A 1153433-nucleotide genomic window follows, 5' to 3' on the forward strand; every position below is an offset into this window, starting at 1 on the left:
AATTCCTGTTGCCCCATATCCTCACCAGCAATTGGTATTACCAGTTTTTTTGGATTTTAGCTATTCTCATAGTTATGTAGTTGTATCTTATTGTTGTTTTACTTTGCAATTCCCTTATGATAAATGACATTGATAAATGACATTTTTGCCATCTGTATATCTTCTTTGGTCAGGTGTTTATTCAGAACTTTGGCCCATTTTTAAATTGGTTTGTTATTGAGTTTATAGGGTTCTTTATATATTTTGGATATAAGTTCTTTATCAGATATGTGTTTTGCAAATATTTTCTCCAAGCGTGTGGCTTATCTTTTCATTATTTTAACAGTGTCTTTCACAGACTGAGATAAAGTCTAAGTTTTCAGGTTTTTTTTTCCTGAGTCATACTTTGGTGTTTTATTGAAAACCTCACTGGCATACCCAAGGTTACTTGCATTTTCTCCTATGTTTTGTTCTAGATGTTTCACAGTTTTGCATTTTACATTTAGGTCTATAATTCATTTTGAGTTGATTTTTGTGAAAGGTGCAAGATCTTTGTCTTAAATTCATTGTTTTTCATATAGACATCCAATGGTTTCAGCAGTGTTTGTTAAGTCCATCCTTTCTCCATTGAATTGCCTTTGCTCCTTTGTCAAAGATCAGTTAACTATATTTGTGTAGTATCTCTATCCTGTTCATTTGACATATGTGTCTGTGCTTCTACTGATATATCACTGGCTTGATTATTGTGGCTTTGTAGTAAGTCTTGAAATCAGGTAGTCAGATTTCTCAAATTTTATTCTTTTTCTTCAGGATTATCTTGGCTATTCTAGGTCTTTTGCATTTACACGTAAACTTTATACTCAGTTTGTCAATACCTATAAAATATCATGCTTGGATTTTGATTGAGATTACATTGATATAAAGAAGAAATTGGGAATAATTGATACCTTAACAATATTGTCTTCCATCCATGATTGTGGACTATTTTTCCATTTATGTAGATTTTCTTTGACTTTTTTCATCAGACTTTTATAGTTTTCAGCATGTGGATTCTGTATATTTTTTTCACATTTTTACATGATTATTTCATTTTGGGGGTGATATTATAAATAGTATTTTTAAAAATATATATCAAATTCCAATTGTTCGTTGATGGTATATAGGAAAGCAGTTGATTTTTGTATTATCACTTTTGATATATTAATGAAAATATGTTTTTGTATTATTATTGATTTTAACCTTATATCCTGTGACCTTGCTGTACTTATTTATTAGTTTTAAGAGATTTTTTTTCTATTTTTTTGGGAAGTGGATTTTCTACATACATAATCATGTCATCTGCAAACAAAGACAGTGTTTTTCCTTCCTTCCCAATCTGTGTCTATTTTTTTTTTATTGTATTAGCTAGCACTTAGAGTATGATGTTGAATAGCAGTTGTAAGAGAGTACATCCTTGATTTTTTCTCAGTCATAGAGGGAAACCTTCTAGTTACTCATCATCAATCATGATATTAACTGTAGGTTTTTTGTAAATGTTCTTTACCAAGTTGAGTAAGTTTCCCTATTCCTAGTTTGATGAGAATTTTTATTGTGAATGTGTATTAAAGTTTATCAATGCTTTTTCTGTATCAGTTAATATAATCATATTTTTTTCTTTAGACTGTTGATTATTATGTCTTCTTGGAGAATTTACCTTTTTATCATTATGTAATGTTCCTCTTTATCCCTGATAATTTTTTTTTTGTTCTGGAGTTTTCTCTGTCTGAAATTATTAATAATATACCTATTCCAGGTTTCTTTTGATTAGGGTTAGCATGGTGTATCTTTTTCTAGCCCTTGACTTTTAACTTATCTGAGTCTTTGGATTCAAAGTGAGTTGCTTGTAGATAACTTATAGTTGGCTCTTTTTTTATCCCATTTCTGTCTTTTAATTGTTATATTTAGAGTATTACATTTAAAATTATTATTGATATAGTTAGATTACTATCAACTATGTTTGTAACTACTTGTTGCACTTGTTCTTTCTTTCTCCCCCTCCTCTTCTTCTGCATTATCTGGTTTGAATTGAGGATTTTATATGATTTAATGTTATATTCAGCAGCATTTGTTGAAAAATCTAGTGTTTCTCCATTGAATTGTCTTTGTCAAATATCAGTTGACTATATTTGTGTAGGCCTGTTTCTGGGCTCTCTAGAGCCCTTTGATGTATGTGTCTATGTTTTTATTAATATATCTCTTGCTTGATTACTTTAGCTTTGTAGTAAGTCTTGAAATCAGGTTGTGAGAGTTCTCAAATTTTGTCCTTTTTCTTCAGTATTATCTTGGCTGTTCTGTGTCTTTTGATTTAATGTCATATTCTCTCTTAGCTTATTAGCATTTTATACTTCAAAAAATTTTGTAATGCTTGTCCTAGATATTGCAGTATATATTTATAACTAATGTAAGTCTCCATTCAAATAACATTACGCCACTTCATGGGTAGGGCAGGTACCTTATAACAAAGCCATTCCCAATTCCTTCCTGCCATCTCTTTTGAAATTGTTGTCATTAATTTCATTATCCATAAACTATAATCACTCAATACGTCATTACTGTTACTACTTTAAACAAACATTTATCTATTAGAGCAATTAAAAACAAGAAAAAACAAAGATTATATTTTACCTTTGTTCTTTTTATGATGATTTTCCTCTTTATGTGAAGATGTGAGTGTCCGATCTCTATCATTTTTCTTCTTCCTGAAGTACTTCTTTTAACATTTATTTCAGAGCAGGTCTGTTGGCAATGAATTCCCTTAGTTTTTATCAGTCTGAAAAAGTCTTTATTTTTCTTTTCTTTTGAAATATAATTTTTATGGGTAAAGAATTCCATGTTGATGTTTTTTCTTTTAGCACTTTAAAATTTTCACTTCACTCTCTTCTGGATTCCATGCTTTCTGATGAGAAGTCTGCTCTAATTCTTATCTTTCTCCTCTATAGTTGTGTTATTTCCTTCACTTCTTTCAAGATTTTCTCTTCATTTTTGGTTTTCTTCAGTTTGAATATGATATATGTAGGTATATATATTTTGGTCTTTATCTTGCCTGGCATTCTTTGAGTTTCCTGGATCTGAAGTTTGGTGACTGTCATTAATTTAGAAAAATTTTCATCCATTATTCAACAATTTTTTTGCTCACTTCTTTCTTCTTCTTCTGGTATTCCAATTACAATTATGTTATACCTTCTAAAATTGTCCCACAATCCTTCGATGTTCAATTCTATTTTTTTTTTCATTCTTTTTTCTCTTTGCATTTAAGTTTGGGAAGTTTCTATTGACCTGTTTTCAAGCTACTGTTTCTTTTGTCATGTCCAATCTACTGATGAGCCTATCAAAGCAATTTTCCATTATTTATTTCTGTTACAGTGCTTTTGATTGCTAGCATTTCCTTTTGATTTTTCCTTAGGATGTCAACCTTTTTATCTGTTTACATTATCCATTCGTTCTTGCATGTTGTTTACTTTTTCCATTACAGCCCTTAATGTATTAACTATATTTATTTTAAATTCCCCATCTGATACTTCTAAAGTCTATGTTATATCTGAATCTGGTTCTGATGCTTACTTTGTCTCTTCAGACTATTTTTTTTCCTTTTAGCCTGCCCTGTAATTTTTTGTTGAAAGCCAGGCATAATATATTGGTTAATAGGAACTGTGATAAATCAACTTTTAGTGTAAGGTTTTATGTTAATCTGGCGAGGATTATGAGGCTGTGTCTTGTGTTTTCTGTAGCTGTAGTTACCAAAGGCTTCAAATTCCTTCAGTGTGTTTGTTTTTGTCTCCCTAGTTAGCGTCTTTGGGCTTCCCTAAGAACTCCTCTGAGTGCATCTTGCAGCTGTTTTAGTTTTAATCCACTATCATGCTAGAGTCTTGTTGGTGTGGTGGTAAGGTGTGAGAAAGGGGAACAATTGTATAATTTTATGATTAAATCTCATTGTTTTTGTGAGCCTGTGTCCCTGGACCATGACCTTCTAAAGTATTTTTAAATTTTCTTTCCTCCCCTTTAGTTGAGACAAACTGGAGGAAGATGAAGTCAAAGAATGCCCTTCCCCAGGGTGTGATAAAGCTCTAGTGATATACTTTCCATTGGAGAATACACCTTTGTTATCGAGAATGCTCTGGGTATAGTTCCCAATAATTATGCTTTTTGCTTTCTCTTTCTGGAGTCATGAGGGGCTTCTTCTTGGATCTTCACTGTGAGAACCTTGTGGGGTTCCTGGAGGTAAAACCTATGAAAGGACAGAGCCCCCAAGACTTTCTCATTCTCAACCTAGTCCACACAGCCTTCAGATTTCACCTGTCTTTCCAGATTTCAGGGTGGTGACTTGCCTGGCAACCTCAGTTCTCTGATAGATCCAAGATAAGTCATTGATTTTTTTTTGTTTGTTCAGCCTTTTCTTCTTGTAAGGATGTAGTGATGATTTCGGAGCTCTGTATATGTCAAAGCTGAAACTGAAAGTCTGTTTATTTTTACTCTTGCCACCAAATTTGAATGATTTGCATTGTCCTGGACTAGCTATTTGCAGGTTTGTTCCTCTATGTGTGGAATGTGGGGTTGAGCAGTGGGGACAGGTGAGTTTCCAAAGTTTGTCTGCTTCCTCTTTTGTTACTACCATTGTGGACTGTTTCTCGGTAATAGGGCTGTGTGGCCTACCTTCTTCTGGCTCTGAGAACCTAACTGGATTTCAGAGCACTCCTCTCTCCATCCCTGAATTCCTTAGGGTCCTTCACTGGCTGCTACTACCAGGAGACATACCCTCTGTCTTCCAAGGCCTACTTTTTTGCCCCCAAAAATGTGGCACTTTTTGAGATTTGCGTTTTGTGGATTTCACTCAGAATTTTCATGACTTTCTCCACCGTCTCCAATAATAGTGCCCTGTTTTATTTAATTTCTGTTAAAATAGGTCTTACTTAACATGGAACATTTGTTGATTCCTGACATTTGATACTAAAAGGCCTCCTCCCTGCTCTCTGTTCTTCCCCACTACACTGCGACAGTTTCCTGTATAAGACTTGCTGATCTTGGTTTCGTTTTCTTTTTCTTTTCTTTTTCTTTCTTTTTTTTTTTTTTTTTTACCATACTTACACATAATTTGGAGTTTGCAGATTTTTCTCTGTCTCCTAATTTCACCAAAGATATATTTCATGGCTTTATTTTTATTCTCCTTGTTGCTCTATTTGGCTTACAGGAGGAGGAGTGGGAAGATTCAAAACTAAGCAGTCACCATGTTCCTAACCCCTGTTCCATGTTTGGAAATAACAAGAAACATTAGGAGGCAATGGGAAAGTTAATGTCTGGGTCACTGTGTTGCCCGGTGTGGAGCACAATGTAAATTGTGCCCCCTGGAGTGGCCTAATGCAGCAGTTTCCATAAACACATAACCTTCTGTCTATAGTCTTATTCCTGTACCTAAAAATTTTATGTTCCTTTTCTTCTTGATATTCTATGCTCCTCATTTGAATTTTGATAAAGAAACAGGTATTGATATAAATGTAAAGTAAGTTACTCTTGCTTGGAAGAGTCAGGCTTTGAGAATTTGACTTTGATGAGATAATACAAGTGAGAAGGCAATTCAACTTGTTTTTTGCCAGAGTTTTTTTTTTTTATCTATGAACCATAACTATATAAATAAATGATTGTAAATGATTGTAAAGTTCCCTCCATCTACCTTAACTCACAAATATTCACATAGGGGAATTGCTTTTTTATGTACACAGGCACTCCAATAAAGTCTTTAGGAGAGAAATATTTCTTCAGTAGTCTATGCCAGTTTCCTTCTGCAAGGCAGACAATTTTAAAATAAAAATACCTTCAGTCAATATGGTTTTCACATTGCTTCTGACTAATTACTTACGCAGCAATATCAAAATATTTTAAATACATTTGCATTTAGATATAATTAACTTCTAAACATAAATTAACCATTTAAAAGATATCTGGCCACTTATTTAGGAAGCTAAAAGAAATATCAAAATCTGTTCTCAAAAACTATTTTGTTGACTTTTTATAAGAATGTGTGTTAGAGGAGAAATGGAATTTATTTGGTGTCAGTTATATTTTATTACAAAATTAGGAATAAATTATACAGTTTTCAGTGCCTCATTAATTCTTCCATAGAACCAACTTACATTGACCTACACAGTTCTATTTAGCCATAATGCATTAGCCCTGGAGAGAAAAGTTGCCTAAAGACATTTCCAGACCCTCTCCATGCCTGGAAGACTTAACACAGCCTTTCTAGTCCTACGAAGTTCTTAGTGGCTTTGCAACTGGAAACAAAATGATCAGGACCACAGACTTCAGAAAAAAAGCCAAAGGCTAGGTGTCCTTTTCCAATTACCAATAGAGCAGGTAAAACCAGACATGCTCAGCAGGGGAGTGAGGATCCAGAAAATATGGGGAGGATCCCTGGAAGCTCCTCCACAGTATCCAACATGGAAAAGAGTAAGAAATGGGGGCAGAGAAAAGGGCACAATAGGCCTGGGTGTTTTCTAGGTCTGTGCACATGATCTAAGCTCTCAGGGGAACTGAGAGGATTCTGGGTACAGACATAAGATTTAGGAAAAAATAAAGGGGACAGATTTGAGATAAAGATTCCCTTGGAATTGGAAGAATGGAGAAAGGAAGTAATAAAGTAGAGAGTCCTTGAGCCCCACTTACTGGACAGGAACATTAGGGAGGAAGTAGCCTCTTAGAAGGGCTGTACTCTTGGTTCCGTGCTCTGCTGCTGCCTTCTTGAAAATCTTAATCAATTTATCTTTGAATTTGTGTTTTGTAAGTGAAATCTGATGGGCAAACAGAGCATGTACATGAGCAAAGGACCTGTGCGGCGATGCACCATGAGCTCAGAACTCCAGTAGACTCAAAGCCAATAATGTTCTGTCTGTGACTGAGGAAGCAGGGTCTCTGACAGACCCCAAAGCTCCGTCCTTCTTGTTGGAACCAGAACTTGCTTCGGATGCAGAAAAGCAACAGCACTCCAAGAAACACTAATGACTAAAACCAAGGAATTGCACATATGCTTTTTTACCTGTGTTACTAATACTCCCCTATGTTAGCCAATCATCTATGCCAAAAATGATGCCACAGAAGGCAAGGGAAAGGCAGGGTAAGTCATAGCTCCTTTCCTTCCAGTCTCTCCTGACTTAACAGCAGCCTTAAGGTAGAGTGCGATGGTAGAATGTGCACATATCAAGAAGGGATTTAGAAACACTTGAGTTAGTTCTGTGCTTTATTTCCATTGTTCTGGTAAAAACAAAATATATATTTATGTACTAGCTCCAAATGACAATTTCACAACATAGGTGATTGTGTATATGTGTTAAGTTCTCCCATATTTGCACTTAAAACTTGCACTGCACAATGTAAATATGAACAGTAAAATCCATGCTGGTTGTTTAAAATTTGTGATTTTTCTCTATTTAGAATAACATTAAATAGCAAATAAAATACACCATGACAAGCTGAAAGAGAGAAACGTGGGAAAAAAGAAAAAAGCTTTATATTTAGTACATTTAATGACACTCTCCCCTTCCTTCCTTTTCCTACAAATTATGTTGCTGCCTCTGGAAGTAACAGATAAGTTATCCATGTAGAATCATCCAGATTCTGTGCTCAGAGGTGGTGGATGGATCCATCAATCTGAAGGGACCACACAGGTAGGGATGGAAGCTTCTCAGCAGCCACCGTGTCGTTGGATAACTGGGCCTCTTCCCAGCCTCTAGCACTGTGTCTGGTGCCAGGGTCTTGGCAAATGCCTATGGGAGGGGAGCATCTTCAGTAAGAGTGAGTTTAAACTGCTCTATAATTTCCTATTACTGCTGTAACAAACTACTACACACATAACTTAAGACAATACAAATGTATTATCTTACAGTTCTGGAGGTCAGAAGTCTGAAATGGGTCTGCAGAACTGTGCTTCCTTTGGAGGCTCCAGAGGAGAATCTCTAGGGGCCACCTACACCCCTCGGCTAGAAGTTCTTTCCTCTATCATCAAAGCTGGCAATAAATATAGCATCTTCTCTCTCTGCTTCCATCTTCACATCGCCTTCTCGTCTACAAGAACACTTGTAATTACATGGAGGCCACCTGGATAATCCAGGATTATCTCTTAATCTCAAGATCCTTTTAAAATCACATCTGCAAAGTCCCTTTTGTCATATATGGTAACATGTTCACAGATTCCAGGGATTAAGATGTGGACATCTTTGAGGGACCATTATTCAGCCAACCACACCTATGCTTCGGTAGGTTGAGTGTTTATGTGTACCATGGAATATTACTCAGCTATAAGAAATAACGGTGATATGGGATCTCTTTGGTTCTCCTGGAGAGAGTTGGAACCCATTCTATTAAGTGAAGTATCCCAAGAATGGAAAAATAAGCACCACGTGTACTCATCAGCAAACTGGTTTCCCTGATCATCACCTAAGTGCACATTTGGGAATAACACCAACTGGGTATCGGACAGAGGTGGGGCTGGGGGGAGGGGATGGGTGCATACCTACGTGATGAGTGTGATGTGCACTGTCTAGGGAATGGACACGCTTGAAACTCAGACTTGGGGGAATGGGGCACAGGCAATATATATAACCTGAACTTTTGTACCCCCATAATGAGCTGAAATAAAAAAATAAATAAATAAATAAAAATGTTCAAACCATTAAAAAAAAAAGAAATCAAGTTTAGTTATAACAAAATGAAACTATTTTGTTAACTTGTGGGCTGAGACACATACCCTCTACATTAAAGTTCAAATTAGGAAAAGAAAGAAAATAAAACAATCACCATTAAAACCTCTACTAATGCTAGTAGCAAAAAGAGAGTTTGTATTTCATAACAGAGGATACCCACCTCCATTTCCCTGTCCCCAAGGTTATTATGGTTAAAAGGACTGAACAGGAGGAGCAAAGTATATTTTGAAACATACATATCTTAAAATCACAATGATCTTTCAGTACATTTATCACACTAAGGGATGCCTTATGGGATAATAGACACCCATATTAAGGAAAAATCAATACTGTCTTTTGCCCTAAAAATTTGGAGAGTTTACTAATTCCATACACCTTAGACATTCAGACTCAATTAGAAGCACTGCTATTGTAAATGAATGGTTTACAGTGCAGGAATGAACAGGGACTGTTTCCCCAGCCACTTTTCCTTCTACCCAACCTGTTTGCATTTTATTCAGGTATCCACTTTCTACCACCCAGCCCTGCTTTTAGGGCAGTGTTTCTTAAACTTCAATGTGTATCCCCCGGGAGAGCTAGCTAAAATGCAGATTCTGCCTCAGCAGGTGTAAGAAGGGGCCTAAGAATCTGCATTTCTAACAAGCTCTCCAGGGGTGCTGATTTTGTACCTCTATGGATCAAACTTTGAGGAGCAAGACATCTGGGGATATAAACCCCATTTCCAGTTCCAAGATGTGGCTCCTGAGTAGCCAACATCAAACATGGTAATCTCATTCCCCTTGACAATGTTTGGATTAGAAATGAGAATGTGACCCAGTTGCAGCCAATATGGTACAAGATGCAATTCTGCTGGGTGAGCTTTGAGAATAGCTCAGTTCTCCTAAATGAGCAATGAAGAGACATTCTCTCCTTCCCTTTCACCTGATTGTGAGTTCTGGAGCTTCAGTGGCCATCTTGGGACCATAAGATGGGCCAGCTTGTGTGCAAACTTGTTTATCAAGGAAGGCACAGTGGAGGCATAGAAAGAGCCAAGTCTAGATGCAACTGCTGACCACAGAGCCATCTGATCCCAGCGCCGGCCCAGCTCAAGACTGCGTGTGGAGTGGGGGTGTGTTTCCTTATCGTTTAGGCCCACTTGCTTTAGGGTTTCTGTTGCTTGCAGCCACTGCGTCCCAATTCAGGAGGATAAATTCAAACAGCTCCCTCGTTAATGATGTATGGAAACATTTATATAAACATTAAGAAGCTCTCAGTGGAATAAATGTTGGCCATAGAAGTTATGTATGATAAAAAGCCAAACCTTTCTGTGAAGGAGATTTACATTCTGGTCTCAAATAAATTCATTGCCAACTTCAGAATCTTGCAGCAACTAGAAGATATTTATGTAATTTCTGCTTTAAGATCTCTTCCTTTCATGTTCAAAAATATACTGCATATGTAAAATATATAGTTTGAAAACACAGACTAAAGAAAAAAATTTCCTAAAAGTGACCGATACCATCACAACTTTAAAGCATTTGATTGCTGTAAGCTATGTGAGAAGAGTATGGTTGATTCTTAGTCAAGGGAGTGAAATCCCAGTAGGTGAAGGATGGATCAAGCTGATAATTTAAAGAGTTGTGTTTAGTGGAGTGGGAGTGAAGGCAATAGATTTCCTTGCTCACCATAATAACAAGGTATCACTACCAGCATCAGTGTTTATGGTTGCTTTTAAAATAATATTATTTGTCATTTGTCATCTACATCTCTGGGGCACATCCAGGAGGTGCAGATAGAATATCAGCTTTGACGACTGCCTATGTCTATGTGAACTTGCTCTGCCCAGGTTGGCTCTCAGCCCTGTCTCCTGGCCTGGCTTTCTTCTCCTCTGTGGCACGGGGTCCTTCCACTGGCAGATTTAGTGCAGTGTTTCTCAGTTCATGCTGCACACTGGAATTGACTGCCTGGGCCCTACTCCCAGAGATTCTGGTTAGACAGCTTTGGTGGGACACAGACTTGAGCCTTGTTTGTTTGCTTTTATAACTTTTTATTGTGATACAATTTCAGACTTGTGGAAAAGTTGCAAATAGAATAAAGAATTGCCAGGTACCCTTCACCCAACTCTCTTTCTCTTCTCTCTCCCTCTACATATAATTATTTTAAACCTGTTTAAGAGTAAGCTTTAGACATGATGCTCTTTTACCCCTAAATATTTCCAAAATACAAGGAATTCTCATACATAACCACAGAGCAATTATTAAAAATCAGGAAGTTAACAATACTTTTATCTAATTTGTAGGCCTTATTGAGATTTTGTCAATTGTTCCAATAATGTCTTGTATAGCAAAGAAAGCCCACATCCAAGAGTGGTTGTTTTTTAACATCCCTGGCTTGATGATAATGTGCAGCTAACTGGAAAACAAGCATGTGTTCAGCTGAAGCTGGGAGCTGTAAGCAAAGGCGCCCAGGGTAACAAATCTTCCTGGAAGATTCCTGGTGCCTGGGGAGGAGCAGGGCAGTGGAGGCAGCGAGTGGAAGCAGCGGGACAGCAGAGACAGGGAAGGGCAGGCACTGCCGTGGGGAGCTCAGTTGCAGCAGGGTCCCCTTACACTGACACCTGCCTTGGATTTGGGGACTAGGCATGGGCCGATCCAGAACTTCACCATGGACCCTGCCCCTCACCCCTCACCCAGGAGGCATGAAGAGAGGGTCTTGAAAGCCTTGGATTCCTCTCCACAATGGCCTTGCAGCCCCCAAGGTAGAAGCAGGTGGGCTTATACAACCGAAGCTGCTTTTCTAGCCAGTTTTCTGGAACAAGGCAGCTCAATGGAGGCACAGGCCACTGCCTAGTCCCTGTACCTGGCGGGGAGACCAGTGTGCCAACAGGGGGTAGCGCCAGTGCCAGCCAGGAGAACAAGAGCGCACCCACCAGTGTGCCCCAGCCAGGCAGCATCCACTGGCAACTTCCCTAGCGGGAGACTGCAAATTTCTGTGTTAACAGGTGCACAGGGGCTGCACAGGAAAGTGAAGAGCTACAGCAGAGAAATTGGCTGGGGACAGCGAGAGGGAGGAAACCCATGTGTTGTGGGGAGAGCCTGTTTTCTGATATTAAACAACTTGACCTCCTCTCATCTGTTTCCAGTAGAAACAGAAGTGGGGAAATAAGCAGGCAATGGTCATCACGCTGGTATAATTTCCAGATTCTAGAAATATTTGTTAGGCAATACTATAACCTGGAAAATTGAAGTGGGCAACGAATAGATAAAAGCAGTATTAGCTAGCCAATAAGCATTTAGTATAAGATGGCAGAAGTCTTTTCTGTATTTTTTTTTTTTTTTTTTTTTGAGACAGAGTCTCACTCTGTTGCCTGGGCTAGAGTGCCATGGCATCAGCCTAGCTCACAGCAACCTCAAACTCCTGGGCTCAAGCGATCCTCCTGCCTCAGCCTCCCTGGTAGCTGAGACTACAGGCATGCACCACCATGCCCGGCTAATTTTTCTATATATATATTTTTAGCTGTCCATATAATCCATATAATTTCTTTCTATTTTTAGTAGAGATGGGGTCTCACTCTTGCTCAGGCTGATCTCAAACTCCTGAGCTGAAACGATCCACCCGCCTCGGCCTCCCAGAGTGCTAGGATTACAGGCGTGAGCCACCGCGCCCAGCCTCTCTATTTGTTTTGGTTATCTGTTACTATAAAAGAAACCACTCCAAAAGTTAGAGCATAAAATGACCATTTTGTTATTTCTCAGGAGCTTGTGGGTTGACTGGGGCTTGGATGATTAGATTTTTATTTTATGTATTTATTTTTTTGCTGGTCTCAGTTGGAGACTCCTGGACAACTGCAGTCAGATGGTGGCCAAGACTGGAACATGTAAGATGACTTCACTCACTAGTCCTGGTCAGCGTGGCTGGAAGGCCAGGAAGCTGGGACTGCTTCTCTGTCCCTCCGCATGTGGTCTCAGGCCTCTCTTTCCCTTCTTTCTTCGTCCAATGATCCATCCTCATGGTGTCTGGACTTTTTGCACAGAGGCTCAGAGTTCCCAGAATTGCAGCATTGAAAGTTGACAGCCTTTCGGGCAGAAGTCCAGAATGGATACAGCTCACTTCTGCCACATTCTGTTGGTTCAAGTGACAGGATCAGTTGCATTCAATGTAGAAAGGAACTATCCACAGGTCTGAATATCAGAAGGCAACGTTCTTGTGGGGCACATCTTTGGGAACTAGTTACCACATTACTCAGGGGCCATTGATGATGTCCCAGCTAGATGCCATAAAAATTAGTGTTACTGATAACAAGTTAGAGTGAATGCTCTCAGCTATTACCCTAGTATGTAGCTAGAATTAAGCAGGTAATGGTCATGTGGTACATCTAGGAGTGCCAGACCTTATCCCTGGGTTCTCAGCATCTGCAAATATTCTGTGCCCCAAAAGCACTAACAGTGTAGGGAAGACTGTGTGAACCAGAATAGTTTAGGTCTAGGAGGAAACCTGTGCAACTGGTTTGGTGAAGATGTAGGGTCTTTTCCAAAGCCTCTGTGCACTCAAACACACCTTCAAACCTTGGCCCAGTCTCTGGAGTTGGGTAAGGGTGAACTGGGGAGGTGGCAGGGACACTAGAATGGCTAAGGTTGAATATCCTTTGATTTAGAGAAACTAAAATTAAAATTAAGATATCTTCTTTGCATACTTGGTTTTGTGGCTTGAGACTGGCTACATTTTTTTCTTTGTTTTTATAAAGGAGAAACAAACAAAAGTCTTAGATCCCTTGAAGCCCTCATGATATACTGCCATCTTCCATAGCTTGCAAGTTTTCCTGCACACTTTTTTCCTGCCTCCTTGCCTTAGTCCATTTTCTGCTGCTGTAACAGAATACCACAGACTGGCTAATTTATAAAGAGCAGGTGCTTATTTGGCTCACAGTTCTGGAGGCTGGGAAGCCCAAGAGCGTGGTGCCAGCACCTAGTGAGCGTCATCCCATGCATGGAGGGACAGCAGGGCAAGAGCATACAAGACAGAGGCACCAAGGGATGGACTCACTTTATAAACACCCACTCTGGGGATAGCTTACCTGCTCCCACAGTAATGACATTAATCCATTCATGAGAGCTCTGGCCTCATGACCCACCTTTTATTAGGCCTCACCTCCCAACACTGTTGTGTTGGGGATTAAGTTTACAATACATGAACTATTGGGAAACACATTCAAACCATGGCACTATTTACTGCTTCTATCTAGTACATTTAATTTTAAGGTATCTGGGAAGAAAACTAAAGATGAAGTATAACTAAATGTGATCTAAATAGTTTACCAATAATTTCTAGATATATACCAAGCAAAATAATGCTGGTATTGATCTTAGCCATTTCTAGACAAGTAAAAATTTTAGACTGACATAATCAACTAAATTTGTGTTATATAAGACATTTATGTCTGTTATCATCTATTCTTCTTTATCAGTAGACATTAATTTACATATTAAAGCGTAATACTTTAAGTCCAATTTTAAGGTTTTAGTTATCTTTATAAACTATCCCTAGATTATATACTTATTATTTAAGTTTAGGATCTACTAAACCACGCTAACATCTGAGATTTTTTTTCCAACATTAAATATTTCATCATGTTCCTGAATAGGATTTAAATAGCTATAATTGGTCAAACTGGGATGCTTTGTGAAACTACATTATAAAACATTTAGAAGGCCAAAGCTTTCCCTTTGAGATTCTGACTACTGGTCATTTGTCTCTAGAGGGTATATAGAACCAGGGAAGAGAACAAGGAGCAGAAGCAAGCCTGTCCCTCTGGTTCCTCCTGACACCCACTTATAGTCATTGCCAGTCCATGTTCATGCGATTTCAAAGCAATCTGGTGCTGTTGCTTTTGTTGGTAAATTATCCTCCAAAAATAACATCATCTGGCTTCTCAATTAAAGCTGCTAGAGAATAACTGACTTTATTATATGGGGTATCTCTATGAGCAACAAATGGGGCTCTTTTTTTCCCCTGGGAAACTAAATTGTACTGGTCTGTTCTCAGTAATAAACAATATTACAAGTCTTTGTAACATAGGAAGTACATAAAACTTGCTTTGGATGATGGATTTTATATCTCCAAAGAGAGTTAAACTGTATATTTAAAGCTCTTACCATGTTACTTGAATTCTACGTTGCATTTTAGAGTTTAAAAAATGACATAGTACAAAAATAGAACATAAAAGATAAGGTGATTTTATAGTTTGTCAGGGTCAAGGCAGGAATATACAAATCAGACAGGGAAAGAAAATTGCATATAATTCTCACTATACTAAGTGAGAATTTTTACCTTTATTTCAAGCTTTATGTAAGTGATTAAATTATAATTCTGATATAATTTGTTACGTAAAAGATATAACTAACTTGAGAATTTTGTGCAAAGCAAAATTTGTAAAATAAAGACTATGGGTAGGACTTTTAAAATTATAATTAGCTTGCAATGTGAATAAAATATGTGGTTTCCTTTAGAAAGTAAGGACTTAATATAGTTTGCAAATTACTCCTCTAATGAGCCTATTTACAATGAATGTAAGTTGCTGCACTATTTTCATAATGAATGAATGAGTTTTTAATGAATCACATTTACTTTAACATCCAGCAGAGTTATGGGGCAATATAGAATGAAACTGAAATATTTCTTATGACAGAATTAAACTGAAATAATTTTTATGAAAATGTTTAGGTTTTGGCATGTAGATTTTTTTTAAAAATCTATTTTTTAAAATTATTATTTAAAATGTATCCTTCATTAAATTGGTTTGAAGATTGGTTAACCATCATGTAAAAGTTAATGTCCAATGAAAAAAGGCAAGTACATTTCGTAGTGTTGCAATGAAAAAAATATGTCTTTAATCACAGAGCAGGGACACGATATTTATATAGACAATAGCAATAGTTTGGTATCACATTGTTCTTACTTTTACAAAGCATGATTCATCCATCCATTTGACAAGTATTTATTGAGTGCTTACTGTGTATCCATCCCTCTACTACATGTTGTGTTTACAGAATTGCATTTGAGGAGTTAGATTCAAGTCTGTCAGGTGATCCTCAGGGAATTCGCATGACTTAGGGAGGCTGGATGAGTAGCAGGATGCTCTAGTGAAGACTAAATTTGTGCTTGTTTTAAAACTATTAACAACACTATAGAGAGGTGCTGAGAAGCTTTCTCCATTAGAGGAGAGTAAAACTCACCTTTGATGGATTAAGGATAATTTCTGATCTCATTCTTCCAGCTTTTCCAACCCTATCTGCATTCTGCCCCCTAGAAGCACAGGCCATTTGGAAAAGGGTGGGAAGGTAGCTTTATTGGCTAGAAACGCACTGTCGTGATATATTTTTCTATTTGTGATTCTAAAAAGACACGTTTCTAGACACCAAAGAGATAGGGACTACAGACGGTGGTATAATCTTCAGGTTCTTAAAGTTACAACAGCCTAAGTCCTCATCTCATAGAGGCAGAGACCACAGCCTCATTGTGACTTAGTGGTTCTCAACTGGTGGTAATTTTGCCCCTCAAGGAACACTGGCAGCCGGCCACGGTGTCTCACGCCTGTAATCCTAGCACTCTGGGAGGCCGAGGCGGGTGGATCGTTTGAGCTCAGGAGTTCGAGACCAGCCTGAGCAAGAGCAAGATGCTGTCTCTACTAAAAAAATAGAAAGAAATTATATGGACAACTAAAAATATATAGAGGAAAAAATTAGCCGGGCATGGTGGCACATGCCTGTAGTCCCAGCTACTCAGGAGGCTGAGGCAGGAGGATCGCTTGAGCCCAGGAGTTTGAGGTTGCTGTGAGCGAGGCTGACGCCACTCTAGCCTGGGCAACAGAGTGAGACTCTGTCAAAAAAAAAAAAAAAAAAAAGACACTGGCAATGTCTGGAGACATTTTTGATTGTCACAACTGGAAGGAATGTTATTACTGGCCTGTAGTGGGTAGAGGCCAATGGATGCTGCTAAACATCTTTCAATTCACAGGACAGACCCACAACAAAGAATTGTCTGCTTTAAGATGTCAGCAGTGCTGAAGTTGAAAAACCCTGTTGTGACCTGAGGGCTTAAGCACAGCACATTGTACATAGGATGTCAATAAATGCTTACTGACAGCATAAATAAATGCATAAGTGGGTACATGACTAAATCACACTTTGCTAAAACTACTTAACTTTGCAAAATGATTACTTTATCAATTAAATATGGTATTCAACTCTTTGCTCAGGTGAAATGGAGAGACCAACTCTGAATGGCAAAATCACAGAAAAAGTGGTTTTCTATAGTGTACTACTACTATCCCAATATTTTTCAGAATTTGTGATATATTTAATGAGTCTATATTCAGGCTTATATTCATTTAACACATATTTCTTGAGCACCTACTATCCATCAGTTACAACTCAAGAGACTGTATACAACTGAAAAACACAAGAATGGTTCCCGTCTTCATAGAGCTTGCAGGCTACTTAAGTGAGGGAAAGACTAATACATTTCTATAATATATTTCTAAAGCTATGGATAAATCTGCAGAAGACACATAATTTCATAACAAGGCTTAGTTCTAGAGAGTGGTCTAGGACTTGGGATGTTGGTCAAGGAAGACTTTATCTGTAATACTTGGATATTTTTTATAAGAATTCAGTTGTACATATTTGTATAATTAAAAATTAATAAAAATTAAACATTAATTCTAAAAAAGTGGTAATATATGCTTTAAAAACATGCATTTACTTTATTTTTTGGTTAACATTTTTGTATTTACATTTTGCCATTTTGTTATAAAAATTTGCAAACATATGGAGTTGAAAGACTTGTACAGTGAACGTCCAGTATCTTATCCAGATTCTGCAATTGTTTTAATATGTTTGCCTTATCGCGTATCCATGCCTCTATCCACCCATCAATATATCATATTTTTTATGTATTTCAAAGTAAATTGCAGACATTAGTGGACTTCTCTCTAAATATGTCAATATACATATCATTAACTAGAACTCTGTGTATAGTTCAAACATGATTTTCATTTATACTATATAGTTATTCAATGCAAAATACCTGAAATACAAACACAAATTTCATTCCATGGGTCTACCACTGGTTCTCTTATATAACTTGCCCAAGCAGAACAAAGATTAGAGGTCTGGCCTCTATAATAGTGATTATTATAAGACTTAAGGAATATCCCCTTTTAGTCACTTTATTTTTAACTCATTAATCAAAGATTCAATAGGTAGAGCCATTATTCATTCTAACTAAAAATTTCTACTACAAATTGGAAAACCTAACAGTCTCTCTAGCCTCATCAGTTGGCCCGTTAGGTTGTTGGCTGAGAGAGGTAGTTTATATATCCAAAAAGCACTCTAGGGAGTGTTCTCTGTAGCTTTGGAAATCTTGCCACACTTGGATTTAGTAGCTTTTCCAGTATGGACACAAGGCCCTACTGGGATAAGGGCAGGAAACTTGTCTCTTTTGTTTACAATTATATTCCCAGGACACAGTTTGGTGACTGGCACATAGTAGGTCTTCAATATGTATTTGTTGAATGAATGAATGAATGAATGAATGCCTCACAGAGAGATGGTCTGAAGTAGGTGATTTTTGAAATTAATTAATAAAGCTGAAGGTCTGTAGAAAGGGCAGGACAGTGATGACTGCTGTCATTAGTACTTACAGATCCTTTCAACCATGCTCACCTCCTTCTAAGACATCAATGTATACAATATTATGAATAAATTTTGGAAAATAATTCACTAACTACATCATAGAAACAAAACTACAAAGATTCACCATAATTACATGGGAAAATATTAGTTATATGTTCAAAAATTTTCAGAATCATTTTTTATCTCCTGGTTACTATATTGGCTATAGTATATAAATTTCTCAAGTTCTTTAAAGTGTGGTACTCATTTAGGTTAAAAAGTATTATAATGAAATGATCTTGATATTTTCAAAAATCATATTAAAATGTTATCAAAAGGACATTTTGGGTGAACATGAGCATTTGCATAAATGGAAACCATCCATTATTAAGTAGATTAAAAGAAAAAAAACGTCAATGGCATGAAGAGTGTGGGCTTTGAGGTCAGAAGGACTTGAGTTCCAGGCAGGGCTCTCACCCTATCATGCTTCCCAACCTGCACACGAGGACAATGCTTCTCCCACTTTGTTGTTTCAAGAAGTAAATGAAATAAATTACTTAGGAGAGGTCTTGAAGGCAAGCACCACGTATTGAGTAGATTTCTTTTTTGTTTAAGAAAAGATAAGTTTGAAAAATTTTATGACAACAGTGAGTAAAAATAAATTATTCAACACCTTCTTAGAGTGATAATTTGGTTGATTTGTTCTTTTTAATTGTTATCAAAGTTATATATGTAAACAGGTTAAAATTAAAATGTATTACAAAGCTTAATGCTAATATAAATATCTTTTTATAAATTTCATTTTCTCCTTGTTGCTGTAATATAAATATAGTTGATTTTTATACAATTGACATGGTATCCAGCAGCTTTGCTAACCTCTCTTAATAATGTTAATAACTTGTCCATAGATCCTTTTGGGCATTCTGTGTACACAATTTATATTATCAGCAAATGATGCAAGTTTTATTTCTTCTTTTCAAGTTCTTTATCTTTTGTTTGATTTCGTTGCCTCTTGACTTTGGTTGGGACTTTCAGTGTACCAAGGAAGAGAAGAGTCAACATTGCTGTGTTACCCATTGGAAAGAGAAAGTTTCAATGTTCTAATTTTAAGCATGATGTTAGATGTAGGATTTTGAGGGGGAAGCGTAACAACCCTCAATCATATTAAAGAATTTCCATTATACTCTTAGAGCGCTAAACACATTTGACATGATGTTAAATTTTATCACATGCTTTTTCTATATCAGTTGAAATAATCATATATTTCTTTTTTCATTTGTTAATGTAATAAATTACATGGTTGATTTTTTGATATTAAATCAATCTTGTCTTCCTGTAATAAAGTCAACTTGCTCATAACATCTTATCTATATATATTGATGAACTCTCTTTATTAATATTGAATCTGGAGGTTTTTCGTTTATGGTTATGGATGAGATTAGCTTGTGATTTTTTTTTCTTATGCTATTTGTGTTGATATTTGGTATTAAGTTTTCACTGTGTCATAAAATGAACTGGTGAACATCATTCCCTGTCTATCTATTCTCCAAGATGGGTTTTATTTTTGCCTTAAATGCTTGGTTATGTTTTCTGATATAGACATCGTAGCACCAGAGTATTGCGTTTGTTTTGTACTTGTGTGTGGGGAGAGTATTTAATTATAGAATCATTTTAATAGCTATAGTATTCATCAGGTTTACTATTTCATATTCTGAGTTTTAGATATGATATAATTTTGGAGGAATTTTTCCATTTCATCTAATTTTTTCAATTTATTAGCATAAAAGTCCTATTAATATCATCTATTCTTTTTAATGTTTGAAGGATCTCAAATTATTTTTTATTACTATTATTGATTATTTATGTTTTCTTTCCCTTGGTTGATTTGTCTTGCCTCAGGTATATACATTTTATTAATATTTTCAAAGACAAAATAATGGCTTTGTTGTTTTCCTTTACTCTATGTTTGTTTTCTATTTTTTTACTCTTATATTTATTTTCTTTTCCCTTCATTCATAAGTTCTGATGTGCTATTCTTTCTCAAACTTCTTTGTATGGTTAAATGGATGTATACTTAACTCAGGAGGCTCAGACTGTTTTTTCCCTCTGTGCATCACTTTGGAGAAGTGGTTCTCAACTTTCAACCTGACGGGACTTTGCCCCAGGGAACATGTGGCAATACCTGTAGCTATCTTTGGTTGTTACAGCGGGGGGAAAATGCTATTGTCCTTCCACAGGTAGAAACCAGGGCTGTTAAACATCCTACAGTGCACAGGACAGCCAGCCACCACAAAGAATTATCCATTCCTAAATGTCAACTGGGCCTAAGTTGCAAAAACTGGATTTAGAACATTCTGTAAGTTTCAAAATGTAGCATTTTGTTTTAATTTAGTTAAAAATACTTTATAATTTCCATTTTAATTACTTGTTTAACCATGTGTGCTTTATAAATTTTAAGCTTGAGTTTATAACTATGTGGGAATTTTCTCCTCTTTTTTGATTGACTGAAACTTTTAATTTCCTGCTTAAATGAATTGTGATCAGAAAATTTTCTCTGTGTGTTATCAGCCTTTTGAAATTTCTTGAGACATGCTGTATGCCTCAGTAAATGATTAATTTTGTCAATGTTCAGTTTGTATTTGAAAAGAAAGTGTTTCTGCAGCTATTGGGTGATATATTCTGTATATATTAGGTTAATTTGTTATTTATGATTACATTATTAATATTTTTGGTACATGTTTGAAAAATTAGCAAAAAACTTTAAAAATATTTCACTATTTGTAGTTACTTAATTTCTTACTGTATTTCTCTCACATTTTGCTTTTCTAAAAATTTGACTTTCAGTTTAGGTACATAAATATAGACTTGTTTCCTATAAAATACAGAATTGTTATCCCTTCCTGGTAAATAATCATTATGAATAAACCATCTTGATCCTGAATAATGTTCTTTCTTTGCCTGAAAGTTTACTTTTTCAGATATTAATAAAGCTATATAATCTTTGTTTTGTTTAGTGTTTATATGATTTATCTTTGCCATGGTTTTACTTTAATCCTGGTGAATCCTTGTTTTAGGTATGTCTGATAAACAGTGTGCTTGTATACATGTATATATAAATATAGTTTCAGAAGGACATTGGAAATATTTCCCTACTATTTTTTGGTTTCCATTGTTGATGTTAATTTAACCACTATACTTCTGAAGGTAAATTCTGTCTCAGCCTGATTTTTCTATTTTTCTCTTTGTCTTTGAACTTTCTTATGTTTTGGTATTATGTGTCTAAGTGTGGATTTTTTCATGTCAATTTTTTCTGCTTGTGACCTGTTGCTATTCTTGAATCAATGTATTAGTATCTTTCATCAATTTTGAAAAGTTCTCAGCCATTATCTAGTCAAGTATTACTTCCACCTCATTCTTTCTTTCTTCTCCTTCTGGGACTTTGATTGAATGTTTACCTTTACATTGTAACCTCTCTGTTGCTCACCCTCTCCTCCATGTTTCTGATCCATTTTTGTCTCTGTACTTTGTTCACAATAATTTCATTCAGAGTAATTTCTTTGGCCTACATTCCATTTCATTAATTTTATCTTCAGTTCTGTTTAATCTTCTATTAAACCCATCCATCGAGTTCTTAAATATTTTTTAAATCTAGAATTTCTATTTAGTTTATTTTCAAAATTTTTATGATGTTTTATATTCTCAGTTCTCTGACAGATTTTCAAACTTGTCTTTTATCTTCTTATCTTTACTAAGCATAATTGGTTTAAAGTCTGGGTCTAAGAATTCTAGTGTCTGAAATCCATATGTGTCTGTTTATGTTCTCTTTTGATTCTGATTTTCATTTATCTCTTATTTTGACTGGATATTAATTTTGAGCTGGATATTATACTTAATTATCTATGGACATAATTTTTGGCTGAGGAAGATGTTTTTCCGAGAGGATTTTTATTGACTATTGCCAGGCACCTGCAGGCACTAGCAATATCAGATAACTTTAATACAGTCTCAGTGCTTGATATTTTCTGGGCCAACCAAGTGACTCAAAGTCGGGCTGCAATCCTTGTGAGGGCTATTTTCCTTACAGCTCACCTTCACTTCTAAGTGCAGTTCTGTTCTCAATGAGACCATGGGGTGATTTGTCAGGGTCTCTCTTCTTGGCAAGTGCTAGACTTCAGCTTTCATTCAACCAGCTCTAAAAAAATGTTTGAAATGAGCAATCCTCAGGACAAAAGTCATTCCAAATACCAGGATCATGTTTATACATTTCCAGTTTCTCCTAAATCTTGGCCTGGTAATTTCTTATTATTTCCTTAAGGAATTTGATGCTTTTGAAATAACTTTTTAAATAGTTTTCCAGCAGTTGAGTTTTGCAGCAGAAGACTTTGTTTAAGTAACCTAGTACTATTACTGGGATCTGATATCACTTTTCTTTATGATTTACTCCTTACTTTGGGTTGATTTTGCTTTTTCATTTCAACTTCTTAAGTCAATTATCAACTCATTAATCTTTAGCCTTTTTACTCTTCATTAGTAATCATATAGGCTGTAAATTTTCCTCTACCACTTTGGCTAGTTAGTTGCACAAATTCTGATGTGTAGTATTTTCATAATTATTAAGTTCTAAATATTTTCTAATTTTCATTCACAATTTTTTTCATCTTAGGTCCCTTGATTTGTTTAGAAATGCATGTGTTTTATTTTCAGAGTAATGAAATTTTTTCCAGTTATATTTTTTACTTTGATTTTTAATTTAATCACCTTGAGATCAGAGAATGTGATATATTTAATGCCAATATTCTAAAATGTGTTGAAGTCTTCTGTATGGCTTAGCTCATGTTCAATTTTTATAAATATTTCATGTGTGCTTTATAAAAAATGTGTATTCCTCAATTGTTTGGTGCTATGTTAATGCACACAAAAGTTTCTGTCCTTACTTTAGGTAATATTTTTTGATTGGATATTGCAAACCTATATTCTCCATGACTTTTTCTTTCTCATCTATCAATTATAGAGACCGTTATGCTAAACAATCTAATTATGGTAATCCATTTTCTTGTTTTTTCTAATTTTGTCATAAAAAGCTATTTTGAGGCAAAATGTTAAGTAAATACAAATTTAGAATATTTTTCTATCTTCCAAAAGAATTGAACTTATATAATTTGTCCTGAACTTTTTTATTGACATTTGTCAATGTTTGCCTTATATCTTTTCCATCCTTTTACTTTGAATTTTTCTATGGCTTTATATATTACATATGCCTCCCAAACACAAATAGCTGGATTTGGTGTTTTAGCTCAGTCTGATGATTTTTTATCATTTAACTGAGTGTTTAATCAATTTACATTGATTGTGAAGATTCATGTGTTTGAATCATTTCTACTATCTTATTTTGTGCTTTCTATTTGTTTTACTTTTTCTGTCTTTTTTTCCTGTATTTTTCCAGTGTTGAATGTTTTTCTTTTTTTATTCCATTTTTCTCCTCTTACTATTTTGGAAAATATACTCTCTATATCCATTTTTCAGTGTTTAGCCAGTATATGAATGTATATAACCTTAAATAAGTCTGTTGTTAATCAATATTTTTGCCTCTTGCTGAAGAATACAAGCAGGGACCTTGGAATATTTTAGACCAGCTCCTTCCAACCTAAGTGCTATTGTGTCAAACTATTTCAATTCTATCATCTTTTGTTTTTTGCCTCACAAATAGTCATTGTTATTATCATTATTATTTCATAATCCTTATTTGTTTATATTTACCCATATGTTTACTGATATATAATTCTACTATGCCCTGTTGCATTTTAGAATAATTACAAAAATAATTTTCTTTATGCTTGAACTACATCCTTTAGATATTTTACATTAGTGAGAGTCTACTCCTTGTAAGAGGTAAGCTTTCTCAGTTTTGGTTTATCAAAATGTGTTTTTATTTTGCCATCATTTTTGAAAGGTAATTTTTGGGGGGCACTAAATGCTGGCTTAAGAGTTATTTTTCTCAGGATTCTAAAGATAATATTTCCACTCTTTTCTCCTTCCTGTTGTTGCTGAGAATTTAGTTATCAGGTATCTGTTCTTTTATTACGTAATCTTTTATTTCTCTGGCTACTTTAAAAATCTTTTCTTCTTTCTCCTTCTCTTTCTCTTTTTTTCTTTCTTTTTGCTTTTGCACAGTTCAACTATGCTATATCTATGTAGATAAATCTTTTTATTTATCCTATTTGAGATTTGTTGAGCTTTCTTTTTTTTTTTTTGTTGTTGAGACAGAGTCTCACTTTGTTGCCCAGGCTAGGGTGAGTGCCGTGGCGTCAGCTTAGCTCACAGCAACCTCAGACTCCTGGGCTTAAGCGATCCTACTGCCTCAGCCTCCCGAGTAGCTGGGACTACAGGCATGCATCACCATGCCCGGCTAATTTTTTCTATATAGATTTTTAGTTGTTCATATAATGTCTTTCTATTTTTAGTAGAGACGGGGTCTCGCTCTTGCTCAGGCTGGTCTCGAACTCCTGACCTCGAGCGATCCACCCGCCTCGGCCTCCCAGAGTGCTAGGATTACAGGCGTGAGCCACCGCGCCCGGCCTTGTTGAGCTTTCTGAATATAAAAAATTCTGCCTATCAACAAATCTGAGAAGTTCTCAACCATTATCTTTTCAACATTCTCTCTATAATTTCCTTCTGGAATATTTATTTGACGTTTCTTATTCCTTCCCAATATAGATTCTGTACCTTAAAACCTTTAGTATTTTCCTTCTCTTGGTCTTTTGTGATTCACTTTTGAAATTTTTTAAATCTCTCTTCCAGTTCACTAATAACTTCGTCATGTGTGCCTTATTTGCTGTTTAACCCATCTATTGAGTTTTTAATTCAGTTTTTATTTTTTACAGTTTCATTTGATTCATTTTCAGCTATGCTCTTAAAAAACAGACTCTAATTCCTTTTTCATAATTTTCTGACTATCTTTGATGATTTTGAATATATTCAACTTATTTTTATTTTATTTTCTATATTCCAAAATTCCCGTATTTGATGTTTTACAGCCCTCATTTGATGGGTATGATTTCTTCAGGCATTCACTCCTGGTAAAGTGGTAATAGTTTGAGATAAGAATAAAAGAAAATAATCTTCCCAGAGGAGATTTCACAGTGTTTTTCCAGTTGCCTGGGGTGGCATTGCCAAGTGGGGATTACCTTAAATTAAATTTTGCTCTTGAGGCTTTTTGTACTACATATATATCAGGAATTGCAGCTTTTGGCTCTCACAAGGGTTAGCTTGAAGAGGGGATTTCCTGGGTCAATAAAAACGCCTTAGCTATAGGCCTCTGCAGGTCTCCTCACTTAAAACAGCCTCTTCCAAGGCCTAGAGGAGTCCTACAAATGTGCTCACGGGGTCCTATGTTTCATCAGTATTGTAAAAGTATGCTATTTAAACTGAACTTGCTCCAGTGTCTCCTCTGTCACACTTCCCTTTGTATTGGGTAGTGTTGGAGTGGCCTTGGGCTTTTTGGGGATCTGAGTAAGAACTGAGTTGGGAATATAACTTTTTTACTAAAATTTGAAGGACAATTTGGAATGCTTTAATAAAATAGGTCATTAATGGTAGGTTTCCACTTAGACATTGCTGTGGTCTGAATGTGTCCCCCAAAATTCATTTGTTGAAACTTAATCGCTCATGTGATAGCATGAAGAGGTGGGGACTTTAGGAGGTGATTACGTCATGAAGGCAGAGCCCTCATGCATGGGATTGGGGCCCTTATGAAAGGGATTGAGGGAGTGAGTTTGCCCTCGTGCCCTCCCAGCCCTTCTACCACATAAGGACACACAGAATTCTTTCCCTTCAGAGGACACAGCAACGAGGTGCCATCTTGAAGCAGAGACTGGGCCCTCACCAGACACCAAATCTGCTGGTGCCTTGATCTTAGACTTCTCAGCCTCCATGACTGTGAGAAATAAATTTCTGTTGTTTATAAATGAGTTTGGGGTATTTTGTAATATCAACACCAATGAACTGACAGACCTATTTTGTCATCTTTAATTTATTTCCTAAAAAACTGAGAGATAATTCATATAAAAAAATGAAATTTGAAACAAAAGCAATAAAGATGACTAATGAAATAAAAAGAAGTTATCTTGACACCAAGAAGTAAATTTTTTAACAAAAAATGTTTTTAATCCATCATGCCAAAAGCAATATTTCATTAAGAGGATGAGATAAATTTCAAACAGAAGTAGTGAATAGAACCTTGGATTGTTTTATAATCCAACATATGAAAAGAAGTGAGACATACAAATACATTGGGAAAAGATTTAAGCTCCATGCTGTTTTGACAGGAGATATTAACATTGAAGATGAAAACATAAAACTCATGTCAGTATAATGAGGTCATAGATGACAAACTGCTTAATGACTACTATCATTTAAAAGAGTACTTAAGATTGGTCACCACACAAGAAAATGTAAAAATTCCCTGAAGCCTTCCAGATTAAAAGTGAAAAAACAAATGTTTTGCCATATTTGACAATAATCTTAAAGATTTCTATGTTACCAACAATAAGGTGTGAAGCAGAAGGCAACTATTTTAAATATTGTTAAAATAATTTGGTTTCAATCAAATATGCTGGAAGGAAGACCAAAGTATCTTTTTATCTTCTCAATAGAATTGATATGACAAAGCTTTTGTCATATAAAGAGGTGGTCAAGGAATTTGCAGCCAAAAAATATAGGAAAACATTATTAAAGTTGTGTGTTAGGCAATTATTTAATAAAGCATGCTATTATGTTCTTCTGGATTTTCTGATGTTTGCGTTATTTTTCAGTTTTTAAATATGTATGTTTTGTTGTGATTTCTTTTCTTGGTTTAAATACGTGTTTTTAATAATTAATATTATATTTGTAATCTTGTATTCTTTTTGTTAAGAGGCCTTTTTTCATAACTTGCTGACACTTTGGATCCCAGAATGTGTGCGTGGCTGGCTTATTTTGAATCCTAAGGACGGAATTATTTTTTGGTCCATACAGGGTCAAGATGAGACAGGCCAGCATCCTCATTATTCCATCTGTGTTACAGAGTTATTTCTTACTGAGATGAGCTTTTGGGGGTCCTTGCTTATGCTTCTGTGTCCTGTATTATCAACAAACACCAGAGCTCCAAGGTCACTAGGATTCTGCAGAACTCACAAATGGATCTGGCAGCTTGCTGATAGCCCAGATACAACAGTTTCGTTTCTTTTCTTTCATTTTTGTCTCTGTGGATTCCTTTCTTTCTTGCCAGCTTCAGTGTATATTTAAAAATATTTTTAACAATTTTTCCAAGCATTTTAGTTGCTTTTAGTAAAAGGAGCTTTTAGGTATTTAATCCAAAATTGTTCCAGAAATGAAAATGCCTGCAAATCTAACACAGGTATACCTTGTTTTATTGCACTTTGCTTTACTGCACTTTGCAGATATTGCATTTTTTTTTTTTTTTTTTTTTTTTTACAAATCAAGGATTTATGGCAACCCTGCATAGAGCAAGTCTATTAGTGCCAGTTTTCTAATGGCATGTGCTCACTTCATGTCTGTCAGCATTTTTTAGCAATAAAGTATTTCTTACTTAAACTATATACATTGTTTTTTTAGACATAATACTATTTCACACAATAGACTATAATGCAGTGTAAACATAATTTTATATGCACTGGGAAACCAAAAAATTTATGTGACTCACTTTAATTCAATATTCAGTTTATTGTGGTGGTCTGGAACCGAACCTACAACACGAAATCTCTGAGGTGTGTGTGCCTGTAGTTGAAATTACGTAAGATGTTTACCTGAGTTGTCAGGAATTTTTTTCCCTGATACATCAAAATCTCTTTCTCTTTATGGTTATTATGATAACAACGTGAACTATACATTTCCCTTCCAAGATAATATTTAACATAATTTATCATTTATTTCATTACTCTTACATAACAGTGATCATCAGCATTATAATATGCCAAAGTGACGGCCTTCTATCAGTCCTCAGCCACCAGCAGCCCACCAGAGTTAAATGGGTCAGGCCTTTGATCTAATTTCAGATATGAATCACCAAAAGTACTAAAGAGGACAAATAATAGTGCCACTCATGTTCACACTGAGAAAGCCTTTAGCAAGCTGATTAGTTCTCACCAGCTCTTCTGGGAAGAGACTAATGCAGGGGAAACTGTTCCCTTCTCACTCGCCAACCTGTATTCTAGGGCTATGGAGGCGGTTGCTGCAATGATTGTGGCATTTAGGATTACACACACACACACACTCTCTCACACGAAGGCTGGTGACAAAGTGACCCAGATCAAAAGAAGAAGGATTTGGATGCACTTTCATTCCCTCTCAAAGACAGGCTGCAAAAGAAATAGAATCTTCTTACTATTTTATAGGTTGGGACAGGCATTTATATTGTGTTTAGCATCCAAATCAAAGAATACAACATTTTCTCTCAAGGAGTTGCTTTGATGGCCAGAAAAATCACTGTCTCTATGTCCTCATTTTATCATAATACCATCTGCATCATTTAAAACATCAGTTCTGCTTTTATTTCATGTCCAGCACAACAAACCATAGACACCTCCCTGTCCATTTGCACTCACTCTTTTGCCTTTTTTTTCATAAATTGTGAAGAATCGGTATACCAGGTAATTTCTAGAATTTATGTGTAGATTTTTTTTTATCCTTAGAGGAGGCACTTCTACTTATTTAACTCCAGGCAGGAATTCACTATGAGGTCTGCAATCAGCTGAATTCTGGGAGCAAGCAGTATTGAAAGTTGCTGCCACACTGACGTTGAAATTTGCCCTAGCTGCTGTCATACTGAATGGATTTTTTCATTAAGTCTCTTTCTGCACGTCATAGTCCAGAGGTGCACAAGAGCCACTGATTCAAGGCCTGCTGAAAGGGAAGTTTTGCTTTTATGACTACTGCCAGCCGAGCACAGCACCATTACCCTTTCAAAGTGGCTAGCTGATCATTGATTCTACAAACTGTGAACATTTATTTTGTATTCTAGAGGCTGTGGATATGGGGATAAATAGGGCATAATTCCAGTCTTACAAGCTTGTATAGTTCAGTTCTAACAGAAAGAAAAAGGAACCAACATTTACTGAGAGTCTATCATATTCTGGCACTTTGTTTATGAGCTGATAAGATTCTATTTAAACCTCCTGGTAACTCCATAAAGCAAATCTCTTTACTTAGGATTCAAACCCAGTTTTGTCTGATTGCAAAGCTGATATTTTTTCCACTACATCCATCTGCATTTGGTCAATTTTATACTTTAGTTGCCAGGTTCTAAATTTGTCTAAAAAGACATTTTTGTCTTTTATCTTCCTTTTTTCTGAGTCATTTCAGAAGCTTGAAAATACTTATATATAATATACATTTGTACATGAAGATCACATATATATGGTGATCATGGAGTCAAGTGAAATTATTTGCATTTCAGTTACTTATTTGAAATTGTTTTAGCAAAAGACTTAAGTGGCAGATTTCTTTTGTTATTCAACTTATAAATTAAGGACGTTACATAAAGCTTTTTCTGTTATAAGGTTGTCTTATTTTGGGAGATTTTTTGGATCTGTGAGATTATGGAATTGGTGAAGTTGTCAGCTGTACTGGGCTCTATTTTCCTTATTTTACTTGCCATATAATGTAGGAAATAAGAGTTTTATGCTGAAGTCATCTGCTAACTGACTACAATGAAACTAAATAATCATGTTTAAACTAACTGCTAAACCACTAAACCAAGTCTGTACATAGGCTTTACATTGTGTGACAAATTTGATGGGTTGGTAGTAGCTCTCTGGAATAAAGATATTTTAATTTTTTTTAGACAGGGTCTTGCTCTGTTGCTCAGGCTAGAGTGCAGTGGTGTCATCATAGCTCACTGCATCTCAAACTCTTGGGCTAGAGTGATCCTCCTGCCTCAGCCTCCCACGTAGCAGGGATTACAGGTGTGCGCCACCACACTGGGCTAACTTGTCTATTTTTTGTAGAGTTGGGGTCTCGCTCTTGCTCAGGATGGTCTTGAACTCTTGGCCTCAAGCCATCCTCCTGCCTCAGCCTCCCAGAGTGCCAAGATTATAGGCGTGAGCCACTGTGCCCAGCCAATATTTTAAATTTTACTTTTCTTTTTGTTTGTTTCAGAACAAATTTGAGGCCATGTCTTGCTCAGAGGGAGAAAGTATAGATGAGGGTTAGTCAGGTATTTGCCCTCACTCTCCTTGGTAAAACTAGTTATAAAATACCTATACATGTTTCTTTTAGAGCTCATTAATTATTTAGAAAGAACAAGCTGAACTATATATCTCTATTTCAATCCATTGTTGAAGGAAAAATATCTAAAGCAACAATGATATTTCTGAATTTAAATATAAGGAAGATTGGGATAAGAATCTTGTTAATAAAATGTACCTTTATGGTTGAAAAGCCAAATTTTGTATTCATTAATGACAATCCTGCAACAAAAGAACAGTTAAAGCAAATAAGCGTCTTTGTGTCAGACTTTGACAAAAGAAAAGAATCATCAATATTACAAACCATTTTATCCTGATATAGATGCTTTAAAATGTTAAGATAATAAATTAATTACTATTTTTTTTTAGCCACCATAACTCCTCTGTGAGCTCTCCTTGTATATCAGTTACGAGTATGTTCAGTTGTTAAGAAAATCTAATTTTTTAGTGCTTTAATAAACAAAAGTGAATTTTGTTCGTACAGTGAAAAGTTGGTAGGTAAGGCTTGCTGGAGTTGGTTCAGCTGTTGAACAGTGCTCTCAAGAACTGAGTTCTTCCTCTCATCCCACTCCACCATCCTGAATGTGTTGGGTTTTGCCCTCATTCTTGTCCCCAAAGGCTATGACAGCCCAATGCATCACATACACATTCCAAATAATCAAACGGGCAAAAGGCTTTCTCCTTTGAAGCTTTGGTCTTTTTATTTGGAATGGAAAATTTGCCTCTTCCCAGCAAACTTTTCTTTACATCTCTTTAGCCAGAAATGGGTCAATTGTCTGGGCACCTTATTGACAAATAAGAATTATCATAGCTGGTATAATTTTCTGGAGCTAGATGAGGCTTCCCTTCCAGTGGTGAAGAGTCTCGGCCCACTCCCTCAGCACAAAGCTGGCAGAGGGGCTGAGAGCAGCAGACATTGTTATCTCCAAAGCACAAAAATATTTTAGGGGATATAGAATAATATCATTTGAATTAGTGCATAATTTTCTTGTCAAAATATCTTGAAATAAATACTTGCCAATTTCTTAAAGTTTGAAATATAGGTGTACACGTTTTTTAATACAAACAAAAACAAATAGGTGAGGATACAACATCATATCAAGCTATTGTTAGAGAAGATGAACATCATTAGCCTCTATCATGCAAGAAATCCTGAACCAAGTCTAAATAAATCTAAGCTAAAGCTAAATTGGTCAGTTTCTACATCAGAAATCTTGAATAAACTTGGCTATTTTTGATAAGTTATATTTTTCTCCCAGTACAAGACACTATTTTAAAATTAAGACCGTATTTCTCTGCAGTACAGAACACAAAAGAGTAGTTGGCAGTGTTGTGTTTGTGGGAGAATGTGCCAGAATGTTCCCTAATCACTTTCTTGGAATATTGAAAACTGGGTGTTAAGTCTGAAACTGTGAAGCATCTGAGATTTCACCCTAATTGCAGACTAACAAGTTAGCCTGCCACAGTTTTATATACATGCACTGACAGAAGGCACCAGACTCCTGGTCAGTCACAAAGATGGTTTATCACTCTCCACAGAAATAGCAGCCAGAGCAATACCTTGTGTCAGTTCTTCGTGACCTACTTACCACAAGATAATGTGATAAGTGACAAATATTTATCTGCATGTGCAGGGCTTCACAGAAAAGAAACCCCCAAATTAGAAAACTCTAAGCTTTTATGGGGCAGCTAACACATCTGCTTGTCTTCCCCTTCAGAGAGGGATTACTGACTGCCCTGGAATGTAAGCAAATCTCTCCAGAGAGGGAAGGAGAGATTTATCTTCATGCTCCTGGGATTTATCTTTACTGTCCTGGTATGTCTCCAACGCTCTCTAGAGGAATACACTATCTCTAGCTTCCAAGGCTGTTTGCTGCACAAACATGGCATTTGTTTAGAAGGTCCAGGCCACATGGCAATGTCGGAAATCTGTGGAGAATTGTCGAGCAACACTAGGCTAACACTCTGGACTCTCATGCTTAACAGAAGTCAATAAATTCCACAGACTAATGGGATTTAATATTGAGACCAAATAATAAAAAAATAAACAATTTTTTAATAACTGTATAAAATAAGAGAAATTTTCCATCAAAGCTTTTTTTTTTTTTTTTTTTTTAATCAATGGAGAATTCCCTTCCATTTCTCTGCCATCCCATTTCACAGTCAACACTACAGGGGTGGGGGGAGGGAACCTGAAGACAGGAAGAAGGGAAGGCAAATTATGTACACAGACCCACCTCCCACAATGGATATTTAGGTAATGACTTTCTACCATGACGGTGTTCGCGTAGACAAGAGCACAGGAGGTATGCAATGGTCCATGTAAACAAACAGGATACTGAGTAAGAAGATACACTACAAGATAAGGGTAGCATAAGTGTCACAGAATATTAGTGCAAGAAAAGTGAGACAGAACAGAGAAAGTACGAAAAGCAAGCAATGTGAACTAATGGGATGCTGAGTAAGAGAACATACTGTGACAATAGCAAGATGAAGGGTAACCATAATTGTCATAAGAAACATAATAGAAACAACACAGGGCACGTTACACATTACAGCTTGCCACCCCCCACCCCATGGGCTTTAGACACCACAACCCATGTGGGACTAATCATATAAGGTGAAAAACTCCCTCCGCCCAACAGCAGGAAGGAAACAACATCCCCATTGGTCAAGAAAAAAATTAAAAAAGAAGAGACAACATCACAAAGGAGGAGAGGCCAGACAAGAGAAAAAGGGATGACACAGAGACCCCAGTGCCACTGTCTGCTGGGACATGTGCCTGCTCCTACCTCCCCTGGTTCCCTTCTGGAGTGTACTACCACTTGCTAATCTTTCTTAGCAGTCCGTTTCCATGTCTGGAAGTGTAATTGCTTAATAAACTTTGCTGCTTGCTGCTTCAGAACTTTCTGTTGCTTTCATTCTCCTATTGTGAGAAGACAAGAACCAAGGAGTTCAACAGCCAGTAACAAGGGCATTTAAAAAGTTGTACTATTTGTCTTAGTAAGTTCAGGCTGCTACAACAAAATAGTATTACAGCACTATTGGTGGCTTAAACAACAAATATTTATTTTTAACTATTCTGGAGGCTGGGAAGTTCAAGATCAAGATGCCGGCAGAGTAGGTATACGGTGAGGAGTCTCTTCCCAGTTTGCAGATGGCCATCTTCTGACTGTATCCTCTCACAGGGTAGGGAAAGAGCTGCTCTGCTTTCTTCCTGTCTTATTAGGGAACTGATCTCATCCTGGGGACTCCACCCTCATGACCTCACCTCTACCTAGTTATTCCCAAAGTTCTCACCCTCAAATACCATTGTAGTGGGGATTATGGCTTCAACATTTGCATTTGGGGGGGCACACAAACATTCGGCCTATAGAACTATTCTTTGAACAATGACTCCATTTTTTTTGTCAATTATTTTTCACCCAAACCAATAAATAGAATATAAGAAGTAATATTTCAACATTAGAGTTTCTGGTAAAGAAACTCTCACCAATTTTCTTGATTCAACAGTTTTAGTCAGAAACTATCTGACTGAAGTCAGATGAAGCCATTTGAATTGTGTACTATCTCTGGATAGACTCCAAAAATTTTGATTTGTATTTACATACCAAACAAGGAGGATAAAGAGGTAGAATCTTCTACATCTCTTCAGGCCATGAGTCCAAGAGTGCTATTTACCCATGTCTCAAAGCTCACTGTGTTTGACTGTGAATGTGATTATTTACAAAATAATTTTTAAGTGAATTTGAGTTTAATATAATTGTTACCAAAAAGTTGAAAAATTAATGAAGAAAGTGTTGCCAAAAAAAGTGAGTACAATACATGTCAATAATATCATGTTTTTGTACAAAATATATTTATGTAATTTTCCCCATATTGACTTATTTTTAGTATTTAATTTATATATTTTACTATCTCTAAGAGTCACTTGGGTATCTTGGGCACTTTTCTTCTATTAAAATTTAACAGCTTTGAACTTAATAGCAAGGTTATCAGAAATGAACTAAATTAATTAAGTGGGAAATGGGTTTATCAGTTTGTGAAACTATAGTGCTATGAGGTCTCCACCACCTCCTCCTCTCCCAGCCAGGTCTGAGGGTGGGGAGGAAATGGTTCCCACCTTTGGGATTGCTATTGGATTATCACTTTAACATTTATCCCTGATCAATCTTCTTTGAAGATACTGCAATTGTCCTGTCATCATTGGGTATTTTGAAGGTAACATCAACAGTAGAAAAGAGGAACAAGAACATGAATTACAATGAGGACTAGATTTTATAAATTGAAAGGCTTTTCTGTTTCATTTTAGGAAAAAAATGCACTCATTCATTCAACTCTAAAAGTAGATATGTGGAATCCCCTGACAGGCTGGTAATTTTGACACTTAATATCAAACCAATACTCTTCATTTGTTTGAGTTTAATTAAATGCTGCCTAAAAGGTGGGGGGTAAGATAAAAATACCCCCTGTGGCTACCCTCTTCATAACTTCTATTGGCTCAAGCAATTTAGCTCTGAACTCAAACTTGCACTCTCAACCTAGCAATGTAAAAAGCCTTTGCATTCACCAGACCTGCTCTCCCAAGAAGGCAGTTTTGGATCCATCCACTCATAATTGAGTCTGACACTTAAAGGTCTCAGCATTCACATAGCCATTTAACCAGGAGTTTCTTCCAATTACATGCAATGTTATTCCTGAGAGAATTCTGGGAAATGAAATTTTCTCCATTTTGTTAAGTTCTGAGCACCTTGTATATATTGGTTCTCCATGCAAGTGTCAGGCTGGCCGGCATTTCAATCTGTCACTCTAGTCGCTCATTCAATAGATTCTTACAAAGTAACTGCTCTGTGCCATGCATTGTGTTAGGTATTGGGGTGTAGCTGTGGCCACCCCCACCCAGAGCGTACAATCTGGGAAGGAAGGCAGAGGGTGGAGCAGGTGCAGATGTGGGCGTGGTCAGCCCCATGATGTTATGTGAGCAGGTGACCCTGCTCTGAGGAGGGCAGAAAGGGTGAGAACCTGCAGCAGGAGTAGCGGTGACCCAGTTAAAGAGGCTGGGGAGGCTAAGATTGTTTCAGGCAGAGAGCCTGGCTTGTCGGAAGGACCAGAGAGAGGGTTAAAAGACAGTATAGAGAGAGTATTTAAGGCACCGAGAAACAGTCTTGATGAGATGAAGGTGTGAGGAAAAATGAGAGTGAAAAGTCATAAAGGAACGTAGCGCATGATCATAAAGGAACTCATGTACCAGGGTAAGGTGTTAGGATGTTTCCTAGGAATAAGAGAACATTCCAGAAAGTTTTGAAACAGAGCAGTGCCATGAACAGACTTGCAGTTTAGAAGGGTACTGTTGTTATAGAGTGAAGAAGGGAATGTGAGGGGCAATATGAGAGACATAGAAACATCTTTGGCGTCTGCCTTAGTTCCCCGAAGAAGCTGGCTCTGGGATGAGGATTTTTGTATAAAGATTTATTAAGGAAGTGCTGCCAGAGGAAATCTGTAAGGAAGTGGGAGAAGCAAGACAGGGAAGGGGAGGAAGCCAAGCAAGAGTGCAGTCTCAGGCAAAGTCCCAGCTTCAGCCTGACCCCAGTGGGAGATTTTGAGGATAAATTGTGCCATGACCAGCCTCAAAGGCAGAGAACTAGGTTTTCAGCCTCTGCCAGTTGATCACTGGCTATGGGTCCTCCCCACGGAAATGTAAACTCCCAGGCACTTTCAACTCTCTTCCTCTGTGGGTGAGGCAGCTCCAGTTGTCCAAGGGAGTTCCTCTGAAGACAGCTCACAACTACAAGCTGTAAGAAGCCAAGTACACAGAACTGGGAGAGGGGCTCACAAAACTGGTAAAGGGGGTTTTAAGGGATCTGGGTAGGGCACAAGCAGTGTCCTTACAGAGGCAGTTTTAGTAATCCAGAATTCAGGAGAAACAGAGATAGAGACAGAGACAGTGAGTGATAGCAACAGTGACAGAGAGATAGAGAAGGACAGAGGGAAAGAAAGAGAGAATGATAATTATGGTAGTGGGGATATAATTTATATACTTTTTTATTAATAAGTATGACATGCTCTTTTCTAAATGGTATTACGATTCTAAAACAATAAATATGTAACAATTTCAGTTTAAATCATTAAGAATAATATTTATGTAGAGGGATCGTTACAGTGAGCAGAGAGAATCTAAAGCTTCTTCACAAAATTCAAAGGAACGCTGGTAGCACTCTCCAGTTTTTAAGGGTGAGGAACACTCTTAAAAGGGAGCACACCAAGTATAAGCCTTCACCGAGAGCAAATCAGTGCTAAAGAGATAAACAGATAAAAGGCCTTTTTCCCAGAAATTTCATATGTATTTTCATTAGGCTGCTGCTTTTTTGATGTTCCCCAAACAGTGGATTTAGTCTGGTTGCCCAGCAAAATTTAAAAGGTATAACAGGACTTTTTTTCTGTAATGCTTTTGGCTAATCTCTCAGAGTTGATTTAATAAAGGGAAGACAACATATTAATTTTTCTGAAAGCCTGTTTGGTTGGATGCCCTTGAAAAAAGCAAATAGATGAATCAAGAAATTAGCTTCATTAGCCAATATTAAAATTCTGCTATCTCATTGAAATATTTTGCTGGCTGTTCAAGTTGATTTCACTAATGGAGAGACTGGCTGGAAAAACATGTAGAAAAACACAGTGTACTGAAATAATTCAATAATTTTCTCTAAAGCTCCTTGGAGAAATGCATATCCAAAAATGGAATTTTTATCTAACATTCTCAAAATAGCATTTGAATAACTTAGAATATGGGCTTATCAATGAATTCTTTGCCTAATGTGTATTTCACAAAAATAGGCAGCAGTGACATTTTGAAAAAAAAAAAAAATCTGTCTTTAAGAACCAGTAACATTTCTTTAGAAAAAGAAAATTAAGTTCCAGCAGGCTCTAAAACAGTGTTCAGGTATATAGGAAGAAGTTAATATTGCCTAGTAAAAAGACATACAATGTTGAATGAGACCAGGTCTTTCAGTTTCCTATCCAGTGCACTCAGACATATCATTAATTTCTCTTAGTCTTGATTTCATTTGGGGGTCAAAAAGAAAATCTTTCTAACATTGTCAGCTTTGGTTAACTTTCCTTGTGAATGGGAAGACGCCCCCTGCTGGCACGTGCTATTATTGGCAGAGGCAGTTTTAGTCACCCAGAATTACTGCACTTGCCACAGGCTCCCTTAGCCCACATTGTGAGACCTGCTTCAGTGATTAACAGTGACTCTCGCTCCGCAGGAGAGAAGAATCCCTAAGATTTAGAGCCTTGTGGTTAGCCATGGTCCTGAGCTGGGAAGTGTAGTGGTGGGTGGGGCTTCGGGGACTGAAAGTCCGTTGGAGCAAATTCTATGGGGGGTGGGAAGTGAGGACAAAGAGGGTAGATAGTTGTTAAGGGCAATGTTAGCTTATGGCGCGGATTTTTGGTGTGGTTTTTTTTTTTTTTCTTTCCCCAGCCTCTGTTTGGTTCTCTGTAATTTATTTAGAGAAGATCTGTGAAATAGCAGATTAATTGCTTTAGTTCAGTGGGGAAAATTGAGGTCTAACCACGCCATTACAAACAACTGGTTCCAAAGTAAAATGTCAGCCATTCAATAATTTTGTCTACCAGACACCAAATACTTGATTAAAAAAATTAAATAGCTGATTGTTTGGGTGACAAGGACCATAAGTTAAGGTACCTTAATGTTATAAAGGCAATTTTATCTTAAGCTTGTATAAAGCAACCCTATGTAAAAATTCATGATCACTTATCTGAATAGGAACCTCAGTGTTACGTGTATATTCCCTTATTTGTTCTCTGCCAGCTATTTTTCCCATTTCCCTTATTTATTAAATTGCAAAATATCCTCAGTCTTCTTAAGCCCCTAATTAAACCAACACCCATCTGGTCATTTAGGACTTGCTACAAACCATGAGTCATCATACATGTCCTCCCCTGCTTTCTGGCCCTGGCACTTTGTTTTTTAATGTACACATACCTATCCTGACCTTTCCTCCTCCAGGCTCAAAGGATGAGAAGTTCCTCTTTCTCTTCAAGCCCATCTATGCACCATCACCCTCCTGCCTATGTAGAATTGGAGAAGATGTGGTTAGAAATCCTCGCCCATAATTTTCATTAGATATTGTAAACTGATAAACTGCTCTACTTTAGGCAGAGTTTTTCTCTAAATCAAAGACAATTGATCTCCCCTTGAGCAGTACTGGAGACACCCAGAATTATTTTAACCCTCATTTTTCTGTGTGCCATATTTCTTTACTGGCCATCATATAATCTTGTATTATTTTTTTCATAATGCATAACATTATTCATGTTTGTAACTGAGGCTTCATTTGTTATATTTAATTTAGATGTTTCCCGGGGACATGGGAGATAACAGAGATCTATTAATCTTATTAGATATTGGATTTCCTCAAGGTTTGAGACTACAGCATCTACTCTTCTCACCTGTACCTATATACTCTTCTCATCTCTACCTTCTCACCTATAGCTCCTTAGGCTATCTCATTCATACTCACCCACTAGGCACTTACTATGTGTGAATTGGCCCTAGTTGTTTTATCTCTAGCTCAAAACTCTCTCCTGAGCTCCTCCTTACTTATATATACACAGTGGTTTATTTGAAACATGTTTTACAATCCATAAGTGTTTGTTGAATGAATAAATAAACAAATAAATCAGTCGCATGTTTCTAAATCCCACTCTCAGAGAATATAAGAAGAGAAATAACAAAAAGCACATTCCATTTACCTCAAACTCTAGGATCTAGCTCCTTTTTGTCTGAAGTTATACATTTTTAATTTTTATTTTGAAGTTTCTTACTTCCACAGACCCAAGAATGTTTTGCCCAAGAGTTGTGTTTAGTCATTCATTATAGATTTAGGCATTGTATTATCAGCTCTTAAGCCCATTCTGTCATGAAAAGGAAAAACCTGTTATTGTGGATTTAGATTTGCCTTTCCCCCTGCCATGCTTCTTCCAACACCACTATCCGTGGACTTCCTGAATGCCGGCACACCCTCATGGTATTCCGTGATATTCCAAATAAGGAGCTGACTTACAGAGAGAGAAGTAAAGCAATGGGATGACGCTCATAGGATCCACTGGTCTGATCAGGTACTCTATTTCCTGTATGGAGAGTTTACCCTTAATAGGTGGTGGCATGGTTTATTGAAACTCTGTTACGGTATCAGCTGGGAGATTGCACATTATGTGATTTGGGTGCTGTCTTATGAGATTTGTATATGCTCTGAGTGAACAAACTATAGGATGTAGTTTGTCTTTTCATAGCCTACACGAGGGCTCAAGAACCAAGTGATGAGAGGGAGGGGTGTGCCCATTACTGTTTATCCTAATAAATCAATTGGGAAAAAATGTGCTTTCTTTTCCTATGACTCTAAGAGCTGCTAGTTTAGATGTCTCAACATGCTGGAAATGAATGCTTTTACACAAAAATGCTTTCCTTGAATTGTAAACTGAAACTGCCACCCGGCCATTTTGGCTGCTATTGCCTTTGGGTGAACAGGTCAAAGTGAGTTATGGTGTTGGCTTTGATAACTGATACTGGCTATCAAGGAGAAAGGGGGTTGCTATTATTAGCCCAGGGGGGCAGGGAGGAGTGAGTGTAATACTTGGAGTATTCCCTGTGGTGCTCAGAACACTCAGAAATAAAGTTTCAGGCGTCCTAACCAGCTAAAGAACCCCCATCAGCTGAGGTCGTAGTAATTGCAAGGGAGACCAGCAGAAAGGCATCATAAATATCATCTGTAGCCAAGGAGCCAGTTTTAACAAGTGTGCTGTAATGCTATGCTTCCTACCCATTCTTCCCTCCTTGCAGTGAGGTGCATATATTTAGTTAGGCTAACTTTTAACTTGCACTATTTCTTAACTTAATTCTCTTTCCTTTTCCTTTATGCTTTGTGTTATATAGCATGGGTTGGAAATCATTAACTATCCAGTTGAGTCCAGAAGAGAATATGAAGACAGGATCACAACAAAATCAGAAGAATTTATATTACCCAGAGATCCCAAACTAGATTCAGATGCAGTAAATAATGAGATTTTAAATTTTCTCCCTTTAGCCAGAGTCAATTTTTAGACATATGAGGGGTAAATAAATGCATTACGCTAACTAGGAGCAATTGCATAAAGTAGCGTTTGGGGCAGCTAACAGGATGGACTGCGGAGCACATTGTACTTTCTGTTTGCAGCTCAGCATCCAAACCCCTGCTCTTATGTTTCAGAAGTCCCTATTTTATGCGTACTGATAGAGGAAAGAAACTATTTCTACTGAGAATTTTAAAAGTCAATTATCCAGCATAATTGGCAGGTAAGAAGCAGGCACCTGGCTCAGATTTGGCCAATCATGGTCCCTTGGCCTGGATTTGAATCTGGTGGTAGAGATGCAAAGAAGCTACAACCAACCAGTGAAGAATAAATTTTGCAACCAGGTAGCATCTAGTTTTTAGAAACCACCGTAGCATTCAGTTTTTAGTCAAGTGTTATCCCCCGTGGACTGGGTCTGTGCCAAGGTGTGACATGGCTGTCCTCTGCCTTCCCATTTGCTATTTTCTGAGCTCAGTTTCACGGCCTTCCTGGTAATTCTGGAAGCTACCTAATATCTTTTCAATAAATCATTTTTCTGCTTATATCATCCATATTCACTTTGTTTCTTCCAACTAAGAAGCTTGAGTTATGCACTGAGGACCCCACAAGGCACACATTAACCTCCTCTGAGTTGAGCATTCTAAACCCACAAGCATGTGGGACCCAGGCTGTGTTTCCAAAGGAGTCCCGGGACCCAGTTCACTTGAAAGCCTCCAGAAAAGCCTGCTTGGTTACTCAAAATAAGCGTCTATATACAGATGTTTATCCTCAGTGGTTGAGGAGTGAGGTTAGTCCTGTGGTCACCCCAACTACATGATTCACAGAGACAGTCTCAATCTTCTGAGTCATAGGAAAACCTCAGGTGGGCTGTGGAGGCCCAGGAAACATTTGTGGTATTTTCATCCTGATGTTGCAATAGGAATATGATCTACAAATCCTGCCTGCTGGCCCCAAATGCCAAAAGGCATTAACATAAGCTTTTGTTAAAACAAATGAATGAACCGAAGAGGGGGCCGGTAGAGGGAAGTGGGATCCAAAAATATGTGGTTGTTATTTTATTCACAACAGTAAAAATGATCAAAGGGTGGGCAGTTTTTGGTATCTTAGAGTCAAAATCAACAAGGAGCTTATTATATAAAAAGGAGGAAAAGGCAAGTTTCCAAATTAGCAAATCATGGATGAATCGTTTTCTGAGCAGCTTGTGAGCTCATTAGCTAATCACAGGGCTTAGGCAAAAGGGGGAAATTTGAATTATCTAGTTGTTTATTGGAAAAAGTTAGGTAGAACATGGTTATCTGCTTTTATAATATGAAAAATATGTGGGTATTCAGAATTCTCATGAATACAGAATAACTACTGAACATGTAACCAAGGAAGGCAAATCAGATAATAGAGATGAGAAATGGGGCATGTTTATGATTTTAGGAAGATGAATAAAAACAATTTGAGATTGAATTGGGCCTGAAGGGTGAAGTTCAAGCATTGAAGGGGAATTTTGTAGCAAAGGCAGAGAGAGAAAAAAGCCAGCACTTAAAAAAAAAATCACACACACACACACACACACACACATATATATATATATATATAAAATGAGTTACTATGTAAATAAAGCCAATTTCATCAAAGGAAGGCAGTTTTTGGCTGGTGAAATGTAGAAAATCATTATATGAAAGGCAAAAATGAGGACACATCACTATGGCTGAGCATAATTTATTTTCTATAAAACTATAGTTTATAATAGTTTATAAAATAGTTTTGAGTTTCAAGGATTAAGGTCGTGGTGTGCTTGAGTAAGCAAAGGTTTGAAATTAGCCAGGGCTGGGTTCAAATCCTGGCTTCTATTGCCGAATTAGCTTTCGAGGGCTACAGTGACAAAGCACGCAGACAGGGTGGCTTAAACAACAGAAATTTATTAAACAACATACCATAGACTTATAGCTTTAGCAATAGAAATTTATTTTCTCACAGTTCTGGGGGCCAGAAGCCCTAGATCAAGGTGTTGGCCCAGTTGGTTTCTTCTGAGAGCCAAGTGGAGGACGTGCCCCAGGCCTCTCTGCGGGGCTTGTGGACCGCCATCTTCTCCGCCATCGCATCATCCTCCCTCTGTGTCTGTGTTCAGATTTCCTCTTCTTAATCCAGTCATACTGGATCAGGGCCCACCCTAATGATTTCATTTTAACTTCATTACCTCTTTAAAGACCCTATTTTCAAATACGGTTGCATTCTGACATACTGGGGCAGTGCTTCAACACACGAATTTTCAGGGAGACAATTCAGCCCATAACACACACTGTTTTCTTGGGCAAGTCACCTAATTCGTCTGAGCCACCTTCCTTATCTTTAAAATAGGGGCAAAATATTGCTGTAAGATGAGAGGTAAAGCACCCACAGCGGTGGCTGACACATAGTAAAAACTAAAAAAACAAGTCAGCAAATATTATCACCATTATTGTGTTAAAGTAAAGCCTGAGTTATACCTAAAAGCACAGAAAAGGAAATGCTCAAACACGTTAAAATCGTCTCACTACAGCACTGTCAGTAAGTTCAGAAAAATCTTGCTCCGCAGACCTTGTCTCTGGCCCTCATCACCGGGGCGTCTTTGGACCCATCTCAACTCCCCTGGTCTTTCCGGACCCACCCGGCTCCTCAGTCTCTTCCTCGGCCAAGAAAACAGGCATCTGGCTAGAGAAAATAGTCTGATTTCCTGACCAGATACTGTTTCAGGTGAAAAACCAAATAAAAAAGCAGTCAAAAGAGAGAGAGAGTTGGCATATATTACATTTCTTGAATACCTGCAACCTATTTTTCTAATCACTTTTAAACCAGACGGTTCTGTTGCCGCTTTCAGAGGGGGCGAAGCTTCGCCGCGAGGAGCCAGCAGAGGGCAGCAAAGGGCCGGGCGGCTGGGCCCGCGGCGGCTGACACGGGAGGTGTGGGGGCCACCTGGCAGGTAGGCTTGTCTTCCGCCAGTGGCTCTCAGCTGGCTGCACGCTAGACCCTTCTGGGGAGCTTTAAAAACTCATAGTGTCTATGTTTCAGTCCACTTACATCAGAATAGAGAGAAAGAGGTAGAGCTTATCCTGGAGGAGATGTTGGGCATGTGTCCCAGTCCATCAGAAGCCTGAAGGAACTCGTTTAGGATTTGGGGAAGGACCCTGGTGGAGGTGAGTAAAGCGCAGCCAGGCACGTCACTCAGGTTATGCCGCCATCCTATAGAAGAGGGCTTTGGATTTCCTAAAGTGTGACCAGATTGGAAGGGCTTCGTAGTACTTTGAACGTTGCCCTTCAACCACATTGAAATTGTTGATGCTGCTAAGCTAGCTGATATTCAGTAGGGCTATTTGATGAGATATGGCAGATGCAGAATGAAAGCAAACCAATTTGGTAAGAGTGTGAAAGAAAACAGGTGAATGGTGCTCACAAAACAGGCAAAGGCAGGCAGTCATAAGGAACAGGACAAATACCTGTCCCAGAGCCCTACGTGAGAAGCCACGGGAATCCTGCCCACTGACTGTCTTGAAAGGGCTCTTAAGCAGGAAGAAGGAAATCTGAGGGTTAAAAGAAGTGCTTATGAGGCTTGAGGTCTAGAAAAATTGAACTGACAAAGGTTTATAAACAGTGTTTTTGGAGAGAATTTACAGATTGTAGAATTAAAAGATGATGGAGAGAGGAAAATTCTGATTCCGCTCACCACACCCTTGGCTCTTGGGAAGAGTCAGAGTAGGGGCTGGGTGAGTTGAGCATATAGTACCCGAGGAAAGACAATTTGACAATTATATCTGTTTGCTGAAAGTGTGACTGCTACCTGAGCAAGTGGTGTGAGGTGGAGGCGTTAAGACTCTGTTTGCCAATAATTTGAAGAAAATGAAATTTGGTGCCGTGACCCAAATAATATTGGGCATTTTCAAGCCCCATTGTCCTAGATTTTTTTTTTAAAAAAATAGTCAATTATGAAGTCATGAGACTTGACAGAACACAAACATGTTTCTTTGAAGCAGTAATTCTCAAAATTCACTATGCATCAGAAAGTCTGTTAGAAGGCAAATCGCTGGGCCTCCAAAGTTTCTGATTCAACGGGGCTTGGGAGTTTGCTTTTCTCCTAAGTTCCCGTGTGATGACAATGCTGCTGGTCTGGGACTATACTTTGACAATCACTGCTTTAAGGAAAACACTCTTACTCTGGGAAGCGGATAATTCATGATTGTGGAGGCACGTGAAGAATACTCACCTTTCTGCTTAGCTCAGTGGTTGCAACTTTGTATATTGCAATCACCTGGGGAGCATTACAAGTACTGATGCCCAGCCCCTTCCTCCTCCAAGTGTCGGTTGTAGTTTCCTTGGCAAGTGGTATCAGGATTTGTAAATCTGTGGGTGATTCAAATATGCAGCCAGGGTTGAGCACTGTTAGCTAGCTGGCCAAAATTCTAATTCCCGTTGTTTCTTGCTTATGTCTCAGGATAGCCTCAGAAGTTATGAAGTCAAGATGATGAATAATCCCAGCTGACATTTGTTGAAAACTTGTTATGGGTCAGCATAGTTTGAAGCGTTTCATGTGGATTATCTCGTTTAAACTCCACAGTGAGAGAGGTACTATCCTTTACTCCTACAAGCACAACGTCTAGGGCCTATGGCTCTGCAACAAGGTACGAAATGGTTGAGACTTGGCAAAAATATATTGGCTGCAAATACAAAAGGAAAACTGAAAAATTGAAATTAATGTTAAAAATGTTATAGTAAAATGGTAAAACTATCTTACATATACTAAAAACGATTATTTATATTTAATAAGTGCTCCTTAAAATACACTTGCTATTTTGTAAGGTAAGACTTCCAAAGTGCCTATGAATGTCTTAAAGTGGCCCTGCTTCACAACAACTTTACATAATAGAAATTATTATTAACCCCACTTTATAGATGAGAAAATTGAGGTACAGAAGATTTAAGTAATTTGCGTTAAGCCACAGAATTAAGCAAGGGATAAAGAAGGAATTCAAACTCAGAAATTCTGACTTTGTGAGTCAGAGTAGTGTAATGTAACAACGTGACATAACATAATGTAATGTACTTCTTATACTTCCATACACAGACACACACATGCCTTTTGGAAAACATTGCCCAGGGAAATTGTAAAGCAATTGCAATTTGTGGCTGGTTTGGAACCCTTTCAGAGAACCTGTGGATCACTAAGCCGTCTGGCCTGTAGTTCAACAGGGGAGGGACACTGAACACAGATACCCAGGAGGTTCAGGGCACAATTGGGGGCTGCTCTGTTTGCAGACTGTACGGCAGCGGCACCCTGGAGTGGGGCGACGTGACACCCTTGCAACAGGGACACTAACTCAAGAATCTTGGCTAGCAGCACAGACCTTGTTAAAAAATTGCCTAAAAGGAAGAAAAATTTAGAAATGTATTTAGAGGACACACTTGGTTCTTTTTAAAATTGTAAGCTCTTGAGTATTATTCAGTATTTGATGTCCTCGATTTAAAAAAAAAAAAAATTGGGAAACTGCCGCCCAGAGTGCTTAGGTCATGTGACTTGTTCCCAATTTGCTGCGAGTTAGTGGCAGGACCAAGACTAGAAGGCAGACCCTGCAAGCCCCTGGGACTGGTGGGTATGGTGCCTACTGGCATTTTCCATAAGCTGAATTTCAGTTAAGAGATGTCAATTTTCCACTACAGAGGTTCATGCAAGATGTCTTTAATTCCTGACTTACTGTCTGATACTTCATATGCCCTCACAACAGGTGGAAGGGAGGAAATAGTAAGCTGATGGCTTAGCAGACAAATATTTATTTTAAAAATTGTCACCCTCTGGCATGCAAGCTGATCATCTCCTCAAGTTTGGAATTCTTTTTCCTCTCCTGCCATCTGGTGGTACTTCTGAGCCACATTTTCATTCAATTATCCGTGATCCCAGTAGTCATTTCTACAAAATTTGTTTAGTTTTCAAGGTCATGCTGCTCAAACCGTTAAGTCATATTCTTAGAAAATCTGGTATTTTTTGTTTAATGTTCAGGACGGAAAATGGCTTACAGTTCTTTTTATATACCAGAGCATTTCATTTCTGCTAAATATTTGCTTCTAAAATTTTTATTAATTTTGTGACATTGTTAAAAATATGACTATGGATATATATACAAATCTACGTTTTATATAGAATGGAAAATCAAGACATGTAATTTTATTAAATTGGGTATTTATTAAAACATCTGAATCATTACTTGTTATGGTATCAGGTATTGAAAGAAAAAAATGCTGTTTAAAAAAATACCCTTTTGAAATGACCACTTGACTGAAGCTATTGTTGCTGATTTTCTAGTATCATCAGGTAGTTGCCAGTATTACACTTGGAATTAATAGAAATAAGTTTCATTAACATTATTAAAAATTATCTGTAAGATGTCTTTCTGGAATGATCCTCAACTTTTCTGCCCTTTACTAGTCATGGAGTTTTTATTTAAGACCCCAGATCTATAGCTTCTCTAAAGAAGTAAGTCTGGCCCTCTCCTTCAGTTGCCGACTTCTCTGTAACCCGCTTTACCTACCAGGCCTCTGTCTTAGGGGTCCTGAGAGGGGATCATCTTTCTTTCTTTTTAATCTCCAGTCTGACAAATGTTTTCCTCTGGAACCCGGATCAATCCTACTGTTTTAGTCTGTTTTGTGTTGCTATAACAGAATACTTGAGACTGGGTAATTTATAAAGAACAGAGATTTATTTCTTAGAGTTCTGAAGGCCAGCAAGTTTAAGGTCAAGGGACCCACATCTAGCAAGGGCCTTTTTGCTACATCATCCTATGGAGGAAGGTGGAAGGGCAAGAGAGCATGCGAGAGAAGGAAAGAGGCTCAAATTCATCTTTTTATCAGGAGCCCACTCCCAAGGTAACTCACCCACTCCCACCATAATGGCACCTTTAAAGGTGTCATCTCTCAACGTTGTTGCATTGGAGATTAAGTTTCCAACACATGAGGTTTGGGGGACACATTTGAACCATAGCAGCTGCCAAGCAGTGAAGAAAACCTCTATTACATAAAAATCAAACACAAAATTATAAATAATGAATAAGAGGCTGAAAGGGACCCCAAATCATAATAGCCATGTCTTCAAGTCAAAGTAACAATTAAAAAAATGAAGAACAGAAAAATAGAATCTACACTTTGGCAGAGTTAACTGAATATTTTTATTTGCTGAAAGTCAACATGTAATTAGTGTTTATTCTCAACGCACAGTGACAACTAGCACACAAAAGATGGCTGGACAAGATTTGTTGATTAAAGAATACAATGAGTACTAAATGCTCCAAAATTAGCTTGAAAATTCTTAATTGAAAAAATGTTTTAAAATATTGATATTAATAATTCTTAGTCAAAAAATTAGTTGAAATGCTTGAAAATTATTAGGCTGCTAAAAGAAACAGAATTTGTTGATTCAAGAGATAAACACTAAATGCTTGCAAATTATTCATTTTCCCTTACATGTACTACTTTCACCTACTCTGAACTTCCAGCTCACTTTTCCAATCCTAATTATTTGATGCTTGTGTATGGGATGAATAAAAGAAAGCATCTTGAAGTCTGTCATAAATTTGGATTAATTAATTGGTACCAGTGTGTTCCTTGTGATAATGTACAATGTGTTTTTGTAATGCCTTATTCCAAAACTTTTAGCATCTTAAGCAAAAGATGTTTCTTTACCCTGACAGCCAGGCTACTGTTTTTCTCCTTCTTGTAATGTAATTTTAAAACTAAAAAACACCCAAAATCATCTACCCTATGATAAGAAACTAAGGGACAGAGAAAAGTCTTGATTTGCCCAAGGTCAGAACTAGGAAACGAGGTGAAATGAAGTCCCAGTTTTCTGGTCTCTATATCCAGTGCACGGCCCTGTATAATTTTAAAGAAATTGCAGGAATAATTAACAAAATAAATTTGATCATTTACATGAAAATAAAGTCAACACTCTAGAATAGTACTAAAATTGGTCATTTTTCCCATGAAGCCCCTTAGGTGGGCACATTTTGTTGTGATTCATAAACTGGTACAGTAATATAATAGCAAATGGTGTGGGTAGGTTAGGAAGATGGCAGAACACTGTGCAACGTGAATTTTCCTCTGTGAGATTGTCTTAGTCCATTCCGGCTGCTTTAACAAAATGTCAGAGACTAGGCGGCTTATAAGTGACAGAAACTGATTTTGCTTCTGGAGGTTGGGAAGTCTAAGATCAGGGTACTGGCAGGTTTGGTGACTGGTGAGGCCCCACCTCCTGGATCATAGATGACTTTCTTCTCACTGCATCCTCACATGGCAGAACAAGCAAGGGCACTCTCTCCAGCCTGTTTTATAAGTGTGCTAACCTCATTTTGAGGACTCCATCCTCATGACCTAATCATTTCCCAAAGGCCCCACCTCCTAATACCATCACATTGGGGATTAGGATTTCAGCATATGAATTTGGGGGGACATGAACATTCAGTCTATAACAGAGGGTGATTTGACATCTTTGTTTATGCACTGCTAGATCCAGAAATCCCCAGACACCTACCTGATCAATTCCCAAGGCACTGCAGCATCATGGATCCTGTAGAGAAGGCACCAGGCTGGGAGCACAGGTGTAGCAGAACCTCCTGGAGACCAGTGACAAGGAGCATGGGATGGGGAACACACAGAATTCCAAGAGCACCAGGGTGGCCAGTGGCACTGCAGATAATGAGCGATATTGTGTTATATTTATACAATTTTAACTTTGATTTCTTAAATTGCCTTTTCATCGTGTGGCCAGAACAATTTTAAGTGAGGATTTTTCAAGTTTCTGGGCAATGAGCTGAGATCAGGGACAGTGTGATGCTAGAACTCATACCTTCCCCAAAGCTTACTGTGGCCTTGGCTTCCACAAGAGATTTTGATACCATGCTCAGAAATTACGTTTTTAAAAGTTAAACATTAAATCACTTGCCCACTTTCTAATTAGCTTATTGTTTATCAGAAGATAACTATTGCTTTTAGATGTGAATTCAAAGCACACGAATGTCTAAAATAATCCTTTGGAGAATGCACACAGCTCAGTCAAATACATTTGCTCATAAAAACTTCTAGCTCTTCAATAAGCACTGAACCAGAGATAGGTATATTCTCAGCGTATGTCACTAAAAACACTCATATAAAACCCCCTCTAGCTATTCAAGTTTAGGCCTTTGTACAATATAGCTTTTGTTCAGCAGTTTTATTTTTATCTGAATGTGCAAAGACTTTCAGCAACTGTTCTTTATGGGCCTGCATGCCACATAATGTTGACAAACCAGCATTTTATTGACTCGTAAAAGCCTTTCTAGTCAAACAAGTAGGCATAGCTATCTATTTTTCCTCTTAATATGAATATGAATCTTGTGCTTACTAGTTCAGGTATTTGGAAGCCTTAGAGTAAGGTGGGTTGTCTTGTACTTTCGAGAGAAACACGTGGTTTGATTATGCAGCTCATCCTCTGCAGAGTCCTCCATTTGATGCAGGATTGCATTCATCCCACCCCACCCAACTCTTTAAGTCAAAGCCAACTCCTGCTTATGGACAGTTGGGTTTTATTGCCCTAGATCTAGGAACTCAGAGGACTCCGATGGTAGCCAGCTGCTGTGTAGATGTCCAACCACACTGATACCACCACACTGGAGAGGACATGTGTAGGCTGTCGAATCGTCAGCCCAGCTCAGTCCCCAGCCGACAGCCAGCACAGACTGCTAGCCATGTGGCCATATACCAGCTGTCTTCCATGTCCAGCTCAGCTGAGCCTAGATGACTACAGCTCCGGCAAATAACCAACTACAATCACATAAGAAACACTAGGCGAGAACTGCCCCACTCAGCAATTTGCCCAGAGAGAATTTTGGAGAGTCATGGGACAGGATGCTAGTGAAAAGGTCGGTGAATAATCCAGGGAGGGCTGACGCTAGTAGTAGGAATATTTGTATCTTATAAACCCATAATAATCTCAAACATAACTCCTGTGTTTCTCCCTTTCAAGGCAAAATCAGTGGGACCCTCTCTATGCACTTCTGCATAAATTCTATCAAAGTGTCTGTTGCCATTTTGTAACTGGCCTTTTCTTTTTGAGGTTTCACTCTAACCGAATTGTCACATGAACGTTTGTGAGAGTGCAGTTTACTGCTCTGACTCTGCACAACCTTGGGACTGGTGCCACTGTTCTCTCCATATTTCTCTTTCACTTGTCTCTCACTTCCCGACTTGGCATCTTTCTATTCAGTGATCTTTTTTACCCCTCTCAATTCTTTGCCAGATTTCTTTCTTTCTCTAAACACTACACCAATATCCCCCTTTAATTGTATCATACTTTATTATGTATGTTTTATTTAGAACGTATTTAGAAAATGATAATTTTTGAGGATATCTGGAGAAAGAGAAAGAACTTACAATTATCACATTTGGAGGAAGTGTTTTTTAGAGAATTTCACATGCATGAAATAGAAAAGTAATCTACTTTGGTTAAGCATAATACGATGGATGCAGCTATGTGAGAGGTAGGACATGAAGGGTGATTCACTTTCAGCTCTTTCAGGCAATCTCCAGGGACTAGAAGTCTTCCCTTTGTTCTTCACAAGTCTTGTTTCTACTCCTCTGTGCAGTCTCAATTAAAAGTCACCGTGTCTAAAGTAAATCTTTCTCCATTATTTTTTTTTTAATCATAGCAACCTATTTCCCTCATAGAACTGATTTCAATGTTGTGAGTACTATAATTTAAAAATTTCAGGGATTTCATAGTTACTGTGATGTAATTACTCTTGTTGATTTGGTTGCTTAAGGGTTCTTTGCTCCATGGGAATGGAAGCTCTTTGGGGCATGGGGAAGCTCTGCCATCCTGTTTGCTGCTGACTCACCAGCACCAAGCATAGCTATAGGCACAGGTGGTGGGTGCTCAGTACAAACTCATCAACTAAACGGTACTGTGATGTCAAAACCGTCATAACACCATTTTCATAGCAGCAATAATACCACATGCTATTGTTGCAGAAATTATGCCTATACTATCCAAACTGGACCACCAGAATTATTATATTGGTATTATTTAGATAAACTGGAACAAAGATGGCTATAGGTAAATTTATTAAGACAAAGCTTGCCTGTGGTGATTTCCCTCATCATAGTTCTTCTTTCTCATATCTAGATACTCTAGGAATATTAGCATTTTAATAAGGTATCTTTAGTTTATTTAGGTTACTATAACAAAATACCATAGACTAGGTAGTTTTGATTGATTTCTCCCAGTTCTGGAGGCTGGGAAGTCCAAGATCAAGGAGCTGACAGATTCAATGTCTGTGAGGGCCTACTTCCTAGACCACTGTCCTTCTGCTATAACCTAACCTGGTAGAAGGGGTGAGGGATCTCTCTTAGGCCTTTTGTATAAGGATGGTAGTAATTTCATTTATGAGGGCTCTACCCTTATAACCTAATTATCTTCCAAATCCCTACTTCCTAATACTATCTCCTACTTATACAGACATAACAGTCTTTTTTTCCCCTAAGAGACAGGGTCTCACTGTGTCACCCAGGCTGGCGTGCAATGGCACAATCCTAGCTCACTGCAACTTTGACCTCTTGGGCTCAAGTGATCCCCCAGCCTCAGCCTTCCAAATAGCTGGGACTACAGGTATGTGTCAGCACATCTGGCTAATTTTTTTCTTTTTTGTACAGATGGGATCACGCTATATTGCCCAGGCTGGTCTTGAACTCCTGACCTCAAGGGATCCTCCAGCCTTGGCCTCTCAAAGTGCTGGGATTATAGGTATGAGCCATCACACCTGGCAAAACCCATAATAATCTCAAATGTAACTCCTACATTTCAACACATGAATTTTGGGGAGACACAAACATTCGGATCATAGATAAGGACAGTTCTTAAAGTGAAAAAAAAAAATTAATTGATTTTTCCTGTTGTATTTAGGATGTCATATGGGAAGGAAGTGGTGAGAGGTTAGGATGAGCTATTTTTAGTTGATGAAACTTTCTAGCATCCTTCAAATCATACCACGTTGGATGTGAGCTTCTTTGCTAATCCATGCCATCATCTTGAGTAAGTGATTTTGGTTTCAAAAGGAGGGATTTTGAATTTTAGGTGAGTGAGTCTGACCCCATCATTTGAACATTTGAAAGCACCCTCATTCCATCGGAAGTGGAATCAGTGCCATCTCAGCTAATTCCAGCAAAAACTATGGAGGGAAGAGAAATTGAGAACAGATTGACCCAGAGATTGAATCTCCCTTGTGCCATCAGTGACTTCATTTAGCCATTTTAATGCTCATTTATTTTACCTGTAAATTAGAGATAATAATTATGAAGTTTCAAATAAATTACATATGTGAAATGCTACCCATAGTAGGAAGTTAACATATACCAATTGCCTGATGAATAATCCAGGAAATAGTGACATTCTATGATTTTGTAATTGTTATGAATCAGATATAAGCATTTACCCCAGTTTTTACATAGAGCTTATTTCCCCCAAATTAGTAAACTCCAGAGAGCATGATACATAAGAAGATTAAATCTCATCTTATTTTTTTCATTTTACATCCTTTCAAGATATATTTTTATTACACAATAAAAGTGCACAAATCTTAAGTTTACAGCTTGATGATTTTTTTTTCAAATGTATACACACATGTAACCACCACACATATCAAAATACAGAACATTTCCTGTACCACAGATGGCTTCCTCATGGCCCCTGTCAGTCAACACTCCCCTCCAAAAGTAACCACTAACCTAACTTCTATCTCCATCATATAATTTTATTAGACTTTGAATTTCTTATAAACAGAATAATACTGTATGTTCTATTTTGTGTTTAGCTTGACATGTCCATGAAAATTGTCCATGTTTTTATGTAATACCGTTTTAAAGTTCAGTCCTAGATTTGACAAGGAAGTAATTATTTTCAGAAATAAAAATATCTCCTCACCCCCTAAAAAACTATTTGTCCATTTTTTTATTAACGTAGTCTATATGAATTCACTGTTCTTTATGCTCCTCTCTGAGTAATATTTTTGTGTTTATTGTGTCTATGATTCATCTCTCTCTATTTCTGCCATTTGAAGGACCTGCTCATCATATCTACCTGTGCAGTCTAACTCTGACTGCATTTTGTGGTGCTATCAGATAAGTAGTGATGCTTTATATTTTTGCAGTCAAGCATATAAGAGCACAGAGAAGTGAAATTTTCACAGATCCCCTGGCAAGGGCTTCCTGCCATCCCAAGGGTGAAAGTGATCATTTATTTCTGCATTGATAGATTCATCATTCAATTTGATTTCTTTAGGGAGCAGAGTGTTGAATGTCCCTCAGGGTCAGGTTTTGGAGTATTTTTACTTTAATTACCATAAGCAAGGAGGAGGAAGTGAGAAAGCCTTAAATACAGAAGTAATAAATTTAATTGCTTTATAAAATGACTAACACAACTCTTTTATTATATTAAAGACCTGGCACAAATCTGACTCTATTTCATTCTGTCGATATTGGGTTATCAGGGCTTGATGTCATTAAACATTCAAATTACAACTATTTGTTCTTATTTTATTCCCTTGCTAGGCAAAAATTTTTTGATTATAGATGGAAACTCATGAGTTTTACCTTGACAGATATATAGATCACTGCAAATTTTTATTTTATTTTATTTTTATTTTTATTTCATCTTATTGTTATGTGGGATAAAGAATTGCAGGTTACATACGTTGTCCATGTACCGCCTTTCCCCCCAAGTCAGAGCTCCAGGAGTGTCTGATCCCCAGATAGTGCGCGTTGCACCCATCATGTAGGTATATATCCCTCCCTTCCCCACCCACCCCTTCCCGAGTCAGCACCTTCAAGCATTACTATTCCCCAAACGGTGCACAATACACTCATTGTGTAGGCATACACCCATCCCCTCCCACACCCCCACCTCAGTCTGATATCCGATTGGTGTCGTTCCCAGATGTGTATTTAGGTGATGATCAGGGAAACCAATTTTCTGGTGAGTACATGTGATGCTTGTTTACCAATTCTTGGGATACTTCACTTAATATAATGGGTTCCAACTCTCTCCAGGAGAACCATAGAGATGTTGTATCTTCATTATTTCTTATAGCTGAGTAATATTCCATGGTACACATATACCACAGCTTACTAATCCAATCATGTATTGATGGGCATTTGGGTTGTTTCCACATCTTTGCTATTGTGAATTGTGCTGCTATAAACATTCGGGTACATGTGTCTTTGTTACAGAATGACCTTTTTTCCTTTGGGTAGATGCCCAATAATGGGATTGCTGGATCGAATGGCAGGTCTACTTGAATCTGTTTAAGATACCTCCATAATGCTTTCCACAGGGGTTGCACTAGTTTGCAGTCCCACCAGCAGTGTATGAGTGTTCCTGTCTCTCCACACCCACGCCAACATGTGTTGTTTTGGGTTTTTTTGATAAAGGCCATTCTCACTGGGGTTAAGTGATATCTCATTGTGGTTTTGATTTGCATTTCTCTGATGATTAGGGATGTTGAGCATTTTTTCATATGTTTGTTAGCCATTCTTATATCTTCTTTCGAGAAGTTTCTATTCATGTCATTTGCCCACTTTTTGATAGGGTTGTTTGATTTTTTCTTGCTGATTTTCCTGAGTTCTAAATAGATTCTTGTTATCAGTCCTTTATCTGATGTGTAGTATGCACATATTTTTTCCCACTCTGTAGGTGGTCTGTTTATTCTCGTGACTGTTTCTTTGGCTGTGCAGAAGCTTTTTAATTTAATCATGTCCCATTCATTTATTTTTGTTGCTGCTGTGATTGCCTTGGGGGTCTTCTTCATAAATTCTTTACCTAGGCCAATGGCTGTAAGAGTCTTTCCTACATTTTCTTCTAGAATTCTGATTGTATCACGCCTAAGTTTTAAGTCTGTTATCCACCGTGATTTGATTTTTGTGAGAGGTGAAAGCTGTGGGTCCTGTTTCAGTCTTCTACAAGTGGCCAACCAATTCTCCCAGCACCATTTATTGAATAGGGATTCTTGTCCCCAGAGTATATTCTTTCCTGCTTTGTGAAAAATTAGGTGACTGTATGAGGATGGTTCTATATTTGGATTTTCTGTTGTGTTCCACTGGTCTGTGTCCCTGTACTTGTGCCAGTACCAAGCTGTTTTAAGAACCATGGCCTTGTAGTATAGTTTGAGGTCTGGCAAATTAATACCTCCCATTTTGTTTTTGTTGCTTAAAATTGCTTTTGCTAGGATCTTCTCTGGTTCCATACAAAGTGTATAATTATTTTCTCTACGTCTGTGAAGAATGATGTTGGTAATTTAACAGAGATTGCATTGAATCTGTAGATCACTTTGGGTAGTATAGACATTTTAACAATGTTGATTCTTCTGATCCACAAGCATGGTATATTTTTCCATCTGTTTGCAAGTTCTGCTATTTCTTTTCTCAGTGTTTCATAGTTTTCCTTATAGAGGTCCTTTACCTCTTTAGTTAGGTATATACCTAGATATTTTATTTTCTTTGTTGCTATTTTGAAGGGTATTGAGTCTTTAATTTGGTTTTCCGATTGACTGTTATTGGCATATATAAATGCCTCTGATTTGTGTATATTAATTTTGTAGCCAGAGACTTTGCTATATTCATTAATCAATTCCAGGAGTCTCATGGTTGAATCCTGGGGGTTTTCCAGATATAACATCATATCATCAGCAAAAAGTGAGAGTTTGATCTCTTCCTTCCCTATTTGGACTCCCTTGATTCTGCTCTCTTGCCTGATATCTCTCACAAGGACTTCCAATACTATGTTGAAAAGTAATGGGGACAGTGGGCAGCCCTGTCTGGTTCCAGTTCTAAGTGGGAGTGCTTTCAATTTTTCCCCATTCAGAATGATGTTGGCTGTGGGTTTGTCATATATGGCTCGTATCATTTCTAGGTAGGTTCCATCTACGCCTATTTTGTTAAGTGTTTTTTATCATAAAAGGGTGTTGAATTTTGTCAAATGCTTTTTCTGCATCTAATGAGAGTATCATATGGTTTTTGTTTTTGCTTCTGTTTATATGGTGAATTACATTTATAGATTTACATATGTTGAACCACCCCTGCATCTCTGGGATGAAGCCCACTTGGTCGTGGTGGATTATTTTTTTGATAAGTACTTGGATTCGATTTGCTAGTATTTTATTGAAAATTTTTGCATGTATATTCATGAGAGAAATTGGTCTGTAGTTCTCTATTTTTGTTGCGTCCTTTCCTGGTTTTGGTATCAATGTTATATTGGCTTGGTAGAACGTGTTGGGGAGAATTTCATCCTTCTCAATATTGGAGAATAGTTTATGTAGGATGGGCACCAGTTCTTCTTTGTATGTATGGTAAAATTCAGGTGTGAACCCATCTGGACCAGGGCTTTTCTTTTTGGGAAGGTTTTTTATTGCTGTTTCGATTTCAGTTCTTGATATTGGTCTGTTCAGGTACTCTATTTCTTCCTGGTTGAGCCTGGGAAGACTATGTGTTTCTAAAAATTTGTCCATTTCCTCCGCATTCTCCAGTTTGTGTGCATAAAGATTTTTGTAGAATTCATAGATGATATCTTGTATCTCTGTAGCATCGGTTGTGATTTCTCCTTTCATGTTCCTAATGAAGGTTATTAGAGATTTTACTTTTGTGCTCTTGGTTAGTCTAGCCAGGGGTGTGTCTATTTTGTTTATCTTTTCAAAGAACCAACTTTTTGTTTTATTAATTTCCCTTATAGTTTCTTTGTTGTCCTTTTCATTTAATTCTGATTTGATCTTAGTAATTTCTCGCCTTCTGCTGGGTTTGGGGTCGTTCTGTTCTTCTTTCTCCAGCTCTTTGAGTCTATTCGTTAGGTTGTCTATTTGCAGGTTTTCTGTCTTTTTGATATAGGCATTTATGGATATGAATTTCCCTCTCAGGACTGCTTTAGCTGCGTCCCATAGATTTTGATAAGTTGTATCTCCATTGTCATTTAATTCAAAAAAACTTTTGATTTCCATCTTGATTTCTTCCTTTATAGAATAATTATTCAGGAGAAAGTTATTTAGCTTCCATGACTTTGCATAAGAGTGAGGGTTTCTGTGTGTGTTCATTGTTACTTTTATTCTGCTGTGATCTGAGAAGACGCATGGTATAATTTCTATTTTTTTGAATTTTTTAAGACATGCTTTATGTCCTAGGACATGGTCAATCTTAGGGAATGTCCCGTGAGCTGATGAGAAGAATGTATATTCTGTGGACTTTGGGTGGAATGTCCTATAGATGTCAGCCATGCCCATTTGTTCTAGCATTCTATTTAGGTCCATTATGTCTTTGTTTATTTTCTGTTTAGAGGATCTGTCCTGTACTGTCAGTGGGGTGTTAAAGTCTCCAGCTATTACAGTATTGTTATCTATCATTTGGTTGAGATCTAGTAGGGTTTGCTTTATGAATCTAGGTGCACCTAGGTTGGGTGCATATATATTGAGTATAGTCATGGCTTCTTGATGAATTGTGCCTTTAATCAGTATGTAGTAGCCATCTTTGTCTTTTATTATTTTTGTTGGTTTGAAAGCTAAGTTATTGGAAATTAAGATTGCCACACCAGCTTTCTTTTGGTTACCATTTGCTTGAAATATCGATTTCCATCCTTTTATTTTCAGTCTAAATGCATCTTTGCAGGTTAGGTGAGTTTCTTGAAGACAGCAGATACTTGGATTGTGTTTTTTTATCCATTGGGCCAGTCTATGTCTCTTGAGTGGGGAGTTCAAGCCATTCACATTTATTGAGAAAACTGATAAGTGAGACAGTTTTTTGTTCAGCTTGTTGGGTAGAACTTCATTGTGATGTTTTCTCTCCTGGGCCATTGTGGTATCTGGAATTTGATCTTTAGCTCTTGCGTAGTTTTACATTCGTGGATCTTTCTTGTGCTGTTCCGTGTGTAATTCTCTTTTGAGTACTTCTTGGAGGGCTGGTCTTGTCTTGGTGAATTCCCTCAACCTTTGTTTATCTGAGAATGTCTTGATTTCTCCTTCGTACAGAAAACTTAGCTTAGCTGGGTACAAGATTCTAGGCTGGGCATTATTCTGTTTCAGAAGCGTGAAAATGGGGCCCCAACCTCTTCTTGCTTGTAAGGTTTCAGTTGAGAAATCTGACGTAATTCTGATGGGTTTTCCTTTGTAAGTTACTTGTTTCTTTCTCCTTACAGCTCGGAGAAGGGACTCTTTAGTGGATATTTTGGACAGCCTGATGACTACGTGGCGTGGTGTTTTCCTATTTGCTATGAATCTCCCAGGGGTCCTTTGAGCTTCTTGAATCTGTATGTCTAGAGTATTAGCAAGGCCTGGAAAATTTTCCTCGATTATGTCTTCAAATAGCTTGTCCAACCCTTGCTTATTGTCTTCTTCACCCTCAGGAATGCCAATAATTCTCAAGTTAGGTTTCTTCACATAATCCCACATTTCTTGAAGACTCTGATCATTTCTCTTACTTCTTTGATCTATCTCTGTGACTGACTTATTTAGTTGGAAAGAGTTATCTTCAATTTCTGAGATTCTTTCCTCTATTTGATCTACCCTGCTCTTGAGACTTTCCACAGTGTTTTGTAGCTCTCTGAGTGAATTTTTCATTTCTAGGAGTTCAGTTTGGTTGTTCTTCAATATTTCAATTTCTTTAGTGAATTTTTCCTCCAAATCCTGTATTTTTTTGTGGTTTCTTTGTGTTGATTATCCATTGATTCTTGTATATTATTCAGCTTGTTTATAATCCATAGTTGGAATTCTTCCTGTGACATGTTGGTGTTTTGAGTCTGGTTTGTGTCAAATGGTTGAGAGCTGGTATTTCTCTTTGGGGGTGAGCTTTCTGTTTGATTCTTTGTGCTCCCTGTGTTTTTTCGCTGGGCCCTTCCCATCTAGATTTATCATTGGATCTTTTCTTATAGATTTAGTCTGGTTAACAGCACTCTTTGTGCTCTATTCTTAGGCTGTGAAGCAGTCTAGGTATTTTGCTTCCTTTCGCAAGAGAGGGAGACTGTTGTGAATTGTTTAGAGATTTTTCTATTTCAGTTGGGGGACTGCTTCTGATGGGTCCAATCCTAGAGGATTGGAGTGATCCAAGAGCACTTTGGTGAGTTAGGACACTGTGTTGTGGTCTTTCAGAAGATAGGCAGGGTCCACACTAGTAATAGACCTAAATTCTCTTTGTTTTTTTGTTTCCCTTTGGTTCTTCCTCTATAGGGGTGGTTTCTGTCTCTATCCGCAGGAAAGATACTAGCTATCGGGACTGGACGGTGCCCTCGCTCACTCAGCACCCCAGTTGCTGCAGCTCCCACGGGCAAAAGTCTGCCTTGGCCCAATGTCCCCAGGGACCAGGCTCCACACTCTCACTTTTGGAGAAGTATTCAGTGTTTACACATGGGCGGGGTCCCTATATAAAGTCTGTGGACCAGGGGAGGGGGCTGTCCAGGGAGCCTCTTGGCACCCTATTGCTCCGCAGTGACTTGGCTGTGGGACCCAAGATGGCGATTGCGCGCCCACAGATCGCTGGCGTTGGGGGTGACTACTCAGGTTCCGGTATGTACCAGAGCCAGGGGCCTGGCCCATTCCGAAGCTCACCGTGGCTTCCCAGTTACAAGGCAAAAAGAGAGAAGAAAGAAAGAAAAAGAAAAAAAAAGGAATAGAAAAGAAAGAAAAGAAGGAGAAGAAAAAGAAAGAAGAAAAAGAGAAGAGAAGAGGAAAAAAAAGAAAAAAGAGAAAAAAACAAAAAAACAAAAAAAAACCCCAAAAAACAAACAAACAAACAAAAAAAACCAAAAAAACCAAACAAACAACACAAAAAAAAAACCTAACCCAAAACACCAAAAACACAAACGCAAAAGAACAAAAACAAAACTACACAGCACCACATCACATCGCTAAACGAAGAGATACACAAATCTGAAGTATATAGTTCGGCGGCTCAATGATTGTGTTTTTGCGCCTTAGTGCAGCTCCGCCCCTTCATGCCCGCTTGGTTGGGTCCCAAGCAGCGACTCGATGTTTTTTTTTTTTTTTTTACGTCTTAGAGCAGCTCCGCCCCTTCACACCGAGCGCGGTCCCGGCGGAGATTCCCCCAAGGTTCACGTTTTTCACCCTTTATTGTCTCCTGCCCAGTGTGCCCATGCATATCCCGCGCTCCCGGCGTGGGCCCAGAGACCAGCAGAGGGCGCCGGGCAGAGAGAGCCGCTCAGCACCTTATGGCTCCCCAGTGGTTCTGCCTTTGCTTTCAAGATGGTGCCCGCAGCGCTCCGGGGTGGGAGGGGGACCAGTTCCCTGGCAGGCAGAGACCAGAGACCACTGCTGCGGGGGGCGGGGGGGGTGGCTGGCGGGCAAAGCCGCTGGGGGCCACCGGCTGAAGAACCACCGACAAAAGCAGCACAGAGGCACAACGCAATTCGCTGATCGAGGATCCTTCGTGCCCCTCCCCCCTGGCGCAGGTCCGTCCCTTCTCGCCAAGGGCTGTCTCAGCCGAGACTTCCCAGGTTCCAAGCTATTCTCCCGAAAAAAGCCTCTTGTCTGCAATGCCCCACGTCTCCCTCGGTGATTCTGCTCTGGCTTGCGGGAGTTCTCCAAGCAATTGGGGTTGGAGGTCAGTGAGGAGAGCAAGCCGCTTTCCCAGGAGACTGTCCCCGCCCCACCTGGGGGCGGGTGTAGCCGACCCGCGCTCTGCTGGCTACTGTCTGTTCCGCTTTCCGCAGAGTTCCGCGATCCTAATTTTCATTCACCTCAGACCTCACTCGCTTTGTTTGTCCCACGCTGATTCTCCGTGGATTCACACCACTGTTCCTGTGTGGGAGTGGTCCTCTAGCATTGTAGTAGGTCCGGATCCACGGCTTCCTCACCGGAGCGCAGATCCAGGGAGTCACCACCGCTCCGCCATCTTCCCCGCCTCCGATCACTGCAAATTAATTGATATGAAGATTGTATACAACAGCCTTTGTAAGCCTCATCAAGTTGAGTTGGTATCCTCAGTCAGAACAACTTTGCACTAGAATTTCTGAGTCCGCTAGGCTGAGCATCTGTCACCAGGATGAGGGTATGTATTAATAGTTGTCTTGCCCCAGGCAATACCCTGCTGAGGATGCAGTGTGGCACTGTCCAGATTCCTCCATCAGGACTGAAGGATTTATTGACCCAGCTTTGTGGAGAACAGAGGCCTGATTCTTTTATCCTAACTGGGGACAACTCCAAAGGGCTGTCTAGCTCGAGAGCTCCCTGTGGGGTCAGCTGAGGCCTTTGTTCAGACTGCATTTCTGTCAAACTTTTCCTTCTACACCATCTTGCTTCCTTCTCCTTCTTTCATAGGTGCCGATCGCAAGAGCACTTCCTAGTAAATATGTCACATGCCATATCAGAATCTATTTCCTGAGAATCTTACTCATTAACACATCTCCTCTGCTATGGACTGAATTGTATCCCCCCACCCCAATCCATATGTTGTAGACCTACCTCCCAATGTATTTGGACTGTTTTTGGAGATGGAACTTTTAGGAGGTAATTAAGGTTAAATGAGGTCGTAATGGTGGGGCCCTGATCCAATACAATTGGTGACTTTAAAAGAAGAGAAAGAGGCGATCTCTCCAAGCATATGCATCCAGGAAAGGTGATGTGAGGACACATTAAGAAGGCAGACATCTGCAAGCCAGGAAGAAAGCCAACACCAGAACCCAACCAGGCTGGCCCCCTAATCTGGGACTTCCAGCCACCAGAATGGTCAGAAAATAAATTTCTATTATGTGAGGCCCCAAGTCTATGGTATTTTGTCATGACACAGCCTGATCTGATGAATACACTCTCTGTCTGATTTTATCTTCTTCAAACTTTGAGAGCAGTCAAATATCCAAACAGAATACTTCCTATCCTCAGAGCACTTTTTTTTTTTTTTTTTTTTTTTTTTGAGACAGAGTCTCACTCTGTTGCCCAGGCTAGAGTGAGTGCCGTGGCGTTAGCCTAGCTCACAGCAACCTCAAACTCCTGAGCTCAAGCGATCCTCCTGTCTCAGCCTCCCGAGTAGCTGGGACTACAGGCATGCACCACCATGCCTGGCTAATTTTTTTTTTTCTATATATATTTTTAGCTGTCCATATAATTTCTTTCTATTTTTAGTAGAGATGGGGTCTCGCTCTTGCTCAGGCTGGTCTCGAACTTCTGAGCTCAAACGATCCGCCCACCTCGGCCTCCCAGAGTGCTAGGATTACAGGCGTGAGCCACCGCGCCCGGCCCTCAGAGCTCTTTTACTTTTTATTAAGTAAAGTATTTATGAAAGTTTAATATACAAAAGAAAAGTTCAAAATCCTAAGTGTAGACCTCAATGAACTTTTGCAAAAGGAGTACAGCCATGAAACCAGCACACAGACCAAGAGTACAATTTTTTTTCATTCATGATATTGATAATTTGTGTTCTCTTTATTTTTTATTTTTAGATGAGGGTTCATTTTTGAAGAACCAACATTTGACTTTGCTAATTTCCCCTGTTCTTTGTCTGTTTTCTATTTTATCAATTTTGCTTTTAAGTATTTTCTTTCTTCTACTCACTTCACTTGTCTTTTTTTAGCTTAATGTGGAGCTGCACATCATTGCTTTTAGGCCTTTCTTCATTTCTGTTATAAGCATTTACTGCTATAAAGTTCCCTTTAAACACTTCTTTAAAAGCATTCCTCATATTTGCTATGGGAATTTTAATGATATTCAATTTAAAATTTTCCCTGCAATTTTTTTTCATTGACCCAAGTATTATTTAGAAACATGTGGTTTGGTTCAGTTTTCAAATATTTGGGGTTTTTCTAGATATCTGGTTCTTATTCATATCTATGTCAATATGATTATTGTCAGAAACCACAATCATGAATTTAGTCCTTTGAGATTTGTGAAGTTTTTTTTAGTGGTCTAGAAGATGGTCTATCTTGGTGAATGTACCATGTAAATTTATAAAGAATGTATGACTTCCACAATTTTGGGGTGTAGTATTCTATCAATGCCAGTTAGGATGAAGTAACTAGTAATATTGTTAAGATCTTATATATTTTTTTCCTGATATTTTTGTCTACTTCTATTAATTTCTGAGAGGGAGTATTAAAATCTTCAATTATGATGATGGATGGAAGTGTCTATTTCTCACTATAATTCTGTCAATTTTTGCTTCATGTATTTTGAAACTATGCTATTATGGATCTAAATATTTATGTTTGTTACATCTTCTGATGAACTGACCCTTTTATTATTATTTTTCTTCTTTGTCATGAAGTTTCATTTTTCTGATACTAATATAGCTACTTCAACCTTCTTAAGCTTACTGTTTTCATGATAAATATTTTCCATCTGTTTACTTTGTACTTGTAGAGGGCACGTAATTGAGTCATGCTTTTAAAATTTATTCAATTTTTTTCCTTTACACTGGACTGCTTATCCATTGATACTTAAAATTAATTACTGACACTACTAAATTTAAGTCTATCATTTTAACATTTAATTTTTGTTTATCTCCTTTGTTTCTATTCCTCCTTATGTATTGTCTTTTTTTTTATTTCAAAGTATTATGGTGTACAAATATTTTGGGTACATGGATTGCTTTTGTAATGCTTGTGTCATGATTATAAGTGTTCCCATCACCCAATTAGTGTTCATTGTACCTGACAGGTAGATTTTTGCTCAGCCGCTCCTCCCACCACCTCCCTGCTTGATTTCCGTTGAGTTTTACTTCCCTCTATGCATATGTGTGCTCATTGGTTAGTTCCAGATTAATAGTGAGTACATGTGGTGTTCATTTTTCCATTCTTTAGATACTTCACTTAGCATAATGCTCTCCAGCTCCATCCATATTGTTGCAAAAGGCATTAAGTCATGCTTCTTTATGGCTGAGTAGTATTCCACGATATACATATATCACATTTTGTCAATCCACTCAGGAATTGATGGGCACTTGGGTTGATTCCACATCTTTGCAATTGTGAATTGTGCTGCAATAAACATTTGAGTGCAGGTGCCTTTTTGATAAAATTATTTCTTTTCCTTTGGGTAAATACCTAGTAGTGGGGTTGCTGGATTAAATGGTAGGTGTACTTTTAGTTCTTCGAGGTTTCTCCATACTATTTTCCATAGAAGTTGTACTACTAGTTCACAGTCCCACCAACAGTGTATAAGCATTCCTTTCTCTCTGCATCCATGCCAGCATCTGTTGCTTTTTGGATTTTTTAATAAAGGTCATTCTGACTGGGGTAAGGTGATATCTCATTGTTGTTTTGATTTGCATATCCTTGATGATTAGTGACATTGAGCATTTTTTCATATGTTTATTGGCCATTTGTCTATGTACTTTTGAGAAGCTTCTGTTCATGTCTTGTGCCCAGTTTTTAATGGGGTTGTTTGATTACTTCTGGGTGTAACCCCCAACAGCACTTGTAACTTCAGTGTGCCTAGGATAGTTCTAGCACTCCATAAATGGTTGAGATTCCTTAGAAATTCTCAGGCAAATGTGGGCAGAACCAGTGCATTCAATGGTCACCTTGAACTTTATTGGAAACAGCTCTAGGCTGCTGGACACGGAGGGCAGAGAATTTTAGACTTGGCCCTTTTTCTCTCTTTGTGGCCTCTAACATCCAATTTATTTTCCTTCTGTAGGTCCTCTCATGGCAAATTTGTGACAATATATGAATATAATCTCTAAAAATCTCTAAGAAATCCCTGATTCTTGAAATCTCAAGTAGGATGAAAAGCTACTGAAAGGATGCTGGTTTATGGTAAGTGAATATTCATGGTTCACTGTCAGGTGATGGTTACACTAAAAGCCTAGACTTTACCACTACACAATATATCTGTGTAACAAATCTGTACTCCTATCCCTTAAATTTATACAAATTTAAAAAAATCATTCACTGTCAATGAAAGGTGCCTGTAACATGCTGCTTTTGCAAGTAAGGAAACATACCGTATTCCTTTCCTACCTGAATCCTATTATGTGTTGTACATGGAAATGTATGGATCTAAAGGTTAATAGTTCTCTTAATAAGCTGTGTGCCTTGGCAATGTAGCATGGATTAATTTGCCTTTCTGTTGTTTTCCCCATGTGGGTGGCAGTGTCACACAGTGGGAGAACTTAGCATTTGTAGACATGATGAACCAAGTTCTCATTCTTGATTCTGCCACTTACTAATTGTGTGACCTTGGGAAAGTTCACATAGAAGACAGTCCTTATTTGCCAACTGCTATACTTTTAAAATCAGAAAATTAATAACTGTTACCTGAGGATGTTAATTAATTATAACATTTCACATTGCAATAGTTTGGACTGTTCAATTGAAAATTGCAGAAGCTGAGCTCAAACTTGCTTAAAGCAAAGAAGGGATTTTATTGGCTCTTATAAATTAAAAGTCCAAGACCAATCTCATTTCAAGCATAGATAGGTCAAGGTGCTCAAAGGGTTTGATCAGAATCTGTCTCCTCCCAGCTTGAGTTCTGCATTTTTACTCCTGATGTTGGCTTAATTCCAGGCAAGTTCTGTTTACAAGGAGGTAAAGGTGGCCACTAGCCTCTCCAGGCTTAGTTAACCCAGTGGAAAGAGGAAGCCTCTTTGCGAAGAGTCCCAGCTAAAATCTTAGGTAGGCCTCTTGATGTCCTGCCTTGGGTGTCATTTTATCCCTAAACCAGTCACTATAATTGGAAAGATGGGGCTTGACATATGGCCAGGTGTGCCAGGAGACTCACAGAAAATTTGACTTATAAGCACTCCAAAGAGGACTTTTGGAGTTATGCTATGTGACAGTTCTTCTTGGGTAGAAAATTAAAAGACCTTTGTTTGAAAATCCCTTTGAGCTATTTCAGAGTTCTGATTGTTTACTCCTCTACTTTGTGAGAAAACCATTTCATTAATTAGAGCCAGGGAGAAAATTCACTTAGACTCTTGGTCAAAGATGCTTAAAGAACTAGGCTTTGATTGTGTGCCTATCCCAAGAGCCATGAGTGGAGTCTGCCCTATTCAAAGCACATTCATTGAAGGTGTGAGGGAGATGATTAAACCAAAGGAATACCAGGTGCAGTTACCAGAAGAAGGGGGCAATGAATGCTGGGAAGGCAAAAACAACCTATATTTGATGCTTAACATTACACTTGATACACTAATAAATTTTATATCTACATAATGATCAATAAATGTTTTTGAGCACCTTCAGTGGATAAAGCACTGTCCTAGGTACTGGAGATACAGTGACAGAGAGTCATCAAGAAGCTTACTGTTGAATGGAGGGAAGAGAGAATACAGAAAAGTAATCAGGTGATTTTACTTCTGTTAAGCTGTCTGTAATAGCAGAAAAAGAAGTTGCTATAGGAACTACAGGCTGGGCAACAACATCAGTCTTGAGGCAGGAAGTGACTTCCCAGAGGAGGTGACATCAAAGCTGAGATTACAGAGGAATGTAGGAGTTAGTCAGATAAAAGAGAATGAGCCTCTAAGTCTGTGTGAACTTGAAGTTTAGCATCTTGTAAAAGACTAGCAAAGATTAGACATCTTCAGCTCAGCTTTGAGGGCTATTGAATTCAGAAGATAGAAAGAAGACCCCTAACTTTGAAGCATGTTTTTGAAATTTCTAGAAACTACTCCGAGCAGAGTAGGAGAGTGTCCTGGGTATCACTATTCATTTGGGGGATGCCATGAAAAGAATGTTTTTAAAAAGAAGACCATCACCATAACCTAACATCCAAAATAAGATCTATTTATTTGATTGTTTGTTTTGGATGTTAGGCAAAATAAAGATTTAAATAAGTAAGCAAAGTAAGATTTATTTCCAAAGAAGAGGAAAGAAAACATGAGACGTCCTGGAACAAAGGGTTTAGTCAAGGCTCTTACCCATCTGGATGGGCCCCAGTGTGTGTGTTGATGAAACTAGGAGCTGGCTCAAATAGTGGGTATTTGTAGCAGAGAAAATTCAGGCAGTGCCAGGGTGGGAGCATGAGGACTATGGTAGTCCCAAGCCTGAGCCAGGGCAGCTGGAAAGTCAGAGAGGGAGAAGTAAATGGCAGAGCTCATCCATGTTTCTGGGGACCTTGCAAATGCAAGCATTTGGTTGAGCAAGAGTGCTTAAGCTATTGTACTACAGCACCCTATGCTTCAGAAAATCCATGTTTCCAATATTGTATTATAAGTTACAGAGTCTGACCAGCCTTAAGTAACTTAAACAAAAAAATTGGATTTGTTAGGAGGATGCTGGATAGTTTAAAGATTGAGGAAGGCTTTGAAAAGCCAGTCTTCAACAAGAAAAGATCCAGGGTGGTTCTGGAAATAATTAGTTCTCAAAGTGTGGTCCCTAAACCAAAAACATCAGTTATCATTTTGAAACATGTGACAATTGGAAATTCTCATTGCCACATCAAACTTACTGAATTAGAAATCCAGGAGTGGGGCCTATCAATAGTGTTATAACAAGCCCTCTGGTGATTCTGATGTAAGCTTGTGTTAGAAAATTACTGCCTGAAATCTTAGAATCAGAACATCCTCAGCTATTTCTCTAGTGCTGGCTGCTCTTGGATGACTCAGCTCGAAAAACATTTATGTCCCTGGGTGTGTCCATTCAAGGACCAAATCCAGGAAGGTAGAATGTGGTTGGCCTCCTCTGGTCTTGTGCCTATTCCCGTGTCTGGTGATGAAACTTGGGGATATGCTTGACAGCCTCTCCCCCAACCACCAGGACCACATGGAATGATAAATGGAAATTCTCTGAGGAAAAACAGGGAACAGGATTCTGACCAATCAGCATATGTATCAGATGGAGATTTTTGAAGGGTGAGGTGGAATTAGTTTCTCGTCAAAGAGATTCTTTAGCCACATAACAGGATGGATTATAGAATCAAGAACTCCACAGAGAAAAGGGATTTAGTGTTTCTTTTTTCTCTGACTGTAAAAATTCAATGTGCTTAAAATGCCTAATTCAATATTTTTGCCAAGTTTTTTTTCTAAATTGAAAAAAGGAAATGGCATAAAGAGCCACTGCCCATATATACTGATCTTCTGAAATATATTCCTCATCACCAGAGATCCTCTTATAGTCAGAAGTGAATATCACAGAACCCTGGAATTAAAGCTGGAAAGAAAGCTAGAAATCACTTAGGCCAGCTGTTCCATTTTAGAGATGACAATGTTGATGACCAGGAAATTTGGTAAACATGCTCAAAATCACATAGCTCATTTAAGTCTTCATGGGATGGTATGAGCATTTGGTTGGAAAGAAATCTATCTATTTTCCTGTACATGGCCAAATAAGATAAAACTAATCATCCACTGGCAATATCTGTTAATAGGTCTTTCTTTCTCACTTTGGACAATCTCATTCTTACCTGTGTTCTTCTTTCTCCCTTCAGTCTCCTTCATTTATCCCCCCAGCCAGCTAGCCAACCAGCCCGCCAGCCTCCAGCCATCTATCCATTTAGTATTCGATTAATGCCTCTTAAAAGATCTAATCATATAAAGATAAGTAAGACAGACCTTGCTTGTTGGCTCAGATCCAGAAGGCCTAAGTCTTCTGACTCATAGATTAGAGACCCTGCTTCTTACATTTTAAAGTAACTAATAGACTAATGGCTGTGGAGATATTATAGAAACATGGGCCAAAAACTTGACTTTGCCTTGAGCTGCCCTTTAGCCTCTTGCAGCTTATGTATCCATTTTCACTGTGTCTAGTGCAGTGAATTAGAGTTTTCTATACTTTGAGTTACTGGAAGGAAGATTTTTTTATGAGGATGGGACCAAAATTAAATAAAACTACTTAGGAAAATTCTATAGTCCTGACTCAGAAAGAAAGCCCTCACAATATTTGGGGCAGGGATAGAAGTGATCTACTCTAGAGATATTTTATAGTGTTTTCTATAATAACAAATACACTGTCTAGCATTATATCTGGAAATCCAACCTTGAATGCCTCTATAAATTTTGAGAGCTGGGAAGCATTTACGAGGTTGGAAGTTCTGTGTGGCAGCAGTGGTGTTGCTTTTCATCATGACAAAGGGGATCAACCCAGTTCTAGTCCCTAGAATCTTGGATCTTTAGCTCTTCCACTTCCACTCTTAAGTTCTTCATCCTGATCCCCTCCACCAACGTACAACCTGTGGAAGTGGCTCCTACACTATAGAAGGAAGAAAAGGATAGCCACACTGGAGTTGTGTCCATTCCTTGGAAACACTAAAGTCATAGGGACTCACCGCAGCAAAGGTGCATAGGAAAAAATACATCATTTTAGGAACACTGTATCATTTTTCCTGTTATTACTTTTGGTAGTACATAAATATTTCATATAACATTTTGTTCCCAAAGATACTTAAGAAATAAATGATGCGAACTGAAAAGAGTCATAAATGCAAACTATTTATATGAACCAACAACTTATATTTACCGAGTCCATTGACAAGTATGTATTGTGACAGTTTCCTCACTGTGTCTATTGCCAGAGCAGTGCAACTTATGGATGGGTCTCCGGGCTGCTGTATTTTCCGGTAGGACTTCCCATGGTTAGAAGACACTGTCCCAGGGTGAAGTTCTCAGAGTGGGTGTGTCCTGGTCAAAGCTGGACGCTCAAGCCCTCTCTTATTCAAGCTAAATGGAGCTCGTCCGCTTTTCAGAGATGGGAACCAGAAGAGTCAGGGTCCTCAACTGCTTTCAGCCTTAGGGATAGCAAGGGTGAGAAAAGGAAATAATCCTTAGTCATACTCCAGGAAAAATTTTCTGTAGCCCCATGGGGGATTGATGTTGTGTGGGGAAATTTTGAAGACAGAAACATAGCAGGTTGTGAAGACTTTTTTTTTTTTTTCTTTTTTTGCATTGGTATATGATTTACACACTAAAGGGAAAGCCCTCGAAAATGTAGCTGCTAAAAACAAGAGCAAGTAGCAAGGAACTGAGCTGCTACGGGCCAGGCAGAATACTGGGGGGGTTGATTTTCGAGATCTCATTTAATCTTTACAAGGACTCTGTCAGGTATGCCAATATAACTGAGCATTTTACATGGCAATAAACCGAGTCTCAGGAAGGTTGTTTGCCCAAGGTTATACAACTTTGCCAAGGTCAAGCTGATAGATTCTTTCTCCTCATCTCAGTTACTGCAGAATTTGTAACACGGTTCTATACAGTTCTCTGGAAATACCCAAACTCTGTTGATGTCATCTTTCATTTCATGTATGGTTTCTGAAAGAAACACTAAAGGTGTTTTCACTTTTTTGATGACTACTTACCATACAAATAATAGAAGCTATTCTAATTTTGAATTAGAATCAGTGTCTAGCAATACATTAATATGAAATATCCGTTGATGGAAGAAGAAATACTCATCAGAAAATATCAACTTCAAAGGTGTTGGCTACTAGAAAAGCTTCCCTCTTGAGCAAAAGTAACGCCTTCATTGGCTTTTATGATTCTCAGTCCAAATAAATCTGACTTTGCTATATAGTTTTCATTTAAAGCCTGTTTATCCTACTTTAAACCACAGCCATTCATTTCCCAGTTTGCCTAGAAGGAATAGAAAGCAAAGGCAAATATCAAATAAAGAAAACTTTTTTTTTTTTTTTGCCATATGGTTATTTTGAAGAATAAATAGCATTTGAATTCATTTCTATTTTTCCTCTAACTCCTTTTTCCTCACCAAGAGAGGAGAATTAGACTTGACTTGCTCATATTTACCCTCCAGCCCTGGTAATTTTTTGGATTATTTGCTGTTGGTGGCTTTGATGGCATAGACTACAGCCCCAGGAGGCCTTGTTCCAGAACAGAGGGTATTGAAGTCAGTCAGTTTGGCCTGAGATTTGTATCTCTCTTATTCAATAAGTAGAAAGAGTTTTTTTCTGAGTAATTAGCTATTCTTTTAGTTTCTTCTCTCTTGATGATCATTAACTATTTTCCAGTGGCCAAACATAGACTAGAGAAATATTTTCACTGAAAACAAATAGGAAAAAAAAATAATGTGTCCCCATGTATCAGCTTTAAGAATGCCTCTTTCATGTCAATGGAATGTAGGTTGGAATGGCTAAAAGCAAATCGAATCCAACTTTTGCTTTAATCCTGACAAAATAGGCCAAATTCTAAACATTTTGAGAGATAGGGAGAAATTCACTGTGTGTTTCTGTGATAGCAGGCCAAAATGCCACGTTGTTGCAAACCAGGTTTGCAGGGGAGACAAATATGAATAAGTTTGCCTCTCATGCCTCAGTGAGACCGAAAACATTGGTAATGGGGCTCCAGACAAACAGAGCAATTGGAACTACGGAAACATGACTGTTCCCAAACAAACTCTGCAATTACAAGCCCAGAGAACACCCACGGAGCTCTCAAACTGGTACCAAAAGAGGCGAGGCTGCTAACTTCTAAGCAAGCAACAATAGGAAATGGAAAACCCAGCCGGGCTAAGCTTGCTCTTCTCAGCTGGCACCAGAATAACATTGCTTGAAGAAAACAACATGAAACCTGGCAAATGGAGAGCCCCAAATAAAAGCTGTATTTTAGCAAATGCTAGGAAAAAGACATAGTCTTTATTTCTTAGAGAAAATATCATGTTTGCAGTGTTACTAATGGTATGTATTATGCCAAAACAATCTCCCACGGAAGTAGATGCTGTATGCATGCATCATTAAGATGTTCTTTAAAACACCAAGATGTCCTGGTAGACTGATACCTATGGCTGTGGATTTACATGTAGGCTCTGCTGTTTGGGACCATTTCAAGATATTGTTGATTTCATGAGTCCTAGAACAGAATTTCTAAACACGATTAATGTGCATAATACAATCACCTGGGGATCTTGTTAAAATGCAGACTCTGAGTCAGTAGTTCTGGGGTGGAGCCCGAGATTCTGCATTTCTAACCAGCTCCCAGGTGACACCAGTGCTGCCACCCTTAAACCACATTTTGAGTTGCAATGTTCTAGAACCTTTTACCAACATAATGATAAATGGAGAGGGTAGGTTTGGCACAAATTGGAGTACATACTCAGGATATAGGATAAGATGATGAACTTTAATTAGCATTTGAACTTGCAGTATGAGCTGGAAAAGATTACACTAACTTTGGGAAGACTCTTTTTTTTTTTTTTTTCACTGAGCACAGAGGTTGCAACAGAGCAGAATTTAGTAATACAGTAGTGTCTTTGTGCCAGAAGAGATCTCAGAGATCAACCAGAGGAGTAAGGGCTTCCTGTCCAGTGCTGTTTCTGCAGTACCCTAAAGGTCTCCTATTTATGTTCTAGATCTATACCCTGAACTTCCTCTCATCATGGTGTTTTAGTTTCCCGTGGCTGCTGTAGCAAATTACTACAAACTTGGTATCTCAAAACAAGAGAAATTTATCCTCTTGAAGCTCTGGAAGCCAGAATTCCAAAATTCATAGTACTGTGCTGAAAGCAAGGTGTCCACAGGGCCATGCTCTCTCTAGGGGGGAGGGGGGGACCTGGTCTTTGTGTCTTCCAGCCTCCATGGCTGCTGGCATCCTTTGGCGTATGGTGGCATCACTCCATTCTTCAAGGCTAGAATCTTTAAATCTCTCTCTTCACCGTATTCATACTGCTTTCTCTGCTGTATGTGTCTGTGTGGAATCTCACAGAATCTCAGACTGTTTTTCTCACATAGGGATACTTATGATAGCATTTAGGGCCCACCTGGATAATCCAGAATGATCTTCCCACCTCAAGACGCTTAACTTAATCACATCTGCACATTTTTTCCCAAACAAGGTAATATTTACAGGTTACAGGAATTAGGACCTGATAATTTGGGGGACTTTATTCAACTATTGCACACAGCTAACCACTGTGAGATGCACGGGTTGTGCTCAGAAAGACTTACCCGCCTGGCGAGTCAGGATTAAGACAAGCAGTCCTTCAGTTGTCAGCTGAAGTACTGAGATAGCCATTCATGTAGCACTGAGTATCAGTGTAGATAAATGTCCTAGATGCACACAACGCCTTGCTCCATTTATAAGGCATTTATACATGACATCAGCTACAACAGAATTTAGGTTGCTGGACAAGATATCTGTACAGCTTGCCTCTTGGAGCTCTGCTAACAAATGCTGCCCTATCTTTCAAACCAAAAGCTATTCCTGTAGGACAAGAACAACCTTTTTGTAAAAAAATATTTTTAAAATTTTTATTTTGAAATAATTATAGATTCATAGGAAGTTGCAAAGAAATATCCACCGAGGTCCCCTGCATCCTTCACCCGGCCTTCCCCAATGTTAACATCTTGCATCAATGTAGAACAATATCAAAACCAGGAAATCGACTTTGATATAATCCACAGAGCTTATTCAGAAGACTCATACTTTTTAAGTGATTAAATAATAATAAAGGAGTTTTAAAATTTTTTATACTTATTTTAGAAACAAATGGGCCAGAGGTCATTATGACAGCCTGTTTCAGCACACAGCCAAAGATACAATGCATGCTATGGATTAGAGGTATAGAAAAGCTATCTCCAGGAGATGGCACCTTAAATGTACGTTATGAAACTCATGAACCAAGAAACCCATGCAGTCACTTCTCATTTCAGCTTCCCAGCATTTCATTTGCTACAATATAGCTAGTAATAAAATAAATTTAAAGACATGAATCCAACATTGTATTCCACTTAGAGTATGTAGTTGTTTACATGTGTAGTTAGAGGTTTTTACGTGACAGGGTTTTGATTTCCATAGTGGCGCTTCATGAATTGTAATGAATTGTAAAATATTTTTAGGGAAGGTTATTATTTTCCGTGAAAAGGATATTATACTTTGAATGTTAGGGTTTACATACTCCTCTTTGCTTCCAATTTTCCACTTCTGATGTCGTCAGCCTGGGGATAGGAGAAAGCATTCAGGAAAAAGATCAAAATGAAGCGGTTGAGTGGGCAGGGCTCTGGATTCAGCTGACTCTCCCCAGGAGTCAAATAGGGGAGGTGGGCTTTGGGAATCAAAGATAATGGTGACTAAATCCAAATCTTTCCAAATATCCTCATAATTATACTGATGAACACGAATATGACACAAATCCTATGCCTTTGGCTCAACAAACACCACATTACCTGTAGGTAGAAAAATACACACTGGTTTCCACAGACACTTTCTCTTGTGCATCCACCTCAAGCTGGGTCAGAGGGGGGTGGGACTTGGGGAGGTGAAAGAACGGTGTGAAAGAAAAAAAGGAGATTGAGCTAAAGTCATCACTGGAGATAAAAAGGCCATGTGAAGAACAATAATAAAATCTTGGTGGATCGGCACGCTGGCCTCAGGGAAAGGACTCAGAGGAAGAGGCAGTCCTGGCAAGGCAGCATTTCCGGGAGAGGCTCCCTTTGGAAACTGGGGTGTTGGGGGGTGGGATTTAAGATCCTGTGAGGCAAAAGGAAACCGAAAAATCAAACAGATGCATGACCCTCAGCATAGGAAAAACATCTAGAGGGGAGGCCTGGAGCATGAGTTCTACCTTGGAGTAATGTGCCCTGTGAAGCCCTATTGGAACCTGATGCAAAAGGAAAAATTGGTAATACTAATCCTGACTTTATTTAACACTTTCATATTTTGATTATCATGGATTTTAACATACATTCTGAATTCTAAAAACTGTTGTATTAAAATATCCTTTACCTTGGTGGCTGAGTTTTTTGGTACCCCTCAAACTGTGTGCCTCTCTCACCTCATCCTTGTCCTGGTCCTGCCTCAGTGGTCTCCTAAGCAGAAGGAAAGCAGCTGGAGCAGTCACTAAATGTTGCCCTAGGGATAAATTCTACAGGCTTCAGCTCTCTGCAAATGCTGAGAAAGCAGCTTGAGGAGCTCCCAGAAATCCTCAGAGAAAGAACTGTAGGTGCTGGCAGCTGGATGTGAGAGCACACACCAAACGGTTAGGGGAGTAGCCCCAAAACAGTAAAAAGGGATCATGTAGCTCTGACTCAGGCAGGGCAAAGGCAATATGTGTAACCTAAACATTTGTATCCCCATAATATTCTGAAATAAAAAAATAAATTAAAAAAACAAAAGAAATTTTAAAAAGGGGGGATCAATAGAGATCTTGGGGCAGCACCCACATTATTGACTATAGACACCATTTTTCAGTATTGATCTTTCAAAAGCCCTCAGCTCAATCCCAGCACCATACTCGTGGTCCTGATCTTCAATAGTTCTTTTGACTCACTGACTTGTTCTTCTAATCGTAGTAATATAGATGTACTGTCAACCCGCTCACCCACAGGGTACCTTGATGTAGAAGGAGTGGCCGTTCAAGGTGGCTGCTTGGGGTGGGGTTGACAGAGGTGACCCTGAAAGAGCCAAGCCCTTTTGTCTGTTCTTTCTGAAAGACTTCATTAAAACCACTGACCTAAATGAGTTGTAAATTATTCTTTCTGTTCTTTCTTCAGAGTATACCCCTTAATAAGCAGCAAATCTGGCAGAGTCATGAGGATGAATCAGTACAAACATAGAGTCTTTATTGGAGAACACATTCAAAGTAAATAATAGACTGGCAGTAGATAAAAGGCATAATCTTTGCATTTGAAAATTGTGCATTTCCTATACAAACTCTGCGTAGCTCTTCTCTGTAGGACAGGAGACTATGTATCAGTGAAGATAATCAGAAATAATTTTCTTACCCTACAAGCAGTCACGTAATTTGGGGAGAAATTCAGGATATTATTCAAATTTTTTCTGCAAGTGAATGGTGTATTGATGTATGGCATACATTCAGAAACATGCAAAAATTGCAACTCAATAAAATTAATGTAACTGTCTGACCAGCACCTAGATCAAGAACTACCACCAGAAATGCCTTATACCTCTTTTCAGTAAGCAGTCACCCTACCTAATTACTTCCCTTTCACCTAATACTGTAGATTTGCTAGCCTGTTTTTGTACTTATAGAAATTAAATCATACAATAGGTACTCTTTTATGTCTGGCTTGTTTCTCACAAACATTATGTTTGTGAGAGTCATCTGTGTTGTTGCTTGTGGCAGTAATATGTTTATTAGCATTGCTGTGAAATATTCCCTTGCATGACTATACCCCAATTTATTTAAGTATTATAGTTGATGGACATTTGGGTTGTTTCTACACTGGGGCTACTATTAATATGGCTGCTATGAACATTCTTGAACACACACATTCTTGAATTCTTGGACATGTCTGGAAACATATAAAGATATTTCTGCTGGTTTATGCCTAGGAATTATATTGCTGTTTTATAGGGTTTTCTTTTTTTTAAGTTTGTATGTTTATGAGTAGAATTATACATGTACAACTCAAGTGAGGATTGCTTGAAACAGACAAGGTGCTTTCTTCCATAGTATGAGTGCATGGCCATCATTTAATTCAAATTCCATTATCAGGAGAGAATTTTCAAATATGGTAGCACCTTCTAGTCTAATTGTACTATTGCTATTGTATCTAGCATTTATCTTTTTAGGAAACTTAATAAATTTTTTATTTCTCCTATACATGGACACATTATGAACCCATTTTCAAAACTGAGGCTGGCAACATAACAGAGTAGCATCTAATCCACTTCTGACAGGCATGTGGGTAATATCCAAATCCTGTTATACTTGCATTAAATAAGGTACTGGAAATTGAGCTCACCTATTCAGAACTCTCTACTCTTTATATTTTTAATCCAATCCAAATTTGTACATCACACATTTTCTAAGGGTGATTTTTTAAAAATTTTACCAGATTATAAGACTCACCTCCAATCCTCATTCAAAATGGATTTCTAGACCAGCTAGATCACATCCTATGAGGAAGGATCTGGGAATAACTGTTTTTTACAACTGATTTTTATGATCAAGCAAGATTTGGAAATGGTACAAAGAAGTATTACAAATAATTGATATTCAGCATTTCTTTGACATAGTTGGTGTGCTCAAATAAATTATATGTGTGGAGTAATGATTTCTAGAGCTTCCTTAAAAATAAAAGGACACGGACACCCAAAAAATGTATATATGAGGAATAAATTGCTAATTTTTCTATTTTTATTTAGTTCTTTGATATTATTGGTCATTCATGTAGTGTTTTCACTAATTTAACTGATGTCTATTGAGGGCCCACAAAGAACCTTATTTTTTTTTAAAGTGGCATGTGATATGACTACTGTCTGAAAGAATTTTAGATCTGACACTCAAACAAGTAACTAAATCATAATGCGTTATATTGTATGAACAAATTCTATGGGAATGTTCAGAAGAAGGAAGCAATTCCTGACCCCTTTGTGCCTTTTCTGGTTCAATTTCCACCCCTCATTTTTATTTGCCATAGCAACAACTGCTAAAGCTCACTGGGGTCTATATTGACCCTTATTGTTTATTAAATATTTAAATTCCAGTGGTGAAGTTAACGTTTTATACAGATCAAATTAGGAAATAGGAAAAAGAAGAACAGCATGCAATTCTGGTTCATCAGCTTCCTGCTTAATTTTAAGCTTCTTCAAGACAAGAAAGAGGGCAGTTTCCTCACTATTCTTTCTCCAACTCCTAGAACAGGGCCTGCCTGGTACATAGTAGTTGACCAGTATTTGCTGAATGAAAGATGAAAAGATGCAGTGGAATTTAATTACATTATTGGTGAGAGAGTAGATTATATAACCCTAAAAATGGATCTACCCTTTGACTCTGTAATTCTACCTTTGAGGAAAGAATTTAAAAGAAGAAAATCACTATTTAGCATGTAGATATATGTGGCTGTGCAGATTAATTTTCATTAAAAATCAGTATAGCATAGAGTTTACCAGTTGAGTGGATTTGGATTCTGGAGTTGGAATGAACTTAAATCCTCTCACACACACCACCTGCTAACTGAGTGAACTGAGGTCTCAGTTCCCGCATCTGTAAAATGGAGTTGACAATAACAGCTTCTATACTCATATGGTTATTGAGAGTATTCAATGAGATAATGTGGGAAAAGTTCACTGAATAGAGCCTGGCTCATGGCAAACTTTTAGTTAAATAGGAGGAGCTCACCCCAGCCCGATCCTGACAGGTAAAGTCAGTTCTTATTCAGATATTTTCCTGCCAACTATTGGAAGATTGGCATAAGAAAAGTGTAATGCTATGGTGACTACAAATGTCAGTGATGGCCTCTAGAGTTGTGCTACCCTCAAACTACATATGCATAAGTGGCAGCTCTGACTGTGAACACCAATTATCACTATCATTATTATTACTAATGTTCTATTTCTTATAATAGAATTTTGAGAATAAAAAAGGAACCTAAATATTCAAAATGGCTGGTTAATCTACTTGTCTAAAATATGAACATTGATAATTTTTATTGGGAAAAATTTAACAGGAGAATATTTATAATATAGGGTTACATATACAAATAGAACTCAAATTTATACATAAACTGGACTACAGCTATTTATATATAAATATGTGGTTTAAAAATAATTTTTCTAAAATATAAATATATGGAATTTTAGAGAGTTATTTCTAACTTTAAAACTGTGCATTAATTCTTATTATAATATTGGTGTATGTAAACACATGTTTAAATATTTAGATTCACCAGCTATAAAGGAACTTGCAGAGAAATTTCTTTAAAAATATTAACTGATCAACACTTAAGTGCACATATGGAAATAACATTGAGTGTTGGGCAGATGGGAAGGGGGTATGAGGGGATGGGCATATACACACCTAATGGGTGCAGTACGCACTGTCTGGAGGGTAGACACACTTGAAGCTCTGACTCAGGTGGGGCAAAGGCAATATATGTAACCTAAACATTTGTACCTTCCTAATATGGTGAAATTAAAAAAAATTTAAAAAGTATGGAATTTTTGGAGAAAAATTTTAGAATGAAAGTTGAGGAAGAAAAGGGGATATGATGGAAGGAAAATGGGAATTTGTTTTTGTTGTTGCTGTGATTGATTTTGGGCTCTTCTTCATAAATTCTTTGCCTAGACCAATGTCTATGGGATTTTCCAACATTTTCTTCTAGAATTCTTATGGTTTCATGCCTTAGGGTTTTTTGTTTGTGGGGTTCCCCCCCCCCCTTGAGACAGAGTCTTGCTTTGTTGCCCAGGCTAGAGTGAGTGCCGTGGCATCAGCCTAGCTCACAGCAACCTCAAACTCCTGGGCTCAAGCAATCCTCCTGCCTTAGCCTCCCGAGTAGCTGGGACTACAGGCATGCACCACCATGCCCGGCTAATTTTTTCTGTGTATATTTTTAGTTAGGCAGATAATTTCTTTCTATTTTTAGTAGAGATGGGGTCTCACTCTTGCTCAGGCTGGTCTCGAACTCCTGACGTTGAGCGATCCACCCGCCTCGGCCTCCCAGAGTGCTAGGATTACAGGCATGAGCCACCGCCACCTGGCCCCATGCCTTAGGTTTAAGTCTTTTATCCATTGTGAGTTGATTTTTGTGAGAGGTGAGAGGTACAGATCCTGTTTTAGTCTTCTACATGTGGCTATCCAATTTTCCCAGCACCATATAATGAATAGGGATTCTTTTCCCCAGTGCATGTTTTTGTTTGCTTTGTCAAAGATCAGATGGCGATATGAGGATAGTTTTATATCTGGGTTCCTAGTCCTGTTCCATTGGTCTATGTCTCTGTTCTTGTGCCAGTACCATGCTGTTTTGGTTACTATAGCCTTGTAGTGTAGCTTGAAGTCTGGTAAATTGATGCCTTCCCATTTGTTCTTTTTGCTTAAGGTTGCTTTAGTTATATGGGGTCTTCTCTTGTTCCATGCAAAAAGCAGAGTTATTTTTTCTAGATCTGTGAAAAATGATGTTGGTATTTTGTTAGGTATTTCATTGAATCTATAGATCACTTTGAGTAGTATAGGCATTTTAACAATGTTGATTCTGCTGATCCGTGAGCATGGTATGATTTTCCATCTGTTTACATCCTCTGCTATGCCTTCTTCAGTGTTTCTTAATTCTACCTGTAGAGGTCTTTCTCATCCTTAGCTAAATATATTTCTATGTATTTTATTTTATTTGTTGCTTTTGTGAAAGGTATTGAGTCTTTGATTTGGTTCTCAGTTTGACTGTTGTTGGCATATATGAATTCTACTGATTTGTGTACATTGATTTTGTAACCTGAGACTTTGATGAATTTATTTATCAATTCCAGTAGGCTCTTGGCAGAATCTTTGGGACCTGATCAAATAAAAAAGTTTCTGCACAGCCAAGGAAACTATCATTAGAGCGAATAGACAAACTACAGAATAAGAGAAAATATTCACATGCTATACATCTGATAAACGGCTGATAACTAGAATCTATATAGAACTCAGGAAAATCAGCAAGAAAATATCAAAAAACCCCATTAAAAAGTGGGCAAAAGACATGAACAGAAACTTTTCAAGAGAAGATAGACTAATGGCTAACAAACATAAGAAAAAATGCTCAACATCTCTAATCATCAGGGAAATGCAAATCAAAACCACAATGAGATATCACTTAATTCCAGTGAGAATGGCTTTTATCAAAAATTCCCAAAACAGCAAATTTTGGCATGGATGTGAAGAGATAGGAACACTCATACACTGCTGGTGAGACTGCAAACTAGTACAACCTCTATAGAAATTAATATGGAGCTACCTCAAAGACCTCAATGTAGACTACCATTTGATCCAGCAGTCCTACTGCTGGGTATCTACCCAAAGGAAAAAGAGACATTCTATAAAAAAGACATCTGCACTCAAGTGCTTATAGCAGCACAATTCACAATTGCAAAGATATGGAAACAACCCAAGTGCCCATCAATCTATGAGTGGATTAATAAAATGTGGTATATGTATACCATGGAGTACTACTTATCCACAAAAATCAGTGGTAAACTAACACCTCTTATATTATCCTGGATGGAGTTGGAGCCCATTCTTCTAAGTAAAGTACCACAAGAATGGAAAAACAAACACCACATGCACTCCCCATTAATTGGTACTAATTGATCAACACTAGTGTGCACATATGGAAAGTAACATTCATAGGGTGTCGGGCAGGTGGGAGCAGGGAGGAGAGAATGGGTAAATTCATACCTAACGGATGTGGTGCACGCTATCTGGGAGATTGGCACGCTTATATTAATAGCTCTGACTCAGGCAGTGCAAAGGCAATTTATGTAACCAAAGCATTTGTACCCCTGTAATACTCTGAAATAAATAAATAAGAAAATAGGAATTTAGGAAGAGTGCAGATGGATGTACAGAATAATAGGATATTAAAAAGGTGATTCTCTTTCATGTCACTATTTTTTTAATGTTCAAGTAATTCTATGAAGTAGATTTTTTCCCTTGAGTTTTCTTATGCTTTGCATTGATTGTTAATCATCAATTTTTAATAAAAGTTCCAGGAAATCTAGGGGTTCTATATGTTATATGTAAGCTTAAGGGGACAGACATAATCCATTTTCAGAAGAACCTACACCTGCCCTCACATTTGAGATGGTTCCTTCTTTATGCTTTGAAATGCTTCTCTGTGCCATCTTGGCATGCTTCCCTCTCAATAGAAAGCAGACTGGTCTCTTTGTACATTCCCCTAGTCAAGCCAGAGTTAGTACTTGATTAATATAACATTTCAATTCTGTCTTGTTTTTCCTCATTTCCACTACATAATGGCATTTCTTGCATTTCAAAACAATTTAGCTTATTTTACTAAAATGTTGAGATCAGTTTGTGACATTAAATGTTCCCAATAATTAGAGAAGGATCAATTTGGCCAGCTGAAATGGACTCAGTTGTGTTTCTAAATTAGTAAACTCATTTGCCTCCAGATAATAGAAGGCTAGATGTGTCCTGCTTCAAGAACGAAACTATTGGTTCTGCCAATTTTGGCTTGGAAGTACTGTGGCAATAAAGAACCAAGTGACCCTGGTCTTCAGCTGTTGTAAAACTTGAAGCACTTTGTAAAATTTGTAACCTTAATTGAATCATTCATGTGGAGGAAATATTAGTGTTAATAATACAAAAATGGTTGGCTCTGTTCACATTAATGATAAAATAAACAATGTTGCACCATTTGTGGCCTCCGATGTCCACAGAGGACGTCTATACATATTATATCCATGAAGACACCACCCCCTGACCCAACCCTAGTAATATAATCCTCATTTTAATAGTGAGGACAGTGAAACTCACAGAGGTCAAATGCCTTTTCCAAGGTGATGATGCTAGTAAGTGCCAGAAACTGGGTTAGAGCCCAGGTTCCCTGATTCAAGCTTGTCATGCCATGGTCAGATGCTAAACAGTTGGGAGTTAACAGATATAAATAAACTGTATTTTGGTCCATTTGGTCGAGATGTCTAACCATGACCTAAATTTGCCTTCTTTCTATGGGGCATTTCTATCTCCCATTGCCCTCCACTTTATTGAAAATGTAAATTAATCTCTGCTAATTTTGCTGAATAAGCAGCCAGACTAAAACAATATCACTGGGAGGGATGAACTTTCTTCATTTATTTTAATGGGAGTTAATTTTGAGACTTAATTATCAGAAATGCTGTCCCTTTGCACTTACGGTAACCTGTGCAGAGCTGCAGAACACAATTAGTTGTTGTAATTTTATTCCACGGTTGTGTGAATATAGAATTTGATGCCCGAGGGAGAGAGCTTAGGACAGAAGTTTACACATTCACAGTTGGACTTTGGATATGGGGAACTTTTCTTCTAATGCTTTCTACATCAGGGGTTGAGCCCCAACTTCTCACCCTACTGACCACGGTGTAAGAATATAATTCTTCTAGACACACAGACATACCCAAGTTGTTTGCTTGCTCGTCTCTTTGAAGCCTATCACAAAAAGTGGTGTCACATTCCTGAAAGACCTTAAATTTAGACTTTGACATTTCTCCAAATGAGGTTATACCACAGTTTTATGGTATAGTTATTGAGATCATGGTTCTGGAGTCATCCTGACTGGTTTCCAATTTTGGCTCCACATCTTGGGACTATGTGACTCCAGGCAACTCACATAATCTGTCTCTGACTCAGTCCCCTCATCTGTGTGATAGGGTAGTAGCAAGTACCTTACTGAGTTGCTGAGAGAGCAATGAGAATATGTCCTTTAAGCACCAGAAACAATACATATTATGTGATGTGGTAAAAGTGGTATCCATAAAATCTAAGAATTTAAAATACACAATTTTTTCCTTGTGTTAAACAACACATAACATGAAATCTACCTTCTTAAATTTTTAAGTGGATAGTACAGTATCGTTAACTCTATGCACACTGTTGTGCCACAGATCTCTAGATGTTTTTCATCTTGCGTGTTGAAACTCTATACCCATTGAACATCAACTCCCCATTTACCCCTTCCACCAGCCTCTGGGAACCACTATTCTACTTTCTGCTACTTTGAGCTTGACAATTTTAAATACTTCATGTAAATAGAATTATATGATATGTATCTCTTTATCCTTCTGTGACTGGCTTATTTTATAAAGCACAATGTCCTCAAGGTTCATCTATGGTACAGCATGTGTCAGAGTTTCCTTCTCTTTTAAAGCTGAATAATATTCCATTGTATTAAAAGGTATATACCAATTTTTCTTTATCCATTCATCCAGCAATGGATATTTAGGTTGTTTCCATCTCTTGGCTATGGTGAATAATAGTAAGCATGGGAATGCAACTATTTCTTTGAGATTCTTTTGTAACTTTTATAAACCTAAAAGTTAAATTTCTTCAAAGTTTTGATATATTGAAAAGCTCAAGACATGGAAATATTCCTTCTCTCTCTTTGGAGAATCCCTTTCTGTAATTTATACATGGATTCATGTTTTATTTTAAATATCTTATTTAAGAGCAAATAACATTCACACATATGATTTAATCATGAAATAATGGTAGTCTTTGAATTCATTCCAACAATCACTTTAACTTTCCCTTTCCCATTCTACCAATGCATATTTGTGGGATCATTGATTTCCAAAGTAAAAAATTAACCCTACAAGCCAGTTCAAACACCTTGCCATGATGCTTTTCTTGACCATCTCATCTTTCAGGGATTCTCTCCTTCCTTTGAATACCAACTGAAGTATAATTTCACTCTCACTCTTTTGGCACATATATTTCATCATTATACCTTCAGGCTTATCAGATGTACCTTTTCTCCTCCTTCAGTAGGTTTCAAACTCTTTTAAGGCCTTTGCCTTTCGCAGCTCATGGGTCACCTAATGCTTCCCCATGCCTCTGACTCATGTGTATAGAAACATTGTCTCTACTCTACCCCATATTACTTCAGGTGCAAAGCTCACATGCCCTTATTATTTGCTTAAGATAACCATTTCCCACAGGCATTTCATGAGTTTCAGGAAAATCGATGCATCGCTTTGGGGAGGACTGATTGTGAGTAGTCATTGCAGAGAATGCACATGCCCCTTCCCCGATCTCCTTAATCTGTCTCATTGCCCTCTGCTTAACCCTTATGAAATTGCCCATCCAGAGTTCCAGATTCTTCTCCCATCAATATTTTGGGTTTTTGCTACCCTCCATGGATGTCTATAGAGGAAGCCAATGCCCAACAAAGAATTTGGATTAAAAAGACCATTTTTTCCCAACATTTTATAGTTTTGGTTTTCCCAGAGCAGCAATTATCACAGTAATGTGTATGCAGTAGACATTTGATAAATGTTTATTGACTGACTGAGATGTAAAATGCCTGATTATGGTAGAAGCAGCTTTAGTAAGTGGGAGCAAATTAGTGAGGGTTTTCTGGGAAAATCTGGGGCTCTCTTGGGCATGGAATCATACCTCCTCACTAATATTGCACAGTAAAAGGATCTGTTCTCTGTAACAGTGTAGGCATTTTAAGGAGAGGTCCATTCTCAAACTGGTCACTACCATTTCTTTAACCAATGGCCGCAGTTAGCATTGATAATCACTGGAAAGCTTATTACTCCAATCTCAAGCCATGTTAAATACTTGGAAGATTTTTTTCTCTTAACTCTCATGACTTGACTGTATGGAAAGGTTTCAGGTATTAAAGGAATCCTAAACCTTCATTTATGTCCACGCAGTCTGACTGTGCAGCCTCAGGGGTAAACAAAAAAGCAAGGTATTACTCCCTCTGTGTGGCAATTCAGATCATGTTTCTTCATCTTTCCCTTGTGACAGGGCGAAAAGTTGAAGGTTCCCAGAACCCAGAGGGCAATGAGCCCATGCTCTTCATAAGAACAGCTGAACAAAGATAAGCACTAGCTGGTTTTTAGAGGAGAGAGCCTGGAAAGGGGGGCAGATCTCTACTAAACAGGCCTGGAGAGGAGATGTTTTCTACTTATGACTGAGGTATTCAGGAGGTCAAATGTTGTACAGACAAGTAAAGTTGAGTTGGGCAGAGAACCCACATCAGGAGCAGGTCTAGATCAGGTCTAGGCATGAACTCAGCTTCAGGGCATTGTTAGAAGAATGAAGAGTACATATATAGGCCTTTACGTTAGCACTTCCATAACAGTTTTTGTTAAGTTGACCTAAAAGACATTATAAATGTTTAAGAATGGAATAGGCCAGTGATACCCAAAGTATAGACTGCAAGATGATGTTAGGTGGTACACAGCTCATCTGTTAATTTTTTATACATTTGTGTTTACTAGAATACATAGAAAATAAGTAATACATCAAACCCAGATTTCACACACAAGTGGCAAGTAGCAAGAACTATAGATGGTATGTTCAAGCATGTCCATAATTGTTTCCAGCCTTTGATAACTGACGTTTTTATCAAAACTCTCTGGGATATGAACTGCTAGTGTGGATTTGTATGGATTGACCTTCCACATTCACCATCACATGCTTCTCAGGGACACACAAAAAGAGGGGAATTGAACTATATAAGTATTGTGATATTGGTATGTGAATAGTCACATTTAGGACACTAGGTTAGACAACCACTTGGTGGAGATGTTGCAGAAGAGATTCAAGCACTAAATGTGATAAAATGGGCTTTGAGGTCCTTTACCTACTGTACATTGTATAATAGAACTCTGATAGGCTGATGAAAGGGAATTTATAAAAAAGGGATAAGTAGCAGTTGTCAAAAGATACAGGACCTCCTTAATATCCCCGTAATGATGGGTACTGGCATTTTGTGGGCAGGGGCCATTTTTAGACATCGTGCCCTGTGTGGGAGGCCCCCACAATTAACAACTGTGTGGCATCCCACACAACCTTCGAATGTCCTGCTGGGCATTCTGTCTAGGTGAAAAACCTCTTGATAATTATCTGAACTGAATCCTTTAACTCTGTTTGATGTAGAAACAGCACTTTTTCATGGATTTAATATACCTTCATTTTTCCAGGGGTGTGACTACTGTGTGATTCACAGGGACGCTGTTTTAAGAATGAAGATACATATTAGTTTATTATGAAACACTTTTATTTCTATTTTCTATTAATATTAGGACATTAATTTTTTTAAAAAATTATGTGTTTACTTGGGTTATATTGTCTATGGATTTTATGTCTGGTTTTATTTGAGACTTTTCCGAAGTTGTATCTTCCTGCATACATTCTCTTCTCATTAGTAGGGCTTCCAAAGTCTCTCCCAAAGATCTGGCCATGTGATCTAGTGAGCAAATTTTATTTAGTACTTGTAATATAGAAATTATAAATACTAGAGTTTCCAGGAAACTTTTAATTGATGTTCCAGAAAAACCCTGAAATTCTTTGGGTTTCTACATTATATCAGTCTCAAGAAATATCTAGTTTATTAGATTGTAGATTAAAGAAATATCTCTATGCTATAAAAATATTTAACCCAACTATTCGTCTTTCTAGCTTAGTTGTCTTCAGGCTGCAGTTTATGCTGAATCACCTGGGCCACTTGTAGAACATGCAGATTTCAGAGTCCCATAATCATGAACTTAAATTTTTAAGAAATATGTTTATATTTCTGATGTAGGTGGTTCATGAACCACAAGTTTGAGAACACTACTCGAGACAATACAAGTCACACTAGAATTGAAAAGAAAAACTAACCAGACCTTGACCAGACAATACCTAAGTCACACTAGAACTGAAAAGAAAAACTAACCTATCAAAATACACTCTTGTGGGCTTCATGAGTATAATAGACTGCTGTTCTTAAGTAGAAGAAAAGTCTATCATACTGTTAAAGTATGAATCTTAGTAGATTCAATTAATTTTTTAAAGGCAATTATTTAATTGTTTCCTTTGGCTAAAAGGTAATTATACTGATTTCAACAAATATATATCAGGATATGAATGTACATGCATTAAAATCAATAACAAAATAGTGTTTCCATGCTAAATGATATACTTCATTAGGTCACTTAAGTGTTGGGCTATTTATTATATATATATCTTGGCTTATGAAACTGGGTAAGAGCAAAACAAACTTTGGTTGATATTTATTTGAATGTTGATCAAAAAGTTGTTCTGAACCTTCTACTTCAAATAAAGTTTGATGAATTTTAAGTTATCATATATCAGATTAGGTTTGGTAAATGATAACCAGTGTTCATGTGGCATTTCAGCTGCCAACTTTTGTTTAAAACACCACTTATCTAAATGCTTTAGAAAATCTAACACAAGAAAGGCTGAAAATGAGCTGAAATTAGTACAAACACTGGTTAGTAAGTGCATTAGTAAGGATTCTTCAGAGAAACAGAACCAATAGGATATATGGAGAGAGGTAAAGAGAAAAGGGTATTTTAAAGAATTGGTTTGGGTGGTTGTAGGAGCTGAGAAGTCTGAAATCTACAGGGAAGCCAGCAGCCTGAAAGTGCCATCAGGAGTTGATGTTTCAGTCTTAGGTCCAAAGGCAGTCCAGAGGCAGAATTCTTTCTTTTTCAGACCTTTCAAGAGATCTCTCTCTTAAGGCCTTCAACTTATTGGGTGAGTCCCACCCACATCATGAAGCATAATGTGCTTTACCCAAAGTCTATAGATTCAAATGTTCATCACATCTAAAAAATGCCTTCACAGCAGTAGCTAGACCAGTGTTTGACCAAAACTAGGCACCATAGCCTAGCCAAGATGACACATAAAGTTAACCATCACAGTAAGCTAAATAACAATTAACCAAAATAGAACATAATGAAAATCTTTAACTTAAAGCATTAGTGTCATCTCTGAAAGCTATGGTACAGCATTACTTAACCTAAGTGGTTTTATTCCCCTACATACCACCCTAATGATGGAAAATAGATGTTTTAGGGGAAATCTTAGCCATTTCCATACCATTAATTAATAGGCTCTATTTATATGTCAGTGAATAAAAGGTTTAGAACTCCAAAGTTCTTAAAATCAGACAGAAAGATTTTTCTGCATTCCTCCCACTTACACCCTCCACCTTAGTAGGAATGTACAGAATTTCATCTAATGTTCAAACTCTGTGGACATGATGTGGGGATTTCCTCTTTCCCTTTGGTGAAAAGACCTGCTGGCATTGTTTGTGTCATTGATGACTGACCAGGATGCTATCTGATTACAAACTTTCCTCTCTCACCTGGAACAAGAATGGACTTCTTTTATTCTCTAGAACGTTGGTTCTCCTGAGGGATATTTTGTTCCCCAAAAGACACTGAGTAATGTCTAGAGGCATATTTTGGTTGTCACAACTGGCAGGGGAGGATCCTACTGGCATCTAGTGGGTAGAGGTCAGAGATTCTGCTAAACATCCTACAGCACACAAGATATCCCAACAACAAAGAATTATCCAGCCTACAATATCAATAGTGGCTAAATTGAGAAGCCCTGCTCTAGAATACAACAAATAATCCAAAATAGCAAGAGGGTAGAGATCTTCATGCCCATGGAGCAAGATATAAAATAAAAACTAGCACATGATTTTATTCTTTCCCTTTGTGATAACATAGGAAATAATCTCCTGGGAATGGAAGCCCAGGTCTTCCAGTATCATGGCTTCCTCTCTGTTCCCAATGTACTGTAACATGGCAAGTGGCCAAAAGTCTCACCTGAGAATCTCCTGGTAATTCCTCAGACAGAAACATTTCAGTCAATATGGTCCTGCATGGATATGTCCATCTGGGTTATTCTTTTTATTATACTCAGCACTTAATTATGAGAGTTATGAATCTATCTTTCCATTTTTTATGGAACTTTTTGGCAATATGGGTTGGCCATTTTTCCTTAGTTTTTCTAATTAATTACAGAGGTTTCAGAAGGAATCAAGTTTTGTTTCCACTTATGTGAGTAGCTGGATTTGATATCTTGAGGCAAGCCATTTCATGCTTCTGGATCTCAGCTTCGTCATTGATGCAATAAAGGGGTTGGGTTAAATAATTGTCATAGTTCCTACAGTCTTCATGAGTCTAGGGAACTCTGAACACCGAGCTCAGAAGAGGTTTCAAGATATGCCCTTTAAAACACAATAATCCCTCTCTGGTGAAAGAACAAGCTAAGAGAGGCAGTGATAGGGCACAGAACAGGTAACTGCTGAGTAAAGAGAAAAGTATAGAAATGCAAAAACTCTTCAGCTTTTTCAGAATCAAGACTTTATGATGACCACATCAATTATTTTTCTGAAGTGTTGTGCATCTTTAAAAAATTGAAGTGAATATATTCAAATAGCTTTAATTCTTTTCAATCCACACAGAAATGACTTAAATTGTCCATCTTTCTGGATGAGCTTTTCCATTAGCTAGCAAAACTCATAAAGTGTGAGGGAGGCATCCATCAAGGAAAGATATGTTTTGCAGTTAAATCAAGACCAAAGCTTAGTCCATTACAGCGTTGAGGTTCTTGAAGGCAGAAACCATGTGTTATTGACTACATATGTTAGCACAGTACCTGGAACATGGTTGACTTCAATAAATGCCCACTGAACGATGGCAGAAATCAAATATTGATTATAATTGGTACAGCACAAGAATAAGGGATATGTATTTTAACAGCTAACTGATTGGCTAACAATCTCATGCCATTTATTTAAAGTATGCTTTGAGGATTCATGGAATGCTGGTTAAGGCCAAACTTGGTATGGGATGCTTTATATTTCTCTCTTTGTAACATATCAGATTATAATTTAGTCTTTATCATCCTCTTCTAATAGATGATAGACCCAAATTTATAGCCACCAATTCAGCTGCTGCTTTCTATATCCTTTGACTTCATTAGTAGAATTCTGAACCAAAGCATCACTTTTCTAACTTCAGGGCTATTTGAAAAAGAAATATATGATTTATTCAAAATAAATAAGCACGCAACTCTTTAGATAATTGGTCTTTGTACCTGGATGTTGCCTTTTTAAAATTCTTGGAGTGATCCCTTGTACGAATTTCTTCTTTGAGGAAGACCTTAGGAAATACTAACTTCCAGCTTTCCACTGATCCACCCCAGCACATGTGGGTATCCTGGAGTCCCCATTTTTGTTTTAGCCCACCACTGCCCATTTACCTGTGGCCTAAGAGTTATCGCCCAGAAAGGCAGGACAGGATTTCCTCTGGTCAAGGCTGAAGCTTCTCTCCTTTCTTCATTACACTCTTCTTCTAAGCAATGCCAGTGGCTCTTGAGTTGGGTTCCTGGAGGGTAATGGCTGACAGTTCAACCCTTGTTCCAGAAGATGTCTCTTACCCCAGACCCCTGTCACACAAGCTCCTCCTGAGTGCCTCAGGAAAGCCTGCCTGCTTGTTTTCTCACCTACACCTGCCAGGCAGCTGTGTGAAGAAGGGATGTCTGATTAGGTCCCTGCTGAAACCATTTTGCTGCCAACCACAAACAAACACATTCTTTCTTAAGGAAATGACATGCAGCTCTGCTTTCACACCCCTAGCTTGTGGAAAGAAATCTAAGGCTAATAGCTTTAGATTTGTGTCAAAGGCATTATTTATATTCATTAGACATAGTGTGAAAACACAATGGCTTCTACACATGCTGGAGCATTTTGCTGTTTCATCTGCCACTCCATTGCTATCTTAAGTATTAATCCAATGCTTACATAGTAATTGATAATTAAAAATAAGTAATTGCATCTAATATTTTAGTTCATGCAAAAACATATAGATTTTGGGTTTCCATGTTTTAAGGCTCTGTGGGTGCTTTGTTGAAAATGGGCTGGTAGATAATGTATCTAACAACAACTAACTTATTAAATCCAAATTAAAACTCATTATAATTCACTGAAAAATGGCATACATGTTTTTGGTATCTGGGGTTAATTTTCTGAGAAGGACCTTAATAAAATTCACAAATGCACAAGAATGCAGAACAATATTGATTGTTTTCATTCAATAGCAATCACTAAGCTAAATTATTTAAAATATATTTATTGAGGGCCAACTAACTGCCGGGCACTGTGGTATGCTTTGTAAATAGTGGGAAGCAAGCATGCAAGGACCCAATTATTATAGAACTTCAATGACTGTGCATGTGTGTTGGGAGGGTGTGTGTGAATAATATTGTACCAGTGAACCAAATAATAATAATAAATGTATATACATGGAAACTTTCAATTAATGACAAAGAATTTAAAGGAGAAGAACAGGGTAGCTTAAGAGAAAATGAAGGGGAAAGTTGTCATTTCTTTGGTCCTACTGTGAGTATAACAGACATTGGAATACTAGAGATGTCATCTAAGACCGAGGCACCAAATTTACAGTCTACTTGGGGAAATGACAGATGAACTAACAGGTGACAATCCAGGGTAGGAATTCTGTGCTAAACCCCATGAATGCGGTCTACTAGGAGCCTGAAGGAGCCTGACTTTATTTGGAAGAGCCAGAAAAGGCATCGTGGAGGAGGTGACATATCATCCTGTAAGAGCTTGATTATTTCATGAATGACCACAATGCACTAAGCATTTTCCCTGAGGTATAAATAACTTCCTTACACTAGTTGCACAAGAGAATGAAAAGCATGCAAGTCCAGATAAGGACAGAGAACTGGGGGAAAGAATTAAAGGGTATCTGAATATAGAAGTGAAGACTTTGTTTCATCGCTTGTCCTACAGTTTGTGTAGTTAAACATTTCTTTGACTTTATAGGAGAAAAGATTAGAAAAGGTTATGTCAGAAAAGGGCTATTAACCTAAGGTGTAAATCAAGGAAAAAAATCCTTTTCTCTACAGCCACTGTTAGTGCAATCAGGGCTCTCTGATTTACACACTGCAGCTCCATCCGTCTTTGCACATACTGTTCATTCTTCTTCAGACTGCAGCCCCTCCTGCTTTCCTCTACTTCACTTTGATAACTTCTACCTGACCTTTGAAAATGTCCTTAAGTGTCCCTTTCTTAGAGCAGTCCTTCCTGATTCTTCAAGATTGAGTTAGCTTCTCCCTCAAGCCAGGGTTCCCACAATATCCTCTATAATAGGATAATATAATTCCCTGTCATAATTTTTTGCCACACCGTGATATGATTGTTTATTTGTCTCTGCAATACACTAGATGGAACCTCTTAAGGAAATGTATTTAAACAACTCTTATTTTCCCAGAACCTATTGCAGAGTCTTAGGACTCTGCAGATAGAAGCTTAATAAATATTAGGTGAATAAAAGGATGAACAAATAATTAGTAGACTCAGAACCCTCTAAGAAGATCCACAATAACTTGTCTAACCAGTCTCTCAAAGATTACAGTAGCTTCAAGGTAGATTCTTCAGAATAGCTCCAGGATTACCCCAGTCTGGTATAGGTGTGTTAGTTATCTATTTGTACATGGGGTTAGTTATCTATTTGCAAATGGGGCTGCTGTCATCTGAAGGCTTGACTGTGGCTGGAAGAGACATTTGCAAGGTGGCTCACTCATGTGCTGGCAAGTTGGTGCTGGTAAGTTGGTTCCTTTGTACTTGGGCCTCTTCCTGGGGCTTCTTGAATATCTTTATGACATGGAACCTAGCTTCCCATTGACTGAGCAATCCAAGGTGGATACCAAGGTGAAAACTGCAATGCCTTTTAATGTCTTGAAAGTCACATACCTTTGCCATATTCTGTTGAGTAGATAGGTCAGCTGTGATTCAGTGTGGGAGGGACAATGCGAGGGAGAGAATACAAGGAGGTGAGGCTCAAAGGAGCAATCTTGGAAGCCTATTATCACACCAGGCTGCGTAAATCCTCCCCTTATTCTTTGAGAGAGGAATTAGAGAGACTCTTTCACTTGGCCATAACCCAGAGGGGTGTTTGGGAAGGTCATGAAGAGGAGGTTAAACCCAAGGGGACTACACATGGGCTACACTTGAGCTGTTGACAGGCAGAGAGTCTTTGACTTATCTTCAACCTTTCACCTGTGGTCCCTCATGCCCTTTGGCAACATATATAAATTTCCACAATTTCCCTCTTTGGTGGGTGTTATTTTCCTTATTATAGATGATAAGTTAGGGTCAAATCACAGTCAGGGGAATTGCCCAAGGATATACCATATGTCACTGTCAGAATGGGGATTACAACTTAAGGTATCTGAATTCCGAGCTTATGTTTAGACTGGACCACCTCCGGTGCATGATGAGTTGTGTCATGCACTAACTTCTCTGAATTTCCTTTTAACTCTTCCTAACCCCTGCTGAATTCATCTCCTTACCACAACTACATACACCACCACCACTACCACCACCACCACACACACACACACACACATCCCTCACCCTTTCCCCATATCTTCCAAAAACCCAAACAGCCTCTTCATGACAGCCTCTTTCTTGTGCCAATAGGGATCCCTCAGGGGGCATCTTTAAGAGCTGAGGCTCCCACCTTCAAAATGAGAAAGTTATAATTTTCATATTGTATCTCCTTGCCAGTTGTAAATCAGTCATTTTAAAGATGCTTCCCATTCTTGTTTCCCTTCAGGCAGCTCTTATTCCTCTCCGGAAAAAGAAAAGATTTGCTTTATAGCTAACTGCAGGACTGAAATGACATATAAAATAGCAACAGCAGGGAACAAATGTGTCCCTAAAGTGGCAATATGGTGCCTTTTTTTGTGTTTTAAGGCTTTGCAGTGAAAGGCAATTTTTCTTTTCTTGCTTCTATTTGAATAGTTGTTGAAAATTTAGAAAACAATATTAGGTGTGTTCACTAATGGGGCCTGACCTGAGTTGTTCCCTACTATCAGTGTTAGACACATATATATTTTTAATACATTTCAGTATTACTATGGCCAGCTGCTCTGATGATATTTGCAGGGCAGATCTATCAAGCTAATAACAAAGATTGTTCCATTATTAGGTATAGGTATTTTTGTTCATTGTATAGTACTTTTCCCACCGAAATCACTGGTGTTCTATATCATTAATTGAAAAACTGTAGAATGAAAGCCTATTTTACTCTCCCCTTTATCTTTCCATTTCCTTCCTTTCAATGTAAGAAATAGCCACTCTGACTGTCAAGCCTATTTTCTTTTATTTTTGTCAAATAGGACAATTCAAACATTTCTTTTGAAACAAAGAACCCGAAAGCCAAGGTAATGTCTATATTTCTCCAAACTCCCTACAGTATCAATAAATCCAAAGGGCTGACAGCACGGGCAAAGTTCTACACTGAGAGAAAAAGCAAATTGGATCAACAGTGTTGTTCATTATCCTCCATATTAGAAAACAGTGCTGCTCAGGAGGAGGAGGTCATTTCCTAGAGGGAAGACCCCTGTGTGACCTGCCTTCCTCACCACACTGCCTGTGTGCAGTCTCCCTCCCAGCCGAGACTTGCAAGCATTATTGCAAACAGGGGAAGGACTGCCTGCTCTTTTTTCTTTCCTTTTGTGCCCCTTCTCCCCACCTCATTTCATGTTGCTAAACCAGGGTCCTCTCCCGTCCCCTTTAACATTCAGCACGTGTAGTATTACGGAATGACTTAATCTCCAAAGGTCACTTTTCTGCAGCAGGAGGTGAAAAAAGAGGGAAGGCCACACAGTGAGAAGTGCCCTTGCCCCCGCACATGATGTAGAAGAGTTTCCCACAATGCCCCGCAGCACGGCTCAGTGGTGAGGGTGACTGTCTTGACTCCCATTCTTCATCTGCCACTGACAACCAGGGCAGCCTTGGGCTTCTCTACTTAGTCTTCACATCTGGAAGATGATCTGCTAACGCCTTTCCATTTCTAAGAGCTTTTTTGACTCGAGGACTCCAGGCTTGTGGGTGGCATTTCCAGATTGTGGGCCTGAGGAATGGAGCTTCTTGGGATTGGCAATAGCCCCTGTGCACAAGCAGGGTGGGGTTAGAGACGAGGCTAAATGAAGCTTACAACTGGCCTGTGCTGTGGCGTAAGGGGACTATTAATCATGTGCTTTATTCTTATGGATTCAAAACCATATGAGAAGTAGATGCAGGAGCCAGGGATCAAAAAGTCAACCTAATTATTGGCAACATTGGACTGGAAACCTGGCTTGGGCCCGAGGCTCGAATGGGCTTCCTCCTACTCCTTCCCTCCCTGATAGCACCCACTTCCCAGTTAATGATATCTTATGCTTAGCCCTTAATGTGTGTTCTAAGCCCTTGACATAGAATAAAAACTCTCTTAATTCCACCCTTTGAGGTAGATGCTACTATGGTCTCCACTTTATAGATGAGAACACCGAGGCACAGATAGGTCGAATAGAGTGGCCAAGGTCATACAGCTCGAATGTGGCAGGATCCACAATCCCAGCCAGGCAGCCTGCACGTGCCACCACTACACTGGTCTCAAACAGGCAAAGCAGCTGGCAGAGCTGAGCCTCCTTTGCCTGCAGAGCTGGTTGAGGGGAGCTGAGCAGAGAGGTGAGATTGTGAGTGTCTGCATAAGGGCCTGGCAGGGGGCTCAGTGGCCCTTCTCCTAAACTTGCCAGTGAGATAAGTCGCTCCTTAGAGTAAAGAGTGAGCTGTAGCGGTATTCTTCCAAGAGGACATATATTTTTACTTTATGGGCCAAAGCAGGAACATAGGGAAAGAGGGAGAAAATAGTTCACCCTTTAAGGGTAGCTCACTTCTTCAGAATGCTAAGAAGAGCCAGTGCTACAATCTGTAGTAAAGGACAGTACCGGTCCACAGCCTGGGGCTTGGGGATCGCAGCTCTATCCTTTCCATTTCACTGCATCCTATTTGGAGAAAAATGCAAAAAGATGCAAAATTTAATGATTCTTCACAGTATTTGAGACTTACAGGGCTAGCTAGAACTTCATTGCACATTAAATTTGTTGTCCTCCTGATGATTTAAATGACTAGACATGGTTTGAATTAATGCAGATCTCATATTTTGCTTTATATCTCTGGCACCTAGAATATGGTGTGCCTGACTCAAGGCAGATGCTCAATAAATATTTGTTGAATGAATGAAAGATTCAACAAATAAGTGAATATCACAGAGATACAGCTTCTCTGGGTATTCGTGGTTTTTTTTTTTTTTTTTAAAACAGGAATTTCCTAATAATAATAACTACACTATTGGGTCACATTTTAAGCTGGTGGGATGCATTCACTAAGAAAATAAATCAATGCTATTTTTCCTTAATAGAAAAGAATCACTCATTGCAGAAAAACAGAAATAATGCACTAACTTAAAAGTACTCAATAAACTCTTGAGTCTTGTTTCTTTTCTTTGAAAGTTTTCACAGTGCCAAGAAACATGGTAACAGAAAGGCTACCTGGCTGAGATGGGGCCTGAACTCTATATTCTCTCTCTGACCCCTGGGCACCTGGGAAGCAACTGGAAACCATCAGAAACGCAGTGTCTTGTAGCCCTGCCTCAATGCTTTCTTGCCTGATGTGCTTGGGGATTTTAAATTGACATGCATGAACTAGATTAGGTCTCACGGTTAATTTTTTAAATATTTTATTTACATGTCCAAGACAGTGTTTCTTTCAAAACATTTTCCGTATGAGATGCAATTTGAACCTCCTCACAATTCTGCGAGGGAGATGAGTACTGCATATTTAGTTATTTCAGTTTTTCAGATAGAAAATCCTCAGTTGAGGGTTATGAGGCTGACAAGTGGTGGAGTTGAGATTTCTGGAGTCCAGAATGTGGCTTTGAGAATTATTCTAAACATCCGGTTCTTTATGATGCAGGAATATGTATGTACCCAGTATCCCGATAGGCTTGTGGATCTCTGGAAAAAAGTTATTAAAGCACAGCAAGACCAGCTGGCATGGATTTTCAGAGACACGGAGTCAGTAGAACATGCCAAGGATGCTTTGTTTAGAGGAAGGGCCTTGCCTGCTGATGTATTCCTAAGCCCCGTAGCTCTTTGGCTCTCTGATTGTGATAACAGTGGAAGGGAAGAAGGGAGGCTTGACAGCCAGGAAAGCTGGTTGTGAGGAGGGGTTATAGAATGAAATAGGTGTTAGGGAAATCCAGGCTCATTCAGTTCATGGATAATAACAAAGGAATTTATAAAAGAGGAATTATACAATAAACAAGTAATTAAAAAATAATAAACTTTCACTGATTCACCCTGACTCACTATACTCTGGTTAGCCACCAGGCCTCATTGGATGGTTTTGTTAGTCAAGAAACAGTCAAATATTGACCTACAAAAATAGAAGTTTCATAGTTCCCTTCTAATATTTTTAGCATAGTATAAATTTCATAATAAAGAAAGTTAAAGTTCTTTTGATTCACTCTGGGAATAAATAATGGAAATGATTTATACGTCTTCAAGGATAAGGGCCAACAGTCAATTAAAAAGGGAAACCAGGAAGCAATGGCTAGGTGTGGCTGAGGGGCCAGCAACATTTTCCTAGTATGTCTGAACTTGAGAAAGGAAACGCTTTTCATATTAATTTAAAACCTGATGCTGTACTCCTCTACCAGAGCAAATAAACACTGACTGCTGGGGGCCTCTGCTTTCCACTGGGCTAGTCTAGAGCCTCAACAGCATTCAGGGAAATAATAACTGTAGTGTGTGTGCAACACACACAGTGTGTACTTTACTAAGGACGTTACACACATGATGGCATTTGTGCCTTTACAAAACCCATAAAGCAGTTATCCTGACAGAACAGGCTCAAGAGTTTAGTAACTTGCCCAAGTTCTTACAGTGCATAAGTAGAAGGGTGATGTCCACCTGAATCCCGAGGCCTGCTCTTCACCAGTACACTAAATGGACTTCCAAAGAAAGCATTCACTCAGTAAATGCTAAAGGAGCCCCTGCATGGACCAAACACTGCATCAGGTGCTGGAACAAGGCTGTTACAGTGATTTCAACCACTTGATGCTGGTTTTCCATTCTGTTAGTCAGTTAGTAAATGTTCCTTAGATTGTATATATCCTGCTATATGCTCTTCCAAATAGCATTATACAACAGGTAAACTTAAGCTTTTCAACTCAAACCAGGGAAATGGTGGTTAGGAAGCAAGGCTTGTAAAGAAATGGAGAATATGAGAGAAGGTCAGAGGCTTGCACTTTCCTGGACTCACTTTGATATTGATGGTTCTCCTGGAAAGAGAGCTTTGAGGAAGCTCTCTCTCCACCTCCCCCCCATCAGAGGATGCTGGAGGGATCAGATAAAGGGGTGTATGTGCGAATCATTAAGACCTTAGGCACAAGACCTAAGGCCTTTTCCATAGTTGGATGTGGATTGGAAAATTAGCAGGGCTTCTTACTAATAGAGCTATTTAATCCTCAGTGAAGGTCAATGTCAGTGTCATTTTTGGACTTATGAGTATCATAAAGCTGGTTGCCTTTTGATGATAATGATAATAAGTAAACATTAGATCCACATTCCATTACTGAATCTCTGGTAATCATAATAACAACCAGTATTTATTGAGTATCCACTATATTCTAGCTCTTTTAGTTGTGTGTCCACATGCTCCTGCCTGGAGAGAGGTATCATTATTATTATTATTTTTTTTACATGAAAAAAAATTATAGAGGTTTAGAGAAATTAAATGGTTTGTTCGAGGTTACCTAGGGTCAAGGTCAGCTTTTGAACCCACATCTACGCAACTCTGACACCCAGGCTATTTGCCCTACTAGGCCTCTGTTAAAGACTAGAGGGGGTAGAAACAACAAAGTATAACACACAGCTTGCTCTAAAGATGTTAGCAAAATTGTCAGGGAAAAGAGGTGCGTAGGTGAGTACTTGAGCACTGGCTTTGGAGTATGACTTATTAAATGGTGAATTTGGTCAAGTTGCTTAGCTTTCCTAAGTCTCAGTTTTCTTATTTGTAAAACAGACATAATAAAATTACCTCCCTGCTAGGGGCATAGTGATTATTGCATGAGAAATCTTTTCAAAGCCTCTATTGCCTAAGAATAAAGGCCAAAAACCTTGCGAAGGCTTGGTCTAGCTCCTGCCAACATCTCTATGTACCTTAATACACTGCACATTCCAGCCACATTAGCCCTTCTGTTCTTTGAATAAGCCTGCTCCCTCTTGCACTGGGGCCTTTGTGTGCCCGGTTTCATCTGCCTGAAATACTCCTCTTTCTCACTAAATATTGCTGTTTCAGAAAAGTCCTCCTTTCCTGATAGCCAGGTTAGATAAATCCCCTTTCTAAGCTCTATTATCTCCCTATAATTTTTCTTCATGGCCCTTATAGTTTGTATGCATTTGTAAAATGATTTAATTAACATAATTTCCTAACTAGACTATAAACTTGTAATGTCTGGGCCTCTGTCCATTTTTCTCATGACTGTATCCCTACCATGGAAGACAGGGCTTGGTATATAGCAGTGTTAGATATTTATTTGTTGAATGAATGAATGAAAACACTTCCTCTGGTGCATAGAAAGCATTCAGTAAATATAAAGTATTATTACTATTATTATATAATGTACCAAGAATCAATTCAAGAGTTATATAAAACACCACCTGACAATATATGTGATACAGGTTGAGTATCTCTTATCCAAAATGTTTGGGACCAGAAGTATTTTGGATTTCTTATTTTTTTGGATTTTGGAATATTTGCATTATACTCACGAGCCAAGTGTCCCAAATCTGAAAATGCAAACTCCAAAATGCTCTAATGAGCATTTAGTTTAAATCTCAAAGTTTTGGATTTTGGAGCATTTAGAATTTCAGATTTTTGGATTGGGGATACTCAATCTGTAGTATAAACGCAGTGTATCAGCTATTTATTGCCATGGTAATAGTGAGTAATAAACTATAAAGCTTAGGGACTCAAAACCATGTAGATTTAAAATCTGCAGCCAGATGAGCGATTTTTCTGGTCCCATTGTATATATGCATTGGCTAGTGCTTTGCTGATCTTGGTTGAGCTCTTCTCATGGAGAGGAGTCAGCTGTCAGAAATTGCCTAGGCTGAGACAGCCAGGGCAATTCAACTCTGCCCTGCGTGTTCTCTCTCCAGATTGCTGGCCTGAAAAAGCTCATGGCGAAACCAAATTGTCCTATGTTCCATCTCCAGAAAACATTGCATTGACTTTAGGGAAGAGCTAGTGCAAGAGAGGTAGAGGAAATCAGATTGGAAACTGTGGTTTCTTCCCTTATTGTTTGTGTTTTAGGTCTGTTTTCCAGCTGTCACTAATTGCAAACTATTAATGATAAATGAAAGAATACATAGAATGTTAACTTCTGATATCCTAAAGAAGTGAAGGTTTACTCTCTGGTTTTCCTGGTAGCATCTTCCCTCTGAGCAGCAACCCCACTTGAATTAACTGGAGGCTACTGAGCTCAAGAGCAGAAACAGTTCCTTTCAAGCTTCTGACACTGTCTGAGACATGATGGACACTTGGGGTTTAATGAAAACACTGAAGGTCATATCATCAGGCCTGTGTCAATGGGCAGTGGGCTCTTAGAGCCCACACTCCAGCTCAGCTATTGCATTGCCCTTGACGGATGGCAAACTCTTTGGTGGCTCATGGCTGATTCACTTTGAGGCCTTCTCTGTCTTTCTCTCTGCCTATCTTCCCTTCATTTTCCTTCCTTTCTTCCTCCCTATTTTTCTCTCTCTCTTTCCTCCATCAAACAACCATTCTTCAGGCAATGGTTAAGAAGTTTCTGTTCTATTTATTGCTCAGAATGTGGGTATTAGTTGCTCCTCTCCCCTCTGCACAAATAGTTTTTTTCCATATACTCTATAGTTTTGGATTTATTTCACTAAGGCAAAGTGGAAAATAATTAATCCTTATATATCAGTTGTTTATCCAAAACCGGTGGGAATGTGGGAATAAGTGCTAGATAGAACAATCTGTTGTATTTCTTTTCACAACTCTATTCCCATATCTAAATGTTTAAAAGATTCTTATTTCCAAATATTATAACAAAATTTATAAAATATCAGATGCCAAAAAGACTCTGCTTTTAAAACTGAGAAAAATTAAAGTTTCAAAAGGGAGTGAGTGGTTAAAAATGAATAAAGGACTTATGTAACTTAGAAGTATATTTCAATGTTATGCCAGGGAGCCAGGCTCAGCCAATACTTTCATATTTTTGACATTTTTGACGGGGCTTAGTCAGTTTCAAGGATAGTAATGATGAAGGTAATCAGTCTCGTTTTTGACTCAACTTAGGTAGTGGCTGGTGGTAGTTGGGGCAGGTGACCTCTTATTTAACCATCTAAGTAACTTCTTTTCCCCACATCAAGCTCTGGCTACTTCACTGAACAATATATGAACACTGGTTTTATTTTATTTTATTTTTTTTAAGGGTCAGGGTTTCACTGTATCACCTAGGCTGGTTGGTTTCAAACTCCTGGCCTCAAGCAATCCTCCCACTTCAGCCTCAGAGTAGCTGGGATTACAGGCATGAGAGTTACGGCACCCAGTTGAACACTGATGTTTTTAATTCTTGGAGAAGCAAGCAGAGAGAGAAGTCCATCTTATGTCATATAAATATCCGAATTGACAAACTTTATTGGAAGAACTAATTCTAGGGTCAGTGAAGAAAAATCTAGTTGCTACATGTGATGGTTAATTTTATGTGTCAACTCAACTGGGCCATGGGGTGCCCAGACATTTATTCTAGGTGTATCTTTGAGGGTGTTTCTGGAGAGATAAACATATGAATCTGTAGACTGAGTAAAGCAGATTGCTCCCCTTAATGTGGGAGGGCCCCACCCAGTCAGAGGAGGGCCCGAATAGAATAAAAACTCTGACTCTGCTGTGAGAAGTAGGGTATTCCTCCTTCCTGACTCCCTTTGAGCTGGAATGTCTGTTCTTTCTTGCTTTTGGACTTGAAACAAAACTGGTAATTACTGTGTGTTGCGCTTACCTGCATTTGGCCTGGAACGACACCATTAGGTCCCCCGAGTCTCCAGCTTGCCAACTGCAGATCTTGGGACTTGTCCGCCTCTATATTCACATAAGCAATTCCTTATGATAAATCTCTTCACACACACACCCCCACTCTGGTTCTGTTTTCCTGGAGAACCCTGACTAATAGAAAACACTAATTTAAGTGTATCTGTTTAAGCTTTCAACAACCCACCTTTTGAACTACTTATTTTAAACTGTGAACATCATTCCTAGATTAGACTTTGCTAAGCATTCTAAAAACGTAGGGTGATACTATCCAGAAAGTGCTTAAATTATACTTCTTAATTGAGGCTTTAGGGACTGTGAATCCATTAACTATAGATTTATTTTCTAGCAATTACCCAAAGTAACATTCCCTACAAAGTAAAGTTCGCATTCATTTTTTAACTTACGAAAATGTAGCTACCATGATACTATCAATTAAACAAAAGGTAATTCTTGGATTATTGAATTAAGCCAAGCATTTCTGATTTATAAATAATGAGGAGACATCACCCCTAACAAGTTCAAAATCAATTTTTTATAACGTTGTAGTTTATCTTCTTTTAAAGATGCCATAATGCCCAAATGTCATGATCAGGTTGCATTTTAATTGCACTATTACTATTTTTTGTGTTAATTTGATACATTGTGATTAACATAGTGGTTGGATGAGCAAAATTTTATTAAATGACCAAATGGCTAAGCAGTTAGTCTAAGACTATGAAAATAAATAGCCTATTCTTCACACGTGTTCAGCTGATTCTATTGAGCCAAAGAGCCCATCCCAGAAGCACTTACATCAGAAATTGGGAAAAAGGCAACATCCCTCAGATTCAGACCCCCAGTTCTGAACTGTAGACCATGACCCAGTCTTTGGGCCTCACTCTGTCTAGTTCTGACTCTCCTAAAGCTTGCTATTGTGTTTTCTTCCACAGTCCTATGGTTTTTGCTTGAGGAATAGAAATGGTTTTCTCAGCTCTTTTCCACAACCTTCTTCTTCCCTGCCCCAGGTACTGCAGGCTGGTCCCCTTGAGGAATGCACTGCCTGGTCCAACCTGGCCCATGGGACCATTGCGCACATAGTTTGTTCCTACCTGTGGTTTCTTCATCATTTTAGCAGGACTGTAGTACTAGCTGAGGCCTTAATCCCTAGAACAGCCAGGGCAACTAGGCAGGGCTAGGGAGCTACCAGTGTGTCTCTCTTAGATTGTCTAGCACTGGCCAGTTGTTGGAACAGCCTATTGGTTCTCTCTGACCTCTTTGAAGACACTCTCTCCAATTACCATCTGATAGACAATGCTGAATTTCCTGATCCTTATGGCTATTCTCTCTGAATATTTTTTCCTATTCCCTCTAGCTGGCCCTTCACTCAGCATCTCTCCTCCCCTAATTACAGATTCGGTTGCCTCTCACTTCGCCCATTTGACTATACCTAATAGGTCCTGGCCAGGACATTTTGTGGATCATGGTAAAAAGGACATAGATTAGAAAATTACCAATAGCCTTTAAAGTGGTATGATCAAATGGTAAACACCTGGTCATTATTAAGTATACCACACTAACTGTTATTCATTGAAAGCCAATACAAAGTCCCTGTGGCATAACTGTTATGACAACAGAATTTCCAACATGAGCATTTAACCTGTGATTGAATTCAATATGGACAGTTGCTTAATTTCTTAAATTAATGGTTCATTGATCTGGTAAATTATTGAAATCATAACTTTATTATGTTTTAAGTTAGTTCATGAGTGGGTGGAAGTGAAGAGAGAATTGATGGAAAATATGCTACTGTGAAAATCATCCTAGAAGTCATCTTTTCTCTTTTTCTTTTTGAGATATACAACATGACTATAAAAGAATTGTGAGAACCAAATAAGATCACAGGTTACTGCATATTAAATCTTAAAATAAGATTTTAAGAATTAAATTTCTAGGGTCACATATATATTATCACTTACAGAGCTCAGACCAGACCACAACAGCTGTTTGACATATGGAGCTTAAATAAATTTCAAATTTGATTAACTTGCTAATGACCTTTGCTATTTTAGAGACATGGACTTCATTGTCTTGTCTACTGAAGATATGCTTTGCAGTTTGCTCTTACTAGGTAAGAGTAAAAATCCACAGTACCCATGCTAAAACTAGAAACACAGGTGAATCCCAAAGAGTACAGCAAACATTATTTGCTGAATTTATCACAGAATGTTTCCATGCAGGACAGAGGCAAAATTTTAGATCTCTTGTCCTCCAGTCTAATCCTTTGGATAAATCAATGCATATTTTAAGGTGGGTACTTAAAGCATTGCTTTGATTTATTTTCAAAAGATAAATTAATAACCTGTATCCCTACTCAAGAACACACAGTGATTTCATGTGCATATACCTCTATCCCACCCGTTTACATAAAGAATCATCCACACATTAAGGTACACCTGTCATCTCCCCATTAGTGAATCATCACTGTACTAAGAAGCTTTCAATACCCTATCTTTCTAATGTTGTTAGACAACCTTGACCTTCAATTCCTTGCAATGTGAATAATATTGCATCATATCTACACCCAACAGTGTAATCATCTTTTCTATTCGCAGCACTAAGACAGTCAACAGTATTTGATACAATCAGCATGTGTCTTGATACGGAAGGCACATGGTGACAAGCCTAACTGAATGTAGTTATTCGGCTGTCATGAAATGCACCTTATGGTGATAAACTTCTGCCATAAAATCGGAAGACTATCACATAAACATGTTTCACAAAGAAATACACTAGCAGAATTCACTGCCGGATTATTGTTGGAAAACAGTGTTCTATTTATTGTGCTGCAATTTTTACAGTATGTGTCAGCGTTTGGATGCTCATTACGTTTTACAATGAAGTAATTACCGGGTGGTGATTTCTTTATTCTGGACAACAATTCTATCTAATTAGTGAACAATAAATTGAAGCGGTTAGATTAGGGAAATTTGAATGGACATGACAGGACAGGCTGATTTTCAGTTTGTAGAAGCATTGAGTTGTTTAAATTTAGGCTCCCAACTGCGTACACATTTTTCAAGTTCATGGTAAATTATTTTTTCCTATCTACCAACTCTTCTTTTACCTCAGTCTCTGCTTCTTTTCTGTCTCTATCCCTCTCTCTTCCTCTAATATCCTTGCATTATTAACTAATAAAATAACATATTAGCGGTGCTGAGGTATTTGAAATGCACTGTTGAGGCAAGGGATATAATCCTCAAATGCTGTATTTACATAGCCCTTAAACTGAGAATTTAAGCTTATTTAAAGACAGTTGTCCCTAAATTTTATTATGACCCTGGGAATGATACTCGCATTCCAATGCCTGCTCTCTAGCTATAAAGGCAGAAGAAGGAGTTGCTCATAGAACCTGTGTACTAGGAAACCAGTCTCACTGGTTTTACTGAGGAAGGACCTGAAGATGTCATTTTCCCCTTCATAGTCCTAGGTACTGTCTGTATTTTTATGTCACAATCATTATCACACATCCTGGATATCTAGCTTTGATGTTTTTATAGATTCATGCCTTAAAAAATAGCCTCAACCACCTCCAAATTCTATACATAGTAAAGGTAGATTTTATATATATAAAATTTTTAGAGATAGGGTCTTGCTCTATCGCCTAGGCTGGAGTACAGTGGCACAATCCTAGCTTACTGCAGCCTTAAACTCCTAGGCTCAAACGATCCTCCTGCTTCAGCCTCCCCAACTGCTGGGATTACAGGCATGAGCCACTGTGCCCAGCCCTATAGATGATATTTTTAAAAGGCAAAATTTTAAAAGAAGAAAACCATAGCCGGATCCAAATCAAGACGGTAACTCAGGGGGGCTACAGGAAGCTGACCCAGCCTTTGCACCAGGCCCCGACCCCACTGCCGATTGGCATCATGACTGGGTCTGCAGAATTTTCGGTAACCTCCTGATGGTAGCCTCAGAGGCTGATGTAAGATCTGGTTCTTAGGGTCTGAGGGGACACATGAAGAATTTTCCCAAACTGCTAGACAGAAAGGAGTAAAGGCTAGAATGGAGTTGACAGGTAGAGAAAATAAGAGAATGGAAACGCATATAGCTGGCAAATAATCAAAAGAGAACCAGTGTAGCTCTATGAACTCTGACAAAAATACATTTTAAAGCAAAACAATTGCTGGGAACAAAAAGGGGCGTTAAATCATAATAAAAAGAACAATCCACCGAGAATGTATTACCGTCATGAATGTATATGAACATAACAACACAGCCTTAAAACATATAAATCAATCACTGGAGGTTATATGGAGAAAATGAAAAACTTAAAATCATTGTAGGAGATTTTAACACTTGACTATTGGAAACAGGATAGAAAAAAATTGCAAGGATATAGACATGCTGTAGAGATTTCTTAAATCTCAAGAGTTAATTTAAAGGGGGCAACCACTAGTCTGTTTCAGAGTTTTGTTGACAGAAGGAAATGCAGGCTCAATATTGCTAGAACATCAGATTTATCAAGAGAAACTTAGAATCAGGATTTTTTTGGAAGATCTTATTGGAAGTGTGACAGTTTAAGACCCCAACATCATAATGACAATGAAGGCCACACAAACTAGGTCCTGAGGCAGGGTCAGGACGTGAGTGGCCTAAAGTCTGCCTTCCCCATTAAACTGTACATTTCTTTAGGGCAGGGGCTATATTTGTTTCTCCACCGCTACATCTTTAATAGTGTTTGAGGACAAAATGAGGAAAAGCATTCAATGTAATATTGAATACATGAATTAATGATTGATTCTTGCAAATTATCTCATTGAATGGCTTATACATATACATACAGTAGAAGTTTCTGGTAGTGCAGAGGAGAACAAATGATAATGTATACACTCTCTGTCCCTTGCAAGTCTTGGCCTTTTTAATAACTTGGAGTGGATCTCATTCTTTTTGCTTCTCCAGCGCCTAGTTTATTAGCATATAGATGATGAATAAGTAAATAAATGGATAAATGTCTATGTTTGTAATTCTTCTTCATGATAAGCATAATTCTATTAACAAACATTTATCAAGCACTTCCCATATGTCAGACACTGTGCTTGCTTTTTATATTTAATTTATTAATTCTTAAAGCTGTAAGAATTATGCCCATTTTATAGATGGGGAAATCTAGTATCACAATATGAGCAAGGTTAAATAACTCATTGAAGTTCCCGTGTCTTCTAAGTAGTAAAGCCATGTTGGAACCATTTCTTAAAAAAGCCTTATAATATATCATCTATTTCATAAAGACTTTTCCAGTTAATGAGAAGGGAAATGTTACATAATAAAGCAAATCTAATACTCTTTGCAATCTCAACTACTTGCCTGACATTTTCAGTAAGACTTAATCACTTATTCAAAGCTCAGAAAATATTATCGAGCATGAACTGTGAGTCTGGCATGCTGCTAGGCACTGAGGATATGGCAGTGAACAAGTCAAAGAAAGTCCTTCTTTCATGGAGTTTATATTGTAGGAGGAGAAACAATAAATAAATATGGATCATTAACATGAGACAAATATGACTATAACAAATAGGAAAATTTTAAAAATACATGTATAATATAATCTTAGTATTTATGGTACTTATAAGAGGTAGTAATAACAATAAACCGTTGTCAGAGGATACAGAATGACAAGGATGCTTTTTCAGCCTGAGTAGTCAGGGAAGTCTTTTCTGGGAGTAAGTGATTCTCGGGAATGTCAGGAGAAAGAGCGTTCCAGAGAGAAGAGCAGGTGCAAAAGCTTAAGAAGGAACATGCTTGTTGATTCAAGAACTGGGAAGCTCGGGGTGAGTGAGCAACAGGGAGGATGGGAGAGGATGAAGTCAGGGAGGTGGGTGGGGCCAGAGCCTATAAGACCCTGTAGGCCAGAGAAAGGATTTAGGATTTTATTCAGTGTGATGAGGCGACACTGGAGGGTTGACAGCAGGGAAGCGATATGGTCTGATACACGTTTTGGAATGATCATTCCGGTTGCTGTGTGACAATATGGCATAGGGGGCTGACATGGGGTTCTTTGCAGTTTGGTCTCATTTATGTGGGTCTGTTTTATCTTTACTTATCAGTGAAATTTGGGAAGGGTTAGAAGCCAGAACACTAATATAAAGTCTTGGATAAATCCCTTAAGCTATCTAAACTTCAGTGTTTTCATCTATAAAATGAATATAATAACACCTGCTCAGCCTTCTTTGTAATATTGTTGGGAGGATTAAGTGAGATGCTGTAAATTGAAATGGTCACATACTATACTCATGTGAGAGGTAATGGTTATTATTAACATCAGTGTTCTGGACTGAATATATGTGTCCTCCACAAATTTATATGTTGAAATCCTTACTCCCAATGTGATGATTTTAGGAGGTGGGGCATTTGATAGGTGATTAGGTCATGAAGGTGAAGCCCTCATTAGTAGGATTAATACCCTTATAAAAGAGGCCCCAGAGAGCTCTTTAGCCTTCCTTCTACCATGCGAGAACACAGCGAAGAGAGCCAATTGTGAACTAAGAAGTGGGCCCCCACTAGACAGCAAATTTGCTGGCACCTTGATCTTGAACTTCCTACCCTCCAGAGCTTTGAGAAATAAATGTTGCTTCAGCCACCCAATATGTACTGTTTTTGTTATAGCAGCCAAAACTGAGTAAGATAGAAATTGGTACAAGAAGTGGGGTGCTGCTATAACAAATATCTAAGAATGTGGAAGGTTTGGAACTGGGTAATGGGCTGAGGCTGGGAGAGTGTTGAGGTGCTTCTTCTCTGGTCCAGGCAGGCCAGGATGCCTCCTACCGGGTGCCTCAGGGCTGGGGCCCCTGCAGATACTAATAGCTGTTGAGAGAGCTGTGCCTATGGCAGCCATGGGGACGCCCAGAGTCTCAGTGACAAGACCCTCAACTGGCAGAGCCACTGGCAATCAGTAAGTGCTAATTGTTACAATAGCAAAAAAGATAAAAACCTGACATTGAAAGAGACTATTTTTGGTTTTCTGTGTACCTCATTTAGCAGAGTATAATAAACACTGGATTTAATGTAGTAACTCCTTATCTTACGGGAGTGAACTGTACTTCTGATATAACATTAACTCACAAATGAGCTGCTTGGATTCTGTTGAAACCATCTAAATACATCTGAAAAAGATTAAAAAACCCAACTCTGTTCCTATACTGTATGTTCAGGAAAATATTCATATAGTCATCTGGATTTTTTTTTTCTATCTGTGGCCAACTGCTATTTTAACAGCCATCTTTTGTGAACTCATTTGGCATCAGGAAGACAAAGTCAGAGGCTCCAGGAGATGCATTGGTGTTGTGGATACTGTCTCCATTCACCACCAGTGTTTACTCTGAGAAACTGTTTCCTACCAGAAAATTGGAATATGGGTTTGACAACCTTAGGAGGCAAGGTGCTGTAGCAGAATACGCTCAGAATTTGGAACTGGATTGGACGAGTTTGAAACCACAGACAAACTTGAGTTTAAATACAAAATCAGTTTTACTACTTTTGTGAACTTAGCTAAAATTTTGAAACTTCTCAAGTTTCTGTTTGCTTATGTGTAAAATCAAGATGATAAAGCCTGCTCACCTGTTGCCCTGAAGCTTCAATAAAATTAATATATTTAATACCTGCCATATAGTAGATGCACAATAAATGATAGCTATTGCTCTTCTCTCTTGGAAGTGAATCTATTTCTCATAGTAGTGGTCTGGGGTTGGAGTGATAGGGCACTGTGTTTTAGAATGTGGTTGTAGGTCATTCTAAAATTATAAAAGCCTGCTACAGATTGTTTTCTCCTGTTGAATCCTGTTTGGATTTACTTTTCCATCCTTGAAATGTTTATCCTTAGATGCCTGTCAAAGATTTAACAATTAAGACTACCAGAGCTACTTCTAGAGCACAAAATGAACACAACTTTAGTGAGAACAGACCTCTGCCATTAATTTATGTATATGAATTGACTTTCATAGTTGTATGTTGGGAGCTCAGAGTGCAGTCTTAAGGATACCATCTTGTGCCTTGTGAAATTCTGGGATGTTGCAATTAATGTACGTGTTAGAAATCATCTCTTATTAATGGTTCATTACCTGTCGGGGTGAAAAACACTTGAGATAATCTGTTGAGCTCTACGTACATCTCCCCGGGAAAGGACTCCTCTATATCTACACAAAAAACTTTATGTTCAATTTCAGGTTGTCCCAAATCCTTCTCACGTCTGTGCATGGGCTTCATATTAAGAGGACCCACAACTCCCTCAGTTTTTTTTTTTTCCTCACCATGAGAGGAAACTGATTCCTAGATTCATAGACTCAAGCTGGATGTGTAATCTTTCCCTGGAAGGAGGTGGAGTCTAGTGAGCAGGATGTTTATTAGAGAGTGCTTTCTGAGATCAACCCTGGTGCAAGGGGAAAGGGAGCTTTGGGCAGATTCGGGCAAAGGGAGAAGTTGAGCTGCAATACATTCTTAACAAAGGCCTCAGTTGACCCCAAATGTCATTTCTGAGTTGTCCCGAGTTGGAGCAAGAGGGCCAGGCTTCTTCATTGATGGGTCATTGGGTGTGAACTTCCTTGGGTAAAGCTGCACTCTTCGGCTGAGGAGGCAATCCCTAAAAGGCTGACAACTGAAGCTATCTGCTGGGGTTGTTTCCAGCAGCTGGGGGAATGAGCCCTTCAATCCTGAAGGAAGAATCAGGGTAGCATATCACAGCATCCACCACGTGAAGTGACTTGCCCAAGGCTACAGATTATTTGGCAGAGCAGCTGGGAGTTGGACCTACCCTCAGACTCCTCGTTCAGTGCTCTTCCCATTCCCACTTAGCCTCTTGTCCACTGCTTCTAGTAGATTTCATCCCACCATCAAAATTCAAATCCCTTTCACCATTCTCCGTTGGAGCAACTCTTCTCCACACGCTAAGAAGGAGCATTTTCTTGAGTATTGTCTAACGCTCTTTGTGTAGGTTGCTAAATATCCTGCTACTCTTGTGTAAGACCAAATAACACCTGCAATTGGAAAAAAAGAACCTAATATTAAATTCCATTACTCAGCTCAGGAGCACAGAAGACATAGAAAAGGTTCAAAAAGGGGCAATGAAAAAGAATTGAGTCATAACAGAAGTATATAGAGTAATGAGTTTAATTTCCCAAATTCTCAATTTCCTCTCTCAGTTCCAAGCATGTTTCTTTTTATGCATTTAGCTATAATTTCAGGGTAGGTTTTAGTGTACTGACTAAGAACTAATTAGTGTGTTTGGGCCTTTAATATATCTGATTTGTGAATTACAACTTTTGGAGTTTTTCTTTTCTATGCAATTTGACCAAAGCTAAACCATCATTTGAAATACTACCCTTGAAGATAAAGTCCTTTGCTGCCAAGAGAGGCCCTGCAGATTTCTGATGGCAGCCAGGAAGCAAAATAAATACTTTTCCCTCCCTGTTTTACTCTATGAGAGTCATTTCTCAAGAAGAGCCATGCTGTCTAGCTGGGATGGAGATTGGAACAGGCCATGTTCATGTTCCTTTTATCAGTGTTTGGTCTATTTTCCTACTCTGGTTTTCCTTAGCACCCTAAATCAGGGATCTTCCCATCAAAATTAGAGATATCATAAATAGTAATGTTGGTACTGCAGAAGGCTATAATCTCAAACAGTGAGCATTTGCTACTAAGTACTGTAGCAGACATTACTAGGGCTCCACAATATGTGCCTGTCTTCCTCCTCTCATCCTCCTTGTAGTTGGATACCACGTAACCATTTCTGGCCAGCAATTTATTAGCAGAAGTGATATATACTTCATTTCCCAGCAAACCTTGCTATTGTGTTCTCAGAGTACACACTTGGATTAAGGTCTTTCTTGCACTGCTAGTTTATGAAGTAGAGGATCATGTTTCCTCACCTCTGTAGTTCCTGAACTTAGTATTACATAAAAGTCCAAGTTATAGTCAGCATTCCATGCAAGTCTGTTGGACTATGAATTGACAACTGAATGTCTTTCTTGGGGACAGTATGCAGGTGTTTTGCCCTCAGACCCTTTTTAGTTCTTTTTTTTTTTTTATTCACTACTAGTTCTAGTTCATCCTTCCTTGAGTCTCTTGCAGAGAGGAAAAGAGAGGATGTGAACATATCTCGGAGGATATAAGGCACAGGCTTTGGAATTCTGATTCTCTCTCATCATTTGCTATCTGTGTGATTTGGGCAAGGTTTTTAGCTTCCATTAACTTCATTTATCTTACCTGGAAAAACAGGAGTTCGTGCCTACTTCCCAGAATTTGTGTAGAGACTGTATGTGACAATACATGTAAATAACAGCATGATGGCCTTGCACAAAATGTATGGCAAATAATGTATGTCATCCATTGAATCTATTTGATGCTCTTCTTTTCCTTTAGGTTCCTTTCTCTACTTTTCCTCTCACCTTGACTTCTACCTATGACCTGGTGTTCCCTCACTGTCCAGAGGTTTTCTCCCTTACCACCTGTTGATGACTTATCTAACCTGTCCTCTTCCAACAGTAGCCTGAGCAACAAGTCTACTACTCTCTCTTTCAAAGCTACAAATAGTTGTTGGGTTAAATGGGGTTAATAATCTGATTCCTAGTACTACTACTAATTAAATTAACATGTCAATAACTAATCTATTGCTTTAAGAATGCATGAATTTTAAGAAAGCTTACCAGGAAATCCAGGACATCTGAAGCACAAAGATATTAGAATAAAAGCAGAATCCCAGGCGAGAGTGACTGATTTGGGGAGAATGGGGACAATTAGCACTAAAGATTCTTATTCCTTGCTTGATTCACATCTTGTATGTGGTCACTGATTTTGTTAGTGTCTGGAGCAGGTCCTGATGTCAGCACTCCTCAGCATAACCACATCTGGATACATGAAGTAAAAGCGTTGTTGTTTTACATATATTTTTTCATTTTATTTATATAATTGGCATAAAAATTGATACTGTATATTCTCAGATAATTGTCAAGTTAAACATTTATTATCGCTGCTTTTGAGTATGTCATTTTTTAAAATTAATTCACACCATCCACATAATGTCATTGATCCAGATTCTAAAAACCTTAATAGAACTTGACGTGGAGAAGGTGTAAGTCACAGGAATGCTTAGGGTCAGTCAACCTTTCCGTATTACACTGTGCGTGTATCAGGCAAAGCTGGCATCCCTCCCTTCAACAGAAGCAAAGGAAATTCCATTGTTCCATGCTTGCCTCTACCCTCCATGTAAACTCCCTAGGCTGGATGTCTTCTGTGTGCCCCACAAGAACATTGTCGAGGGGTTCCCTTGCCTTCTCACTTCAAGTCCAGTCAATGGGAAACACAAGCAGGATTTTGAAGGCTGGGAAGAAAGTGAGATTGAAGCACTTATTTCTCTGTCTCCTTGCTGAGAGGCTGTGGGTTGATTGTGTCCCTCTGTGGAAGGCCATAACTCCTGTTAGGTGGTCAGTTCCATTAACTACCTTTCTGGGTTTCTGTAGCTACTCTTTCTCCTTTCCAATTCAGGGCTGGGGTGCTAATGGCTCCTCCACTATAGGTAGCCCCAGGGTGCTGCACCATCCCAAGTTCGCTTCCCTAAATCCAATGTATACCTTTGTAAACTGTTCTTTTTAAAACTTTTTTTCTCAAATGTCTCATTGTTTCTTCTGGGACCCTGACATACACCCACCAACCTGCTTTCTGTTTGGGACCTGGTACTGCATTGCCCAGAGAAACCTCTCAGCTGGGCAGAATCCTTTCCTTCTGATAGGAGGAAAAAAAAAAATCCACATTTAAAATTCCTGGACAGAATAGAGTGATTTTTTCCTTATTTTATGACAGTGTGCTGTCTCTCTTTTTCTCCTTAAGGAAGTATTATCAGAGAAGAGATTCAGCTTATCCCAGGTCCAGGGTTGGAGGCAGCTTCTAGAAAGTATGACAAATGCACAAGCATGTCAAGCTGTGACAGTCTCAATGAGCTGAGATTTGAAAAATCATTTGAAAGGGAGACTTTGAAGTGCCTTATTTAAAGGCAGCCAAAGCTTTTATCATAAGAAGTGGAGATTCTAATGTGGCCTGATAATTAGCAGAGGGTGGGGGCCTTCATCCCCTCGGAGGAATGAGATGCCATGGCTGGAATGTGCCCTGAACCCAAATGCGATTGCACAAAGAGCCTGGGTCTCATTCTTGAAATTTATAACCGTATCAACCATAGCTTTATGAGATACGGCATCATTTTTTAAAAAGGCTTGAACCCTTATAGAGCTATTCAAATAACCGTTGAGTCATTTGAACTGAAATAGGAGTTAGTTCAAAGTGGCAGTTCATAAATTAGAGGTGCTATTGTTTCAAGGAGAGGGCATAAATGCTGGGCAAACAGTCTGATGCACTAGGTACTAATAGTTACTGTTATGTGCATACCCGTGGAGGAGCAGGGGACAAAACAGGCAGAAATGGACTTTTAATTTGACTTTAGAGTGTAATTAGGGGCCATCAGACATATTAAGAACATATTTAATGCACATATTTGTTTCTTCATTTATTCACTCGACATTTTTTTTTAATGTGCTCACATGATATGCAAGGGGAGAAAATGAGTAAATAACAAGGCAGGACTTTAAGGAGTTTCTAGTTTAATGAGGAAGGCCTGTAAACACAGGGTCATGACAAAGTGTGCTAGGGACTTTATGGCAGAATGGGCAGGGAACCATGGGACGTAGAGGAAAAGGTCCTGACTATAGGCTAGGAAGTGTGGTTTGGACCAAATCTGGGAAGACTTTGTCAGAAGGGACATGTGAGTGATTTTTCATAGGACAAGTTATAGTGTCTTGGGTGGGTGAGGTCAGGGAGGAACTTCCCATCAGAGAGGGCAGGAGCTTTGCCACTTGAAGAAACAAGAATGATCCAGAAAACTACAGATGGTTCTGTAGGGTTGGAAGGTGACATTTGTGGGGTGGCATGGCAGAAGGTAGTGCCTGAATCTGGGAGGTGTGGAACATTAAGAGGTCTGCACTTTAATCCAAATGCCAATGGCCTCAAGCTCTGGCAGTCATTCATATCACCAGGAGAACCAGTGAAAATGCTGATAACTACTGGGCCCTCCTCTTTGACATTCTGATTCAGTACACCCTGGGGTGGGATTAAGGAATCTTCATTTAAAAAGAAATCTAGGAACCATATGTTGAGAAATATTGCCAAAAGAGATGGATAGCCTGAAGAGGACTTAAATGGAGGGTGCCTCAAACAGAATATTTACATGGACAATTATTTACACTTTGCACTTTTCTCTACTATTCTTCTGATTTGACCCTCCTTTTGTGAGAATTAAGGAAAGTTGAAGGGTACTGCTGAAATATTAATAGTTGCAGTATTACAGTGGATCTGTGACTCCCTCCACTTGGTCACCTGAGAGCCACTGCAAAGTTGCCATTTATTTAATTGATGTAGATCCCAAGCAACTCCAAAATGTAATTGAATAGATTAGCAAAATCAAATACAGTCCGCAATGAAATAATAAAATTATTTGCATAAAGAATAAAAACTAGCTAGAAGGGAGTAGCTGTTACGAGACCAGGATGTCTCATCAGGAGAGGCAAGTTTTGAGCAAGCCTCAAATTTCCTGGTAACATAGGGAGAAAGAGAAAATATGTTGAATTATACATTTTGCATTGTTTAAGAAAAAAGCCATCCATTTTTTAGAGATGATTACTTTCTGGTCTTATGTTCAAGGAGGAGTTGTTATTACAATAGTCAAGGTCAATTATAGTTTTATAATAAATAGAAAATGTGTCTCTGTTATATGAAAGTGGCTTAACATTTAAACCTCAGATGCCTGAGTGGGGAAAGATCAGGAAGTTTGTAATTGCACGTAAATAATTTTTGGAGGGTAGCACAAAAATGTTGAACCTGGAAAAAATACAGTGTTTTGGTTTCTACTTAGGATAGCATGTACACAGACTTTCTATTTGTTCTTACAAACAGTGTGATATCTTTGTTGTTAATATAAATAAAGTTACTCTATTCAAAGCCTTGTTCCCAAAAAACTGAATCAGTTAATAGTAATAAAGGTCAATGTCTGGATATCCTTGGCCTAATAACATTTAATGTCTATTACGTAAAACAAGTGACCCATAAGAACAGGAGATGCAGGCATATAATAAAAAGCACAAATTTTGTAATGAAAAATGAGCAAAAAGGAAAATGCAATGAAGATACTACAGAGACAAAGCAAAAGAGAAAAGAGGTAGAGAACTTTATTTAAGAGTAAGACTCTTATGTTATAATGAGTAAGCATTAAGCACCTGCAAAGAGATATCTCTGTGTCACTACAATAAAGAATGAGGTGGATGGATAGAATATGGACCTGGGAATTTAGGGAACTGGGTTGGTATTTGTGTTGTCATTGCTATACACGATCATAGCTTGAACTCTGTATGTGTATCAGTTTCATCACTCTTAAGATAAAGGGATTACTTACAATAGGTAAGGGGTCTATGACTATAAGTTAGGAGCCAAATCTGGTCTGCCATCTATTTTTATGAATAAAACATGATTGAAATATACCCATACTTCTTATTTATTTACATATTGGCTATGACTGCTTTCATGCTACAAAGGCAAAGTTGAGTAGTTGCAACAGGATGGCTCGTAAAGCCTAAAGTATTTATTATATTATCTGGCCCCTTACAGAGAATGTTTGCCAATCCCTGCAATAGAGAATTATATGAATTTGTTGAAAATATCAGTTTGGTTTCTGTAAAGTGGAACCAAGATTAACAATGGCTTTAAGAAGGTAGAACTTTATTCCTCTCTCAAGTAAAAATCTGAGCTGGTAGGGCAGCTCCCCTTGGCAAAGGAACCCAGGTTCCTCCGGTCATATTACTCTGCCTCTTCCATGATAACTTCTCACTCATGGTCCAAGACAGCTACTCCAGCTCTTTTTTCACTCTGCATTCCAGCCACCAGGAAGAGGAAATGGGACAAAGAGGGCATGCTCTTCCCTTTCGCAACCTGGCAGTTGAACATTTACCTCTACTCAGATTGTACAAGCTCAAATTTGTAACTTGGCTGTATCTGAAAGGGAAGCCAGGAAATATATTTTTTATCTGGATGGCCATGTGCCCAACTAAAACTCCTGTTACTATAATGAGAAGAGAAGAATAGTTATGGGGAGCCCAATCTATAAATTTCTTTTAGCTTAAAATTCTATGAACATAGTATATTATTCAGCTCAGGCTGCCATAGCAAAATATCACAGACTGGGGAGCTTAAACCACAGAAATTGATTTCTCACAGTTCTGGAGGCTGGGAATTCTAAGATCAAGGTACCAACGGATTTGGTTTTTGTTGAGGGCTGTCTTCCTGGCTTGCAGACTGTTGCCTTCTTGCTGTGTTCTCACTTGATGCGGAGAGAAAGCTCTCTGATGTTTCTTCTTATAAGGAAGACTAATCCTATCAGAATAGGATTCCACTCTTATAACTGCACTTAACCTTAATTACTTCCTTATTCTTAATATAACCATACTGAGGTGAGGGCTTCAACATATGAATTTTGAGGGACACAATTGAGTCCATAGCACATAGTTTCCTATATGAAATTGACAGAAGCAGAAAAGTCATGTGACTGCACCAATAACCATGGATGGGACCAAGGCTCTGGCCCACACATCTAAAGTTGCAGAAATATGAACATCTTAGAAAGGAGATGATAGTACTTAAACTCACATTGAAAACTCCATAGAATACATAAATTTGGTTCAAATGTAATTGTTTGATAAAATGATTTATTTTTACCTGTATTATAAATTATTCTGAAATTATTGCTTCATTTCAAAAGTTTCCCTTAAAAAGCTCTTTTAAGGTCACACCAAAAGTTGTATTTGTTTAACCTAGGCAAATCTAACCCACTTCTGCTCACTATTGGAATGTCAAGGCAGGCACTGCTACATAATGGGTGGCTTGACAACAGAAAACACATGTTTGGGGTTCTAGAAAGGATTATTGCTGAAAAAGTCTACCTGTAACCTTTCCCTCTGGGTGAAAAGATAAAGGGTGATCAAACTCTCATCTCTGGAAATTTTAGCTTCATGACTTGGCATCACAAGAATTTGTCCAGTTTATTTGTGGGAGTCATCATTTCATTTTTTAATCACTCCACCTTATCTTGGGGTATTGTTTTGACTGTCTTTTGCCCAGAACTTGTGATTTAAAACAACACATTTAGTTGCTCAGGATTTTGATATTTGAGCAGGACTCAGCAGACACAGCTTAGATCTGGAAGATCCATTTCCAAGGTGACCTCACTCACGTTGTTGGCAAGTTGGTGTTGGCTCAGTTGAGGTTGTTGGTGGCCTCAATTCTTCTCCATATGGACTTCTTCTTGTGGCTTCTTGAGCTTCCTCACAGCATGGCAGCTGGATTCCAAGAGGAACCTGCCAGTCTTCTCAAAGTCTAGGGCCAGAACTGGCATAGCATCCCTTTTACTACCAGTCTTATTTTATCAGTCAAAACATCATAGGGCCCAACCTACAATCAAGGGGGTGAAAAATGGACTCCACCTCTTGGTGGGTACAGAAAAAAAACTTGTGGTTATCTTTAATTCACCAAAGCTACTAAGAAGAAGTATACATCATGCTCAATTTGTTGTAAACAGATGTGTTTTGATAATTCTTTTTGTGAGCCAGTATTTGAAATTTAGATCACATTTGCAAAGAAATAATTTTGCAAATGATACTTAGAAATGCAGTTTAGCTTACAGTGGATAATAATATAAAAAGCTTAGGACAACAGAGTTTGACATCAGTTAGCCTGGGTTTTAATCCCAAATTTTATTTGAGCAAATTATTTGACCAATCCATGTCCCAGTTTTATCATCTGCATGATGGAGATGGTAATAGTACTCATGAAATAATTTTGAGGATTAAAGGAGATAATGTACCTAAGGCACTTAGCACAGATCCTAACACATAGTTAATGCTCAATAAATGTAGCTTTTATTATTTTTACCCAGTAAAGATTTATATTTTAGTACTGATAAGAGTACTGAGCTATCTTTAAATCCAGAACCCCTACATCTTGAAGTTATCTTAAATTGTAGCCTTCATTTCCTATGAGTTCTACACCTAGGATCTAGCAAAGCAGGGTCAAAGTGTAAATAAATTTGGCTGGTAAGAGTTTCTGGTCATAGCACTTCCCATGACTGAGGAGAAAGAGTGTGAGAACATTGCATAGAATGGATATACACAAGTGGAATATTAGTAGGTAGGGATTTCCTAGAATAGTGTGTCTCAATATTTTTGCATTATAATCTTCCTTCCTAATAAACCATTTTGAAGACATTTTTTTCTAATTTCTCCCTCATAATATTTTAATATCTCAGATAGACCATGTATCTAGTTATGTACCGTATGTGTATCTGTGCTGTGTACATTAAAAGGGTAAGATTTTTTTTTCACTCCTGCCAAGACCAGTTTTTATCCCTCCCCTCCCCCATTGAAAATGCATTGCCTAATAGGCTATGTGACAAAAAACAAAAACAAAAACAAAAAAACCCTAAGATTCATTTTGTCAAATAATCAACAGTTTTATTCACTGGTTTTTGCAGAGCAATGTCTCAAACAGTGTGAGTATAAGGAACATATATAAGATGACTCTACTAGGCAATGCTCATTGCTGTCTTTATAACAAAATTAATTAGATAATTTGCTCTATAATTGTTGTTTAATATCTTTCCTACTCAGATGCAAGCTCTGTAGTGGCAGGAACATGTCTTGCTCATTGTTGAATGGATTCTGACATAAAGTAGGCGATCCATATTTATTGAATATTAATAAGAACTTTAATGTCTAGTAGGAAAAAGAGGGTAAGACATGTAGAAACAAATGTATTCCTGAGCTTGTGTTGTGTATGAGAAGTAGCAAGATACATGAAGAATCAAGACAGCCAAGGTCATTTGCCTTTACTCAGCAGGGATTTAATACTTCTCCTCAGGAGTTTTCTGGATCCAAGCTTGAGGATGGAACTTTATCTTGTTCATAGTTAAATGCTATGGAAGTCTTAACACAATGCCTTCTAAATGGTGGTTGAATATTGTTTGAATTATAATAGTTAAGATAGAAAGCAAGTCTTAAGAAGAAAGAGAGGAGTAAGTCTGATTATTGTCTTCTTTTCTTCATTTATTTAAAGATACACTTAGAATTATCTATATTTAGATCTTTAAAAGAAAGTTTTCCAAAGGAGGCATTTTATATTTGAAGAAAAAGTATTTTTGACATTAATGTTTTCTTCAATTTAATGTTAGGTTTCTATCTTTCTTTTCTCCCTTCAGTTCATCTAAAACATTACAATACTTTTCTCCTTTCTATTTTATAAAAAAGACTCTACCAACCCAATTATAGCTCCCTTAGAAGATAAAAGAACTGTAGGGGGATGAAAAACAAGGATGATTTGGATATATCAGTTCTCTTTTTTGTTACATTTTTGTGGCTGCCATGGGAGGACTATAAAAGCTTCAAGTCTGATTTTGGTGGATAAATTCCCAACAACCTCTCCCTTCAAGGAGTGATCAGTATTATGGACAAAAGGGGAGTATTTCTTCAATATGTCCATTTGATTTTATTTTGTGCGGCAACCACCTTTGTAAACCACACTAACATGTCAGAGATGTGAAACTGTCTTCAGTTCACTGCCCTGTAAAACATGTGTGGCAAAAAATAAAGAATAAATAAATAAATAAAGCCAGGAATGCCTGAGTAAGTAATTTTATTTTTTATGATTCAACCCCCAAAAGGTCTTGAACTGTCAGATTTATTGTCTATCCGATTTTATGACTTTTAGTTGTATTTATCCTTTGATGTTTACCATCAACTGTGCCTACATGTGCTGTGGTCTGTGGGCTTTCCTATTGCTAAATCATTTTTTAAGCTTTAGTTGTAGCTTCTATTTAGCATCAATCCCCTGAGACACGCCATTAACATGAATCATTTTTGAAAGTGTTTGGTGCAATATGAACTCCTTGTTGAGTAGATCACTCATCGTGATGGAAAAAAAATGATGACCTTCCCAGAAATACCCATCATGGTTAAATAACCAAGGACGGGACGCAACGGTCAGGGAATTCTGATTGGGGTGCCCCCGTCGGCTTAATCATTGCCCCCAAAGAGGGAGACTGGAGGTCAGTGCAGCTTCAGGAGGGGAAAAGAAAAAGGGAGAGTAAAGGGAAAGGAAAAAAATGCTGACCCAAACCATAGCTATTTTATTAGAGCGTCAGTTTTTTCCTACCCCACGAAGGTTATTTTCACAGGAGGAACTTCTGAGGCTACATCAGTATTTGAACATATTCTTCTCTAACACTCTTTTTAAAGCTTCCAAACACTTTTTTTTTTTCAAGAAAAGTTATATGGTTACCTTCTTTGATTTCTGTTCTCTGCTATGGCTTCCCCTAACCTCTGGTTTTTCTTCTCAGTTTAAACTCCATATTCAGCTGCTCAGTTAATAGAGACCTGTGATTTCACAGGTCTGACTAAAAAGTTTCTGAAAGAATTGCGTATAATTACTACCAGTAATACATTTTTTTCTTGCCTCATACCCAGTGTCTAGATATTTTCCAGTTCTAGGCCATTGTAGCCAACTCTGCATAGACTGGGTTATTAATAGTGTGTAGATTACTCTGGAAGGTTGCCATCCTTTTCTCTGCCCGTGTTTGGTTAAGTTTGGCTTCCACATCCCCCTACCCCTGGTTTCTTGGGCACCTTTCTCAGGTAAAGAAATACAAATACACTATACAGTATGATTAAGGGACAACATAGAGGTGTATTTTAAAGATAGGCTCAGAAAACCTCAGCCTGCAGGCCAAATATAGTCCACTGACTTTGTAAAACAAAAACAGATACACCCATTCATTTATGTATTGTCTCTGGCTGTTTTCACAGTACAGCAACAGTTGAATAGTTGCAACAGAGTTTTTATGGCTCTCAAAAACTAAAACATTTACTCTCTGGCCCTTTACAGAAAAAGTTTGCTGATCCCTCTTCTAAATAATAGCTATTCAGACATAAGTTTACTAAATAAACTATATTAATGTTTTTATTTACTGGTATCTTCTCAAACTTGAAGGCTACATTGTTGAGTAAAATACAAGCAGATTTTAAGAGAAAACTAAAAAAAACTTCCAATCTCATTTTAATAATTTGGCTCTATGCTTTCAGGCATCTTTTTAGCTGTTCTTTTATTCAGTTTAAATAGATTTTCCCCAGATTATAAAATAAACAATTTTGTCATAAATATATATTTTAAACTTTTGGGGACAACACCAATTTGTAAGTTTTTATCTAATTATTCCTGTATAAACCTGTAACATTTAATATAATTTAATTAAAATTTGTCAATTTGTCAGGGGAAATATAGTTTTTGTTTTAATCTGCTTTTTTTATAAACTGTGAAGTTAAACATTTTTTCCTATATTTCTTGGTTGCCTGTGTTTATTCTTTGTGAATTCTCTGTTCACATCCTTCACCATTTACATTTCAAAATAAGGTTTTGCTAAAATTCTTGACTAAATTGATCAGACCTGTGTTTGTGTTATTCTAGTAGGAATATTCCAACCAGAATTTATACTACCAGTTCAGCTTCTCATGCAAGAGGACATGCAGAATGCCCTGGGAATAAGATATAGTATCTTCTATACATTTTACGATTTTAAATTATAATGAAGCACTTATGACAGTAGAAATCACAAAACAAAGAATAAGTTAATGCTTTTAAAAAAGAAAATACTTATATTAAAGATTAGGATTTTACATTCTAAAATAAAGGCAAATGTTTCTAATTCACTGAAATTATAGCAAATCATATCACCTCTTAACCAAACAAGGAATTTAAAGTAGATTACAATATTTCCTATGGTTTTAGCTTATTTTTATTCTTTTTTCTTAAGCTCAAACGTCCTTTAAGGCTCATGTGATTTGTATTTGGCCCAATGCAGTATAATTGAATGAGATACTTACTTCCAGATGATCGATGCCTATGATTGAGAAGAAAGTGCTTTCTTTAAATTGTAACTGACTTATAAAGATGAATGGCTTGTTAGTGTAAGTAGCTTTATATCTAGTTAATTTTAAAAAGAGACTGAGACTAAGATATCTAGCAATTCTAGAATATTTGTCTGATGCCTGTGGGGGAGGCATAGGAGAAGGGAGGGATGGACCATTTGTATAATCACACATGCACACACACACACACACATACACTCTATATAGAATGCCCTACTCCAAGGGGAAATGCATACAGATACTCTACTGATATAATGGTGATTTTGGTTTTTAATAACAAAAAATAAAGCTGATGGACAAAGGCAAAACTCATTTTCTTTGCTAGGGAAAAATAATTGTCATTTTAATTTATGAAAGTCAGAGAGAGAATTATTTTATGTTGACTTATGTCAGAGAACAGGGATAAAATTTACAAAGTAAAAGGTATGCGGAAGTTAATTTCCAATGATGGCTGTTATCAGTTTTTCCTTCCCTGTATATGCACCTTGCTTTTCCCCTTGAATCTGGGCTGGCCTTAGCGATTTGCATGACCAGTTGAATCAGGACAGAGCAAGATTCTGGGATATCCCAGGCTACATCATAATGAGCCTGTTGCCTTCCTCCTCCTGGGTCCCTTGAAAGCTGGCCCTTGGAATGCTTCCTCTAAGAAGCCAGCCACAAGTCTGTGAGAAACCCAAGCTTCATAGAGAAGCCACATGTAGGCTCCCTGGTTGATATTCCCAGCCAACAGCCCACATCAACTGCCAGCCACTGTAAGAGAGCCATCGTGGATGTACTGTTTAGTTGAGCCCTACACTCCTGTTCAGCCTCCATCTGATTGCAATTTTATGAGAGACCCAAACTGAGAGCCTCCTAGCTGAGACAAATCAACCTGAAGAATTCTAATACTTAATAATAAACCGTTATTTTAAGCCACTATATGTTGGGGTGGTTTACAAAGCAGCAGAAGGTAACTGATATAGTATAAAATATTTTTTAAAAGCCATCAAGGTAATGCTTCTATCCAAAATGTATCAATAGGATGAGTAGGTTTAACATATCTAATATTAAAATGGTTTTGCTCTTCCAACCCTCTCCCCATCAAAAGTAAAACGCCTCTCAAACCCAAGGGGCATCCTCCTAACTCTCAATCAGGGAGGTGGGGCATAAGCTGGGACTAGAGCCTGGATTTAGGTCCCTCCCCAGGGTTGTATTACCAGTCAAGTTAGCAGATAACAAATGGAATATAAGTTCACATGGGCAATAAGTGAGACACTGAAGGAACACAAACTCTATAAAAGTAATAAATTGAACAAAGCAGAAAAAAAGATAAAACAAGTAACAGAGCAGTTATTATGCTTTTAAACAAACATAATATTTAATCTAAAAAAAGAGAGGATATTTGAAACATAAAATAAAAATTAGCCAGTAGAAGATATTGAAATGATGACTTCAAAATATAGGGTAAATAACTAAATAGACACAGTCAAAATTTTGTCGAACTGAAAGATCAGGTCAAAACTTGCTCAAAGGAAAGCAAAAAAAAAGAAATAAAATGTCAAATTGACTATAATAGAGATCCCAGAAATAGAGAAAGGAAATAAAGAGGGGGAAATACATGGGGGAAAAAGTATTGATATTTCCAAAAAGTAAAGAAAGATGTTGGGCAGAAATTAACAGAAATCACAGAAACAATTTTAAAAAATGATGAGACATACTGTTACTGAAAAATAAGAGAGAGAGAAAAAATAGCAAGAGAGCACAACACATACAAGGAATGAGTGTCAGATTAATATCAAAGTTCTCTGTGGCACTGCTGGATGAAAGAAAAATAATAAAATTAAATTACCAGAACAACAAAGGAGGAATAGTTTATTTTAAGTGTTCATATTCATATGATTTATCATTTAAATACAAAGTTAAAATAAAGAGATGCTCATCTGTAAAATGCTTCATAGAGTTTTCAACACAAAAACCTCCATTGAAGCACTCCTGGAGTAAGTTTTCTAGAAAGTAGAGAAAAAGATTCAGACTGATGCTATAAAAACACATGGGCAGTAAGAATAAGAAAATAGTTCAGTAAGGTTTACTGTTTCCTAAAAAAGGAAGTAACCAATAAAAATATATTCAAAACAATGTAGAATAAAATTCTAGATCATCACTGTGCAAGAGAAGTTTCTGAGATGATGGAAATGTACTATTATCTGTGCCACATGTAGCTATTAAACACTTGAAAAGCAAACTGAATTTTACTTAATTTAATTTTAATCTAAATATGAAATTAAATAGCCACATGTGGCTAGGGACTACCATATTAGTGCAGGTCTAGATGATCTCAGCATGGGGAGGTTGTGATGGACAGAGGTCATGAGTATGAGTGACCAGAGGGAGCTGAGTGCACTCAAATGTACTTGCCTGGGGTAGAGGATAAATTAGATTCTGAGAAGATTAAGAAATTGATAAGAAAAATAAAGTTGATAGTTAGGGATAACCAGATGAAGATTAAAAACAGAATGTATAACTTTCTAACCAGCAGATGTAAGTTCAAACAACATATCCAGAAGATAAAATAGAAGATGAAGAAATAAGAAAATAAATCATTGTGAATATAAGGTTTAATCCCTCATTTAAAGGGAGAAACTTTCAGAGTTCATTTAAAAAAAAATCTACCAATATGTTGTCTATAAGAGGCATATTTAAAACAACAATAGGCCGGGCGCGGTGGCTCACGCCTGTAATCCTAGCACTCTGGGAGGCCGAGGCGGGTGGATTGCTCAAGGTCAGGAGTTCGAGACCAGCCTGAGCGAGACCCCGTCTCTACTAAAAAAATAGAAAGACATTATATGGACAACTAAAAAATCTATATAGAAAAAATTAGCCGGGCATAGTGGCGCATGCCTGTAGTCCCAGCTACTCGGGAGGCTGAGGCAGTAGGATCGCTTAAGCCCAGGAGTCTGAGGTTGCTGTGAGCTAAGCTGACGCCACGGCACTCACTCTAGCCTTGGCAACAAAGTGAGACGCTGTCTCAACAAAAAAAAAAAAAAAAAAAAAAAAAAAAAAAAACAACAATATTCAGAAGTTTGAAAATAAACTGATAGAGAATGCTATATAGATAAATAAAAATCTAAAGAAAACTGGCATATTCATTTTAATGACAGTTAATATAGAATTTAAGGTTAAAATCACATATATATACATATATAAAACAGAGGGTTATTAGAAGAAAAAACAGATTGGGAAGTTACAATAACCATCATAAATATATGTACAGCAGCACAATGGCCTTAAAATGCAAAAAGCAACAAAAAGCACTTTAATAATAATGACTATATCTAGCACCAAGATCTTGGTTTCTAATGCCATTCTCCAATCAAAGGAAGCAAGGGCCTTGTAGAAATATCTTCTCCTAGGACTAGGGCAGGAAATATATAAGATGAACCTAGAGCATCTTATAATACCAGAAAGTAAGGAAGTGATTAAAAAAAAAAACCAAACCCAAACAGTGAAACAAAAGGCACCACCCACATCGATATGGGTGTGTCTAAGGGGTACAGGAGCCAAAGAGCTCCCAATGGCCAAAGCTGGAGCGATGGATCTATTCACACAACAAAATAAATAAAGCAATATTTCATTATTACTCAAAGTATACAATATCTATAAGTACATGCTGATGTAAATAAATGATTGAATACATTAATAAGTGAGAGAGAAGAAACAAATCTTCCATACAGAACAATTCCAAATAACTTCCGTAAATATGCTACCTTAAAGGAGGGAGAGCATATCTTCTCCCTGTTTAAGTGTGGCCTGCGTGTCCTGATGGCCTTCCAAAGAGCACAGGAGAGAAAGTGGGGAAATGAGTAGCTCTGCCATGGAGAAACCTAACAAACACTACCTCAGCCAGGTGATCAAGGTCAATATCAACAGTCATAAATCATGTTGATATGTGTGATGAAAATGTCACTTTAGGCTGTGACATTTCCTCCTAAAAACCTATAACCCCTGATTAATGAGGCAAATTCCAATGGAGGGACATCCTACAGTATACCTGACCAGCTACTCCTCAGAACTGTCAAGGTCATCAAAAACAAGGCAAGTCTGACAAACCGTCATAGTCTAGAGGGACCTAAGGAGACATGGTGAATAAATATAATGTGCTATCTTGGGTAGGATCCTGGAACAGAAAAAAGACATTAGGATAAACTAAGAAAATCTGAATAAACTTTCTAGTTAAGAATAATGTATCAATATTGGTCTATTAATTGTAACAAATTGACCATACTAATGTAATATGTTACATTAATTGATAAGGGAACCTGTATGTAGGGGTACATGGGAGCTCTCTGTGCTATCTTCTCAGTTTTTTTGTAAATCCACAGCTGTTCTAAAACATTAAGTCTATTAGAGAAAACAACAAATGACAGGATTCCTGGGAGAAACAACATAAGTCAAAAATTTACTCCACAAATTTTAACACATTCAAGGAATTGATGGATCCAGTAGACATATATTACTCAACACACGTGTGCATAATAAAAAGAGAATGTGCATTCTTTGTGAGCACATGTTGAATATTCATCAGAATGTGGCCATGTTTCGGGCCATAGAGGATCGATCTCTAAATGCTGACAAAACTCAGGACTTCCCTTCAAACCACCTTCTCCTTTTGTATATCCTCTTCTCCTGTGTGACTTCATCCAGTTCTTGTCTTTAAATACCAGCCCTGTGCTGACACTATGCAATCTGGGTCTTACCTCTGAACTCCAGATTTGTATATCTGTGGCCTATTTAATATCTGTGCTTATTTTTCTAATAGCTTGAAGTTGGCATGTCCCAAACCAAACATCTGTTTTTCCCCACAAGCTTATAAATGGTAACACCATCCTTCCAATTGCCCAGGTGAAAAACAAAATAAAGCATACATACAGACAAAACCTCTTTACCTTATGCACGTGTGTCTTAACCACCAGCAACATCGTTGGCCCAAACTTTATGTTATCAATGGTGTACTGGACTTTGACAACCATAGTGGATTTTGTTTTTGACATTGCCTATCTACAGGACAAAATTATTTTCAGCAATAATCATGAAGTAAAAAGAATAATAACAATGGCTAGAAAAGAAATACAGTGATTTTTTTCTTTCATTGAACGTCATATATAAAATTATGCCAGAAAAAAATGAATATTACTAGTAAAAAAATAAAGAATAAAATAAAAATTACAGTACAAAAGGAAAGAAAAGTAATGGATTAAAACTACTTGATTATGCTATTTTTTAAAAGAAGCATGTTTAGATTTATTTTTTATTTACTTATTTTTACTGATACACAATATTTGTACATATTTATAAAGTACATGTGAAATTTTTTTACATGTATAGACTGTTTAAATATCCAGTCAGGGTATTTGGGGTATCCATAACCTTCAGTATTTATCATTTTTGTGTTGGGAACTGGTTATGCTATTTTTTTATTAAAAATACAAAGAACTTGTACCTGTATATTTCTGTTTTGCATTTATGATGTTTTTGAAAGTCAGTTTGTGCAAACTTGTCGAGGACTTCCTTCATGTATTGATACTTATGCTTAATAGAGTAGAGCCAGATTTGACAATCTTTCTTCACAGTTGATCAAAGAACACATTTTGTAAATTTAAGTTATATGAATTAATAAATACACAAAGAAGTCTTAAAGATAAAAGTTCCATTTCACAATAAAACCCAGAAATTTTAAACACAAATGAAAGCTTCAAATGGTGATATTGAAGAACAGGATAGAGGTAATTCATGTTCTGTGTCTTCATCTTTATTCACTGTGCTGTAGTTTATTCTGAGTCTGCTGTTTAACTGCAGAGATAGGACCACCCAGCTGTGTCCCAGAAACAACCACCAGTGATTCCCAAACACCCTACAAACATTTTCTCAAAAGCAGTACAGGTGGCTGAGTCCATGTGTGTCAAAGGCCAGCTGTAACTGGGGCTTCTCTGAAATAACTTCCATGTGGCATACAGTGTTTATTAAAGGATAAGAAATAAAAAATATGCTAAATTGTTGCTCACATGTGTATTATTAAAACTCAGTAGAAACTACACCAATTGTTTAGAACTTAGACTAATAAAAGAGGTTTTTCTCAGAGGAGTATTTTATAACCAGCATTGTTTAAAATTGCAGGTTCATAGTCACAATAAAAAGACTGATTTTTAGTCATTTTAATGTCATTTTTTAATTTTCTACAGACAATTCTCTATCTTATTGCCTGTGCCTGCAGTAGGTGCTTTCACTGCACCACTTTTGGGGTGTTGGTGCAAATTATATCTAAATCCAACTTTTTTTCACTCCTATTGCTACCAACTTGGTTCAGGAAACTATCCTTTCTCCCTTGCATTACTGCAATTGCCTCACAACTTTAGAAGTGAAGTTGCTGCTTAAGCCTTTTCCACTCCCCCACCTATTCTTGAAATGGGGGGGGGAGTCTTTTAAATGGCAGATAGATCAGTCACTCCTCTATTCAAAACCTTCAAATGACATCTCATCTGTCTAAACCAGAGTAAAATCCAATGAAAAGACAAGCCACAAACTAGGAGAAAATATTTGCTAATCACATAGCAGGTAAAGAATTTGTATCCAGAATACATAAAGAATTCTCAGGCTTCAATCATAAGAAAACAAACAATCCAGTAAAAAAGAGGCAAAATGCTTCAACACACAGTTTACAGAAGGATGTATACAGTTGGCAAATAAGCACAGAAAAAGATGCTCAACATCATTAGTCATTAAAAAAATGTGAGTTCAAACTATAATGTGATACCACTTGACTACCGTTAGAATCTGAGTGTCAGGGAGGAGCAACTGGAACTCTCATACAATGCTGGTAGGATAGAAACTGGAACAACCACTTTGGAAAATAGCTTGGCAGTTTCTTAAAAAGTTAAACATATACCTGCCATATGACTCAGGCATTCTACTCCTAGGTATTTACCCAAGAAAAACAAAAAACGTGTGTGTACACAATGACTTGTAGGTGAATGTTCACAGCAGCTTTATTTGTATTTAATAATAGCCACAAACTGAAAGCAGCTCAAATGTTTACCAAGAAGTGAATGCATAAATAAATCATAGTTTATCCATGCAATGGAAGACTACTCAACAATAAAAAGGAATGAACTATTGAAACACATAACAATATGGATGAATCTCAAAATAACTATGCTGAGTGAAAAAAAAGCCAGGCCAAAAAGAGAACATATTGTATGATTCCATTTGTGTAAAATTCTAGAAACTGAAAACTAATCTGTAATGACAGAAAGCTGATCACTTTTTTGTGGTTGCCTGGGGATGGGGAAGACCTCCCATGCAGACCCTCTTTCTTTCCCATGGGGTCACAGCTCCTGCCACAGCCACTGCCACTTCTGCTGACACCATAACTGCCTCCAATCTGAGCCCAGCTGACCCTGGGTGCCCAAAGCACCCTAAACTACCGCAAGCAAAAGGCTACATGTTCACCATGAACATAGTCCTGAGTCCATGCTTGTGTGGGCTGCTATTGCCCCACAGCTGAATGACTCTGCTCCCATTGGGTGTATCTCACAAGGGTGCTCCATTGTCCTATCTGATTCACTTACAAGACACAAGTTCAAAGATACAATTATTAAGAATTTCAAGATGGTGATAGGAGAGCATTCAATCAAGAGTTCAGCTCTTCTCTCAATGATAGAAGTTGTACACGCTGGATCTTGAGATGTAGGGAAAATGGACTCATCATGCACCCTTGTGACAGGATCAATCAGTGCGCACATCCTGGAGAGGACCTGGCATTGTTTAGTCAGGCGCAAAAATTCAACAACCCAGCAATTCTACTCTGCATATATAATCCAGAAAACATCTTCTCCAGACCCATAATAGAACATGTATGAGAATCTTTACTAAAAAATTGTGTGTAATTAGTAGAGAACAAGAAATGAGGCATCCACCATCAAGGAATGAATGAATGAATAAATAAATAATGGTGGAGGCATACTATGGAACAATTAGAAGCAATGAACTAGTTAAGTGGTTCCTACTCTGGCTGCTTACCTGAGGAACTTTTAAAAATTCTTAATGCCTAAGTCCCTGTGCCTGAATTAGTTGATTTACTGTGGGGACTGGTATTATTTAGAAGTTCCCTGAGTGATTTTAGAGTTGAAAATCATTGGACAAGGTGGACATACAGCAATGTGCAAACATATTTTAAAAATTAAAATGCATCATATATTTTGCATTTTTTAAAATGCGACAAATAGGGTATATGTAAATTAAGGACATACATATATACACAAAATATATTTTCCTAGGAAACATATATATCCAAAGGCATTTATTAGATAGGGTAGAGAGGTTGTCAGAGAGGAGTGGGGAATTATAGGAGGTGCTGAGTATCAAAGGAGAGAGTAAATGAGAAAGTGGATTTATCCAAATTATTGATGATGGATTTTATTTCTCTGAACATGGGTATCAAATAAGTAACAATAGTTACTAAGAACTAGTGGTGTTCTAGCCATCCTTTTTTTCTAATTGCTTTAATTGTATTATTTCATTTAATCTTCACAATGACTCTCTGAGGTAGGTACTGTCATTATTTCCATTTTGCAGGTACAGGAAATCAAATGCCAGAGGATTCAGGAAGATCACAAGGCCAAGTGGCAGAGCTCTGCTTGATCCCAGACAGAGGGCGCTAGAGATCTGCTCTTAACCACTGTGATCTGCTGCTTCTGACAAAGATGGGGGGGAAAAGAGGAAAGAGATGGGGAGACTAGAGACAGACATTGACATAGAGAAAGCAGGGAAGAAAGAGACAGACTGAGGGACAGCCTGAGCCTAAAGGTCTACGCAATAGCTATTTAAAACAGTTATTGATCCTAACTTATAAATGATTGGCACTAGTCATAGATAATCATTAAAAACAGCATTTCTCAATAGTTGCCTTTTATTTACTATCACAAAGAGGAAGTTCTGTGAAAACAAAGATGAAGTTAACAACTCAAAGGTAAAATTTTAAAAATACATATCCAAGACAAAATAAAAATTATGAGAAAATGGCAATGAGTGTAAAATTATGGCTTAGAAAGACTTAAAAATCTAAGACTCTATAAAGAATAAAAGAAACAGGAATTAGACTCCTTTAACAGGAATATCACAGAGATGATGTGCCTTTCTCAGTGCATCATATAAAGAAATGTCAATATGTTTTATGGTCTGTTCAAATTGTTCCAGCCTTTAGTTCTTCCTGGCTGTCTCCTGCACCTTTTCTCCTGGCCCTATCCTTTTTTGAGCACTTTCGTATCCTGGCACCACATGATGCAACAGGCTCAGCTGGTATTTTCTGAGCCCTAGACCTGAAATCACATATTTAATGTGCTCTGGGTCCTTTTATTTAGAAACAAACATCTTGGAGCTGAGTATGTTCATTACTACTGGATTATAGCTACTTCTTGGTTCTCTCAGTGGACAGAACTAGAAACTATATGTATGTGTGTATTAGTATGCTAATCCATGCAGACACACACATGTATAATAATTTCAGATACAAAAAATAATGATAAGCAAGAATGAATATTGATATCACCTACTCTAACCCAACACCACAGGGTTTGTTTTAGATTTTCCCTGTTTTTAACTTTAACTTCTTTCTCCAACAATGAGAAACCTACAGTATATTCAGCTATTTGTTTAACTCTGATATAATCATAAAGTAGTTTCAGAATTTTTAACCTATATCCCTATCAGAAACAAAAAACCTACTATCTAGAGTACAGTAATTGTGTACATCGTATTTCTTTCTGTATTTAACCTTATAACATCTAGTCAGGCTTTTTTCACTTAGCAAAATTCATTGAAGATCCATCCAGGTTCTGCATGTATCAATAATTCATTAACTTTTATTGCTGGGAAGTGTTTTATTGTATGGATGTACCATTCTGTTTATCCATTCATTAGCTGAAGGACATCTGTATTGTTTCTACTTTATGGCAACTATGAATAAAGTTGCTAAGAACATTCACTTATAAATTTTTATGTGAATGAAAATTTTTATTTCCTTAGAGAAAATACCTAGAAGTGGGTTTGCTGGAACATGTCCACATGATAAGTATATGTTTAATTTTTTAAGAAACTGCCAAACTGTTTTCCAAAATGGCTGTGCCATTTTGCTTTCCCACCAGTAGTCTGTCAGAGTTCCAGTTGCTCTACATACTCACCAGCACTTGGTATTAATGTTGTTTAAAATTCTAGCTATTATATATATATATATATAAATTGTGATTTGCATGGTATATTGTTTTCCCATCCTTTTATGTTTTACCTATATATATCTTTATATTTAAAGTGAATTTCTTATAGACAATATGCAGTCGGAACTTGCTTTTATACCCAATCTAACAATATCTTTTATTTAATTTGTATGTTCAGACCATTTACATGTAATATAATCATTGATATGATTGTTTTAAAAATCTATCCTTTTGATATCTGTTATTAATTTGTTCCATTTGTTCTTTGTTTCTTTTTCCCCCATTTTCCTGCCTTCTTTTAGCATAATAATTGGGCATTTTTTATTTTATCTCAACTCTTAACTTAGCTATAACTCTTGTTAAACTTTTTAGGAGTTGATGTAGAATTTACAAGATATAACCTTAATTGGAGTCTATCTTCAAATACTTTTATACTGCTTAATGTTTAATTTAAGGACATTAAGAACCTTGAAAGTAGACTTCCAATTCCTCCCTCCCAAACTTGTTATTGCTGTTATACATTTTACATATACCTTTGCTATAAATACACAATACATTGCTCTAAACAATTAATTATCTTTTAGAGCCATTAAAAGTAAGAAAAAATGAATTTCATTTATTTTTTATTTATTCCAATTCTAATGGTATGCATTTTTTTTGTGTAGATCCAAGTTTCTATTTGGTATCATCTTTCTTCTGCCTGGAGAATTTCCTTTGCCAGGAAATTCTTTTAATTGTAGGTTTTCTAGCAATAAATTTCCTTAGTTTTTATTTGCCTGGGAAAATAATTCTTCTTCATTTTTTTCCTACTTTATTTTGGAAAAAAATATTTTTACTGTCTATAGATCCTGAGTAAAACTTATTTTTTTCTACAAGTAAATCATTCTGTCAGCATTATAATATGTACCTCCATTATAATCTGGTTTGAGTGGTTTTTGGAAAGAAGATGGCTCTACTTCTCATCTTTGTTCCTGTATATGTAAAGTTTTTTTTTTTTTTTTCTTTTGGCTGCTTTAAGATCTTATCTTTGTCTTTTGTCTTTAGCACTTTGACTAATATGCCTAGGTGTGTTTTATGATATTTATCTTTGTTGGTGTTCTCTGATCTTTTTTTTTTTTTAATCTGTGGTTTAATGTCACTAATTAATTCTGGAAAATTCAAAGCCATTTATTTTTCCAAATATTTCTTTTGACCCATTTTCTCTGTCTTACCCATGTTAGTCTATTGGACTGATTGATATCATTCCATAGCTCCTGAACGTTCTGTTCTATTTTTGTTTTCATACTTTTTTTTCAGTTTCAGTTTGGATAATTTCTAATGACTTTCTCCCACTTTATTGATTCTTTCCTAGTCTATGTCAAGTCTACTTATGAGCCTGTTGAGGTCATTATTCATCTCTGTTACTGTGTTTTTTATTTCTAGGATTTCCATTTATTTATTTTAGTTTTTGAATCTCTGTTGAAATTTCCCATCTGATCATGCATGTCTTCCCCTGTTTCATTAGAGTCTTTAAAATATTAATTGTAGATATTTTAATTTACTACTCAGTTAAACATCAGTGTCATATCTGAGTACAGTTCTGTTGATTTGTTTGCCTCTTGACAGTGCATTGTTTTGTCTTGCCTTTTTGTATGTCTTATGATGTTTTGTTAAAAAATAGGATATCTTATTTTGGATAGAAGAGTCTACAGTAAATAGCTTTTATGTTTATAAATGGGAAGGTCTTTTCTTTTCCTAGGCCTTTTTTTCCTTCCCTACTAGTCCTTTAATGTGCATATTTAAATTAATCCAGCCAGGAGGTGGGATTTATTTCAGGCTTATTGCTGTGGTTACTCTCAGTGCCCCACAAGCTACAAATTTTACCTTGTGTTTTGAATGGGAGCTGGTTTCCTAATGTCTGCTTCATCCTCAGCTTTAGGTCTTCCCTTTGTACTAGTGTCTGTCTTCATAATCTTGCAACTCTTCCAGCAGTATTCTATTGTTACTTTTAAAATTATTGCACATTAGCCTGATGCTCTGGTTTACTCTATGTCTTAGAAATGCATTGTGTCTACTGGTCTCAGGTGTAACTTTCTTAATATTTCTCTCTGTCCCTCAAGTGTATTTCTGGATCCAGTACATATTCCTGATCTTTATCCAAGGATAGAAGGTTTTATTTTCTGTTCCCTTTCCAGGCTACAATGAGTTTTCACTATTTCCCTCAGAGTAAAAGTGTTGGTTGTTTTTTACTTTATATATAATGGCTTAGGCTACAATGAGTTTTCACTATTTCCCTCAGAGTAAAAGTGTTGGTTGTCTTTTACTTTATATATAATGGCTTTTTTTCTCATAAGGGAGATAGGAGAAAAGATCCAGGATGGATATCTGCTCTACACACAATGACCACCATGTCCCTCTCCCAGACCTACTCCTTTCAGCATGCTTTCTCGAGATTCTCACCAATCTTTTTTTGAGAAGCTGTGAGATCTGTGAAGAAAAGCTGGCAAGAAAGAGTACAGTAATCCTCCCCTATCCATGGTTTCACTTTCTTTGGTTTCAGTTACCCATAATCAACCATAGTCTGAAAATATATTGAGAAAGAGAAAGGGAGACCATATTCACATAGCTTTTATTACAGTATATTTGTTATAATTGTTCTATTTTATTATTAGTTGTTGTTAATCTCTTACTGTGCCTAATTTATAAATTAAACTTTATCATAGTAGGTATGTATGTATAGGAAAAGCATAGTATATATACAGTTCCATACTATCAGTGGTTTCAAGCACCCACTGAGGGTCTTGAAACATATCCACTGTGGATAAGGGGAGAATACTGTGTCTTCATTTTATATCTCTCACCAGCACCTATGCAGCCTCCACCAATTTGTTAATTATCCTTGCTCAGTTCTTCTTACCAGTGTCCAGGTGCATCTGTCCCAGATAAGCAAGTACTCAAATCCCATATCTTCCAGTAGACATCTGTCTCTCCTTATATTTAGGATGCTTGATTTCCAGCAACATCAGCTTTCTGATGCATTTAAGAAACGTCACTAACTTCCAGGTTGTTTGGCTTTTTTCATTGTTGTTATTTTAAACATAGGAGGCTAGCTCTTCCCAGATTTATATACCCTGAGGAGAAACTAAAAGTTTCTTGACTCTTTTGAGATAATTTTTAAAACTATGTTCAGATTAGAATAGATAGGGCCACTGGAAAGATAGCAGCTCAACTGTTGGAGAATTAGTTTCTACAGAGCTGGATGACTAGGGCTACTGCTGCATATTTAAAAAATATGATAATGTTCTTCCACAGGCAAGTGTTCCTTTTTTGTTCCAAATATAAAAGGTTATAAGACACATTCCATTGCACCATTATGCAAAGAGAATAAAGTAAGACTAATAAACACTTTTACTTAACACAAGAAAGCACAGAAAACGTCCTTGAAGAAGTGAATCCCTTTCTTTATCTAAAAAGATTTAAATGTTGAAATGTCCCTGCTTTGCTTTTTTTTGCACACACTTTTCTTTACATTCTCATTGTATGATACAATCACACCAAAATTATTATTGAGCATCATAAAATATTTTGATTTCATAGGAGAGAAGGAGAGATTTTTACATTGCACAATTCAGTTATATTTACATTACATTGTCATGGTCTTCACAAATCCCATTAAACAGCTCTCTTTCATGGTCCCCTCTTATTTTCTGCATTTTCTTTAAACAATCCTGTTTTAGTCCATTTTGTGCTGCTATAACAGAATACCTGAGGCTGGGAAATTTATAAACAATAGGAATTTATTTTCTCACAGTCCTGGAGGCTGGGAAGTCCAAAATCAAGGTGCCACCTAGTTCAGTGAGGGCTGCTCTCTGCTTCCAAGAGGGCACCTTGATGCTGCATCCTCTGAAGGGGAGAAACACTGATTGTGTCCTCACTTGGTGGCAAGTGAGCAAGAGAGCTGAATGTTGTGTAAAGCCTCTCTTATGAGGTCCTAAATCTCATTCATGAAGGAGGAGCCCTCAGGGCCTAATCACCTCTTAATACTATCACATTGGCAACACCTGAATTTTGGAGAGGACAAATTCAAATCATAGAAAATGCTTAGAGTCTTCCCTGTTGAGTGGGGAAATTCTGATCTTCTCCAGTATGTGTGAACTCCACTGAGCACAGTGCTCAACAATCAAAATGACCCTTCCCCACTTCTTAGAATACATTTGTTGATCATGTATTGCTTCTAGTTTGCTCTTTGCGTTTTCTCTAAACCTCAAGTGATTTAATAAAGGATCTTTTCCAAATATGCACAGTGATTTCCCTGAAAAGATTTCTGGGAAATAATTTCCTCCCATATTATTACAGTACATGTCAAGAAATAGGGATTTTAGAGGAAAGAAAACAGGCCTCTTTTATTATCCCATGGGATCTGACTTGCACAAAAGAAGTGGAAGAAATACCCGTCTCATGTAGTACGTATATATTGACAGTTGGATCAATATCAAAATCACCTGTGGGGAGTTTAACAATTGGATCTGTGTGTGGTATGATGAATGTCACAGATTCATCCATGAAATGTTGCATTTGATAGATGAGACAGTCCGGTTTAAAATTTGCCTTCATTGTCATCTTCATAGGGGATGATTTGTTTTCAAAAATTTTAATAATGATGCACAGCCCCCTCCCCCAAATCCCACCTTCTCTCAATAGTTCAGAGTATTGAGGATCCTTGATATTCTTTTTCATAAAGTCTTTTGTGCTCTTCAGAAGAAAAATTTTACAAATAAGCTAGGTAAAAATAGCTTAGTAAAAGGTAACAATTGACATTCAAGATTTAACAGCCTTTAACATCTTGCAAAACTATAACACTGCATCATTGGCCCAATGACATACACCAAAGCATTTGAAATTTTTAAAGAAGGTCTTGGGATAAAAGAAAGTCATTCTGCATCACCACTTGGGATTGTGGTATTTAAAGGTCATCAGAAAAACATCTTCCTGACACATAACATCAATGGCAACCTCTTGGTATATGAGCTGATGATAATACATTGTTAAAAGCATCGTGTGACAAATGGAAATAGGAATGTTTGTCGTCAAATATTTTCTGCTGCTTGTACAAATAGAAAAGATAAGGCTCATAATATTTATTCTTCTGTCTCCTAGTATATGTGAATATTCCTATCAGAGCTTCATCTTTATAGAGGTATCTTCTGTAGAGATACAACAACCTTGAGTGGTATTTTTAACTGCTGGTGAGGTAAATTTTAGTATTTGCTGCCAACACCAATAATAATGAAAAAGGATATTTCGGGCACTAAAGTGGAAGTTACAAAGAAGAAATTTGAAAAATTAAAAAAATAAAGTATTAACAGCTACAGGGGATCATGTGTGATTATGTCTTTCTATAGGCCTCTGGATAATAAGGCATTACTCTTATAAAAAGCATATGTAATCAGTTTTATTTTTGTGAAATGATAATTATAGAAATTTTTAGATGACCTTTAAATATGAATTGAGGAATTCTAGAAATATCTCAAAGGAAAAGAGCAACTGATATAGAAATTAGGATTAGTTAAAAGATAAACAGTTTCATTGTATCTTCTCTGAGTAAAATTGTCGATTTTGTAAGTTCTACTTTACAAAGAATAGTTTATTTCTTCACATATAATTAGGTTAGGAATGGGAAGGTTGTGAGGTTTCACATTCACAAGGGTCATCTGAACAAATTAAAGTAGTATTTTGTCTCCAGGAGACAAAATTTTTCCCTAAATTTCCTACTTAACTGCTCTGTATTGAAAAAAAATTTATAATATGAAGCATTTAGATTGGGTTTTAATTGTTAAAGACAGTTCCAATTTTGAAAACTCTGCAGTTCCATTATAATCCAAAATATTATTTTATATCTCATTATTTTTTATCAGGTATCAAAATATTTGACACTCTCCTCAATATATTATTTTCTTCTATTGTTAACTATTCTGTAAATATAGGTTGTGAACTGACTGAAATAGTCTGGGTCCTGGGAGAAGATATACACAACACTCAAAAAGTTTAATTGAGGAAAGTTAAATGAAGGCCATATTTTGAGGGCTATGATCTGGGTTAAGGGAACAAATGTGGAATGATCAATAACCCTGCATGAAGCCATTGCCACTCCTCAGCTGGAAGGCACAATGATAAGAATGAAGGATCCCAGGAACGTGGAGATGGCTTGAAGCTCTGGAAGAAGACCACCCACCTCCATTAGGGACTGATACCATGGAAATCAACCACTCCCACAGCCACAGTCAAAAAGAGCTAAGGAAGGGAGATAAATATTACAACTTTTATGTCCCCTTGAGTTTCCTTGGTCAAACCCAACCCAAAGCCACAGGACTAGGGAACTTGAGTGATGCCGTTCATAGATATCAACCTCCACAGGGCACAGAGTAGGCAGAGAATGGGCAGAAATGGATGTGAGGATGGACGGCAAGTGGATATTTAAATATATTATCCCCTTATGAATGAGATCACATATGGTGTGTGTGTGTGTGTGTGTGTGTGTGTTCATACTCTTTGATGTCAACTTGATCTCTCTGGGCTTTGAGCTCCCTATCTCCAAAGTGATCTTTTCTGGCACACCCAGCCACCACCCTCAGAGTCATACACAAGGACTTTTTATCTTCAGTAATGCCTCTGCTTGTTATTCCAATTTCAAGCATTGTAGTGTCTAAGCACCCTCACCTATATTTCCAATCTATTTACTCCAATATGCCCTCTGAAAGAGTTCTCTGATCCCATTAGGACTTCGTTTTGTACCCCCCATGTCTACTTTCTTCTCCATCTTGCTTAGACTCCATGATTCTCATTATACTCGCCTTTTTTGCAAATACCCCCAACTCCTTTGTTGCCTTCTCCCTTTATTATACTTACTTGATAAAACCCCAGTTCTTTGTGAGCCCAAACTTCCCAATTTCTCACCTCACATCTATACTGACTCCTCTGAACACTGCTAGAAAGATTATCACACAAGCCAGATGGTTTCAATTTATGGTAATGAGTATAAATTTCAAATAGGTACTTAGATAATTTTTTAAAAAACAGAAAAACAAAACTAGCAATATTGTATAAAAAAAGCCACTTACTTGTCCTATATATTAAGAAATGCAAAGGCAGGCAGCTCTTGGCTGACTTCAAGACTGAATAACATCAAGATGCTGAGTTGATGTCCCTTGGTCTTTCCAATATAATTTCAAGATGGCAGTAGTGGTTGAAAGCATCACAGTTCCATTTGACACAAATTCATAGGCAGGACACAGGAGATTGTGTTGCAAAGAGCACTTTTCCTCATGTAACCCCTCTCTTATTAGAGATAAAAATTCTTCTCAGAAGATAGTCCTTATATTACACTGTCCAGACCTAGGCTTTTGCTCATCCCTAGACCAGGAGCTAGGTCCAACTTCCCTGAAATCTTCTCTGCCCAGTTCCTGAACATAGAGGAGGGTAATGTTAGCCAAGGGTGAAGGAGATGGGAATCATTTATGTGGACACACATGTAATCAAGAGAGACAACTTCTGATATATATATTAATATATTATACTCCTTTTCTTGTGGGACATACTCACATATGTACCCTTATGTTCATACCCACAGTGGCTGAGTTTTGGTATGATATATTATCTGTAGCAGGGAGTAAAAAATTAGGAATTCTGAGAAATCATGACACTTAGTACTTATTAGTATCCACTTTTTCTCCTAGGTGCTATAGGGATTATAAAGAAATTCTTTCATAGGTTTTGACTTTAGAGAATAATCATTAAATATGATCTTATAGTTTATGAATTATAAATATTGCCTGAGCTTTTTTTTTCCCTCAAAATATGTGAAATTTGTTTACTGGTAAATAATATTTTTAGTGAAGTTTGGCTAGTTCACTTAAAGTAGAATTAATAGAAAAAAAAAATATATATATATATATATAAATTCCAAATTGAATGTCCATGCGTGCATTTATTAATTGTTAGTGTCTGTTGTAGGGTAGATAGCATCTGACAATTTTCTATAATGTCCATATTATTTTATCTATCTAGTGTAATGTTATAGACTACGTTGTTAAAATTAATAATATGTGGAGAAGATAGTGGAATCTCCTTAAATTTCAGTGGTGAGAGTTACCTATTCATTCCTGGTGGCATGTGGATTGTCAGCGACACCAGTCTTTCCTAAACATTTCCAATACCACCACCTGTTAGCAAATTAAAAATAAGTGTAAAGGCAAATGCTAATTTCCTAAAAGGTACCTCAAGTAAGGGGACTGGATCAGGTACAAGTACGGTATCAAAGTGCCTTACTTGTTTTGAATTATCACAATAAGTGAATATCAAATAAATGTTACTTCCTCTCTTGGCAAAGATTTGTAACTCATAATTACATTGATACATGTGTTATGTCAGAGGCAGCAGTGGAATTCATAGTATTTTTATGTGAAATGCACTGTTTTATTGCATTAATTCACATTTAATGTGTACACAGTAATAACCATAAAGTATGATAACCAACGTTATATATTTTCTTCAGAACATTCATTTAGAGAGCTTTCAAAAGAGTCTGAGGAAATTAAAATATCAGTCAGTTTACCTGCAGGATATAGAGCGAAAGCAGAAAGCAGTATAATATCTTTTACAAGCCACCATTCCTCCCCACATAATGTCCTTACTTCTGGCTGATAAAATACAATACTCATAACCCTGTACATATTTCTTTAACTACGGTACACAAAACAAAGGTTTCTGAAGTGAAGGAAAATATACCTCCATCAGTAAAATTGTGTTACTCACATGATTACAACAGGAGGGCTGAGGGCAAGAGAGAGCAGTGAAGGTTCAAGTCCCAAAGCCCCTTTCCTAGTAATGGACCACAGAAAGACGATGCCATAAAGGCACAGAGTCTCATGTAAGAGGTAGTGGAGGCCCAGGGAATGGAGAGAAATAACAAATGAGCAGGTACCTAGAAAACAGGACAAGAATGAAAAATCTTGGTCATATTGAGGGCCAAAGAATAAAACAACAGAGCAGGATACAATGTTCCAAAGTCTGTCAAAGAGGGAAACCAAGCAATGGTCAATTTAAACTTGATAAACACAAATGATTCTAGAAATATAGGATGCTGCCCATGTCTTTTTTAAAAATTTTCTAAGATTTGGTTATTCTTGCTGCCTAATACTCTGCTCTAGTATTCATACAAAAGTTAATTGTTCCAAATTAAGACAAACTGCAAAAACTAATTCATATCCTGTATTCTTCAGGAAGGCTTCCATGACAAATGTAACACCTACTGATTCTTCCCTTAGTTGAATTCCTTTACCTTTGTATCATTGATATAGTTTCTTCATTAATTGTTTCAGTCATTCAATACTTATTAAGCTCTTTCTTCATAGATAGATAGATATGGCTTCAGTTTATCAATGAATCATGTTCTCATTAAGACATGTACAATAGTAATGTGTCCAAAAATGGATATTTTTGTCATTGCTTAAAATCATTTTTAAAAATACAAGTCACACACACATAATTTTTTTAAAATGTGACCAAAAGAAAAGATGTAACACAAAGAGCAAAGCCTCTTTTCTCACCACGACCTTAGTCTCCCTCATCAAAATAATCACTTGTTATTTTCTTGAATATTCATATATAAAAACAGGATATATATTGGTATATGACTTTCTAAAAATATATTTTAAATATCAAGAAACAAAATCTATATACATACACACATACATACCTATATACACATACACACACATACATACACTGTTCTGTACATTGCATTTTTCTCTTAACTTTTTATTTTGGAAGTTGTTGAACACTAAAACATCATGGCAGACCTTGTCAGTTTGTGTTCATCATCAAACCCATCTCCTTGCCTTCCTAGATTCACAGTAGACTACACCCCAATACCTTCTGGCAATTAGGTGTGGCCGAGTGAGTTCTAGCCAGTAGGACGGGAGTGGCAGTGATGTGTACCACTTCTGGATCAGGTCTATAAAAATATCCATGTATGATCCTCTTCACATTTCCGATCTGTCAGGATTTTCATGACCAGGTCCACCACAGCAGCCAGATGTTGAAGGTGGCAGAGCCTCTATCAGCCTGGATGTCTGTAGGACTGAGGGGAGCACATCTCCCTGAACTCTCCACCCTGCCGCTAACTGGAGCACTTGCACTGGGCTATAACATGAGCAAGAAATCAAATTTCATTATGCTAAGACACTGAAATCCTGAGATTGGTGTTACTGTTACTACAAATCTATACACACATATAGAGGAAACTAATTGTTTTTAATGTCTAAGATTGCTTAATTAATTATTTGCAAGAATTATTTAAGTTATTCCTTATTGATAGGCATTTAAATTGCTAGCCATTTTTGTTACTCATAATACCATTTATAATCTTTACATACATCTTCATTTATGAATATCTCCAGAGGATAAATTCTCAGCAGTAGAATTGGGGATCAATGACACAGACTTTCAAAAAAACTTCGGTGCTTTGGCAGCTATGCTAACTTCCCCTGTAAATTATTTGTACTGATTTTGTTTCCTCCAATAGCGTTTGAGCATGTATCCTTTTTCACATCTTCATGGACACTTAGGTATTATAAAATTGTTAATCTTTTCAATCTAGTCAGTGAAAAATAGATTTCATTGTTTGGATTTGTATTTTTAAAATTTTGAGTGAGATTGTGTGTCTTTTCATGTGGTTTTGGCCATGTATATATATTCTTCTGCATGCTTGCACACTTTGTGGATTTCTCTAAAGGGCTATTTGTCTTTCTCATGTTGATTTATAACACAACTATCAGATGGTTAAGAGAGATATCACATATTTCTACAGGAGCCAAACACATTTGAGCAGTTTTTGTGTAGTTAAATAAGATCTACAGTTTTGAAGTTCTTACCACAACTGTATAAACTATTTTCCTCCGCATTTTATGGAAAAAGAAACAGGAGCCAAAGGCAGTTAAATGGCTTGCTAAGGTCAAATAACCACTAAGTGGTAGAGCTGGGTATCTCCAGTATGAGATCACTAACTTTTATGGAGTATTTTCTCTGTACACACCTACTAGATTGCTAAGCCAAAAGTGCCCAATATAATTATCATCATAATCAGCATCCATTATTCATCATCAATTATCATTAAATATCCACAGATGAATATTGCTATCAACTAGGTAAAAGGTCTTACAAAAAGCGCTCTTTACAGACACCTACAGAAGACATTTAAAACTGCAACCCTTTTTAAGAAAAGGCCCAGCACTAAGATCTAGGTGAATTTCTAACAGTAGTCACTGGTTCACTCAAGATGTAAAAGCTAAAGAAACTGAATTCTACTTCATTCATTCATAATCTGTATGAAAGCACGTTTTATGTACATTTTATACTAGGTTCTTGGAAAACAATGAGGAACAGTTAAGTTCCTGCCCCAGGGGAGCTTAAAATTTTTTGGAGAAAATTTTGAAGCAAAAATATAACTAAAATACAATCCAGAACTCCTTTTCTATAGTTCTTCACAGTGTACCATGGAACACACAGAGTGGAGTCAGTAATTGCATTTGGGATTTCTAGGAGCAGGTTCACACAAAAATGATGTTTCATCTGGGTATTAGCAGATGAGTAGTTTTCCTGCTATGAGATTTTAGATGTTTTGCTGAAAATGAAGGTATTGTTTTGATAATTAGTACACCTATATCAGAAAAAAATGTCCTGAGACACGTGAAGCTAAATATAATATGGCACCAGTCTCATGCACCACTTGGAATTATTAGTTCCCAGCATTTGGAGTTTAGAAGGTGACAAAGTGTCCTATTTATCATGGTATTTCCAGAGTCTACAGCATAGAAGGGACTCCATAAATATTGGCTGAATTAAATTATATTGAATTGAATAAGTTCCTGGGATTTACGTACACTGTTCTGGTGGCTAAGTAGAACTTAGAGTGATAAGAAGTACTATGTCATTAGTTATATCTCCTGATGAAACAGAATCAATTTGGAAAGGAAAAACTGATATCACATACCTCCCAGTGGCACTTGTTCTATTTTGGTGGTTTTCAGTGGGCAAAAGAAGAAATCTAGCACCTCTTGTATTATCCTGGATAGAGCTAGAGGCCATTCTACTAAGTGAAGTATCACAAGGATGGAAAAACAAGCACCACATTTACTCACCATCGATTGGTACTAACTGACCAATACTTATGTGCACATATAGTAGTACCATTTATTGGATGTCGGGCAGGTGGGAGAGGGGAGGTCGGGATGGGTATATTCACACCTAATGGGTGCAGTGTGCACCGTCTGGGGGATGGACACACTTGAAGCTCTGACTCGGGTGGGGCAAAGGCAATATATGTAACCTAAACATTTGTACCTCTGTAATATGCTGAAATAAAAAAAGAGAAGAAATCAATAGTGGCAGAAGATAACTGTTCATTAATGACTGACACCCCCACCTGCCCTGCCCCTCATAGCCAGTGGTATGAAGTTGTTGAGGGGGGAACAGCTCTGCTGCCAAAACTACATGTCCCAGTCTCCTTTGCACCTAGGTGGGTCCATATGCCAAGTTCTCACCAATGGAATGTGAGTAGATATGTGTCACTGCTTGTGCCCAGGGCACACATCTCTCCAATTTCCAACTGCCAGCACTGGTATTTCTTTTCGTAAGGATGCTCTTTGTCCTCTAGGTCCTGCTTTGCCCATTCACAGGTTGGAAGTACCTGGGAATTAACACCTCCTGGAAACAGCTCTAAACAAATGATTGACAAGATGGCTATAAACCATCTTCCTCATCCCTCAAGTGGGATGACTCTGAGCCATGTGATCTACCCTGTTTCCCAGAAGCTCCCCAGCAGAATGAAGCTCTGCTTGCACACAGTGGCCCTTGCTTAACAACATGCCCCTTACTAGTTGCCTTTTCTTCCCTCTAGTCTCCTACTGGCACTCAAATCCCCATCTCAGAGTATGCTCCTGCACCATCCAGACTAAACAAATGCATTTTCCCCTAGATATCAGTTTTCTTTCTCTTGTTTTACTCTCTTAACTTATTAGAGTATAATCTCCAGTAACTTTCTAGAAATGATCAATTGAAGGAAAAATTTTTAAGATCTTTATCATCAAAAAACAGCCATCACACTGGATTTATGGTCTCTCCCCTCACACTGGATTTATAATTATTTATACGCATAAAATGATAAATATTATAATTATATATAAGAATTATTACATAAGATTACAATAATTTCCAAAATTATTTCCCCTTTAACTTTCAAGTGAATTATTCCATTGTTTTCCAGCTTCCAGTGTTGCTTCCAAGAAGTTCAATGTTATTTTAATCGCTGGTCTTTTGTATGTGACATATTCTCTCTGTGAAATAGTTCAGAATCTTCTCTTTAACAGGATTTCCTGCAATTTAATAATTATGTGCCTTGGTGTTGTTTATTTGATTGTTTGTTCATATATTGATTTAGGTACTCAGGGAACTCTTACAATCTGGAAACTCACACCTTTTGGGTGGGCAAATTTTTTTTTCATATAATTTTTTGTAATTTCCTCTCCTTGTTTTCTTCTCTCTCCCTGAAAATCTCATGATTTGGATGCTTGAACTCTTGACTGGCTCTCAAATCTCTTTTGTTTTTTTTAAAGCAATTTATATCTTTCTTTTATTAAATTCCTGGGACAATTCTTCAACTCTATTCACCAATCTTTTAATTATTTTATTTTAAATCTGACATTATATATTTGATTTTTAAAACCTGCCATTATAACCAGAAGTCCTAGAAGTATAGCATCTAAATATGTGTGGTTTTTATGGGAGGGTTAGTGAAGGGAAAAGGACAAAGTATGATTTCAGGCCATGAACCTCCTACAAACCAAGATTCAGCACCCACTGATGTGCCCCTTGCTTACCTTGCCCCAGCCCAGTAAAATTGTTACTATCGATGACAATCATAGTGCAGTGTCTAGTCAGGAAAATGGAAATAACTCTAGTCATTTCAAACAAAGGGAATTTAACAAAGCAAATTGTTTACAAAAGTGTTGGAAGGACTGGGGAATCAAGAAGGTAAAGAATGAGATGTTACTCTGAAATTAGTACCTGAGACGCCTCTACCCCTAGAGCTGAGGGACAAAAGGGACAGTGGTGTTTCAGGAACCCACAAGGGCTGCTGAGGGTACCGCAGTCATTAGTATCACAGCTGTTTTCAAAACCACCCCACTGTGGCTCTGCAAGAAGCCAGGAACCTGCACTACTGCTGACCCTCGGGAGCCCTGGAGCCCAGGTTTGCTGATGCTGCTGGAATTGCTTCTGGGACTTCTGGAGCCCACAGTTATTTGTTTCTGCTGCTGCAGCTGCCATACCCATGCCACGCATGCAGCACCTGGCAGGCACCTACCGTTCTTGCCATTTTCACTGCCACTGCAGCTGCTGCAATCAGAGTCAATGAGCCCATGTTTCTGAGGCTTTTGGGATTTTGCTGCTGCCACTTCCAGAGCCAGAAAAAGAAAAGAAAAAAAAAAAAGAAGAAGAAGAAGGAAAAACAGCTTATCTTTAAACTCATGCCTTTTACTTTCCCACCAATATCTCCCAATGGTTTAAGAGGTTAATTAGTAACTAGCTGTTACTAATTAACAGGGGGGTTCTGGGTAATGTTGCTTTCAGGCAGGAAGGGGAAAGGTTGGGAATGGAGTTGAAAGTCAAAACACAAATAACCAACACCTACATTTCTTGTGCACTCAGTAGGTACCCCAGACTACACCTACACTGTCTCATTTAATCCTCTCAATCACCATTGGAAGTATCACCCACATTTTATAGATGAGGAGGCAGATTCAGAGATGTGAAACAGCTTGCCCAAGATTATACAGCTAGGAAGATGGCCTCTAACTCAGGTCATTCTGACACTAAGTCTTGAGCTCTTACCCATTTTTGCTTCCTACAGATCTTCTGTGAACTACCCTTCATGTTCCCAGCTGCCCTTGGCAGCGTGGTCCTCCTCTGCATTGGAGATCACTGTTGGTCTTCTCCCCTCCAGCCCAGGGAAATTCCCTTCTGCTTTCATGACCAGCCTTTTCACAGAGGTCCCCAGCAATAGACTGATTATTCTAAGTGACCCAATGATCTTCTTGACCCTCGCCCCTCAAAGTGTGGTCTGTGAACCAACAGCATTAACATTCCCTGGGGGGTGTGAAAAATACTGAACTTCAGCTCTTCTCTCCCTCCACTGCCTGACCTACGGAATCAGAATCTGCATTTTAACAAGAGTCACAGTTGCTTCTTATGTTCCTTAAGGTTTGAGACTGGCTGGTCTATACCATATCTCTCTCCTGCCCAGAGTATGCTCCCACACTTTCCGGGAACAGAAGACAGAGATGGTGGGGTGGGAGTCTTACACTGTACTTGAAATCATTGCTCCCTTGTAACTTCTGCCTTAACTCTTAGATCAGTCCCCTCTGTCAGATTTGTTTTGTCATTTTGCTGATTTTCTTTCAGGGACCACATTATCTCTGTTGTCAATCTGGCGTGTTTGAGGAATCCCATTCTATCATATGGGTCTTACCCCCAAGTGTGAACTAGTCCAGGGTCCTTTTTACAAATCCCTGAACTTCATATAGACCTATCCAGGTGTCTGGACAGGCCATGATCATGACAGAAGAGAATCCCACCGTTCAGCATTGTAAGATAGTAGGAAGCTTATTTTATCCTGATCTCACGAGAACACACAGTTATTCCCTTTACCTACCTGAATTCCTACTCTAATTGCATTATTCATTCCCCATCAAGGGGAAACAGATGTTTGTGTACCAGCAAGCAAAGAGAAATGAGAGCACATATCTCCAACTGCTCTTATTTTCTTCTATTTCTTGTTCTTTTCCCTGATATACAGGTAATGCCAGTCCCTTGAGCCCTGCCTGCCCCTCCGCCATGGGTGATGAAATTAATACATTCTACTTGTGTGCTCACCTTCACTCAGTTTCTGGGAGCTTTTGCCAAAATCTATACTTCTAAAGAGCATGATATGAATAGACTTTTTAGGGAAACGATAGTCATATTTTCAAGCAATACATCAATGTTCATTCTGCTTCTTGAACAGCTTCTTAATTTTCATTGGAGTTTATTAGTTACCCTTGTTCTCAGTTGATTAAATCTGTAGTTGCCTCCAAGATTATATTGACAGATATTACTCCTTACAATTTAATAGCAACATTTTTGTAGGGCATGAGCTGACACAAGACAAATGGAAAAAGTGAAAGCATCACACTGTATAGATCTGCTTCATCTTTCCCCCCATCTCCTTATTTATCTTTGCCATGATTGGGAGCCAAATAAACAGGGTGACATTTAGTCTTAGTAAGATAACTCTATTATTTATGATTTATGGCTTCATATTTTTAAAAGTAAATACAATAAGAGTGAAGATAAAAGCTAGTGTAATTTGTAGAACCACTATATTTCATGAGTTAATTGTTTTAGAGTGCATTATGACTGGCACAAATTAAAACGATATAGAAGAAAAAATATAAGATTCTTTTCAAAGTCTATTTCTGGTTAAATGTAATTGGTTCTCTTTAAGTCTGGGCATTTCTGAGTAGTAGAAGCATGTAAGACATGCAGCATCAGAAAGGCTAGCTTGTTGAGCAATTCTGACTTAATTTGATTAATATAGTAGATGCTCCTGTTACTGGATCATTGATAATTTTTGTAAGGTGGCAAGGATGAGATTAAAACCAAATAACCTATAGTAGGACAAAAGAAAAATTTTGGCTATTCTTTGTGGTCTTAACATCACTTTGAATCACAGTATTTCAAGATTAGGTTGCATATTGGGCCAGGTAGAGAACTAGGTCATTAAGTCAGTAAGACTAAGTCAACCATTGCTGACTCTTTGTTCTAGCACATGGACATCCACAAACCTTATGTGAATGGGTTGATTTGCTCCTAAGCATCACGAGTGCCCCTGAAGGATGGAGCTTCTGGACACAGTTGGCCTCCTTCAGCATTTTTCCATGGGTCTGGTGCCCATGTGAGTAGTGCCAGTATCTCTGCTTGACCCAAGTCACCAGCCATGTCAACTCTGTCTGGAAAGCCCCACAATTTGGGCTCATGGGTAGGAGGCACAGCTTCGTAGATTGTTTTCTGTCCAAGGATTATGAATATCTTTCTCTTCAAAGTATAAGAATTGAAATAATTTGATTTTTTTAAAAAAGCTGCCATTTTGGTGTTGCATAAATAACCTATATCCAAACACAGTGTATGTTCCACAATGGCAGGGATTTTGTCTGTTTTATTCACTGCTATATTCTCAGTGCCTAGCACAGTGATGGACTTGAGATAGATACTCCATAAACATCTTCCATCTTCTGTAGAAGAAATGATTAAAAATGGAGCAATGGTTATATTTAATCCTGTTAACTAAAATACACATTAGGATGTGTAAGATAACCTCAGATTGGATAATGTGCACTCCGCCTTTTGTTAGTATCTAGGATGAGAAGCATTTATAATTGCCTGCCTTGTAGGTGGTGTGCTGAGAGGACTATTTAGTTGGCATTTTTAAGTACTACAGAGGTAGAAAACGCTCCACTCAATTGAATTCTACTTAATTAGTGCTTATTGTGTTTGCTAAGTTCTTAGGGGTTTAAAAAAGACAAGACCCTCTTGCTGTCCTTCAGGGGATTCTAATCACGTTATTACTCTGATGCATTTACCTGTAGACTCACTGTCTCTCCACTGCTCCATTCTTTCCTCAGTGCTCTCTCATGGGGCCAGAACCAGATGGGTAAGAATGCCGTCTGGATTAGCTTGTGTGTGGTGTGCAGTCTCTGGGTAAGACAAAGGTAGACGGGGCGTGGGCTTCCTCAAATAGGCTTATCTTATTGTAGTGGTGGACAAAATAGAACCTGGGTATATGATGCATTTGTCTGTAGGTGGAGCAAAAATAAAAATAGGAAAGTAAGCTTCAAATTAGTATCTGGAGGTCTCAAGAGGGCAGAGGCAACTACTTAGAAATGGTTCAAAAAGAATGGTCAGAAGTGAGGTTTTTATTAGAGAGGTGTCAGCTGATATTTAGAGACAAGGGTGACAGCTTAAAGTTGCCACTCATGGGTGGACACTATTAACTTCTCATACTCTTAAAATTTGGCTTCCACTCCCATCAATACAAAAAACTGTTCTTCCATGGGTTTCCGGTGACATTCCCAATGCAGTGGCATTTTTTCTTTTGTGTTCCAGTCTATTATTTTAGAAAACCCTTTTGGTAATTCCTCTTAGATGCCTCTCACCACCACATAATGTTCCTATTTGAAATGATGGCCAACTCTTCTTGCCTTAAAACTTAGTTCTTGAGCTTCCAGGTAAAGGTGATTGAGAAAGTGTATCTACTTCCCATCCTTTCACATAAAAGTTACGGTAAAGATATAAACTTGAGATAAACCCATAAGAACAAAAAGAATGGGATGAGTGATAGAGCAGATAAAACATCTATACATTTCTGAAATTAAAAACAGGTGCAAGAGTAACAACAAATGGAACCAAGTGGAGGAAGCCACAGTCTAGAATACACAATGAGGGCTCCAAAGTGGTGGAAAAGACAGTCTTCTCAGCAGAATCCCAGAGAGGAATTACTATAGAGAGCAGAAGTGAGATATGTAGCTAAAGACAGGGGACATAATTTAAAAGTCTAAACCACCTCCCTCTACGCCTTCCAGAGGTGGAGCATAGGTATCCTAGCAATTGCCCCCAGACCCAAAGGTCAGAGGCATATTCTTTAAAAAAAAAAAAAAAAGAAATCAGAACGAACTCTGAACATAGGTAATGTGAATAAGTGGAAGTATCTTAGATTAAACCTCTTCCACTCTGGAATTTATGGAGTAGGCAGCAGAGTTATAACTGATGCCTCCCTACCTGCTTTCTCTGAGAAGTTTGCCAGGGACAAGCTCCACCCAGGTCCACACAGCTACCAGCCAGTCTTCGTCATTCTTACTTAAGATCGAATCCCCTAGGACCACAGAACATTTGAGAAAAGCTTGTATCATGGAAGAGAAAGACAAGGATAAAACCTGTATTGTAGAAGAGAACAGACCAGAATAAATAGACTGACAACCTGACCCCAGAAAATATTTTTGTAATTCTAATTAGTATTCTCAAAGATGATTTAATAAGGTAGTGCATCCATAAAAATAAGACTAGAATTGTATTTAAAAATAAAATAGAGCATCTAGAAATCTTTTAAAAATTAGTTTTAAAAAATTAAAATTCAGTAGGAGTTTCAAATGACAAAAAGATAGAATATCCCTGAATATAGTTATTCATATAAAACTGAATCCCTATGTGCTACCATATACAATAAAAAATTACATATGGATTAAAGAGTTGAAAATAAAATAAATAATATTCACATTGTTGGAAGACAATTTGGGAGAAAATCTTTGTGACTCAGAGTATGGGTAGGTTTCTTAAACAAGAACCCCCTCTGAATTCAGTATATCAAAAAGATAGCTGCATTCCCACCCATGTTTATTGCAGCACTATTCACAATAGCCAACATATGGAATCAACCTAAGCATCCATCAGTGGATGAATAGATAAAGACATTGTAGTACATATGCACAATGGAATATTATATAGCCACAAAAAGAATAAAATTCCTACCATTTGCAACAACATAGATGGACCTGGAGAACATTATGTTAAGAGAAATAAGCCAAACACAGAAAGAAAAATTTCACATTTTCTCACTCATAGGTGGGAGCTAAATATTAAAAACAATTGGTCTTATGGAAACAGAATATAGAATGATGGTTACCAGAGACTGGGAAGGGCAGCAGAGAGGGGGGATAAAGTGGGGATAGTTAATGGGTGCAGAAATACAATTAGATAGAATGAACAATATTTGATAGCACAACAAAGTGGCTAAAATCAACAATAAGTTAGGATATACTTTAAAAGAACTAAAAGAATGGAACTGGAATATTCCTAACACAAAAAAATGTTAAATGCCTGAGATAATAGATACTCAATTACCCTGATTTGATTAAATCACATTGTTTGCCTGTATCAAAACATCACATGTATGCTATAATGATATACAAATATTATGTACCCATAATAATTTTTTTTTTTTTTTTTTGAGACAGAGTCTCACTCTGTTGCCCAGGCTAGAGTGAGTGCCGTGGCGTCAGCCTAGCTCACAGCAACCTCAAACTCCTGAGCTCAAGCGATCCTCCTGTCTCAGCCTCCCGAGTAGCTGGGACTACAGGCATGCGCCACCATGCCCGGCTAATTTTTTCTATATATATTTTTAGCTGTCCATATAATTTCTTTCTATTTTTAGTAGAGGTGGGGTCTCGCTCTTGCTCAGGCTGGTCTCGAACTCCTGAGCTCAAACGATCCGCCCACCTCGGCCTCCCAGAGTGCTAGGATTACAGGCGTGAGCCACCGCGCCCGGCCAATAATTTTTAAAAAGACAACCCCCTCCTTATTCTCAGTTGCTCTCTGCCAAGGAAACCACAATTAACAGTTTGTATGTGTGTTTTCTGAAGATTTTTCTATGTATTCAATGTATTTGTATGTATATAGATATGCTCACAGATCCTGTGTGTATATGTGTGTGTGTGTATATATATGTTACCCAAATTATATCATACTATATGTATTTTGGGGGCCTTGTTTTGTTTTTGTTTTACTTAATAACATGGTTTAAGTAAATTTTTATGTTAACACATATTGATAAACCACATTCTTTTCAATGAAAAAATAGTATTCTATCACTTAATGTCTCATACTTTATATAACTAGTATTTTTATGGACTCACATTCATGTTGTTTCCAATTTTTGGTGTTACAAACAATGCTTTAATGAATAATTCTGTACATGTACAATGGTACATTTTGCACAGTATTTTCCCAGCCATGGAATTGCTGGGTCTAATCCTCTGTGCATTTCAGTTTGTACAACTCTTGCCAAATTGCCATTCAGAAAGGCTGCACTAATTTGTAACATGCGGTGTATGGGATTGGTTCCTCCATTCTCTGGACCATCATCAACCTTTAACTTTTGCCAATTCAATGAACATTTAATATGGTATCTCAGAGTTTTTATTAATATTTGTATTTTTTTTACTAATGAGTGAAAAGAACACTTTTGAAAATGCCATTCATACTATATTTTCTATGAACTACCTTACAAATATTTCGGTCATTTGCTTATTGAGTCACTTATTTTCATATTCACTTGTGGAAACTCTTAAAAATTTAAGAAATAGAAAATTGTGTTATATAACCTGCCTTTTATGTTTGTTATCAACATACAACATACAATATAACAAATTGTTATTAAGGAACAATTTACATACAATAAACTGTATCCATTTAAAGTGTACAATTTGATGAGTTTTATGGCATAAAACCATTGCCATAATGGAGATAGCTAATATTTTTGTTGTCCTTAAAATTGTTCTTGTACCTCTTTGCTGGCCACTCCTCCTCTACCCCCAATTCCAGGCAACCACTCATCTTTTTGTCAATATAAATTAGATTTTGTTTTCTAGAATTTTATATAATGGAACCATAGAGTATGTACTCTTGCATCTGGCTTTTTTCTCTTGGCATAATTTTGATATTCATGCATATTTTTTGGCAAAAAGTCATCCATTCCTTTTAATGCTGAGTGTTACTCCTTCATATGTGTTTACTGCATTTGTTTCTCCATTTACCTGATGATGGATCTCTAACTTCTTTCTATTAAATAGTTTTTGGTTATTGTGAACAGATGCACTGTGAACATTTGTATAAAGTCCTGTGTGGGCATATGCTTTTATTTCTCTTGGGTGAACAACAATGAATAGTTGTAGAATGTACAATGTAGATTGTACATAGAATATTGTAGGTTCACATTTAACTTTAGAAGGAACACTCAAACATTTTTTCAAAGAATTTGTACCATTTTGCATTCCTGCCAGGAATACATGAGAGTTCTAGTTGTTCTGCCATTTACCAACACTTGATATTTAATTACTCTTTTTAATGTTAGCCCTTCTAATGGTTCTGTATCTCATTGTTTTAATTAGCATTTCCTTGATGATGAATTATGTTGAGCATTATTTTATGTGTTTAGTGGCCATTTGTATGTCTTCTCAGATAAGGTTCCCATTCAAAGATTTTGCCCATTTTTATTTGCTCTTTTGTCTCCTTATTGAATTTGAGTTCTTCATATACTCAGAATACAAGACTTTTGTCAGATTACATATATGTAACATTTATGATATTATAGAATATGTGTTATATATTATGTATATATGGAATAATTTTTCCATTCTATGGCTTGTTTTTTCATTTTCTTATTAGTATATTTTGAAGAGAAAAATTCAAATTTATCAATTCCTTCCTCCATCATCTCAATTCTGCTGAGTATTATATTTCAGATATTATATTTTTCAGTTCTAGAATTTCTATTTGATTTTTTTTGCTACATGTGCTACCTTTTCAAATATTATGATATTTGCCTTCATTTATAGCTGTTTTAACTTCATTGCTTAATAATTCCAACATTTGGATTAAAGTTGGAATTTTCCTCATTTGATTATATTTTCTATTAAGGATAAGTTACATTTTATTGGTTCTGTATATTTGAATGATTTGGGATTATATCCTGAACTTGGTGAATGTTATAAGGACTCTAAATTTTGTTATATTCTTCCAAAGAGTGATGTTTTTGTTTTAGAGATCACTTAACTCGGTTCGACTCAAACTAAAAACGCTGCCTGGCTTATGATGGGTAGAAGAGCAAATCTCACTTCTTGTACACTAGCTACAATCTGCATTGACTTTTGCCACATATACATGGTTTAGAGGTCAAACAGAGACTTGGACAGACTTTATGTTTAGTTTAGGGGTTCTTTTCTCTGGTGTTCCCTTTCTAGGATTCCATCCTTGTTCTCCAATGGTGGCTGTTGTCCCTGACTCTGTTGGATTCTTTAGAACAGAAGGATGGCAGGTTTTCTACTAGAGTTTTAATTGCTTTCTGCCACATCTTAACTTTTGTCTGCTTTCAGGTAAAATTCGTAAAAATGGGAAATTTATCCATGCCAATTGCTTCTTCAAAGTTTCATTTCCCCTCCAAAATCTGCTTTTTTTTTTTTTTGACTCTCCAAAGGCTGAAAGTAGTTGATTTGAATTTGTTCTGAGTTTATACTTATTTGCAGTAGAATCAGTCTCTTTAGAAGCTTGCATAAGAGATTGACTCTCCTGATTAACTTGCTTGAACTGAACTCTTGGAACTCGAAAGAATAAAATATAGAGGCTGGTTGTAACCCGTGTGTGTGACTTTAACATCCAAACTCTCTACCCGCTGTGTAAAGCAACCTCATCAGGAAGCCCATAATCTAAGTTTACTCTTGTAAAGGATTGCTGGGTAGCTAATTACTCTCTCAATAGCTTGAGCAAGCCGGACTGTCTGCGTTGCAGCGCCATCTTCTGGTAGCCTTTTTATTCCCGATGGCAAACTGGCTGGTGAACCTCTTCTCCCAGGTTTCATCAGGCTTCATCAGGCTTACTTGAGCAGGCAGCATCTGTGTTACTTAGAGATTTTAGCAAAGATTAAGACACAGTTATTAATAACATATACATAGTTTCAAAATTAAATGCAAACAAATGTAGAAATGAGAAATCTCTTAAAATTATTTTTTTCATCAGCATCTCATTTAGCACGACTGACTGGATATAATCCAGGATGAAGTCACAGATGATACTTTTATTTAAATCAGTCATTTCTAGTCATTGTGATTACATTTTCTCAAGTCCCTGTTCTCTCAGAGGTGTCAGGAAAGTATGTAATAATTGCATCATTCTTTGTATGTGTCTATTGCTCAGAAAGCACCAGAGAGACTAATGAACCAAATGCTCGCATTTCCTTTATTGCAATCTTCTTACATTAGAGATTTCAAACTGGGGGAAAGTTTAGAGGGTTTTCTTCCTTGGGGGTGGAGTGGGGTAGGAAGGGATGGAAATTCAGTTTCCTTTAGCACAGGAGGCCATTATAGCAGTTACTGAACAGGTGTGTCTGTAGGAATATGTTTCGCCAATTCAATTCAAGTAGCAAATCCTTGTAAGTGCTCACCATCTCCTAGGTGCTCCTTGTTTGAACATCACTATCTCTGTGGAAACAGGGAATGCTGCTACTCTTTTAATCTAGTCACTTGGCAGAAGTAGAGTTCCAAATACTGTTTGTATCCTTACGGTGGAGATACCACACAGGGTGTTTGTGGATTAATTTATACACTTGATATAAAATAGAGAGCATAGATAGGACAGATCCACAAGGGCATTTTTTCGCTACCAAAACGCTGCCACGTGATTTGGCATCATGGAATCTGTCCATTTTGCTGGTTAGTCTGAGCGAGAAAAAGAATATTCTGTCAGGTGATGGACCCCTTTGTATCTTTCATTCATTAGTCTAAGGAATAAGTAGCATTTTGTTTGAACCTTTGGAGACCTTGTCAAAAAGAATTTGCATACTTTTACATATAAATGTATAATTGAGGCACACACATCTATCTTCCTCAGTGAGTGCGCCTTGTCTATAGAACATGTCTGTTTGCTTGGTCAAAGCCTGGTCCATCATCCACGGGTGGGGCCCTGGGATGAGATTCTGGAAGCCTAAAGAGAGGACGGTCTATGGCTGCTGGACGAAAGATACTCTACAGAGACATGCCAATGTTTTCCTGCTCTAAGAGGTAAATGCAAGCTATTGGCAAGAGAGAGAGTTATGAATAATAGAAAAAGAGGTTTCCCACTTTTAAAACAGCAGCTACAATGCCCAGCATGTTTTGAGAGTAAAAGAATTGGTGGTTTTAGCCTCACCTTGCTGGCATGTGCTGAAACTGCCTTTGGCATGTGTGATGGAAGCAAGGACCCATCATCGTGCCTCACACTCCTTTTGCCGTCTTGAGTGCTCTGGCCCTTCCTCACCGCCCATCCTCCTTGGTTTGTGTCTGCACTGCCTTGCCCATAATAATATCTCCGTGATGGTGAGACGGAAGTTTTGATTCTCGTTTCTCTGCATTTTTCCTTGTACTAAGGGTATTCATCACATGTGGTAAGAGAACCGGGGGGTCTGAAAAACTGGCACTGCCCTGTCATTCTCAGAAACCAGCAGTGGCATTTTAATCTACCTTAACTCGCTGCTAACGTGTTCAACGAAAGTGCCTCCAATGCTGCTACCCAGAACCTTTACCTGTGATATATTGACAATAGAATTATATATAATGGGTTTTAATAAATAGGCTCAGAGATTTGGAGACAAATACAGATGTAAAAAAATAAATGTTAATTGAACTTCTTAACCTACTAACTTCTAACTTACTAACCGTAAAATCTTAATCTTCTGTATGTAAAAAAAGTCAAGCAAACATATATCTATATCCATCCATTATTTACCTATCTATTAATAATATTCATCTCTATGATAATTAAAGGCATGTTTTAAAATAAGTTTTAAGGATCCTGACTTAAGCTAAAGCTTCTTAAGTGCAATTTAAGATCTGGTAGTATAAAAAGGAAGAAAATGGTGCTGTTGTTTTCAAAAGCCTGAATGTGACTGAGAAGTAAACTTTGTATTGTTTCTCCTTGGGGAATAGAACCACAAAAAGAACATTGTGTTTAAACGTGGCAGAATATTTACGTATGCATAACAAAAATGATGTGCAGTGGGCTAGCTTAATATTTTTATTAGTCATTAAACACAGGTATTTTTCAGATGCTTATTTGCTTTCTATTTTTCTAAGATACCTATTCATTATGCTATATGCTCTGCTCAGAATTTCAGAGGCTCTGTAAGGTCTAAAGTAAAATATTTAAACTCTAAAACCTGTTCTTCCACAAACTGCCTCAGTTTACCTTTCTACCGGCACTTCCATTTACTAGCCTTTACATTAACAGTTTGCTAGGTCAGATGGCTCAGATATTCTCATATGGTCATATTATGTCCCTTTCTGTCCCTGAGGCCCCATCTAGGACTTCTCTTGTCATTTTTTAGGAAATCCAAATCTTATGAGCAGCAGAATGGTGAAACTTTGTAGGCAAACAGACCAAGTCTGATCCTGGCCACTGACCCCTCACCATAGGACTGTGGACAAGTTACTTAACTTGGCTGGACCTCAGATTTCTCATCTATAGATGGAAAAAATAGTGATGAATAATGATGAATGAGATCATGCATATAAAGCAGCCTAGTAAAGGATCTGGCATGCAGCACTTAATAAATCCTAATTTGACTTCTCTGTATATTCCTTTGGGTTTAGAATAAATTCCACCTTAGCTGTGAAGAACACTCCTACCTCCCACCCTCACTTCAGCTAGTGATAATTTCTCCACTTATGTTGTCTTAGGGCACTTCTTGTCAGGCACATTCATTTCTCTTAATTTTTTTTTTTTAAATCTTGGGATCTTAAATGACAAAAAGCATGTAAAGTGCTTCACACAAGACTTGACACCTAGTAAGTGCTCCATAAATATTTCTGCGGCTGCTGCTGTTATTGCGAAGGCAACAGTCACTCATATCCCTATGATGACAGCTGCTCTGCTAATGGGTTATGCTTGTTCCTGAAAAAAGAGGCAGTGAAGAGTCATGGTTAAGGGCATACTTTCTGGATTCACGTTGTCTAGATTAAAATCCCAGCTCTACAGTTTTTTGGCTGTGTAACTTTTGGCAAGTTACTTCACCTCTCTTGACTTAGAATGCTCATAATAGTTATCCATCCTTTAGAGTTATTTCAGAATTAGATTTCATAATTCAGAATTAAAAGAAACAAAAAGTAGAACAGTGGGTACTAGAGGCTGGGAAGGGGGTGATAGGGAGGGATATCTTAAAGGATACACAATTACAACTAGATAGGAGGAATACTTTTTAGTGTTCTATACCACCATAGGATGACTGTAGTTAACAAAAATATATTACATCATTTCAAATAGCTAGAAGGAGGATATTAAATGTTCCCAACACAAATGATAAATGTTTGAGATAATGATATGCTAATTACCATGATCTGATCACTACATATATGTAGTGAAACATCACTATGTTCCCCATAAATATGTGCAGTTTTTATGTCATTTAAAATAAGCAATTTTAAAAATGTAAATGTAGAAAGAACTTAAATATCTGACAAATAATTCACATGCATTGGCTATTGCTGATAGTTTTTTAGCCTTTTCAGTCCTAATAACCCAAATATTTTGAAAGTTCCTGAGTGCAAAGATGTATATTTGTACTTATTATTTCATGAGGAAAAAATGAAATAATAGGTGGCATAGGGAAGGTCTAGTACGATGCCTGGAGCACTGTGAAAGCTCTACAGTAGCTGATTTCCTTCCTCTTCCTTCCCCGCCACACCTAAGAAGTAGTTCTAGGAATTGCTCTTTGAGCATTTTTTGAAGGGAATAAATGAATATTGATTTTTTTCTATATGCCAGGGAACATCATTAAATATAGAGCATTATAATTCAAAAGACTGCCCGTTATTTGTGGAAATATGGTTTGGTGAAATTATGTCATCTTTGTTTTATTACTAACATCATTTACTATATCCTGACTGGCCCAAAGCTTCTTGACTTATTTGGTTCTTGGAGCCCTGAGTTGCAATACACTATTTAAATCTGACATTGTCTTAATTTTCTTTTAGCTTCACCTTCATTTCTCTCCCTGTTTTCTCTCTTCCTCTTCTCTCCACTGCTGACTTGCATTCACATTTAAATCATTGAACTGTCACTAAATGGCAAAATAGCTTTCCTTTACAAAAAGCTAGCTAGAATTGTTCTCAGCTGCTTCCATCTGCAACATTTTCAACATTTCAACATTTCACAGGGGAAGCTGTGCAATCAGTACTGGGGAAGCAACCATCACTCTTCATGCCTTTGATTTTGAAGTCATCTCCGGTTTGACATGTGTAATGTAAAGTAAACCCCTGCGTAAATCTACAGAGTGATAATGTGTAGGATGGCTAAAACACAAACTGTTCGGTTGACTCCACAATCTTTTATGTCTGACCTCGTGGGGAGCTCTGGAACTGGTACGACCCTTCAATAAAGTCCCCGTTGAGGCCTCTGCACAAGCCAGGTTTGAATGTGGGCTGTCCCCTGGGAAGGGTCTGCTCTTGGTTCTCTGATGCTGAGGGCAAGACAGAGACAGATTCAGCTGAGAGCTTTCAGCCACCCAAACTCCCAAAGTCGGAGGAATGATTGTCCCATCCTGAAGAGGGGTTGAGTTGTACACCACAGTGCCCACTATGGGGTCCCAGCTATACATTTACAATAATTGTGTATGACACATTGCTGTATTTTATTACTTCTTCTAGACAACATGTTCCTTGGGGGTAAGAGCTTTGTATAAACTGACAGCCTGGGACAAAGGAGGAACTCAGTTAATAAAAGTAAATCAATTAATTAATTAATAAGTGAATTAATTAATTAGAAAATATATCCTCAGACTTGCAGAAATTGCTATTTTCATGTTGTTGTATCAATTTTTCTTTATAATTTAACTAGAACACAAAATACAGTGAGAAAAATAGTACTCTAATACTCCTTATTGGGATATATTAATATAATGGTAAAAATATAAGGTATGAACCTCCGAAAACAATTCATTATCAAATTTGGTAATTTTGCCCTATTTGTAATATTGTTTACTAAGATCTTTATCTTCTGAATTAATGGTTAGGCAGAGAGATGGATGAATAGTAACATGACATAGTAAAATGTTCATTGTAGAATCTAGGAGGTGCCCTTATAGATGATTAATATATTATTCTTTCATCTTCTGCACGTTTGAAAATTTTCATAATAGAATTTTTTGGGAAAAATTCCTATTTTTATTAAGTTGGCTATGTGTTTATGAAAATATTGAACTGGGATAGTCCTTAAGTGAAATAAGAGACAGAGAGCTAATGTGAGTCAAGCATTTTGGCATGCAGGGAGCTGTAAGGAGTTACTTAATAGCAATATCTCTGGTCGAACAAATCAATAATCTGTTTCTATTAGTTATTCCTTCTGTTGAGAACAAGAATCTTAAGACTGAATAAAGATTTATAAAGATATTTAAAGATAATTGGCTCTAACTTGATCATTTTAAGTGTGGAAACTGAGATCTGGAAGTTGGGGCAACTTGTTCAAAATCGACTATGTACTTACTAGTTAGTGTCAGAGAGAGAGAAGACTTTCTCTCTCCCAGAAATACTCCTTCCTCCCACTTCCCCCTCACCAACATACTAACAAGGATCAAAATGCCACAAACTATCACAAATTATTTATTTGGAGCAGTATCAGCAATTTATGGGGTGCCATGTGCAGTTTCCCTGACGGAATATGTCACTGTACTGACCTATCATAGTTACTTAAATTAAAAATTTTCTAGGAATAAAAGGGTGACAAATGTTTGTTGAGTGAATTAGTGAGTATGCAAATGATTGAATGAATAGTTGGATATTTATTAAGCCATTATCACTCTGGGCCAACCTGGTTACCAGATTAACTAATGAGTCACACAGAAATGAGGAAATAGGTCCCAGGACAGGCACATTGGATAAGGAAGAGGAAAGGAAAGGATTAGGTGAAAGTTTAGAGTGAAGCCTGGATGGAAACAGCCAACAGAAAGTTTTGAGAAGTGTAGGCAGTAATGGTAGGGACTATGGCAACCATGGGAGAAAGGTATAAGGCCACTGGGGCCAAAGACAAGGAAATGAAGAAGGACTTTATCTGTGTGTTTTCCAGAAGTCTCACTGTGTCTCAGAATGCACTGTCAGATTGAAAGTGCCCAGGGAAATGGTGAGCCTCTGCTGGGAACTTGTGTAGAGGAATGCCTGCCTTTCTCAGAACCAGAATTTGGCATAGAGTCAAGTTCTAGAATAGGTTGCTTTCCATCACTTATTCTACTCCTAACAGCCAAGTGGTTTGTTTTGTTTATTTGCTTGTTTGTTTTTGTTTTTGCCATTGCCTTAGATTAGTGGTCTTCCATTTTTATTTTTTTCAGTTGTGAAGTGCCTTCTTCACATGGCATCTGACTTGTAAGTTCTGGATGTAAAAGACACAATTGGGGGGTTCTTCTTGGGGTGGAACAAGCTGGGGTTGGAGGGCTTAGACCAAAGTCCCCCACCCCAACTATGCCCATTCTTGAAGAACTCTGAGGAACCCAGGGACACTAAGGAACGCAATTAGAAAAACACTAAGAAAAATAGGAAACACATCACAGTCATCTGAGGCCAGAAGAAAAGCAACTAGAATGTTATTTAAGAACCTTGAACTCTCTAAATATGGAAATGTTATCTGCTGGAACTCTTTCTTATTCTTTCAGAACAGGTGGAATGTAACTGATAAGCTTAAAGAGGTTTTGTTTCCTACCAAAACAATGAGGCCAAACTGATATTGAAAATATATATTCAGAGAGGTCCCAGTGTCTGATCTGATGTGGGAATAAGCATTCCCTAGATCACAGAGGTGAACAGAGCATTTTCTGTACCCCTCTCAGATTACTGACCTCAGAGCTTCATTTTTGTCTTTTCAGAGGCAGCTATTATTGTTCTTATTTTCTATTTATGAGTTAAGTGAGAAGTTTCAAACCATGTGATGTCACATTAGTACCTTCTTTAACCCCGTGTCTTTCAATTAACATACTATCCCCTTTTGAAAACATATTAGTAAATTTCCTACTTCATTTGTCGTGTATTGGTGTGAGACGTTCTCTCCCTTTTTTGTTACATTTCAACTCCTTCCTACAACATCAAGAAAACATACAGACTACAACCTTAAACAATGACTATAACATACATCCTTCAAAAATCACTGAAAGAAACAGAAAATTCTTTCTTTTTATTGTTTATATGACTGACAGATTTATTGTTGGGGTAAATCAATTGCTAATTATCTAAGTTTATTTTATATAGTTGAATTGTTTTTGAGATGTCTGCTGCATGCTTGGTATTGCTAAATTGTTCACCTCACTCTTGAAGCTGTACCAAATTCTTCATGTGACTCTTGAGGCATCCTCACATTATTATAGTGGCTGATTCCCCCTAAAAGGAGAGATACAGAGGGGAGGAGAGGGAGAGAGAGGGAGAGAGAAGAAGAGAGAAGGAGAGAGGGAGAGAGATTGAGAGAGGGAGAGAAAGGAAGAGAGAGAAAAAAAGAGAGAGAAAGGAAGAGAGAGAGAAATAGGAGAGAGAAAGAGAGAGAAAAAAAGAAAAAGGAAGGGAGGAAGGGAGGGAGGGAGGGAGGGAGGAAGAATGGAAGAGAGGGAGGGAGGGAGGCAGAGAGAGAAAGAGAGAGAGAACTGGGTGAAGCTGGTTCTGGGTTGCACATACACCAAGGAAAGCAATGCTATAAAATTTTCTCATATCCTGAGAGGTTAACAGTGTCAGTTCAGAAAGTATTTTTAGATGATTTCAGTCATCTCTAAAGTAAGAACTGTTTTATTGGTAATAGAATTCATTTCAAGAGTATGTAACAGAAAAATGTTACCACTAATTGAAATACAGTTGGAAGAGGAAGCAATTTAATGAGCAGTTATACTGTGTGCTCAGAGAAAGTATTGAAGATTGGAAATCCATAGTTGTATAAGATGGAAAATCTACCTGTGCTTGAGATATTAGATTGAAAAGCAATACAGGAGGTCTTAAATCTTGTGAACACTGTTGTTAGTACTGTGCTAGCCAAAGAATATGCAACATGGCACAGAGCTATATTTAGTATGTATTTGATACGTTTAATTTTGTTTTCAAATTTGCTGTTGCCATATGTTGTGGCCTTTTATTGTTTTGGGGCTCTCAGTATCTAAGCCACTTATATTACACAAATTGAAATAATAAAATGCTTAATTCCTTTTAGGAATTATCCATAGTTTCCATTATGTGCAGTTTTATTAGGAAGGTAAGCCAAGATGTTTTGCCACTCACTCACCAAAGGGTAGATCCATGAATATTAATCGAATATGACAATTTGGCTTGCCCTCAACTTTTAACTTTCACGAGGGTTGTACAAAACCAGAATAAAATATTTGGAGCGGATCCATTCCATTGGCAGCCCTGGCAAGGCTGTTATAATGGCTTCAGCATGTCTGCAAATCCTTTGACACTCCCCCCTTCAAAAGATGGAACCTCACTCTTTTCTCTTTGAATTTGGGCCAGTCTTAGTGATTGCTTCTAACGAATAGACTGTATAGTTTCTATATAACTCCCAAAGCTAGGTCATAAAAAGAACATAACTTCCACCTGATTTGTTTTCTGTCTTTTTCTCTCTCTCATTTCTTTTCCTCTCTCATCTCTCCTTCTAAGGAGAATCAGCCACCATGATGTGAGAACACACAAGCTGACCTAGAAGAGTCCAATGTGAAGAGAAACTGAGGCTCTTGCTAAAATCCAGCACTAGCTTGACAGCCTTGTGAGTGAACTCCCTTGGAACTGGGTCCTCGAGCCCTGGTTAATCCTTCACATGACTGCAGCTGTGGCCAACACCCTGATGGAAAGCTCATGAGAGACCCTGAGCCAGAAGTAGCCAGGATGCTCCCAAATTATTAACCCCTGAACCTGTGAGATATAATGGTGTTTGTTGTGATTTTAAGCTACTAAGTTTAGGGAGGAATCTGTTAAATAGCAATAGATATCTATTAATAATAAAGTTGTGGATCAATTCATGCTACCAAGACTTTCTGAAGCTCTGGGGTTCTTTCCATTTCTTCAATCTCCTTTACTCTCCTCTTTGGTTCTATAAACTCTTCTTCCTCCAACTCCATTCTGCTAAAGTCAGTTTTAATTGCTTGCTATTTAAGATGTCAACTCTAAAAGTGTGGGAATCATTTTAACTTAAACCAAAATAAGGAAAATAATGTGGTTTTCATTTGTTTGGTTTGGTCTGAGAAATATTAATTCAATGTGTTGGTCTACTGTGAATTTTATTTTATTTTTTAAAATCAGAATTTTATGTACCCACACATTTCACATGTAGGCAGCTAAAAGATTGCATTTCATCTACCGGTATTATATAAGTCAAGTGTGATTTACCAATAATACATACTCTCTTGAGGAATATTTTAAGGTTATGCAGCAACTCTTATCACATCATTTATAAAGAATTATGTGATCATCAGCCATAAAGAACGCAAGTGTAAGCTTGTAAAATGAAGCTAAATGTTTGGTAATTAAGAAATATATTCATTGAAGATTTAATTGTTGAATAGTTATGTTGATTTATTCCACACAAGTGTATATTTCAGATTTATAATTTTGTATGTCCTGAACTTTAGCACGTTACCCTCTTGAGTCTGTGATGCTATCTTTTTTCTTCACCTATTTGTGTAAACTGGAGGAAAATTCAAGGACAAAATAAAAATTCACATACAATGAAAATGCTTGCCCATATTTTAAATCAATGATTTTTTTCATTATGTTAAAGACAGTAGTGTGAAAGAGGAGCTCTAACTAAGCATGTCCAACACAATAAATTTCAGTATGTTAATAATTTTAAATAGTTAATAACTCAGTAAGATATAGATGTCTACTTTTAAGAAAAATCTACAAATAATTTTTTAAAAAGAAAAAGACATTTCCATATAGAGACAACTTCAATGAATTTGACTACTCCCTCCATTTTAAAATTAGGGAATAAAATTGGTTGCCGATTTCCTTCTGATATACAATACAGCAATGTGTTGGTCATTTTGATAGGCAAGTGAAAGAATTAGTTAATTGATAGAAGATTTATTTCTTTTATTAACTTTTAAACTCCATTTTTAAATTACAGCATATGTAAGAAATAAAAATCAACTTTACGATATATTCCAAAATATATACCCTATTTTTAGTACATTTTTTATCACAAAATAAAATAACATAAAGGTAACTATTCTAATTTTAACATTGATTCCAAGAGAATTATTTAACAGAATCTAAGGTATCAATAGGAATTTTGTGTATATAAGGAAAGTGTTCCATAGCCATGATTTTCTAGAGCTTATCTGGACATGAAAGGGGAATTCATCGGAGATCCCCAGGATAGGAAATCCCTTGCAAAGTTCCCACTATGATGTTGACAAAGCAACATTGCTTATTGTATCTGTTTTTCTACCTTTTAGAATTGAAATTCTAAAGGATTTCAATTAAAGAAAAGGTGCTTTAGAAACAAAATGTAAAACCACTTTCATGGCTGGCTTTAATAATATGTATGCACAATGTAAAAGCAAATCAAAATTCCAACCTCTGCTTATGTTATTTTATAAGTCAGATGTAGCTGGAGAATGGACCTACTAATAGGCCTCTTTCAAAAATGTTTGCACTTTATATGATTTTGAATACCTCAAACTGGATTTGGACACTAGCACAGTTTGCTATTTTCAGTCAAGCTAAAGCTAACCTATCTTGAAATACATACTTTTCAGCATATTACATATATACATATATTTTTTCAAGAGTATGCAAAGATTTAAGACCTTCTATTTAATCTTGCCTTTTGGATTTTGGTACTTTGATTTATGTATGGTTCAGAACAATATACCTCAAAGTATGGGGCCTTGGCATGCTGCGTACTCGGAACTGAAGATTGAGAGGCCTCAGAAGCAAGGTCTTTCTGATCTTCTCTTACTTTCCTCTCTCCTCCCTCCGTTATCCCCCATGTGAGTCAAAGAAACTAGAATTTCTGTCTCCCAAAGCAAGGCACAAAACCTAGGAAGGTCTCTGATCTTTTCTCCTTTCCCCTGAAGGTCCTCATGTGACAAGTGTCCTGCCCTATACCCAGAGAAGGTGGAGGAAAGAAATGTCTTATAGAGACACAGAGAAGAATCTGAACAAACAGGCCTTTCTGGGTTCCTCCCTCAGTTCTATTACCATTAGTTCACACCCTTTTTGTCCAATGATGTTTTTCTACAACTATCCACTTCTTTCATCCAACTTAATGTAAAAACACAGTTTTCCCTGGGTCTTCAGGGATCATTATTTCTGAAGGCGCCTATGTCATGTGAAACTTTGTTAAATCTGTTATTTTTTTCTTTTTCTAACCTGTCTTTCATTATAGGAGAGTTGGCCATGATCCTTGTGATGGGTTGAAAAGAGATATCACTTTTTCTCTCTCCTACAGTCTCATGTAGTTAAGAATAAAATGGGAAATAGATACTTTAGCTATACCTCTTTGTAATATTTTTCAATGATTCTGCTATACGTTATAATGCATATTCTTTTTAATATTCTGAATAGTTAATATGGTACTACTTCACATAAAATGTTAAAATTTTGCAAAACTATAGTTTCACTTACCCCATCTTTTGTGATATTGTGTGTTTGTACATGTGTGTATTACGTCCATATACATTATAAGGCCCATAATTCTCTATGATAGTCTTTACTTTAAATAATTATATGCTTTTTAAACAAATAAAAGAAGAAAAATATATAGTCTTTTATATTTGCTGACATATTTAACATTTCTACTTTTCTTCTTCCTATAGATCTGAATTTCTATCTGTTGTATTTTTCTCTCAGCATGAAGAGCTTCTTTTAGCATTTTCCACAGTGCAGGTCTGCTACTAATGAATTCTTTAATTTTCATTTATCTGAAAATATCTTTGTTTCACCTTCATTTTTGAAGAATATTTCAGCTAGATATAGAATTTTTAATTGACAGGTTTTTTTCAGCACTTAAGGATGTCATTCCATTGACTTTTTTACTCCATTGTTTCTGAAGAGAAATAAGCTGTCATACATCTCTTGTTCCCCTCACATAAGGTGTCATTATTTTTTGGTTGCTTTCAAAATTTCCTCTTTATCTATGGTTTTTATCAGTTTGGTTATAATGTATCTAGATGTGGTTTTCTTTGTATTTATCATATTTGATGTTCTCTTAGCTTTTTGGCTAAGTTGATGTTTTTGACCAAATTCAGAAAAATTTTGGCCAATATTCTTTAAATATTATTTACTGTCTGATTCATATTATCTCTCTCTCCCCACCTTCTCTTTTCCCTTCTCTCTTCTCCTTCTAAGACTCCAATTATGTTTGTGTTGTAACTTTTAGTATTGTCCCACAGGTCCTGCACTGTTCATTTTCTTCTATTTTATTTTCTGTATATTCTTCAAATTGCAGAGTTGCATATTACTCTGTCATTGAGCTCAATAACCTTTCTTTATGTTGTGAATGTATGATTAAAGCTATCAAGTGAATTTTTTTCAAATATTTTACTTTTCAATTCTGTAATTTCCATTTGTTTCATGTTTGTAGTTTCCATTTCTATTGGTAGATACTCCATCCATTTACTCATCATGATCACATTGTCCTTCCTTTAAAATATTTATAAAAGCTGCTTTAAAGTCCTTATCTGCTAATTCCAACATCTGTATATTTGGTATTGATTTATGTAAACTATGTTTTTTCTCAATTTAGAGTAACTTTTTTTCTGTTTTTTTTTTCTCTTATGTCTAGTAACTTTTGCTTATATGTTGGAAATAATAAATCATAAATTATAGGGCATCCAGATTGTTCTGTCTTCCTTAATCAATGCTTACTTTTTTATGCTTGTCAGCTAAATCATTGATGTATACTTTTGTTTTTGTCAGGGCTTTATTTATGTTTTGTTTTTTAGTTTTTAAGTTCTTCCTAGGGCATTCCCTTGCTCTAGGGTGTGGTTCTTACTCTTAAGTTATCATTTCTCTGAATCTCAACTGAATGACCAGTGAGGTCACTGCACTTTGGCTGGCTGGAACTCCAGTGAATTCCAGCACTGTATTTCCCCTGGTATTGCTGTTCAGCTCTCAGTCCTGAAAATAATGCGATCTTTACTAGGCTTTGTGAAGTGTCACTCTACACTTATGCGGCCCAGCCCTTGGCCAAGGATTCAGTCAATCCCCACACACACTGTTGGGGCCCCTTTCAGCATAGTTTCCTCTTCTCAGGTAACATACCTGCCTTGCAAATTTCAGATGTTTCAGCAGCCTGGATCACCAATCTCTTCCTCTTCAGATCAGTGAGACCACCAATCCTGTTAGCTCTACTTTCCTGCTGGTGACAAAGCTGAGATGCCAGTCAGGTGATCACAGGACTCACTTCTTGTACTGCTTTTCTTTCTTGTCCAACCTATTGATCAATTCCTGAGAAAAACGGCTTCATATAATTTTCCTAGTTGATATTTCTTTTTGGTAAGAGGGCCTAGTGTGGTATCAGTTACACTGTCATAGTTAAAAGTTGAAGTCACTTCCAAATGTGACAACAGTTTTCTGTAACATTTCTGTACTTTGTTAACAGTAAAACCAAATAGCATGTTAAGATGTTTTAAATAACCCTCCAAAGAAACAAACAAAAACCTGATAACCCCTAATATACACACATATGTCATATACATTGTCAAAACAGAGAATTCTCTTTTTTTTTTGTATAACATGAATTAACTCTATTTTAGTAAAAACATTAACATACTTGTGTTTCACAAGCTGATTAGTGCCAAGAGTTTGTATTTATACTAAAGCGAAGATAGAAATATGTCATAGGAACCCCATATATTTATATTTATGAGCTATATTAAGCATTATGTTTTAAAATAGTATATCTTTCTTTAAGGAAGAAGAACTCCATTATTTTGCTATTTCAGTAAATCACCTCTAAATAGTTTAAAAATTATGTCTAATTCAGATAATAGCCTTTGTTTCTTAAAGACAGGGTTCAACTAACCAAACCAATTTTCACCAGGACCTTTGCTTTCAGTGAAAGGAAACTCAATAAATGACTCTGTTATTAATATTTATGTGTTTCTGTACTAGAATAACAATCTACTGAAAATTTAAAACTATACTAAAAAAGTAGAATGTGGCATCTCAGATATTATACCTAAAATTTAAGTAAGACTATCACCTGAAAAAGGTTTAAAAATATTTACAATATATTTTACAGATTGTAGCTAAGAGCTTTACACAATTCATCTTACAGATGTAGACACATTAATGAATTAAGTGTATTAATTTTCCTCTAGCATTTAAAATTTATTATTGACTTGGTTAGGCAGTGAGAAGTTAAAAGGGGCTCAAGGTCCAAGTGAAATGGTTTTTAAGTGCATTGGGAATGATGAGTTATGTTCATTTTAGCATCACTAAGTTTTTTTTAAAGGCTCCATGTTGTCAATGTTAAAGTTTTTAAGTCAGAACACCCTTTGATAAATGCCTCGGTGAAACAAACAAAGAATAGGACGGGCATTTAACAAACAAGGAAACACATTAGGCAAACTTCTGAAAAATGCAATATTTTAAATATCCCCATCAATAATTAGGGACATGCAAAATAAAACCACAATGAGATCTTACCTGCCCTGTTGGCAGAATTTTTTTAAATGTCTGCAAAGATGTAAAGCAATAGAAAACTTTCATATACTACTTTGGTGAGTATAAGTACCAACTTGGAAAACAATCGGCTATTTTTTAGTAAAGTTGACTGTATATATACCCTACAACCTTGCAAATCCACTCAAAGTACATACTCTCAGAAGAGTGGTGGGTTATTAACATCATGATGCATAAAAAAGAATAGCAGCATTGTTTGCAATAGACAAAAACTTAGAACAAATTCAGTATCCATCCACAGCATAAGTAATAAGGAAATTGTATTATATTCATACATTGTAATAATATACTAAAAAGCAAAACAAAATTAATTACAACTACTCAAAAGAACATGGATAAATGTCTCAAGAATATTATTGAGTGAAAGAAAGAAACAGTCTTAAAATAACACATATTGTTATTCATGTAAAACTCCAACAAGTCAAACCAAACTACATTGTTTAGGGATGCATGCCTCAGTGGAAAATGATAGAAAAAAGCAAAAAAAAAAAAAAAAAAAGAAAAGTATTGTAGAAATCAGGAAAGTGATTATTACCGGAGGCGAGGACAGAGAATGGGAGAGTGGTATTATGAGGCCTCTGGGTAGATTGCTGTGTTTTATTTCATGATCAAGATGTTGTTTACAAGAGTGTTTGCTTAGTAACAATTGACTATACATTTATATGCTGTATCTTTTTTGCAAATGTGTTACTTTCATAATTAAAATGTTTTAAATATATCTAGAAGAGTCAATATAAATTATTAGAAACAGAGAAAAGGAGAGAATGGATAAAAAAGCATTAAAATGTATTATGATGCTTTTGTCTATGAGAAGAACACAACCTAACTCAAAATAATTGAAACAATAATTTTATTATTTTATAAAGGAAGAAATCTGGAAATATGATGCTTCCAGGTTAGATTAATGTAAGAACCCAACAATGTCATCAAGGACTCAATTTTCTTTCCTCTTTCTACTGTGTATTTTTCATTGTATCATATTATCTTGTTGTTATGGGTTGGTCATCACAAATGCAGAACAGTGTATCCCTCTTTTTATTAATGAAGAGAACCATTTACATGTGTGCACACACATACATACTTACACACACATACACACTTTTCCTCTTGACTCATTCACTGAACTGTATCCCATCTCCGTGCTTCTAATGCAGGAAAGAAGCCACCATGATTGACGTAGACCAATTACATTTTATCCTGTGTGGGGTTTGGTCTCCTCTCTCCTCTGAAATATAGTTTTGAGAAGGAGTACAGTAATGGAGCAAAATCAAGGTTCAGTTAGATAGCATGAAGGAGTATGAATGGTATCTGTTACAAATTTTAAAATACAGACAATTTCCCTGAAAAGCTTGAGCCTTTAGATGAATGCACTTTTAGGGTATCAATTAACATTGCCAAAAATGGCCTACACCCAACCATTTTCTAAGTACTTTTTTAATTTTAAAAATTAAATTGCCATCAGGTAAATACCACATTACTCAAAGAAGAAACACAATCAGGTTATATCAGAATCTAAAAGCTAGAAATGTTGGAAGAACCTCTACAGAATGTCCAAGGGAAAATACTCTTTATGTTTAGTTATACATATGCTTGGTTAGCCCATTGTTTATGGTCAGATCCAACAAAAAGATACTGACATGCATGGATTAACAAATATTACTACCCCAAGAATCTTGATGAAAACAAAAATTGCTTGAAAAGGGTGTTCCTGGTTTTCTAGTCATGAAGGAATAAATTAAAGAAAAAATGTAACCGAGAAGGAGTTGTATTCAAAATGGCATTGACCAGTGAAACCTATAATTTAGACCCTGGACCTACCTTATAGGGTTATTTTTGTATTAAATGGAAAAATACATATAAAATATTCAGCACATTTACAGAAGCAGGGGAGTGACTTCATATATATTAATTATTTTAATAATTGTTATTAGTATTTCTTGCCCCAATCCTAGAGTCAGTCATTCTCCAGGAAACCCTGGTTCTATTTATGAGAAAATGGTATGAGAAACCAACATCTGGGTGCTAGGTGTGTTCATTGCTCCTGGGTTGTCTTTGCTTCTAGGCTCACTCAGCTGACAGAGCAAGAAGATATATGTCTGTATACTAACTTGTATATATTAACATTTCTAAAAATATTCCTATATATGATCATCTGTATATATATTAAGCTAAGCATGAGTTTTTACTGATGTCTCAGACTCTAATCCATTACCTCTCGGATCATTCTAGCATCCTCTCTTTGCTTATCTTCCACCTCCCACTCCAACAGTGAGATACCTGTCTCCTACAATCTGTCAATCTAATATTTACTTAACTATTCAATTCCAGTGTGCGTGTACAGCAGCAGCAGAATTGTTAACCTGTGTCCCATTAATGTGATTTCTAAACTTTATACAGATGTTAAATATACTTCTTGAAAGGGCATGCACAGAACTCAAAAAGGAATAATAATATATCTGAATCTCACAATTCTCTGGGTTTTTTTTTTATTTAGGATAATTTAGAGGAAAGCAGGTAGCAAAGGTGTACAAAATTATCTCTCACAAGTAGTTTAATAGAGATGTTTAATTACTGACCAAGTTAATGAAATATAGGTTAAAATGTCATTAATAACATAGAATAAAAACTGGTCATTATAACTTCCAAATAATTAGAGAGAAAGGAGGGAAAAATACTTAATCCTTCTAGTGAGAAATATTAAATTGAAATTGAAGACATGAAAACAAGATTTAAATTGTAAAACTGTCTTTTGTACCATGTACCATATTAATATGTAAGATTTCAATTAAAATACCCAAATGATTATTTGTTTAGCAATCTATAGCTATAATTTTGAAGTTCATCTAAGACAAAAATCTCATTATAATTGTGAATATAAAGAAAATGTGCAGCATTTTAGAATATGCCAGTTGTGAAGAATTTCCACCATAATCTATGTAAGAGTTTATACAATCTGGGATTATGACTCTAAATCCACAGCAAGCAGGGAGGGATGTGTCTCGCTCATCTTTGTGAGAACAATTTCTTGTACACAGGGAGTAGTCAATGAATATTAAATTGAAAACGAATTTCTTTCACTTCTAATTTAAGAAGAGGTGAATGATTTAATTTTAACTTTGTATAAAATCAAGAGATGCACACACACACATACACACACACACAGGATAAATAATTTAGAACCACTGCAGGCTCATGATGGAATCTACTCCTAAGGTTCTTTAAATTAGTGTATACCATAAGAGTATTTGTGTGTTGGTTTTACAGGGCATTAAATACTTCACAAAGAGACTTGATTTGGTTGTAGGCAGATGTCTGAAAATCTGAGGAGAAAGGAAAAAAGATACTTAAAGTTGAAGCATCAGGATTTGAATGTAGTCTTTTAAGCTGAAGTTAAAAACCTCTACAATTATAATAGAAATCAATTACACAACTGGTGTACAATTTATAGAAATTTGATGAACATTTTTAAATATATCTTTTTGGGTTAATTGAAGTTGACTTAATTTCACCATTTTCTTACAAGCTAAAAAGAATAGAAATAAGATCTTTTGGGGGGATAACTAAATCATTGGATATTTTACACACACACACATTTTAATATGCTGCAATACCTGCAACCTGGGATATTATGTGCATATTTTACATTAATAATTTAATTAATTAATATACAAATGAAACATGAGTTTACATTTGAAAATTTCTCTTCCAAAACAACTATTCAATTCAGCTGAATTCATCAAGAAAAGAATATTTATGGATACAAAATTCGATGAGACAATTATGTTAGACACATAGTATATTCCTCCACAAATACTGATTTTCTCAGGTAGATTCGCATTTTCCCCTGTCACTGTTATTAATTTCCTGAAAACTCAGCCTTTAATAAATAATTTGAAGTGAGAGGAAAGAAGGTTTTTTCAAGTGGGCAGTCTGAGCTAGATCTTAAGATTTTTTTCAAGGAAATTCCAATCTTTGGGGGATTAGTAGCTCAGCCCCCTTCTGAGATGGTGAAGTCTAATGCGACGGTCAGTGAATAAACTTTGGCAATATATATTAAATTATTTTTTGAAAGCATTTCTTGGATAATCATACTAACTGACACCCTAAAAAGTGATATCAATAGGGGAAAAGGATAATAGTGAGTTACTCACAGGTGGTGGATTGATTTTATGATCATTAAGGCAAGCAGGTGTGAGTTGATGGGGGGAGTGAGGAGGGAAGTGGAAAACATCTTTATGGCATTCTAGTAAACCACAAACCACTCCACTTTTACTTCCATGATTGATGATGCCACTGAAAACCCTCCATAGGATGACTGTACTTTCTTGAAGCTTAAACTAGAGACCATTCATTATGCTGTATATTTTCTACCCTGACCTGATATTGATGTACACTGTATTTAATGAATCATATTTATCACACTCTGCTTCAGCACAGGATACACTGCGTATCTTATCTTACACTCATGGTCCAAGTGGGAAATGGAGCAAGTTAGGTCTGGGCATAGAATCTGACTAGAGGGCAGGTTAGGAAATGCCAGACAGGAAGGAGGAAGAGATAGAAAACTTGAGCTGGAATCTCTAGCTGTGACTGCACAGAGCATTACAAACAGTGGTGAAACAGAACAATGGGCTCCTGTCATGTGAATGGTGGAACAATGACAATGTCTGGAAAACCAGATTCTCCCAGCTTTCAGATTATCACCTGAATCAGTTTTCCACTAATGTTTGGAACAGTTTCCCAAAGTGTTGAATCCATGTGCATCTACCCAGGGCCAAACATTTTGACCAAAATAAAATCAAAGCGTTTAAATGATATTTTAAAGGAAATGACAAATGAAAAGTGAGGAAAAGAAATTATTCCATGCATATTTCTAACCTAGTACTTTTCCTTAAAAGAAAGCAAATAATTTGACTTATACACAGTGTTTAACCACATATAGTTATGTTATACATTTTCCTTAGTGCCTTGCTGAAGTTTTCAATATTTTGGGGCACGTGATCGTCAGGGAGGACAAGCTATGCCAGGCCACAGCCATCCCGACAAACACTGGTGTGGAGGCTCACCTAAGGTAGGGAAAGGTACTTGAGGACACATCATGGAAGGCAGCCAGAAGGAGTAAACAATTCCAAATACAACAAATTTATTGTACAAACTGAAGTATAAACATGAAACTATTATATTTTTCTTAAACCACTGTCTCAATTGCATTATGTCAACTCACTCTTCCACAGCAGGTTAGAAGACCCCTTAACAAGACCTTGGCAGATTCCATAATTTCTGGGTTACTGTCAGTTATTCTCTTTCAGCTATTAAAAACCCATCAATTTCAAATTTCCAGTTTGTCTCCAATTCAGAGCTCTCTTTCTCTGATCACAGGCCAATCTTGATCCTAAGGAGCCTTAACTGGGCCCAGGAGGACGTGGCCTGTTCTCATTCCTCTTTTCAAACCAGCACCAAGGATTCAAAGAGAACCCAGGTTTTGTTTTGAGATAACATATTTCCTTCCATTTTAAAGGCATAACTCCCTTCTTCTCTGGTCGAGGGGCTGTCGGGGGGAGTGGGGAGGGGGGCAGAGAGAGGGAGTAGAGGAGGAAGAGCAAATTCTCCCTATTTAACTGCCTTGGGGTGAGTTGCCATGACTTCTCTGGCTAAGATGGGCTAGTTGTCCATACATTCTTACGCCAGGCATCCAAATGCTGGCTCTCTTGGGTGACAAGATTTTAAGAACACTGTGGAGTCTGCCTTCCTCTCAGTTCTCTGACATGACTTGACATTGCCCAAGCCTCCTCAGTGCCCCCACTATCCCACCCCATAGGACATCCCATAGCTGCTTGATGCTAAGGTTCCCTTTCCCAGGTTGAGCATTCGTAAGTGGGGGTTTTAGCCACTCAGCCCATGCCTGGTGGCCAAAATGGGAAATTCACCTGCTGAAGTGGTCAAAGTCAGGAATCAGCTCAGATATTATGAAATCCTTTTTATTTTTGTGTGACATTCCACCTCCCCTAAATTTCTGAGTTCCATTGCTTTCAACAGCTAGCAACCTTGTCTTTTCTTTGAAGAAATGCCTTCAAGCTACTGGAGCTTACAGAAATGCCAAAAAGTTTATTTCCCCTGGGAGGCTGTTTACCAGTAAACTGTTCAGCAAGGAATATGAATGTCCAGCTCTCTTCATTCAGTGTGGGGCAATTTACAGGCTTAGCCAAAACTTCAGAGCTTTCCTGCAGAATCAGGCCAAGCCCTGACTTTCAGATCCTTGTTCCGCTTCTTCTCTTTCCCTGTTCTGCTTCCCTGCCCCTCCTCCCAATTTCCTTCCTGGTTTCTTCTGGAAGCTTTCTTAATAAATCACTTGAATCCTTGTTCAGGTTTGTTCCTTTGGAATCTGACCCAAGAAACCTACCCCTTATACGCAGTTGGGTAAAGCACGGAGCTCTGTTGCATTGCTCCCCTTTCATCCTGCCACTTTTTTCCAATTTTCTTTTGGATGAATTTCAAAGGGCTGAGTAGCTATTAATGTTCCTTTCCTTCCTTCCTTCCTCCTCTCTCCTGCCCTTTCTTCCTCTTTCTCTTCCCTCCTTTTTCCCTCTCTCCTTCCTTTCCTTCTTCATTCTTTCCTTATCTTTCTTTTTCCTTCCTATTCTATCGCCTTTCTAGAATGAGCACTGTGGTACCAGATTTCTAGTCTTTTCTCTTATAGCACTCATGAAATTTTGGAGGGGAAGCTAAACTGCTTTTGAATTCTTTGATGAACTGATTTTTTTTTGATAATAAGTCTTCTCTTTCATTACTTAAAATGGAAATGCTATTGGTGCTGAGACCAGATTGACATTTTTTATGAAGGAGAAACTGAGTAGAAAAGAGGCTTCTTGAAGGCCCACTTGCTCTGGATACTACTGACAAGGTTCTTTGAGGACCTGAACTTCAAGTTTCCAAATCTACCTAAGATAAAAGTTCAAAGCCAGAATCAATTCCTAGCGTTAGCAGCGGAGGCCAAGGCAGTGCCATCATCTTCTTCCCTTGGCAAAGGATCATCAATTCCCCCAGTACAGACAGTGCCAGACACAAGATGGTTCAGCTTATGCTTTTCCAACTTTATGATGGTGTGTAAGCCATATGCAGTCAGTAGAAGCAGTAGGATACTTCCTTATGACGCTGGGCAGTAGTAGCCAGTGCAGCCACAGCTTCCAGTCAGCCACACAATCACTAGGGTAAACACCCAATGCTCTACAGTGTACTGTGTTGCCAGATGATTTTGCCCAACTGTAAGCTAATATAAATGTTCTGAGCATGTTCAAAATAGGCTAGGCTAAACTATGATGTTTGGAAGTTTGTGTGTATTAAATGCATTTTTCCACTTATGAAATTTTCAACTTATGATGGGTTTATTGGGATGTAACCCCATCATAAGTCTAGGAACATCTGCATTTAATAATGTCTAAAGCTCTGGAAAATGCACGAGAATAAAAGGAAAGGGGAACTCACTACAAATAAAATGGTAAGATATGAATGGCTAACTTTTATTTGTTTTCTATAGTTTGAGCCTAATGACACCCAGGAAGATGAAACAAGAAACCTGTACAACAGTTGGATAATTAAAGCGGCACATTGGCAAGAGATGGTTTCCCTTGTCTCTGATACAGAGTGTTTATGAATGAAAGCGTCAGCATCCCAGTGGCTCTCCTTTTGAACTGGCTCATCCATTACTGGGGTAATGATTTTCCGTCTGGGCAACAGCAAAGCCAAAGGCCTATTACACAGGCAACATAAAGTTAAAAAGACATTATGAATAAAACGTTGGCTCATGCCGGCTTTAGCCAAGCCTTCTCCAGAGAAGATTGCCTGATGCCGACACTTGTTTATTACACTTAATAATGTTTACATAATTCTTCCTTGAGCTCATTAGAGCTGTCAGATCAGAAGTAAATGTGTTCCCCCCTCTGTTTATCTCTAAAGACTTCGCAGTCAATAAAGCAAGATGAATGACATCCAGGGCGCAGACAACGTACTCTTGAGCTTTGCAAACACTGCCAAGTTAAACTGTCGGCCCGGGTGGGCTCCTGGGTCTCAGGACTGAGGGAACATGTATCTGATCAACTACTTCGTTCTCTTAGCAGTGCTTCTCCAACTTTAATGTGCTTGGAATAACATTAAAGAGCTTGTTAAAATACACATTGCTAGGCCCCATCCCCAGAGATTCTGATTCAATAGAGCTAGGGTGGGGCCCAGAAATTTGCATGTCTAGCAAACTCTCAGGTGATGTTGATGCTGCAGGTGCATGGACCACGCTCAGAGTAACCCTATCCTAGAGGTCATTTCCCACTGTTTGTTGGGTGGTGGGGGAGTACCCTTTGGCAATTTGGGACATCCTGGCTGGTCTATGGCATGCATGAGCAGCAGTGGTGATGGCGACAGGGGCCAGAGCAGTAGCCCGGGCAGCGGCAGCAGCAGCAGCGGCGGCGGCGGCGGCGGCAGCAGCAGCAGCAGCCACCACCGTGGCCGCCGGCTCCGCAGCAGCTCACGCGGAAACCCCCCTGGGCGGTCGCTGGTGGCACCGTGCGGTTGCGGGCCAGCGTGGAGAGGCGGGACCGGGCGCCCGGGGGCGGGGCCTGGCGCCCGGGGGCGGGGCGCAGTGAGCGGGGCTCCTGCTGTCTGCTCTCGGCGGCGGCGGCAGGGGCTGAGGGCACAGCCAGCGGGCGGCGCGCCGCGGACTCCCAGGCAGCCCGCCGAAAGGTAAAGCCAGGAGAGCGCGCTGGCGGGTCTTCCTGCCGAGTGACTGCTGTCCAAGCCCTGAGCGTCTTGGGAGCCCCAAGATGCGTCTGGGCGCCCAGGGCATTTACAATGCATCCAGGGACCGGCTGCCGAGAGGGGGTTTTGCGTGTACCGCGGCGGGGCCCGGGGCTGGGGGTTTGGGGGTTTGCAGGCGGGAGCCCGCGACCGATCCCAGGACATCCGGACTCGCAGACAACTTTGCGCAGCGATCGTCTTCCAAGTTCCCTTTATTGCTATTGTCTTAGCGCCTCCCGTCTGACAGTCTCCCCGGACTCCAGCTTTGTTCTCATCAGGCCAAGCCCGCCGTCCCCAAGGGCGTGAACCCGGGAGTCGCTGGCAAGTTGCACCTGCCAGCGGATCTTTCCGGGCTCCGGTCTCATCCCTGCCGGGTCCAGCGCTGTTCTGCGCACACTAGCGCTGGGACCTCGAGACCCGGCGTCCATGGTAACAGGGGTTCTCGCCCCATTGCCCTGTGGGGTCTAAACTCAGGGCTGGGGCGTCGGACCTCCAGGTTGAGCACGATGTGGGGCCAGAGAAAGGGCGAGAAAAAGTTTGGAGCATTGGCTGGGCCCAAGGAGCTGGCAGCGCCAGGCTGCACATGGCAGGAGTTGGAAAGAGTGCTAGGGGCTCGGCGCCGGCCAGAGGGACCCGGACAGGGACAGAACCCTGAAGGCTGAGGCTCCAAGCCTGGACTGTCAGTGGGGATGGGGTGCTTGTTGTTTGCGCGTGTTGGCAGGAAAAGGCTGTGTGTGATCGCAGAGAAGATAGGTGAAAAAGAAAGAAGAGAGAGGTACTAGGGATATATGTAATTGTAGTGTGCCCAATGTGCACTTTCCCCGCTCTGGATATTTTGAAAAAGCTGTGCACAGGATGCCTCGTACCCGAACTCCGGGAGGTGGGGGTCGGGGTGGGGACCAGGGATAAGTTTTACCCAGTGCTAGAGCTGGCTTTGAAAGCGAACAGGTGACAGAAGATGTGTGTGTGTGTGTGTGTGTGTGTGTGTACGCGCGTGCAGCGGCTCGGGATGCTGCCGGTGCGGGACCGCCCGCCGTGCCTCCACCCCGCCCCCTTCCAGCGCTCGACAGCGGCGGGAGTTTCCCTGCCACTGCCCGCCGGAGACTGGCAGGCGAGAGGGAGGCCAAGTGATGGTCAGGGAGTGCAGCAGACAAAAGGGTGCACTTGGACGACCCTCGGAGGACCAGGCGTCTGGAGTGTGTGTGTGTGGCTGGAGAGGGTCCCTTTCCTGCCGGCTAGGGAGAGAACACTGAGAGAAGAGGGATGAGGTAGGAGAGGGAGAAAGACAGGTGAGGTGGAGCGGAGGAGAAGAAACAGAATCGGAGGGAGTAGAGAGCCGAGATTTAAAAGCATCTTGCCTGATTGGCGGTAGAATTGTAAGTCGATTTTTTAAAAGGTGAGAAAGAGGAAGAGGAGGTGGAGAAACAGGAGGAGGAGGAGGAGGAGGTGGAGGAGGAGGAGGAAGGAGGAGAATGGAGAAGGAGAAGGAGAAGGGAGAAGGAGGACCCCAAAACCCTGAAGCTAAAATTTTGGGGGATGGGGGTTCAATAAGTTTGATTATTTAATAAAGGTATTTTATCGAGCGATGTTAAAGTAAGTCTGAAACCTCCTCTGAAATTTATTGCTGGTTTTAGATAGTCTCCTTTGACACATCTTTCCAGCACCTACTCTGGAAGTACCTTTTAACTGTCAGAAAGAAGTAAAAGGCATATATACACAAATAAAATGCAGCTAAATGAAGTTTAAATGAAGCTTTGAGCAGGATTAAATGGCTTGTGTAACTGCTGAATGTTGCTAAAGTACTGTCAGGGCTATAAAATAGCCAGACAAAAATAAAGGAAAAAATAATTGTAACAAGAAAATGAAGGCTTTACAAGAACTTCAGTAATGAACACATAACAATTGATGGTATGATGCAGTAATTATTTTCGTATTTACACCATTAACGATTGTAATTTAACGTTAATGTCCTGGTATTTTATTCCTTCTCATTTGCAGACAAAAGCACATCTGAGACGCCATCAGGGAGTAATTTGGTAATATAAAGTCATGAATAGAAAACACTAAACCATGCTCAGAACTCTGACAACATAAAGCGTGAAACAAAATAACCTCATTTGCTGTTTATTATCTGTCTTTATAATTCTGTTTACCATCATTTGCATAAATGAATAGCTAAATTGTATAGTATATCCCTTTTTGGAAAAAAATCCTTGATGCTTATAGATATACTAGGGGAAAACTAGAAGGTAATATAGATATATATAGTAGGGGGAAAACTAGTAGGAAAAAAACTTTGTGGGATTAGAAGCTGTCTGCAAATAATCAGAATGCAAATTTAACCTACTTTAGGCATCCTTATTTTATTTAATGTGGCTCAAGTAGCTTTTATCAATATGTATGTAATTAGTAGATGGACAGACCCTAAACTTTTTTTGTAGCTAATCTTAACCAAACCAAACTGAAGTATTACACATTATATCATGAAACAATTTTGTTAACCTGAAAAGCTGTTTTTTTTCCTATTCAAACTTTCAAAGCGTAAATTTTCTGAAAGTGAGAAGGAAGGAGTTTATTAGAGGAAGCTCAAAACAAATTTTTTCAGCAGAAACTTAAGTTATTAACATTTAAAGGAAAATAAACATCAGAGTTCCTACATTTTTAAATTGTTGTGCATTACTTTAACCTTAGGATATTTGTTAAAACTGCTTTATTCATATGATAAAAGGAACAATTAAAAATTGTATTAAAAGGGCTTTGAAGTAACATGCCAGCAAAACAGCTGAGCAAAATGTGTGGTGGGTTGGGAGGAATCACTCAATCACATGAATGTTTAAAAAAATCCATTTACTAGTACCAGGCACACACAATATCACGATGATTGAATGCACCTTTTCCTTTCCATACAAATATGCTGGTCTCATGTGGAACAGCACAATGAAATCAGGACTACCTGAGAATGGATTCCATGTGGGAATAAGGACCTTGTATTTTAAGTACAGAGAAAAATAAAGGAGTAAGTGGCAAGTGAGCTGTTCATTTCAGTAGAGACTGGTGATTATGTAAGATTGGGGCAAGTTCTTAACAGTTTGCTGTTTATAAACTTGGGAAGTGGGAGATGAGAACAAAGAACAATTTGAATGCAGGTTTAATTATTATATTCATCCTTAAACAAAATCACTATTTTTCTGTGTTATCACTTTTATATTCTAAATATTTGAGAGGCTGACCAATTTCTCTATATTTCCATTGTTCTTTATAACATTGTTTTGTAGATAAGTTCTATATATTTCTTTATTTTAAAAGCCCAAATTTTGCTTTTGATTAATTCACTCTTTATTCATTTCTGCAACATACATTTATTTAAAGTGTCCATTACTAATGACCAGATATTATACTAGGTACTTAGGATTCATGAATGAGTTAGACTCAGGCTCTGTTCTTGGAAAGTGAGTCTCATAATATATACAATGATTATTTGTCAATTAAAAATAAAATAATATTTTTTAAATGAGGGAGATAGTTATGTGGGTAAATAAATGCAATAAAATGTAAGAATTGGCAGTCAGTCCTAGAACTTTGGAATGAAATAGACTGGGTTCAACTTTCAGTTCTGCTTCTTATTAGCTCTGTGAACTCGATCCAGTTATTTAACCTCTCTGAGCCTAAGTTTTTCTCATCTGGTAAATGGGAAAAATAACACCTTCCTAAATCACAGAGTTGTTATGAAGATTATATGTCAACATATTTTTTAATGTCTTCCACCTTAAAAACAAACTCTGGATCCCATACCTCTCAGCATCCCTCACCTCATTTCTCTTCTCAATGCTTCATGTCATTGTCAAACTTCCGGTGAGGCTTGTCTGCATATGCTGTGTCCACCTCCGCTCTACTCTACTGTCTGTCTGACTCCAATGTGGCTTCTGCCTCCACCACTTACAAAAACAACTTCTGTTGAGGTCAGCAGCGACCACTCTGTAATCAGATCCAGTGAGCTGCATTCTTACTCAACTTCTTAGAGCACATGAAAGAGTCCACTGGTCCCTTTTCCATCACAAGTTATCTTCTGTTGGCATCTTTCAATGACTTTGATGACTTTTGTGAGACTATACATCCCCAGTTTTCCTTGCTAGGCTTTTATTATTTCTCAGTTGGCTCCTCCTTCATGACCTCATCTCTACATAAAGGTTGGATCTTCCCAACCTTAGGGCTCTATCCTGGGCCCTCTTCTTATATCTCCTTCTCCCCCCTCCCTTTAGGTAATGTCTTTCATGCTCATGGTTTGAAGTCTTTCCAATGTGCTGACTCAATCTATGTCTCTAGTCCATACCTGACCTCTGAGCTCCAGAAACATCTCTTCGACTATCTGTTTAACTTCTTCATGTGAATGTTTCACAGGCATATCCAACTTCTTACATCCAAAATCAAAGTCTATATTACCACTACCAATAACCTCCTAAAATTATTCTCTCTTTAGTCTTCCTTATTTTGGGAAATGACAACATCCTACACCCAATTGCTCAGTCCAGAAACTTATATTTATCCCTTTGTCTCAACATATTTCTTAATTCTTCATCACGTACATTATTTCAGGGTAGGTGTTTGCCTGATACACACAGGTAGGCCTGCCAGTGTTAGGGGCTTATAGTCTGCATTTGTTCAGCTGGGCCAGTGCTCTTGCCATAGCAGTTGGTAAATATTTTGGACTCTTACCCCTGCTTGTGTCTATCTTCCTCTGTCCACCTCCCTTGCAACCCCCAGTGTGCAGGCCACTATCACCTCTCACCTATTATTTTTGTCCTGATATGATAGCTAAACTAATTTGCTATATTTTACAGATTATGTAAAATAAGTTTCACACAATCTAATATTAGGAGGTTGGACATCAATTAAGAAAGACCTTTAACCTTGCAATGGTAACTCACTAATTTAATACTAAGAGGTTGAATATCCAAGTCCTATATGGGCTGAGAAATATGCTTGGTGGATCCCATGCTAAAGCAACAAATTATGGAATTCCACTTCTGCCAAATTTGGAATACAGTACTATGCTTGCTTTGTAATCTTAGGAAAATGAAGTCAGATTAAAGTTCTACCACTAAAGAAAGTAAATTTAAGCAATCATAATCTTAAATAGTCCATTTTTTCTCTTTGCCTACAGAGTATATTTAATAAAATACCTAATCTATTATAGAAATATAATGAAGAGACAGAGTAGCAAGCATGTTAAATGTTGCGTACAGTTTTTTGACAAACAATAGAAAATGAAAGCAAAATAATTTGAGTGAGGAGGATCATCAGTGTCAACTTCAGAACTGTTTGTTTTGCCAGTCTTCTTTTTCCCTGGGAGGCCACTGTTCTTAGCAAGCTGGGCTAAGTGCATGCTCCTTGAGAACACTTCTGTGCATCTGTGAAGTAAAAGGTTTTACCTGAAAAGGGCAGTGATAACGTCAATGTAATCACGTAAACAAGACTCAAGTGATTGTTTAGTGATGTCATTGGAAGTCAAAGATCAAGAAAAATCTAAGTTTCAATTTTCTAGAAATAGAGGTGTTTTCATTCACAAAAGGGTCACAGGACCACAAGAAGGATTTGTTCCAGCGTAAATGCACTTTACATTCTGTTAGTCTGATTGTGCTGATCCTGGATTTTACTTTTGCATTGCATCGGGCTGTGGAACCAGCCTCCTAGTAACCTTCCTTTCTCCTTTTCCTTTTCTCCCTTCTTCCTTCTGTCTCTTCTACTATTTAGTTCCTCTCTTCTTCTTCAGTTTGTCCTTTTTACTTCTTCATTTTCTGTTGTGCCTTTTCACTCTTTCTCCCCTTCTCCTGTCCTTTATTATTTTTATTGTCTTTCTTGATATGTTGTCTTTCGTTCTTATAAAAGCAAAAACAAACAAAATAGGAAGCTCTGTGTGAGCTTTCACCCTGCCTGTTTCCACCATTATAGGCTTTCACCTGCCACACTGCCCTTGCCTTTTGTACTTGGTGATCTTTGCATCCATCACTTCAAACTTATACCAGAACTTTAAAATTCTTCCACCAGTTTCCCCTGTAACCACAAATAAACGTATAAGAGATGGAAGAAAGGGAATTGATCAAATGTCTTTGTGGATCAATGCTACCCTGTTCTAGAATTAAGGGGCAGAAAGACAGGCAAATAACTTCCTGAGTTCAGGTACTGTTTTGGAAGATGCAAGCCCATCTTCACCGGAATGGTGAAAAGTAGAATAATGAGTTAAATGATGAAAATATTTATTGATATGTGTTATTGTCTTTATTCTTCACTCCCGGTAGGCCTATATTCTAGGTGAAGAAACAGGCTGAACAAGGTTAAATGACTTGAGCATAGGTTGCAGAACTGAAAGTATGAGAGTGGCAATTCAGATCCTCTTAACTGCGGTGCTCTACACTGTAGTAGAGACACCTCCTCCGCAACACCCAGGTTCCATCTATGAACATATTCATATTGACAGTGAGCTTCAGAGATACCCAGACACCACAGTACCCGCTTTAATATGGATGGACATAACTCAAAGAAATGATGGGTGCCTGGAGTGGCATTCATAGGCCCTGTGGGCTCAAATTGTAGAGGTTAGTTGGGTAGATCTTGAAGTTAGATCCTTCACAGGAAAGCAGGGTACAGGCAACTTGTCATAGACTCTCTCTCCAATGTGGTTACTGGGGAAGCCTGAAAACTAGTGGGATCTTCACTCTGGGATGACCTAAGCATCATAGGCTCTGGAAGTAACTTGAGTAGCTCCCTGCAAATGCTCTCCATACAGTGCACTTTTTGGTTTTTGGATAAATATAGTATAGTTTGTCTGTTGTGAGAGTGAATGTATCACACTGTGTCTGAGTAGAAGAGAAATAAGATGGCATTGTGTAAGTGAAATGAGCCCTGACTGAGGAATGAGCAAAACAGAAGCCCCTCTTCTGTAAACTGAGGCAATTGCAATTAGATTATCTCTTTAATTCTTTGCTGCAGCAATGCTCCATGATCCTAGACATGGAGACGGACTGGGTATAAAAGAGAGGACAGTTGGCAATCAGTGCTGGGTAATCAGTATAAGGGCTTCCAACATGACTCTTGTTTTCTAACAAAGTTTATTCAAGAACCTAGTTTGAATTACGTAAGCGCATGAGGAAAGACCATGACAGTATTCTACAACTTCCTGAATGGAGATTCTGTTTCCACCCTTGCCTTGCATAGTGGCGATATTTGTCCTACAAAAATGTTCATCGGAATCTGATACTTATTATGCCAGGGCCCTCCAATGGCTTCCCATCTCATTCTTACTAAAAGCCTAACACCTTACCGGGGCCCCTCAGGCTCCTTATGATCCGGCCCCTTGTTATCTCTCTGACTTCATCCTTGGCCTCCTTTGTTAAATGAACCAGTGACTGAATCACTCTGGAGGAGCCAGGGAATTGCCAAGGTGCTCAATAGTGTTTGTTGAATAAATACAGAAGGGGAAGACTTAACGGTTTTAATGAAGATACTTTGGAGAAATTAGGGTTACAGAAAAGAGGGACAGGGACAATTTAGTGAGATAATGAGGAAAAGAGTTACTATATCAGGACTTCTGGAGGCAGACCTAGATTTTTCATCATTTATGCATTAATTTAATAAGTATTAATATTTAATGACTATCTACTATGTACCAGAAACCAATCTAAAGGCTGGATGTCCATCAATGAACAAAACGGCAAACTCACTGGCCCCCTTGGAGCTTAAATTCAATTGGGAGACATACTGCAATAAATTAGACAAATAAAACTATAATTTCAGATAGTGATACATCCTGTGAAGAACACCTCAGCATACAGTTTACCTCTTTGACTTTATCCATTGGCCTCCTATGTTGAATGAATGAATGACTCTTGAGTTATCCAGGGAATATCCAAGGTAGGCTTAAATGCAGATCCACATTTGCCTGGTATTAAACAATGAGTAACGTGGTCATCTGTCTACCTCTCCCCTCTGCTGGAAATGGTATAGATCACCTAAATGAGTAAAGTTCAGTCTTGTATCGAGTGACTATATAGTCTTGTCTTCCTTAAGATTTTTCCACTAGTGAAGTGAGGCATACTTTTAAAATACTATTTCAAAAATACAGTTTGTTAATTTTAGAACTATATTAAATGTTTTACTGTTATAATGGCAATTGTAGTTTTCTTTTGATACATAATTTAATAAAGAAGTAAAACTTAGGGTAGATAGCTTTTCTCTTGCCTCATATATCAATACATTCAATATTATAGTTAAAAGAGATAATACTGAAAAATTTAAATTGAAGAACTTTAGCTTTCATGTGATTTGCACATTACTCTATTTTCTCAGTACCAATTTTGACCCCTTTATTTTCTGTTTATGTTTTTTTATGGCAGTGATAGAAAACTAATACAGGCTCCAAATTACTACGATTGGCTTGGAAACATAAATGATTAATGAGAAAATCACACCAAAGAGGAAACAATGATCCCTGTGCATAAAGCTTTCGGAGCCTTTCTGGTACTACTCATTAGAGTCACCAGTGGCCATGGGGCGTGTATTAGTTTTCTAGCACTGCCTTAATAAATTAACACAAACTTAGTGGCTTAAAACATCACAAATTCACTCTCTCATTCATAGTTTCTATATGTTAGAAGTCCAGGCAGGCTTGGCTAGATATTTTTCTTAGAGTCTTGAAGGCCAAAAACCGAGGTGTCAGCCAGCCTGAGCTTTTGATTCGAGGGAAGAATTTGCTCCCAGGCTTGTTCAACTTGTTGGCAGAATTTAGTTCCATGAGGTTGTAGGACTGAGGTCCCCATTTCCTTGCTGGCTGTCAGCTGGGGATCATTCTCAACTTTTAGAGGCATTTTTTTGGCTAGTGGTCCCATCCATCTTCAAAACCAGCCAACAGCGTTTGAGCCCTTGTAGTTCAAATTTCTCTGACTTTTAACACATCTCTTCTGTCTGCAGCCAAATAACTTTTTTTTGCTTTTAAAAGACTCATGTGATTAGATTGGGCCCACCTATAATCCAGGATAACCTACTTTTTTGAAGGTCAACTGATTAGTAACCTTAATAACATCTGCAAGGTCTCTTTTACCATGTAAGGTAACACATTCACAGGAGTGACAGCACAGTGAAAGATACCTGCACCAACGTTTTGCTCACCATCTGGGTAGGGCCCATCAGACCTACCTCTGGGAATATGGTTGTTAACTGAGACAGACCAGATAACCTGATAACTATCAGAAACTATAACCTAACAACTATGCTGGAAAGCTATTTACTTTTGGCAAAGGAGAAAATGGTGGTCTTCTAGTATATCCTGTAATAAAGCCACTGTAGATTAAAAATATCTCCACTATTAAACAAAACAAAAATAGCTTATTTAATTTTATGAGATGTGGCCTTCAAAAATAAGCTTAAATAAACAAAGAATGCTTCATGTGCTGGGGTGAAATATTCGAATGCCTTCAGGAGTCAGGAGGCAAGGGAGGCAGGAAGAATATCTGGCAACAGCAATATGGATTAAGAACATGAAAGAGGGCAGCCCTAACCCAGCTCCAGGAACTTGCTTTGTTTGGAGCAATTTCAGCCTAGTAATGGCAAATGTCTGACTTTAAATGAGGGTTTGGAAATATGGATTTTTGTGTGAATCTGGAAATCTGCATAAAATCTCCAGGTTTTTTTGCATGACAACTAAATGAAAATTAAAAATAAAAGGAGCACCAAAACCTAATATATTTTGGGATTAAATTTGGCTTTGGGCTGCCAGTTAGCAATTTATGGTTTTAGTCATACTGAGTAAAGTGCATATTGGAGTAAAAAAGTATTCAATATGATGGAAAATACTCAATTTAGGAATTGGCATTGAAAAAGATACTAAATTACTCCAATATAGTAAGACTAGAAAGTTTTTGGCTTCCGCTTTCAGATGTAACAGTGCAACTTTAGCTGTCTACTTTTGTTAACCTATACTAAAAAAGAAAAAAAAAAGGATAATGTGATAATGCTCTTCCCGAGTGTTTAACCTTATATGAGTGTCTAGGATACATTTTTTCTTGATTTATACTTTTCAGGTTTAAGTTTACACAAGCAAAAGGGATCAGGATAAATTGTTATGAATTATCCACTGAATTTGAAAGAGTGGGAAGGAACAGTTTGGATAATTGAAACACATCCAGAGCATCACAAAATTACATTTGTCTTGAGAGTGAGAGAGGATATCCTTTTAAAGTACATACTGATTTAAAATGAAAATTTCTTTTACAATGTATCAAAGTGAACAAAGAGGCTCAGAAAATTTATCCTACAGAGTTTGAGGTTCATAAATTTTAAAAAAATGTCTCCAACTGGGTGGGAGCAGGGGGTAGGATGGTATCACAGCTGACAGCACAGCTTTGTGACTCAGACTAATCCAACTTTGACTTAGGGCTCTACCACGCACCAGATGAGTGACCTCTGCTAAGGTTATTGGACTTTTCTGAGGCTAGGTTTTCTCATCTGCAAAATGGAAACAATTAGCACCTAACTCAGAGTTTGTTGTGAAGATTAAATGGAATGATGCCTTGGAAGCCCTTAGGTATTACTGCTATCATTCCTACATAATTCTAGATCTGGACACCTCATATTTTATCAACTACCATTACTTCTTATGTGGTGGATTTAAAAATATTGCCTAGATAGGACTAATATTTATCTGTTGCTTATTAAATGAAGTGGTGAGGGCTTGAAGGAACAAGACAGAGTCGGAATTGGTTGATCCTTCATTGCTTCTTTGGCCCCTGCCACCTTAGCTGAGATAGATGAAGGGTTTTCTTTTTCCCAGAAATTCCCAGCAAGGAATGTTGCTATGGTTGCACAGAAACAGTTTTGGACTTGGTGCCTAAGGACCTGGATGCAAGTATTGCTTTTACAACATTCTAGCCAAGCCATATGAATGTAGGAAATGAAATACATCCAAGTTCTCTGAGCCTTAGATTCCCTTTGTATGAAATGGAAAACCAAATTTTCTAACTCACTATGGGCTTGAAAGTGTTGTCTAAGACAATGTATATAAAAGCTTTTTATAGGCTTGGATTGTAAATGGTTAGTATCTGCTACTGCCCCTATTGGTCATTTTCTTCACTCCAGCATAAGTAAGAGGAAACAAAAGTATAGATGACGTGGAGCACAAATGTAAAGATGACACCCAGCATAGCCACTTCTAAATCATTTAATGAATATCTACTGAGCATCTATCCTTTTCCAGTTATACTAGGTGTGGAGACTAAAAGCACACACCCAGTGCCTAACCTGTTGGAAGTCATGTTCTATCTGGGAAAACAAACACCATAGTTTACTGTGATGCACACCCTAATGCAGGTTTTTGCAAAGTATTTTGGAGATCAGTGGGGCAGTAGTATGGAGGGAGTGTCCAGGAAGACATCCTAATTGAAAAAATATTAAAATATTTTTTGCTTGAGATCAGATGTATCCCAGGAGATGCTCTAAAAGACAAAAACCATCAACCAAACAAAACTAAATGTTTTCTTATTTACTTTCTTGAACTTTAATTACCACATACTCGATTTCAACAATTCCATGGAAATTTTCTCATTTTTCCCACCTAAGGTGAAATATCTAAAAATATTACATAAGATTTCAAAGCATGACAGACAAAAGGAATTTACCTGGTATAGTCCCAGTGACAACATCAACATAGATTGTACATAAAAATGCGTACACAAACCCTGGTCTTCAGTCATCGCAGGTGGCCATGTGCTTGTAATTGATCAGAACTGCTGCTTAGAGGAGGGTTAGTGACTGCTACTCAAACTGCTGTAGTGAATGAGAAAATTCTTGTTTAATTTAGAATATTCCAGAAGGTGTGTTGCAGTTTTGATGACTGTAAAATACCATAGATAGTAAGATCATGCTGAGAAATAGATCTTAAAGGAAAAAAAAATAAACCAAATTTATAGCAATCCCTTATATAAAAATTGAACACTATTCTTTCCATCTGATATTTTAGATAAGAAAAACAATTAGACTAACAGGGGTTTAGTTCATCACATAATTCTAAGCCCAATAGTCTTTTAGGATGTCTCCAATGTAACAGCGAATAATAACTAATAAAATGGTTAACTATTAATGAAATAATTAGAAAACATATTTCATAAATATAAACAGGAGTTGTATATCTATGAAGGTTAGTGGATGTGCAGTAGGTTTAGAAAATATATAACATCCACATTTTAGAAATTATTTTATATTTCTTTATTTTGCATATATTTTGTGAATTTTATATCCTTCAGCTTTAATATTAATACATAGAATTAATAAATAAAATTAAATGTGAAAGAACCTATTGAGAAATGGCCCTCTTTTAGTTTTAATAATCAGAAGACAGAAAATATAATCCTGGATTTTTTTTAATTGATGCAGTCTGTTTTCATGCTGAAAAGGCCTAATGATGCATTAAGAATTCTCCATTTTTGTTGGTTCGATTTCCTATTGAGCAACATTCCTGAGTTTAATAGAATGAAGTAGGGAGGGAAAAGACTGAGAGCTGCTCAAGACTGGCTACAGCTATGAAAATAAGCAAATGATGGGAAATAATTCTGGTTATTTTCATTTTCAGTTTTATCAGAGATTCATTGTATTTAGATACGAAACATGGAAACAATTCCATTATAAATTCAAAGCTATAGTTAGATCAGCACATTGAAAACTACTTTAAAATGGAATTATTTTATCATTTTTATTTCTTTATTTCCCTTATAGAAAAATAAATGCCAATTGGGCTGCAAATTACCGAGGATTATCTTCTTTCCTTATAAGGGTCAGTAATATGAATATTATTTTGTGAGGAATTTGATTTGGTGGTTGAGGTAGTGATCTTATTAGCACAAGACTCCCTTGGCCAATAATCTCATAACTATGGGATATATATTAAATCCTTTTCTATTTATATTCTTTGGCAGGCCATTATTCATTGTTATTGTGGAGATTTTGTTAAGTAATAGTTCTCCTGAGAAATCACGGGTACTTTTTCGAGGTCACAATTTCCTATGAACTTAAAGAGTGGGCCATACATCCTCTCCTCTGTTAAGAACCCACTCTATACCCATTTTCTTTAACACATGCTTTATTTGTAAGGTTTCTGACACTCCTTTCTTCCGAGAAACTTAAGAATGATATATCACTCTTTATTTTGTGAAGTAAAATTGATTAGAGGAAACAATAAACATAATTCTTTAACCATGAAACCCAATATATTTTGAATACTTGGCTGGGCTGCATAACCATAGTCATATGTTCATTCTCTGGAGACTGCGGGGCTGAGCCAAAGGCTCCTGGTAAACAGTCTTCACAGTATTTCTTCTTAGAGTGGAAGGAATTTCACCCTTGGCCTTTATTATTATTATTTCCTTTGCTCTGACATGACAAAAATCCATCACCTTCTAGATATTGTTACCTGTTCACCGCTGTCAGGTCATTACCAGGAAGGGAAAGCCAGCTAATTCAGTGTTTTGTTTTTTGTTTTTTTTTAATTCACCTAGCGGTTTGAATGATAGCCATGTTTTTAAAAATTGGATTAATTGAGCAATGCTGCTGAGTGAAGACTCACATATTACGTTGTACTGAGTGTCAAGGGCCACATGAGGGCAACTCCCTTTTCTAAATCTGAGGCACTGCAAACAATCTATTCCAGACAGGAAGAAACCTTAATGGATGAAAAGACCCCTTAGGGGAATAGGTAGAACATAGATTTTAAAAGACAGGAAGACGATTTCAAATCTTACCTTTAGTACTTACTAACTCTGGGACCCCAGACAAGTTACTTCATTGCTCTGATTTAAGTTTTCTCACCTGTAAAAGAGATGGAACAGCACCTACCTGTGGGAATTAATTGAATTTACATAGTCAAAGTACCTGGCACATTGTAGTCCCATTATAAAGTGAGTTCCATATACTTATTTCCCTCATGGGCACATGTAGCTCTGAATCAAATTTATATCTCCTGCCTGCCCACACAATGTCAAAATAATAGATCAGCATGAAAATTAGATAAGCCTTTTATCGCTCTATGGTCCTCCGATGATCAGCATTACCATCATCTGGGAGCTTATTAGAAATGCAGAATCTAGGACATAACCCCAGACATACTGAATCCAAATCTGCAATGTAACAAGATACCCAGGTGATTTGTGTGCCCAGCCAAGCACTGAGATGAACCATGACATTCCTCTTGTGACAAAGTTGATCAATTGTGCTATTGGTTGTCCATTCTTTTTCATCATTCTCTTGTTTTTTTGGTGATTTAGGGTGATAGACAAACACACACACACACACACACACACACAGGTATTCTCTCAGCACTTGTTACTTGGGGCAGATCAACGCTTGTTCACTTGTACACACATCAATGGAACATCCCTCAGCATAGGGCTTGGCACAAGTAGATCCTCAATAAATGTTTATTGAGTGAAATAAAACAGCCAACAGTCAGACAAGCAGACTCTCCCATCTGTTCTGCAGATGCACAGCAGCCCTAGAAGGGCCTGGAGAGAGATGAATGTGCTGGAGGTCTTTGCCAGGAGGCATTACCCATACCCAATGGGGAGGAGGGGTTTGCTCTCTGCTGTTCTTGCCAGAAGATCTGCTGAGGTTCTGAGAGCCTGTCAAATGTGTGCAGCCAGAACAAAGGACTGGGAGCTCTTTCTTTGCCCTGCCTGGCAAGGCTGGTGCCACGATGCTTTGGGAGTTTTCTTTGGGGATAGTCTTTCTTGCTTTTAACAGGCAAAGGAGTAGGTACAATGGCATTGCACCAGGGTTATATTTTCCCCCATCTGGGATTAACTGGTTTATGTCTTAAAACCTCTATTGGTTTCAAATTTCCAAGTTGCTGGATCCCAGGCTGGCATAGGGATTAGTTGAAGTAGGGGGAAACTGGGAAGCAGATATTATCTAGAGAGAGATGAAATAGCTGGAGAGAACTTGCTGCCTTGGGGACTGTGAAAAACAGGAAACTATAGGTACTTGGAGATTTGGGAAATAAAATTGTACTACATAACCTTGGGCAAATAAAATATGGCACTTCTTTAATCTGGAAAATTGTGATAAATATATCTAAATTGAGTTTTATCCATTTATACTCATAGTATATTTCAATGAAGTTCACATCAATAGTATCTGGAACCTGCCTCTCAGTGAGTTAGCACTCTACCACTCTTCTTTCTCCTTGCTGCCAAGGTCTGTCTTGGAAAACTGTCAGGTCAGGTGACTTCTTTTTGGAGCCATCTCATATCACTTTCTGACTCTGCTTTGGTCTTGGAAATCTGGTGAACTCCGAATGACCAGCGTCTTCCTCTTTAGCAAACTCCTCCAGCCTTGCTGCAAAATCTTTCTTCCTATCCTTGTATCCAACAATCAAAGCTCTCATTTACCCAGTGTGGCCAATCCCAGATAGGAGTTAGGAGGAAAACAATCGGGTTAACATACCTACGAGAATCAAATCTCCCTAATCTTTTCAAGGATCTCTTTCCTTTCTAACCTAGATGGAATCTTTATTGATGGGAATTTGCAACAATCTGAGTGACATATTTAAAGCAGCATAAGCAGATTTTTTGATAAAGGGTAAATTGCTCAGTATAATAGTTTGACTAATACTAGCTCTGGTATTAGGCAAATCATCAAATTTCAGTGGCTAAATACAGTTAAATTTTTGGTAATATGTAGGAGGTGGTGTAATGATGACATATCTGGACTAGGAAAGAACAGTAGGTGAGAAGGATACTCCATACAGTCATTCAGAGACCCAGGCAGACAAGGTCTCCGCCATCTTCCACGTGTGGTTTCATAGGTTCCTCTGGGTATTGACATCCAGTTGGCAGATGGGGCAAGAGAGAGAATCATGCATGGGAGATGTTTATGTGGCATGAGTTCTCCCATCTCATTGTCTAGAACTGAATCATATGGCCATGCTTAACTGCAAAGGAGGCAGAGAAATGTAACCTAGCTGTGTGCGACATTTGGAGATCATCAGTCATTGATCAGTCGTTGCTGCACTCCTGTACCCACAGGAACAGCCCCGTTCCTTTTTTCTCTTTCTCCTGCAACTCCTCAGAGAGGTTTGACATTCCCTCCCCTTGCATGAGAGTCAGTTCTCTGCAGCCGGTAGCCCCCCTCCACCCACCTGAAGAACAGGAATAGAATCTCAGCATGCCACATTTTAACGTTGCCACCAATTAATCCAGACTCAATTTCCTGTGTTTCACAAGGATGTTGTGAGCATTAATGAATTATTTGGAGTGATTATCATCCCTTTGATCATTGTCTTCGTCCTGTGCCTTTATAGTTTATACAGTGTAGGCAAAGACTTACATAATACTCCTGTAAGAGGCAGAGTGCCTATTGTTATTCTAATTACCACAGGAAGAAGCTGAGATGCACACAAGTTAAAAGACATTCTGTCCAGTGCAACAGGGTCACTTTCTATTATTACATTTTTTTTTAAAGCTAGAACTTTCTGGAAAGAAAAGGTAAGACAAAAATGATGATGTAACATCTTTCTTATTAATGTGCTAGCTCTAAAATTTGCCTACTGGCTGACCTTGGGCAAGTTAATTAGCCACTCTGTCTCAGATTCCCTAATGTGTAAAATGGAAGTAATCATAGTAGCTACCTCCTGGGTTGTTGTGTAGATTAAATAATATAATAAATGTTAAGTATTTAAGATAGTATCTGGGATGTAACATGTACTTCATAAATGTTAGTTATTACCATTTTTTAAAAAAAATTCCAGAATAATTGGCATCATGTTCAAGTAACCAAAGAAGAAATAACAGTATATGTAGACTTATGTTACTGGTGAAAGGGAAGTAGAGATAGAAAATGTGACAGTGGCGTTATCTATCTGCAGAAGGGAAAATGCTCTTTCTCAGTAAGGCAAACTGGCAGGAATCAAACCTCCCTATGAGCCACAGCCAACAAATTGCAAGAACTGTTGCAAAGGGCAGGGATTCTGAGGTGTGTCTGCCCAGTACATGGGCTGCTGGCACTGGCTGTGTCCAGATGTCCTTAGTCTGAGTGTGGTGGCTTCCCCTGAGTGGCTGCTTCCTCAGAAAGAACAGAAGACTTTATGTTCCTTGAGCCAGTGCAAATGCTCCTTCATTGCCAGTGAGAGCACTTTCTGTTTTTGGTGTTGAAGGTGAGTTGTTTCATCCATTCTGACCTATGAATCTGTATGGCTGTGAGGCTATGCACTTTCTCTTATTCTATGGCTAAACTTTAAAAAAAAAAAAAAAAAGGAAGAGAGGAGCATAGAATACAGATTGAGTAAAAGAGATGATTAAGCAGTTGTATTTATACATAGGATGCAGATTTAGCAGTCCCTTAAGAGTGTCTCCTATATCAGTGCTTCTCAAACTTCACTGTGCAAGCAAATCACCAGGTTATCTCGGTAAAATACAGATCCTGACTCAGCAGAGCTGGGGTGGGGCCTTAGCTTTTGCATTTTTAAAAACTTTCCTATGATTTGCATGCTGCTGCTCTGGGACCACACTGAATCAGGTGGTTGAGGGTAGGACCCCGCAATCTGTATTTTGCAAGCCCTGCAGGTGATTTGGACGTAGCTAAAATTGGAGAACCATTGCTCTACAGCAGCTATCCCTGGCTTTGAAAGGTTTGGTGATAATGTGACCAATCATATAGAATGGCTCTAGCCCCCTAAAGAATGTCTCCTGGTCTTTTTTCTGCTCAGTTTCAAAATGGATTTCTTGGGCTGTTATATCCTGGAGTGGAAGATTTGGTTTAGAGGAAGATTGTTCTTCAAAGTTTTCTGTATGAATTCTTCCATCCTTGTTCTACTACTTCCTTTATGTAGGGACCACATAAAACCAGATGTGACTCCAAAAGAAAGCCAGGGAAATTGTTTCAGGGTGCAGTAATCCCAAAGTGATTCTTGAGTCTCAAGTCTTCTAGTTGAGAACTTCCTTTGGGTGTGGAATTTAGATAAATAGGTTGACCAGCTGTCTGAGTTTGTCTGAGACTGAGAGGTTTTTCCACACTGTACTTTTAGTGCTTAGTCCAGGCCCTGGGTCATTGGTCACCCTAATTGTAGGCCATTGTTGCTCCAGCTTTACAGTGTGAATCACTTGGAAATCTTGTTAAAACACAAGCTCTGATTTAGTACCTCTAGGTTGGAGCTGTTGAGTCTTCATTTCCAACAAATCCACAGGTGAAGTCCCACTGCCTGTGGACTGCACTTTGAGAAGAGCTGGCCTGTGTGCAGCTAGATCAGGGGTGCCCCATGGCCACTCAGACTGCAAGATGGGCTGCTCAGCCCTAACAAATTTAGAGAGAATTTTAGGGCTACCCCCAAAGCTTTAGGATTATGGGTTTTACATTCATATATCGAATAGCAATAAATCTCCTCTGGACTGTAAGTCTTTAACCCATCAAATGCAAATGCTCTCTATTTTTACCTGTTCTTTAATACAAAGATAGGTGACTGCTGCTGAGTCATGAATAGAGCTTTCTTAAGCCCATTGGGTCCTCAGTTCCTGTTGGAGTACTACTTAGTGCTTTTCCTTGTTTGGGCTGAGCAACTGTAAATGACCTGGGATGTGTTTATCTATCATTTTGGCCTTGTCTCTGCCTCACAAATGGTACATCTTGTCCTTCAGGTTACAGCTGTGGTTGACCACAAGGTCTTTTGCTGTTTGTAATGCTTCTGCTTTTCACCATAATAAGCTTTGCTTTATCCATATCCCTTTTTCCTAATTGCAACACAGCAGCACATTCTCTATCCCATCTGTTTCCATGATTGATTGTCTTTTACTTCAAGATGTCCTACAGGGTTACTTGAAAGAAAAACCCAGGCCTCAGGGTGACCTTTCAGATCATCATAAACTGTGTTTATATCTATGCATGACTGTCTGTACCTTATGGCCACCCTCAGGAAAAAGCAATAATTTATTTGCTGTTGATATGTGATTTCTCCTTAGTACTCACTCTGGACAGACTTGCACTGAACTTTGTTGCCTGTGACCCTCATAATCATCCTTCCGGGCTGTAGTAGTCCCCTTTATTCACAGGGGATACTTTCCAAGACCCCCAGTGGATGCCCCAAAACAAGGATAGTACCAAACCGTGTGTATACTACTAGGGTTGTCGGGAAAGTATCCAGCCCTGATTTTCATAATTTTTCATCTTTCATGGCTCAGTACTTTCTGGACATCCCTTGTATGTTTTCTCTATGCTACAAACATATGATAAAGTTTAATTTACAAATTAAACAGTAAGAGATTAACAAAAACTAATAATAAAATAGAACAATCATAATAATGTACTGCAATAAAAGCATGTGAATGTGGTTTCTCTCTCTCAAAATATCATATTGTACTGCACTCACCTAATTTCAGACCACAGTTGACTGCAGGTAACTGAGACTGCAGCAAGGGAAACTTTGGAGAAGGGGGACTACTGTATACGCTTTATGTGTGTATGGACAAAGGGAGAATGGTTGTGCCTGTGGTAAAGCTTAGTAATGGCTCTCAAGAAGTTCTGGTTCCAGTTATTCGTGGTAGTTCTGTTTCACAAAGTCACTGAGAATGCTGCATTAGCAAATACTGAACCATTGTCCCTAGGGGAAGTACAGGGTTAGGTTCCTGTGAACCTCTAGTCACAACATTTTCATCAACTGATCAATATGTAACCTTGTTTTATGTGTGCTTCTGTTTCAAGACACCATATTTAATATATATTGATTCATTAACATTGAACTCACAGCCAATAGCACTATAACTCATGCCTGAAGGAAGCTTATCTAAAGTGCATATTTTCTCCGTAGGGCACGTCACAGCCTTCTTGTGCTTAGGAACAAGCAACAGCACTTCAGCCCTGTACTTGGGGGCCATTTTGAACAGTGAAATCACCAACAAATAGCACAAAATATGTGAAAAGCATAGCACTAACAAGACCACAAAAAGGACATTTGTTTATGGCATGACAGCTAGAACATCAAAGAAGGTATTGCCTTGTTAGAGCTCAGCTGATGTGCACACTGGGTAACTCACATTTGTCACAGCTTTATTCATATCCACGAATGACTGTGAAAATGCCACAAGTATTATTTTGGGGGATTACAAACAAATTTTAGCAAGTAGGCACATTCACAAATATGGACTCCATGAATAATGATGATATATATGTATCATTATATAACCATCCTCTCTTGACAGCTGGTTCTGCTTACCCTATGAAAGGATAAGAATGCATTTATTCTGCTCTCACTTAGAGGGGCAAAGGTGGTACACTAGCTGTTGGAGAATTTCAAATCCACCAAAGGTTGGTTAGCATTTATCTCCTATTAGACTCCACATCTGTTTTATTTATTTTTTTACTAAGGTGTCAGTACCTAGCACATAGTAGGATCTCAAATATCAAAAAGTATTTATCTGATGACCGTGGAGGTATTTGAGCTGGTGTCTCAAGACTTTTTTAGATCATTTTCCAAATCCATAAATTTCTATGAGATATTTATCAAATGGAATTATACTTCACAAATCAATTGATTATATCCCAGCTCTTAAAGACTTTAGCTTTGGTATGCTTTTTCCCCTCAATATTTTATTATGAAAATTTTCAAATAGGTTAAAATGATTTTACAGGTAACATGCATATATCCATCATCTATATTCTATAAATAACATTTTACTATCCTTGCCTTGTCATACACCTATCCATTCTTTTACCAACTCATCAATCCTTCTTATTTTGGGAGTGCATTTCAAAGTAAATTGAAGACATCAGTACATTTGTCCCTCAATATTTTAGCATGTATAACATTAACTAGAGTTTTGTTTGGGGCATGACATTTTAATTGGTTTGAGTAATAATTTCTTTATCTGTAAAATTACAGGGTTGAGCTAAAAGATGTCAAATATCCCTGCAGGTGAAATTTCTGTGGTTTTGTGATTATTTCATGCTTGTTTTAGTTTGGATAGGCTAGGGTGTCAGATAAGAATAGCCTCTAAGTTTTGAACCTTGAACTGGGCAAGTTTTATTGGAACACAGTTGTCCTAGTCCATTTTGTGCTTCCATAACAGAATACCCGAGACTGGGTAATTTATAAAGAACAGAAATTTATTTTTCATAATTCCAGAAGCTATGAAGTCCAAGATCAAGGGGTTAGCATCTGCTGAGGGCTTTCTTGCTGTGTCCTAACATGATGGAAGGCAGAGAAGAAACAAGAGAAAACAAACCCACTCCTGTGAGCCCCTGTTATAGCAGCATTAATCCATTCATGAGGGTAGAGCCTCATGACATAAACATCTCCCTAAAGGCTCTACCTCCCAATACTGGGAACATTGGGAATTAAGTTTCCAACACATTAATTTTCAGACCTTAACAGCAGTCATACCCATTGACTCATGTAGTATCCAAGGCTGCCTTCACACTACCGTGGTGGAATTGAGTGATTGTGAGAGAGTTCATATGGTCTGCAAAGCCTAAAATGTTTACTATCTGAACCTTCACAGAAAGTGTTTGCTGATCCCTGCTGAAGAGAAATAAAAATCATGATGCACACTGGGAATAATCTGGAAATCAGAAGATGAATGATAACCCTAAAACATTTGTCAGAGTTGGCAGAGGAGGAGAGGGCAACCTAGGTTCTTGAGAATTCAGATGTGAGTGCACCTCTAAATAAGATTCCTCTCCTTAGGTGTGTTTATTCCTAATTTTTTTTAATTAAAAAAAAAGAAAACAGTGATTCAAGGCATATCAGTAAGCTTATGCTAAAGTACGCTGCAACAAATGGACCCCAAATCTCTGTTACTTTCAACAGCAAATCTAGTTGCCTTTCATAGGTCACCTTTGGTTCTGTTCCACGTTGTCTTCTCTTTGGACTTAACAGAACCTCCTCAATGTTGGCCATCGCCAGGCTTGTGACAGTGGAGAGAGAGAGAGGCCAAGGCATCAACTGACTCTTAAAGCTTCTGCTTAGAAATGACACATATCATTTTGCTTACATTTCTTTGGCCAAAGCAAATCATATAGGCAAACCTGGGTTCAACAGGATGGGGATGTTTAATACTCCCACAGGGAGAGGAAGCAGATAAATGTGAACAATAGTACACTCTTCCTCAAAGGGGTAACAAAGTTAGGCGATTCGGTTCTGTTGTTGTTTAAAAAAGAGTGGTTTTAGCATGTGTAGAGGCAGAGGGAAGAAACCCATGCAGACAGAAGAGAAGGAACTGCTTTCTGAATGATAAATGTCCCCTGCTATTACTCCTGGTAGGGACAGATTTTCAACCGGGTAACATGAGGTTTGGAGTCTGTGAGTTAGACCTAGGAGTCTGTACTAAAGTTAGTGATCTAGTGCATAGAATTAACCTGGGGGAGATTGTTAAAATGCAGATTCTGATCAGTAGGTCAGGGAAGAGCCCTGAAATCCTGCATTTCTAACAAGCTCCCAGAGGATGCTGATGTTGCCAGTCTGTGGAACATACTTTGAGTAGCAAGGATCTACATGACCAGATAGTCCAAAACAAAATGGGGACACAAGTATTCATTAGCAAACCATCTGTGTCAAACAGGTCAAATAATGAATAATCCAAAGGGAATGAGGGGACCTATTCTGAAATGTGCATTTTAAGCCAGTGTTCAGAGAACCTCCAAGGCAGAGAAGAATTAGGCTGAGAGAGCAGGATGGCTTTTTGAATGACAAAAGACAGATCAGATGGAGTCACATTGGTGGTAGGACAGTGAGTAGGTAAGTGAAGAGGTTATGGCCAGAGAAGGCATCAAGGTAAAGATTTTCAGCTAGAGCAGTTCCATCCAGTGACTTTGGCCACTATTCTGCCAACAGCCTGTTTTCAATGGAACACAAGCCAGATAAAACATCAATACTCTTCAGTCACAGGCGGGACTCCAGAAACTGGCAATAAATGGTTTTTAAGCACTCAAACATGAACAGCAGTTGCCAGAATTTACATCTTTTGATGGTAGCAAATGATTCAGTACAGTTAATAAAAACCATTCAGCATTTTCATTGCTATGAAGTATGTTTCATTTGAGTTTTGATTGTCATAAATATCTTGCTGGTTAAATCCTGAATCGAAGCTACAACTGTGGGACTGACATTTGAAAAGAACATTTTGAGGTGAAATTGTTCTCTAGAATTTCAGTATAGTTTCTTCAAAGGAAAATCTGTAGTCATTAGAAACAGTTGAATTTGATTGTTTATTCCTCTGTTTAATGACCTTAGTGTAAGTATGTTGGCCATTATTACTGAATTGAAGCCCATGCTTATATTTCAGATGTGTCTTGACTTCTGCATGAATAACTCTTGCATTCAAGTTTTTTGTCATAGACAACTGGCATTGAATTCAGATTTTGCCACCTACTTGCTGGGATTCTATGGGCAAATTTTTAGCCTTTGTGAAATCTATTTTTTCATTTGTAAACTATGGATGATATCTCATTTTGTTAATGACAGGTTAACGGTAATATATTTAAAGGACATTGTACAGAGCAAGCCCTCAATAAATATTGGGTGTATTTTTATATTTGTGGTACAAATTTGAAAGTATTATTTTACATATTTCATCATTAAGAGTGAACCATGTATGACTATAATCAAAAAGATAGATAATAACAAATGTTGGAGAGGATGTGGAGAAACTGGAACCCTATATATTGCTGGCAGGATTGTAATATGCAACAGCCACTTTGGAAAATAGTTTGGCATCTCTTAAAATGTTAAACATAGATTTATCATATGACCCCGGATTTCAATGAATCTGCACAAAAGAAATGGAAATATTTCCACACAAAGCCTTGTAAATAAATGTTCATAGCAGCTTTATTCAGAATAGCCAAACAAATGTCCATCAGCTGGTGAATAGGCAAACAGATTGTAATATAGCCATACAATGACTACTGTTTGGCAATAAAAACGAATGAAGTACTGATATGTGCTACCACATGGATGAACCTCAAAAACATTATGCTAAGTGAGAGTAGTCATATACAAAGACAACATACTGTATGATTTCATTTTATGAAATTCTCAAAAAAGGCAAATCTGTAGAGGTAGGAGGCAGATTAGTGTCTGACTGGGGCTGGTGGTAGGTAACTGCAGTTGGGCTCAAGATTTCTTTTCAGGATGATGGAAATGTTCTAAAATTAGATAGTGATGGCTACACATCTCTAAGTTTACTAAGAATCATTGAATTGTACACTTAAACAGGTGTAGTCTATGATATGTAAATTATACCTCAATGCTAGTTTTAAAAGAATGAATGTGTTCATTTTTAGAGATTTTGATTATTTCTATGTAGATCCTCACTGTTGTAAGGTAAAGACAATTAGTGAAATACTTCTTCCAGCTTTCTGAAAGTGTTGGGTTCTCTGAGCTATTGTGGATGCTTCAGCTTTTTTCAATTCAGTGGAGAAGCCTTTGGTTTTTAGGACAGCGAGCTTTACCCTGAAGCTAATAGCCTGCAGGCTCCGGCAGAGGATACTAACATCTGAAAACAATAGAAAGTCCAATCAGTAAATGCAAATCAATAACACTGGCCGATGATTCCACATGAGTAAAAAGAGATTTGTAAGATGGAATGTCTTCACTTTAGCCATTAAACTTCTCATTCACCAGTTCTTCATTAAATGCTTGTCTTAAACAGGGCCATTGAATCTAAGATATCAGACATGTTTGAATTATGGAGATCAACTGCTTCATTGTTGGCCTTGGGCACAGGATAAAAGGAACTGAATTTAATATTCCCCCAGAAAATGATGTAAGGAGAGGTAATTGGCAGCACCTGGAAGATACCATCTTAAAGAGGACAGCTGCCAGAGATGTGGTTATGGAAGCGCAAGTACGTTCAAGACACTTGCGCTTGTGTTAAAATTCTAGGGGCCCTACTCGAGCACCAGGTTGAAGAACTAAGTGTGAGAGAGAGAGTGTGTGTGTGTTAATTTTCTGGTCTTTTTGAAAATTGGAATTGCATGACAGGTGGTTGTAGGACCGTGTAGTTTCATCATAAATAGAAAATGCAGGGACTTGCATTTGACAGTTTGTTTCTGGTGCACAAATCTCACCCGGGGGGATGTAATCTGAGCATCCCTGGGCAGACTGTTAGGCCTGTCGGGGCAAACACGTGAACTCTCGTCAGACTTCTTTGGTTGGTAGTAAATGAGCTGAAGGGTCAATAGGAACAGAAGGGGTCTCAAATTTGTGCCAAAACAATAAACAAAAACAACTCTTGTTTCTTAATGTGTAATACAAGGATCCTCGGTGTCCGAATAGCTGTGTGTGTGGTGGGGGAGGGCTGTTATCAAGAAATTAGAAACTGGAATGACTATTCTATGCCATGCTTTATTGCTGAAGAAAGAGAGGTGAATACAAAGACCATGATTCCTGCTTCAAGAAGCTTTCCGTCTGCTGTTGTTCTCAGAGTTCCAGCCCTGGGCCAATAGCATCTCCTTCAGCTGGGTACAAGTAGGAATATAAATTTTCAGGCCCTACATTGGACCTACCTAACAAAACAAACTCTGGAGGTACAGGCTGACAATACAGATTTTAATAAGCCCTCTAGGCCTTGATGCATAATAGTGTGTTTGAGAAGCATTCTCCGAGGACAGTGTTTCTCAAGCTCGGCACTATTGGCACGTTGAGCTAGATAATTCTTTGTTGGGGGGTGGGGATGGTGTGGGTGGCAGGCTGTCCTGTGCATTGTAGGATGTTTAGTAGCATCCCTGGCCTCTATTCTCAAGATGCCAGGTGGCTCCCCAACTCCGGCTGTAACAATAAAAAAAGTCTCCAGATACTACGAAATGTTCCCTGGGGGCAAAATCATCCCTGGATGAGAACTAGTGCCTTATGGCAGGGCTGTGCAAAATGGTCTGCTGATCAGCACCATCAGCATCACTTCGATCAAGTCTCTGGGGCTGGGGATGAGTAATTTGTGCTTTAAAACATCCTTCTGGTGATCCTGATGCTGGTAAGGTTTGAGAACTACCGTCTCAGCAGGGGAGACAGGCAAGAAACCATGAAATGTGTATATATATATATATATATATATATATAAAAAAGTAAATCACTCAGAGTGATTAGTGTGCTTGGTACACACAAGATTTGTAAGATGGAGTGTCTTCAATTTATCCGCTAATCTTTACCTTTCAGAGAATTGAGAAGGCAGGGAAGGAGGGCAGGGTGTCCTATTGGAGGGTTGTAATTTTAAACACTGTGGTCGTGGAAGGTCTCACTGAGGTGATGCTTGATCAGAAACTGAAGGAAGTGAAGCAGTAAGTCAGGAGATAATGGGGAAGAATGCTTCCAGCATAGAGAAGAGAAAAGCAAAGGTCCTGGGGCAGGTGTCTGTCTGTTGAGTAACTTATTTACATAGTGAGTAAGCCAGAGTAGGAGGCAGGTGTGGCAGAAAAGTAGAAAAGAGGTGACAGAAAAAATGAATGAATGAATAAACTTACCTCCTTTGTGGACTTGACATCTGTATATACTGGCTGTGTGTCTTTGAGTGTATTCTGTGATCTATTTGGACCTCAGCTTTTTTTTTTATAAAGTGAGATTAATACCTGTTCCCTATAGGTCTGCTTTGAGAAATAACATGCTCAAATGATGATAAACTTTTGAGAAGCAATAGTGCATATTTACATTTCTACACTTTCAGTACTTAGCACATTATATTGCTCATAGTACACAAATATTACATGCATTGTTAAAAAAAATTAAGACCTACCACCTCAGAATTTCTGATTCAATCTTCCAGGTGGAGACTGGAGCACTTATACCAAGTTTCTCCAGGTGATTCTTGGATATATACAATATTTTGAGAATCTTCGTTCTTCTCATATACGTGTACCCTGGTTCCCTCTTAATTATTTGGAATGCCCCTTGCAGGGGACTTTTTCAGGTAAGGACAGGCCAGGTTTTAGACCCACCATGGAACTCTCAGGGGATTATGGTGAAGGGCTTTTAACTTCATGGTGAGCCTTCCTGGTTTGAATATCAAGGGGACTGCTCAGGGGGAATTAATTCCTTTTTGGTTTGCTGAAGGCAATCAATAGTATTAAGGAATAGAAATACTTCCCGATCCACTGTGTGATAAAAGTAACTCGGAGCTAGGTGTGGTATTATGTCCCCCAGAATGACTTTGAAGTTGGCTGAAGTAATCCAAGACAAAAGATTCCTTGTACTGTATCTAATTATCTCTAAGTTTTCTTCTGCTCTGCACTCAACTCCCCTCTCCTGATTAGTTGACCTGCCCATGTCATTATTTTTTGGTAACCTAATATGATTACCTTGAACTTCTCTAGCTTCTACCCTCCTAAAAGCTCCGTGTTCAGGGGCACTTTCAGTCCTTAAAAATAAACCATTCTTCAACATGTTACTCTGGTTATTTCACTCAACCTTATTTGCCTTAGGGAACCTCAAAGATGAAATCTTACCAAGTCTTGAGGCTGCAACAGTTTGAACCGCTAGGTTTTTCTGCCTTAATTTCCGCTCTGTGAGTTTAGGAGGTCAGACGTAGTCTGAGGCGACACTTAAGGAGTCTCTATGTTGAGAAGGCAATTGGATTAAGTTGGTTTGAATCCCCTCCTTTTTTCACATTGAAATGATGGGGGTGAGGGTGCGGGACTGGAGCAGGGTCAAGATGAGTTTTAAATTGGTTTATTTGGTGGAGAAAACACACCAAAGCTGAAGAGAAAATGCCTTCTCATTAGTAGTTGCTAAACTACACCTGATAGTTCATGATGAGGTCCACAACTGGACCCGAACACACCCAGTTTTTGTTCATTTAATTTGCTTACAAATTAATTACACCAATCAGTACGATGCATACCTAAGCAGTTTAAGGAATTTAAAAATATCAAGGATATTTCCATTTATCTTATAAGTGGGCTATCATTACTTCTAAAATTTCCTGTTGCAGGCCCATGCAACATTTAGATTTCACACTCTCCATTTCTCAGATGGGAGAACTGAGGCTTAAAGGTATTGAGGTCTATTCCAAAGTTTTTAAGAACTTTTATCTTCCAAGATGAGGTGCAATACATTAACTTAACTTTTTTCCCACTACTTGTCCACCAAGAATCATTCTGAATTGAACATGTTTCTAGGGTTGTCAAATAAAATTCAAGATTCCCAGTTAAATTTGAATTTCTGATAAATACTTTAGCATAATGTCTCAAATATAAGTATGTTCCAAAAATTGCATGGAATAGATACAAAATGTGTATATTCAACACATTGTATAAATAACAAAATGTATTTTTTTTTACCTAAAACTCAAATTTTACTTGGCATCCTGTATTTTTCCTTATTAATTCTGGTAATCCCAGTTACTCCTCTTCGAATCCTATTAAGGCTTCAGGAATATTCAACTGTAATCATTAATCCTCAATCTAAGAGCATCTCTGAGACAAGTTATTTTGCTTCCCTATCAGAAGGAAATTAAGAAAACTGACTTATATTCTCAGGGAAAAAAAGGACAATTTAGAAGCTAACACTTTAAGAAAAAGCTAGGATTGGAAGTCATTGTCGTATTTCCCTAAGATGGCTGAGGCAATAATTAGAGGTATTTCTCAGTAGACCCTAGAACTTATTTTATTATGTAAAAAAATGATGAAACCAAGAAGATTACAACATATTTCCTTCTTTTAAATCTTTATGGGCCTAGATTATAGCAGAACTTCAATCCGATCTACTGTTAATTTGCTAATGGGTCAAAGGTTTAACCTAATGAGATATGCTCTATAATTAACATTTGCCACCTGTGTGAATTATTTTACATACTAAAGTACCTTAGCTCACAGCTGAGTTAGTTTGAAGCCCAGCACAAAGATGGCTACACCCCATCACGTGAGTTTCTCCTTCTTAAGGGCTACAGTTCAGTGGAGATGTTTCAGTTTGGCTTAAGGTTTAGCAAAGGAGTTTGGTGGTTTCCCCTCGTTTCGAGAAGGGTGAATATGTTACATCATGGAAAGGAGGTATGATGAAGAAACAGGCAAAGGCTTTGAATAATCAAGTTTATTTTAATTTTTTTGTTTGCTTTGTGATGTCTAAGACTGCTAAATGAAGATAATTGCTTTTGCAGGATCCTGAATATCACCGTCAAAGACAGTCGCCGACCCTGCTCCTCTGGAGAATTGTTCTCAGATCTACAGACTGGAGGTATGTTCAGATTTAGTCCTTTTAGACTTCCTACTACTTTTATTGCAAGCTATATTCAGCAGTTCCCTTTGTAATCAGCCCTATGTGGGTTTTGGAATATTCATTCCAGTTTACTCAGTTTGATCAAAGGCAACAGTTTCTTGCTAGGAGGATCTCGGAGAAAAAAAAGTTGATAACCTGCTATATATTGAAATGTCTCTTGAAACAAGGTGGTCCTGGGGGGTTGAGAGTTTTGCTTCTGTTTAAGGTGGGGGAGAAAGTTGCGACTGAGAATGAGGATGGATTTGAGGAGTGGAATTTTGTCTTAGAGTTATGTGATGAAATGTGAACTGAGTATTACAACTCGCATGTAGTTGTGATAAATAGTTAAACATGAGAATGACCTCAGGCACTGTTATTGTGCTCACCTGGAAGTGAAACAAAACGTTCTAAAGCAGTTCTTTCACCTCAGAGGATTTTGGTCCCAAACCACTGTATTCTGGCAATTCTAAGTGTGCTAACCTTTTTGGTTTAGTGTGATCCACAAAATCCTAAACTAAACCGATATACTCAGTATACTTTGCTTAGTTGTTAAGGTTTTCCAGGGTGGAATATGCAAAGATACTAAAATCGTAAACTTAAGCTTTATATACTTTGCTGGGGGACTCAAAGTTTAGATCATGTGTCCGTGAACTTTTTCTGCAAAGGACCAGATAGTAAATATTTCAGGCTTTTTGTGGGCTAAATGTCCTCTGTCACAATTACTCAATTCTGCCCTTGTAGCAGTGAAGATATAAAGGAATGAGTGTGTCATGTTCCAATAAAATTTTATTTTTGAAGACTGAAATTTGAATTGTATATTCTCACGTGTCCTAAAACAGTTTCTTTTTTCTTTTTTTTTTTCTCCAGCTCAAAGGTTGGGAATAAAAACAAAAACCGAGTGGAGGGGTAGATTTGGCCTGCAGGTTCTAGTTTGCTGACCCTAGCTTTAGATTAATAAAGCAAGTCAAGTTCTGTGAATCTCACTTAGTTTGTACTCCCTGACACTGTGGAGATCTTGTACTATGCTCACGTTATACTAACTGTTTCCCGAAAAGAACTGGAACCAAGTCAGGGCAGTTAGTGCCTCCTAGGGTCAAGCATCTTACCTTCAGCTGTGTGTTGTGGGAGAAGGGAGGAATGCCAAATGTGGAAGACACCTGAGGAATCTTGGCTATTGCTTGTATAGGAAAAAGCCTTTTGCGTTCAGGCCTTCCACCCTCTCTCAGCTGTCTTTTAGCTCTTTGTCTAGTTAGCGGGACATGAGGGAATTGTTAGCTTGGCTGCTGCTTTTCAACAGGTCATTTGGCAGAAGGTCTCTTTACATTCTGTTTTTATTGCTTTTCTGTAGATGAAAAGGCTTCATTTCAAACACTTGGCAAGGATCGTTTGCCTATGCGTCAATGTAGGCAAACCCGAGGATAGGAATCTAATAGACCATATACCGCCTCCCCCTTTTTATGCCTTATACACACCTAAACAAATAAACAAGCTGGGGCATGATTAAAAAAATTCTTTACAGAAGAAGTCATTGCAAGAAATCCTTAAATAACTTTTAAAAATCCTTGCAAACCTTCTTTAAATAGCATACTCCCTAAATACATTGAAATTTATCTAACTTGTATCAGCTGATAATGTGCTGTGTGACAAATGAATTACTTTAACTCTCTGCACCTGAGTTATTTTATAAAAGGAGGAACTTTAGCTACCTGAATTCAAAGGGCTTCTTGTAGACTCATGACTTAGCAAGGTAAGATAGTAGGTGTGGTGAGGTAGATAAGCCTTTAGAAATCGCCAAATGGAAGAGCATGAATTTCTTAACATGATATGGACTAAACTGTGGTAGCTCCAAATTCATATGTTGAAGTCCCAACCCCCAGTACCTTTCAGAAAGTGACCCTGCTTGGAAGCAGGACCTTTAAATAGATAATTAAGGATAAATGAGGTCTTTCCTATGAGTGGGCCTTAGTCTATGTGACAGTATTTGGAGATAGGACTGTCAACAAGGTGATTGAGTTAAAATGAAACCAATAGAGTGCAGCCCTAATTCAGTATGATTGTGTTATCGCACCAGGGATATGTGAGCACACACACAAAATGGCCATGTGAGAAGGCCCTCTACAAGCCAAGAAAACGGGCCTTAGGAGAAATCAAACCTGTCCACACCTTCATCCTGGATTTCTAGCCTCCAGAACTATGAGAAATTTCTGTTGTTGAAGCCACCCAATCCGTGTTATCTTGCTATAGCAGTCCTAGCAAACTAACATACATGCTATCATAAGGGGTATGTGTAGGGAGGACTACCCCTGAACTGGCCTCCTGGAGCAGAGGTGGTAGTATAAGCATTGCTCCCTCCCCACTCCCTGTTCCACGCAGTCATGGCAGAAGAGTTTGGTGGGGTTAGATTTGAAAGCAGAGAAGATTGGATTGTATGGACCTTACTGCCATCATTTGGAGAAAATGATCAGTGTTCTCGGTATCAGTGAAAAATAAAGTCATCTGTTATGAGTGTGTTTTTTCACATATTCTTAGCAAGAACTCAGAGTTCAACTTACATAGTCATGGGCTACATAATAATGTTTTGGTCAATGACAGACCAAATATAAGCTGGTGGTCCCACAAAATAACACTGTATGTTTACTGTATCTTTCCTACATTCAGATATGTGTAGATACACAAATCCTTACCATTGTGTTACAGTTGCCTATGGTATACAATAAGGTAACATGCTGTACAGGTCTGTAGCCCAGGAACAATAGGCTAGACCATACAGCCCAGGTGTGTAGTTGGCTATACCATCTAGGTTTGTGTAAGTACTCTGTGATGCTTACACAATGATGAAATCATCTAATGATGTAATTCTCAGAACATATCCCTGTTACTCAGTGATGCATGACTGTATATTACCTTTGGCAAATACAGTTGGCTTTCTAAGGGTTTCACATCTATGGATTCAACCAACTGTGCATGAAAAATATTCAGAAAAACATCTATAGTGCACATAAATAGACTTGTTTTCTTGTCATTATTCCTTAATACAATATAACTATATAACATTTACACTGCATTAGCTATTATAAGTGATATTATAAGAGATACTTTAAAGTATACAGGAAGATGTGTATAGGCTGTATGCAAATAATAAGCCATTTTATACAGGGACTTGAGCATCTGCAGACTTTGGTATCTGCAAGGAGTCAAAGCCAATCCCCCATGGATACCAAAGGACAACTGTGTTTATCTCGTATCCTTATTGATACAGAGAAGCAGTTCACAAATGTTTCAGTGTAAGGACCCTCTTACACTCTTGTCACAGACCTCAAAGATCTTTCATGTATATGGGTTATCTCTATTGATATTTACCATATCAGACACTGAAACAGAAATGGACATACTGCTTTATTTAAAATAAACTTACTACGTGTTAACATTTGTAATGAAAAATATTTCCCCAAAGCAAAAAAGTTAGAAGCAAGGCATTTCCCCTCCACAGTTTTGTCTCTTTAGTAACTGGCTTAATAGAAGATAGCTGGGTTTGTGTATTTGCTGCAAACTATTGTGATATCACACATCACATGTAGCCTCTGGAAAACTGTACCGTATGCTTATGAGAGGATGAGAATGAAAAAGGAAAGTGACATCTTGGTGTTACTGTCAGAGTAGCTTTGACTTGTTGGATGGGACCAGTAGGACTCACTGGACCAGAGTTTGAGAATCTCTGACATGACAGTAAACCATGGACATGGTATTGATGATTCCTTTGGTATAACTTGATCAGCTGTCCTGTTGATGAGGCACAAACTTCCCACTGTGATGGCACTTTTGAAGTTGTGGTCTAGAGATGGTCGTCAAACGACCACCTTTAGAAGCCATAAGCTAACATTGCAACGGTAGAAGCATTGCCTAAGTGTGAGATGGACTGCTCTTCACAACTCACAAGATATGGCTGAAAACAAGAAAAATGAAGGTAAAGTGCTGTTTCTGCTGGTCTGAGTTGCCCTTAAGGCTTGGGTTTTGTGTTTTCACTCTGGCTATGGATTTGTGTTCATAGAATTTAGTTTGACTCATCAGTGATCAAGGGTTTGAGTGCTATTTAAGGCTGTAGTTACTAGAATTACGGTTGTATGGATTTTCATCTCTCAGGTGAAGAAATGAATGTCCAAAGAGGTTAGGTGAATTGCCCAAGATTACCCAGTGAGGAAAACGCACATACAGTAGTCCTCCCCTTATCCCTGGTTTCTTTTTCTGTGGCTTCAGTTACCTGTGGTTAACCATGATCTGAAAATATTAAATGGAAAATTCCAGAAATAACAAGTCTTAAATCGCCCACCATTCTGAGTAGCATGCTGAAATCTCTTGCCATCCCACCGGGATGTGAACCATCCCTTTGTCCAGCAGATCCCCACTGTATACACTACCTGCCTGTCAGTCACTTAGCCATTTTGATGACCAGATTTAAAAAATTATACATTTTTTATATATATATAGGGTTCAGTACTATCTGCAGTTTCAGCCATCTACCGGGGGTCTTAGAATGTATCCCCTGAGTATAAAGGGGAACTACTGTACTGAACTTGAAGTAGAAATAAGATTTTCTTTTTATATTGTGCTATACCTGTGGTACCTGCCCTCAGGCAGCTTAGTTCTCAAACTGACTGTTGTTATGAACTGAATTGTAGCGTGTAAATTCCAAGGCCGGTCACTCAATTATACAGACACTTGTGAAGGCTGGAGTCAGCTGAGAAAAATACTTTAGTGGTCATTAAGGCAAACTTTGAAGGTCAGGGAGGGATTGGATGGAAATAAGAGTAATCAAAGTGCAAGGAAGCACCTGGGGAGAGGCACAGAGGCAGGGACAGCCAGAAAGGAGAACAGCCAGCCCTATGAACGTGAAAAGTGTAAGTTGAAGAGTAGGAAAGAGGCGGATGGATGGGGTGCTGGCAGCCATATCCTCTCCACATCAGGGGTGTCAATTTGTGAGATGCCTCATCTAGCTGGGGCTGCAGATAAATGGCTTGTGAACAGAGAGTCGTGCTAACGGAGCTTTACAAGGATTCCACCCAAGATTTTGGCCATTTAACTTCATGGATGAACCAACCAAGCTAACCAGCCACAGATGTTTTGTTTATAACCAGAGGAATTCATGTGAGCTTGGTGATGACAATTCCCTGTCTATAAAATGCTGATAGTTAAACTGTGATACTGTGCAAAGCACTTGGAGTCTCTATCTTGAGAGGCAGTTCTTAAGTGTAATGGCTTAATGGTCATTTAGCATGATGGGCCTTCAGAGTGTAATATCATTTGCCTGCCAGTTAAAATGAACACTTCTCCGTGGGAAGTCAAAGATCGTGTCAGCGTAACCCAGGTTAGGTGAAGGAGAGCATCAAGAAATGAATGCCAAAATAGAGAATAGGGACTAAACTTCTCGTATGCCTAGCCTGTTCATCAATCCAGTATAATTAGAGAACACCACTAATTTGCATTAACTGTGGGAAGATTTATTTTTTAAAGAAATGCTGTTTTATTTTCACTTTTCTCCTGTCCCCAGCCTAACGCTTTTTAAATCTTATTTGATAACCTTACCTCCTACTTCGCTGATAACACTGATGTTATGAAAATAAGCTTAACTTCTTGCTCATCCTGACACTTCTGCATCCGTGTCTCCATTCCCCGTGCTCATATGTGGGTGGAGGGGGAGGCTTCTTCCTGTCTAAGGCCAGTCCTTTCCCGGAGGCTTTTGGTGCCACCCTATCCCAATTCCTGTGTGACCTCAATCCCTCAAATTACCCCCGACCCCGTTACCTTCCATCTGTCTCTGCCCGTGAATTTGAGTTTTCTTTTGTCTTAAACTTTTCCTCTGTTCTTTTTTAGTTGCTCTTACTTTGATTTGCTAGTGATGTCCTGATCACAGGCATAATGGCCATTCAACCCTTACACTGTTGCAGGGGCTGGAACTCATCATAACCCCGTTTTCTCCTCTTCTGACGTCAGGCACGCTCTCCATCCTTCTTGGTGTTTGTCTCATCAGCCTGGTTCTTACATCTTGGTATCTTGTCTTCCTTTGCTGTCCAGTGTTGGTGGTCCTCCGGGTTCCCTCTGTGGCTGTCCTCCTTGCTCATGCTCTGTGTGTCCCATGGGCAATGTTGTTTGCATGCACCATTTTAATAAGCATTTACCCTGTTTCCTAAATTGACACCTTCAACCCTGCTGTTTGCTTCCAGCTCCAGAACCAGATATTCAACTGGAAATTGTCCATTTCTACCTCAAACTCATCATCTCAAACCCAAACTTAATTTACCCTTCAACCTTCTTCCTTCTTTATTGCCCATCTCGGGTCCTGACATCAGCTTCCTAGAGCAGGGGTCCACAAACTATGGTCAGGGGGCCAAATCCAACCTGCATATATTTTTGTAAGTGCAGATTTGTTGGAAAACATCCATGCCCATTTTTGTGTTCTAAAAAATATCAAACAGCCCGCAAAGCCTAAAATATTTACTATCTGATCCTTTACGGAAAACTTTTGCCAATCCCTGTCGAGGAGCATAGAAGTCATTTGGAGGGCTTGTGAAAACACAAATTGCAGGGTACTAATACTTGATTCAGGGACCTGAGAATTTGCATATGTAACAAATTTCCAGTGCTGGTCAAGGAACCTCGCTTTCAAAAGACACTAATAGTGCTGACAATCACATTGTCATTCACTTCTAGCACCTAAATACATATTAAATCTCTCTTCTCCATCAAATCTATTCTCTTCCGTGCTGCCAAACCAAAAAGCCTTTTTCAGTAATGCACATCTGCCTATAACATGACAAATTCTTAGGGTCTCCTTGTTACCCACAAATGTTTCATCAAGTTGAATAAGTTATGGATCTTAATAAAAGGATGGGGATGATAGTAGTTATAAGCACGAGGTAAGTACTCAGTATAGAAAGGGGATTGGTTCCAGGACCTCTGAGTATACCAAAATCCGTGAATATTCAAGTCTTGCAGCCTGCTCTGCGAAACCTTCTGTATAAGTGGTTTCACATCCCGAGACTACTGTATTTTTTAATCTGAGTTTGGTTGAAAAAAATCCACTTATAAGTAGACCTGCACAGTTCAAATCCATGATGTTCAAGGGTCAACTGTATTTTCATTTTGTGCCAAACACCTTACAACATTAACTCATTGAATCCTCACAACAACCCAATGTGACAGGAACTTCTATTATCCCCATTTTCCAGGTGAGCAAACTGAGTTTCAATGACAATGTCACAGGGAGGTAGTGAAATCAGAATTCGAATCCAAGCAGTCTGGCTGCGGAGACCACAGTGTACTGAGTTTCTCATAGCGCTCTCCCACCTCTCTGCCCCATGGTGATTTTGTTATTTTTATTATAACTTAATATGTACAAATATAAACCTAGATACTTTCATATGCTAATATTTTCTATACAATTATAAAACCGAACCGAAGTAAATACAAACAGAATTCTGATTAAAATTAAGTTGATATGACACATTGCTGCTGCTTTATTGGATATTGGATTGTGTATTGCAGCATGAATTGGTGTTGGTTTGCTACAGTGTGGTTATTATGACTTTGACCTAACTGTGCAGCCTGAGGCATTTTATGTCTGTTATTACATTTCTTTTTCAAACTCCTGTGAAACTTTTATTTTCATAATATGATATTTGGCCTGAATGTGCCACACAAATATTAAGTAATATTAAGTTGACCTCTTTCCCCTCATTAAACTCTTTCTAGATAGTACGACTTGTCACCCACACAACCAAATGAAATACATTGGTCCCGAATGCCACAGGGATTCTGGATTTTAACGTGGCTAGCTATATAGACCCCAGTCTGAGGTATGCTGACCCCCAGGATGAAGCCTGACTCCTAGGCTGCTGCTCAAACCCCTTAATGCCTGATCCTGCCCACCTCTCATTTCATCTCCTACCACGCTCACACCCACATCTCACCAATCCTAACTACTTGTGAGCTCCAGGTACTCCCCTGATTGTCTCGCTCTAGGCCTTTCCATGTCCTGTTCTGAATGACTCACTTTTCTAATCTTCAAGTCCACCCCTTGAATCCACTCTGCTCTCAACTCCTATTCATCCTTTAAAATCCTACTTTAGCACAGAGGCTTCATAAACCATTAGACTGACATGTGTGGGGGAAGCAAACTAATGACCCATTGCAAGGCAAGGCAAGGCCCTCTGGGCTGTCTGTCTCACTCGCCAGGGTTCAAGATGAATTCCAGCATGTCACACAGCATGATTTAAGAAATAGGCTTTATGGGGAAAGGGAAAACTGACAAAGCCAGAATCGGAGTAGGGGAGATGTGAGTCTCCCAACCTTCCTCACCCACCAAGATGCTTCTGGATCACAGTTATCTGTGGGCCTCATAGCATGTGGGTTTTTCTTCCAAATGCAGAGTATTCTTCCCTTATTCCTCTTTTCTTTCCAGGGAAAGCTTGAGGGAGTAATCTTCTCAGTGGAGGAATAGTCAGATCTGCTTGGCACCAAGCAGACTAGATTTTGGAGTAGCAGCTATTCATAGAGTTGTCTTAGAAATCTGGCTTACCCAGAATCTGTATAAATCCCAGGGGAAATTGCTTATCCTCCCCTGCAAGGGAGGGGCCGTTGGTCCCATGGAAAGTGAACTTTGGGTGCAGAAGGGGGAGCTGGTTCAGTGTCCAGGCAACTCAGAATAAGACCTCAGGGTCACTTTTGGATATACTTCCTCACGTCTCCACTCTGTGTTCAGGTCCTGCCAGATTTTTGGCAATCCATTAAATTGAAAAAATCAACTTTGGAAACTCTCTTAAGAGAACAACAAAAGGAAATGGGTAGAAGCTTGGGAAATTTCCATTGACTGCCATTGAGATCAAGTCAACTACTGGGCAGATTTCCAAGTTGAGTGTTGAATGATTCCCCGTTGAGATAAAAGTACTCACTATGAGATAACAAATGCCTATTGAAGTGATCAGGGTTGAAGATGATTCTTTACCATGGAAGAGGCAATTCTGTATCGCTGGATGGGTTGCAGAGAAAATGGGGCTTTATATCTGAGTTGTAAGAACTATCTATGAAATTACAATAATTTTGCTGGGACCATGTTAGCACTCACAATTCAATCTTTTTAATGCTGGTTCAATAAAATAGTATAAAACACATGTGTTACATGTGAGTTTAGCCTCTTCTAAAATACATCCAGATGGTATTGTCTGGATATAAAAAATCTAGGTTTTAGGTTTCAAAATAATACACACGAAGAGAGACACTTCAGAAACACATCCATACAAATGATGCCAAATTTAGTGTTTAATCCACTTAAAAGGCTGATAAGGCTTTAAAAAGTTAATCATTGTCAGGATACTTCATATGTTCACTCTATTGTGGCTGCTTTCCATTTCTATTTCTGTGAAGCAAGAATTCAACACTCTTCCTGTTAGATCTTCCTTTTGTCCAAGGAAACAGAATAATTCTCAATGAAGTATAATCCCTTATTAACTTATGTAGGATGTTGTTTTAAATGTCTTAAACTGAATATACAATTAAAATCATTAACTGCAACTAAAATTTTCATGTATAAGATTTTTTCATAATGTGTCTTAAGTTGGTTTATAAATCTGGTCAACTTTGGCATTTGTGTGCAATATTTTGATATACTGGAAAAAGATTTTAAAGGAAATGCAATCAGAGCACATTTTTAGAGCTTCGAATTTATGGCTGTCACGTAAATACAAAATTAAACCAAATCAAATTGTTTCCTGGTCCTTAGAAAATTGAGTATAACATTATTTTCTTTTGACTAAAGAATTATAACAAGATTGATGTTGAAAATATGGAAAATAGAAGGAAAGTCTAAAGGAGAAAATGGCTCCCCTTGCAAAACTTCCTAGTTTTTTAAAATGTACATACATATTAATCCGTCCCCCAAATTAGAATCATATTGCAAATTGACAGTTCTGTAAGCGATAATGTGTTTGTCATCAAATCTGAAACTGATTTTCAAATGTCTATTTCATTATACAGATGTATTATGGCATATTTAACTATTCCCTTTTGTTAGACTTTAAAATTTAATTTTTACATTTTATAAATAAGCATTAAACATAATTGTACTCGTGTCTATCCTAACTCTGTTCCAAACAGAGCCTTAGCACTCACCTGAATTTTGTGTTAATGATTTCCTTGTTCATGTTCTGTTATTTGTGTGCAAGCTGAGACAATATGTTGTATGAGTATTACAGTTTTATATGTTCATCAACCTTTTGTATTGCCAAACTTCTTTATTTTTCCATACTTGCTTGGTGTGGAAAATCTCGTTTTGATTCTAGTTGCAATTTATCTAATTTACTAAAGAAGCTGTGTGTCATTTCATGTTCAGTGAACATTTGTGCTTCATTGTCTATGAAACATGTGTGATTTTTCTATTGATTTCTAGAAGTTTTATATCCTGGAGACTACTTCCTTGTTAATTATACATATTGCAAATGTCTTCTCCCAGTTTGAAGCATGTCATCTTCCTATCTTTATGGTGTCTTTTGATGAACACAGCTTATTAATTTTAATGCATTCTAATTTTTCTTTTATGATCTACCTCTTGATAACACCTTCAAGTTTTGAGGAAAACATCTTCAAGTTTTGCCTTTTACAGCATTCATTTGGAATTGATTTCTGTAGCTGATGTGAGGTAGGAATTCTATTGTTCCCATAGTAGGGAAACCAATTATTCCAACACTATTTTATAGTCCAAACTTACTTTTGATAAATAGTGTTTATCAGATAAGTTAAATTCAATCAAATTTCCCTGTGTGTGTCTTTCTAGGCTCTTAGTTCTATTTCGTTATTTATAAGTTTATATCAATACTGTTTTGTTTAATTACTGTTTCTTTATACTAAGTCTTTGTTTCTGATAGGTTAAGCCTCTTATCTTACAGTACTTTAGAACTGTCCTGGATTTTTTTTTCCTAATAATTTTCAGTATCTGCTTGTCAAATTCCATGAAAAACTCTGTAGGGATTTTGATTGGAATAGTTTTGCCTGTATGGATTAATCTAGGCAAACATAATACCTTTATAATACTGAGTCTACTAACTTATGGATATGGTATTACTTTTTAGTGTGTGTCAAAAACTTATCTACATGGAAATTACACAACTTTTGGTTTATTCCAATGCAGTACATTATTTTAGTGATATTATAAATGATAGCTTTTTTGGAAATCATGTTTTCTGCTTGTTTATAGTACATAAATGGAATTGTCATTTATCTTCAGAAAACTTTCGGAACTCATAGTAATGTTAATAGTTTGTTATTGGCTTCCTTGGGATTATAGCTGTGATTCTTGCTTTTTTCCAATCATTTTGTCCTGCATGTATATGTTAGGGTGGAGAGGTGGATAAATGCATCTTACTCCACTGGTTGAGAACTCTAGACATCCTTTAATAGAACTTGTAACAGTGGCCAACCTTCTAATTTTTCAGAGGACATTTTTGACCAGTGAGTTTGAAGGATTTTTTTAATACAATAACTTACTAGGTTCAGGAAATTCACTTCTGTTCTTAATTTTCTAAGAATTTTTATTGTTGTTGACTTTAATTTTGTCCTTTTTTTCATCTATTGAGACAATGCAGTTTTTAAGTCTTTTGATAAATTGTATATTCAGTTTGCACTCTTCATCTTATTTTACCTATCAGCCTCTGACAAAGTTTCTTAGTCCTTTGTTCTTGATACACTTTTTTCATTTGGCTTTTAGGAACTTCCCTCTCCCCCACCCTCCTGGGTTTCCTCCTCTCAGTGATTGTTCCTTTTCAGGGACCCTGGTAGTTCTTCTTCTCCCTGATCTCTTTCTATCTGTGTGTCCCAGGGCTCAGACTTGGACTTCTCTCCTTTATAAACATTTGTGCTTTTGGCTTTTATGCCAACATCTGCCAAGTTTGTCTGATGCTCAGTACCGTCTCCCAAACACCAGACTGGGATATCCAACTGCTCTAGTTGATGCCTAGTAGATCTCTCAGGTTAACAGTTCTAAAACTGAACTCCTGATCTCCTCCCCACACCCACCAGACCTGCTCCACGCATGGCTTCTCAGTTTCTGTTCTTGGTGACTTTATTCCTCTAACCAGTCAGACCAAATCCTTGGGGTTATTCTGTTCTCCTTTTTCTCTCATACCTCACTTCTAATGAGTCAGAAAATCCTGTTAGCTCTTCCTTCAAAATAGATACAGAATCTCACCAGTTCTCACCACTTCCACTGCTATCACCCTAGTCTAATACATGGTCATCTCTTGCCTCTCAAAGATCTCTGCTTTGTACCCTCACCCCCATACAAACTATTTTCACTGTAGCCTTTAGTGTTTCTTCTAGAGAATATGTTAGGTCATGACACTCCTCTTCTCAAAATCCTGGGATGATTTCCCATTTCATTTGGACTAAAAGCCAGAATCTTTCGAGTGGCCCACGTGGACTTTCTACTCCATCCCACCTCCCTTCCAACACACTTTACCTCCCTGACACCCTCTGCTGTTCCGTCATCCCCCTTGTGCACTGGGCCAGCTCACTGCCACCTCGCTGTGCCTTGAGCACAGAAGGCTCATTTCCTGCCTCACAGCCTTTGTTTTGCTTCAGCTCTTCTTTCTACCTGGAATGCCCTTCCAACCTAGCATCCACTTAGATGATGCCTTTTTCTCCTTCCAGTCTTGGCTCAAATCTCACCTTCTCGATAAAGATTAACTACCCCGTTTAATATTATAAACTATGCATGCATGCACATCCCTGACCCATCCCTGCACTTTTACACTCATTTATTCTCCTCTTCTGTTTTCCACAGCAGTTATTTTGCAACATTCTACATCAGGAATCAGCTAACTTTTTCTAATGGTCAGACAGAATTTCTAGTTTTGGAGCTCTTTCATAGCTACTCAACTCTGTGCTGCAACTGCTTTCATGCTAGAATTACAGACAACTTTTAACAAAATAAAAAGGTGTGGTTCTGTTCCTATAAAACTGTATTTACGAAAACAGATGGGAAGCCAGATTTGGACCATGGCCATTGTCTGTTGAGCCTTTTTCTACATTTGAGTTATTATGCTTGTCCTTTTGCAAGATTCAGATTATCTTATGTAAATGATTAGCGCTTAAAGCCATCTAGGCCTAGCATTTTCTTTGTAGAAATACTTTATTTAATTTCATTAATAGTTTTAGGACTGTTCAGGTATTTCAGTTCTTCTTGAGTCAGTTTTATTAACATATTTAAATTGTTACTTACCTCTTTTTAATCTCCATACCTCTGATCATGTTATCTTTAAGTATAAATATATTCTTCCTATTTTGTTTGTTTTGGTTATTCTTGCCAGAGAGTTTCTTGCTTTGGGGTTTTTTTTTTTTTGTTTTTTTTTTTTTCTTTCTATCTTTTAAGGGCATCAAATGGATTTTCAGTGCTCTTAACAATAAGTTTTTCTAATACATCAATTTCTGTCCTTGTCTTTATATAGCACTTTCTTTGGGTTTATTCACTTTTTCTGGATAATTCTCATTTATTGTCCTTTTCTCTCTAGTGTCTACAGTCACAAATTTCTCTGAAACAAATGACTTTACTCCATCCCACATATTTTGATACATGTGGCATCATTTTTGTTTAGCCTTTAGTGCTTTCTTATCTGTTTCTTTTTGACAGTTGGGTAAGGTGTATTTTTAAATTTCTTAGTGTTGGTTGAAATGTTTTTTGATAATTAAGTTGTACAGTTGGCTTTCTTTATCCATGGGTTTTGCATTTGTGTATTTAACCAACCACAGATGAAGAATTGTTTTGACCTACTAATCTATTGATTACTAAAATAGATTTGTTAGAATTTTCCAGAGTGGTGACTTTTTCCCCCCATATAGTGGCATGATAATGCCTTTCAAATATTTCAGTCATGTTATTAGGTACACACAAGTTTACAGTTTGTATCATCTTCTTGTTGAATTAACTCTTAATATTTTGCTGTGAATCTCTTTATTTCTAGCAGCGCTTATATCATGAAGTCTATTAATATAGCCTTGTAAATCATTTTGATTAGACTTTGACTCATTTTTCTACTTTCAATTTTATCTTGCCCCTTTATATGAGGTGTTGCTTAGAAGAGTAAATGTCACATAACTGGATTTGATTTTTATAATTTTAAGTAAAGATAAAGACTAGTTCATTTATGTTGTGATGGTAATTACTGCAATTTTAAAATTTACAGCATACTTTATCTTGATCTCTTTGTGTATTCTTTCTTTGACTTTTGTTTTTTCTCATTGCATTTTTTATGCTATTACTCTAAAAGATACATACTCATTTCCCTCCTTTTAGTGGTTACCTTAGAAATGAACAATTACACCTAACAAAAATCAAATGTTAAGGTCTTAACCACTCACAAACAATATGTAAGCCTTAGTATTAACAGGGGTAAATATTTTGCCAATATATATACTTATTTTAGACAGGATTTTAGCACTGATTTTCTAATCTCACAAGCTTAACATTATTCTGTGGCTTTTATTTTTTAGATTCACATACATGTGAGTCCTTCTTTCATTTTAGACTTCTTTTGGAATCATTGTCCTTGAAGTACGTTCTTTCACAGATTTTTAGCAAAGCCTGTGATTATTGCCTAAGTCAATATTATACCTGCTGTGGAGTTAACTCTTTCCAGAGATTAGCAAACCACTGATTATTGTCAGGATTGGGCCGTCTATTAATATAAATGATTTGATGTGTGTACAGTGAGTGATTCAGCCTGCTGGCTCTGGACTCAAATTCTTGTAGGATCATATGGCAACAGTATGATCTTGGGCAAGTTCCTTATACACCTTAAGCCTCAATTATTTTGTCTGTGCAATGGCGATAATTACAGTTCCCATGTGTAGATTCATTGTAAGAATTGAATAAGTTGATGCATTTAAGGTGCTTAGGACACTGCCTTGGCTTATGTAAACACTGTGATGCAAGCTATTAACTTATTAGTTTGTGTTAATATTATGACTTTTCAGTGTTTTTTTTTGTGTGTGTGTGTGTGTGTGTGTGTGTGTGTGAAATCTATTTTCAGGAGAGTCACAAAGATATTTCAGGGAGTTCCATATCCTTTACCCAGCTTGCCCTCATGTTAATATCTTATATAACCATAGTACAATCATAGAAACCAAGAAAATAACATGAATACTATTAACTAAATTACAAACCTTTTTGAAATTTCACCAGTTTTCCCACTACTTTTCTGTTTCAGGATACAATCCAGGGTCCCACATTTACATTCAGTTGACACGTCTTCATAGTTTCCTATAATCTGTGACAGTTCTTTGGTCTTCCTTTGTCCTTCCCTTGTCCAAGATCTTCACGTTTTTGAAGAGTACTAGTAACTTTTTAGAATGTCCCTGAGTTTGGATCTGATGATTTCTTAGGACTGGCCTGAGGTTGCCTATTTTTGACTAGGACATCACAGAAGTGATGTGCCCTCGTCAGTGCATCATTTCAAGGATACGTGATGTCAACGTGTGTTCTTACTGATAGCTCTGATGGCTTGGCTGAGGTGATGTCTGCTGGTTTCTCCATCATGAAGTTCCTTTTTTTCCCATTGTCACGAATAAGTATCTTGGAAAATTTGGGATACTGCAAATATCCTATTTCTTTTCAAACTTTCAACCACTGATTTCAGCATCCATTGGTCGAACTTGTCTGCAACAAGTATTTACTAGAATGTTTGCTTAATGGCAACTTTCTACTTCCTTAATTTCTTCTACATTAATTGAAAACTTTCCCTACAAATAAGAGATTCCTTCTTCTTCATTTAATGCAATCATTATGGGTTATGATCCAATGAAAATAAGTTATGATAACCTGAAAGGGAAGAGAGAATCAGTCAGGTGACTTAGTCTCATGAAACATATTCAACTTTAATCAAATCTGAAATATTTGAGTATGTGAACATATTGCTGAATAAACATTAAATATTTTAGCTTTTTTAACCTATAAGTACCCTGGAAATAGGTCTTGATATTATGAACTACACATCTTATTTCTGTCTCATGTGATAAAAACCAAACTGTGGCTTCTATTATAACTTTATAAATATGTGTCTTTAAGGACCTACATTATATAGCTGGAAATTTTAGCTTTAGGAAACAAACAACTTGTCGTACTATATTAAACCAAAACACAGCATACTCTCATGTATAGAAACAAGATGCCAATTAGGAAAACAATTTAGATAGTGACATTTTACTGACCAGGTATTTACTACTATGGATATAAAAATCATAATATCTCATTCCCAGGCATCACCATACTCAAAAGCAAAATATACATTTATCGTAAAATACTAAGCAAAAAAATAACCCCAGTACCATTAATATTTTAAAATATTAATAACATTTGGGACTCAGAGCTAATAGTACAAATTGAAATTACAGTATCTATAAATGCATTTGTTTTATTATGTATATTTCCTCTAATTTTTATTAGCAATGTCCTAAGTTGGGAAAAAATTTAATGGTTTAGATTTATGTGAAAGTAATACCTATATAATTTTTTTTGAAAACTATTGTTTCAATTTAACTGGGAGCATTCCTTAGCTGCACAGTGATTCTTACATTGTCTAAGTTCTCAAAGGTTCTCTTAGATTCTCTATGTTCTCAAAAAAGAGAAATACATTAAGCTCTGAGAAGTTTATTTCCTTGTATATCTGAAATTGGTCATAATAAATTCCATATGATAGTGACTTTTTTAAGTAACCTTTATCTTTTTATAAATTGGAAAATTTATTAGAAGTCTGTAAAGAAACAGTTACAATGACTTCAATCTCCTCCACAAAATCCTGAAGGTTCGCTCATGAAGATTATGACTCAACAAGAGCATAGCCAAGATACCAGATGCATCTGAGGGTTGAAATACCATCCTAACGGCAGGAGATTTCCAGTGAAAATCTACCTTCTGCAGAGGGAGACCTCCAAGTCTGATCTCCCACTGATCTCTCAAAACAGTGACAGGCTGGCATACCTCTCAAAAGGGTGATCAAAAACCTCTTTCTGAGAGGGAGAAAATAGACCTTTAGATAGTGGCAATTGAAGGCCTGTTAATGAAATAACCCACAGATTACTACACAGAAAAATCTGCCTATCCACAGGCTTCCAACATGGAGGTGGATGCTCTAATCAGCTTATAAACAATGAGATTTTTCTTTATTTTCAAAATATACTGTTTACTAGTTATTTTTTCAATGCAGACATGTATTTAGATGGAAATAAACGAATTGGCCCATTTTACTGCTCAGATACCCCTCAACTGACATAAAGGAACAATAAAAGTAATACATGTACAAGCTTCCAAAATGAGAACAATAAAGAACGGCACACAATGTGTGTTTTGAGGTTATGTTGTTAGCTGCATACATGTGTAGAATTATTATTTTGTCTTAATTAAGTCTCTTGTAACGTTCCTCTAGTCAGGCTTTTGTCCTAAAGTCTTTTATCTATATTAATATAGCTAGACCAATTTTCTTTTTGTTGGTAATTTCCTGGTATGTCTCTTATCTTTTTTTAACATTTAGGTGTGTCCCTCATACATAGCATGAAATTGGATTTTGTTTGAGGTTTTCTTGTTCCTACTTGGCATGTTTCCAAGTTGGCTTTTTTCCCCACCTTGTCTGACTGTTTTCTTCTCTATCTTCCAGTTTACGTGCTTTCCTCAGGTACCTGGTGAAAGCCTTGGTTGACTGTTTACGATTTAGACTGGGAAACAAAAGCTGCCCAGAGGCCCTGAAAAGGTAGATGGGCCATAGCAATGATGAGAATGAGTACAAGGCAGGATTTTCAGTGTCAGCACTATCGACATTTGGGGCCAGACAAGCCTTTGTCAAGGGCTATTGTGTGTACTGCAGGATTTTTAGCTGCATCCTTGGCCTTTACCCACTAGATGCCATTCGCACCCTCCAAATGTGGTAATCCAAAATGTCCCCAGACATGCTAAATGTTTGCTGCGGTGGAGTATAAAATCAACCTGATTGAGAACCACTGCTGTAAGGTGATCTGCATGTACCATTTATTGGAGAGTTTCTTTCTACTGTCAGAATCTCCATGGTTCCCCTTGGACCAGTAAAAATGCCCAGAGAGAGAACTTATTACCTCCTGCCTATAAATAAAGACCTGGTTTCATTTGATTATTTTCAATTTTTTTCATTCATTTGTATAATCTCTTACTAACTTTCATTTCCTCATTTAAAAACATAAAAATATTTATGTTGTGCATCTAACAATTTCAATATCTGAATTCATTGCCATTGGCTCCCATATCTGGTTTTCCGTGTTTTATACACACACACAGAGGCACGTAATATATAGTAGGTCTGTCTGGAGAGTATCCAGCAATGTCATATGAAAAATAGAGATATTTATTGAAGATAGAAAATTACAAGAAACATTGCACATAGGACAAGGACACCTCAGTCTCCTTCAAAGTAGGCACCTTGGGACTTGACACGATTCTCCCGGTGTCTCTTAACCCATACATGTTCAACATTCTCATGTGTTCTGCTGGTTGCAGGACTTCCAGAATGTGGATCACTGTGAACAGATTCTCAACCACCTTTGAAGCATTTGTGCCACGCTTTTATTTGTGCTGGACTCATTGCATCATCCCCAAAAGCCATCTGAATCATCTGAATAGTTTTCATGGAGGAATGTTCAAGCTTAACACAAAATTTGATGCAGATTCATTGCTCTCCTCACTTAGTCATTGTGAATGCGACAGTCAAAGTACACATGCTCACTCGGTGGCATCTAGTGCCCCACTGACTAGTACAGTGAGGTCATCACTGTTCACACACGTGCATCCCAGACCACTCTCCTTAGCTGCCAGGTTACATCGATGTCCCATAAACTTGTTATATTAATAATGGCTGGATACTTTCCAGACCTCTCATACATACATAAATAAAAATAAACAGACTTTTTTACTCGATGGACTGAAACGTTTCTTAGACTTTTATCTGTGGTGATCTTTGAGACCTAAGTTTTAAAATTGGGTTCCTCAGGGAGAATCTACTGCTTTTATTTACTCAGGAGGATTACCAATCAAGAATCACTTTAAGTCCTTGACTTGAGACGTTTAGGATCACGCTGGCAGGAGTTAATTTATGCTATAAACCTGGGTGAAGTCCTGCTAGAATTTACCAATTCTCAGTGGAGAAATTTTTCTTTCACATTTCACCAAGATTCAAGATATGTGGGTTCTGGTTTTAGTGTGCAGTTACACTAAGGATGTAGAGTTTTGATGTATGATCTATTTATTCAGGGAGTTTTGACCCATTTGAGTCCCATAACACAAAGTTCTTGAGCTTTGTGGTTATGCCTTATGTACCCTACAGAGCCATGAGAACTGAAGCTCAGGAGCACCTAATTCAGTAAGTGCTCCTAAGACATAAACCAGATAAGATGCTTCACTTCGCTCTACATTCCTGCTTTTTTAGATACCTTTTCACTCTTAGTAGTTCTCGTTTTTGTGCCAGTTCATCAATGCTTAATTTTAAAAAGCACTTTAAAGTTTTTAGTTCTCAATTTGGTCTGTCATGCCACCCAAAAATGGTAACTCAATTGGCTTTTTTTTTTTTTCCTGTAAAAAATGAGCAGATATCTATGGCTGTCAGACATTAAGGAACATGTATAAGAGACAGACCAAAAAGCAAACAAACCAAAACAAATAGAAAAAATCTTTGGGGGAAAAAAGAAGATAATGCAGGCAGGGAGAAGAGGAAAACTTCAGGGGGAGGGGAGGGCAAACCAAACCAAGACTAATATTCATAGATAAAAGAAGAAAATATCTCCATGAATAACATGAAGCTATAAACATACAAATTTCAAAGTATAGAAATAGCCAAATACAAGTTATGGGAGGATAGCTGAAGATACATACCATTAAGTAGAACAAATAGGTAAAGAGGAAACAGGAGAAAGATATTGGAAAAATAGACCTATGATTCTCAGTTGAGTGTGAGGACCCATGAGGGTCCCTAAGTTCCTAGAAGGGCCTTCATGAGGTCCCACTTACATATCTGTGCAAGTATGAATTTTCTTCATAAACTCCAAGGATAACATATCCTCACAATTTGAATCCAGAAGCAGATATGAGAATCCAAGTTTCTTCTATTGAACCAGACACTAGAGATTTTCAAAAATGTAAAATGCCATTCTTCTAACTAATCTTACTGTTTTAGGTAACACAGCTTTTTAAAAACAAAAATGTTAACATAATTTAGAGATATTTTTTCATTTTAATATCAATATGGTAAAGATATAACCCTCATAAGCAGAAGCTCCTCATTTTTAAGCAGGTAAAGATAGTCTGAGATCAAAATGTTTTATAACTGCTGACCCTGGCAATTAGCTCAGGAGGTCCAACATCTGGTAAATAGAACTCAAGAAAAGACGGATTTCTCAAATAATTCAGAACTTTCTAAGAGTGGACAAGAGTTTGCAGATTGAGTGGACTCATTTCGCGTTTAGCAATATGAATTAATTTGCATACATTATACATGACTTTTGAAAACTCTAGAGACCAAGAGGAAATCCTGAATGTTTTCACAAGGAAAAAAAGCAGATTACATGTAAATGTTTGAGAAGCATAATGGTATTGATCTTTTCAAAAGCAAACTAGAATCTAGAAGCCAATGAAGAAAATGGGGGCTCCAAGCCAAGAAAGTCAGGGGGAGAGCACAGCAATGGCTGTGGCAGGGTAGCCCACAGCCCCTGTGAAGAGGTGGGAAGAATAGGGTCTCAGGAGTGATGACTGAAAATGATAAAAATTGATCACTTCTCTGAACTGCTTGAATAAAAGAGAGTTGCACTTTAGAGTTTATGAATGAATAAAATTTACAAAACTAGACTAAAAATAGTCTATATATATGTAATCATGTGCCACCTGCCTTAGCTGTAGATTATATAAGTATTGTCATAAAAAAATTGAATATTAAATAGATGAAAAATTTTCAAATAGCAACTTATATTTGGAGAATAATTATCTACAGGGGATGATAGGTAGCATGGCAGGAAAAGAGTTAGGAGGTTAATAAATAACATTCACAATTGGAAATTCAATAACAATATGATTTTTAAAGAAGATATATGAAGGGAAGGAGCAGAAGAAATAGCTAAGAGTTGAATTACATTAAATAAAACTGATTACAGTTGGCCCTCCATGTCCATAGGTTTGCATTAGTGGATTCAACCAACTGCCATTTAAAAATCTTTTTAAAAATTGTGTCTGTACTAAACATGTACAAACTTTTTTCTTCCCTAAATACAGTAAAACAACTATTTACATGGTATTTACATTGTATTAGGTATTTCAAGTAATCTAGAGACCAAGTACAGGGGTAGACCAAGTACAGGGGTAGATGTGCATAGGTTATATATAAATACCACACCATAGTTGATCAGGGACTTGAATGTCAGCAGAAGGTCCTGGAACAAATCCCCCGTGCATACTGAGAAATGACTATTTAATTTTTTTGTAACCTATGGAAGCATAACCACATCCATTTCAGTATCTTCTCTTCTTGGCTCAACTTTAAGCCAAATTTAATAGTTTGTGGCATACTTATTAAAGAACAGAATTGCTTATATGTTCCATAGTTCCACTGTCCCAACACCTTCAAGTCTGTATAGAAGGCCTCACTTGTTACCCAGTCAACAGACATTTTCCATGTTCTCTGTTGGCAGAACACCCATTGGTTCAGGAACTCCACCCTCACCCATAGACATGCACTTAACTCTGGATGCTCCATCCTCCTGACCAACGGTTGGTTGAGGACTGCATGTGTGACAGACGTCTGATCAGTTAGACCTAAGGGAGAGTCTCCATTGGTGATGGTGATGGGGTGTGTATGGGAAAAGTTCCCATATTTTTTATAAAAACATAGGAATAGGTAGTTTTCTGGTAGGTAATGTTGAAGCAGGACGTGATGCCTTGAACTGCATGCAGCACTGAAGAGGTAAAGCCGGAGAGGTAGAGCAGGAGGAGTAAGAATCTGAGTCCTCATGGCATTGTGGAGCCACTAAATTAATCAGCCCTGGAATCTAGCTCTGTATTTAAAACAAAACTTAGGTTTTTAAAGTCCCCTTGGTTTGAGCCAGTCAATTAAATCTGGATTTTAAAGTTCCAACTAAAGTCATTTTAATTGATATTTTTCCAAAAGCAAGTTGCGTTTTAGAATCGTATTGATCTCTAATTAAATCCTTTTATATGCCTGCAGTCCTTTGATATTCAGGGGTGAAAGATTCACATTTACTTGAACTTGTTGGAAGCCAGACTTTCAACAGTCAAAATATGCATGTGTGTTTTCTTTATGCCACTAAAGGAACACTTTTACACTCCAAGGAGTGTTGGTCTACGAAGCAAACAAACTTTTAAATACTATAAACTGAAGGAATGAAGAAAGAGAGCAAAGCGGGGAACACTATTGTTTTGACATTCTAATTATAAATACATTAGACTTGGCGCAAAAAATCATCAAACTATCAGTCTTGGCGATGGTTAAGTTAATTCACTTTTTGAAGTTCAATAATTCATCTGCGAAGTGTCAGCAGCTGGGTCTTGTTAATGGTAAGCCTTTCATTCCTGTTAAATCAATTGTAAATAATAGAACCCCTCAGAGAAAAATGATGAAATAAGCATTGATTTCCAAATTGGGTGTCAGATACAGAGCATTAATAAAACACATTGCAAGCAAACAAGTACCTAATACGCTCTGATCATTGAAATAGTAATCAGAGGGAGAAAAATCAATGATTTTTATGTAAGTTGCTAGTATTTTAACACTTCATTTATATCTATGTATCATATCAAATTTCTCATTTTAGACCTTACGTGGTTAATTTTTATTCTTAACAGCAAAAAGCAGGTAGTTTTGTATATTGTTAAATTTGCTTCTCCCATCTAAATAGGTAACAAACATCAGGTTGCATACTTGGTTGCCTGACACCTATGATTTTGTTGTATTTAACGTAATACAATAATCATTTACAGCAGGTCACATAAAGCACTGCAGAAAAATGTAACAGCTCTAATAAAACTTTTAAGGAAAATAAAGCTCTCTAGCAGGTGTCCATAAAAGTGCTTTATGCCCACAGACTCTATTAAATGTTAATGCCAGTGTCCTGTGAATACTACATATGGGGTCTACTGAAAGGAAAATGTGTCTGAGACTGTTGATTCTTCAGCAAAGGAAGTTGGAAGAACAATGCCATATTGTCTATTAGACTGAAGTATAAATGCCATTAGAAGATCTACTCACTGTGCATTTCATGAAGGACTATTTCAAGGGAAAGTACATGAATTCTTTTTTTAAAGCCATAGATGGGGCAGGGGGGAAAAATGAGGGTACAACTTTTTGAAGAACATTCCTATACTTCTCAAAGTTACGTAGCATATTTTTTTCCATGGATGGTCTCTAGGGATAAAATAGCAGTGCCATAGTGATGGAAGAATTTGGCCTGATTTTTATCTGTTTTAGTACCATTTCCTCAAAATTCATTACCAATGGCATTCTGTTTCTTAGTCTATTGTGTTCCTTTTTCTTATTTCTAGGTTTCCTTCATGAAACTTCTTCATAATTATTTAAATAATGTTTTAACAGTTATGAAATGGTTATACACCATTGGGTGCTACTTAATGTCTTTGTCCTCAACAGGTTAATCAACTCTTTGTAGGAACCCCATTTTGAAAAGCAGGTAAGATACAAATGGGCACTGAAAAAGTAGTCAGAAATAGAAGCTATTACTCACAAGAAGGAAAATATAACCAGAATACAAGATGTGATGTGACTGTCAAATGCAAAGCAACATTCTTAGAGAATAGGGGATGTGGGATCTTTTCCCCAAACCTCACAAATACTGACTGTGTATTTAGAAAAGGAAAAGCAGGATGATGATAGAACTTAAATTATGCCAGCTGAAGAATACTTGAAGGACCTTAACAGTTTTAGCTAGGAGAAGACTCAGTCAGGTTGTCTACCAGCTGACCAAGATCTGTCATATTAGGATTACCATGTAATTTGATTTACCAAGTTGGGGAAAATTTGCATATAAAAGAGGGTGATATTACTGACTGGATTGGGACAATCAGCCTATACAAAGATTGCACTGGGCAAACAGATTGTGTGGTCATCCTGATTCTTTAAAAAGGGGAGTATGATTACTGGCTTCAAAGGGTTCAAGTAGGATCAAGTATGTGAGAGAGATCACATTGCAATATTAGGGAGAGATTTGTAAGGAAGGAACTGCTGAGTGGCTGAAAAGGGATGCCTTTGGGAATTTGGTAGTTTCCTGTTAGTTAATGGAATTGCTCAAATGGAAATGGTGAGGCCATTTGATGAGTATATTTTGGTGGGGATTTGAGCATCAATTATGGTTGGACCAAATGTGCTTCAATGTTGCCACAAAACTTGAGAACCTGTGGTTCTAAATTTCAAATGGAGAATCCTCATGGAAAGCTGTAAACTCTAAGTCAAATTGTTTTAAATATGTTATATAGGATTGTATTCTAGAATGAGTGCCGTCTAGCATGATTGTGGTGTAACTCTAAATCACTGACACCAAAACGAACCTAAATTTTGATTAAGAATGAGCTAGAAAACTTCAATATCCTCATTTTGGGTAGCACGGCTTAATGATAGGATTCCCAAGCTAGAGTCAGAATTGGGTTAGATGTGAAATTAAGGTATAGGTTGGAGACCTTGGGACAAGAAGAATTCCCTTTGAGGCAGGGTCTGCAATCCCATAGAATGCTCTACTGGACATTTAGGAAGCCAGGTGGTGTTTCAAATAAAATTGCCCATCTGAAATTCTTTATAGTGAAGTTGGATCATAAGTGCATTAGCAACTTGAACTACATGCATATAAGGTAGTGTTATAAAACAGTGCTCTATATTTCTATGCATTATATACCACCTATTACTCTGTGTTATGCTGTACTTTATAGGGTGACTTAGGATTTTCAAGGGTAAATCTTGACTTTATGATTTTACCTTCATTTTCTGATGTGGACCTGAGCCTACATGTTAGGGGGCTTATGACTCCTATCTGTCCAATAATTCCTTTTTTCCATGTCAGTTCATGCCTCATGGTTTCTGTAAAGTCTTCCCTGCTATCTATGGCTAAGGCTGGAAAACCCTATCTTAGCCTCTGGCACTTCTTGTCTATGAGGCAAATTTTGGCATTGAAATACACCTGGCTTAATTGTTCTTCATTTGTAGCTTGGGTAGATCTGGACTCTAAATAGACTGCACATCCGTTGGTGGAGATTCTGATTCACTTGTCTCCTTGGAGTATTCCTAGAATGTCATGCACTCCATGGATGGTTATTCATTTGAGCTGGGCTCATCTAATCCTTAACTGAAAAGAGTTTTGTGCGGGAGAGGAAGGCCATATAATGTCCTGACCTCCCTACAGAAAGTATCTTTAGATGAAACTTGCTACTCTTAGAGAGTAGCTTGATCCATTTAGAAAGGCTAATGATGCCTGTAAAGGTAGTAACATAAAAGAGAATTTCTGTTTGTCAGGTTAGTTTTAGGATGCTTTCCTATATTAGGCTTTTAGCGTCCATAGTGAATAGACTATGTGCCTACAAAAGGTTTTAAATTGTTTTTAAATGTTCTATCTACCTTTGGGAGTTTTGCATACAAACTGGCTGATTTCATAGTTATGGATTCATATTTGAGATTCATATTTTACATAAAATATGGGATACATAGTTTGAAAAGTATTTATCAGATAAGAACCATAGACTACCCATTCCTGCTTTTTTTGAATTAATGCTATGGAGGCATGAAAATTGGTATATTCTGAATGCCTGCAGATTCAGGTTTCATAAGTAAGGACCATCAATTACAAAATAGTCTGTGCATAATGGGATTGCAAAGGATTTAAAGTCACATTACTTCTGTTAACTAGTGTGCATGAGAAAAGATGATATATGGAGAAAACTTTCATGGGGGAAAGAGACAAAAGGATACTTTGAATACAATGGAAAACAATTTTTTACAAGCTATCATCTCAATGAAAGATTTATGTCTGTAATATATTCGAAGGTAAATTTTGGCTGAGGCCAATTTGTTATAGCATGTCTCATAGTATATTAACTCTGAGCAGTGCTTCATGAATGTGCATGGTGAGGCTCACTTCTCTAAGTTTTGTTGCTCCTTATGAGTTACCATATCGAATGTACCTTTGAGGCTTAGCACTATTTTATGATGAGAGAATATCATGGTTATACTTATATCCAATATGTATCAAACAGCTAGTAAATACTTAACTAAGAGAAATAGCAATCGAACAATAGAGTTTTCACTTACTGTAATGAATATCTGTAGGCCAAGTTCTAGAATAATCTAACAATTTGCACAACTGCTGCTGGTGGTGGAAATAATGCCTCAGGATTGTTGTTGACTGTATGTTGTGACCCCTTAAGGGTCATCTTTTTACTTTCACTCTTTACCTAGTGAAATACCTCTGCTGCTGGCCACTTGAGGGGAAGGTACCATTGATTTGCAGCAACGCTGTCAGATTTGAGTTTTGCCAGCAGAGGTTTACTGTGGTGTTAGCACTCCTGGCATACAAGAAGAGGAAGCTGACAGCCTTAAGGGAAAGGCAGTGCAGTGGGATTGAGACAGCTACATCCAGTGGTTTTCTTCTGGACCTTGGTCCATGCGTGCTCTGTGACTAGCTGGTCCATCATCATCATTTGAATGCCCATAACATACAAGCACAAGTTGGATGCTCTTATGATCACGTGACTCTAGGTGAGTGATTAAACTACTGTGGGTCTTCATTTTGGGATACTAAAAAACCCATCCTTGCCACATGGAAATACTGGAATAGCCAGATACACAATCCTTTCTACACATCCTAAAACCTGAAAGATGAGCTGGTCTACATAGGATATCAATTTTTTTTTTAAAAAAACATGGTAACTATTAATATAACAAGGATAATGATAATAGCAAACCCTTGTATAGTTCTTGGTATGTGCAAAGCAAATGTTTTAATATTAAACTGACAACAGCTCTATGAGCATTGAGGCCCAAAGATTAAGTAAATTACATAGGTATTAATGGTGGAGCTAGGATTTGAACTCTCTTACAGCTTGTATTCCTAACAAACATGCATAGTTGCTAAAAGCTAAGGCCCCATAATCAGCCAAAATTGGGTTTAAATCCTAGTAATGTGATACTTAACACTCGTGCTTTTAAAAAAAAAAAATCTGTAAAATGAGGATAATAAAATTTAACTCTATAAAATTGTTTTGGGAATTGTGATATCTTTAATATAATGTTAGCTTAGTGTTTATACTGATGAAAATATAAGAGCTACCAATTGATGGGTATAAATCTGTCTGGTATGTTTCGCATATTGTGGGCACAAATGAGAGAAGGATTGTAGAAAGAAGTGAGAGGTGCTCGTGTTCTTGTTTTGGACTATGTAGTTCAATCCCCTCCATGGGGTTCCTGTAGCAGGAGTGTGTGGGGAGACTGCCTCAGGCCCTTGCATCAACTTCCTGCATTTTTAGTCAGTTCACCTCACTTTATAGCTGACAGTCCTGGATCTTACTCACCTGGAAAACGACAACTGTCAGACTGATTTCCTCTTGATAATATTGTGAATTTCCTTCTCTAATTAGATAACAAAATTATAGGGAATTTTGTAAATAGAAGACAGGACAATCTACTGAGGGCAGGAAGTAATCTGTCCTCTGAGAGGGCTCACTGAACACAATCCAACCCACCAGATGGGTGGATTCATCAAAATCCCCCAAACTGCCTCTTTTCATTTGTTTTGACTTCCTTTGCTTACATTGCTGATGGGAGTGCTAGCACCACACACTGTAATTATCACTTCTTTTGGTAGTTTTGCTTTCCTTGACTAAGTGTAGTGGGGCAGGTATTTTCACTAACAAGTCAACCTCATGACTTTAAATCTGGGTTTTTCATCAGTGAGCCAAAGCAGGAGAGAAAAATGTTGACTTTGGAAAAACCATGTTTCTGCAACCTCCAGTTACTGCAGTGTTTACATTTTTTATTACCTTATATTTCTTAAAGGGAAGAAAATCAGCTAAGAAAATAGCAGGAGCACACTATAATTTTACTATTTCCAAAGAAATTTTTATGTTGATGAAATTATATGGTACAAGACTTTCCAAATTTTAGTGCTCCTGAAATCTTCATAACATTTGCTTAGAAATATTTTTGTTTCATTTCTACTACTATTATTTGAATAGTGTCTTTCTCCCTTTCCTCTTCCTTCTAATTCTAAATACATTTAGTCACCTCTTAAGTTGTGTGTGTGTACACACATTTTAAAGGTATCTGTAGTAAGGACACAAATTCTGATTTTTAGAGTGTAATCTGTATTTTTGTTTGTGTTTTAAAATGTCGTCCAAGATACGAAAGGGCTCTGGAAGTCAAAGTTTCATACTATTAAAAGAGCTGTTGAGAATTTTGGCAGACCATTCAAAGTTACCCTCAGGCTGAGAGTAGGCATGTAAAAAAACAAAAATCACTGGAGTTTCTTGGGTTGCCATGAAAGAAAACCTTAATGATGAATGTTATGCAGCACATTCATCTTTATAATGTGATTCGTAGAACATGAAGTAATTATTTATAACAACTCTTCATTACTAGATGAAAATAGTGAAGAATTAGGGTAATCCAGGTGTGACTATGGTTTACTATTTTGTCTTAACATGGATGTGCTCCTTTCATTCCTAGAGGTTCTTTATTGTGTTCCTAACGTCTCAAAGCACTAGTCTAACAGTCACCTTGCTAGTGCTCCCTACAGTGGTTCAGTGAGAACTGAGGTGACTCTTCTTTCTTCCCAGTTGCTGAGATTCAATCTGTATGTTTTTCTAACTTGCAGTGCCCTTGACGGTGGCCAGTGTTGAATGAAGTTCCTAAGACTTGTCTTTGTTACTGATGGAGGGGGCTTTCCGGAAACTCACGACCTACTTCCACATTGACCATATGTTAGGCATTCTGAAAATGAGAATTTGTACTTACTTCTTTAGGAGCACCATGGAGAAATGTGACTGTCATGTTTCTTGTTGACTATGACCTTTAAGTACGGACCCCCATAGGATGTAGGGAAACTTGGCTAAACAGAAAAATGGAAAGATCTAAAGAATATCTGGCCTTAAACCAATTCTTGAATAGAGGGCTCTCTGTTCTGTCTCTTCCGGCACAGTTGTCTGGGTACATGTTTCCTAAATGACTCGACAGTATTGTGTGACCTGTGAGTGGGGCCTCTGGAATCGGACAGATTTGGTTTGAGTTTGAATTTACTCATCAGATGTGTGACAAATTGCTTTCTTAAGCCTCCATTTTGTCTTCTGTAATATGGGGATGGCAAGGGATATTACTGGATAGACACCCATTGGCAGCCTGGTAAACTGTGGTACAGCATTTGTGAATAAAGTAGCATCAAGGTTAACATGAACATGGAAAAGCTCAGTGCATTTCAATCTGTCTGGAAAGTTGTGATCAATGCAGCCCATAAAATTTGACTTTAAGCAAATGAATTATTGAGTGTAAAAAGTAATCCTACTAAGGACTGTAAATTTTAGTTTTTGAGATGTCTCAATTTTCCTTTGAAGTCACTATCTATGTATGTTTCTATCTTTCATTTAGATCGTCTTCCATGCTAAGCTATGAGTCATTCGGCTTCAATTGGTACCCAGTTACCAGCATGGGTTCTAGAGCCCTGACTGTCTGCACTGGAAGCTTGTCTGTTCCACTTACTAGTTGAGTGGCTGTGGGCAAGTTACTTAGCATCCTTGTGCTTCAGTTTTTCCATCTCTCAAATGTGAAGAATAACAGCTCCCTTTAAGTTAGTCATACTATGAGATACTATTTTAAGTGCTTTGTATGCATTTCTCCGCACATAGTAGACATCCAGTAAATGTTACCTGTTGCTTGCCCACCCCCATCCCTGTAAGTATATAGTTAATGCTTAAAATGTACATTTGCCTTTTATCAGAATTTCTTTCTGTGGCTAAATAAAATATTGGCACTGATGGGGGGGGGGGAGTCAGGCAAACATGGACAGATGCAGGGGATACTAAAGACTAACCATTTTATGAAAAATAGGGCGATCCAGGGGAACAAAGTGGTTAAACCTTCTTGAGTAGGTAAGTTCAGAAAGAATTGAAGGGTGGAGCATCTACTGTGTTTGTCTATAAAGGACCTGGGGACAGCATCTCTCAGGCTGATCTATAGCCTGGGGCATATCTCTAAGGTTCAACTTTCTTGAATCACACTTGATTCTGGAGCTGCACCCATAGAAGTAAGTGGGAGAGAGTGGCTAAGAGTTTGCCGGAGGGGGTCACTGGCATGTGAGAGTAGAGGGCTTCTGCAAACACTGGGCCCAGGCCCGACAGTGGCCCAGTGAGACCTGTGAAGGTGAAAACTTGTGGGGAAGACAGATGGTGGATTAAGCCATCCTTGCATATTCAGCAAGCAATGTTATAGGGTCAGGAGTAGCCAGGTAAAGGAGGACATTGTCCCCAAAGAGCCCAACTCATCCACCCAGAGATGGGTAGAAAGCCCTTTCTCAAATTCACTTGAGTGTCACCTTAGAAAAAAGAGGGATGTTGGTGGCATTCCCTCCATGCTGGACCTGACACACTTTTAGGGAGAGAATGGGCTTGGGAGGTAGGAGGCTGATGGCTGTTTCAGAGATGATAGATTTAGCTCTCTTAGATTAAAATGTATCATTAGGGATTATAATTGATGGTATAAACTGCTCAATTGTTTCCTTCTACCAACAAGATGGAGAGGACCTATGAGGGAGGCCATATTAATTAAGACAAAATAAATATGTTCTCTGCATTTTCAACTTAATCTGAATTAAATTTTGCAACCTCAATCAGTAGGCAAGATATGTGGTTTGTGTGAATTTATCTGAGCATTTTGTAGGAAGAATGACCAAAACATTTATTCTCTTCTCAAAGAAGTCAATTACTTGAGATACTCCTGGAACTCAAGAACTCTGGAATTAAGATTTTTTGCCAAAGACTTGTGAAGAAAATTCCCGAGTATTTTATCTAGAGTATAATTCTTTGTAAAGGGTGCAGTCCTTACCTCTGTATATATTTTTTCCTGCATGCATTTATGTACAATGTGTACCATTAAAGAAATATAAAAGATGCACACTCAAAACATGTCAAATTCAGTTAATGATCTGAGATAATACAGGGATAGATGTTAGAGTTCTGAAGCAATAATAATCGCCTTAACCTACCTGCCATTGGGGTGTCAATTTAATATGATATTATAAATGACCTCTTGGCAATTGTTTTTCATTCAGGATGTTATTCTCCAAGTCTTCAGAGTGACCACACTTGGAGTAGCTAATTCAAGAGAATTCTGTGTGTTTTCTGTGCCAGACATGTATAAGACCAGGGTGACGCTTAGTTATCAGGGGCTTAAAGTCTTTCATATGTGCCCAAAGGATCCTTTGAAGGAGCTCCAGTAATGATGAGACACCTGCATATTGACAAATTTCACAAGTGTTTCTCATCAATAGGATGTAATTAATTTATATCTGAACCATGTTGGGAGATTGTGTTACCAATTCGATGTCTTGACCTTGACAAACATTGAGGTAGTCTCTGGAAGACGTGTTAAGAAGATCATTTTGTATTTGGTTACACGGCTTTGTTAAGTAAACAAAAATCTCAAACTATAGAAGAATAAAAGGAAGATCTAAAATGGATTATTTAATATTCATTTGAATGTGGAAGACATTATTGATAGCTTTAATTTTTTGACCACCACCCACTCTGCAAGGCACTATGGAATGTAAGATGAATAAGATGTGGCTCTTCACCTCAAAGAGCACACCCTAGTGGAATAAACATACCTGCAAATGTACAATTGATTTTATGCATGTGGTCATGTGCATTTTTCCCAAGGATGTTTATAACACTTTCATTTCCTTTCCAAACAAGCCAGTGACTACAAAAGCTCAAGAATAATTGTATCTTTAGCGTACTTTACTGTAGTTTCAGGTACTTAACACTTGTAGTTCCAGTGACTACAAAAGCTCAAGAACAATCATAGTTTTAGTGTGCTTTTTGATGATAATTATTCAGAAAGTTCTGTGATTTAGCCAAGTGACTTTTGGCTAGTGATGATAAAAGTATACCAATAAAAAGAATTCAATTATTTAGCATACTGTAGAGTAATTACAATATGGCCACTATGTGTTAGGTGTCAGAGAAACAAAAATAAGATATAGATATAGTACTCACCCTCATGGAGACGAATATCCAATATGACAAAATATGGTACATGCTATAGCAGAGGTTTGAGTTAAGTATATGGGATAAAAGGAGAGTCAGGTGAGATTTCTTAAAAGAAATGGCATTTAAATTGAGTTGAAGAACTTATGTGGAGAGACTCTTGGCTCTAGCCAGGGGGTATTAATTTATCCACTTGCTTTACTAAGTTATGTAGGATAAAAATGAATCATATAGGATTTAATATGCTTTACGACATTTAAAAAAGTAAGGCAATACTGATTAGCAGGTAATACGCTTAGTGTGTTCGTAAGAATTATTTGTTGTAATCAACCATTTAAATGGTATTATCTCCATTTATTCAGATAAACTGAAGCTCAGAATTCTGTGGATTGTCTAATATCACACATCTAATTCATCAAGTAGGTGGGATAAAAATGGATTTGGTCAATCTATTTATTAAATAGATTACAGGCAGCTCCCAGTTAGATTTGGGATTGCTTTTATTAATCCTGAGCTCTGGATTAGTGGTTTCCAAACTTTTCATACATCAGAATCACCTGGAGGGCAGGTTAAAACAGGTTCATGGGTCCTACCCCTAGAGTTTCTGATTTAGTAGGTCTGGGGTAGAGCCCTGGAATTTGGGTCCACAGAGCACACTTTGATAACCACTGCTCTAGATTAAAGGAGGTTTATTTATCTAAGTATTGTTTAAAATGTACTTGGGGATTAATGCAAAAATTACACATTTTTTCCTTTCATATACTATCTTTATCCAATTTGCTCCCTACAATTGGGCTTTTTAAAAAAGATACTGTGAACCCTTTAAGGATGGTGTTTACCAAATAAACAGAAAATAACAAGTGCTTGTGAGGATGTACAGAAATTTGAATCCTTGCACATTTCTGGTGGGAAAATAAATTGGTATATCTGTGGTGGAAAACAGGGCAGTTCATCGAAAAATTAAACAGAACTAACATATGATTCAGCAATTCCACAACTAAGTACATATACAAAAGAATTGAAAATGGGGATTCAAACAGATATTTATATACCCCATGTCCATCACAGCATTATTCACAGTAGCCAAAAGGTAGAAACAGACGTCCACAGATGGATGGAGGGACAAAATGTGGTATATACATATAATGGAATATCATTTAGCCTTAAATGGGAATGAAATTCTGATACATGCTACAACGTAGATGAGCCTTAATGACATTATCCTAAGTGAAATAAGTCAGACACAAAAGGAAAAATACTACATGATTCTGCTTCTAAAGTACCTAGAATTGTCAGATTTGAAGAGACAGATTTGAAGCATGGTTACCGCGTGCTGGAGGAATGGGAGAAAGAGTTATTTAATGGATACAGAGTTTCAGTTTGGGATGATAAAGTCCAGCAGTTATTTAATGAGTAGGGTTTTAGTTTGAGATGCTGAGGTTCAGGATAGACAATGGTGATTGCACAGCATTGGGAGTGTGCTTGATGCTACAGATCTATATGCTTAAAATTGGTTAAAGAAACAAATTTTGTATATTTTACTACAATTTAAAAAACAACTGTCAAGAATATGGCACATACCCTTCTTATTCCTCTTTCCAGTATTTCTCCAAAGCTTATTAGAACAGTCTAGATAGTCTTGTGTGAATGGCTGAACTTGAAACGGGGTAGTGTACACTACTACAGTGGAAAAATAAACCTATTTTAGATATGTTTCATGCCAAGACTTGAGCTGTTGTAGGAACTGAACTAGAAAAGTAATGCATACATTGAGCTTGCCCAGAAATTAACCCTTCACATCCACCTGGGGGTCAGGCTTTCAGGAAAATAATACGTCTTGATTTGTCTGAATGGGAAGCCGTTGTCAGTAAGTCTAGCTCACAGAAAACAACTGGAAGTCAGAGGCTGTCTGATTTGGCATCACAGAAGTCTGTCTCTGACACTTATGTCTAAATTAGACTGCTGCTAATTAAATAAACGCGTAAAGCCGGCATCATGTCCTGTCTTTCCTCCTTCATAAAGCAGGGCATTGCCATTTTGGGTAGTTGTCTGTATCTATCATTTCATAATTTCTAACCTTAGGCATAGCTGTTTAACTCAATTAAATGTGACCAAAATGAACTTTGCTGAAAAACCTAATAGTAAAATAAATGTATGGAGTGAAACGCTCAGGGGTGATTTCTGCAACTCAAGTTAGGGCTATTAATTTTGGACAGCATGTGTGGTTCTTGATTGTGACTTTTTCAAAAGACATTTCTTCTGTCTGAATTGTGCTTTTTTAAAAGGGGAAACTGCTCTTGGATTTAAATATTCTCCTTCTATTTTAATAAAAATTTCATCACTTTGAAGTGACCAAGTTTCTTCCTTGCAAATGCCATAACTGTAAACTATAAAAGTATATAAGAGATAGAAAACGATAAAAAAAACTATAAACATTTAGATCAAATATTGAGTATAAGATTAATACTTGATACAATAATAACTTTATGTGGTTATCATTCTTTTACTGGGTCTTCCATTGCTTTTATACTCAATAAAAATCTTAGAACCAGAGGGATTTTTGTTCAGAGAATATCACAATATTTTCCATAGAACACAATGTTGTGAGAGCTGTGAATGTTTTTTTCTTGACTAAAGTGGTGTTTAGTCATGTGTTTGGCAAATTTTGGTTTAAACAAAACTTAACTTCAAAGTGCCTAAAAACCTTTACTTTGCTAATTTGCATTGTGAATGGCCAAAAAGAAATGTGCTGAATTCAGCCATCCAAAACCTATTCATTATGGAACCTTTGTATTTTCTCACAGGCATCTCTTAGAAGTAGGAGAAAACATAATGGACCTTAAGAAAATTAGTCCAGCTTCCTTCATTGGACAAATGATGGGAAATAAAGACTTTAGACCTCATGGTTTATTTGGCATTCTATGATCTTGAAAGTAGGTTCTTTTTCACTTTGGGACAGAGGAGTCAAAACCAGAGTTTTAGTCCCCACTGTGTTGGTTGGCTAACCGGTCCCCTTAGACGTTTCTGTAACTCTGCTCCATGGCTGCATTGGGGCATTGCTCCCTCTAGGACCCTTCTCACAGGCTGGTTGCCAGCAGTGAGATCACGCTAAAGCAGGAATAAATTCAGAGGATTATCACCACTGAAATGGTCAGTGTAACTAGATAATAGCTTTAGTATGTGTGACTATGATTACATCAAGATACAACATTTTATATAATTACATGGTATGATTACAGCAATGTCTAAAAAATAACTATACAACAAATATTGGAAGGCACAATTCCCACATGTTAGCAGCATTTTGTTTTGGTAAGGGTTTGGGGTGAGTACTTTTCTTCTACCTTTCTTTTTTACATACCAGTTGTAGTACATGGATTTCTTATTCTGATCATCTCTATTTTCTAGAAGTTTCTCCTTTTCCCAAAAGGGGATATATTAGTCCCAGAACCCCCTACTATGGTAGCAGCATTTAGCATTTTGCTCTAATCTTTTTAACATTTGGCTTTTGTACTCATTGTTGCAATATGGCTGCTTCACCGCCAGGCCTCACATTGAATTCCAGACAGAAAGTGTAGAGAATCTACTTTTTGGAAGGGTTGTGTTATCACTGTGGAAAAGAAGGCCTATCTCGGTAACCTACTTACAACTCATTGGCCAAAATTGTTTCATGACCACTTCTTGCTTGAAAGAGGCTTGGAAAATCAAGTATTCAGTTGTCTAATGTCTGGCACATAGTTTTCAGTGTTGTCCCCAGACCGGCAGCAAGTAGGATGACCTGGGGTCTTGTTAAAAATGCAGTTCTTAGACCCTGCCCCGGATCTTCTGTCAGGACCAGCAACTTAATTTTTGAGGCCCATTGCAAAATAAAAATGTATAGCCTCTCTTTCAAAAATCATTAAAAATTTCAAGACAATAGCAGAACATTAGACCACGCATGGGGCCCTTTGAAGCATGGGCCCTATGTGACTGCATAGGTCACACATGCATGGAGCTGGCCTTACCTTCTCTAACGGAGAGAGTAACAAGCATTTTGGGTGAGTCTGAGGCATGTTCACAGGCTTGAGAACCACTGGAGGAGCAGATTTGGCAGCCTGGAATAGGTACTTAACTATTTCCCAGACCTTCCAGCTTCTTGAGAAACCCACTAGGCTGTCTGTAGAAAGGTTCAGTCATTTATCACTCATGTGAGAGGCTGAACATTATATGATTTTCTTTGCCGCTGGTGAAAAGCATCTCTTGACATTTGTTTTTCTCCCTCACTGAGGACAAAAGCCTAGTGGGAACTGGGTAGGACCCAGAGGAGCTCCTGTCGGCCAACAGCTGTGGCCAAGGATAAATTCCAGACTAATAAGCTGAGTAGTGTTGCTCCCCTGATGAATGGTTGTTTCGAGGGGAAAAAAATTGCAGATGAGCCTTCAATGAAAGTGAAATTAAAGTCATTTATCCCAGATCATTTGGAAATATCAACTCCCTTCTTAAGGAAAATATAATAAAGCTCCCTCATAAAGATATAAAATATTTAACATGTGACTTCTGCTTTGTACCAACATCACCTCTTAATGGTCCCATTATTTTGTTATGTTTAACTTCAATGAAAAATTTAGGAGAAAGGATAGGCAGATGTTTAACCCAAATCGGGATTTTTTTTTTTTTTGCCTGAAATCTGTGATTACATCATTGGCACATTTATATTGCAAGACATTTTTACGATATAAGCATTTTTTCATTTGGACAGCAACCATAATAAATTGAAATAAAATTCAGTCTTGATTGATGTTGTAAGTGTCATGTACAGGGCAAGTCCCATCTATTAAGTGTGGTTTGCCAGGGCAGCAATAATAGTAGCATTTGAATGTTTTTCTTATTAAGGAGAAAAATGGTCAGTAACATCAGTGGACTCCAAGGACTGTGGTAAATGGAAAATGCCTACAGCACATGTGACTCCTTCCCTGGCTTTAGGATAAAGGTGGTCAGAAGGCTACATGAATTGTTTTTCCTTTTTTTAAAATTAGGATAAACTATTACAGTTTGTGGAATGAAAGAGAGAGGCTGATTACAACATAATGGAGTGTACCATATTCATCTCTTTGAAATATGACCTTACCCGGCCTTTTCCATTTTACAATCGATTCTCTCATTCCCTTAATGAACCTTTGCATTCATGAGTCTTCCTTGGAAGTATGCACATGAAGCATTGCTGGAGCAAAGAATAATTGTCTGCCAAGTAAGTAAGAACAAAGTGCCTCTCTTGTCGTTCGGTTCAATAACATTAGAAACTGTTAATGCATCATGTGGGGCACCGTATTGTTTTGCCTAATAATTATCTAATTTGCCAAAGCTTGCTTTAAAAAATGTTTTTTGAAAACTGGCACAATAGAATTGTTTGCCTATTTCTCTAAAGATGGGATAGAGGGCTGATGTAAGTGCATTTCAGCACAATTTTAGTTCCCCAAAATGTTGCTAAGCATGTCTAATTTGAGCAAAGTAGCATACTTAGTTTGAGCAGTGATACCATGAAAGTAATGTTATGATAAAATTATAGGGAAAAGTTGGGTGATTATAATAGGAATATGAAAGAATAACTCGGTTTTTTTAATAACTATAATTCATTTACATAATTTGGAATACAAGGTTCACTGATCCAGTCAGTATTGGAAGACAATATGGTAGGTTTCACATAACCCAACCAAGACCAGAGTATGTTCAAGTTTCATCTTTTGGTGTCTTCCTTCCACTAGTAGGAATTTAAATATGCTCTGTTAAGTACTCTGCTTAGGTTTACAACTCTTGGTGTAAACTGAGTTGATGGTGGATGACATGAAAAGGAAAGAAAAGGATCTAAACATTATTGCACAGATCAGCCACATGACAACTTCAAAGACTCTGCCCTTTCCTCGGAAACTAGGAAGTGTGATTGCTGATGCATGGTGGGACAGCTAAAGGAGCCCAGGCGTGTTATGGGTGTGGATGCAAACCAATTAAATTAATTTTTTCAAAGAAAATAAAAAGTAGAGGGAAAGACAAGGCCATTATCATGGGGCCCCTATCTGAAAGGAGAACAATAGAACAAACCCAAACCTATGGAGATTTTTATATATGAGATGAAGTCTCACTGTCTTGCCCAAGTGGGCCTCAAACTCTAGGGCTCGAGTGATCCTCTCGCCTTAGCCTCCTGAGTAGCTGGGACTACAGGCATGCGCCACTTGCACCCAATTCGTATGGGGATTTTAAAAATAAAAACGTAAGCATGTAGTCACCAAAGCCGGTGGTAATCAAAAGTAACAATGTAAACTTTTCAACTATTAGATAAGAGCTTGTCCGAGTATTTGAAACTGAAACACATAAGTATGAAATTTCTCTAGTATTTAAATCTATTAAATACATTTTTAAAATTTTCCTTTATATTTGCAACATAATCACAATATATTTGCGTTTTTTTGATATTTATAATTATAAATATTCTATATTTTCAACTACTTAAACTTATACTAAAAGTTTCCAGATGTCAGCTTAACATGAAAGGGGGTACGTGGTCCTTGAAATGTGTATTTAAGGAAGTGTGCGAACAACACATTGAGAAGACTGCTGTTTCATGCCTTCCTGATCCTGTCCAATACCCATGATGGGGTCTGTAGAGCTTTAAGATCTTGGTAACTCAAGTGGAATGTATCATGCCTGATAAATATTGATCAGGGCCAGTAAAGGGAGCATATTTAGAGAAATATTAATATTTTGTGTCCAGTAACATGAAGAGACTGATATATATTCACCATACATTTTTAAAAGAAGCTTGGAACTTAATTACTTTAAGAAAAAACACACATCTACCATTATAATAGTTTTAATGAGATAAGTCATATCTTGTAGTCTATCTAGGCAAAAGTCATATAAACCCTAAAAGTAACAACCACATTGCTGAAGAAATGCTACCACTAGGTCATACATGAAATCTGATTTTAAAGTTGACCATGGTTCCCCCGTGTCTTGCAGAATCAGTCTTTCTCCTTAAGGTGGAAGAAAATCAAATGCTAATTTTAAAAATGACAAGAAAAATTGTCAGATTTTTCATTCTGGCTCACTAACCAAACGGGACTACAGTTTGAGCAAGTTCTTTAACTGCCAACTCTTTCCCTCAAAATGGGAAAGATATCATTGGCCTCATAAGATTATTTTGATTAAGTGATATAATATCTACGTCCGTCTAAATATTCAGAAGCCGAAACCAAGATGAGGCAATTAAATGTGTCAAGGACATTTTTTGGGAAAAGCCTATAAAAAAATGGGGGAGGAAGCCAGAGAAGACCATCAGACTGCAGTGATGCTAGTCTGCCCTTAGTTGCAGGAGAAGGGGAAGCGTGCGGCTGGGGCCCTTAAGGATATAACTGCCTCTGCGGTTGGAAGTCTGTGAGATACAGCCTCATGGCTGCCACAGTGTATGAACACGTCTGGCATATAACTGATACTTTGTCCATTTTGTGTTGCTTTTTGTACTTTTAGAGTCATGGCTCATTCTTCTGTAGCTTCAGTTTATTTTCTTAAAGTGTCTTTCTCTGTATTCCGTTAAAAAAAAAAAAATTAATGCCTCTACCATAGAGCTAGAGAAGGTGAATCTGTGATACATTTCGTAGACGGTAGAGTAGATAGCCATCTCTTCCTCACACTGGACCCTGGTGGTGGTGATGGGGCAGGGAGGTTCCTGATTTTATAGTTTCAGATGTGATGACAGTGGTAGTAAAAATGAGTTTCCTACAAATCAAACTCAGTTATCTCATTTTACTAATTATTTTAAGGCTAACTGTATCCTTTTAGCACAACATGAAAATGTCTCTTTGCTTTACGCATCTGACTGCATCTTTTCTTACTGTACTCAACTTTCTACTCCAATGACACTGGTGATGGTGCTCAGTATTAATGGGTTGACTGATTCCTTTCTAGGGATGGCCAAGTTGACATGGTTATGGCCAATGAAACACTGGGGGAGATTACTAAGTGGGGCTTTTGGATGAGCTTGTCCTTTTCTGATTTAAAAGAAAAAAAAAAAAAAGGATGGTTTGAACTTGCAAGTATTTTGTCCATTGCCCTTCTCTCCATCTTCTCACTTGCTGCACAGGCTTCAAACCTGGAGATGCTGCAGTCATCTTGAGTGTGGCAGCAAGGAAGAGAAACACCACCACACAATAAGCATGGTTAATCATAGGCATAAATAGAGCCTGGGTCTTTGGAGGCATCTCTGAGCAGCTGCACTAGCCAAGGATGTTTCTTATCAGACTTACATGAATTTGATTAACATCTATACTATTTAGTCAGATTTTCTGTTACTTGCAGCCAAATGCAATCCTGGCTATTTTACCATAGTCATATTTCACTTATTAAAGCACTTGAGACTTGGTGCTTTAATTGTTGATTTCTTTGTCTAAACCAGACAACACAATGAACTCTTTGATCAGTCTGCTGTATGCAAGGCATTAATGTAAGCCCTGGAATACAGAATTGGGGTCTGAGTTCCTCTCAGAAAATGCACAGTACTGAACAAAAAATTAGAGCAAAAGAGTGAATGTGGAAACATCCCATAAGCATGAGGATCTAGTCTAGGCAGGGAGAATCTCACAGAGAAGGTAACTCCTCGCCTGAGGATAAAAATAGCCAGGGAGAGACAGTGACAGTAATAAGAATATGCAAAATCCTGGAAGCCAGTAGGGGCATGCTGGGTTCAAAGAACTGAAAAAAATTGGGGATATGGTATAGAGAGAGATGGATGAACACATGGTAAATGGCAGAAAGGAGCAGGAGAAAAAGGGTCTTGAGACCATGAGAAAGGATTTGGACCTTTTGGCCAGCAGTAAGTGTTGATGAGTTTTAAGCAGGGGTAGTAAGGAGGAGGGAATCTGTGGCCACACTGGCATTTGAGAAAGCTTGCTGTGGCTAGTAGCTGGGCAACGTGAGGGTGGAGAGTGTCTAGTAGGGAGGGTATGTGAGGTTCTACAGAGATACTGGAGCTTTGGGCTAAAATGATGGCAGTGGGTTTAGAGAGGAGTGGATAGATCCTAATGTTTGGATTCACTTGATATATCAGATACAGGCAGGATGAAAATTCAGAATGCTTCAGATTTTTGGCTTAGGCAAAAATGGTATCACAAATGACCCAAGTCACAGAGCACCACTTAAAGACATTATAGTTGAGATTGTTAGATCAAAAATACCTGAATGTGAATTGGAATTCTGCCCTTTTTTAGCTTTATGATCTTGGGAAGATTAACTCTCTAATCTTCAAGATTCCTATCTTTAGAGCTACGCTAATCATATAAGACAGTTCACAAGAAGCCTGGAGCACAGAAATAACATTGAGTGTTAATTATTATTGTTGGATTGAGTTAAGAGAAGGAAGAGAATGAGGGTGAATTTGAGAAGTGAATAAAACAGTCAAATGTAGGTATCCAGTAGGAATGTTGGGGCCTGGGCTGAGGATGTAGACTTGGATTATTTGTTCATTTAATCAGCCAATATTTATGCAGCACCCACCATTTCGTAGGTACTGTGCTAGGCACTAGAATTTTTATACATATATTAAATTTTTGTGCGTTTTTTAGACACAAGGTCTCATTCTTTTGTCTGGCAGGAGTGCAGTGGTGTGATCATAGCTCATTTCAACCTCAAATTCCTGGGCTCAAGCGATCCTCCTGCCTCAACCTCCCAAGTAGCTAGGACCACAGGTGTGCACTACCACGCCTGGGTAATTTTTAAAACTTCTTTGTAGTAACAGGATCTCAAACTCCTGGCCTCAAGTGATCCTCCCTCCTCAGTCTCCCAAAGTGCTGGGATTGATGGGCATGAGCCACCGTGCCTGGCTGTAATGTTGATGGCAGTTGAAGCCAGGAGAAAAGAGCCCTGGGTAAGCCCCTGAACAGCCAGAATATTTAAGGGTTATAGTCATAGTTCTCATACTTTAGCATCAGCATCATGTAGATGGATTGTTAAAAACAAAATTTTTATTCCTTATTCCAGTGACCTGATGCAGTAGGTCTGAAATAAGAGCTGAAATTCTGCATTTCTGATAATTCCCCAAGTAATGCAGATGCTACTGGTCTAGGGCCACTCTTTTATGAGTACTGGGATTAGGGAAGAGCTAACGGGGGATGTAGGACAAAGCCAAGAAAATGCAAGTTTTTAAAAGGGAACAACAGGTGTATCTGTTAAATGCTGAGCAGTCAAGCTAAAAAACCCAAAAGCATGCCCTGGACTTAGTAAAATGGGCCAGAGAAGCCGAGTTAGAAGCATGGTTAGTATGACTGGAGGGAGGTGAGTAGTAAGGATACAGGATGGCATATGTGGTCAGCTTAAGATATTTGCCTCTCTCCTGAATAAAGAGAACCTTTGAACACTTTTTCCCCCAAAGTGCTTTGGGGGAAGGGTAAATGTATTTGGAAAAAAAAGGTCCAAAGGGCAAGAATCTGGTCAATACTGCCTTAACTAAAGATAAACAGATTTGTTTATAGCAGCTGCTCTCCATCCATACCTTCAATATACACACGAACTTTGTGTGTCGCCAATAGAGGCATCCAGTAAGCAATTTTTCCCAAAATTATTTGACAAGGAAATACTTTTCTGTATGGCTCTTAAGGGCAAGAGGTGCAAGGAAATGTTCTCTCTGTCATTTTAAGCCTACTTTGTTGAGGGGAGTCCCCGGAACGAGGGGGTTTCACCTTTACCAGCATCCGAGAGAAGCCCGGGACTTGAGTGGTGGTCCTCTTATCCCAGGACTGCGGATGAGTCCCGGCACCACGCGTTCTATCAGTGCCCTCTTACAGCACATCCCAAGCCTCTGCATGGGGGACAGTGGAGAAAAAGTACTGATCCTCCTACAGGTATTTGGTCTCCTGGAGGTGTATTTGAATTTTTATTGTCAGAGTGATTGACTTGAAGCACTTTCTCCCTTAATTCCCTTTAAAACCTTGCCTCAAGTTAAAGATAACCTCTGTGTAAAAACAATAGGTATATATCTTAGTGTTACTTTTTTTTTCCAAACACCTATTTTCTTAAAAATATGTAGCAGTAAAATCTATACTAGAAGAGACTGCAGTTGCCGTATGCTCTGTACATTGAAAGCTAATACCACCCCCCCATCTTCAGTCAATGAAAATCAGTGAAGCAAGAACCTTAACAACTCGGATCTTCACATTGATAAGACTAATTCTTGTATGTGGCTGAGTTCAACATAATGAACAAAACTTAGCTGCTTTGGTTTGGAAAGTCTTTTTCGGGGAGCAGAAATGAGGGCAAGTCAAGGATAGAGAGTAAATTCACTTGATATACTAAAGGCTTTGTAGCTCTGAAATTAATAGTTCTTGATGTAGCCAGTTCTGTGTATTTTTGACTTAGTTAATTCACATCATACAGAAGATCTAGGGAAAAACAAGCAAAAAAGGAAATGCATTGCCCTGTACTGGCCCTTAGTACACGTCTTACCTTTCTATAAAATAGTTCTATAAACCACCAACATTAATGTATCTAGTTGACTATTACTTGAGTAAAACTTAAAATTATTTTTTCCAACTTCATTCCCTTGACCCATACTTTCTACCTTCCAAGCTCCTTTAACTGTCTATATTCAAGTCCTCACCATGGTCTAACTGAATCCTAGTCTTTCCGTGAAGTGTTCATTTGCTAAGACTTCAGCAGAAAAGGATGCTATTAATAATATTGATAACTCTCATTTGTATAATACATTAGAAATGTCAGAGGATTTTTCAAAAAAGTGTCCTTTTTACTCTGCATGATAACCCTGGGAGGCAAGTTATGATGATGATGGCCTCTTTGCAGAGGAGGAAACCAAATCTCTGAGAGGTTAAAAGCCAGTAAGTTGTAGAGTAAAGCCCAAGTCAGGATTTATGCTTCAAATTTTATGCTCTGTCACTTGCCTGTTTTTGTTTTCACTGAATTTCTGTGCACTTATCCATCCCTTCATTCAACAAATATTTATTGAGCATGTACTATATTCTGCTATAATACATGTTTCTGTGATGTGAATTAGCACGTCCATGATAGGTAAATAGGAGTGATGTCAATCAAATATGGAGGTCATCTTGTTTTTAAGCATTAATGTTTAACATAAAAAGTTGATCAACATAGCTGAATGTGGCAAGCTATGAAGGAATAGAGTTATGTACATGAGACCCATTTCCTACATTCTTCCTCGTGACTCTGTGTGACAAGGTGTTCCATCTTGGGAGCACTATTCTATTAATAGTTTTTTTTTTTCCATCTTTTTGCATTACCTTGTCTCCAAGACTCAGCTTTTATTCTTTAACCTACTTCCAATAAGCTATCTCTTTTTGTGTGGTTGTTGGTTGTTTATAAGTTAAAGGCCTTTTATACATTATAGTTTTATTTACTAGGGATTCATCCTGTCTTTGAACTGTGCCAGTTTTAAAATTAAGATTACTTTTGTGCTCTGGGTATGAGGTGCATCCATTTTGGGTGGTATACCCTGATCTGTTTTTTTTGTTCTGTCACCTCTTTCTTTTGATGTGTGATTTTGCAGGACAAAGGATTTAATACCGTATATCATTGCTTGTCAGCATAAATGTCTATATTTGCTGAGTAATTAATATGCATATCTGTATGTGTATGTGTTCTCCACAGTAAAGTGTCAAACTTCTATATCTCTTTTCCTGAAATATTTGTGTCACAGAAGTAAAAAAGACTGTCTGCTTTCGATTGTTCTAGCTAGGGATTATTGAAAAGCTCCTACATACTAGGTAGTTTGTCATTTTCTTTAATTCTCATAGCAACCATGTGAGTCTGGATCTTTCTATTCCCATTTTTGGCAAAAGATTTGAACCTCAGGCAGTCTGACTCTTCCTTTTTTTACTCTACCATATTGTTTCCATTTTCGATAAGCTAAATATAATTTTAAATTGAAAAATTGTTCTACCTAATCCTAGAAACTTAGGAGGGGGGTGCTGGTGAAAACATTAAATTGTATTTGGCTTTATACTATCTCTTCAAAGACTTTCAAGTAAATTTTACAGTTTTCCCACCTCAGGTCCAGTCCCCCTAACACTAATGTCCAGCACTCTTTACCCTAAACTCTAATAATGAAACTCTTTAGTGGAAATTCATTTAAAGATAAACGCAAAGATAACTGGATGATATGTCCTGATAAATACAGACTAAATATAATATGCTTTGCAATTTTTGAGGACCCCCGAATATCTGTGCTTACAAAGGGAGGAGCTATATTAGTTAAAATAATGCTAGCTGTTGTAACAGACACTCCCCAGCCCAATATCTCTGCAGCTTAATATAAGAAAAGTTTGTTAGTCATCTAACTGTCTAACGTTGGGTACACCTGGTCTAACAGCACTTTTACAATATTGAATTCAGACACTCCATTTCCTTCCATTTTTTTAGCCCTACATTTTTCAATGCACAAGTCTCAAGCTTCCATGGGGGTCTTCTTCATGACAGTCAACCAGATGCAGAAGAGACTATGGAGAGTTGAGAGGGAAGATTTTATGTGTGGACCCCAAGATGGCATATATCACTTCTGCTCCATTACACTGGCTAGAACTGTTTTGTGGCTACAACTAACCACAAGAGAGGCTGGTGGTCTATATGCCCAAAGGGAAAAGGAATTTGGTTTTGTGCACACTAACCAGTTTCTGCCACAGGCCCAACATAAGTTCTTAAGCAGCTCAAATTTTATGTCTAAAACCATTACTTCCAGTAGAATAAATTTTTCTTCGGCAAGCTGTGATAAATGTTATGACTTCATATTTTATTTTATAGCACCTCTGCTCCATTCCGTCTAAATTGCCTTATTGTGTTTCATTATGGGCACTAATGATGAATTAAGTTGGACTGCTTAATAATTAAAAGTATCTCTAGGAAAAAACCATCTTCTCTCTTGGAAGAAATGTATTTGGCTTTGTTCACAGCTGTAACACTTAGTGTTAAGAGAGTTAGAATTCTTAAGAATTGAACTAACAGACCTCCCAATAAATGACATTGACAGGATTACTTAGTTTGTCTAATTATAAAGGAAAGAGAATTGTGTAAAATCAAAAAAGGAGCTTTTTACTAAGATACACAAATAAATGGTGCAAACTCTTAATAATTTTGGGGATGCTAAACCCAGAATGAACTGACATGTCTGAACGAAAACTCTAGAAACAGCCCATGTCTGATTCATATTTGGGGAAACATAGAAAAGAAATAGTCCCATGCTTTGGGATCAAGCATGAATATTACCTAATGTCAAACAGTTACCTAGTTTTTATTTATCTGCTTTTGCTATTAAGTAGTAGCGTTTTACATTGGAAATTTTTGAATAAACTTGGATCGTATGGTTCCTTCATGGACAGAATCACAGGATATATGAATGTGCCAAGTTGTGGGTTAAAATGTTTGTGGGGGCTCTTCTTGGAAGAGAGTCCACAGTTTTCCTTAGATTTTCAAAGCATCCTGTAATATTCTCTCTAAAAGGTTTAGGACTCTTATGTAAGAAGATGTGAATTTTAAGATTGGTGAAAACACGCTAAATAAGGTTGCTTTAAAGAAGTTCAAGTCTCCAGGCCTAGAAGATGACATTCCAGAATGCTAAAAAGCATGAACATGGGACCTCAGAATCATTTTTAGTAACATTTACTTGTGTACATACTCACTAAACAAATGTTGCTTGAGTGTCTTTTCCATACCCTCCGATGTGCTTAAATATTCTGTGGATAGAGGGAGAGTTGCCTGAAATTTGGGAATTGAGGGAATGAGGTAGGGAAGAAAAATGGCTCTATAATAGTGTCCACAAGCTCTGTTGGCATACAAGGGTGCAAATTCTACTTCTATTTATTATCTATTTGATCTTGGGTGAGTTAGGGAACCTCTCTATACCTTCATTTGTTCTGCTATAAAGGGAGGATTCATGTACCTATTTCTTTGTATTGTTATGAAGAGTAAATTAAATAATACACATAATAGACTTAATATTGTACCTGATACACAGTAAAATCTTAGTGGTGGTTATTATTTGGTGTCTTCAAATATTTGGGGATCTGTTAGATATAAGATGAATTGGGTTATGATGGCTGGCCAGTGGGTCTGAGTTATAAGAAGGCACAGTTCACCTTAACATGGAGAATCTTATAAGAATCATAGGAACATAAAAATATAATCAGGACACAGGGCAATGAACTACTGTCACTGGGAGGATTTAAATAGAAGAAGCCACTAGTTCTGAGGGGAAGAGAAGATCTTTGTATATGATTAAAAGTTGTATCTGAAATTCCATCTATTAATAAAATTAGTATTTCTATGAGTGTTTTCAATAACTATTCTATAGATAAGGGAGTTACAAAGAATTTGAATCCATTATAGTGGTTTTGGTATTTCTCTGTGCGTCTGTCTCTACGAAAAATGTTTTCAACGAGTAACTCATTAAATTTCTCAATTCAAGCAAGAGATTGGAAGATAATATCTCATACAGGTATATATCACCTCTAAATGTGACCCATGATTATCTGAAGTGACAATACACACACACGGTAGTGATTGTTTGCTTAACAGAAGGTTTTCCCACTGGTATTTCCTTCGATTTATAGACAACTGTAGGGACACAACAAATGTAAGCAGTGACATATTCCTTTTTCTTTTTGTCAGATCACCCATAGCACTAAATCCAGAAATAAAGCTAACACATGTCTCTCAACTCAAGCACAGGGTGAAAAATACACTTTCAGAAAGAATTTGTGTATTTATTTCTATAACAACAGGATTGAAATTAGTAACTCGATCAGAAAACACCATTTACGAAAAGTGGCTTCCTATTTGTGTCTGTCGCAATTAGTGGACGAACAAATGCCAGGATTTCTTCCATCAAAATGAAATCATGTCTTAAAGCAAAATGATGCACCCATCTATTCCGTAGTCAACATAAAATTAAGCTGGTAATGAATATTCATCTTTATGGTCCCCTATTTTCAACATTTTGTAGACAGATATATCAAGATTAATTTTAATTATATAGATTAATAATTCATAAATCTAAAAGCAACATAAGGGAATAGTGATGTCCAATCTAAAACAGTGCTCCAGCACTTCCCACTAACATTCTGGATTTACTCACTATGTCTTAGAAATAGAATATTTTAGAAATTAAGTTCTATCCTTTCTAAAGCCAGCTTGTCTACTGTTTCTATACAATGGAAATACAAGTCCTCCAGATGTGGAAGGAAGCTATACCACAGGGAGATGGGCATGGCTAGCGCCAATCACACAGAGAATCGATCGTGTAGTCTATGACACTGCTTATACAACATTAGAAAGAGAAGGTATCTGACATGCCCAAATCCCAAATTCTTTGCCACTGGACCCTCTGTATGCCCCAACATGTTTTATTATAGCTCAGGGATCTGAGACACAGAATGTTTAAGTGATTTTTTTTTTTCCCCAATATCCCTTATTGGTACAGCAAGGACGAACACATGCTCAAGTCTCTTGACTAGTAACATTTTCCAGGGACCTCCTGTGACATCTCGGTGACAAATGGGCCCTAGATTCCAAGATTTTGAAGGTGGGAGCTGTTGCAGGAGGATTGGAGGCAGGATGGCTGTACCTTCACAGATGGGCCTCACCCTGCCCATGAGAGAAAGCAAGTAAACTCTCTGGAATTGGCACCCAGAACACCTTCGACCAATTATGAGTAAAATATAGTTGTCGCTCTATATCCATGGGGGATTAGTTCCAGGAGCCCTGCAGATACCAAAATCCACAGATGCTAAAGTCCCTGATATAAAGTGCTATGGTATTTGCATATAACCTATGCACATCCTCTCATATACTTTAAATCATCTCTAGATTAGTTATACCTAATAGAATGTAAATGCTATGTAAATAGTTGTTATACCGTATCATTTAGGGACTAACTACAAAAAAAAAAGCCTGTACATGTCTAGTACAGGTATAACCGTCAATCTTTTTTCAAGTATTTTTGGTCTGCGGTTGAATCCATGGATGTGGAACTCGCAGATAAGGAGAGCCTACTGTGTACAGTGTCTAGAATGATGTGATAATCTCGGTACTAACAGATACTACTAGCCTGCTTTAACCACATGCATATTACAAATATAATTCACTGATCTGTGTCTATGACACTTCAGATCTGTTATCCAGCCTCCTAAAGTGAATATAATACCTTGGCTTTGCAAGGTGGACCCAGCTGCCATGTGTGGCATTATGGAGATACGAGTTATTTGGCTTTAGAAAGTTGATTTGAAAGACAGAAGTAACTATTTGAAACTATGCACCTAGTAGGGGGAAAAACTAGTTCTGTTGGTTTTAGACAGGAGATGCTAAAGTTGAAGTAAACAAGGACAAACTGTTTTGAAAGAGACTTTCTTTTAAAATGCCATAGACCCTATGATGTCCAATACAAATGTGATGTAAGTTAAATATGTACTTTAAAATTTTCTAGTAGTCACATTGAGAGGTAGACACAAGTGAAACTACTTTTAATAATTTAGCTTACTATATCCAGAATATTTCAACATGCAGTCAGTACTAAAAACTGACATATTTTACGTTTGTATTACATCTTTAAAATACAGCATGAATTTTACACTTACAGTATTTCTCAGTTCTTCAGAGCCACATTCCTACTGCTCAATAATTATCTGTGGCTCGTGGCTACCATATTAGACAGGGCTGCTCTAGACCAAAGGCCATGCTCTTAAATTGCTAGAAAATTATGCCTCATCCATTGGAGTAATCTCAGACTGGAGTGAAATGCCCAAATTTTGTTTAATGAAAAGGCTTTCTAAGCCACTCAAAAAGGGAAAAACATTTGTAGACTTTAGGTATGTGTTGTCACGTAGCATTGTTGGTGCCGTGTATGACTTTGGATCAGCTCCAACTGATAAGTGAGATGCAGTGACTTTTTTTAGCCATGATGGGCTCACCAAATAGCCTTCATTTGGAAATGCTACTGTGTTGATCCTAGGTCTGTACACACTTAGGTGAGGAGGTAGGCAGGTGAATGATCTGTCTGTCAAGAGATCATCCCAAGAAAAGGAATGGGATTTCTGAAACCAAGAAATGAAGCCAGAAAGGGAAATCTTATGTTAGTGCATCAAGCGGGAGACTGAGAGAAGCAGGCCCACATGAGTCAGAGAGAGAGGCAGCTGGTGCTGCAGGTAAGGCCTCAGTGGAGTGATAAAGCACTTCAAAAAGAGAAAAAGTGTTCGAAAGCTTTAAGGAGGTGGATTGACTCTGGTGGACAAGGAGAATTAATGAAAACTAGGCTTGTCAATAGCAGTTCACTTCTGTGTAATGAGAGTACAAGCAGAGATGTTTGTTATGTCTGAGCTAAAAAAAAAAAAAAGTCACAGAAGGCAGTAGGATACAGTAAAAAAACTTTTTATGTGATTTGGAGGGTAATATATAGTATTGTCTTCCACTCCTGTCATAGGTGCAAAGAGAAAGGAGAAAGTTGGAAAGAACCTTAGAGACAACCAATCTTCTATTCTACACTTGATTCTCTTAAAGTTCTACAGAAAGGCAGTAGAAGACCAAGATTTACATAATCTCATTTCTTCTGACCAGTGAGGCATTATTTCAGGGCTTTTCCTGCAACATTTTAGTGTTCCTAAGAGCAGCTAAGAAGGTTCTGGTCTCTGTTTGCAGAATGGAAGCCTGGATTGGTTATTGCCTATTCACTCCAGGTACATTGGAGAACTATTCTTTCTAACCTCTGTGACACCCATGATGTCTGATGTTCTAGTGAGGGGAAATACACTGTATGTAAAATTTACCTTAAAAAATAATCAATATTGAACTCTAATGTTACATACTTAAGCTTACTTTTGAAATGCATTAAAAAATAAGATGAACTAATTGGCTGTACAGATGGATAGGTATGTGATACAGTGAGTACAACAAATGTTAGCAATTGTAAGATGGGTGTTCACTGCAGAATTTTTTTAGCTTTTCTGTATTGAAAATTTTCATTAATGTCTTAGGGGCATGAAATTATAAATTTTGGCGAATTAGTGGGAATAAATTACTTTAGACTCTTACCTTACATCATATGCAAAAATTAATTCAAAATGGATCACAAACTTAAATGTAAGAGCCAAAAGTATAAGACTTTTAGAAGAAAAAAATTCATGACCCTGGATTAAACAGAGGTTTTAGATATGACCCCAAAATCATGATCCATAGAAGGAAAAAAAATGGATAAATTGACTTAAAACATTTACATTTCTAAAAAACTAAATGAAAAACATCAGACTGGGGAAAATATTTTTAAATCACTTATTTGATAAAGGACTTATATCAGGATAATGCACTTTACAATTCAGTAATAGACAGCCCAATCAAATATAGGCAAAAGATTTGAATAATCACTTAAAAATATGCTCAATGTCATTAGTCTGTAGGGAAAACTACAGACTAATGACATTAGAGTTAGACATTAGACGTTAGACTAATGACATTACAATCTACTTCACACCCATTAGAATGGTGATAAGCAAAAAGACAAAGCAAGTAATATTGTTGAGGATGCAGGATATTGAAACCTATGTGCATTGCTGGTGGGAATGTAAAGTGGTACAGCTATTTTAAGAAACAGCTTGTTAGTTCTCTAAAAAGTTAAACATGGCATTACCATGGTAAAGCCTGCAAGTCCACACCTAGGATGCTACGCAAGAGAAATGAAAACATGCAACACAAAGGCTTCAGAGTAAATGTTCAGAATGGTATTATTCTTAGTAGTAAAAAATGGAAACAATCCAAATGTCCAATTGGTGAATGGCTAAACAGTGTGGTACATCCATACAATGGAATATTACTCAGCAATAAAAAGAACAAACTACTAATGTATGATGGTTGAACCATGACTTGACCTGGTTGAACCTCAAAAACATATTGCTAAGGAAAGATGGCCAGATATCAAAAGACCTCATAGCATAAGCTCTCACTTATCTGAAATATATATAAAGTGCAAATCTATAGAGATAGAAAGTAGATAAAGAATCTCCTAGGAGAGAACAGGAATTGATTGCAAACGATAAAGGAGAGGTCTGGGTGGGGGGTGGAAGCATTTTAAAACATGATAGTGGTAATAGTTGCATAATTCTGTAGATTTACTAAAAATCATTGACTAGTACACTTAAAACAGGTGAATGCTGTGGTAGGTTAATATCTCAAAACTGTTAAAAATAGTGAATAAACTTAGACTGATAGAACTCAAAATTGGATTCTCTCTAAAGCAATACAGTAGCAGAGTTGTCGCTAAGAGAACTGAATCTGGTACAGTATATGATATCCTTCATCCTTACTATATGACTTCTGGAAGTTACTTAACCTCTTTGTGATTTATGTTACTTCTCTGTAAAATAGCAATGATAATATATACCTCATACCAATTAAGAAAATTGAAGGAGATAAACAGTACTTAGCACGACATTTAATATGTAGAGAGCTTAATAAACGTCAACTCTTACCACTATGATAATGATGATGTAAGGGAATTGGCCATAATTTCATTGTTTCTTTTTGGCTCAAAGTTCATAACCTTGAATGAAGGTATTAGTTCCCAAGATTCAGTATTGGGTTGTATAGGTATCTTTTCTAAAAAGAACTAGAATGCTATGCTTTCCTAATTCCTTATCTGAGTTCTAATTTTATTTTATCTCCCTCTTGGCCATGGTGCCTTTAATTTCTTCTCATCAGACTTTTCAAAGTGCTGTCTCTAGCAGCTTCCTATTCCTCCTGCTCATTTGCAGCTTCCCGTGGTGCTGCTGAACTCTGAACAGCCTTGATACAATCGTGTATAAGAGAGAAATCCAAAATGGCTAAATGAAGGTCTGTGGGTTTTAACATGTTCATTTAGTGATAACTTTGGTAGACACCAATGTGTTTATTTTTCTGGATTTTTTTAAAGTAATTTTGGGCTGAGATAAATTTAAAAAAAAAATTGCAGGAGATTGTTAAACATTCTGGGGGTGGGGGGGTGGGGAGTATGTATGGTGAGAAGGGTTAAGAGTTAAATCTGTTTACAGAGGATGGGAGAATGCCAGTCATACAAATGAAGAGACTGAATTTAAGATTATTTGAAAATAAAAAGCAATTGTATTACTTTTCAATAACATTAACAATGTGAACTAGCTGTTAACCAAGTGTTTTCATGAAGAGGTCCTGCTGGGACTACTTTTAATTTGGCAATTAGAGGCACCATTTACATACAAATAATGTGCTGAAATTCTTAAAAACAGTCCCACCTCTACCCCCAATTAGGGTCAACATCCAAAAGAAATCTGGTTAATCCTGCTAATTTGTGGAAAATATTTCCACAAAGGAGAGGATAAATCACAGATTTAAAATCAGAAAACTTGTAATCAACAAATCTAAATATTATGTCAAAACTGGTAGCCTTTCCACTGTCACCTCCAATTTGCCAGGTCTCTTAAACATTCCAGCTTCTTCAGCTGTTAATTTCCTAAGGTTGTGGAGGCCAGGCTAAAGCTAGAAGTAAAGGTGATCTACTCCAGTCCTCTCATGTTCCAGATAACTCAAGGGGAGGGGTGACATGGCCGTGCTTGGTTAGAGTGCTTGTTGGCTTGTTGGTAGCTGCATTGGCCTAGAACTCTTTCCTGACTGCTGTTCCATTTTCCATCCACTACCTCGTGCTCTGGTTATGCCACAACTGTTTCCATTCTTCAGCTGCGCCAGTCATAACCTCCTCCAAAGAGCCAACTTGCACCCATGGCTCAGCTTTTATCAGTGATTAGTCCCATGCTCACCTTTGTCAGTCATTTTCTAACTGGGTGCTGTGTTCATAGAGCATCCCCAACAAGAAGCAGAGTGAGACAGTCAGCCCTGCTTAAGTGATATGAGTTGAGTGGCAAATCGAAGTCCCTTTTGCTCCTAATTAGTTCTCTTAAGCCTTCTGTGTCATCACTTCCCCTCCTGCTGGCCTATAATTCCCATTATTATAGCTGTGCCTTTAGGTTAAGGCTTACTAGTGCAGACGCCTACAAACCCCAAGCAAGTAAAAACAGGTCAAGGTGGCACCTGCCGGTTCTGCAGGGAGCTGTTATTGCTCAGCTCCAGTTAATTGCTGCCAGCATTACCAGATCTCCCTATATTTTAAAAGAAAGGGTAAGATTAGGTTTCTGTGTAAAATCTCCCAATCAGTATATGCTGGAAGATAATTCTGAATTTTTTAAACAGTAAGTAATCCAAGTAATTTATGAATATAGCCCAAACTGATAGCAGTTTGTGACTTTAAGTTTATTCATTATTGCACTCTAAATATATACAGAGATTCTATCATGTGTCCAGCACTGTGCTATACTCTTTGATTCTACAGCTGATGAAAAGCCAATGAAAAAACGCTGATTTTACCCTAGTACAGTGAACTTCTCTGTATCACTCTTCTCCTTAAAGCTGGAGTTTCTGGAATAAGGCACTATACTCCCCTCTTTTCTTCTAGTCTCTCATAAGATCAGCCCTACCTCAAACTTTGGAGCACATTTTTGTCTTTGGTTAGATAAAGATGAAGCATGTCTGTGACCTTGCATTAACACAGCCCACTGCTAGTCCTGCTGAGCTTGTGCCCTGCGTTTACCAAGGAGCCTCCTGTCTTGCTCTCAGATCCACCTTTTCTCCTTCCTCTTTCTTATCCCAGCACCCAGTCAGTGCGGAGGTCCCCAGGGCTCTCTTTCAAATCTCTGGAGCTCCTTAGTTCCCCTTGATCCTCCGACATAATGTGGCCTAGACTTCATTATGTTTCTCCAGAGAGCTACCCTGGTCCTATTGTGTTCAACGATACTCTTGAACCCCAATTCATCCTCACACAGCTACCACTCTGTTCTAAGATAACAGTATGGCAGACTTTTTTTTTTTTTTTTTTGAGACAGAGTCACTCTGTTGCCCAGGCTAGAGTGCCATGGCATCAGCCTAGCTCACAGCAACCTCAAACTCCTGGGCTCAAGTAATCCTTCTGCCTCAGCCTCCCGAGTAGTGTGAGCCACCGCATCTGGCCATGCAGACATTTTTAAAAAGAATTTAAGAGTGGGTTGTTATGGTTTGAGGTTTGTGTTCACTAACCTTGCTTTTTTTTGTCACGTTGAGACTTATGACATATCTCTGTACCTAGACCAAGAAGTAAAAATAGGAAAAATACAATAATTTGTTTAGAATAATCTCTGCAATTAGTGATCCAATGCAGCAATTCTTAGATGAGGCAATAGTTCTACGAAATGATATATTTCAGATGCCTTGATTCTGGGATTAAGTGATCCATGCATTTGCTGACTTGGAGGTTTCAGATTTGATGCAGCCTTACCTGCCCAATATTGCTGCTTTCCTCATAGATCTCAGCAGACGATACTGTTTTGGGCTCAGGAGATGAGATTGAGTCTCTAGTTTTGCATGCTAGGATCCTTTTGGCTAAAGCAAGTTTATTTTGCTAAGGTATCAATTTCTTGTGTATAAAATGCAAACCCCACCACCTTCCTCATATCCGAAAGTGTTTTGTAAAAGCACTTCTGCTGTCAAGTGTTAAGAACATAGGCTCCTATAGTTCAACCTTGGTTCAAATTCTGGTTCTGCCATTGTCATCTCTGTAAGCCTGTGAAAGGGAGATAAGAATGGTTAGATGGGATAATGTTTGTGAAATGTTTAGCATAGTTTCTGGCACATAGAAGTGTATATTAGGGAAGATGATGCCAATGATGGAGGCGTTAGGTTTTGCCTCTGATGGCGTTCTTCATTTGTAGGGAAGAGATAATGATGAGAGCTAATGTGTATCGACCACTTGCACTTCCCCAGGTACTGTGCTGAGCACGTTGTCACTTCATCCTCACACGAGTCCTATGCCATAAGTATTTATAGGATGTATTTATTCTTCTCATTTCACAGACTGAAACTGAGTTTGATAGAAGTATCTCGTCAACAGTCACACAGCTTGGGAGAGCTGGGATATGCAAACAAGGAGTCTGCCTTTAAATCTACTCTCTTAGCTACTAACTTATGCTGCTTCGTGGATGGTGGGGAGAGGTGTAGAAGATGGGTCAGCTCAGAGATTGATCAAGGGAAAGGAGGGCTGTGGTGGGCAATTTAGAAACTTGACTCTCAAATACAGAGCTGTGCATATCAGAATAGCAAGACTACCCATTGCTACAGCTGCTGCTTCTAATTCCGCCCGCATCTCCCTGGGAAAAAGGGGTGAGGGGAGGGTGTCTCAGGGTTGTAGACCTTTAGGGTCTTCATGATCAACCTGGGCAGGGATAATCAAATTCTGGGACAGCTGGACTAAATTTATTAGAGAAAAATAATTTAGTAATTACAAATAAAAAAAATTAACTGACAGATATTATATTTTTTTCTTTGTTCTTGGATTCCTTATTTATATCCCACCAACTTCCAAAATGATGACTTGTGGCAGGTTACAACAAAAGACACACAAACAATAGAAACGTTCAGACAAGGGTAAAAGGTCAAGAGACTGGGTATTTGAGCTATTCATTTAGCACATTATTTTCCCAGCTGGGAAATCTGTAAAACTGCACTAAGATCAGAAGGGTGCTTCATAAATATATAGGTTAATTCTAGCAATATATTTGAAGTGCTTAGATAGCAAGCCTCCCTGTATTTCACTATAATGGCCCAGCTTAATTTGTCATCTTTTTTTCCCCTCCTTTTAAAGCATTGCTGAGACTTTAAGATACTCATTGTGCATTAATTTGGGATTTGGCATAATAACATTAATCATGCTAAAAGAATTCATTTGACAGTAATGCAGTATAATTAGTGATGTACTAAATCCATTGAGATCTACCAATAATTATAGAATCATTATTTTAAAACCTTATATAGGCACTCTTTTCTTTTTTCTTCTTTTCTTTTTTTTCCCCCTTTTCTATTTTGAATCTGCAGCATGTTAGGGGCAAAGTCTCAGCTCTGACAATTTGCTTTTTGATATATTGGACAAAGGTATCAAGAATAAACCCCCGTAGACTTAGCACTAACCTTAGGAGGCCCTTTGCTTAGGGCAAGGTATAAGAATTGCCTTACAGAGGACTATTTAATCCTGAAGACAGCGAGCCAAATCATGTGGAATTATTGGGAAGGCTTGCAAAAATAAACGGGACTGAGCAAACCTAGAGTTTAATAGTTCAGAAAGCTTAAAGACTGGTAAAGCATGAGGGAATACCTAGAAATTTCTATTCCTAGATTGTAGTGAATGTTTAATCTTTCTTAAAAATACTAACAGTGAATTTGGACTGGGAGGAGGTGAAGAGGGTGGTTTCTGTGGTTGTAGATTTTTAGATATTTCAACAGAATGAAATTTCAGAAATTAACTGGCCAAATTGTATCATTTTAGTCATGAAAACTGAGGCCGATTAAGGTTGTATGGCTTGTTCAAGTACGCAATCTGGTGACCCCGCCAAGTCTAGACTCCAAGTATCTGCACTCCGAAAATCACTGTTATCAACTCCCTATTTTTGTAGGAGTTTAGAATCAGTTCTTTTGAACGGGAGTTCCTTGGAAGGTGTAAGCTTCAATGTTCTAAGGAATCCTTTGCATCTAAAATGGTAATAACCATGTACTATATTTGAGAAAACAGTCATTCAAATGCATTTCCATATTATTTGGCTCAGCTGAGGAACCATGAATGAAAAAAGCCTTAGACTCTAGAATGGGACAGTATAATAGGACTTTCTGCAATATTGGAAGTTTTCTATATCTGTGCTGTCATTTCTGTGATGATGAAAATGTTCTATATCTGCACTGTCCAGCATGGTAGCCACTGGCCAGATGTGGTTGCTAAGTACTGGAAACTTGGGTAGTGTGGTTTAGAGGAAGTGATCTATAATTTAACTTTTTCTACTTTTAATTAATTTTAATCTAAAGAGACATGTGCTAATAGTTATCATATTGGAAAGCACAACTTCACAAATATTTTTATAAATATTTTTATGCTGAGTAAAACTATAGAGTTTTACTTTATAGTAAAGTAACAACACATAACAATTGTGTTGTAGATGATATTATACTACTGTATTTGAACATGCCTGAATGTTTGAATCTCAATGCTGCATTTTGGGAGGAGTATAGCATTGCACTTTACCAAGCATGATCTGCAAGGCCTGGGTGCAAAATCTAGCTCTACCCGCTGTGTATGAATGTGGGCTAGTGTCTTAATGTCTTGCAGAGTAATAATCCTTACCCTGTAGGGGTGGAGTGAGGAGTAAGGAGTATAGGCAAGTGAAGCAGTTAAGAGATGTGAACTGCTTACGGCAGTGCCTGGCACATACAAGACGCTGACTGCATGGTGGTCAACCACTACAGACCGTGCAAGCCTTTATCTCCTGTGCCTGAGCTGACTACCACCACTGCCTTCCCCCCTTCCCCAGTATCCTTTTGGCACAAAGGAGTAACAAGTGTAATATTGTCATTGTCACTTTTCTTTTCCCGGCCCTCTTATATGCATTAACCAGTAAAACAAAACAAAGATCCTATTCCCACAACCTCACACTCTACCTGGCATACCCAAGACACTCAGTTTTCCATTTGGTAGGTATCTAAGTCATTCCTCAATTTTTAAATGTATCATTAATTGTAAAATACTAGTTGTATAAAAATACAGAAAATATGACAGACTCCATTTCCCCACAACTAGGCTTACAGATTAATATTCTGCCATATTTTTAGATATCTCCTATAAGAGAAATCTAGTGATAGCATATAGTTTTGAAACCCGCTCCACCCTTTCTGAAATGCAACAGGCTATTACTAGGGAGATCTGTCTCTGCGTTTTCATGTTCAAGACTTTCAATAGCTTACACTTGTCTATAAAATAAATTTCACTCAAAAAGAGTGTTCAGATTGTTCTACAATTTCATCCCAATATTCTTTTTTCCTTTCTGTCTGTAGGCTTGTCTCTCAAGTAGCTTATATTTGCCAACATATAAGTTACTTTGGTTTTACAATCATTTATTCTTCAATGTTAATGTCCACTAGTCTTTAAGAACACCCACAGTGCTAATTACAGCAAGAAGCACACAGGTTATCTGAGAATATTTCCTTGTAAATGGAATTTGTTGTAGGACAACTCAGAAGACTGACACTTACAGAAAATATAGTCTTTGGTATATTTTTAAAATTTCATTTTCTTAATCTGATTTGTAGGATCCTAATATTGAGTCTTTTTAAATAAAGAGAATGAGGCAAAGCAGCAACACATTAGTATATTAAAAATTAGGGGTTAGGAGAATAATAGTTTGAAACAGAGATTGCAGTGTAGAGCATATGAAATTGAAGTCTACTTTTGCAGTATAGGGTATCCTGTGTGGTGGGAATCACAGTATTGTTTCATAGGAACTAACTTACTCTACGTGTTAAATTCTGTGGTTCTTTGAATACAAATAGCAAAATCTCTGCCCAAATGCAGGTTCAACTGGAGAGAGATTACTGACCTACAAACATACCTGAATTGAAAAATGAAACAATTATCTGTGAATGCTGCTAAAATATCACTGAAAATGTAGGCAAGTCACCAGGACCTGGTGATTTACAACATGGCTGTTAAACAAAAAGGATGAGTCAGTGATGGCTTCGAGGTGTTTGAGACTAATTGGGAAAATGGGGGTGCCAAGGAGAGAGATGAAAATTGAAAGCTATTTTTATAGTAAGAGTGAGGATTTGATTTTGGATATATTAGGATGGAGATGACAACAGGGCAGGCATATATAAACATACAGCACGCTCTTGAAAACCAAAGCTCCCGGGTGCTATATTCTAGCTGCTGTAAGAACAGACTATACTGTTTAAATAGTTGTATTGTTAGATAGGATAAATTACCCAAATGAGGCTTAATATACTCTCAGCACTACCTTATTTGCAAACCAAATGTGCTTGGCTTAAGAAATTAAGTGAAAAGACCAGTCTGAATGTCGTCTTTCCATAACTCATGAACTTCCAAATAAGCGTCATTAAGTGTTAATTCCATTAATATACAGACTATACATAAGATTGTTAAATACAGAGAAGAATGGACTCCTGTCATCTACCCCATGAATAATCCAGCAGGCCAGCTCAATCCAGCAATGATGCTACCCTGACCTCACACATCCTCAAATTACACTTTTCTTGCAGGACCATTTTTGCCCTTATAGTGCTAAATCAAATATTTCATCCAGTATCTATGATACTTAACTAGACTCTTGGATTTGCATTAAAAATTAGAAAAAAATTAAAACCTGAAAATTTCCTTGTAGCAGTTTATCATTAAATTTATTTATCTTTTTATAAAAGAATGACTTAACTTGTTCTGAGTTGCTCAGTTCTGAGTCTCAGAGTAAGTTTGTACACTATTGTCCCTAAAATGATAATTAAAAAAAAATAGCTGCATATAATGGATCTGTTTTCATAAGGTAATCCTGCAGCCCATGTGGTTTCTACTCAGCAATGGAATGAAGATACATGATCTTTGTTTTTGGTTTAAGGAACGTATTGGGACCTTATTTATCAGGTCTTAGGGATTTGGGTATCTGCAATAGTTCTGATAAGAGCTGAAGAAGTATGGCCAGAGCCCCAGAAACATGCAAAATAACCTGTGGCTTTTAAATTTGTGTAGCCAAGAACTATTCATACTCTGAACACATAGTAAGACATACTGTTACCCCTAACTGATCTGTATGTAGACTCACCAGTCTATTCTTTTCCTCAACATACTAATCTTGTTAAAGTGTATTTTTTAAAAGTGTACCACTGAAGCTGATTTTGGTATGCATTCAAATGAGTTGGTGAGAGTAGGTGCTAGAAATTTTACATGTTTTCAATACATACTAGTGCCTGCTGGCAGAGAATAAGAAAACTTACTGTGCTCTGCAGCAAATGTGACAAACATCTACCAAAGGATTGCTTTTTTTTTCCCTGTAATATAGGGGTATTCCCAAACCAAACTCTCACTATCTTTGTTCAGAGTGATTGCCTTATTGCGGCATCTCATAGGGAAAGGAGAGACTCAAGGGATTATAAATATTTTTGAACAAAGCACTTGTAAGTCAAAGTTGATGCATATTGAGAATAAACAATTTGCAAAAGCAAAATTTACATGGTGGTGGAATTTTGAGGTCTAAGTGGGTTTATACCATTGGAAGCCAGCAGGTGTAGAGTTAGTGTCAATTGTCAGTATTTCCATCACTTACATAGTGCCACAAAGGGGTGGATTAACTTAAAAGTGTATCTGATCTCAGTGGACTCAGATGCCTTTTGTACCACTAGTATGATCCATCCATTATGTACCAAAAGTGTGACTCATACCTGTACCAGAATATAATCCGTCTGGTAAGTAACTACACCTTAACAACTTTCAGTGCACCATCAAATATAAAGATGGAAAGACCTAAGTACAACATGTGATCTCTGCCACCTGAAATGTTTTGTACTTGAAAGAATTTTTTTTCAATTGTAAAAGATTTTTCTTTCAGCTATGTGATTATTCTTTCTCTTCCTGTAGTCTTAATTATTTTTAATCTAGGTTCAATTTCTGAAAGTTCTTTTGTGTGGTTGGGGTTTTACAGCCTTAAGTTTCTTTCTCAGCAAAAAGTGTCAGCTCACTGTCTGCTTATGCTTTTCAAGGTCTCCTACAGCCAGGTAAGGTCCATATATCCCTCCACAGACAGAGATTTGTGGTTAATTCCTTCCCAGCCCCCAAATTCTCACTTAGATTCTCTCCATTATAGGATAATTTTTCCTTCCATTTAGAGGTTCTCTTTTCTTGTTTCCTAGGCCATACATTCTAAATAATCTAGCTTAACAAATCATCCTCATTTTGCATTAGTAATTCCTAGAAATTGGGATGGTTTTAAGCAATTATGTACTCGGACACACCAAACCTTGAAACACAAAAGAAAGAGAATCTTGTTACCCAGAAATGATCACTATTAGTGTTTTGCTTGTGTTTTCTTCTAGTCTTTATTTTATACATTGAAATGCCTATTTATTTTAAAAGAGTAGCTTTAGAAAAGACATCACGTAAAAGCAACGATATGAACATTTTCCCTGCTGTATTCCTGCCAAATTTACAATATCATTTGGAAAGAATATATTTAATTAGCAAACACACATAGAAAGTATTTTCAAATATTTCAAGAGGAAATAGAACAACAGGTTATTAATGGAATCTCCTAGGAGATGAACTCAGGTACTAACCTTACTGAATATTTTAATAAATGATTTCAAAGTTAGAGTGCATAGTGAAATCTTTGCATTTGCACATTATACCAGCTATTCTTATAGATAAATTATAGGAAAATCTCACCATGCTCTGAGAGTAAGCAGAAAGTGACCAATGATCTTCAATAAATATGCATTTTAGGGGGAAAAATGTTCTGAGCTGTAGTTTATAATATGGTTTGGAACTATCACGTATGAAAGAGCAGAGTGGTTTTATTCTGCTGCCTGAAAATGATTTTAAGCAAAACCAGCAAACACTGGTCATTATTCATTCGGTCCACAAATAATTGTTGAGTCCCCTTATGTAATTATAAACACTACGCTAGATTCTAAAGATGTCGGGTTAAAAACAAAAGCAACAGTAATTGATGGTTCATTTCTAGCAGCTAGGTTACTAAATTCTTACTCCTCTCTTTTTATCCCATCTCCGAGATCTGCTCCCTCGCCCTTTAAGAGGGAGCAGAGCTTCCCAACACCTAATGCCAACACCTCCGTTGTTAGTGTGGCTAGTCTGTGATACCTGGGCAGTGCTGCTACATGGGCCAATGTGACTTCTTTGGGTTGACTTCTTAAAAGTGTTTTCCTAGTAAATACAAAGAACCTAGTAATTACGAAGAGTGATTCTTAACAATTATGAAGAACAATGTGTATCTTATTCTACCTATTTTAATATGCTGTTAAGTCTTTTTTCCTCCCATTCCTGATTGTTAATTCATGATTTGGTACAGAGTCTGATAATTCAGTTGCAAATCTAGGTATTTTTAAAAGGGCTATTGACAGCATTCTGGAATCTCTTTTAATATGGAATATTTTAATTTTGATGCAGAATATTTTACTTTTAATGGAAAAATAGTGAAGTGTTTTCTTTTTTATTGGTCATACTGTCAAATAACATTCTAACACACTGAAATAGAAATGGGTCTATTAAAACAGAATTAATGACGAGAGGATATATAAAGTAAAATTAACACAACAGCTGTCTGAATTTAGGTGGAGTGCAGAGTTCTCCTCTGGGGGCTCAGTTGAAGTCTTATCCTTTTATGATGCTGAATGAAAGTGAAATGGATCAGAGGTGGAATGCATCCAGGGGCATAAGCTTTACCACCATTAACTTTGTATCTGTGTGCATTGCTGGAATTGCAAAATATGGTTGTACCTAGTGTCATAAAATTTTCTACAATATTCCCCAAACCCAAATAATTTTAATTCATAATCATTAAGGAAAATCAATGCAAGCCATTCAATAGGGCCTTGAATGCTGCTTTGCTATAACTTCCATCATAGGAGGTGGTTCCTTGTCTCTTCTTCAACCTGATATTACCAGTGCCTGGCATGTGATAGTTAATACTTGCTTATCTGCCAAACATAGTGCCTACTACTGCCAGACACTGTTCCAAATGCTTTCCAAATATTAGATATTTAATCCTTATAGCAACACTATAAGATATGCACCCCAATAAAAATGAGGAAACTTAAATGTTGGAAGTTAAGTAATTTGCTCAACATCATACGATTTGTAAGTAGCAGATTTGGGATTCAAACCCAGGCAATCTGGCTTCTCAGTCTATACCTTAAACTACTATGCCTCATTGAGGAGAGCCACTGATTCATAAAATTATTGTCTCTATTTTCTATGTATATATATTTTAAGTACGTATGCAATTATTTCTCTCTGCTGCCTGAAAATTCCCCCATCTTCCAACCACACAAGGCAAAGCTTATACTACTTGGCATGTCATTTAAGACTTTTTCTTATTTGGTTGTGTTTATTTTCCACCTTATCTCTCTGCACTTCCCCCATGGCTAGGGTACAAGATGTATAAAATACCCCAGTAGCCCGAATAGGCTGGTTTGTATCTCAATGATCCTGACTTCCCTTTGTCAAACCCCATTTTTATCTTGGCCAAGTTGTACAGATCCATCAATACCAGATTCAGTTTTCCATAAAGTCTCCAAAGAGTTGTCTAATTTGTATAGATGACCCAGAGTCTAGCACAATGGAATTACGAATACAGTCACAGAAATTTGCACTGAACAACTGTAGACTTCACGTGTCTTTACAAGCATCATGCATGTCTTCGTATACCTTTTCACACCCATCTGCCTATACGTTCCCATAGTGTAGGATATGAATGGTGTCCCCTGGACTTGAGCAGTGCAAACTGCTACGACAGTACAGGGCTGTCCTGCTAACAAGTAGCAGGGGCCAATGACATTTTGTAGAATGAGAGTTAGGTACTTACTTGCTTTCACAAGGCCAGAGACTGTCAAGTCTGGCTCTGTTCCTGTTAGTTGTTCGGAGGGTATTGACTGCACAGCCAGTCCCTGGACTTAGGTTTCTAAACTTTCCTCCTTCCACAATACCGTATTTGGCAGAACAATTGAGGTGATTGCAATTTCATGCCAAACTATATCTTTGGATACCTTTGATTTCCATGGTAAACAAATTCCCAACTTGGGGAGCCTACTTGAAAGAAAAAGATCTTGATCTGTTTACCCAGTCCAAGTACCACATGCTCTGATGAGGAAGAAGTGATGGGCCTTGAAGTTTGGCCCTCTCAGGAAGATTGTCGTCTCTTCCTTCATCTACAAGGCAAGCAGAGAGAAAGGGGAGGAAGGCAGTAACTCCTAATAGTGTCTTGAAGTCATTGCAAAACTGGACTGGGCCCCTCTCCCACTTTAAGCTCCCCAGCACTAAAATAGAGGGGCCTGGGAAAATCTGGCACTGATACTTACAATAGCTTTCACTTGTATGGTGACTTCTAATACCAGGGTCATTGAAGTTGTTAATATGTTAAGTTTTATCATTTTAATATTCATATTCAATAGAAACTCTGAAAAACTCACTAAATGTGTATTTTAGTGTGTTCTAAATACATACATATGGATGCATTTATATACACACAGCTATATATTGAATATTTCTATAATTTTGCAGTGAGCTCAAACCCTTCTATATGTTTATATGACTCCTAAGTTAAGATTTATCTAATTTGGTATTTTTAGAAATTTTTTAAAAATACGGGAACCAATAGCATTGTACTTAACAAGTTATTCAGAGAGGACTGTTTGTTAATGGAGAGAGGTTTTGATATGTGGCCAGGAAAATACTATTTATTAATTAAGCAAGAAACAGCCAGTGGGATTATATCATAATTAATTGCTACTTTGGTTGAGAAAACTGACTGACAGAATTCATGGAGGTACTAATCTTTCTTTCATTTTTATTTCTTTCCCTGTTCAGAGAAAATAATTAGTGATTATGGAAGAGAGGAAGTCCATATAATTTGTTTACCAATAAAATATCCTTAAAGGAGGCAGAAGAAATTCATTTAAGTGGGCAGAAGAAACCTATCTTCTTTCAGAAAATTTAAACAAAATACTTCTATAACTCAGATTCGTGACATTTCAATGTGTAGCTACATTGTCATAAATAAAGGAAAAAATAATTTTCTGGAAAGAAGTAGAAACTTAAGGTTATGTTCCTGTATGTGAATGTGGTTTTTTTTTAAAGGCAATGAAAAATATGCAAATCCTACAAAACATTCTTTCAAATAACTCTGCATCTTTTCAGTCTCTTAAATAAGAATTGTTGACTTTTGATTTGAGGAAAAAGACTGATAATGACACTGTTTCACTATAAACTTATTTTTAGATCTTCATGAAAATGTTTGAAAAATGAATCTATTAGGAAAAACTATTTTGTCTTTCACATTGTTTTTCTAAGCCTATTCTAAAAATTTTCCTAAATGCTATTTTGCATACTGGTAAGAAATTTTTCAAGAAGTCAGTTTCAAATAAAATTGTTCTCAAGCTTGTTAGCTTTGTTAGGTTCTCTGATGACTTTCACCTTTCAAGGTCTTGTCTTTGAACAGAGTTTTGCTTGTTACATCATGACCTCTTTCAGCCAGGAGAGACAGTGAGGTTCCGTGGGTAGTGCAAATGGGGATTCTACACCTAACGTGTGCACCTGCAGCTGAGCAAAGATTAGAACACTCAGAGAAAGAAACAAATTTTCTAGAAGGCCAGAGGCCTTATTCTTTATAAAATGGCCACTTTTACAATTTTTAAAATAATTTACTTGAAAAATAAACTATCAATAGTTCTTTAATGATCACTTTTTCCATGATCTGTTTATTTTTGGTAGTGTGTAATAAGATATAATGTAGTAAACAAGAAAGCATCAGATAAAGTACTAAAAAACAAAAAAAAATTGGTTTTATGAACTGAACTACACATAAAAATACATGCATTTATATTTCTCTGTATATTCCAGTAAGGTAATAAACTGCATACATTCTAATAAGAGAATAAAAAGCATTCTTAATATCCTTGGAAACTTTATTAAATGACGTTTTCTTGTTTTGTTTTGTTAAGCAGACTTCCCACAGCTCTTCAATGAAGTTCCCTTTGAAGAGCGTGATGATAAATAACAGAGCTTTTTCAATTGTTATTTTGCCAAAAGGTATTGTCTGAGTTTTTGTGTTCATCATGACTTGTGAAGTTCAGCTGTGTCCTTGGTACTAGCTAGGCAGAGGAGCGAAGAGGCAAAGCCATTTCATTGTGACTCTTTCTGGAGTGAAAAATCAAATGCTGTGCTTTAGCGGTTGTTAGTCTGATAACTGCTTGCCTACAATTCCGGCTGCAGGGTGGAAAAGTTACTGGCACATCTCAGGCTGATCAGTGTTGCCCAGAGATATTCTGGCAGTTCTTTCTGGTAAGAATAGCTCTTCTTAATGTATTGTTTGGATGACTTTGAACATGTAAATTGCTTTTGTCTTTCTTAGTTATACATCTGCTAAGGGATCATATCAAATACTATGAATTTTTTTTACTAAACTGGATTTGATCTTGTTCTATCAATTGTGTATGAATAAGCTGAAGTCTCATTTCTTGATAGGGACTTCTGTCCTTTTTGTAGTTTTATGCATGAAACTGATGATTTCACACTGTATGCTGCACCTATATTTAGTGTTAGTGTTTTGCTTTCTTTCATAAGCAAAATATGAGTAATTTTTCTTGCCACAAATAATTATATCAATTTTAATATCTGGGAAGAAAATGCTTAGCCATACTCCTATATTGTTATGACCAAATACCATTTCATTTCCAAGTTTTTTATGGAGGAATTTGCTACACTGGAAAAAGTTTTTGAGCTATCACAAGGCATAAAATAAATTTAGCGCCTATGACTGACGACTAAGATTTATCAAGCAGCAAAAAGCAAATTGGTACATTTAAAAGTTAATGGTATTTTGGAGTGCCAAATTACTGTAGGGATATGACAGAAATATTTCGCAATTCCAAAAAGCACCCTGAAGACTTGAAGTGTTTAACGAACTCTATCATGTGGTATTATAATATTGGTTTACATTCTTTTTGGACTATGATTGCATTAACTTATGTTTTCCAGAGGTGGAAATTTTTTGAAAGGTGGCTGTTTGTTAATGTTTTGTCATTTTCTTCATAAAGCTCAGTAATGGGCTGTAGCTGGCTGATTTAATCCATAAGGCACTTTCATAGTCTGTTGCAGGTTTTAAACAGAAGTCAAATTGCTTTGTTACATTTAGGTATAGAACAAAGACCTCATGTTGTCCTATATGTGGATATCCTACCGAGTTCCAGTAGTTTAAAAAAAGAAAATAGTGCTTAATTTCTTTCCATCTCTGGTAAGCAATAGGTATATGACCTCCAAAGCAAATAAACAAAAATCTTAATAAACCAAAACTATGGCAGTGTATGAAAACCTGAAAGCCTATCCTATTTCAGCTCTGTCACTTAGCATCTCAGCCTTCTTTTGTATCACTTCCTTGCTCATAGAGTGGTCTGTTATGAGTTCACAGCATAAGTGAATTTAATTTTAAAAATGTGTTGTTAATGTTCTGAAACATTCACACCCCTAATTCTATAGGCAAATATTGGAAAACTAGGTTTGTGCTGATTTTTCACAATCCCTGGAACACAGAATGTGCTGCCGTATGTTAGAGTAAGACGACTAAATGATGGGAAATCGGTGCAGTGTTTTCAAGTAGGCCTGGCAGGATAAGGGAATCTCGTTAAAATTCAAAAATTGGGTTGTTTGTTTCACTTTCCTACATGATTACTCTAATATGGCATAATCATAACTGAATTGCAACAACATGGCAGTCTGTTGGCTTATTTTTATTGCAGGCCTGTTGGCAGAGAGCTCTGTCCAATTGTTCATTGTTTCTACTCATTTTTAATTTTATGTTAAACACCAATGAATTGGCTCAGGGTAGGTGAATTTTGTTTCATGATATATTAGGAGAATATATAAGTTGAAAAATTAATTTGAGGAGATCTGGGTGTCTTCTGGAACTTCGCTGCTGGAAAACTTCTTAGGGTTCTCAGAATTATATTGTAGAGATACTCCTTGAAATTTGTTTTAATATTATAAATTGTATCACCCTGTTCATGGTTCGTGTTTGTAAGGAATATGGCGTGGGTGCAAATGCTTCATAGGTAGCATGATAATTTTGAGATGTTTGATGGTGATAGGGGTGTAGAATTATTCCTGAGATTCTGTTTGTTTTATAAATTAATATATTGAGTACAGGAGAGTTTCTTCATTTCATGCATTGGTCTCAGGTCACACAATAAAATAAAAATATCACAAGACTGTAATCTGTAGCATAATGTTATACCTTCCCAGGATACTCAACTTTAGATAATCTTCATTTAAAAGTCACAGAGTAGTATAGAGGATTGAAATCCAGAAAGGCATTTTTCACATTAGCTTAACCAAGAGTCTTAACGGAGGCAGCTAACAGTCAGCCCAAATGACTAATTTGATTTTCTACTTCTCTTCCTTTCCTTAATCAGAATTCTGATAGAGGGATTAATTAGCAATAAAGCAACATGAGAAAGAGGGAAAGAAAATGAGGGCATAGATAATCCACAAACTATATATAATCATCTCTGCGTAATCAAAAGTTAACTGTCATTAACATGACATTTGCTTTTAAAGCCAGGCAGAAAATTATGATTTTTGGCACTAACCTAATCTTTAATTATAGCACAGTACCATTCTTTCCTTGTGTTAGTTCAGATAGCTATAAATTATATTAGTCTAGGGCTTTTGTGTCATTTCCTTTCCTTTTCCATGATTTATATAGTCGGAATACTGACCTATAATTAAGTGTACTTGAGAACGGTCTCCGGTTAATTAAATGCTGTGGAGTGTGTAGGGTGTGCTTTGCCAAAATTCCAAAGGAAAAGGCCATTCCTGGGTTAAATATCTGAGAAGGCTGGATAAGTCTTCAGTGCTAGTCACATATGACTGTTGAAGCTGTCAAGAGAAATAAAAATGAACCTTTCTTGACTATTGTCTGTAAAAGAATGTAAAATTCATCTTTTTTGTATAATTTAAGGATATCACTTCAAAAAGTGATTGTCTCATTTGAGGCATGTCCTAGTTTTTAACAACTGGGAAAGCAGATTTATTATCATATGGAAAGAAAAAACAAGGTTTTGTCTACCTTCTCTTTAGTTTTGCTCTTTTATCTTTCCCTATAACAAATCCCCACTCTCTGCCAGAAACTACTAGTTGCCACTCAATTTGATTCAGTGTATGTTAGAGAATTCACTTCTACGTGCAGTGCAGTAAGCTGGAGAGGAGCTCTCAACACAACTGGTTCTCCTGTTCAAAGAGTCTACCCAGGTGCCAGAAGCTGCCCTAACTCCAAGAATAAGTTGAGATGATGTCCTACTTTACTCTTCATCCTTACCGCCCTCTCCCTGCAATGCCTCCCCACTCAAATGCACCTACATGCCAGATGACATGAAATTTGTTTCCATTTCAAGAGCCCAAGGCAAATCCCAGCACCTGGACCAACTAAAGAGGAGGAAGGAAGCAAGAAGTGAGGGTGTAAGATGGGGTTTGACTTAAGAAAGGAAAGTCTAGAACTGTCCAGGGCTGCATCAAAACATGTATTCAGGCAATTGCTCATTGCAGTTGGGTCATCTCCATACAGCAGAGGACACACACTGGCAGGTATGTGGAGGGAGTTGGACCCACAGTTGTTGAACTGGGCATGCAGAGTGTTCAAAAGAAAAAAGGCGACAACATTTTAAAAATTAAAAGATTACAATCTCAGGTCCAGATTTCTGGATTCTTTTTGAAAAGTCAGAAGATGGGCAACACAACACCTGTATTCTCCAAGCTAACCTTGAGAAGACTGAAGATGACAAGGACAGCCATATTTCCTGGTGACCTGCTGGACTCAGTACACTACTGCCTGGCCCTTGTGTGGATTGGAGTAGTGTGTATCCCATCCACTCACACCCACATGCACACAGTTAACGATTTGCCTGGCGGTGGTGGTGGTAGTTGGAGGGGGAGAGGGAGAGCTTGGGAGGTGATAAATTCTAACCTTGCCTGAGCTCATAGTAAGATGACAATGGGGAAGGTGTGGCAAGGTGTCATTCCAGGTATTAGGTTGAGCCATATAAAATTCATGTTTTTATAGATAAAAATCTGAAATATTGGTGATTTTATATTATAATCTACCCCCTCACTTTAAAAATACTTGTAACTACCCTAGAGTTTTTATTGCTCGGTGCGGTTGGCTAGAAAATTGTTTTCCTTTTAGATCCCTAGGATTTCTGTGTTCCATGCTCCCATTTTAGGAAACATCTGTCCCTTCATTCTGCCATAGATATATTTTTTATTTTAAGCCCAGTGGATATTCTGTTTCTCTCCAATTAAAAATAAAAGTAATAATTTACAGATCTACCCAATTCTTTGTGATGCTTAGCACCAATAACTCCAAACCCAGAAAGACTATTATATACCCTTATTGTGGTAAAATATAACCAAATTGATCATTTCTACATGGAGAATTCAGGGGCATTAAGCACATTCACAATGTTACAAAGCCATCCCTACTATCCATTTCCAAAATTTTTCTGTCATCCTAAATAGAAACAATGTACTCATTACAGAATAATTCCATGTTCTGTCCTCCCGCAAACACTGGTAACTGTCATTCTACTTTTTGTTGTCATGAATTTGAATTTGCCTATTCTAGGTACCTCATAAACGCGGAATCATATAATATTTGTCCTTCTGTCTGGCACATTTCACGTTACATAAAGTTTTCAAGGTTCATTGATGTAGCATATATCAGAATTTCATTCCTTTTTAAGGCCAAATAATTTATTTTTTTCATGTATATATCAGATTTTGTTCTTTCATTTGTTAATGGACATTTGATTTGTTTCCACCTTTTGACTATTGTGAATAATGAACTTTAACGTACAAATGTGTGTTTGAGTCCCTGCTTTCAATTCTTTGGGATAAATACCTAGAAATGGAATGCTGGATTATGTGATAATTCTATGTTTAACTTTTTGAGAAACTATTAGATATTTTATAGAGGTGACAAATGAAAGCTGTATTAAATGGTCTTTTTAAATTCAGGTACAGTATTCCCTTTATGTTATAATAAAACGGCTCTTTTTTTACCATAGAAAATATTTATTGGGTCAGAAAACGGCAAACTCTTTGTAGATATTCTAATCAAAAAGTTTCACTGGAGTCAAACTTTGATCAACACTGTTTCTATTTTTCAAGCTCCTAGATATAGCACATTTTGGTTTCACATGAACTGTTTGTGTAATGATATTTAAAATTTTAATTCCTCTATGAAAAAGATCACAGATGATGAGCATGTTCTTCGCAAAATTAACAATTATACTCCTCTGGGCTCCCATTCTTCTAATGCTGGAAGTTAATTTGTTAGTACACTACAACACATTTCACATACAGGTGCCTTTATGTGATCATACATGCACACATGTGATTTGGCCATGAGTAATGATATACATACACATCGAGAAGTTCACAATACTATCTATCTACACAAATAACATTTTGTGCCATGCTTTTCTTTATAAGAAAATGTCACTCATTTTAGATAAATTTTTTGATTTCCATCAAAACAATGTTCTCCCTCATTTAAGCACACTTCAATGTTATAAATGAGCTCTGGGGATGACTGTAAAGTAAGTGCTGAAACCCTTCACTGTTTATTTCAGTAGAAAAGAAATGTCATTGTTGGCAGTAACGTGGACATTTCTCCTTTAAATGGTGGCGGTGGTCTGTGTCTGCAATCAAAGGTGTGGCCCGTCGTTTTATCTTTTCGTAGTACAAAAGGAGTTTCATTTGACAATTTTATACCAAATAGTTCTTTCTATTCAGCCATGGAAATAATGGGAGCAGCTCAGTGGGTGGGAATTTCTTCATTGGCTCAAGAAAGACTCAGGACTAAGATACAGGTCTGTGATGTTGATGAGGTAGAGGAGATTCATTGTGGGAAAGGAGGAGCTGCCTTTTGTTGGAAGATCTAAATTAATTCAGTTTCCTCTTTTTACAACAGGAGAAGGGAATAGGAAGGGAATTTCATACCATTTTAGTTTTAAAAATAGTCATTCGCGTGAACTGCCTGGCTAAGCAACAACTCAGATTTCCTCTCCTTCCAATTCCTTTCCTATGTTTTTTCCTTGTCTTGCATCTCTATGGCAATACTCCACAGGGCACCCTCCTTTTGCTGGACCAAATTGAGTTCCTGTCCATGTGTGTTCTTAGAATAACCAGCCAATCTAACTTACCACATGCTGAGGGAAAGGCATGGACCATAGACTCTGATTCTGCTCCTTGGCAGAGACAGGAAGTGGGGAAAGTGTGGGCTCTGGAGTCACAAGGCTGGGGCTGGGGTCTGCTGCTTTCCCTCACTGACTTTGTCAACTTAGGCAAGTCAGTTAACGTCTTGGAGTGTTAAGTTTTCCCATCTGATATGCTCTTTGTGAGAAACATAGAAATTTAGGGAGACAAAAAAAAAAAAAAAAAAAAGCTGGAGCCCAGGGAGAGAAGGTCAGTGAGGAAATTTCTAGGATGGAAGCACCCAAGGGATTTTCAAGAGCAGAACCAACCAACATTAACTTTTAGATTGTTTATCGGGCTATGCTGTAATAGGACTTCCCTTCCATTACTACTAACTTGTAGGAGGGGAATATTACTTACATTGCTGGTACTTTAGAATGGGGATGAGTTTAAAAGAGTTCCCCTTTTGAACCTATTTAGAGGCTGCAGAGAGAAAGGAACAGTCAGAGGAGGATATAGGGTGGATAGGGAAATTCAGTAGAAACAGAAGACTAAAGTGATTATTAGGGGAAATGGAGCCTTCCTGAGCATTCTTGGAGACATTGGACTCTAACTTGGGTTGCCAAATCTTTATTATGTGTAAAGGATGTTTTCAAAAAACATCATTCTTAAACACTATTTTTTATTTTTTCCTTTTCTTTCTTTCTTTTTTTTTTTGTTTTTTTTTGTCTTTTTATGTCTGAATGTTATGGGGGTAGAAATGTCTTGGTTATGTGGATTGCTTTTGTACTGCTTGAGTCAAAGTTGTAAGTGTGCCCGTCACACAGATGGTGTACGTTGTACCTGTTAGATATGATTTCACCCATCTTCTCCTCCCCACTGCCTTCCCACCTGCATGATTTCCACTGAGTTTTATTTACTTCTCTCTGAACACATAAGTGCTGATTGGTTAGTTCTAATTTAATAGTATACATGGTGTTTGTTTTTCCAGTCTTGTGATATTTTACTTAGGAGGATGGTCTCCAGTTCCATCCAACACCTAACCCCAGTGAGAATGGCTTCTATCAAAAAGTCCAAAAACAATAGATGTGGAGAGAAAGGAACACTTACACACTGTTGGTGGGACTGCAAATAGTGCAACCTTTATAGAAAATAGTCTAGAGATTCCTCAAAGAACTAAAAGCAGACCTACCATTTGATCCAGCAATTGCACTACTGGATAATTACCCAAAGGAAAAAAAGTCATTTTATCAAAAAGCCACTTTCATTTAAATGTTTATTGCAGCATAATTCACAATCTCAAAGATGTGGAATCAACCTAAGTGCCCATCAATTCATGAGAGGATTAATAAAATATGTACACCATAGAGTACTACTCAGACATAAAAAAGAAAGGATATTTTAATGTAAAAATGTAAGAGATAATCAAAATAAGCCTTTTAAACTGAATAGAAATGGCTTTATGTGTGGACCACAGACACTTCATTCACAGACCAACATTTCAGAATATTGAATCTAGATTCCAAATCCTTCCTTTAAGCTAAAGAGACAGATATCTACATGAAGGAATTTGCCCAATTTTTCACAGTTGGGAGTCCAAAAACGTAAGGGTAAAACCTAACTTTTGAATTTGCAGGTTTTTTTAATGTCTCATCAAACTTCCTCATGAGAACAGAGTGTAGCTAGTCAGGATTCCAGGCTGAAGAATTTAATTTTTTCCCCACAGGGAAAAGTAGGTTCCACAGCACAGGAGTGATTTGACCATTTCGATGGAAGCTTTCTTAGATTTATTTAATCCTATCTCCTCATTTCACAAATGTTTTCATTTAAGTTGAGAAGAGTTAAGTGATTTGTTTAAGATCACACAGGTATTTTGTAGTAGAACTGGGGTTGAACCCAGGTGTCATGATTCCTGGTTCAGCTAGACATTCGCTCATTTTAACTCCTCTATATGCTGTCATTGCATTAGGTGCTGGGATATAATAATGAACCAAAACAGTTCTATAGCTATTTTGATAATTGTTAGAATTGGGAAGATTTCATTTAGAAAGCAATAATGATGGAAGTATCAAATCTTAAATTTGAAATGCACCTTTGGGTTTATTTACCTTAATTCATATTTGAGATGAGACCCTATTCTAAAGAGATGGCTTGGGGTGAACACAGACTTGAGTAATGCTGGTGTTAAGAGCCAGCAAGACTTGATGGCTAACTCACCATGAAGGCTGAAGGATGTAAAAGTCAAAGGCACACAGAGAATTAAGAACTTGGGAACAAGATAGCATAGTGATTAAAAGCATGGACTTAGGAGCCTCTTCCATTACTATCTAAGTGACCTTAGTCAAGTCATATGACCTCCAATTACTCGTCTATGAAATCAAGATAATTTCAGTTTAGAGGGTTTTGTGAGGATCAAGTGGCATCATATGTAAGTGTGCATTAGGCTGCCTGGCATGTAGCAAGTACTCAGTAAGTACTACTGTCAGGAGCATTAGTGACATTGAGGAAAAAATAGGATATATTGGTTTAGGTCTCTATTAATTTATGGATTCAATATTTGATTTGTGAGACCTAGAACCTGACTCCATCAATTAGCCATTCTTTTTCTTTTGTCTTCCTGTTATCTGAAAGTTTTTTAATGATTAAAAAATATAAGGGAAACACAATAGATTTGGGCTATCAAAAGTTTTCGAAAAGTCACTATTTGAAACAAGAATTGAATGAAAGATCAGTAGGGAAAACCATCCAGTGCAATCCAGGAAAAGAGTGGCCACTATGGATTCTGCATTATAGATCATGAATCCTTAGTGAATGATGCTGAAAAGGTTTTGTTTTTTTTTGTTTTTTTTTTTTTTTTTTTTTTTTTTTTTGACTTAGATTCCTAAATCAGACCATGTAAAAGAATTTTGTTGGGGTAATCTTAATTGTTAGCACTAGTTTGTAAAATACTTGAGTTTAGGGGAGAAATAGTAACCAAAAGCATCACATAAAACAAACTTCTATTTCCTTTTATTGCACTTGGTGAAGGTTATTAAGAATGTAATTCTTTCTGCTTGCTATGTGATTAGCAGCCAAACCTTTTGGGGGTAAATTTCCATTGCTACGCTCTTGTTATCGTAAATGGAATTTGCATGCCTAATTCTCTTCCCTCCATATTGAATCCATACCCCTTCAGGTCTAACGGCATGCTAAAAATGATTCCAAATCTCCAATGTTGATTGTGGGCCATATGTTAGCACTAATTATATAAATGAGACTTGGTGGAAATGTGACATGCTAAGCATTCTGAGCTTAAGGAATTATCTAAATGAATTCTAGCTTGAGTTAGTGCTAGCAGAGGCAAGGAAATGCGGGTGCAGGTTTTGAGCAGATGTTAACAGGTCTGCATGGCTCTTCATTGTCTTTATTTGTCTAACTATAAGGACTGCTGATGGAACATTGTGTCAGAATATTTTAAGGTGCCATTTTCCTGAAAATTGCATTTTGCACCTACAGATGGATCCATTTTCTGAATAAGCAGAGTGGAATGACAGAATATCAAAAGTTAGAATCTGCAATCTTTTGTGCATTTGAAAACTTAGCATTCAGTGGGGTCAATTGTCATCATTATGTCATGGAAGCTGGAGAGTTCTAGAAAGATATTTCAATATCAAACATTCATGAATTTTAATCTTCAAAAGGAAAATGAAAGAAGGAAAAAATGGTTTTGATTGAGAGCAAAAGTGAAAAATAACATTGTGAATACTCACTTTTTCTGTGTATAATCAGGAAAATACTGCCTTTGAATATATTGATTGAAGTGGCCGGGGGAGATTTGGGACCCTAAATCCTGTCACAACTTAAGTCCAACTTGCCCTTTTTACCTGGAAATTATGAAGTCCTGGACCAGTCAATGATTGCCTGTTTCAGAGCCCCTAGCAGACATCTCTTACATTCGTGTTTCTCTCACAAACAGACTTGTTGAGGTTTACCTAACTGTCCTGTCTTATATGTTCTCCAGACTTTGATTGCTTTGAGAATATAAACTTTTCTTTTTTCTTTTTTCTTTTCTTTTCTTTTTTTTTGAGTCTCAAGCACAGAATTCAGTGCTTGACACACAATAAATGGTTGCTGAATAAATATTGGTAAACTCATAGAAATAGCTAACATTTATAGAGGACTCAACTATGACTTAAACATTATATAAGGTACCCATGTAACAAAAATATTTGTACTCCCTTAGTATTTTGAAATAAAAACTATGAATTAAATAGTTGACGAGCATTATCTCACTTAATCCACGTTGATATGTTCTTAGATGAGAGCTGCTTTTGTTGTCTTGCAGATGTGGAATGTAAGCCTAACGGAGATTGGCCAAACAACTTGCCTAACATCACAAAAATAGAAATAAGAGAGCTGGGATTTGAACCTAGAAATGTCTGACTGTGTCTGTTGTTCAGTCATGTAGAATATGGATTCTGTCTTTTAGACCTGTGGGCCACAACCCCCAGGCTGCAGATCAGTACTGGTCCATTGCCTGTTAAGAACTGGGCCTCACAGCAGGAGGTGAGCAGCAAGGGAGTGAGTGAAGCTTCACCTGTATTTACGGCCACTCCCCATTGCTTGTATCACCTCATAAGCTCCGCCTCCTGTCAGATCACCAGGGGCATTAGATTCTCATAGGAATGTGAATCCTGTAAACTGCACATGTGAGGGATCTCAGTTGCACTCTTTTTATTAGAATCTAATGCCTGATGATCTGAGGTGGAGCTGAGGCAGTGACACTAGCACTGGGGAGTGGCCGCAAATACAGATTATTATTAGCAGAGAGGATTGACTACACAATAAATGTAATGGGCTTGAATCATCCCAAAACCACCCGCCCTCCTGTGTCCTGCCCTCTCAGTCTGTGGGAAAATTGTCTTCTATGAAACCAATCCCTGGTCCCCAAAAGTTTGGGGTGTACTATTTCAGACACATCTGTGCAAAGTTGATCATCAAATCTGGGTCTTGATATGTTCTTGAAGATTGGTGAGTTTCCTTGAGTGAGATGTCTGCATTTGTTTTTATTGCAGTGGTAATTTAAGTAGAATGAATACGAGTGCATTCTTGTTCATCTGGTTGTCATATTGTGATGGTGTTTACTATGATATTAGTGTCAACTAGTATTATTGTAGTTGTAGAACATTTTTCATGGAAGAACAGACACAAATTAGATATGGAGATAATAATGTGTTTGTGCCAGCAAAGGTTCAATAACATTAAGGGTTTGGAGGGGTTTAAATGGAGAACAGGAGTGGAAAAAATTAATTTCCACGTGTACAAAGCAATGGTGAAGTGACAATACCATGAAAAATGTGCCCTTCCAGTTCCGACATATTCATATGGGAACAGTGGCATAGTTTCAGTAAACTATTCAATAATATTCTTTATTATGTTGAAGTTATATGGTTAACTTAATTTTTTATTGTCTTATGGGGGTTTGTTTTTCTTTGTAAATTTCTTTTGGCTTATGGCTGTAGTGCACTTTAGACATAAAGAGTTCGCAATCTTACGTTTGTATATACTTCTACAGTAATAAACTGAATTTGTCAAGATTTGGGGGGGAGCCATAATATTCTTCCCCCTACCCCCCTTTCAAAGGGATCTGTTTATTCTTTGAGGTGAAAGTTGCCTACATCAGCCTCTGGGCATCATATGATCCCCAGGGATTGAGGTGACATTAGATCAGGATGACAGTGGTGTGTGTGTGCCTACGCACATGCTCCTGCTAATGTCCACAAGACGTAAGTGGTGGCAGTGGGAGTTTGGAGGGATGGGTGATGAGCACCTCCTGGGGTCCACCTATTGAGATCTTGACTCAAGAAACAATTCATGAAGCGGCTTTCTTCTCCCATATTATTCTTTCTCTGGATGTCTTATTCAATTCCTATAAAACCAAAAGAAGAAAAAATGGCTTTTTTGAATGAATATATTTCTAGAATCTTATTCTTGGTGATCATCTTGCCAAGAATTAAAAGGGAATTCCCTTGGCACACTTGATCACTTCAACATCTTTATATGCTGGCCTCCAGCCACCAGACAGCAAACCTGAGCATAGACGTATCTCTTGGACTCCTTGACACCTTGTACAACTCCCTGCAGCTTTACTCCTCTCTAAAGTCTATGAGGCATCCATGGGGCTTAAGGGTAGTGAACAACGAGGCCACTTCATTGTAGTAAATATTCTGCTTTGAAGCTGATAATTCATCCTCCAAGGTTTATCTGCCACTTGTTCTCTTTGGAATTCACAGACTCTAATGTCTCAAGTCATCTTGAAAACCTCATAACATATTAATATTACTTAAGCATCATTGAAATTCCAGTGGTTGTATAGTTAATGAACAGCAGAATATTTTTTTCCAGAGTTGAGTGTTAATTTTGTGAAAACTCAGCCAGTTAAGAGTGATAAGAACATAACCAAATCCATTGCCTTTAGAAACCTAGAGGCAGTGGAATATTGGGGACAGTCAGCATGCAGAGAAGAATGCTATTCTTTCTTTGCTGAAGTTTTGCAAATATGGTTACCAAGCTATTTCCAATGCAGATGCTTCTGCTGTAACACAATACATGTATTTTTGAAAAAAACCTGAAGTTCTGAAGAATGATACATTAATAATGGCAAGACTTATGGGAAAAATAGAACCGACCGCCCAAAAGATAAGCAACCTTATATTCCCAGTGTGAATGAACCTAATTAAAAATTAGTGCCATTGAAAAGACATGGTAAATTTCTCATAAAGAAGTGCTTTATATATATATATGAAACTTTACTTTAAAAAAGTAATTTGATAGAGGAGTTGAGGCTGATGAGTTATGGAGATAAGACTAAATGGGAAGAACTATATGATAAGCCTTTCTAGGACGAGACATATGACCAAATTGAGCCAGGAAGAGGAACATGGAGAACTGTATGGAGTACACAACATTCTTCTGCAGCTTTCTGTACTAGACTATCTTGTGTTCAACTGCTATAATTTACTACAAAATATTAATGTACTGGAAAAAGTCATATATGGACCTACATAATGTCTTTCTTAAGATGATATCATTTCCGTGTTTACCAATCCCATAGTTTTAATTTGTATTACAGATGCATATTTTGTAGTAAAAGAGACTGAGTTTATCAGGATATTGGAAACATAATTCACCTGATTGAACCTGGATATAATGCATGTAAAGAGCAGAGTTGCTTAATTTTGACAAATAGAACCGTGTAAATCATGAAGTCAGGCTAAGGGAGCCGCCGGCTAGGAGCCAACATCTCCTTTACTTGATGAACACGTGTTCATCTTTATTTATGGTGATCTAGGGGGATACATTTTTATGGCTGCAAGGAAGGCTCACAAGTACAGATGACCTTCAGTGACAGTGGTTTGTGGCATAGATTGTCTATCCAGTCTGGTATGGTAACAGTAGCATGGTTGGTTTCTTTACCCTAGTAAAGCATGGTCTTTAGCTGCACATGTAAGGGGGAAGGAAATCAGTTAAGGCTTCTTGAGAGACCAGATTCTCAAGTCAAATAGAACTTCTATCAGGTCCCAACACTGCTGTTTAGTGGCTATATGTGACTCTGGCTCAATTATTTAGAATCTTGTCTCGCTCTTCCTGTCTATAAAATACGTACCTCAGTAAAGTGGTTAAGAGTAAGGCACAGTTTATGGTGCATGTGTAATAACATTACCAATTATTACCTATTTATTTCAGAAGGTGGCTATGTAAATAACATACATGTAAGTCTGCTTAGAAAACCCCTCCTTGCTCCATCTAGACAAGTACCCACTTGATGATGTCGTTGCCATTGTTCAAACAAAACCCATGAGCCTTTTCTGGTCATGACCTTCTTTGAGGAGGAAGGACTGGTACCTCCTGGGACCCAAAGTCTTGCTGTGCCCATGAGGTAAGAGTAGGGGTAGGAAGCAGATCCCTCTGCCCACAATGATGGAAAGGCCGGGCAGAAGAGGGGAAAAAGAAATGCAGATGTGATGAAAATTATGTGTTCAAATCCTAGCTCCTCCATTTCCTAGCTGGATGACATTGGTTTTGTTTAGCTGCAGGATGTGGAAAGTTGACTACACAGGGTGTGGATGAGTAGGAGATAAAAGATACTTGCTTATTCCCATCCTTTCCATCAGGTCCTTATCTCTTAGGCTAGGAAACCTCGAGAGCCTCTTTTCTATTAATCCAGACTGAAAGAAAATTTAAGAGGAAAAAATATTCTCCTGCTGTGATTGATGTTTAATGGCCTATCCCTATAACCCCTATAATCGCTTCCCCTACCTATTCCCAGTGCGGAGATACTGTCTTAGTAGTTATCCCTGCTGCAGAGCAAGGCCAAGAGATACAACCTGATCCTGCTGAAGAATTGAGGCCTGCCCAGTCCTGGTTACCATTTGGCCCATGTCATCAGCTGCCTACTGACCTGGGAAACCTCATTGCACTTCCTCCTCTTCTTCTCACAGAAGTACAGCTTTCCAGCATCAAAGCAATGGTTATAACTCCCACTGTAGAAAGGGAGTGGAGCTGTTCCCTGCTGGTGACATCAGGTGGCAGTGGCAGAGTAGTAGCTGACCGTGGGAGGGGACAGTCATGATTCTCTTGAAGCCGTGTTGCAGATGGAGTCACTAAAGGAAAAAGTATTACAGAAACACACATTTTTCCCCGTCATAGCTAACGTGAGCACCCAAAGGACCTCCTCTGGAATAGGCAAAAATGTAATTCTCCTTCTCCCCCAGAGCAGATTGTGCAAATAGGTAGACCTGCAATTCGCCTACTTGGAAGAGAGTACATGGTGAAATTGAAGATCAAATTGGAGGAAAGGCAAAATTGTCAAAATAACTTCATAGCAATCTAAATTTGTAAAGTGATTTCACATTTATATTTTATGCTCTTCATGAGGACATACGTTACATTAGAAAATTAAAAACAAAATGTCACTACTAAATTTTGAAGTGAGAATATATACTTCTTGAATCCTTTGATTCATTCAAAAATTAGAACTTTGTAAGCATTCCTGGGATTTCCCTCTGTGCAGGACATTACACTAGACCGCTGTCCCTGACGTAGAATAAAATACTCTTCATTTCCAAAAGTCAGTTTCTAAGTTGGATTCTTTCTGGTCATAAGATGAATTTGATTTGTTCCTTTGAATTTTTTTTTTTTCCTCCAATATCCAGCAACAGGGTAAAAAATAGTAGCCTAGGTTGGTACAGGTAGGAAACTGACACATAATTCAACAGCCAGCCATATTTTTGTACCTTTGGATCACACCCAAGATCAGAGGGAAGAGTGAAGGGGCAGATTACAGCAGTTGTAACAGTGTGTAACAAAAATATTGTGCCATTGAAATGCTAATGTAGGTGAGCATCACCTTGTAAAATTCATATTGTTAGAAAGCAAGCCTAACCGCTTGAATCACAAAGACTGATTTTTATGGGAGACCTCTCATTTTATTCTTTAGGTATTTCATTTTCATTCTGTGTTTTCTTTGGAATTAATAGAGCCTCTTAAAAACTGCTGTCTATAAATTTTCTCTCCTACATATGTCTCGTAACAGTTTCATTTCTTCATTTAAAACATTACAGCCATTTCAAAATGCCCTATTTTGTATTTAATTTCACCATCTCATATAAAATACATGTTCTTCACATAATTATGTAAAAATGGGTTTGTAAATGCCCTAGAGATCCATATGATAGGCACATTATAGGATTCTAAGTAATAATAATCTCCTGTTTACATGAGACCTGATTTTCATGCCAGTTTTTTACACTTTAATATATCCAGAACACAGCTTTGCTCAAATATGCTAGTTTATTCTGGTCCATGAAATGCATTTGAAATATCACAGATTAGTTTGCCTGGCAGAATGCACAGCTACATCTGATATTTTAGAGGTGAACATAATGGAGGCAGAGATGGGAGCCATTGTCCTGTTAGCTATGAGCACAGCTAAACAAAGCCCAGCAGGGTTACTGGAAGACCTAAAGCACAGGCAGGAGAGGAGGAAGGGATGGGGGGAGTGGGGAAAAAAAAAAAAAACGTAGATGATTGAGCAATAGGAAGAAAGGAAAAAGATTATATTATATAAATACTATTTAAATGAGAGCTTGAGCACACCGTAGGCAATTGATAAAGAGCACAGTGTAGAACAATGATTTTTCCAAGTGTGGACTCTGGACCAGCACAGTCAGCATCATTTGCATGTCGCAGAAATGCAAATGCCCCCACTGTACTGACCCAAACAATGGGGCTGAGGCCCAGGAATCTGTGTCCACAAGCTCTCCAGGGTAAGCTGGAGCATCCATACAGCCCATGGAGTGTCCCAGAGATAGTTTTTGTGTGCAGAGGGACACCAAGGCCAACTGCAAGAATGGGGACAGTCAGAGACCTGGAGGACAAGAAGGTGAAGAGCAGAGCACAGCTTGTAGAGATCTAGGGGAGAAGTTGTTCCCTCTGGAGAAAATGCATTGCAAGTACCTTTTCAGTGACTTTCAAGATAACATGCGAGTTAAGGCAGTTGTTGAAGGAGCTGTATGAAATGCATGAAGAGAAGCTTGTCCTACAGAGGGCTTTAAGTGCGGCTCTCATTCAGGCACGGGCGGTTCCATTTCTGGTTGTCCTCAACCAGGCTCAAGGTCACAGTGCTACAAGTAGGCCAGATGTCCAGGAGGGGAGGCAGAAACGAGGTTCTATCCAGAAGACGCAGCCTACACAGAGGAGGAAGAGTATGGTGCTCTGGGGAACTGTGTGTGAGTCAGTGCATCCAGAGCATAGAGGGGTGAGGGCGCCCCAGCCAGAGACGAGGCCATGTGTGTGTGCAGGGCTGGTGGGTCAGGTGTGTCCTAGGGCACTGGACACCCAGGGAAGAGTGTTACAGTCTTGAGAGCAATGTGCTTAGTCTGTGAGAATCACAGAAGTGTAATAAAATGCTTGCTGAGAAGTGTCGTAAGATTAGTGTTCCCAGTGACAAAGCTTTAGGTCCTGTGATAAATAAGATTGATAATTTTTTATAATCCCCTCCTAAGCACCTATTGTGGGGCTATGGAAACCATCTCTGGGACAGTTACTCTGGAACACCTGATTTTGATCTGGTCCAAAAGAACTTGTCTATAGATATGTGTGAGAATGAAAATCATTCTGTCAATAGGAAAGCAAGGCCAAAGACCCTCAAAAGAGGCAGATGATGTGAGAGAGAGATGGTGTTCCTTAGATCATTCAGTCCCCTCTCTTAGGTTTATCCTGAATATATTTATAAACATATCAATTAGCCTTACAGGTAAAGCCAAGTGGGATTTGACTCACATTTGCTTTCTTGTGGAGAATAGTTTCTATAAACTTGGATTATAGGAAACATGGTAATACACCCTTGCTGTATACAGTGCTTCGCAATTAAGCCTGTATTAGAGGTGATTATCACAATATTTTACTACTTGTTCAGCTAGATACAAACAACTAAGTCAACCTTCTTCTTAATTTTTCTTTTTAAGAAGTAACACTTGCAGCTGGGCATGGTGGTGCAAGCCTATTCAAGAGGCTTGAGGCAGGAGGATCCCTTGAGCCCAGGTATGCAGGGGCTAACCTAGGCAACAGGCAGAGACCTCATTTAAAAAAAAAAAAAAAAAAAAAAAAAGTGCTTAAAAGTCAGTTTGCTTCAGTGGTTTAAATTTAGACAATGATTAGGGACATGTATTCTAACAAATGTGTTATTTTTATCATTGCTTAGGTCCCCGCCCCCAACTTTACAGAATTACACATTCCCTGAGATTTTAAACTTGTTTTTGACCTCCTCAATAATTCTATTCCAGTTTTTTCTTTACTAAAATGTATTCTATTCTCTGCTACCCTCCCCCTCACCCAGCGCTAACTACTTCCCACCACTTAGCCCTTTGTCTGCTTCAAATGGCCTCTCTCTGAAGTTCCAGAAGGGCAAGACTGTGTGGGTGTGGCTCAGCCACTAGCACAGTGCCTGGCACAGCAGGTGCCCAAGGAACATTCATTAGACCAATTAATTGCTACAGGAGCCTGCTCTGTGTACCTGCATTTTGAAGCTATTCTCTCTAGAATTATCTCATCTTTCCCTCTTTTCTTTCCCTTCTCCCTAATGGATTCATTACAAAGACATTAAACCCAATTCTCAATTTCTCTAAATTGTCTATGTAACTCACTGAATTATGTTAAAAGGTAACAAACCCCCACAGTAAAACTAATTTATTTTGGTTTTTTTTGGCATCAGAAGCTGTGTAATTTAGGGATATAACATAGCTCACAATGCATGTTAATTATGAAGAAATATATAGAATATCCTATTGAAACTACTCATTGTGGCAAAAAAAAAAAAAAAAATCTTCATGATTGTTTAGGATTAAATGGACTCCATTTAGCTGTAGCGCACCTTCCAGGGAGAGTTAATAGAAAGCAGGAGCTGGGTTTGGGAGCATATAGATGCATGTAGATAAAAGAGTTCATGGGCAGGGTTTCATGAAATTTGAATGTGAAGTGGTATTATGCATCTCTTTCATTTAAATAACCTAAAATGAGTAATTCACTCCCTAGAACATTTGATAAAAATCTTTGGAAGTTTGCCAGCAGGCAGAGTGGGAGGAAGAAATGCATATTCAAAAGGAGATGAGAAAAAAAAATAGGAAGCAAAAACCTGAAAAAGCAATGTATACCTGATTTATTTTCGAAAATAAATTAAAACATCTTTGTTAGAATTGCTTTAAAAGGCCAGGGCCTCACTCTGTACCCCTAAGCAATGTAGTCTTCTGGAAATACAACCTTTGAAACACTAGTGCATTTAAGAAAGGCCCCAAGAACACTTTCTTTGCATTGTGTTCACCTCAGGCGACAGATCCCTGAACTCGAAGCTGGGTTCTGGAGTGTCAAAACACCTACCTGCAATGGTTATCGTTGCCATGGAAATAACCAGATGATAGATAGCTAGATGATAGATAGGCCCTGAATAGATAGTAGATAAATGATCTCATATGTCAGAAGAGGCCTTTGTGCCTAGGAAATTAAAGATTTTTTTTTCAAAAACAATTCTTCTGTCAAAATCAAAAATAGAACTCTCTTTGCTTTACTCCCACCCGGTATGCATTCCCCTACTCTTCCAGAGATTTTTCTTATCACATTTATGATGTGCTACGCCCATTCAATTCCTACTTGACTTCTTGTCTAGGTTAACTTTTTTCAAAGGGTCGGATGCTACCAGTGCTAAGGGGGCAAGAAGGTAGACACGTGACCACTAAGGTATCCTTATTTTACAATAAATAATGGCTTAATTTGTTCTTATTATTTTCTTTTCTTTTTTTTTTTTAGTACTCATGACAGTTTCTTTTTCTCTTTTTCTGCTTCCTTCCTTTTTACTTGTTTTTCTTTCTCTTTCTTTCTTCTTTTCCTATCCTTCTTCCCCAACCTTTTTCCCATCTGTTTGTCCCTCTGACTTCCCTGCCTCACTGTTTTCTGTCTCTGCCTTTCTTATGGGCACCTCTGTTAATTGTAGTAATTGTAACACCCTTGCTGGATTGAGTCCACTCGATTCTTGAAATAACAATGGACAATTTCAGCAGATATATACATGCATTTTCAAAAATGGTAAGCTAGGACCTTGGAAAGCCTACCTTAAAATTGATCACATGTCCACTGATCCGGATCATAGAAAGGTCTGTAGAACAAGTGGGTAAGGATGGAGGGATAAGTTCTATTATTTCCTCTTGTGAAATGAAGAGTGACAAGGTTTATAAATTTGGGAAGGAGAGCTTTATTTCTCAAAGGATTGCAGCCTGCAGGGTGGTCATTCTGACAGGCTGGGAAGCAATAGCCTGGGCAGAAGCTGAGAGCATGTACTTGGAGGGAAAGGCATAGGGAATAGGAATTTAAACTGATGGGGTGGCCGAATATACATATTTAACAGGCTATGGGAGGAGTTATGAATATTTATGAAAGGAGAAACATGTGAATGAGCAATTGAGCTTCATGCTACTTCATGGGATCCATGTTCAGAAAATAGCTGTATGGCGTGATCTGAGGGTGAAGTTTTTGGCCCTATGATGTCAAAAGTTGAAGCAGAAGACACAGAAACCCTTTGTATGCATCCTCTGTAGACTGGCTAGACCACTCCATGGTCAGTGGCCGTTGTCAGGAAGGGATGCTGGTCAGTTGTAGTACCAAAACTGCAGAAAGGGAAGAGCTGGGAACTCCGTTTCAAGGTTTTTCTAGGGTCCCCTTAGCCAGGAGGGGGCCTGTTCAGTTAGTTGGGGGCTTAGGATTTTATTTTTATTTCTCACTGTACAGCATTAAACTCTGACAACCTAAAAAAAATCAGACACCATTTTATGTGAGATTACACAGTAATGGTTGGAGTCCTACAGTTACTGAAAGTTGGGCACTTGTCCCCAAGGCCGCATCAGAAGAACGAGGACAAGTGGTTTGAGAGGAAGCAAAGAGAAGTTTATTAATTTGCCAGCAAATGAGGAGGTTGGCAGATTCCTGTCTTAAAGTACCTATGTCCTGCCACTGAGCAGAAATACAGAGCTTTTTAGGGGAATTTTCAGCTTTAGGCTATTGGTGTTCAACTAGAATTGCTGGTTCTGATTCATCCCATTTTTGGCTAAGATAATCTCATGACCTCCACCTGGACAATTCCCTTGAGCCAGCTCCTGTGGTATAAAAAACACAGGACGCTTTCCCCCGACCCTTGCTCCTCTGGACCACTGGCCTGGGGCAGGGATGCACATTTTAATTCCCAAAAGGAGTGGAGGAGGTTTTAGAGAGAGAACATTTTTACCCTTTTTAAGCCATTCCCCCTGTTACACTACCTTGTGTTAGAAACCATGGAAAATCATGAAGAAATCATGAGTTAAGATGTACTTCGTGGGGCAGCTTTAGAAAATCATAGAATAAATTCAATCCCCTCATTTACAGATTAAAAAATAAGGGTGCAAATACCTTGTGATTTGCTCAGAGTTTTATAACTGCGACAATTGCATGAATCTAGAATCTGAGGATTCTGACCTATAATCAAGTAACTGTTTAAGTCCACCCCATTATAGAAAGGTGTGAAAGAGTATAGAAAGGAGTTTGGGGGAGGGAGCCATTACTGCTACTTACTAAGATTTTGGGCCCTTCCCCAAGTTGAGGCAAAATGGAGAAAAGAAACATGTAGGGGCCGAGAGAAACCTTCACCCTCTGAAGTTTTGTTGAAAATCGACTGACAAAAGGCAGATTAATAGGAAAAAAGGCAAACAAAATTTTATTTTAATGTGCACAGCAGGGTAATAGCAGAGGAATGATGACCCAAAATATCCTAGTGTGGTACAGAAGCTTCTGTGGTCTTTTTCACAGAGGAGATGGGAGGTGGGGAATGTGGACAGTTCTTTTGAGGGCAGTAAATCATTAAGGAGAATGAATGGACCAGGAGGTGGGAAGGCAGCATTAAGGGAAGATGAGGAGCAGAGCTGCACAGGGACAACGGTGGTCTTATTGTGCAGATAAAGTCCCCTGGGTAATCTCATGGAGCTGCCCTCAGAAGAACAGGTGCGAAGTCTGGGTACTCCCAGTCTCTTCTCTGAGGTTGCTCTTTCCTGGTTATTTGATGAGATTCCTAGGGAGGGAGTCTTAAGACAATTGCACTTAAGCTTCTTAGTCAGATAAGGAGATTCCAGAGAGTTCTGCCCAGTGCTTCCAGAAAGAGGATCAGAGAGACATGAAGGGAGTGGGGAGAAAGGTCAGAGAGAGACCTTTGTTCTGAGGCTTATTTCTGAGGCCTTCCATTTGCAAAGCACTGAGCTTGCTGAAGCGCCATATTTTGGGGAATCATTTTCTGTGCCTCAACAAAAAGGACACTTAAGTTTATCCTGCAGAGGATGAGAGAGGAGAGGAACAATGTAGATAATAACTAGAAACATTTCTGGGTCTTACTTTTCTCATTTGTCAGATGTGGACAACAGTATCTTCATAAGTCAGTTGACATTAAATGAGAAAATTATTTAGAGTTTAATATATAGCATGCACTCAACAAATAGTTAACTATTATTTTGGATTTGTGATTGAACTTTCTTTGTAACCACCCTCATGAAGAATAATTAACACTCAAGTATTAATGGTCTGGAGTTGCTGAGGCTGATTTTAAACAATTGGAGTGCAAACTATTTCTACCTGGCTCTGAAATCAGGATCTGAAACCTGGCCTCAAGCTGTTTGCCTCTTGTCACTGTAATCCCAGCCACAATTTGTGGCTTGAAACCTTTCTCTGGGAAGGTAACATACAGATATCATGACTGCCAAAAATGATTAACTGGTACCTAAACCTTCTTCTTTCTTCTGATAAAGATGGATATATTGGATCTTCTTAACATTATAGTGACTGATCATAGCCATAGGTAATATGGAGGCTTAGAAAGTGGACTTCAGTGAATTTCCCCAGGAAACAGACCATCTGCTAGATATTCGTACACAGGAAGGTTATTGAAAAGTTCTTTGGGTGTTCTTTACCTGTAAGGGAATGAGGAAAGCTGGCCCAGACAGAAGGAGAAATTCAATACAATTGCAACAGCCGGTGCCCTTCTCAGCCAGTCCCTCTGAGTTATGGAGTTGAGATGGTTCTTTGAAATGGTCCAGAATTGAGGCAAAGGAGTGGATCTTTATACTTCAATATCAATCCAACTAGTAGATGCTGGCTACTCCCGGGAGAGAAGGAGTAATGCTGAAGAAGGTGTCTGTCTTCTGCTAAGGGAAATTGCCAGAGAGGACCTTGGCCAAGTGTTGTCAGCAGACAACGTTCCTGGCAGCAGAGATAATGAGTGCCTCACTTCTGAAGTGCAATCTGGACAGAGCACTACAGAATCCAATAAAGAAGCCCTAGCTACCTTGTAAATAGAGCAGCTTAGTGTGTTGATTTGCTGTTCTCAGGATACTGTGAGTCTTAGCAGAAGGACTTAAGGGCCTTTAGAATCCAAACAAAAGTATTATTTGTCCTTCCCCAAGAAATTTTAAACCAGACCTCCTTCAAGTTTTAACAAAAATCACTATTTGATAAATATCGTGGAGGGGCCTAATTGGAAACTTTAGCTGATCATAGGCCCATCAGAGTTGTCAGTCCGTGGACGTGGGGAGATGCCAAATATTCTCCTAGTTTGCTTCAGCACTCTATTGGGCAAGTGACCAAATGGCAAAGAGAAAGATCCAGTGTACACAGCCAGGGTTGTGAAGGAGGAAGTAAAGAGACTGGCTCTGAGTAAAGCTATGATTACTTATGGAATTTGAAGAAAAAAAAACTATCTAGATGCTTTGAGCCTTAAAATTAATCTATCATCTTGATTTGGAGCAAAGTTCTTTGATAGAATTTTCCAGGCAATTTATTCAAGGTTGGCCTTGTTTTGTACCATGGATTCAAGACCATTGCTCTAGTATTCTATCTCTAGAACCAGTCATTTTCTTCTCACATATTCACCAAGAGTTTACACCCTCCTAAGGGTTCTTTGTGTTAAGTCTCATCTCTGTTTCTTTATGTAGCAATTTCTATGTCAATTAGATGTCAACTCAGTCATCTATTGCATGAGTGAAGTGAAATGAAGGTAAACCATTGGGTATACATGAGTTAGAGCATATATAAACTGTGTTGAGCACCAAAGACAATTTGGATAATTCGACTTTAACCCTGCTCTTGAGACCAAATACTTTTACCAGGAATGTTAACAATCAACAGTTTTTTCCTTTGCTTAAAAGACACCTTTTTAGAAAACCCAGACTGAACACGGCTGAAACAGGGCTGAGCGCCTCCCGTTTCTCCTCCCTCTGCTCATCTCTTGCTGCTGCCTGTGCCTAGCATTCAATACTTGCTGAAACCATTAATAAACACCATGTCTCAGAAGGCAGCGCTGTCTTTCACTCAGATATCGAAGACGTAAATGTGGGAGTCATTTTAGATGGATTCTTCTTTTATCTTGTACATTCAATATGTCACCACATTTTTCCTGTTTTGTCTTCTAAATATCTGTGTCTTCATAATTTTTTCCACTGTCTGACTTTTGGACCCCATTTTGTCTTGTCTAGATAGTTACAATAACAGGGAAATACTATAGCTGGCTCAGTCCCTTCCAACCACTACCAAGAGAATGATGTCAAACAAATCCTTTATCGTTCCCCTTTAAACTCCATGGGATAAATTTTGGATCCCTGTGAATGTCAAAGGTGATTATACCTGATCTGACCCTACCAGCTTCCTTAGACATTTCCTACCCTCATGGACTTCTGCTCCATTTACCCCAAACTATTTCCTCTTTAGGCCATGACAATTTCCACAGCTAGCCATGCTCTTCACCTGTGGGCCACCAGTAGTTCATCACCAAAGACTTGGCTTTAGCATCAGCTCCTTGATGATGCATTTCCGTGGTGTCCCTGTGCCCACACCCCTCCCCTGCCAGACTGCTTGCCCTGCCCTGGGCTTTCATATATTGATGAAGAAGGTATTCAAATTGTATAAGGAATATAATGGTCTGAATACATGTCTTTATCATCCCCAGTTAGAAGGAGAGTAACCTAAAGGGCAGAACTATCCTATACTCTGTATTTACAGTGCCCAGAGCAGGGTTTGACACTTAATATTTGTCCAGAAATCGTTACCAGTATAGCATTTTAGTAGATGAAGATGTTGTACATAATGCTTACAGCTCCTTAAGGGAAGGGAAATTTGACTTTTAATTATAAGATAGTATTAATCCCTTAATCAAATGAAACAAGTTAATTATTTTTGATCAGATTAATTTTGAAGTGCTTGGAGTTCTTATGATTATGATGCAAGTTAACTTTTCTATGCTTTGCAGAAAGAATAATCTATGAAAATAATTACCTATTTGGTTGGTTCTAAAATTTAATATAATTTAGTAATTTACTCTCTGGATAATTGTGTTAGGTTTATTTTCTCCCAAGGGCCGGGCGCGGTGGCTCACGCCTGTAATCCTAGCACTCTGGGAGGCCGAGGTGGGCGGATCGTTTGAGCTCAGGAGTTCGAGACCAGCCTGAGCAAGAGCGAGACCCCATCTCTACTAAAAATAGAAAGAAATTATATGGACAGCTAAAAATATATATAGAAAAAATTAGCCGGGCATGGTGGCGCATGCCTGTAGTCCCAGCTACTCGGGAGGCTGAGACAGGAGGATCGCTTGAGCTCAGGAGTTTGAGGTTGCTGTGAGCTAGGCTGACGCCACGGCACTCACTCTATCCTGGGCAACAGAGTGAGACTCTGTCTCAAAAAAAAAAAAAAAAAAAAAACAAAATATTTCTAGTTAACTGCTTCAATTTGTATCTGGTTGTATGAAAAGGAAAGCCACTCAATGTATCTCAGGTAAGAGGCATTTACCATAGGAATACATATGGGGAAATGGGGGAGACAGGGCCCCAAGAATAGGAGCCACCATGAATTGCAGACTCAGGGAGTATGAAACAGAGGACAGTTCTGGAATCCCTCATGGTGTACCATTAGCATGACTCAGGTTAGTAGCCAGTCAGTGGATTGGCTGCTCTTGGGTCAGGTGCCCATCTGACGTCCAATCAACTGTGGGGGCGGGGGCAGTCACAGAGTATGAAATGTGGCTGCCTGTGATGCAGGCAGAGTAGATCTCCTTAGAAAATAGTGCGTAGGTGGGGCAAAAAGTGATTCATGTTTCCAATGTAATCACAGTAGTTCTCATTCCCATTATAATAGTATTTATACCATACAGATAAAATAGATGTAAATAACCCCAAGATGATAGTAAAATATAACCAGAAGTTACCAAATGGTGAGTTTTGAGAATTTATTGCCTTTGTCTTAATATAATTTGATTGTAAACTTATGTAATAACTTTTATTGGGGCTTGTGTTTAACAGCCTGCCCACCCAAATCCCTGAAAATTTAACGTCCAGCTTTCATGAACCAGGACAAGCCAGGGTCAGCACACCCCCAACAGGGCTTCTAGAGCCCTAACTCTACAGCTTTTGATAGTTAAATTTTTGAACTCTTGAACTTTAGTGTTCACACTAAAGGGTAAGGGAGAGACGTTCAAGTGTTGGACTTGTTAAAAACATCACAGAGTCTGAGGAGGACCTGAGCCTTTCCCAGCTAATGAGGTTTGTTTGGCCATCACGGAGTACTCAGTGAACTTAAGAATTAAGTTTACTCAAAACTCGTTCTCCTTACATGCCCTCTAATAAAGGCAAGGAGAAAACTGCTCTTTCTGTTCTCAATTAGTCATTTGGTTCGCAGACGTCTGCCAAAGCAACCATAAAGGCAATTTAATTAAACAAAAAAAAAACCCCAGTCATTAAAATTCTCTTACATCCTGATTTTTAGAATGCATGCTACTCTCTTTAGGTTTTCGTTTTTCATTTTCATTGGTTAGGAGTGTCTCGGTGGTTTCTTTCAGACTGACTGTAGGCAGTGCTAGTTTGCATAATGAGAGGGGTAAACCTCATGAAGGATGCCACTCTGAAAAGCCATATTGCCATTATTTCTAATAGCTGAGTAATATGTCTAGGGAATGGACACAACTGAAGCTCAGACTCGGGGGGATGGGGAGGCATGGGCAATGTATATAGCCTGATCTTTTGTACCCCCTTAATGAGCTGAAAAACAAACAAAAAAATAAAAATAAATAAAAATAAAATGAAAAGCAAAGACCCCAAGCATGTGTTGAATTAAATAGAAGTTACAGACTCCAGGAGTGGATGAAATTTGGATTGGCTAATAAGATGTTTCTTGATGCCTGGTGGGATAAGGTCTTTGGCCATGAATACCACATAGCCACTATCTTGAACTTGCACTAGTATTTGCACTTGAGATTTTTCATGTCTTTTCTAGAAGTATTTTAAGTCAAACAGGTGGCTGGGAAGAAAACAAAAAGAGGGATAATTCACAAAAGAAAAAGGTGGTGTGGGATTAAAAGCAAAGAACAAGGGAATGAGGCAGGGAGGAAAATGCACCTAATGTGTTCCAAGGCCTTTGTTTATGTTCATCTTACTTACTCTCAGCAAGAACCCTATAAAATCAGCATTATTATCTTTACTTTTACATTTGAAAAAATGGATGCTGAGAGAAGTTTGGAAACTTACTCAAGATCTCTCCATTGAAAATTATATTTAGGGTTTGGATCTAAGTGTATCTGTTCCCAAGACAATGGCTAATCCTTAAAAGAGATAATATACATGCTGAACTATCAATAAATCAAAGCAAGGGAAAGGATGGAACTGAACATGTAGAGACCTCCTCCTCTTCTAACTTGTTGTACACTGTTCTTTGCTTTTCAAGTTTTGAGCCTGTATACCTCCTGATAGTTACGCTGGGATTATGGTTTTTTATTTGGAGGAAAAAGCTCATCTAATACTTAAATCAGAGTTTTTAATCCATGTATCTTTGAAATATCAGAATATTGCCTTAAAATGTTACTTAGATGCATCCTGAGAAATAGATATATTCTAGAAAAATATCTATGTAGTGCTATCTGCTAACAGGAGTTATGCATCAGAGTGACTTTTATAAATGTTGAGATATGTTCCTGGGAAAATTTTTGTTTCCCAGGGGGAAAAAAAGTCTGACTGAAAACATTTTCTCCCAACTTATGATGAGCTCCTTTGTTTTCAATTGACCAGACATCCGGCCAGTTTGAGTGTGTGCATGTGTGTGTCCCCATGCTCTTTGTATGCATACTTGGGCTCAGAGGCAGAGCGAGGCAGAAAAAGCAGTAGCAGGAGACAATGTGGGAAATGGAAAATTGTGGACACCTTGCAGGTATGCTTAATTAAAATATGCAACTTATTGTTCCTGATTAAAACAGAACCAAAACAAAATGCAGTGGATGAAATGTCATACCCGGCAATGTAGTTACAACCATAGTTTGTGTAAAAGAATAGAAAATTGTAATTGCATTTGAAAATTTAGTCTTTGGATTTTTTTTTTTTTTTGCTTTGATGTTTGACATGACACTTTGCTTTTTTTCAAATAAAACTAGGAATAAGATGTATGATTTTTAGATAGGTTGTCTCTTATAAATATAGAGCATGTTTGGTGGGATTGGTAACAATGACTAGGAATGGCAGAAGGGAAAAGAGAGCAGATTATGACATCTTGACAGTACTGGTGGGGTGTGTGAGAGGGCAGGCAGGGGTAGGATTTAACCTCTTAAGTGTGCTTTCTTATTTGTCAAATTTGGTTAATGCAGTCTGTTTTGTTAACACTATTAAAGGAGAGAAGACCTGAGAAAGCATTTTTGAAAACTGCAAGTACTGTTTTGTCATTAGAAGCTACTTTGCTCTTATAATTATTAGTGATAAATAGGAACCTAGAATTTGATTACAAATTTCAGTTGAGACACCCAGGAGTTTCTGTGGTTGAATTCAATAAATAAATGTTTTTTGAGCATCTACTATCCCAGACACCCTGCTAGGGTAGTTATACAATAACTCTAATTTTCCCCTCTTTTTCCAGACCAAGAGCAAATCTTGGGCAAATAGTGTGCAATGAATAACTGGAAATAACATTCATGTTCTCACTGAAATCTTCCTAACAGACTAACGGCTTCATCACTCAGCTTCATGGGTATTAACTGATACTGAAATTGATAAATCACATTACAATTGGTCGTTCTCTGTATCCGAGAGAGTTTGTAAAAGCGGAATTAATTTTTTTAGATCAAGCAATCTTCTACTAATAATGGTAATAACTCTTTATCTGTGGAACGAATCATTTGAGACCTTCCAGGTTGTTCATTCAGAGAGATGAATTCAGTGAAGCTCGCCGCACAGTGCGGAAGGGAGGGGTGGGCCACGGAGTTCTGATGATGGAGGTATCTCAGAGGATTGGAAATGATGGACCAACTCAGAATGTGAGATTGCTGGGAGTGGTCAGGAAACTGAGGCTCCAAGAGGCCATTTGACCACCAGCAAAACATATGGCTAAATGGGATTACTTTGGATTATCTACTTTAAATCCAAGCTTAAGAACACCATGTACTTAATGTCTATAAAAACAAAGAATTTCGCCTTTTTCTAAAAGTGTGTGTGTGAGAAAAATTGCTATAACAGAATTTGTCTTCCCTTTGGGTTGGGTGTCTCTTTTAAAGTACATCGTTAGATCAGGGTTTCTCAACCTTGTTATTGTATTGACATTTTGGACCAGGTAATTCTTTATTGTAGGGGCTTGTCCCGTGCATTGCAGGATATTTACAATATTCCTGGCCTCCACCCACTAGATGCCAGTAGCAACCCCCAGTCTGGGCAATCAAAAATGTCTCTAGGCCCTGCTGAATAGCTTCTGGGAGCAAAATCACCCTGGGTTAAAAACTACCTTAGATGGCACAATAAATAATATAAATGATTACTATCACATGCCAGACATTCTTTTAAGCCCTTTGTATGTGTTAACTGATAGCTACTTCATAAGGTAGATACTGTTACTATCATCCCCACTTTACAGATGAGGAACTGATACACAGAGGGTGGAAGTAACTCACAGAGGTCACTCAGTTATAATTTAATCCCTCCAGTCTGGCTACAGAGCCCTACAATCTCAATCATTTATCCTTTTTTTGTTTTATGTTAAGTGATTTGTGCCTACTAATAAGTCATGCTTTTTAAAACCCTGTGGACGTCCCTCCTAGGTTTTTGATGTTCCTGTTTTTTAAAACCAATTTGTTTGGGTGGTGTTGCTCTATGTTTAAAAGTGAGTTGTATCTTGTTCCACAGAGCACAGTGGACCTCTCCTTGGCGGTTGGAAATGGAATAAGCTCTGGGCAAGTTATGCCAGTGAATTAAAGAGGCTCTCACAGAGGCAAGATATCGGGAACTCGTCTATTTTTGTCCTCAGTCAGCTGTGCTGTATTTGAAGCACGAGGGCCTCATGGCTTCCCTGCCTTGTCACGCGCTCGGCCTCTTGATCTGGTTTGCCTGCTTTGTGCTTGCTTTGGTCTTACTTTAGCCTCCTCTGAAAATGAGATTACTTTCCAGTATGTTATGGCTATTATTTGCTTAATAAACCAAATTCAGGAAGCAGAATAACTTTTAGGACTAAACTCTCCAAATCCTCAAAAACATAGTGGCCTTGGAGAATTCGAGAAACCTGGCTGAACCTCACCTGTCACACAGACGAGAAGCGTGTCCTGAGCACCCAGTGGAGAAGAGCCGGTCAGCGTGGGCAGAGGGTCTGTGCCCGAGCCTAGTTCATGCTTTCGGGCCCAGAGATGCTCCCGTGAGGAAACGTCTAACGCAATTACGAGCCTAGGATAACTGACTCTCTTCTCTTCAGAAAACAGCTTGTTTAGGTTTAATCAATACTTAATTAATCTGTAAAAGAAATTTCAGAGACAAGTCCAACTGCAATTTTGGAAAAAAATCTCTGCCTTCCTTTTAAAGTGTTTTCCAGAGTTCTAGTGAATCGCCTTGTACATAATCTTGACCAGCAGAGGGCTTCCATACCTGACAAATGATGCCTGAACAGAACAAAAGGGACACAGAATTTCTCAGTATTTTATGACTGGTTTTCTTTCTCCTTGTTTTTTTTTTTTTTTTTTTTTTCCTCCTGTTTTGATCACCAAAGTCCTTTCCAGTTGAGTTTTTACTGAACTAAAATATGTTAATTTTTCACCCACCTTACATATACTAGGTAAGGTATAATCAATCAGCCCTGTTTGGTTTGTAAAAAGTAAGATTAGAATTGTGAGAATGTTATCTGAGTATTCAGTTAGATAAAGGCTATGCCTAGAGTCATTGATATTTTGCAGGACTTTTCAAATCAAACAGATTCATAAAAATTGGCTCATTGCTCACCACTCATTAGGAGAGAAATACCTTCTTTTTTCCTGCATATATCACATGAGCATTACAGCTTTGTAATACTATTAATATTTGCCTCTAGTAACTGTTCTTGAATCTTTTTGGTACCTTTCTGCCCAAGAGAATATCTTTTGTCAGACCACCACTCCCCATTTTATATTCTAACCCTTTTTAACATTCAGAAAACTTTAGATTCTGAAAGCACACCCAAGACTGGGAGGGCTGGTACATGGTTATCATGAACATGTACAGGGGAGTAGATTGAGATGGCTTTTGGGTATTTTGATGCTCATGCCTGTCCTGTCCACAAGTTGGTACCCACAAGCTGCTGAAGTTGGGAGTGACCATTGGCTAATCTGATGAATCCTTCAGTGCAAATGTGTGAGATGGAAACGGGTAGAAAAGTACCCAAGCCATCTTCTCCCTGCCAGGCATCCTGCATAGCCATCACTGAAGTCCTCTAAAGGCAATGCCCTGCCTTCATTTTCTGCCTCAAAGGAGTTGTCTAATACCAGGTGCTTTGGACCTTGTCAGCCTGGTGGGGAAGATATTTGTGGACAGGTTTCTTAGTTAACACCACATGGACAGATACCCATTTGTACTGGTCTCACTGATAAGCTGTTTATAGTGATTGAAAGTATTGGCAACCAAAAATAACATGAGAAAGTGAGTTGATTTGATGCTAAAGACACAACTGGAACTAAATGCTGGATTTCAAGAAACTGTCTCATGTAATGTGTGATCCTTTCTACACTGGGTGCTAGAAGTTTTAGAGCCATATTTACTAGGTTCACTTCCAGTAGGGGCACAGGGTCTCATGATGACGTCAACATGTGTGCAGCTTTCATTTTTTCACACTTATTTTCTTGTATTGAATATATTCTTGTCTATATTTTCTATCCTTTTGGATGCCTAGGAAGGTTTAAAAATAAATACGTAGAATTCCTGAATCCTAGAGCAGAATGGTCATGTCATAGTGTCACAAAAAAGTCTAAATATTTGAAACCAGAAATACGTTTATTGGAGTTATTAATATTTTTGAGGAAGTTTAATGATTTACTGTCTCTCAATCTATGGAAAAAGTAGGTAGGCTTTTTCTCATCAAGCTTTGTGAGTTACACAATGGTGACAAAGCTAAAGAAACAATAGGTTTGGAATCAGGGAGCCAGGGTTTGCATCACGGAGAGGCAAACTCGATCATGGGGAAGAAGAACTCTCCACCATGGAGAAGCAATATTTTACGACTGTAGGAGCATGGGCTCTGGGCCAGCTAGAATTCGGATTCCAGCACCACCCCAGAGGTCACTGGATGACCATCATCAAATTACTTCTCTGTTCTTTAGTTTGGTCACCTGTAATATACAGAGAATTCAGTATCTGCTTCATACATTTGCAGGATTAAATGAAATACATGTAAAATGTTGCAAAGGTGCCTGCTACGTAGTCAAACCTCAGTAAATCCTTTTATTACTATGACAGTTCTGTGGTTCTGTTACTTCAGCTGAATCCCAGTTTCCTCATACCCCAAACCTCCAAAAAAGAATAATATAACTGCATAATATTCTTGTGAAGGTTAAATGAGATAGTGGTGAAAGATACTGTCATTGCAAAGCACCGAAGAAAAGTAATTCGATATTAGTATTTCATTTTTTTGTGTATGTCTTACTTTTGTATTAGGAAAAAAATGTTAACATCGGCTAGTCTGATGATAGTGGGTTATCAGAACTTATTAACATTAGTGTTACTAAAGTTGGTATACAATCCCCCACTGCTAAATTTGAGTAGCTTTAAAAAAAAAAAAAAAAAAAGACACATTGGCCCAGTTAGCTTCATTAAAGCATAGGAGTTGGGAAATTCATTCAAAAAGTTTAGGATGCAGCTAAAGTGGCATCTCTATCTTTGAATCCTTTTTCTATTATTTTAGGTTGTTAAATTGTTTTTCTTTGGCACTGACCTTTGACATTTTGAACAGTTAATTGTGGAGAGATTTCAAAGCAGAGAGTGAACATATAACTAGTACTGGAATTTGGGGAAGCCAGAAGGAGAGGGAGAAAGAGAAAGACTATTAGGTCAGCCAGGAGTAAGATTAAAGACCACTGGGGCGGGGAGGTGGAGGAGAGTAGCACCTAATTACTCATGAGAGATGATTTTAAAAAATGAAAGGGGGCGGGTATTGGTGTAACACTTGAGGATTTCTATTCATATTTGTCACTATCACTTGTAGAATATCAGCAGGTGGCTTGCATTTCTAACCAAGCCCTCTCTCTCATTTCCCTGGTGATATTTTATGGTTTCCACACCTCAGTGTGTATTTTTCTTAGCACACTCCTTGGTCTGATTAAGTACAGGAATGTCAAGGGTCACTTCTGCCATCATCTGTGTCTGACCTTGGTTTACACTCATCTCTCTCTGAAGTCTCTAACAAGAAGCAGAGCAGGAAAGATACTGGGCAGATGTTTAACAGACTGGGGGGAATCTAAAGTAATAGCTAACCCACTTTAAAGAACAACAAAATTCATGTTACATTTTTACCTTTTTGGTTATCAGTATAAATTCTTAAAGTATTTTATAGACAATTATAATATGTTAATATTCAGATGGTTGTTATATCCATTAATAATGTCCTGCACCCTTAGACTATATTGAACCACATACTCTGCCTTGAATTTACTTTCCATTTTTGTTTTTTCATACTTTGTTCATCCTGGAATACTTTCTATCATGGAAGTCACAAACCAGAGTCCTACGTTCAAAATCTGTTGAATGTATTTCATTTGCTTTGTGTCTTTTATTATTATTATTAATTTAAACCAGGTACATAACTTCAAAAGTAAACAACTTCACATAGTTATGGATTTCTATATTATCTTGAAAAATCAGAAGATCTGGCAACTCTGGCCCATGAGCTTCCCCAGCAATGGCCCGGGCTGCCTGGTAGCTGCCACTTTTGCCAGGGTAAAGCTTCTGGCTGGTCACTGTTCCCATCACTTCCATTTGCTTTTCTTTCCCTTAGCTAGATTCATTCCCTGAAAATGTCTGTCTCCTGTAAAGTCTGAGGTTATGGCCTTGGAGTAGAAGCCAGATCACGCCTCAAGGCTTCTTAGGTTTGCCTAAGCCTCTCTTTTCCTCTAGCAAATTGTTAGAGTTGCATTTTATCCACCCTCCTCCCAATTGTAAGTAGTCACCTTGTAATTTGTCTCCACAATTCAGATGGTCAGCTCTTAATGGCAGAATCTAGTCCCTTCCCACTTTAACACCAAGCACAGCGTTTTGCCCATATACATGTGCCTTTCAGCACATTTGCCAGGGTAGAGAATGAACTGGGTGAGTAAGAGCCTAGGAATGAGTTATTACCCTATCACTGGCCTTTATGAGCTCCTCTGCAGTCATGTAATTAAGAAGGCATTCACAGTTTGCTTTATAGCACTATCAAAGTTTCCAAAATGAATAAAGTAGCTTCATCATTAATAATTTGGATTCGTCATCTTTGACCCAAAGGCATCCCACACTAGAGACTGCAAATATTATCTTAAGCAGTTTAATGGATTATCGGACGAGGAACTAATAGATTAACAGGTCAAATAAATTAATGGATAAATTGATGTGAACATGTGGTTGAATGACTTTCCAATTGTAATTGTAACTGTAAAAGGCAGACACCCTAAGGGGGAATTAAGCAGTAGCAACAAACACTATTATCATTAGAGTTTCCGGAAGCAAGCATAACAGACAGGATGTTTTCTAATGAAACTGTAAAACAATTATAATAGCTCTTTGGAGCTTTGGTGGCTTTTTTGTTTGGTTTGGTTTTTTTCCTAGTATATCCAAAGGAAGAAGCTGTGTTTGGATTGTCAGCCAGTTAAAGTACCACAATTATTATAAATAATCATCTACTAGAGGAGCAAAAGATGGACAGCAAAGTAGACAATTAAACATGTGCTGCATAAATACGTATAAATCTAATGCCATCTGCCACGTTGTCCAATTTGACTAGTAGTCTTTATATGCCTACCAGATATATCAGTTTTAAAGGGCTCCCTGAAGCAATGTTCCCTGTAATGACTGGGTAAAAGATCTTCATTCTTTTGCTAAGACCATAGTTCTTTTGTTTTCCCATGACAAAAATAACATACTTTTGAAGGTAGAGAATCAGTTAACTTTGCCATGTAATAAAACACCTTAGAACTTAGTGGCTTAAAATAACCATTCATTTAGCTCATGATTCTTCTGGACAGTTCTTCTGGGCTAAAATAAGTTGGGCTGGTTTTAGCTGGGCTACCTCCTGCTTCTGCGGACAGCTGACATGTCACCCGGGGGTTGGCTAGTCCCTGATGGCTGGCCCCACTCACATCTGGCAGTTGTCTGGTTCTTGGCTACGACATCATGGGTAAATGGTTTATATCTCTCTCATTCTCCTGCAGGATAGCCTGGACTTGTTCACAGGGGGTTCGAGGGGTTCTGAGAGCAGCAAGAGAAGGCAAGTCCCAGTAGGCAAGTACATTTTAATTTTCGGCTACAGAATTGCTACTGAACCATTGGCCAAATTAAGTCACATGACTAAGCCCAGCGTGGGAGTAGACTATCCAAGGACTTAGATGCAAAGAGGCATAAATAAATGAGAGGCCATTACTCTACCATAAATACTCTTTCAAGTGCATATCAATCAATTCACATTTATTGAATACCTCCTATGTGCTAGCACTTTTCTGGGTAATTCTAAATAAATACACTTGATAATTTTTATATGTGGGTTTTTTTGTTTTTGTTTTTGTTTTTGTTTTTGTTTTTTGAGACAGAGTCTTACTCTTGTCCAGACTTAGAGTGCAGTGGTGGCAGCCTAGCTCACAGCAACCTCAAACTCCTGGGCTCAAGCAATCCTTCTGCCTCAGCCTCCCAATGAGCTGGGACTACAGGCATGTGCCACCATGCCCAGCTAATTTTTTCTATATGTAGTTTTAGTTGTCCAGCTAATTTCTTCCTATATTTTTTTTTAGTAGAGATGGGGTCTTGTTCTTGCTCAGGCTGGTCTCGAACTGCTGAGCTCAAATGATCCACCTCGGCCTCCCAGAGTGCTAGGATTACAGGCGTGAGCCACCACACTCAGTCTTTTTTTTTTTTTTTTTAAAGTAAGATTTCCTATAGTCAATGAGTTACCTCTTAAGCACAGGAAGGGGAAAATGATGATCTGTAATTCTGTTACAATATTCACTTTGAATCATTCACAAAATGTATGAATGATGAATCTTCTGAAGTTGTACAAATCTATATGAATATTATACAAATATAGAAGTATTTCCGTTGTCACATTTTTACACATATTTCCCTCTTATCCTCAGTTTTCTTATCTATGAAAAGAACATAGCAAAAGTAGCTTCTCGTTAAAGCTGTGACAAAAACTAATGAAAACATTAGCACAGCAGTCTCCAACGTTTTTGCCCCAGGGACCAGTTTCATGGAAGACAATTTTTCCATGGACAGGGGTGGGGAGGATGGTTTTGGGAGGATTCAAGCACATTACATTCACTGTGCAGTCAAACCTCTCTGCTAATGATAATCTGTATTTGCAGCTGATCTCCAGAGCTACCAACACCGCCTCAGCTCCACCCCAGATCATCAAGCATTAGATTCTCATAAGGAGGGTGCAACATAGATCCCTCGCATGTGTAGTTTCACAATAGGGTCCACGCTCCTATGAGAATCTAATGCTGCCGCTGATCTGACAGGAGGCGGAGCTTAGGTGGTGATGGGAGCGATGGGGAGCAGCTGTAAATACAGATGAAGCTTAGCTCACTGGCTTTCAAGTCACCTTCCGCTGTGCAGCCTGGTTCCTAACAGGTCACGGACTGGTTTGGGGTTTGGGGACCGCAGCCTTAGCATAGTGCCGAATATGAAGCAAGCAATTTCTGAATGCTCTCTGTGACACAGCCATGGTGACGCCTAGCACTGTTGTTGTTGTTAAGTAGTAGTAATAATGGCAGTAACAGTTTCTTTCCTGGAAGTGAGATTTTGATTGTACAAGATCCACAAATCTATCTCTGTAGTCCAGCTGTTGTTTCTCTATAACTTGTCCACCTTTCAGATGTTAAACTCAATTTCTGTATAATTTTATATAAGGGTACCCTGACTCTTTTATTTATGTGCCATTTCAGTTCACCATACCAGAGCTTAGATACTTATGTCTTTCTCAATAAATCAAATTGCCAACTAATTTTGTTTTAAGAAGGAGAAGTGAGATAGAAAGTGTGTTGAATTTCAATTACCATTTCCTCACTAAGCCTCCTCTAATTCCTAATAACTCTGATGAGGCAAGAAGTTCTGCTTCAGAGCTTTGGATAATAGGAGATGTGGAGAAGATGTTTCCTCCGAGAGTGGTGTGTCTATCTAGACCATTACAGTTTCATTGTTAAATATAGTTTTAGCTATGCATTTCCTTCCCAGTCAAACTTCATATGTAGCTGTGAAGAACTCTATCTACTATACAGTGCTCAAAGTTGTCAGTGAAATCTTTTATTGGACAGGACATTATATGCCATGACCTAATTTTAAAGGAAAAAAAAATAAAACTATCACCTAAAGCAGGAGTCAGGAAACTTTTTCTACAGAGGACCAGACGGTAAATATTCTAGGCTTTGTGGGCTATACAGGCTCTAATACAACTACTCAACTTTGCTTTTGTCATTAAAGTAGCCACAGACAACAGGTAAATGAATGGCTGTAGCTGTGTTCCAATAAAACTTTATTTACCAAAATAACAGCCAGATTTGGCTTGTGGCCATAGTTTACCCACGCTTGACCTAGAAGGAATTCTAAATATTTTAAGCAATTATCAGAAAGAAAACAGCATCTATTTTCTAAGAAAGTTTCTGATGTTGGTATCATTGTTTATGGTAGTAAGAATTGAAACTACCACCAATGTCCTAGCTTCCTCTGGTGTATCATGCCTCCATAGTTATTTAAGATAACCAAACAAGATCATGATTCTGTCTTCTAAAATAACTCTGTTTTTGAGGGTCTTCTCTGTGTGTCTTTTACATTTGGGAACTGTATATTGATAATGGTATCTTTAACTGGACTTCTAAGTTTCAAAGACCAGTAAATAAAAGGAAAATATGTCAGACCAACACAGTTTCCGATTAAAATAAATTCTATTAAAGTTATGTAAACACATACATCCTCTGCCACCACCTACTCTAGCATAAGAAAGGCTTTTTATTTTAGTATTCAGAGTAAAGGGGACTTAAAGGGATAGTCCTTTGAATGGGAAAAATAGAGTGTTGTGTAAAACATTATATTTTCCTTGTTTCTCATGAATACTTTGTAATGCAATAATTCTAGTTAATAAGCTTACATTTCAGACTATTTGATTTAAAGACTGCTGTTTTACCTACTCTATTTTTGAATCATGGAAAGGGAAGACCTCTTAGGAACTTGGTGACTTTCATGTTAATTGAATAACCTTCTACTGGATGCCTAAACTATTTTCTCTGAGTCAGCTTACACTTAGAGTTGTTCTTCTTTTAACTGTTACTTTAAGAGTTCTGATTGAATCTTCTTAAAAATCCTGTGAGAAAATGATACATATTATTATATCAGTTAAAAAAAAATGAAAAGGAAAATCCTATGAGGTAGGCATTTATTAAATCATATTGATACATGAGAAAACTGGCTTACATTATCTGAGGAATTTGCCGCAACCAGTCTGAGCTAGGGTTTGAACCCACACCTCTGATGCCTGGTGTGTTTCTTTTGCTACTGCTTCTCCTGTTGCCAGCAGCCCAGAGCTGTTATGAGACCCCTAACATTGTGGTTCACCTTAGATCTGGATGTGTTGTGTTGCTCACTCTGGTACCAGTTCTTCATGTTGGTGATCTTGGTATCATTGTTCTAGTGTTCCATTGTACACTCCTATTGGGTTGTATCCAGGGTGGGAGACCTGGATATCATTTCAAATTTGGCAGTAATAACCAGAGCCCAGCAAATGAGACCAATAAATGACTTCTCTACTGACATCTATTGAAGGCTTATGATGTGCTAGGTACCATGCCAGTCATCTTCATGCATTATGTCATTTATTTTTCATGAATTCATGAGCTGGATACAGTTATTCTTATTCAACAGATGAGGGAGCTATTTAATTTAATCCTTAGCTATGTATGTTTTCCTTGATGTTTGGACTGTAGATTGATGTTATTTGAAAGAAAAATATGAGAAACAAAAACTTGTACATAATGTTTCGGGTAATAATTATCCTTAGGAGTTTTTGAACATAGCTATAACTCTAGTAATACATTTAGGATAACAGTGTTTTAAATAAAAAATACACCAATAATAGTAATTCCTTATGCATCTGATATTATGGAATATTTATGAGTGATATTTCTAGATAATTAAAGCTTATTCTTTAAGCATCAAGCCTAAATTGAGAAAAAACTTGCTGTTTTAGAAAGTGCATTGGTAGCCTTCTAAAAATTGGTAGCACATGGCTATCTAAGGAGGTATCGGTGAAGAAGGTGATCAACAGATCAGAGCAGTGGCTTCAGTTTCCTGGGACAGTAGGACATTCATCTTCTGACTTTGAAACAACTGTATCAGCATAACTTGGGCTTGGTATGGACTGGCTATTTTGTATATAAAACACATAACCTTATCATAGAATCCTTTTATAATCAGGGCATTGAACAAAATTTGGTGATTTCACGTCAAGCATTAAAGTAGTTTCAATATCATCAGTAAATATTTTTTTATTTTAATTGATATGTAATATACATATTTTCAGGGCACATATGATAACTTGATACATGTACATAATAAAATTAGGGTAATTGGGATTTTCATCACTTTAAATATTTAGGAACATTCAAGTTATTCTTTTCTAGCTATTGTGAAATGCACAGTAAGTTAATATTAACTATATTTACCCTGCTGATATATTGAACAGGTTTTCTTCTAACTATATTTGTAGCCATTAATCTCTTTATCCTCCCTCCTCTCTACCTTTCCCAGCCTCTGGTAACTACTAGTCTACTCTCTCTTCATGAGATCTACTTTTATAGTTCCCACATGAGTGAGAACATGTGATATTTGTCTTTCTGTGCTTGGCTTGTTTCACTTAACATAGTGACCTCCAGTTGCATCTATGGTGCTGCAAATGATAGGATTTCATTCTTTTTATGGCTCATTAATATTCCGTTGTGTATATATACTACATTTTCTTTATCTGTTCATCCATTTATGGGTAGTTTGATTATGTATTTTGAAATAGTGCTGTAATAAACTTGAGAGTATAGATATATCTTTGATCTATTGATTTCCTTTCTTTTGGGCGTATACCCAGTAGTGGAATTGCTGGATTATATGGTAATTTTTGGTTTAAAACTATTTTTAGTTTTTTGAGGAACCTCCATATTGTTTTCCATAGTGGCTGTACTAATTATACCTGTTGACTATTTATATATCGTCTTTTGAGAAATGTCTATTCAGATCTTTTGCTCATTTTAAAATTGGATTATTTGGCTTTTTTTGTTGTTGAGTGGTTTGAGCTACCTATATATTCTGGTTATTAATTCCTTGTCAGATGGATAGTTTGAAAATATTTTCTACCATCCTCTGGGTTGTCTCTTCACTTCGTTGATTGTTGCGTTTGCTGTGCAAAAGCTTCTTAGCTTCATATAATCCCACTTATTTTTACTTTTGTTACTGTGCTTTTAAGGTCTTACACAAAAAATCTTTGCCCAGACTAATGGCCTATAACATTTCCCCAATGTTTTCTTCTACAAATTTCATAGTTGCAGTTATTACATTGAAGTCTTTAATCCATTTTGATTTGCTTTTTGTATATGGTAAGAGATAGGGGTCTAGTTTTATTCTTCTGTATATGATATCCACTTTGCCCAGCATCATATACTGAAGAGGCTGCCCTTTCCCCATTGTATGTTCTTGTCAAAAATGAGTTGGCTATAAAAGCATGGATCTATATCTGAGTTCTCTGTTCTATTCCATTGGCCTTTGTGTCTGTTATTTTATGTCAGTACCATGCTGATTGGTTACTATAGCATTGCAGTATATTTTGAAGTCAGGTAGTGTGATGTCTCCAGTTTTGTTCTTTTTTGCTCACGATTGCTTTTCCTATTTGGAGTCTTCCATGGTTCTGTATACATTTTAGGATTTTTTTTTTTCTATTTCTGTGAAGAATGTTATTAGTATTTTAAGTTGTTTTGGGTAGTGTTATCAAATAGGTATTTCATATCTTTAGTAGATTCCTAGGTATTTTCTTTGAAGCTATTGTAAGTAGAATTGTTTTCTTGATTTCTTTTTCATATTGTTTGCTGTCAGTGTATAAAAATGTTACTGATTTTTGTATATTGTTTTTGCATCTTGCAACTTTATTGAATTTATCAGTTCTAACAGTTTTTTGGGGAGTCTATAGGTTTTTCTAGATATAAGATCATGTTGTCTGTGAATAAGGCCAATTTGACTTTTTCCTTGGGATGCTCTTTATTTATTCCTCTTGCCTGATTGCTCTGGCTAGTACTTCTAGCATTCTGTTGAATGAAAATGGTGAAAATGGGCATCTTTTTCTTGTTCCAGATCTGAGAGGAAAGGCTTTCAACTTTTCCCCATTCAATATGATTTTGGCTGTGAGTTTGTCGTATATCATTTTTGTTATTTTGAGGTACAGCCTTTATTATTTTGAGGTATGTACCTTTCATACCCTATTTGTTGAGGGGTTTTATCATAATGGGATGTTGAATTTTATCAAATGCTTTTTAAGCATCTACTGAAATAATCTTTTGGTTTTTGTTCTTGGTTCTGTTGATGTGATTTATCACATTTATTCTATATGTTGAACCATCTTTCCATCCCTGGCATGAATCTGTCTTAATTATGGTGAATGATCTTTTAAATGTGTTGTCGAATTCAGTTGGCTAGTATTTTGTTGAGGATTTTTGCATCATAAATAAATACTAACTTTTAGAGATTCTGTCTCTGAATAGCTCGCTGGCAGGGTGAGAGTTTTGCACAGTAGCTATTTCATTCATTTGTTCTTCACATCTCCTCGTTCCTAGTTCTATGTACATGAAAATACGTGAACTGACAGGAATGAACTGACCTGACTCAGCACAAGCCTCTGAAGGAAATGTGAAGAGAATCTCTTTATTTTATTCACCATCATTCAATCATCTCTGTTAAATAATGCTTTCCCTCCCAATAAAGCTGTCTATGGAGTCACTAGGCTCCTGATACAGGCAAATTAATAAATATATGCATAAGCAAATATACAATGGCCCTAAGTCTTAATATAGAAAGAAATTACAAATAAGTACCAGCAAATGTAAAACTTAAAATTTTCTTAGCCACCGAAAGAGGTACAAGGAACACTTTTGCTCAACCAAAAGTTCTTCTTTACATTTTGAAGAAGAAAGCTTTGGAAGAGGTCTTTAGAAATGGCTTGAAGATTTTACACTCCAGTCAGTGCTATCAAGTAGCATTTTTTGCAATGATGGAAGTGTTCTACAAGGTTTTTTAGCATCCAGAGCCACAGTGTCCAATCACTATAATAGCCACTGTCACATATGCTTATCAAATGGACACTTGAAATGTGGCTAGTATGAGTAAGGAAGTGAATTTTAGTTTTATTTAATTTTAATTAATCAATTGAATTGAAATTAACTCCTGAATGGATTGAAATAAGGATGCACTTATAATCCATTCATAGTAAATAGCACAGGGATTTGGGGTTAAAATCTGTGTTATGAGTATCAGTTGAACTATTGAAATTAGATACTGGCTTGCATGGTGACAGGTAGCGTGGGTTGATGATTTTAATTCTAGATCCTTAATGTTGCTCAATAAATGATAGTTGCTATTATAATTATTAGTATTATTACTAAAGTTAATACTCTTGATTTGTTTACTCAGGAAAAATTTCTGAATACCTATTTAGAACATGCCAGGTACTATTCTTGGTATTGGGGCTACACCAGAGAAGAAAAAGGATACATTCCCTGCCTTCATGGAACTTACAGTCTAGTGAATTACTACTGAATTAAGTTTCAATTCAGTGATTTAATGACATGCAAATTTGCGCATGCTACAGTGAAATATGCAACGAGAATGCATTGTGTGTTTAATTTTTCTATAATTTGCTCTCCTACAGATGGGGGAAAGGAAAGACTTAAACACTTAATTTGGTTCTATCTAGCAATTTTGTCTCAGTCCAATGCAATAATTTAAAGTTTATTTTGGAGGGTAACTGAAACTCACTTATTTAGGTAGAAATTCTCAGTCTCTTGTATTTTTGTCTCCTTGCTGCTGAGTTCTCCTTGATGGTGTCTGAGTGCCTAGAGGAGTCTAGTTGCTGTGTCCTTAAGGCGGTAGGGAAAGGTAGGGAATCTTGGCTCTGCCTTCAACATCCTGCATTGCTCTCTCGGCCTTGGCCAGCCTCAGCTACAGTGGTGTCACATGTCTGCCTTCTCACTGCATGCCCTGCTGGCATGTGTGGTCAGATGACATCTGCAGCTGGTGGGACTTGTGGCCTGGGCGCTCTCTCGGCTTGGTCAGGGTCCATCTGCTCTTTCTGGCTGACTTGGCTCCACCTCTGCTTTGACCAGTTCTACAACCTCCCTGAGACCTGGCTGGGACTTTGACCCAGGTGGACCACGTTGTCCTCCTCCTGATTCCTCCTTCCATCCTAATCCTTTTCCAGGATCCCGGCTGATTTCTGCATCTCTTCTCAAAGTTTAAGAGTTTCAGAGTTCCTTCCAAACCACAGAAGAACCAAGGCTGGTTTAGGAAAGCTAAACTCAGGCTCTCCTTCTGCCTGACCACGCTGTGCTGAGCAGTTAGCTTTGATGTGGTCATTCTCCAAGTGGGGCTTGGCTGGGGTGGTCTAGGAGGCTGTGTCCTTTCTGAGACTTAAGTGGGAAGCAGAGCCTGTCTCTTTGGCTTTCCTTTCTGCTTGGCTTTCCTTTCTGCTTGGGTAATGCATTCTCCTCTAGATAGAAAAGAGAATTCAGAATCTAAGTATCTGACCCCTTCCCTCCATTATCTTCTCTTTCCATAATTCCCTGGTGTTTTTTGTTTATTTGTTTAACTCTTACCCTCTGCCTAGTCCCAACTTCTCTATAAGTGGTTCTTAATATAATAAAAGTTATATTAATATCATCCCTGGGGGCATTTTAGAAATGTTTTAAGGTATTTGGAGTTGGGATCATAGTGATTGAGAGACTCTATGAACATTCAGTCAAGGGAAGCTGAAATGTCCTATGAGCATCCCATCCCCCAATACACATGTCCTGTGTCTGCATGACCTTCAGATGTCCTTGAAATTCACATAAGAATCCTTTTAAAAATTACCTGAGCCTATGTTATAACTCCTTTTTATACAGAAATACATAAATATATTAAATAAACATTGAATTTTCAAGAATGTAAGAACCAAACAAATTGAAAGAAAATTTTACTTTATTTTGTTTGTAAATGTACACACATCACTGATAGCAATGCCACTCCTGGTGTTTGAGTTGCCAATAAAACACACATGTGCTAGTCAGCATCTATAACTGTCATATTCCCAGTGATACTGCATATAGGTGTACGTATCTGACACATACATATTACACCTTTATTGCTTCCTTTTGTTTAATTATCGTCTTACTGTTATAGAACTGTTTGTGAATGATGTTTGTAGATAGGTTATATTTTCTATGAAATTAAGTATATTTTATAAATATTATAAAAAGGGGAACCTTTGCTTTGTCTTCTCTATGACCTCAACCTCATGTCTAAATCCTAACATGTGGAAGAGAGTGATTAACTTACCAAATGTGGGGGAGTAGAATGGTATTCACTTAAATATTAAGATGCTAAAGAAAATGAAAGATAATTCAAAATGGAATAAATACAATTACAAAAAAGATATATAGAAATAGTGCAATAAAATAAACCGAGTAAAAAGAGCAAGCAATTTCCAATTAATTTTCTATTTAGTTTTCATTTTTTATGATTCTCACTAATTCTAATTTAGGTTGTGATGGAACTATTCTGCCACTACTCTGTTGGTATCATTATAGATTAATAAAATTATTTAGGAAAGCAATTTAGCTACATAATCCAGACTCATTACAATATGCATTCCATTGATCTGGTAATTCTTTCCTGAAAATTTAAGCTAAACCAAGCAAAAGAGAAGAAATAAACCAAACTAAGGAAGATGTTCATTACAGTGTAAAAGTAACCTAAATGACAAAGAACAGGTGGAAATGTTAGTAAATATAAAGCAATAGCAAAATAGAAACAAGCATAAAACTACATTACTTGCTATAAAAATATGTTTGTGACTGTTCATTTGCTCATTTGTTCAATTAATACTTGTTTAGTATACACTATTGAGAAGCACTGTGTTAGGTGCTGAGGCTATTTGAAGGATAGGAAAAGAGAAAATGTGGGAGGGCAAGTTTCTTAATTTCACATAACATCTTTATTTTTTAGTTAAACTTTGAATTTTTATTCTTATATCATTTTTTTTGCATGACCTCACTTATATGTGGAATCTATCAAGTCAAATATATGGAAACAGTAGAATACTGGTAACCAGAGTAGAATAGTAGCAGAGAGGTAGGGAAAACAGGGAGATGTTGGTCAAAGGGTGTGAAGTTTGCAGTTACGTAACATGCATCAATCCAGATAGCTAAAGTAAAGCATGTTGACTATAGTTAATAATACTATATTTTGTATACTGGAAATTTACTAAAAAGATTTAAGATGCTCTAACCACAAAAAGCTGTGTGATGAAATAGATTAATTTGCTTACTGCAGTAATCATCTTGCTGTGTATATGTAAAACATTATGTTGTATGCAAAGCATCTTTAGCTCAGTGAAAATGTAAGTTCCAAAAGCAATACCCTATATCCTCCTATTGTGAACTGTGCTGCCTAACCACCTGAGTTTCTCTGTGCAAGACACTTCTCCCTTTTAGGCCTCAGTTTTCTCATCTGTAAAGTGGGGACTTTGACTTTCAGAATTCAAAGTGATCATCTGGTTCATTTTATTCTACAAATGCCTTAAATACATATTTGAACTTCTTGTCTATGTTGTAAACTGTCACATCTGGTTAATGACCAGTATTGCTAGCATGGAAATTGGTGAGGGGTTCTTTTCAACATACTAGCAGTCATTTCAGTTCATACCCTTTTACTTGGTCATGTTCCAACTTGTTAGCTTCAATCATACAGGAATTTCTCGTGCATCATAAAATCGAACAGCATGTTGGGATTGCGTGTGAATATCTTAAACTTCAGAACAACCAGAGTTGCTCTGGTTCCATCACTGCCATGGGATTTTGCTGCTGGTTATTTTTCACAAGAATATTTTCCAACCTAACAATATTATGTTTGGGTTAAGCTAGTGAGATAGTTTCTGGGACTTTCCTGCTAAACTTGAGGGGGAAAAACAGACAAATAAACCTTTGCTACAATATGTTAATAGGTAATTTTACACAAAACAATTTTACCTTACAGGTTTTCCTTTGGGAAAAATTTTTCCAAGGATCATGATTCAAGAAATACAAAATACATGTCGAGAGTCCCTTGGTTTGAACCTCTAGCAAAATATGAAGAAATAGATGTTTATCTTTTTGAAAAAGGGGTGATGTAGGTCTTTTGTTTCCAGAAATTTTGTTCATTTTTTCCACTTTACAAGCCATGCCTTTTCCAGAACAGTCCCACTCTTTTGTACTTCACACAGTAGCTACAGCAGCTGTGTTAATTAAATAGATATGTCACCGCACAGAGGCTGGTGCCTGCTGCCACGTTGGCAGCCACGGGCCTCCATGCATGGCAGTATCCTGCTGCAGCCCCGGTCCCAGACTAACAGGAAGGACAGGGCAAAACAGCAAAGAGAAAAATAATAAACTAAGCACGGAGACTTAGCACTCATCTGTGTCCATATTAAATATACCATAAAATATTTATGGGATTAAATATGAGCATACTTTTCTCCCCAGCCTTGGAATATTTGAATATAATTCTAAGAACCATGGGTAAGATCACCTAGAGTGGTGGTTTTAAGTGCTAAACTATAAATTGTTTGATTCTGAACACTATGTAGTATAGTTCTTTGACTCAGAAAATATGTACTGAATGTCCATGAGTTCCTGCCCTGTAATGAGGCTGAAAACGCAGGGGTGACTAAGATAGAACTTTAAAATGATACAGAATGCGTTCAATTCCAATAAATGTTTCCACTGTGATAAAAATGCAAAATGTGTGTGTACACGTGTATAATACTACTAACCAAATTCTCCACTTCCATCTCTTGCGTCAAGAGAAAATCTGTATCGGGCAGATATAGATCAAAGATCTAGAATGTGGAAATTATTTTAGAAATATTAAAAAGTCCCAGTTCTGCAGTAAATTTTTGCCAGAGTTTTACCAAAATGAGTCTTGGCTGTTTGATGATTACTTTGGGATTAATGTCCAAATGGGTTTTGTGGTTTTAGTTAAAGAAATATTAATAGTAGTTAATGTTGTGTCGCTGAAATTTAATTTGTCTTCTCTGGATTCTGCTTGCATAATGCTATTTTTTGTTCTAATTGATTCATAAAGATCATTAAACAAGAGAATAAAAACAATTTGTAGTTAATTTCTGGGAGATTGCAGCGTGTGTGTTTTATGGTTCAAATAACAGATGTTATTTTGGAGAAGCTAAGCAGTACTGTAAGTTCACTGGAAATCGGCGTGGTGATTCACTTCTCAGCCTTCCCCGTTAACTCCTGATTGCTGTGCCGTGAACTCCTGCCCTTGTGCCGAAACAGCAGAAAAGCAAACCTCGACAGTTTTACCTCTGTGGGGCTCTGAGCTTCAGCTGGGCCGAAGAAACTGAGAGTAGCCTATCAACAATCTCATGATCTGAGAACGTTCAGAATTCAACTGCGGTCATCTTTTCATTCTCAGAAATATGATGCTTACTCAGAAAAATTCTGATTTGAGAAAACGTCTCTCTCTCTCAGGAAAATTCTCATTTAATCATTCAGCGTTTAGTGCTGTAACTCTCATTAGCTTTCCGGGAAGTTATTTGTCTAAATCTTTGGTCAGTGAGTGGAATATATATTCATAGCATAAAATCCAGAAAAATATGTTTATTAAGGAAAAAATAAACATTTAGCAAATCTTCTATTTCTCTTGTACTACAAGTCTGTATTTCAAAATCAACATCTGTTTCTTTGGTACCCCTCCTGTTTTTTTACTAAAACATTTCAAGGTAAAGACAACAACTAAGGCGTATAGAAGGGTCAACAGGATAGAAGTCTAACAGAAAAGTAGTTTAGTGACTATTAAAAGGGAGACCAGCAAAGAAGAAATCCCTTAAGAAGGAGCAATGATGCAGTGTGAAAAATGACCCCAGAGAAGTCAGAGGGAATCTTTATCTTAAATACACACTGCAAGGGTTGGAGAGGGGCTTCGGTCAGAGAAAGAAAGAGATGGTTCCTCTGATGTGAAACTATTATACTATTCACTTGCCTTTGGGCAATGTAAGAAATACATTCTATTTTTAAGACAAGAGACTTATATCCCTCCTGAGGGAGTGTACTACACAGCTAACAGCCAGGTTGTGAGAGAAAATATATGGAGAGATTATTTAGGTCTAAATCCTGGTGGAAAAAGGAAATGATTTTCTAAATTTGACTCCACATACTTTTAAATGGACAAGTTGAAAAATAAGATGATAGATTTGAGTTTTGCCAACAGAGGGGACTGGAAGACAGATATCTGAACCCTCTTGCCTCTAAAACAGACACACACAAAGCTCTCAAACACAAATGTGCATATGTGCACACACACAATTACATACACATATACAAAACAAAACCAAGACAAAAATACCACACCAACAAGAAAATATAACTCTTGGCTTCTCTCCTTTCAACATTAATTTTAAGAACTTTGTTCCATTTTTTTTCCTATTATCCTCAGTTATGATTTATAACCAATTTTACCTAAGTAATAGAGTACTTGAGAAATTGTCTTTACTTTGGAATGACCACATGGTTGAGATGTTAGATGTAATGATCTTGTATGAAACTCTTAACTAGATTCTTGAAACCTGATCCTTTCCCTGGAACACTCATGTCATGGTATGTTCCATGGTTACCATGTATTTTCTGTATGTTGCTATATATGAAAGTATAATTAATACAAATCTACTTGCTTACCATTTAGGAGGATTGAACTTACAGTCAAAGCCATGGTGCGAGTACATATGGATGTCTATCTTTTTTCTTTTTTTGAAAAATACGACTTTTTTCAGAGTATTACAGAGATACAAAGATTTTGGTTACATGAATTGCTTTTGTGCCATTTGAGTCAAAGTTATAAGTGTGCCCATCACCAAGATAGTGTGCATTGTACCCCTTAGGTATGAATTTACCCACCCCCATGGCCCCCCTCCCACCTGCTTGGTTTCTGCTGAGTTTTACTACCATATGTGCACGTGAATGTTGATTGATTAGTTCCAGTTTAATAGTGAGTACGTGTGGTGTTTGTTTTTCCATTCTTGCAATAATTTGCTTAGAAGGATTGGTCTCCAGTTCCATCCAGGTTGTTACAAAGGGTATTAGTTGGCCATTATTTTATGGCTGAGTAGTACTCCATAGTATACATATACCACATTTTATTAATCCACTTAAAAATATGGAACTCTTCATGAATTTGAGTGTCATCCTTGCACAGGGGCCGTGCTAATGTCTGCATTGTTCCAACTTTATTATACATGCTGACAAAGTGAGTATGGATGTCTATCTTTTAATCAGGGTCAAGAATGCAAGGTTATTGGTCATATTCTTTTTTTATATTAATATATGTATCTGTTTTTACAAATATAAAATATTTCAAGTATAATGCAAAATGTCCAGAAAAATGTAACATTGTCTTCCTTTCTACCAGACTTAATAAATATTACTTCAGAAACATTAAAATTAAGTAATCCATGTACAGTTGAATATTTTTCCAATCCCATTTCCTTTCTTTTCTCCATGTGTAGGTAATCACAACCCTGAAGTTGGCAAGTATACTTCTGGTTCATGTGTCCATTCTTTGATAGCCTATGCTTGTTATCTTATAGTTTTGGTTCTTCTGTTTGAAAATTTTGCCTTAGTATTATCCCACTGTACCTTCCTTTTATAACTTTTTAAATTCAATGTTGTATACTCAATGACATCAAATTATTAGATATAGATCTAATTCATCAGTTTAACTGGTATAATAATAGTGATCTGTTATGTGACTGTGTAACAATTTATTCATTCTCCTATGGATGGCCACTTACATTGTTTAATTTTATGTGATTCAGCAGTGCTTTTCCTTGTACTTACACATGTATTACTATACTTGTAGTGAAAATATTTAACAATCTGTATAGCAGAAATGCCTGCCCATCAGAATGGATACTAAATAACAAGAGTGGATGTTAGACATAAATAATTGTCACAGCTGTATTAGATGTGGCAGCTGAAAAATAGCCCTGTGTTCTGTAGTTCTTTTCAGGTACATGATTATTAGTAGGAATTGAGTCATAGGGAAACACTACTCATTTAGAATTTTCTAACATTTTAGTATCAATTTTCACTTCCACCAGCAATACGCTGAAGTTCCAACTTCCCTACATCTTCATAAACACTTGATATTGCAAGATATTTTACTGTTTGCCTGGCTGATGGGTTTGAAATATCACCTCCCTTGGATGTTTAATATATATTTTTCTGATTATCAGTGAGGTTGAACATCATTTCATTTATTTGTTAACCATTCAGATTGTTCTAACTGTGAATTACTTATTCCTATTATTTACTCTCGTCTATTTAGGTGTTATTTTTTGTGTTGACTACTAGACCTATATGAACTATATGCAAAGCAAATATAGGGTCCAGTCCATAGCTTGATTTTTACCTGTTGTCGTATGTTTTTCATTTTAATATAGTTGAATTTTTTATATCTTATTTGAAAAAAATCATAATCCAGCATCATAAGTGTACTTAGTTATACTTGTGAAGTTTGAAGTTTTGCTCTTATATTTTTAATCCACATAGAATTTTTTACAGCAATCAATGTGAAAGATCTGATTTGGCCTATTGTTGCATTTGTCTCACAAGCCAAGTTTAGATACATACATAGGTCTATTCTGCCACCTGCATTCTGTCCCATTTTGTCTGTCTGGTTCTCGACCAGGGCCATCATGTCTTTATTAGTAGTACTTTGCTATTACCTCTTGCTCTTTGTTTGTTTAGTGCTGCCTCATTCTTACTCTTTAAAGTTTTCTTTTGACTCTTACTTTTTCTTGACCCTTTACTCTTCTATATAAATTTCAAATTAATATGACAAGCATCCAAGAAATCCTTCATGGGATTTTGGTTTGGAACTGCATTGAATTGTAGACTGATTTAAGAAAAGATTGACATTTTTATTTTTTTTTATTTTTTTTTTTTAAGCAAGGTTTTAAAATTTGCTCGATAAAAGTCTTGGACATTTTTGTTAGATTGATTCCTAAATATTTAATGGCTCTTATTGCTGTTGTGAATAGAGTATCAAAAGTACGTTTTCTAATTGGCAGTTTTTATTGTACAGGAATGTTACTGTTTGTATGTTGGTCTTGTAACCAGCAGCCTTGTTGAATTCTTATTCTAATAGCCTGCAAATTATTTTTGAATTTTCTAAATAGATAATTATCTGTAAAAAGTATTTTGGTCCCTTCTTTCCAGTATTCTTTTTATTTATTTTTTCTTGTATTGTTGCGTTGCAGCAAGATACAGTGTTCAAAAAGAATGTCAATCTTTCAATATGCATGCAGTTTTCCTAATTTTAAGGGAATTTTTAATGATGTTTCACATCAAGTGCAATTTGTACCGTAGGTTTGGGAAATTTCCTACTACTGGTGTGATAAAACTGTTAAATACATATAGGTAGCACATTTTATTACCAAATGCTCTTTCTGCATCTACTGGGTCAAATGGAGTTTCTCTCCCAACCGCCCACCTTTAATGTCATCTCTGACGCTGCATCTTTAGCCATTATTTTTCACACAGCTTGGCTGTAACACTGTGTTGGTCTGTTCTCTACTTCCCCCACCCCCAGGATTAACACCCCCGCCATCCAGGGTGACCAATACTCCAGGCCAAACTATCCCTCCAGTTTGTACCCTTCCTCACCAGCTCAGGCTCTGTATCCTACCACTCCCTGCCTGGATGGCCCACCTTACACAGGGCACTCCCCAAGTGAGTACCCTTGCCACCCCACAAGGGCTCTGACACCACTGGTTACCTTCACTTGCTCTCCCACACCCCCCCACCCTAAGGTGTAAGGCTAATTTGCTTTGTCCCATCATAGCATTTAATTGTTCAGAAGGGGAAGGAAAAGAAGTCGAAATAAATTTTTTAGTAGTCAATCATCCTGCATTTTGAGATAAACATTGTACTTGATTGTTTTTTAATATTTAGGACATTCATATCTATGTTTCTAAGTAAGTTTGACATATGTTTCTTTTTTTTGCCTATTTTCTCCCCTGGTTTTGATGTCAAGATAATTATAAAATGAGAGAAGCTTTCATCTTTCTATCCTCTTAAACAGCTTGTCTAAGATATTAATAGAGGTTGTCTATCAAGTAGTAGATACCTATCAAGTAACAAAAGAGTCTGATACTCACGGCTCTAAAGCCAAAGAAAATCTGGTGGGTATTTATTGATACAATGAGAAAAAACATTACTGAATTGTTTTCTGGCTACAGATTGTATTAGTTTGCTAGAGCTGCCATAACAAAATCCCATTGTCTGGGGAGCTTAAACAGAAATTTATTTTCTCCCAATTCTGAATCTTGCAGTCCAAGACCAAGGGGCTTGTTTCTTCTGAAGTCTTTGTCCTTGGCTTGTAGATGGCCATCTGCTCCCTGTGTCTTCATACGATCTTCCCTCTGTGTATACTGATGTCCCCTTCTTAGAAGGGCACCAGTCACATGGCATTAGGGGCCACCCTTGTGACCTCATTTTATCTTCATGGCCTTTGTAAAGGCCCTATCTCCAAATACAGTCACCTTATGAGGTGTTACGGGTTAGGACTTCAACATACGAATTTTGGAGGAACACAATTCAGCCAATAACATAGATCTATTTCAGTTTTCTACTTTATTTGAGCCAGTTTTGGGTACTTATTTAGGAAGTTGTTTTATCTATGTTTTCAAATATTATAATAAAGTTATTCATAATATCTACTTATGATTTTTTTAATTTCAAAATACTAAGGGGGTACAAATGTTCTGTTACATGGATAGCTTTTATAATGCTTAAGTCAGGGCTGTTAGTGTACCCATTTCCCAAGTAGTGTTCATTGAACCTGATAGGTAGGTTTTTAGCTCTCCCCACTTCTTGATTTCCAAAGATATCTGTGTGCGCATCGATTAGTTCCAAATTATTAGAATACATGTGGTGTTTCTTTTTCCATTCCTGAGACACTTCACTGAGGCTAACCATTTGCAGTTCCATACAAACTGCTGCAAAAGATATTATTTCATTTCTTTTTATGGCTGATTAATACTCTATGGGGGTGTGTGTGTGTGTGTGTGTGTGTATGTGTATACACACCCCATTTTGTTAATCCACTCATGAATTGATGGGCACTTAGGTTGATTCCACATCTTTATAATTGTGAATTGTGCTGCAATGCACTTATGATTTTTAAAGTTCTCTGTTGTAACTATAGCTATGTCTCCTTTTCCATTCCCAATACTGTTTATTGGTTATCTCTTTTCTTCATAAATTTATTTGGAAGTCTATTTCATTGGAGTTTTTAAATTTTTTATATTCTTTTTAATTACATTTTCTATTTTATTGATTTCTGCTTTTGTCTATATTTTCTGATTTTTCTGTAAATTTTTGAGTTGAAAAATAACCTCATTGAGTTTTCAGTGTTTTTTTTATTTCTATTATATACTCTTAAAGTTGTAAGTTTACCTTTGAATAGCCCATAAATTGTGACATGAAGTATTTTCATTCTTATTCAGGTATTAGATATTTTGAAATTTCCAGTATGATACATTGTTTGGTTCATAAAATGTAATTGTATTTTAACATGCTTAAGCATGAAGATTTTTTGCTCTTTTGTTATTTCCAATGACTGTGCATTTCTAACTTAATTGAATTGATTGCTAAATTTATTGGACTATATAGTATCATTTTATGAGTATTTGTGGGAACTTGGTTTGTAGACTATTGAGCATTAAATTTTAAAATACTTTGTACATATAAAAATGTTGATTTCTAAGTATTGAATATAATATTTACATGTATACATTATATCCAAATTTTTGAGTAGTTAAAATCCTCATTTTTATTTTTAATCTGTTAATAAATGCATACTTCCAAATTATTTTAATCTTAATGAATTATTTCTTTCATGATGCAGTGATCTTCTGTATCATTAATATTTTCAACCTCACAGTATATTTTGTCTAATATCAGTATAGTTAGAAAAATATTCTTTTGGTTTTCATAGGTCTTTTAATTCTAGAGGTTTTACTTTTCAAACCTGCATTTTCTTTTTTAATAGTTACTTGTTCTTTCAAGTGGATTTCAATCTTTATTTTAGCCTTCAAGAATTACAAGCATACTTATAGATCCTGTTAGATTATTTTATCTTATTGGGTTAATTTTGCTAATTCTCCCTTTGGTTGCCCTCAGTGGACTCTCTCTCATGTTGGGTCATTTCCTTTTCATTTATAATTTTTGTTCTTTCCTTTTTCTTTGGAGTCCTCTATACCCTGGGGCCCTAGGAATTTGAGTTATAGAAAAGTTCTTAAATTCATTTTGTTAACGTGGGATCTTATGCCACTAAGTTTAATCTTTATGTGCATTCGGCATAGATACAGTGTTGGTATTTTTCATGGAAGACTTTCATTGTCACCACCAAGACCCCTGAATGACAGTAACTTTCCTTGCTGCATTTAAAAATGGGGTTTTTACGGTATTCTTTCTGTATTCAGGATAGGCTTTAATGGACCTTAGGCCACATGTTCTGTTCTTTGCCTTTTATCCTAAGGAGTTACATCTAGTTCAATATCCCTATGCATCTGTGTCTTCCAGAGATTATTGCTCTAGCATAAAGTTCCTTCTTTATATCTGTCTTCTGGGGATTTCTCTCGTTTCTTTTTCAGAAACTCAACTAGTTTATATGGGTTTGTTTAAGCTTGTTTAAAGTCCTAACACATTCTCAAAAAATCCAAATTTCTGCAGATATTGTCAGTGTTTCTAAAAACTTGATTGGCATCAATTTCATACCATATCCTTGGAAAGTAATATTTATATATCCCTACTACATGTTGGACATTGTGCTAGAAGCGTCCACATGTCTGATTCTATTGTATTAGAGTGGTCACCTGTAAAGTATTATGCTTACCCTACAAGTAAGAGAACTTGGATTCAAAGAGGTTAAACAACTTGTGTGTGATCCCAGGGTCATGAAGGGCTCAGCTAGAATGGAGTCTTTGTTGATGCACTTTCCTGCATGGCACTAAGCTTCTTTAAATTTTCCTTTATTTATTGGATAAATAGATTCCAATTTTATTTAGAATTATATATTAGATATGTAAGTACTTGTGTACTTGCTGAATGTTCATCTCACAATGTGCAATTAGAGATGTCTTGCATTTGTAACATGTGGTACACTATGTTATAAAAACTTATATAGCATGCATAAATGTCTGCAAACCCCTTTCTGTCTCAACGTTTGTGTAAAAGTGACCTATTCTTGTGGGGCATCAGCTTTTGCTAGTGTGCATGTTGAGTTTGGGGAGGATGCCTCAAGAGACCTTTGGGACAGCCATGAAGGCAGCTTCTCTTTGCTTATAGCCCATATCTAATGGACATTGTGCTATGAGGCAGATCCAGTTAATAAATCAAAGCCTACCAATACTTGCGTTTGTATATGTCTGCTTAAACTTGTTTAAAGTCAGTAGTTGATGATATCAAATGATCAGACAGGCAGAGAAGAAAGAATGGATGTTTCTTAGACTGTAGTGCTCAAATCAAGGACCAACAAGAAAATGACAAAATGAGCATGCTATTACTTGAACTCTTTTGGTTGTATGCCTTAAGCAGTACAGCTTACCCTTGATTACACATGAAGGGCTCTATTATCTCCTGTAGCTGAGACCTCTGGGGGGTGAGTTGGGCTTCAGTTATGGCAGTGTCCCACTCCTTCACTCCATGTCTTGCCTCTGTTGTATTAATTTTAACTTCAGGGACATTGTCTCCACAGGTAGCAAAAATGGCCCCAGATCTAGGATTACCACTTCTTCATAGCCTTTGATACAAGGTAAAACAGAAAGACCTATTTTCTCCCCAACAACCACATTAATCCAAGAAAAAATTTTGACTAGTTATGCTTGCTTGAATCATAGCCTCATTCCTGAAATCTGTGACTAGGAGAAAGGGGGGACATTGGGTGGTTACGGTCACATGCCCAGTTCAGTGGCAGTGGAGATCAGGTTTAATCACTAGAGTGAGAGGTGGACGATTTCTAAGGAAAAAGAGGTATTATGATTCCAGAAGAAGGATGCTGTCAAAACAACAGATGTCCACAAACTTTCTACTTTCACATGGAAGCAATGATTAGGAATTCTGGTAGCTTCATAAATTTAAGGTATTAGTGTGTTACTTCTAGAATGCAAATTTTAAGCTGTCCACATCTCTCTCAATACAAAGTCATATAAGTGTTTCATTAGTCCTTGCAAATTCAAGGGGGTAGGAAGAGATGGGTCCAACAATACCCTGGACAACTACTTTCATGTACTAAATTACTTGTGGGTCAAAGTTTGTTTGGCTCATTTCTCTTACTTGCAGAGAGACAACTTCTGTTGTGCATTTTGTTTTACCTAGTTTCAGGTTGTTTTTCCTCATGGAAGTCTTAAGTGTTCCTTTGACCTGCAAGACTGATTTTAAAAATTACATTACCTCTGATTTATTTTTCTTTACATCTTTTGTTTTTTTTAATGGTGACTGTAATTTATTCTATACTTCTAGTCTGTAAGAAAAAATCTGAGTGGGCTTATGTGTATACTGTATATGTGCACATAGAATGTCATGTAAATGTGTAAATGATTCTATCCATTCGTCAGAGTCCTGAGAAGAATGTACCCTCTAAGAAAAGTAGAGAACATAATTTTACTTCAGAAACCTGTCAGCAATAATTCTGCTCTTGCACATGCTACAGTTAACCCCAGCTTACAAAAGTATGAGTGCTAAAAATCTCATGTATATGTATTTGTCAAAAGCATTAATAATATAAAGATTAAATTGTGGCTTTTTTCAGTAGAGAGAAGTTGTCGCGGTTAAAGGCAAGTCTTAAAATGTCTTTAGCCAAAATAATACAAAACCAGCTGTGGTTTTTATTTCTGAGGGAAAACAGTCACCAGGCATGAGAACAGTTTACCAGCAGCCCAGCTTCAAGAATGTGAAGACATTCCATCTAGAGTTCTAATTTGGTCAAAGGAACAGATGACTTTCATGAGAGGTTTTGGTACGTTCCCAAACCACTCAGCAGAATAGTAATGTGAATAATTTTGCCTCTATTCTCCTCAACTGTCTTCTCTCCCTCAGGGGGAAAAATATGTGGGGGCAGTGGGAGAGATCTGTCTTGCACATTGGTGCTGGCGAGCACCTCAGTGATGAACTGTGGCCCCACCTCCTTAGTTACCAGGAAGAGCAGCTGTCAGCCACGTGGCGCCACCTGCATCCTAACATGCACCACTGTGTTACTGACAAGAAATAGCCCAGAATGGTGTGTCTGACTTGAGAAATGTTGATAAATATTGCTCCATCTCATCTCTGCTAAATGCAACTAATTGGCACATTTTTTTTCCTATCTCAAATTCCTTTTCTTATTTGTAGCTACTTTGATCATGGAAATATGCTCACTGGATCCTATTACTTCTGTCCATACATGGGCTTGACAGGGTGGTGGGTTTAGGGAGGGGATTTCGGTTTAACCTGGGGCATGACAGCATTCACTCAATGTTTATTGTGCACCCCCTCTGTGACAGCCATTCATGGCAGGGTATGAAGACACAGGGGAGGGTACAGTTCCTACTTTTGCGAGGCTTGCTATCTGCTTCAGGAGATAGACAAGATCATTTATTTCTCACTGTGAAACACAGCATCCTGTAGGCATTTATTCTTCAGAAATGTTCGCACACTCCATCCCCAGTGCTTAGAACACTACCTGGCACAAAGAGACACTCACGAGAAGGAGTGAATCAACTCAGGACAGTCACTCCATCACACACTGGGCATAGTCCACACCAGAATGCTTTGCAGAGTTTAATTCAGTAGGTTCTATGTGAATGCGTCCATCTTATTTCATTTTTAGTTTAAAAATTGACTTTGTTTAGATTATAAAGCTTATCATAGAAAATATAGTTAAGTAATTTTAAAACTAAGAATCAGAAAGTCACTTAATAATTTGGCATATTTCCTATCAGCTCTTCCTATGGTACCTACATATTTGCATATGTATGTAAATATAAAGTAAACATACACACATATGCATATATAATGTTGATACATATATGTGTATGTGTGATATATGTATATCACTTATTTACATACGTATATAAAGAGATATATTCTCTGGGTGTGTATATATAAAAACTTACCCTCAAGTAACCTCTTAATGGCTTTATTTCATCATATATAATGTGGGGATAATAAGAATATCTGTCTCACAGTAGTTAGGTCAACTGAATATATGTATAAAGTGCTTAGAAAAGTATCTAGTGCCTGCTTAATGTTCTAGAAGAATTTGGTATGACTATCTTTACAGTAGTAAAAGATCCTGGTACGTAGACTTATTGGCCATGTAAAATTGTTTGAATAGATGCAATATAACTTAATTGTTCCTCAATTGTTGAACAATTTTTCTGATCTTTAGTTATGTATAATGCTGTGGTGCCATCAACTCACTTCTAGCCTTTGCTTGGCTTTGCTCTTCTTTGTTTTATAACTCCACTTAAATTGTTGTTCTAAGATAAAAGACTGTAGTGCAAGGGAAAAAACACACTATTGAAATAAAGTTCATTAGGAATAATTTCAGAGTGTTTCATTTGGGAAGGAAAAGCAGAAAAGATATCATATAGTCAAACCAACTTTGCAGGGAAAGCTCAGCATGTCAGGGTGGACCTGGACCCGAATGCAAGTTATTAATGTAGCACTGAAATTACAGTGTAGTCTGTTCTATTATTAAAAGAAAAATAACCCTGGTAATGATGAAACATTGATATGTCATATTATGACAGCAATAGCACATGTAAATGTTTTAATGGGTACAACTACCAGCCTTATTAACATGTCCAACATTCATTTGGCACCTTCTATGTGTTAGGCAGTCAGAAAGGCAGAAAATGAAGATGAATACAAAGATTCTGCCTCAAAGAAACTCGTAATTAGTTAAAATATGACGTATGCTAAAATAAGGCTATTTTCTAAACAAAAATTATGGAATAAAGTAGTAAGGAAACCACTCCTTGCCTGGAGGTGATAGGGACAGATATACAGACAAAAAGCCACCAAAAAGGCTTGTGAAAGTTTGCTTCCATTTTCACCAATGGAATCAATACTTTTGTGGCCCTATAGTTTGCAGAGTGATGCAAGCAGCATCGGGCTCCCTCCTGGCCAAGGAATTAACCTGAGAAGACAGATTGGCCTCATCTGAAAATGTAGATCACACATGATAGTATAGGATAGGCTTTGCTGTGATAACAAATAAACCACAAATCTTGGCAGCTTAGCCTAGAGAATGTTTTGCTTCTCACATAGTCTAATGCAAATTCCTCCATGTGGAACTTCATGGTTCCAAGCTTTATCTTTTTGTGCCACCATTTCAACATGTCCTAGTAGTAAGGGAAGAGAGAGCATGAAGGTTTTGTGGGATGTCTTTAAAGGCCAGGTCCGTTATGACCACATCATTCACAGCCATATCTTATTGGGCAAAATGTAGTCACTTGGCCTCAAACTTAACAGCATGAAACTCTAAAAAAGATTCTTCCTGTGTACCCAAAAAAGAGAAAAATAGAATGAGATTTAGTGAAAATGTGGGGTCTTAGTTTGTTTTGTGCTGCTATGACAGAATACCTGAGACTGGGTAACTTATAATGAACAGAAATTTATTGGCTCATGGTTCTGAAAGCCAGAAAGTTCAAGATCAAGGGGCCAGCATGTGATGAGGGCCACCTTGCTGTGACATTCTGTGGCAAAAGTCATCACATGGCAGAAGGGCAAAGAGAGGGGAAGAGTGAGGACCAAACTTGCCCTTTTATGATGAAACCACACTCATGGTAACAGGGTTAATCCATTCACGGGGGCAGATCTCTCATGGCCTAATCACGTCTTAATGGCCCCACTTCTTAAAAGTGTCCCAGTGGCAATTAAATTTCAGCATGAGTTTTGGAGGGGACATTCAAACCATAGCCTATAGTATTGTCACTTCCACAGTGTGACATTTAGATCCCCATGAAACTGTCCAGCCTCTTCTCATTCCTAATAGTTAGCCTTTCCAAAATTTTGAGTTGTTAAATGAGACAACGGAAAAGTTTAGTTGTCAATTTCATGATGTTTATTAGCTATGAAAATCAACTACTGGGTAGTATTTTTTTTTTTTTGAAGTGTTGTAAAATATTATTGTGACTCTTCAAATAGAGAAGTTCTGTGTACTTGATTATTTTGAATTCCAATTTCCCACTTCTCTTCCTTTCAGCAGCTTCCCCTACTTTGCTAATGGAAGTTCCATTCTGCTGGTCATTCAAGCCAAAATCTTGTAGTTATCCTAGATTGCTTTTTCTTATACCCCATATCAAATCTATAAGTAACATGTTTAGCACCTGAACACTTCTCTCTTATTGCTACCAATTAGTCCAGATTGCCAGGTCTCCTGAATGACTGAAATACCCTCCTACTTAGTTTCTCTGCTTCTGTTCTTACCTCACTGTTTCCACCCTCTCCTGTATCAGTTATCATCTATTATTATGTAAGAAATTACACTAATACCTAGTGCTCTAAAACAAACATTTATCATTTCATCGTTTCTGTGGGTCAGGAATGTAGGAGCAGCTGAGCTGGTGGCTCTGCCTAAAGGTTTCTCACAAGGTGACTGAAGGCTTACCTGGGGCTAGAGGATTGCCTTCAAAGGCAACTCACTTAAATTGCTGGTAAGTTAGTGCTGACTACAGGCAGACAGTTTCTCACTACATGGTCCTCTCTGTAGGGCTGCATAAGCGTCCTCACAGCATGGTGGCTGGCTTCCCCAGAGCAAGTGAGCCAAGAGAATGAGATGGAAGCCACAGTGTCTTTTATGACCTAGCCTTGGAAGTCATACACCATCATCCACATATATCCTGCTGGTTGGATGGGTCAGCCCAGTTCAGTGTAGAAGGGACTACGCAAGAGCGTGAAACAAGAACCACTGAAGGCCATCTTGGAGGCTGGCACTACACTCCTCATGGTATCATTTCTACACAGCATCAGAGAAACCTTTTTATGTGCAAATCACAATGTATCTTTTTTCTGTTAACTTTTCAATGGTTTCCCATTTCACTTAGCTTAGAAGTCAAAGTTCTAGAAGGTCCTGTATTATGTAGCCTATTATGACTTCCCTGACTTCATCTCCTACTCTTCCTCCTTTTTTACATACTCCAGCCACACTGGCTTCCTTGCCTTTCCTAAAAGAGGCCAGTGATAGTTCCATCTCTGGGCTTTTGCACTCACTGTACCCTCTTCCTGAAATGCTCCCCTATCAGACACCCAAATGGTTCATTCATTTTCTTTTGGTCTGTACTCAAATGTCACCTTACCTGAATGGCCCTTCCTAACCACCTTGTGAAACAGTCTCCCTCCAGTGTATTTTCTCCATTTACTGCTTCATTCATGTTCACAGCACCTTATAGGCACTGATGCTTTAGTCTGTCTATTTTCCTAAACTCAGCCAAGCTTGATAAAAACAGACATTTTGTCTATTTTGTTCCTACTCAGTACTTGTAAGTGTGCTTGGTATATTTTAGTTTGAACCATAGGAAATTATAATGTGATTCATTTAATAGTAGGAGATAAATAAATAACTGTTTAATCAATAGATATATAGCAGATAAAATCTTTGAGCATTCAAATAAGTAAGGACAATCATACATTGTGTAATTGAATGGTTGTGGAACTCCGGCTTCTCAATCATGTTGTTTAAAAATCTCTAAAAACAAAGTATCTTTTTATATTCTTTTCTAATTTCTAGTTTGGGAACACTGGCATGGATGTTGCAGAAGAGTTTGGAAATTGCATTTTTGGAGGTAAATTTGATAGCTGTTTCTATTTTTAAAATGATAGAAACAAGTAATCATTAAAAAGGCTTCAGTGTTTGATCACTTCTGATTTAATCAAATCAAGTCCTATTAAATGCCTTATAATGTCAGGCAATGAGGTAAAAAATAATAGGTCTTGAATATGGATTTATTTTTATCCACTTTCTGTACCTCTAGTTGAGACCATACTTACTCCAGGTGGACATTACACTAATGTTTTGAGTGTTGCTGTTTAAAGTACTTATTTGATTTATAAATTCACCAAATGGAACTTTTTCAACAACACCACATTTTTTATGTCCTAGAACTCCTTATACAAAAAGGGACAATCAATGATTAAATGTCCTCTAATGTAGTATTTTGTAATACTCTATAGTATTTATGTAGTCCTTTTGATTTTTAACGTCTCCTGAATGAATATTAATTTTGCAAAGAATCCTAAAAGGAACTGCTGTGACTTTCAATCCTGAGTTTGACTTATCCTTTAAACTTCTAGCATCTGCCAAACCCAAAAGATGTAACACAAATGTAATGATATTTTAATAACTTGCAATAAAGCAATAGGATGTGGAGCCTGAATGTACAAATAGGAAGAGAAAGGAAATTGAAATATTGGCTCTTTGATCTTGCCCTAGTCAGTGGACGTCACTGAGGAGTACCTAATTTATAAATGATGTTATTCTAAATGTGGGACTCAGTGCTAGCTACCAAAACCACACTGATACTTTCTAAAAGTGAAGTGGTGCATGCACTTGTTGGAAAACAATGAAATAGGAAAAAGAAGAAAACTTAGGAAAGTTCCAGTGAGTACGGGCTTAGTAAGCCTCAAGTGCCCACTGTACAGTGAATGTCATTCTTGAAAGGCACATCTTACCTTTGGTTTGGAGCACAATGATTTATCTTCATTCTGATTGCAACATTTTAAGTTCTTTGGTGCTCTACAATCTGTGTTGTTGTATTGGGGAGAAGTCTGGACTTGGGGTCAGATGATCATAGTTTGATAGCATGTCCTGCCCTATACCCACAGGATGCCCTTAGGTAAATGATGGAACCTGAGTACTGATAATATGATGACCATTCTATGCCTAACTGAAAGTTTTAATTGGCATGTTAAAATAAGAAAGTGTACATGTAAGGCCTTAGCACAGCTTTTTGGCATATAAAATGCTCTATATTCTAATGTCAACTGAATCTGAAGTCTCTTCTATAGATATTTGTATTTGTATTTCCTGTTATAGGTAACCTATAAACAGATATCTTAGCCCGAAGACTGAAAAAATGACTCCTAAAAGTGTTTTCTTTGGGCAATACAGAGTTTTTAGGAAGTATGAATTTGAATGCCTTTAGGCAGGGCTTACACATTTTAGGAGTTTGCAATAAGCCCTATCACTCTCAATAATTTTGTAACTTGGGTTGAAGTCCTCCTGTGCCTCCCTGATCCTACCCAAATGGATCCTGCAGCACACCGATCACCCCCACTGTAACTCAAATTACCATAAATTTGTTTTGCCTGCTTTGTTCGGTACAGGAACTTGGCGTCTCAAGCCCTAGCTGGCATAGTAGCTCTGAACTCCAATTTAATCTTGAGAGGATGATGAAAGCTCTGTCTAGGTTCTGTCTCTGAGTAGCTACTTTCCTATCTCTTCAGCCTCCTCAGGATACTAGTTTAAAGGGTTTTGAATACCTTGACAGGGAAATTGGTGTAGAGTATTAAACTCACCTCATGTTTTTTTCTTGGTCCCTCAAGTCCTGGCTGCCTTGGTACTTCCCTAATACTTTGAAACAAAGGATGATGATGATCATCATCACCATTATCTCATCTGTTTTTTCTAGACCTCATCAGCAAAAAATTTAGTTTGCCCCAAGTCAGTCTACCGTTTCCGGAAACCTTTCCTATCTTTTTAACCCTGTCTGATTCACACATTTATTACCAGCCTGACCCTCAAGGTATTTCGTGTAAGCACTCCTGATTTAATGTTGCTCATGGCAAATATTTTGGTCATCTCAACAATGACCTCTTTTGTATGCTTCCCAAATTCATATTTATCATTTCCAGGTTGTCGTTATGTAGAACTTCTGTAAGTAAACGATATCATTACAGTAGAATCCTTATTACAGCAATGAGTATCGTCTTCATTGGTTTTAATTTCTCAAGATCTGTTACTTCTAGTAATACTGAATTTGCTTCAGAGCTAAAAGCAATGAAATGAAGTTTTTGCTGTAAAAGCAATGTGATCTATTAAGTCCCTGATCTAGGGACCAGGAGACCACATTTGGGCTTTGTCACAATTGGTTGGTGTCCTTGAGCAAATCACTTAATTCTGGACATACTTGGTTAACTACAAAATAATATCTCTAAAATTCTGTAACTGTTAAAAAGAGAGAAACCATGGGTGTAGGGATTAGGGATAGAAAGACTGACAGAAGACACATCTACTTGGGTCCATAATTTTGAGACTTAGTTAATAGAGCAGTTTTCCCTTTAAAAGTAATCATACATGCTATTTTTTCACATTGAAAATATTCCAATAATTAACCACATCTCCAATTGCACTTAATCATGGCCTTCAGCCTCTCTCTTTTCACCCTCCAACGCTCCTCACAAGTAAAATTGGGTAATTGTGATCAGCATAAAAGTTCAGATCCCATGGGTCTAGTAAGCAGCTCTGACTTGAGGCATTTGTTTTAAGACCTCTGAGTTCAGGTCATTCCCTTAGGAACAGGAATCTCTAATTGTCAGGAGGAAGTCCCCACTCACACTTTCCCTTGGTATGTTACTGGCAACACCCTGGAACTGTGTCGGGCATTCCACAGCTTGAATCTCCAAGGGATTCCTACCCCAGCCTCACCCTAACTGATCTTTCCTCACCAGGTCTCTCTTCCCAGCTTTGGGGGGTGTGATTTGGGATAAGCCTTGTTCCAGAAGGCTTAGAGGGGGATGGGAAATATGCTCGTTTGCCTTGTTCTGTCTGGAAAAGGTCAGAGTGGAATGACTGCAGTGTCAGGGTTAGGGGAAGCAGTGGAAGGGGAGACAAGCAGGAAGGAAGGGATAATTTAACTGAACCCAATCTGAACCTTTAAGCAGTTCAGTTCAGGGACAGCACTGACGTCAACGCTGTTTCTTATTTTATAAAAGCCAGGCTGTCTCGTTCAAGTAGCCCCTCTTACCTTCTGCCAGTCCAAAATCCTAGGTCATGACCCTTTGACTGATTGTTTATTATAACCTTAGTTCAGGTAAAGGTTTTCTTAGTGTAACTTACCCTTTTCTTTCTCTTGTAATATAGGGTCCCACTATTTTTTATTCCGAGGCCCAAAGGACAGAGGAGCTAACTAAAGAAAGTCTTAAGAGACACATCTGATTAGTTTGACATCCTTGCTCCATCAGATGTCATATTTTAAATAGTCTTTCCTATAGTGAGTCCATGCCTTTTCCAAACTTAAATGAAAAATTCCTTTTTCTGTACTATCCAAACTACCACAAGTAATACTTTTTAAAAATTAGAATTAAAAGAGTTGCTGTGACAGTCAATTTTATAACTATGCATGAACAAGGTTAAAAAAACTGTAATTACAACATAACAATGAATCTAATACGTAACTGTGAAAAGTGTGGTCTTTTACTTTGTATGCACACTTGTTCAGATACATAACACAATATTTCCAGCAATTTAAATCTACGTCCACCACTATACTTGATACTTTGGGGAGCAATAGATTATTGTGAGAATTCACATTCAACGAACACTGGAGGATCTTTTATCAGGTTGCACCAAAGTGAGCACTTTCATATTTGTTGCTTCACTTAACCCGTACAACTCCCCTGTGAGGGGGATTTTACTATATTCTATTCATCTAGAAGAGCAAAGTGATGTTCAAGGTGGTTTAGTGATTCGCCAAGAGTCACCGTTCTTCTTGGGCCAACTCCTACAACACTCTCCATAAACCCTCCCTAATCCTTCCCTGGTCAGAACTAATCACTCCTTCCTTTCAACTCTCACAAAATATCACCACGGCTCTCCTTGATATTTAAGCACTTCTGCCTCGTATTCTTGTCTCTCCAGACTCTTCGTTGCCTCAAGAGCAAGGCCCTGTACCCCTTTTGTGACCCCTAAGGGCCAGCGTGCACCCTACCTGTTTATACTAGTGGCTCTGTTCATGTTCCTTAAATTGAATCAAGCTAACCTATATCTGCTCCATTATGATTTGTTGATTCCTTAATTCAGCCAATATCTACTGAAAATCCATGATGTGGCTAGCGAGGTGCTAAGGAGATAGAAGTGAATGAAGCAGACAGAAACCCCTGCCTTCATGGAACCTTGCATTCAAGTGAAGGGGAACCAGCAATCAAGGGAAGAAACAAGTAGATGGCAAAGATGCTGTGGAGACCAATAAAGCAGATGGGGGAAGTTGAGGAGAGGTAGCAAGTTGTAAATAGTGCAGTCAGGGGAGGAGCTCACCGAGAAGGTGACATTTGAACAAAACCTGAAGAAGATGAGGAAATGGGCTGTGTATATATGTCATTGACTTTTTTTAATTAATGAAAGCTTAAAAAAATTTTAGTGGTGAACCCAAATGTATTTCTCCATCCAGTTGTAGCTTTATTTAGTTAACATTAGGCTAGAAGAGATCTTAGGAATTGTCTTGCCTTTCTTGTCCCAGTTCATAGGTGAGAAACAAAGGCTCAAAGAGGTCAGGTGTACAACTTACTTTCTTAGCCTTAAGTTGACAATAGATCTCAGTAGCCAGCTGAAAATCCAATAAACATTAAGATTCAGGTCATTCATCTGTCCATCCATGCACTTTCTCAGTGAGCAGGTTCTTATCTTGCATGGCTGCTCTGGCAGTTACTGCTTCAAGGCTGTATGCAATGTCAAAGAAATTGGAGTGTCCTTGGTGGACTTTATAATCCACACAGAAGACCAGCCCCACACCTGGGAATCCTGTGTACCTAAGGCAAAGTGTGAATTTAAGTTAACAGCATAATCACGAAGGCATGGAGTTGGTCAGAGCTCTAAATCTTGTTCCAGTCCTTAGAGAAAAGAGGTACCATTTTGTTCATTCTTTCTGAGCAAAGAACATAAGGACAATACGATGTTAATGGGGCAGACAGGACTGACATCACTCAAGCTGGATTGGAAATCCAACAGTGAGAAATAGACAAATACTTCCAATTCAACATATAATGTCAATGGGGAAAGAGGTAACTAAGCTTCATTTCAGACGTGGATACAGTAAATGTCTGTGTCTTCATGTGCCTGGAGCATATTGGCCCCACTAAACACTGAACAGGAAATTGAAGGCACTTCAAAAATGTCTTGATGCATATGTTAAATATACCAAGCTGATATTAACATCCTAAAATATTACTAATACGTAGGAAATCTTTGATTTTTAAAGCAGTTGGTTTCTTGTTAATAATAAAGTGGTTCACAAATCTAGCTGACAAGCAGAATCACCTGGGAAGTGTTTAAAAAGCTATTCCTTAGTCCCATACCCAGATGTTTTGATTCAGAAGGTCTTGAGTAGGGCAACAGAATGAGTATTTTTAACGAGCTCCACATGAATTCAGGTAATCAGCCGGGTTCAGAAACTGTACCAGAGGGCTCAGTGTTTCACGGGTTTGTTAGCTGCTCACGTCTAGATGTTAGAAACCTGAATGATACACTGATTTCAATTTTGCTGTCTTATTACACACACAAAAGGCCTGAAAAGGAAAATGTCCTGTATCATTGCTTCTGCTAGTTGGCATATTTTGACTTTCTAATGAGTGAGCTTCTTCTTAATGTTGTTTGAGTTGATTTATATTTCTTTTCCTTTAGGTAGCAGGAAAAATGAAACAATCCTATTTCTATGGGAAAAGTAATCTACATTAAAACAGTGATAGATACACAAGGTTTTGTTTATAAAATAATTTGATTGTTTGGCTTTGTACATGAACAATATGCTGGGCACAACTAAACAATGCAAACAATAACAAGGCCAATTCCCTAGAGGAAATAAGAGATTGATTTTGAGTTGCTTGGTATAGTTTCTGACAACATAGTTAGCATTCTTAATAATAATAGCTACTAGTATTTAAGAATCTTCTTGATATCTCTCAGGTTGAAACCTGATTGGACTGGATACATGAAATAATTGGTGTATATGGAGAAAGGGTAGATGGGCACGTAAGGCATCCTAGCAAATTTTCACCTGGCATAGACAGACTGTAGTATTGCTCACCTGCCTAGTTCTGCTCAAGTCCTAGTACAAGTCCATTTCAATCACCACAGACCTAGGCAGCATGCTGCATACAGCATTGCCTTGAAGAAAGTGGTTCCATTAGGTCTGGAGTCAATGTGGGGTTTAAGATAAACTTTGGCATAAAGGACCAGAGTTTAGTTTTGCTTAAAAATCTCAGAACTATCTGAAATCTTTGGTCAACCTAGAAACACCTTTTGGCTCACTGAAATGGCTTAGATGAAACATGCATTTACATGCATTACAGAGGTCTCCAGAAATGCACTTGGTTTCTCTGAATTCACATTGAACAGTTGCCCTGATCTGTTCTACTTTCCTGAATATTTTTGGCCATCTGATCTCCTTTGTGATTAGTTTTCCTATTTCATTCATCAGCCTGCCACATAGACCCCATGCTTGGTACTGCTTCTTGGGCCCTGGCCTTTGACATGGGCCCTTAACCACCATTTGGCCTCATTTCATTGACAACATTAGAGTCAGCCATTGTAGGTAAACACTTATCCAGTTCTAGGCTAGGATAATTGAGGACAGTGTGACCTGCAGCCTGAAAATGGCCTTGCTGAATGGCTCTGCTGGAGAAGTAAGGCTGGAGGTCAGGCAGTGCTCTCACCAGACTTTGAGGCTCAAGGGGGGATTGGACTAGTTCCTTTGCTCTGTATTGTGTCACTCAGGATTGTTTTGATTACAAGCAACAGGAACACAACTAAAACTAGCTTAAATGTAAAAGGGAATATTTTGCCTCAAAAAATTGAAAAGTCGAGGATAGTATTAGCTTCAGGCATGGTAGCATTCAGGACCTTAAACAATATTGTCAGGACTTTGTCTAACTATCTCAACTCTGGATTGGCTCCATTCTCGGTTTTCTACTCATGTGACAAGATGGCAGCCAGCAACTTGAGACTTACCCTATCCTCGTATCAACTGAAGCAGAAACAGCACTTTTTCTCTTGGTATGTGACTGAGGCCATTTTGTGGCTTTTTTTCCCAAAGGTGGCCTTCAGTTCCACATGCCCTTTTGCAATGTAACTGTCTCTTTTCCCACCAAGAGATGTAGCCTATTTTCCCCTCCCCCTTTGAAACAAGGCTCTTCTTTTGACTTTTGTGGAACAACAGAATATGCCGTGCCAGTTTTGGGTCCAGGTCGCAAGAGTCTTGGAAGCTTCTGCTTTCATTCCTTTTCTGTCTTGAATTTTACGTAAGGAAATTCAAGCCATCCATGTGAAGAGAGGCCTATAGAGAGAGGCTCTGGAGGATAAGTGACAAGATGAAAATAAATGTTGCATAGAGAAGAGCTGACTTTTCCCAGCTGACATCCAGCACCAGGAGCCCAGGCCTGTGAGGGAATCCATTTTTGACCTCCCAGTTGAACCCAAATGCCATTATACAACTGAATGAGTAAGTCTAGCCAATGCTGCATGCAGTGGAAATGCTCCAGCCCCACTAAGCCCTGCCCGTATTCCTGATACGCAGACTTGCGAGCAATAAAATGGTTATAGTTTTAAGCTACTAAATTGTGGGATAGTTTGCCATCCAGCAGTAGAGGATTAGAATAGTGTTTACCTACCCATTCCTGGAGGTTCAGGGTGGTAGCAACCCTGCTAGAAACACCAGGTTGAGAGTAGGGGCTGTGTGACCCTAAGGGAGATGAGGATTTTATCACGGGAATAATTATGCAGACAAAATCCTCAGATGTTCACCTTCTCATCTGTTTTGTTTATATTTCCCTAACTTTGTACTTATTTCTATTTATCTTTATGGAGCCCACAAAGAATGAACCATTTCTACTTCCTTTTTTGTTTTTCTCCAAGTATGACACAGGAAAAGAGCATTGTTTATGTACAAACTTGAGTGCTTATAATCGGGACCTTTTCACATTTTGTGTTCTGTTGTCCTGAAAAGTCTGTCTTTGAGAATGTATGTATGAGAAAATGGCTTATATGTAAAGCACAGTAAAGAATTGAAGTTCTCTAGCAAAAATATATATAATGATGTGACTTCACCTCAAAAATAACCATTAATGCTAACCATGGTAACTTATATAAGATCAAAAGGCACAGGAGGAAATTAAAAATGCTTATTGGTTGAGATTCATTAAACACAAAGAATTTAACATTCATAGTTTTTCTAGTTCATTTTAAATTTCTCATTAGGGTATGTTTCATAGAGGTATGCGAAATACTTGGAACTTTCTAGAAACTGAATCTTTCATGAGGAGAGAATATTATGTTTACAACTTGTTAAAATAACTGTGAAATAAACTGAAGCTTTTTGTCTTCAGAGTGGAAGGGCTGTATGACACCCTTTCCCATTTATATGCAAGATTTTTGTTTCTTCAACCAGGTTTATAAAGGGAACTCCTTAATAGGACCTGTCAATAATTCCAAACTGATATGAGGAATTTATCTCCTCTAATGTTTAGATACTGCCAACAAAATGAGCCTGGTTCCCATAGCCACCCTCTTAATGTGGTCTAAAATTTCTAACAGCCATTTATTGCTCTCTACACTGCTAGATATTGTAATGAGGGAGGCTATTTTTTCTGTTTCTGGTCATATAGGAAGTAGATTTAGTGGTTTTAGACTATATGCACATGAATATGAACTGCCAGGCATTTCAAGAAGTCAATGGACCCAGCACGTAGAGTGAGAACAAACAGCTGATTGTAAATATTGTAAATATTGACCAACCCAAAGTGCTTTGCCTCCATGTAAGTAAATCAAGCCATATCATATTCACTCCTCTCACCAAAGCTCAGCTGATCCCAGTGGCTTACTTTTTCTGATTTTGCTTTAATTCTGTTTATAAACAAAGTATGCTACAAAAACTTGGAATATATTACCAGGTCCCATGATCTCCTCCTAAGGTCTTCAGATCTTTGATAGAAAAATAGGTGTATGCTATTTGTAGGCTGAATAACTATAGTAGTGTTTGAAGTTGGGTAAGGGCAAACTCAGTCTGAGTAAGGCAGGAGTTACCTGCCTATAAGTTATAACAGTTTTTGGAAGTGTTAGTATTATTGTGTAGTATGTAGGCATACCATACTTATAATCTGAATATGAAAGAAATGAAACAAAATTCTGGGATTGAGATGTTATACTAACCCATGTCTAGAGAAAGCTATTGGGTGATTAGAGTTAAAATGGTGTTTCTCAACCTTGGCACTCTTGAGATTTGGGCTGTATGATTCTTTGTTGTGGGAGGTTGTCCTGTGGATTGTAGGATGTTTAATAGCATCATTGGCCTTTACCTGCTAGATGCCAGTAACACCCTCCCCTAAAATGAGGATAATTAAAAATGTCTTTGGACATTGACTAATTGCTGCTGGGGCACAGTGGGAAAGGGGAATCATTCAAGGTTAAGAACCATTGGTTTGGAATGTTCACAGATAGCACACTTGTGATTTGCAATCATATGTCATGAATATACTCTAATTGGAACATCAATAAAAAACGTCATTTTTCGTACGGGACAGTGGACACAGCTGACTACAAACATAGGTGTTCCAGGAATATAAGTTTATTTAAGGGAAATTTGACTTAATTTCTATTGTGATACTCCCTCCATCCTCATTCTGATAAGGTGGCCGAAACTTAATTATGGTCAATACAGTATTTCCCTCTCCCACCCCAGGGTGTGCTGAGCCACAGGGACATAATGCCTAGGAATCAGGGGTAGGAGATCTCCGTTGGAACTCCTATTCTGTGCCATCCTCACTCTTCTTGATGACACAAGGAACAAATACTGATAATAGCTAACCAGACGCTAGTGTTTTATTATATTTGCACTGTCTCATTAGATCCTCTACCCCATCTCTGCCTTCTGAGAAGGAGTGTCGTTTCCAAAAGACTAGGACAAAAGTTACAAGGATTCTTTCAGCCTAGCCTTAGAAGGCTTTTAGCATCACTTCCACTGCATTTTATTTGTTACAAATGAGTCATGAAAGCCAGTCCTTGTTCAAGGAGAGGAGAATTAGATTCCCCTTCCTGATGTGGAGTAACAGGGCTGCATTGCAGAAAAGCACGTGGGATGAGAGATATTGTTGCTATCCTTGTTGGACAATGCAACTTGTCATATCCACATCTAGGTGCTGGCCCTGCCATTTACAAGTTGGCTGTTTTTTTTTGTTTTTTTTTCCCCCCCTTTCAGAGCCTAAACTCCCAAATTTCTAAAGTAAGAGTTGAACTCAATTATAACTAATTTCTCTTCTGGCTTTATATAAAATGTCCTCCATGTTTCCACATAGATCCCACATAACCCAGGCTATGTATTCCCAAAGTTTAAATAAGTCATTCATCATGTTAAAAAAAAAAAAAAGGAATAAAAGGAAAGAAAAATCCTACCATTTTGATGAATCTTCTATCGGCATTAATTTAAACGTAAAATTGAAAAGGATTCTGAAGGTTAGAGTTCTTGTGGGGTACTGACTTGTCTGGAGCATTTTCAGTATGTGTTCTAAGAAAGCAGTACACCTAATAACTATCTTGACTTCAGCTATTTGATTGATCAAGCACCTTTGTGTTTAAAGATGAATATCTATATTACAGGAGATAAGGTAGAAACAGGAAGACAGCTTGTTAATACTGTGTCAACAGTAATTCTTTTCTTTTAAGATGGAATAAAAGGCACATTTAATAAGTACTGCTAAATTTAATGCCTCTGAATCAAGGCCAGTCACTTTGTTTTTAAATGGAAGATCACAAAGAATAGTCTTAATTCTTAATGCTATGGTCTGAATGTTTGTGTCCCCCCAAAATTCATATTGTTGAAACCTTACCGCCAATGTGATGGTATTAGGAGGTTCGGGTCTTTGGGAGGTGACTAGATCACAAGGGCAGAACCCTCAGGAATGGAATTAGTGCCTTTATAAAAGAGGCCCAAGGGAGCCTGTGTGTCCCTTCCACTAGGAGCTCATGAAATGAGAAAGTGCCATCTGTCAGAAAGCCAGCCTGCACCAGGCACTAAATCTGCCCATGCCTTGATCTAGGACTTCCCAGCCTCCAGAACTGTGAGAAATAAATTTGCTGTTTATGAGCCACACAGTTTATAGTACTTTGTTATTGCAGCTCAAATGGACTAAGAGGCTTAACATGTAGGTAGATTGGAAGTTTTAGAAGGCCTGCTTTTCAATGTTTAACTGGATGGATGGCCTAATTACTACAAACACGGATGTGTTGCAATTGAACAAACATATTGTACACAGAGCATAACAAATACAGTCAAATCAGACTTCTGAAACTGAAAGTTATCACAGGTAGTTAAGAGCATTGTTTAAAAAGGCAGGGTAATAATTCTTCCCCCTCTGGACTCTCACTGACTGGAATTCCAGTTGTAGATTTGGTTATCATGGGCTGGGATCAAATATGGCCAGAGATGGGAAGAAAGATAAGTCAGGTTAGAAGGATTATTTTTAAAAGTTGTCAAGAATGTTAGTGTCTTGACAGTGAGTCTCAGAGTCTTAATGATTAAAGGGTATCAACTTTATTGACACTGTTTCTCTCTTTGAAGGCTGTTGCTAATAATAGACAATTATTAAAAGACATTGTACCTATACTCCCAGCTGCCTGGGAAGCTGAGACAGGAGGATGGCTTGAGTCCAGGAGTTAGAGGCTGCAGTGAGCTATGATTGTGCATTCCAGCCTGAGTGACAGAGTGAGAACCTGTCTCTAAAAAAAATAATAATAATAAAAAAGACATTGACTCCTGTATCTTGAAACCTAAGACATGAGCAAATCACATTCATTTAAAATGTTAAGGTGATGATATTCCACATAGTTAAAAAAAAAAAAAAAAAAAAAGGTCATTATTTATGTAGTCAGAAAATTTGGAAAACCCAACTTTAAATCTGTGACTCAGTCACCTGGGCAGCTATCCTGGCTGAAGTTTGCTAATACGTACAATTATATGATTCCTTCCAGCTCTCGGGTTCTACTCCTATTGTCTCAAAATAGCAAGTTTTCTGGGGATGGATGCTATGAGATGCTATGAGACTTTTGCAGCCACTAGCGCTGAAAACACATACTTGAAAACTTTCAGTTATTTTCCTCCTTACCATCCTAATACAAGAGTTTATGCTATAAACTCATTTAAAAACCGAAAGACTCCAGATTAAGCATGTTCACGTTTACGATTGGCTTAAAAGTACAGCATGTTTAAACTGTAAATGGAAGGAAAAATAGATCTTGTTCAAATATTGAGCTGGTTTTAAAGTTAAATGGCTTCAACTGAGAGATGACTCTTGGGAAATCACCTTTTCATTATAGCCATAGAGTTCCCACGTCTTACCTCATTTGAACACTTCCCTGTAGCATCTACTGAGCTGTGGTAGGCAGACAAAATTTTATGCCTAGTTTTGTTGAATATGATTGTTATTTCTTTAAATGCCCTAAAAATGTTGAATCTAATTCAGAGCTATTTCTGAGTGTAATAGAAGTTCAAGAAATAAAAATAAGGCAAAAAATTAAAAAAAAAAGCCAATGTGGTTGTTAGAGAAGCCCCTCAAAACAGAGAAAGATAGAACGTGACATGATGGATGAAAGATGGCATAGAGGGAGGAAAAACAAAACAAAACATGCAGTTGTGAATAGGGTCAGGTCGGAATTGGCATATGAAATCCGGTTTGTATCTATGAGGGTGCCAGTGATGCTGAATTCCGTTCCTTTTTTCCCCTTCATAGGTTTATAACCTTCTAAAAATAATTCTTTGTAGCTCAAGGTTCAGAAAGCTTAATTTGCATTAATACATGATGTGCTGTGAATGTGAATATCAGGGCTTTTTATCTGTAGCTCTGAGAGAGAAGTGTAGACAATAACCAAACCTTATAACTCTCTCAAAAGACAGACAGGTAGAGCATTCATTTCCATTCCCTTTTGCTGCAGGGGGGAGGGTGGAGGAGGCTCAGGCATAGCACAATTATTCCCTTGCTGCTGAGGAAGATAAGCAGCAAGGTGTACCTGAACGGGACAGGATATTTTGGAAAGCAGTGTTACCCAGCCCAGGCTGACCCAAGCTGGATGGTCTGGGCTTCAGTTGCTCTGAGTATTGTGAGGTCTTCCACGGGGGCACTTGCTTCATAGGCAAGTGGAAGGAAGAACTCAGAATTAGGACTTGGAGATTAAAGAGACTCCCATCTCTCAGCCCAACTGGCACACTCCTAACCCTAGGGACACAGGTCATGTCATCCTTGTGCATTTGTCTCACTGAGGACCTCTTCTAACCCCCACAGAAAATGTAACTTTTCATATGTGAATGAGTATAAGCTGGGATTTTACCCAAAACAAGCCCTCATAATAAAAGGTACATATTTATATGCAAGTCTTTATAAAGCATCTCACATACGGGACACTGTCATTGTCACTTTATTTAGAGCAACCAAGAATCCTGTTTGGAGAAAAGAGATTAGTCTAATATGACCTCTGTTAATACTGGTTTTCAATACCTTATGGGGGTCACCTCAAAAGAACTGTTCTAAAAAGAGGCAGAGAAATTTAATATGGTGTTGGCTTTCATTGAATACAGGCTTTTGAAGATCAATTTCAAAAGCAATGGAGCAAGTGCTTATATTGCGGAGATGAATAAACAAGTCACATATCCTGATATTTTTTAAATAAGTGCTTGTGGCTTGGCTTAAATTTTCCAGTGGCATCATTCTACTTGGATCCAAAAAGTACAGCATCTCGGCCGGGCGCGGTGGCTCACGCCTGTAATCCTAGCACTCTGGGAGGCCGAGGTGGGCGGATCGTTTGAGCTCAGGAGTTCGAGACCAGCCTGAGCAAGAGCGAGACCCCATCTCTACTAAAAATAGAAAGAAATTATATGGACAGCTAAAAATATATATAGAAAAAAAATTAGCCGGGCATGGTGGTGCATGCCTGTAGTCCCAGCTACTCGGGAGGCTGAGACAGGAGGATCGCTTGAGCTCAGGAGTTTGAGGTTGCTGTGAGCTAGGCTGATGCCACGGCACTCACTCTAGCCTGGGCAACAGAGTGAGACTCTGTCTCAAAAAAAAAAAAAAAAAAAAAAAAAAAAACAAACAAACAAAAAGTACAGCATCTCGGCCGGGTGCGGTGGCTCACGCCTGTAATCCTAGCACTCTGGGAGGCCGAGGTGGGCGGATCGTTTGAGCTCAGGAGTTCGAGACCAGCCTGAGCAAGAGCGAGACCCCACCTCTACTAAAAAATAGAAAGAAATTATATGGACAGCTAAAAATATATATAGAAAAAATTAGCCGGGCATGGTGGCGCATGCCTGTAGTCCCAGCTACTCGGGAGGCTGAGACAGGAGGATCGCTTGAGCTCAGGAGTTTGAGGTTGCTGTGAGCTAGGCTGACGCCACGGCACTCACTCTAGCCTGGGCAACAGAGTGAGACTCTGTCTCAAAAAAAAAAAAAAAGTACAGCATCTCAAATGGAAGTAAAATGATGTATGCTGGGAAATTCTTAGACTGTAAAAGTGTGGTTCTCTTGATGAAAACTTTGATGTAAAAGATGTATGTGAAGAGTTTTGACACTATTGTTTCAAATGGGGAGGAATAGTGCTTCTGAATGTAGTATATTATGAATGCAATTTAATTGTACATCCTAAAGTAGGAAATTAAATATCCTAAATATGTATATAATCATCTAATCCCCAACCCTAGAAATTTCTCTATTCCAATGAGTCAAGATATTTTTCTGCTATAACTTGATTACGAAAGTAGATTGACTTATTTGTAATCTTGTCATTTGTAAGTCAATTTTCTTACATTAGATCAAAAGTGCCCTAAGATTTCTGCTTGTAAATGAGCTAAGACCCAGCTCAAAAGCTGTCAACTCACCAGAACAACCACATGCTGTCGAAGTCTGGGACCAACAAGTGATGAGTAAAGAGAAGCAGAAGTAGAGTCTGGCAGGGTTGTGATCTGAAGACTTGAGGAACGGGCTTTTATACTTAGGTTTTTGCAACCATGGAGGGAGAAATAAAATCAGATGTTTCATCTTGGTGTTTTTGTTCATTTGAGAGTATTATACACTTGATAAATACTTAATCCAATTAAATGTGCATTCAATTTCCCATTTGTTCAACAAAAAGAAGCACAAAAAATTTGAGGGCCTATATAATATCCCAAATATTATACTGAGTGCCAAAGAAACAGTGGTCGGCCAGAGAGACACAGGACTTTCTCTCTCTCAGCCAAATATGGGCTGGTCTTACAAAATGAGTTCCAGCACATGGTCCTTGGCTTTCCAGGTTCATGCTTTGGATTACTGAAGAAAGGTCGTGTCATCAAATAACCAGAGGTTTACATCGAGGAGATGTAAAAATGTGCATTTACACATTTATTAATTTCAATTTATCAAATATTTGGTAAATATTGGGTTAGGCACAAAGCAGTAATGATTATTGTAAACCGAGCTTTCTGACCTCATGGAGCATTGCGTTCAATCTAAACTGTAGAGAGCTACAGAAGCATTAACCAAACAGTGATGCAAATCAGTAGTAAAATCCAGAGGATGGGGGAGGGGGGGGAGAGAGAGGTGCACGCCACAAAGAATAAGTCTTTGTTACTAAATATAGAAATCTTGAAATATAGAAATCTTGAAATTTTTTATCTAAGAATAAAATACATGTAGAAAAGTGAATAAATCATAAATGCAACGCTGGTCATGTTCTGTTTGATTTTTCACTAACAAATAGAACATGACCAGCATCTCGGAAGCCTCCCTTATCCACCCTCATCATTACTTACCCCAGGGGTAACCAATATCTGTACTAGTAAAGTTATGGATTATTTTTTCCATTTGTAAACCTTTATAAAAGAAATCACATAATTTGTATTTTTTGTATCTACTTTCTTTGCTTAACATTACCTTTGTGAGATTCATCCATATTTTTGTAAGTTGAATAGTATCCCATTCTATATGTACACTTCAATTTATCCATTCTGTTCTGGCCAATGAGAGTAGTTTCTACCTTTTAAATTTTTTCTAATGTTCTAATTTTTAAAATTGTTGCTAAGCTGTATTCCAAAGTGGTTGTGTCATTTTGCATTTCTACCAGCAAAGCAAGAGAGTTCCAGTTCCTCTGTATGCTTCCTAGACCTTGATATTGTCAGTCTTTTTTATTTTAACCATTCTATTGAGTATATAGTATCATACTGTTGTTGTGATTGCGTTTCTAAAGAGGAAGAGCAAGGAATGCTCTCCTGAGGAGCCGACACTGGAGCTGAGACTTGGAATGATGTTAGGTAGTTAACCAGGAGAGGAGGAGAATGATGAGTACTCCAGGAGGAAGGACCAGCTCTGTGCGAAGATACGAGGCAGCATGGTGGGGGAAGCTGGTGTGGCGGAAGCGGAAGGAGTGGGCAGTCAGAGTAGATGAGGATAGATGTGTCAGGAGTGGCCTGGTGGGGCACAGCCTTGGAGAACATAAGGTGCTTTATCTTCATATTCAGGGCAACAGAAAGTCATCACCAGATTCTAAACAGAGAAGTGATGAGATTTGCCCAGATCACTTTAGCTGCTGCAAGGATAGCAAATTGGAGGGGGCAGCTGGGTGGCAGGAGGGAAAGGGATACAGATAGGCTGCTTGGGTATCCCGGGAGGCAACTGCAGGTCTGGAGTGAAGAGCTCTCTTTCTGTGGCTACTTGGCCTGCATGGGCCTACAAGTCCATAGTAGGCCTAATTTAAGAGCCTAGTGTCCCCACAACCTGAGGACTTTTTTTGCTACAGGACCTAATCCTCAGAGCCTTGGTGACTGGATTATATTCCATGGTAATGTGAGAAAATTCTGGTCCCAGTCTTAGCATCAGTCTGCTTAACCAAAAAACCTATTTTATAATTTCCAAGCACTTGAGTAGGAGATTGATTAATTGACTAATGCAGTTAAAATGATGGGTTCCTTGTCTTTTCTTTATTTACTGAGGTTGAGGGGAAAGCTGGCTTTATCTTTTTATTGATAATAAAGGCCTGTGACTAATAACTCAGTATGTGTTTATGAGCACTCACAGGATATACTGATGCAGCTGAGGTTTGCTTCAACATAAGCAAATGTAGGTGATAGGACTTTATCATAAAGGAAGCCTCTCCTTCCTGTGTGCCAATCAAAACTAGGGTTTGGGTTTGCAGACTCCGGGTCACTGTTATTAGGGACTTGGGATGAGTCATGCCACTGTGATTAGCCATGAGTATGAAATATATAAATGTGGTATAAGGATGTTTATATATGAGACAGCTATGAAAGAAAAGAGTGGAGGTTCTTTCTGTGAGGTCATCTAGTGAAAACTGAATAGATTAGAACCGCTATCCAAATAGTCATTAAAATGACAGCATAATGATCAAGAAATTAATTTAGGATAAATTAAGTAATATTAATATATGCAGAAATCTCTCTGGATGTGGGTGTTTTGGGAGGTGGGTGGAGGATGTACATGAATGTGACTATGTGCACATGTGAGTTATCACACTCTGAGGTTTACTATTAACTGTTATTGGGAAATTTGCAGACTTTCTCCATATGTTGGTTTCTATATCTGTGAAATGAAGGAATTGGCCTTAGATAATCTTTAAGGACTATAAAACTCTAATGTCTGAGTCTTCCGTTATTACTCAGCCATGATAACATGCTCTCCAATGAGCCCTCCGTAACAGCCTCATCCCTGACTCTCAAACTGGAAAATTAGGATGATTAAAACATGAAGAAATGCATAAGGTTTTTGTAGATTTCTTTTGTTGCAGCCCCAAGGAATTGTAGATCTATCTTCTATGGTTAGTTTTTGAAATGATTGTTTGATTTAGTGGATACAGCCAAAATGCAATGATTTGGTTACTATTACATATTGACTATTTGTCAATAAAACTGTAAGAGAATACTTTGGAAATATTTCTGTGTGTGAATTGCTTTAACTTTGAGACTATGGAGACATAATTGTGTTGTACTTTTTAATCTATGTAAACTGACATGATTAAAAGCAATAACTTTTGAGAGTAATTATAGAGATGATTGGAAACATTAATTAAGCAACAAATTGTGCCTTTGAGATCAATTTCTATTTATTTTCCTTGCAGATAAGAGACCTAGGATACGTTTCTTATCAATAAAGCAACCTAAAATAGTCTTTAAATATTAGAAGTAGCCTGGCAGGCTAGAAAGTCACTAGACAGTGATTTCAGCTGCAGCAAGATAAGAAATTAAATGAAATCTTGACATTTATAAAAAGAAAAATTGTTTAGGGAAAACCATGTCTGCCAAGAGAAGTTCTAAGCATTCGTATGAATAAAGACTTGATACTCCTCCTTTGATGTTGTCCTTCTGAAATACAGGAATTATGATATTTTCATCTATATAGCACTTCCAAGATGAACTTTAAGTGCAATTTAATTACATTCAGGTGATAGCAAATGCTTGTGAGAGTTGTCAGGAAATTATTTCATTAATAACTTTGAGATCAAATGATTTTGGATCTCAGAGCCTTTCTCCTTTTGATTTGTCTGCAAATATTAAGTCATGTCTACACCATGTCAAACTTAACCCTATAGGGTTGTCCTGAGTCCTAGGAAACGTACCTTTCTGGGCTTGCAATCTTAACCCAGATGACTTACTGTCTCTTTGTATATGTCTAACTCTTTGAGATGTGGAGCTTCCCAGAGTAGTAGAAAGTTAGAGTAGGAAGTCTTAGTTACAGGGGTTACGCACACAGATGCACCTCAGGCCAGGCAGGTATTACAAATGAGCGAAGTGGCCTGGATGGAGTATGGGGACAATCTGGAGCGTGTGTTCCATGTAGAGGGAACAGCTACTGGGAGGGATGTGGGCCTCATGTTACCTGATAAATCTTAAAGTTCTTAGGGCACTTGTTCAATTTTTAAACGTAGGTAACTAATTCAAATTTACAAACTCCTTGTAGAACAAACAATATGTTTTCTTGTCTGTTGCCCATATGAATCCCATAAGCATCAGTTTGCAAAATCATTATAAGAATAAGAAATCTGAAGGAGCATCTCAAGCTACATGTCAAATTCTATTAAATTGAACCATAGGAAATGGCCATTTTTTTAGAGCTAAAAAGGTCAAATATCAGTAATTTATTATAGTTCATCCTAAGGGTTTGCAATTCCAAAATAGCGGCACTGATAGTCTGCATGGTCAAAACCGACGTGCAAGTTAGATGAAAGATAATAGTGCAAAGCAAGTTTTCAGCTCTCCTGAGTAATCCTCCCCACTGCCCCACCCTGAGAAATTTAGTGAAAGTGGTAGACCTCCTTGGACATCTGTACTTCCGCATAAATTTGTTGAATATAAGGAAAGGGAGTTAGAAAAACCTGGAAGTCAAGGATTTCAAGTTAAGGACCTGTGTGTGAGGAGATCCAAATACAGTGGTGTATTAGTCTGCTAGGGCTGCCACAGTAAAATACTATAACTGGGTGGCTAAAACTATGGCAATCTTCTCACAATTTGAAGGCTACGAGTTGAAGATCAAGGTGTTGGCAGTGTGGTGTTTTCTGAAGCCTCACTTTTTGGCTTGCAGATGACCCCCTTCTTGCTATATCCTTGTAAGATCTTTCTGCTGTGCACACCCATCCCTAGTGTCCCTTTGTGTGTCCAAATTTTCTATTACAGGAATACCACTGGGATTAGGGCCACCTCATGACCTCTTTTAACCTTAAGTACCTCTTTAAAAGCCCCAACTCCAAATATAATCAGGGCTTTAACATAAGAATTTTGGAGGGGACACAGTTCAACCCATAACAAGTCATGTGTTGGTACATTTTTAAAAGCATCTCTCCAAGAGGAGAATCTTTATTTGCAGCATTTGCCCAATTTCTGTGGTGTAAATACTACCACCATGGCTGATTTCAGGTTACCAACGTGACATCACTAAGCATGGACTTGGCAAGATAGGTGTGACTGCACACCATTTCATAGCAGTTCCACCATTTAGGTACAATAGACAACAATAACCTCAAGGACATGGATAACAGTAAAATGTAGTAAAATAATTAGGAAGAAATGAGCTTTTAGGCCGGGCACGGTGGCTCACGCCTATAATCCTAGCACTCTGGGAGGCCGAGGCGGGTGGATCGCTCGAGGTCAGGAGTTCGAGACCAGCCTGAGCAAGAGCGAGACCCCGTCTCTACTAAAAATAGAAAGACATTATATGGACAACTAAAAATCTATATAGAAAAAATTAGCCAGGCATAGTGGCGCATGCCTGTAGTCCCAGCTACTCGGGAGGCTGAGGCAGTAGGATCACTTAAGCCCAGGAGTCTGAGGTTGCTGTGAGCTAGGCTGACGCCACGGCACTCACTCTAGCCTGGGCAACAAAGTGAGACTCTGTCTCAACAAAAAAAAAAAAAGGAAATGAGCTTTTAGTTTTTATTTTTCTTATATCATTTATAGTAAGTTATAGAATTTAATTTTTAATAACAACTGTATTTAACAACCAACTAGCAAAATTCTTGAAGATTTAACAATGGGCTCTCAAGAGCCAGTACAAGCTGGCCACAGATTACCACTGAGTCTTGTAGCCCTTATTAGTGTTCTGTCGTTAGGGATGCCAAAGTAGGATAACTTACTCAGAAATTATAAAGGGGCAATCTATTGGACAGAATGACTGACAGGATATGGGAGAAAACAAGCAGGAAGAATGCAAAATGAATTAAATGAGAGAGGAGTTGGAGAACTTGGAAGGGGAGCTAGTTTGGCTGGGGCAGCGAATCTGTGAGGCATAGTGGGCAGTGAGCCCCTGGGGTCAGGTGACTTGAATTCCTACCTAGTCCTTCCCAAACAGGCTGGGTGATTTGGGGCAAGACGTAGACTATCTGAGCCCCATTTTCCTCCTCTAAAATACATCCCACATGTGTGATTTCACAGGAGACATTCAACTCTAAAATTCCAGAACTCTATCACTTACTGTACCACAAAATTGCCAAAAAAACTTTTTTTCACTTTTCTGTCTCTAAAAGCCAGTTTAGAAAAAAATCCATAATTGAGGTATGTGTCTGCCTTTCACATGTGATGCAGTCACCCCCAGAAGAGATACTTTATGGAAAGAAAAAAACAGAATTCTGTCGTTTCTATCAAAATGCGCTTTGTTTTTTCTTATGACCCACGGAGGCAGTTCCAAGTAGCCCATTTCGATGTGCATCTGGCTTAGCAGCAAGGTATGTGAACTATGTTAGAGAATCAGGAACCCCAGGGGCATTCGACTTTCAGTTCAGTAGTTAAGGCTCAGTGAATGCTTTATGATTTGACATCATGGCAAGGGGCCTGGTTGCTGTGCTCTTGAACAGGTCATTTAAGAATAAAAATGGGGGTGTTGCACACTTAACACCCTCTCTGAAAAAGCAAGTCTTCACTGGCTAATGGACTTTTTCAAACTCTTCTATAAGTATGCCTTTGGAACTGTCTAGAAATGGTTCTAGTCAACATATTGCCATGGAGAAACAAAAATAACCAGTGTATAACTTGTTGGTCTCCCCCACCTCCTTTGTGGTACAGTCCTCACCCAGTGCTTTTCAAGAAGTGTTCCCTGAACTAGTAGCATCGGTGTCACCTGGAAACTTGGTCAAAATGTACTTCTCAGGCCCTACCTGAGACCTATGGAATGAGAATCTTTGTGAATGGGGCCCAGCAATGAGTTTCAACAAACCCCCAGGTGATCCTGCTGAAGGCTAACCGATGGGAAGCTCTGTCATGGCAAACTGGTTGGAGTCAGGCTTTCTCTCCTTTTTCCATCTCTTTATGCCAGTGGTTCTTCAAGTGAAGTTCCTGGACCACACAGTATCAGCATCCCTGGTGAACGTGCTAGAAATGCAAATTTCTGGGTCTCACCCAAATCTATTCCGTTAAGAATTCAGGAGATGAGATTTGGCAAAAGGCTAAGTTATTGCCAAAATTTAATTTCAAATGATGGACTTGGGTAGCTCCATTTGGGATTATGGAGAGAAAAATACTAGTCTGATAAAAACACATCGATCGTGGGTACAGAGTGGATTTTTGAAGAAGGAGAAGGAGCCGTGAGAAAGGATGAGTCTGGTTTCAAGTGTGTTAGGGTAGAGGGTTGTTGGGGGAGAGGAGGAGAGCCATTTATACAGAAGTGAAAGGTATGGCTTTCCCACCTGTTTTGTGCCTAAGGCAACATTGAGGGTTTAGTCATATAACTTTGAGGATGTCTTGCAGCTTTCTGGAAAAGCTGAGGAGAATACCCTGCACTTTTCTAGAGAAGCCTGCTAGAAAGCTGGCTTTCTTTACTCATCACATTCTGGGACTCTTTTATTTACCAAACGTGACCTTGTCATCCGCCATGTCACCCCACCCCCACCCCCTCCTCCTCTCCACCAGCTCTAGCCCCACTGGCCTGCCTGGCACTGGCACTGGAGAACCCGGACATGTCTCCCCACCATCCTGGGGATGGACTGTTTCCCACCCTCCAAAGTAAACACCAGAGGGTGTGTTCTTGGGCAGGCTACAAGGCAAAATCCTGCCTGCTATGTCGAGTTGCCCAATTTCAACTTCACTTTAGGACTTTTCTTAATTGGATGGAGCCAGGTAGGACACTGACAGTTTCTATACTTCTAAAGAGGGCATTTTCCAGGGAGGAAACTGTCCCAGAAAAGGCGTGCTCCTAATCAGAAACAGAGACCAAATCACAACCCTTCTGTCACCCAGGACTTTTCCCACTAACATCCTTCCAACTCTCATAACATCACAGGCCAGTGTTGAGGAACCTAAGAGTCAAATGACTGCAAAGTTTCCTCTTCTTAGAAACAGGAGCCTCTAGCATAAAAGAGAAACTCCAAGAATAAATAAATTTGATGAATTGGTCTTAAGCTTGGCCCAACTCTGATTTGTATAACTGCTTCAAAACTAGTGACCTGGGAATAAATTCCAAGTGCAAAGTATTTCCAAGTTTCGTTTATGGATAAATGGTCCATGGGAGCCTTCTCCTGGGTCTTCACTGATGAGCTGCCTTGGGTTTTTCAAATGCGTGCCCAGTGGGGAGTTTCCTTTCCTCCACATGATTCTGACCCATGTCTCACCCACTGCGCTGACACCCCGAAGCACCATTTAGCACTCCAGGATACCTTGTGTGTTAAAGATAATCCTTTGAGAGATCTGGGTCCATAAACGAGTGAATAAGTCACGTGTGGCACAGCAGTGCTGCTTTTCATCTTAGGAATGGGCAATGAGGGTCATGCTACTATTTCATCCAAATGGGAAAAGGAAATTAACATGGGACAGAGTAGAAGTCAGAAATCCTTTAGTTGCATTTAACTTCCACAGAATTCTGGGTCCAAGAAATCATATCAGAGTGAAAAGAGCTGCTTGATGATGTATGAGACAGGGCCGCTGAATTTGGGGATGCATAGAATATGGTGTCAGGTAAGACAAATCACATCCTTCAGTTATAGTGCAGTTGGAAAGCCCTTTATTCCTCTGAGAGACAGATATCTCATGCCATCAAATTGAGCTTTCAGTGCTAGAATGGAGTCATGCAGGTGATCAAGTAGATTGTATTGCTGGTCAATACCTTTTCTATTATTATGTTACTGGAAAATAATTATTATTATCTTCAGCTTGAGCCTGTGCAAGATTGAGAAAGATTGGGGAGAGGAAAAGTACTGTACTGTTCAACTTGTATTCTATATTCTGCCCTTACACATGTCAAAGCCAGCAATGCTAGCTGAAGATTACATATTTTTTTAAATCATCACCCTGTGGTAATTTCTTCTGCCTTTTAAAAATGACCATTAAACTAGATTGGAAATGAAATTCTGGAATTTATAATCAAAGCAAGAGTGTTGGACATATCAATATTTAATTTCACATTTCATAGATTTGGTTTTGGCTTAAAACTGTACTTACTATCTTTTAATATGATGTCAAAGATATTTTACAAATTGTTGAATGAGGAAAACAGTTTTGAGGTTTAATTTAGTAAAAGGTTATAATTTGTATTACATTATCTTATGCCTTTTCCTGGCTACCATTAAAATGAATAAATTGGGGCCTAGAAAAGTGCAGCTTTTTGCAGAGCTGGAGTGCCTAATGGGATGTTTGATGTTTTGCCACATAACTTTGAGGAAATTCTGCAGCTTTCTGGAAAAGCTGTGGAGAATATTGGGCCCTGCTGAAGAGCTAGCTTTTACTTGTGTCATGTTCTGGGACTCTCTTGGATTTACCAAACGTGCCTGTCTGGTTCCTATAAATGTAAGTTCTTCAAGAGCAAGGACCCTGGGGCATTTTTTCTAATTTGTCCTCAGTGCATTTTAAATACTCAATTATATTGGTTAACTAAACAAAACAAAAAACCAAGAATCTCTTTTCCCTTCCCTGCTGCAGGGACATGCAGCAGAAAATGTCTCTGAATATTCTTGTCCCCAGATATTTATTCTGGAGGCTTCTTACCAATCATCTTCTATCATAGGAATGTAACCCTTTGTTTTCATGGGCTATAGTAGGGTTTCTCAATTCAGTGCTATTGCCATTTTGGTCATGGTAAGTTTTGTTGTGAAGGTCTTTCCTGTGCATTATAAGATGTTTAACAGCATCCCTGGCCTCAACTGACTAGGTGCCAGTAGCATCCTCCTCCCCAAGTTGTGACAACCAAAATATGCCCATATAGTGCTTATGTCTCCTGGATTCTGCAACACCTGCCCCCTGCATGTATCCTCATATTGAGAACCACTGGACTAGCTCAATGCCATTTAACACAGCTCAGTGCTCACACTATAAAACTGTTAAGAAACAGAAACACGTGGGGCAGGTCCTGAGCTAGTTTAGTTGCCCTCTTCCTGGCCCATAAGCTTTTCCTATAAATTCTGAAGGGAAGAGAACTGATTGTTCCAGTGAAAATATGTTATGAGTCCTCCCCCTTAGAAATATCTGGAGTAGAGAATTGCAGGGGTGGCTGGGTAGGGCGATGAGATGGCAAAGATGATGCAGTGAAAACTGAATAAGTTCATTCATGTGCACCTGCTCTGTCAAGCTCGAACTTTCTCTTACCTGATAGGTACTTTCCACCTCCCCGCAGTGCACAGCAAGCACTTGGGGTAGTGACCCAGGGAAGGGAACTGTCCATGGACAAACGTGTTCCCATTAGCCATGCTTGACAGTACCAGAGTTTTTGTCGTACCACCATATGAAGTAAAAACAACTAAAAAGGGCAGCTGTTAATGTTCCATATCTTCATATACTTGTTTCCAGCTTTTACTCCAATTTTAGGGATTGCTATCAGAACTTAAACTAAAAACATAAAAACCTAACCCTGACCTGAATAGAATCTGCATCAGGAAAAATATAACAGGAAAATTAATAAATTTGATTCTTCTTAACACTCTATTGTTATAGTTGATAATTTATTATTTCTGGGAGATTTTATCTTGATTAGAGACATCAGAAGGAATTTTTTTCTCAACAGCCACACCCATCTGTTAAGCCTGGAATCAAGACATGGAATATCAGTAAAGTTAAAATTTTTTTCCCCCAAAAAAACTATTAATGGGGCCATAATCGTAAATTTACTAATGTTTTTCTTCTAATGCTAGCCAGTGTTGGTTACAATAACCATCATTAAAATTGGAGTATAAAAGACATCTGCAATCAGTGAACTGTCTTATTTATCTTAATTAACCCGTGGTCTGCACAATGGAGCCTGCTTTTCTCCACCTTCCTCTAAGACAAGAATGGCAAAACAAAGACAGTAAAAGCTAATGTCCCTATGGGCTATGAAAATTAGCAGCACTTTTTCCCCCAAAGCCAGTTACAGTCATTAGTTGAAGTGCTACATAAATGCTAAGTATCCCTTGTTGGTTTACAAAGTTAATCCCATCTCAGGTTGAGACTGGCTTATTCACTGATTAGGTGGATCTGAAGTGAAGCAGAGATGAGAACTTCAGGCACTATTGCATATTCAAATGCAATGCTTACTTCAAACAACACTGGTATACCACTATGCTCCTATCAGATTGGCACAGGTCAAAAAGTTTAAAAATACATAGCACTGGTCAGGCTGTGTAGGAAACAGGCATTTTTAAGTGATGTTGGTAGAAGTATAAATTGGTAGAACATAGAGGGGAATGGTATTTTAGCAGGAGACAGTGAGGTGTAATATGCAAGAATTACAGGTGAACTCACCCTTTGTTCTAATAACTTCTAAGAATTTATTCTGCAAATATGTTCATAACAGCTCACAAAGGTGTAAGTACTAGGTTATCTTGTGGTAGCCATGTTTATACAAAAGAAAACAACTCAATTGTCCATTCATGGGACAATACATGACCTCATGCAGTAAATTTAATGTTTTGCAACACACAGGCACTCAATGAAACTGGTTAAAGTGGAATTGAAAAGTCACTCATCACAAACATGCTTATGTCATTCCTTCCACTCAATTATTAAAATGATTACTAAATGTCTTCTGGTTCCCAGGCATTCATCTAGGTTTTAGATCTAATAACATTTGTGCTTTTGTTTTAAAATGGAGAAATAATTGGGTGGTGCAGATCATATTAATGGTTCTAAATTCTTTATTCAGTTAATATTTATTAAGTATGATTTGCATTTCCCTGATTAGAGACATTGAGCATTTTTTCAAATGTTTATAGCCCATTAGTTTATCTTTCTTTGAAAAGCTTCTGTTCATGTCTTTTGCCCACTTTTTAATGGGGTTATTTGACTTTTCTTCTTGCTGATTTACTTGAGCTATTTGTAGATTCTGGTTGTAAACCACAATGAAATACCACCTAACTCTAGTGAGAATGGCTTTTATCAAAAAGTCCTAAAACAACAGATGCTGGCATGGATGCAGCAGGAAGGGAACACTTACAAACCGTTGGTGGGACTGCAAACTAGGACAACCTTTGTGGAAAGTAGTATGGAGATACCTCAGAGAACTAAAAGTAGCCCTGTCGTTTCATCCAGAAATCCCACTACTAGGTACTACTCAAAGGAGAAAAAGACACTTTATAAAAAAGACACCTGCACTTAAATGTTTATAGCAGCACAATTCACAACTGCAAAGATGTGGAAACAACCCAAGTCCCCATCAATATGTGAGTGGATTATTAAAATGTGTTATATGCATACCATGCAGTACTACTCGGCCATAAAAAAAAAAAAAAAAAAAAAAATGAACTAATGCCTTTTGTAACAACCTGCATGGAACAGGAGACCATCTTTCTTAAATGAAGTACCACGAGAATGGAAAAACAAACACCACATGTACTCACTATTAAATTGGAACTAACCGAACAGCATTCATGTGCACATATGGAAGTAAAATTCAATGGATATCAACGAGGTGGGAGGGGAGAGGGAGGGGATGGGTAAATGCACACCTGACGGGTATAGTGCACACTATCTGGGTGATGGACACACTTATAACTTTGACTCAAACTGTACAAAAGCAATTAGGGTAACCAAAACATTTGTATTCCCATAATATTCTGAAAAAGAAAACTGAAAAAAGATTTATTAAGTAGTTACTATTATGAGGGTCTAGACTCTTAAAAAGAAACAAGCTAGTCCTGGCCCCCCAGGAACTTACAAGTGGAGTAGAGACAATTAAAGTAGTAGTCACTCATCTATTGTCAAAGATAGCTGTGTGGATCAGGGGTAAGTGATTTATCATAGAAATTAGACCTCTCTTAACTGCGTGAGGAGCTGGGAGGTTAAAGCCTGAAAGGGGGGAGATGGTGAGTCAGAGAAGTCACCAACCAGGAAATCGGAGAAACAAGCACCCCCAGCCCCCAAAACAGGAGTGCGAAGGGGAGTGTGTGGGAGGGCTGAGAGAAGCCGTGTCTCTGTGCAGCTACTGCCTCCCAGTCCATGGCCAAACATCGGCTGAGAACCTGGAGACATTGTCAGAGAACCAGGCCAACAGTCAAGAAGAGCTCCACATGGTGGAGGAAAGCAAGTTCGAGCCTGAACCATATCTAAACACAAGGATTTCAGAAAGTAATGGCTGCTGCTTTAATTCTGTCTTTCGGATCATGGGCATATTGCTCTTTTGACCAACTATAACTTGAAATCATACGGGGAAGGGGAACCAGGGAAACAAATTTCAGCCTAGCCAAGTTGGCACAGTACAAAATACCACAATAAATATTTGTTAGCATAAGCCTCTTAGTTTACATTACTGGGACAAACTTATATTCAAGAAAGTAGAAGGGTGTTCTTCCCCTAGACCCCATCTCATCATGAAGTTTAAAGTAGATGCTTTAAATGTTGGTAAAATGTACGTCTCCAGATGAGTGATTTTAAAAATCTTTATTTTTCTGAAGCTGTGGGATCCAGTAACCGTCAGTGGAGCTTGTGTTGCTCTGAGGGAGTTCTTGAGCCTCTGCTGAAATCTATCAGGCCTGGATAGATCTACCATCTCTCAGTTGTATGTCACCAGGACCCCAGAGCGTTGTGCTCTGAAAGGTGTTCTGCAGTTTAGCTTAATAATGCAGTGTCTTTCACATAATAGGTCCAAATAAATGAGTGAGTGGGTGTAGGTAGATGAAAAAACACAAGGACAGTGGTTTTTAAAGGTAGAGGAAGGTGGGTGCACATTTAATAGCTCAGGATTACTAAACGTAGATGTGCAAAGAAAAACCTTCGGCAAAACAGTTTTTTGTGGCTCAACAAAGCTATTTTCGGTCAATTCCAACACAAATATCTGCCATCTTTCTTGCCAGATACAAAAAAATTCTTCTCCTTCCCTCCTTCCTCCTCCTTTCTCTTACCCAGCCAAAACATCAATAATGAAAACAACCCCCCCCCCCCCAAAAAAAGCCTACTTGTATTGTTTTTGGCACAGAGTGATTTGAAGATTTGAAACATTTTAAATCAGTTACCAACATTTAAAAATGGGAGGTTTTGTGTAAGTATCCAAATCTCCAGTGTCTCTTGGAAATCCAGAAAAGCTGGAAACACCAGTGTAACATTTCCACGTGACACTGAAGCTGGAGTATGGTGACAGCTGCTCGTTTTAGACAGAGTGCTCTCCTGATGGCCACTGTCCCCACCACTTGGACTTGTCCCTTGACACACAGCCTGCACATCCTTTGCCATTTATCATTCTACATGTGCTACAACATTTCTTATATGTAAAGAAATATTGATGGGTGGTAATGATAAAGCTTCTACAATTTATTTAACCCTTATCACGTGTCAGGCACTGTGCTAAGTGCTTAACCCCCATTTTATAAATTTAATTCTCTCAACTTTACGAGTTAGCTGGTCTATCAAATGGATGAAAACCTGAGATTAAGGGAGTTAAGGAACTTCCGAGTTACATCAAAGGAAGTGACGTAGCCAGCATTTGTGTCCAGGAGGCTAGAATCTAACCTGAGAGCCCCTGTTCATAAGTACTATGCTGTAATTGTTGCACCTAAGCTATGTGTCTATACAGGGGCCAGCAGACTTTTGCTATGAAGGGCCAGGTAGTAAATAATTCAGTTTCAGCATCATGGGCCCTACAGTTTCTGTGGCAATGACTCAACTCTGCCATTGTAACACAAATGAAGCTTAAGAATATGTAAATGAATGGGTGTGACTTATTCCAATAAAACTTTATTTACAAAAACAGTCAGTGGCCGGATTTGGCCCCTAGGCTGTAGTTTGTAAACCACTGGTCAACCCCCAAATCCTGTTGAGCCTCAGTGACTGCAACAACCAAGGGTGGTCGTACATCCAGTAATTACATGGTGAACTGCTGTAGGGGGCGATGGATGCAGTGACGTGGTCCTTCACATGATCCTTCATAACAGCTTTAAATACATGAAATTGCTGTTTGCAAATACTGGAGATTTCATGTAGTTTAACCCAAGTACTATGCCACTCTGTGAATGAAAACGGACCAGTATTTATTTTTCATTTCCTTATTATTTCTGGCTCCAAATTGAGTTGTTTCTGGATTTTTGTGTTTTTTAAGCACCTGAAATCCCAACTATGGGGACAAAAATAAGGAAATGAATACCAAAGGTCTACTATGAAACAAGAATATCCTTGCAGTGATCTCATGAGATAGACATCATTAGCTCCCCTAGTGAGCATAGAACTGAGGGTTAGAGACACATCCAGGCCCAGCAAGGTGGTGGCTCATGCCTGTAATTCCAGTACTTTGGGAGGCCCAGGTGGGAGGATCGCTTGAGGCCAGGAGTTTGAGACCAGCCTGAGTAACATAGTGAGATCCTGTCTCTCCAAAAGGTGTGGTGCATGAGAAAATAATTGCTTGAGCCCAGAAGTTTGAGGTTGCAGTGGGCTATTATGATGCCAGTGCACTCTAGTCCAGGCAACAGAGCAAGATCCTGTCTGAAAAAATAAAAACATACAAAATCAAACCACCAATCAGTACCTGAAGTTAGAATTTGAAGCCACATGTCCAAAGCCCCAAATCCCAAATTCTCTCCATTTTACTGTATAAATACACGGTGTTTTTATTCTGAATTCACCTATGTTCTTGAAAAGATACTAGACTAATAGATCATCTTTTTCTGTATTCATTTTTTTCACCATTATTTATTGGTGGCCAACAGTGTGCCAGGCACTGGGGATGTGATGTAGAATAAAGTAGAAACACAAGCCTCAACAGTATTCCAATAGAAAGAGACAACAAATGTCTGTAAGTAGTGAAACCCCAGAACCGGCCACCTGGACCTCAAGCTCTGTACCCAGGCCGGTACCTGAGTGTGGTGCCAACAGCATGAGTTGTCTTTGTGTGCCGGGCTGCCTGGGAGAGCAATAGTCTGACTAGGATGTCAAAAAGGCATCACTACAATCCATGCAGCCAACTAATTCTCAAGTGAGCTTGTTTGTGTTCAGGGTGTGGCCTGGGGATCTGGCCAAATTCTTTGGGCTGCTTTGGTGTCTTGTCCCAGAGCTACATTCTTATGTCTTACAAAACCGAGTTTTGTCTTCTAACCTGTGGTACTTTCAAGGTCGTGTCTGAGAGGTGTCATGTGTGCTCAGTTAGGATGGGGATTTACTAAAGTTTGTATGTGTGATGGTTTTATTTCCCCCTTTTCAAAATTACTGCTGGTTCTAAAAGAGTCGAGAACTCAAACTTGCGTGAACTCTTCAACACCTTTCCAAATTCAACAAAACTGACATTTATAGCTTTGCTGAAGCGGAGACATGGCATTTGGCTTCAGATTGTTTGGACTGTAGAGTGTCAGTATAAATAGCTCTGATTGACTTTTGTATCGTGCACATCTGGAAGCAATTTATGGCATTCCAGCTAGATTAAAGCACGTTTTAAAGGAATTTCACCAGCTTTTCTTTTTTTTTTTTTTTCCTGTTGGCCATGGTGAATAAAGTTTCAAAGAAGGTTTAGCTGCTGTTCTTCTTAATGTAGACTGTGGTGAAGTCAAATTCAGGGCAAATGTGGGGTGGGGGGAGGAGGGAGGTTTGTTTTGCCAAAAGAGCTAAGCACAGAAGTGACTTTTTCTTGACTGTTTTGTTCACATTGAAATGAGAGATAAGACCTCAGACATCAGGGAACTACTATTCCTACAAAGAAACCATGAACTGACTCATTTTTAAAAGGGTGAATGGGTTGACCTAGGAGAGTGGAAAAGACCTAAGTACGTGTCCTCTAGCTCAGCAACGAAAAAGGCTGTGGAAAAGCGTGAATATATTGACTTTTGTCTGTTGAATATGTACTGTGATGTTCATTTAGCAAGTATTTATGGAGCAGCTACTATGGGCTGGGGGAGAAGGAGAGATGGTGTGCGAGTGCACAGAGATAAAGATAGAACCGCTGCCCTCATGGAGCTTCCACTCTGAAGTAGAAAGATGCCACATCACAAATTCCCTGCACATTCTTTCATCACCATTATGATTAACTTACAGCAGAAGTACAGGGAGTCCTGTATGTTAGTGGGCCCGACTTAGTTGGAAGGATCAGGGAAGTCTTCAGTAAAGATGTGAAATTTTACACAAGATATGAACAAGTAGTAATTAACTGGGGAAGCAAGTCAGGAGAAAGAAAAAGGAGTAACGTTCCAGGTGGTGGTGATGGGTCACTTTCACACCCCCAGCGATGGTAAGGAACAATGTGACAAGTAGATAGTTTTCCATTTAGATATGGAGAAAATGAGGCTCAAATTGCTTATAGACCTTGCCAGTGTCACTCGGCTGTTCACTGTCATCCCTATGTTAAAGCCTCCCTACCTTAACAGCCATTTAATCCTTTAGTGCAGATGATAGTATGCATAGGCAAAGGCAAGTTACATTACATCTCTGGTCCTCACGTTTTCTAGTTTTGTGATGAGAGAATTTGACAGATACTTGGTGAGTTGGACCGCTTAGGAAGTCAAGGAATCTATATAAAAAGAAGTTGTGTATAATGTATAAATCATAATATGTAATGAATGCCATGGAAACACGGCTGTTCATCACATTTAAAGATGAAAAATTTTCTAATGGACAAACAAGAACAGTAAAGTCTTTGGGGGAATGAGAACGTACCCTCAAGTTTCTCTAACTTAAATAAGAAAATGAAATATCCATTATTGAATCTGACTCATACACGTGGAGAGACCAACCCCCACACATTGTTAGGGCTGTAATATATAGGTCATTGTGGTCCTTCTTTTCCTCTTTGTTGCCGGAGGAAGGTGATGAAGTGGTGCCAGGAAAGTGGCAAATTGCCCTAAAAATCACATAAAAGTGCAATTTAGCACACACAGTTCTGCTGAAGAAAACCACCTTTGTTTCATTATTAGCTTCTCAGGGATTTCTTTCCTTGGTTGGCATTTAAGTGTGGAAACTTGTCCTTTTTTTCCTTAACATAATGAGACAGTTCTTACGTTTTAAGAACAATAGAGAAAGCATGAAGAGTGATCGATACATAACCTGAGATTTATTAACTACCAACTGGAGCCTTATTGCCAACCTCTGGGTATGATTTGAAAAGACAAGGAGGCATAAATGTCTGTTGTTTTAAGTAAAAATAGAAAGAAATCTAATCTCAGAGACCATGGGATGAAATACGTTCTATTAGGGATTTGCTTTGCCTTTTTACCCCTATTTCAGGTTTAGGCTTTGACCTATAGACAAAGGAGCAGCCACTTTGCTTTAATGGTTTAGAACTAATGGGAAAGTAAACTCTGAAGTTATTTGTTGACATAATTTCTGGCAGTATTTTCCCAGCTTCTGTTTCACTTCTCTTTCCACTTGTCTGTACAGGCTTGACAAAAATATATCAAAATAAAGCTGTGCTAATGTGATCACATATCGTATTTCATGCACTCTGCATTTGATTAGAGGGATATATAGGAAACAAAGAAGGGTGAGGCAGGGGCGAAGTGAGAAGGGAAGAATTTTGAGTCTTGTAGTGGTAGCAGGAAATGGTTGGAGTTGAGACCAAACCTCAATGGAAAATGGGCTATGAATTAGACAGTCATGGGGCAGATCAGTAAAGCCTTTTTATTCTGATGATGAAAAATATGTTCTGGGTAAGCCTGGTCAGAGAGAGTTTATAGTGCAAATGATACGTCCACTAACTTATTCATTCTTTTAATTCAACAAAACTTAAGTACCTCCAAAGTGCCAAGAATTATATCAGGCAATAGGGCCACAGTAGTGAGGAGATGGATATTATCTTGGAGTTCACATTCTAGAGGGACATGGACATTAAATAATCACACAGTGGATTATAATGTTAAAATTGTTTATGCAATATTAAAAGTATGGAAAGCTAAGAAACCATTTGTGGATGAAAGCTGAGTTCTGAGATAAGAAGCTCTTTTGTTTGCCTCTTTTATTATGGTTAATTTGGAAGTAGAACATTGGTCACCAAAGATCATTTTGGATTCCTGTCCTTGTTAAAAAGTTCTCAAGTCTAAAGAAGTGTCAAGTGTAGGCACAGAGACGTCCTCAAAGAGAGGGTGGGGAAAGTGGAGAATCATTGCATACTTTTTGTAGAAAATTAGATGTGGCTCATGAACAAGTTAATTATATATCATTCTTAGCTGAATAGAAGACAAAATGGTCTTATGGATTGGGACAGAAAGTGAAGAAGAGGCAGCTATGCTCAGAGGAGAGTTTTAGTTGGCTAAAAAAAGAAAAAGATGTTAACTAGAGAAAGTCAACTTAATGGTGACATTGTCCTGATGTCCTGAAGGTGAGCCCCGCTGGCCAGGCCAGGGGCATTTATGGTAATGTGAGCTGGATATACATTTTTATTTTCTGATCTGAAATGTGGTGGAAGCAGTGAAAAAAAATTGTCAACAACATAATGAAGTGAAAAGTGGAGCTCCTTGGAGAGAAAATTATTCAATTTGGATGTTTCTATGATGTTGGAATTGAGACCTCTTCAGACCTCCGCTTGGCCTTTTAAACATAGTTAGTGGAGTCACAATTTTTTCAACAGATGTATATCAGATTTGAGTTAAGTTGAGGCCAATAGAAATATTTTGTGGCTCATAGGAGGATGGAATTCATTACTATGGTTTCTCTTACATCATGACTGTCCAAATGAGTTGAATCAGTCATTGACATATTAGAATTTGCACGAACTTTGTAAAACTCTTTGATGTTACAAAGCATTTTCCTTGGCTATCGTCTTACTAGGTAGTCACAACAGTCCTACGAGGTGAACAGGCTGCCTGGTCAAAGGTCTGGAGTCCTATAAGCCTGGATAGGTCAAAGTCAGCTCATTGTTGTAATATAAGCTCTTTGAGGGCAGAAATTTTTGGCAATTTCATTCATGCTGTATCAGCAGGTATCACCCAGAACAATGTGTGCCATGGAGAAGACACTCAATAAGTATCTATTGAATTTATTGTATGATTAAAATTTTATAATGAATTTTGCTTTCTTCTTGGGAATTAAAAAGGGATGAGATGGTGGGAAGTGGAATCATCAGACGATCTATGTTGCCACCCAGTGTTTAATATAAAAAACATCTGGGGATGTTTAAACCTGAGGTTGAGTTCTGGTTATCACTAATTGTTTCCAAGGCCTGAGGGATGTCACTAACCACTCTAAATTCCCTACCTTAAAATGAAGTGTTTTTTACAGCAGTGGTCCCCAATCTTTTTGGAACCAAGGACCGGTCACGTGGAAAACAATTTTTCCATGGATCCAGGAGTGTGGGGGGATGATTCAAGTACATTACATTTATTGTGCAAATCTCTCTGTATTTGCAGCCGCTCCCCAGGGCTAGCATCACCACCTCAGCTCCACCACAGATCATCAGGCATTAGAGTCTCATAAGGAGCACGCAAAATAGATCCCTCGCTTGTGTAGTTTACAGTAGAGTTCATACTCCTATGAGAATCTAATGCCGCTGCGCGTATGACAAGAGGTGGAGCTTATGCGGTGATGCCAGTGATGGGGAGCAGCTGTGCATACAGATGAAGCTTCACTGGCTCCCTGCTAACCTCCTGCTGTGCTGCCAGGTTCCCAGCAGGCTGTGGCCCGTGGGTTGGTAACTGCAGTTTTACAGCACTAACATTCTATGTTGGATTAGTTTTTCTTATACATATTCTCCACAAACTTTTTCAAGCTTACCATTTAGCACTAAATATTGAAAGCCATCATTTAGAACTTTCATTTGGAAAGTTTGCAGAGCAAGATTTCTGGATCTGGTGGCTCTCAGATGGATATACTGTCTTTGCCCACTAGCCCAAATAACTTGTCTCATATCTTTAAAACAGAGGGGGTTGGGGAAGACATTGGGGAACCTAGTTGAGAGGGAGGAGGACATTTGGAAAAGTAAAAGGTCTTACCCTTGTCCTCCTACAATACATAGAAGATCAAAATCTGAGGTGACAGATAGCTCTCCAGTGAAGGATTTTTTCAGTTCCTGCTATTCTCCTCAACTCTAAATTCCTTTTTTAGATTATGGACTTATTGAGGATAGAGATTATGCTTTATCCATCTATTTCTCCTCTCCCAACCCCAATTAGTTAGTATAAAACAATTCCAATCTATTAAGGGAATAAATATATAAGTAATTGAGCATGGAGTTGTAACTGTCACAAAATCCAGAATTAATGAAAATAAAGATGTTCAGAATAGAGGTGGTAACATAGCATCCATGGAACAGAAGAACGTGAAATACTAAGAAGTGTGTACTGAATGAATTGATGTTGCAATTAAAGCTTGCAACTTATGAATCAGCTGCCGCAGAGCAGGGCGCATAAAATGAGAGGAAGCCCCTTGCTGCTGATATCCCTGGGTCATAACATCAAGAGTGGAAGAAATTATGGTAGAATAGGCAGCACTGCCCATCTTGGAAGCCACTGTGCTCCTGCTGATTGATGCTAATATGGGAACATTGTCAAAACTGCGTATTTTTCTAAAACAGCTGGATATCTAGCTTATGTAAAATCTGATTTTAAACATTTGTAGCGATTTCTAATATTTATTAAATTTTGCACAGCCAAACAACCCCCCCCCCAGTGCTACTTGTTTACCAACAGATCTACTAATTATAGAGATAAAAACTATATTATTTATTTTGTTGGTGTTGAAGGCATTTGGGACTGTAGATTAAGTTCTGAAATTGTGTCCAGAGCCAAGACTGTTGTCTTGCTAAAATGTTCTAGAATACTATCAGTGTTTTAACACCCAGTAGTTTTTTGTACCTCAATGTCTGCTCATGACTCTCCCTTTGGCCAGTTGATCTGGGCCTTTTCTCTTTATCTGAAGCTGTCAATTCATGTTCAGATTAGAGAAATGACATTAAACTAACATCCAGACTTCTGATTGGATGGGACAGCTTGATGTGGAAATGTCACTTTGGAGAGCTCTGCTTTGTGTCACTTGATGGACACCAAATAATACCTAACACAATTATTGCAATATAATCCACTGTGTAATTAGTTATTGAATGTCCACATCAATGTGAGCAGAGCTCCAAGAGCATATCTGTCTCCTTCACCACCATTGTCTCCATTATATGAGATAATTTTTTCCATTTTTTTTAAGTCAAACTTTTTATCCTGCATAACTGGAACTTTGTACCCTTTGATCATCATATCCCCACTTCCCCTACCTCTCCAGCCCTTGGCAACCACTCATTCTACTCTCTGCTTTTGTAATTTTCTTCATTCTGATGTCAAGATTTCATTGCTCTGTATAGATGGAGCTTCAGATAGCCTTTATCCAGTCCTTGTCTTCACAGATGAAAATATTGAAAGTGCAAGAGCAGTTTTGTGCATTGGATGTGGCTTCATGATGATGTGAGGCAGATGTGCGGCCGTCAGAGCCTTCGCAGGAAGAGGCTCTTGTGATACGCTCAAGCTTCCACTTTGCTCTTCCTATAACATGATCACCTTCTTTTGTCCTTTTTTATAGTCTTAACTCACTAAAACCATGTTTTGACAAATACTCATTTTAACATTATTGGAATTCATTTCTTTTTTAATGTTGAATTCACAAGCTGTATTTCTTTGACAGTTATTTAGCAGTCACATAAAACGTGTATCTGGTCATTCTTAACAGGCTCATTTATACATGGGCCACATAAAATTTGCATTCTTACACCAGTGACTCATTTATTAATAGTAATAAATACACCCGGCAACAGGCCAAGCACACTTCAGAGGCTTGTAACCTGAGCATGGTCAGAGGGGATGTAAAATGTAATGTGTTTTTTTCTAAATGACATTAAAAAAAAAAACAACAAAAACACAAAACTCTTTCAACAGGACTTGGAAGTGAATCAAAATAAATAAAAGGAAAATTTGGACTGGTGTATTAATAGATTCAAAAAGAAAGATCGTCTTTCTTTAGAAAGAAAGCTTATTCCTACCATGGAGTTCAGGGAGAGAGAAGGAGAAAAGTAGGTGTTACAGACTTTTACTTTTTAAAAGAAGATCATTTATAATTTCTAGATGATTTCTGTCTGAGTAGTATTAGATTTTATAAATGAAAGCTTCCTTAAACATTTATATGACCACCCGAAGGTGCCAAACAGGTTCACCCATGGGTCAGAAAAGGAGAGGAAACCTCAGGACTGTGGTAGGAGGTTAGACACATTCGATAAAAGGCAATCATTTCATGAGTATTGGTGAGAATTAATAGCACTTTATTTTGTGGCTCATTGAGGAAACGTGTGGTTGATGCTGTTCAGAAGCACTCAGTGGTTTTAATAGAAACCGTGTGTGTGAGGACTTGGAGTGCACAGCCTCCTCACCAAAGAGCGGACAGTCTGCAGACGGCTCAGGTTTTCCCATTTCTTTTTTTAATTAAGGTTTCAGTCCAATGGAATCCTTTTTAAAGTAAATGAAAATGAATAGACAGAAGGTAACCAAATTCAAGGAAGACTTAAACAACAAAACTCTCGCTGTCAATTATTAATACACTCTTCCCTCCTTTTTGGACGAAATTCTAAATACCTCACATCCCCCTTTGTGTCACCTTCAAGGACGAATCACAGCTGCAACTTTAGATGCATGTGTGATTCTTACGTTAATGTCTTATTCCCCAGTTGGGCAAAACATGGTAAATTGGTTTTGTATCGGCTTTTTTAAGTGTCAGGAACTATATCTGGGTCTGAACACTGTTGTAGCCTCAGCACTCAGTGCTCTACCAAATGTATCTAGACCCTTTATTAATACATTAAAATGGTGAAAGGAAGGAAGAAAAGAAGGAAGCCTATTTTTGTATATTGTAGGGCTCCAAAAAATTTCTTGAGCTTTGCTATAGTAATTAGAGCCTGGCGTTGGTAAGGCAAGGCTCCGTGTGCTAGGACCTGTGATGTGGACAGCACATGCCTGGCTTATCATAAATACTTGAAATATATTTAGGGAAGTAAATGACTGTGTGTCTCTTGTTCCCTATAAATAGTGTCTGGAAAATACTAGGTACTCAGCTTTTTGTAGATGAAATAAATAGCTAATTGAAATAAGTGTCCTTCTAATATTACTGAAAGATTCCACAACTGTGTAGAACTTTGTTCTGGCAACATGGGGACCTGGAGAATAGATAGCCAGCCAACTGTAGAAGGCCAGTCCTGGAGTCTCAGAACCATTCTTTCCCCCAGAGGGCGGTCCTATCTCTGTGAATCTCCATTGTTCTCAGTGAGTGCCCTATTTACATCAGACAGTTGATTGCTTGAAGGGGAATCATCAACTTTATAGTCAGAGTCCTCCAGGCACTTTTTAGTAGTTGTGTTACTCGGAGGAATGGACTATGACCAACAGCTTATGAAAGATCAAGTTCAAAAATCTGAGAAGTCTAGTTTGGTGGCACTAGGAGGTTCGAGAGGAGAGGAATATGTCGGTTCTGTTTCTAGGAAATCACTGGTCTGAAAGCTGGAATAGCAAGGTCGTGGTGCCTCCCTGCCAAAGCAACTTTCCTAGTTGTTTGATGGAGAAAGAGTCTCAAACTTCCGAGCCCAACAGAAAGACCAAGATGTTGTGCATTTAAAGATGGGTCAGTGAGCTCCCTGACTTCCCTCTCCCTTTCTTCTCTCTCCTAATTAACAGATTTGAGGAAGATTGGGGGTCTGCACTGGGGCAGGAGGGGGTTGAGCAGGAGGCCCTTCCAAGAGAAAGCGAGGTAACTGCTGATATCTGAGAGGTTTAAGTTGATGGACAGCCTGTTGGCTCCCTTCCCAACATTCAAAGTCAGAGCTCCCTCCCTCCAGAGAGAGTACTGTTTCTGTGTGTTCATTGTTTGGGGCCTCTGTTTGTGTTCAACTGTCAAAACGACTTCTACTACAGTGTGTGCATTGGTTTATGTACCAGAACAATCAGACATGACTGAACAGTTTTTTTAGATTTATATTTTCTGATGCCTTATGAAACTTTTTAAAAATGTGAGCTGTGAATTTGTGGAATACAAAATTCAGTGTCATGGACTTGAATCAATTCCTTCAGTAAATTACAAGCATATTAAGTTCAGGGGCATTAGCAAAGCTTCAGACATTCTTAAGGCTTAATGTTCTTATTCTAAAAAAAATTAATGTAGCTTTTTTCTTAAAATGTTTTAATGAATGTAAACTATGGAGGACAGTTGTAAATACAGTTAAATTATGAACATGACTGAGTATTTTATTATACAATGGAAAATAGCTTGATCAGATTTAATATCGATTACATTCAGCTGTTCAATAGCTTGAACAAATATGTGTTTCTTTTTATTAGAAATCTATCATACCCAGAGTATAGGCCAACATGTTGACTTTGTAGACCATGTCATCTGCCCAGCCCTTTTGACTCTAGAGCAGAAAGAGGCTTTTGCAAATCCTCCGTTTTGGGGGACTGAATGGGGAACAAGGGGAAGAAGTAGTTGAAGAAAGGCATGGAGAGATGATTGTGTTGGGCATGTTGGTTTCTGAGCACCCCCTAGAAAATATCCTGGGACCGATAGATAGGCTCAAAGACCATGGAATTTTCTTTCTTCATATACCTTTGAAAAAATGCAGAAAAGAATCAAAATGGGCAGTCTCCTAAATTGTTACCTAAGGAAATAGAGACTGAGTAACTGCAGGTCATTCATAGAGCAATTTTAGAACCTATTGAAGCCTTTGGTATTCTAGAAGACATCACTCTCTAAAACAAGGTACACTAGGCTTCCATTGGAGTAAGGAAAAATATAATTTCTATTCATATTTGGGTTTTATAAAAATATTAAGTTTTGCCTAATAGTTGATATATTGGTTAACCATAGCAGGTGTGTATAATTTATAAATACACATAATTGGGAATGTTTGCTAATTTTTTTTTTTTTTTAACTGATGAGTTATGTACTCAACCACTGCTGTTTTGGCTCAGGAACACTTACTTCTTAGAACCCAGCAGGAAGAATCTGCATCATTATTTTATTGCATGCCTAGAGTCTTAAATTTTTCTTCAAATTTATTTGTGGTGTATCATTGGACCACCCTTGTCACTAAGAGCTCCAGTGTCTCATTTGGCAAATGATAATATTATTCTAAATTCTCCTCCATTTGCAAAGACTTCTGGAGGAATTTCAGTCTTGAGCTTTACAGATTACTTACAGAAAAGAGCCCGGGAGTTATTGCTATCCATTGGGTAATTAGGTAGTTCCAAGGAAAATAATAAAACTATTTTGTGCCTGGGAGATTAGAATGGCACATGGTGACTCATATTAGTCAGCTGAGTAATTATGTAATTACAAAAGAAGGGGAAGAAAGCCCTTCAGATTGTTTTTCCTAAGAGGCCCTTTTGGAAGCGTTCCAGCCCATCAGGTACTTATGTAATTAGGTCGGGGGCACAATCCGTAAGGAAAAGCTGGGGGGGATTCATTAAAGAAATGTTGATGTAATAGAAACTGGTAAAAAGGAAAGAGTTTTTAAAAGAGTTACACAGACTTCATACCTACTATATTGGATGCCATAGCAAACATGAAGGAATATGGTCTTTCACAGGATCTGGAGGCAGTATGTATGCAGGGGAAACGAAGGGCAGTCGCACACTTTGAAGTAATCACCACTGTCCAGTTAGCCTGTGCTAGGTGCTCTCTCCCAATTACTCAGTATAGTGGGTCTTGTGTTTTCCCAGTGTTTGCAGATAAGTAAACTGAGAGGCTCAAAGTATTTGAACCTAGGTCCTTTGAGTTCCAAAATCTACGCTTCCCACTGCACTATGCTGCCTGCCTAGCATTTCTGACCCAAATTATTCAGGCTGTTCTGCTTGTATAGCTTAGCAGGATAATTGCTCATTTCGTCTCCTCACTTTGTATAAGTATTGTTTACACAGAGAATAACACTGAATTGAAAAATGGTTAACTTGGTGATTTGGGCCATATAATTTACCAATCTGGATTTCCTACGTGGTTGATGTGAACAGCTCTACCTTGATTAATGCTTTGTACAAAGTGGCCTCCCCACCCAATCTATAATATCTCAATTAAATGCATTCAACTTTCCCATGTATTAATATGGGAATTAATACATGATATTAATACACATCAATAAAAGCAGAATGTTGGTATTTTGAAGGAATATATTATATCAAAGGACTTACTTCATTATACAGGTTTGCTTATACATGTTTGCTCAAGTTATAAAAATATTTATATTTACATTTCTGGGACATTGTGTGTTGATTTATCTTTGTGATGGCAGAAAACTGGTGGTTTCTCTGGTCAAACGCACTTACTTTCAGATTTCTTAAGTCTTTATCTGATTGTTTTATTTCATCTAGCCATACTTTTGTAGTTTTAGGGAGTAAAAAAGATATTTCTGCACAGAAAGTTCAGGCCACATTTTTATTTTAGTTCAGTAAAAGATATAATTGTCTCTGGTACAGAAATATGAGCCATAGTTTTCAGCTGATTTGGAGAAATGTTATGGATCAGGTCAGATTGAAGTCACTCAAAATAAGCAGTGCGACTCCTTAGACGCCTGTGCAAGAACTGAGATCCCAGGAAGTGGGAGAAAGGAATGGGTTTAGAAGGGCAGGCTGAACAGATTCCTTTTCCAGTTCTGGAAAAAAATTGTCTTCTGCTACTACAGACTGAAGCATTCATGGGATTTGACTCAGTTGTCAAAGGTTTGCCAAATACTGATTTAGGTTTCTAAAAACTTCAGCGTTGAATCTGGTGGAATGTGTACAATTTGGACTGGCAAATTGTTCTCGCTTATTTACTACATCACTTTGGCTCTTCTTTTTCCAATTGAGATACTTGTCATGGACAAGTTGGGAGGCTTTCTAGAACAGGCTTTGAAAGTCGTAAAGGTTAGGAGTGCATATTTTGAGTATTTTAGCTCTGTCTTTACCACGTGCTGCTTATGTAGTGTTAAAAATTAAAGCATATTTTAGTTCAACATCTTCACATTGGTTGGAACATACAACCAATCCAAGCTGCTCTGTGGGCTATGGGTGATTTCCTGTAAATTGAATGGTCATGTCAGGTAATTGATAGAAACTGTTCAATTTACTGAAGTCATTTATTCATTTGGTAAATATTTTTGGCACTATGAATAAAAAATTACTCTTTCAGGGAGTAAAAGTCTAGTAAAGGGAAAGACACGTAAATAGGTAATCAGTTGTGAGTGATCTAAATACTACAATCAAACACATAGGAAGAGGACGCTATTAACTATTTAGGGAAGGAAAGCTTCGTAGGCTAAGCGGCATTCTCTGGGTTTTAAAGGCTAAGAGTTTTCTAGGCAAGTGAGAAAGGGCATTTTGGAGATGAAAAAAGCTTATGCCAAGCTTGTATAGGTGTGGCAAGTTTCTAGACTCACAGAGTTTTATATGACAGCACGTAAGATGGTATGTTAGAAGGACTGTGGAAGAATCAAGTCTAGAAATTTCTGCTCCCCACCCACTCCCAGACTGTGGCTGTGGAAATGGGTTTAGAATGCATGTTCTCCATGACAGGATCAGCTGCCTTTGACCACAAAAGACACGTTGCGTCACTTTATGATCAAAGCCCTCATGAAATGGTCAATATTTTATATTAATAGAAGGGTTAATTCTAAAGATAAGAGCCATAGTACTTCTAGATAAATCTTTACTTCTCAGAAGACTCATGATTTAAAAAAATTAAACTTATATCCTGTTGCAGTGATTTGGTTTTAAAGCTAAAGTATTACATGTATTCAGTTTGAGAAGTCAGATGGTTCTACAAGACTTGTAACATAGTTCCATGCGCCACCAATTTCCAGCACTTACTCCTGCTCCCTTGAGGCAACCATTTTCAACTTTTCAGCAATTTTCTTGTATTCCATTCTAATATTCCTACATTACTTGTTCACACTTTTAAAAAATCATTCTAGACATCATTTACTGCCATCCAATTACAGAAGATAAAAATTTAACTCTTTGATATCACATTTATGTGTTCATTTTCCCCACCCCCATTTCCCATATAGTTATATCACAATTTTTATTTAATCACTATCTAACATTTACAGTGATTATGCAAATACTGCTCACAGATGCTAATGCCATATACTATGAGCACATATCTTTCTGTGATACAAATTAACTTGGTTCATGTTGTCCACCCACTCCTCTTCAACTCCACAATTTAATGTTTTCATTCTATGTGGTCTGCAAAGTTTCCCATATGTTTTCCAGCTACTAAAATTTTGTTGACATCTTTCATTTGCTGTTATCACCTCTCTCATTCTTTTTAACTTTGTGGATTTATGCCTTCGGGGAGAAGGTCAAGATAAATGTATATCTTTGATATGCCATATTTAACAAAAATAGAGTAGAGCTTTCTGTGTGAGGCCACAGAAAAAAAGAAGAACTGTGAGTGAAAATTTCTAGTCGTCACAGAGGAAAAGCAGGTGTTGAGATAAAGCAGAGTTTAAACCACCTGTCAGAGATAATAAGAAACACAGATAAACTACATATTATACATGTATGGAGGAGGAATGGAAAGGTGTAATTGTCGTTGTGAACATTCTGCTTGCTATCATAGGAGAAAAGGGAGTATTTTCAGCAATAAGGTATATCCTGACTTGAGGGTTATAGGGAAAGAAAAAGGAAGCTTATAAAACTTTTAAAGAACTATCTAAAGATGCTTCGTGCCTAAAAACCAAAGTTCAGTCCAACTTTTTGAATCCTAAGTTCATTTAAAAAAAGCGTGAAAACAAGAGTATTTGGAAAAAACAAAGACATAAATCTTTGAATTAATGAAAGTTTTTTTTAATAGAGCTTTATTTTGTTACTTACATGAAAATAAGACCATCCATTCAATTCAATCAACATTGTTAAAGATACTATTATTAATTCATTAGGAACAGTGAGCTATCAGACAACAGACACCTCAAGGAAGTTATAGTTCAGAAAAGACCATGAGATAGGTATATAAATAAAATCATGCAAGGTAAACTATCGTTAGTACAGAGAGAAAAGGGTGTGGTGGTGAAGAGAACATGAACGAGCTAAAAATTTATGCAGATGAGAAACTATTTCTATGCTTGAAATAGATAGCATCTTAAATGGGCTCATGGATTCTATGTGCAGAGAGAGAATGCACAGTGACATAAGGGCATGGAAGGGCTTGCTGCACATAGAGGACAACCAATAGTGAACTTTCAGGTTGATATTTTTAAAGAATTTTTTTAATGGCTCGTGAGGTAGATTGATACCCAATTGCAGAGGTGCTATTATTAAGGTATTTTTGAGGGATCAGCCATTTTATTTCACCTACAGGTTCTGAACATTTTGACACATAGAAATACGCTAGTATGGGAGACTTGGTATGGAAACAGGAACGGGCTTCCTACACTTTTGCCCATTTGTTTCCAACATAGCATGTAAAAACACAAGCCCCTGGACCCAAGAGTGGAGTTAGTGGAGGCGAGGAGACTAGGGACATCCCATAACAGAAGATTTCCCAAAAAATCAAGCCAAAGCTCAACTACTTCATACTATATATATTTAATATTATACAAATGATCTTTATCCCAGTCTTACCAGGCTTGGCAGAAATGAACATTCTCTCCAACACTGCTCTCTTTTGAAAGATGGACTGGAAATTGGATTCCCTCTGTGGAAATGTGGTGTGAAGAATTCAGTATCTCTGGCCCCCACCAACAGCGCCAACTGTTGAAGAAGCTGTATGGAGTTCAGTAGTGCACAGAGAGCCACCACAAACTTTACAGTAGGATACTAGGGTTAGAGCTACCCTTCAGGAAGGAAAATTAGGCAGGTGTAGGTACAATATTTTAGGACTGATAGAGTGAGAATGTGGGAAGTTGTGATAATAGGAGTAAAAGTAAGAAGGAAAAATCTGAAGCAGCATATTGACCAGTGGTATGGAAAGAAGGGACAGTAAAACTCACTCTAGGACAGCTGGAGGGGGAGCAGGAGGACTTGAAAGGTCAGTGGATCAAATTCAGGTAACTAGATGAATGATGACTCCATTCACAGAAATGGGAAAGTTATCAGGAACAGAAACTAGGGAGGAAAATGAGTTATCTGGGAATGTGATGAATTTGGGTTATCAATGGGCTAACCATAGAAAAACGTCCAAGAGAATATTTGAAATGTGGGTCTAGACTACAGAAAGAACACCAAAGCAGAAAGAGAGAGTCTAGCCAGAAGGGCAGTCACTTACACGCTGTTTACTTCAATTGACTCCTCCTCCCCTGAACAGTTTTAGACTTTATCAGGGAAATAAGTGATGTGTTGATTTACATTCTGGTTGATGCTCCTTATCTAGTCACCAACTGGCCTTTTTAGTAGCCCTGAATACCATTGCCACATCCCCATGATGGAGATGGTCAATTAATTGAGGTCAGCCACTTAACGTCCTTGTGCCCGTTTCCTCGTGGATGAGATGGAGATGATAACAGTCTCTGGCATGTGCAAAGTCCAATAAACATATCGTATCTCTTGTGTTTTTGTTTGGTTTTGTTATTAATGAGTTGTTTGTATCTTACTGATTTTTGTATTCCTCATAGTATTTGTCGTCAAATTTGGCACACAACAAGAACTCATTAAATGTTCACTAACATGAATCTTGGATTAAAAGAAAATCACCAACACCATATTTCTGCTGATGCTTGGACCCATGGAACAATTCATCAAACATGATAAAGCTAATAAGTAGAAAGTTATTAAGCACACGTCTTGTGATTTGAAATTCAATGCACCTTCCCATAAGAGCTAGGATATCCTGTAAATTGCACTAATTTAACCCTTTCCCCAAATATGTTTGTTACTCATACACGCTACATGCACGGTACAAGATGCTGTTTATTGTGGCTACTCAGAGACCCAGGCTAATGGAGGTTCCACCTCAGTTTATGCTTCCATGGTTACTAAGGGAGGAACAAGGGAAGAGGCTCCCACACCCATTCCATTGGCCAAATCTTTTGGGTCACACCTAATTTAAACTAAAGAGGAAATGGGATTGTACTTTACATCCTGAGGAGAGGAGCACAAGCATATTTGGAAAAAAGCCCCAATTATTATCATAAAATACGTGCCAGAAACAGGATGCAGACTATTGTGTGTCTGGTTCCAAAACCTCTACTCTTGACCATCCCACTAAACTGTCTCTCAAATTCAATTATAGGCTCACTGAAACTCAATTTTGAGACACAAAGAAGTACACTAATATATATATGATGTATATCATTTATACGTATAAAACATGTATATTAATGGCTTCTTGGACATGACAAGAGAAGAGAAGCCAGGGATAGGAAAGGTGGGGTCACAAGAAAGAAGTGAAACAGAGTAATGATTTTTAAGAAAATAATAAAAGATTATAGACAAATAAGAGGTAAAATAGTCACTTTTTTTTAAAAAAAGAAAATAAAGAAGATTGTAAACTTTGAGATGTGCAGACAGAAGACAGTTTGGCAGAAGCAATGAGATCATTCTCCCTCTAGGTTGCCTGGACTCAACTTTTAATAGCAGGTTTATTGTTTACACTTTGGGGGAATTCCTATTAAACTGAGATGTGAATTCAGAGCAGAACATTGAAAGTAATTAAAATTGGGAAGTATCCCTGATAAGGAAAGGCAAAAAACAAAACAAACAAACAAACAAAACCCTGGAGTAGCCAGAGGGGAAATATTACAGTTTTTATGCAAATGAAGGCATGTAAAATCTAGTAAATAGCAGCACCCTGGACCACATGGAAGTATGGTTTTATAACAGGGTTTGACGGTGACAGGACTATTTGGTAAACATTATGAATGTGTTCCTCCTCCTCCCCCCCCCCGCCCCCACCTAAGCCACCAACCACACACATGTTCTCTCTCTCTTAAGAATTTAAGGACCGATTAATTCAGAAAACACACTTTTTGGCCTAGTTCCTCACCAATTGATTAGTTATAGGGAAAGAGACCAGGCACCTGTGAAAACTCTCTCCAGCTCTTTGACTGTGTAATAAGTTATGGAATGAAACTCAGTCTCTTCACGCAATCACATTAAGCATCTTGTTCTCAAGAAAAGGCTGTTAAAACTTCCTGCGTCTGTCTTGTATCACACATAGTCATTTACCTATCTTTGTCCCTCGTCAGATTGTAGATTTTCCTAGGAGTAAGGATTAGGTTTTATTTATTTTTGTCTCATCCCTAATCCAAAAGTAGTTCTCCTTGCTTAGCTTGGCCTCAGTAGATGTTTATTGACTAGAACTGATTGGAATCCTTGGCAGCAGTGCCTAAGCCCCAAAGTGTCACACTAGCATTCTAGCTGGAACCTTGCTTAGGAAAAGTCAGACATCCTTTCCTCTAGGAACCTGTGAGCTATAGAGGAAAACAGTTATTTATAATACTCTTTAATTATTTACAAGTCATTTTTGTTTGTTTGTGGTTTTTTGAGACAAAGTCTTGTTCTGTCACCTGGGCTAGAGTGCCATGGCATCAGCCTAGCTCACAACAACCTCAAACTCCTGAGGGCTCAAGTGATCCTCCTGCCTCTGCCTCCCGAGTAGCTGGGACTACAGGCATGCACCACCTCGCCCAGCTAATGTTTTCTGTTTTTAGTAGAGACAGGGTCTTGCTCTTGTTCAGGCTGGTCTTGAACTCCTGACCTTAAGTGATCTTCCCGCCTGGGCCTCCCAGAGTGCTAGGATTATAGGCGTGAGCCGCCATGCCCAGACTGCAAGTCATTTTCAAAAGAGCTCCCATGATATAAATGTTGATGAAGTTCTGAAGGGTTAGTGCTTTTAGAAATCACTTTGAGCTGAATGTTTTGCTTTGAATGTTAGGTAAAAATTTTAAAGTTTCTGTAGAGTACACAAATTAAATAGGGAACCAGGGCAAGGGTAGGGTTTATAAGTAAGTCTACTATCTCTCTCCCTCCCCGAATTTAGAATCTGACCTCGGACACAGTGGTCCATGAAACAGCCTGCCTGTACTCAGCTTTTGAATTGTAGCTTTTGGAAAGGAAAACATGAAATCACTGGGCATCATGATCCCGTTCGTTCTACAGAATGGCTTGAGCTCCTACGCTGGACCTGGTACAAGTCATTGTCCTTGATTCTTGCAGTTTTCAGTTTATTGGGGGCTGGGTGGGGATCTAGTTTCAGTATAACTTGATCAGGGCTAAAAGCTATGTATAAACAAAGGCTCTGAGGTGAGTTAGACTTGTGTTGGAGGAAGTAAAATAGTTTTATGTAGCTAAAATGTGGACTCACAGAGAAGCCTCTCAAACCAAATGCTCTTTCATTAATTCATCTGTTGGTTTGTTCATTCATTCAGACTTTTTTTTTTTTTTTGACAAGGAACATAGCTAAGCACTATGTGAAATAAATAGATGAATGACTTGTCATTCAGAACCATAAGAAGCTGGCAATCTGCTCTGAAAGAGAGGAATGTGAGTGTATCTAAATCAGTGAAAGAAGGTAAAGGAGCACAGGTGTGGAATAAAGAAGGCTGGGAGGAGCCGAATGCTCTCTTCTACCTGAGAAGCTCTGCCCGGGCTCCCTGGAGATGGTGGGCATGAGCGTGAACTATGATCTCTCTTTGGGAGTTTGGATTGGTAGGAAGAAGGCTACTTCAGACAGAGGGTAAAGGATAAGTGAAGTCAGAGAGACTGAAAATCTCAACAGTGTGCAAGTAACTGTCTCCTATCACTCCCCCCCCCCCCAACCCCGGGGAGGCGGGAGACAGGAGAAACCTGAGAAGTAGGGCAGGTATAGATGCTGAAAGGACACAGCAAAAGAGCTGGGAACACGGAGTGCAAACTGTATCTGCCTAGCTGCTTTGCCAAAGGCCAAGCAGCCCTGCTTAGGAATCTGAAAAGAAAACGCAGATTATTTATGTGCTACCACTAGCAATATATTGAAGGCCAAGAGGAGCTGAGAGTTATTGAGCTAGTTCAAAGCAATCTCGATTATTGAAAATGAATGAAATTGAATTCCACTTCCTACAGAGTCATTTATTGAGAGACAAAAGCGATTAATATTGAAAATAAAATAATTGTGAACTTCTGAACTAAATTACCATGCAGATATAATGTACTGTCTCATCAGTCTTTAAATACTTCATGTATTAGAAAATTGTAACACTAGTCTCTGAACCAGGATCTTCTACGTCGTTAGCACTTACTCATTTTGCTTTTGCCAGAAAGCAATTTTCAAGAGTAAAATATTAAAAGCCAGAGTTTCAGAACTATTATTCAAAATTAAAAGATTTTGGTTTGTAAATTCATCCTGTCATTTGGTAAATTTAAAAAAATGATAGATGAAGCTGACCTTGTGAGGTATCCCATAGGTTATTGATAGAAACAGAAATTTTTGCATATTATTGTAAATTTGGCATTGTCCTGGAGTACCTGCTGCCAAGTGTCACACATACATTTGATGAATGATTCTGCTGTCAACAACAAGTATGATTGTGTAAATGATTTATGCAATGAGGGGCCTTAAGAATTGAAAGTACAATATATGTACAGAAATGGTACATATGTTATAATTCACACAAGATCCAATTTGAGTCACTTTGTTTTGGAAGAACACTGCAGGGTCTCTGAGTTAGTCACCCATTATCCTTATTCTTTCCAACTCTGTGTAACTAGCTGTCTTAAGTGTGTTTCCCTAGAAACCAGAGCTTGTGATGAGGATTGGGGGAAGGAGTGGAACTGGAAAGGGAAGGGAGGCAAGAAAGGGGTGATAGCGAGAAAAGTCCCATAGAGAGTAACTTTGGTTGGATCCTGCCTGGGAGCTTTGGAATTAGGGTAGGTCACACCCTAGCGTCACCTAACCAGGGCATATCTATACCTTCTCTCTGTGATGATCCTCCACATCAGTCCCAGGCATTGGCTGTTAGGAGTGAAAGTGCTTGGGGGGCTGATATCTGATAAGAGGGTAAAGGGGTCTGGGGACATGTGGGCAGTGCCCCAACAGCTTCCGCCACACCGGCCGTGTCAGATACTCCATGATTATCATTAAATGCTGTGGGAACAGAGTTTAATCTTGCCAATTTGTGGCAACAGCAAAGAACTCACTAGCAACATGCCGGGAAACATGCCCAACCCTGGGCAGCCTTCTCTATTCAGAGCCTAGTGTTGAGGGAGAGGTTTCAAGGGGCCAAGAGATCTATTCCATGCTGGTAACAGCCTGGTGGAAGGGAATCAACACATGCTGGACAACCTAAGTTAGGAAAACAGACAGGAGAGAGGCTCCGACCTCAACTGCCTTCAGAGGCCAGGCAGATAACCTCAATGAGAGAAAGCTTCCAAATGGCTGGGTGTATGGCTGCAGGGAAGGGAAAAAGCTTCTGGCAAGTCAGAGATTCTCACCTAAAAGCAATGAAATTCAATCTTGGAGAGTACTGGTTCAAAACTATATTTTATGGACACAATTTGCCCAGTAGCCTATCAGTTTGCAACATTGAATGTCTCAAGTAAATGACCTTAATATATGCATAAATATGGTTTGGACATTGATAGAAAACTTTCCAAAATACAGAAAGCAAATATAAAGGGAGGAAAGTGCTTAAATCTGCTGGATTCTTGCCACATGCTTAAAAGTTGGGACTCTGTCCCAGAGCAGTAGATCCTCTTGGTAGTAGATTCCATTGTAATGAAATCTTAATATATATTTTATGTATATCCAATTTATATACTCATATATACCTCAGTATATCATACAATATATGTATGTATAATAGAATTCAACCCTTATTTTGGCAGAGAGTTTTGGCATCAGCACTTTGAGAGGCTAGAATTCTTTTAATTATTCAACAGAATATAAAGTTGTCTCTTAAAGACAAAATACTGTCTTGGTGCAATCCGTCCTTTGCCCCTCCTCAGAATCACTAGAGAAAAGTCTCCTTAATGACCAATAACCCTTAAAGTCTGTAAATTGATTGAATGTAGCACTAAATACTATGCTTTAAATTAAACCATAGTGTTAGTGCTTGAGCCTTCATTGTTAGATCTTCCTGAAGTTGTATTTCACGGTGGTACTCTCCAGTATTTTCCCCATGGACCCGACATCCTTGGGATTTCTGCCATGATTTACCATCAGTAATCAGGTAGATCATTTAAAGCCTTAGCTTCCATCTCTGAAGCTTGTGAGTTGAGTCTAAATGGTCCTGCTGTTTCATTTAAGCATTATAAATATCTCTGCTGGAAGCTTCCATGCTTACTACATTCAACAAACAAACCAGTGCCTGTTGGCACTTACAAACCAGTAGGGACTAGAACTTTAGGAATCTTTTGCAATAAGCATTCTTGTTTGCACATTATGACCTTAACATAAGGTGCTCTATCATTAAGAGACTTGTGTTTACCTCCACAATTTTTCAAATTATATTTGAGAATGAGAGTTGCATTTTGGTGACCTAGCCATTTTTCCGCACTTAAAATTCAAAACATAATATTATCCTTGAGACTGAATTTCAAATCCCTAATCTTTTAGAGAAATCATAAGCAAAAATAGGTGCAAAAATAAAGCCTCAAGTAATCTACATTGGCTTGCCTCAGTGACTGAATTTGCCAGCTAATGAAGTTAACTTTTCATTTCAATTTTTGCTTTGAAGACTTGGCATAGGAAAGGCTTACTCATTTGTGGACCCTATGGGATGAGAACAGCTTCAAAGGAAAAATGAGAAGAACTGCTACTGTTTCAGTTTCTTGGCCTTTGATTTATATTTGTGCTTGATTTTATATTTTACAAATATGTCTTTATTCATTCAGACTTATTAGAAAAGACTATTCTAAATGATCAAGAAAGCTAAACTATCAATTACTTAAAAAGAAATTGAATATTTTTATTATGGACAATGGATTCAGAGCTTGACCAATAAAATTCTCTAAAAGAGCTCTTAGAGAAATTGAATTATTGCTTAGATAAGAATGATTTATGCAGAGTTGTTTAAAAAACAGATTGCTTACACTGTTAATTTGCTTAGAAAACTTGTTTGTACAGGTGATACAAAGATATACTTCTGAACAATTAGCATTGTATTTGATTCCTTTTCCTGAATTAAACTATTTCCGTCTTGACATTGCTCAAACCAATATTTAATCATGCACTTCTACTTTGTTCAGGTTATAAAAATTGACTTTAGAGCATAAACTTCCTGTCCATTAACTTTCACCTGAATGGCACTGGGCTACCATTTGGTTAATTATATTTGGAGTTCAAAGTTTTGATTATGTCTGATTTATCAGATGTAATCTTTTAAAGGCATAAAATTAAATAATGACAGTACAGGTAAAGAAGGTTAACTTTCCCTCAGTCATCAAGATTAATGGTCTTGTTTTTCAGAAACATACTGGGTGTTGATACAGTGTGCTTTGCTTTTGTATGGTTGGATTGTATAGCTCTAAATTGTGAAGTTCAGGGAATATTTGCCAATCTTACGTCATAGGTTGCAGGAACTGATGAATCTATGACTTCTAGTTTTTAGATGTTATAAAGCTTAGTTTTGTTCTTTTATCTCTTTCCATTAAATAGATATTTAATTATATCTGTGCTAAATGAACCAAAAAGATACAACCCCTGCCCTCATGGAGCTTTGCTGGGCAGTCCAAAATAAAGTAAAAAGCAAATAAGTACAAATGCTACAACTTGTTAAAAAAAAAAAAATGCTTGGAAATTAAGAACCCATTGTCCTAAGACAATGATTGGGCTTGAGGGAATAGATGATCTTATTGTCTTATTTTCTTTATTGTTCATTATTCACTAATTTTAATCTTCTTCTACACAAATAAAAAACAAGCAGTTGATTATGCAATAGGTCAAAATTTTTTATTAGATTCCATTAAAATCATATACTTTTGAATTATTGAAATAACTAGTTCCATACAGGTCTGATAGGTCCATACGGGTGGGCATAATCTAGGCATTTAAAAATGATTTTTACATTTATAATTTATAGCTCCTAAATAATTCTTATGGTAATATAATAGGGGATTCAATGCAGGAAACTTGGAAGTTACAAAAAGATCCAAAAAACTTACCCATAATTCTACTGCCAAGACATAACCAGTATTAACATTTTGTCCAATATCCTAGTCACTTTCTGACACATGCATAACTATACATGTACACTTGTACAAGAAATAAAGTCCTACCATACATATTATTTTACAACTGTTTTCCACTTTTTAGAATAAGAAATTTTCCCATGACTTTTTACATTTTTTATAATTTTAATGGCTATATAGTATTTAATTACATTATTGCATCTCAATTGAGTTAACCCAAGCCATTCTTTATGTACATTTAAGTTGTTTCCAGTTTTTCATTTTTATAAATACTTGGATGCCTATCTCTCTCCTTGCTTTTAATTATTTCCTTAGGGCACCCTCCTAAAGGTGAAATTGCTTGTTTAAACTCCTGAGAGTTTGGATATGTAATGAAAAACATCCCCCCAAAAATGATACTGATGTAGACTTCCACTAGCTGGAGACAAGTCTACTCTCGCCATACCTCACTTTTATTGGGTACTTGTTTTTATTTTTAACTTTTGTCATTTCAATGGACGTAAAATGACCAAGAAAAACAGTGTTCTGCACTTCATGGGAAATTAGAATATATATTTAATGATGCTTTAAGATTTGTAATGTTGCTTTAAAAATAAAACTGGAAACAAAATCAAATTTAGAGGAAATGGGAACTTCTAGGATATGAGCATTCTGAAGACAAAGTTCAAGGTGATGCTGTTTACAAAAGCAAATCAACAAATTACAAGAAAATGCAAGTAATAGAATCATAACAATAACAAAAAGTCCTCTTTAAAGAAAACAGGCAAAATCAGGGTAGAGAACTCTTCTCCCCAAATCAGAATTCGCTGTAATCACTAATGAGAAATAAATTTTTAGGTTGAATTTGGTAAATATGGTGGCACCTTTAGCATTGCTGTGACTATTCTCTTGAAATAGATTACAGTGAAAGAATCCAAAAGGAGCGTCTACGAAGACAACATTTTACTAGAAATGGTAAATGGAGAATTTTAAGCTGCAGGATCCCTGGCAGACATCTTTCCCTGTGACTAACAGTTATCAAAATTAAATGATACTAAGAAAATTGAATGACTATGTTAAAGATAGTGATAGAATGTTTGAATTAAAGGGAATTGAAAGATTATCTCATCCAGCCCCTCATTTTACAGATAAAATAGAGTGCTGCAGAGATGAAGTGACTTGCCCAAGGACTCATAGCTGGTGAGTAACAAAAGAAGAAATAAATACATGTAAGCAAATATTTTTAAAAACATGAAAGTTCCCTATCATTTAACACTTCACATATAACCATAACTTGGCATATGAATTTTGAAAGTGTTTTTTATATATACATAAAAGCCAATGTTTATATTTTTTTCCAGAAATGCAATTAGATTATATATAAAAATGTTTGTACAAATTGTTCTTTTACATATATTTTGTATAGATAGAATATGTATTTTTTCTCAGCTAAAGTGTAGATGGAATATAGAAGAGGCTGACAAACTTTTTCTGTAAGGAACCAGATAGTAAACATTTTAGGCTCTGTGGACCCTACAGTGTCTGCCACAACTACTCAGATCTGCTGTTGTATCACAGAAGCAGCTATAATTAATATGTAAACAAATGATGTGACTGTGTTTCAATAAAACTTTATTTATAAAAGCAAGCTGCAGGCAATGTTTGTCTAGCAGGTTGTATGTAGTTCACTAATACTTGGAATACAGAAAGAAAGAAAGTTGTTTTGGAAAACAATGAAACATGAGGAGGAAACATGATGTTTATCCTAGTTATAGATGGTAGGAAACTGGATTTGAGTTTCCATTGTCAACTTAACCTTGATTAAGGTAGTTAAGGTACTCACTGGCCTCATGAGTTAAGTGTGGGTACTAATACCTAGATTGCAGGTGTTATTTTGAAGATTCATGTAATTCATCTGTTGGTAAGAAAGTTTTCTTCCTCTATGGACGGGGGTTTAAAAGCAGTGTTTATGTACTAATTAACATAGCTGAAATATTTGGGCAAGGAAGAAGTGGACAAATTGATTTCTCAACAAGTGAAAGATTTATATTATATAGATTCCTTTAAAAGTCATCTTTCAAACTGTTGGCTGAAATTGGGTAGACATTACTATATCAGAATGGTCTTGAGATTTCCTCAGAAAGGATTAACATGCTTGGCATGGAACTTTTGCAATAAAGGAAACACTGTAGTTTAATTCATAATGATTTAAAAAATAGAAGATTTTTGAGAGGGGAAATCTAATTACAGTGAAAATAAAATTTCATTTACTCATTTCCTTCATTATTTATTATTCTGGGGGGAGATAAATATGTATGGGTATATAGTAAAGAAAAAGATACCAACATGTACTAGGACAAAATAAGGAATTAATGTAATGCTACCTAACTATAAATTTGTCTTACTGTAATCATATTTTTATTTAATCTTCAAATGAACTTATTGGGTAAGTTCAACTGGTATTTTAAGACAAAATTTCTATAGCAGTTCCAAATAATTTTATTGCTTTTTCTAATTCATTTTGAATGTAATGCATTTTTTATGACTTGATAACTTTATTTTCTTCTGCTTGGGTACTTACACATTCAGTTGAGTACTTTAAGATTTGAACGCAGACAGCTTCCTTCTGTTTTGTTGTTGCTTTTTATTCAGAGCTAGCTTTTTTCATCCAAACTTAAATGTGAACTGGAATAATTTTATTAATTTATTTCATTTTAATGCCAATACTGATCCCTTTAATTTTACATTTTGGGGAGCAAAGTATTTTCTCCTAAATATTATTAATGATGATTGTATTTTACAATTCAGACAAGAAAAGCTAAGTGATTCAGGTTAATACAGTGTTCATTTGTGAAAATAAGTATATGAATATAGTTGAGACATTTTTGAAAAAAGAACTTACCCAACTTAATATCAGACCATATACTCTAATAAAGCTTAAGTAATTCAAACATTTTGGCACCAGCTTTTAAGAGTGAAGAATGAGATCAGTGGAACAGAATAGAATGTCCAGAAAGAAATCTAAATATTGGAATTTAATACACAATAAAAGTAGTATTTCAACTTGATAGGAAAATAATGGTAGAATCAAGAATCAGTGAAGGGAAAAAAGGAAAATATAAAAGTATAAAATATCTTTCTGACAAAAGATAAATGAAGCTAAATCATTTTTGTAAACAAAAATGGAACGTGTTCATGTAGACAGATCTATAATAATAATATGAACAATTCAGTTGGAAAATAGACAAATGACATGCACTGCATATTCCCAGAAGAAATATCAATGGACAGTAAATAAAATGAAAAAAGTGTTCAAGCATAGTGACATTTAAATGTATATAAAAAGTATATTTTGTGTTTTGCCTTTTATTGGCAAAATGTAGTCTTAATGACATCTAGCAATGGCAAGGCCATTGGGAAATCTGAGCACTCATTCATTGTAGATGGGAGTGTAGCATGAAATAACTGTTTTTAGAGTGAAATTGGCCAATATCTATTAAAATTTCAATATAGGCACCCAATAACCCAACTGCCTCACTTAGGCAATATTCTGTGAGATTACTCAAGTTCATAAGATATATATTCAAGATTTTCTTTGTGCTTTATAACAGAAAAAATAGAGGGCTGGTTGAGTAAATCATGACACCTTAATATTAATGACATAATCTATAGCTTTTATTAAAATGCAGTAAATCTATATCAGGTGACATGGAAATATGTCCGTAGTAAGTGACAGACGCAAGTCACATGCATATCATAATCTTGTTTTTATTGTGACCAAAACACTACCATTTTAAAAATGCTTGTCTCTGGGTATGGAATTAGAGGAGTGAGTGTGTGGGTTACCCATTTTGTTCTCTGTTATATTTTATACCTGTTCTGATTATAGGTGCTTTTTACTTTTTTCTATTTTTAAAACAAAATATATAAACATGGCAAAGAAAAGGAAAATAATGAATATACACAGGGAACTATTTTATTCTTGTGCTGCTTGACTGCAAAACTATTTTGATACATAGCTTCAAAATGAAGTTTTCATCAAAAATGCACATCTTTAAGAAATTTTGCTGATAGGTATATACCTAAGAAACATGAAAATGTACATCCACATGAAAATTGTATCCACGTTTATATAGCAGCACTATTCATAATAGCCAAAAAATAGAAACAACTCCAATGTCCACCAGCTGATGAATGGTGGGTAAATAAAAATGTGGTACATTCATATATTGGAATATTATTTGGCATTAAAAAGAAACGAAATATTGATCTGTGCTACAACCTGAATAAACCTTGTGAATGCTATGCTAAGTGAAAGAAGCCAGTACAAAGGAACACATGTGATATAATTCTATACATATGAAATCTCCAGAATATGCAACTCTATAGATACCAAAAGTAGATTATTGGTTGCCAACGGTTGGGGCTAGGAGGAGTGGGATGCTAAGTTACTGATAAAATAGGTACAGCATATCTTTTTTTGGGAAATGTTCTAAAACTAGATCATGGTGATTGCACAGCTCTATGAATATATGGGAACCATTGAATTGGACACTTCAAATAGGGGAATTTTATAAGATATAAATTATCTCTCAATATTTTTTTAAATGCACATTTTCAAAACTAGGAATGAGGAGACTGAGGACATGCAACTCTTGGTGTTCGTGAAACTTTCCTTTGACTTTTCTGGCAAGACAAGAACTGTGTAAATTAGAACAACTTCTGAGATTGCTTCTTAGAGATAAGGGGTAATAAAAGGTTTCAGTGCTTCAGTTGTCTGGAGTTGAGTCTGAAAATGGAAGACACCTTTTTTGATAGAGATATTTTCCCAGCAAATGGGATCTACCCTAGTGGTAGGACCTGCAATGATTTAAATCATACTAAATCCTGTAGTGAGGAAATTATTTTATTCCCCTTACAATTTTCCTCTAAAATTTCTGATTCTCTTGATAAGAAAGGTGGTTTGATGGTATTGTATCTTCTATAACTCTTCATAGCTAAGACAAATCCTGAGACTCAGCTTTTCTCGGGCCAAGATATCTAATCCGGACTCAGTTACGTTGTTTTGTTTCCATCGTTTTTCCTTTTATGGTTTACCTTCTCTTGGAGGTAGGTGAATCTGATTTAGTACTATATTTATGGGAATGTCATCACTTGTCTATCTTCAATGTATTTATTAAGGTAAAAACCAAAAATGTGCAGGCCTAAATAAAAATAATGAATAAGAGTGTAAACTGCTTGCTAAGGAGACAAAATTCATGCCAATGGAATGTGAATAATTGAAGTTTGAGAAACAGTTTAAAGATGATAGCAATTACCACAACTTGGGGCTCAAAGGTGTCTATAGAACATTTAGTCTGAAGCAATTGTTTTACAGAAGAGAAAACAGACCCTAGGAGGTTAGCATCTTGCACAGGGTCACCATAGGTCATGTTTTCAGACTCGGCTTCAAGATAAGAAAAGCATTAGTAGCTCTTCTTATTCCGTATCACTCAGTGTCTCTGAAGGTGTAGTTTGGGAGATCTGAACCAGAATTAGGAACTCCTCTGTGATTTAGCAGGACTCAGTTAGGGAAGACTCTGATTACCAAATGCCAAATTACAATTATCTCCCCATTTCTGGTCGCGACTGAGTATTCTTGAACTTTTGTTGTCAGAGGCAGCCAGCCATAGAACTAGAGAGGGGATTATAAAAGCGTGGGGTGGAGGGTGTTGGGGGGATGGGGTGGCTAGAACCCAGCCTGCCTTTTTGTAAATGCTACAGCTAATTTCAGTGATTGCTTTAGTGATATGACGATAACCAAGATTAAAGCAAGCAGGCATCCACTTTAGGATATGAGAGCTGGAATTTTAGATTTCATTATAAGATTGCCATCTCAACAAAATAGTACTATAATGGCAATGGATTTCCATTTTTTCTCCATTTCTTTTGAAATATTATCTCATAAATATACTTTGATACAAAAGAGATCTCTCAATTTTATGAGAGCTCTATTTTATTCTTATACTGATTTATCCCCAAAATACCTTTTTGATGAACAGCTTCAATATTCTTGCCCATGTCCATGACATCAGCAATCAAAAATAACGTTTTTTAAAATGTCTTTTTCATATAGTTGTAGGTTATCCAAAAAAAAAAAAAGACTCCTGCTTAGTGCTCACTGAAACTTTCTTACAGTATTATCCAGGGATGTTTATGGCTCATGTAGCTAATTATACCAGGAGGGAGAAAGAAACATCCTGAAAAAGGGGTCAACTTCACCCAGTGCTATTGTGAAATGTGCTATTGTGAAATAATGTTCACATTATTGTGAAATGTGAGGGAATGAAGGGAACTAATATCTTTATGTGTATTATTATTTTAAGTACCAGAAGGAGTTGTTTTTCCAAACTATATTTTAGGAAACTAGAGCTCTGAGACCACATAGCCAGAAAGGGGCAGAGCTCTGCATCTCTCTGTCCCTCTATACTAGCAGCCCCACAAATCGAACTTAATACCATTCCCTTATGAATCAGCCTTCCCAGGGCTCAGAAATGTTTTACCCACTGAGGCTGTTACATACAAAAGTAATGAATGCCATAATCTGTTAGGTCCATTTAGTTGAAGAAAATATAGATTGGTTAAGTATACTTTAAGTACTATTCTAAAACTTTATATTTTATTCAATGTCTGGAGTCACTTCTACACTATTGTGAGGATTTTCTTAATCATTATTACTTTAGAGTTATTAAAACCCCTTGCAAAGAATCTGAGACTATCCTGGTTTGTATATAATTCCTTTCTGCATCAAGTAGTACTTTAGTGAAACTCTAGCTCTATGAAATACTGGCATTAAAACACTAGTTATTGGGTTAATAACTCTGCTTTTCCTCTAGACAGTCCACTTAAGAAGAAAGCTGAATATATGTTGATATTCAGAAAATAATGTTAAGCTACTACAATAAAATAAATGAATCTTTGAAGTATACAAGCAGCACTAGCTATGCATAGTGCTAATAGCATTATACTGATTCAAGCGCTATAAATGTTTTTCACTAGATGTGCCACATATTCTAGTATTCTGTTGTGCACATAATCATCTAACGATCTTGATCAAGATATAGATATGAACATGATTGTTCCACCCAAAGCATGACTGGAATTTGTGACTTCATGACTACTTACCACAGTGGGCAGAGACTAACAGTGCTTCAAGTACATATGTAGTTAGGTGATATTTGGTGCCATAGATGAGAATCTGTGTTGTGAACACCCTACGCTAACCCAGCTTACATGGACCACATGCATGTAGAATGTCAAAGGACTAACACATAGAAGGAAGGCAATGATGGCCGTGGTCTAACCCTGATGGAGGAGGAAGCCAGTATTACCTGGCCTTTGAGGTTGCTCTGTAGATTAGTCTCTTAACAAAAATGAAGATTTTTTTTTCCTTAAGAAAGTGGTACTTCCTCTATGATCCATTAAGTGGTACAGAAATGTCTTTTTCTTTTCCAGCCAAATGCAAAGAAGAGGAAGTTAGGCAGTGCCAGCATGTAGACTAAACAACTTTTTTGTTTCTGAATGACCCAAGATTTCCTTATTACTGTGGTATCTAAAGAAGCTGCTGCTTTTTAATGTGAGAGACATGTAACTTTCTTGTTGTTTTTTTTTTTTCAAGGCTGTCAGATTGTAAACAAATTGCCTTTGATAAAACGTGCTTTCAATTTTTCCAATATGATTCTCAGTTTTAATTTTTATAAGGGGTTTATTTTGATGGCTTGAATTGGTTGACTAGGATATTGGTGTCTGCTACTCATCAGCAAAGATTACTGACCGAGTTAAAATTCAAAAGAGCATATGTTACTATCAAATTTATTATCCATAAATGCTTTTCTGTGGTTAATGCTTGAAAATCAGGAGTGACAGCCATTTGAGTAAATAAAATTTGTCTTATTTTTTCCTAAAAGTCACTTAGGAACAATCTAGACAAATCTTGGAATTTCAACTTCTGGTATTCCTGCTACTAGATCACATTCCTCTTTTATATTTCACTGCCCTGACTGTCTATGTGTGTATGCATACACACACACACACACACACACACACACCTTTCTCTCTCTTGCCCTTTCATATATATGGCATATTTTAAAAAATCCCCAATTACAAGAACAGTATATAAAATTATAGAAAATTCTGAAAACACAAAAAACAGAAAAATTAAAAATCATCTTTAGTAATTTCCGTATACATTCCTTTGTCCTCATCTTGTTTAAATCTCAATTAATAGATTATCACCTGAAAAGTTCTGTTAACTATCTTATCTTAGCTCACCTCTCTCGTTGTGTATTCACAGTGCTGAAGCAGAATGACCCTGTACCCCAGTGTGTGGGGCTGTGCCTTCCTCCCCCAAGCCCTGCCCCAATTCCAGTCAGCAGTTGAGCAAATGGTGAACACGTGCCACGTGCCAGACACCATGGTAACACTGAAAACACACAGCTGAATAATGCGCTGGCGGATAGAGACTGACATACACTCACTGAGAAAGTACCCCAGCGAGGGTATGGCTAATTCTGGGTGGGTCCCTAGGAGAGGAAACCTTCCAGGTGGATTGTAGAGGGAAAGGTCTGTCTGGAGAGAGGACGTGAGTGTCCTTGGTGTACTAAATGCAATTGAAGCCAGAAGTTGAATGACGTTGCCTAAGAGAGTATGAAGAAGAGAAATGAGCACAGGACAAAACTTGGGTGAAATTACATTTAATAGTTGACAAGAGAAGATGAGCTTGCAAAAGAGACTGAGTAGTAGTTGGAAAGCTAGAGAACGTGGTACACAGACAGTGCAAGAAGGGAATGTTTCACGATGGAGGAAGTGGTCCATTGCATCAGACACTGACAAGAGCTATTTTATGATGGCATGTATGAAGGAAACCAGACTGAAGTGGATGTAGAGATGTTAGCAACATTTCTATATGCCTTGAATCACATTTTAACATTTTAATGTAATTATTTGATGTATAGTTCTGATGTTTCCATTACTTAAAACATAGGTTCCTCATCATGCATTGACTATCTGTTATCTCCATATTCCTAGTTATGGTACCATTCCTACCCTATAAAAAGTGTTCAGTAAATATTTCAATGGTGAATAAATCTTCCTTTGCAAACCTGCTTCTCCTCCTCTGCTTTCACCACTGTTTCCTTCTTGTCTCTGATTTCCTCTCTCTCCTTGCTTCTTGCACTGGATAGGCTGTCAGGTTATATCAGTTCTTCTGTAACATCTATGTCATAGTTTTGGGTTAGGGACAAATTAACTCCCCTTCCTCCAGGAAATTAAATCTTCACTTAAGAACTAAAGTTTAATAAAATCTCTCCCTCTTCCTCTCTCCCCCTTATCTTCTAACTGTGTCTCCCCCTCCTTCCCTCTCTCTCAACCCCTCGCCCCTTACTTTCCTCCTCCCTTCTTCCTTCCCTTGCCATTTTTCTAAGAATTCAAGGTCCATTTTGACCCAGATATCTCAGTTTATAGGACATACAAGTTGCAGAGGTAAGGACAGATTACTAATCACTACGCTTGTCCTATGAAGAGATATTTGAAAGATAGCTTGTGGAGAAAAAACAAGATTGAGATAGAAACTAAGAAAACAAATCTAAGGGGGATAATATCTGAAAAATACTTAGGGTAAATAAAAAGGCTTAAATTATATATTCTATGAGTCTGCTGACTTCTTTGCTGGTTAATGACACCAAGAGAAAATTAACAGAAGCTATGAAATGGGGTATTAGCTGTAGCTTTCTTCTGTCCGTCCACGATAATGTTTTAATCCTTAGATACCCATTAACTGAAAAGGACTTGACTGAGCTTTTGTATGTCCTGTGGTGCAGTCCCTCAGCTCAGAGCACTGCCTGGGCTGCTGAAGGATGAATCTGACTGAGGCAAGAAGCACCATCTGTAACGGAGGCGTCATCCGTAATGGCGGCCCGCCTTCACCTCCTGTGGTGCTCAGGGGAGGAGCAGCTTATCTTCAGGATGGCCAATTCTTTATGGTTAGTATCAGAAATGAGCCTATCAATCAGCCACATGAGACCTTTAAAGGGGCACCAGGGCCATAAACTTTATGAAAAAGGCTAGAGATTGCATTTAGCCCTCGAGCAGATACACAATTACCCTAAACCTAGTTCAGGGCAGGGAGACTAAATCTTCCTTAAAAAAAAAACAAAAAACAAAAAAACTCACTAAGTGCCCCCACACTCATCATGGCTTTTAGTAGCTAAGAGGTAGGAGATAGCAGTTGTCAGAGAAATCTTTTCTCCTATAGCTATGCAAGGAAGGAGAGGAAGAATGAGAGAGAGAAAGGAAAAAGCAAGCAATTAGGCTGGAGCATGATGAGGAGAAAAGAGAAAGACTTTATTTTTTTTTTCAGTCTGTAAATACTACCCTGCTCATGAAATAAACTCATTGATACTGAGGGAACTTGAAAAATCCCACTGATTTATTCACTGTAGGCAGAAGTTAGAGAAAATCTCATTTTCATGAGCTTTCCTTCCTATCACTCAGTTCCCTGGTGACACAGAAAGTAAACCTTTTCTAAGGGCTTTGCCAGACAGTTTGACATTTTGTTGAATTAACTGGCATATATTGTACCAAATTTATATGCTGCATCTTTCCACCCAAGCAAGGAATGATTTCATACTGAATAGAGTTCTTAGGTCACCGAGAGAACTCTGGAAACTTCCCAGAGAGATCTTGCTTCTCAAGCCTGCTTCGAAAATCCCCCGTGTCTCACTGCCTACCTGCCTGGATTTGACGGCGAGGGCATCGTAAATCTCCGTGGGATTGTACTCTGACACCCTGGGAGGCTCCCTGTGTACACACTGTCATAATGTTTTATCTGGCATATTTCAAGAACATCCCAAAGAGGAGGGAGACAGGGAAAGTAGGATGAATGAGCAGTCTTCTTGCTAGCACGACTGACTGTTTTGACCCTTCAATAGCAAATATTCCACGTACAAACGTTGAGCTACAAAATGAGCAGTGCATTTTGTGCTGTGGCCTCCATTCAGAAAGCCCATCCGAGCCAACGACTGATGTGAAGGACTCAGGCTGCATTGTGACTGTTGTTGCCTGGGGCTGTCGTGACAAAGTGCCACAAACTGAATGGCTTCAACTAGCAAAAATGTGTTGTCTGACAGCTCCAGGGATTTAGAAGTCTGAAATAAAGGTATCAGCAAAGCCATGCTCCCTCTGAAACCAGCAACGTAGAGTCCTTCCTTGCCTCTTCCTAGCTTTTTTGTTTGCCAGCAACCTGTGGCATTCCTTGGCTTGCAATCTCATTATTCCGATCTCTGCTTTCATCAGCACGTGGTGTTCTCCCTGTGTGTCTCTGTCTTCACAGAGTGGTCTTATTATAAGACTCCAGTCATACTAGATGAGATGCCTCCCCTACTCCAGTGTGAGCTCATCTGAACTAATTACATCTGCAGCAAACCTATTTCCAAATAAGGTCACATTCAGGGGTTAGGACTTAAACCTATCTTTTTGAGGGGAGGAAGGAGTGAAGAGAGTAGTGGTTAGGTACAATTTAACCCATAACAATGATGATTGTCTGAAGGCTTAATTGAATAAACTTTTCTCATTCAGTTCAATAAGCACTTAAGAGAAATCATTGGTATCAAGGGCTGTGCTAAGTGCAGTTTGAGTTATAGGAGATAATCAAAATAAGACCCCTTCCCCCATACTTACAAGTAACTGAATACAACAATATCCCATTATTAAAGATCTTTCAGATAGAGATACAATTATATAAAAAGCTTAGTACTTAAAGTATGCAAGACACAGAGGATACAGTAGTTAATTAATAATAGTGATTAGCATTACAGCACAGAAATATTTGCCATAGTCCCTGAGTGCTTTACATTCATTTAATCCTCATGACAACCCTATGTGGTAGGTTCAAGGCAGGCAAAGCCTGTTATTTATGGAGCTACATCCTCAAGGCTTGTTGGGCTCTTTTTCAGTCCCTGCAGTCCTTAGTCATTTCATGTGTAGAATAAGATGAAATAAACTCCATGGTCATTTCCTGTTTTAACAAGCCCAGTGTGGTAGTACTGTTATTTCTATTGCCTTATTGTTACGGTTGTGGAAGAATCCAGGCATCAGCAAGTATTAGCATTTAAAATGTAGCAAGAATGAATTTCACTCAAGATCTTCCCTTGACCCGGGCTGCTGAGTTGACATTTAGCAGACAGGGTCCTCTGCCACATTTGCTCTGAGTCTTGAGTGCCACTGACAAAAAGGAGTGCAAAATGGAGCCACTAAACCAAGAATTTAATGGAATTATTAAAAACAAGACCATTCAAAGCAAGCCCCATGCAAGCCAGGATTTTTCTTTCTTCACTACTATTTCTGCGGTACTGGAAAGAGAAGCCAGGACATTAGTAAGTGCTCAATAAATATTTCTGGAATAATGAATGCTGGTAAATAGCAGGAAATTTAGATTCAAAGCCCATATCATACCAGGGAAAACAGAGTGTTATTAGCTTTTGATAGTTACAAACAATTACTTTGGCTATAAAATTAAAAATATATATGTATCATGTTACTTTGGATTTCATCTGAAACACGACCAAACTAGAAAACCAGGTAACGTGCCCTTCCCTCCACACCCAAACCACCACTTAGTAATCCAAATGCCCTGTCTGGTATGAGTGGTTGTGTGTGGTATTCGTGCTTGAAACTCTTCCTGTCAAAGGAGGAAAACATAAACAGGAAGCTCCTTCTTTGGAAACTTAGTTCTTGCACTTCCCATCCAGGCCATAGGTTGCATCCTTTTTGGTGACAATATAATCACTTGACTTAGAGGGGTGATGATAATGAATTATGGAATACTGACCTTTGATATAATTAAAAGGTAAAAAGTGCAAATTGGAAAATACTTAGAGGAAAAACTCTAGTCTTAGAGTATAAGGAGAAACATTGTTAAATCTCCTTTTAGCCCAAGGTGATGAAGAATCAAATAAGTGGTTTAAAAAAAAAATAATTCCCAGCTTGCCAAAGATGCTTAGGAGTGTCATCAATGTGTCGTCTACATGTTTTGGGGACCTACTATTTTCAAGGCAAATTGTGCTATGAGTAGCATACACTATTTGGAAAATACAGGTGGGGCACAGACAGAACACGCTGCCTCTAACCTGTGCCCTATAGAACAATTCTTGCTTGTTCTAGCTTCTCCTGCTAGAAGGCTGCATGATGATAATGTGCCAAATGTCCCTTATGGTTTTCTGATCTTCTCCAAATCTTCCTGTTCCCTCAAAATTTACAAAGTAAAACATGTCTAATTTTAAAATTTAGAGAAATTCAGTAACTAAGACACTTTTAATCACAAAGCTGGTAGTTTAACATGTCAACTCAAAAGAGTAAACATGATATTTTGGCAAATGAAGAACGAGGACCCATCTGGAGAGCCAGCAGCTGCCTTATGAATGCAATCTGCTGTGAAGACCCTGTGCTATTTGTTAGTAGGCGAGAGAACCCCGTGGACTAGCAGAGCAGCCAGTCACTGGGGAGTGAGCCTAAAATGACATGAAATGGGAAATAAGGAGTGATCCAATTTAGGAGCATAGACCCATTTTGGGGGAGCACAGGTGAACCACTTCATAGAGATAATTGGTAACACCCCAAGATTCCTATAATATTTTAAGAGCTTTTGAATTTTCAGATGCAAAGAATGTGGTAAATACCATTTGGAGGCCAAGGGGCTGATAGAAGGACCTCACTGTTGTTTCTGAGAAGCAGAGAAAGCATGCCCCTCAGGAAGAGGGTAGCGAGGCTGATGCTGTGTGAAAATGCAGGCCTGCTGACCTCACTGACGTTTCTCTCACTTCTCTTTCCCTTAATGTGTGTGATCCCTCAGTGTTAAAATGCAAATTCTATGCAGGTCATCAGTTTGTAATCTCTGTGTTAGGATGTTGTTTCAAGGGTGTACTTTAGAACATTAGTTCTGCAAGATAGTGAAAACTTACCAAAATAGATTTCATGATTGTAACAGTATGGAAAACACTGGGTTAAAAAGAGTTAATTTGGTTTCTTTACTGTAGGGTTTCTCAGAACCTTAAATATGTTACTTACAAAGTGAACCTCTAAGAGTAAGCTCAGAGTATGAAGCATTTCCCAAACTCATCTGACCCTTGGACCCCTATCTGTGGATAGTTCATCAAAGTACTTAAGAAAACCACCCCATAATTTACTCTGCAGTAAATAATGTGAGTGTAATTCCTGTAAGTGAAAATCCTAGGGGAATTGTGGATGTTGAAAAACAAACAAATACCCTGGCTACAACGAGGATGCCTGCAAGTGGCTTTGATAAGTTAGAAACCACAATTTCAATGTGTAAGGTAGAAAAGCGAAACAATTGTGATTTTTTTCATCATCTACCTTGTGAATTAGACTTTAACATTCCCAGAGTGTTTGGATTTTTAAGTTTTAAATTGAAAGTGAGTTTTAAGTATGAGACTAGAGATGATAAGTCAAGCCTTTATCTATTTATGAAATAATCTATTCTCTGGTACATGGCAAAATCTTTTCTTCTAATACTCATTAGCTCAACATATATTTCTCAAGCACCTACTGTGTGTCAGGCAATATGCCAGGCACTGGGTAGAGTCTGGATTAAATTACTGATCTAGCTAATGCCAGTTCTAACCTAAACCCCAGGGGTCAGCTTAAAGTGTATGTCTTTAATTCACAATTTATCACAATAGAAAACTGCTAACACACAAAGGAATAGTGTTTCCTTTCCATAAGGGTTTTTCTGGCATTTTGAAAAAGAGTAACTTGGTCCACGACTATTTACCAAGTCATAGTATGACCTGACGTGGCGGTTTTCAGTTACATAGGGGGCTAAAAATAGTGTTTGCTTCCCCACCAGCTCCTGAAAATCGGAATGACAGGAGTGTGTTTGTTTTATCCTAGACAGTTGCTCCTGAAAATTAAGAGTCCCAGTGCTGTTTCTTGTGGCTAGGAATTCACTTCTCTGTTCGTACTGCTGGTGTTTATTCTTCCTCAGTGTTACTCTGAATCTCCATGAAGCCCAAATCAAACGCCACATCTATATCAAGTCACCTTTGACCCTTCCAACTGGCAAATGCTTCACCCTTCAAAGCCTGCCAAGTTACATATCGTAAGCTTTCTTATGACTGTTGATACTTTCTCCCTTATACAAGAAATATGGATTCATTAATTTAGTCAATAAATGTATACTAAGGGCCTGTTACGTATACTGCACTATCATACTGCTGGCAATTGGGGATGAAGTAGACCCCAAGGGAAACATGATTCCTTTCAGCCTGGCAGTTGTATCCTCATATGCTTTTGACTATGTCTTTGCTTAATTTAAGCTGGTCATCAAGGCCAGGCTATCAAGGCTGTTTTCTATACATGTAAGTACAGTGACTTGTACATATTTGCCGAATTATTTAGTGAATGTGAACTTGATTTTCCTCATATACCTCAGTCTTGTTTCCCAATCTTAGGGTTTGATGACACTCAGCAAAGAAGGTTAACTTCCCTGAAAACAGTTTGTCGATTCAGTTTTGAAAAGCTGTGGACTCCCTCTGTTTAGTTCTTAGATTTGAATTATATTTACAGGAAAAAAACATACTCTGTGCTTAGCCATTGAGTACAGAACATGTACAACACAGTCTAAGATGCAGATGTGGGTTTCTTCCAAGAATTCAGCAAGTGCCTACCATTTGACAAGAAAATTACAACTCAATTAGTGTGTCTGCACGCGTGTTGTCGTTGAGTTTGCTAAGCTTGTTTTCCCATGCAGATCCAGCTCTGCTCTCCTATACCTCAACTCTCTCCGTTAATGAAAATTGTCCTTCAATCTCTGTTTATCCTTTAGCCAACGAACTAGTTTCAGTGGCAGCATTTTGGTTACAGCCCACAGAAACCTTTTCTGTGCAGTAATTTAGCTGTCAGTCTGGAAGTGGTAAAACAGCAGCAAGATGGATGCTGAGCCTGGGGCATGCCTGAGCTGATACCCTGTGTGTCCCTACGTGGATGTGCACTTATTAAAGTAGATAGGAAAAATATTTCCCCCAATTTATCTTGGCCATTGCTACATAGTAGCTAGGGGAAAATATTTTTACTGCAACTCTGCTAATTGCTAAGAACCCGGTTATTATCCATACAAGAGTGGGGATGGGAAGGTAGAGATCATTTAGTCAGAATTGTCCTCAAAAAAAAAATAAATAAATAACAAACTGTAAAAGCAAATGACGGTGACATTTGTTGCAGAATCCCCTGATACAATATGATTTCAGCACACTGTGTTGGAGATATTTGTCAGGGAAGAGAAAATATGAACTTGGGAGCTTTCTGTAGAAGAGCTTGCATGCAAAAAAATGATGATTTTAGGCCCATCCTCTTGACTGATGATGAGTCAACAAACTGATGAATTACCTCTCTTGACACTTCCGTTTGTAAACTACCAAGTTATTTGTTTGTGCCATTGATGTCTGAAAGAGGATGCTGGAAAACCCACAGTCAGCCTCTGGTCAACAAAATGAATTTTTAAAAAGTAATTCAGATACAGTTTATAGCTTTATAATCTCAAAACTTTGTTAGGATAAATCAATAATCTATTCAAGGATTTAAGCCCTCAGTTAAATTACAAGCCTTTAAATTGAGCACTAAGTAGTATCCACAGAAGCAGTTAATTTTTAAATTTGAAGTCATTCTATATGCCTTCTACATATAATGACAATTACTAGAATTCTGTGGCTATTTTAGATCTAAATTTGCCCACCAACCTTGTTTTCTGTAGAACTTCTGTCTGCTGAGATTTTAATGAACAAATGATTCCATGCTCAAGCATATTTGAAAAGTTTTCCCAATCGTTTTTCCGTTGCTAAAAAGTTACCCTGAACATTTGCATAGTAAAGATTCTGAGGTCTTGAAATTAATTACAATTTTTAAAATTTCATGAGTATTTCCAAAGCCTACTTAACCACTGACGTCTTTTTTGAAATTAGGCCAATTACCACATGGAAAAATAAGAGATCCTCAATCTGTTTTGATTCCTGTGAGACTCTTCCCACGAGGGCAGGATTTCTAAGGAAAATCTGGTTCAGAGTGATGGGCGCTATAGACAAACATCATTGTAACCAAGGACATTACATCTTGTCTTTGCTTTCCCAGTCTTTTAAATCTTTGTGAGAAAAAGAACCATTTCTCTTGGAGTCATTTGCTATGTCCTGTCTAAAGTAAGCCAACTCTGCTTTGGGCCCAAAAAGAAATATGTTGGTCCTCCCCCATATGATCAAATCAATATTGATAATTAATGTGCTCTTCAAATAGTGTGTGTTTTTCTATTTTTCTTATAAGCCAAATTGCTTTGGAGCATTATTTTTTGTAGTTCTATTAGTCAAGGTATAATGTGCACATAGTAAAATGCACATACAGGGCTTAACAAATTTTGACAGGTGTACATATATGCGAACTATGTTCCTATCAAGACATATTTCCATCCCTTCAGAAAGTTCTCTCTTGTCTGTCCTCAGTCTCCTCCCTTCCCCACTCCAAGTCAACCAATGTTCTGATTTCTACTAAGATTATTTTTTTCTGGTCTAAAAACTTTATGTAAGTGAACCTACCATTTTGAATCTACCTTAGTATAACATAATGTTTTCTAGATTCATCCATGTTGTATGATTTGGTCTTTTCCTTTTTACTTCAGAGAAGTATTCTGTTGTATTAATATACCTCTGTTTATGGACATTTGATTATTTCTAGTGTGGGGTTTTATAAATAAAATTGCTATGAACATTTTTGTACAACATTTTGTAGATACATTTCATTTCTCTTGAGTGAATACCTGGGAGTGGAATTGCTGGATTATACAGTATATGTATATTTAACTTTATAAGAAATTTTGAACATTTTACAATACTGCCTGTGACTAATGAGAGCTTTGGTTACTCCATATTTTCAGCAATGTTTGGTATTGTCATTCTTATTTATAGCCATGATTTAGTATGAAGCAGTATCTCATTTTGGCTTTAGTCTTAATATCCTTACTAACTTATGAGGCTGATCATTTTTTCATGTACCTCTTATTCATATTTCTTCCTTTCTAAAATCGTTATACAAGTCTGTTGCCTATTTTTAATTATATTGTTTGACTTATATTATTTAATTCTAGAGTTTATTTTCATATTCTATTTTGTGACATATGCACAAAAAACTTTCATCCTATGGATTTCTTGTTCCTTTTTTGGTGAGAAGTTTTTCAACTTAATAAATTCTAGTTTATCAATTTTTTCTTTAATGGTTAGTACTTTCTGTATTCTAAGAAATCTTTGCTTACTCAAAGTTTACAAAAATATTCTTGTGTTATTTTCAAGAAGCTGTAAGATTTTATCTTTTATATTAGGGTCTTTAACTCACCATAAATTAATTTTTGTATGGTATACAGTTGGGATATAAGTTCATTATTGATAAATATTCAGTTTTTGCAACACTCTTTGAATAGACTCCTTTCCCTACATTGTTTTTGTTCCTTCATCAAAAATCAATTTACCATTTAAGTGTGGTTCTATTTTGAAATTTCTGTTCTCTTTTATTGGTATATTTGTCTAACACAAATATACCAGTAAAAGACAGTACCGCACTCTTTGATTACTGTTACTTTAAAATAAAGTAGTGCAAGTCCTCCAACTTTGTGTTTCTTTTTCATGATTTGTTTTGGTTATTCTAGGTCCTTTGCAACTCCATATACATTTTAGAATCAGCTTGTCAAACTCTACAAAGGAGGCTGCTGAAATTTTGATTGGAATTGTGTTGAATCCCTAAATAAATTTGAGGAAAACTGACATCTTAACAGTACTGAGTCTTTAAAGCCATGAACATTGTGTATCTCTGTATTTACTTAGATTTTTTTAATAACTCTCAATATTTCTTAGTTTTCAGTGGATGGATCTTACACATACTCTATGAAATTCACCTCTAAGTGTTTCATTTTTTGTTGATATTGTATTTTACCTCAATTTCTAATTGTTAATATTTGGACATAAAATTGATTTTGCATATTGATTGTATTTTTCCACCTTGCTAAATTTGCTCATACATTTTTTATAAATACCTTAGGATTTTCTTTGGGCATGTCATAATTGTGTTGTCTTTGAGTAAAGACAGTTTACCTCTTCCTCTTCAAACTGTATGCTTATTCTTTTTCTTGCCTTATTGTGCCAGGTAGGACCTCTAGTTAATGTTGAATAGAAATAGTAAAAGTAGATATCTGTGCCTTTTTCCTAATGTTAGGGGAAAAGTATTTAGTCATTTACAATTATGGCGATTGCTATTTATCATTTACCGTTAACTATTATGTTAACATTTTATCAGGTTAAGAAAGTTCTCTCTCAATTTCTAGTTTGCTGAGAGTTTGTCATAAATGTTGTTGAAAATTGGTGAATGCTTTCTCTGTATCTACTGAGATGATCATCTGTATCTTCTTTATTCTGTTAATGTGCCGAATAACACTGATTAATTTTTTCATGTATTACTAACCATTTTTCTAGGATGAAACCAAATTGGTCATGATATAGTATCCTTCAATATATTGCTGGACTTAATTTGCTAAAGTTTTAAGATTTTTGTGACTATGTTCATGAGGGATATTAGTCTGTAAATTTCTTTTGTAATTATGTTTGGTTTTCTTAACAGGAGTATCCTGGCCTCATATAATGAATTGTAAAGAATTCTCACTTCTATTTTCTGAAAGAACTTCAGTGGCATTAATGTTGTACAACCATCACCATTATTTCCAAAACCTTTTCATCACCCCAAACAGAAACTCTGTAATTGTTACGCAATAACTCTCCCCTCCCCTATTTCCCAGCCCCTGGTAACTATTAATGTGCTTTGACTCAATTCAATTTGCCTATTCTAGGTATTTTGTATATGTAGAATCATACAATATTTGTCCTTTTGTGTCTGATGTATTTCGCTTAGCAGAACGTTTTCAAAGTCCCGTCCATGTTGTAGCATGTATCCTTTTCATTGATGAGTAACATTACATTCTGTTTATGTAACACATTTTGTTTATCCATTCATCTGCTAATGAACATTGGAGATGTTCCCACCTTTTGTTTATTATGAATGATGTTGCAATGAACATTGGTATACAAGTATCTGTTCATGGCCCTGCTTTCAATTCATTTGGGCATATACCTAAGAGTGGAATTGCTGGGTTATATGGTAATTATATGTTTTCCCTTTGAGAAACTGCTAAGCTGTTTTTCACAGCAGCTATACCATTTTACATTCCCACCAGCAAGTATGAGAGTTCTGATTTCTTCATATTCTTGCCAACACCTGTTATTTTCCACTGTTTTTAATATAGCTATATTAGTTGGTGCATTGTCATATATCATTGTGATTTTTATTTCTCTTTCCCTAATGACTGACTGACTAATGATGTTGAGCATTTCATGAGCTTATTGACCATTTGTATACCTTCTTTGGAGAAATATCTATTTAGGTATAAAATAGAAATATCTATTCTAGGTATGAAAACTTTATCAGATACATGTTTTGCAAATATTTTCTTTTACTTTTAGGCTATTTTTTTTTTTTACTTTCTTAATATTATCCTTTGCACAAAAGTTCTTAATTTTGATGAAATCCAATGTGCTTATTTTTTCTTTTGCTCATGCTTGAGGTTATTAATTTTATTAATTTTTTAAAAAAGACTTGATTTGGTCAACATTTCTGTATTTTATCTGTTTTCTATTTTGTTGATTTCTGATCTGATACCTCTTATATTTATCTTATTTCCTTTGGTACGTACTGTGGGTTTAATTTGTGCTTCTTTTTCTTTACCCTCTTATGATGGAAGTTTAGATCTTTAGACTAATTTTCCTTTGAGCACTACCTTTGCTGTATCTCACAAGTTTTGTTATCTTATGCTCTATTATAATTCAGTTTGAAGTATATGTAAGTTTTCTATGTGGTTTTGTCTTTGATCCATGGGTTGTTTAGAAATATGTTGTTTAATTTCCAATTATCTTTTTGCTATTGTATCTAATTTAATTATATTCAGAGAATATACTCTATATAATATTTGATATTTAAAATTTATTAGTATTTGGTTTTATGCCCAGCATATAGTATCTCATGGTGAATGTTCCATATGCTTCTGAAAAGAATATGTATTTTGTAGTTGCTCTTTAAATATTACTTAGGTCAAATTGATTGATAGTGCTTCTATATCCTTACTGATTTTTGTTTACTTGTACTATTGACTGCTGAGAGGGGAACATTGACATCTCCAACTTTAATAGCACATGTGTCTATTTCTCTCTTTACTTTTGCTAGTGTTTGTGTCATATATTTTTAGGCTCTATTATTAGGTGCATATTATGTCTTTCTGGTGAATTTACTCTTCATCATGAATTATCCCTTCTGTCTCTGCTAATATTCTTTGTCTTGAAGTCTACTCTGCTGATACTTATATAGACATTCCAGCTTTCTTGAAATACCAATTTCCAGTGTGTATTTTTCAATCCTTTTTTCTTTCAACTTCTGTATTTATATTTAAAATTTAAATTGTAAATGTAAAGTGTAAAATATTTATGCCTATAAAGAGTTCAAAAGTGGAACTTACTTTTTTCTATAGCTAGCCAATTTATTCCTTCTAATTAAGCATTTAGTCTGTTTACATTTAATATAATGATTGATACGGTTGGGTTTATAAAGACCATTTTGCTATTTGTATTGTATCTCTCCCATTTATTCTTTTGTTCTATATAACTAATTTTCCCCCTTGCCTGACTTTTTTCAATTAATTGAGGTTTTGGTTTTTAGTATTCTTTTTTTTTTTCCTTTATAGCTTTATTAGTTATACCTCTTTATAGTTGTATACTTTTTATGGATTATAATATGGATCTTTAACTCATATTGATTCAATTCAATTATTTTGATTTAATGTTGTATCTCCCCAAGTAGTAGTATAATGTTAAAAACCTTACAATGATATTCTTCTTTTATTCCACTCCTGTCCTTTACATTACTACTCTAATATCTTTTACTTTGAGGTATTTTATGAACTCTAGAGTGCACACTGCTATCATTTTTGCTTTAAGCAATCACTTGTCTTTTAACAAATTAAGAAATAAGAGAAAATATTGCTTACACTGACCCATGTGTTTATCTTTTCTAGAGCTCTTCATTTTTGCATGTATTCTTGAATTTCCTTCTGATAGCATTTGATTTCAACCTGAAGAATTTTCTCTGATATTTCAGAGGAATATCTATTAATATATATTATAATGTGAGTCCTTATAATATAGTTTTCCTTGTGCTCAAGTATTTAAACTTTTGTTAATCTGAAAGTGTTTTTATATCACCTTTGTTTTTGAAGAATATTTTTGTTGGATATAGAATTCTGGTTTGGAAGCTGTTTTGTTTTTTAAATTTCAATAATTCAAAGATGTTTTTTTCATTGCCTTTTTGTCTTTATTGTTGCTGAAAAACACAGCTGTTATTTTTATCATTGTTCCTCTGCATATATCTTTTTTCCTTCTGGAAATAACCCAAGTGCCCATCAATACATGAGTGGATTAATAAAATGTGGTATATGTATACCATGGAGTACTTACTCAGCTATAAGAAACAATGGTGATATAGCACCTCTTGTATTTTCCTGGAAAGAATTTTTTCTTTATATATTTTTTTTCAATATTTTTGATGACATCATTAGGTGTGGCTTTCCGCACTTTTTTTGTTTTTTTCTGTTTGGGATTCATTAAGATACTTAAATCTGGGTGGATAAAAAGTAATTTTGAATAATAATATGGAACATTATTGACCATTTTTTGTTCAAATATTTGTTTTGCCTGTCTTTTCTCTTGTTTGGGGACTCCAGTGACATGTATGGTAAACCATTTTATATTGTTTCATAGATTGCTGAGGTTCTATTTGTTTTCTTTTTTTTTTTTCAGTTTTTATCTTCTCTGTGCTTCATTTTAGACAGTTTCTATTGATCATTCTTCAAGCTCACTATCTTTTTTTTTTTTTTTTTTTTTTTTGGCATTTGAAATCTTCTATTGTTCATCCAGTGATTTTTCTTCTTTTATACAGTGTTTCTCAATTCTGAAATTTTTATTTGGTTCTCTTTGCATTTTTCTATTGGATATACCATTTGCTCACTCATTATGTCCATCTTTTATTTAAATAATTGAGTATACATAATAACTTCTAAAATCATTGTTTGGTAATTCCAACATCTCTGTCATCTCTGTGTTTCTATATTCTGACTCTGATGATCTCTTTTTCCTTGCTTTCATTGTCTACTAATTACTAAGTATATCCTGGGACATGGTAAATGCTGTGTTGTTGAAAGTCTGGGTTGTGTTATCATCCTTTAAAGATGACTGGGTTTTGTTCTGGTAACTTGAGTTTCAGCTTGCCTTTAGGCCCTGTTGGGACAAATCCAAAGTAGCTGTTACTTTAGGGCTAGAATTGCCGTGTAAGTTGCCATACTCCTAAGGTATGGCCTTTATAAAGTTTAAGCTAGATGCTCTGGGTATTCAGCAAGGTTTATGACTTTGGTAAAATTGAAATTTTGTCCAGTACTGTGTAGCCTTTGGAATCTTCGTTCATTTCCCATAGCTATTCTCTAGCAGACATCACTTAGTCTCATCCTCTGATTGGTTTTCTTAGTATTTGGCTAATGACTCAATGAGCCCCCTATACAGTCCCATGGGGCTCCTTCCCTATGCATCTCTCACCTATGTGGTACCCTATTCTTTAAATTCTACCCAACTCAGCATCTCCAAGTTCCAGTCTCCTCTTTTTCTGCCCAGAAAAACTTGCTTTCCGTTTGAGTTCCTCTTCCCTGTACCCAGTTTGGAAAGTTTTCCCCAGCAGGAATTCAACTCACTCATGTGTTTCCTTTCTCTCAAGGATCACAGTCCTCTTATGTGCAATACTTAAAAACAGCTGCTTCACGTGTTTTATCCAGCTTCATAGCTGTTTACAATAGGAGGTTAAATTTGATACCTGTCACTCTGTCATGGCTGGTACCTGTAACTGTAGGAATGCTTTTTTTTTTTTTGTTATTTAATTTGTAATGCAGTGGTAAAATTTTTCTCTTTTGACTTTTAATCATCTGTTCAGACTATGCTGGAAATATGTTGATACCATCAATATTTATTCTTTGTACATAATTCGTCTTCCTATGTGCAACAAACTGTTCTCAGATATTTTTATGACTAGAAAATTATTGGTATTTGGGGAGGGAGTCTGTGAAACAGTATTTAAAAAGACATGTGTGAGCTGTTGTTTTGGAATTCATCAGAAAATGCAAGAAAAAATTTTTGCTATTATTTCTCTGACTTTATATTGCTATTTCATTTTTCCTTTTTTATATTCCATCTGTTTGGGGTTTTTAAACATTTGTTTCCATATCTTTTGATTTTATTTCTATTTTTAATATGTATATATTTTAATCTAAATTTTTGGTTAGATTTTATAGTCAATTCATTTTGAGTACATTTCTAAAAGACCATTTGCCAACTCATATAGACCTCACCATAAATCAATTTATTCCCTTAAATATTGGCAGTTTTGCCACTATTTCACAAAACATTCTTATGCAATGATTGTGACAAACAAGAAATCATTCATCTACTGTCCTTCAAATATGAAATTATAAAGCAGAGCTTGCAGTTCTTTAAGTTGGATAAGCTATAGATAAATGGGTTCATTATTTTGAAGATGGCATAAGGCATGCATCATTCCAAAAGCAGAATACCAAGAAATGATGACTGTAGATATGCCACCTGAAGTTAAAAATACTGAGTTATCTTATCAATTGGGATTTATTCTTTGGCAAGCAACAGTGTCATCTATTTGAAATACAAAAATAAAGCAGAATTTCTTTAACAAATATAACAATGTGACTATAAGCCATAAAATGGAAACACATTCTACCTTGAAGCATAAACTAATCATTCTTAGGTTAGTTAATTTTGGGGGGGGGTTCTTTTTTAACAGTGACTATATTAATACTTTTATCTATCATTTCATGATATGGGAAAACTCTGAATAAATCATTCTTCAAGGATTTTCTAGATTCTGGTAAGGAGCATGTTTGGGGGAATTATTGGTTTAATTTTGTTTTACCACTCTTTCACATTTTTGCCTTTTCTCTTTCCGTCTTCCTTCCTATATTTTCCTTGTTCTATGGTCTCATCCGCCCCCTGCCAAATTTTTTTTACAATTTTACCCATTCAGTTTTTTTCTCTTCCTTTATTCTTTCCTGACTACAAAAATAAAGATAAACATTTCAAATTAAAATATATATATATATATATATATATGTATACACATATATATATATAAAATGTCTTGGTCTTATTCAGTGCCCACTTTCCCCCAAATGATGAAGTAATAAACACTTGGCTTCATCATATTCCTTTTATCTTACTTGTGACCCAGCCCCTCCATAATTATCCAGATTTGTTTCAAATCCACTTCCATGTTTTTCATTTTGACTAATCTGTTGAAATAATCTAAACTTAAAGTGTAGCTGAAATTCCTTTGCACTGTTATTGTATTAATGAGGGTAGGCTACAGTCTTGTAACAAACAGATCAAAATATGCTTAATCCTGGAGCAAGTTTATTTCTTGTTTATGTAACAACCTACAGTAGATGTTCTAGATTGGAAGCAGCTCTCTTTTACATAATGATTCATGGAGTCAGGCTTCTTCCATTCTGTGGCTTTGCCATCCCCTACACCCTTGAGTCAGTATGGTCAAGACAGGTTCACCGTGTCCACATGTCCTACTGAAAGAGGTAGGAAAACCTAATGAAGGCTCACCCACTTCTTTAATGGTCTGGGCTCAAAAATGGCCCAGATCATATCCATTCACACTCTGGCTGTGGGAATGTTGAATTCTAATTAGACTTCAATCCAGTTATCCTCGTCTGATTCCCACAAGAACAACATGGAATGGACTATCCATAGGAAAGAGCAATTCTGTTATCAAGACAGGGAAAGCAATGGTAAGCAAAACAAATTCAGATGTTCAATACAACTTATAATTTTCCTTTCCCTATTTATATACTGTATCGTTTGATTTGATTTTTACAGCTTACTGACGTAAGAAAGTGATTGGAGGTGGTCAGGACATTTTTCCTCAGGAAAGTGATTTATCTTATGAAGATTTTGAATCAAAGTTGAATGATTTGAAGAATACATATTCCTGTTTTTTTTTTTATCCCAAAGGTGAGGCTAGGTGTAGTGGTTAAGATCATGGATTCAAGAAGCCATACTTCCTAGGTTCAAAGCCAGAATCCATCATGTCTTTCTTGTATTACTTCTTAACCATGTAACCAAGAGCAAGTTAGCCTTCTTTGGCATCCACTTCCTCTGCCATAAAATGGGGAGGATAATAGTAAATACGTTATAAGTTTATTCTGAGGAATAAGTCAAATAATATATACAAATTGCTTTGAAGAATAATAAATGCTCAATAAAAGTTATGGTAATGGTGATTGTTATTAGAATTATTTATTTTCTCACTCAAGCACATACATGTTTTACAGGTATGAACAACTTTTGTTCTAAAAGAGAAAGCTCTTGGTTAATGTTATATCTTAAGGATTAAAAAAACCCACTAGAAAACTATAGCATTATTTATTTAATTTCATGTCTTCTGCTGCCTGCTTTGCCTTCTGATGGTATTTCCATTTCTTTTCACAGAAGTCAATATTTTCCTGTTTCTCCTTTTAAAATAGAATTTTTCTGTGCGGCATGTAAACAGTATCTGAAACAAGTGAAATTAAAGTCTCCCAAGTGTAGGAACAAAATGAAAAGAAAGATATGAGCCTGAAATCCTGGTTCTCAGGAAGGTTGTAAAGGACAGTAGTTTTCCTAGCAAAAGAAACCAAAAATAAGTGGGGGGGGGGGGGGGAGGAAGGGTGGAGAAAAAATTTCATAATAGAGATCTAAAGCAAAGGGTCAACTTGATGTGGACAGCAACATTATTTGGTGAAACTTTGTTATGTTGAAGGAAAACCTTCATTTGGTTTCATATTAGCTTATTCACACTTCTCTTTGCTGTTTTCTCAATCAATTCTCCAGTGACTTGATATACCATGTCTAATTCTTCATAAATCAGCTAAACTTCAGAGTGATATTGACAGTGGCTTTCCCAACTCCATTGTTTTCTGTCAAGAGTTTTATTCGGCCTCAAAACAATTTGCCGTGAACGCCCTTGTTTGCTTGCCACGCTGGTCTTTGTTCAGGCTGAAAACTTTGATTTATAACTGTATATAATTGATGGCTGTGGGGTAGGGGGACTATAGCTCTTGCTCCTCCTCTTTTAATCTAGCTTTGCTTAGAAATCCATGTAGTGGAGCATTCTCAAGGGAACCGGGCTGGGAAATTTTCCATATACCCAATGGGAGGCCATTAATCATGGTGAGGAGTGTGTTTGTGAAAGTAAAGAAAACAAAAGTCAGACCACCTCAAGATGGCTTATCAAAAGAATAGATGTTAAAGCTAATGTATTCATTGTGGGGCATTTCTAAAGAAAAGCTGAGCTATTTGGTGAACCAGATATATTTGCTACTCCAAAAGCAAAATTTGACATCAGTACTTCAAGTTATTAGTATTGAAAAGCTGCTCCCAGAGTCCCTGACAAGGTGCTAAGTCGTTGACTGGGGAGCAATTGAAAGCTCTTTTTAAATGGCACAAGTCTCTTTTTTCTCATCATGAAAAAAGAAGGAAAATACAGATTTCTTTTGGCAGCTTTATCACAATGCAGCTTGCAGTACCTGTCATTCTCATATTTGCTGAATTTAATGCTATGTTCTCTCCCCACCCTGCCCCCTTTAAGTTTTACTAACTCAGTAAAAGTCTGTAGAACTTTCTAAATTGACATTTCTTTAGGGTGCAAAGATTGATCCTAAGTTTCTGAAAGTAATTAGAGAGTCTACTCAACGATTTAAAAGAATAGAATGAGCCAATTTTTTAAAAAAAATATTCATTGTGAAGAGCAGACTTTATAATTTATTTTGGGTTTATTTTGGTTTTCTGCCATAACAATTACCTTTCAAGCTATTTCATTATATTTCAATAGCCCGCTCAGAAAAACTATATATATATTTTACACATAATGCTAAAATTAGAGGAATATTATATATCACAGTAATACAAAATTAGAGTAAATTAGATATGTAGTAAATTTTAGGTGGTTTATTTACCATCTAAACAACACTTTAGAGATTGAGAATGTTGTTCCAGCAGGGATAAATAAAGGAAGTAACAAATAAAAGAGAACTGAAAGCACTGGTGGGGACTGGATCATATCCCATATAAATATCCCAAATTTTGAGAAGAGTATATTGAAGTGCTGCTTAATATTAGTTCACTCTGTTTAGTAAGTAAACAGCTCTTACCATTGAAGAGGCACTTAAAATGGTCTGAAGCCAGAGTGTTGTAGTTCGTTTTTTCATGCACCTATTGATACAGGCGTTATTTAAAGTTGTGTTTTCTTTTGCACTGTTTTATCTCAGTGAGGTTCAGCAATAGCAAGCCTTTCCTTGAAAGAGAAGCCAAGAACATTTACAATTCATTTCCTCCTCTTTAAAGAATTTTGAACTGATAAATAGTTTCCATATGAATGATGCTGGAGACAAAATAGAAATAGTGCTTTTCATAGATTGTATTCCTAGTTAAATCCAAATCCTTTGAAATTAAGAAAAAGACAGTTCCCAGATGCTGGTACATTAGCACTGAGAGTCTCCACTTAATGACACTAGAATCAATGGGCCTTGGAGAACAATCCCTTAACATTGACCTGATGTAGGATGTGACTCCAATCCGGGTCTACTGGTGTGACTTATCAGAAAAATATCCATTAACCAAATGACAGAAAGCAGCAATTAAAATCCATAGTTAATCTGAATGAAAGTACAAAATAACACAGACATAGGACAACTTTGAAGAATTAAACAATTCATTTCCTTGAATGGGGTGAGACAAGATCTGAGGAAGCTGGCTTACCCCTTGGCACGTTTGATATCATCAAAAAGAACTTTGTTCAAAATAAACCCCCTGAAAACCATGCATTCTAGTGTTTTTTAGTTCTTTCTAGGGAAAAAACAAGTATTTGAGGGAAAATTCTGACACTGGATATTCTTAAACGTCTCCACACCTCTAACATTTGTTCTTTGTTCTAACAGCTTTACATTTCAAAACTAATACTTGTTTTGCACAAATGTTTTAATCTTAAGAACTATTTCACCACCTATGTTTAATGTGTAACTTTCCTATCTTAAAAAAATCTACTGTCACTTTTGTCACAATCCTCTGTACTCTGAAGATGTTAAAGCTTCTGAACAAAATATCATTCTGGACATTTTCCACTGGACACTTTCCTGTTGTCTGACGCTGTCACATAATGTGGATGTTGCTTCCCTGGGGGACAAAATTTTTTCTTGGACTTTTGGGATACAACCCTTAATACAGACAATGAATCTCCTCTCACTTCCTGTATAAATAGTTCAGATTAGACAGAAACAAAATATTCATGGTACTAAGGAAATGAAAATGCCCTCCCCCAAAGAAAGTCTAACTTTTTAACCATAAGCAGAGAAGAATTTCAGAAACAACCAATATGTACTTAAATGAATAATGGCTGTGTGGTGTATCACAACAACCATCTCTGGTTCAAACTCACACTCCATTTTTCATGTGGGGGAAAGAAATGGTTTCTTTCAAGAAATGTTTAAAATAAGGCATGATCTCAAAAGTACTACGTGTAAATTATTAAAATAAAATATGAAGACTATTGGCTGTGTTCCAGAAAAGCTGAACTAGGTTAAAAGGACATAATGAACAGTTACAGCCTCGCGTGCAATTATTTAATTGGGGAATAGATTTTTCTATCACCGTCCCTGGCAGTAGAAGCCACTTGATCCTGGGGCTTGGATTAAATGTTTCATCAGTAGTGCCTATTTAAGGATCTTTATGGAACAACAAGTCAGTCCCCTGGGCAAGCCCATGTCAACTGCAATAAAGAGATCTGCACAAGTGAGATTTTTTTTCTTTTTGCAAGATGTACAGAGAATTGAACATGCATGGTGCTGTCTGGATGCTTTCTGAGGTTTGAGGGTACACTGTCTCTGGATGGTGAAGATTGGAGACTGAACTCAGCCTGTCCACGGATTTTATGATTTCCTTAGGAAAATGAATTCTTAAGCTACTGCCCTCTTTCTAAGCTCAGGTGAGTCCTTGGCAAACAGGAAAATGCAGAGAAGCTGTGACTTATCTTTTTTTCCTAGAAAATAGCAGCTTTCAAACTAAACTTTAAACTGGACAGCTCATTGCTTTATGCCTTCTACAAAATCTACCATCTGTTTCACATGGGGTAGATATAAATTTTATAGACTTCACAATTAGGTTTTAGTTTGTTTAGGTTTTTCCCCCACTTACTCTCCAAGTGCTCGTAGACATAAACAGATGCAGCTAAGGATGACTGGAATATTTGTGGAGTGGGCACTAAAAGGCATTTGTCACATTAAAACAGTTGGATACATTTAAAAGCATTCTGGAAATTGAAATCTGAACATCTGTATCAAAAAAAAAGGCAAAAAATATAATCTGCTGTTGTTACTATCAATATTCATGTAAACAGGTTTAATTTGGGGTTTATTTTTCCCTCTGTGTTGCTGTGATCATATTGGTTTGGTCTGCATATTCTGCAAGTTATCTCAAAATTGATAAAAGTGCATCTTGCAGTGTGGTTGAATCAGAAGATGTTGAGTGGAGATTTGTTTACAGAAACTGGGGGATTATGTTGGGGCATGCTGTTTCACTCAAATTAAGAACCCAATTGCAGCACAATGTTCTTTTATGGACTTGTAATATTTGGATAATTGAATGGCTATTCTCTGCCTCACTATAGCTTAAGAGGTGTCTTTCTGAGATTGGGGAAAAGTGGAAACAAGTGCTTTTACAGCCGGGTTCCAGGAATCTGCTGATGAGGCACTTAGGAGAGAAGAGGCGGTCCTGTCTGTTGCTCTGAAAAGTTCACAAAATCTTTTCCATCTGGTTAAGTGATGGGAAAAAAGTATCCAACCAAAAAGACTGCAAACTATTGTGATGTTCCAGCTCTTTTGAGAACAAGATGGCAAAGTAAATACTCCAAATGTCTTTTTCTCTTCCTTTCATTTGGGACTTTTTGTTTGTTCATTTGTTTGCCTAAGATCTTAAAAAGTGAAGCTCTGTTCCTATATAAAGTGTTTTTATTCTGCTGATTTGTAGGCAGATATTTCTCTAGAATTTAGGGGAAATTGAGGCAAAAAGTAATTGTCTCCCTCCTTTAGTTTTGCTATTGTTTCTAACACTATGTTTCCTAGATTGCTGGGAAGGTATACAGTATCTGTTAACTCCAGCCCTCTCCTCGCACCACCAAAAGCAGGCTGCTACCCAAACATTGTAATTTCTGATGCAAATTACATGCTTGCTCCTTTTTATTCCAGGAAAGAACATAGGGCAACATTTTATAACTATGCAGAAGTTTTATAAATGCCCTATTTTTGATAAAATGTGCCTCTGAGAGAAGTATGTTGTCTTGCTATGTAATTGCTGTTGGTTATGAGGACATTTTTCCACTGAACGGATTTCCAGATAATGTCACCTGAACATGAGTTTCAGTGTAAGGGAGGTTGTTTGATGGAATGATCGTTTTTCTTTGTGCCCTTATTCAGTCTCTAATGTTCATTTAGGAGGGTGGGGGAGAGGACTGAGTATACAACTCAGAAAAACGAAGATATTTCTTATGACATTACAGAGATACAGGAGAAAAGGGATTTTAAGTTATGATATTCCAGTTGCCTTGTTCAACTAAATGTCATTCTGTCTTCACTTCAGAGCACAAAGGTTGCTCACAGTGGTATTTATTGACTGTGGATTAGTCTCATGCATGGTCATCCTGTGTCCTGATACAGGTGGTAAATCAGGATTCTCTTGCTCATGGTGGACATGTTATTCTTCATGAGTTTTGCTAGCTTCTCCTCTGGAAGACTAACTTTTAATTGTTTTATATTTAATTCTGTGATCCAGCACTATTTAAAGCTCTCTGATATTCTCTCTTTATGCAAGTATCTGGGTTGGCATAGATTTTTGTTGTTGTTTCTTTAATTTTCATTGATAAAATTAGGTAGGAGTGATACTTCTCAGGACCTCTGGTGAGAATGGAGCTTATAAACCATCAGCACAACGTTATATAGTCTAAAATATAGGACTTCCTATCACTAGCATTGTTCTGGGTTTGAAACATACTTAGAGCACCTTTGTCTTCCTTGCTAATGTGTGTTGAATCGTCCATACTCTCATTCATTTGTCAAATGCCTACTATGTCCCTCTGGTGGGGGCACAGAGAGGTTTAGAACATCACTTCTCAAAGTACTAATGTGCATCAAATCACCTGCGGGTCTTGTGAACATGCGGATTCTGGTGCAAGAAGTCTGGGGCGGTACCTGAGTTTCCTTGGTCCTAAGAAGCACCCAAGTGATGGGGGTGCTCCTGGTCTGGGAGTAGCAAGGGCATGGGACACCCTCTGTGAGCTCACAGTATTTCAGGTCACACAGGAGCTCACACACATAACAGAGGAGAAACTGTGAGGAGGGAGACATTTCACAAACGTCACATACTCTGTGCAAGTCACGCGCTACGCTAAATGAATATGGGATGGTCCCTGATTTTTATGAAACCTATCGGGTTTGAAAGAAAGGCATGTAAACCTTTCATTGCATTACAGTGTGACAGACAGAGCTGTGTATCAAAGATGGTAGTGATAGCTGAGGAGGGAGCTGCTTTGCACATTGTGGGTCAGGAAGGCATCATAGAAGGTGACATCGTGCATCTGGGACTTGCAGGGTTAGAGGTTTCCAAGCTGGTGAGATAGGAATGTACCCATTCAAAAGCAGAGGCACAATGTAACCTAGAGGTTTGAGGGAGTTTACAATTTCTGGGGTAATAGCTGCACATATAATGCAGTTTATATTTGTAAATATAAATATATACACATATATGCCTGTCATATGCTAAACTTGTCATATGTATTAGTTCTAGCCTTACCACAAATCTGAAAGGGAAGTAGCATTCCTCCCATTTGCACATAAACTGAGGTTCAGGGAGACTACAGAACTTGTTAACGTGTTCACAACTTGTCAGAGGCTGCACTGGACTTCACTCCCAAATCCCTGTGACATCAAAGCCTTGGCTATTGCTCCTCTGCCAAGCTTGGGGAAGTCAGCAGAGGCTGGAACACAAAGAGCCTTGTAAACCACACTTAAGGAGTTTAAACTGGATCCTATGAGCAGTGGGAAACCCTTAGAAGTCTTTTAAGCAGAGAGATGTCATTTGAATTCCTGAAAGATTATTCTGGAAGCTTTGTGGAAGGTAAATCATAGGGAGGGGAGCTTTCTGGAGGTAGATGAGAAATTGATGACTATTAAGCATCCAGAATTATCGGCCTATGGGTGCTCTAGGAAAACATGAACTTTGTAAAATTCAAGGAGCTTATGGTCTGGTCCAGGAAAAACACTTATATACACAAAACAAAATATCAAATCCGAGATAGGTGTGTGCCCCCAAGTGCAGACTGACAATCCAGAATGTAGTGTCTGAGGAACAAACCAGCTTATAAATGGGTATTGCATTTAGACCTGGCTGTTCTAAGGACTCTGTTGCCTTAAGACCTAGTCATTGACCAACTTAACTTGAGTTGCATCTTCCTATATCCGCAGTTGCCTATTGTCTGCATATGGGAGTTCTATTCAGTGCTATTTTCCAGCCTGTCCACCCATCAAATACACCTAGTAGCCATTTATTGGGTACCTACTATGTCCTGGACAAATAGCATAATTACTGTGGAGAAATCCCATGAGGAAGGTAATGCTCATTCTCATTTTACTGACCTAGTTCTTCCTATGGCCAAAGCCTTGCATTTTACCATTGGTGGGACTCTCTCGATGCCTTACATTTCTAGGCTGCTTCCTAATTTTTAAAACCATTTTACCTGTCTTCCTACAGATACTTGAGGAAAAGATAAGGAGATAGTTATGCCATTTGACAGATGAGAAGAAAGATTGGGGAAATAGAAGTGTTTTCCCAAGGTCTCATTTAATTGGAGTTGCTCTTCCTCCTCCTCTGGCCTCTGGTGCAGTGCTTTTTCCCTTTGGCTCAAGACCCCATTCCAAGGCTGAGTGGTTCCTGAACTTGGCTGTATATTTCCATCACCAGGAGGTCTTTGAAAATTATCTATGCCTGGTTTCTACCTCAAGGCATTTTGATTTACGTGGTAGAAAATGAATTGGAATTTTAAAAGCTCTTCAAGTGATCCCGATAATGCAGTAGAATCTGGAAACCAGTGTCATAGTTTTTGAGGTACTAGGTTTGGGATTGGTTTAGAGCAGTGATTCTCAAAGTGTGGTTCCTGGACCAGCAATATGAACACCATCTGGGAGCTTATAACAAATGCAAATTCTTGGGTTCCACACCAGACCTATGAAACACATACTCTGGAGGTGGAGCCCAGCAATCTGTGTTTTAACAAGCTTTCCAAGTGATTCTGATACAAGCCAACCCCCTTGGCCATACATCCTCCCAACAGGTTTATGATGTGGAACATGATGACCAGCTGTCTGCTATTTCTACTGAGGCCAGAGCCTGGGAGAAATATGTTTAAACCCAAATGACAGTACAAGGCATTCATATTTGTACTGAAGGATGGATTTCCTGGTGGCGTAGGTTGCCAACAGCAGGAATAAAAAACTGAAGGAGGATTTTGGGATCTTTCTGGGGGTGGCCAGAATACCGCACCATCAAAAGAAAAAAAAAAGGAAAGAAGAAATTGGCCTCTGGAGAAAAATGAAAGCAATAAGTATTGTCATCTGACTTCACTTTAATCATTTACAGTCCTTCCTGTGCTTTGAAGATAATGGTGATGTCGTCTTAACTGACACCTTTTGTTTCCCTCTGAAAATCTCAGTGCAGTTGGAACCTACATCTTCCAAACAGCTCTGTCCTGATGGCAGAAAGCAGGCCCCCACTGCCTGGGAAGCGAAGGGGCCGGGTTATGGATGGCAAAGTGACTTCTCTCCTGCCTCTTTCCCATTACTGGGCTACTTAATTGGCATCATTTCCCTGCTGCTGCAATTATTTTTTTCAACATTATAATTTTAAGTAACTCAGTATATTAACCAATTTCCCTAATGCCCTGTGTTGCATGCTCATGCAATGTGGCTGGTTTTTGTCATATTTTTCAAGTATTTCCCACTGTACTTCCCTCAGTAGTTGCTTGGGTTAGGTTTCATTGGTCCTTATGGCAATGATTTGTGAAAGAATTAAGATTCTAGAATATTGGGTTGGGGAAAGACTTAATGGAGTATAATTGTTTAAACTGAGAACATTCATTAGGTTGGTGCAAAAGTAATTGCGGTTTCAGACCTATGAATTTTAAATCATAACTAGGCTCAAACACATCTTTATTAATCAAAATAGGAACCATTACAATCAACACATTGTTGTCAATGATAAATAAGTTTATTCCTGTAGCGTAAAAATCCATGCTTCAGGATTTGACAAACTCTTAGAAAGCATTTTCTGCATCCTGATGGTTATAGAAACATTTTCCCTGCAAAAAGTTGTTGAGATGCTTGAAGGAAGTGGTAATCGGTTGGTGAGAGGTCAGGTGAATGTGGCGGATGAGGCAAAACTTCGTAGCCCAATTCGTTCAACTTTTGAAGTGTTGGTTGTGTGACGTGTGGTAGGGTGTTGTCCAGGAGGATAGTTTGGTCCTTTCAGTTGATCAGTGCCGGCTGCAGGTGTTGCAGTTTTTGGTACATCCCATTGATTTGCTGGGCAAGCTTCTCAGATGGAATGGTTTCCCTGGGATTCAGAAAGCTGTAGTGGATCAGACTGATAGCAGACCACATGGTCAGTGACCATGACCTTTTTTGGTGCAAGTTTGGCTTTGGGAAGTGCTTTTGAGCTGCTTTTCGGTCCAACCACTGAGCTGGTCATTGCTGGTCGTTGTATAAAATCCACTTTCCGTCTCACATCACAATCCGATCGAGAAATGGTTCATTGTTGTCTATGATAAGAGAAGACGACACTTCAAAACAACTATTTTTTTAATTTTTGGCAGCTCATGAGGCACCCACTTATCGAGCTTTTTCACCTTTCCAATTTGCTTTAAAGGACGATAGAATGGTCAACGTTGAGTTCTTCGTCAACTTCTCATGTAGTTGTAAGAGGATCAGCTTCTACGATTGCTCCCAACTGGTGGTTGTCAACTTCTGATGGCCGGCCACTGTGCTCCTCATCCTCAAGGCTCTCGTCTCCTTTGCAAAACTTCTTGAACCACCACTGCACTGTACTTTCGGTAGCAGTTCCTGGGCCAAGTGTGTTGTTGATGTTGCAAGTTGTCTCCGCTGTTTTACGACCCATTTTGAACTCAAATAAGAAAATTGCTCAAATTTGGTTTTTGTCTAACATCATTTCCATAGCCTAAAATAAATATAAAATAAGCAGCAAGCAGTAAGTCATTAGCAAAAAAACATAAAGTGAGAAACGCACATTAACATGATGTATAACATAACCACATTTATTTAAGAATATATTCCAATATCAAATGGCAAATTTCAAGGATGCTAAAACCGCAATTACTTTTGCATGGACCTAATATGAAGCCTCAGGAAGAGAGAAAGGGGAAGGAGATACTTACGCAAAGCTGGAGACCACTGAAGAGATTGTGGCAAGAGTTGGGGGGAATTGTATCTAAATTTATTGTACAGATTCAAAAAACCTAACTGTTTGACATTAGTCATTAGTCACCAATTCTAAGATGCTTTGAAATATATGCAAAATATCCCCCTATAATTTAGTAAATTATTTATTTTCAGTTGTACCATTTTTAACCATTAACTGACTTTGAGTTTTGACTTTGACATCATTTGACTTTTTCTGTTTCGATCATGTAGTGAGGAAACCTGTGTTTTAAAATGTAGTGAAAATGCTGAGGAGAAGAGGTAAGAAAGGGTGGGGAAGAGGGCAGCTAAGCCGCCTTTACCTGGGCTGAGTGGGTGTGTTTCACCTCCTAGTATCTCAAGATGATTAATCTGGGGGTGGACCTGCATATTAATCATCTGTCAGCTGAGGCTCCTGGGAAGACTAATCTATTCATAGACGCAACGTTGTCAAAAGAGAATAGGCCCCGCAGTGGGGAAATGGCTTGCAACTACTTCATCCACTAAGAAGTGATACAGGATATAAAATGTTTTCCTTCCAGTTACCTGAAACCTCTCTGGTTGAGGCTTTCCCAGCCTGTGAGGTTTTTGCCTTTATTGCTCACAGCTGAAAATAAAAGAGGTGTCTCTGCACACCTCAGTAACCTTGCTTTATGGATTGTTACTTTTAGTTTTTGCAGTGATTTAGCTAAAAGGGCACAAGTGATTTGAAAGGTAGAGAAAAGGCAAACAATCAGGCAGTAAATATTCTGCCCGTCCTGTTCCCGTCTTTGTGCCCCGACTCAAAGACGTGTTGAAATAATACAGTACACGGCTTGATGCACAGTGTGCTGGGACTCTTCGTGGAGATGAACCGAAAACTATTTGATGGCACCCAACAATTTAAAGCAGAGAAACTGAAAGAGAAGCTAAAAATGAAAGAGTAAGAAGTATGGGTTAAAATGAAAATTTAGTCAAAGCAAATCCCCAGGTATTAAGAGAGTAACATGGAAAACATTGAGGAGGTTGCTTGAATGTTTTTATAAGACATTAATATGGCTTCATTATAAGAGAGGAAGGAAAACGATTTCACTAGCATTCTATATTAAAATATCTGCAATCAAAAATACTTTCCAACTCTGAAACCAAAACAGTTACTTCATGGAGGGCAGTGCCACTAATAAAGTGACAGATTCCTGGGCATTCCCCAGACCAGGTCCCAATTCCAGTTGAGCCTACCTCCTCCTCAAGCTTAGTTTCACATCCATGCCTCAGGTCGTAGATTGGTTCCATTTCAGGAATGTATTTTTCATCTCCCTTTATGTTCATTCCAGTCTTACCTACTTCTCATGAGTTCTGAGCATATACTGCACATCAAAACTGTACTGGGCTAGACTTGAGATGAAAAGGGAAAACGGTGATCCCTGCCTTTGAGTTGCTCACAGTTCTTTGGAGATTCATACGTGGAAATAACCGGTCCACAGTACCATGTGATAAGTACCGTCAATTTTTATTGTACTTTTTATGGAGTATAATGTACATGCAGAAAAGGACACGCACAGGGATATGTGTTCACACCAGGAACAATGGAGCACTGTAGAAGGAGCATCTGAGTTTGCCTGAGAAATCTGGGGAGGTTTCCCACAGGTGAAGCTGGAGGTGACACCTGAAAAGTGAGTAGTTACTATTTATAGGTAGGCAAAGGCAGGCGGCAGAAAGGCGGGGATGGATATTCTAGGGCAGAGATTCTTCTAGCCTACCTTCTCCAGGGAGATTACCATTACTATTCAAGTCTCACTGATCAACTTCTCTTAGTCACAGCTAATTACCCAAATTATAGCACATAACTTAGAAGTCAGAGACCTCTACCACGCTGTGTTGTCCATGCTTATTTTTCTGCTTGTTTGGCTTTATTTTCCAAGTAGATGAAGTCAGGCATGTAGGGTGGGTTAGAGCAATTCCTACCTGTGTAACATTGGGGAAAGCAGTTCACCTGTAAGGCTCAGCTTCTTCATTGTAAAGGATTGCTGGGAAAAGATGAACATAGATCAGGATTGGCAAACTATGGCTGGGGGCACCAAATCCAGCCTGCCGCCTGTTTTTGTGAATAAAGTTTTATTGGAACACAGCTATGATCATTTGCACATTTTCTATGGCTGATTTTGCACCACAATGGAACAGTTGAGTAGTTGGAGACTTTCTGGCCCACAAACCCTAAAATATTTACTATCTTGTCCTTTACAGAAAAGTTTTGCTGACCCCTGACCTGTATATGTAGCATGTATTTGTTAGTATTATTGTTAGTCCTTAGTAAATCTCATTTTAATGGCTAATATATCATCTCCCTCCTCAACAGCAACTCCCACTTCTGCATCCAGCTTAAATCATAAATGTTCTTCATTTTATAAGGCATATTAAGATATTTAAGATGCTACAAGCCCATGGCCTCCCTACTTCGAGTGGCTAGCATGTCAGCTCCATGTAAGCAGAGGTTTGGGTCTGTTCCCTGCTGAAACTTCGTGCTTGGCTGTTTGCCTAGCATGGAGAATGCATACGAGAGTGAGTCTGTGAGGGTGAAGTGATTAAGTAGTCACGACTGGAGGTAATGAGCATAAAAGGAAAGATGGGAGCAGAACAGGTAGGCACTTCCCATACCCCTCAGGTTTACAGACAGCAGTTCATGTGTCTGGCATCCCTGAGGAAAATTGTCTCTTCCCTTCTCACCTTTTCTGCCTTCTTGACCAAAGTCCAATGTTACCTACCTGTCCATCCTGGTTTCAGGGGAGACATGGACCTATCGTGGACATCCATTGGTTTTCTTATGCCACCTTGGGTAAAGGAGAGGGTTAGATTGCCAGGACAAGCTTTCAAAGGAAAAATATTAATGTAACAGAATATGAATGTTCTGAGTGAAGCATTTCATTTATAATGTCTTAGAAAAGAACAGCTTACTGGGGGAAAAAGTTCATCTGAAAAATACCAAGATTAAGATGCATATGTATCATTGAATCAAATTATATCTTCTTAGATATTATTATACTATTAACATTTTTCCATTACTGTCAATTTTCCTCTAACTTTCTCATGAGTATTTTAAGGATTAAAAAAAAAAAAAAGCTTTCATTATGTAGTAGATGATGCCTAAACATTTGAATAAAGGTTTTATTGATGTCGGTCTGTCCTTTCAAGGTCATTGAGTCCCCCCTTTTTTTCGGTTCTCCAGTGCTCAGTAATCATGGACAAACCTGAACATGTCACATCTCAGAAATGCTTCTAGAAAGCTTGGCTCATCTCCACCCTACTTTGCCTTGCCTCCGTTCGTGGGTACAGTCCCCTGCCTCAGAGATGCTGGAAAGCTGTGGGAAGACACTAGTGGCTGCTCATATATACGGTTCCTTATGGACCACCTTAGCTCCTTGGCCTTCGGTCTTTATTCAGTTTAAAATATCATTTACTGGGTTCACCTGGCCTTTTTCCTACTAAACAAAGGCAGTATCTGCTTTGCCTTTTTCACCACCGAAACATCTGGCTACTCTTTTAGGGGAAGAGAGGTGACAGAAAGAACTCAGTCACTTACCCCTCCATTGATTACCACGTCCCTCCCAAGTGGCAAAGTGACTGTCAAAGCAAACATCAGTTGTTTTTACATCATCTACATTCTGGGGGTACGGGATAATCCAACAATAATTGAATTAATAATAAGTTAGATGATAAGTAATATATAGTCAATTTTAAATGTGACAATGCTTGGCTGAAGGAACAAATCTGAGTGCCATTTAAACTGGATCTAAATAACAACGAGAAGAGACCAGCCTGGCATAGATGAGGAAAAGAACAGTCTAGATAAAGGATTTAGCTGAAGGCTAGAATGTACTTTGGTTTTTTGGTTATTTTTTTTTAAGTATTTGAAAATGGATAGCTTAAGAAAAGCAGAAAAGACTTTAAATTCGGAATAATAAAACCTGAAGTATAGTCCAGGCATCTGATTCTTAAGAAATACATCTGCCATCAGCATAACCAACCAAATTGTTATATTTCTTTTATATATCTTTACTGGACAGAAAGGGGTACTATTAAACACAGTATGTGTGGTCTGGCAATGAAAGTTGACTCTGTTTTTATTATTGTCTTTCTAATCCAATTGCAATACCAGGTAAGTTTATAGCAGAGTTAAATTTCTGGGATGAATTTGAGTGGGTCCATAGAAATTTTCCTCCTGTGATTACTGTTCTGTTGAAAGTAGGAGATTCCCATAACCACTCAGGAAGTGTTGGAGGGGAAAACACACAGGTCATTATAGATCAAGATTTAAGCTGTCTCTCCCATGCCTGGTGACACCGGGAAAGAGGAAGTGGAAGAACTTGGATCATTACGCTCAGGTTGAGATCTAATTCCATTCATCAATCAAAGACTCCCATTGGCTCTTAGCACCACACTCAGAGCTGAAGCACAGATCATGCAATTGGATTAGAAAGGCCAAAATATATTAACATGCCTTGCACAGGATACATTTAACGAGTAGTGGAAGATGATTATTGGATATGTTTGGTAGAAGGTCATCTTTGGAATTCCATGTCATCTAGGGAGTTTTCTTTTTTTATTACTGGCAGGTCTTGGGTATGTTTTAAGGTCACTGGAGGTCAAGATTAACCAGAAGGTTATGAGGACTTTTGGTGGCTAGAGGTTTCCCCCAATGGCACTTCTAGTCTCAGGAAAGATGCTTGATGATCTGTATAATACCTGAGCCTGTGAGAATTCTACAGACTTCCTGGGAACCAATAATATTAGCAGAACTTGCACTTGGGAAAGACAAAAGTGGTTAACTTGTACAACAACACGCAAAAGCTTCCATCTCTTATTCTCATCCCCAACCATAACTACCTATCATTTCCCATAAAAATGTATAAGAAGAAAGTTGTCTTATATAGAATATATCCTTAGAAATTGTAAGTCACGTATACGGAGGCTGTCCAGAAAGTATCCAGCCATGTAGTATGAAAATTACATGTTAACAATGGCTGGATACTTTCCAGACAGCCCTAGTATTATTATATATGCATTTTTATATATTATATACTGTCCTGAAAATTGCTTATTTCACTTAAAGATTTATCTTGAAGACCTTTTCATATTGTTATATTCAGATCTATATCTTTTTTTTAAAAGCTACATTGTGTATTGTGTAGTTTTACCCAAATTTATTTAACTAGTTATTGATAAACTTTTAAATTGTTTTTATTTTATATTTTTCTATCATATTTGATGTAGCTTATTTTTGGCATGGGATGGTTTGCAATGGGATTGCTGGATTAAAATGCATATGCATTTTAAATTCTCAAAGAAAATTAAAAATAGCCTTTCAAAAAGTTTGTATCAACATACATTCCTACCAAGAGTGTATGAAGGTTCCTACTTCCCCATATCCTCTTTCACCCTGGTACTTTCACATTTTTATATTTTGGCTGCTTTATCATGTGAAAACTTATCTTTGTTTTGATTTGTATCTCTTTAAAAAAATTCAGAATAAAGGGTAAACATTTAGAGGACATAGAGTTTCAGAACAAGGTCTGTTGTAAGCCTGGTACAGGTCTGCAGTCTTCTAACCAACACTTTTGGAACCAGATTTATTTAAAAATTCAAATATTTTTTAGTTTGAAAGATAATATGTGCAGATGCCATAAATTAGGTACCACTCCCAACCCAGTCTGGGCCAGCAATCCCTGAACAAAACACATCAATACTTGTACAGCAAAAAGCATAAATGTCCTACCAAATGGTGTAAGTAAAGATGATAAATACTCACACCAGTTCAGGAAAGGTGTTCATGAAATACATTCAGATCAGGTAAAGTCTTGCCTCTAAATGAGTTATGAAAAGGCAATTTGGTATTCAGCTTTTTGTGTTACATGATTTCAGTTACGATATCATGAGCTTGTGTAAGGAACTGCTTCATGAATAGAGAAGGAAGGAGGCTCTGCTAGGATAAGTAGACAGCACAAAGGTAGGATCTGTTGGGTCGGGGAAGCTTAGGATAAGGAACTTTAGAACCACACAGAGGTAGCTAAAAGAAGCTCCCAAGAGCATCTGATTATTTTTCCTCTGTTCTGTGTTGGTTTCTTTGGGCAGGAGCAACTTTGTACCATTGGCCAGTGGTTGTCCTCATTGTTGGTCATGAAATAGTTTCAGGAGTTCTGCTAAGGACTCAGTGAGTAAATATATACTTCTTAAAATATATCAAAGGTGATATGCACCATTGTCAGTGACAGGAGAAATGGCATGGCTCCTTGTAATTCCATCATCGAATCCCCTTCCCTTCCCTTGTCTTTCATGGTTAAGGATGACTTATATGATCCAAATGCATCTTGCTTTAGACAAAAATCAGGAAAGACCTTATTTCTTTGATGACTCATAGTCATTGCCTAAACTTCTACCATCTTCAGCAGGATTTTAAAGAGCTTACTAATTCAAGAACAGATGGATTAGTAGAAATCCTGAAAGAGTTGTCCCCAGGAGATAGAAAAGCATTTTTGAGCAAGGGAAAGAATAGAACTAGAAACAATATAGATATTTTCTCAGTTGATTCTTGTAATGTTTTCTAGATATGAAGTAACTTGCCAGTGTTGCTCTGTTCAATGAATTGAACATTGCTGCTATGCAAATCGTATCTATCTTATGAAGTCAATATCATTAATGGGGATCTTCATTTCTACAACGGTGAATGGCAGATCTGAAATTTGAACTTAGGGAGGTCTACCATAGCCTTATCTACTCTTTCTGCCTCTGCTTTTGATAAGCTTCATCTGGTCAATAAGATTGTTCTTGTGAGTTCATTCTGATGGTTTGGACATGAGTGTGTAATGAGTTGTGTTGGGAAGGATTCTGAAGCTGAATCCAGAATAGGTGCTCAATTAGCAGTGTATTCTAATGGTATGGGCAGAAGTGTGGGGCTCAAATGAAACAAACATGCCATACGTTTGCTATTCTTGGACTGGGTCGTCTTCGAGATTCTTAACTGTCTCAGGATTCTGTAAATATACATTTATTTGAAAATATAATAAAAGTCTCATTCTGCTCCACACCATTAGTCAGTAGGGAAATGTAAATTAAAGCCACAGAGTCATTATACCACACACACTAAAAGGAAAAAGGCAATACCAAATGTGGCGAGGACGTGGTGTGGCTAGAACTCCGATATGTTGTTGGTGGGAGTCTAAATTGATACAGCCACTTTGGAAGGCTTTTAGTATCCATTAAAGGTGAACATGCACGTATTTTATGACCCATTGATTCCATTCCTAGGTATAAACCTAACCAAAAGGACTAACATGTTCACCAAAAAGCATTAACTAAAAGCTCTTAGTACTACTATTCCTGATAACCCCAAACTAGAAAATACCTAAAGGTTCATCAATATTAGAATCAATCAATAAATTAGGGTGTACACATAAGTTGGAATATCATACATCAATGAGAATAAACACAGTATGACTGTATATACAACAATACAACAATATGGGTGAATCTCACAACAGTGCATGCTGTTTGATACTAGCATGTATATACATTTCTGAACAACCAATTTCCGGTGTTGGAAGTGAGGGAGTGATTACTCTGGGGCAGTGGAGGTAATGACTGCAAGGGGAGCTTCTATTTGTTGGTCATGTTCTATTTCTTAATCTGAAAGGTGGTCAGAGGGGTGGTTGTGGAAATTCATTGAGCTGTACACTTAGTTTGTGTCCTTTTCTAGAAGTATAGATAGTTTCATTTAAAAAGTATAAAACATTTTAAAAATCCTTAATGATGAAGAAAAATTACTCTAATCCAAACATTTTTACTCTAAAGATAAAATATTTCTGTAATTATATTATTTTTAGTGTTTGAGAATTTTTCTTTTGGCTCCCCACAGTTTATACCACATACAAATATCCTGAATCCCCACAGAGAATCTATATGCTGCTGGACTTTATTCCTCCCCTACCTAATGAGCTTTAGGATGTGCATCCAGGCTTCTCTGAGACCTACTGTAAAAGGGGGGAAAATATAGTAAAAAGATAGTAAAACAAGTGCTTTGATAGCACTTTTAAAAAATTCATAACAGGTATAAAAAGAAGTGACAGCTGTTTAGTGTATACATGTGTGAACAGCAACAAAAAAAAGATTTGTGATGCCGTAAAGGGCATCAGTCATATGTTTTGCCAAGTAAGACTGCACTGCTTCTGATATAATAGTCCTAGTTCTTTCCTTGGCCTTTATCCTTGTGAATAATGGATTCAGCTGTTTATAGGCCTCAGTGCATTTGGAGGGAGGGATTGGAAGAATATGATTACCAAATTTGCACTCTCCTGACATTTCCCTGGTATGTCAGAGGAAGCAGCTTCTTTTATCTGCCCTGCAGTTGGGATTATTTCCCATTCCCTGTGTTTTTACTTATCAGTGTCTCTTTATTCATAGGCTGGCTGGACTAAATCATAAATGCACATTTGGTGGTACAAGCATTGCTATTATAAAGCAAATCATACCTACCTTATAAAGTCAGTATTATGAGCAGGTATCTTTTCTATGCATTATAAATTTTAACATAAGAGGGAAATTAAAGCTTGCGGTTTCCAAGTGTAGAAATGAAATGTAATCTAAATGCAACCCCCAGGTCCATTGCACAGCACTATTTGATAGAATGGCTGTTACTAATCCCAGCAGGAAAGCAGCACAGATCAGTTACACATTTCACAGTAGACACCCCAGAATGACAGCAGTGGGAAAGTAACAAATACGGAATGTGGGCCTAGGCAACAACTTGTGAGCATGAGCTCTTGTGATTCACATCCGCTGAAGAGGTGGTTTGTTTCACATAAAATAGGATTAAAAATTTCAGAATGAAGGTTATTCCTCATACTCTGCCTTGTATCAAATCTAAACCACATCTGAGTTTCCTGCAAAATTTATAGTCGTGATGTTTCAAAGGGCTTTCTCAGATAAATGCACAATAACGTGCCACCATTTAGAAATTTGCTGTGTCATGTAAGTAAATTTAACAGCTAGCTAAAGCACATCCTTTAGGTAGTAGGGTTATTTTTTAATGGTAACCATATCAGTTGGAAAACATTCACAGACATATTTTAACACTTTTTTGCTTTCTTAAACAGAGTTTAGGGTACATGATTTAACTTTTTGATAACTTAGTCATCATTATAAACATCAACTATTGAAAGGAGAAATTATACTGTGATTCCTTCAAAGGTTGTAAGGATTGGTGGAACTGTGGCCCTACACCAAATAGCCTCAGATAGGCTTTTTTCTTCTTACTTGGTGTATGTGTTTCTTCTGCCTTTTCCTTTACCATCAAGCTATCAGCTTTCAGTTCTTGCTTTTATTGGTGATCTTACTTAAGATAAATCTTGCACTTTGTTTTCTGGTTTTCTTCCCAATTTGTGCTGTAGAACATCTAACTATGCTTATTTACGCCATGTACGAAGTATAGAGAGGTACTGAGAGGGATGGGAAGATCTTTCATAAATAAATACATGTAATATGCTTAGGCCAGTTCCTAACATTTTAGTAGGAACTTAATGAATATTAGCTGCTATTATTTAATATTGTTAATAATTAGTAAAATTCATGCATATATTAAGGATAAATTAAGTAGTGGAAACAAATACAGTAGTCCCCCCTTATCTACAGAGGATATGTTCCAAGACCTCCAATGGATGCCTGAAACTGCAGATAGTACCCAACCTATACATACACATGATAAAGTTTAATTTATAAAAGTTTAATTTGTAAAAGATTAACAATAGTTTTAATAATAGAATTAAAAAATTATAACAATATACTGTAATAAATGTTACCACACACTGTGGCCCTAACTTGTGCAGTTTGAAGTGAGATAGCAAAACTAGCACAAATTTTTTTTTTCAAAATTTCATGGGTCAAAGATTTGTTCCTACTGTAGATCTGAGCAACTTTAGCATCCTATTTTTTTTTTTTTTCTTTCCTTACTGGGTCAAGAACTTTCCTCTTTTCATTTAAAGGAAGTACTTTACAGCCTCTCTTTGGCCTATCCAAATTGCTAGCATTTACTACTCCTGGGCTTTGGGGCCATTATTAAGTAAAATAAGGGTTACTTGAACACAAGTGCTGCAGTACCGTAACAGTCAGCGTGATGACCTAGACATTTACTAAGTGATGGACGAGCCAGTGGCATCTACAGCGTGGATATGATGGTGCAGGACAACATGAGATTTCATCATAATGCTCAGAATAGTGCACAATTGAAAACTTATAAGTTATTTATTTCTGAAATTTTTTATTTAATATTTTCGACTATGGTTGATGTTGGGTAACTGAAACTGGGGAAAACAAAACACAGTTGGGGTGGGCGCTACTGTACAGTCAAACATGAAGTCATAATAGAAGTTTATTTCTCATGTAGAAGTGTCCAGAATAGGTCTGAGGTCATCAGGTAGTTATTTTTCACAGGGTGATTCAGTTGCCCAGGCTTCTTCCAACTTGGGTGGCCTCAATCACCTAGAACCTTGACAACATCTGTATCCATCTAGAGGAATAAAAAAGAGATGAAGAAATGCTGGTGGGAGATTTCATGGGCCAGATCAGGAGGTGCCACACATTACTCACTATCCTATTGGCTAAGACTCAGTCATGTGGTCACACCTAACTGTAAGGGAGCCTGGGAAATAGAGTCTAATTCAGTGCCCAGGATAAAAAGGAGAATGGATTTTAATGGCTTATCAGTTTCTGTGATGATATTTATCTTTATTTTAATAGATTTAGGGAGTCCAAGTTGAATTCTGTTACGTGTATATATTGTATAGTGGTGAAGTCTAGGTTTTAGTGTCAGGAACTTTCACCATCACCTAAATAGTGTCCATTGTATCCCATGAGTAACTTTACATCTTAGATCCCTTCTCATTCTCTCCTGTTCTGAATCTCCGATGTACATTATAACACTCTGTAAGACCTTGTGTAGCCATAGTTTAGCTTCCACTTATAAGTGAGAACATACAGCATTTATTTTTCTATTCCTGAGATACTTCATTAAGAATAACGGTTTCCAGTTCCATTCAAGTTGTTGCAAAAGACATTTTTTCGTTCTTATTGCCAAGTAGTACTCCATGGTGTGTATATACACCACATTTTCTTAACTCTTCAACTGATGGGCGCTTAGGTTGATTTCATATCTTTGCAGTTATGAATTGTGCTGTGATAAACATCTTAGTGCAGGTAGTTTTTTTATGTAATGATTTCTTTTCTTCTGGGTGGGATTATTGGATCAAATGGTAGATCTACTTTTAATTCTTTGAAAAATTGCCATACTGATCTCCATAGAAGCTATACTCATTTACCTTCCCCCCAACAGTCTAGAAGCATTCCCTTTTCACCACATTCATCCCAACATCTACTGTTTTATGACTTTTTAGTAATGGCCATTCTAATTAGAGTAAGATGGTATCTCATTGTAGTTTTAACTTGCATTTCTTTGATTAGTGATGTTGAGTTTAAGGGCCCCTCTATCCCTCCTTGGAGCCATGCAATGGCTACAGGTATGCCTTGGTTCCCTGGCATCTAGGGTCTCAGAATGGTGCCCAGCTCAAGCTGCCAGAGGCCAGGATGCCTGTGGGGTTCAGCACGGTTTCTCTTTCTGAAGCAACATCTCTTTGTAATCTCCAAATAGCTCCCTATGTTAGGCCCAAGACCTGCATGGCTCAGGGGGTTCTCTTGTAGCCAAGCTCATCTTCTGTTATATCATAAGCTCATCTCAGAGTATGGAGCCCTGGGGGCTTCTCTCTTACTGTTTCCCTGTATATAGGAGCTCCTCCTTATTCTTAGCCAGTCCATAGCTGGGCAAGTTGCCTGAACCTTCTCCTTTCCCACTTTTGGTGCTTCCCATTACTTCCCTCTTGAATCTTAGCATTCTGTCCTAGACAATCTGTTGAAATGTAAGAATCTGCTTACTCTTCTGGGTTCTCCCTATGAAGGAGGCACATACTACCTATGTCTAGTCAGCCATCTTGATCCTCTGCTATAGTATGTTTTGTATAGGGAGTTTGCAACATTACTTTTAATAACTTTGAAGTCATTTTTTTCTTCTCTCTAGTTTTTACTATGTTCTAATTGTATAAATTTTTATTTATTTTATTTATTTTTTTATTCTTATTTCAGCATATTGTGGGGGTACAAAAGTTTAGGTTACGTATATTGCCCTTGCCCCCCCAACCCCCTGAGTCAGAGCTTCAAACATGTCCATCCCCTAGACAGTGCACATCGCACTCATTATGTATGTATACACCCATCCCCTCCCCTACTCATATCTTCCCGACACCCGATCAATGTTATTCCTAAATGTGCTCTTAGGTGATGATCAGTGAAACCAATATGATGGTGAGTACATGTGGTGCTTATTTTTCCATTCTTGGGATACTTCATGTAGTAGAATGGGTTCCAACTCTTTTCAGGAAAATACAAGAAGTGCTATATCACCATTGTTTCTTATAGCTGAGTAGTACTCCATGGTATACATATACCACATTTTATTAATCCACTCATGTATTGATGGGCACTTGGGTTGTTTCCACATCTTTGCAATTATGAATTGTGCTGCTATAAACATTTGGGTGCAGGTATCTTTGTCATAGAATGTCTTTTGTTCTTTTGGGTAGATGCCCAGTAATGGGATTGCTGGATCAAATGGTAGGTCTACTTGTATCTGTTTAAGGTATCTCCATATTGCTTTCCACAGAGGTTGCACTAGTTTGCAGTCCCACCAGCAGTGTATGAGTGTTCCTGTCTCTCCGCATCCACGCCAACATTTGTTGTTATGGGACTTTTTGATAAAGGCCATTCTCAGTGGAATTAAGTGATATCTCATTGTGGTTTTGATTTGCATTTCCCTGATGATTAGAGATGTTGAACATTTTTTCATATGTTTGTTGGACATTCTTCTGTCTTCTTTTGAAAAATTTCTGTTCATGTCCTTTGCCCACTTTTTGATAGGGTTGTTTGATTTTTTTCTTGCTGATTTTCCTAAGTTCTAGATAGATTCTAGTTATCAGTCCTTTATCGGATGTGTAGCATGCAAAAAATTTTTCCCATTCTGTAGGTTGTCTATTTACTCTCGTGACAGTTTCTTTGGCTGTGCAGAAGCTTTTTAATTTAATCAGGTCCCATTTATTTATTTTTGTTGTTGCTGTGATTGCCTTTAGGGGTCTTCTTCATAAATTCTTTGCCTAGGCCAATGTCTGTATGAGTCTTTCCCACATTTTCTTCTAGAATTCTAATAGTTTCACTCCTAAGGTTTAAGTCTGTTATCCACCGTGATTTGATTTTTGTGAGAGGTGAAAGGTGTGGATCCTGTTTCAGTCTCCTACATGTGGCTATCCAGTTTTCCCAGCACCATTTATTGAATAAGGATTCTTTTCCCCAGAGTATGTTTTTGTCTGCTTTTAAAATTAAAACTATATATGAATTAACTATAATACTTTTTCTTTTTACTATTAAGCTGATTTTTAAACTTATTTTGCTAAAACTGCTATCACTTAAAAATTAGCCTCATCATGTCATAGCAGTATTTCTGTATCTTTTTATGCAAATACTTTGCCAATTTCTAAGTGGGCACTCCATATAGAATTAATCTTAATATATGAGAACAGTGGGTTACAGAGCAAAGATCTCAGGCTTTGGAGTCATCTAGACCAGATTATATCCCTGCATTCTCACACATCAATTGTAATATCTTGGAAATGATACTTAACCTCTTGAAGTTGGATTTCAGTAAAATGCAGATAACAGCAGCTCTAAAGAAATTAAATTAATGATGTATGTAAATCACTAAATTCAGTGTCTGCCATATGATAAGCATCTGCTACATGGTAGATATTGTTACCTAATAATATATTATTAAAATGGTATAGTAATTTATACTATCTAAATAAAAGTATGTAAATATATTAGTAATATGCTGACCTATTTGTGAATATGGATATGATTGAAGGTATTAATTAGTTTAAGCTTTGTGTTTTTGGTTTGCAACACCTGATGAAAGATGGGTCTTCATGATTTTGTGCTTTATTTCCCAAGTAGAGTAAAACAATTAAAGCATGGCCCACAGTATCTTCAGAAGAATCAGTGCCATTTGGAACTATGATACAGGAGAATCAAATCAAATGTGATAATAAAAAATGGTAGGAACTATGGGTAAATAGGGTGTGGCAGAACAAAACACTAAAACTTTAATGTTTTTTAACACACTCTTGGAAAGCAAAATCAGATATTTTAACTCAGTGCTTTTTCCTCTGCATTACAGCTACCTTGAAGAAATGTTTTTAAAGTACCAAATGTTTCATTTTAGAGAAAATTTTGTTTTAAATATGAAGACTTCATCCAACAAGAGCATGGAGGGCCAACTGACCTGGCAAAGGGGCACCATAATCCAGTGAATTTACTCAGTTTAGTTTTGTTGCTATAGCCAGCCTCAGAGGGCTATAATTATGTCTTATTCTGGGAAAAAAATAATTTTTGGCTTTTCCATTTTAAAAGATATTAAATTTCAGAATCTCAGGAAGAAGTATTTTGTGTATTATGGCTTAGTTTAAACTGATCAAGTGTTAGTAGGAAGAATGTGTTCTTAATTACCCCACACAAATTAAATAATCTTATCATTGCCCCAGGTATCAAAATATCTCATCCTCATTTCTCAGGGAAACAATGAGCTGCATTATGTGAAAGACACACAAAGCTCCAAATTTAAGTTTACTTTGACATAAGTAGGGTATACTTTTACAACTGTGTATAGATCGTGTACATTTTTATGAGTTTGACAGAAAGGAGAACAGTGGGAATAGGGAGATATTTCTAACATCTTGGCTCTCTTTCCAGCCTCTTGAGTCTTTCTAAGGCTTGGTAGGATTATTTTCTTACCAGTTAAATACTTGTATGGCTATGGCAGCAAGGAAGTCCAGAATCCATATCAAATCCATCTTGTTTTTTCAGATGCAAGTAATCAATCCTAATACTGTTTTGATTTCATTTACTAAGAGATATATTTTTATAAAGCTTGTGGAGGAAAATTTAGTGGCATAATTTTAGAAAGTGCTTCAGTTGTCTTTGAGAGTCAAAACAATATTTAATTTCCGGAGTTAATCACCAGCAGCTATTTTTAAGTTCTCTACCATCTTGACCACTATTAGTAAGTAGGTACCTGTTTTAACCACCAAAAATGCTGTTGACACTGGTAGCCATATTTGTTGTTGTGCTTTGGAAATTCTCTCTCCAGAAGCCTAACAAACTGACTTTAAATCATTTCTGAAAGGCCATGCCCTTTCACAAGGGATTGTCCAAAAGAAAACTGACAGCTCTCTATTATAGTTTGCAATTTCCATTTCTTAAGCTAAACTAACTCCATTTCCAACAAATTTTATATTCATTCTTCTTCCCTTTGACTCCTGAAACAAAATAAACCTTTGCTTTGGATATTATTTGAAGATATACATCAACTTTGGTATTGCTATCCTGCTTTGGAATGTCACATACCCACCAACGTCAGTGTGTTTGTGTTAGATTATGAATTCCTAGGTGGCAGAATTCTGTATTTTCTCTCACAGTCTAACTTGCCACCCCACAGATAGTAGCCAGCTGTTCAGTGTTTTGATTATGATAATGATTTTAAATAAAAGAAAGAGCAGGCTCTTGTAAAAGTTAACAGTTACTTAGACATTGGATAGCTTAAACCAAGATCTGTAATTGAGACCAGATTCAAGTTACTGACATGGACCTGAACTAGAAGTTGGCCATCCTTTGGGTCACATATCACGGGGAAAGACCTGACCAAAACTACAGGCAACACGATGAGCCTGGCTGTTCACATTACTGTCCATAGAGCAGCGGCTGCGGCATCACCTGGAAGCTTCTTAGGAATACAGATTCTAAGGCCTTGGTTTCAACCCACACCATCAGAATCTGCATTTACCTGCTCCAGATGATTTGAACATGCCACAAAGTTTGATAAGGACTTATACAGAAGACACATTGGCCTTGAAGCACTTTAATGATATTTATACTTTCCTAATATGGTAGCATCAATTAACCTTCATACTTTTAAACATAATCTACCTTAACTACTATGCTGCAGATTGAACAGATTTCTCAAAATCTTATAATTGAAATCTTCATTTAAAATTTGATATAAAAATTAAAGAGACATTTCCATGCATTATATACTATTTTTTCTAATTGTGTTATAGGGTATTAGATAATATTTCCTTATAAAAAGCAATAGTTTTCCTCACCCTCATGTAGAGAAAATTGATATCAATATTCCATTTTGAGGACAGAGTCATGTCAGCCTAATGGTATAAAAATTACATAAACTATAAAGTCTTGTGTGTTCTTTCTTAGATACAAACTTAAATTTTTTTCTAAATTTTAGAGTATTTTTATTTTTACTTAGTAAATGTCTGCTTTTATGGTGTTTTTCATAGGAGATAATCAGCATCATAGAGAGCCAGTTTATTTTCATGTAGTTTTTTTCCTAACTTGCTGTTTATCTGGAAATGAATCACATTATAAAGTGATCTGTCATTTGGTTTATTTTTGTTCTGATTTTTTTCTTCGTGTTCCCATATCTCACTGATCATTTCCTTGCCTTTGCCCCTTTGTATCTGTATTATCTAAACCAATGTGGTCTGGTACCAATTGTTTCAATTAGCAATTAGCTGCTTTTCTGCATTCTCTTCAGGAATTCTTGGACTTGGACACATTCTGTTCCCAGTTTCTCCTGGGAGAGACTGATAAGGAAATTAAATTACTGCTGAATACAATATATTTCAGCATCACTGTAAGTTTCCTAAAAGTCTAATTTTATTCATTCCAGTTTATTTTGACAGTCCTAAGACCAACTGTTTCTTAACAATAAACATACAGTGGAAATATTTTTGGTTGTTTTCTTATTTTGGAAATGAAGTCTTCTTCCCAGTGTAAGTCCTAAAAGAAAGATCATTGCTTTGTTTCATAGAAACAGAATAACTTGTAATATTTTTTTCCATACAACTTCCGGCTAATAATTGAGCTTCCACTTAATTCTCCAATGCATTAGGTTCATCTAATCCTGATAATCTCCACTGTGTGCTAGTTCCATGTCCCCGCAACCTTCTGAGCTAGCCACTACCCCGGAGTTTCACAGACAATCCTGCCTCCAGCTGGGATGTAGACAACTGATTTAGGAAAGGATCTTGAATTAAAGGGTAATAGGTGGAAAGCAGTTCCAGAAAGTTCCCCAGCAAGAGGCAGTGGCCACCAAGGCAGGAGAAAAGGACCATGAGTGGAGAACAGGAAAGTTTTTTACATTGCTAACACTCTTTCTCCCTCACAAGACAGAGGCCAAGACAAAGTGTGCAAGGGACATCCCAGGATAGAAAGGTCTGTCCTCTCACCCTGGAGACAATTGGTATCATTTCTAAGGATTATGTTGGAAGGAGATTGTTAATTAACCCAAAAAGTTTGAGATTCAGAGATGGTATATAAAAAGTATTTTGTCAACCCACATATCTCCTTAACTAGTTTGTGTCTTGGGTGTTTCAAAAGAATGCAACTCGAATTATCTTCATTATTTGTAAGAAAAGGTAGAGGCTGGGGTAAGGCAATGATGTGCGTAAGATATTTGCGTTTAAAGTCTTTCCTATTCCTCCCATCCATCTCTGTGTAGCTGGCAGAAGTGGAAAGTATCACCCTTCATGAAACTTCTGCTGCTTCTGAATTGGCACTGCTTGCACTCAAGTTCCTTTTACTGAAGAAGTGCTCCATGTGCCCAGCTAGATACTTGGAGTAATTGAGGCTATGTGTTGATTATTCTACCACTCAGATACTTGATCCGTAAGTAACTGAGAGTTTTAACTAGTTTGAAAATGCTCTAAAAATATATTCGAGTTAAAATATTTCTTTTAGCAGAATTAACAATGATCCCATCTTGTAGGGATTTTACTTTGTGTTCTGGGGTAACATTGTATTTCACTGATTGAGATAAACTTCTTCCTTGCCATACCCCCCCCCACACACACACATCTTAGTATCCCTAAAATCAGAATCCAACTTACAGTTTACAGCATCTTGCAGCTGTTGGCAGCAGCTGTGGAATAATTGCCATTCTTTTCATGCATGTCATTTCTAGTTATATGTCTGGACAACTATGTAAGGACCATTTGAGGAAGGAAGATTAAGTTGCTTTCTGAACACCTTCTATTGACACCTTCTGGTAAGATAAGTAAAGTCTAGCCTAAAACCTTGTCAAATGATGGTTGGCAGCTTCGAGATAATAGTGGAGCATTCTTTTAAGAAATACTATGTTACCATCACTTTTGGTGTCATAGCAGGTATTGTGTAAAAAAACATAGTTATGAAAGACTGAGTTGAAAAGTGATTTGAAAATATTGGACTCTGAGTATAAAGTTGTAGGAGAACCTTAACCAATATACTTAGATTTCCCTTTTAGTGCACAAAGATGATTGAGTACTAAAACATTGATGTCTACCTAAATCTAAAAGAGACATTTCAAGAAGTAAAAAACTTTAAAAATGTGTTAAGAAAGCATTGTATCACCATTAATTTGGCAGCATTTTTTATTTCTTAGTAGTACATAAAAAACAATGTGCTTTAGTATTCATGACATTTTAAAGTCCGTAAAATTCATTAGTTAGAAGTAGATAACAATAGGGTGAGTGCATGTGCATCTGTACGTGTAAAAGATGGCTACTTAATTGAGTTGAACCTATGTGCAGAAGAAATTAGCATTCTAATTTTCTTAATATTCTTCAGTTTTTCATTTTTGAAGATAATCTTCATTTGCCTGTAAGGAGAACCCTGAGGATTCTCTTCCCACAGAGAATCTTCCATACTTTCTCCTTAGCAGCCTGTGTTTCAGACCATCCATGTGTTTGATGTCTCACTGACTAAACTCTCGCTCTGCTAGTTCATACTCCCTTTGTTGCAAGTAACAGAAGTCACTATACAAGAGCACAGGGCATCTCACAGAACCCGGGGGTGGACTGCAACTGAGTCTGAGAAGTTGAGTACTGCAAGCACCCAGGAGTCCTATCTCCATTTGCAAGTAGCTGAGAGTTGTAACTAGTTTGGAAATCCTCTATAACCAGCCTTGAGTTAAAAATGTTTGTTTTATCAGAAGTAAAAGTAATCAGGCCCATATTTTCTGCATCTTTTTGTGAGTCATGACCCATGACCTAGATGATTCCATGTGTGTCAAATGGGAACATCTCGTTAGAGTTTATGAACGAGCAGGAGTTGAGAATGTGGGAATCAAAGGGAGTAAAGCCAAGGTACCTGTTGGTCCATCCTAGGTCTACTTATGTACAGGAATAGAGATCTATTACGTTGTCTTTCTTTGTGGTATGTTCAGAAAAGGTAACAGAAGCCTATTTAAAGAAAAAGTGCAAATGCTTGATGTCATGGCAAGGTTGCATGACACTGGCTATGCACGGGGCTGTGAGGCTACCGTTGACTTTGGTAAGTAAATGACATCTTCGGATTACTTGGTAGTTAACTCCTCTGTTTTCCCTCACACAGACAACCAAAATCTTCTTTTAAGTCTAATTAACTCAGTATCCCTTGATAAGAGAAGAGATCTCTGAAGATTAACTTTGTCTTTTATTGTTGCATTACCCTGGATGATTTGTGGCAACTGAATAAGGAATAAGATTAGGAATGATGTGTTGTGTGAATTTTCCTCTTCCCTATTTTAAAGTGAAAATATTAGAAGACAGAAATGTAGCAAATGTAATGAATTTTTCATATATTCAACTTTACAAGTTGTTTCATTAAACTTGTAGGTCCACTATAGATAAACCAGTCAGAAATCTTTCTGATGCTTTAATGATGATTTGTCTCATTCAGTCAATCATCCAGCCAATATCTGAGTACCTAGAATGTGCTCGGCACTGTGTTTAGCACAGGGGATAGAGCAGTGAACAGGACAGACATGATCTTCGCCCCATAGCATAGCAGGGAAAACACACTATCTAAAAAGTAATTGCAATCAAATGCAGCCCTCTGTACTTCCCAAGTAATAACTGCTTCTGAAGGCATGTAACAGAAATGTGCAACCAAATCTAAGATGCCAGGAAAAGGAACATTTAGACTGAGAATTGAGTAAAAGTTAGCTATGAGTGTGGAATAAGTGTTCCAGGAAAAGGGAACAGCATGTGCAAATGTCTAAAACAGGGAGAAAGGAAAGCAGTGTTTCATGGACTAGATCGTAGGGTGCTCATTCCATATTTTCTAGGGACATGTAAGGTCTGCTAGGGAGTTTGGACAGTATCCTAAGGTCACTGAAAAGCCAATGTAGGGTTTCATGGCTCAGGCTCAGGAGAGTCAGTTGGATGGCTTTGATATGAGGGAGTAAGAACAGGTAAGTTATTATAGTGGCCCAGAAGAAGGGGGCTGGTGGCCTGGATTTAGGGTAATGGCAGTGAAGATAGATGTTGCGGAATTTGAAGCAGAATCAACTGCAGGCATAAGGGGGAAGAAAGAGTCGAAGATGGCTTTCAGAGTTTAACGAGATCATTAGTGCAACTGGTCAATGGGGAAAAAACACCAAAGAAATTAATTATTTCTACACTGGTTTGTTCAAAATATCTGACTAAAATGCATTTCTAAAATCTTTTCAGTATGACAAGAGAAAATAAAATCAATTAATAGATGAAGGAAGAGAAAGTTATGATTGGAGGGTGAGATAGGGTCAGGAGTTGGGCCAGCACATGACTGAAGTCTAACCTCCTCTGTAGAGAAGTGCCACGCGTTTGACACAGTTTTGCAGCACACCAAGATAGAAGGCAAACATGATTCATAGTGTTCATAAGTGAAATGAAACCAATTGCTTGGAGAGGCCCCATCCTGCCTGATATTGAGACCAAAGAGAAATTTCTCCAATAAGTTTTTCTAGGGAGGACATTGTATAATGTCATGAACGACATCCTCATCATAAACACAGTGATAACCTTCATCAGCTCCTTCCTTATACAATCCCTCAATATGGACCAGTGCATCTGCCAAGGTGAAATTAATTAAAAATCAATTCTGTGAAAAAAAGGAGTGTTTTCATCAGATTTGACCTGATGTGTCCAGGATTTGTCACTTTCTCGTGGTGTCCCATCAATCCCGGGATGGAGTATGGAGTATCTTTTTCTTAGCTTGTGTCTGTGAGGTCCCTGAACCCTTATAAATAGTGTGTATATACGCTTTCTGTGGGATTTTCTTTGGGGGGTGGGTGCCAAAATAGGAAAGACCACTGTGTCTGAACAATAGATGTAGCTTTGGGGGAAACTTCCATAAGTACATCTTTTCTCAGCCAAGTTTTTGAAAGATATTGCTGGTTCAGTGATGAGTTTAAGGTTATATTCTTGAGAAGTATGTGGAGGGCAGCTGCTCTGCTTGTTAGGAATTGCTAAGCCATGTGCTTTTTCAGCCAAGTTGGGGATGGAATTAATATCGTCTTGTGGAGCTTGGGGTGTTTAACAATGAGATATGTCTCAGTAGAAGGATACCTGGTTTTACTTTGCAATGAGCCATAGAAATAGTCCCAGGCAACCCAAGATCCTCCCCAGAAACTCATTTTAGGTCCATTATAATACAGACAAATGGGAAATGGAGGTCCCAGAGTTCCCTGTTTTAAGGCATAACTTTAATCTTTATCTCAGAAAAATTTTAAAGCAGCTATAACCAAATGCCCATTTTGGTCATAAAAAAATAAAAATCCCAGTAAATAGAGTATCCAGAGGACATAGAACTTTGAGCAGTGTCATTCCCAGAGCAGGCTGAAAAAAAAATGCAATTTTTTAAAGTTTCCATCAAAATTTTTACCAATATTTTAGGATGTTTAAGTCTAGAAACAGTAAGCATTTATTGTTTTTTTTTTTTTTTTTCATTACTAAGCTAGATAGGAATATGGGTAGTCCTGGGCTGTGGTAGTATTATAGTTACATTCAGTTTGACAGCTCACTCAATAGATTGCTAGCAATACCTTTGGTTTGAATGTGTTTGGACAAGAGGCTTGGTTCTGCTCAATGGTCCCCTACTGACAATGAGCTGGGTAGGGGTCGAGGGGTCAGTGGTAAGGAGAATATGCTAGCAAATCAGATTTCCTGGGTTTGAATCCTTGCTCCTTCATTTGACCTTGGCAAATGACCTAACTTTTTGTTTCATGGTTTTCTGAGTTATAAAATGAATATAATAACAGCATATGCTCCATGGGTGTGTTGTGAGGATTAAACAAAATAATCAGTGTAAGAGATCTCAGGACAATCTTTGGTACGGGCAATGCTCAATGAATGTTGGCTGCTATCATGCATCTTAGTTGAACTGTGTGCTCTGACCCCCATCCATCTTACAAATGCAGGCGACAGGACAGGTGTTGGTCAGATGAGTGGGTGTGACTTAGCCCAACTTAACACCACTAGTAGGACATGATCACAAAGACACTGCTCCTCCTGTCAATGGTAAGAAAATTATCTTTCTATTTGAAAACCTGCTCATTCGGTCAAGTATAGCAAATGGCTACAATACACATTCAGATGGACTTCCTAACAGAGCTTGAGATGCTTACAGCTGATGCCTATATTTTATAATTGAAAAATGAATACATTTGCATTTTTAAAAAGATGAATCTGATAAGTAGATAAATAAAATGATACTACGTGTGAGGCTGTGGATAATGAAGGCAGAACAAGGGCTGGAGAAAAGGAGAAGTGATGGTTTAACTATAAAGCAAAAGGAGAATTTGAGGCTCAAGCTTCAAGGCATGCAGTTTTTAAAATTCATTCATCACAGAAATTGGTATGCCTAACCCTGAGTGTACAGGACAGGAATAAAGCTTGCACGAGTGCAAAGAAAGTAAAGGAATTGTGGTCTGAAACATCCTCGGAATTCTTAATACGGTATCAGGGTTGCAAACCCAAATGACAAAAGGAACCAGCCAGGTAACATAAAGAATGAGGCCGGGCAAGTATAAGAGGATAAATGGCAACTGTCATTTGGGCTGAATGTTGGAGAGAGACAATAGAAAGTAGTGATGCCCGTGGAAAACTGGAGAAACTTGCTGCTTTTAAAAGGGGCAGCCGCTACTCCGATCCAAGGGACTGTCACTGTAAGGGAAGGTGGGCAGAATATAGCCAGGCCCTCCAACTTGTCAGGAAAAACAGGAATTGCAGTTCTTTTTAAAAATTAGTATCTCCATTTTAAAATATTAACCAAAAAAATGTAAAATACTGGTATGTGTCAATACCATAGGCCCAAAACAAAACATACCTGTGTGTACGATCCAGTATGCTTTCCTGAACCCGTAGTTCACCCACTTCACATCAGATGTACGCCATATGTGGTTAACTAAAGCCCTTTCCAAATTTTTCAGTCAGAAATGGATCCTATTGTTCAGTTATCATCACAGAATTTTTCAAAATGGCTGAAGGGGACCCAGAAAATTTCTTGAAGACAAATGTGCTCTAGGGAGACTTCATAAGCTCTATGGGTCTTCCTGTCTTAAAGATTCAGCTCAGGAGTCCTCAAATCATTACCTTAGGCCAAATCTATCCAGCAGCCGAAGTTTTACCAAAACTAAGCCACATCCATCATTTGCATATTGTCTGTGGCTGCTTTCCCATGGCGAAGACAGAAGACAGACGTGAGTAGTTGTTACAGAGACCCTGTGGCCCACAAAACCTAAAACACTTATTATGAGTCTCCTTCACAGAAAAAGTTGGCCAACCTCTAATTTAAATAAACACATCAACCACAAAATGGTGATGCAATTTGAAAAGCTCTGTAACAGAAGCATGTGTGCATGAATCGGGGTGCTGTGTGCTCACATAAAGTGCTGGGGAAGCCTGGCAGAGGGGAGGGAGCTCTGCTGCTCGGGGCAGCAAGGAGGGCTCCCCTCGAGACTGAAGCCTGGAAGGACAGGGCAGAGTTCCCCAAGTGGAAATGGGAGAACATTCAGGCGTAACTCGCTCGGATCACAGCTAATGATTTAAACTTACAGAGGGTAGAAGGCACAAGAGGGGTTAAGATAAATCAGGGAAGCAGTAAAGAATATTGCTCACCTCCCTTTCAGTTTTAAAATCTCTATGTTCATATTTAGATGTTTTTTAAGTAATGCTCCTTTGACTCAACTTTAATAGTTGAAAAATAATAAAACATAATAGTTAATTGATGTGTGAGCAGCCCAGTAAAGATGGACATGTATAATATGTGGTCCCAGAGAAAAATGTGTAAGCACACTAATCTATTTTCCCCCTCAGGGAGTGAGGTTAAAAACAGTGGACAGTTGATTTTTGGCTTAGCAAGGTATTAAAACCCAATCTATCAGTGGAATGTGGATTTGTTCTTCCTAAGAATAGTTTGCAAAGAATATATCCTATATGTAATGGTACTGTGTATTTTAATATCCAGTAACTTGTACATAGTAGGTGTTGAATAAATATTTGTTGAATTAATAAATAGGCTATTCAAAACAATTTATAGTTGTTGAATAACCTACTCATTTCTCAAGACTTATCTATTGAATGTTCCAGAGTGATTGTTTGATAAGAGGACTAATGATGACAACACTGAAGGTATTTAAAGGCCATGTGGAGGTTCATCATACTCTGGAGGATTGCATCCCAGAGTGTACCTGCCATTCTTTCACTTTCTTCCACATTCTTCTTTGTACATCTTAGTTCGGCCCTAAGGAAAGCAATAGTGTCTGAGGGAAACCCATATCTCATTCTGATTCAGCATGACATTTCCGTATGTTTCTTTGAAAGCCATCCAAAAGTTTAGTCAATGTAGTAGTTAGGGTAATGTTAACTGTTACAACAAAGAAACCCAAAATGCAAATAAGATAGATCAGTTTCAGCCTCAGATCTCACACTACATTCCTTTCAGTGATGTTGTGCCTTTGCAAAGCTGTATTTTCAGCAATTGTGATTTTAAAAAGCCAGTATTGTGCAAAAATCAATATTGAATAGGAAATAAGGTTGGTGGTATTTGAGAAGTTGTGCAGTGCTCAACAGATGGACAAATTTTATTAGTAATGATGGTTAAAAATAAAATACAAATATTTCTCTCTCAATTTATTAATACATATATTATCATTTCAAGTGACTACTAGATTGTTAGGACATATATATTTAAGTTTTTTAAAAACTAACTACTTTTAAATGAAATAACTAGTTATTTCTTTTGGCTTGGGGGTCCTGTGAGACCTACAGGTTAAACCTAAAGGGGCCATGGGCTGAAGAAGTTTGGAAAGCTCTGCCGTGGGGCACTCTTGGATGCAGAATGTGTTTCTAGCTAGTTTTTGCGTATGTCTATCTCAGACATATGGCAAGGGAAAGGAAAGTATGAGAAGCAAATCCTCTCTCCTTAATGTCCTCACGTGGTACTCTCATATCACTTTACTTGTATTCTATTAGTGAAATCTCACTGAAATGGTCGAAAGTAATGGCAAGTGAGGCTGGAAAATGTAATGTAGCTAGCTAAATGTGGGCCAGGCAGCTACAGCAGAGGGAGGATGGATTTTGGTGAGCATCTGAGTTTTGGCTACAGTCTACCCTCCTAGCCACACATAGGACATTATCTGCTTCCCCAGGGAAGAAACCAGAAATCCCCTAGTTACTACATCCAGCTCGAATCCAGGATCTCTGGTGATGCTAAATTGTTTCCATCAGGTCTGGAGTTGGCTCCTTGTGGTCTGGGCATCTGTATAATAAAAGGCAAGTTATCCCTACCCACCCACCCACCACCACCACCACAACACACACAATGGTAACTCAGGACAATAACTTCTATTCAGCTCTGCAGCAGTATTCCATGGCAGTAATCTAATTCTGCTGCGCAGGCATTGGGATACACTTGGACTTGGCAATGGGGGTGTTGGCAGGGAGGAGTTCCTTAACCTGTGTCTGCTGTCAGGGCAAAACTCTCCTACCCGCTGTTTTCTGTAGCCTCTGGCTCCATCTGTAGTCAGGTCCTTTTGGCCATTATCCTCCACTGCTTCATCTGATATAAACATTGGGATGTGTGTTTCATAGTTCAGTTTCTGCTGATGGGCTGGAATAGGGTTTTGTAGACCAGTGCTGTGGTTTCTGTGGCAATATGCTTTCCTCAAAATCATAGTGAGCTTCTCATCTATTTGTGCCTTGTCACTTCCTTGTCCCAGGAACTACACCCAATGTTCTTTGCTAAACATATCTCTTCACTTTCTTTGTTTCTTTGTTTCCTTCTCTCCCCATGTCTCTCTTTCACACTAATGATTGCTGTATCAAAGCTACTTGAAACACTCATCTTTGGGAGGAAATCAACAGCTGTATCACCTTTTTCAGTCATAATTTAGCACCTAGTTGCTGGACTACCCTCATTCCCTTATGTTTCTGCTTGCAAACTGAAAACTTCTCCTCGAAGCTCATCTCTTTCTTGTGATATCTCATGAAAAGCAGCACGGATTAGCCAACACCCACTAATAGGCTGGCTCTTTTAAACCAGTCAACTTGTAACTATAAGCTTAGTATGTGCAGATCCATCTTTTCAGCCATGTCATCTGGAATGTTATTTTCCTCTCCCCATCTGCCATCTATAACATTGATGGTTCCTCACATCACTATGGAAGAGGCTCACTTCCTGTGGCTTTCTCTGAAACTTTGCAAAAAGTCAATAGCAAGTGTCTTCTCACATCTTATTGGCCAAAATATCTCAGTCCTGAACCAGTCAGTGCCAAGGATAACTGTGAAATAATCAGATACACCCCTTCAGTAGAGGTAAATTCTTCAAACTGTGTTCCAAGTACTCAGCCAGGTAGGACTGGAATGGATGTTAAGAATGTGAGTCCTTCACAGGTTCAGCTGAGACCTGGGGTAGGTGAAGGAGCACAGTGTGATGGCCTGAATGGCCTTTCAAAGTCCCTGCTAGCCCCAGACCTCTGAATATTTAGCAATGAATTTGTGGAAAGCTAGAGAATATAAATAACTATAATTAGACATTCTTTTTAAACTTCAATGCATTCAGTGCCCCACCTTATATTATAAATCAATACACTAAGCTCCTTCCAGTAATCTTGGCAGGCAGATACAGTACACTGATGAATAGAAGACACTGTGTGTTGCTGCCCATTTTTACCATTATCAGTGAGTCTGTGATGTCTGTTGACGTTAGCAATCGTGCATGGTGCCCTTTATTTCTCTACTTCCCAAAGTTTTGCGATGATCTTTATTACATTTATAATGGAAAAGTACACTTGACAAATTAATACATATTTGATCCCGTACTGGGAGCTTTATGGAATGTACGTGCAAGTCCCTCTTCCCACCCTGTATGGGCCTGATAGATCTGGAGATTCAAATTGACTGTTTCAGAAGTTTATGTACTCACCAGAAAATTGGTTTCCTTGATCATCACCTAAATACAAATCTGGAAACGACACCAATTGGACATCAGACTGAGGTGGGGGGTGGGGGAGGGGATGGGGGTATGCCTACACAATGAGTGCATTGCACACCGTTTGGGGAGTGGTAAGACTTGAAGGTGCTGACTCGGGAAAGGGGGGGTGGGGAAAAAAATATGAAACTATTGTTTTTAACTTGCACTGTTCACTTAATAATTTATCATGAATATTTCCCATATTATTTCATATCATTGTACAAGAAATAATGTATACATTATGAGGACATACTGTATCTAACAAGATATACTGTTAGACTCTTTGATTCTGTAAAATTAAATAAAAAAAAAAAATAAATTATAATTATAAAATTTATTTTAGTTTTCAGTTACTTATGAATAAAATTTAAATTAAAAAAAAAAAAAAAAAAAAAAAGCGTTTCAGAATTTCTTCTGCCTGTTTCTCCAAACTTCTCTGTCTTGCTCCTTGTGAAGCCATTAAACATATCCACTGAAATGTAGCTTTGAGGTTTTGACCTGGAGACAAGTTTAAATTGAGGTATTTGCTTTCTTTTTCTGTTTGATTTATGTTCCTTATTTGTGGCGCGTTGGCTTTATTTGCCTCGTATCTGTTGACAGCCTAGCTGCGGCTGTGTTCGTGTGCAAATTGGACACCACACTGCTGGCTCACCTTTGTGTTCCCTAAGTATTCTTACAAAAAGATCGGTCTTTTCAGATTTCTTCTTTGAAATATATATAACTCATTTGGTTAATATAGGAGAAGGCAAATGATTTTAATGGGAATTTTGGTACTGATGACTTGCATGTTGACCTTCATCGTTTTTAGTAACTGATGAAAATTCTTTGTTAAGATCATCTAGTTTACTACTGAGAAAAATCAAAAATTAAATAAAATACTAATATTAATGGTTATTGAATGATTAGGACAGCTTATATTTAGGATGAGAAGCCACAAAAAAAAAAGTGGGTTTTTTTTCCCCTAGACGAATACACTCTACCCAGACACACCTCCTGTTGCTGAGTGAATGAGCAAATGAATAAAAAAATCAGAGAAAGATGAGATTTAATCAGGGTATCTGAACTAAGAAGGTGGTGATCAGTGGAGCAAAGAAAAGATTTTGACAATTTAACGTTCTTATGTATTCATTCAACAAATAGTTATTATTTGCCTGGGAGGGCACTCCACTGGGCAGCTGGTATTCACTGGAGAACAAATCAGACCAGCCCTGTTCTCGTGAATACCATTCTAATGGGAAGACAGAACACAAGCAAATAAAGACACACAAAATAAAACTACAGTGTGTATTAAGTGCTATGAAAGGAAGTATTAGATTATATGAAAGAATAACAGGGGCAAAAATTGACATTCGATTGGGTAGATGGGAAAGATTTCTCTAAGGAGGAGGACATTTAAGTAGTATTGCTAAACTCAGATATTTGAAAACAAGAGGAAAGGCAGCCACCCTTAATTTAATACTGTAACAGTGGGATTAAATCTCCATAGTCATGAGCATTTTAAGTTTTAAAGAAAGTTCACTTCTTTTGTCTTTGAAATTGTCAATGTGGAAATTTCGCAATCAGCGACTTTCAGTAGCTCTATATGCACATAATTCAAAAAAACTTAAGTGTTATAGGTGTTCAATAAATACTTGTTGACTTGAACTGAGCTTTGATTAATAACCCCTCTGTGCAAGCCAATACAGTGATATCAGCACCACTGCTCTGGAAAACATCTTGATTTGGTTTTTAAACAGATGGATTTTGCATTCAGTTTTTAGGTGACTTCTCCAGGAAGGAAATACAGATTTGGGGGGAAGTAGCCTTTTCAGTAAGGTTCCCCTGAACTCAAGGAAAAAATGAGCTACATATAAATGGTTCCATTCTCCATAGATTCACTGCCTGTTGAAAATGTAGTTGAGTACATAGATTTTTATTATAATTTTTTGCCGCTCTGGTGTGTGTGATATATTGAAGCATTGGCTCCTTTGCCTTTTTTTCATTAAAAACATCATAAAACATTTAGGGGTCTGTGCAGAAATTGCTGTGACCTCTATTTATAATTAAAGAAAGTAATGTTTCCTTTAAAATATTACTGGAGAGCAGTATTTCTGACCACAAGACCCTGAAGCCTGGTAACCAGATTTGTGCATATTTCCATTCTCTCGTGTGCAATTACTAAAATAATGGGAAAGTAAGGCCACTGCAAAGAGAAAGAAATCGGGTAGGTAAGGTGATTTTGAAGCAAGCTTATAGAAACTAGGTTTAGTGTTTTGTTTTGGTATTTTGCTGCCGTTGTTGTATAAACCTCTATTTTTTAAAGGTCACGAATGCTAAATAAGCATGGTGCTTTTGTTATATTTCCTAAAACAAAAGATGTGGTCCCCAGTCAGCTAGAATATCTCTTTGCCCTTGCATTTGACATGTTTATGGGCACCCACACAAAGCAGATTCTGATTCAGTGAGTCTCCAGTGGAGACAGAGACTCTGTCTTTCCAAACAGGTGATCCAGTGCTGCTGGTTCCCAGATAAGACTTTAAGTAGCAAGGCTTTAAGTGATAACTTTCATCTCTTTTAAGGTAAACTACATCCCTGGTCAATGGAACGCCAGCTTTGTGTTTACAGTCTGGCTAGTTTTTGCCATGTCATGGGACAGGTTCTTTTGCATAACTTGCCAGGATCTCTCAGTTGAGTGACTCAGCATGTGCTGCTTTCATCTGAGAATGAGTCCTCGAGGCAACTAAACAGCAAGGCAAAACCTGTCATCGTTTTGGATCTTCCCTCTCCTTCACACCACACCCAGTGCATCAGCAAGCTCTGTCAGCTGTACCTTCAAAACATACCTTATATCTATCCTGTTCTGTCTCTGCCACAGCACAGAGCCATCATCATCATCACCTGGGCTCGGTAGACTCCCCTGACTCATCTCCCTGTGTCCACTCTTGCCCTATGGCAGCGAGGTGATTTTTGAAGAGTATAGATCAGATTATGTCACTCCCAGCTAAAAATCCTCCAAGAGCCTCCCACATTCTCAGAATAAAACCCAGACCCATGGCGGTAGGCTACAAGCACTACCTGATGTGGTCCTGCAAACCTGCCTCACCTCTTCCCAGGACCCTGTCCCTACTGGGCCTCGCTCCAGCCACCAGCCTTCTATCTCCTCCTGGAACACAGCAGGCCAGGCTCCTCCTCACCCCTGAGCTTTGCTCTGGTGCTTCTCTCTGTCTGAAAGGCCTTTCTCTTGGTGCTGGCGCCTCCACCAGCAGACCCTCAAGGCCCTTTGTGAATCAGCCCTGCCCAATTGCTCTGTATTTCCTGGTTAGCTCTTATCGCTGTCTGAAAGTACCTATTATTTTGTATCTCTGTTTGGTTTTTGGCTCCCAGCTACCACACTAGAATATAAGCTCCACCACCATGGCCCATGTTCAGTAAGGGGGAGGGAAGTGCTGGAGAAAGCGGAGAGACAGGAAGAGGGAAGGCAGGCAAGTCTGCTACCTTTGATCAAATGTACCCCATTTTTCAGTTTAATACTAAAGTGGTATTAGAAATGATTCTTGTGTTCTTGGGAAGACAATGACAGAAATTAATATGTGTAATTTAAAGCTTAAAATATATATATATATGTATTTTTTACAAAGAGTTCATTTCTGTGTTGAGTTTTAGTAACATCATTAACTTTTATTTCCAGAAACTCAAATGAGTTGAAAAAAGGCACCATTTGAGTAAATTTACATAAGAATGTACTAAAGTTTCTCCACTATGGATAATGCCTTTGTTCTGATGGAGCTGTAAGCTTGCTGTAGGGGACAAAGAGCAAACATTAGCTAAATGGTCACCTAAGGCTGAGGTGGGCTGTGGTCACCAGGCAGAATGAAGTGCTCTGGTTCACTTGGGTATTAAATCCCTGCTCTTGGCCTTCTACATGTTCTAACCTGCTGGCAACCCATGATAAAGAGAGCAGAATCACCCCAAGTAATTGACTACTTGTGGGGTAGTACAATGAGTGTGCACTTTAGAATCTCCTAAGTCAAATCTTGGCTCAGTCATCATTAGTTATCTGATGCTGCAAAAGTACCTGAACCTTCCTGTGCCTCCTTATTCTCACGTATAACATGAAAATAAGAATCTCTTATAACGTTTTAAAATCATATACGTTAGGTACCTAGACTTATATGAAATGTACATATTATATATAATATTTTTCTACTATATTTTTTTGTATTTCTTGAGACATGGAGGACTACAGGATCCCAGGAGGCAGCCTTTATTTTGCAATCCATGTAATTGTCATGACCATTTCCATTTTATTTGTGTGAATGGTTCCTGGGAGCCACAAGTCAGGGTATGTAATTTTACATGGAATATGATACAAATGGAGTTATACAAGGGGGTGGGGCTAGATAAATTAGGTACCTAGATCAGTCCTCTCAATTAAAGCAACTAAATACGTTCAGAGAGTTCTAAGTTAATCACCATAAAGAGGTCTAAGGGACTTGAGGATATTTTAAGAAAGAGATTTTTAGAAATCAAATCAAACATACAATAATTAAAAATAAAAACTCAATAAGTGAGGCAATTAGAAAACTAGACTCTGCTAAAGGGAGAATTAGTTAACTGGCAGCTAGATAGGAAGAAATTATATATCTAGCTGAGGAAGGCAAAATGATGAACTACAAAAGAGAAATGAAAGCCATGGAGGAATGGGTAAGAAGGTCCAATATAAGTTCTAATGAGGAAGAGGCAATATCTGGAAAAATAGTATTTAACTCATTCTAAAAATTCAATGAATTAGAATTTTATGTTTGGGGGATAATGTTTTTCTCTTTTGTTGCATTAGGTGTGCTTCTTATTGCTTTATTTGTTGTAAAGAATAAACTATTAAAGCAGAAGGCAAGTTTAGTCAGAAAGGATTACTTTAATTATTCCATACTTTTTGCCAAATTTTTTCCTCTTTGTAAATATTAGAACCCATGATTTCTATTTCTGAATTTCCACACAAAGATGGATTTTTCTTTATCCTCAATATATAATTTTTAAAGCATCAGTTAGAGTATGTGTCTTTGTAGGGAAATGGTTTCAGATTTCCTGAGTTTTCACTTATTTAAAACAAAGTTTAGAGCATAAATATCTAATAGGCATATTTAGAATCAGATTATGTGGGTTCAATTTGTATTAAAGTAACTAATCTCAAGACCAAGTTGAAATAGTTTCAGTAGTCTCAGTCTTTGCATTTAAACTTATTCTCACTTTAACCCTTCAATTTGTCCAAATTATAGGCTGAAATATTTCATTGTAAATAAGCATAAAAGACCAGAGCTATGACTCGACTAGCCTCTATCATATGGTTGGTACTTAATAAATACTTGTTGAATGAGTGAATTAATGGCTACTGTAAATTAATATCTAATTTGGGGATGATTCATTAAAAGAAAAGTTTTAAAATCAAGGCATATTTCTGCATCTGGTTGGAACTTGCTGTTTTCCTAAATATTGTAGTGATCATTTGTCATTTTTGGTCTTAATTGCACAGCCTTTAGGCACAGAGTGATGGAGGAAGAAGGTGATTAGAAATTGTTTAGAAAAATTTTCTACTGATTAAAAATTGATTTTATAAGGCTTTATTACAGAAGTTCTCCCTTATATGGCTTTTCCTTCACTGAACCTTCTTCAGTTCTCATAATCACAGTCAAATCTTTGGATTTGGAAACTCAGCATGGAGTATCTGCAGAAAGATCCTAATAAAGGCCTTGTTGACATTTTACTACGTTAGTATAGGAAACTGTAGGCAAAAGTGTTCTTTTAATCTAGAATAAATCTGTGGCATAGGACAAACAGGAACATGATGAGCATATTGAGTGTCCAGTCTATTTTGTTCTTTTCCAGGTAGAGGAATAAAACAACTATTCCTTTAGTAGCACCTGTCTTTATTGAGCACTTTCACACATCTTTCACTGTCTTGGAATGCTCTCCTCTCTAAGAGAAACTGCCAAAACCCTGCTAATCTTCTAAGGCCCAGCTAAAATGCCACCTACAATATACAGTGTTCACTGAATGCTCTCAGGTGAACTCTGATTTAAACATGTGCTGCATTTTCCCTCTGTGACTAACTTTGACAATTAGAGCCTAAAGAATTGTTCTAAGGAGCTGCATTTCTGTATGACTTTTCCAGCAAGACTGAACATGAGTGATTTTTTTTTTTTTTAAATAAAATTTTGTCTGGATTAGTTACATACCACCTCATATTTACTCTTTTCTTCCTGCCTCACTATATTTTTTCTCTTTCTCTCTCTCTCTCTCTGAGCATTGTGTTACCTTTTGTAGTTACTGGCATAAATATTTTGCAGTAAATTCTAAGAGGCCAACGCACACTGTCTCACTCATCTTATCTCCTGCAGTCCCCTCCTTGCATATAGAAACTACTTGATCTGGAAATATTGAATGAAAAGAATGGCTCATCTCTGCTTCCACCTCATGTAACATATCAGTGTGTCCCAACAGACCTGGCAATATTTATCATTAATTCTTCCAAACCTCTCTCTTATTTATGCAAAGTCAGACTCTGTCTTCTGAAAAGTACGCCTGAGGGAAAGTCAGTTGAGATCTTAGGCCATGCCCAGAAATCAAACCCAAAAGTTATGCAAAGTGAGGTACCTACAGAATAAGCCACATTTTAGGCTAAATTCACAAGTTTAGAGCCCAGGACAACAAGATTCAGCGAAGGCCTACTGCTTTCCCCTAAGCTCCTGATCATTTTGTGTTTAGCTTGAGTCTTTTGCTCTTCAACATCAAGCTCTTCAGCGACTTGGCTCCCTCTGCAGATACCGCACTAAAAATCATGGACTTTGGAAAATAATCTTGGCACAGCCCTGTTTCTTTATAAACATTGTTGATCAGATGTAGGGTTTTATAGTCATATTGTTTGTGAAATGCCTTTTCTGTACATTTTTATCATGGCAGTGTTTATGTTGCATGTCTAATTAGCTTCAACATAGCAGATGAATTGTTTAAACCCGTCTGGCATGCTATAATTTTTCAGTTTCTCATCTGCTAAGAAAAATATATTTGTAAAGGTTTCAGATTTCAGGAATCAAAAGTCTACGATGGGTCTTATTCGCCATAGGAACTATATCAAGGGGGGTAAAGGGTGAGGCCACTTGCCAGGCTAGCCAGCAGGAGAGCAGACAAGGCCCCCAGCACTTTTGCAATTCTAATTTGAGAATTAGCTATTGCCAAGATCAATAGTTCCTCCCCTTTCACTCTCATCCCCTCCCCAAAACTAAGGACAAGGAAATACTCAGCTGAGAAGTTTCTCACCATTACCAGCACTAGCTGTATTTGGGACAGATGAAGGCAGAGGAACTTGCAGGTTCTTGGAAGAAAGGAGAAGAAATGGGATTAGGGGTGCAAAAGAGGGTGAAGTTGATGAAGAGGATGGGTTGAAGCCAAGAAAAGAAAGAGTAGGGATCTGAAGGTTGTGGCTCCATTCAGAGTCAAGTACTTGACTGCTACAAATCCCTCTATCTTGACACATCACACTATATTGATACTCAGTTTCAAAAAATTCTACAAGTTAAAGGAACTTTAGAGATGATCTGATCCCAGCTTCTCTTCTTCTCCCCAGTGAAGGCTTCAGTCTCTTCCTTATTTCAACCTCTGCTTGAACCCAAGTAGTCAGTCCTTTCTCTGCCAAAGTACTCATGATCAGCAGAGGAGAATCAATGTCGTTGAATAGCACCAATTACTACAATAATTACAAACAGTAATAGCATATGTGTATAGCAGTTTGCCATTTCATGCTTTCATGATATTATTGCATTTGAACATCCAACAGCCCTGTGGGGTCAGGCAAGACATTTTAGACTCAAGTTGGCATCCAAGAATTTTGTGACTTGCCCATGTTAACACATATGTTAATAGACGCTTGCATTTATTAGTTCTTGCTATGTGCTAGGCATTGTGCTAAGGGGCTTTCCCTGTATTATTGCTTGTAATCCTCACAAAAACACTATGCTAGGTACTTTTATATCTTCATGTAAAAGATGACATGAAAAATTGGTATGTAAAGTGGTTTATGCAAGGATTCACAGATGAGAAGACTGATACAGCATGATGACTATAGTTAATAATGTATATTTCAAAATAGTCAGAGGAATGGATGTTAAATGTCACCACAAAGGAATGAGTATTTCAGGTGATGGATATGTTAATTAGTCTAATTTGATCATTCCACAATGTGTATGAAAACAAATTGTACCCTATATATATACAGTTCTTATTTGTCAATTTAAAATAAAACTAAAATTTTTTAAATGAAATAAAAAATCTTTAAAAAAGAAAAGTAGATGATCTAAGACTCATTCCAGGTTTGTGTGATTGATGCTCTAAGCCACTATGTTATAGCATTTTATCAAATCTAAGCTAAGGTAGTATGGCTGTAAGACATACCATTATTTTATGTACCCATAAGAAGTTAAAAATACTACCAGTACTTTCTTATCACTTTGAATTTTTTTTATTAACATAGAATGGGATCTTTTCATTTAGACATAGATATTTTTTATCATATCACCCATAACCGTATATAAAAGGGAAAGTAAGAGTGAGATAAATTGGTTAAGATGTTCCCAAGCCTCTCCACATTTAGATTGACTCTCCTCAATTACTTTTCAGTTCAGAATCACTGATTATTTCATCCTTTGTGACATTAAAAACATGGGCATACAGTATATCTTAAGAGTGCTCCCCTATTTTTGCCAGAATTTTTTTCCAGGCCTATGATACCCACTCTGCAAGTTTTGAGGTGCATACATGGGCAATGACAGTTACATCGCAGCAGTACCCTGGAGGACAGGAAGTGTAAGCAGAAATATTAAAAGGGGAACAAATATGTAGTTTAGAATCAATGACGTGGTTTACTGCCTCCTTGGTTGGAGGTAGAGCTGAGAAATAAATCTCAGATAGTTATGTCTTAAGTTATCTAGAAAATTCACTCTAATCATGTCAGCTCTTTTATTCCCTTTAAAGTTTATACTCATTTTTTTAAAAAAAGAAATTGTTTTCTGTAACGACATAAAATCCACCTTTTTTTTAATACAATAGCCCTTTAAAGATTCAAAAAGAGGAATATGAAAATATAGAGAAATTGGCAAAGCTGTACACACATACACAGACACACTTCCAAGTAAAAAGCTTGATTAACACTGATGGAAAAAAAAATATGTATGTGAATTGAGGAGGAGGGGAAAGATTAGTGAAAAGATTGTTCATACTGCACTAAAACATTTAAGAAAAATGAGTATAAAATGTCATAAGTTGATCCAGCTGTGAAGTTAATTAAATATTACAGTCCTGGTTGAACAAAAACAAAAACTGAGATTTCCTGGAGAGCACTGTTTTCATAAAAAAAAAAAAAAACCATTTGCCATGATTTAAAAGAGTATTCCTTTCTTGCAGCAATTTCTCTCAATCTGCTTTTCTACTTTTTTATATTTTCTGTTTACTTGCAAAAGTAGAGGAGTAAATTAATTTTCTGGCATTTTGTAAAATCTATTTGGTTACTAGCATTTTACAAATTATTATTTTAGTGAAAAGAGTTTTCATAATAAAAATCAGTACATCAGGTAACATCTGAACTGTTTTCTGAGCCAATGAAGAAATACTAAATGATACCTAGCTGAGTTTTGGAATGGTATGATGAAGTCTTTTATCTAGTCAAGAATTCAAAAGCTCTTACATGGCACATAGGAGATTGAAATAGTGAAGATACAGGTTCTAGAGCTGATCTGCTTGGGTTTCCATCCAGGTTTTGCTGCTTATTAGCTGAATCACTCAGGTGGGTTGTGGGTTTTTAAAACTTTTTTGTGCCTCTGTTTCTCAATTGCATAATAAGGATATTAAAATACCTTTTAACAGGTTGTGGGAATTAAATGAGCTAAGACATGTAAAGTGCTGGTACATAGAAATCACTCAAAGGTGTTAGCTAGGATGGCAACATGGTAATATCATATGTGGTTATTCTCTCTGCTACAATCTTTTTTATTTCCCTGAAAACTTGATTTTCCATTCTTCCTAATAAGGGAATATTCTACTTTAGGGGCAAAGAAAATGGCTGTGAGATCCAGACTGGATTAGAATTAAGTGTGTTTTTTTTTTGCCCCCCAAACTGGATTCATGCTCTCTGTACCCCCAGCCATCACATCCATTATAGAACAATCGGAATGGGGCTAGGAATGGATTTGACTTTAACTATCACTGCCTTTCCCTGGCCTGAATCATGAAACCAACATCATATCTGAAGCTTTCTTGCTGTTGCACAAACTTTTTCCCCTTTACTGGATTTTTGTTCTATGAATTTCAAAGTTACTAGTACTATATGAAGATGAAACTCTACTTTATGACACCATTGTTTAAAAATTAGGTAATAAGAATGTGAGACAAGCATAATAAAAGTCTTTCATATCCCATCATTTCTTTCTATTCTTTTTTTTTTTAATCTAAGTTTAATAGGTCTAGAAACATGTTTCCTTTAACCCTTTAAAGCATACTACCCAGCAAAATTTTCTGTGATGGTAGAAATACTTTTTATCCATCTGATACAGTAGCCACTAGCCATGTGTGGCTATCAAGCTCTCAAAACATAGTGCAACTGGGGAACTGAATTTTTAATTTAATTTAATTTAATTTAGAATTAATTAAAATTTAATTTGATTTAATTTTAAATATATGTGGCTAACAACTATGCTATTGGGCAGCACACCTCTACTGCATTCTTCTTAGTATCATTTCTTTTTTCTTGGGAATCATGGAAATAACCTCACTTATCTGGACATCTGATTTTTAGAAAATATAAACATTCATCTCCTAGCTGAAAACCGGAGATAAGTAGGAAAAGCCTCAGAATGGCAAGTAATGGACCATTATTACCCTACAAAATAGTATTCTAAAAATGATTCTTGTTAATGTCAAAGAGTTATTCTCAACAGGATAGGTTGAGCCACTCTGGAACTCTTGTCTGAACAATTGTGTGTAAAATAAAACAGCCAGAAAGGCCAGAAACACATTGATGTCAGTGAGAAGATATAGCTAAATGGTAGAAAGGAAAAATCAAAGACGTTTTTTAACAGCAAGTACTGCATTAAGTCATTTTTTTTGAGACAGGCAGTATGTGAAACACAAATAAAAATGAAATAAAACAGAAGAAGTAGACAGTAGAACTATAAGGACATATCAGTCTGGGGCTATTCACCAAGGGGAAAAGCTCAATTTAGGGCAATCTCCAGAGAATGTCACAGTATCATGAACAGCATTTATAAATTTAAAACAAATTTGTCAAGAAAAAGCTAGGATTATCTTTGTAAAATTCCTTTCATAAAGAAAATAAAATATGAAATGTTTTATACAAAATGTTTAGGATGTCTTGGCATTTGGAGGGATAAGCAACATTTATATGTAGAAACACTCCTTGTCTGATCCAATCTTCTCGGGTTCAGCAACTTTTATTTCTGACACCTCTTCAAATATGAGTAACGTACAGTCTAAAAACCTCAGAATAGAAAGTATTTATTGGCCTACTGGCCCCTCAACGTGACATGAAAATAGACTGAACCCTTGACAGGCATATGTCATAACAGGAAGCTTTGTCCAAAGTTCTTAAAAGCTCTATTGAAGACAGTATGTGCAGGTTGAACTGCATGACTAATACTTAGAAAAAGCCAGGGCTTGTATGGATAAGCCATTTTCTTGTCTTTATGTTTTTATGTATAGAAAAATCCCTTAGTTTTTAACTAAGAAATGGTTGTATAAAAATTTATATGATGGTCCATCTTTTAGTGGGTTTATGGCTTATTGTGAAAACTGTGCTTGGTTTTTACATTAATTAAGGCATCTATTTTTTTTTTTTAAATAACCCATACAGAATGTTTGGTTGTTTTGTTTTATAAATGGTCATATTTCTAGATTACTAGATTAACAACTTTATAAAAACATAATGCATCTCTAATTACATGACAATTATTGAAATGGTCATAGAAAACCATAATAGAAGAACCAGCACAAAGCTGAATATATCATGTGCCCCATAACTTCAATTAATAGTACACATTACAGGCAATGTGTTAAACTAGGAAAGGAAAGCGATTTAATAGGTGTGGTAGGACTGGACTTCAACAGTGAAGGGTGAGGAGAGTTTGGGGGTGAAGAGGGAAGGCCTTGGAAGGACCATCATTGGCTTAGAATTTGGGCAATGTTGGGGTAGATGGTGTCCACAGCAGATTATTCAATGGGGAAGTAGAGGGAGATACGTTTGGAGAGTTGGGCCAAGATTGTTAATGGCATCAAATACCAAGCAGATTTGTTGGGAGTACAGAACATCCAATGATTTGATTGCACCTATTGTTGAAAAAAAAATTGTTGAAAAAGGGAAAAAATGTCAAAGAGCAGTGTAGACAGATTCTCAAACTGTTTATGTAATTACTAAGGTGCTCAAACATTGCTTTCAGATGAAGGGACATTGATCTCAGGCTGTCTAATCAGACCAAAAGCCCTATTATTGTATTCAAACGCTGCATATGTCTACCATTTCAAAAAATTTTTCACTGTGCCTGAGCCATATTTAAAAGGGACAGCCTTACATGGCCAAAGAAAACAAACTTTAAGTACTTAAAATTGAAGGAATTTTTAATGTAGCTGAAATACTTATAATTTCTTATTTCTCACATAGGGCATAGCTTGATATTGTAAGATACATTTTCTGCTTCAACCGTAAAATGAAACTTCAGTAAAGGATGTGGTTTCTGTCCCCTTTTCCTTGTCTTTAAAAAGCTTATTAATGCTGAAATTCAGGAATACTGGGTCATATATGTTGTGAGTTTGGGTTTGTTTATTAATATTTTGCAGTAACTTACAGAAAAACCCAGTGAAATCAGTTTGGCCATATATGAAGGAAGCAAATGAGTTTTGGCTGCAGTATAAATTTTTCTTGTTTTCCAAGAGGATATCAAAGTTTGAAGAGCTTTATCAACTATAAACACATTCTTGTTGAATTTGACTGTGATTTTCTATTACCAGAGAAAATTAATCTTAGAGCAAGATTTACCAGACCCATGAGTGCCTGTTAGTTGCAGCTTCATTTATTGTCATTTAAATAACTGTGTAATAAGAAGCCATATACTCATATTGAGGTCCCATTGGCATTCCATAAAGAATGTTAGCCAAAGAATCTCCTCTTCTAATCCCCAATTATCCCTGCCCTTTCAGCCCTCATCCATGACTGAGAGGCGGAACAACTTTGTACAACCCGAAGGCAAGGGTTGGTTAAGTTTAAAAGAAGCTTCTGCTTTTGAAAGACTAGAGCTCTCTAAAATAGCCTTTGTCTACACAGGAGTAACGATACTCAAAACATCCTTTTTACCTAAGATCAAATTTGAGATCTCATTTAAGGGAGGCATGGTCAGGTGACTGAAGAGATAAAAGACTCTAGCAGAACTAGTCAAGAAGGCTTTGTTTTGACTTCAGATGATATACCTTCGGGTTATTGGGAATTCCGGTCTTCAGGGAGCTATAAGCCTGCCTTTCAAGCAATTCCCCAACATCTGGCATGGCCCAAGAGTCAGGAGGTGATTGGAGACTGGTGGGGAATGCTCAAATTACAGTTGTACATAGATGAAAGCAGATATATCCATGAAGAAATTACTAAAAGTTAGCTGTTTATATCTTGCCTCCAGGCTATGATACATCCTTTTTAAAGCAGTACCATAATTGAGATATTTTTTTAAAAGCCAAAGGAAAATTCTGCCAGTTTCTAGGTTGAACATTGCTTCAAAAAGGACTACTCATTCAGTCCCTGCCCCTGGTTTTTTTATACTGCAGTGTACAGAATAATGCAAAATAGACCAATATCCAACATGCATTCACTTTCTACTGTTTCTGTTTAGGCTTTCTTTCTTTCTTTTTTTTTTTTTTTTTTTTTTTTAAATGGGATGAGGTCTTGCTCTGTCACCCAGGCTGGAGTGCAGGGGCTAAAGACATGAGCTACCACACCAGTTCTATTTAATCTTTAAACTCAGCATTCAAATTAGTAACATAAGTCCCCTTTCTTGATAGATTTAAGCAAAATGGACATTTGAAAACAATATTAGTTTCTAAGAAAAGAAAATCAAGGTGGATGTTTAAGATTATGTTTATTATAGTTATCAGTTATCTGCAGAAATTGTGATCCTAATGCATCTGCATAGACAATTATTTATAATTAAAACCACATAGGCAAAAGAGTAGAACAGTTAGTTTCCACCTTAGCTTGACTAAATTAGTTAACAAGAAGATTTCTGTACAGATATACCTCATTATATTTTGTGTAGCTTTGTTGTGCTTTGCAGATACTACATTTTTTACAAGTTGAAAGATTGTGGTAACCCTGGGTTCAGCAAGTCTATCAGCGCCATTTTCCAACAGCGTGTGCTGACTTTGTGTCTCTGTGTCACATTTTGGTAGTTCTCACAATGTTTCAGACTTTTTCATTATTGTATCTGTTAAGGTGATCGGTGCTCTTTGATGTTACTGTTGTCACTATGTTAGGTCACCAAGAACCACACCCTTACAAGAAATTGATAAATGTTGTGTGTATTCTAACTGCTCCACCTGCTGGCCACTCCCCATTCTCTTCCTCTCCTCCAGCCTCCTTCCTCATTCCCTGAGACACAATACTGAAATTAGGCCACTTAATAACCCTACAATAGCCTCGAAGTAAAAAGAAAAGTCACAAGTTTCTCTTTAAATAAGAAACTAAAAATAATTAAGCTTAGTGAGGAAGTCTTGTTGAAAACCAAGATAAGCTGAAAGCTAGGCCTCTTGCACCAAATAGCCAAGTGGTGAATGCAAAAGAAAAGTTCTTAGAGAAAATTAAAAGTGCTACTTCACTTGAGCACACGAATGATAAGAAAGTGAAACAACAGCCTTGTTACTGACACAAAGTTTGAATGGTCTGCATAGATAATCAAACCAGTCATAATGTTCCCTTAAACCAAAGCCTATTCCAGAGCAAGGCCCTAACTTTCTTCAGTTCTATGAAAGCTAAAAGAAGTCAGGAAGCTGCAGAAGAAAAGCTGGAAGCTCGTAGAGGTTGGTTAATGAGGTTTAAGGCAAGATGCCATCTCTATAATGTGAAAGTGCAAGGTAAAGAAGCAAATGCTGAGGAAGCAGCACTTATCCAAAAGACCTAGCTCAGATAATTGATTAAAAATGGCTATACTAAACTCCAGATTTTCAATGGAGATGAAGTAGTCTTCTATTGGAAGAGATGCCATATAGGACTTTCATAGCTAGAGAGGAGAAGCCAGTGTCTTACTTCAAAGCTTCAAAGGACAGGTGGACTCTCTTGTCATGGGCTAATACAGCTGGTGACTTTAAGTTGAAGCCAATGCTCATTGACCATTCCAAAAATCCTAGGATACTTAAGAATTATACTGAATTTATTTTATCTGTGTTCTATAAATAGAACAAGGCCTGAATGAGAGCCTGTTTACAGCATGGTTTACTAAATATTTCAAGCCCACTGTTGAGACCTACTGCTCAGAAAAAAAAGAGTCCATTCAAAATATTACTGCTCATTGACAGTATACTTAGTCACCCAAAAGCTCTGATGGGGGATGTACGGTAGATGAATATTGTTTTCATGCTGGCTAACACATATATTCTGTAGCCCATGGATCAATGAGACTTTTAGGTCTCATTATTTAATAAATACATTTTATAAGGTATAGCTACTATAGGTAATGATTCTTCTGATGGACCTGAGCAAATAAAGTAACTTGAAAAGCTTCTGGAATGATTCACCATTCTAGATGCCATTATGAACATTAATAGTTCATGGGAGAAGGTAAAAATATCCACATTAACAGGAGTTTGGAAGAAGTTGACTCTAACCCTCAAAGATGATTCTGAGGGATTCGAAACTTCAGTGGAGAAGGTAACTGCAGATGTGGTAGAAATAGCAAGAGAACTAGAAGTGGACCCTGAAGGTGGGACTGAATTGCTGCAGTCTCATGATAAAATTTGAATGGATGAGGAGTTGCTTTTTATGGATGGGCAAAAAAAAAAAAAAAAAAAAGGTTTCTTGAGATGGAAACTCCTCTTGGTAAAGATGCTGTGAACATCGTTGAAATGACAACAAAGGATTTAGAATACTATATAAACTTAGTTGATAAAGCAGCATCAAGGTTTGAGATGACTCCAATTTTGAAAGAAGTTCTGCTGTGAGTAAAGTGCTATCAGACAAGCACCACATACTACAGAAAAATCTTATGTGAAAGGAAGAGTCAACTGATGCAACAAATTCCATTATGGTCTTACTTTAAGAAATTGCCACAGCCACCCCAACGTTTAGCAAACACCACCCTGATCAGTCCACAGCCATCCACATCAAGGCAAGACCCTCCACCAGCAAAATGGTTATGACCTTCCAAAGGCTCAGATGATTGTTAGCATTTTTTAACAATGAAGTATTTTTAAATTAAGGTACATGACTTTTTTAGACATAATGCTATTGCATATTAAATAGACTACAGTGCATTATAAACATAACTTTATATATACTGGTAAACCAAAAACTGTGAAACTCACTTTATTGCAATATTTACTATATTATGGTGGTCTGAAACTGAACACAATACCTCTAAGGTATTCCTATATTCAAAAATGGTCTCTTTTATATCCTACACAAAATATAGGTCTCTAAAAGATGGTTCAAAAACACTGTGAGATGAAATTCATGGTTCCAGGAAGCTGATAAATATTTTCAAAAGATATTTGCCTTTCCTTGGATGACTTTGGACACTGACAATTATACATTCTGCCACTATCTGGATTCAACATACTAGATGTGTAAGCATGGTATGAATAGAATTCACTCTAGGTTTCTTTGATTTGCTTTTAGCTTAACTTTAGATTTCTAGTGGTTTTTGAGGAAGCACCTGACCTAATTAGATTGACCCAATTCACTCACTTCCCAGGTGGCCACTGATGGTAGAAAGATCTTCCAATTTCAGAGAGTCTTTGGAGAGGCAGCATCCATTGAAAATCTTGCCTCTCATTGATGGGAGTAGCTAAAAGCCTAGGACTACCACAGACTTAGCCATTCAAATGTAGAGAAAATAAAAGGGCTGTCATTTCAGTCCTGTGGTATTAACTCCTTTCTACCATCTCCCAATTTAGATATTTGCCAGTTTAATTATAAATGGTCTCCTGTACTTCTGTATTTAAATTAGAAATTTAAAAAATCAGATTTCCCTATTTGGAGAGCTTTCTACTTCTAGGAATCCTAAGGTAAATTCTTTTTTAAGAGGTATAACTCAGTTTGGTAAATCCAGATTTTCATAGAATGAAGCTGTTTTTGTAATGAATGAAGTATCTCCCTCACCTTCTCTAGGCAGCATAATGGCATGAAAAGCAGGTGGATGGGGTGTATGCACATGACAGACTTGTCAGTTGTAAGATTGGCATTGGAAGGTGTAGAGTATTCTTATAGCTTTGATAGTCCACGTGTGGTCCAGGACCGGCAGCATCAGCCTCCCCTGAGAGCTTGTTAAAAATGTGAATTCTCGGGCCCCACCTCAGAACTGGAGAATCAGAATCTGCATTTTAACAAGCCCCCCCACCCCAGGTGGCTGGCATGCACCGAATGTTTGAGAAGTCCTGCCCTATACCTTCATAAGCTATGCCCTATGCCAATTTGTTTATCCTCACAATAATACCAGGAGGCAAAGGTCTTATCTCCGTGTCTTTCCTCCTCCCATTAGCATTCTCTCCCAATGCAGAAAATCACTGCCAGTATTTTGTTGTTGTTGCCTGCAAATATCCCATTGATGGCATATCTGAGAATATAGCCATTCGCTATCATCTTTAGCTTTGGGGAAAGGTATTATAACTTTGAGTTGACAGGCAGATGGTATTTTCACAATTTTTAGAGGTAATGCTGCCCCCCAGATAGCCTCCAGGGACCAAGAGCAGAGCAGAGCTGTGAGCAGATAGGCAGCAGTCCTATAGCTGGCAGGTTTGCGTTTTACCTCAGGATCTGCAGTCAAGACGAGGAAGAAAATGGGGCCACTGAGGAAATGTAGCCTTTAGTAAAAAAACCAGAGCTATCTCCATGTCTTGGCCTCTGCTGGGTGGTTGGATTCCAACCTCAGAGGTAAGGATGTATACATGGAATATATATTCATTTTTTTAAAGAATGTCATACCAGTGATAGGAATCTTGTGGACTGTTTCTGAAAGAGGAATCGAATGCTGGAGCAGGCAGAAAAGTTGAGTTTTAGCTGAGGGGCATTGATTCTGAGTAAAAGTTAGCTTGTAGTATCCACCGATACCGGATACATCATCACCTGCCAATGAGTTCTTTGCTTGCTTTGCCATTCAGGAATCTGTACTTAGACACACATTCCCAACTCACCTGGCAGTTTCTTAGAGGTTATAATTTAGCTAGCAGCTGCTAACACATTGAGGCAGATTGAAAGAGGCAGCTACTAAGCTGCTCTGACAGTGTAGGATGAAGAGGCAAGGGAAGGTGCTGAGGCACGGCAAGAACTGGATTTCCTGTGTAAATCCCAACTGGAAACTATTTGTCTGCTTTCCCCCGACCCCCACATTTCTAAAACTCCTCTGGTTGCAACTCAGTCAAGCAGTATAATTTAGTTTGGCCTCGTGTTTAGATTTAGATCAATGTCCACCTGACCCAGTAGAGAACAGTGCCGCATCCATGGGGAAGCATTCCCAAGGTGTGTGTCACATGTTTCAGGTTAGGGTTGGGTTACCTGGTACTTTGCTGTTCTAGCTTGGGCACCACTCCTGAACCCAGGGGTGCCACAGCATGCCTTGGTAGCCTTTCTATGTCTTTCCCTTCCCTTTATAATAACATTGAACCTGAGCAACCCAGAACCACCCCACCTTTAGACCTAGAAGAAGCATATCTCAGTGGATCAGTGGATGAGTATATGTACTTTGGAATTACACTGCCTGAATTGAAAGGCTGCCCTGACTCTTGCAATTTTGTGACTTTAAGAACATAGCTCAACTTGCTTAGGACCTCAATTTCTTCAGCTATACAATGGGCTGTTGTGAGGTTTAAATGAAGTAATGAGTGTAAGATGCCTGGCATCAAGGAATGAAAGTTAGCACAGTGCCCAAAGCTCAGCAATCTAGAAATGTTGATCTCCTTTCTTTACAGTAAATGAGGGAAATCAACCTAGCTCACCTTCTATAAGATATTCATAACCTTGCAGAAGCCAAGGGTCCCAGAAGAGAAATTGTTTTTATAGAAACAAATCTGCCTTCCTCCTTATCCAGGTAGTGTTACCTGTTGCTGACAACCTTCAGTTCATACATTCAGCAAAATTTGTTGAGCAACTACTCACGCAAGGTTACCAGCCTCAAGCATTGTACATTCTTGCAGGAATGATTTACATAAGTATCTAAAAATTTAATACAAAGCAGAAGATGGCAGGGGAGTTAACAACCATATAGACCCAGTACACTGTGGATTTGACGTCAGGCAGAGAAGCTTCTGGAAGAAAATGGTGTTGACACCATTGGATAAAGAGAGGCCCACAATCCTTTTCTGGAATTCTGTGCAAGAAAAGTAGTATGAAAGAGGTTCAGGAATAGAGATGGGGGTAAGGGGAGGCATACTGCCAGGCAAGCTGTTCCCAAAGTACAGGGTGCTAAGGGAAGAAGTGGTCAGCAAGGAATCAGAGACCAAAGTTCTCAAGTTAAAGAATTCAGACCAAATCCATATAATCCAAAAACGAAAAAGTGGCAGTGTGTTGTAACAAGCTCCCCCACCAAAAAAAAAAAAAAAAAAAAAGTTTGACTACATTGTACACTCTTCAGGTAATACCCGGGTACCTGGCATGGTGCCAGATGCATAACATGCTTCTCTGAACTGATGTTAACATCAGGTAGACCTACACCTAGCTAAGCTCTTCCATGGGTGTGTAACACCATTGCCAGCCATACTTATCGATGGCCTCATATTTCGAGTGTCTGCTATGCACTGGAAACAAAGCCAGAATGTAGTCTGGCCCACATGAGCATGTGGTCAGGCTGTGTACCTTGAAGCTCTCTATACAGGCTAATGAACAATAAATTAAACCAGTGGAGGAATTTTTGTGGGGTAATGTGACTCAACACTCTGTCTGCCCTTCATTTACCTTGTCTGATTAGCACTTGGCATATAGTATGCCTAACTTTTAGAATACTACATTCTGAAATGCAAATTGACTAGGAAAACACAGACCTGTTGTTGCTTTTATCTGTACCTAATATGATGTGGACTCTATTGTTAGTGGCAGATGATCCAGAAGCTACTCCCAAGGCCCTGTTGTAGACTGGGTTCTCTGAGCATGTAATTTATGTTTCAATTGCTTTATTAGCTTACCATAAAGCAAACTATTGACAATAAAATTGCTATTATTGTCTTACCAGCCTCTGCGTGGTTTTTGTTCCTCTGCGTCTAATGACTGCATGTTCTTCTCTTCCAACTGCCTCCCTGTTCCCTTGACAAAGAGCCACAGCAATGGTGATTCCAGACTAATGTCTGTAATCTTTACCAGTGAACTGTCCATCCTGCTGACCCTGTGGAAAACTAGGAGCATATTGAATATATCACGGAACAAATTAAGGGTGTGAGGCTTGATGCAGCCAAGGAAGTGATCATAATGCCATATGTCTGGGAGCCTTGAGTGGTTCTTAGAGCTCCAGCTTATAGAGTTAGTCATATCGAACATTGTAAATTTCAAAAAAGAGAAAGAAATTGTACAGTTCAGCACTCACCATTTTTCAAGCTTGCAAAAAGAATGAATCCTTTTCAGTCTGACTGCTTCAGTGGACATTAGGCACAAGGGAAATGCAAGCAGTGGCTTAGATTGTTCAGACATCTGTCTGTCCTCCTGACTTACCACTAGCTAGAAAATTGGAAGGATATTGCTTTCGTACACCTTGTCAAAAAAAGTCATGCTTAAGAGACATACTGATTAAACTGAAATATGTATATGGGTCCTAGAGTCAGACAGCCTGCATTCAGATCCCGCCTCGCGCCTCCTTGGCTCTGGACCTTAGACGAGTGTCTCGACAAGTGCAAAGCACTCAGAACCATGTCTTGTGTATCATCAGCACCTATTATTTATCAAGTACTCCTGATCTAGATGTTCAGTTAGTTCAGGAGTTGGTAAACTTTTCCTGGAGAGGGCCAGATAATAAATATTGTGGGCTTTGTGGGCCACTGTCATCTCTCTCTCAGTTCTGTCATAGTAGGGTGATAAGCAGCCATAGTAATACGTGAAAAAACGGTTGGGGGCGGGGGGTGGCGTGCCTATGTTCCAATAAAACTTTGTTTACAAAAACACTGGGCTGGAGGGTTTGGCCTACAGGTTATAATTTGCCTGTCCCTGAATTAGTTTCTTTGGCTGCCTCAGTTTTTCCCTGAACTGTGGTACTGCATCTGGGCTTCTATGCCAGAGCCCCTTCAACCTAGTGCAGCTACTGTCAGACCTGCACAGGGAGACTTGCCAGAAATGTTCTTAAAAATACTAGTGCCTGGACCATGTGCTGTGATATTTGGTTGAGGGTGAGGCTCCAGTGGTTGGTGTGATTCACACAAGCTCTCCAGATGATTGCATTAAGCAGCCAGGATATAGAACCACTGCTAGTGTTTCCAAACTCAATGGGGTGATAAAATTCACTGGGCATGCGTGTTTAAAAAAAATAAAACTGATTTCCAGACCTCTTCCTGCAAATTACTATTCAGTTCTCATTTAGGACCCAGGTTATTTGTGTTTTAACAAGCATTCTAAGCGATTCTTACCTTTAGGCAAGTGAGGGGAACTTGTTCTCCATTCCCCATTCTCTCCATTAAATATTGTCCTATAAATCCTATACCCCAGCTAATCTTGTGAGTTTATCCATGCCAGGGCAGTCCAGTATTCTAAGGCTTCATGGCCACATTTCTAGGGGTGCCACATACTGGCTAATGGAATTACTTCTTCTAGAGCAGGAATTTTGAGTATTGTTCCAGCCTAGAAAGCATGGTTACTGTGTGACAAATTTTCCTGGGTGATTGAGTTGAAGTGTTATGTCTCATTTTCAAAATAAGAATTCCAGTTTTGAGTGAAAGAAGTGTTACTTTACCAATTGGGTAGATGGTTTGGGGCCATAAGGCTTTCCATTATTTCTTGGCGATGGAGGATAAATAGAAATCACACAAAACCTGACAGCTGTTTATAAGTGATAGAACAGCAAACTGGCATAAGAATACCCAGGCATTGTCCCATATTACTTCTAAAGAGGCTAGAAAAGCTACTCACTTTCCCAGCTTCCCCTGCAGTGAGGGCTGGCCATGTGACACAGTTCTAGCCAATGAGACTTAAGCCAAAATCTTCAAGATCCTTTTGAGAAAGCTTTGGTTTTCCTGATAAAAGCTAGTTATACCCTTTTATATCCTCTCCTTCTTCCTTGCATTGAACATAGATACTGTCTGTGACCATGAGGCAAAAAAACCCAACATATAAACAAAAGTAGGGAAAGATGAAAAATTGGAGGACCTGGGGTCATCAGTGATTTCTCTGAACTACACTCATTTTCTTGTCTGCCTTGTCTATGGCCTGCTGTTTATGTCCTCTAGTCAAACACTTTTGCTGCTTAAACCACTCAGAAATTCTGTTACTTGCAGCCAAAAGAACTTGCAACTAGGTATGTAAGCTACATTTTTCTCCGTTACGGAAGGTGCAATGGTTAAGAGAAATTAAAGCCCTAATGTATTGATGTAAACCTTTTGATGAGCCAGTCAGGAGGGCACTTTGTGGCAGGTCTAAAAAATACATTGTTCAATCCACTGGCCAGAGGCAGGATTGTTTCAATTAATAGTGGGCAGAAATTTTAAAAAAATGTGTTGATGAGCATGGCCGCTATTGTACAAAAATAATTTTTAAATGCTCTTGTAAGTTATAATCTTGATGTATTACAAAATCATTGAATCAGTGGATCCTATTGAATCAGTGAGTTTAGATCAGTGAGAGATGGTTCTTCCAAAGATTTTGATGACCCTCTGTGCTGCTAGTCTTTTAATTTGATTTGCAAGAGCCATTCCTACACTATTTACTGAAACAATCATGAAGTAATCACTGTGGCTGTTCTTTTGTGGAAGCATGTGATGCAGTGGAAAATACAGGTACAGACTTAGTTACAGACTTTCTGCCTTTGTGATCTTGAGCATTTCTAATTTCTCTGTGCCTCAGTTTCCTGATGTGTAAAGGGTGGATAAAAATTTATTGCCTCTCTGCATTACTGAAAGGATTGAACAAAATTATACAGGCAGATCTCAGATTATGGGTGAGATACATTCCTGAGAATGTTCTTAGGTCCAATTTGTATGTAACTCGCATCCCTGATGAACAATAGCACATATATGTAATAATAATAATACTATAGTGGCAGCTCACATGTGGCAATAATACAGTGTAATACTGTTATAATAATACCCCTGTACTGTAATAATAACTTACAGAAACTACTGTGCTTTCTTTTCAAACAATCAGAACATAAAAACAAACTTGTACAAAAAGTATAGATAGGAGATAAGAGAGAGACATTTCAAAAAAATGTTAATATTTACCTAATGTTGCATCAGTGTCTTACTGGAAGGGGAATTTCTGAGACAAGGAGGAAGCTAACATGAATTGGAACATGACAGAGATGGTGCTGGAGAGGATGGAGTGGGGGCTGGAGAATCAAGATTTGATTCTGTTGTTGGAGGAGGGAGCTTACCACTGAAGTCGGTTTCTTGGAAAAGGTATCTAGGGTTGTTTGCACAGCGTTTTTCTGTTTTTCATCATAAATGGCCCTGTAGCAGCTAACATCCTCCCTAACTGCTCAGTAAACCTTTGTAGACCACTCAATGTTAGAATCTTGCTCCTCAAGCTTAGCAAATCCTGCTTCAATGAGATAAAAGGCTTCAACTAATTCTTCTGTCATAAACTTTCTTGGCTTTGGATCTTTTGATTCTTCCTCTCTTTGTATTTTATCAGCTGATTCTCTATCTATCTATGATGCTAGTTGCTAGTGTAAAGATGCCATGCCAACGAACCACTTACGCCACATGGGTTTGTTTACATGCACGGAAGAAACTAGCTCCCGAATTATTAATTTAATTTAATTATAAATCATCCCTATAAGGAGCCTTGGGAACCCATTCATTAGTATGAAATGCTATAAGTCAGGGCATCCGTAACCCAGGGACTGCCAATATGGGAAAAAATGCCCGTCACAGAGCCTTGTACATTGTAAGTAGTTGCCAAATACTCCCTTTCCCCTTTTAAAGCCGCAGCTTAGATGTCTACCCTTCCACAGCTGCCCTCTGAAAGAGGCTGTGCGTGGCTTCTTCCCTTATCTTTTTTCATTTTATCTCCTTCCTCTTAGCTCACTTCAAACATTCATCTCTGTGTCTGGCCTACCTTTGTAGTCTCTGAGCAGTAGAAAGACACAAGATAAGTTAGTTTTACTCCAAAACACTAAGGACTGGAAACCACCTAGCAACGTGATCATCTCATCACCTTTTTTTGAACTTCTTCCAGAAAGAACACTCTTGAGCATGAAAAAAAAAATTAATTACCATTTGTATACATTTTGGTGAGAGAAGGAAATTGAGTGGGGGGAGGAAGAGGAGGATATAGTCTATGGATAACATATATATATGGGCATTACAATTAATCTTCCACAGGAATCAGTTCCAAAATTTGTGAAGAATGCTTCTGTTTGACAACTGAGTATTGTCAAAATTACCTAGAAAGTGAAATGGTTCATCATCTGCAATCCTTTGCGGTAATGTACGTATGTCAATGTACAACCTGTAGAATAACACAGAGTAAATAATAAAGAGCACATATGCCAACCACAGTTTTACCAGAAAATGTGACTGTGGACAGGTTACTGCTCTGAGCCGTTTCCATTATCTACGAAGTGGGGTGATGCTCTGGAGCTGGTTTCGGGAAGCAGAGGGGGTTCCCAAGGGAGCACAAGCCCAGCACCAACTCTGAGAGCCCCATGCCTGGTGGGCACCACTCTATCTTTTCTTTGAACACTCAAGTTAGTGAAAAAGGTCATGTTTAGTTTCTCATGGTCCAAATGCTTCAGGTGGGGAAGGGATCATGTACAGACTCCTGGACATTCAGAATGACAGATTCAAAAGAGATCATTCTTTCCTGACTTGTGGTAAACTGCTGAGAGGAACGTTACTCCTTTGCCCTCCTAAGAGATCCAGCCCAGCTTTCTTATATATAATCGTTTGAGAAAACAGTCACGGGTAAGATATTAGTGCACTGGCTGTGCATTCACAATGATGTTTTTAAACAGAGTTCCAGGAGACCAGGAAAGAACTTCTTTGACTTTCAAGGGAGTGTAACAGTATATTGTGAAAGTAATCAGAAATGTTTAAAGAATCCAGCCTTCTAGTAGTTTTAGAAACACATGAGGCAGGACCACAGTGTTGGCTCTCTTAAGGAAAAATACCTAGACAACTGTTTGCATGGAAACCGGTAACATATGAGCTGAACTATCCAAAAGGACTTTGTTTTTTGTGTTCATAAGGCAGGTATGTGGTGTGCACTGGGTGGGGGTGGAACCGATCTGCACAGTATTTTTCCATTTACGGAAGCGGACAATTGGCTCGGTGGCTCTATGTATATACTCAGATCCCCTCTGACTAGATTGGCCTGGAAAAACCATTTTGTGTTCTCTCTTTTATGGAGATACAGCTGGTCACACCGCCCATTTTGCCCCTTGGCTTCCAATTTGGCAGACACTAAATGCAGGTGCCGCATCTCTGAATTAAAGCGCTGCATTTGGTTGGAGGAAGGGAGGATGGAGCCTCCTGGAAATGTTCAGAGCGACAGTATGAGGGGAGTACTTTTGTCCTGCACAATTATTTGGTTTCTCTGACTTTCTTTGCATTTCCCTGAAGCAAATGAGAAGAATACTTTGTTGCTTAGCCTGCCTTGGAAATTGTTTTTTTTTTCACCATTTCTTTAATCATTCATGAAAGAGAAAGCCCCTTCATGCCAGGGCAGGAAAAGAAATTAAGTTTCACTTAAGCAAGAAGAAATCCTCCCACATCTTGTAATACTTTTCCTTTAAGAGTGTCATTTCTTCCCTCTCCAGCTGCTTTCATCTCTTTGATACATAAGGGTACACTAAGTTGAATCTATAAACAGAACCCACTAATTAAGAGTAATTGCTTAGGAGATTGGTACAGACGATTCAGCATTATATGCGTGTTCTTCTCAGATATCCATTAGCTGCTAATAAGATACTACAGATGTGCCAGTCTGTTTCCTGTTTCCGTCTATTGTACCTTTATTGCCATATATGGACCAATCGGATGGGCGGAACAATAAGTGGATGTCCTTTTGCTCCCTGAACACGTCTCAAAGGAATGTTTGTTATTAGATTGTTTTTTCTGTTTCGTTTCACATCAGTATGTTAATAAAGAAAACATAACACTGAGAAAGTTTTTTGTTGCTTTGCCTTTCTTCACTTCTGCTACCGTTAACTGGTTTATTGTTTAATTAAATCCCTTTTTATAGGTTTTTAAAAGTACATAATGAAAGTATGCCTGGGCAACATGAGCAGAGGGAAAATGACATTCTTCCTCCCTCTCTCTTGAAAAGAAAAAGTTTCCATCTAAATGTTTTAAGTGCTTAAAAATTCAGCATGAATATCATGTTGCTATATTTGACTGATTTACACTTGAGGCTTGGTAAAAAGCCTATGAATTATTCATTCCCAAGTGATTCTATAAGCCAGAACACCAGAAATCATATCCCCTGTTGAAGTTTATAAAGTGAAATAGTTTAAATACTCTCTAGACATGTGGATGTCGGCAGAGTTGGTTTTTTTTCTCTGATTTCAAATTGCTATGCTTTTAACTCACTTGTCTTTATATTTTAGCAAAACTTAGCTAAAGATATTACCCTTTTCCACAGTAAACTTAGTTAACATATTTTTAAGTCAGTGCTAAATGTTGTTATAAAGCAGATTAGTAATTGGTACTTCTCTGGTCCAAAGAAGTTTCACTTTGTCGTGAGGAAAAAACAACTGAAGGGAAAATGATCATTGACTGTCTTTTTCTTTTATTTATATGGAACTAAAAGAGAGAAGAAGTAAACTACAATTTATGAGATATGATTAAACACTACACATAGGAAATGTTATTCCATGAAACTCTGTATGCGTGTACCCATATGTATATACACATACGCACAGTATGTATATATAAAATGTATAGTTTATTATATTTATATGCACATATACATACATACACAGCAATACCAACTGGCCTAGTACATTAAAACTACTTAATATTTTAAAAGACTATGCAGCTCCTATATTTTTGAGTCTACAAATGTGAGTCTTGGTGACTGACCTTCTATGGGAGTATATTAAAATCACTTAAAATGCTACTAGGAGCAGTAATTCTTTGACCTCTGTGCTCATCAGAATTCATAAACTAAAGAGGGTCAGGTGGGGCCAAAAGCCAGATGATGCTTCCTAGGAAAATCTAAAGTTTCTAAAAATATGTGTGCTGCAGTGATAGATAGCAACTTTCTCTACACATTATTTCACATAGAACCATGACAAATTGTTTGAGGTGAGAGGAGGAGTGAAATTCCTCAGGGGAAAAGTACAGAAGAATTTTGACTCTATTGACAAGTGCCATTCATTATTACTTTCATGGAATTCTTCATTGCTTGTCCAACATTCATAATCCAAACCAACCAACCAAGTAGTAGAGACAGGTGAGGGGTGTGTGTGTGTGTGTGTGTGTGTGTATTCAGTAGAGGAGAGGTGTCCTGAATTCTGATCCTTCACCAGGAAACATGTGTATAACACTCACACATACACAGAGGCACAAACAGAAATACTTTGTTTTGTGCACGTCATTCCCAGACTCTAATTTCCAAATCAGCTTAGTCATCAAAATATCACTGATAAACTATCTGTCTGCCAAAATGTGGTTCAGAATTTCATTCCTTACTAACAACATGCAGAGATAATTTCTTTATTAAATTATTGGTGTAATGTACCCTGACTCAAGTTCATTTGTACAACTTCTGTTTCCAAAGGACTGATCAGAAGCTGACAATTCAACGAAGTTAAGGTTGGAAAGTTTTGCTTTGAATATCTGTGGGGTTTGGGCCAATATAAAACAGTAATAAGAATATATAGCTATAGTTAAAGAATGTGAATGTTTTCTGATTTGTTTTGATAAACAGTTTGCTGGTGCAGTTGTTAATCTCTGTTTTCAGCAGGCAAATGTATTACAATATTAGGTTATTAAGTATGAAATGTCCAATTTCCTTAACTTCTGACAGTTGATATCTCTGACATTTCATTTTGACACATTCTTATTTTTATTGTGAAGGTACGTCCTCCGTCTTTCAAATGCACATTTTGGCTTGTGATTATCTTTCAAATTTTTTTTAAAGCAATTTTTGTGAAACTATGGATAAGTCAAAAATTCATGTTATTTTCAAATATGAGTTCCATCGTGGAGCCAGTGCAGCTCAGACAGCTCGAAATATCAACAAATTGTTTGGGAAGGATGTGGCTAATGAATGCTCAGTACATCTATGGTTTGAGAAGTTCTGTCCTGGTGATTTTAATCTTGAAAAGGAGCCACGTGGATGATCTGAGACCAAGGTGGATAATGATGATCTGAAAGCTGTAGTGGAAGTGAATCCATCTCAGTCTACTCGTGAATTAGCAGCAAGGTTTGATGTTACTATTCCAACAATATTGGACCATTTGAAATGAATGGACAAGGTAAAGAAGCTGGATAAATGGGTTCTGCATGAATTAAATCAATGTCAGAAGATAAATCATCTGGAAGCTTGCCTTTCTTTGCTGTCTTGACATAAAGGTGAACCATTTCTATGCCATATTATTACATGTGATGAAAAATGGATTCTTTTTGACAATTTCAAGCATTCGGCACGATCGTTGGATAACGATGAAGTTCCATAACACAGTCCAAAACCCAATAGTCATCAAAAAAAAAAAGCTAATGGTGTGTGTTCTGGTGGTCCAGCGTTGGTATTATCTACTACAGCTTCATGAAACCTGGTCAGTCAGTGACAGGGGATGTCTAATGCAACCAATTGGATGAAATTATGAGGATGTTTGTGATTTAGTAGCCTAGACTGGGCAAAAGAGACAGACCAATCCTCTTGCAAGACAGCGCTGGTACGGGTGTGCACCTCCGCACTAAGGATGTAGCAGCATGTGTGCTGGAAAGGATTGCTGTCCCCAGAGAGCTTAGGCTCTAGTTAGAGGAGTCAGCAAACTCCAGTTTTCTTTGCTCAAGATATTTTTGTTGGATTCTGAAATACATAGACCTGTTAGGGGATAGAGAGAAGGAATAATCTCAGTGGAAATAAAAGTACATATTTACGTCAAATTGAAAATTAAAATTAAAAGCAAAATGTAAAATCTGAGCTAATCAATAATATCAGACTTCTTTCTATCATCTTCCTTCTGGTACTTCATTACAGAAGATTTATCTAAAAGAAAAGCTTAAATTGGCCGGGCACGGTGGCTCACGCCTGTAATCCTAGCACTCTGGGAGGCCGAGGCAGGTGGATCACTCGAGGTCAGGAGTTTGAGACCAGCCTGAGCAAGAGTGAGACCCTGTCTCTACTAAAAATAGAAAGAAATTATCTGGCCAAGTAAAATATATATAGAAAAAAATTAGCCAGGCATGGTGGTGCATGCCTGTAGTCCCAGCTACTTGGGAGGCTGAGGCAGAAGGATTGCTTAAGCCCAGGAGTTTGAGGTTGCTGTGAGCTAGGCTGACGCCACGGCACTCATTCTAGCCAGGGCAACAGAGCGAGACTCTGTCTCAAAAAAAAAAAAAAGAAAGAAAAGAAAAAAGAAAAGCTTAAATCATAGTCATTGGTTAAATTATTATGAGGAAGTGGCTATCCCCACAAGTGGGATATAGAGTAGTTCTGATATTAGAGTAATTTAGGGGGAAACTTTTGATTTTGCCTTCTTGGCTCCTGATTGTGTGTCTGCCTCATCTGAATTATGGATAACTTTTCCTGAGCCAGGACTGAGATGAGGCAATTTGTGGCACTCATCTCAGTTATAAAATAGAAGGGGGTACCAAAAATACTCAGTAATCAAGATAATATTTTAATGCAATGTTTTTAAAAATCAAAATTAATGCAAAAAATCCACAGTGAAAAAATATCAGAATTTGAATAAAGACCAGCTCAGACCAGTATTATTGCCCACTGTTCACTGTGACGTTTTCTCCTACCTACCTTGCTCCAAAATCCCACAGTACTTTGTCCATTCATCATCTCCAAGCAGGTGTCATTGTGTATTATGGCCATTTGCATCCATGCCCTATTAACCACAGCAGGGAAGGTCCTTGTTAGGGACAAAGCCTTCTCTATATTGATATTCCTCACTTTCCCCAATATTGTGCATTGTACTTAGCAATTACTCAGTAAGTGTTTATTAAACAAAAGAGCCAGGCAAGTTAGAGCTCAGATTGTGTTGACATTTACTGAGCCTTCTAAAGAACATTGTCTCTAAAGAGATGTATAAAATAATGCAGATAATTCACACTACATGAAAGCTTTTTGCATTTGAACTTTGTATGCTTTTTGTTTTTATTATGTTCTTTCTAAATTACTCTTTTCCATGATTATGCTGATTTTTAAGGAGCCAGCTATGTTGAGGTATACAGTTAAAGGATGACTTGGGTTTTGTTTTTTTTTTCTCTATAGAGTTTGACTTGTATTAACATCAACTGGTGCTGGTGAACATCTCTGCTGGTATTCTCCACAAGCACTTTGAGTAATTCATCCAAAACTGCATTAATCCTTCCCTGAAACCTCTTGCTCCTTCTGTGTTTCCTAGCTTGAGGGAAGGGTACCATCATTTGCTTAGTTTCTTAAACCCGAATTCTGGAGTCAGCCTTGATTCCTGACTCTCCATTGATTCCATGTGTCCAATCTATGTCTTATTCTATCTGTGCTACTCTCATTAATATCCTTTGGATTCATGATGGCTGAGACAAAGTCTTGGGCCCTCTCAGCAGGACCATTGCAGTAGTCTCCTACCAGCTATCCAGCCTCCAGGCTTTACCACCAATCTATTCTCCACACAGCTGCCCAAGTGGCCATTCTTACAATGTCACTGCATTACTTCACACCTACTGATGGCTCACTGGTAGGTACATGCAGGAGAACAGTCCAGTCTTCAAAACAATGTGTGTAGGGTCTTGCATCCAGATCTTTCCTTTCCATTCTCCACTCTCACTACTCCCAGGCTGATACCTTACATTTTATGTGTTCTGAGTCTACACAGAGCCTTGCCCAGTTCAGTTGTCACCTTTCCCCTACCAGCCCTTTGTTGGATTAGGTGCTCACCCTCTGTGCTTTCATAATACTGGGCATCTACCTCCATTAGGGCATGAAGCAAACCCTAAAGGGTTGTCTTTTCCCCACTAAGCCATGAGCTACTTGGAAGGGAGTGAGAAGTGACATGGGCATACCTTTTATTTTTATATCTCAACATCCAGTACACGACTGACATATAGTAGTCATTCATGAAATGTGCCCAGTTCATTCAATCATTTGTTAAAGTATGTTATTCTCACATCCATCTCTGTGTTATTTATTCTCATTCTCCTCCTCTAGGTTAGATTTATCTCACGCTATTCTCTTTCTGTACATCTTATGTTCTATCTGAACTGGACTATTGCTATTCCCCTAATATATCTGTCTTCTTCCTATTTGCTGAATTCCTTTTTTTGTGTCTTTCAATATTTATCTTCCATGCTCTCTGCTCTATCTTTTCTGCCTTCCTACTGTGAAAGTGATCCCTCCTTCTTTGACTAGTTCTCTCCTCCACCCCCAACTCCAGAACACATACACTTCATTTGCACTGCATTGCTATAATTTGTGCAGCGGTCACCATTCCCTTGTTAGATTGCGGGCAGAGATTGTTCCTCCCTTGCTCTGTTCCCACCCCCCACCCCATGGGTCTATCTCAGTGCTTTGGTCATAGAAGGGGCTCAGAATTGAATTGGAACTGAATTGAATTGAATAAACTATCCATTTATGAAATAATTTGCTTTAGAGTTGCTAGAATTAAATGGCTGTTCCAGTGGCAATATTACTCTAACTCACTAATATCATTTGATCCACTGAGGAGCTAGTTAATTAAGTAGGTGGATTAAAAATATAATCTGCTGGAGGAAGAATGTTTTGGCTGGGACCCACACACTTTTCTTTTTTTTAAAAAAAAAAAAGCATTATGATCTCTCAGCTATAATTCCTCTTGCTTTCCACCCAAAACAGCAATAGAAAGACTCTTTCCACATGACTGTTGATGGCTGGCTTAGGAATACAAGGCCATACACCTGTGTGCCAGATGTGCTCTGCAGCCTGGCTGCTACCCCAGCCCATCTGCAAAGCATACCCCATGCTGGCTCCTTTCTATAGGAAAAGGGGCATTGGTCCCTCCCCAGCCTTTTTACATGTTAGGTTCCCTGGTGCTTGCCTGTTTTCCTTAACTTAAAACCCCCTTCATTGAATTTCAATGTCTTAGGTGACCTTTGCCAACACAGGAGGCCTTAGTCCATTTGCTTACTGGTGAGTTCCCTTTTTCTCTGTGTGTTTAATTTTTGCCTGGCACTTTTTTGACTTGTATCACCACTTGTGAGAGTGCTATTTAGCCTTCTGTAGCCAAACCAGCCACATCAGCATCAATAGTAGTTAATAGATAATCAAATCCTCAGGATTTCCATGCAGTGCCTGAAGAGTGTCATCTGATATTGAATGTAGCTTTAGCAGGAATGAATGGGATTTGATAACGAATGGATCTGCATTGATGGACACTGGGGACAGGGTAGCTTTGTGATCTTCTTTGTTTCTGTAAGAATGCCTCTGCAACCGAATCCAGACCATTTCTATGCCAATGTGCTAATAGTTGTGGAATCTCATTCATCTCAACAGAGGCCAGTTAGCCCTGGAATCCCATCTGTTTGAGTGGATGCAATAAAATGTCATGGAAATGTGGCCATTCATTCACATCACTACTGAGAGCTTTCTCGCTATTAATTTCCCTTCATTTTAAGCGACTCTAATCATACAAATTCTTGCACCAATTGCAAAAAAAAAAAAAAAAAAAAGCATTTGGAGTTTTCATTTAATTTTTTATTTTAATTTTTAAAGTGCTTGTCCACAAAGGGAGAACTAAACAGTTATAAAAAGAATATGCAGAGTCTAAATGGAGATGCTCTCATCCCTATGACAGATTCAAAAAATGCCTCGGCCAGTATTTTTGAGTATTTCTTAGCATAAGATGCCCAAGGCTATGTTTTGGCCCAGAGGAATTTTTAGGCTGAATTTTTTTTTTCCTCCTGAAAATAGAGTTTAAGCAATACAGAAACAGGCTGAGCCTTAAGTAGAACAAGGCTAAAAGAGGTGCTCTCTCTTGCAGATTGCTTGAGTGACACAATAGTTAGAAATGTGGCAGACCTTTCAGTTAAACTCCTGGATGGCTGAAATGCTGGAGCCAGGTCAGGCTAGAGATTGTAGCAGGTGCTTGTAAAATCTCAGTCAGGGGAAATAATGACCATTTTCATACATTTGTCATTTTCTTAAGAAATTTTCTAAATTGATTTTTAAGTCAAGAAATAGGATTTTTAAACATACATTTGAAATAAATGGGTAAATAATATTGTAGAAGATAATAGGATATTTGTTAAATATGGGGGAAAAGTGTTCTATTTCCAGCTACATGTGAACATGAACTGGCTTAATCAAATATGCTTAAAGTTATCAGGCATTTTCATGGACTCAACAATATTAAGAATAATTAGTCCTTCCTAAGTGCCAGGCACAGTTCTAAGTACATATATTAACTCAAACTTGTGAGCTGAGTATTATTATTGTTCCCATTTTTAAAATCAGGAAACTGAGACTCACTGGAGACTTCACCCTTTGCCTTTAATAGTAGCTTTATCATTATGACATGTTTTCTTGAAAAAGATTCACCTCTCTTAAGGTGTGAATTCACAAAGCAACGTGCCTACCAATTTTAATCAAACACACCAGAACTGATGGAACAAGACTGTTGTTTATCCAGAATGCCTATAATCTGACACATTTTGAATTAATAACTTTTGCAAAATGTGGTTATCTTGACTTTAAAAAAATGCAACAGTTAATAAATAGCATTTTACCCCATAATATGATATTTATACAACTGAAGTTAAAATACTTGAAACATAATTTCCTGCCTAAGCACATAAACAACTAAAAAACATCATAGCTCATTCCTTACCAGCCAAACTGTCAAGATAATATTTCTGTATTTCCTTACAAACTTTCCTTTTCCTATCTTTATTCTGAAGAACTGGCTACCATAATTTCATCTGAGAGATCACACCATCACCTTATGCCATACAAAAAAAAAAAAACACACAAAAAAGCTTTAATTATTAGAATTTTGCAATTATTAAAATGGCAATTATTTTAAGATTTTATTTTTCAATAATTCCATGGCTTGAATTCTGTTATAATCCATTATAAACTCTCCCATGTATTCAAATGAGTGTTGCTGGTTTCAAAGGTGATCCTTGGGGAAGCTGTAGACTTATTTCAGTGTTGCTACAGATGATTGTATTGTTTTTGGAATTCCCCTTTTTTTATTAAGTGCCTTTGTAGCAAGCATTAGTTTATTTGGGAAAGTGGTATCTCTTCATTCTTAGGTTAGATTTGCTTTGAAAATAATTTCAAAACAAAGTCTAGGCCGGGCGCGGTGGCTCACGCCTGTAATCCTAGCACTCTGGGAGGCCAAGGTGGGCGGATCATTTGAGCTCAGGAGTTCGAGACCAGCCTGAGCAAGAGCGAGACCCCACCTCTACCAAAAATAGAAAGAAATTATATGGACAGCTAAAAATATATATAGAAAAAATTAGCCGGGCATGGTGGCGCATGCCTGTAGTCCCAGCTACTCGGGAGGCTGAGACAGGAGGATCCCTTGAGCTCAGGAGTTTGAGGTTGCTGTGAGCTAGGCTGACGCCACGGCACTCACTCTAGCCTGGGCAACAGAGTGAGACTCTGTCTCAAAAAAAAAAAAAAAAAAGTCTACTTAATAGGGGCAGGGAAGATTTGGGGATGAATTGAAGTGTAAATATAAACTCATGAAGTGATTATTTTTATATAATCAATGACTTCATTAGTCTAGTTATAAGACACACCTGAAAATTTCAGAGACTCAACACAATATAGATTTATATCTCACTAATGTCCCAGTCCAATGCCAGTCAGTGAGAATCTGTGTTCCACACAGCCATTCAGGAACCCAAGTTCCCTCCCTGTGGTAGCTCTGATACATTCTGGGTTCTTGGAGTTCTGTTCTGAGCCCTCTGCATCTAGCCAGCAATAGAGGCAAACGAGAGAACCTGAAGGATTCCAAAGGAGATTTGGGAACCCAGGCCTGAAAGTGGCATACATCACAGCCCCCCACATTCCACTGGCCAGAACTCTGTCTTATGCCCCCAGCTAGTTGCAGGGGGAAGTTGGAAAATACTGTTTGCCTGTATGACTGGAAGGAAAAGAAAAAACGGGATTTGAGGAGAATATAGCAATGACTCTGCCACATTTCCTCTAGCAATGTCTTTTCCTCCCAAAAAAGTGTTCCAAAAGTGTCTTGAGTAATAGCAGCGTAATCTGAATAAGGTGTTGAGCCACTTGCTATGACTACCTGAAAGGAAAAGGGCCACTTAGAAGTCCCTTCTGGTAGACTTATCATATTGGTTTTATGTTTTATCCATGTTGCACACTTGGCTCCGTTCAGGTAAGGTAAGCAAAGCATTTTGAGATTGGTCCCTTTTGATCTCCCAATCATCTTTTAGGGATCTTTCTGTCAAAAGAAAAGGTAGAGAGAGGGAGTTCCAGTGCTGGGATTGGAGGCCACATAGCAAAACTGCCAACTTTAAAGAGATAAAACATTAGGATGACTTAAAATGAAAATAAGTCATTTCCTGATACGCAAGACCAAACTTTACTATTCAAGTGAGGTCAGACCTTTCATTTTTCTTCTAGCTACTGTTTCCTCCCTTCTCCCCAAAAGAATAAGAGGAGGAAGAGATTAACTCCCTTCTCTTTCTTTTACTCCCATGTCCCTTGAGAATCAAAGATAGTAATTAAGACAGTAAAGGAAATTGTTAAGTACAAAAAGTAAAAAAAAAAATTTTAAAAACCCATGCTGAAATTTGGTATTTTTGTTTCGTACTATCTCTACAAACTCACACATGGGTGCACAAATCCTCTCACTCTTGCTTTATAACTATTTGACTGTCTCCATCATACCCATTTCAGATTAAAGAGTTCTGTCATATATTATGGCTAGCTCTAGCAATGTTCAGGATATCTTTGAGGGTACAGATCAATAAATGACCTTGCATAATTTCCACATGGCATGGCAGAGAAGCAAAATAGTCAAATGAACATTTTGAACACTTATTCAGGCATGGTTGTGTATTCCTGACAAAATTACCACACTCTTGCATCTCCTGACATGACTTTGACCCCTGGCTGCTTCTAGAGCCCATGTCTCCTGTAGAACTGACATTTGTCTTATCTCTGCTTCAGCATTGTAGGAGATTTTAGTAGCCTGTAGTAAGCATCTTCAAGTTTTTTTCCCACTAATATCACATGTTAGGTTTTTTCCCCACACAAAAAGATACAAAAAAAAAAAAAAAAAAAAAAATTCTAGTGGGGCAAAACTGGCTGTTGACTTTAGGATAAGTAATTTGTCAGTGTTTGTGTCCCAAGTTCTTGATTAGGTCCTTCAGGGCTCAGAGTAGGCTGACATATTGGTTTCCCATTGCCACTATAACAAATTGCCACACGCTTAAACCAAATATATTTATGCTACCATAGCTCTGGAGCTCAGGAGTCTGAGATCAGTTTCACTGAGCTAAAGTCACAGTGTTACCAGGTTTAGTTCCTTCTGAAGGCTCTGCGAGGAGAAGTCTGTATCCTTGCCCTTTTCAGCTTCTAGTGGCTGCCTGTAGTCCCTGGGCTTTGGCCCCTTCCTCCACCTTCCAAGCACAGCACCCCAAATCCTGCTTCCACCTCATAACCTTCTGTAATCAAATCTCCCTTTGCTTCCCTCCTGTAAGGACACTTGTGCTTACATTGGGCTACCCGGATAATCAGGATAGTCTCCTCATTTCAACATTTTTAATTTTAATCACATCACAGACTCCCTTTGTCATATAAGGTAACATTCCCAGGCTTCAGGAATCGGGACATGGACACTTGTGGGGGCCATTATATAGTTCCACAGAGGCCTAACTCCATGTCCTTTTTATGTTAAACTAGCACTATAAATCAGAAATACTGCTGCCTCTCCAGACTTTCTTGATGGTGTTCACTGGCTCAAAAATGTAAAATTCTCACTATCCTCTTCCATGTTTTGCCTTCCCACTTTTCTTACTGTATATTCTTGTGCATACCTCTTTGCAGGGCTAGTTTTGTGTGTATCAATATCTTGGTCACTTTTTTTTCTTCAAAATATTGAATATGTTTTAAGTAATGGATGCAAGTTTATAACAAAATATCTCTCAGGGAGAATAAAAGTAGTGAAAGAACATTAAAAATACTGAATTGAAGAATTTACTAAAATGTGTATAAGAGGTGCAGGGGGGAGAAAAGAAAGGTTTCCTGAAGATGAGCAGAGGATGGATATCCACGAGGCCTATGCATAGTAAGGACCCAGACCTGCTCCTGGTACAGCCTGCTGGAGATGAGAGCCCTTCCTGGGGAAGTACCTTCATGTGCCAGTGGGGAGGCTAGACCCAGTGCCCAGAATATAGAGACCAAGACAGCCAGACACACAGGACAAACTGACCTCACACCTCGGGCGTGTATCAGCAGAACCTGTGGATCTGAGCCCAGGGGTTGGTGGGTCGGTTGGTGTATTTATGTATGTACCTATTTCCCTTTTTAATTCATCAAGAAATAATTCAAATAGCATTCATCCTTTTAAGATGTACAATTCAGCGGTTCTTAGCATATTTACAGTTGTTCTACCGTCATCACTATCTAATTCCAGAATATTTTCATGACTCTAAAAGGAAACCCTCCATACCCGTAAGCAGCACTCCCTCTTCCTCTCTCCCCCAGGTCCCTGGCAATTACTATCTACTTTCTGTCTGAGGATTTGCCTATTTTTTGGCTCTTTATATATATAGAATTATATACTATGTGGCCTTTTATGCCTGGTTTCTTTAATGTAGTATAATGTTTTCAAGTTTCATCCATGTTATAGCATATCACTACTTCATTCCCTTTTTATGGTCAAATAATACTGTATGGGTAGGGATCACATGTTTATCCATTCATACATTGATGGAAATTTGGATTGCTTCCACTCTTTGGGTATTATAAATGATGCTACTCTTAACATTTGTGTATAAGGTATTGCATGAACATATATTTTCAGTTCACTTGAGTATATACCCACGATTGGAATTGCTGGGTTATGTGGTAGCTCCATGTTTAACTTTTTGAGGAACTGCCAAACTGTTTTCCAAAGTGGCTGCAACATTTTACATTCTCACCAGCAATGTTGATGGGTTCCAATGTCTTCACATGTCTACACTTGTTGTCTTTTTTTCTTACAGCCCACCCCAATGTTTTGCACTATGTAAGAGACGGGGTCCTTTGCATAACCCTGGGAGGGAGAGAAAACTCTAATAATAATAGACTGAATTCCCCACTATATGACTGTATAAGGATTTGGAGGCCAATCATTTCTGGTTTAAAGAATATAAAGAAATTAGGCATTTCTTCCATACCTGAAAAAAAAAAACAATACATTTGTTTATTTGGTCATGTCTTCCATATACAGTATCATAATTCTAAAGTAGTGCTTCCCAACCTTTTTCACATCATGCTACATGCAGAAATTAATAATATGTTCATGGCCCATGGTGGCAATCAAAGAATCTGCTGATGGATGGGCACATTAAGTCAAGGACTCAGTTCCACCTTCCTGACCCTCAGACTCTGTGCAGCCACTAGAGACTGAGGAGATTGGAGTTGCAGGCGTACTTCTAACCCATTTTTTGAATACCACTTGGAAAGCTCTCTTCTACTGAATGCAGCTGTGATATTTCTTTTGACCTTGGGAGGTAAAGTTAATGGGGAATGAAAAGAACATGAGATAGGAAAAGACCTGAGCTATGGTAACTTGCCTGGCCATAGGTTTTGTTCTCAAGGGAGCTAAGTGTATGATGCTCAGTGTCCAAAATGGATACTGATCCCTCTCCAAAAGGGCCCAGTATGCTGGATGGCATATAGACCAAGCTACAATGACTGCAAACAGAGATGGTAGGTCAAGGCTGTGTGGTAATAGTTCCAGATTACCTGTCCAGATTGACATGAATACACATGTCAAGGATCACCCACAGCTCACTGGATATTGGGCAGCAAGAGTAATCCAGGATCCTGACTGCCATCACAAGAAGCTCCTAAGGTACCCTTAACCTGGTTCATATATAGGCGGAAAGACCAGCATTGGTGCCAGAACCTGAGTAGACATGAAGTGAGCATGGGTAACCCATGTGCACAGTGCCCTGACATTCTGTGGCAGCTCTGACGGTCCCAATTCCTTATTAACATGGAAACCATGTGACCATCTCGTATATCTGACAAACACAAATAACCCAAATATCCCTCAAAAATTCTTGCTCTTTTTTTTCCATCTTGACTTTATAAATTCAAGTGAGAAAATTTGTTAAAAAATATAGTTAGACCTCACTTTCTAGAATAGATATACCCCCCAAAAGTTATAAGCATGTTGTAATATTTAAACACTAAATTAATATTAAGTAGTATTTAAATTCACTACTTTGGTGACCCTATTATGACTTCAATTATATGAATTTTCCTTTTATAAAATGAATAAATGTTCCATAAATCCACTTTCAAGTAAAATGGATATGCATACATAGTGAGTTTTACTCTAGCAAGGTATACTATGTCTTTAAACTCTCCTTGTTAAATTATAAACCATAAGGGTCCAGGAACCTCAAATGTCTCTTTTGCTCTTTTCTAGTACAGTGTCATTCATAATGGAAACTTACAAATCCCACTTGATAGTATTATGTCAGTTGTAATCTCAGTATACAAGTTGACGTTCCATCAGTGGTCCCTAATCACAGTCAACTGAAGATTGAGTACATTTTCCTTCCCAAAATTGCAGAGTTAAATGCTGGGTTAGTAAGATTCTTATGAGGTCTAAGGCCTAGAGATGTCAATTGGAAGTTGTTGTAAGGAAGAGAGGAAAAAGAAAAAATATAAACCAGTTTGAACAGTTGAAGACATAGGTCTTACAAAATCCGGAATGCTGTTCTTGACAGGAAAGCCAAACTCAGCACTGTTGTAGCTGTTGTGACTCATTTTTTCTCTGTTTTTACCAATACCTTGGTTCTCTGTTCTCTCTGTCTCATGTCTCTTGTTTACACATGATTCCTCTAGCCTCATGACTTCTGCCAACTTACTTCTCTATAACTCTTTCCATTTTTATGCTGGTCTTTTCTCTGTCTTGCTTGGTGTGTTGGGCATTCAAAACCAATCAATAGCAAGATTCCAAGAAGTGAGATAGATGGATCACCAATCAATGTAGAGACTCCCATCGGGAAGACTGCTTCTAAGCTATCCCACAGGTTTCTAACCAGCCTGTAGATGTCTGAATTTCCCTTGAGAACCAAACTCTAGTTTAGTCTTCTGCTTGGCTTAGCAGGGTTCTGTGATACACAGCATGGAAACTATTGTACAAAGAATTGGCTGCTGCCACTTTTCTCAAAAACAAGCAGTGATACCAGCAGACATTCAGTTCTATACATATTCTATACCTTATGTTTGACAATCTATGTAAAAATACCTTAGGTGAAAACTAACTCTTCGGATGTGTGTGCAATGTAACTTTGGGCTGAGTGTTGACTTCCTAAAAACCCATATTTACATTCCTGTTCTCATAATTTATGGAACTAAAATCTTAGAGTTTTATAAATTCTAGTATATGTGTGCTTCCACCTGTTATTTTTCTGAAAGTCATATTTTCACTTTGTGTTTAACAGATGGAATCTCATAAAAGTGGCCTAAAAAGGAACACAGGGACATTCTGTATATGCTTCTTAAGAATAGATCTTTAATATATCAAATGACCCCTCCTGATGCAGAGAAAGCTATGTAGATTTCATTCTCTGCTTACTTGGTGGTCTAAGGGATTCTAAACAACTCTCTTCTATTTCCTTCATTCCCAAATTAAATTAAAAGGAGGTAAGGAATATCTCTTGTTGGCCAAATTCAAGTTTTTCCATGGCCGCTTCTCTTTAAGGTGAACGTAATTTTATCAGCAATATTTATGATGAAGATGCTGAACATAAGAAAGGCTACAAAACCACCAGGCATGCACAACTGCCTTCTTCACAGCCATGTTTCTTTTCTATCAAGAACAGCAGCAAAAGCAACTGACAGGATTTGTGCTGAGTCTGGCATTTTTGCTGAACACAGGTATTTGGCTGAATGCATTTGAAAAATTTTAAGTGGTATTACCTGGAACCAATGCCTTAAATAAATAGGGAAATTTGAGTTAAAATACATTGGAAAAAGAGGTAATATGTGTGCAGTATCTGTTGAAGCAAAGATCTTCCCATACCAAGTTCTAAATCAGCCACAGAAATACTGGAGAATTTTCTATACTCCCTCACAAGACATTTTAAAAATATATCTTTTTCACTTATTCCTGTTTTTTATGTTAGCCACATCAGCCATGGTGCTGCTAAATTGTAGTAGGAGGAAATGGATACAGCTTTTTCTCCAAAAATCTCATCTATTTTGTCACTTGGATTACACTTGAAGGCAGCACAGTGTAAAACGAACACTTCTTGCCTGTTAAAGTGTTTGGCTCCAATATCTTGGGGAAGACTCTAATAAAAATTCTCTCTCCAAGTTGGAGTCTTCAAGAAGGCATGTATCAAGTCATGAGTGCATTAAATAGTATTTCTAATTATCCAATACATTTGCAGATGTATGGCTAAGGCAATTGAAATCCCACCTTTATTTATTTCCTTGTAGAAGTTATTTGACACAGCCCCCTGCATGTCCATGATGGCAGGCCAAATCTCACTTTCTTTTGTTCAATTTTAGGTTGGAGCCATTACTGTCTTTCTCTTGCCACGTGGGAATAACAATTTAGACATTGATTGATTTAGTCTTATCTCAGTTGGGGTCTTCAGTGAAACTTCTCCTCATAGTTAGACTCCTTTTCTTTTTTTTTTTTTTTTTTTCATGGCATGGACACATAGTTCACATAGTTAGATTATTCTTCAACTCTATTTTCATAGAATGAATTTAGAACTGAAAAGGATAAGGAACCATCCAGTCTAGGTTTCCCAAATTTATTTGACCACAGGTCACTTTTTTTTTTTAATTTGACAAACTTCCAGTGAAATATAATAAAGGCATGTATTTTTTCTCCTGTTCACAAATCTTCACTAAAATGACAGGGGAGGTAAAAAGTATAAACCATCAAAGATAACAAGAACCTAAGTGACAGTTATCACAGATAAGAGATGGCAGCAACTGTTTTTAAAAATGGAAAGTAGATGTGCTGTGGTAAATAAGTAACAAAGTACAAAAAGCAGACTAAGTGTCCGATGAAGAAGAAGAAAAAGGAGAAGCAAGGAGATACAAGCGGTAGGATCTTGGCCATTCCCCAAGTAGAGTTACCAGATATCCTGAAAGGTGGGTGTGATCATTGAGATAGAAAACTGGCTGGTGTTCTGAATAAGGGGAAATTAAATCCAGTCCTTTACTTACTGTATCCTGATGATTACTATAACCCAACCCTGGTAAGAAAGGTAAACCTACTTACTGAAGAAACTGAACTAGAGGTGATACTGAGTTCTTGGTACCAGACATACAGGTGGAGTGGGGAGGAAGAAAACAAGAGGAAAACATGAAAGGCTACATATTTAATAATAAATCCACCAGCAGCCCCAGCCTCTTTCCTTCATTCAACTACCAGAGTCTTTCAGTAAGGCTTTTTCTTTTTTCCCCACCCTGGGTAAACACTTAGAGGATTTCTCAATGGAGTTACCAAAAAGTCCCAAATAAAAAGCCTATAAATCTGACATTTGGGGAGTTCCACAATGAAATATTCCAGTTAGATCACTTTATCATGAAACTCACTTGACAGGCCTCACCCACGAAACTAGAGCTTGCAATAAGCTTTCTCTTTTAAATATGAGTGGACATGGCTAGAGAATTTGGCAGACAATGCAATTGAGAAATACGTCTAATGTGAAAGTAAATAAAAAACAGAAAAAAAGAAAGAGAAACAGTTAATATAATCAGAATAAAACATTAAAAAGAACTATTCTCAATATAATAAAAGATATCAGAAAAGACATGGCAGTCATGACAATAAACAGAATGTATAAATAAATAAGAAAAACTCTTAGGTGTTAAAAGTATGTTAACATAAATATAAAATTCAACAGAGTAATTAGCAGCTAAAGGTGAGGATATCTTCCAAAAAGCAGAACAAATAGTTGAAGTGGAAATGAAGAGACAGTATAATAAAATTAGAGAATCAATTTAAAAGATATACCATCTAAATAAGATTTCCAAAGGGAGAGAACAAAATAGAAGTTAAGGAAGATATTATCAAAGGAAATTCAAATTAAATCTTCCCTAATAGGACATGAGTAGCAAATTAAACACCTCTACCAAGTGCATAGCACAAAACAAAAAAAGATACATAGGAGATAAATAGAAGATTATAAAAATTATAAAGGATCAGAATTCAGAATAATATTAGACTTTTCCAAAGCAAAGTGAAAAGCTTGGAAAAATGGTACAACATACTTAAAATGCTGATTAAGAAAATTATTTCTAATCTACAATTTTATACCTAGCTAAACTATTAAGCGTGAGGTATAGCATACAAATATTTTAATATATTCGAAGTTTCAAAAAAGTTACTTCCCGTGTCCTATTTTTTCAGAAAACTCTTAGGAAAAAAGCCACCCAAATGAGAAAACCAAAAGAGGAAGACATGAGATCCATGAAACAGTTTCTGACAAAAGAGAGAAGCAATAATAGAAAGTCCCAGTTTGACATCTGTACATAAGGCTAGGAAAGAAGCCAATGAGCTCTAGAGCAGGAGGAATGTCTCCAGTTGTGGAACTCATTTATCATGTGACATGTCTGACAAAATTGTCTGTATGAGTTAGAAAAGAATTATTCAAAGATACAAAGAAAACTAACCAAATTATGTAAATAAAGCAGTTAACTTCAGGAAACACAAAAAATTTTATAGGAAAGGACCCGCTAAGGTAGCACATCATGTGATTCAGCTGTAACAATATTTACCTGGTCATAATGTAAACATAATGTAAATGATTTTTCATTATTAAAATTGTGATAAAATTATGTTGGGACAAGAGACGAAGGAGAGTTTTGCATGTGTGGGCGATAACCTAAGAAAGCTAGATCATATTTGTAGTAGAAACCAATAGATGATAAAGAAAATTTTATAAAATTGTGAAAAATAATTTGTTTACATTATCTAGAAATATAAATAACAGAAAAAAGCCCAAAAAGTTTCAAATAGTTGCTCCTAGGGAGGGGAACTTAAGGATGGAGAAGGGTAGAGAACTGTTGTTCTTTAAAGCAGGGGTCAGCACACCATGGCCCAGAGGTCAAATTCAGCAGACAGCCTGTTTTTGTAAATAATGTTTTATTGGAATACAGCCATACCCACTCATTTATGGATAGTCTGTGGCTGCTTTTATGCCACAAGTAGTTTCTCTAACAGAAGAGCTGAGCAGTTGTGACAAAAATTGTATGGCTCGAAATCTGAAATATTTATTCTTGAGATTTACAGAAGAAATTTGCCAATCTTATGTCAACAGCAAGAGCGGTAGTTCTCAAACCTTAGGTGCATCAGAATCCTCTGGAGGACTTGTTAGAACACAGGTAGGGGGGCTTATCCCAGAGTTTCTGATTCAGTAGTTCTCTCAGGTAGGGTCTGGAGAATTTGCATTTTTAATTTCTGGGTCATGCTGATGCTTCCAGCTCAGGGGACCCACTTTGAGAACCACTGGTCTAAAGGAACTATTTAACTTTTAAAAATCATATGTAAGTATTATGTTTATCAAATAAATATTAAATCTTGGGAAGTATCTGGTTGGTCACTTATGTGAAAATTCGAGCTAAAATTTATACAAAAATAACCTCTGGTGAATGAAATGTAACAAGAAATTACTAAAATGTCATTTTAAAGAGCATTTCAATAGAACAAAAACATTCATGAATTTGGAGACTACATAAATATCTATAGAGAAAATTAAAGTTATTTTATTAATGATATATCGTAGATATGGGCATAAATGTTGAGATTTGTAAAGATTACTGAGGCCTCACCACCGAATGGGCATGTATCATTCAGGTGGTTGGTGGATAGACCTGTCATGCTTCCTCCTGTCTGGCATCCTATTCATCAAAGGCAGATTATTGCATAACAATATCAACTAGGCAAACAATTATTTAAAAATCCTTTCTTTTCTTTCTTCTAAAATACAATTTTCAGCATTTTTCTCACTTAATATGTTTTTGTAAAACACTTGTTTTCTGGACAATGCAGTTTAAGAAAGTTGATTTAAAGCCTCCTCCACTTGACTCCCTTCACAGATGATGAAACTGATACCCAGGGAATCTCATGGGTGGTAGATCCAAGACCTCCTAACCCAGTCCCACTTCCTTCCCCTCTTCTACCCTGCTCCTGTTTGCTTTGCCTCAGGTGGTGAAGGAAAGAGCCCCAGATGAGCCCAAACTCAAATCAGGCATGAAGAAAAAAAAACACTGCTATTCTTTTTTCTAAAAGCCTGAAACAAAGGAAATTCTCTGCTTCCAGGAATAGCCTTAATCAGTCACATATGTGAACATAGACCCAGTGATTGCTCAGACAATTTTCCACCAACCCAACGGGATTTTCCCAACACATTGATTTTTTTTTTTCTTTTGCCTATTATAAGTAGCTTAAAAAAAAAAAAAAAAAAATCCCAGGCAAGATACTGACCAGGCAGGCAAGACGCTGACAATCTGCAGAGTTTGAAAGCAAAAAGAAATGAAGGATTATTGAGGGTAGAAACTCCCTGGTTGGTAAAAAACAAACAAACAGCTTTAAAAATCAGAGAATTGTGCCCTGCGGGGGTGGGTTTGCTGAACTGTCAGCTCCACCAGTTAATGAGGTAGTTTGTCAAAGGGAGATAGAAAGACCATTTATAACAATGCTGGGCTTTGTGTGTGATTTAAAAATCAAATTGAGTGGAAATGCAGCAAATACTAAATGGGATTGTTTATTTTCTAATTAATTTGCTGCAAACTGCAAAGTAAATGTATTAGATACATTGGATGTGTATACTTTTTAGAAGGAAAAAGCCACCAAAAACATTTACCTCTGAGATAACGTGGAAGCACAATCCATATACTTTCTTTCTATGAAAGAAACCAGTTGTGGTTTGAAAGTTGAAGAAGGCATTGATATTTGGGGTGGAACATCGTTTTTAGAGTTAGTGTGTTACATAAGCCAACCAGGAATGTAGTCTCCTTTGTAACGTTCAGCAGAGTTCCAGGGAGCCTGGGGCCATATGGTCTCACTGTAGACAATGTTCGTTGTTAATATTAATAGGCCAGGGATTCAAGGCCCTGGGGCAAATGTCATCTAAGTGAGGACGGAAGCAAACACCACTACTGCTCATAGAGTTTTTCCTCTGTGGAGTACAACCAGGAGGAGGAAAAGCAGAGAAGGCGCCGTGACGTTAGGGGAAGTCATTGAAACTCACCGAGACTGACTTTTCTCATCTGGAAAATAAGAATAATAGGTGCATCCTAGGGCAGTTCAAATGGCTAGAGGTTAGGGCCCATAAGTGAAGTGCTTGATACATGGTAAAGATACATGGTAAATAATAAATGGAAATTATTATTGATTGGAACATTTTAGGGTTTGTAATAACTTAAACTGGCTCACTTCACAAATGGAGAATCAGTAAGCCTTAATGGGTCATTGTTCTTACTTTACTCAGATCCCTCCTTTTCTTCCTTACTTCTGCGACACAGTTTTATTCCTAATATTCTTTTACTGGGACTACAATGATGTAGTCTCCTCCCTGCCCTGACCCCAAAGCCTCTTGTCTATTCCAACAAGCTTGTTCTGAGAGCGTATCATTTGATGGTACAACACATATGTTAATAGCAAACTTGTATTTAGTATTTACTATTTACCTGGTGTTTACTATGTACCAGGTACTGTTCTTCTGTTGTATTTACCTCATTTAATCCTCACAATACCCCTCTGAAGTAAATTCTATTATCCCCATTTTACAGGAAAAAAAACTGACATATTGAGAAGTCAGATAATTGCCCAAGGGGCAGAATTATGATTTGAACCTGGGCAGTCTGGCTCTGAAATTATGCTCTTAACAACCACTCTGTGCTGGTGTTGAGGTGGTATTCTTGTTTATTGCCATGTGGGGTCTATTAATACTTTCAGAGTTTGCCATTCCACAGGCTCCACGGGAGATTCTGATATAATACTGGTTATTGGAATAACCAATATATATTGGCCAAGGTGAGCCTGTGAAGTCCACAGCCAGCCCACCCTAGAATCTATCCTAGGCTTCTTCCATTCCCAGTCTCATGGAATCCTGTGTTGAGCATCCCTGGAATGTCCTTTGTGGGGGATGGGGCAGTTTAGACTTCCTTAACAATCTGACTTCAATCAGGAGTTGTCAAAACTGGAAACTGCATGAGGGCAGAAACCACATGAGTATTCTTCTATACTCTGTCTCCACTGCCTACTTTAGCAGCTGGCACATAATAGTAAATTAAGAAGTGATTGATGAATGAGTGACTGGACAGACTGACAAATGGGCGGAGGATAGTTGTATGGATCAATTGATGGCTAGATGAATGGTATTCTTACAGGAATGGTGGTTGTGTTGGTAATAAGGAACAGATATAAAATATTTCACTGTGTCAGTCTTTCCTTAGGTTGTAGTTTTCTCCTATAGCTTTTTTTTTGTTGTTGTTGTTGTTGGGTATGTCATTCCAAATGGCTGCAATAAAATCCAAAGTTCATATAAAATATGTAAAAGCTTAGAAGCACATAGGTTAGAGTAGCACTACATAATCAATTTCCCTGAAAGAGCAAGAAGAAAATTTCATTCATTCAACAAGTATTTATTAAGCATCTATCATTTGTCAGATACTCTTATAGGAGCTTGAAGCATAACTGTTAACAAAACAGAAACACCGCCCTCCTGGTGAGTACATGCTAATGGGGGAGACAAACAAAAACAAACACTCCCACATGTAATGTGTCAAGTTGTTTAAGTGCCATGGAGAAAAATTTAGCAGGGTGAGTGATATAGGGGATGATGGTAGGAGTGGAAGGTTTTGCTATTTAATATCAAATGATCAGTTATTTTGTGTAAGTTTTAATCTATATTAGAATATGAGAACTTTAGAAAATTATGACTCTTTGCAAAATAAGTATAGGGGAACAACAATTAGAGATTTTTTAATGTAATAACTTGATATAGAGGGAAATATTTTGACTTTGAGACATATATATGTGTGTGTATTTGTTTTGTTTTCTTACAGGATTACCATGTCTAAAATTTGAAGGTGCTAGTGTCTCCCCAGCCTTAAACTGAGAAGCTGAACCAAAAGGCATCCTTCCTGTAATCAGTGAAGCACAACGAAAGCTGCAGAAACCATGCTGTGACGAAGCAAGGTCATCAGCTTGCCTCTGGCCCTGACACAGCCCAGCCTCGCCTCCTGCCCTGCTTTTGCCTCCCTCACTTTGGTTCAAGATCTGAAGTGATGTGTTCCTGCCCCAGAGAGCTTTTCGTTCTGTGAGGCCTGAAACATGACCACCAGTAGCCACGCATGTCCAGTCCCAGCAGTGAATGGACACATGACTCACTATCCGGCCACACCCTACCCATTACTGTTTCCGCCTGTCATCGGAGGACTTTCCCTGCCTCCCCTCCATGGCCTGCACGGCCACCCTCCTCCCAGTGGGTGCAGCACTCCATCACCAGCGAGTAAGTACTGCTGCAATTTGTTCTCTCTTCTCTTGGGTGACTGGCTTAACAGACCTGAGAAAACAGGATGGTTGGTAGGCGGAGCCGGTTCTCATTTTGTTGAGTCCTGGTTTCTCTTGGTCTAGAATTATACCTTTAGATGTGTGGGAAGAAATATGATAAGAAACCAGGTAAGTGGTGAAGTTTTCGAATTTGCCCATTCAAAGCTGCTTTGATATTTTGCTCTATTTCGTAAGATGCGAACACAAAAAGTGATCAATAGATGTGGCCAATATATCTAAAGAAATTGGCTACTTGATAAAGTGAGCAGTAAATTAGGAGATGATACCATAAAAATCACTAATGGTAATTCCATTCTGGTTGTGATTCTCCGATTTCCTGTGTGCAGATGATATCTGTAATTGTTCCCAACTTCCCATGGATTTTTGCTGCCGATTCACTTTGCATTAAGTTTTTGTAATGTCCTCGACACCTTTGGATTCTGTACTAAGCTGCTTCCTACCTCCAGTCTTCTCTTAAATTGTAGGTCTAAAATACTATGAAATAACAGTAGTCAGTTAGAAGACTGATATGACTTAACACATGGAAGGCATCCATTTAATGGGATAAAAAAGATTCTGCCTAAGGACAAGCTATGGTAGCCAGTGAGCTTTTCTACCTTCTGGAAACAATTTGCCTGGTACGGCATCTGGAGGTGAAAGGACATACTGACTCAATTGTGCTGTGCCAGGCACCCATGGTGTGCTCTCCAAGTTCTTCCTGCCTCACAAAACCACAGGAGCTCTTTGCAGCTCTTCCTGATGATGATTTCTCATTCTGCTCGTCTGTAAGGAGTTCTTCCAAATACTAGCTTGATACTTAGAAGTTCATCTTTCGAAGTATCGCCTTAATCTTTCTGTAGTGCGTCTTTGTGCCTTAACTTCTTCCTCCTACTATGTCCTTAATTCCCCAGGAGAAGGAAGCTGCTTCTACCTAAGTAGAATCACAAGTGTAGTGCCTTCAAAAATAGTATGGGAGAAATGTTTGGATGGGTGGATGAATGAACAGACAGACTGACTTTCACTATTGGGATGTTGATTAGAATCACAGTATTATCATGCCTGATAAAGACTGACTTGTTTTCAGTGTTGGAATGACTTCACTATAATTCTTCCCTTCTGTGTTTTGGATTTCTGGCCTGAGCATGTGACTAATAATGTCTTTGGAATTGCTTGATAACCTTTTTCATGCTTCTTCGGTTCAATTTGAAAGTAGGTGCAGCTGAAGTGGCTTGTGGGCTATCAGAAGAAATTCAAAGAGAACCTGTATTCAAAATAGCTTGCTGGTCCAGGTGCCAATTCAAACCCTTGCAACTGTACAATGAGGTTACTTTTACCTAACACATGGGGTGGTCTAACCAATTATTAAAGTGATTATAATTTCACCCAAGAGCCTCTGTATCTAATTCCATAGCTTAGCTGGCCTGATAGTATGTTTTAACAGATTTCTATCCTCAGAAGTCTATTTTGTAGATGTAGTCAAGGAATTAAGCCATGAGTAAGACTCCTGTCCTGGGTGATCAATTCTAGCAGATTGAAACTCTTAAGCAGCCTGAAGCCCCTCAGCACCCAACGGCAGAGCCCAGCACCTGTGGGCTTCTCTGGGTACTGATTCTAAGAAAAATGCAGAGGGTTGGAAATGGAGGCATGGTTGAGTTATGTCATATCTTAGGCTTCTTTCACCTTTAAATACAAGACAGTCCTTTTCATTTCACAATTACTGATGAAATCACTGCTAGATTGAATTATAATGCAGTTGCCATTTTTCTAGATCAAAACTGGTCAAATATTGACAATTGCATATGATTCAACTTTTAGAAAGAGGGGATTTGAATTTCAAAAAAAGGTTAAATAACTGATGACAGTTTTTTCTGAGGGCCTTGTGGGGAGGGTGCTGAGTAACTGCACCCGGAAATATGGTTGGAGAAGGGGCAGAAAAGGGACTAGGTACAGAAAGTTCAAGCTTCAAATGTCAAAGTTGGCTTACCTCATACCCTAATACTTTGTTTTATTATTTCTTGCGAGCGTCAAGGCAGATGAAAGCTACTCAGATGGAAATCATTAAAAGAAGCCACCATTAATATGTAGTCTGTTAGTTGGCCCTCAAAGAGGGAATTACCTTTGTTAAAGCCTGTGTTTTCAAAAGATCCTAAAAAAGGGTAAAGTCTTACAAGCTAACCGCAGACTTTGCTAAAAATAAATTTAAAGTTTTATTCTTGTACTGGGATTAGTTAGGGAGGCAGCCGAATTCTGTAAAGTCTCAACAACTAGCAACACACACACTTGGGTGGAAAAGTTGGCTAATGTGGAATGAAACGGGAACAAGCATGTTGGGGAGTGACTCCATAAAGAGGTTCATGTCATTATACTATGGGACTTGCTGGTGTTTCTTTCATAATCTGTACTCATCTAGATTCTGCAGCTCAGCCAGATGGAATGAATTCTCCTGCCCCTTTACCAAGGTTCTGTCAGCACCATGTAATTGTAAAGGCTCAAGAATCTTCTGCCTCAAAAGTGATAAGAGCAATTTCCATAGCAGCTACTGAGGTTACATCTGCCCCTTACTCTTCCCTCATTTTCTTTGAATTCTCTGGTCGCCTCATCTCCCAGACCAGGACCTGGATTCTATCCATTCAACTTCTTTCAGCCTATAGTACAATAGTCCTTTTCCCACATATAATGATGTTCTTGATCCTACGTCTAGTTTATGGTTGTTTGACTTTCCTGAATTTCTGTTCTATCAACCATGAAATATTTTTCTTTAAAGGATAGTCTTTCATAATATATTCAAATCTTTAAGGTTGAAGGTGGGATCTAAGTTAGGAAGAAAACTTGTACTATAAACGGGGAAAACCAGATCATCTACAAGGTCTTTTCAGCTCTAACAGATGATGATTCTACATAACTCAGGTTTCTCCTATTCAGTACATCATTTGCAGGCAAACATCTCACCTTTCCTCAGTTTCTGCCACAGGTGGGCCCTGTTCTTCTGCAGCACGGAGTACCTGGCTATTGGTAAGACCGTGTGTGACCACTCACAACTCAGAGGGAAAGATGCAGCCAATTTTCAGATAGTCTGTTCTCTAGCCTTCTGCCCTAGAGAAGAAAAAATTATCTGCAGGAGAGAAATGAACTTGCAAGGATCTTCTGTGTGCATATACCCTTATCTTTGCATTCTTGCCTAATTTTTACAGCATGGAGTCTCTATAAGCTTAGAACACAGGAAATATATGAGAAAAGGTGGAGTTAAAATATATAATAAGAAAAACTACCATGCATTGAGCACCTCCTGGATCATTCCCAAAGAAGTCTTATTTTTATAAATAAAGAGCATGAGGCTTAGAGAGAGTCAAAAGCTTACAAATCCAGTTAATGTTGGGGTCAAATTCCAAACCCAGATCTTGGGATCCCAAAGTGCATACTTTTCCCAGTGTTTGGGGCAATAAGGCCGACATAACCCCTTGGACAATCCACAGCTCCACTGAGGATATCTTTTTCCCATGGTGCTCCAGGGAGTCTTTGGAGACAATGGATATTTAAAGGACCTTGCAACTTCTTTAATTTCACCAACTACTGTGGAAGCAGCTATCATTTTTCATCAAAATGGGGAGCTGAAGGTGGATCTCATGGTCAGGGTACCATGCCTCTAGTAAGCATGACTTCCAACGGGAGGAGAGCCTGATATGCTATGCCAGGGAACACTCAGTATTTTATGTTCCAGGGCCCTCTGTGAGAGTTGGACAACTGTCTGTCTGTCTCTCTTTATGTTCCTTTCATGGCTGCTTGTTCTGTTTTATTGCTGCACATGTGCTTTTTTATAGGTTGTTGCAAGCTGGAAAATATTGTTAAGCGTTTTGGCTTCAGAGCCTCTCTCCAAATGATCTCAGTTTAACTCCAGCATCTTAAAATGAGAATTCTTTCCCCTTGCTTCTTTAATGATCAGAAAGTGCTCTCCTGTCAAAATCACAAAATAGGGTATTCACTTAAAAATTCTCAACCTTCTGGAGAGACAGGCTGTGCAATCTCAGAATTACCAATGACAGGACATAAAATGAGTCTTATTTCTATTTTTTTTTTCCTAAACTAAGAGGAGCTTTGTTACCTAGCTTGTCTAAAGCAGGATATGCAGCCAGATTGGAAGTCCTTATTACATGTTAAGGACAATTGGCCCAGAGATGTGGCTCCTGTTTTAACTACATGCAGATTAATGGCAACTAAAACCAATTCATTGATTCCTATTACCTGTCATCCTTTGTTCTGCCATTTTTTCTTTTTTCTACTGAGCTGTATTTGTCCTTAAACTTACAAAGTGACCCCACTGGACTGGAATCACATCTGATTTTAAGATGTTTGGGACTTAATATATTTTTAGTATTTTGTGAACCTCAAACATGGTTCATATCTAGGCAACATTCACATTGTTAAGCTAAATAAAAATAAAATGAATGAAAGTAAAAGAAACTTGTTAAGAATTTGAGTAAACTCAGTTATGACAGTTTTGCCCATTTCATCTGTCTTTGATCATTGGCTTAGGGAGGTCACAGTCTTTACCTGAATGTTTGAAAAACAAAGTTCACACTTCTGACATGATGGAATTTTTTTAGTGAACTTGCATAGGCCTAGAGCCATGTGTGTATTAGGTAAGAGTCTATTCCTTAATGCTGGACAGGTATTAATTACTTCAGTGCCTCTCTTCCCCCAAAATAAAGCAAATTTTGTGTCATCTTTGCGTCTCTACAATTTCCCCAGACTCTGGTTGAGTACAACATGTGATCTTCAGAATAGTTCTGCTGAGGAGCTGGGCTCATTCTGTTAGCTGAACTTTACCCCAAAGGGATCAAAAATATATAAGCATGAATTAGAAACAAAGAGATTATTATTCAGTGTCATCAAATTAACTGCAATGCCCAAAGGAGAATCCTAACTATGGAGTGTGTCCTTGAATAGAAGTAGGCTTTCAGACTGTGAAGGTGATCTTAAACACAGGAATGGATTTAACTCTGAGTTACTCCTGTTAATGATTTTTTTCTAGGGAGAGCATGATCAGAAGAATACATATAAACAAAGACCAAGAATGGAGAAAAGAGAGAAAGTGTGATGGTTTAAGAGTTTATATTAGAATTTCTTTAGATAAAGATATTCTAATTAGATAGTTAAATAGAATCATTTCAAAGAGCATTTTTGACCTTATGAAAATTTAACCTCTGAAAAATTAGAGTCACTACAATGTCTCTGAGTTGGCTGAATTGGCTATGAGATGTGAGATTTCCCCTGTGTTCCTAAGTTCTGCCTCAATGAACTCATCAATCTGTAGCTTCTGTAGACTTCAGACAGGCTACATTCAGATGGCCTCGCATGATGGGAGATTAACCTCCATACAGGTAGGCAGACATAAGGACAGGTGGAGATGCCACCAGGTGGCCGCCCTCTGGGCCATCTTTCGGATATATCTCAGACTGTCTACAGAAGCCCTGATGGTTTATGCTGTCACAGAGGTGGTGCAGCGCCCTGTTCTGTCTTTGATTCTACCTTTTTCTATTAATACTTTAGTTCCCTCTGACATTTGAATGATTCTTTGTAAGTTGAAGTAGAAAGAAAGAGTGGGGGAGAAGGGAAGAGGAAGGGAGGGAGGAGAAAGAAAGAGAATGAAAATTTCATCAGCTCTAGGCTACTTCCAGGCTACCTCCAAGAACTTGAGGCCCCCAAACCAACCAATGGACAGGTAGTACCATCAACTCTCTTCCTTTATTAATAATTTGCAATGAGAAAAAGTAATAAAAAATAACTACCATTTATTTAGTTTCTTATATATATATATATTGGCTCTGTCTGACAACTGGAGAAGGAAACCAGGAAAGTTGGTTACCTGGATCTTCCTTTCTGTATGTGTGCTCAGACAAAATCAATGAGACTGGGTTTGAACTATTCTTATTCTGACCAAAGCCAGTCATCTTTTCACAATTCCACATTTGCTGTGGGTATTGAGGATACACAAAGATTTTTAAAACACTGTCTGTCTTCAAGGATCTTGCACTTCTATTAGGAAATCATAATCACCGAAAACCACTTGGATGTAAAACCCTGATTGCTCTTAGTTCTCCGGGGCCTAGATTTTGTAAAGCTTGTGACATCCCTTCCTACATAGGTACCCACCGTGCATTGTACACACTTTGATTTACTCTACATATCTTATTCTGCTGTCTTTAGTTGTTTTCATAGCTTTTCTCCTCCGTTCATCTTTTAACCTGATACCTTGGACATAGTGAAAACTCATTAAATGTTTGGGGAATGACTGAATCAATGGTTCTTGTTGGTGGGGGAATTTTGGAAATTTGTAGATGTGCTTTTGGATGTCACAATTACTGGCAGCACCATAGGCATTTAGTGGGCAGAAGCTAGGGGGCTGAATGTCCTGCAGTTTGCACAATAGTTGCTAGTAATAAAGAATTGCCTCATGTTCTCATGACTTTCCAATGTCCTACCAGACATCCATATCAAAAAAAAAAAACCCAAAAAGAAACTATGATGAACTGAACCTAAACCATAACTCCATTTTATATATAAATGCAAAACATTGTTGTATGCTTTTATAATACCCTGAATGATTTAGGACAATAATTGTTGTGCAAGTCAAGAGTAGGCTGATCTGTGTTTTATTTGAAACTTTTCTAAGAATCATCCACTATTTTATAAAATCACGTCACTGATGGCAGTGCTGTTCTTGATATTTAAGTCACCAATATCACATACTTTTATCAATCTGCATTTGTAGCTGAAACATTGGCTGAAATTCTGCATATAGGGGCGAGCATCTTACCACTTCTTTACATCTGAGCATTTACACATTGGAATAACTATTATTTTTATTACAAATTACTTTCTTTGATTTACCCTTGATATTGTAGTCAGGGCATTATGTTAACTTCTTTGAAATTACATGTGTAGGTGGCCTATATTATCTATGACTTTCATTTTGAAATAGTACAGCAGGTGTTATAAAGTATGTTACTAAAAGAAGCATTGGGTCCAAAATGTTAAAGATCATTGGCGTGAATGAATACATGAATGAATCAGTGGACAATAACTAACAGTGCCAAATAAACTGCCCAGAAAATAAATGTTCTAGCTGTTGAGAGGAGAGGAAGGGAGATTATAAGTGGAATTGACAGGGAAGGGCTAACAACACCAAATACAGTGATTATGCCAGGCAGGGGCAGTGGGCTTGGTGCTGGGAAAAGCCCTGTGCAGAAGACCCAGGGAAAGCAGGGAAATGATTTAAGCTCCTGTCTTGAATGACACATAGGGTTAGGAAGGAACCTCCAGCCCTTGCCTCCATTTCTCAATATATAGCCAGTGTCCCCAAGGTGTACAAAAGGGAATCAAAGTATCATTATTCGTGAATTCACACTTCCAATATTTATTTAACACATAATGGGTCAGGTATTGTGTTAGGCACCTCAGAATCTCTGTAAACGTTTTCTGGGTAAATCCATCAGAGTGACTGGTTCTCACTTGTGTGCCATGTCAGATTCTTCATCCAATGATACAATATCTTAGCATTTTCCAGGAAAAATTTATGAAACTGTGATGAGTTGAACTGCATCCCCTCAAAAGATGTTGCAGTCTTAACCCCAGTACCTGTGAATGTAGCCTTATTTAGAAATAGGACCAAATCAAGATGAGGTTAGTAGGGTGGGCCCTAATCCAATATGACCAAGTTCTTACAAAAGGGAAATTTAGACACAGATGGAGACACATATGAAGATGGGAGTTATGGTGCCACAAGCCAGAGATTGCTGGCAAGTCACCAGAAGCTAAGAGACAGTCGTGGAACAGATTCTCCCTCACAGCCCTCAGAAGCAGCCAACCCTGCCAGCTCCTTGGTTCTGGACTTCCAGCCTCCAGAACTGTGTGGGGAATTATGTGACAGAAGCTCTCAGAAACTGATACAGGGACCAAAACCTCCTACCACTGAAAAAGAAAAAACTGCATTTGATCTCCCCTCCCCTAAAATATCTATTAATTTGTTTATTATTTCATAATTTTTATTATCACAATGACTTTATTTTCCTATTTTTGGCTTGAACTAATGAATAATATTTGAGGAAAAGGTTTTCTGTTTTGTTTTTGTTTTTCCCCCCATATAACCATCTCTCTTGATCCTGGCAGCTACAAGTCTGTGGTAATCATTCACAATGTTCAGTTTTTTAAATGAACTTTATTCCTCTGGTTTTCTTCTTTTTGTCTTATCGTTAGATGGCAAACTCTCATCTCCTCTTTGATTTCGACAAGTTCTCATTGATCTCTATTCTATTCTTCATTTTAAAGCCTTTGCCTGAAAACTCTGCAGGGTTACCCATCACTGTCAGTTGGAGTCTGTGAGATCGTTCAGAAGAACCACTCACTCATTTTCTTTTTTTTTTTTTTTTTTTTTCTTATATATATATATTTTTTCAATTTAGTTTTACAGAATCAAAGAGTCTAACAGTATATCTTGTTAGATACAGTATGTCCTCATAATGTATACATTATTTCTTGTACAATGATATGAAATAATATGGGAAATATTCTGATGAAGATACGACATCTCTATGGTTCTCCTGGAGAGAGTTGGAACCCATTATATTAAGTGAAGTATCCCAAGAATGGAAAAACAAGCATCACTCATTTTCAAGTTCCAGTCTTTGAGGGATTATTGGTGGTGTAGGGGTCTAGTCATTATAATTATCAGTTCTTTATGATCTGGAAAATCACCTTGTCAGCTTATCTGGTAATATCTCTTTAGAATCTGGGTTATAAACTTAGTTGATTTTGTTTAACCTTTCAGTGTCCAGAATTCTTGGACACTCTTTGCAAAGGCAAATGATAGCAACTCCCCTACCTGGCCCCTGGCATCTCTCCTTCAATAATACACTCTTCTCCTTTATACCTAGAGCTAATTTTGTCATGTAATTAGTTCCGTACACTGTTTGCATCACGGTCTTTATATCTGCCCCCATTAGTTCTCCACATCTAGGATTTTTTTAGTTCCTTGTGGCCAAAAGCCTGTTTAAGGTTTTCTGAAGCAACCTAGGGTTTCACCATATGTAAACGTTACTAGAGGATTCTAGGCCTAACTAAACTTTTCCCTGGTACTTTGCCCTTACCATTGTCTTTTGATGCAATAAGATGAATCAAATTTAATAATATTAAAGTCAGCATATGTACTTTTTTTCAATACAGTACCTAAATATGAAAAAAAGCCATTGTACTATTAATACTTGGTGGAAATGACCACTGGGAATGTGTATTGTTAATTTAGTGCTGAGATACCTTGCCAAATGCCCATAAGCTTTGCAAATGTTTAGACACAATAAAATGTTAGGGCATTTGGAGAACAAGGACAGTAGTTATCTGGGGACCTGTGGGCAGTGATGACAGCAGTAAGTTATCCAGCCGTTGTTTCATACCTAGTCACATGTGGTGCTGTGAGAGGTACAAGACTGCCCCTAACCTCTAGGACCTTGCAGCCTAACACAAAGCACTAATTAGGAGAGCTTCATCTTGTTGAACCAAAAATGGTATTAATGCAGATAATCTGGGGGTGGGGGAAGTTTGCAGGAGGACAAGAAGTTGGAAATAGGAGCAAGAGAGAGGTTGCTGTTTCTAGACCCAGTCTGTGTCCTTGAACAAGATTTTTGACCTCTCTGTGCTTCATTTTCTTTGTAAAATAAGGGTAATGTATACGCAAAAGATCATGAGATTTCCATCAGTTGATACAACAGTATTATAAGAGCAAAAACTCAACAAATGATAGCAGTCGTCGTTATTCTTAGCCATGCCCTACAGTCATTATCCATTCACTTACAAGCAAAAACTTTTGTTGTTACAGGACAGTAATTCCATCAGTTGTGCATTCTAACGTTGCTTCCAAAATGCAAAGGTCTTTCGACATGCACATATGCTCTTCTACATATTTCTAAAGTCTACATGAGGCATATGGAAGTTTTCACTTCATAGAGTTCATACCCTGCCAAGATTTTTCTTTAAATTTCAGAATTCTCCAAGGGGTAATCTTAAATTTGCGTATTGGAAAAGATCCTTTTTCATGAGTGAACATGGCCTGATGAATAATTTTGTATTTATCACAAAGAAGTCACATCCAAATAAATACACATACATTCAAGGTTATCTTTCACAGATGAGTGCTTTTTAGACTCAGAGAATTTAGTCAAAGGCTGAACTTCCCTTTTGTCCTAGTCTGCAGTTCACTTTGTTCTTTATAAACAATCTCTAATAATACTTGATTTAATTTCAGTGATGTTTATAACAACGAGTATTTCTCAAACACTAATGTTAATTGCTTAATGGTTATGAAATTGACCAGTCAAAAAACAGGTACCTAAAGAAAAAACTAAACCTTGACATTTCACAAAAGTAAATAGTGCTTACCTGAGAACCACATGGTTAAAAGGAGTTCTACCCTTAAGCATATTTAGTAAACCTCTCTTATCAGAATCAACTGATACATTTGACAAAATGGGAGTGACCTTCATAGCCTCGTTGATTTCTGTCCTGACCTCCTGTATACAGTTTTAGGATTTCTCTTCCATTTCTTCTTCCATGAGAAATCTTATTCTAGGACAAAAGCCAAATAACAAAGAATGCATATGCCACTATCGATAATATTATTTTGTTCAATTCTGAATGCCCAAATAGGTTTAAGTATAAGTCCATTTGATATGTATTATAATTATATACACATGATTATATATAATCATGACTTAGCACTTTGCTGCAAAGGTTAACATCTTCTTTAGTACTTGCCACAATTTTTTGATCCTTACTTTGAGAATAGAAGAAAAAGGTGTGTCCTAGTATTAGCCAAACAGAGAAGAGATGTGGAATAATGTAAAAAGACCAATATTTGATGGTAGGAATCCTAGAACTCCAACTAAAATATGACTGACAAAGACAGACTATATAAGGAATATGTAAAGAATTTGTACAAATCAGAAGAAAAAGACAAATAACCCCAATCAAAAATAGACAAAAGACTTCATTTTTCTAAAAAGGAATTCAAATGTCCCACATCAACCTCACGTTCATAATCAAAGTGATATAAATCAAGACAACCATGCAACGCCATTTTAAATCTATTATAGTTGCAGAAATTCAGAAGTGTTAGAATACCAAATGTTAGAAAGGATGTGGATCAACAGATACTTTGAGATACGCTGCTGGAGAGAGTCTATATTAGTATAATTATTTTGAAAATGACTTGGCACTATCCTACAAAATTGACATTCAGATTAACTATGACCAAGCAATTTGACTTCTAGATATTGTCCTAGAGAACTCTTTAGTATGAATACCAGTATTTATGTTTGAGACTGTTCATAGTAGCACTGTTCATAGATTGAAAAAATAAATATTTGGATGGTATCCCCAAAATGGGAATACCATCCAAATATCTATGAGCAGACAATACTTGAAAAAAATAGTGGCATATTCACTAAATTGAATTTTATTCATCATGAAAGTTATGTTTATAGGCAATAATGTGGATAGATCATAGAAATAGAATGTTGAATAAATAGCAAATCCTTTAAGACTAATAAGACTAAGACTAATATTTTTATAAACTGTAGAGTAGAAATGATTTTTTTCTCACTCATTGCTAGATTCATGGCTGAAGCACATATAATAAAAGATTAACAAGAGTAAAGCATACAGATTTGTTTAAGTTTTATGTGACATGCATATATGTTACATTTTTATAGTTATTAAATGTACATTGCAAAGATAAGGAAAAAGTATGACTATATCCCTCATATGTGAGAGACAGGAGAAAGGGAAAATAAAAAAGGCAGATGGTTAATAAAAATATTTTTAAAATTTCAGTCTTAAAAGTAATTGAATAAATGCAATTTTAAAAAGAAATGTGAATTAAGATTTTATTTCTTATGAGAAGGCAAAGATTTAAAAGAAAGATTTCCAGTGTTATTCAGGCTATAGAGAAATGAACATTCATATACAGCCTTGATGGGGAGAATGAAGATTGGTATCATCTCCTTTCTATGGAGAGTCATTGTGCAGTAAGTAACAAGGGCCTTAAAATATTCTTAACTATGACTTTGCATTTTGTTTCTATGAATTTATTCATAAGAAGTAAGTGTTTTAGTATGCTTAGGAGAACACAGACATTAGCACAGATATATTTGTAATTAAAAAACTGGAGACAGGCTTCCTGCCTAATAAAAGGCAAATGACTCAAATATAGAGAGAATGAAAATAATACACAGCCCTTTAAAATGTTGATGGAGAAATGAACATAGTAACATGAAAATGTTCAATGGGAAAAACAAGTTACAGAACTAATAGAATTAAGTAGTGAGGCTACTTAGTATTCCATTTTTAACAGTTTATGTTGTATATGTTTTGGGTATCTATGTCGGTTTAGGACAAAGAGTAGGAACATAGTATTGTAGTAGTGCTCATTTCTGGGTCATGGGATTATCCATGGTGTTTCCTTCATCTCTGTTTGGGGACAATGACCGTCTTGCTCACCACCACATCCTCGCTGCTTGGTGCTTGGCACATAGTAGGTGCTCACTAAATGTTTGCTATATGAATGAATGTGTTTAATAATAATTTGTGGAATAAATAAAATAAAAGACAAGAGACCTTTCATTGAGCTAGTCCAGTTGTATTCAGCTGAACTAAATATTCTACTGAAATCAGGATCCTCGCTCTCCCAGAGCTAAGTGTCCCATTAGAGATATTCATACCTGATTGCATTTCCAAGGAATTAACCCTTCAGAGGAAAATTTGCATTTTAAAATACTAACTTTTAGGCTAAGGTTCTGACTCTGCAGTGGCAGAATTTCAAGAAGATATTTTAGACTAAAAAAGTTACTCTGTCAGCCTCTTCAAAAACTGTACCGTCTGATATCCATGTTCTCCATCAATGACTAAGTCCTTTTTTGTTTTAATTGACTCCAGATAGACTACAAATGTTATCATTACTATCTGTAAGAGTCATAATTACCATCCATATGAGAAATTATATATTATCGTGTATTTTTCACAACAGATAAGTAAGGTATTTCTTAAGTTAACCTATTTCCATGTACCATATTTTATTTTTTAAGAAAAGGATTTTATGACCAATTACAAAAAGTTTGCATGTGTCCCTTTTTAAAATTGTAAATGAGTACATTTGGGGAAAGAAAAAATAAATATGGGGAAATGGGTTGAAACCAATTTGAGGCCAGTGCATTAAAGTGCATCTTCTTATATAAATAATATTGCTCAGATGATCCACACAGTCATATGGTTGAAAGAGTTCATAAAATGAGGTCACCCAGGCACCCAGAGAAGCACAGATGTCTGTATCATGAACCACATCCTAGCTATATCTTTATAGTAAATATGATTCCTTATGTGTGTTTGTGTTTTTAATAACATCCTTCAGTGTAGGCCTAATTAATCATTCCAAAGCTCAGCTAGTGAAAGCAGGTCCCTGCAGGGGTCCAAAATAGTGTCTCCAGGTACCTAGCTCTGTGACAATCTGAGTTTAATCCTAAAATAAATATTAGAGTGTCAAGATAAATAAATGATCTTCATAGCCTTCAGGCAATTCTCCATAAAAACTATTTTCCTCGGCTAAAGGTTTCTGAAGCATTGAGAAGCCATGAATTTGAGGTTTTACCCCTCGAAAAGGACCTGAGGAGCCCAAGGCCCAGCCCACCCCTAGGAACACGGGCCCAGGCGGTACCCAGGCGAAGGCCAAAATGTTCCCTCACAGAGCAGTTTTGAATCGGCTCCAACAGACAGCAGGTAATGGAAAATGTAAAGCAACGTGTTTAAAAGCTTAGATCTTGCAGTCAGAAAAGCCTCCCCTGTGGCCCAGCAGTGAGACCTTGGATCAACACCTCACCTCTCTCGCAGTCCTCTTGGCATTGCTGTGCCCATTTTATTAACATCTGTCTCGCTGCGGGGCCGGTGTTGGGACTGAATGAATGAATATGTGGGAGGTTCTCTGCATAGAGCCCCAGTCAAGCCCAATTTACCCCTTAGCATGGATCAGTTTATTGATTGGGAGGCAAGGGCTGGGGGGAGGGGGAATAAGAAGAACCTCAAGGCAACGTGGAAATGGGAAATCATAGTATCTGGAATGAAGACTTTCTCAGGGAAGGAAGACTTCTTCAGTAGAAACAAATGGATTCGAGAGTGCATTTTTTTTTCACTTGAGTTTTCTTTGGACACAGGAATAAACATCAGCAAGTGTACTTGCATGTCCCCTCCCCTCCCCTCCCGACCCCATACATGACACAGACATACAGCAAAAGCACTCGTGGGAGAAGATGGTTTATGTTTCCAAATGCCACTTTTTGTGTTGTCATTTAGGTACTGATATATGCAACAATATAAATTTATTTTTAATTTGGGGAAAACTATGAAGTGTTTCCAATCTTACCGTAAGTGTTCCATCACAGAACACAGCAAGTGATGTTTAACTGGCAGGTTCTGTCTGAGGTGACAATGTGCCGCATTTTTCCATAGAAAGCTTCAACTGCTCCACTAAAGAATGTATTTCTTTAAGAGGCAAATGAAAAAGAGACTGCCGGGTGATTCCTTGAGGTATGCTTGATTAACTCCAATCTATTAATGTTGACAATTTTCTAGTTTCCAGTGATAAACGGCAGCCCCTTCCAAAAGGCTTTCCGAGGAGACAGGGTCTTCTCCCCACCCCCAGATTTTTCCTTCTTTGTCCGTGGCTACTTCCATCGCGTGCTGCTCAGAATGAGCTCACAACGGTAATAGTCATAAATGATTTACACAAGTCATTCCTGTCTAATCACTTGGGACCTGGAGTTTTTATGATGTTGCCAGATGTGCCATCAAAAAATATCATCCGGTTCAGAAACTTGTGATAAATCGAGTCAGAGTCAGTTCATCCCCTGAAGGCAAGTGATTGGTTTGCATGGGTTTGCGTTGGGGGCCTCGCCCAGCTCCCTCTTCTCTTTATCTTCTTGTTCCAGCATGTAGAAAACAAGAGCTCTGTAAATAAAAGTTATTAGGAGGTTGTCGGCATGTGCTACAGTCTGGTATAACTTCCGTGTTTGTCTCGTGTGTTAAAAGGGCATTTTAGCCCAACAAAAGGATAAGAGGGGAAATCTTAAAAAGCCCCAAGCAATCCCATTTCTTGTATAGACTCTGTCACTTGGAATACTGGCGCCAACATTGCATAAAAACTCAGATGTTGCTTGTGGGATAATATTCTTCCCATTTGAATGAAAGTTCCACTGAGAACCCACGTTTACTTCCTCTGGGCCCATATCACATAAGCTTTATACCTCTAATAAAGAATTTTGTGTATTCTACCTCATAATGTGGTCTTTGGTTTAAACATTTATCCTTCCCATGAAATTGTCCATTGTTGAGGGCAAGTAGCACATTATCTCCTTCACCTAGGGTGATGCCTTTCACCAGGGAGATTCTAAGTTAGTTGAATGAAGGAAAGAATCCAAAAATGGGTAACTATGAATTTTCATTCCAAAGCACATAGGGGAATAAGTAAAAAAATCCCTAACGAGCTTTTAAACCACCTTGCTGGGCTGTGTTGCAGAAACTAAGCTGGGCAGTAGCTAAGTGACTTGCGTTGGAGGAAGACTTTGCCTCAGTCTATGCTATACCATCTATGCAAGGACTCGAAATGACACCTCCTAAACCAAGAATTCTGGATTCCTAAATTATACTCCCTCAGTGGAGATTAAAATTTCCATGATCCAGTGCAACAACTCGCAATAGTGTGCTTTAGTGACAAATTAAATCCTTGGGAAAAAGTTCCCCATGTTGACTCTGATTACATAGTCAAGGAATCCTGCGAATTTGCTGATGTGTAAGTTTTCCTGTAATGTAAAGCAGGCAGAAGAGGTGGGGGCACAGAGAAGAGAGTCTTGGGGGAAGCGCCTGCATGTTGACTTAATACAGAGTCACGGCAGTTATTCTGGAAGTACTTATTTAAACAGCTTTGTAGAAGTGTAATGATGATTGAGAGCTTTGAATGTTTAAAGTCTAATATTTACATGATTCTTTATCTTTGGATCTTATAGAACATAAAGGTGTGCTATCTTTGCCTAATGATGTTGTGAATATCAGAATAGGAATAAGAAAACTTTTGAGTATGATTCTTTAAGCACAACTAAATAAACTCATTAAATAATTTGTAGATCAGAGGAAAGCATTATAACTTCTTGGGGTATCCCATGAGCTAAGTATTTTTCAGATTCCTGCTACTTTAAAAATATTTTGATGGGTAAAAATAGCATAATTGTTTGAAAAATATTGGTTGATAATTTTGTGGCATTAGCTGTGTTTTCAGGGACTGTACTTACAAAAAAGACAGTTGGACATTGGCCACTACAACTTAGATCATTTTCTCACACTCATATTTATGATTGGATTGGATACCATAGCCTGCAATTTATTTTAATGCATGTATTTATTGAATAGAAAGTTTATAAATGTCCCAATATTAAGACATCAGAATATAGAAATGAGAAATGTATGTAACATAAACCCTAGAAACGTAAACTGTATTTATTTTGGTCTTGGTTCATATGCATATATAATTTTATATAATTATAATCATAGGGCAAAGATCACTTTTAATTATGCTTTCTTTTTCCTTACTATTATAAATTCATGCTTGTTGCCTGTTGCTACGTTGGATGTTGTTGAGGACACTACATGCTATAGTCACAGAATTGTCTTTATGAGTCATTACAGGAGAAATATCTTTTGTGAACTCTACAGCAGGAATAATGTTTGTAGTGAGAAAAAAATGTTTTTTTAATCTGATGGCCACTGAGACTCATTTGACTGATCACATGTTCCTTTTTGCATTAGTTCCTACAAGGCTTAATTGTAGTCTACTTTAAATACAGGGTTACTGATGAACTTTTCCCATATTAAGCTACCCTCATGTATCACATTTTCTTTCCCTCAATCAATTCTACCTTTTTCAGCCAATTTTCTGTTTTCTTTCAGCTCATTTTATATGTTATATAAAGCACTTAAAATCCTTTCTAGAAGAAATTTTTCTCTTACTATTATATGTTCATAATTATTTTAATTTCTATATAATCTATGCAGTAGGTGAACCATTACATTCATCTTTAGCATTTAAATGATTTCCATTTTTTTTTTCTATTGGTGCAGAAAATAATAGAATAAACAATTTTCACATCTAGATTTTCTCTACCATTCTTTTAAGTTACTGTCTTTGGATAAATTTTCAGGAATGAAATGACAGGCTTAAAGGTTTTATGCTGACAACCAATCCCAATCTAATTCTGTATTTTTTTGAAGGTAGGAAAGGGAATTAATCCATGGTTAATTTATATTTACAGGTAGACTAAGGATATAATTATTACTGAAAATTTACTTCTCAAAACAAATCATTGAAAGTTGATATTCCCATCTGTTCAGTAAATATATCACTTTTATGTAGAGTTAGGCCAAAATAAATCTGGGCTTCAAAGGTCTGGAAACAATGTAAATATCCTCCCTGGTTAATGGAAGAGAAATGATTGAAAATAGGATATATGTATTCAATAAAATATGCATAGACATTAAAAGTAAACTTTTAATATGCCTCTAATTAAAACTTTGTTATTAAGAACCTATCATGTTATTTAGTAATAGAACATTTAGTAACTCTCTTTACTCATGTGTGTTTTTCATCAGTGGTTCTCTACTGGGTTTAGAACCTTTCCCCTGCAGGTATCTGGAATTATGTAGGAGTGTTTTGATTTGCCACGATAGCTGGGGACTGCCCCTAGCAATTAATGAGCGGCAGTCAAAGGTGTGCGGCATTGGTACTGCCCCGACAGCCCTGCACCACAAAAAATCCAAACCAAAACAAAACTGGTTCTGCTCCAAAGGCCAGTAACCCCCATTGAGAAACACAAGTGTCTGTAGACATGGTCTTACTGATCCCTGGGAGCAGGTGGTTGGCACGCTGTCCAGTCTGTTGTAGACAAACACAACCCCTGAGCACCTGCTATGTGTCAAGCACTCTTCTAGGCACTTAGAATATACATTTGTAAATGAAACCAAGAGCAAGGCCCTCATGAAGTTTACATGCTAGAAAGAGCCTCCTAATAAATGTTGCTTTCAAGCCTTGTAGGAGGAAAAGACAAGACACAAACTTTCATTCACCATATGATACTCCAAAGGAAACTTTGAGTTACAGGCATGGGGGCTTTCAGTGAGTGCTAACATTCCAAGCAATGGAAAAGCATTTCATCTCTTGCCCCATCAGCCACTTTTGACCTTGATCCTTTGGGCTTAGCTTAGTGTCTCCCTTTTCCCAGTGAGAAATTTCTCCTAACTCCTTGATTCTTCCTCATTGAAAGAAAATTATATTCTTAGAGAACAGAAGCCAATTTCTCGTGAGTGTTTAGATACCTCAAAGATAATTCTAATGTAGAAGGAAGTCTTTAAAAAAAATTAATTTTAAAACAAAAAAAAATCTATTTTCACTGGATTGAAAGGATAGAAATATTAAAACATTAAGTTCCTAAAAAGTTCAGAAATCACTTCTCTGAGTAAGATGTTTCATCGTACCCACCATCTGATTGTGCTTTTTATTGTTTTATATGTTTCAATTAACTCAATTGTAATTGCTTGTCAGCATCTCATTCTAAGCAATAAATTTGTCATAAAAAAGAGTAGAAATTATCAAATTTTATTGTTCATCATTTTAGTATTTGTTCCTCTCATCTGTTGCTGCTACATTGGAATATATTCTTTGCTAGCAGCTGTTGTGATATATTTTATAGGGAGATATTTTAACAATTTCCATTCTAATTTTCTTTCCATTATGTATGTAGGTTATTGTTTTTCAGAGTAAGAAAGAAAATGATCAGATGGGAAAGGAAAAAGGGAAATAGAGGAGACTAAACATGTGCAATGTATTTTCTGTATTTAAATGACGTGCGCACTACTCATACTCAGTTTCAAAATATATACCAACAAATATTTAAAATTATTTATATAATCAACCACTTAGTAAGATGATTATTTAGCTACACAACTTAGATGAAAACATTTGTATTTTAATATTAGACTCTCCATTATTTACAGCAGCTAAGATATGGAAACAAAGTGTCCATTAAGTGATGACTGGATAAAAAATTGTGGGATACACACACACAAACACACACACACACACAATGGAATATTATTCAGCTTTAAAAAAGGAGGAGAAAGTGCCATTTGGAACAACAGGGATGAATCTGGAGGACATTATGCCAAGTGAAATAAGCCAGACACAGAAAGAAAAATACTGTATAATCTCACCTATATGTGGAATCTTAGGAAAAGTTAACTATATATAAACAGAGTAGAATGGTGGTTACCAGGGGCAGGAAGGGGGAGGAAATAGAAGTAGGTCAAAGGGTACAAACTTGCAGTTATGTAGGATGAATAAATCCAGAGGAGTACAGCATGAAGACTATAGTTGATAATATTGTATACTGAAAATTTACCAAGAGAGTAGGTTTTAGATGCTCTTACACACAAAAGAGGTAACTGTAGAAGGTTGTGGATAAGATAATTTGCTTGACGGTAGTAATCATTTCACTATAAATATGTATATCAAAACATGTTTACCATGAATATATACAATGAAAAATATTATCTGGAGACAAGATAACTTTAGTGTCTGGAGATGAGAAGCAGTCATAAAAGTGTAATTAAACTGAGAGCTCTTTGAAGACAGAGTCCTGTTTCTTTGATCTTTAAATCTCTAGTTCCTGATGCACAGACATTTCAAACAAATGTTTATTGACCAGAAGAATGTATGTATTTTTATGAGCATTCTGGAGTCAAATAAATTAACAAAATATTGCTTTTTTAACTTAAAATTGTAGCATATTGCTGATATATGTGAACCTCAGTATCAAGTTGTTGATACGGCTGCTCTGGTCTGGGCCTCCTTGAACACTCAGTGGTCCTCTGCTCTTCTCCTGGCTTGCCTGGTCAAAGCTTGCACAAAGAAGCGGGGCAGGCAGGGTCACCCTGCTGCTCTGGAGCCTGCACCCGCCCACCAGGGAGATAGCAGCTCTAGCCCAGCTCTGTCTTAAGAAGGTCGTTGATCATTTGATCCAGCAATCCCATTATTGGGCATATACCGAAAGGAAAAAAGGTCATTCTGTAACAAAGACACATGTACCCGAATGTTTATAGCAGCACAATTCACAATTGCAAAGATGTGGAAACAACCCAAATGCCCATCAATACATGAATGGATTAGTAAACTGTGGTATATGTATACCATGGAATATTACTCAGCTATAAGGAATGATGAAGATACGACATCTCTATGGTTCTCCTGGAGAGAGTTGGAACCCATTATATTAAGTGAAGTATCCCAAGAATGGAAAAACAAGCATCACATGTACTCACCAGAAAATTGGTTTCCCTGATCATCACCTAAATTCACATCTGGGAATGATACCAATCGGATATCAGACTGAGGTGGGGGGTGGGGGAGGGGATGGGTGTATGCCTACATGATGCGTGTGTTGCGCACTGTCTGGGGAATGGACATGCCTGTCTGGGGAATGGACATGCCTGGAGCTTTGACTTGGTACATGGGCAACGTATGTAACCTGAAATTCTGTATCCCCCATAATAAGATGAAATAAAAATAAATAAATAAATAAATAAATAAAAAAGAAGGTTGTTGACCATTATGAAAACACTAGAAATACGGAGTCCCTTTACAAGACATCTAAAAATATTGTAGTTGGATTGGCAGGGGCTCTGGCATGTGGTGATGTAATGAAATTACAGATTCAAGTGGACAAACCGGGAAAGATTGTGGATACCAGATATAAAATATTTGGTTGCAGCTCTGCAATTGCCTCCAGCTTCTTAGTACTGAAGGGATGAAAGGGAAGAAAGTGGAAGAAGAAGCCTTAACTTTCAAAGACACAGATATCTTCAAGGAATCCCCCCTTCCTCCTATAAAACTGCACTGGTTCCATGCTGGCTAAATATGCAATCAAGGTCACCCTGGCTGATTACAAACTGAAATGAGAATCCAAGAAAGGAGAAACAGAGAAGAAATGAGCCCTTAGCAAAGCTTCCAGCAAGTCACACCAGCTGTTTGCCCACCTTATATTTTTTATGTAAAAGAATATAAGAGCAAAACAGAACATGCTTGAGAGTGTGGTGGAAAGGACACTAATTCAAACTAAAGGGTAAATGACTGATATGGCTTGCTGTCTTATACCTGCAATGGATATTTTACTTCATCAGAAATAGAAGTTTCAACACAAAAGTGTAAAATGTGTCTTTAAAAATGAGTGTTTGTTATGTCAGTAATTAGAAGACAAAGGATATTTCTTGTTTACAAAAGGTCTTTATTGGTACCACTGAAATCCCAACCCACAAATTGTTGTCTATCATCTCTGTAGGCCTTGATATGAGAATTTTTCTTCCAAACAGTTTTATTTCTTAGGAGCCTACTAATTCCTCATAAACTCAGGCCTATACTTGAAATTGGATCACTTAAGAATATGTAATGGCTTTATATGCTCAACTTCTGACAATAATTTATAAAGAGCTTTCTTACAGTTATTCATGGGCTAAGGAAATAGCTTTTTAATGACATTGGATTTGGTTGGTAGATTTCAGTAGTAACATGCTAAAGTAATCTTTCTTAATATGATTCAGACACTCAAAGTACTGTGGCATTAGCATGGTTATCCCTAATATCATATTCAATTTCTGAATTTATTCTAGATAAATTCATCAAATTTCATTCCTATTACCACTCTCTTCATCTTTACTGAATTCCCAAGCATTTTCTTAGCACCTTATAAAGTTCAATGAATTTAAAGTGCTTTTTATGGAACAAAGGTACATTGAAAGTTTAACACAATAGTGAATTTCAGTTCAGTGGATTATATTTTATACCATTGACTTGTTGTGAAATTAGTTTTATTCCCAGAATGAAGAAGGGCATTAAGTCTAACTTAAAATCACATGTAGAAATTCTATGAATCTAATCACAGGTTTAAAAAAATGTTTTGAAAAAATATTGGTAGTGATAAAGTAATAAGTGTAAACATCTTCCATAATATACCCAAAGCTACCTATATTATATCTGAGGTATATGCAATCTGTTAATTTCCTGGAATTGGTATTTGTAAGCTCTCTTTTAGACCCAATTATTTGGTTAGTAAACTAATGCAAACAAGCTGTTTTGGAATTTTGTGGTTATATTGCTTTGTTCTCCTGTTTGCTTCAAGTCATTTAAAAACTCTTCACTGTGGTGAGTATCTACCCATAGATTAGGTTATCAGGTGTACAATTAATTGAATCAGTTCTAAATTGTCTTTTATCTGTAGATGAATATTTCTGCATAACTCCTGCCTTTTATGTAAGACATTCTTAAACCTTGCTATTATTATGTCACTCAAAGGGAGCTATTACAAACCAGAAAAAAAAAATAATAAGCATTCCAGGTGCATGTGTTAGTTTCTTAGTTTGGGTTCCCTAAGTAACAGACTCTGAGACAAATATTCAAGTCGTATTAGGAGGTGCAAAAAATTATAATAGGGGAGTGGGGAAGTGACACAGGGAAGTGAGACAGGGAAGAGAAGTCAGTAAAGTGTGCATTATGCAAGTTACCTTGTGGGCAACTGGTGCTTAACACTACAGGAGGACTCTGAGAGACACTGTAGAACATGCATCTTTGAGTTACTCCACCCAAAGGGCAAGTAGCTTGGGGATTTATTCACCAACTCAGTGACCAAGGTTGGAGGGAGGATTGCCTAGCACTTCCTGCTGTCTTATCTATGGTGGGTGTGGGCTTGGGTGGTCCGTGAAGCCTTCTGGCAGGAAAACACAGGTGCTGTCAGTGGGCATGCACTGAAAGGATCAGTGACAAGGGGATGTGGGCTGGTGAACCCCAGTGATGCATCTGCTACAGTAGTTACTACTTAGTGGCCATATAGTCTCTTGATCGTCAGAGAAGTATCACAGTGCCATTTCTCTGTAAGATGGAATGATCAATGCACCAAAAATATTTATAAAAATAGAATAGATACCTACCCTCAGAGGCCTTTTCTAGTGTATCTAATTGCCTAAGTATCTGTAAACTACAGATGGTCCCCAACTTAGGAAGATTCAACTTATGATTTTCTGACTTTACTGTGGTGGGAAAGCATTCAGTAGAAACTATACTCGAGTACGCATACAACTTTCTATTTTTCACTTTTGGTACAGTATTCAATAAAGTGCATGAGATGTTCGAAACTTTAGTATAAAATAGGCTTTGTGTCAGATGATTTGGCCCAACTGTAGGCCAATGTAAGTGTTCTGAGCACTTTTAAGGTGGCCTAGGCTAAGCTATGATGTTTGGTAGGTTAGGTATTATATTTTAAGTACATTTTTGACTTATGATATTTTCAGCTTACAAGGGGTTTATCAGGATATAACTTTGTCATAAGTTGAGGAACATCTGTATAGATGATAACATTATAGTTAACAGTTTGCCCAATTCCAATTTTTAAGCACTGGAAAAATTCTGTCTCGGGTGACACCCCTCCCTGGTTCTGTTTGCCCATGCAGTATAAAACGGCCTCTAGAATTTAAATTGCTAGATTCCTTTCATTAAGTTGATATTTTAAAGACTTTAACAAGTGATATTTCTAATTCTAAAGAAGAAATCTCTATTGCTCATTCATTTTTAGTCCTAAATTATTCAGGACACATTTTAACATTCAGGTAAAAATGTGTAAATCGCTACTGCTTTACGTTGGAGATAAATGACAGGGTCATTTGCCTAGAGATACAGTTCTAGCTCAGTTCTGTTACTACTAAGTATATTTTCATTTTGAGCATTTGCTGAGGAAATCTCTAGAGGTCATTCCCTGTGCCCCCGACCCATTTCAGATCGCTTATCTTTCTGAGCTTCCTGCATGCTTCAGAAACCACTTAAAGACAAGTAGATTACTGAGTTAATAATATTTGGATGAGATACAATAGCTTAATAAGACACAAAAATTGTGTTGGGATTCATTGTAGAGGGAGGTAGCCTAGAATGACCTAAATTATTTTTTCTTGAAAAAATATAGTAGAGTGAGGACTGCCACAGTGCTGGGGTGCTATGAATGCTCCCCATGCCTGACAGTTTCCAGGACATTCCCCAAACCCTGGCTCTACTTTTTCTCACCCACATTTACCACATACACCTGAACTGATGGCTACCTAAGTGCTGGAATCAATGGTTAGTGCCTCTGCAGTAGGCAATCCCAGGCACGCCCACAGCTACTCAACCATGTAGCGTGGATTGCAATTAATTTCACAGAAGGAAGGACTCTGCAGGATTTCCCCTGACACATTTCTTTTCATGGTTGCTTACTTCTCTCCAAATAAGGTAATGGCTTATTCTTATAATCACAGAATCATGAGGTTAAGACGGAAAGGAACCTTAGAAATAAATTATCATGTTCAATGCCATTATCTTTTTTTCTTTTTCTTTTTTTTTTTGAGACAGAGTCTCGCTTTGTTGCCAGGGCTAGAGTGAGTGCCGTGGTGTCAGCCTAGCTCACAGCAACCTCAAACTCCTGGGCTCAAGCAATCCTCCTGCCTCAGCCTCCCGACTAGCTGGGACTACAGGCATGTGCCACCATGCCCAGCTAATTTTTTCTATATATATATATTTTTAGTTGGCCAGATAATTTCTTTCTATTTTAGTAGAGACGGGGATCTCACTCTTGCTCAGGTTGGTCTTGAACTCCTGACCTCCAGCGATCCACCCACCTCAGCCTCCCAGAGTGCTAGGATTACAGGCGTGAGCCACCGCGCCCGGCCCAATGCCATTATCTTAACAATGAGGAATTTGAGATTGAGGATGGTCTCCTACTTTGCTGTAGGAGTAAAAAAGCTGGTCTGGGAAACATGTAGTCACATCTTCTCTTTCCTATTTCGATGTTCTTTTTATATGTTCTGAAAAAGACTAGGCAAATTACATATCAAACACATAGAAAAATTATTCACTCTTGTTGATGAGTGGTGACAACTAGTAAAATTACAAAATAAAAAAATAATAAAAATGTCAGTATTTCCCTTCCTTCTTCCTTTATTTTTTCGATACTTCTTAAACCTTTCATTATGCCAAACCCTTTACTTATTTCTTTCGTTTCTCTTTCCGTAGTAGACTGAAAACTCCAGAAGAGTAAGGATTTTTGTTTATGCTATTCCCCGACATAGCCCAAGCGCTTACAAAGAGCATCATGGTGCTTAGTAAATATTTGTTGGATGAAAGAATAAATGCAATCCAGACTCTTCAGAGGGATAGAATACATTATTGTTTTGAATTAAACCCTAAGGATTCAAGCATCTATGTTTCTATCAGAGGAAGCTAGTTTTTCTTCTAATATTATGAAATTTTGAATGATCAGAAAATCAGAATAAATTCTATTTGGAGATCATGATACACCAAAAGACTCACCCACTTATACACAGTGCATGTTGCACCCAGCAGGGGCAGGGGTCCAGCTAAGGAGGGGTGGAAGAGCTGTTTGTTCAACTCTATTCCAGTGATTATGTTGGATTTCTGCTGTTGACTTGTCAAGCAAGGAATTTGCTCTAATTTTGCATTTCTTTGCTATGTTTCAAATACAATAACCCCCTACACCAATAAGCCCCACTTTAGAAGGTAGCCCCAAATCTAGGATATAGTCTCATCCCACATATCAGTGTAATTCTGTGCTGAAATAAAATATTATTTCCTTCTGCTCTTTTTGTTATTACTCGTCTTTTTCTCTAGAAAAGAGAGAATGTTCCACTGCACCCTGTATTTGTTCCAACTCTCTGACCTGACATTTTTATCTTCTTTTCTTATTTGTTTTATAGAAGATATGTATTTCCTTTCTTAATCAAAGCAGTAGGATCACTGAGCCCCTCAGAGGTTGGCTGCCAAGTTCCCAGCTGCTGAACTTGTGCCTTTTCTTGACCACCAGGGTCAGCCATATTCCTGGGAAGCCCCTGACTACTTCATTATCCTTTGAGTTCATGAAGAGGCCTTTTCCTCTTATCAAGGAGCTCTTCACTGAATAAAGTGCCCCACACAAAATACATAAACAGCAAACTGCCCTGGATTTAGTCTAATGTTTGAAAACAAACATGAATTGTGGCTGCCCGTGTTGAGACAAGGGCTTTAGTTAAACGGCAACAGAAGGCTAAAGACGTGTTACCTGTTCTCAGTGTCATTATGACAAGTGGCCACAAATATATGTTGGCCCAGAGACACCAGTTTAGTCTAAACTCAGCCTCACATTTTCATGTGTTTCAAACACTTGACCTCTTCATCAATCAGCTGGAACTCTGTTTTGCTGAAGACTGAGTCAGATTAGTTATGCAAAAGGTCTCTGGAGAAAGTTACTGACTTGCCGAGTTCGTTGTTTCTGAGTTACTATTACTTTATCTAACTTCTTTGTCAGGAGCTTGAGCGCCTTCTTAGGTGCACAGGCATCTTGTGGCTGTTGAAGACATTTTGAAGTTCGTTTTTCTCTTACAGATGCATGTATACATGTGATGAAGTCCCCTAGTCATGTTAGAGCCGGATTCCCTCGGCCCCGGGAACAGAATGACAGAGTCACTGAGGCTGCAAAAGGCAAAGGAGTTTATTGACTAGCTAGCTATGGTCCAAGCCCCGAGCACCAACGCAGTGGTCTCTTTCCATGGGCAGGGACCCCGCGCAGCGGGAGTACATGTCTTTTATACTCTTTGCTGGAATTTGTTACAGCCAGTTACTTCCGATAAGGGGACATATGCCCTTCACAAGGTTGTTCACGTGTTGATCAGGCCTTGGCCCCCTTATCAGGAAGCAACTCGTGGTTGTTTTTCTCTAACTGCATTGGAGCATGTTTTTAGCTCTCTGTCACAACCAAGCGTTAAGCAAACAGGCCTTGTATACAAAAGCGGAATTTGGCTGTTAGCTATAAGCAAAACAAGTCATCACAGAATTAACTAAAATATTGTTTCAGTCCTGTTCTACAGTCATAGAGTCTAGGATGAGATCATACTTCACATCCCCCAAGTCACAACCCCAGGATTTGCCAAAGTCAATGTTCTATAGGACTGCAGATAAACTATGGGGTGCTTTTGTGAGAATTGCTAAAGGAATCACCCTAGAGGGAGGCAGACCCCCGGACGCATGGCTTGGATAGTACATTTCAGCCCTGCCACCCCTCCCTAGCTGGACCTGTGCCCCTGCTGGGTGCATCATGCTCAACAGTGCAGAGTGGACTTAAGCGTTATTTCTCTCCTCCATCCTCCTCTCCTGCTCCCCACCACATTACTTTGAAAATCTACCTAAAAGACCGACTTCTCCGACTTACAACATAGTTCTATTCAAAACAAACTTGAAGAGTCACTGAAAAGGTCTCCCTCCCTTGTGTTGGAAGGAGGTTAGTTGGCCTTCAGAATGCATTTCGGAACTTTTGCACCTGTCTGCCTTTTAATGCGACCGAAAATATCGCTGGGCAGCTCTCATCTGCCGTATTCTCATGTTCAACTTTGTTTTCAAAGTTTTAAAATTCTTTAATAAAAAAGGTAAATTTGATAATCCCATATATGACATATTACTGTAGCCAGCATCTTACTGAAATTACCCCACAAGGCGCTCTTGGGTATTTTTTACCAACATTTTCCTCCTGAGCTGATTCTCCTTTCTGAAGGTGAGGTTTCAGAATAGGCTCCAGCACTTCTCAGATGATCAATTTGAGACAGAAAAGAATAAATTAGATATTAGCAGAAAAGATGTGTGAGGTACGAAGGCTAAGGAGGGAATCTACATTGCAGTCTACAGTTAGTTGATTCTAGAGAGAATTATCGCCTACCTTCCCTCACACTACATCCAGCACAGTGCTAGGATAAAATTTGTAGATTAGTAGAATCATCTTTACCAAGGATTGGCAAATTACCACCAGAAGCCAAATGTGGTCTGCAGCCTGCTAGTGTAACAAGGTTTTATTGAAACTGGCCCTGCCCATTCGCTTATGTGTTATCTGTGGCTGTTTTCTCACTGCAAGGCCAGAAATTGCAAAGAGACCTCATCTGGTCTCCAAAACCTAAAATATTTACTATCTGGTCCCTTATAGAAAAAAGTTTGCTGACTCTCACTCTAGATCCACCACATAAAAGTCCACTCAATTAATATTTTTAGTATTAACTTGGATTCTTCTGGTCCAGAAACTAATTGGCTGTGTGTCTTTAGGTAAATTGCCTTTCTGCACCTCTGTTTCTTCATCTTGTTAAAATGAAGATAACAGTACCTATCTGATATAGTTGTGAGGATCCCTTAATAAAGGTGAAGAGCTCAGAGTCATGCCTGGACATAGTAAGCACTCAGCGATGTTAGCCCTGATTCACCAGATCACTTGATTTCATTGATGCTGTGGATATGGTCCTGTTACCAAGGACCAAGACATGTTCAAGGCACTTGGTTTATGCTATTTTATTGCAGAGTGGCAGGAACATGAAGCAGAATAGGACCCTAAAACCTGTCTGAGTACAGGGTGGATGCCAAGCAGAGAAGAATTTTTTTATAAGCCTTCTTGGTTAGCATAAATTTGAGCCACTTCTACAAAGATGTGACAAAGAATATTTTCTGAATACTTACCATTTTTATATATTCTGAATATGTGCCACATTGGAGATTAATGACAAAAGCATTTGAAGGTATAGTGCCCTGCATATAGTACATGTTGTAATGTATTACAGAAGCATTATGGTCTGGTGGAAATTTATTAATGATTAGAAAACAATATGTGAATTTCCTTGTAGCATGAGGACTCTAGCATCAAGGGATAGAATAGCAGCCTGCATTGCGCACCGTTTGGGGAGTGGTAACACTTGAAGGTGCTGACTTGGGAAAGGGGGGGTGGGGAAAAAAATATGAAACTATTGTTTTTAACTTGCACTGTTCACTTAATAATTTATCATGAATATTTCCCATATTATTTCATATCATTGTACAAGAAATAATGTATACATTATGAGGACATACTGTATCTAACAAGATATACTGTTAGACTCTTTGATTCTGTAAAATTAAATTGAAAAAAAAAAAAGAAATATATTACTGATGGAAATTAAAAAAAAAAAAAAAGACAACGCAAAAGCTTGATGAAAAAAATATTATCTGTTGAAAATTTCCCAGAAGTGTTGTACTTCTTGATCATAAGACATACCCTGCCCTGAGTGCTCATAGAGGAGCCTGGTTTTCTCCTTTGTTAGAAATCCAGGCACTTCAGAGATGGTTTGCAGTATGTAGCAAAACAACTTTGACACAATGATGTGCTACACAGCAAAATAAAAATAATAACAATTGCTCTTAAAAAAAAAAAAAAAAAAAAAGAATAGCAGCCTGGTGCATCTCTCCATGGTTCAAATATGAAACTTAAATGTAAATTTTGTCATTTAAATCACAGGTTGGCAAACTTTTTCTATAAAGTGCCTGATAGTAAATGTTCTTGGCTTTGGGAGGGTCACATGGTCTCTATTAGAACTATTCAACTCTGCTGTTGTAGCACAAAAGCAGCCACGAATAATATGTAAATGAATGAGTGTGTCTATGTTTCAATAAAACTTTACTTATAAAATAGGCCATGGGCCAGATTTTGGCTCACAATTTATAATTTGCAGACTCGTGATTTAAACAATTACAAGTCATATTTTCTTTTTCTTCTTTCTTTCCATCACTCTCCCATTCTCCTGTATACAACTTTTTTTCCCGACTTAAAAATATTCCCATTTTCCAAGAACATAAGTTCTGAATGAAAAGAGATATATTTTGCTATATAAATTTCAATTTGTTTTATCAAGTATTTCTGTTTAGTTGGGTTGGAGTGGGTGGTGAGTATTGTCAGTTTCTTCTAATAAGTTGAAATGACATTGTCAAACACTAATGGACAAAAATCTGGCAAGGGACTATTATTAAAAAGTTTACCTAAACTCCATCCCTTTTTCTCATATTTCTAGAATTAAACTGAAAGGTAAATGAAAAAATTACCTAAGTAAATAAGCTAAGTGCAGAAATAAATTCAATAACATAGACTATTTATGCTAAATTGAGCATCAATAATTCTGACAGTTTGCTATTTTACATCACCTATGTTACAGAAAGGAATGTATGTCTTGTTAAATCTGAGCCTGTATGCTATCCAAACCATTATGTTCCTGAAGCTTCATATTATCTATCAAATTATATCTTCATGTAGTGCTATTTCCATGAATATGCCAATTATATTTCCTACATTTTTATGAATATGAAAGAAAAAATATATTGAAAACCTCTGATGATTAGTTTGTGGTCCATTTTCCAATGAACTAAAAGACCAAAGCAATTTAACTAGGGAAACTCCAAGTAAAGCGATGTAGAATAAAACTCTTAATTACCAAAGATCATTTACTTGGGAACTGGAACTCTACCCCAGAAAGGAAGTAAGGGACATCCCTGAGCCTCGTGACACCTGATGTACTTTACTTCTAAAGCCTGAGAACATCTCAGGCTTTCCTTGGAGTTCATATAGTCTTAAAGACCATTCTTTGCTTGTTTTTCTTCATTCCCCGTAGCATTTTTTTTTTTTTTATTTTCAATTGAAGCATAATATACACACAGGATAGTATATATAAGAATATAGTTAAATGAATTCAGCCGTGTAATCCAGGTAAAAAAAGAGAAAATTGCCAGCACCCGAGGACCCCTATTTCTCCCCACTCCTTCCTGCTCCCCGAGACCCCCACTGACCCATCTTGTTCTTGTATCTACCTACTGCAGTCACACAGTCTGGGCCCCTGAGTGTCTGATTTCTTTAGCTCGGTATTATATTTTTTGAGATGCATTGTATTGTCGCATATAGCTACTGCCTCTTCCTTTTCAGTTCCCTGTGGTATTCCATTGTATAACTATACCACATTTTATTTATCCATGCTATTGCATGGACATTTAGGAAGTTTCCAATTTGGGGCTATTACCATCAAGGCTACCCTGAGCATCTGTGTACGTGTCTTTTGGTGACCATGTGCACATTACCACTGAGTATATACCTGGAAGTGAAATTGCTGAGACATGGAGTGGGCATATGTTCAGTTTTCATAGTTTCTGCAGAACAATTTCCTAAAGCCCACAGTGGTTTTTAAACAAGTTGCAAGTCAGTCCTGCTGAGAGCAGGCCAGTGGCAACAGCGGTGAGGGCTGAATGACATTTAGAAGTGCTCTGAGATAGACCCTTTAGGACAAGGGCATTGCTCTACCATGGCACAGCAGCAACAAGTGACTTCGACAATGATGACTTTGACTCACTAACAATGTCAATCCACGGTTAGTCACATCTATTCAAAATGGCAAGGGTGGGCACCTTCCATAATGTAACGATTATTTTTTAAAGTCAGGATGCTTATGATAAGCTTCTCTCACCTAGCAAGGTCGTTTTTGTGGAACCACTCATTGTCTAGTAGGATCCACTCTTTCCTCTGTGAAGAAATAAATGGATTTTGTGATATATTCCTAGACACACTGTTGTCCTGCCAGAGCATTAAAATGCTAGTAAAAATTGTGACTGTTTAATAATCCAGAGGAGCCAACACTCCAAAACTATGCCTATGGAGCATTTACTTTTCTTTATTTTTATGGTTCACTATTTACTTATTTATGTATTTATTTATATTTCAGAATATTACAGGGGTATAAATGTTTAGGTTACATATTAATATATTGCCTTTGCACCACCCAAGTCAGAGCTACCCACCTGCGCATCCCCTAGACAGTGCACACCTCACCCATTAGGTGTGAATATGCCCATCCCCTCCTCCCCACTCCTGCCTGTCCAATACCTGATGAATGTTACTTCCATATGTGCACATAAATGTTGATCAGTTAGTGCCAATTTGATGGTGAGTATATATGGTGCTTGTTTTTCTATTCTTGCGATACTTCACTTTGGAGAATGAGCTCTAGCTCTATCCAGGATAATACAAGATTCAAAGTTCCCATGTTTTGAGCTCTCACTATGAACTAGGTTCTTTTTGAACATTCTTTCTCACCCTTGCAGCAACCCTGAAAGGATAACATTGATGTTTGCATTTTATGTATGCAAAAACAGAGGCTAAACCACTTATCCAGTGTCATGCAGTTAGCAAGTAGTAAAGCTGTGACCTTCATCCATCCTCTTTCTGCTATCTCACTCTTAACTCAGGGAGGAACCACAGAAGCTACTTTGGAGGGTGTGTGTAAACCACACAAAACAGCTACAACATGAATGACCAGGCAAGGAGAAAATGGTGGTCAGAACATATATGGTGAATACCAAATCGAAAATTCACAAAGAAAAAATAAAACACCTATAAAATGGGGCTGATTGATTTTGCTGAAGTTAGTAAAAATCCCAGCCAGTGATTCTCAATCCTGGCTGCACACAGAACCACCGGGGGGCCCAGGCATCAGTACCTTGCTTTCTGTTTCAATGTCTTTTTAGACTGAAAAATCTAAATCATGAATGTGATTTTTTTTTTTTAAGGAAGCATAAAAATGAAAGCGTATATGGGAAAAGGTTTGACAACCTGCAGAACTGTCCCATGTATGACACTTTAATGAAATAATAAATGGAAAAGAACATAATTTATGAAAGTCAGCTGACATACAGTTCATCCGTAGTACCTACCATTCACATAGTTGTGAATATAGACCAAGGAGTGAAAGCTCAAGTAGACAGAGGTCTGTGTGATCACTGTATAGATCACACAGGGTGGGAAGGACTGGGGTTGACGTGTAGCAGGAGGAAGAAGGTCAGCCTTGAGAACACATGCCTGGGAGACTTCATGGGACTGACAGACAGGATGTGTTGGAGGCTACTGAGGGGAGACTTTTCTTTCTGTGATTTTAAGCCAGGCTTTCCTGGTGCCCAGCCCAACACAGTCCCTCTGGCCTTCTGTCTATGGAAAGGAAACTTTGAATGCAGAAGAGCAGATGATATAAAAAGTTGGAAAAATAAGAGGCCACCAGGGTCTCAGAGTCAGCAGGATCAGAATCGTTCCCTGGAATGTTTGACAAATCAAGCATCTCTGTGATTTAAGAAAGTAATGCCTGGCATATTTTGGTATCAGACTCCAGTGTTCATTAAACCAAACAGGAAACTGACAATTTATAGAGACAGAACCTTAGGATTTTCATTTTAAAAAGCCAAATTTTAAAGAGGAATTCTTCCCAGAAGTGCATTTCACACTCAAGGACAAGGAGTAACTCTTTTAGAGCCCTAAACTTAAAAATACATGCTGGAAGTAAGAGAAGAGCGAGGATACATATGTACTTACTGCTGTTAAAATAACACAGATGTGTGGCTTAGTTATTAAGGTGGACACCCTTGTAACCACCACCCATGGAAGGACCTAGGCTTTACCAGACACCCCAGGCGGCCCCCCACTTGCCACCTCCCAAGTGCAACCCTCCCTGCAGAAAAGAGAAATCACTGACTTCTAGAGTAATCAATTTGTTACTTTTTTCTCTACTTTTCTTTACACTTTCATCACCTGAAGATATATATTCATAAACACTACCATTAGTATTGCTATAATTTTTTTTAAATATATCATTTAGGTCTCTTTTAATCTATAGCTTTTCCCATTCATCTCTCTTTCTATTTCATTGCAATTTATTTGTTGAAGAAACCAGATCATCTCTTCTGTATGGTTTCCTTCAGCTGAAGAGTTTGCTGGTTGCATTTCCACCATGTAGAGTCCCATCTTTTTCTGGCCTCCATATTTCTTACAAATCAGTAGTTGGATCTAGAGGCTTGATCACATTCACATTTGATTGTTGGAAACTGGCTTCTTGGTGATGTGTTCTTCACCAAGAAGTGCATACTTCTAACTGTCTTTTTGTCCTGGAAGTAGTCACTGATTCTCAGTCCTTACATCCTTGATTCATTAGGGGTAAATAGTGATATTCCAATTTTATCATTCTTCATTTATTTATTGGAATCAGTTTCTATACAGAAAAACTTCCCCTCATCTACTATTTGGTTATCTGGTGGTACAGTTTGTAGAAGAAGAACAGAATGAATGCTTGACTATTTCACTTTACCAGTGTTCCAAATAGACTGTCAGTTCCCTAGCATCCTTCCATAAAAGATGGCCAATTAATTATTCTGGTATCCTTTGTATCTCGTGCGAATTTGATTTGTTTCAGTGTATCGTAGTTGTTATAATAGCTGTTAGGAGAATGTTTTCATGGTTGCACAATAGCTGAAATTATGCCTGTACAACCAATACCCCCAAAATCATGGAAAGGGGACAAAAGGGCCTGAAAATGTCTACCCCTCCCTTCTTGTCCTTGAAAATCATATGACCAAGGGAGGCAAGATGGCCTGGTGGAGAGAGTCCAGGTTTCAGAGTGACCAACAGGAAACCTGGGCTTGCATCTTTGCTCTGTCAGCTACTAGCGGTGTGACCCTGTGTCTCCCACTGAACGTCTCTGAGACTCTCTTTCCTCATCTGCAAAAGTGAGAGTAATAACAGTTGCCTTATCTCAGTGTCATATATTAGTTGAGAATGTGCACAAAGCAGCAGTGCAGTGTGTGATGCACAAGGTCTTCAGCCCAGGTTCTTTCCCTTTCCTGAGCTCTCCTTGCGAAGCTCAGGGCTACACGCTGAGTCCTAGAAGCAGCGCGTGAGTTCCGGGCCTGGCTGTGGGCAAGCTTATGGAAAATGGAAGCACTTTGAGAAGGGGCCATTCATTGGGCAACGTATTCAAAGATTGAAGCCCACAAATGCATGTGGTTCTCTCTTTTTTTTTTTCTTCACTCTACTCTTCTTTGTTTTCATCTAAAGGAAGTTTTCATTATTGCCATCCAATAAAGTTTATTTTCATTCCCTTTGTTTTCTGAGGAAAGTGAATTGGTATTTCCTAGAAGCCTTTTATTATAATACAAACCAGCTTCTCCAGCTTTTGAAAAGGATGCCCTTAGCTACAGCGCTGTGGGCTTCCCAGGCAGAGGACAGTCACCCCGACTTTTATCTAGTTTGAAGGACTCCAGATTCTAGGGAGGACAGTTTTCCCTGGCACCGTTTCAGAAGTGTGAGCCGCCAGCCTTGCGCCCTCACCCTGCACAGACACACGCATTTACCCCTGAAGTTGCTTTTTTTTTTTTTTGGTACTCCCCCCTCCAACACCCCCTTTACATACCCAAGTTGCTGCTCTACATTTTCCAAGGTGTTTCTTTTCACTTGTGAGAAAGTATTATTGTAAAATAGAAGCATGCTTAGACATTGCCATTTATTTTCAAAGAGAAAGAAATTCTCCTTTCTGAACACTGTGGCTGAAATCAGAAGCAGCTAGGCAGACACCAACCAGTGGTTTAGCCAGGCTGGATGACTTCTATCTACCCAGCAGAAGAGAAGGACCCCAGGGCTCTCTGCCATGGTCACAGAAAACGTCATCCACCCTGAGAGAAGCAGAAGTCATTAGCTATGGCCTTACAGTGCTGTAGTGTTTGACTGTGTCCAGGCAAAGGCTTTCCTGTGCCTGCTGCCTGTGATCTTGACGATAATCCTGGGGAAGGCTATGCAGACACTTCTATTCCCGTTTTGTAAAATAGGAAACAGGCTCAGAAAAATGCCTCAGAGTCTCAGAGCTGCTAGATCTAGGTCTAACACTTGAAATTCCTTACTCTCATCCAGTGGTCTTTGTGCTACCCCACCCTCGGCCTCCACTTCTCTCCCAGCAGTGTGAGTTCCTGCCTTCGCACTGGCCTTGCTCCCCTGCTGAGATGGCCTCTGCCCCAGGACTTCCAGCTGATGCAGATACTTGAAGCTTATCACAGTCCGTTTGTCTCCTCATCACGTAGGAGTCCATTCATTCAACTATAAGTATTTATTCAGCACCTCCTATGTGTCAAGCACTGTGCCTTCATTAGCAGGGAACAAAACACCCTCAAGCTGCTTGTGGTCAAGTAGTAGAAAAATATTATCTATAAAAAATATGATAAATGCATAATGATATCTGAAGTTCCATATTAAGATCAATTTTTAATGATTTTCTCTCTTGAATAGAAATTGATAAAGGAATTGCCTGTAGGTTAAAAAATCAATGTGTATCCATATACCATCTTATAGCAAAGACTAAGGAGGTCTCAAGCTACCTTCTTTTCATTTTCTGGCTGCTATTATATAAAAAAAGACAGAGTGTATAGAAGCAGGAAAGCTGGAGGATAATCATTTAACAGGTGTGAGTTATTCTTGGGCCTGGACCATTTTGAGTCTTTACAATTTGAAGCAACACCAATTGTTGGAGGTCTATAATCAACAATTTGCTTTATAAAACCTAATGCATCTCTTGGTGCCAAAAGCAAGGATCTAGGGAGGGAGGCGGGGTGCGGGGCTGTCCCTTTGTTGTTGTTTTATCACACTTGCTGAAGGGCTACACGCTGCCCCTACCCCACTCCACAAGCCCAAACCCCATTTTATCATAATCTTTAAATAAAACATGTGCTCACTGTTTTTGTTTTCAAAAATGGTATTTTCTAGACAATTGTATTGAATCATGAACCACAATTTTCAAGGCTTAAGGTAGTTCATTAGATTTGTCAAAGAACCATACTCCTGAGTGGTTTCAAAATGCAGGCTCCTACGTGGTCACCCTGCCAGCTCCACAGTGGTTTTTAGATTCCTGCAAAGGAGTCAAATATGATGCTGTTATGGAAAAAAATAATCTGAGAGCAAAAACAGAAGAGAATCTATATGATGTGGCACACACTTTATTTTAAAACTATTATTACTGTGCTCAGAGTTAAATACTCAAGAGAAACGAATTCACTTTTTTTCTAAAGACAATTATTGAATAGGGATATAGGATTATCTTAAATGGAAGAATGCATCCATATCATCTTACATAACAGGAAATCTGCGATTTAACATGTTTCACAAAATCCTCATCTGCAGCCGTTGATTCAATATTATAATTGAACTGCCTTTGGATGACTTCACTGCTAACTCGAATTCAACTGCTCAGTTTGACGGCTGTATTTCCCTAACAGTGGTTCAGCAGACACCCACTAATAGAAAATTGTCTTCTACTACAGAACACTTTTTCATATGTGGGAATTCATCTTGCAGTAACTTAGCTATTGTGTTTTTAACCAATATTTAACAGTTATCAAAAGTCATTTGATTAGTATAGTGATTTTTATGGAGAAAGCATTATATTAGGGAAGGACAAGTAATTGATCTTTAGTTTACAAGACCCAGTTTCAAAAGCTAACTCAACCATCTATTCTTTATGTGATATTGGGCAAGTCATCTAATAAGTGGAGATGGTCACTCATGGTCTTGGCTATCTAATGGGGTCACAGATGCAGGTCAAGTGAGCTGAACAAATAGCACTTGCAAAAGTGTAAAGCGATGGATAGTGTAAAACATTTTTCTTCTGGTTTCATTAAGTTCCCTCTCACATGCATGTGTACATGTGTGCACACACACACTCAACAGCTTTGCAAATCTACTCTTTTTGAGTTGTAATTTATGTTCCACTCCCCCCCCCCAAAAAAGGAGTAGCTTATAACACAAGATACAGATGTAATAGAACTCATCAAACAAGGACGTGTGACCAGTGGCAAGATACTGAAGGCAAGAGAAATTAGGAGGAACTACTAACATTGAGCATAAAACTTCCCAAGCTTCCTAGTAGTTAAGGCAAAAGGGAAAACACACTTCTTGTGTGTGTGTGTGTTATTTTATTTTATTTTTTTCAGTATAATTGAGGGAGAGAACCCTCTTTGTCTTTGTGCTATATTAGCTTGTAACTGAATGCTACTAAGGTAGCTTTATGTCTTAACACAGTCTTCATGAAACATTACCAAACATTTCTTTAAGAAACCATGGTGTCTGGTCTAGTTCCTTGCCTGCAACAAAGTAGGCAACTAAAAAGTGGTAATGATTAATATTAGAAATTTAATAAATATTCCTCCTTTTCTTTCTTATGTTTTTCTTTCTTAGGCTGATACCAATACTGTCAAAATTCTGCACAAGACTAAGACATTGGTGGGTTTAGTTTTAAGTCTAATCCATATGAAAGTAATCTGTCATTGTGAGGATACAACTTGTATAATAAACTGTTTCTGCCAGTGCTAAAGGGAAGTCACTGTATTTCTCCTCCTCCCTCCCCCGTGTCTTTTTAACCAAATGTTGTTTCTAGGACAACTTGATTGACACAAGCACTTAAACCTGCATCTTTCAGGTACCAGTTTAGAGATCTACTGCAGAAATATGTGTGTTTCTTTCAGCCTAGAAACTAAGTGGATTCCAAGGTGTCTTCTCATCTTGAGATTATGCATCCTGTGTGAACATTTCCAAGTGTATATAGTAGAGCAATAAATCATATTTTGATCAGTGCCAAAAATGGTGCCAAAGAACATCTTGACATTACTATTAGCGTATGTTGTATCCTGTAATTAAGCAGAATTGGCTTGTAGATGAGTTCTTCTGAAGACAGAGCCCTCCTTTCATGGGAGTGTAATCGGAATGAGCTATAGCTCTCATTAAGTTACTTGGCAATACATCATCGGTGTGACCTGTCATTCTAATGATGCATTAGTGTAATTCATCAACAGGGTGAATCCCACTAATAAGGTGTTACTCCAGAGGCAGGGCTATCCAGTGCAGAAAGCATCCAGGGGCAGATGTATGACGACTGCAACGTAAGGCCCAGAAGGCTCTATATAATGGAGCCCAACCTCCTCCTTACTGTATGAAGTTTATCTATTTTTTGGCTATCCAAATCAATAACCAACTGCCCCCAAACTCTTCTAAGTTTTCCTTTCTGACTAAGCCCTGATTCCTTTACTGGTCCAAGAATATTTGACTTTCATTTCTTTGGGCATATAACTGAGTCACTTGGTTCTTTCTTGAAGATTTATAATTCGAAGAAAATCAGTTTCATAGCTGTCATTGTCAAAGTGCCTGTGGATTTCTGTATGATTCAAAGCAGACAATTCAAGTTGTTTTTTTAAAATAGACCTATACAATGATGCCAGTTTAATAAAAAGAAGATGGGAAGAAATGATACTAAAATTCAAAGCTCATACTGTTGGTGCGATTGAGTATCATATTTGCCTCTGAGCTCCCTGGCAGCAAAATTAATGAGGGATGATGGATTGAAAGAATGAAAACTATATCATTTAGAAACTTTCTTTCTAATATTAAATTCTAACAATTGTTTATTTAGGCCCTTATATAATGAACCTCAAAGAATTTAATGGACTTTTCCTTCAATGGTGATAACACTGAAAATGCAGTAACATTTCTCATAGTGATTTCTTAGTCTCAACTTTTGATAAAACCAATCTGTTTAAGGCATTTTTGTGAAAAGCAAAGTTAACACAGTTCAGGTATATAACTTACTTTGGGAATAGACTTCAGAAAACTTAGAAAAAATTCCTCCCTCTATAAATGGGATCATTTTTTTCTGCTGTTTAATATCATTTCTCTCTTCTGAACTTTTTTTTGGAGGTGATTAACAATTTATGATTTTTTAGCTTTATTGAGATATAATTTACAAGCAATAAATTTTATGCTTTATAAGTTTACATTTGGATGAAATTTGGTAACCGTATTTACTCACATAGCCACCACCACAGCCTGGATACTGAACAGTTGCCTCGCGTTCCTTTGCAGCGGATCCCATCCTTTGGCCTCAGCCCTAGGCAACCGCTTATCTCCTTTCTGTCACTATGATGTTGCCTTTTGTAGAATGTCACATATATGGAATTATTCATGTGGTCTTTTGTGTTTGACTTCTTTCATATAGCATCTATGTTGTATGTATTCATATTGTGTTCACCTTTATTGCTGAACAGTATTTCATTAGGATTTATTTTTATGAGGAAAGAAGCTTTAAGGATATTAAGTGTAGTGGCTAGAAGGGCTATCCATATGAATTTGATAACAAGCATAGAGGTGGTAATTTGTATTCTTGCTTGGGTAGAGAACAAATGCCTTCTATTCCAATATATTTTTTTAATACTTTACAATGACAAGCTTTAAAGCTAACTGATGGCAGGAACCATGCTCTCTAGCTTGCCATTATATCTGCAATATCTAACCCAATGCCTGAATTTACTAGGTGCTTAATAAATCATTGTTAAATGAGTCAATGAAGACATTAATAGAAGCTCATCATCCATGTACGGTAGTCACATGTGAAGAGAGCAGTCCCTCAAAATAACTAACAGTAAAATATAAAGAGAAAAGTTATATTAGTTACCACTTATTGAGCACTTATCATAGAAGTGCTTGTAAAGTGACTTGGTTCTCTGCACATATTTCGGATTCCTTTCAGATCTATTTTTAGCTCTGTCATCTGAGTCTTTTTAAAACCTTTTTGATCTGGTATATTTTATCCTGAATTCCCAGCTTTATGATAACCAACTCAGTACATTTACTATGCACTGTCCTTTCATTTGCCCTTAGAGTATTTCTAAATATTTAGTAATTTTCTGAATTATGCACACTCTTCAGTTCCAAGAGTTTTTCTAAACATACAAAGTATAACCAAGAAATGGTATGCTTGGAAACAGAACACCATAGAATGTTAACACTTGAAAATGGTTTAGTCTAACGTCCTCATTTTAACAGAGGAAGAAACTGAATTCTTGAAAATGACTGGTCCCGATGCACACATTTGGTGGAAAGTTTTGTACAATTGAATATTTTTTCATAGCCTATTAATCCCAGTAAGCAAGCAGTTAGTTTGCAGAATTGAACTGAAAACAAAAGATCGCTTAATTTGCTTACTTGTTCATATCCAAATTTTACTGAGGAGAACTGTGAGTGTGCAGTCTATCATATTGAGTGATATTTTACAGCACCTCAAGGGTAAAAAAAAAAAAACTTTCACAAGGAGCCAGCTGCAAAGCTCAAATTAGAATCCACATGAAGGCAAGAAAAATAGACAAAAGAGCTAAATTCTGTACTGCAAGTACACTGAGCCTCAATTCTACTGGACATCTCAGTGAATTACAAAATATAAAGTATGTGCTTCAACTATACACTTGTTTGGCATTTAAGACTTTTTTCTCTCTGCAAAGTCACTGAGTAGTCCAGAAATTTGGTTTTCAGGTAGAAAATGAAGTTCACCTGAAAACTCAATAGATTAATTTTGCCTCTTATTTACCATGTCTGTTCACAAGGGTTTGTATTCAGCATATAAAACACCTTCAAATGTAGGCCTCTTAATACTCTGAATTTCATAGTTCTAGTGAACCACTAAGATAAAACTGAATTGTGTTGGATTTACAACTTCAATAAGGTGATACCCAAATCAGTGCTGCAGGGGTCCCACCTTGCCACTAGATAAAACTCTGAGATATTCTAACCATCCGTCCATTAATTCAAAAATTATTTATGAAATGCTTACTAAGCACTTAGGTGCTATAACACACAAACAAAGTACGCTGATAATGCAAAGAGAAGAACAAAGCGTTTCAATGTGGGAAGGGATTTAAGGAAGACCTTGAGAGGAGGTGACTTGTGAGCTGGCCCTTGTGGGAGGAGAGTTAACATGATCAAGGTGATTCCTGGAGATGCAAAGAAATGCTATGAAAAGGGCAATACACAGGATATCTTCTCTCTGGATTCCCTTTTGGAAAGATACAAATGCTTTCAAGGGGAGATATGCATCAGTAGGTCAAAATGACTTTGACCATATTTCAACAGCTTAATAGATGGAACTCAGCATCAGTATAAGATCCTATACTTTCTGGAATCCTTAAATTCTCAATAATTAATATGCCATAATAAAAATGTTAAAGTTTCTCAAAATAGGATACCGATAGAACAAAATGTCATGACTTGACCTAGATTTTATGATATAATGTTAAAAGTAAGAAAGAATTTTATGTGCAACATGGCAGATAGACGTTATAGATGATATAGACATATAGCTACACCTCATTTATACACTCATACTTGTGATGGAAATAATCAACACCAATGTTGACAATAGTCCTTTCTGACCAGTAGGTTATTTTAATTTGCTTCAGTAGCATGATAATATCTTTGACTGGACCCTTAAAAAGGAAGTTAGATTTGAACAACCTTTGTCAACTCACCCAACAACCTAGCACTCCTTACAGATTTTTGTGTTGTAAACTTTGGTCATCTTCCAAATAAGGATGCATTTATTACTCTTAAACTCAGAAAATAGATACATGATCAAAGTAATTGCTAAATCTCTGGTAACTTAAATATTCATGGATAACTATAATTGGTAAAGATAACTATAGCCTTTTTAGGTAAACTGCCCATGTAAAAATTCAATTTTGCAGGATGCACAAGGGAAGGAGTATCTACTTTTCTAAAAGATGTGCCATTAGATTTTTTAAAATGTTGCATTTTTATTATTCACTTGGTTAATCAGTTGCAAATTTCTTCAATTAGACTTCATGTTTACCCTATAAAATGGGGCACTTCTATTACAATATCAAAGTTTATTTTAGTAGGTATTACAAGAACCTTTATTAAACAAACAATGAAGCTAGATTAGTTATTTTAAGATAGCAGTGAACTTGATCTGACTCCAAGAAAATTTAGTTTTACCTCCAAATAGCCCCACTGCAATATTTCTCTTAGGAAAAAAAGTACTATGGCCAGTCTCTTTTGAAAGGGGACTTAAAATCAGCTCTATGATGAATTTCTCAAGCATTTTGTAGAGCTTGCTAAACAAGTTTTCCTATTTTTTCAGAATAAAACCTGCCAATCTGCCAATCTTAACGTCTTAGTCTAATCTATACCACATATATGACAGGCGAACAAATACATCTGCTGAGGGACAGGAATTTGATTTTACATTCAACTTGTCTTCAAGCAGGTTGGCTGCTGTCTGAATTGCCGGTAGGCACTCAATCAAAAATTGTATCTCCCTTCACTTTTCTGGCAGGTTCTCCCAAACTCCATGTTCTTTCCTATTGGCTGCTCTGTGAATCAAACACAAGCAGCCACACTAAACACAGATCAAGATGTGACAGGTTCAAGAGAGCTGAACACAGGGACTCTGGAACTACCCACAGTTATCCCTAACTGCAACTAGGGAAGGCTTACTGTGGTCTTTCTCAGAATTCAGAACATCACACCATGAGAGACCAGTTATATGATAGCCAGCAATATTTAAGCTTAGCATGATTACTGTTGATTTATTTAATTAGATGCTTTGCTTTCCTTGGTCAGCCCATTTACTTAGTATTTCAAGTTTTTAGTCTGCTATTCTAGAAGTGGAAGGTTAGACACTGTAAAGAAGTTACTTAGGAGACCTCAGGTCTGAGAGAGCATGTTTGCCATTTAACAGACGGTAGGTTGATGGGCTCACTGATGAGGTAAATATGTCTGCTGCAACTGTGCTGAAAAATTTTAAAAACTTGAGAGAAATCAATAAAAGCACAAATATTTTAACTTGAGTTGAAATAAAGGAAATGTTTACAAGAGAATAAGTTATACAATAAAATAAATCATCAGCTTGTTCTTTTGGCTAAGCATGGTACATGCATTTATCCATTCAAATGGGGAATCTATTTGATATTAATTGTAGAAGCACTACAGAAATTTTATACTGTTCATCAGTGTTAACAGGTCTCATTTATTGCCAATCCTATTCCCCCACCCACCAAAAATTCACAATTAGGATTATAGTACCTGTATATTTCAGTAACTATTTTTTTCATCTCTCATAATAATAGATATTTCGCATGTTGGCATACAGAGATACCTTTAGAAAGTAATCATTGACAGCTTGCTGTGGAGCATAAAGACGGTGGCTAACTTACATTTCTTCCCATTCTTCTCACAACCACATTATGTTTGCTGTATTATTAGACTGGCATTATGAACATTTATAGAATTTATATTTTATAATCATAATTCCCATATCATTAATAGTTTACCATTAAGTTTCATCTCAATTTAGATGGGACAATGAAGTCTCACTGACCATCCTTTTTTTTTTTTTTTTATTTCAGCTTATTATGGGGATACAAAAGTTCAGGTTATGTATATTGCCCATGCCCCCCCAAGTCAGAGCTTCAAGTGTGTCCATTCCCCAGACAGTGCGTATCGCATTCATCATGTAGTTATACACCTATCCCCTAGCCCCACCCCCTACATCTGTCTGAAACCCAATTGGTGTTATTCCAAAAGGTGCACTTAGGTGATGATCAGGGAAACCAATTTGCTGGTGAGTACATGTGCCCAGGCTAGAGTGCCATGGCGTCAGCCTAGCTCACAGCAACCTCAAACTCCTGGCCTCAAGCAATCCTACTGCCTCAGCCTCCCCAGTAGCTGGGACTACAGGCATGTTCCACCATGCCCAGCTAATATTTTCTATATATATTTTTAGTTGTCCAAATAATTTCTTTCTATTTTTTTAGTTGAGACGTGGTCTCGCTCTTGCTCAGGCTGGTCTCAAACTCCTGAGCCCAAATGATCTGCCCGCCTTGGCCTCCCAGAGTGCTAGGATTACAGGCATAAGCCACCAAGCCCAGCCTGACCATCCTTTCATCTTGCACTTTCTTCTTGCTGAGTTATGTATCTTCTTCATTCATTTCTTGATGGGCTGGATTCCATTATCAGTCAGGTTTTACCAAGTATTCACTGGTTTAGAATGACTTTTTTTCTATCTTTAAAAGTGACTAAACCCCAGGCTGGATATACTAGTTTTGTTTTTCCACTAAAAATCAGTAGACATTGCTTTCATGTCTTCTGGGAGTCAGTGTTGCTAAAGGGAAGTCTAAGGCCAGCCTGATTTTTATATCTTGTAAGCGATTTAATACTTTTTGTTTCATTACCCTCAGATTTCTTTCTCTATCCCTACATTTCAAAAACTTCACCAGAATATATCATTCTACTGATTAGTCTGTAACTACCTTTTATGGAAAACTGCTATGTCATTTGGATCCACAGAGACAGAACTTCCTTTTTATTTTTTTTTTAATTTTTATTTATTATGGGTACATAATAGTTGTATATTTTTATGGAGTACATGTGATGTTTTGATACAGGCATACAATGTGAATTAATCAAATCAGGGTATTTGGGGTATCCATCACCTCAGGCACTTATTATTTCTTTGTGTTAGGAACATTCCAATTCTACCCTTTTAATTATTTTAAAGTATGCCCTAACTTACTATTGCTTATAGTCACTTTGTTATGCTATCAAATATTGTTCATTCTATCTAACTAACTATATTTTTGCACTCACTAACCACCCACACTGTATCCGCCTTCCCAGCCTCTGCTAACCATCACTCTACTGTCTCCATGACATCAGTTGTTTCTAACATTTAGCTTCCACATATGAGTGAGAATATGTGAGATTTGTCTTTCCGTGCTTGGTTCGTTTCACTTAATATAATGCCAGACTTCCTTTTTCATAGGAAATTTTTCTTGTTTGTGCCTTTGAGAGTTTTTTGGTTTAGTTTTTTTGGTTGTTCATTTGTCCATTTCTCTATTTTAAAGATACTCTACTCTTTGTTTGCCATATCTAGTCTCACTTCCATTAATTTTAGTTTTCCTTTGCACTTGTTATTTTTTCATGCTTGTCCTCCTTGTCACTGCCTCTATTTTTAGTAGTATACATTGTACTTCTGTTTCTAATATGACGTCAGTGATGATTTTATGGCTTTCTTTAATCTGTTTTCTAAGCATGGTCACAGTGCCTTTCATCTCTTTAATTATTTCATCTCTTCTTGTATCTCCTCTATTGATTCTTTGATGTTTTCCAAGCCTACTGAAGATTCCATGTTTCTTTCCATTTTTTAAGAGTATAGAGGAATATTTGTCTGTAATCTCCTTCATTTCCAATCCCCTGAAAAGTATTTATTGCCTTTTATATTCCCTTTTGACTTTTTTTGGTGGGAGACCAGGCAGTATAATGGTAACTACGTGCAGGTACCATGTTTGGTCTTTGCTGAGCACAAGTCATCTATGTGTGACTTTCTGTTTGCTCACCACTAGTTTAAGTAGCAGCACCCATGCATGGAGTAAGTTGAAAGTAGTATAGATACTCCCTCACTAATGTACTTTATGCTCTAGAAGAATGTTCTCTTCTGGGAGAGCAAATCACTAAAGCAGTGGTTGGGGTGACTCCTAGTGAAGATTGTTCACCAAGTTGTTATTTGTTTCTCTTCTTTTTTTCCTCTAGTTTTTTTCTGTTTCACCTCCACTCTAATAAGTGTCTCCAGGTTGCAAGGAGCAAAAATTCTGTAAGGATGTTTCTTTGTCTCTGATGTCCTATCCACTAACTCAGTCCTCACTCTTCTAAGGAATGGACTATTGTCTGGGTCTCTCAGGGCCTACTCACTCACCTTCAGAAAGATCTATATCCTGCTAGAGAAGTTTGCAAAGATTTATTGACATTGAGTTTTTTAAAACTCAATTTGGAACAAATGTCGATGTCTCAGGCAAACTGTCTTTTTAGTCCATGATTAGTGATTGTTTTCTAGTTTAATTATAGATTATATTTTCTACCCTATATTTTATTCCTTTTGTTCATTTCTATGAATTTCAGGAAAGAGAATATACATAGTATTACTTCATTATCTTTTACTATTTGAATTTCTTGTGACTTCTTGAAGGTGTACAAAAATACAAAGATTCCTAAATTGAACTTGATAAATACAAAAATGTTTTTGAAAGTTTTTTTCTCAAATTGATGGTAGTAAATTATGCTTCTCCATATAAACTACCAGCATTTGCAATTACTGTTACAAATTGGAATCTTTTATTGATTTTTGTCCAGCTTATTATATAAGTAAGCATTTCTACCTCAGTGATCACTGGCTATATTGTATGGTGGTATAAAGATGTGCAGACCTTTTGCTACTTTTTCCCTATCAAAGATAAAGTGATGGGTTGTATGTCAGTGAAATTAAGTTCTATGCTTTAAATGGGTGATCTTTTTTTTTTTTTTTCTATAATGCAACAGACTCTTTCTCCCCTCCAGCAGCCGTTGTTAGAAAGCATTAAATTGAGCATTCAAGATTAATTTCTTGGCAGGTCAAGAGGAGAACAGCATGTAGCCAATCCTACCTTCGTGTTCCTTCTTAATGGCTTCAGCACAGTGTGAAAAAGTAAACAGTTGTGACAAGAGATGTAATGGATGAGCTGGGTGTGACAGGTCACCCCAACTGAAGCTCATCCTCTCTTTAAGTATACTCTGTAATGAAGTGTACTATAGCTTTGGAGATTATCAAAGACTTGTATTGTTAAATATATTTCTAGAGAAGAGAAGGATTTTGAGTAAATATATTATGAATGATGGTGCCTAGTGACACCAAAGAAGTAAAAATAAATAATGAATGAAGTATGCTTATCTTGAAGTTTTAATAAGATCCCGCTTCTGTTTTCTCTGTGCCTTCCACTGTTCTCTTTTATGTACAAACATACTCTATTCCAGATAATTTTATTTCTTAATAATTATTTGGAGAATGGTTTTATAATTATCAAGGACTGCAAGATTATGGCATTTTTTTCCCTAAAACCTAACATATCTCTTGCTCCTAATATATTTCATGGCTTGTTACACACTGAGAACCCACAGATTCGTAGGAAATTAAGTGGGTTAGTGGTCAAGCTGTCCTTCCCCCTCTCATGGAATTATAAATAAAAATGGGGCACTTTCCCTTTCTCCCACCAGTCTCCAAATCTCAGGGAGATAGAGTGACAGGAAGAAACAAAAAATAATATTCTATTCACCAACAGAAATTGTTGCTCAGTCTTGGAGTAAACTATTTCAAAATAAAGCTAAATTATTTCAGGTAGTTTATATTTGCCCAGTGGTCAGTTTCTAACAATAATTATCATTATAGTTAATATCTATTTAGTATGTACAATGTGTCAAGCACACTGATAGGCTTGTTGCACACATCATCTGGTTTAATCTTCTCAGATAGAAAGTATTCTTTCATTAGTTTATAGAAAGCTGAGATTTATCCAGGGTCATAGAGTCAGAATGAAAACTACATTCTTCCAAACTGCAGGGCTCACAGTTTTGTCTTTATGCTCCACTGCTACAGTGCTGTCCAACGTGGCAGCCACTAGCCACGTGTAGCTATTGCATACATGTGCTCAATAATGTAGGTAATGTGACTGAGAAGCCCAGTTATTAATTTTATTCAATTTTACGTTTAAGTAGCTCACACAGGACTACCATATTGGACAACACAGCTTGAGTTGGTCTTTTATAAGATTCATTTTTTTTCCTGTTATGCAGCAATAGATAACCAATACACTGAACAAGAACTATGATATCTCTAAAATCCCTCTGATCTTAAAATCTTGTGAAAATAAGAAAATCTTAAACAAAATAAATAATGTGCCTTATAAGTGTGTCTCATTGGCTCTGAGCTGCTGGGAGTCTCCCCTCCTTAAAACAAACTAACAAGCAAACAAATATTTCACACCAAGTAACCAAGAACAAATTTATACTTCGCTCTTAACATTTTAAGGGTTATTCAAAAAAACCCTTTGAAATTAAATATACTTCTGAAAAGTTTTATCTAGACACAGGCTAGCAAACCAATGCCTGTTTTTTTCAGAAAATAGAAGTGTTTTTACCTTATTTAAAGTTAGCTTATTTTCCTTATAACCTTATAACCACACTGATCTTTCCTGTTTAGAAGCACCAAGTCAAGGTACCTTTAATTACTGTCTTCTCCAGCTATCTCAAGTTAAACCCACAAATCCTTGTAGATCTTTAGTTTAACTTTCTCAAAGCCAAGCAATTCTCTGTTAGACAGCAATCAGTTCCCTGAGACCTTTTGGATTGTGACTTTGAGAAGTTAAGCTATATCAATAACTACAAATATGTAAAAGTTGTGGTTGATCTGTGTTTTGCCAGTGCTTGGGTAATGTCTTTTATTTTTGTTATTAACCATTCTAATATGCAGTGGTATCTCATTTCAGTTTAAATCTGCATTTCTTGAATGACTGATAAAATTGAACATGCCTTCTTTGAAAAGTTCAAAACTTTTATAAATTTTTATATTAAATTTTATATTTTTACTTGCTTTCTTATTGAATTTTAAGGGTTCTTTATACAATCTGTCTATATGACATTTTGGAGATTTGAAAATATTTCTTTCTAATTTGTGGTGGTTTTGTTCATTCTCTTGACAGTGTCTTTCATAGAGCAAAAGTCCCTAATTTTGATGAAGTTCAATTTATCATTTTTTTTCTTTTGGTATCATATCTAAGATATCATTGCCCAACAAAAGTCACAAAGATTTTCTTCTATATTTTCTTCTAAAAATAATATGGTTTTATATTTAACATTTAGGTCTGTATGGTATTGTTTGAAACTCTCTCTCTTTTTTTTTTTTGCATCTATATGTCAAATTTTCCAAGGAACATTTGTGGAAAAACTATCAATTTTTCACTAAACTGCCTTTACTCCTTTGTAAAAAATTAATTGACCATATTGTGTGGATCTATTTCTGGACTCTCTATTCTGTTCCATTGGTCTATATGTTTAACTGATACTATACTGTGTTTATTGCTATAGTTTATTATAAGTCTTGAAATCAAATAGTATGGTTGCTCCAATTTTATTCTTCAGAATTGTTTCGCAACTTCATTTCCTTTGACTTTTCATGTAAGTGTTAACTTGTTGATGTCTACAACCTGATTCTGAATGTGATTGCATTGAGTCTGTAGACTCTTATGGGCAGAATTGGCATTTTGACAATATCAAGACTTATAATCCATGAGTTTAGTATATCTCTTCATTTATTTAGGTTTTATTTTATATCTTTTACCAATGTTTTATGATTTTCATCATACACATCCTGCCCATGAATTTTTTATATTTATATTTAAGTGTATTTATTAATGCTATTATAATTGGTACTTTTAAAAATTTTGATTTCCAATTGTGCATTGCTGATATACAAACGGACCACAACTTACAATTTTTTTCACTTTGCAATGTTACAAATGTAATGTACATTGAGTAGAAACTGTACATTGGGTACCCATATAACCATTCTGATTTCCACTTTTAGTATAGTATTCAATAATTACATGAGATATTCAATATTTTGTTATAAAATAAGCTTTATATTAGATGATTTTGCCCAATTGTAAGTTACTGTAAGTGTTGTGAGCACATTTAAGGTGGACATGGCTAAGCTATGATGTTGGATAGGTTAGGTGTATTAAATACATTTTCAACTTACCGTGGTTTTTTTCAGGATATAACTCCATCATAAGTCCAAGAGCATCTGTATAGGAATACGATTGATTTTTTTTTTGTATATTGACCTTATATCCTGCAGTCTTGCTAATATCACTTATTAGTTCTAAGAGGTGTGTGTGTGTTTATAAATTCCTTGGAATTTTCCATGCAGACAATTATCTCTTATGTGAATAGAAACAGTTTTATGTCTTCCCTTCTAATGTGTATGCCTTTTATTTCTTTTACTTGCTTTTAGTTCATGGCTAAAAATTTGAGAATAATGTTTAATAAGAGTAATGAGAACAGACATACTTGTTCTGTTTCTGATGTTAGAAAAACATTCAGTCTTTCACCCTACAATATAAGCTATGAGGTGGTCATTGTTCTTATTGTAGATGTGCTTAATTTGGTTAAGAGCATTTATTTTTATTCCTGGTTTGCCAAGAGTTTTTTTTATTTTTTTATCATGAATGGATGTTGAATTTCGTGTAATGTTTTTTCTGTATCTATTGAGAGAGTTATACGGTTGTTTTTCTTCTTCCTTAATCTGTTGATACCATGATTAACTTAATTGATTTTTGAATGTTGATCCAGCCTTGTGTCCCCAGAATAAGCTCCAGTTTGTTCTTTTTATATTTTTCTACATTCAATTTGCTAACATTTTTTGAAGGCTGTTTATGAGGAATATTGGTCTGTAGTTTTCTTGTAATATCACTGTCTAGTTTTGCTATCAGGGTAATGCTGGCTTCATGAATAGAATTGGGAAATACTACTTTCTCTTGTATTTTATGAAAGAGATTGTTTAGATTTGCTATTATTTCTTTCTTAAATATTTGCTAGAATTTACCAGGGAAATCATCTAGATTTGGAGTTTTCTTTGCTGAAGGCTTTTTAACTATGAATTCAATTTCTTTAACGTATACAGATTATTCAGGTTATATATTTCTTTAGTGAGTTTTGTTAGTTTGTGTCTTTAAAGGAATTAGTCCACCTCATCTAAGTTATCAAATTATGGGCCTGTAGAATCTGTAGTGATATCACCTCTTTTAGTCTTAATAATAGTAATCTGTGTCTCCTCTTTTTTTTTTTTGTTGGCCAGTCTGGCTAAATGCTTAATGGTTTTATTGATCTTTTCAAAGAACCAGCTTTTGTTTTCATTAATTTTTCTCTGTCAATTTTCTGCTTTCAATCTCATTCTATTCTGCTGTTATCTGCATTTTGTCTGTCTTTCTTTGAGTTTATTCTATGCGTGCATGGTTTGGCGGCAAGCATGGGACTTGTTTCAGTTTATAATACAGAGTTAGGGAATCCCCTTCTCTAAACCTCTCCTCCCTGGGATTTTCTCATATTCTCTGGTCCCAAAGGGTTCTCTTTTCCTGGTTCCTCTGACCAGAAACTTGGGTTTCTGCCCTTAAACTCTTACACATTTCTGAGTGTCTACATCTGCCTTTGAGATAAAGCAACAAAAGAAATAGAGGTTCCTCTCAGAGTTCCTGCTGCCCATACCACCACCTTGTTCTACAGCTCAGGCCACCAGAATTATCCTCAATTAACCAGAAAACTTAGTGGGACTGGTCATTCTACAAGTTCTGACTTTCCTCATACTCTTCCTGCAGTTGTTTACTTTTCAGAATCCTCAGATAGTTGTGTTTTTTAATTCTGTCTGGACTCTTTGGCCGCAATATGCAGAGAGAGAGTCTGGAGTGGACTTATTACATCTTGGTCAGTACTACAAGTTCTTGTTATCAAATATTATAAGCAAAATTTTACTCAGAAGACCAGAGAAGCTTCTGGAAGTTGGGATTAGAATGATAGTAGATTCAAAAGTTTGGAGACATTTGAGGTGAGTTAGAATACTGGACTATTGAAAAGAAAGCATCTTTCTCCTCACTGAAAAGAGACCGAAGGTATTTTCAGAGTTCCAGCAAAGGTGAAGGGTGTTCAGTCATCATTACAGTTGAACTTCAACTACCCTTTACTTCTGTGTCTGTAACAGAACTTCAACTACCCTTTACTTAGTCAAATCACAGACAAAACATTCCATAGCTGTAATAAGCAAGTCCACTGTTTCATGTGGTTAACCACTTTTCTATTATTTATTATAGCTCTTGGGTAAGATTACGAGGTAAGGGGGCAGAATGAAGACACACACGTGTAGTACACACACACTACACAGGATGGAAAGCCTTTTATAAAGCCCTTCCTTTGACTATGATTCACTTCTTGTGCACTAAAATATAAATGGAAATCTCGTAATTTTCTCCATAGTACTTGTATCTGTGAATGAACAATGCTACATATTACTCCAATATTTATCCAAACACTACAGACTTTCATCTTCTCTGTTTTTTCTACTTAAAATCAACTCTGGGGTTGTATAAATCAAACATCTCTAGATATTTCATAAGATTTTCAACCTCAAGTCTACATAGCCTGAAAAAGGAGTACATGTGAATTATTTCAGGTAATCTTAGTTTTAACTCTGCCTTCTTTGGTCTTTCTAGATATAGTCTTTGTGTATTCCTCTGAAATATCCTTCATATTTATGATATATTTGTGATATATTAATAGTTATATAGCATTGTATGAATGAATGACCTTATAAATACAGCGATATGCCCTGCTATACTCACTCAACAAATATTAATGCTAATTGCTAGAATTAGAGCAGTAAACAAAAACAATAGATGTGGTGGAGAAGTAGGCACCTGCTGAATTTTACTCAACAATTCCAGATAATTTCAAAGGTGATGATATCCTGTTTATTATCTCAAAATAATAGATGAATAATGTGTTACTTTACATAACTGTGGCCAAATATCCACTCTGCTGACCTTCTAAAGACTGAGAAGTCCTCTTCTAAATAGTCTTGAATACCAAAACAGAAACCATGAACAAGGTATAAGTGGTACTTATCTTTTTCTCTTTTTCCTTTTAATAAAAAAGAAAAGGAAGGAAGGGAGCATGGTAGCTAATGGAGGAGGAAGGAAAGAAAAGAATAAGAGGAACAAGAAGGGGAATTCTCCCCCCCTCACTGTGTACTTTAATACATGTGAAAGTTCTGGTGCTCCAAACTATTAATACATACATATGTGATATGTATGGAAAATAAATTCTTTTTTTTTTTTAGGGGTATATAGATCTTTATTTTTTTAATCTTTCTTTGATTGTTTTTTCTTTTGTTTGTTTTTCAGCTCATTATGGGGGTACAAAAGATCAGGCTATATACATTGCCCATGCCTCCCCATCCCCCCGAGTCTGAGCTTCAATTGTGTCCATTCCCTAGACAGTGCACATCACTCTCATCATGTAGGTGTGCACCCCTCCCCTCCCCCCACCCCATCCCCCCCAGTCAGAACTTCAAGCGTGTCCATTCCCCAGGCAGTGCGCATCGCACTCATCAAGTAGGTATGCACCTATCTCTTCCACCCAGCCCCGACCTCTGTCTGATACCCAATTGGTGTTAATCCCAAATGTGCACTCAGGGAAACCAGTTTGCTGGTGAGTACATGTGGTGCTTATTTTTCCGTTCTTGGGATACTTCACTTAATAGAATGGGTTCCAGCTCTCTCCAGGAGAACCAAAGAGATGCCATATCGCCATTATTTCTAATAGCTGAGTAATATTGCATGGTATACATATACCATATTTTGCTAATCCATTCATGAATCGATGGGCATTTGGGTTACTTCCACATCTTTGCGATTGTGAATTGTGCTGCTATAAACATTCGGGTGCAGGTGTCTTTTTTATAGAATGACTTTTGTTCTTCTGGGTAGATGCCCAATAATGGGATTGCTGGATCAAAAACTGAACGGGAAAATAAATTCTAAATTTTATATCAGTACATTTTTGCTGCTATTTCAATTATTGAGCATTGAATTTGGTGTTTGGTAGAGAGTATAAAAAATACAGTGGATCTTCTTATGCAACACATTTTACAAAGAGTGCTAGGACCTGTTTTCAGTTTAGGTGTTGTTATTTATCTGTAAGATCTTGCATCATTTTTTATGGTTAATATGTTTTCAAATATTACAATACTCATTTAAAACCCCCCAAATTTTAAGAATAACATTATTCTGATAATTGTTCGCTTTATTATCCTATGTCTCCACCTAACTGTACATATAGGTCTCCCATTATTGAGCCACTCAGACTGTGCACTTTCCATGTTTGATATTTCTCTGTGCTTTTGGTATTGCTTGAAAGAGAATATCTTATGCTATTATCATAATTGCTATCTTTTCACCTAATAAAGGTCTTCTTATCTGAAAAGATTTTTTTAACAGTTAAAAGCTTTCCTGCATTAATACTTCACAACAGAGAGATTCTATATAGTATAATATTCAATATACTTTAGCTAATCCATTTAGAAAATTTGGTTACTAAAGAACCAAGGTGATCTCATAATAAGTTGGTGGCATCTATTAGACAATCCCTTAGGGTGGCCTTCCAAAACAGCATTACAAATGATATTATAGTAACCAGAATATTCTGTTAATAAATGTCCTACTTTTTTCTATTTCATAACTTTTGTCATTAATTTTTCTCTTTGCACTTTAATATTCCAAATTTCATATGACATTTTGCTATATCATACAGAAGATAAAAATATATACCTTAAACAGTTCTTTGTTTTATGTGGGCTGGTAATCTTTGTTTAAAAATCATCCTTCAAAAATACAATGTACAAACTTTTGGTCAGAAACTCAGATATATTCTTTTTCCTTAAGTAATGGCTTTATTGAATTTTCATATCTTAAAGTTCACCATTTTAAAGTGCACAATTCAGTGGGTTTTAGTTCCTTCAGAGTTGTACAATCATCACCACTGTCTGATTCCAGAACATTTCATCCTTCTAAAAAGAGACCCCGAGAAAGGGGCTAGATGGCTACCAGAGATGTCGCTTACTGGACCATCCCAGAGGAAAGGAATGGTTACAGATAAAGGAGAGGGGAGGGAGGACACAGCTCAGGTATGGGTCAGAGGAAGAAGAGTACCAGAGCCTGCCAGGGACCTCACAAAGGAAAATTGCGAAGCAGGGTAGGAAGAGGAAAAGGAACAAAAAACATAGCAGCAAGGATCAAACCCAGAGCAGCTCGGAGCCCAGCCGAAGGGGTAAGAGGAGATCACTTTCTCTTTCCCACGTTCCTTCAGTGATCATCAGGCTAGCCAGTTATTAATACCTGGAAGCTTTTCCACCCCCATGAGCCCAAGCACTGTGGCAGCCATGGAATTGTGAGGAGAACTTGCATGATCCCAGAGGTAGGCCATACCATGCAAGGTTCTCCTCCAAGGAGAGTGACCCAAGAGGCTGGGAGAGCTGGCTTTCTTCCATTCAGAATTATGCTCCTCAGCCCCTCTCTGGTCCACTGCAATAGGAGAGCAGTTTGAGCAGAGAATTTGGCCGGTCCCCAGCTGGCATGTCCTCCAGTCTGAAGTTTCCACAGAGAGTTGGGCCCACGCCTTTCCCCTTGAGGACCTGCAGTGGACCTGGGGTGCCCGATCTGAGAGCTCCCTGCCTGCTGGCATTTCCTGGAGACACATGCCAGTGGATCAGACACACAGGTGCATCCTGTTCCCCCAGGACTTGAGTGGGTTGCTAGGGGACATGGGAGATTTGGGAGCCAGACTCGGGAGGCGAAGGAGCCCATGTGGGCAGAACTGACAGGAGAATACAGTGAGGGTCCAAGATGCAGCAATCTGGGGGAGCACCCAATCCCTCCCCCAGGAAAGCCATTCTGGAGGAATAGGGCAGATCCTCCAGTGGGAAAGATCTCAGCCTGCAGTGCTATAGCGACCAAGTGCGGCAGGTTCAGGCACCCATTTGCAACTGGACATTGGAGGAAAGGGGTAACATCAGAGGGCTGGAGGTAAGTCCCAACAGCCAGTCGGGGAATTGCAGCCCCTCCTCATGAGCAGCCTTCCTGGTTTGGAGAGTCTGCCTTGACCCACCTCCCAGAGGCTTTCCCTGGCAGCTGGGAAAACCACCTTGGAACCTTGCTGAGACTCAAAGGTTCACTGTCAGGACTAGGGCAGGTCCCCAGGTGGAGAAGATCCCAGCTGTGGCACCATAGCAACTGAGTACGGGGCATCATGCTCCCGTTTGCACCTAGACACTGGAGGGCAGGGATAATGCAAGAGGGGCAGAGCTCACTCCCAACAGCCAGTCAGAAAATTATGACCCCTTTCTAATGAGCAGTCATCCCAGTTTGGAGTGACTGCCTGACCCTCCTCCCAGCGGCTCCCCCTAGTGGCTGGGAAAATAACCTCTGACCCCTGTGGAGGCTTTGCAAAGCCTTCCAGGCTTGCACAGCATAACCACAACCATCCTCGCTCCTCTACCCACCTCTGCTGTGGTGGAGATCAAGCAACCCCCTGGGAGCTATAGGGCCCCTCCCAAAGCCTGGGACAATCAAGTACTCCTGAGGGACTAGAGCTTATTACAGGCACAAAGGGACATCTCTGCAGTTGGCTCTTTCTATAAGCATCAACCACTGACAGGGAGAACAACTTTATAGTTCATTACAGCAGCTACCAGCTCAGTCAAACAGGGCGTAGCTGATTCTTACTCACAAGCACCACCCACCATCTCAGAGATTAAGGTGGGGGTCCCAGTGCAATTCACACTGCTGGGAAGAGGTGAAGACAGCAGGATAGAAGCAACCTGAGGGAACACTGCTTTTTAGGAGAGAAACAAAACTTACAGGCAGCTCAGTCTGCGAGGGGTCTCCCTCTTCCACTGCAGACCTCTGGGCTGATGGGGAAGCTACTCAGAGTCTTTGGAGAGACATTTCACCAGAGAGCAGGTGCAGCAGAGATCTGGCACCTGCTAATCCCAGGTTTCTGCAACCGACGCTATCCTGATCATTCTGACACATGGAGCCAGGTGCACTCTGGACCCAGCCTTCCAGCAGTAGCCTTTGCATGAACTCTGCCAGGCCAGGAAGGGAAAAGACGCTCCCCTGTGTCATGCCCTGTGACTGGGAGCTGAGCACAACTCCTCCCCAACATGGGAGCTGAACAGAGGAGGAGCCCCAGACACCACAAGCACCACTTGGGAACCTAGGGTGACAGCCTCAGTGGGTCCTAGGTGTGGGGGGAGAACCTTGGCCAACCAGCAGCTCCTGTCAGCCTACACAGAACCTGGGCCTCTCAGAGAAACCACTGCCTGTGTGACGGGGAATCGGCAGTCTCCATGCTGGTGCAACAGCCCCCCATATGGGTAACTCTGCCCCTGAAAACCCCAGAGCCAGCTCTGAAGCTCTCACTGTGCCTGAGTCCAAGGCTCTGCTTTGGTAGCTCCAGGGTCCCCACAGGGGCTATGACTCCAGACTTGAGCCTGGATACTGAGACCCCACCACAGAGTCCCCACCACTCCTACTGGGCTGGCAGAACTTCCCTGAGGTCCCACACTCCACTCAGGACCCCCAGCCCTGAGCAGCCATCATTCATGGACTTGGTTAGAGAGAGTCCCCAGCAAAGGAGAACAGGTGCTCTACATTCCTATTAACTCGGAGCCAAGAGGAGAGGAGCCATGTGAGAAGAAACCAGCAAAAGAATCCTGGTAACATGAAAAAATAAAATAGTTTGACACCCTCAAGGGAACACAATGGAGCTACAGTAGTAGACTCCACCCACAAGGAAATTGCCAAAATGACAGAAATGGAATTCAGAATATGGATGGTAAATAAGATCAATGGAATTGAAGAGAAAGTTGAAAATCAACAAAAAGAAGCCAAAAAAATTTTTCAGGAAATCAATGAAAAAAAATGAAAAAGTCACTAGAGAGCTAGACAACATAAGAAAGGATAAAATACAACTTAAAAAAAATGAAAGAGTCACTTAGGGAATTTCAAAACACAGCATGAAACTTTTAAAAACAGGCTAAACCAAGGAGAAAAAAGAATCTCAGAGTTCGAAGACAAGGTTCTCTAGATAATCCAGTCATTCAAAGAGACAGAGAATTGTCTAAAAAAGCTCAAGCAATCACTGAGAGAGATATGGGATTATGTGAAGTGAACTAACTTTCGAATTATAGGTATCCCTGAAGAAGAAGAAGAAAAGGCATCAAAAACCCAGTTGATGAAATTATTGAGGAAAACTTCCCTGGTATTGCCAGAAATTCAGACATACAGATAAAGATGGACATTGAATACTAGGAAGATTTATAGCAAATAGGTCATCTCCAAGATACATAATAATCAACCTGGCCAAAGTCAAAATGAAGGAGAAAATTCAACAGGCAGCAAGAAGAAAGCATCAAATAACCTACAAAGGAAAACACATCGGGCTAACTACAGACTTCTCAGTGGAAACCTTACAAGTCAGAGGGATTGGAGCCCCATCTTCAATCAACTTAAACAGAACAACTGCCAGCCTAGAATTTTGTATACTGAAAAACAAAGTTTCACAGTCAACAGAGAAATTAAGTCTTTTCCAGACAAGCAAACACTGAAGAACTTTGCCATGACCAGACCTGCCCTGCATGAAATACTCAGGACAGCATTATATACAAATCAGCACAATAGATTTTATACTGGTGTCACATCACCTAAGAAAAAAAAACCCAAACTCACAATTCTTATAAAACAATAGAACAAGAGGTAAAACAAACCAGGAAGGGACTACTCAACAGGATAAACAGACCAACGTCTCACATGTCAATGCTGTCAATTAACATTAATGGACTGAATGCTTCTCTTAAAAGACGTAGCCTGACTGAATGAATGAAAAAACACAACCTAAGTATCTGCTGTCTTCAGGAAACAAGTCTAAATCGCAAGGCGCACACAGACTCAACAGGAAAAGATGGAGAAAATATTCCACACAAATGGAAATCAAAAAAGAGCAGTTGTTGCCATTCTCATATCAGATAAAATTGACTTTAAGTCAACAAAGATAAAGAAAGACAAAAAGGATCATTATGTAATGGTAAAGGAAGCGATTCAACAAGAACATATAATAATATATATGTGCCCAACCCAGGAGCTCCCAGATACATAAAGCAAATTTTACTAGAGCTAAGCACAGAAACAAATAGCACTATACTCTGATCCATATTTGGTTTTTTATTCTTTTGTTTATTTTCTATCAAAGCCTGGAGGAAAGGAGGAATGACTCTTACATCTGTATTTTGCTTATCTTAAAGAAAATAGTTCGGCTAGCCAGTATTGGAAAGGAAGTTTTACTGTTCTCGGAAACCCTATTCACTTGGCTTAATTTCCTTTTGAAACACTTAGAGACTCCAGGTTGTATCTGGCCATCCCTTTACCCCAAAGGATCTATAAGATATAATTTAAAGAAATAGTAAATGGGGACATACTAGATTTTCTAGAGCAGCAGACACCTTATGCAATAGGAGGGTCCCCAAACACAATTTATATATTCTCTGGATAGAAATATAATAAGTTTTCAAAGGTAATGAAAAGGAATATAAAGGAGTATAGGTGAGAAAAGTGGATAGATGACTAAACACATCAAGAAAGAAGAAAATAAAATAATTTCTAGAAGAACTATAACAGGTTGGGATAATATTAATAGTCAAAACCTATAGTGCACCACAACAGATGATCTATTTATCCATTTACGTATGAGTTGTTGACAAGAAGGCCATAAATGTTATATTATTTGAAGGTCACTAAAAGACATTTTTTCTTTCCTACAAGTCCCAATGTTCCCTCAAATTGCTTATGTTTTCAGAGCCACACCTTTGGCTTAAAACAGTGTCTTTTGAAAACCTCTAATAAATACAAACATGTTACCTAAAAGGGCTAGAATATCAGTAGGGAACTATATCCTAATAGGAATAAAAACATTTCGATGAAATCAATGCATAAAGGGTTCATTTAAGGTACATTCTAATATTTGGCTACAAAATTAGGGAAAAGTCTCCTTCTGAGATTGAAAAATCAACACATAATGGAGGAACATAATTGATACATACCAAACCACCTAAGAGAAGAGTTGGAAACATATTGCTACAATAGTGCATTCTAAGGAAGATAGGGTGAAATATCTGAAATAAAATGTTGACACATTCAGTTGATTGGCACAAAATCATGAGACATTTAATAAGTCACAGAAAAAAAGATTATAACATTTAAAAAGTATTCATGTTTTCTGAGCATTATCCAAAGGAGAGAAATTTGCATAGTCCTGATAGGTTTCAGGGGTTTTTCCTCTCTTTTGTGATTTCTCTGTTACCCCACATTGAGAAGCAATTCTGTGAAGAACAAGATTTACATCTCTGGAGCAGTAGTTTTTCCACTTAACTTAGTAAATGGATATCTGTGTTACTAATCAATTTCTTACAAGTCGAGTGAACTTTAGTTAACCACCTAGAGACTGATCATCTGTGAATGAACTAATGGCATCCCACTCCTGCTTTTGCAAAGCAGAGAAACTGATCAATGATAATGGAAATCACACCAAAATGATGTCATTATTGAGGCACTATTTTAGCAGCCAACTGGTTTTTCCTCCTCTGACAGTTTTCCTTCAATGCATTACCTAAAAGGGAGCTTTTGAAATCATGCTTAAAAATGTTTTAAGTCAAGGCAAGGCATTGGGGGTTATTGTGAGAGGGAAGAGTAGGATGCTGGATAATTTGGGTGGCCAGGGAGCCACATCATAAAAGTACCGGTGCCTGATCTGGCTCACAGGAGGTAGAATACAAGAAAGTAAGTTGGATTAGCAGAAAACAGTGCGATGGTATTTGGAAGGATATAAAACTATCTTTGATTCTGGGCTCTGCCACCAATTGTCTTTATATCCCTGGGCAACTTACATGTTTCTATCGTGTTTGGTGTTCTACATCTTTGAGTGTATTAATCATTACTTAAATTGCTATGGAATTTTTGAGGACCATCCAGCATAATGCCTGATAACTAGTATATTCTCAACAAATATTAGCATCCTGTAGCTGTCTCTCAGTCTGCACTGGGAGCTTCCCTCACTATTGCCCAAGAGGTCAAGTTTGCTGACTAGTTTAAACTGGGATTTGGCTTTGGGGTCACACTCACAGATTTCTGTCACTAGCATGAGCATCAGGTGATTGTCTAGTTAGTTCTCCTGTACATTCATCCCCCTGCCTTCATAGGCACAGTACTAAAGAAATATGAATTTTTCTTTGGAGGTCAGGACCTGGGTGCTTAATCTGTTTTTGGAACACAAAGAGTAGATCCTTAGATCTACAGCCATCTCAGCAGTGACTAGCAGTGGATGATCAGAGATCATTCTTTGTGATGAAAACAATTTCCCTCACACCTTGAACATCATTATGAATTTGTCATGAGGCTCTGTTATTATCTGCTTTGTGTCACTTTTGTGAATTTCCTCCTCTGCCTTCCCCATCCCTCAGAAAGGGTACAATTACAAATTCACAAAACAATTGAACTTCGAGTTTGAAGCAGCATTTCACCCTTGGCAACCAGAATCTTTAATCATTATGCACCTTGTAGGTGAAAAAATAAAAGCTAATACTTTATCTTGGTGAACAAAAGTCAGTACTTGCCATATAGGGGTCTCAAAGTGCTAATAATATAGGTGGAAAAAAAAAGATAATTTTAGATTTTGATTGTGGAGAGACATTGTATCATATTAAAATGGTTTATACAGTAGTTTTTTTTTTTTATTAGTTGAGCTGTTAAAGTCCAAAGACAACTGGAACCTGGTCTTTCTTAATGTATAACTTTTGAAAAAAAATAAATGATTACTTTTATATACTTTTGATATAGGCAAGTAACATGTGCATTTTTGTCAATGCATTTATTAATTTGTTAATGTACATTTATTAATGTAAAATATATTTGTAATGGTTATTTCCAACAGTTTTACTGATTTTTTGGTGAGATTGCTTACAGGCAAACTTTTCCTTCTACACTTAGATTTATTCGTGACTCTTTCTTGATCTCTCTGGTAAATGTCTATATGTTTGTCAATGTTTCTATGTAGCATTGATATTACACGTGGAACAAATCTCCAATATCTTAATCGCTTCAACCAGTGAAGGAAAGTCTGCATCTACTTAAACAACAAACTATTACAGTTGTTATTCAGAAACATTCAATGAGCATCTATTGCATACTTGCCACTCCACTATGATAGAAACAAATGAACCAATATTCCACAGAAAAGATGTGGTGCCTTCTTACCATTAAGAAAATTTCAATCTATGTAAGAGAAATGAACTAAGTTTACATACATAAAGAGTCTAAGAAGGAGTGAGGGATCAAAAATTACCTATTGGGTACAGCATACACTATTCTGGTGACGGGCACACTAAAAGACCTGACTTCAGCACTATACATTTCATCTATGTAACAAAAAACACTTATACCCCCTAAATCTATTGAAATAGGTTTAAAAAAAAAGGAAAAGAAATGAATCCACAGGACATGCTGTTATCTTATCTGTCTTTTCTCGTGTTGCTTCCTCTAGAAAATCCATTTACCTTTGTTCTTCCACCCTTGTTGACATAATCTCCTAGAATGCCAGAAAAGCAAAGAAGGAAACTTACTAAACCATTGAGGAGGTATTAAATGAATTAAAATGAATTAAATGGATTAAAAAGAAAATAATTAAAGAAAGATCCTTTCAGGGGTGTCCGTGTTGTTTTAAAATTCACATTGGAAAAAAGCAAAACATTGTGCTCATAATCAGTGGCTCATACTCAGGCATAAACCATGACCTCAGAATTTTTCAGTATTTGAGTAAATATAAGTATCTGTGTGAACATAAGTAGAAATTCATGACCAACAACTCAAAGGATAGTCTTCTCTCAAAAAGGATAGGCAGGTGTCAGAAATGAAATTTGGACTGAATAATCAGTGGAGCAGAAAAGATAAAGCAAACCCAAGAAACCAATTTGGCTGCATGTAGAGTTCTCTGATGAACCTGTATATAAAATCAAAAGATGTTAAAGAGTGGGAAAAAATAAGAATATTCAAGGATGGAGATAAAGGACGACAAATACAGCCAGTTTTTGAGAGGTATTGAGTAGTAGTTTATGGAGTTCTGTCTCAGCCTTTTCTCATTAAACGTCATTATCAAGAACTTAGATGAGGACATTGGCATCCTGCTTGTCATCCTTACCCAAAACATCATAAAACTAGAAGGGCTTTTCTAAAAGCTCTTGACATTCTGGAAAAATGGATCAGATCTTACCAACAGAAATGTAAGCTGATCAATTTGAAGTTATGCACTCACATTTAAAAAACATCTGCCCCTGAATGAAATAGGGAATGAGCTTACCAGCAGCCTACATGGTGGTTGACGGTAAGTTCAGCATGACTCAGTAATGTGGTAAGTCTGCTTGGTAACCTAATTTGATGCTTGAATGCAGATCAAAGATTGTACTGGTGAACCACTCTTGGAGTAGTGTGTTCCATTCTGGGTAGCACATTTTAAGGGGAATGTTGACCAAATGGAAAATGTCTAGCATGGAGGAATAAGATAAGAATGAAAAGAGAATTGCAAACAACTTCACCAAAAAACACATAGGAAGAGGGCATTTAGTCTGGAGAAGAGGTGACACTCATGGAGATGTAATAATTATCTTCAAATTCTGGAAGGGTTGATCTCTGGAAAAGCAATTATGATTTATTTCTGTGTCTATGAGAGTAAAACCAGGACGGGAGGATAGGAACTAAGGTAAGGCAGGTTTTGGGCTAAATATTGAGAAGACTTTATAATGTCAAAAATTGTCCAGATACGGAGTTTGTTTCCTCAGGAGGTCTGTCTTGTTAAAGATGTTTACACAGAAGGCCCTGTGTCCAAGTCCCTCCAGGCCCTGCAGTCTGCCTACTGCCTCCACTCCTTCATAGGCTCTGTCTGCCCTTTGTTTCAGAGTCTTTCTAGACCTTCCCTCTCTACCCAACTTCTTTTTGTCCATCCCAACCCCTTCTTTCTTTTCTAGTCCCCTTAATCCTCCCCAAACTTTCTAAGCCCCGTCTGTTCCCCAGTCCTTTATAATACCCCTAATACCATCCTAGCTTCTCAGTCTAGAAAACTCAGCCTTTTCCCTCAAGCTCAGATTATGTGTCTACTCTTGAAGCTAATTTAGTCCTTCCAGCATCTGTATTTCCACAGCTCTCCCTTCCTGCCATTTACCTACTTAGATTGTAATGATCCATCTGTATGCCAGTCTCCCTTATTAAATTATGAAGTCAGAGACTCTGTTATTCATCAATGTGTTGTCCTCAGCTTCAAGGCAGTGCCTTGAGACGCATGCTGAGTAAATGAATAAAGGTTGAAGAATAGCTGGCAGAGGCCTGGTAGAAACGATTGAAGCATTAGATAGAACATTGGACTGGGGGACCACTGAGGTTCTCTTGAGCTCAAAAATTCCATATTTTTATATGACACTATGTCTGAAGATGATTCCAAAAGGAGAGTTCCAAAACCATCTAAAGAAATGGTAAGCTCATTACACCACGTGGCTGGTCACCCCAGTGTGACTGCTTTGAACAGATAGCACTCTCCTGTGATGTTTGTACGTGGTCATATGGTCACCACTGATGTTGTAAAGTAAATAGAATGCATAAATTCTAAAGGGAATGTTAATCAGAGTGGAAGCCATTGGGAGGTTTGTTTGATGAGATTATCTGATAACCTGATCCAGCAAGAGTTAAGAATCGGCTAATACCTTGAAATTCTGATTATGGTTCTTGGGGGAGTACCAATCCTGAAAGGGGCACTGGAAATCTATGGTGTTTTTGGTTGTCATGGTATCTTAGTTTGTTTTCTGTTGCTGTAACAAAATACCTGAGACTGGGTCATTTATTATGAAGGAAAGAGGTTTATTTAGCTCCTGGTTCTAGAGGCTGGGAAGTCCAAGATGAGGGGGTCACATCTGGCTGTCTTCCGGAGAGCCTTGTGCTGTGTCATAACATGATGGGGAAGCGGAAAGGGAAATGGGCACATCCAAAAGAGACAAAATAGGAAAAGCAGACTTACTCTTGTGTTTAGATGCAGCCATGTGACTGAGTTCTATCTAACCAATGCTATGTAGGCAAAAGTATCATATATCACTTGTTGACCTGGTGAATAAAAATCTCTTGTACAATCCTCCACTCTCTTCCCTTGATGCTAGCTGGATGCCGATGTCCAAGGCAACCCAGATACCTCATGTTGCAGGTGACAGAACTACCTTTAGCATAGGTCCCTGAATGACTGCCTAGAACAGAGCATTGCACCTCTTCTTCCTATTTACTGATTGGACTTTACATGAGGAAAAATAAACTTCCATTCTGTGAAGCTGCTGATGTTTCAGATTTATCTGTTACAACTAGCGTTATCTTAACTAATCCATATATTTTCAAATAAATGCTTCAGTTAGGCTGACTTCTACACATAAATAATATTAAAGATGTTAAAGCATTTCTGAACTTTTTTATGCAAACCCATTTTGTTTTATGCATGAACCAAAGCCATCTTCTTTCTCAGTAGAATCAGAGCTTTCTACTGGTCTCTGTTATTGCTTTCCAAATAAGTCAAGAGATTTGAGCTCTTTTTCTGGGCAAGACTAGGAAGCTTTTCTTTCTCAGGCTTTGTCTCTCAGGCATTTGGGAGCCAGGGCAGGGCGGGGTGAGCAGGGGGTACAGTCAGTGTGGAGCCATCTTCTCAGCCAGGCTTTTTCTCTCCTCAGTTTGTTTTTGAAACTTTTTTCTCTTTTCTCCTTCCCCCATGGTGTGAGTTCGTGTGTGGCTGGTTGTCTTGGGCACAAGGCCCAGCTGAGTTTTAGCTTTGTTTGTTGTTTGTACTAACTCTGTTCTGAGATCAGCCTCTGATACCCGGTGGTCAGTGTTCCCTGGAATAGGGGACTCTGGTTTCATTCCTTTAAGCCTGGTTGGAAGATAGCGAGTACAAGAACACCAGAGCTTTGCAAGGCTTTGTTTATAGAGAAAAAAAGCTGTAGTATTTTTTATAGGATAAGAAATACATAGATATGTGTTTTTGGAACCTCCATGTTCTCTTTTAGGCCAAGAAAGAATTCTTATTTGAAAAGAGAACTGTCCCAGATTATGTTAGCTTAACCGTGCATACAGAAACCAAACAACTAAAAAGTTTAATTAGTTGGGATTTTTTCCACACTCTTTGTTAGTAAAAGAAGAAATTAGCAAATCTCCAAAGAACAGAATCCCCCACAATCCCATAAGAGACAGAGACCCACCAGGCTCTCAATCAAAAGTCCGAAAGGCCACACCAGAGGAACAGGAACAAACCAGAATTGAACCAAGTCTTAAAAACTGCAGCCCATCCCCAATCCAGCTCCTCATTTTATCTGTCTGCCAGAAGGAAGAGGATCTGTCTTGTGAGAGATGGCATCTGCAGCCGCCTCTGTGCAGTTGCACTCATGTTGATTGGTTTCAATCTGCAGACCAGTTTATTCAGACTGATCTCACCCATTCAGGCCTGATACAAGCTGGGTGACCTTGGGCAAGTTGGTTAACTTTGTTAGTGCTCAGCTGTTTTATCTGTCTAATTAGAATGATGGCAGAACCTACTCATTGGCTCATGTATGGTAAAAATTAAATGACATAGGATGTGAGACAGCAGATCTTAGTGGTTAAGAACATGGCCTCTGGAGAGCCTGGGCCCTATTACTCACTAAGTGAATAATTTTGGACAAGTCACTTAACCCTCTCTGTGTTTCCATTTTTTTAAATCTGTAAATTGGGGCTAATAATGGTATCTTCCTCATAGGGTTGCTATGGGAATTAAATGAGTTAAAACTTTATAAAGTACTTAGTTTTTGGTAGAAAGTACATGTTCTCTATGTGTTGGTTAAATGAATCATAGTACTTAGCTCATAACGAATGTTCAAGAAGTGCTATTGTCATTGTTATTACATGATGATGATTTTGACCATCATTGTCATCGTCATTATCATCATCGTCATCATCATCTAATTATTATCTTCCTGGACCCTGTTAGATTTGACCCTATTTATTCCTTCCTCCTCCTTGAAATGCTCTGTTCTCTTGGCTCCTGGGCCACCATGCTTGCTAGTCCTCCAGGCTGTTTCCTTTTAATTTCTCCTCCACCTTTTTCATGAGCATCTCTTTTCTCCAGCGCCTCTTATGTGCTGCTGTCCCTTGTGATTCTATCTTGAGTCTATCCTTCTCATTCTGGAGTGATGTCATTCAGTCTGTTAAATATTCTAGACTATTGTAGTTATCCCCCATATGCTGAGAGAGACTCCTCATTTCCGATGCCAAACACATCTCATCAGTCCAGGCTCCCATAGGTTTCAGATGCACCTATTTGGCTGTCAGCTGTGTGTCTCCACTTGGTCATCCCAGATCATCCAAAAGAGAGTGATCATTTTCCCCCTAAATCAGTTCCTACTTCTCCATTCTGTAACTCATTTGAGGGTACCCTCATCTCCCTGGTCACCCAAGCTAGAAATGCAGAGGTCATCCTGGATTCTTTCTTCATCCTCATGCCTCACATTCTAGTCACCACTAAAGCTGAGCACTTTTGCTGGCCAGTGTTCCCAAAATTTGGTTGCTTCCTTTCTCTTCTGACTCCTGTGACCCTAATTCGGTCTCCACAATCTCTCATCTGGGCCTCTTATCAGGGCTCCTTTCTCTTGCCCTTCCCTTTCCAAGCCCATCCTCCATCTTGCTATCCCAGTGATGTTCCCAAAACACAAAGCCGATCCTTATTTTCTGGATTAAGGCCCTCAGAGGCCTTCTTTTTTTAATAGGCTAAAGATCAGACTTCCTAATAGGGCAAGCTGTCTGTGATTGTACCTCTGTATATCTATCCAGCTTCATTTTCAATGATTCTACTCCTTAAACTGTGTTCACTGAGTCAGTGGAACTTCACCTCTTAGTCTTTTTCCAAACTGGAATCTCTGCCCAGAGTGAGTGCCCTCACTATGCATGATGACTATTCATCCTCTAGCACTCAGCTTGGCTATGCCCCCTCTCAGAAACCTCTGCCCTCCCCATCATTCCCCTTCCTTTCCATCTACAAGTTCGGCTCTATTCTATGTTAGTTTTCTATGTCCATAACAAATGACCACAGATTTAGTGTCTGAAAACAATACAAGTTTATTGTATTTCGGTATGTCTGAAATCTAATAGAGGTTTCACTGGGCCAAAATCAAAGCTTCAGCAGGGCTCAGTCCTTTCTGTAGGCTTTGAATAGTATCCATTTCCTTGCCTTTTCCAGGTTCCAGTGGACTCTTGCCTTCCTTAGTTCATGGTGTTTCTCTCTCCATGTGCAAGTCCAGCAGTGGCTGGTGGACGCCTTCTCATAACACATCACGCTGACCTATTCTTCTGCTTCCCTCTCCTGCATTTAAGGACCCTTGTGTTTATATTGGATCCACCTAGAAAATTCAGGATAACCTTTCCGTCTCGAGTCAGCTGATTAGTGAGCTTAATTCTTTCATGTCATGTAATGACATGTATTCATAAATTCTAGGGATTAGAGTATGGACATCTTTGGACAGGATGTTATTCTGCCTATTACGGTGTCTATTTTCATGGTCTAGTAAAACTCTATGCTTATCTCCATCTTTCCACTTAATCTTGTCATCAGCATTTATGTATTGGTCAGTCTCACTAACTTAACTTTGACCTTCTTAAGATCTTATTCATTTTTGAATTCCCTACGTTAAGAGCAAATAGTAGATATTCAGTAAGTGTTTTGAAATACTATAGATAATTCAAATATCTAGTGGTAACCTAAGATCCCTCTAAGAATCAGCACTGAAGGGGAATTAACCTGAGCCCAGTAATTAGAGTTATTCATGTTAATAATTCCATTTCTATGAAAAGTTGTCATCCCATATGTGATATTTATAATATATGTTGCATTACTCTTATTGTTGTAGCTAACATTTATCGTGTTTCATTATACAGCAGACATTGTTCTTGGTACTTTTCATGTGTTAATTCATTTAGCTTTTACAACAATCTTCTGGTGTAAGTACAATTATCATTGCTCACTTTATGAATATGGAAACTGAGGCATTGGGGATTAAATAACTTGCCTTGTGTCAGCCAGTTTAGGATACAGTAACTTTGAGTTAACCATTCTGTCTTGCCAACCTAAACAATCCCTTCTGTGTCCAGTCTACATAAATGGGAGGTCACTGTAGTTAATTTGAAATTTTTTGTTTATTTCTCATGAAATTCAATAGCCTTTAGCCTCATGAATGTAAGAAAAGAATTAAGTGAGTTCACTAGCTCCATCTGAGATTTTTCAGCCAGTCAACTTCTAAGACACACAGGCAATGGGCCTCCAGTGTAAAAATGAGCTGTGTATTATCTTTCAAAGCCACCTTGGTCTTTGGGAAAATCCTTGAGCCTAACCGTGAGTCCACACATGATCATTTTGTCAGTTTGATGAGAGTCAGTCCCAGGGGAAGGCCAGTGTGCCAGGGAGGAAAGATGGAGGGACGAAGCACATTAAATCTGTGGTTGCTTACAGCATCTGCCTTTGATGCTGTCTCTGGGGGACACACTGATCGCCTCCTCTCAGTCAACAAATTCTATGTCTTCTCAGCAGTTCTGAAGGGGGAGAGCCCTTTAAGGCATTTTGTACTGACAAGCTTATTTCTCTTAGAGCTCTAGAATGTAATAGAAGCCATCAAAGGCAAGGGATATTAGGAGGTTGTTTTGCACGATGGCAACAGAATTCATAAGTTTTCAGACGACTCTTTCACTTATATCAGCAGTTCAATTAGTGGCAGAGTAAAGTAATAATGTGGATTTGCCATTTGGGGCATTTTGTTGTTGTTGTTGTTTTTTTTTTTTGTTTTGTTTTTTTGACATTGATTCTGTTTTGTTACAAACCACTTTGTTTAGAAAACAGATGATATTTTTTACTGAATGCAAAGCTCTTGATAAACTGTAACCTGGTTGATTTGTCCATTTAAGGAGGAGGGAAAAAAGCATGAACAACATTAAGTTGATACTATCATCCCAGTATTCCCTCAAGAACCATGAGGTGAAATGGAAAACTGGTTTTCCTTCACTCCATAGACATGGTGGACATGAGCTGCTGTTTTATTTTCTTATGTGAGAGAAAGGCTAAGACACGCCTTCTTGCAAAAAGCTTGAACGATGCCACATGAATTCCATCTTCCTCTTTGTTTTCTGTTGTTGGCATCTTCAGATAGCCTGAGAAAGCTAAATAGAATAACTTTTTCATGATTAACTTATTCTTAATTACTTTGAAGCCAAAATTACATACTGTTTCATTTTATTTTAGTGCAATCTAATGCAAATACCTTTACTTTTTTAAATCAGAAACTGACACTTATTAATTTTTATAATGTTTAAAAATTCTAAAAACATATGATTATGGTAGAAATTGGCATTCCCCTGTATTCTCACCCATAAGTGTACTGCTAATAATGTGAGGATATATCCTTCCAGATGTTTTTTCCTTCTGCGTGTGCATGCTTACACACTTCTTTTTGTCTTAAAAGCTGAAATCACTGGAGAACATACTTTTCTGTAATGATACTCAGTGAAGAGCTTTCACTCTGAATATACATAGGCCTTCATTACCCTTAGTGCTATAGACTGAATGTTTGTGTTCTCCAAAATTCGTATGTAGAAACCTAGTCCCCAATGTAATGGTATTTGAAGGTGAGGCCTTTGGGAGTCATACAGGTAGGGCCCTCAGATATGAGATTAGTGTTCTTACAAATGACACTCCTGGGTATGAACCCAGGAAATAAGCCCTTCCAAGACACCAAATCTGTTAGTGCCTTGATCTTGGACTTCCCAGCCTGTAAAACTGTAAGAAATAAAATTCTGTTGTTTATAAGCCACCCAGTTTATGGTTTTTTGGTATATAGCAACCCAAATGGACTAAGACACATAGCAATGGCTCTGTAGTATTCTGCGGTTATGATGGGAATCCAGTTTTCCAGTTGTATCCAGTTTTCTTCTACTTGCAGGAATAGTGAAAGAGAAATTGATTAATTATTTTCATGGAATGAATTCATGAAAGTTAGAATTTTTAGGTATAAGAATATTAACATTTTATATGTGATACTTACCTAACAAAAAAAAGATTTGTATCAATTTATATTCCAGCAAATTTCCCCACTCACTATTTTCCTTTGCTACTGTAACAAATGACCACAAACTTGGTGACTGAAACCACACACATTGTTGATCTTACAGTTATGAAGGTCAGAAATCCAAATGGTCTCACTAGGCTAAAATAACGGTGTTTGCAGAGCTGGCTTCTTCTTGGAAGCTCCAGGGGAGACTCCATTTCCTTGCTTTGTACAGCCCCTAGGGGCCACCCACAGTCCTTGGCTCATACCCCCATTGCTTTATTTCAAAGCCAGCACTTTAGGCTTAGTCCTTCTCACGCGGCCATCTCAATAGTTCTCACTTCCCATTCCTCTTCCATCTTTGAAGACCCTTGTAATCATATTGGGCCCATCTGCATAATCCAGGATCAATTCACTATGTTACGGTCAACTGACCTTAATGCATCTGCAACCTAATACTTGAATACCATGTAACCAAACATTCGCAGGTTCTGGATGTTAGGACATAGACATCTTTGGAGGCTAACATTCTGCCTACCACAGCATTAAGGGTTCTATGCCTTTAGAATCTAAAGTGGAAACTTTTTATATCACTTAAATTTAAAAGTTTGATAATGTGTGGGTATCCTTTCACATTTTTGTCCTTTTTCAATGATTGAATTATTCACCTCTCTTCCTCTTATGTTTGTTGACCTTTTATTTCTTAATTATTTATTGAAGTTTTTGTATATTAAGAATATTAATTTTCTTTACCCAATTATCCATTGATGGATGTCCTCACTCATAAGTGGGTGCTTAAAATAAGTACCCATCGGCCGGGCGTGGTGGCTCACGCCTGTAATCCTAGCACTCTGGGAGGCCGAGGCGGGTGGATCGCTCGAGGTCAGGAGTTCGAGACCAGCCTGAGCAAGAGCGAGACCTCGTCTCTACTAAAAATAGAAAGAAATTGTATGGACAACTAAATATATATATACAAAAAATTAGCCGGGCATGGTGGCGCATGCCTGTAGTCCCAGCTACTCGGGAGGCTGAGGCAGTAGGATCACTTAAGCCCAGGAGTTTGAGGTTGCTGTGAGCTAGACTGACGCCATGGCACTCACTCTAGCCCGGGCTACAGAGCGAGACTCTGTCTCAAAAAAAAAAAAAAAAAAAAATAAGTACCCATGAATATAGTGAGTGGAGTGATAGATAATGGAGAATCAGAAGGGTTAGATGGTGGCAGGGGTGATGAAAAATTACTTAATGAGTACAATGTACATTGTTATTTGTGTAATGGATACCCTAGAGCCCTAACTTGACCACTATGGAATCTATGCACGTAACAAAATTGCAATTATATACCATAAATTTATACAAATAAAATTATATAAATTAAAATGCTAAAAAAAGAATATTATATGTATGTCATGTATGCTGTAAATATTTTTCTTAATTTTACATTGTGTTGTGGTCTCAGTGCAGAAGTTAATTTTAATGTCCACATTCCTTGCTCCTTTTATTCATGCTTTGTTGTCATATCTTGAATTGAAACCATTGTGACTATGGATTAAATTGTGTCCCCTCAAAATTCATATGTTGAACCCCTAACCTCCATGTTACTGTATAAGAGATAGGACCTTTAAGGAGGTGATTCCGGTTAAATGAAGTCATAAAGGGAGAATTGATCTGATAAAACTGGTGTCCTTTTAAAAGAGGAAGAGACACCAGAGCTCACTGACTCTCCCCACCATATGAGAACACAGCAGGAAGGCCCCCATCTGCAAGCCAGGAGAAGAGCCCTCACCAAAACCTGACTGACCATACTAGCACCCTCATCTGAGAGTTCCAGCCTCCATAACTGGGAGAAATACATTTCTGTTGTTTAAGCCATCCAATCTATGATATTTCGTTATGATAGCCCAAGCACACTAATGTAAACCAACTTGGAAATACTTAGTGACCACAAAGATGTCTATAGTTCAGTTTTTTTCCCTTTTTCAATGCTCTGTGATTCTGAATCCTTCCCTGAAGTTCTTCAGGAATAAATGAGAAAATTGTCTGCAAGTAGCTTGATACAATAAAGTACTCAGCCAGCCACAGCAAATTGTGCTGAGCATCCCGTCATGAAAAATTCTAAAGATGGAAGACTAATTTGACTTTGATTATTTATTAAGCACCTACATTTACTCAAACTTTCTTTACAGAGGACATAATATTAATTTTGAGTAGCTGTGGTATAATAGGCATTGCATGGTAATGGTGGCAGCGCAGCCAATGATGGAAAACCTTGAATTGTTAAGAGCAGTGAAGGCCTCCCTTGGAGGACAAATCATGGCCCCAGCTCCACTCTGGCCTTTAGCAACTCCTCTCTTCTGCCTCACACTACTTCTGCCCATTCCCTTACCCAGAAGTCCTGAAGGTTTATATTTTTTCATCTTTCTCTCTAAGTTTAAACTATTTTCCTAATTCTCCCACCTACTTCTTTGATTTGCCTTCATTTTATCACCTCTTGTTCCGTATTCTCTTGTTTTTGGAGTAAAATTCTATGCTAAAACAGTGGTGTTTGGAGGCAGGAATTCTACAGAACCCTTTCTTCCCCACACTTGACTGAGGTTATTTTTATTCTGTAGCAAACATGACAGACTCTTTTTGGAAAGAGATTTTTAATGTTTGGATATTATTTTGAAATAGTCATTTAAGTTATTTGAATTTGGGAGTTATCTTGGTGGGAGTTCATTTTATGTGAGCTGAAGGGCTATAATTTATGATTACTCCAGTATTTGGTTAAATATATAGTAAAAGTCAGAATAGAATATGTAATAATTACACAGAATTAAGTACTCTTATTTTCCAGTGTTTCTGGGTTAAGCTACTCAGAAATAACTATAGAAATCTATTATAATATGAAAATTGGAAAATACAGACACAATATGGAAACATTTATTTTCTTCATTTTGATAATCTCCAGGTTTTTGTCAAGTGCTAGAAGAAAGGTCATATATTTCTTAAATTATCAGTGGTTATAATGTCAAATTTCTTGGAACGTATAATTGAATGGTAGTTTTTTTTTTTTTTTTACATAAAATTTTCCAATCTGCAAAAAAACAAACAAAAAAATGTACTTGAGCACACAGTATAATATGAACCCCGTGGACCATCTTTTAATCTTTTTAACAAATCTCAATTGTAGATTTCTTTTATCCTTCTCCAATAGAGAGGATTTGGTGACCAATATTGGTTGTTTTTTTTTTTTGTTTTTTTTTTTAAAGAACAGGTGGATCCATCACTGAAGGGCTCATTATTTGATGTAGAAGAAATGAATGTTAACCTATGTTGGACATATGGATATGTGGGTAAATGTACATATTAATAGTATCTTTAGTCCAGATTTAGAAGTTTTTTACTCCCTGGATAATTATTTTTTGTTCAAATCACTTCTGATTCACAGTTCCCCAGAAAATAGAAAAATAATTAAGGTACCACGTGCTCCATAAAAGCAGATCTATGTTTTCCATATTATTTGCCCCAACTCTGATCTTAGATACAGTGTATTTTAACCCTGGTCCCCACCACAGTGTACCATTTGATACAGTCCATTGTTATCATGGAGGATTCAAAGAATGGCAGAGTTAATGCACTTTAGCCCCTCTTTCACGCTTTCACACTCACCCTGCCTGCCTTGTTGGCCAAACATTCCAGAGAGGCTCCTGCCTCAGAGCCGTTGCACTGGTTGTGCCCTTAGTCTGAGATGCTCCTTATCCATTGTTCATTTTCTCATTTCATTCTGGTCTCTCTCAAACATTGTCTCATTATAGAAGCTTTCCTTGACATCCCTGTCTAAAATTTCAGCTCCTCCCCACTCCTTAGGACCTCTCTCTTACCTGCTTTATTCTTCTTCCTAGTCCCCACTATTACTTGATATTGAAGTATTATGCAATTGTGTGTTCACTATCTGTTATACCACCCACCCCACAACTGACAGAGCAGGGCTTTATCTGTTTGTATTCCTGGAACCTGGAAGAATACCTCACACATGATATGTACTCAAAGATTTGAGGATAAGTGGTTGATGAGTGCAAATATTCTCTTCCGGTAGTATATAAGAATGCTGAATACCAAAAGTGATTTTGAAATTACTTTTTACCCTCTAGTAAAATATCAAGCTAAGACAGTGTGATATTTTGGAATGTGATTTTTCAAGTATGTGCCCAAAATATATCTCAACTTTAGGCTACCAAATAGTAACAAATAAATAGACATATTGCCAACTCACTTCAGAAGTCCATAGGATAGTCATAGAAATGAGTCCATGAATCTCCTTAAGTGTTCTGAAATGAAAGATCATGAGCAATAACCTATTTATTGTTCTCTAACATACATGTTCCATAGGTTCATCAGTGGATCATTGAGTAGCATCCATTGTTGAGAGGTGATAGGGTGTGGTGGTTGAGAACAGGGACTCGACCCCAGCTACTTGGGTCCAAATCCCATTTATTTCGCTTACTAGCTGCATGACCTTGGGGCAAGTTACTTAGTGTATTTATGCCTCAGTTTCCTCCACTGTAAAATGGGAGTACTAATAAGACTAGCTTCATAGATTGGTGTGAAGATCCAGTAAGTTAATACATGTGTACCAGTTTGCACAATGCCTGGAAAATGGTTAGTCCTCAGTCATGTTAAAAAAAAATAGCAGCAATAATTATAAATAATAAAAAATAGCAATAATAATGGACTCATTTAAAAGTTACTTTTAAGGAGATTACGATGTTGCTGTTAGATCCTGAAGCATTTTTTAAACAAAATGTGTATATACTTATTGACACTAAGAATGTCATGTTTAAATGGGCAAAGACTTTGAATACATATTTCTCTGAAGGAGACATACAAATGGCCAATAAGCACATGAAAAGATGCTCACATTACTAACCATTAGAGAAAGGCAAATCAGGCAAATGAGAAAGGCAAATTAAATACCTCTGCACACCATTTAGTATGATTATTATGACTACTATTTGGGAAAAAAAGAAAAAGTGTTGGCAAGGATGTGAATAGATTGGAAATTCATGTCCAGCTGGTGGGAACATAAAATGCTGCAGCTGCTATGGAAACATTATGTCAGTTCCTCAAAAATATTAAAAATAAAATTACCATACCATCCATTAATTCCACTTCTTGGAATTACCATTCCATTACTTCTTGGTATATACCAAGGATTCAAACAGATATTTGTACACCAGTGTTCATAGCAGCATGATATCCAAAAAGTAGAATAGCTCAAATGTCCATTGGCACATGAATAGATAAGCCAAGTATGGGCTATATGTACAATGGAATATTATTCAGTCTTGAAAAGGAATGACATTCTGATACATGCTACAATATGGTTGAATCTTGAGGACCTAAGTGAAAAAGACATATATTGTATGATTCCACTTAAATGAGGTACTTAGAATAGTTCAATTCATAGAGACAGAAAGTAGAATGGTGGTTACCAGGAGCTGGAGGGAGAGGGTAATGAGGAGTGATTGTTCAGTGGGTATGAAGTTTCAGTATGGTGTGATGAAAACGTTCCAGAGGTGGCTGGTGGTGATGATTGCACAACATTATGAATCTACTTAATGCCATTGACCTATTGACCTAAAAATAGTTAAAATGGTAAAATTCATGTTATGCATATTTTACCACAATAAAAAAGATAGATATGTATTTAAGCCTGACATGTTTGAAGCAAATGTGATGTGTACATATTGGTTCAAATCCACCGTAAACCTAAAAAAAAAAAAAAAAAAGGTTTATATGCAGGACTTACTGGGGAAAGAATAGGCCATGTTACCCCATACTAATAACTAATGCCTAGATAACACTTTCCATTTACAAAGCACATACATCACCTTTTGATGTTCTCACAGCCCCCCTTGAAGTAAGACTGTTTGTAACCCCTTTATTGCGAATAAGGAAAATGGATATCAGGAAAATGAAGTGGTATGGTGTTCAAGGTAATGTTACTGGTAAGTTTAGCATCAGGACGAACCTCAGCCTTTAGGCACCTACTCCTCCTCAAGATCATACCACCCCTTGGCCAGATCTTCTTTCACTCCATAAATGAAATACTCCTTTCAGCAAAATACAAGTAATGCTCATTGACATTAGCGTTGGCAAAGAGATCATGGGTTTCTTGTAACCTCTTATTTTTACACCAGTAAAGTGATGTTGGTCCAAGATATTATATCCACCAAGTATGATGGAATATGGCTTTAATTTGTATTCCCTCAATTTTTATTAGTGTAAATCAAGAAACACTGTCAAGTATTTAAGAATGAGATAAAATAGCAAGATAGACATCACAGCAGGTTTGCATTTCCATGGGCATGATATGGTTTTTCATATGACAAATAATATGCTAACCAAAAATAACTAACTATTGGAATGTCATATAGAATAAGCATACCAATATCCTAAGAATCTCATCTCAAATGGAGGGCCTACAAGACAGTGTTTGTTTCCTGAACTGAAAGAGTGACCAGAAAGTATAGTCATGTTCCTTGGCCAAGGGCCTCTGCGTTAGGAGAATTTGATGCTTTCTGTGTTCCTAGGAGAAGAAGTTGATATTGGCATACAACTAACTTTGTTTTGGAAGAGTTTCCGTGGAAAGGTAGTTGGTAGATGAAACAATAGCTGCATCATTCCTTCAGTATAACTCTTGTAAGCATTTGAGAGGAAGGCTAAGAGATACTTGCTATTCCTAAAACTCCTTCTCATCACGTACTTTAATATTCCAAGGTAAGAATTTCCTTGTCAATTCAGTAATCTTGTTTATAAAAGAAAACCAACCAAACAAAAGCGCTTAAAAAAAAAATCAATGTTATCTGTGCCTTTAGTGTCAAAAAATCACTTTCTAGTAAGGTTTTTTGAATGTCCAATCTTGCTGAATAAGCTTAAAGGAGGAAGTAGGCGGCAGCATAGTTTTAAATTGAAATGTTTCTCTCTGTCGTCTCCAAATTCTGTGTCTCCTGCCTGGATGGGACAGTTCTGAACATGTCTTTGCATTGTCCAATACAGTGGTCACTAATCACATGTGGCTACTTAAATTTAAATGTAAAATAATTGAAATAAAATTCAAAGTTCATTTTCTTTGTCATACTTGCAACAGTTAGAGTACTCGGCAGCCATGTGCAGCTAGTGGTAACCATATCACCGGGCACAGATATAAAACATTGCCATCAATTGCAGAAAGTTTTACTGACAGTGTTGTTGTAGACCTTTTAAAGCTGAATATGCTTGCTTTAAAAACTTACTCATCTTAGGTTGTGAACTATGCTGGGCAGACCAGCACTGATGAGGGGGAACCCACTTTGACACCAACAAAGCTGCCATCCGCTGATGGATGGATGTGCTGTGATTTCCCTCTGTGGGCAACAGTAAGGTGACTTTGCGACTCCCAGGTGTCTGTCTGGCAAACCAGGTGTTGTAGTCAAGATGATATTACTGATTTGATCCCTACCTCTATAACAGGCTTCTAGATGGACCTGGACATGGCGGGCATCTCGGACAGGTGATGCCCTTTGACAGCCGAGTCTGTCTTTTCCTAGACCACACAGGTAGCCTCTTAGGCAGTGACTCTCAGCTATATATTAGAATCACCTGGAGAGCTTTTAAAAATACAGATTCCGGGGTCCCATTACCCAGAGATTCTGAATTAATTGCTCTGGTATGTGATCAAAGTTTTTCAAAACTTTCTTCAGGTATTCTGATGTGCGGCCAGGGTGAAGAACCACTGCCCTAAGGCCTGTTCTCACACCTCAAGCAGCTTTATTCCAAGGCTTCTGAGCCCTGGGTCAGCCACAGGTAGGTAACAGGTCACATAAGAGCACTGAACAGGGATGCTGGAAACTTGGGTCTGATTTCCAGCCGTTTCATTGCCTCGTTCTGTAACTCTGGATAAGTCACTGTTCTGGCTGGGGCTCAGTATCTTCCCCTGTTAAACAAGAGGGTTACTCATCACTCGCGTCCAAACTCGATCAGTTTATGAAATACCTGTTCCTACTTAATCTGAGCAAATAGAACTCTTCACATCAAATTATGGGGAGAAATCTTTTCTCTTTTGACATCCCAACTCATTCATTTCCCCCAGCCTACCCAGACAGCCCCCAGCTTGTGAGGTGTATTGGGGGAACAGAACGACCAACTCTAAACACTTCCATACACTGTGCTTAGAATCCAGCCAAATATTTAGCGGCTTCTGTGTGGATGCACGTGTCACATGAAGTGTAAGATCATCACTGATGTTCGTATCTAACAAAGGGCTCTCACTGGCCTCAGCTACTGCACATGATAAGCTCAGGTTTCATTTTACATCCCAAGTCTTTCCAGCTGCTCACTTATGCAGTCATTTATTTCTGACTCCAGAAATTTTTACACATAACCTCTAAAATCATCACCTACTGGGCACTAAGGTGAAGGTTATATTAATCATGACATTCTAATCTGGTTATGACTTGAGTCTCTTCCCTCTCGCCTGTTGCCAAAGCAGGCTGGCTTTCTTAGAGACTGCCTCATATGTCTCTGAATAGGCCCATACTTCACAGTGCTGTTAGAAGTGACATCTCCCTGCTCAGCCCGTCAGAGACAGTGATAGGGTGGCACCTTTCAAGGTGACAGTGTTTGTGACAGCAGGCGGAAGGGAAAGTGTGCTCACTGGCAAAGATAAGGAATGCACTATCATTTGGTCTACATGTTTCATCACCGAAACTGCTTATGGTTTCAAATTGCCCATGAATCAACCTGTAAGTGCCTCAGAATAGGAAAGCAGTTGCTAGCCAGCACTTGACTGCACTCTTGCAAATATTTCACGTCCTCAGCATCTGCCAGTCTCTTCTTAGAACCCACCACCAATCATCTCAGCATCTTACTTTCTGAGACATCCTTTTCTGGCACCTCCAGGATACGGCTGCAGCCCCTAAGCCTGGTGCTCGGTCTTCATGACCTGTCCTCTGTGACTCCCTCTGGCCTGCCACCCATGCCACTGCCTGCCCTGTGTGCTCCACTGGGCTGCATGGGACACCCTGACCCCTGCCAGGATGGTTCTCATTCCTGGCTTTGTTCCTGGCCTGGAAACCTAGCCCAGAGCTGCCTAGTAGACCTACACTCTGAGACACATATGGAATTTTAAACATTTTGATCATCACAGTAGGAAGTAATACAAAGAAATGGGTGAAATTAATTTCAATATACTTCATTTAACCCATCATATTTGAATATTGTCATTTAAACATGTACCCAGTTAAAAAAATTATTAGTTTACATTTTCTTTTTCACACTAAGTCTTCAAAACCCAGCATGAGTTTTATACTAATAACACATCTCCATTTGGACTAGATACCTTTCAAGTGCTCGGTGGCCACATGTGGCTAGTGAGTACAGCCTGCCGTGCTGAAAAGTGTGGTTCCAACCTCTTCCCACCCACTTCTCCAGGCTTCTCCCAATTCATCATATAAGACTCAGATCAGGAGTCACCTTTGAGAAGCTCCCCACTTACATAGAATGATGAGAAAGGTCTCTCTTACTCAGGGCTTCTGAGAAGGAGGGAAAACTATTGTAATACAAACTGCGGGAGCCTGCAGTCTGGGAAGGGGATCTGCGGCACAACTCGTGTGTATTTGCTGTAATAGTGCTGTGAAACAACCCCCAAATCTCTGTGGTTTATAACAACAAACTGGTTTGTTGTTGTTTTGTTTTGTTTGTGGGTCAGCTGGGCTCCATAGGGCTTTGCAGAGCTTAGTGTGGGTATCAGCTGGGTTTGGCTTTGCCTGTCTCCTTATTCTGGGACCAACAGGTGCCTCTTTACATATACACATTCTTCTCATTATGACGGCAGAAGAGCAAGAGGTGGGAAAGGAAACACATAAGGCAGCTTAGGGCTGAGGCTTGGGACTGGCACACTGACATTTCTACGCACACTCCACTGGCCAAAGCAGGTGACATGACCAAGCCCAACAGCAGTGGATGGAACAGTGAACTATGACCAGGGCAGGGAGGGAAGAAACTGTGAGCCCATAGTCAACCTCTTACATGATGTAAGAATATTTAGCTCGTCAACATTTGGTTGAAAGCCTAAAATTACTGAGGTGCTTTTTTAGTAAGATATAAGGCCTCTCTTGGCCCCATGTTCTTATGTGGCCTCCATTGTGCTCTCAGAGGTCCTTACATGCTTCTCAGTCACAGCGCTGACCGTTTGATACAGGCTGTCCATGGAGTGCCTGTTAAGAACTCAGGGTCCTGGCCAGGCGCGGTGGCTCATGCCTGTAATCCTAGCACTCTGGGAGGCCGAGGCGGGAGGATGCTTGAGCTCAGGTCAAGACCAGCCTGAGCAAGAGAGAGACCCCTGTCTCTACTATAAATAGAAAGAAATTAGCCAAACAACTAAAAATAGAAAAAATTAGCCGGGCATGGTGGCACATGCCTATAGTCCCAGCTACCCGGGAGGCTGAGGCAGGAGGATCGCTTGAGCCCAGGAGTTTGAGGTTGCTGTGAGCTAGGCTGATGCCACAGCACTCTAGCCAGGTAAGAGAGTGAGACTCTATCTCAAAAAAAAAAAAAAAAAAGAAAGAAAGAAACCTACAAAAAAAAGAACTCAGGGTGCTAACTCATTCAGTTCTGTATTTTTAGCACCTGGCTCATTTCCTAAACCCTCTAGAAGGTACCTCTTTATACAGTTAGCCATAGGGGAAACCCTTTGTTCTGTCTGCTTTGATAATATATACCACCTTTAGAATCATGACCATTTTGTCATGTACCTGCTGTCCATTTGTGTGTTTTGAGAAATGTCTATTCACATATTTTCCCATGAGATATGCTAATTACTCTGATTTGATCACCAGGCAGTGAATACATGCACTGAATCATCACACTATACCCCATAAACAGTGAGATTGTTTCAGTCATTTCCTTTCCTAGCTCTAGTAACAGGATCCTTAGAGAGGTAAGCCACAAAAAACGTACACATATGTTCCAAAAGACATGTACAAGGTAGCTTGTAGCTGCCCTGTTCATAATGGCCCCAAAATGGAAAAATCCCAAATGTCCATCCTCAGTAGGATGAATAAATACACACAAATAGAACACTATATCCTGTAGCCATGACAGCAAACCAACTTCACAACTACCCACACAAAAGGAATGAGTCTCTCGAACATCATGTTAAATTAAAGAAGGCAGATACAAAAGAGAAAATACTACGTGACACCACTTACGTAAGTACAAAGCTAGCTGTAGGAAGTCAGGAGCAGTCATATTTGGGGGAGAGTAGTGATTGGAAAGAGGGAGGCGGGTCTTCTGAGGTACAAAACATGTTCTGTTCCTTGACCCAGGTTCTGATTACTTGTGTGTTCAGTTTGTAAAAATTAATCAAGCGGCCCACTTATGTGCTATATGTTAATAAAAATTTACATCGAAATAACACAGGGACCTACATGGGATAACCAACTTGTATTTTGCTACATAATCAAAAAAAAAAAAAAAAAAGAAACCAAACACTAATTACTATCTATTTTCACAAACTAAACATTTTGAGAAGAGAATAACACTCAAAATAGGAAGGACGTACAACTTTTACACTGCATAAATTAACTTTATGAAAAACTATTTGTGAATTAGCCTTATTTTGCTCCTTTTACTGTAGGCCCAAGAGAGTCTTCTGAAACCAAACAAGTTGCAAACAGTTTTTTTTTTTTAATTTCAAAATATTAAGGGGGTATAAATGTTTTTGTGACATGGATACCTCGTATAATGCTTAAGTCAGGGCTTTTAGTGTGCCTGTCACCAGCATAGTGTTCATTGTACCCAATAGGTAAGTTTTTACCACTCACACTTTTCCCATCCTCCCCCCTTCTTGGTTTCCAATGTCCTTTACGTCTCTTTGTGCCTGTGTGTCCCAGTCAGTTAGCTCCCACTTATTAGTGAGAGCATGTGGTGTTTGTTTTTCTATTCCTGAGGTACTTCACTTAGAGTAATGGTCTCCAGTTCCACCCAGGTTGCTGCGAGACATGATTTCATTCCTTTTCATGGCTGTGTAGTACTCCATGGTATACATAAACCACATTTTATTAATCCACTCATGAACTGATGGGCACTTGGGTTGATTCTGTATCTTTGCAATTGTGAATTGTGCTGCAATAAACATTCAAGAGCAGGCATCTTTTTGATAAAATGACTTCTTTTCCTTTGGGTAGATACCCAGTAGTGGGATTGCTGGATAGAATGGTGGGTCTGCATTTATTTCTGTGAGGAATCTCCATACTGTTTTCCATAGAGGTTGTATTAACTTGCAGTCCCACCAACAGTGTATAAGCATTCTGTTCTCTCTGTATCCACATCAGCATCTATTGTTTTTTGACTTTTTAATTATGGCCATTCTGACAGGGGTAAGGTAATATCTCATTGTGGTTTTAATTTGCATTTCCCTGATGATTAGCGGTGTTGAGAATTTTTTCATATGTTTATTGGCCATTTATCTATCTTCTTTTGAAAAACTTCTCTTCATGTCATTTGCCCATTTTTTAATCAGTTTGTTTTTTCTTGCTGATTTGTTTCAGTTCTTTGTAGGTTCTCTGTGGTGAGGATGGTTGAGCTCTAGTGATATCTTATATTAATTTTTAGGCATTTCCTACTCTGCCTTGTGTTGTAATACCCAACTGGATGATTTTGCCCTAAGCTTTGGTAAAATTATATTATACATCCTACGTCAGTGGTATTGTAAAAAAAAAATGAAGAGAGACGGGTCAGTAATGGGCCTGGAGAGGGAGGTCAAGTGCCCCAGGAGGCTGGACAGGAAGAGGAGGTTGAGAGAGTGGTAGGGGAGGAAAGGTTTCTTGTCCTCACCCATCACTAGATCCATGGCTGATGCCCCTATAACAAAAGGCAGCTTAACAGGAGAAAAGCATACAAATTAAGTTTTATACGACACAGGAGCCTTTCTAAGGAAGTGAAGACCCAAAGAAACAGGTAAACTTGTATATATTATGCTTAGGTTTGATGAAGAGTGGACAGTCACAGAGTAATGTAAGTAGAGGGGACAAGAGGCTGTGCTCTAATGATAATAAACTGGGGAGACTTAGTGTTCAGATTCTTTCTGTGATCCTTCATCTTCAGAGATAAGGATGTTCCTTTCCTCCAGGCATGGGGGGCTGGCACTTCTCTAGTGAGGGTCTTATGACTTGCTTTAGGGGGAGAGGGTAAGGAGAAGGTGAGAGTGACCTTCTTGTTACTGTTTTCTCAAATGCCAAGGTGCCGTGGTTTGGAATAGTCCTCATCAGAGTGAAGAACAGAAGTGCTGAATGAAATAACCTGGACATAAGCCTCCTTAGAAGTGCTCAGAAATGTTGGAAAGGTCTCTAGACTTCTCCCAGAACATGGGATATGATATATGGGGGTCAAATCATTTCAGCTGGATATTGAAAAAAGCAGTGACTCCCACAAAGCTAGAAGACTCAAAGACATAGGTTACTTAAATACATATTGTATTATTCAAGTCAGGATCCAGGTACCTCAATCTTTGAAAAGCTTACGGAGTTTTATTTTTGTGTTTTGTCACCTTCTATTTTATTCTTGCAGTTACCCCTTGTTCTTATTCTACTGAAAAATGACGTGATTTACCATTATTTGCTTGCTTGCATGATCAACCAAGGACATTTGCAAAGCCAGAATCCTCGTGGAGTGGGACCTTTCTGTACTGTATCCAATCCTGGATCTCAGGGTGGGGTGCAGGGTATACATGTGTGTGCGTGCACACAGAAGGGAAGAAATAAGCAGGATCACAAAAAGAGGGAAGATAATTTACCAGCTTAAGGACAAACTTGTTTACTCTTAAACATGTATTTTTTCCAGAGTCAGCAAAAGCCAGAGCCATTGTGCCTATGAAACTGCATTTGCATTTATAGTACAAATAAGAAAAATGAATTCTAGTTAGAGCATGTCCTTAAAGAGATTATAAATCCACCCTCTTGACTAGAGTGCTGGGCAATATTTTGATTGGTATATGAGAATTTGTGTTGCACTTAAAAGTTAAGGCGAGCACAAAATTTGGGAATGGAGCCAAGTGGGGATATTTTACCATGGGAACAATTTAGTAACAGAGAGCCATCTCTCCTATTGAAACTGCTTCTACCTTGCTAACTTTGTAGACGTTTATTCCACAGTGAAGTTTGGCTTATGATGGGTTAATAATTAGATACTCCTTGTGTATAGTTCAAGTGAAGGCCACTAGCTATGACTTCACTTTGGCTGGGGTTTCCCTGTAATCCATTTAGCAAATTAAAGAGATTACTTTGATTGGTGCCATTATCTCCTATTCTCTTGCGGGTGAACCACTTAACCTGTGCTTAATTGAAAGAGATAGAGAGGGTACAGTAACAAATACAATCAAAAGGAAGGGGCAATAGGATCTGTAGGCCAAACAAATGATCAGCACTGGGCTAACAATAGCAGATTAGAGGTGAGATCAATTAATTAGAAGCTATTGTAGGCGTTGGGTGGTTGCCAAGGTTTCTAATAGCCTAAGCCATCATGCCAGCTCTGTTTAGGAGGATTTTAATGACTGGGAGTTGATGTGGTTATTTCAATAATTACTTACTTTTATAATTACTTCATTAGAATACTAAATGTATTACTTCAGCCAGGAAGATCTTTATCCCCCCACATATCCAGCCATCTTGGAGGCTGTATCCTCCCACAGAGATGTCTCCTGTTTGGAAGAGGCAGTGGTTTGGAAATAGCTGTGCTCATGTTGTGTTAATAATCATATATTTAAGTGCCTATTCTGCAAGGCCCCGGGCTAGGTGTTCAGATTACAGAGATTAATGAGGCACTGTCTTTGGGTGGGTGCAAACACAAAAGCATAATTTCAATGTGATTAGATAAGGGTGAGAAGAAAATTTTGCAAAGGCTATGAATCAGCCCCAGTTTAGTAGAGGAAAGAGATCATTCTAGTTGTTTCAAGCAGAAAGGGATTTAATATAGGGAATTAGGTACCGGATGTGGCCGTACTGACTGACCTCATCTCTGACTACCCCGTCCCTCCCTTGCCTTGCTGCAGCTACCCTGGACTCCTTCCTCTTCTTCAGACTCCCTAGTCATAAGTCACACTCCCAGCGAGGGGCCTTTGCACTGGCCGTTCCCTCTGTCTGCAATGTTCTTCCCTCAGATGCTACATGGCTAACTCTTTCATCCTTTAAATATTTCTTCAGATGTCACTTTCTCAGCAAGGCTTGCCCCCACTGCCTAATTTAAAATTGTTACTCTCACTTCCAGCCCTTTTGGTGCCCACTAAACTGCTTTACTTTTTCCATTTTTCATACACTTAGCTTTTAAAATATTAAATACTTAATGTGCTTATCATCATTTGTGCCCCCACACACAGTAGAATGTCAGCACCGTGGTTAGGATTCTGTGTCTCTCTTGTTCACTGGTGAGCTCCAAAGGCCAGTGTTAGTGCCTGGAATATAGAGGTGCTTCCTAAATACTTGCTGAGTGAACCAAGTGCCTACGGCATTACCAGCAGAGCTGGCAGACAGGAGCCAGGGCACTGCACTAGACACCTGGACTCAAGGTCACACCAGCCAGCTGTGACCCACAGTTAGGGAAGCTATTGCCGCTGCACCATCAACATACAACTGGGACAACTCTTCACTGCCACCACTCACATCTCTGGGAGCTTCCTTCAATGCCACAGGAAGATGGCTCTTGCTTCACTTCCACCTTCCACATCTCAAGGGAGATAATCTGGCACAGGTAGTGTTAATATTTTCCACTTCTACAAATCAAAAGAGGGTAACATGGGGGCTGGGGAAAGCAACCCAGCTCTCTACCTCTGTGCATTCTAAGAACATGGAGGAGGGACACTCTCTCCTCTTGACAAGTAAATATGTCACGTAATTTCTAATATCAGAGTTGGAAAAATGGATATCAACAGTACTTTTATCCCAAGTTATAGACAAAGTCTCCATTTAATAAGAGTTTAACAATGTCAAGACTGATATACAAAAAATAAGTGTATTTCAAAGTATGCAATACATTATAATTAACTATGGTCACATGCTGGGCAGCAGATTACAAGGATGTACTTCTGTCTGTCTGAACTTTTTACACTTTGGCCAGCATCTCCTTTCTCCATGTACCCCACCCCCATCTCCAGGCAGCCTGCCACCCAGAGTGGTTACATAACTTGCTTTAGGCCTTTCAAGTAAGTCATGGAGCGAAGGTTAGCCCTCGGGTCTCCTGATCCTGAAGCCCTGGTTTTACTCCAGATCATCCGTTTCGGCTGCTCACGGCATAGTACTAATAAGGTCAAAAGCAAAAGTGTGAGTCCTCAGGAAGGCCTTGGCCCCCTCCTACAATTCTGGCAGTGACCTCTAACTTCTGCCAACCTGAACCAGACAAGAAAGCACAGCTGGGCTTGTGGAAACCGATCCAGAACTCTGAGGACAGCAAGTCCAAGTGCAGCCTTTCCTGTGGCAGGTCGTTTTTGCTCCCATGCCCAGTCCACTTAGGTCAGAGAACATTAAATGACTTCCCTCTCTATTTGGTGGCCGGCCCCAAAGTGGAAATTCTTCAGTTCCTCTGTGTCTCAAGCCCAGTGCCCCCTGAATCTGACAGAAAGCCACGTAATTGCTGAAATTAAAACATAATACCTGACACCGTCGAGGTGGCTCACTGGAGTCTGTGAATATTTATTTAACGGAAATGGAGTAAGTACGACCTTGCTGGGTCAGACTGTTTCTCTCCCTGACACACCTGGTGAAGAAACAGAAGAATTTTAAGCTGTGGATCCATAAGGTCGTCTGCTGTGGGGCTGCTGCCCCGAGCTAGGTTATTCCATCAGCAGGAACAGCCACAAGCATTTCCAAGGGGACAATTTGTGACCCAAGCAGGATGGGAGCCACGGTCGCTAAGTAACTCTGTTTTGCACATGTGTATGAGTGGGGCAGGCAGCCGTCTAGGAGGGCTCTCGGTGATCCCCACCTCCTTGTTTCTACTCCCTGGGGTGACCTTGTCCCCTCCCTCAGGTGTGGAGTGGACCTAGTGACTCTCTCCTAACAAATAGACAGCATGTGGCAAAAGTCATGGGTGTCATTTCCAAGCTTAGCTATAAAAGACTGTGACTTCTCTCTTGCCGGCAGTCCCTCTTCTCCCGCCCTTCCCTCCTCCTCCCTGACCGTGCTTTGGTGAAGTAAACTGCCATGTTGGAGAAGCCTGCTTGGTAACTAACATCTGTCAGGGAACTAAGACCTACAGTCTAACAGCTCATGAGGAACTGAAGCCTGCAAAGAAACAATATGAACTTGAAAGTGAATCTTCCCCAATCAGGACTTAGGATGACAAAACCCAGTCACCATCTTGACTACAATCTGTGAGAGACCCTGAAGTAAAGGATCCAGTTAAGTCATGCCCAGATTCCTGACTTACAGAAACTGTGAGAAAATAAATGCTGTTGATTTTAGCCACTAAGCTTTGAGAAATATTTTTGTACAGCAATAGATAACTAGCATAGTGAGGGGAGCAGCATTCTAAAATACAGATTCTTGACACTCCATAAATCCCAGAAAGATGAAAGGTAGAGGAAGATTTCAAGATACTTAGTAAAGCCATTTGGATGTGCATTTGGGAACATTCAAGATTATAAGTCAAAACTTTGACTCATGTTTGAATAGTAATTACATTTACCAGATGTCTGTCCTTAGCAGCTGTGTGAGATCGGTGCCCGATGTTCGTTCATTCATGTGTTGATTCATATATTTATTCGTTCACTTACTCCCCTTTGTATCTCCAGGTACTGTGTGAGTTACATGGAGCCCTCATAGGTGAGAGCAGCATGACCTCAGTGAACGCAACAGTTAGACCTGAGACAAGTTTTCTGAAGTAACAGAATAGCCTATTAACAAAGATTTTGACCCATATTGGGGTGGGGTCAGGGAAAGCTTTGCAGTGGAAGGGATGTGGTGAATTCTGGAGATTAAATTAACTAGGTAAATTGGGAAAGGAAAAGCATTCTAGTCAAAAGGAATAGTGTATCCAAAGGCCTTGTGTTGGGAAGGCTCATGTTTGTCTGATGCACTTGAGAGAAAGGAGGAGAGATTGGTGGGACATGTAGGTGGAGACAGGCTGTGCGGGAATTTGTAGGGTATATGACAACAGGAAACCATTTAAGTGGGTAGTTGGTAGTGACATGATAATTTTAAAAAGGTCACTTTGGCTCCAGTGTGGAGAACTAATTGGGGAAGAACTCAAGTTGATGATCAGAGACCAATTAAGATGCCCTTGTGGTGACCTGGGTGACGGAGGAGGGTGCCTTATGCTAGCGTGGTGGCTGAGGGCTGGAGAGGGGAGCATTTGAGAGACTTACCGGGTGAAGCAGATGGGCTGGGTGATGAAGCGGAGGTAGTGTGACTATCCCCCACTTACAGATGAGGCATACAGGCTTAGAGGAGGTGACAACCTGTCCAGAGTCAACAGCAGAGCCAAACAAAGAAGCAAGATTATAGATGCTGAGATCCATTTCAGAAAAACTGAGCATGAGACTTGGCTTTCTCCTTTTTCTGTCTCCATCCCTATAACCACTGATACACATGTACACATGCTCACTAATGTGCACGTGTGCATACATGTACACATGCAAACTCAAAAAATGTCTTACACCCTGTTGCTTTTTCTGCTGTCCCTATTTTTTTTTTTTAACCCCTGTGTCTCAGAGGCCATTGTCTGGCTACCCAACCCCGTTCGGCTCATTGCTAATCTTGTTCCTTCTCTTACAACCTCCCTTCAGTGTATTCCGTGCCGTCCCTCTCTACTGCGACCCCTCTAGTACTGCAGAAGCCTGCTGATGTTTCTTCTGCTCCCCCGTGTGTCCCGTACTCCATTGCTGAACTGGTTTTCTCCATCATAACACACCCTGCTCCAAAACTTCAGTTGCTCCCCTCTTCCTAAAGTCCCACTCTGTACTCTGCCAGTTAGGCCCGCGGGAGGCAACTCCCTAGTTACTTTTCTGTATGATTCTTGCTTCCCCAAAATTGATTTAATCGTTACCCACCCCTAAGTGGCGAGTGAACACTTCATCACTAGGAGTTGACAAAGTTCTTTCTAATGTTTACAGCAAGCTTGCAAGGTTCATATTGTTACATTTCACAGAGGAGCAAATAGAGGCTCCAAGGGATTAAGTCCACAGCTGTGAGTGGCACCTGTACTATAACTCTTTCCATACTTCTCTTTAAATAAATCTGTGTTTTTACTTAAATGTATTTGTTTTACAAGGAAGTTTATATATCATGGCCACAAATGAAAAACTCCCTATCATTTAAGATGCTCTCTCTCTTTAAAGGGAGGTCAGGTGGTAAAGACATCTGGCAAAGAGGAAGGACACCTGGCTATAAGTAGAAGCAATGGAAGAGGCAGTTTGCTTCCCACTGTGTGACTCAGTTGTGTCATCGGTATTTGTGTTCCACATAGATGAATTCACTTCCTTCCAGGGGTGCAGGTCTCAGATCTTGAGGAATGTGTTGTTGAAATGCATATCATCTTGAACAAAGTTAACAACTCATGGCACTTGTCCGTAAATTCTGATGTTTCTCTCTTTCCAGAAGACACCACATTTATCCTCCTTTCTCCATCTGAAATTCATTGCTGACATGGCTTTGTTTTTCCCATATACTCTGTATTCCAAACCACATTTCTTCCTATGTTTCCACTTACAAGAAAGAGAAAGAAGCTAAATTTTTGGAATAAGCAATTTCTCTGCAGGGAGTCCCAAGGCTGCACTCATATCAAAACTAAATAACCTCTCATTCTAAAGGATGTTGGTCCCTCAGGCCAGAAGTGAGGTCATTAGGAGGGCAGGAGGGGGAAGTATGGATGGTAACTGCTTTCATCCATCCTGCCCTGGTCCACACATGAACAGACACCCTCAGCCCACCTCGGTATTGAGCCAAGCAGCCTCGCCCAGCTTCAAAAGTCACTTCACAAATTCCAACTTCTTTTGTATGGATTTCAAAGAATTTAAAGGACTTTCCCTTTTGTCAACTGATGAAATGCATGGAAAACCCTTTGTAAATTGGAGAGTGGCCTACTTAAATACAATGTCTTCTGTATTGCATATTTTCCACTATTCGGTTTTCTGTTAAACTGTATCCAGGAAGGATACAAATAGACAGCTTGAGAGATGATTGCAGTTTGTGATAGAAACATGTCTCTTCCATTTGTTAGCCATTTTCACTTACAGCTTGATACCAGTAGATTGACTGTGATCCTAAACGTTCAGACAATGCATGTAGGATCACAAACTTAATTCACTGTGCATTGTAAAGTGGAATGGGGAAGAAATTTTTTCACTTATTAAATTTTCCACATAGCCAGTAGGTTTTTAAAAATAAAATCCATATTTAATAGAAGTTAAATATCTAGTGGGTTCATACAATTAAAAATATCAAGTTTAGTATTAAAAGCAAGTGTCAAATATAACACAATATTGTTAAAGAAATTCTAGCTGCAAGTACTATAATGCAACTACAGGGAATTGTCCAGTGTAGGTTATAGGCAGTACCACATTTAGCAGTAAATTTTGTTTGCACTGTAGCCCCAGCTTGGTGAGAAAGGAAGGAAATGGCTAAGATGTTCTGGACTATAAAAAGTAAAATAGCAGCTAAAGAAATGATCTAGTGAGACTCTGGAACTGAGTTCCAAAGCAGACCATAAGGCAATTGATTTCTCCCCCTCTCCCTAATCGTGCGAGGTTGTGGTGGGTCTCACTGTAAGGCTTTGGAGCTAATCAGAGCAGGGAGGACACAGTCCATGTGCTATTTTCTTTGGTCCAAGTCTTTGGTGCAGGATGACGGTCTTGGTATTTCTGCCACTTGAAATCAAATCCCAGCTGCATTTATTCAAACAGCCCTTGAGCCCAGGATGGGACTTGGGCAATTTGCATATGTGCGGGACCGTGCCCCAGGTGGCATCCACTTGGTGAATGATTACCTGGCCACAGAAGCTTCCTACACTGGAGAGGCTTCCACCCCCTTCATCAGCATAACTCCCTGAAACAGAAACAATAAAAGTGGAAAGCCAGGCAAAATGATCCCAGAGCTATCATCTCCTAAGCGAATTTATCATCCTTTGGAACTGTCCTCTTCTGGGATTTTTTTTTTCCTCCTTCTCTCCTAAAGATTGAAAATTCTACTTTTGGCTGGGCGCAGTGGCTCATGGCTGTAATCCTAGCACTTTGGGAGGCAGGAGGATCATTTGAGGCCAGGAGTTTGAAAACAGCCCCAGCAACATAGCAAGACCCTGTCTCTACAAAATACAGAAAAATTAGGGCATAATGGTGCACACCTGCATCCCAGCTACTTGGGAGGCTGAGACAGGAGGATCTCTTGAGTCCAGGAGTTTGAGGTTGCAGTGAGCTGGGATGATGATGCTGTACTCTAACCCAGGCAACAGAGCAGGACCCTGTCTCCAAACAGAAAAAAGAAAAGAAAGAAAATTCTGCTTTTAATTGTCCCTGAAGAAATTTGAGACACTGGTCTTCATCCCAACTATTTTCTTCTCTTTAGCCCTCCCTTTTAGGCAAGTTTCTGAATGACTGGCCATTTTCCAATAGGCAGATGACCAGAACCCTCTATGATTTCCTACCCTTCGTACTTCACCTGTGTTTAGAGACCTTAATTTCTAGAATCATAACCCCATGAACGAATGATGATTACTCACTTAAGCTGTCCCACCACTGAGGCAATGCTTCATGATGTCAAAGTGCATGTAGTTGCCCAGACCAGGAGAGGAGCAGCCTTTTCACATGTGTCATGTAGTGGGTTAAAGCCTAGATTTAGAGCCAAAATTGAGTTCAAATATCAGCTCTAACCCCTTAGGCTGTGGTACCGTAGTCAGGTTTCTTAGTGTATCTGACTCTATTTTTCCATTTGCTAAAAATGACAAATAAGACCTCCCTCGCAAGGATGCTGTGAGGTTGAAATGAGATCTGTGTGCAAATGGTGGACATTTGGAAAATTCTCAATGAGGCTAGGTTTATTTAGGAGGGGCTGTCCTAGACAGGGATTATCCATGTTCCCCATCACCACCAACCACCTCTCAACCAGAGTTCCCTTTTCCAAAAAAGCAAGTTTGTCCACAGATGTCTCATCGTGTTCTTGTATATGTTGTCTGACAAAACCAAGCTGCAAGGAGGTCTGGATCAACACAATGGCATGTCATCATTTATTAAACTTTGGCAAAAGAGGATTCTGCCCTCCATAACTCACATCCACTTGAAATAATTTCACTTGACTTCATTAAGCTTGAAGAATTGCACTTTTCCTTCAACCCTTTCTTCCTCATAGTTACTTAGCCTTTATAACTCAAAAGATAATTGCTCTATTAACAAATGTTTATAGCATAATAAAGGAGTGGGATGAGGCAAAGGATATTTTTTTCTGTCTGGGCCATTCCCTTCTGTTTCTTGGAAGTACTAGAGATCAGTGGAATAAGCCATAATTAATTTTTGGAAATAAACCGAAGGATTTATTTTTCAGCCACTAGCAAGTGGTTCTTAGCTAAAGATTCCAAGACTTTTTGGGGAATGAGGCTACCAGGAATTCTTAGTGGCTGAAAGGGTGTCACCACAGCTCTGAGCTGGGAAGAAATCCTGGCTTTACTGGAAACCAGGAAAAGGCTCTGGCAGGTACTGGTCAGGGCCTTTGGAAATCCCCCTCTTGGTCCTGAGGTTGGAGATTTAAGAGAACCTTCTAGAGAGTATTTTCCTTTTCTTCTGGCTGATGAAGTGCTGGGCTGTTGCTACAGATATCTCCTTTAATTGTGTGCTATGGGCTGAATTGTGTACTCCCCACATTCATATGTTGAAATCCTATTTATCCCCCAGGATCTAAGGATGTAACTGCATTTGGAGACAGGGCCTTTAAAGAAGCAATCAAGTTAAAATGAGGTCACTGGGGTGGGCCCTGATCCAATATGACTGGTGTCCTTATGAGAAGATGAGATTAGGACACAGGCATACACAGGGGGAAGCCCATGTGAAGATACCCAAAGAACAGACATCTACAAGCTCCAGAGAGAAGCCTCAGAAGAAGCAACCCACGCACACTTTGATTTCACACTTCTATCCTCCAGGACTGTGAGAAAATTAATTTCTGTTGTTTAAGCCACCCAGTCGTGGTGTTTTGTTATGGCAACCCTAGCAAGCTGATTCACTGTGTTAAGGGACACAGGTAACATACCCTCATGACTGGGGAAGAGCATCCTTCATGGTCCCCCCAAACCCTTCAGAAGGTGTTATAAGGAGTACCCCCGATACTAGGAGGCTCCAAGCGGGTACCTGGTAACAAGGTTCAGAGTCAGCAGTGATCCTGTTCATGCAGTTCACCTCCCTGAAGTGACAGTGTTTTATGGGTAGATAACCAGTGTCTTGGGCTATCTTTCTCTTTTTTATTAAGGGCCTTTGACAGTGAGGGGTGTACTTAGCTTTCTGCTCAGTCCTCTGCTTCTTCCTTTCTCTTCCGTCTTCTCTCACTCTCCCCCAGAACATAAACTTTGATTTGTCTTCCACCCAGCGATAATGTTTTCCTTGCGAATTATATGTGAAATTACACCATCATCAGTGTTCGAGCCCTCTCCTCACCTCTGACCCTGAAATTTTCTGCAGATTGCTCGTATGGTAGGGGAATGATGGCAAGAGTATTGGTAAAGAGACATATTGTGCCCTACCACAGATCACCTATGTCACACTTGGGTAAATCTCCTTTCTGAAATGCCTTAGTTTCACCTTCCGGAAAATACAGGGTTGAGGTAAAATTGTCTTTAAGATCCCTCCAGCATTAACACACAATGATCTAATTCATCTTTTCAGCAAAAATACACACACGTGTATAGATCCACTCATGTATAACTCCCCTTGGATCATGAAAGCACGCTTATTTTTGAAGATCAGTTTGAGTTTAAACATTGAAGGCTGTGCATTTTGTAAAATAATTTAAGCAATAAGCTGCACTTGCAGAAACCAATTATTAAATGGTCCCATATAGAATAATGAACTTTTCTTTGTACTCATGTTTTTAAGTGCTATAAAAATGCTTGCCCTAAGTCTTGGATATAATAAGTCATAATTTAACAGATATGGGTGAAAACGCTTGAGCCAGATGTTTGATTTTTTTTTTTTTTTTTTAAACACACAGCTTGTTTGCACACTGCCTTTTACTCACTGCAGCAGTTCGGCCTCAGAGGATAACTAAGAAAAACCTCTGAGATTGTTAGAGGGGAGCTTCACCCGCCAGTCTGGGCTGCAGGATCTCTATAGCAACCAAACATAAATCAAGAAAATGGCCCCTTTTGTAAGTTGGTTAATAGGCACAACATGCTTCTTTAGAAAATCCAACCATTCTTTCAATAGACTTTGATTGAAAGTCAGCCTTTTCTTCAGACACATTCACATTCACATCTAGTAGCAGCTTGTATGGCTGTCCACGGGCTAATTTATTACCCTTTAAAGATCTGGCAAAGAAAAAATGGCTCTCAGAACAATGTTTACATTCAGAGGCATAAGCACAGAGCCACAAAAGAGCATCCTTTTGTTCTGAACTTGGAATATTAATCTTTAACCCAGGACTTTAACTTTCCCTCTCTTACGGGGTTTGACAGGACCACTCCTCTCATTAAAATTTTACCAATTTGATATGATGGTATTTCTAATATGGGGGGGTAAATCTTCTTTCCATTGTTTTTCCAAATCTTGATAGAGATTAATTGTTTCTCAAACTGCCTGTCCTTTGCTTGAAGAATACTCTGCCTGGGGGACTGCTGCTGAGGGGAGTTGGCCCTCTTGTCCCCAGTAGGAGAATCCGGCTAATTAACAAAAATACAAGGGGTGATCTGCACCTATCGACATGCAACGAGGCAAGGCCCATTGGATGCGGAGGTGGCTCCCCACACCCTCACCCCACCAAAATGTCATTTGGAAACGTATCCAAGAAATGTCCCACACTGAGCAAGTCCCCCCAGCGTCAGAGAGTCCACAGGCGCAGGGAGTGCACACAGCACTTCCTTTCATGTGGGCAGGGTCATGTCACTGGCAAGTGGTGAGCTTCTCTCGAGCAGGGAGCCAAAGGCCATACCCTGTCTTCCTTTGAGGGGGGAGAGGAGATGGGAAAAAGCCTACAGAAACAAACCTTTGTAGTCTTTTTTTGTTTAAAGTAGATTATGAAACGAAAAAATACTTCTAAAACAAGAGGGAGCTTGCATTGCTCTGTGTAGCTTCATATCACAGACAGAGTTGGGCAAGAAAAGATTTATATTAATGCCTCCCTCTTTAGTTTTCTTAAATCCTCAGAAACCAAAGTCTTCAGAAACCAGTCCCTTCAGGAGCTCCCTTCCTTTTGATATGGTCAGCTGTCCCCACTGGCAAGTGGGGAAGAAAGGGCTTTGGGTTGGTTTCAAAACGGGCGTGTTTAAACATGCCCTTTATTTCAGTTGCAGCCCTGTGTTATGAGAAAATGTGGTCCTGCCCTATTCAGGTCTGGTCACTTAGAAATAGCTTTTGCCTTAGCATCAGCCTGAAAATACCTCTTGGGTCTGTGAAACTGAGCCCCCCAAAATGTAATGCCAACTAAGCACAGGGTGATCCCTGCAAGAGCCAAAAAGATGCTAGACACTCTGTAAAGGAGATCGAGTTTTGTTTTGTTTTTCTCCTGTGGCTGGGGATCCCATGAAGCCAAAAAGTAGCCATCCTAGTTATTCACAGCCTGACTGTGTGGTCAGATGACCAGATTAGACACTTTCTGTATAATTTCCCACCATATGCCTATATCTGTGTTCTGATGCATTACAGTAGAATACTGCAGTAGAATACAGCAGTTAACATGGGCAAAGGCACTGAATTATTAGTGTTCAAATCCCAGCTCTGCCACTTACTGTCTCACTCTGGGCAGTGACTTCACCTTTCTGTGCTCAGTTTTATCATTTGTAAGGTGAGGCTATAATAGTACCTACTTCATAAAGTCCTTATTCAATGTTTGATAATGAACCACTTAGAACAGTGGCGGGCACATCATGAGCCCTCAAATGTTAGTTGTTATTAACATTTTTAATGCTTTTGTTGTAGTTGATGCTATTGTATTGTTGACTATAGGAAAAATGCCCACTACCCAACATACAAACACATTTTCTAAGTTCAAATGACATTTTGCAGAACACTGGATGAAAAGAAAAGAATTTCCCAAGACTAGAGTTGCTCCATTAAAAAAAATTCCAGAGATAGGGAGCAGCTGTGTCTATGACAATAACTAACCCCATTTGCCTAAAACCATCATCACCTGGTATCTCTATCCTTGCCTCAATCTTATTGAATGGAAGTATCTCAGGCTTAGGAGTTTTAGCTAAAGGGTTGTATGCGTGTGTCTTCTGTCTGCCCTCTGCCACCAAAATGAACAACTTGTTCTCCCCATCTACCCTGGCCAGTCTCAGAGTCTACTTGCATTTTTGGAATTCAAGCCAAAAATGCTGTGGCTCAATTTCACATGTGTCATCACTGAGAGTAGCTACTCAGAGCTCGTTCCTTGTCCTCACACTGCTCATTTGTTCCAAGGGCTTTGTTCCTTTCAATAAGCCTCCTCAGCTTCAGCCCAAGTATCAAGGAGACAATAACTTCAGAGGAGGTAAGGAGGGGAGGTTCACCAAAGGATTCACCAAGGAAAATGCAGCCTGTTTCCCAGGAAAGATCCCCACATCTATAAGAATTTCATGAATAAATCAGAACTTTCCAAAAGGATCAATGGAATTAGAAAACCAAAGGGGACTGAGATAAAGCAAAAAAAAACAAAAACAAAAACCACTATATTTTGATTGTCATTAGTTAAGAATTAAATTTACAAACATTAAGTACTCACTGAGAAACAGCATATCCTAGTAGTAAAGATCCAGGTTTTGAATAGAGACAATTGAGCTCCAAGAACTTAACTTTAGTACTTACTGCATGGCCTTGGGCAAGCTTGGTCTTGAATTCATTCCAGCCGTCTATCAGTCAGCATCCAGTAAGGAAAAATAAACACCATTCCAGCTATTCTAACATAAGGAATTTAATATGGGGAATTGTTTACATGGTTGATGGAAGAGCTAAAAGGGAAAACTGAAGAACTGAGGCAACCCAGACATTAGCCACAATAGGAAGCTGCTCCCCTTCTCTCCCCACAGCCGCCTGGTTGAGGGACTGCAGGAAGAGATGGTACTACTGGAGGTTAAGAGCAGAGGCAGACAGTGGGAGCTAAAACCACAGAGGAGAGTCAGTCATTGTAGGAGAAGCCACCTAAGGCAGGAGAGAGGCCCTGGCTTCTCCCCTCTCCTGCTTCCCATTGGTGGAAGCTTCCCAGAAGCCAGTTGGCAGCATATTCATGCTTTGCCAGTCTTTTCCCCTCCTTCTCCTGTAAAAGAAGGAAGAGGAAGAGGGAGAACAAGAGGAACAGGAAAAATTGCAAGCTTTGCAGAATTGCCCTCAGATTCACCCCTTGCCCTTACCTTGCTGTTCTGTATCGCAGAGTATCATGGCATATACACAGATGATAGTGTCCCAGTTAGCCCTGCACTATGTGATCAGTTTTGTTCTGTAATCTCGTGGGATACCAGAAAGTGCTTCTGTTTTTTCCTCTAAAGATAGTCTTCATCTATTCATTTTCTTGAAAGGATGATCTTTAACCCTAATTATAAAGACTTATATGTTCCCATTTACCACGTATGTCTCCTATGCTAAAGAAGCATCCTGTTGTAGTGGTTAAGAACAAGAGCTCTTAAGTACCTGGGTTCAAATCCTGGGTGTGCTTGCTGAGTGATTGGGGGTTACTTAATTGCTGTGGTCTGAGTGTTTGGGTCCCTCCAAAATTCCTGTGTTGAAATCTCATCCCCAATGTGTTTGATATTAAGAGGCAGGGTTTTGGAGAGGTGAGGAGACTCTGCCCTCATGAATGGGATTAGTATCTTATAAAAGAAGCTTGAAGGAACCCCTTTTGTCTTTCTGCCATGTGAGAATGTAGCAAGAAGGCACCACTATCTATGAGGAATGGGCCCTCACCAGACACAGATCTGCTGGCACACCTGATCTTGGACTTCCCAGCCTCCATAACTGTGAGCAATGAATTTCTGTTGTTTGAAAATTACCCATTCTAAGGTATTTCATTGTAGAAGCCTGAATGGACTAAGAAAGACGTTAACCTCTCTGTTTTTCAGTTTCCTTGTTTGTACGGTGGGATTAAGAATAATCCCAAACCTCATGGCATTTTTGTTCTATCTCCCTGATATGTTCTCCTAAGCATTAACTGAAAGTTTCCCCAGGCCCTGCCTAACATTCTGACATATCAGTGGCCCACTTCCATTGCTGTGATAAGATGACAAAATGGGACTATTTCTGCCTTGGTTTTGACTAAGGCACCTTTACAGTATTTATCAGGTACCAATACACATGTGAGGCAGATCATACAAATCAGGAAAGAATGTGCTGCGAACAAGTTCCACAACTCTTCAACCCCATCACCGGCAGCCACAGAAGAATTCAGAAATACTGGGAGGGGGAACAAGGATATATGGAGATGGAGGGTTTATCTGGAGAAAAGGGAGCTTAGGTTCACATACCAAAGGCATTTCTCAAAAGCTTATCTTATTGACTAACTCAGTACATATCCATGGCTTTCTAGACCAGAGACATAGGGACTAGTTGACTGAGGACAGGCACCCAAAGAGGCAAAACTTGAGATGAGCCTTGAAAGAAGAAACTTAGAAAAGAGTCAGAAAACAAACATATCATAAAATATTACAGAAACAAGAAATGTCCTTGCCATCCCACAGTGGAAAATCTGAAGGGCACAGCAGCATGGAGTCTGCCAAAAAGAATTTTTGTCTTAAAAAAGCAGGAAATTAGGGTTTTGCTGGGAGCTCCTGCTTAAAAGAAAATTGACCTAGCCATATCTTATAAGACAGGTAGGGTGGGAAGTACCTTCACCATTTCCTGGCACTGAAAACTCAGGCAAATTGTCTTCCTGTCCTTCTGTTTCTTCTACAGAATGTTGATTTTAATTGTACGTACCTCTTGAAGGTGAAGTGAGGTTAAAGTGAGTTCGTCCGTGAGTGTGCCTAGCCAGGTAGCAAATATTCAAAAATTCGTAGTTCAATTATTTTAATTATTTGGTGGTTTATAAAGGTCTGGGAGAGAAGGAAGGGAATGATGTGCATCAGTGGAGAAAAAAAAGAAAAAATCTTCATTTTACCTGGGAGGGTCAGCTTATTCCCTGACCAAAGTGTTTCAGTGTTTAATTTAGTGGTTCTCAGGATGGCTCTCTAATCTGACCCATGAATTGGGCCATGTCATTATTACTTGTTGTAATTTGGAAGTCCTTATTACTTTTGTTTTCCCGTCTGAATTCATAACACATTTAAGTGAACCAGACATCTCATGGGTGTGCCATCCCAGCAGTGCTTTACTTCCCAGCTGTTCTGGGGAGGATGTTTACAGGGGCAGGGAAATGTGCCTTCAGTATCACGGCTGGTCCACGAGGGCCATGAACCAAGATGGGTCCTGGAGACTTTGAGTTTGGCATGGGGCTCTCATTATCTGCAAAAATAGCATCTGTGGTGTAGAGAAAGAGCTAAATGAGCTAAAAAAAAAAAGAAAAAAAGACTAAAGATCCAGGCCCTCCATCTGGCCTTTGTGGACTCTTAAGAATTCTATGTATATAGACTTTAGAACATCTATGAACCTGTGTGATGGGTATGGAAAATGGTATGTGTCCATGCAAGTGTACATCTTTGTTAGGAGAGGATTAATTGCTTTCTTCATATTTTCAAATGGTTGAGAAATAACTGGTTTAAGATAAAGGGAATTCAGGTCTAGGCTCCCTACCAGCAAAATAATCAGACCTATAACTGAAACACAGAATATTATAGGAAGAAAGGAGCTTACAATCAATTCACGTAGCTCTTTTTTTTTTTTTTTTTTTTGAGACAGAGTCTCACTTTGTTGCCCAGGCTAGAGTGAGTGCCGTGGCGTCAGCTTGGCTCACAGCAACCTCAGACTCCTGAGCTCAAGCGATCCTCCTGCCTCAGCCTCCCGAGTAGCTGGGACTACAGGCATGTGCCACCATGCCCGGCTAATTTTTCTATATATATTTTTAGCTGTCCATATAATTTCTTTCTATTTTTTAGTAGAGATGGGGTCTCGCTCTTGCTCAGGCTGGTCTCGAACTCCTGAGCTCAAACGATCCGCCCACCTCAGCCTCCCAGAGTGCTAGGATTACAGGCGTGAGCCACCGCGCCCGGCCAATTCACGTAGCTCTACAACCTCTCCCTCCTTACTCCTGCCATTGTGTAGTTGGAAAACTGAGGACCTAGAAGCCACTTTTCTTTTTTCTAACTTACAGTTTACTTTTAATTTTAGTTTGGATTTAGACTGGGCAAAGGCGTTTCTGCCTTCTCCACAGAGATGCAATATAATATAAACTCATAAGAATCATGGTTTGTTTGTTTTCTTGTAATCTGAAACAGCTTTTATCAAAAACCTAATTCCTAAAGAGAAGCTAATCATGTACAGGAAAAAGCAGATCTTTGTGGGGATTTTTTCTTTTTTTCCTTTCCTTTAAGATATCAGGACTATAAAGTATTATTTTTTCCTTTTGTTTTCTCCCCTATTAAAAGCAAGAGTCAACCCAATTTTTTTCCCCCTCATCCTCCAGTCTAGTCTCACGCATGGGACTAATTAAATGAGACAAATCACTGGAAGAACATTTATCTTTATCCAGGAGGTTGTTTTCAGAATTTTTTGATGTTGTCCTAGATTTCCAGCTTTTTAGTGGCTTTTTGTAATGACAGATGGGCTCAACTACTTTTAATGCCTGGTGGGGCAAGGAAGAATTGCACTTACTTATGTGTGTATATACATATGAGAAACATTAATTTTTAATTTACTCTGTTTACTTTGAGAAACTGCCAGTGAATGATTCAGATATTCCACAGAAAGGGACTTTTCTTTTGTAATATAGGACAGAAGACAGCTAAGCATGTGTTCTCTCTTCAAAGCAGAGGTTCAGGGTAGGGGGAATAGTATTTATTTGTGCAGCTTACAAAAGGACTACTTTGACTATGTAAACACTCATATAATTTTATTAAGAGTTGCTACCAAATCTTTTCATCTAGTGTGTGCTTAAAAACTAGGCTTAGATATAGTGACAGAGAGCCAGAGCAGGCTGTTCCCACATTCCTTTAATTCAACGAGCTGTTGTGTATCTGTGTTTCAGAATCAAACCTCAGGACAGTGATTAGCCTAGTGGTGATTTTTAGTTCCAGGTATGCCACCGACTTTGGGAATTCTGGCAGTCCTCCCCCTGCTCTGTCTTGTACTTGGATGCTCCAGAAAGCTAGATGCATAGGGTCTGCTGATTTCAAGGAGGAGCCCAACTTCTCAGCTTCCCTGGGAGAAGCTGGGCACGGATACTGTAGCATTCCTAAGGGCTTTCCAATAACTGCTGGGTACAACCTGATTCATGGACTCGGAGGCCTCTTCAACTCTCCCCAAATTATGAAAGAACGCCCACGGGTTTCCCCAGACTAAGGGGAGTCAGTCCTTATATCTGAGCAATTCGCTGCTGTTGCAGCCATGCAGTGCCCCATAGCGAGACTGCCACATATGATTGTGCTCACGTGCGTTCCACACCTAAGGGGACCCTGTTCACATCACAGATACCATAGACTTGTGTGGTTGTTAAACAGTTTTCTGACAGAAGGCATTAAGGTGACTTGTTCCAACAAGGCCAATCTATTAGCCCAGGTTTAGGTAATGTGAAAACTGTTGTTGTTATTAGTGCAGGTATTGTTTTTTATAACAAATAGCTAACATTTAGTGAGTATTTACTGGGGAATGGTGGTTAATTGCTTTTGACCTCTGTCTTCAGGACAGGCTTCTTAACCTGGATTCAGAGGATCCTTCAGCTTTGATAGCAAAAAAAAGAAAAATGCATCTTCATAATCCTTACTCCTAACAAATTTGCAATTGGGAATAGAAGTAACCACAGCATTACAAACAGTGCCTGTGATTTTATTTTTCATATCATACTTAATTGTTAGAATATCTCAAAATATTGTTTCTGTTTATCAGTATTATAAAATTATGCTAATTGTTAAGACCTACCACTAATATGTTATTTAATGAGTTAATAAAAGGGAACATCTATTACAATATCACAAATTTTTTAAAAACTTTGTCTTTTAAAAATACAGTTTAAAAAATATCATAAAATTGGTTTTCTTTGTAATCCTATATATTTTATTTTAGAAACATTATTCTGGAAAGAATTTACAGGCCTCCCCAGCCTACTAAAGGGTCTGAGGACAAAAAAAAAAAAAGTTAAGAGATTCTGCCCTAGGAAGTTAAAGACTAGGAAATAGTAGATAATTCGTTTATCTCTCCTTTTCGAGAATCATTTGCACCTCTCTCAACTAACTGTGGAAAAGTCATAATAATTGTAAGAATCTACCTGAACGGTTTGCTTTTTATGCAGTATAATTACAACTATGCATAGCATTAAATATGCGTTAAATTGATTTTTAGTTCATTTGATTCGATTTCAGCACTAAGCTGTGTTCATTTAAGCATAGTCTTCACAGTTTCATAGTTTGTGTCTTGGTGTAAGATATGGTTGAGGAATAGACAGTATCACCTGAAATAACTCAAGAACCACTGCTCTAAATATAACCTGTGTTTCCCTTATCTCCTCTCTTATATGACAAAACATGACGCTGTTTTCTGCAAAATGTCCTTGCATTATAATTTTTTCAGCACAAACACATATTCCTCAATGTGGAGACAAGATTAAGATGCTTTAAAATGTGGCACAACTTCTAGATTGTGTTTTTATGGAGAAAGGAGAGTGACTATCTGCTGAACAGTACTCTGATTTTTCAGTGTGCAAGGTCTGACCACGAACAGAGAAAATTTAGTGTCTGAATCATTAATTCCAAATTCTAGAAGAAAGAGTTGACTGTCAAAGTCCAGTGTCCTTCTTGGTCCATTCAGGAGCACAGAGGACAAGGTCCCACGGTACAAACGGTCCTGCGGGGACCTCTGTGGGTAGAGGGCAGTTCTCTGGGAGGAATGGAGAGAGCCAGAGGTTTCTGTAACAGGGTAGCAAAGGCTTCCAAAGGAGAGACCATAATGGTTACTAGGGAAGCTAGGAGTGTATGCATCTTGCTCTCTTAGTCACTTCCTGCTGCTGCTACAACAAAATACAGACGATCCCCGACTTACCATGGTTCGGCTTACAATTTTTCAACTTAACCGTGAGATTATCAGGATGTGGCCCCATCGCAAGTTCAGTAGCATCTGGAATTACAATGGTGCTACTTATAACTTTTCAACTTTCTGATGGATTTATCAGAATACTAAATGCATTTTTGACTTACAATATTTTTGACTTACAATGGATATGTCAGAATGTGACCATTGTAAGTTGAGGAGCATCTGTACCACAGACTGAGTAGTCTGTAAGGAACAGAAATTTATTTCTCACAGTTCTGCAGGCTGGACACTCCTAGATGAAGACACCAACAGATTCAGTGTCTGCAAGGGCTACTCTCTGCTTCCGAAATAGTGCCTTGCTGCTGCGTCCTCACATGGTGGAAAGAATGAATGCTGCGTCCTCACACGTGGAAGAGCAAAAGGGAAAAGAAGGCCTGGCTAATTCCCTTTAGTCCTTTTACCAGGGTACTAATCCCGCTCATGACTTAATTGTCCACTAAGGACTTCGCCTCTTCATTGGATCTTAGTTCTAACATGTGAATTTGGGGAAACATACACATTCAAACCATAGCACCTGCCTATGAGGACTGACAGGATAACCCCTCGGTGCTCCTGACTAGCACAGAAATCTGAGCAGGAAGACCAGGCTAGCAGTTCTTATATTTTCAGATATATAGTAGTCCCTTGGTATCTGGGGGGGGGTTGGTTGCAGGACCATTGTCAACCCCTCCAAGATACTAAAATCCACAGATGCTCAAGTCCCTCATATAAAATGGTGTAGTATTTGCATATAACCTATGCACATCCTTCTATATATTTTAAATCATCTCTAGATTACTCATAATACCTAAAGCAATGTAAATGCTATATAAATAGCTATTATACTACACTGTTTAGGGAATAATAAGAAAAAAAAATCTGTACATGTTCAGTAAAAATGCAGACATCCATTTTTCAGAAAATATTTTTGGTCTGCAGTCTGCTGAATTCACAGATATGGAACCCAGAGATACAAAGGGCTGGCTGTATATTCAGAGAACATAAGATGACCTTTTGGCTGGGTGTGGTGGCTCACGCCTGTAATCTTAGCACTCTGGGAGGCCGAGGCGGGAGGATGGCTTGAGCTCAGGAGTTTGAGACCAGCCTGAGCAAGAGTGAGACCCCATCTCTACTAAAAATAGAAAAACTTAGCTGGGGCTGGGGGAGGCACACAACCGTAGTAGCGGCTACTTGAGAGGCTGGTGCAGTAGTATTGCTTGAGCCCAGAAGTTTGAGGTTGCAGTGAGCTAAGATGATACCATTGCACTCTAGCCTGGGCAACAGAGCAAGATTCTGTCTCAAAAAAGGCAGGGAGTGGGGCCTTTTCATGAGTGACTCTGTGTTACGCAATCCTTATGTACATTGTCTCACTTAATTCTCAGATTTCCCCAGGCCACATCAGCCATTATTTCTCTGATGCCAATCTTCTTGTTTGAATTTCTTTATAGGATTCTAGTCCTCCCCTTTAAAGCCTCTTCCAGCTATTTCTGGGAGTCCCCAGCCTCGTACACAGGACAATTTCCTGGCATCCCCTGTGGGTTTCTCATTTGTGCCAGTCAACTTGACCCATGGAGGTCATTGTCCTCCTCTTCTGCCAGGTTCCATTGAGTAGAGGCAGTCGCTGTTTCTGGGGATACTGGAGGTGTTTCTCCAACACCATGATTCCAGTGCTGACACCAATGGTGACACCTATGCCAAAGACACTTTCTCTGATCTGACACCAGTGCCACCTTCCACTGTCATTGAAGCCCTTGGAAATGGAAACTGCCACCACCAGAGCCTCAGATGCCGTCTTTGTTCTTCTCATCGAGAACAGCACTTTTAAGTCCCAGTGATATTCTGGAATCCTGAATGTTCTAAAGTTCTGTCTCATTTCCAGTTTAAGATGGTAAATGGAACACATGCAAAAATCAACTTCAGACCCACTCCACACAAAATGCTAAAATAAGAAATGTAATCAACAAATGAATTATTATATCCACACTGTACAATAAAACATGAAGAAGAGATATAGTCCACTAAGTAAAAATGAAGGAAGCAGACAAGACCTCATATTAATTGTTATGAGAAGGCGGCCATGATGCAACCAACATAGAGCTGTGTGTAACTCTGCACCTGCTGTAAGAGCCTGAGGCCACAGTGCCCCAACTTCCCCTCAACACCAGGCTGTAACGGCCCAAACATGCAAGGGAGAGTCCTCCTGTGGAAGATGAGCACAAAACTGAGAGTCCCCCAAGTAGCTGAGGGAGACCAGCTCCATGGGAAGGAAACTGCAGTCTCAACAAATGGAAGGACTAATACCAGTTGAAATAGGAATATTGGAATAAATTTAAATGGACTTTAAAATTTAAGAAATGTAATAGCCTCATATAGCCAAAGGAAGGAATCACATCACTGAAATCAGAGTAGGAGATTATACTTTAAAAGAACAGAATTTAAGAAAAAAACAAAAAAATTAGAGATCTTAGAAATGAAAGATGTTATTAAAGTTAAAAATTCAGCAAATAACCCAAACAGTATACTGGACTCAAGTGAAGAGGTATCAGAAATGTTAAGACCCAAGGACAGATCCAGAACTTCTAATAGTCATCTAATAAATGGTACAAAAAGAGAGAATAGACATATGAAAAGGAGTAAAAATAGTGACCATGAATGTTTTAGCACATGGGTCCTATCACAGTCCATTTGTGCTGCTATAATAGAATACCTACCTAAGAGTGAGTAATTTACAAAGAACAGAAATTTATTCTCCCATAGTTCTGGAGCCTGGCAAGGCCAAGATCAAGGTGCCGGTAGGTTTGGTCTCTGGTTCCTAGATGGTGTCTCTTTGCTGTTTGTGTCTTCTGGAAATGAGAAACACTGTGTCCTCACACAGCAGAGCAGGAGAGAGAAAGCCCACTCCTGCAAGACCTTCTTATAGCAGCATTAATCCATTCATGAAGGCAGAGCCCTCATGACCTAAATACCTCTCATTAGGCCCCACCTCCCAACACTGTTGCATTGGGGATTAAGTTTCCAACACAAGAATTTTCCAGGGGACAAAAACATTCGCATCATAGCAAGTTGTCACACTAAGTTCACTGACACCAAGAAGAATAAATAAAAGTGAGTCATAGCCGCCATGAAATACCACTTTACACTCACTACCATGACTAAAACCAAATAGACAATAACAAGTGTTTACAAGGATAAGGAAAGCCTGGAATCTTCATACATTGCTGATGGGATTGTAAAGTGGTGGTACAGCAGCTTTGGAAAATAGTCCAGCCGTCCTCAAGACGTTAAACGTAGAGTAAGCATGTAAACCAGCAGTTCCACTCCTAGGATATGTCCAAGGGAATTGAACATATGTTCACACACAAACTTGACCAGGGAAGTCCCTGCAGCATTATTCATCATAGAGAAAAGGAGGAAACAACACAAATGTTTATCAGCTGCTGAATGGATTAACAAATGTGGTATATGCATAAAATGGAATATCATTCATCCATAAAAGGAAATTAAGTGTTGATACATGTTACAACATGGATGAATCTTGAATACATTATGCCTAGTGAAAGAAGCCAGTCACAAAAGGCCACATATTGTATGATCCCACTTAGATGAAATGTCCCAAATAGTCTAATGTGATAGAAAGTAGACTAGTGGTTGCCAAGGGTTGGCGACAAGTGACTGTTAACGGGTGTGGGGTTTCTTTCGAGGATGATGAAAATGTTCCAGAATTAGATAGTGGTGATGGTTGCATAACTTTGTGAATAGACTTAAAAACACTGAATTGTAGACTTTAAAAGGGTAAACTTTATGTTCTGTGAATTATATCTTAATTAAGCTATTATTAAAAAAAAAAAAAGTCCTCACCAAAGCTGGGCTGTGCCTCATGGAGTTCATACAGGGTCCTGTTAGAATAATTCTTCTTATCCACAGTTTTGTGGTTTGGGTGTTAAAGTGCTGTTCCCCATTTGTCATGAAATTTCTTTGTACGCTAGAGAGAGAAATTGCTTTTTCAGTATTTTTCTTTACATATGAGTTTTTCTCAATTTCTAAGGGGGCTGGACTAGACAATAATCTGAATGGCAGCCTCAGTGCTCTCTTTAGAATGACTCTGACCCTCATTGGGCCATTGGAGCCTAAATTTATTCCCTTATTTCCTTGAGTGCTTTCCCAGGAGTCTCCTTGGTCCTTTATACAAACAGCCTCTTGACATGTTCAGCAGTTCCAGCCGCAAAGCCCATTACATTTGAAAGAACTTTGGGAGGTATCATTATCTCCACTTGCAGATGAGAAAACCCAAGCCCAGGGAGATTCTGACCTGAGAAGCAAAGAAAACTGACACTAATTTTATCCTCACAAATTTGCCAAGCTCCATTAATCTGATTCTTCAAGTGCTTTTCACAATGAACTCCGGTTGACTACATTTGTGACAGGCCTTTCTGTTTAGTACGGGCTACAATTAAGCTAGAACATAATATTCGACAGCTAGTCCAAAGAGTAAGTAAAGCAAAAGGCCAGGACTGAACGAATGCCAAAATGAAGACCCGTGTGCTCCGACTTTAGCTTTTCTCTCTAATCTCCTGCGATCTTTAGCTGGGCAGACACCGGCAGGCACCCACCACATGGTTCAAGCCTCATCAAGTCAAAATGATTTCTTTTCTCCATGGTGGTGTTTATCATCTCTCTTCTCTCAATAAATGGGTTGTTTAGTTGCTCACGTTTCTTCTTTGTGAAACTTGGATACAGTGACAACTTACCAGGATCACTGGCAGCATTTCAGGAGAGCTACTCTGAGCACCAAAGAGCCACTGCCAGCCTGGCGGAACGTTTGGTTTTGTTTAGTTTCGTCTTGGTTGGTTTCTTAATTGCAAACGGCAGAGTTCAGGGTTCAAGGGTGAGGTGTGACTGTGGGTGGCCCACGGGTTTAGCAATGCTTGAGGACACTGCCAGGTCATAGTCAATGCACTCCTGAGTCTTGGGGGGATACCTGCTATGAAAAAGAACACCAGACAGTGCCAAAGCTCTAGGAAAATGGAGAACATGGCAGGTCCATCTTGACCTCAGTAATATGAGGGCATGCATAACTTTTCTTCACCGACCTGAAAAACAAAATATCCTTAAGATAAACACATAGACTTAGAGCAGTAGTTCTCAAACTCTGTGGCACAATAGAATCACCCCGGGAGATTTTTACAGCCTGATGCCCAGGTTTCAGCCCGGATCAGTTAAACCAGGATCTCTAGGCATTGGACCCGGGCATCCCTAGGTTTTAAAACTCCCCAGGTGATTCCAATGTGCAGCCACGGACGTGAACCAGTGCCTTGGGGCAGATTTGCACCATATTCAGGGCTTGCATTCTAATATCCAAGCCAAAAATTGAGAATAGAAAAATTATCCTTAAAAATCCTTTAAATTGCCCATGAAGGTGAATATAAGTGATTTTGTATATATAGCCCTGAATGGCCAACATAAGTAAAGATGCTTAATGTGCCCAGAAATGTACAGCATATATTAAATGGTAGATATGCAAAATATAATTTTGCTATGTTACTTAAATAACCAAAAACATACATTGAGTTGAATTCAGCTTCTTTAAATGCACAGAAGATGGGATTCTAATGTTCAAATGCAGGAGACCAAAGTGGTATTCATATAAATGATTAATCTATAAATTTTGTATGACCTGGTGTCAATTTCAAGACCTTGGGAGTTTTTATAACATATGTCTGGTAGAAGCAGGTATTTTTACAAGTTTTCTGGGGTGCACTGAGTGAAGTGACCTCTCTTGTGATATACAGATTCTAGCTGAACCCAGAACCCAAGTGTCCAGAGTCCTAGTCCTTTACTGAACAGAACTGTCCGGCAGAGACCAGGCCTTCTCAAACCCAGCTGTCCCCGACTCCTGTGTCCTTATTTTCAGTGCTTCTTCGGAAGGCTTCTTTACTCTGTTCTGCTGGTCTCCTCTTTCCTTGACATTAAATGTCCCACACCTTTGCCCAAGCTTTTCCTCCTGCTTAGAACGCCCTTCAAAATCCCCCCACCTGCCCACAATCCCACGTCTCCCCACGTCTGTGACGCATCTGTCACAGCTACGGTGCCTAGCATTGCCCCCTTGTCTGTTTCTTCAATATTCAGCCTGTCTCTGTCTTGACTCTTTCAGACTTTTTTACCAATCTTGATCAATTCCAGTTGGTTAGCCAACCCCTTGGAATAATTGTGGGCTCTTGTATCCTCTCTTGCCCAGTATCTTATGGGCTCTATGTTTAGTGTCATCTAGAATCTGACCACTGCTTACCACCTTCACCACTACCTCCCTAGTCCAGGTATCATTTGATCTCACCTGGGTTACTGTAATAGCTGCCTGATTAGTCTCCTGCCTTCCACTCTTGCCCTTACAGGCCGTGCTCTGCATAGCAGCTAGAGCTAGAGCTAGAGTGATCCTTTTATAATATTATACAAATCCAGTCATGTTGCTTCCTATTCAAAGCTCTCTGATGGTTCCCCTCCCCTTTAGAATTGGATGTCCTTTGGAAGGACATCCAATTTTGCCAGGTTCTGTCAAGACACAATACCAATTCAAACTTTCTCCATCAGTTTTACTATTCATATTAATATTAGCATTTAACAAGTTTTCCTGCTGTAAGAGGTGCTGTTCTAAGCCTTTGGACGTTCAGGGTTGCTGAATCCCATAGGTAGCACTACAGTTCAGGAACTGAGGCACAAATAAGTTAGGAGACTTTCACGACGTGCACAGCCAGTAAGTGGTGAGCTAGGGTTTGAACCAGGGGAGAGTCCGCTCTCTCCTCCATTGACCCATGCTGCCTCGGAATGCGGGGTACACTAAGACGTGCTGCACCCCGCACAAGCAGACCTTCATTTTAATTTAAAATATTTCAGTAAGGATCCCAGCACTTTATTTGTTTTCTTAAGTTTGCAAATGTATCGATGTGTGAATTTAACTGTGGTAGGAGAGGTTTTGCGGAAGGAAAAAGAGAAAAGGGCTGGAGCCTGCATTAATTAGGTAAGCCCACTCCCCCAGACAGCAATGCCCCTGAGCCAAGCTGGAAGCCAAGACATTTGTTTTAAAAATATGATATCTCCCAAGCCGAAGATTACGTCAAATGTATGGTGATATACCACCCAAAAGTCAAAACCACAGTTTGCTTGTTTAAAGGCTTGTTTTAGGTTGGCTTGGCTGCTTCTCAGAGCTGCACCACAAGCAGTGGGCTGCAGTTTCTGTGCATGTCTTGAGAAAAGGAATTGTGGCCCCACTCGGGGGCTTTGTACCTTTAGTAGGACTGTCCCCACCCCACAGACGTCAGGCAAGCCAGCCTGGTAGCTAGCCGTCATTATTGCCACATCTGAGCAGTAGTGGCCACCATGCTCCTACCTAGTGGCGGGGTGGAATTCCATTTGTTGAGTAACCGAAAGAGCTCAGCTCAGGAATTAAAATTCCCTCAGAAGAGTAATAAGTGGTATTAAGAATAGGGAGGGGGAAGCATCTTCGAGTGTTGTGTTAGTGGCACAACATGATTGGGGAGTAAAAGGCAAGTGATTGATGTTTGAAACATTCAAGCATTCAAGTGATCCATTCATCTGGTGCCCATCTTGTCCCAAGTGCCAAGCTCTCCTGTTGGCTCTGGTAGTTAAGAAAGACACTGTCCAAATGGCCACGCAGGCAGTTTCACTGGAGCCTTGCTAAAGTATTCAGGGGAAAGAGTTGGGGAGTGTTCGCCTGGCCTCTCCTCCGCTATGTTATAAACAGTCGTTATCTGAAACAATTGAGAACACGGAGGAAAAGGCCCAATTACACACCAGGAAGTCTAGCACCCCGATTTTGGAGAAGGAGGGGGTGGAGAGGGCATTGGGTTTCATTGATTGGGTCTCCATGGCAGGCCGGCTGCCCCCCAGGAAGGCCTGGTATTCCTGTCCTCTCCGTGAACCTGCCTGAAAGGGATACAGGAGTTATTGGGTAATCAGGACTTGTCAGCACCTCGGTTATGCAGGATGGTTCAATCCGATAATGTGAATGGAACCTGTAATAGGGCTGATGAAAAGCACTCCAGTTTCAAAAGGGCCTTGAATGATTTTTTGTTCATTTTCTGTTTACATGTAATGTGTTATTGATGTCATTAACTTATAATATGGCAGCTTGTTTCATAGAAAAACCAGGAATTATTCATTCTTTTAAAAAAAAAAAAGACGGAGAAGAAGAAAGAAAGGAAGAAGGAAAGAAAGAAACCCTGTTACGTGAGGAAAATTGCATTCGAATGCTGCAACTGAAACATATTGATTTTCTGGCACTAGACTTTTTAGATTAAAAATGCCAATACTAAATCCTTTCATGACCTATAGTTCATATGAAGTTCGCATGTCATTTACTATTATTCTGGGGGAAAAAAGCTGAATCTTTAATGAAAACATAGTTGGAAAGAATGTCTGCTGTTTCCACAATTTGCATACCATTATAATAATGCCTGATTATGAGCTAAACATGCTGATAGTAGGATGGGTTGAACATTTTTCTTATTTTAAATCAAAAGCCATTTTTCTGTTGGAATTGTCTGCTTGTCTTGGCTCCATCCTTGGTGGGAGCTGTGGATGTTCACTCTTTCGTCGTTCAGGCTTGTTAAGATTGGCACGTTAAGCTACCCATGCTAAGAAAGACACATTCCTTCACATTCTTCTAAGGTCAGAGATCTCTGCACATCTGGTCTCACTGTAGTCCAGAAAAACTGATGCTACCTATTAGTTATTCATCCAATTTGGTTAAGAATTGTAGTATAGTCACATAAGTTCCTAGTGTAGTCTTGGTTTTATTGTATGGTTACTCACTATCTCAGAAATCCCTCAGCCAACAACAAATGCCTCAGTGGCATCTCTGGTTGCAGTTTTTATTTTCTTACAGTGAGCCAGGTTTGAAAGTTAAGCAAAAATACCTTTCCTGAAATCCCATTTCCTTTTATTATATTCTTCTGTGTTTTCAAGCCATTATCGCAAATGGTCGTGCTTTGTTCAGAGCATTCTCTACCTCCTACTAAACCAGGGATTATTTAGTTTCTTTGTCTTCGGACAGAGATAAGTAGGTCCTATAACATTTTGGCCATTTTATCACTAGAATGAGGATGAGGCACTCAGAGGTGTAGATTTCTTGGATAAGCAGCTTTCTCTAGCTAGAATCCTTCTCAGTGTCTACAGCAGGGGTTGGCAAACTATGGTCCACAAACCAAATGCTCCCCAATACCTACTTTGACAAATAAACTTTTATGGGGACACAAGCATGTCCATTTGTTTACATATTATCATTGGCTGTTTTTGCACTGTAACAGCAAAGTTGAGTAGTTGCGATAGAGATCATATAGGTAGCAAAGCCTAAAATGTTTACCATCTGGCCCTATACAGAAAAAGTTTGCCAATCCCTGGCTTATAGTATTATATTCCTCTGAAACAGGGGTCCCCAGCCTTTTTGGCACCAGGGACTATTTTCATGGAAACAATGTTTCCACAGACTGGGGTAGGGGGGTAGGGATGGTTTTGGAATAATTCAAGCACATGACATTCATTATGCACTTTATTTCTATTATTATTACATTGTAATATATAATGAAATAATTATACAATTCACCATAGGTTGGGAACTGCTGCTCTAAAACGTCCTTCTACATACATTATGATGCGTAAAAGTAGGCACAGCTGCACTTCACTTCAAGGAGTGAGCCCAAGAGTAGGTAGATACTACAGAATTTCAAATCGTACATTGTTGAGTGAGAAGGAATCTTAGAAATCACTTAGCCTTAATTCCCAACTGACTGATGTTTGATTACCACAATAACATTTCCTATGTTGGGGAAACTATTAAATCCCCAAACATGCCATTCTGTATTTTGATAGTTCTGTTAGGAATTCTTCCTTCTATCAAGTATAAATCCATCTCCTTATAGGTTCTTTCCTTTGGTCATATTCCTATGTCTTGCAGTCATACAGACAAGTATGGATGTTGTTCAACACAATAATCATTCGGGTATTGAAAACTATTGTTATTTGCTCCCTGTGTGTTTTCTTCTTCAAGTTAGATATTCCAGTTTACTACCTTTGTTCCTCTTATGGTAGAGTATTGAGTCCTTTAGCAATCCAGTCATGTTCCCCTGGATGCATTAATTGATCAGGAAATAATGCAATATCCCAGTTGTGGTTCTACCAACATGGAGTTAGGCAGAATTATCACCTCCATCATCCTAGAAGTTATATTTCTGTTAATGTAAACTAAATTTTGATTCACATTTGGGGAAAACACACATTACTGTCGATTCAGACTGTGAATGAAATCAACCAAACCCCTTTGTTGATATATAGAAAAGTATCTTGCTGTTTTTCCTAACTTTGTCCTTTGTCTTCCCCCTGTCATTCCTGCCTGGACCGTGCCCCTATCTTTACAGTGGAATCTGATTCCTTAATATCTCTTTTTTCCTAGGAAGGAATATAACAAATGTCTCTAATTGTTTCTCCCTTCATCCGTACATATGAAGGGTAGCCTCTTCAGATTGTTTTCTTTTCTCCCACTTACTTTGCCCACTTTAAATGGAAGTAAAGGAGGTGAAAGCAGAGATACTTCATGAAAGTCACAACGGCTGTTCTACACTTATGTCTTACTCTTCTTTTGCCAGCGTGGTAGAATTGCCCTTGCCGAACCGTGTGGTTGGGCAGGCCACGTGATGAAATCTGGCCTATGACTTTTGAGTGGGAGTGATGTGTGTCACTTCAGGCCAAGTATTTAGCTGCCAATTTAAAACCCTCCAGTGCTCTCCTCCTCATTGGCATAGTGACTAGTGGCACTTAAGATGGTGGCTGTGTCACTAGGCAGGTCTCAGACTAAGGTGGTGTGGAGCAGAGTCCCTGCTAATTTATGGATGTGGGGCATGAGTGAGAAGTAATTCTTCATTTTTTTTTTTTTTTTTTTTTTTTTTGAGGCAGAGTCTTGCTCTGTCACCCTAGCTAGAATACTGTGGCGTCAGCCTAGCTCACAGCAACCTCAAACTCCTGAGCTCAAGCAATCTTCCTGCCTCAGCCTCCTGAGTAGCTGGGACTACAGGCATGCACCACCATGCCCGGCTAGTTTTTTCTATGTATTTCCAGTTGTCCAGATAATTTCTTTTTATTTTTTAGTGGAGACGGGGTCTCGCTCTTGCTGAGGCTGGTCTCGAACTCCTGAGCTCAAACGATCCGCCCGCCTCGGCCTCTAAGAGTGCTAGGATTACAGGTCTGAGCCACCGAGCCCAAGCCCAATTCTTCGTTTTTGTAAGTGGTTGAGATTCAGGGGGTTTTCTGCCATATAGCCCAGCCTGTATGACTGATGCTCAGATTTTCTGGGCGCTCATTCATTCAACATTAGGCACATTTCTTTTAATATTTACATGTGAAAAGCACTTGGGCAATCACGGTGAACAAAAGTCTCTACTCTTCTGGAAATAGAAGGTTTGGACATTTAAGGTAACGGGCACATCAGATGAAAATGTTAAAAGCTACACTAGCCACCTGTACTATCTGGTCCCATAGTAAAGGCTATCTTCATTTCTTTCTCCATCAAAAAGGCCTCCCATAGCTAAAAAAAAATAGCTTCGAAGATCTGGACCCATTCCTTTTGTCACAGATTCTCTGTTTGTTTATAGTTTTTATTCAATTAACAATAGCTATAGTATCAAATACGTAGATGTCACCCCCCCCCCCCAGACAGTCCTCGTGTTGGTGGCAGACATGGCACGTCAGCATACGGGAGTCAGCTGAGGGTTTCCACAAGGGCAGCAGGATGAGGCTCAGCCAGTCTTTGCACTGTAACAAGCTGTTTGTGGAAGGGAAACATGGAGAGGAGCATCACTGCCAAGTGGGTTCCATTCTTCATGTAAGTGATGGTTTTATTTTGCCTTTCAATGAGAATGGCTTTCCCCAGGGCACATATGATGCATAGACAGTTCAGGCTCATGACACAAACTCTCAAAAACGCCAGGAATGACAGTGGGGGATACAGACACTCAACTGCCCCTGCCCAGCCTCCTGGTTGACCTTCTAAGTAATCCCGCCTCCTCATTCAAGTTAGTTTCAAGACTCCAAAGAAAAATTCAAGTTAAAACACAACTCATTAATGTTGTACTTGGTTAGAAAAAAGAGTAAAAAAGTATGTGGAAAAAAAATAAATGTTTATGTTCAAAATGCGAGTTTCTTGAGGCAGATGAGTTGTTTCCTGCAGTGTTAGGGGAAGTGGTTAATGAACTTATTGAACACGAGGCAATCATTTTTGAAATGCCAGAGAGGATGGGGGTAGAATCGGAGACGGAAGAAACATTAATGTGTTATTTTCTATAAATGGAAAGGGGGAATTTGGGCTAATTACCTTTCTGAAAATTAAGGTTATTATTAAAAATAATATACTGACTTTTCTGTAGATCTTGATAGTTTTCAAAACATGTTTAGACCCATTGTTTCATGGGATTGCCATAACAACCCTGGGAGGTCAGCAGAGTAGATTTTTTATTTTTTTCTTTTCATTCTCCAGATAAGGACCTAAGATTTTGTGAAGTTAAAGGACTCACTCAAGAATACATAACTAATAAGCAGTTGCATCAGGACTAAAAACCCTGACCTACTTACTCTGATTGGGTCAAGTAAAGAGGAGAAGCAAAGCCTGGGACTTAACAGTGGGTTTGTAAAATGCAATCCATTTAAGAGAGGAGGTATGGTGATGTAATTTAGCAGGCAAATAGCTCACTCTGGAGCAGAAATTGTAAATAGGAGCCTGCGGTCATAATCTAGCAGCAGATGAGTTGGCACAATTATGGCCCAAATGATATCTACAAAGTTTTTTCCATTTTTAGTAACATTTAAAAATCAGGACATGTCACAATAAAAATCTAGATTTCTGACCTGTTTTTTACAATCTGCATCTGTGACCTCACTGGGGGACATCCCCACATAGCCACAACAGTGGGAGTTTAGGAGCAGCTGCCCCTCCTGCTGTTGTGGCTATGTGTGTGTGTGGGGGGGGGGGATGTTCCTCAGTGGGGCCATGGATGCAGATTGTAAAAGACAGGCCAGAAATCTAGATAGACATGAGCTCTCTGGTTTGCCTCAATCTCACCGTTCCCTTTTGTCCCCGTCTTGGAGACCAGTGATCAGTTAATGATTCTCACCACACTGTGCTGTTGCTTTTCTCCTACCCATCTATATCACTTGTTGGGTTCTGGAGGAGGGCATTTCAATTTGTGCCTTCAAGTCTGGAGAGAGCCTCTGGGCTCTATCAATTTCTAGTTATATAAATGTGGACAGATTACTTTCAGTCTTAAAGATACCATTTCTATTTCCATTCTCTAAAATAGGGATGATGATGGTGGCACTGTAATGGATATTTGAGTATGTTTTTTTTTTTTTTTCCTTCAACATGATTCTTTCCTTTGGAAGTTCCCATCTTATGGGTATCAGGAGGCCCACTTGCTTTTCCAGCCTTCTTAGCATTTATGGCAAATGACCCTGTCTCTTCCAGTCAAATGTAGATTTAAGAGTTAGTGACCCAAATGAACACACATGTGCATGGTTCATCTTACAAGAGCTACATCAAGTTTCTGGGGACAGTCATGGCAGATGTGTCAGGAGTACCATTCAAAATTATCATCAGTATGTTGGCAGTGTGAGCTGTGATGTGTATACCCGGTGTAGAGAGCACCAGAGCTTCCCCGACTCCCTGGTATGATGTCAGTGATCATCTCTGATTCTGCAACTTCTACTTCCTGGTTCACTGGCCCTCCCAGAGAATCTGTGAGCCCCTTAATATATTGCAGTACTTGTCTTTTATCTGTTGTCTCTCAGATATCTTCCCCATCTTTCCCCTATTCCACTTTGTGTTGCACAAGGTAACTCTCTAAAATTCATTTCTCAAGCTCCTGTGCCAGCAGGTTTCCAGGGCCTGAAGTTTATACAATTTGGGAACCCTCTTTAATGAAAATAAAACAAAGTTATAAATACAAAATTATATACAAAAGAGAATATTTATTTTTCATTAGTAACAAATCATAACAAATTACACAAATTAACAAATTTACTGAGAATGAAAAAAACTAGAAATAAAAATTAAATTCACACCTGTAATCCTAGCACTCTGGAAGGCCAAGGCAGGTGGATCATTTGAGCTCAGGAGTTCGAGACCAGCCTGAGCAAGAGTGAGACCCCGTCTTTACTAAACATAGAAAGAAATTAGCTGGACAACTAAAAATATATAGAAAAACTTAGCCAGGCATGGTGACACATGCCGGTAGTCTCAGCTACTCAGGAGGATGAGGCAGTAGGATCTCTTGAGCCCAGGAGTTTGAGGTTGCTATGAGCTAGGCTGATACCATGGCACTCTAGTCTGGGCAACAGAGTGAGACCCTATCTCTAAATAAATAAATAAAAATTAAATTAAAAAAATAGCTAGAAAAATAAGATCATATTGTATTAAGTGTTGAGATATATCTCATAATTTTTTCCTAGAATTTTTAGCTTGATACTGTTTGAGTATCTCTTTCTATGACAACACTTTTATATAGAAGAAGAAATGTAATTGTCTTTCCTCAGTATGCTGACCTGAATTTACTTTTTATTACTGACAATATGTTTCTATTCATAGCATTATTAATGGTATGTAAATTGTTAGGATCATTGTCAATTGTGGGAAAGCCCATTAGGATCATTGTGAATTGTGGGAAAGCCGCTATCAAGTTTCTTTCATTGAAAAGCTGTAAGATTTTAAAGCAGCTTAAGTTTCTTGTGTTAGAATCAACAAGTTGGTCATCAGTGTCTTGGTGTTAAGGAATCCAAGGTAAATTCCAGGTAGAAGAGCACAGCAATAAAAACCATTTTTTACCTATCTGAGTGTCTGGTGGAGCATTTAAAATTCATGCGAGATGTGGAAAAATCCTTAGGGGTATGAATCTGATATCTATAGCATCCCCAGACTTTGTACAACAAGTGATACTAGCAACCACAACCAGTGACTTAAGTCTACACAGAAATCCCCATGAACCACATGTATATATCCTGCTAGTCAGGAACTAAATGAATCCCCAGCTCAACATCCCCTAGCCAGTCCACCTAACTCAAGAAGTATGATGTAGGGGATGCCAGGGTACAAAGAGAAAGCAGTTGTGGCTATTTGAGTTAAAATAGCATATTTTTTCAAATTGAATATATATGACCATGTACATAATTTACTGGCACTCCACCCAGGCCTTGGAAGGGGTTGACACAGTAAGAGGCCCAGAAGCTTGAGACTCAGTAATTTTGCTCTCAATCCACATCTCCTTCCAGCCTGGTTTGGCCAAAAGGAAGTGCTGGAAGAGATGGAGGGCTCCTGGCCTTTTGGATACAACCATCTCTTCCATTTATTTCTCCAGCTCTAGGATGGGTTGTGTTTCTTGCCTATGTTAACCATCCCATTCAGTTTTTAGATTATCTAAAATATTTATAACTGGTTGTCATATTAAATTTATTCTATTACATCACCTAGATCCAGTAGACTAACTGGATCCTAATTCATATTCATTTTTTTTTTTTTGCTTAAAGGAATATGCTTAGAAATATTTGTATATTCCTGAACTTGGCCTAAAGATTTTATACAAATAGGTGCCAATTGTCTTTGTAAATTTTTTATGTGAAGAACCTACTTAGTGGAGCCCACAGGGTAATCTGAGAACTGTTATATATATGTACCTTTATTACATATTTATATAATTCTACCTATCTGGAGATAGGGACACTTTCCTCCATAATTGAAAGAGCACGCAAAAGCTGACATATGGCATTACAGTAAAACTTTAATGGTAGGTAAGCACAATCTAGAACCCCCTAAAAGCACACAATATAATATTATATACAATAGAGCTAAATTATAAAAAATGGTACAAAGTGGTGTCTGTAAATATTTTAAACCAAGTAATCTAGTGAGATTAGAGCAAGGAAAAGAAAATGAAATTTTATTTAATTTAGAAAAGCATGCCCAGGGGAAATAATATATAATTCAGATATATCAGGAGAAGAGAAAAGCCAGAATGATACTGATGCTGAAAGAGGATTTAGAATAGTGGCAACAGCAAATTTGGTGTTAGTGATACAATCAGATGCTAACAATATTTTAAAGAGCATAAACTGGACGGCAAACTGATGAGAGAACAGCAAATTTAGTTGATGGTAAAAAGACAAAGCAGTATGGATTGGACTGCAGGGGGGACTAACAAAATACGATAATGATGTGATTTTGTACTTTTATATTTTTTGTCTTTTTTTGTATTAGAGGCATTTTATAAATAGGACAGACGATTATAAAGGACAGTGAAAATGATTCATGTTCTAGAATTTGAGACGATACTCTAGAAACTGCCTGGTTAACCCTTTCATTGTATAGATGATGAGAGCTAGAGAGAATAAATAATTCACACTAGGGCCTTTAGCCAAACAGGGTCTCTCTTTCCCCTCAGAATTTGGTTTATGTATAAATTTGCAACTCTGTAAATGTTAACTGAGAAAAAATATAACTGACTGTAAGTATTCTATGATTATAAGTGGTGTAAAAGAACAAGATATTTGGCATAGATGAAAAGAATAATGTAATCATTGAAAATATCTTGTTACAAGGGTAGATGCCCTGTCTTATTCTTCACTGTACACTTAGTGCCCACCTTGTGTCTGGCCCAGAGAAGGCATCGGATAGATGTTGGATATTCATTAAATGGATCATTGGCTGATGAGGGGATGTTGGTTGGTTGGATGAATGGAAGGGAGGGGAGGGAAAAAGGGGGAATGGATGGGTGAGTAACTTTCAAAGGAGAAATTTAATCTGTTCTCTAACTTCCTAAGGCCGTATTGACTATGTCAGTCCTGGGCCATGCTATCTCAGATTGAACACAGTAATGAACACACTTCTTAATAATCTTGAACAGCCAGGCACGGTGGCTCACGCCTGTAATCCTAGCAATCTGGGAGGCTGAGGCTGGAGGATCACTTGAGCCCAGGAGTTTGATGTTGCAGTGAGCTATGATGACACCAGTGCATTCTAGCCCAGGCTACAGATTGAGACTCTGTCCCCAAAAACAAAACAAAAAATCCTTGAACAGCAAGGACTTCATATCAGGTAATGTAATAAAGTTAGTCTCATTGCATGATCAAATCTCCAAGACTTCAGATTGCCAAGAGAGGTGTCCGGGAGTGTCAATAGCATGGATAGTAACCATGTACTTGCAATTCTAAAAAAGACCTCACTATCCATGATTAAGTGGACACATACCAAATTTGTGAGGAATCTGAATTATAGAATACAATATTATTACTTTTAGATACATATAGAAAATGAGAATATGCTCATAAAATATCTAGAAGAGATTATTGCAAAAACCTTTTTATTAATTGATAAGAATTTATAATTATCATCTCAATTATAAGGAAGAGAATGCCTCCTACAAACTTTAGGATGTTTTTAAACAGTTCTCTGGCATAAAAACATTCTCCTCGCACCTCTTTTACACTGTTAATTAGATATGCAAACCTTTTTCTTCACACTATCCAGCCTGTCTGAATTTTCATAAATTTGGAATTAGTGGAATTAATCTGAATTGATGAAGCTTTCTAGGACACTGCTGTTTTTGGAAACAACTGGCATCCCATTGAATAGTAAACTACAGATTTTGAACATGTGTTACTTAGAAAAAGTTTCAGTTGAGTGTAAATTCCTCCAGCAAAGTTTGTCTGTCTTACTGATTAATTGTGTAATTATTAATCATGTACATTTTTTAAACTAATGAACAGAAAATTAGAGGAAGGTCTGCCATTTTTCTCCCTCTTTATGTGTAGCTGAGTTCAGTTACCATCAGCACTAAATTCCATTCAGAGTTCACAGCCGTCACGATAGCTAGTGCAGTTTTAGGTTAAGCATATTTTATCCATAAATTGCTATATTTGGTTCTCGAGTTATTATTGCAGTTCCTTGGGGTACATTTAAATCCACCTTATTGTAATAGATTATGGAATATAGTGGCTAATGTGTCTAATGTAAAATAAATGACTATAATGATTTATGATGCGACACTTCAATTTTATTGAACATAAGGATCATTGTACTAAAATGGATGGTGTATTGCTGGTTTAGCATAAAATACTGAATAACATATTCAAGAAAATGAATGGCTCGGCCAGTTCATAATATTCTGCCCCTTCAGCTGAGAGGTCTTTAATAAGCAAGAGTGTCATTACACTTAGAAATATATGTGTAGGTAATCCATTATCTAGAACAATGACAGGGATCTCCTCAAGTCCTTATTAAAGAAGGGACTCTTTAGGAGAAAATGCAGAATTCTTTGGTCTTCCTGAAAGGCTGATTTCCACCCAACCACGTAGCAACTGTACCAGTGCTTAGCAGAATTGTAAGGGGCCCCCGTGTTTAAAAATGATCACTGTGGGACTCTTTTTTGGCCTGCAAGAATTTCAGAAAGGCTTTGATTTTTTTTTAGTATTGTCATCGGGCAACATCCTTAATGTCCTTTTCTCTGTGTATCCATTCACCGACCTTTTATTTTAACTCTGGTAGCGCCCAGCATATATAGTAACTCATGCTCTGTCTTTCTCTGAACTTCATGTTTATGTTGGATTACTGACTAATAAGGTATATTTCAGAAGGCCTAATTTAGCTTTTAATCCTTATTAACTATAATATTGAAGATGGTTTTCAGTGATATATTGGGCTAATTTATTTCCATTCTTGGACCTGGGAGATGTAAGGAAATTCTTATATGGCAATTGAGGAGTATAGATTAATGATCAACTTTTATTCTCCAAAAACGAAAGGAATTGACATGCATGTTTTCTGACCTTCTTATCCTGGTGATCCTCTGACCCTGCCCTCACAGCCCTGGGACCCTCCTGGGATACAGTTTGATGACATGGCTAATTCCCATCTGAAAACCACATCCTTGTGGGGGTGCCTTAATAGCATCCATCTCATTCCCTGAAAAGATAACTACTTTCCCTCCTGTGGAATGGCCACGCTGGGAAGGGGTGAGGGAGTCTGAGGACTTTGAACCCTAGTGGTGTGTCATGGGTAAGACTGGCATCAGCTCCGTTACCCGTACCCCTCCTCAAGGCGTTCTTTTTTTTTCTTACTTGCAATAGCAGAAAGCTAGCAAGGCGTTCTAAGTGTTGAGTCCTGGGTCATGATGAGAAAGTAATCTGATGATGAAGTGAACACCAAGTTTGTGGAGTTAAGGAGTTTTATGATCCAGAACAGAAAAATGTTGACAGTGGATTCTGTGCTATGTGAATTGCAGACATTTATTTATTCAGGATACACTGTCAGGCCATTTTTTGGTTATTGTTTTGAAAAGGTCATGTGGCCTGGAACTACTCATTATAGAAAATAACTAGCAGTATCTTGATGTCACAACTTAATTTAGGTAATCAGAAGCTTACTGTGAACCAGTCTCTTTTCAGAACAGGGAGGACATTTTCTCTGTAATCAGCAACTAAATATGAAAGTGATAAGGACCATCTTTTTGCTAATGGATGTTTTGCTTTCGGATCTCTTGAAACATTGACCAAGGAGAGAGCTGCTGAGACACTTCTCACCCCGAAAGGCCCTCTGACCTCTACGACTTCCCACCCCCAGTCCCTAACCTTTAGGGTTCCTCTCCACAGAGTATTCTACACAGGCATTAAAAATTGTCAGAATGCTTTCATAAAGAATATGAGGGTGTTTTCCTTTTTCCTCACACCTTCACTATTTTCCCTCAAAATATTATAGTAAATGAAAACGCCTCAGAAGGTCTTATCACCACCCTAAAAGACATTGTTTTCTCTGCATTAGTGCTCTCACACCAGCTTCAGTTTGAATTCCAGTCTGAGCATCTTTGGGACTGATCCACAGTATCGTGACTGCAGAAAGGAACATGCCAGGACTAGAACACGCTGTCCAAAGTTTGGCCCATGAGGGGCCCTTCTGCTCTGATTTCATCACCAGCTCATCAGCAGCACTCCCAGGACTTCCAGCTCTTTTCCCTGCTGCCATTTCCTTGCATTTTAAATTGCTCATCATGTCAAGTATTTACCTTATTCCTTCTCAACTCTGTGTCTTACTTCTAGTACCAAAGTAATATTTAGAATCCAGGCTTCCATTTATGTGAAAAATTACTGATGTTCTCATGTCTCTCAAAATGCTAAAGGAGCTTGTTCTGAACCCTAGGATTTACACACACACACACATTTTTTAAATAAGAGATATGATTTGGCTTCTTTCCCAGTGAACTCATCCAACGACTTCTTCCTTTAGTCTTGAAGCATGTAGTAAGATCCCAGGTAAAGTCTTGATGTTCATCACTTAATACTTTCAAAACACTTTGATTTATAGAACAGAGCATTGTACGTGGGAAATTTCAAGGTATCCACCCAAGGTTGATATTTAAAAGGGTTTTTTTTTTTTTTTTTTTTTTTTCCCCTTCTTATCTTCCTCCAAATGATATGCTGTATAAGTCCATCAAAGGAGCTTTGCATTTCTCTGTGGGATCACTGTTTTTCCAAGAGTTACAGCCCCAGTGTGGAAATCTGCCTGGGCTTAATAGGCAGACTTTTGAGTCCTAGGCACAATAAGTTTGGGACAAGCTTGGAAACTAGCAAGGCTATCAAGTGCAGTTATTCCTGAGCTAAACAGGACAAATTACCCGTTACAAGTAATGCGTGATGCATTTAGACTTTGGGAACTTGACCAAAATGACTTAGACATGTATGGGAAAAAGCCATGGGTGTTTCCTTGGACAGAGTGGTAATGTATCTGCCTCCTTCAAGCCAGAGGAACTGAATATTTATTATACACTGCCTTTTTGTTGGTGAAAAAAGTTAAAATACAGAGACCAAATGAGAAAAAAAAATTAAATTGTGCTGTAAGCCGTTGTTGAATCCATTCACAGATACCTTGCTCTTTGGTGGGAGGGCTCAGTGTTGTGAAGTTGTAGATTCTCCCCAGATGGAGATATACATTCAAGGTGATGTCCTCCGAAATAAACAAAAGATGTTTGGGGCATTTGTGGAGGTGGGCAGTTGGAAGATACATGCTAACTGGATGTGATGATTCTGGAAAAAATTAAAAGATAATAGTGAAAAGAAAAAAAATTATAAAAAGAAAAAAAAAAGACAAATAAGGGAGGACATTCTTTCCATATAATAAAATGCATTATAAGCAACAGCAATCAAAATAATGAGTTAGTGGAATAGCAAGATGAATGGTGCAGCGTTGAGTCTGGAGATAGTCCCAGATACATATGGAACTCATTACACGAAGTGGCCATTTAAATGAGTGCTGAAAAGAGGTACTATTTAATAAATGTTGGGGGGAAAAATAAAACAAGCTTCCTGCCTCATTCTTTCCATCAAAATAAACTTCAGATAAACAATAGAGGGATAAATGACAGTGACGAAAAAAAAAGAGTTGACACTGCAAAATTCCAAATAAAAAAAAAAAAAAAAAAAAGAAGGGGCTTTCTAGTAGCAACATGAAATGCAAGAGCTGTAAAGTAAAATGTGGATATATTTGACCACAAAACAAAATTGAGTTCTCATCAAAAGACAAACAACGAACTAGTAGTATGAGATATTTGCAATACATGCTACTGTTTCTAGGATCAGATTTTCTTATGGAGCCAAGTACATTCCTTTATATATGAATATATACAGAGACACGTATACATATATAAATACACATATACCATTTTAATTTCTCCAAATAGATTCCTAATATTTATGTGCTCCTGAAGGAGAATAGCAAATTTTTACCATAGCTTTGCGGCAATCTTTTATTAAATATAATATTGTATGTTTATAATAGCATAAACATGTATTATTTTTATAAACAAAAACTAAAACCTCCATTGACACTGTGTTTAACTCTGGATGATCCATAAGTCAGTGGTTCTCAGTCTTTTTGGAGACAAATACTCCTTTAGGAACCAGAAGCTGTGGACTCTGTCCTTTCACAAGTATACATATGCACAGATACCCAAAATGCTATGCAAGTTACAAATCTCTGCTCTCTAAATAGTTCTTCTAAAGTGAGTTCAGTATCTATTGCTGCATAACAAACTAACCCCAAGCTTAGTTGCTTAAAACAGGAACCATTTTATTGTTTATGATTTTGTGCATCAAAAATTCTGGCAGGACTTGGCATGTACAGCTTGTGTCTGCTTCAGCTGAGGCTGTCTGCACATTACTCGGGTCAAAAGATCCAAGAGGGCCTTATGTACATGTTTGGGTCCCTGGTCCTGTCTATGGGCTGGGGTGCTTCAGTGCTCCTTTATTGGCCTCTCTCTCCAACAGAATAGCCTGGGCTTACATGGGTTCATCCTGGGAGGCTCAAGGCGAAAGCAGAAGCCATGTGATCTCTGAAGGCCTAGGCCCAGCCATCACACAGCAGCACTTTTACTGCATTCTGTTGGTCAGAGGAAGTCACAGGGCCACCCCAGAGCCAAGGGGAAATGGACTAGCTGGGGGAGGAATGGCACAGTCATGTTGCAAAAGGACATGTGGGATGGAAGGGGTTGCTGTGGCCATTTTTAGAACAATCTACCACAATGTCTTTCTCTGAAAATGTGCCACTTACAGCCAACAGACGAATTTGCTCATTTGTGCCCTAGCATTCATGCTCAACAAAGCATAGTAATTTAAGCGTGCCTATAAAATGTAATAATAGTCTACTCAATTTAAATACTCAAGCGGTTTTTGGCAACTTATTCAAAATCCCCCAAAATAAAATAAAAACTATGAATGTATGCATGAAATGGGAAAGTAGATATATTTCATCCACTTTGATAAGAAATATTTTGTCCATAACTTAGAAAGCTCTAGTTTGAGAACTTTTCAGAAATCCCCTGCTGTCCTGGATAATGAAGGGTCACCCATTTTTATGCTGGCCTGTCATGCCCACACCAAGATGAAGAGCGAAGAGCTAGAGGAACACACACACTATGGCCCTAAAATGGAGAAGCATAGTGATAAGATTGAGAAATTAAACCAATTTTATGATGCTAAAGCCCAAGAGGATGTCCAGTTAAATGTGGTAAGTTTAAGGACAAGTTTATCTCCCTTCTAATACACCACTCGCACGATGGTACCTCACTCTTAAATGACAATAGGCATCAAGCATCACCAAGCACATGGGGAAAGCTTTTGATAAACTAGAGAGCAAAAGTAAACAAGAGATGAAGCTGAAGGAAATAGAGCTAATAAAGGAAATGGAAGAAAATAATGAAAATTACTAATTTGTAGTCTCAGATAAATGAAGAGATGTATATTAATAAAGAGGAAACAGGAAAAAAAGGAGAAAGACCTCTTGGAAATAAAGTTAAAATTGCCAGAGTGAAAGAAGATGTTAAATGCAAATTTTCTTGTGGACTCAGTTTTAGCTAAGTCCAAGATGAACAGATTCCAGATCACCTGTTAGTCCATGCAAGACAACATGAGGCTGGCTTTGCGTCCCTTATCGTCACCCACTTTAAGCATCTGTGAGAGAAGATAAGGAGATTTATTGAAGGGAGGCCAGTAGTGAGAATTCCTTAAAGAGAGTTACCAGTGTGTTCTTTGTTGCTCATCTCCTTCTGGGAAAAGTAAGAGGATTGCTCCCCATACCCATAAGGGAAGTGAGTTGATTTTGGAGAAAGACTCAAAGATATTGGCCGGGCGCGGTGGCTCACGCCTGTAATCCTAGCACTCTGGGAGGCCGAGGCGGGTGGATCGCTGGAGGTCAGGAGTTCGAGACCAGCCTTGAGCAAGAGCGAGACCCCGTCTCTACTAAAAATAGAAAGAAATTATATGGACAACTAAAATATATATATACAAAAAAAAATTAGCCGGGCATGGTGGCGCATGCCTGTAGTCCCAGCTACTCGGGAGGCTGAGGCAGTAGGATCACTTAAGCCCAGGAGTTTGAGGTTGCTGTGAGCTAGGCTGACGCCATGGCACTCACTCTAGCCTGGGCAACAGAGTGAGACTCTGTCTCAAAAAAAAAAAAAAAAAAGAAAGAAAGACTCAAAGATATTGCCATATATCTCCTTAAAATTCTTAGGGACAGAATGATTGTTATCTAACTCGATCTGAAAAAGTCAAAAGTGGATGGGAGGCCGTCTGGTGCTGCCCCTACCAGCAGAACAAAGAGAAAGGGGTGCAGGGAGGGCTCACTACGTCCCACTGACAGTTGAACAAAAGTTCTTGCCTCCTACGGGGTGCATGTGGAAACCATGGAAAGGAACAGAAATTGAGTCATCCTGAAAAAGACCCTTGGAAAGGCAAGATGTCCCCAATTGTCCATTGAGACAATTATTAATTAAGATTAATACGTGGAAATGGCCCAAGTTCCTTTCAAGATCAAGAAAAAGGTATTCAAAACAATATGGTTGATGGGCTATGGTATTAAAAATTAAATAACTTCTTTATTTCACCTTTATTTACACCTTACAAGTCCAACTATTTTTCAACAAACTTGCATTTGTGGTGTCAGCGTTCTTTAGTATCTCCTTGGTGCATCTGCTGGTACCCCATTTTCAGCGACTGGCATCTCTCGTGAAACACTGAGGCAATAAGAAAAGTCACAGTAAACATCCTTTCATGGAAATGAAAATATTTAATAGATAGGCCAGATGGCAATATCAATAAATGTAGAATAAAATGACAAAGAGATTATAAAATGGGAGGGGGCAGAGAGGAGAGAGTTAGACCCACCCAGAGGGTTTAATATTTGACTATTAGGAATTCCAGAAAGAGACAAGAGAAAATGGATAGAAGAAAATTATTTTTTAAAAAAAAAAGAAGAAAGAAATGTTTCTAAGAACTGAAAGAATATAACATTTCAGACTGGAAGGGCACAACTCTGTAGATCCACACCAAGGAATACTACTGGGATATTTCAGAATAACAGATATAACAAGACTCAAAGAGTATCCAAAAAGGAGGTGGAAAGTCATAATCAAAGCAGTTAGAATAACAAAGATATAAGACTTTTTAATGGCTATATTTGAAGAGAGAAAAACATAAAAGCAATATTTTTATAATTCTGAGAGAAAATTATTTTCAACCTAGAATTCTATACCTGACTAAATTTTTAATCAAGTTTGAGCATGGAATAAAGACATCTTCAATGCTTGGGGAAGATGGCGGAGTGGCGGTGACTGCTTGGATCTGCGCTCCGGCGACGAACCGTGGATCCGGACCTGCCACAACGCTAGAGGACCGCTCCCACACAGGAACAGCGGTGTGAATCCACGGAGAATCAGCGTGGGACAAACAGAGCAAGTGAGGTCTGAGGTGAACAGAAATTAAGATCGCGGAACTCTGCGGAAGGCGCGGAACAGACAGTAGCCAGCGGAGCGCAGGCGGCTGCGCCCGCCCCCAGGTGGGGCGGGGGCAGTCTTTAGGAAAAGCGGCTTGCGCTCCTCACTGACCTCCACCCCCAATTGCTTGGAGACCCCCTCGCAAGCCAGAGCAGAATCTCCGAGCGAGACGTAGGGCATTGCAGACAGGAGGCTTTTTCGGGAGAATAGCTTGGAACCTGGGAAGTCTCGGCTGAGACAGTCCTTGGCGAGAAGGGACGGACCTGTGCCAGGGGGGAGGGGCACGATCAATCCCCGATCAGCGAATTGCGCTGTACCTCTGCGCTACTTTTGTCAGTGGTTCTTCAGCCGGTGGCCCCCGGCGGCTTTGCCCGCCAAACCCCCCGGCAGCGGCGGTCCCTGGTCTCTGCCTGCCGGGGAGCCGGTCCCCCTCCGACCCCGGAGCGCTGCGGGCGCCATCTTGAAAGCAAAGTCGGAACCGCTTGGGAGCCATAAGGTGCCCAGCAGCTCTCTCTCCCCGGCGCCCCCCGCTGGTCTCTGGGCCCGCGCCATCTCCGCGCGGCACTCGGCGTGAAGGGGCGGAGCTGCGCTAAGACTTAAAATAAACACTGAGTTGCCGCTCCGGAACCAACGGAGCCGGCGTGAAGGGGCGGAGCTGCGCTAAGACGTAAAATAAACACTGAGTTGCCGCTCCGGAACCAATGGAGCGGGCGTGAAGGGGCGGAGCTGCGCTAAGGCGCAAAAACACGATCATTGAGCCGCTGAACTGTATACTTCAGAATTGTGTATCCCTTCGTTTAGCGATGCGCTGTGGTGATGTGTAGCTCTGTTTTTGTTCTTTTGTGTTTGTGTTTTCGCTGTTTCTGGGTTAGGTCTCTTTGTGTTATTTGTTAGTTTAGTTTTTGTTTTTGTCTTTGTTTTTTTTTTATTTTATTTTATTTTTTTTTTCTTTTTTTCCTCTTCTCTTCTCCTTTTCTTTTCTCTTTCCTTTTCTTCTCCTTCTGTTCTTTCTTTTCACTTCTTTTTTTTTTTTTTTCTTTTCTTTTCTTTTTTCTTTTCCCTTATTTCTTCTCTCTTTTTGCCTTCTAACTGGGAACCCACGCTGAGCTTGGGAACGGGCCAGGCCCCTGGCTCTGGTACGTACCGGAACCTGAGTAGTCACTCCCAACGCCGGCGATCTACGGGCGCGCAATAGCCATCTTGGGGCCCACAGCCAAGTCACTGCGGAGCAATAGGGTGCCAAGAGGCTCCCTGGACGGCCCCCTCCCCAGGTCCACAGACCTTATATAGGGTCCCCACCCACGTCTAAACATTGACTACTTCTCCAGAAGCGAGAGTGTGGAGCCTGGTCCCTGGGGACATTGGGCCAAGGCAGACTTTTGCCTGTGGGAGTTGCGGCAAATGGGGCGCTGAGCGAGCGAGGGCACCATCCACTCCCCACAACTAGTATTTTTCCTGCAGATAGAGACAGAAACCACCCCTATAGAGGAAGAACCAAAGGGAAACAAACAAACAAAGAGAATTTTGGCCCACTACTAGTGTGGACCCTGCCTGCCCTCTGAAAGACTACAACACAGTGTCCTAACTCACCAAAGCAGTCTTGGACCACTCCAATCCTCTAGGATTGGACCCATCAGAAGCAGTCCCCCAACTGAAATAGAAAAATTTCTAAACAATTCACAACAGTCTTCCCCTCTTGCCAAAGGAAGCAATATACCTAGACTACTCCACAGCCTAAGAATAGAGCACAGAGAGTGCTGTTAACCAGACTAAATCTATAAGTAAAGATCCAACGATTAAGCTAGATGGGAAGGGCCCAGCGAAAAAACACAGGAAGCACAAAGAATCAAACAGAAAGCTCACCCCCAAAGAGAAATACCGGCTCTCAACCATTTGACACAAACCAGACTCAAAACACCAACATGTCACAGGAAGAATTCCAATTATGGATCATAAACAAGCTAAATAATATACAAGAATCAATGGACAGACAACACAAGGAAAATGCAAAAAAAATTCAGGATTTGGAGGAAAAATTCACTAAAGAAATTGAAATATTGAAGAAAAACCAAACTGAACTCCTAGAAATGAAGAATTCACTCAGAGAGCTACAAAACACTGTGGAAAGTCTCAAAAGCAGGGTAGATCAAACAGAGGAAAGAATTTCAGAAATTGAAGATATCTCCTTTCAACTAAATAAGTCAGTCACAGAGATAGATCAAAAAAGTAAGAGAAATGATCTGAGTCTTCAAGAAATGTGGGATTATGTGAAGAAACCTAACTTGAGAGTTATTGGCATCCCTGAGGGTGAAGAAGACAATAAGCAAGGGTTGGACAAGCTATTTGAAGACATAATCGAGGAAAATTTTCCAGGCCTTGCCAATACTCTAGACATACAGATTCAAGAAGCTCAAAGGACCCCTGGGAGATTCATAGCAAATAGGAAAACACCACGCCACGTAGTCATCAGGCTGACCAAAATATCCACTAAAGAGTCCCTTCTCCGAGCTGTAAGGAGAAAGAAACAGGTAACTTACAAAGGAAAACCCATCAGAATTACGCCAGATTTCTCAGCTGAAACCTTACAAGCAAGAAGAGGTTGGGGCCCCATTTTCACGCTTCTGAAACAGAATAATGCCCAGCCTAGAATCTTGTACCCAGCTAAGCTAAGTTTTCTATACGAAGGAGAAATCAAGACATTCTCAGATAAACAAAGGTTGAGGGAATTCACCAAGACAAGACCAGCCCTGCAAGAAGTACTCAAAAGAGAGTTACACACGGACCAGCACAAGAAAGATCCACGAATGTAAAACTACTCAAGAGCTAAAGATCAAATTCCAGATACCACAATGGCTCAGGAGAGAAAACATTGCAATGAAGTTCTACCCAACAAGCTGAACAAAAAACCGTCTCACTTATCAGTTTTCTCAATAAATGTGAATGGCTTGAATTCCCCGCTCAAGAGACATAGACTGTCCCAATGGATAAAAAAGCACAAGCCAAGTATCTGCTGTCTCCAAGAAACCCACCTAACGAGCAAAGATGCATTTAGACTGAAAGTAAAAGGATGGAAATCGGTATTTCAAGCAAACGGTAACGAAAAGAAAGCTGGTGTGGCAATCTTAATTTCCAATAACTTAGCTTTCAAACCAACAAAAATAATAAAAGACAAAAATGGCTACTACATACTGGTCAAGGGCACAATTCAACAAGAAGCCATGACTATACTCAATATATATGCACCCAACCTAGGTGCACCTAGATTCATAAAGCAAACCCTACTAGATCTGAACCAGATGATAGATAATAATACTGTAATAGCTGGAGACTTTAACACCCCACTGACAGTACAGGACAGATCCTCTAAACAGAAAATAAACAAAGACATAATGGACCTAAATAGAATGCTAGAACAAATGGGCATGGCTGACATCTATAGGACATTCTACCCAAAGTCCACAGAATATACATTCTTCTCATCAGCTCACAGGACATTCTCTAAGATTGACCATGTCCTAGGACATAAATCATGTCTTCAAAAATTCAAAAAAATAGAAATTATACCATGCATCTTCTCAGATCACAGCGGAATAAAAGTAACAATGATCACAAACAGAAACCCTCACTCTTACTCAAAGTCATGGAAGCTAAATAACCTTCTCCTGAATAATTATTCTATAAAAGAAGAAATCAAGATGGAAATCAAAAATTTCTTTGAATTAAATGACAATGGAGATACAACTTATCAAAATCTATGGGATGCAGCTAAAGCAGTCCTGAGAGGAAAATTCATATCCATAAATGCCTATATCAAAAAGACAGAAAACATGCAAATAGACAACCTAACGAATAGACTCAAAGAGCTGGAGAAAGAAGAACAGAACGATCCCAAACCCAGCAGAAGGCGAGAAATTACTAAGATCAAATCAGAACTAAATGAAAAGGACAACAAAGAAACTATAAGGGAAATTAATAAAACAAAAAGTTGGTTCTTTGAAAAGATAAACAAAATAGACACACCTCTGGCTAGACTAACCAAGAGCACAAAAGTAAAATCTCTAATAACCTCCATTAGGAACATGAAAGGAGAAATCACAACCGATGCTACAGAGATACAAGATATCATCTATGAATTCTACAAAAATCTTTATGCACACAAACTGGAGAACGTGGAGGAAATGGACAAATTTTTAGAGACACATAGTCTTCCCAGGCTCAACCAGGAAGAAATAGAGTACCTGAACAGACCAATATCAAGAACTGAAATCGAAACAGCAATAAAAAACCTTCCCAAAAAGAAAAGCCCTGGTCCAGATGGGTTCACACCTGAATTTTACCATACATACAAAGAAGAACTGGTGCCCATCCTACATAAACTATTCTCCAATATTGAGAAGGATGGAGTTCTCCCCAACACGTTCTACCAAGCCAATATAACATTAATACCAAAGCCTGGAAAGGACTCAACAAAAATAGAGAACTACAGACCAATTTCCCTCATGAATATAGATGCAAAAATTTTCAATAAAATACTAGCAAATCGAATCCAAGTACTTATCAAAAAAGTAATCCACCACGACCAAGTGGGCTTCATCCCCGAGATGCAGGGGTGGTTCAACATACGTAAATCTATAAATGTAATTCACCACATAAATAGAAGCAAAAACAAAAATCATATGATACTCTCATTAGATGCAGAAAAAGCATTTGACAAAATTCAACACCCTTTTATGATAAAAACGCTTAACAAAATAGGCATTGATGGAACCTACCTAAAAATGATACAAGCCATATATGACAAACCCACAGCCAACATCATACTGAATGGGGAAAAACTGAAAGCACTCCCACTTAGAACTGGAACCAGACAGGGCTGCCCATTGTCTCCATTACTTTTCAACATAGTATTGGAAGTCCTTGCGAGAGCTATCAGGCAAGAGAGCAAAATCAAGGGAGTCCAAATAGGGAAGGAAGAGATCAAACTCTCACTTTTTGCTGATGATATGATGTTATATCTGGAAAACCCCCAGGATTCAACCAAGAGACTCCTGGAATTGATTAACGAATACAGCAAAGTCTCAGGCTACAAAATTAATATACACAAATCAGAGGCATTTATATATGCCAATAACAGTCAATCGGAAAACCAAATTAAAGACTCAATACCCTTCAAAATAGCAACAAAGAAAATAAAATATCTAGGTATATATCTAACTAAAGAGGTAAAGGACCTCTATAAGGAAAACTATGAAACACTGAGAAAAGAAATAGCAGAACTTGCAAATAGATGGAAAAATATACCATGCTCGTGGATCGGAAGAATCAACATTGTTAAAATGTCTATACTACCCAAAGTGATCTACAAATTCAATGCAATCCCTATTAAATTACCAACATCATTCTTTACAGACATAGAGAAAATAATTATACAATTTGTATGGAATCAAAGAAGACCCTGTATAGCAAAAGCAATTTTAAGCAATAAAAACAATATGGGAGGTATTAATTTGCCAGACCTCAAACTATACTACAAGGCCGTGGTTCTTAAAACAGCCTGGTATTGGCACAAGTGCAGGGACACAGACCAGTGGAACACAACAGAAAATCCAAATATAGAACCATCCTCATATAGTCACCTAATTTTTGACAAAGCGGGAAAGAATATACTCCGGGGACAAGAATCCCTATTCAACAAATGGTGCTGGGAGAATTGGTTAGCCACCTGTAGAAGACTGAAACAGGACCCACAGCTTTCACCTCTCACAAAAATCAAATCACGGTGGATAACAGACTTAAACCTTAGGCGTGATACAATCAGAATTCTAGAAGAAAATGTAGGAAAGACTCTTACAGACATTGGCCTAGGCAGAGAATTTATGAAGAAGACCCCCAAGGCAATCACAGCAGCAACAAAAATAAATGAATGGGACATGATTAAACTAAAAAGCTTCTGCACAGCCAAAGAAACAGTCCAGAGAATAAACAGATCACCTACAGAATGGGAAAAAATTTTTGCATACTACACATCAGATAAAGGACTGATAACAAGAATCTATTTAGAACTCAGGAAAATCATCAAGAAAAAATCAAGCAACCCTATCAAAAAGTGGGCAAAGGACATGAATAGAAATTTTTCAAAAGAAGATATAAAAATGGCTAACAAACATATGAAAAAGTGTTCAACATCTCTAATCATCAGGGAAATGCAAATCAAAACCACAATGAGATATCACTTAACCCCAGTGAGAATGGCCTTTATCAAAAAAACCCAAAACAACACATGTTGGCGTGGGTGTGGAGAGACAGGAACACTAATACACTGCTGGTGGGACTGCAAACTAGTGCAACCCCTGTGGAAAGCATTATGGAGGTATCTTAAACAGATTCAAGTAGACCTGCCATTTGATCCAGCAATCCCATTACTGGGCATATACCCAAAGGAAAAAAGGTCATTCTATAACAAAGGCACGTGTACCCAAATGTTTATAGCAGCACAATTCACAATAGCAAAGATGTGGAAACAACCCAAATGCCCATCAATACATGATTGGATTAGTAAGCTGTGGTATATGTATACCATGGAATATTACTCAGCTATAAGGAATGATGAAGATACGACATCTCTATGGTTCTCCTGGAGAGAGTTGGAACCCATTATATTAAGTGAAGTATCCCAAGAATGGAAAAACAAGCATCACATGTACTCACCAGAAAATTGGTTTCCCTGATCATCACCTAAATACAAATCTGGGAATGACACCAATTGGACATCAGACTGAGGTGGGGGGTGGGGGAGGGGATGGGGGTATGCCTACACAACGAGTGCATTGCACACCGTTTGGGGAGTGGTAACACTTGAAGGTGCTGACTCGGGAAAGGGGGGGTGGGGAAAAAAAATATGAAACTATTGTTTTTAACTTGCACTGTTCACTTAATAATTTATCATGAATATTTCCCATATTATTTCATATCATTGTACAAGAAATAATGTATACATTATGAGGACATACTGTATCTAACAAGATATACTGTTAGACTCTTTGATTCTGTAAAACTAAATTGAAAAAAAATATATATATAATAAAAAAAAAAAAAAAAAAAAAAAAGACATCTTCAGATATACAAGGCTTGGAATCTTTTTCTCCCCTGCACTCTTTCCTAACCAGATCCTTGAGGCTTGGCTTCAGCCAAATGAGACAGTTAACTCTAAAACAGAAAGGATCCATGAAACCAAGTACCCAACATGGGAAATCAGAAATGTAAAGCAATATCCAGGTGTTTGAAAGGAAAAGTCCCACATGACAGCTGTACTATGAAAGGAACAAGTTCAGATCCAAAAAAATATAATTGGTACATCATCTGGTCTGTTTGACTATGGGAAAATGATAATGGGGCATATGAAAGAAAATTAAGAATGGGTATACCGAAAACTAAGCAAATTTAAGAAGACAAGCAACCATGAACTTTCAGAAAACTTAGCATTTGTACAAGAAATGAAAGTACCCTACTTGGTTCTGCAATAAATAATACTTAAACTGTACTTCTAAATACTAGTGATTTAACTTTATAAATATTCTTAATATGTCATTAGAAATACATTTTTTAAGTGGGATGAGAAGGATAATGGTATCAGAAAGCTAGATCTTCCTCTCCCATAAAGGGTATCAATATATAAAGCATAAAATTGATATATGAAGAAACAGCAATATGAGACTTTCGGCAGTCTGGAGGTCAGAATAAATTGCTAAGAGATCTAAGTGGTTGCCTTTGAAAAGTGGAATGGGGAGGAAGAGAAAGAAGTGGGCGTTCAGGGGTGTTGAGGGAGAATTTTTTTAAATCATTAGATGTCTTTTGTCACTATTTTATCTTTATGTATATATACTGCTTTGACAAATGAAAAGGAAGCTAAAGAATATTCATCATGGCTTGATTCAATTCAAGCCCACATTATTTATTGGTTACCTTGTTTTCTCAGATCACTGTGACTTGTGAGAGATTTGAAGATAAAACACAATCATGCTTCTTGGAGGGTTATTTAGGGAAGGAGAGAGACAGGGCATTGGGGGCCCGAAGAATATGGCCTCTGGTGTCAGACATGGGTGTGAATTCCAGCCTCTGCCCATGCTAGCTGGCATAGCAACCTCTCTGTGCCTGTTTCCTGGGCTATAATACAGGGATGCTAAGAGAACAAGCACACTGAGTAGGTTTGGTGGGGGGCTTAAGAGGGTGAACGGGTGTCCAATGGGTGCATCAGTGCCTAGAACATACTAAATGCTCAAGAAGCAGCAGTTACCATGCTATTTTCATTAATAGCACACACATCATGAAACGGTAAGCACAATGTTAGAAGGCCACGCAAAGTGCGTAGAAGGCAGAGTCCGTGGATTTTTAAAAACTGATTCTCAGATGAAAATAATTATAAGTACAGGCTGCAGATTAGGAACTGAAAAGCTTTGCCGAGGCAATGCCCTGTGTGACAGACTTCTGAAGCCCAGCATGTTGGCGTGTATTTTCTTGGCTTCTGTCTCCTGCATTGTGTGTGTCAGGCCAGGTCTGGCACTTCATTACCTTCTTTGGCTCCACAGTTCCATCATGCAGCCACCTCTTAAGTTTTCTGCCCTAGGGTAACTGCTAACAGCATTCTCCTCATCTTCTGGCTGTCAACTGGAAGGCCACTGTGAGTTCACTTCCTGAGAGGGGCCCTGCTGGAGACCAGATAACCCGGCTGAATTGCCAGAATCCCACATGTTTACTTTCTGCAGACAGGGAAACACGGAGCTTCTGCCTCTGACGACCTCATCTCTTATGATCTCTGCTATATTCTGTTATTGAACTTATATTTTGTCACCTATGTGACCAGGGAACAGACCACAGGAAAGCACAGTTGAAAGTGTGAAGCATCCAAGTGCAGAAAATCTGTTTCTGAATATGTAGTAGCATAGCCATACATAAATTCTCAAAGTCTAATAAATATTTCATTTATTTGAGTATTATTCAGCCTGTAAAACAGAACTTTTAAAAATATCCAAAACATGCTATGATCTTAAGAGGAAAATAGGAAATAAAATTGTGTATTCCATGTAATCTTATCTATGTAAGAAGGAAAAAAAGACAACTAGAAGGAAATGTTAAGAAAGATCATTCTGGATCCAGAGATTGAGTAGGTTTTATTTTCTTCCTTATCCTTTTTATAGAGAAAGTCTATTATTTTTTCATGAGAAAAATAAATGATTTAAAAATAAGTAGTAATAATCTCAAGATAAATAACATAATTAAATTTAATTCCACAAATACTTGAATATTTATTATTTTCTAATATTGCATTACATGCTTTTTAGAATTCAACACATTTTGGTAATGACATGTATTTTATTTAATGTTAAGCTTAATGTCTTACAGTTGTCATATTTCCTCAGTAGATTTTAAATCTCTTGTAGGCAAAAAACAAATGGTAAACTTCTCTGTAACAAAAGTGCCTGGCCCAGTGCTTTGATATTAAGTGCTTATAAATATCCCAGCATTGGACAGAGAGAGTGGGTGATGTTCCTTCCTTTCTGCCCACCAACTTAGGATTCTTGGAACAAATTCTCAACAATGACAGGACCCATTTGGACAGTTATGGCCACCTCTCTCATTACCTGGACCTCCACGGAACTGTTCCTAAATTTAGTGCCAATTACCTAAAGGCTAATGTGACCAAGCAATATCAGGAGCATTGGGGTTTTCCTGAGAAATGGTCTGTATCACATTATGTTCGGGACGAGAGGGTGTGATTGACAATGTAGAACTGCTCACTTGGGAGGCCCAAAGCATCCCTCTCAGAGTAGCGTCCTGCTCTGTGAAGCTTAGGAAATTCAAAGGACAAGGACTGAAACGAAGCTGGGCAGTATGTGTGCATGCATTCGACTATACTGGAATCATGATGGATACAGTAATGAACAAACCCCTGCCCTCAAGGAAATTACATTTTATATTCCAATAGAACTTAAACTCCAGTAGATCCCAATCTATTAGAGTGAGATGTCATTGAAAAGCGAGAGTTTTGGGGCCTGTACTAAATCAGAAGAGGCAGAAATTAGAAATTCGAATTTTACTCATATGTAAATATGTCAACCACTGTCACCATGATCCTGATCCTTACCCATCCCCACAAAAAAAACTTAGAATATGTTCCCTACAGAATAGCATGGCAAATCATTCCATGTATCAACAGTAATAACGGCCTTTTTTAGGAACATGATTCTCCAATTCAGAATCCTCATCACCACCATTGTAGCTAATATAGGAAGCATTTAGTTCTTCGAGAGAATTAACAGCATTTGTTTTAAAAGTTCCTCAATCTGGTGGAAGACCTAATCTTTTGGGGGCTTTAGCAAGAGCCCCTTGTAGCCTCCCCTCCTACACTTTCACTCTCATTCACTCTGCCGAGGACACTGGATTTCTCAATGTGACGGGAACACACCAAGATCATCCCCACTTCAAGGCTGTTGGTCTCATTGCTCTTTCTGCCTGGAAGGTTCGTCCACCAAATCTTCACATGCCTTTCCCCCTCACATTTTTGGTTCTTTGTTCAGACATGGCCTCCTTACAAAGGCCTTCTCTAATCACCCTCGTGGAGATATCCCAGCCGCCTCTAACCCCTTACTTTGCTTTATTTTTTTATAGTACTTACTATTACCTGAAATTATAAATACATATCTATTTCCCCTAGAATGTGAGTTCCAAGAGTACAGGTTTCTTGTTTGCCCTCTTGTCCTCTACATCCCTAGAGCCTAGAAGAGTAGATGGTATAGAGAGGGCACTCCATAAATATTCGCTGAATGAATAAATGAATGAGTTTAGTTGAACTGAGTTTACCTAGAGAGAATAACTGAAAGCACAAGAAAATTAGATCTAAAAATCGTAAGTTGTCTCTACAAATATTCAACCCTGTATCTTTCATTGATCCACAGGCTTCAGAATGAAATCACCACTATGAAGCACTACAGCACATACACACACACACACACACACACACACACACAGAATTAAGCAAAGTACCAAAATGTAAAAAGTTTCCTGGGACCCATGAGCTACATTTTGGTCACTTAGAGGATAAAAGCCATAATTTCCAAACCCAGCAAACTTTTGTGTTTCAGCTCCTTTGGCAGCAGGCATCCCGAGAAAACTAGAGATAACATCTAGAGGCTGTGTTTACCAAGAGGATGCTCTGGTCTGGAAGTCCCCTGGCTATTGTCACACGGTTTGTTTTTCATGACTGGAATGTGTGGCACTATTGGAGGGTGGGCTTATGTCTAAATTGAATGGGTGAAGAGAAACAGAGAGACGCTCTCTTTTTGCCACCTTTGTAGATAGGCGGCTGGGGAGTCTATGTACTGAATTACCTGCTGTCAATTATTGATGGGTTTGGCTGGAATCGTTTACACTCTCTAGTTACTTTGACATGTGGCCAAAAGACTGCTGCCAGCCTGCTAGGAACCTCCCTTTTTATTCATAGGAAAGTTCAAAAGAAAAGACTCAACCAACAAAATTCACCTGTATAACCATCTATGGATTTCTGGAAGATTCAGGATAAACTGATAATTCATAAGAGTCTAAGTCATTCATTTGTTCCTTCATTCCTTTTATATTTAATTTTGCCCAGGGAAATATGGCTGATATTCATCAGTTTGCACTAATATAACTCTACTGGTTATTGAAATACTCATGTTCTACTTGGTAAGTGGCCACTGTCCTCACCCCCACCACCACCAGGGTCCCCTGGGTTTTCCCCACAAGAACCCCATACCAGACCTTCCCCAAATCACCACTGAAAGGTAATGCCTGGCACTGCAGGGGCCTTTAGGAACAGGTCTCTGAGAGAATCACTGAGGTCCATATAATAAATATTTTTTTACCACTCCACCCGAGACTATAATAGCAATAAAACTTTCATTTGAAAGTTGTGTCCTTCATAACAAATCCAAAGCTAGCTTAACAGAAATGGAAGTCACATACTGAAAATATTAAACTGTTTTTGAAACACCCTAAAGGAGAATGTTCCCAGGATCTAATTCTTTTGCCTTGCCCTACAAAAACAAATCTCACACCCTTTGCCTAATATGAGAGCATTTCCAAAGAAAGGACGTTCTGGTTTTAACACACATGGCCACAAACACACAGGGATCTCTCTCTCTCTCTCTCTCTCTCTCGCTCTCTCTCTCTGTTCCTGTATTGTAGCCATGGCTGGGATAGATGAGTCAACTGTATTACATTCCCAGGCTCCATAGCATTGCACTTCCAGAGAAGATCTGAGGACTGGGTCCAGCTAACCACGTACACTGCAACCCTTGGCAACCTGTTCATTTTCTGGGAAAGAAGTTAGTCCTCAACAGCTTCCACGTAACTGCATGAATCTCGCATAACTCTGGCCACAGTTTCTGTGCTGTGATTTAGACAATTTCTCAGAAATAAATAAGAGCCCCACTGTGGAGACAACCATGAGCTTGAGGCACGCAGGAAGTCCTGAATCAGTTTCAAGGCCCCTGCACAGGCCTATGAAGAAGAAGACCTCCAACCTACTAGCTATTGGTAAGGAGCATGTAAAGAAAGAGAGAACGTTTAGGACAAATGTTATTGACATTGAAGTGCAAAGACCGCTGACATGTTTCTTTCTCTGAAGAAGCGTGAGGAGCTTGGTGCTGATCTATTGTCATTACACTGGGCTGACTCCGGAGGATTCTGAAGGAGTAATAGAAAAAAAAAGTGATGACATTATTGTACTACTGTGCTTACCTCCTTGCATCGTTTTGGTGATTTTTATTCCTATAGGGAGCTCCCTTGATGAGTTGCTTTTGCCTCCATGGGATTTAGGTATAATTTCCCAATCACTTGAGTTCTAGATTTAACCATTCCTCCATTCTAAGCCCTTTTTTCTTTAAAATTTCAAGTCCGTTCTTCAGTTCGCAAGGTATCAGTTCACCATCAGGCTCCCTTTTGTAGAGAAAGGAAATAGAAATGCATGTTCTTATCAGTCCTTATGCCTCTGGTTTTATTTTACAAGCAGCTTGGACATGTGAATTAATGTGTGGTTCTGATCAAAACAAAACATTATTTAGGAAGCAAGAGAGGACTTTTTTTTTTTTTTCACTTAAAGTATCTGGCTATACAAAGCAGGAAAGAAATACTTTGCCTCACTTCAGCTTTCCTGACTTGGCAGTTGACTCGGCTAGACAGGTAATAAACAGAGATTTTAGTGGGAAGCTCCATCTGGGGAGGAAGGAACAAGAAGAAAGTAGGTAAAAGTCTAGCAAGAAATTTTAGGGAGGATCTCACTTTGTGGGAGCTACTGAAAGAGCTTGAAGCAAATGAAAATCAAGTCTCATTCAGCAAGTAATTATGAAGAATCAAGGTTGGTGGAATCTCTACTTCAGGTGCACGTTGTCTAAGTGAGTATAGAATCATTGTTACTAATCATTTAGTATCAGCATTGTCATCAATCAAATCTTTTGCAGATATTCTCTCTGTAAGACTCTTAGGTGCTGAATTGTGAGCTAAATAGACATTATCCTTGCCTCTCAATCTGTTTGCATTTGAAAGGACATTCAGCCAGCAGAAAATAATTGAACACTCAACTTTGCTTCTACAGCTCCTTCTATATTGTACCTGAGTGAAGTAAGAGAACTAGTTCTTGGAGACTAAAGGTCTTCCCTCACTCATATGTAAACTGTGGCATCTAGGACAGTGCCTGGCAGCGCTCAAAAGAAAGAAAGAAGTACCGGAGATGTCCATAAAGTCCGGAAACCTAGGTGCAGATACCTAATGTTATCATGGACAACTTCAGTGTGTGAAAAAGTGAAGTAACTACCTATGTTTCCATACTTCATGGACACCCTGTAGCTTGTGAAATGCTAAGTAGAAAAAGCTCATGGACTTACTGTTTATTCAGGGTGGGAACCAGAGGGAATTCGCCACCTATTTTTCAGTTATTTGGCAAAGACTTCCTAGAAAAAGTAATTTGTGAAGCTCTTTGAATAAAGCAAGAGGGCTTAAAAAGATACCAAAGGAAGAGGTTGGGGTGGACATTGAACAGGAATGGATGATCTTTCTGTGATGTAACTGAGTCCCTTAGTGGTTTTCCATCTTTAAATCAGTGGTCCTCAACTGGCGACAATTTTGTTAACCTTTAGAGCTATTTTGGGTTGTCACACCTGGGAGGGGAAAGTTACTGGCATCTAGTGAGCAGAGGCCAGGACGCTGCTAAGCATCCTAACCGTGAGCAAGACACCTCCCCACAGCAAGAAGCTATCTGACCCAAAGCATCAAAAATGCTGAGGCTTAGACACCCCAGTTTCAGTGCATGTTGGGGGTGCTTTTCCTGACACCTCACACTATGCCAATTGCCTGCAACATCTTCATTTTACCTTGTACTTCCCCTCCGTAGCATCTATCACAATTGTAATTGAATATATCTGTCTCATTCACAAAAACCAAACTCCATAGAAGAAGAAACTGTGTGCCTCTCCTTCACCACTGCTGTCGTAGTATCTATTACAATGCCCGACACAGAGTAGATGCTCAATGAATAATTATTGAAGAAATGAATCAAGAAATGACTAATATTGGAAAATAAGCCAAAGAGATACTCAGGTTGTTAAGTAGAGCTGTAGTTCAGCAATCAACTGAAGTTGGTCAGGTGGTCTTGGATTTTTCTATTTCAGTTCAAGAGAGTGATGAGTTCAGCCATGAAATGAAGGGAAGAACTAATACTCAAACTCATCTGTGTATACACTTTTAATGTATAGCTTTTCTGCAGTACTTGAACATTTTAGCTCTTTATCACTCAAGGAACTTGGGTGTCAACCATGACAAAAAATCTTTGGGAGTTGAACCAGGATTGATCTTGTGGCAAAGACTCCTCATCGGCTGCCAGGACATCCATTCAGGCTCACTTTCTCGTTCTTTCCTACGGCCATGTGACACCATTCTGGTCAATGGGATAGAAAGGAGATCTGCTGAGACAGGAGTCCTGGAAACACTTTTGCTTTCCTAATGAAAGAGAGAGGCAAAACAAGCATCAACATCAGCAAACTGCCAACATCTGGACTAATTATTAAATGAGAAAAGTAACCCCCCTCTGTTTAAGCCATTGTGGTTAGGTTTTTCTCTTATCTGCAGGTGAATACAGTCCTACCTGATAAATCATTCTCCTGCCTTGGTAGCTCGTCTTTCTGCTATGGTCTTTTTAATGATGCAAGGGCAGAAATAAAGATGGTAGCTAGCACAGCGTGACCTGGGCTTAATCTCATCTGAAGCACAAAGTAAGTAGAAGAATCTAAGGTAGTAGAGGTTGGGGTCCTGAAAGATTAGTAGTGGAGCCCAATGCTACTTTGTGGTGAGCATAATAAAGAGAGGTGCCAGGGCTCATGGTTTAAGAGGGAAAAGTCCAGGTATTCATGATGTAAGGTGGACTGGCTGACCTCCCATTTACATTTTGCAGGCACTTTTTTTTCCTTGGTAGTGAGGGGGTGGTTAGAAGATGAGAATTTCAGATGCAGTTGTAAAGATTCTGCATGGAGGGAAAAAATCTTAGTACAAAGTGGCTACTCTACAAACTGTTGTGGATACGGACTTCATAATAGTTCTGCCTCCTCCTACTCTTCTCTCCATTCTTCTCCACTAGGCTGTGAGAATCTTGGAAATAAGGACCATGTCTTGTTTCTGTCAGTTTCTCTGATCCCAGCACAGTGCCGTGCCTGTCAGATATTCTCAGCCAGTAGCTTCCCAACTGAACACTTACACTTTCTCCGTCTTAGTCTTTCAAGTGTATAGTTGTGAAAATGAAGAGACATAATTAAAGCCTGTTTATTTCTTTCCCTCGTCTTTTTTAATCATCCCCAAGAAGTAGTTCCTATACTTTGAATAGAAGAGAACATGGAGCACCGAATTAGGGAAAATCTTTAAGAGAAAAAATTTGCTTAAGAAAGGAATATTTTGAAGAAGGAAATTTCCAAAATTATATTCCTCAGAACCTGGTTCCTATAAAGAAATAAATAAGTACTTTAGTTTGGGCAGTACTAGCTTAAATAGTTACGGTCTTTAATATGCTAGTATGTGCTAAGTCTTTCCAAGAGGTATATGGTTTGTTATTCTTCAAATCCCTATTTAAGTGTGTAACCCAAAAAGGGTTGCAGGACAAAAAATAATGAAATAATTATCCAATTATTCGCTCACTTGTGGCAAAGTTTGGGAACTGCTATTTTAGATGGTAAGGCTTATAAGGAGAATAAAGGGGCATATGAGTAGAAGGAACTAAAAGGAAAGAAGATGGCAATTCAGAAAATGGGGAATTCAAGCAGATCAGATGGAAAGAGACAGTAGTTTGAGTTTCATGCCTGTCATGACAGTCTCTGAATGAGTGGCTTAGCATGGAGACCGAAGAAAGTATGGTAGCAGCAGCTTGAAGCAAATACTGAGGAGCCTGGCAATATATTCCAGAAACTTTAACTGACATGAATCACTTCTCTAAACTGATTGCCCCAGGAGTAATGAGGTGATTAAATCCTTCACTTCTTCTATCACACAATCATATTTGAAATGAGTTAAAAGCTAAGTTGATTGAGAACGTTTGAGTCAAGAACAGAGTCAAATAACATACGTGAGAAGACTTGGGACTTTGTAAAAAAAAAAAAAAAAAAAAAAAAAAAAAAAAAAAAAAAATTTGTTTGAGGCCACCAAGAATCTCGGGCAAGTTTTTATACTAAAAAATCAAGAACAATTAATTTTTTTTAACCTCATCTGGCAAAAGGGAAGAACAATTAATTTCTAAGTAGTGTTTAGGTCTGAGAGATTTGCAAGTGCTTGGGCTAATAAACAAAAATGAAATAACTTATCAGAATGCACCTGTGTCAGAGTAGTACATTGAGCCAGGATTGGGCCTACCGTTCATGTTTCAGAAGTGTTGAGTTTGATATCTGTTGACAAATTTTAAAGTTCAAATAAACAAACACATGCTTTTTCCCTTTGACTGAATTCAAAAGCTCCAAGATGAGAACCCTAAAACCATAAACATTTACACAGCTTGGCAAGCTCCTCATTATGTAAATACTTTGTGAAAACAACTTTGGCCCATAAAGTATTAATGCTATTTGATAAAAATCAGTTTTTGTTTGGTGTGTCTTTTGAAGCTAGTGTAACTCCTGGTTATTCTATATGACTATAAAAGCTTTTTGGAATCAAATCCTAATCCCAACATGTTTTTCTTGTTCATTTAAACCTTTTATATACATGTGGGAGCCAGAGAGAGTGGAAAGCTTTTAGGGTTTAAGCTTAAATTGTCATTCTCATGCATGCTTTCTGAAAAGTATTTGGCATGTTTGTATTTGTAAGTTAAAATATACATTTATGTTCTTAAACATTTTCTTCTTCTCTTTATGTTTGTTTATTTGGTTTACAAATACAGACTATCTTATAATAAGAAAGCAGACATGGTGAAGTTTGAATTGTTTGACTTACCACCTTGTAGAAAATATCTGTGAGTGTTGATTTCTAGGTTGGCCCCTGACTCAAGCTCCCAAAGAGAAAAAGGGATCTCAACCCAAACTCAATAGTATTACAGCTACCATTGCCCTGCCCCCAGAAGCATAAAAAGCCTAAATAGCATTCACAAAAGCTGTTTGTTCAATGCTGTAGGAGTCAAATTTAACCTCTGGAAAATTTTTGGTTTTTGTCATAAAAAAGAAGCAACTGAGGCTGCTAAGCAGAAATTCATAGCTCTTTAGTCTTCCCCTATGGCTATTTTGCCCAATAATCATAATATTGGCAGATAAGGTTACGCTATAAGAAATTCATCAAAGGACTAAATTTAAATGGATTCAAGAAAAGCTAAAAAGAGACTTTTAATACTGTAAAGCTAAAGATTGAAGTATTTGCTTCTCAGAAGGTGACTGCGTGTGAAATGAACTATATCCGTTAGCTTTTGCTGCCTAAGAAACACCTCTGAGACTTACTGCTTAAAACAGCCACCATTGGCCAGGCGCAGTGGCTCACGCCTATAATCTTAGCACTCTGGGAGGCTGAGGTGGGTGGATTGTTTGAGCACAGGAGTTCGAGACCAGCCCCCCCATCTCTACTAAAAATAGAAAGAAATTATATGGACAACTAAAATATATATAAAAAAATTAGCCAGGCATGGTGGCGCATGCCTATAGTCTCAGCTACTTGGGAGGCTGAGGCAGGAGGATCGCTTGAGCCCAGGTGTTTGAGGTTGCTGTGAGCTAGGCTGACGCCACGGCACTCTAGCCCAGGCAACAGAGTAAGACTCTGTCTCAAAAAAAAAAAAAAAAAAAAAAAAGCCACCATTAAATATATACAATTATCATATGTCAATTAAAAAAGAAAAAACAACCCCATTCAGTTAGTTCACAATTCTAAGGTCTATAGTTTGGGCTTGGCTCAGATGAGTGGCTCTTATGATCTGGGCTGAGGTTGACTGATCTCAGCTGGGTTCACTCACACAACCTGGTGGGTGAGTTGTGGGTTTTCTGGTCTCGGATGGCCAAGGCAAGGATAGCTGAGGGCTCTCCATGTGGTCTCTCAGCCTTGTCCTTATTCAGATACAACTTCCATACCTTTTCCATGTATTTTGAATCTCTCCATGTCTCTAAATTTCTTTTGTCATTTCCATAATCTGCATCATATGAGAGCATCTCCAGAGGCAACACCCTCTATCTCGGTTGCTTGGGTTTTCTTGAGACAGGGAGTAGAGAGGAAGCCAACATTTCTCCTGACTTATTTTTAATAACCTTTAGGGTTATTGTATTTGTGTATTTTATGGTCATCAGCTCCAAATGCTTTCAGGAAGGAACCACAGTCCAAACAAAACTAATTAATTAATTAGATGGTCAAATGATTAAAAATTGATGGCTAAATGAATTAGCATTTTTATTGAATTTATTGCCTTTTATTTCTACTCCCCGTTTCCTGTGTCTCTCAGATGAGCTCACCAGTCCCAGCAATTTTGTCCTTAGAAAGTTCATCTGATGGCAAATGTGGGACATCACTTCAACTCTGCAGCCACTGCAGAATGTGCCCTAATTGTCCTTCACCAATTAATCAGGAAGCTCGAAGTGACTGATTGCTGCCTCTGTCAACACAGGATGTTTTGACACAGCTGTTTGGACAAGGCTGTTTGAGGCCCCCTACCAGGCTCGCTGGCATTTGGGAAGGGGACATGCCCAGGGGTCAAGGTTTGAGAGCAGCCACTCATCTCTCATAAAACAGCGAATGCTCAAATGCATATTGGGGCATCTGCCCTGTGAGAGGCTCCCAAAAGGAGACTCTGGTGAGCAAGACTGATGCCAGCTCTGTCCTCATGGGCTGTATATAGTCAAGTTAGTGAGAGGCTTCTTCATTAGTAATCTTCCAAATAGGAACACAGACTCTAACACATGTTGTGAAGAGAAAGCATTAGCAATATAGGCTGAAGGGGAGAGGGAAGAAGGTTTAAATTTGTGATTGTTGAGAATGAAGGAGCAGGTTCACAAGGAAAACATACCAGATTACCAGATGGTAAAACTGACACTAGGAATTTCCCCCCGGTAAGGTTCAGCTGTCCAGATGCAGAGCCTAAGAAATCGGACAAGTAGATATATTCAGGGTTGGCTGGCTTCATGCTGGTTGGAGCTGACGAAATTATTAGGGTGCAAGAGAGTTTAAAGGATGGTAAGGGAGTTCTAAAATGAAGGCATGTGGAATGAAAGCTCAGTAATGTAAGGGGAAAATTGTTGAGGCTGCCTGCCCTTCATGGCAGATGTGACTAGCGATCTTGAGCCTTGAAGAGGTAGAGCCGGCAATCCCGACCTATGGTATATCCTGTCTAAAGGTCGTCATTGCCACTCACCTGGAAATGATCCTTGATGATGGTGTTCTAAGAAAATTATCAATCATATGTAACAAAGAAAATTGCCTTTAGGCACACTTAGATTTTTAAATGAAGTTTTATTTTCTCTATCTTATTTATTACTACTCTCTTAAAAAGTTCACTTTGTTCAAACTTATTTTTCCACACATGGTGACAAGGGAGTCCAAGTTACCAGCCAAAATGCAGTGGAAAGATATGATAATAATGGAAACTTCAAGTTGAGATATTTTGTAAAATCAGCAAAAGGCCTGAAAGCCCATGCTATTTAAATCCATGCCAATTTCCAGGATTTGTATTTCATGAAGAGGAGAATCAGTGGAAGAGTGAATACAATGACAGCTCTAATCATTCACACGTGTTCATTCATTGCCTGCAAAACACACGGCAAATCCTAGCCCTGGTGATATCATGGAAGACTCTTCTCGGGAGAGTTCTACCTTATCTGGCCTTACCACTGTCTAGATTCCTTGAGGTCTCTGTCTTCCCAGAATCTTTGCAAACTTTCTAATTAGTACAAATTTCCAACGTGGTTCTAATCTTGTGTGGCCAACCTGTATCTTCCATCATGATCTTCTTAGTATTGACAGGCTAAAAGAACACATTGAGGTAGTCAGCTGATAGCAACAGGCTGTGAGGTCCATCAGATGTTCCAGAGTTTAAATCTTGCCCTTAGATTTTTAGTAAATTTATGTAACATCTCTGAGCCTCAGTTTCCTCATCTGAGAAATGGGATTGATCAAATACTGAGTTGATGCAGATGAAAGTTAAGTAAGTCACTTATTATATACAAGATAGCTTAAATCCTAAGGATCTATGAATGTTTTTTTGTAGCAATTTCTGCTAATTTTATTGATTAAGCACTGATAATTAACATTGATTCAATTTAAGCCATCCTTTGGTATTTCATATTTATATACCTATCTGTATGTGAGTATCCCACATTGTTCCTGATTGCTCTATTTCGTTTCTTCCACTTGCCTTGAACAACAAACATAACTTGACTATACAATCTCCAGAACTTATTGTGTATATCTTGACATATGCTACCAAGAAATTCAATTCAAAAGAGTGCAGTGGAGTCTATCAGTATGTTCTATCAATTAAAGGTATTTGAGACTGAGTCTCTAAGACTCGTACAGGTTGTATACAAATGTATTCCTACACTAATATATTTTTATATTACCAAACCATATAAAAATATATATTAAACTAAAAGATAAGGTGAAATAGCAATACCTTAAATATTTTAAATTTCATTATATTAAATAAAAATTTCTTTTCATACTCATTAAGATGATATTTTCAATGATAGTTACAGTGGAAACAGCATGGTAGGGAACAGATTGTAAAAGTGTCAACTCTGCTTATTTGCTTATCTGCTTGAGGTTGGTGGCTTCTTTGCAGGAATCCTTTAAGCCACTTGAGCATTTGAGACAAGTTAGTGAAATTAAAACTAGGTAATATAACTTGTAAATCCGTCAGTGGACATAAGTAAAGAGTTATACTTTACAATAAGCTGAAAGTGAATGAAAGTAGGGAAAAAAATAATCCCAATTCCTTCGGGTTTTGGAAATTGCATATGACATGTGACCCAAGATTTACGGAACAAATAAGAACAGGAGAGTCAATATTAAATGTTAGTAAATTTAAATGTTAGTAAATCTTAATGCTTTTTCTTTTAAAAATAACTAGAAGTTCTAATTTTTTATTCCTGAATTTCAACACATTAGTGGTTCCTAAACTTGAGTGTGCATCAGAACCAACTGGAGGGTTTGTTAAAAGACAGATAGCTGGGTCTCACTCCCAAAGTTTCTGATCTGCATTTCTAACAAATTTTCAGATGATGCTGATGCTTCTCATCTCAGGGATCACACTTTGAGAAACACTGCAATAGATCTTCTTGAAGATTCCCTGGCTTGCATCCTCTCCCAGATCTTTGGTGTATGTAACACAAATCTCAATAGGATCAGTGCCATCAAAAGGCAATATTATTCCCTTTATATTCCAGTTTATATTACGCATTCATGTCCTGAATTTCCCCACCACCCACTCCAGGCTGTCCAGTGCCCTCCCTGCCCCCGCCCCCGTGGAGGCGGAAAAGGCCCAGAGGACAGGGGAAGGATGGTGCATCCTCTTTGTGAATGCAGCTGACAGTTTGCACTACCTGGTGAATTCATGGCCTCAGCATGTTTCCCTGGGTTGAATTAATTGCTTTGCTTTTCCTTTTCCTTTGCATAAAGCCAGGCAGAATTGTCCCTTCTGTTTGAACAAGACCTTGTTGCCAGCACTTTAGGAGGATGGCCAGCAAGTGGCTGCTGTATGAGGTTGATAGTGTTGTCAGGAATTCCAGGGTGGAGTGTTGTCACTTGAGTTGGGAAATGCTAACTGAGGTCAATTCTAGTTCAGCTTCCTACCTACAGAATTATGGCAGGACGTAAGTTTGGCCTGCGTGAGATGAATAGGTCAGCAGAAACGTATTCTTGTCTTCCTAGTAGGAGACATCTCTATTTTTAAGCCTTAAGTCAGATCATATTTTTTCCCCTGTTTGAGATCCAGCAATTCATGTCCTCAAATGAGGTTTTTTAAAATCAAAGCCACAGACAACAAATAAGATTCTTAACCAAAAAAATTTTTAAGCTAAAGCTGTACATTAAAAAATTATGTGTTTTTATGTGAAATTGAAAGTTGTTATTTTGGTTAACTATTGCTGAGTAAAAAAACCACCCCGATATTCAGTGGCATAAAGCAACTCTTTTGTTTCTTTGCTCATCAGTCTGCCATTTGCACAGTTCTTAGTAGGATGCTGCTCTATGTGGGCTCATATTAAGTGTGGCTCAGCCGAGGCAGGACCATCTATTTCCAAGGTGGCTTCCCCCATTTTCATTGATAAGTTGGTGCTGGAGCTGTTGGCTGGGGCCTTGGTCTTCCTCTTCATAGTCTCACCACATGGCTAGCTTGAGCTCCTCACAGCAGGTTGGTCTCAGGGCAGTCGGGCTTCTCACAAGGTGCCTGGCTGTGTCCAGCATGCAAAAGCAGAAACGACCAGACTTTCCAAAGGCTTAAGCTCGGTCCTGGCACAGCATCACTTCCAGCACATTCTGGTGGCTAACATGAGTCACAGGGCCAGCCCAAGCTCAAAGGAAAAGTCTACACAAGCACATGAACACCAGGAAGTGTGGGTCTTTGGGGCCCACCAAAGCGACAGCCTACTGCAGTCATGATGACGTTAGATCTTCTGCTCCCTACTGTTTCAGAGCTCTTTGCATTCCACGCCACAGTCAGGCTAGATCAGCATAAACAGAGGCAGGTTGTTAATCTCAGGATGGACAATAGTGCTTCCCAAAGAGGGAAAAGTGGCTTTGACTTTAGTTGAGAGAAAATTGTCAAAGTGCGAGGACATGTATCTGCTGAATAGACAGCTCTGTTTGAGCTTCCTGCCAAACATTCTTCTAGTTACTCTCTCTCCCCTTATCCTGCCGTCATCCTGCAGTCTGTTTTTCTTCGTAGCACTCCCCACTGCCTAATGGTTTATTAAGGAGTTGTTTACTTGGTTATTGTGTGTTTCCCCCCAGTCAGATGCAAAACTCCCAGGGGAGGTCACTGTGTCTCTTTTGCTCCCTGCTGGATGTGCAGCACTGAGAGCAGTGCCTGGCACGTAGAAGGCTCTGCATAAATGTTTACTGAATGAATGAATATATAAATTTCATATTTGAGAGTACGTGTATGAGGCAGACATGACAACTCCAAAGTAAGTTGCTATGATGCAGGGGCTAAGGCTGGGGCTGTCTCTCTCCACAGAGCCCAGGCTGCATGTCCCCTTGTTGTGCATGGCGTGTCCCCTCTGCCAGTTCCCATGGTGTCATTGTACAGAGGTGTCAATGGACATCAATCATGGGTTTAGAGTGTTTTTTCTGTAGAGCCTCCAGCTCCTTTATTTGACCAATTAGGCTTTGTGCTCCCGTTTCCAAACACAGAGGTGGGAGAAACATGAACCTGGCTTTATCTAATGCCTTAGTTTTAAGGAATAAGCCTCTGGTGCAACGCTATATTATTTCCAATTAAAACTTGGATATCCTCATCCTTGCTAAAACTGGTTAGTGAGCATTAGCTATTCATTCCTAAAAAGAGGCTTAACTAGATAGTTTTTCATTATGTTCTGTCTTTCACTGGGATATGGAGGGGGCAGGCGGGCCGGCTGGCTTGCTTGCTTGCTTGCTTTTTTTTGTCTGTCTGTCTGTCTTTTCATTTTTCTCTTTTTTTGCCTTTCACTAATCTGTGTTTTTCTTTTCTTCTATTTTTATAGCATCCCCTTGAAAACTTGGTGTTATTGGTTAGCATCCTTGTTTGTGCTCATCCTCCTGTCCATTTGCTCTTTTGATTGTTTATTGATCACAGAAAAACAAATCAGATTTTCTTAATGAATTTTATGCGCTTGCATCTGATTTGGTTACAGGTCACCTATATCTGTCATTTGTGGGGCCTCTCCTTTGAATGCTTTATCCGAAACCCTCTCATCCTGGCTCTGTACAAAGTGGTCCTCAGTGCTGGTTTTCAACCATTTTTTCAGCCCTGAAAGCACGTGTGTGTTTTCAAACGAGGTTAAGAAATTGCTTTGAAAAGACATTTTAAATGTTTCTTCTGAGTTGTTTTCATCCATGTCTGTTTTCTCTTGTTCCTCCTTTCTCTGCACCCCCAACTGTGCCTCTGCTAGCATTACTGGGGTATGGCTACTCTACCATGGGAGCCTCAGCCCAGCTGGGTTGCAAAAGGAGGCATCTGGCTAAGAGTGTTGTTTCTAACTATGATGATCTTAGCCAAGTTTTTCAAATGCGCTATAGCTCAATATCAGAGTTTTATGAGACATTTTGAATGCTAGCCCTAGATTTGCTAGAATACAAGGTGCATTTTAAGTCCAAATAAGAGACCACCAATGTCCTGTGGAGTTTGCACCTTGCACGCAAACACCATTCCAAGCTGCTTACCCAGAACCAGCTGTGAGTTGGTGAATCTGAACTTCTACCTTAAAATGGTTCAGTTGAGCTTCTGAAAGTGAACCAAGGCAAGGCCATGGGCATTGCAGGACTGCAACTAAAGAGAGACTGGAAACCCCCGTTCCCTTTGGAGTCACTCCAGCTTCCTTTGTCTCTCTCCCACCTGATTCCTCATCTTTTCTGATGTGAACTTGTTCCCTGGCTCTTCAAAACTAGAAGAGGAAAACAATCTCAGATTCTCTTGGGTTTGACAATGACCTTGATGCCTCTGATAATGGAAATCTACCAAAAGCTTGTTTAAAACCACTTATTATTTATCTTCTTGCCTCCCCTTTGTCAAGCAAGTCTGTCTTTAGCATTGCTTCTCTGCTTTTTGTAGGTTTAACCTGCCCGAGTTTGTAAGGAACTTAACATTTTCTTTGCCTTTTTCTATCTCACCTTCTACCTATTTGCAGTTCAGTAACTAATTAGCTCATTGTTCATTATTCTCAAAACTCACCCATGTAATAGCAGCACACAGTTATTAGGCAGCTCTGAATAGGACTCAATCCAACCTTACAAACCTTCCAGATTTACTGCATCTGTCTCAGGAATATATAACAATCAATTCTTACTTTCCATTTCCCTGTGGGGCTGTGTATATAGTAGGAAGAACTTTTGACTGGGAGCTAAAAAGCCTTGAATTCTAGACGTGGATCTGTGGGCTACCCTTGGACATTCATTTCTAGAACTAAGACTCAGTTTTTCTCCTCTGTATAACAGAAATGATCATGACTACGCTGCCTACATTGAACAGCCTAGTGAGAAGCAATAGCTTTCTTCTACTCAGCAAACACTAGTTGTATACCCCTTATAAACCAAATAGTATTGGAGGCACTTGGAATACAGAAATAAAGTGAGACCCCTACCTGCCTTTTGGAGTGGGTCTAAGCATCCTCATCAACGTGTAGCTGCCTTTACTTCAAAGTTCAGACCCATGATAGCATGGTGCCCACAGTTTGCCTCTTGTTGTCTCCTCCACCTCTTTTAGATGGTTGGTAATGAAGTTGAAACCAGCAGGCAGGAAACCTAGTTCTGAATTCCTGTAGTACTTGATTGGCACTGCTAGACAGAATCTGTTGAATGAATTGCGTATCACGCTACCGTAGAGTTTGCCACATGGTAGGGTCTCAATGGAAACTTGCTTAAATTAATTCATAAATAAACCACAGATGAGTGAATCAATGGTGAAATATTACACTAGGCCATTTAAATTTGCTTTCTGTGCTTGGTAGTATCAATGGGGGACCTTCTTATGAAGGTCTCTTTTTCTTTTTTCTTTCTTGTTTTCTCTTATTCCAGTTAGTTTCACTGGTAATTGATTTTCTTAATTTGTTAAACTGAACTATAAGATTGATATTTCTGGGGGTGGGGCAGGGGTGGGAAACTGCTGCTGAGATTTTTCATTTTTAACCTAAGTAGATTCAGTAACATTTGTGAAAAAAACAAAGTAATTGGAACCAAAATTCACATTATTCCTTGCCTCTCTGATAACTCTTAATGTTGAAGGGGGCCATGATAACTGTATATTTCCATATTTCTTATCCCTAAATTTCCTTCTTTGGCCAGGTAATTATAAGGAGGCCAAAGAGCTGCTAGTGGTAGGCCCAGTGGTCTTTGATCCAGTTGTAACAATAAACCTTCAGGTAGTTCTATATTATCATCTTAAACTGTCCACGTAAATCCAATAGGGCCTGAATATATAAAATGCTTTCTAAGGACAAAGGAAATTAAGAGGTTTGTGACTCCCATAAAATAAAATGCAGTATATTATGACTATATACCCATGCATTTTTCTGGGGAGTACACTCATAACTTTCATCGAATTCTCAAAGGGATCCATGGCCTGCCTTTCTGTCCTTCCCTCCACCCTCAAAATGGCTAAGGATACTCGATTAAAAGATTCTTGTCCACTTGGAGAATGTGATTTCCAATGACTAACATATTTTCCTCTTCCCAGAACTGTAGCAGTAATGAAAATGTAACCCACCAAACTGCCTGGAGGTAAACTTCAAATTAGGCAAGTCTATCATGTGACCGTGAAACTTTCTCATGCTTTTACATTCAATAATCAGAAAAATCCCGTGTAACTTTTTCATGCTTCTGAAGACAGTAATCAGGAAAATCCTTGAGGAGACTGTGGTTTTAAAGGATGCTAAATCAGGTTATGATCGTGTGTACCCTGATGATATGTTTTTCCTTTCTGGAATTTCCTCTTGGGGGTGGTCTGTTCTTCTCGTTTTCGAAACTTGTATCAACATTCTCTTGGACCCAGAAGTGTAAGCTACTCATTTATTTTATTTTATGTTATTTTGGATAAAGGAGAAAAAGAGCTATCATAAGCCATGGAAAACCTTCCCATGGTACAAGCAAACCAAGTTATTATTCTTCCTCATATGTTGTAGAACTAAAAACTGAACTTGCTGGTCTCCCCTCAAGGCTCGCATTTCAGGCACTCAAACTGTGCAGCCCAAGTTACCTCTTCTGAGTTACATGCCCTAATTATTCTGTTTTGCCTTTGCATTTGACAGATGGACACACTTAGGGAACATGGAAGCGATCATACTTAAAAAACAGCCTGTATTTTGCCGCTATCCCATTGTTAAAGGATGCTCCCTAGGATTATTGAGTTTCATGAAGTGGGAAAAGCAGGAGTTTTACACCACATACATTCATTTACAATGTCTTTTTTAAATTTCCTTCCAGCGTAGCATAACAGAGCAACCATGAACACATACTCTGGATTCACTGTATGGGATGGAATCCCAGCTCTGCCACTTAAAAGGAGCTGTGTAACTTTGGACAAGTTATAGCACCTCTCTGTGTCTATCGTTATCATCTAGAGAATAAAGATATCATTACTGCTTACCTCATAGGGTATACAGGAAAACTACATAAATTAGTATTTGTGAGGCTCTTAGAATGCTGCCTAGCATGTACCAAGTGCTGCATACGTGGTTTTAAGATAAATCTGATTAGGGAGGATAATGTTGGAGGTTTGTATGGATACATGCTGTCACGGTTAAGCATGAATGGCCCAATTACCACAGTTGTCATTGTTGGGTTTGGGTTTTTTTTGGGGGGGGGGGGGGGAGTTTTTTAAATCTTTTCTGTCCATCTCTTCTGAGGGCAAGGTTTTCCTTGGCTGGCCTCCCATGCTCCAAGAACTTTCAGATTTGAGATAATCTGATGGAATCTCCGCATTTTAACCCCTTTGTCACACAATGAGGCACTTCAATCAAAGCCACTTAGCCTCTTCTTGACAGGCGTTTCTTTGGCTGGAGGGTTTGTTTTTTGTCCCCACCTGTGTTTGACTTCTGCTCCTAACTGCTGAGCCTGATCTGACCTTTTTTTAAAATTATCATTATTCATTATTCTACAGTGTCCCCAAATCAGTTTTAAGAAGAGCCATTTGTAAGTCATCACAATGTTCGTGATTATATATAGTCCTCTGCTGTTGGACTTGAAGAAAAAAGAAAGCGAGACATTGTAAGGACAACACTTTTTAAAACCTCATAATTAGCTAAAATAGTTTTAATGTAAGAATCACAAGCTCTAGTTCAGTCATGCAAATTGTATCCTAAGTCTCATGAAATACACTTGGGCCAGAACACAGAATAATTTTATTTGCCTTGTGACTATGGCTCCTATTTTTTTATGGGATGCATCTGTAATAGACTTAGCTGTTATTAATTTTAAAAAAATGTTAAACAAGAACTCAGAAAGTAACTTTTTTACCATTACATAGAAAATGTCCAATATCATCTTAGAAATCTTTTATTTTAAAAAATTCTCTATTTGCAAGTTAATAGAAAGGAGTTGTAGTAAAGATTATTTACTACAAGATCTATTTCTTACTGATATATATTCTGATCATATTTAGCTTTAAGCAAAATAAATGTGTATTTCTAGTAATTTTAGTGATTTCACAAGAGTCATTCTTAATTTTTCAGAAAGAAGTATGTATGGAATTTTAGAATCTTCTAGCCTAGTTTCTTCATCTTTTGGATGAGAAACTTGAGACTTTACAGAATGGCATAGCTAAGTAAAAGCAGAGTATAAAAGCTATTTTGAACTGTAGGAGGGAAAAAAATATTTAAATGTTGCCTTTTACATTTTTTTTAAGTTTTATTTACATTAAATATCCTTAGTTTTTAAAAATAGTCTGTTTTTATTTTAAAAAGAAAATTTTTTGACAATTTGTTAATCTTTAATTAACATTAAAGAGAAAATAAAAACCGAGCTTAGATTTTATGGCAAATGTTGATAAGTAAGAAAAAATGAATTTTTAAAAATTTTTTTTTTTTTAATTTCAGAATATTATGGGGGTACAAATGTTTAGGTTACATATATTGTGTTTGCCCCACCCGAGTCAGAGCTTCAAGCATGTCCATTCCCCAGACAGTGTGCATCACATTCATTATGTATGTGTATACCCATCCCCTCCTCCCCCGTCCCACCTGTCCAACATCCAATGAATATTACTTCTAAATGTGCACATGAGTGTTGTTCAGTTAACACCAATTTGATGGTGAGTACATGCGGTGCTTGTTTTTCCATTCTTGGGATACTTCACATAGTAGAATGGACTCCAGCTCCATCCAGGATAATACAAGAAGTGCTAGATCACCATTGTTTTTTGTGGCTGAGTAGAACTCCATGGTATACATATACCACATTTTATTAATCCACTCATGTATTGATGGGCACTTGGGTTGTTTCCACCTCTTTGTAATTGTGAATTGTGCTGCTATAAACATTCTAGTGCAGATGTCTTTTTTATAGAATATCTGTTTTTCCTTTGGGTAGATGCCCAGTAACGGGATTGCTGGATCAAATGGTAGTTCTATTTGTAGCTCTTTGAGGTATCTCCATATTGCTTTCCACAGAGGTTGCGCTAGTTTGCAGTCCCACCAGCAGTGCATGAGTGTTCCTATCTCTCCGCATCCACGCCAACATTATTACTTTCCATTTACAGGTCCTGGCAATTGAAATATGAAAGTCTAATGGAAAGGGGCTTAAAAGAATGTTTTGATTCAACCTAACCAATGTTTTTAGTAGGCAAAACAAAGGGCACAAAATTGGATACAACACAATTTGAGGACTCTATTGTCCAGGAAGGAGGATGAGAAAAGTATACAAAAAACTACAGTACATGAGTACTGTGTGCACAGTCTGGAGGATGGACACACTTAAAGCTCTGACTCGGGTGGGACAGAGGCAGTATATGTAACCTAAACATTTGTGCCCCTGTAATATGCTAGAAAGAAAAACTATAGTACAAAGGAAAATGTAAAAATTGTCACTAGGGAGGTACAAGCAGAGTGTTTTAAAGGGTCAGAGAAGGGATGTAGGTTGTGGCTCTCCATAATATCTATAACTGATGGCTTTCCAATGTTCTCCAGCTACACCTTACCTGGAACTCCTGACTATACATCAGCTGCCAACCAGACATCTCTACTTAGACGTCTAACTTAGCAGGTCCAAAACTGAATCCCAACCTTGGCCCCAAAAACCTTCTACCCTCCAACCTTTCCCATCTGGGTTGATGGCACCTCCATCCTTCCAGTTGTCCAGGACACAGCTTGGCAACATGTTTGTCTCTATCCTTCCTTCCCCATAGCACATCTGATCTGTGGGGGAGTCCTACTGACAACAGCTCCTCCACTTCTCTCGCCTGGTCCAAGACACCATTGTTTCCCGCTTCGATGTAGAAATAGCCTACTAGCTGGTTTCCTTTCCTCCACCCTTTCCAGACCTTATAACGGCTCTGAATGCAGATCAGATCACATCATTCATTTCTGAGAAACTCCCTGTGGCTCCCCACTCCTCAAAGTTCCACATTATCTGCAACATACCTCAGCCTCATCCCTGCTGCTCTTTCCTTCCCTGACTTAGCTCCAGCCACGTTGGCCTCCTTGCTGTTCCTCTTATGTGCCAGAAAGATGCTCATCACTGGGCCTTTGCACTGGCTGTTCCCCCCATCTGGACTACTCTTTTCTCAGATATCCGTATCATTCCTTAGCTTCCTTCAACGTGTTGCGCAAATATCTTAATAGGTCCTATCCTGACTATTTTATTAAGAGTTGCAGTGCTTCCCCCAGCTCTTTGGTTTCTCCTTACAGGTTTCTTTTATAACATAATATTTCTTATCTTTTACCATACTGTATAATTTATATATTCATTTTGTTTATCATGTGATTTGTTGTTTACATTCTTCTGCTAGAATATGAGTTCCAGGAGGGCACGATCTTTATTTAGTTTGTTCACTGCTGTTTCCCAAGCACCTGGAACAGTGTCTGGCACATAGTGAGCACTCGATAAATATTTGTCAGTAAATGAATAAGTGGGCTTATCCATGGGGGGATTAGGGTCACTCCCAAAAGAAAGGAGACAGTGAGTAGTTTTTAAACAACCTTGGCTCACAGCCCCCTGTGTAAGTCTAGTGACTCCTGTGTTCCTCCTTCCCAGAATGAAGCACATAGGCACATTTATACAAAATGTTGCCTTCACTTTCCAGAGGCTTATACACACCCTAGGACTCACACGTGAACCCAAGATTAAGGACCGATATTCTAAGCAGAAAAAGCAACATAGACAAAGACTCAGAGACAGGAAAGTGCAGTGTGTGTGAGAGGTTCAGCAGGAACCATTTGGCTTGAGTGTGCAATGAAGCAGGAAGAGTAATGGGAAGTAAGTTGGGCTGTATTGCACGGGGCCTTGAATGCTATGGTAAAGGTCATTCCTATTTGGTTTGGAAGGTACTAGGAATAGATGCTGGTGGAATTGTATCAGTCCCCTAGCCTACCTGAAATGTGACTATTGGATTTCACAGGGGAATTTCAGAAGAATCAAAGGAGTATTGAGGAAGCCAGGTTGGAAAGGTGATTCTTCAATACTGGTTCTCAAGTTGGGGCTTGCAGGCGATGAAGTTTTCAGTGCTCCTTTGAAATGAGAATATATAAGAAAATATTTTTTTAAACCTAAAATTTTTATAAACCAAAATTTCTTCATGCTAAAACACTTCCCTTTATTCTGAGAATGTTCTTCCTGACAGTTTTTGAGGGGTAGAGTTTTGAAAGTCCTGCCTTTTACGAAATGACGATAGCAGTAAATAACAGCTGTTTTTCCTTTTTAATGTTTTTCCTTGGCAAAATGAAAAGTTGGCAAGCCATGGCAGACTCCAAATTTGTTTATTGGTTAGCTGTTTTAATTAATCCATGAAATGTAAAGGTCTGAGAATCTCTAAATGAAGCAATTGAGAACTTTTCTCTTGCATTTTAGAGAAACTGAGGAATTCTTTAAACAGTACAATAGGCAACAAAGTTGGTAATGAACAGCTATACTACCTGCTTTGAGAAAAAACTTAGTATTTCTCATTCATATATGTCATTGTTAGCATGTGTATTATGTATACAGCACTTATACATAAGCAGGCAAGTTCAAAGTACTTTCATTAGATAAAGAACACTGATATTATCTATATATATATGCAAAAGGTAGCAATCTGCTTATAAGGAATTATACACGTTTTCATTGAAAGCCCCTGTCATCACAAGGCATTCCTGAATCTTTGCATCCTGAGCTGCTGACACACCATACTGGCCTTGATAGATGAATTCATTATCCCTTTCTAATTGCAAGTAGAATTCCAGGTGTGTCCATTACATTCTAATGTTACCCAGTGTTGGCCCAGTGGTCAGCTACTGGGACCCATTGCTCCTCTTATTCTAGCCTCTATTTCATTACTACAAATTATAACCGATGACTTGGCCCCAATTGAGTAAGTCTCTACTGTAGAATTGACTGTCCACATACATTGTTGTGGTATTACAAGTAAGGAAGCTGAGCTATATTGTTGTTCTATGTTCTTGGAGTGGGGGGAACCTTACTTACATGTAAAACAATTCCATATTTAAAATACCGGTGGCATGTTATGTACTGGATACATGAAATCCCCAATTATAATTTTTTTTTTCAATTGATGGGGGTCAGGGTAAGTAGACAACATAGTTTCCAGGCCAGGTGCAGTGGTTCACGCCTGTAATCCTAGCACTCTGGGAGGCCAAGGTGGGCAGATTGTTTGAGCTCAGGAGTCCAAGACCAGCCTGAGCAAGAGCGAGACCCCATCTCTACTAAAAATAGAAAGAAATTATACAACAGCTAAAAATATATATATAGAAAAATCAGCCACCATGAAAAATATATATAGAAAAATCAGCCAGGCATGGTGGCACATGCCTGTAGTCCCAGCTACTCGGGAGGCTGAGGCAGAAGAATTGCTTGAGCCCAGGAGTTTGAGGTTGCTGTGAGCTAGGCTGACGCCACGGCACTCTAGCCTGGGCAACAGAGTGAGACTCTGTCTCAAAAAAAAAAAAAAACATGATTCCCATTTTTAAATTACATAGCATTTTTTCACCTATTCTGATTTTAATAAGCACTTATACAGTCATCACCGAGAACTGAAAAATATGGTGTATAGTGCTGAGAATGTTTTCATTAACTCAACAATAAGTATTTTTGAGCATGTATGTTGTATGAGACACTGTAAGGCATCATGCACATGAAAAGGATGAGCCATCTCTTCTGTCCAGAAGCAGCTCATGTTCTGCCAAAAGGGAGAAACTGTCATCCATTCTATAGATATTTATCAAATGCCTACTATGTGCCAGGCACTATTCTAGGGAGCTGGGAATATGACAATGGATGAAAAAGGTGCAGATCCTCATAGTGCTTAGACTCTGTGAATAAGTCAAGTAAAAATCATAAAGTGAGTACACTCATTCCAGGCCCATGGTGATGGAAGATTTGGCAGGATTTGCTAAAATTTTAATATGTGCATATTCCAGTGATTCTGCTGCTTTGTGTCTGCTGTAAGTAATTCTGTCACATTGGGATAAGCAAGCAGATTCAAAGATGTTCACTTTCACATTGTCTGTAAAAACAGTGAATTGGAAATAGCCTGAATGTTCAATTTTTATTAGGAAAGCTGAGTGAAGAGGCACAGAGCAAAACAAAACACATACAGTATATATATAGAATGTGTGTTGTGTGTGTGTGTGTGTATATGTGCACATACATAGATATGTACATGCAACTTGTATTTTAAAACACACAAAATAATACTATACATTTTATAAGATTTACTTCCGTAGATAAACTAGATCTGAAAAAATGCAAGCCATAACTCTGGGGGAAAAACTAGGATGGGGGTGTGGTTTAGTGGCACATTAGCTTTAGCTGTAATCGTCTTTTAAAATAGAGATTGTACTTATGAAATATTTGGTAACGTAAATTAGTAAAAGTGGTAAAAATACACTAGCATAAAAATTAGTGTTAGAGTAAATGTATGTACATCAAGTTATGGAAATACCGTAAGGAAGTAATTGGTACCATAAGAGTAGTAAGGTGCTCATAGAAGTACCTTAAGGCAGAGTGAGGAACCAGGAGAATCTAAGTTGGACTTAAAATATGAGTAGGAATTTTCTGGCTTCACTAGAGTGGAAAGGGATTGGAGAAACAGGACAGGCAAAAAGACCAGCTTCAGTATGAAAGAGGAATGAGTTTTTGGAGAACGTAATCCCCTGACTCAAGCATGGCCTGTGGCGTGTGTGGCAGTGCCAGGCCCAGGAAAAGCACAGCGTGTGGAAATCAGTTATGGAACCCAAGGACCAGCAGGAGAGCAGGCAGAGGCTGATGCCAGAAGAGCCTTACATGATAGCCAGAGAACTAGGAGTGTACTGTGCGGGTGCTCGTATTAGTTTCCTGTGGCTGCTATAACAAATTACTGCAAACTTAGTGGCTTAAAACAACAAATTTATTCTCCTACAGTTCTGAAGGCAAGAAGTCTAAAACCCAGCAGGGCTGTACTCCCTCTGAGGTCTCTAGGGGAGAACCCTTTCGTGCCTTTTCCAGCTTTTGGTGAGTCCAGGGACTCCTTGGCTTATAGTTATATAGCTCCACTCTCCGTCTCTGTCTTCACATGGCCCTCTCCCCTTCATCCAGGTGTCTCTCCTGTGTGTCCCTTGTAAGGGCACTTGTCATTGGATTTAAAGCCCACTTGGATAATCGAAGATGATTTTATCTAGAGATCTTTAACTTAATTACATCGAAAGGACCCTTGAATGTGTCCCCCAAAGTTCTCTGCAAGGACCCTTGAATGTGTCCCCCAAAGTTCATGTGTTGGAAACTTAACCCTCAATACATATATTAAGAGGTAGGACCTTTAAGAGGTGATTTGTTCATGAGAGCTCTGGCTTCATGAATGGATTAATTCCGTTATCTTGGGAATGGCTTAGTTATGATGGCAGTGGGCTCCTGATAAAAGAACGAGTTCAGTTCAGCCCCCTTCCCTTCTCTCTCTCTCTCTCTCTCTCTCTCTCGTGCATGCACCTGCACACTCTCTTGTGCTTCCACCTTCTGCCATGGGATGATGCAGCAAGAAGGCTCTCACCAAATTCAGGCCCCCTAATGTTGGACTTCCCAGCCTCTAGAACTGGAAGAAATAAATCTCTGTTCTTTATAAATTACCCAGTCTCGGGTGTTCTGTTAGAGCAGCATACAATGGACTAAGACACACTTTTTCCAAATAAGGTCACAGTCACAGGTTCTAGGGGTTAGGATGCGGACAAAGCTCAGGGGCCGGGGGCACCATTCATCCCACCACAGTGCTGATGGAGCGAGTCACAAGCAAAGCAGTAATGTTATCAGATTTGGTTTTTTGGAAGATGGTGCTTAGCAGGTCAAGCCTGAGAGTTCCTCAAGCACTGGAGATGTTTCTTGGTTATTATTAAGAGCAAAGTACCTTTCACAGTTTCTGACTTGCTGATTATTGAATTAATGAAGAAAAAAAGCATTTGTAAGCCAGTAAGGAAAAGATTGCAAACATTTAAAGATGAATAAGGTACTCGTCCTGTGGGAGGGGTTCACTAAGTGTTTTTGAATAAATGTTGGCCCTGGGGCAAAGATTATTCTTGAATATAGGTGTTCTTTATCAGGCTACTCAAGAGCACACAAAGCCAGTCAACCTTTACTGTACAAGCATGAAGTTAATTCATTTAACAAATATTTATAGAACATTTACTGTGGCTTTGTGGATAAAGTTTGAAAATGTTCCCAGTTCCCATGAGCTAACAATCAGTATATAAATAATAGGTAAACCAGAAAATAGAGTAATAGACACAAAAAATAAAATGTGGTGTGGAAGAAACTGTATGAGGGGTATGTGACCACGTATGAGGGGTATTTGAGGTTGGGTGGTTTGGGAAGGCCTTGCTGAGCAGGTGCTATTTGACGTTGAACTCTGGGAATATCCAGGTGTTGAGCATTTCAGGCTCACAGCTACTGCCAATGCCTTGAGGATTAAGCCTGGCCTGTTAGAGGGAAAGTAAGAATGGAAAAAAGGGATAGGTGGTAAGGCCCAAGGAGCATATAGGGGCCACATCCTTTGAAATCTTGTAGGCTGTGGTAAAAAGTTTGGATTTTAAATATGAACAGAAGCCACTGGAGGAGTTTAAACAAGAGCATGGCATGATCCAATTTTTATTGAAATCATGTGTTTTCAACCTTGGTTCTATTGACATTTTGGCTTGGACGATTCTTTGTTGTGGGGGCTGTCCTGTGTATTGTGTATGTTTAGCACCATCCCTGGCTTCTGCCCACTAGAACCTACCCTCCACAGTTATGCCAACCAGAAGTATTTCCAGACATTGCCAGATAACCTCGGGGGTCAAACTACCCCTAGATGAAAATCACTGATTTTAAGAAAATACTCTCTGGCTACTGTGAGGAGAAATTTTTGTAGGAGACATTATAGTGGAAATCAAAAGACCAATGAGGAGGCTGTAGTATGCTCTAGGCAAGAGAAGATGGTAATTATTAATTGCAGAAAGAGTGAAAGGGACATATTTGAAATATGTGTCGGAGGGAGAGTCACAAGATGGATTGGAAGTGTGAGAATAAAAGAAGACAAGAATCCAAGTAGGTTTGTGACCTGAGCACTTTGGCGAATGAGGGTGTCTTTCACTGACAAAGAGAAGAATGATACAGGAGCAAGGTTTAGTAGGAGACACAGAGTGAAGAGGAAAGTCACATGTTCTGATTTGCAAGTGTTTGTCTGAAATGTGTATTAGACATCCAAGGAAGAAAAAGTCAAGTGGGCTGTTAGATATAGAGTCTAGAGTTGAGAGAGATTGGGGCTAGAGATACAATTTTTGGAGTAATTTGGCAATGCAGATGGTATTTAAAGCCATGGTCAAGATGAGAGTTTTGTGAGAGAGAGAGTATGGATAGAGAAGAGAAGAAAGGATCCCAGGAGACTTGGCTTGGGGTCTATCACACTTAAGGTTCTGCCAGAGGAGAAACTGACATAGGAAATTAAGAAAGAGAGTCCAATGAATGAGGGTCCACAAAAACAATGAAGAACATTAGAAGGCACATAGCAGATCTTTACACTTTTGAGACATTGCTTTGTTGAGTAGAAAGACAAGGACTGATAAGAAGTTCCAGAAGTCAGAATAAACAATCTTATTAGTGTTGAGAGATCCTAAATGCTTCTTTTTTAATCATTTTTAGCTATAAAATCTAGTCTGTAGGTCAGTTGCCCAATGTTCTAAAGCACTTAAAGAGAAGTAGTTGCTTCATAGTCTTGAGATGTGCATTTTTGGGTATTCTTATTAAGCTCTCTCTGCTACCATGGCAGGGACTGGACCACATAACCTCTCACAATCCCTTTAACTTTGTGAGTCAGTGCTCTTGTAGGATACCCATCAGTGACTTGAACTATCTCCAGATAGAGAAACCATTTGTCTTTGTCTTGGTTTGATTTCCAGCCCCAGGTGATGGGGGACTAACAGGCAGGAAAAGAATGAACCAGAAATCAGGGTAGCTCACAGATGAGAAGCCAGAGCAATACCTGGCTAGATAGAGTACATGGTTGGAAAACCATCACTTATTAAATTACCAAAAACAAAAAGAAAGAAAAAGAAAGTGAGGGAGGCTCATGATGACATTAAATTCTTAGGTGTATTTGGCTATTTCAAGCCACTCTAGACAAAGTCAAGTTCAAACTGGAATCCTCTTAAACTCTATAGGCCCAAACAGAGTCATGAGCAAGGTGAATGGTGTGGGTAGGGTGGCTCAGTGGACAGAGCTGGATGTGGAAGCAGGCACTGGGGTCCATCAGGAGTAGAGAGCACTGCTCTCATACACTGTGCCCTGACCATGTGCCGGGAAACAGTGGGAAACAGAAAAGAGGGTCTGAGGGTTGGGAAGAGGTAGTCAAGTCTCAGTATCAGTTGTAGCAGGTAAGACTTTGCATCAGGGAAGTTCCCAGTAGGAAACAGGTAGGCTAATTGAGGAGAATCTAAAGGTATGGGTAGAGTTAAGAGAGATCCACAAGAGATGATGAAGTGCCCTGGTACTAGCAATACCAAGGCTCCATTATCATGCCTAGAGCTGAAGGGTGAAGGGACCAGATACCAGGTCCTGGGGGGTTTAGGGGTGAGCCACCCACACAAGCTGGGGACCTTCAGTAACAGAATGCAGCCTACCTGCTGCCCCCAAGTGGGAGGGAGCTGGGAGAATCAGCAGCTCAACCTCAATCTCCCTTTTCTGCCAATCAGTCTCCAATGAGAAGCCAGAGTAGATGTCCACCTCCTGGGACAAGAAGAAGAGTGGAGAGTAGATCTAGAGGTCCAAATGGAAGACATCCCTCCCCCACAGACTCCCTCTGACATGAATGGATCCAACCTAAATATGTGTTCTTTTCAGAATGAACAAGGTGTCTTTCTTCAGGTGCTAATGATTTTAGCAGAAATTTAGCTACCCTGAGCAGTTCTAACCTTGACTTTGCCTACAAAAGAACTACAGGACCATATCCAGAAAACACTGCAGAGAAGACTCTAAGATTGTTTCATAGTTTTTCTTTTTTTTTCTTTTTTTTTTTCCCCCCTGGGCCCCTTTTCGGAAACTCACTGCCTTTTACTTAGTGCAAGATGCACTGATTATCTTCCAGGCTGAGAATAGCCTTTACTGAAAACTTAAAGCAGAGAGAAATAAACAAGGTTGTCAACAAACAATGAAAAATCATTACTGCATGGTGCTAGCCACCAAAACTGCGTTACAGGAGATCTGCCAGGGAGAAAATAAAGCCTGGAAAATTATCATCCATCAGCATATTCCACCTCTGAAAAATCATTAGCTTCAAACAAGGCAATAAATATAGGACCCTACGCATAGTAGGTGAGCCAATGCCTTGATAACAATGTATTTCTACCACCTGTCGTTGGAGATGAATTACCTCATAATGATGATCTATTTTATTTCTTGAGAACAGTGGGTGTTCTAGGAGACATCACAGGCATCAATCCTTAACTGTGAGGGTTTTCTGTACTAGGTGCTATTATTGTTTTAATATCAATGGTTACCACCTTTCTAAGGAGCTCTGCAGTAATATGGTGACTGGTGAGTCAGGCAAAGTGATCAGTTTCTTTTGGATCCTGAGGTTTGTATGATTAATTATTGGGATTGAAGAAGCATCCTTTTACCATTTTGATGGATAAAGGACTAAATGGGGCTAATATATATAGGTTAAATAATGAATGCATTCATTTGAAGCAAACTTGGATTCTTTGGGGGTCTACATTTCAATATCTATCAGTTAATAGATTATCACCACCAGTTAGGTGAGAGAATCCGTATAATGCCATCTACCTCTAAATTCTGTATGTCTAAACATATAGATGTATTCTGGGGCACATGTACCATGATCAGAATTGAGGTGTTACTTGTGGTCAGCCTCAGTTAGACATACCATTTTTTGAACAGGAATGATTAAAAGCTTGGACTCTGAAGCCAAACTTCCAGGATTCAAGTCTCCAACTACCATTTACCAGCTGTGTGGCCATGAGGCTTACTGAACCTCCCCATGGTTTAATTTCCTCATCTATGAAATGAGGATAATGTTACATCTAACTCCTCAGGATTAATGAGGAGTAAATGAACTAATACATGTAGAGCTCTTAAAACCACGCCTGGCCCATAGGGATCACTCTGTAAATGTTAGCTCTTAGAGTGTTATTTTATTGCAGGTCTAATGATATATGGCATTGTTTGTTAAGAAAATCTCAAGTCAAGTTATTATTAACTTGTATAGAATCAGTCACATAAAATGGTATTTTGTTCACTCCACTCTTACCATTCCCTTACCCACCATGATACTACTTCTCTATCTCCCTGGAAGCCTTTATTAATTGCCCAGAAAAGTGCCTAGTGCATAACACATAGTAGGGAACTCTATTAATGTTTATGGGATGCATGTAGTCTAATGGGACATAATTCCAATTTGTTTCAAAATATTATCTTTCGTTAGTGCAGAGTACACCGAAACAAGAAATTTTTGTCTCTGTGAGTAATTACCAGTCTTTATGGCCCCAGATACAATCTTGTCTTTATGTCACCTTGTAATCCACTCCTTGCTCTGTGAAACTAAAGTCCACCTGGGAGAGTCAACAATACACATACTGTTCCTGAGTAGTAGATTTTTTTATCTGGAAACAGGCTTTTGCTGACAGATGTGTAAAAGTGCACCTACCTATGCAATTCCCTCTCACCTTGACAGCTGTGGCTAGTCAGTAAACCACACTATTTCTTTTCAGTTGGCATTAATGGACACTTGAACTTTTCTCCCCAGGTCTACCTATTTCTAATGGTATCAGGCTGTCCCAAGAATTGTTCCGTTTGTTCCATTCATTTGGATTTCCCACAGCCCTGGTGGAAGCAATTCCAACACAAATAGAGAAGAGGTGCAAGTCTGAATTTCCATTTCCTTCTGAAGGAAGTGAGAGCTACCAGTGTATCCTCAGACATTGGTCCCATTTCCCACCCACCCCCATGGTCCCCAGAGCTGCCCACTATGCCATGTGCAAGATGTGGTATTGGTGGGACCTGGGTGGCTCATTTCACAATAATGAAAAATGCCTTGTTTTTCTTCTTCTTTGAATTTAATGTTTTTGTTTGTTTGTTTGTTTGTTTGTTTTACTGTTTCTTGAGAAATACTGAGTAAGTGATTAATAACCCATCTTAGGCCAGGTGCAGTGGCTCACACCTGTAATTCTAGCACTCTGGGAGGCCAAGACGGGTGGATTGTTTGAGCTCAGGAGTTCGAGACCAGCCTAAGCAAGAGTGAGACCCTGTCTCTACTAAAAATAGAAAGAAAATTAGCTGGACAACTAAAAAATAAATAGAAAAAATTAGCCAGGCATGGTGGCGCATGCCTGTAGTCCCACCTACTCGGGAGGCTGAGGCAGAAGGATCTCTTGAGCTCAGGAGTTTGAGGTTGCTGTGAGCTAAGCTGACACCAGGGCACTCTAGCCTGGGCAACAGAGTGAGACTCTGTCTCAAAAAATAAAATAAATAAATAATCCATCTTGATTTTGCTTTTTCTATCACTGGCTTGTAGAGAAATAATATGACCTACAGATGTTTGGACAAATAGTACATTGTATTAATGACAGATTCTGCTCAGACATTCCGCATGCAATTGAGCTTATCAGCAGTAAAAGAACAGATATTCCTGGACTTTGCCTAATCGTCTTTTCTCTGCTTTTCTTGTTACACTAAATACCAACCCATATTGAAAAGGGGACTCAACAAAATAGTGTTCAGAGCTGTGTGTTACTTTTGTCCTTTACAAGGCAGCCAGAGGAAGAACGTTGTAGCCATAAATATGTGGAGGTCATGGAAACAGTCCTAACAGAATGGGAGCATTCTTACATGCCCAGCATGGCACTGTGGACGTTAGATATTTCTTTATATAAATTGCTTTTTTATTTTTACTTAAAGGACAGTAATAGGAAATAGGTCATCTTAAGCAGATAAAAATTACCAACCAGAGTTAATTAAGTCATCTTTTATACTAAGTAGTTTCATTTAAAATAGGTGATTAATGATAGCTGAAAATCTCTGGGCTGGTTTATACAAAGGTTTAGTTGGGGTTACAGAGAAAAGAAAAAGGGAGGAGACACAATTTCCAAATTGGATCATGTTCCCTAGACAAGAAAATTCAAACAAGGTTAGAATTACCCACGAGAGGAGTGTGGTGAAAATGTGGACCCCCAATTTTAGAGCTGGCAGGGGCCTTTGAGTCACTTAACCCAACACACCTTTTTTCCAAAAGGGGAAAATGAGGCCCAGAAGGTTCAGTCACATGGCCAAGGTCATGTGGCCCATCCATAGCCAAGAAATAACCAAAATCCACTTTTTTTATCTGAGAGACTTACATTTTTCCCACCTTGATGCCCACTACCTTTTCTAGTCACAATTTTTTTAATTCAAAAATATTTGTCAAGCACATACTAGGCATAGGCACTGAAGTGTAGCAATTTAGATTAAAAAAACAGAACATAAGAGTTCATCACATTAGCCATCAAAGTTATGTTTTTCATCTGTAGAAGAGAGACAGCTGCAAAGCATTTGATCTTAACAATGACAATTAAAATGAAGCTTATTTGAAGTTGCAAAATCACCACGTTGCATTAGCACAAGACTCCAGCATGCATGCACCAGGGCACTTTGCAGATGGCTTGCAGAGGTTTAGTTTATGTAGGCACTTTAGGGAACAGATGGAACCTGCAGCGTCCCATGGTAAATGTGGATTTATAGCTCTACCATCACCAGCCAGAGTGGCTCTCTTCTACCTGATGGGACAGCTGAAGCGGCGTGATGCCTCTGGCTTGTGAATTACTGGCATAGAAGTCCCTAAAGGAAATTCTGTCCCCTATGGGACCGTTGGCTTCATCCTATACTCCTGCAATGTATCATTAATGGGTGTTTGATATCAACAGAAGATCTATTTTATTTAAACTTTATAAAGGTTAAATAAGCATCATCCAGAAGGCTAGAAAGTTGTGAGAGAAATTTGCATTTGTGAATCTAATCTCTGCTATTTTCATAAAATCCTGTATAGGTTTTTTTCCTCCAACTTTTGTGTTTAGTATGTCTTGCATCTTTTCCCTCCCCCAATTTTTCTGTCCCCAAATGTTTTAAGGGCTTGAGATTAGAGAATTAAAGGAAAATACATAGAAAGCTGAGCTTCATGAAGACTCAGCTAATAGGTAACTTCGAAGTGTTTTGTCTGTAAAATACTGATAAGAATGTGTGTCTTGGTTCCTCATAAGGTAGCATTGCAGCATTACATAAAGAAGCTATCAGAGAAGATGGCAGCTTGGGAGAAAAAAAAAAAAAACCCACACATAATATCAAACAAAAGGGATCAATGAGATGAATGCCAAAGCTATTACAGTGAATGTAGAATATCCTTTGTATGATGGCGTCTTCTCTAATTATTTAAGATTGCTTGTAAAATTGATTTTATGTAAACACAACAACAGTCAGCAACAGCCAGCTCCTCCGCAGGCAGCATAAGTTGTAGGGGATTTATTGACCTGTCGTTCACATGTGTTACTTTACTACCACTTAATGGTCTGTTTAGACAGTCTTGGTGTGTACAAACTCCCCACCATCAGCTCCAAGCACCACACGTTGACAGGTAGCTGCCACAGAGATAAAATAAGGGACCCCACGCCAGAGCATACTGGGGCATGGAAACATTTGTTATTTTCTAATCAAATGCAGGATTTTCCTCAGGAGCTAGAGTGATATGGAAGGAGTCCTTGTCTTTCTACCTTTTACTATTTCTTAAACATGGAAACATAAAAAAATACTAGACTCAGAACTAGCTTCGGGTCCTAGTTTCAACTCTTACTGGTGACGTGGCGTGGCTATGTCAGATTGTGTCTCTAAGCCTCAGGTTGATCAGCTCTAAACAGGAAAAATAACTCGATACCTGCCCAGTTCCTGAATTTCCTGGAAAGACTTAAGGGCAAAATGGTTATAAGGTGTTATGCAAATGCATGATCAAACATACGCATATGCTCAATTCAATCAGAGTTGTCACAAGCTGGATTGAGAAATACAGAAAGCTATTTGCCTTGGGGTGGGCGGCTTAAGTGGTGAAGGATGAAGACACAGTCAGTACACTCCAGGAGCTCACAGTTGGACAGGGAAGATGCCACATTTCAAGGATATAAGACGGTGTTTATTTAACATTATAACATCTCTGAAATCGAGGTGTATCGTATCGTATAACTAATGACATATCTTAGTGTAATAAGCATACTTTTTCTTTTGTAATGGCACATGAAATAATGGTGTCTTAGATTCCATGAAATTTCACAATATAGCCTCTCAGATAACTCTCATCTGGGAGTAATGGGGTTCCAGGAAAAATGGAGGTAGATCCCAGAACAGATTCTGAAAGGCTGCAGAAAGAGTAACATTGCAAGCTACATAGCTGGAAAATTAACATTGAACTGGATAGGAACTAGTTTCGGAGGAAAGATAAATTTTGCAAACATACTATTCTAAAATCTAAGAATTTCCTATTGCATTGAAATAGAAATGTAAAGAAAAGAATCTGACAACTAGTGGGAAGGGGATAGAATAAAAAGTAAAGGCTGCCCTCCTCCCCATCCACCATCTTTTGCCCCATTTAATGAACAGCCAACTCCCGGAGAGGTCCCAGAGTGATGGGATCCTTACATGCAGGACAGCGGCCCTCAGACTGGAGCCGACATCGCCCGTGCTCATTCCCACTCTGTACCCGTTGGATGAACCCAGTTCTTAATCTAAAACAGAATGTGCAGAGTCTCAGGCTCTGTGACTGGCCTCCAGAGCGACCCCAACTCGATCCCAGGGCAGAACAAACAGCCTTAATGCAGGTTTAGTTTTTCGCAGGCCTTTGCTTTCAGGAATGCAGTTATGTGGCCATTTCCCTGACCCGGCCCTTGTCATAATGAATCCTTCCTTCCTATTGAATTATTTTCTCCTCTTTCCTCCAAAAGATTTATCCCACATGCCAACCCTTAGTGAAACTTTTCTTGCTCAAGAAAAAATAAACAAGCAACCAGGACTTGAGTGGCCAGAGTTAGGACAAAATCAAATGGTGTTTCCTGTATTTTAAAAGATTGCGAAATATTCTAAAGATGAAGACAAATGTTAATATAGCTTAAATGCCCAATTATAATAACTGGAGTTCAAAATCCAATTAGTGGCATCTTTTGTCTCCCTCCCCTGCTAATTTCCTTTCCTCCTTGTTTCCTCTATTTTCTCCTCTTGACTGGTTTTCTCTTAGATTTTACATTTCTATTTTCTCAATGTGACATCTACCCAGACTTTTCTGTCATGCATGTTTAGCTTTTAGATTTTTCTCTCCTATGCTTATCTCACATTTTATCTACCTCGACCTTTCCATCTGGTTATTTTTGCCCTTCTTCCTATTGCTTTGTTATTTTCTCCTTCCTGTTTATTATTTCTCTTCCTTCACTCATGTTTCTGTTTTTCTATTTGTCAAGTCTTTCTACATTCCTTGTGAAATGATAATTATTGAATCAAGAATACTCCTAAAATGATAGGGTATAAGGGCAAATGAGAAACTGCGCACTGTTATAGTTACTAGGTACTAAAAATAAACTTGACCAAGGCTAATGTCAAACAGCCCTGAGATTTTTAACATCACATTTCAGACAAAGCCAATATCACCCTAATACCAAAGCCAGGAAAAGAACTTAACAAAAAAAGAAAACTAGAGACCAATATCCCTTATGAATATAGATGCAAAAATTCTCAGTAAAATCCTAGCAAATTGAATTCAACTGTTCATAAAAAAAATAATCCATCACAACCAAGTGGGCTTTCATCTCAGAGATACAGGGATAGTTCAACATACGCAAATCTATAAATGTAATACACCACATAAATAGAAGTAAAAACAAAGACCATATGATCCTTTCAATAGACACAGAAAAAGCATTCAACAAAATTCAGCACCCTTTTATGATAAGATTGCTTAACAAAATAGGCATAGATAGGACTTACCTAAAAATGACAAAAGCCATATATGACGAACCCACCGCCAACATCATCATACTCAATGGGGAAAAATTGAAAGCATTCCCACTTAGAACTGGAATCAGACAAGGTTGCCCTTTATCACCACTTCTCTTCAACACAGTGCTGGAAGTCCTAGCCAGAGCAATCAGAGAAGAGAAGGAAATCAAGGGCATCCAAATGGGGGCAGAAGAGATGAAACTATTGCTCTTTGCTGACGATATGATCTTGTATCTAGAAAACCCCAAAGATTCTGCCAAGAGACTATTGGAATTGATAAATAAGTTCAGCAAAGTCTCAGGTTACAAAATCAATGTACACAAATCAGTAGCATTCATATATGCCAACAGTAGTCAAAGTGAGAACCAAATCAAGGACTCAATACCTTTCATAATAGCAACAAAGAAAATAAAATACCTAGAAATATATTTAACTAAGGAGATGAAGGACCTCTACAGGGAGGGCTATGAAACACTGAGGAAGGAAACAGCAGAGGTTGTAAACAGATGGAAAACCATGAAGACCCCATGTAACTAAAGCAAACTTAAGCAAAAAGAACAAATTGGGAGGCATCAATTTACCAGAATTCAAGCTACAAAAGCATACACTGGGGAAAAGAATCTCTACTCAATAAATGATACTGGGAAAATTGGATAGCCACATGGAGAAGACTGAAACAGGATCTGCACTTCTCACCTCTCACAAAAATCAACTCAAGACGGATAACAGACTTAAACCTAAGGCATGAAACCACAAGAATTCTAGAAGAAAATGTTGGAAAAATTCTTACAGACATCAGCCTAGGGAAAGAATTTATGAAGAAGATCCCAATGCAATCACAGCATCAACAAAAATAAGTAAGTGGGACCTGATCAAATTAAAAAGCTTCTGCACAGCCAAAGAAACTACCACTAGAGCGAATAGACAACCTACAGAATGGGAGAAAATATTTGCATGCTATATATCTAATAAAGGGCTAATAACTAGAATCTATATAGAACTTGGGAAAATCAGAAAGAAAAAACCCCATTAAAAAGTGGGCAAAGGACATGAACAGAATCTTTTCAAAAGAAGACAGACTAATGACCAACAAACATAAGAAAAAATGCTTAACATCTCTAATCATCAGGGAAATTCAAATCAAAACCACAATGAGATATCACTTAACTCCACTGAGAATGGCTTTTATCAAAAATTCCCAAAACTACAAATGTTGGTGTGGATGCAGAGAGATAGGAACACTCATACACTGCTGGTGAGACTGCAAACTAGTACAACCTCTGTGGAAAGTAGTATGGAGATACCTCAAAGAACTAAAAGTACAACTACCATCCAGCAATACCACTACTGGGTATCTACCCAAAGGGAAAAAAAAAAAAATACTCTATAAAGAAGACATCTGCACTCAAATGTTTATAGCAACATAATTCACAATTGCAAATATGTGGAAACAATCCACGTGCCCATCAATACATGAGTGGATTAACAAAATGTGATATACGTATTCCACAGAGTACCACTCGGCCATAAAAAAAAATCGTGAACTACCTGTTGTATTATCCTGGATGGAGCTGGAGCCCATTCTTCTAAGTGAAGTATCACAAGAATAGAAAAACAAACACCACATGTACTCACCATTAAATTGGTACTAACTGATCAACACTAATGTGCACATACGGGAAGTAACATTCATACTGTGTCAGGCAGGTGGGAGGGACTCAGTGGGGATGGGTAAATCCATACCTAATGGATACAGTGCGCACTGTCTGGGGATTGGGCATGCTTGTCAGGCAGTACAAAGGCAAGTTATATAACCAAAGCATTTGTACCCCTGTAGTAACTCTCCAAAAAAAAAAAAAAAATGGATTTCAGGGAGGTTCCCAAAGAGTACTCTCTTATAGGAATGTTGTCATTTACCCAGGGATGAGGATACTGTTGGGAAAAAAAAGGGGGGATTGGAGGGAGAGGCAGTATAGAACAGTGGCTATAGCCTCTGGTGCCAGACTTCCTATGTTCAAACACAACTCTAATACTCACTTTAGGAAAGTTATTTCTCTGGGTCACATTTGTCAAATAGAAATGCTAATATAACCCCTCTCTTACACAATTTTTATAAGGATTATATTAGTTAGTTGCTTGCTAGATTTGATAGCCCCTATATTGATAGCTTCTGCTATCCTCCAATATTTTCCCAGACTTCAGCAGTGCTGTCCGTTTTTGTGATAACAAAATGTTGTATATCTATGCTATTCAATATGGTAGCCACTAGCTGAGCAACTACATTTTTTTTGTTTTAAAATTTTTGATTTGATTTAGTTTTAAAAATTAAATTTTTAATTTTAAATTTAAAATCATTTAAATAAAATCATTTTCCAGTTGAGTGTTAGGATGGATTCTATTTGGGGGAAGAAAAAAAAACACATAATTTAACTTCTGTCCCTTAAGCTCTTAAACCAACACGCAGAATCCACTTTTCCCCAAATACCCAACATGTCTATTTAGAATGATCTGGAGTTGTGCCGGGCACAGTTGCTCACACCTGTAGTTTCAGCTACTTAGGAGGCGGAGGCAGGAGGATCTCTTGAGCCTGGAGAGTTCAAGGTTACGGTGAGCTATAACTGTGCCACTGCACTCTAACCAGCAAGACAGACAGAGACCCTTCTCCTAAATTGAAAAAAAAAATAAAAAAGAAGAATGATCTGGGGTCCATGGATGCCCCTGAAGAGCCCCCATTACAGCATGGCAGTCGTTAAGTTGTCTGGTGTTTATCTGAAAAGTCAGTACAGTGGCCACTCACGTTCTCTGTGTGTGTGTCTCTCTCAGCAAGCATTATTTATTATTGTTATTTCCTGTTAACCAACAGGGTGGGATAAGAGCCAGCATATAGACTATCAGTGAAAGAGTTGTCCTCAGCGTTGGGCAAAGGCCTTGTACGGAGAATTAAAAATGGGGCTCTCAACTCCCATCTTTGAAAATGAAAAGGCATAGGCAGTGATGGCTCTACACAGCTGTTTGATGACAGGGGGTGGGGACCTGTTCCTCAGCTCCTTTTTTCTTTCAAGCATCACAGCCCCAGCTCTGTAATCACACCCACATGCAGGACTGGCTCCCCTTTCCCTAGAATGAGGCTGACATCCCTCCTCACCTGAGAACTTCTTTTCTCTGCCAGGAGCTCACAGTGGCAGGAGGTGGGCTGATGTGTGATATATTTGGCACCAGTGAGTTGCAGTTTATTTCAGTTGTCTGTGTCTATGTTTTTCTCCAGAAAAAAACAGTTCTAGACATTCGAGCCTTCTTTATGCTTTTAAGGGTAGAAAATCAGCTAGCCAAATTCTGTTCGTACAGAAAGCTTAAAAGGAGACAAGAAATAAATTGCTTATCCAGTTAGGTGCATTTCTTTCCTGCATTAGGAGGCTGATAACAAAAATGTATGTAGGTGCACTGGTTTCAAATTATTACATTCTGTATAACATCTACAATCTTTTTTGCTGTAAATGCATCATAAACTCTTGCCTATGAGGTCATACGTTGAGTCGTACCCCATGGCCCTAATAGATACGCATAGGCAGAATAAGACATATACCCCTCACTTCAACTTGTCAGTTTATTGTCTTAGCCTTGTGATTTGTCACGCACTCCAGGTACCTGGAATTCTAGTCGCATAGCCATTGGGCGTTTCTGGTATGTGCCTCTTATTATACCAAACTCAGACTATTGCCTTTTCCTCGAGCACCTTTTCCTGACTTCTCCACTTGCCAAAGACCCATGGAAAGAACCCTACCTTTATTCACTTATTCCATTCACATTGATGGAGCATCTGCACTATATGTCAGTCACGGGGCAAGGCACAGACAATAACAAGGTGACAGGCTAGTGTCCTGCTTCCAAATAGGGCTCTGTCAACTTCTAGCTGGACAACTTAGGGCATTCAGCTTAAACCACACATGGAAAATCCTGAGAATGCTACCTTCCTTTCAGATTTGCCATAGGGGAACAAGATGACAACCCTTGACTTAGTTGAAAGGCTGGCATGTAGTGAACACTGAAAAGTTGCTTCCTTCTCCTTCAAAGCTCTGCCCAAATCTCCCCTATTTTAAGGACGCTCCCTAAGTTTACGAAGTTGGAATTCATCTCTCCCTCCTCATCATGCCTGTAGCATGCTTCAAATAAGGAGCACATAATTCCTTCTGTTTTGTCCCAGTTATTTATATGACCTTTGGCCTCCTTAACCAGGTTTTGGGTTTGTAGAGGAGATGGTTCAGGTGTCTGTCATTTACATGAAATTCAACTTACAATAATTGACTGCCTTCTGAGTGCCAAACACTGTGTTAGAAAAAGGTGAATAAACCACATTTCCTGCCTGCACAGAAGTTGTGGCGAGGGAGACTGTACTAGGCATTGTTGTTTTTGTCTGCTTAGCACCTGTTCCTTCCTCTGGAAATTGTATCACCCTTCCTTGGAAAAATATTTCCTGTAGTAGATGGAAGCACTGGCCCCAATCTTTGCCCGCTTCTATACCCATGCCCCTAGCCGTGTGACGCTGCAGTCCTTCCTACTAGAGGTAGGATACCCTTGCCCACCGTTTGACTTCACGCTCAGCCACGTGACTGGCTTTAGCCAATAGAACGGTTTAGAATTCAATGTGCCACTCCCACGCCTGGTCCTTAACATTCATCGTGGACTTTCACTTCCTCTCTTGCACCTCTATCCCTGCCATAATCAGAGTCTGCAACTTCAGCCTGGGCCCCAGAATGAGCAAACATGGAACAGGCCTCGGTTTCACTCACCACAAGGAACTTGGCTCAGTCAGACCTGCAGATAAAGCAGAGCCGCCAAGTCAATACCGGCCAGCCTGCTGTATGTAGGTGCATAAAAAGTTTAAATGCATTCATGTGCAGCCTGGGCCACATAGACCGCATCTCTATTACAAAAGAAATGCTTGTTGTTTGCCATTGAGATTCTGTGGTGGTTAGTTTTGCAGCAGGAGGTGATATACATAGCAGGCTCCACCCCTGCCCTGCTGCGGTTCTCCCCCATCCCCCTTCTTTAACACATGGTCTTGAAAAGAGGTCTGAGTGGGATTCACCATCTTTTACACTCCCTAAGCCAGGGCCACAATTCTTGGTCTAGGGCAAACACGTGACCCAAGAAGAAGTCAGAACTGTTACAGACACACCTAGACGGGAGGGCAAGGCCCTGCGGCAGAATCCAGAGATCTGGGAGGGGCCCCAGTTTCTGCCCTCAGGCTTGTTTGGTCAGCATTTCCCTCGGATTTGTGAGCTAACCCAGCATCCAGTAAATTTCCTCTTTAGCTGAGGCTGATTTGAGTCAGTTTCTGTCCCTTACAACCTTGGAAAATCCTGAGACAAAAAATGACCAGGCAGTACAGTCTGGTAAAGACATGCCAGGGGCGCAAAGGGGACTGGGGGCGCAAAGGGGACTGTGGGCACACAGGGAGGAGGGGGCAGCCCACCTCGGACGTCAGACGGCTTCTCAGGAAAAGAAGCAATTAAGCTAAAGGTTGGCCAGAAAAGTGGAATGGGGATGGAAAAAGAGGAACAGCTTCCCAAAGGCCCAGAGGGCGGAGGTCACAGGGAGAGATGAGGTGGGGAGGGACAAAAGGGGTCAGCGTGGAGGACCTTGAAGTTCCACATGAAGAAGTGGGACTGTTCCTGATGGTAGTCAGGAGTGACTCAACAGTTTTAAGAAGGGGAATAGTAGCCTTTTAGAAGGCTTTTTTTTTTTTTATTGTAATAAGGCTGCAGGGTGAAGATTGAAGTCAAGAAACCAGTTAAGAGGCTGTTAAAAGCATGCAGGCAGGGGAGGAAGGTATCCTGGATTCGGGCAGAGACCTTAGGCTTTCAAATAGGGTTTTCTCAGAGTCAGTGTGCAATATTTGTTGAATTGAAAATTGGAGAATTAAAGCCATTTTCTGAGACTCCCTTTGAGAGGAGCCATGCCTTCCACGTAAGATTATGAGGAACCATGCTTTGATAAGGGAACAATTTTTTAGCCACTTGTTCCATATTTCTGCTCCCAGGAGACTCTTCTGAACACGTACAACCTGAGGTGTCACCGCCCTCGGGCCACCAACTCCTTCTCATTGTTCAAGATGTGCTGGGTGTTACATTTGCCCAGAATAAAATGATTCTCATTTACTTACCTAGCAGCTGTCAAAGCCTGAAATTTCATTCTGTAGGCGTAAGCAATTTTTCCCCTGTAAATGTGGCTTCATCTCAAGTTTGTTATCTGCCAGCAGCAGTGAACAGAGGTGCTACAGTCACTCTTCCTTTCTCCTATGAGCAACAATTAAAGACCGATTCTGCTGAAGTACAAATGCATCTGTTAGCAATTGTCACTCTTGAGTCATGTGCTCAAGAGGTCTTATAGGTTTTCCAGAAGACCTCCAGATGAAGAAAGGGCTCAAAACACAGCATAAACCCAACAGGAGAATACAGTGGCTTAGCTCCTTTTGGAGCTAGAGAGAATTCTGTTTCCGGGGCAGACGAGGAGACGCTGGCTTTGGGAGAATGCAGAATCTGGCTCGTTATTGAGGAAGGTGAATTCAAAAAGAAGACATAAGGGAAAGTGCTTAGATGAGCAAATTTGAATTTCACCCAGATTGGTCTTATTCCTGCAGCACTTCTGGGTATAAAACACATTGGCTGAATCACATGCAGAGAACTGATGTGGGAAAGAGGTGAAGCAAGAAGAAAAAAAAAAAATTTGGTGTCTGGGCTGTGCAGGCAATCATTCCTTCAGGGTTTTATGGTGTTCCTCTCCCATTTATAATGTCTTCCATACACTTCCCTAGTGTAGGCAAGAATAAGGTATGTCCCAGGCCACTTCCTCACCAGTCTTCGGACATAGGAAGGGTCTTGGCTTTGAAATCCACTCCCAGCAGGTCCCCCGTGATTGTAAAGTGGCTCCCCATCAGGTCCTCATCCCCATCTCTTTGGGTCTTTTGACCACACACATAATGAGGTCTCACTTCAGCAATGTCTTTGTTCAACCCTAAACGATGTTCCCACCCTCCTGACAAAGCAGCTTTTGTGTCGTATGTCAAAATAATCACTTGCCAAAAATGATGGCAAGGCTCAGAAATATCCCTAGGGAATAGAAAAAATAGAGTGCTAAATGTTTAACCTGGATTGATGAGGTTTGCTGAAACTATTGGATAAAATGAAAACTTTCCTAGAGGCATAAATCACAGGGGAGATTTTCCCCCTGTCTCATTGATTTTTGGATTCGGTTAATGATTCCAGCACTGAGAACATAAGGCTAGGTGGAAGTTAAAGAAATGGAAAGGCCACATTAACCTCTAAATTTTACCTATATGTTGTTTTTTGACAGTGAAATACTATAATTAACCCAGACTATTTTCCAAAGATTTAATTTTTTGCTGATCTTCAAAAGTATTGCAGAAAAGCTGATTCCTAATTATTACATACAGCATTGCATAAATTCTTCCTAATTAAAAAGCCTCTAAATTCTAAATAATCAATTTACAAAGACATATGGTTTTGAAAAATTAGGCATTTAATTTCTAAAGATTTATTAGTAATTTGTACCATAGCTAATTAATTATGGTTATAATACTCTTGCAGTCATAGTAGAGATTGATGTAATGATATGATTGCAAATTTATTTTGATATGTCTTCTTTAATATCAGAGCATTACAATGTACTTAGTTTTCCAGCCTATTCTTAATTATGCTTGAAAGCATTCGTTTAATGAAAGATAAGAGGGCTTGATAAGTGTACCATCAGTATTTATTTGAAAAACTATTTTCAACATGAAACAAACAAATTCTATTTTGCCCAGGCAAAATGATATTTGTAGTTAGTAATAAATTAGCAGATAGAAATGCCCTGAAATTAAATAGTATTTGATGCAGAATTTCTCATTAGCCATTGTGACAATTCACAGAGAGCTTAGCATGAGAAAGTAGTTTAACTGTACAAGGGAAGCCTGCTGACAAAAGTGAATAGAATTCAACATAAACAATGATGGCGTTGTAAATGTTCACAAACCCGTGGGATAGGTGGGGAAGGTTTTTTTTCCTATCTTGTTTGTCAGTGAATTTCTAGGCATTAAAAAAATCTAGAAACAGTTTTGAATATTGCCAGTTTTTTCTCTGAAGTTGTAGGAGGAGAGAGATTTTTGATTTAGTGATAGAAAATGCCACTGATCTGTTTCATTGAATAGAAACACTTGATCCTTCTGAATAACATGGGGGACAGAAATCTATTGTCGACTGTAAGAAGAAAGGAAAAGGAAGATGGTAAAAATAGCTTTGTATAGATGTGGAGCTCATAGTACAGCATGCCACATTTAAGTTGTTGGCTAAAGGACACATTTTCACATGCAGAGGCTCTAGGAGGGATCCCTGGGGAGGTGGCAGAAATTCTTAATATGGCCATTTTCCTGATCCAATTCCAGGTACTCGAGTTGACTGGGTGACCTGTGAAGTCATTGACAGCCCCGCCTTCCTTATTTTACATGGTAACACATTTGGAATTTTTGTTCTGCTGTGTTTTGCTGCGGTTATCATTGTGGCTTTTAGCCAGCAAGGTCTCTTTGATTTCAAATCTCTTCCCTAGTTTTTCCATAGCACAGCTATTTGAGAGAGACCTGTCACTGACTGACTGAGTGACTTTGAGAAAGTCACTAAACATCTCTTAAGTCTCCGTTTTCTCATCAGTTAAAGGATGCCAGTAATAGAACCAGCTTTGTGGTGTTGCTGCTGATAAAATGCAGTAATGCATGCTAGCAGCTCTGCTTGGCACATAGAAAGCTACCCTAGTGCTTGGAGGAGAGGACCAGTGCAGAGAACTGGGTGTTGGGACTATGGGAGGCCTTGGTTTTTCATTTGTTCATTTTACAAGTATTCACTGAGAATTCGCTCTATTTTCAGTACAGGGCTTATTTGCTGTGGACCCAAAAATAAATAGAATGTATGGATATCTGCCTTCTCAAAATTCATAATCTAATAGAAAAGGCAAGTGTGTGCATAGAAATAAATAACTAGTTCTTTTTGGAGTATAATGGGGTCCAAGGGAGAAGAATGTTAGAGAGCTTGAAAAGACCTGAAAAAAAGAAGATAATGACATTTGAGTTTCAAACAAAGACAAAACCAGGTGGGGAAGACGACTGACACAGAGTAAAGCAAGACTGAGGGTTCTGAGACAGGTGTTAAGGAGCCATAAGAAGTTCGGGTTGGTTGTGGCTGAAGGGGTGAAGCAGGGTTGATGAAAGATGAATTTGAAGACTTGAACAGGGGCTGGGGTTATTTATTGGGTGCTGTGGTCTGAATGTTTGTGTCCTCCCCAAAATCCATGTGTTGAAACTTAATGCCCAATATGGTGATATTAGGAGGTAGGGCCTTTAGGAGGTGATTAGGTCATTAGAGTTGTGCCCTCATGAATGGGATTAGTGCCCTTTATAACAGGCCCTGAGGGGGCTTGTTTGCCCCTTCCACCATGTGAGGTTGCATAGAAAGCACCATCTGTGAGGCAGAGGTACTCAGCAGACACTGAATGTTGGCACCTTGATCTTAGACTTCCCATCCTCCAGAACTGTGAGCAATAAATTTCTGTTGTTCATAAATTACCCAGTCTATTTTTTTTTATAGCAGCCCAAATGAACTAAGACGTTGGGCAAAAGATAACCTGTGGGATGTAAAAACATCAAAGGTAACTGTGTGAATATTAGAAAAACATTAGAATATTTTTCCTCTTCAAAAAATAGCACAGGTTTTAAAATATATAGTAGAAATCTGCTCCAGATAGAATAACTAAAAGCATATCCTATCATATTTATTAAGCTTGGGCTTCACAATAATAAAATTCTCATCAAAGGAAAAAATTAAAAATTACTCTTTTGGGGTATTTCATCACACACACAATAAACTTGCAACATACTTCCTTCAGTCAACAAATATTTATTCAGCACTTACTAGGTGTTGAGCACCCTGCTAAACCCTGTGTGACTACCGTAGTTTGACCTTTCCTAGTATTTTTCAGTAAAATGAGAATAATTTTGACAATAGTTTTATATTAGTTTAGCTCTGTACTTTGCATTTTAAAAGCCCGATATTGAATTTATTTAAAAAGCATTGTCGGCTGGTCCGAAGGTAGTGAGTTATCTCACTTGATTGTTCACAGTCAGTTACAGATTGAACTCTTTGTTCTACTACTTTCCCCTCTATTCACTACTGCACTTGACTAGTCAAAAAAAAAAAAAAAAAAAAGCATTGTCCCAAGCATGCATATATATTTGTCAAGTTCCACATCATCATAATGTTCTCTATGTCCATGATCAGGGATTACAATTACCTGTACAACTTCAGGTAATTCATTTAACCTTGATGGACCTCCTTTTCCCCCATTTATAAAATAAGTCCATTTCACAGCCCTTTTCCAGCTCAAAAATTGTGTGATTTGTGAAAATGAGTGTGCTTTTTTACTAGGAAAAAAATATCTTTATATAAATTTTAAGGGCTAACATATATGACCTTTAACTGGTTACAACTTTACATATAACTTAAAAAGTTATACCTTTTCATGCAGTCTTTAGGTAAAATTTAGGCTGAAGCTAAAATAAATCTTGAGAGTGACAGTTCCCTCAACTTTGGATCTGCAAATCATATAATATTACATGAAACTTATTTTCATTCCATCTCACTTAATTTTATATCTTTATACCAGTTGCCACCAAAATAAAAAGGCAGAAAAGCTCCAAGTTTTGGGACGAGCTAAAAGAGATGTGACCAGATGCCTTCCCATCCCCCTGAGAGCTTCAATGATTGAGACAGGTTCCTGAACTCCAGGCTGCGGTTGCGAGGCTGGTCCATCACCATTAACTACAGGAGCCACATAACCACTCCGTATGCTCCAACACAACTCCCATTATTATCGATAAAAGTTACACTACTATACCAAGGGGAAAGAAAGGCCGCAATAAGGCTTTTAAAAAGCTATTTAATATATCAGCTTTCACAAAGATAGACGGTATCACTAAGACAAAACAAGAAAAGATGTGCCCAACTTTACAAGGTATTGGCACTGTTAATCATATTTTGAAATATTGCTGGCATATATCTTGGAAAACACAACACAGTTGCCATATTTCCAATGGGAGAGATGACAGTTTTAATGTTGAGATACACTGATAATACCAAGCCCTCTTTTTTCCTCCCCCCGTATGGCATAAACCAAGCCCTCTTTTTTGCCCCTATATGGGAAGTAGATTAGGCAACCGGCTGAGTTCCAGAAGCTTAAGTCTTGAAGTGAAACACTGTAAATTCCACTACATTCCATTACAAAGATATCAAAGTTTCATTAAACAAATAACCACACACATACATATATGTCTATATATGCTCTGTTATAAAATCATCTACATTAATATACTATTTACATATGCAAAATGTTAAAATATTATAAATTCATATACATATATAATTTTAGATTATTAAAATAGTTATGTTTTTCATTCATATTTCTCCATTTTTACTTTTTAAACATGGCATAAAAAGTAAAATGCACAGGTCACCAAATTTCAAAGCATTTCCACATTCATTATTTTGAACTTCCTAATTCGGTGAAATGGATAGGACACATCCATTTGTGCCTGTTACACTCAGAAGGAATAAGGACATTATTATCTTGCCCAAAGTCTCCCAGATCATATGTGGCAAAAGCAGGATATGTCCCTGTTCTTCTGCTTCCAGATTCAGGGCTCTCTTCACTGTACCATCCTGGCTTTGCAACATGAGATTATTTACAGATAGGTAGATATATAGACCTGATCCAGGAGGACGTAGGTTTCTTATTCTAGCTCCATGTATCACTAGGATGCTTCACTGAGAAATGTGGCCCACTGGGCTTGCTGGTCTCTGAAGTTCTTTCCTCTGACTTCAGTTAGAACTTTAATAACTATGGTAGATATTCTGGGTTGCTGTTCTCCCCTTAGTCCTTACTAAAAGCATCTTTATTTTCTTCAGTGTAGCAATGTGCCCCTTTAAGATATCACGTCTCCCAGACCCCCTTGCAGCTGGGGTAACCGTGTGACACAGTCCGAGCCACCCCCATGTAGAAAAGTCACTGGGTGGGGCTCTGGGAAAAGCTATTTAAATGGGAGCAGAACTTCTGGCTTTACTCTTTATCTTATACCCTCCATCCTCTTTCTTCTTCCTGCTTCAAATACAGACACAATGCCGAGGAGGTATCTGCCAGCTTGCAAGCAGGAGGGGGACAGTCCCATGTTTAATTAAGAGAGTAAAAATGTAGAGAGAGCCTGGTTCCCGCAGAGCCTTCTGGAGCCACTGTGTGAGTCCTGAACTGCCGACCTCCAGACCTCTTGTTCTGGTAAAAAAAAAAAAATATATATATATATATATAGGCCCTTAGCTTGTGAAGCCACTGTAGCTGCTGTGACTGAACTCACTCCTAATTGATACAGTAAAACAAACTAAAAGTGTAAAGATGAAAAATGTTAGCTGGAACTGGAAGAAAATCCAAGGTTTGTCTCTCAGAGACTGTTACACACAACTAGCAAATCTCCCATCAACCGTGCCCCACTGTCTAGGGTCCACCACCAGGATGCCTTGAATTAAGAGCAGGATCCACCACCTGGAAGGCCTTGAGTTAAGAAACTGGGGTCCACAGCCAGTATGCCTTGAGTTAGGGTCTCAGCTCATGTCTCCAGAGAAGTGAATTTTATGGTTGGGTTTTTGTAACTTTACCACTTTATGCCTCTGTTTCCTTACTTGCAAAATGGGGATAATAATAAAACCTACCTCGAAGGATCACTCTGAAGATTTAATGAGATGATACAAATAATGTGCTTAGAATAATATCAAGTATACTGGAAGCACTTACTAATGCTACCCTCTGTCACTATGATCTGGAAAGGGAGAGGCCGATCCCTACTGATTCTGAATGGCGTAGAGAACTGAGTGCCAGAGACACAGGCCCAGCAAATCTCCCTTTCCATAGACAGGACCCCATAACGAGCGTCACTTCCTTCTCCCCATTCTTTCCCACACAAAAGATGGAAGTACGCTGAGGGAGTGATCATGATGAAAATATATATGTATGTGTATACATATGTGTGTGTGTATAATATATGTACTATATAGTGATTTGGAGGTTTCAGCATAAGTATCAAACCTAGTTCTTCTCTTCAAGGAATTCATGATCTGGTACAAGAAGGGAGTAGAGAGTAAGGAACAGTTCATTAAATAATTCAAGCATTGTGACATGTTCTGTAAGATTCTGATAATAATTACATGAGGCTTCATAAAAAGACGATCTCAATATATGACTAAATCTTTCATCAAAGGTGTATTGGGGGTCCTGAACTGAGTGTTAAAAATAAGCAAAAAGCAGGGTGCAGTGGCATACAACTGTAGTCCCAGATACTCAGGAGGCTGAGGCAAGAGGCCTCATTTAAGCTCAGGAGTTCAAGACCAGCCTGGCAACATAGCAAGATACTGTTTCTTAAAATAAATGAATGAATGAATGAGTGAAAAAGAGAATACGAATGGAACAGAGGCAGCCAAATGTACCTTCGAAGAGTTATGATAGGATGTGAATGCCCCCAGGGTAGGAATATTATTCATTTAAAAACCTCAATAAAAATACAGTTCCTGGCACATAAAATGAATCATCCCAGTTGGGTTTATGATAGTTTTCTGCCGCTAGGATTTTGCCTTCACAAAAGCAACAGTTATTTAACACTACTTCTTCTTGCTCTCATGAAGCAGCTTGTAGCAGACCAATGCTCCCAGCAAGAACTAGAAAAGCCAGACGATATTAAAATAAAAATGTCTTTGAAGGCATGAGAGATCTGCCAAGATATCCAAGATTTGAGGGGACAATCATTCTAAAAAGGGAAGACCCAAAACTCTTTCCTCCTCAGTAATTTTCTCATTCTTAGTTACATAAGGTAAGAGGTTAAGAAGCCAAGCAAAGGAAAAGCTGCGAAAACATAGAGTGGAGTTTTCAGAATCTCATGGTGCCAGAAAGACAAAACTTGGAATTCAGGAGTCTAGGCTGTGGTAAACATCCAGGCTCCTCTCGGGAACCCCCTAGAGGGCAACACCTAAGAGGGGTGAACCCAAGGTAGAACCAGCCTGAAAAAATAAACTTTCTCTCTGGGCAGCTGAGCCCTTGATTTGATTGAGGTAAATAAACTCCCCTACTCTGGTATCTAGGTTTACTTTCAAAGAGGGTAAATCCTCTCTGAGGAAAGACAGGATCATCCAGAGCCTTTAAAATACACAGTGTTCCTTGTTCTGCCAAAATTTACCAAACATGCTAAGAAACAGGACCAAGAAAAAAATAGATAACAGAAGAGGACCTCAGGCAATCCAGATAGTATGCTTATCTTTAAAATAAATCTGATTAGTATATTTAAGAAATAAATGGTAGGATGGGGAATTTCACCAGAAAACTGTACTTTGTTAAGGAATCAAATAGAAATTTTAGAACTGAAATGTATATTAAGTAAAATGAAGATCTTAAGTTTAATACCAGATTGGATTGGAAGCAGTGGCTGACACCTATAATCCTAGCACTTTGGGAGGCCCAAGCTAGAGGCTCACTTGAGGCCAGGTGTCTAAGACCAGTTTGAGCAACATAGTGAGACTCCGTTTCTACAAAATAAATAAATACAAAAATTAGCTGGGCATGGTGGTGGGCACCTGTAGTCCCAGCCACTCAGGAAACTGAAGCAGGAGGATTGCTTGAGCCCAGGAGTTTGAAGTTACAGTGAACTATGATGACACCACTGTGCTCTACCCTGGGCAATAGAGTAAGACCCTGCCTCCAGAAAAAAAAAAAAAAAAAAATAGCAGATTGGACACAGCTGAAGAGTGGATTAGTGAACTGTAAAATAGGTCAAGAGAAAGAATTCAGAGTGAAGCACAAACAGATTAAAGGGATGAAAACTGCAGAAAAGAGCAAAGAGACATATTGAAAAGTTTTAACATATGTATTTTGATTCCCAGAAAGAGTAAAGGAAAGAATGGAACAGAAACAATTTTAAAGAGAAAAAGGCCACAAATTTTCCAAAATTGGAAGAAGATACCACTACAGGTTAAAGAACATAATTTGAACTTCCAGCTGGATAAAACCCAATTATTCAAAGCCAGTTTCAGCCAACACTATAGATTTGTTCATGGTTTAGAAGTAAAGCCACGTGAAGCCACTTGAATTCATGTTACTCAGGCTAGAGAAGGAGATGTAGTGTTAAATTTGACCTTAACTTTGCCTTTAAACCAGAGAAATCCTAGGCAGATCAGGCCAGGATACAGTTACCTTGGCTTAACTTTAGAACAAGAATAAAAATAAAAATTTCAGCTCTGTGATTTAATTTTTTAATACACTCTGAAGTGAGAAGACACTATGTCCCAAACTGTATTACCATCCTAATAGCTTTTTCAACTTTTTTGGTGAGTTCCGATATTTTCCTGGAAAATCTTGCCACCTTTGACATTTGAGTGCTGGTATTTAGCACCATTATTTTCATTTCTTTTTCTTGTATGACATTAGCGATTATCTCCATTAAAAAGGGAAAAAAAAAAAAGATGCCAAGTTTTACAAGCTATGCATTCCTTTTCCTTTAAAAAAGTCAAAAAAAAATAAAAAAATAAGTGGGTGTGCTTTTCCAGAAGCTCATAGCTGGAGGGCAAAGCCTCCCTAATAATTTTTACTGAATATTTCAGAATTTCTTTTTTTTTCCTAGACAGGATCCACCTGTAGGCTTACAGAGGCAGCTAAGGCAAGGAGGAGCCCAGTCTTGGACTGTGAAAACCTTATTTAGTAATTGCTCTTGCTTCCGCCGCTTGATTCTGATTTGAGGAAAGCAGGGAGGAGTGGTATTTGTCAACATGTCTCTGGATTCTCCGGTTGCTTTACACTTTCTTGGGTGATCTTTGTTCCTTCATTCTCTCCAGGGCACCCTTCTCACTGATGAGTCCTCCTGGCAAAGCACTGGCTTCCACATTTACAAGTGTTGGCTGCACTCCGCTTCACATTCCAACAGGGTGAGCTTAGCTGCCCCAGCGCTGTGTAGCCAACAGTAACACACTCCCTGGTAGAAAGTTGACTCGCTAATGCTTATCCTCCTTTAACTCCCTGGAGCCACTGTTTTTTCCAAGAGTTACTGCTGACTAGACCGAAGGGAGAGCTAATGGGTAACATCATATCGTCCATTTTTAGGAAGGAGAGGATTCTAGGATGTAGAGAATTGACCCAGGGTAGAGAAGGTGAGCCTAAATATTCTTCAGTATTAAAGAATTATGAAGAGGAGAGTTTGAGCATTTTTTGAGCACCTGCTATTTGCAAGGTCCACGGTGCAGGGACTGACAGTGGGATGCAGAGGAAGGAGATTCCGATACATAAGGCCTGGCTACTGTGTTTCAAGGGTTGGCCACAAGGAAAAAGGCCCTCGCTGATGGTAGCTCAACTCATGTTGCAGTCACGTGAAACAAGTGAAGTTTTTCAACATTTCTATCCTGGAAGATCATGCCAACGTCCTCTTTATACCTACCGCACCCCACCCTCAGTTGTTGATTGATTCTCAAAGAACCTAATTTGCTTGATACATATTTTTTTCAGGAACCCAGTAGGTCTCATGCCCAGTCAGTATTTGTTTTATCCTTTTTCCTTTCCATGGAAAAGAAAATTGATTCCATGGAGACCTGAAGAAAAAAATGCCAGAAATATAATCCTAAATCCCCTTAGGCTGATTGTTGGTCTGGCTAAATGGCATTTGTAGAACTGACAGCTGAGCTTCATTTCATTTCTCTGCCTGCTCCATGAGACATGAGCCCTAAGAGGCCAAAACTGTGTTTTAACTATCCCTTGCTCCCCAGACCCTGGAGCAGAGACCTGGCATCTAATGAAATTCATGAACATCACTGAAAGCTTTTTCTTTTGAGCCACAAGATCGACAAGTACTCTGCTGTATCAATGATCCGATACAACACGGCAGCCATAATATGCTTGCAAACATATCATAAGGATTGCTGTACATCAGGCCTTGAGTTTGGTGGTGTGGGACTATAAACTTACTTAAGAGAGAACCTCTGCTCTCACCCGCCTTGCTATGTGGCTGGAGAACGTCCTGTGCGGAGATATCCATCATCCAGGGCAGTGACAGATGAGGCCAGGGATGGCACAGCCAACACGCTACATCTCTGTTGCCAAATATGCTAGCTATAGCCACATGCGGCTACTGAAATGAAATGAAAAATTCTGCTCTTCAGTCACACTGTCTTCATTTCGAGGACTCAATAACCACACATGGCTACTGCTGCATGTGTGATAGAGCACAGACATTTCCATCATCACAGAAAGTTCTGTTGGACGGTGCTACTCTAGAAGGTCAGAGAAATAAGAAAGCACTTCTGTTAGGTTGCTCAGGGGAGGTTTCATGGCAGTTGTAGCAAAAGAACCACCTGTTGGTGTAGGGACAGGACACTGATAAGAAGGTGGGAGGACCTTCCAGAGGGATGGCATGAGACAAGGGCACTGTTGAAGCATGTCTGGTGTGGAATTAGTAGCAATCACACCATGATCATTATCCTGAGATATTCTTTCTCTTCATCCTTTGGATGGCTCCCACCTCCTAGCCATGAGGAGAACCGTCCATTTTTTTCTCATTATTCTTTCTCTTTTTCATGGGATTGCTATCTCTCCATTCCCATGACTCTAACCTTTACCAACATGCCCAGGCATCCTTCCATATCCGGGGCTGGCCACATTCAGGTCACAGGTGGACATTACCTGGATGTGCTCCAAACCTTTGGAGGTTCCATTAAGGGGTCACTGTCAGAAGAGTTGTCCTCCTCTGTGTGGGAAAGGCACTCATTTGGAGGAAGCACGCGGCCTTTATTAGGGATTGTATTTGTCTGCTCAGGCTGCCATGATGAAATACCACACACTGGGTGGCTTAAACAGCAGAAATTTATCATATCACAGTTTTAGAGGCTGAAAGTCCAAGATCAGCGTGCCAGTGGGGTTGGTTTCTCCTGAGTCCTCTCTCCTTGGCTGGCAGATGGCCGCCTTCTCACTGCTGTGCCCTCACATGGTTGAACCTCTGCGTGGCGCACCTGCACTATTTCTTCCTCTTCTTGTAAGGACATTGGATACTGTAGTCATATTGGATTGAGACCTCACCCTAACACCATATTTTATTCAATCACATCTTTAAAGACCTAGTTGCCAAATGCAGTGACATTCTGAGACACTGGGGATTGGGACTTCAGCATATGATCTTGGAGGAACACAGTTGAGCCCGTAAGGGTTGAAGGGAGACAGAGACATCTGCCTTGAAGCCAGATCAGGCACAGCAACCAGCAGGCCTGCGGAGGCCATAGCCTCCGCCACAACAGGAGTCTGCTCAGACATTCTGCATTGCCTCCACTCAGGGTGACACCAGGGCATCTCCATGGCTGCTCATCAACAACCAGCCCCTTGTTGTGGTGCCTCTGAGTTATCTTCGCTTCCCTCTCTCTGCCTTCAAGGTGGAGTGATTTCCAATCCTGTAACATTTTGTGGAGTAAATATTGTCTTTCACAACTATCTTTTTTCTGTTTCTCCCACCACATTTTTTGACAGTTACTAATTGGGTGCCTCCACCGCAGTCTTTTCAGGATACTTTTGCCAGCCGCATCATGTGTCTCTCTCTTCAAAATGCCTTCAGTGCTTCCCCACTGCCAATAGTCCAGTACGCGAGGTGGTCCTCAGCGGGACCTAGCTTCCTGACCACTTCTGCAGGCCTCCCTACCGGAAAACAAATGGGCTCACTGGGCAGTGTGGTGGTCAGAAAAGTATAGTCTTCAGAGTAAAAACAGACAGGGATTCAAACTCTAGTTTGGCCCTTACTCATTGGGGTTTGGGACATGCTAACTGAAATTCAGTTTCCTTGTCTATAATATGAGAATAATAATACTTACCTTGAATGTGGCTGGGGAGATACTTCATAATATGTAAAAGGTGCCTACTTGAATATGGTAGGTTCTCAGTTAAAGGCACAATAATTATTATCTTCCCTGACTCTACTTTGAATATCTTCTTTCTGTCCCTTGAGCATACCATCCCACCTGCTGGCTATGACCTATCCCCTTCTTATGCCTATCTTAGTTCTGTTCTTCAAGGTCCACCACTTTTTATATCTTTGCATGCGCACGCGTGCATGCACACACACACACACACACACACACACACAGTTGCAGACCACTGTCAGAGTCCCCTTCAAATCCTTTCACCCTCCCCCCTAATTGTCAAAGCCCGCTTGCCATGAACACCTTCACTTCTCTACATAAAGGCTTTTTTCTTGGCCATGAGAACATCCTTGGCCCTCATGCAATATAAGCTGGAAGCGTCAGAAAATTAAGCAGCCCTCAACAAGGACAGTTGGGAATTTGGTGGATAAATCCTCTTGCCCTTCTGGGAGGATAGCTCACAAGTAAATGTATGCTATGTGTCTCCCAAGATCCCCAGCAGGACTGAACTCCAGTTGCCCACAGTGGTAACTTCTCCATAACACACCCTTTGTTGGCCTCTATCCTTTCACTGTCTCACTTCCCCACTTCTCTGCCACTGTTTCCCAGGATCCCCCATGTAAACTACTTGCCCTCAAAACCTTGTCTGAGTGTCTGTTTCTGGAGGAATCCAACCTAATACACAAACATAACACGTGTCATCTTTCATCACCTACACTGAACAGGCTCAGTCTCTCATTTCTTGCTTCTTCAGTAACACCTAACAATGGCTGCAAACTGCTGGTGTTCACTCCACACAATTGCCACAGGAAGTTGGAGTTATGATTTATGCAGGGTTTCCAGTATTGCTGAATTTCTTTTCCATGAAAAAAAATTGTTAAGGGAAGACTTGCCTGGCTCTAGGCAGCAGGCAAATCAAGCAACAACAAAATAAATGCTACCACGGTATTAAAAAAATAACAACCAAAGCGATCATGCTATCAAATGCTCAAGTATGAAAGTGCCAGTGCAGCAGGTTCTTGGTGATTCATTCTGATGACCTGGGACCCTCTGACCACAGTGTCCTAAGCCCATTGCCATGAGCTCTCTGTTCCTTATTCCTACCAGAGGAAAATGTGTAGCTTGTGAGTATCTTTCACTGACATAAGAAAAAAAATTTTCACCTATGTTTTCTTGTTGTTTTCCCAAGAGACAATACAACTGACTTTGCTTTTGTCATTGAGCATCTGTTAGCAAAGGCTCTGCAAACCTTCTTCCCCCTCATCAGATCACACACCATATGCCATCGGCTGCTGGGGTTGCACATTTTCCTGGTTGACAGTCACTGTAAACTTTTTTGGATCTGGAACACATTCATCATAGACTCAAGACTTTATTCAAAAATTGTGTTAACTCTATAGTGCCATGGAGTATAAGGACCTTCTCTGATCAACTTGAATATTCAGGGTTTAGCGAGAATGTGAAAACTCAGAATCTTCTCCTTTTTAACATTGGCCAGTAGCACCTCTAATGTGGGACTTTGTGTGAAGTTTCTGAAGATTTGAAAGCACTGAAGAAGTATGCAGAGTGTAAACTGTGCAAAATTTTTCTTTCTTTTTTGCAAAGGATTTTGTATTGGGTGCCCTCTCTAATAATGTGTAGAATTCAAAGTAGCCAATAAGACTTAGGGCCATGTGCAAGCCAGTGGAGCAATTCCCCCATATCTGCTCTCCAAAAATTTCACCATTCATGTCACTACAGGTAAGAAAGTACTTTAATGCCTTTTATACAATGGGGTCTTACTTTCACATCCCAGGAATCCTTCGCTGTTCTTTAGCAAGCAGTTGTAGAAGCAATGGAAATGTTGCTAATTTTGGCCTGGACAAATCCTAAGTCAGACAAGTATTTGCATCAGTTTCCCTTTGCTAATAGGTCTTGATCATTTTTTTTTTGTCTGAGCACCACATACACCAATCCAGTTCTTGTTTTCACCCATTCTCTTAGCCAGGAATCCATTCATCATTCTTTCTTGATGAGATTTTGTACTCTGGCCAAAACACATTATACAGATCCTCCAGTCCTGAAAATGACTGATAACAGAACAACTTGAAGGTTAGCCTGTCTCTCACAATAGGTGGCCCTTTCTTTGATTAACAAACATTTTTACAAGCTAAGATACCACCGAGTAGGCCTCGTCTGCCTCCCATGAATTTCCATTGCCTGGTGAATTAAATGGTGCTTTTCCAGGTACTGCCCTTAAACAAGATCACAAATCTGTCTCCAGGATTCTCTTTCAAGCTGGCAGCAGAATAAATGTTAGAAACATATTGCCATGCCCTTTAGTTCTCATCTGAACAAGGCAATTCTTTTTATCCTGGAATCTCAACTGATATCAGCTGACTTTGTAAATAATTATTCAATTCATTCTTGCCTTCATTTTTTTTGAATCTTGGAGCAGTGAACCATGTGAGCCTTTCTTTCCCGTATTTGTTTGTGTTATTTCTTCTTTGCCTCATTTGCTTTATGGTCCCCTAAGCCCTGTTAGAGTAACCTAGAAAAAATTGGGATATCTAGGCAGGTATTTGGTAACTAGTGAGTCCTCAGGTTCTCTCGCCTGTTGGAGCTAATTTCTGGGATCTCCACCCAATTCTATATCCAGTGATGTCATGTTGTTTGATTCTTGAAATTAGCCACAGTCACAGTATTTGCACTGTGGAAATCAGCAAACACTGCAAATCAGGGCTTCTCTCCTCCTTCTCCCCTATTCCTCCCCCATAGAGAGCCAGTTGTGAAATATTTACCAGCACACTCCTGGGCAAAGGTCAGCCTATATTTGGCATAAGAAATCAGGCCTTACAGAAGAATGTGAACAATTTTCAGAAGAATTAGAGCTGTTTCTCTAAGTCAATGGCTGCCATCCCTTTGAGACCCAATATTTCCTTTATATAGTAAATACTTTATAACATATCCTATGCCATTCTGAAATGAAGTTCACCTGTGCAAAGCTTTTTTTAAAAATCAGCATATAATCCTAGCACTCTGGGAGGCCGAGGCTGGTGGATCACTCCAGGTCAGGAGTTCGAGACCAGTCTGAACAAGAGTGAGACCCCATCTCTACTAAAAAAAATAGAAAGAAATCAACAGGCCAACTAAAAAATATATAGAACAAAATTAGCCAGGCATGGTGGTTCATGCCTGTAGTCCCAGCTACTCGGGAGGCTGAGGCAGGAGGATTGCTTGAGCCCAGGAGTTTGAGGTTGCTGTGAGCGAGGCTGATGCCATGGCACTCTAGCCTGGGCAACAGAGTGAGACTCTGTCTCAAAAAAAAAAAAAAAAAAAAAATCAGCATAACATCCCAATAATAATATAGGTGAGGGCGAGGCGTGGTGGCTCACACCCATCATCCCAGCACTGTGGGAGGCTGAGGCAAGAAGCCAGGAGTTCAAGACCAGCCTGGTCAATAGCAAGATGCTGTCTCTACCAAAAATTTTAAAATTAGTTGGGTGTAGTGGTGGTGCTCACCTGTAGTCCCAGCTACTCGGGAGGCTTAGGTGGGAGGATCACGTGAGCCCAGGAATAGGAGATTTCAGCGAGCTGTGATCACACCACTATACTACAGCCTGGGAAACAAAGTAAGACTCCATCTCTAATAAAACAAAAAGAAAAATATAGGGAGGAAAAATGAAAGTAATTTATAATAAAATAGTTTGTATTTTGGTACTTAAATGCTTTGGTATGACTATACTGGAAGATACGAAGCCAGACGTTCATACCTTTATGTAGAACCAGTGTGAAAGCAACAGCTACAATGCAGACTGACTGACAAAGGTGAGGTTTTGGTGAATCAATGTGATTTTTTGAAATGATCAACAACTCTTGGTAAAATTCTGCGCGATATGAAATACACTCTTCCCTCAATCCACAAGGGAATCGCATCTTGGAAAATCCAATACATGTTAAATCCATGGATTTATTAGTCTACTTAGTGTTGCTATAAAGGAATTCCTGGGGCTGGGTAATTTATAAAGAAAAGAGGTTTATTTGGTTTATAGCTCTGCAGGCTGTACAAGAAGCATGGCACCAGCATCTGCTTTTGGTGAGGACTTCAGGATGCTTTCCCTTGTGGTAGAAGGCGAAGGGGAGACAGCATGTGCAGAGATCACATAATGAGAAAAGAAGAAAGACAGAGAGAGGGGAGGTACCAGGCTCTTTTTAACAACCAGCTCTCAGGAGAACTAACAGTGCTAGAACTCACCCACTGCCGCAAAGGCAGCTCCAAGACATTCATGAGGGATCCACTCTCAGGCCCCAAACACCTCCTATTAGGCCCCATCTCCAACATTGGGGATCAAATTTCAACATGAGGTTTGGGGGGACAACATACAAACTATAAAGGTGAGTATGTAAGAAGAAATTAGATTCTAGGCTCAGGGTATTTACCTGCATGAATTACCTGTGTTCTAAGTCATGTGGGATGTGGATAGTTCTTCATTGCACAGAATAGCTGACATCTCTGGCACTACTCACTAGATGCCAGTTGTGCTCTCAAAGAGGCAACCAAGAATATCTCCCAAAGACTCTCAAGTCACCCTGGGAATAGTACTCCTCTGGTTGAGAACCAGAACTCTATATCGAGGCCAAAGAACCTGCCCTAGAGGGTTCTGGCCTGTACCCCCTTGTCTTGGTGGGTTGGTATAAAAAGGAGAATTTACTGGCTGGAATCACAGGGACCTCTGGACATTGGAGAGAAAGTCCCAAGCTATCCAAACTCTCAGTGGGTCTAAAAGATGCAGGAATAACTTTGGAGAGATGATAGGGGCCTTGAGGAAGAGGGGCAGTGTAACAAGCCATCTAAGAACTGGGAGGCTGGGAAGAGGGCAAAGCAGCTGACGTTGGGGAAATGGGAAACTGCAAGTGGAATCACCTCTTTTGTTTTGAAAAATTGTTTTTCATCCAGGAATTATAGGTAGCATGAGGAGCAGTCATTATGAGGCCTCACAGAACTGAAGATTCCCTGGAAATGACATTGCAAATTATCTAATGGCTCGTGGCTTCTAATAAAACTGTGGTCAAGGTGCTTCTTACTGGGGAATTGACAACAGACAATTACCTAAGGGAAAATGGATAATTTATTGTTCTTTTGCCCTCTGTCCCTCATTCTCTTCTTTCTCTTGCCTTTATTATAAGTACTCAGATATTTATTTTAAGGCTAAAAATTACATCTTAACATGTTGAGTCTTTGGTGTTTTTTTCATTGGGGGCCTAGTTGTGCAGATGCTGATATGCAGTTTTAAAATGCTCTTTGTACTTTAGAGTTAAATATTCAAAGCTGGTTCTATAGTGAGCCCCAGGCTTCCCTTTTCCCGACTCCCAATATCTGACCTGCTTGTGGTGAGAGTTCCTTACCTTCTCAAGACTGTTGACCAGACTGGTTGTACTCAAACTTTTTCAGTTCAAGGACCAACTGAGAGGAGTTTTTAAAATCTGTGAGTCACCTGTCCGTCCACTCTTTACTTCTTAACTAAACACTTTTATTGAAATAAAACATACGTAGAAAGAAGTGTGCAAATCATAAGTATACAGTTTAATGGATTTGGGTTTGTTTGCAGCTGAACACAAACATTTAACCAGCACCCAGATCAAGAAACAGAACAGGAGCAGAGCACCAAAAGCCACATTATACCTTCCTCTAATCTTTACCAAAGGGTAACCAGTAGCCTAACTTCTAACAACATAAATTAGGCCAGTTTTTAAATTTTATATGAATAGAATCATAGAGTTGCATTTTTTGTGTATTTCTGGTTTTTTTCACACAACATTATGTTTGTGGCATTCATTCACACTATTGCATAGAGTTGAAGTTCATTCGTTCTCATTGCTGAATAGTATTGTATGGATATGTCACATTTTATTTATCCATGCTACTATTGGTGGGTATCTGAGTAGTTTTCTGTTTGGAGCTATTATGATTAGTACTGCTATGACCATTTTTTGTATGAACATATGTATGCTTTTTTATTGAGTATATACATAGAAATGGAATTCTCAAGTCCTTGAGTTTGAAGGTATGTCAGATTTCAGCAGGTATTTACAAATGATTTTCCAAGATAGTTGTAAAAATTTTCATTTGCATTGGCAGTATATGAAAATTTAGATTTCTCCACATCTTTGCCGCCCTTGCTATCTTGTTTTCATTTTAGCCATGTTAGTAGATGTATGGTGCTATTGCACTGTGCTCTTAGAATTTATTTCCCAGATAACTAATGCAGTTGATCATTTTTGCAACCAATGCTGGTTGCTATTCAGCTGCAATACAGTGGCATGGCTGACATTTATTTTCAAGGATTAGTGTCTGTAGCATATTTGTTGATAAATATTTTGTTAAATGCTATTTTCTATAACAACTTTATTAAGGTATAGTTGACATACAATCAACTGCATATTTTAAAAGTGTAAAATTTGTAAGTTTTGACAGATATATTTACCTGTAAAAGCATCACCACTGTCAAGATATGAACATATCCACCACCACCTTCCAGAAGTTTCTCCATGTGTGCTTGCAATCTTGTCCTCCTGCTGCTTCCTTTCTCCCCAAACCCTATCTCTAGGCAACCACTGATTTGCTCTCTGCTACTGTATATTAGATTGCATTTTTTAGAATTTCCTAACATATATGGAACCATACACTTGATACTGTTTTGTGTTCATCTTTAATTTAGCATAATTCTTGTGAGATTCATCTATGATGCAGCATTTTTCAGTAGTCCGTCCATTCCTTTCATTGCCAAGAAGCCTTCCAGTGTAAGGATATACCAGTTTGTTCATCAGTTCACCTACTGTTGGATGGTTGGGTTGTTTCTATTTTTTGGATATTACTACAAATAAAGCTGCTATGAACATTCATGTGATTGAATGGAAATATGCTTTAAGATTTCTTAAGTAAATACCTAGGAGTGGAATGGCTAGATCACCTGGTAAGTACATGTTTAATTTTTTAAGAAATTTCCAAACAGTTTTCAAAGTGGTTTATGATTTTATTAATATAGTTCTTATGGCAGTGTATGAGAGTTCCAGTTTCTCCACATCCACTGCAATACTTAGTATGGCAGTCTTTTTAATTGTAGCAATTCCGGTAGGTGGTAGTAGTAGCTCATTGTGGTCTTACTTGACATTTACCTAATGACTAATGATGCTGAGCATTTTTTCATGGGTTTATTTGCTATACATATATTGTCTTCAGTGACATTTCTGTTCAAATTGTCTAACCATTATGGATGGGGGGAAGGGTGCTTGCTTTGTTATTATTGAATTTTGAAATTCTAAAATTCTTGATACAAATCCATTGTCATATATATGTTTTGGACAGTTTTTTATCCTAGTTTGTGATTTGTCTTCTCATTTTTTTAGCAAAGTCTTTCAAAGAATCAAAGTTTTTAATTGCAATGAAGTTCAAATTATCATTTTGGTTTTTTGTATGTCATACGTTGGTATCATATAAGAAACCATTGCACAGTTCAAGGTCACAGAATATTCTCCTATATTTTCTTCTGAAAGCTTATGATTTTATGTTTTACATTTGGGCCCAGGATCCATTTTGAATGACTTCTGTACACATTATGTGCTATGGATCATTGTTTGGGTTGTTGTTTGTTTTGTTTATTTATCAATTTGAACCAATATCTATGTCATTGTTCCAGCACCATTTTGAAAATATTGTCCTTTTTCCTGGTCCTCATGTAAGTTGAACTTCCTCATTAGTGAGTTAAAAGCACAAGGTGTATGCCATAGATTTCATGTTTTTAATGCTGTCTTCTAGTAATCAGTCCTGATCTTATTTTAATTACAGTGAGGACATTCTAAGTGCCTTGAAACAATAGGTCATAGTTTTTGCCAATTTTAAACTTCTACCAAACTGTACATTGCTCTACTAATCAGTGTCTTCCAAGAAGTACTATTTGCTCATTCATTTATTCATTCAACAAATATTTATTGATGATTATCATGTGTTGTATGCTGTTCACATTGCTGGGGTCATGGCAGTGAGCGGATTGAGTTGCTGCTCTTGAGACTCTACAGGAGACATACAGTGAAGAATAAACATATGCTAGGTAGGGCTATAAATAAAAAATGCAGGGCCAAGGAACATATTGTGATGGACATGGCCTAGAGTCCTATTTTAATTAGGATCACCAGTGTCTCAGTTAAGGCAACATATTCAAAAAGAACTGAAAAAAGGGATAGAATAAGTTATGTTGATATCTAAGCAAACAGTATTCCAGGCAGAGCAAAAATAAACTAAAAGACACTGAAGAAATACACTAGGCATGTTTAAAAAAATAACTGCAGAGGATTCTTGGAGTATTTGAATTGAGAATTTTAGACCTTGAAGAAACCCTTGGTATTATCTAGTTCCAGGATTTCTGGTAGATTTCATTTTCACAGCCAATTCAGTGGATTGGTAGTGAATGCCTAGAGTCAGCATATTTTTTTCTATTAAGGTACAGATTGTATATATTTTCAGCTTCTGAGTCATACAGTTTCTGTTGCAATCACTCCACTCTGTTGTGTGAAGGCAGCCATAGAAAATATGTAAACAAATTAATGTGTGATTGCTATGCTCTAATAAGACTATTAATATTTTACAAAACCTTTTTGTTTGGTAGCCTTTTGTTTGGCCTTTCGACAAACCTCTGGCCTTAGAGCATGGTGTTAGGGAACCTTACCCAGATCTTTCAGAGGAACACATAGTAATTCTGTCATGGACTCATATGGGGCATCTCAGCAGTGTGTTTGGCATTGTGAGCCGCAACAGCCTCCTCATATTACCAATAAAACCACAGAAGTTCTCACAGGCTGTTTAGTGGAAAGTTAGACTCTGGCCTCCCAACTTAGTTTTGTTACAATAGCCTGTCCTAACCGCTGCATAAGTGCCACACATCATTTCACATGTTTGATGATAGAGCTTTGGGGCTGCCTCCCTGTCCAAATGCAGTCCACATAGCCTGAACCAGCCCAAGCCTGGAACTGAGCCGTTCCTCAGAAGCCACTTGGTAATGTTCAGAATTAGAAGTGAGGGCTTCTATGGAGCTTTGTCATATTCTGTTTATGCCACATTAAAAAAAAAATGAAAAACTTTGCCACCTGTCTCTGAATTTACAGCATGGGTAGGAATGGAAACCAGTTGTGTTGCCTGCCACTGACCAGCAATCAAGGAGAAAATAACCAGGGAAAAAGAGTCTTTAATGCAAGGGAGCTCTCACTGTGGTTGGGCAAATGCATGAGAAATATCAAGATTATCTTTCTTCTCATTTTAAATTTTAAACAAAGAATATTCGATTAATTAGGATATAGACTAAACTAGATTTTTAAAAAAGACCCAAAAATATGATGGCATAAATAAGATGGAATTTTACTTCTGTCTAATGTAATAGTCTAGAGGTAGATGGTCCAGGCTGGCAGGACAGCTGTGCTCCACTTGGACATTCAGGGATCCAGGCTTTTTCCATCTTGTGGCTTTGCCTTCCTGTAAGCTGCTGTCCTCATCTATATGGTGTATTGTGGAGTTCCACAGCATTCCAGCTGGCAGGCAAGAGGCAAGATAGCAAGTGGAAGGTGGGAAATTACTTTGAGGAAGTAACACAGAACTTGCATACAACACTTCTGATAACGTTTTGTTGATAAGAACATGGCCACAGAAGGGAATCTGGGAAATGTGATGTCTATCTAGGTGGCCATGTGCTCACCTAAAAACCTGTTATTGTAAAAGAGGGATATAAAGGGTCATGGAGGAGGGCCCTGGAATTAACAGTCTGTCACAGAGTTTATAAAAAGAGGTGAAAACATTTTTTTGTCTATTTTTATCTAATGCGTGATTAGCATCACCTACCATTACATGGTACTTTAGAGTTTACAAAAATCTTTCTCATATATTATTACATTTAATTTTTTAACATTGTCTTCCTTTGACATAGACACTATCATTTGAAGTAGACATTATCTTCATTTACAAAGAGTAAGTGAGGCTCAGAAGTATTATGAGCTTATCAAATCCACATAGCCACAGCTGGTCAGCACAGAGCCAAGACTAGAACCCAGGGCTTTTCATACCGGGCTCACAGCTCTACCATTTCTACTCCCTGTATCCTCTTTCTTAATGCCTGTTAAAGAAAAAAATTATTCATGACACTGTTAAAGATGGTAAGGCAAATTTTATTCAAGGGGAACCATGGCAACAGGTGAAGGGACCACTGCAACAAGGTCTTGCAGTGGAGGAGAGAGAGATTGGACTCCACTCTGACTCCAAGAAGGACAAGTGGGGATTTATAACCCAGGAGCAGGTGGGGTCAGTGGGTGGAAAATTCCTAAGAGGAAATATCAGGGTTTCTGGCTAAACTGACTTAATAGGATTATTGCTGAAGGCAGGACCTCGAGTGATAAGATATCAAGAGTGGTCAGATGATGTAGGGAATGAGAAATGTCTTTCTTTCCTATCCTTAGGTTTATGTTTGAGGGTCCTATAACAAAAGAAGGATTAACAAGAAAAAAGCATGCAAATTTATTTAAGTTCTATGTGACATGGGAGCCTTTAGAAATGAGGACCCAGGCCGGGGCTTGGTGGCTCCCGCCTGTAATCCTAGCACTCTGAGAGGCCAAGGCGCGAGGATCGCTCAAGGTCAGGAGTTCAAGACCAGCCTGAACAAGAGCGAGACCTGTCTCTACTAAAAATAGAAAGAAATTATCTGGACAACTAAAAATATATATAGAAAAAATTAGCCGGGCATGGTGGCACATGCCTGTAGTCCTAGCTACTCAGGAGGCTGAGGCAGGAGGATTGCTTGAGCCCAGGAGTTTGAGGTTGCTGTGAGCTAGGCTGACGCCACGGCACTCACTCTAGCCTGGGCAACAGAGCAAGACTCTGTCTCAAAAAAAAAAAAAAAAAAATTATAATAATAAAATAATGAATAGAAATGAGGACCCAAAGAAACAAGGAAACTTGTATATTTTTGTGTTAAGGATGAATGAAGAGTAAACAGTTGTGCAGAAATATGACTGGACAAAGGGAGTGTGATCGAATGGTAATAAACTGGGGGGCGGGGGGTACTTAGCAAGGCCTCTTTGTCCAGATTCTTCTCTGTGTCCCTGAGATAAGGACGTTCCTTTCCTCCATGCATAGGGAGTGTACCTGTCAACTGCGGGTCTTATGACCTGCTTCAGGAAAGAAAGGCAAGGGGAAAGTGAGAGTGACCTTCCCTCCTTCTGCTGTTTCCTTAAATGCCAAGGTGCCACATTTTGGGGCAGCATTTCCTGAATCCTATCAATACCAAGAGAGAGAGATTTTTCCCTAAATTGTGTTGGCAGGATTCTGACTCAAGCTAGATTCTGCAAGGACAGAGAGGAAACCCAAAGTCGGGCCTAGTCAAGCAGAGGATGCAGAGGAGCCTGATTAAAGTTTTGGTCAAAGAGAGCTTTTGTCACCCCTGATTCTCCAGAGGTTCTCCTGTGCCTTGGTGTTCACCAAGTGGAATATCACATCAGATCAGAGGGTCTGACATGGTATGATGTGCAGAGTAAAACATGAGGATCTTGATTAAAATGCAGATTACTGGACCCCAACCCTAGAACCTTTCTAGGTAGGCTCGAGTGTGAAGCCCTAGAATGGCCATGCTTTCGGAATCATTGTGACTGAGCTTAACATTTTACCATTGCATTTTGCCTAAACAGAGAGGAAAGATATTTCATATTTTTGTCTTTTCTTTCCCTTTTTTGTGCGGCCATGCTTATGTGTTACCTTAAATTTTGAACTGTTGCCTTCTGAAATATCTTTGCTAATCTTTTTTGAAGCACATCTAACTCAAAAAACAAGCAAGCAGAACAAAATGCAAAAACCTAATTTTGTAAGTTCCTACGATGTCCTCGCCAAGAAAAGTTTTCAAAGCTCTTGGTTGAGGCAGGAGTTGAGAAGGAGACTTTGCACCCTGCAGTTTGAAAAGAGAGAGAAAGAACTATTTTTTTCACCAAAAATATTTGTATTGTATTCGCATTGTGTACGTGTGTGTAGTGTGCTTATAAACATATCATTGTTTCCCCCATAGAGATTTCTATATGACTTAATGTTACTCTAACAATTCCCACTCAATCACATTGGTGTTTTTTATTTGCCTTTTTCTCTGCCAGACACCAGGATGAATTTAAACTCCATTCCCTCGCCAACTGCCTCTCTGATGTATTTGTACTTTTTACATTCCCTTTCCCTGTAGAATCTGAAGGAAATTCCTTTGGGCCCCTAGCTTTCCCTCAGAGTCAGAAACTTTTGTGTTGCTAATAGAACATGTTTTCATTAGCATTTCAATCCTGGGATGCTCTTAGAGATCAGATTTAGATGTGAGGGGCTCTCTAGCCACAACCTGATATATCCAACCTGTTTAACTGAAATCCCCAGTGGCCAGTGCTTTTGACCTTATTTCTGCCAGCACATCTCATCAGAAAATCCTTTTCAGAATTCTAGAGAAAGATACATAGATGATCTGAGAAGTTTTCCTTTGATCCCTCTCCCTACTCTCCATATTACCTGCCAAAAAGCCATACTCTGCTTCTTTATTTTAGGGGGTTAGGTCATGGGGAGGTGATGGGTCAGAGGATGGATGAATGGGTAGATGGGCACGTGGGTGGATGGGTAACTAGACGGGTAGATGGATGGGTAGATGAGTAAATGGATGGATGGGTGGATATCAGGTAGATGAATGGGTGGGTGGATGGATGGATAGATGAATGAGTAGGCAGATAGGATGGATGGAAAGGTAACAAAAGATAAGACAAGACAATATCCTTGCCATTTAATTAACTATAATCGCCTTAAGTTCCTGAGGCTGAACACCACTTATGCAAAAAACGAGTCATGTGATCTATTTCCTGCCTCCCACAGGAGCAGCAGGTTGGGGCTTGTCAGATATTTCATTGCCATTCTGACTCAGTGTCTGCTTTAAAGAAAAGAAACCATCCTCCTTTATACAGAATGCTTCAGTGCAGTGGTAATTAACCAGGCATCTGCAGCAAAATCTCTTGGGGAACTTGCCTAATTGCATATGTGTGGACCCCAGCAGCCTGAAATGTGCATTCTGGTTGAAAACAACCGCTCTGACAGAAGATTCCCTGTATCTGGTAGCAGTAGTATTTGAGTAGTATTGAGCAATGTGAGCCTGACTTCATTTTCTCCTTGCAGACATTGCACTGACATTTTCTAAGTACTAATTATATTTCAGGCAGTGTTCTAAGTGCTTTTAACTTGTATTACCTCATTTAATCTTTACCACAACCTTTTGATGTAGGTACCATTAATATCTCCATTTTACAGGTGAGGGAATCTAGAGGTTAAGTAACATGACTAGGGTCAGACAGCTAGTAAGAGGCAAAGCAGCAGTTTAAACGCAGTCTGTGTACAAACTCTGTGGTCCCACCCACCATGTTACACTGCCCCTCTAATAAATAAGCTGACCTTTCAGAGCACTGTGGTCCAACAGAACTTTCTGTGATGACAGAAATGCTGTATATCTGCACTGTCCTATTAACATGATAGCCACTAGCCACATGAGGCTCCTGAGCACTTGAAATGTGGCTGATGGGACTGAGGACCTGAGTTTTTAATTGTTTGATTTTAATTAATTTAAATAGCACAGTTTAAGAGCCAACTAATAGTCTCTGTTCATACATATGATCTCAGAAAAATGAAGTGCTGAACTAGGAATTAAGCAGGCTTCTCAGTTATAGACATCATCCTTTATTAACATGAAATAATTGCCAAGTGCTCTTAGACTCCTTTGTGCTTCATTCCATCCTTGAAAAGAGTCTAGCTGTTCTTCTGAACACTCCACCAACTAGGTGGCACATCTTAGCTTGGCTCATTGGAAGATGTGTTGACATGAGACCAAAAGAAAAAAAAATCAGGCAGAATAATACAGGAAAGTCAAGAACAAACTGTAGCATGGTAGTGCCATTGGCATTTATTCTCAGGAGTCATTATCATATTTTCCATCTCCCACATGCTGCCATCATATATGGGGGTGGTTTGGGGTGTTGATGGAAATAAGAGACTTTAAAGCAGGGTTTGGTGATGGAAAGAGAAAGAGCAGGGCGTCTGTGCACACTTGGAAGGCAGAGATGCCACCCAACACCCTTTCTTACAGAAGGAAGTAAAGAAGCTGGGTGTAGAGGCTTGCACCTATAATCCCAGCTCCTCAGAAGGCAGGAGGATCACTTGAGTCCAGGAGTTCAAGACTAACCTGGGCAACATAAGACGACCCTATCTCTAAAAAAAAAAAAAAAAAAAAAAGGAAGTAAAGAAATTATAAGCCAAGAAGCAAGGAAAGATGATGATGATTCTGGATGAATAATATAATAAAAGACACACATTTTTCTTTATAATTTGTCTTTAAAAATAGACAAAGATTTTAAAGGTGAAGGAAAAGTAGAGTGTTAGCAAAACCCAAATGTATATAGCTAGGAGAGAGACAAGGCAATGTAGAATTTATGTCGGTTTAGAAGAGAGGTGGACAAACTACAGCCCCTGAGCTAAACCTAGCCCACTACCAGTTTTTGTAAATAAAGTTTAGTTAAGCACACCCATGCCCATTCCTTTATACATGGTCTATGCCTCCTTTAATACTACAAGGGCAGAGGTAAGCAGCTGTGACAGAGACTTGTACAGCCTGCAAAGCCTAAAATATTTCCCATGGCCCTGTACTGACCCTGTTTTAGAACAAAAGAGAACTATATATTAGCATAACCATTTTGGAGTACAATTTTGTGTGGCTATCAAATGTTAAAGTATACCCAATCTTTGTCCTGGCAGTACTGCTACTTTGATTTTATCCAGCAGATACATTGGTACATGTGCCCACAGGGCTTCTTATAGTACTAAAGAACTAGAAACAACCTTAACATCCATTAGCTGGGCACTGGTTAAATGAATTACAGTGCATTAATATAAAGAGATTCTAGTCAATTTTTTTTAATGAGATAGTTCTACACATACTATTTATTTTGAAGGGATGTTCAAGAAATATTGCTAAATTTAAAAATGTTCAGGTCAGGCACAGTGGCTCATGCCTGTAATCCTAGCACTTTGGGAGGCTAAGGTGGGAGGATCACTTGAGCCCAGGAGTTTGAGACCAGCCTGGGTAACATAGCAAGACCTTGTCTGTACAAAAAATTTAAAAAATTAGCCAGGCATGGTGGTGCACATCTGTAGTCCCAACTACTCAGGAGGCTGAGGCAGGAGAATCAATTCACTGAGCTTGGGAGTTTGAGGTCACAGTGTGCTGTGATCCCGCCACTACTCTCCAGCCTGGGTGACAGAATGAGACCCTATCTCAAAAAAAAAAAAAAAAAAAAATGTTTGGAACCATATCTATTATAAGACAATATCAGGCCGGGTGCAGTGGCTCATGCCTGTAATCCAGCACTCTGGGAGGCCAAGGCTGGAGGATGACTTGAGGTCAGGAGTTCGAGACCAGCCCGAGCAAGACCAAGACCCCATCTCTACAAAAAATAGAAAAATTAGCCAAGTGTGGTAACATGTGCCTGTAGTCCCAGCTACTTGGGAGGCCAAGGCAGGAGGATCGCTTGAAGCCCAGGAGTTTGAGGTTGCAGTGACCTATGATGAAACCAGGGCACTCTAGCTAGGGTGATAGAATGAGAACCTGTCTCAAAAAAAGAAAAACAACAATAAAGCAAGACTAAACAGTTCTCCCCAAAAAAGACATACAGATATAGGCCCAGCATCTATCACATTGCCTGGCTTATGATAGGTATTCAATATTTGATGAGTGAATACAGAGGACTTAAGCATATGTGTTTTTACTTTTCACTTTATGTCTTTTAGACTAGACTCTGAATTTTATGCTTATGTATTACTTTTTAAAAATCTAAATTTAAAAAGAGAAATATAAACAAGAAGAAATAGCCAAAGATAGGTCTCCCCCAAACTGATATTGAGGTATGCCACCAGCAGTGGCAGTGGTTGGGAGCTCTCGGCTCCATACTGAGGCATTCGGGAAGGGATGTATTTATCTTTCAAGTTGGGACCAACAGAAACTGTTGGGCTTGAAGAGGTGTCTTTATGAGTCACGTATAGCAAAAGTCCCAGAAGCACTAGAGAAAATAATTCAAAAGTTTGGAAAAAGTATGCCATTATCCTGGGGGAACAATGTTTATAAGTAACCAAAAGAGAAGACTTTGTGGAGGAAACCCTGAAAAAGCAGAGAGCTAAAGAGAAAGGAGCCAAATGAAGGACACAGTGGCCTACATTCAAGGTGGAGAGACATTTTTGAGGAAGAATATATATTTCTTGGGTTTCTAAGAAGACTCAGTCTCTACACCGATGTCTAGAGCCTCCTTGCAAATTCTTGTTCGGAAAGTGCTTTGGTATCTTCTGGTATAAGATCCGTGGACATCAACAGTCCTGTTACATTAGCAAGTGTTCATATTGAAGGGCCAGAAGCAAAGTTTCTATGTGTTGATTAGCGTTAGAACTTCTCCCTGCTGCCAACACAAAAGCAGCTCTGCCTGGTAATACAGAAGCCCTGGGAACAGCCTTGGTGCTTGCCTTGTGCTGGCAACATAGCCCTGCCCTGGCTTCCCTGCCGAAACACATACATCACTCATTACTAGCCATTTATTCTTTTGGCTGAACTGTGGCAAGAAGGGATTAACAGGAAAAAAAAAAACAAAACTTAAAAACCAAACATAAATAAATAATAAGACAAAAAAAAAAAAAAAACCATAAAAGAAGTAGGTGTGTCTTTGAAACAATCAGTGTCTACCTCCCCCAACTCTACCCCTGTGTCTGCCTGCACTTTACATGCCTTGTTGGTGGGGGCGGTGGGTGGGAAGGGATATGTCTGCGCCTGTGAGAATCTTATTTAGACATCACAAGGTATTAGCCCAATTTCTAACATGACCGACCATAATACTGGTGTACAGAGAAGCCTGTTCTTTCTTCAGAAAACTCTCCAGTTCAAACATGTTTGCAGAGCATGATTCATGGTGTTTCTTTCTGGATTGTCCAGTGGGTAATTGCTGTACAAAAACCAGAGAAACAGATGTAGACCCTGAACCCTGGCTATAAATTTTTGTTTTATGATTATGGGTTTCAAATGTGCTGTGTCACACTGACAAATATACAGTTACTCTGAAACAAAATGGATTTTGCTCTCAAACTTTTGCTTTTTGTTTTTTTACTTTTTGTTTGCTCGTTGGTTGGAAATACTTTTATTAGATCATTGATCAAGCACAAAGAAAACAGAGGAGATGGCACATATCAGAATGTTATTTTATGCCATGCCAAGAAGATACTTGGGAAGATTTCTTCCAACTGTTTGACTAATGTTTAAAATGGGTGTCAATAATTTAAACTTTATTATGGACAAATTAGTCCGTTTTTCATTTTCTACACTATTCATCAATTTTTATAGTGTATCATTATGTATTTAAATAATTGTGGCTCATTCATGTGTCTTTCCTTAATTTTACCTAAGATGAAGAATTTGGAAGAAGAATCAAGTTTTCAGGAAGTGTGAGAATTAGATTTACTGATGAAGAAATAATAAGAAATGTGTGACTAAATTATGGGTCTGCTTTATAAATTAATGCTTGGATTAATAGCTCTAATCATTGCTATCAGCATAATTAATTCATGATGAGAAATGATGAATTGACTAGTGAATACAGTCGCATTATAAGAAACTCATAATATTCCATTCACAAGGATTTAAATACTGATCATTCATTTCAAGGCCCAAGTTCATTTCTCTACAGTTAAGAGAACCTCAAGGTAATTATAAATTTAAAATTATTTTGTGCAAAGAAAGAAAACATGAAGTCTCCAATCCCTACCACAAACAGAAACACACGTACTATGTTGTTGTTTTTGTGCAATAATACGGTATAGTGGTAAGAAATTTGGGAGCAGTCATCTCTCTCCCTAGATGAGGCTAATTCTCTAGCTTAAGAAATTACAATGAACAGAATTCTGGGGAACACGCATTCCCATATTCATTTCCCTGGGACCAGTGCATCCCCACCCTTTGTAAAGACCTTGAGCAAGAAGTATGGCAGCCCCTTGGATAGGAGATACCCGTATGTACATAGCTGTGCGCAGTGCCATGTTTCTCATCTCTAACTCAAGTTTCTCCTATTATACCATAAATATAGCTACTTCCTCCCCTCTCATCTAGCAACTTTTTATCCACCTCCATTATCACATATAAATGGGCCCAGTTTCCAAGGAACTCTAAGGACCTTAAATAAGCATTTAGAGCTATAAGCCTCATGGACCAAGTAGAAATTGGCACATAATGTAGTGCTTTGTGTATCTTTACAACTGTCTTAATGACAGTGTGTTAAATGTTTTGTAAATTCCTCTGTGCTCCCTTGCTTAAAATGTGTGTTTTCTTTGTAGTTAAAGGGTTTCTTATAATAAGGGTCTATTACAAATATAAAAGAGAGAGGGAGAAAAAAAATGACAAACACAGATTCAGCAAAATCTCACTCCTTTATCGCCCTGAACTTTTCAATAGCAAGAACTGAGCTTGCTGGGCTGAAAATTGTTTTAACGCACCTTCATAAAAGGATCTTTGACTTGGTAAGTGTGTGCGATGCATACTTTTCATGTTACACCATGAGTGCCACTTAGCAACTCCGCTAGACAGAGCAGCTTTCAGCATGGGGTGGGGTGCCCCCTGACAGGCTTTTAAAAGGCCTGGATGCCAATGCACATTCCAGCACTATCCACAAAAAGGAGACTGGAGCAGAGCTCTTTCCTGTGAGGGGCAAGGAGGCTCTCCCTCCCTGCCCACCTACTTGCCCGTCCTGCTTTGTGGGAGAATTAAGAGTAAATACTAGAAAAGCAGTGGAGGAGGGAGAGTATTTTAATTCCTCCCCAGAGTTTCCTTTCTTTGATGTGTGTTGCATCCTTTAAGCAAGTTGTGCAAAGTGGTCTCAGGGTAGATTAGGTCTCCCTTTTAAAGTTATCTGTCTGCCTGGGTTTATTTGTGAATATTGCATCTATCCTCAGCGTTTTAAGATGGGCTGGAAAATTTCTCCTTCCTGTAGGTTGGGTCTGTGTAGGAGGTATAAAAAAAATCATTTTCTCATAAAATTACCCTATTTTAATAAATAGCCCAGATTAGGCAGGGACTGGTATGGGTGAAAACTGGGCCTTGAAAATATAAAACCGTCATACTTAAACCAGTTTTCAAAATATGTGGTGAGCTGTGTGTACCTGGATGATGAGAGAAGTCTCCAACATGGCTATTCGGGCTGCAAGCCTGTGGAAACAGCAAAGAAATTTTCACATTGGATTGGGATCCCAGGGAGCTGGGTTCTAGTCATGATTCTGAGCTGGGTGACCTCAGGTTCCCCAGGTTCTGTTTCCCTAGTTGAAAAATATGAGTCACAAGTAAGTTATTCCAGGATATTTACTGAGTGCCATCCAAGCATTATTTCTGCCCTCCCCAGTGACCCAACTGAGGTGAGTAGGATATGTCCATTTTACAGCTGGGAAAACTGAGGCCCACAGAGGTTAAATACTTGCCCCAGAACACACAGCTGGTAAGTGGTAGAACTGGAATTGGAATCTAGTTCAGTATTGACTCCCAAACCCATGCTCTTGATTGCTATACTATGTTTTCTCAGGACAGGTTCTAAAATCCTGTGTATCTCTGTGACTGTGTGTGTGTGTGCTTGAAGCAGTGGTAACTAATTCTTGACTACTCCATACGGCTGCATATAGCTTGGAAAGGATTTTTAAAAGTAAGTGAATCCCGGAAAGGTGGATTGCAAAGCAAATGCAATCCCTTCAGCTGGGGCTTGCAAGAGGGAGAAAGAGAAAAAGACTGTGGAATGGAAAGTTTCTTAACCCAAGGCTTCCCCAAGGGGTAGCCTTTCTCTGTTCTACAGTTTAGGGCTTGCATGTGCTTTTTCGGGAGTGGAAAAATACATAAGTTACAAGGAATTTAACAGACAGAGAGGCGCACGGAGGAATTTAAAGGGTGGGCTGGGGGCGAGGCGGAGGGCGGGAGGCGAGCGGGCAAGGGGGGAACGCTGGTTTCCAGGCTAAGCTGCGGCGAATAAAAAGGCGTAAAGGGAGAGAAGTTGGCGCTCAACGTGAGCCAGGAGCGGAGTCCTGGCTCCTCCCCTGCTCGTTTTAAAAGCACTTCTTGCATTGTTTTTAAGGTGAGAAATGGGAAAGCGAGCGCCGGCTTGCGCGCTCGCTGCCTGCCTCTCTGGCTGTCTGCTTTTGCAGGGCTGCTGGGAGTTTTTAAGCTCTGTGAGAATCCTGGGAGTTGGTGATGTCAGACTAGTTGGGTCATTTGAAGGTTAGCAGCCCGGGAAGGGTTCACCGAAAGTTCACTCGCATATATTAGGCAATTCAATCTTTCATTCTGTGTGACAGAAGTAGTAGGAAGTGAGCTGTTCAGAGGCAGGAGGGTCTATTCTTTGCCAAAGGGGGGACCAGAATTCCCCCATGCGAGCTGTTTGAGGACTGGGATGCCGAGGACGCGAGCGATCCGGGCAGGGTTTGTCTGGGCACCGTCCGGGTAGGATCCTGAACGCATTCGGAAGGCTTTTTGCGAGCATTTACTTGGAAGGAGAACTTGGGATCTTTCTGGGAACCCCCCGCCCTGGCTGGATTGGCCGAGCAAGCCTGGAAAATGGTAAATGATCATTTGGATCAATTACAGGCTTTTAGCTGGCTTGTCTGTCATAATTCATGATTCGGGGCTGGGAAAAAGACCAACAGCCTACGTGCCAAAAAGGGGGCAGAGTTTGATGGAGTTGGGTGGACTTTTCTATGCCATTTGCCTCCACACCTAGAGGATAAGCACTTTTGCAGACATTCGGTGCAGGGGAGATCATGTTTGACTGTATGGATGTTCTGTCAGTGAGTCCTGGGCAAATCCTGGATTTCTACACTGCGAGTCCGTCTTCCTGCATGCTCCAGGAGAAAGCTCTCAAAGCATGCTTCAGTGGATTGACCCAAACCGAATGGCAGCACCGGCACACTGCTCAATGTAGGTTTATTTTTTTCGCTTCTTCTACCAAGAAAAAAAATTAATTGTCTCTCTTGCATGCAATAAGGACATTGGAAATAAACTGCACTGGTAGTAAGACAAAGGGTTTAATGATTTAATGCTGAAGGGGTGTGATATGCTGGCGTGCATATTGATTCCCTCTGCTGAAAATTTCCTGTTGACATGTTTTCTTCCCAAATAACCCCTCCCGCCCCCATGTTCCTCTCCTTACCAACCTTGCAGTCTCTTTAAAACATTTTTTAAAATATGCATGGAGGGGGGAGGAAAGTGGAGAGTGACCACAGGACTTTGAAACATTCTTCAAGTAGGGCAATTTGACACATTGTGCAGTTTTTACTAAAATATATGCAGAGGGGGATTTAACTTTGCTGTTCTTTGGGTTAGCTACTAGTTGTATATATCCCCCCACCCCTCGTGTATTTCAACAGTCCAAAGTAATTAAAATATGACATCTTCCTTGCAAGGAATTTAGCCTAATTAAGGTGGCTGCTGCTCCCGGAGTTCATAAACCACCAGTTCAGGCTGCTGCCTCCAATGTTTTCCTTGCGAAGGAAAGGCAATATTTCTTAGCATTGACCCTGCTGCCACCTTTCCGAGTCACTTTGTTGGTCTAAGAAGTTGCTGTTTTGCTAGAAAACTACTGGCAATGAACACCCCTTGGGCTGAGCCATCCATTATTTCCATATCTTACAATTCAGCTAGGAACCTGGACATCAGTTAAAGAAAAGGAAATATAAGTGGGGTAGCCCAGTTTTTTAAAAAAATATTGACTGTTTTGTTATCTGATGCTGACACGGTGCCGAGGCACGCATCTGGTCAACAGTAGCCTGGCTGCAGGCTTGAGAAATGACCAGGAGTCCCAGAAAATCCCACCTTCGGGTGGCTGTACTGGGAGCCCGCAGGATGCTTCGCTGCCCTGACAGTGATTTAGATAAATGGCTCAGCTATCTATCAAAATGTTTTTAGTACTTTATTTGACAATTCATTGGAGCATTAGCCTGAAAATGACATTTTAAATCTTTGTTTTCAAAGAGGTCAAAGTTTAACTGGAAGAAATTGAGTTTTCCTAATAACATGGTGGCTTATCTAAAGAGAGAGAAGAAAAAGGAGAGGGGAGACAATGACAAGATTTAAACTGCCCTCTCTGAAACTTTTTCTTAAGACCACAGACTTGTTTCTTGGGCCAGGAGATCAACAGGTTTGTAGCTGAAAAATCAATAACCATTTGATGCCAACAGTCTGGCTATCTGACTTAACATTTCGTAGAGCTGTAAGCAGGGCAAAAAGAATGCGGTTTTCAGAAGGCGCCTTAATCTTCAGCTGCTCTCCAAATGCCTTTTCTTTCTTGCTGCCTGTTTTCTCTCTGGAGAACTCAAAAGAATTTTCCAACCCACTAACATCTTTTAGACCTGTTCTCTCTGTAGCAATTAAAACAGTATGAACGATTTCTGTTGGAATCCCAGGGAACTGAGGCTCTCTGAAACTTTTTCTTGTTAGAGAAAGTTGTAATGAAACATAGTTTTTAACAGAGAGGAAAGAAAGATTGCTCAGGATCCTCGCCAAAAGTTATTAGACCTAATAGAGCTTTTACATGTAGACATTCTTCCTTTTGTAATTAACCCTCCAAACATGCCTATTAAGTTGTAAGAGTAGGGGGGAAAGCTTTGTTTGTTCTTGAACAAGTTAAACAAGGGATTTGCTTTATCTAGGGAGAGCTAGTGGTGAATGTGTCATTCGCCTAAAACTAGCCGATAAGCAAGAAGTGTTGATAACAGCAAAGTTTAGCTAATCAAAGAAACTTGCATTAGACAAAGTAAATAAAGGGATTTGACAAAGGGATTTCAGAAATTCCAGTGTCTTATTTTTGTAAGCAGGGCAATTAGTTCTTACTGTGGTCAATTTCACAAGGGTTTGAATCCCACACCCCAACTTTAGGTTAAATGAATAAAATGTAAATATACCTTATGCCCCTGAAGAGTTGCTTTATCCTCCAAAAACCATTTTATAACTGGCCAGTTTAGTTGTTCCACCAATGAAGTATTTTTTTTTAAGCATAAATAAAACTAAAACATTTTTTAAACAAGATTCTAACAAATGTCTGTGCCACACAGTGTCTGGTTCAGGGTGGTATAGCTAGTTAGGGCTTTTGAAATAAAAGCATATTAGGGCTACGTTTGTGTAAGTAAGAACATAAAATCACAACCTTTTCCATTTTACTTAATGGCTGTTTTGACGAGAAGCAGATCTGTTTGTGCTTTTAACACAGAGGAAACAGTGGGTAAAGACGGAAAAAAAAATAGCACTAAATTCCAACCAAAAGTATTTTATGCTCTGAAATTCTACTTATTTTTTTTTATGGTGTGTGTGTGTATCGTAAATAAAGTAAAACCTTTGAATGTGAAAAATGCCACCAGAAGCTTACTTTGAAAGGTGTTAAAATATTCCCTTTATTTTCTTTTTAATTTTGAAGACAGAAAAATGATATGCCAACCAGCTGCGGGTTGTAGTAGGGCCTGTGAATTGCTTGTTATAAGCATTCAAAGTCAGGATTAAGGGGCTACTAAGGGAATGTGGTATAAATACTACGATTAAAGACTACCCCTGGAAGATACAGGAGTCAGTAAGTTTCCAAGATGCCCCCGTATTATCTTGGTTTTACACTGCTCTAGATGTTTTTAGCATTAATTGCTCAGTGGCCATAGGATAAATCTTAATATTTTGTGGTCTAAATATAGTTGCTTTTGGCAAAATCACGAATGTGACAACTTCTTGGCCCTTTTCCCTGTCTTCTCCCTACTCAACACATCAAAAGGAAAAAGAAAAAAAATACTTTCTTTTTGAAATAGGATTTTGCCCATTAATGAGAAGAAATTATTTTTAAAACAAGCAGTAGTGATGTGTAATTAAGTAATGAGAAAAGTCCCCTTTTCAAAACCCTGGGACCCAAATTTTGAGTATTAAACAGTATCCAAATCCTCTCCTAGTGAGATATAAATTGGGGTCAAAGTGGCAAAATCAAAGATACCCTTTGAAAGAAAGACTAAATAAAGACTGACAGCCACCGTATGAATTGAATGGGGTTTTGAATAAATATTTCGGTGAAAAGACCCAATTGTTTTTCTAAAGTAGGACATAATTTTCTGCTTCTTGGCCACATGACGGTGGTAACTAATACCACCAGAAAGCAAAGCGGGAGAGGGACTTCTGCTTAAATCTCTAAGAGAGTGCAGGACAGGGTTTGAAAACAAGCGAAAGATTCACAAAGTTTTCCTTCCTTGTAGGGAAAAAAATATTAAAATATTGTGAAGATCCAGATAAATTGGTACGTTTGACAGGGGAGTTTAAAGCATGAGTTTAAATTTTATTGCCAGAAAAGGGTGGATTCCAAAAAACAAAACAGTAGCAGAGGTAGACATCTGTTTGCTTAAACTTAAGCTACGGAATTGATTTGGAAGCTCTTGTTAGAATTTGATTTGTCAGCTCTAAAGCCCTTGCGTTGAATCGGGCCTTTTTTTTCTTAATAGATAAATGACCAGAATGGCAGTTTCTGATAGGCTAGCTGACCTGAATCAGAAGTTTCATTCTCATTCCTAGAAACCTGGTTCTGACCATATACAACCCGTCGGTATTGTCATGGAATTTTCTTTAAAGCATAAGAATGAAAGAAAGTTCTTCTGGATATTAGACAATTATACCTTCAATGTATGTGTTAAGCTGAAAAAGAAAACCTTACTGTTTTCTCCTTTACACATTCCGCAAATGTCATTAAACTCTATCTGAAAAGGGAAATACATGATTAATAATACAGATTATAAATTCTGTTCTCAAGGAATTTGTAATTTTTAAATCAATTTTTTAAATTAGAAACTTACTCTCTGGGAGGAATATGAAGTTATAAAACCAAGATACAAAATATAAAACTCTTAAAGTTGTACAGGACTTTATTTAACAATAAATACAGTGTTCCTTTTAGAACAACTGAGAAAAAAATCTTCTATAGAGTATTAGTTACATCTAAGTTTCAATAAATTTATCCTTAAGTGACATTTTTATACTTTAAATGTTCTAATATAAATTCAGTTAACTATCAATTAAATAGATTATTTCAGAAATGGGAGTTTTTGATGAAGGTTAATCAGAAAAATCTTGGCTGAAAACCTTTCCAAAGATACTAATGTAGAATCTTGCCTTTCAAATTACAGGGTAGTAGTTACGGCAATCATATATCTCTGATTTTCTAGAATAACCCACTTTCAGATATACTGCCATAGTTCCCACATAAATCATTGAGATATGTCAGATATTTAATATTACGACATCTCCTAGGCTGCCCCTTGAACCCAGGAGTGGCACAGAAAGTCTTTGTTTGGATTCTATAGTCAACATAACGACAGCACTCACAGCTTAATTTTTCCATTATGACTGAAGATCGCCTTGTGTTTCTGGGTCATTTTTCTGAAAATGAATTCCTTTTGTAGCAAACTATAGATCTGTAAACAGAAGGCATCCCCTGCAAAATGGTTTGGACTGTGGTTCTCGCTCTAGCACCTGTGTGTGTTTGTATGTGTGTGTGTGTGTGTGTGTGTGTGTGTTTGTGTATTGGGGATGGGGAAGAGGAATAGAATTAAATTGAATTGTTGTGAACAAATCCATATCAGCCCTTTAGCCAGCTGCTTGTTAAAAAGTTGGAGTTGGGGGTGATGGAGGGAGGAGGGCAGAGTTAACTCAGGTTTCAGATTTATCAGTATCCTGCCTGTAAGTGGCTTGGTCTAAGCACCTCTTGTTAAATAGGAGATGAGATAACCTGCCCCATCTGTAAGATCTAATGACACGACCTCATCAGTCAATGTGTTGCCCTGAATTCTTTCTTCATTCTCAGCTTCCTTACTTCACCATTAAGAAGCATGGTTCTTATCCCATCCCACCCCCAAATCTCTTTAAATGAATGAAAAGTAAAGTTGTAAAAGTTCTCTCTACCTAGGAAGCCATAGAGGGTAAGTCTGCATAAAATAAAAATAATTTTATTATTTTTCTTAAGCTTTCAGAGCTTCTTAGATGGGAATTCAAACAGGCAGTGGAACTGCTGACTTGCTTTTTCTCTGGCCTTGCAGGGTGGGGAGCTGAAAGGGGGTCATTCAGTAAGATAAGGCTCTCGGTCCCCTGCACGATAAGGCGAGGATAACAGGAGCTGACGTCAGCAAGGCGACCCAACCTGGCCAAGCATTTCCTCTGGTTGGGGAACAGGGATCCCAGGAGTCTCCAGGCCTCGCACAGCAGCCCATGAAGTGAACTAGCTCAGAGGAGGGAGAAAGAAGAAAACTACTTATCATTTTTTTACAGGGGTGAGAGTGGGTGATAATGTTCACTGTTTCCAAAAGCAGACTTCTCTAAAGAGAACAAAGAATAATTTGGGGTGAAGACAGTGATTTTTAATAAAAGCGGATGCTGAGATTGTTTGTAATTTTACATTGTCACAGAATAGATATTTGTTTCCCAGCTGTCAACAATTTCCCTCTGATATCTCTCATAAGACAGTTTATCTAGCGATCACCAAGTATCACCCACCCGTAAATCTTGCCAACTCCTCCATATAGAGCAAAATGTGAGGGAATTCACATTGTCAGAGTTAATCCCTGGTACTCCTATTTACTTTTGTTGAGTACAACGTTCCCACCCCCATCCACATCAGATGACAACATCGCTAAAGCCATTTCGTTTGCCACCAGCCATGAAACTACCTAGCAGTTTTCCTCTCCTCTCTCTGTCTTCCTTTTCTGTTGAACCCAGATTTTTTGCCTTCTGAAGTATCTCCGATTTGAGGTTTAAAGAAGGAGAAACCCAAATGAAGGGGCCTTATTTTATTTTTTAAAATTCACAGGTTCTTCTCTGTCCACTTATGTCTTAAAAGATAGCTTCTTATTTTTTAGGTTTTAATATTGAACAAAGAGTTACTCTCCTAATTTGACCAATATATAGAGGGATATTTGTTTTTGTTATTATGCTTAATTACTGTTCATCACAGATAAAAATTTTACCAAGTCAGAAAAAAAAAAAAAGCTCAACTCAAAATACTGTGCAGGTAAGACTAAATAAAATGAATGCATCAATTAACTGGGAAAAGAAGATTTGGATCACATTTCTGCCAATTTTTTTCCAATTTCCAGAGCAAATGAAGACCCATATAATAGATCTATCTTCTCAAAAATATTAAAGCTTTCAATGGCTACAGTACCTTTGTCATGTCATCAAAGTCCATAATTATAAAAGGACTGATGATCTGAAGGCTGTTTCAGCTTCAAAAGATTTTTTAGGGTCTGGTCTATTGGAAAGCTTGGGGGTATAATTAACTAAAATGGAAATGGAGGCAGCGAAATTTAGTTCCTGATGTTTTAATTTAGCTCAGTACTGCCGTGTGTTATTGAAGAGAATTCTTAAAGGCAAACATAATTATTTCATTATGGTCCTCAGAATGCTTTCATTGGCTTTAATGACAACAAGATGTATAAAAAGGCATACATTTTAATTAGTCCTTATATTTACATCAGATAAATAACAAATAATTGATGAAAAACAAGTCTTTGGAATGGATGATTTCACATCGCGCGCTGGTTACAGTTTAATGATGAAACATTTCTCCGTTGCTTTGCATTTTAATTGTCTTTACATTACATTACAGTAGTGTGCCATGGAGCTAAAATATCGTCATTGCCATTTTATTACAAAAAAATCACGATTAATGCCTACAAATTGAAGGCTCAAAAAGGTAGCTAGACACATCTCCGAGGAAGTAAATTGCCAGTTCCATTAATTTTACTACATTTGTTAGAACTCATTTTGATCACTTTTATCTTTTATGCTTCATCTTTTTGGATTAAGACCGTCAGGGGTTTCACATGCATTTTTATGACCACATCTTCTCCTGAACACCTTTCTTTCTCTCTTGCTGCCTGTTTTGAAGACTCAGGTGAAGGTGCTTCGCCAAATGTGTGCTGGAAATTCAGAGAGCCTTTTTCCATGTTATAGGCCGGTTTTACCTTTGATTTTATATGAAAACCCATTTCACATGATTCATCCGTTTTGGTGTACAGAACACTAATTGTTATTATTGATTTTAAATTCCGTGACCATTACAAGTAACCCAGATGACTGGCAGATAAAGGGTAATAATCCATGGAGTTCTGGAACTGTTTCATGTTTGTCTGGAGTACTTTATGTGATCAATATTAACTGCCCCATTGAAACTAACTGCTGTATCAAATAACAGTCAATCAAATGAATGTGCTTAGAGATTATTTATTGAAAGCTTTAATTGTTCACCAGGGCCCTGCTTATCAGAGGAAACAATAGGAACTAGAGATAGGATGAACAGGTTTGGATTTGCGGGGAAAGTTGGAGGATGCAGATGAACAGGGCATTTCTCTGCTACTCAGGCAAGGGTTTCCAGAGACTCAAGTTGAGCTTATGGTGGGCTTGCAAATACTCTTGTAGAGATTATTCTGTTACCTGTCCCTCAAATGCTGTCTAGAGAAGAAGGTATAATAATGTTTTTCTCCCCTCAGCAGAGGCTGTGAAAAGTTGTTTCTCTGTAAGAGTTTTCCTGCTGCTTCTCCACGCTCCTCACCCTCCCGTGCATCTCTCTACCTCTGCTACCCCGTCGTTGCCTGATGATCTGAGAGAATGGAAATAGCCTGGCTTGACACAGGATGGATTGTTATAGCTATGAAATGGGAATAATAGTGTCTACGTTGTAGGATTTGAGGGAGGATTAGAGATCATGTAAATTAAGATTCTGTTCGTGTCTTGAAAACATACAGCCTGCTCTGGTTTTGGCAAGACACTTGTGGCTTATGTGCCTTTGCTGAGAGTGAACAGTATTTTTTTTTTTTCAGTCATATCTAAATTAGGCATCTCTTTTCCTCAGGGAAGTGGTTCCTCTGTCTGTAGCTCATAACGTAGGTGACAGTCCTTCCTGTTAGTCAGGTAGCACTGTGGCCTGATTCAGAGGCATCCATTTACCAAACCCTCAGATTTCAGACAAATGATTGACTTTTACAAGGGGCTGTTGTCACCTTCAAGGTTGTCACAATACACTTAGCCCAAAGATGCTGTTGTGGCACAGTACATTTTTATTGCTCACTGATGGATTAGATCTTGCAGTGTGCCATTCAACAAACAGCTCTTGGGTGTCTGCCATGTGCCAGGCTCTTTGATATGATCTGTGGAGGACAGTGAGATGAATCAGACACTGTCCCTGCTCTATTTGGACTTACAATGTAATGGGAAGAACTTGTGTACACAAGTTATTGTGACACAACCCCTTTATTAACACTGGCACAAAAATCTCCTCAGGACTTTGAACCTGAGATTGATGAAGGAAAGAACTAAATACCACTGAAAACCACAGATGGTCCGTAGGCAGGTGATCAAGTGAATTATATATTTTTGTCACAATGGAGCAGGCATAAACTGTTTCTGTGTGTAGGCCTCATAGATAATCTCTAAAAGTAGTTCACAAAGAGGAGTTCTAAACCTATCTTGAGCAATGGAATATGTGCATACCTTCCAAACTTGCTTCTTGAAGACTCTCATGTGGATATTTCTAGAGTATGTTAAGTCATTGTACCCTTTTGGGGTTGGGTTTGATTTGACTGGATTTAAAAAAAAAAATCATTTATTTATGATGGTTTCTGTAATTTATTGTTGTGTAACAAACCATCTCCAAACTTAGTGGTCTTACAATTTATTATCTCATTCTGTGGAATGACTGGGCTCAGCTGGGCAGATCTTCTGCTCCACAAGATGTCAGCTGGGGCTGCATCATCCAGAGCTAAATTGGGCTGGAAGTCCAAAAGGGCTCACTCGCACGGCTGGCAGTTGAAGTTGGTTGTCGGCAGAGAGCTCAGCTGGGGCTGTCAACTGGAGCACTGAATCTGCATGTGGCTTGTGCTTCTCACAGCATGGCAGCAATATTCTGAGAGGGAGTGGCCCGAGAATGAGCCTTCCAAGAAGGAGGAAGCAGAAGCTCCTAGTTCCCTTAAAAGCTAGATCCAGAGCCGGCACAGAGGCACTTTCACTGTGTTCTACTGGTCACGCAGTCACAGAGCCAGCCCAGATTCAACAACTCCACCTTTCAGTGGGGGGGTAGCAAAGAATGTCCTGCAGTCTGCAGTCCACAATAACAATCATAGCACCTGTGCCCTGTAATGAGAAAGAAAATACTGTCTTCTGAAAATGACTTAATTGTAGAATGATTGTGGGGTTTTTAGTTAGTTTGGTTTTTGGCTGGTTAAATATTTAAGAAAATTCTACTCTAATGACTGTACATACATTTTCGGTTAATCCTCACAACCCTAAGTGGAAGATATTATCCTCATTTCATAGATGAGGAAATGGGGGCTCAAGGGAAGCTGAGTAGCGTGACTGAATTCGCACAGGTAGTAAGGTGTAGAGCTGAGTTGCAGGTCCCAGGCAGAGCTTTTCTCTACCTCCGTGTGCTGTTCTTCACTTGAGGGTCCTCACTTCATCAGCTTGACTCTGCCATTCCTGCCAGCTGAGTGAATCATTCCTGAAAAAAAATCGTATGCCCTAATAATACCAAGAAAGGACCATGGAGTGTTTTAGTTTTGAGGAAAGGTAGAAAAGAGAGAGGTAAAGAGCTGTAACTCACATAATTTCCTCTGATTACATTATTTTCTCTAATATAAACCACAGTCTTTTAAATTGTAGAGGAAACTCTGCCCAAACTATGAGGCTGTTTTACTCTTTTGCCCTTTTGTTTTTACATCCTGTTTGCTGTTGAAGTCTATCCGGGCCTCATAACTGCTGTGGCTCATGGGGGTGAGGAGCAGGATTAGTCTGGTATTTACTGAGGAGTCGCAAGAAGATGAGAGATGGGAAATGTGGCTTTTCATGTTATTCTAGTTTACTCCTAACCCTCATCTAAAGAAAGGTACTAATTGCTCATGCTAGATGGTGCCTCTTAGTTAAGTAGCACTGTTGTGTCTTCCATTACCAAATAAAAATAAAAAAAAGAAGAGGAGGAAGAAAGAAAACTTTCTAAGAGATAGCAAAGTTGATATTTGCCACCTATTTTAAGTATCCATTGTGTTTAGAGGATCCCAAACCTAAGTTAACAATTACTATTTAGTGAAATTTATACAAATCATAATATTAGCCTCTTAGATAATGCTCTTATTTCAGTGACTTCAAATGTACTTTAAATGCAATATATTAGTTTGTATTTTGGATTTGTATATACTATGATCTACCTGTTTCTTTTGTTTGAAATCTTACTGTTGTTGAATTTTATGTTTTGAGGAAATAGAAACAGATGAGGAAATTGAAGTGACTTGCTCGAAGTCATATAGTGGGTTCTAAAGAAGCAGATCAAAATCTATAAGATGCTGACATGTGATACAGTGAAGTACAGCATAGTGCTGTGTGACACAGGGGAGTCAGGCACACCCCCGTCATGCATTGCCCTTGCTGTGTGAGCTTGAGCTCCAAGTTGCCTCGGTTTTTTCATCTGTAAAATGGATCCATAATGCTTATCTTGCAAGTTTAAGATCAAAGTCTTCATCAAAGACTTAAATAAAAGAGTGTACTTGGCACATAATGCTCAGTAAATAGATTATTTTCCCCAATATGTTATTATGAAAACATTTTTTAAATGCAGAAAAGTTGAAAAATTTTACAGCAAACATGGAATACTCGCCACCATATCTACCATTAAAATGACCAGGGTTTTGTCCTTTATCTCCACCCTTTTTTCCTTTTGTGTGTGTATGTATGTTTTGTTTTGTGTTGTGTTGTATTGTTTTTGTTTTGTTGACTGGGTTCCCTCACTAAACTGGGAAGTCTTTGAGGTCAGGTATTGTGTATTTTCCCAGGGCCAGTATAGTACTTAGTCTGTGATCAGCACTCAGTGAACTGTGGTTGAGTCCACAGATGTGTTCAAGTAAAGGACCCCTTAATGTACTTGCTCTCAGTGCTGTCCAACAGAACTGTCTACGGTGACGGAAATGATCTATAACTCTACGTTGTCCAGTACAGTAGTCACTAGCCATGTGTGGCTACTGAGCTCTTGAAATGCAGCTAATACATCTGAGAAAGTGAATTTTTAATTTTATTTCATTTTAATTTAATTTTCCATGGCTACATGTGGCTAGTGGCTATTATATTGGACAATGCAGCACTATTTACTTCAGCCATTATTTTTTTTTCAATATTTGTTCGTTCTCTTTGTTTATTTCCCTCTTAAGCCTTTAGTCTTCTCTCCTGTTGCTATTAACAAGCTCTAATTATCTCTTTATGTAGCTGGTAAATAGACTGCTGGAGAATGTAAACAGAATACTGTAGGGTGGTGATTTCATTCATTGTTTAACTCCTTTTCCTTCTGGGTGGAACTATTTTTCCTGGAGCCTGGCAAATATCTAGCACTTATTTTGCTAACATTTATTTTGCAGAGCTAAACCAAGATTTTCACAGAATCCCAGCGGGCTGGACTTAAATTATATTCCTTGTAGCAATCTTATCATGGTGCTGTACCCTGTGTTCTACACCTGCTTGGTTTTCAAATGGACACAGCATATCTTCCAACATTTCCAAGATTTCAACTCAGCTTGGAACATCTTAGTAAACTACAGGGGTGCAGAGAGGAACAGGCCTTACTCTGTGGAAGCCGCAGAGTGCCTTCTAGAAAATGTCGCATGCTCTCTCCCATGAGCTCCTTCTTTTACTCGTACATGTGTGCTCCGCTTCATAGCCCAGTCCTTGGCACACAGTACGTGCTCAGAAAGTACACTGAGTGTAGTTGAGTGACAATGAACTTCAAATTCAGAACATCACAGGTGGTTTCTGCTTTATTTGCTTGTATATTTTGGGGTCACTCAAAAACACCATAAGCAAACTTTAGGGGCTGTCAAGAACTTGGGAGGTTCAAGTTGGCTCTTACGGCAAGCCCATATAAATGGGTTTGCTGTAAAACTGGCCAGAAAATATGAGAATGAAATATTTTCTTGGGCTTCCACTTTGGTGTCATGGGAATAACCTTTCTGATGGTACTTACTGTTAGCCAGGACATTACCACTCCACTCTACCTTTCGTTATTTTTTTTCAGTCCATCCCTAGAAATGGTGTGAAGACAGTAAATAAAAGTAAAGCTAAAACAACAATCAAGAGAAACTTTTGAACCAAGGTTTGCTCCCCACCCAAATGATTTCAAGTTACGATTGATTTTTATTAACGTGAAACAATCATATCCTCATAAATAATGTTAAGTGCTTATTATGTGCCAAGTGCTTAAAACTAACTGTTATCTGATCCTCGCCCCTCACGAGAAGGGCACTGCAGGTCCCCACCTCCGTTTTATAGATGCAGATTCCTGGGCACCAAGGTGTTCCAAAAGAGACCTCAAATCTGTTGAGTAGGAGAAAGCACGTTGAAAGTTCCCAGCCCAACTTTGTATAATGTAGGGTTTCTTTTCTTTGCCAACAATATGAATTTCCATTTTCTTTGTGGAGAAGGGGGACAGGGAAGGTTGGAAGCCTCAGAACTCACAGAATAATAAAAAGGTTTCCAAGTGAAAGCTGGAAACAATACATTTTTAACAAAACGGGCAGTTACTCTAATTGCTGTGCCCCTACTGTTCAATTCCTTTTTATGTTCTAATTCATTAAATTATGTGCACACACAGGCTTATTATTTACAGATGTATGCACTTTTAACTGGCTCATATGAAACAGATGTTTCACAAAAGGTAGCAGAGAACAAGTGATCTAAACCCTCCTTTAGTGGGTATCAAGTGAGTATTATGGCCCATTACCTGTAAGTCTTTTGCTATTATTTTGAATTGCAGTGTCCAGTGTGGGGAGGAGGATTCAATTTGTCTCCTGGAGGAACAAATAAAAATATAGCAGCCCCATAAGCAAACATCTGCATGTCAAAATAAAAGAGGCTGTGTGCAGTGATGGGCAGGTGGTGTTCACATGTGGGCTCGGGTGGATGTGTGAGTGAGTATCATAAGCAATTTGAGGAAAAAAGACTCATTGCCGTAGCAGAGGTGTGGTTCATTGAGCAGACCATCTTCGGAAACCAGTACTTTCATACTAACTAGCTGCAGAAAGAAATGCGTACCCCCTTTTCAAAACTAGGTGACGTGGCCTAATAAAAATAAACACGACCTGTTCACCACATTGACGCACACTTGGTGGCATATGTCAGAGAGTTATTTCAATACTTCTTCAGAATATTGGGGAGCAATGATAATTGTTCCTCCAAGTCCACAGTGAGATTTATTGTTTATGAATTGTCAGGAGTTCTCTAAACAAAGAAAATTGGAGCAAAAAGATGGCTGAAATTGTGCTATTTTTGCACATGGAAAGGTGGAAGCAGTCACAACTGAAATATAAAATGGGACATGAAATATTAAGTGACATATCAGGTTTATTGCATATATGACCATGAGAGTGCATTTTATTTTGTCTTATGGAGCTCTAAAAAATCCATGTAATGGATTAAAGGTATTAAAACTCCCATATTCTGCCTGGCTCTAGGTCAGGGAACAAGGCATGATAAATAATCCCAATAGACAGAATATGGAGGAAGGAATTTTAAAATGTATTTATGGCAGACATATTGACCTCCTTAACTAATAAAAATGTATACATGAGGTTAGTTTTGAAGGAAATGTGTAGCCCTTACAACACACCATAGTGTTAGTCTCTCTAAAATATTGCCCATGTCTCTGTGACATATGGCTATCATACTCTGTCTTTACCTGAAAGTGAGGAAAAGCATGAATTTTATAGTAACATGTGCAGTCACTCTAAGACAGTATAGTTTTAATTTCCTTTATCCTAAAGCAGGAGTGAGCAAACAGGCCAATCTGTCCTGTAGCCTGTTTTTGTAAACAAGCTTTACTGGGATGTGCTGTGCCTGTACATGTCCATCTTGTGTGTGGCTGCTTTCCCCCACAGTGGCAGAGTTGAGTGGCTGTGACAGAAACCATAGAGCCCACAAAGCCTAAAATACTTACTCTCTGGCCCCTGTACACCTTGCCTTAAAACATTAAAAAATTATTAGGGCTGTTAGAACTGAGTGCTTTGTTTCTCATTTGTCCACAGCTAATCTTGTATGTGGATTCAGGAGGCCAATTCAGGATGGAGTCATTTCCTGACTGTGTGACAGTGGCCACGTCATTTAACTCCTCTAAACTTCAGTTTCCTCATGTGACTAACAGAATAAAAAACCGATTGTGATAATAATCCCTGCTCTTCCTCACACTTCTGTCCCAAGGAAGCAAGTGGGGTAATGTGAGTGAAAATGCACCTCAAGTCATTGCCGCCGTGTGTGCTGTTCACAGATTCTGCTGAATTGGCTGAAACTGTCATTTATTTGACATGGCTTATAAGGATTTCTGTGCAGATTTTATTTTTTTCATTCATTAATTTTTTTCAACCAACAATTATTGAACCCTTGCTATATATCGAACACTCTTTTCAGCCCTGGGTATTTAAGGGCAAGGCAGCCAAAACCTTTGTGTGTGCTAGTAGTACAGCCTCTAGCCCCCATCAAATCCTTCCTCTAGCTGGGGCCTCGTTTGCTGTCTGGTATTTTTCAGTTGTCTGTTTACATGGCAGGGGTTGGTGTCTTCTAACCTACTTTATAACCCAGCATATATCACAGGGTCTGTCCCCTCTCAGGTGCTCAGTAAATATTTGTCAGCAGCTAGACGTTGTTGACTGATAGTCACTGCTTTGTGCTGCGCCACCCGCCACCCGCCACCCGATGGTCCATCCAAAGGTTTGGGACTTGGAGTTGTGAACCACTATCGCAGGCTCTCAAGAGATCACTGCGGTTAGGAGGGATTTAAAGAAGCCATTTCCGAGGGTGCTAGGCAGCCTGGATTGGGGATTAGCCAGGAAAACCCATGAGAGGGCTGTCTCTCAGCACTTTGGATTAATGCCTGTGGGCCTGGGAAGGAAGGGACAATGGAGAGAGAGGAAAAGCTGACATGACTTGCTTTACTCACATTAGCTTGTAGAGAATCTCTTGGGTACATCGGGAGGGAAAATTATTCTGAAAGGGAAAATGGAAATGAAGGTCAGCAAATCAAGACTCGTATGAGACTAACACAGGAGAAAGATGGGAAGGTGAATAGCACTAGGTTTCATCAGCACGAGCATGATACAGTCGTGATAATTCTGCTTGTGTAACACTACTGTGTGGCAGGCATTGCGTCACGTGCTTTACAATGATGTTAACATTTAATGCTCACAGAGATCCAGTGATGGTGTCATTTTATACTAGCAGAAATGGAGGCTTGGAGAGGTTAAGTAACTTGCCCAAAGTCACACAGCTAGTACATAGCAGAGACAGGATTAGAATCCAGGAAGGCTGGCTCCAGAGTTCAAACCTCGAACCACATGCCTCAGACAATTTGTCTGTAAAGATGGACAAGTTCTGGGAATATAAAAAAAAAAAAAAAAAAAAAAAAAAATCCTTGGAGCTTGCTCACAGTTGAAAGGTGGGTGAAAATTTCTTTGAATTATTTTTTCAAGTTTTCCTTAGCAATGTTTTAAGAAATAAGACTAAAGTCCTTTCTCATATCAAGGAATTACTGCAATGAAAGAAAAAAAAAATCAACCAACGATGTATATCACTTCTATAAACTGAACAATTCTATTATATATAGAAACTTGAGAATCTTTTCACATGACATGTCATCAAGTGCATCCTTTTGAACTGAGGCATTATGCTCAGTTCCCGCAGTAATAATGTTTTCCTGCTAGTTAACTAGAAGGCACAGTAAGGATATTCACTGTCTTTCTACTTCTAGTCACTTCTCGCACCCGCCCTGGGCATCTTGGGAAGAGAGTGATTCAGCTCATCATTTGGGGTATTTGGATTCTCTAGGCAATGGCAGAACAACTATCACACAACTTTAGAATTCTGGATGTTGGTTTCATTCTTGGGCCACATCAGCTTTGGTTAAGGGAGTGTATGTGGCTGTCAGGTGAGGGAAGGAGAAGCAGCTTCGGGGCTGGGGGACACTCAGAGTCCTCCTCCCTCTGCCTCCCAGCAGAGCCCTGAAGCTGGTGGCTGTGCAGGCTGCGTTGGGCCCGAGTTACTGCTCCTGACAGTGCTCAGTCTCACAGTCCTGGACCACCGCCAAAGGCCTTTGGAACCTTGGTCTGAGCGGCCGCCATTCCCCTGCGGAGGGCTGGTTTCTCGGCAGGGAAGACGCGGGAGGGGTGTGGGCATGTTTGTGTATGCCTTCTCATTCCTGCGTTTGCTTCTGGGGGACTTTCCTACTTTATTGCTCTGACTGGAAAGGAAAGGGGGCATTATTTCTGTCTCCTTAGCTTCTTTCTTTTTTAGTTTTCCAGTTTTACTTTGGTCTATATGCTGGAATAACTGTGTATAAGTGTGTCTGTCTGATTTAGACACATTCTATGTACTTTAAAACTTGCTGCCAGGGACAGCTGCTTGTGAAAGAAGTCCTGGGCAGTCCTAAGACAGGATGTCACTGTCTTCTCTCAATACCAGGGGAAGACCCATTCTCTGGAACCCAAGACCATTTAAGTTCAAACCCATGCTCATCAGTTACTAACTATATGGCTCGAGCAAGTTGCCTAACCGCTCTGTGCCGCCGGTTTCTTGCCTGTAACAAAGAAATGCTGAAACTAATAGCCATCTCTTAGCGTCACTATGGGCATTCAGTGAATTAATGTATTTTAAATGCTTAGAACAGAAGAAGGAGCATGATTAGCCCTTAGTATATGCTCCATAAATATTAGCTTTTACTATTGTTGTAATGTTATTACTTTGGAGATATTTTTGTCATTTTCTGGGGTGACATTATTAAGAGATGGATTTACCCACCTTCCCCAGATAGTCTAATAATAAAGTGTTCGCTATTATTTTTATATGTTTTTATATTTTTTGTAGTTTCAAAGTGTAAACCCTGCAGTGTAGTAAGCATGATTGTTATCTCCAGTTTCCAGATTAGGAAACTGAGGATCAGGAAGGATACGTGACTGCTAGTGAGAGGCAGAATTAGGAACTGAGCTTATGCCTCTGCCCTCGGGGACTCTGCACTGTCCACTTCTGGAGTGAATTATTTTCTTTGATGCCCCACTCCTTAGTCCCAGTCTCCCCACCGGTTGTGTCCTTACCCTAGATCAGGGTTTTTCACCCTGAGCACTATTTATAATTTGGGCCAGATAATTCTTTGTTTTGTGGGGTTTTTTTTGGGGGGGGGAGGGCTGTCCTGTGCATTGTAAGATACTTTCTAGCATCCCTGGCATCCAGCTACTAGATGCCAGTAGCAGCCCCCAATTGTAAAAGCTAAAAATGTCTCCAGATATTGCAAAATGTCCCTTGGGGGGCAAAACTGGTGCTGGTTGAGAAGCCCTGCCTTAGATTAAGGAAGGTGGAAGGGAAGTGTGTTTGGGTGGAGGAAGGGAGGAGGTGAAGGTGGGGGCTTATTATTTATTGAGCACTTACTGTGTGCCAGGCAAATTGCAAATATTGTCTCCCTTTTACCAGCAGGAATTTGGGGATTATCTGCATTTTCAGGAAGGAAACACTAGGGCTCAGAGAAAACCCTATGACCATTAAATTAGTAAGTGCCAGAAGAGGGATTCCAATTCAGGTCCACCCGGCAGCAAAGCCCATGAACTTCCCATCACCTCCTCCACACAATTTTCTGCAGGCTCATGGCATTTTCTTTCTTTTTAGGAACCAAGAAAACCCACACAGTGAGGATTAAATTAGCTCCAAAGTTATTTTGAGGCTGTTCATATGGTACATACCTGTAAAAAACAAAATAGAAAAACTTCTTTGCAGCAAACTTGTAACTGAGTAAGCAGAGCATTATTTTATTGAGAAAGTGGGTTTTGGCTAAATTCTAGTGTAATCAATCACACTTGAACTACTTCAGATCTGAGAGGCGTCTGCAAGGCACGTGACAAAGCATAATTTCATTGTTGTCTTCCAAGTACCTCCCCATTACTTTTCTGTAAGGCCGGTACCAACATGGTTTTCAAATATGTTTACAATACATAAGCAAAGAATGTGTATCTGGAATTATATACATGTCAGTGCTTCTGTCTTAATCTACCTTGTATGAAGGAAATTTGATCAGATAAAAGAATGTCATTTATTAGTGAGATAATTGCTTTGTAAAAAATTATCGGAATCCTGATTAGAATTGGAATACTCTGGTTTCTCTCTTCAGATCGAATAAATCTTTTGCTCTTTTTACTAAAGAAGTGGAATACGGAGCTGAGTCATTTGGTGTCCAAGATAAACTCTTCAGGGCACCTTAATATTGCGAAGCAATTAGCTTCATCTACACGTGACTCTGGAGACCTGTTCTGGCATTTGTTCCCTTAATGCAGTTCCATTTCTGATGCCTCACAGTTCAGATCATTAATAAGCAGTTAGGTGTGTCGGCCTGTTAAGTGGTTTTAAGGAAGAATTTATTTGAACCCTGTCATAAGCTACGTTAGTGTGTCCTAGAAAATAGTGACATAAAACATTGTCAGTTTAAACCATCACACAAAACAACCTACGAGATAATTTTTGAATATGTTCCTTGAAGCAAGAAGGCATATTATAAAAATGAAATGCTGGTGTTGAACATGTCATGGTCCCTTATGAAAATATGACAACACTCCCCATGGTAAAAGTCAATCCCAGGAATAATTTCTCCCGCTGGCCGTGAGCCCAGACAGGTGTAGCTACAACACAGAGTGATTAGTGGGTCCTGTGCCTTGCTCTCTTCCTAAGGCCCATACTATCTTGTCAAATTTAAACATATCTTGAATAAAATCAGTGTTTGGAAAATGAAAACCATGAATTAAAGAGTTACAAAGTTTTGCAGTTCTCAAGTTTGAGTAAGTAGGCCTGACCAGACAAAACCCTGTGACCTTTCTGCCTAGAAAATAAATGGAGATAGAAAATGAGAAGTTAAAAGGCTAGAGCGTTTAGTGAAATAAGAGTAATACATATTAAGTCATCTAAATCTCATTTTAAAGGCTAAAAGCATTGTTGTGTTTTTAAATTTCCTAATTCTAAGGTGCTGAGTTCTTATTCCCTCTCCTCCCCAGGGTTTTGGGGAGGAGTAAATGAGTTCATATCTATTAAGCACTTAGCACAGCCCCTGACACATAGTATGTGCTCAGTAAATAGTAATTACTATTAGTTCAGGCTCTTCCGGTGCAACTTTGAACCCAGTGCCAACTAAAAGCCACTGCCAAAATTCCGTGGGAGAGAAGGCGGCTTCTGGTTTATGGTGCGCATAAACACACCCCGCCTGAAGATCTTAATGTATTAAGTACTTAACAAGGTGACGTATTTAGTAAGGACCTGTGCGAGGGGGAAACTGACAGGGTTCCCAAGCCAAATGGACTCAGCAACTGTTTGAGATTACAAGAAGTTTAGGACAAGACATTTTTATGTTAGGGTGTCTCAAACATTAATGTGCATAAAAATTACCAGGGGATTTTGTTAAAATGCCTATTCTGATTCCACATTTCTGAGCTGGGGCCCAGATTCTGCGTTTTAACAAGTTCCTAAGTGATGCTGATGCTGCTGGTCTAGGACCACACTTTGAAAAGCAAGGCTTTTTCTTTAAAAACTCAAAAATCAAAGCCTTTCCCCCAGCCCCTCCTTTTGTCCCCTGCCTATGTTGGGCACCTGTTGCATCAGAATAGCAGGGTTTCTCATAACCCAGCTCCAGCCCTCGGCCAGGATCCCGGGTGACCCGGGCAAACACACACTTCTTCAGGGTCACGGGCAGGTTACTGAGTCAAGACTGCCAAAGCCCCACGATGATGTTTTCCTTCACTCCCCAGCCCCCGCCGCCCTCCCTTGCCTGCCCCAAACCCGGCACTGATCTTGGAGCGGCTTAATCATAACAAAGCCAGCAGCCGAGTGAGGCAAGGCAATTTTAAAGCAAAGTTTTTCTTGTTTGTCAATTACTTAATTTCAGAATGAGATTCGCAGATTTGCAAAACCCATGTGTGTGGAAACAAACTGCTTCTCCTGAAAGACGATTAAAAGCAGATCCCTTCTGGAAGAGGCGACATAAAAATTAAGTAAGCCACACCCCCACCCCCAAAAAACCGCTTGGAGGCATGTAAATTACATTTAATAAAATGTCTACACCCGCGCTCACAAACGCATGCGCACATGCAGGCAGCAGAGGGTCTGGTTCTAATTACTTGTACTTTAGTTGAACTTTGTCGTTTCCTTTGACTTTCTCCCTAATGTATGTGAGCTGTAGGCTTTGCAATCCTGCAGTGAATCCACAGAAAAAGAGGGAAAAAATCCAGATCGGCTCCCTTTGGTGCCAACAAAAATGAAGAACAACTGAATGTTTTGAACAAATGCAACACTTTGCTATTCTCCCTTAATTAGCTGAAATTACTCCCTCCCACGGGGGACCAGAGCTCTGGGCTCAAAATTCCCCTGGGGCCATGCAGGAAATGTCTTTTGCTTTACAACTCCTTTTTCTTTTAAGGCTCAGCTGCCCAGAGTGCATTAAAATACTGTCTTAATCATGGAAGGTTCTAGTAAAAAGGCTGGGCTTTCATAATACATGATGCCTGCCTGCCTCTAATCAGGCCCAACATAAAATCCTGAAATCTGTCAACATGGTTTAGCCAGCCGTAAATTAGCTCTCCCAAAGAAAAAAAAGTATACTGAGCTCTCTTAAAAATGTTATCTGCTACTTAATCTAACCTTTAGAAAAATGCCAAGCATGTAAGGAATTGTGAAGGGAGCTATTGTTGGAGACTTTCTGTGTGTTTAAATGACACTCAGGTGTGTTGTAACAACAAGGACATTTATACTATGTTTTCTCAGGTGAGTTAAATTCTTAAGTGCCGAGTCCTCCTAACAGGCAGCAACGTCAATTTTTTTTTTTTTTTTTGCTTTTATTTTGGGAATGAATCCACCCCCCAGAGTTGTGGCAGTGTTTAAGACAGCTGTGTCCGTGGGAGCACTGGTATTCTGCTTTTGTACCATCCCAGTCAGTGGAGATTTTGTTTAGCTCTGTTTTTGTTTTGTCTGCAAACAACCTCTGAGTTTGAAGTCCATTTAGAGCGGTGCTTCTCAAAACGCCAGTTTGTGGACTCGAGCTTCCCGAACTGCCTGTTGCCAGTCCACCACAGTGGAAAAAGTGCCGGCATCGAGAGAAAGTATTTTGAAACTTGTGCAGCAATTGGACAGAGTAATTTTATGTATGTTAAATTTATTTATTTTTTTAAGTTGGAGCTCATGCTTTGGCCAGCTTTGTTTTTCCTTCATTCCTTTTCCATCCAGATTCATTTTTATTAAATTGTATCAATCCATGAGGAGTTGGGGGGCAAGGGAGACTAAGAAATGATTCTTCATCATTGATCGTTTGAAAACCACTTATTTAAAGCAAATTCCTGGCTCCCTACCCCCAAGAATCCTGCTGCTAGTCTGGACTTTGAGGAGCATTGATTTAAGGGCAAATGAGTCCCATGACTAATTTTACAAGGAAGGTGACTCTAGCTTTGTTTTCCTTAGTGACAATCATCTGTAGGTTGTGGGAGTGGAGAGGTTTAAAATATGGGCGAGAAGCTCCGGACAGTGCAGGTTTGTTCTCATTTTCCTTGAGGGTCCGTGTCTCCAATCACGTGTGAGCAGCCCAGAGAAGCCCTTTCAGCATTGCTGATGCTGACTCTGCTCTGGGCGGGGCCCGCAGAGCCGAGTGTCCGTCTCACCCGGGGAGCCAAAGTTCCTCTGACTTGGCCGGTCCCTGGCGAAGCAAGGCAGCCCATCTGGTTAGCAGTCTGGATGCCACATTGGGGGCTGCTGCTTCTTGGGCACTCAGTCACCACATAGAACTGAATAAGTCAATAAGTAAGCAAGGATATAAATAAAAGCAGGAGACAAAAAGCAGATCCGAATTATTCCTCAAAGACTGCTTCCCCAAACTGAAATCACATCAGGATGGCTGCATTGTCGTTGTTTTATTGAATGACACAAGCCTCTTTTCCCCCTGGGAAGTCTAAAAACTGCTTTTTTGGCCTGCTTGAGATCGCTGAATGAGCTAATACAGAACACATTGTCTGCTGAGCCGGCAGAGTTTTCGAGCAAAAATTTTATCATTCCATAGACTGATTGTGCTTGCCTGGAATAAGGAACAAAATGTTTGAGGCCTCTCAAGGGCATTTGATGAATCTAACTCTAATTTAAAGGGACTAATAGATTATTGATTTAAGCAGGATGACAGTGAACAGATCAATGGCCGAGCACTCTGTATCTACCTTAAATACCAAATATGACCAGTGAAAGGGGAGCCATGGGCTGCTTCCCCCCTTGTTTGCCACCGTCTTTATTGGGGGGCGAGGACAAAAAGGGGAGAGGAGCTCTAATAAATTTTGCCAAAGTATGTTTTTGCTACGTTACCAGAAAGGCAAGAGATTGCATTAAGTACAAATCTTTTATATTGATGCCATATCCTGGTTGTAATTCTAGAACTTGTCTTGGCATGTTTGCCTGAGGCTAGCTTTGGCAATCTGACTGACTACATACAACACTGAAATTTTCTTTTCTACCTTGCTTTGTTCACAGTGTTATAGGCCACAGAGAGGAAATAAAGGACAACAGACTGTCCATTTTGAGGGTGATATTTTAATGTATAGTGAAATATATAATTCTTTAGTACCGGGGGAAAATTCTTCCAAAGATGATTATTTTTAGTCATACCTAAGACTTTTCTATTTCTGTGCATGTGGGATTCATTTATTGCATTTGTAGGATTCAAATTATAAAACACAATAGAAAGAAGTAATTCAATCCTTCAAAACACAGTCCGGTCACCTCTCTCAGGAGCCTCCCTTGATTTCTCCTGGGCTGAATAAGACCTGTAATTCTCTCTGTCATCATTTTCTATCACTGGTTCCCAAACTACTTCAATTTTGATTTATCTGGGAATATTTTTTTTAAAACAGGGATTTTTGTTTTCCTTTCCCGGAAATTCTAGAATAATAGGTCTGGGATCCTACTTGGGCATTAGGATGTTTGAAAGCTCCCCAGGTAGTTCTAATGTGCAGCCAAGTTTGAGAACCACTATTATCCTATTCTAATTGTTGGTTTATTCTCTATTAGGCCAGATTTGTCAAGGATAAGGGATTATACTAGGCACTGTCTATAGCATATGTTATAGTCACTCAGCAAAATAAATGATTGAACACATGAACAGTCTGAGAATCCATGGTACTAATATAGGAAAGTTCATAGAATTGCTGGTGAAATCACCACAGTCTTAATAAAAGTTTAGAGCTCTCACTATGGATTGCTCACAATAGAACATGTTTATTTGTGGCAACTGTTCAGGAAGAGCCTTCTGGATTCATTCATTCATTATAAATGACTCTCATCCATAGAAAAAAGCTTTTACCAACCTTTGTAGAATGTTTTGGGATTTTTTAACATCCAATAGGCCTCCCCCACTTGGTGTGCTTTGCCCAAGCTTTTTGGATATTAAATTACTGTTTCCTTTCTTTAGGAAGATGAAATGCTGGACTCCCTTCAGTGTGTGTATTTGAAGTGGCATATTTATGGAAATTACCACCCACTTTTGAAATTCAGGGCATAGCTCTGACAGCTGAATCCAGCCCTAACAGAATTCTATTTACAACTTTCCTAGACAAGCCAGATTAGCTGTTCTACACGAGCAAGCAGAACATGAAAACACACACACCCCACCTTGCTTCTGTGAAGAACATAATACAAGATTGATCCCAGTGGCAATGACATGGCACTGTCAGTTGTTGAAACACATAGGTGAAAGTAGAAGCACACAAATCACACCAACCGAAAAGATTTGGGAGGCATATAGAGAAAGGCTTACTTATTTATGTTGATGTTAGGAGTGTAAACTGAGACAGCCTTTCTAGAAGTCAAATTATCAACGTGAATTAAAAACCAATAATATTTTTAAAGTAACATACCTATTGAACTAATAATTACACCTCGAGAATTTATAAGGAAATAGAGATGTGCTGAGATTAGCTACAAAGATGTTCATCACAATGGAATGTTTTATGGGAAAAATATTTATTGACAAGGAAATAAATGCATGACATCCTAAGTTGGACAAAGTCCCAAAGAATCCCAGTATAATTCCACTTTCATAAACAAACAAAACCAAAACATTTATATACATAGAAAGATTGTTGGTGATTTTGTGCACATGTGTATGTGTGTGTGTTTTCTTCAGTTTTAACAAAGAGTGATATATTGTTTTATAATTTTAACAAGTAGTTTTTTCTTGTTAATTTGCTTTCAGTGAAGCTGATTAGCTCAGTAAGAGGAATGCTTTTGCATTTACAGCTTGATAACTAATAAACCTTAGTGACATCTCAGATGCCAACCCGTCTATAAAACACTTGCCATTGTCGTGCCAAGTTATTCAGAATGAGGGTTTCCTATTTGCCACAAGAAATAATGCGCTCAAGATTGATGTGTTCATCCCAGATACCTCAGTTCCAAATAGTAAAGACTGTAATAAATTTATCTACTAGGACCTGCACTACTCTAATGAATTCATTCCAAGATTCTTCTGAATTATGAAAATACTATAATTATAGTTGATTCTGTTCCAAAGGGCTAATTAATTACTTTTTTGAGGAAGCAAATGAGTATAAGAGAGCTATTTGATTTTTAATTTTATCATTTAACAACTTAGAGGGGCACTTAGTGCTTGGAATGAGGAAGAAAATGGAAAAAGAAAAAGTTCATACATTAATTTAACAAATAATTTTTGATTACCTGCTATGTGCCAGGACCTCCTTTAGTCCTGCAGCGCAGGTGTAAACAAGGCAGGTAAGTTTCTTAGCCTCATGAAACCTAATATTCAGAGTGTGTGTGTGGTGGGGGGGGTGGCAAATGTAGAATATAAAATTTTGCACAAATAAACTTTTAAAATTTGGATACTAGTTAGGGTTTTATAGAAATACAATAAAGTAATGAGATACAGTGACCAGGAGTGGGAAGGGGCATTTCAATTAGAGAAGTCAGCTCTGAGGAGGTAACATTTATATCTGAGATCTAAGAGATGAAAAATAACCAGATATGTGAAGGTCTGAGAATTTCTGAGGAAGGAAAAATGTTTAGTGTAATAGCCTTAAGTTGATGTGAGAGCTCGGCCCTTTCAAAAGACGGAAGAAAAGCCAATTATTTAGAACTCAATCAGTGAGGGGAATCATTGACTACAATGATACTGCTAAGGGGCCGTGGAGTGAAAAGCCTTGTGGAACATAGTGAGGAGTTTGACTTTGACCTGACTGGTGACTGTTGGAGAGCTTTAGATAGGCAGGTGCAGGAGATTGATTTTAGCTTTTGCATAATTATCTCGACTGCTTGTTTGAAGAGTGGACCCTAGGTAGGAAGAGTAGGCATGAAGAGAGCAATGAAGAGGCTATTGCATAGTTAAGGTGAGAGATGATGGCGGACCACAGCCTGGTGTGGTAGCAGGATAGTGATATGGGATTAACGGCTGGGGTTGGGTTGACCTGCCCTGCTAGAAGTTTGCTTATAGGATAATCCAGTCAGTTAATATCTAATCTGAGCAATTATAGCAGTGGAGCAGGCAGAAATATTATACTCTGGAAATTATACTGTATATTGCAAAGTAATTTGGAGACAAGATTCTGGAACATTATTTAACCACCTTTAATCACCTTCTTCCGAGTTTCCATCATATTTTATGAGCATTTTTTGCTGTGATAGGAGTAGGGCCAGTTCTTGCTTTGTCTTTGAACAAAACCCTAGAGAATAGGTGTGGAAGAACACTCTGGTGGTATATTTTGTGAATTCCATTTCCCGTGGAATTTGGGTGGTTAGATAATGAAACAGGAATCATGTATTTTTAAATAATAAACGGCAGCATGACTTAGAAGTGAACTGCACCACTCTATGCCATCGTGAGTTGTGTCACCCACTGCTTCTCAGACATTAATTGCACATGCAGTCAGTGGGGGATTTTGTCAAAATACAGATTCTGGTTCCGTGGGCCTGAGCTGGGGCCTGACACTATGTTGTCTAGTACACTCTGAAGTAAGGCTGATGCTGACGGTCCAAGCAGCAGTCTCTCTGAGGAGCTAAGGTCTTACCAGTATTGTTATCAATGAAGATCAGTTATGGCCACGTCACGCTAAAGGCCCCACCCATATACTTCCTTGTTGAATGACTGACTGTGTTGGGCATTGTCTTCATTTTTTCTAAGGAAATTGACTTTTGGTTGATAAGCAGCAGATTCAAACAAGTCATTTGAGACTCTACATGAGTCAGAAGCTTGGGGAGACAGGAGAGTAGGAAGAGCCTGGGGTTTGCAGTACGAAGAGCTGAATGGGCCTCTCGGCTCTACTTTTGCCCTGTTGGTCTTGGACAAGTCACTGCCCTCCTCTGAATTTCTGTGTGTCTTGAGGGTAAGATGGTGATAAAAACCATCACCATCGCAGTGCTGTTGGGAACTTCAAATGAGAGAGACGTATGAGATTGTTTTCTAAACTGTAGAACACCATGTCAGTGTCAGTGTCCCTACTGCTGTGGCTGCAAAGATAACTTTTTTATGGGGTTATCCCTACTAGTGTTATTGCTGAATTTGGGGCAGAGACAAGTGCATTTACTGATGAAAAAAAATGAACTGAAATACATTTTCTCTTTTTTCTTCCCCTGCCCTATCCCATTGTAGCAATTGAAACCCAGAGCACCAGCTCTGAGGAACTCGTCCCGAGCCCTCCGTCTCCACTTCCTCCCCCTCGAGTGTACAAACCCTGCTTCGTCTGCCAGGACAAATCATCAGGGTACCACTATGGGGTCAGCGCCTGTGAGGGATGTAAGGTGAGTACTCACACCCCTGCCTAGTGAGCCCTTCTTCTCCACGTACTCTCTGGAGGTGACCTACTCAGTTCCAGAAATGGGCTGGGTCTGGAATGTTGCCTCCAATCAGTGTGTGGGTTCAACTGTGTTTAATGGTTTTCATTACTTCTTTATCTCTCTTTAGCTTAAAATTCAGAAACTTCTGCAAGTGACTGACTGGGGCCAAAGGTTCTAGGACCCTTAAAATATTCCCACATGATAGTTCTTTTCAGATGATAAGAACCTATTGGAAGAATCGTGACAAGTATCATCCTGTTTCTCTTTAGAACATGCCGTCTGGTGTCTGTAGTTTTATTTTATTTTTAAATATGACTGACAGTCTACTGAATCAACTTGCAGAGAGTCCAAGTTTGAAATTGGGATTTATGTCCTGGCTGTTTTCTCAGTCCTGTGGCCTTTGAATTACAGTTTGATTTTCAGCCTGTAGAGACTTGCTACTGTATGTGTATCATAAATTCAGCGGAGCTGGATTTAAAATTCCTACCTACAGAGTACTGGAGGCTGAACATGTGTCAGAGAGTATATGGCTGCTTTGAATCAAGCTAGACAATTGTTATCAAGTCTAACAGGCTTAATCGACTGAAAGAGCTTCTTGTTTTTTTTAAAGAGACAAAAGAAACAAAGAATGACTTCATAGGCAAATTCAACTCATCCATAAAAATTTCTCAAAGGAACTATGGCTGTCTTGAGCTAGCCCTTCCCTAGATATATAATTTCTTTAAGTCCTCTCTGGATGGTTGTTCAGATATGTTGTTTATACATCTAAATTTCCTGATTCATTTATAATTGTTCACATGTTGAAATAATATTACAGGTGGTCTATGGAATTTTATATCTGGCTTATCAGAGTTAGCACTTACTGTGGGTATTGATTAGGCACTGTTGTGTAACAGATTATCCTAAACCTTAATGGCTTAAGACAACGGCTCTTTATTTAGCATATAATTCTGTGGGTCAGCAATTTCGGCCACGTTCATCTGCATAGTTCATCTGGACTTTGCTATGCTCCACCATGTGTCTCTGATCAGCTGCAGGTTAGCTAGCTGGCTCTGCTGCGGGGGTGCTGGCTGTTGGCTGGGGAGCCTCAGCTCTCCTCCATTTGGTCTCTCATTCCCACCAGGCTGGCTTTGGCTTATTCACAGAGGCAGGGTTCCAGAAGAGAGAACAGAAGCACACAAGGGTTCCACAGGCCTTGGCTCAGAAGCAGCCCAGTGTCACTTTTGCTACACTCTATTGGCCAAAGCAGGTCATAAGTTTAGCCTAAAGTCAATAGGCAGGAACATAAACTCAGCTTCTTAATGGGAGGAGCTTCAAAGTCACATTATAAGGGGTACGGATATAGGGGAAGGAAAATGGGGGTCACTTTTGCATTCAGACTACCATATTGCATATCTAATTGCATATGAACATAAAGTGGGTAGAGATCCTAGCTGCATTGCCCGGCACCTCACACAGTCTGGCGTGTCGCAGGCACTTAAAGATGGAGATTCTACAAATGCATAAATGTCACTCAGCCCCTCAAAGTAATTTTATGAGATTTCTGTTCTTTTCAAATTATTTAAATAAACATGTTTATTATGGTTTATTACTATTCTAAATAAGGTAAGGCCAGTTTGGGGAAATTCATTAAAGACTTAGGAACATCTGTCTGCCCCTGGGATTGTGCTGGTTATTTTAAAGGAATTCTCTTTCCTTCAGTAGTTTCTGATATGGTAGTCACGAAAGTTATATGGGCAGCCAGTTGGCAGCAGGCTAGAAAGTGACACATTTGTGCATCTAATTATTGCTTTATTCTTGGTAACCCTTAGCTGAACATACTTAAATTTATCCTGCTGTTTGTAAAGGTTTCAGCAGAATACCAGTTCATTTTGTCCATATGTTGTGCAATATGTAAATAAACCATGTTCTAATGTTCATTTGAAAGTTAAGTGAAAAGATACTCCTTTATTTCCAAAAAATTTTAAGTGATAACCATGTCCAGAAACCTAAATAAGGTATGTTAATTCAACTTACTTGTTCCCATGATGTCCTGAGGAAAGATATTATCCAATGTGTCTCTGTGGCAGACACTAGGACCTGCATATTGAGCTGTTTCACAATCTGTACGGTACAAACTGTTTTAGTCAGCTCCTAGTCAGCTCATTCTCTGACCTCTTGTTTTAATTCGGAACTTTGACTCTTTTTAGGAAAAATCCCAACAAAAATAAAACCCATACCAGCACAAACAACTTTGATAAACTCAGTTAAGTGGATCGGAGTCATATTATGCTATATCTTTTTAACAGAGCTATAAACCCAGTAAGGTCAGCTGAGTTCACCAGCCAGTTGTTGCATTTGATAATTTCTGTATTGTGGGTGGACTGCCTTACTCCCTGGTTATTGAGAAAGACTTGGTCCAAGTTTAGGCTTGCTGGGAAAATAAAGTGACAAAATTTACAGAACTGAAAGACAGGAGAAAGTAAACGTAAACTGTAACAGCCAAAAAAAAAAAATAAAATAAAATAAATAAAAAATATAACATTTTAAAAATAAAATGTAATTTTTATTGTCATTAAAAATTATCTATATAGTATAGAATTTATGGTATAAAAATAGAAAATCCCCTGATTCTATCCTGGGAGAGAACTCCTATTTAAACTCAGTTTTTCTGCAAGTATATGTGTGTTGTTATTTTTTGCTGTTTTTTTTGTTTGTTTTTTTACAAAAATAGGATTTTATGTTATATACTAGTTTTAATCTGCTTTTACAGTTTAATAATCTTTCATGACAAAAATTTAAGCAACTGTGTAGCTTTTTGATTATACAATTAATATAATGGTTTTGATTATCTCATAATTTATTTAACTAATTCCCTGTTATACAATTAAGGTGTTTCTAATTTTTCTCTATTATAATTAACACTTTAATATATAGCTTTTAGGTAAATTTCTGATAATTTCCTCAGGATAAATTAGTAGAAGTGGAATTTCTAGGTCAATGACTTTGTATATTTTTAAGGCTTTTGAATCAAATTACCAAAATGTCCTCTAGAAAATATGTATCAATTTATACTCTATCAGTCAGTAAAAAGTTAATCCTATTGGAAACTATCTGTTAGGAATCTCTCCTTTGTGATAATAAGGTAGTAAATTAAGGAGCAACTTCTCTTCTGGAATTCTGCCTGAATTTAATTTCATGTTAACTATGAGCCCCATGCATTGTACCAATTTAGACTACCAGCAGATGCACTATAGGACGTTGGTTGACCTATAGAAACTAGCCTGACCTTTGGCAAGAGATCAAAGGTCATTACTGTGGGCTGGGAATCTCTGCTCTACAGTCGGACTCCCAAACAGAACCTAGTATATATCTTCAAGAAGAAATGCCTACCGTGACTTCTGCTTGTCATAACCAGGATGACCATAATGACTACTATTTGGGGAAGAGAACTTCCATCTTCCTAGGGACCTGGTGGCAGTCTCAGCTTCTGCTGCAGCCATATGCTGGTGGTCAGAATTTAATGAATGGGTTGTGGTCCACCTCTGGGGCTGGTCAATGGCTGCTGTATTGACACAGCATCCCATGGCAGCATAACCCCTAGACATGCCATAGTGATGCCCTGTTTAGGGAATTTCCAGCTGAGTGATGGCATTTTTTTGTAAGGGAAAAGAATGCATAAAATGAATGTGTGATATAGTTAGCCAAAAAGGTTTAACAATATAAAATAATAGAGCAATCTTAAAAATAAAATAATAAGATAATATAAAATGATGTCTTTAGAAAATAGTCTTATTGCTCATAGCTAAAATTTTTGCACAATTTTGGCCTTAATCATATTTTATGTTTCCACTTTTATAGTTTTCAAAGAGTATGGAATCTAGAATGAGAGTACTAGGATTTGCATACTAGCTAGGCTACTTGCTAGCTTGGTGACCTTGGGCAAGTCTCTGTTTTACAGAGATAATACTACCTACCTCATAGTATTATTATGAGGATAAAATAAGTTACTATGTATGAAGCAAATAGAACAGTACCTGGCACATTATAAGTGGTGTATATGTTTAGTTACTGTTTGTATTATCATTAAGTTATAATAATGACTTTTGCACACAGCGATGTGACATCAGTTATGATCATAGTATTCTTCCTATAAGTTCTTTCAGCAATTGTCCATTCCTTTATACCAAAATAAACACTGCCTCTTTCCTTCAAGACCTAACCATGCCATGGAACCTCCGTGGATTATCCTAGTACAGGGACTGACAAATTATTTCTTCAAAGAACCAGTTAGTAAATATTTTAGGCTTTGAGGGCCATATGGTCTCTGTCACAACTATTCAGCTCTGTCATTGTAGCATGAAAGGGGCCACAGACAATATATAAAAAGGGTGATATGGCTATGTTCCAATAAAACTTTATTTCCAAAACAAGCGGTGGGCCAGATTTGACTCTTGATTTCTAAAACTCAGAAGCTGGTAGCCCAAACCTCTCATGCCAAAGGTGTCAGGCCAGCTGGTTTTGGTGGACTGGAGGCCTGAGATTACTGCATCCCCTCCCCACTGCTGAAAAGAGTTGATGTCCACCTGCCCAGTGCATAGTGGATTTGAAGCTTCAAGCCGTGTTTGGCCATTCCTCTACCCATCCATTCACACTCAACTCCCACTTCCTCATCATCCAAAGTCAGGGAAATTAGCAATATCCTTGTAATTGACTTACTTCTTGAAATACCTGGCATCCCACTTTGGAGAGGTTTGTGGAATGTATTCCATGAGCTGCTCTATCAGTTAGCTTTTCCTGCTTAATAAATAATCCAAATGCTTATTGGCTTTCAACAGTAGACATTTATTTTTCATTATAATTGTGGGCACATCTTTTTGTCTGAGTGTCTTGTCTTGGGCCAGGTAGTCCAGGATGGCCTCACTCACATGACGAGGGCCTTGTTGGGATAAGTAGATCCTCTCCCCATGTTGTTGCTCACCATTAGCCTAGCCTGGGCTTGTTCACATGGTGGTGGATGAGTTCCCATCAGTAAGAGAAGGCAGTCGTCAGTGTGTAAACACTTGTCAACCTCTGCTTGCATCATGTTTGCTAACGTACCCTTGGCCAAATTGCATGACTAAGCCTAGATTCAATGGGTGGAGAAATAGCCTTAACCTCTTAAGGGGAGAAGTGGCAAAGTCTCCTTGCAAAAGGGTGAGCCTACCAGAGCTAGCATTTGATTATATACTGTTTTCTAGTGTTCCCTAATTTCATGGGCAAGTCTCTTCTGACAACTGTTTTCACCATTCAGTCATGATTTGCCATGTATTTGTTGAACACCTATTAAGTTTCAGGCCCTATCCCAGATGCTAGAGATACAACAGTGGAAATGACAAAATTCCTTATGGAACTTACTGTCTTATGCAAGGGACAAATGATAAACAATTCAAAGTTGGAAGAAAATAAACAGAATGATCTGATAAAGGACAGTTGAGGGGTATTCAATTTGTTAGGGGTCAAGGAGGCCTGATTTTATGGGGGCAGTCAGGTGGAATCTCATAGCTGAGAAGGAACCAGCTGTGTGAGTAATAGAAGGAAAGTATTTTAGGAGAGAAAGCAAATAATAGGAGCTGTTTCTACCCGTCCTGGCTAAAGTCTGTTGACTTCTCTAGGCCTAAGCAAATCCACAAGTTTGAACTCAGTCCCATGCCAAATATAAACATAAAAATGGTGAACCCAGTAGTTGCCTTGATTTTCTGTTAGGGATGGCTTATGTGGAGTGGGAGGTACCTGGTGTTTGCAAGTCCAAATGTGGAATAGGGGAAAAAGAAAGCTACCCTTGAATGGATATCTCCCTACCCCGGGCATTTGGGCCCATTTCATTTAATTCTCACCACAGCTCTGCAGGGTAGGCATCATGATTGCCATTTTATAGACAAGGAAACTGAGGTTCAGAGAGGGTAAGGAACTCAGCCAAGGGCATACAGCTAGCCTTTGCTAGAGCTAGGATTGAAATCCTGTTCCCGCAGGAAAACATCCTACTCCTCCAGCCACACTAAAACAGAGTTATGTTATGGTCTAGAGAGAGTGTTTCAGAGCCCACCAAATTAAAAACAAAACAGGTAGAGGCATACTTGGAAAAAAAAAAAAAAAAACCTATTGTCTTGATGATTTCATAAAAGAAATAATATTTTTACAACAGAAAATTTTAAAAGGAAACACTTACAAGGCAATCTTTCCCAAGAAGGGACAGTTAACGGACAGGACCCACACATGGGCATGTACCTAAATGTTGCTTTATTCTTGTTCTCTCCACATTTGCCACTGAGGGGTGGAAACTTCCCAGCCACAGTTTGGGAGTCACCGTCCAGCCCGGACTGCAGAAGCCCCCGGGGCGAGGCCTGGCGCAGCCATGATGGCCTGTCTTCACAAGGGCGCAGAGGAAATGCTTGCTGAAGGTCACGTTGGTAGCTTTCTATTTAAAGCAGCCTTTAAGAGTTTAAATCCATGAGCCCCCTCAGTCCCTCAGGGCTAATTTTGTCCATTTTCTCATCTGCCTTTGTTATGCTTGCCTCTGAAGAGAAGGGAGGTCCTCATCTCCATGACTGCATTGCACTGCTGGGCTGGGTTTTCCTGGCAGGCAGCAAGTAGAATGCTAAGTCACAAAAAGTTTTGCAATCAGGAAGATGGATGTCTACACTTAATTTTAGAACTTCTATTAAATACTCTAAATGTGCTTAGTGATTTTATTTGACCAAGGCCAATTAAAACTACATTTTTTAAAAATTGGTATGGATAAACATGAACATTATGCTCTGTTTGGAGAATATTTTCAGCTTCCTCACCCTGGTAGTTGCTTCTGTTTTAGGGGTTTGCTGCAGTATTGATCCCCAAGAACAACAGAACATACTAAAGACAGTAACAAAAACAGGACAATATCTGTGTGCTGTTCTAGCTAAAACTGAATTGTGAAGCCTGCACAAAGTTCATTAGTATAATCACACACAGAGTAGGTTCCATCAAAGACCCAAAGAGGTATTCTTTATTATTACAATTGGCCAAAAATAGAGAATTTAGTTATTTCTTCATTCATTAGACATTTATTAAGTATCGTCTATGACAGTGGTCCCCAACCTTTTTGGCAGCAGGGACCAGATTCATGGAAGACAATTTTTCCACGGACTGGCGTGGGGAGGAAGGGTTTTGGGATGATTCACGTGCATTACATTTATTGTACAGTCAGATCTCTCTGCTAATGATAACCTATATTTGCAGTTGCTCCCCAGTGCTAGCATCACCACCTCAGCTCCAACTCACATCGTCAGGCATTAGATTCTCACAAGGAGTGCACAACCTAGATCCCTCGCATGCGTAGTCCACAGTAGGGTTTGTGCTCCTATGAGAATCTAATGCCACTGCTGATATCTGACAGGAGATGGAGTTTGGGCGGTAATGTGAGCGATGGGGAGCGGCTGTAAATATAGATGAAGTTTTGTTAGCTCACCCGTCACTCACCTCCTGCTGTGTAGCCTGGTTCCTAACAGGCCAGGAACCAGTACTGGTCCGCAGCCCTGGGTTTGGGAACTGTAGCTCTGTAAGGATATAGAAACTAAAGGATTTTGTGTATTTGGTTCCCAAAGTTGTATCCCAGTGCCTAGAAAGTACAGAGCAGTGCTTGTCAAACAGTAGGTACATAGTAAGTAATTTGTTGAGCAGATGGATGGATGGACGGGCAAGGAAACAGTGCACTGCGTCAGGTGCTGTGGCAATTGCAGTGAAGGAGAAGGTGGGCACAGGGCAGGAGCCTCAGATCCCTCTGGCACAGTCAGGGAAAGCTTTATGAGAGATGGTTTTATAAAGGTAAGCATTTTCCAGATGAGGAAGGGGAGAGGAGTGTTCTAGGCCAAAGTCCAAGATGAGGCTGGAAGGCAAGAGAATTCAGAATGAAGTAGCCTTTGAACTGTGGAAAAATGGAAAGTTATCCATTCTGTTAACATTTATTTTGTGTAACCCTATGTAAGCAATGAGGGATCCACAAGACACTAAAGACGTTCAAAAAGACTCATTAAATATCATTTCCTCAGGGACACCTTCTCTGGAACTCCCAGGTTAGGTCCCCTCTTTTACATTTACTACTGTTCTCCTTTGTAGCACTTAACACAATTAAAATCAATTCATTATTGTGAATCATTTATTTAATATCAGCCTCCTCCGGCACGCTATAAACTCCAGGAGGGCTGGGGCAGGTCTCCCTTGTCACAGCTTTTTTACCAGTGCCTAGCACAGTGCTAGTGAGGCACGTGCTAGGGCCTTAATGTGTATGTGTTTTTACCATAACTTATATCTAATTATATAGTAATTAACAAAGTTATAAATTTCATGAAATAAATCAAATATAATTATGTGATAATGCACATAGTATAATTTTATACATATTATCTAATTATGTAATGAATTACATCTAATTACATAGGGTTTGTGATGATACATTCATGTAAACTTTCATGACATTTTATAAACGGTACAAAGCCTTTGGTGACCAAAGTCCAACTCATTTTCTGAGTAACTTCTGCCTTCCACGCCAGAGTTAACCTTCACTGCAAAAGATATGTTCTCTTTGATATTGTCTTTAAGCAAACACTTGAGAACTGGCAGCTGGAATGACACACAGGAATGGAAGAACACTGTGGGCTTTTTAAGGCCATGGCCTGGGGGGTGGGGAATGTAGCTTTAAAGAACAGAAAAATCTCAACTTACAGAGTCTATCTCCATGTCTAGGCATATCAAGACAGCTGAAATGACAATCTAGCTTTTCCTAGTAATAACTCCTGCAGAAGGAGAAAACATTTTCCTTCTTTTGGACAAATTTCATTCTAACTTGAGAAATCATTTATTTGGATTGAATGGATTGAAAAAGCAAAAAAAAAAAAAAAAAAACCTGTCTTTTTTTTCCTTCTAGTGTATGAATAAACAGGAAGTGGTGGGTGAATTCTGAATTAGCCTGCAACTTTGTTTTTTTCCTCCTAGTGTTATGTAAAAATAGTTTATTTCTTTTGGTGGTTTTAAGGGATTTATAAATTTTTTAATGGTTACAAGTTCAGGAATGCTTGTTTAAATATTACTTTGCGTGTTTGTTGTTTGACAGTATCTGAGCACTTTCATTTGCTATGCTTGTTCTATTAAACACACTAAAGGTTTGCAATTGTTGGTAAAGTTTTTTGCCTTTGTCACACAGTACAGAAACAATTTCCAATGTTCATGGTTAACTTGTCAATTTGAAAATGGCTCATGGCTCAGTGATGTCGCAAGTGTCTGTTTTATGTAGTTTTGGTCAATTAAAAAAATCACCAAAAACCAATATTCCATTTTATGATTTAAAGCAAATGGTGGAGAGTGCAATACATTGCTTTCCCCAGATTCCCAGGGACCATCATCTAAAGCTGAATTGTGACAATGTTTTACAACTGCATCAACAAACAAACAAAACATGCCTAATTTTTTTTTTTTTCCAAGAGAAATAAAAATGTACTTTTAGGTTTTCCTGAGAGTGATATAAATCATGACTGAAAATAATTTCTGTTTAAAATTTATACCATGAGCTGGGTGAGGTGATTCACACCTGTGATCCCAGCACTTTGAGAGGCTGAGGTGAGAGAATCACTTAAGGCCAAGAGTTGGAGACCGGCCTGGGCAACATAGCAAGATCCAGTCTCAAACAAAACAAAACAAAACAAAACAAATTAGCCAGGCATGGTGGCACATGCCTACAGTCCCAGCTACTTGGAGGCTGAGGCAGGAGGATTACTTGAGCCCAGAAGCTCAAGGTTTTGTGTGGTGTGCTATGATTATACCACTGCACCCTAGCATGGGTGACAGAACAAGACTCTGACTCTAAAAAAAAAAAAAAAAAAAAAATTAAATTTATACCATCATAGATAATGACTTAGTTACTTTTGGGAGACAAATGTTTTAATCCGTTTTCTTTCTCAACCTTTTACTAGACAGGTTAAATGGAAAGCTTTCTGTTCAATATTTCCTTCTCCTGGGTGGACACTTGTAAAGAGGTGATAAGTGAAATCAGCTGGGGTGGCCTTCTCGTTTTTATCACACACCCTCTCTTCAGCAGGGTAGGACTGTGAGTCTCTGGTCTTTTCATTCTCTTAGGTTGCCTCTCTTACCACCTGCATATGTGTATTAATATAAAGTCACAGAAACAATAAAAATATCTTATATTCCTACAGCCTCAGTGTTTCTAACGCATTTTCATGTATGGAATTAAATTAGGCCAGGCTTAGCCAAAATAAAAATAAACCCCAAAATATACAATGCTTTCTACAGAATTTCTTTCTTTCTCATGTAATAGTCCAAGGCATGTATTCCTGGTTGGTAACCTTCTCTCTTCCACACAGTAGTTAGAAACTCGGGCTCTTCCCGGTGTTGTAGCTTGGCATCTGCTAGATCCTTAGCATCATCGGATTCTAGCCACTGAAATGGGAAAGAGCACAGGGGAGACTAGATACCTGCTTCTTAAAAGCCTGGGCCTGGAATGGCATACATCATTGGCTAGAGCAGGTCACATGACCAAAACCAACTGCATGGTTGACTGGGAGATGCAGTCTAGCCATGTGCCCAGTAACAGACCTGTTATGAAAAGAAATAATGGGTTTAGAGGAGAACTAATGGTTTCTGCTTGTTTTAATTTTTTTTTTTTTTTTTTTTTTTTGAGACAGAGTGTCGCTTTGTTGCCCTGGCTAGAGTGAGTGCCGTGGCGTCAGCCTAGCTCACAGCAACCTCAAACTCCTGGGCTCAAGCAATCCTACTGCCTCAGCCTCCCGAGTAGCTGGGACTTACAGGCATGTGCCACCATACCCGGCTAATTTTTTCTACATATATTTTAGTTGGCCAGATAATTTCTCTCTATTTTTAGTAGAGACGGGGTCTCGCTCTTGCTCAGGCTGGTCTTGAACTCCTGACCTTGAGCGATCCACCCGCCTCGGCCTCCCAGAGTGCTAGGATTACAGGCGTGAGCCACCGCGCCCGGCCTGTTTTAATTTTTTATTTGATGCACATAATAGATAAGTAGGTGAAATAGTTTTTTTCACCCCTTCATCTCACAGATGAGGAAACTAAGACTTTATGAGACTAAATTCTACCATCCCTGGCCTTGATTTATAATCTGATTGTGTTACTAAAATGGTTACTGTGGAAACCTCCTTCGATACCTTTCTACAAGTTTCCCTGAAATTTATCAAACTATCTTTTCAAGGCTGTGATTCTAAACATCTCCATATTCCTAATATGTTCCATTTTGACATCGTGAGAGTCTGGGAAAGCCTTTAGAGTTAGACCTTTATCAGGGGTTAAGTTCCAGTGTCAGGCCAACGAAGCAAAAATCACATGTAGCCAAAAAGACCCCAGAAAATCTGTTTGGAAAGTAAACTTTTGGAGACTGACATATGTCTCTCAATAGTTCCTACAAAGCCAGTTCTTCCTCAGCTCTGAAAACAGATTGCCGTTCCTTCCATGGAACACCAGATGAAATAGTTTTCTATTCTCATGTTGTATCAAAACTGTATGTCCTTAAGCACAAGAATCATACTAGTACAACACAAGGCTCATGTCATGAAAATCACACATCCTTCTAGATGTTTTCTTGTCACTGAGTTTCTCTTACCATAATAGTTTCTTTGGGATTGGAATTTCTCTTGTGCCTTTTATGAACTGTGTCTTTTGTTGTTGTTGTTCAGTATTTTTCCACTTCAGAAAGAAGATTAGATGTGTCGTATGGATAAGCAGTGCCAGAATGGGGAAATTTTTGTTCCGTGGACCCTAGAACTTACCCCTGGAAAAAATCTAGAAAGGGGAATAGAAATCTGTGTGCATCTTCTGCCTGTACAATGCTAGCATTGTCTGGGGTGAAGGGGAAAAGCTGGGGTTCTGGCAGGCCTGCCCCATTAGAGCCTTGTTTCTTGTTCCATATTGAAAAGATGACATTCCTTTGCTAGCAACGTCCTGCCCAGATATCTGGCACCAGTTCTATGACCAGCACTATCGCCTGGGGCATTTTTGTTTGGGTTGGTTTTGTTTTATTTCAAAAGCAGCAAAGTGCAGGCTGCATAAATGTACAAGGTAGAACTGTTTTTATAAAGCTTGTCATCAAACTTGTCAGTACAGTCAAGGTGGCCCGTCTGCCAGGGTGTCTGCTTCCTATTCACTGTGTCAAAATTCGAGAAGGCATATACAGAAAATTTAACTTCTTAACTTGTTCTTAAGTGTTCCTGAGGCAGCCCTTGTGTTTGAACGTGGGCCCACTCCTCCCTCTCAGGATTTCATGTAATGCTTCATTTATAACAGAGATCGGTGGATTTGTAAAGTAAATATTTCAATAAGGAAAAACACAATCTTCGGTGACCCTCTCAGTTCTGCCTCTATGGAGGCATTTTCTATGTCTGGAAAAAAAAAAAAATCCTTTATATTGGCTGCAACTCTGAACTGGAGCATGTAAAATGTACTTCTCAGGTTCTGTGAGCCTTAAAATAATGAGCAGTAGAAAACTCCGAGGTGGGTCAGCGACAGAGAGAATACCATAAAGGATTTTCATGGTTAAACAAATTGGGAGAAACTAGAATGATCAAGCAATGTTAATTCTCCTCCGTGCTTTTGAGTCTGAAAATAGCAGCAATTCTAAGTACACAACACCACCATTCATGCAGGCCTGGAAAGTCCCCCAAATCATGAAAATTATCCTTATTAGTCAAACCCAGCAGGGATCATCTGACTGTTCCTCAGGGAAATGAAAATTTTAGTTTGGGTCTCATGTCTCTATGTCGTATCCAAATTGTTGATGAGCTGTGCTGTATCTGGGGACTTGGGAAGAATGGGCATACTTTTTGATAAGAAATACTTTTGAAAGCTGCTGCCCTTAATTATATATACACACACACACATATCACTCCTCATTAACATGAAGAAATAGATTCAGATTAATAGCATTTTGAGGGAGGGGGGCATATTTTTTATGCTCATCAGTTTCTTTGTTGGGACCCTAAGTTAGCCACCTTACAGTCCCAGTAAGACATCTTTTGATGACATCTATTTCATTTGGATCCATAACTTGTTATGTTTATGATTTCATCAAAAACATTATGCTAAAATGCATGAATAGCTTTCAGTATGTTTTTCCTGTTGAACTGTGATAGAAAAAGGAGGAAAGTTTTCAGTCTAATGCCAAAAATTATGGGAAGAGGGTATCAGAAATTAAGAGATTCTGCTAATTCTAATTATTTCCCTGAAATGGAATTAAATGTACCATTCCTTAGCCAATTGTATTTTGGTCTTAAATTATCATTTTCTGCTTTAAGAGTTATCCTGTTTAGGCCGGGCGCGGTGGCTCACGCCTGTAATCCTAGCACTCTGGGAGGCCGAGGCGGGTGGATCGCTCGAGGTCAGGAGTTCGAGACCAGCCTGAACAAGAGCGAGACCCCGTCTCTACTAAAAATAGAAAGAAATTATCTGGCCAACTAAAAGTATATGTACAAAAAATTAGCTGGGCATGGTGGCACATGCCTGTAGTCCCAGCTACTCGAGAGGCTGAGCCAGGAGGATCGCTTAAGCCCAGGAGTTTGAGGTTGCTGTGAGCTAGGCTGATGCCACAGCCCTCTAGCCCGGGCAACAGAGTGAGACTCTGTCTCAAAAAAAAAAAAAAAGAGTTATCCTGTTTAAATGCTTATTTGGTGCTAATTTTTACCTGTTTAACAAAAATTTGAGTCTCATATTGTATGTAATATACATACAGATACTGAATTTATTTCTGTAAATATTTGTGGTAGGTAGGATCTGTGCAAAATTATGAATTACATAACAAAGCCTAAGTGGGTCTTATTATCATCACTGCATATGCTTGGTTTTAAACCCAAACTCATAATGAAGTTATTTCTTTTTTTTTTTTTTGAGACAGAATCTCGCTCTGTTGCCCGGGCTAGAGGGCTGTGGCATCAGCCTAGCTCACAGCAACCTCAAACTCCTGGGCTCAAGCGATCCTACTGCCTCAGCCTCCTGAGTAGCTGGGACTACAGGCATGCGCCACCATGCCTGGCTAATTTTTTTTTTCTCTGTATTTTTAGTTGTCCAGCTAATCTCTTTCTATTTTTTTAGTAGAGACAGGGTCTCACTCTTGCTGAGGCTGGTCTCGAACTCCTGAGCTCAAACAATCCACCCGCCTCGGCCTCCCAGAGTGCTAGGATTATAGGCGTGAGCCACCGCCCAGCCTGAAGTTATTTCTTTTGCTATACTCATATGTATGATGTTTGCTGTTAGAGAATTCACAGGATTGATATCATGGATCTGGTAGTTTAAGAAATCTAAAAGAGTATTTTTGAATTAGCGACTCTAGATCAGGTATTCCTTTGATATTTCATTCTTTTCATCCATCTTATCCTTTATGAGCTCTGGGCCTCAGAAAGAGTATTCCTGTTCTGCACTGTGTACACTATTAGAAATAAGAGTATTGGATGAGGAATGATAGTGACCTCCAAGGAACTGAATGTTTCCCTGCATTGTGTTGGAGTGGGTAGACTATTATCCACATAACAGAGGGGGACAAATAACAGAAGATGAGTTATGTTTAAGTATGTTAGCATCATATATTTAGTATTTTAGTAACTTATTTTAAATAATAAAGCTAGAATTCCTGTAAGGACATATAAAACAATTTAAATAGGAAAGCAAAATGACTTAGATAAATTTTCAAAACTTGCTCTTTTGTAACACTTGCTTCTTTTTCTTCAAGCCATCTAGGAAGCACCATCAAATGGGTGTGGGTAAAACTTTGGTTCTGAATCCTTGCTGGAACACAAGTCACCTCCCTTCTCCCCATCATGAAGGACCTCTGCTGTGTACATGTTGACCAAAAGTGTTCTGAAATAGCCTTCGAGATCAGCCTCCTTTGCTCTGCAGTGCTATTGCTCCTGCTGGCAGTGAATCTGGATTTGTTACTCTCACAGTGACATCCTCCCTTCCATTACATTTGAGAGGATGGCTTATCTTTGCTTAGTGCCATTTGGGGCCTCAGCTAATGAGACTCAACATCGAGGGCTGACTTAATGTCTGGGAGGTAGAATCATTGGAGGTGATTCTTCAGTTATAGGTCTGGTAGTTGGTGTTGCCTATTGACTAAGTTCTCAGCTACTTCTGAGAACACCTGCAAGTAGCTTCTTGATGTAACATAAACCCTACTCTCATTGGGACAGTGCCAGGGTTACTTTAAAAGAGCATCTGAAGGGGAGATATCATTGTGACCATCTTTGGAACATTTAGCCTGCTGCAAACTGGGTTTAGTTTTGAATCACAACTTCTTTCTTCATTTAGATGCCAGATGAAGTAGGTGGCTGGTTCTTAAAAGCCTGTTGTAGGAAAAATATGCTTCTTTATGCACTAGGAAGACTCATGGCTCCTTCTGAAAACCAGGTGGGAACTGGGACAGGCTGAGGGAGCTGTGGGTTCCCACCACCAATCTTGCCTTTCTTCAGGCCATGCACTCACTGAATTAAGTGGCAGGTGGGCATTTGGCTAGTACCCACCTTTAAGCCTCCATGAGTGAGTTCTGGCTTCACAGGTAACTGAGAAAAATGAAATCCACTTAGGATGTACATGATTTCCATGGCGAAAGAGAGGAAAAAAGCAAATCAGAAGGCCCAGATGAGACCATGCTCTGCCAGCGTTATGGAAACAGACTGCTGGCCAATGTCTCAGGGAGTGGTCTCAAGTTCAGGGCCCCTTTGCCCTGCCTTGCATCAGATCATACGATTATTATCATATTGACTCTAGGCCACTGAGTGAATTTTTTATTTTTACCAAATGTGGGTTCTAATGTGAGCTGCTCTGGTCCCTGTGTTTCCAGGGTGCTCCGTGCCAAGACAGTTATTTATTCCTTTTGGGGAGAGCTATTCCTGTGCATGGTCAGGGTGCTGAACTCTTACTGACTTCAACTAAAATTCTCTTTGGCCTCAGTTTGGAAGTTGTCTATGGGCCTTTAATTACACCCTCTGGCAAAAGAGAAAGAACACTTGAAACATGCATAAATTCTGTACATATTTCCAAGGCTGGGCTGTTTAAAAAAATGCTGTATGTCTGTCTTTCTTCTTTTTTTTCCCTTTGAACTTGGACATGAATTTTTGTGAAGTACAGCATGTCAAAGGAAGGGCAATGAGAAAATATGCAGGGGTATTTACTTAAAAATTACTCAGTGAATCCATCATGGTGTGTTCATGGGTTTCAATATGGTATACTGTTATGAAATGAGGGATGTTTCACTATATTTTAAATGACTGCTTTTTAAAATCTCAACCTTGTTGTGCCTGGTATTAAGCAGTCCATGTCTGTCTCTGACTATGGATTTGTTTTCCTTTTTTCTGTTTCAAATGTTATTAAAACCCCAGAAGCTGTTTGCTAATTTGTTCCTATTTAACATTTGAACACAAAACCAAATGGAATTTTTTTCAAGTCCTTATAAGTAAAGTACATGCAATGACTTTTTATAAAGTATTGAATTTTATGGATTTTAAGGTGATCTAGAGAATGATAGAAGTGTTTTTGACAGCTCTCAATTATTACTTGGTTAGGCAGAGTTGAGAGATCTTAGAAGTCTTCAAATCTCATACTTGGTTCGAACATTTCACTGGGTTCCCACCTACCAAGGCTCCGTTATCTCTTGTAAAGGAGACTGTATTATCACTGATCACAGAATCAACAGGTCATATTATAATAATTCCACTGTGTGTTTCAAACCCTCTACTGGATGTGTTTGAATAGTAGTCACATGAAAGTGAAACAGATTTGACTTCCTCCCCCTTTTTGCTCCCATGCATGCATTACCAGCAGTGCAGTGACCAAGAAGCTGGAAAAGACCCACAACATGACCATCACCCCCAAATAAAAAATGGTTGGCTATATTGCCTGGAAGTGAGAGATTTGTATACTTCACAACAGGCTCGATTTTGGTGAGGTGGAATATTGCATTGGTATGGTTCCTGCTTTTCTTATTATTGGTGTGCATCCTCTCAGCTTGAGCTATTATCGTAGTTTCCACTGGACTGGGAATCAGATAGCCTGGGTTCAAATCCTGACTCCATCACTTTCTTGGGCAAGCCACTGAAACTTAGTTTCATTTTTTGTAGAATGAGTATAATAACATATGAACAGTGAAATTATTTTGAGAAATAAAAAACTTTTTATATGCACAGTGCTTTTTAAGTAATAAAAGCACGTATGTAGAATTTACTATGTGCCAGACACGTATTTTAACTCATTTAATCGTTGTAACAGCTCCATGAAGTAGGTACTGTTACTGCCATGTTTTCCAGGTGGGACATAGAACCTGGACCACGTCTGTGAGCCCCCAGGTTACTCCTCTTTCCCTTTCCTTTAGGAATATGATTCTCTATCTGTGAGATGAGCCAGGTGAGGTTCAAATGGTCACTAAGGTTACTAACTTTCATCTTTAACATTCTCTGATTCATTACTCCCTGACAGTATGACAAGGATGCATTTTGGTCCTGTTTCATATAATTCTAAAGGTGAAAGTCAGTACCTATTCTAATCCATTTAATTGAGTTTAGGTTTTCTGTAGGAATCAGCCTTTGAGTAGTTGTATTTACTTTTTCTTATTGGAGTTAATTTTACTATTGGATTTGAGAATTCAGGTGCTTTTTTGGGAGGGCAGGGAAGTGAATGATGCAGGCTGATTTAGTACAATAGAGGGTGGTGGGGAATATGGAAAAGATAGCAGCTGTCTTCTAATTCACTGCTGCGCTGCATCAGTGGAGTGCAAGCTTTAGCATGGATCAGAATCACCTGGATTGCTTGTTAAAGGGTGGATTGCAAGGTCCTACTTTCAGAGTTTCAGATTCAGGAGGTCTGGAAATGTGCGTTTCTAACAAGCCCCCAGGTAATGCTGGATGCTGGTCCAGGGTCCATATTTTGAGAAGTCACTGCCCTATGGGAATATGGAACTAGCATGCTAGATTTTCCAATATTTCAAGAGAATCTCTCTATTACATGAGAACTGTGGCTTTTTTAAGGTATTTTGTGATTCTTTAGACATTTCACTACTGGAAAACACTCAGATCATACAATGATTAGGCAAGAAATATGGAAAGAACATCAAGTCAATTTCTTTCATAATTGAAATCTCCTAATTTTTAAATGTTGGCGATGTATTTAAAAGTTTTTAAAAGACTGTGTTGGCCTCCACTGAGCCAAAATAAACGTGTCTGTTAGCTCAATTCAGCTTGCAGATTAGCAGTTTGCAACTTCTGTTTTAGATGCTACGAAGATATAATGGAGGAGAATAACAGAATTACATTTTTTGAATTTCTTTTTTGCAATTAAAACTATTATGGAAAACATTAAAAGAATTAAAGAAAAGCTAGTCCAGAAGTAAGTCCAGACACCCACAGTATGAGCTTTCTTTTTATGACCTGAAAAGGAAATCTGTAAACTATTAGAACTAAGAGATTGTTGCCTCAGTTAGGCATGTGTGGCCTGTGAGTTGTGGTCACGGAATGAATAAGCCCATCAGCTAGTGGCAGCCATGGTTTGTGTGAAAGATCCTAGCCGGGCAACGCTTCTGCTCATTCTCAACTTATTATTCCTGTGGGTAACAAGACTTTTTTCCTTTTCTCTCCACCTACATCCAACTCGCTTTCATTCCTGGTCTTGCCTTACTCTTTGTTTCAGCTTTCCTTGCACCTTTTGCCACTTCCATTTGCTTTGTGAAAGCCTCTGTCTGCCTATAAAGGTAGACTAGTAGTAATAATAATAACTGATATTTTTTGAGCACTTATGCTGTGCCAGGTACTGTTTTAGGCTCTTTACAGGTATTAGCTCATTTAATCTCCGTAACAACCCCATAAGATAGAAAATAGTACTGTCTCTATTTAAAAGATAAGGAAACAAGACACAGAGAGGTTATGTGACTTGTCTGAGTTCACACAGTCAATAACAGGTAGAGGCAGAACTTGAACAGAGGCTGTCTGGTAGCAGGACCCCAAGCCCACAATCACTAGACTGCCTCTCCAGTAAGGCTTCCAACCCCTCGCTTTGCAGGTGCAGGCTGAGACCAGGATTACTGCTCTTTGAAATGTCTGGAGTTGCCTGATGGAACCCATGTAGGATTTATTTGATCAAAAGCTTTGCTTGATTTGGCCTTTTAATGATAATAATTTTGGTCAGTAGCCGAGCATGTATTCAACAAAAAGCTTCAGGCATCATTGCATTTAGGACCCACTAGACTAGCACCATCCAATAGAAATATAATGCTAGCCACAAATACAAGCTACATATATAACTTTAAATTTTCTAGTAGCCACATTTTAAAACAAGTAAAAAGAAATAAGTGAAGTTAATTTCACTAATGTATGAATGCCTTATCTAATACACTATCAAAAATATTAGCATTTCAACAATTAATATAAAATTATTGGGACAGTTTACATTATTGTTTCATACTTAGTCTTGAAACTTTGAAGTTTCATACCTCCAGAACATCGCAGTTAGGATGAGCCGCGTTTCCAGCGCTCAATAGCCACATGTGGCTGGTGGCTGCTGTGTCAGACAGAACACACTGGACCAAAGAGATGTGGGAATCACACACAGCCAGGCAACATCGGCAGAAAACCCGGAAGGGTCAAGTGCAAATGGAGATGGAGTATGAGGCAGGCAAGATTCAAGAAAGTGTCTGGATAGAATTGTTCTAAGGGAAGTGACTTTGAAGCAAGATAATGGGAAAACGGGGGGAAATTTTGCTAATGGGTAGAAAATCTAGTTGAAAAATTATGTGTGTGTATGTTATATTCTTTACTGATTTAGTTAATTGCATTAATTTTTATTTGAAGCTAGGAAAAGAATCACGTGAACTGCAGTAGAGGATGTCAGAGCATAACGAGAGAGAACTTTGGAATTATTTGAGGACAAGAATTATTCCATTTGAATGACTTAAGCTTCTCGACCTCTAGACCCCTTTTGATTTTCTAGATCAGAAAAAACATAATAAATTTTTAAATCATATTTCTTTTTTTCTTGGAAAAAAAAAAAGAATGTGTGCCTTTAGTTCCCACAGAGGTTCAGGTTCACATGGTGCAAATAAAGCATTGGCTTTCTGGGCCTTGTTTTGGTAGCACAGAAAACAAACAAACACAAAAAACAGAGATAAGAGGAAGGCAGACTGGAGGATGTGATTATGAGTAAAACTTCTGTGGATGCATAATGTCAGCAGCACAAACTGTTTTCATTCTCCATGTTAGTTAATGGCTAATCTAGAGATTGTACTGCCATTTGCTGATAGAGCACAGTTTAAAATATTTTATCATTAATGTGACAGGGAGTTGGATAAAGAAAATGAAGCGTGATTATAAAATGCTAATTATCGTTCTCAAGTGCATATTGGGCACTCACGAATATTTGCAGTGTAATTTGCTTTATTTATTATTTCAGTTTGGTTATAAATGTTAATTCAATTGCAGATGGTATGTTGGCAATTTACAGAGCTATAAAGTTATTTGGAAATCCTAATATTTTCTACCAAAATGTTCCGTTAGTGATGGATGAGCTAAATTAAAAAGCCCCTGCTCTTTAGAGTTAAATACATTAATTGGCAAGTAGGCTGTAGGGATTTCCAGATCCTTGCTGGCTACATTAACTCCTTAAAGGAGGGGAGGACATGACTTCTAATTTAGAGTGGGAATTTTCTTTATGAGAAAGGGTGAGGGGAGGAAAGAGGCCTTTTTTCCCTACCATCCTCGTAATGTTTCTTCAAGGATGAGATTTTCTTCATGTCCTGGTTCATAGAAATAAAAAGACATGCTTGAAGTCACATTTTTTTGTGTACTACATCAACAGTTTCAGAGACCACGATGTTGATAATTCGGGTATATGTATGCATGTGCGTGTGAAAATGAGAGAGAGAGAGACAGATCATGTTTTCTCAGACCTCACTGATTACTAAAAAATATACATATGTTTTAGACCAGAGGTTGTCAAACTATGGCCTGTAGGCTAAATCTGGTCTGCCGCCTGTCTTTGTACAGCCTAGAGCCAAGAATATTTTGTACATTTTAAATGCTTAAAAAATTTTTTTAAATTTTATGACACATGAAAGTTGCATGAAATTCAAATTTCAGTGTTTATAAATAAAGTTTTCTTGGAACACGGCCAGTCCCATTCATTTGTTGTTTATAACTACTTTCAGCCTATGATGGCAGAAAAGGATATTTGCAGCAGAGACTTGTATGATCCATGGCCTAAAAAGTTTATATTTGGCCTTTTACAGAAGAAGTCTGCCAACCCCTGGGTTAGACTATCTAGTGTGTAGTTTACAAAATGGAAGCCTTAAGTTTTTGGGTTTTTTTTTTTTTACCTCAATTATAACATTTATGGAAGCATAAGAATTTTGGGAACAAATAGGTTTATAACATGACTCTTCACTTTTGAAAGCTGGGAAGATTATAAATATGAGTTCTACCTTCTTTTTTGTGGTGGTGTTAATAATTGAAAGTGTTACTATATTACTAATGTAAATAATTGTGTGTTTCACACACACACATGCAATACACTCAAAACATTCTCTTTGCCCCCAAAATAAGGATAAAAGTAAAAACTGTTTTCTTCTATTGTCAAATTAAAAACATAAACTAAGCTGTGTTCCTGAATTGTTGTATTTGTGTTAATAATTAGGATCTGTACATGGAAGCACAGTAATATCAGGAAATATGGCTACCTTATATAACTCGTTTGGAAAAATGTCATTCTTTACTAAGAAATACTGTGCTTAATTAATTCTTGCTCCTAGGAGGTCAACTTGGGGCACTCATTATGGCCTTAATTGGTGATATAAATCCTGAGACCCCGGAGGAAAAACACATTGAGTGGTTAGTGGTCTCTGGCCTTTTGGGTGAATGTGTGCTGGTGCCAGCCTCATCTCAGAAAGTGACAGCTTCTGGTTTTGATGGCTTCGGGTCTAGCCACACGGATATTAGGTTTAAAGGCCAATGTGCAAAAGAAGAGAAATGCAATGACTTGTCCTGGTGTTTTGCATTAAACAGTGTGAGACAACCCAATACCTTCAGACTTGGAAAAATGTGTTTCTGTGAACTCCGGTTCTTTGTATTAAATTATATTCATTATACGGCCCATCTGGAGTCTCCTGCCAGGCCAAAAATCATCTTACAGACATTAGCAAAAGGAAGTTAAATGTAATTTTTTTTAATTGTATACTTTTCATTTCCATTTGTTTTTTTTCCTTTTATTGGAGAAACCAGATGGAGAGGAAAGCAGGATCCTTTCCCTCACTCTGGTTCCCTTCGGGACCAGAGGCAGAACATTCCTGGCTGCTGCTCTTCTCACACGTTGGCTGGAGGTGATGATGGGGCTGTCTAGATTCCGGGGATAATTGCTGGAAAGGTCAGGAGTTCAATGTGAAGCTCACACTGGCTGTGGTGGTGGGGGTTGGAGGGTAAGAACAGTGCCATAGCTAACATCAGGCTTTCATTGAACTGGGTTGCCACAAATATATTTGACAGTGTGGAAATGAAACTCACAAATATCAAATACGATGCAGTTCATTTTTGTGTCCTGTGATCCACTTGGGTATTTTGCTGTGAGTTGTCTTTTTGCTGGATTTTGACTCAATGCAGAAAGGATTCATATTTGGGAGACCTGGTTCTCTTCAGCTCCTTGCATCTTGCTAAACCACCCACATCCCACACAAGGTACAGAACTAAGGCTCCTATCAGGGACATGATGACTGTGTGTTCGTTTGTTCAGACACATGGAAATCTCAAGCATCAGCATTAGAAGGCACAGATAGATCATTTCAAGCTTGTGAAATAGAACTACAGGAGTAGTTCAACAGTTTGCCCAGGATCCCAAAGCCAGATAAAGGCAGAGAGTAAACTAGCCCACAGCCCTTTGCGCTTCTACTTGGGTATTTTTTCTCTTCAGCCATCCTACGGTCCCGGCAGAGAACATTTGGCAAACTGAATCATGCCCCCATGCAACCCTCCACTTAACCATATGAGCAATTATTTACTGAATGCCGGGTAAGATACTGGATTTGGTGCTGAGGATACAAAAAGCTGGAGAATTATGACAATTCTTCAACTTAAACAACTGTATCAGAGGAATTCTGCAGTCGTTATCTGTGTATACCCTACTACTCATCTGTCAGTTCACCCAAATGAATTCCTGAGTTGCTGAGTATGGAAAGGTCTTTTAAATTCTTTTAAATTTTAAATGGTAACATATGTTTTGGCAACATACTGATATATCCAGCACATATCTGCACTTCTTGATGGTCTTTGGAGTTGGATGGAAAAAGGTGGATTAGGGCTCATCTTGAATTTCTAATAATGAATCCCGTATCCCATGGATGATTTTGTTTCAATCAGTTTCCAGTCACAGATTAGTAATTTTATTATATCATCTAATACATGTTTATTGCTCTAAATATTTTCCTTAGATTAGGACAAGGTTTAGATTAGGTCAACCATACTAGTGATGATCTCCTCTGATTTATGTCGCTTTAAGACACACGTGAGATTTGGAGGGGAGAGAGAGGGGGGACGCTGGGCAAGTTCCCCTTCGATCTGGTTCACACTCGGTGCTTCCTTTGTGCTTGGATGGTGGCGTGAAGTGTCTGGTGTCACCGATTCAGTCGGCTCAGAGCTTCTTTAAGGAACCCAGTCCTGTGCTACTCTCATTCATGTTTGACACGGTAATAGACCCACCTTACAGACATAAATAGCAACTCCGCGTTTTCCTTTCCTTAGCACTGTGTTAAAGTTACGTCCACTAAATGGGTTACTTTGGCTTTAAATAACACAGCCCGTTGCTCCTCTGTTCCTCAGCGTGTGATGCGGTTTCACCTACCACTCTCCGCTTTCAACAAAGCAGATAAGGTATCAACACAATTAAAAGTGAAAAATAATCTGTCTGCTTTGCCGGTAGTGAATGCTTACAGAACACACACTGATACAATAGATTTTAAATAATTTATGTCCGGCACTTTTTTTTTTCCAATCTGTAAATGAGGACACCTAATGCGGAATGGCCGGCAGGATACTCTATCCTTCCCCCATTAAGATAACAAGATGAGAGGCAATGATTCAGATCGGTATATTTTTGGAGCACTGCGTGGATAAAAATTAAAAATTAAAAGAGATGATGTTCTGAAATACTTTGGGTAAGCAAGCTCATAAAAGCCGTTTGGAAACCTGAAATTACAAATTAATTCAGAATCTCCTTCTGAGGGGCTCCTAAAAGCCCTTTCCGTTTTCTTGGCAGGATGAAAGCATTACTTTTGTGTCACTGCTTGGTGTTTTCACAGGGTCTGTTCTAATGCTTGCTAAGGTGTCATGCTCTGTTCTAATGTGTCTCTTGCAGCCGTCTTTGGTCAGGATCAAGTAAACTTCAGGTGATGTTGAAAACAAATAGAAATTAATATAGGATACATTATGTCTTCCCTCTCTAATTGTCAAAGCTCAAATTACCAGGATAATGTCGTTCATGGCTTATTTTCCAGCCCTTGAGAGAGTGATTGGTTCGATCCTGAGGGATTTATTCAGCTGCTATAACTCTTATGGGCGGTAAGGAGAATTGTCTCCACAAATTCCAAAGTCCAGGGACAGTGCTGTCCCACGGGAACAAAACTGCTAAACTGTTTACAAAAGGTGATTCAGTCAGTTGGTGGTTAAATGTAGTTTAATCATGATTTATGGAGACCCAGATCTTTTTCCTACACCTGCCTGTGGACATCTCCTAATTATTCATTTGAGAAAACTCTGGATAAAAATATCAATCCTGAAAATGTGTGTGTTCCAATGAAGAAAGCCAACCATGGCCAAGGAAATGTTCAGTCCTGTTTGATCTAAGGAAAATAGTTCCCAAATTCCATACACAGGCAGATGCTTGAGAGAGACTGAAGTGCTTTTGGATGAGTTCAAAATAAACACACCCTCCTAAGTTATCTTCTTTGTCCTTCTGGAGAAAATTAGAAGGGTAAATGAAGTTCCATGGAATGATCATCTGAAGAGAGCAAAATTAGGCTGAAATACCCCCCAAACTCCCCGATGAGCCTTCCTGGCCCGAAGGGCAAGATCTGACACCCCGTCTTCTGGAGTGGGTTATAACAGCTGGGACCACCATCCGTTAACAAGCCCATCCTGGGCAGCAGAAAGCTTTGCGAAGCCAGATGGGAAGTAGCCACTGAGGAGAAAAATGTAATTTTGACACAGGAAATAGAAGAAGAAGAGTACAGCTTTTCTCTGAAGATGTATGTTTCTTCTGTCTAAAGCCAGCAGTTTTGGAAAATGAAGCTAAGAGTTTAAAAATAAGGACTCTGTCAGGGAAAATAAAACAGGTCCCCCTACATCCATTAGGCTGCCTTTAATTGAAAACTGGAGAACAATCTAACTAATTGGCAGGTACCTCTTTTATTACTGGGACTATTCTCCCTCTTCTCTCTGGTGTAATCAAAAGGCTGCTACCCCTTTTATCAACTACAGTCAGGTACGAAATGGAAAAACAGAGAAGCAACGCTTAAAAAATTAATTGTATGTATTCTGCTAAATTTTCTCTTACAAAATAGGTTCGGAAAGTACAAAAGTTAAGGTCTTTGAAACAGCAGTAGCTCCAGGAGTGTATTTTTATGTAGCATAGTGCTTAGGTGGAAGCTATAATGTGCTAATTGCAGTCAAGTTCATGTTGTTTAAAAGAACTTTACCTTTTGCATTGGGGACCTATTTAATTTCAAATCTTGGCACCGTGCTGACATAATATAGCTACTTTAATTTTAAAGATCAAGAAAGAGGAGCCTGTGGGTGAAATTTGAGCCTATTTTTGCTAATTTGGAATAAGAAAGAAGGGAGTTTGGAATAAATCATTAAGTTAGCATGGCTGCCTGAATTTATGATATTAGAGTTGTACCATTGAAAATATAACTTTCTTTTTCCTCTTATTATACAAAAGAATTTTGGTGGTGGTTATATTTACTGAGTTTAGGTTTCTTTGCCGATCTTCCCTCCCTTTCCTTCTACATGGAATATCCATGTGTTATGAGGTTTTTTTAATCATAAAAGTTATATATGCTCCATCACAAAAAAAATTGTCACATCGCTACCTACAAAGGACTCCTGTTTGGAGGAAGAAAGAGCCACAAAGATCAGTATTGCACTGTTGAGGAGTGAATGTTTCAACAACATGTGCTGATAGTATGGGTCTGGGGGGAGCCTGACCTCTCTTGGGGGCTGTATCTTGGAGCATGAGCAGGCCTGAACCAAAGGACAGGGCAGGGAAAGGACTTTGACTCATAGGTCATGTGCAAAGCACAGAGCAGAGAGAGACACTCTTGGTTTGGAGGGCCTGGGTAAGCGTGACAAAGGCCCAAGCAACTTTGAGGGGCAGGTAGGCTTTAAACCATTCCACTGCTGATCTCAGTGTTTAGAGATGATGCTCTCTTATCATTATCAGGCCTTAGCCTGGAGTCACCATGGCTCTTCCATACAAGGAGAGAATCCATTTTGAGAGCTGGAACTTAAGCAATATTTTCTCAATAAACTTGGTGAGATTTTTGCACTGTCAGAGCAGTGTCTGTGGTGAAGAGAAGCAGAAGGCTACATCCAATAAATCCTGTTATTTTCCAGTTGTCGGACTCTTGAGGACTTAAATGTAAATGCCTGACTGGCTTCCCTTCTCCTGCCCTCACATGCTCCATGATTTCTTCCTTTTTTCTTCAGATTCAGGATGTAACCACGTATAAGTGAGAAAAATTCCAGTGAAAAGATCCAAAAATGGCTCTGAAAATTAAATAAACTTGGAAAAAATACACCAAGTTGTGGACAAGCATTTTTTTCCTTACTAATAAGGTCCTTAACATCATAAAGCAATACAAGTACATCATAATTATTGGGCTCTGTGAAAGGCCTTTGAATTATGCGATATGCGGCGTTGCCATGGTGATGTGCATTGCCATCAACCAGCATGTTATGATAGAGCTAAGTCCAGGCTTTGTTGATGGCGAAATGTTGCATACCAAACTTCTAAAAGAGCTTTTAAAATTCATGGTCTTTGGCAAAGACTTTAAGTATATTTGAGCATGTTTTGGCTCTCCTTCTGCTTACCTTTTTTTTTTTTTTCTTTCCTTTTCAGTACAGATGAGAATCTTTAATTTGGGTCCAGATGAGACTTAGTAATTAATGTGCAAAGCAGCTGGGGTCTGCTAACTCCTGGGCTGTAGCTGAGGAGCTATTTTGGTGCATTTTCTCAGTAAAATAATTGAGTATTTAAAAACTTAAAAATTCATTGGCTCCTTGCCCTGTTATATTTAGAGTAATCCTGATAATAAATCGGTAACTATGGGTTTCACTGAGGAAGGGCACAAAATAATTGACCCAAGTAATTTAGAAAACAGATGTCTTTAGTTGGTTTAAAGTAAATTCTCAAGACCAGATTTAAAGAAAGCATGTGGAGCCCAGTGAAATCTTCCATTTTAGAGGTTGTTTTTTTCCAGTTATATAGTTTTTCTTCCTACCACATCTTAATTCAAAGTCTTGACAAGAGGTGAAGTAGTCCCCAAGATATCATATTTGTAATACTTAACCTGCTGCACAAAAATTCTTTGGATAACCAATTACTCAACCTCATTTTCTTTACCTTCTTTACTTTGTTTTTAATTCACCCTTTATTTCGGTGGCTCCCAAGGTGCGGTTAGAGATACCTAGGAGGTCTATGAATGAGCTTTTGGGGATCCCCTTGAAATTGTGCCTAGATATGTGTGCTATATTTGGGAGGAAATTTTATTCAGTTCCAAAGATGTTCTATGTGTTCTCCTCACTCTTCCCACTCCCACTGCCCCCTCAGAATCCCTTATCCATGTGGGAAATAAAGCCCAGTAGTAAAACACAGAATACCTCCCGAAAGGTTTTTCTTTCTGGCTCTTGTTGAGGTAGTGGAGTTTCTCAGAAGCATCCCCAGGGAACCCTGCGGGAATAAGTGTGAGCGAGGTGGACTACTTAATTCTGTCTGATCTATAGTCTTGAAACTAGCTTTAGGGTCAACCCGAGGAGAAGAGAGACTATACAAGACTTCCACATCCTCATGAAGGAAAAGGTTGAACACTTTTGCTGTAGATCATATTCTAGAGCCAGCACTGGCTACATAATTTACAGGACCCTATGCAAAATGAAAATGCTTGTCTCTTGTTCAAAAGTTATTTAGAATTTCAAGACAGTGACAGCAGAGCAATAAACCAAGTGTGGGGCTCTTATAAATGCAGGGCCTTGTGGAACTGCACAGCAACATGCCTGTGAAGCCAGCCCTGCCCAGAACAACCCTCTTCACCTTTGAAAACAGCCAGTTTAACCAGTGTTGACTTGTCTTATGAAACTCTCTCCCCCAAAATTTTGTTTTGAGATGATTGAGCACAAAACCTGCTGGATTTGCTGGCTACCAATTAGAAGGGGGTTATGATAATCAGGCCTATGTGATACCTGATCATTTTTTTAAAAATTATTTTATCCAAGGTCATGTTTGGAATACAAAAAGACATTTTTCCACCTAAATTAAAATATATTTTACCAAGTCATCTCTCCTTACTGTCGGTTTCCAGTTTATGTGACCTAGTATTATTTCTTCCCTGCATCATGTTCCTCTAATATAAAGAACATTGTGAGCTGACTATGTTGGCCTTGTGCCCTTCCTGGGACATGACAGACTTTGGAAGTTTATACCTTGATCTCTGGTGATGTGAGTTCAGGCTTTCACTTAAGAGGATGGGCCACCATTTCACTGGTATTCCCAGTGAGTTTTAATTAATTGGGGATTAGAAGAATTGAGACCTGTGGCCTCTGGGTCTAACAGGAGTTGAGTTCTCAGGGGTTCTCCTGACAGAGTCAAGGAAAATGTAATCATACTCTTCTAGAAAGATTAGTTTGCACAAAGATAATGTTTTTGCTAAATCTGTAATCACTGCCTTCTTTAGAGCCATCTTTCTGGGCTCTTTCAAAATACAGACTTGCCTTTCTGACATGGGCAAGAATAAGGAAGCTTCTGGACCAAAAGAGTCAAAGAGAGACAGTTAGGCTTAAAATACATGGTCAGGTTCGAAGTGAAGGGCCAGAAGAGACACCTTCCAAGGCAGCAGGCAAGAGATACTTATAGAGCCCGAGCTTATAGAAGCCGTGGCTACTAACAGTCAGAGCATTGCAGTCTTCACTGTGGTCATTCATTGTTCACTCATCTTCACCAAATCCCCCGCACTGAGACCATGTCCCGGCGGGGATTTATTTACTTATTATTTTTTTTTTTTAACAAAAATAAACAATGCTGAACCTTTACCCCTTGGGACAACTCAGCTTTCTGGCTTGGAGTCCAAATTTTGCATTGTTTTCTTTTTTGTGGCTCAGAGTTCGGTCCCTTCCCTAACTTGACTTGCTCAGTGTTCTTTGCATGACATTCGTGCCTACCCTCCCTGCTCAGAAGGAAACTCTCTGTCATCAAAATAGTAGCCTGTTTTTCTACTTTCTCCCTCCCTCTCACCCATTGTCTTTCAGTGGGGTGAAAAGGTCTTCACTTTTCTCTTTCTCCCCCCAAATTTTGCTATTAATAACTTTTTAGACGTTGTCACGCATGGACTTCCACTCACTCCAGAGGGTGTTTTTTGTTTGTTTAAGGCAACGTGTTTCCTGGTCTAAAAAAACATGTTTCCCAGAGTAGCTGTGATGGGATTATTCTGCATTCACCTCCTACTGGCAGCATATTTGCTTCTGGCTGGAAATGGGAATTCTTGGCAGCTCTGTGCTGGCCTGTGGTCACGCTACACAGCGCTCAGCCTGATGGGATGGGTGAGTGACTACCTGGGGTGGTCACCTGGTTACGTTTTGATTGAGATGAGGTAAGAATTTTTTCCTTTTAATGGCTGAGGAAAAAATGACTAAGTACCATTTCTCACTTTCTTTCCCTCCTCCACCCCCCGCCCCCCTGCTCTGGAAGGAGAAATTACCCTTTTGAACTTGGCATGGGATAGAAATTACCTCTGCAGTTGCCCAGTTCACATAGATGTGCTTCCCACGCCACTTTCCAGGTGGATCTCCCCTGACGCGATGCTTTTTATGACTAAATATGGTGCCAAGTTTCCTTTTTTAAAAAAGGAAAAAATTTTTATGTGGTGCCTTTCTTCAAACAGTCTTGACACATTCCACACATGTTCAACTGATGTAAATGGCTGTAAGGCTAAAAAACAACCTCCATTCAAAACACCACAGTATGAATTCTCACAAGCAACTGTACAATTAAATATGAGTCAGCTGATTGCACTGTTATTTCAGAAAGCAAGGATTTGGGGCTGTGTTCCTGCCCAGACCCAAGGGCAACCTCAGGGTATTAGATATCTGTGTAGATACCCAGAGTTCAATATCTACTTTAGTATGTGTTAAATAAATGTGTGATGAAGTCAATGATTCACAGCTTCCTGAACAATCTTGGCAGAATATAATTCTGACCCTAGCCCTCTCCTGCACAGAAGTGTGCAGTGTCTCCCTGGTAAATGCTTGGCATGGCCTTCAAGATCTTCCACAGCAGCCTGCATAGCAACCCCCTCTTCCAGCTGTGCTTTACACACACACACACACACACACACACACACACACGCCCATCATTCCCACCTCTGTTGACCCGGACCACTGGCTCCATTACCCCTGACCTCTGTTGCTTACCCACAATGGTCCTCTTGGGGGAAAGCTTGCCATTCAAACCCTACCCCTTCATGAGAGCTGGGATCAAATGCCAGTTCCCTTCCAACTTCTTTGAATTCTTGCGGTCTTCATTTGCTCAATAAATACTTTATGTGTGCCAGGCACTATACTGGGCACTCTTTCACTTTTTGCTTCCATTAAGGTTCTTATCACTCTGCTTGGTGACATGTCTTCCATAGTGTTCACTTGACTCATCGTTTATCGTAGATTGAGAAGAACATGCCTTATACACCTTTGTGTGCCTCAAGAGAGCTAACCATATCCATTGCAAATAATTGGCCTTGAGTGAATGAATCCATAAGTGAATAAGTAAATATAGAGATGGGCTTCGGAGTCATGAGATTGTCCTTGCCCCCATAAGAGCCTATATTGTTTAGAGATTCAGAACACTGTCCTATCGTGTTTGGGAATCTTCATTTTAAACACAGAATATGTAGAGGAAATTGTCCAAAAGAAAGCTTTGAGGAGAGAGGTTTTGTCAGTAACAGTAGTTACCATTCACTGGGCACTTGCTATGAGCCAGGTTTTGTGCTCATACTTTGCATGCATTCATCCATTGGATACACACAGTTCCCCCATGACATAGGTACTTTGTAATCCCTTATTTACAAATGAGGAAATTGAGGCTTAGCCTAACTCACTCAGGATGATACAGATAGTGAGTGGTAGAGTCAGAGTTCAAATCCCCGTGTGCCTGAACTAAAGCCTAATTCTTAATCTCTAGGCCAGTATCTAAACCAAAAAAAAAAAAAAAAAAAAAATCACCCTCTGTGGGAGATGGTGGAGATTCTTATATGTGATAACATTTGAAACCTAGAAGGTGAAACGCTTTGTGTATGGGAAAAAAAAAAAAAAATCTCAGGCAACAATTTGAGAGCATTAGAAGAGGGAAGATGGCCCAACCTAATCCCATATCTGTTAATAAATACAAAGAAGAGAAGGAGATGAACCACTTTTCTCCTCCTGCATAGATTTGGGATTTAAGACTAGTCTATCAGGAGAACTATGAATTTTGCATATTTAGGTATAGAAGAATATTTAGGTATAAAAGAGATAGTTTTCTTTTGATTTAGGCTTGTTTTGGCACAGTAGGTAATAGATGATTTAGAGCAATGGTACTTCATACCCTCAGGGAAGAGAAAAATAATCTGAGTAAGATGTGGGCATTCCAGGATTATTGCTAATACATTAACCAATCAGCTCTCATATACATATGGCCTTCTTTACCATAAGAGTGTTTCTTTTTTCTTTCTGGTTGGACCCCAGTTCTTTTATACCAAGAATAGAAGAGCATGAAGAAATGTTGAAAGATCCATGGTTAGAAAATACTTGACTCATTTTATAATACAGATCTATCTTGATCTAGGTAATTAGTGTTAATTGTGTTACTGCCTTTGACTATCACAAACAACAGAAGTTATTGTTAATCAAGTCCTGATTTAGTAACAAAAGTCATAATTAACCAACAAAAGTCATAACTAACCAACAGAAGTCATGACTAAGCAATAAAGGTCATGTTTAACCAACAGAAGTTAAGATTAATTAGCAAAAGTCATGATTTGCCAACAGAAGCTGTGATTAACAGCAAAAATCATCATTAACCTGCACAAGTCATGGCTAACCAACGGAAGTCTTGACTGACTAACCTGATTATAACTCAAATTGGTGGGTCTTCTAACTTCAGAGAAATCTGGTTCTTCAGTTTCCTAAGTACAGATAATACTGCCCTCAAGGAATACATTTAACAATAAGAAATATTTTGAGGAACTAAGGCATAATAAATCCAAGCCTATTATTCTGGCTCTTGTTATAGCAGGACTTCATCATTCATTCATTCATTCATTCAGTCAACAATTATTTGTTGCCTATCTACCATATGTTGGGTTCTGTCCCAGTCCTGGGATATCAGCTGGTATGTACCAATACAATTTTATGTTGAAAAATTGAAATACTTTCCTATCAGTTGTTGACTAGCCTTTTCCTTGAGTCTTCCCTCTTCCCCATCTAAGTACACTGTCTTGGTTCCAGAAAATCCATATTAAACACTGCCTGGGGGCCACCTCAGGCCCACCAACTTATCATCTCTGGTTCCTGCAAGCCAGCCTTCATGCCTCTCCTTGTCCTCTGTCAGGGGGACATGGATACCAATGAGAAGGATGGCATTCTTGGTGGCACGTGACACCCTAATGGAGAAAGGCACAATGCCTGTTAGGATCCCTAAGGCTGGGACCACTGGCTACAGACTGGCCCTATGTCACCCATGTAACCTCTGAAGCAGATTTTAAATATCATTCTTAAATAGGTGTAAAATGGAAAGAAAAGCAAAATACCAAGGTTGCCAAGGGGAGGAAGCATTTGTATGTGCTTAGGTCAGTCAGTCAGAAGGCTTCCTGGCTGAGGTGACCTCACAGAAGTTTCATGGGTTTACTGAGAGAAGGAAGTTCCCAGAAAATGAAAGTATAAACTTGTAGTGTTGGCAGCTCTAGACTTGGTATCAGAAAACCAGGTCTTAAGGCTTCTAGCCCTAAGCTCTTGGACAGTATTAAAGGGTTCCCGCTTTAGTCCAGCACAGATACTGGATCAGGTCCTGCACAGAGATGTTATGATGCCTCAGTTCTGAGATAAATGTAAACACCATCTGAAAGCCCTCTTGTTGGGATCCTTTAAGCTCCATGCTGTTCTCAAGAAAATGTCATTCTTGCCCATGCAAGTGGGTGTCTCTCTTTCCTTAGTTTTCAAACACCACTTCTTCCTTGGCTATTTTTTTTGCTCACAGAAACTCCCTCAGTCTCACTCTGAAGCCATCCCAACTCATCATTCCCTGGTGTGATGACGCACTTGGAATCCCAAAAACTTACAACTGGAAGGGACGTTATAAACAAATTACCCAGCCCTCATTTAGGAGAGGAGAGACTTTAGCCCCACAGGGTTATGACTCGCTCAAGGCTCCACAGCAGCAATGAGGAGGCTGCAGCCCAGGAGCTCAACTCCTGTCCAGCCGTCTTTCTCTCCTGTGTCCTACCTCTCCTCTCCTCTCCTCTCCTCTCAGGCTGCTCCTCCAGGTGGGACTAAATTCATCCTCTTTACATGCTCAGCTTTTCAGTCTTTGCTCCTCCAGATGTGTTTCCCCATCCTTTGTCTTCAAGAATTATCCCTGACGTGTCTACCCATCCATCAGCTTTAAGAATTACCCTGCTCAAACTTAGTACTTCTTAAGCCTATTTTTACATGTGACAAGTTTTGGGTTACAGTTTTGCTTCCCAAAGTATGAGGCAACTACTTTTAGGTGGGACAGATCCATGGGTTTAAATCACGTTGAGTCACATAGTGAGAAACTTGTTTATTTTCTCTGAATTCCTGAAAGAGAAAGTCTTGAGTCAGTGCTGATCTGTCTCTATCACGTGTTCAGCTCCCTTTTCAGCAACGAGGGAGGAGGCCTGGAGCTGGAAGCCTTCAGCAGACCCAGTATCCAGTGAGACTTAAATGACCTCTGATTTTTGTAATATCTGGTTTATTTTATGAGTGCCTTCTAATATTGAAAGTTGTTGCTGGTTTTCCAATGAAGCCAGAGATTAAAGGTTTCCATTTTAAATAGTGTTAAAAATAAAGGGAGGAGTCAACTTAAGTTAAAATATTAACTAAGTAAAATTGGGATGGTATGGGGATATGTTCCCCCCCAAAACACACACACGCGCACGCACACACACACACACACACACACACACAGGGTCCTCAAAGCAGTGGTCTACAAGGGAGCAAGGTTTATGGAGCAATTCATAATATCCACCAAGGAGAAGTAGGATTTGTATGATGCAAACCTCTCTTTGGCTCAGAGGGCATTTCTGTTTACCCAACCCATGTATAAAAATACCTCCCAGCATATATTTTAGTCAGCAAGTATTCTTCCATGGTGGAAATGATTTACTGAAACTTAGACCTTCTCCTGAAATCCAGCCAAAAATCTGATGTGGAAAACCAAGAAGTCCTATTGAGTTTCTGCCATCATTGTTACTGAACCACACTGACTGGGTAATTAGTGACATATAAAGTTCTTTAATTCTCTCTTCTTTCCTTTGAGCATCATGAGATTGTTTTTGTCTCCTCTGCGGTCACTCATGAAGAATTTGCTGAACTGAATATTTGGTTTTTAATAAATGGAGGAGATCACCTTTGCCCATACCTCATTTTCTTCACACGTGTGGAGAAGACTGTATCTTCTATCGTGTCAGTATTTCTTGGCAGAAGAGCAATGGAGGTTTCTGTAAATTGAGTTTGTACATCTGGCAGCCAAAAGTAGCCTGTAGGTATTTTTTGCAGGGAAAGATATGTTTTGAGGTGACCTCTCTGCACAGATTTTGTGAGGGTTTCTGTTTATTTGTAACCTGTTATTTTAGATTCTGAGCATATTTGTAGCTCCAGAGGTACAAAAATAAACCGTGTTTCCTTGGAAAATGTGTGTATCTAGGATATGTGACAGGAGTTGCAACCTTAAACAAGATTTCCAGGCGCTTACAGTTGAACCATGCCAGTAAAAATATGTTTATTTAGACATTTAAATCCTGGGGTGCCCATGTAAATATCCTAAACAATGTGTGTTACATGAGCTTTCTTTGCTAATGCACTTTAGCTTAGAATGTTTTCAGTTCTGGCTCCTGCAGTGTTAATGTACTGCAGGGGAAGTTGAACTCAGATGGTGAGTCTTATTTTCTGTTCAGCACATTTAGTGGTGTTTTTCTTACATTCAAGAGAATTGTTTCTAGTGCGGGTATAAGTCACATCACAACTGACAGAGTAAATCTCCTTGTTTTTAATACTCATAGCAACATAGAGGTTTTTGATGGGCAATTATGAATAGAAGAGAGAAAAGGCAGCAGGTATACCCTTCACCACTCACTATTCATTCATCTGTGTATTCAACAAGCTTCACTCAATGGTTTGTTGCCTGCAAAGCTGCATGGTAGGAAAGAGGAGGGCAAAGAGGTCGGGGACCCTTGCTCCTGGAGGCCCAAGTCTGCCTTATTTCACGAGTGTTCCACAAAAATCAGGATAAATTGCTTCTTTAGTCAAAATATAATTGTCAAAAAGTTTTTAAAAACCTCATTAAAATATTCAGTAAACACATGTCAAAGATTTATTTAACTCATTAATGAGGGGAGCAGTAGGATGACGAAGCTGGTTCAAAAGAAAATATGAGAAAAATATCCAGGTAGGTAGGTAGGAAGGAAGGAAGGAAAAAGGAATGCTGGAATAAAATTGCAAAGTTAGATATAAAATGGTTAATGTCCTATGAGGCAATAAAACAGTAATCTTTGGCGTTATAATTCATCTGGGCAGAAACCCTTTTCACCTACACTAGACAAAAATTCTGTGTAATTTACCAGTCTTCTACAGTGTGTACAGAGTCTGGGTCCAATCAACAGTAAATAGTAAGTCAAACCAAGTTACATTTTTCAAGAGTGTTAGATGACCCCTAGTTGGGCTTGTTAGTCTACGCTGCAGTATAATATTGCCCAACAGAACTTTCTGGAATAATGAAAATATTCTATATATGTGCTGTCCATTATGGTAGCCACTGGTCCCAGATGTGGCTATTGAGCATTTGAAATGTGGCTAATGCAACTGGGGAACTTAATTTTTAATTTTATTTAATTTCCATTCATTTTTTATTTAAGCAGCCACACATGGCTACCGTATTGGATAGTCAGTGCAGCTCTATGCCATTAAATGGGCAGATAGTCATTTCTGCCTTGTTTCCAATTTTGGATAACTTTTTTCTAAACACTTCATAAATTAAATATTTTAAGTGTGTGACAGGAGCTAAAAATGTAAAAGAACTCAGAGAAGACCTAATTATATGAAGCAAATCATTTCTTCTGCAAATGTAATGCCTGATGTATTGGCTTTCTTGATAATGGGCTCACCTGAAATTGCTCTGGCCAGCAAGGGAGCCAGTTATGAAGCTAAGCCTGTTTGGAAGGGTCCCAACTCTGTCTGATGTTTTCCAAGTGAATCAACTTGGAATTAACTTTCCTTTGGCTACATATTAATGGTCACGTCTAGTTTTGATTAAAAGGGGCCTTTTGGTTTGCAACAAAGGGAGAGCTATTGATATTTCACAAGGATTTTAAGATTTAAATAAGTTAGCTTTGCTGCTGCTATCACTTCATTACTCAAAAAGAGCAATCAGTGCATTGATAAGGTTGGCTTTGATTTCTCATGAAGCTCCGTTGATTTATTTAGTTCTCTCATCTTCTCGCTTGCTTGCAGGGGTTTTTCCGCAGAAGTATTCAGAAGAATATGATTTACACTTGTCACCGAGATAAGAACTGTGTTATTAATAAAGTCACCAGGAATCGATGCCAGTACTGTCGACTCCAGAAGTGCTTTGAAGTGGGAATGTCCAAAGAATGTAAGTGGAGTCTCAAAAACAAAATTTTTCCCTGTTTGCCTTATCTCTAAATATGATTTGCTCAGCTTCCAAAATCAAATCATGGAGGACGTCAGTGTGTGGAATTCAGACTTGACACTAATGATATCTTGCCAACAGTAGGTGTAAACAGAGATGACATAAAAATGGAATAACTGTGGAGATTTTCAGATAAAAATTGAGTGGCAGTTGGTGAAAAGGCAGGAGTTGGGTGTCATGGATGGCAGATTTGTATTCCAGAGCAGTTACTAACTCACTGTGTATTCCGGAGCTGTAAGTAACTCAAGCAAAGCACTCAGCTATTAGTGACTCCATTTCCCCATCTTGACCATGGGTATAAGGATCTTCGCCTCTATTTATGAGGATAAAATGAGATGAGAGGCATGAATATTAACAGTAGTAATAATTTGCCCTTTTTCAGAAGGGGAAGGATTGTATAACTTTAGGTGGGGAAGAAACATTTTGAAATTGAAGGCACTGGCATTTTTCCATACTTGACTTAGCTTTTCTCCTCCAAGCCATCTCCTTCCAGACAATAATATATTTTCTTAATGCAAAAGATTATATTTTAATAAATTAAAAATTGGCTAGTGGGCCATAAACATCTGATAATGAGGGTTTGGAATGTATGTGCTTTAGTATAGACAGAATGTATACACTACCAACAATTTTATTATTTATTACATGTTTTCTCTTTGATGCATTCAAATGTAGGGAATAAGAAAGTGACAGGAGAATGGCTTGGCACGAGCAGGCCCAGGGAAGACAGGGTTGTGTGCCAGGGGAAGAACCCGTGGGATCGCTGATTTTTCATTTACTCATCACTGGGGGATTTGGGGAAGGCCTACTGTGTGTACAAGGCGCTAGGCTCGGTGCTGTACAAGGACCCTAGAGATGCCTGAGATATGGCCACTGGTCTCCAAGAGCATGAGACAAAGAGCCAGGTACCCTGCCCATGATCCTACAATGGGGTTGGAAGGATTATGTTATGAATCAAGGGCTCTTGGATTTTGGAACTGGGAAATGTGGCCCTGGGAAGAAGACTAACTGAGGAGGGAAAACCTCCTATAGCTCTGAGGGTGCTCAGCCGGGACACTGGCCCTGTACTGGGAGCTGCTGCTCAGGGATTGTAACAGGTGTTCCCTGGTACCCCATCTGGCTACCTTTCCTAACTGTACTCAGATTTCAGTTTGCTTTTATACCTTTTGAAGTTTCTACACTTTAGGGGAAACTTCAGGGTTAGGATCAGTGCAGATGTCTCAAGCCAATCAGCATATTCCACGTTCCAGCCAGGGTCATGGTTCATTGTGTCAGCACGTAACCCAGGCTGCTCCACTGAGAGGGAAATCATCAAGGCTCAAGTATAGAATATTGGAACAGGAGTACCCTCCCCTCCAATGTGTGTGAACAAGGAAGCAAGTAGCCACAAGCACCCAGGGTAGCTTATCCTCCAACCCCCAAGGGAGTCAGCGATAGGACAAAGCAGGCACTGTGGCTAGAAAAATAGCAATCAGCCCCTTAGCGGCATCATTAACTTGCTAAACCAGCCAACTCAGGGAAGCTACTGCCTCCGGGTCATTTTGTTATATTTGCCCAGAAGTGGCCATTGAAGCCTCTGGAGTTAGAGTCCTATTCATAGAGTCCTCATGAACAAGAAGGGACCAGATCATCAGACAGGAAAGCCTCCTGCATGTGCTATTCCTTTTGGAAGTGTCCTTTTCCTCTGGGCCGCTCTCTCTGCAGATGATGGGTTACTTGACCACATTTCATCCAGTTTCCTTTGATCTCTCCAAACATTAGAGCTATTGAATAACTTGAAATCAATCAGTGTGGAGATATGGAGCTAGTATTTGATTACCTCAGGCCCCAAATCCTACCACTGAGGAGAAAAGCATGATGACCTGAAACAGCCCGATTATTTGCATGTGTGAGACTCACACGTTGATCACCTAATGCTCCATCCTTGGTCTGGTGTTCTGTAGACATGGATGTCATGCTGCATTTCTGTAGGAGAAGTCTAGTGCAGGCTGGAATTATAAATGAGTAAGCCAGATGTGGACTTGGGGAAAATCAGTACTTTTGCATTATTTTGTGTGGGCTGGAGACCCATTTCCTGCTTACATTACTTAAAACCCATATCCTGCTGCTCTGTAAAAACTGGCAGCTTGGTTGGCAATTAAAAAAAATAATGTTTACACCCACAGGAAAACTCTAGCTTCAGCCCTCAAGGAACTTATCACCTTAATTAGATTTAAAAATATAGAAATGGAAAGAAAATGGGGTCGTTATGTCCAAGTACACAAAAATAAATATATTTTTCTTTGAAGAAAATTGAAGGGGAAGAATAAACACTTGGAGTATAGGGATTGAAAGTCTAATAGGATATTTTTAAAGTTGAAACAGAAGGAAGCAGGCAAATATGAGAATCAGTAACCAATTATACCACAGTATATGCAACTGGAACAAACCCAAGAATAATAGATACTCGGAGAATGTTAGAACTGAAAAGGGATCATAGAGATTGATTTTCACTCACCTCTCTCATTTGACATACAAGTACACTAAGACCCAGAAAGATGAAACGGTTGGCCCAGTGATCCCCACCTGGCTAAAGACAGAACCGAGACTGTGGTTCAAGTCTGCCACCTCTCCTCGCCTTCCCTGCAATGGCAGGATTAGCAAGGTTCACATTCAATTCTGGTCATAGGACATGTCAGTTCATTAGCCCGTGTCAGAACCTTTTCAGTGCAAGTGACAGAAAACCCAGCTCAAACTGGCTTAAGCAAAAAAATCGGCACATGTAACTGAAAAGTCCAGAGTGACAAGGCAGGATCCGAGGACATCAGGGCGTTGTTTCTCTTCATCTGTCATAGCTGACTTTTGCTGTGTCAGCTTCATTCTTGAGAAGATTTTCCGCTTTGGCTAACAAAGATGGCCCCAATGACTCTAGGCCAATGGTCTACCCAGCAGAAAGGGAGAGACTGTTAGATCCCAATCATTCCATCAAAGCCCAGGGACGGATTCTTATTGGCCTCACTTGGGTCATGTGCCCCTCTGTGAGTGCCTTGCTTTTTCCAAGGGCTAGAATATTGTCATTGGCTAGGTCTGGATCATGTCTCATCTCTAGAGCCCAGGGTTGAAGTTGACTCCACCCAAACCATGTGGGACTGGAGTATGGGAGGAAGAGTTCCTCCATGGGAATCAGAAAGACAGGAGGGAAAAACAACCTCATGTCCTCCATGATATGTTAAGTCCCATAGTGCTGTTCCCTGTGCATTCTTCTTCATGCTATGAGAGGGGAAAAAAAGATAAAACTGAAGAAATCTAAGAGTCATATTATAGTAACAGTTAATTGGACAAGATGTTTTCTGTGTGCCAGGTTTAATGCTTTGTCCCATTGATCCTTATGACAACCCTATGAGATAGGTTAGTTATAATCCCTCCCTCCCTCCCTCCTCCTACCCCTTTTGGGGCAGATATGGAAACTGAGGCACAGAGAGGTTAATTAACTTACTCAAGGTAACACAGGAGCAATGCTGAGATTTGGAACCAGGTAGTTTGATTATAAAGTTTGTATTCAAACTGAAATATATATATGCCATAAAAAGCAGCTTTTAAAAACTTCTAGTTCTTTTTTATACTTTATTTTATTGCCTGTTAATAAAACAATAACCACACTCGTTGCTCTATATTAGAGATGTACCCACTAGAAAATCATGTGCAAATTTAATTTTTGTAGATCAAATTTGATTTTAAATGTATAAGGAGATTTACAAGTAAAAAAATCCTTTAACATGGCCTACCAGAACAGTATGTTATTTCTTCATTTTTCTGTTTCGTAAATGCTGGTGAACATACCTCATATTTTCCAAAGGCTTTATAGAACTAGGGAAGCCATTTTGCAGAGGAATAGCTATCTGTCAGACCATGGAATTTGAAAGTGGTAATGGTAAGTGAAAAAAATCGATTTCAGCAGCATTCTAAAAATGGTACAAAAATTTATGAAGAATTGGAGAAAGAGGCCAAAAAAAGCAAAATGATTCAAAGTTGAGTGATGAGTTTCTGCTGGTGGGGTGGGAGGCTTGTAACGATGTCAGCAAAGGAAAGCATGTGGCAAAGCCCTCAAATAAAAATAAGAAATAAAAAAGGGCAAACGGTCAATGAAGGCATAACATGTGGGATTGTGAAAGAGATGTCCACACTTAGGATAAAGATACGCAGCTAATTGTGCATGATGGGGAAGAAGATTTATGATGATGCTGTTTAGAGACTATAGGAATAAGGCCTGGCCGTATGCATTTGAATCCATTACAGAAATACAAATGAATAGTTCAGATCTGTAAGCCACGGTCAGCAAACTATTTTTTAAAAGAGCTGGCCCTTTTTAAAAAAAAATTTGAAATTTTAGAAAATATTTTTGGCTCTATGGGCCATAACATCTCCTTGTCCATGACTCACCTCTACCATCATAGCACAGAAGCAGCCGTAGAAAATATATAAACAAACAGGTGTGGTTCTGTTCCAATAAAACTTTACCAAAACACGTGAAGGGCTAGGTCTGACCCACAGGCCATAGTTTGCCAACTTCTGCTTAAAGTGCCCCCTCTCCCCGCTCTCAGTAGCCAAGGATGCCACTTATGGCTGCTGCTCTGTGATCTCATCCTGGTCACCTCCCACCAAGACACCCCAGCTTCCAGCCACACTGGACCATACTGGCCCATGAGCCTTACGTCTCCACTTTTCTAAGGCTTCCACCTTCCTCTCCTTCAGTTGAACCCCAGGAGCCTATCGAAATGTCATTTCCTCTTTGAAGCCTCCCCTAAGCCTCTTCCCACACTCTAAGCAGAGTTATTCCTGCTTCCCCTTTGTTCCCAGAGTGCTTTGCACATGCCTCCATGAGCCGCAAACTTATGTATGTATAAGTTTCACACAGACAGTGAGTCTCCCTGGCTTCCCTGTAAACTCCCAGAAGGCAAGCGTCAGGTCTTTCTCACTTTGTAGCTCCAGAACGTAGCATGATGCCTTGCTCAGTGGAGTTCGAGTGGTCAAGTGCTTAAATGTGGCCAATTTTGAAAGACAGCCAAACCCAGCTTCTCCCTGGCTTTACTTTCAGAAAAATTGTCAGACACAAAACAATTCTGGGTGTATGTCTATTCAAGTCGTAGTCATTCACTTGTCTGCTGGGGACCCAGAACAAGTTATTCAACTTCTTTGAGCTTGTGTTTTATACCTGGATAAGAAAAACATTGATATTGACTAACAGCCCAGGCGTGTCATGAGAATTGATGTTTTTAATCCTGTTTAGACAACAGTGTTTCCACAAACTGCTTCCTCTTCCCTGTTCCCTCCCCTAGAAGGTATCAGATCTTCTCAGATCCAATTATTAAAAGGATTTATTCTGTAAAATTTGGATTCAGTCAAAAGGCTGCACTCAAGGATCCAGAAGGCCACATGTGGCCCCGAGGCTGCAGGTTCCCCAGCCCTGTATCTGATGCTTTTGCCAGACAAAAAGGTTGAGCTGCGCAGGCATCGTGTGTAACTACATGTGGCAAAAGCCAGTTAAGATGGGGAGGCTGAGATGGACAGGTGGTGGGGTTTGGGCCTCGCCTTCATGAAACATTGGTTACCAAGTTGCTCACTGGCAAAAGAAGGGGTTCCAGGGATAGGCTGAGTACAGGGGTCCGGAGGCCAAAAGGAAAATGGAAGACAGGAATTAGGACAGAATCATGACTTGTTGCTATGATGAAGGGACAACAGTGGACTCTGGAGACCTCCAACATTTGGCTAGGTTCCCATGGCACTCTGGTCTCCCAGCTTGGGTGCCCCCCACCCCACATCTGTAACAAAGACACTCCGGAAGGCACTGTGGCTACCACCCCCATTCTGTTTCTTCTTTGCTTTCTGAAAATCACTTGCCATTAATTCACACACAGGGAACCTCTTTGTATTGCTCCTTGAGGTTATGTTTATGTGGCCCATGCCCTTGAGTGGTGGGCAAAACCTGTCTTTGATTTTGTTTGAGAATGCTGTTTAACGTTTATTTCACAGCATTTTTTTCCTATGACAGTTTCATAAGTGTATTTGTAGAATAGAGCAATTGAATAATCTCTGAATTTAAGAGTCCCTAAGCACTCATTGACACCTTCTCATTTGGGGCGTATTGAGCTTAAAAACAGCTTTTCATAAAGTCTCTAAATTCCGATTTATACTTTAGACGTGAACGTCCCCATGGGTCGATTGGATGGAATGAATGTGCTTTGTTCGGACGCTTAGATACTTCCACGGGAGAATTTTGTTGTTCTGCGTTTCTCTCATTTCCCCTTTAGTGTTAAACTTACATTAAAACAAACCTTTTGGACTAAAGGCACTTAACCTCAGTTAAAATCACCTTTGCTGGTGCACAAATTATATTGATGTGCTCATTGGTTCTACTGCTGGATTTTACTGGCTTAATAACAAGGAAATTCATATTGTAGGTTGCCCTGTGTACTTGGGAAATTACATAAAAATCATCATCAGGGCACTTAATGTCTTTCTAATTTTAGTTTATTTCTTCATTTGTTCCCATGTTACATCCCAGCCTGTTACTACATTTCCAGGGTTCATTGTGATCATTTTGTTCTGCTCAACAGAGACCACCATTAACCCCCACCTACTCCTTTTGTTCCATGGCACACAAATCCCCAAAGAGCCCCCCAAAAGTAAGCCAAAGGTTAGAAACTTCATATTTTTATATAAAAAAATGTCATAGACGCTGGAAAATAAAAATCGGCACCTTTCTACTTGCCAAGTATTAATATTTGCTGCATGTGTCCGGGAGAGTAAAAAACAAAACACAAATTCCGTTTGGGCACCAGCGGCGCAATGACGTCAGTGCCACTGTGGGACTCAGAGCCCATTAACGCTCAGACTGCAAAGGAAGTATTAAAATTCCTTCAGCTTTACTAACACATTTCTCCCCGCTGCCTGTCTCCTGGAGAAGGGACACTCAGTACATTCTCACCTCAGAAAAATGAGAAATTTCCATTACACAACAGAACAGAGCAGGGAAAAGAACAAAGGGCTTTGGAGTTGGCCTGAGCTAGGTTCAAATCTGCCCATACTCTTTTCTTCTGGGGTCCCCAACCCCTGGGCCGTGGCCTGGTACCCGTCCAGTCCGTGGCCTGTCAGGAAAACAGGGCTTAGCATCACTTCCTGAGCTCTGCCTCCCTCTCACTCTATCACCCGCAATCTGTGGAAAAGTTGTCTTCCATGAAACGGTCCCTGATGCAAAAAAGGCTGGGGACTGCTACGCAGCTGTCTCAACTTGGGCACATTGCATAATTTTGCTTCTAGTGGAATGAGCTAACCCATGGCATGGGTGCTGTCACATCAGCCTTGCAGGATTGTTGTGTGGCTTGGACCTCATGAGGGTAGTGCATTTAGCCTCGTGCTTGGCACACAGTGACCACTAAGCAAATGACAGCAGTTCTCTCAGATTCTTCTGGGAGTGACCCGGTTTGGTGCTGCTGTTGCTCCTGCCACAGCTGTGTTTTATTATAACTACAGCCTTGATTATACTTCAGGAGGGAAGTGAAGACTAGAGGCTCTGTTTGTTTTGAATTGTTTATAACGCCACAGTGTAGATGTACAGCCCCAAATATTATATCCCAGCATTAAAAATAAAGCTTGCAAGCGTAGTTTCTAAAATAAATATCCGCCTTCCTTGGCTACTGCAAATGGAGAGGCAGATGGCTCGTTTGCCCAGAGATGCCGAGACTTGTGTAATCAGAGAATGGGAGAGTATCCCAGTGTCGTGGAACCCAACTCCACGGAGAAAACCGAACTGGGGTGTTAGAAGGGACGCCCGGCCCCTTCTTGCATCAGTCAGCTCGAGGTGAGGCCAGTGGGTCTCTCAGGTAGTACTGAACCCGAGCTGGATCACCGTGGAAGCAAAGTCTCCCCTCCTTCCCAGCATCATCCTTTCCTCATTCATTTGGCACCTTCATCTCTCCTCGTGCTTTACTTGGTACTCTGTGGCCTGCCTTTTTTCTGGATCCATCTCCCAGCCGGATCCAATCCACCCTCTGGCCTCCTCAGCAAGACTGTTTGCAGTCAGCCACGTGAGAGGAGCCCTGGGGAGGACATCAATGATACCATGATCCTTACTGGCCACAAAGTGCTTTGCCCCCAGCACGGTCTCCCGTGACTTCAGGTCACCCCATGTGGCAGGTAGGACAGGAATAGTATTCTGATTCTCAATTTCCTGAGATTGAAAGAGGGTAAGAGACCGGCCTAACGTCACACCTAACTTATACCTTCAGGTCTCAATTCCAGTCTCCAGCATCCTTTCAACTACACTTTGCTAATCTAACAGTGAAGTTCTCACATGCATTTAAGGCTACAAGGTCTTCAGGATCTTCACTCATACTTGCTTCCAGATCAAATATTCTATGCATGTGTGATTTGATTTGATATGTATACTTGTATAATGCAGTATTTCCCTGAATGTAAACTCTGTATGTAATGATATGAAGCATAATTTTAGGGAATAATGAACTTGGCATGGATAGTGATCAAATCATATAATGAAAAAGTTTATACCCTTTTCTTTTTTTTTTTTTTTTTTTTGAGACAGAGTCTTGCTTTGTTGCCCGGGCTAGAGTGAGTGCCGTGGCGTCAGCCTAGCTCACAGCAACCTCAAACTCCTGGGCTTAAGCAATCCTACTGCCTCAGCCTCCCGAGTAGCTGGGACTACAGGCATGCGCCACCATGCCCGGCTAATTTTTTCTATATATATTTTTAGCTGTCCATATAATTTCTTTCTTTTTTTTTTTTTTTTTTTTTTTTTTTTTTTTTTGTTGAGACAGAGTCTCACTTTGTTGCCCAGGCTAGAGTGAGTGCCGTGGCGTCAGCCTAGCTCACAGCAACCTCAGACTCCTCGGCTTAAGCGATCCTACTGCCTCAGCCTCCCGAGTAGCTGGGACTACAGGCATGCGCCACTATGCCCGGCTAATTTTTTCTATATAGATTTTTAGTTGTCCATATAATGTCTTTCCATTTTTAGTAGAGACGGGGTCTCGCTCAGGCTGGTCTCGAACTCCTGACCTTGAGCAATCCACCCGCCTCGGCCTCCCAGAGTGCTAGGATTACAGGCGTGAGCCACCGCGCCCGGCCCCTTTCTATTTTTAGTAGAGATGGGGTCTCGCTCTTGCTCAGGCTAGTCTCGAACTCCTGAGCTCAAACGATCCGCCCACCTCGGCCTCCCAGAGTGCTAGGATTACAGGTGTGAGCCACCGCGCCCGGCCAATACCCTTTTCAATATTCAGTCTTTTCATTACCAATGAGAAAAGTCTTAGTTTGGTGCTAGTACGTCCTTAATTAATACCTCTCAAACCTTTGCTAATCTTTCTTTTAACAGAGAGAAGACAGGCAACAATACCTAGCTAGGACTGGATTTATTTCAGAGGTCTGCAAACTGTTTCTTGAATGGCCAGACAGTAAATATTTTAGCTTTTGCGGATCACTCAGTGTTTGTGGCAACTGCTCTGTGGCAGCATGAGCTTCACAATTGAGCATGGCCTTGTTCCAGTCAAACTTTATTTACAAAAAAAGACAGTTGCCCTGAAAACTCTGTTTATTTTTCACCCTACCTTTCTATTTATGACAAGTAATACTACTTTTCCCTTTATGTTAGTAATACAAAATTTTCCTCTAAATTTTACTTAAGCAAAAAAGAAAAAAAAAAAATCAATTGAGTCAGAAATCATAAAGAGTATAGTGGCCTGGCATATGTGCAGGATCATGAAGGCCGTACAGGGAGGACTGAAGTTGGAGAAACACTGGTTTTATATGGTGGCAGGTCCAGTGTTCTAGTACCTTAACAGGAGTAGAAACAGAGTCTGGAGCTCAGCCCCCTCTTGCCTTAGTTGCTGGTCATCAGCCCACTGCCCTCCCCTGCCTCTGCACACCCCACCCCACCCCCAGCCCTTCCTTATGTCCTGCATGGTGCACAGCTTGAGGGTGGGCAGTGGAGTCTTGCTTTTCTTGGATCCTCAGGGTTTAGCTCTGTCCTGATAAAACAGAAGTTCAGTGAATAGTAAATAGGTGAATCTGTCCCAGTGGGATTTGAAGTCTCCAGGTGAACTGATGAAGGGAGCAGGAGAACCATGGGAAACCCTCAACTTGTCCCATGTACTGCACCTCCTGAAGAGTGGCCAGGAAGTGTTACGGCTTAAAGCATGGATTCCAGGGGCAGCCTGGATTCAAACCCCGGCCCCCCGCTTGCTTAGCTCTGTGTGATCTTGGGCAGGTCACTGAACATGTGTGTGCCTAAGGTTACTTGTCTGTAACAAGAAGAGAAGAGTGGTGCCTACTTCATGTGGCTGTTGTGAGGAGGAAATAAATTAACATATGTCAGTTGCTAAAAACAGTACTTAGCTAAGTGTTAGCTCCTGTTCTTCCTGCTATGATCCTGAGGCATCCTGGCCTCCAAAGAATAGCATATTTGTTCATCAGTGGTCATTAGTGACTGCACAGAACAGCTAATGCTCTTTCCGGCCCAGTGGTCCATTTACTCAAAATAAAAAGTACTCTTAAATTTGGAATTTGTCCTTGGGGGCTCAGATCCATACCCACAAAGTGAAGTGATGGGTAGATGGGGCCAGAAGCAAAGTTTCAGCTCTGAGCCAAATGATCCCATGTTGGAATTCATGGCCCTTCATCACTTACAGAATCAACTCCAAATGTATCGGCGTGGGCAGAGAGCCCTGCACAGCTGCCCCAGCCTGCCCCGACACTGATCTCTTGTCACATTCCCCGTAATGTGCCATGTAACTGGCCATCGCTTATCATGTGATGCAGCAGCCTCAGGGTGTGCCTGCTGTTTTCTCTGCCTGCAGCGCCTTTCCCCTGCCCTCCTTCCCTGTTCCTCCTCGAAGCCACCTCCCTCCCAAATGAGCATGTGCACACATGTACTCACAGATGCACACACACAAACACAACACACTTTTCTAACAGAGAGCACATGTGGGTTACTCTCACCTCTCCACAGTGTGACATGTTAATGGCACCTCTGTTGGGATGACTTTCAGAGTCAAACTTGGTTTTGAGTATTTGTGTGTGTTGAGAGAACCCACCACCCAGCAACTCCCTGTACTGGCTGGGAGTGCTTTGAGGACAAGCATAGAGTTTGATTTTTATGTGGGTCCTCAACTGCGAGCCTGATGCCTTGTACTTGATAGATATTTCCAGAATGGATTGGAAGCAAGGGGTACTTGAGGACTTGAAGGGTCTGAAAATTTTGTCGGATCTTTCCAAGAATTAGAGATACATGCTCAAGAAATAGTTAGGTCCCATTGATATAGTAAGCCCATTTTTACCTTTTCCATTTTGCTTCCTTTCCTACTTTGCACCATATGAATAATAGCATGTTACCCCTTTCATGACATGATGTCCCAACATTGTTTTTTCCATGTTGGATGTCACCAGATGGAGCTTGTAAATAGGTCCTAACAGAGAAGATATGTTTTCTCTGAAAACTCTGTGTGTGTGCACACAAATATTTCATTAAATCTATAATTTAAGATGCACTATTATTTTATGTACCAGTAAAAAGAAAACAGCACCAATTAAACTAAGATACACCAAATATTATGAGACAGGTGGCAATTCTAGAGCAGGAAGGAGGAAAGGAGAGAGGGAGAGACCAGATATCAATCCTGTAAGAAAAAGGAAGCCTCTCACATTCTAAACTGGAAATATTCTATGTTTTCATCTTGAGGTATTTTTCATTCTACTTTAAATAGACATTGATAAAACCTCAGTGCCCAAAGACAATCCCCAGCACAGAGAGTTGGCTGAATAAATATGCAAGTGCTTCTAAAATAGCTGGCAGAGAGCCCTTTGTTTGGAAACAAATGCCTCTGTGAAAATAGCAACCCGAAATTCTGCAGTCCCTGTGTTCTGGGGCAATGAATACGGCCCTTTAAGTACCTTCTCCCAGTGATAGTAATTCTCTAGAGGGTGGCTACCTAAATCACTCAATAAATCCATGTGTAGAGTACAGTCTGGAATTTGCTCTTCCTGGAATGATATTGAGCACTTAAACCCTGTCTTTTCTCCCTCTGCCATGACAAAATATTAACTATCACAGGTTATTTCTTTCATCCTTCTCCCTTTACAGCTGGAAAACAAAGAGTCGACAATTATCTGATGAACTAGATTAATGAAGACAGGCATCTTTTAGTACTGGGACCAAGGAAAGCAAACACCCTATTTCCTCAAGAGAAGGAATATTTTTGTCCCAAATACGCACTTGATTGTTCCAATGGTTCATTTTACCATCGTAAAATACCTCCATGATTTTTTAAAAATGTCTGATTGTTTTATTTTAAAAATGATTTTAGGGCAAAAATGTTTTATCAATATTGAAAAATGCAAATGCCCCATTTTTCTTTGCTTTTTTTTGAGGGGGAGGGGATGGTTATAACATCACGTGGTCTGATTTCTACACAGTATGTTTTTTTTTTTTTTTTTTTTGAGACAGAGTCTCGCTCTGTTGCCCAGGCTAAAGTGCCGTGGCATGAGCCTCGCTCATAGCAACCTCAAGCTCCCGGGCTCAAGCGATCCTCCTACCTCAGCCTCCCAAGTAGCTAGGACTACAGGCATGCGCCACCATGCCCGGCTAATTTTTTCTGTATATAGTTTTAGTTGTTCATATAATTTCTTTCTATTTTTAGTAGAGACGGGGTCTTGCTCTTGCTCAGGCTGGTCTGGAACTCCTGAGCTCAAACAATCCACCCTCCTCGGCCTCCCAGAGTGTGCTAGGATTATAGGCGTGACCCACTGCGCCCGGCCTAAACAGTATTTTGATTCAGCTACATTGTTTAAATCTTAAAATAAAACTAAGGAATTTCATTGGCATTTCAAAGTGGAGCCATTTAGGAGTCAGTCATGATATGGCCCCTCCAAAGGAAAAGATCGAAGTTGCTACTAATAAACTCTGTCAACTCAGGGGATTTAATGAGGACAGGAAGAGAATCAAGTGCAAAATGTAATGAGTGAAGGATTCCCACTTTGCATCCTGACAAAGCTCTTGAGTAATTTTAAACGGAATGGAAACTTGGCTGGGGTGCCCTTGGACTTTGAGCTCTCAGAACTCTGAAAATATGCAGGCTCAGAATGTACTCCCACCCCACTCTGAAGGGACATCGGAGCTTCCTCCTGGCTCCTGGGGCTGAGCAAACCCTGGAGATGGCCTTCCCCAGATTACTCAGGATAATAATGGTGTCCAGGTCTAGAGAGTGCAAAGCCGGATTTTATTCTTATAAGTGGTGCCTTCTGTGTGACTTTGTGTTCTTTAAAAATAGAGTTGTATCTACCAGATTGAAACATGGTGCTTACTCTACCAAAATGACTCATATTAAAAGGAGTGACAATAGCAAGTGTTGGTGAGATACGAAGCAACTGGAACTCTCCTATGTGGCTGGTAGAAATATAAATCAAGCCAAAGTCTGGAAAGCTGTTTGGCAATATCTCCTAATGCTAAACATACCAGTGTGACCCAGTAAGTCTACTCCTGGGAACTTACTCAAGAGAAATGAGTTTATGGACCCACCAAAAGACACATATAAGAAAGTTCACAGCAGCTTTATTGGTAATAGCCAAAACCTAGGGAAAAACCCGTATGTCCATTGATAGTAGAATGTGTAAATAAATTGTGATGTATTCAAGTAATAGAATATGTATGACACAAAAAAGAACAAACAGCATAGAAAAACTCACAGATCAAATACTGAATAAAAGAACTTAGAATAAAAGAGAAGAAACATTCTATATGATTCTATTTGTTTAAAGATTAAAAACAAGCAAAAGTAATCTATGTGGTAGAGGTGAGAATGGTGGTTACACACAAAAAGGGGATATTGAGTGAAAAGAGGCACATGGGGGTGCCTTAATCTGAACCTTAATCTGGTATAAACACACATTACAATGTGTATATCTCATACTTCAATCAAAAAGAAAAAAGATGTGAAAGTAGCAGGGAGGCCATGGATGGCCATTCCTTCCTGTGCATAGAGAAATTGTGTTGTCACCAAGGAGAAGTGTTAATACCTCTCATAAGAAGATTCTTCATCCCTTTTAACACATTAAAATTTCCTTAGGAGGTGTTTGGACATCTCTGCATTTTGCCTTTTCCTCTGATATGAGACCCTTTTCACTTGTAGCTTTGAATGCCTGAGGAGCACTAGAGATGGGCTCTGATCATTGAGTTACTCTGAGTTCTCTGAGGATGGTTATCTAATACCCAGAATTGCATCAACCCACCTAACTAGCTTTTCCTTTTGGTGCTGTGCACTGCAAATTGGTAGCCCATGGATCCAGTTACATTTGTTATATTTAAAAAATTATTTTAGCCACAAGATAATAAACAGCTAAAAAAAGATAATGTAAGAATTATTATTTTTAAATGTTAAATTTCAGTAGTGTCAGTAAATTCCTCTGATGTGTAATATAATCAAAATGTGATTGATGAACTCATGAGGATTCTAGTTTAATAATTAGTTGACTCTTTTTTCCATAATTAAGACAAATAACAAGGTGTCTTTTCATTTTGATTCATTCATTAAAGGCAACTGGGGCTTGAAATTAGTACGTGATCAAATTGAGACTGGTTTAGAGAAGTTTACAATAACAAAAGCATTTGGCTGGTGGAATAGACAACCTAAAAAAAATTTTTTTTACAGTCATTAGAGTAATTTCCTTGTGAGATTGTTTACATTTAAAGAAAATGTTCTGGATTTATCCAAAGTCCATCTTCATTTCCTTGTCCTTTTTATTTTTAAGTACTTAATATATATATTGATAGCAGAACAGAAAGCAGTAAAAGTGGTAAATTCTTCCCTAGTACCAGTAGGGAGAGTATAAGCAATTTATCTAGCATCTGAACTTCAGACATAAAGACACAGAGCTTGTAGTTTGATGGCATGACAAATCCAAGTTGATTTAGGATATGTAATTTCACTTTTAAAATATCAAAACTAGTGGAGTTAGTTACCTTGGCAAAAAAGGTGAATATAAGCAAACTCCAACCATTTTTATAAATAGGTGTATTTATTTCAGTGCTATCTTCAAAGAATACAATGGAGCTTACAAAAATATTGTTAAAAATGATTTTAACTCAGTAGTAAAAATGCAAATAACTCAATTAAAAAATGGGCAATGGATTTAAATAGATATCCTATCAAATAAAATGTGCAAATAACCAATAAACACATGAAAAGATGTCTAACATGTTTACTCATCAGGGAAATGCAAGTCAAAACCACAATGAAATACTGCTTCACATCCATTCAGATGACTGTCATCAAAAATATGGGGAATAACAAATGTTAGGGAAGATGTGTAGCCATTTGAACCCTCACTCACTGCTGGTGTAGACATAAGTCGTATACGCCCTATGGAAAATAGTCTGGCAGTTCCTCAAGGAGTTAAACATAGAGTTGCCATATGACCCATTGAGTCTGCTCCTAAGTATATACTCAAGAGAAATAAAAACCTGTCTACACAGAAACTTGACAGAAATGTTCATAGCAGCATTATTCATAACAGCAAAAAGTAGAAGCAACTCAAATGTCCATTAATTGATGAATAAACAAAATATATAAATACAGTGAAATATTATTCAAGCATTAAAAAGAATTAAACATTGATAATATGTTACAATGTGGATGACCCTTGAAAATGTTATACTTAGTGAAAGAAGCCAGATACAAAAGCTCCCATATTATGTGAATTCACCTATAGGAAATGTCCAGAAGGGGCAAATCCTTAGAAACACACAGTAAAGTAGTAGCTGCTCAGAGTTGTGAGGGAGTAGCAGTTGGGTAGTGACTGCTAATAGGTTCCTTTTTGGGGTGATGAAATATTCTGGACTTGGTTTCAAGACTTTGTGAATGCATTAAAAACTACCAAATAACATATTTTAAAAGGGTGAATGTTATATGAAATATATCTCAATTGTAAAAAAAACAGCCAAAGGATTTTAAAATGTTATAATTGACTTAAGGGAAAGTAGGAAAATAAACCTTGGAGTGTATATGCCAGAAGAGGGCTCTTATTTGGTTCTTGTACTTCTGGTAGTCAAAACTAAAAGGGGACGAGATCAGTGACAAGATTCTTGATATTCACAAGATGAAAACAGCCTCATTGTTCAGAGGAATCACAAATTTTCTAGATACTGATGTTTGAGATGAATGTTTCCCATGGGTCCTTATAAAGAGAGTACTGGGAGACGTCATTTAGGATGTCCTTGACATTTTTCGTTGCTCTTCCTTAGGACATCCCTCCATGTAGTTAAATCTTGTCTGTTTTCCAAATTGGGGGAAAAAAAAAAAGGCATGGAAAAGTAAGGCAATCATTATGACTGTAGCCTCCCCGCCTTCAAAAAAAAAAAAAAAAAAAAAACAGCAATGGGCACGAAATTAAAGAGAATATAGTAATAAAGATGGCTTCCTCCAAACAAGAGTTTACTCTCCTCATTTTGTTTCAGATTTTGTAATCTAAAAGCTTTCTCTTTCAAATACTGCCTTTATAGTTATTGTCTCGGTTTCTATTTGATTTTCCCTTTTAAAGTAAAAATCAACTACATATTTCAGAACATTTTTCTTTTTATTGAGGTATAACTTACCTTAATTAAGATATATACCTTATACCTTAATTGAGGTATATCTTAATGGCATAGACTTTAAGTGTACTGGTTAATAAGTTTTGATAAATATAATATTAATATATACATCCTTTAAACCATCTCCCACGTCAACATTAGAGGCATATGGGAACCTTCTGAGGATGGAACATTCCACATCTTGATTTGGGTGCTGGTTATACTTATGGTAAACAATTCTGATGTCTGTCACCAGAGGTTAGTTTTGTTTGTTGAACTTCATAATCCTGAAATCCTACAGTCTGTGCTGTTTTGTGTTTGGCTTCTTTCGTTCATCATTAGATATGTAGTATTTTTCCATATCTGTTCTTGTCTTGATTGTTGCTTATATTTCTGAGTATTCCATTTGATAGTAGACGGTTCTCACTTTAATGGACATTTGGGTTATTTCCATTTTGATGCTGTTCTGAATAAAGCTGCCATGAGTGTCCTGTACATGCTTTTGGGGGTACATGGGGACTTATTTCTCTTGAGTATGGACTAAGAGTGGAATTACTTGGTCACAGGGACACATGTGTTACTAAGAACAGTTTTCCAAAGTGATTGTTCTGCCTACCATTTTACACTCCACTAGCAGTGTATGTGAATTCCAGTTGCTCCACATCCTTGGCAAACTTGATATTTCAGTCTTTTTAATTTTAGACATCCTACTGGGAATGAAGTGGTATCTCATTGTGGTTTTAGTGTGCATTTCCCTGATGACTAATGATATTGCTTTTCTTTTTAATTTAATAAAAATTCAAGCTATTAAGTTAGAAAATGTAAAACAAAATTATGCATACTTTGATCTCATTGGTAAAAACAAAGTTTGGAAGATACAGCTCAAAACATTAAAAGCTACAGTTATTCTTTTTTGAGCTTTTATGTATTTTTATTTTATTATTTAACCTTGGTGTACATTTGTTGGTTTTGTGTTAAAAAAGAAAAGCTATTTTATTTTTTAAGAAGGGGTTAACTCAGATTAATCTGAAGTAGAACTTCAGTTTTCCTAATTTTCTAACACTTTGAGTAACATTGGGTATTGACAATGCTTTAGATAGAAATGGTTGAGAAAATTGATGTCAATACTGTTTTTGCGTTTACTTCGTTTTCTCAGAGAGGATCAAATCAAAGCTATTCCTATGCATTTAGACATCTTGATATCTGATATTACATTTATCTCAATGATTTCATATCCATCTCTATGATATCATATTTAGCTTGATGTAAAAGACCATAACCAGGGGTTAGCACACTTTAGCCTGTGAGCCAATCTGGCCTGCTGCCTGTTTATATCAATAAAATTTTATTGGAACACAGCCACATACATTCATTTACATTTTGTCTGCTGCTGCCTGCTTTAACAACAAAGTTGAGTAATTGTGACAAAGACTATATAGCCTGCAAAGCCTAAAATATTTACTATCTGGCCCTTTACAGAAAAAGTTTGCCAACCCCTGCCATAATCTATTCACTCTCTTTAAATTTTCTATTTTAATTCAAACGCTGGTTATGAGAGTTTAGTTTCCTGCCAAACATATGTGCAATTTGTAACTGCAGCCTTTGTTTCTATCTGATTCATATAAGCTACTCAGAGGTTATGTGCCTTACAACCATATCTTGACAATTCAGTAGGGACTTTCTGATTTCAACTTTGGACTGAAAATTTATAAACTAACCCTCTCCCAGCCACACTCTGAAATCCAGTCAATTTAGGTGCAGGGAAAACAGAAGGAATTTGTTCTGGACAGAAATGCAGTTAACTATAAAGTTGTGTCACTTTTAAAAACACACACAGATGAGAACTTAAACATCCAGCTGATAACTCTTTTTTAGATAAAATAGTGACTGTAAAAAAATGAGCTTGATTTTCTTGTCTCGAAATTCGCTCCAAAGGCAGTTCTAGAAGAGGAGAGAGAAAAATGTGGTAAGCAGTGGCATTAGAGTTGGAATGGGTGAATCCCAGGATGACTTTTCTTTGTCTAAATAGTCATATGTTATGTAAAACCTTACCCATTCATAGCCATACATTATACATAGTGAAATGCTTTAATGTTTACATGACAGCTCCTAACAAACTTACTGCCCTTCACTGATGCCTTCAATAAACTACCAAAGAGGCACTTAAAACAAATGCTCTTAAATAAACTAGCAAAGTGTACTGGCCCATTTTAAAGATGGACGCTAAGAAAGAACAACGGCCACTGCCTGTTTTGTCACCAGTAACAGAAGATCTACATTTCTACCCTTTCCACAACTGAGGGAGTTGGTGAAAACAGAATATAAGGAGTATCAAAAAAAAAAAAAAAATGCAAGTGCTTTGGCAAATCAAAATGCTTTAGAAACGAATATATAACTGTGGTTAATTTCCTTGGTCCACACACTGCAGAGCAACCTTTGTCTGGGACTTCCTCCGTCTGACAAGGACAGGGCGTTACCTTCCAAGGGAAGCCCACATCACCCGACTTCCCATCTGCAGAGCCCGCCTCCAGTGAAGAAACACTCACTCTGCGTATTCTTGTCACAGTAGAACTTCCCCGGCCTACTTAGCTTTCAGACTTTGCTCATCTAAAAGATACAAGCATCTTTCTCAGAGTCCCCCCCTAGATCTAATTATACGAAACCGGGGGTGTCTCGAGCATCACCTTCCATCCAAACTTATCACGTATGTTCCCTTTTCAAGGGTGAATCAACACGTGAACTTTGCTGCCGCGGGAAGCTAACAGCTGCTTCTGAGTTATTACTGGTACCTCTGACAGTTTCTAGGGTGTCTGAGGAAAAATATAAGAAATAAGAATCCACTGGGGCTTCGGTTCTGCTGGACTGTAATTCATTAGTAACTGGAGAAGAGATGCATGTGAGGAATGAAGATACAGTACCTACCTTAGCCTAAGGTGATAGCAATCTATTAAAAAGCCCTTCACTGGGAAACCAGCATGTGAGCCCCAGGGGCCTGGCCATGCCCAGCTCGCTTGGTGGCGGCCATGGGCAAGTCCTTTAACCTCTCTGGCTACCACACATCTGTAAACAAGGGTGTTGAGGCAATAATTGGTAAGATCCCTTCCAGACATTGCACAATCTGAGACAATAGACTGTAACATCCCTTTAATTAGAGTCAGTAAAACCTCTTCATTGAAAATCATATTTGCTTCCGGGACATAATTACAGTGAAACCTAATTCATACTGTGCTTTGCTCCTAATAAAGTAGACAGAGAGTTAAGTGGTTTTCAAACATAATGATGTGCCAAGATTGACTTTTCTTGCTACTTTTTTTACTCGTATGTCACCTTTTTATGTGGGGATCTCTGAACATTTTTGTCATGGTGTGCTATAAAACAATATAGCACAGTATATTTCATTTCAAAAATGAAATACCTGAGACACAAAGAGGTTAATTACTTTGCCCAAGAAAATATATGAAAACAAAATACTTTAAGCAGAAGTGATTGAGAGGAAGACCTGTATGGTTGATGTTGGAGATAAAGTAAAGTTGTAATTATGCACTTTACATTTTCCAGGAGGTCTACCATGAATATATAGATTTAAAATTCCATCAGTAGATTTGTGCCTGCTGCATCCCTTGCCAGTAGACTGTAGTTGGGAAGGGAGAAACTAAGAGAGTGAGTCCGCTGGGCGCGGTGGCTCATGCCTGTAATCCTAGCACTCTGGGAGGCCGAGGCGGGTGGATTGTTTGAGCTCAGGAGTTCGAGACCAGCCTGAGCAAGAGCGAGACCCCATCTCTATTAAGAATAGAAAGAAATTATCTGGCCAACTAGAAATATATATAGAAAAAATTAGCCGGGCATGGTGGCACATGCCTGTAGTCCCAGCTACTCGGGAAGCTGAGGCAGTAGGATCGCTTAAGCCGAGGAGTTTGAGGTTGCTGTGAGCTAGGCTGACGCCACGGCACTCACTCTAGCCTGGGCAACACAGCAAGACTCTGTCTCAAAAAAAAAAAAAAAAAGAAAGAAAGAGTGAGTGAGTCTAAACAACTCTTCAATAAGGACAGGGAACAGGGCACGTTTTATGAGTAGGTGACAATGTACATCCGTCACCACTGCCCTGGGTCCCAAGCAAAGACTACTTGTCTCTGGCTTCCCATCCTCAACATTAAAGGTTTCCTCACTTAGCAGTAAAGTTTCTTTATAATCCCATGAAAACAGTTCTCCAGGGAAAGGTAGCAGGTTTAATCACTTCTTGACCTTTGAGAGGAAATAAAGTGTTGGCTCCTCTTATTGGAAGAGGGAGGAAAGGAGAAAGATTTGAAGGCAACTTTGCAGGAGGAGCAAAGATAGAGCACACGGGGCAGGTTTGGCCAAGACACAACCATGGCACAGAATTGCTGTCTGGAAGGACAGCCCTGGGTAAGGGAGAGGTCTTTGGGGCCTCTCAGAGCCCTAGAGCATCTCCATTCCTGAGATGCCCCTGTCCTGCTCTCCTTGACCATACCTGTAGCAGACCCCGAGGTGTATTTGGGTATGTAGGTTGTGGCTGAAGGTACTGTCCACAGAGCAGGAGAGCCAGGGTGACTGGTCTACAGTACCTGGCATCCCGCAGAAACTGGATATGGAACAAATGAACATGTATTCGAATCCAGTTTAAATGTTCTATACTTTCGTGGTGCTGTCTAGAAAGTTCTTTTGGTCACCAGGGCTCATATTTTACACATGGAAATGTTTGATTTGCTGACAATTTTTCTCAAAAACAATTTTCAACACATAGTTGGATCATAATAAACATGCACCTGAATGTTTGAGAATATCACTGAGTTAGGAATATCACTGGTTTGCAGTAAGTCCTGCCAATGTGATCAGAAGCATTATCTCTTTACGTGTGAGGAGTTGAACGCTGTCTTCCAAGGGGAATGGTCCTCTGCCTTTATTTCTACTTGATTTCTGGCCCACTGGGATAAGAATCAAATCCTTATAAATAGGAAGGCCTTTTTTTTCCAGATGCAAGGGATGAAAGTGTGGGTAAGTTTTTCTTGGTGGTTTTCTTTTTTTTTTTTTTTTTGCAGAGTGAATGATCTTTTTATGATATGAGTAATCACCTCCAGGTTGCTTGATTTTGGCAGGTATTATGTGAAGCAATCAAGGGAGATACTGAAATTTCTATTTAAAGACCCAGGAATACAAGATTTATAGAACTAAAATGCCTTGGCCAATGTCAATGACGAATAAGTGGCTGTGCTAGAAATAGAACCTGGCTGCGCTGATTCTAAGGGGAGTACCTTTATTACCACAGCATCCTACTCTTTGGAGAGAGTTTTTACCAGCTGAGCTGAATAAACTACAAATTAGGGGCATCTAGAAGTCAGAGACCATGTCTACCCCATGTACTTTATGTGGTTCCCTCAAAAAAGGCTTCACAAATGCTTTTTGAAAATGATGAGAAAATAGCTTACCTATCACTTCCCTATTTGAATAGAGTCAGCCCTCATTCACACTTTCAGAATTAAAAGGGGGAAAAGATAACTATAAAATTTCTGCACTGATTTTTACAAACTGTCTTGTGCACAAGACCTATTAGTAACATTGCATGATTTTTTGGGCCATTTTTAGCAATATAAGGGGAAAAAAAAAATCTCTCTTTCCCATTCCTATATAAAGTATAGTTTGAAAACTGCCTCTTAAAAAGTTGTAGCATCACCTTCTATGGGCAATGCCTAAGGCTGATGCACATTGAATTTTCTGTGGGGTTTCGCTGCTGTGCCCTCCGTGCAGAATCAGTTGCTCATTGTAGCTAGAAGGGAATTTGTTTAAAAGGTGAAGGGAATTCTTGAAGTATCAAGAAGCATTTTGAAATCAGAACTAAATGAAATCCTGCTTTTCTGTCCACACAATGTGTGGCTGCTGCAAACATGCACTTTCTGAGGAGGCTGAGCTTAGGCAGTTACCTGACAGTTCTAATGGACTCAGAAAGACGTGCAACCAAATCACTGTGACCTACTTTTGTTACCATGGCACCCTGCATAAATGATCATTTTTAAACTACTTGAAAAATCAGATTGAACAAAAAGTACTTTTACAGTCAAGGTCAAGATGTTGGCCAGAAAAATAAGATCTAAAGAATAATTTAATTGGAACTTTTTTCCAGCAGGCATTAAGGTTAGGTTTGAAAATTACCAGCAGCCCTGCTGGTACCACCATCTTCTCCATCTTGGTTGGAATAAGGATGAGGCTCCTAAGTAATTTAGCACATTTTTTTTTGTTTGTTTGTGTTATAAAGATTAAGGACTGAAACCACAGACCAATAAGCACCTTCAAAGAAAAGTCTTTCCTCCCTCCTCCTCTCCTCTCCTCTTTTTCTCTCTCTTTCTTTGCACATTGTTAAAAGGTCTTATTTTATGGTTCTTGGGAATGAGATCAGAAATTATATTTATGTAGAAATTTTCAATTTGCTTCATAAATCATAAAGTGTTCTGACAAAACTCTTCAGAAGTCCACATGCTCATGGTGTTAGGTAGATGGGGGTGGAAATAGAACACTGTCTATCTTGAAGGCAAAAACAAGACAAGCAAAATGAAAGCCTGGTGTCATCTCGAGGGGAGAGGCAGAGGACGAATGGGCAGAGAGCACTGGTGTGGAAGGCGTGGAGAGAGGATACAGGGAGGAGAAATTTATGAGACATCATTGTCCTTGTCTCCTGTCCTCGAACACAAAGCTCCTTGAGGTTAGAGGTTTCACCTTCATTGTCTTCTTAGACCCCTCAGCAGACACAGCTTCTGGCTCACAGCTGCATGAGTTCACTCACTTAGTCACATATTTCCCAAGTACTTACATTCAGTCTTTCAACAACCAGTATTTGTTGTGTGTCTGCTGTGTGCCACATGCTGTTTTAGCTGAGAGTCAACACTGGAGAAAGTTCCTGCCGTCATGGAGTTTATATACCAGGGTAAGAGAGAAGGTAGACGGGTGTGAGTCACAAGCAGTTTTACATAATAGAATGTATAATGAGGTGGTCATCACTGCTTAGACCTGTGCTGTACAATATGATAGCCACATAAATATAAAGAAAAATATAAAGCAGAGCACCATGGGGATGATGGGGGCTGTTTTATAAAGGGTGGTCACAGAAGGTCTGTGGGGCAAGGTAACATTTAGCAGGGACCTACAGGAAGGAGGGAGTGAGCCAGGCGGGTATGGGGGGTGGGGGAGAGAGTGTCACAGGCAGAAGAACAGCAGTTGGAGAGCTCTGTGCTACATGCTGGGGGTTGACGGGTAAACAAAACAGGCACAATCATGGTGCATGCTCTTTTTTGGCGTTTTCTTTTACAGAGAAGACGGACATTAAACTAGGAAACAAAGAAACACATATGTAGCTAAAAATCAAGCTATGGTAGAGAATAAGTAGGGGAAGAGACTTAGGACTGGCTGAAGAGGGAGAAGGTGTGTGTGTGTGGAGAGAAGAGGGCCTGACAGGCAGTAGAGCGCACGGGAGAAGGTCCCAAGGCAGGAATAGTTCTGGAGTCTGCTGGGAACCCAGAGGAAAGAAGACCACTGGGGCTGGGACACAGTAAGCAAGGGGAAAAGTGGTCCAGCTTCTGTCGGAGAGGAAGCCAGAGGCCAGTGCTCTTGTAGTCCGCCTGAAGGAGTTCGATTTTTATTCCCAGTGTATTGTGGCACTATGGATGAGTGATAAACATTGAGTGATGTCATCACAATTGCAGTTTGAAAATACCGGTTGCTCATTCTACTGCATGGAGAATAGATTGGAGATGGGGCTGAGAATGAAAGTAAGGTGGCCAGTTAAGAAGTCCTGGGAAGAGATGATGATGGCTTGGACTAAGGTAGAGACAATGGAGATAAAGAGAAATGAAAAATTAAGTTAAATTTAAAAATGAAGACAAGTGAGTAGATTTTATAAACAAACTGGAGATAGAACCAACATGAAATAATACACAAAAGGCACATGGAGAATGTTGGGTGGATGGGTGGAAGGATGGATGGATGAGTGGCTGGCCACCAGTTCTCTGGCATCCAGTGCAATTCTGGCGGGCCAGTCTCAACTTTAAAAAGAACAGGATGATATCTAAGCTGGTAGTTAGAGGTGTTCCCCTTCTTCAGGTAGATCCTTAGTTTCCCATGATTCCTTACTCATGATTTTAGTGATGGAGTTCTGCTGGTGAAGGTGGTGAAGTATATTATTTACCAATGCGTGTTTTTGCTAGAAAGCCTTTATTTGTGGATAAGCATGCAACAGGGGGCAGGGTGTGTGTGTGCGTGTGGTTACCCCTTCGTTCAGAGCCAGCAGTGGGGATGATGGAGTTGCTTAGAGCTTTCCTTCTCAAACGGACTGTGCACATCAGTCATCTGGGCATCTTGGTAAACTGCAGATTTGGAATTGGCAGGTCTGGGATGGGGCCTGCAATCCTGAGTTCTGGAGGGCTCCCACATCACGCTGATGCTTCTGGCCCTCAGGCCCCACTTTGAGTAGCAAGGCCTTAGAGCAGTGATCGGCATGGCGAGATGGCAGATATTTTCAGCTTTTCAGGCCCTGTGGTCTCTGTCACAACTGCTCGACTCTTTCGTTAAGCATGAAAGCAGCCGTAGACACTACCTAAGGGGACGAGGATGGCTGTGTTCTTCAAGACTTGATTTGGAAAATCAGGCAGTGGGCCAGCCCTGGAGAGTGGGAATCAGGGACTAGAGAGAAGGTATTTAGGACAGAGCGGTAAAGATGAGGACAGGAGGCGAACAAGGGAAGTAAGAAAATGAGAAAAGATGAAAGAAGGGAAGGAAGGGAAAGAGGGCAAGGAGAAGGAAAAAAGGGACAGGAAGAAAGAGGTGAGCCCCTGCCAAGAAAAAGAAACCTTTAGGTTTAGAAAATGTGCCCACAGCACTTCAAATGAGTCCCGTCAGGAGTAGGCGTGGAGGGCTCGGCGTGTGCCAGCCTGCGGGGGATGGGCCTGAAGGAGGGAGCACCCTGCTTGCCTTAAGATAAAAGGGTATAATAGTTGTCACGTCTGAAGGGTGAGTGAGGGGGCGGCTGTGAGGGGCGGCTCGGGGTGTCCAGGTCACTGGCTGAAGCAGCAGCTGGAGGTGCCTGCTCGCCTGCCTGCCCGCCTGCCGTTAGCTGCAGGGACGGGCAGAACCCAGCCTCCCTCGCCACTGCATGCCACTTCTCTCCCTGGGGACAGTTGGGGCAGGACATGGTGGCCCTGGGAGTAAAGGCCAAAAGCATCCTATAGAAAGCCAAGGAGCTGTGTCCAGCGCCACCTCATGCTCTTCTCCACCCGCCCCTGTTCATCTTCTAAATGATTATTGCTGTATCTAGTGATAGGAATTTTATATTAAAGAAAAAGTTACAGTGACAAAATTTGACTGAAGTTTTTACACAGAAAACTTTCTCTTCCTACAAAGCAGAGAAGAATGGGCATTTTTCCCTCCATCCTAAATATACTCTTTTCCTTGTGAGCCCTTCAATCACAGTTTGCTCCACAAAGTGCTGTTGTCATTTCTCAGTGTGTGCGATGTCAGGACGCCAGGCACCCCGGGGCACCTCGGTTCCATGTTCCTGTGTCCGCTGTCCTCAGATCACAAGAAGAAAGTAGATAGCCAGCGTTTGTGAAGGCTCGTGCTGGGCCGGGCACTGGGCCGGCCACTGTTTCTCATAGGCTACTTCGGGTCACCCTTAGGACTGTCCTGCGAGGCCGATGCCATCCAGCCCCTTATAAACATGAGGAACCTAGAGCTTAGGGAGGGCAGGTCACAGGTGGTCAGTGGCAGGAATGATGCCCTCCCTGACCCAGATGTGCAGTTCAGAACCCCAGTGTCTACTCCAGTCAGCCAGAGTTAGGTTTTCTGTGGTAATTTAAGCGACCAAGATTCTGCACCTCAGCCCTAAACTAGTCACTGTTCTAGCATCATTCATCAGTGAGGCAAAGGCTCCAGAGATTTCCTGTGAGCTAACTGCCAGGGGAGACCCACAGTGGACCCTTGTCTGTGGCTCGATGTCATCCTAGGGAACCTGGCTGGGAAGGCTGTGAGTGAGAAACACCAAAACGGTAGTGAAAGGGCACTGCGTTTTTCCAGTAAACCAGTTCCCTTTAGGACAGAGGTTGAGAAAGCCGGCCTTTGAAGTTGGTCAGCCGTGGGCTCAAGTCTGACTCCAAACTGTCTGTGAAGGGGAGCTTCCTTGAGTACCGACTTCGACAGTGTGTTGTGAGAGAGGATTAGCTTATCCACAAAGCATTTAGTCCAGAACCTTCCAAGCATAGGGTAAATGGAACAAGGGACAACTATTATACCCTCATATCTTAAGGCAAAAATGGTTTTTTGAGGTTTATGAGGGTAAGTAAATGTTCTTGGCATTCCTCTAATAAACCTAAATGTGATTATTTCTCCTTGAGTGAATAAAAATTAACTGTAAGTGATTATCTTTGCCTCTACGGATCTTAAGAGAAAAAAAAAAAACAAAACTAAACTAAACTTGCTCTGTAAACCTCCAAATGAAAGCCTCCCCTCAACCCCAGCCCCCTGCCCAAGTTTCTTGTTTATTTCTTTACCTCAGTCTCTCCTACTCAAAGCATAATGGTCACTGTGTTTGCTCCAGCAACAAGGCCCCTCACAAAGCCAGGCGGGAGGCCTGCAGACGAGGTGCCCTGCAAGCTGAGCCAGAGGCCTCAGGAAGAAGCTTGCCAAACACTGATGTTTGACTAATTGGTAATGTCTGGGGAGCTGGCATGGGGAGAAAAGAAAGAAAAGAGGCTGGTGGACGTTGATGAAGGAAGAAAGCCAGACTTGAAGCCAAGCATCGAGATCTCAGAGAAACAGCTTGGCCAACATGGAGTTCAAGGAAGTTTGGCAAACTGTTTTGAAATGGTCAATTAAACCCCTGGACGGTGTGCCCAAGTTTCCAGCATTAGCTTTTAGGGGCGTTGGAGTGCAGGAGACTGAGGCAGGAATATGAGTGAAGTCTCAGGTGTACTCTCTCAAGGTCAAACAACTCCATGCAAAATTGTCCCAAGACTGTTACCGCCTCTTAGTGGCACCAGCCTGGGGTGGTGGGTCGGGTGAATTCCAGCACTAGCCACACGTGCGTTTGGAACCAGCCTTCCTCTCGTTGTTAAGCTGAGGTAACTCACCCACCCAGATGTTTCCCTCTTTCAAGAAGGAGAGGAGGATTCCCTTCCTGCACCTCGGTCCAGCGGATATGACCCAATCAGGTGGAACCTTAACGAGGTCTCCTTCCTCTTCCTCCTCCTGAGAAGCTTTGGGTGCAATTGCCCCTTTCCTCTCCAAGGGCTTTCATACTCCCCGTAGTTGGGAGGCTGGAGTTTCTTACTTCTACTACAGCTATGTTTCTAGAGTGGACCACTCTACACAGAATAACTTAATGTGTCCACTTCCAGAAGTGGCAACTTTTAAAAGGCAGCCATTATTCTTAAAATGGAAGCATAAAGACCCATCTCACTAGGCACCCTGCTAGGAATCTGCTCTAATCTTTTCAAGTTAGAAGATTTTGTCCTTCACATTCTTTAGCCATGTTACTCGCATGTTTTCTCTTGGTCAGAGTAGTCTTTCTGAAACACGAATAAACAATCTAATTGTGATTCTCTCCTCAGAATTGTTCAAGGGGGCAATGAGATGAGGCATAATTGGAATATTATTTACAGTTCGTTGGAGGATAAATGGAACAGCAGTTTTCAAAAACTATTTAGTATGATATTATTCAATAAAGTAAAAGATGCATATACCTTGTGACCCAGGAAGAAAATATATGTATATATCTCCTAGGTATGTATATGTATATATGTGATGTGTGCATGTGTATTTACACATGTATATCTCCTAGAAAAATGTGTACAAGAATGTTCCTAGCAACACTATTCAAAATAGCAAAATGCTGGAAACAACTCAAATTTCCAAAGCAGTAGAGTGCATAAATAACTCAAACGATGACATACTTTCAACAGTGAAATTGTACAGTAGAATACATGAATGAATGTTAGGATTCATCCTAACATAGGGCTAATGCACACAAAAAATGTTTGTTTTTATTGATATAAATTTCAAAACATGCAAAACAAACATGGTTTTTTTTTAACGGATGGAAATGTGGTAAAAATTAAAAAGGAAACTGAGGAAATGATAAACATAAAATTTAGAATAAGGTTACTTGTGAAAGTTGAGGAACAGGAAGGGGATGGGGAGGGCACCCATGTAATGGAAAACGTGATGTACTGTCTTAAAAGTCTGGGAGGGGGGCAGAATTTCTGGAGGTGATGGAACTATTCTATAGCGTGATCATGGTGATGTTTCCATCACTTTATTCATTTGCCAAAACTCATAGAATCATATGCTAAAAAGGATGAATTTTGTGGTATGTAAATTATAGCTCAGTTGAAAAAAACCTTGATAAAGAAAAGTATATGGTAGGCACACAGGTGCATTTATCCTGTTGGGATTTTTAGACTTTATGTACAATTTATATTCTTTTATATCCACTCAGTCTACTAAAACAAGCGATTTTTAAAACCCCTCAGTGCTTCCCCATTTTTCTCAGGCTAGAGTCAAGCTGCTAATGTGGCCCATGTTGCCGTCCACGATGTCCCGGCCACTGCCCGCCTCTCCTGCCCTGGGCCAACCCACCCACAGCTGCCTCTGCTCTAACTGCCACAGGGCTGACCTTGCTGGACTGTAGTTATCTGTGGACATCTCTGTGTCCTGCTGGACTGAAAGTCGCCAGAGCGTTATCTACCCCCAGGTCTAGCATGTTGTCTGGCACACCATAGGAGTTCAGCAAAGATTTGTGCAGTTTTGTTGAGATATCCTGGCATCTCCTTTGATTCTGTAGGAGCAAAAGTAATGGGAAGAATTGGGTGGGAGGTGAAGAGTATACATGGTGATAATTACTTCAAACTTGGCCAGCTGTACAATTTTTATGGTTTATTAGATTCCTATTGCTGTAGTAACAAATAACCACAAATTTAGTGACTTGAACCAACACAAGTTTATCATCTTACGGTTCTGGAGGTCTGGAGTCTAAAATGCATCTCATTGAGCTAAAATCAAGAAGTTGACATTCCTGTCTGAAGGCTGTAGGGGAGAATCCGTTTCCTTGCCTCTGGCTCTTAGAGACTACCTGCATTCCTTGACCTGTGGCCCATTTCCAGCTTCAAAGCCAGCAATGGCCAATTCATCTTTCTCACTTGCATCACTCTGATTCTAACTCTTCTGCCTCCCTCTTAAAGGACTCTTGTGATTACACTGGGCCCAGTGGATTATCCAGAATGATCTTATTTTAGAGTCGCCTGATTAGCAACCTTAATGCCACTTTGCCATGTAACATAACATATTCACAGGTTCTAGGGATTAGGATGTGGATATCTTAGAGTGGGTGGGAGCGGCATTTGGTATGCCTACCACCTAGGGTAAAGAACTAATAAAATTGTCCATTGAAATTTAAGAGAGTGATAGCATGTAGCAGACACTACCTTCTGGTTTCAGGATCACATTGGATTTATGTCTTAGTCGTACACCCCAGAAACAGACCTTAAGCGTTTGAGTGCATATAGTTTTTGTTTTGTTTTTGTATTTGTTTTATATAATCCCTGGAAACAATTGTTTGGAAGGAGAAGGAGATAAGGAAACAAAGACAGCCAGTAGAGTGTGTTTTCAAGGCAGTTACCCTGTGTGCAAGAGGAACGTAACCTGAGGAACTGCAAGAAGCAGTGGAAAATACAAGCCTCAGAGTTATCCCCCACAAAAGCATCAGTTAATTGTTGAGGGCTGCTCTTGGGAGAACTTAATTCCCAGGACCTGTGGACCACCTGGGCTCCAGGGCCAAAACAAGCCCTCAAGCAAAGAGATACAAGCATTGACAATTGGAAGTCAGGTCAGACAGAATGTACAGAAAAAATTTAAGGCCAAGAGGGATATGGATATACATATGTTAACATATATACACACACATACATACATACATATACACATACACATGCTTACATATACACAAACGTATGGCGGGACATCAACAACAACTGTTACAACTTGCATTGGACTTTGGAAATCCGAATGTAGTAAAATCATGGTGCTGAGTAACTAAATGGGATCCTTTAATGATAGTTCAGGAACTTTCCAACTGTTTTCTGAAGGATTCTGCAGAGACGTCTCAGGCTTCTTGCAGGAAAGTCCCCAGCCCATCCTCACTGCAACCAGAAGTGGTCTGGTTTTCTGTTTTTTATTTTGATACATTTTGTTTGAGAAAAAGGAAAATATATAAACATTTTTTTAAGAAAAAAAGTGAGTACCCCTTTCTTGGCCTAGAAATTATAAAAATTGTATGTCAGGAATCTTTTCTGCGAAGTAGGAATTTGAGAGGGGCAAAGAAGAGCTCGGTTTAATTTCCCTCAGGGTCATTGCTGAAGGGACAAGAACAGAAATCTGGATTTAGTTTTGTTGGTAAAAATAATCTTTCCACAGAAAAAATGTAAGAAGCTACATTGTTCAGGATCTTTAGACCCATTCATTTCAATACAGGCTGAGAGGTGGGGATGGGGAAAGGAGATTTTGAACTGTGCAGCTTTAATGAAATGTTTAAGGCTGAAATAATGGTTCCATACAGCTCTTGAGGTGATTTATTCTATTTTGCGTCAATTTGCCTAAAGTGTGTAATGTTGTGGCATTCCACTGAGGGAGGGCTGTAAAGGGTTCTCACCGAGTTGTGGATTATAATTTACATCTAGAAAGTCTACACATTCCATAATTATGGTGTGCTATGAATTAGTAGAGTAATATTGAATATCCCTAAACCCCTTATTATGGCTTCTCACTTGAAATATGTTTTCAATATACATTTATTCAGGAGTGCTTAAACATGGCAAGTCATAAACACATGCTTTTTAAATCATGTGGCTACATTTTCTTCCTGCTTAAATGTAAGATCAGATGTTATTAATAGCAGATGGGGAAGAAAATGAGAGGGGGGTGGAGCTGTTAAAAAACAAATAGTAATTTTTATTTTAAAAGATGTGTCTACTATTTATGATGCTCTTTCCTCAAAGCAAAAGAGGGAAGAGTATTGTAGAGGCTTGGGGTAGTTTCTCTGGTAATAATTTATCGTTGTAGCACTTTGCCTCCCAAGAGCAATGTATGTTTGAAATCTGCTGTATATTATGTGAAAATGCTTGACCAAATGATTTGGTTAGCAAATGCTCTCTGGCTAACGTCCAGGAAGAGGAGCTAAAGATCCAGCTCTCAGATTATTAAGAACAATAGTCCAAATGGCTAGAGCCCTAAAGAGGCTTCGTATAACTTGTCTCTAAAGTGAGAATTTAACTTCATTCTTTGTGGAGAGTGGCACAGACTGAGCCATAAGATGAGGAAATTCCTCCCAGGAAATACAATTGGATATTTTGAAAAGGCATTGCTCTCCAAGACATTTAAAATTCACTTCAGAGGCTAGCCTCTGCATGTGTAGTACTCCTGAACTAGCTGGAGTCCTATGCTTGCAATTTCAGCATGCTGACACTAGGTGGCAGGCAGTACCAAAGTCATGCCAAACTTTCTAGTATACATAGCCACAGTTCCCTTCCCTGCAGCTGAGTCAAAAGGTATTAAAGACTCAAAAGAGAATTCTTTATGAAATAATAATACTTATAGCCAGGGACAGCTATAAGGACCTATAATCCCAGTGACTTGGGAGGCTGAAGTGGGACAATAGCTTGAGGCCAGGAATTTAATAGCAGCCTGGTCAACATAGTGAGACCCAATCTCAGAAAATGAAAAAAATTAGCCAGGTGTGGTGGTGTACTCCTGTAGCCTCAGCTCCTCTGGAGGCTGAGGCAGGAGGATCGCTTGAGCCCAGGAGTTCAAGGCTGCAGTGAGCTAAGATCATGCCACTGCACTCCAACCTGGACAACAAAGCAAGACCCTGTCTCTAAATAAATAAATAAATCAATAATAATACTTGCTAAAAATATTGTGAAGGCTGTCTCTACTTTTAAATCTAATGCACTCATTGTAAAGGCCATGTCAGTGCACACTAACAAAAAGCTCTATTTTTATAAATACACTGAAAATAATTATGTGGTTTATAGGGAGGGACATATTTTGTTTATGTAAACACAATATTATACTTTATACCACAATTCAATAAGATATAACAAGTTCTGTATATGTGGTTATGTTTTACTAACCCTGAAAAAATATGAAATCCTATAGGTAAATATAATGATATCAGGAAATGCTGGAATATAGGAGGACTATAGTAGTACTGAAGTCAATTGAAAACATTAAGATAATGGGACAAACTTAATCTGATGAGTTTCCTGGCTTGTGGCTTATTATTTCACAAGAAGATAGCATTGCTTATTATTTTACATCTTGGGCTTCTACTTTTCCATGGGTAGTACTTTCCACCGGCACATAGAATGCAGAATTATGTTTGACTTGTGGGAAGCAAGTGGGGAAGTGGGGGATTGCATCTTATGTGTCGGCAAAAAGAATAAGCTCTTGCTTTTCAATAGTATATCTAGGTTTCTACTTTGATGCTTTCATTTTGCTCAATCACTGGCAGAAATTATAAAACAATCAGAGAAGGAGCAAAAAGTAACCCATAGGTCTATATTAGACAGTGCTAAATGAATGAAGAAAACCAATTATACAGTTAAAGTTAAAAGCAGAGACTATATAAATAAGTTATTAAGCTATATAATTGAGAGCATGATGTAAAGAAATGTGAACTCCTGGGCAAAATTAAATGCCTTATTTCCTAACACTTTAACTCTTCTGAATTAACCTTTAATTAAAGCCTGGTTTTCTCTCTTGTGCTGGTGACACTGACTCCCACTGAAAGTTTCAGTGCTCTTCTGGGGCTTCTCAGAGTTCCTCCATGGAAGCAAAGCAAAGTCCTTGCTCATGTCTAGCATGTATCCCAATTTAAGAAATGCTTTTATTAATACCATGTACCCCTTGAAGAAACACCAGATTACCTTTGGCTCAGTGCAGCTCTAATTTCCTACAGAATTAAGTATTGAATTTATTTTTTCATAAGCAGTCATCATAAATTGAGAATCTTATTAAGACTATAAACTTTGGAATCCATGTGAATTGGAAACTCAGCTTCACCAGTTGCTGACCATAAGCCCTTGAGCAAATAACCAAGAGCATTTTTAAAGTTAGAGTAATGATAGTACCTACCTTAAAGGTAGAAAAGGTTGGATGGGAACCTGTGTATAGTGCTTGGGTACTATGTACCTGGTACATAATAAGTAGTCAATTTAGTAAATATTAGTTGTTATTGTTCCTATTATTATTATTAATGGGTTTTCAGTTACCTTATCTGAATCTGAGAAGTACTCAGACTTCTTAAATTTTTTTTAATACCGTAAGTTAAAGCAGAGAAATGTCACTGCTTCACAAATCCTATGGGAATATCACGTGTACTATTCCCACTCTTCCTACTTTTCCTTCTTCCATCAAGTATCTGGGTGTGACTGGTTCCCCCATCAGTGGCTCCCCTGGGCTCCTCTGGCACAGTGTTTACTGAAACCACCTGTTTGGATGCAGACTTTTTTTTTTTTTTTTTTTACAGAGACCATATTTCTTTTAAAAAAAAACTTTATAAAACATGTCTAACCACATTTCAAGTTTATATTTTGTTTTATGCAAAGAGTCCTTACATGTTAGCTTTGGGATTAGCACCTCATAGTTGATCACCTTTAACTAGAAGGACAGACTACTGTGGGCTGTCAGTGCACTGAAAGCTGGAAGGAGCTCCTGCTTCCCCTAGAGAGGTGGCATCAGGGGTGCCCAGTTAGCTCCCCCAAAGACCCTTCCTTTAGGAGGACCCCGCTGTGTTATTCTGGAACTCAAACCAAATTCTGTATACTTGCCAGTAAAGTGAATGAAAATGATCAAAATATCCATGTGACTGTAGAAGAAACAAAATAAAGCAGATGGGATTAATTATGTTAATATTAATGGTGCAGAGTGGAGGGAGGTGGAAGTAATCGGGGTTGGGTTTCCCAGAGAAGGGGAAGCAGCAAGGACAGAAGCTTGGCTTTCACCCAGCTATTAGCCAGGCCGGCTCAATGCTCTGTTGATTACTTGATTTCTCAGGAGTTTGGGTCAATAGTTATAGAACTTGTTTCTCTTTTTTTGTTTATTGACACCGATGAGTTCTGAATTGGACCTCTCTTGGTTGAGGTCAGTGGCCACTTGCTTGGGGTGATGTCAGAGAAGGCAGTATCGTCTGGTGTTTAGGAGTGTGACCTAGCCTTAGCTCCTGGCTCCACAGGCCACTGGCTGTGTGACATTGGACAAGTAACCATCCACGCCTCTGTGTCCTCATCTCCCAAATGGGAGAGAATATGAATTCCTGCTTCAGTAGCTTGCTGTGCAAATGAAATGAGTCAATACAAATAGTCCCCGACTTAACAGTGTATATCAGGATGTAGCCCCATGGTAAGTCGAGGAACATCTGTACATAGAAGTGGGTTACAAGAGTGCTGGACACAAAGCCATCTGTAACATTTGTTAGCCGAGATGAGGAGGATATAAAGGTGACAGCAGTGATACCAGGCTCCCCCATCCACCCTCACCACCATCATACTAAACTATCTCTTTTTCCTACCTGTTATTTTACCATTCAGAATATATTCGGTAGAACCCAAGTGTTAGGGTTTATAGGGAAACACAGATGCATCTAATCTCATTTTAAGGATAAGAACTGAAGCCAAGAGTGGTTAAGTCACACAGCTAGTTACAGACAAAGCCAAGTCTAGAAACCATAGTCTGCAGAATTCCAATTCATTTCAACCCCACAAACTAGCTTACGGCAGAGCCCATAAAGGGTGGGGGGAACAAAAACAAAATGGAATTGAGACGTTTGGAGGAGGGAAAAATGTTCCACGTGAAACCATTCCTCAGAAAGTGGAGTGCAAAACTAGATAAGATTTGTGGTTTCAAAAAACAAGCAAACAATCAAAGAATTATTTTTTTAATCTCTGGGCTCTGGTGAATATGAGGGAATTAGTTTGTTACAGCTAAAAAAGTTAAACTACAGTGAAAAATAAAATGCAGATGTGTTGCTGTAGTGACAAAATGCAGCTGGGTATTTCTGGAAGAAATACTCTCTCAGAAATTCATCAGTGGGGGCACGAGAGGTAAGGTGGTGAGGTAAGTGGTGAGGAGTTCTTCATGGGAGTTTTATGAGCTCCCAGGAATAGAGGACAGTCACCATGAAATAAGACTTTGAGAAGTCCCAGAAAAAAAAAGTTGGGAGTTTTCCAGTGAAACTTTAGATTGAGAAAGAAAATAAACCCATGTTGTGCTAAACAAGATGGTGGATCCAGTTCAGAGAAATTGAGTAAGAGATGAAATTCCCAGAATCACAAGAAAATATAACAACAGACTTTCCCTGAGGAGCACCCAGATCAAAAAGCTGACTCAGGGGGTCTCTGTCTACAGGTTGCTGAGGACGCAGTTGGAGGCTGGAATGGGTGGTTTGGAAGTGAGTCAAGGAAAGACCCCAAACCCACAGGGACAAAGGGAGTTGAAAAGAGTGGTTTGGCTTAGTGGAAGGAAGAGAGGTTGGTCAAGAGAGGCCTGCTGACAGGAAAGCGGCTGAAAACAAGAAGCATCTGGAAAGGGCCACTTAATGCTTTAAACTCATGCCAAGCTAATTGAGTAATGTGAGCTTATGTTCTTGTAAATTATTTCAACTGTATATAGTTCTTCCCCTGAGATTGCCTTACCCTGTGGTTCAGGATTGGTTGTGTGTTTGAATAGGCTCTGAGTGTGCTGTACTCTGAGTTTGTGTGCACACCATTTATTGATACAGTGTATGTTCCCAATGCTGTGCACCAACTCGTTCAATTTTCACAAGTGAATTATTTAACGTAGCAGGTATTATAATTCCCATGTTGCATATGTAGACACTGAGGCTCTTCCTTGTAGGACTGTTTTGACTGTGGCACCCTTAATTCCTAACCCACATTGTCCTGTCATGAAAATGCTTGTGGAAAGAGGAGAATGCATGTACGAGTGTGTATTTCTGCAGCTCCTTGCTATAAGGACGCTCTCTTCTTTCAGCTCAGCTCTGAATCATGATGTCATTTGACTGAAGAACCTCTTCTTGAATGCCCAGAACATACCCCTCAGTTCCCAAAGCTGAGGATGGAGGTTCTAACTATAATCAAAACGAAGAATCTTGCTGTTCTTCACTCAGGGCCTTCCCCCAACCCTGATCTCCTACCCCTTTGTTCTCCTCATAGGCAGCTCCCAAAATCTCAGTCTGCCTGTTTCGTGTTTGCATGGAAGTCAGGAAATCTAGGTCAGTTTATCCAAGTAGAAAGTGTTATTTTATTGAGTTAACTCTGTGTAAACTGCACCGCTTTGCTTTGTAGAAACAAAGTCCCTTGTGTCCAGGGCATTGTCTCTGGAAGTTTTCAGAGGCTTCCAAGTAATCACTTAGATTAAAGTCAACAATGAAAACTTTTTTTTTTTTCCTCAGAAATAGCGTTTCCAAGTAACAAATGTCTCTTTTCGACTGTTTTATCAGACACTAAGTCAATTCAACCTTCTGACTGTGAAAGGACTTTAAGTAGATTGCCAGTGCCACTACATCAGTGTCCAGAAAGATCGGAATCCACCTGACAGAATGGGAGAGGCTTAGACCCCGTTTCACAATTCTAGAACTTCCTTATTATTCCTGTAAGTTGATCCAGTAAATACCATTAAACCCATCTGGTTATACAAAGAGAAAGGGGGCCTTTTGGTTGCAAAACATCATTTTAAATTCTATTGTCTTCTCATCTCAGTTACGGATATCTTATAATTGTGATTTTTTAAAAAAATGTCTTGACATTACAGCACTGCTGTTTATGATAAAACTTTTCAATGTTTTAGAGCAGTACTACTCAAAGTGTGGTCCGTGAACCAGAGCTGGCTCAGAAACCGTTTGTTACCGGGCCCGTTGAGATCAGGACAGAAGCTGAGAGTAGGCGTTTAGAAACTGTTAGCAATTTGATACTGCTGCAACATTCAAGCAGCATTTCATTTTCCTAGTAGTTCATCTTTACTGTATTTTATAAAAGTATTTGTCCAAGATAGATTAGAAATGAAGGATTAAAAAAACACAAAAAACAAAAATCCTTGTCCTTTATCACAGTAGTTTGAGAAAAAACTGTTGTGTAGCATTCATCATCTCATTTGATGCTGCCTAGTTTTTCGAGGGAGCTGGTGATTGCATTTTAAGCCCCATTTTACATAAATAAACTTGACGTCACTGATGTCATGTTTTAGTTCCTCTTACCAGAAGCCAGTGCTTTGCAAGGTACCACTCTACTAATCATGGACAAGTTAAAGCAAGCTCACGTGCAGACACTCTTGCCTGAGCTTTTGTTAAAAGGACGTTTCTCTGTGTACAGCTAATCTTGAATAGTCTATATGCACAGATAACCTTTGATGACACTTGAGTTCTCTCAATTCATAAAACCATTTGGACACAAACAGAATGGCCAACTTCCTGTGCTTCCCAAAGCAGTTGAAAGATCCTAACTGCCTAGAAGTTTTAGGCTTGAAAGAGATCCCAGGGCAACCACGCAGCCCCCTGGCATTGACCCATCCAGCCTGGGTACCACGGGACAGCATTCTGTTTTGGGGCAGACAGTCCCTTCTCATGTCATTCCCACCCCTGCCCCTCTAACTCCTACCTCTTGGCCCTATATCTACCTTCTCAAGGTATTGAAAATAAGTCCAATATTTGGTCATGGACATTGTGCCCCTTCTGAATCTCCTTCCTCTACCCCAAACCAAATATCCCTAGTTTTTTCAATGGTTCCTTATGTGGGATGGCTTCAAGAATGCCCCACCCCTTGTCTCACCACCTGGCCACACTCTCTATATTCTCTTCAGTCAAAGTCCATCCTAAAGTAGGGGAGTCCCATTGACTGAACCTGGCATTCCAGAGGTGGTCTGTCCAGAATATAGGAAAATAGTCATCTCCCTCAATCCATGGACTGTATTTCTTATAATGCAGTCTAATACTGCATTACCTGTTTTGCATCCTTAGCATGTTGATGTCTTGCCGTAAGATTAAAGTGCTGAGTTGTTTTAATATGAATTTCTTCGTTTGGTTAGATACTTTATTATTGACCCACTGAATTACTAATTGATTGATTTCTTCCTTCACCTACCATCCAACCAAGCATCCAGCCAATCAAGCAGTGGAATCTGTACTATCTGCTTCATGATTTTAATCCCATAAGATATTTTGAGAAGAAATCATGCTCAGTGGAAGGAAAGCAGTTTAGGCCTTTTAATCTTCCCAGTTAATTTGATCTGGAGCCTCAGTGTCTGGGCGGGCCCCAGCTCTTTGGTCCACACCTCAGGGTATAGTTAGCCAATTAACTAAATCCATGCTAGCCAAACTCTCTAGAATCTGAGTTGATCAGTGAGCTCCACGGTGTGGACACATTGTTGTTTTTAACTGCCACCCTCATCCTCCTTCCTCTTTAGAATCACTAATCAAGGCGCTCTCTTTGCTGTTCATTTTGTGACATCTGTTTTCTTAGCATCCAGATCTGATTGTAGCCAGCATCCCTGCCTCTGAGGACATGGTCACTGCGTCCTCGAACCACACCAGACATTTTATGTGGGTTGCCTCAAGGGGCTGGGGATGGAGGAGGAGTGGGAGGGAGATTATTAACATTCTCATTTCACATGTTATAATGAGCATGTATGATTTTGTAATTAAGAGTAATAACAGAAAAGATTAAAGAGGAGAAAGAAATCACCCCTACTGGCTTGTTGGCTAGGGTCTATTCAGGTCACAGTGGGACCTTCCTCCTTAATGGCTGCCTGGCTTACTCATGTTCCAGTCATTTCTTAATTCCTTACATTGGGGCCTCTACCCCTACCATTCTACAAAAAGGGAAAAAGTACTTTTTCTAAGTTCACTAATGACCTAAATCAGGGATCAATAAATTGTAGCCTGTGGTTCTAATCCAGCCAGTCATCTGCTTGTGTTTATAAAGTTTTATTGGAACACAACAATACCTATTCGTGTATATTACAGTCTATGGCTGCTTTCCCAGTACAACCACAGAACTGAGTAGTTGTGACAGAGACTGTATGGTCCACAGAGCCTGAAATATTCACTCTCTGGCCCTTTCCTTTCCTTTATCATTATCTTGACCCTTGCTCTACATCAGGAAATCCACTGATTTGGCTGCTCCAATGGCCCCAAATCATTTCTCACCCTCCTCAACCTCTTAGCTGCCTTTGCCTCTCAGGACCCCCATTCTTGCAAATATCTTCCCTCACCCACTGTAACTGAATCTCATTATTCTCTCTTTTTCCTATGACCATTCTTTTTTCTGGCTCCCATTCTGACATTTACTCACCTGTAAATATACACGAGGGCACAGGTTTTTGTCTTTTTTGTTCCCATCTGTCTCACCAGTGCCTAGAATAGCACCTGTTGAGTGGGCGAATGAGTGTAGCTCTGTCTGGAGGAAAGTTGAGTCAGAACTCTTCCTTTCACGTCATCTTGAGGAAAAGTTCTATTTGGATTTCACAGGTGAATAAGTAGATTCCACAGATAGTCAAAAGAGGAGAGTTTAGCTTGGAATCATGAACATTTCCTCTTATACAGCCAAGACCCTGGGTATTTAGGGAACTGCTTTCCATTTCATTGGTCCTAACACTTGGCTCCTTATGGTAACTTATTAGAAATATGTATAGGATGCAGGCAGGCAGTAGTGTTTCCGTAAATCTCCTCCTGTTCACCTCCTAATTTGGTCCAGTCTCCCAGGACTTTACAAAATCACTCTCTGGTCCATTCCTTCCATGGACTCCTAGGCCTCTTTGTGGCCACCACCATGGTACTAGATGAAGACTCTGCCATTCATTTAGGGAAAGTTGACTGTTTTTCCCCTATCTTTGTATAGCTGATTTAAATCATGTTTGTCAAATAAATTATCATACTAAGAAGGAAAAGAAGGAAGGAGGGAGAAAGGAAAGCTAAGTATAATGTAAGCCCTTTCTTATTACTATTAGGGTTGGCAAAGAGGAATTTTCACTTTGTGTGCTAATGCTGATCAATTGCAATGGTTGCTGGGATCTGTTTGCTTCATTGGATTCTGAAACTGTATTTAGATTCAGTGGGAAAAAGAGCTATGACCAGTTAGTGCTGTCTGCTATGGCTGTTGAAAGAAGGGAGTTGCAGCTTCCTGCCATGTTTTTCTATTCCACTTTTGGGCTTTTAAGGCAATGTCTGAAAAAAAAAGCTTTTAAAAATGATTATGTGAGTAGAATATGAGGCTGCCTGTTTTGGAACAATTGGGCCTCCTTATCCTCTGTAATAACCAAATGGGACAGGTACCTGGATTTTTCATCCTATCAAAATTATACCCAGTGGGGTAGAAGTAATTTTTCCAAAGGAAATTGGGATGATCGTAAGGTGGAGAAATAGATACAAAGGACTGCTCCCTCACCAACCAGCCAAACTGTCTAGGGTCCACTACAAGGTACAGTCAAGAGTCTCCTATTTCTATCATAGTATTAATAAAAGCTGTTCAGTGAAGTCTTAATTTATCTGAGAATGGCTCAAGACTGCTGGAATTTAGCCAAAATAGAAAATTTAATGTAATGAAATTTTGCAGCTATTAATACATGTGCAGACACTTCTGAAAAAGTCATCATCCCTTTACCCTCACCTGGGCCCTTGTGCTGCAATGGGCATTTCCCTGGCTGTGGCTACCAACATGCCGAACAGCATGAGGAACTGCCATGGAGCAGATTATTAGTGAGTTCATGGAGCGCTTGCTAAGGGCCCTATCAAGTACTTTACATCCGTTTTCTTGCACAATCCTACAACAGGTCTGTAAAGTATGTGCTATTGTCCCTGTTTGCAGCTGATGAATCAGAAGCAAGGAAAGCTGAGTGGTTTGCTCACATAGTTAGTGGTGGTGGTGATCTGTCTGATTCATAAGCCTGTGCTCTTGATCACACACTAATTCAAGATTATAGCATTTGTGTACACCAATAAATCTGAACTGTGGGTGGTTTTGCCCCCCGGAAAACACTGGCGATGTCTATTGACATTTTTGGTTATTACAACTGGGGAAGGTGATACTGACTTCTACTGGGGTAGAGCCAGGGATGCTGCTAAACATTCTGTTCTGCACAGGACAGGCCCCACGACAAAGAATTATCTGACTGAAATATCAGTCACACCGAGGCGGAGAAACCATAAGTATACACATGGGTATGCGTGGTTTGTGATCACATAAAGTACACGTAGAGCTTTGGTGTCTGGACAGGCAGATGACTTTGTTCTTAAAAGACAAAGCTCCCTGTGAATAGGGATTGGCTGCTAATATTTTCTTAATGAACTAGGAGTTGCCAGAAAGAAATCTTTCCTAATGTCCCCTCAGCTTCTACTCTCCTTGACACACATCCTCCAAAGAGGACAGAAAGTCCAGTGAGTCTGTTCAGGCAGTGAAACCGATTAAATCCTGTGCTTCAAGTTGGCCCTTCCACGAGTGCCTCAATAACTCTGCAGCCTGGAGGGGCAGCCTGGCAAATTCACTATTTCTGGGTGGTTGGCTGTTTGCAAAGCAAGGCTGAGGTTGGCCAAGGGGGTCGTGGTTGTCCTGTAATCAGATTATGTTGCTATATCCGCCCATTGCCCATCTGTGGCCCACTGGGGAACTATCAAGCCAGCAGTGCTGACCTAAGTGAGATGGACGATAGCAATGTTCCTTGGAATGACGGATTGACTACAGGGGTGGCGTAATAGCATGCCAGTGGGGGTTAGCAGATGGGCTGCTCTAACAGGAGTGGAGCTGTCTGCTCTCCACAAAGACGAGCGAGATTGGAAATGCACAAGTAACCTCCGTCTATAGAATGCATCCTACCATCTTCAAAGAGGGGCAAGCACCAAGCCTGTGGCAGACTGACCCGAGCTCAACACTAGAAACTACCTGTGATTTGGTCATGTATTGCAACCGTCTTTATAATCTTCTTCCTGGAAGCTATTTTAAAGAAATAAGGAAAAATATGTGCAGTGATCATGTATAAGGATGTTCGTTGCAGCATTATTTATTGTTAGCATAAAATGGGTAATAACACAAAGGACTAGCAAGAAAAGATTGGCTATATAAATTAACTCATACCCACAGATGCGAACATTACACAACTATTGAAAGCAGTTTTTTCAAAGGCTATTTAATGACATAGAAAAATATCCACAATATTAAGTTTAAATGAAAAACAAGATCAGAAAAAATGGGTATTATATGATCTATGTTGAAAAAACATATAAAGACATAGAAAAAAACAGAATAAAATAAATCAAAATATCAATGGTTTATTTCTGGGACATGGATTGATTATGCTTTATGTTTTCTTCTTTGCAAATTTCAGTACTTTCCAAATTGTCTGCAATGAGCGTATGTTGCTATTTTATAAAATAGTACTATTTTTTTCTTTCAAAATAAAGTAGCTTTTCTCTGACACTGTAAGTCTCTCTGTACGGAGACTCTGGAAAGCTGGTTACTCAACACCTAATGTAGCAACTGTCCCCACCAAAAACCAGTTACTACCTAGAAGATTGCTTAAGTTAGTTCATCTCATCCCTGTGTCTCTTGTCACACTCACCCCAGTGTTAGCTGAACCCCAAACAACCCTCTTCCTCTTCCTTGTGCCGGTAAACTGCATAACTTCTGGTGAAGTTGCTGTCTGGCCTGTTTGATGTGGTCGTTTCCCCGACTCCCTCCTCAAAGTGCTGCTCCAGTACATACACACTGCAGGCAGTGTCTCCAAGGGGTGCCCACCTTCCCTGAGCACTTCCAACTACCTTTCTTTTTGGCCCAACTCTCTCTGGAATGTGTAGGTTTTTGTCCTAAACTGAGGACAGCTTTCCAAGCAGCAGCCTATGGCAGAATCACTGGTTGTCATCATTGCATTAAGCTCACCTGAGCTGTTGGTTTCAAGAACTAAGATATAAGAGATCTGGGGATTTGTTCTGTTCTGTGTACATTTTCTATTTGGCGTACCTTTCTACTTTTCTCCTAAGAAAGATGGCAGTGATGGGCTCTACTAAATCGCAAGAAAGCTCTCTCTGTCTGCTTTGTACCCTTGCCTCTCAGAGGTGCTCAGTGTGGCTCAGATGTCTGCCTGGTCCAGCCTCTTAGCCTGTTGTGATTTGCTGTTGTATCCTCTCCTCCCAAGCCAGGAGCTGCGTGAGAACCTGGGTTAAGACTGTTTAACACAGTATGACTTGGAGAGGCTCCCTTCTCAGGCAGCCAGCGATCAGTTCACATGCCCTTCACTCTCATTCCCTCTGTGCCCCTGTGCATGCCGCAGGCATTGTTCTGAGCAGCCAGGTGAAGATGGAGAGGCAGGGCAGCCCCGGGATCAAGGCTGTGAAAACCAGACGAATGTCTCTCTGCACTGCACCCCTCCCGCAGCTCCTACACAGGCAGCTGCAAACCCACAGAGGAAGAACTGCGCCTTCCCTCTCTGCCCAGCATGCGGCTTCCCCTTCCAGAACCTTTATCCACAGCAAAGATTTGCTGAGGGCTGAGGATGCATCAGGCACTGTTCTGGGTGCTAGTGATAGCATGTGAAGAATTCCTAAAATTCCTGCCCTTCCGGAGCTTACATTTTAAGGGAGGAGAAAGATAATAAAGAAAACGAAATGAGTGAAATCCAACCAGGAAGGGGAAAAGGGTTGCAATTTTTGATGAAGTAGTCCAGGAAGGCCTCATGAGATGGGGGCATAGCAGTAAAGACCCGAAGGCAGTGAGGGAGAGAGTGGCTCTCCGGGCGGGGAGGAGAGCTGTGCGCTCTAGCAGAGGGAACAGCCAGTGCAAAGACGCTGAGCTGGAGTGTGCCCCATATGTGTGGGGCCATCAGGGATTCAGTGTGTCTAGAGGGGAATGGACGAGTGGGCCAAGGCAGGAGAAGGAATCAGAGGCCCCGGGAAGAGACCCTGTGCACATGGGCCTGTGGGACTTTGTGCAGACTCCTGCCTTTCCTCCAGGTTCCATGGTGGCAGGTGTTTGGGGCAGGGGAGTGAAACCCTTGGGTGAATGGGATCTAGCTGGCTGCTCTGTTGAGCACAGACTGCAGGGGAGGGGAGGGTAGAAGCAGAGAGAGCCGTGAGGAGGCTCCAGAAGCTAAGCAGGTGAGAGACACTGGTGCTCTGGACAGGTGGCAGCCCTCTCTACCGCACACACCCAGGCCTGGTTTTCCAAGAGTCGCTGACTAGTCTGAGAACCTGATCAGTGCCACAGAAAAGCTACTTTCTTTTGAACAACAAAAATGCCCTTTTAAGAATAATTGAAGCAGCGTAGGGTCACTGCAGGCAATTTGGAAAGGACTGAAATTTATAAGGAAGAAAATATAAATCACAATTAATCCCTAGAAATACACCTTGTTAAATTTTGATTTTTTCTGTTCTTTTCTCTCTCTCTCTCTCACACACACACATACACACACTCTCTCTCTCTCTCAAATTTTTCTGATCTCATGTTTTAGTTAAACTTAACATTGTGAATATTTCCCCCATGTCATTAAATAGTCTCTGAAAAGATTGTTTTAATGGGAGCATAATGTTCCTTCACAGGGGTGTGAGTTAATTTACTGGCCATTTGCTTATTGGAGAATGGAGCCTACATGTACAGCCCTGGTGGACTTCCTAAAATAGCACCCCCAAGTCAGATCAGCTTACCTGCCCAGTAAGGGCAAAGTTGGTACCTGAAAGCCTCTTCTCAGGGCAGAGCCTGCTCTTGGGAGCTTCTGTGTCCTGCAGCAGTGGTCCCCAACCTTTTTGGCTCCAGGGACCGGTTTCGTAGGAGACAGTTTTACCACGGACACTGGAGGTGGCGGGGAGGCGGAGCTCAGGCCGTGATGTGATGGGGAGAGGCTGTAAATACAGACGAAGCTTCGCTCGCTTGCCCGCCACTCACCTTCTGCTGTGCGCATCCCCCCAAGTTTCATGGAAGACAATTTTTCCATGGATGGCAGAAGGGGTGGGGGCAGCAGAGCTCTGCAGCCCAGTCCCCAGTAGGCCACGGACTGGTTCCGCGGGTACCAGAGGTTGGGGACTGCAGTCTTGGAGAACAGGCCCACGTGCCCTTCCTGCAGGCAGGCAGGCATGGAGAAGGTCTAGAAGAGCTTGAACCCAGAATGCCAAGTGCCCTTCCTCAGACTCATGAAGATAAGCCTCTCTTCCTCCCTGGGAAAATGAGAAAGGCAGCCCAGGAGTGTCACTCTGGTGAAAGACCTGTTTAAACATGAAAACCCAAGGCCAGGGAAGCAGAGCTGCCCTGCTACCATTGTGGTTTCAACAGACTAATGGATGTCAAGTACTTGGTCCTGGCAAATGCTCAGTAAATATCATCTTCCCCATTCCTCTGTCACTGCTAGGAAAATACCAAAATTTCGTAAAGTAAACATTCCCGTGTGCCACTCTAATGGGCCAAGCTGAATTATTGGGCAGTCATTTCTATTTGTGCCAACTGAGGGAACCCTCTATAAAATGTAGGACCGGTTCGGTGAGTTTCCCTTGGATGTCAGAGGTCACCCTTCTCACCTTATATACCTTTGGGTGTACTCAAGAGAAGAAAGGACAATGATCCCCCAAGTAGGCCAGTCTCTTGGTGACCTCAGTTGGAATTCAGGCATTCTTTATGGATGGATGGATGGACATATGGAAGGAAGAAAGAGAAGAAGGAAGAATGGAGAGTGGTGGCTGAAAGGAAGACAGGGTAACTTAAGACAAAGTCATTGTATCTTTTTTTTCTCTGAAAAGTTGTGAGGGGAGTAATGATTGTACATAATCCAGTGTAGCTTTTTTTTTCCTCAAGTGATATAAAGCCCCAATATGAAAATCCCTCATTTATATTGGAAGAAAGTAAAGAATCACATTATGATCTAAAATAGCGTATTTTATCTGTTTGAGCCTAGGAGAGGAAAATGGGTGATTTTCTAGCTTGAGTGACATAAATCTGTGCCCCCCCCAATAAAATATATTGGTTTTGCTGTGATTCATTTGATTTTTTTTTTTTTTTAAGTGGACCCTGGCTTGTGTGCAGTGGATGAAGTAATTGGAGTGAGTGCTTCTCCCTAAAGACAGAATCAATCACTGTTGTAGAAGATGGTGACATTTTCGAAAGAAACTCTGAAGAAAATGTCATGCTTAAAAAATTAGATTTAAACACACTGGCTCCAGATTGATTTTTATTACACTCAAATGGATACCCTGATTGATTATCAGTCTTACAAATGTTTAGCACATTTCTCACTTCTCTAATAATCAGAATAATCTAATTTTCAATGTCATTTAATGTACTCTATTCAAGGTTATAATAGATCATATTTCTAATAAAACACAGCAATTATGTAATGAATAATACAGGAGGACCAGCATTCAGATTGCCTTGATTTTAAGGCAGTGCCAAGGGAAGGTCTTAGACAAACCCCTTCCTTTAAATCTGATGTTCATTCTAAGTCTTCGCCTGCACCATATAGACTGTTTTTTTTTCCTTGCTGCTGACCTGAATGGAACTTTGCCAGAAAACTTGGGCCTTCCCCCTCCACACACACACACAGAATAAAACCATTTTAGGGAGGAAATAGCAAGTTTTGAATCTTTTTAATATATGTTATCAGTGCATCTGAAGGAAAGTGCCAGGTCCCTAAGTTATTTATTGAGTTTTTCTAGTAATTGCTGCTTTCTTCCCATTTTTGATATACATTCCCTGGAGAAATACCATGTTTTTGTTCTAAATATTTTTCCAATATCCACTATAGCAGCGGCTGACATTATAGATGTTTTGGGGTAAACCACGGGGTATCTCATTTGGGGGAGGTTTGACTCTATATTTAGAGCCTAATACTTACCTGATTATATTTACTTTGGTTTTTTTTCCCCCCTCCAAGAGGCCTGACTCACTTTGGGAAGTAAGTTGTGGTTTTTATATTTGTGGCTTCTTACCAATTTCAGTTATGTCCAAATCTAGGTTAGTGATTATGAATTCCCCCATGGCTTACAGCTCCGTTTCATCGGCCATGTATGAAGTAGTATCAAACCTGGTGGCCCAACGAACAATAGCACTTGAGGAGTTTCTCTTTTTGTGCTGTGTTCTCGATAAGGGGTTTTTAGGGGCAGGTAGAAAAAGGGGCTGAAGAGGTATCAGGCCTGATGGTATTTAGAGACTAGAAAGAGGGGCATTAGGCAGAAGGCCCATTCCTAAAATTGGTCCTAGATGCGAACTTGGCAGAACAAGAACTTCAGAAGATCTGAAATTTCCAGGAGATCTAACCAGAACTAAACTATGGGCCAGTACAAACAAGATACCACTTAACAGTGATGAATATCATGTCCTGATTCAGACTCAGCCACATCAGTAGTGGAAATACAGGTTGGGGAAGACCAGAGCTGAGGATCTGATGACCACAAGCTTGCCATGAACTAAGTCGAAGTAGTAACGTGTCCTCCCTTTTAAGGTGTTTGATTAATCAGGTCATGAAAAACCACCCCGACCCTCTGAATTTGTGGCTGAACAGAGCATACCTTGAAACATTATTGTTTTTTGTTCTAAGCATCTAATTTTAAGAGGAAAATTATCTAGAACCGAACATTATCCAAACCAGGTTGACTATGATGGCATGAGATCATAAAGCTGTGTTCTATGAGATATAATTAAACAGACTGGAAATTCATAGAATGGAGAAAACCAGGTATAGGGAGAAGATAATTGCTCTAAACTATTGTAGGGGCCATGAGAAAAAGGAAAGTCATAAAATTTGCTACCATTTATTGAGTACTGGATCTTTTCAACACCCATTTTAGAACATTACCACTCTTTGATGGTCATGGCAAGTAACACTGAGAGAGGCCAGATAAATTGCCCAAATTTAACAACCACTAAAACTACAGGGTCAAGATTTAAACCCAGATCTCTTTTACCCAGATTTTGTGATCTTTCCATAACTGAGACTCTCTGTAAACTGATTCTAAATAATATCCAAGGTTCCTTCCAGCTATAGAATTCTGTAGGTCTCTATTCAGGATACAAGTTCAAAAATCATTTCCTAATAGTTGGAAACATTCCTTGCATAAGAAGGGCATATTCTCTTCTAATATTCAAGATAAGATGAGATTAACCTGAGGTAAATGGAGGTTAAGAAAATAAGGACCCATTTGCAATTAGGATCCTTGTCAGTAAAAGCTCTCTGTTAAAAACATCAGTTCTTGAGACCTCTTGCAGTTTTTTAGAGCTTTGAGAAAAGAGAATATGTCCATTTTAGTTCATTTGGGTCAGTAACAGAATTTGATTTATCCCAGTTCTGGAGGCTGGGAAGCCCAAGATGAAGGTGCTGGGAAGCCCAAGATGAAGGTACTGGGAGATATTTGGTGAGGGCCAACTTTCTGGTTGATAAACAGTTGTCTTCTTGCCTCATCTAGCAGAATGGGGAAGCAGGCTCTCTTAGGACCCTTATAAGAGCACTAATCCCATCCATGAGGGCTCCACTCTCATGACCTCCTCATCTCCCAAAGGCTTCACCTTTAAATACCATCACAATGGGGATTAAGTTTCAACATATGAATTGGAGGACACAAACTTTCAGCATATAGCACTGTCTGCCTTAAAAGGTTGAGAAGGGGATGGCCTACAAAATTTATGACAAAAATCATCTTTGAAGGCCTTAGTGGCAGGGTCTTAGTAGAGTAGTTAGGGTGGGAAGGAGAGGTTTTAAATGATGTCGTTATAGTAAGAACCTAAGGTTACCTGAACAAGCCACAGGATGGGCCCCACAAGAGAGAATGAGTAAAGACCTATCAATAGAACCAGACAGATGGTTTTAGCTCTAACAGTATTATTTGTATTAATACTTTTACTTTTTTTTTTTTTTTTTTTTTGAGACAGAGTCTCACTCTGTTGCCCAGGCTAGAGTGAGTGCCGTGGCGTCAGCCTAGCTCACAGCAACCTCAAACTCCTGGGCTTAAGCGATCCTGCTGCCTCAGCCTCCCGAGTAGCTGGGACTACAGGCATGCGCCACCATGCCCGGCTAATTTTTTGTATATATATATTTTAGTTGTCCATATAATTTCTTTCTATTTTTAGTAGAGACGGGGTCTCACTCTTGCTCAGGCTGGTCTCGAACTCCTGACCTCCAGCGATCCACCCGCCTCGGCCTCCCAGAGTGCTAGGATTACAGGCGTGAGCCACCACGCCCGGCCAATACTTTTACTTTTTATTGTCTTATCTTTTACCACCTTTTGCAGATAAGCTATTGTCTACAAAGCAGGATGGGTCTGCCCCTCCCACTTGAAACATGGGCCCCCAGATGGATGATGGCACCAGTGACTGAGATGGCAACATGGGAGGAGAAGGAATGATATAGAACAGCTAAAGAGCCCCTTTTAGGGAGAGGATCCATGTGCAAGGTGCTGGGGATGTCTAGTGGGCAGCTGGATAGTCACATGTGATAGTTAGGAGAAAGGTCTGGATATATGAGTCTTCTGGATATATGTGCTTGACAGTGGAGGGCTTGAGCATGGATCTCAGGACACGTATGTGTGAGAAGAGGACTAGGGACACTTCCAGAGACAGGGAAGCCTTTAAATGGGCTGCCAGACAGGTCTTGTGGGGATCCCAAAATGCAGGTGTCTCAAGCTGAGTGTCTCTTAGCTTTCTCAGTCAAGCCTTCAATCTCTTTCATAAATCTGGGAGTCAGCAGTAGTTCTGAGAGAGAATCTCAGTCCAAACCTACCTGCATTCCTCTTTTTAAAGTTACTTAGCTCAAGGCACTTTTTAATAACCATGTTTCATAATTCTATTTTTTGAAGTTGGGAGGCATCCTAAAATGTTCCCATAGCCCACTGACCCTGCCCTGTTTTTAAATAAACTTGGATATGAACGAGAGCCCTGGGATGAGATAGCAAAGCCAATAATCATAGTTGACCACAGGCCCCTCTGCAGTTAAGGTACATGGTAGCAAAAACCGTCTATGTGATTGAAAATGGCAGTTCCTGGAGCTGACCAACCATTGTGCAATTTCCTGAATTTGGTCAAAAGATTATGGGGTGAGTAGGGGAACAGGCTGGGCAGGAGAAAGTCAGTCTGGTGAAATTAATGAGAAAAATATTATTTTAGAGTCCTGCATTCCTTTCCAGCTTACGGTCGGACCAACCTTAAATGCGTGCAAAGTTAGGCCATATGTTTCTCAGGATAATGAAAATGGCTGGGATGGGGGGAAGGGCTGCCAGCTCTAGTTGAATGTGACTTGGTTGTTAAGTGGAAGGGACTTGGTAAAGCCACATTAGGGCACCTTGACCTCTCTGTGTATGTTCCAGATAACCGGGTCTGCTTTGAGTACAGCAAGGTCAAGCGGGCACCATCTCTTTCAGTCTGGTTTCCTCTCTCAGGTTTTTAGAAGGTCAGGTATCACTCTTGACCTCTCTCCCTATTAAAATCTATACTAGGAAGATAATACTTCACCCCTCTGAAATGAAGCAAGGCTGTGATAAAAGTTATGAAGGAAAGAATTTTGAAATATAGATGAAAACATTCAGTGTCTTGGGTTTACTTCAAAATAATCTCGGGGAGTATAGGAGTGGGAAAGAAGTAAGATTGGCTGTGAGTTGACCACTGAAGCTGGATGCTGAGTGAATGGGGACTCATTATATCATAGTCTATAGTTTAGGTATGTCTGAGATTTTTTTTATAACAGAGATGTTTAAATATAAATACATATTCCAGTTGTCAGGACTGGAAAAATTAATGACATACCCTGTAAGGTATGATTTTGTATTTTGAAGCTTTAAAATGAAAAACGGGGCCAGGCACAGTGGCTCACACCTATAATCCCAGCACTTTGGGTGGCCAAGGTGGGAGAATCACTTGCATCCAGGAGTTTGAGACCAGCCTGGGCAACATAGTGAGACCTTGTCTCTGCAAGAAAAAAGAAAAACAGAGACCCTACAAAGGAAGACATGCAAACTATAATTCATATGGTGAATATTACAAAATGCATAAAGAGTAAAAGTACTTAAATATTTAAAATTTTAGTTCTAGGGAGATGATTTTTTTCTAGCCATCTTGCACATTTTTTTTTTTTTCTGGAAAGATTTGATTATAAAAAACAGAACCATGTTGATTGTTATCTATAGACTTTTCTGGCTATCTAGACTCTTACTGAGCTTTCATTGGATGGAAGCCTGCCTGTAGGAAGGTGGCTTTTGCCTCTGGCACCAGGCACACTCTTCAGTATCATTCACGGAACGCTAGGCAGGGGAACAGGGAACTTTTCTGCAGAGAATACTCAGAATCTTTACACCCGTCCTCTCGTCTCTGTGTGATTTAGACCTAGCTATTTGTAAGGATCCCTTTTTGACTAGGTTACTTTCCAAAAGAACAGCAGGTAATACAGTGACTTTGAAGAATCTTTGAACACTTAAGAAGGAAGAATTTCAGAAGGAGAACTCCCTCCGTCACCACCAAAAAAAAAAAAAAATGTCATCTGAGGTGTTGCTTCCTAAGAATTTGGAGCAGTGAATAAACTCCATTCATACCATCTTACGTGTCAGTGCTCCCTCAGCCTTGGCAGCGTCTGCCCTCCAAAGGTGCCTGGCACGCGTTTGGTGAATGCATTTGCATGTATTATCGCTGGGTTCGTACTACAGCCTGGCAGGTTTGGAGGCCAAGCTTTGCTTCCAGGCCATGGGAAAATTAAAACATCCCTTATATCTCCTGGACACCTGTCAAATACCACAAGCTCAGATCCCTTAGTCTCTTTATGTTCCCAAGATCTTTGCTTATGCTTTTCCCTCAGCCTGGAATGTTCTTCTCCTAGTTAACTGCTGCTCAGCTCAAATGTTCCTTTCCCTGTACCGACCTCCCCACTCCTTCCCCGATTGGGCAGAAGCCCAATTCAGTGTGTCTGCTACACTGTCCCCCACGAGGTTTTCAAGGTGTAATGACACCTTAATCTGTTTGTGGTTAGGTGGGGAATATCTGCATCTACCTCTAGGCCAGGGCTCTGGAAATACTGCAGGCCATTGTTAGGACTGGGGAACGGGTTTCCCAGAAGGCAGTGTCTGTGTGTGGAGGTGGCGGGGGTGTGGGGGGCGGTTCATTGCTGTGCAGAAAAAAATCAGTTGACATCTATGTTGCCTGATAACTGAAATAAAATGAAAAACAAACATGGGTGGCAGGTATTAATTGTTTTTGTTATTAATAAATTTGCTTTCTTCCCTACCTTGGATTGATTGCACAAACAACTTCTTAACAATCAAAGACATTTTCTTAGCATATGGGTCAGCAAACTGCAGCCCATGAGTCAAATCCAGCCCACAGCTTGTTTTAGTAAAGAAAGTTTTATTGGAACACAGCCTTGTGCATTTGTTGACATATAGTCCTAGTTCTTTTTGTGCTACAAGGACAGAGTTGCGTAGTTGTAACAGACTGTGAAGGCATGAAAAGCCTGAAATATTTCCATCTGGTCTTTTATGGGAAAAGTTTGCCACCTCTGGTCTAGACTGTGACTCCACATCTGCCTCCTTCCCCATGAACTTCTCCAGCTGTCATTGCAGTGCCAGGCGCAGCATAGCATAGATTCTGTCTCAGTCCCTTTTCTGTTGCTTATAACATAGTACCTGAAACTGGGTAATTTATAAAGAGAAGGAATTTATTCCCCACAGTTATGGAGGCTGAGAAGTCCAAAATGGAGGGGCCGCATCCGGTAGGGGTCTCCTTGTTTGTGGGGACTCTGTGTGGTGTCCCTGCACCGTCTAGAGCATCACATGGTGAGGGAGCTGAGTGTGCTAGCTCAGGTCTCTCTCTCTCTTCTCGTAAAGCCTCCACCCCCACTCCCATGATAACTCATTAATCCATTAACCAATTCACTAGTAGACTCATCCATTCATGAGGGCAGAGCCCTCTTGATCCAGTCACCTTTAAAGGCCCCAGTTCCTGTATTGCCACATCAGGGATTAAGTTACAGCATGAATTTTGGAGGGGACAAGCATTCAAACGGTAGCGGGTTCCCTATAACTAACTATTTGAGTAAAATTGTTGAAGGAGTGAATGCATGAATGAATGGGTAAATTGACAGACAGCTACTCTGACTTGTAGACTTAATTTTTGGGAAGCTCTTTCCCCCACCACCATATGCAGAACTTTCTGCTCCCTGATATTTGCAGCACTTGCTCCGTCACCTCTCCCAGCTCCCTTCTCAGACAGCTGCTCCTGCCACACTGCATAACACAGCGTCCCCTGCCGATCTGTCTCCCGCCTTGTTTTTCTTCCTAACTTTTATCATTATCTGGCATTATCTTGGGTATGAATTTGTTTAATGTCTGCCTTGCCCAAGAAGAAAATACACTCCAAGAAGCAGGGAGCATTGTTTATTCACTAGCACATCCCCAGTGCCTGGAACAGTGGCCGGAATATAGTGGACATAGTGGCAACTCAGTACATTTTTTTCCCCCAATTCTGTCAGAATCAAGTTTTAGTTTATGTCTATCATTCAGGCAGTAAATATTTAAATTAATGATCACATTTAGAATTTAGAATCGACTGTGCAGCTCAGGACTGCTTTTCGCGTGCTCCAGTTGTTTCTTGGTGGTGAACTGTCTTCCCACTAGATCCCAAGAGCTGTCTCATACTGATCTCATGCCGTGCAGATTGGTACGAAGTAAGTGTCCTCGGGGACCTCGGAGTTCTCTCGTACTGCTGCTGTCCTAGACACTGCCCGTCCTCTCTCCCAAGTCCTGCAGGCTGCCTCCAGCTTAGAAGGCATTAGCAGATGTCTTCTTGATTAAAAGGGAAAGAAAGCACATTCTGGGTGTGGGTGTTAGAGGAAGGGCAAAGGGAAGTGGATTGTGAAGCTCTGGCAGGAACGTTCTGTGTGTTATTTCTTGGACTTCGCGTGCGTGTGTGTGTGTGTGACCGGTTAGCAGAAGCATTCCGGGGAATAGAAACTGGATTCTCTGTTCATGTCAGACATCCAACTATGTGGTGTGAGCTATGCAGAGAATGGTAAAGATGGCTTTATTTTTTTCCCCAGTGACTCTCTGGAGAAATAAATACCTGAGAATTAAAGTTCCGTAGGCCAGAAAGAGGATTTTTGTGAACTAAATAGGATTCAGCAATCCTTGATAGACAGCGCAGTTTGGGATGATCTATTTCTATTGAGAAAGTGATATGTTCACTCAGGGGAAGGCTGCGTTGGCTGCAGTTCTGCCTAACACTTCATATGCTGAGGTTGACTTGGGGGCCGTGACTTATTTCTGCTGTTTCATTTTTTAACATTTTCTTTTAGTAACACATGTGGCCTGAGAGTGACCCCTCAATGGCATTCCGGGCAGACAAGGCCAAGTAGAAACATTCCTTAGTTACAGTCCTCATTATGTTCTTGTTACCAACACTAAGCTTTTAAAAAGGCAAAAAGTTTTAAGAATTATTTTATGAGTAATATATAGCTTTGGAATTATGGAGAAGTGGGTTCGAATTCTGACCCTGTAGATTACTGGTTTAAATGTGACCTCTGAAGTCCCTTGGCCTCAGTTTCCTCATGTGCAACTTGGGGAGTAATAGTGTCACCTACTACATGCAGTTGCTGTGAGAGTTAAATGAGACAATACGTTAAACACTTCGCGGAGCACAGCAGCCCTGAAGGATGGGATGGCGATGGCAGTGATGTCACCTGTTCACGCCAAACTGTGCTAACAGCTGAGGGGGACACAAGAGAAGTCTGGGTCCACATTGCAGCCCTGATTTGAGAAACTGGTTTGTAACAGCGGATGATTATGAGTTTGAATTTCCACAATGGGTTGGAATTTCAAGGGCAAGGGCAAGGAATAGTTAATATTTTCTCATAGTAATCCTTGTGGACAATTCCTGATGTCCATAGTAGATCAGTAAATGATTTGGATCCATCCTTGCATAAGGTGTTTTCTTACAATGACGGTCGTAAGTCATTGTAAGACTTACAATGCTGGGGCGTCTTCAGATACACGTGAAGGGACTTTCCCTGTGCTACCCCGTGCTAGTGCATCCTCCCTACACCACATAAACACGTGCCCATGCACAGTTTCCATGAAAGCAGGGATTTTCAGCTTTGGTTTCCTCTGAATCCTCACTGTCTACACCAGCATCGGACACACAGTAGCAGCTCAGTAACTATTAGTAGAATGAGTGTCAATTTCCAAATTGAGTCTATTTCATATTAAATCAATTACTAGAAGTAAAGAACTGGAAGAAACAAAACCCAGAGGGCCTAAGGAGTTTGCCCTCACTTTCCATGGCTGTCATTTTAGTCATAAGTGGATGTTTCCCAAGCCTCTGTCTCCAGCCAGTCACCTCTCCCAAGCCCGAGACCCAGATAGCCAATTGCATATGGCACACACTGGACAACGCCACTTGGATGGCACAAGGACACCTGGATTTCCATACATCCTGCTCCTTCTCCTTTGCTCCCTCACTCTTGTGCAAGCTGGAAACCAGGTTGTCACCCTTGACCCTTGCCACCACCTGACACCCCATGCTCCTTCCCCTGGCCCTTCCCCACAGCCCCTCCCTAGCTCAGACATCACTCTTCTCTCACCTGGAACTTCTGGCACCACCTCAGTAATCGCTCTATCCCCAGTCATTTCTTCACCATGCACAGAGAGATAGTTCTATTAACAAAAGGCAACTCTGATAATATCACTACCACTGCCACCCCAAATGAACTTGAAGCCCAAGTCTCCTTGGCAAGCTTTGCAAGATCACATGTGCTGTGGTCCAGCCTCAGCCCTGAACTGCAAGCCCCACCCCATTCCTTGTAAAGCCTCAAAGCTGCCCTGCTGCTTCCCTCCAGGCCTGCAAGCTTGCTGTCTTCTGCCTGGAAAGCACTCCTATCTTGCAGCCTTTGGTTAGCCATCCCTCCCCATGCTTTGGATACCTACATAGACAGTTCTTAAGTGTATGTATCTTCCAAGATTTCATTGCTCCAGATTGACCCTCCAGTGAGCCTCTACCCATGAGCAATTTCAGGTTCTGTGGGAAATTCATACAGCCTTTTAGTGTTTGTAAACATGGGTGGTTTCACTGATCTCTCTTACAGGTTTGATTGCAGAAAAACATGTTTTCCAGTGCTTGGACCCAAGTTTATTTCCTAGATAGATTTTTGAAGGACTTTCTCTGGCCTCCTCTTAACCTTCTCCACCCCCAACCCCCAGCCTGGCTTTCATCCTCATTGCTTTGCTAGAAATGTTCTCTTGAAAGTCACCCCTTTCTCTGTTGCCAAAACCAATGAACTTTGCTTTTCCTTCATCCTTTCTGACTGGCGGCTACATTGGACACTTGGCCAGGCTGCTGCTGCTGCTGCTGCTTCAAATTCTTTTCTCCATTGCTTTCTATAGTTTTTGCTATTCTAATTCCTGCCCAAAATTCATCTGCTTCCATCACAGTGTCCTCTTCCCTTTCCTGCCAGCTACTGGTCACTCCCAAGAATCAGTTCCTGCCCCCCCCCACCCCCCCGACCCTTTTCCCTTTCCTCTCTCACCTGAGATTGCTCATGCCCTCTCATGGCTTTAGCAGTCACCTCTCAGGTTGACTCCTAAGTAGTCTAACTTCTAGGCTGTTCTCTTGCCAAATCCACACGGCCATCTCCCTAACAAGCCCCTCTGGATTTGCCACCTGGGTTTCTGATTCACCTCCCCTCAAACCAAATTCATCATTTTCCTGCCAAAAACTAGATTCCCTACTCCCTACCAGCTCCCCTGATTTTCTTCTCCTTTGTGGTGCCATTGGCAGCCCAGTACCAGGGTCAAAACCGGAGTTACTGTTACCTCTAAGTTGTCATCTTCATCTGCACATTCAGTCTGTGGCCAAGTCCAGCATATTTGCCCTCCCGGTGCCTCCCTACACTCCCACTTCTCTCCCCTCGTTATATCTGTCTGGTCTTTCTCCCCACCTGTCCCTGTCTCCGTGTTTCTCTGTAGTCACAGGAGCCTCCCAAAGCTAACTTCCATCACGTAGCCATGTTCTTTCTAACCCTTAGGCCTGTGCACATATTGTTCCCTACATCGAGAGTGTCTCCTACTCCCTCCAAGCCCTGTTCATTTAAGAAATATAAGTTGAGCATTTCTTATGGGAAAGACACTGGACTGTGCACTGAGGATACCTGAGTGAACAAGACCTAGCACACTCTTAGGGAATGTTGCTCAAGATTCCTTTCTCCTGTGATTTTTCTCCATGGCTCCTCAGACTAAACCATCAGCTCTCTCATCTATGGGTCTAAGTACTGACTCACAACCTGCTCCCTAGGTGTTTGTATTCCTATTGCTTAAATCAATGACCGAATATCTCCTTTCTGGCATCTAGCTCAAGGCGTGGTACTTATTTCTTAAGCTGACTGTGTCTTTTACTAGAAGGTGAATCTCTTGAAATGATACCTTCTCGATCTTGTTTTTTAACATCTGTCATAGTACCAGACACAGTTTAAGTACTTAATAACTATTTCAACAGAAAAAGAAATAAATAGATAGATGGATGAGGTTAGATGGATGGATGGGAAGATGGATAAATTGATTAATGGGTATAAAAATAGATGTATGGACAAGTAGGTGGACAGATGAATGGATGAAAACATGGGTGGATGGACAAATGGATGGATAGGTGGATGGACAGACCAATGGATGGAAAAGTGGAACAGATGGATGCACAGCTGCATGAATGAACACAGAGAGATGAGAGGATGGACAAATGGATGGGTGCAGGAATGGATCAATAGAAGGACTGGATAATAAGTAAATAATTGGGTGGACAGATGGACAAACAGATTGATTGACAGACTGATGGATGGATAGATGGATGGATGGATGGAAGAAAACGAAAATTAAAAGAGATTTCAGAGCCACAATTATTAAGAAAGGAGGTTGGTTAATTGACTAATCATATCCAATAGTGAGCTAGCATAAATCTCATACATGGACTGCCAATTCTCTAAAAATTAAGATTAATAGAATGCATTTAGAACAAAAGCTATACTGAACAAGATTTATACCTACTTGGAGATTCTGAAGACTCTTAGAAACTTTAGTACTTCAAGGAGCTCAATGAGAATCACTTAGGGGTAAACAGCTGACATAAACCTTTGAAATGCCATGAAGTTTTCCATTTAAGCTAAATATGTAATATGAACATCCACATATCCACATGTAGACCCTTTCTCTAATGATCTGAGTTTCTAAAATTTATTTGACAATATATATGCAGGAGCTTCTCTACATTAATATCCTAAAATAGGGTGTCTGCCAAACAACTGGCAAAATTACAAGCCATTTGTCTGTCTCTCTCAGATGCCTTATTGACACATGGATGGCTCAGGCAGAAATTCAGCGAGTATGTCAAGCAATATCTGAAAAAGTCAAATCCCAAAAAAGTGGATGTGGTCATATCTATCTGCTAAGCCAAGGTCAGATGGAAAGTCCTGACATAAGAGATGAACCCACTGAAGGTTTAAGAACTGCCAGTTCTTAAACTCTATCTTCCCCCTTAATCTCTAGTTATATGGCACCAGGCTGGAACATTGGTCTTGCATAAAAATTCTTTCCTCTCTCACTCCCTGCCGCCCTCCCTCATTTTCTACCTTCCTTTTCTACTTTCCTTTCCTCTTTCATTCCACCTTCCTTCCTCCCTCCACTGCTGCCTTAGCATTTCACACTTCACAGCATTCGTGTATATTGAACTCTTAAGTTCTATATTATATATCATGTGCATTTCATCTATTGAGGGAAAAACCATGCTTTGTTTGACTCAGTATCTTCAGTAGCTATGAGACTTAAGAAGTGTTTGGTGAATAAATAAATTGGTATAGGACTCCCACTATTTTTGTACATGTTATACTTTGTTGCAATCATTTATATATCTAAATATATATGAGAATTCTGTGTGCCATAGACAAAAAAAATAATGTCCTCATATTTTAGATGAGGAAACTGAGGTTCAGAGATGTTAAGAGACTATCCTGGGTTTGTACAGTTAGTAAATGATAGGTTAAAATACAGGCCTTTGGAATTTTACCCCAGTGTCCTTCCTATTTGTTCAAAGTTCATTTCATATTATTTCAGACCTTTGGGAAACAGTTCCATCATTGCTGTGTGTTGAAATAGACATGGGTGGAATCTGGACCTTTGAGTTTCGGGGATGATATGTTTTCTTTCTTTCCTTAGCTGCTACATTAAAGCAACCATTTATTCAAATATCCTGTGGGGTAAAAGGCATGTGGGCTTGTGCCACTGTTGTGTAAAACCACTGTCTACATAGACTGTATCAATTAGCTCTTGCTATGTAACAAACTACCCCAAAGCTCAGTGGCTTGAAACAGTAAGTAGTTGTTACTGCTCACAAGACCATGGATCAGCCAGGTTGTACTTCTGGGTTCACTGGGCTCTCTCGTGAGTCTGTGGTCAGCTGCAGATCGGGTAGGCAACCTGCTGATCTTCCCTGAGTTCTTTCCCAGGTGCAAGGGTAGGCTGGCTCCACATCGATCTGGAATGCTCTTGGCCAGAACAACTAACTGGGCTCTCCTCCTCATGGTTTCTCAGAACTTCTGCTTCTCAGAACTTTTCCTAAGCTGAGAAAAACCTCATTTCTATTTTAAAAACCATTTTAAGAGGAAAAGTATGATGAAAATATCAAGGGAAACTTCACTTCATTTGCTGAACATCGGGGTTAGAGAACAGTAGGAATGAAAAATCTTGCCATTATAATTTATTATGATGGAGACTGTTATTTAATATTTGAAAGCACATAACTTGTTATAAAGAATATGTGTGACACAGACCACGATACAAGTCTTTTACCTGGAACAGTCTTTTACCTAGAACAGTCTGTTGCTGGGAAATTTCCTTTTGCTTTCCTGCTCTCCATCAGATACTGTTTTGAAAGGCAGCTTATGCTTAGTCTATGAAAGAAATATAAAAGGATGTGCATGTATCTCTACTCAACTTTTTCACCATAGATATATGTGACTCCTGTTGTAAGATTATTGATTCCTGAACATGATGCTGCCTGCCTTTTTTTCCAAAAAATTTAAAAGACCCACTAAACAGTTTTTAAGATACATGGGAGCATGTTAGGCTTCAGCAGAAGTGAGCTTTGTATAGCAAAGAATTTCCTGCCTATGAAAATTGCTGATGGAAGTGGATACTAAACTCTTTTTTTCTAAATCAGAGGTTTTTAAAAACAAGATGAATCGGTCATTCAGTAGGTATGTTTACTCCTGGTTAGAAAGGAGATGGCCAGCCTCAATGACTTAAATTTCCATTTTTTTAGCATTCAGTTTTATGCCATCAATAAAGACCTTCATGTCAGCTCTTGTTCATATTGGATAGCTCCGTCACAAACACGAAGCCAAAGACATGTCCACCCTCTGTGGTCAGGATTGAGGTAAAGCCATCTTTGATAGTAACCCACTGCTGCCAAAGGGAATGTACAGAGAAGTACTGCAGATTATGAAGGAAAGCAGTATGCAGTTTCTCAGCTACTCACTGTCGAGCTCCTGCTTTTATACATCATGCCAGAATGTTTTCTTTTCCCTCATCTCTGGAGTTCAACTTAATGTATTTCCTATAGTTCATATGTCCAAAGAAAAGAATTTTTCACTTAAAACAGAGCCCCTAAACTCCAAATCTCTTGCCTTGCGAGGATGCCCACCACTGTCCAAAAATGAATGCGACCACAATAGCGCTGACCATGCCAGCCCAGACAGGAGGAAAAATGTATTTGGAACACTGTCCACTCAAGAAGAGGTAAAATCTCCATATCTAAAAGCAACCGGTGAAGGGGAAATGTGTTTAAAATTGTTTTGAAAGTTTTGTTAGTATAGCATACCGCTTTAACTAAAAGGAAGTATTTGGCATCTGTACATTCTGGCATTTTTCTATAACTTTTTTGAATAACTTTAAGAAGCTGAGCCAGGCTGGAAGATCCTTGTTAAACTCTCAGAATGCTATGTTCAGATTGTGTCCCCCAAGACTTGAATATGTAATGTTCTGCAAAAATTCGAAGTATGCTCCTTGCTTGATTGCTGGCAGGACGGACACCAGGTCGTCCCTTACGCCTGCAGTTGTGTGGAGCACCCAGTCGCCTTTTGAAGTCCTCACACGTACCTATGCTGCCATGTTGCGGGTTTGGCGCGGTCCTTTGATGATTCTGTTTTGAGCTCCGCTTCACAAATCCTGAAATCAGGTCTCACAGAATGAAAGGGGCTTTCTTCATTCAACAGACACTCTTGGGTGCCCGACTCTCAGCCAGGTCTGAAAGCGTGTGTCTCGTTAGTAGCAAGAAAACCTAGCTGCAGCCTCATTCACTAACCTCCTTTCTCGATATATTTGTTCAAATTTCAACTAGCATTTATGTGGCAGGGACTGTGTTAGGAAAAAGACATAGTCCCCACCTTCAAGGAGATCCTGATGTGGCATTTACTTACCCCAGCTTTACAGTGGGGCCTGCTGTGGGAACCGCTTGAGCGCTAACCCCCCAAAACCTTAAATTTTGGGGAAAGTGTGTCTCTAACGTTTAGTGGTAGATCCACCTGCCTTCAGATCTATGGTAGTTCACGTACATAATTAGTTTAGAAAATAATTTTAAAACTAAAATTAAACTGTATGTTTTTCTCTTAAGTATATCAGTATGTTAGTTACAGCCCTTACCCACTCATGACAACCACATAGCTCTAATCACCAACTGTGACCCATTATCCTGGCAGTTAGCAGGGAGCCGAAGAGTCAAGATGAACAAATCTTAGACTTTAATTTTCAAGCAAGAATAAATAGACCATTATGCTTCCTTTGCTAAACTGAATATAAAGAACTTTGTGGACAAAAATATTATCAATTGTATTTTCCATTTTTTTTAATACGAAGGAATTTTTAGTGAAGCATTGTTTTCATCTCTTCTTCAATCCCAGTGAAATCCTCATCTTTTGCATGTTTCCTGCATTTAATTTTTATTGTGTGCATGGAAATCAATATTCCAGATACATGCACAAGTGCACACATTAAAATGAACATGACTTCATTTATTTCCATGATTAGACATTCAAATAAAAGTGCTTGGGTGTCTGTTTTCATATTCATAGGTTGAGATCCGTACATCAGAGGTATTTGTATAAGTGACACTTTTATTACATTCATTTCATTTGCAATATGATAGTGGATCATAAATATGTTACTTTTATGCCACCAAATCTGATTTGTAGCACTTAGCCCCTCACAAGGAGAACACTTGATATTTTATGGAGTACCTTCCATCTAAGGAGCACTCTGCAGACATCGGCCGGGCTCCGTCAGGTGTATAAATCACACCTGTGACCCTCTGGATGCCCCACCTGCTTATCAACCTCCTGGCTGCTGCTGTAGGGTGGAGAGCAGTTAGCCACCCCCCTGCAGGCCCTGGGTGATGATGACACCTTTACTTTCTGGAAGAAAGAGGCTCAGGTGAGCTCTGTGTTGTCACACATAGGCCCTGACAGTGGTCAGAACTCCCCATTTAGTCACATGTCCACCTTGTCATTCGCAAAACAGTTTTTGGGCCCCCACTGTAGGGCAGATGCTAGATTCAGCCCTGGGGACACAGAGACAAATAAAATATGGCCCTTGCCTTCCAGACATTCATGGACTGGGAGGTGAGGCTCATGGAGCAGGCTTTGATGCAGGCGTGACAGTGTGTGCCCCTCCCCATGCCTCCCCACGCCTTCCCACGCCTTCCCAGGGGTACTTTCCAGCCTAAAACCAGCTTGTCAAAACCCCAGGTCCATCAGGGACATATAGGTGCATATACCAGCCAGTTGCAATCAAAGTGAGAGAAGAGGCCGGCCATTGAACATCCCAAGTGGCCTTTGGGGCTGAGATTCAGTTGCACAGAGGAGAGTCATGGGCTCCTGCCCACAGTCCCACACCCATTCCCAGCATTAGTTTTCCAGTCAAGGACCAGCAGGGTCCCCCCCATCCCTACACCCAGTAATATGCACACAGAGCTCCCTGTGGCATCCTCCGCAGCACTTACTACTCTGGAATCGTGTGTGCCTGCAACACACACAGCAGAGCACCATGGTTAAGAGGGCCCCCTGCAGCCAGGTTCCCTGAGTTCAGATCCCCATTATGTCACTCACCGGATGCATGGCCTCAGGCAGCCTACTTACCTTCCTGCGCCTCTATTTCTTATCTGCAAAATGGGCGTAATAATGATACCCACCTTCTCAGGTTGTTGTAAGGATTGAATGACCAGGAATAGAGGGCTTCAATGAGTGCCTGATGGCTCTGCAATAGTTGTAATTAACACCTTCACTATTATAATAAATAATACTCCAGTATGTGAATTGCAGTACATATTATAATAGTGATGCCAATATTCTGGCTATTATTATTGCTGTCGCTGTTTTATGCTATTAGTATCTGTCTCTCCCGTAAGTGAGCTCCACGGCAGCAGGAACCATCCTGTGTTGCAGATGGCACATAGTAGCTGCTCAATAAATATTAATTGAATGAATGAACGAAACAATAAAGGCACAAGTGAGTCCACCGGCTCATTTGGTGCTGCTACCAGACGGCTTCTCCAAGTATAACTTTTATGGCAGGTCTCCTCTGCCACTGACAGCCATGGGCCCCACAGTAAGCCCCACAAATCCTTGGCATTCGGGTCCACCCATTGTCCCACAGAAGGTCCTTAATTCTTCTTCCTGGGTAACTAACCCATGTGAGGCTTTCCAATAAACTGCCTCTTTCCCACCTAGTGCACCACCCGTACGTCTCTGTGCGGCTGCTACTGCTGTCCCAGAAAGAGAGGCTCTGAGGGGAGCTGATGCCTCTGGGGTCGGCTCCAGGTGGTAAGCAGTGGAGGTGACACTTGTGCCGAATCCCATGGCTTCCCCTGCAGCCCCTGTGTCACCTCCTGCCCCCCACCCACCGGTGGCCTACAAGGGGGCAAGCCCCTGCCCTGCCCCAGGAGCTGTTGAACATGAGGCCTCAGAGGGGCGATGGCACCTAGAAGCTGGACAAAGCCACCATCCCCAGCCCTCATGGCTTCCTGTGCACGTGTCGCCTCCTTGATTCTGGTAGTTCTTGACAGCCTTCCCTACACCTGGCCCAAATGCCGTGTCTGCGTTCCACCACAGTTTGAAACCACTGAGTGAAGCAGTTGCTGAAGCCACATATTTAGAAAATTTGCCCATCAATTTATGAAGCTTTGTGTAGCTGGAGCATTGTCGCCGGAGGGGTTACTGCGTTTTGTAGGTGCAGAGGAGTTTCCGATAGTCCCAGGAGTTTTTGTAGTCACAGAGACGGTAGTAATGGCACTTTGCTCAGGAGACGAGAGGAGTCTGCCAGGCAGCCTGAAGTTATGCACTGGTCCCCTGGCAACCAGGCAGCTGCTGAGGGTGCTCCTAACGGGGGCCCCAAAGCACAGAAGACGGTGCCCTGACTTTGCAAGTGGAGGGTGCTGTCACTGCACGACCAGCTGAGCCCCGCGCTTGGTCCTCAGCTGCAGCTCACCAAGGCTTCCCTCCCACATGACCTCACCCCAGCCTTTCTTGGCCTGGTTCAGATGCCCTATGATGAGAGCCACAGTGTCCCTCCCTCCCAGGCAACCCTCTAGAGCTGTGTTTGCTCGTCCAAATTTTCAAGGGGTCCAGGGGTGGGTGGGGGACAGTGAAGCAGAATGCTTAGGAGCACAGACTCAGGTCCCACGGGAACCCCAGGGATGGGATGATGGGTGATCCTTGGGTGGGTGGGTTGGTTGGTTGTTTTGTGGTCCCTCTTCCTGCTTTTCTGAAAATTCCACTGAAATCCTCACCTGAATACTTTCAAACAGGGTGTTCTTCGGCCTCAAGTTCCTTGAGTGTGGAAATGGGATCATAACGCCCACCTCACCCTGGTTACCGTGAGGCTTAGTGAGCTAGGATTCTTAAATTGCGTATGGCACTAGCTAAGCACTCGCTAGATGGTATTACTGTCACTGCTGTGTTTTTATGTGGTCAGAGGTGCCACCTTGGCCTCTGATGCTGCTCAGAGCAGTTGCTGCTGTTCAGTGACTTGTGGCCTCCCTCAGGGCTGTGGGTTTTTTGTTGGTGGTGGTGTTTTGAGGTATATAATTCACATAGCATAACACTCACCATTTGAAAGTATACAATTCAGTGGTTTGTCTCTATTTATTTATTTAATAGAGACAGGGTCTCACTCTTGCTCAGGCTGGTCTCGAACTCCTGAGCTCAAGCAATCTTCCTGCCTCAGCCTCCCAGAGTGCTAGGATTACAGGTGTGAGCCACCACACCTGGCCTACAATTCAGTGGTTTGTGGCATATTCACAAAGTTGTGCAAACTTCACCACTGTCTAAGTCCAGAACATTTTTACCTCCTAAAAAAGAAACCTTGTACCCATTAGCGCTCACTTCCTATCTTCCCTCCACCCAGCCTTGGTAACTACTAGTCTTCTTTCTTTCTATGGCTTGGCTTATTCTGTACATGCCGTGTAAATACATGTGGCCTTTTGTGACTGGCTTCTTTCATTGAGTGTGTCTTAAAAGTTCATCCACATTGTAATATATATCAGTACTTCAATCTTTTTTATAATATTTTATTGTAAAGCTATACCACATTTTGTTCATTCATCAGTTGATGGACATTTGGGTCGTTTCCACTTTCTGGCTGTTATGAATAATGCCGCTATGAGCATTCATGTGCAAGTTTTGCACGGACATATATTTTTGGTTCTCTTGGGCACATACGTAGGGGAGGAATTGCTGGACCATGTGGTAGTTCTATGTTTACCTTTTTGAGGAACTGCCAACCTGTTTTCCTCAGGGCTGTTTCGGAAGGACCCTTGCCGCTTAGATTTGGCTTTGCATTAGCTAAAGAAGAAGGCCATTGGCACAGGCGGGGGAAGGAGGGAATCTGTCCCCCTGAGAGCCTGTGGCACCTCTGCCACCACGTGCCACCCCTTCCTCCCTCGCTGTGTCTCCTTCGCTGACGACATTCTTCGTATTCTCCCTGCTCTGACCCACGACACCCTCTCACCCTGCGTCCTGCTCCTTCTGGGAAGCGTCTGGCCCCAGAGGCCTTGAGGGGCCAGTCTGCTCCGGAAAAGCATACAGTTGAGGCTGAGTTACCCACTCATTTCGCCAGTGATCTGGACATGTTCGGACCCCTGAGCAGTGTCATTTCAGAGTCCTGGGGGAAGGAAACCATCCGGAGAGGTGTTCTCCTCACACTTATCCGCTTCCTTAGGAATAAGTAAGTGAGCCCAAGTGAGGAGAGAACTTGTCAGCCACACAAACTTGAGCACATTCCTTAGCTTCTCTGAGACTTAGTTTCTTTATCTGTAAAACGGGTTTAAAATTGCCTGCTTGATAAGGGGTTTAAGTGAGGGGCTGTGGACAAAGCTCCCAATACCATGTTCAAGAAGATACTAATAAAAATGTTCCTTTTCTTTCCTCCCCAGCTGCCCTCGCTCCGAGTCAGGTATGCCTGGCTTATGCAGACACTGTGGTTCCAGTACCATTCGCCCCCTTCCCCTCACTCACCCTCTTCCCCTTTTTCTTTCCTGTTACCTCTTCTCCTCTCCCCCTGCTGCTGCTATTTTGCTCTGCCCTCAGCTCCTAACCCATGGGGATTCTCGTAACGCAGACCCAGAGAACTGCCAGTTCTCGAATCACCGATGTGCTCTCGGCGAGGCAGCTCAGGCCAGATCCTCTTAGGGCAGATCAGATTATGCCCTGGGTCATTTTGCAGCACGGATTCCCAGGTCACGGTGGTGGCATGCACAGCCAGGCGGCATCCAGCCTGGCACCCCCTGAGTCCCCAGGGACCGTCCCCAGAGGGGGTGGTGTGGTCTGGTTTCACCTGTCAGCCTCCCTGGGTTTCAGTTTCCTTCCCCAGGAGATCCTAGCCAGGGGCTAGAGCTTTGAGTTACACGCGGATTTGAAGTCATCCAGGAGGCCTACGCGGTGGGAGGGAGCACGGGCTTCCACCGCACCGTGTGCTGGGCCTGACTGTGTGCCCAGCACCGTGCTCTACAAGAGCGTGCAGAGAAGAGGGACACGCACCTGCCGAGGGGCCCGAGGGCCAGGTGAGGCGTGGAGGAGAGCACCTGCGAGTGAACAAGTGAACGGGTAGTTTTCCAGGCTGAGGGTTTCATACTGCATCCGTTACTATTTTAAATAACTTTATAAATAACAAAAGACTGCATGGTTAATACAGAAAGTTCAGGAAGTGGAAAAACATGAAGGGACAATAGCCATACTCCCATCATGTCTAAGATGAGTTTCTTCACAAGTGCCGATCGGTTAATTCAGAAAACTGAAAAGCAAAGAAACCAAAATGCTTCCCTAGGAAATACCAATTGTGAGGCGACAGAGGCTTTGTTCAGGGACCTGACTCCCTGGCGAGAGGGATTCCCTGGCCGTGTCTCTCAGGGCATCCCCTCTGGAATGGGGAGGTAAAGCTCTTGGAAAAATCCTCCTCTCTTCAAGGAATCAGTCTGCATAGAAAGTTCTCTTGCAAAAAGCCAAGCCTCTAAGCCGCCCGGGTGAGCCTAGGCTTTCCGTAAGAACCGACTGGCACGTGCACACACGGACACGGCCGCCGGATCCCTCTTCCGAGGAGATGCGTTTACACCACCTTTTCCCGCTGTTCCTGTTCCAAATGTTAGGTGATTCCAAGGCCGTGTTGGGAGATGGAACCTCCCTGCTCAGACAGTGCAGGCCTAGCATTTAGTGACCCCTGATTTGCTTTCTCTCTTGTTTCCAGCTGTCAGGAATGACAGGAACAAGAAAAAGAAGGAGCCTTCGAAGCAAGAATGCACAGAAAGCTATGAAATGACAGCTGAGCTGGACGATCTCACAGAGAAGATCCGGAAAGCTCACCAGGAGACCTTTCCCTCGCTCTGCCAGCTGGGTAAATACACCACGGTAAGAGATGCTCCTGCCCCAGGCAGCTGGGACTGTGGGCACAGGCTTGTGCACACGTGTGTGCGTGTGCATGTGTGCATGGACATACACACACTCTCACACTCTTTGTCCTGGGCCTGGCAGGGATGTCCACCCAAGTCAGCCCAGGACTTGCATTTCAGCCGAGTGGGGCCATGCAGGGACCACTTCCCTCTATGTGGAAGGCTTTTGGCAGGCATTGGGTAGGATGAGTGTTTCTTCAATTCAGTCATACACACATGCGTTCACTCAAGAAGCACTAACTGAGCACTTACTACATGCCAAGCCTTGTGCTAGGCACTGGCACCATGAACTATTAATATTTGTTGCGGCTCTCAGGGACTTTGATCTGGTGAAGGAGTCAAGTGACACGGGTGAAATACTACATGGGTTGTGCCAGACACCTGTGCAGAGGGGACCCAGAGGGGCCAAAAGGGGGGTCAGTCTTTTGAAAACACCAATCCACCTGTAAAATCCAGCCAAGATGGTCAGGCCATCCCCTGGGCTGGGATCTGCCTTCAGTGAGAGGACGTTGATAAAACCCCTAACAGGGCCTGGAAAAGTTGAGGGCAGCCGTGACCTGTCCCCCATTGGGTGAGTGCTCCCCCTCCGCTCCCCAGCCTTCTGCTTTCACTGTGATCAGGTCTAAAGAGAAGGGGAGAACAGAGAAAGTGAGATAAAGAGGTAGGAGGCATGTGTTGCCTGCTCTAGGCTGTGCCGGTAGAGATGTCACACACGAGGCACTTTAATTTTTTGAAGTGGATTTTTCATGTGTTGTGTTCACTGATATACATTCCTAGTTTATGGCACATAATAGATAAGCAATAGATATCTGAAGAAGGAATGAATGAATATAACTCGCCTGTTGTTCTGGCCTCTTTAAATAGCTTAGGTTGCTTACCTAAGATACTAGTAAACATACTTTTAAAAAAAAATCCAACTATCACAACATTTGCTGGTTTAGTGACTGGTGTGGCAGAAAAAGAATAGCATGAAAGATCCTAAGGTTGAAAAGATGCAGTGCTCATGCCAGAAAGAAAAGAGAACCGCGAGCAGAGGGGCTTTGAAGCAGTTCTTGGGGAGCACATGGTGTCATGTGTTAGGATGTTGGTGGGACGGGTGACCGGGACTAGGCCCACGGCGTTGCCTGTGCAAACCAGTGTGAGCACGCGCCGGAGCGGCTTCTCCGGGGAGCGTGAGGCTGCACGGTTGGGTGGCGCCAGCTGCTGAAGGGCTGGTGCCTGCATGAGACGGGCCTCCGGGCCAGACCGAAGACCTGGGCTCAGCCGGAAGCAGAGGAGGAACCTTGAGCGGGGCTCCCCACACTCAGTGTGCGCCTGGAGCACCTGGCAGACTTGCTAAAATGCAGGTTCTGGGGCAGCAGGCATGGTCGGGGGGCCTCTAACGAGCTTCCAGTGCTGCTGGTCTGCAGACCACACTCTGAAGAGCAAGTGAGCCGTACTTTGAGTGGCAAGACCCAGGACGACCTTCCGGGGCCCGCCCCAGCCCCTGGTGGCGGGAAGAGGGAGGGACGCTGGCATGCAGGCCAGGCCGAGGCAGAGGCTCAGCTCACTGGACCAGCCCCATTGAGCCTGGGGAGCACGTCCCATCCCGGAGCAGGGACACAGAGCAGGGCAAGGCTGGACACTAGAGGGAGCTTTCGTCTGCACCTGCGGGGGAAAGCAGAAGCTGTGCGAGGTGGTGCCGGGTCTCCCCAGCAGGGGCCTGGAACCGCACTGAGTGTGGCTCGAGTCCTCCTCCGCCATCATCAGCCCTGTGACTGTGAGCAAGTTGCTTAACTTCTCTCAGCCTCACTTTTCCCATCTGTAAATGGGGATAAGGTAAAATGGCTGGGAGGGTGGAATTAAACAATTCGTGGAAAGCTGCTGTGGTGGGACCCGGAGATTCCTACGCAGCAGCGCTGTGGCAGAAACAGCACCCGCCGCACACCCGCCTGCGGGGTGCGGGCTGGCGCTCCAGGGCCTGGCCCCACGCGGCCTGCGTCGGCCATGCAGAAAAGTGAAAGGATTTGTAACCAGTGCCAAGGAGCGTGTCATTTATTCTTTTTATAAATATTTGTTGATCACCAGCCACGTTCCAGGCACTGTGCGGGGCTCAGTAACAAGGTGCGTCAGCCCTGACCTAAGAAATGGGGACGTCAAGTCAGGCTGGGGCAGCGGGAATGTGCGGAAGGAGAGGAGAGGAAACAGGCGCTGGGCAGGGGCAGGAGCGTGTTGAGCTGAGAGTGAGTGGGAAGTGGGAACTGGAAAAGCCCAGCAGAGTCTTCATGCTAACTGAGGAGTCTGTATTTTAGTCTGTAAATAATGGAGAGAAATTGACAGTTTGAGATCAGAAGTCTTTATTATTGTCATCACCGTTATTACAGCTAATATTTATTGAGCATTTACTATGTACCAGGGACCACGCCAAATACTCTAGATATATTAATCCTTATGAGGACTCTGTGAGGTGGGTATTGTTGCCCCCACATTACAGATGAGTAAACTGAGGCATAGAAGGACTAAACAACTTTCCCCTTGCTTCATAATCAACAAGTGGTCGAGGTGAGACTTGACCCTGAACGGTCTGACTCCAGGGGCAGCTCTTTTGACCGCTGCATTATACACAGAATACCTCAAGAGGGTGGTCAGCAAGGCGAAATGGAAGCAGGAGCCATCGGAGGCATCTGGTTGGGAGGAGGTGGCTGTCGTCCAGGAATAAATCAGACTTTTAGCTCTAGAAAATACAGAGCAAAAGAGATCAGAGTGGAGACTGATCTCCTTTTCGTCCTGGAAAAGGAGACTTCTGGGCCAGGCAGTACCTGGGGTCATTAGCTACTCTATATATCGGGTCCCTTCCCACTTCCCCAGGTGGGGATGTCAGAGCATGGCCTAGACAGTCCCCATGGTGTCCGTGGTCCCACTCTGACCTGGAGAAGGGCAGGACAAGCACACCTTGGAGCAGTTGCCCTCTCCTAGGACACATGCCCTGGTGTGCCCTGGCTGCAGGATGGCTCACACGTGAGGCACTGACACCCCCGGGGCAGCCCCACCACTGTTGGACAGAAGCTGGCGGGGGTGGAGGGAGAGTTAAACACCTCACCTTCCTGTTCCTTGGGCAGGATAACTCTCAGGTGTTCTCTAAACCATCCCCCAGAGTTCCCCAGCAAGACTGAGTCCTGATCGCCCACAGTGGTGACCCGTACTGGCCACCTTCCTTCCCTCCCCACCCCCAGAGCTTCTGGGGATCTCCTTGCACAGAAGCCACTTGCATTCAAGTCCTACTCCTAGAACTTGCTTCTGGCCTGAGACAGAGGGGCTTCCCTGTGGGCCGCCAGGGCCTCTTCCCATTCACCCCACTTTGGGAATGAGGCACCATTGGCCCTAGCTGGGGCCCCCCATCCTAAGCACTTTGTGGGGACCTTTCAGTCAAGCAGGGAAAATAGAAATACAAGTTCCTCTGCAGAGGCCGGCTCCTAACCCCTGGGCAGCCGACCTCCTGTGAGACACGCGCTGCCCTTCACTGGCTCGGGGGGCTGTCCCGTTATCTCTGCTGTCTGCACGCAGATCTAGCCATGTTGTTATTGTGAGCGACTTCAAATCCTTCCTGGAAGTAGGTGGGGGGATAAATAAATAACAGCAGCCACAACACATTCTCTGCTAGCTCTTAGTTCCGAGTCAACAATTTTTAAAAAGAGCTTTTTTTAGATAGGCAGTTGCTTCCACTGCAAGAAACTTCCTGTCATCCTCACCAGCGTGGAGTCCCTGTCAGATGCCTTTGGTATACGTGGGTGGAGGGGAATAAAAAAGGCAGCCAGACGCCCACCACAGATCTTTGAAGGAGTAATTCCTTTTCTTCCCTAATTAGGGTAGATTTGGGGCAAGTGGTCAGGTCCCAGAGGGCGGCAGGAGTGGACAGAAGAGACAGAAACTTATGCCCACCTCCCTCCACGTCAGGCCTGGGCCGGGCACTTACCCCCAAGCTTCGGAACTAGTACCCTTGGGATGCTTTCTAACCAATGACCCTCCCTCAGCAAAAGTGGGGATGAATTCCATGTGGAAAGGCGGAAAGCATGAAAGCAGGAGAATGGCTACTTATAGATGAGCTCTCCAAAACAGAACCCAGAATGAACCAGAGGAAACGTCCTAGCTCTGAGGATGTGTTCTCTGCTTCCTTAGATCAAACCCTAGCGACGGTGTCATTTGGGCTTTAGGGCCTCATAAACCCAGGTTCAAATCTTACCTCTGCTACTGAGGACTTGCATGTCTTTGGCAAGTTGCATCCTCATTTGAGCCTTCACCTGTATAATGGGAATTTTAATGTCCCTGCCTCACACCTGGAGGGTGTAATGAGAAAAATATGTCAGAGCACGTTGCATAGTGTCTGGCACAGAAGAGGTGTGCAGAATGGGCAGTTCTCCTCCTCTTTATCCTGTTAAGAACGGCTTCTCACGTTTCCTAGCCACATGCCCAGGTTCCGGAAAAGTAAAGTGTGGGTGTGACAGCGAGACAGATTCCAGGCCGCGCGGCCCCGCTGGGGCCGTCTGCTCGGGGCACACCTGCCCCCCGCTGCTCTGCCATGTGCAGGCCGTTCATCACCGTGCAGGGCTTGGTGGGACGTCAGCTGTCCTCTGAGGGGCTCGTGAATGTGAACTACGAAGATTTAAGGAGCTCTTAATCTACTCAGAAAAATGACCACAAACAGAATTATTAAACCACCGACAGACTTTCTAGGAGATGGACTTTAGAAAGGGAAGGCTGTTGTGAACAGTTACAGCCATTGGCAGATGTGGCTTTCTTTTTAAAAAACTAACATTTGTGATCAGCCAAGGAATCAGAACCTGAAACTCGGGGAGGACAGGCCCCCCAGGAGAGACGCACCAGGAGGGGCGGAAGGTCAGTGGGTGGTCCTGAGACCAGAGTTCCAATCTCCACTCTGTCACCTCGCGGCTGTCTCACCTTGAACCACCGCTAACTTGGTGAGCCTCAGTTTCTTGCCAGTAAGCACACATGTCCTTCCCGGGTCACCTAGACCCCTCTTCCATCTGCAGCACACGAGCACTGTGCACCCACAGTGTGAGTTTCCCAGAGCTGCTGGAACGCAGTGGTACAGCCGGGCGGGCTGAGATGGCATCGATTTGTTCTCTTACGGCTCTGGAGGCTAGAAGTCCACAGTCAGGTGTGAGCAGGGCCATACTCTATCTGACGGCGCTAGGGGAGAGTCCTTGCCTCTTCTGAGCACAGGTGGTTTGCCGGCAATCTTTGGTGTTCTTTGGCTTGCAGCTGCATCGCACCCATCCTCCGTCTTCACGTGACCATCTTCTCGCCGTGTGTCTTCACATCGTCCTCCCTCTGTGCCTGTCAGCCTCTGCCTAATTTTTTCCTTCTTATCAGGGCCCCAGTAACATTGGATTAGAGCCCACCCTAATATTAACTTGATTACCTCTGTAAAGACCCTGTTTCCTAAGATCACACTCTAATGTACTGCGGTTAGGATTTCGACACATCCTTTGAGGAGACACAATTCAACCCATAACACCTGCTGAGTGCAGAGTTGGAGTGCACGGGTGTTTACCTTTCCAGGCTTGCAGCTCTGTTGCAAAGTCTGGCTGAAAACTCTGTCTTATCACAAGTGTTGTGCGCATTTAGGAACAGCACACGTTAAGTCCTCACCTTTTGAACAAAGATGTACTCTAGGCACTGTGCTAAGTACCCAGATCTTGCTGGGTGGTGGAAAAAGAAAAGACATTCCTAGCAAAGGGAATAGCTGAACACAGCCATTTTCTCTGATTTACAGAGAAAGGGCTAGAGAGGAGACAGAGGTAAGTCTGAGGAGGTGGGTTAGGGCCTGCTTGCTGGGGGCTTTGTGTGCTGGAATAAGGTATGTGGATGTTAGCCACAGGGAGCCAAGGGAAGTTTCTAGTTAGGAGGAAAAACAGGTCCAAGAAGGTGACACCTAGGTGCACAGGGCAGAGCTTCTGATCTTTCTTAAACATGCCCCTAGAGTTCCAGAAGCCACCGTGGCCCCTCCCAGCAGCTGGGACCACTCCAGAATTCTAGCATCTCTTGGATGTCCTCTAGAGGGCCTTGGTCTATACCCTCCACCCCACCCTGTACTTCACTGAGGCCCCAGAACTCTGAGCCCCAGGTGTGCGGGGGCCACAGCTGTGCAGAGGAGCCCCTACATGCTCACGTCCTGGCTGAGGAAGGTTAGACATTGGTGGTCCGGGAGCACCCCTGACACATTACCTTCAGCGTCCTGCAGCATCACCGTTGCTTTTAGCCAGACTGCTAGGAAACACCTGGAGGTCCTTAGAGACCCTCCCCACCTGTCCCTCCACATTACCCTGGCTTGCAATCCTCTCCACCCATGGGCTACACCATGCCTTTAAGACCGTGCCCACTGTTCCCCCCAGAGTTACAGAGTGGCTGCCAAGCGGTCTTCTCCCCACCGGATGAGGTGTCCAGTTCTGAGGAAAGTGCTGCATGTGTGTTGGGGGCCTTGTCCTCCCATGGGTGGACATGCCCCAGCTGGTACATTCCAGAGGCCATGTTGCCATAGTGCCTAGTTACGTGTCTGTTGACCACAAAGAGACGTTGGCCGGGCACATAACATTCTCTTCATGGCGGTGCTGGAGATCTTGTAGCTACCTCCTCGAGCGGAGTTTCCAGCCAGGAAGGAGATCACAGAGGCAATAAGAGGCTTGAGGAGACAGGAAGTTCTACCCAGGAAATAGAATACGTGAGGAACCAAGAGTGAGAGGGGTGACGTGATAAAGTGGTGGGGAGCCTGGGTGCCTCAGCCCCACTGCCTGGGTGAATCCAGGCCCCTCTGCTTACCCCGGGGATCTGGCACAAGTGACCATACTCCTCTGAGCCTCAGCCTTCTCGTCAGCCACATGGGACCATGATGGTGCCTACCTCCCAGGGGTGTGTGAGCAGTAAAGCAAGGTAAGAATTGTAAAGATGTAGAACAGTGCCTGGCACGAGGCAAGCCCTAGACAGGTGGTGTTTACATACAAAAACATACAGACTGGAGGAGTGGAATGTGGATGACTGGAATATTCTGCAAATAGGACCTAGAAGGACATCAGTCTCTCAGGATAGTGGGAAGACTTCAGGCCTAGGGAAGAAGGGGGCCGCCTCCATGGATGCGCACAACATTCCCACAGAACTGTAACTCCTTATTCTTTCAGTGGAAATTTACATATCCTCCTTAGCTAAAAAACAAACAAAACTAGCGAGCAGCCCTGAATAAACCACTGAAACCACTGGAGCACCCAGGAGCTGCCACAAATGGGGTTTTAAAGACACTGGAGATTCCACCTTGGTTTATGAGTCTTGTTCTGAAAGTAACGCCAGTCAGAAAAGAGCACATTGCCCCAGAGAACCAAACCAGCAGAAGAAAGGGCTCCATTTGCATGGCAAAAATTGCCATTTAATTGGATTTCATAGTGGGGTTGGGCTTTTCTGCTGTTCAAGATGGCCCTGGGGGCCATGGGCAAGCTCCTCTGCGGGGCCTGCCGCCCTGCATCCCAGGAGGCGGCTGCAGCTCCCAGGCCAGGCTCCCGGGCAGGCATGGAGGAGAGCCACTTCCCTTTCTGTGCTGGCTGTTTGCTCCCTGTCCTCCCCTCTCTCCCTCCTCCCCGGTTTTCCTCCCTGCGCACTCAGAAGCGCTGCTGAGAGTCGGCACCTCCCGGGCGCTCCCTGCACCCGCCTTCATTACCGACCCAAACAGGCCGGGCTCTCCATTTGCACAGCTGGAAGATAATATATAAGCCATTTTAAGCCTCGTGCCTATGAATCCAGCAACCAGTATAATAAAACACTGGGTTATTTTGTGTTTTATTAACTGCCTCTTCCCTTCAGTTTGCATAATAGTGAGTTAGATTTACATGCCGTTAAGACGGCTGTGCATTATTTTTAATAGAAGGTGCGACAGGCTCCTCTCTTCCAGCCCTGGCGCGTGATAAAGTAACCTCATCCGATGTTGATGAAGATTTCGTTCACACTTGCTGGGTCGGGGCAATGTCTTTTTTTCCAGATGGATACTCTATTGTAAAATGATTTCCCACCGTAAGCTTGCCTCTCTGTCCCTCTCTTCAGTGTCATCTTCCTACGAACCGGATAAACTGCCTATTAAATTTAATTACAGCCCGAATGGCCACACATCTTGATCTTATGCTCCCCCGAGTGCACTGTATTCCACCAAGGTCCTTGAGGAAGGAATAAAATAAATCTGGAGGATGCATGCCTGCTCTCTGCAAGGAACGTTGCGGAAGGCAACGCTGGCTGCCACCGTCCTTATAGCTTCCGTGGCATCTCATGCAAACTTTCCCTTCTGGGTTTTCCCAGCCACGTTAAAAGCAAGAGCTAGTTTTATTGACTTCTGAGGACTGATTTTAATGGAGTCAGGGAAGGAAAGGCACCAGTTTGAGATGCAGAGTACCTTTACTGAGCTGTTTACATTTGTCAGAGGGCCGAACGCCAGGCGCGGGGAGCTTCGCCTCTCCTTGGATGATGCATTACAAATATCTCACCATTTTATCTGTAAATAGTTTTAATATGTTTTCTAAATGATAGAAACCTCTGCAAATAAAAGCAAAACAGCAATGGCATTATTATTGTCCTAATATAAAATTAATATCTCCAACGCTTCAATATCTCAAATTTCTAGTTTTCTCAGGTATGTCACAATCTTTTTACAGTTTATTTGCTTGAATCATAATTCAGATAAGGTTTATACCTTGCAATTGGTTGATAAGTCTCCCAAGTATTTTTTAAAGTCAAGATTATTAGAGAATAATTTACATAAGTTACCTTTTTTAAAGGTATAGTTTGATGAGTGTGACAAAAGTATGCGGTCATGTAACATGACCCCAGTCAAGGTGTAGAATCTTTCCATCACTCCAAAGAGTTCCCTGGTGCACCTTGTGGTCAGTCTCCTCCCCACCCTGCCCCTGAAGACCACTGAACTGTTTATCACTATGGTTTTGCCTTTTCCAGAACGTCATATAAGGGGAAGCGTTTTGTGTGTAGGCTTTTATGTCTGCCCTTTCATTTCGCATAATGCTTTTGAGGTTCAGCCTGTTGTAGCATGTATCACGGTTTCCTGCCTTGTTCATGCTACCTGCCATTTTCATCGTGTAGTTGTAATCACAATTCATTTATCCATTCATCAGTTAATGAGCATTTGGGTTGAGCTGCTTTTAATCTTTGGGTTTCTGTCCCAATTTCTTTTTCCCCCTTGCAGCGTATTTGTTGAGGAAACCAGTTCATTGGTTTTATAGGATTTCTGGCAATGTGGATGCTGACAATTGCCTCCCCGTGGTGTAGTTTACTATGTTCCTGTATTTCCTGCAGTGAAATCTAGAGGCTCAATCTGATTCAGGTTTGATTTTTGGCCAGACTATTTCATAGCTGGTGGTGGATTTTTCTATCAGGACACCAACATGACAGGTTGCCTATTTTAGGATATTGGCAACCTTGTTGCTCCTTGGCCTTTTGGCTGGGATCGGGTGTGGGATATCAGCAACCACGGGATGGCCAGTAATTCATCAGGGTTACACAATGGTGCCTGCTCATTCTCTCTTTCCTTCTTCCTTTATTAGCTGGACAACTGCATACAGGAAAACTCCCCCCTCACCTGTTACTTAATTATGCAATGGTAGAGGCATAAGATTTTGAGCATTTTAAAAAGATGAAATAGGCTAAAAACTCAGCCACCCCACCAAGTAGCTTCCCAGTCAAGGCTGAAGTGTGTCAGCCCATCAGTAGAAACCATGGTGAGTTCCCCCCACACACGCTACTGTGGGGCTTCCCCAAAACTGCACCTGATGGCGTTTTCTCTCCCTTACAGAATTCCAGTGCTGACCATCGAGTCCGACTGGACCTGGGACTCTGGGACAAATTCAGCGAACTGGCCACTAAGTGCATTATTAAAATCGTGGAGTTTGCAAAACGTCTGCCGGGCTTCACCAGCTTGACCATTGCAGACCAGATCACCCTGCTGAAGGCCGCCTGCTTGGACATCCTGGTAGGTGCCTTTCTGGGCTCTCAGCGACGGGGCTGCCGAGGGAAGGAGGGAGAAAGGGAGTGGGGGAGGAAGAGACCGAGAGACTTTGAAGATCTCCAGAGGAGGCTTCACTTTCCCCAATTTCCCCGGTTTCCCCGGCCTCACTTCCTGCCACCTCCTGTACGCACCACGTCCCATCCTCCCTGCGGAATCTCAGCTCGGTTGACAAAAGCTTAGAGACCCCCAGAGTTGGACAGAACCTTCTCAGTGGTGGCTGGCTCACTGCCTCCTGAGACGCCTTTTCCAGTACAGGCCAGGCCCGATCATGCCAGCAAGGTCATGTGGCTGCCCCTGGAGCTTCACAGGCATTTGTCCCTTTCCATGGGACAGCCCTGGAGGTTCTCTAGGCTAAACCACTGGAGGGGGCCCTGCAGCACCCGGCTCCACACCCCTGACCTTGGATCTTGCACCACCTCCATCTGTGGCCTTAAGAAAACCCCTTTTCTCCTGTCTTAGTTAGTTCGAGCTGCTATAACAGAGACCTGGTGGCTCAAAGGACACTTGTTTCTCGCAGTTCTGGAAGCAGGAGGTCCGAGAGCAGGGAGCCAGCATGGTAGGGTTCTTGGTGAGGGTCCTCCTCCAGGGTCAGACAGCTGCCTCCTCACCAGGCAGAGGATGGGAGCTCCAGTCCTTCATCACCTCACAAGGGCACTAATCCCATCATGGGGGCTCTACCCTCCTGACCTCACCTAAACCTGGTCACCTCCCCAAAGTCCTACCTCCTAATACCATCACATTGGGGATTAGGGCTTTAGCGTGTGAAATTTGGGAGGATACAAATATTCAGTCCATAGCACCCCTGTGGGCCTCCGTTTCCTCACCTGTACAAGGGGATCCCTGAGGCCTCTTAGCCCCCTGCCCTTCTCACACTGGGGCTTCTGGAGCCTTAGAGAGGGCAAGGACACCACCACACCTCGTCCTCTGCAGTTTTCTGCTGGCTGGACACCCGCTTTTTCCCTGGCGGGGGCTTCAGGGATAGGGTAGCCAGGTCTGGCGGAGACTGCTCCTTGGATGGGGAGCAGCTGCCATCAGAGGCAGCAGGGATGTGTCCTGCCTGGGGCTTGTGTGCAGAGAGGCCCATGGAGGAAGTGGGAGGGGAGACGGGTCCCCAGGGATGCAATCAGAAAATAGAGAAAGTAAAATTAGCTTTTGAAGTGCTTTAAAAGCATACATTTTTCTTATTACATCTTTCATAGCTTTGGGTATAAACCATTCTGCAAAACAAATACAGTTACTGCAGTGAAACACATACACACAGTCCCACTCAGGCGGATTGGGCCCTGCCAGCGTGGTTGTGCAGGAAGCTTGGATGTCTGTGTGTCCTTGAGTTTGCCAAGTAGACCTGAGGAAGAGTGGCAGTGGTTACTCAGTAACCTACAGGTGCCAGGGACCCTCAGAGCGTAGCTGGTATTTTCATTTATAAAACCAGAGGGTCAGGTTGAATCTAGGAACATTCAGGAAAACAAACATCAGAGCAGCCTTAATGGAGTTTGCTGACCTCAGCTCATCTGAGCCTCACACAGCTCACTGGGCCTGAGGGGTGGGGACCAGCCGCTTTGCAGGTCAGGAGCTGGCGGCAAGGTGAGCCACCCAGGTCAGGTGCGTCCTGGAGCCCAAACGCCAGACTCACACCCTGTGACTCCAATGACATAAGAGGATGTAAAAGAGGATAAGAAGAACAAACAGGAGCCCTGGGGGTAGCAGCGTGAGAGAGGGGCAGGCCACAGAGAAAGAACAAGCCTGACCCAGAGGGAAATCCAGGCAACTTGGGCAACTAGATAACAAGGTTAGCACTGAACTATTAGAATAATTAACGACAATGCCAATGCCCAGGCTTTTTAATGCTTTCCTGACAGGTGCTTAAAGCGTAATGCCCAGGGGAATTTCCTCCAGGCTTCAGAACCCCCTCAAGGTGTCAGCAGAGACTGGAGTTACCCCCATGTAAGAGGTGCCTCAGAGGCTGACAGTGGCTGAGTAGTCTGCGAGGTGACACAGCAAATCAAGTCTGCAGCAGGGAATGCTGTGTAACTATGACACCCCTGTGTCACGTGGCCACCCAGCAGGGCCTGGAGCCTTCTCGGTACTCGGGCCCTGACCTTGGCCCTCTGCTTGCTTCTTAATCCTTCTCTTGTCTAGTTGCCAGACTGTGACGGTTTGTGATTGCCCCAGCCCCGGCCTTTGGGAAGGTATGGGCCGAGCGGTGCACTTTGAGATCCTCCAGGAAAGCGTCTTGTTTCTGCAAAGCCCAGGTGCTCAGTGATCAGGGCACAGCCTCCACAAGACTTAGCTCCCCTTCCCGCCTCCCGCAGCCGTCTTCCCACATCTCGCGCTCATACTGAACCCTATGGCGCTCCTCCGGTTTGTCAGTGGATCCAAGAATTGGCCCTTAGCCCCTCATGGATCAGCTAGAACAGGAACAGGCCAAGGTTTCTGTGACCTTGGCCAAGTTATTTATCCTCTCCAAGCCTCGGTTTACCTATGCACAAGATAGAAGTACAAATCAATAAGGCATTAAATAAAGCAGTTGCTTCAATGGGATTAAATATAGTAATGGTTATAAGCACCTAGCATGTAGTAGTTGCTCAGTCCATGATGTTGAAAGTGAGACCAAAGCTGCATTAATGTGAGCAATTAACTCCCTGTGGTAGGAGCCAGGAAACTTCCAGCCACGCCTTCCTGGCCCCATGGGGGTGAGGAGTCTGGGTAGGGGTGCAGTAGACAAAGGAGGAAGAAGCCCTGGTAGGGGAAGGGCCTCCCATCATATGAGGCGGAGCAGAAGGAATACTTATTTGGCCCTAGACAAGAACTCACTTGCAAGAATTTGTAGCAAAGGCAATTAATCACAAGGTCCAGAAAAATGCACAACTTCAAAGAGCATCTTTGGGATGAGAATATCAACTGGCTGAGCTGTTTAGAAGAATCTTCTCATCTAAGCCATTGATGTATGGATAGAGGGAGACAGAGAAACCAGATGGACAGACGGATGCATAGACAGATGCAGGCTGAGGTTATGCTTAGCCCCTAGAGAGGAAAGTCAAGGCTGCCGTAAGGGTCACCAGTCCCGAGTGCCGCCTGCTCAGAGCCAAGCGTGTCGCTGGGGTCTTCCAGTAAGACAGGGCCATGCGTTCCTGCCGGCACGTCAGCCAGGGCTGGTGCGGTCACCGTGGGACATGCCGCTAATGCTCTGGGGGAAGAGCTGATTTATAATCGTGAGGTGGGAGCCTCTCGGGACACAGGTAGAAGGCAAAGGCAGGCCTCACCTGTCCTGCCCTTGCTGCCTGCCATGTCACCTTCCACGGGGATGGTGGGGACCTCCCAGAGTGGAGCCCACAGCCAGGCTTCTCGCACAAGGCTGGGGCGAGAAGATTCTGAGACGCTGCTTTGAGTTTCATGATCTCCCACAGGGGCCAAGTAGCCAAAAAGTGGCTATTTTAAGATGGGCAAACTGCTCATAACCATTGCAGGTATGAGCAGTTCCTTTGCTCATGTTCCTTTGCTCACCCAAGAGTTGTAGCACCCTTGGCCTGTGTCCTGGCAAGCAAGGGAGCCCCCAGGAGTGGCCCCCTCACCTGAGCTCTGTCCTCATGTTTCCTTCTTGTTTAATCTCTACCCGCTACCTTCTTCTTCTCCCTCTCACCTGCCTCTTCTCCTCTGCAGGTAGGAGCAAGTCTCTCTCAACTTCAAAATCATAAACACAAGCCTTGAGTTGGCCGGACCCTCTGATTTCTCTCTGCTCCCTCTCCTTCCTTCCCTCTCCCCCTCCCAGCCTCTCTTCCCATCCCCTTTCCCTCCTTTCCTTCTTTCCTTCATTCCGCGAAGATTCAGTGAGGACCCCCCGTGTGTCAGGCTGAGGATGCAGCAGGGAACCCCACAGACTAGCGTCCCTGCCCTCGTGGAGCTGACCTTCCCCGGGGGAGACGGGCAATCAGCAAGCACAGTAGATTAGACGGTGTCTTAGATGCTGCAAAGAAAACAGAAACGGAGGAGTCAGGGACAGGGGTGACTGAGCTGGCCAGGGGCTGGTTTCTATAGCTCGGCTATGGGTGCAGGTGACCTTTGAAGAGACCTGAACAAAGGGACAGAAAGAGCCAGAGCCAGGAGATGAACTGATGGGAGAGGAGTGTGCATAGGAGGGGTGGCGTTCCCAGGCCCAGGGGCAGGGGCGGCCCTGGCAGGGCTCGGGGAGGTGAGTGTGCCCAGAAGGGAGTGGCTGAGGACAGCAGGACCTGCTGTCGGGCACATTTTCATTCTCAGTGAAGAGTCACTGGGTTTTGAGCAGACATGTGCCGTGGTCTGACTTTTGATTTAAATGTTTGTTCTGCCTTGGCCTATAGCACTGAATAAATGTTGGCTGAAGTAACGATTCTCACACATATTTACTGAACTCTTACTATGTGCCAGGCCCTGGGGATATGATGGGAGAGGAGAGCGTCCCCGCCCTGCGGGAATTTACAGTTGATCTCTTCCTCCCAGCCCGAGCCTGCCCCCAGTTTTCCCACAGGATTTACCTCCCCCTGCCCCACCCAGACGTGGCTCCACATTGATCCTGCTCCCCTCTGTCTGGCCAGGGCTGTTGACTTCGGGCTCTGAAGTCAGCCTGCCCGGGTTCAAAATCTGGCTCCGCTGCTTGCTAGCTGTGTGACCTTGGGAAAGTTACTTCCCCTCTCTGAGCCTCAGTGTCTTCATATTTAAAATGAAGGAGACAATGGAAGCTTCCTTTCAGGGTCTGGCGAATAAGAAATGAGGTGATGCAGAGGGCTTGGGACAGCGTTTGGCACACTGTGGGCCTCAGTGACCTTCCATGGTATGATTATTAAGCCTCACTGCACCTCAGGGGGTCGTTCTTATCCCCATTTTGCAGATGAGGCAACTGAGGCCCACCTGGAAGCCAAAGACGCATAGGGCTCCCCTGAGGGAGTCTTCGGCCTCTGAATAAGGGAGGGCAAAATTGCCTGTGCAAAGTGGAGAAAGTTGAGCCGTTGTCTGCTTTGCCAGGCAGGACTGCGGCGGGGAACCCAGTGAGCAGCTGTGTTTTTTACACTGACATTAAACCCTGTGAGAACACAGTGCAGGATAACAGTTCCTGATTCAAAAGACAGAGTTTCACATCAGACCCCTTTGGAGATGACCAGGAAAGCTGGGGTGCCAGGGTGATGCACGAGTGGCGCTCAGGAGAGGGGTGACTATGGCCGCCCTGCCTCCGCTGGGAGGCCTGTGACAAAGCCATGGCCTGCGTTTCTCAGAACTGGAGCCTCGGAAGTGGGGCTGCTTGCATTTGCCCACCGTCCTGCCTCACCCGGCGCCTCTCTCGGCTCACTGCCCTCCTGCCCCTTCCTCCAGCCTCAGTCCGGCTCTTTGCTGACCCAGAGCCTTTGCACGCTCCGTTCCTTTCTCTGCGATCCACACCCTCCCCTCGCTCTGCCTGGCCTCCCCCTCCCCTCAGCTGAAAGGCCATCTCTTCCGGAAAGTCTCCCCTGGCCACCCGCTCCATTCCCACCCACACGGCTGGTCCCTCTCATGGCACTGCAGACACTGTGTCACTGGAAGTGCGCTTGCCCGCGTCCTCTACCCCGGACTATCACTCCGAGAGGGCAGGAACCTCGGGAGTGTTGGTGGCTGTGGCAGAGTTCCAGGCACAGAAGGGCGTTCGGGGAATGTCCTTGAATGGACGGATGCATGGGGATGGATGAGCAGATGAAGTCAAAGTCACAATTCAAATGCCAGCGTATGTGCTGCTTTCTGGATAGTGTGTCTATGCAAGCTTCAAGCATGAGGTCTTTCCCTGTGGGACACATGGCTTCCCTGGCTCCTGCCACCCGCTGCCCTCACTTCCCCTGAGGAAAATATTCCCATGCCAGTCACAGCAGCACCTTGCTCCTGGTGACGCAAAAGTGTCAGCTTATGTGACTTCAGAACATGATCTGTGGCTCCTGGGTCCTGAGGCCGTGTGGCTGTGCGGCCACAGAGCCATTCCCACATGAAACTGTCCCTCCCTGCCGCACTTCCCCGGGACTCAGGAGGGACAAGAGCCCAGGCTGGAGAGGGGCTTCAGCGTGAGTGCGGGCTTCAGCATTGCCCCTGGCCACCTGTGCCATCGTGAGGGGGTCCTGTGTCTCACCTGTGAGTGTGGAGCAACAGCCCCGTCAGTCACCTGGAGTGGCTGTGTCGCTGCCAGTGCAGTGAGGAAGAAGCCAGGCTCCGCAGCCAGACTCCATGGGTTCAAATCCCAGCCCTGCCACCTAGGAGCTGTGTGAACTTAGGGAAGGAAGCTAAGTGACCTCTTGGAGCCTCAGGCACCTCGCCAGTGAAATGAGAACAGTAGTAGCTCCTCCCCAGTTGGGTTGTGGGGAGAATGAATGAATTAATTCCTGGCGCACAGTAAGTGCTCCTTTAAGTAAGCCGTCATCCTCATCGCCAGCACTGAGCACGCCGGCCTGTCTCCGTGAAGTGTTCAGTGCTGAGCTGCCAGGAAATAGCATCTGGAGCTGCGCCGGCCAGTTCAGCAGCCACGGGTCACCTTGAAATGTGGCTGGTGTGAGCGCTGTATCGCAAGGTAAACCCTGGATTTCAAAGGCTTAGTATTTTAAACGGTAAAATATCTCCGTAATGATTTTTTTTATATCAATTACACGATGAAACAAAAATATTTTGGAGCTGTTAGGTTAAAAATACATTAAAATACTTCCACCTATTTCTCTTGACATTGTGAAGCAATGGCTGCTAGAGTGCTGGTCTAGAAAGCAGTGACAGTTGCAAGGGGCTCTTGCTTGTAGCTCGTGCATTCGCTTCTCAGTAAAGGCAGGCTGGCCCCAGGTCCTACTGGGGAAAACATTGTGTTCCCACGAGCTCATCACAGGAGGTACTGTGTGCCCTGTATGTGTCATTGTTTTTTGATCATTATTATTTGTACACATTTATGGGGTAATGAGCAATTTTCTTACATGCATAGATCGTGTAGGGGTCAAGTCAGAGCATTTAGAGTGTCCATCACCTGAATAATGTACACTGTACCCAATAAGTAACTTCTCATTGTCACCCTCCTACAGCCCCCTCACCCTTCCTGGTCTCCATTGTCTATCATTCCACTATGTCCATGTAAGCACGTTTTTGGAACCCACTTTTGAGGGAGAATGTGCGATTTTTGTCTTTCTGTGCCTGGCTTATTTCATGAGATAATGACCTCCAGTTCCATCCATCCACGTTGCTGCAAAAGGCATGATTTCCTTCTTTTTTATGGCTGATACTCCTCCATGGTGTTACTATACCATATTTTATTTATTCAGTCATGTGTTGATGGCCACTTAGATTGATTCCGTATCTTCACTATTACGAATTGTGCTGTAATGGACATACAAGTGTAGGTGTCTTTTTGATATATTGATTTCTTTTCCTTTGGGTAGATACCCAGCAGCAGGACTGCTGGATGGAGTGGTAGATCTTTTAGTTGTTTGAGAACTCTCCATACTGTTTTCCTTAGAGGTTGTGCTAATTTACATTCCCATCAGCGGTGTATAAGTGTTCTCTTTTCTCTGCATCCTCGCCAACATCTGTTAATTTTCTGTCTTTTTAGTAATAGCCATTCTTTGTGTCATTATTATTAACATCACTATTTAAACATTCCCACAAGCACTTGGGGATAGTCAAATCAGATCAGGATCTGCCCACAACCTGCCAGACATAATCAGAGTAGAGACCAAAATGGGTGAGCAATTTGTGCTTTCCCTTTTGCCTAAAAACTGAGCAATCTCTGGGTGCCCTCCTCTGGGGCTTGCCAGGTGGGGGACAGTCTGATGAGGGAATCCAGTTTGTTTACTCAACAAATATTCATTGACCACCTACTGAGTGGAGAACACTGTCCTAGACGCTAAGGGCATGGCCAAGAGTGACGACAGACAAAGAGCAATTTCATTCTCAGCTCGTACGTGATGAGTGCTATGAGGAAAATACAACAGGGCGGTGGTTCGTGCTGTGGAATACCTCACAGCGATGAAAAAGAACAAAAGACTGCTGGGTGCACTAATGTAAGCCAGTCTCACAGAGATTATATCGAGTGAATAAAAGCCAGACAACAAAGAGAACATACTGTATGATTCTAGTGAACTAAAAGTCAAGAATAGGCAAAATTAACCTATAGGAATAGGGGTCAAAATAATGGTTACTTTGGGGGGAGGAGGTTTGATTGGGAGGAGCCAAAGGAGCCTTTAGGTGCTAAAAATAGTCATATCTTGATCTAGTATATACACAAGTATACAGGGGAAATGCATTAAGTTGGAGAGTTGTGTACAGTTCAAGGGATGTGCACTGTAATAGTTACCTATTGCCGCATAACAAATTACCACAAAATGTAGCAGCTTCAAACAATAAGCATGTTAGCATCTCACACAGTCACTGTGGGTCAGGAATCGGTACTCACTTAGCTGGGTGGTTCTGGCTTGGTGTCTTTCATGAAGCAGCAGTGAAGACAGCAGCCAGGGCTGCAGTCATCTGAAGGATTGACTGGGGCCGGAACGTCTGCTTCCAGGGCGGCTCATCACAGTTGCCTGGCAAGTTAGTGCTAGTTATTGATGGGAAGGCTCTGCTCCTTGCTATGGGGCAGCTGGAGTGGCATTATGACATGTTAGCCAGCTTCCCCCAGAGCAAGAGATTCAACAGACAGCAAGCAAGAAGGAGGCCACAATCCCTTTATAACCTAGTCCCAGAAGTCACACACCATGACTTCCACCATATTTTATTTGTTAGAGGCAAGTCACTAAGACCAGCCCACACTCAAGGGGAGGGGAATTAAGCTTTACTACTTGAAGGGAGTAACATCAAAGAATTCGCATGCATATTTTAAAACTACCACGTTATAGCTCAATTTTAAAAGTCTTATTTCATATTTTTTAAAAATGTGATGGAAAGTAATGGGTCTTGGCAAGCACGTTCACTGAACTTTCTGAGAAAGCACCATTTGCGCTGAGCTCTGAATGAGAGGAGTCAGCAGCATGAAGATCGGGAGGAAAGCATCAAAGGCAGAGGAAAGAGCAAGTACAAATGCTTTGCCTCAGCAGGGAGTTGTTGAAGAGTCACAAAGACCAATATGGCCCAAAGTTAATGAGCAGGGGGACAGCAGGAGGAGTTGAAGTTGGTGAGGGAGGAAGAAGCCATGGAGGCCCACAGAAAGAAGTTTGGATTTTATTCTAAAGAGGATTGGATGCCATGGGAAGAGTTTTAGGACGAGATAGGTCTCCTCTGATGAACATTTTGAACAGCATCTCCGGTTGCTGTGGATTGACCATATAGTACCGAGCAGGAGTGGAAATAAGGGATCAGTTAAGAGGCCCTCACCAGAGGAGAGGTGATGGCAGCTTGGTGGACAAGTCTCTGGCTCTGCCTCTGGGTCTCACATACTCAGATCCTTCCAGGGCTCCAAGCCTCAAGCAGGCTGCCGCTGGGAGGCACACAGAACACACACTCTCATCAAAAGCAGTAGAAAGAGGCACAGTTGTCTTTGCTGAAGGCAGGAAAAGAGGGTTCTTTTTGCCCTGAGGAGGATCAGCTTTGACCATCATCAGGAGCTTTGTGTTTTCCTACAGGGTCCTCCTTCGGCGAGTCAGCCTTGCCTACGCTATTTGTACACATCTCGAGGGGTCTGCATGCTGGTCTTTCCAGATAAGATGTCCTCCTTTCAAACAAAGAGTGTTTCAATCCTAGAGAACTTGGTGGTTGCTACTGGCATTTGACTTTAGTGTGATGAAATGAAACTACTTGGTTTCTCTCCAGAGGCAGGACCGGCGGAAGCTGTGAGGGGGTTGCCTGGGGCACACGGGGCTCATCCTGTTTCGGGCCGGGGCAGGGGCCAGGGATGGAGGCTCCTCGGATAAAAGAAGACATTGAGTAGTCTTCCTTCTCAGGCCATGCGCATTTCCCTCGGGATGTACCATTTATACTTGGTTTTGGTTTTGAACTTTCTAGGGAGAAAGGTAACAGGACGTAGTTTAGATGCCTCATCAGAATCCAGATATATTCCAACTTTTGAGGAGGAAAACTCTTATGGACAGAATAGTTAGAGATGTTTGTGTGCTGCACTTTGGACATGGGTTTCGAAGTGAATTGTTGACACCTTGCAAAGGCCTAAATACTGGTCTTCTCTTCCTTTCTAACAAATCCCTGGTTCCTTTCATTCTTGCAGGGGACAGATCTTCTGCATTCATATCTTGGCAGCACCTTAAAGCTGCAAAGGCTTATTTAGTACCCATTTTATTCCAGACAAGAAGTGTCTGGGGATTTTGAGTGCACAAATATTGAGCATACTAACTTTGACTGTCATATGGTAACTCTTCCCTGTATACACAGTATTTCCTAATGTCTCTCCAGGTAGTTGAAGGAACATTAGGCTAGGGATTGAGAGACCTGCGTTCTAGCCTCTGGCACTCACCATTGCTTGTGTGATCTTGGGCACCACACTTTACCTCCCAGGGCTTTCATGGGGGAAGATAGCCTTTATGCCCAATGACCGCTGGGTTTTCTTGCTGCTCTGATATTGGGAATGGCTTCATATCTCATCAGATACCAAGATGAAATTAAATAGGTCAGCCAACTGGGGACCCAGAGGAAATGGCTGGGCCAGCTCAGACAGGTCCCTGAGCATATATGTGAGAGGTGAAACCAACCACCCATCCAATGAAGAGAGATCATTGTGAGGTTTTGATTTAGATATTCAATTGCCTCTCCCCATAGAACGTGAAGTTTCTGTTTCCAGGCCACATGCTCTGCACTCCTGACACCAGGTAGGCCACCATGAATAGCTATGCTGGTTATGTGCTATACAAAGGCACCTAGTGCAGGGGACAAATAAGGCTGTTATCTAAATCAGTACTGGGCCAGAGGTCATCTAACCTTAGAGAGGTGTCTAGGTTTGGATATTGGCATGATAGGAGAATGAGGCAGCTATGGCGCAATGGTTAAGGGCACAGGTTCTAGAAACAGCATAAATCAAATCATGCCACCTACTAGTTTTGTGACCTAGAATAAGCTATTGAGGCTTGTTTCCCCATAAATGGGATAAAAGTCCTACTTAACTCATAGGTCAGTAGGAGAAATAATCCATTGAAGTGGTTAGCATGGGACCTGGCATATAGTAGGTGATCAATAAAACATTAGGTATTGTATGTTAGGGATGAGAAGTGCTAATCATTCATCCTTCTAAGGTCCCACACTGTTATTCCACAGGGCATCCTGGTGCCTTCTCCGTGTCCACGCTGGAGTTCTGTATGTAGGAGGATGGCTGGCTCCTAGCTCGCTGTCTTCTTGCAGGGTCAGAGAACCAGAGCAAGGACACAAGATGGTCCCGCGGGTATGAGGCCCTTGCTGATCACACTGCCAGTTAGATAGGACAGTCTTTCCCATGGGAAGCATCCTTGCCCCACACCCCCAATCCTGCCCTGACAAGGTAAAAGATTTGACATGAGTTCTTGTTTTAGGAGTCCTGGTAGGCATATGGGTCGGGTGGAGGGGGCTTTACTACAGGAGTCCCCTCATAGGTGGGTGTCCAGCATCTTCTCAGAGAGCCGTGGCCATGTAACCGGAAGCATGCGGACCCTGCTGATCCCATCTGTCCTCCTCTAGGTTGACAATAAGACGGACATTCATGAGGGCTACACCCAGTCAAACTGAGCACAAGCTTCTGGGAAAAAACTTAGCTTCCTCAACCTACTAGGTTATTCACTTCTGACCAGGTGGGATTAACTTCTCTCTGTGCTTCAAGTAGCTCTGAGTCTTTTTCAGAAGGAAAAGTCAAGTGTGGAAACCTGGTCAGCAGAGGCCCTTCCCCATTGTTGGTACAGAAATGTGGTTCTGGGTGGGAAAGAGCTCTGGAATCTACGGAGCTCTGACCTGGCAGTTAGGATTCATAGGACAGTGGGAACATGAGACGGGGCTGATGGCATTTTGAGTTTGTCACGAGCTGAGTGAGGCCTAGAGGTACAGTGCAGGGAGCAGGAGTTTCCATATAGCAGGCACCCCAGGGTGGACAGCAGGGTTATGTACCAAGGGCACATCAGGTAGGACTGGGAGATGGTGGCAGAGTGACCCAGGCTTCTTGCTTATAGAAATCCCGCCTACACTTTAGGGCTTGGTTGAAATGCCACCTCTTCTCCATGGATCTGATTCCTTCTGACTATATGTATGAGCTTTCCTTCTGCACTCTGTAGCATTTTGCTGGTTCCATTCCTGTGCCTTATATTATAGCTGTCTGTGTAACTGTGTGATCAGAAGCATCTTGGAAGAGAGAGCCTAATTTGGGTTTGAGTCAGATTCAGTTACATGTTAACTGTGTGACATTGGGCACATTGCTTAACCTTTCAGAGCCTTCAGTCCCTCATATGTAAGATAAGAATATTCACTTTACCGAGTTGTTCGAAAGATTGAATATAGGCTATGTACAGCATTTGATCTATGCTAGGCATTTAATAAATTGTAGATATGTCATTTATTGCAAACTGTAAGCTCTTAAAAAAAAAAAGTAGAATCCTATTCATCTTATTATCCCCAGCAACTGGCACCGTGCCTGGGACATAAGTAGGTACTCAGTAAATGTTTATTTGAATCAAACAATGAATTACTTTTAACAAAAAGATATTTCTCAAAATTTCTTGTCTTGTTTAATTTTCCATAAATAACTTTAGCCCCTGTGTTTTGACTTCTATAGTCTTTAAATGAAAGAGCTGGAGAAGACATTCAACGTTCAAAAGGGGGTAGAATGCGCCGTGTGATGCAAGAGCTCCTTGGAAATCTTCCATGTTATTTCCTGCTTACATCTGATTGAAGCTCTCAGAACAGGCTGGCTTAGATCATCCATCAATGTTATTGGTTTTTTCTTCCAGATTCTTAGAATTTGCACCAGGTATACCCCAGAACAAGACACCATGACTTTTTCAGATGGCCTTACCCTAAATCGAACTCAGATGCACAATGCTGGATTTGGTCCTCTGACTGACCTTGTGTTCACCTTTGCCAACCAGCTCCTGCCTTTGGAAATGGATGACACAGAAACAGGCCTTCTCAGTGCCATCTGCTTAATCTGTGGAGGTAACAATTACCTAGAAAACTCTCATGGGATTCCATGAAGAACAACTTACACTTGTAATTTAGGGGAAATTCCTCATCTCCATTTTGGAGTTATTTTGCATGGAAAAAGACATGTGAATAAAGCCAGGCATACAAGCCTGGGTTTGTTGTATTTTTCCATGTTGTTACAAATTAAGTAACGGTATTTGGGATCCCTCTGCTCTGAAAGAAATGCTAAAATAAATTGCCACAGGTTTTTTTTTTTAAAGGAAGGATCAGACTATTGTAAAATAAATTGGCTAAGGATATTTTAATGATGACCCAAGGGACTTGCATGTGCTGTTTACTAGTTAGTGGCTAGGAATACAAGTTATTGGCTAGGACCCCCCACCAACCCTTGGAGGACTGGGATAAAATATGCATTTCTTTCTTATAGTGACCCCTACTGGCTCACAGGAGGCTGAAGCATAAGTGGTTAAAAACTAATGGCTTTAATTAAAGGGTAGATTTACCTTGCTTTTATAAACATCCTGGTCAACATTTGTTTTAATTCAGTTCAGTAGTGACACCTCCTGGTCATAAGAGGTAATTCTTTCCCTGGGACAAAAGCAACCAGCCATCAAAATATGCTTTAGACTACCAACGGAGACAATTATTTTCAAGTATCACTGCTTAAAACAATTGCATATATCTGCAAATTTGCTTATGTGATTGAATTATCAAATTAATAAAGTCATAGTATAGCAGGAACAAGGAAATGAGTAAGAGGGGAAATGGGCAGAAATTCTGATATTAATTGTTTAATACTCTATTCCTGGTATCTAGACCGCCAGGACCTTGAGGAACCAACAAAAGTAGATAAGCTGCAAGAACCATTGCTGGAAGCACTAAAAATTTATATCAGAAAAAGAAGACCCAGCAAACCTCATATGTTTCCAAAGATCTTAATGAAAATCACAGATCTCCGCAGCATCAGTGCTAAAGGTATTTCTTTATGTTCTACACTGTAGTCACAAAGTGGACTTGAGGGCCTTACCAGGTTGTTGTTTTTTTTATTAAACTCCTTTTTTTAATTCGGGAGATTTAATAGCTGATTTTTTTAAGTTTTGGAACTCAATTAAATAGCACCCTAAGGGGAAAAAAGGAAAGAAAACCTCAAATCTTACCCTGCTTGATAATCTCAATAGGTGATTGAGAGCTTGAAAAATCAGGTGACTGATTAGAAAAACATTGTTTTCAAGAGAATATACTATATGATGGCCTTTTTAATTTTTAAATTTTCTATGTTTATACATTTCATTCCAGCTTTCCATACAGCTCTGGTTTATGTAAACTTGACTCGTTTTTCCTGAACATTCAAACTTCAAGAAAAATGAATAGTACTTAGGGCAATTGTTATTGGTTAAGTTTCTCTCATTGTAGCCATATTGCTCTGTTGTATATAGGCAGATTTACTACTGCACACTTCTAAGCAAAGGAATTCTTGCCTTCCTGAGAGGTATAAATATTCTTTGCCTAGTGATTTTCAGTTTATGTGGCAACTCAAGCAATTAGAGAAGTGCCTAGAGCCATATCACAGGTAAGTGTTAGAGTAAGGTTTTTCTATGTAGAGAGACAACTCAGCAGCTGTTCTGGTACTAAATGTGCTATTGTCATTCTCCTTCCCCGCTAGTGTACACTATCCCTGAAGACCTTGACAAGCCAAGAAACAAACTCTTACTTCAGGAAGTGCTTCAAAGCATAGTGAACTTGTTTGACAAGGAGTCTGAATTCTTGAGCTCCTTCTAAGAAGTTTCTTCAGTGTGCATTTAGAATTCACCCCTAGCATAGGATTAAGAGTAGAAGCAAACAGCAGATGCCAGTGCTTAAGCAATGTAATTATGGTATCTCTGATTTTTAAAACTGAGGCTGTTTAATACTGTCCTCCACAGATAGTTAAATCGGTGGTATCTAACAGAATATACTGTGATTATGAAAATATTCTATAATCTGCACTGTCCAGTTCAGCAACCACTCACCACATATGGTTCCCAAGCACTTGAAATGTAGCTAATGCAACAGAGCACTGCTTTTCTAATTGTACTTAACAAATTTAAATTTAGCCACAGGTGGCAAAGTGGCTGCTGCATCACACAGTAGTGTTAGTTCAAGTTGTTGATAATTAGCGCACATTTATTACTCAATTCTTCCATTTGTGGGTAACTGGAATCCTTGCAACTATCGCATTTTCAAGATACACTTCTTTTTGTAAATTACATTGTTTCCTGAAACTAAAGCATGGAACTATCAAATTTAAACATGTCACCACCTCTCTCCTGCTTGTCCTTAAAGTAAAAGTGTTTTAATGTTGTAAAATCAGATTAGTTGCTGGGAGGCACTGTTTGTATAAGTTTCTGTTATCAAGATGAACAATAGTATCAGCTGTTGCTTCCATAAAAGATGAGTGAAGTTCTATCAGATAATAAAGAGACCCTTTATCAACAACTCTGAGCTGGTTAAGAAACCAATTGGATTGACTTTACAACACAGTAACATGATTTTTGGTGGATGCAATTCCTATTCTAAATACATTTTTATGTTTGTATTTATGAGAGCTATAGTAATAAACGGATCATCCTTTTCAACAAAGGTAAAAGCCACTTAATAGGTATATTCTATAACTCATATCACGAGCAAGAGTGAGTCTGAGGAAACACCTTTCTTAAAATAGATAAAAGTTGGTCCCTGGTTATCCAGTTTAACTCCTTATCTTAACCAGATTACGATTATCTCTTTTTAAAAGGTGCAGAACGTGTAATTACCTTGAAAATGGAAATTCCTGGATCAATGCCACCTCTCATACAGGAAATGCTGGAGAATTCTGAAGGACATGAACCCTTGACCCCAAGTTCAAGTGGGAACACAGCAGAGCACAGTCCCAGCATCTCACCCAGCTCAGTGGAAACCAGCAGCGGGGTCAGTCAGTCACCACTGGTGCAATAAGACATTTTCTAGCTACTTCAAACATTCCCCAGTACCTTCAGTTCCAGGATTTAAAATGCAAGAAAAAACATTTTTACTGCTGCTTAGTTTTTGGATTGAAAATATGTTAAAACTCAAGAAGGACCAAGAAGTTTTCGTATGTATCAATATATATACTCCTCACTGTGTAACTTACTTAGAAATACAAACTTTTCAAATTCTAAAACTCAGCCATTTCATGCAACCAGAAACTAGTTAAAAGCTTCTATTTTCCTCTTTGAACACTCAAGATTGCATGGCAAAGATCCAGTCAAAATGATTTACCCCTGGTTAAGTTTCTGAAGACTTTGTACATACAGAAATATGGCTCTGTTCTTTCTATACTGTATGTTTGGTGCTTTCCTTTTGTCTTGCGTACTCAAAATAACCAAGACACCAAGGTTATGAAACAGACTACTGTACACATCCACCTAAGAAAGGTTCAAAAAGATAACTGTCTTGCTTTCATGGAATGATCAAGACATCAAGGTAAGGAAACAGGACTGTTGTACAGTATGACAAGATAAGACTAAAGATATTCTAATTTAGTTAGTATGGAAGCTTGTCCTTGCTCTTTTTGATGCTCTCAAATTGCATCTTTTATTTCATGTTGCCCAGTAAAAGTATACAAATTCACTGCACTAGCAGAAGAGAATTCTGTATAAGTGTAACTGCCAGTTCAGTTAATCAAATGTCATTTGATCACTTGTTAATGTCACTTTAAATTAAAAGTGGTTTATTACTTGTTTAATGACATAACTACACAGTAAAAAAAAAAAAAAAAAAAAAAATACATTTTTACAGTAATGATAGCCTCCAAGGCAGAAACACTTTTCAGTGTTAATAAGTTTTTGTTTACCTGTTCACAAGCCATTAGGGAAATTTCATGGGATAATTAGCAGGCGGGTCTACCACTTGGACCATGTAATTCTAGTGTCCTTCCTGATTCATGCCTGATCTTGGGATTTTTTTTTCCAGCTGCCTTGATGCCAAGGGGCTAACATTAATTCCCAAAGACATGGGCATAGGATCTGCCTCCTTTGACCTTGTTCAATCACTATGAAGCAGAGTGAAAGCTGTGGTAGAGTGGTTAACAGACACAAGCGTCAGTTTCTTAGTTCTCATTTAAGCACTAGTGGAATTTTTTTTTTTTTTTTTGATATATTAGCAAGTCTGTGATGTACTTTCACTGGCTCTGTTTGTACATTGAGATTGTTTAACAATGCTTTCTATGTTCATATACTGTTTACCTTTTTCCATGGAGTCTCCTGGCAAAGAATAAAATATATTTATTTTAAAGGGTGTGTGGGAGATTTTTACTATACTTTCATCTTCAGTAAAGAGACAGAGAACACAGTTACATTTTTAATGTTTAAATTTCATTTCAAAAAGCAGGTCTGTAGTCTGCACCCATGACAATTAAAATCTGTGCTAATGCACGGCAGTCTATAACAATTCTACAAGCCATTCAGACAGTACATGACATTTCAATGAGTAAAAAAGAGCATAAAACTGTATGTGTAAGAACAAAATGTTAAAAGGCCTACCACAATAAAAAACCATCAATTACATCATCACATTAAAGTAAGCCAGATGTACAAAAGTCTGAGACAGAAAAGACAAAAGGACAACACAAGATAGTTGTTGAAAAATGTTTCTGTGCTCTTTGGGCACTTAATTAAACATTGCAAAATCAACATCTTCTTCTTCATCAGACTCTGTAAAATATTTTACTTCTTTCCTAGCTCGACCAGTCCGTGGCAGAGAAGGTGGTTCAGAAGTAAAGTCTGAGGGGAAGATGTCCACATCTGAATCCTGATCAAATGATGTTTTCTTCGGTTTCTAGACATTTTTTAAAAATAGATTTAAAACTCCAAAGTTAGGGGAAAAAAGACTACTGTTAAGAAGTATTACTCTTTATACTTCATTTACATTTAGGAAGTACTACAAATAATGGTGCTTTTATAGCATCATAATTGTTATGCTAATTTAACTGTACAACCTAATCATTTCTGGGAGGAAAAAAAGGATTACATGTAATAATTTGCCAGCTTGGTGGTCCTGTATTTACCAAGTCCCAGCCTCAAAAATGGAACACTGTTATTTCTGAAATTAAATATTATCCAAGTATGCACAATGCCCAAATTAGTAAAAGTCCAAGTTGTCCTATTTATAAGTACATATCTCAAGAATTCAGGGGAGGAAAACAAGACTCATGCAGTGTGCAATACACTGTAAGTGTTTATAAAAACGCAGAGAAGAGTCACTGATATGAACCAGAGGCATAGAAGATAACTGAATAGAAGTCAATGTGAAAACCAAGAGAAAGCTATAATCATCTATGTATTTTTAAGTTTTACTAGGAAGAGGAAAAAGGGGAGGCCAGCTGATGTCATACACTTACCTGAAAGAGAGAGTGTATTGCTGGAGAAAGGTCAGACTAATTGGGAAATCCAAGTTAAAAATAAATAGTCTTTAATCTAATATTCAGGTAGCATAAAACTTGTACAGCTCAATGGATGAAATGGAAGATTCTAAGTAGGTTAATTTATAGCATACTATTAGCCAAGAAATAGTCTCAATTATATAAATTTATACTTGAATAATTTCTTAACCATATGCAAAGCCCCCTATTACTAAGAGATGCTAGGTTTAAAACTGTTACAAGTCATAAGCAAACTAAGTCAGTTAATCTTGAACAAAACCATGCATTAAAATGATGTTCCTGATTACCTTGCTTGTTGTTTTGGGTATTTTCCTGGCAGGGTTATAATCGGCTTCATTTTCAGAGCCAGATGCTTTCCTTTTCTTTGCCCCTCGGCCTTTACCTTAAAATAATACAGAAGGTTTTTTTTCTCTGAAGGTTAAGTGCAATATAAAAAGATAAATATGATAGTTTACTTCTATTGCATGCCCAATGAATGGGGCACTGCCATTCCAGTCTCTTACTATGAATGATGTGCAAACAATTTTGCAGCATCATTTCAATTCTGGGATTGACATGACTAAAGAGTATTTCACCAGTATATTTATGCTAGTGGGAAAGTCCCGGAGACAAATGTACTGACCAAGGTTCTGATACATAAAAGAGAACACCTACATTTTGCTATGAGGTCCTTAAGCGTGAAAAGGAAATCTCTTAAGAGTGCTTCTTAAAATTTTTTTTCTAGTAAATATAATTTCTAATTTGTCATGGGCCAATACTTTTAAAACTATAATAAAACACAAATTACTTTAAAAAGTAATTACATGCTTTTTTATTAACACAAAATTATTATAAAGGTTTAAATTCTTACTCTCAATTTCACTTGTCACAAACTAGTAACAACCAACTACAGATCTCACTTTCAGTAGCACAGTCTTAGAATAAACTACCAGTATCAATCATAAAATAATCTGCCAAATCCATATTCCTTCTGGACTTAGACTTACCACATACAGCATTTTTTATCTATCTGACCTCTGATTCTCATCACTGGAGAAAGGAGGGAAAAAGGCTAGATGTTCTCCATCCCACAACGATACCCATGAAAGAGAAAATGGAACTAAATTGCAATTCTAAATCTTAAAAAATTTCCTGAGAGCTATGACCTACTAGATTGTATAAGTAAGAAAAGAGCCTAAATTATTTTGGGACGTCATTTGATCAAAGGAATCAGTAAAATAACATTTCTGAATTTTTTATAAAGGTTTCAAACCAAGCATACCTTAAGCATTGACCTCCCCAGTCACTTTCAATCTTTTCCTCCCTCCAGTCCTCCCTGTTTCCCTGCAGTTCTATAGCTCCTTAACCCAGCTACCCCTTTAAAAAGTAAAATAAACACTGATGAAAATATCCTTCAGCTGAGTAAAAGGTTGAGCAGCTACACTCAGAGGATATCATGTCTTATGTATTAATACATATTTTACAAAGCAACTTTAAGGGCTTTCCAGATTCTGGAGACAAAGAGGGCACGCCAGAGAAAAGAACTGGTGCTGGTGCATTGCGCGGCCTTAAGGACAGCTATTTCATATCCTAGATGAACAAAGTTTTGGTCCAAGAGTCCTAGATCTAGCCTAAGCCAGTAAGTGTCACACTTTAGTTAGTATGGAGTCCAAATCTGCCTGTTTGGTAACTTCCAGTGATTCAGCTGCAGGGGGTCTTTGAATCATTCTTAGGTATTCTTACTTAATCTCTTGGAGTCTCAATTTTTTAATTTGTAAAACAAAGTGACAGGACTAAATTGTTACACTTTATATGAACCCTAACACACCACTGATTCTGAAACCCTGCTTATTGAGGAGGAAAGCGATTTAAAATAAAAAAAGGCACCCGCCTCTCTAAATTCAATGAAACAGAAGAAACAATCTTTTCCACGCAGCATATGTTTAAAGGGTTAAACAAAGATAATTCTCACCTTTTGGCGCTGTAGTCTTCTTTGGAATGCCAAATTCTGAATCTGAGTCAGAGTTTACAGTCTCTACTATTTTCTTCTGTTTGGGGGCTCTCTTAGGCTTAGAGGCTGTATCTGAAGATGGTTTTCCTATTAAACAAATTACCATTTCATAGGTCACTATAATATACTTATCAACAAACCAAGCTGCAGTGAGTCCTATAACAATGGAATTTCTTACTGCTGCTAAGAAATTGAGTAGCCTTAAATAATGAAATGGTTTCTTTCTGCTTGGTGCCAGTATAAAGGGCAAACAATTTCTCAGAGATGACAAAATGCTTTTTATTTAATTATGTATAATTTGCCTTTAGATAATTCAACTGAGATATTTTAAGCAAGGGCCATTAAAATGAATTAACCAGTAATTTTTAAATATAGTATAGTCAAGACAAGAAAGTAGCATATTTGATACATTAATTATAACCCAAGTATAATCACATGATAGGTTCTACTTTTAAAACGTTTTAGAGGGGGAAAAAACAGTTTTATGGGATCCTCAAATACAATGAATAGAAACCAACTCACTTCCATTCGAAAGCTAAAATCCAGATTTAGCATTTTTATGTGGAAATAAATATGAAAATCCTAGATAATTAGACAATAGACATGAGGCCTTTGCTTTCTTGACTTTTGTTTTAAAAATAGACCTTGTTTTATAGCTTCATCTGCAGTTCTATGTGAAAACTGATAAATCACTTTTTACTTGTATAATTAATAAAAACTAATTTGGAAAAAAAATGTACTGAATGAATCTAAATTAACTGCAGACTTTCCTAGTAAAAATAAAAAAACCCATGCTGCTTCTATGGAAAATGTATTCCCAGTCTCAATTTGAGATGCTAGAGATAATGCCCCTCATTAACCAATAGCAGGAGACCTAGCTCTTTATGGCAGTGGCATCCACAGATTTTGTGGCTTTCCCCGCTCTGACCCTACATGACTCAATCTACCATAAGAGCCATACGGCAGCTCCTAGCAAGAATATAGATAAACTGAGTGTTCTAGGAACCGCTTTTTTTCTTTAACAGTTTCCATGCCTGGAGTAAGGTGAAACTTTCAACTCTACCAGGCAAACATAGGTCAGATATCTGAGTACTATAGGCTGCCTTTTTTCTGTAAACTAGTGGAACTACAGAATTTAATTTGTATAATATATGTAATTTGGGGATAACACAGACAATCCTAAAGAATGACATGATGTATCCTCTCCTTGAAATGGTATTTTATGGGAATTGTATTTTATGGGGAAGGCTGAGGACTTACTGGGCTCCCTGAGATCACACCACATACGCAGTCATTTATTCAACTAAGACAAGGCCAGTTAGGCTATTGGAGAAACATGCAAACAGAAGCAGTGGCATGATATCGTAGCCTTTTAGTTAATGCTACAGCTAAACTCTTAACTCATTACGTTAAATATGGGTGAATAGCTGATGAAGGAAACAGGATGATGTTTCAAGAAGTGACATGGCTCCCAAGTTTTTAGGATGTTTATAAGATGCTCTTATGAAAATGATTTTTTAGAAAAAGGATGCTTTGTGATTTAAAATAAAAAAAAAAGAGGGGATTATAGAATCTGCCTCAGTTTGGGATCCCCAGAAGCAGACTCTGACTGATCCTAAGAGAAGGATCAAGTACAAGTATTTATTTGCAAGGTAAAGAAAAGGGAGTACAAAAATGAGACCATGAAGAGAGGGTAGCCAATAACGGGAAAGTCGTCAAGCCAACCATCACTCTGAGAGCTTAGTCCCGTGGGGAATTTTTGGGAGCCAGTATTAAATACACATCCCACAGTCAGCTCACCTGAGAAGTGAGATATTTATAGACCAATTTTCTCCAATCACTGGTTAAGGGCAGCTGGGGGCAAGGGAGTGTTAATATTCCAGCAAGTGGCAAACAGAGTCTTCAAGCAAAGAAATGTAGATGCTGGACAAAGTGCAATGAAGGGGTAAAGGCAATGGGACATGGGGAGTCACCCAGTGTGTTGGCTAGAAAGACTCCTGTAGCCAACCAATTTCTCATTATAGTCTTAGTGCATTTAAAGTAAGACTTTCTAAAATTGTTTTTCTGCTACATTCAATACATGTGTGTCTGTAATGATGCTGTCCATTGTGGATTTTTAAGATCTTTGAGGGAACAGTCCATATTGTTTATTTACTTGTTGTCTTATATAGCACCCATCTCAATTAGAAGTGTTTTTTTTTTTTTTAAAGTATTATCTTTCAAACACAAAGCACTAACACTGACTTCCTTCAAAAAGACCAACGTACGTATCTTGCTACTAGTAACGGTTTCATAAATCAACTCAAAGTGCTTCACAGACAATCTAAGGCTATGGAAAAGAAAGAAGCTACATGACTCACAAAGAAAAAGAGGACCCCCAACTGAACTGAACAATCCCTCCATATAAGGAGTTGGGGCATGATCAGCATAGATAACAGAATCCAACTGCTAAGAAGAAAAAATTTACTTTTAATCTACTTTATAACCTAACAAGCATAAGGGAGCTTTAATAGAAAGCTATCTTTAGGTATCAATGCATGGGATTATTTTATAAATACAACAGCTTTAAAATGAAGTCTTACAGATGCAGTTAGAAAACAAGAGGAATTCTCCTTATACACATTTATACTTTATAACTGTTTTACAGTGAAGTGCCTAGTGCAAATAGTTTCAAATTTTATTGAAATTCCTTTTACATCAACTGTCTCTGTATATTTTATGCAATGCTTAACACAGTTGTAAGTACATACCCTTTTTAGCAGCTACTGTTTTACTTGGAACTTTATCTGTTTGTTTCAGACCAAATGATGGTGAAAAAACCGAAGCAGAATCTTCTTCATTACTGTCGAATTTAGCTGAATCTAAAAATTGCAAAACTTTTTTTTTAGTAAAGAGATTCTATAAAGATCTCTCAGTAAACTTTGAGTTAACTGATCTCTTCAGCCAGGTAATTGATGTTATAAATTTCTATTTTGTGATCATATAATCATGTAATCCACAATATACAAATAGCTGAAAATAAACTATATCAATGTCATACCTCAAAAATGTTAACACTGTTGCAAAACATACAAATGCACAGAGTAGTGAAATTAAAAGTCCCAAATGCTAATTATTTAAAATATAACTGGCCAATTCAAAAATACATGCCAATGATTTCTTTCAACATGAGATATGAAAAAGTTCCACTGTGATTATTTCAGTATCTACAGAAATAATATTATTAACCATTTCAGGAAGATCAGCAATAATGTTCAAATCTAAAAGAGCAATAAGTAGTCATATTTTTAAATCAATAAATCATCCAAGGTTAATTTAAAAAGGTATGCAAGCTTACCGCCAGTTTACTTTTGCATTCAAATTACTTTAATCAATCAATTAATTCTTCCCTCCTTCAAACCATAGCAGAAGCTTTTAGAATAGCTACTTGGATGTAAGTAAATATTTTTATATAACTGTTTTGATATGCTTTCAAAAATGAATATTTATATATACAACCCATGTTTATATGTTTATTTATGTATACAACCCAAATCTAGGTATGTCTGTATGTATGGATATGTGTATTAAAAAATACATGACAGTAAATCAATTAAGTGACCTGAAAAATTCCACATAAAAAAAAAAATAGAGGGAATTAAAAAAGTATACTCTGATTAAATTTCCTATGAAGGTTTTGGTTTCTCCAGTACTAGGATTTAGTAAAACAAGTGTGCACCTATATTGGTACCCACACACTTTAGAAAACTGTCATGCATACATTCACATTGCCATTAAAATCAAATTTCAATCTTTCAAAATTTCTTTTTGCATGTCTTTTCTCTCACAAAAACACTACATACACACATACATACTGCATATATACACAAGTTTGCATCTGCCTGTCCACCTAAACGCCTCCATAATGCATATTTTGACCAGTTAGCAGCCACCTCAGAAAAAGTAAATAAACCTATTATCTTGAGCAAAATGTAAAAAGGTAAATTTTCTACTCATGAAACATTCTGAAATTAAATCATGATGTAATGATTTATTTACTGTTTCTTCTCTACCACTAAAAGAGCAAAAATACAATAAGTAACCAATGAAGAGACTAAATGAGCATACCATCTTCTGACTTCTGAGAATATGAAGGAAATGAGAAGAGATTTCCAAAATCCTGACTTTTTTTGTCATGTGAAGATTTTCTATTAGAGAGAAAATAAACACCACAAAGAGCATATAATTTAAACAGTTGATTTCAACCCTGATAAGTTACAAATAGTATGCACTGCAGGATTATAACCATAGAATAAAACTCTAGTTCTCTTTGTTTCTTTCTCTGTTAAACATAAGGCAAAATTTTTTTCTCTTACGTGCACAAGTATGCACACATATACACAAACCATGTGTACACATATACACGTTCACAGATACCAGACAAATGATGTAGCATTAAAAAAAACAATGGAAACTAAGCAACAGTCTAAAGTTATACAAAATACCATTAAAATCAAATTCTATGATTGATAGAAATAATCATTCCGTAATTTAATATTAGCAAATTATGGGCAAAAACCCAAGGAAAAAGATAGAATCCCCATCACAGCAGGCAAAAATCTTATTTCCTGATCCTAGACTACAGGTGGGCAAGTTAATTCAGGATCTGGGCTAGGCAGTTGTAATAAGTGAGAAAATATTTCTTTAAAAAAATCTCAGGGGCTAGGCGTGGTGGCTCACACCTCTAATCCTAGCACCTTGGGAGGCCAAGGAGGGAAGACTGCCCGAAGCCAGGAGTTCAAGACCAGCCGGAGCAATAGCAGACCCCATCTCTACAAAATTTAGAAAAATTAGCTGGTGTGGTGGCACATGCCTCTAAGGCCTAGCTACTCAGGAGGCTGAGGCGGGAAGATTGCTTAAGCCCAGGAGTTTGAGGTTGCCTATGATGACGCCACTGCACTCTAGCCCAGGCATCAGAGTGAGAACTTGTCTCAAAAAAAAAAAAAAAAAATTGAAATAGTTCACAGACCTCACACCTCATGTTAGTATTCACACTCACAAAAGCAAGAAAAACCAATCAAGGCCAAATCTAGGGAAGAAACATAAACCTCAGAATTCTAAAGATTTGGTAACTTTTCTCAAAACCAAGTATTATCCAACTGTATCCGATGGACCTGCTGTCTATTTAGTAAAAACTATTTCATTGGAACATAGCTACACTAGTTTATTTACCTATTGTTTATAACTGCTTTCTTAACAGAATGGCATGAGTAGCTGTGACAGAAACCATATGGCCTGTAAAATCTAAAATATTTACTATCAAGATCTTTATGGATAAAAATTTCCCAATATCTCCTCTAAACTACAGCAATAGCTAAAGAAACAGCTGCAATACTAACAAAATTTATTCCTTCATGAGGAAGACCTTATCGAGAATGACAACAATTTCTTAGAGAGAGCTCACTGTATTTGGTAGATGTCTACAACAACTAACTGTACCATATTCATTACTTACTCTGGAGTAGCTTTTGATTTGCCTGGTGAAAACGTATATTCATCTTTATCTAAGCCATCTGAAGGAACAAATTCATCTTCCCCATCATTTGTTATGGGAGATGCTTTAACTTTCAATTCCTCTAAATCATTATTGTCATCATCATCATCAGCATCATCATCCTCTTCTTCTGAGAAATCAAATGTGTACTTAGGTCTTTCAGCTAGGAGAAAAATAAAAATGAATATTAAATCTAAGCTTTATCCACATGAAATATTACTGATAATACATTTGAAAAATATTCCAGCAATCTCTAAAAATACATTTAAAAAAAAACAAGCATTTATAGAACAAAAACCAACAACTTTGGCTTTAGTTATCTGATAGTGTTAATATCTGTCTTACATTTTCCAAGAGGCTATGAGGTAAAGTTGCATATGTTAGGAGAGCATAAACTGATGAGACTGTTTGATTAGGATATTGCTTGTTATACTGAAATACTACTCAAAAAACACTGAGGAAAGTAATCAATATGTACTTGTCTCACATGGTCACTGTACAAATCCCCGCTACCAACATAAGATGTGCCATTTCTACAACCACAAACAACAAGTTGTACAGTTCTTTTAAAAGGGCTAGACTTTCTCTTAACCTCTTAGAAAAAACTTCTATCTTCTTTTCAGGGTTAGTTTTGCTATAAAATAACAACGACAGTCAATTTTCAGATGAATGAGAAAAGATAGGAGACCATAAGACTTCAATATATTAGCAAAATAATAATTTAACATAATGCATAAAAAGGTACCAATTAAGGGGAAAAGCATACTGGTATAATGCAAATAAATTTTGTTATAATTTCTAGTATGTATTATGGAATAAAATTTAAAAATTGCTTGGATGCTATATAATTTTATACATTTTTTTTTTTTTTAAATTTCTTTCTTTTTGGAGACAGGGTCTTACTCTGTTGCCCGAGTATAAGGACAGTGACGTGATCATAGCTCACTGTAGCTTCAAACTCCTGGGCTCAAGCAATCCTCTCCCACCTCAGCCTCCAGAGTAGCTGGGACTATAGGCATGTACCACCATGCCTGACTACTAGTGAGATAGAGTCTCACTATGTTGCTCAGGCTGGTCTTGAACTCCTGACTCAAGTAATACTTCTGCCTCAGCCTTACAAAGTGCTAGGTGTGAGCCACCGCACCTAGCCCACATCAGTTTAGACATATGGAAAAGCCTATATATAGTTCTGAAGCATTTAATAAATTAATTTTCATATAACTTAAATTATTCATGTTAAAGATTCATCTACATTATGCTACCTATGTATATTAGGAAAAGAAGTTCAATCACTTAGTGATTAGAGAACCAAAGAATTTAAGCCTGACATATAATTAAAAATGTATCTCCCAGAGGATAACCACCATAATATTGTATCATTCATTTTAATAAATTAGGACTTAACAAAATTTCAGAAGAATCTATAGAATAGGAAACTCATCAGATTTTAATTATTTGAATACTTTACGTTAATGAATATTCAGAAAGGATCAAATCACATGCTTAACAGCAATATATAATAGCAAAATGGGATTCTGTAGTCTAACCATACTACTGTAATTATCTAAAAGAGAAACAAAGAATCAGACTCTTAAAGTAGGAGGAAATTTTTCATGATAGGAAACAAACAAAAACAAAACTACAAACCACTTCCATTAGATCCATCACTGCTGGTATACTACCAAGGTACAAAGGTACGTTTTTTACCAAACATCTTCAAACTATGGAAAAAACATACCCAAACTTTATAATAAAAATTAGTAAGAATGCATGATTCACTTTAGAGAAATTTATTTTATGTCCAACTTTGCTAGAAAAGACCATTCTGTAAAAGAATTTTTTTTTCATCTTCCTAACTTTCTGAAATAGTAGTGGTTTAGTACTTTAGCAACATGGATACCATACAATATCAAATTATAGGTCAAACTATAACATGTAATAAAATAAATATAAAATGTATCACAATACCAGCTGCTCTCCTAAGCAAAGAATCTCTTGGAATAACCACAGGTTCTGTTTCTTCCAAATCACTTTCTGACTTGGATTCATCATCTGACCAAGGATTCCGTTTCTTCACTTTCTTTGCACTGGGTTTACCAGATGATGTAGGTGTTTTTCTCACCCTGGTACCTAAAAGCAGAGGAACAGCAACAAGATAAGTATCAATAGTTATACAAATGTCATTAATAAAAATAAAACTGTTATATATGAAAAATTCATTATAAAATAACAAATGTTCATAAAAACAGAAAACATTACTTCAACTACTAGAAAAAAGCACAATCAAAAGAATCTATTAACAGTAATATCCTATATATATATATATATATATATATATATATATATATGGTTTTTCTCACATCAAAACAAAACAGAAAAAAAAAAAAACTATAGTAATTCCTCACCAGGCTCCTTTCTCTCCCTTTTGGGTTTGGGACCTTTATTTAGAGGACCCGATGGAGTCAACACCTCCTCTCCTGTACCTTCTACTGGTGTTCCACTGAATTCTTCATCAAATTCCACTTTTACTGCTGTGGTATCAAGGTCACCCTACATATTAAAAAGAAAACCAAACCATGAGTAAAAAAAAAAAAAAAAAAAATTAACACAATATATTTTAGAGATACAGTTCCACTCAAAAGATAATTTCAAGTAAAAAAAAAAAAAGTGATTCTGTTGAGGTCGTAACAGATGACTTTAGACCATGTTTTACTTTATTTCATTTACCTGTAGCAAATAATATTGCTTATAACTCTAATTTTCTGGTATACTCAATAGGATGACAGTTACTTAGAAGAAATCATAAAAAATAAGAAGGTAACTTTTGATTATCAAAGGGATTTCCAGACCAATAGTTAAGTATACTAAAAGGTACCTGCAAAATAAGATCCTACAGCTCAAGAAGGCCTCTATATACTAGAAAAAAAAAAATCTTCAAATTATTTAAAGAAAATAAGCAACAAATGCCATGCACTGCCAGGCACTAGAAGGCAAAGTTCCCAACCCAAGGACTATGAACCCCCACCCCACCCACACAAGGACAAGTCATTACAATACAAATAACAAATATAGAGGGAGGTATAGCAGTGGCCCAAGGGGAAAAGTGAACAACTCTGCCTAAGGCAAGGTCAGAAAAGCTCCATGAAGAAGGGGCCTTTTTGACTGAGTTCTAAAGGAATCACAGTAAGTTCATCAGGTAAGGAGGAGGGAAGAGCATCCCAGGCAGAACGCACAGAAACATGAAACATATTCTGTTTAACGAATTAGGTCTTGAAATACAGGAAATGGTTTTCACAGGATTCAAGGAAAGGTGAGAAGAAAGAGTAGCCAGGAGTAGAAACACAGGAAGGCATACAGGTGCTAAATCACTATATATCAAAAGTATGTGTGTAGTCAGTTGGGAGTCACTGGAGGTTTTTAAGCATTTGCGTAATAACCGGACTTCCTTTTTAGAATTATCATTCTGGTAATAAAAACTTAAAAGGAGGCCGGGCGAGGTGGCTCACGCCTGTAATCCTAGCACTCTGGGAGGCCGAGGTGGGCGGATCGTTTGAGCTCAGGAGTTCGAGACCAGCCTGAGCAAGAGCGAGACCCCATCTCTACTAAAAATAGAAAGAAATTATATGGACAGCTAAAAATATATATAGAAAAAATTAGCCGGGCATGGTGGCGCATGCCTGTAGTCCCAGCTACTCGGGAGGCTGAGGCAAGAGGATCGCTTGAGCCCAGGAGTTTGAGGTTGCTGTGAGATAGGCTGACGCCACGGCACTCACTCTAGCCTGGGCAACAGAGTGAGACTCTGTCTCAAAAAAAAAAAAAAAAAAAGGAATTAAGTGGAGAAACGTAGAAATCATGATTAAATGACTATAAATGGGGAGGCTAACTGAGAGGACCACTTTAAGTATCTCAGAGAAAACTTATAGAATTCTAAGGCAGTGCCAGTAGGGATTAAGACAAGGGGGTGGATTTTGGAATGACTTGGTAGTCAATATGATTTAGTTACTGATTAAGTGTGAACACTCCCAGGATTGTGGCTTATGTCAGTGATGGCTGATAGTGTCATTAACTGAGACAAGGCACAGAGTACGTTCTGAAATCAGGATAATGGGTCCAGTTTCAGACGTGCTTAGTTTGAGGGGCTATGGGCACTCAGGTAGCTATATAAGCCTGGCACTCCTGAAAATATTATAGCTTAAGGACACAGATTTAGGAGTCATAGATTTAGTTGTGAGTGGAATAAGCTCTGGCCATAGCCGAGGTTACTCGAGGAGACTATGTAAAGTGGACAAAAGAGTACTGAGAACTGAACCTGACAAACACCACCGGAAAAGGAGAGAAGCCATTTTCCTAAGGAGACAGGTAAATGAACCTGTGTGTGATGGGGAACCAGGTAAGAGAAAAGTAGGATAGACCTCAGTTTATCAGAACAGTGGAAGAGAGTGCCTGCTCTGATGTCAAAATGCTCCTATGCTTCAAACATTAGCTCTGTACAGAGAACTCTCCACTGTCTAATTCTGGCTCTTAGGTTCATTTCCTAAGCTCTGAATAGACTGAGCCTATATTCCCAACTACCTATTGGACTTATCTACGTATACATTCCCTAAATTCTAAAGTCAACCTGTCCAGAAATATTAGCCTCTCTAAGATCATCATGCATCCTGCTTCCTCAGCTCTGGACATTTTTTTCTGACGTTTCCTGCTGGCTAACTCTGGCCCGTCCAGCTCAAGGCTAGGTCAGTGTCATATTTCTAAAAATCTTCAATAGCACCCATCAGTGCCAATGACATAGAATGTGCTTAGTAATTGTTTAACTGAAGGCAAAAACACATAAACAAACAATAAAAGATGATAAGCTTACTTTGTAAGCCAAGTAGACTCTTTCCCACGATAAGACTTCCTTAACTGATCATGATATAGAACTAAAGTTTATATTTTAAAGTTGATATATTCATTCTTTTTCTTTTTGGGGGGGGGCCAAGGTTTTAATATAGAAGGCTGCTCAGTGGAGTGTTTCTAGCTCTTATTTTGAAAACTAAATTAAGTAGCTCTTTACATATATGTGATCTTTCACCAATGTTTTCCTTCTATGAATCAACTGCTCTCATAGAAAGAATCATTTCCTATCACAACTGAAATATATTAGAAACAAAATAAAGCATAATTTAAGTACACAGTAATATTTATATAAATTTCATATATATGTATATTCACTATAGACGTATAGTCTACTAATGAACTAAAACGAGATGTGTCATACCTTCTTCCTCTTCAGCAACTTTTTGCTGGCATCCGCCTTCATAGCAGTAATTTCAGGAATTATTCTTCTCCCATAAGGTGAGGGCATTGTCTCTTCCAATTGAAGTTTCTTCACCTTAGGCTTGCCAACTTTACCTTTTATTGCTTTTCCTGACATTCCAGCCAGAACATCTTCTCGTTCTTGCGCTTCAACTTTCTGAAGGATAATTATAAGGGGTGAGGGGGGCCATAAACAACTTCTTAGAAAAGATGATCACTACTTCATAAGTAACTGAAACAAATTTTATTCACTCACTAAGGAATAAAGCTTTCTTTTTAACTAATCTAATCCAAGATAAAGGAATGGAAAAAAACAAAGGATTTTAAGTCAGTCATGAGACCTAGGTTGTAATCCTAATTCATCTAACTAGCTTCTCATTTGTAATACAAGAGGGTAACAATGACTAAATGACCTAAATAGTCCCTTCCAATTCTGGGGTCCCATGATGTATAATGGAATCAAGACCTCTGATGAACTAGTATCATCAGAATCCTAGCAAATCATACACAAAGGCAGTTCTGTTAACAAATATGAAGCTATTCTTTTCTACTGCTTTAGCCATAATAAAAAAACACGAAAAAATTGGTTCATAAATTAAACTTAGGAGGGTAACAATAAATGATAATATAATCATGATTAATGTCATAGAGTCTGCATTTTCCAAAACTACTCCTTCAAATAATTAGCAGGCTTTGAATGGCCCAAGAGAAAATGACATCTCTTTAAAGATTTTTAAAAGATCTTTGTAGCCTAATAGTGTAATAACAATAACATAAAATTTAAAATCACACAGACCTGGCTTTCAATTGCACTTCCACTTACTAGTTATGTATCCTTGGGAAACAACAGCTAATTTATAGAGGACCTACCATGTGCTAGGCATTTAAAAAATCCCGTGATCCCAACTTTATGGATGAGGAAACTGGATCTCTGAGAAAATGAGTAATTGCTCTTAACCATAATGATGTAATTCCTCTCTAAGTAAGTTATTTAACCTCTCTAAGCTTCAGGGTCCTTATTTGTGTAACAAGTTAATGATAACTTCTTTCATGGTGGCGGGTGGAGGTCACTCTGGGCATTACATAGAAGGTAGTGCTGGCATATGATAGATATTCAATTGATGGTATCATTAGACTTGAAATGATACAGAAAAACATGAAATTTAAATCTAAAGATTTTTAGATGTTTTTTAAAAAGACTATAGCCAGAATTTAAAATTAGCTGTTTGGACCTACTTTGATAATAATCAAATGATAAATTAAAAGTGAAAAGAATATTTTTCACTAGGATTGTTTTGAATGATGACTTTTCAATAGTGAAGATATTTATAGGCATAACAACAAAAAGTTCCCTATGCTTCACTATATTAGTGATCAAACTTAAAGCAATATCAGAATATCATTAGTATTGACCAGGAATAATTTTCCTTTTGATATATGCTTGCTTTGTTTTTAATGGATATTAATTTTTTAATGAATAATATCAGCCAGCAGAAAAAATATGCCTCAAATTTTTAAAAAATCTAATTAATAAGCAATAGAAGAAAAGCATACATCAAGAAAGACTTCTATTGTGGCACTTGAATGATCACTGAGTGTTATTTAAATCAATACTAAAACACTGCAGAAATTCTTCTAGGCAACTAATATACCATACTGTTCTTCAGAGTCCTAATTCTGACTTAGGCCACAAAAATAAAACTACAATATGTGGACAAAAAAAAATCAATGAAACAACTAAAAAACAGAAGTGTTATCATATAAATAATAAGAAATGATAGTTTACCTTTTGTTACTCAAAATCAGATGTTCATACTGCTGCTATTAATTTACTTCTAATATTTTCAGTGGGCAATTTTAGAAAAAGTTTACATTTTATACTTTTTCTCTACATTTTTTACTTTTTAAAATTATAATTCTACTTGGAGAAAACTAAGTTATTTAAAAATATTAAAATTTCTGTTATAAATCTAAAGAGACTATCATTCTACTCCTAAAATCAAAGTACTTATATTAAATTATATACACATATTGGTCTTACCTCCTTGCAAAAAAATAAACTGAATCAATTAGCCAGTTTAAGTCACCTAAGAAATTTTAATAGAAAGTAGTAGGGTTTAATGCATTCTAAATTTCAACTCCATAGCATCTGCATTCATCCACACTAGAAATAACTTTTCTTTATAACTTCATATAAATAGAAGCTTAATCCTAACTCAGCATGTACACACATTAACCCTCACAGAGCTGAAGAAAACTCTAAGATAATTTAATTTAAAAACATTTTCATTGTTTCATAAACATTACTTTTCCAAATAAACTTTAATAAAGACTTAACCTACATCCAGTTCTTCAACAAATGCTGCTAAATCTTCTTTCCAAAGATCTGAAGGAGATTTTCTTTTAAGATCATTGACCTCTCGCCCCTATAATAAAAAAGTAGTACAGTTTAAATATTCAATAGTTTTTAAATGTAAAAGGGTAAATAAAAATACTTTTGGAAAAAGATACAGATAACACTGAAGTACTTTCAAATTATTTAACCCACAAAGTTCATACTTTTGAATCTCTTTGTTTAATCAGTTCTTCAACTTTTTCTTTAGTAAGAGACCACAGAGACATATTTAAAATATAATTAAAATCAGGGCCTGAAGGAGTTCCTGAATCGGAGGAACTATCATCATGCTGGTTTTGTGTTTCTTCCTCTTCTGCTGCCTGTAAAAAATAATAAACTTTATATTAAAATCCTGTATAATATCAAATTAATGTTGAATGTTATTGAGTTAAAAATTCTACAAATGCTATGCTGTTAATGCTATACCTTCAGGGTGGAGGGGTTATTTTATATTATCTAATAAAAATATATTTCCTATAAAAAGTTTAAAATTTTCTAAAGATGAACAATCTTCAGCAGGAATGGTATATTCTGTCCCTATTTATCCAGGAATCTGATGAAAAATTAACACTCTCCTCAGGAACTAAGTAACAAAATGAGAAGATAACACATCTTAAAATTAATAGAGTGGAGCTAATGTTTTATTACTGCATCTTGTCAGATTCTTATACTGGTGGGTGAATGAACAATCTGAAACCCAAAATAAATACCACTTATGAAGAATGTTTTACAGTTATAATAAATATGCTAAGGTACATTCACTCACAAAAGATGAATTCTCAATAAAAATTCTGTAAAGTAAGAATACTTATGTAATGACTCAGAAAGTTCACTTAAGAATTTAAGAGTTGAGTTAGAGTAAGAATTGTCAGGGCTTTGCTGAAATTTTATTCATAAGACTTTTTCATGGAAACAGCTATAATAAAAAAGTCCTCTGTGCTAATATTAAATTTCAAAATACAGTGAATTGAAGTTATTTTAGGTGACATCATTTTTAAACTTCTAAAAATAACAACAGCCATTAAAATAAAATTTCATCTAAGCTGTTTAAGTCACTCAGATAATTAAAAATGACTGAGTTAACCGAGACACTCCATAAAGCAAAAAGTTCACTTTTGGTAAGCAAAAAGGAAGAAAAAATTAGCTTTACATTCTAATCAAAATTTGAAAGTAAAACAATGTACATACACAAAGTAAATTTTAGGTGCACTTTACAAATAAAAGGATAAAAATTAAAATTGCAAAGCAAGATGCTTCATTACATAAACAAAACTATAAATTCAATTAAGCGACATTAGCCCAATAAGGAATGCTGTTGTTGAGTTGACAGATGATTAATAAGTGCCTAGATAACTTATGACAAATTAATAATTCTATAGTTTTTAAAAATTCTTCATAAAACAGTGTGTTGCTATGGAGTATTCAGGTTGTTAGACTACTACAAAATATTATTAGGGCGTCATAAAATCCTATTTAAACCCACATTTTAGAAGTCTATTTGATCTAGGTTTTGATGGCACCCAAAGTATTATTAATGAGTGCTCTATGAATATGTGTATCTATCGTTGTTTAAAAAAATATGACTAAGGACACTATCAGAAATGAAGAAAAATAAACTTTTCAAGTTCTAATGACAGAATTCCACTTCTTGTAATTAGCTGCTTTATAATTTTAACCCTCTTCTCCAACTCTGAATAACAGGACACTCTTGTAAGAGCAGCTCCTTTTGTTACCTAACCACCCCCCAAAGTGTACACATGGCCAAGATGCTGAGAAAATTTTGATGGTGACGCAATCACTGAAACCAAGCTTGGCTTAACCCATGTATTCTACTTCCATCAGAAGGGCATTCTCAAACCGTAGACTCTTTTATCTTCTAAAGCTAACCATTAAATTCATTAGCTTACTAATTAATTTTTTAAAAAGATACAGTTTAAATCAACAGTGACACAGAAGGGCAAGTATTATAGAAGCTATAATTTGGGGTTTAACAATATAATAAAACACATTGATATAAAAACAAAGTGCTTCAATCATCCTAATTCTAAATGTTCCCCAACTTGTCCCATCCCATTTTCTTCAAATGACGAATACGCCTATTATCTTAATATGTAATTGCTACACTATAAAATTTATTCTAATTTTATTCACTTTAAAATGTATCTTTTATTGACTTCAAAACTGAAAAAAGCTCAAATAATGTAAACAAAAGCAACATTTCAATGTAGTTTGATGACAAATATGAAAACATTATGGTTGAGAACTCTTAAGTATAGAAAAGTTTAAAATTTCAGTTCAAGTTATGTCATATAATCATAACTATTTTTAAAAGATGTTAATATTATCAGTATCATATATACACAAATAATCTAACATCAAAAAAATTAATCATTTCAAATTTTCTTTGTTTTCTACATTTCTGTTCTCAATCACAATGTTTTATTGCCTTTTTAAATTCTTTTAATTATAAACAACATCAAAAAGCTAATTGAGGGGAATCTCAAAGTTTTACTATCCCACTAATTTAATTAGTATTACTATTTCATGATCTGAAATTGACAACTTATTTAATAAAACATCAGACTTAAAATCTGAAGCTCCAGGGTTTAAGTCTCTGGTCAAAAATCTAAGCATGGGGCAGAGCATATACTTGGTGCTTGACAAATACCATACTATAATAATGAGCATTTTGCCTCTAGTCTTCCCAGCATTAACTGAAACCAGATTAAGTGAGTGATGACTGAATGCCATATTGTGACCATAGACTGAACAGTGTGAAAAGATTCTGAGTGCTACCAGTCTGGTTCCCAGATGGTATACATGCGCCTACAAAAACCATCACCACAAATGATACCCTTTTTAATGGCAGGCTCAGAAATAAAAGGCCAAGGAGACTGAGCTACCTTTTCACACCTGGAGTCATTTCTCCAGGCTCTGGTTGAGTCACAATGGCAAAGTGCTTTGTGGTGGGTGTGCACTGCAAATTCCTGTACTGTATCTGTTCTGTGGATAAACAGAAGACTTCAGTCTCCAAACAGCCAACTCAACACCTTCAGCAGTACTAAATTTAAAAGCGGGATTTTTTTTTGTTTTGGAAGTTGCTTTTAAAAGCTTCTCTGAATGTCTTTTTCTGCAAATGATTACCTTTTCTTGTGCTTCTTTCCAGGCTTTCACTGGGTCAGATTCATAACCTCTCTGGACTAACATTTGAATCAAATCTTTCTTTGACCTATTCTCTATGTGAGGGAAAAATAAAGTTAGGATCAAGAAAAGAGATTCAATTTGTATTTGTTTATATTCTACTGATAAAAAATGTCTTCTATTAATAAAGATTTTTTTCCATTTTAACTAATGTTCAAATTTTTAAAAGTTGCATCTTACCTATAGTAATTTTCCCTTGTATCTTCTCTAAAATGAAACGGGCTTGATTATTAAGCTTTGTAGATTCTGCTCCCAACATTCCTACAAGCCACTCCTTACGTAAACCGTAATAACTTAATCGTAAATCAAAGAATTCTTTCAGAATGTCTTGCACAGTTTCATACTTCTTCAGACATCCCATATGATCAAAGAGTACCTAAGCAAAATGCATAGTTTTTGTAGATTACATACATCTATACTGGTGTTTTAATGTATATGATACCTACAGTATTTAAAATAACTGTAACACACTCACATGCATACAGATTACCCCTAGCAGCCATTAAACAGAACCAAAACTATTAAGCACTTTTCTATAAACATCCCTTTGCTGATTGCAAGAAACCAATAAGTTCAATTTTCAAAACCATGAAAATATTTAAAACAGGAATAATTTTGAAAGGTAAAACAAGGTCTTTTAAAAAAGAGTTCTTATTTAAAGTAGCTATAAAACCACCTAATGATTTTTAGGTTATATAAGAATATGTACAATGTAAACATATTCTATCTCTAAGTTTAAAAATGTTAAAGTTCTCCTTCCCTCATATATTCAGTAGGTGTGCATTTGCTCCTCTTCCTCTTTCATAATTACTTGTGCTATGATTCAGTCACTCAAGTTCCCTCTCTATCCTTTTCCTCTTTCTTCCATCAGCCTTTCTTAACAGATCGTGGCACTTTTTCTGAACCACTGTGCTACTGCTGGATTTTTTTCTTAGCTACTCTTTTTTAAATCTAAAAGTTAATCTGAAATGGAACCTGGGTAATCATACACATTAACTTTCTACCTTTCTCCCCAATTATATATATAAGAATAAATATATAAGTTTAATGAAGCAGATTAGAGTTATGAGGAGATAAGTACACTACAATTAAAATGCTAACAGGGATGGGCATAAGGCACATGAAAACCTTGCAACAATCACACCCTTTAGTCAGTGTGTGTTAAGGTGTTTCCTGTGTGTTCAAACCCAGATGCATAAACACAGAGCTGAGAGTAAAGGTAGTGGATAATAGCAGAGGAAAGGAATGTGCCCCTATATTCTTCAGCAAATATACAGGGGAAAAATTCATGCAGGTTTACTATACTACTCCCATCACGAAACCAATTACAACAATCCAACTTACGCATGCCAGAAATATTAAAAGCAAATCTAATAAGTTACCATGGAATTACAAGTAAGAGTAGTTTGAAGTTTAAAAACTTTATGCAATCCAGCAGCTTCTGCTTGTGCTAGTTTCTCTTCAGTCATTTTCACCACAAATTTCACAGTTGTATCAGTATGATATTCTTTATAATCAGAAATTAATGCTGGTGTTTTGTCTGTTCCATTTAGCATAGGTTCTAAAACCTGTTCTTTGTATACCTATAAAAGATTTTAAAATAAGTAATTCTTTTCATGATACACTCTCACACTCTCATACTACAGAAGTCATACAATCTTTAAAATTTCTCAATTCCCATGGGGAGAAAAAAAAGGAAACCTCAACCTCTATTGTCTCATGCCAATCACTATAGAAGACAATATATGGGGATCTCAGCAGTGAGAAAAGACATACAACGTAATGGTTCTGATCTGCTCATACTCCAAAGGGCAAGACAAAGGCTGAAAGTATGAAGAAAATGACATCAGCTAGAACTGACAAGAAATGACATGCATGCTTTTAGATCTGTAATAACTGATACTGACATGAATTTGTTGACCATATTTAAAAGGATTCAAAACATTATTTCTTATTCTACTCCTTTTATTTTAAGGTAAATACAAAGATCATAGTCTCTAAAAAAGCACTCATCTAAGTCATACTACATTATTTAGATAAGTTTAAACATTAATTATTATGAATATTCAAAGCAAAAATTCAAATGAATAAAAACTATATCTGGGAATTTTTAAACACTATTCAAACTTAGGACAAACAACGATGGAATCATTCTTACCAGAAAGAATTGTTTAATGCAATGCCCTTCTCACAGGCAGCTCATATATGTATACTAACCTGTGTCCAAGTTCTAACTGGAAGCTCTGTAATTTCTACTGTGTTTCTATCCACTACAAATATTTCACCACTGACTGCATACTGGTTTTGACCAAGTTCTTGGATCGTGCCTTTAAAGTTTTTGTAGTTTGGAAGCTGCAGAGAAAAATGGAAATGATTTAAAGTCCTGACTTCTCTCTTGAGTGCCAGTACCACATTTGAATGCCCTTTAGTCTATACTTCTACTGACACTGACAGATTAACATGACAAACTGAATTCCTCATCCTCAATTGTCCCTTTCTAAATGATTAATCTTGAATTCATAACTTCAGTTATCTGAACATTCCCCAATCTCAAAATCTTAGCATCATCTTTTCTAGTCTTGCTAAAATAGTACTTTTCTTCAGCCTATTGCCTCCATACCTTCTTCTTCCCTAGATTAATATGCCCTTTTAATTCAAACTCCTTGGTCCTTAACGTTGAAATCCTTCCACAATCTGGACCCAATCTAATTTTCTACTTCTTCTCCAATGACTTGTCTTACAGAACCAGTATTCTTCTCCCACATTGTGTTTAAATATTTTGAATATTCTCACTTTCATGCTCTCTATCCATCAGGATTGACACATATTTAGCCCCCCACCCGATTCCATTTTATCTACATAAATCCTACTCATCCTTCCGAACTGAACTACAAAAGATCTCTCCCTATTCCAAAATTTTATTTGTTATTATCACTAATTAGGCACATAGCATAGAACATTCCTTTGAGCATACTGAGCAACTATTAACATTTTTATCACTGTAAATTTCAAGTCCTGATGTCTTGTCTTGACAACAGATTAACTTTTTGAAGACAAAAACCATAACTCTTTATCTTGCCATTTAGCATAGTGCCATACATACAGTAGACACACAAAAAGCATGTATTGATCAAATACACTAGCTTAAAACTCTAAAAATATCCAAAAATCCCAATAAAAATATACAAAGCAGTTTAAATAAAATACCATAATCATAAAAAGTAGTTTGATGTTTACATAAAGTGGAATATAAATCATGTTCATAATGTAATTTTTATTTTAAAATATAAATATGGAATAAGACTTTGAAAAAAGTACATCAAAATATTAAGTCTGTTTCTATATGGTGAGTTTATAGAATTTTTTCCTCTTTGCTTATCTATATTTTCTACAATGAGCATTACCAGTTTTGAAATAAAAATATACGTTTGTTTTAGTATATCATAAGAAAAATTTCCAGATAATTTTCAATCATGGGGAGGGGAGGGTCATTTTCTTGAGACATTTTCCTTAGAGGAGGTTTAGGGGAAGAAATGAGCACAGTGAATGATGTAAGAAAGGACAAGATAAAAAATATGAGGATACATTAAAATATACAATGCAATGTGTTTGTTTTTATATCAGTATACTATCAAATACAATGTGTTTTTAAGCATCCTTACAACTCTAATAAGACTTGGTAGTCTGAGAATAAAACCAAAGTAACATATAATTTTATCACAGAAGCATTATACTCTATGTGATTTAGAGATTTGACAGCCTGAAATACAAGGTGTTTTTAAATTTCAATAAACAGTTTCTCCCCATAAAACTTACCTCCAGACTCATTGCAAAGTTTATATTTTTTACTGTAAGCCCGTATCAAGTTACACTTTAATTAGGTCTTTATTGTCTACAATATGTTCTAAAATAAAAATGTTCCATTACTCTTCTAAAATGACTGGACTTTGTACATTTGTTAAATAAACAACGTAAGCAATAGGTTCTAAATAATTACCATGGGATGAGGATCCAAGCCATCTAGCATTCGTCTGACATTGTTCACAATTTCCCTAGCATCATAGTTGGGTAGCTTACAAGCCCATCCAGTACCAATGCCCTCAGCACCATTTATTAAAACCATGGGAATTATGGGAATATACCACTCAGGCTCTACACGCTGATTATCATCATAAAGGAACTTAAGCAAGTTATCATCCACAGCAGGAAAAAGCAGTCTTGCTAAAGAGCTAATGAAAGGGAAAGAAAAGAAAATGGAAAAATGTCATGACTTTGGGAAATAAAACTTTATATGTAATTAAAGACCTAACATTTCAAAAAAAAATCTTTTAAAAAAGAATGCATTTTTAATAATTTTAACTACATGTGCTTAGCAATAAAACTTACCTAACCTTATTACTAAATGCACAGTTCTCTCAAGCACAAGGCCAGAATAAAATAGCCCTATTTTACTTATGTATTTACTTACCTAAGTTCTTTAATATTGATAAACAAATTTTTAAGAATTTTCTATTACTCTGAATAAAGCATATAACCCCTCTTCCGCCTAAACAGTAAAGCTGAGTCAGAAAAAAACTTATATATTCGTTAGGACTGATTTCATCAATAATTCATTAAAATTAAGATCAACAGACTTCATTGTATTTGTGATCAAAAAATTTGATACATTCACCCTCTAAACAGAATAATCAATCATCTCTCTCCACAGCTATAATTCTATTAAACATTTAGTTGGTTTCAGTAAACTTCAAATCAAACTTTATACCGTTATATCAGCAAATGTTTACCTTAACATTGTGAAAATATAACGAGGGCTTGCAGCATCTTTGCCACCATGAAGCCGAGTTCCAAACTGACCAATAGGCTGAAGCAAGTTAATGTTGTTACTTCCCACAAAGTTCTGAGCCAAATTCACAATAGTCATCATCAATGCTTGCTAGAATAGGATAAGACAGAATATAACATTAATATTCTAAATTTTCTATAACTATTCCCCAATCTGTATTAAAATCCAAACTCTCAATTCTTTCATACTTCCAAAGACATTACAAAAGGAAAAATACTTTATTATCTGTAATTATCATTCTTCAAGTCAATAATTATAATTCTCAATTGATTCCAATCTTAATGCTTACTTCTCCATGATGATAAGCAGACATTTCAGCAACAGATCCAGCCAACTGGGCAACTTTTACCTCACGTTTATCATTCCTCTTGAAACAGGTAAATAAAACTTTTCGTTGCCCAGGTTTAAAGCCTATCATTAAGAAAAGCAACCAAATATTACCTCAAGATATAGTTGTAACAATTCTTTTAGTGGCAATAATGTTCTATATATTTAGGAGAAAAAGGCAAAGACACAGTTTGCTTTTGAAGAATAACTAGATAAAATTGTCAATGGAGATTCTGTAACAAAGTAAGTACATACTAACACATTCTTATGCCATCTCTATCTACTCCAAAAGTGAACTACCAACTGAAAAATAATCTTCTGGTCTTAAAGAATTGCCCAATGGCAGCAAATTCCATTCATAGGAGTTCCCAAACACTTCTACAACCAAATTGCTGCTTGTAACTAGAATACCAGCAAACCATCAGTGAGCCTGAAAAATATTATAGGTATCCCAAATCAGGAAAATGCTTACAAGGAAGAAGTTTATTGTGGTATTTAGGAACACAGCCTTTAGAATCCTCACTAATCTGGATACTCTTTCTTAACTTGTGCATTTGCCATGTGACTGAGCAAATTACTAAAACAGTAAGTCTGTGTCCTCATCAGCATAATAGAAATAATTACCTTCCTAATATAGTTATCATAAGGATTACATGAGACGATGTAAGCAAATTATTCTTCCTTATCATTCTTCTCACTCTAGGCCAATGAGCACAGTAATAATCCTTTTAGTATACGCTAACTATCATTCTCATCATTATGGGCCCAGAAGAGGTAGAAACTAGAGGATGTAAAATATGGTCATTTCCTTGAGAATTTTATAATCTAACTGAGGAAACAAAATTAACATAGGTAACATAGGAGGCACACAATAATTGGCATAGATGTTTTGGCATCTGAGACAAATTTACATGGGAACTATTGGAGAAGACTTCACAGAAGGGATGCAACTTAAGGCTAGAACTTGATGGATGGGTAGAACTATCTGCTATTAGCTAAAAAATAGAGGAACACAAAGACCAATACATTTGCTAAAAGTTATAAGATGAGGGGGGGAAAGGTTCTAAACAGAAGACCAAAATCTGCTTTAACTAATGGGAAACAGTTTCTAAATTATTTTTGTCAAGTTAAATAAGTTAAAGCATTAGGTTTTGGGTAATGGAGTATAAAGGTGTTTTTTAAATTTAATCTCTGATAAATATTTTAGAAATTATCGAGTCCCATTTTACTTTTTATTTTAGAAATTCTGTAGTCAACATGAGCAACAGCTTTAAAGATTAGTCTAAATTTTCCTGAAAAACCCAAAATGGGTTTAAAAGTTCCAAACTAAGAAATATTAAAGATTTGAGCCCTACCAAAACATAAATCTCAAAAGCAACATCAAAAAGGTTTTAAATTCCTCTGAATCGGTTCTTCATGTTTTATAAGATTTCAAGAATTTAAAAATGTATAAGGATGGCTTAAAGTACATGAAATTAAACTATGCTCAACATACAAAAATGAGAAAGATTTTTAAACAATTGTTACTTACCATCAACAAGAGATGGTATAGATCTTTCATTGTCTGAGTTTGAGAAGAGAATCAATTCCTTGTTGATAAAATCATTGTAAGTCAAATGCTTTGTTGCTGTACCATATAAAAATTGCTAAGAGAAAAGTTTACATAGCAATATTGTCATTACTACTGCATGAATTTTAGTCTCTCTCTCTTCCTCCCCCCAGATCACCACTCTTTATTTATGACTAACCTCTGGCAAGCCATGTAACCTACGCTGTCTCCGATCTTCCATGAAATTTGTTAACCATTCTTTTCTGTCATCAATCTTCTTCTTACTGAATGCCTGAAAGATTCCAAATAATGATTTTGCACATTAAAAATAAAATTTCATTAGAAAATTAAAATGTATAATGACAAATAACTAATTATTAATTTCTGAGAAATTAAGGTTTTTTCCCGAATGTTTTTATCAAAAATACATTTGAACTAAGGTCTTTCAATTAAAGTAGAGCATGGCATAATCTAGGGGGGAAATTAAAAATTAACTGGTTTGGGCATTAGAACTTCTAAAGAGACTTGTCATAGGAAATCAGGACTGGGAGGAAAAGTATGGCAGGTAGGGAGATGAGTAACAAAAGCTTTTCAAAAATTAACTTAATTACCAAGGTAATGGCAGCATCATCTTCAGGACCAGCATATCTAAACAAGATGCGATGCCGTTCCATATCAGCAAAATATTCTTTTGCTTCTTTAGCTGTACTGGTACCCAAACCTGCAAAATTTTAAAAATAAAAGTGAGTCATGAATTTCAATGGCTGTTTAAAACCATCAAGTGAAAAGCTAGTGGGGAAGTTATAATAATATGATGAATCAAGCTGGTAACATCTATACTAACTGATCAACCTTAATAGACAAAAAGAGACAAATCAGATATTATATGCCTCCTGACATGTAAGTATACAACGCAACCCATGAAATGATTTTGCCAAACAAATCTAACCCGAATCTGATCACACCTCCAAGTTAACAGAAAATAAGGGGAAAGTGCTATATATTGAATGAAACTACAGAGATACAATTAGCAAAATCCATTATGTGGAAAATTATACAGAACACAACTTGTTAAACAAATAAATTGCAAGGAAAAAGTATGAAAAGACAAATGATATATTAAGAGATTTAAGAGCCTTATCAACCAAATGCAATGTATAGACCTTGTTTGGTACCTGACCAAAAAAAAAAAAACACCAAAAAACAACAAAAAAAACTCCATAAAAATAAACATTTTTAATATAATCAATGGAATTTTAACACCAGCTAGATATTTAAGGATATTAAAAATGGTATGATAATGGTATGGACTATTTTTTAAAATTCTTTTAGAGACATATTAAAGTAGTTATTCATGAAATACTATAATGTCTGGAAGTATTAATATTTTAACCTAATGGGGTGGCAATAAGAGAAGTTTAGATGAAATAAGAGTGGCCATTGAAATGGTGATTCCATTCAATGGAATCCTTTATAATACTCTACTTTTATAAAATTTTCTGTAACAATTTTTTAAAAATCAGTAATAGCTGTCTTCAAAGTCTAAAAGAGATGAACTTCCAAAATATTTTTTAGATTGCTCTCAAAAAAATAAACTTATATCAGTAGTTACTTCACAAAATTTAACTATTTTAAAATACAAACCTTTGTAGTATTTTATTTTCCAGGCTTTCTGGTTTTCTATATGTTTTTTCCACTCATCAAATTCAGGAATACTGTAGAAGGAAAGTTCCTGCTTATTTTTGCTCGCCTTAAATTAATTGAAAAAAAAAAATTAGTTTTTCTGCTATCCTTTAAGACAGAAGTATAAAGATATATTAATGCAAATAGTACCTTTACAATAGGAGTAATGAACTCTTCAAGAAAACCATGCTTCAAAAGTGATGGCCAATTGTGATGGATGAAATTAATAAGCAGGCCTTTTATGTGAGAACCATCTTGATCCTAAATAAATGTTAGTAAAGTAAAAAGTCCTATAATAATTTTACAAAATAAAATTACTTATACAACCAGATTTTAAAATGTATGAATGCAGCAGAGGCAAAATTTCATTCAAATTTTAGAATTGCATTTTACAAAATAATAGATATTTAGATGAGCATAGTATGTTTTTCCTAAAATGCAAATAAAGAATATGACTATTGATAGACTGACTCTTCCTATCATCACAAAATATATTACATCTCTTTTATAGTTTCCTAGATTTCACTAAAAGAATGATTTAAGGATGGAAAATACATAAAATATGGTTATAATGCCATTCACTGGGCAATGGAAGGAGAAACCCAGAGTATAGGTATTCACAAGTCTTCTCTTAACATAAAAATTGCAAATTTTCTGCTTAAAATTTTGTAGCAGCTTTTTTCAGTTGAATATTTTCTCCACAAATACTTTTACTCACAGCATAAATGAGACAAACAGTTGGCTGCATATAAAACTCTCCCTTTTCAATTTTCTAATTGTTTCTTGATTACTTGATTTTACTATCCAAGTCCTCCTAGTTTTTGTACATCCCAAATCATGCCATTATATGCAAATATTAACCATTGTCCTATTAATTACTCTTTCTTACTTGTTAATTCCATCATTTCATTCCTACTTGTACGTAGGCTTCATAACCATACTACTACACTACGTTCTATTCTTCTCATATTTATTACATTTTAAAATACTTTTAAATAACTAAGATTGTAACCTCAAAAATTAGATAATGTAAAATGTACTTCATACATGCATTTCCATTAAACAATGTGTTTTCCCCCTCGATGTAGTCACTTTCACATATGATGTCTTGGAGAAAGTCTAATAAAACAAATATTAGAAGGATAATCTAATGATGTAAATTTTAAATATGGTAACTTTCAAACCAACCTGATCAGTCATAATCATAATCTTTCCATAACGTAAGGTTTTCAAAGATTCTGCATCATCATAACTCTTCTTATATTGTAGACCAACTATTTTAATAATATTGTTTATTTCTGCATTTTCCATGATCTATGCAAAAAGGAAAAGCAATGAAAGTATTTTAAAGTGTTGAAATACACAAAAAGTGAGTTAGAATTTACTTTTTTAAATTTTAGTAGTAAAATATTAGAAATGTCAGATACATGTATGGAGATATATTTTTATACTTATACCTGTTTGTGAGAAGCTTCCCGTACATTAAGAATTTTACCCCTGAGTGGAAAAACTCCGTATCTGTCCCGCCCAATCACACCTAATCCAGACACAGCCAGTGATTTGGCAGAGTCTCCCTCTGTTAGTATCAGTGTACACTCCAAGGAATGTTTGCCACCTGAGAGAAATTAAAAATGACATATACTCAAAATTCCTCATAATTTTACTGAGAAAGTTAGAAAACGATCACAATGCTGACAGTGAAAGACTGTAAGAGTCATCTTACACTCAATATAGTTTAAACATTAAGTATATTTTGTTGAATTCCTAGCCCCCTCAAAATTAGTAATATGTAGTACATGCAATGATTTCAATGAAATAAAATTGTACTCAACACAGAAAATTATATTCTAACTATATGTGGAAAATAAAAAAATTCTAAAATTGGATAAATTAAAAGACAAACTTAAATCAAAATCTTTTTCAAAAATATCTGAATCTTACCAGCATCATTAGCATCATCCAGTTTGGGAATACCTTTGATTTTACTGTATTTTACTGAGGAACACTTCTTGTTCAGCTGAGTCTGAGCCTTAAATTTCACCCAGTTCAGGATACTTTCTACAATGCCACAATTAGAGGCCTAAAACCCAAAGCATAATGGTATACAAACAAGGCAGAAGTTCATACATTTAGTTAAAATTTATAGGGCTTAATGCAATACCTGAAATCTGCAGTCTTAAGGTATTTTAGGACAAAATAATAATGGTAATGATGATATGTGCTAGTAAATTTTACTCAACAGTGAAACTAAGGCAGCTATATACAATGAACTATTGTATCAAATATATAAACACATGAAAAAAGGATGATTTTATCAAATATGAGAAAAATTCCATCATATAAACTCCATGAAGAATATATACTGTCCTCGCTTTAAATTAATTTTGTTAAAACTAACACAGTAAAAGCTGATCTATCTATGAATTTACTAGTTGGCAAATTCTAGACAAAGACATTTCTGATATCGTTCAATACAAGATATGAGACTTAAATTCACTATGACAAATAAAACATAACAACATGAAGGGAACATTAGGATAAACTTGGTAACTTATGAATATGCCTTATTCTTTAAATAGCTTGGTAATGAGGATTTCACCATTACATATATTACATATTGTTTGTACCCTGCAGTGAATCAACATGTGACAAGTGTTAACCCAAAGAAAAAAAGAAAAAGAAGTTAAGTATATTCAATTCCAAGCCCTAAAAGTTATTTTTTATCATTTTGGGTGATTTGATCTTAGGTGTATGCAGTAGTTTTCTGGAATGTTTAACATATATAAAGAAAAGAGGTGGGTTGTATTGCCAAATATAAATTTACTCCATCTAAATGAAAAAGCATAAAATCTAAAATCAAATCACTTATCCATGAAAACTGTTACAAGGACAGAAATTTGGGAAAGCGTTAGCATAGGGTAATTTGTGCTCAGAATTCATTATGATTAAATCCAAAAGTACTATTTCCGTAGGCCTTAGACTATAACCTAAAAATCAACTTTTGTTTTTGTTTTTGATAACCTACCTTCGAAACTCCAATATTGGAATTTGACAAATATGTTATCTCTATGGCAATTACACATTATTCTCTCACCAAACTAAACTTCCAAAGAGGAGGGGCTGTGATGATTCACTTTTACATTCTCACTGCCAAATGTGTTTAAAGGCACATTACTTCATAAATATTTACTGATGGTGCTGCTGAACAAGGGAACTGAAGCCAATCTTGACTACTATATAGATTACAAGAAGCTACTAGCAGCCACAAGGTTCTGTTACAAATCTAAGATTTATTATTTATTTGTATTCTCACCTTATTTTAGAAAAGTTAATGTAGCCTAAGAAATTGTGCGCAAAGTGAAATTTTAAAATATGTAGAAAATATTTAGCTTAGGTATATATTACCGCAATAAAAAAATATGTAAAGTAAAAATCAGTAGATGATGCTGAAATGAGAGTAGAAAAGATGAAAGTCTTGTAAGGACCTGTACATTTGTTAGAGGGAAATCTGAGCTTTACCATGGTAAATGAAAAGTTAAAAACACAATTAGTTACATAATTCCCTACTTAAATGCTTGGCAAAACAAGCAATTGTTCTATGAAACAATAAAGTCTGTCCTTTGAAGTTATCAGAATTAAGCGTATTAGTTTTTAGTGTAAGCATGCCTACACCCACAGTTAATATGAGAGGAAATAATCACAAATATAATAAATATATCAAGAAAACTACTTAATCAACTCTTAAAAATAACACTGAAAAATAATACAAGTTTTACTCACTGCTTTAAAAAATTTTTCTGACAGTTGACATTTGGACCCAAAACTTTTGGGCTGCAGAGTCATGTTTTCCTTGGTCTGAGAATCAAATGTTGGATTTTCAATAAGGCAATTAATAAAAACCCATATGTGGTTTTTTACCTATTGAAAACATATCAGAAAAAAGTCAGCATCAGAACTGATATTATTTAGCAATTCACCATAATATATAAAACATCACTTACTTGAAATGGTTTCACTGATACACCAGCTTTGTTCTTTTTCTTAACTACTTCAATCAATTTACCCACAACTTGATCAACTACATAATCGACATGTCGTCCACCCTAAAGAGGGAAAAAAAGATACGGAATCCAAAATCTTCTATAGTTAGGGTAGCAAAATACTTTGACAGCAGTCTTATAAATCCTATTTTCTAAAGAAGTAATATGAGTCTCAGAATCAGAGTCAGGATTTTAAAAATAATAACTTTTTGGCCACGGGGCCATTAAATAAGCTTCTGCGGTTTTTTTCTCACCCCACTCTGACACTTATTCCTGGATGTTTTCCATATCAACCACCAAGTCTCTGATTCACCAGACACCAACTGGACATTCAACAATGTAATTCCGTTTTGATACTAACTACCTGGAGTCAGCATAGACTCCACAGGTTAAGGGCTCAGTCCACAAGACTGCCCCCCACTTTACATGCCAGTCACAAGTCCTGGGCCTCCTGTACTTTTGACCAACCAGCTATAAATTAAGGGTTTCCATGATCAACTTCTCAGGTTTGATAATTTGCTAAAATGGATCACAGAACTCAAGTATACACTTTACTTTCATTTACCAGTTTATTATAAAGCATACAAGTCAGTATGCACAGGGTAAGGTATGAGCACAGAGCTTCCATGCCCTTTCCAGACAGGCCACACACTCTGCACTTCAATGTATTCACCAACGTGGGAGTTCTCTGAGCTCCACTATTTAGGGGTTTTTATGGAGCTTTCATCACATAGTCATGATTGATTTTTAACTCAATTTCCAGCCCCTCACCCCTACCCAGAGATTGGAGGGAGGAGAGGTAGAGATGAAAGCTCCAGGCTTCTAATCAAGGCTTGGGCTTTCTGGCAACCAGCTCCCCCATCGTGAAGCCATCTAAGGGACCGCCAAGAATTGTCATATTAGAACAAAAGATGTTCCTGTTAGCCAGGAAACTCCAAGGGATTTAGGAGCTTTGTGTCAGAAACCAAGGACAAAGATCAAATACTAGAATAAAAAACACTCCTATCAGGAAATTACAAGTGTTTCAGGGAGCTCTGTGTCAGGAACAGGGCACAAAGACCAAATACGTATTTCTTATTATGTCTCACAGCTCCATATTAATTCCATACAGCCAACTCAGTTATTTATATAAAGGAAACACAATAGAATACAAGACAACATGAAAGTTCAGAATGCAAACTGGTATGGATGGTGGTAATAAAAGTCACATGATTTGAGCCTAGAGATTGCAGCAATCACTGCCAGTTGCCCATCTAATATCCACTCTCCCGTTACTTCATTAACAAACACAAATTATTTTTAACTGGGAATATGCCCTGTTAAAAGGATTTGCTAACCTAGACTCCCTTGTAGTTAGGGATAGCCATTTGACCCAGTTCTAGCTGACGAAATGTTAGCAGAGATCTACTGGGTGGGGCTTCTAGAAAACTAGCGTGTTCCTGACAAAAAGAGATTTAGCTGGCATATGCACCTGCCAGACCCATTCTGTCTCTCTAAAACTTGGAAATGAAGCATGGGGTATAGTGGGCATCTTCATGAAAGCCACATGCTAAGAGTGGCAGAAAAGAAAGCCAGGAAGAGCAGAGGTTCCTGATGGCATTGTGGAACCCAAGGTACCAGACTGAGACTACCTATCCTCAGTCCCTAGTTGTAAGAGGAAAAAATAAAATCTTTACATGTTTAAGCCACTGTATATTAGGCTTCAATTACACAACAAAACGTAATCAAACTGACCCAGAACTTTTGTTGACTAGAGAGAGTGATGGTAGATTATTAAAAATACTGAACATCAAAAGAAGGTAAAACTTGAACAAGAGTGACAAATCACTGCTTTAAACTATTCCAGGATATTGCATGCTTGTATTGTCCAACACTTTATTATGATCAATAAATAAATGCTTTTAAATATGAATTTTTTTTTATTTTGAAATCCAAAAGCCTACAGAAGGTTGAAACTCCTTAGAATGGCAGATAATATGTTCCACAATCTGACCCCAAAACTAATTCATCTCCTATTATTATCTCTACATCCAAAATCAAGACACAGAATAAGGAATTTGTTATTCTAAAGTCCATAAAATATAAATATGTTCAACCATACACACTAATAATATAAACTTATTTCTCAATGGATATTTAAATAAATTGTAATAGCGCTATTTCACAGACAATAAGGTTTCATTTTCATAAGTCAATTTTGATTTAACAAAAACAGATTTGGGGTTTTTTTTGGTTGTTGTTCTTGTTGTTAATTTTGTAGTTTTAATGAAGCACTGTTCTACCAATGACTTGGAAACAAAGAATTTGCATACTTACTTTTGTAGTTGCAATACTATTTACAAAGCTGATTTGCTGGAATCCTTTCTCACTCAATGTGAGACAAACATCCCATCTTTCATTTGCAAGTTCATGAATAACTTTCAGTGCCACCCCAGTTTCATCCAATTTGTCTTTCACATAAAGATCTACATAACTTCGAAATCCATTTACCTATTAAAATACAAAAATAATAAACAATTACTCTTATAGTGATAGCTCTAATAGGTGAAGGATATTAAGTATTTCTTATACTTTCATTTGCTTTCATTTATAATAGCTCTTAATACATAGATCCAAAGCATTTCCCTAATCTACTCCTTAACCCCTGCCCTTTAAAAAAGAATTCATTTCTACACATACTTGATAAAGAGAAGATATGAAGGGACAGGTAAATTGTTATAAAATCTTTCAAAAATTTAAGTTTTAAAAATGACAAAGTAGACTTCCAGTTTGAGTTCAGACATGTAGTGAGGTGGGGAAAAAAAGCTTCTATCCTTAAAAGAAATCAGTTGGTCAGACAACAAATTGATGACTTTTCATAAATCCATCAAAGAATAGAGATTACAGGCTAGTTGGGCCGTCCTGAAGTCTGGAGAGACACAAGTATGTGTAGGAAACCACAGAACGTAAATTTTTGCTTGCCTGGAGAAGTTTAATAAGCTAGTAGGAACATTAAACTAAAAATGTTGACTAATCACATAGGAACAATGTATATCAGTATGAATGTATATAGGGGTCGTAGTTATAAGGGGCTCATACTCTTTTGCAAGGTTTTTCCTCCAAAAACCCTACCAGATTCTCACAGGAAAGATCAGCGAGAATCTAGAAAAAAGTCCCCCCATGGTGCTGGCCTGGAGAGGGAAACAAGCAGCCACTGGAAAATCTACCTAGACCCATCTGCCTTCAAAACACAGAAGACATGAAGAATGCCTTTGACAGCTCATGAGTAGACTTGACACAGTAGAGGGAAAAAAAAAAAAAAAAATCAGTGAACTTGAAGACAGGGCATTAGAAACTAAACCAACTGAAACAAAAAGAGAAAACAGAGTGAATAAAATCGGCAAAGCATTCAAGAGCTTGACACAATACCAAACAATATAACACATACATAATGGTAATACCACTTAAAGGAACAAAGCAGAAGAAATATTTGAAGAAATAATGGCCAGAAATTTTCAAAATTAGTGACAGACCTAAACAACCAATCCAAGAAGCTCAAAGAACACCAAGCAAACAAACAAAAAAAATACACCACACACATAAGCTTATCATATTCAAAAAACCAAAGACCAAGAGAAAATCTTCAAGGCAGCCAGAGGAAAAAGAAACACCTTATTAACAGCGAACAAGGATAAGAACACAGCAGACTTCTTATAAACCATGTAAGCAAGAAGACAATGAAGCGACATCTTTAAAGTGTTGAAAGAAAAACACTGTCAACCCAAAATTCTAATTCTAGTGAAAATATCCTTTGAAAATGAAGGAAAAATAAAGACTTTCTCAGACAAAAACAGGGAATTCATTACTAGCAATGCTCTATAAGAAATGCTAAACGAAGCCCTGTAAGCAGAAAGGATATGATTAAAATCAGAAACTTAGATCTAGTCCAATAAATGAAGAGCATTGGAAATGGAATAAAAATATATAAAACATAATCTTTCACTGCATTTTTAATTGCTCTAAAAAAATAACTGCTTAAAGCGGTAACAGTGTCACTAATTTTGAGATTTTTTTTCTGCCATTATTTTTTCAAATATTTCTTCTGCCTCATTCTGTCTTCTCCTTCTGGTGTTTAGAACATATGTAAAAGTGAAATGTATGAGGACAATGACACAAGGAATGGGAGGGAGGACCTGGGGTTATACTGTCATAAAGTCCTTTTACTACACGTAATTTGAAGGTGGGCTCAAACCATTTACAAAATATATTTATTATAAATCTTAGGGCAACCACTAAAAATTTTTTTTAAAGAAGTATAAATAATAAGTACACAGAAGAGATTAAATAAAATCATTAAAAAAACGCTCAATTAAAACAAGAGAAAGCAGACTAAGAGGAAACAAGAAACAAAGAATATAATGTATAGAAATCAGCTAGAAAAATGGTAGATTTTAATTCAAATATATCAATAATCACTTTAAATGTGAATCACACAAACCAGTAAAAGAGATTATCAGATTGAAAAAGCAAGATCCAACAATATCCTGTGTACAAAATAACAAAGTATTAAACTATTTTAGAGGGTACTTACAGGCAATTTCTTTCCATTAAACATGACCTTGACCCCTTTACATGAACCAGCCAAATCATATGCTCTTCTGGTCATGAGGGCCACAATATCCTTGTCAAGTTTTTCCATCTTAAATTTGGGCAGATCTGGTTGGAATGTTATGCATGTGTAATCTTCACCATCAAAATGTTTAATTTTGGCTTCAGAAGTCTTCATCATATTATTCATCCATGTCTTCAAAAGAAAAACAATCAAATATTTCTATAATGCTTCTACATTTAATAATACATAAAGACCCAGTTCATGAAATACATTCATTTACCACAACTATATCCATTTTCCAACCTCACAACAAACCAAACAAATCCTTGAAACTGATAGTATTACAAATGAAAAAATTTAAAATACAGTCAACCCTCAATAACCATGGCTTCTGCATCTGTGGATTCAACCAACTGAAGCTTGAAAGTATATGGGAAAAATAAAATAACAATATAACAATAAAAAATAATACAAATTAAAAAATGTATCATGACAACTATTTACATAGTATTTATACTGCATTAGGTATTATAAATAATCTAAAGATGATTTAAGATATATGGGAGGATGTGCGTAGGTTATAAGAAAATACTGCACCATTTTTTATGAGGGACTTCAGCACCCTCTGGTTTGGGTATGGGAAGGGGGATCCTGGAACCAATTCCTCTAAAGAACAACTACATTACTATTATAACAACCTCGTCTCAAAAATAAACTGCACAACTTTATATACTATTGGTAAAATATCTTTCAAATTCTTCAACACAACTGTACAGACTTTCACAAAAAATAAGGAGGCATGATACTTTTCCAGACAAAATTGTTTTAGTTTACATAAAATGTCAAACTATTTTAAAGACCTACAAAAATAACATAAAATTCTGAAATATGAATTTGATGATTCAATGAGGAATCTTTCAAATATACAAAGGGGTTGCAATGAAATGAGTCTGTGAGGTTCAAGACATTTTCACTAATACTTAAATAAAGAAAGTCTGTCAAAGCATTTTGTTTTAAAGGAATGGTAAAGAGATAGGCTTATATGAAATCTCCCAAGCATTCTAACATCTCTTTGCTCTTATGACTTGGTTAATGCTTTTAAAAAAAAAAAAAAAAAAAGTTCTGTATGTATCACTGCAATTTACTTAAAATTCTGAGCTCAGCAAAACAATGTTATTTTAAAAAAAGAAATAGATATGTTTCTCTCATACCTGCTTAAAACTGTGTTTGTACTCTTTGCAAGCTGTTTCTACTGTGAACTTTGTACTGAAAATATTACAAAGTTTTGCACCATAACCATTGCGACCACCTGTAAGAAAAATTACATGTAAAAGGTTTAGTGAAAATTATTTTAAAGGAACTTTCTTAACTTACCTACCATAGGGCAAGTCTGTTGCAAAACAGTTCCACTTATTGCATTATCTTATCAATCATCGATTGAATATTCTAGAATATTTTTAGATTTTTTTAATTTAAAGGAAGATATAATTAAGATTTAGCATATAGTAATGTAATTAAAATAGGTATTTTGTAGATTCATTATCTTTAATTGCAATTGCAAAAGAATTAAGCTTAGTATCTTTCATTACTCAGTTTATGTGAATATGAAATCTGAACTTTCTATCAGAGTTGCTTCTCTATTATAAAATTTTAATCTCTATCACTTTCCAGAACCTTGGTTTTTTAAAAAAGAAACTATCAATCTACTTGGGCAATATAAATAAGTATGAAAACATTTGGTTTTGGTCAAAGCACTTTCAAAGAGAATCTAGATTTTTGACCCTGACCTTCTTAAGGAAAATAGTTTAATAGTAATTTAATATCTAAAGACATAGTGCTTATGTAATAACAAATTCATATATTAGGTATCACACCAGTCTTATCTAAATCAAAACTCAAACTGTCAGCTAGGTTAAAGTTCCAGCAGTTCTAAGATAAAAGTCAATGTACTACCAGACTTTAAAATGTCACCGTTAGACTATTATCAAGACAATACTTATACGTGATAGATAGATACTAATTCTGAAAAGGATTTTTGCACAAAAAACTGCACAGGTTTCCTTTCCTGTAATATTTTATATAAAAATAGTACGTTAGAGATTTTTGTTAAGAAAACAGTATTTTTCAATCAAAATTCTATTCAGACTTTACCTGTAACTTTTTTCTCATCATCATCATAGTTACTAGATGTTAAAAGCTGTCCAAAAATTAAAGCAGGAACATAAACTTTCTCTACTTTGTGTTCTACTACTGGAATGCCTTTCCCATTATTCCAAATGCTTATAATGTTAGATTCACTGTAAATAAACAAGCAGAGTTTAGAGCTTAAGAAAGTTTAAAGATACGTTAATTAATTAAAAAGTAAAGTAATCTAGAATAAACCTGAACGATCATAAGCAAGATGCTAGCATCATCAATTAAAAGACACTGACTCATCTTTCAAGAAAATACTTGCTGAGGACACACATTTCTATCCCTGAGCCATAACTCAAATTACGATCAATAAGGTCTGCAAGGTAATAATGCAATATTTCTCAGGAGAAAAAACTCTTCTCAGCCTTCCATAAAATAGTAAAAGAAGTGAGCTTTTACAAGAATTCAGCTATAGATTCAGTTTTCTTTTCATGTACATAAGCCATGATCTTCCTGCTTGATTCTACCAACGTAACATCTGTGAACCACAGCTCTACAGAGCCAGTGGGCATTACTATTTTCATTTCCTACCTAACTGCTACAGTAGTACAACTGGAAAAGGTACCAACAGCCGGAAATGTATCCCATTCCCAGCCTAAAGGGTAGAGGGCTGTTTGTATTGTGTCAATCATGTCATAAATTAATTTTAATGGTTTTAAAATGTGTAGATATTATCTATTTTGAGTCTTTTCAGCCTTTCTATCACAAAACCATCAACTTTAGTCCTGAATGGTGTAGAGGCGAGGCTCCTATGGGTAACAGGAACTTGACGTAGACAGTAGTTCAGATGAAAAATTTTACATACTCCATTGTTTTGAGTAGTATGATACCTTTATCCATTTAAGAGGCAAATTTGAAAAGAAACACAGCTTCATAACCTATACTGAGAATTAGCTTAAAAAGCTACCATTTACCAATCTGATTCATAATTATTCCCAGACACAGTTTCACTTACACATACCTTAGTATCTCCAGAATTATTAGAAGTAGTTATTACACTAAAAAATTAAGTTATAAAAACCAAAATGAAAATCAAAGATCCACAGGGTAATTAGATCAAAAGTAGAAAAAAAAAAACCCTAAAATGAAACTTAATATATCATCCTCCCTCCCCAAATAGGCAATCAATTTTTCTTTCTCTCACTCTGCAACAGAGCTTCATTTCTCCTAGTCTGCTAGGCTTAAATTTTGATATCATTCTCAAGAATCATAAGTCATCAAATCTTATTATAGTTTGTCCTATTAGATTCATTTCATATCAGTATCAATCTTTTCTTCATTCCAAATGTCAGTAGTCTAGATAGACTAATATCACCTCAAATATTGATTATTACAAGTCTCCTTTATTGCCACTTCATTTAAATATATTTTGCATAACTTTGATGGACTTAATCCAGCTTTTTTAACACTGTATTTTGCTCTAGAACACAGCAGTAGGTCCACAGCTTCAACAAAATCAAGCTTAAGAATCCTCTACTACATGTTCAAGGCCTGTTATCCATATCCCTGCTGGTAGGCAAATATAATTACCACTATTCTGAAACATGCATCCTATTTTTCCTACAGGTCAGTTTTATTACTTGTCCATGTTCACTCTCAGTTCTTCCATTTCATTGTTTATGGGTCTTTTCCTTACTTATAATGTCTTTTTCCTCTCTCCTTTGTCTAGCCAAATTTTACACAAACCTTTAGGGTCAGTTTATGACATCAGTTCTCCAAGTAAGTCTTTAACAATCTTAAATGCTCCATCGATAATCTTCACGGAAATATTAGAAATTAGAATACTGTATTTGAATAGGCTACAAATAAAGTTTCAAAAACAAATTAAGGCTAAAAAGAAACATTGAAAACAATCTAAATATCCATTATTTACCAACTAGAAAGAGGTTAAATAAATTATGATACAACAACATAATAATGGGGAATAGTTTAAAAGAATTAAGCAGATCTATATAAATTAATAAGAAAGGCTGTCCATACTATGTTGAATAAAAATAGAAAGATATAAAATAGTATACATGCTATGATCGTATTTGTTTAAAAAAAGAAATGTACATGTATGTATATTTTAGCATGAGCGTGTTATATTTTTTCAAAGCTATAGTTTTAAGGTTTCAACCCTAAATAAACAAGAATACTTAAGCTAGAGGAATATTTTGAACTCTGGTTAATGTGCTTTTCACCTGTTTGTTTTTTAATGAGATAGATACCGGCAGATAAACTGTTTCAATACCAACTGTTATGTTATTTAACAAGCTTTAAGCCCCCCTATAAGAAGCTGCTCTGATAGTTTGGCTATTTTTGCCCTCCAAATCTCATATTGAAATTTGATCCCCAGTGTTGAAGGTGGGGCAAGTGGGAGGTGTTTAGGTCATGGGGGCAGATCCCTCATAAATGGTTCAGTGTCCTCCCCACAATAATGAGTTAATGAGTGAGTTCTCACTTTATAAGTTCACCCAAGAGCTGGCTGTTTAAAACAGCCTGGCACCACCACCTCTTCTACTCTTGCTCCCTCTCTCACCATGTGACACACCTGCTTCCCCTTTGCCTTCTGCCTTGATTGGAAGCTCCCAGAAACCCTCACCAGAAGCAAATGCTGACACAATGCTGCTTCTACAGACTGCAGAAATGTGAGCCAAATAAATTTTTCTTTAAAAATTACCCAGTCTCAGGTATTCCTTTATAGCAACGCAAAATATACTAACACCTGCTCCAAGTTCTCTAACTTCTAGAACAGCTGTCCAAATTCTACATGGTATGCCTTGCTAATGTATTCTTATGCCTTTTATAACCATGACTTTTACCTAAATTTTATCCCTACATCATAGAGTACTATAGGGGGTAAAAAAAAGAATAAAAGCTAAGCTGTGCTATATATCCTATAAACTTAGCTCATTAGCTATTAAAAGTTAACCTCTCCTTCACACAAGAAGTTCTAATGCACACATGCACAAATAAAAACAAAATCTGCTATATAAAAAAGTTAAAGAATGAAACTCAAAGGATACCAGAATGGACAGCAGAGAAAACTGGGTCAACTGGATAAACAGCATAATAATGCTTTTCCCATTTGAATTCTGCTTTAAAATGACTTCTAAAATTAAAAATCTAACTTAAGCAAAAAATTATGTCTCTGAGATAAAATTCATTTTAATAAAAGTAACACTAATGCTGTAGTTTATTTAGTAAAGAAAAAATAAGAAACGACTTTATGAGAGAAAATTCACAAGAACAAAATGTTTTGGCTAAAATTCAGAAATAAAATACAAGAAGCAACACTTCTCACAAAATGCTTGCCTATTGCCAATTTTAGATATACATAAAATTCAATTAAAGGCAGGGGAAAGACTCAATAATCTCTCATCAGTGATTAGTGAACAACAACAAAAGAAATAAAACACAAAGGAAAGGTGAAAAATATACTACCTTCACCCTTTCTTCCTTGGAACAGCTAAGAATTTTTGTTTTGTGTGGGCATAATAGTGAGCTAGAATTATACCTAAATTTATTTAGTTCTTAATGGCAACCAGATATTAACTTCTTTTTTCTTATTTATCTCCCACCTCATTTTAACTGCCTCTGCTAAAAAAATTCTTTTATTTCAATGTAAAACAAGACAAATGTAACAACTATGTTTCGAATTTAAAACTATTTTTTTACCCCCTTATCATCTCAAAAAAAATCACCAGTGATACTTAATTAGCAACACATCTGATATATATTCTGTAAAACCAGCAGTACCTATTAAATGATGTCATAAATAAGGAAAAATCCAAATACCAGTCATGAAAGGCAAATTTAACCCATAATATAACTAGAAAAACACTAACAATAGCTCTTAACTTGAGTCCCAAAGTAAAGGTAAGAAGGAAAGATAGAATGATTATGCTAACAGCTGAAATAGCATCAAAGAAAAATGGTCTCTAAGGGCTCCCAGGAAGTATTCTGGGGAAAAAGGTAATAAATGACACAGGCAAAAAAAGAGGCAAAAATAACAAAGTGAAGCAACAGGGGAACAAAGGAGTACTACCATACACATTATTCATTTGAGGAGTATTTACAAATTGGGGATTACCTGGATCAAACAACTTAAGATAAAAAATTAAACTTGAAATATACTTACGGATCAATAGAAACTTTAATACAGGTCATGTTCTTATCCCTCTGTTTATTGTCTGCAGCATTAACTACAAAATTAAATATCTCGATGAGTAATATACAAAATTACATCAATAAACAAAACATGGTCACAACTGTATGTGCGTCACTGCTTAATATAAACATTTACATATGGTAATATTTAATGACAATACTACAAAATCTTATTTCCCAAATAATATTCCTAAATTTTATGTCACACCAAATTACTGTTATGTTTTCCACCACAAAAAAAGGAAAAAGTATTTTAATGATATATAAAAACAAATAAAAAGCAAACACCTGTGTTTTACACACACCCCCACCCATCCAGGTCTAAAAGTAAAAAATTTTAATTATATTTTATCTTGGTAACTAATAGTTACTTTCGATTGATCTCCTCCAATAAACTGGTGATTTTATAGGCAGATTGAACTCAAACCAATTATTTTTGAATTACAAAGAAAGGTCCTAAACACTCTTAGAAACCAAAATTCTAAACCTTATGCACTATAGCTGACAGTAAAAATATTTTCATATTCATTAACCACTGCTTCAAGAAAATTTGAACAGAATCATAAAAGAAATATGTTCTTGGCAAACACTGATCAACCTAAAATAAATACGAAAATAGGTGGATAGTTGGGAGGCAAGAGCAAAGGTATGACGTGTAACCAGTTTTACTTTCCTATCCTTTTCCTAAAGACCAAGAAGCAGCAGCTCAGAGAGACCCATACAATCCCTTTGGTTTAAGAAACCTCAAGTTGCACTAAAGAGACAGCAGAGCAAACAATCTCTAGAAAGTCCTTGGTTTTAACATTTCCAAAGTACAAGCATTCTTTAGAAATCAATTAGACATTCACACTTCATTATAATTTAATTAACCATGTGATTTGCAGGGGACAGAGATCACTTAGAATAGTACTAAACTTGGGTGCCCAACAGAAACAGCTGATTTGATGATGGAAAAACACAAATTTACATGTCCCACCTCCAAATCACTGAACCTGCACTATCAGTCCCTTACATCTCCATATTTAACATGCCCCCAAGGCAACTGTGATGCCAGCAAATCCCGGATTACTACACATACAGGAGTACAGACCAACTATGGGATAACAAATAAAACATTCATTTTATAGATGAACAAAATGAAACACAGATATGAAACACAGAGATATGAAAATATTATAGCTAGTACTGTAAATTTTCTGAAATAACATTTATATTCAGGATAAAAGCCAGAGATATGCCTTTAGAATTTATACTAGTAAGTCTGGCTTTATAGAGAGAGAGAGACATTAATAGAAACAGATGCATTAAATCCTAAACAAGTACTCACCCAAAATTTCATCAAAGATCTTGTATAAACCTGGCACAAAGGTAACCTCTCTGCAATTCATCCCTACATCTTCATCATACACCCACATTACCTGCATGGAGAGAAAAATTCAAAAACACTGTTTTACTCCATAAATCTTTCACATCAATTTTTCATAGTATAAATCCACATTATGTTCATTTACTCCATGTAAATATTTAGACCTTCAAAGTAAAAAATATATACAATTTCAGTAATAGTCAACTTCACTACTCCTATTACATTTAAATAACCTCAAAACTGAGAAATTATTCATTTTGTATCAAGTCTGTTTTCTTATTCATAAAGTCAGCTTTAAAATAAAGCACCAACAATTGTTAGAAACAGAATTTAAATAAAATAGAAAAATACAAAAACATATTTATACTTCTACTTCATACTTTATATCTTCCTTTGCGTAGGCAGCACAGAGCAAAATAATATGAACAAAGTGTGATTTTGGACTGGACCTAGCCTTGAATCCCAGCTCTTAAACATTGAGAAATCTCAGCAAGTTACTTAAACTTATTTGAGGTTTTCTTTCTTCATCTATAAAATGGAGATAACAGTAGCTACTTCCAAAAATTGTTAGGATCAAAGGAAATAATATATGTAAGCCAAGTCCATAGAAAGCATTAAATAATAGTGCATATATATAAACCTTTGAAGGTACTAACATTAAAATAAACTATAGCATGAACTTAAGGACTTTTAAAAAAGTTCACATGGCACCATTTTATACTACACTTTTTTCTTCTGATAGTTTTTATCTCCAGAAGGAAATGAAGACATTTCTACTTCTAGATCTCTCACCCAACTTTCCTCTTGAACACAGACACATGAAATTATGGACCTGCAAAAGCATATAATCACAATAATTTCATCAGTATATTAAAAAGTAGATATAGATACACATCTCCTAATTTCAATAAGTTTTAGCAAATAATTACCTGGGTCAATGGCTCCACTGACCCAATGTATGTATCAGGACGAAGAAGAATGTGTTCAAGTTGTGTCTTCTTCTGATACACTCTCTCAACAGACAACTTCTTTGAAGAATCATTTTTGTTTGCAGTCTCTGACTCTTCATTTTTTGCAGCATTGTTCTGATCAAAAAGAGTCTAAAATTAACCAAAAAATCAAATTTAAATAACCTACCAAGGGGTAAACTAAAATGTGTATGGATACATGACATGGGTTTTCTTTTTTAACATCAAAATTATTTTTTAGACTCACTCGATATTTAAATTCTAAAGGGAACACAAGTCAATTTACTGACAGTCTAGTTTTCTTTATAATACAGCATGAAGCTATAAGTTTTGACTGATCCCAATATATGGGTACAGTAATCAGAATCACTAGAACAGCCTTCACCTATTCAATCCAAAATTATAAATATTTGCCAATTCTGGAAGATATCAAGTTAAGTTTTGTGGTCCTCAAAACTTCCCAAGGAATGTAAGTTCTACCCAGGTTACAGAATCACAAGGACTGAACCTGACTAACTGCATGCATCCCAAAAGCTTCTAAATGTAGATTCCCTGCCATTAAGCTACTGAAGACTATAGTAAGAGATAGACAAAAACAGCTCCCACAAAATATTAACCTATGTACTTAATAAACATTGATATCATTGAGAATAGCACGGTTTATGAAATCCTTCACACATTTATAGGTCCTGCCAATAATTCCTCACGTTTCAGCTCTGGGTGCCCCAATATTGCAGTACCCTATGATTCCAGTTTCTCTACTAGTTCCAAGGAGGCAGAGGTTGGTAATCCTCACTCTACCCATTCCCACGGCAGACAAGGATGCCAAATCAAATGCTCAAGGTCTAGAGATTCCTCTGTCTTCTTAATAGCAGCTGAGAGAACATACCTCTCTCCTCTGGAATTCCTTAATGCTAACAAACATGACATCCAATAAAAGAAGGGTATTATGATGGCCTATTATTTTTCAGAGTCAAAAACAACTCAAATATAAGACAATGAACATTGAGATTATCTTCATAGGCCTTCAAAATTTAGTAGAAATGAAAAAAACAGAAGACTAAGACAGATAGTTTGGTGCATTTAAACAAGCAGGATACAACTGCAATTCGGGTCCTAAACATACCGTCTTTTAAGTTATTATTTTTAAAAGACACATCATCACATATGTTTAAAAATCAAAATGCATGATCTCTGAGTAGTCTAAACCAAGACAAGAATTGAAATATATCTGCATGAGACCCCATAATGTAAAACTAACTAAATAAATAAATAAGAATTGGAACATACATACGCTAAAGAAATTCAAACATTAATTATAATTTCCTAATGCCATAAATTTTATATAAAATTAGAGACTTAATAAGGCTTTAAAATAAGAGTCCTAAAAATAACTTATTTTACTAGACTCTAAACTATATTCTTATACATGCCTTCATTTATATAATTTACTTATTAACACTGCTCAAGAGTCGATTGAAAATAGTGGACAAAGGAAAACAGTTCTGTTTCATAAGGTTTTCATATTCTTCTTCTGCCAAAAGTTAGATGATGAACTAGCTGGCCAGAAATGTAAACTATATTTTTAAAATACCAGATGTTCCTTGCTTTTTATGAAGTGACAGTTGATTAATTTATAGAAACAAATCTAACAATAAAAACTAATTGATTTTAAAAATGGATCCTCAAAATAGTTAGAAGAAAGATCATAATGACTAAGATCCACTCTTTAAGAAAGTGCTCAAGGATGATAGATGCTATGGAATCAAAAGTGAGTAACTTTTTACCATTAACTTAGTACTGCAATTTCAAGTTTGCAATTATTGGCATAAAGATTAGGGACATATAACAATCATACAAGTAAAGGCTTTCCTACCCCTGACTACTCCTCCAAAACAAACCCCATCGTGAAGAAAATATTTTCAAGATTAGACTCAACCAGAAGTTCATGCCTACCTAATTTGGACTTGTGCATTGGTCCTGATGAGTTACACTGAACTAAAGTAGCACACAGGGATGAAAAACAGGAGTAAAGCCCTACCTCGCTCCTTTTTTAAGAATTTACAACTTTTACCATACTTCCTTACTAACAATTGCCACCTTTTCCTTCCTACATCTTTTCCTAAATGGGTATTTGAGAAAAAGGAATGTTTGGCTTGGACCCACCAGATCCCTATCAAGTTCAAAAAATTGTCATTCTTCCTAAGATAATGTCTCAAACATCAGAAAACATGTGAGTAAGGTCAGCAAGGCAAAATAGGAAACCTTAGACCCTCCTTCCTCCGTGAAGATATGTATTTAACAACATACAATCCAATTGCCTTTGTGAGAAATACGGAATACACTTAAGAGGTTCATGTATCCCAGGTGAGCACAAAACCACAATCAAAGCCCATGATCTCACACACACATACACACCTGTCCCAGCAAGGGAAGACTAGGAGGAAATTCCCAATTTCCAACTTCTCCCTGGGGAGGGAAAGAAATTGAATATACCTCCAATGGGGTGGGAGGTACTACCCTAGAAACTGGTTTCTGTCTTGCCTAAATCTAAGTACTGACAGGAACAGGGTACCATGTTGGGGACCATTGAGAACAAAGGCAATTGACATGCTTTGGTCTAGAATCAAAGTCTGCAATATCAGAGATAGACACAAGGTGGAGCTCCAGTACTATGGCTTACTACAGCACAAGTGGGAAGCCACAGTATAGCAGGCAGACACCAGAAGATCTCCTAAGTAAATACAGGCAAACCTCTTCAATTAAGAGATTACACACACAATGCTACGGGGGGGAGGACGCATTGCCAGAAAAGATTTGCAAGGTCTCCAGATTCTCTAACTAGATTAAGTGGATGAAGAAACTCCTCTCACTATGAAACCAGACTGCAAAGACTGGAGAGATAGCTGAGCTTTCAAATGCCAAGGTCCCAACAGAAAATGACAAGCTATACGAAGAAACAGGAAAATATAGCCTATTAGAAGGAACAATTAAATCTCTAGAAATTGACCATAAAGAAATGGAGATATATGAATTACCAAAGAATTCAAAATAGCCATTATAAGGGTTCTGAATGAATTAAATGAGCACAGAAAAACAAGGGAACAACAAAAAAATCTGTAAAGCAATGCATAAACAAAAGGAGAAAATCAACAGAGAAACTATGAAGAAGCAAGCATTATTTCTGGAACTGAAGAATACAATAACTGGGTTAAAAATATACCAGAGGGACTCAACAGTGCACTTGATGAGGCAGAAAAAAAAAATCAGCAAATTTGAAGATGAGACTTTCAAAATCACTAAGGGAGAGGAGCAAAAAGAAAAAAGAATGATGAAAAATAAAGAGAGCCTAAAAGACTTATGGGCTCCAGCAGTCAGAACAACATATATAATACATTATGAAAGTCTCACAGAAGAAGATAGGAAGCAATGGGTGAACAGTCCATTTTAAAGAAATAATAAAGGAAAACTTTCCAAATCTAAGAAAAGAGATGAACATACAAATTCAAGAGGCTCAAAGAACTCCAACAAGGATAAATCTAAAGAGACCTATACCAAGACACATCATAATCAAACTGTCAAAAGTCACAAAGAGACAATCTTGAAAGCAGCAAAAGTGAATCATCATGTACAAGGGAGCTTCTATTATATTATCACCAGTTTTTCAATAGAAGCCTTCCAGGCTAGATGGAAGTGGAATGATATACTCAAGGTGCTAAAAGAAAACACTGCCAACCAAGAATATCATACCCAGCAAAACTGCCCTTCAAAAATGAGGAAGAAATTAAGGCTTTCGTAGGCTAAGGGAGTTCATCACCACTACATCTGCTGAACAAGAAAGTCTGAAGGGAGTCCTTCAAGTTGAAGCAAAAGGACAAAAAAATAGCAAACAAAACCATACAAAAACATAAAAACCCCTGGTAAAGGTAAAGTCCAAGGGGAATTCAAAAAGTTCATGGAAAAATTGAATTAAAAGATAAAAATAAAAAACCTTAGGCTATATTTCTCAATATAAGCTCCATCAAGGTTAAGGTACTTTTTTGTAAGCAACAATACCAGCTATTTAATCCATCCCTAAAGAACTAATGGTCCTGGGACTTTAGCCATGTCAATACAGTCCTTTTTTTTTTTTTTCCTTACATTATTTGAAGAAAAATGGGTGCCCTTTATAGATTTTTTAAGATTAGTAAACTAAAAGAAGTCAGATGGAGCCAAATCAGGACTGTAAGGTGAATGCCTAATGATTTCCCATTGAAATTCTAACAAATTGCCCTAATTTGACAGGAGGAATAAGCAGGAACATTGTTGTGGTGGAGAAGGACTCTGTGGTGGAAAAGGACTCTGTGCTAAAGAAGGACTCTCTGGTGAAGCTTTCGCATTTTTCTGCTAAAGTTTTGGCTAACTTTCTCAAAGCACTCTCATAAAAAGCAGATATTATTGTTCTCTGACCCTCCAGAAAGTCAGCAAGAAAAATGCCTTGAGCATCCCAAAACATTGTTGCCATGACTTTTGCTCTTGACCTATCCACTTTTATTTTGTCTGGACCACTTCCACCTCTTGGTAGCAATTGCTTTGTGTTTTCTCTTTAGGATTGTGCTGGTAAAGCCACGTTTCACCTTCTGTTACAATTCTTCAAAGAAATGCTTCAAGATCTTGATCTCACTTGTTTAAAATTTCCTTTGAAAGCTCTGCTCTTGTCTGTAGCTAATCTGGGTGCAAAGGTTTTGGCGTCTATGGAATGGAAAGTTTATTCAACTTTAATTTTCCAGTCAGAATTGTGTAAGCCGAACTGAGATGTCTATAATGTTGCCTATTGTTTCTGCTGTTAATTGTCAGTCTTCTTCAATTAGGACACAAATAAGATTAATATAAATTTTTTCCTCACACATTGATGTGGATAGTCTGCCACTAAGGGCTTCATCTTCATATCATCTCATCCTCTCTTAAAACAAGGTATCCAATTGTAAGGTGCTAATTTTTTCAGGGCATTGTCCCCACAAACTTTTCATAAAGCATCAATTTCAATACTTCTTCCACCCAAACTTCACCATAAATTTGATGTTCATTCTTGCTTCAATTTTGGCAGAATTCATATTGCCCTGACAGGGACTGTTTTCAAATCGATTCTTATCCTTCTTAGTGTCACAAACTAGATCCTGTTCAAACATGTTATAACAAGTTAGTAGAGCTTATTTTGGTGCAAAAATTTTTTTAAATCAATGCATAAGTTTTTTTTATAATACATTTTCCATGAACTTTTTGAACACCCTCTTGTATACAGGCAAATACAGAATCTTCTAGTAATGTAAGTATATAGATCACTTTTAAATATGGTATAGAATTTTAAAGGAACATAAAAAGTAATTATAAATCTATGTTATATGATACACAACATAAAAAGACATAATTTATGCCATCAATAACAAAGTAGGGAGAGCAGAGGTATAAAGAAGTAAGGGTTTTATATGCAACTGAAGTTGTTATTAATCTAAAATTGATTGCACTCACTTTAAGATGTTTTATGTAATTGCAGTGGTAACCACAAAGAAAATACTTATAGAACATACAAACAAGGAAATGAAAAGAATCAAAACATGTTACTACAAAAAAATTAATGAAACACAAAAGAAGGTAGCAAGGGAAGAAAGGTGGACAAAAAGTTCTATACGATGGTCAGGCACGGTAGCTCACGCCTGTAATCCTAGCACTCTGAGAGGTCAAGGTGGGAGGATTGCTTCAGGTCAGGAGTTCAAGACCAGTCTGAGCAAGAGCGAGACCCATCTCTACAAAAAAATAGAAAAATTAGTCAGGTATGATGGCATTTGCCTGTAGTTCCAGCTACTTGGGAGGCTGAGGCAGAAGAATCTCCTGAGGTTGCAGTAAGGTATGATTCACCACTGCACTCTATTCCAGGCAACAGAGTGAGATCCAGTCTCAAAAAAAAAAAAAAAAAGAAAAGAAAAGAAAAGAAAAAGAAAAATCTACATGACATACTGAAAACAACAAAATGGTACTAGAAAGTCCTTCTATATCAATCATTACTTTAAATGTAAATGGATTAAGGACCCAATTAAAAGACATAGATTGGCCAACTGAATAAAAAAAGTAAGATCCAACTAGATTCTGTCTACAAGAAACTCAGATCCAAGGGCACATAAAGGCTATAAGTGAAAGGACGGAAACAAGATATTCCATGCAAACAGGAACCTAATGAAAGTAGGGGGACCATACTTATACCATACAAAACACACTTTAAGACAAAAACTGTCACAAGAGACTGAGGAAGACCTTATATAACACATTAACCACCATGTGAGTTGTATTTAGCTTATGCTAGTTTTGAGTCCAGAGCCATGTGAAGCATATGTTAATTCACATGTCTCTACCTGGGGAGCCGCGTGAACTATTTTTCAAGTTACATATAACTCACACATAGAAAACAATAAAAAAATAACAAGTTTTTCATTAAATTAGAAAGGACTGTTTTGTTTTCAAAGTTTTTATTCTATTTTTGTAATAAAACACCCTGGCCCCAAGGAAAAATTTTTTTCCTAGTGTGGCAGTCAACGTGATAATGATAAAAGAGTCAATTCACCAGGAAGATATAATAATTACATATATATATATGCACTTAACATTAGAGCTCCCAAATATACGAAGTAAACATTTTCAGAAGAGAGAAACAGTAACACAATAATAGTAGATTTCAACACTCTACTTTCAGTTATAGATAGAACAACAAGACAGAAGATCAATAAGTTAACAGAGGATTTGAACAACACTATAGATCAATTGGACTTAACAGACATGTACAGAACACTCCACCACACAACAGCAGAATACACATTATTCTCAAGTACACATGGAACATTCTCTAACACAGACCGCATATTATATGACAAAACAAGTCTTAACAAAATTTAAGAAGATTGTAATCATATAAAATATCTTCTCCACCTACAATGTAATAAAACTAGAAATCAACAGAAGAAAAACAGGAAATTTCACAAATATGTGGAAATTAACTCACTCTTATATAAATAACCAACGGATTGAAGATGAAATCACAAGGGAAATTAGAAAATATCTAGATACAAATAAACACAAAAACACAACAGACCAAAATTTATGAGATACAGATAAAGCAGTACTACACTTAATATTAAAAATGAAGAGAAGAAACATCTCAAATCAACAACATAACTTTATACCTCAAGAAACTGGAAAAAGAAAAAACTAAACCTAAAATTAGCAGAAGGAAGGAAATAATAAAGATTAGAGCAGAGATAAATGAAAGAGACCAAAAAAACAATAGGAAAAAAAAAAAATCAGTGAAACCAAGAGTTGGTTTTTCAGAATGATCAATGGAACTGAGAAACTCTTAGCTAAACTAAATAAAGGAGATAAAACTCAAATACCTAAAATTTGAAATGAAAGAAGACACCATAGCTGATGTCATAGAAATAAAAAGGATTATGAGACTTATACAAACAATTATACAGCAACAGATTAGACAATTTAGAAGGGTCAGTTCCCAGAAACATACGATCTACCAAGATTGAATCATAAATTTAAAAATCTGAACGGATCTATAACAAGGGGATTGAAGCAGTAATCAAAAATTTCCCAACAAAGAAAAGCCCAGGACCAAAAGGCTAAACTGAAAAATTCTACCAAATATTCAAGAAGAACTAACACCAATCCTCCTCAAACTCTTCCCAAAAAACTAAGAGCAGGAAATACTTCCTGAATCATTCTATGAGGCCAGCATTTCCAGTACCAAAATTAGGCAAACACACAACAGGAAAACTATATACCAATACCCCAATGAATACTAGCAAACCCAAGTCAACAGCACATTAAAAGAATTATATGCTATGACCAAGTGGGATTTATACATGGAATACAAGGATGTTTGAACATATGAAAATCAATCATTGTAATAAATCATATTAACAGAATAAAGGGCAAAAACCACGTGATCATCTTAAGTGATGCACAAAGAGCATTTGACAAAATTCAATACCCTTTCCTGGTAAAAACACCTAAACTAGGAATAGAAAGAAACTACCTCAACATAACAAAAGCTATATGTGAAAAGCCAACAGTTAACATCATATACACTGGTGAAAGACTAAAAATTTTTCCTCTAAAATCAGGAAAAAGACAAGAATGTCCAATCTTGCCTATATTCAACATAGTACTGGAAGTCCTAGTCAGAGCAATTAGACAAGAAAAGGAAATAAAAGGCAGCCAAATTGGAAAAGAAGTAAAATTGTATGTTCATAAATGGCATGATCTTATAGTAGAAAACCCAAAAGTTTCTACAAAAACAAACAAAAAAAACCACCTGTTACAACTAATGAATGATTTCAGCAAAGTTGCAGGATATAAAATCAACACACAAAAATCAGTTGTGTAATACAGTAATGATGACCAATCAAAAAAGGGAATTAAGAAAACAATCCCCTTTACTATAGCATCAAAAAAGGATAAAAAACTTAGGAATAAACTTAATCAAGGAGGTGAAAGACTTGTATACAGTGTAAACTACAAAACATTGTTACATGAAAGAAAAATAAATGGAAATAAATTCCATTCTCATGTACTGAAAGACTTAAAATATTGTTAAAATGTCCACAGTATCCAAAGTGATCTAGAGATTCAATGCCATCCCTATTAAAATTCCAATGTTATTTTTTGCAGAAATAGAAAAAACAAACCAAAACAAACAAAAAATCCTAAGATTTGCATGGAATCTCAAGAAGCCCCATAGAGCTCAATCAATCCTAAAACAGAAAAACAAAGTTAGAGGCCTCACACTTCCAGGTTTCAAAATCTGATTTTATTACAAAGCAACAGAAATCCAAGACAACATGGCACTGGCATAAAGACAGATATTAACATATAGACCAATGGAAGATAATAGAGAATATAGAAATAAATCCTTACATAAATGGCCAAGTGATTTCTGACAAAGGTGCCCAGACTGTACAACAGGGAAAGGACAATCTCTTCAACAAATGGTGCTGGGAAAACTGGATATCCACATGCAAAATAATGAAGTTGGGCCCTTACTTTATACTATATACAAAAATCAACTCAACATGAATTAAAGACCTAAAAGTACAACCTAAAACTACAAAACTCCTGGAAGAAAACATAAGGGGAAGGCTTTGGATTGGGCAATGATTTCACGGATGTGACACAAAAAGCACAGGCAACAAAAGCAAAAATAGACAAATGGGACATCAACCTTAAAAATTTCTGGGCATCAAAGAAAACAACTGACAGTGAAAAGGCAACATATGGAATGGGAGAAAATACTTGCAAATCATGTAAGTGGTTAATATCCAAAATATATAAGGAACTTTCATAACTAAACAATAACCTGATTAAAAAGTGGACAAAGGACTTGAACAGACAATTCTCCAAAAAAGATATACAAATGGCCAAAAAGCATATGAAAAGATATTCAGTGCCACTAATCATAAATGCAAATCAAAACTGCAATGAGATAACATGTCACACCTATTAAGATGTCTAACAGGAAATAACAAGTGTTGAAAAGGATGTGGAGAAATTTGGAACTCTTGTGCACTGATGGTGGGAATATAATATGCTGCAGTCATTATGGAAAACAGAATGGTGGTTCCTTAAAACATTAAAAATAGAATCACCGTATGATTCAGCAATCTCACTTTTGGGTATATATCCAAATGAATTCAGAGCAGAATCTCAAAGAAATTCATACACCATGTTCATCATAGCATTATTCATAATAGCCAAGAAGCAAAAGCAACTCAAACGTCCACTGATCGATGAATGGATAAAAAAAGTGTGGTATATAGATTCAATGGAATATTATGCAGCCTTTAAAAAGAAGGAAATCCTGTCACATACTACAACATGGATGAACCCGAAGGGCACTGTGCTAAGCAAATAAGCCAGTCACAAAGGACAAATATTAATATTGTATGATTCCACTCATACAAAGTATCTAAAGTACTCAAAATCATAGAAACAGAAAGTACAAAGGTAGTTACCAAAGGCTGCGGGAGAGGAGGAATTAGTATGTATAAAGTTTCAGTTTCACAAAATGAGGAGATGAGGAATTAGTAGTTTCAGTTTTGCAAAATGAAATAGTATTAGAGATCTGTTGCACAACAAGGTAAACATATTTAATACTATTGAACTCAATACTTAAAAATGGTTAAACAGTAAATTTAATGTTATGCATATTTTTTACCACAACTAAAAAAATCTCAGAAAACATGTGAAATACAGTTTGCTTTGTCTAATTACTATCTGTTAGTTTCTCTAGGAAGAGTATATAAATATTATGAGTATGACAATATACTTAAAACATTTTGTGCCAAAATATTTTTCCTAAACATCGTATGACAGGTGTCCAGGAAATAAAGAGGTACCATTCTATTTAAAGTAATGAAAGGCACTAAGGGATACATATTTACAGAATACCACAACAGAGGTCATTTGTAGAAATTTCAAATCAACTCTCAATTATGATATTAAAATAATTTCTAAAACTTGATATAATCTTTTGAACCTCGATATTTCATTGAGTAAATATTTTTATAATTGCCATACTAAAATTATTTGTGTTAATTATAATCTTATGGAGATAGCTTTTATATAAAATTTATATTGGTAAAGATAATCAAGTAGTTTTAATTATTTAGCAGCTTATTAAAACTGTATACTGTTTAGTGGACATTACAGAAGAATATACGTAAAACGTGAGCCTATTTTTGTCAGAAAAAAATTATGTATAATATATGCATGTTTAGTAAAAATATGAAATAAACCCAACAGAGTATCAGTAAAAACAATCTACAGGTAGGAGAAATACGGGTCATTTTTATCATCTTTTTTGATACATGTTTTTCTAATTTTTCACAATGAATACATAAAGGAATATGTTAAAAGCTTATTAACCCATGTATGTGAAAACATAATTAAGATAGAATAAAACTGAATGTTTCTTTTTCTGGAGGCACTGTTTATACTTACTTAATACTTCTGCAGCCCCAACTTTCTCACTAGAATCTAGGCAAAAAGGTAAGTAAAAACAAAATAAACAAAAAAGACTGGCAGCCGTAGCAGAGGAGAAAGTAGAAATTAACATTGGAGTCTGATTTGTCTTTTTTTTTTTTTTTTAAGACAGAGTCTCACTCTGTTTCCCGGGCTAGAGTGAGTGCCGTGGCATCAGCCTAGCTCACAGCAACCTCAAACTCCTGGGCTTAAGCGATCCTCCTGCCTCAGCCTCCCGAGTAGCTGGGACTACAGGCATGCGCCACCATGCCCGGCTAATTTTTTGTATATATATATTTTAGTTGTCCATATAATTTCTTTCTATTTTTAGTAGAGACGGGGTCTCACTCTTGCTCAGGCTGGTCTTGAACTCCTGACCTCGAGCGATCCACCCGCCTCGGCCTCCCAGAGTGCTAGGATTACAGGCGTGAGCCACCACGCCCGGCCTGATTTGTCTTTTATGTTCCCATTCTCAACAATCGGTAGTCTGCACTGTTCATTGGCTCACCAGCAGCAAACACAGGTTTTCCCCTGAGACATCTATGAGCTTTTCTAATAGAAAACTGGGAAAATGGCCTCTTTTTGCTCCTATGTATTAGCAGAAAGTTGCCCCCTCATAATGTCCAGGCCACTGAAAATCAAAATCTTAGGATAAGGAGAGAGAGGGCAACTTCCTCCAGTTAATAGGATGGTCCCATTCCCAGAACAGGTATGAATATAAACACTCTTGACCTTAGAAGAGAGAAGTTAAATAAGAAGTCTGTTTTGCACCATCTCCCCAGCTATTAAGATTACTATCTCTGTCTTTAAAGGTATAGCTCTTCAGTTTGAACACTGTTGCTAACAATATTCAGAAAGAACAGGAAATTAGCTTAAATGAATACAGACCAGCAAACTCGTATCTACATAATTTATAAAAGCACTCAATTCCACAGATGACAAAAGACAATGATGTATATTTGACACCTGTAGGCTAACAGAATTATGTTCATTTTAGACAGTGAGAAGAAAGAGTCTTTTATTATTATTATCATTAGAGATGGGGTCTCACTATGTTGCCCAGGCTGTATTCAAACTCCTGGGCTCAAGTGATGCTCTCACCTCAGCCTCCCAAGTAGCTGGGACTACAGGCACACACCACCCACCATATCTGGGGCAAGGAGTCTTTTGACGTACCCTAACTTTGTCTTACATATTCGTATTCTTACATGTATATAAGATATCGTGTACTATAGTAATTGCTCTCAGAACTTGACACTGAATAAAAATTAGTGTCTTTAAAAATAATCATTTACCAAGAGCATTCTGAATAAATTTGCATTAGGATTAACAATAATTGAAAATTTAAGATTTAAGTTTATTTGTAATTTACTTTGGTGCTTTAATTTGTGTGGACAAATTACCAAACTATTTATAAACTATTTATAGTAATAAATAATTCTAGCACCCAACTATATTGGAATCTATGAAATCAAGGCAATATTTTCATTTCCATATAAAATGAAAGACAATGAAAATGTAAAATAACCACCATATTAAGAAAAATAGCCTACACATATCTGCAAGTTGTTTTAATTCTATTCTTTGTGATATATATATGACGATGCCATAATTGACTTCTTCTGAAGTTCAAAAGCTGGCTGCTAAATTAAACAATGCATTATTGGGAATTTTTTAATTATAACAAATATATAAAAATAAATACATTAATCTATTTTTAAAATATTAACTTATCTTACAGCACTTTTCCAATATTGCTAACTCCTAACAAAAAAATATATATATAGATTTAATACTTATCTAAGACGTGACCTTTATTAAAAATACTTCTCAATCACCAGAACAAAAAGAATAAAACAAGCTCTTATTTTTCAGAATAAGTATATACCAAGATCATTCTGTAAAAAAAGATTCTTTCATGCACAGAGTTGTCACCTGAGATATAGCAATTTGGGACAATCACCCACAGTTCCTGCTTTTCTGTGGGAGAATGAACTGCTGACACAGAGGGGAAAGGAGATGATTTGCCAGTTGGTACTAAAAAAGAATTGAGCCACTCATTCACACAATCAGCACGGAAAGCACACCATCACCAAGCCAACAAGAGTGGAACTGGGGGCTGGCAGCCTAGCAACAAGCCCCTTCTCTTACCTTGTGTACAATCCCTCAGACTTAACATTAACCTTTTGTACCATTTCCTCTCTTTCTTTTCTCCCTCAAGGCTGCCATCCCATGATGTTCATTTTAACTATCTACCCACCATTAATGAAGCAAAAAGTGAAAAATCTGTCCCCCAATCTATGCTCCTCCAGAAATGCCCTGCCAAACCAAGTGACAAGGAGGTAGAAGATAAGGAATACTTAAGATAGTAAAAAATGCATAGATTTCTGCTGTGAAAATAAAAAATACGCTTTCCCTATGATAAAAGGAATGAAAACACTTATTACTGAATTTATATTAATAAAAAGAGAGAGGGCACACGCACACACACCAATCTGAGAGCTACTATGTGCCAAGCACCAGGGGAATTATGGATAATCTTAATTAATCCTTCTGTAAGAGCTCCATGAAACAGAATGCTATTATGATTCTCTTTTTACAGATGAGATAACTGAGGCCTGGAGAAGTGTTTTCCCAAAGCTAACAAAGCTAGTACTTGAAGAAGCTGAATTATGAAACCAGCTGATCTGATTTCATAGCCCATACTCATATGCTATATTAGATACACATACCCTGAAAAGGAAATATACTCCTTAGCTTTTTATGTGAAAGTAAAAGTTTAGTAGAAAAATAGATGGGTATATCCCAAAAGTCTCTTTTCTGTCACATAAAAGACATAATATATAAAAGAGAATAAAAGATGAGTTGATTCATTTTTTAATGTTTTTAAAATGAAAGGCTGTTTAAATGATGGTTAAGAAAACAAGTCTGGTTTAAATCCCAACTGTGCCTTATCCGTGTGCCTAACAATTTGTTAGCTAATCTCTAACCAGTCTCCTTTTCTGAAAATGGGAATCACTATACCTATCTCACCTTTTCTTTAAAATGGGGTCCTATTTGTATTCATATTTTTAAACATACAGGAGGCTTGTTTTTTAAAGCATACTTAGTAAAATGCAACTGTTGCCACCACCTAAGTACCTTACAGATCTGAAACTACAGGTGAACATACTTCTATCCAGAAAAGTTAAGTTTATAAAAACTGTGTCTAAATACTGATATTATGTTTACTTGAGAATGTATCTTTAAAACATTGCTACTTGTCCTACCAATGATAGAAGACTTTTCTGAAAGTTAGTATATCAATTATCCAACTTGTTAACAACTGAAATGGATAATGGATTATGTATGCAGATAGTAAACATTATAAAGGACATAAACAAGGAAAATCCATTGTCTCTGACTTCAGAAGTGAGTAATTGTTAAGACAAAGTTCTCATGCATGAAAGTTACATAAAAAAAAAAAAAAAAGACTTGTTTCCTGATTCATAAGAGTAACAAAAATCCAATGAAAGAAAAAGATGAGTTTAAACTGGAAAATAAATGTTTGGTGAGACTCATCTAACCTTGAAGAGTAGTTAAGATTTAGACTGCTAGAGAGAAGAGAAAGAGGCATTCCTAATAGAAGGTAAACATACAAAGGCAAAGTGACAAAAACAAGCATGACCTGTGCAGAAGACAGTGAAGAGATAAATCTAATTATGAGTACTTTTGAAAATAAATTTCAATGAGGAGGGCACATAGTTTATGAAAGTCTGGCTGAGGAATTTATACTTGCAATAATGTGCCACTAAAGCAAAATTCTTTAAAGAAATCTTTAAACAGTATTTAAATATACAGTCATGTTTCTTTAATTAGAAATATTCAGAGTCAAAAAAATTATTTCAATGAATTTTGCAATTTTGCTTTTAAAAACCTACAGTGTTAATTGTGGTTATATATATTTTTAACAGAGAGACAACTTTTAGAGATAAATATTGAAATGTTTACAGACGAAGTGACATATTGTGATTCTAGGATTTGCTTTGCTTCAAAAAATGAGAAGGGAAAAAGTGGATAGTCCTAGGTTGATAATTATTGCAGCTTGATGATAAATTGGGGGCGGGGGGCTTGTAATACTATTCTGGCTACCACTTTTTGAAATGCTTAACATTTTCCATTACAGCATTTTTTTAATCTACCAAGTTAGAATATTACTGGAAAAAAGATCAATAGTCATATAACTATATTCTAATATTTGCACATATTTTCTACAACCACTTAAACATAATAAAAGACTGACAGAATGAAACAGACTATAACTGTCTACTAACCAAAGCTTCACAAACTACCAATTCAAGAAAATGTTTGCTTCAGAGAAGCCTTTATAGCTGTTGTTAACTTTAACTCAAAATAGTTTTACTATATTGATACTTTTTATTTTAATTATAAAAATTTTGGTTAAGATACTGTGAATCAAACACAAGCAAAATAAATTATTAAAAGCAGAAGTTAACACAAATCTTAAGCCATTTTGCTTTGTGGTTTCATATGATGAAAGGTAAACTTTTGTGCAATGACAGCATTAACAACACATGCTGGCATGCATCCCAACAGAAGTTAATGCCAACAGCACATGGCATATGACCCCACTCCCACACCCAGAAGAAGGTATTAGGGCTAATTTCATTTTTATTTCTTTCTGTTATCCACAAGCAGGTGGCATCATAACACCAGTTTCAATAAATCAGAGTTACCCCTCTTCCCAAATAGATGACTGCTGCAATAAACCCCTGACTCTTACAAAGAAAAAATTTGCTTTCGCCCCAGTTAACAGATATTTTATGCAAAAGCAACTATAATCCATTATTTCAGAGTCCGCATTTCTTGAATTTTACCAACAACATTTATTATGTTTATTATTTATTATATGTAGCACTGTGCTACTATCCCATTTAATTCTCAATGCAATCTTATTTGAAAGGTAAGAAAACAGGCTTAGGTTCCTTGTGAAAAGTTCAACCAACTATATGTGTTGCAGACAGGATCTGAGCCTACATCAATCTGACATCAAAGCCCATAACCACTTCACTATATTGCCTCCCATAAAATTAAACCAATCTATGATCGCTGATGTATGTTATGGGCATAAAGATGCTCATATAACCTCACTTAAATTTAAAGTAAGCATTAAATCTTAAAGAGGACTTATGGGCCGGGCGCGGTGGCTCACGCCTGTAATCCTAGCACTCTGGGAGGCCGAGGCGGGTGGATCGCTCGAGGTCAGGAGTTCGAGACCAGCCTGAGTGAGACCCCGTCTCTACTAAAAATAGAAAGACATTATATGGACAACTAAAAATCTATATAGAAAAAATTAGCCGGGCATGGTGGCGCATGCCTGTAGTCCCAGCTACTCGGGAGGCTGAGGCAGTAGGATCGCTTAAGCCGAGGAGTCTGAGGTTGCTGTGAGCTAAGCTGACGCCACGGCACTCACTCTAGCCTGGGCATCAAAGTGAGACTCTGTCTCAACAAAAAAAAAAAAAAAAAAAAAAGAGGACTTATGAGTGACTATCTTTTTAATAAACTTCTAATTCAACAAGATATACTCTATAAATAAAAGACTAAGTCATTTTTACTTCTCTTTATTATACTGTATTTCCCATATTTCTCATTAGTTTTGTAATGAAAAAATTCTTTAATCAGTATGTCAATTTTAGTTTCAAAGGGATTTTTCTAATGTTGAATGAGATCCTCCAAGTTTTGATAAATTTCTTATGTAATTTGTTGAGCTTGAAAGAAAAAGTGGTCATTTAATTATCTACAAAGTTAAATAACAGTACATTAAAATATTGCCATCAAATGCTAAGCCAACCTATCCATCCGTGGATGTTTACCATTATAGAATCAGAGGTCCTCAGAGGAAACACAGATCAGGCCTCAACACTTTCAAATAGCGAACTAGAACTCACAATACAATCTGGCTATCTAACTTCACTTTCAGATGTTGGACTTTAGTAACGGGGATAAGGGCCATCAACTTTAAAAATCATTATTTTGCATTATGCATCCCCCCCCTCCCCTTATCTGCTTTTCACCCCAACTCCATCCACATGGACCACTAACTTATTATCTAACATTTTCTCTCCTGGCTCTAGTCCGTTTATACTTTCATACGTTATTGGAGTAATATACAAAAATCGGAGAAATTCAACAATAAGAGCCTAGCAAATTATTTTGCAAAGTACCTTGGCATGCAAACAAAAATGGTTAAAATATTTTTCTGCTGTAACACCCTTTTCACAGGGAACACTCATCAATGCACCGCAATTACTGCTCAATTCACCTAACTCTCACCCAAACAAAGAGAAAATGAAGAAAAAATTAAGTAACAAAAACGCCAATACGAAAGTTTCCTTAGGCTGTTTGGGTGCGGGATGGGGAATAGATTGAAAAATGAAATGCTTTTTCTCTGGGATACTTAATCAGTTGACAGGGCTGGGGTTTTTTCTATAAGAAATGACCCTCATCTGAACTCTACGCTGAGCAAGTGAAATGCTGGTGAATTATCGATCTGTTGTGCGAATCCAGTCTCTCCAGTTCTTCCCTCCGCTACTGCTACTTTTACTTCCCAGCAGGAACTGAGCGCCGAAATCCTTTAACTTCAGGACTAAGCATTTCAGTCACCCCTCCGGAACATCTATTCAGCCCCCACCCCTTTTCACCTGAGATGCTGACGTGGGCAAGAGCTTCTTTTAATAATCCCGCCCTGACAGATGGACGATCTACGGTATATTAACTGCTGCTTAACAGTCTCCCCGAATGTGCTCTCAATTGAATGAGACTCTCTGAACTGAAGTGTAAATTCAATCCAAATTCATTCTTCTTTGAGAAATAACAGCACCAGAAATGGTTGCATTTAGAACACACACACACACCCCTTTCTCCAGGGTTTTCTTAAACCACATTTGGAGAAAGTCCTGACCCATACAGACACACATGCATTATCGCCATCCCATCATCTCATGCCCGACTGCCCTGGAAGAGTCTGAGAGAGTGGAAAAGAGAAGAAGCTGAGGCCACATGTCATATTCATGATTTTGTCTCCCCAAAGTTTCAAGTGTACATTATGCTCCTGCAGCCTTAGCCTCCAGAGAGGTAAAAAGAAAGAAAGAAAGAAAAGGCGCGGGGCTGGGGGATTCTGCTAGCACAAGCCCCGACGGGGCGCACATTCAGGGAACTAGATTTCCCTCTTTTCCCCTCCCCCGCCTCCTCCGACCTGCGGAATTCCTCCCCCGCCGCACGCCGGGAACAATGCAGCAGCACCCGGGACCCAAGCCCCCGGCCGCCTGCCCCAGGAGGCCCGCCACTCACCACCCAGGTCAGCGCCCCGTTGCCGCCCGCGATGGCTCCCACGCCGCCGCCACCCGACTTGGCCATGGCTGGTGCCTCCCGCTCGCAGGCCCCGAGGCCGCAGCCGCCGCTCCCGCCTCCCTGCGTGCCGCTGGGCCCCGCCGCTCCGCACCGACCCCTCCGCTCGCCGTGCTCCTAGCCGCGCCGGCCCCCGCTCCCCATCGCGGAGACCCGGAGCGGACGTCCGGCCGAGCCCGCCGAGGAGGCCGCGCCGCCCGCCGCCCTCAAACTCGAGGCGCGGCAGCCGCGTCGCCCGGGCCTAGCGCGGAGACTGACGAGGAGAAAGCTGGAGGCGCTGGCGGCGCCTGAGCGGCGGCGCTGCCTCCTAGCCAGCCCGCGAAGGCTACAGCACGCGGGGCCGAAGCCCGGAGGTGCGAGCCGCGAGGGTGGCCAGGCAACCCGGGGCGTCCGGACGTGGCAGGGACGCAGAGGCGCCTTGTCCTTCTCACACTCTGCGAAGGCCAGCCACTCGAGTCGCCAGAGTAGTCGTCCCGGTCGCTGCCGCTGCCTCAAAGGCCTCCTTCGTCGGCCACGCTGCAGCTCGGGTTTCCTCACATTCACACACCGAGAGGGACAATAAACAGAGCCGCCGCCGCCGCCACGGTCGCCTCCCTCTTGTCCGGCATAACACCGCACACACACATTTGCACACCGGGGAGAGAGGGAGGGCGCGGCGGCCGTCCCCGCTGTCAGTCAGCGCCCTACCGTCCAATCGTGGTCTTGTCGCCACAGCCTCTCGGCCAATCCCAAAATTCCAAGCCCCCGGAGGGGCGGGACCCGAGGGGAAAACGTCATTGCGGGTAGCAACCGAAGGGAAGACTTGGGGTTTTTTGTTTGTGTGTGTGTCTGTGGGTTTTCCATTTGAAGGGAGAGCAGGGGCTACTGTCAAGGGTCAATTGAGGGCGGCAAAGGGAAAGAGTCGAATTGGCCTCAGGTCGATTGTAATCCTCTGAGCGTGCTGTTTACTCTAAGACCCGCCGTGAAGCCAAGGCATTTCTTTGCCTGGGGGCTCTACGGGTGGGGGTGGGGGTGACAGGAAGAAGCCAAGGGCCGTCCCAAAGGGAAATTATTTTTAAAGAGCGTTTCTATCTAAACCGCAGGCAAAACGTTGTAGACCACTGGTGCAAGGAGGGCCCCGTGACCCCGCCCTCTCAAGGGCCCAAAGGGACGCTGCTGTCGAAAGAATCATCTGTTCAGACCTTCTCTTCTTTCTCCTTCCTCCCTCTCCTCCCCTCACCCCAAAAAGAGGATATGGTCTGTCTGGAGAAAACTGCATTTGAAGAACTTAAATGATAAGTGTCGCACAGAGAACGTTCCAGGGAAAGAATACAGGGTGGGCTGAGCATTCTGTTTCTACTCTTTGTTGACCTTTCTTCTCTGAACAATGCGGAGTTGTCACTGTCACTTTCTCTCTCATCTGTTCAGAACTGTGCCCCCTACCTCTAAGAGGGCACGCTTAATTTTTTTAAAACTGCTTTCAGTGGAATTTTCAAATGCACACTAAGGAATAATTTCATTCACATTAAAGCTTTCTAAGAACAAAAATTACCCACACAGCAACACCAAAGTCTTTGGCAGATGGGAGATGGCTTTACTTCATCCTGCTTTTGAATGTAATTCCACTCAACAAGTATTTATTGGGCGCACACTCTGCCAGGCTGTGCCAGGCTCTGCCATGAGTTCAAAATAAAACAAGGTCCCTGATTTCAAGCCATTTATAATCTGGCTTGTGAGACAGACTAAAAGGGAGTTAACTATCACCAAAATGAGTTCTTGAGAGCATGAAGTGCCACCAAAGCGTTGTGACAAGAGAGCTTTTTATAAAGATGAAAACGGTATTGCAGCTTTGAGAAGAGGTGTTTTTGTGAACTTCCTTTCCAACTGTGCATTTCCTCTCAAGGGAAAACAAAAATGTCTTGGGTCACATCTTTCAGCTGCATTCTGAATTCAGAGGTGGGGAACTCTGAAACATGGAAATAATTTAAACACAGTTTTTCTTAATTAGCTCTCTGGTGGCCACATAAGCATATTGGGGACTTTGGTTCAGAACAGTGAGGTCTTTCTTTACCTTGAACTTGGGGAACAAGCTTTTAAGTCAGACCAGGACCTAATCAGGGCTCTGAACCTGACCAACTAAGTATCCATAGCCTTGTTATTTAACAAAGCCTCAGTTAGGGCCTTATTAAAATGAGAATTTTTCCTTGTGTACTTCCTGTGACTTTTTATCTCCAAATATATATTTTGTGTTTGAAAAGGGGTAATTTTAAAGGCTGTAAGTTTTTTATAGAGATATATCCATTAAGTAGAAGCCATGCTATAAAATGTATTGCTGTCTCCTTTTTTAAACTTCAGTTTTCAAAAGCTCTTTAGCTTCAGATTTTGAAGTGAATAAAATAATGTATTCAAAAGTCAAATAGGTTAATTAAGGAAATGGTGTTCATCTTTTCACTTGCCTCATATGTGAAGCATTATTGAGTCCTTTAGCTTTCTAAGTATGAAGAATAAATTTACTCTGATAAAGTTACTGCTTTTATTCTTAAGAAAACACTGACTCACCTAGAAGAATGGCAAATAAGAGTTGAATACAAATGCAAATCAACATTTTAAAGCAGAGATTTGTGATGACTGGGAGAAGGTGATCAAAACTATCTCAGCTTTGAAAGAACTGTTGGTCTTTTTAACTGTATGTAGCAGACTTAACATGTCTTTATGATAAAATTGATTGTATCCAACTTAGCACAGCTTTCCCTTCTGAGGTAATGTCAAGTAATTTCCAGTTACAGAGTAGTTGTAGCTATAATTACCACATTAAAAAGCTTCTATATCAGGTTTGTCTTGTTTTGGATACTACTTACTTTGTAGGTATATATTACACATAAAGACTTAATTTTTACTCTATAGCAAGCATCAGCCAAAATGAAAAACTATAGAAATCAAAATTATTTCTATAAACTGTAAAAAACAAAGGTCTTTATTTAATCAAGCTTGCTGGATAGCTTCCATTGGGAGCTTATCCTAACTACTTCAAAATTTTTATTTTTAGATCTTACATTGTAGCAATCAAAAAAAATTAAATGCATACTTGTTAGGTACTCAGGACCTGGGAATTGAAAAAGGGGATCAAGATTCAGTCTGTCTTGAGTTCACACCTTTATTATATATTAATAGTTTTAAACTAATCTTTTAGGTCCAAAAGCAATTTTGTATTTATTCATTTGCTATTTAATAAACAGCTTACCTCATGGGTCACACCTGTCACTGTACTTTACATACAATAGGTAAGTTAAGAAATTATCTAAGAAGATAGCAACTCAAAAATACACTTCTAGGTATCTGGAAAAATTTCAGTAGAGTTTCTGCTTAAACCACGTATTGTTGCAGCATTGCAATTCAGTTGAGGGGGGAGGGAAACTAATCTTTAAACTAGTGGCCATTTAAAGAAGTTAATATTTGAATTCAAAATTCAATGTCTGTAATTTTACCTCTCCCTTCTCATTGTGTTAGTTTTTGTAGATCCTTAATATCTACAAAGTTCCTAGGCTAAAGAAGAAAAAAAATCACAGGTCTGGCCAACTCAGCGATTATCCAGATAACTGTTAACTAAATGCAATTTAGTTTGTTATATTTCTTTAGAAGTGAAGTCAAGGTAGGGAAGAAAGTTACTATCAATGTAGCTTTTTTGATTTTCAGCGTTTCTGTAGGAAATATTATAGATTAACTGATTTTTCAGACCATTTAATTGTTCTGAATATTCTATAAGTATATTTTTACTTTTAAAAATGTACTTAAGCACCAAAGGTAACAAGTGTTGTAGATGGTTAAAGATATCAATGATAACCATATTCCTGTGTATTATTGCCACTGAGAAGACAGATAAAAGCTAACGGTCTTCAATTTCCACCTACAATAAATGTGGGATACAGTATTTGTTTTGTTTGACTTTTGTTTTGCAAAAGTTTGTTTTGATTGGTTTTGGCCAAGTAAGTTATACTGACCCTCTGGTAGCATTCTACTTACTTATATAGATAGAATGAACGTTTTCACTTATTTTACATGGTATAGATCAATTAAAATTCAGCGTTCTTAACTGCTCTCAGATAATGTGGAAAACATAATTAACATATGCCTCATTTAAAAAAGCTGCTCTTGGCCCTCGTAAGGGAGTGTAATAATAGGATGGATTTTTAAAAAGGCACATTCTGAGAAAACCCTACTTTGGGGGACATTGGATACTATTCATTCACTTACCCTTCACCAACAAAATATTACACAGTCCTAGAATATGTATTAGTAAATTGTATTTGAAGTTTCTGGTTGACCAGAGTCATCCGATTCTGATACTCTGTAGGTTTATAAGACTCAGACCTAAAGAAATGAGAGAGCAGTGGCTTTCCTAACTCAACCGTTTCCATTTCAGAAGAGTGGGGAACTCTAAAGCCAGAGTTGTCAAGTTGCTTTCATTCTGTAGTACATTAAAATTTTTAATTTGGTAGGTATAGGACCACAAGAAGGGTGAGAAATATCTATATCAGAAGATGTAAAGCCTTTAAGTTAGAAGAATTTCTGAACAAAAAAGGTACCCTCAAGTTATCAACAGTGATAATTAAGACTCAGAACTCTGAATAGACATCTTTTAGTGCACCAATTAATAACAAAAAAACAGTAAATTATTCTCTATCTTCAGAACAGGTAGGAGATTATCTCAGATATCTTATATAACTGATATTAATAACTTTGTCAGCTTTCTTCTTTACTTTGAGAGGACTATCAGATTGTGGAAAGATCCAGAAGGTGGCTAAAGAATGCCGACTCTTTAAGCAGTATATTTCTGGTTTAAATGTTGTTTGGGAAAAGTAAAAGAACAAGACCAGTCTGTTCAGTAAATGGTGCACCACATAGTTCTAGCTAGTTTTAGAAAATGCCTGGCACTTTCTAAGTCAGTGTTCAATAAATAATTGCTCAAAGAATGGATTCAAGGTGTGTCAAGAAGCCCCTTGCAGTGAAATATCTTATGCACCATCCATGATGTTGCTGAAACATGGTCACTTGAGATTCATTCTTTAGGATCCTTAAGATTTTGTGTTTTCAAGTGTTCTTAAACTTTTTTCGTTAACAGATTATCAAGAACTGGTTGAAGAATTATTTCTTTTCAGGAATGAGAAGCAGGATGGTGTGAGGAGGGAAGATTATGGTACCAGGAGAATGAACTAAGGGAGAGAAGAGGTGAAACAGAGAGAGAACAAATGGATCCAATTGTGTGAAACTGAGTGGAGAGAGGAAACACATTCTGGCTGTGAAAGTAGGATCAGCTGTAGCCTCAACAATGCTTATGCTTCATTTCATTAAGGAAAATCCCACTTATTGAGAACCCTGGTATCTGTTTAGTGCAGTACTAGGCAGGCCTTTTCATACATACTAGCTTAATTAACTTTCAACAGCCCTAAGAGAGAGGTAGTGTTATCCTTCTTATTTCAATCAAGAAAGTTAAAAGTCATAGAAAGAGCTAAGTAGTGGAACTGAAATTCAAACCCAAGTCTCTCTTACTCCAAACCACACCCTTTTGTCCCACTGCCAAGTTGGCTAACATACTTGGCAGTATAGCAAATTTGGCAACGTGTTAGGAACTTGGCAACACTGGTGAGTAATTCTAGCCATTGGCCCTCAGTAAAACCCTTTGGTTGTTAAATTTTATTGTTGAACTGTGGTGACAAATACCTCCGATTTGTATGACTGGCTAGAAATTCTCTTTGAAACCAGCCTGAATCTGCTGTGTCTTACTTTGTTACAAAGTAAGTTGCTTTTTGAAGTCCAAAAGATCAAAGAGAACCTGAGGCCCAAGATCCTGTGGATTTTGTGATATCTTTCCATCTATGTGATTTTAAACTTTAAAATCCAAATCCAGTGTGCTCATTATAGAAGATACTCAAATAGCTAACTTGCAAATGCAGAGGGAAAAATACAGATGTACTATGGGATTACACTCTTGGGTTCACATTTTGGATAACTTCAAATTCACAGAAGATATTGAAAGCAGCATAAAAATTTCTCAAGTTATTTAAACAGGGACAATTTATTTGTGGACATTCCATCTGTAAGGATTATTTGCCTTTAGTAATCTATTTTTATGTTTTACATTTTTGCTTCTCTCATTCCAGCATGATTTTGCAAATAATGTTTCTCAGTACACTAGGTTCTTGAAATATAAATGGGTATTTTGGAAATTTGAAGTCCAAGAAACCATGCACACTATATTATAGTACTCATATGTAAAGGATTCATAAAACCTCTTAGCATTTTTAAAGTCTCTGAGCAATCCTGCAGGAAATAAGTCAAACTTATTTAGCCTGGAAACCATTTTTAGGAATATCCATTAACATCCTTGGAATTTATGTTTTAGTGAAAAGACTGTCACTTTTTATATTATTTTTGTTATTAGAACATGTTTATAAGTTTATAAACTATAAATAAATAAAAATCAAAGAACAAAATGACCCATGATTCCACCACTGAGACAATTACTATTGGCAGTTTGATGAATATCTTTCCACTCCTTTTGTAAGTGCTTAAAACAATTGTTTCTCGGCTTTTTGGCTAAGATCAAGTATGTAGTATCAAGTGTAAATGCTTAAAATATGTACTTTTAAAAAAGAAAATAGGTTCCAATAAGTTATTTAAAATTAAAAATGAATGCTATTCCATCAGAATGGCTAAAATTTAAAAGACCACAATACAAATATTACTGAGGATGTGGAGCAGCAGACACTCTCATACCCTGCTGGTAGTATGTCGCTTGCCGCTTTAGAAAACACTTTGGAAAACTGTTTCTCGATATCAACTAAAGCTGAACATTCACATTTTATGAACCAGAAATTCCACTCCTAGGTATACACAAGTAGAAATACATACATATACGTACCAAAAGACAACATAAGAACGGACATAACACTATTCATCATAGCCCCAAACTAGAAACAATCCAAATGCCCATCAATGATAGAATGGATATATTGTATATGTATACAATGGAATACTGTTCAATAAAAATTATCTGCAACTATCCTTAACGTGTATGAATCTCACAAATACTGTATCAAGCTAAAGAAGTCAAACAGAAAAGAATACATACTATGTAATTTCCTTTATATAAAATTTTGAAACAGGGAAAACTACAGTATTAGAAGTCAGAATGTAGTTACTGTGGCAGGGGGACTGTCTGTGCTGGGAATTTCTATTTGCTGAACTAAGTAGCAAATACGAGTATGTTTGTTTTGAAAATTCATCCAGCTATACATACACTTCTGAATTTTACACTTTTCTGTACGAATGTTATGTTTTAATAAAGTTTACTTAAAACTGCTATATTACCAATACTTGACAGAAACAAGATGAGAGTGTGTGGAAAAATAGGATCATCAAAGCCTCTGAGTTGATCAAATGACTCAGAAGATTCACACTCTGAAAATGAGGTGGTAGGGATACTCTTACCAATTTATTTCACTTACATTTTCCTTTTTATGTGCACAAAATTATGTAAGATTAAAGAATTCTTTAAGTATAAAATAAAATTTATATGATAGAAAAATACTACCCCATCTGAAGCTCCTTAATGAAAGTCATTAATGAAATCTTTTAATTATCATGTTTACCTGTATATTTTCACCCCCTCAACTCCCTTGATTTTCAAGAAAAAATATAGAATTTTCATAATAACAATTATAATATTATTGGCACTCGCTATATATTGGCACTCCAACAACATATTACTTGCATTATCTACTTTAATCCTCACAAAAACTGTATGAATTAGGAAAATGTTTCCAAAAGTTTTCAAAATTATAAATGTAATGCCTTCTGGTTGTAAAAAACCAATAAAGAGGTGTGTCTAGTAAGACTTGGAAACACTCTAACATCTCCTCCCTATAGATGTCACTGGTTAACAAGTTGGTATATTTCCTTCCAGATCTTTTTTGTGTATATGGAAACACACACATGCACACAGAAGAAAGGTCAGTAATGAATGGGATTGTATCATAAATACTGCTCTGTGAGTTGTTTTACTTATTTTAACTGCATCTCATGAAAATGTTTCAATGTCTGCACACAGATCTCCTTCATTCTTTTAATGACTGTAGTGACTAGTTTACCATTTTACTATTTAAAAGATTTCTAACGCTCACCATGAACAGGCTCTCAACTATGACCATAATTGACTTTTTGGAGCAGATAATTTTTTAAGGACTTGCGTTATGCATTGTAGGATGTTTATCAGCATGTCTGGCTTCTACCCACTAGAAGCCAGTAGTATACCACTACCACCACCACCGTCTCCATTGTGACAAACAAAAATATTTCCATTTTCCCTTGAGAGACAAAATCCTTCCCTCCCACCACCATCGAGGACCACTGGTATAGAAGGATGTTTATCTTGTTGTTTTCAACAATGTAAAAAGGATTCAATGAACATCTTGGTATTATTTATTACAAGCTACATTTTATAGATGAGAAAACTGAGGCTAAAAGGGCTGATCTGCTATTAAGTAGTAGAGAACCAAAAAGTCCCACAGCTGTAAGTAGTTAAGGTGAAGTCTGAAACCAGTTCTCTCTTCTCCAGAGTTTGTGATTTTAAAGTCCTTTCTGATTCTCTAATTTTACTACCCAGAGGTTGTTTTAGAGACCACTCCAAAGAGGCTAGTCAGAACAGTGAATGTCAGTACTCGTTGAGAGTAAAAACAAATAAATATTAAAATATCTTAGCTCTAACAAACATCCTTCTGCTGCTTCTGACAGATCTAGGAGTGAAAACTTTTTAACTTTCTGAAAGTGCCCATAGCAGAAAAAGTCCTTTGCAATAAACATTTAAACGAAGTAGAAAACGTCAAGATTTGTTTAAGTAGATAGCTAATGTAGTATCAGTTAACATGTTTAACTACAATAAAGTTCCCTGAGAGCTAACCTAGTTTATAGTAATAGTAGGACCAGGGTGAGGGTTCTAGACCTTTATGGACCAGGTGGCTTTGCTATTGTCATCATAATTAAAGAGTACAGATGTGTATCAAGCTCTTATTGCATACAATAGCACACTGCTAGTCCCTCATACGCCAATGCTGGGCAGTCATCTTGGAATCCCAAACAATCAATAACAGGGCAAACCAAGCAACAGAGAAGAGGGAAACAAATGCAAAATTAATATAGCTGTTAATATTGATTGAATACTTACTATATACCAGGTATTTATAATAAAAGTCTTTTCCATGTGTTGTATCATTTAATTCATTCCACAAATATTAAGCACCTACTGTGTGTTAGATAGGGTAGCAGGTGCTACAGATATAGGAATAAACTAGAGAGACTTAGAGCACACATCTCTGAAGCATATGGAAGAAAGACATTAAATAACTAGTTGCTTAAATAAATAATTGATTAGTGAGGGAAAACAACAATGCAGGCGTTGGAGGTTTTCCCAAGAGTATTATGTTAAGCTCTGAGGATGGAGTACGAGTTAACATTTCAAGTCTAACAAATAGCACGTGTAAAACTCCCAGGCAGGATGGAGCAGGGCGTAGTTGAGAAAGTGAGAGAAGACAACTACCACTGAAGAGAAGATGATCAAAGCCAGATCAAGCAAGGTGTACTGGGTCATGTTAGGGATTTTTATCTTTGGCCCTAAAAACAAAACAGAAACACACAATGGAAAACCACTGAAGAATTTTAAAGCAGTGGTATGTTATGATTACATTTGGTGTTTCCTGTTTTATTTGCCATATTGTTTTTATTATCCCATTCTTACAGAAAAGAAAATCAGGGACCAAGTCTTGGAAATTAAACTCGCTTGCCTGCTACAAAATATTCTTTCCTTTCACTACCAGAAAAATAAGATACTGTGGATCAGGATTATTATTATCTTTCTCTTACTAACAATTAATGTCTCTGTTGAAATATTGCCCTTAAAAATTTCTCCTTATGGCCGGGCACAGTGGCTCATGCCTGTAATCCTAGCACTCTGGGAGGCTGAGGCGGGAGGATAGTTTGAGCTCAGGGGTTCAAGACCAGCCTGAGCAACAGCGAGACTCTGTCTCTACCAAAAATAGAAAAAGTTAGCTGGGCATGCTGGTGTGCACCTGTAATCCCAGATGTTTGGGAGGCAAGAGTATCACTGGAGCCCAGGAATTTGGAAGTTGCAGTAGGCTATGATGACACCACTGCACTCTACCCAGGTGATGGAGTGAGACTCTCAAAAAACAAAATGAAAAAATTCTCCTTATATGAAATAATGAGACCTCCAGCTAAATGATGAACCAAGTCCCCAAAAGCCTAACAGAGGCTATGTTACTATTGATTCTGTTTCCATTTTGTTCTTTAATTTCACACCTGTAAAATGAGAATGTTTCTTCTGATGAATAATCTGATGAAGAATAATATGATGAATGAAGAGTGATAGCTAATAGAGTTCTAAGCACAAAAATGCCAAGTGATTCTAGTATTTGTGGGCTATCATTTTAAAATCTGTTTCCCTGAACACATCATTCATAAATTCACTGCTTTCTCATATTACCAATGGCGAAGTAATCTCAATAATAGCTGAGTTGCCCCTTCCCAGAGGATCTCTGACAACCACATAATGATTGCTTCACTTGATTATGGACATCAGATGATACACAATAGTAAAAGCCTGAAGTGTTTTGCCATTAGTTTGGCCATGAATTTTTCTCAGGAATTTGTCATACTGCACAATTCTTGCCCTGAAATTAAGCTATCTCCCCCCTCATTTTTTCACATTATGTTCTTGTTTGATTGTCTCCAGCAACCAACTTCAAATGAAGGATTTCACAGCTGTTTTTAATTCCTTGGCCTCAATTTTACAGGTTTTATTTGTCAAATAAGTCTTTCAAAGTATTAATTTCTCTGAGTCTCTAGTTTCTTCATCAATAAAATGAAATGGATTTGGATTTGGTATTCCCTTCAAGTTAAATATTTCTATAAATTATTTTTTACTCTTCCCATTAATTGAGTATAAGGGTAATAATTTGAGAAATACAACCAATGAGTTACATTCTCCCTCACAGCTAGTTTGAAAACCTTCTTTTCTGTAACTTGATACCAAACATTTCATATTTTACCCACACTGTTGGCTTCTGAAAAAATGAATACAGCCAGGCTTCTTTCAACAGTGCTGAATGAGAGAGTCCATTGTTTACCAGTAGGGCTCAGAAATCAAATATTCTAGTTTAACAATTAGGGGAGAGAGAGAGAGAGAGAGACATGTGACTAGATCCATTTTGTGCTTGGTTTAGGTAATGTCAAAATGCCTTTGGCTGTTTAAAAAGTTATTTTGCCCTTTTATTAGAATGTCCTCTTCAAAGGTCACAGGGGGAAAAGTCATGTTTCTGGAAGACTATTGTTTTACTTAATCTCAGTCATCCAACATCTCTTGCCACTGGAAAGAGCTGTGCCTTGAGTCCCAACAAAAGAAATAGCTTAGAATTAGAGCTGTTCAGGCTCTGAGTGAGCTAACCATTCATTTCACGCTTCCTGAGGAAGGGCTACCCAGATTTTCCCTGGCACTTAAAGGTCTCCACAGAGACTGGATAAATTTTTATAGAATTGATTTCTTTTTCATTTCTGAAGCTCCTTTGTTCTTGACTTTGTGTTAAATTTTAATCATCAGTTTAAAACAAGTCATAAAATCACTTGTTCATAAACTCAAATCATAGGAAGGTCAAGAAAAAAAAAAAATCAATGCCATAGCCCCCAGTAACTTGCTATAATTCTATTTTCACATCAATAGATATGTTTGGGAAATTGTTGTCTCTGATACAAAAAAAAAAAAAAAACCTTCTGGAAATTGTAATATAATGAAGACACGTAGTCATATTTTTATGCCCTATTTTTGGGCCTGAATTCTGTTGACATTTTCCATCTGTCTACTTACTCAGTCTCCTTGTAACTAGCTAGTCTGTTTCCTCCTAACACTAGAGCTAAACTCAAGAAAGCATAAAAAACCCAAGGTTGATGCTTTACTACCCTCCAGAAAGTTGGTAATCTAGAATCACATAGAGGAGGTGTAATGGAATTGATCAGGCAAACAAAATCAGAATCGTTAGGAAAGAATCACTTATTCAAAATAGAATTGCATACCTCTCACTGCCATCCATGACAAAGTTCCAAAATTTCTTTAACTAGAAATAATGCCTTTCACTCCATATTTAGAGAGAACAGAAAAATTGCAAATATCAGTGCTACAGGTAACTTGTTGACTCAATTTTGCTTTACATTACACTTCCAGATAGTTTTGTCATGATAGATATCTGTTTCAGAGAGGAAAGAGGAAATGAGTTATAGGGAAAGGAGACAGAAGAGGGAACACTGGAGATGACCTTCACCCGATTCTGAGTTTTGCTTTGGGCCAGCTTTGGCTGTAGTTCAGATAGGTGGAACTCTTGAATTCACTCCCCTTAAGCAGGCTCTAAGCTGGCCCCAGAATTCAATCTCCAGTGTCCCCTTAAATCAGACACAAGTCTGAAGGGACGCAGGTAAAGCCTATACAAAAATGGAATTATAAATACTCTACCCCTCTTCTAGAAAACAAAGCCATTTACATTTAGTTATGTATGTACTGTGCTATGCATTTTATAAAATGATATAGCTATTAAGACCATTTTAAAGTGATGAAACTAAAGTTCAGAGAGGCCACGAGACATGTCCACTATTACTCAAATAATACATACACACAGAGCTGGAATTCAAATATAGGTATGTCTGTTCGTCAGGCCATGTCCCTTTTTGATACCTTACCTTTCTAATCTTAAAATTATTGTCTGCTTATTTATCTAATGGCTTCTCCAAGCCCCATTTCTCTACTCCTAAATATCCTACTCTTACTGTTATGGAATATTGGTATAAACATTAGGAAAATTTCATTTAGGACACTTGACCCAAAGAAAAAAGTTCAAAAGAAAGTGTTTTACTGTTTGAATTTATTATTTTTTATTTTTAGAGATGGGTTGTTGATATATTGCCCAGGCTAGAGTGCAGTGGATATTCACAGGCATGGTCACAGTGCACTATAGCCTTGAACTCCACCCTCAGCCTTCTGAGTAGGTGGGACTAGAGGCCACCTCAGGCTACTGGTTGAATTTAAATGGCACTTTGAAAAAGAACAATTTTTACTGGTAATTAGAGCGCATTAGCTTTGTATTTCTGTTCCTAATCTTTCTCTTTCACAGATCCCTTCCATACCCAACCCCTGCTCCCAATTCTGGCACATTCTAACAGCTCTCTTCTCTCCTTCATGGACTCATGCTTCACCGGCCAACATGAAAACTTTGGAGTAAGCCACTCTTGAAGGATTACTTGCCCTCCTCACTTTAGTCTCAGTAGCCATAGTCACCAAAGACACTGGAAACCATTCTGTTGTTATGTGGTGCTGTAGGTCAGTGCTACTCACCGGAGTCTATGTATGAGAAGTTGAACAAGAGAAGCAGAACTAAGACAATAGAAATAACAACATATTCAAATTTAGCTTTTTAAAGAAGCATTTGGAGAGCTAAAAAATGTGAGAGCCAAGAGCCACCCCCATGCCCTGGTTGGGATACAGAAGGACCTAAGGTGAGGGTCAGGAATCTACACAAGAAGCACCCCAGACAATTCCAATGCAAGTGGCCCTTGAACTCCACTTTAAAATGGTGAACTAGAGGAAGCAGCAGAAAATAAATGCACCTAGCAGTGGATGAATAAGCTTACAGAAATTTTATGGTATTTTATGAAGAGGAATCCCTGGTAGTTACAGGAGGACTCAAAATTGAAGCTGAGTTAGTTTTTGTAAAAAGAAAAATCTGTGCTTAACTGTTTTGCAATATAACCTTTTGACTTATTCTAACTCTAATTGGAAATCAGGACTTTCAGCAATTCTCTATTTTTAATTCAAACATTAAACATAGAATTTAGTAATAAAGGATGGTAAGATGTAATAAAATTAGGTAAACGCTATAGTTAAAATGATCTTCAGCATTTCTCAATGTAGAGTTATAGAGGTAATTCATCAACAATGTATTACAATAAAAATAATTTCAATTAAGCTAAATATTAGGTTAGGATGAAGAAAGCTACAGGTTAGGGTTCAAGTTTAAAGAGAGCTACAAACCGGGAGGTTGGCCTTGAATAAATTAACCAACCTACAGGTATTTATTGAACACCAACCACATAACCATCATTATATAGACACCATGGAAAAGAAGACAAATTTAAAGCATTGTCCTTGGCTCCAAGGGTATTATAAATATGGAGAGAAGGCATTTAATAATAAATGAGAATCATTTATTCATTCAGCAAACATTTACTGAGCACCTGCTAGGTTGAAGCCTGGTGAATGTGAAAGAATAATTATTTTGTATTTATTATATTATCTCTTTTATAGCTTTTTTGCATGTCTAAAATATTTTACAATAAATGATTTTTAGTACTAATTAAATTGTTCAGTTTTAGTATTGGCTGATAACAACTACCAATAATATTGATTTCAGGTTTTAGAAAATATAGTACTCAAAATAAGTTAAAATTAACACTAATTGGGGATTATGCCTTCAGCTGAACCTAATATCAAAAATCTGGCAACTGCTTTTGCTTTGAATTACTTGTATTTACTTTTCCTTTCGAAGTGCCTTTAGTTTGAACTTTTCATTTCATTCACTCTGGTACCTAATGAACACGCCACCTGGTATTATTTCATAAGTCTTTACATGCATATTTCTTGGTCTCTGAACAGAGCCAAGACAAGACACCCTACATTATGCATCCTTGTATTCCCTTCATATAGCACCACTTCCTAAAGATTGTTAATAACAATCCATTCAAATATAATAGAATCTTGTTATAAGCACAGTATAATTGGACAGGTGTAATACTTAGGCTATGGAATCGCCACATTATTTCAGTCTTTTACAGAATAGTTGTTTCTAAGAATGTGGGTGATGCCCTATTCAAAAGAAAAATAAACTGTGAAATAATGGAATTACACTGTTTTCCTGAGAAGAATGATGGTAATAGGTTTTCCTGACAAAAAATGATTAGATTTATGGATCAGTAAAGTCCATGTACTTGTGCAGAAGAAAAGCCCTACATTGCACAGGGAGATTAGCCAAGCTTCCTGTGCAATGGAGGGCTTTGCCCAGTAGAAATTTAAAATCTAGAGCAAATATAACAGGAACAAAGGAGACATTTAATTAAAAGAAAGAATATAAGAATTTTAATGCACCCAGTGTAACTTTTGTGTGTTTAGGAAGACTATAAACTGATTTTAGGTAGTATTTTTCCTTTAATGTTATGCATATGCAAATATTGGGTAGCTGAATTTCCATTTCAGCCTTTAGAAACTGCATCAGTTGCATTTGACTTGTATTGCCAAGCATATCTGATAACTTGTACCTACCTTCAGTTCTGGGAGTTCTTTGCTGTCACGCCATCAGCTGTCTACTCCAGTCTTTAAGCTGTTCTCCATGCTCATCAAACCAATATCTTCTTGCTTCAACTATTCTTTCTAACCTCCTCAAGTTCCCATTCTTACTTTTCCTCCTATTGAACTGACCTGGCAAAACCCCAGTCCTAGCTCCAACACTCCACCAGCTCTGCTGTGACCCAGGCCTGCCGAGTGGTGCTGGAGAAAATGGCGAAAACCACCTCCTATTGAATGATCAACAGCATCAGCATCACCTGGGCACTTGTAGTACGTGCAGAATCTCAGCCCTGCCCCAGGCCCACTGAATTAAGAGCTGCAGTGTAACAAGACCCCCAAGTGATTCATATGCACATTACCATTGACAAACATTCACAAAACATTGGTATTGCTATAACAATCATGGTCTCCAGTGCCAACTAACCTCAGCACAGCTGGACATCCTAGGCAGGTCTCCCTGGCCTGCATGCTAATCCCATTCCCCAGGGCTCTGATATCAAATGTGATCCTCTCTTTGGAAATCCATTCATCCCTTTTACCCTATTATCAGCAAATAACATTACCTCTTCCTTTATTGCAAAAAAATAGAAAGCTTCAGGCAGGCAGTTCTTCTTTGTTCTCACTGCCCAAATCCCATCCCATCACAATTTCACTTACCTCTGTGCCCACTCCTTTCCCCTTCTTCTCAACAGAAGAGGTGGCTTTCCCACAGATTGTGGTCAGTTCTTTGTACACTCAAATCCATCTCCTTCTACTTCCCAGCTTCCACTCCATCAACAGACAAATTTTATCTATTCTTTTCATTTAAAGATGCTTCTGCTATTGTCTCAACTAACTCCATTCTTTCACTTCCAGCTTCTCCCCTCACCATCTCATCTCTGAGTCAATTGTCCACTCGGGGCAGTCTGGCTTCTCCCTTCACCATTCTAGGGACACTGCTCTAGGGAACAAATCTCACTCTGCAGCCTTTGACGCCGTTCATCACTTGCTCATTGGGATCCTCTGTGTAGTTCACTTTCAGGCTATCTCTCCCTACGGTTTTGTTTTTCAGTCTCTGCCCACTCCTTCTAAGTCTCCTCCATGAATCCATTTCCTCCACTTGTACCTCAGGGTTGGTGTTCACAAAAATGTGTCCTTGGCTTTTCCCTTTCCTCATTCATCACAGCGTGATCTCATCTACGTTCATGCCATGTGGTGATGATTTCCAATCTGTAGCCCAGACCTCTCTTCCGAACCTGTATCATGTGTATTACCTGTAAACTGCTTGTGTGTTGTTCCACTTAGATGTAACTGAAACAACTCTAATTCAGCATGTCCCAAAGTGATTTTATTGTTCATTTATTGAGCACCTACCATCAGCCAATTCTAGGTGCTGGGAACCCAGTAATAATTAAGCACACCCCCACCCAGCTTCTGAAGCTTACGGTGGGAGGGGCAGGATCATATAGACAATTAACAACAAATAGATATCAGGAGGTGGAGAGGGTATGAGGAAAACAAAGTAGGTAAGGGAGATAGAAAGTGCTGGAGCCAAGAGAGTAGAGGAAGGTGTGGTCTTTTATTTGTGATGGTCAGGAAAGTCCTCTTTGATAAGCTGGCATTTGAGTAGAGACCTGAAAAAAGCGAGAAAAATAAGCCATGGGGGAGAGAATTCCAGGATGAGGAAACGGCAAGTACAAAAGCCCTGAGGCAGGATGAGTTAGGAGTGTGTTGTTGCATCCCAGAAACAACAAGTCTGGAGCAATTGGAGTGAAAGAGATAGTGACAGGGAGGTGAGTCTTGGGAGACAGCAAGGGCCAGGTGGTAGATAGTCCAGTGGGCTGTGAGAAGGACTTTGCTTTTAGGGTTAATGGAATGGGAGCCATTTGAGTTTTGAGCAGGGGAGTGACATGTTCTGACTTGACTCATATCCACTCAAACTCCACCCTGCCAGCCTGCTTCTCCCTGTGCTCTTCCATCATCTGACCCTTACAATTCCCATTCTCTTTCTTCTTTTTTTTTTAGAGACAGGATCTCTCTCTGTCACCTGGGCTGGAATGCAGTGGCACGATCATAGCTCACTGCAGCCTCGGACTCCTGGACTTAAGCGATCCTCCTGACTCAGCTTCCTGAGCAGCTTGGACTATAGGCTCAAGCCACCACACCTGGCTCCCCATTTTCTTTCTTAAGTTTCACAGACCCTCAATATAATGCTCCAGTTTTAAATACATCATAATTCTGTATAAGGGGTCCTGGTTGTTAACAGCTCACAGTCTATAATGCTGTAAACCAAAACTTTTAAATTAATTTTCCAAGTCCAGCAAGTAGTAGGTGTACTGCTAGTTGTAGTAGGAGTTACGTTGGTAGATGCAGGGAATTGGTTCCAGGACCCCCTGCATATACTCAAATCTGTACACATTTAAGACTCACAGTCCACCCTGTGGAACCCACGTATACAAAATATTAGCCCTCACTATGTGTTTGGTTGAAAAAAAATCCAATTTTCAACCTTAGTTGTTCTGTTAGTGATCTGAGGGGACCTTGATGTGAAGTACAAAAATCATCATTTCACAGAACAGGAAACTAAAGCTGCAAAACTGAAGTGACGGGTTCAGAGCATACAACTCACAGGAATCTAAACTGTCTCCTGGCTTCTTGCTTTATCCACTTTAATATACACCCGAAGAAAAGCCAAGCTTCAACAGGCATATCTTTGACAATCTTTGTGGAAGAAGTAAAAACCAAATCATTTTGTTATTTTCTAGAGAGAATGGCAAAACACGTTAACTGTAGAGGCAGGGGCAAGGCATGCCCAGAAGCCCTTGGAACCAAGCTCAGAGACATGCTAAGAAACCAGGCTAGTCAGAGCCAAGTTATACCATGGGACCTGCCCCACAACTGGAAGTCTTCTCAACCAGCTCAGCCCTTCCGGCAAGGTTTAATCATACCTAATCCTACAGCTCTTTCCTAACTGAAGCATGTGATTTTTACCTATTCAATATGCCATTTATTTTATATCAGCCCCAAAGGAAATCAATGGTTCTTTTGTGGTCCACTTTTCAAAAGGTATACATATCAAAAGGATAATGCTTTAAATACAAATTATTCACATAGTGGCAGGAATGGGGGGGCAGTGTACAGAAGCTTAGAAAGAGTGTGCACATTCCAGGGAGACTGGTTATTCAGGAAATTTAAAATATATCCCAGTGGATAGAAAGAAAACAGCACACCCAGACATTATTTATCCAAATAACTCTCCTTATCCCAGGTCCATATCTGGCATCATTAATGATGCCTAATAAATGAATGAACATGTCCCATCCTGAAACCCTGAACTTCTGCACACAATGACTTAGATCATAAGGTTACTGATGAAAGCATGAGACAATCCCAGCCTGCAACTTTCTTTTTTTTTTTAATTTATGAATTACATTAGGTTATTTGTTTTTGTTTTTTTTTTTTCATCTTATTGTTATGGGGGATACAGAATTGCAGGTTACATACGTTGCCCATGTACCGCCTTTCTCCCCAAATCAGAGCTCCAGGCGTGTCTGTTCCCCAGATAGTGCGCGTTGCACCCATCATGTAGGTATATATCCCTCCCCCCCCTTCCCGAGTCAGCACCTTCAAGCGTTACCATTCCCCAAAGGGTGCACAATGCACTCATTGGTAGGCATACCCCCATCCCCTCCCCACCCCCCACCTCAGTCTGATATCCGATTGGTGTCGTTCCTAGATGTGTATTTAGGTGATGTTCAGGGAAACCAATTTTCTGGTGAGTACATGTGATGCTTGTTTTTCCATTCTTGGGATACTTCACTTAATATAATGGGTTCCAACTCTCTCCAGGAGAACCATAGAGATGTCATATCTTCATTATTCCTTATAGCTGAGTAATATTCCATGGTATACATATACCACAGCTTACTAATCCAATCATGTATTGATGGGCATTTGGGTTGTTTCCATATCTTTGCTATTGTGAATTGCGCTGCTATAAACGTTTGGGTACATGTGTCTTTGTTATAGAATGACCTTTTTTCCTTTGGGTATATGCCCAATAATGGGATTGCTGGATCGAATGGCAGGTCTACTTGAATCTGTTTAAGATACCTCCATAATGCTTTCCACAGGGGTTGCACTAGTTTGCAGTCCCACCAGCAGTGTATGAGTGTTCCTGTCTCTCCACATCCACGCCAACATGTGTTGTTTTGGGTTTTTTGGATAAACCAGCCTGCAACTTTCAACGCACTAGGCTCTAATTAGATTTGGATGAGAGGAAAGAGGCAAAGGACCTCATGTTCTCAGCTTTTGATTTCTTAGCTTTTTTGTTCCCTCCAAGGATCCTAGGGTCTTGACTATTGAGGGAGATACAGATTTGAAAGAGAAATAAGTGAATACTGTCTGGGACATCTAAGTGAACATCTTCACTAAATATGATGAGACTGAAACTCAGGACAGAGGTGTGGGCTGCTGGTAAAAGTTTGCAGCATGCCAGCAATGGTTCCCCAGGTGAAGCCCCAGGCAGATGCACTGGCCCAGGAAGATCATGCAGAGTAGCATGAGCTGTAGGGCAGGCAGGACAATCTACCTGATTGTGTGATTCTTGCCGGCACCCTGACAAATAGCAGGCAGTGCAGGGGAGAGCGGACCAGTTGAAGAATAGGGATTGGTTGAGTAAATGAGGCAGATGCTGAAATGATTCCAGCCTAGAGTCTAGGCTGAGTAGGAAAGAAAGCAATGCTATGAGAGATTTGACAGGCTTGGAGAAAAGAAAGAAGTCAAGGGATTGGTTGACGCTATAATGCTTACTAGTTGTGAAACCTTGAATCTGTCACTTAATGTTCCTCTCAGAATTCACATAACCCATAGCAACTATGCCAGAGTTCTAGCCTCTGCTCTCTAACATCACAAACTATCTGATAGATAAATTAAGAGGACTCGTCAAAACACACTTCATTCAAACAAGTAACTCTTTCCAAGGGTGGAAGTCAGCCTGTTTGAAAAGAATGGGAGGAAGAAAGAGGGGAGAAGATATTCTAGAATATGAATAGTCTTTCTATCTTTCCCTTGACAAAACAAGTTACACACAACGAAGTCCAACTTCGATGGACTCACTTATAACCATCAAGGTGTATGGTTCTGTTTATAAGCCAAGTCTTGCACAAAACCTAGGAGTTGCAAGATACACGTTTCTGGCAGCAGCAATAAGCAGAGAGGCCCCCTCCTCCCATAAACTCCACATTCTTTTTCCAGCTGCATGCCAGACCAACAATAACCAAGCTATACTACTCCCTCAGGACAAGCAGGAATGTGAAAATAGAACAGAACTGAAATCTATTAAGATTCATATCCATAGGAGTTTTTATGAGGCTAACAAAGAACGTTAGGAAAACTAAGGCCAATTGTAGCACAACCCCCAATCTTTAAAGTGTTTGAATCGAAGTGCTCGAGTTAATTAGAATTTCCTTTTTGGGGAAGAGAACACAGTTCAACAAAACTATTAGCTGTTTAGATATTAGAAGAGAAACCCAGTAATATATTATACTTTGGAGAAAAGTAATAATAAACACATTTATGATCTGAATTTTTAAAACCTCAAAACCTTATTTTATTTAATCATGGATTTGTGCTTAGTGTTGTGAATACTGCCAAAGGAGAAAAAAAGGAAAAGCCACACTTCTTGCTCTTAAAAACTAAAACATCTATCCTAGACATGTCTGTATATTGTTTCAACCTTGTGCTAGGGCTCCCTTAAACTGGAATGCAAAGTTGTTGTTTTACTTTTTTTAACTCTTAAAACATTTTAAAAACCTTTTATGAGAGAACGCTAATCAAAGAATGTCATTGAATTGAAGAAAATAAGATGCATTAACTTCTGGTGCTTTGAGAGGCATGAGGCTGACAGTTTGTCAGTGGTTAACTATCAGGTAGTTAACAATTAAAATACCCAAATGAGAGTGGTGTGGACTTTCTGGAGGAATGGGTGCCATGCTGCCTTTGATATAAAAGAAAATCTCTCTGGTTCTGGGACCCTCTGAGATACATGTGCGTTGGTGGGAGAAGGTGGGGGAACCTGTGGCCTCTGCCCAAGAGGCTTCTTGTCGAGTGACAGACAGCTACTGAATGCCTTGTAATTGGCATGCCCAGGAAACAGGTTGTTCTGGAGTACACAGCTTGCCATGCTTTACTTGGCCCAAGCAGAGAGGAGCATTAAGATCCTTGGAGAGGAAGACCTAGATTGTGTTTGGTGTTGGCAGGAGGAAGTGGTAGGAGATATATTTATTTTCATATCCCCAGGATTGGCATACACTCAGCAAATGTTTCCATAAATTAAATAAACTAACTTTAGTTCCCATTTTGCTGTTGACTTATTGTGTGACTTTGGGCAAGTGATTTTGCTTAAGCCTCAGTTTCTCTATTTGTAAAGTTGGTATGCCCCCTGAGATATTGCCTGTGAACAAATTTATGAACTCTAAAACTCTATGCACATGAAGGGTGAAGAATGAGTTGTCTCTGTTTTGCTTCTTCTCAAATACAGGCAGATATTAAAGTGCCAAAAACCCAGTGCCAGTATTCTCTCTGACTTTCTTCTGATCCAAAAGTTTCTCTAGCTTGTAAAAATATTCTTCCCCAAAGGCTAAAGTTAATTTCATTACAAAAATTTTAAAAATTTGGTCTTAGATGTCTTTGTTTTTTCAGAATTGAACGTTATATTATAAAAATTTTTGTTCACCTTAGTTTTAAAGAAGACGAGTTTTTAGGCTGCTCCACAAAAACTCATTTTAATCCACAGTGTAGTAACCTATATTACAGCTGTTAATTCTAAGTTCTGACAACTACAGCTATATCTACTACTTCTAGTCTATTAATGTTATTAATCAAATATTTATTATGTCCTGAGCACCGTGCTTTGCATTTTATGTATATTCTATTTAATCTTCATAACAACTCAGTACGGAAGATACTATTTTTTTTTTTCACACATGTAAAAAGAGACTCTGAAAGTTTAAGGGACTGAACCCAACAGAAAAATAATAGAAGCAGCATTTGACCAGGTCTGGCTTACTTCAGCATCCTTGGGCTTTCTATGGTTTCAACTAACTGACTTCAAACAGATTTATGAAATGCAACCCATTGGTAAATTAGAGCCTGTATATATGAATGTCAGAACTACTAATTCATTTTGAAGAAGGAGGAGGAGGAGGAAGAAGAGGAAAACCACTGTAATAAGTTACTTTTCCAAAAATCTCTACTAAATATGCCTCAGATTACCACACTTAATGCTTTTCATTGTTTGGTACAAACTGAATCAAATGAATAGTATACATATACTCTTTTGACATTTTCTAATTCAAATAACAGCCTTGATAATACCAAAATAAACTAGAAAAAAGGCTTCTGCAGAAGACAATGCTCCTTGATTAAAAATAACGCTTTAAAAATTTTAAAGATAATTCCCACTATCAGGCATACAAAAGAGGTCCCTGCATCTTTCATCTGTTACCTCATATATTCCTGATGATTCCACCTCAGCAGGGAATAGCTTGTTCAGTGACTACTGTTGGGTCTTTTCAGATTCTGCTACAGGTGTTGTCTTGTACTTAAGAATGAGTAACTTCTAGTATTATCACACTGGCTGGAGGCAAAACCCTTAAGAAACATGCAGTAGAACTTGGCTTAAAGCCCTTTGAACATATAATTACTCTCTCAATTTCCAATCTACACAATAGCATTTTACAGTAGCAACATCATTGCAGCACGTTGAGAGAAATGATAAATTTAGCTTATTGGCAAAAATATATACCACAACTTAAAAAAATTATGCACATTTTAAATAACTTTGAAACATAAGCTAACTTCCCACATTTCTTCCCAGTCTTTGAAATATGGGCAATTTGACACTCGGCCTATAGTTAGAAAATACAGAGTGTGCAATCAGAAAAGCTAAAAGAGCTTCTCACTATAAATCAAAGAAATATGCATATTATAGTCAATTATTCAGGAGTTAATTGTCCACAATCATCCAATATTAGCTAGAACCATTCAGATCTACCTCACTTCCCTCATTTTCAGTCACTGATCAGCGAGCTGTACATCTTCCATAAGTCCTTATAAAAGTTGAGCTGAGAGAAAGAAGACTCACGTAAGCTAACATTTAGGGCTCTAAAATCTAGGTAAAGAATTACAGCAGTAGTTATCAACTGGGGTAATTGGGAGGACATGATACATCAGAATCAGCCTGAGAACTGTTGCAATTAATTCATTGGTTTTGTTCAAATTGTGAACTTTGATTATATGTATCATTTTTATCCGGGCTATATAATTATTCTAAAGTTCTTATTAAGCCTTGCTTAAAATTAAATTATCATATCTTTTGGAAATTCTAAATGGGGGAGCAGGGAAGAGGAGAAAACATTTACAATCCAAATGCAAACATTTAACATTTCATTTAAAATTTCTCTTCAATATAAAATGACTAAACCCTGCATGCTCAATGTATTCAACTGATTTACAAACATTTATGCTATAGCCAAAAACCCTAACATTACAGTCCTGTTTAGTGATGGTCTTGCTCATAAGTAGCTCACAGACAGATGATTGGCAGGTTGGCTGGGTCTAAAAATAAAAGAATGAGAAGAAAGGTTGAGTATACACAGGGAAGTAGGAAATAATGAGACTGATTTTCAAGTGAGGGTTATGGAAATCAGTATCTTCAGCTTAAAGACACACATCCTTAATGATTCAAGTTTTAATGAGGTGCAAGTTAGATTGTGACTGTGAATTATTTCACAAGATGGAAGTGTAGTTAAAGCTTTAATCTCCCTTGTTTATTTCACTGTCAATAATCATTTCACAATGCCATGGTGCATTTAATAACTGGTAAATAAAAATAACCTGAATGAAATATAGTACCATAGTTATAAGTTCAAGCTTCGGGACTCATGTGATCTAAAATAAAACCAAAATGTCATATTTTCGAAATCAATCAGTGAGATAGTCCATCAGGCATTCAGCATTTCTGGAAAATCTACTATGTGCCAGGAATTGAACTAGGATTTTTCTTGTGAAGAACCAAGGGGAGTTTGGGATGAAAATTGATCTGATTAAAAAAATGTTTTTGAAAGATCACAGGCCACTTTGCAGTGATATGTAGAACATTAGAAGGAGATACCAGAGCCCAGAAACCAATTAGGAAGGGATGAGGGATTGGACCATGTTATGAGGTTAGAATGGAAAGAATGGAAGGTAGAAATATTTTAAAAGAAGAATTAACAAGACAGGTTTGATAAGATTTCATAATGTAAGGTAACATTATTGATAGAAATAGGAAAGATGGGAAAGGGAATCATTTGGAGATGAGCTAGATTTGGGGATGGTGTGAAATACCTTCAATTTAAATTGATGATGGCTCATTTAAGTGTTTGCTGGATCAATTTAATTTACCATAAGAACCCAAAGTATGTATGATTTCTCCCAGTGGTGCCTCCTGTAATTTTATGCAGTGATAAGGCTGAGTTTGGAAAAAGGCAATCTATTAATTATATTTTTACACATTTACCTTCTATTAATACTAGTCAGATATAATGCTTATTGCAGAAAGCTGAGATTTAACTGTATCTTTGAATCCTCACTTATACAATGAATGCTGTCTACATCTTATCAATATACAAACAGTAGACAGATTCAAACTTTGCCTGCATTGGCAATTTGTCAGGAGGTTGAAGGCTACCCTATCTTGCACCATGCTGAGTTGATCACAGGCTGCCATCATCTTTAAAACAGCTCAAGAGGCCAGTGTACTCAGCTCAGGGTGGATCTCTGAATTCTAGAAATTGGAGCCCGCCTATCTATGCTTTCATGTAAACAAGCTGTAGCTCCAGGACCACCAGGCCTGCACTTAGCCATTGGGCTCTATTTTAATCTTACTTCCCCTTCAAAATTACTGTCACCTCGCAATGTCAAACATATCTGCCACAGATTACAGAAGTCCTTTCCAATTCTCATCATACTTCCTTTATCTTTGTTATATCAGATTAAGCAACAGATTACTTTTTGTTTTTTAAGCAAATGTTAAGTAAGTAGGAAACGAGACCAGGAAGTGGTATGTTTGATGTTCTGTATGTTTAGACTAGTTAATAAATTTGAGATTCAAATATAAATACCTCTGTACTAATGACACATGTACCACAAAATCCAGTTGATTTAATTTATATTAATGTAAACCAAAAATGACTTTGTAAAATCCTCGCTTAAACATTTCCCACCCTAAAAGTATTAGTCCCATACTGACAAGTAGAGTAGCTCCTTGAATGCTGGGATTGTATCCTGAGTTCCCACTCTAGTATTTGCATATAGGAGGTATCCATTAATGACAGAAGGAAGGAGGGAGGAATAAAGTGCCTTGGTGACAGTCACAACAAATTGGTGACCTCTCCAAAATGTTCTTAAAAATATGGGGAAACTGGACTATAGCTATCAATATATCATCCCGGGACATGTTCTGTGTTCTGGATATTTTGGTTTTTTTTTCTTTGAAATATTGCTAAGAGCTTCTTTTCTTCCACCACACCTGGCTAATTTTTTTCTATTTTTTGTAGAGATGGGGTCTCCCTCTTGCTCATGGTGGTCTCAAACTCCTGACCTCAAGTGATCCCCCTGCCTTGGCCTCCCAGAGTGCTAGGGTTACAGGTGTAAGCCCCTAGACTCATTTACTTCTTTCCCTTCAAAAACTTGGTAAAAACAAAGCAAAACAACAAAATAATCAAACCACTAAAAATCTAGCAGGAGATTGGTTTGTTTCAAATTGCAATGTATCCATATAGTTGATTACTATGCAATCATAAAAAATAATAGAAAATATATTATGATTCACAAACACATTTAAATTACAAAACATTATGCATAGTGCAATTCTATTTTTGTAAAAAAATAGCTATATTAACTTTAAAATATTCATTTATATTTTAGATAAATATGTATCATGGTAAAGACACACATCAAAGTCTAATCAGTGGTTACCTCTGAGCAATGGGATTATAGGTGATTTTTAAGTTTTGCTTACCTATATTTTAATTTTTTTATATATTGAATATATACTATGAAAAATAGAAGAGAAAATCAAAATAAATTCCAGTTGCTTTCAAGTTAAAATACTTAGTGCATGCCATTTAGGATTATCAATTTCTTCAGGATCTGATTTCTTTGCTATATTTTTGAAAATAACAACTGTAAATTTATGAAGAGATTTTACAGTTGAAGCAATTATGAATGTAGAGAAAGACATCTAAATAGGAGCAGCCACAGCCAACATCCTGGAAGGTGAGGTTTGGCCAGGTCTGCCCCTCCAGGGAGAGAGATCAATCCCAATGGCCACTACCATTCATTGAGCCCTGTTGTATCCCAGCATCATGCTAATGCTTTACATGAAAGGTCTCTAATCCTCAGTACACTATTGAAAAGTTGGAATTATTATCCCCAATATATCAAACAATAAAACAGAATCAGAAAAGGAAATTGCTTAAAGCTATACAACTATGCAACAAAGCGGCTGCACTAGACTGACAAGACGTTAGTGAATGCAAAGCAAGAGGGTAAATTGGCTCAGATAGAGATGGAAAGGTGCTGAGCAAAGCCCTGAGTTTCACTTCAATATTCTTCCTTATCAATGTTTGGTCCAACACCACCAGGCCAATGGTTGGGGCTCAAAAACAGGTGGGGCCACAGTTAGCATCACTGACACAGCACATGGGAGACCAAAGTGTTTCATATGAAAAAAATGTGCATTGGTTTTGTCCTGATGGCACATATGTGTGAATAACAGTGTGAGAGAAAAGGGGATGCTTGCAGCTAGCTCAAGGTATTGTACGAAATCCACAGCCTAAATTATTCAACCTTATAGTAATGAATGGTAATGTGTCCTCTTTGTAACCATCATCTGCCAGAAAACCACACCAAATTGTCGATCACTAAACTATTTTTCTCTTTGGAATTTATCACTATGTAAGTATGTGTATATTTTGCCTAAAACCCATCTCTCTCTACAATATAAATTTCATGAAGACAGGGAGTTTTGTCTGTTTTATTCATTGCTGTATTCTCAGTACCTAAAACAATTTCTGACACAGATTAGACTGTCAGTAATAATTATTGAGTGACTAGATCGACTATGTTATGAACATCAAGATGGCTCCTACATAATTGTTAACAAGAAGGTTGCCATTAAAAAGACAGGGTTGTGTTTGAGAATCGCAGTGGAATATCTGCACAGAAATGGACCTCAGGTGGCTGGAGACATCAAACTCAGACATCACTGACATGTCCGAATGGGGTCCAACTGTGGAGTCATCTATGTCTAAGGTGATCAGTAAAACTATGATATATGTCCAGTTCTATAAAAGAAATAGTGGAATTAGAAAGAAGACTCAGAACTGAGCTTTGGCAAAGGACCTCAGTTAGGAAGGAAAAACTGAAAGACGACTGAGAACTGACCATAACAGAAAAAGTTTTAAGAAATGTGGTATGTGTAAACACTGGACTTAAATGAGACTCTAGAACAAATGGGCCTAACAGAGATTTATAGAACATTTTACCCCAAAACTACTGAATATACATTATTCTCATCAGGACATGGAACATTCTCCAAGATTGATCATATTTTAGACCATGAATCATGGCTCAAAAAATTAAAAAAATTGAAATCATACCATGTATCTTCTCAGCTCATAGTGAATAAAACTAGAAATCAACACCAAGAGAAACACCCAATTTTACACCACATCATGGAAATTAAACAACCTCTTGCTGAACGATTATTGGATCAATGACAAAATTAAGATGGAAGTCAAAAGATTCATCTAATTGAATGACAAGGAGGACACAACTATCAAAATCTGTGGGATTCAGCAAAAGTGGTCCTAAGGGAAAATTCATAGCCTTAAAATGCTTACAACAAAAAGACAGAAAGATTTCAAATTAACAATCTAATGACACATCTCAAAGAATTAGAAAAGGAAGAACAAACCAAACCCAAAGCCAGCAGAAAACAAATAACTAAAGTCAGAGCAGAACTAAATGAAAGCAAAAATAATACAGAAATACACTGAAACAAAAAGTTGGTTCTTTGAAAAGATAAACAAAATTGATAGACCTCTTGCTAGATTAACCAGGAATAGAAAAGAAAGGACCCTAATAAACTCAATCAGAAATGAAAAAGAAATATTACAACTGATACCACAGAAATACAAAATATCATCTGTGAATACTATGGAAATCTCTATATACATAAACTTGAAAATGTAGAGAAAATGAACAAATTCCCAGAGTCACACAACCTCCTAAGACTCAATCAGGAATAGAATTTCTGAACAGACCAATAATGAGCAATGAGATTGAAGCAGCAATAAAAAAATCTTCCAACAACAAGAAAGCCCTGGACCAGATGGATTCACAGCCAAATTTTATCAGACCTACAAAGAAGAGTTGGTATTCACGCTGCAGAAATTATTCCATAACATCAAGAAGGAAGGAATCCTCCCCAACTCATTCTGCAAAGCCAGTATCACCTTGATACTAAAACAGGAAAGGACACAACAAAAAAAGAAAACTACAGACCAATATCCTTTATGAATATAGATCCTCAATAAAATACTAGCAAACTGAATTCAACAGAACATCAAAAAATAATCCGGCCGGGCGCGGTGGCTCACGCCTGTAATCCTAGCACTCTGGGAGGCCGAGGTGGGCGGATCGTTTGAGCTCAGGAGTTCGAGACCAGCCTGAGCAAGAGCGAGATCCCATCTCTACTAAAAATAGAAAGAAATTATATGGACAGCTAAAAATATATATAGAAAAAATTAGCCGGGCATGGTGGCGCATGCCTGTAGTCCCAGCTACTCGGGAGGCTGAGACAGGAGGATCACTTGAGCTCAGGAGTTTGATGTTGCTGTGAGCTAGGCTGACGCCACGGCACTCACTCTAGCCTGAGCAACAGAGTGAGACTCTGTCTCAAAAAAAAAAAAAAAATAATCCACCATGACCAAGTGGGCTTCATCCCAGGGATGCAAGGATGGGTTGACATATGTAAATCGATAAATGTGATCCACCACGTAAACAAAGATTCAAGCAAATTGGGAAGAAAAAAATCAAACAACCCTATCAAAAAGTGGGAAAAAGATATAAACAGAGGCTTTTCAAAAGAAGATAGACAAATGGCCAATAAACATATGAAAAAATGCTCAGCATCACTAATCATCAGGGATGATTTTAATTTAAATTATAATAAGAGCAATATTAATAGTAATAGGTGAGTATTTTTCAACTGGTTAGGGTACCATAAAGCCGAGTTGAATTATACTGACAGATTCAATCATAAAAGCACCAGAATGCAGGTTGAGAGAGACTGAGTCCCACTGACTGAGGGAGAATGAAAAGATACCATATATCTGAGACTGCTACTTAGAGACTAAGAAGAGCTCAAAAGCAGATCTTCAATGACATTTCACAAGTTTATATAAGAATCTACACACAGTGGATGCAAAATTTTTAGAATTTGTCCTGGAGCAAAACTATTAAATATGCCACCAAAGAGTAGCAGCTCTCTGGAGAGCCAGGGAATCCATTTTGGGATCCTTTTATTCTGTAGCTTATCTTACTGTTTTCTGCCTCTTACTGTGTTCCTCTTGCATACTGGGCCTGGAATTAAGTTCCTGGAATTAAGGGGCTGCCATCTGGTTTTAGCAGAACGGATAGGTAAAAGACAAACTTCAGTGGGCTCAAAATGAAATGGGACGCAAAGAAATGGGCACAGTTAATCTAAAACACCATCTTTCCTTCCTCCCCTTCTCCCTTTGGAGGTAACTTTAGTTTGTTCTAAATGAGTTGACAGAAGAGAACCATAAAAAGCTGAAGCTACTACTTTTTTATGTTAAAAAAAACAAACATTTAACACATAATGACACAGGGAAATTACAACAACAAAATCCATGTTAGTAAAATCTTAGTAAAAATGAGAATGAGACAGGTTAGCAATTGTAGAGTCTTGCAGATACTAGGCACTGGTCATGGAATTGCTAACTTGTGTGATCTTAGCTGATGTCTGCATATCTCTGACCTTCAATTTCCTCATCATAAAAACTTGAGCATTAGGTTAGAACAGTAGTTCTCAAATGTTTGTCCATTTAAGAATCCATGGACCTGTTAATAAACCAAATTCCCTAGCCTCAACCCAAGGATTTTGACCCAAAATCTGCATGAGCCCCAGAAGTCTACATTTTCAAGAAACCCCTCCTATGGTGTGATGCAGTCGTTCCTCTGGGGAACACTGCCTGAAAGATCATGCTCTGCGCAAGCCTCCATTACGAAAGGGAAATAGCAGAAATATTGAGTACACATCTCGCAAATTCTCTTCTTCCTGTTTCTATTTATGTATTCCCATTGTATAATAATACAGTCACAAATAGTTTACATGAGGAATTATTTCATAAACAGATGTATAATTTAATCTGTATGCAATTCCTTCTTCAGTGAAATAAAAATTATGCTTGTATCAGAAAATGAGGCTTATACACAACACTACATTCAAACTAAGAAAAATAATTAACTTGCACTTATAAAGCAAAACGAAAAGCTTCCAAAAGATATCATGAGTTATATTTATGATGTGGAGAGCAGAGTTTGAGAAATCAAATGTAAAATGTCTCCATTCTCCCACCAAAAGTATGTTTTAGGAGTCATGGTTATTTAATATACACCTATTAGGCATTCATCCAGCTCCTGTGTGTGTCCAGGGAAGTATTCTGCAGAGAAGTGGAAGGAGAGCAGGAAGTGTAGCACCCTGGTCCTCAGCTGGGGCCTTAGGCAGAACAGTGTAGACACACACCTCTCCATCTGGACATGGAAAATTGGTACTTGAGTTTGCACTCTATTTTTTGGGCAATTCTGTTGCCACCTGGCATTTTCAGGCTAATAGTATTTTATTTCTAAAAATACTATATCTTCCCTTAGTATAGTATTTGATTTTTAAAAATCCTATATTTTCCATTAGTGGCAAAGATACATGGCTTGATTGCATGACCATTCAGTGCTAACACTCCTCATTCTGTCAGATGATTTGAATCCAAAAGAAATTACAGCCCTCATTTCCTCAACCATGAATTTTTTGAAATTCTGCTACTTCATGATTCATTTTACAAAGCTCTCCTGCCATCATTCTCTCTCAGCATTTAATCTGTTTCAAATTTAAGTTTACAAGAAGTTCAAGAGCTTTGATGGCTCCATATTTATTAAGTGAAGATCAAAGACCCTCTTTGCTTTTTTAAGTCTTTTACATCCAAAAGGGATAACAAAACATTTCAGATGACAGTCTTTCTTTCCACCAAAGAATTCAGCACGAGAATGCCTTCCTTTTCAAGCATTTAATTCTAAGTCTAAACATTCTCCAAATTGTAAGCATGGTTCCATCACACATGAAATTTTATTCAGTATTAAATTTCAAGAGCTCCAGGAATTTAGCACACCATTCTTTATTGCCACCAGATACTGGCTTTGTCCCTTTTCTTTCCACAAAGCCCTTTTTCTAGTAAGTCTGGCTTCAGTGCTTATAAAGAAGTATAAATCAAAAGTTGTAATATTTTTAAATAGATTTTGTAGAGAAGATGGCTTTTGTTGTGTTGTTTCTGCTGAACAAAAGATCATCAATGAATTTAAAAGATGGATCACAGGTGGGGAGAATATTATAGAAATATATAACAGGCAAAAGATTAATGTCCAGAATACATAAAGACCTCTTAAAAATCAGTAAGAAAAGGACAATAGAAAAGGGGCAAAATATTTGAATGATCATAAAATAGAAAGCCCAAATGATCCATAAATGTGAAAGGATATGCCAACTTATCAGTAATCAGGAAAATACAAAGTCAAGCAGCAAAATACTATTTCACACAGATCACACTGGCAAAGATTATAAAATTTAACAATACTGCATGCAGGCCAGGATGTCGAGAAGCAGGAATTTGGGGAAACTGCTAAGAGTGCTGTGAGTTGGCACTAAACATCTCAGAGAATAATTGGCAAGAAATTTGAAAATGTACATACCCTATGACCTATCAGTTTTATTTCTAAGAATAAATCCTAGAGAAACTGCATTTATCCACAAGAAGATACAGATAGCGTTAGCTGTGATACTAATAATAACTGCTTGTAATAAACCCTGAGAATAGCTCAACTATCCATCAGGTTGGTAAGGGAGAAACAAGTTGGGGTAGATTTAAATGACAGAATCTATGTAGCATGTAAGTTATGCTAAGAAGACCTACATGTATCAACATGGACATAGAAAATGACTGAAAAGGAAAGTTGCACAACATTATTACTATGTATAATACTATTCATGTAGATTTAAAACCATACAAATCAATATTGTATATTGCTAGTTAATATATGTATATAGCAAAAGATCATGGGGTAAATAAACTCTGAATTCCTGATTACAAGAGCCTCTGGGGAAGGTGGAAGGGGTAATAGGACTGAAAGAGGGTCCGCGGTGTTACCAAAAGCTTGGCACTTGCTGCGTCAGAAGAACGAGAACAAGCGGTTTGAGGAGGAGAGAGAAGTTCATTACTTTGCCAGGCCATTCCCTCTGTTACGTATTCCCCATTCTGAATTTTACGCTTCCATACCTATGCGAGGAAGGGCAACTACTCTGTCACAATAGGAGACTTCAACTTTGTAAGTGCTGTTTTGTTTTTCATAAGAGGATGAAACAAATAAAACAAAATGCTAATATATATTACTCTTGAGTGGAAAGTACACTGGTTTGTGGCACATTATTCTTTGTACTTTGTATTTTTTTTTTATTTTTAAAACTTAAAATATTAACAAATAATAGCAGGGGATAGAGTGAAAAAAACCAACTAAAGGTACTAGTGACAATTCTTTTAAACTGTGAGAGTGCCACTGTGGGCTAGCCAGCTCTGCAGTTAGTTTCACAATACGCAGCGGTGATATTTACAAAGCATTCTGAGAATTACTCACTGCAAGAATCCAAAGACAGCTACAAGAGCTGTGTAGATTTGCTTCATAGAAAATTGAAAGAAGTTGAGAAAAAATACAAGTTATAGAGATGAAGACATAAAAATTGTTAAGTCTCCTACAGTTTGTATTTGGGAACAGTAATGACTCCTACAATCTTAAGTAACTTATTGATGGATTCTAAATTTCTGCAAATTCAAAGACAACAACCTTCCCCAAAGCTACACAACATGTCAAATTATCTTGCCTTAAGAACTTGTAACATAAGACAATTACATTAAACTTGACTGAAATACACACAAATAAAATAGTACATTCTTTGAAGGCAGAGTCACAAACTCCAACAGGCAGGTAACTTTTATGAGTAAAGTGATTGTAGGTAAAAAGAAATGAATACCTAAATAAAATCATGCAACCATTTTAGTTTACTTTGATTTTACAGTCTTAGCAGATACGGGAACAGAGGAGTATTTTCCTAACAACAGTGGTGCGAGTGTTACAGTAAATGGTGACTGACACTAGATTTCAGCATTGGAGCTGGGGACAGGGTGTGGGGTTTATGGTGAGCGGGGAGTACGGGTCCTATAGTGGTCCTGTGTTAAACGGGGTCCAGGTACTCATCAGGCTCAGCCAACCACTGCCACACAGCAATTATGAACACAGCGGTGCCACATCTATCCAATTTTTCAATATAAGCTAAAAATCCAGATTTTATGTTAAAGCTATTAATTTTTAAATGTTAGTTGAAAAACGCTAGAGACAACTCAAAATGTGAACTATTGTTCACTCAAAGAGATTAATACACAGCTGTAGAAAAGATGAGGAAGTTCTTAAAATACTCATGTAGCATGATTTCCATGAAATACTAAGTAAAAAAAAGCAAGGTGTAAAACAATGTCTATGGTATAGATAGTGTCTATAGTCATGGAAAGGGGGAGAAATGTTTTTTTGCTAATATTTTCAAAAAGGAAAAAACGGAAGAATAAACCCAAACTCATACATGTGGTTACCCATGAGGGTGGGGTGGGTGGGAGAAGGGAACAGGGAAGGGAGAGAGAAAGCAGGATGCATGACTTCTGTGCATTCACCTTGATATACAGTTTTGACTTTGCAACTATGAAAATGTTTTCTGTAAGAAAAAAATAAATTAAATCATAAAGGAAAAAAGAAAATCCCTGAAAGAAATGAACCTAAATATTGAGCAGGGAGTGATGGGCTCTGGAGTCTTCAGCATGTCTGCCTACTTGATGTCTAGGCACCCTAGGGGGAGCTCTCGGATGGCGAGCCACACCCACCGTCTAGACTGTCCTGCAGTCAGCCCTCTCAACTAAGGGAGGAGTCTGTAAGAAAATACCCTACACAATGAGTGAGAAAACCCAGGCCAGCGACCGTTATAAAGATTATCAGCTTAGTCCTTTTTATCCATCACCTCAAACATTTATTATTTCATTGTGTTGTAAACATTCAAAGTCTGCTCTTCTAGATATTTGAAAATATACAATATACTGTTGTTAATTATCGCCCAATAGTGCTATACAACACACGAACTTACTCCTCCTATCTGGCTTTACTTTAGTATCCGTTAACCAACCTTCGGCTTCAGAACAGTACATCCCAAATGAGTGTCACTTTTAGATCAATACTCTGATGCTTGTAGCTAAAAGCAATTTGACACAAATATTATTAATATACCAAAAAGCCTATTGAGAAATAAATGGAAAAGTGTGAGTTCCTATCTTTTTTTTTCAGCTTAGTCCTTAATCATAAATATAGCAGATCAAACATTTAAGAAAAACCAGTAACATGAAAGAGAATCAAAAAGAACAATGTGACATGATCCAGGAGAAAACAGAAATAATTCAGTAACAAAAGAGGCCTCTAGAATACTTCTAATAAGTAATCTCATAAACACCAAACGAGCAAAAGCTGGCATGAAGGAAAGCAATCACAAACAGTTGGATATTAAACATGATTATCAAAACAATCCACCCACAGCCCAGCTATTCGCGGGGGGCTGAGGCAGGAGGATTGCTTGAGCCCAGGAGTTTGAGGTTGAGGCACAGATATGGGTGTATATATAAATAAATTTTTATATATTATAAAGTATATTAATACATACATTTTAATATATAATTTTATATATAAAATACATATATACAGAAAATTTAAATAGGAAACAAAGTGGCTAATGAACATATGAAAAATTATTTAATCTCACAAGCAAGGAAATATAAATTAGAGTAGATATTTTTCACCCTTCAGAATGGCAAAAATAACATTGCTGTTACAGTAATCCAATGCTACATAAACAAATCACTCTGAAACATAATGTCTTAAAAAATCATTAATTATGTCTCATGGTTTCTTTGTATAAATTAGGACTTCAGTAGTGATTTGGCTGGGCAGTTCTGACTTGCAGTGTCTCCTTCCCATGAAGCTACAATCTTTGAAGGCTTGACTAGGGCAGGAGGATCCACTTCCTTGGCTCGCACGTTGGTCCTGGTGGTTGCAGGGAGGGCTCAGTTCCTCTCCACAGATCTGCTTGAGTGTCCTAGTGGCATGGCCACTGGCTTCTTCCAGAGTGAGCCAAGAGGACCAAGGCTTTTTACGGCCTAGTCTCAGACACACCACAAAGTCACTTTCACCATATTCTATTGAACACAGGCCAGCCCTAATTTAATGTAAAAGGGACAAATGCAAAGGCATGAAGGCTAAGAGGTGAGGATCACTGGAGGCTGGCTGCCACACTGCAGCATTTAGTTTTGGCAAGAATGAGAGAAAATGGGTGCCCTCAAACATTCTTGCTAGGTGTGTAAATTCGTGTATCTTATTTAGATGACAATTTGACAGTAGCTAGTTAAGATTTAAAACGCATATATCTTTGCATATATTCTATGTGAAAGAAATATGTATAAGAATGTTCTCTGTAGTAGGGCTTATAACAAAACCTAAATATCTGTAAATAAGGCAATAGACAAATTATGGAATACAGTGAAGCAGTTAAAAAAAATGTAGCAGATCCATGACTAACAATGGAAAGACTTCTAAGATATATATATATATATATGTTTTTTGAGACAGAGTCTCACTCTGTTGCCTGAGCTAGAGTGCCGTGGCATCAGCCTAGCTCACAGCAACCTCAAACTCCTGGGCTCAAGCAATCCTCCTGCCTCAGCCGCCCCCCGCGCCGCCGAGTAGCTGGGACTACAGGCATGTGCCACCATGCCCGGCTAATTTTTTGTATATTTTTAGTTGTCCAGCTAAAAATAGTAGAGATGGGGTCTCACTCCTGCTCAAACTGGTCTTGAACTCCTGAGCTCAAATGATCCTCCCGCCTCCGCCTCCCAGAGTGCTAGGATTATAGGCATGAGCCACCGTGCCCGGCCTCAAAGACATATTTTTAAGAAAACAAGTGGGAAGAGGATATACTTCCATTTACACAGAAAGAAAAGACCAAACACAGCAAAACTAGTTTTTTTGTATGTATACATATATGAATATGAAAATGCACAGGAAACCTCTGGAAGAACACATGTAAAAATTTTGGCAGTTAATTCGAAAAACAGTGTGGAGTGTGAGGAGTGGAGGCAGCACTTTTACTTTACAGTATTTTCTTGTTTAAATTTTTAACAAAAATAGCTTTAATAATTTAAACATTTAAAAATCAATAAACAAGTTTTGAGTGACAACGTAAGAAGTCCTCTCATAGAAAACCTTTAGTAGTTGGACTTCATGATACCTATTTTAGCTTTTCAGAGGCCCTTTCTGACTGACTTACGGATTTACGGTTGATGCTACAATTCTGTTGATCTCAGAGCGAGTCTTTAGAAAATAAAGAGAATAGAGCAAGGTCTCAGCTTCTGAGTGTTTTCACTTGTGGTGGTTTAACAAATAGGAAAGGATGTTATGCATACGGGCATCAAAATACCGGCTCCCACTTAGCCTCTCAGTTTCATCACCTGTAACATGGGGATAATATACACTATCTACTACCCAATACCACTGTGATCAAATGAGACATTGAAAGTCATTGGCACTTACTATGAACTCAAAGTGGCCACTATTAGTTTACATTCATCCTAAACCTCTTATCAGAAATAAAGCTCTGTTTTGGTCAATATAGACGATGTAACTGAAAATATGCTATGTGGAACAATCATGACTTGTATCGCTTTACTTATTCTTCCCCCAAAAGTATTTAAGGAGGGTATGCTACCTGGCATACACTTATGGAAGTGTATTTGTCTGGACTACAAAATCAAAACACAACTTACTGTGTTGTAGAGGAATAAGATCTCTAGAAAAGCTTAACTATAGTTAGAAAAAACATTGGTTCTAATTTCAATTGTAGTATCTTCTCAACTTGAACATTTCTATTAAAGTATCTATATTCATGAAACACCTGCTAAACCAGCAACCCACACACAGGTCTATGATTCTATAACCTTGCAACTTGATAGAAGGAAAGATAGATGTATACATGAATCTTGCCCACACCATTGATTCATTGAATTGTATGGACAGGTCATTTAACTTCTCTGGGGCTTGAGTTTTCTTCAGCGAAAAGTTAGGAGTCTGGGTTAAATTATCTCTAACAACCCTTCCTACCTCAAAAGTGTTGTATGGCAAAGTGTTCTCTAGTCCTCCCTTAATCAGAGGTGCTTCTTTTCCTTGTAAATTGATCATAGCATCAGGATATATTTCTTGTTCACCCTGAGAATGTGACCTCCAGCAAAGGACTTTCTTAAACAAAATAAAACAAACAAAAACACTGCAACTAAAAGCAGACTGTCTGTGGAATTCATCATGATGGGATCTGACCAGAAACCAGGATATAAATTCTTTTTAAACAATGAGCAACGTCAGTGGAAAGCTATTCAATAAGAAAATTCAAAATGATTACTATATAAAATATACCTTAATATTAGTGCTAGGTTATTGAGGGGTCTGTACTATCAGCCCTTCTTTGCCTAAGTCACTTTTGCCTTAACATATTGGGAATTATTTTGTCCCATACCTTCTGTAGTATTTCCGAACTTTCTGTATAATAAAATATCTACTGACATGTATTGAGTTACCCTTGGGGTTGAAATTCCCACGAAATGCATTTAAGTACACAACTACCTTTTCTCTTTTCCAGTTCAACTTTGTAATATGTGGGACATTTGAACTCTCATCATTTTTCTGTTTAAAGCCACAGTAAAAATTAGAATGTATCCTAAGATAAAGTATATTCTGTTGAGTGCCTACATTTCTATTACCATTTTTTTAAAACTGCTTGAAGATGTCCAGGCTTCCTCATGAGGGTTAAGAGGATTGGTCCACATGATCATCAAAATACTGTGCAAATACCAGACACCACAAGACGGGTGTCAAGTCTCTCCAACTTTAAGTACTTGACCACTGTAGTCTGCTATTATAATTCAATCTGAGAATTCCAGAAAACTTTCTCATATTCAAGACATATTAATAACTTCAGATACATACACTACTTCTTTTGAAACATAACCTTTTAGCAAAAAATCCCCAAGTCTGAGTGCAATTAAAAAGCAAATATAAGCTGGACGTGGTGGAATCACCTGTAGTCCTAGCTACTCGGGAGGTTGAGGTAGGATTGCTTGAGCCCAGGAGTTTGAATCCATAATGGCAAAATAGTGAGAACCCCCAACTCTAAAGAAATAAAATAAAATTTTAAAAAAGCAAATATAAGACCTTTGTTTCAGGAGCTTACCTTTTTTTTCTTTTCTTTTTTTTTTTTGAGACAGTGCTCTGTCACCCAGGCTGCAGGACAGTGGCCCAATCACAGTTCACTGTAGCCTGGAACTCCTGGGCTCAAGCGATCCTTCAGCTGTGGCCTCCCAAAGCACTGGGATTACAGGCACGAGTCACCATGCCCAGCCCTCATTACATATTTCATAAGGCACGCAATGTCTACTGAGTTGCACAGGGTGAGACTCTCTGAGCTTGTTCTTTTCTGGTAGGAAGATTGAGAATTCACTTTGCAAAACATCACAAAAAGAATTTAGAGGCTTGGGGCTCTTTTTCATCATTGCTTCCTCCACAGTGCTTGCACACAAATGCTTAATTAGTGTTCACTACACTTAATTGGAGAAGTTATATGGAAAACACAAAAAACTCTTGATATACTGTATAAGAGTTACACAGTTTTAAAGTCAAGAATATTTTATTCAAATGAGGTAGATAAAAATACAACTCAAAGGCAAAGCATTTTCAGGTGTCCACATATGGGATTTACAACATATCTTTCAATTTATGCTATTAATGTTAAATGTTTTTCATAACTCATGTCTATTCAAGTGGTTTTCAATAGTTAGCAAACTTAATAGAGATTTTTATTTAGTCAAAGTAACCACGAAAAAGATATAAGGCAAAATAATTCATTTTATTTCTTAAATGCCTACATATTTACAATCATAAAAACTTTCATGCATTATATAACTTATGAGATACTATACTTTCATATATTAAAAATTAAAAATCTTAGGAAAATCTAATTCAACCACTTATGAAGAAATTAATGGCTGATCAGAAAATGTCAAATTACTGTTATTAACCTTAGATTTTACCATAATCATGAATAGCATTTAATCGTATTAAATCATGAATACCATCATTTAACTTTTAAAACTATACTTACAGTTTTCAGGTTAAAAGCTCATACTAGGGCAACAAGACTTTACTCCAAATTATAGTCACATATGGAAGAAAGTTTTTAATTCAAGATTTCGTTATGGTTCACAGTATAAAGATATATTTTCCCAAGGGTTACATGATGGATAGCTAGCAAAAGAATATAGCACAGGGTAGTAAACTGCCAACTAAACATGCACTGAACCAACAGACTACTTTAGACCATGGTAAGTCCTTGATTATTGCCAGCTTTTCTGTAATGTTCAGGTTCTCAAAGGTCACTGAATTTTATAATTATCTCCAAACAATTTTCTTCATGGTCATTTAAGCTTTGTCTAAACAGCTGGGTATGTTGCCAAGCAACATCACCATCTCCTCTGCTTAATTCTGCTTCCAAAATAACTTCAGTGGCACCAGAAAAATCATGATAGGAGCGAAGATTTTTATCTGTTGGAGAGGAAAAAAAAATTAACACTTTGCTTTTTATAATTTAAAGAGCATAAAGAGATAGTTTAGAATGCATTTTATATAGATTGACCTGTAGGTTACAATCAACCCTTAAAAAATAAATACAAATTATATTTTATGGAGGAATGCATCCTTTAGAACAAAGAAATGATTTTTCTCCTTGCATTTGCATTTCACAACAGAAAAAATCAGCCTTTCTATTACAATGAGGTTACACAGGCTTTTACTGCAATAGCATCAATAACTCTTGGGTATGAAAAAGAGCTACATCTAAATAAGTACAATTAGTCTTCAGAGTGGTAAATACGTACTTCACAATTAATTTTCTAGTCAGATGCTTACCGCCTGTCAGAGCTACTCGTGCTGTATCAGATTGCAGTTTCCACTGTACTACTCCAGTATGAAAGGTTTGACTACTTGTTCTAATGGAAATGCTATCTACTTTTAGGCCAACTGACCCACATTCAAACTTCCAGGAAATATAAGCAAAAGATGATCCTTCCTTTCGGGCTAAATATACCTATAAAGTGGGGAAAAGAGGGAGAGAAACTGTTAGAAATAATAGCACAGAAAACAAACAGAGTGAAAAGTCTTATCATCACAGGGTACTATGTACAAACTAATTTTTCCCCACTGAAAAGATTCTTACTGGTAACAGTTTTTTCATTTTTTCTTTAGCAATTTTTCCTGTGGCATCTTTTGCTCTGGAAGAAAGGTACTATATGAATGCAGGTACCTTTACTAAGTGCATCTCTAAAGAATTGCATGCTAACCAAATTCTGGTAAATCATATTCGTATAAATTAAAAAGTTTAGCTATTTAAAATGAACCTTAGGATTAAACCTGCTGAAAACGAATCCTGTTAAATGCAACTACTCTTTAATTTATCTTCTCTTCTAAGTCTGGATTTCCATATAAGCTTTCCTAGAGTGAGGTGGGCAATAACCTCTAAATCAAGAAAATATCTCGGCCATTGCTAACTCATAGTTTAAAAGGTAATATCCACAACCACCTCTCTAAATTGTATGCTCCCTGTTCCTTCACCATCAATGCCCCTTACCACTTTCAATGTATACTATTTAAGGCATCCAGATCTACTGGCTGCTTTCCTCTCATATTTTCATCTAAAATCTTCAAGATGTTAACATGAAAACTGACATCCACAGCCTTGGTCTTTCCTAGGTGACTCCACGCAACCATATTCAAACCTCTAAGAATCTGACTCTTCATTTATCCCTTATGCCTAAACTCCCACAGAAATCTATTTATTTCTTTGAAATAAATAAGTCTTGGGGAAAAACTCTTTCCTCACTTATACTGCATTTACCACTATTAGTTATGACTTTAAACTCATCTTAATGCAACCGGCTACCATTGCTCAATTGTAACTGATCTGACCAGATCAATGTTTTTAAAATCTCACTTTCTTCATACCATCTGCCTGGACTAGAACATATAACAAGTACCTGGGGCTTTTGCAATAAGTGTATCCTATTAGCTCTCAAAATCCTCCATACTTTCATCCCACCATGAACTGCCAATACTCCTTTACCTAAATGTAACTATTTTATTTCACATGTACTTGTCTGATCTAACTTAACCAAATCATAAGCTCTCTGGGGGCACAGATTATGGATTCACAAAAGGATTTAGTAAATATTAAGTATTAGAATTTATATATAAACATACATATATTCAATTTAGACTTGATTCTTTTAAAAACATCTAACCCATACTCATTAGCTCAGGGGCTAATAATTGAAAGTACGGTGTAAAACACATTTGCCATGGAAATATCCTACTACATGTACTATTCTCTATTCTAGTCTTTACTCATCAAGTACAAAATCACTGCAAGTATTCCAGTCACCGTCATTTGGCAACCTATATCTATTTTTTTTAATTCCAGCTTAAGTATGCCTATAAATTGACTTTGAAAGATTTTAGAATCAGTGAGTTAGAGGTTATGTAACAACTGAACAATCACTCTCCAAGGAAAATGATTTTAAACTCCTCAGACTAGATATGTATAGCCGACCACTGTTTGTTGCTGACAAATATAGATACAGGCCACTGTCAACTGCTCCACTCGACTTCAGAGCAACCTCACTAGAACATCGTCTGGTGCTCATACGTTCCTCCCACATGCTCTTAGAGCAGTTCATAAGGAAAACCTGGGGCTCAGAATTGTACCAGTGTTCCCTGGGAGTTGTTAGCTTCACCCACCCTAAACTACTGGGCATCTAAGGACTATCCATAGCTTAATTACTGCTTCAAAGGGGTGGCTAGTAAAAAGGGTTATCTGGGAAAGATGAGTCAAACAGTGGGGTAACTGGAAGAAAGAAGGTTGGTAGGAACTAAAGGACCTGGGGAAAGCAATCCTGAGACAGAAATATTACAGATATACTCAAATTTGTGTTTCAGTATATATACTTCAATGTCTGGTGCATTTTCAGAGCTTAGTAGTTTCAAACTCTCCCCAAAAATGTAGGTATAAAATGTGATAAGTTGAAGTCAGATCAGCTCCAAATCTCTAGCTTATTCCAAGAATTGCCTTAATTACACTGTCTAGCTCTGGGTCAGAACTGTGGTTTTAACTATAATAGGAGGTTTATAATAGCTGTTGAACACACCTGAGAGAATTGCTTGTTTAAAGACTTAAATTTTTCAGTCCTAAACGTATCAACTTTTAGGATATTAGAAAGTAAAAGGATAAGATGGGATTGAATTCTTAAATGCTTAAACATTCAAACATATTGTGAGCAAATAAAAGGTCTCTTATGTTAAAGAAACAGTATATGGAGATAAAACAGTCCCTATTTATATTGAAAATTCATATCATCTTTTTCATACCATATATCCTATCAAAGAATCATTTTTAGAGGTGTTTAGAAGTCAACATGAATATATATACTCAGTTTGGTAATTTGAAATGCACCAAAATAGAATTTACATAAAAATCTCTGTGTTCCTACCTATGCATACTACCAATAGAACCAGAAACTATAATTTATTTGGGGGTTGGGGGAATACTTTCTAAGCTTCCAAAGATTTACTGTTTGGTCTAGATAAAAATAAACATTTTATAACTGGTGGTTGTTCCTAACTTCCTGAGTTATCTGAGAGACAAATTTTTGCCTATTGGCTTTTTAAATTCATAGGTTTAATTTACCGTATGCAGTTTTACATGCCCAGTTTTACAATTTGTGGTCTATTAAGACACGAATTGCTATCCGATTTTAGTAGGAGTGCTAGTATTATAAAATCAGAAATCAAAGAGTTTTTCTCCTGTAAAATGAATTCTATATGAATTCTCACCCCTCTCTCACCAGTGACCCACCCTTGCTCCTTTTGGCATGTGTAAGCACATGCAAGCACATATAACCTTTGGGTGAGAACAAAGACCAATGTGTCTATGGCTTAAGGTCTAAGCTGTACTATTTACAATGCATACAAATAGAATTTGTCATTTGGGTTGTAGCTATAACCACTATTTTCAGGACTGAGAACAATTTGTGTGTCAGCTTCTTTATGCATTTCACATTCTACAGAAGATCTTTGCATAAAGATTTTTTGATTACTACATGTCAGGCTGCTATGGTTCCCTGGAGGTTTGGTTTGTACTGCACTGTCTGAAGCAGTTCTTTAGTACACTCTTAAAAATTATCCTTCTACTTAGGCTGCTAAGATTCATTTAAATTAAGTCCACCATGCAGCAGGTACCCGGAAGTCAGTCATCCCTACAGATATCCAGCAGAGCAGTTGTGTTTTAAGGTATTTTAATTCAATGCTGGTAAACCAGTATTATTCATGAATCCTGTTTTTGGTTCTTCCATTTTATCACTGAAACCAAACATGAATCCACTGTCAGTTCCTACTGTGTTTAAATCTTTCTATGCTATACTTCCAATTTATTCCATTTGTAGCCTCTGAGATTACCTCTCTGGAACACCTGTGTCATCATGTCCTTCCCCTGCCTGAACCCTTTCATGGTTTCCTATTACCTAATTGCAAGGTAATCAAAGTCCCTGGGACCTGACAACTGTTAACCTTTCTAGTCTCATTTCCCATTATTCTTCTCCATATTCCCTACAACTTAACTCTTTCCTGAATATATCAGGTATCTTTTACCTCAGTGCTTTTGCAGACGCTATTTTCATGCCCCCAAACCACCTTCCCTTCCACATCCTGTCCTCATACTGAGAAGCTCTCCCTCATGCTCCTCCTCCAAAAGTCCACTCAGATATTACTTCTTCTGCAAGGCCTTTTCTGACTCAGTGTGAAATTATGGGGTGTGTATGTGTGTGTGTATACATATACATACACACTGGTTTCCATCCATGTTTCCTAGCTCATAACTCCCACAGCCTTTGCTATTTCTCCCCAAGGCAGACCAGAGAAACTAAAAATACACTCTAATCTTCGCCCACCTTTCTGTCTTGGAACTGGCCATAAAGAAATTCTCTGACCTACCTTGTTTGACTGTGGGTCATAAAACCCCCATTTCAGAAAGGTTCCTGCCCCATACTCTGGAGGAAGTCATGCTGCACAGAGAAGCCAAAAAGAATCTGAACAGAGAGGCCTTGCTAGGTTTCCCCACTCAGTTTATTAGTATTAGATCATATCCTTTTTGTCCAACCATATTTCTACATGGTTGTCAATCATGCCTATCAATGAAGTCTCCATGAGAGGCCCAAAAGGACAGGGTTTGGAGAGCTCCAAGACTGCTAAACACATGGAAGTCCCTGGAAGGTGACATACCCAGGGAGGGCATGGAAGCTCTGCACCCCTTTCTGCACCTCACTCTATGCATCTCTTCACCTGTATCCTTTTTAAGATCCTTTATAATAAACCAGTCAACATGTTCCCCTGAGCTCTGTGAGCAGATCTAGCAAATTAATTGAACCCAAGGAGGGGTAAGTGGGAGCCCTTATTTATAGTTAGTTGGTCAGAAGCACAGGTAAAACAACTTGGAGCTTCTGATTTGCATCTCAAGGGGGCGGGCAGTCTTGGGGACTAATAAGGCCTTATTAACTTCTGGGATCTGATGCTATCTCCAGGTAGCTAGTGTCAGAAATGAATTGAATTAGAGGACATCTGGCTGGTGTCTGCTGCAGAATTGCTTGTTTGCCTGTTGGTGGGGAAAAAAACCACATAGTGATCATATAGGCCTTCTGTGCTGATTGTCGTTGAGTGAAAGAATAGAAAAAAACACTTGAGTTTTTTTCACTCAGACTCAGGAAGTTAGTGGCTTTTCTGTCTTTCCTCCTGCAGTATCATATACAGATACATATTCTTCTAGCACTTACCCCATGAATTTAAACAGTTAGTCCCTGAGTGTCTTTCTTTTACATTAGTTGATGAGCACCCTGAGGCTTGGTTCTTAATTCAACATTACATCCTGAGTGCCAAATACAAAGTTTGACAATGTGCATGTTTGCTGAATACTAAATAAATTCTTGACATAATGCCATGTACCAAAAAGTGCTAAAATGACTCACTCTAGTGACAAAGAGGATAAAAGTGATAAAAAAAAAAAAATGAAAAGTATCTAAGAGCATCCAAGGGACCCTATGAACAAAGCAGAGTATCTATACTCTTCTACATGGCCCTAGGGTGGTGGCAGAATTTATGCCACATATATTCAATTATTCTTACATTCAATGATCTTTAGTAAACACTTATGTATTAGGCACTATGCCAGGTAAATGAATACTGTGAGTACAAATATGAGCAGAAAAAGACAAGGTCTCTGCCTGAGAAATGATTACAATCTAGTGGGAGAGACACAAATAACCTATTCTCATACATATTTGTTGAATAAATGCCATGAAAGGGAGGTGCAATAAATAAAATATATAAAGAAGGAAATGGATTCAGCCAGCTCGGACCACAAGCAGTAGGGCTTAAACCAAGTACTGAGGACAAGAATAAGTTAATCAAACAAAAAGGAAAGCAAAGGTGGTTCCGTGGAGAAGGCAGAAGGGCACACAGTTGCAATGCAGAGGGCAGGCGATGGCATACTGCAAGGCAAAGCCAGAGGCGGCGGGGCACCGGCCAGACTCTGAAGACACTTGGAGCTTTTTCTTACTCTAAGAGCACCCAGTAACAATTGAAGTTTTGAAACTGTTTCTTTAGCTATAGCACGAAGCACATCTTTGAAAGGACCAGGGAAGATGCAAGGAAACTAGTTAGGAAGTTATTAAAATTGCTTTTATCAAAGTATTATCACTTGCTCCCAAAAAGTGTACTAGTCTTCTTGATTTTTTTTTTATATTCTTTTCAATTCAGACATTACTAAACAATGTATTTGCTAAGCAGTAAAATTTAGTGGTCTTCTGGAGAGTATACCTCTTTGAGAAGATAAGAATCTGTACTAAAAATCTGACAGCAGGATGCAAGTGATTTGTCATGATACTGGGTTGAAGATTAAGTAAAGGTGGGATTGGAAATGGGTTTACTATTCAACAGAGCAAGAAAATCCCTAATTGGGGGCATATTAGTACAGAACCAGGAATCCTGATTCAGATGGAATACACAAGTTTTAATGGCCATTGTTACTTCTGAGTTATCACTCTCTACAAGTATAGTTCACATTCTAGTACTTTTCCTCATTTGAGACTAAATATTATAGCTAGAAATGGATTTACTCAACTTTTAAAAAATGGTACTCTTCATAAAAGTACATCAAGGCATAGCTTTTCTTGAACAGAGGTCTGTTTTCTATTTAATGACCTTTGTATCTCATTTATATTATTTAAATCTTTCTCATACAATACACCCTCTCTGGCCGCAATGTTCTATTTTGAGATCTTAAAACATGCCGTGTATTCCATGCCTTTTTCGTGCTGTTTCCTTGCCTGACGAACACCTACTCATCCTTCAGCGTCCAGCTCAAATGTCGCCTGCTCTGTGGAGCTTTGCCCAACTCCCACAGCCAGAGCTAATTACTCCCACCTCGGTGTTTCCATAGCAATGTGTTGATATCCTTATTATAGCACTCTGCATCGTGGTTAAGATGGCTGTTTATGCTTCAGTTTCCCCTGTTAGATTGTGAGGGCAGGAACAGTCTTTTTATCCATGTAGCTGAGAACAATGCCTGGCACAATAGGCACTCAGCAAATGTTTGCTGATGAACAAATGAGTGTATAAGACAAAGAAGAAATATGCCACAGAGCAGTCCTGTTTCTGAACACATCACATCTTCTGTGACAAGTCATTATTTTCTTCATCATTACTTTCTCTATTAACACTGCTGGTTAGGAAGAAATGCATGATTTTTCTCCAGTTCAGAAAGCACTAGTCCTTGGATAAATAACACATCCAATCCTGCTTTTTGTTCAGAGGGATTTTTAGGCTAAGTATGGTATTCTAGAAGCTGTTCACCCTCTATATATTATCATTTACAAATATACATATCTTGAGTTTTAAATTTTATCTTGTTTTACTTTTTATGCTCTTCTTTAGCTAAAGAAGAAAATTCCAAAATTTATAATTTTAATAATCCTATAAGTTATTCTTGGTTTACTACAAAAGACCCCAACTTTTATTATTAGATAATATAATTTATACTGAATATTTATATATTTAAGTACCAAGATTAAGTTCTAGAATAAAAACTTTTAATTGGGGGGGAGCAGAGATCTTATCTCTGTATGTCTTTTGTACTGATTAACGCCCAGTACAGTGATAGCATACAGTAGATGCTCATAAACACTAGCAGCTGTTAATCTATGACTCACTTTTTAAATCTACCTAATATGTCTTACAAGTGAACAACTTCCCTTCCCACTCAAATATCTTGGCAACTCAACTTTAAAAGCTCCTTATAAGTTAATTAACTCCTATGAAAATCTATCAACAATATGGTGTGATCTACTGAGGTCATATAAATAGCTGAGTTTATTTTTGGTGTGTTTCTAAAAACTAGGGCAGTTTAAAGGAAAGCCTCTTACTTGTTACTGATAACATGACAACAATGTGCAAGTTGGTGTAAGTGAACTACTATGATCCTAGCCTCCATTTACTTATTTATTTTTTCAGGACACAGAGAAGAAATAACCAATATCACTGCTCAATCATTCACATTCTTATGAAATGAGAGCTTGTTAAATGGATAGCTTCTTGGGATTTTGGACTAAATCTATTATACTCCCTAATGGCCTGCATTTAGTAGTCAATCAATACATATTTGTGAAGAAATTAAATAGTAATATACTTTATACATTCATTCAAAAAACAGTCACATGGGGCCGGGCGAGGTGGCTCACGCCTGTAATCCTAGCACTCTGGGAGGCTGAGGCGGGTGGATCGCTCAAGGTCAGGAGTTCGAGACCAGCCTGAGCAAGAGCGAGACCTCTTCTCTACTAAAAATAGAAAGAAATTATCTGGCCAACTAAAATATATATAGAAAAAATTAGCCGGGCATGGTGGCACATGCCTGTAGTCCCAGCTACTCGGGAGGCTGAGGTGGTAGGATCGCTTAAACCCAGGAGTTTGAGGTTGCTGTGAGCTAGGCCGATGCCACGGCACTCACTCTAGCCCGGGCAACAAAGCGAGACTCTGTCTCAAAAAAAAGAAACAAAAAAAAAAACAGTCATATGGATTGGTCATATACTTGATTATTTTTCCCCATGAGAGAATTAAATTCAGCCTCTTTGATGAAAACATACTTCCTTGATATAAATGCAAGAATTTCCAGTGGACTTTTGATTACACATTGGGAATAGGATTTTCTTTTCCAGGTTAAAGGGCTACTAAAAATAATTTTGATGTATCAGTTTTCACATTTTGCACAACTGAAAAATAAAGCTAATCTATATAGTAACAACAAAGGTTTACAACAGTTTCATGCATTAAGTTACCATGTTCCAGTCTGTTTCAACTTTTCTGAATATGGATTCCATTTTCCACACACCATTCTCCCATCCAGAAATGGTTTGATTGTTATTTGAAACTCGAACATAATGATCTTTCACAATATTATAACAAAGGTGGAGCTGTTTAGAAATCTTCTCATTTTCAGAGGGGATAAACAGAGTTTCTCTTCTCTTAAAAAGAAAGCAGAATTAGTTTTTCAACTTTATGGAAGAAGTTTAGAGAAAAAGGAATGAGGAATTACTATGTATAGTGGTAAGAGACTCCTTCAACTTGAAAAGAAAAAATCAGTATTATCGAAAAATTTGGAAAATATTTTACAGGTTATAATATAATCAGCATGATGCTGATGTAGCACCAAACATTACTAGAGAAAAAACAAGAACTATTAGTTCTGACTTATATTTTTGTGATTTTTATGTTCAACGAATTCACTCATTTTTCTTCTTTTCTACCACCAGCAGCATCTCTCACTTGGACTACTTGCAATTGTCTCATAAAGTTCACTCCCAGCTTTCAACCCTTACCTCTCCTATCCATGCTCCACCTGCAATGAAAGCAATTTTTAAAAAAAATGTAAACTGGGACATGTCACTTTCCTGCTTAACTCACTTCACTGACTTCTCACTGTACTTAAATTCCAACTCTTTACCAAGGCTAACAGGGCCCAAAATGATCCCTCCCCTGCCTACTTTTCCAACAATATCTCAGGTTACTCTTCCCTTTCATCTATACATTTCCACCATATTACTTTTCCTTTAGTGTCGTAAAAAGGTCCAGCTGGTTTCTGCCTCAAAACCTTGACATATGCTGCTCCCTGTCTAGAATGCTGTTCTTGCTACTTTCCATATATTTGACTCTTTCTCATTTTCAGCCCTCAACCTAAAGTCATTTCATAAGAGTGTCCTTTTCTGATACCCTAAGCTAGGAGAGTGACTGAGAGGTATAGCTTGAAACAGTCTGCATGTGTAAAATGACTACAAAAGCTCATGTTTTACCTTAAAATTCCAGGCAATTTCTGTATTCTAGTACAAAATAACATCAATGTTTCAAAAAATATTTTAAATCTAAAATTAAGATAAAATTTTTCTTTCTGGAAATGATATCACCAATGTTTCCTTCTTTTTCCAATTGACTGCAAGATTTAATTCCAAAATTTTTTAGAATTAACATTTTTCTATTTACTTTTAAAACAAACACCCATTTCTAAAGGGGAAAATTATTTATTTTCAAATCCATGGCCCTGAAATGGTCCGCAGCAACTGAGAAATTAAAAACATTTCCAAAAAGGAAAACAATTCTGTTATATGACCCAATCTGTATTTTTAAAGTTAATCAATTTATATGCTGTGCAAGAGGTAACACACCCATCTATAAAAAGAAATGAAGACCTAAATAATATCCATGTTTTAAATTGAACACAGCTGTGAATTAAATTGGCTCTTTTTAACTGGCTTCATTTAGATTTATACTTGTAACATGCACTGCATCAGCAGTGATTTGAATTATTTGTTGAATTTAGATCTTGTAATTCTATGGCTGAACCAACACTTCTAACTGCCTGCTACAGATGATGGGATAAATTAAAAAGCAAATATAAGATTTACTAGGGATAATTCATTCCTTTTGGACAAATTCCTTTACTAGAGAAGTGAGTTGCAACAATGGCAAATTTAGAAAAAAGTAGATACAAAACTTTGTTTGGAACTGTTTGATATTGATACTGTGATGGGTTATTTTCTTTCCAAGCATTTTTCATCGCATATCTTCCTAAACCTAGACATTTATGTTAAATACTTTCCAGTAATTCAAATTTAAGCCCCTAAGGGCAAAGGATAGACTATTTTACTTTTTTTAACATATTGACTGCCACACTAGAAAAAAATTTTTTTTCCTTGGGCCCACAGTGTTTCATTACAGAAATAGAATACAAACTTCGAAAACAAAACGATCCTTTTAATTTAATGAAAAACTTGTTATTTCCTATTGTTTTCTGTGTGTGAGTTATATGCAACTTAAAAAATAGTTCACACAGCTCCCAAAGTGAAGAGACATGAGTTACATATGCGTCACAAGGCCCTAACTAACTAGCGTGAGTTAAATACAACTCACATGACAGTTAATGTGTTGAAGTCCATTATAAAACCTAACACGTTGATTTTTACCTAGTCCCTAATTATGAGACGTAACTACAGAAATTATATTTCCATTGTTATTTAATTTTGAGAGATTAATAAAATGATATCTTAAAATAAATTTGATAATATACTCACAATCACACTAAAAAAATTTCTAGCCAATATTAAATGTATGTAAGCATATACGAAGAAATATACACTTTCATCAGTTGAATTACTCAAATTCTTCTTTTTTTTAATAAGCGATGGCTACCAGAGAAGGCGCCTCACCTGCTGAGGGGGGGAGGTGCTGTGGCATGGGGCTGCTCCCCAATTCTGTATTTTCCTCACTGTACTTTATAAAGTTTAAATAAGTTGGGAAAGAAAAGTAAAAAGAGTTCTTCTAAATGCACTAAAATCTCATTTTAAAAAACCTGAACAAGCACTTCAGAAAAGAAGATATCCAAAAATTTAAAGAACAGGTACTCAACTTAGTCATCACTAAAATGCATATTAAAATTGAAATACTGTTACATATCACCAGAATTGCTAAAATGAAAAAGATAGACAGTTCCGAGTGTACACAAAGGTGTGGAAAAATCTCATATGCTGCTAGTGAGAGTAAAAACTGGTACAACTGCTTTGGAAAATTATCTGGCTACCAAAACTGAACACATCCATACTCCTAGATATATACCCAACAGAATACATAAAGATATTCACTGAAAACATGAATATGAATGTTTGCAGCAGCATAATTTGTAACAGCCAACACCTAGAAACAACCCAAATAGCCATCAAATTATAGTACATTCATATAATGGAATATTATACAGCAATGACAATAAACATTGCAACATGTATGAATCTCAATAACATAATGTTGTACAAAAGAAGCTATACACAAAAGAGTATATATTATCTAATGTCATTTATATAAAGCACAATAACAGGCTTTATACAAAACTTATATATGATGTTGGAAGCCATGATAATGGTTACTTTTAGGGAAGGCAGTGAGTGACTGGAAAGGAACTTACGCTTGTTTCTGGGTTTCTGCTGACTTATTTCTTATTCTGATTGGTGGATGCATGAGTGCTAAAATTGTAAAAATTTGTTAAGCTGTACATGTATCATTTGTGCATTTTTCTGTATACTCTTCAGTAAACACTAAAAATTTACGTAAGGTAAAAAAATAGAAAAATCCCACTTTAAAATGCTTTGCTAACTCTTATATGTGATTTACTATGTCAATCAATTATTAGTTCTCTTCAAAGGTTTGCATTTTTAAATAGTTACCCTACAAAATTAATTGAAATATCATAGCCAATGAAGTTTTCTGTAAGCAAACAGCACAGTATGGAAAGCAGGAGAGTAAAAAGATTATCATGCTAGAATGAGTTAAATACCTCTAGACCCATTTCTCCTCGGGCTACTCGCCAAGCCACTGACCCAGATATTCTTCCACCAAGTTCTCCAGGTTTAGGAGTTTTGGGAGATATAAATTCAACAAGCTCCACAATTATCCTTTGGAGAAGTTCTTTTCTTCTGTTTTCTGACAAAGACAGTTGCCTCTGTAATTCATGTTTTTAAAAAGTTGTTACGATTAAGGGAATGTAGAGGTCCATCTCTAAGCAAGAATATACTTAAAGCATTTCCATTTTAAGAGGTCTTAAAAAAACTAATCAGCTTTATTTTCATATATATGTTATTTAGAAAATAAAAAAGATACTATGGAAAACTTAATATAATTTTACAAATTTTATGTTGAGAAATCATTTAGCACCTATTTCTGACTCTCCATGATCTCTACTACTCTAGGTTTATTCAAAATGAAGGGAAGCAACTTCTGTTTCTGGATTTGGTGGATTAGCTTGTGTTAGACCAACTGTCTTGCTGAGAAAAGCTAGAAAAGTTGGAGGAGACACACACACAACATACACATACAAACACCTGTATGAATGCAAAAGAAAGCTACCAAGGTAGCAAGAACTTGAGAAGTCAAGGTCCCAAGGGAAGAAATAAATTGAGGTGAAGGAAACATACTGCACCTCTTTTCAAAACCTTCCAGGCATTTGACAATTAAGTGGCATGAGGAGAAGAGGCTGTGAAGCTAAGCACAAAATGGTGACAAAAGTGCTAAAAACAAAGAAGTTTTAGCAGAATTATAGTGCTAGGTAGAAAATAAAGACTCTGGAGTTCAGAGTCTTCTAAGGCAAGGGGCTCTAGAAAATCAGGCTGGAATCTCTGAAAGACTACACACTAGGAGTAAAAGCAAATTCAAAACTGAAACTTGACCCTGAATCTCAATTGCTGATTGAATTAAGGTGATTTGCCCTGTTTTAATTGTCTATTAGAGCAAAATTAGTTGGTTTTTTTTAAATTATGAAAAACTCCACATGTATAGAATTAAAAAAATCAATACTATAATATCAAAGTATAAAATGAAAACTAAATCTTCCATCTTGGACTCCTGGTCCCTCTCCTTAGAAGTAATCACTGTTAATAATTTCCCGTGCCTTGCTTCAGGCATTTCCATACACGGACATGTGTGTGTGTGTGTGTACACACATACATAAATATGAGTGTGTGTCATTTTATCAAAGGCACAGTTACTTTGATAAATAGGACTACACACTTTTTACGTCAGGTACTACAAATATTGAAATTTTGTTTCATTGAACTTTTTGAAGAGATGCGACAATTTAATCCAAAAAACCCCATAATATTTAAAATGAGTCCTCGAAATTTTCAATAAACAAAAAAGACATTTAACATATTAAACTATTCTTGCTTGCAAAATAATGCTATTACTTTAAGAATTTCAACGGGTTAAAAATTGGCTATTCTTGATTATATAAAAACTTTCAAATGTCCTTTCAAAAATGACAAACAGCCATCACATACCTGCTTATTAAGCCCATTAATTGTCTCTCGAAGTAATTCTTCTTTAATCTCAGTTCTTCTGGAGATCACTTCTTCATGTTTACAAGAATATCGCCAAGTGACATCAACTACCTGAAACAAATTATAGAATACGAATATTTAACAAGATTACAACCATCAACGTTTATTTGCTAAATACCTAGAATATATGCAATTCTTAAATGCCATTTTTAAAATACTATCCTTTGTTTAAAATTTAAAAACCTGTGTAAGAATCTGAAGAGAATCCACTTTTTATTCATTTTCTAACGGGTTTACTTCTAAGAAACACTATGATAAATTGATGAAATTTTCAGATTTTAAGATTTATCTACAAACCTGACTCCATAAAATTCAACAAATAAAACCTTTTTCCTTTTTATTGTATTAAATTTACATTACAGAACTGATTTTTGACAAAAATGCAAAGAAAATTCAATAGAGAAAGGATAATCTTTTCAACAAACCATGCTAGAACAATTCATTATCCATGTTAAAAAAAAAAACAAAAACCTTCAATCCACACCTTGGACCATATACAAAATTAACTCAAAATATCTAAAACTTATAAAAGGAAACAGGAAAAAAATCATTGTAACTGTGGGCTAGGCAAAAATTTTTTAAATACAATTTCAAAAAGTACAATCCATAAAAGAAATTGGTGAACTGAACTTCATCAATTGCTTCTCATCAAAAGTCATTAAGAGCTCGAAAAGACAAACTACAGAGAGAAAAATCTTTGCAAAGCATAGACTTATATAAGAATATATAAAGAATTCTCAAAACTCAATAGTAAGAAAACAAAAGAGCCAATTTAAAGAAATAGGCAAAAGGGAACATGAATGGCACATAAACAAATAAGAAGATGATCACTATTATTTGCCATTAGGGAAGTACAAATGAAAACCATAATGAGATACCATTGCACACCTATTAAAAAGGCAAAAATTAAAAAATCAGACCACACTAAATGTTAGCAAGGATATGGAGAAATGAGAATTCTCACACACTGGTGGTGAAAATGTAAAATGGTACAATCATTTTGGAAAACAGTTGAGCAGTTTCTTAAAAAATTATACATACATCTACCATATGATCCTGCCATCTACTCTTAGACATTAAACAAAGAGAAAAGTGGGCACATGCCCATATAAAGACTGTGCACCCAAATGTTCACAGCAGCTTAAGTCGAAATAGTAAAAAACCAGGAACTACCCAAATGTCCATCAACCGATGAAATGATAAACTATTGTTCATCCATAAAATAAATACTGATTGCAGTGATGATTTCATGGGCATATACAAATGACAAAACTTATTAAATTGTACACTTTAAATATATATATGCAGCTTACTGCATGTCACCTATGGAAATATATTTTATTCTTGGAAAAACATTTTTTTCCTTTCATGTCCTACCTCATCTTTAGAAAATGCTATAATATAGGAAAGCTTTTTGCCCCATCCTATTTCATAAAGGAGTGGTTTGTCACAGACATCTTCACAGGCATCACAGTGCAGCCACCGCTGCTGAGAAGGAGAAAAGACTTCTGTCCAGACATGGTCTACTCAAGTAAGACACAGGAAGGCAATGGAAAAGAGGAAATAAAAGTTAAGTTTATAAAACCAGAATGACTTCCAACAACTATATACAAACCCCTAAGGCTAACATAATAATTTTTAACATTCTAAATATTAGGTAATAAGAGTGAGCATTTTGTGACAAGACTCTAGAATACGTGTATTAATTTCTCTGTCTCTTTGAGATTCTAGAAAATGCTTTTGAAATAATCTCCTTTAATGCAGTCAGCTTTAGGCATAATATGTGCCATAACTCTTACGAAGGCAAATATATTGAACAATGGCATCAAAAATGTCTGGCTCAGTTTGCCACTATGAAGGAGTTAATGCCACTTTTGAAACTACAGTCTCTCTGGACTTTAAGACCCCAAACCAGCAGATGGTCTAATAGGATCTCTGGTCACTGATGTTTCATATTTTATTTTAAGAGAACAATAACTATTAACTGAAGGTTTTAATTCTAACAAAAAAAAATTGAAAACACAAGTAAAACTCTAAGAATAAGGCAAACAACTTTTTTTTAACATTTCAAAATATTAAGGGGGTACAAATGTTTTTGTTACACGGATACACTGTATAATTAGCTGAAATCCTGGCTTTCAGTGTGCCCGTCACCAGGACAGTGTTCATTATACCTGATAGACAAGGAAAACATTTTTTGATATGTAAATACAAGTCATTTCTAAGTAAGGACAACACAAATATCACATGGCTTCTATTATATTATTTTTGTATACTGCAACTTAAGTTTCCTAAACTTTTTATAGTAATCCCTAGAAAAATGAAGATTTCTATAGCACACTATTATACATGTTCTTATCTGTATAGAAACAGCATTACTATAAATGCCACAGTAAATTGTTAATAAAAGAAATAAGACCTAGTATTTAACAGATCAGTACAGTGACTCTATTTACAATAATTTATTGCATATTTCAAAATAGCTGGAAGAGAATAATTCAAATGTTTCTAGTGTAAAGAAAAGACAAATGGATACCCCAATTACACTGATTTGATCTGTACAAATTAAATGGTGTATTAAATTATCACACGTATTCCTTAAATATATGTACATATATTGTATCAATATAAATAAAATTAATTAAAAAGGATAAAAGAGAATATTTATTTTTTGTTTTTTTTTTTTATATTTCTTTTTTTTTTCCTCTTTTTTATTTTCCCAGCTCCTCCCAACTGTAAGAGAATATTTATAGTGCAAAGTATCAGGCATGGTGCCAGATGTTTTACAAAAATCTTGTGATCCTTCCAAAAACCCTGTGAAGTTAGTATTATTATTTTACAGATGGCAAATGGAAGCTCAGACTGACAAGGCCAGAAAATAGCAGACAGACTGTAAACCCAAACCTGTAAGTCTACAAAGCCCTACTACTCTTTGCTCATACTATGTTCCGTACCTGTGTAATCCCAAACGTAGCGAGCTTCAAACCCTAAAGCTCGGCAGCACAGTGTAAAACAATTGGCCCACTCACCACACCGTCCACATCTTGTTTCCAAAAGTTTCTCAGGGTCATTATATCTGGGGGGGGGGAGGGGGGAAAGCAGCTTAAAATTATCATCAAAATCAACATTTTTAAAGAATTTATATTACCTTTATGCTAACAAAAATGTTTCTTAATTTATTTTTAAATATTGATTAAAGAGTCTAGACTATATGATTCTAGTGTCAGAACCTTTGGTGAAAAATGGTTAAACAGTGGTACTGCCTTCAAGGTGTTTGCAGTCCTAAGAGAGAAAAGGAATTAACACAAATAATTTTAATATATGGCAGAATGTGATACAAACACTCAGAGTTAGTGTTATGGAAGAGTCATTTTATTTGAGCTGGGCTTTAAATGACAGATAAGATTTGGACAGGCAGATTCTCTAAGAAATCTGCTTAAAGCATTAACATTAAAGTGGTATAATTAGCTCATTGTATTTAAAAGGTAAACAATTTTACTCAATAAAAATTTTACCGCAGTTTAATTCACATTTTACTTAAAATGTTATTTTTCTTTATAATAATCATTTTGACTAAAATTTTATTTTTCTGAAGTATTTAAAGGTGCTTGCTAATCTGGAAATTGTTTTTAGAAAAATATTTGCAACATTCCTTTCAAAAGTTACTCCAATTATCAAATTATCATACAACTGGAGAACACTAAATTTTGCATATTGTGTCAAGAAGGGTTTTGCGCTGATACAGCTAAACAGGAAAAGTGCTCCAGCTGAGCAGAGATGTCAACCATGAACCTGTGAGGGAAACTGTGGCATGAATGAACTAGCTCTGCAATGAGAGGTTTGTTAGGCAGATGCTCCTGCTTAATAAGTTAAATGAAAATTGAGAACTTAAGTAATTCAATCATTGAAAAAAGTTGTAAATTTACATTATGGAGTAATAACAATAGAACTAGAGCAACCTACGCTCCATATTCTATAGATACTACTAGTGCCAAGTCAAAAGACCAGATTAGCCTTTAATTGATAATGTTCATCATCCCAACTTTAAACAGAGAGCAGCTAAAAATAAATTAATGATTAGAAAGGAAAAGAATAACACTTTGCATCAATATCTATGCTTGCCTGTACCACTTCACGCTGCATTATTAGTTTATATTCAACTACCTGGAGTTTATGAGGACAGAGATTTGATTATATATATTTGTTTCTTCTAAACTTTGCAAAGTGTCTATGCAAATATATGCTGAATGAAGAAATAACTTACAGAAATTTTAGATAATTATTGGGTATTAGATACTATTTACCTTATATTCTGTATATGGTAGAACTGGTTCCAAATTAGAGACAAAACTGAGTCTCTAGGCCCCTAAAATTGGATATTTCAAAAATGTGGTATCTTTTCTTGCCTTATAATACAAACCATCTTTATAAGTACTGCCAATTAAGGAAATTTGACGAGAAGTTTGTAAATTAAAAGAGGGAAAAAGTTAACTGAAAAACTAAAATTTCCTTTGTTTAAAATTTAGAGATATGTGGGTTAAGTTAGGTTGGGCAGGGGAAGCACCTAATTAAAACAAACTTATGCCTTTGAAAAGAAAATAACATGATACTATAGTATACTTTTACCTTCTATTTTATCATCTGATGATTATTTTAAGTACAGCATTGTATTTATTATCAAAATAATCAGAATAGTAGTATCATTATGTGCGATCAATATTTTATTAAGGTTATTTGACAGTTAAAAATTATATATTAAAAAAGAATATAAGATTTACACATTAAACATGCTATGACTATACTCAATTTATATTCTAGAACAAGAATTTATAAATTTCTTAAAGGACAGAAGGTAAATATTTTAGACTTTGCAGGTCATATGGTCCCTATCACCAGTATTCAACTCTGCTGTTGTAGCATGAAAACAGTCACATACCATAAGTAGATTAATCAGCATGGCTACATTCTAATAAAACTTTGTTTACAAAAAAAGTATGTGGGCTGGATTTAGGCTGCCAGCCACCGTTTGCTCACCTGTGTTCTACAGGAATATATTTTTAATTACTAAAAGAAAGATTAAAAAAAATTTCATTTAATAAAAATACACCTCTAACCATTCCATCAAGAAATTACTCTGACTTTATTGTCCAGGTACCCACCTTGGGAATCGATTGCTGAACTGGCATGCATCACAGTAATGGTCTTCTACATTGTTTGCACCCCACTTCAGCTCATCATCATTGGGCAATAATGATTTACTTCTAGACCTAGTCTGTCCACCACATTTACTGCACAACATGTTATTCACCCAGTGAAAAAATTCTTGCTTAAACCAGTGCAAAAGCTCCAGCAAAAGAAAATCTCCATCACTTACATTAGTACCTGAGAAGTTAAAGGAGAACAAGTAAGGTTTAAAGCTGACAAAAATCTAAAAATAGCCACACATATTTATTCTCAAATATGGAGCTGAAATACATGAAAATATAACTGATATAGAAGGTTTTCACGAATAAGATGCAAGAACGGATTGTCAGTATATTGTGAACTAGGCTGAAATACAATGACATGTGTAACTGCACATTTAGAACAGTAGGACGTTCACCACTTCATATCCTCTGACATTATGCATGAACAAGTGAGCTGACCACAATGACCTCTCAGGGAACCATGGTCAGTTTGTAATTGATACTGAAACACAAGGGAGGTAGAAAAACAAGTCTGATTTTGAAAAACATTTTAAAATGGCTGCACTAAATTTGTTACCAGGTACATATGCAAGTAAAGGTGAAATAATCACAAAATCACAGGCAGAAATCCCAGAATTCCAGACACTTTAAAAATCATCCTATTAGCTTTTCTATCGGGGTTTCAACTGTACAATATCCATCCATGGATACTCATCACAAAACACATAAAAACACAACCATGTCTATAGTGTATATAACAATCCTAGCAAGTAAACACGGCAATATAATTCTCACTTTACCAAAAAAAAGATATATCATGATCATATTCAAGACCATGGTATCTCAGGCAAGAAGGAAAGGAGAGGCAAAAAGAATCAGGAGATATATACAGGGGGGCTCTCCTATGTTTAATGTTTTATTATTGAAAAGTGATAAAAATATATATGAAGGAAATACATGGCATAATGTGAAGATCTAATAAAGTTTGATGTTGATTGTAGGTATTTGATATATTACACTCTGTTCTTGTATTGAACAGATTTCTAAGCAAATATACAGTATTTAACAAAGTTAGCATTTCAAAGAAGTTCTAAGAGGATATATAAATGATATTGACACAAGTAGCTAAGTATCAGATCCCTACTGTAACCTTCATTCAGTAAAAAAAAAAGAAATTCTATCAATTGATCAATTTGGAATACTATAAAGTAGTGGTAGAAGTTATAGGAGCATATGTTTATGATGACTTTGGGTCAGGGGAGGTCTTCTTAAGCAAGATACAAAGTGTAAAATCAATAATGAAAAAAATTAAATGTTTTTATGTTAAAATTTAAAATTTTTGAATTTTAAAAGATACACTAAATGAATTAACAAAGAACATGCACATAAAAAATTATAACATGTCTACCAAAGAAAAGACAAATATCTAAAATACATAAAAAATTTCTATAAATCAGTAAGAATATTAACAAACCCATTAAAAAAATTTATGAAGTCCACAAAAGAAATTCAATAATTTCACTAAGTGGAAACCTGGACACTTGTGGTATGAATTGGAAGGTGATTTGTTTGGCAGGATCCATTATAGTATAAAAATGTTACACACTCTTGACACTTGGTATCTATCTCAGAAAAACACTTGTGCATGTGTACCAGTACACATGCTTTACAAGAATTTCCACTGTAGTAGCATTTAGAACAGAGAAAAATGGTAAACAATCTCAATGTCCATCAACAGGGAATTATATAAATAATAATATATGTGTACTATAGAACATTATAGAGTTGAAAAATTCTCAAGACATATTTGTAAATAAAAAATACCAAAGAGCTGAATATATATGAGATAATAAATTTATGTAAACCCCACACAACTTATTTATTTTTATAAATAACTATTTATAGGCATAAATAGACAGGAAAAGACATGAAAACACACACATCATATAATAATAACTGTTACCTATGAAAGAGGAAAAGGACTAAATGGCAGGGAAAGTTTGGCTTTTACTGCATCAGTTTTCCAACAAGAAGATATTCATGAGTTAGTTACATTAAAAATGAACATTTAGAAATAGAGTATTACTATGCTCCTCCTCAGTTAGTTCACCTGTAGCAGCTAGAGTGATCTTTTTAAAAATGCAGGCCAGATTATGTCACTCAAAACCTTCCAATGGGTTTTCATCTCATTCAGAATAAAATTCAAAGTCCTTACTCTGGTTCTTTCAGCTGGCCCCCTGTGGTAGACTAAAAAATGGCCCCTCAAAAACATTTCCATGTCCTAATCTCTATAGTCTACAAAATATATTAATAGTTATCTTACATGGCAAAAAAAAAAAAAAAAAAAAAGAACAAGGAAAGAAAAAGGTCTTTGCAGATGTGATGAAGTTAAGGATCTTCAGGCAGGGAGATTACCCTGGAATATGTGGACGGCCCTAAATGTAATCACAAGTAACCTCTTCAGAAGGAAGCAAATGGGTTATTGTACACACAGAGAAGATAATGTGACGATGGGGCAGAAAGAGATTTGAAGATGTGGCCTTCAAGACCGGAGAGACGCAGCCACCAAAAACTGGAAGAGGTAACAGAACATGGCTCTGTGGACACTTTGCTTTCACCCTATGTTAATGATTTTAGATTTCTGGCTTCCCAAACTGTGAGAGAATAAATTTCTGCTTTTTAAATTCACCACGTTTCTGGTCATTTGTTACAGCAGCCACAAGAAACTTATATGCCCCATTACTTCTTTGACCTCGAACCCTACCCCTTCCTTCTGCCTTGCTCTTTCTGCTACAGCCACAACACCCTTCCTGCCATCCCTTAAACGTGTCAAACACTCCCACCTCACGGTGCTGTTGCAATTGCTAGTGCCCTCTACCTAAAAGGGAATCATTGCTTTCTAAAGAAGCCCTTGACAATCTTAAACCCAAATGGCATCTTTTCTAGTCACCCACTCTCTAATCTGTTATTCTGTTTGTCTTCCTGGCACTTACCATTACTTGACATATTTGAGTATTTGGTGTGTTGGTTTTTTTTTTTTTTTTTTGCTTTTGGTCTCTCTGTCCTTAATAGCAGGTACTTCATTATGTTCACTTCTATATCCGCAAAACCTACAACTATGCTTGTTATAAAATAGGTGCTCAAATTCACAATTGCAAAGATGTAGAAACAACCCAAGTGCCCATCAATATATGAGTGGATTAATAAAATGTGGTATATATACACCATGGAGTACTAGTCACCCATAAAAAAGTGATGAACTACCTAATGTATTATCCTGGATGGAGCTGGAGCCCATTATTCTAAGTAAGTATCACAAGAATGGAAAAACAAACACCACATGTACTCACCATTAAATTGGTACTAATTTATCAATACTAATGTGCACATATGGGAAGTAACACTCATAGGTGTCTGGCAGGAGGCAGCGGGGAGGAGAGGAAGGGTAAATCCACACCTAATGGATGTGGTGTATGCTGTCTGGGGGATGGGCATGCTTGCAAGGCAGTGCAAAGGCAATTTATGTAACCAAAGCATTTGTACACCTGTAATATTCTTAAATAAAAAATTAAAATAAAAAAAAATAAAATAGGTGCTCAGTAAATATTTGAAAGAATGATGGAAGGACTGAACAAGCTTCAAAATACTACTTAGAATCACAAATGTTGTCCAAACAGTCATTATCAAGACAGGAAAAGAAGAGAAAGGAAAACAGCCTATTTGTATCACACTTGTGTGTTTCACACTCTAGGTATACATCAGCAGGTTTCCAGCTGGAAACATAACTATCCAACAGTGAGACCAGTGAGGGTCAGTGTTTCTCCGTTAAGTAATACCCTTAATATGGCTCAGAGAAATGAAAATGGATTCCTCTATGTACAAGATAGGAGGAGCTCAGAAATCTGAGATACAGGGGTTAAAAGGGAGGTCTGACTTAGATGCTAAATTCTGTGAAGACAACATTTAGAATGCAGAGAGTTTATTTCAAAAGTGTAATTAAGACTTCATATTTATAAATTTAGCATTTTCAAAAATACCATGTAAATATAGATTTCTAGTAACTTCTCAGTGCAAAATAAAATCAACAAGCTTAGGCCCTAACTCTGCCCTCTGAAAACCACTGACATCAACGTATAAGAAAGAGAAATGAGAAGAAAAATGGGTAAAAACATCCAGAGGCAGCCTCATCCCTAGACACATCTTTAAGATTTAATATTCTGCACACCATGTCTTCATACTCAATTTAGTAGGCCAACTTATATTGTTATCACTTTTCTAAAATGACAAGGTTCTTGCTCTTCCAAAAAGGTGTCTTACCTATACCTGGAACATTTAATCATGATAAACCTTCAGACTACTAGACCAGAGCTGTCAAACCATGCTTCTCTGAGCCTCAATTATCTCTGGAGGTATCTTAGTGGGCAGGGATACAAAGGCCCCACTTCTGCTTCAGACCAGAACATTTTCCCTAGTTCATAAACCTAGAATAAGATTTTGTCTGGGGAGGCAAAAAAGAGCCCAGTGAACGAAAAAAAGAAAATCACCAATTGGGCCAGTGGTGGCTTTGTCATCATCTCAGTGCCAGTCACTATGGCAGAGACTGCTGGTTGCCATATAATATCCGTTTGCTACTTCTTTATTGATAGGGTTTTAATTTGGGGGGATGACAATGCACCAGCTAAAAGATTTTATGTCCCAGACTCTCTTGCAGCTAAGTGAGGCTAAAACACTAAGCTTTATGTGACTCCAAGGAAAGCTACTTCAAGAGAACAGGTTCAGATTAGAGATACAACCTTTTTGCTTTTTCTCCCTTTCTTCTTCCTGATATCTGGTCTGCAAATGTAATAGCTGGAGCTCCAGCAGCCATTCTGGACTATGAGGTGACCTGGAAGATGGAAACCATGTATGCCAGAGCCAAAAGACAGAAGGTACCTAGGTCTTTAATGATCGCTCATTATTAGCATCAGAGTGCCTACCCTCAACGATTTCTTGCATGAGAAAATAATCCCTAAGACACTAGAGTCATTATTACTCCTAGCCCAACCTAACCCTAGTTTATAAATTCACTATGCCTATCATACCACTTACTTCACTATATGTTTAAATTCTCTTCACTTGTTACTCTTCCTCTTCCTATGCCCTACTGTGTTTCTAAAACATTGCCATCCAATAGAATTTTCAGCAATAATGGGAACAATCCCCGTTTCTACTGTCCAATAGAGTTGCCACTAACCACCTGTCGTTATTGAGTACATGAAATGTGGTGCGACTAAAGAACTCAATTTTTAATTTAAATGAACATAAATGTAAATATCCACTTGTGGCTCATGCTACAATGTTTTCTAGAACCTCTATAATCCCTCCTTTCCCTGTCTTTTCATTCTCATTTACTTGCATGGCTCTACCTATCACCCTTAGGCATATTTCAAGGCTTAACTTCTTATTGAAGATCCAGGCTTATGTTTTTACTTGGCAGTCCAGATGATATCCAGCAAGTACCACAAACCCAGCTCTTCCTTTCCCTTCAAAGGCTATTCCTACTGACTCCTCTAATTTTCTAGTTGCCTGGATTCAAAACTAGCCAGTCATGTTTGACATTCTCCTTACGTATACATACTTATACAACTCTTTGACATATCAACTGCAAATACCACCTATTCTATCACCTCAACAACTTTCACATCCATCTTCCCCCTTGCAGTCCCAATATCTTGTTCACCCTCTTATTCTTCTTATGTAAATTCGATTACTATCATGTTTTAATTCTCCTCTCCTTGTACTCATTTGATTTTTATTCATCTTATAAGCTATTACTGGATTAACTTTCCTTAAACACAGTTCTGATGTCACTCACTCAAAGCTTCAACGGTTAACCCTGCTGAAGTAAGTATTCAAGAACACTTAATTTCCTTGAGAAATCATTTTTATTTCCTGTTTTCTAATGAATAAGATTATATAACATTTTTGCTATATGTTTAATCATAGTAACTATATAACATTAGCCTTTCAGCCAAGGTATGTACTTCCTCTAAATTTCTTTGGTCTTTATTTTGCATTTCAAATCTTATTATAAATACCTATTGTTTCATTTATCTCTAATTCTTTTTGAAAAAATTAAAAAGAAACTCAGTATATACTGTTCTGCCTGAAATTCAATGTCAACCAAAATATGATCTCAGCCTATGTGATCTCCCACTACTACTTTACACATGCCCTACCCTATACACAGCCAAACAGTGAGTACACTGTTCCCCAGATAGAGCCTGTACTTTTCTGCCTCCATGCATGTTGATCACTACGCTTGAAAGAAAATCCCTGCCTTAGTATGTCCTTTGACATAGAAGGTTATAAATCCCATTCATCCTTCAAGGACTTTAAAAAAAAACCCAATCTTTTAATGATTTTCATAATATCCCAAATGTCAGCAGAGACCATCACAGATTTTTATAGGAAATGGACTTGAAATCTTAGCTAATGGACTTGAAGGATTCTTGGTACACTGACAAGATCATTCCCATGTGAGGACAGAAGGACAAATGCATCAGGATAGCCATACTATTCCTCTAACTAATTCTCCTCTTTGAGGATTCTTGTTCCTTGAGCAATTTCCTGATTGTTACTTGCCTAGAGGGAGAGAATGTGTTGGACACAAACAAGAGCATTCTGTCTCTGAGCTATTTCTCATTGCAATTTACTCATCTGGCAACATAATGTTTTTAAAATTGTACTTTATACATTACACATTTGTTGAATTCTGCTTCACACTCAGTCTGTATATTTTAATTCTCGTTCCCTGTTCAGCTGCTTCTTAAGGCAGGCCATAATACTAACTGTCTCTCCCCTGCATGGCCCAGTCCAAATATTATATTCAAAACACAGAACATGTTCAGTAAGTACCTGATAAATAGACATTTATGTAAGGCATCATAAAAAGGACCACAGCAATTTGAAGCTGGACAGGGCCTTCATGATCACATATTGATAAGTATTCTTATTTTACATATAAAAAAGCCCCTGTTAATGGCAAAAAGAGAAGAACTGTCTCAAGGTTAAGAGATCTGTAGCAGAATTAAGTCTAAGACATAGGCCAGTCATTAAAAATAAGGAAATGACACAGTATAATACTAAAATAAAGACAAAAATCACCAAAATACAAGGGGTAGCAAAGTATCTAAATGATACACATGAAAGTTGATTAAATGGTTAAAAAGGAAAAGACACACATAGTTAACCCCTCAGAGGGATTCCTAGTTTCAGCTTCTGGGTTCTACAAAGCGGAAGTTGACATGTTCTTAAAATAATAAAAGGCTGAACTGAAAAACAATGACTTTTCTTGGATCCATTAAAGAACTGAGGTCACAAAGAAGATCCAGACGAGAGGTAAACACAAAGAATCACAGCCAAGATCTACTTACATGGAGCAGAAGCTACTGGAGCCATGAACTAGTAAGAACACCTAAATGGTAATTTTGCAAATGCCTGGAAGCTAAGTACAGACTAGCGTGAGCATAAGAAATGCAGTCTTGGGAGAGGTCCCCATGCTTTCGTGGATTTTGCCTACAGGAAGCCTACGAGGTTGTCATGAGGAAGAACCAACACAGACCCCTTTGTGGCTCTAGGAAGGAAAAGGAAAGAGTAAGAATTGTGAAGTATACCCAGAGCATTCTCCACAAGTAAGCCTACTCTTCAGGGAAAAAGATTTTACCAGAGCCTTTTCTAAACTGGGGGAAGGGCATTTCTCTGACTCCAGTGCCTTCTTCCTATCTCTCCTGTGCAGAGAAAAAGGCTAAGAAACACTTGTGAAGGACACAGGGCCGGGGATACAGGCATGCTAAAACACTGAGATTTTAACACTGAGATCAAAAGATTATAGAACCTTCTCTGCCCCCATATCTTCATCACTCCAAAAAGGCTCCAATACAATGACAGTGGATTACAACTGAAAGAGCTACGGGATGCAAACTCTATCTAAGGAGAAGTTCTTAGGGAAGCCCAAAGACAACAGGGGAGACAAGAATACCAGAGGAATTTGAAGACTCTGACACCTACAAATACAAGAAACATTAAATAGAATATTCTAGAACTGTGGGAAAATTTCAAAATGAACAGAACATCTAAGAACTATGGCAAATAAAGGCACAGAGCTAAATGAAGGTAAAATAAAATATACATTGGGATATCAGAAAGAAAAGAGAGAAAGAAGCAGAAGCAATATTTGAAGTAATAATATCTGAGAATTTTCAAAAACTAATGGAACACCAAAGCACAGATACAGGAAGCTCAGAGAACTACAAGAAGGATAAATAAAAAATCATCACCTTAGCATATCTTACTCAAACTGCAAAAAAAAAAAAAAAACCACAAAAACAAAAACAAAAAACAAAAATAGAGTGAAAATCTCATTTTTCTTTTTTATTTCCTTCTTCCTTCCCTCCTCACTGAAAATCTTGAATAAGGAATACAGATAGAAAATACAGCATGCAGACTTTTCATCAGAAACAATGCAAACAAGAAGAGAATACAGTGAAATATTTACAATGTTCAGAGAAAAAAAAACCACCAACCTAGATTTCTGCATCTGAGTAATATTATCCTTTAAAAGTGAAGGAAAAACAAATACTTTCCTAGGCAAACAAAAACGAAGGAAATTCACCTCTAGCAGAACTGCCCTGAAAGAAATATTGTAAGTAAGTTCTTCAGGGAAAAAGAAAGTGGTATAGTCAGAAACTTGGATCTGCATTAAGAAAGGAAGAACATCAAAGAATGAACAGATGAAGGTAAAATAAAATCTCTTATTTTTCTTACTCTTACTTGATCTAAAAAATAACTTTAAATACTAACAATAGCCATATGTTGGGTGATTGCTACATATGGATAAGTGAAATGAATGACAGCAATGTCATAAGGGACAGGAGGGAAGAACTGGAACAATTCTAGTAAAAGGTACCCGCAACTTACACAAAACAGTATAGTGTTTTTGAAGGTGGACTCAGATTAGTTAAAAATGTTTATTGTAAACTATGGCAACTATCAAAAAAAAAATTAAACAATGCCTCAGAAATTGCAGTGTTAAGAAATGACTTAAGAGATAAAAAGCAATTACATAAAAACGCAAAGTAAAAATGCTATAGTTGGGAAAATTAAACAACCCAAATCCCAAAGACCATTAATGAAAACAACAAAAAATTATTAGACGATGAATGTGGCAGGGATTGTTCTGAGTTGTTTACATATACTCATTTATTTATTCAAATTACTATTTATATTTTAAACAAAAAAATTCAGACATAGAGACTAAATTACTTGCTCAGTGATGATGCACACTAAGAAGCAGAGCTGAATTTATACAAAGACACTTGGCTTCAAAATCCATGTTTTTTTTTTTTTTTTTTTTTGGCATTCCTCCTGCTCCAGCCTCCTGAATAGCTGGGACTACAGGCATGTGCCACCATGTCTGGCTAAATTTCTTTTATTTTTTGTAGAGATGGGGGTCTCACTATGTTGTCCAGGCTGGTCTCAAACTCCTGGCCTCAAGCGATCCTCCTGCCTCAGCCTCCCAAACTTCTGGGATTACAGGCATAAACCACCACACTTGGCCTCAAAATCCACCCTTTATCAATAGATAATGTCTCCCTATTAACAAAAGTGAGTCAATAGTTTAGTCATGTGGATTAATTCTAAATATGGTTTCTGTTAGATTCACATTAAAATTCATTAATTCAAATTCACAAATGATGCCACCATATATTCCATGGGCTAAAGTTCTAATTTATCTAAAAATATTCACATATCAAGGATTAAACTGCAAATACATATTCAGGTAAAAAAAACTTTTTAAAAACAACATTCAAAAGACTTAAACAGACATTTTTCCAAAGAAGACAGATGACCAATAAGCACATGAAAAGATGTCAATATCACTAATCATTAGGGAAATGCAAATCAAAACTACAAGAAAGTACCACCTCATTCCCATTAGCACGGCTGCTATCAAAAACCAAAAAATAATAAGTGTTGATAAGGATGTGGGGAAATTAGAACCCCTGTGCACTGTTAGTGGGATTGTGAACTGGTACAGTCACTGTAGAAAACACTACAGTGGGCCCTCAAAAAATTTAAAATAGAATTACCATATGATTTAGCAATTCCACTTCTGGGTACATACCCAAAAGAATTGAAACCAGGGTCTTGAAGAGATATCTATGCACCCATGTTCAAAGCAACATTATTCACAATAGCTAAAACATGGAAGCAACGCAAGGGTCCATGAATAGATGAATGGATAAGCAAAATGTATCTATATACATACAATGGCATGTTAGACTTAAAAAGCAAAGAAATTCTGCAATATGGTACAACATGAATGAAACTTGAAGTTCATTATGTTGAGTAAAATAAACCAATCACAAAAAGATACATACTATATGATTCCACTTATGTGAGATAGAGTGGTCAAAATAATAGAGACAGAAAGTAGACTGGTAGTTGCCAGAAGCCAGAGGGATGGGGAATGGGGAGTGATTGCTTAATGGGTATAGCGTTTCAGTACAAGATGAAAAAATTACGGAGATGGATGGTGGTAATGGTTGTACAACATTATGAATGTATTTAATAACACTGAACTGTACACTTAAAAATGGTTAAGATGGTAAATTTCATGTTATATGTAGTTTATCACAATAATAAAAATTGAAAGATAATGTTAATGTGTTACTAAATGTTAATATGAGGTATTTACAAAAAAATTATACTATTAAAATATTATTGTACTTCTTAAAAAATCTGAATAGAAATAGGTTAAATATTCACAATGTGTATAGCAAAGGCACTAAAATTGTCCCTTGGTATACAAGGGGGATTTGTTCCAGGACCCCCATATATACTCAAGTCCCACAAATATCCCTGCAGAAATCAAGTATATGAAAAGTCAGCCCGCTATACATGCGGGTTTCTCATCCCATGAATCCACATTCGGTTGAAAAAAATTCATGTATAAGTGGACTCACGCAGTTCAAACCAGTGTTGTTCACAAGTCAACTGTATTTCAGTATTTCTGTTTATTTAACAATGAAACATATTTAGCAATGAATGATTATGCAAAGCCACTACCTTTATCCAATTTTCTAGCTCTATATAACTTTTCTTGTGATTTCCTTTTTAGTTCTTGGACTGGAATACAAGCCAATGCTTTCTCCTGGAGAGCAAGATTTTCATAGACCAGCACATGCTGAATGTTGGACTGAAGAACTTTTAGAATGGTTGAATTAGCAGTAACCTAATAGAAAAAAAATATTGAAATCAGCTTTTCACGATATGCTACAAAAATAACATATAATAAAAAACACTGTGGTTTTATGATTTCATAAAGGGAAATAATTATACCCAATATCTTTATAACATTAGTATTACAAGACAGTTCTATCTGTGTCAGAGTCTAAGATCTGTTTTTTCCGTCTATATTGTAGAGTATATATTTAAACGGGGCTATGCTGAATTTTTGACCACAAGCTTGGATCAGTATAGCACCCTGAGGAATGTATCTGACAGCCTCTTCCACCTCAAATCCCTGTGAAGGATAGCATTAGCAAAGGAGGCATGCTTTTAAAGAATCAGAAATCTTGAGAAATTCCTAAAAGAGAAAAGGCAGATATGAATGGACTAAAGGAAGAAACCATGACAACTATCTGGAGATGGATGGTGGTGATGACTGTACAACATTATGAATATATCTAATAATACCCTCAGAGAGGGTGGTAATAAAAAGTAAAAAAAGGTTTTCAAAATAACCCCAAGGGAAGGGACCTTGGAGCAAGCATTAGGGAGAGTGGTTGGGCTTTGCAGGAAGAACAGCTAGTCATTTTGGCTTCTCCCTCCTTGTTATCCCATCAACAAAGAAGTCCACCTCTGAGTGGCTGAGGTGCATGCTTGGAGTCCCAAAAGGAAAGAGAAGTAACGAAGTCCAGAACAGTTGCTTCTGTGACAAGCCACCATGCAGCGTGTCCTGCCCCTCCTCACAGTTGCTAGAAGCAAATGCAGTATTCGCAGACAAGCTGGCGGGAACTCTCAAGTGCATACAGGTCTACAACAATAACCCATACTGTTGAGGAGATGCATTAGAATCAATATCAGAAGAGCTAATCCTGTAGCAATGGCAGTGACTACAAAGACAGACTAAACAAAGTTTATCTTCAGAGATTCAAGAATACACTATATTCAGAGAAAGACTCAACTATGGATCTTGGAAATAAAAATTTAAACATTAAAAGAAGAAAGGAACAGTAGAATAAACATAGCTAAAGAGTGAACAATCAATTAAAAAACTGAGCAAAGCCATAAAAAGAACAAATAGACATTGAAGATAAATCCAAAGGTTCCCAAGTCCAGTTACTAGAAATTCTAGAAAGAGTAGAAACAATGGAAGAAAGAAACTCCTCAAAAAAATAATAGAAACAAATTTCTGACAGCTGAAGAGCTAGTATGAATGAAAAAGTAAACAAATAAATAAAAACTAGGCATATAATGGTGACATTTCATAACAGTAAGAATAAAGAAAAATCCTAAAAGCCTTCAAGCAAAAAGACACATTAAATGCAAAGAAAAAATAAATAACTTTATGTTAGATATCTCAGTGAAAACAATGAAGCAAATTTTTTGAAATTCTGAGGGATAATGATTAGGAACATAGAATTCATACCCAGCCAAACCAATGATGTAAGGGGGCAAAATAAATATATTTTCTGATATGTAACATAGAAAGTATACAACTCGCAAATCCTATCTAAAATAATTTTTAGAGAAATTATTGTAACCAAAAAACATAATATAGCCAAAATAAATAAATACATAAATAAGATACCCAGGAGTAGGATCTGAGATAAAAGCAACAGGGATGTGTTAAAAACACAAAAATCAAACAAATAAAAATCCCAACTAGTAAAACTTAAGTTTTGATTGATATAAAAAACATCATAATTAGAAAGCAAAATCTTAAAATTTTTTCATAAGGAAGGTGACAAGGAAGGAAACAGAACAAAGATTCCTGTAAGATGTTGGCAGAAAAACTTAAAATTAAACATTTGCATTAAAAATTTCAGGTCAGTAATTAAAAGACTAAAAAGATAATATTTAACTTCCTAACTCTTAGAAGGATAAAAATGAGAAAAAACTTGACCAACCTAAACAAAACATAATGGGAAAAAAGAAAAAAAAAAAGAAAGGACATAGACAACACAAAATAAGATATCAGAAGTAAATTCAAACATATTAGCAATTATAGTAAATGTGAATAGGTTTAATGTGCATATCATAAGGTGAGACAGATAAAAACAACAAAAAATCATTACCAATTACTTTAATGTCAGGCACTGTATTAAGCACTGGGATGGGTGCATAAGACAGATATGATCAATTTAAGGCCAAAGGGGAACAGGCATGAATCAAATAATGACAGAACCATTAGAGTAATTCAACAAATAAATATTTGTCTGTGTGTACTGTACCATGGAGTAGGAAGTAGAATCAACAAGTTTTGGTGACTGTACTGTAGCCGTCAGGAGTAGTTAAAGAAGGATAAAAATATGTTAGGAATAACCCATTTTTTTAAATGACCAACCAGGTCAGTAGTTGAACCACTTGCAGTAGGAAAAAACTCACAAACTGACCAAATGATTATTGGATGGTCAATAATCATTGGTCAACAACTAAAGTAAGTTGATTAAATTGGAGACTGTGGATGATCATAAGAATACAGTCTTGTAATAGTATTAATAAGGAAAACAAGATGCAAGAGACTGAGTCGTACAAGTGGTATTCCAAAATGGGCTAAGTACATCCACTGGGATGTAGGCAGAAAATATTATAACTTCTATTTATATTATTTTTTGTCCACAAGTCAATTAAGTTATAATAATATTAATATTTGGATTAACAGTGCTTCTCTCACAAACTGGAGAAGCTAGCTTCAGAGAAGGGAGAAAATGCCACAAAGTAGAAGAGTAACAGTGGCACGCTCACTCCTACTTCTGTAGTCATCATGTTACAAAGTTTTGCAGTTCAAATGTGCCTGGTTAAGTGGATTATAGATTATGTTATGTAGTTTTAACTAAATTAACCCTCAATATGGCTTAAAAAGATTATAAAGAATTCTAGGCATTAACGCTAATTCTAAATATAAAAACATGTGAACAAAGAGAAAAGGGATAACACATCATATGCTTTTTACCATGAGTCCCTAAACAACTACATTTTAATGCAAAAAAGAAAATCATTAACAATCTGAGATCTGACAAAGCCCTCCAAAGTCAAAACTATCAAGACAATTTAAAATATGGGTTTGTCTACATTCAATAAAGATATACTGTTAATAAATGTTTTAGAATTAAACATATTTCCTCCTTAGTGCCTCTTTACATTGTTTCATAATGTGTATAGTATATTGCCATAGTAGTATGTGCATATAAATTATAAACAAATACACAAAAACATAATTTCAGTATATGCACAAAAATATTTTACTGATAGGGCATATAATTAAAGTATGGAGACACACTAGAAATGTGTATGAGAAATAAAGATGCAATGATGAGTATAGGGAAGAGGATGTGAGAAATATACAACACGCAGGATTCAAGAATATTTGTATGCTGGCTTGTTTCTAAGATAGGAGAGCTTACAGGAAAGGTTCTCAAACATTAATCTACTTGTGAAAAACACAGATTCCCAAATTTGTCCTTCCTCCATTTTGATTCAATCAGTCTGGGATTATGTTCAGAAATATGCATGTGATACCAGTGGAACAACCTTAAATGAAAACTGGCCTAAAGCAAGGTTTCAATGCCACTGAGAAGACCTCCCCAAGAAAAGAAGAAATCCAAGATTGGGTATCATCCACGTGGGATTCCATGGTAAACAGAGAAGGTAGGGATAAAGAGATAAAGGAGGGACTGGTCTTTATTAAGAGCAGACACTTTGCCTCCATTAACACAAGGGATGAGTGCAACAGCTGGTGGAAGAAATATAGATTTGGTGATGACAAGTTCAGGTAATTTGCAAGGGAGAGGAATATCCTCCTTTACCATAACTGATATGGAAACAGAAAAAAATGAAATGTCACCATTTTTATTTGAAAAATTCTTATAATAATGAGGCACACTTACAGTGGTATCTTTTTCTTCAATGCAGATTTTCATTTACCAAGAGGGTAAGAACTCATCCAGGGTATTTTTGTTTTAAATTTAATTCTTTCTCAATCTGGAAATTACCTCATTCATTGTGGTTTTAATGGCATTCAAATGATCTTGAACAATAAAGGTTACTTTCTTGCCTTATTTCTTTACATATTCATTGGCACAACTCCGAAAAAGACTAAGCCATAAAAATAGAAGGTTGCTGATTGCATGGCGATCACAGCAGCTGGGTAACCATGTGCTAATGCAGCAGCTAATTGTCTGAGAGGGTAAAAGTTATTTGGAGTACAAATGGAAGTTTAAAATGTGAAATCTGTCTGTTTTAGATCAAAGCGACTTTTTCCCTCACTAATCATACATCCAATTGATTTCTGATGTAAGATATATTTAAGATTCTTTGTAAGAAAAAAGGTATAATGTATATGATTTCGTCAAATCGTTTGAATTAATCAGTGGAAGCTGGATCAGCAAATTCACTTCTTTAGTAAAAGATCAAGGCTTCCCAAGCCTACTAGCCCCTCTTTCTATCCTTTTGTAATCCTTTATTTTTGAGGCTTTTAAATTTAGAACTGGTTTTTAAACACAAAAGTTCTGTTTAATAATAAATTTTAAATGACAGTTGTAATCAACTTGTGACTTCAATAAACTTATTTCTTAATCAAAAAACCTTTTTCTCCTATTTATAAAAGTAATACATGTTGCCGCAAAAATATTAAGAAAATATTTGGTATAAATAATGTGAAATCACCCATAATTTAACCACTCAGAGGAAACTATGGTTAAGATGTTTGTGTATGGTTTTCCAAATCTTTAAAACATGAACACATATATGTGTATTTTTAATAAGATAATCAAAATATTACACACACACACACAACATACATTATTCAATTTTGGAATTCTCAGTAGACAACATCTTCATTTCTGATAGATTGCTAAGTATGTTGACAGAAGGATGTATAATAATTTTAGTAATCCCCCATTGAAGGACATGTAGGTATTAGTTTACCTTTTAGGAGTGGTAGGTTCATAAATAAGAAATTGGACATTTAAATCTTATGTCCAAGTAGAAGATTTCTTCTCTTATAAACATAACACATAGATCCAAACTAAGAGGTTGTCTTATTGTTGGTTTATGAGATGAAATTAGTTTTAGAATTAACCAGCTCATTTTACTTATCCTTATTATCTAATAATATATTTTTATAATTTCAATGAAATAATCACAAATTATGATAATTGTTTTAAATAAACACATACCCGTATACAGAATGGGCAGTAACTTCCAGAGTGATAAAGGAGTTGATGAAAAGTTCTTAACAATTTCACATACATCTTAAAAGAAGTCATGTGCCAAATAAAAGCATACATTTATACTAGGTGAGTAAAAAGTGCTGAATGTATATTTTAAGAAAATCATACTTCAGAATCACACTTTCAACCTAGATAAAGTTTCAAAACTGGAAACATAATGCTTCTAACATTCTGAGGTTCTAGGTCAGTGAAAAATTGTCCTTGCTATTTCACATCTGTTTTTGGAAGGCAAAGGGTATAAAAACATATACAGGGTTATCAGGAAGTTACTTCTATTAGAAACATCAAACACTTAGCATATATAACCAGTAAATTTAAAAATCAGTTGAGTTGTTTGAAAAATGCAAATTAAAACCAAAATGAGACCTACTCAGCAGCCACTAAAACGGCTATATTAAAAAGACAGTAAGTGTTGGAGAGCATATTGAGAAACTACAATCCTCATTTACTGCTGGTGAGAATGTAAAACGGTAGAGCAACTTTGGAAAACAGCTTGGCAATTTCTTAAGATAGTAAATGTAAACTTACCATACAACCCAGTGGTTCCACTCCTAAGAATCTACCCAAGAGAAATAAAAACATATGTCTAAAGACTTGTATGTGAATGTTCACAGCAGCATTATTCACAATAGGCAAATATGGGAAACAACCCAAATGTTCATCAACTGATGATGAATGGATAAGCAAAATGTGGTATATCCTTAAAATGGAATACTATTCAGCAATAAAAAGGAATAAAATACTGATAAATTCTATAAAATGAAGAACTTCAAAAATGTTACACAAAGTAAAAGAAGCCAGAAACAAAACACTACATATTTTTTATTTCGTTCACATAAATTGCCCAGAAAAGACAGCAAAATAACTTTCTAACAACCACCACCATCATTTATTGAGTACCAATATATTCCAGTACTTTATGTCTTAAAAGAAAAATTTATTGGCAAACTTTGACTTCAATGACTATCATCTTGACTTGTATTTCAAAATTTTACTTGATATAGCTTTAACCAAAAACAAATAAATAAATAAAATAGCTATAAAATTCCCCAGATTTATCTAGTTTATATACAGGTGAAATGCTTTTTAAAATCTTTCTCTTGCTCCCTGACTTTAGTCCATTTTAATTCTTACTTAGTATCCCCACTCAAATGGGCAAGGCAGGAGAAAATAATTGTTAAGTTCTGTAGTACAGCAACTCACGGCAATAAAAGTTTAAGTAACAAAACAGTTTTTAAAAATATGTGTATTCGAGTGATCCATGGATAACCAAGAGTTGTCTATAAAATACAAGATTAATTCTAATTTCTTCCAACTCCTTTAGGGAACACAGAAAAAGATATTTTGGCTCAAGGACTAACTAGTAAGAGTAGATATGAACTAGCCTATTATTGGCATCCATCTTTGAGAAAATTAATTTTCTTCTAATTGCTAGGATTTGTTCTGGCAATAGAATAATGTTTTGTTTTTCTGTGTAGTGTTCAGAGGCTTTCTGGTGATTAACAGGGCTTTAAAGACCCCAAACTATCTGAACTTCAAGGTTAAGAACCAAGAAAAGGAAGGTGTTTAAAGAAGATTCAGAAAACGTGAATGAATTTCCTGAGCCAGAACAGTAACAAAATACTACTTGGTCCTGGAAGAGATATCTTATAAAATAAGATGTTTTCAAGCTTTTTTGTAAGACTGATTAGCAGTGAGCATTTTAAACTGTAATACCATTACACAATTAAAAAAATAAAGTAGGAAATCTTAAAAGATATATTCTAACATGGTACTTAGAAAACTCCAAAGGTGCTAAAAGCCAAGAAAGATGTTAAGGGAGCTTCTGTATCAGTACCAACCTTAACTGCAAAACTGATGAAGACCTAAGGTATTCCAAGATGGTATGCACATATTCCCAGGTAGGGGGCATAGGTAGGTAGAGAATCCATGGGATGCTTTTAAGATTTACTTTTCATTTCATCCTTTAGTTTTTCACATGATTGTTGTATAAGGTACATAACAAATTAGTATAGAAGCATATAATTTATAAATAAATAGACACTGGGTTATATACTCAACATTTTATTACTGGTAAGATGTTCAATCAAAAAGTATGGGAACCACTGTTCTAAGGCATGGAGTAACTAGAGTTGCTATTTTGTCACATGGGGGTTAAGCAGTCCCGCTTTTCTGTGATAAGTTTATAATGAAGCAGAATTACTAAGAGCCAACCTTTAAAGTTATTTACAGTTTACAAAGTTTTAACATAACCCATCTCATCTGATGCCCAGAGCTATTTAGTGTCATTATTAGTTGATCCAATACTATCCAGGAACAATTTCTCAGAAACATTCATGAATACTACTGTGTTTATTATTATTATAAACAAATACTATCTGTAAAGCTAATGATAGGAGAAAATATTTTAAAGACTTAAAGGTTGATTTGAGTCAACTGAGGCACAAAAGAGTATGTTAGAGGGGTTAATCCTCCACAAAAAAATTTAGAAACCACTCAACAAGAATTACATAAAAGGGGCCGGGCGCGGTGGCTCACGCCTGTAATCCTAGCACTCTGGGAGGCCGAGGTGGGCGGATCGTTTGAGCTCAGGAGTTCGAGACCAGCCTGAGCAAGAGCGAGACCCCATCTCTACTAAAAATAGAAAGAAATTATATGGACAGCTAAAAATATATATAGAAAAAATTAGCCGGGCATGGTGGCACATGCCTGTAGTCCCAGCTACTCGGGAGGCTGAGACAGGAGGATTGCTTGAGCTCAGGAGTTTGAGGTTGCTGTGAGCTAGGCTGACGCCACGGCACTCACTCTAGCCTGGGCAACAGAGTGAGACTCTGTCTCAAAAAAAAAAAAAAAAAAAAAAAAAAAACAAACAAACAAAAAAAAAAGAATTACATAAAAGGATAGTAACTTTCTCTGTCTCTTCTCCTGCCAGCTCCAAACACCTCTATCCTTTATTTTTTAAGAAGGTTGGGGCCTTCCCAGCCTAGACAAAGGAATGACTGCCAATCATTTGACAATCAAACAGAAGAGATTAAAAGCTCTGGAATTATTCAGCTAGAAAAGATTAAGGGTAGATTTAATAATTGACTCTATATAAAGGTCTACTGTGTGGAAGACAGTGACAAGTTGTTCCACCAAAATTAAAATAGGAAGATATAAGTTTAAGTAGCTACTGACAAAATTACTATAGAATATAGAAATATCACAAAAGTTTTTCTGATAGTAAAAATTTAGAAGAACACTACTTAAGGACCTCTATCAAAAGGGATTTTGGTAAACAGGATAATCTCCTATTAAATGGAATCATTTAAATTTACCAAGAATGCCTGTAAGACAACAGAAGTTTGATTTCAGTTCTTCAGAAATATTTTACCTGTGTATACTAATAACTAAACTTCAGTAATTTGCTAGCATCCACTATCAGTAAATTAACTTATTCTTATTTACCTTAACCTAAAGAAGTTGACATTTTATTGAATTAAAGTGTTGATAATGACTGGGCTGTTGGAAATAATAATCCCCATGGTAAGTGGCAGCAGCTAAAATTTAGATTAGAAATGTCAATGCAGTAGGGGAAATCTAATCTAATGACCATACCTCTGTTCAGCAAGTCTATTATTTTGTTTCAGGTTAAAGATATATGCTAATTTGTATAACTAATTTAAGTATCAAGGCAATAGGTTCATTTATAAATGATAAACTAAACAAACTTTAAGTTGCCTCAGAAGCAAAAAGCCACAAGCCAAGATTTAAAATATAAATAAAACACAGCCAGTTTTCCTGCTTTTATCACAAATTTGACAATTTTTTAAAGAGCTGAAGAAATTTGGATATGTTAAGAGTTGTAAGAACCAAGAATATAGAGGGCATAAATTCAGGAATAAATTATAACATATTCCAAAGCTGTTGTTGTTCAACACTCTAAAAGGAACAGTTAAGGAAAGTGTAATTCTAACATTACCATTGGAGCAGACGGTGGATTTGATGACTGCCCTTGGCGGTTTTCGGTGTGCTGGGTTAACCCATTAGGATTTGAAGATTGTGTTGTAGGAAGCTGGGTGCTGGTTGCAGGTGGCTGAGATGATTCTACTTTGTGGCTCTTATTTGAAACATCCAATCTGCTACTTCTCTCTATTGCAATCAGGTCACGAATTTTTTGCAGCTGCTCCACTGAAGCTTTCTTAGGAAAGATAAGGTGTGTTTCTCCCTGGAATTTATAAAATTAGGAAAAATTTTAACCTTTGCTTTATAATGACAGTCATATATGTACATATAGTTATACATAAAATGAAGTCAATATTATAGAATGCATCATATTTAAAAAAAAATCATACTGTTTTCTTACCATTTAGGTACTTTTTACAATTACAGTCAAAGGTAAATCATCCCTAAACATAAACCAGAAAGTTAAGAAAATCTGTCTCCCTGTGAGCATATAATGCTTAGCTCATTTAATGTGGTTCAAAGGTCCTTTAGGAAAATATTTGATCTTCGAGGAGTAAGAAATCAAAAAGCCTCGTAAGAGTTGCAAAAATGCACATTCCCATCTTCTCTGTAATAGTATATTACTAATTCTCTAAGAAATTCCCTATGAAATAATAAAGATAGTAGAGATATAGCTGTACAAAAAGATCAGGGGTCACATAAAACCAACAAGAAGTTATATAACAACCTTTGAATCTTCTAAGTCTTCAAAGAATAACTACATGATTAGAAGTCTGTGTATAGCTGCAGTCCCCAACCTTTTGGCACCCGGGACCAGCCATGGAAGACAATTTTCCATAGGCAGGGGGAGGGGGAAGGGGAAAGGGGGAGCTCAGGCAGTGATGCGTGGCCCTGTTTTCCTAACAGGCCACAGACCAGTACTGGGCCAAGGTTTGAGTGTTGGGGACCACAGGTGTCTAGGGTCTAATAATTTTTCCAAGATAACAAACAGTACACCCTGATAGTTAATTCAAAACTGTACATTATAAACTATAGTAACAAGGTGGTCCAAACAAAACAAACAAAAAATCATGTCTTTGAGTTGTGATTCATTTAATGAATAACCATACTATAATCAGAGAACTTTAAGATAAACATTACAACAAAACCCAAAATGAAAAGTCAGCCAATTACAAGACAAGAAAAAATGTGAAATGAAACTATGTTCAATCAACTTTTAAGGTGTTGAGAAGCAACAGTGTTACAACTGCAATTCTACCAACTGCAAATCATATAAAAAAGGTTGTTACATACAGAACACAGAATTGTAGACCTTGAGTAATGTAATAAGACCTTGACAGTGATCTTATTTCTGTGGTGATGGTAGACCTACAGGAATCAAATGACTAAGAAATTCCATATGAATCCTTTTTAAAAAGCTGGAAGGGGTCAGCAAGCTCCATGCATTATCCATAAGAGTTGTAAAAAAGACCACTACTATTTATTGTGTTTATATGTTCTAGGTACTGTGCTAGGCATTTTAAATACATTACCTCAAGTAATTCTAACAAATACCCTGAAAGGTAGGTGTTAGGTTTATCCCTACTTTTTTTTTTTTTTTTAAGCCTTTTAATTTTTATTACTCAAAAAAGCTTCATTTTCTTATTTAGCTTTCTGGCTCTGTGCTTGCGCCTTCAAAACCTTCACAATGATTTTCTGGTCCTCGATAAGGAAAGCACGCTTGATTCTGTCACGAACACATTTAGCACACAGGGAACCACCATAGGCCCTGCTGACATGTTTTTTTATTTTAGACAACCTCATAAGAACTTTAGGTCTCACAGCACAAACCCCTCGAAGTCTGCCTGGGCACATGCCACATGCAGAATTTGGTGTTTTCCCAAACTTCTTGGTATAGAGGTAAACAATTCTATTACCAGGGGTTCGGGACAGCCTAGTTTTGTTAGAGGCTGTATTGTAGGAAAGCCTATGACGATATGTCAAATGCTGGACCATTCTGAGTGCCTGCGGACAGCGACCCCGGAAGAGAGCTATGCCTACTTTTATATGAAAATACAAAGGCTCGGAGAAGTTAAATAACCTGCCTGAAGCTACAGATTAATTGGCAGAGCAGGGATTCAAACAGCATGACCACAATCATTATGCTGTAATTGATTTCACCTCAGACTGAACAGATACCGAAACCCACAAGCTTGTACCAATAGTTGGAAAGGATGAGCAAACAGAGAACATCTTTACAACTGTAATGATTAAATGACTGGCTCAATTTGGAACACAATGACTTTTCCAACATTAGAAAGGAACCACCTTACATCTTTGATGAGGCCTAGGAAGAGAAACCAGATATCTGGTTGAAAAACAAATATGGAAGCATCTGATCTCACACTATTAGTGCAGCAGCACTGAAAAAGGTAAAGGACACCATAAACAAAGAAGGAAAAATTGCATGACAGGTATCTGGATCTAAGTCTCAAGTCCACACCTCAGAGAGGGCTCCAGTAAGACAGAGATGCTGCTCATGCCTTGCTCCCTTCCCTTCCATCTCTTCCCAACCAGTCCTAAAAGAATATATAATTATAGTCAAAGTGTCTATACCAAAAAATTTAATCAACAGCACTGTATTTTCACAAAAGGACAAATTATAAGCTTAATACACTAGATCCAGTAACCTTTTAAGGAATCAGTAAGAATTCTAGTATTAACTAACCTATTTCCCAAGGTATTTTTGCTAAGACAATTCTCAATGCAGGATGTTTAGCAAACCTGGCCCCTGACCATTAAATATCTTCTAGTCACTGAAACAACCCAAACTGCCCTCACAAATCCCATGACCCATCTTCAGCACAGTAAGGGTAGGTGTGGCTCCTGATTGAGAACCATTCCACTAAGCTAAACTGTAGGGTCACATATCTATTTAGAGCCTAGTCTTTCTCAAACCTCACTCTCAGAGTTTTCATAAAAAAAGAATACAGCCTCAGAAACAAATGGGTCTGTAAGTGTCCATGATTTTAATATACAGTTGAAAATTCTGGGATAAGTCTTAGATTTGTACTTCATTTCAAAAGCCCATCATGCTGGGAAAACTAGTTATCTTTACGCAGAACAGTGAAACTAGACCCCTATCTCTTACTATATACAAAAATAAAATAAAAAAGGATTAAAGACTTAAATGTAAGTCCTGAAACTATGAAACTACTAGAAGAAAACATTAGGAAAATTCTTCAGGACATAGATCTGGGCAAAGATTTCTTGAGTAAGACCTCAAAAACACAGGCAACCACAGCAAAAATTGATAAATGGGATCATATCATTAAAAAGCTTTTGCATAGCAAAGGAAATAATCAACAAAGTGTAGAGACAACCTACAGAATGAGAGAAAATATCTGCAAACTATTCCAATGGCAAGGGACTGAGAACCAGAATATATAGGAAGTCAAACAACTTCATAGTAAAAACAAAACAAAACAAAACAAAACTATTAAAAATGGGCAAAAGATCTGAATAGACATTCCACAAAAGACATTAAGTCATTAAATATGAAAGGTCCAATTTTGAATCAAAAGTTTAGTTTATTATATCTCAAACAAGAAGCAGTACAATTAATCAAAGTATGCGCCTAAATTATCAGCACAGTTTTGCCATCTTAAAGGTAGCTTGTTTATGCCAGCAGGAAAGAAGCCTGGAGAGCAAGCGGCGATGAAATCACGATGAAATCATGAAAGGCGTTATCCACAGCTTGTTGAGAATGGAGTATTTTTCCTTGCAAGAAGTGGTCCAAAGCCTGGAAGAAGTGGTAGTCAGTTGGTGCAAGGTCTGATGAATACGGTGGATGATAGAGAGTTTCCAAGTCCAGCCTCTGTAGTTTGAGCAGTGTTGTTTGTACGTATGGTCCAGCGTTGTCTTGCAAGAGGACTGGCCTGTCTCTATTGACCAATCTCAGCTACTTAATCACAAACATCCCCATCATTTTGTGCAGTGGTTGCTGTAATCAACTGACCAGGTTTCATGAAGCTTTAATGGATAATACCAGTGCTGGACCACCAAACAGAGATTAGCTTTTTTTGATGAATATTTGGTTTTGGACTGTGTTTTGGCACTTTTTCTTTATCCAACCATTGTGCTGAATGGTTATGATTGTGAAAAAGGATCCATTTTTCTTTTTTTTTTTTTGAGACAGAGTCTCACTCTGTTGCCCGGGCTAGAGTGAGTGCCGTGGCGTCAGTCTATCTCACAGCAACCTCAAACTCCTGGGCTTAAGCGATCCTACTGCCTCAGCCTCCAGAGTAGCTGGGACTACAGGCATGCGCCACCATGCCCGGCTAATTTTTTTTGTATATATATATTTTAGTTGTCCATATAATTTCTTTCTATTTTTAGTAGAGACGGGGGTCTCACTCTTGCTCAGGCTGGTCTCGAACTCCTGACCTCGAGCGATCCACCCGCCTCGGCCTCCCAGAGTGCTAGGATTACAGGCGTGAGCCACCGCGCCCGGCCTAAGGATCCATTTTTCATCACACGTAACAATATGGTATAGAATGGTTCACCTTTATGTCGTGACAGCAAAGAAAGGCAAGCTTTGAGACGACTGCTCTTCTGGTGCTCGTTTAATTCATGCAGTACCCATCCATCCAGCTCCTTTACCATGTTGATTTGTTTCAAATGGTCCAATATCGTTAGAATACTAATGTCAAACCTTGCTGCTAATTCATGCATAGGTTGAGATGGATTTGCTTCCACTATAGCTTTCAGCTCATCATTATGCGCCTTAGTTGCAGTCACCCATGTGGCTCATTTTCAAGATTAAAATCACCAGAATCAAACTTCTCAAACCATTGACGATATTTCAAGCTGTCCATGGCGGAACTCATATTCAAAAAAAAACAAATTTTTGACCTATCTATGGTTTCACAAAAATTGCTCTAAAAAAAATTTGAAAGATAATCACAGCCAAAAACCTTGCATTTGAAAGAATGACAATGTACCTTACCTTCACAATAAAAATAAAACAAGAAGTGTCAAAGTGAAAATGTCAAAGATGTCAAATTCAGTACTTAAGGAAGTCGGATATTTGATACTTAATGACCTAATATAAATGGCCAACAATGGATAAGAAAAAATGCTCAACATCACTAATCATCATGGAAATGAAAATCAAAACCACAATGAGACATCATCTCAACCCAGCTGAAAAGGCTGTTATCAAAAAGACAGAAAATAGGCCGGGCGCGGTGGCTCACGCCTGTAATCCTAGCACTCTGGGAGGCCGAGGCGGGTGGATTGCTCAAGGTCAGGAGTTCGAGACCAGCCTGAGCGAGACCCCGTCTCTACTAAAAATAGAAAGACATTATATGGACACCTAAAAATCTATATAGAAAAAAAAAAATTAGCCGGGCATAGTGGCGCATGCCTGTAGTCCCAGCTACTCGGGAGGCTGAGGCAGTAGGATCGCTTAAGCCCAGGAGTTTGAGGTTGCTGTGAGCTAAGCTGACGCCACGGCACTCACTCTAGCCTGGGCAACAAAGTGAGACTCTGTCTCAACAAAAAAAAAAAAAAAAAAAAAAGACAGAAAATAATAAATGCTGGCAAGGACATGGCAAAAAGAGAATGTTTGTACACTGTTGGTGGGAATGTAAATTAGTGTAGCCACTAGATTCCCCCAAAAATTAAAAATGGAAATACCAGACAATTCAGCAATCTCACTGCTGGAAATACACCCAAAAGAAAAGAAGTCTGCATATTGAAGAGCTATCTGCACTCCTATGTTTACAGCAGCATTATCTGTAATAGACAAGATATGAAATCAACCTAAGTGTCCATGAACAGATGAATAAAGAAAATGTGGTATATATGCACAATGGAATTATTATTTCAACATAAAAAAGAATGAAATCCTGTCATTTGCAACAACATGGACAGAACTGGAGGACATTATGTTAAGTGAAGTAAGCCAGGAACAGAAAGACAAATATCACATGTTCTCAATCGTATGTGAAAGCTAAAAAAGTTGATCTCATGGAGGTAGTGAATAAAAGGTGGTTACCAGAAGCTGGGAAGGGTAATGGGTATGAGAAGAGGTTGGTTAATGAGTACAAAAATACAGTTAGACAGAAGGAATAAGATCAGTACCACAGTAGGGCAATTATAATTAACAATAATTTATTGTATATTTAAAAATAACTAGAAGACTATATTTGTAATATTCCCAACACAAAGAAATGATACATGTTTAAGGTAATAGATATCCCAATTAACCAGATTTGATTATTAAATCTTGTTTCAATCTTTGATGCATGCTCGTATCAAAGTATCATATATACCCCATAAATACATACAACTATTACATATCCATAAAAAGTCTTTTTTAAAAAGCCCACAAAATTCCTTTTTTGAGGTAGAGTTCAATTTTAGCTCCATCAGTTCCTCCTGCAACTTAGACACACTGATAAAGCACTTACTTCAGACAGGTCCTGAGGTGTGAAGTCCAAAGCCAACCAGAAACTTTAAATATAATTTAGTCTTATTAAAACATGTTAATCTTTTTAGAAATTGTGACTTCATTTGCATCAAATACTATTACAAGTCTTAGTGTGGCTTGTTATTTGGCAGTGGGGTGAACAACCATTAGTTTGCCTGAGACTGAGAGGTTATCTGGGATGTGGACTTTCAGTGCTAAGACCAGGACAGTAATGAGCAAACCGGGATGGCTGGTTACCCCACTTAGCACTTGAATATTTGCTGAATGAAAGGCAAACCCAATTCCGTTGAATCTGTGACACTTCAACAATGAAAACAGGTAGTCTCCAGTTGTCATTTACTCAATTTTCCTGTCTAATTTGAACCTCAAGAAAGCTGCATTTCCTTGAACAAAATCAGCAATGCTCTCATTTGTTCTCCCTCTATAATTTTAAATTCTTTATGTTCAGATGTCTATGTATAATCTACAATCAGATGACACCATAATTTATATCCCTAGCCTGATCTCTCCTTTTGAGTTGTAGGCTCATATATCCATGTGCCTACTTGACATCTCTACTTGAATATTTAATAGCAAATGAGTCATAACTGTCCAAAAGACAGGTAATGATTTCTCCCCTGAAATCCGCTACTATGCAAGATTTCTCCGTCTCAATTAATTGTACTCCTGTGCATTTAGTTGTTCAAACCAAAACTTAAAAGTCCCTGATTCTTTCCTTTCCCTTATACCCCACATTCAATTCATCATCAACTCCTGTTGATTCCATTACAAAAAGAAATCCTGGATCCTTCTATTTCTCCCCATCTCCACTGCTATCAATACTTAATTCAACAAGTGTTCATTGAGTACCTAGCATTTGTAATGCACCAACACTATTCTAGGAGCTAACAATGTAAGGACAAAACAGACAAAAGCTCTGCCCTCACAGAACTTATAAAAACCACTACCGTGTACTCAGACTAATAAACTTTCTAACTAGTCTACCTGCTTCATACTTTGTCCCTATTCCAGAACATCCAGAATATTCTCTTTACAGCAGCTAGAGTAATCTTTGAAAATATTCTTTCCTGCTTAAAACTTCCCAGTGGCTTCCCATCTCACTTAGAATAAAAGTCTAAGTCTTTGCCACAGTCCTCAAAATCCGAAGTCCTGGTCTCTGCCTGCCTCTGAAACTTCTATGTCAAAGCTACTCCTGCTAGATAGAAGTCCTTTGCACATGTTAATCCTTCTGCCTGAAATACTCTCACCTGAGAGTTTCAGGTACCTGGACTGTTTCGTCATTCATGTCCCAGCTCAAATGTTATCTCCTCAGAGGCCTTCGCTGACCACTGCCTACCAGCTAGTTGTTTTTTATTCTATTACCTTGTCTTCTTTTCTTCTTTGCATTCGTGTTCTTTGTTTTCATGTCTGTTTACTGCCTATTTGACCTATTAGAATGCAACCTCTGTGTGAGATGGGATTTTATCTGCCACTTAGTTCACTACTGTTACCTTGGTGTGAAATGGAACCTGGGGAGGGAAGCAGAGAGGCAGGAAGGAAAGTGTATCTTACAGCAGCTCAGCATATCTCTTTAACAATTTCTACAATTGCCAATTCTGACTGCCACTGACTACTAAGTCTCCATAACCTGTTTAACTTCTCTCAATACTTCACAAACTAGAAATAGTTAAGGATACAAACATAAAGAAAATTCACAATATTAAAAACTACTTTCAATGTGTCATAAAATTAAACTATGCCACAAGATTCCAGAAGATGGAAATACCAAACTTTTCTTTTGAAGTAAAAACAAAAAAATACACCGAAACTCCTCTCCTGTCACAGAAGAAGTTTCCATGTGGCAACTGAACTCAGCTTTTCTGTGTTCACTTCAGACTCTTTTCATTTCTTACTGGAGACAGGCAGTTAGACCCTATTAGTATCCATATGTGCTCACAAGTCAGGTTTTTGCTAAGAGTCTAAAGTGGAGTGAGACCCCATCTCTACTAAAAATAGAAAGAAATTATATGGACAACTAAAGATATATATAGAAAAAAATTAGCCAGGCATTGGTGGTACATGCCTGTAGTCCCAGCTACTCGGGAGGCTGAGGCAGGAGGATTGCTTGAACCCAGGAGTTTGAGGTTGCTGTGAGCTAGGCTGACGCCACGGCACTCTAGCCTGGGTAACAGAGTGAGACTGTCTCAAAAAAAAACGAGTCTAAAGTGAACCACATTTGGTCCTTAGGTTACAATGTTTGACCCTCCCTTATTCTAAAGAACTGAGACTTGTAAGAATTTCTCTGTGGAGAGCTGTTATATTTTACTACAATTTTAAAGTATATTTACTGATTTTTAAATGTCTAATAGGTGAAGAAATAACTACTTCTACAGATTCCCAAAGTGATCAATTAATGAAATTAATAGAAATCAATTTAACAAATTAATAAAAAACACTATCTTAAACAATTATTCACCAACACAATAATGATTGCATTGTACATGAACATACTTACCTCTTCAAAGCCCATTTCAAATAAACATTCAACAGCTCCTCTGACAGGCAAGAGTCTAGTGGAAAAAGCTGTGTTTCCAATCCGGATAGATCTATATTTTTCATCATTAGGGTTTCTAATGAAAAACCAAAAGTTTGATTATATAAAGTAATTTATATTTTTCATAGTGCTTTTGTATTCCTTTTCACATTTCATACTAGCTAAACTCCTAGATGGTAGTACAGACTCCAACTTTAAAGAAAGAGGAAGCAGTTTGGAAAGCAGTAGTCCAATTTTGATTCTTACCTCAGTATACATCTAGTACAACCTCACTGTTTAATTTCACAGCTGATAATATTAATGCTGCCATTAGGAAAATTCATTTTGTGTTAAAGCTAGATACCTTTATGAGTCTTTTAGGTTGTTAAAAGAAAAAAAAAAAATCCATATAAGCTTCAGACAAGGAGCAGAAGATTTTGTGTTTTGTTCTAATGAATCTTCATCATCTAGCATGGTACCTGGCACATAGATGATGGTTAATAAATATTTGTGAAATGAATGAATAAAAGTAACTAAATAGCTATATAAAATGGATCATAGTTACTCAAAGACTTTACTTCTGACAAACACAAACTTACGTATACCTTTACAGTCACTTGATTTTCTTTCTTCCTTACATCAGTGATTGTTTTTACTACAAGTTCTGCTTCAGTTCAAGATATATTTTTGACACAGAAAGTATGGTAATAAAAAGATACAAATTTCTTTTTACCATAATTAAGATTCTGAATAGCATACATAAGATGAGTAACCAGCACATGAAAAGCTTTGAGATTTTTAATAGCCCTGATAAATCAGAAAGATTTTTTGTTTTAAATCAGAAAGAAGATACAAGGTTAAGATAATCACGGCATTACATTTAAAAGACCCTCAAAACATAGTTTAGGATGAAAAGTCTCATAACTGATACCAACTGTCTTAAAGTGGTCGTGGCTTCCATAAGCACTATGTTAAGAAGGATTCTGAGGCTGTGTCTGGGTCCATATGACAGGTGTGCTGTGGCTATCTGCCTAAGATATGAAATGGGGTGTGGGCACATGCTAGCAACCGAAATATCATTCTTGTCTTAACTATACAAGTTTTCTAGACATTTGGATGTAAAAACAAAACCCCCAAAACAAATATTTTAATTGTCCAAGTTTTAACAAGCTTTGCATGTTTTCCATCAGTTCCTGATTGCCAAATGGTCATAAATACTAAATGAATGTTTTTAAGCTTCTTTTTCCTTAATTTCAAAAATTATACAAGTTTATTACACAATATTCAGAGACAAAAGTTCTAAAGTGCTATTCAAAACATCCACAGATTGGTGCCGATCTATAAATTCTTCACTATCCATCCATGAGAAGAGCAGACATTGAGAGTGTTCAGTAATTTTTATAGCAATTTGATATTGCCATGAAATTTTCACTGTATTTTACAAAAGTTAAAGGTCCACAAAGGATTGGAAATTAAAAACAAAAACCATGTTCTTCACCACAGGTAATGTGAGAATCACAGATAGTTGAAAAACACAGAGAAATTTATCCCCTACTCTTCTATTAGGCAAGGGTTTCTCAATCTCGGCATTACTAACATTTGGGGCCTTCATTGTGGGGGCTTCCCTGTGCACTGCAGAATGTTTGGCACCATGGCCCTTCTAAGCTACACGATGTTACAAGTGGCCTTTCTTACTACTTAAACAAACAAACAAACAAAAAAGAACTGTAAAATAATCCTACATTTATCAAAGCTAGTTACAAGTAAATGAAGCATCTTTTCATGACACTCAACACATTCCACAGGGTCATAAACATGTTAGTACCATCAGGATGATATACCCTACTGGTTCAAAACTGTTTAAGCTATTTTTATCTATTTTTCTGTCAATAGATTTCAGATCTCTACATGCTTAGAGTGTTTCTCTCTGCTTGATTTTCTAGCGTTTCTTCGTTCTCCACTGTTTAGAAATTCTTATTAAACTTATACTAGATGTTCAGATATAGCTTATTATTTTGATATACATTGTTTCAATGTAAACTTTGATGTGTAGTTTAGATTTTCCTCTTTAGTTTTTAATGAGCAATTTTTTTATACCATCTCTGAATCTCATATATCATTTATGTTTTTCTTACTAAAAGCATATTGCAAATAGGGTCCAATAATGAGTCAAGTCCAGTTCTCCAAATCCTTTCTCTTACTAAATATGTTGAGCAAACTGGTCAACATCTGGAACACAGACTAATGCCAAAAGCCTGTCCCTGAAGCCCTGAAAGACTTAGAGAACTTGTCTGTAGGGCCATCAGACCTCAAACCCATCAGATCCTGTTTCCTGACCTTGGAAAAGTGCCATACAAATACTTTCCTTTTTTCTGAGACAGAGTCTCGCTCTATTGCCCAGGCTAGAGTACAATGGCATCAGCCTAGCTCACAGCAACCTCAAACTCCTGGGCTCAAGCAATCCTTCTGTCTCAGCCTCCCAAGTAGCTGGGACTACAGACATGTGCCACAATGCCCAGCTAATTTTTTTCTATATATATTTTTAGCTGTCCAGATCATTTCTTTCTATTTTTAGTAGAGATGGGGGTCTTGCTCTTGCTCAGGCTGGTCTCGAACTCCTGACCTTGAGCAATCTTCCCGCCTCAGCCTCCCAGAGTGCTAGGGTTACAGGTGTGAGCCACTGCGCCCGGCCCGAATACTTTCTTAATCTCTTAACTTTTCAGCATCATCCCAGTGTGTACACTGTCCTTGAGCTTATCGCCACACTCCTTATCCTTCAGTATGTTAAAGCAATCCTAAGGATCAACTTCATTTTTGCTTAATCTTCTTCCATTAACTTAATTTTTTCTGAAGACTTTTCTCAATTTTTGATGTAATGCTTTGCTGTATTTTTTTTCTATCTCTGCTGCCCATTAACTATCTCTGCAACTTGTATTATTTATGCTGCTTGTTAGCAATTATTTTGTACCTTTGCCTGGGATTTTTTTTGAGTTGTTGATAATACTGAATGAATGGGCTCTTGTATGGGCAGCAAAATTTCCTGTATGTCACTCAAGCATCACTTTGAACATATTTTGGTGTCTTCCTAGTTGTCATACCCCCACAGTTATCAAATTATTTAACTTATGGAAAATTAGCCTTTGTTCTTATGGTATGAATGGTAGGAAAAAGTCACACTTTTCACTTTAAATGTCACAGTCTACCATATTTCTAAGATTGTAAGGCATGTTAATAGTAGGCAACAATAATAGCATCTCAGAAAAAAGAAAAAATTACCTATTCCAGAATTTCAGAAACTCTGAGAATTAAATATATCTGATCATTTATTAGCCCTCATCTTCTTTAGAATGCATAATCCCACAAGGGGTTCACATAAGTGGAAACTTAGTACATAAGTGCATCCTATAATCTTGTATTTGTATTAGTCATCACAAAAGCTGGTTTGTAGGTAAATTTAAATTTTATACCTAGTCCTAAAAATCTGTTTTTCTGAGATACACCTAAATTTTTCAAAAACTTCTCTTTGCCTTAAGAACCATTATGTGAACCATTTCTGGCTCTAACTCTACTATTCTCTGTTGCTGACATGCAAAACTTACATACCTAATCTAGTGTGTTTAACATGAAACATGTCTGGTTATAAACTTTCCATACTCTTCACCCCAGAAGCTGCCAACAAATTCTCCAATCCTCAACCCACCCTCAATTTTTCCAGGCGTCAATGGTAATAGAGTAGAAATCTAAAGTAACTTTTGATTATTTTATCTTCTCCCATTACCAGTTCCACGCCATGCATTCAGTAATTGAGAACTGACAACCCCTGAATACAACACTTCTTTCTCTATTCCATCCCCATATACATTTATGACCACGCAGTAGCTTCACAATTAGAATCAATGCCTTGTGTCTCACGTTATTCTACATGGAACTCTTTCATTATGCTTCTCTTTGACTCTAGAAACTACAATTGCTTTCTCTTGCCTGTTATGTCAGATATATGTTTTCTGTTACTCCATCAATCAGTTTCACCTTATCAAACCTACATTCTCAAAACTGTCCCACGTGAGGTCCCCCTGCAAGCTCCTCACAAAAATATTTAAATGCTTAAACATCATCTTAAAATTGTTCTCTAGATTTTATGCTGTAACTGTTTTCCATACTTGTGCCTTTCTCCCAAATATATTTATGTTTTTTGAAGAAAGAAACCATTTTCCATTCTTGCCATTTTCCAATCATACCCAGTGCAGCTGGTAATAACTGTGTGCAGTTTGCAAAGAAAATTAGTGGAAAATCAAATATACATTTTATGGAACCAATGAAGCAAAGTATGTAAGCAATCCCTATGGAATGTTAGTGAAACTATTACAAATTTTTGAGAAAGCAGATATTGAAAATAGCTCATTTTTATCTAGAAGTCAGTAAACTGAAAAAAAGTTAAAAGGTGCAAACTCACAGCACCTTGTGCATGCAAATTAGCACATGTTTTATTTTCTAATGATTTATGACTGCTAGTTAGAGGACAGGATAAACATCATCCAAAGCAGAAATTTAAAACTTAATAAAAGTATTATTTTCACTTGAGATGCAGTATATATAGCAAAAAGTACCATTGTTTCAAAAAACCAAATCTGCTAATGAAATTCTCATTTCAGCACTCGTTCTATAAAATACCATAGTCATCCCTCAGTTTACATGGGGGATCAGTTTTAGGACACCCCCACCCTCATCCCTAAATTTGTGCTATGCAAGTCCCACCGTCAGCCCTGTAGAACTCGCTTACATGAAAAACTGGCCTCTGGGGAATACTGCATTTTCCATCGGCACACAGGTGAAAAAACACCATATATAAGTGGACCTGCCCAGTTCAAATCCATGTTGTTCAAGGCTCAACTGTATATTGGACTCTGAAGTAAGAGCAAAGAGTATCAAGACTATATCCCTTATACAGTCCCTTACCTCTAATGCTAGTGGATTTCCCCAAACAGAAAAAGGAACATAAAACCTTGTTTTTCTCCACTCTCAAATAAGTCAGATTAGCAGATCTGTAATGTTGTGTGGCTGAGGACCAAGAAGGGATCTGGAACATTTCTGTTAGGAGGTCAGCAAGTCACTGAACTTGGGGGTTATCAGTCCCCTCCTTCCTTCCCACTACAATCTGATGGAGTTTGAATTCCAAGAGTATGAGCACAGGGACACTATTATAACACCTAAGACAAACTAAAAAGGGAAGTTTTTCATACCATCTCCAATTACATGAGTTCTAAACTCCCCTAATTTCTTTTTTAGATAAAAACTCTTCAAGATCAGAAACAGAAGCCATTAGTAAAAACTGTAACTGACAGTATGCCAAGTTTCTTTTTTGTTTGTTTGTTTTTTGAGACAGAGTCTCGCTCTGTTGCCTGGGCTAGAGTGCCATGGCATCAACCTAGCTCACAGCAACCTCAAACTCCTGGGCTTAAGCAATCCTTCTGCCTCAGCCTCCCGAGTAGCTGGGACTCCAAGCATGTGCCACCACGCCCAGCTAATTTTTTTTCTATAAATATTTTTAGCTGCCCAAATCATTTCTTTCTATTTTTAGTAGTGACGGGGTCTCGCTCTTGCTCAGGTTGGTCTCGAACTCCTGACCTTGAGCAACCCTCCCGCCTCAGCCTCCCAGAATGCTAGGATTACAGGTGTGAGCCACCACGCCAGGCCCCCAAGTTTCTTTTAGGAGTTTAGTAAACATTCATAATGGTGATTATGATGTTAAATGTCATTATTTGCATGCAAAGGTTTTCTTCCTCCAAACAACTGGATCTCAGCATTTTCAGTTTCATTGATTGAAAGCAGAAGTTAGTACTCATTAGAAGGCCACCTCTCTTTTCTGAACAGTGAGACTTAAGTAACTCGATGGCTTTTCAGGTGGGAAGTCCCAGCTGATGGGCTCTGGGAGAACTCAGTCTCTTAGCAGTTCATTCATAGAGTCCACTGCCTTTTCATAAACTCTGAGGAGATGTAAGGCCTCTCAAGGAAGAAAAGGTGAGTTGAGAAGCTGTCACAGAGGCGGAAGGTGGTCCCCAAGTAGGTCACAATTGTAGCTATGAACAGGCCATGTGCTGCACTGATTATGCATCTGGCACATAAGGGCTCAATATGTTTTCCCTTCAATTTACTTTAAAAATAATTAATGTTACCCAAATGAACAATATTATTGCCATGGGTAAAAAAAACTGCTCTTGTAACTAATGTCTTTAAAAATGGGTCACATGAAATCTATGACCTTGAAACTGAGAAGAATTTCCTGTTAGACTTCATGCCAATATACCAACCACTTAGAAGAGCAAGTGTACCAGGGGCTGAGGACAGAGAACCTAGATGATCACGGTGACCTGATAACCGAAGTAACACCACTAAAGCACCTGGAGCTCCTTTAACCTAAGTTCTATTTCCCTCATCCACATCCCATGTCCCTCTTTAAGACACGGTATCATTTGATCTGAAGAGTTGAGGGTGGGTAATGATTCAAAATGGATAATCAAATTTGCCTCCCAATTCCCCAAATCTGTAAGGTCCCTTAAAGCTCTAGAAGTATACTTTTTGCTCACAGGAGAATGAAGCAAATTACTCTTATCAAAAGTGATAACCTTCACTAATTCTTACTTAAAGGGTAATGTTGAATAGTTTAATCCAGCCATTAACATGAAAAACTGTAACTGTAAAATACTATGGTTAATGTTTCAATCAACAAACACACACACACACACAAAACCATTAAAAATTCAAAATTATCCACCATTTCGGTAGTATCATGCTTTAGTTTTAGGATATTCACAAAATGGGAGGAAAACATCACTTTGTCAGGATCTAACTTCTGAGAAGCATGTGGAAATGTAAGCCAACCTGCTCAGAAAAATACTTGGCGGTGGGAAATGAAGCGCTGTTACCGTTTACGCCCTGACATTTAAGACAGTTAAACAAGGACATGAGAGGCCGTATCTGGGGCACCTCTTCCCACCTCCCCTCCGCCCTGCCCTAGCCCTGGGACCGACAGTTCACACGGAGCACCCCGACATGAGGTGCCAAGTCACAACTGCAAAGAAACTTCCTCTTCTCGGGCGGCGGTGGAACGCGGCCAGGTCCTGGGGTCCCTGGCCAGCTGGCTCAGACGCTGAGCCGAAGCCGGGTCCGGGCCTGGGTCCCGCTGGGCCTCGCCGACCTCCGGGGCCCGGGCCGGGCGCCCCCAGACCCGGGCTGAGCGGGCGCCACGGCCTGCCTGCCTCAGTACCCCCGCCCAACCCCGTGGCATCGCACCTGAGGATGTTGTCAGCGTATGTGAGCAGCAGCTTGGAGGCCTCCAGAAAGGTCTCAGGGGTGTTCTGGCAGAGCTCGGCCACCGCCGGGGACGCCGAGCAGGAGGAGCTGCCCAGCGCCGCGGCCGCCATGCTTGAGCGCCAGCGGCCGTCACCGCCCCCCGCGCGCCGCGTCCCGCACTGAGCAGGCGCCTTAGCGCGCGGCGGCCGCCGCAGCTGGCCGGGAGGGGCGGGGAACGTGGCCCGGAGCTGCGGGGACTTTTCGGGTGGCGTGAGGGGCTGTTCGGCAGGTGAGGGGACTTTGTCCGGCAAGGCTGTTCGGGGCTGGGGAGGAAGGCCGGGAAGGCAGGTGGGTTCGACTAGGAAGGGTAGGGTGCCTGGTCGTAAGGGCTGGGGGGCTTCTGTCGGGAGGGGCGGTGGCCTGGTTGGGAAGCCGAGGAGGGGGGATTGGCCGAGAGGGGCGGAGTGCCAGGTCTTCAGGGCTGAAGAGCTCGTCTTGGAAGGGTGGGAGGCTTCGGCCAACAGGGACTGAGCCAGTAGTCCCGTGCCTCACAGAAACGCGGATTCCTCCGCGACCCACGGTCAGTTTCAATTGATCGAGCTGCTAAGGTGGAGCAACCGCCTATACCGCGGCTCTCCCTTCCCCACAAATAAAACCACCTTCTCTTCGCAGGTTGTCAGGGCGTTCTAGACAGATGTAGATGAAAGACCCCAGAAGGAAGGAACAACAAACGTTCAAAACAAAAGCGTAGCTGTAAACTCTGCTGGGTTTATGATGTATGATTTCCTTTCAGAATTACGTAAAAAATTGAAAAGCTCTTATTTAAGGCCCAGCTCAAGTAGTATGATTCCTCTGTAAAGAAGTGTTTTTTAAACCACAAGTTGAAATGTATTAATGAGTGGGCTCAGTTTACCGTCTGGTAACCAGCATAAAACACATACACAATAATAACAAAATAGAACAGAATAGAATAGGGGGCGGGGAGAATAAAAACTTGCATCCCACCTAGTAAGGGTGTTATTTTGTGAGTCTTGTTCTGCAGGTAGATCATGTGATCAGTGTCTTTTATTCCTATTAGAAGATGCATGCCTAACTACTTTAATGCAGCGTCTGCCTCACCATGCCTTTGATAGTATACTTCACCAATGGCTTCCTTCTTTTTAGAAATTCCTTTCCAAACCTCAACAAATATTTTTCTTGACCTTACGTTTTTAAGATAAGTTATTTGTGTAAGTAACCTCTTAAAAAGTTATTGATGTTTCATCCGTTTGCTTTTCAGATTTGAATTTTTTTCCAGTATCTCTGAGCAAGCCCATGAGATGTGCTATCCACTTTAATTACCATTAATCTGCCAGATATGTGTAAGTTTTTAATAAACAAGTAGGTTTTTGGACCAACTTGGAAGAATAGTGTGTTCAACAGATAGTATGTTGCTAGCAGCTGTAACTAAAATTTTCAATGGCTTAATGCAAGAGAAATTTCTTTCTGGCTCATATGACAGTTTAATAATGTCATTAGTCAGTGAGCCCATGGTCCTTCCATCCGTTGTAATAGTAGTAAACAAACATTTTCTATAAGGAGCCAGAGAGTAAATGTTTTAGGCTTTATGGACCACAGGGTATGTCTCAACTACTAATATTTAAACTCTGCCTCTGCAGTTGCACCTTCCGTAGGCAATACTTTAAAATGAGTGGGGCATGGCTATGTTCTAGTGAAATTTTATTTACAAAAATAGGCAGTCTGCTGGGTTTGGCCTGCAGGTTATAGTTTGCTAACTCCTGCCATAGAGCCTCAGAGACTTATGCATTTAGTTAGTGGTTGGGCAAAAAAAAAAAAGGGGGGGGGGGCACACCTACTTTTTAACCACATGAGCCCAGAAATCACATAGAGCATTTTCTCTACCATATGGTTAGCAAGAATGAGGCTCCATCTAGATAAAAACGGGGGAGGCTGGGAAAGGTAGTACCTAGATGGACAGGTACCTCTCACAACTACATAATGGGATGAGAGGGTGGCAGGGCTGGGGTTATAACTAGCTGTCTCTACCACAAACTATATTCCCCTTAATTTGGGTTTCTTTTTTCCACCGGCACATTTATTTATCCTTACAATATATAAAGATATATATTATACAGTATTTATGATTTTTTTTTAAAGCAACAGAACACGTCTTTTTCAAATACAATCTTAGACTCTATATACAAAACACCAAAGTGGAAATGCTCTGGAATTGAAGCAAGGAGGATAGGGGAGGGGCAGAATGCTGTCAGCTTAGCCTTCTCCTTGACAGATATAATGGCCATAAAGTACTTTGTGGGGGAATATGCCACCACAGTGTGAAAACCAATGCCATAGCATTAATACTGTGATGATAATGTATAGTTCATAAAATCATAAAAATCACCATTTAGTTTTTTAAAATCACCTGAAATTTGAGTCCTTCCAGATAACTCTTTATCAACATCTCTAAGTTCTTGAGTAACTAGTCTCTTTTGGATATCACCAATTATAAAGCTATTAAGGGAATTCATTACAATAAGGGGTTTTGTCTTACTCTTTTCCTCCTCTTCCATGTATCAAGTTGAAGACATTTTGATTCTTCAGTTTTCTTTAGAAAAGCTGAAGATATTAAGCTACCGTTAGTTTCCTTATATCCATCATTGCTTCAAACGACCAAAGGATTGTCTAGTATTAAATCAGCTTTAAACTTCCTATTCTTTTGATTTTTTTTTTGTTCTAAAATAATGAATTTTTTTTTCAGGATTCCACCTTTATTAAGAACATCATCTCTGGAGCTGACACATTGTGGCACTATTCTTAAATGAAATAGAAAAAAGAAAAAACTCACTAAATTTTCCCCAAGATTAGTAAAGTTAACCTCAATAAAGATCATCAACAAGGAGAGGGGTTGAAGCCTTTCAGGAACTGGTGTGGTGATGCACTATTGTGTGACTGTACTAAGTGATTAACCAACAACTATTTATTCAGGGCCTGCTGTGCACAAAGCATTCTGAGATAGATAGCATACTTTTAATCTAGTAGGGAAGACAAATCTAATGATAATAACTTACACACAAATAGACCTTTAGTTGAGGAAACAAAAGTTACTGTGAAGAGAAAAACAAAAGACATTTGGAAAAAAGTGCACAAAAAGGGGCCATATATAGCAAATGTGAGGGTGTTTTTCATTCTTTCCATAATTCACTTATTCACCAGACATTTATGAAGTGACTGCTAAATGCCAACCACTGTGCTAAGCACTGTTAAACAGTGAAGGAGATAAGCATGGTCCCTACTTTCATGGAAATTATGAGTTTAGAGCAGTGGTTAGACCAGCATCATCAGCATCATCAGGAAACTTGTCAGAAAGACAAATTCTGAAGCCCCATCTTTAAAGGCTGGGCCTAGCAACCTGTGTAGTAACAAGCCCTTTAGGTGATTTTGATACACATTAGTTTGAGAACTACTAGTTTAGAGGAAGGAAAATTTAATTGTGAGCTCCAGTTTCATTGAGGAGGGAGAATTTGAACATAATCCTCAGATTAAGAAGGTGAGAAAGGGGACAGAGAATTTCCTAGCTGTGAGGGAAAAACCCACCCCCACCTAATCAGGGACAATAATATCCTAGCAATATTTCCTTCTCAACATCTGCATCTCTCTTCCTTGCCATTGCCTTAGTTCAGAGCCTCATCATGTTTATCCAGTTTCAACTCTCTTCCCTGTGTTCATTTCCCACATCCTTCCAATCCACCCTGTACATTGTTGCAATAGCAATTTTTCTAAAGCGCACATCTGATCATGTTATTCTCCTGGTAAAAAGTTTTCTATGGTTTCTTCTGCCCACATTCTGAAGTCAAATGGTGCCAGGAACCAGGTAACTTAAATGTATGAAGTGGCTTTCTAGAAGACAAAAAGGAGTAGGGAAGACTGGTGAGGGGAAAGAGAGTTTACCATGATATTCCCAGAGGAATTTAGATTTAGTGAAAGAATTTTGCACTACAAAATAGGCCATGGCTACCAGCATATGATCTCTGACCCATGGGATCAAATCCAAAGTCTTCAGTATGACACCCAAAGCTTCTGTGATCCAGCCTCTGCTTTACTCTCAGGCTTTTACTATTGCTTTGTCCCACACCTCATTTGACATTGATTATATTGCAATACTCAGCAGTTTGTGGAAGATACCATGACACTTCTGCCTTTAGGCCTGTGAACAACAGATGGTCAATAAATAGCACCTAACTGACTGCTTGCTTTTTTATATTTACATGTTATATTCTCCCTTTACAGATTCACAGCCAGCTCTGTGCAAATAAAGCAAATGAATTTTTCAGACACAAATAAATGTCTCCATTGTTGTCAGACATTAGGTATGGTATTTTGAACACTGCCCTAGATCTGGAGACAATTTTTAAAAAGTAAAAACTGTTATAATTACAAAAGCATTATCTATTGTAGAGAAGGCAGTAAATAAAGCTAAGCAAAAATAAGGAGGGAAACATCATAATCATTGTATATTCTTGCAGACCTCCAAAAATTATTTTTGAAAAAATGGATAAATACTGTTTTGTAGGTGGATATACCTCCTAACAAATAGTGTCAACATCTTTGCACATTAATACTCACCTGTAAAATCCTTTTAATTGGCTGCATGACATTTGGATGTGTCACAAAATACACAATTTCCTGATGTTGGGCATTTTTGTTCTACTTTACTCATTATAAACTGTGGGAAGTACAGTAATAACTTTGAGGCTACAGTAAGTCCTTAATTCTTCCCTAGAATTGCAGTAGAATATGGTGTCTCTTCTCCGACAACACGCAAATATTTGGGCATTACCAAAGAAAAATTCTCTCTCATCGCGTTATTCGCAGGTCCTTAATTATCTGCCAGTCACTGTGGTTCCGACAGTGGTGTGTCTAGCAGGGCGAACAGCTACCCTGCCACCGCCCACCATCTGACCTCCGCCAAGGTGACGCGGCGCAAAGTGAACCGGCTGGAGCCGGCTTGGACGTGACGCGTGCGTGCGGCCGCGCATGTGCATACGTGCGTGTGCGTGCGCGCGTGCGCTCGAGAGCGTCATCACCGAGCACCCGTGGCTGCGCGTTCTGCGTTAGCCCTGCTACAGGTATCACTCGTTCGCTGCTTTCCTCCTTCGCCCCTCCACAGCCCAGATCGGGTCAGGGATGAATTTCGAGAGGGGAATCCGAGGATCTGGGGCCTGATTTCTTTTCCTCTCAACACACTTTTTTTGGGTGTGTGGTGGTGCTTGAGAGGGCGGTGCAGGGAATGGCCACACCCTTTTACTCCAGCCCCTGGCCTTCATAGTACACCTGGAGTGATCGATCAGCTAGTCTTAACCTCTCCTTCCACAGATGACCCGTTTGGAGAAGTTTAGAGGAGTGGAAAGACCTGTTCCCTTCTCCCAGTCGCAAGCCTAGTCACAGAGTCGATTGTCAACCCAGGCGTCCAAACCATCAGGCTAGGGCTCTTGGTCCTGGGTGGCCTTTCGAAAAGGCTGGTTATCTCTAGGGATCGAAGGCTGATAAAGCCTGCTTACTGCACCTCAAAGAAAAGGCCCTGTGCCTTTTCTGTGCCACTGCCGCCAGAAATGCTATTTGGAATAAGACCTCAGTAATCCTGAAAAAAGATATTTTCTGCAGCCCTGATCAGGTTAGGAGTGCCTTTATACTTCTTGTTAATTCTGATTTGGTGACTTGAATGAATTCATTTTTTTGTCTTCCAATGTCTGAGGGTACTTACAGTCTAAAAAGGGAGTTAGGTCTAACTAACCACGTGGTCTGAGGATAAAGTATAAATTAAAATGATGTAACAATTATTTTCCCTGGGTGCATTAGCCCCTCACATCAAGCACCCAAAAGAACACCTTAGATGTTATTTGGCCCGTAAGATTTTAAACAGTGAATACCTTTTGAGTGTGTTGTGGTCTGTTACAGGAATGTGTTTCTGATCATCAGAGTCTCAACCATGTTGTCAAACTGCTTGCAGAATTTCCTGAAAATTACAAGCACTCATCTTGTATATTCAAGATTATGCCAGCGGTTGACAAGAAGTAAAAGGAGGTTTTTTGGAACTTTGCCAACATCTAAATTGTGTAGGCGGGTTGTCATTACAGGCATTGGCTTAGTGACTCCTCTTGGTGTTGGAACGCAATTGGTATGGAATCGTCTTATTCAAGGAGAAAGTGGAATTGTTTCAGTGGTTGGTGAAGAGTATAAGAGTATCCCTTGCAGTGTTGCTGCTTATGTGCCAAGAGGTTGTGATGAAGGTCAGTTCAGTGAACAAAACTTTGTGTCCAAATCAGATATCAAGTCCATGTCTTCTCCCACCATCATGGCCATTGGGGCTGCAGAATTAGCCATGAAAGATTCTGGCTGGCATCCTCATTCCGAAGCTGATCAAGCAGCCACTGGTGTTGCAATTGGCATGGGAATGATTCCTCTTGAAGTTGTTTCTGAAACTGCTTTGATGTTTCAGACAAAAGGTTACAATAAAGTTAGCCCATTCTTTGTTCCTAAGATTCTGGTCAATATGGCAGCAGGCCAGGTCAGTATTCGGTATAAACTCAAGGGCCCCAATCATGCAGTATCCACAGCCTGTACCACAGGAGCTCATGCTGTGGGAGATTCTTTTAGATTTATAGCCCATGGTGATGCTGATGTGATGGTGGCTGGAGGTACAGATTCTTGTATTAGCCCTTTATCTCTTGCTGGGTTTTCCAGAGCCCGGGCTCTGAGCACAAACTCAGATCCTAAGTTGGCATGTCGACCGTTTCATCCAAAGAGAGATGGTTTTATAATGGGAGAAGGCGCAGCTGTGTTGGTGCTGGAAGAACATGAACATGCTGTTCAAAGAGGGGCCCGAATTTATGCAGAAATTTTGGGCTATGGACTCTCAAGTGATGCTGGTCACATAACCGCCCCCGATCCTGAAGGAGAAGGTGCCTTAAGGTAAAGACTGGTTGTTTCTTTCAAAATATGTCTTCAAATAAGATACTTTATTTATTGCAGTCCCAAATTAGGAAGAATTGTAGTATCAGGCCTTGGTATACAGTATCTTTATTGTTTTTCCATTTTAGACTAAACATGGTTTTGAATTCTTGGCTCTAAACATTTGAAATATTTGAAAACATTTGAACATCCTTACAAAAATTGCATTTAATTAAGGCCAATAAAGTTGTGAAGAAGACCATGTGTCTCTGCCAACTTTTCCTGCTTCCATGTCTGCTTAACAAGCATCAGTGTGCACCCTCCCACAGTCGTCCTCCTCCTCCTCAACCCTTCATCAGACTTGGAGAGTAAAATCAACCCTTCTAGATGTGTCTGGTCTCCGCTCCATTTCAACAGGCTTCTGTTCTTTTCAGATGAGCACTTCTCAATCTTTACCCAGAGATCTTATTAAAATGCTGATTCTGACTCTGTGTGTCTGGGGTGGTACTTGAGGTTCTGTATTTCTAATAAGCTCCCAGGTGATGGTGATGCTGCTGGTCAAACGGCCATACTTTGAAAAGCAATTTAACAGTTGTAGAAGAGATAAGTAGTGTGTTGTTTTTTTTTTTTTTTTTTTTTTTGAGACAGAGTCTCGCTTTGTTGCCCGGGCTAGAGTGAGTGCCGTGGCGTCAGCCTAGCTCACAGCAACCTCAGACTCCTGGGCTTAAGCGATCCTACCGCCTCAGCCTCCCGAGTAGCTGGGACTACAGGCATGTGCCACCATGCCCGGCTAATTTTTTCTATATATATTTTAGTTGGCCAGATAATTTCTTTCTATTTTTAGTAGAGACGAGGTCTCGCTCTTGCTCAGGCTGGTCTCGAACTCCTGACCTTGAGCGATCCACCCGCCTCGGCCTCCCAGAGTGCTAGGATTACAGGCGTGAGCCACCACGCCCGGCCAAGTAGTGTGTTAAAAAAAAAAAAAAAAAACCTGATAATGTGTCTATGTGTTAGCTAATAGCTTAGTGTTCTTAAATCATATTACGTTTTACTGAGTTAAATTAGCCAGGAGTTAGCAAACCTTTTCTGTAATGGAACAAGTAGTAAATATTTTTGGCTTTGTGGGCCGGAGTCTGTTGCAACTATTCAACTCTGCCATTGTAGTGTGAAGGCAGCCATAGAGAACACATAAATGAATGGGCATGGTTGTGTTCCTATGAAAGTATTTACAAAAGCAGGCATCTAGCCAGGGCCATGGTTTATCAACCCCTAAGTTACACTTTTGAGTTTTAGTGAGTAGTTGCTGGTGCTAAAAATGTCAAGCATAGTAACAAGCTAGATGAAGAAATAGCAATATTTAAGAGAATCGTTTCGGCACACTTCAAATTATACTCTAAGCTGCCTATTAAGAAATATCTATATAGATGTAGATATAGATATATCTCAGGAACTAAAAGGATATTGACACAAAAGGTGTTCAAAAGTTCTTCCAGAGAAATTTTTTTATTTTTAGAATTTGTTTCTTTGTTTTTTGATTTGGCTTCTTAATTCTTTATTTATTTAGAATTATTAATAACCTAAATAAAGAAGACTTTGAAAAGTTATTTGAAGCACTGAAGTAGTAGATTATTGGGAAATATGCCAAGTTTTACATTTAAATATGAAAGAAAACATTAAAATGTAGTTATAATGCTCATTAAAAATTGCCACATTCATAAAAAATCCCTAGAAGAAAAATTATTCTGGTCTTGACTCAATATGGTTTTTCCTCAAGGAAAAGTGCCAATTCAAATAAATGGAATTATATTTTATTAGAGATTATACAGTCCATGGGCTTGTGTGTTTAACTCATGGTGATGAATCACTCCAAAGTGTGTGGTTCATAATTTCCATGCAGATGGCATTCTAACTGACATGGTACTCCAAGATGGAATTCTGTTACTAGAGCGAAGGATTCTTTTCATTTAGTGTACTAGGATACCTATATTTCTTTCACATAAGCCATACAGAAAAAGAATCTCCTGTTAAACTTAGTCCTGATACATTAAATTTCTTTTCTTATTTTATCAGATGTATGGCTGCTGCTATAAAAGATGCAGGTTTACAACCTGAAGAGATTTCTTACATCAACGCACATGCTACTTCCACACCATTGGGAGATGCTGCTGAAAACAAAGCTATCAAACATCTCTTCAAAGACCATGCATATGCCCTTGCAGTTTCCTCAACTAAGGGAGCCACAGGACATCTGCTGGGAGCTGCAGGGGCAGTCGAGGCAGCTTTTACCACACTAGCTTGTTATTATCGAAAACTACCACCTACTTTAAACCTGGATTGTACAGAACCAGAATTTGATCTCAATTATGTTCCAGTAAAGGCACAGGAATGGAAAACTGAGAAAAGATGTATTGGACTCACCAATTCGTTTGGTTTTGGTGGTACTAATGCAACACTTTGTATTGCTGGCATGTAGGACAAATCATTTGTAATTAAATATATTGACTTTTTAAATGTTATAAGTGAAGAAATAATATATACCTGTATATCTATCTATCAATACCCAGATGCCTTTTATGTGTCAGGATTTCTCAACCTTGGCACTATTGATATTTTGGGTTGGATAATTCTTTTTTGGGGAAAGGGAGGTTGTCCTGTGTGTTGTGGAATGTTCAACAGCATCCTCTTCTCTTCCTGCTGGATTTTAATAGCAGCTCCTTCCCCAGTTTGACAAGCAAAAATGTTTCTAGACATTACCAAATGTTTTCTGGGGGACAAAATAACTCCTGCACGAGAACCACTTATCTGTGTTTTCCTAATACTCCAAATCAAACAACTTTCTATGACCTTTCACCTACTCCTGTCTCTTTCATGGACATTTAGTGAGTAGCTACTCTGTGCTATATAGCGTTGCTGCAATGTGCAACTCCAAGTGTACCATTCACATACAACATACAGGGAGAAATACAATATAACTGGGAGTTTGCATCATTGATCAATATTCTTTGAGTACATCTGTCAGCTGGTAATGGTCCGTATACCCTTCACTTATCTAGCTCTCTTTTCTATATATTATCCTTACTATAATTCAGTAAATCAATGAAATTTCCCTAAACTCCCAAGCCATTAGTTCTCTGAAAGAAGAAAGTGAAATTGGTTTGGCATTATTTCTTTTTATTCTTTTTGTATTTGCGCTGGCACATAGTGATTAATGGAGATAAAACCCTTTGGGAAGTAGAGCAGAAATTATTGGTGACTCAGGCCACATCCCCTCAGCCCTCCTCTAACTTCATCGCAGCTTTGGTGGTTTCTTATGTTCTTCCAGCATACCACCACAAGTACTGGTGGTCCCTCTATTTTTCTGCCTTTGGGCTCTATCTAAAGCCAACGGATCTAGTTCATGTACAGCAGGCTGGAAGTGTTGGGAGGGAGAGGAGGACAAGTTCCCCAGAGGTGACACTCAACCAATAAGGGATGGCAGTTGGTGCATAAGTGCCAACTGAAAGGAGGGATATCTAAGGTTCTACACGGTTCCTGGGATCCCCAGTGAGAGGGAGCTTCAGTTGCCCATAGCAGTAACTTACACTCCCTTTACTGGCTCTTTTTTCCCTTTCCTGTCCCCTCCCCACACTTCCTCATTTTTAATCATGTTCTCAGGAATCACCTCCCAAACAAACCACCTTTTCTCAGGCTTTGCTTTCTGGGTGACTGTCAAACTAAGGAAGTTTATGTTGTAATGGAAGTTTATATATCAACAGGATAGGGTGAATAAGGGGATAAACAGGATCTGCAGAAATAAATAAGAGTTTCCCATATTTTAGATGCTAAGGCAGTAAGGATAATGCCACTTAAGCCATTTAAGGTTTGGAATGGCTTTGTAATATGTCAGTTTGGTTAGGCTGAACTACGTTTCCCAGCGTTTCCTTTACTGAATAGTCTTAGTTAGGGTGGTCCATAAGAGATTCTTTTGGGAGATTTAGAGGATGGAAGTGAATCACTGGCCATTTTGTAGCTCATACATGTCTCTTGCCTGCCGGCTTCCCTTGGTGTGAGGCATTGGCTGATCCTGCAACTACTTCACCTTCCTGTGGATCTTCCTTGAGCTTCTCTGGCTCCTGGACCAGGTAGCTCCATGTGTTTAGCTCCATGATAATGAAAGGCTCCAGCTTCCGTCCTATGCCATCAAAATCAGGCAGTAAGAGCTGACAGGTTTCATTTCATTCTTGTGTTTGTGGGCTCCAGCTTGTTATAATAACTTTACATCTTCTCTTCCCAACTCCCTGCCCTGTGGACTTCAAACTCCAGCATCAGAAGATAACAGTTGAACGTAACAGTATTACAATTACCATTTAACCAGTTGTCACAATTGTGGAAGGCCAAATACCTATAACAAGTATCTATATCTGTTTTAGTGGTTCTGTTTCTCTGATTCAACCTGACTGATACAGGTGAAGAATGGGGGTTATTTGGAGTGACATAATCATATTTACTTTTAAAAACAACACTGACTTCAGAGTGAAAAACGTATTGGAGGGAAGCTTGATTCTCTTAAGGGAAAACAGTGAGAAGGGTGTTATAAAATCCAGGTAAGAAAAGATTGTAGCCTGGATGAAGCAGAATATTTTGACCCAAGTTTCTTTCAAGTTGAAAAGCTTCTTGTTGTTTTTATAATCAACTTTGCTAGGGCATAACTTATATACAGTAAAATGCACCATTTTTAAGTATATAGTTCAATGAATACTGATAAAGGTATGCACACAAAGTAACCACTACCTCAATCAATTTCTATCATCCCCAAAATTCCTTTGTGCCTCTTTGCAGTCAGTCCCTCCAGCTCCAGATAATCACTGAAGAGCTTTCTGTCACTATAGATAGAATTTACATTTTCTACAATTTTATATAAATGGAGTCCTGTAGAATATGCTTTTTTACTACTGGCTTCTTTCGTAATGTTTTTGAGGTTTTATCAGTAATTCGTTCCTATTTTATTGCTGATTTTTTTTTTTTTTTTTTTTTTGAAGTGGTCTTGCTCTGTTGCTGGGCTAGAATGCAGTGGCATCACCATAGCTCACAGCAACCTCAATCTCCTGGGCTCTAGCAATCCTCCTGCCTCAGCCTCCAAAGTAGCTAGGACTACAGGCGTGTGCCACCACACCCAGCTAATTTTTCTATGTTTTGTAGAGATGGAGTCTTGCTTTTGGCTGGTCCCAAACTCCTAACCTCAAGTGGTCCTCCTGCCTCAGCCACCCAGAGTGCTAGGATTACATATAGGCATGAGCCACTGCGCCCCGCCTGAATTTTTAAAATTCTTTAATCAGTATAGATACCCTTGACTTTTACTCTGTTCCTAATCCCTACTTAGCTTATTTTTTAATTTTATACTTTGTCTCACTGTTATTTCTTAAATGAATATGTATTGCCTTTTGAACAGAAGAAAGTCAAGGATTTTTTAAAAAATCTATAGAACAAAAACATCCAAAGCAAAGAATGCTTTCGCTAAAAATCACAAACATAGAAGGGGTTTAACAAAGGATACACACACATACACACAATTATATATGTTACTGAGATTATTAAAAGTACTGCTAGATATTTGACAATTCCCTGTAGCCTAGCGCCATGTGTATATGACTAGTTTTGGACCCAAATATTCCCCCCTCATCCCCAGGGTATTTACATTTAAGGAAGAAAGAGAACTTAATAATAATAGCAAGCTCTTGTTAGTTCAGGTCATCTGAGAAGCAGATACCCAAACAGGATTTTCTGTGTGAGATATTTATTGGAGAAACATCTGTGAAGGATAAAGGAGAGAGCAGAAGAAGGCAGAACCTTCAGACTGTGATAAAAGTCTGACACCTGTGAAGGTGAGGGGACACAGGAATGAAAGAGGATTGTGTAGGAAAGGTCTCAAGCTCAAGTGACATTCTAAGAAAGTTTTGGTCAGTCTAATGGGGAGTTCATGATCCAAAATCTCTTAAAGGAATCCCACATCTCTCAGGAATGGGCCTGCCATTAATACCCTCACCGTGTCTGGTCATTGGCTGGGAGCTGCCTGGGCACAGCAGATCCAGACCACATTTTCCATGGCCATTGTAATCCATCTCTTGCACCACAGAGATCTGTTTCTCCAAGCAGGTTCATGGGACAGCCCTTCCATGGTTCCCATGGGCCTCTCTTTCTGAGGGATTATTTATTTTTCTTTTTATTTTTTAAAATTAATGTAGATTTATGGGGTACATGTGCAGATTTGTTACATGGATATATTATGTATGGGGAAATTGGCTTTTTGTTTAACCCTCTAAGGGAAAATTTGGAAGAGGGAAGTTAGTAGGACAAACTATAGTTTCTGATGCTGCAGTTGGTCTCAGGTCCACAACTGGTACTCATCCTCTCCCTAATCCACTATTCATTCTAAATTCCCCTCACCCTCAGCTATCATTTTGGCAGGCTTGGTGGCTTCCCTGGTGATGTGACCGAAACCTTCAATCCTGAGGAATGTAAGTTTCTGATGATCATACTAGACCTTTTTCAGGCAGCGGTTGCTGCATGTATCATAGAGCACTGGAATCAGGAGGCAAGAGGATACTAGGAGGTCCCCAAGCAGACCACCTAGATGCCACGTGCATTCTCCCTTTCCTAACTGTGTGAACACAGCGCTACCTTCTCCAGCTGACTAGGGTCCAATAGCACAGCCAGGTCCTAGTGGCATCTAAAGCCTTATTGACTGTGATACCTGCTGTGTCCCCTGGGAAGAGTATGTGCCCTTTGGAGACCATGACTTGCAACACTGCAGAGCCCAGAGGTGCAAAGATGGGAAGCACAAAATTCCTTATTGTGATCGGATCATTGGAAATGATGCTAAGTGGGGCCACTCCTGTTTTCCAGCTCCCTTGGTTCCTGAACTTATGTGTTTTTATTAGAAACTTAGCCCCATAAATAGGCCTTTGATTTAAGTATATGCTGCATCCTGAGGATAGTACCACGTCCAGTCAGAATGTTGCCTCTGAGCTGTGATTCAGGTGTGCCTATGGAAGACTGTTCTAGCTTTGTTGAACCTGGCAGCTTCTGGATGATGTGATATGTGATACAACCCATCGATCCATGGCTATAGGCCTACTCCCATGGGCCTGTAGACCTTTGCTATGCAGTAGGTCCCCCTGCTCAGATGCTGTGTTATAAGAGATCCCATGCCTGTGGATCATGTATTCCACAGGGCTGCAGATAGTGGTGCTAGCTGAGGCTGTGAGCAGGAAAGGCAAACCCACACCTGAAATAGCTATCAATGTCGGTGAGGATGAACCACAGGTACTTCTTTTTGAGGTAGATTGGACATTCAGAAGAGCCAACTTCTTGGCCTTTCTGTTTCCAATCCCCACTGCTTCCCAAACACCATTCATTCTTGTCATACAAATTGATCTTTGTACAGTATAAATCAAATCATGTCATTTCCCTGCTGAAAACCTGCTAATGGCTTCCCATTTGACTTAGGATGAAATTCAAACACTTCACCAAGGCCTGTGAGACCCCATGTGATCTAGACATGACCTCCCTCTCTAATCTCACCTCATGCCATGCTGGTGTTGTGGTTTTTTCCCCCCCTCCCCCCATTCCTCAATAACCAAGTTCATTTCTGCTCTTGACCTGGAACACTATTTTTTATTTATGTGAAATTTGCTGCTGCTTGTTATTTGGGTTTCAGCACAAATGTCTCTTTTTGAAAGAGACCTTTCCTAGCTAAAGTAGCCCCTAGCTCCCTAAAGTAGCCCCATTTATTCCTTTCTAATCTCTTTCCATCCTGGAGTCCTGTTTTGTTTCTTCATATTTGTTATACCAACAGAAATGATCTTTTTAAAAAATATATATCTTTTAGGCCTTTTTATTCCTCTGTTAGAATATAAGTTTCATTGGAGAGATCTTATGAACAAAAATAGCATTGTGAACAAAAATAGTATTCCTTGAACTAAGCAAAGTGTGTAGCATATACACATGTACACACATACATGTACACACACAAACACACATACCAACTCAAACAAAAAAAATTTAGTCCCACCAATTACTGAAAATATCTCTGTTACAGGAAGGACAGCACAGAGAAGTTCATTCATGGTCTTAGGAGAATGAGAGAGCTATTGTTTCTTTCAAGAGTAAGTGCAGAGGACGGACTTTCTAGCCATAATTAGCGGAGGGAGTAATACTTATTCTCTGTTACTTGAGTAATGCTTATTCTCTGTTATTAGTTACTTGAGACTCAGCTTTGATCTTTGATAGCAAAGAGGAAAGGGTGATGGGTATCTTGGTAATTTCTTTAGAATTGCTGAGCACAAGCAACATATCTTGAATTATAAGAGACTAAATATGTTATCTTGAACAAAAATGCCTCTAACTCAGGATTCAGCCAATTTTTTTCTGTAAAGGACCAAATAGTAAATATTTTTGGTTTTGTGGGCAATATGGTCTCAGTTGCAACTTCTCGACTCTGCCCTTGTAGTGAAAAAGCAGCCATAGAAAATACGTAAACAAATTGGCATGGCAGGATTTGGCTGGCAGGGGGCCAGATTTGGCCAGTGGGCTGTAGTTTTATGACTCTTGCTCTAACTCTGCAAGGAAACACATTCTCTGAAATGTATAGCCAGATAATTTTCCTATGTCAGTGGAGTACAGAAATTTTGCAGTGTAAGATTAGAATGCTAAATTTTGGTACTGTGATAATAATACCACCACCATCAACAGATAGCTAGTGCTTATGTAGTACTTGTGTGACAGGTATTGTTTCAAGTACCTTTCTTAATATCGTCTATTTAATCCTCACAACAGCTATGTAACTTTGGTAATCCTGTTCTCCCCATTTTATGGATAAGAAATCTGAAGTTTAGTGAGGTTAAAAAGCTGGTCCAAAGTCACACAGCCACAAAGTGATAGAACAGGGACTAAAAAGTGTTTTCTGACTCCAAAGAACAGACTCTTATCCTCATGAATATACCACCTTCCCAAAGAGAATGCATGGACTCTCCCCACCAAGGGAAATCTTATAGGGAGGGGCAGAGCTAACTCTTTGGACCCTGTTCTGAGTTGGGAGAAGGAATGATGAAAAGTTGATTGAACAAACCCTTTTGTTTGTTTGGAAAAGAAGAAAGATGTTGCCTGTTTTGTTATTGAGGGTACTGGCAAATTAAATAAGAATGTATAAAGTCTGATAATCAAACCCCAATCTAAAAATTAGAATGATCCCTCTCTAGCTATAAATATTCTACTGTTTTCAGGTTTAATATATGTGCATCTTTATTTACTTTTTTTTTTGAATCACAATACTTTAAGGGAAGGACTCATTAATTTATAGGTAAAAACACTGATGGTAAATTTATACATATAAAATATCATAGGCATTTAATAGATATTATTTGTACCATAGATAAAAATGCAGATGACATATGACCTATGCTTATTTTAAAAACAAGTGCAGCAGATACTAGTCAGTCCTTTGTCCACACACCTCACTACTTGCTAATGACATTTTACAACCTCACAGTGAACTGAAATATATGTTGCCATTTTGTTCTGGTCTAACTCTAGCAAACAGCACATGAGAACTTTCTTTATCCTTTCACTGCTTAATTGCACCATGGCCAAATTCTGTTAAAGATGGTCTTGTGGTAAATAACCTACCAGAACATCTCCTTGCTTTTCCAGAGTGGCACAGTGGGAGAAATGGAAGATTTGAACTAAATAGGCCTGGATCTAAATCATTATCACTGAGCCTCAGTTTTCTCATCTGTAAAATGGAGTCAATACTACTTATCCAACAATGGTTTTGAGACTCAAATACAGTTACTTGATGTACTAAGTATAATCCTCTGTACAAAGAGTGGTTATTATATTAAAAGAGGAATGTGGTCTTTTTCATATTAATGAATTTTCCAGGAGCTTGATTGCTAAGTTTAGACAACTGCATTGGTTTTTGATTTTATCATAATTTTTATATATCTATATCAATTTATTTTTATTACTATTATTATTATGTTGTCCCTGTGACCTATTATTAAATGGAGAAAATCTTTGTCAAAGTAAGAAGAACCATATCCAGACTTTAGGGATTTCCCCTAAAATAAGCAATCTAGGGCATTGGAATATTAGCAAAGAAGCTCATGAAATTTCTTCTGAAGAGATGAAAGGTTAGAAAGCTGTCTCTCTTGTCTAGCTTAAGCCCACTCCTTCCTAGCAGTAGGGGTGGATTAGATGACCTCTCAAGGTTCCTTCTAGCTGTGGTTTTGTTTCTTGATGTCTATTTAAAGATTATGCTAATATTGCTGATGTGAAATCCTTTGTACACAAAGATGGTTGAAAACACTGGCTCATGATCTGAATCTATGCCTGCCTGGTTAAAATTGTATACTTGAAATTAACAGGACTCAAATGCTCATGTTTTATACAAACCATTGGGGTTTTTTTTCTTCTCAAGAAGATTTTTTTTCAGCTGTATTTTGGCCTAAAGCAAGAGGGAAAAGGTTGATAAAAATGCGTTCAGATACAAAAGGAATTAGATTATTTTAATAACTAAGCTCGGTTTATTGTGGTTCAGAAAGATGAATGCATAATAATGTAGAGTGCAAAGATCCAGGAGGTAATCCCCTAGACAAGACATTGCTGGAGCAGCATATTAACTAGAAAAGAGCCATTGTTAGAAGAGAACAGAGAAAGAATTCTCCAAATCCATAAGCATCTTGTATCTAATAGTAACTTGTTCAGTACTTAAGGAGAATAGGCTCTGGAGCCAGCCTCCCTAAGTTCAGATTCTGGCTCTGCCCCTTTTGAGTTCTGTGATCTTGGCAATTTATTTCACTTCCTTATCATTTTTCATCTGTAAAATGTTTCTCATCTGTAAAATGGGGATAATAATAGTACCTACTTCTTAGGGTTGCTGTGAAGATTGGATGAGTTAATACATGTAAAGTGGTTAGCACAGTACCTGGAATATAATGTGTTCAATAATAGTAATTAATTCAAAATCTTAGGTACTACTGAGTTTTAGTTTATTTGCTTTTTGTTTTTGTTTCTTCACTTTTTAGTATGGAAAATTGCAAACATATCCAAAAATAGAGAAGTCCTGTGCATAGAGAAGTCCTATGTATTCATCAGTTACCTATTCATGGACAATCTTGTTTTACCTAAATGCCCACCCATAACTCCTATTGATTATCTTGAAACAGATTTCATACATTATATTGTTTCATTTATAGATATTTCAGCATGTACCTCTAAAATAGAGGTAGTAAACTGTAGCCCAATGTCTGTTTCATAAATAAAGTTTTATTATAGTACAGTGAAGTATTCATAAAAATTATTTTGAGCGAAAAGCATTTGAGAATAGGCCTTGTTTTTCCCTGAACTTCCTTACCTACCTAAAAGTAGAGCCTCTCAAAAGAGCTTAATTGTCATAAATGCCTTCCCTATGAGTTTCTCAACTTGGGAAGATGACTCTTAACATTAGAGAGAAGTTGGAACCACACCTAAACGAACATTGTCACAAAACTAGTCTATCTCCCATCTAACGACCCATAATTACTTTCCTAAAAGTAATTTGTTTTCCCATTAAGTACCCTTGACCCCCCTTTCTCCCATTAAGATGGTATATAAGCCCCAAATTCTAATGGCCATCTCGAGTCACATTTTTCTGTGAACTTCCATGTATACACGTGAATAAAAGTCTGTCTTTGCTCTTGCTAATCTATATTTTGTCAGTTTAATTCTTGGCCCCAAATCACTGAAACTAAGAAGGCAGAGGGAAAGTTTTTTTACCCTGACAACAGCTATGCCCATTTGTTCACTTACTGTATAAGACTGCTTTTTGCACAATAATGGGGGAGCTGAGTATTTGTGACAGAGACTGTATGGTCACAAAGCCTAAAATATTTATTGTATGGCCCTTTATAGAAAACATTTGACAATCTTACTCTAAAAGATAAGGAAGTCTAATCGCCTTTAAAATATATCTGCAATCCATCCACTTTTTTCACCTCCCATGCTCCTACCACCCCGGTCCTTGTTCCTATCATCTCTTGTCTACATCGCTACAGTAGCCTCTTAACAGGTCTCCATGCTTCTGTATTGGCTTCCCTACAACCTATCATCAACCCAGAATAGCCCTTTTAAAATCCAAGTCATGTCACGTGACTATGCTGCTTAAAAACTTCCTATTGTCCAAATAAGTACAAAGTGCATACAGTGGCTCACAAAGCTCTAAATAGTCCATACCCACTCCTGCTTACTGCACTCCAGCCCTGGTCATTTCTTTGCAGGCCCTTAAACACACCCATTATATCTCCCAATAGGGCCTTTGTACTGGCTGTTTACCCAGACTCCTACATGACTAGTTCCCTTACCTCCTTCAAGTCCTTGCTCAAATGCCTGGACTTTTTCTAAAAAATCACTAGCCTGATCACTCTATTAAATAATTGCATTTGGCCCCCTACCTCACTCTACTTTTCAATTTTCCAAGGCATTAGTCACCTTCTACCATACCTTATCATTTACCTGTCTATTATGTCTGTGTTTATTTAGTATTTGGTTCTTCCAGAAAGAAGGTCAGTTTCCTGATGGAAAGATTCTTTGTTTTGTTCACTAAATAATCCCATGTGACTAACAAATGTTTGGCACGTAGGAGGTGCCTAAAACATAGTTGTTAAAAGAATGACTGAAGTCCTGTCACGTATACCTGCAGAGAGAACATAACTGCATTCTATGAGTGACAGGGCCTCTGACCATCCCCTCCGTGTACAAAGTGTCTTTCTTCCTCCTAGGCAATTGGTCTGTGCCAGGTGCTGTGTTAAGTGGTTTCCAAGTATTATCTCATTTAATCCTTCAAGCAACCCTAAGAAAATAGGAACTAATATTGTTCCCATTTCCAGATAACGTAACTCAGGCCTAGGAAAGTTTAGCTGCTGGTAAAATGCAGAGCCAGGACTAGAACTCAAATCCATCTGACTCCTAAACACCTGCTTTAAACCACAGTGAGTGGAATAGCTCTAAGTTTGGTCACTTATGGCACTTTCTCTTTTCACTTATTCATTCAACAAATATTTATTGAGTTCTGACTACATGCTAGATCCTTAGAATAGATCCATGAATCAAACAAAGATCCTTGCTCTCATTGAGCTTTCATTACATCTAACTCTTAAGAAATATGATTGAGAGCTAATTGAAGGGGGTCCAGTCAGTCTCCTAGGAGGTATGATTTTAGAAAAGCCTCCCCTTACACAAAATTGCTCTCCTGTTCCCCAACTTGTCATGACATTCTATCTGAAGTACCTGGATTACCGATACCTTTGGTGAGACTTCAAATTTGCATGAAAGTGCATTTTTTTTCTGTTTAGGTTCATCCCCAATTTATATATGAGAAAACCATGGCTTGGGATAATTTTGAGACATTCTTGAAGTTAGTAAATGGCAGAGCTGGGATTTCTGGCTCCAAATTTTGTGCTCATGATACCATAGCAAACATCAGGAAAGAACACCGTAAACTAAGTGATGTAGGAGGAGTGTTTCTGGGGAGCCAGGTCTGTGAGAGGAAAATTAGACAGGAAGATAAAGGGAACCTGGAAACCCAATTTACCTATGTGTTTCCCTGGAGCTGGGTAACAGGGGCATCTTGGTAGAACAGGAGGAGCAAGGGCATGTTAGTACTTTTGCAGCTAGTAGACCAATAGAAAAAATAGGAGAAAGGTGAAGCTGGGAGCCCAACTGAGTGGACTGTCTGCTTGGAAGCACCAGAATACCTTACTTTGAACTGATTTTTAGAGGGCATAACCTCAAAGGAATCAGAGAGAGGTATACAGAAAGTCAACCCGATCTGGTCCATGGCCCTCCACTTTACCTTGCATGTGACAGCTGGCCCCAGCTGAACTCAAGTTACTATAGATAACCTCTCCACACTGATTTAGACTGGAAATATCTAAAGAGCTGGATTAGCTGATTTAGACTGGAAATATCTAAATATGTAAAGGACTCTGTTAGTTTACATTCTGGTCTTTGGGTCTACACTGGAGAGGGAGTGAGACAGAAAGAGACAAAGCTTTGGATTAAAAAAAAGTTTCTTTAAATTCCAACTGTGTCATTTACTACCCAAATTATTTAAGTTCTCTGAATGCTGTTTTCTTATCTGTAAGAAGGAGTTAACGATTCCTACCTTATAAGTATTCATTCATTCATTAAGCATTTATTGGCATCTATTATGTACAAAGAACTGTACATAATAACATATATGAGGCCTGACACATAATAGTTGTTCAATAAATAGCAGCTATTATTATTTTTATTATTATTATTGGCATTGTACACAAGTAAGTCATCAATAAGTCTGTTGGAATAGCAGTATACAAATATCACATCAGTTAGCATTCCAACCATGATTCAAGGGTATTCCTGTAGCGCTTTATCTGCTAGGGGAAAAGATCATTTTCCTTTCCAACTGGAAGTACCACATCTTTCTGCAATGCTTATGTGACTTCTAACAACCCTGGTCAACCATATCCCAAAGAAAATTAAGCTGGATTCCATTTCACAACGGATGATATGGATTTGCTAATCATTTTGATCTGATAAGGAGTCAGTCAGTAGAAAATTAGAAATTTTAATGAAGATTCTTATTAGCTGTTACAAATAATGAGACTATAATCTAACTCAAGATTCTTGGCAAAGCAATTCTCTTTTCAGTTCTCACAAATTATTATTTAGTGTTTATATCGCTTTGTGTTTCTTAAATGTTTTCAATTATTTTTCCTATTACTCTTTGAAAAAAGCACAAAACCAAAAAACAAAGCCTTTGAGGTTTCTTAGCATATTAATCTCCATTTCACAGCTAGGAGAATATGAGACAGTACTTGAGCAAACACCAATGTATCCTGTTATGCTAACAAAAATAATGCAAAGTTCTCTGTTAATGAGTGGCTACAACCAGCACTTACTGTTAAACAAGGAACATATTTACACACACACAACTGGTAGAAAAGATGCTCTTGCATCAATGCTTGTAATGCTCAGTGAAGGAAAAAGACTCTCTGCATTACTTCTCTCCAGATAATTCATGTGTTGAATGAACTAGGAATAAAGACAGTGATTTTATTCCTTCTGCTAGATTCCTGCCTTCAGAAATCTCATTCTCTTCCTTGCCTTCTTTTAATTTTTAAATTCATTTGTCAGTCAACTTTTGCTGTGTAACAACCACAAAATTTCAGCTGCATACAACTATAAGCATTTGTTTCTGGCTCATGCACCTGTGGATTGGCTGGGCCGATTTTCCTCCATGCTGAAGAGGCAGTGTCTACCTAGGGTCTGTTTTTCTCATGACAGTGGCCTAAGTGCAATAGTAGAAGCTTGATGCATAAATGCATTTTAAGCCTTTTCTGGTGGCACATACCACTGGCCAAAGCAAGGAACATGGCCTCTCTCAAAGTTGAGGGGCAGAGAGGTTTACTCTACCTACTGTGAAGCCATAGCAAGGGTTTCGGATGTATTATTGGTGGGGTTACGGACAATAAAGTCCTACAGACATAGGCAACATCTTCCTCTTTTCCTATTGCCCCATCCTTTTTCTGACTTGTCCTTTAGAGTGTAACAGCATCTGCAAAATAGGACCACAGTAAGATGAAGTCTCAGCAAGGATGTGATCCCAAAGGGTGTGCCATGTTGAAATGGGATACCCAGGAAGTCTAACCAGGGATTTCTTATGGGTGGTAGATTTATGGCTAAAATACTCTAATTTTCTACCCCTCTACACCTCCAAGCCTAGTCATCAAGGGACCTTGCATGCTTCTGCTCTCTCTTTGCTACTGCCATGAGAACAAACTTGATCTAGTTTGCTAAACGGTGAGACGACTATATGGAGCAGAGCTAAGACCTCATACTTGTCCTTGATGAATCCATTACTGATCAGCCAATCCATAGCCAACCTACCAGCTAACTGAGCACAAGAGTGTGCTTAGCCAACAAACTGGCTGACCTATATAGATATATGAGACATCCTGGTTGTTGTTTTAAGCCACTAAGTTTTGGGAGGTTCGTTAGGCAGAAATGCTAACACCCTGGAACTTCCGTGGGCTGCCTTGAGCCATAGTGTCAGTTTCTTAGATCCTGCATATTCTTGGGGCAGGCTAAAGGTGATGAACTATCCCCAGATGCCTTCCTTCCATCCCCAAACCTGCATCCCTTCTTTCTATATCTCCTGACTTTTCTATAGTGTGTATAGTGGATAGCCATTTCTTTAGGAAGATTATGTGATTCTAAGTGATTTTGGAGCATGTGATTACTGACACAATAAAAAGGAAAGCAAAGCACACAGTGTTTTCTGTTCAGGCTGTCAGATGCATTCCAATTTCTGTAACAATGGTAATTAATCTTAGCTGAGTAGAAAATCCATTTTCTTTGAGGAATCAGTGAACTATAGAGAAATTTGCCGCTAACCATCATTTGGAATCTTAGTTGCCATGTAGGAGGTACAATAATTTTACACTGACAGCTAATATACAGGGAAACCAACTCAAGATAGAGAAAGCGATTTGGCACTATTGTGCATTTCTAGAAATATGTGATAATGGGATTGAAATCAACTAAAAAGGTGAGAGGTTTGATATCAAAGCTCTACTTTTTTATCCTCTATTTTATTTTGTTAGTACTAAGATGCAATATAAAAATAGAAATGTAAAGAGATAAGTGTGGTGATTCACAGTTCAAATTTTTACAATTGTCAAACATATTTAAGGGCAAGACCTTTGGGGGTTTGAGGAAGATATTACCTTATGAAAGTGTCAGGAGAATGGCCCATTTTTCAGTTACTCTGTAATTCCTCTATAAATTTTCTGTGGTTTAGTGTTCTGTTATCAGTATTTTTCTACTCATAACTGAACTCTAATAAATTATTTTCACATTTGTGGACATGTGTCACTAGTTTTATATTTACTAGTTTTAGGGTACACTATTGTAGTTGAATTCTGTTACTGGTTTTAATTAATCTATCAAAGTAATGGGGAATGTATCACAAGTGAAATCTGTATAATATAAGGATACAACAATGTTTCGTATTGTTTTTATCTACACTGATGAACCTCTTAATCTACTTTGAAAAAGTTTCTCAGTTGTGGTGGTAGCTTTGCACAGTTCCATGCATGCTTTGCCTCATGCCCCTGCTGGAGGGCAGAGACATTATTCTTTGTGATATCAGGGTCCAGCATGTGTAAGCACTAAATAAATGAACCAGTTGCTCTGGGATGGCAAGGGGGTCAGTTCCCAGCAAACCTCTTTGTAAAGACAATGGGAACATGGGGAATCCAACCTTCTTTGCCTACTGACCCTTGCTTGTCCGTTTACCCAATTTAAAGCCTTTGCCTTGAAGAATTACATATGAAATTGTGTAATTCTTTTTGAGCCCTGAAGCTTAACAGGGAGTTGATTACAAAAGGACTTACCTTGCATTACTAATGACTCATTAAGGGAAGAAAATAAATATTCCTACCAAGAATATGAGTGCTGTAATCTTTCTCTGTTTTGTTCATTGCTCTATCTTCAGCACCTGACACATAGTAGGAACCCAAAAGATATTTGATCAAGAAGAGAAAAGAAATTTGAACGACTTAGAGACCAAGAAATCTAGGGGGACTTTCATGTAAGCTGAAGAAATCCTTAAGAGTTACCTCTTCCTTAGATTCCCTGGCAGGAGACTACTGCCTTGGGTGAAAGGGTTACTTATCACTTCTGTCTGAAGATAAGTTCAGAATGCAAGTTCAACCCCAACCCCAACATGATGTCTTTTATGATTACCCTCTCTTGTGATCTTCCCCTTATCTGAACATACGGGGTCAGATATACCTGTGGAATCACACAAAGTGTGATATACCTGTCATGCAAACAAGTGGAGATGTCCAGTGGGCAATTTTATATGTGTGGGTGGAGCTCAGGAGAGAGAACTGGGCTGCAGATGCACATTGGAGAGTCATTAATATATTAATATGAGTGGTAATGAGAGTCATAGTATACGAGATCACCCAGGAAAAATGTGTAGAATGAGAAAAGACAAGAATAAAGCAGCACTCTCAAACTTGAAAGTGCACACAAATCACCTGGGGATCTTGTTAAAATGCAGATTCTTATTCAGGAGGTCTGGGGTGAGGCCCAAGATTCTGAATTTCCGTCAAGCTCTCAGATGATGGTGGAGCTGCTGGTCCATGGACCACACATGGAAAACCAAGGAGGTAGATGATTAAAATTTGAGCAACAACGACATTTAAATAATAGGCAAAGGCGAAAAAAAGCTGCAACGAGGTTGTTAAGAAGTGGCAGAGATGTTAGAAATCAGGAGAGAGATTGGAGTCATGGTGTCAAGGGTGGAAAGAGTTTTCAAGATAGAGGGTATGCCCAAATCTGTGAGATGTTCCTGAGAAACTATAAGATAAAGTTAGAACAGCCTCTATTGAATTTTTCAGGAGGAAGTATCTGATGATTTTAGGGCAGTTTTAACAGAGTAGGGATGGTAGATTGCTTCAAAAAGATACAGAGAAAGCAAGCAGTTGCAATAATTGGATGCATAGGATTTTCAAGACAAGAGAAATTTGAGCATATTTATATGCTGAAGAGAAAAAGGAAGCAGAGAGAAGAGAAAAGAAAAGGTTGAATATTCAAGGGATGGAGTAGTTGATGGAGCAATTCCTAAGAAGGTGAGAGGTGACTGGAATGACACTCAGACTATAGGCAAAAAAGGATGGGTCAAGTGGTATCTAAATCTGAAGGTTGGAAATAGGAAACAGAAGTTAGGAAACCCTTGAGGCTTCATTTCTCTATGAAGAAAGAATAAAGTTGCCCGTGGAAAAACGGTAGAAGAAGGTGGTATGTATACAAAGGTAGTAGGCTTAAGGACGATGGTGAAGATGTAAATAGCTGTTGAGGAAAGTGGGAAAGGAAATTGATCAGGGACAGGATTTCTGATTAATACTGAGTTTCCACTTGAGATCTGAAGCCTTGAATTTGTAGTGGTACCGATGCTCATGGTTATGTTATTTTCCCCAAGAGCGAGCTCAACAACCTGAGTGTAGGTGCAGAATAGGTTATTCATAGTTATGTTTTCACTGGGTAGGTTTAATAGTCCACTAAAGGTATTTCAGATTCTTGGCACACATGCTTGGGTGCACCACAGCTACATGTAATATTGGAATTTTTCATTTAAAATCCCCAGGATAGCTGGGTGCCATGGCTCATATGTGTCATTACAGCACTTTGGGAGGCTGAGGTGGGAGGGTCACTTGAGGCCAGGAGTTTGAAACCAGCTGGGCAACATAGTGAGATCCCATTAAGATAGTGTAGGAGATGGGCTTTGGCTACCTGCCTGAGCCTTGAGCCAAAGCTTAAGTTTTCTTAAAATACTGAACAAAAGCTTAGAAAATGATTAACACCCAGCTTCAATAGAAGGTTGTTCTGCTTTCTTTAACAGGCAACAATTGGAGCAGGTGTCTGCGGGCCCTGTCAAAGCCAGCACAAACTGGTTACTGTCAAGATGAAGCCCAAAGTTGACTGGTCATAGACCTTTAATGATAAAAATCACACCCAAGGGTGGAGATTTAACATGCTAATGAAACATGTGATGTATGAAGAAGCATGATCCCTGTGTGGGCATCCCCCAACAAAACTCAGCCTCTACATGCCATGATTTCAATGTTAGTGTCAAACTTTCCCCCTCTACCCTTTAAAAGTTCCCCAGTGCTTTGTTTGGAAAGCCAGTCTGGTTGCTCCTTAACCAGTACTGTCTCACTTTTGTGCTAGCAAAAGCATCGCCCACGAAGCCTTGCCTGTATAAATTCCTTTTTCAGTCTCGTGCCAATTTCTATTGACTCAAGGACCAAGAATCATGGGTTGGTAACACTGTCTCTACAAAAAAAAAAAAAAAAAAAAATAGCCAGGCATGGTGGCATGTGTCTGTAGTCCTAACGACTCAGGAAGCTGAGGCAGGAGGATTGCTTTGCTTGAACCCAGGAGTTCAAGGCTGCAGTGAGTTACGATGCACCACAGCACTCCAGGTTAGGTGACAGAATGAGACCCCATATCTTAAAAAAAAATCCCTAGGATCCCACTATTTACTAGTAAGTGGGGTTTTGGATCTAGGGAAATCACTCAGGTTCCTAGCTCAAAGAGATATTAGGGAGTTGCCAGCAAAAAATAAAAACCAAGAAGTTTTATTCTCTAGACCATCACTATTCAATATGGTAGCCACTAGCCAGCCACATGTGGCTGTTGAGCATTTGAGCTCTTGAAATGTGGCTAGTCTGAATGGAGATGAGCTGTAAGTAAGTATAAAATACACATGGAATTTCAAGACTTAATGCTAATGGAAGTAAGTTAAATATCTCACTAATAATTTAAAAATAGTGATTACATATTGAAATGATAAGATGTAGGGTATATTAGGTTACATAAAATATATTATTAAAACTAATGTCACTTTTTATTTTACTTTCTGAAATGTGGTGACTAGAGAATTTAAAATTGCATATGAGATTCACAAGATATTTGGATAGTGCTGTTCTAGATTTTTCTCTTCTTTTAGTCAACTAACCAAAAGTTAGTAACTCTTGGTTACTCTTTGTTTCTGTTTGTATGTTAATCATTTTTTCAATGGTATAGCTAGTCCAGGTCTTTCCCTTCTTCTACCTGAATTCAGACTACAGCTGATTTCACTATCCGTTTTTTGCTTGCTATTTGAATGAGCAATTGAGTCATATCCTTGGATTAATTGATGAATATTTGTCAGAAGCCATCTGAATTGGCAACCTGCCAGTTATGCAGAAGATAAAAGTCTGACCCAAACAATGAAATTAGAGGTTTTTTTTTTTTTTTTTCTATGTGCTGAGCTAATTCTCTCTGATTGGAGATGGACTTCTCTTAACACTCATATAGTAAACCAAGAGAAGGATTCTGATTGGCCCTACTTGGGTCACATGCACATTTCTGAGCCAATCACTTGGGTCAGGAGGTTGTAGTACTCGACTGACTCAGTTTGGGTCACATGCTTACACTGTGGTTAGTGAAGAGTTTGTTACCAGAAAGAACAGAGGAAAGTTTGTATACTGAGCAGACAAAAAGAGTGGTCATTGCAGGCTCCTCTAACCAGCACGGAGTCTTCAAGTCTCAGCCTCTTACTCGAAGGGCAGATAGAGCTGTGCCTCTGCTTGTTGGTTTGCATGTCTGAATTTAAGTGGGCTGGAGTTCACCTACAGGAACGCGTGCAACTGAGAGGACTAAATCATCCTGAATTGTAGTCTAGACAATTGGAAAATAAAACACTTATGCTCTTGAATCATTTGCTCTGCTTAAAGAATATCGTGGTATTTGCATAGTTTCATTTGGCAAAGGCATAGAAAGTACTTAGTGGTAAATGCTGAGTAACTATATTGCTACTGTAAGTGACTGAGCCATTACCACAGTAAGTTGGTGAGCAACCTGTCATAGAAAAAGAGCCTTTGGATTTATGCTGTAATTAGTCTATGTTTGCTAGAACTATGCTGCAGGAAAATGTCTCCTGGCCCACTTTCAGTATCTTTTAAGGAGAATAAAATCCCTGTTATTTCAAATCATGCTATAATATTGTATGGAAAAAACTAATTATAGGATTGGTCAAATGAGGTTCTGGGAGTTCTCTTTTAAAGGAAGATAATCTAGAGATTTGTGAAATGTAATGCTCTGCTCATCAGTAGATTTTACTTCTGCTTTTGTAATATGTTTTTCTCTTTACTTGTTCATTTGGGGATTTGAGGACATAATCTGTCAACAATTGAAAAAATGTGGGAATATCTTTAGCTTCAACTTGTAATTAAATTATTTTTATAGCCATTTACTGTCCTTGATGTTTTTCCATTCATTATACCAATCCCATGTGGAAAGTCTTGGGACATAGAGAATGGAGAATCAGTGATATTAAGAAGTTTTTCTAAGGTCACATAGATATTAAGTTGCAGAGCTGGGACTTAAACCCATGCCCTGTATATCAGATAGGGTGCTTTTGGCTACACTTGACAGGATGCCTGGTGAATGGTAGCTTAAACAATAAAGAATGTCACATAAAGAGAAGACTGGAGGGAAGTGGTTCCAGGTTAGTTCAAGAAGCTAGACTAGCATCTCTGATTCTCTTGACCTTCCCCTCAAGGACACAAGATGGTTGCAGCAGCTGCAAACATCACATCGGCACATTAGCAAAAGGGAGGTAGGAGACCTCTCTCTCCCCCACAGCCTTCTCCATTTGTCCCTCTCTACCATTTTCTCCCCCTCTTCCTTCTTTCTTCCTATCTTCCCTGCTTCTTTTTCTCTCTCTCTCTCTCTCAATCGTTTTTTCTCCCCTCTCTTTAATCAGGAGGTACCTCTTTCCAAGAAATCATTCTGCAGAGATTTCTCCATATATCTCATTGGCCAGAATTGGTTATATTTTTTATCCCTAGATGGAAGAAAGGCTGGGAAAGTAAATATCTGACATTTTTAGTCTGCATCATTGGAGGCAGATTTTGCTGGAAAAGACAATACTATTGGCAAGTGAATGTGGAGTTAGTAGTCAAAAAGTGTCTATTACATCTCTCCACTTAATGCCCAGTGCTCTTCTAAGTTCATCTCATCAGATTTATTGTTATTGCTCAGAAATAGAAATAGAATTTATTCATTTATTTAGAAATTATTTATTGACAGCCTGCTCTTTATCAGACAGTGTAGTAGGTGTTCTGGGGCTACAGATACTAATAAATGCTGTTCTTGCTTTTAAAGAACATACAATCAGTGAAGGAAGGCAGGACTTGAATAAAAATACTTTAAATGTAAATTGACATGTAAATGTGATTGTACTGGAAAATGAACCATAGGGGTTTAGAGTAAAGAAACAAATATCACCTCCAGCTGGTATTTGATATTTAAGAACTGAAATGAATGTATCATCAATTCGGTATTCTACTCGGAAGACTGGGTGCAATATGTTGCTTGATAATAGTGCAAAGTCCTGCAGTTTACTTAAACATACAGATACCTGGAATCTCCATATTTGATAGATAGTAGAAGACAATGAATTGAAAATGTGCCAGCTAAATTTATGTGCATGGTCATACTAAGCCAAGACCAAGATATTAGACTATTTTGATAATAAACCATTCTCAGGAACTTTAAGTAGCCTTGGTGGATAGTCACCTTGAAACACTAGCCAATTCTGGATCATTGTGCTAGGCTTCCAGGATAATACATGATTTTTATTCTTTTTCTTTAATCATATTCGTTTTGGTACCCTGTGGCCAGGCTGTTGGCAATTGGGACACAATCAGAGTTGGCTATTGCACTTTCTATCGTTTTGGAGTAAGGTTTTAAGCCAGTAGAAGGATGGACCCAGAACACTTATGTGGTCATTTCAAGTCATTGATATCTAACATATGAGTCCTGTAGATGAGATGGATCTTCCCCATGAAATCTAGCTTTGAAAGATATTTTTAGAGGAAAAATTCTTCATATCATTTCCTACTTAGAGCATATTCCTCGGAATATAAAGCTTTTGGGCCAGGCATGATGGTGGTGCATGCCTGTAGTCCCAGCTATTTGGGAGGCTGAGGCAGGAGGATCACTTGAGCTCAGGAATTTGAGGCTATGGTACACTATGATTGCGCCTGAGAATAGCCACTGTACTCCAGTGTGGGCAACATAGCCAGGCTCCACCTCTTAAAAGAGAGGGAAAAAAAAAAGAGAGAAGCTCTTGGCTTTTTGAGAGTAGATTGTTTGTCATATATATTTAAAAAAATTCCCGTAATCCTTGACACAGCGCATTGGTTATAGTAGGAGTTCAATAAATGCTTTATTAAATGAGTGCTTGTTTCTTAAAGCTTCTAGCAAATTACTAAAAATAGTCTCAAATTTAAACATTTTCCTTACGAATATCAAAGGCCTCAGAACTAATAAAAATGGCATTTGTAATACAAATGTATTAAGTAGTAAAACAGGTTTGGTTTCAAAAAATTTTTTAAACATTTATTATGAAATTGTTAACATGTACAAAAAAGTATAAAGCATAAAATGACAAACACCTTGTGCTTTTCACTCAGTTCAGTAAAAAGTGAAAGTTGTTTTAAAAATGAATATTTACTTTCTCTGTTATGGATAAAAAGTAGAACTTCAAGTATTAATCCTGACAATCAATTAGAAATTAAATTGAGAAGAAAGGCCTATTTTTCTGTATATTTAATCTTAAAGATGAATTATTTACTTTTTTTGGCCACATGACAATTCAGAAGAGATTTATTCTTTTTTTGAGTACTTTATTGCTTCTGTAAAAATAATACTTGTACATTATAGAAAATAAAGTACCACAGAGAAAGAAACAAGCATCTAAAGCTATAATTCAGAGAAAATTACAGGTGACATTATTTCAGATATTTCTTATGCACCAACATACGTGGAAATACCTGTATATATGCATTTTACATGAATGGGCTCATACCATGTATTCCATTCTCTAAGTTGCTTTGTTTTCACTCAGTAATATGTGGTGGACATATTTTCATCTAACAACGAAAAGGGTCAGGCGTGGTGGAACATCCCTGTAGCCCCAGCTGTTCAGGAGGATTATTTGAGCCCAGGAGTTGGAGTCCAGCCTGGGCTGTCTCTAAAAATAAATAAAGAAACAAATAAATAAATGAACCAATAAATACATAAAAAGAAAAGAATCTACAACAATTTTAGTGGCTGCCAAAATTTTCATTTTCTTATATCATGATGTGCCTAAAGAGGCTCCTAGTGATAGATAATTAGGTTTTTAAATTTTTCCACATTGTAGTCAGTATATATATTGATGAACATTTTGGGGCATAGTTTGGTTTTTTATCTTGTTAAAATATTTTCTTGGGTAAATTCTCAAAGGAAATTATTAGATTGTACTAATGGTTACCATCGGCACCCTCCCACTGTGAGCAGGCAATAATGCCCCACCCCTGGGCTTCCGTGACTTGCTTTGGCCAATACCATGTTAGAAATGTGATTCAAGCAGAGTTTTGAAAAGAGTTTTTGCAATTAGGCCTCTGCCATTGCCATGAGAAGAATATCCCTAGCTAGCCTGCTGCTTTCAGAAGAACAATAAAAGAAGAACTACCCCAGCTAAGCTGATTTAATAAAATTCTGACTAAATCAGAGCCACCCACCCAACCCACAGACTCTTGAGTGAGCCCAGCAAGATCAGCAGAACCACACAGTTAACCCACAGGTATGTAAACACTAAATGCTTATTTTTGTATGTAAACGAGGATTTGTGGTTGTTTGTTACACAGGATTGATGTGGCAATAGATAACTGGTACAGTGGGATTTAACTACTTTTTTATTGGTACTTGTATTGATTCGTAGTGTGTTAAGCTTTCATATATTTTTCTGGATATTTTTCAAGGTAATAAAGGCAGTTGTGCTACAGTGAAAATATATATCCATTATAATTAGAAAATAGTACAAAACAAGTGGGCAAAAACCTCCTTGGTATTAATAGTCCAGATTCCTAACTTGGCTTTTTGCATTTATCTTGGCTTTGATTATATATGAGAAAATCTTTTCAATAGTGAAAAAGAAGATGAGTAATTAATTGTTTATTTAAAGAAAGAAGATGGAAAAGTTAAATTACTAAGAACAAGGGAAAATTACCAAATTGATGAATCAAATTTATTTTTAAAGTTGGCTTAAAAGATGTTAATTTTCTTATATTTTTTTGTCAGCCTCTTCAACCCTTTCAAATGCTGTGTGATTTAGTTTCTGACCATTATGAGCATTATTCTCAATAAAGTTAGGGTCATGTCTCTGGCTCTTATTTTCAAGAATCATTAAAACCCTTATTTGCCAACACCAAGTTTCTTTATTGGCTCTGGCCTCATTTTTCTAGCTCTACATCTGTGGGCCTATATTAATATTTATGCTGAACTACTCGAAGTTTTTGTCCATTCTCACTTTAGACTTTAAAATGAGATAATTAGTTCCCATAAGTTAAGCAGGATTGAATTTCATTGCATATTCAATCCAATTATCCTTGAAATCCAGAGATAATCCCCAAACCTCATGTGAGTGATTAATATCCCTGTTTTCTCTACCAAGCCTTCCACCCAGAATTGTAATAAAGAAGTAAGATAGACATTTTTAAGTTTTACCTCCTTGCCCCTTCTCAAATTCATCACTTCTTTACTGTCTTTTTTTTTTTTTAATTTCAGGATATTATGGGGGTACAAACATTTTGGTTACATGTTATGACTTTGCCACACCCAAGCCATGATTTGGGGTGTGTCTTTTCCCCTACAACACTCACCACGTCCATTAGTTGTCTTTCAGACCATCAGTCCTGCCTCCTGGCTTCTTTACCTTCCCTATTGAATCCAAGTCCCGTGATTCATCCTTTCAACCACATTCCCCACATCACCAAGTTCCTTCATCTGTTTATCATTGCACTGCACCTGCCATGGCAGCCCTCAGCCCAGGGCCACCCAACCCTCCACAGAAGGGTCTCACTGAGGGGCACATCTACCATTCCCCTCGGGCCCTGGCTTCACTCCAAGCCCAATATTATTGGCAGATGACCAGTTTTGAAGAGAAAATAGTGATCATCAGAAAGGATATCCCTCAACTTTCTTTGTTCCTAATCTTCATGGCTCTAGACTTTCCTCCTCCCATCTACCCTCCCTGCTGCCATTGCTTATTGTTCTAAAACGTGATCACAATGCTTCACTGATTAAAAACACCAAATGAATCTCTTCTGCCTATAAACACTGAGTATGGCATGCCAGGCCTTTTGCAATCTGGTGGCCACCTATTTTTGAGCTTCATTTTCTGTCCTTCATCCAGGAGGGAGTGGAAGACATCTGGAAACTAGAAGGAACTTAAGGGTAGAACTGGCTGTCAATCAAGGCCAGGTGAGTGACAATTTGTGAGATGCCAGGCAGGTACCACGTTCCAGGGGGCTCCACTCTGCAGAAGTAAGGACACAGTTTGAAAGTACAGGGCAGTATCTTAGGCTTGGCTTCCCTTAAGCACAGCTAGAGATATAAGCTTGTGTGAAGTCAATTTATTTAGAAATATGATCCCAGGGAGCAGAGGTGCAGGATGCTAGAATGAAACAGGGAAGGAGGGAAAGCCAATGCAAGGAGCCATTATTGAGTTGGCCCAGTGCCGCAGGTGTCTACTGTTGGATCCAGTGGGATGTTAAGAGGAGGCTTATGCAATGCATCTAAGAACTGTTTCCATGGGGGATGCAAGAAGGGAGACTTTACTCATCGGCTTCTGTCCCCATGGTCATTTATGACTTCACTAATGTTAACTTCCCTGTACATCTGGATTAAGAGTGTATGAATTTGAGGTGACTTGGAAGACATCTTGAGCCAGCTTCAAAGGAATCCCTGGGCAGAAAATAACAGGTATGCAGTCTAGCTGAAGACAAGGTGCAATCCAGTTGCCCTGGCACAAAAGAAGTCAAAGCCTGAGTAGAATTAGTAACTGCAGCAGTGGCTGAAGGAAGTAGAGACAAGAAGACTTTGAACTGTGCATGAGAAGCATCTGATTCAGGAGGTGATGTGCTGAGCCAGAGTCACTGAGGGAAATCCACTCGAGACAGTGAGAAATCAAGCAGGACTCAGTCAAGGCCTCTGCACAAAACCTTGCCATGGCTCCCTGTTTCTCTTACTGAAATAACCAAAGTCTTTCCCTCTGTATCTCCCTGATTTCATCTCATTTCCTGCTGTCTCCCATCATACACATTCCCACAATGCTACTCTCCTGCCTCAGGACATTTGCACAGGCTCTGCCTGGAGCAAGTGTCATGATGGTTGTTAGATCCCCAGAGGTCTAACTCTTACTTCCTTTTTGTTCCTGTGCCACTCTCCCAGAGGCCTACCCTGATCGCCTTATTAAAAAATGGCACCCTCTTACACTCTGAATGCTCCTTACCTTTCCTTTTTCCTATAGCACTTCATCACCTTCTAACAGACCACAAAATCTACCTCCTTATTAAGTTTATTATTTATTTTTCTCTCTCCCTCCACAGAAGGTGAAGCCCACAAGGGCTGGCATCTTTGACGGCTTTGTTGGTGTCTTTATCCCAAGTACTTGCAACGGTGACTGGCACATTGTAGGTGCTCAAAAAATACTTAATTTTTGAATAAGAAAATGAAACAGCAACACTGTATGGTGGGAACATTGACATGAACTCTGCCTTTAGGGAAGGGCTCACAGCTATTCCCTTTTTCACTTTTTAGAGCCTACATAGTTTGCAATCCAGTCAGTAGGGACACCAGCTGTCTGCTCCTACTTAATTGTAGCAGGGACAGAGATGAGATGTTTTACTTACTGTGTGTTATCTAAGCTGTATAACAATTACTTGTGGTAGGTAGGGATTAAGATTCCCACCTTACAAAGAAATGTTTATTGATACATTTGTACTTTAAAATAAACCTGAGGCAAAATTCATGGAACACAAACTTATCAATTTAAAGTGCACGATTCAGTGGTATTTAGTATATTTACAAACGTTTGCAATCATAGCCTCTATCTAGTTCCAAACAATTTTTGTCATTCCAAAGGAAAACCTCATACTCATTAAGCAGTCACTCTCCATTACCCTCTTCCTAAAGCCCCTGAAAACCACTACTCTGCTTTCTGTCTCTCTGGATTTACCTATTCCTGGTAGCATATGAATGGAGGCATACAATAGGTATGCTTCCATGTCTGGTCTCTCATTTAGCATTATGTTTTCAGCGTTCACCAGCTTGTGGCACATGTTAGCACTTCATTCCTATTTATGACTAAATAATATTCCATTGTGTGAGATACCACATTTTGTTTATCCATTCATTATTTGATGGACATTTGGGTTGTTTACACTTTCGGCTATTATGAATAGTGCTATTATGGACACTTGTATACAAAGTTTTGTTTAAACACCTGCTTTCAATTCTGTTGGGTATATAGCTAGGACTGGAATGTATATTTATTTTTACTCACTTTATTTTGGGAATGTATTTTCTGTAAGACACCAACATTTATTGAGGTGGTATTAGATATATTAGCTAAATTGGATGTTAGATAACATTAAGAAAAACTTAAATACAAATTAGAAATGAATATTGATATAAGAAAGTAAAAATTTCACATGAAAATATGCGAGCCATAGGTTCCACATGCTTGCTACAATTAGATTGAGAATTTGATTTGTAGGTACCTGGCAGATGTTAAAGGCTTTTCTAAGTTAAAAATGAAACCCAGAAGTAAAATGATCAGGCAAGCCATCAAACCTGAAAGACAGGTTTGACTACATAAAAATGAAGAGCTTCTGTATAACACAAGGAAAAGAAAGTTAAAAGATAAGAAACTGTTTTCAACATGAGTAACAAAAGGTCAACATCTATAATATGTAATCAGTACTGATAAATCATTTAAAAATACCATGAAATATATTATATTAAAGCACAAGCAGACATTTTTTAAAAAAGAAAGACTTTTTCAGGGAGGGGTCCAATAGACTGTAAAAACATTTTAAAAACCAGATAACAGTCAGTGTTGGTGGGGATGTGGACAAAAGGTCAATGTAAGACAGTGTTAGTAAGAGTGTATATTTCTAAAACTTTCTTGAGGGTGCTATAGTTTGAATGTCCCCTCCAAAACTCATGTTGAAACTTAATACCCAATGTAAAGATATTAAGAGGTAGGGCCTTTAAGAGGTGATTGCGTCATGAAGCCTCTGCCCTCATGAATGGATTAATCTATTCATAGATGAATAGATTAATGGTTTATCACAGGAGTGGTTAGTTATCGTGAGAGTGGATCTGCTATAAAAGCCAGTTTGGCTTGGTGTGCCCCTCTTGCCCTGTGATGCCTTCTGCTGTGTTATGGCACAGACAGAACGAGGCCTTCACTGGAAGCCAACCAGATGTGCCTGCCAGGTCCTTGGACTTCCCAGCCTCTAGAACTGTGAGAAATAAACCTCTTTTCTTTATAAATTACCGACTCTCAGGTACTCTGTTATAGCAATCAAAAATGGACTAAGGCAAAAGATAAACTGATAGCATGGTTTTGGTGAAAGAATAGATACATAGATTGACATAGATCAGTGGAACAGAACAGGGAGCCCAGAACTAGACCCCCACAGATCTTTGACAAAGGTGCAAAGGAAATTCAATAGAGAAAAGATAATCTTTTCAACAAATGGTGCTGCAACAATTGTAAGTTCATGTGCAGAAAAAAAAAATGAGCCTAGACACACACCTTGTACCTTTCACAAAAATTAACACATTGTAATGAAACTTCAAAACGCTAGGGATAAAAAAAAAAAAAATTCTAAAAGCTATCAGTGATAAGAAATAGACTATCTACAAAAGAAAGAAAATCAGAGTGATATCAGACTTTTCATCAGCAATGCTCAATGCATAAAATAAATGTGCGATATGTTGAGTATCAGTGAGAAAGTTCTCTGGACTGAAAGAAAAAAGACACCAACAGAACATACACCACCTAGCTAGGAGAAGAAATATTGCTTTGTGCAGCTTATACGTCTAGACTTAAATTAAACCCAGACAGAAAACCAGACTTCAGCCTAAGCCTGGGGATGGGCATACAACAACTTAAGAAAGAGAAGTGAAATCAGGGTATGCTAAGGGCAAAATGATTAGTGCATTCAGTCTTGGCTAAGTTTAATTAAGTAACGTGAGTCTGATTACCTATAATTTTCTCAACTGAGTATTTATTCTCTTTACACCAATTATGGCAGAGCAGTTATCAAAGATATTCATTTAATCTCAGTGCCATACTTTACTTTCTATAGAGCCTCTGGCAGCTGACAGGGTTTACTTTACAGAAAGCTTTCTGGTCAGCGTGATTGCTCAGAGCATGACAGCTCCTTCTGCTGTAAGACATGATTTGAATAGAAAGCTTTTACTCAAAAACAATGTAGTTTAGCCTAGTCAGTTAATCAAAAAGGGTAGTGCTAGGAGATGCAATTTCATTATGTGGAAAACTTTTGATGCATTATCTCATCTACTTGCCAAATGCGGTTTTCCAGTGAAAATCACCTCATATACTACCAGATGGAATTTTATGCAAGCACACGTAGAAGTGTGCCAGGATAGTAAAAGGAGAAATTTCAAAGCACAGCTGCCAGATCTGCCTAACATAGGACTGGAAGAACCAAATTTATAAGCGGGTGCTTGCCAGACGACAGACCTCTCAGTTAAGCCAATTATGTAAATGAACCTTGAAGAACGATTTGTACCAGGCTCGGTTTCGGATGAAAGCACTGCTCTTGTAAAGCCTTATCCTGGGTCTAGACTGTTTTAATATTTTTGCTTCCTCACCAGTTTTGATTTGATTTGATTTTCCTGACTTGTGGAGAAGCTCTTTCTCCTCAAGCAACTGTGGGCATACAGAGTAAGACCTTTGTTAAATCGATAACCTTCATGAAGACATAAAATCAGCAGAAACAATGAAATTTTAATTACTCACTATGGTATGATTTCTCAAGAAAGGGTAAGAATTCTCAAGAATTGGTTAAATAAGTTTTAAAGCAAAGACTCACCATGTACATTATTTTTAGTTTTCTGGTGTCTTGAAGCCAAATCAAATCCCAGGATATTATGATCATGGAATATTCCTTTGGGACTGTGACCAAATACCCTATTTTTGTGTCCAAAAGTTATCTTGGGGCACCTATGCATTGAACGAGAGTAATCTTTATGGCAGAAGTTCTAGAGAAGGGTAGCAACTAAGGATGAAAACAATTTTGAGTTCAATCCTCAGGAATGAAAGGGGAAGGAGAGCAGGAAGCTGTAGAAGTTTTCAGACTGTGCTTGGGGCATTGCTCCGAGAAAGTCTCTCAAGGATTCAGAGGAGATTCCCCCTTCCCCCAGGATGCTGCAGTCATCCTGATGCACCCACAGCATCAGTAAGATCAGCTCAGTTTTAGATACTGTGCTTATGCCCAGGGTTTTGAAGGGGTGGGGAACCTGCAGCCTTGGGGCCACACATGGCCTTCTGGATCCTTGAGTGTAGTCTTTCCACTGAATCCAAATTTTACAGAACAAATCCTTTCAATAAAGAGGATCTGGAGGGCCACATGTGACCTTCAGGCCGAAGGTTTCCCACCCTTACTGGATAGCAATAAAATTCCACTGAACTGCAATCATATTTAACATCTCCTCTTTAGATATACAGAAGGAAACATAAAAAATAGAGTGGGTAGGTACAGCTAACAAACTATTAGAAGCAATAAAACATAATTTATTAAGGTATCCAATTATAAGTTAATATATAAAATCAGAAGACTTCTTACATAAACATTAGCAAGTTTTACGTAAGCTATATAGAAATTTATATAGAAAATTTAATGGAATAAAATCTTCCATTCATATTGACATCACAAAATAAAATATCCAGAAATAAACTAAACCAAAAATGTAAAGGATCTTTTGAAAGAACACCATAAAACTTCATTGTGGGCCCATAGAATTCTCGACTACATAAATTATTCTTATTTCTTATTTTTATTTCAGCATATTATGGGGGTACAAATGTTTAGGTTACATATATTACCTTTGCCCCAGCCAAATCAGAGCTTCAAGCATATCCATCCCCCAGACAGTGTGCACTGCACCCATTAGGTGTGAATATACCCATCCCCTCTCCCCCTTCATCTGCCCAACACCCAATGAATGTTACTAATATATGTGTACATAACTATTGATCACTTCATACCAATTTGATGGTGAGTGCATGTGGTGCTTGTTTTTCCATTCTTGTGATACTTCACTTAGTAGAATGGGATCCAGCTCTATCCAGGGTAATACAAGAGGTGCTAGATTACCATTGCTTTTTGTGGCTGAGTAGAAATCCATGGTATATGTATACCACATTTTACTAATCCACTCATGTATTGATGGGTACCTGAGTTATTTCCACATCTTTGCAATTGTGAATTATGCTGCTATAAACATTCTAGCGCAGATGTCTTTTTTATAGAATGTCTTGTTTTCCTTTGGGTAGATGCCCAGTAATGGGATTGCTGGATCAAATGATAGTTCTACTTGTAGCTCTTTGAGGTGACTCCAGATTACTTTCCACAGTGGTTGTACTAGTTTGCAGTCCCACCAGCAGTGTATGAGTGTTCCTATCTCTCCGCATCCATGCCAACATTTATTGTTTGGGGACTTTTTGATAAAAGCCATTCTCACTGGAGTTAAGTGATATCTCATTGTGGTTTTGATTTGCATTTCCCTGATGATTAGAGATGTTGAGCATTTTTTCATATGTTTGTTGGCCATTAATCTGTCTTGTTTTGAAAAGTTTCTATTCATGTCCTTTGCCCATTTTTTAATGGGGTTGTTTGATTTTTCTTTCTTGCTGATTTTCCTAAGTCCTTTATAGATTCTAGCTATCAGCCCTTTATTGGATGTGTAGCATGCAAATATTTTCTCACATTCTGTAGGTTGTCTGTTTGCTCTTGTGATAGTTTCCTTGGCTGTGCAGAAGCTTTTTAATTTGATTGGATCCCATTTATTTATTTTTGTTGTTGCTGTGATTGCCTTTGGGGTCTTCTTCATAAATTCCTTTTTTGCCTAGGCCAATGTCTATGAGAATTTTTCCAATATTTTCTTCTAAAATTATTATAGTTTCATGCCTTAGGTTTAAGTCTGTTAACTGTCATGAGTTGATTTTTGTGAGAGGTGATAGGTGTGGATCCTGTTTCAGTCTTCTACATGTGGCTATCTAATTTTCCCAGAACCATTTATTGAATAAGGAATCTTTTCCCAGTGTATGTTTTTGACTGCTTTGTCAAAGATGAGATGGCTAGAGGAGGATGGTTTTATATTTCGGTTCTCACTTCTGTTCCATTGGTCTATATCCCTGTTCTTGTGCCACTACCATGCTGTTTTAGTTACTAAGCCTTGTTGTCTACATAAATTAAATACCTTGGTTTGAGATAATGAAACCCTCAATATTGATCATGCTTTTGTCATTTAAATACAAGTCATAGACATTTTTTCCTAAGGCAGTAGATGAATTACAATAGTCCTTTTATCAGTTACATGGAATCTTATTGAATGTGTATATCCTACCCACACTAGTTCCTAATGATGAATTTTAGGTTGTTTCCAATTTTTCCATACTGGAAACAATATTACCAGAACTTGCTCAGACACATATTTATATATATCCATGCTAGTATTTAATACATTTCTAGAAGTGGGATTCCTGGCTCAAACAGTCAAACTGCCTTCCAAGAAAGGTTTCCTAATGATACACACTCCTACTGACACTGTTTTACAGAACCTTTTTTCCACATCCTTAACACTGAATGTTATCTCTCTTACAATTTTTTGTCAATCTTTAAGGCGTCGCCCCAAATAAATTTTTTTCAAAATACTTGCTTACCCTTCAATATATTGAGTTGTCTTTTTTCAAAAAATGATTTGTAGATACTGTTTATATATTATGTGTATTGTCCTTTTCTTATCAATGTTACAAATAGTACTTTCCAGTTTCCTCACTATCTTTTAACATTTTTTTCCCTTTTGTTGTACAGATGTTCTTCATTTTTATGTAGTCACACCTGGTTTTTAGGTTTCATGGCTTGTATAAATGTTTTACTTCTGAGTTTCATTTCTTACTTAGAAAAGCCACCACATCTGCCAGGTGCCTACAAGTCAAATTCTTCAATCTATTAATAATTGTAGCCAACATATGTAACCTGTAGCTACCAGTTTATGACTCCATGGATTTGCTCTGGGTAAGCAGATCTTGGCTATGGCTCTCTGGATGTGCTTGTCTCTTCAGATTTCAGGGCAGTTATTTTCCCTGCCACCTCAGCCTCTGCTGGGTCCAAGAAAAGTCATTGATTTTCAGTTTGTTCAGATTTTTCTTATTGTAAGAAGGGAGCAATGACTTCCAATCTTTCTAGATATTGGAGCTGCAACTGGAAGACTTTTTCTCTAAGTTATTTATATTTAAGTGCTAAATGGTTTAGATAGATGTAATTTAGTAAGACAAGGAGTTCTGGGTGAGGAACAGGTCTTGGGGAATCAGTTTTGGAAATGTAAAGTTTGAAAGAATTTTTAGATAACTAAGGAAAGATATCAAGTAAGTGGTAAGATGTATACACACACACAAGCCAGAAAAAGAGTTGAGGGTAGAGACAAAAATTCCTAAGTCAGCATAAATATGGTATTTAAAGTCTCTGGTAGTTTCCTAACTCACTCAGCTGAAGTTCATAGTACAGCCTGTAAGAGTCGAAATGATCTGGCTCAGGTTATTGCCCTGACCTCCACTCCTACCTTTACCCTCTTCTTCACTGAACTTAAGCCACACTGACCTCTGTACTTTTTATTCAGTAAACAAGGTTTGCTTCTGTACAACCTTTGCCCTTGTGGTTTATTCGGGTTCTTCGGTTTCTTTTGCTTATAATGATTTTCCTCCCGGTATCTTTTCTCACTTTCTTTAGGACTCAAAACTCACCTACTCAATGATGCCTTGCCTAAAATCACTCACCTAAAATGTGATCACCTGTCTTAACACCTCATATTCCCCTTCCCCTTAGCACGAGTCAGTATCTTGCATTCTCTATCTGATATTTGTTGTTTATCTCCTGTTTCTTTCATGAGATTGTAAACTCCAAAGGGAAATAAACTTTTTCTGTTTGCTTCACTATATACTCTCAGGCTTTAGGTCCACATTATAAACGCAAAAAGAAATAGGCAAAAGTATTTTAACAGTATGCTATATTTAACCAATTATAATATCATTGCAACATGTAATTCAGTATGAGATTATTACTGTGATTATTTACATTATTTTTATGTTTTAAGTCTTCAAAGTTTTAAGTCTTCAAAGGTATATTTTATATTAACAGGACATCTTCATTTACTCAAGCCACATTTTTTTTTTCTTTTTTAGAGAGAGGATCTTGCTCTGTTGCCCAGGCTAGAGTGCCATGGCATCATCCTAGCTCACAGCAACCTCCAACTCCTGGGCTCAAGTGATCTTCCTGCCTTAGCCTCCCAAGTAGCTGGACTACAGGCACGCACCACCATGCCCGGGTAATTTTTCTGTTTTTAGTAGAGACTGAGTCTCATTCTTGCTCGGGCTGGTCTTGAACTCCTGAGCTTAAGTGATCTTCCCGCCTCAGTCTCCCAGAGTACTACGATTACAGGGGTGAGCCACTGTGCCTGGCCGCAAGTCACATTTCAAGTGCTAATAACCGCATGTGGCTGGAGGCTACTGTACTGGACAGTGCTATGTGGTTTACAGGCTATATTAGAACTGGGTAATTTTTCTTAGGAGAAGTGGAAGGTTTCTGAAGGGTTTTAGTTAGGTTTGAAGAGTGAGATGATCAGTTTTGTGTTAAGACAAATCACTGCGGCAGCAGAGTAGAGAATGAATTGGAGGGAATCAAGAGTTTATGTAGGGAACCAAGTTTAGGAGGCCATGAGACAGATCAGACAAGAGATAGAACTAGGGTGGTGGCCGTGGGGAAAGATAGAAGAGAGAAGAGTCTGGGGACATTTAGCCAGCAAATTCCAGAGGGCTTAACAATAATTGGATTCATAGGCAAACTAACTTTATTAGTCAGATAATAGTTTGATTATAATAATCTTTTGTCTCTTAAAAGACAGACAATAGGTTTCACTGGAACATTAGTTTGAAGAATTTTCCCTTTATTTCCAGATATTGGCTATGACTGGAGTTGTGGAAACATGTTGGCTATGTAGAACTTACTTTAGGTTTTAACGGCTAAATCTAAATGGTTGCAATTGTCAGCAAGATGGCAAAATGGGGGTTTTCAGTTCATGTTCCATCACACAAACAACAGTCTGGCATCCATTCATGAAAATGCCTTTGTGGGAGCTTTGGGATTCAGATAGAGGTTGTGAAACCCTGGCGAACCGCATAACTGAAGAGAGCTGCTTTGAGAAGGCATGCACATGCCCCAGTGGCAGGCTTGCTGAACATCATCCCAGACATGGACCACATCAGCCCCATCCTCCTGTGGACTTGGCTCCAGCCTTGCTTGGCTGCAATCCTGCAACTAGCTGTATCTACCAAGGGACCTGGGAGAAGTCACAGTGGTTCTTGCCCCTGGCAACAAGCCCACTGGCTGTGGACATGACTGTGGGTACTGAAACGGCCCCATGACCTGGCTCCAGCCCTTCTCTACCACCAGTCTGGAGTCAGTCCTATCTGCAGATGGATCTTGCAAGAGACATGCTGTCTGTGCCCCTGGTTATAGGGTTCTAACTATGGTCTCTCAAGTGCCCTTATCTCCATTTTGCTCACCTAGGAACCCAGTAATATCTGTCCCTGCCCCTAATATCAGGTCTGTTGCCCTCAGTCCCTGCTGTGGACCCTGAAATCATTCCTGGCTGTGGACCCAAAAGCAGCTCTAAAACTCAGTTCTAGCCACATTCTGTTGTGGCCTGAGAATAATCTTGCCTGCTTGGAGTAATAGACATGCCCTTCCAAGACCCCAGTGGTAGGCCCACTGGCCTTGGACCTGACTGCATACCCTGTAGCAGCACTGTTAACTGGCTCCAGCACTGCTCTACCATAGTACCTGAGGAAGTCCTACCTGCTTAGGGACAGAATCAGGGACCTGGTGGAAGTCACACCCATAGCAAGTGTTCTCTGGTAGCAGGCCCACTGTCGGCAGACTCAACTGCAGACATAAGAAGCAGCCCCATGACCAGGCTCCAGCCTTGTTTGACCATGGTCCTGGAGGTGGTTTCAACCCTCTGGGGATCTGGCAGGACCCACACTTGCCCACACTTCTGGTAATACATCTGTCAACTATGGAGACAATTGCAGACAAGGCAACAATCATGTGACCCAGCTTGAGCCCCTCTTGGCAGTGACCCAAAAGGCAGTTCCATCAGTCTGAGAATGAGGCAGAAGAAGGTCTTTACCTGCTAAAAGCAGTCTATAAAGACAGGAAGAAGCGTTTGCTCCTTCAAATGAGCAGACATCAGTACGAAGCTACATGAATCGTGAAGAGCTAGGCAAACAATGACACCAGCAAAGGAAATTAATAAAGCCCCAATAACCAACTAATAGGAAATGGAGATCTATAAATTTCCTGATAAAGAATTTAAAATAATTTTCTCAAAGAAGCACAGTGAGCTACAAGAGAACACACAAGGACAACTTAATGTCTCAGGACAACATTACATGAACAAAATGAAAGGTTGAACAAAGAGATAGAAAACACAAAAAAGAAACAAACAGAAATCTGGAGGTGAAGAACAAAATAAATGAAATAAGACATGCAATAGAGAGCTTCAACAGTAGACTTGATCAAGTAGGATTTATTCCTGGGATGCAAGAATAGTTCAGTATACACAAATCAATCAATGTGATATACCCTGTTAACAGAATGAAGAACAAAAACCAAACGATCATCTCAACAGAAAAAGCTTTTGACAAAATTCACCATCCATTCACAATAAAAACTCTCAACAAAATAGGTTTAGAAGGAATCTACCTCAACACAGTAAAGACCATATATGAAAAGCCCACAGCTAACATCATGCTTAATGGTTAAAAACTGAAAGCTTTTTTTCTCTAAGATCAGGAACAAGACAAGGATGCCCACTCTCTCCACTTCTATTCAACATAGCACTGGAAGTTCTAGCCAAAGCAATTAGACAAGGAAAAGAATAAAAGTCATCCAAACTGGAAAGGAAGAAGTTAAATTGTCTCTGTTCATGGATGACATGATCCTATATATAGAAAACCCTAAAGACTCCATAAAAAAACTGTTAGAACCGGTAAACAAATTTAGTTAAGTTTCAGGATACAAAATCAATGTATAGGTCTCATTCAATGTGGCAGCAGCTCCTGGATTTTGTGTGTGGTCTTTGCAAGCCAAGCTGGTCTACAAGTAAGTGACCATGTCTAAGGGACCACCTTAGAATAGGTGGTCTTGGCACCAGCTACTCTTGTGTAGGTGTCTTCCAGCATGGAAAGTAGAGATAATTCCCAATGATCAGGGAAACTGAACCTCTCCAAGCTATGTTGCCTTTGCTAATACCGAATGATTGATAGGTGATGCTGTGAAGAGTCAAGTTCCAATGAACCCTACCAACACAGTTTTTGACGCCAAACATCTGACTGGATGCAGATTTGATGATGCTGTCGTCCAGTCTGATATGAAGCATTGACCCTTCATGGTGGTGGATGATGCAGGCAAACCCAAGGTCTAAGTAGAATACAAGGGAGAGATGAAAAGTTTCTATCCAGAAGAGGTGTTGTTTATGGTCTGACAAAGACAAAGGAAATCGCAGAAGCCTATTTTGGAAAGACTGTTACCAATGCTGTGGTCACAGTGTCAGCTTGCTTTAATGACTCTAAGCATCAGGCTACCAAAGATGCTGGAACTGTTGCCGGTCTCAATGTTTTTAGGATTATAAATGAGCCAACTGCTGCTGCTATTGCTTATGGCTTAGACAAAAAGATTGGAGATGAAAGAAATGTGCTGGTATTTGACCTAGGAGGTGCCACTTTTGATGTGTCAATCCTCACTATTGAGGATGGCATCTCTGAGGTCAAATCTACAGCTGGAGATAACCACTTAGGTGGAGAAGACTTTGACAACCGAATGGTCAACCATTTTCTTGCCAAGTTCAAGCACAAGCATAAGAAGGATATCAGTAAGCTCAAGAAAGAGCTATCTGACACATCTGTACTGCTTGTGAATGTGCTAAGTATGCTCTATCTTTCAACACCCAGGCCAGTATTGAGATTGATTCCCTTTATGAAGGAATTAACTTCTATACCTCCATTACCCACATCCAATTTGAAGAATTGAATACTGATTTGTTCCATGGCACCCTGGACCCTGTGGAGAAAGCACTTTGAGATGCCAAACTAGGCAAGTCACAGATTCATGATATCTTCCTGATTGTTGGTTCTACTAGTATTCCCAAGATTCAAAAGCTTCTACAAGACTTCTTCAGTGGAAAAGAACCGAATAAGAGCATCCACCCTGACGAGGCTGTTGCTTATGGTATAACTATCCCGATGTCCATTCTGTCTGGAGACAAATCTGAGAATATTCAAGATTTGCTACTCTTGTATGTCACTCCTTTCTCTTGGTATTGAAACTGCTGGTGGAGTTATGACTGTACTCATTAAGCACAATGCTACCACTTCTACCAAGCAGACACAGACCTTCACTACCTACTCTGAGAACCAGCCTGGCATGCTCATTCAGGTTATGAAAGTGAGCCTGCCATGACCAAGCATAACAACTTGCTTGGCAAGTTTGAACTCACAGGCCTACCTCCTGACCCCCGCAGTGTTCCTCAGATTGAAGTCACTTTCAATATTGATGCCAATGGCATTCTCAATGTCTCTGCTGTGGATAACAGCACAGGAAAAAAGAATAAGATTACCATCACTAATGACAAGGGGCATTGGAGCAAGGAAGACGTTCAATGTATGGTCCATGTTCATACAAAGATGAAGATGAGAAGCAGAGGGACAAAGTGTCATCAAAGAATTCACTTGAATTCTTCATTCTTCCTATGCATTCAACATGAAAGCAATTGTTGAAGATGAGAAACTTCAAGGCAAGGTCAACGATGAGGACAAACAGAAGATTCTTGATGAGCATAATGAAATTACCAACTGGCTTGATAAGAATCAGACCGCAGAGAAGGAAGAATTTGAACATCAGCAGAAGGAGCTGGAGAAAGTCTGCAACCCCATCATTACCAAGCTGTACCAGAGTGCAGGAGGCATGCCAGGAGGAATGCCTGGGGGTTTCCCTGGTGGCAGAGCTCCTCCTTCTGGTGGTGCTTCCTCAGGCTTCACCATTGAAGTGGTTGATTAAACCAACCCAAGAATAGATGTAACATTGTTCCACACAGTAAAACATTGAAGGATCCAAATTTGTAGCAAATGTATGTGGCAAATTTAAAGTTGAGCTGCTATAGTAAATTACTGGGCATTCTCAGTACTTGAATAGGGAACATGTACACAGGGGAAGGAAGTAACATTGTACTCTATAAGCACTGTATTGTAAGTGGAAAATGCAATGTCTTAAATAAAACTATTTAAAATTGGCATTAAACAACAACAACAAAAAAAAAAAAACCAAAATAAACATATAAAAATCAATTGTGCTTCTGTACACTAACCACAAACCTTCCAAAAAAGAAATTTAAGGAAACAATTTCATTTACCATAGCATAAAAAATACTTAGGAATAAATTTAACTAAGAAAGTGAAATATCCATACACTCAAAACTATAAAACATTGATGAAAGAAATTGAAGAAGACATAAATAAATGGAAATATATCCTGTGTTCTTGGATTAGAAGAATTAATATTATCAGAATGTCCATACTTTTGCTGTGCAGAAGCTTTTTAGTTTAATTAAGTCCTATTTATTTTGTTGCATTTACTTTTGGAGTCTTAGTCATAAATTCCTTGCCTAGGCCAATGTTCAGAAGAGTTTTCCTAGGTATAGTGGTGAATTTTAGGATTTTTATGGTTCCAAATCTTAAATTTAAGTCTTTGGTACATCTCATTTTAATTTTTGTATATGATGAGAGATTGGAATCCAGTTTCATTCTTTTGCATGTGGCTATCCAAGTTTCCCAGTACTATATTTTGAATAGGGTGTCCTTTCCCCAGTGGATGTTTCTGTCTGCTTTGTCAAAGATCAGTTAGTTGTAGGCATTTGGCTATATTTCTGGGTTCTTTGTTCAGTTCCATTTATCTATGTGCCTATTTTTATACCAGTACCATGCTGTTTTTAGTTACTATTGCCTTGTACTATAATTTGGAGTTGGATAATGTGATGCTTCCAGCTTTGTTAGTTTTGCTTATGGTTGCATTGGCTATTTGGGCTCTTTTTTGGTTTCATATGAATTTTGGGATTATTTTTTTTCTAATTCTGTTAAAAATGATGATATTTTGACAGGAATTGTATTGAATATATAGGTTGCTTTGGGAAGTATGGTCATTTTCACAATACTGATTCTTCCAAGCCATGAGCATGGGATGCTTTTCCATTTGCTTGTGTCTTCTAATTTCTTTCATCAGTGTTTTGTAGTTCTCCTTATAGAGATCTTTCACCTTCTAGGCTAGGTATATTCTCAGGTATTTCTCTCTTTGTTTGCAGCTATTGTAAATGGGATTGAGCTCTTGATTTAAAAATATTTGCAAACTATACATCTGACAAAGGAGTAATATCCAAAATCTACAAGGAACTCAAACAAATCAGCAAGAAAAAACAAATAATCCTATTAAAAAGTGGGCAAATGACATGAACAGACATTTTTCAAAAGAAGATATACAAATGACCAATAAACATATGAAAAAATGTTCAACATCCTCAGGGAAATGTTCAAACTAATCCTCAGGAAAATGCAAATTAAAATCACAATAAGATGCCACCCTATTCCATCAGAATGGCAGTTACTAAAAAGTCAAAGAACAATAGATACTAGCATGGATGCAGTGAAAAGGGAGTGCTTATACACTGTTGATGGGAATATAGATTAGTACAACCTGTATGGAAAACAGTATGGACACTTCTCAAAGAACTAAAAGTAGATCTACCATTCAATCCAGCAACCCCACTATTGTCATCTATCCAAATTATATCATTATGTCATTGGTTTATGTGTCTGTTTTTATAGCAGTATAATACTGTTTTGTTTACTATAGCTTTGGAATATAATTTGAAATCAGGAAATGTGATGCCTCTAACTTTGTTCTTTTTTGAGATTGCTTTAGCTCTTCAGGGTCTTTTGGGTCCCCTGTAAACCAAGACACCTGCACTAATATGTTTACTGCAGCACAATTCACAATTGCAAAGATAGGGAATCAACCTAAGTGCCCATCAACTAATGAGTAGATAAGGAAAATGTGGTGTATATATGCATTATGGAATACTATTCAGCCATAAAAAGGATGAAATAATGTCTTTTGGAGCAACTTGCATGGAAATGGAGGTCATTATCCTAATGTCGTAACACAGAAATGGAAAACCAAATACCACATTTTCTCACTTATAAGTGGGAGCTAAGCTGTGGGTATACAAGGGCAAACAGAGTGGTATGAGGGACACTGGGGACACGGAAGGGGGAATGGCGAGGGGGGTTGAGGGAAGAAAAACTACTTTTTGGGTGCAATGTCCAGTATTCAGGTGACAGGTACACTAATAACCTGGACATAACCACTATACAATTCATCTATGTAACCCAAAACCATTTGTACCCCAACTCTTTTAAAATATACTTTTTAAAAAAAGTAGAATAGATAAATTCATACTGAATTATGCAAAAGATTTTATTTGTAATTTAAATATGCAAATTTATAATTGAAATAAAAGTTGAATGTAATAGGGAAAAAATATTCATACTATCCAAAGTGATCTACAAATTCAGTGCAATTCCTATCAAAAATTCCAATGGCATTTCTTATAGAGATAGAAAAACCATTCTAAGACCCTGAACAGCTAAAGCAGTCTTGAAAAAGAAGAACAAAGCTGGAGGCATCACATTTACTGATTTCAAATTATATTACAAAGCTATAGTAAACCAAACAGTATGATACTGCTATAAAAACAAACACATAAACCAATGGAAAAGCATGGAAGGCCCAGAAATAAACCCATGCATGTACAGTCAACTAATCTTTGACAAAGGTGTTCAGAATGCACAATGAGGGAAACAAAGTCTCTTCCATAAATAAATTTGGGAAAACTGAATATCCACATGCATAAGAATGAAGTTGGACCTTTTTCTTATACCATGCACAAAAATAAACTGAAAATGGATTAAAGACTTAACCATAAGACCTGAAACTGTGAAACTAATAGAAGAAAACATAGGGGGAAAGTTCTTGACATTGGTCTGGGTAAAGATTTTTTGAATAGGACACCAAAACCCTGGGTAACAAAATCCCAGTGACTACACCCAAACTAAAAAGCTCTGCACATTAAATGTAACAATCATCAAAATGAACAGACAACTCATGGAATGGGTGAAAATATTTGCAAACCATATATTCTATAAGGGGTTAATAGCCAAAATATGTAAGAAACCTATGCAACTCAATAGCACAATCGCAAATAACCTAATTAAAAAATTGGCAAATAACCTAAATAGATATTTTTCCAAAGAAGATATATAAATGGCCAAGAGGTATATGAAAAGGGGCAACATCACTAATCATCAGGGAAATGCAAATCAAAACCCCAATGAGATATTACCTCACACCTGTTAGGATGATTATTATCAAAAAGTCAGTCAAAAGACAAACAGTGTTGGCAGGGATGAGGAGAAAAGGGAACTCTTGTACACTGTTGGAGGCAATGTAAAGTGGTATAGCTATTATAGAAAATGGTATGAAGATACCACAAAAAATTAAAAACAGAATTTCCATGTGATCCATCATTCCCACTGCTGGATATATATATATGTGTGTATGTGTGTGTGTGTGTGTGTGTGTGTGTGTGTGTAATCTCCAAAGGACATAAAATCACTGTCTCAAAGAGAGATATTTATGCAGCATTTATTCACAGTAACCAAGTGTCCATTGATGAATGAATGAAGAAAATGTGATGCACACACACACACACACACACACACCCCTACACACACAGGAATAATATTCAGCCTTTAAAATGAAGGAAATCCTGCCATTTGTGATAATATCGATGAACCTGGAGGACATGATGCCATATGAAATAAGACAAACACAGAAAGATAAATACTGCATGATCTCATTTATATGTAGAATCCAAAAAAGTTGAACTCATAGAAATAGAAAATAGAAGGCTGGAGTTTGGGGGAAATGGGTAGATATTGGTTAAAGGATATAAAGTTTCAGATATAAAGTTTCAGTTATTCATCAGGTAAATGAATTCTGGAGACCTAAAGCACAGCACGGTGACTATAGTTAATAATTATGTGTAGTATCCTTGAAATTTGCCTAGAGAGTAGATCTTAGGTGTTCTTGCCATACACACAACAACAGAATGATTACTATGTGAGGCGATGGATATATTAGTTAGCTTGGTTGTAATCAATTCACAATGTATATGTATATCAAAACATCACATTGTACACCTTAAATATATACTATTTTTGTCAATCATATCTCAACAATCCTGGAAAATAGAAAATAAATCAAAATGGCCACACGATGGTGCCAAAACCTTGGAAGTTAATATGGCTTTTCAGTGGAGCTTGCAATTTCCCTTTTCTACAGAAATGTTTGTACTTGTCTTAGTTTTCTTTTCTTTTCTTTCTTTTCTTTCTTTCTTTTTTTTTTTTTTAGAGACAGAGTCTCACTCTCTGGCTCAGGCTGGGGTGTAGTGGAGCGATCATAGCTCATTTCAGCCTAAAACACTTGGCTTCAAGGAATCCTCCCGCCTCAGCCTCCCAAAGTGCTGGGATTATAAGCGTGAGCCAGTGCACCTGGCCTTAGTTATTTTTTTTAAAAAACTAACAAATTCATTAAACATAACTAAGTTGTGTGTGTGTGTGTTTGCGAAGGAATGTTTTATTGTCAATCATGTTCTTGAGTCAACAGGCAGACCTAACTTTGTCCTCATTATTTTTTACTTGTATTTGTAAAATTGGAGTTTTCTAAACCCAGTGTAGCACATTCTCAGAGTGGTGAAAAAGATGGATACAATCTTGTTTATTTATTTAAGAATAAATAGTAGGATTTCTATGTAATAGCATCCCCATTCCTTTGGAAGATACACCAAGCTTCAATAAGAGATATTTATAAAGCTGGTGAACCCAGACACTTAGATATGATATTTGACATGATTAGTTAGAAGTAATTCTATACCTTATATACAAGTAGACTCTTAATATTTGCTGGAGCAATGACTGAAAGTATGAATTAATTAAAACCCAAACTACTTGTTGGCCAAATTGTCTCATTCTTTCCAAATTAAGTTTTAGGTTATTGAATATAAAACATGGAGTGTAGAAATTAGTAAATATTAGAGGTGTAATTTTTAGCACCTCTTGAAGAACCAAGACATGATCATTTATTCGCTCAATAAACATTTTCTGAATGTTTACTATAGGCCCAGGGCTATGGTTTTAGGATTGGCAAATGACCCTTAATGCTATAAATCACCACCTCCTAGAACCGTAAATGCTACCAAGCATAAAAACTTAAGTGCTATCAAGGTCTAGAATCATAAGTCTCACCCAGTGATAAGAAGCCTCCGCCATGTGTTGATTGTACAAAGTGCCCCAACACACCCAAACCTGTAACTGTATGTGCCATTAAATTATTATCAAGTGCCACACAGTGTCAAGATATGGCTAGTGTCACTGACAACTAGGATAAGTTTTACCAGCTTTCAGACCAAAGGACCAGGCAAACTATGTCCTGTAGACCTAATACCCGCTTTTGTAAATGAAGTTTTATTGGAACACAACCATGCCTATTTAATTACACATTGTCTATAGCTGTTTTTTGCTATAATAGCAGAGTTCAGTAATTACAACAGAGACTTTTTGCCTGAAAAGCCTAAAGTCTTTACTATTTGGCTGCTAAAGAAAAAAGTTTGCTGACATCTGCTCTAGGCTCACAAATGCCACCAATCTATAATATGAAGTGTCATTAATTCCTAGAACTGGATTTTCTTCAAATAGTTTAAATCAAAACTGCTACCAAGTGCAACCAATACCTAGAAACACAACTGCTTTAGTGAATAGACATATAAAAAACCACCTTACTAGAAGTGATTAAGTACTGACAAAAGCTTGTAGACTCTATCTTTGCATTTCATTTGGAATAAGATTACAGAATTTAGACAAAGATTATAGATTTCTAAAATTAAAATTCTCATGTTAATTCTCAATGAAAGTCTCATGTTAATTGTTACCAACTATAATTTTGACCTTTCTTAGAAATATTATTTTTGTACAGGAAGAAATAAAGAGGAGGATATAATACATTTTTTCTGTATGAATTCTTCTTGGATATTGGTTCTCATTTTCAGAAGTACTGATTTCATTAACCTTGAAATATCAGAGTGTGAATAAAAGATTATGAATATAAATGAACTCAAGAGTTAAAACTTGTTGACATCTACTTTAAATAGCAATATAAATACTGTTAGAAGAAAAAAGGTTGTGGCAAGCCTGGTGACTAGGCTAATGTGAGAGCTTGAAGGCATTAATATTATGTCATGTAATGCTCATCTGTAACTTGATTAATTTAAAAAATAAAAAGGAAAAGTTTTACCTCTGGCTTTATATAGCAGGTTAGAGCTGGGCCAGTGGGATCCTCAGATACAGAAGGAACAGACTGGTTATTATCTATGACTTAGAAGTCAGTCTGTAAATAAAATGTTCCTAAGAATAAACAGAAATCAGAACTATTTATATAATAAAAGTCCCAGGAGATCCTTGGGTGCCATCAAAGATAAACAGCAAAAGGCATGAATTAGAGTCAGAAATGCTATTCAACCAATTGTGTGACATTAGGCAAGACACTTAATCTGAATCTTGTTTCTTCATTAATAAACATAGGCGTATCATCATCATCATCGTATCTTCTTCACTAATATTTGGAAGTTGCTTATTATGAGTCAACTTCACATAGGTCATCTCTTTTAATACGTACATAAAGTATATATTATTTTCCTTACTTGACAGATAAGAAAGTTGAAACTTACAGTAAAAGTGACTTTCCCAAGGTGACACAAGAGTCAATGCCAGAGCTGGGCCTACTCTTTAAACCCTCTGCTAATGAAAGCTCCACTCTGGTATATCCATACATTACTGGTGGCATTTTCAAAAAATAAAATATTTTATTTTTTCCTTTATATTTTTTCTGCATATTCTAAATTTTCTCCAGTGATAGAATTCATTATTTTTTCAATAATGCATTTAATACATAATAATTTATGTATTTATTTAATACATAATAATTACTCATATTTATGGGGTACATAGTTAGTTTCAATATATACAATGTACAGTGGTCAAACCAAGGTAATTAGCATATCCATCACCTGAAGCATTTATCATTTGCTTGTGTGGGAACATTCAAAATCTTCTCTTCTAGCTATTTGAAAATACGTAATAAATTATTGTTAACTATAGTCACTCTACAGTGCTATATTAATAGAATACTAGAACTTATTCTTTTCATCTAGCTCATTACTAATGGATTAGATATAACTTTTTTGAAAGAAATTTCCAAAGCATGTTAATAATTAAAGAGTGTTACTGTCCTTTTATCTGTTAATCTCACTTCTGGGAAAATTGTAAAGAAATATTCCTATAAAAGTAAAGTGAACACAGGCATTCATTGCAGCATTATTTATCATGCTAAATAATTGGAAACTTCTTAAATTACCAACAAATGAGAAAAGATTAAGTAAATAATGATATATTACACCAGCATCTTAAATATTCACCTGGAGGCCTGTTTAGTAACATAGTATAATGCGTGGATCCATTATGTGATAAACTGGAATATGCAATTATATTCACATTACCATGCCAATTCTTTGGAATTTTGCATACACATGAAAAAGGCATAGAGGAATATAAATAAAAATGTCAAATATTACTTCTTGAGGTAGTGATATTCTGGGTGATTTTTTTCTTCTGTTATTGTCATTATAATCTGTACAAATGAACAAATTTGAAATACAACATATACCCCAGCCTTGTTTACCTCACAGGATCATCGTGAAGATCAATTGACAAGGTGAGTCGATGGTATAAACTTGATAAACTGTAAGACACTTCAAATACTACCATTAAAAAGTCAGGCTATTCTAGTTAGGGGAGGAGCTCTGTATTCAGACTGAACAGAGCCCTGGGATCCCAGGACAAGCAGTTTTGCCTGCTTCTCTCATCCACCCTCAAGGTCTGGACCAGAGATTGGCAAACTACGGCCCATGGGCCAAATCCTGCCCACTGCCTGTTTTTGTATGACTTGTGAGCTAGGAATGCGTTTCGGATTGTAAGTGGCTCAAAGAAAAAAAAAAAAAAAAACCCAAAGAATATTGTTTCAGGAATGAAAATAATATGAACTTCAACTTTTAGTGTACATAAAATTTTATTAGAACACAGTAACACCCATTCACTTACATATTGTCCATGGCTGCTACAATAGCAGAGATGCTACAGCAGCAGAGTTGAGTAATTGCTATGAGACTGTGTGGCCCACAGAGCTCAAAATATTTGCTATCTGGCCCCTTACCAAAAAAATTTGCTGACCCCCTGATCTAGGCCAACTTCAGTTTCCCAAATCTTGTCCTGGCCTCCTGAGAAGTTTATTGTAGAGATTTTTTTTCAACTGCACTTGAATAGTTAGAGATGCTGCCTTTTCCTAAAATTTAGTTTTTAAAAAAATCTTTTCAAAATGCTAGAGATGGGAGCCATTGAGTGGCTACAATACTGCCTAGGGTTATATTGCAATGTTTGCCAACTTGTAAAGACATGTTCTGGTAGCCGTGCAGTGGGAGATAGAGTACCTTCTTGGGCATCAGGAGATCTAATCTTTGATCTGCTCAGAGTTTGACACATCTGGGCCTCTGTTCCCCCGTCTGTAATAATGAAGAAAACTGGATGATTTCTGAGGTCTCATTCTACATTTCTACTATGACTTGTGTCATTTTAATAGTTGGCCATTCTTCATGGACATTAGCATTTTTGCTTTTTTGAGATCTCCCTGTCTCTGGGACAAGTGACTAATCAAGTTTAAGGCCAGGAATCAAAACTTAAATGCCTGCAGGGCCCAGACAGGTAAAATAAATGAGGGAACCCACATGAGGTAAGAAAGAGGCCATGGTAAGCATGGTGGCATGCTGCAGAGTACAGCAGGTCCTGGAACAATGTTGTTTAGTTTAAAGTGGTTTTGTTATATCATTGATGAGAAAAAAAAATTCTATTTCTGGCCAGGGCCACTGACTGTGTGAAGTTTCCACGTTCTCCCCAAGTCTGTATGGATTTTCTCCAGGTACTCCGGTTTCCTCCCACATCTCAAAGATGTGCACGTTAGGTTCATTGGCATGTCTCGATGGTCATGGTGTGAGTGTGGGTGTATGTGTGAGTGCATCCTGGATGGAATGGCCTCCTGTCCAGCGCTGGTTCCCACCTTGTGCCCTGAGGGGTTGTGAGGAGGCCAACCTTTGAGCAAAGATACAAATGAAGCAAGTAGGCCATTAGAATGTTTTAGGCAGAGAGAACAGCAGAGATCAAAGAGCCTGAGGCAGATTGCTTGGTTTTTCAGGAATGTTGAGGGGGCCAGTGTAGATGGAGAGCAGTCAGCCAGGGGAAAATAATAGGAAATGAGATCCAATAGGTAGCCAGATACCAGATTATGCAGGGATTTGTGGACATGGTGAACATTTTTATTTTAATAACGTGGGAAAGCCATTAGAAGGCTGACATCATCTGATCACCTTTTAAGAAGCTCACTGTGGCTGCTGTAGGGGCAAGTGTTTGCAGAAGCGATAGCTATTGGGAGGCTATTGCAATGATCCAGGTAGATGAATGATGGACCAGGCTGGTAGCAGCGGATATGCTGAGAGGCAGTTGGATTTGAATAATATTTACAGTGGGTAGAGGTAACTTCTGTTCATTAAGATAATTCAAAGCCTGCCTTCTCTGTGAGGTATTTCTTGAACTCTTTCTCCATGCTAGATTGGATTTTCTGTATTCCCTCTTCTGTATTCCCAAGCAGCCCATGTTTACTTCTTTTTGACACATTATATTTTATTAAAGTGTTTTTTTTTTATGTGTCTGCTGTTTCTGTTTGTCTGTGAATTCTTTCTTTTTTTTTTTTGAGGTCCAGGATTATACCTTATTTTTTTCTAGTGCCTGGCACTGTGCTTGCACATAATTGGTATTAAATGAATGTTTGTTTTATATATACATATAAATCAAAAAATTAATAGGAAGCATAGTTGGGAAGAAGGAAATTGATAGAGAGATAAGCAGAATAAAGTGTCAGACCATCAGTGGTTTTAATTTTGGTGAAAAGCTTTTCTGAGCTTCAAAGAGCCTGGATTTGCTTGGTGGTTGGACTCATCTTTGTGATCTTATAAAATCTCAATCAAACAGATTGGCTAAAAACTACCCTCTAAGTAGATAGAATCTAAAGATACCTTCTGTATCTAGGAGTCCACAATATGGCAAATTAATGAATATGCATCTTCTGAAATTTCATAAAAAACACTTTTAAATTTTCTCTACCTTTGAGAGCAGGTTGTAATTTGAAGCTTATTGATGGTGGAGGGATAATTATAGACATGCCATTTATCTCTCAGCTCCTTTGAAACGGAAGCCTTTAAATAATATGCTATATGTCTATACAGCCCCATATCCCAAGTGTCAAATTTTCCTCTAATTTGAATATGAAATATAGAAGGAAAAATATCAAAAATGATCTTACTGGAGAAATCCTTTTCTTGTTGTTCATTTTCATGTGCTAATGTCCTAAAAGGAATGACATGAACATGCTTTTGAAATGAAAAAGGAAGTGTAGGGTAAGCAGAATTGAGCCAATGGGTGGGCAACCAGAGACCACACTATTCTCGGGCAGGGCTTTATCATTGGCTGACTTTGTGGATTTGACCAGGGAATATGGGATCAAATAATAGTGAGCACCATAATCCATCTATTCATTCATTTAATTAATACATTAGCAAGCAATTGCTGAGACATGGTATTTGCAATAGCTGTAGTAAGTACCAAATGGGGGGATTACATCAGTTAGCGTTTATGTTACATTTCAGGTAACAGAAAACTCAAAGAGAGGCTATTTTTCTCATATAATAAGAAAGCCAGAGATAGGCAATCCAGGGCAGTAATTGTTGTTTCATGAAAGCTCTTTCTGTCCTTCTGTTCTCCCATTCCTTAGAATGTTGCTTTCGCTTTCATGGTTGCAAGCTGGCTGTTTTACCTCCAGTATTGTGTCTGCATTCCAGATGTTTTTCATGTATCCTCCACCAACCACAATGCCTAGGTCATAGGAGGCACTCAAATATTTATTGAATACATAAATAAATAGTGATTCAGTGAAAAAATCTGAAGTTGTACAAAAGCAAAACCTCAGTGTTCTAAATTATTTAATGGCCAGTCATCATCAGATGATCGGAGCAAGTTATTTTTGCATGATTGTAGGTTGTATTCTCTAGAACTAGACATTAGGGTGTAGTTTGGGGTGCAAAATATTTATTAGGGATCAGTATTTATGAAAGGAAAAGGTTTGGGAGCAGCATGAACTGGAAGAAAAAGTTGACGTGTGATGTAGGCCCAACAAAGCCTCTGTAGGAGCAAGCACTGCCTGATAGAGTGGTCTTACATTAGGTTGAAATGGCTGGGTCCCCATACCCCTACTTCCCCCCTTGCCTCACTCACCCCCACCCCACTCTGCTCAGTCACCTGCTGCAGACTGCTCTGTAGCCAAGACTACGAAGAAGCTGATAGCTGGAGGCTGCCTGGTGATTGTACTCCCTACAGCTGGGCAGCAAGTTCTTTTTTGAAGTGTGATCTAGGTGGCATGTCTCCATATGTGATGTAGCATGCTATTTCACTGTATTTGTCATGACAGAAATATAAAATGACAAGATCCAAGAAATAAAAGGAAACAAGAAAGAGAGAGGCATAATGATAGCAGAAAGCTCACCTCAAGGAAAGAAAGTGCCTAAGCTAGGGCTGCTATAACAAAATACTATAGACTGGATAGCTTAAACAACAGACATTTATTTCTCACAGTTCTGAAGCCTGAGAAGTTCAAAATCAAGGTGCCAGCAGATTTGGTTCTTGGTGAGGGCCCTCTTCTTGGCTTGCAGACAGCAGCCTTCTTGCTGTATTCTCACATGATGGAGAGAGGATTCTTTCCTTTTCTTAAGGAATAGCACATGTTCATAGCCTTCCTTCATTCTGCTCCATTTTTAATGCTTCCTCTAGTCCCAGCTGGCAGTGCTTCTGCTGATATAATCCCATCTCTGTTTCTGGCTTCAGTTGAGATGTCTGATTAAGTCTGTGGTTCACAACCACACTAACCTCCTTACCAAATGGTCAACCACACCCTTGGTGTTCTCTTCTGAACATGTTTTCTTATTTTTTCCCAGTATGGACAGGGTGAGAGTTTTCCAAATCTCTAAGTTCTGGTTCTCTTTTGCTTAATAATTCTGTCTTGAAGTCATTTCTCTCTTCTTCCATTATACTATAAGCAGTCAGAAGGAACCAAACCAGTCCTTCAACACTTTGCTTAGAAATCTCAGCTAAATATCCAATTTCACAGCTTGCAAGTTCTACCTTCCATAAAACACTAGAACATAAGCATAATTCAGCCTAGTTCTTTGCCACTTTCTAGCAAGGATTGCCTTTTCTCCATTGTCTAATAACAGGTTTCTCATTTCCATCAGAGACCTTATCAGAATGGCCTTTACCATATTTATACTAACATTCTTTTCATGATTGTTTACTTTTTGAGAAGATGAAGGTTTTCTCTCTAGTTCTTCTCTTTTCTTTCTGAGCCCCACCAGCATCACCTTTAATAGTACCTGAACAGCAATCTTGACTTTTTCTAGCATACATCTCAAAATTCTTCTAGCCTCCATCTATTATTCAGTTCCAAAGCTGCCCCCACATTTTTAGATGTTTGTTATATCAGCACCTCACTTCTTGGTACCAATTTGGTATCAATTTCTGTCTTAGTTCTGGCTGCTATAACAAAATACCATAGACTGGGTGGCTTAAACAACATGTGCGTGTATATATATATCTATCTATCTATCTCATAGTTCTGGAGAATGGGAAGTCCAAGATGAAGGTTTCAGTTCTTGGTGAGAGCCCTCTTCCTGGCTTGCAGACAGCCACCTGTATTCTGATCTGGTCTCCTGTAGCTGTAATCTCACATGGTAGATATAGGAAGTGCTCTTCTTATAAGGACACTAATTCCACCATGGGGGTTACTATCACATTGGGGGTTAGGTCTTCAACATATAAATTTTGGGGGGACACAAACATTCAGTCCATAACAGAAAATGATGGCTGTTGATGCTGAAACTTAGCATTGACTTCGCCTATATAAGTGCATCATCGGTAATGAAGGGTTCTCAATGGACGGAAATCTATGTCGGCAGAGTAGCTCATTAGCAGCAAGTACTAGTTAAAAGTGACTTGAGCAGAGGGGAATAGTTTATAAACGGGATTTATAATGCAAGCTGCTGACTTTTCAGCTCTGCGTATGGCATCAGAGAATGAAGATCCCAAATAGAGCCCCACCTTGTGGCTAATAGAGGAAGCAGCTCATCTCAGGAAGTGAATGGTTTGCTTTCTATTCCTTAGTAGGATGGGATGAAGTAGATGCTTCCTTGATTTTAAAAGTACATCAATAATTTTTTGAGTTTGATTATTATATCCTTCTTCTGTACACAGATACATAGCTAATAAGCAGTGCTTGGTTTTATCACCCTTTAGCTTTGCCTTTTGTTTCCCACATGCCCCCTTAAAATAGCCTTGGGACACAGTCCCCTCCCCGTGTGTTATTTCTAGTCATTTTCTTACTCTAAATGACTGCAACTAATCAAGGACCAAGCTGGATTTGGCTCAGGGAGTATATGCTTTTTAAGAACGAAAGACTCTTGATAAGTCATACCCCAGGAAATGACTCAATAGTGGTGTATGTTGGCCATTGTGGCTCAGGTGGGAGAAATATTTGGGAAGAAGAGAAAGCAGGAAGAGAGGGTCTGGGCTTGTTTAAACCTAACTCAATCTATACTATCTTTACAGGATATTTAAAAATATACATTTTTATTAAACATAACATAGTCTATTTTGTTTTGTTTCTTTTGAATATTGCAAATAGTACATTTTTTTTCTTTCACCAGTAAAGAAAACCAAAACTATTTCACTGCAAAACATGCTTCTTTGACATATTTCAAGGTGGCTATTCAGAGGTCCAGCAGACAGCAATAGCCCTGAAAAGCTGCCCTTTGTGAAAGAGATTTGCATTTCTAGAGAAAAATCTACATTAGTGAAATAAACAGCCATGATTTCACTGAGGCTCTCCCCCTTCTCAGGCTCTGGGAAAGAGTAATTCAACCACAGGCTATCATCTATTCTTTCTGAGAGTTGCTACCTGTGAGGCTTTATCTAAATAACAGGACCACTTTTGCTAACCATGCCTTTCCTCTTCTCTCCCCCCCTAACCTGTCTTGCCATCCTCAATGTCCCTATTCTTTCTGTAAGCTCAAGATGGTATAAAAACATCAACCATCTGGCCCTTTCTTTGAGTTTTCATATTTTATGACTCCCGTGCACAGATGTGCATATTAATGAATTTTGTATGGCTTTTCTCCTATTATTCTGCCTTTTGTTGGTTGATTTTCAGTGAAACTTCAGAGGATGAAGGGGAAATTTTCTGCAGGCCCCTACAGCTCTGGTGTAGTGGGCAGGATAACAGAAACGACACTGCTCCTCTGGAAGCCCTTAATGGGAAACCAGGACCTGACAAGCTGGCAGAAGGCTGAGACTTTCTTACCAGTCAGATTCCCAGGTGTTTGTCTGTGGAATCCAGTCAAGCGATCAATAAAAATCATTGTTTGTGTCTTTCCTTTTCTAAATTAAGATTAACAGGAGAAAAGCATTTATACTAGTCTTCGGTGTAGCAACGCTGGTGTATTTCTTGATATGAATATTCATATGTCTGATCCTTTTCCTCCTAGAAATCGTCTTTTTTTCTCCTTTGTCTCTGTCTTATGTGCTGTTTGTCATAAAGAATCCCTCTTATCTTGTTGTGTGTCCTTGAGACTTTGACTTGTGACCAAATGGGAGCACTTTCTCTTGGTCTCCACCATCAGGAGGCATGATTTTGGGGTCCCAGCTGGTGGCCATTCTGAAAGGACTGGCCCTGAGAGATGTAAGATATTAAGCTGCGCACTCTTTGTTTGGAATGTGCCAAACTTGCAGGGTAGTTTCTCTTAATTAGGTGTCTTATGCACAGGGCTTTTGCTGTCTCCACTTTTGTTGCCTGGTTAGTCCTGGGTAAGTCCAATTCCAAGAGGGCCTACCTGGTGTCATGGATAAACGGGTCTGTGACTGGTGGCCCCCTACAAATTTGTAGGATAGACACCATATGCACAAACACCATCCTTACCCATCTGTGGCAACAAGAGTCTTTTGCTCTCTTAGCCTATTTCTGGGAGTGAATTTTGGGGGGATCATGGAGGGCTACATTTTTTGTGCCCATTTTTAAAACACCACTTATGTGCATGGTATTCTAAACCTGGAAAGCTACCTCTGGGACTTTCCATGAAAAAGACTTGTTGGCTTGAGTTGCTTATGGAATAAATAAATTGGCTATATTTAAAAGAAAACTTTTTAGAGAGCTTAGATAGCTGTCTTATTGGTATATATGAAAATATACAAAAGAAATACAGCCTTAAAAAACTCCCTTGGCACAATTTTTAAAAGGGCATAAATCAGATTTAATACAAAGTTAAAATCCTTTGTATACTAAAGCTGCCTGTTTTGGATTCTGTAGAATTTGCAAGAAAGGCATGCCAGCCGGTAGTCTAGGGGCTAGGATTCCCTACTTTCACTACTGCAGCCTGGGTTCAATTCCTGGTCAGGGAAGCAGTCTTTGGAAATGTAAATTCTTTAATTCAGGAGGAAAAAAACTATGAGAATTAGTTTGAATTATTTATTTTGAATTTATATTTGTATGACTGTTGACTTTTTGGGGTACCCATTTATTATTGATCTTTTTCCCTTTCTTTTTTATTTTTTGTGTGGAGTATCTGGTTTATTTAAACTGGCTGTCAGAGGTCCTACCGTGGAGCAGGTACTGAATGGCTGGGAGCTGTGGGGCTCAGGTATCAGAAGCCAAAGGAGGTCAGCAGAGCAGCCAGAGTAGCATTAGCACCAGGCTGAGCAGCGGGGCAGGGCCAGGTGCCAGGGAGCCCAGTCCCACTCATGGCCTCAGCATAGAACCTTGCCACCTCTTCATTGGGGGTGTGCTGGGCTGGACCAAACCACATCTGGATAGAGTGGCTGCTCCCTTGGCTGTAGTTGCTAACTTTATAGGAGTGACTCCAGATTTCATTGCACGGAACAGCAGATGTGGGGAAGTAGAAATGGAAATGGTGGCAGGCAGCTTCCACTGGGCACTGGCTATACTCTGAGGTCCAGTTCCAGCCCTTGTGGCAGTTGCTGTTGCAGGTGTAGGAGGAGCTATAATCCTCCCACTGGCGCTGATAGTCCTCTTTGCACAGGGGTATGTTCAGGATCCACTCTTTGCACCAGTTCTGGTCTACGTGCTGGATCTAGGTCTCCAAGTTAGGGGAGCACTCATACAGGCAGGTGTCCTGGGTGAAATGCTGTTTGCAGGTGGGTACCATCTCTCCACAGTGGTCCCAGTTGAATCTCTATAGGTAGGAAATATCCCTATGGGCTTCCTGGCTGGTGCTGGCAGAGCAGCAGGCATTCTTCTTCCAGGGAATGCACTGTTCCTGCGACTTGTCCTCAGGGCTTGGCTTTTCTTTGTGGTGCTTGGCATCCATGCAGACATTGAGAAGTTCAGTCCTGGCCCAAATAGTCCTGGGCTGGGCACCTCCTACCATGGCCACCCACACTAGAAGTTGTGTTGTCATCTGCTGAGCCATGATTGTTCCTGAAGGATGAGCTGTGGTTAATCCCTTTCCCCTTTCATGGACACCTATTGTTTTCCTATTTATCTCTAAGTCTCTTTTTTCTTCTAGCTGTCTTTAATGGTGGCTCTGAATCTTGTGAGGACTGCTTCTTTGTACTCTTGGGTGATGGCTCATATGTCCTTGGTTTAGTCATAAAAGGCTTATTGGTTTTGGTCCTGAGTCACTTGGTAGGTACCTTTGCTTTAAAAGAAAGGAGAAAAAAAAGTTCAAAATTCAGGAATACTGGCTGTTTGTCCAGGCTGAAATTTGATAATGAAGGATCCAAAAAGATTTTTTAAAGAGTTCTATGGCTTAATTAAGCTGGCTTAATTAAAAGCTAGTATTTAGACTTAACATCTTTTAAAAACTTCTCTGTTCTCTTTTGGATCCTATTTCTCCCACAAGAATTTTTTTTCATTTGACTAAAACCCCTTTTTAACAGTATGTTCAGTCCCTCTGTTTGTTTTCTTTCTTGTTGGCAAGATTTTTGCTTTAAAAAAATTTTTAAATTTCATTGACCTTTTAGGGAAGTTTAAGATCTCCTCACACTGGCTCCTCCAGGGCTCATTCTTCCATTTGCTTCTGCGCTTCCTTTGCCACCTTCAATCTCTCATCCAGTTTCCTGTAATCATTGATATGTTCCATTTCAATCCCGTAATTCTGATACAGAGCAGGGAACCCTGTTAGGGGCCAGCTAGATCCCCCCAAACATGGAAATAAAGGAAAATCTTGAGTCGCTTCAGGGGAAGTTCTGGGCACCTGCCTAGCCTCGGAAAGTGAATGGGCAGCCTGATGAGAGCAATGGTCCTCCAATCGAGCCAGAGTCACGAGCTGTTTTGGTTCCCCATGGAACTGAAAGACTGTTAGAGCAGGCAGGTTAGTCAGATATAAGCAGAAGGAGGGAGGCAAGTGAACCGAGTACATAAGGAAGACAAAGGAACTTTTCACAGGACTTTTGAGCATGCCGAGTGGAGACCAGTGTGCCAAGTGCACCAGGGAGGAAGCTAGGGCAGAGGCAAACACTCCATTGGACAGCACAAATAACACGGCCCTTCCTCACCAGGTGAAAATGATAAAAGCTCAGAGACAAAGAGCATAGGAGGCCGGAGTCCCAGAGGATGAAGGCCCACACCCACCCTGTGGAGTGTACTTCCACTTCCTACTTGCTTATAATAAAATTCTTTTTCTACTTCCACTTCGTTGGCCTTTTTTAAATTTTTTGCCTTGTTGCCCACTAACATTCTTCGTGGTGGGTAGACAAAAACCGAGGGATTCGGAACACAGCCAGTAACAAGATGACATCTTAACGTATGTTCTTTAGTTGCGTTTCAGAAATCCTCACTGGATGGAAAATGTAGACAAGGAGGAACTAAGGATTTGAACTGTAAATGACATTATTTTTTCTAAATTTCCCCTGAGAGGCCTGTAATACCCCATCTTAACATTCCTTTCTGAGAATCCAAGAATCTCTTAATCCACCTATGCCAACCCCAGCTTCAGGATAGCCTGCATTTTGGGTCATGGTCAATATATAACCTCCATGTATTGATTTGCAATTTTGCCTGCCAGAAATATATCCCTGCCTTTAAAAACATGGCTTGTAAGCCATCGAGGGAGTTCAGGTCTTAAGCATTAGCTGCCCATTCTTCTTAAATGGTGCCATCCAATTAAAATGCCTTTTTGTCTCACTGCAACTCTGGCTTCAGTATCTGGCTTTGCTGCACAGAGTGTGTTGTCAAAACTGCAAGGGTTTTTTGTCTAGGTCCAGTTGCTCATTGACAAAGATCCAATTATTAAGGCAATGAGGATTGCCAAGGAATGTGAGACAGATATCTTGATGAGAGAATGGGAGATGCCGCCTCAAATTCATCTCTCCAACTAAGGGAGATCATGGGCTTTTAAAGGAGGGGCCGTGTGCCTTGAGGCCAGGATGTGGTGTAACTGACAAGGGCTACATGCACTGAGGCAGTTGTAGGAGATGGTGAATCTTGGTGTCAGGAAGTTAGCCCAGGGGCAGAATCTCAGCTACTTTGTCTTGCAGAAAATCCACCATTTCTGGGAAACAACTTAAAAGGTCAAGAAATTAGTTAAGGGAGAGGATTATTAAAAAAAAAACCAACCATATAGGGGTTATTGAAATCTGTTCATAGAACCAAATTGACCTCAATTTGCTTTGGTAACAATTCCTTCATTTGGTTGTCAATGGATGAAAAATTGCTGAAAGAAAATATGAAAGTTCTGATTATTACATAAAGTGATCTAAAAGAGACTTCTAGTGACTTTGAGATCCCTTGAAGAACACAGCCACGGTACTACTGATCCCTTTTTGAGTCCCTGTCTTCCTCATGCATGTCCAAGAGTTGTGAGTGTATTTGTTAATGGATAGTGCCCTGACCTCAGTAATCCAGTTAAGGAACCAAAACTGAATTAAATAGCCACCTAACCAACCAAATTGGTCTCCACAGCACAACTTTCTGGCATTTAGCTGGTTATTGTAAAAATTTTTATAAAGCAAATTTACATCTATAAAGAAAATCTCCATTTGCAAAGAGATCTCCCTCTCTGTACTTAAACCACTCAAAACTTTTACAATGGGAAAGGCACTGACTTAAAAGTTTACATATCAAACTTTACCTTTGTTTAAGGTACTTTTCCTGTCTATCTTTCCGTAAGTGGGCATTTACCTAAGCCCTTCTTTGTCTTGGCAAATAATTATGTTTAGATCTGGGTTCTCTGTCTTTGAAATATAAATTTTCTACCTTGTTTCACCTAGAAGTCATTGCTTTACAGGTGCACATTTAGGATTGCCTAGCTAACAACAACTTAGAGCAATGAAACAAGTAATCATAAGATTAATAACCTGAATGGGGGAAAGAAAAACTATTTGGAAGCTGGCAAATGAAGAATCTTAATGAAAGCTGTAAGATCTGCTTCTACCTGTGTATCTGCATGTCTATATGTCTATGTGTTTTCTGTGGATGTGATGTTTCTATGTGATCTTGTTAGTGTAGGTAGGAAAGTAAGACATGAGCAGAGGAAGTATAGTATGGGCAGTGTGAACAAACGGGATGCTGAGTAAGAGAACATATTGTAACAATAACAAGATAAAGGTAACCACAAGTGTTATAAGAATCATAACAGAAACAATACAAGGCACATTATAAGACAGTATGGTTTGCACCCCCCTACCCCCTGTAATGGGGGAATGGCCTGAAAAGAGGTAAAAATGTTTTCTGTCTCTCTAAAACCTCCCCCACTGCTTTTGACAATTAAAACCTACATCCCTGCCTCAGGCCAGTGGTCAGGAGGGGCAGGGAGATAGATAAAGGGAATTGTCCAGGTGGAGGTCATGAGATTGTCTTAGCGGAAGATGGGATGAATCAGAACCATCAGATCTAGTTGAACAGCAATAGCCTGAAGCTGAAAACCTTCCTTTTAAAAGTTCTGTATTCCTGCTCAAAGGCAGGACATTGGTACTTTAAGATGGGAGTCTGCCAACTTTCTCATTTGTGGGCAAATTAATAAACTTCTCTTTCCTTCTCCTCAAACCTCTTGTCCTCTGGGGTCAAGTGCCAAGGTTTTGGTAACACCCCCAGTGGGCATTGGGTGCCACGACACACCTGGGCCTAACCAAATAAGGTGACAAACTCCCACACCCAATGGCAGGTAGGAGACAACATCCCCACTGGTCATGAAATAAGGGGAAAGAGACAACATTACGAAGGAGAGGCCGGACAGGAGGAAAAGGGATGACACAGAAACCCCACAGAAAGAGGGCCACTGTTCGTTTGAACGTGGGCCCACTCCTACTCTCTTAGGAGTGTTCTATTGCTTACTAATAAACTTCTTTTCTTGCTCATTTAAACTTTTGTGTCCCTCGCTTTCATTCTTCGATTGTGAGGTGACAGGACTTGAGGTGTTCACATTAACTGCTGGTAACAATCTGAGATAATGTTGGGTAAATAAAGCTAGTTTGAAAATTATTGGTAAAACAAAATAGGAATATCTTCAGAATTGTCAGTATTAAATATAATTCAGATATTTTTGCCTGGATCTGGGTTGATGCTGTCTCTGCTACATGTTTAAATATCACAAAACTGCTTCTTCTGTAGTATTCTTGTTGCTTTATTTGTTTCTAAGCTAAAGCTCTAAGGACTAGCTGCCAGGCTCCCCCGAAGCCTTACCCATATCTTACTGTGGGCTTATGTCTTCGGTTTTAAGCCTCTGGAATCTGGGGTCTGGGTTATAGTAAGGCCTGGGGACATCTGTGTGTCTGCAGCACCTGGGTTACTAGCTGCTACCTTCACAGCACTATTCTCTCCCCTGGGCTCTACATCTGGTTTATGAATCTAGACCCAGATAGGGCCTGCCCTCCACGGCAGTCCTGGGTGCCATATGGGCATTTCCCAGGATGGCTGGGGAAGACGCAGGGGGGTGGGTACCTGTGTCATAGCACCAACATTCTTTTCAGTAATTTAAAATACTAAAGTCATGTTATATTAAATTAAGTAAGAGATAATCACAAAATGTCTGAGTCATTTCTAAGTAAGTTAGAATACCGAAACACTAATTAAACATAAATTTAAGTTTATATACTTTGGTTTCAGAGGTAATGTTCTGAAAAAGGGCAATGATTTCTCTTTAAAACCCCGCCCTTTTTGGGAATTAAAACTTGCATTCCTTCCTGAGGCCAGTGATCAAAGGGGAGGAAAAATGGTCTTTGCTCTTTGTTTTCTATTATCTTAAACCACAAGAGATGGCTCAACAGAATTGTCTGGACAAGGGTCACAAGACTGTCATCACTGGCGGTAAGGTTGACTGAAACCACCAATTATAGTTAAACAACAATAATCTGAAATCAAGACATGTGACCCAAGCCCAACTGCATAAAAATCCCCTTTAAAAAGCCCTATTTTTCTGCCTGAAGGCGGGATGGTGGTCTTTGAGATGCTAGTCTGCCACCCTCCTCATTTGCCAGCAAATTAATAAACTTCTCTTTCCTTTTTCCTCAAACGATTTGTCTTTGTTCTTCATTCTCATTGCTTTTGCCTTGGGGAAAAGTACTGAGCCTTTGGTAACACCTCGACACCTTACTTTTATACGGTATAGAAAAGCTAAATATATTTAGATCTGTTAATAAATAAGAAATTGAGAAAACATATCTTTCTAAAAAATTATGAAATAGTTTTCATCTATAAATACTGACATAAAACAGTTCAAAATTGCTCACTATCTAGGTTTTCACTAGACATTAGGGTTATTGAGAGTTAAAATTCAAATTAATATATATAATTAAAACTACTAAATAAATAATTCTATACGCAAAGCATATAAGAAAAGCAAAATACATCTTTGGGAAGGAAAGTTATAGAGGCATGAAGATGTGTGTTTGTTGAGAAAAAATAATTTTGTCTAGTTTAGAGGTTATTTGAAGGTTGTTTCAAAATGAAGGAAAAATGATATAGGTGAAAAATGGATATAGAAAGTAGGGGAAAAAGAATTTCCAAATTTGTGTGGTTAAACTGATTAAAATTAAATAAATTTATTATAAGAGGTTTTCAATTGAGCCTCAATATAAAAAATACACTAATGCAAAACTAGAATTTGTTTTTCTCTTTTGAACAGTATTTTCATATAGCATTAATAAGAAATAGTAAAAGAGTTTGGTTAACCTTTCAAAAAAAAAAAAAAGAGGGAGAGAGAGACAGATTCTATCATGTGTATCTTGTGACATCTTTATTAGGTTTTTTTATTATTTGGAAACTTTGTCTCCTCTCTTGATAAAGATTTTTGCATTTCAAAATCTTTAGATTATCACCTTGGCTAATGAATGATTATTATTTTACAGTGACCTATGATCTTATTTTGTTCAAATGTTGTAAACCTTTGACATATTGGACAGGTTTCCCAAAATCAAATTTCAAATGCTAAATTAAGCCTTTTTGACCACAAACTAACTTTGGGATGTTCCAAAGAGAGCCTGCGACATTCAAAAGAAATATAAAATACCAAATCAGGCTTATTTGATATGTTAAATTATACAGGAAGCATTGTCAAATAAGAAATGATGTTTAAACTTCTTTGAGTTATGTTTGTATAAATGTGCTATTAATATGTATTTCAAAGTTGTATCAGAGTCTTTTTCCTTTTCTGGAGACAGGATATTGCTCTGTTGCCCAGGCTAGAGAGCAGTGATGTCATCATAGGTCACTGCAGCCTCCAACTCCTGGATTCAAGCATTTCTCTTGCCTCAGCCTCCCAAGTAGCTGGGACTACAGACACACACCACCACACACAGCTATTTTTTAATTTTTTTGTAGAGATAGGGTCTTGCTATTATTGCCCAGGCTAGTCTTGAGCTCCTAGGCTCAAGCAATCCTCTTACCTTGGCCTCCCAAAGTGCTAGGATTATAGGTGTGAGCCACTGCGCCTGGCCATAAGAGTGTTATGTATCTGATATGTCTTCATAGATGTTATCAGTCATAATTATGATTATTATGTTAAATTGCTGTAGGCCACTGAATACAAATTTCCTTGTCAATTGCATCTTTAACTACGTCCACTTTAAGTTTTATTGTCCACAATAAATTGTTTTATTCTGATGGTTTTTTTTTTTAAAAAAGAAAAAGCTCTTCGAAAATCTGAAAATTTTGTGTCTTCAAGGAGGTTCATGGAAAAGACTACAAGTACTCTTAAATACGGTAACTCTGAGATCATACAATTGGACTAGGTAAGAATTTAAAAACTCCAATAGGAGGAAAACTGGATGCACAGAATTGCTAACCTAACATCAAGCAGCCTAAGAATTAATTATCTAAGACTGAATTGATGGAGGACTGAAATGATTTCTTTATTATTATTTTTTGTTTGTAAAATTGCTGATTCTTTTTATGTATTGTTTTCTAGAGAAAAGAAAACTTTTTTTTCTTTTAAGCTTTTATTTATAGCTTACAGCAATTGGGTAAAGTATACCTTTTTAGCAAAATTGAAGCATTTACCTTTTGCTCTACCTGATTCCTCCAGAACATGGAAAATATTTGTGAATATTCTCATTTTATGGCAATATGTAGTTATTTGTGTAGGTTCAATAAGAATCTTGTTTCATTTGTAACAAGACACAGTTGGAGACACTGTTTATTTTACCCATGCTTTGACTGAAATGTCATATTGTCATATATAGCCAGACTGCTTTGGGGGATTGACACAGACTACAAAAGCAAGTAGACGTGAAAAAAGACTGGCCTGGTACCTTGTCTACATAGCTCCATTACAAGGTTCCTGGCCCCTTTCGATAAGTAAAGAATGCTTCTTTTTTTCTTTCTTTCTTTTTTTTTTTTCTTTTTTGGACAGGGCTAGAATGTACTGGTGTCATCATAGCTCACTACAACCTCAAACTCCTGGGCTTAAGCAATCCTCCTGCCTCAGCCTCCTAAGTAACTGGGACTACAGGTGCATGTCACTGTGCTTGGCTGATTTTTTCCTATTGTGTTTTTTGTAGAAATTAGGGTCTTATATGTTATTCAGGTTGGCCTCAAACTCCTGGCCTTAAGTGATCCTCCCAAGTTGGCCTCTGGAAGTGTTAGAATTGTAGGCATGAGCCACAATCCCCGGCCTGGAATGTCACTTTTTGACAGTCCCAGGGACCTCAAGATATTTTGGGGATCTCAGGAAGAGAGGAATTCACCTTCTCATAGATATCACAGACACTGTCTTTGACTTTGCTCCTAAAGCCTTCAGAAAGTTTTAAAAGTCTAATCCAAAATTCCTTATAAAAAAAATTCCAGCAAAGCCAGCTTAAAAAGCACCTATATGGCCAATCACTATTCTTGCTGTACTTGATGCAAATAATCAGGCCAAATTAATAAGACTAAAACTTATTTTGCAAATAAATTGGTCTTACTATGATTTATCCTTGTTAGAAATGGAGAACTGGAGAGAGAAAAATTATGTTTCAGAAGAAAGCCTATAGTACACTATTAGATTCTTGCTCATTTTTCTTTTTTGAGATTTTATTATTTACCTGCAATCTTGACTAAATCCTAAATTTTTAGTTCTCTCCAGTATGTGGCTGTGACTCTCCAGACTAACATTTCTTTTTTATTATTATTATTTTTTAATTTAATTATATTTTTATTATTATTTCAGCATATTGTGGGGGTACAAAAGTTTAGCTTACGTATATTGCCCTTGCCCCCACTCCCCACTGCAGTCAGAGCTTCAAACGTGTCCATCCCCTAGACAGTGCGCATTGCAGTCATTATGTATGTATACACCCATCCCCTCCCCCACCCACATCTGCCTGACACCCGATCAATGTTATTCCTAAATGTGCTCTTAGGTGATGATCGGTGAAACCAATTTGACGGTGAGTACACTAATTTTTCTTCCATTCTTCTGACTTTTTATAAAATCACTAGAAATTAAAACCATGATTTTCCTAAACCCCTACAAACCAAAGCTAGGCAACTTGATATAAACTTCAGGAGAAATCTGTACAGCAACTTACCTATAAACAGCCTCTGTGCCTGTTAATGTATAGACTACTCAGAAAGGTCACTGAAACATCTGATTCAAACTACAACCAAGTACAATCTGTCAGATTGCCACACCTGCCCACTCCAGCAGAAGATGCGTCAGAGACTCTAGAAAAACTAGTTTATAGACTACTCCAGATATTAGCCTGTGTTTCTCTTTTGTTTCCATAGAAATGCCTCTTATTAAAGATCTGCTTGCCTGCATCACATAGAGAGGCCTAGCTTTGAGAGTCCATCTGCAGTGCCAACTCCTGGAATGGGCACAACTGTTTAACAGAGCTGACATATTCTCAGCACTAAGAGACTGATTAAGATGATAAGGCTGCTTGTTCCAATCTATGGTTTTTGGTTTTTTTCTAAAATTCCCCTTTGGCAATCTCGTATCTCACAACCTCTAACCCAAATCTCTTCATAGCTACCAACTACTTTAATATGTGAAACTTTCTGAAAATAAAGTTTCAAATGGGGGACTAAAGAAAACCAAAAATATTTCATCTCGAAATATGCTTCTTTGACATATTTCAAGATGGCTATTCAGAGGGCCTGCAGACAGGAATAGACCTGAAAAGCTGCCTTTTGTGAAGAAGATGTGCAGCTCTAGCGAAAAATCTGCATCGGTGAAATAAAGTGCCAGGCTTTCTCTGAGACCTCTCCTTTGTCCAGACCTAGGAAAGAGTAATTCAAGCACAGGCTACCGTTTATTCTTTCTCAGAGCAGCTACCGGTGAGGCTTCATCTACATCACAAGAGAGAAAGAAAGGCAAGTACCCCAGGCCTTTCTTTCTGTCTTCCTCCCATAACCTGTCTTGCCATGCTGCAAGCCCCTGTTCTTTCTGTAAGCTCAAGATGGTATAAAAGCGTCAACCATCTGGCCCTTTGATTTGTTGCCGAATGCAGTTTTGGCTGTCTGCCACCAGAGAGCCAGAGTGAAAGGCGAGTGTTGGTGAAGGAAAGGTGGTTTATTCCAGTGCCAGCAGCCTTAGGAGATGGCGGACTGTTGTCTCGAAGACCATCTCATCTCTTCTGCTTACTGAGTGACTTAGAAAGAGAAGGGGTAAAGGAGGTTGGTGGCAGAAAGCAAGCTTTGTGCAAGTCGTCATGACTTGCTTGGTGGTTATCAGCAAACAGTGGGTCATCTGGTGGGTCTTGATATCAGCGGTCTAGGGTTGCCCTATTCTGGACTCCAGATGTTTTTCCTCAGGGTCACTTTCTAGTCTTGTGCCCTGCAGCTGTGCAAGCAAGCAGCAGGTTAATTCTAAACTTTTAAGACACAACAAACTGAATGCATAGTGCAAGCAAAATGACTCCCCGTTAGCTAGCCTGGCCTTATAGTCTGAGTGGACCTTGGGGTGCGCTTACTCTTTGAATTTTCATATTTTGTATGCCTCCTATGCACAAGTGTGCATGTTAATAAATTTTGTGTGGCTTTTCTCCTACTAATCAGCCTTTTTTCGGTTGCGTTTCAGCAAACCTTCAGAGGCGAAGGGGAAATTTTCCCTTGGCCTTTACACCAGTCACGCTCTTCCTAGCAGAACACTACATGAGCACTCTCAGAGATATCCAAACATGATCATGAATACACCATTAAGAAGGAAAAATAAAGTCATTTTGGCATTGGCTTTCATAAATCAAAAATATTATTAAAGAAAATAAGTTCCTTCTGATGATAGCCTAGACATTTTCAAGAATAATATCCTGTTTTTAATGAGATGACTTTGTTTTGATTTTGTATTTTATCCTTTTCATCATGTTTTATGTTGTTACTGTTTGTATTATTGCTTTTGAAGATTCTGAATACTGTCTTAATTATTTTGGTAGAACTCATCATCAAAAACTAATTGCTCTTATTATAAATGTACTGTTGTGTTTTGTTATGAGAAGGCATACTTTAAAAAAGCTTTGCAAATTTATTTGTTTTTGTTTTTTAGAGACAGGATTTCACTCTGTCATCATAGCTCACTGCAGCCTTGAACTCCTGGGCTCAAGTGATCCTCCTGCTTCAGCCTCTCAAGTAGCTCAGACTTACAGGCATGCACCACTGTGCCCAGCTTCTACAAATTTGTAAAGACTTCCGGCTACCTAAAATGTGCTGCCACATTTATGACCTCCTCTGACAGGATTAAAACCTTTACACAGATAAGATAGATAGAAATAATGCCTCCCAATTTGAATGATTTGCATTTTAATTATGAAATAATTTTTTTCTGATTAGAAAAACAAAGCAATTTAATATGTTATAGAAACTGAAAACTAGAAAACAACATATATATACAAGGTAAAAATTTTTTATAACATTACTACCCAAAAGAACCACTGTTAATATTTTTATGTATATGTGGTGAGTGTGTGTGTGTGTGTAATGTATACACTTAATTATTTCAAACATTAATATTCTGTTACAGCATACTTTTCAGTGGTTGCAATGAATTTTAACATATAAGTGGATCAATCCTCTTTACACAATTGCTGTTTTTGGACATGAGGTTGTTTTTAGTTTTAATACTTTCATGTAAAAAATTATTACTTATAGTTCTTAAGATCTAACTTTTTCTTAGAATACATTCCTAGAAGTGCAAGTGTTGGGTCAAAGGGTAGACAGATGTTTGTATTTTTTGATACATATTGACAACTATGTTACAGAAAATGCATGACATTTTTGCACACTCACTTGCAATATTTAAGGAAGCACATTTCGCAATACCCTCCACAGCCCTGGGTATTGTCATTAATAAAAAAGAGAAAGAAAAACTTGCAGTTAGACAAGTCATAGAATTACTAAAAAGGATGCTAATTTTTTTATGTGGCAAATTGCACGTTTCTTTTAGTCTTTTGCCCTTTTTCTATTGATGTGCTTTAATCTTTCTTATTGTTTGAGTTCTTTAGCTATTAAGAATAGTTCTTATATACTGTTGTTGGGAATGTAGATTGGAACAGCCATTATGGAAAACAGTACTGAGGTTTCTAAAGAAATTAAAAATAGAGCTACTATACGACTCAGCAATCCCTCTTCTAAGCATATACCCCAAGGAAATGAAATCATTACTTCATAAAGATATCTGCACTCTCATGTTTATTGCAGCATTATTAGCAATAGTAAGATGTTCATAGAAAGATGAAAGGATAAAGAAACTGTGATGTGCATAAATACAATGGAATATTATTCAGCCCTAACATAGAATGAGATCTTGCCATTGCAACAACATGATAAGCCTGAAAGACATTATGCTAAATGAATAAGCTAGATGCAGAAAGAAAAATATTGCATGAGCTTACTTATATTTGGAATCTAAAAAAAAAAAAAAATTCAAACATACAGAGGCAGAGAATAAAACAGTGGTTATCAGGGATGCAGAGGAAACAAGATGTAGGCCAGAGGATACAAAGTAGCAGGTATATAGGACGAAAAAGTCTGGAGATCTAATGTATAACATGAAGACTAAAGGTATTTAGGTTGGTGCAAAAGTAATTGTGATTTCAGACCATGAATTTTAAATCATTAATAACTAGGCTCAAACACATCTTTATTAAACAAAATGGGAACTATCGCAATCAACACATTTTTGCCAACGAGAAATAAGTTTGTTTATTTCTATAGCATAAAAATCCATGCTTCAGGATTTGAAGAACTCTTGGAAAGCATTTTTCTGCATCCTGCTGGTTGTGGAAGCGTTTTCCCTGCAAAAAGTTGTCGAGATGCTTGAAGAAGGAGTAGTCGGTTGGGGAGAGGTCAGGTTAATATGGTGTATGAGGCAAAACTTCACAGCCCAATTTGTTCAACTTTGGAAGCATTGGTTGTGCGACGGGTGGTCGGGTGTTGTTGAGGAGAAGAATTGGGCCCTTTCTGTTGACCAATGCTGGCTGCAGGCTTTGCAGTTTTCTGTGCGTTCATCAATTTGCTGAGCATACTCCTCAGATGTAATGGTTTTGCTGGGATTCAGAAAGCTGTAGTGGATCAGACCTGTGGCAGACCACTAAACAGTGACCATGACCTTTTTTTTGTGCAAGTTTGGCTTTGGGAAGTGCTTTGGGAGCTTCTTCTAGGGTCCAGCCACTGAGCTGGTCGTAGGTGGCTGTTGTATACAATTCATTTTTCATGGCACATCACAATCCGATTGAGAAATGGTCCATTGTTGTGTACAGTAAGAGAATACAACACTTCAATACAATGATTTTTTTTTTTTATTTTCAGTCAGCTCATGAGGCACCCTTTTATCGAGCTTTTTCACCTTTCCAATTTGCTTCAACTGCCAAATGACCATAGAATGGTTGATGTTGAGTTCTTCGACAACTTCTCGTGTAGTTTTAAGAGGATCAGCTTTGATGATTGCTCTCAATTGGTCGTTGTCAACTTCCGATGGCCAGCCACTGCACTCCTCATCTTCAAGGCTCTCATCTCCTTTGCAAAACTTCTTGAACCTCCACTGCACTGTTCTTTCGTTAGCAGTTCCTGGGCCGAATGCGTTGTTGATGTTGAAAGTTGTCTCCACTGCTTTACGACCCATTTTGAACTCAAATAAGAAAATTGCTTGAATTTGCTTTGTCTAACATTTCCAAAGCCTAAAATAAATGTAAAATAAACAGCAAGTAATAAGTTATTAGCAAAAAAACATAAAGTGAGAAATGCACATTAAAATGACGTATAACATAACCACATTTATTTAAGAATGTATTCCAATATCAAATGGCAAATTTCAACAATGCTAAAACCGCAATTACTTTTGCATCAATCTAATAAATTTTACTGTATTTGGGATTCATGATAAAAGCTAGATTTTAGCTGCTTTTGCCCCCCCAAAAAACACATGGGTAACTACTTGAGATGATGGACATGTTAATTTGCTTCACAATAGTAACCTTTGTATTATCTATCTGTATCCCATAATATCATGTTGCATACCTTAAATATACACAAAAAAAATTATTTTTATAAAAAGAATAGTAACTACTGTATATATTACAAACATGACTTACATTTAACTTTGTTTGCCTATAAGTACATTTTGTTTTTTTCTAATGTGGTGCACACATTTTTTTCTTTATCATTTCTTCTTTGCCTTTGGACTTGAATATTTTCATTTTACCTGAGACCAAAGTTTTCCTCTTAGAAATTTTAGGCCCCAGCCAGTAAACAGGGCAGGCTTTGGGGTGTATGAAGGAAGGTGGGTAAAGCAACTGCATTTTCTGTTTTTTTGTGTCATATGCTGGCTTCAAACGGGTTGTTCTTTCGTCTCCAGACTTTGATGTAGTACTAAAAAATTTCAACACCTCAGGGTTTTTCATTAAGCTATTTTATTGTTCTTTAATGTTTTTGCCAACAATTTCATGTGAAATCTCAAAAATGTGGAGTAATCATGTGTTGAAGGGAATATATATTTTGAAGTCAGAAGACTTACCTGAGCTGGAATCTTAGTTCTTCTACTTACTAATAGAGGATCTTGGATAATTTATGTAAACTTCATTCACAGCCTCTTGATCTGAAAAATGGTATTGATAATATTTGCCCCATGAGGTAGTCATGAGGTATCAGGATACATTTTTCCTTCTTCCTTTCCTTCCCTTTCTTCCTCTTCTCCCCTCCCTTCCCTCTCATCTGTCCTCCCCCCACTTTCTCTCTATATTTTCTGTTGCTTTAGTAAATGAGTGATTAATACCTGAATCTTAGAAGTTATTCAATAGATAAAAGTCCCTCATTCATCTTTTAAATCATAGGAATATCTCAGGTTTTTGTGTGAAATTCTCCTCAGTGCATCTAAGATTATGTTCCTTTGATTGTTTAGAACCGGTGGATTACTTTTCCCTCACACTCACCGAAGTACATCAGTTGGCATTTTATCCCTATCGCCTTGGCTTATTCGTACTCCAGAGATCTTTGCTTATTTGCATATATGAGTTTTTTTCTGAACTTTCACTCTTCATATAACTTATAAAAATATTAAATACACATAATAGTTAAAAATAAAAAAATATTAAATACAGAACCCATCATGTAGCCTGGAGAGATGCTGCTTAGACATTATCTTTTATCCAGAGCAATCGTTATTTTTCTCAAACTAAATAACTAGAGTAGTACTAGAGCCACTTCCTGGGGCATCTTCTCAACTCACAGATTTCTTATCTGCCTCCTTAACCCACAGCAATGGGCTCTTGGCAGCCACCTTTGCACTATGTGACCTCTGCCTCTGGGCCATTGCTGGTTGGACCTGAGTGGGTCAGTCAGACAGTGTCTTCTGGAACTAAAGAGATGGAACTAAGGAATTCTAACTTTCTTTAGTCTGGCCTTTCAAATGGAGCCAAAGTAAACTCAGGGTTGTGCAGTGGGCCATCATGCACAATTATGTACCCTGAGAGACAGCAGGATGCAATGGTGGGGGAGGAGAAGAAGGCAAAAAATACTAAGAAAACCTGCCTGGGCTCCTAGAGGCTTCTAAGGCCTTGGTCCCAGTCCCTTCTGGAGGTCAGAATGCACTTCCACATATGGAGTTCTTGCTCATCCCTTCATTAGGACACGTTATCATTTTTCTTACGCAGCTTTATCTTCCCTTCCATGCAGCTAAACAGACCTTTATCTTTTTCCCCTTCGGCCCATATTATAAAATTTGCTTAGCCTTTATCTGTCTTCTATTAGCTCTCAATATTTTGATTGCAGAAAGTACTTCCAAATTTCTCTTTCTCTCATTTTCCATAAACTACTCTCTTCATTTACAATGACTCTCTAAAACCAAACAGAACCATTTATACACAAGAAAGAACATGTCTAATTTCGGTTTGACTCTCACAAGTATTAATCTTAATGACATCCTACTTGTATAAAGTTGAACAGAACTATTTCTATACTTATTTTGCAAAGAGAGCATAGGAAGGAAGGCAACAATCTTGGAGCTTGATTATATTTGGTTCTCCTTGCGTAGATCATTGTTTGAGTTTCCCAAGCCTGCTTTGCACACCTGTGCTTTTCATAACCATAGAAACTGTATTTAGATACCTGGTCTGATGTCTGCCAAGTCCATGTTCTGTTCTCTGAGAATTGTTAGAGTATAGACAATTTTGAAGTATCTTCTAGCTTTGTTCCTCTGATCATAGCTTTGTAGACCAAAGGACTCTTGACTCAAGCTGGATTATTTGGATTCTCTCTCCCAGGGATTTAAAATGGTAACATAGGGATGTTAGTGAGTTGGATTTGGGTGTTAAAGCTGAGAAGCCTGGACTGTGAGCACCTACTAAGCTTTCCACCCTAATAGCCATATCGAACTGGGGCTCTGCCCCTCGGGCAGTTGTGATCCACTGGCATCTCGAAGCCAGACTTGCATGTATGCACACAAAGAATATTAAAAAGACTGTACAGGCCGGGCGCGGTGGCTCACGCCTGTAATCCTAGCACTCTGGGAGGCCGAGGTGGGCGGATCGTTTGAGCTCAGGAGTTCAAGACCAGCCTGAGCAAGAGCGAGACCCCATCTCTACTAAAAATAGAAAGAAATTATATGGACAGCTAAAAATATATATAGAAAAAATTAGCCGGGCATGGTGGCGCATGTCTGTAGTCCCAGCTACTCGGGAGGCTGAGACAGGAGGATTGCTCGAGCTCAGGAGTTTGAGGTTGCTGTGAGCTAGGCTGATGCCACAGCACTCACGCTAGCCTGGGCAACAGAGTGAGACTCTGTCTCAAAAAAAAAAAAAAAAAAAAGACTGTACAGATAGAAGTGGAGATGAACTATGTTGTATAATAAAGAATGTGTCTGGTCTTTATCCCGGGTTCCCGGTGTAGAGCTGCTACAATTCTTGGAATTTCCCAAGTGACAGAGGTATCTTTGTTATTTTTGACTCTCTGGATCACACCTGAGTTTATGCTAATGAGATGACTCAAGGTCAGTCATTAAATAGCTTCAGGATAGCGGCTGGGCACCAGAAAGACCAACTACATGATTAGAGGGTTAGGACTGTGAGCCAGTCTAACCTCTGGGGAGGGGAGCAGGGCTGGAGATTGAGTCCAGTCAGGTGGCCAATGATTTAATGAATCACGCCTCCATAATGAAATCCCAGTTAAAACTCTGGACATCAAAGCTCAGTGGTGGCTCCTGATAAATGACTACATCAATGTGCTGGCAAGTTAACCTCTTTAATTCCACTGGAAAAAGACATGGAAGCTCTGTGTTGGGGACCCTCCCAACCTTGCCCTGTGTGTATCTTTATTTGACTGGCCCTGATCTGTATCTTTTAGAATAAAACTATTAATATAATCATAAATATAGCACTTTCTTAAGTTCTGTGACTTGGTCTAAAAAATTATCAAACCTAAGGTGTTTGTGGGAACCCTCAAATTTGTAGTCAGTCAGAAGTGCAGGTGGCCTATAGACCCCGATGTCCGGCTGAAGTCTGAAGTGAGGGCAATCTTGTGGGGGACTGAGCTCCTCCCTTGTGGGGTCTGTGCTAACTCCAGGTGGTTAGCACCAGGATTAAATTGCAGCATATCAGTTGGTGTCATATAAACTGTAATACATCCTCAGAGAATCAGAAAGAGTAATATCAAGTACTGATGTTCCCCGTTCAGTGTAGAAATTAATTTCTACAATAAAACCCTCCCAATGGAGCCTTTTTTTTTTTTTTGTGAGAAAAGCATGATCTTCCTATTCTATGAATTATACAACTTCAATCTACCACAGCAATGAGAGTTTACAGGTCTTTAATTTTTCTTCAATTTAGTGTTTTGACTTTGAAGTCTTAGGGGTTCTTTGTCCAAGTCCAAATTGTCATAAACTCTTAGGACACAAGTGCAGGAATAGACCTAAGGGATCATCCAGCTAATTCCTGTTATTATCACAAGCTGACAATCTAAGGAACAGAGAAGTGACACAGCTGGCTTAGGACCTTATTACTCATTATTGGTAAAGTCTGCATTTGCATTATCTTTCTTATTTTCTGATTCAAGAAATTTAATCTCACTTTCCAGCAATAGTCTGTTTACTAAAGATTTAGCTTTTTATACAGTCTTATAAATAAATGTGAATATTGCTGTTATGAATTTTTCAAAAATGGATATGGCTATGAGTTGACACCGAATCTCACCAGGGAAGCTGCTTCCCATGTGAGACTGCCCCACCTGGGTCTGCCTTTGGGGCCTGGTATTTAGGTAAGACCTTAACTGATTTAAATAATTGAATCCCTAATGTGACTTAAACCCACTTCTTTTCCATGACTGTTTTTTTAGATGAGCTTATTTCTTGGTGAAACTTTGCAGAAATTTGTTTGCTGTGGTTAAAAATGTCTATTTTTTTTTTCTTCTGTCCATGGATTCCCTGAAAGAGGAGAGATTGAATTTTTATTTTAGTGTCAGGCACTGAGGTATAATTTACTTACAGTAAAATGTATCCTTTTAGGGTACAGTATGATGAGTTTTGACAAATTCATCAGTTACAGCTTTGTAACTCCATATCAATGAAGTTAGAGAATATTTCTATCACCTCCCAAAGTTCCCTCATGGCTGTTGTAGTCTAGACCCTCTTCCTACCCCCGTTTTCAGATAAACAAAAACAGAGAGTTTACTCCAAAATTACCAAAGGAGTATCTAAGGTCAAAGTTCAGAAATCCAGAAATGTCTAAGATATTTAGTATTATTTCTATTTTTAATTTCATCAGTAATTTTAAACACATTTAGTTTATAACATCAAATAGTTGTATTATGTCTAATCTTTAAGTCATAAAGTTTTCCATGCTTTGATATGCTATCTCTTCCTCATGGCGATTCATTTTCCCATGTGATTTGCAATTTTCTATTGTGAGCTTATCTTTTCACTGTTTTTTCTATCGTGGTGCCAGTGTCTGAGTTGCCAGCTGAGTTGGAAGCATCCCTTGAAAGTGATATTGTTTGCTGCTCTCAGTGCTTCAGATGTTTCATCAGTTCCAGACCTTTTTTTTTTAACCTTAATTTCTTAGTTTGAAATTCCTGCCCCAAGAAGGAATTTGACTCTACCTCTGCATGTAGGGCAAGCTTGGGTTTTTAAATTGCTTTCAGAAGACTTTCTTTTTTCCACCCAGAAGGCAAGTTTTCTTGACACTGTGCCTTCCATGGGGACAAAATCTTTCTAGCTTCTATTTTATAATTGGATGCCTGGGACTAGTTTCTGGCTCTCTGTGGGGTTCCTAGTTCTAGCATTATTCCCCCTACCCTGAACCCCATTCAGGCCATGATACTAAAATTCAAGCCCTCATCCTCTAGAGCCTATATTTGGGTCCAATGCCACTCTGCGCTGCCACAGTGTCAGGTAAAGCTAACTCTTCTCACCCATATCTGGGATTTTATAGAATAGTTTGTATGGGAAGGTCACCCCTATCAGCTCAGTCTACCACATACTTAGGTGTGTCCCTGATAATTTTACTTCAGTGGATCTTATTTTCTAAATATCGTACTTTTTCTTTCACATTTATTTGATTGCTTTTATCAAATAATCTGCTATCTTGTTTTTTTATTTGTCTCTGTGGGCTGACAGATAATTCTAGCCAATTGGTTATCAGTTACAGACAATTTTAATTTCTTCACACTTTCATTTAGATTAAAAGAGGTTAGGTCTAATATTGTGTGTCTTCATTTTACCTTACATTTTAGAAATGACAGTATATCTATTTACCAGAGAGTCTCCTTTGATCTTTGTTTTCATCTGGTTCTTTCCCTCCTGCCTGCCTATGCTAACCCTAGTGAAATGCATTCCTCAAAGATTACCACTAAAGTTAATTTGTGCATTACCGTTACTTTATCTTCAACATGGTCTGTGCACTCTCTGATTTAGAATATTCCACATTCTGTTGTTGCATCCTATGTGATGTCTGCAAATGCTTTTATGCTTTCATTATATGAGATTATAGACTAATTTTTTATTGACCTCTTAGTGTTCCCCAAAGGTTGTCACACTGTAGCATAAAATTCACTTCTTTGTTTAGTTTCAGCTGTCAGTTGAGAACCAGGCAAATGATACACTAGTGAAAGAGAATTAGAACCATCTGCCTGGAGTTAAGGTCCCTTAGCTAATAAGTCACCACCACAAAGCTTTTTAATAGGCAGAAGTTACAAGTCACATTGTAAACCATTTATGTTTCCATCCTGTGAGGCATGTAAAATATGAAGCAAAATTGGCTGGGATCTGTGTGTTCACATTTGAAGGCCCAAATTTGGCAAAGGGCTATCCTGACGGCATGCGTGCTTTAATGGATGCCACAAAATAGGCCTTTTTAGTTAGTGCTGTCATTCCAGGGCTGCTCTTCATCTCTATACAGAGGGGAACCATGCATTCCAAATAAAACTCAGGTTATGCTGACTGGTAGAATTGTAGTTTTGAGAACAAGAAGCAAACATTGTTAAAAAATTCTAGGGCATGTACCTTTTAAAATGACCTGCTGTGTTTGTTCTTTTCACTTTCCATTCTGTTTTAGTGCATGCTGCTGCTACGGTTTGACATTAAATGGTTGCTGGTTTCACCTCTAAGCCTAGGTGTTTGCCAGAGAGGTGCAGTTGTGAGTTAAAGAAGGTAAAGGCAAGATCATTTGAGAAAAATACAACTTTTCTGAAAGCTAAATCATAGAGAAATTGCCAGATAAAAATATAGAGATTAACTATACATTAAAAAACCCATTTTATTTTATTTTTTTAGACACAGATTCATTCTCATTCTGTCATCCAGGCTGGAGTGCAATGGCCCGATCATAGCTCACTGCAGCCTTGAACTCCTGGGCTCAAGTGATCCTCCCACCTTAGCCTCCCGTGTAGCTGGAACTACAGGTTCACACCACCACACCCAGCTAATCTTTAAAACATTTTTTTTGTAGAGATGAGGTCTCGCTATGTTGCTCAGGTTGGGCTGAAACTCTTAGCCTCAAGTGATCCTCCTGCCTTGGCCTCCCAAATTGCTGAGATTATAGGTGTGAGCCTCCGTGCCTGGCCTAAACACCCATTTTAATGGAAACATGTTATTATAAAAACAGACGGTTAATTCCAGTTGTTTGATTCTAGAGTCTTAATTATAATGTTAAACAACAAAACAGAGGAAGGAAGCAAACTTCAGTTTCATTGTCTATAAAATAGGGATAATAATACCTTATAGAGTTGCTATGGGGACTAAATTAGATAATGTATATAAAGCACAAAAGACCATCTATAAATGTTTACTTTTTTCCTCCTTACAAGTAGCCCAAAACTGTACAGGAGGTGACTGGATATTTAGATTTTAAAGAACTTAGTTGTGTTGTCAGAAAAATTAAAATTAAACAGAATGAATTTCCAGATGTGCCCAAATGTCAATGAAGCCAATATTTAAGCAGAGCTCTAATGGACTGTGCTGTAATTCCATAAACCTTGGATAATTAAGAATTGATTATAAACTGAGAATCATTTTATGTTCTGCATTATGTCCCTGCATTAACAGGGACTGAGCAATTGCAGGTTTGGTGGTAAGTGAAATAGCCTGGTGCCTGTAACATTTCAGGAAGAAATGCAAGAATATAACAAGCAGCACAGCCGCTGGTATTCATTGTTTGAGAAAGGTCTCATTTATTTCTCTGTAAAATTTCTCCCTGAGAATGCCAATTATTACCAGAGTGTGGATTCTCTACGGTATTCAGTAATCACTCAGTTATCTCCAGTGCTTGATCACCATCCTGGCCTTTTAATACAGACTGTTCTGCATTTTCCATTGTTCCAGGCTCTGGCCAAATCTCAATTATGTGTAGCAATAGGCACTATAGAGACACTGAGAATCAAGTTCCCCAGGTAATCTCAAATCTCATTTAACTTTCATATTCATCCTCCACCAAACTTTTCATTAGAGCATCAAAAAGGATGGAGTGAGGGGAATTGAGTGAATTTCTGAGTCTGCTAGAGGTGATAACTATGTGTCATGACCCCAATATAATTAGCCATGGATAGAGATAATTTTCAAAATCATCCCTCTAACTCCAGGTACTGAATACCTATTGCTACAAAACAAGCCACCCCAAAACACAGGGCTAAAACAACAATTTATTATTATATCTCACAGTTCTGTGGGTTAACTGGGCTCAGCTTGGGATCTCTCATGTAGTTGAAGTCAAATAGAGCCTAGGGCTGCATTTGTCTGAAGGTTCAGTTGGTTAGGAATGTCACAGGGCTGGCAGCTGATCCTGGCTATTTCCTGGGAGCTCAGCTGGGGCTACCCACCTGAACGCCTACTCGTGGCCTTTTCATGTGGCTGAGACCTCTCATATCATGGCAGTGGCCCTCAGAGGGAGCGTCCCAAGGGTGATCCTTTCAAGAGACTCAGGTAGAAGCTGCAAGATTTTATACGATCTGATCTCAGAAGTCTCAGACTGTCCCTTTTAACCAGCTCCATGGGACAAACATGCTTTTTTGCAGTTCTCTTATGTTTCCAGTTCCTCAGCCGGTAAGATTTGCTGACCAGAACATCATTAATTTTCCATTTCACTGGCCTCGTGTCTTTTGAGTTGTCTTTCAGAAATAGCAGACCCTTCTTGCAGTAATGACATAATTAGAAGGCCTCACACTACCGGATTGTTAGAGAAGTCAGAATAACTGGCATTCCACCGCAAGTCTTGCCCAAGGACCCATTGAGCAGCCTACTCCCTACCACCTGCATGTGCACAAGACTGAAAGGATGACCTATATTACTCCCCAGCCCTGAGTAGGGCTTATCCGCCATTTTTTGATCGTGTGACATATAAGCCAGTATGATTTCTCACTGTGCTGGCATGCCCTGCACTCCACCCTGAACATGTAGCGATGATCACTCACTTCATGCATTATTCATTTCACCTCTAGAAAAACCTCTGACCTTGGCAGTTGGGGAGGCAGATTTGAGGCAGTCCTCACACCTCCCAGTTGACATCATCTATAATAAAATTCCTTTCTTCCTTGACAATCCTCCTTATCTCAGTAATTGGCTTTCTGTGCAGTGAGCAACTAAGCCCAGGGGGGAAAATACCCTTTGTGGGTTCTTTAATAACTTCTGCCGCATTCCATAGATCCAGCAAGTCACCAAAACCAAGCCCAGGATAAGGTAATGAGACTCCACTTCTTGATGAGGAAATGTCAAGGTCATATTGCAGAAGAGCATTTTGGATAGGAGATATTGTGGTGGCCACCTTTGGAAGATACAATCTGCCACACTAAGTTCTTCTACTCCTATTCCAGCTGTCAACAAAACTCACCTGTAGCCAGAATACTCCTGGGCTCCAGCTAGTTTAATTACTTCCTGCATTTACCTGTCAACTCAGAACAATTCACAATTAGTAAAACATACAGCGGAAATCAGAAAATATCAGTTTTCAGAAACAAATCATGATTATTTCACAAATCAGACATTCTTGCATTCTTTTTCTTGGTGTTGGTATCTTGCTCACTATGACATTCAGAATTCTGTATTCGTGTCTACAGAGGCCACTGAAATCCTATTGTACTCCTTACCTCTGCTTTGACCATTTTGTGTTTCAAATGCTTGACTTGCTCCTGATCCCTGATACCCAAGGCCCTTATCACCTCTACCTTCAAAGTTTGGCTTTCATGCCTTTGGATTGCACCTGACAACTGCTAGCCTAGATTCTGTAGCTTCTGCCTTTACCTTTTGGTTTATAGATAATTGCCACTGATATTCAGGTTTCCATCTTGACTCACTCCTACCCAGTCCTCTTCAGGTTTTACTTTTATTAACTTGATCCCATTGGTGTCTACTTCCCATCAGGATGAAGGTATATCTATGTCTACAATCTCAATGTCTCCTTCCTCAGTTTAAAATAAAGATTTCCTGCCACATACCTTTTCATATCTGTGCCATAAGACTTCCCAATGTCTTCAGTCTTTGACATCTCATATATTATTATGCCATTATTCTCTCTAGAGGCTTGGCACTCCTATACTTGAATAATTCAGGAGGTATATTTACTCTAGTCTTAGTCATTTACTATGTTTTTGCAAAGATTCAGCAAAAGCTTCTGTTACTAATTAAATATGTTGAAGGAAATACTTTTAAAAAGGGAGGTAGGAGAAACCCCAAAGGTTTGAATAAGTTTTTTAATGGACTGCAAATAACTGATACAAATGAAACATAATTGAATAAATGGTCAGAATATGTAACTTGTACTGACACCTCATGGATCTCTAATCTTGGAATGGGATGACAGTTAAAACACATCGGTAATTGGAGACTAGGTTCTTTTTCCTAGGAATTTTCCTTTTGATGGTTTCTTATTAAATTTCCCTATCCTTAAGTCATCCAAAGTTTCTATTTTATATAGCTAGAAATTATTGTATAGAATATGTTTTTTCCAATTTGAGAAAATTGGAAACATTTCAAATTAGTAGCTAATAGTTTTATTGACCCTATTTTAACTCTTAAATTCAATTTGAAAGTTTTTTTTTATTGATCATCTATCATGTCTTAGGCACACTGGAGGTGTGTGTGACTACGTGGGTAAGGGACATCATTAAGATAAATAATCCTTGCCCTCAATGACTTTCAGTTCAATAGAAGAGATAACACACTCATCCAAATAGCCAGCATACAAGCACTGTGTGGTGTTTGCTACTGAGAAGCATATTTTTTGTTATGTGTCATTTGAGATGTACCTTGAGAAGCAGGCTGTAATTTACCAGAAGGTACTGGGAAGTTAAAAGGGCATTCTAAGTGGAAAAAAACAGCTTGAATAAAGGTATTCAGGTAGGTTCACATGGCTCCTTTAGGAAAATAGTGATTAGATGAGTTTTGATAGGGTAGAAAATATAGTTAGGGAAATAATGGGCTGTAAGACTAGAGAATTAGGTTTGAGCCATTTGGGGTTGGATGGCTTTGAATGGATTAAATGGAGCATCTATATTATTCTGTAGGCAATAATAGTACTTTTTCCCTACTAATTTGTAAGGACATCTCTGTCATATACTCAGTTATAATATACAGATGCATCTGTTTTTGAGCTTTCTTTTCCGTTTTGTTGGTATACTTTTCCCTCCCTTCATAAGTAGCACACCATTTTAATTACTAAAGCTTAATAATAAGTCTTTATATTAACTTATCATTTTATATGAGAAATTATCTGTTTCTTGCAGATATAATGCCTATAAAATTGTGGGGGATTAGGGTTCTCTTTTGGTAAAGAGTTTACAAAATCAGTCCAGTTTCTTTAATAGCTATTTATTCAGGAATTCCATTTTTCTTGAACCAATTTTTATGTTTTCCTAGAAAATTACTCATTTTATCTAACTTTAAAAATTATTGGTATATTCTTATTCATATTCTTATCAATTATGGAATTGCTTCATTAGGGAAGTCACATCTTCAGTATTACTGGATATCGACAAATTACTTTTCAAGTCATTGAAACAATTTGAGTAATTATCTTCAAGAATATGACTTCCCCACCATATCCTTTATTCTACTTATATGGCACTATTATTAGGTATTTTTTTGAGCCTCTCTCTGTGTCTTCATCTCTGTCTCTGTTTCTTTTTTCTCTCTCTCTCCATATAGACACAGATATCCTTAAAATCCCTTTGTCTCTTTGTGCTGCATTCTGAGGGAAATTCCTAGACTGCCTTCCAATTTATTAATTATTTTCTCTTTAGGCTAAACTGGTGCTTTGTTTAGTCTATCTTTTTAAATTTCAATGCTTAAAAGTTTAATTTTACTAGTTTTTACTTGTCATTATCTGTTATTATTTTATTATCAACTGCTTTGGATTTAGGTTTCTTGTTTATTTTTATGAGTGTTATTCCTTTATCTCTTTGAGAGTATCAAACAACTTATTTGTCATACTTTCATATTCTGATTCAGGGACTGTCTTTTTTAGCTACAGTTTTATTTATGTATGTTGGTTTTAAGGATTTACTGGCTCATCATATCATGTATTGAAGGTTGTCTCTTTCTCTGTACATATTTCTCCCTATTAAGCAGTTTAGAGGTTGCACCCACCTGACCCTGACCCTCTCCAGGACTATCCAGGACTATAGCTTATATCAGTGGTTCCTGACTCTTGCCCTCAGTGATGATGGGGCTGTTGAAGAATCATTCACAGAGTCGGAGAGGGCTTGGCTCAGCATCTTTTTGCAAGGTGGTGTGTGTGTGTCCATCTGCCTCTTTAGGCATGAGGCTCATGTAAGCAGCAGCTGCAGGCAGTGGTTGGCAGCATCTCTTCTTCCTTCTCTCAGGAGCAGAGGGGTCCAACTCCAACCTGTTTCCCAGCAGGAGCCAGATTCCCAGAATGCTCTACCTACTTATGCATGCAAAGGACCACAGGCCCTTCTTGTGTCCTTCTGTTACTGAATGTTTCTGTGCCATTTGCTCCTTGGAGTTGCTTACCTCAATTTTAAATGCAGTCACATGTTTTGACGTTCTTTTAAAATATTTTATATATCATTGTTTTATAAATATATATAATTTATTTATTTATTTTTTGAGACAGCATCTCACTCTGTTGCCCGGACTAGAGTGCTGTGGCGTCAGTCTAGCTCACAGCAACCTCCAACTCCTGGGCTCAAGCAATCCTCCTGCCTCAGCCTCCCGAGTAGCTGGGATACAGGCATGTGCCACCATGCCCGGCTAATTTTTTCTATATATATTTTTAGCTGTCCATATAATTTTTTTCTATTTTTAGTACAGACGGGGTCTCACTCTTGCTCAGGCTGGTCTCAAACTCCTGAGCTCAAACAATCCGCCCACCTCGGCCTCCCAGAGTGCTAGGATTACAGGCATGAGCCACCGCGCCTGGCCTGTTATATATTTTAAACACACAAAAGCCTCAAAATATAAACAGAACAAATTTTAAAAACAAAAATCCTTCTAAAAGTAGTTTACAGTTGGTTCACATTTATTTTGAGTAGTTGATTTTCAGCCTTTTTTTTCTTGTTTTTCTGTGGTGACTGATATTATAGCCACTTATTAACTTTTATCTTTGACTTTTATCTTTGTGTTTGCTTCACTTGCCCATATAATGTAATGTTGAATGACTCAAACATGTCGTTTAGGCCCAAGTATAAACAGTATAGTTCTAGTCCCAAGGAAATTATTGCTGGTTTTATTAAGAAAAGAAAATTGTGAAGGTTTCTTTTGTAAAGTTAAGGCAGTACTCAGTTTACTCTTAGAATTACTGCTATTTGCATTATGTTTTTGTTTTAGGTTTTATAATGGGAAATTTGAATATTCAGCTTACAGCCCACATCGCAACATGTGAATGAGAATTAAATGAAGAAATGTATGTTAAAACACTTTGTAAATTTTAAAGCCCCATTCAGTTATGAGTTAATTATTATCTATTTTATGTAAACTATTCTCTGTTTCAATTTCTACATAGAGATGGTTTTAACAGATTTTGTTCTATAGAACAAAAGTTCTGTTTCCAAGTGATAGAAGAGTATATGAATTATCCTGTTTTGCATTTTAATACTATCATTAAAGCTTAATTGACAATTGCTAATGTCTTATTAAACAATGAGGTAGACAATCATCATAAACTCAAGACTGTGGGTACTCATAGTCTAAAATTAATGCCATTCAATTGGAAGAGCTGGATATTTCAACAATTTTTGCTATAATAGAACTGAAATATGCTAGAACTGTGAGGAGGCTTGGAGGTTGAGCATTGATCAACTGTTAAATAAATCAGTTTTGCTTTGATCAGGCCAATCCAACTGGTGGTAATTTTCATCAAAATTAAAGTTACAGAAATAGACTCAAAGAAATTGTGACCTTGGTCTTAGCATTGTAGTTGCTTAGACCCAGTATAACTTAGGTAGAACTTTCTAGAACCTAATTATAACAATGCTGTTCTTTTTTTTTGTTGTTGTTGAGACAATGTCTCACTTTGTTGCCCAGGCTAGAGTGAGTGCCGTGGCGTCAGCTTAGCTCACAGCAACCTCAGACTCCTCGGCTTAAGCGATCCTACTGCCTCAGCCTCCCGAGTAGCTGGGACTACAGGCATGCGCCACTATGCCCGGCTAATTTTTTCTATATAGATTTTTAGTTGTCCATATAATGTCTTTCTATTTTTAGTAGAGACGGGGGTCTCGCTCTTGCTCAGGCTGGTCTCGAACTCCTGACCTCGAGTGATCCACCCGCCTCGGCCTCCCAGAGTGCTAGGATTACAGGCGTGAGCCACCGCGCCCGGCCTTTGTTCTTGGAGTTAATATATGGGTACCATATATTAAACCTTCCATGTAATGAACTTCTGGCACTTCCTAAGCTCAAACTTTTTGGAAGAGGTCTGTGCTAGACTAACTTAATGACAGTATCTGCTCCCTGAGCTGTCATTGAAGCAGAATTGTGGTGTATGCTTACCTTTGCCTTTTCTCTATTAGACTTGAAGACAGACGTGATTTTTATAAAATGCTGATTTATTTATTAACTGTTGCATGATCTCAGCCATACATTAGAGGTTTGTTTGTACTGAAATTTAAAGAGGACTTCAAATTCCTATGTGTTCTCTTAGGGCCAAATATGTCAACTTTTTTGAATGATTATATAATGTCCTTTTTTACTTCTTAGATTTGTGAAATTTTGAATGACTTTCATCAGTGAAAGAAATAATACAGTTTTCCATGACTTGTTATTTAAATCCTCTCTTCTCACACCCTATATTGCCTGTGATGACAATTTTGCGTGCTACTTCACGACTCAATCTGTTTAATTTTACTTACTCAGTACCTGTTAGTTATCAGCACTAATTGGGATGGGAAGCACTGATCTAGAGACTCCAAACAGCAATTAGTTTTAAATTTTTATTGTGACAAAATATGCATAACACAAAATGTATCATTGTAATCGTTTTTACATGTTCAATTCAGTGGCATTAAATACATTCACAATGTTGTGCCATCATGACTATCCATTTCTAGAATTTTTTTTATCATCCCTAACAGAAACTGTGCCCATTAAACAATAACTTCCCATTCCTCTCTCATCCCAGCCACAGGTAACCTCTGTTCTACTTTCTGTCTCAATGAACTTGACTGTTCTAGATACCATATATAAGTGGGATCACACAGTATCTGTTTTTTTGGTTCTGCTTATGCTTAACGTGTTTTCAAGGTTCATCCATGTTGTGGCATGGATCAGAATTTCATTCCTTTTTAAGGCTGAATGATATTCTATTGTATGAATATACAACATTTTGTTTGTTCATTTATTTGTTGAAGGACACAGGTTGTTTCTATGTTTTGGCTATTGTGAATACTGCAATGAACACTGTCTTACAAGTATCTGTTTCAGTCTGCTTTCATACTTTTGGGTATATGCATAGAAGTGGCGTTTCTGGATCATATGGTAATTCTGTATTTAATTTGTGGCTATATCAGCTGTGGCAGGGCTTCATGGTTCCCAGAACCATTTACTGGGTGGGTAAATTGATCCAACTCAGGGGGAGGTAATGAGAAGCTTGGTTTCATCCTCAGGTTCAAGCAGTTCCCTCTAATCCAGCTTTGCCAGCAATAAAGCTGACATTTTGACTCCTGCCTGACTCTTGAATCTTTTTCTTGTTTCAGAATCCATAGAGAGAAGATATATGCTTGGTAATCTTGTTATCTGTTCTCATAGCAAGAGATCCAGCCTGCATGTCTGTAATAATTATCCCATCTGACTTAGCCACTTTGCACCAATGAATGTATGACATGGAGAAGCTATAATTGTCAAAACAGGTATGTACATTAAATCATGTATAGCTGGAATGGTCAGGAAAAACTTCATGGAAGAGGTGATTGAGTTGATCTTGAAGGAACAGTTCATTTACACTGGCAGGAGTGAGTTGATTGGCAGTTCAGAAGAGCACTGATGGGAGCAATGATGAGTCTCTGGAGAAGCCCAGAAATGTTCAGGCAAAACAGCAGTCAAGTCTGAGTGCTGTGGAAAGGTTTTTGTGGGAAGTTTTGTAGTATAGTGGGAGTTAAGGCAGGAAAACGGGGTGGGGGCCAGATCTAGCTGGTATTAGCATTTTAATAATGAAAGGCACAATTTTGAAAGGATAATATATTGATTAATCAAACTGGAAATAATTTCTCAAGCCTGCACTTTTATTTGTTTATTTATTATTTATTTATTATTTATTTATTTTTTTCAGCTCATTATGGGGGTACAAAAGTTCAGGCTATATGTATTGCCCATGCCTCCCCATCCTCCCGAGTCTGAGCTTCAATTGTGTCCATTCCCTAGACAGTGCACATCGCACTCATCATGTAGGTGTGCACCCATCCCCTCCCCCCACCCCATCCCTCCCAGTCAGAACTTCAAGCGTGTCCATTCCCCAGGCAGTGCGCATCGCACTCATCAAGTAGGTATACACCCATCCCTTCCACCCAGCCCCGTAAAAATAATTATTTTAAAAATAATATTTCTAGAATTTTATATTATTTTGTTTGTATTCTCCAGTTGGCTGCTCACAGAAGGTGGGATGCATGCACACACACACACACACACACACACTCATACCCCAGTAGAGTTTTAGAAGTGCTCAGAGCTTTTCAGCTAACACTCACCCAATGGCTTTCACACCCTCTAAAGCTGACTTGCTGCTGTTTCCAATAGATATTTGAGAAGAGGTGAAAAATAATACAGTAATTACACTGCAAAACCAAACACCATTGCTATCTAATTCAGCGTTTCATAGTGATTCTGAGTCATAGTCACACCAACAAAATGGATCAAAAGGATAGGATTATAAAATACTATTAAGGGACTAACATTTCAATATTTCACAAATTAGCCACAGAGCATTTATTTTCTTAGCATGTCATCAACTTTCTTATTTTCTTCAAACCTTGTATAGCAGGTATCTATTTTTTGAATTTTTTTGAAATAATTTATTGATATGCCAAATTTACAATTTACTAAGCAGGGCTGGGTAAATTTGTTTAAGGATCCCAAGCACCTTCTGATAGGAAAAGGACTGGGATTCCTGTTAAAAGATAATTTTCCAAAAAAGATAAAATCTTGACTGTCCTACAGATATAAAAATTAATACATGTTAAAGATTTTATTTTACTCATGTATAATAGGATCAGTCAGATCTTATTATATCCAATTCAAAGGAAAAGTCAAAAAGCACAAATTCATATGGAGCGATGGAATTGAATTGCAAATCAAGGTAAAACTGGTTTTTCTACAAAAGGGAGGGAAGTTAATAGACAATCTACTGGAAGAGACAGAATTTGCACGTCTATTAACTTACAGAGTTTTATAAAATAGGTCAAAGCAATGGAAGGCTGGAATCTGATAACCTGAAAGGCTGCGCTATATGTAGACAATGTATGGTTTTCTGATGAAACACAAACTTTTTTCTATGCCCTTGGGAATATAGGCAGGGCCAATGGGAAAGATGTTCTGGATGTAGATCTAGGAGGTGGTAGGTTCTAGCCTAGCCTCCTGGGACAGGCTGGTGCCCTAGGAAGTAGCTGTAATAGTGGTGAGTATTTTCCATTTGCTCCTCCTTACTTGCTCCCCTTCCCTACTCTGGAATGCTGACTTGTCTGGATATCACTGGGCTTCCTTGCCCTCTTTTTTCTTTTCTTTTCTTTTTTTAAATTTCTTTTTATTTTAGCATATTACAGGGGTACAGATGTTTAGGTTACATATATTGCCCTTGTCCCACCCAAGTCAGAGCTTCAAGTGTGTCCATCCCCCAGACAGTGCACATCACAATCTTTACGTGTGTGTATATACCCATCCCCTCCACCCCCTCCCATCTGCCCAACATCTGATGAATATTATTACTGTATGTGCCCTTAAGTGTTGATCAGTTAATACCAATTTGATGGTGAGTACCTGTGGTGCTTGTTTTTCCATTCTTGGGATACTTCACTTAGTAGAATGGGTTCCAGCTCTATCCAGGATAATACAAGAGGTGCTAGATCACCATTGGTTTTTGTCTTTGCCCTCTTTTTTCAAACTGGTTTGCCAATGGGACACAGCAGCAGGATACTGAAGGGTGAGGTTTGGTATCCCCTTCTCCCCAGCTCCCTTCCTGTGGGCTTGTTGCAGGTTGGTTGTATCCTTCAATCAAAGATCACAGGTCTTGTCCAGCACCCTTTCACAGAGTCCTATCTTTGGTTTCCTACATCCTCTCCCTTCTGCCAACCCTCAGGCCTAGCTCTGGAGTGTTGTGCTACCCCATAGATTTCCCTGCATCATGCCCACACCTTTGACAATAGTCACTTTTAAAAACAACTATTTGTTTTAAAATAACTATCTGTCAGGACTTTGACAGAGTAAGTTTAAAGCTATGAAATGAACCACTGAGAGCACAGGCTAGTTTTGGCAAGGGGCACACGTGACTGAGTGTAGCACTGACTAGGGTGCGAGGGTGTTGGGGAAAGAACCATCTGCTCTCTCATCTAGAAGATCTATTGAGACCTGGCCAAGATCTCAACTAGTGGCAAATGGCAGTTACTAGAACCCAAGGTGGAGGCTTTCTCTGGATGTGCAGGTGTTGAATTCAACAATGTTTCACAGTTTGACAGATTTGTAGCTGTTTTTAAAGCAATTTGCTTCTGATGGCAGGTGTCCTATCCTCCAGTCTCAAGATGGCACATCTGAGTTCCAGCACCTCCAAGAAGGTGGTGGTACACCTGAACTAATCCGTTAGTTATGGGGAAGCATCTAGAGAGTTTTGAAGTTCTTGGTGGGAGGTGTGTATCTGGAGAAGAGAATACAATTTTTGTAAATAGATGAGAAGAGGATTTGAGCTATTTTACTGATTATATTCTGTAATTAATTTTAAATATAATACTTCAGTATAGGCTGTGATGTATATGCATATGTAGATTAACTATAATTTGTACCCTTGGGGAGGTTAATTATACCTGAAGATACTCTACTTGGAAATCCAAAGTTGATAGCTATTTGAATCTGCAAAACATGGTTCATTATTTAGCACAAGGGGTATTAGAAATTCTTTTTCATTGATTAAATGAATGTTTTTTAAGATATGTGGTTGGCTAACATGATTGCACAGGTATCTTGTTATTGCATGAATATGTTAAATCAGATGAGTCTAGTCACTTAACTTCAGAATAGTTCCCTTGGTACAACATATAGCTCATCCCATTTCCCACTTTCCCTCACACTGCATATGGAAGATTCGATCTTCTGTATGTTTAAACGATTAGTGGATCCTACCGTTGTATTATTGCATTTACTTCACAGTGAAAATTTCCTTCAAAATACCTGTAGTAATAGAAAAAATGAACATGAAAGGGGACTTCAGTGAGCTTACAATGACAATTGTGTATTATTCAACATAAGTAGGTTATGAGCACCAGCAAATAGCCCCTAGAATCTCAATAGCTTAAAACAACAAAGTTTTTATTTTTTGCTTTTATCTCCATGGAGGGTCCACTCTACATTGTCATTACCCACAGACCCTATCTCACAGAGCAGCCATAGAACATGGTTCATTGTCTTGGAACAGTGGTCCCCAACCTTTTTGGCACCGGGGACAGGTTTCATGGAAGACAATTTTTTCATGGACCGGAGGGATGCATGGTTTAGGGATGATTCAAGTGCATTACATTTATTGTACAGTCAAACTTCTCTGCTAATGATAATCTGTATTTGCAGCCACTCCCCAGTGCTAGTATCACCACCTCAGATCATCAGACATTAGATTCTTGTAAGGAATGTGCAATCTAGATCATTCACATGCGCAGTTTACAGTAGGGTTTGCTCCTATGGGAATCTAACGTCACTTCTGATCTGACAGGAGGTGGAGCTTATGCCGTGATGGGGCGATGGGGAGTGACTGTAAATACAGATGAAGTTTCACTCACTTGCCTGCTGCTCTCCTCCTGCTGTGTGGCCTGATTACTAACAGGCCAAAGACTGGTACCAGTCAATGGCCTGAGGGGTTGGGGACCACAGTCTTGGAAGAAGGAAAATGGAAACACCCTCTGGAGGGTCTTATATTGACAAATACAATGTTTTGACCACAAGACAGAGGGTTAAAAGAATTTGGACAACAGCACTATATATACCACAAGTTGCATGACTTTAATTGTTGTTGTTGTTACTACTTGTTAACAAATGTTTATATGCATGGCAAAATTTAACCTGAGACTTACTTTCATTATAGCCTAACACCTGGCAGAGAGGTTGTGGGAGAAGAAACAAAAGCCTCCGCTCATCTTTAATAAGTGGAAGCCATTGATATTGACCAACAAAGTATTGAACAATGGTTGAATGGACAAAGTGACTTAGGTCAGTTTGCATCAAGTGAAATATGAAAAGACAGGACTTCCATGTGAGGAATAGGGATACTGGCTACTGTATTTCATCTCATGTCATCTGTGGCTTAAATGCTTGTCAATGGTGATGGGGCACTGGAGCACAATGGTAAAAGTCTGAAGATTCCTAAGAATATTCTAGATCTTCCTGCCTGCCTGCCTTCCTTGTTTTTTTTTTTTTTTTTTTTTTTTTTTTTTTTAGCATAGTTTGTGCTTAGTAAATATTTCAACATCTTGATTATTCTATAGGACCCCATGGCACCAAAGACAAACAGTGAAAGTTCAACAACCTCTCACTTGACTATTCAAGCAGGTGGAATCTTTAAAATAATCCCCTTGACTGTTAAGGATTCTGAAGGCCTATTTGGAAGTTCCTTTCTTTAGTCCCCAAAGTCATGGAGTATTCAGAGAAACATCTAAATGAAAGTTAATTTCCAGCACACAGTATACTCGCCTTTACTGCCAATTAACTCTAGCCTAGAGCTAAGCATCAGATTTGGGGATGAAACTTTTTTTTTTGTAATGCAATACACAAAAAGCAATTATAGTGCTTTTTCCTTATAATCAGTTAAGTAGTATAGAAAAATAGAACTGCTGCTTAGTAATCATCACACTCTGTTCAACTTCCTCCATAATTTAATAGGTATAAGATTCGTCTAAACCTCAAATTATCCAACAATTGAGCAAGTTTGTAACTTAGATAAATCACCTTACATTCTTCTAGATTATTCAACTAGTTAAAATGATGAAGTTACAATATATCACATCTAGAGCTTTTCTTAGAAATGTCTTTATTCTATAATGAGTTTTCTGAATGTAAAGTAACCATGTTCAGAATTCAAAACAGCTGGCCTTACCTGTATCATGACTGAGAGTTGCTGGACTACAGCAATCCACTAGTAGAAAGAAATAGAGACCTATGTGTTAAATTGGTCTGAATTTAAAAAGAAGATTGCTTCACAAGTGGGAATGGTATAATCTCTATACATTGTATGCTAACAATGACTCATTTAAACATTTTTCTTCCTGAATTTCAAAAAGCAAAAGTTTTGCCTCTTTAAAAATTGAATGATTTATCCAATCTGTTTTTGATCCAAATGCAGTATTTTCTTTTGTATTTTCACAAGAAACAGTTTCCTAACCATACCATAAAAGCAGGCTGTAAACTTATATTTATGATTAAGTTGACTCCACTAAGAATCTATTCAATTTTCTTTCTTCTCTGACCTTTGAAATAAATAGAAATCCTGAGTAAGATAGAGAATGCAAAGAGTGTGTAGGGAGAGAGCGATTATGGATTGAAAGGAGTTGGGTCAGCCCTTAAGCCCTGTTAGCTTTGTCAATTAGAAAACCACCCAAGTTTCCCAAAGCTAGAGAATCTCATAAATTTGTCCAACTTTTGATTCTTTTTATGCTCTTCTAAGGAGTTTCATACTCAGTCATTTGTGCCTTTAATAAAGCACATCTCTCCTTTGTTTCATTCCATTACTTTGCAAGGGGGCAATGATTCAAAGAGAGTTTTGGATAAAATGTTAGAAAGCTGATGGGTTACCCTTTACAGTGGCATAATGCCTCAAGCCAGTGCAAATACTGTAGGCCCTAAGAATGTCTTGACAAGTCAGATTCACTGACATTCTCTTTTATGAGACCATAAATGTGGAACTCTCTAGCACTATGCCGGGTACACTGGAGGACTTTCAATACTGTTAATTAAAAAAAAAAAAAAATTAAAAGTAAATATATGTGGTGAGGAATCATTCCACTTCTGTTTATATTATATAGAGATGGTTATCTATACTTAGAAAAGAGTCATTTTATTCCTATCTCTAGAGATAATATGCTTTTAGATAATACTCATCATTAGGGCATTAGAAGAATATTAGAAAGTAACTTGTTTACCAAATGTGCTTACGAAGCATGCAGATTCTGGAGCTCCATCTCCAACCTACTGGATCAGAGTGTCTGAGTGATGGCCCAGGAATTTGCTTTCTATTATGATTCTTATGTATTCTTAAGTTTCAGATCTTCTATTGCTCAGGGACATGGGGCCTTTGCACCAATGGTTAAACTTGGTTCAGTTAATTAAGTTACATTTAATAGTAGATACAAACACATAAAAAAATAGGGAATCTGAATTTTTTCAGAGAGCTCATCTTTTTTCAAACTCTAATAATTACAATTTTTTAAAATTTCAAAATATTAAGGGGGTACAAATGTTTTGTTACTTGACTTGAGTCAGGGCTATAAATGTGCCCATCACTCAATAGTGTTCATTGTACCTGTTAGGTAGGTTTTTACTCTTCCCCTTCTCCCCCTCCCCCCTGCTTGATTTCCAGTGACTTTTACTTTCCTTTGTGCACTTGTGTGCCCATTGGTTAGTTCCAATTTATTAGAGATAATTATTACAATTTGAATTCCTTTTGAAATACCTTCTGTTTTTTCAGAGATTTCTGTTACGAGGAAGGTAAACACATCAATAATACAAAAACAAGTAAATAAATGCATATTTGTCATAATAAATACATACATATAAATATGTAGGCATCTAAAAAACCATTTTAGTTTGGATCTTAGCCATGCCCTAAACTGAAAGTATAGACTAGGGTCAGGCAGGTCAAAATGTCTTCAAAGGCCACTAAACCTGGGTAAGAGGGGGACAAAATGTGCCTGGCTCCAGGCTCCCACTCTTGCTTTAACTAAAACAAGCTCACTTTTATGTTTGCCACATTGGGGATTTGAAAGAAGAAAACCAGTGTACTATATGAATTCCAGGTATCAGACTTCAATATGGATTCAAGTTTGGAGAAGCACTTCTAGGTTTTCTTAAGTGCTTAAAAAAAAATCAAAGAGTCTACCCTGTAATGACGGCAGAGATACTTCTTTTCCTTTCTCTTGTTTCAGGGCTGGGTAATTCCCATTGGAGTAGAGGGTGGAATTTCCCTGCGTGTAACAAAATTAGTAGGGTATGAGTGTTCCTATTTTATAAATTGCTCTGATGGAGGCATTTATCCACTTAGAAAGCCAAACTTATTCACTTAGAAAGCTACTGAAGTCACCTGCTCTACATGTGTGTGTTCTTTGGCAAGTTAGCTATTCATTCTTTGCCTCAGGTTGCTAATTAAAACAAACAAACAAACAAACAAACAAGGGTATTAATATCTGCTTTTACCATATGCACAGGGGACTTTGCAATAGTAACTGATTGTAATACTTGACAACCACTCCATGCCCAAGAGAAGGGCACTGCAGTAGCACAGAGGTGATGATCATGATTGGACTGTGATAACGATGAAGTACCAAACCAACTAACTTTAAAAAAATAAGTTTAGAAACCCCAGCAAAATTTTCATGTGACAAATTAGGTGTCAATCTCTAAAGGCAACCTGGTCTAGACCTAGGTCCAGCCTATAAGATTCAGTGTGAACTTGATCTCACTTCCTGCATCTTGTCCTGTACCCTTTCTCAGCTTCTCAGCTACCCACTTTTATGGGCATACCTTGGATATTGATGTCAACTATGCCTGCACCTCTTTATACTCTTAATTTTAAACATTTTAAACTTCATCAGGACCTTCAATCTAAGGATGCTAATATATTTTCACTGTCCCTCAGCCCCACCATGTCTTTATTTCTTTTGTTACTTCACTTAGATTCCACTTTCCATTATGATAACACCCTGCTGTGTGCATTCTTAACTCTTTAGTTCCTCTCTCCAGGTATATGTTTGTCAAGACTCCAACCCTGGTAGATCTCCTTGCTCCCTGCACTTTAGTAACTGAGAAAGACAACCATGATGACTGAGTTCACTCTCTCTATATGACCACTGGGCTTTAGTTGACCCGGCTTTTAGGGCTTTTCCCCTTTTAACACTCTCCCATATTTCTATATGACTATTGCATACTATATACAGTTTGAATTAGATTCAGCTGCACATAACAGAAATCCACTGATGAATCTTCTCAGATAAAGCTCAAGAAAATATTTCATGGCTTTTTTTTTTTTTTGCAGTTCTATAAAGTCATCAGGGATCCAAGAACCTTCCCTTCATTTGCCTTCTTCGTTTGCCATGCTTAGTACATGGCTTTTATCCTCGAGGGACTAGCATGGCTGCTGGAGTGTTGGTCATCACATATGAGTTCCAAGGAATGGAAAAGAGAAGTGTAAGAAACACGTGAGTTACCTCTAAGCTGAGGCACTTTCTTTTAAGGAGTCTTCCTGGTAGTCTCATACAGGATTTTCTCATACTTCTCATTTGCCAGAATGTTGTTAACTGGTCACACTTAACAGCAAGGGAGGATAGAACATATAATCTTCCTTCTGGGCAACAGGGGGTCAAGCTAAAAATAGGGGTTCTTTTACTAAGGAAAAGAGAGAGAATGGATATAGAGAAAATCATTTTTGCTACATAACTTCTTTTCTCCTTAAATGTTAACATCTCCTCGACACTGCCCTGCTTACCACTAAGACCTTGCTTGTTTCACAGAGAATATAGAAAAGTTGGAAGAAAATATTCACATAATTCCACCAGAAAATTAACAAACTCGACTGTCAACTCCACGTGCTCCTTTAGCTATGGTTCCATTTCTCTGCTTCCCTTTAGAGCAAACTTCTTAAAAACATGTCAATTGCCTTTCATACTCCTTTGCTTCCCATTTTCACTAGAATCCAGTCAATCAGGCTTCTGTCTTCTGAAACTGTATTGTCAAGGTTACCAATGACCTCTATGTTTTCAAATCCAATGGTCCTCATCATCTTACTTGATGTAGTTCTCTCCTCTTACTTGGTTTTCATATTAGTTGACGTAGTTCATCACTTCCTCCTCCTTGAAACTCTTGTATCTCTTGCCATTAGGTACACCACAATCTCTTGGTTCTCTGCCCACCTCTCTGGCTATTTAGTCCACATTCTTTTTGCTGGTTCCTTTCCATCTTCATGACTTCTCAACGTCTCCGCAGGGGTGCCTAATAGACACGTCAAATTTAACATGTCTGAAACTAAAACCTTTTTTGGGGATTGAGTCTTGCTCTGTTACCTGGGCTAGCGTGCCATGGTGTCAGTCTACCTCACAGCAACCTCACACTCCTGGGCTCAAGCAATCCTCCTGCCTCAGCCTCCTGAGTAGCTGAGACTACAGGTTCCCATCACCACACCTGGCTATTTTTTTCTATTTTTAGTAGAGATGTTGTCTTGCTCTTGCTCAGGCTGGTCTTGAACTTCTGAGCTCAAGTGATCCTCCTGCCTCAGCTTCCCAGAGAGTTAGTATTATTGGCGTGAGCCACTGTGCCTGGCCGAAACTAAAACTTTTAATCTAAGTATCTATCCTCATTTTTTAGTCTTTGACATCTTAGTTGGTGACAATTCTATCATTACTATTGCTTTGGCCAAAAGGTTTGAAGTCATCATTATGTTTTCTCTTTGCTTCAGGTCTTCAGGTTCTACATCTTGTCCGTAAATCCTGTTGGCTTCACCCTCAAAATATCTCCATAGCCTGACGTCTATCTCACTATCTCTACTGCCAAGGGCCTAATTCAAGCTTTATCATTTCTCACTGGGACCAAGGAAATTGAACTGTATGTTTCTGCCTTCTTCCTAGAATTTTCTTCTCAATATACCAGCTAGAGTAACCTTTTAAAAATATACGTTAGTTCCCACCACTCCTCTGCTTAAAAATTCTCTCATAAATCCCCATCTTACTTAGAATAAAACCCAAACTTCTTAGCCTCTGAACACAAGCTCCAAGGTCCTACATAATCTGGCCCCTACTATCCTTCTAATCTTACTTCCTCCTTCTGTCCCTATACTTTATTATGCTCTATTCAGACAGATCTTCATGCTATTTTTCAAACATGCCTAGTACATTTTTACCTCAGGGCCTATGTACTTATAGAATCTGTTCTGGGTCTCACCCAGCGAATTTATTTATTTGTTTTTTTATTGTCTGGCTTTCTCCATTAGAATGTAAATTTCAATAGAGTAGAGATCTTATCTGTTTGTTCCCGCGTGCCCCCCCCCCCCCCCCCCCCCCGCCCCGTCTCTATATTTCCAACACATAGAACAGTGCCTGGGATACACTAGGTGTTTAACAAATATCTGTTGAACACATGACTTCTGTTAGAGACCAACTGGTGTTTCCAAAGCTATATTGGATACCTCCTGAATTTCTTGTGAACTAAGTTGCAGACCAGTTGTGTTTGATTGTAAATTGGCTCCTTTAGGGCTGCTTCCCAAACCCCCTCGGATGGATTTTCTGGCCTCACCACTGCCAAGATCCACCGTAGGGATGAAGGAGGAGGTGTGAAAGCAGACACTCTGGCTCACAGCCACCCAATTAGAATCCCTTTGGAATCTCCATGCCCTTCTCAGAATTTTTTTCAGAAAAGACAGTGTGTATGAATTGGGAATAGACTGTTTAAGTAGACCTGGTGCTTCTGGCTTCAAGTACTAGATATATTTATTCTTTTTTTTTTGGCTACAACTATCTGAACATTCTCATTTTGTGGGAATTCATCATGGTTTGAATCTTGTTGAATACAGGGTGTTATCTCACATTGTGGAAGCCAAAAATATCCAATATTCTCTCTACCTGAGGTGGAGGCTGGAGAATGGGCACATGACTCAGGGTTGGACAATCTAATGTTTCCCAGTGACTTTCAATCTCTGTTGAATGGTACATAGATGATGGCACCAATATTCAATAATGGCAGCAGTGGTGACAGTGGCAGTTGTACTGCCTTATAGTAGCAGTGTTCTGGTTGTCTCACCTCTTCAGCTACCTTGCTCTATTTTGTAGTTCTGATCTTCCAAATTTTTGTTGACTCTGTGATCTCTTCATGTTCTTCCAATATATAACATTGTATTTTGATTAAGACAACCAGAGTCAGTCTCTGTTGCTTGTATTCAAGGACTCTGACTGATATGAAAGACTAAAAATACCAAAACCAAATAAAATAAACTTTGGTAATAACGTAACTTTTATATCAACTTTCTGTCATATGATAATTAATGCCCAAAATATGAATGATATTATTTTTTATGTTATATTTTATATCTTAATAGTTATGGTTAATTTTATGTCAATTTGGCTAGGCCATGGTACCCAGATATTTGGCCAAACATGATTCTGTATGTTTCTGTGAAGGTAATTTTTTAGATGAGATTAATATTTAAATTAGTAGACTTTGAGTAAAGATTACCTTTCACAATGTGGGTGGGCCTCATCTAATCAGTTGAGACCTTAAGAAAAGGTCTGACCTTCCCTAAAGAACAGGAAATTTTGCTAGCAGACTGCCCTGGGACTCAAACTGCAACTCTTCCCTGGGTCTCTAGACTGTTGGACTACCCTGCAGATTTTGGACTTCCCAGCTCTGGTAATACTCACTCCTTTGTGCAAATGTGCATTCTCACCTGCTTGTTGGATTTAAGCAAAGATTCTTTTAGGAAAACAAGCTCCTAATACAACAGTAAGCAGATCCATTTCCTGCTTAATATCACTTCTCAGAGGGCCTAAAGAAGGTCTGATTAACGTCTGGTCAGGGAATGTAAATTTGTATGCAGCCACCAGTGATGTTTCCTAGACCAGCCCTTTCAAGGCTGCAAGATGGGAGCTGTACTCAGGAACAACAACCTCATAAGCTAGGGATGTCCCTCTGGGCACACTGTTGCCTGGTGGTAGGAGCTTCTGTGTGATTTTATATTAAGCAAGATGTAATCATTCCAGGTTATTCCAATAGGGTCATTGAATCTTCCTGGCTAGTATTAGAAATAGACTAAAGAGAACCAAAAAAAAAAAAAAAAAGTGGGACTTGAGGCAGGAAATAGTGGACTAGGCTACTTCTTTGCTTAAAATTTGCCTGTTGCTATAGGAATTGGAAGTTTAAAAGAGGAGATAACAGAAAAACAAATGGGGAATGATGGTCAACAGGAGGAGGGGGGTGCCTGGTGGATGAGGCGAGAGGAGGGACTTGTTTTTATAACAGAGAAAATGGCCCGAAAAAAGGTAAAAATGTTTTCTGTCTCTTCAAAACCCCTTCACCCTTTTTGAAAACAAAAACCTACATCCCTGCCTCAGGCTAGTGGTTGGGGGAGCAGGACAGTGTTCTTTGTTCTTTGTGCCACAGGAGATGGCTCAAGGGAATTGCCTGGGAGGACATCATGAGATTGTCTTAGCCAAAGATGGGACTATGAGATTAATCAGAATTTTTAAAAGCTCTGTACTTCTGCTCAAAGGCAGGATGTTGGTATTTGGAGACTGCCAACCTCCTTATTTGCCAGCAAATTAATAAACTACTTTTTCCTTTGCCTCAAACCACTTGTCTTCGTTCTTCTGATGCAGCCTCAGGTACAAGTGCTGAACTTTTGGTAACATTTTTGAGAACAAGTGAGACTACTCGTAGGGAACGTGTGTATGAGGACTAGATGGTGCTCTGGGGTCCTACATCATGCAGGTGGGAGCAGCAAACTTATGCAATTTGACTTATTTCTGTTATAATGTAGTTATATAGATTTACTGTGAGGATCAAACAAATGAGATGATGTATATGATGATGCTGGATGAACTATAAAAATGATGCAAATGCAGTTTAATAAAGGGTGTGTGGGAATGCAGGAGAAAAACCATGGAAAGGGAAGTTATCATATCATTTCTCCATTCCACTAGCCTGCTCCTCTTCTTGGTTTTCCCTGATTTCAGACACTAAGAAGTGAAACCAAAGAGAAGGAAAGAAGGAGTAGAAACCTTGTCAGTTCTCATCTAGACTACTGCAACAGTCCCTCCCCTTCAGGAATTCCTGGACTAATCCTTCTAAAGCTAATCTGTTCATATCACTTTCCATCCATGGTAAACATAGAGATATGCCCCCTAGATCCTCCTTCCAGGGAGAACTTTATTCTCTACAGCAGGGAATGTGGTCAGTATTCAGCCTCAGCTCTCAGTTCCCAGCTTTTTCCCACTCCCCTTCTGACCACACCCTGACCATCCTGGGTGGAAGTGGAGGGATAAAGGCCTGGCAATTTCTGCTTGAAGCTGTACAACTCCGAAGGGCCCTTCCTGCTTTGGAGCTCCCTACTGGGCTGGCCGAGGTTTTGTTGGGCCTGCATCTTTGTTTAACTTCTCTCTCTACCTACTTGTGCTTCCTCCTTCCTTCTTCCCTTCACAAGTTTTGATCCTTCATAAACACCTTGCACCCTAAACTGTATCTCAGCACCTGTTTCCAGAGAACCCAGTCTGCAACACCATTTTTAACCACTGAAATGGTTGCTCATTATCCCCACAGAGCTGCTCAATAGGCGTATGTAATGGCATGTTAGCCCAAACAGTGCCTGGCACACAGTAGGGGCTCCATAAATACTTGTTGCTGTTGGTATACAAAGCCAAAGGATAAATAGTAGAAAACCGTTCTCTCCTCAGACCCCTTTCTTGCCTATTCCTGGAGTATTGGTTTCTCAATGGCAATTAAAAACATTAAAAAATGTTAAAATAAACATGGCTATTTTATAGACTAGAGTATATTGGGCATACATTTTAAAGTTAAAACTTATGAATTCCAAATAATTTTTGCCCAAACAGGAAGTTGCTTTACTCTCCACATCAACCCCTGGGGAAAATACGTTGATTCGTCTGTGCTGTTAGAGACATTCATTAATAATCTGAGAAGTTCTGATCTTCTGTATCTTGACCTACATAGCATAGCATAAAACCTTCTTCACCATCTGCTGTCACCATCTTTTCAGCCAGACCTCCCACCCTTGTGAATCTACTTGCCTCACCCTGAACACGTGGAACCATTGTGGAGTCCTAAACACCCTTGGAGTGGCCATGTGTTTTGGGTATGCCCTAGATCTACTGACTCATTTTGTTCTGGTCATTGCATTCTTCTTTATTTTTGATTCTTTATTTTTCTTGAGGAGCCAGACCTTCCTCACTCTCTCTCCATGTGGTTTGGGTGAAGATGACTCTACTTTTGGTTCTAGGAGTGGACTTGTGATCTATGTCTGGCCAATCAGAGTATCACATTCCCTTGACCATAGTAACAGGGGATTGTGTAATTCAACTGGACATAATGAGGCTCAATTTCAGGGATTTTGTAGAACTATCAGAAAAAAAGAAAAATTACTTTCCACTGGGGTTATTGAGAGTCTGTGATGTAAGCCTAGCTCTGTTGCCAGCCATCTGGCCACCATGAAGGGGATGTCTGCCTCAGTATTGAGTCTACAGAGAGGAAATTGGAGCTCAGAGATGAAAGGAGAGGCTAGTTCATAATGTGTTGAGTGCCTCTATCTAGATATATCTGAAGGCTGTGTACCCTTGGATATTTTTCCTATGTGAAACTGTACATTTTTGCGTGTGTTATTTTAAACCAGTTGAGTTGGGCTTTGTCTATGAATTTGTATATGTATATATGCCATAAATAATACCTTACCTCCCACCCTTGGCCCTGGTGAACACCGCTTTTTTTTTTTTTTGAGACAGAGTCTCGCTCTGTTGCCTGGGCTAGAGTGAGTGCCGTGGCGTCAGCCTAGCTCACAGCAACCTCAAACTCCTGGGCTCAAGTGATCCTCCTGCCTCAGCCTCCCAGGTAGCTGGGACTACAGGCATGTGCCACCATGCCTGGCTAATTTTTTCTATATAGATTTTTAGTTGTCCATATATTTCTTTCTATTTTTAGTAGAGATGGGGTCTCACTCTTGCTCAGGCTGGTCTCCAACTCCTGAGCTCTGGGGATCCGCCCGCCTCGGCCTCCCAGAGTGCTAGGATTACAGGCGTGAGCCACCTCGCCCGGCCACCTTTATTTTTTAAGAGTGAGGACAAAATCACTGCCCAAGTGAACATTAATACCTTGGTTAGAAGGCAAAAAATTGCCTCCTTTGATTTCTCATAGCATCTAGCCTATTGCTTCATTAGGGCATGTTTTACTTGCTATGGTCTTCATCTGTTCACATCTTCTCCTGTTGGATAGTGATTTCCCCCCAGTTCAGGGACTATGCATTCGTTATTTCCTTATCCCCAGTGTATCACAGAGTACCTGGCACATGGCAGGTACTCATTATATTTGCATACATGAATAAAAAAGAGATAAGGGATGATCTATTATTGAAGTGGAGTTACCCAAAAATATTGCATAAAGATTTTTTTTTTGCCTCTATTGATGGGGCTATATATGTTTTCCCTTCCCAAGCAACTTCATTTATTGGAAGTATTAGAAGTAGGATTATACAAAGTATAATTTCCAACTGGAATAGATGGTTTCAAAAATAATATCTTGTGATCACATGCAGAATACAGTGCAATGTCTCCATTGCTGTGCTTTCTGGAGGCAATTTCATTTCCTTGTTTTTGCAATGATTAGGAAATAACTTTTGTTTCACACTTCTGTTGTGAAAGACAATTGATTCTTAGCAACAATAT

The 1153433-nt window shown here is 38.4% G+C and overlaps 6 protein-coding genes, 1 non-coding gene and 2 pseudogenes across 16 annotated transcripts; 3 read left to right on the plus strand and 6 right to left on the minus strand.

The window, feature by feature from the left end:
• Nucleotides 1-181065: 181065 nt before the first annotated feature.
• RARB (retinoic acid receptor beta) lies at nucleotides 181066-883455 on the plus strand. 5 transcript variants are annotated; one of them, XM_069475459.1, is made up of 13 exons: nucleotides 507110-507287; nucleotides 568178-568205; nucleotides 597051-597060; nucleotides 610272-610283; nucleotides 641374-641382; nucleotides 652685-652706; nucleotides 750037-750185; nucleotides 787250-787391; nucleotides 855857-856017; nucleotides 865894-866070; nucleotides 878973-879177; nucleotides 879982-880140; nucleotides 881939-883455. In XM_069475459.1, exons 1-13 carry the CDS (start codon nucleotides 507110-507112, stop codon nucleotides 882136-882138), a joined length of 1452 nt encoding a protein of 483 aa, XP_069331560.1. In that variant the 3' UTR covers nucleotides 882139-883455. The 5 variants fall into 5 exon arrangements, with proteins under 5 accessions (XP_069331558.1, XP_069331560.1, XP_069331559.1 ...); XM_069475457.1 differs by lacking the exons at nucleotides 568178-568205; nucleotides 597051-597060; nucleotides 610272-610283; nucleotides 641374-641382; nucleotides 652685-652706 and adding exons at nucleotides 181066-181148; nucleotides 210308-210384; nucleotides 394954-395005 and having other exon boundaries at nucleotides 506842-507287; XM_069475458.1 differs by lacking the exons at nucleotides 507110-507287; nucleotides 568178-568205; nucleotides 597051-597060; ... (1 more) ...; nucleotides 641374-641382; nucleotides 652685-652706 and adding an exon at nucleotides 722650-723275.
• Nucleotides 327086-327189, minus strand: LOC138388849 (U6 spliceosomal RNA). The gene has a single exon (XR_011234327.1). It is a non-coding gene; the product is annotated as a U6 spliceosomal RNA (small nuclear RNA).
• Nucleotides 883428-947815, minus strand: TOP2B (DNA topoisomerase II beta). 2 transcript variants are annotated; one of them, XM_069475455.1, is made up of 36 exons: nucleotides 947137-947815; nucleotides 928693-928863; nucleotides 927725-927815; nucleotides 926369-926432; nucleotides 922204-922349; nucleotides 921264-921361; nucleotides 920032-920244; nucleotides 917778-917951; nucleotides 915423-915524; nucleotides 915202-915339; nucleotides 913363-913501; nucleotides 912879-913036; nucleotides 912610-912735; nucleotides 911572-911682; nucleotides 911383-911488; nucleotides 910350-910459; nucleotides 909938-910030; nucleotides 909721-909835; nucleotides 908152-908273; nucleotides 907804-907952; nucleotides 907014-907245; nucleotides 905234-905368; nucleotides 904399-904599; nucleotides 903197-903392; nucleotides 902960-903051; nucleotides 899980-900135; nucleotides 899763-899846; nucleotides 897383-897577; nucleotides 894531-894675; nucleotides 894094-894255; nucleotides 892087-892288; nucleotides 890700-890779; nucleotides 889343-889453; nucleotides 886554-886679; nucleotides 884890-884984; nucleotides 883428-883998 (listed from the first exon to the last, which is right to left on the minus strand). In XM_069475455.1, exons 1-36 carry the CDS (start codon nucleotides 947200-947202, stop codon nucleotides 883831-883833), a joined length of 4872 nt encoding a protein of 1623 aa, XP_069331556.1. In that variant the 5' UTR covers nucleotides 947203-947815; the 3' UTR covers nucleotides 883428-883830. The 2 variants fall into 2 exon arrangements, with proteins under 2 accessions (XP_069331556.1, XP_069331557.1); XM_069475456.1 differs by having other exon boundaries at nucleotides 928693-928848; nucleotides 947137-947202.
• Nucleotides 947311-948364, minus strand: LOC138385802 (uncharacterized). The gene is made up of 2 exons (XM_069472019.1): nucleotides 948271-948364; nucleotides 947311-947861 (listed from the first exon to the last, which is right to left on the minus strand). Exons 1-2 carry the CDS (start codon nucleotides 948362-948364, stop codon nucleotides 947311-947313), a joined length of 645 nt encoding a protein of 214 aa, XP_069328120.1.
• Nucleotides 948365-987016: 38652 nt separating this feature from the next.
• Nucleotides 987017-1043800, minus strand: NGLY1 (N-glycanase 1). 3 transcript variants are annotated; one of them, XM_069473304.1, is made up of 12 exons: nucleotides 1043620-1043800; nucleotides 1036312-1036426; nucleotides 1027359-1027604; nucleotides 1018008-1018173; nucleotides 1006872-1007094; nucleotides 1004667-1004788; nucleotides 1003090-1003235; nucleotides 1001653-1001763; nucleotides 1000155-1000319; nucleotides 996616-996801; nucleotides 988094-988271; nucleotides 987017-987730 (listed from the first exon to the last, which is right to left on the minus strand). In XM_069473304.1, exons 1-12 carry the CDS (start codon nucleotides 1043748-1043750, stop codon nucleotides 987555-987557), a joined length of 1965 nt encoding a protein of 654 aa, XP_069329405.1. In that variant the 5' UTR covers nucleotides 1043751-1043800; the 3' UTR covers nucleotides 987017-987554. The 3 variants fall into 3 exon arrangements, with proteins under 3 accessions (XP_069329405.1, XP_069329407.1, XP_069329406.1); XM_069473305.1 differs by lacking the exon at nucleotides 1003090-1003235 and adding an exon at nucleotides 1003421-1003506 and having other exon boundaries at nucleotides 987207-987730; nucleotides 1001653-1001772; nucleotides 1043620-1043750; XM_069473306.1 differs by lacking the exon at nucleotides 988094-988271.
• On the minus strand, nucleotides 1028984-1029337 carry LOC138386726 (large ribosomal subunit protein eL34-like). The gene has a single exon (XM_069473303.1). It carries the CDS (start codon nucleotides 1029335-1029337, stop codon nucleotides 1028984-1028986), a length of 354 nt encoding a protein of 117 aa, XP_069329404.1.
• A 48-nt stretch (nucleotides 1043801-1043848) lies between the features above and the next one.
• Nucleotides 1043849-1053043, plus strand: OXSM (3-oxoacyl-ACP synthase, mitochondrial). 3 transcript variants are annotated; one of them, XM_069473307.1, is made up of 4 exons: nucleotides 1043849-1043908; nucleotides 1048495-1048748; nucleotides 1049578-1050591; nucleotides 1052641-1053043. In XM_069473307.1, exons 3-4 carry the CDS (start codon nucleotides 1049609-1049611, stop codon nucleotides 1053041-1053043), a joined length of 1386 nt encoding a protein of 461 aa, XP_069329408.1. In that variant the 5' UTR covers nucleotides 1043849-1043908; nucleotides 1048495-1048748; nucleotides 1049578-1049608. The 3 variants fall into 3 exon arrangements, with proteins under 3 accessions (XP_069329408.1, XP_069329410.1, XP_069329409.1); XM_069473309.1 differs by lacking the exon at nucleotides 1043849-1043908 and having other exon boundaries at nucleotides 1048555-1048748; nucleotides 1049757-1050591; XM_069473308.1 differs by lacking the exons at nucleotides 1043849-1043908; nucleotides 1048495-1048748 and having other exon boundaries at nucleotides 1049575-1050591.
• A 36626-nt stretch (nucleotides 1053044-1089669) lies between these two features.
• LOC138386730 (heat shock cognate 71 kDa protein-like) lies at nucleotides 1089670-1091447 on the plus strand (annotated as a pseudogene).
• A 16026-nt stretch (nucleotides 1091448-1107473) lies between these two features.
• Nucleotides 1107474-1108242, minus strand: LOC138385803 (folate receptor alpha pseudogene; annotated as a pseudogene).
• Between the last annotated feature and the right edge of the window lie 45191 nt (nucleotides 1108243-1153433).

Source organism: Eulemur rufifrons, chromosome 7 (assembly GCF_041146395.1).
Source record: "Eulemur rufifrons isolate Redbay chromosome 7, OSU_ERuf_1, whole genome shotgun sequence".
Taxonomy (NCBI): domain Eukaryota; kingdom Metazoa; phylum Chordata; class Mammalia; order Primates; family Lemuridae; genus Eulemur; species Eulemur rufifrons.

What these genes read in the sequence shown, in the direction of transcription:
- OXSM (XM_069473307.1), top strand. Translation starts at nt 1,049,609, where the DNA reads ATGTTGTCAAACTGCTTGCAGAATTTCCTGAAAATTACAAGCACTCAT. An exon ending in GAAGGAGAAGGTGCCTTAAG is followed by an intron (nt 1,050,592 to 1,052,640) that starts GTAAAGACTGGT and finishes TTATTTTATCAG; the next exon opens with ATGTATGGCTGCTGCTATAA.
- TOP2B (XM_069475455.1), bottom strand. Translation starts at nt 947,202, where the DNA reads ATGGCCAAGTCGGGTGGCGGCGGCGTGGGAGCCATCGCGGGCGGCAAC. An exon ending in ACGGGGCGCTGACCTGGGTG is followed by an intron (nt 928,864 to 947,136) that starts GTGAGTGGCGGG and finishes GGTTAATTTTAG; the next exon opens with ACTCTTTTTGATCAGAACAA. An exon ending in ACAAACACAGTTTTAAGCAG is followed by an intron (nt 920,245 to 921,263) that starts GTATGAGAGAAA and finishes TTTCTTTTGAAG; the next exon opens with ACATGGATGAATAATATGAT.
- LOC138385802 (XM_069472019.1), bottom strand. Translation starts at nt 948,364, where the DNA reads ATGATTCTTTCGACAGCAGCGTCCCTTTGGGCCCTTGAGAGGGCGGGG. An exon ending in TCTACAACGTTTTGCCTGCG is followed by an intron (nt 947,862 to 948,270) that starts GTTTAGATAGAA and finishes GCTGACTGACAG; the next exon opens with CGGGGACGGCCGCCGCGCCC.
- RARB (XM_069475459.1), top strand. Translation starts at nt 507,110, where the DNA reads ATGACCACCAGTAGCCACGCATGTCCAGTCCCAGCAGTGAATGGACAC. An exon ending in AGCTGGGTAAATACACCACG is followed by an intron (nt 856,018 to 865,893) that starts GTAAGAGATGCT and finishes TCTCCCTTACAG; the next exon opens with AATTCCAGTGCTGACCATCG. An exon ending in CATCTGCTTAATCTGTGGAG is followed by an intron (nt 879,178 to 879,981) that starts GTAACAATTACC and finishes CCTGGTATCTAG; the next exon opens with ACCGCCAGGACCTTGAGGAA.
- LOC138386726 (XM_069473303.1), bottom strand. Translation starts at nt 1,029,337, where the DNA reads ATGGTCCAGCATTTGACATATCGTCATAGGCTTTCCTACAATACAGCC.
- NGLY1 (XM_069473304.1), bottom strand. Translation starts at nt 1,043,750, where the DNA reads ATGGCGGCCGCGGCGCTGGGCAGCTCCTCCTGCTCGGCGTCCCCGGCG. An exon ending in TACGCTGACAACATCCTCAG is followed by an intron (nt 1,036,427 to 1,043,619) that starts GTGCGATGCCAC and finishes GTTTTTCATTAG; the next exon opens with AAACCCTAATGATGAAAAAT. An exon ending in TTGAAACAGACTGGAACATG is followed by an intron (nt 988,272 to 996,615) that starts GTAACTTAATGC and finishes CCCACTTTATAG; the next exon opens with GTATATTTAGCCCGAAAGGA.